Source organism: Castor canadensis, chromosome 2 (genome assembly GCF_047511655.1).
Source record: "Castor canadensis chromosome 2, mCasCan1.hap1v2, whole genome shotgun sequence".
Lineage (NCBI taxonomy): Eukaryota > Metazoa > Chordata > Mammalia > Rodentia > Castoridae > Castor > Castor canadensis.
In genome coordinates, this window is record NC_133387.1 from 54267011 (window position 1) to 55420443 (window position 1153433).

General features: G+C 36.7%; 11 protein-coding genes, 2 non-coding genes and 3 pseudogenes across 64 annotated transcripts; 10 read left to right on the plus strand and 6 right to left on the minus strand.

The window, feature by feature from the left end:
* Positions 1 to 57876: 57876 nt before the first annotated feature.
* Sri (sorcin) lies at positions 57877 to 82509 on the plus strand. 4 transcript variants are annotated; one of them, XM_020168450.2, is made up of 9 exons: positions 66037 to 66186; positions 67128 to 67211; positions 68960 to 69029; positions 74591 to 74634; positions 75403 to 75550; positions 75776 to 75889; positions 76782 to 76840; positions 79745 to 79801; positions 81179 to 82509. In XM_020168450.2, exons 1-9 carry the CDS (start codon positions 66136 to 66138, stop codon positions 81227 to 81229), a joined length of 678 nt encoding a protein of 225 aa, XP_020024039.2. In that variant the 5' UTR covers positions 66037 to 66135; the 3' UTR covers positions 81230 to 82509. The 4 variants fall into 4 exon arrangements, with proteins under 4 accessions (XP_073920927.1, XP_073920926.1, XP_020024039.2 ...); XM_074064826.1 differs by lacking the exon at positions 66037 to 66186 and adding an exon at positions 57877 to 58036 and having other exon boundaries at positions 79745 to 82509; XM_074064825.1 differs by having other exon boundaries at positions 66036 to 66186; positions 79745 to 82509.
* On the minus strand, positions 78789 to 296197 carry Adam22 (ADAM metallopeptidase domain 22). 13 transcript variants are annotated; one of them, XM_074064811.1, is made up of 33 exons: positions 296032 to 296197; positions 295400 to 295560; positions 264623 to 264699; positions 186292 to 186358; positions 163117 to 163199; positions 157502 to 157565; positions 156236 to 156305; positions 150556 to 150626; positions 148811 to 148885; positions 146966 to 147037; positions 145961 to 146127; positions 143861 to 143945; positions 142869 to 142959; positions 141568 to 141619; positions 136319 to 136418; positions 134747 to 134818; positions 134440 to 134532; positions 129748 to 129828; positions 127710 to 127760; positions 127430 to 127493; positions 125095 to 125200; positions 122412 to 122531; positions 119426 to 119594; positions 116133 to 116247; positions 115157 to 115247; positions 111215 to 111232; positions 103922 to 104029; positions 101353 to 101453; positions 100936 to 101002; positions 98700 to 98810; positions 96459 to 96545; positions 90982 to 91105; positions 78789 to 87997 (listed from the first exon to the last, which is right to left on the minus strand). In XM_074064811.1, exons 1-33 carry the CDS (start codon positions 296114 to 296116, stop codon positions 87977 to 87979), a joined length of 2919 nt encoding a protein of 972 aa, XP_073920912.1. In that variant the 5' UTR covers positions 296117 to 296197; the 3' UTR covers positions 78789 to 87976. The 13 variants fall into 13 exon arrangements, with proteins under 13 accessions (XP_073920912.1, XP_073920911.1, XP_073920909.1 ...); XM_074064810.1 differs by lacking the exon at positions 96459 to 96545 and adding an exon at positions 95130 to 95159 and having other exon boundaries at positions 103835 to 104029; XM_074064808.1 differs by having other exon boundaries at positions 103835 to 104029.
* Positions 139897 to 140004, plus strand: LOC141420985 (U6 spliceosomal RNA). Its single transcript, XR_012445693.1, has one exon. It is a non-coding gene; the product is annotated as a U6 spliceosomal RNA (small nuclear RNA).
* On the plus strand, positions 271550 to 279777 carry LOC109701326 (guanine nucleotide-binding protein G(I)/G(S)/G(O) subunit gamma-10 pseudogene; annotated as a pseudogene).
* Positions 278058 to 278192, plus strand: LOC141420957 (U4 spliceosomal RNA). Its single transcript, XR_012445670.1, has one exon. It is a non-coding gene; the product is annotated as a U4 spliceosomal RNA (small nuclear RNA).
* Positions 296198 to 296528: 331 nt separating the features above from the next.
* On the minus strand, positions 296529 to 358270 carry Dbf4 (DBF4-CDC7 kinase regulatory subunit). Of its 4 annotated transcripts, XR_012445166.1 has the most exons (14): positions 357934 to 358270; positions 356687 to 356859; positions 349046 to 349225; positions 347655 to 347705; positions 347076 to 347145; positions 346411 to 346487; positions 341505 to 341541; positions 340687 to 340732; positions 338129 to 338257; positions 337902 to 338016; positions 335754 to 335878; positions 321976 to 322213; positions 301260 to 301321; positions 297499 to 297598 (listed from the first exon to the last, which is right to left on the minus strand). XR_012445166.1 is itself a non-coding variant. In XM_074064824.1 (12 exons), exons 1-12 carry the CDS (start codon positions 357977 to 357979, stop codon positions 297484 to 297486), a joined length of 1164 nt encoding a protein of 387 aa, XP_073920925.1. In that variant the 5' UTR covers positions 357980 to 358270; the 3' UTR covers positions 296529 to 297483. The 4 variants fall into 4 exon arrangements, 3 of the variants coding, with proteins under 3 accessions (XP_073920925.1, XP_073920924.1, XP_073920923.1); XM_074064824.1 differs by lacking the exons at positions 301260 to 301321; positions 321976 to 322213 and having other exon boundaries at positions 296529 to 297598; XM_074064822.1 differs by lacking the exons at positions 297499 to 297598; positions 301260 to 301321; positions 321976 to 322213 and adding an exon at positions 331408 to 333762.
* Positions 327529 to 330292, minus strand: LOC141420655 (ribosomal protein uL30-like; annotated as a pseudogene).
* Positions 358271 to 358343: 73 nt separating the features above from the next.
* Positions 358344 to 408916, plus strand: Slc25a40 (solute carrier family 25 member 40). 9 transcript variants are annotated; one of them, XR_012445168.1, is made up of 13 exons: positions 358344 to 358572; positions 379691 to 379811; positions 381168 to 381227; positions 382976 to 383082; positions 387220 to 387287; positions 389053 to 389177; positions 389856 to 390029; positions 392329 to 392438; positions 394624 to 394705; positions 405094 to 405174; positions 405523 to 405681; positions 406131 to 406218; positions 407128 to 407728. XR_012445168.1 is itself a non-coding variant. In XM_074064833.1 (12 exons), exons 2-11 carry the CDS (start codon positions 379715 to 379717, stop codon positions 406214 to 406216), a joined length of 990 nt encoding a protein of 329 aa, XP_073920934.1. In that variant the 5' UTR covers positions 358344 to 358572; positions 379691 to 379714; the 3' UTR covers positions 406217 to 406218; positions 407764 to 408916. The 9 variants fall into 9 exon arrangements, 7 of the variants coding, with proteins under 7 accessions (XP_073920934.1, XP_073920930.1, XP_073920931.1 ...); XR_012445167.1 differs by having other exon boundaries at positions 405523 to 406218; XM_074064833.1 differs by lacking the exons at positions 405523 to 405681; positions 407128 to 407728 and adding an exon at positions 407764 to 408916.
* A 10196-nt stretch (positions 408917 to 419112) lies between these two features.
* Rundc3b (RUN domain containing 3B) lies at positions 419113 to 620962 on the minus strand. 4 transcript variants are annotated; one of them, XM_074064842.1, is made up of 11 exons: positions 620877 to 620962; positions 564226 to 564341; positions 526790 to 526923; positions 518758 to 518843; positions 502994 to 503083; positions 501178 to 501258; positions 476782 to 476950; positions 457634 to 457791; positions 442061 to 442207; positions 432747 to 432868; positions 419113 to 421536 (listed from the first exon to the last, which is right to left on the minus strand). In XM_074064842.1, the coding sequence occupies exons 3-11, from the start codon at positions 526817 to 526819 to the stop codon at positions 421391 to 421393; spliced, it is 1029 nt and encodes a 342-aa protein (XP_073920943.1). In that variant the 5' UTR covers positions 526820 to 526923; positions 564226 to 564341; positions 620877 to 620962; the 3' UTR covers positions 419113 to 421390. The 4 variants fall into 4 exon arrangements, with proteins under 4 accessions (XP_073920943.1, XP_073920941.1, XP_073920940.1 ...); XM_074064840.1 differs by lacking the exon at positions 620877 to 620962 and adding an exon at positions 584717 to 585249 and having other exon boundaries at positions 442067 to 442207; XM_074064839.1 differs by lacking the exon at positions 620877 to 620962 and adding an exon at positions 584717 to 585247.
* Positions 516543 to 703174, plus strand: Abcb1 (ATP binding cassette subfamily B member 1). 4 transcript variants are annotated; one of them, XM_074064836.1, is made up of 28 exons: positions 516543 to 516697; positions 614595 to 614665; positions 617901 to 617946; positions 636134 to 636293; positions 641563 to 641614; positions 643462 to 643653; positions 644211 to 644382; positions 652585 to 652709; positions 658024 to 658195; positions 660695 to 660808; positions 660952 to 661062; positions 661241 to 661366; positions 662119 to 662322; positions 662663 to 662833; positions 673304 to 673465; positions 674314 to 674490; positions 675020 to 675166; positions 677898 to 678005; positions 680790 to 680867; positions 683443 to 683526; positions 684046 to 684249; positions 688965 to 689065; positions 690259 to 690399; positions 695274 to 695430; positions 695942 to 696139; positions 698506 to 698712; positions 701638 to 701784; positions 702563 to 703174. In XM_074064836.1, exons 2-28 carry the CDS (start codon positions 614601 to 614603, stop codon positions 702764 to 702766), a joined length of 3825 nt encoding a protein of 1274 aa, XP_073920937.1. In that variant the 5' UTR covers positions 516543 to 516697; positions 614595 to 614600; the 3' UTR covers positions 702767 to 703174. The 4 variants fall into 4 exon arrangements, with proteins under 4 accessions (XP_073920937.1, XP_073920936.1, XP_073920938.1 ...); XM_074064835.1 differs by lacking the exon at positions 516543 to 516697 and adding an exon at positions 613979 to 614113; XM_074064837.1 differs by lacking the exons at positions 516543 to 516697; positions 698506 to 698712 and adding an exon at positions 613979 to 614113.
* Positions 703175 to 741769: 38595 nt separating this feature from the next.
* Positions 741770 to 828078, plus strand: LOC109689162 (ATP-dependent translocase ABCB1). 2 transcript variants are annotated; one of them, XM_020167905.2, is made up of 28 exons: positions 741770 to 741895; positions 742379 to 742449; positions 747119 to 747164; positions 752342 to 752504; positions 762104 to 762155; positions 763979 to 764170; positions 764708 to 764879; positions 775068 to 775192; positions 780423 to 780594; positions 783559 to 783672; positions 783821 to 783931; positions 784110 to 784235; positions 784332 to 784535; positions 784876 to 785046; positions 787119 to 787280; positions 788191 to 788364; positions 789129 to 789275; positions 792167 to 792274; positions 794702 to 794779; positions 797460 to 797543; positions 803392 to 803595; positions 811597 to 811697; positions 812379 to 812519; positions 815882 to 816038; positions 816507 to 816704; positions 823168 to 823374; positions 826264 to 826410; positions 827536 to 828076. In XM_020167905.2, exons 2-28 carry the CDS (start codon positions 742385 to 742387, stop codon positions 827737 to 827739), a joined length of 3825 nt encoding a protein of 1274 aa, XP_020023494.1. In that variant the 5' UTR covers positions 741770 to 741895; positions 742379 to 742384; the 3' UTR covers positions 827740 to 828076. The 2 variants fall into 2 exon arrangements, with proteins under 2 accessions (XP_020023494.1, XP_073920948.1); XM_074064847.1 differs by lacking the exons at positions 823168 to 823374; positions 826264 to 826410 and having other exon boundaries at positions 827536 to 828078.
* LOC109689160 (large ribosomal subunit protein uL30-like) lies at positions 812529 to 815867 on the plus strand (annotated as a pseudogene).
* Positions 828079 to 841730: 13652 nt separating the features above from the next.
* Positions 841731 to 896920, plus strand: Abcb4 (ATP binding cassette subfamily B member 4). Of its 5 annotated transcripts, none has more exons than XM_074064843.1 (28): positions 841731 to 841867; positions 842015 to 842100; positions 844781 to 844835; positions 847793 to 847943; positions 854033 to 854090; positions 855318 to 855509; positions 857780 to 857951; positions 859372 to 859496; positions 862114 to 862285; positions 864585 to 864698; positions 865773 to 865883; positions 866096 to 866221; positions 866802 to 867005; positions 867456 to 867626; positions 872533 to 872694; positions 877819 to 877998; positions 880866 to 881012; positions 881691 to 881795; positions 883549 to 883626; positions 884862 to 884945; positions 886219 to 886422; positions 888092 to 888192; positions 889764 to 889904; positions 892766 to 892922; positions 893831 to 894028; positions 895108 to 895314; positions 896162 to 896308; positions 896683 to 896920. In XM_074064843.1, exons 2-28 carry the CDS (start codon positions 842021 to 842023, stop codon positions 896887 to 896889), a joined length of 3849 nt encoding a protein of 1282 aa, XP_073920944.1. In that variant the 5' UTR covers positions 841731 to 841867; positions 842015 to 842020; the 3' UTR covers positions 896890 to 896920. The 5 variants fall into 5 exon arrangements, with proteins under 5 accessions (XP_073920944.1, XP_073920945.1, XP_073920946.1 ...); XM_074064844.1 differs by having other exon boundaries at positions 895108 to 895260; XM_020167904.2 differs by having other exon boundaries at positions 841793 to 841899.
* A 39516-nt stretch (positions 896921 to 936436) lies between these two features.
* On the minus strand, positions 936437 to 972971 carry Crot (carnitine O-octanoyltransferase). Of its 8 annotated transcripts, XM_074064850.1 has the most exons (19): positions 972791 to 972971; positions 972392 to 972662; positions 971546 to 971639; positions 969137 to 969272; positions 965063 to 965187; positions 963424 to 963605; positions 963140 to 963264; positions 958918 to 959026; positions 953176 to 953269; positions 952076 to 952201; positions 950706 to 950807; positions 948155 to 948238; positions 947964 to 948071; positions 947613 to 947743; positions 943914 to 944037; positions 942964 to 943042; positions 942782 to 942875; positions 942538 to 942657; positions 936437 to 937205 (listed from the first exon to the last, which is right to left on the minus strand). In XM_074064850.1, exons 4-19 carry the CDS (start codon positions 969249 to 969251, stop codon positions 937085 to 937087), a joined length of 1839 nt encoding a protein of 612 aa, XP_073920951.1. In that variant the 5' UTR covers positions 969252 to 969272; positions 971546 to 971639; positions 972392 to 972662; positions 972791 to 972971; the 3' UTR covers positions 936437 to 937084. The 8 variants fall into 8 exon arrangements, 5 of the variants coding, with proteins under 5 accessions (XP_073920951.1, XP_020033970.2, XP_073920949.1 ...); XM_020178381.2 differs by lacking the exons at positions 972392 to 972662; positions 972791 to 972971 and adding an exon at positions 972233 to 972320; XM_074064848.1 differs by lacking the exons at positions 972392 to 972662; positions 972791 to 972971 and adding an exon at positions 972155 to 972291.
* An 85286-nt stretch (positions 972972 to 1058257) lies between these two features.
* Positions 1058258 to 1079996, plus strand: Tmem243 (transmembrane protein 243). Of its 2 annotated transcripts, none has more exons than XM_020162822.2 (5): positions 1058258 to 1058464; positions 1058896 to 1059170; positions 1076772 to 1076822; positions 1077758 to 1077862; positions 1078964 to 1079996. In XM_020162822.2, the coding sequence occupies exons 2-5, from the start codon at positions 1059093 to 1059095 to the stop codon at positions 1079084 to 1079086; spliced, it is 357 nt and encodes a 118-aa protein (XP_020018411.1). In that variant the 5' UTR covers positions 1058258 to 1058464; positions 1058896 to 1059092; the 3' UTR covers positions 1079087 to 1079996. The 2 variants fall into 2 exon arrangements, with proteins under 2 accessions (XP_020018411.1, XP_073920955.1); XM_074064854.1 differs by lacking the exon at positions 1058258 to 1058464 and adding an exon at positions 1058536 to 1058720.
* On the minus strand, positions 1079368 to 1120342 carry Dmtf1 (cyclin D binding myb like transcription factor 1). Of its 7 annotated transcripts, none has more exons than XM_020162814.2 (19): positions 1120200 to 1120341; positions 1112532 to 1112633; positions 1111237 to 1111359; positions 1110006 to 1110122; positions 1108154 to 1108276; positions 1099688 to 1099782; positions 1097154 to 1097268; positions 1096360 to 1096436; positions 1092596 to 1092753; positions 1091424 to 1091456; positions 1090355 to 1090464; positions 1088849 to 1089077; positions 1087565 to 1087716; positions 1086349 to 1086558; positions 1085504 to 1085589; positions 1082329 to 1082484; positions 1081567 to 1081941; positions 1080906 to 1081050; positions 1079368 to 1080696 (listed from the first exon to the last, which is right to left on the minus strand). In XM_020162814.2, exons 4-19 carry the CDS (start codon positions 1110112 to 1110114, stop codon positions 1080587 to 1080589), a joined length of 2283 nt encoding a protein of 760 aa, XP_020018403.1. In that variant the 5' UTR covers positions 1110115 to 1110122; positions 1111237 to 1111359; positions 1112532 to 1112633; positions 1120200 to 1120341; the 3' UTR covers positions 1079368 to 1080586. The 7 variants fall into 7 exon arrangements, with proteins under 7 accessions (XP_020018403.1, XP_020018404.1, XP_073920953.1 ...); XM_020162815.2 differs by lacking the exon at positions 1120200 to 1120341 and adding an exon at positions 1118472 to 1119334; XM_074064852.1 differs by lacking the exon at positions 1082329 to 1082484 and having other exon boundaries at positions 1120200 to 1120342.
* Between the last annotated feature and the right edge of the window lie 33091 nt (positions 1120343 to 1153433).

Consider the following 1153433-nt stretch of genomic DNA (forward strand, 5'->3'; position numbering starts at 1 on the left):
ACTTTTGTTGTTGAGTTCTAGTTTCATTGCATTTGATCAGATAGTATGCATGGTATAATTTCTATTTTCTTATATTTGCTGAGGCTTGCTTTGTGCCCTAGGATATGATCTATTTTGGAGAAGGTTCCATGGGCTGCTGAGAAGAATGTATATTATGTAGAAGTTGGATGAAATGTTCTGTATACATCTACTTGGTCCATTTGATCTATTGTATATTTTAGATCTTGATTTTCTTTATTGATTTTTAGTTTGGGTGACCTATCTCTTGATGATAATGTGGTGTTAAAGTCTCCCACAACCACTGTGTTGGAGTTAATATATGCTTTTAGGTCTTTCAGGGTATGTTCGATGAAATTGGGTGCATTGACATTTGGTGCATATAAGTTGTTAATTATTATTTCCTTTTGGTCTATTTCCTCTTTTATTAGTATAGAATGTCCTTCTTTATCTCCTTTGATCAATGTAGGTTTGAAGTCTACTTTGTCAGAGATAAGTATTGCTACTCCTGCCTGTTTTGGGGGGCCATTGGCTTGGTAAATCTTCTTCCAGCCTTTCATCCTAAGCCTAAGCTTATTTCTGCCAGTGAGATGGATCTCCTGTAAGCAACATATTGTTGGAGCTTCCTTTTTAATCCATTTCATCAAATAGTGCCTTTTGATGGGTGAATTAAGTCCATTAACATTAAGCGTTAGTACTGATATATATGTGGTGATTCCTGTCATTTAGTTGTCTTAGTTGTTTGAAGGTTTGATTGTGTGTACCTAAGTTGAGGTTACTGTCTACTTTCTTGCTTTTTCTTTTCCTGTAATTTGGTGCTGCCTGTCCTGTCATGGTTATGTTGGGTTTCACTTTCTGTGTGCAGAATCACTTGAAGACTCTTTTGTAGTGGTGGCTTTGTGTTCACTTATTGTTTTAGTTTCTGCTTATCATGGAAGACTTTTGTTGCTCCATCTATTTTCAATGATAGTTTTGCTGGGTAGAGTATCTTGGGGTTGAAGTTATTTTCATTCAGTGCCTGGAAGATCTCACCCCACGCTCTTCTTACTTTTAATGTTTCTGTTGAGAAGTCTGCTGTGATTTTGATGGATTTACCTTTGTATGTTATTTGTTTTTTCTCTCTTACAGCTTTCCATATTCTTTCCCTAGTTTCTGAACTTGTTTTAATGATGATATGTCGTGGGGTAGTTCTATTTTGATCTGGTCTGTTTGGTGTTCTGGAGGCCTCTTGCATCTGTATGGGAATAGATTTCTTTAGATTTGGGAAATTTTCTGTTATTATTTTGTTGAATATATTACACATTCCCTTTGCTTGCACCTCTTCTCCTTCTTTAATGCCCATGATTCTCAAGTTTGGTCTTTTGATGGAGTTGGTGAGTTCTTGAATTTTCTTTTCACAGGTCTTGAGTTGTTTAATTAATAGTTCTTTAGTTTTTCCTTTAATTACCATTTCATCTTCGAGTTCTGAGATTCTGTCTTCTGTTTGTTCTAATCTGCTGGATTGGCCTTCCGTTTTGTTTTGCAATTCTGTTTCATTCTTTTTTCTGAGGTTTTCCATATCCTGGGTCATTTCCTTTTTAAAGTTGTCTATTTTTGTCCTGCGTTCATTTATCTCTTTATTAATCATGTTCTCTGTTTCACTTTGGTGTTTATACAGTGCTTCTATGGTTTCCTTTATTTCTTCTTTTGCTTTTTCAAATTCTCTATTTTTGTTGTCTTGGAATTTCTTGAGTGTCTCCTGTACATTTTTGTTGACCATATCCAGTATCATCTCTATAAAATTCTCATTGAGTACCTGTAGTATTTCTTCTTTTAGATTATTCTTGTGGGCTTCATTGGGTACTTTGGCATAGTTTATCTTCATTTTTTTGGAGTCTGAGTCTAAGTATCTGTTTTCTTCATTTCCCTCTGGTTCCTGTACTAATTTTTTTGCTGTGGGGAAACTGGTTTCCCTGTTTTTTCTATCTTCCCATCATTGTCCTTAGTGTTGTTATTGTCCCTGTATTGTGTGCAATTAAGTATTTCTGGCTTGTAATAATAGCACTAGTAATATTTAGAATGGAAGAGTGAGAGGGTATGGAAAGCAAAGAAGTTAAAGGAAAAGGGAAAAAAATAAACAAGTAGAAAAAAACAAAACAAAGAAACTAACAAAAAAAGTTTCAAAGATATAACCAGGGAGAGACAGTGTACTAATCAACCGTAAGCTGAAAGGGCATTACAGAGAGGATTGAAAATAAAAAATAAAAAGAATAAAGATAAGAAAAAAATTTTAAATAAATAAATGAAAGAAATATATATATATAAATAAAATAAATTTAAAAAATAAAAAATAAATAAAAATCTCCAAGTTCAAATGCAATGAAGTTTCAGTCTTAATAATTTTGGAGTTCGTCCCTCAGCCTCCAATCCTGGAGATGGTACCTCAGATGTTGTTCTGTAGTTGTCTCATCAAAGGAGAAAAATAAAATAGAACAAAACCGCACCAAAAAAAACCACATGTCCCAAGTTCAAATGCAATACAGTTTCAGTAAGTTTTTCAGCATGCAGGTGTAGTTCGGTTGTTTTCTCATCAAAGGTAGGGAGAGTGAAAAAAAAAAAGATTCTGGAGACCGTTTTGTGAATGGTATCTGCAGCTGTGGCTTGCCTGCCCACTGCTGTCAGCCTGCTGTTGCTGGAGGCGTTATTTATGCGGATCTCTGGGGTGAGCTTAGCACTCACCTGGCCCCACAGGCTTTGTTTACTCAGAGTTCTCCTGTGCGTGAGCTGCTGCTACAAGCTTTCCCCTTTCCAAGCACACTGGGGGAGGTGACACTGCACCCACTTTCTCAGACCTGCATGTTTATTTACAGTTCATGTGGGAAGGGGGTCTTCCCCCCTCTCCCGTGGAGCTTTCCTCCCTCTGCCACTCTCACAAGCTTTGATTGCTGGGCGCATGCCGCTGCTCCTGCCCTCTCCGTCCAGGCCCAGCTTGTTTATTTACAGTTCTGGATGGGATTCCCCTCCCCCCCTCTTTCGTGCTCAGGGCACCTCACCCTCTTTGCTACATGTCTTTATTGTTCTTATTGCTAATTACTCAGTTTCTCTTTTTTTCCCTGTGTGGGGGTTAGTCTGTCCAGGGGGCTATGCTGATCTGGCCCAGGGTTGTCTGTGGGAGTACCATGTACCACTTAACTCCCCTTGTGGTCTGCATCTTTCCAAGCCATCTGGGCGAGGGTGACTGGTGGCCCGAAGGCCCTCCTGGTTTCTCCATTCAACATGAAGTGGAGATGCTCTGCACAGGCTGGAGGTGTGGAAGGGTCAAAGTTTTGCCTCTTCTCAGTGGCCTTGCCTGCAAGGTGTGTCTCCAATGTCACTCCAAGATTTCACGTTAGGAGGCAGGCTTTCTGCTTCCTCCCTGTAGCCGCCATCTTGGAATCCCTGCTAAGCCTTCTTTTATTCAAACTAAATCTTTCTAGTTCATCCAATTTTTCCTTTTGTATAATAATTTCCAAATCTTTCTTCATCCTGGTTTCTCTAGTTCTCCTAAACACATTTCACTGTTCCTTTTTAAATGTGCAATTCCCTGAACCAAAACCAGAGTTCCAGATTAGGTGTAACCAGGTTAGAGCACAAGTTGATTGTTGCTTCCCTTATGCTGGGTGGCAGGTCTCATTTGTGCAGTGTGAGCTTCCCCTAGTCATTTTTGTTTTGTTTTGTTTTTCATAGTTTCATGTTATCAGGATCACATCAAATAATATCCCCTAATTCTTTTCTCATAAAATGTTAACTCCAGTATCCCACAAATTGTCCCACTACCCCAACTCTGTCTCCTTCCACCACCCATACCATCCACCCTACATGGATTACCATTAGTATTTTCTCACTTAAATGCAAAACAAAAACACTTTATTCTAAGCAACCTATACTATCTTTGCAATAAGTCTATAAATCTAAATATGTTCTAAAAACTAAGGCACAGGCTGGGCACCAGCAGATCCTGATTGTAATCCTAGTTACTTGGGAGGGAGAGATCAGGAAAATTGCCATACAAAACCAGCCCTGAAAAATAGTTTGGGAGACACTATCTTTAAAATACCCAACTCACAAAAAGGCTGGAAGAGTGGCTCAAGTGGTAGAGCATCTGCCTAGCAAGTGTAAGGTCCTGAGTTCAAGCCCCAGTACTACCATAAAAACCAAGGCTTATTCTTAAAAAATAAACTACCCACTCTGTCTGTAATAAAATTTATATGTTGTAGAAATTAACAAGTTAACATAGTGTCCATCTAGGAAGATTGTTTTAATTATTAATTCCACTTTCCAAAATACATGTTAACTACTCATTTCCTAAGTATGGGTTCGATGTCTTTATTTTAGAGTTTTATAACTAATATAGAGATGTTATCCATAACCTCCAACTTCAGCTACAATGTTTCTTATACTGGATGAAGCCTAGAGATGTCTAACCTTATAAACTCATTTCACAGATGTGCAAACTGAAGCCCAAGAGGCTGAAGCAATTTCTGCAAGGTCACAGAGATACAATGCAACAAAGAAGAATTAGGCCACAGATAGCTTGATTTCCAGGTTTGGAGATTTCTGGTCCTTTTGAAAGCAGGTGATTCTGTTGAAAATAAATTGGTTGTAGATCAAAATCAAAAGGGTCAAAAGGACAGACCAACCAGAAACAGGTATATCCATCTACTGATTTTGGACTTTTCAGTCAGTAATGAGTGCTTTACTTCTAAAAAAACAACAAGAATAAAGAGGCAGCAATATTCAATGGTTGCAATTACTGGAATGATAATGATAAATGATATCTTTACCTTTTTCATGTCCTCTAATTAAAATAATATTTAAATTCTTGGTAGACAGTTTAGGAATATTCAATATCAAAAAATTGTCCATTATTTCATCCCTGTTGGAATTCTTTCCCCATATGAAAAAGACTTTCTGAAAACTGCTTTAATACAAAAGAAATTTACAACAAAAGAACTTTTTATAAAACTGGTTAAATGTAGTGAGTAGGCATCAGTAGCAGCCATGGACAGTGATCTGCTCAGATGTCCTTTCTAGAGAACCTACTGCAAGGACATGTGGTTGATTGACAGCCTCCAGCTGCCACCCTTTGGGATGCACCCCATCATTCACATGATCCATGTCATCCCTGGGCTGCCCCAGCTGGTGACCGTGCATGATAGATACTAGAACTTAAGGCACCCTGTCTTGTGCAAGCTTCTTCTATGGGCAAAATTTGTGTGTGTGTTTCCATGAATTTTTCACACTAAGCTGTGATCTGGGTCTTATCTTGCCCAGTTTTCCCCTCATGTTCATTTTTTTGCAGGTATAAGATCTACATTGCAACATGAAGTCTCCCCCCACTTTTCCCTTTAAGTCATTTCCTCAAATAAATCACTTACATTGGAATGAGGGTGTAGATCAGCAGTATAGCATGTGCTTACCATGAGAAAAGCCCTGGATTCAACACCCAGCACCAAAAAACAAAAACACAAACCAAAACAAGACCTCTGTCTTGTTGCTGCCTACTTCTTTGAAGACTTAACTGACAAAGCATCAGTGTCATTGACAGAATGTAATTATAATCATAGCATTTATTGTGCTTTTACCCCAGTATCCTCTCAACAGTTCATTTCACTAACTATTGTGCATGAAGATGTCAGGCATACAGGTTCAGAAAAACAAAGACCTCATATTTTCTCTCATATGTAGAAGACAGATCCAAAAGATAAACATATACACAAAAACAAACATCATCATATACAAAATTTATATATAAAATATGTTTGTAATAGTGAAACTACTCATGGAGAAGAAGGAAAAGGAAAAGAGAATGGTAGAGCATCAAAAATATTGTAAGACATAACATCTGTGAAGGCAGAGGATATAACAATATGTATTAAAAGCTGTTGAATAATGGGTGGATAAGAGGGAAGGGTTAAGTGAGAGTAATGGAAGGGGGCTAAACTGATTGAAGTAAAGTATACCCACAGTGGGAATACATCAGGAAACCCCTTTGAACTTGACTTTGGAATTAATAACAAAAGCCAGGACTGTAAAATAAGTACAGTGGGTGTGAGGGGTGTTTATGGCAAGGGGGAGAGTGGATGGAGGAGATGAAGGTGAGGGATTATAGTTGATGGGCTGCATATACATATATGAAATAGAATGATGAAACCTCTTGCGATTCCTTTAAGTGGGGCGGGGAAGGAGTCAAGGGGCAGGCATGGGGAGATAGTTGGGAGTGATCTAACCAATGTATAATGTAAGCCTATTCAGAATTGTCACAGTGAATACCTCCTGTACAGTAATATATTCTAAAAAATGTGAAAAAAACTTTTTTAAAAGGTGTCAAGCATAAATAAGTGAAAAGGCACATAGCAGAGTATGTTAGAAAAGTGCATCTCTTTTCCCAAGCTCTAATCCCCTACCCATAAAATAGAAAATAGTATGTCCCCCCAAAGGCTTAAAGATATAAAATGTCCTTGAATGAAAAAGAAAAGTGTATTTCAATGACCACATGAAGCTTACAGTTTCAAAGAGGAGCAAATTGTGGCACAAAGCCACTGAAGAGAACATGTTTGACAATAGAACTTGAAAAATGGCTGAATCTGGACAAAAGAGCGAGCACACAAGGGAGGTGTGAGGATAGGTAAGACACCTAAAAAATTAGCTAGCATTTGTTGCCCTCAACGCAGAGAAACTAAAGCAGATACCTTAAAAGCAACTGAGGCCAATAGGAGAAGGGGACCAGGAACTAGAGAAAAGGTTAGTTCAAGAAGAATTAACTTAGAAGGTAACACACATGCACAGGAAATTAATGTGAGTCAACTCCCTGTATAGCTATCCTTATCTCAACTAGCAAAAACCCTTGTTCCTTCCTATTATTGCTTATACTCTCTCTTTAACAAAATTAGAGATAAGGGCAAAATAGTTTCTGCCAGGTATCAAGGCGGTGGGGGGAGAGGAAGGGAGGGGAGTGGGTGGTAAGGGAGGAGGTGGGGGCAGGGGGGAGAAATGACCCAAGCACTATATGCACATATGAATAATAAAACAATTTTTAAAAAAAGAAAAATAGCTGAATCTGGAGAAAGGTATGGCTTTCACCATACTGCCACCCTGAATCTCAAAAGATGAGGGTAGGAGCGTTATGGAATTAAGTACCTCCAGTGCTGAGAGATGCCTTAATAAGTTTTAGTAAGAACCTTCAGTCAATATAGCAAATTGCTCTGAGAAACATCTTGAAGACCATCAAAATCAAAATGCCTAAATGTGGCCAACTCTTTGTTTTAATATTAATGTTTTATTTACATAAATTTGCTGTGCAAATAACTGCGATTATTCTGTACATGTATGTAATGTATTTTGACCATATTGACCACCTCTGTTAATCTTTCTTATATTCCCCACTCCATCCTTCATTCACAATTTAATGGGTTTCATAATTCTATTTCATGCATGTATACTTTGCTATAATCAGTCCTTTTACCCTCCCCCTGGTTTCCCCAAGATACAAACCTCCTCTTACATTTATGTCATTTTTTATAGGTCTAGTTTTGGAATATGAGAGAAAACAGGATGTTTGTCTTTCTGAGTCTGGCTTATTTTGTTTAACCTGATGGTCTCCAGTTCCATCCATTTTCCTACCGTTATACAATTTCATTTTTATTTATGGCTGAATAATATTCCACTGTGTGTATATACCACATTTTCTTTACCTATTCATTGGTTGACATGCAGCTAAGTTGTTTCCATAGCCTAGCTACTGTTACTATTGCTGCAATAACCAAGAGTGTTCAAATATCTCTATTATATGCTGACTTATGTTCCTTCAGAAAAATGCCCAAGAGGGGTAAAACATTTTCTCCTTTTATTTCATCACTTTTACATTTACTTCAATGTGTATACCTCATTTGTGCTATCTTCCCCCTCCCCCTTCCCTCCCATCCATGTTCCTTCTCACCCCCTTCCAGGCAGAGCCTGTTCTACCCTCTACTCCGACTTGTTGAAGAGAAAACATAAGAGATAATAAGAAAGACATAGCATTTTTCCTAGTTCAGGACAAAGATAGCCATACAGAGAGATTCCTAGCGTTGCGGCTATACACATGTGTATTGAAACCCACATTGGTTCATCTCTGCCAGACCTCTTCACTACTTCCCAGTCATCTTCAGATAGTGGCCTCTGCCGGTTTAAGATTAGTTTATTCACTCCTCTACAGTGAGCACATCAACCACATTCAAGTTTTAGGTTGCCTTTCCTTTCCCTATTTCTCCTGTGCATGTTCTCTCCTTAGTGTGTGGCCTGTGTCTAATGATATTACTGCATTTGTTTTGGGTCTATAATCCTCATATGAGGGAGAACATGCAATTTTTGGCCTTCTGAGCCTAGCTAAATTCACTCAAGATGATGTTCTTTAGTTCCATCCATTTACTTGCAAATAACAAAACTTCATTCTTCTTTGTGGCTGAGGAAAATTCCATTGTGTATAAATACTACATTTTCTTGATTCATTCTTTGGTAGTGAGGCATCCTGGCTATTTCCATAGCTTGGCTATTATGAATAGTGCTGCAATAAACATGGGTGTGCAGGTGCTTTTGTAATAACTTGAGTCACATTCCTTCGAGTATATCCCTAGATGTGGATCATATGGCAGAACTATGTTTAGCTTTTGAAGGAGCGTCCATACTGTTTTCCAAAGTGGTTGTACAATCTTAATCCCCACCAGCAGTGTATAAGAGTTCCTTTTTCCCTGCATCCTTGCCAATATTTGTTGTTGGTGGTGTTCTTGATGCTAGTCATTCTAACCGGTGAAGTGGAATCTTAGTGTGGTTTTGATTTGCATTTCCTCTATGGCCAGGGATGGTGAGCATGTTTTCATGTGTTTTGGGGCCATTTGGATTTCTTCCTTTCAAAAATTTCTGTTTAGTTCAGTTGCCCACTTCTTTATTAGCTTATTGATTTTTGGGGAGTTAAGATTTTGGGGAATATATTTCCCTGTATATTCTAGTTATCATTCTTTTGTCTGATGTATAGCTAGCAAATATTTTCTACCACTCTGGGTGGTCTCTTCAATTTAGAGATCATTTCCTTTGTTTTGCAGCAGTGTTTTTAACTTCATGTAGTCCCATTTGTCCAGCCTTTCTCTTAGTTGTTGGGCTGCTGGAGTTCTGCTGAAGAAGTCCTCGCCTATACCTATTGTTTCCAAAGTATTCCCTGCTCTTTCGTGTACTAACTGCAAGGTTTCGGGTCTGGTGTTAAGGTCCTTAATTCACTTTGAGTTGATACTAGTACAGGGTGACAAACATGGATCTAGTTTCAGTTTTCTTCAGGCACATAGCCACTTTTCCCAGCAACATTTTTTGAAGAAACTGTCTTTTCTCCATTGTATGTTTCTGGCACCTTTGTCAAAAATTAGGTGGGGGTAGCTGAATAGATTCAAATCCCAATCCTTCATTCTGTTCCACTGGTCTTCATGTCTGTTTTTGTGTCAGTACCATACAGTTTTTATTGCTATGGCTCTGTAGTATAGTTTGAAGGCAGGTATTATGATACCTCCAGCATTGCTCTTTTTGCTCAGAATTGCATGGTCTTTTGTGTTTTCAAATGAACTTTAGGGTAGATTTTTCAATCTCTGTGATGAATGTCATTGAGATTTTGATGGGAATTCCCTTGAACATGTAGATTGCTTTTGGTAGTATAGCCATTTTTGCTATGTTCATTCTGCCAATCCATGAGCATGGGAGATCTTTCCATCTTCTGTAGTCTTCCTTGATCTCTTCCTTCAGTGGTTTATAGTTGTCCTTATACAGATCATTTACATCCTTTGTTAAGTTTACTCCTAGGTATTTGATTTTTTTTTGAGGCTATTGTAAATGGAATTGTTTGTCTATATTCTTTCTCAATGTGTTCATTGTAGGTGTATGTAAAGGCTACTGATTTTTGTAAGTTGATTTTGTATACTGCTGCATTGCTGAAGCTGTTTATGATGACTAGAAGTTTTTGGGTGGAGTTCTTTGGGTCTTTGAGGTATAGGATCATATTGTCTGCAAATTGGGATATTTTGACTATTTCTTTACCTATTTGTATTCCTTTTATTTCTTCTTCTTGCCTAATTGCTCTGCCTAGGAATTCCAGGGCTATGTTGAAAAGGAGTGAGGCAAGTTGGCACCCTTGTCTTGTTCCTGAGTTTAGGGGAAATGGTTTCAGTTTTCCCCGATTAAGTATGATGTTGGCTATCAGTTTGTCATATATAGCCTTTACAGTGTTGAGGTACTTTCCTTCTATTCCTAGTTTTCTTAGAGCATTTATCATGAAGTGGTGTTAAATCTCATCAAATGCTTTTTCTAAATCTATTGAGATGATCAAGTGGTTTTTGTCTTTGTTTCTATTAGTGTGCTGTATTACTTTTATTGATTTGTATATGTCGAACCATCCATGCATCCCTAGGATGAAACTGACTATAGTGGTCATGGTGAATGATCTTTATATCATCTGTTGGATTCAGTTTGCCATTATTTTGTTGAGGATTTTTGCATAGATGTTCATTAAAGGGTTTGGCCTATAGCTCTCCTTTTTTGGATGTGTTCTTGTCTGGTTATGGGATGAGTATAATACTGGCTTCATAGAATGAGTTAAGCAGTGTTCCTTCCCTTTCTATTTCATGGAAAAGTTTAAGGAGTGTTGGCATTAGTTCTCCTTGGAAGGTCTGGTAGAATTCAGCTGAGAATCTATCAGGTCCTGGAATTTTCTTTTTTGGGAGACTCTTTATTGCTGCTTCAATTTCATTACATGTTATAGATCTGTTTAGGTGGTTAATATCCTCTTGGTTCAGTTTTGGATGGTAGTAAGTATCTAGAAATTTGTCCATTTCTTTAAGATTTTCCAATTTATTAGAATGTAGGTTCTCAAAGTAGACTCTGATGATTCCTGGATTTCCTTGGTGTTTCTTGTTATCTCCCTTTTTTGTTTATGATTTTACTAATTTGGGACTTTCTCCTCCTCATTTTAGTCAGATTTGCCAAGGGCTTGTCAATCTTGTTTATTTTTTCAAAGAAACAGTTTTTGTTTTGTTGATTCTTTGAATGGTTTTTTTGGTCTCTATTTTACTAATTTCAGTCCTTATTTTTATTATTTCTTTCCTTCTGCTTGTTTTTGGTTTTGCTTGTTCTTCTTTTTCTAGGAATTTGAGATGTAGCATTAGGTCATTTATTTGAGATCTTTCTGTCCTTTTAATTTATGCACTCATGGCTATAAACTTTGCTCTTAGGAGTGCCTTTGCTGGGTTCCATAGGTTCTGGTAGGTTGTATTTTCATTTTCATTAGCTTCCAGGAAACTTTTGATTTCCTCTGTTATTTCTACTATGACTCACTGATCACTGAGCAATGTGTTATTCATCCTCCACTTATTTGAGTGTTTTCTGCTGCTGTTTTTGTTGTTAAGTTTTGATGCACTGTGATCAGATAGAATTCAGGGGGTTATTTCTATTTTCTTATATTTGCTGAAGCTTGCTAATCTGTAGACATCCATTAGGTCCATTTGATTTATGGTGTCATTTAGTTCTAGGATTTCTTTCTTGATTTTTTGTTTGGATGACCTATCAATTGGTGATAGAGGGGTATTAAAGTCTCCCACTACCACTGTGTTGGAATCTATATGTGCTTTTAAGTCCTTTAGTGTATGTTTGATGAAATTAGATGCACTAATATTGGGTACATATAGGTTGATAGTTATTTCTTTTTGATTTATTGCACCTTTTATTAGTATGAAGTGTCCTTCTTTATCTCTTTTGACCAATGTAAGTTTGAAGTCTATTTTGTCTGAGATAAGTATTACTACTCTTGCCTGTTTTCAGGGGCCATTGGCTTGGTAAATCTTTCAGCCTTTCACTCTAAGCCAGTGTTTATTTCTCTCAATAAGGTGGATCTCTTATAAACAACAGATCTTCTGATCTTCCTTTTTAATCCAGTTTGCCAAACCATTTCTTTTGATGGGAGATTTTAGTCCATCGACAGTCAGTGTTAATATTGATAGGTATGTGATGAGTCCTGTCATTTAGTTGTTTTTGTTGTTTAAGGATTTGATTGTGTGCAGTTGAATCAATGTTACTCTCTGATTACTTGACTTTTCTTCTGTGGTTTGATACTTCCCAATCCTCTTGTGGTTTTGTTTGCTTTCATCTTCTGTGAACAGAATTCCTTGTAGAATCTTCTGTAGTGGTGGCTTGGTGGTCATATACTGCTTTAGTTTCTGTTTATCCTGGAAGATTTTTATTGCTCTGTCAATTTTGAATGATAGTTTTGCTGGGTAGAGTATCCTAGAACTAAAGTTATTTTTATTCAGTACCCAAAATACCCCATGCCCTTCTTTCTTTTAAGGTTTCCATTGAGATATCTGATATTATTTTGATGGGTTTACCTTATATGTTATTTGTTTTTTTCTCTCTTACAGCCTTCAATATTCTTTCCCTATTCTCTGTGCTTGTTGTTTTAATGATAATATGCCATGGGGAGGTTCTATTTTGGTCAAGTCTGTTTAGTGTCCTTGAGACTTCCTTTACCTGAATTGGCAAAACTTTCTCAAGATTTGGATAATTTTCTGTTATTATTTTAATAAATATGTTATGTATCTCTTTGGTTTGCACCTCTTCTCCTTCTTCAGTGCCCATGATTCTCTGACTTGGTCTTTTGATGGAGTCACTGAGTTCTTGCTTATCCCTTTCACAGCTCTTGAGTTGTTTGACTAAGATTACTTGTGTTTTTTCTTTAATTTCTATTTTATCCTTGAGCTCTGAGATTCTGTATTCCACTTGTTCTAGTCTGCTGGAGTAGCCTTCCATTCTGTTTTTTGTTTGATTATAGGGACCTTTTAATTCCAGGATTTTTATTTGATTCTTTTTTCTGAGGTTTTCCATATCTTTGTTCAACTCCTCTTTAATAATTTGTGTTGTCTTCTTTATTTCATGTATCTCTCTTTTTTATAGTGTCTTTTGTTTCACTTTGATGTTTGTTGAAGTCCTCTCTGAGTTCCTTTATTTGTTTCTGTGTCATCTCATGTTCTTTATTTTTGGTGTTTTGAAATTTCTTGAGTGCATCTTGAACATTCTGCTTCTTAACCATGTTTAGTATCTTCTCCATGAATTTTTCAGAGATTTCTTCCAAGATTTCTTCTTTGAGATTGTGTTGTAGTTGTTGTTCCCTTCTTCCCATCACTCCAGTTGGTGCTGTGCAACTATGTTTTTGGTAGGCTAGTTGGTGGATTTTATTGCTTGATTTCTTTCCTTGATTTAATTTTTGTGTTGTGACTGACTTGGTTGTTAGCTAGGTTGATGTGCTCTTTCTATCCCTGGTCTGCAGGGGTAATTTAGCAATAATAAATTCACAGGTTAAATGCCAGACCAGTTGTTTACATATTATATTAAAAAAAACTGTTGATGATAATATCTCTAAACAGTTGGAGTTTGGGGGTAGAGTAATTGTTATTAGGCTAGTTATAGATTTTAGGAAATCGGCAAAAGTGGCACTAAAAAGGAGGGGATGGGAAAGGGCTGGGTGGGTGAGTTAATAGTTATGGGAGATGCTGGCCTTTGTGGCCCTTTTGTGTATGTTTGGGTGTATTTCTATTGTTGAAGTGGAGGATGTTTGCTTCAGGGATTGCAGGGGGATGGTGTTGTGTACAGTTGGTATAGTAGATTAGTCAGCAGGTGGTGTGTGTGTGGGTAGGAGTGATAGTGTAGAGACAGGTTGGGGGAGGATAGGAGGGGGAGGTGAAGACAAGGGAAAAGGTGGATGAGAAGGGGAGGAAAGAGTAGTTTGGAGGGAGAACAATGGATTGTAGAAATGAGAAGGAGGAAAAGTGAAGAGGGTGAGAATAAGAATAAAAGAATTGTGATGATTAAGTTAATAATACAGGAATAAAAAATAAAAAGAAAAAAAAAACAATAAAAAACACCAGGTTCAGGAACCATAAAAAGTTCAGTCTATTGGTAAAAGTTCTGGAGTTATTCCTTAGGGGTCCTTGGTATTGGCATTCAAGCAGAAGCTCTGATGTGGTCTCACCAGGTAACTGGTTTGTGAGTGGTATTTGGTCCTTCTGTCCACAAGGTTAGTTGGAATTGTGAGGTGAGATAAGAGTGCCAGCTCATGCAGGGTGGCCAGAGCTATTGTTTTTCACCAAGCAGCAGCTGTGTTGACCTTCAGTTGCAGCTCTGCTTGTTCTGCTCCTCTCCCAGCAACGTGGGGCAATTCAGTTTTTGATGATGCCCTCTGTCCCAGAGATCTGCTCCAGGATCCATCTCCTGCTTTGCTTTTAGAGGTTGGCCTCACTCTACCCCTGCTCTCAGCCTTTGTACTTTTCCTGATCTCTGCCAAGCACTAGCAGGTCCTCTGTGAGGTTGGTTTGCTGCTCCACTCCCTCTCTCAGACTTTATGCCTCTACCAATCTCTGCTGGGTGCCAGTAGCTCCTCTGGCCAGTTGGCTTGTTGTCCCACCCCCGCTTTCAGCCTTTGCTGCTTTATGCACTCATCCCTGAGAGTTGTTTGGCTCCTTGCTCCACCTTTGCTCTCCAGGGCAGGTTCAGCTCCAATGTCAGTGTTAGAGTACAGTTCACTGTTTATGTTTTTCAGTTTTGCTGGCAGGAGAGGTTCAGTCTGCCCAGGGATTGCATTGGATTATTTTCCTGGGAGGAATGGGGGGAGAGTTGGGGAGCTGCACATTGTGCATTATGCTCACCTGCTCCTTCTGCAGTGTCACACAGGCAGCTTTGGAGCCAGCTGATGAGGAGAAGTGGTGCCACTGTTTTCAGTATGGCATGGTGTCAGGAGCCTTTCCATGGGCTAAGGAGTCCAGGATGTCACAGAATTTGATTCTGATTGATGCTTTGTCCTGCTTGTTGGGAGAAGGAAGGGGGAAAAAAGTGAAGAGGCCAGGGGCTTTGTTCCCAGGGCCAGAGGCCAGACACAACTTGCTGGCTGTGCCGGGAGGGATTTTCATGGCTGTTAGGTGCAATTAAAGGCTTATTAAGGGTCACTCTTTGAATTTTATCTGCACTAATGTGATGGCAGTAATTATTTTGGCTAGTAGCAATCAGAATTACCCAAGTGTAGCTCCAACATTCAAGGAGGTTTCTGTTGTCACAGAGCTTAGGAGTTCTGATTTCCTACCTTAGCCACCATTTTGGATCTCTGAAATGTTTGGATCTTTAGTGTTTTGAAGATCCCCATAATGATTTCCATAATAGCTACACTAATTTATATTCCCACCAACAGTGCATAAGGGCTCCTTTTGCGGTTTGATAAAACATAAGAAGTTATTTCTATTTTCTTGTATTTGTTAAGTCAAGCTTTATATCCTAAAATATATCTACTTTGGAAAAAGTTCTGTGGGCTACTGAGAAGAATATGTATTCTGTGGCCATTCAGTGGGATAGTGTTATTTAACTCTAATGTTTGCTAATTTTCTGCCTGGATGATCTCTCTAGGGGTGTTAAGGTGACTATTATTGTGTTGAGGTCTATTGATGCTCTCATGTCCAGTAGTGCTTATTTTATGAAACTAGGTATTCTGACACTTGATGTATATATGTTTATAATTATATTATCCTCCTGATGGATTCTCTTTGTCAATATGAAGTGATATTTTGTAGCTCTTGTAACTTTAGTTTGAAGTCTGCTTTGTCACATATGAGTATAATTACTTCTGCTAGCTCTCCAGATCCATTTACTTAGAAGATCTTTTTCCATCCTTTCACTTTAAGCCTGTGTTTGCCTTTTCTAGAGAGGTGCATTTGTTATAGATAAGAAATGGCTGTGTCTTGTTTCTTAATTGAAGCCATCAGTCTGTGTCTTTCAGTTGAAGAATTGAGACCATTAACATTCCGAGTTATTACTGAAAGGTATGTAGTAATTCCTGTAATTTTATTGTTTTTATGATGTTTGATTCTTTCCTAATTACCATTTGCTTATCTATTCATCTAATATGATTTATTCTTTTTTGTATTTTCATGGATATGTTTGTCTTCCTCTTCTGTGTGTAGGATTCCTTTAAGTATCTTCTGCAGTGCTGGCTTAGTGGTCATGAATTCCTTTCATTTTTGTGCATCATGGAAGGCTTTTGTTTCTTCTTTGATTACATATTACTGAAGGAGATAAAATGTATAGCTTTACTTGATACAGTAGTCAAGGTTGGCAGTCATTCTCATTCATGGCTTGAAATATTCTATTCCATGACCATCCTTGAGATTTTCTTTTGAGAAATCTGCTGTTATTCTGATGGGTTTGCCTTCATATGTGACTTTGTGCTTCTCTCTGGAAGCTTTCAACATTCTTTCTTTGTTCTGTATACTCATTGTTTTAATTGTAATATGTCATGGAGAGGTTCTTTTCTGTTCTTATCTATTTGGTGTTCCAAAACCTGGATGTAGCTGAATGACCATCTGTCTTTCAAAATTGGTGATTTTCTGCTGTTATTTTGTTGAATATATTTTCTATGTCTTTAGCTTGCACATCTCCTTCTACTATGCCTATGATTCTTAAGTTTGGTCTTTAATAGTGTCCCAGAGGTCTTATATGTTCCATTTGTACTTTCTTATTTGTTTTCCTTATCATTGTCTGAATATTCTGATTCATCTACCAAGTTTTTAAGCCCTGATATTCTGTCTTCTATTTTACCCAATCTATTGACAACACTTTTACCTGAATTTTTTTACTTACTGAGATTTCATTTCCAGAATTTCAATTTGATTTTTTCAAAATTTCTCTATATTTATTGAATTCCTCTTTCATATAGTGCCTAATATCTTTCAGCTATTTATTATATTTCTTTTGGGTGTTTATTCATGTCCTCTTTAATTTTGAGCATCCAAGTCTAGGTATGTACCCACAAATGCATTGGAGAGTAGTAGGAACAAACAGAGCACTAGATTCTAGACTGGTGGTAGAGTATCAAGGGACTCAGGTACCCTGCCTGCTGGTCTCAGCCCTTTCAAAACCTCTTCCCAGAAGTTAACCACTCTGTGGGAGAGAGGAGGTTAGAGAGATCACGTTGTAGCTGGGACCTGGTATCAGAGCTTTCCATCCCATGTGGTAAGAACCCCATGAAGCTGGAAGGCAGAGGCTGAGCACTGTGCCAGTGATGGGTTCAGACCTCTGTTTCTGCAGTGATCCTCAAGAGATGGGGCTCATTTCTCCCAGATGAGCAGGGCCACCAACCATCAATTCCTCACTGCCTGGGCTTCCCACCCCTTAAACTTCTCAGTGGCTGAATGTCAGACTCTCTTCTAGTCATAACTCCTCTGTGACTGTTTTCCACCCAGACATGTGGCAATGTTTTCTCAGGCTCCCTGAGCTGAGATAAATGTTATTGAGATTTAAAATTAAGGAAAATAATCCTTTAAGCATTCAGGAGAAATGAAAATCTTGTTGGTATCAGTCTTCTTCCATTTTATGGTTAAAAAATTGGAGCAACATTTTTAAGATACATTTTACATCTTTAAATTTTAACAGTTTTAAGATGAAAGAAAATATGAGCTAAGGATTTTATATCTAGTCAAATTGCTCATCAAATATAAAGGCCAAAAAGAGTCATAATATACTAAAGTTCAGGAAATGTTGTTCCTGTAAGCCGTTCATAAAGCAGGCACTTGAAAACACTCCAGGACAAGAGGATTGCAAAAGCTTCAGGATAAAGTTGAGATGTGAGCACTAAATATATTAAACTATACAGCAAGACTAAAAGGTAGAAATAAGGCTGGCCAAATAGAATAAAAATTCTAAACATTCTGACAACATATAAATAATGCAAATTACAACAGTGGGAGGAAGGAAAGGAATACATGAAGAGTAGACTGGATGAAGGGTATCATCTTCCCAGCTATATTGCCTAAGATACCTAATAAAAGAAAAATGTGAGTTAAGGATATAACCTGAAGCCAATAAACCAAATATTGGTAATTCTAGGGTATTGGATAGTGCAAAGACAGGGAAAACTATTCATCAAATTGAGGGAGCAGAGGAAAGGAAGAACTATTTTAGGTGCTGATTCTCATAGCAAATAAGCAAACATCTACTGAGAGGACAAAGGACATTAAAAACACAAAAGTGAAAATTGGAATTAAAAATTGAAATGATCTTAAGTATCACTGATATTAAGGCACATTTTATTTATTTTTTAGAGTATATGGATTTATTTGTATATTGTGGTTAGGGTATCAAATTATCACAAAATAATAAACTTCATTCTCACAATTCTCAGATCAGAGTCTGCCATTAGAGTGTGTTGGCAGGGCCACGTTTCCTCTAAATTCTCCAGGAAGAACCCTCCTTTAGCTGTTCCATCTTTTGGTGGTTGCAGGTATTCCTTGGGCTTAGGGATGCAAATCCTTCTGTCAAAGACACATTTTAAAGTCACTATAATTAGTAAATATGGTATTGATAAGTAAATAGAACAGAAAAGAAAGCATATACAGAAACTCAAGTGTGTATGGAAATCTAGTATTTGATAAAGGTGGCATCCCAAATTGCTAAGGAAAAATATGAACTGTAACAAATTGTGTGAGTACTACATACAGTTTATTGATGTATCTATATGCAGTAATTGGTTAAAAACCCAATTGAAAAAATGATTTGAAAATTCATAATGAAGAGAAGTGAGCCTCACAAAAATATAAACAGGCTACTGTTGCCTCATTTCTTTGTTATGTTTTTATTTCTTCAAATAAATGAAGAAACAAAGAGAGACAGCAAACTAGGATTAGTGTTGATTCTATGTGGCAAGTATATACGTGTTTGTTAAATGTTTTCATAAAAGTAAATTATAGTAAAAAGCAAAACAGCTGTGGGGGTAACAATAAATAAATTATGTTTATTTATAATTATATAAATTTGGAAAAAGTAAGAACAGATCAATACTTCTAACCAGGATGAATTTCAAATAAATCAAATTTGAAATGTAAAAATTAAAGATATGCATGTATTGAACTATCTCAATGAAACCTCCTCATATAACTAATACAAGCTAATAAAAATAGGGGGAAACACTACAAAATAATACAATAAAAATTGGCATGCAGAACATTTTTTATTTTCTACAGGAACAAAACGTGTGATTTTTAAAAATTCAAATAAATGATTTTTTACTTGAACATAAGAAAACTTAATCCATGAGTCCATTCATACTGCTATAACAATATGCCTAAGTATGAGTAGTTCATAATGAACAGAAATTTTTCACTCATATATGTTGGGGAATCCAAGGTCAAGTCTTCAGCAGATTCAGTGGCTGGTGAAGGCTGACTCTCTCTATTATGTCCAGACATCATAGAAGTCAGAAGACCAAACTGGCAAAGGAGCATGAACACTGTGTCCTCATGAGATGGGGAGAGGGCATATGTTCCTGCAAGCCTTTGTATAAGGTTCCTAATTCCATTCATGAGGACCTGGCTTCATGACTTAATTACCTCCTAGAAAGTCCCAACCTCTTGGTACTATCACATTGGCCATTAAGTTTCAACATATGAATTTGGGAGTGCAACTTCAGACTTTTGCAACCATATAACCTGGGTTGAGAAAAACCTTAATAATAATAACTCAATTTTACCCTCAGAACAGTGAAATCATGTCAGCAAAAATCCTTTGTAAACTGTAAATGTATTATATAAATGAAGTATTTCCTCCACTCCATAAAAATAACTCAAAATCTACACATTATGACCTAAAATTGATAAGTTCAATTATAAGCATTTTACTTAAAATACTGTTATAACACAAAACAACATAAAATCAAGAGACAAACTAAAAAACAACAACAACAAAAACCTGACTAACAACCTAAGAGGAAACTGGCAAAATATATGCACAGACATTCACAGAAAAAGAAGTGAAAATGTATGAAAAGACACTCAAGCACACTTTTAAGGGAAATGTAAAGAAAAACTACAAGCATCTACAAGTTCTCATCTATCAGAGTGGCAAACACCCAAGTCTGACAACATACTCTATTGTCAGGAAACAGCTGACAAGAATATACAATGGCCACAACTGATTGGTAAAGGAATTTATCATGGGGGAAGAAGATGTACTCAGCTTCTATCTAATAGCCATGTTTCTAAGACTTTGCCTCCAGATATTCTGGTAAAAATACAAAATGACAGATAGAGCATTTTTCCCAATGGCAAGATATAGAAAATCATGTATAGTATGATAATTCTTGGATTTTAAAAGACATGATCATTAACAGATACACGAATATGTTTTATTTACAAAAAGAAAAGCTAATAAATTAGACTACTAGATCAGTGGTTCTCAAACTTTAGAGTATGTGAAAAACATTTTCAAGACCTGACTTAGAAGTTGTGAAATGGAGCCTAAAAATCTGTCTTTCCAAACCTGACAATCATGGGCACTGAAGAAAGGGAAGAGGTACAAGCAAAAGGAATGAGTAATATATTCAACAAAATAATAATAGAAAATTTCCCAAATCTAGAGAAAACCATGCCAATCCAGGTACAGAAAGCCTCCAGAACACCAAATGGACTTAACCAAAAAAGAACTACCCCACAACATATTATTATTAAAACAACAAGCACAGAGAATAGAGAAAGAATATTGAAAGCTGTAACAGACTAAAAACAAATAACATACAAAGGTAAACCCATCAAAATCACAGCAGACTTCTCCATGGAAACTTTCAAAGCAAGAAGAGCATGGAGTGAGGTCTTCCAGGCACTAAATGAAAATAACTTCAACCCTAAGATTCTCTACCCAGAAAAGCTATCATTCAAAATAGAAGAAGAAATAAATTCTTCCATCATAAGCAGAAACTAAAACAATATATGACCACCAAGCCACCACTACAAAAGATTCTCCAAGGAGTTCTGCACACAGAAAGTGAAAGCAAACAAAACCATGAAAGGGCAGGCAATACCAAACCACAGGAAAAGAAAAGGCAAGAAAGTAGAGAATAACATTGATTCAGCTGTGCACAATCAAACCCTTAAACAACAAAGACAACTAAATAACAGGGTTCACCACATACCTATTAATACTAACACTAAACATTAATGGACTTAATTCCCCCATCAAAAGACACCAATTGGCAAACTGGATTAAAAAGGAAGATCAGACAATCTGCTGCCTAAAGGAGACCCACCTCATCAACAGAAACAAGCACTGGCTGAGAGTAAAAGGCTAGAAGAAGATCTACCAAGTCAATGGACACTGTAAACAGGCAAGGGTAGCAATACTTATATCAGATAAAGTAGATTTCAAACTTATATTGATCAAATGAGATAAAGAGGGACCCTCTACACTAATAAAAGGGGAAATACACCAAAAGGAAATAGCAATTATAACCTATATGAACCCAACATCAACGCACCCAATTTCATCAAACATACTTGGAAGAACCTAAAACACATATAAACTCCAACACAGTGATAGTGGGAGACCTTAATAACCCCCCTATCACCAACAGATAGGTCACCCAAGCAAAAAAATCAATAAAGAAATCCTAGAACTAAATCACACCAGAGACCAAATGGACCTAGCTGACCTCTAGAATATTTCATCCAACTGCTGCACAATATGCATTCTTCTCAGCAGCTCATGGAACCTTCTCCAAAATTGATCATATCTTAGGGCACAAAGCAAGCCTCAGAAAATATTAGAAAATAGAAATAATCCCATGCAATTGGACTTTGATCACATGATAAAGTGAGAGCACACAAGGGAGGTATGAGGATAGGTAAGACACCTAAAAAACTAGATCACATTTGTTGCCCTCAATGCAGAGAAACTAAAGCAGATACTTTAAAGTGACAGAGGCCAATAGGAGAAGGGGACCAGGAACTAGAGAAAATGTTATTTCAAGAAGAATTAACTTAGAAGGTGACACATATGCACAGGAAATCAATGTGAGTCAACTCCCTGTATAGCTATCCTTATCTCAACTAGCAAAAACCCTTGGTCCTTCCTATTATTGCTTATACTCTCTCTTCAACAAAGTTAGAGATAAGGGCAAAATAGTTTCTGCTGGGTAGTGAGAGGATGGGGGAAGAAGGAGGGGGCAGGGGTGTAAGAGAGGGGAGGGAAGCGGGGAGAAATGACCCAAACATTGTATGCACATATGAATAAAAATAGAATTTTTTTAAAAAAAGAAATAATCCCATGCATTCTATCTTACCACAATGCATTAAAACTAGAAATCAACAACTATAACAGCAGTAAAAAACATGCAAACAATTGGAAGATGAAAAACACATTTCTCAATGACAAAGGGTCATCGGTGAAATAAAAGAGGAAATTAAAAGGTTCCTGGAAGTTAAAGAAAATGAAAACATGACCTACCAGAACCTATGGGGCACAGCAAAGGCTGTCCTAAGAGGAAAGTTTATAGCCATGAGTGCATATATTAAAAGATCAGATTGATCTCAAATCAATGACCTAAACACTCTGGAAGTAATAGGTATAGGCAAGGACTTCCTCAATAGAACCCCAGAAGCTCAGCAACTAAGACAAAGAATGAACAAATGGGACTTCATAAAATTAAAAAGCTTCTGCACAACAAAAGAAATGGTCTCTAAACTGAAGAGACTACCCACAGAGTGGGAGAAAATATTTGCTAGCTATACATGAAACAAAGGACTGATAACCAGAATATACAGGGAACTTAAGAAACTAAACTCTCCCAAAATTGATGAACTAATTAAGAAATGGGCAACTGAACTAAATAGAACTTTCTCAAAAGAAGAAATTCAAATGGCCAAAAAAACACATGAAAAAATGCTCACCATCTCTAGACATAAAGGAAATGCAAATCAAAACCACAATAAGATTCCACCTCACCCCTATTAGAATAGCCATCATTAGCAACACCACCAACAGCAGGTGTTGGCAACGATGTGGGGAAAAAGGAACCCTCGTACACTGCTGGTGGGAATGCAAGCTGGTGCAACCACTCTGGAAAAAATTTAGAGGCTTCTTGAAAATCTAAACATAGATCTGCCATATGATCCAGCAATCCCACTCCTGGGGATATACCCAAAGGAATGGGACAAAGGTTACTCCAGAGGCACCTGCACACCCATGTTTATTGCAGTGCTATTCACAATAGCCAATTTATGGAAATGACCAAGATGCCCCACAACTGATGAATGGATCAAGAAAATGTGGCATTTATACACAATGGAATTTTACTCAGCCATGAAGAAGAATGAAATCTTATCATCTGCAAGTAAATGGATGGAACTGGAGAACATTATTCTGAGCAAGGTTAGCCAGACTCAGAAGATCAAAATCGTGTGTTCTCCCTCATAAGCGGTCTTTAGATCTAGGGCAAATACAGCAATGTTGTAAGACTTGTGTTACATGACAAGGGGAGAACATATATGGGAGGTATGGGGTTAGACATGAAAGCGTTTGATGTCCCCACTCCAGAGGAACTAATACAGAAACCTTACAGTGACAGAGGTCAACACGAGAAGGGGATCAGGAACCAGTGTAAAGATCAGTTAGAGATGAATCAACCTGAGTTGTAACACATTTGTACATGAAAGCAATGCTAGGAATCTCTCTGCATAGCTGTCCTTATCTCAACTAGTAAAAATGCTGTCTTTCTTATTATTGCTTATTTCTACTCTTCAACGGAACTGGAGAAAAGTGCAGAACAGGTTCTGCCTGGAAGCAAGGAGGGAGGGTGGAGAAGGGGGTGAGGGGGGAAAAATGACCCAAACAATGTATGCACATGTGAATAAATCAATAATTTAAAAAAATAAAAAATAAAAATCTGTCTTTGTAGCCAGTTCTCAGGTGATTCTAAAGCAGCCAGCTTGAGCACACTTGCTCTCAAACTGAAAACAAACAGAAACAATCAAACCTGCCAATCTATCAAATTAATGTCATTACTACACAGAGAATACAATTCATCTCAGAATATTTTGAGTGTAGGGTTGGGGGCATGGATCAGGTAGTAGAACACCTGCCTGGCAAACATGAGGCCTTGAATTCAAATCCCAAGATCACTAAAAAAAAAAAAAAAAAAAGTATTTTGAGTGTATATCCTAAGTGCAATAAATTATAATTCAGACAGAACTCCAACTTCTAAACAATATACATTCTTCTCAGCAGCTCATGAAACCTTCTCCAAAATTGATCATATCTTAGGGCACAAAGCAAGCTTCAGCAAATATAAGAAAATAGAAATAATCCTATGCATTCTACCTGATCATAATGCATTAAAACTAGAACTCAACAACAAAAAAACAGTAGAAAACATGCAAACATTGGAAGCTGCACAACACATTGCTCAGTGATCAATGGGTCATTGATGCAGTAAAAGAGGAAATTGAAAGGTTCCTGGAAGTTAATGAAAATGAAAATACGACCTACCAGAACCTATGGGACACAGCAAAGGCAGTCCTAAGAGGAAAGTGTATAGCCATGAGTGTATATATTAGAAGGTCAGAAAGATCTTAAATCAATGACCTAATGCTACATCTCAAACTAGAAAAACAAGAACAAGCAAATCCCAAAAAAGCAGAAGGAGAGAATAATAAAAATAAGGGCTGAAATTAATGAAATAGAAACAAAAAGCCATACAAAGAATCAATGAAACAAAAAGCTGTTACTTTGAAAAAATAAACAAGATTGACAGACCCCTGGCAAACCTGACTAAAATGAGGAGAGAAAAAAAACCAAATCAGTAAAATCAGAAATGTAAAAGGGGAGATAACAACAAACACCACGGAAATCCACAAAATCATTACAGACTACTTTGACATAGTAGTCAACCAACTATGTCAACCAATATTCTAATAAATTTGAAAATCTTGAAGAAACGGACAATCTTCTAGATACTTATGACCACCCAAAATAGAGCTAAGAGGATATAAATCACCTGAATAGATCTATAACACAAAATGAAATTGAAGCAGAAATAATGAGTCTCCCAAAAAAGAAAAGTCCCGGACCTGATGGATTCTTTGCTAAATTCTATCATACCTTTAAAGAAGAACTAATACAAACTCTCCTTAAACTGTTCCATGAAAAAGAAAGAGAAGGAATACTGCCTAACTCATTTTATGAATTCAGTATTACACTCATCCCAAAATCAGACAAAGACACCTCCAAAAAGGAGAACTATAGGCCAATCTCTTAATGAACATTGATACAAAAATCCTCAATAAAATAATGGCAAACTGAATTCAGCAACACATCAGAAAGATCATCCACCATGACCAAGTCAGCTTCCTCCCAGGGATGCAGGTGTGGTTCAACACATGCAAATCTATAAATGTAATACAGTACATTAATAGAAGCAAAGACAAAAACCACTTGATCATCTCAACAGATGCAGGAAAAGCCTTCAATAAGATACAACACCACTTCATGATAAAAGCTGTAAGAAAACTAGGAATAGAAGGAATATACCTCAACATTGTAAAGGCTATATATGAAAAACCTATAGCCATCACCACACTTAATGAAGAAAAACTGAAACCATTTTCCCTAAAATCAAGAATGAGACAAGGGTGCCCACTATCCACACTCCTGTTCAACATAGTACTGGAATTCCTAGCCAGAGCAATTAGGCAAGAAAAAGAAGTAAAAGGAATATAGGTAAAGAAATTGTCAAAATGTCCCTATTTGCAGATGACATGATCTTATATCTTAAAGACCCAAAGAACTCTATCCCAAAACTCCTAGACACTATAAACAGCTACAGCAAGGTGGCAGGATACAAAACCAACTTACAAACATCATTGGCTTTTCTATCCATCAACAATGAACAAATTGAGAAAGAATATATGGAAATAATTCCATTTACAATAGCCTCAAAAAAAAAATCAAACACCTAGGAGTAAACTTAACAAAGGATGTGGATGACCTCTACAAGGAAAACTACAAACCCCTGAAGAAAGAGATCAAGGAAGACTACAGAAGATGGAAAGATCTCCCATGCTCATGGATTGGTAGAATCAACATAGTAAAAATGGCTATACTACCAAAAGGAATCTACATGTTTAATGCAATTCCCATCAAAATCCTAAAGTTCATTTGGAAACACAGACCATGAATAGCCAAGGCAATACTCAGCAAAAAGAGAAATACTGGTGGTGTCACAATACCTGGCTTCAAACTATATTACAAAGCAATAGCAATAAAAACAGCATGGTACTGGCACAAAAACAGATGTGAAGACCAGTGGAACTGAATAGAGGACCAGGATATGAATCCACACAACTATATCCACCTTATTTTTGACAAAGGGGCCAAAAAGACAACCTCTTCAACAAATGATGCTGGGAAAATTGGTTATCCATCAGCAAGAAACTAAAACTAGATCCATGTCTATCACCCTGTACTAGTATCAACTCAAAATGGATCAAGGACCTTAATATCAGACCCCAAACTCTACAGTTGGTACACAAAAGAGTAGGAAACACTTTGGAAGTAATAGGTATAGGCAAGGACTTCTTCAATAGAACCCCAGCAGCTCAGCAACTAAGAGAATGAATGGACAAATGGGACTTCATAAAATTAAAAAGCTTCTGCACAACAAAAGAAATAGTCTCTAAACTGAAGAGACTACCCACAGAGTGGGAGAAAATATTTGCCAGCTATACATCAGTCAAAGAATTGATAACCAGAATATACAGGGAACTTAAGAAACTAAACTCTCCCAAAATCGATGAACCAATTAAGAAATGGGCAACTGAACTAAATAGAAATTTCTCAAAAGAAGAAATTCAAATGGCCAAAAAACACATGAAAATAAACTCACCATCTCTAGACATAAAGGAAATGCAAATCAAAACCACAATAAGATTCCACCTCACCCCTGTTAGAATAGCCATCATCAAAAACACCAACAACAACAGGTTTTGGCAAGGATGTGGGGAAATAGGAACCCTCATACACTACTCGTAGGAATGCAAGCTGGTGCAACCACTTTGGAAAAAATATGGAGGCTTCTTAAAAATCTAAACATAGATCTGCCATATGATCCAGCAATCCCACTCCTGGGGATATACCCAAAGGAATGCAACTCAGGTTACTCCAGAGGCACTTGTATACCCATGTTTATTGCAACACTATTCACAATAGCCAAGTTATGGAAACAACCAAGATGCCCCACTACTGACAAATGGATTAAGAAAATGTGATATTTAAACACATGGAATTTTACTCAGCCATGGAGAAGAATGAAATCTTATCATTCTCAAGTAAATGGATGGAACTGGAGAACTTCATTCTGAGTGAGGCTAGCCAGGCTCAGAAGACCAAAAAATCACATGTTCTCCCTCATATGCAGACTTTGATCTAGTGCAAAGGTAGTAATGTTGTTGGACTTGGGTCACACACTAAGGGGAGATCACATACAAGAGGAACTGGGAAACCCAAAACTTGAAAGAGTTTGATGTGCCCACTGTAGAGGAGCTAATATAGTAACCTTAGAGAAGAGAGGTCACTATGGGAAGATGACCAGGAAGTAGTGAAGAGGTCTGGTAGAGATGAATCAATTCGGGTGCTAACACACTTGTGCATGGAAGCAATGCTAGGAATCTGTCTGCATAGCTATCCTTATCTCAACTAGCAAAAACGCTTTGTCTTTCTTATTATTGCTTGTGTCTTCTCTTCAATAAAATTGGAGAAAAGGGCAGAATAGGCTCTGTCTGGAAGTGAGGCGGTTGGGGGGAGTTAGGGAAGAGACTCAGGACAGAGGGGAGAAATGGGCCAAACAATGTATGCACATATCAATAAATGAATAATAAAAAAAGAAATCAAGAAAACAATCCTATTTACACTGACTATCAAGCCAAAGTAAACAAAATGCCTAGGAATAAATTTAGCTAAAAGGTCAGTGAAAACTATAAAACACTGATGAAAGAATTTGAATAGGAGACACACACACACACACACATATACAATCACATATGCACACTCACAAACACATAGGCACAGCATGCACAAATACAAAAGAGAAAAGATATTCCATATTCTTGGATTGGAAAAACTAAAACTTAAAATGTTCATACAAACTAACAGTGATATAACAATTCAATGCAATTCCTATCAAGATACTAATGTCCACATTTCATAGAAGTAGGAAAATCACTCCTGAATTCATGTGGAACCATGAAAGATGTCGAACAGTCAAAGCAATCCTAGGAAAAAGTAACAAAGCAGAAAGCAGTTTTCTTTCACTGCCTTCACTGGCTATGACAACTAATCAAATGTAGTATTTTAAGATATACTTACCATGGTTAATTTTAAATCTTCTCCTCCTGTTCCTGAATGGACAAAGCTTTCTCTAGATTTGGGAAATTTTCTGTTATTATTTTGTTGACTATATTATGAATTCCTTTTGCTTGCACCTCTTCTTCTTCAATGCCCATGATTCTCAGCTTTGCTTTTTTGATGGAGTTGCATATTCTTTTCACAGATCTTGAGTTGTTTGACTAATACCTCTTTAGTTTTTCCTTTAATTTCCATTTTATCTTCAAGTTCTGAGATTCTGTCTTCTGCTTGTTCTATTGCTGGAGTGGCCTTCCATTGTGCTTTGTATTTCTGTTTCATTCTTTTTTCTGAGGTTTTCCATACTGTGGGTTACTTCCTCTTTAATATTGTCAATTTTCATCTTTAATTCATTTATCGCTCTATTTATAGTGTTCTCTGTTTCACTTAGGTGTTTATTTAAGGCTCCTGTACGTTCATTTATTTGTTTCTGTGTCTTCTCATATTTTTTATTTTTGGTGTCTTGGAATTTCTTGATTGCCTCTTGTACATTTTGGTTGACTATGTCTAATAACATCTCCATGAAATTCTCAGTGTTTACTTGCAGGATTTCTTCTTTCAGCGTGTTCTTGTGGGCTTCATTGGGTTCCTTGGCATCATTTATCTTTGTTTTGTTAGAGTCGGGGACTGGGTATCAGTTTTCTTCATTTCACTCTGAATCCTGTATTAAATTATTTTTCAGGGGAGAATGGTTTCCATCCTTTTTTCATCTTCCCATCACCCCACTTGAACCTGTGTAACTATGTTCTTGATAGGCTATTGGTGGTTTCAGTTACCTGTTTTCTTTCCCTTGGTTTAATTTTGTTTTGTGGGTGTGTTGGGTTTTATGTTAGTGTATGTATGCTGTTTCTGTCCCTGGTCTGTGTGTAATTTAGTATTAGCTGACTCACAATAGTGAAACTAACAAAACAAAATAAAACAAAAAACAACAACAAAAAAATCCCCAAAGAAATCAACAGGGAGAGATGGACAAACACACACAGACAAACAAGCAGGTAACAAACAAACACACAAAAAAAATTCCAGGTTCAGGAACAATAGAATTTCAGTCTTAGTAGTTCTGGTGTTATTCCTTCAGCATCCAGTACCGGTGTTAGTATTTAAGCAGAGGCTCTGTGTTAGTCTCTCCAGGTTTGGGGAGTCTTGCCAGTTTTTCTTCTGTCTTGCAGCAGCAGCTAATTAGTCAGCTCCTCAGTCAGTGAGGTGTGACAGTTTGAGTTTGTATATTGTCCTCAGGTTCCAGAGAACAGCTCTGTAGCCCACCAGCCATCCTGCTTTGGAGTTGGGTTTTCGCTGTGCTTATTGGTGGCTTGTTTCTTTGCCTTGCTCCCTTTCTCTGGGGCAAGGTCAAAGATATGTCAGCCAGCTCCCTGCTGTCAGCATGTTATGATGGTTTGCTGATTATTTTTCAATTTTGCAGTGTCATTTGACTTTTGATTTTGTTCACTGGCTCAGGAGATAAGCTTTGTGGACTCCTATCTGCCCTGTTTCAGGCAGCAGGTGATTACCTGACCACTTTCAGCCCTTCTGCCTTTCCAGTCTTTGTTTACTGAAAGTTTGCATGGAGATCAGTTCCTTGCCCCTCCCCCCTTCCTGGTGCACTTACAGCACCCCAACCCCCTCTGCTGAGTGTTCCTTTTCAGTTCCTTGTTTATTATTTGGTTGTTTTTTCTTTTTTTGCAGGGCAGGGGATCAGTCTGTACAGGGGGATATGCTGGTTTATCCTGAGGTGGCTGTGGGAATACTGCATGACACTTGATGCTCACCTTTTGATCTGCCAGATGTTTCTGAAGCAGATTTGGAGCTGGCATCTGGTGGTGCAGTAGCCCTCCTGTTTTCTCAGTATAACGTGGCATGGAGAAGCTTTGTATGGGCTGGTGGTTCAAGGTGTCGAAGTTTTGATTCTTTTTGGTGTTTTTTTTCTTCCAAGTGTGGCTCCAGTGTCTCAGCAAGATTTTTGGTTTACGCAGCTCATGCTGTCTGCTTCTGCATTCTAATCACCATCTTAGATCCCTCTTGATTTCTTTTCAGTTAGTTCATTTTCAGTACACAGAAACACAACTAATTTTTATATGCTAATCTTATATCCTGCAACTTTACTGAATTCCTCAGTTCTAAGTTCTTGGTGGAGTCTTTAGAGATTTTTTTTAAGATCATGTCATCTGCAAATAGGGATAGCTGGATTCCTCCTTTCCAATTTGGATGCCATTTATTTCTTTTCCTTGCCTAAGTGCTGAGGTGTAGGACTTGCAGGATATATCTAATGAAAGTGGTGAATGTGAGCATCTTCATCTTTGAAACATGCATATTTAACTTCAAAAAATTAAATATAGTCAGTATCTTTACTATTCTGAGTAATACAAGGACTCCAACCACCATCCTCTTCTTATATGATATTGTTGCTTGACATATTCATGAGGCTTATATATGTACTGCCTCTCAGCTCCAAGTCTATTCTTTTCTACTCAGGTTGATGCTGGGCCTCTATAGGCTGTATTTCCCAGATTCCCTTGCCTGCTGACTTCCTATCCTGTTGTTTTGCTAGAGGCACAAAGAAGGGTGAGAGGTAAAAGGAGAGGAGAAAAGCATTCATTCCTTCCAATTTTCCAGTTCTGGTCAGCATTGCACATCACCATCATTGCTGGCCCAGCCCTCAGTTTTTCAAACTTCCAACATCAGTGTTAGCTAATTCTCTTAGAGATACTTAGAGTCCCTCCAGGGGCACTGAGAAGTTCAAGTTGCTGCAAATGAAAAAAATAACAGGAATGAAAATGCAAACCAGACCCCAAACGTAATATGGAGTTACATTGCCACCTCGTGGATATTGACAGTACTGTCAATAGCCAAGTGTTCATGAAATGTAACATTAGATATGTTGCATAAATACCACAGATAAGATACTAAGTATTTTAGAACTTCACAAAAAAAAATGTTAGTTGAACCACAGAAATAAATAACAAGTAAATAAAGAACAATAGAAAGTACAAATTGGTAAAAATCTTTATACCCATGTGATACACTAGTCACTCCTTAAAAAACTGATTTTTCTCTGCTGGTGCCAATGGCTCACATCTGTAGCCCTAGCTATTCAGGAAGCAAAGACCAGGAGGATCACAATTCAAAACCAGCCCAGATAAGTAGTTCGTAAGACCCTATCTTGTAAAGACCCATCACAAAAATGGCTGGTGAAGTAGCTCAAGGTGTAGGCCTTGAGTTCAAGCTCTAGTACCACAAAAAAAAAGGAGAGGAGGGGGGAGGGAAGAGGGGGGGAGGGAAGTAAGGGAGAGATGGCCCAAACAATATATACACATATGAATAAATGTAAAAGCAATTTTAAAAAAGAGAGATTTTCTCAAGTTCAATCAACTACTATTTTGTTTCCCAAATTTAGAGATCTTGGTTTTTTTCTTTATATAAGTCAACAGTACTCATCTTTTTCACATAAGTAATTTTTCCCAATATATTGTTTTTTCTGGATGGGTTTTGCAGATTTTTATATTTCTACATTAAACCTTTCAGTTGTCAAAAACACAAACTGAAATTTCAGCAAAGTGTCCCAATAAATCAATTCTGTTTTGTGTCAAATTATGAAAGGGGCTCTGATATAAACAAAGTTCATCCAAAAATTTTTATAATTTTTCTAAATTTCCCCTTTTTAAATAACTGTTTTATAATAAACAGTTATTTATAATAATGTTTGTGCCAGTTACCATTTTAGAGTTTCATCATTATTAAGTTAATATGGAAAGAAATTTAATAGTCCATGTATTAGGAAACAAGAGTTGGTTTAAGGAGACTTAAATTCAAGTCCTACCTTGGCATTTATTAATGAGACCAAAAGCAAATGACTTCAACTTAATTAGCCTCACTGTAATCATCTGTAAAGTGGGGACTACAAACATCAGTCACAAATTATTAAAATATTCAATGGTAAAATATATAATACAGTACATACTGTCAGTTATTATACAGATACAGAAATTGAAATTACATGCCTACATTAATTTTGGTATTTTTATTCATCAGAATCTACTTATTTTAGAATTTTAGCTGAAAGAAATTTAAAGTAGTCCATTGTAATACCATTTTTTGGTTTCCATACACAGTTCCTGGCTCATTACCCCCACAGCCTTTGTTGTTTCCTAACTGAACTAGAATAATGTTGGGCACTTTATGACACAGAAACAGGCCTCAGAGAACAAAGTCTGTATGTGCGTGTGTATGTGTGTGGTGTGTGTGGTGTGTGTGGTGTGTGTGGTGTGCAGTATGTGTTGTGTCTGTGGTGTGTGTGTGGTATGGTGGGTGTTTGGTTTGGGGGGTGCATTTGGTGTGTGTGTGTGTGTGGTATGTGTGCTATGTGTTGTGTATGTGTGGTGTGTGTCATGTGTATGTGTGGTATGTGGTATGCATGTGTCATGTGTGTGTGGTGTATGTGTGTGGTATGTATTGTGTGTGTGGTGTATGTGTGTCACGTGTGTGTTTTGTGTGTGTGTAGTGTGTGTGTCCTCCTCCTGCCCTTCTTTCACCTATTTCTTTTCTCCCCAAAGCAGACCATAGAAATGAGAATTTCTTTTCCTCAAGGTAGATATAGAAACTAAAAAAGTAATCTTTCCCTGCCCTTCTGCCTTGGAGCTGGCAATATTGAAATTCTATGATGATAAGACCCCTATTTCCACATGATAAAATGAGAGCACACTTGGGAGGCATGAGGATAGGTTAAAAAAAAAAGACCCCTATTTCCTATGGGGTCATGCCCCATACCCATGAAGAAAGCATATTGCACAGAGACTGAAAAGAATCTGGTTAGGCCTTGCTGGGTTTCCCCATTCAATCTATTGGCATCCTTGTGTCCAATCACATTTTGACATAGTTGCCAATGCTTCAGTTGTACCTGGGCAATACAGTCTCTATGAAGCCCCAGAAGGACAGGGTTCAGAGACCTTCTGGATAGCTGAACACATGGGGCTTCCTAGAGGGTAGTGCTCCTGAGAGGGCATAAAAGCTTCTGGCCCCCTCCCTCAAGCCTCATTCTGTGCATTCCTTCATCTGTATTCTCTGTAAGATGCTTTATAATAAACCAGTAAACATGTTTTCCTGAGTTCCCTGAGCCACTCAAGCAAATTAATTGTTCTGGGCAGGGTGGAGGGAGCAGCTGTTGAGGACATAATGATTAATAGCAGTTGTTCAGAAGCACAGGTAAAACATCCTGGGGTTTGTGACTGGCCATCGACCTGAGGGCCAGTATCAGAGAGATCTGATATTATCACATAATGTCAGAATTAAATCAAATTACAAAATATCTAGCTGGTGTCCATGGCTACAGAATTGCTTGCTGGCTAGTGAGGAGAAATTCACACATGTGATATTGGTATTGATTAGGGTATGAGAGTAAAGGGTGGACCAGACACTTTGTTTATTCCTGACAAACACCTACTCCATGCCTCTGGCAAATGTTTGTTACATAATTAATGAAGATCCAATTACAAGACTCTGAAAGTGCAGAAAGATGTAGAGACAAATAATTCCCAGTAACAGCCTTTAAAGTTTTATTATTCTTGAGGATTCAGGTATACTTGAGAAGCTATAAATTATAAACTGAGATTTAACTAATCAAGAAGTATTAAAAGGTTATGCTCTAAGAACAACATCACAAAGGAAGTGTCCACTTGGACTTGGCAGAGAACATGGATGAGAAAGGACATTTAATGATTAAAAGAGAGTTAGAAAGGAAGACTGATTTCCCTGTTCTAGTACTACTACAGTATTTACTATAACTAGGCCTCATTTGGGCTCCAACTTGTTTTGATAGTATTATATGTGTATTCCATGTGCAGATGTCATGCTTCCCCATCTAGATTACATATTCAGAAAGCATACAGATATATTATGTATGTCACAGATACACCAAGTGCTGGAGATTACATTAGATTTGGTAATTAACTATAATACTATATAAAAATGCTTTATCAGAGCATGCACAAAGTACTTCAGAATCCCAGAGGAGAGATGATTAATTGTAAGCTCCAGAAAAACATGAACCAACTCTTGCATTTTGTTCACATCACCCCAGAGCTCTTTATTAGCTTTATAAGTAGCAATACATGAATGAACTAATGGACAAACAAAAAAGACAGATAAGAACAGGCTACCAAAACCTTGAGAGTTAGTTACCCAGACTGGTCGGAAGGAAAAAACAGAAAAGGAAATTGGTGCCTAATTTTTGGAGAGATGGGATCAGATGAAAAAGTCTATGATAACCACAACTCACTTTTATATATCTTAGAAGAAACAAGAGTTTAAAACTGTACCTGATTCCAACATCCTTTGTATTGTTGAACTTTACAGCAGCACAATACTCTGTGCTTGATACCGGGGAAGGCAGCCAGCAATTGATCGTTTTAATTAATTAAATAATGGGTAGATAGGATGAGAGGGAGGGAGTGGGTTAGGCAACTAAGAATCATTCCAATTAGTAAGTCACATATAGAACTTTTACTTCTTTGAAATCAGGAAGATTTCTATTTACTAGGAATATTGCCACTTGATATCATTTTATTGATAACAACGGCTGCATTTTATAAAATATCGAGTATTTGATTCCATGGAGCAATGTTATTTAAAGCAGATAACATTCATGAAACAAAGAACATGATCTGAGAAAGACAAGTGTATTACAGTTTACATCCTTTAAGGTAGCATTTGTGTCAAGAAAACAGTAGGCCACCTCATAAGCAAAGAATTTAATTCCTAATTAAATTGAGCTTTTCCAAACCATTTTAGACCCTGATGGGAAACTAGCTGTCCATCTCCCTTGAAAATACTGAGCTCTCCCTACCATGATGATCCATATAATGCTATCATATAGTGACTAGCACATAGCAAGAACAGTAAGTGTTAGCTACTGTCATGGGAAGTGGAAGACAAAGTGGTGAGGAACGTGGGCTATGGATTTAGCTGCCTATGATTGCATACCAGCTCTGCCTCTTTCTAGTTATGCAACTTTGAGCTAGCAATTCACCAGTCTCAATCTTAGTTTCTTAACCTGCAAAATTGGGATAATACTAGAAAACGCTGTAAGGATTTGATGAAATGCATACTTGGGAGGGTGGTAGGCACACAATAGCCAACAAAAATAGTAACAGTGGCATGAACAGCAGAGGCAGACCAAGATTATGAAACTTTTATTTTCTCCTTTATAAAAGTGTTCAGAGAACAGGAAGGTAAAACATTCCTGTCTGGGGGTTGGTACCAGTGGGAGAGGGAGAATATAAGGAAAGGGTGTAGGAGGGTGAATAGGGTAGAAACACTATATACTTATATATGTAAATGGGAAAATGAGACCTGTTGAAATTATTCTAGGAATGGGGAGAAGAGGATAAAGGAGAATGATGGAGGAGGAGATTTCAGCTACGATACATGGTAAGAACTTTTGTAAATGTCAGAATGTATCCCCAGCACAACAATAAATGAATATGATTGGAATCTAAAATAGATTTTCCATACATACAGGAAGTCTTAAAAAGCATTTGTTTACTTTCTGCAACAAATCTTTTGAAGACTATGTTATCCTTTTAAATTTATGTTTCTATAACATCTTAACGATCATAAATGCTGGAAATATTTTGCCCAAAATTTCATGTATTACACTCTAGTTTTATGGGAAGAAGTTAAAAATAGTTTATAAATGCAAGACTACCAAACTTTCCCTTTCTAAAAGCCTCTGTTGTTTATAAGCTTAGCTTGTTTTCAGCCTACTTATTGTAATCTTATGCCCCATATTTTAATTAACTTTTACATGCATAGGTAAAATATTAATATATTGTCTTCTTAAAAATAAAACATTATCACAGGATTAAAGTTCTTATCATTCCCATTTCACCAATCCTGTCTACTTTCTTGTTTTAATTTTATTTCTAGGAAGGTTATATTATTTTATTTTATTTTAAATCCTGTCTACTTTCCTTCTCCCAGAGGAAAGCACACTAGGCCAAGTATCCCTAAAGACATTTCCCTTGTGTAATCATAGAAAATCTAGTTGCTTTTTCATTGTTTGTGCTTTATATCTAGAAAAACATAATACAAATATTGTTCTCTGTTTTCTTGAACAACATGTCTTAAAGAGCTATTCACACAAATCTAATCATTCTTTTAAATAATTGTATTGATTATCATTTCTTTAATCATACTCTTAATGGTTGACATTAGATTATTTCTGACTTTTTGCTAATATAAGCAATGCTTTCATGAACATCTTTCTGTATACGTATGTGAACACCACTCACATCTGATTATATCCCTATGTTTCTTCTATCTTGCTAACATAAACAACAGACTATTTCTCTGATAACTCCTCTTCCCTCCCCAAGAATTATTGTATCAAAACATCTTCCTGGATTTCATGTGAACAGACAGTCTCACTTATAAGTTTATATTCTTTAGACAAAGATTTCCTTAAATTATTTTCTACTCTAATGATTTGTCTTGAATATTTATTTAATGAACATTTTTAAAGCTTACCATAATCATAGGTAATATTTGCAAACCTTCAATATATGCCAAGTGTTATAATAAGCCTTTTACTTTGATTCTGTCTTAAAAGTTTTACAACATGGGTATGCAAGTGTCTATTATATCTTGACTTACATTCCTTCAGATACCAGCAGTGGTGTCACTAGATCTTATGGTAGTTCTGTTTTAGTTTTTTGCGAAACCTCCATACTGATTTCCATTGTTGTAGGAAGGCTCAGACAGAGAGACAGGACACGAAAGCTTTCAGGAAGCAAGTTTATTAAGCAAACCAGCAGCAACTCAGCAAAAGCTGAGCCCCAAGAACAAAGAGGGCCTTCCTTATATACCATTTAGAGCAGGTTACAGAAATGGGGGGTACAGCTTGTCCCATACATAGTCATATACTTCATTGACTGCTTTAACCTCTGGGATAAAGAGGTGACTCTTCACTGGTCTCCAGGTAGCATTCCCCAACTCTGGCTTTTCTTTGTTTCACTATAGCATTCATTATCTCCCTTCCCCATCTCTGGATTCCTGCCACATTCCCCCATTTGATGCTCAGACCCACTTTTGGGTAAAAGAGCATCATCTTGATCTAGGGATTTATATTCCCTAATGGTCCTAAAGAACTGCAGTACTAAGGGAATTAGGCAGGGTGATATATGGAAAACCAGAGTTTTGGTAACAACACTTCCTGTTCAGGTAGTGTGCATACACGAGTCACAGTCCAAGGCCTAGGGGTCCCCAGGTAGAGAACTGACCAAGATTAGCAAGAAGATAACACAGAAGGGACTCATCCTCAAAGGTAAGATGGGAAACTCCTCAAGTTTCCACTGTGGGTAGACTAGTCAGATTCTGGAGTGACTAGAGCAGGGCTGACTTCTCCTCTGTAGTCTCCTATTGTCTCCTGGGAGCAGGGTCCTGCCCTCCTGTAGTGATCTGGAGCACAATGAGCTACTCAGCTGTGGTGGATCCAGAGAGCCAGCTCTGCTACCTTAACTGTGGTGGGGGTGGATAAAACAACAATTTTTAAAAGGGCCCCTCCAGTGGGGCTTTAGAGGTTGGAACATGTTATTCTTTTACCCAGACAGCATCCCCTAGTTTACAAGGGTGTGTGGAAGTTGTCAGGCTAACAGGGAGTCTCTCTGTTACCCACTCATTGATTTTTCAGAGGGTCAACCAAGGGCCTGTTTCTGCTGTCTCAGAGTAAGGTCACCTATTTCCTTAAGGTGCCCTTGCTGGGGTTGGGGCAGGGGGGGAGAAATGACTCAAGCCTTGTATGCACATATGAATAATAAAATTTAAAAAAAAGTGCCGTTGCTGGCCCTTGTCTAAAGGGGGTGGGAGCCCAAAAAAGAATTTTAAAAGGGGAGAGATACATCTGTTTGGTGGGGCTAGATCTACTCCTGAGCAAGGCTATGAGCAGTAACTGATCCCATTGTAGGTGGGTCTCCTAGAGATTTTAGAGTCTTATTTATATGTTCTACTTTTTCTGAACTCTGGAAGTGGTAAGCCATGTGCAGCTTCCAAGTTATTTCTAAACTCTTAGCCACCAACTATACCACTTTAGTCACAAAGTCCAGCTCATTGTCCAATCCAACAAACATAGGTATTCTGAACCAAGGGATAATTTTCTTTAACAGGTACCTGGCCACTTTTTGGGCTTTCTCAGTCCAAGTAGGAAAGTCTTCCACCCATCCTGAAAAGGTGCAGACAAACACCAGCAAATATTTACATCCTCTGGCCTGTGGCATCTCAGTAAAGTCCACAATCAGGTTTTTAAAAGGAGTTCCTCCAACACTTTGCACCTAGGGTAGTGCTCTTGGCCCTTGTTGGGGATTATTTTTGGCACACAGACTGTATCTATCACCTATGCTGGAGAGCTTGGAGACATAAAATGCTGGGCTAAGGTGATCTCAAGAGCTGTTTTCCCTAAGTGAGTGCCTTCATGGAACTTGGAACTGCTTGACAAATGTAGGAGCTAGCAACTCTGGGATTGCAATATGGCCATCAGCAAACTTCTACCATCTGCCCGGTAGACAGTTTTCCTCCTCAGTCTTAAACCAAGCCTGTTCTTGTGGTGTGTACCATGGGTCCCCTTTAAATAAAGCACACAAGAACAAGGAAGCTGTCAGTGAAGTTGAAATTTGTTCCTTTGTGAGAGCTGCTTGCTTGGCTTCCCTATCAGCTTTTTGGTTTCCCTGGACACCTGTTGTCTCCCCCTTCTGGTGCCCTCAGCAGTGCATGACTGTTACTCACTTAGGGGCCCATACAACTTCTAACAATTTCAGAATTTCTTGTCCCATACTTTAAAACAGAGTGGGGAACTCGGACTGTGAGTTCTTGTCCCAAAGTAAATTTGTCTGCTTTAGCCATCAAGATGGCAATGGCTGCCAGGGTGCACAGGCAGGGCAGCCAGCCTCGGGAAACTGCATAAACTTACTTTGATAAATAGGCCACTGGGCAGTGCCAGTAACCTAGCAGCTGGGTCAAGACTCCTACAGCTGTCCCCAGTCTCTCATGTACATATAGGAAGAAGGGCTTCATCACATCTGGCAAGCCCAGAGCAGGGGCATTTGTGAGTGCCCTCTCAATTTCTTTAAAGGCCTTTTCTTGATCTTTTCCCCATATCATGGGTTCCCATTCTCCCCCCAACCTTGCGCCTTCATGAAGGGATTTTGCCAAGAGAGAGTAATTGGGGGTCCAGGTCTGGCAGAAATCTGTAGCCCCTAGGAATTTTCTAATCTGTTGATGGGTCTTGGGGGGCCAGAATGGAACAGACAGCCTGTTTTCTCTCAGGGCCTAGGCTGTGTTGTCCTTGTGACAAGTGAAACCCAAGGTATTTGACAATATTCAGGCAAATCTGGGCTTTTCTTTTTTTTTTTTTTTTTTTTGGAAACCTCATATCCTGCCTTTCATAAAAGGAAGAGAAAGAGACGAGTTCCTTCCATACAATCCTCTTGAGTTGGTCCAGCCAACAGAAGGCCATCTATATACTGGAGAAGTGTGCAGCCACACTGGTCAGCTGAGAAAGCCTTTAGGTCAGATGCTAAGGCAGTCCCAAAGATAGTGGGAGAGTTTTTGAAGTTTTGTGGCAACCAGTCCAAGTCAATTGTCCCTTTTCTCAGTACTAGAACTTTTCCATTAGAAGGCAAAGATGAGTTGGCTGTGGGGTCAGGTGGATGCAAAAAAATGCATCCTTAAGGTCCAGGCAGGTAAAGAACTTTGTCTCACCTGGGATAAGGTCCAAAAGCATATACGGGTTTGGGACCAAAGTGCATAAAGTGACAGTTGCTGAGTTGACTGCTTGGAGGTAGTCTGTCAAGATGCTTTTGGATCCCAATTTGGGCTTAGCCAGGAATGTAGTATTGCCACTGGCTAACAGGAATAGCTCCAGGCATTTATTCTACCACTACCGGAGGTATGTTCCAAGCCAGTCCACCACTAGGCCAACAGGACTAATCTTTATTTGGACCTTAGGCTCCTGGGGCCCAGTAGAATGGGGCCCAGTCCATCCTAGTCCTCATAATCCTCAAAAATGGCCAGCCCAATGATGTCTTCCTCCCAGGAGCCACTTTTCTCCTGATCAGGCCAATGCTTTCCTTTAACAATTTGGCTTCTGTCTTTGGTCATGGGGGGGTCCTTCTAGGGGTCCCTGGGCCATTGGGGACATTCATTTCTCCAGTGTCCTTCCTGACAACAGTAGGCACACTGGTCTTGCCTGGTCTTGTCAACCTCTCTAGGTTGAGGCCATTCTAGGGGTGCTGACCACCATCCATGGGGATTGCCTCTTCCTCTGTCATGGCCCATATGCCAGGGCCCACTCAACTGTTCAGGTAGAGAAGCAGCAAGGAGGTCCACCTTCCTTTTTATCTCTTCATTGGCTTCCAATTTAGCCTCCTGATCTCAATTCACAAGGACTTTTGTGGCCACCTCCAGAAGCTGGCTGGCATTCATACCAGGAAACCCCTCAAGCTTTTGTAATTTTCACCTTATGTCCACCTGGGCCTGGCTGACAAAGGCTGCATCTCAGTCATCATTAGTGTCCCAGTGGAGGTCCTCCTCAGGGAACTGGCCCTAAGCGTAGACTTGGGCATTTAGAGTGTCTGCAAGGGCATGATCTTCTAGTCAGAAGAAGCTGTCAGCAGTCTGTCCAGGTGGGCTTATGAGTTTGGATGATGGACTATATTAGATCAATCAGAGCTTGAGGCTTTTCCATGAAAGAAGGGGTATGGTGTTTCCAATTAAGGAGGTCTGTGGTGGTGAAGGGCTGGTAGACAAATGTTCACCTTCCCTCCTTGTATCTGACCATGCTGGTCATAATATATTTGGACCTCTCTCAGGGACATCTGCAGGGCAGTGGGTCCCTGGGGAGAGGCTAAGCCTGTAGTGGGATTGTTCAAATGTCCCTGGTTGAACCTAGGGGTCAATCTCACCAGTGGAGACTGGTGGACTCAGAGTGAGCATGAGGTTCATGAGGAAGGTAAGTTTGTTGCAGTCTCAAGAACTCTTGGGCTCAGCCTCATAGGCATATTTGCTGCTGGGGCTTCTCCATCTAATGCTGCTTCCAAGGGTGGAGGCAAAGAGGCAGATGGTGGTGGCAAAGGTGGGTATGGTGGCACATAAGAAACCCACTAATACGGGTTTCTCTGGCTTTTTACATTTTTTCTTGTACCTGGAATCTGCTGCCACCCTGGCTACCACGATCCTACATGTCTCCTCTAGGTGGAGCTTTAGCCACTTGGACCGACTAAGGACTGCATCCTGCTTTTAGCAGTCAATATAAGGAACCATCTGGGTGTCCAGCCTCCCCTACAACCACTTCAAAAACTTTATTGACTTTAATATTATCTAATGACCCTCCGAGGGCCATCCTACACCAAAAGCAGGCCAGTTTATTTCACAGAAGTTCCTAAGCTTATCAGGAGTCAGCTTGACTCTGTAACCTCCCTTGTAAGCACCAAGGAGGCAGGGGGTGTTCTTACTCTGACCTCATCCCATTCCTCCATTACTGGACATCAAGACATAGACAGAGATGGAAGGGATGAGGGCTGTAGAGAGGGGGTATGGGGTGCTCCTCTCTGGCACACAGTAGAAAACAAATACCACCACTTGCTTCATCTGTCTCTGGCCACTCCCCTGTCAGGGATTTAGGCATCTCTTAGCAGTAGTGAGTCCAATATATGCCCCAGACCTGAGGCCCTGTTAGGTCTCACCCTGGACCACGTGAATTCACCATGGACCTGCGGACTGGGACTCCACATTCACTTCGCAGCTGGGCTGCATCTCAGGCTTGCACTTTCACCCACTTTCACACAGCACAGTACTTCCACCCCACTCCCTGAACCTGAGAGACAGGGTTTCACCCCAAAAGGCAGTTAGTAGGGTGTCTCTGTTGGGAGTTGATCAGACTCCCCTTCTGCCTCTGAGGCGGCCTGAATTCAAACCTAGGTTCTTACCAGTCTGATGAGCGGGGTTCCCAAGTTGGTTCCCGAGCTTTTCCAGGTTCCTTTGTGCAATTGAAACTCACCTCCTCAGTTTGGCAGAAAAGAGGCTCCCTCCCCCCCCCCCGCCAGATCAACATATCCAGTAGCACCTGGCATTGGTTGCCTTCCCGGTGGGCTAGGGACACTGAGCCAGCAACAAAGATGTGAAAACACTGCTCCAAATCCCAGAAGCATGCCCCAGAAATGTTGTAGGAAGGCTCAGACAGAGAGACAGGGCTCCAAAGCTTTTGGGGGGCAAGTTTATTAAGCAAGCCAGCAGTGACTCAGCTGACTCAAGTCCAAAATCTGAGCCCCAAGAACAAAGGGGGCCTTCCTTATGTACCATTTAGAACAGGTTACAGATATGGGGGGGTACAGCTTGTCTCATACATAGTGACATATTTCATTGGCCACTTTAACCTCTGGGGTGAGGTGAACCTTCTCTGGTCTCCAGGTAACTTTCCCAAACTCCTGTTTTTCTTTGTTTCACTGTAGCACTCGTTATCTCCCTTTCCTTCCTCCCACAATATGGTAGTTGTTCTAATTTACATTCTCAGCAACAGAGTATAAAGGTTCTATTTCCCAAAATCTTTGCAGTATTTGTTATTGTTTTTGTTCTTGATGATAGTAATCCTAACTGAAGTGAGTTTTTATTTGAATTTTCTTTATGGCCAAGGTTGTTGAGCATTTCTTTTTTTATTATCATATTTTTGTTGTACTGGGGACACATTGTGACATTTCAAAAGTTCTTACAATTTACCCTAGTTGAATTCACCCCCTCCATCATTATTCTTTATCCCTCCCTCTCCCCATCCTGGAATAGTTTCAACATGTCTCACTTTTCCATTTTCATACAAAAGTACATAGTATTTCCATTACATTCTACATTTTACAGAATAGTTTGAGGATCACTGGTGTTAGTTAATCTTTAAATGTCTGGTAGAATTCAGCAGTAAATCTGTTCAGTACTGAGCTTTTCTTTGTTGGGAGATTCTATCACTGCTTTGATCTCACTGCTTATTATAGATCTGTTTGTAACCTCTTCTTTCAATTTTGGTAGGTCATTTGTGTCAAGAATTTTTCCATTTCTTCTACATTTTCCAATTTATTGCAATATAAGTTTCCAGAATATTCTCTAATTATCCTCTGGATTTTAGTAGTATTTGTCATAAGATCCTCTTTTTGTTTCAATCAGGAGAAAACAAACCACAATAATACCAACAAATACCAACATAAAACCAAAACAAATCAAATATGCAATACAAATACACTTTTAAAAGACTACTACATCACCAATAACCATAAAAAAGATATTATTCCATTTGAAGAGAAAATTCTAAATAAGTGCTGAAGCTGGGACAATGTCTTCATAATTTTTTGTTTGGTAATGGGCATGAAAACTAATTTATAAAAAGTATGCATTTGTAAAAATGAAAACTGCATATTCAGGAAGGAAGGTTTTATTGCATGTATATTATACCTGCATAAACTGGACTTTTAAAAAGTCCTATTTTTTTAAACAAGTGAATTGTAATTCGTAGGTTAATTCCAGATCAAACATAGGTTTATTTTTAAAGTAGATATATTTCTTAAGTATAAAAGAATAAAACTATACCATAAAATTATGCTTTGAAAGTCTTCTCTGTGTTTTGGGGATGGTGTTTCCAGGCTACAGGTAGCAGAAAACACTGGCCTCACCTACATTAAGTAATAAGGAAATTTGTTCTCAGAAGTATGGTAACTTCCATGTAGTAAGTCAGTGGTTTGGTATGTTTCCTTTAAATCTGTTGTATGTTTGTTCTCCATTTGAAATGAAACAGATGTAGCAGCTAAAAGATTTCTTTTTATAGTGTTTTTTGTTATCATATTATTGTTGCATTGGGGGTACATTGTGACATTTACAAAAGTACTTACAATATGTCTTAGTTAACTTTACTCCTCCATCATTCTCCTTTATTCCATTTTCCATTTTCAATTTTCCATTTTCATACATGAGTACATAATATTTCCACCATATTCACCTCCTACACCCTTTTCTTATATTCTCCCCTCTCTCTCTCAACCTCTAAACAGGTCCTTTGTTTTTGAAAAAAGATAGTTTTGTTTGTTTAAGATAGCTATACAGGGAGTTTCATTAAGACATTTCCATGTATACATGTATTGTATCCTGAATTGGTTCATTCCCTCCATTTTTCTTCAGACAAAGATTTCTTTTTTTTTTAATTTTCATTGTTTTATTATTCATATGTGCATACAATGCTTGGTTCATTTCTCCCCCCTGCCCCCACCTCCTCCCTTACCACCCACTCCACCCCCTCCCTCTCCCCCCCACCCCCTCAATACCCAGCAGAAACTATTTTGCCCTTATCTCTAATTTTGTTGAAGAGAGAGTATAAGCAATAATAGGAAGGAACAAGGGTTTTTGCTGGTTGAGATAAGGATAGCTATACAGGGAGTTGACACACATTAATTTCCTGTGCATGTGTGTTACCTTCTAGGTTAATTCTTTTTCATCTAACCTTTTCTCTAGTTCCTGGTCCCCTGCTCCTAGTGGCCTCAGCTGTTTTTAAGGTATCTGCTTTAGTTTCTCTGCATTGAGGGCAACAAATGCTAGCTAATTTTTTAGGTGTCTTACCTATCCTCACCCCTCCCTTGTGTGCTCTCGCTTTTATCATGTGCTCAAAGTTTGTGTTTGCCCTTGATCTAATGTCCGCATTAGATGAGGGAGAACATACGATTTTTGGTCTTTTGGGCCAGGCTAACCTCCCTCAGAATGCTGTTCTCCAATTCCATCCATTTACCAGCGAATGATAACATTTCGTTCTTCTTCATGGCTGCATAAAATTCCATTGTGTATAAATACCACATTTTCTTGATCCATTCGTCAGTAGTGGGGCATCTTGGCTGTTTCCATAACTTGGCTATTGTGAATAGTGCTGCAATAAACATGGGTGTGCAGGTGCCTCTGGAGTAACCTGTGTCACAGTCTTTTGGGTATATCCCCAAGAGTGGTATTGCTGGATCAAATGGTAGATCAATGTTTAGCTTTTTAAGTAGCCTCCAAATTTTTTTCCAGAGTGGTTGTATTAGTTTACATTCCCACCAACAGTGTAAGAGGGTTCCTTTTTCCCCACATCCTCGCCAACACCTGTTGTTCATGGTGTTGCTGATGATGGCTATTCTAACAGGGGTGAGGTGGAATCTTAGCGTGGTTTTAATTTGCATTTCCTTTATTGCTAGAGATGGTGAGCATTTTTTCATGTGTTTTTTGGCCATTTGAATTTCTTCTTTTGAGAAAGTTCTGTTTAGTTCACTTGCCCATTTCTTTATTGGTTCATTAGTTTTAGGAGAATTTAGTTTTTAAGTTCCCTATATATTCTGGTTATCAGTCCCTTATCTGAAGGGAACCCACTCTGTGGGTGTTCACTTCGGTTTAGAGACCATTTCTTTTGATGAACAGAAGCTTTTTAGTTTTTTGAAGTCCCATTTATCTATGCTATCTCTTAGTTGCTGTGCTGCTGGGGGTCCATTCAGAAAGTTCTTACCTATACCTACTAATTCCAGAGTATTTCCTACTCTTTTCTGTATCAACTTTAGAGTTTGTGGTCTGATATTAAGATCCTTGATCCATTTTGAGTTAATATTGGTATAGGGTGATATACATGGATCTAGTTTCAGTTTTTTGCAGACTGCTAACCAGTTTTCCCAGCAGTTTTTGTTAAGAGGCTGCTTTTTCTCCATCATATATTTTTAGCGCCTTTGTCAAAGACAAGTTGGTTATAGTTGTGTGGCTTCATATCTGGGTCCTCTATTCTGTTCCACTGGTCTTCATGTCTGTTTTTGTGCCAATACCGTGCTGTTTTTACTGTTATTGCTTTGTAATATAGTTTGAAGTTGGGTATCGTGATACCTCCAGCATTGTTCTTTTGATTGAATATTGCCTTGGCTATTCATGGCCTCTTGTGTTTCTATATAAATTTAATGGTAGATTTTTCAATCTCTTTAATGAAAGACAAAGATTTCTTAAACCACTTTCTTAAAAGCAAGAACTGACCTCCCCCACTGATCCTGCCTGGGGGAATTAACCACATGCTCATTCTTTTTATTTTTAAAATTTATTCACTTATTTATTTATTTAGTGGTCCTGAGGGCATTGAACTCTGAGCCTTGTGCTTGCTAGGTAAGCACTGTATCACTTGATCCATTCCACCAGCCTTTTTTTCATTGATTATTTTTCAAATAGGGTCTCACTTTATGCCTGGACCACAGTCTTCCTATTTGTGCTTCTCTGAAACTGTGATGAAGTCACTGACTGAGATGGGGGTCTCCTGAACTTTCTTGAATGGGGTGTCCTCAAACCATCTCCCAAGTAGCTAGAACTGTAGGCTTGAGTCACTGCTCCCTGCTCGTTCTTTTTTTTAATTCAGTAAAAATAAATTTACTTTAAAAATTAATTTTTAGATGTACACTTTAATAGTGCTACCTCTATTTATCTTATTGTGCAACAGATATCTAAGACTTTTAAAATTTGCATGACTGAAAATACATACCCACCCTCTGGAAACCACCATTCTGTTCTCTGATTCTATGACTCTTGCAACTCTAGATATTTCATGTGAGTAGAATCATGTAGTACTTGTCTTTTGGTGATTAGCTCATTTCACTAGCATACAATCCTCGGGATTCATCCATGTTGTACAGTATGACTGGAGTTCCTTCTTGTTAAAGGCTAAATAAAATTCCATCATGTGTAGATACAACTTTTTAAAATCTAATTGTCCACCCATGAACATTTGAGTAACTTCTATATTTGGTTATTGTGAACAATGCTGCAATGAACATGAAAGTGAAGATGTCTACTCCAGATCTGCTTTCAGTTATTTTGGATATATGCCCAATAGTGGAATTGCTGGGTCATGTAGTAATTCTATATACCAGTTTTTGAGAACTCTCTACTGTTTTCCATAGTAGCTGCATGCTTTTGCAATCCCATCAATAGAGAGATGCCCAAGGTTCCAGTTTCTTCACATCTTCACCAGTGCTGATTTTCTGTTTTGATGGTTACCATTATAATATCAGAAGAGGTGTGAAGCAATATCCTGTTTTGATTTGCATTTTCCCTGATAGTGATGTTTGGTATCTTTTTACATGTTTTTTTTTTTTTTTGGCCATTTGTATGTCTTCTTTGAAGGAATTTCTATTCAAGTCCTTTACTCATTTTTAATCAGTTATTTTTGTAATTGAGTTTTAGTAGTTCTTCATATATTGTGGACATTAACTGTAGGAATCATTGCACATCTGTTCTACTACAAACCTGGATTATATACCTGAATAACCAAAGAGGCTATCAGTAGGTGTTGGGTTTAAGTCATTTTTCTTTAGTTTTCTTTATGTGTAACTTGTAGTAATTTTTTTACAATAAACATTAGAGGGAAAGAAGTTCTATTACAAATAAATAGCATTTTTTAATTAACAAAACTCTACCATTAACTTAAAAGCCAAATGACACACTAAAAAATGTTTGTAACATCCTTAACAGTGGTTTTATATCATAAAATTGTAATTGAGTTTTAGTAGTTCTTCATATATTGTGGACATTAACTCTTTATCTGATATATGATTTGTAAATATCGTCTCCCATACCACATAATGTGAATTTTCACTCTCTTAATTGTCATGCTCATTCTTATACTTGTCACTAGCAAGGGGAAGGTATTACTAGTTTTAATAAATAACCACCATTCTCCTATCACTTTGACAACTGGGGGACCCATCTGCCTTCACTTGCTATTCACCTTAATTTTTATTGAGAGTAGAGTTTATCAAAGATATTTTGAAGGTTTTATTCAAATAGATAGATAGATAGATAGATAGATAGATAGATAGATAAATAGATGGCTCTGGTGTGAATGAAAGGAAATCAGACAGAGCCTTCAGTCGCCTGGGTTCTTTTTAGAACTTCTAGAAACTATTAACTACATGATCTTTTTCAATCACTTTACTTTAAAAACTTTATGTGTAAAACCAAAGGGCAGGCCAGGCACCAATGACTCACTCCTGTAATCTTAGCTAGTTGGGAGGCTGAGATCAGGAGGATCATAGTTCAAGACCAGCCTGGAAAATAATTTAAGAGGCCTCCATCTCCAAAATAAGCACAACTTATTGAACTGAAGATATGGCTAAGTGGCAGAGTGCCTGCTTTGCAAGCACAAATCCCTGAGTTCAAACCCCAGTCCCACAAGAAAAAGGTGGCTTCACAGTTACAAACTAAATCATTATTATTGTTTAAAGTAGGGTTTATGAAAGTTTCTGAAGCTTAGCATTCAATTGCTGGGTAGATAGTTAAGGTCAGGAATGGATATGCATGGGTGCAGGTTTATAGATGAGAGTGGGGATGAATGAGGATTGTAGGTGAGAGTAGGCATGGCAGGTGTGTGTGTGTGTGTGTGTGTGTGTGTGTATTACAAGCAAGGGTAGATGTGGGTGGGTAAGGGCAAGGGTTGATGTGAGGAATGCAGGATTGTAAATGATAGTGATGTGAGTGGGTGAGGGCAGGTGTGTGTGTGGATGAATACTGGATTGCCGGTAATGGTAGGTGTGGGTAGGTGAGAGCAAGGTTGTATTGTGTGTGTAGGATTATATGTACCACAGAGAGTAGAGCAGAGTTGACAAGAGACAGGATAGAATCTATCAAAAACACATCTCCATTTTACGGATTTTATGTGTATATCTGTCTATATATATGATATAAAACCACTGTTAAGGATGTTACAAACATTTTTTAGTGTGTCATTTGGCTTTTAAGTTAATGGTAGAGTTTTGTTAATTAAAAAATGCTATTTATTTGTAATAGAACTTCTTTCCCTCTAATGTTTATTGTAAAAAAATTACTACAAGTTACACATAAAGAAAACTAAAGAAAAATGACTATAAACTCAACACCTACTGATAGCCTCTTTGGTTATTCAGGTATATAATCCAGGTTTGTAGTAGAACAGATGTGCAATGATTCCTATATAAAGACCTAATGCTTTGATATCCTATTGATGAGAGGATAAACTGGTTACAGACTTCCTAGGAATTTGCAATAACTGTCAATAATTTAAAAACCTTGCCCCACACTGAATGAAAATAATTTCAACTCCAGGATACTCTACCCAGCAAAACTATCATTCAAAATAGATGAAGCAATAAAAGTCTTCCATGATAAGCAGAAACTAAAACAATATGTGACCACAAAGCCACCACTACCAAAGATTCTTCAAGGGATTTTGCACACAGAAAGTGAAACCAGACATAACCATGAAAGGGCAGGAAGCACCAAATTACAGGAAAAAAAAAAGCAAGAAAGTAGACAGTAACCTCAATTTAGGTACACACAATCAAACCTTCAAACAACTAAGACAACTAAATGACAGGAATCACCACATACTTATCAGTAATAACACTTAATGTTAATGGACTTAATTCCCTCATCAAAAGGCAGCATTTGACGAACCGGATTAAAAAGGAAGATCCAACAATTTGTTGCTTACAGGAGACCCATGTCACTGACAGAAATAAGTATAGGCTTAGGATGAAAGGCTGGAAGAAGATTTACCAAGCCAATGGCCCCCGAAAACAAGCAGGAGTAGCAATACCTATATCTGACAAAGTAGACCTCAAACCTACATTGATCAAATGAGATAAAGAAGGACATTCTATACTAATAAAAGGGGAAATAGACCAAAAGGAAATAACAATTGTCAGCCTATATGCACCCAATGCCAACGCACCCAATTTCATCAAACATACCCTGAAGGACCTAAAAGCCTCTATTAACTCCAACACAGTTGTCATGGGAGACTTTAACACCCCATTAGCATCAATAGATAGGGCATCCAAACAAAAAATCAATACAGAAATCCTACATCTAAAATAAACCATAGATCAAATGGACCTAGTTGATGTCTACAGAACATTTCATCCAACTTCTACAAAATATACATTCTTCTCAGCAGCCCATGGAAGCTTCTCCAAAATAGATCATATCCTAGGGCACAAAGCAAGCCTTGGCAAATGTAAGAAAATAGAAATTATACCATGCATTCTGTCTGATCACAATCCAATAAAACTAGAACTCAACAACAAAAATAAAGACAAAAAACATGCAAACAGCTGGAAACTGAATAACTCATTGTTTAATGAACAATGGGTCATTGATGAAATAAAAGAGGAAATTAAAAAGTTCCTGGAAGTCAATGAAAATGAAAACACAACCTACAGGAACCTATAGGACACAGCAAAGGCAGTCCTGAGAGGAAAGTTTATAGCCATGAGTGCATATATTAAAAAGACTGAAAGATCCCAAATCAATGACCTAGATACACCTCAAACTCCTAGAAAAACAAGAACAAGCAAATCCAAAAACAAGAACAAGCAAATCCCAAAACAAATAGAAGAAGAGAAATAATAAAAATAAGAGCTGAAATCAATGGAATAGAAACCAAAAAAAAATACGAAGAATTAATGAAACAAAAGTTGGTTCTTTGAAAGAATAAACAAGAGGAAAGTACCTCAACATTATAAAAGCTATATATGACAAACCTACAGCCAGCATTATACGTAATGGAGAAAAACTGAAACCATTCCCTCTAAAATCAGGAACTAGACAAGGATGCCCACTATCTCCACTCCTATTCAACATGGTATTGGAATTCCTAGCCAGAGAAATTAGGCAAGAAGAAGGAATAAAAGGAATACAAATAGGTAAAGAAACTGTCAAAATATCCCTATTTGCAGATGACATGATCCTATACCTTAAAGACCCAAAAAACTCTACTCAGAAGCTCCTAGACACCATCAATAGCTATAGCAAGTAGCAGGATATAAAATCAACATAGAAAAATCATTAGCATTTCTATATACTAATAATGAACAAACTGAAAAAGAATATATGAAAACAATTCCATTTACAATAGCCTCAAAAAAAATCAAATACCTAGGTGTAAACCTAACAAAAGATGTGAAAGACCTCTACAAGGAAAACTATACACTTCTGAAGAAAGAGATTGAGGAAGACTATAGAAAGTGGAGAGATCTCCCATGCTCATGGATTCGTAGAATCAACATAGTAAAAATGTCGAGACTCCCAAAAGTAATCTACATGCTTAATGCAATTCCCATCAAAATTCCAATGACATTCATTAAATAGATTGAAAAATCTACCGTGAAATTTATATGGAAACACAAGAGGCCACGAATAGCCAAGGCAATACTCACTCAAAAGAACAATGCTGGAGGTATCACAATACCTGACTTCAAACTATATTACAAAGCAATAACAATAAAAACAGCATGGTACTGGCACAAAAACAGACATGAAGACCAGTGGAACAGAATAGAGGACCCAGATATGAAGCCACACAACTATAACCAACTTGTCTTTGACAAAGGAGCTAAAAATATACGATGGAGAAATAGCAGCCTCTTCAACAGAAACTGCTGGGAAAACTGGTTAGCAGTCTGCAAAAAACTGAAACTAGATCCATGTATATCACCCTACACCAATATTAACTCAAAATGGATCAAGGATCTTAATATCAGGGGGGAGAAATGACCCAAATACTGTATGCACATATGAATAAAATAAAAATTAATAATAAAATAAAATAAAATAAAAACCTTGCCACAGTAAGTCTCATTTTAAGAACAGAGCTAAAAAAAGCAAAATCTTAGCTATGTTATCTCAGCATTTATGTAATAATAAAAAAAATTGAAGCAATACAAATAAAACTGCATTAGTTAACTAAAGTATAGAAGGATCATTGAATACTCTTCAACCATCATGATGGCACATACTAAGAACATTTAGTGAAAAGATGTTCACCCAATATAATAGATGAAAAGCAAAAAATAATACAGAGGACTATTTCTATGCCTAGTGCTAAACTAAAAAAAATTTGTCTAAACCAATGTCCATACTTGAATGATAAAGTTTGGCTCAAAGTAGCCTTTGTACATAGTGAACTGATCCCAGTTTGATGTGCAAATAAATTTTAACATAACCTAAGGATATACCCTTATAACCCAGCAACTGAGTCTCAGTCAACCACAGCCAACCAGTCAGGCCATGTCCACCTAAGGCAAATACTGACTACAATCAGGTTGTTTCTGTATACTACTTCCTTTTCTCTGGCTTAAATATAACTTTGACATATAGTGAGGTGGGGCTTGCTGAGCCATTTTTGTTCTGAAATGTTGCCCAGCTTTAGAATCTTCTTACTCAAGTAAACTTTGTGAAATTTAACTGGCCTTAGGCTCTTAGTTTTCTTCTCTTTTTTTGGGAGGGGGGGAATTTATAAGTTTAATTTTTTATGTTTCTACCATATTCTATTATTAAAGAATAACCTTTAACAATTCTATTGCAAGATGTTAACATTTTCAAGTACTCATCTTCTAACCAAATTAATTTTAACAACTGTAAGTGGTGTTTTGCATCCAGTGAGTAGTGTAAGTGGGATTTAATGGTGATTGTCAGAGGACTGAACATGGGCTTTGGACAGTCATAGAGGCATAGGAGGACACCTAATGTCCTGTGATAGCTACTTCCAGAAAGAAGCTTGTGAAGATCCCAAAAATGAACTTTTGAAAATTTGTCCAAGATATGCTTGAAAATCCCATTGTATGCTACCTTTGGTTTTACTAATAAATATCAATTCCAAAGCTTGATACCCAGTTGTGCTTCAGTTAGAATGGAACTCTCCTGCCCTTTGTTCTATAGTCAGCCATATACTAGTAAATATTTAACAGCTGCCTCTCCAAGGGTACATCCTTATGTGTTTAGGATTATTATAACATGTACATACACATTTATATAGGATTGCTGTAACAAGGTACCATAAACTGGGGATTAAAAGCAACATAAATTTACTTCTCACCGTCTGGAGGCTCACAGGCCCAATATCAAAGTAGATTCTATGTCTGGTGAGGGCCTGTGTTCTGGTTCATAGATGGCATATTCAAGCTGCATCCTCACATAACGGATGCTCTCTGGGAGCCTCTCTTATTAGGGAGCTAACCCATGTGTGAGGGACTCTGCCCCAAGGCCCCACATCCTAATGCCATAACCTTAGGCGCTAAGGAATTCAATGTATGAATTCTAGAAAGACACAGATATTCAGCCCACTACAGACATATAGCACTATCTACAAATAAAAAATATGTAGCACTTTTTAATCGATTTCTATAGCCAACTGATTCTCATAAAATGCTTATTGTAAAACGTTTGTATCTAAAGTCAACGTATGTTAGAATTTAATAATGATTTGACAAATGTATCCCAACCTACTAACATTTTCCATTAAGTGTGTTGAGAAATTAATTTGATATGTGATTTATTGTTAAAACTATTTCTTATCTTAGAAAAGTACTTTCATTAACCTGTGACTTACTTGATACTCAGGACTACTGATTGTAATAATGTTCTCTACCTACCTTTTGGAGGAATCAGAACATTGTCGATTTTAGATTATTATCTATAAAAATCCTGATAATCATTCAACTCTACTTCATGTTTTAAAATTAAACTCAAATGTTATTATTGTTTTCATAGCAAGTTTAGGTTGAAATTACTTATTCACAAAGACAAATAAATGTTCCTAATTAACGAATAATAATCGAAAATTCTGGAAGAGTATTTCCTCAACTTATGCAATGCACACTAGAATGGCTGCAGACAAACACAGTTTTAGCTTTCTTTATTTGTGTATATTAATTGTAAAACAGGTCATTGTGACATCACCATACATACATATAATGTGCCTGGATCAAATCTGCCCCCTCTATTACTCTTTCTTATCCCCCTTGCCACCTGTTAAAAAACATTTTAATGAATTTCATCATTCTCTTCATACATACACATGAAGTACCCTTCTATTGACCTCTCCTTTCTCCCTCTCCCTTCTCATTGATTTACCCCTCAAAGACTCCCCTTTTTACATTCATGTCATTTAGGCCTAGATTCTGCAGATGAGAGAAAATGTGATATTTGTCCTTCTGACTCCGGCTTATTTTGCTTAACATGATGATTTCCAATTCTAACCATTTGCTTTATCCATTCACCAGCTGTTGGACACCTGGGCTGACTCCATAGCTTTGCTCTTGTGGATAGTGCTATTGTAAATATAGGTGTACAGGTATCTCTATTGTATGTTGACTTACATTTCTTCAGGTGTATGCCCAGGAGTTGTATAGAAAGATCATTTCCATATAGGTTGAACTAATTTACATTCCTAGTAACAGTGTTTAAGAGTCCCTTTTTCCCTGCATCCTGGCCAGTACTTTTTGTTGTTTGTTATTTGATAATAGCCATTCTGACGAGGGTGAGATCAAGCCTCAAGGGTCAGTTTGATTTGCCTTTCCTTTAGGGCTAAGGATATTGAACAGATTTTTAAATATCTATTAGTCAATTGTACTCATTCTTTGAGAACTGTATGTCCATTTATTAATTTTATTATTTTTTCTCTTGATGTTTAAATTTTTGAGTTCTTTATATATTGTGGGTTTAATCCTTTATCTGATGAGTGGCTTGCAAAGATTTTCTCCCACTTTGTAAGTGGTCTTTTCATTTTAATAATTGTTTCCTTTTATGTGCAGAAGTTTTTTTAATTTGAAACTTTTTGATTTTGCAATCCCATTTGTCCATTTTGCTATGATTTCCTGATTTATCAAAGTCCTGTTGAGAAATCTGTTGCCTATGCCTCTATCTTTGAAATTTTTCCCTATGTTTCCCATAGAATTTCAAATTTTAGGTCTTACATTAGGATCTGTGATCCATTTTGAATTGATTTTTGTACAAGGTGAGAGATAGGGATTCAGTTTCAGTCTTCTACATGTGGATATTATATATGGTCATTATTATATTAAGGTATGGTCCTTCTATTCGTAATAGCTTCAGGTTTTTTTTTAATCATGAAGAGATATTGAATTTCATCAAAGGTTTTTGTATACATATTAATATGATTATGTGATTTTTGTTCTTGCTTTTGTTTATATGCAATATTACATTTATTGATTTGTGAATGCTGGACCATCCTTTCATCCCTGGAATAAAACCAACTTGATCACAGTGTGTGATATTTTTAATGTGCTGCTGGATTTGGGTTGTAAGCACTTTATTGAGAAATTTTGCATCTATGTTCCAAACATGGTTCTATAATTTTCTTTTTTGTTGTTCTGTCCTTATCCAGTTTTGGTATCATAAAATGAGTTTTGTAACATTCCTTTCCTTTCTATTTTATGGACTAGTTTGAGGAACATTGGTGTTAGTTGTTTCCAAAGGCCAGGTAGAATTCAGCAGTGAATTCTTTCTTTGTTGGGAAACTCTTTATTACTTCTTATGGCTTATTTAAAAAAATGACTGCAGAGAAAAGGAAGGGAGGAAAAGCAGAACTAAAATCCAAATTCTCAATTGCTTTCCTGAGCAGCTATCTACTCAGGAGTAGCTATCTATCTATCTGTCTATGACTCTGAACTCATGGTCAGTTGTAAGTGCCAGCAGCAGTTCTTTCCTATGTTGTAAGCTGCTGGACTGTGCTTTCATGCACGTTGCTACAGTTTCCTAGCTATAGCTAGTAGCCCTGTTCTGTCCAACCAAAAGGCTCTATCTTTTATCTCAGCAGGGATTTCTATATAGGTATGTCTGTTTCTTGCTTTTTCTTACTGGATTCTTTGCAAGAGAAAGAACATGGGATGCTTCAATGCTTCCATACTCACCCAGGGGCAAGCCTGCCAAAAACCCCATGGTCCCATTGTTCTGCTTTGCCAGCAGTTACCAGTGCACTTGTGGGCTGTTGATGGGATCAAAACTACTTTGCTGCCTTTGCTTAGTATTTTAGCAGTTCTGCAAGGGAGTTAGGTGAGAAAATTGCTGTTTATTGGGGTGTAGCCACAAGGAGTAATGACAGGACATCTTAGTCTGTCACTATCTTGCTGTCCAACTCCCAAGCCCTTTTATTCTTTGCAAAGAACCAACTCTTTGTTTCATTGATTCTTTGTATCATTCTTAGTCACCATGTTGTTAATTTCTGCCTGATCTTTATAATTTCCTTTCATCTACTGATTGTGGTTTTGACTTATTCTTATTTTTCCAAGAACTTGAGGTGCATTATTAGGTTAGTTTTCTGAGATCAGATTTTTTAAATATAGTCACTCAAGGCTGTAACCTTTCCTATTAGCACAGTCTTTGTTGTGTCCCAAAGGTTCTGGAAAGTTGTGTTTTCATTTTTGCTTGATTCTATATTTTTTTATTTTCCTCATAATTCTCAGATGACCCACTGATCATTCAAGTGTATTTTTCATTCTCCATATATTTCTCTACTTTATGAAGCTTCTATTGCTCTTGATTTCTAGTTTTATTCATTGTGGTCTGATAAAATATAGGAAGTGATTTCAATTTTGTTATATTTGTTTAAGATGCTAAAATAGCTACTTTAAAGATAGTTATATGAGCTGCTAAGAAGAATATGGAGTCCACAGCAGCTGAATGAAACATTCTGTAAATAGCTGATAAGTCCATTTGATGTCTAGTGTCTTTAATTCTGAAATTTCTTTGTTGAATTTTAGTCTGAATGACTTATATATTGGTAAGAGTAGGGTATTTAAGAAGACAATTATTATGTTAAGGTGTGTCTTTGCTAAGTTCAGTAGTATTTGTTTAATAAACTGGGTGTGCCAACGTTTGGTGTATATATGTGAAAAATGTTATCACCTTTAGATAGATTGTTCCCTTTATTAATATGAAGTGACCAGATATGAGTATAGTTGCTCCTGCTTGCTTTGGGGCTCCAATTGCTTGAAAGATCTCTTTTTTTCCATTCTTTCATTTTAAATTTGTGTTTGTCTTTGCCAGGGAAGTGCATTTCTTACAGGCAACAAGTGATTCAGTCTTGTTTTTTAATCCAATTCTCCAGTCTTTTGGTTGGGTAATTGACCATTGACTTTCAGAGTTAATATTGAAAGGTCTGCCATATGTTTAATGTTAACATTTATTATAAACATTTTCTCTAATGTGAGTACTCCAGGTGTAGAGTAGATAACCAAACAATAAATCAATCTTTCATTTTTAGTGGAAATTTATTTCCATAGTGTAAAATATTTTCACCATTCTAAGTTCAACCTACTAAAATGGTGCAACTCAGGCAGGAGTTGGGAATTAATGTCAAGTAGCACACCATGACTCAGCACAAATGAGGCAAAACCATGAAGAAGTGTTGTGTTTTCAGTATTTATTACCTTGATTTTTAGTAAGTGAAAGTTCTTATAATATTGATTGTATTTAACAACAGGCCTGCAAGATTCCTGAAAATTAGCCCTCACCAGCCAGTATGAACCACTTCTCACCACTACAGGTGTGATGTATGGCTCTAAAATCTTCAGAAAACTTTTTTAATGGTAATAATTCCAAGAGAATGTCAAATATCGACTGGTGTGTATATTTACTATGGTTGCTACTGGCTCTTAGTGCCTTAGCTAAGGCATTCTTTCTACCACTGAAACAAACCTCTCTTTTAATAGGAAGCCTCTCTGGCACATATAGAAAGTCTGCCTACATTCCAAATGTGGTTATAGTTAGTTACTGATTGCCAAGAATCGAGAGAGTGAAGTGATTCATCTGCTATTACAGTGCAGATGTCTTGATTCCACTGTTTGGCCACCTCAGAAGGACACATCCCTCTAAGAATCTCCAGTTTCTACCTGTGAGATTTCATCTCAAGATGCAGGTAAGTAAAAATGTGTATGTAACATTAGACAGTTCCATATAACTCAAATATTCTAATTCTCATAATCACAATAAGAAAATTCTCAATCTGTGTGACCCATTGTTTTTCAGGCTGAGGGTATCTATAAAGTTTATATTTAGAAAACATTTTCTGAATGTTCTCGGGGTGGCTAAAATTGAAGATCTAAGTTTAGAAATTAATAATTATGATGAAGGAAATTATTTTAAAATGAGAAATGTGTTCTTAAACTTGAGATTTTTTTAAGTGTATATAGAAATGGTGATTTGGTTTCCCATTGAGTACAAGTCAACAGTCTTAAACTGTACATTTAGGATTCAATTCTAAGAGAATTAAGTTCCCCCAAATTGCTCTCATTTACCAAAGAAAAGCTTTCCCTTTTTTCTCTATTGCTCTGCAAAACTCCCATGTAGTTTAAAGTTACCCTCTTTCATTTTAATAAGATAGAAAAAGCACATTTTCCTTCATAGAACAGTAATTCCAAAAAATTCAATAAAGCATGAAATGCAGTTAAAGCTAAACAATCTATAGTTCTTCTGATAGTGTTTTAGACAATGATAGATTGATTCTTCTGTATATAATCTTAGATATCTGACAATTGCTTTTTATACAATGAGTTAATTTTAAATATAGAATTAAAGTTTAGCTTAACTGGTAACTTGCTTACCAAAAGAGAAATATCACAACTGTGGCTTCTCACACAAAATAGAGAAATGGAAGTTAGTTAACCCAGGTTCCTTTCCTAGCATAGCCACTGAATTTCCACTATATGAAAATAGTCAGGTAAATTCCTGAAAATAAATTATATAAATTATCATAATTTGAATAAATTATATAAATATATATAAATACTTTTTGTGTGTGTGGTATGGGGAATTGAATGCTGGACTTCAGACATGATAGGCAAGTGATCTACCATTAACCTATGCCCTCAGTCCAACAAAAATCTTACTCTTAATTAAGAAATTTCCGAATTACATATAACTGATTTATGTATAAGCTTACTGCACGTTCAGCTTTCTGGAAATAACTACTCTACCTGGGTGCCTGTCAATTGCATTTATTTTTCCTTCTCCAGAGCTGTAATTTGGAATTTTTCTTCTGTTTTTTTTTCTCCTCCCCCAAGCCACCTTCTCCATGCTAATTGGGAGGATGGGGACTTTATCCTCTCTCCTTCCCTTCCCCAAACCTGGTCTCCCACTTCACCTTTGGTTCTCTGTAGACTTTTTGATAGCAGGATGGTAGAATAAAAGGACTGAGATGGGGAAAAGGATGGGCAGAAAATGAGCTCTCAGTCATCCTACCCCACTCTACCCTGGCTCCACGGTTGGCCTTCTTCAGAACACTGGGGGCTCTAGAGAAGCTACAAGAGCTTGCTTGGAAATCAGTCATAAAGTCACTTTTATGGAAGAATACATCCCAAGTTACAAACAACTAGCTTACAGAACACAATCTCTTTAAGAATTGCTGGGCACTGGTGGCTCATTCCTGCAATCCTAGATACTCAGGAGGCAGAGATCAAGAGGATCCTGGTTTGAAGCCAGCCTGAGGCAAATAGTTCACAAGATCCTATCTTGAAAAAAAAACTCAATACAAAACAGGGCTAAAAGAGTAGCTCAAGTGGTAGAGTGCCTGCCTCACATAGCCTGAATTCAAGCCCAAGGAGCACCAAAAAAAAAAAAAAAATGTTGCGGGCACTGAGTAATACACTAGTACAATGTTGTTAGGAACATTCATCCTCAAATCCTCCAGGAATGCTGCTGCTGGACATAGGTGATTTTTCTACCTGGGAATATGGCCCCAGTATTCAATATGTTCCTCTCCACCTGGTTCCAAACATGCTGATGGCAACAAGCAGGCACTGTAGAGACTTGAGTCTACAGCCATCCAACCCTCGAGGCACCTGATCTGGTCTGATCTCAGCAGCTAAGCAGGATCAGGCCTGGTTAGCACTTGAATGGGAGAAATTATAGAGGCTTGGGAATCTCTGTAAATCTCAAACAGGATTAATTACAGCCAGTTCTTACATTTGTTTCTTGACCTCCCTTTAGCCATTCTTATTCATACCCTGTTTATCAAAAGGTAATTGTCTACCCCAAGATGAACCCTTATATGTTGATAATAATAGAGCTATGGAGGTGTCCGTTACTGTAGGCAATTGCTTTAAATTTATCATATTGATTTCTAAAATATATTCTATTCAAGAATAGAAACCGCCCCCCAATTATTGATCCAACAGAACTGCAAAATCATAGAAGGAAGAGTCCTGACAGCACAGTGTGAGCATGAGAAAAGATGTGAAGTCAGGAGATGAACATTTAATATTCTGGTTGCTGCTGTTAGTCTGGTGACCTAGAGCAAATCACAGAGCCTCAGTTTCTTCATCTTGCAGAGAAGGAGTAATTTATGTGGTGTGGCTGGGAAAAGCTAAGAAAAGACCATTAGAACATACTCTGTGATCTATAGAGAATTAGCTCATCCAACGCCCTCACCCGCTTTCATCATCACTGGACAGCCTCTGCTTGATCATCTTCAGCAATGGGCAGCTCATCTCTGGATGGTCATTTTCAGACATCTCAAATAGCTGGAAGAGTGTGTGTGTGTGTCTGTTTCCTGGTTAATCCTGATCATCCATTCCAGCTTAAAGAGCTTCACTAAAGGGAGGGACAAGCAGTAAGAACCTCCTCAGTAAGAACAAAGATACAGGAACATTTGCCACAGGCCTTATGCCCCTGCTGTGTTTTGTTAGCAACTGCTTTATCTTACTCATCATGGCTCCTCTGACCAAGCAGAGTGAATGTGCTTTCTCTGAGATGCAGGGAGGAAGCAGCCAACATAGACGAAAGTGTTCCTGAACTGTCCAACAGCCACACGGTGATTTAAATTAAAATTAAAACTTTAGTTCATCATTTCACATGCTTGACAGCAGACATGATTAGTTATTAGATGGCACAGATATAGAATGTTTCCACCATGACTGAAGATCCTATTGAACAGGTGTGGTTGGTGGTTCATATCACCTACAATGGGCCAGGAAGCTGGTAAAGACTTTACATACAAGCACTAAAACCTCAATGTGGGACGTTTTACTATTCTTTGCAAATAATTATGTATTCACATGATTAATTAAGCTCTATCCTGGTAATAAGGAAAAAACTGTCTTTAATTCACAAATTAACATCCTACTCTTCACACAGTTTCCCAACAGTCCTAAGAAAATGGAATAGTATTGATTCATTACCTGTGTTATCAAACACTCATTCCCACTCATACTTGGACAGCTGAGTCTCTCCCTAAGGCAGAAGTCTTTAAATCATAAAGTACCACACCCAGATCAGAACTAAAAGAAAGTTGAGATCTTAATTTAGCAATTGCAATGTTCATTTCTTCCTGATACTTTAGACCTGTGATTGATTAAACTGAAGGAAGTGGTGAAATGCCTTAGCTACACAGTTCTTTCACTGCCTATTGAATGAGGAAGTTCTGCCTGGATATTCTATATAACGTTTATGTTAACGTCTTTCCAGGGACAGTTAGAGTGTCCACATTTCTTTTTGTCTTGAAAACATGTATAGAAAGGGATTGGGAATGGTATTTCAGAAAAGAGCTATGTTAGTCAGATTTTCTACTGCTATGACAAAATATCTGAGATAAACAACTTATAAGGAGGAAAGATTTTTTTTTAGTTCATAATTGCAGAGGTTTCAGTCCACTGTCAGTTAACGCCATTGGTTTTTGGGCTGTGATGAGGCAGAACATTATGGTGGGAGTGTGTGGTAGAACAAAGCTACTCACTTTAAACTTGATCAGAGTAGATGATCCAAAGGTTTTTGTGTTTCCAATGACTTCCCAAAGTAACTATGACCCAGCTCCTATGGATACACCTGATACATCTCCCCACTCATGCTGCTGCCACAAACTTCAATCACAGTGGCCAGCCTGTATAACAACTCTAGCCTTTTTCTAAGACTTATTAAATTAATAGGACAACACAGCATTCCAGCTCCCCCAGACTGTCCATATCAGGTAGAAAACCTTCCTCTAACTTTACCAATATACAGCTTTGGGTTCTAGGTAACTGAGTTCCTTTAAATTACTTGTGAATTGCAGTGTCTATATCTAGGATTCACAGTGTGAGGATATAAAAAACCCATTCTTATCCCACTGAGATTTTCAATTCAAAATTAAAATGACACAAGGGAGAGTGGATTCTCTTTCCATAGGTTATATTTAGGAATAAAAGAAACAAGTGGACTGGAGGAGTGGCTCAAGTAGTAGAGCGCCTGTGATTGAAGGGTATGAAGCCCTGAGTTCAAACCTCAGTATCACCCCCTACAAAAAAAAACAAGAAATCTCCAAATTAAAAGAAATAAGTATCACTCTCTTTTGATTATTTGCTGTGATCTTATTCAAGGCAAACATGATCTTTGGAGGGTGTTGGGGAGAGTCACAGAGTTGAGACAGGGTCTCACCATGTAGCCCAAGCTTGCCTTGAACTCATGATCCTACTGCCTCAGCCTCCTGAGTGTGGGAATTATAGGCATGAGTCACTACACCCTACTTTGGAGGAGTTTTCTATCTCTAAGATTCTTTTTCTGTAACCCTTTCTCTGCCCTAATTCCTCAGGAAGCAGTAAAATGAGGGGAAAATACAACAGTTTTGTTTAAGTGTCTTTGTCATTTATTTTTATTTTCAAACACTTATGCTTTAGACTGAGATCAGGAGTCAAAATCTGGCAAGTAACCTTGGGAAAATTACTTATATCTCAATCTCTTCATCTATAAAATGTAATTACATCTTCGTTTGAAGGTGATGTGCTTTAGTGCGATGCCATAAGAAGCATTTAGAAGCACACGGCACATACCAAGAACTTGGCAAAGTTGCTTATTTCTCCCACTCTACTTCCACTGAAATGAATATTAAAACCATAAAAGAAAATTACACTTCTGTTTTTGTAGGGTTGTTATTGGGTCTTTATTCTTTTCTGAATTGCTTAGGTCCCATAATACTCAGTCTATTAATAAAGAAATCATGCTGCATGGATAAGCATTTAGAAGATAGCCTAGCACCCAGTTTTGGCATTCTGCGTGCCCTTTGGCTGCTACTACACAGAGTGAGGCAGAGGAGTCAGGGTCTCTTGATCATCACTCTGGCCAATGAGGAAGACTTTGAAGTAGCTATTCTATACATAGGATCCCACCCCAGGGAGAACGCCATTCCTGAGGGTGACTCAGCCACCACTACCCATATGCTTTATCTTAAATCTTGCAAAGCATTAGCTGAAGTGCTATACTTCTGAGTCATAAGCCAGTATCCTGGAAAGGGTTTCCAGCAGTGGTTTGCAAGCTACTGCCTGAGGGCCAAATCTACCTTACCTTTTTTTTTGTTTGTACACCCAGGAACTAAGAATGATATTTACATCTCAACTGGTTGGGAAAAAATACAATGAAAGTTTCATGATATATGAAAATTATGTGAAATTCAACTTTGGGTCCACAAATAAATTTGCACTGGAATTACAGCCACACCATTTATTTATTTGCTATCCCTGGATACTAGTGGGCTACGACAGCAGAATTGAGTAGCTGCTACACAAAGGATGTGACCTAAAATGTTTACTATCCAGATACAAAGTTTGCTGTTTCCAGGTGTAGAGCATAGACTGGGGCCAGAGGGCATGGCAGCATAGTTCAGCTCTGGGTTCCTTCAACTTGGGTGTCTTCTCTTAGCTCTTGTGTTCCTCAGCTACACAATGGGGATGATCATAGCACATACTTCATGAGGTTTGTTTTGTTTTGGCTCTACTCTACTCAGGTTTGAATACAGGGCTTCCTGCTTTCTAGGCTGGTGCTTTACCATTTGAGCCATTCCTCCAATTCTTCATGAGATTTTATGAGGATTGAGCAAATATGTAAGGTGTTTAGAAGATGGTCTAGTACTTATTAAGCACTGTATATAAATTTGTCGTTACAGGTTGCCACAACTATTTTTCCAGAAAGTAAAACAGCAGTGGCTTGCCAATTTGTTAGCAATAATTGTAAGAATTTCATTTACAACATGACATTAAAATGCAATTCTTGAGTGTGGGGAAGTAAGAAAGTCTAGACTACTGGAATTACAATTATCTTAGTCACTTATCCATAAAACTAATTCTGAATTACTTATAAATATTGTATTTACTATACACATCTTTCAGACTTGAGTCTTAAAAGAGCTTATACTCAACTTTGAGTTCAGCTCTGATCATCTAGCTGATTAAGGCTTCAAAACAGAGGCTCAGGGACTCAAAATGACCAGCCTACCTTCATGATTTCCATGATATTTGAAAGCAGTAATGTACTTCCTGAATGAAACACAAACTTTGGCACATGAGAGAAGACATGTGGTATTTGTCTTGCTGAGTCTGGCTTATTTTACTTAACACGATGATCTCCAGTTCCATCCATTTTCCTGCAAATGACACAGTTTTATTCTTCTTTATGGCTGAATAAAATTCCATAGTGTATACCATATTTTTTAACCCATTCATCTGTTGTTGGGCACCTAGGCCGACTCCATAATTTGGCTATTGTGAACAGTCCTGTGATAAACATGGTGTGTAGGTATCTCTATTGTGTGCTGTCTCTATGTCTCATATACATAGATGGAAATATCACAATGAACCCCCCAAATGTACAATTAATATGTGCTCATAAAAATTGTGGACAAAACTCTAAGAGGATAGAGACCAAAAGAACAAACAAACAAAAACCCAGGTGACATCATTTTTGTATTTGCTATGAGACAATAGAACTGTTAGAATTTTTCTCACTATTCAGGACTTTCATTTTTGGAGTTAGAGTATCCAGAAAGAGGACTTCAGAGGGAAGTTACACATAAAAGGGAAACACTGAAGTCAGTAAGAGCATAGCCCAGGAACTTAAAATGGAGGGAGAATGTCCACCATGATGGCAAGCACAATGTCACTCTCCAATACCACCCAGCAGATGCTCCAATTGCTTTTAAATATTCACGACTCTGTCAATGTTTCTGTGCAACCTCCACACCAAATATAGAGAATCTTGCTTATAACACATTTTTCAAGAGGTGAAAATTCAGAAAAACATTTTCCAGTCTTTAACCGTAAGAGCAAGCAAACAATTGTGCTATTGAAATCACATAAAACAAAACCAAACTAAAAATCTCATGTCTAAGTTACTTCAGACTGTTCAACTGGATGAAAAGAAAATTGTGTAAAGCAAAAGAAATAATTTTCTGAATAGCCCAGGTGAAGCATCCATCTCTCATCTTCCTTAATATTTATTTACTTATTTATTTATTTACACTTAATTTGCTCTAAACTTTTCTTGTACAAAAAGTAGCAGGGCAATTTTGGAGAAAGAGATTGTTTTTGCTTAACTCATCCAGAAAATTCAAACAATTCGATTTCCTAACATCTGGGTGAAGCTGACCCCACCCAGAGAATACCCTACCCCTCAGTCTGTATATGAACTACACCCAGTTCAAGCAGGCGAAGTGTTGTCCCCTGGCAAGTAGACACACCATTGTCGTTCAATGAATGGTGCCATCGAAAGCCAAATGCCACATTGCTGTTTTCCAATCTCCATCTTAACGTTTCCTTCACCCACTGGCGCCTAAGAGCAGCCCTAATATATACAGCAGTCCCGCCCCGTTCCTACAGTACTGCACTCTGCTCTAGCTGGCCTGCCCAGTCCAGTAACATTAAGACCACAAATGGGCTGGGAAATAGCCAAGTAGGAAGCAAAAAAAAAAGAGTTCCCCGGGCTCTTGACGCTGCTGGAATGTGCCATTAGTTTTGGGGGGAAGAGGAGTCCCTTGTGTGACTTGCGTTGCAGGTGCCTGGTCACCACTGGCCCTCCAACGGTACACAGCCTTGGCCAGAACACTGCTCTAAGACTCCGGAGCGCGCGGGCCGGGGGCGCACGCGGAGAGTGGTGGGGACACGGGGATGGCGGCAGCGCGCGTCCCCTCCCACGGCCGGCGTGCGTGGTGCGCTCCGGGCGGCCCATAGGCGAGCCGCGGAGGCAGAGCGCAAAGCAGGGTGCGGCGCAGTCTGCACCATGGCGTACCCGGGGCACCCTGGCGCCGGCGGCGGGTACTACCCGGGCGGGGTAAGTGCTGTCAGCGCGGGCGCGCAGCCCGGCGACCCTAAGGCTCCAGGCGTTGAGAGCCACACGGGGAGCGCGGTGGCCGGCGGGTTGGTGGCTCTGCCGGGCGGGCCCCCGGGCGCCTTCCGCTCGCCTCTGCCTGCCCGCTTGCCACCTTGGTGCCAGGCCCCTCTCTGTCTCCCTCCATCCCGGCTCCCCTTTTCCTCCCCAGTGGTCCAAGGGGCGGGCGGAGTGGGACTCGAGAAGCCCACCCTGTGACCCGGGAACGCGGCTCGAATTGTTGGGCGCTGGTTTCCTCCAACCTCTCAGTTTTCCCCCGTACAAAGCAACGATAGCCATTTTTTATCTAGAATGATCCCGCAATGTACCCTTCCCCGTTTAAAAGAAGGGGAGGGGGTCGGAAAATAGTCTGGAGCAGAAGCCGAGAGTTAGACAGCCCCGCCCGCGTCGGGGATGCTCTGTTTCCAGACCTGCTGCCCTCGCCCATCCCAGACACCAGACGCCTCTCCAGGCCACACCTGTCACCATTGTACCTATTCCAGCCTTGCCTGGCACCTCAAACACTTTTAAAGCTCCATAAAAGCTGTAAAAACAAAAGAACAAAAGGAAAACAATTCTGAGCCCAATCCTTAAGTTGCTTGCCCAGGTTACATTCACCTCTTCAACCTGTAGGTTAATAGGGATTTTTAAAGTGACTTCACATGTTCCAGGTATCACTTTCATTGTGCATTTTGGTCCAAGTCGCCAGCTTTTAAGTTAGAATGGAAAAAGAATGGCATGAATGGGGAGGGGACTGCATAGAGTGTGCGGGTGTGGGAGGTAAATCATGTGAAGGGCATGTGGCCTTGAGGGCAGGGCAGTTGCTTGGGTTTGCACAAAAGCCTGGTGGTGAAAGAATAAAACTTGATTCGTCAGAATGATGCACGTGTGTTTCTGTTTCACAGTACGGAGGGGCACCCGGAGGGCCTACGTTTCCTGGACAAACTCAGGATCCACTCTATGGTTACTTCTCTGCTGTAGCTGGACAGGTTGGCTTTCCCTTTTAATATTAAAGAACTGACACATTCTGTATTTGGTTAGTGTTTGATATAGTGGCACCAAAACAAAACAACAAGTTTCCCAGGAAATGAGTCCCTTGTGGGAAAGAAGATAGAAGGAAAGTTCTTTATTCCTTATTTTAGATCTTCATTCTAAATATTACTACACTTATGTTAATTCAGTTCATAACTAAACTTGTGATTGAATTAGGGTCAGATAGAACAGAATAGGGGATCATAAATATATTTTGAACGTCTGTAAGGAAGAAGATGTCTTTAGAACTGTGAACTGTCAGGGCCCATGGTGTTTCAAGAGAAGAAATTCAGGAGCTGATGAAGATAGCCCTGTTTGTACAACTTAAAGAAATGTATTAATACTCATGTAGCCAGGTTCTAATGACTCTTTCAGTTGAATTTGATTGTTAATCATCTGTGCCCTTAAAAAGTAGGTATGTATGATAAAAAATAAAAACAAAAACCACCAGCTTCTGAATAAGAAAATTACTGACAGCATCAGGAGGTTAATCTTGTAAACAGTTTACTTTTTCCCTGATACAGATGCTATTACGAGGTCAGCTTTTCCATGTCCTTATTAGGTGTGGTGACCTATTGACCCAGAGAAAGAACTCAGGTTAGCTCCTGGAGTCTAACTTCTTACCTCCCCAAGTCCATTTCTATCCATTTCCAAGTTCTAGGACAGATCCAGGACTGCTTCGAGGAAGGACATTTGCCTAGCTCACAAGGTCACTGTTTGTAGTAAATACACTGTTGGCATAACCCAAACATGTCCAGAGAGGAGGTTTATTCATATTAAGTTTAGTCTTGTTTTGATCACAAGCTAGCAAATAGTAAAATGAGAATGTGAAAGGTGCAATAGGATATTAAGGATAAAACCCCAGGCTGCCTTTTAAAGTAGCACTCTAAGAAGCACAGCTTTGAGAATTTGAATGGAAAATTGAGTCTAAAACTGGAAGACTTTCCCCTTGAGTATCTGCTTAATCTGTTATTGATCTGTATCTTTGAAACCACAAGACATGGCACACCTCAGACTAGCATTCTTAGATTGCTGGTGCCTCCAGCATGTAAGTGACCCCACCTGCTTAGCTTTCACCAGCCCTGGCTTGTGTTCTACATATTCATCATTTTTATAATTATTGACCCTGCTCCTTGTTTATAACTTACAGTATTCATCAACCTAAGAATATAGATGTTTAAATTTTAAATCCCTAAAAAAAAAAAAACTTGTATCTAGTTCTGACCTAGTTCAGTCAATGAGCACGTACTGGAAACCTAACCTGTATCTTTCCTATAATTGTGCTCTAAAAAAATCATCCACCAAATCGTGAAGTGATCAAACAGCCTCTCTGTTTGGACCAAGTCTTTTATTCACTAATATTTTTGTGTGCCCTATTTCCTCTTTCTTCCTCTAAGGGAGGGAGAGTAGTAATAATTTTTTTAGGAATATGATTTTTAAGCAACCCCATATATAATTTTTTAATGCTTAGTTTTGGTAGTTTTCTGGCTAAGACTGAAAAGACTGGTTGCCAAGCCATTCTTTTTCATCATGAAGTGATTTTTGGAATTAGGGTGAGGAAAAGAATTCCCACTTTTGGAAGGCATGCCCTTGAAAAAAATTTCATGCATAATGGTACTCATTTTTTTGTTATTGGTGTATGGAACACTGCAGGACTTGAAAGTGCACATCATGATAGTGATTCCTCTTTTTTTTTTTCCTAAAGGATGGACAAATAGATGCTGATGAATTACAGAGATGCCTGACCCAGTCAGGCATTGCTGGAGGATACAAACGTAAGTTGACCTGTCCTAAAGATTCTCTAAAAGGACTCTTCCTTTGTATTTTAAGCTGTTACTGTGGTTATAGTCTTTAAGTAAATTGATCTTTTCTGATTCAGCCAAAGTTAGAATTTCAAAAGCTAAATTGGTCTATCATTTTTAAATGCTAATTTAAAAACTATTCTTAATAAGTCATTCCACACTACCAGTGGGGTAGTGGATTTCTTAGATTTGAGCACCATGTATGTGGATCCATTCAAACCAGTGAAACAGTTTGAGTGGCCTCATTCACAGGGGACAAGTTAATGTGTTGAAAGGAAATCTGCTAGATCAGGTGTCATTAATGATAGGAGCTAACATTCACTACTGACTATTTGCCAAGAGCTTACTCTGTCCTAAGCTTGGAGGCACTGAGGGTTTTGAATGGCCAGTCCTGCACTCCTGACCTCTAGCCAGGCTTCTGGCAACATGAATGCTTTCCATGACATACCCCAGGTCTTCTCTCTTCTTTCTACTTCAGAAAATATGTTCAGACTCAGTAAGAAGTGCCCTAGAAACTTTCTGACCGCTTTACACTCATCTTTTCCCCTTCCTCCTCAGTTCTTGTTGCCTTATACTTTAAGTGTTTACCTCATTTTCCTGCCTTTCAAGCTTTCTGCTGCAAGCTGCAGTAGGGAAGTAAATATTGCAAAGATGCTGCATGCTGACTGGGGGTTCATCATCCCACATATATACTTTGTACTTTCTTTTCAAATCCAGTTTTGACCATGACAGATTTCTAGGTTAGATAATAATGTGTTAGCTCAAGTGCATTATCTGTCAACTTTGCCGTTTGGTAATTGAGTCAGAACATCAAACTGAAGCCTCAATTTCATGGTAAGTTGTGAATAAAAGTGCTCAAATTAGAATTCACACCTGAGGATTTACAGTGGCATTTTTGACCATTTGACAAGGCATATTTAGATGACCCTGTTTGAACTATTTCTGTTTTTATTGTTATCCTCCCTGGTTTTGTGTGACTTTGGTATTGTATTCCTATTTCTTAGTAGGGGGAATTAATACAAAAGAGAAGAACCTTTTGAATTTCTGTCATTTAATCTGGTCCTGAAAAAAGAAGCACTTTCTAGATTAGGGGAAATGTATATTAGACAGTGCTTTTAAATTGTTCATTGTTAAGCAGTTGAGATGATGAACGAGTAAGGTCTATAGCGGGGTTTACCGAAGTGGGGTGTCACACATAGACTTACTGTTCTATACCCTTTCAGTAGAAGAGGTACAGTAGGTTTTAAAATCTAAAAAATGTGTTGCATATCTTTAGAGAGTAGTCCTTCTAAGACTTTTATTTGAGAAAACTTCATGTGGAGATGGCTGTAGGTCAGTGCACTATAGAGAAGACATTTCCTGAAACATAAGGACCATGTGATTTAGTTAACTTGTCTAGTGTCCTCTGGTGGCTATAATAAACCACCCTGCTTGTGAGCTGTCAGTTTTGTAATATAGAAATTATACAGCCATTGATCTTTTAAACCCAGCTTTCAAACCAAACTTCACAAACCCAAAGTGGGTAGGCAGGTAGGATAGTCCAGCCCAGCCCTTCTGAGCCAGTTTAAAAGGATGTAGTCATCCCTGGAAGTGAATGTGGAAGGGAAGCTGCTGCAGTCTATAGGATGTTATTCAACTTCTGTTTTCCTTGAATTTGGATGTTCTCTGTAGTAAGGATTAGAGAAACAGCTAGAGAGAGGGATTCTTGCTACTTATGTCCTTTGCTGTTTATTCTTGCCATCATGTTCTGTGTTTCTACTAGAAGAAAAGATGTTTGAATTTTCTGGTAGAATAACAGAAGAAAAACCAAAGGTAAAATTGCCATAAAGATTATTTTGGAATAATTTTAAATAGAATTAGCATTAATAAAAGCTATTTCTAAGTGGAAAACACATTTAACAAAATTGAGCAAGAACTGTTTTCCTGACTGAAAATTATTAGATGTCACCATTTTAGTTTACGTCACATTTGTGTCTTCAAAGTACCTGGAACCCTGATCCCTGCATATAATATGTGCTTATTGGGTAGCACTTGAGCTAATGCATACAGAAAATTTTCCAAAACGGAGGAGATGTAGCCTTATAACCTTATTAGTATTTTGATTCAAAATTATACATTACTTTTTAAGAATCACTTTAAAGAGAGAAGATTTTATTTAAAAAAAAAAAAGCATATTCCTCCTTAACCTCTCTGAGAAGAGTATGCATCTAAAATCCAGGGTACATACAGCTTTCTGCATGCAGGAGAATTTAGTCTCATTCATCCATTCAGTCAACCAACCAATGCATTTTAATAGACAGTTACCATGTGCTCCCACCACAAACATTGCCAGTGGGATGTTGTGAAATGCACTGAGATAAGTACAGAGGCTGTGGATCACATAGAACTGGCACATACCGCAGATGTGAGTTTTCCCTGCAGAATTGATAATTAAGGAGAAGTGAAAGTCCAGCAGAAATGATGAGGACCAGGAAGTCTGTGTGTGTGTGTGTGTGTGTATGGGAGGGGGTAGGTTCCCAGACAATGGAACAGTACATATAGAAGACTTAGAGCGTAGTTTAGTTATGGGAGTGAGAAATTCCCTATGAGGATAGTGTCCAGGGTTGGTGAAGAGTAAGACTAGCTGAACTAGGAATATTAATATGAATGACCTGTGTACCAGGTGAGGTTTTGACCTTTGCCCTGAGAGCATTGGAATACCCATACAAGGTTTTATACAGGGAGCACATGCCACCTGTATGCAAGGTAAAGACTAAATGAAGGTGTTGATGTAAAATAAAGATTGCTTTAAAGGAAGTATGAAAATAGTTTATTCTGAGCCAAACATAAGTGACCATGGCACTGGGATATGGTCTTAAGTTACCCTGAATGACACATTGCACCGTGGAAGAAGTTAAATCAACTTTCATAGTCACAGAACAAAAGGAAGTCATAAATCAATGCATTTACCAATTCCATTGGTGGGAGAAAAGCAGGGAACTCTCTTCTGTAGGTTTTGGATGTTACCTCATAGCATTCTTAGCTATAAAGTTGGGAGAGGCAAAGTGTCTGATAAGACTAGTGATGCATTCTCAGAAGTGTATTTATTAGTTAGGAGAATGTTAGGTCAGATACAAAAGTGAAGATAATGGGCTATTAAAAGGCCTAAGATAGTCCAAGGTAATTGTAACTCATGATCTACAACATTCCATCTTTCTACAATCTCAATAGTCTAATCAGTGAGCTCAGCCAAGGTCAAGCAGTCTACAGGATCTGTAATATAGCTACAATTTCTTCAGAACTTTGGTTCACAGGGGATATAGAAGTGGCTTAGTAAATGGAGTCAGAGGTTCATGTTGGGGACTCCTGGGGCAATTCAAGTTAGAGAAACACTAAGTTACCAGGGAAGGAACAGTGTGGCCAGAAATTGATCCGAAAGCTATTTGGAAGGTCACTGAATTTCAGGGAAGAAGGTGACTACTGGTGCCATTTGTGAAATTGGGAGACAGAGAAGCTGTTTGCTTCATGGCCCCTCAAAAACTTCAATGTAAGCCAGGCACCATGAGCTCTGTCCGTGGTTGTCAAGGCATCCAGAGGGGTGTTTCTTAAACCTTTGTGGCATCAGATCACCTGGAAAGATTGCAGAACCCAGAATGCCAGGCCCTGCCATAGTTTACTATTCAGGAGGTCCTGGGCAAGACGAGAATTTCACCTCTGGTAAGTTCCCACAGAATCCGGTCCAGGTTGAACCATGTGCTTTAATGTAAATATATATCACCTGAGGATCTTGTTACAATTCAGATCCTCACTTTATTAGTGAGATTCTACAAAGCTACCGTGCTCACAGGTGATACTCATATGATTGGTGCAGGAATCATGCTTTGAACAAAGTGGTGGTCTCAGCCTTAGCTATTCACTGGAATCATCAGAGAACCTTTAAAAAAAATACTGGCGTCTTGGTGTCACACTCTGAAATCCTGCTTTTTAAAGTTCCCAGGTGATTTTGATAAGCACTGGGATTGAAAACCACTGGTCTAGATTAGGGAACTTCCTATCTCCATACAATTTAAAAGTCAGAATGAAAGTTCGACCAGTTCTTTCCCAAAAATGTAGGAAAGTGTTGCCATCTTCTCTCACCTCAGAGACTTATGTTTGTGGATCAAACAGAGATTGAAAACCAACATAGGAAATAGTTGCTGGTCTTTTGTTTCTGGGAAAGGATATGCCAAATATGGTAATTCACTGAGTGTGGAAAACCTATTGTTTGGACGTTTGGAGACAGTATAATAATAAGTTAGTTCATTTGTGTTCTCTTTTCAGTTTAGTTAGAGAAGGGAGAAAAAGAAGCTAGAATGAGCTGTAAGCAATGTTGGTTCTGTTAACCTGCAAAATTTATACTAGCTTTTCTTACTTCACGCTTTTCATTTCGGCTTTATAAACATACAGCTTCCTTCTACCTATGCAGTATTTCCTCAAAGTAATTGAGTTCCATTTTTGCACTGTAAATTGCAAAGGGTTCTCTGTTTTTAATTCCCTAGGCCACTTACTGGGTGTGTTCGCATTTGACATTGTCGTAAGTGATATATTAAAGTGTTCTCAGAACACTTCCAAAACTCAAGGCTTCTGAGTGATGACCACCACTGAATTGGTCATTGGGTCTTACTCTGGAGTGCTTTTGCTCAACACAGTTCTAACAAGCATATGTATCTAGCTTCATATATAAGCTTATTGTGCATGGAAAGAGGTTATAGAAGTGTACTGCTCCATACCTGACATTAAAGGGAAAAGGCAGAAAAATAAATGATTAGACACAAAAATAGCAAAGCCAATTATTTATAGTCATTTATCAGCAGGAACAAAGCAGCAGTATCTACTGTGGTGGTTTAATACATTATGATTTATTATGGTGAATTGAACCCACTATATATAGGCATATTATAGTTTTAAAGGCAAGAAAGTATTAGAAGTACTATGCAATACTTTAAAAAAAGATTTCTTTTAAAGTTGTTTAAATCACCCGGGTGCTGTGGCTCACACCTATAATCCTACTACAAGGGAGGTAGAGAGCAAGAGGATCAAGATTTGAGGCCAGTGGGGCAAAACATTTGTGCAACACCATCTCTACCAATAAATAGCTGGGCATGATGACCTATACTTAGGTCCCAGCTACATGGAAAGCATAAATAGGAGGATTGTGATCAAGGCCAGCCCAGGGCATAAATGTTGAGGCCCTATTAGAAAAATGACTGTAGTAAAAAGGGCTGGGGGCATAGCTTAAGTGGTAGAGCAAGTGCAAAACCCTGAATTCAAACCCCAGTACTGCCAAAAAATAATAAACTTTTTATAGTCTTTAAATTCAAATTTGGGTTCTAGAAAAAAAACCCTTTTATCAAGAAAACAATCTACTTTGAAGCACCCTATAATTTAGTCCCCTCATAAACTGACTAGTGTGTTTAAAAAGTGAATAAATAGTCACGTTCCTAATTAACTTGGATGTATCCAATGTAATGTGAGTTTTTGAAACTGTATTTATATCTATGTACTTTCTTTAACAGCTTTTAACCTGGAGACCTGTCGGCTGATGGTTTCCATGCTGGATGTATCCTTTACCTTACTTATTGTCCAGAGCATTTTCTTGACAAACTATTTATTTCCTAAAAGAATTCATCTCAGATTACCCAGTAAATACAAAATGACAGTAACCACTGAAAAGCTTTGTGAAACAGTTCTTAGAATGTGATGTGGTGGAAAATAGAATGTTAATTGCTCAAGAAAAAAGAAAGCATTAAAGTAGAACTGTAGAGGCAGAGTACAAAAAATCTTTTTTTTCTTTAACATTGATTGCTCTGCATGATCAGACCTGACCTTCAATTGAGGGGATTTTTTTTCACATCCCTGTTGTTGGACTCAGTTTAGCTAACCCAGTTTAGCTGACCCTGCAATGCCTTTCATCCCAATTCATCTCCCAAAAGTGAAGTCCTTGGGTCTAGGAGGGCTTAATATGGGAATGTTAGAGCCCAAGGTAACCCTATGACAAAGAACGGACATCCCAGTTCCAATAACAAGAGTCCTTTTTACAGGTGGCTCACAATGCTCTGTTATGTCCCCATAATTGTACGACTTAGATTCTCTTTATCCCACATAAAAACAGAAACTGAGAGCTTAGTCTACATAGGTCCTTTTCATTCTATCTTTTATCTTTTTATTGTATCATACCAAGAATATACAGTAACTTTTTCAACCATTTTAACAGAAAGAACATTGAATTCCCATTATCCTTCCTTGTTTTTTAATCATTTAATTATAACAAAATGTTGCAAAATAAAGATGCTCTTTATCAAGAATGGGATCCTTGATTCCCATTCAGAGAGATATGTCTGGCACATTGGGGTTCAATGAGTTTAAAGAACTCTGGACTGTTCTGAATGGCTGGAGACAACACTTCATCAGTTTCGACAGCGATAGGAGTGGAACAGTGGATCCTCAAGAATTGCAGAAGGCCCTGACAACGATGGGTATGTGTGACCAATTGTAGCTTTACCTTAACTGCTACACTGTGGTTTTGGTTTTGGTTTTGGTTTTTTCCTAACAGTAAATGCTATTTGAAGACAGCTTCTGTTTTCTTAGAAATTGTGTATATTCATAACTAAAATGAGTTCAGTCTTTGCTTGATTCTTTTTTAGTGGTCTTTTTTGCAGGCCTTTATCATTTTTTTACTGGATGATTTTTCTGCCTTTCAGGATTTAGACTGAGTCCCCAAACTGTGAATTCAGTTGCAAAACGATATAGTACCAGTGGCAAGATCACCTTCGATGACTACATCGCCTGCTGTGTCAAACTGAGGGCTCTCACAGGTGTGTTTTGTGAGGTAGTGTCCTTACCAGGAGTCAGAAGATAGTTTTTATGACATTTCATTTCTTAGTGCTTCCACACTTTTATTTCCTAGTTTTTTGCTTGCTTTAGTAGTTGCTTTTGTTGATTCTTAACATTGCTATTAAGCATATCTAGCATTATAATTTTATCAGAATTTTTTAGATTAGTAAGCAATCTGCCATTAAAATAATCTTAAGTAAATTTTTCTAAAATGTTCCAAAACATTACCAGGTAATTTGTATTTTTTTCCTCCATTCCTTTTCCTCTCCATCCTTCCTTTCTTCCCTCCTTCCTTCCTTCCATGCTAGGGATCAAACCCAGGGCCTTGCACACACTAGGCAAGTACTACACTACTGTGCTACACCTCCAGCCATAATTTGTGCATTTTTTAGCAGAATATGATTATGGGTGATGTGAAATGTTTGAAATGAGTGAAATTAAAAGTAAATCCTTTTCAGTAGGCAGGGAGGAAATGGGTGGGATATTTGATCACATCCCTTTTATTAGGTTAAGGATTTCACTCATCTCTTTCCAATTAAGCAATATCTATATTATAAAGAAGTTTGGAATTCTGTGCTTTCATCACAATTAAGTAATTGTCTCAGAAGCTGCATGGCCTTTATTGACTCTGGGATAAGTTACTTATACTGACTAGCTATATATTTTATTTTATTTTATTATTATTATTATTGGCAGTACTGTGGATTGAATTCAGAGCCTTGTACTTGCTAAGCAAGTGCTCTTACCATTTGAGCCACACCTACAGTCCTGGTTATATATTTTAAATGATACTGAGGTTTGAACCCAATACCAGAATAATTTCTTAGAAGACATACTTAAAGAAAAACTGTAAATTTTACTGTTGTTTTGCAGATAGCTTTCGAAGACGGGATACTGGTCAGCAAGGTGTTGTGAATTTCTCATATGATGATGTAAGTGTCAGTAAATTAAGAGCTAAATAGAGGTATCCCTTTTGCAGTTAGCTGTCAAGAACATCTTAAAGATGCCAGAGAAATCAGGAATTAAGTGATTGGGAGTTACCATCCAAAATTTATTAACTTTATTTACTATTAGTCTTTTTCATAGCTTAGACTACTGTTTGATTCATATTAAAAGACTTGGATTCACAGCCCAGCCTGTTGGATTTGTTGGCTGAGTCACTTAAGTACATTCCTTAATTGCTCTGATAGTGTAAGAATAAAGAAGATGTTAAAAAAAAAAAAGAAGAAGAAAAAGGATGTTGTAATGATAATCCTTTTTCACTGGACTGCTGGAAGATTTCAGTCAGAAATGTTCTTGAAGTACACCATGGAGATACTGTGTCTTGCTTTTGCTTTCTATAAACAAACCACATCTCAGTCATTGAAAAGTAGCTTTAACAGCTCAAAGCTATACTTCACAAACCTATGTTCATTGAAAACATAAAAGCAGACACCAACTTAATCACAGTGTAAAACAAGTTATTTACTGAGGCAGCCTAGAGAATAGAGAATGGTTGAACCTCTGAGGATATTTCTAAATGTCCTGAGCTTTTATTTCTTTTTCTGTAAAATAGAGATAATCAGCTTGTTCTTGTGGAATTGCTGCAAGGATTAGCAGTGAACAGTGCCTTGCTGGTGTTGACAAGCAAAAAAGAAAATTGAAAGAAAGGGCGGAATTGATTACTGTGTGTTTAGTGAGGAGGGTCACACTTCACAGCAAATACTCATGCTCCCAAACTCAGGCTTTTCAATTACTGGAGAAGGGCCAGCTCCTTTCTTTCTATGCACATACATATTGCACACTAGGATTTACTTAAATACAGCAGAACTTAAGGGACTGAAGTATTTAAGGGTGTTCCATTAAACAGTGGGGTAAAACTCTGCAGTTTGTAAGTTCCCACATAATACAACAGTTATTTATATTTGTAGGCAGGTACCTCTGACCGTAACTGTTTCTAGAGTCTTAAAATTGGAGATTTAAATCATTCTTTATTGAACTATCTCCTTTTTATAAGAAGTGAGAAATCCATTGTTCCCCCCTCCCAAAAAAAACCTTTCCACCCATTATCTACTCATATCTTAGAAAGTTGTGTTGTTTTTTTTAATGAAAAATCCAAGCTTCCTAAAGATAGGCTGTCCTATACTGAGTGTTCTGAAGTCTGTTGTGTAACACTGACTTTTCTTTTTCAGTTCATTCAGTGCGTCATGACTGTTTAATTCAAAAGGAAGCAGCATGAACATAATCGACATTCCAACCGGAGTTCGCATTTGCTTACTCTTTGCCTTCAGTAACGTGTGCAAATGTTCATTGCCACTTTCTCCTACAGCCATTGTGAAGGTTTATTACTTTATACACAACTGAAGCTTTGTTTCTAGTTTTGATAATAAATTCTTAGGAACTTTGAGAATATAAGATCAAGTCTGTTAATCCAATTAGAACTTCTTGAGCCATTATCAGTCATGCCTTACTTTCCTGCTAAACCTCTTATATAAACCTGAGTATGCAAAATGCTTAAAGTGTATTTTATGTTTCTCATTGTGAGATATGAAAACCTTTTAATCAGGCAACAGCTGCTATCTTTCTACTCCTAGAAGAATGTGATTGAAAATTTTACGTGTGGAGTATTCTTATGTAAATGATGTAGACCCACTGAGATGCAGAAAGCAAGCAAACATCAGATGTAGAAATCCAGGTCAGAGTAAAAATTTACCTTAGAAATTTAGCACAGGTTTAACACTTAGACATCACCAGATGCAGTTGGTGTATGAAGTACTCAAGAGGCTAAGGCAGATGGGATTGTGAGTTTTAGGCCAGCCTGGGCTGCACAGCGAGAACTTTTCTCACAAACAACATCAAAACCAAAAAAGAAAAGAGAAGAAATAAAAAAAAAACCCCACATTATTTTGATAGCCTTTTGAGTGAACAGGGAATGTTGTGATTATTTTCTGCCTTTGTAAAAGCTACTGATAATTTGAGTGGCAAATATTGTCACCAAGACCTTGTCATCAAGACCTTGTCATCATCCAAATTTTTTGTTAACTATACTTAAAATTCTTACATATTATAAACTTGAACTTTGTAAAAAGACAATAGAAGAAGACCAAGGGATATCTGAAAATACTAACTGGTTATTTTCAGATACAAGATGGCTTTAATTTCCTTTACATATTTCAGTATTTCCCCAATGTGTATGCTTTCATTTTAAAATCAGATATATGAATTTTTAGAATATTGATACACACATTTTGAAATGTCATATGTTCATACTTTTAAACATACAACAAAAGGATTGGAATGAGTGTCTCAAAATGTTTATCTTGCCACCTGTGGGAGCCAGAGTCATAGGTTCACTTCACACACACACACACACACACACACACACACACAAAAAAAAAAAACATGGGCTTTCAAGAGCTGGATTCCTCCACTGGTTTTGCCTCTTGCAGTGTGGTTTGGCCATTTTACATAACCTCAAGAGTCTCAGTTTCCCTATCTCTTTGAAGAGAGAACTTACCTCTTAATGTAGTTCTGAACATGAAAAGTCTTTTGGTACAACAAGCTCCAACAGTATTTCTGTTTCTTAAATTTAAAGCTGGCCTGGTTTGCCTCTTTTTTACAAGAGCTTACAGATAAAAAATGATCATTAGTCTATTTTCTCCTTGCCAGCAGTGTATGTGTCTTATTTTTGGGCATAATGTGAATGTAACATTCAAGTTGTCCACCAATTAAAATAAAAATTTTCTAACCATTTTTAGCCTCATTTCATTTAATATATTTTCAAATAGTGATAAAATTTACACTCATTCATTTCATAACTATTTATTCAACCCTCACTTATATGTTTATGACAACAGACTGGGCATAACCAGGTTACATGTCAGAGTATGAAGCATCCTGCTGTATCTTACAAGGTGAGTCTAGGTTTCATCCCACATATGTTGTTGGTGTGGCTACAAAAGCTTTGCTTGGACCTGGGCTGCCCAGAAAGGGGGAAAGGGGTGCTCAGTGGACCAGAAGGCAGGGACTCTTCCTTCAGAGTCCCAATATTGGCTGTTTGACTTAAACTTACCAGGATCCTCTGAGCTAATTGTAGTTTATGGAAATGGTAACTTCCTGGGTAAGTATAAGTGGTAAGGAAGATGGCCATATTTAAACTGTTCTGTTGCTTGGATAAGTCCCAAGAAGTACTACATCTAGTTTCTTAATTTGCTTTTGGGCCAGGCTTGTTGACCCATGCCTGTAATCCTAGCACTCGAGAGGCTGAGGCAAGAGGATTGAGAGTTCAAGGCCAGCCTGGGCTACATAGTGAGCACCTATCTCAAAATAAATAAATTAAATAAAACAGCAAGAAAAATTTGCTTTTAAGTAAATGCTAAAGCATTAGAAATCAAGCTTCTGATATCACTCAATTCCATTTTAATTAATTTTAGGAACAAGCTATCTTATCTGTTTCTGCTTTTATCATTTCTAACTAGAAACATGGAGCTTAGTTTGCAGCATGTTCCTGTAGTTGAAGTTTCCTGCCCCTTGACAGATCTGATTTAGCTGTCCCCTTTCTTTACTTGCAGCCAAAGTCTTGATTGCAAGAAAATCTTGTGTTGCCTTATTTCTATTTATATTGGGATCTGTGTTTCCTTCATTGTGTATTGCAGTGCTGCCCTGTGCACTCCTTTAAAACTGTTTCTTGATCTGTTTATTTTTTATTATAGCACATAGTAGGGGCATGGAAAAGGTGTGAGCTCAAACTTGGAGACTCCATTTATTTGGAAAATAAGTTCCTCAACTAATCCCCTTGGAATTGTATTTTCTTTTGGAGATGCGTGCTTTTAGTCTTACGCTCCAAGAGGTTTGTGACTAGTAAAGAATTTGTAATATATTTTATATACTTTCATAGGAATGTGACTGCTAGAGGCTTGGTGCTTCCTGGGGACAACTGGTACAGATTTATACCACAGCAGTCATTAAGTTTCTCACTGCTGTTAGTCAAGATGGAGTTGAGACTCCAGAGTGATATTCCAGATGGTACCATCAGTCTCTTAGATGGCATGTGAGCTAAAACTTCTGCTGTCTCTGGACTAGACTTTGCTTTGGCTCAAATGAGTGCATTACTGTTTCAGTGTTCATCTAAGTGAATTATATGCCTAGAATACTGTAAGTATAGAAATGGAGTTGTATATAATCACCATAATTTTTTAAATCTTATAATAAATGTACACATACTCTGTCAATGACTCCTTCTATTCGCATATTGTAACAGGTCCTTGACTCTTTTTTTTTTTCCTCTTCAGACTATGAGCCAAAGGCCAGGACACCACAAATGCCAGAGTAATGACTGGTAGCCAAAATGGCTGCTTGAAAGAAGATGAAAAGCCTAGGGTGGAACCAGTTCTAGGCAATGAACTCATGAACCTAAACTGATCAGTGCTTTAGAGTGCCATATAGGTGAGCTAATTAAGCACCAGTGCCTAGGCTATGGGACAGAATAGAAGAAATCAAAACTCATTAGAACAGGGAAGAATTTAGGCAAGGTAGGTGGGTAAGTAGAGAAAACTTCAAATGCCACCTTGCTGAGGAAACTGCCTAACAAATTGAGTACCCAGGTTTTCCTAAACGACTGTTGTATTTCTCATGTCCATGGTCTCTTTTGGAACCATGTAGAACAGAAAAGAAACAACTGTCTTTATTAGTCCCCTGACAAAGCTTCTGAAAGAATCTGGCTGGAAGAAAAAATGATGAAAGGGAGTTGTGCATCAAAATAACATGAATCTTTTATTGAAAGTCACTTTATTGATGTTACAATGAGAGTAATATAGAAAACTGTGGTATCTTATAGCTTCTGAGGTGAATACTAATAAAATTGTTCCAGAAATTTGAAACGCAAGTTACAGTGACCTTTAAAAACAAGATGTTTACCTACAATGTGAGAATGACTTTATAACTGGAACAGCCATAAAACAAATCACATTCAGGAAAACAGTCACCATATACATATCCATTGGTGTTTGCCAAAACCCAGTAATTTTTTAAATAGCATAAGAACTTGAAGTGCAGAGTAGCAGAAAGCATGTTAAAATGAAACTAATCTAAGTATATACACGATAACCTGGTGACCAAAGTGAAATGGTGCTGCTGTGAACACTTCCTCATGGGATAGTTTCCATCATCTGCAGATGGACATCACCCCTGGAGAATGATGGATGAGGGAAACTAGTGAATCCCTACACCAGCTAACATATAACTGCTTTGATATGGTAGAACACCCATTTTCTGAAAGTTGTCTTGGGGATGCTAGTTTGGAGGGGCAAATTTTCCAGCAAGTTAAAAAAGGACTTCATGCTTAGTTATCCTGAATGAACCTTTTGCTAAACACTTTTTCAGTTAGTGTAAAAAAAAGTTTTCCATACAAAACAAAAGTATTGGGTTCTTTTTACCCATTAAAAAGACTGGTTGTAGAATCACAGTTTGATTTTGTGCTAGATTAGAAAAGAAAAGGGTTTCTAATCAGGCAGTGATATCATGTATAATTTAGCAGGAACTCTTGTATTATTAAGTGCAATAATTTGTATCAGCACTTTCTATATTGTGTTATCTAATAAAACTTAGCACCGCTATATTTAAAGATCTGGGTTATTTGCATTAATTTAGAGCTTAACCATCAAAGCACAAATCACAGTCTGAAACTTAATAAAAGGCTAAGCCCTAAGGTAGCTGCATATATATTTATACATATCCAATAGGAAAACTAACCTTCAACTGTGGTGGTTTTTTATGCACATTATCTTAAGATTGCATAAATGCTTATTCTTACTGTATGCCTTTTGATAAAATGAAACAAAATATACATTTTGCCTGGATTTGAATAAGGATACTTAGGAACATGAAATGATGATGCCCCTGACCAAATATCCTCTGAAGCACCTCTCAGTGTGATACAGGGTCTATGGACCATGCAACAGGGACACACCACTGGACTATGAAGAGTTTATAGAGCTAACACTCAGTAACTGCAAGGTACACTGTGTTGCATACCTAGTACCCTCTTTCCCTACCACATGCCCAGTGACCACCTTGAGCTTTTCTTCATTCTTGGTTCTGGGACTTCCTATGCCAGGACCAAATGCCCCATGATCTCCCAAAGTTGCTGGTTCTTACCCTGGGATCCATCTCTTAGTGACTTCCCAAGTTGCATAGTCCATGATAACATGTCAAAAGGAGAAAAGTAAAGATGCCTTCCACCTCTTCAATGCACCCCTAGGGGTCTCCCAATTGCCACTTTAGCCAACGAAGGTAGCATCCTCCATAACAGAAAGTTTCTAATCAGGAGGTATATGTTGCACAGCCACTAAAGGGAAAGCTACTTTGGAAATCAAAAGGTTCTGGAAGCATTGCTCAAATTTCATAGTTAGGATGTTTACTGTTTTTCAGGCCATGGATATAAAGGGCAGAAATACTAATGAGGCAGGTTTTTGTTTTCAAATGTTTGTTTTGATTTTCTGCTTACAGACTTCTACATGTTGGGAACTGACAAAACAATGAATAAAACATGAACAGAAGTATTCTGTTTTCTAAGGTTTTGATGCACCTTTGCATCTGAGGGTGTGGTAGAAAAACTCTTGGAACTAAAATTGCCTGCCCCATGGAACATATGCTGTGAGCACATGCCAACACTTCCTAGCAGGTGCACTAACGGCATGCTGCTAACACACAGCCAGGATGGGCTGCTGCCTCAGCCAACTTTTCAGTCATGGACTGGGTGCCTCACTATACAACAAGCAGGAAAAACTGAGAGAATCCTTAGTTCTCTATGTTAGGAGAAAAGTTATTGCATCTAAATTCAGAGTAGTTTTATCCACTCAAAAATAAGTATCTTAGAGGAGGGAAATAAACATTTGAACCACAATATTAAGCTATATAGCAAGAATGAGAAATTCACCTTCACTCCATACATTTAAGGGGGGGGAAGTATTTAGGTGGCAATTTTAAAAGAAAACATAAAGCAAAAGGAAAATAGATAATTAGGGGCATAAAAAGTAGAGGATATGCTGCAAATGGGAGTCAGTGTTACATGGAAAATTCATACCAACTTAACCAAGTGATAGGATGATTGATATTTATAACATGCCCCATGTGGGACATCCAATGGCAGCAGTCAGCAGTATCCTAATCAGCTGTGCAGGCAGCTGTTGTCTCTCTTTAGTCCTATTAAATTCTAAACTGTTCTCTCTTTCCCATACACTGTAAAGTACCCAACAAGAATGTTTACTTTAAAAAGATAAACTAAAATTGTCTTTTCTTTAGATAAGGATTTATTATCATGCTGCATAACATAAGAAAATACTTAAAGTACTGTGTGTATTTAAAGTTAAGATAGAACTACATGACAACGGGAAATGAAAGAGTGAAATGAATAAATGGGCAAATTTGATTTTGAAACATTGAAAGAAATTAGTAGAAATACCATACTTCTTCTGGCTCAAAGTTGACTGTTGAAAGAACAAAATCTGCTGAAAGATAACAGGTAAAGCAGCCATAAGAGATCTAGAATGCTGGACAAGATGAACTCAAGCAAATACACAAGGGGATCAATAGAAACAAATGAGAAAGGAAGGTCTGTGATGGAATTCAAGCATAAATAGTCTTTCTTGGGAAGATAACAGAACACCTAGTTTTACTTTTGCAGAAGCTTCTTTCAGAAATCCTATAAATCTTATGTTCTGAAATTCTATGCTGGACTGACCTTATGTACAAACACAATTTTAAAAGCTTTGTAGTGCAAGAGGGAAAAAAAAGAGTAACTGTAGTATCACTTAATAAAGCACCAATATCAAACCGAGAAATAGGCTTGGCATTTGAACCCTATGTTTGCTGTATGTGTCAAAAAAATTTTAAGGAACAAATCTGAGAGAATTTCACTTCCCATCTGAAGAAAGTGGCTGGATGCAGAGAAAATTTAGTGGGGCCAATTCAATCCTTAAGGGCTCCTGTTATTCCACATTTCCCCACTGGTGACACTTAGCAGAGAGATTTAAATGTTCCTTTTTTTACAGGGATTGCAATGATTATGGACAAATGGAACACCTCTGGCAGCAGGTTGTCAGTCCGAAGTCTTATCTATACTTCAAACTTTAGAAAGCAGAAAACGGGCATACAATGGAACATAAAGACCAAATAATTGCTGTTCTCTGCTTAGTAATGATCCCATAGTGGACTGGGGAATATAAATATCAGTTACTATGTGGCTTCAAAGTTTCTTTTCAAAATAGAGATTTAAAAATAAATAATTGCTGTGCTTATATTTGGTGCCATGGGTCCACTCTATCTATCTCAGTGAATTAAAAGTTATAAATATATAGATGTAATACTAATCATAAATATACATATCATAGATACTTCTTAAAACTATTCATCAAGACTAAAACTTGTCATAGAATCCCACAAATGGTTCTAAGAATGTTTAAACTTAGGAGATAGAAAAGATAATTAGGATAGAACATTAAAGCTATTAGTTTCTAAAAATCCTAATTTATGCAAATTATGCAAAAAAAACTTTATTTAGTTCCATATGAAGTTTACTGCCAAGGATGATGATTACACACTGTATACAGTTAAAGCAATCATATCTCCCAAAAGGTACATGATAATGATTTTCATTTGAAATAATAATTTCCAGGTAAGAAATAGCTGAGATGGTGAGGATAGATGATAGACAGATGGATAGATAAATAGGTAGGTAGATAGACACATGATAGATAGATGGATGGATAGATAGTTGATTAGCTAGCCATTTGTGGATTCTTTAAAATTAGAGCTTGTATAACTAGGAAGCTTATTTATAAGAGGCACCTTATAGTCAAATCTATAAACTCTTTTATAGTCAAAATAAACATTATGACACTAGCCTTTTATATACTCAGTACCAGAAAACATTCAGTGCACATTTAAAGTGATCTTTGTCAAAAGTCACTTTATTTGCTATGTCTTTCCATCTGTCTGCCCTTCTGTCCTTGGCTATAGCTACACAGCAACTTTGCCCAACATTTGCCTAAACCTTGGGCTGATGAATTGTTTTATTGAGGTATCAACAATCAACCCTTCCTGTTATGAACAATACAGTTTTCCACTGTATGGTTTTGAATAATTAAATTGTTTTCCAAGCATTTTCAAAGATTTTCAGAAGGGAGGTCCATTACAGTTGACATGAACACAGAGTAAAAACATTGTCTTCTAACTTGGTCCATCAGTTTGGGCATCTAAGATGATTCCATATGGATATGAAATGGACTGTTCATAGACATTACAAAAAAATAAAATTTAGAGGGCATTTCTGAAATCCTGTCTACTGATTCCATTCCTCTCAAGAAAAAGTCAGAAGAAAAAAAAGAGGGACTCAGAAACACACTTCACAATGAACCATGTGATTGATCCTCCAATTGTGGATCTCACTAGAGTGCTTTTTTTGGAATGACAGAGCTGCATTCTGTCATTTAAAACCTCATTAAAAACAGTCCCTCAGCTTTGGTTTTAAAGAAGGGGATTTTAACATAGAATTCTCATTTTTCTATTTTTTCCATTGTTTAAAATTTATAAGGCCCAAAACACCAGATTCTTTCCACTGCCAGCTGTTTGTGTAATTCACAGTTGCTGCAATTTGTGCCTTTAGATTTCATTCAGTCCTTTATGCCCTGTTGAGGCTTTCCAGCTCAGATAGGCCAACTGTCTATCATCTTACTTCAAAGCCAGTACAGAATGACCTGCTAGAATTTACATCCTAGTGATGATAAATATCTTTAATATACAGTGTGAATGTTGTTTTTGTTTAAAAACAAGTTATTACTTTCACAGATAAAGGTAGCTGAAAAGTCTTGTCAAGGAACAAAAACTTCAGGCCAGAAGGGGTTAAGAGTATTGGCAAGATGGAAGCCTCTGACTCATGGCAGCCTGTGGGCTCAGTGTCTTTGGTGTACTTGCTCAGACTCAGCAGGACACACTGCTGGGGCTCAGTGGCCTCTAAGTGAGACTAGCTGATACATTTTAGTACTGACAAAGAACAGACACTCTGGCAGGCACTGTGTGCCCCTAGGTGAACAGGTGGCTGACTCCCAGGGAGCCCATCAGCTCAGGGTTTCTTGAGGCAGCATGGCAGCTGCACTGTTGCACTCATGCTTCAGCAAGATATGGAAGCCAGAAGTTTTGCTGAGCATTTTGTTCTCTTACTCAATTACCTACTCAATAAAACTGTCTCCATACTGCATACAGTTAAAAGGGATATCATATGTTTTAGACAAATACCAGTGATGGAGAAACACATTAAATGGCACTGACTACTATATTTACAATATCATCTGCTTAGACTCTTTGAAGACCATTTGATGGAGGATGATGATGTGACTGTGACTCACTGTTTTTAGGCATTTGGCAAAAGACACCTGCATGTAATGGCTGATTTTTTTAATTTTAAAAATGTTTACATATGTACAATTGTCCTTGTATGCTGATATAAATATGAAAAGTAAAAAAACAAAATAAAAAAGCATGTTTAAAGTTAGCATATGAGCTACTGGCCTCTCAAAGCTTTACCTCCTGCAAAAAAATCCTATATGCCTTAGCCCTGCATGCTAGTTTCTATTATGGGATGTTGTTTCCTTAAATATGGAAAAAAATAAACAGAAGCTTCATGCATATAGCATTACTGTTTACAGTGAGGATGGGCTTCAGAATGTCATGTTCTGAATCCACTACTGTCCCTTAGGAAACTTGCTACATTTGGGTCATGTGAGTTAATTTGATTGATATTTCTACATATATCTGTCATGCAGATTATCCATTAACATACCCCCAGTACCTTTACCATTCCATGTTATAGTGTAACATTGCAGTAGTTATTTTCATGGTTCACTTGGATCCTAAGCTAGTGACAAAAAGAAAATGGTATCCAGATGTGAGACTCGACTTCCTCTCCTCTGTGGCATCTCAGAGGGCCTTCATATTGTCTGAAGAGCAGATAGATATGCAGTGATTCCATGAGGCTGGATTTCTATAAAAGTTTAAGTAAACAGTTTCGATGTGTCACGTGTAAACAGTTGATCTTAAATGGATGTCTCCCATAGCTGCATAACAAAGAAAAGCAAAGTTACACATTATGAAAGTATGAAGAAGATGCATTCTGACTTACAAAGATGAAAGACTTAATGATTCCATCCACATATATGTGATTGTGAGTTGTACAGTCTTTCAAAGGCCAATAAATGGATAAAATAGGCACTTCAGCTTTTAGCTCTGTCCTCTCTAAACCTGCGCCTTGAGCTTTTTAATAGCTGTGAATTTTTTATTCAAAACACTTCACATCCTCATTTAATGTTACCCAAAACTTTGAATGAAGTAAATATTGTGTCTCAAATGAATAAAACAATATATATATTTTTAAGTACTGGGGAATGAACTTAGGACCTTGGAGTTGCTAAAAGGTACTCTACCACTTTTAAGCTATGTCCCCAACCTTGAAATAAAATAATTTAAAAATGTTATTTCTTAAGCTACCTGCACCTATATTTCCCCCAGAATTCTTATATAGCCAACTATAGTAATTGTTCTTAACCACAGCTATATACTACATTACTCTGGGGAAGTTTTAAAAAAAATCCACTGTCCAGGTAGCACACTACACCAACTAAATAAAAAAATCTCACTGGGTGGAACTTAGGCTTAAAATATTTTTGAAGCTCTTCAGATGATTCCCATGTACAGCCAGTACTAAGAACTGCTGTATTCTGGGAAGTGTGATTCCATCAATACAACCACCACCTACTTAAAAGTCACTACCCTGGGCCTATGAACAGGGCACACACTCTCCGATTCCAGCAGTTCTCTCAGGAGCTGACATGTCAGAGTAGAAGGATACATGCAGGGCTGAAGTCTCTTCCCTCCCCTCTCCCCATCTTCTTGATTCTGCTACAATTCTTTTATACTGAATCTGGTCAAATCTAATTTCTACAATGTTCAATAATTGCCTTAATGAGCCGGGTGCCTGTAATCCTAGGCACTGGGGAGGCAGAGATAGGAGGATCAGGGTTCAAGGGGAGCCCAGGAAAACAGTTTGAGAGTCCTATCTCAAAAATATCCAAAACAAATCAGGACTGGCAGAGTGACTCAAGTGGTAGAGCACCTGTGTAGCAAACGTGAGGCCCTGAGTTCAAACCCCAGTACTGCCAAAAAAATAAAAATAAATAAATAAAATAATAATTGCTTTAATGGACTACAAACAACTTTGGCATAGTCAGACATAAATGCAACTCAGTTCTCCAGAGAAGGAAGTTTAATTTAAAAAAAAAAGCATAGCTGATGAATACATTTCCAGGTAATATGGCTTGGATATAATTGTTATAAACATAAACAAAGCATAATGTCAGAGTGACTTAAGTTATGTCCAATTTACATCCCTTCCATTTTAACTGGATACATGGAGCATGTCATGGTATACATGAGTTCTAGAAATAAAGGAGAGAAAGTGACTAAGTAGAAGTTTCTATGTGGGTTACCTTGAAATGTTCTATCAAACCTTCATAGGGTTCTAACACCCATGTGGGCTTACTCCACAGGATGTGGGAAAGCCACCTGTGCTATCTACACAAGGCAACTTTATATATTCTTATTATTAAAAGACACCCATCCTTACTGGAGGTGTGACTCTAGAGGTAGAGCACCTGCTTTGCAAGTGTAAAGGCCTGAGTTCAAACTCCAGTCCCACCAAAGAAACTCATCCTTGCCCTTTGGAAACAAAAGGGATCTCTCAACTGTGACAATCTTGGTGACAGGATGACACTGACTGTTGAAGAGGTGTTAACTAGGGGCTTGCAGGGAGTCCTAGGCAAAGAAGATCTGCGCTGATGTTCAGATAATGACCTGCAAGTCATGATTATTCCTGTGAGGAAAAAGGAGCAAAGGATTGCTACCATCATTTTTAGCAACAGGCATGTATGGCTATGTCTATGTGGCCATAACAGAGGAGCTGCTGAAAGGAAGAACTGTTTGTTCAATTCTCCACAGCCCACAAAGACATCCCAGGGACAGAGGTCACCTATTCTGCAGGATTCTGCTACATGTTCATGTTCAATAGTGGATAGAACAAATCAGACCTATCACATAACTATGCTATTAGCTAGAGTGTTTTTGGTCAAGCTGCTCAGCCCAGGGAAAGGGCATGGGCCACCCATTTCTCCCAGGAGCCATCATTTTCATGGGCTCTCATATGGTAACATCTCCAATAACCCATATCCTGGCATGACAACAGCTAAGCTGCTTTTATGCATAAAAGGCTATTAATTTTGTCATAGCCATTATAGTATTATTAAAAGACTTACAGACTTTTTTCAAATATCCTTTCCTTATATCAAAGTACCATCATCCCAAGACATTGAGCTGATTTTCTGTCACAGGTTCCTATTTCTAAAATTCTATTGAGTTGTTATAAGCTGGTGAAAGGCCTGAGTGAGCAAACTGGGCAAGGATGGGAGACTAAATTACTTAGTGTCCAGCATTTCCAAGGATATTTTAAAAACTTAGAAAAGGTGGGCATTGGCAGCTCACGCCAATAATCCCAGCTTCTTAAGAGGCAGAGATCAGTGCGAAGCTAGCCATGTAAATAGTTTACAAGACCCTATCTTGAAAATGCCCAAAACAAAAAAGGGCTGGAAGGGTGGCTTAAGTAGTAGAGCACCTTCCTAGCTGCCCTGAGTTCAAAACTCCATACCACCAAAAAAAACCAAAAACCCAAAAAACATCCTCATATAGCAAAAAACATCCTTTGTTTAGTCCATTCCAGATTTAATACATTAATAACATTGATTAACGAAAAATGTAAGTATAATGGATAATCACTACACCTAAATAGCTCTGAAATATACCAATGTAGACTAATTAGCAAATGTAAATCTGAACTCAAAAGCCTCAAGAATCTTGTAATTTGTAAATTTAATTTTTCTCATTCTCATCTTTTATGAACAAAGAAGAAAAATGACTCTTTTTTAAAAATGTGAACTCAGACATAAGTTATAAAGACTAAGTATGTAAGCACATGGAAGAAGTTTTCACGTACCCTGGCACTTTGTCGATTGACTTTCTTCTCCTCGTCGGGAAGTGGGGGCATTGGGTAAGGGTATTTTCTGCTGGAGGCAATAGACCCAGTTGACGAAGAAGGAGACTTGGCAGGAGATAAAGTCCTGAGACATTGAGAACATATGAAATAAATATCATGTGATTGCCTAATTTCAGTTTCAAATATCTGAAAAGTGGGTTCAAAACAAACCCTCTGACTTCTACTTTCATAAGTTTCTACTGCAAAGCTTTAACTACTGGGGAGAAAGTTCTGTCATTTCTAAAACTGGACTGCTGAATTTTAGCTTCCTAATTTCATGACTGCTATGGACTGCTTAAATGTTAGTACATAGAATCATACTTTTCAACTAGAAATCCAATAATGAAGTTTCCTACAGAATAGATAAAAAGCTAACATGAAGACAGGATCAAATTGTTCTAAGAGCTCATTATGATAAATTAAGTAAACAACATATTAATACTCTGCCTTACTTTTACCACTTAAAACAAAAATGTTTCTAAGTGCAACAATTCCAGCTAAGACCTTAAAATACATTACACTGATATACTTATTAGTTGCTAAGTCACATACTAGTTTAGACAAAATTCATGCATTCAGAGGCCAGTGTGTTAGTTGTGAAAGAACAAAGGCAAATACAGGGATTTTAATAATAAATTAGTAAACATGCAAGCAATAAGGAGTGCAGAGTTCCAGCCAAACAAAGTCTGATGAGAACATACAAAAATGGTCTGATTCATCCCTACAATCAGCATTATTGGGGAAGCAATGGTGTATTATGCTGAACTGGTGCAGTGGTAATACTTGTGGTTACACTGGGCACATTAGAAGAACCCAATCCTGCTTATAACTTATATTTTAGAGGGTAAGAAAGCAGCTGAGTAAAAAAATATCCCCTCATCTCAATGGAAAAGATGTGATAACTGTAATAGCTATCTACCCCCTTTGCAAACACTACCACTACACACCCATGACCCTTTAATTTCTGCACCAGGTGGAAATGACCCAATTGCTGAACTGGTTACACTGCCACATTATGATACAAGTGCTCATTTTAGTCAGATGCACCGCATCTGCCGTGACTGGTTCAACTTGTGAGGTGGAGTAGCACCGGGTGGGGCAAAGTCTATTGCCTATGTTGCATTTGGTTTCTATCCATACAATATCCTTGGTTCTGGTTCTGCCATAGCGTTGAATTTCATTTCCACTTTATAGATTCTGAATTCAAGCTCAAGTTTGAAAATAAGTTTTCCTGCCAACTCTGAGGTCCAAGAGAACATTCTTAACTGATTTTAAGAATCAAGAGTAGTTCCAATCACTTTTAATCCATAATTCCTAACATTTCTTCTATTTTAAAAAAAATAGTCAAGACCATTCCCTAGCACAAACTACTAGAACATAGTAATGGTTAGACTTCCACAAAACACTCTTCAATGCTGTGTGGATGGGTGTAAATAAGAACATTAGTACTTAAATGCCTCTCAAGTTCTAGTAAAGCAATACTCAGCTGTGTAGTTCTCTAATTCAGAAATTATTTTTATTTTAGTAAAACATTTTGAATAAGACTATGATCTTTAGGAAATAAATTCAGTATAGTGAAATGAAGATATACCTTTGCATTTAGATATTTGCATGCATGTTCCTAAAATGAAGGATATTAACCTGGGTTCAGTTTTTAGCCTAATCATTATTGGTAAGAAATGCAGGTTCAGGAAAGCTGGTCAGATACAAAGACAAATAACCAAATCTTATTTACTTCAGGGGTCATGCACATCGAGAAATCAAGTCCTCTTTTAATTTACTGCAGTATGTGTGCCCATAGCATGAGCTGTTAGCTTACAGCTTCACAGCCATGCTAGCTTTAACTTGGCTGTGGATCCAAATGATCAGCACTACACATATACAAAGCCATTCCAATGAGGGGTGCTGAAAGTTCAGTCTTCTCAAAAACTTTTCCATGGGCAAAGCCAATAATGGTTAAAACAAAAATAGGAAGCGTTCTTCAGACTCCCAAAGGAATCTCACTATATTACTTCCGATATTATATAATATATTAATCATACTTTGGACCTGAAGGAAAGAAGAGAAGCCAAGCAGGTCGGTTTTAGCGACAAAAAAAGGGGAGAAATAGGTTCTGGTGGGGTGATGGAGAAGACCTGAGCAGAGGTCAAAATTAGAGTACAGAACAAGGCAAGTTAAATTAGTTTAGGGAGAATAAACTGGTAGTTTCTTACAAATGTCTAAGAAAGACATTCAGTTTCAATCCAGCTTTCATTTAAAGCCAATCATCGCCCCAGCTTGTTCACTTACAAAGCAAAGGGAATCTTTGGCTAAATGTTAGCCATTATCTTTACTACATTAAAAAAAAAAACCCAAACTCCAATGGATATACAATAGAATTACACAATAAAGGTGTGTTTGTGTGCCAATGTATTCTGGTGCATCTTGGGACTACATCAGACGTGTTGAGCTGTTTTTTGTTTGTTTGTTGGCTTTGTAAATACATGTGTAAGGCCATCTCAGTTTAATTCTGCCACCTAGCACAACTAAAATCAAACAGTCACATGAGAGAGACACAACTCCACTCTTTCTTTATTCACTTCATATGTGAATTTTATAATAGCATGATCCAGGTGGATTCAATGATCCTTGAACAGGATCTAATCCTTCAATATCTACCCTACTACTTCTAAGTAAGTACAGTGGAATGATGTGGGAACTTGGAGTTAGATAGAGCCAGGCTCTAATTCTGGTTCTGACACCAGCTATGCTACCTTGAGTAACTCTTTTTGCCTCAGTTTATTCCATCCACAAGAAAGGAATAAGAATGCCTACATCTCATGATGTGAAAGATTAAAATATACAGTAGGCACTTGACACATGAGAGTTACTATTATTAATTTATCTTCAGAGTCAGTACATTTTCTATAAGACTGTAGAAATGTGCTCAAAAAACACTGATGAAGTGAGTAATGAGTTGGGTAATATGGAGAACACATAAGGCAACTGCCACCCACAGAACTTCCCCCAGGAACTAGGGGTAGTGAGATAATGCTTTTGCCCTGATCACATTTGCTCTTTCCTGATGGCTCTTTCCTACATGCTGAGGACAATTTGAACAACCATTTTCACATCAGAACTGGGTAAGGGAGAGCAACTGGGGCACTCTGATCACTCAAAACCTGTAGGCTTTGCTCTTACTAGTATCTCAGTGACACTATGTTTTAAACGCTAGACTACATTTTGGACGAGTTTGCTACAATCACAAAGTCCCCATTGTATTTTGATAAGAATGCCACAAATCTAAACCACATTGGGTGATTAAGAAGGTAAGCTTTGCCCTTATTGGTGATTTGACAGGAGAGGTCATCCTGCATGACCTGGTGGCAGATGAAGCAGATCTAAGCTTAAGCGTAGGGGTGGCAAAGCATAAGTCAAGGTGTGGATGTACTTTAGGCCTCCCATGTGAGGCTTGGCTTGGATGGTGAGTGGATGAAATTCTCTCTGCTATGTTCAAATCATGACATTAAAAGCTCTGGGTCATCTCAATTATTCACCACTGCCACTAAAATTCTGTGTTAATTTTCAAGTCTCACCAGCATAGTCCTTATTAATTCAAAAGATGAATTAATCATACCCATCTACTGAACTTTAGACTTTAAATAAAATACGGATTTTTAATAAATTCTGAGTGGAACTCTCTATTGTAGGAACAAACGTCTCATTAGTTGAGGAGATAAAGGAACCCTCTAGTGTTGCCCTTGCAGCTTTGCACGTGCAACCAGGGGTGCTAAAGCATTTCCCATCCAAATTGCTTTTTGTCATGCGGCTTCTGGGCAGACCTGGGTGCTGATTTTAAGGAATATGAACTCTTCTCTAGGAGCCACATAAACTACTCAGCTCACCCAGGGGAGGTGAATTGACTCTTCCAGGGTACCATTTCATAAATTATTGCTGTAAAAATGCTAGGTCCATTTAGGAATAAAAGTCCTATCCCACATAGGAACAAAATCATTGTGTTTTGGTTCCATGACTGGTACAAATGACAATCTGCCCACAAGCCTGAGTAAATAGAAGAAATAGAACTATAGGTGAGCCAAGATTCCAAATAACATTCAAAATCATCTTACCTGTCTTCCTGACGTTGGCCATCTTGGGAGCTACAGGTGAGGGTGGGATGTTTGGATGTGAGTGTATGTATATGAGATTCAGTGTGGTAAAGTGTGGGATTAGCAAACGACAGGGAAGGAGGGAAAGATGGGATATAAAAGCAGGATATATTTTTGTGAGCAGGCAGGAATTACGCTTTCCTTGAGGTATATGCAAATGTTATGGATCAAATTAAAACGCAGGTAGGTCTAATCATTTTCTCAAACTATACATGACTAAACTAAATGGTATACTGGAAGAGAGAGTCCACCTTACATGGGTGTTGAGAGTTCAATATACATACATATTTTCCTATCTGTTCAATGCTGGCCCAAGTCGTGGCAATAAGTAATATGAATGCTCATTGTTATGTTCAGAAGAGGTAGTGAATGAGTCTCTATTTCTTCTTTATATTAGTTGTCCACAAAGTAGTCAGATATAAAGTGAACATTTAAGTACCTCTAGGTAACTACTTTGACATTATAAAGAGTGAAAAAAATGTCATCAAGAGGTCTTGGTCTCTCTGACCTCTAGCATTACATAGAGCTGCAATGAATTGAGTAAACTGGATAGTTTCTAAAATGTAGGGATGCTCTTCTCTTTTGTGAGTCAGTAACGTTTCCTATCTGCTTCCTGTTATATTTGAAGTGTTAGAAAACACTTTTATTTGCATTAGAATTCTTAGATACCTTGTTGAGAATCTGTAGAACATTTTTCTCAGCACAGCCTTTTCTGGTAGCAAATGTGCTGAACAAAGAAAACCTAAACTCATTGTGGTCAATTAATTTTAATATTTCAATAATTTTTCCAGTTAGGTCAAATCATTGTTTCTCCTGAAAGTAAAATTCCACTATATTTCATTTAGCTTCTTTTCATGTTTTCCCTTGAGTTTTCATACGCACTATGCACTCTTAGGCAGTAAGTAGGAAAAATGCATTACAAAATGGCTAGATTGTAGAAATTAAATTGTTGAGGTTAATAGTGTGTCTTTATTAGTGGAAGTATGTTTCATGCCCATAGAACACTACATAGCATAAAATGAAGAGAAAGCTACTAAAAAGCTCAAGATGGTGACAGGGACATGCACTGAACGGCAACCCTTTCAAATGGCTTCATTTGAAACATTCAGAAAAGAACCAGACTTGCTCAGGAAGCCAAAAACAGAGATCAAAAGGCAGCAAATAAACAAGGACCCTTTCCCATCTACAGGAACTTGTATTAGGAGATACAAGATAGAGAGCCAGTCACACTACAGTATTTGTATGTGCTGGGAGAGTTTGAAAAGGATATAAAATTAATTTATAAAATACCTAAAGTATGGTCCTTCAGTGTTTTTATTCACATCTTCTACCCACTTAGCTACATTATAGTCTCTTTTGAACCATGGATTTAAATACCTGCAGAAAGCAATGGAAGGAACAAAGAAAGCAGAACAAGATAGAAAATCTGAAAATACACAGCACAAGCTTAGCAAGGATGTCTTCACCCTCCAAATGCAAGTGACTATGGCAAATAAACCAGGATGGATGCTGGGTGATTATGAGGCAGTCTACACAATGGCATGAGAATAATCTCAGCTACAACAAGGCTCAAGGCATTCTAGAATGTATTCAACATTTCTGGGGAAGCCTTTTCCAGTGACTTCCCACATGAATCAGAAACTCCCTTTCAATCACAACGCTGTCAGCAGTCCCATTCACCCACCTCCAAAGTGGCTTTTTCCAGGCTATCTCTCATTTGGCTCCTTGGTTTTCAAATGACAATGATGCTTTTTTGAAAATATTCAGGTGGCTGCAATTCCAGTCTGGCATTTGAGCATATAAAACCCCAAGAACAATTTATAGAAACAATGTTCTCTTACAACATGAGAAAACTTTTACATGCCATTCTTTTACTCTCTGTAACAGATCCCAAGCTGGAGTCAACAGAAAGTACTCCAGGCGGCTCTGTATAAAGCATAAAGGCACCCACTCTTCTGATGCTGAAGCCCCAAAGCATATTAAGTGTGGTTCAAATAAGCCTTCATGATCTTGAAGCTGGCTTTAGTAATTTAATTGCAGTTGCAATGTTCCTTCCTCTTCTTTGTGAACTCCAGACTAAAGTGTTCATGGTTCCATTAGAAAATGGCCCTCAGAGGATGCCTTCTAAGTGTCTGATGGTGAATTGAATGACTGCCAGAGAATAGTGATGACCTTAGTTAGCATTTCCCTGACAGAGCTAGCAATACCTCCATCAGAATTACATTTCAAATTTTAAAGGTAGAAAAATCGGAGGTAGAGTTAGTTTTTTTTCCCCCCAGAGTTTCTTTGATTTTTTTATTCGGGAATGAAGCAAAAAGACACCCCTCAGGATTTGCCCTTGTAAAATAATATAAATTTAACAAACTCAGTATTGGAAGAATTTGGAGGTTTCACTGGGCATTCTCAATAAAAATAATTTGTTGGGTACTATAGGCAATGAAGGTCCAAGCTCTTTAAGACATATTTGGAAACCATCAAGGCAAAATTATAAAATTCATTATTTGTTTTTACTTAAAGTTTACTTCATATTTAGTCTTTGAGTCGTTTGTAAATACAATTAAATCAAGACTACATTTATACAGTTATATTAAAAAAAAGGTCATTTTTGTATAGCCCTTTTCCTGCCTTTTTAGCTATAACCAAGGTACTCTACAAAATAACATCACAATTACCTCCTAAAAGAAGAGTTTTGTTACTTTTTAAGCATATAAGACCATTTTTGCTAAAATAATGTCTCTTGATTCAAGAACAACTCACAGGAGTTTTGCCTTTAGCCACAATCATTGCCAACTTGCACTTTTCACAGAGATAGCCAATTAAAACTTGCATAAACAGTTCCACTGAGCCTTTGAACAAAAAGAAAAAAGTCAAAAAGCAAGTGCAGCCACTGATGAAGGCTAGTGAATGCTCTGGCCTGGGGAAAACTGTTGAAAAAGCCCATGCAGCTGTTGTCAGGTAAAACATAGCCACACAGCAAACTAATCACCCACAGGCAGACAGCTACTTCCTGGAGGAGACATTTGTTCCTTTCACTGACAATCTTAGAAACTCAAAGGACTGGAGCCAGGGCTCCAATCACATGGCTTGATTTTCACTCGGGGATCTTTTCTTCTCTTTCAAAGAGCACTTCTGTTGATCATGTCACCAGAGCCACTGAAGAGAACTCTGAATTGTTTGTTTCTCTGGGAACCTGCCCATGAAAGTGTCTTCACGGTGGATCCCCTAACATCTCTAGGCCATGGTGATTTGAGTGATGGGATTTACCAAATTGCAATAATCCTGCCTATGTGGCCTGACTTGCCTCTAGCGCAACATGCAAAAATATGCGTCAGACAGGATAGGAGAACTTTTTCTTATGTTCTCCAGGATGGAAAGGCAGAGGAAAATTAGCTGGTGCTGACTGAACCAGGAGCACCTCTGAGCAGACATGGGGGCTCAGTCAAAGATCAAATGACCCTGTTCTCAGCCAAGGAAGGGACTTGGGGGGAGATTTAGTGGCAGCCCAGAATGAAGGGGCAGGTGGAGACTGACCTGTTATCCAGACTCCCTGTCTGGGGGCTGTCAGAGCCCCCTGGGCTTATGCCTTGGGATAGGACTGTCTGGGCGAGGGAGTGCCCAGGCTCAGGTGCTTGGGGCTCCCTCCTGCAAAAACACAATATATAATACAAAGTCTAAGCCAAAAAAGTTTTTTTTTACATCATGAATACCAACAGTGAGGAAGATGCAAAAGCTTTGAGTGGGAAAACAATATAATCAACAAGGGCATTTTATCTGATTAATTAGCAAAGCATGCATTTGTGGTGCATGTTTTAATTCATGTCCCAATTTTTCATCATCCTTTGAGCTGATGAGGTACTACAGGGAATGTTGAAATAACGGACTTGAAATAGCTCACATTGTAAGAAAAATAAAGGATATGTTTCCTGTGGTCATTCTGCTCCTCTTATAGTCACAAAATAGTATTATTATGTCAGAAGTAAATAAGAAAAGTATAAAAATTTGTCAACATAATTCTCAACATGTTGTGTACCAGGAATCTTTATCTTTAAGAAGTATGTAAATGCACATATGGAACAGTTCCCATACAAGAAGGCTTATGATAATAGTAGTCAGCTTCACACACTTGGCCATTTAATTAACATGAGTCATGTCACCAAAATCAGAAGTCTGAAAAATCTGAGGGAATCCTTAATAATTCTCCCTCTCTAAGATGATTATTATGATGTCATATTAAATATTATTATCTTATAGGCAAGATTTCTCAAAAGCTATCCACAGTATTATAATTTTTATCATGAGTGGAAATTTTATACAAAGTATTTTTTTAAATAAGTGATTGCTCTAGAAAACATTGTTTGAATATTGCTAAACACCAAATGTTCTTTGGGTCCTAAGCTCATAGCATTAACATGCTATTGAACTTTTATTTTTCCATGTAGAAGTTGTCAGCCTTGTTATAGGAAATACTGTTAGAACACTAAGTAGTATAGTAAAGGGAATTCTATAGAACATTTTGTAGTTTTATCTGTATTCTGAGCAACTGAGATAAGTTAAGGAGCTCTAACCAGGTGACCTCATGCAAAACAAATCAAATAACATTCCAAAAAGAGTTTATCAGCAATGGGCCCTAAAGCATCAGAGTGCTTTGGGAATGCATAAGATAAACTCTTAACATTAGTTATTTATGATGGAGTTCTATGATGCCATTCTGGACCATGCAATGGTATCACTTAAAATCATCTACTGTTTCTAATGTAAAGTATCCTCTAGTAAATGTTGATCAGCCACTTACAAGACAATACCATTCAGGTGGAAGGTCCAAATTTCAGGGCAATGTTAATATTCCTAGACTGAAAAAGGCAGGGTATATGATGGAAAAGCTAACATAAGTTTGTAATAAGCAGTTCACAAACACCTACTATTCAGACTTTTAACTTCCAGTACAATGAGACATAAAAGAAATTTTTTTTAAAGTATGGTAGTTAAAAGTAGGTAGCAAGGTAAGTTCAAAAAGATACAAAAGATGTGTTTTATTCCATGAAGGGAGGTAAGAGTTTGAGGGAGGGTATTTTGCTTATACTTTCTTAACTGAAGAAACAACACAAGTGTGTGGTGTTTACTTTGCCATAAAAAGACTTTAAAAGTAACTTCTCACCCCACCTCTACTTAAAAAAATGTCTATCATTTAAAATGGTTAATGTTGCCTTTAGTGACAATGATTCAGCTAAAGAGCAGGTTTAGATAAATACCCTTTTAAATGTCCTCAGACGGAAAGTTTAAAAGGAAAAGTTATCCCATTAGTCTGAGAGAATGCTTAGATTGCAGCCATGAAGACCTCTGAGTGGTGGTTTCAGATCGTGAGTACTATCATGCTCTAGTAAGGTGAGAACCTTCCCCTGATGCTTCCAAGCTGTGTGAGTACTGTGGAGAAGGTGACCCTTTGAAATGGTTGGACCCCAGGTGATGAGAAGAAAGGAATGTTATCAAAATTCCCTTCAAAGGGAACCAAGACACCACAATGGCAGGTGACTGGAGGAAAAAGCCTGCAGCAAGGGTGATACCCCTACTATCAGTGAATATTGGTATGGGCACTGTTGCGGAGATGCCTATGTAAAAGAGAAAAGCCATGGTTAATTTTTAAAGGGCAAAAAGAATTAAAAAGACACAACCAAGACTACAGGCATGGTTGATGGTTCTTTGACTATCTTCTTAATTAACATTGCACAGGATCTTGGTGACATGTTTTCCATTAGCGGTTCAGACTTACTCAGTTGAATTAGATCGAGGTCTAAATCTTTTGCCTCTGATTTTCTTTCTGTTGCTTCCCACGTTCCCTGAAAAAGAGTGTTTATAGCTAAATTTTCATGTAAATAAGTGACTTCTATGTCCAAATACATGGTATGTCAAGTTGGTATCATTTATAAAAACAGCACCGCCCTAGAACATTTGGCTCTGCAACTCTGCACAGCCTTCCCACTATTTCTTATGTACTGCTGCCACCAAATCCCATCATTTCCCACCCAGGGAAAAAAATAAACAAAACTAAACTCCCATTCTAAATACCCTCCTGTTTTTTGGGAGAGTAGCTAAGAATTTATATGAAAAAACACATCTTTATATCCAGGATCCAAGGAACACAGAACTTGGGGGTATCTACACATGGATTCAGAATACTGCCCTATACCTTGCCAAGAGTTACTTCGAGGTCTCCCATTTTCACAGATGTCTGAAATATGTTTTGTGTCTGGAATTCTTTCACTCCAGGAATGAGAGAGCCCATTTGACCTGAAATTGAAAATATTTATAATGTTGTTCAAAAAATGTAATTAGATGAATATTTTGGAATCAGTAAGCAAAACTTGTAAGCATTACTGTACATTAAATCAAAGAAATCAAGAAAAATCTGAAATGAAAGAATGAAGAAAACATGAAAGTCTTCATGAAGAAGGCAGAATTACACAACATTCAATTTAAGAAAAGTCAAATACAATGGAACCCCATTACAATAATCTATAAATGAAAAGTATCGGGATATAATGCAAGCCAATTTACATTCCCCAGAACACAGCAACCACACAGAGCAAATTTATGTGTATTTTGGTCACACAAACCCAACAACAGAGTTATAATGGGGTCCCACCGTAGATGTTTCTTAATTGTAAAGCAATGATTTCCATTCAAATATTATGAGAACATGGACTTCTAAGAGATTACATTAAGATTTGCTCAACCAAACCTGGTAATCTTTATTAAAATAATGTATAGGTTTTCTTAAGTAATAACATTATTTTCTGAGAACTGGTATTTTTCTCCACAAATATTGTCCAAAAAAGTATAGTATACAAGTTAATTATTGAATCAGATGTTTTTCATGGAAATATCTCTCACAAAGCCCATGTACCATTGAACCCTTCTGCTATTTGTGTCCTATCATCTTTAAATGAATTATCTGCAAGAAGTAAAATTGACAGACCTACCTTATACCACATAAGAAAAGAATTTTGATAAATTATATACACTTGGAAGTCTAACAATTTGATACATTTTAATGACTTAAAAATCACACTCATTGAAATTTTTCTACAATCTGGCAATTATTCAAATGGATATTTTAAGCTCCTTTTTAGGTACTTCACAAAACAGCACCATACTTAGAAATATTTCCCATGTATCATTCTGGTTGGCTGCTAATAATATCTATTTTTTTCATAGTACTGGGATTTGATCCCAGGGCCTCATGCTTGCTAGGAAGGCGCTCTACCACTTGAGCCACTCCACTAGCCCTAATAATATCTGTATGAACAAGAACATTTTCCTGGTGAGTGAAAACAAATGGAACACAGTACAATTATTACATACCAATGCCCAAGGTTGGATCTTTTTCAACAGCATTTGCTAATTATACAACAACTCGTACTCTGTATGAAGGGACAACAGAAAGTTTTCTGGAACCCACTGATTTCTCCATTTCTTTACTATGTTATTTAGTTTAAAATTTTGTATTTGACTGTTAAAATATTTATATAATGAGAATCCCAACAGATCCTTAGTCTTCTTTTATTCTTAGCCAACAAATCCTCAATGAATTAAAAGAATAAAATTTCAAATATCCTTCTACAGAACTGTACTCCTTGGCCCAAAACTATTCCTGTTTTTCTTTAAATCTTGTTGACTAAGTGAAAACCATCCTTCATGCTTAAGTTTCACATAGAGCTCCCAGATCTCACCAATTCCTTCTTGATCAATGTTTATAAAGGCCCAGCACCTTTGCAGAAGTTTTACAGATGATTCCCTCTATCTAGAACACCAGAAGGGACCTTGCTTCCTCTCAATAAACTAGTCATTTCCCCCTTCACTCTGCAAAGCAATGAATGTATCTAGAGTCATGAGAGGAGCTACCAGTTTTTTTCCCTATCCATTATACCGATTGGCAACTTTAAAGAAATTCTTCAACAAAAATATTTTAGTTTCCTTCAATGTGAATGTAAGTCTCACTCCCTAAAACATTCCAACTATTTGGTTCTTCTATACAGTTATTTTTAAGCAATGATAAAGCATGCTGAATTTTAAATGGTATCATACACTTTACAGTGCTAGAACAAGTCTATATCATCAGAGTTTGAGACATATAAATAAAATATTAATCCCACCTATATATTATAAACTCAGGCAAATATTAAGCATACTTAATTTGTTAACTAAGGTGTAAATTATAAAGTCTACAAATAATTGTTCCCAGGAAAAGCAAAATCATAATATTCAAATATATGATTCACAGAGAAGCAATCTTTGTTTCACAGCGAGCTTAGCTTTGGAATACACAAAATTAAAAAATATTCAATGCAGCACCCGTATTACCAATTTATCTTATCTGCTTTTATTGAAGCATGACAGTAACCTTTTTCTTTGACTACCAAACATGACATAAAGCTCACCAAAATATTATTAAATACTATGCATGGTTTCTTGAGCCATATTAAAAGCAAGACTGAAAAACCCCAGGGTTTCTACACAGATTTAGAGATGTTTTTTTTATTTTGTTTCAATTTTGTAGCCTGATTTGTATAAGAAGTGGTTCTGAGCATATGGCATTTTGAAGTAGAGTAATCAAAGAACAAAGGATACTATTTTTTAACATTCAAGAAAGAAGGAAGAAGTAATCAAACCTGCTGCAAAATAATGAAATGTTCTGACTAATGGAATAATGTGTGATGGAACAGGTAGAAATCTGAAAATGCGACAGAAAAGCAGACCTCTTCTTAGAACTAGATGCTGAGTTTGTGCTGACTCCAGGAGGAATGTCGCTATAAAAAGAGTCACCATCTCCAGGCTTTTTTACATAATCTCCCTGGGGTAACTGTCTAAGGCATAATAAACATTTCAGAGTCAGAAAACAAGACACACACATGAACACAGACATATACAATTATTATTTCAGGAAAAAGAGGTAGGGATAATGATCTATATGAATTAAATCTGTAACAACACATAAGATTATTAATAAATGTGACAAGTTAAAGTCATCCTAACTGCAGAGGTCAGAAATGCAGTCACTGAAGTCTTTGTAGTTGGATGAATAAAGCCTTGTTTTAGGGAATAAATATGGAAAGATGAGACTTTTTATTTTCATTTTAACTTCATTATATTTGGAGATGTTAACTGCAGTTTCATCTTATAAAAAATGATGTTGAAGGAGATGTACTTGGACAATGTTTGTCCAGTTTTATAAAGCAGCGGTCTTTTTCACAGTGGCGAATAAATTATTCATAATTTCTAAATATTATATAATGAATGTAACCTTGATTTAGATTTAGAACAATTGATTGAGCTCTAAGGTACTCTATAATTAAGTAAGTCCAAATAAATCTTTAATGCAGATAGTTATTCAGTTTGGAGCTTCATTATTTATTTAAAGAAATATGAAGAAATTGAAAAAGATATAAAAAGGTAATTTTATAATGGTATAGTAGGTTATGAGAAAGAAGACTAAAATTTAGCAAGAGGAAGAAAGAGTTGAAAAGATAACTGAATTTTTGTGGAGACTATGGAAGGTCATTTATGACAGATGATGGGTGACAGTTCTCTGTCTCTACCATAGCAGAAGTGTACAAGAGACGTTTCTTTAATTTGCACTGTCATTGACTTCACTTGTCTCATTTTGAATAAACAAAGATTGGAACAAATTTTTACTACTTCTCTAAGGGTACCAGGTAGAAACTTTCTATAGGATGGACTCCCCAGTCAACCCTTCCAGCAGCCAATCTCATCATTTGCTAATGATGAGAAGCCAATTACATTCAAAATTTGAGCAATTTCATTCAAAATTGTAAGTTGAGGTATTACAAACTAGTGCTAGGCCAAGAATTTTAAATAGAGATATATTATAGAAAAGCACAACTTTCCTAACTCTTCCTATTTGATGTCTATTTAGTTACCACAAAAATCTTGGTTATTTGCCGATGCTAAATTTCATCCCCCTAAAAGCCACTTTCAAATGCTTATGTCATTTTCCATACTGTTGAAAATGTTTAAAATATTCAGTCATTTGTTATTCTGAATGACTGAACATCCTCTCTCATATATTTTGTACAAATCTGAAAAAGATTTTTCAATGTATAAAGGCATGTATTTTAAATTGTGTGATTTAATCTACTTCTCTGTATATTTTTATTGTTTGTTTTTTGAGATAGGGTCTCACTATGTATAGGAGGCTGACCTCAAACTTGCCATGTACCCCAAGCTGGCTTTGAACTCTTAATCCCTCTTGAGTGCTAGAATTATAGACGTTTGCACCACACTCAGCTTACTTCTCTGTATTTACTTAAAGAGGGAATTTCTCACTCAATGAGTTTGAAAGACTAATTCTTCCCATGATTCTTTGATATAGGTTCTCCAAAAGATTTTTAATTTTATTATCACTTCAGATCATAATAGCTATCCTTTCTTTCCCCCAGTTATTATGAAACATAAATTTTATAGGGAAAATAATATAAGCCTCCATATTTATGGTGTTAATGTAGTACATGACAAATAGTGTATGTTCCTGTGCAAGAGATCTTGATCTCTGGAATGTATTTGTTTTATCTCATATCAGTAAGACTCTTTTAGTACTTGAAAAAACTGCCCTCAATAGAATCAGTTTTATATTTTGCCTCAGGATGGAAACTTTCCTTTTATATCAAGTTAGAACTTATAAAAGAATGCTACTGAATGTTCCATCAATATTACATTTAGAATAATCTTTATGATTAATTATTTTTGCTGCTATTACCTTTAATGATGACCTTAATGAGGTGAGGAGGTATGCCTCAAAGAATTCAAATTAAATAAAAACAAGCTATTCTATAAGGGCTCAGAACCACACTTGATCTTTCCTGTTACTCCATTCTCCCAATGACGTTCTCTTTACATGGTTCTAACATTGAGGCATTTACCAGTGCACTTATCAAGGCCTCAGTTGGCTGATACTACAGTGCAAATGGACTGCCTCCCACAATGGAGCCCAGTTTTTGTTTGCCTTTTAACTGAGCACATTTTATCACCTTTTTGATGCAAATTCTCTGCATTTTTAACACAAGCACCCGAAATGCTAATCATATCATGGACTGTGGGCTTCCATAAAGAGTTTAGAAGGAAGTAAGTTTCAGTTCAGTGTACTTCTGGGGCACCATCTCCTTTGATCACCCAGGGCAGATTAGTTTCTTATGTATCTTCACTGTAAAGTGTCCAAAATACAGAAATTACCTCTGCACTCTTTCCAAAGTTGCACAGAAATGGATGCAACTTTCTTTACATGGTAAAGGTTGGTGATTACAAATGTTGCTAAAGATCTCTTAAAAGTAATATTTAACATTCTTCCCTCTCCAGAAATTTATTTTTTAGTTATTCATTTATTTTTTTATTGAACCGGAGTTTGAGCTCAGGGCTTTGCACTTGCAAAGCAGGTGCTCTACTGCTTAAGCTCCACCTCCAGGTCATGTTACTCTAATTATTTTGGAGATGGGATTTGAGAACTATTTGCCCAGGCTGGCTTCAAAGAGTGATCCTTCTGATCTCAGGCATGAGCTACTGGTGCCCAGCTGGAAATTCTTCTTTTTAAAATATTCATTATGTATTTGAACAAACAAACTTCTTGTTCTTGTGAAGATAGGCAGTATCAGGTCCCCATGACCAAAATATAACATTTCATTGTTATGCAAGCCCATAAAACACCAACCTAAACGATTCCCTTAAATTTTTTAAGTTGAACCGTTTTTTCAATCTTTCACTACTTTTATGGTTTTCTTCATAACTTTTTAGTGTTTTTCACATTTCCTCAAATTGGGAACCTAAAAGTGTTTTACCACACTAGGTGACCTGTGCATGTTTTTGGAAACAATAACCAAAAGAAAATAAATGCTATGTAACCACATTCTTTTTCCTTAAAAAAAAAAAAAATCCATTAATTACAGGTTTTTTTTTCTCCCTATTCAAAATTAGGGTTGAATTGATGTATCTTATTAAATAATACTTTTTTTTTTTAAGAGGGAAATTGTCTAGAAGATTGGGGTTGGGGCAGGACCAACTGTTAAAGGCATAAATAATACTTTTGAAGGTATTCTTACTCTCCAAAATGAGAACAACCCCTGTAAGGGGTTTGTAAGTTTGGAGGAGCTGACTTACACAACCTGAATTATTATTTCTAGCCAATCTACAATATTCATGCTTATTGATTGTTTGTTCATAATTATAAATTACCTAGGAAGACTTTCTTGGATCACCCCAAAAGCCTTTCAGTTTGGCTGTTTGTTCTGTTATAAGTCTGATCTTCCCTAAAAGCATCTACCAGTCTACAAAATTTATCTAAATAATCCTTATGCGTATTCTAAATTTAAAAAATGAGAAAAATTCACTAAGTCTTAACCTTAATGTTGAAGGAGACATTTCTCCGATGCCTTATAGGTGGCTGGGTTGTCTTTTATTGAAATTGTTACTTTACTATTTTAAGAAATATTGTTTATGATATACCAAGTCACACTGACCAGTGTGTGAATATCACTGAAATAGTAATATAAAAAGAATGAAGAAAGATTTAGAAAAAAAGTGGGATATCCACAAGTAGAAACTGAAGTGGCTAAAACAGGTGAGAGAGAAAAGAAATGGGGTCGGGGAGGGGATGTTGCTTTAGGTAAAATCAGTGATCAGAAAGATAAGATCTAATTATTTCATTCTTCATTAATCACAGGGATGTGTGCTCCTTTCAAACAAAAGAAAAGAAGATTAGCTAAATTTGGATGTTTTATAAATCTAAGTTTGGTTAATGTTCCTTATTCTATTTCTATTGCAAGCCTTCCTGAAAATTGAAACCTACTGAGAATTCTTATTACAAACCATATGGCTGCTAAAAGAAATTATGCTACTTCTGAAAATAAAATCAGCTACAAAAAATGTGGAGGTTTTCTTTTCTCATTGCTTTTTTTAAAGCTAAACAGCCATCATTGTAATTACCCAATGTCCAAGGCTTTTTCTCCATGGCTCTAGTTTTTACAAGATGATGCCGGCAGATTGCAAGTGATGCTGTACATGTGTGGGCCCTGTTTTCACTTTGCCCCAAATGGGGCTTCTTCGTCGTCTTTATTTATTTATTTATTTTTTTGAAGCAGAACCACTATAGAATTACTTGCCTGTTTTTTCCAAAAATTTGAAAGTTATAACTCATTTGTCATTTCTGAGTCATCACAACCTTAATAAGAATCTGGTAAGTGGCTGAGTATTTATTGTCAAAGCAAAAATTTCATGTTCACCAACACTTTTTGCCAGCTCAAAGGTATGTATGAGCCTCATTCAAGTTGATGACTGCAGCCTCCTTCCTGAGAACATCCACCTCCTTTATTTGAGAATCAGAGAAACACAAAGGCTTCAGAGACCACATACTGCTTGCTACCTTTCCTTCACCATAATGCTTTAAAGCATTATCTTTAAAGATTACAGAGAACTTGATTTGATTTTAGAGTTGAAGAAACTTTAATTTCCCAACGTTATATACAAGTAGATTACTAATTCCTGTCAATTGGTCCTCCCACCACACAACCTCAAAGGAAACTCTAAAGGTAATGGTAATTTCAAATTCTTTTTTAAAAATTTTATTTATTTATTTTTTATTCATCTATTTTTTATTATTATTCATTTATTCAGATGTGCATACATTGTTTGGGTCATTTCTCCCTCCTGACCCCACCCCCACCCTTTCCCCTCCTCCCCCCTCCCTTCCAGGCAGAACTTGTTCTGTGCTTTTCTCCAGTTCTGTTGAAGAGTAGAAATAAGCAATAATATGAAAGACATAGCATTTTTGCTAGTTGAGATAAGGACACCTACACAGAGAGATTCCTAGCACTGCTTTCATGTACAAATATTCTACTTCTTGATATCCTTTGGAACTGGGAAGATATTTATTTGAGTGTCTGAAAATAATTTTATAAGACTGAAAATTTCCCAGTGCATACTTTTGCCTGTTGTCCTGACCATTTTCTTTGTAACTGATAATATATATAGTCAATGAGAGTCTTCAAAATATACTTATACATTGATGACTTTCTGCTGAAAAGGTCGTTCTTTGTTACTCTCCATTTTGAGAACCCTTGTACACACCTAACATTCATTGGCTATGGACAGGAGGAAAGGTTTTGTTGAAATATATCAAAATATATAAACAAATATCCAATGGAGATGGGCTAACTCTCAAAATAAGCACTAGATTTCAAAAAAGAGTAGTCAGATCAATGAAATGATGACTTAGTTAACACCAGGAGATATGAAATTATATCAGGCAAATAAAAGAGATTCATAGTATGAAAATGTTTCTAACTGTACCTAATCATATCTCGTTAGAACAAATAAAAATAAGTTGGTGTGCACTTTTAAATTTTAATCATTTTTGTATAGTGTGGATCATTTCCTTATTCTGGATAGCATCCTAGTGAGAACACATTTTAGAGTAGTTTTTAGCTTTGCTTATGTTATATGTTTGATAATTTTATTCTTTTTTATATTTAGCAGTATTAAATTACAACATAGTTGTAAATTCTATGGAATGGAGCTGAAACATCAGGTTTTTTTATCTTATCAACCTAATTCTATTTTCCACTGAAGAAAGCCACTAATATTAGACTACCGATATGACTAATCAACTTCATCCAACATAAAGCCAAGATAGCCCCAGCTCTACTCAAGTGCTTTTGTACACAAGAATTTATAAGTCACACAGAAACCTAGTTGCTTTAAAAACTTAATCAATTTTGTCTCACAAAATTTTTATCTATTTTTGTCTTTGATTGCTTGTATGGCATCTCTGCTTTTTTTTCTTCCCCCCTTTGCATTACTGGGGTTTGAACTAAGGGCCTCCTACTTCCTAGGCAGACTAGCTACCACTTAAGTCACTCCACCAGCGATTTTTTTTTTCTATTAATACTGAGTTTTAGTTACTCCAGGGCAAGATCAATATTCTCTAACACCTATGCAAACTAGTCAGGATTTCAATTGTGACCTTGAGGGCACCAGGTATTTGTAGATATCATAGATATTTATGGCCAAAGCCATATAGGAGTTTTAAATTATAACATACAAGGAAACAGAAAGTTTAAAATTTTAATTTGTGAAAAAAATGAAAGTTTTGGTTGGAGCCTGAAAAAGCATCACCATACTTATAGTACCTTATTCCTAACCTGCAATAGGCATGAAATAGACCATGGGAAAGTAGCAGGGATCTGCAAAAACACCTTGAGCACAGAACTAATATCATGGTGCAAAACCTGGTCTGGGTTATTAATTTCCAGAATAATATTTCAATTTTTTGTAACAATAGCTAAGAGTAACTTTTAAATGTGGAAAGTGAAGGGTATACTCCAATACTATGTGGCAATTTAAGTTTAGACAAAATAGACAAACTTAAAAAAATGAATATTTTTTTATGTCTTTTTTACAATGTTCGCTAAATGTAGATTATAACATTATGCTAAATAGGGTGTTTGACTTTCTTTATTGACATTTTATTTTTAAAAAGTACAGGACACAATCAGAGATTCCAACTAATTCCTTCTTTAACTACCTTTATAATCACCAAATCAATACAAAAATATTTTCTTATGCAAAGATAACAGGTTCACTAAATGCCAGAATATTCCCCTGATAGCAACAATGTGCCCTGATAAACTTTGTCACTTATGAATGGAAGTTATTAATATACAACAGTAAAAAAGGAAAAATTAATTCTGTCAGACAGTATTTGGCAATAAGAGTGTTATAAACATGAAGAAAAGCCAATAAACTAATGTAAACAAACATGACAACTTAACATAGAAGAAGCTTGTTTTAGATGAAAAATTCAATTTCTATATATAACTGTAAAAACAACAACACAATTTAAAATTATTACTTCAAGATTGTGAAAAATCAGGATCAATGTAGCATAAAGCCAAAGTGAACTTGACTTATAACTGCATGTATGAATTCCAACAATGCTTCTAGGGGTTAAATCTTTTAATTACATTTGGATTATTCTTATCACATACCTCTGTTCTCGGTAGTTTCTTTTCATGGACAACAAGAAAGAAGGGAAAAACATAAGAATTAGTTACCTATAGAAGCACAATAACAGAAGCATTAAACATACAAGCTCCAGCATTCACTGAAAGGTCCTCATGACAGGAGTTTGAATTTTTGAGTTACAAAATTAAAATGGAGAATATACACAAATTTTCACTTTATCACTAGAAAAGGTGACACCCAAGGATTAGTGACAATATTATCAAATAATTATCCATTTTTAAAAGCATAATTAAGTTGTCACCATAAAAAAGTAACTGTTGTGTCAATAATAGTTGTAATACACTAAACATTGTTAAATGTTCTAAAGTCACTCCTAGTTTAAATATGTTTTCAGACATATATGTTGATTAGAATCATAAAACTGATTAATCAAATTACTTACATTAACTGTATTTTCATAGAAATTAGTCATAACTTATTCCTATTGGAACACAAGGTATACAATTATAGCTATTGCTAAGAATTTTGAAGAAGAAAACAAAAATGCACCCCAAAATACTTTATTTCATCACGGATGATAATAAGAATGAGTGAATATATGGCTGTTTTGGATCTCCTTAGTCATTACTACTCACTGAACTTCACATGCATCTGTTCAATATATCTGTTCAAATATATTTAGCCTCTTTTTTTAACAGTTCAATATATTTAGCCTCTTTTTTTTATTTGTCCATATGCTAAAACAAAATTCCATGAGTTTAAAAATTAATTGATCTTAAACAAAAATTTGTTGTAAAGGGCATGATAGGCAGTACCAGTGACATCTTTTACAAAAGAGTTAACCTTCTATCTCAATACAATTAGGTGTTAAAGACATAGGAGAAAGACCAAGTGATTAAGTCCTTCTGAGCGCTTTCCCCTAAGACCAAGGATAATGTTTGCATATGGATTTTGGTTGCAGCCCCTTTACCTGACAGTCTATTCCACCTACATCGTAATGCTCATAATAAGCACATGAGGGTGAAAGTGTCAATTTGCTAGCATTTTCCATTCTGGAAACTATCAGATGAGGGAGATATAAACTTGGTATCTTTCTTTTCAACATGTTTTGCTTCTTATTCCCCAGTCTGATTACTTGGGTCTATAGTTTCAAATGAGTATCCCTCATTTTCTATTGCTCACTCCAAGACTTGGAGAAGGGGCAAAAAACTTAGTTGGAAAAACTAATGAGTAAATGAGTTTGCAGGTCCTAAGTCTGTTTTTGAATTTCAAATACAATAGGGGAAAGATCGAATTCATAAATTTAATCCCTCTAATAAAATTTCTTAATTCTCATTCTATTTCTAAATGTATTGTGAATAATTTTAGAAGCACTAAAACTTTAATCATTTAGGTTCAAATTATTTATAAGGGGATACTGCAAAATGAACAAGATTTCTCTTTTTCCCTACTCTACCTGCAAAATATATGTATTCAGAAATACTATAAAGGTAAACCCCAAAAGAAACAAATAGAAAACAGGTTGCTTCATATAGACACAAGCAATAAGTGTTTAAGTTTCATATTTTCTGGAGTATGTTTTTCCAAGATTATAAGAATGAAATATCCAATTCCATCAGTAGGTGGCAGAAAATCACGTTTTAGAATTAACAATTTTTCTTTCCATTTTCATGTGACCAAATGAAATCACTGAGCTATTTCAAAACAGCAATGCTTGCCATGGCAATTACTACATTAGGAAATTTAATAGTGCAATTCCCAGATAGAACTAATTTGTCTGCAGCATGAAGAGATATCAAATCATATAGAGAAAAGCTTTCCTTTCAGATATATAATTTTATAATTCCAAATGGTATGCCAAAGTCAGACTGTGTAAATGTAAGTGTATGATATACCTAATGATCTGCACATCAAAAAGGTCCATAGGTATTGAGCATCTGCTTTGAACTGGCACAGGGCTAGGTGTTGACTTAATCAGAGCAAAGCTTACAACTAAGATGAGTGCTCCTTTACTGTGTTATGCCATATAAACTGCACCATGTTATACTTGATTATGCTGTCTGTGCTTCTTATCAGTATAGTCTTTCACAAATTCATTCTGCATTTTTAATGTTTGTGGCATCTGAAATTTCTTCTGGCAGTAAACCTCTTTTCCCTTTTCAATCAAAGAACTTTTAAGGTTTTAACCTCACAAGCAATTATTATATACATTTTTAAATGGTGTATATGATTCAGACTTTGATTCAGTTGGTTTAAGATCATGTCAGGTAATAATAATCAGAGCAAACAATTAACATATTGTTTTTTGTGGCCCAGGCACTAATCTGAATGCTTGACATATATTAAGCTACATAACAAAGATGAGTCCATTGAAAGGTATGGGACAATTTTAAAATCTAAAATATTCTAATTCCCAGTGTAGTGATCTAAGTTTGATCCACGAGGAAAAATATGATGTGAAATAGGTAGTGTCTTCCAAATGAAGAAAAACTTGAGACCGGTAGACTCTCATCAGAGACCAGCCAAATACAACTTTAAGTTGAAATGTTAAAGAGAACTGTTATAGTTTGGATCTGAAATGTACCCTAAAGTTCATGTGTTGAAGGTTTGGTCCCCAGCACAGCAGTGTTCAGAGGAGGGTTCTGAAAGATGACTGGTCAGGATTCTGACATCATCATTGGAGTAATCCATTTGTGGATTCATAGCAATAGATTAGGGAGGATTTGGGAGCAATGGATTAGGAGGAGGATTTTTATTATAAAATCAAGCTCTCTCCTTTTTCTGGCTGGCAGACATAAGGTGAGTATCTTAGCTCTTCCACATGCTCCCTACCATTGTGTTCTGCCTCACCACAGGCCCAAAGCATTAGAACCATGAACTAAAACCTCTGACACAGTGAGCCAAAAGAAACATTTCTTCCATTAAGTTGTTTTTCTCAGGCATTTTGTTAGTGACAGAATGCTAGCTAACATAAGAACTAAAAGTCACCATATTTCAGTTTTAACTTATTAAACTTAAATTAATAACTTCATACTAAAGAAAATTTTCACATCATAAATACTTAAAAATGAAATTGAACATATTAAGTACAGAAATAAGGCCAGAATGTTTGAAGGCATTTTCTTAGAAAATGTTTAACAGTATCAAATATTATATAACAGTAATATGAATTTTAACATTTTAAATTTTAGAGAGAACTAAAAAGTTTAAGTTGAACTTTGAAGCTTAACAAGGAATTAGGATTTTAAAATCTCAATATGAAGTTAAATTTTAATTTTAACAAACTAAATTTCACAGCAATCTTTTCTTCACACAAAAACACTCATACATTTAGCAAATATTTGTGCCTCCTTCATAATGGCTTATGAGAATAAAGGTGTTTGACCTCAGGTGATGCAAGGACACAGAAAGTGCTCACTACCAGATCTTCTACCATGGTTCTGTTGATGCAGCTGTAATTGATGAAGTTGTTATTAAGGCATCAAATCTAACTGGCTGTCTTGCCTAGATTTTGAGTATGTGTTGAAGTCAAATCTGTCACCAAAGAGCAGAGCCACCCAGACTTCATCTAAGACACAATTTACATTGGTTTTAATTCACCTCAGTGATATTAAAACTATTCTGTAGTTAGAAGAGAGTGTCCCAAAATCTAAAATAGGATAAATTGTCATCACTTCTAACTAAGCCGAGGGTACTCATTGAATGTTTTGTTAGTCCAGGTTTTTTTTGTTGTTGTTTTTGTTAATTTATTTGTTTCTGGTAGGACTAAGGATTGCCAGCAAAGGCTGCCAAGGGCTCTACCACCTCAGACATGCCTCTAGCCCAAACATTGACTGTTAAGCCAGACTGATTTTCAATACAAGTATATTTTTATCCAATGTTACAAAATTGTCTAGATATTTTCATTTAATCAACATGCTTTAAAGTACATTCTTACAGCAACAGTACCAAGGCATTTCACTTACTTATAACCCCAAGCAGTTATTCCTAATATGAGAGCCAGCACTAAAATGGTGCCAGCAATTATCCCTATAATGATATTGGTACCAGCAACACCTGCAAAGGAAAAAAAAAAAAAAAAGGAGGATGATTAGTGATACAAAATTCTCTCGGGATCTTTATTCTCCAGATTTGTAACCATCACACTCACAACATTATTTGTTTTTTTAAAAACAAGTATTTTTCAAAGGAAAGAGAAATCAACCATAACACAGCAATCTGGTTTTTGTTTTGTTTTTGTGGTACTGGATTTTGATCTTAGGATCTCACGCTTACTAGGCAGATGCTCTACCACTTGAGCCCTCAGTTTGTAGCTGACAGTCTGGGCAATGAGAGCTGTGACATCCTAGAGAAGGAAAACACAAAGAAAAATGGTCTGGTGAAGCTGGCAACCCATGCTGGCAAGGCAGAGGGACAGGCAGGCAGAATGCAGGGCAGAGCAGAAGCTAAGGAGTCAGTGATGGCATCCGTTGTCAGACAGCCTGAGATCCATGTCCTCAAACCCTTTCAGGCAACTTGGACAAAGCTTGCTACTTCTAGTTCAGATTAAAGAAGTGGGGTTGAATGTTGGTGAGATTCTCTAACAAAAATATTAAGTATTTAAAAATCGACTCTTCAATTATTTTTTCTTATTTATTCAGTCTATAAATTAAAATTCTCTCTTTAAATTGAGTATTTTCTTCATTTAAAAACAATGCTACAGTTTGTTGACAGCCTCAGATAATAAGTAGAATACTTGAAATATCTCTGAAGTAGGACATAAGGTTAAAATCAGAAGATGCAATAAAATCATCACAATTTAATGAAAATGATCAGTTTCATTATTACATAAATGTAATTTATTTTGAGTTATCATAACATTAACTCAAATAAAAATCTCCAAAGGGCAGTTTTCTCTTTCCTTGTGTAAGATGATGTAAGAATGCCAAATGCAGTACCTACCATTGCCAGACAGAATGATACCAGTGTTTCCATCATCCTTGTGAGGGAAGTAAGTGTTGCAGTCTGCACCTATCCAGTCCCTATTACATACACACTTGAGTTCATTACTGCAAACCTGAAATCCAAAATCAAGCTAGCGTAAACGTCAATTGTATGGCAAAAAGGCATAAAGAATACGCATTATTTTTTTAATTACTATAACGCTTAGTGTTTAATGATACTGAAAAATTACTGGTACTTTCTTCTTAATACTAATTACTTTATCTCTCACTCCAGTATCTAAAAATTGTTTTTCTAAAGAGTTAACAATTGACCTATAGAGAACAATGAATTTTAACACAGAAATTAACCAATACCAAAAAAAATCATTGCAATTATTATTTTGACTTTTATTAACTTAAATGTAATGAGAAAACTAAGCAGAAATACAAACATCTGACAATTATTCTATACAGTGTTTTTTTTTTTGCCTTCCCAAAAAGGGTACTTACACCAAAATTTTACTAATTTTTCAGGAAGTAGAACAAGATAAAGGAAAGTTCAACAAAGACATGAGAAGGCCTGATGTTTTACAGTGCTCTCAGAAGAAAGCTGCCCAAGGCTACAACTCTGGCATCTCAGCCTGAGCCACAGAAACTAGCAACCCTGTCAGGCTCATGGGAACTAAGAACTCTCACAAATAAAACAGAAAAAAAAAATCACAAAAAAACGACACCAGATTCTTTTAAAGGGTAGAAAATAACCTCTCTCCGTTGAGCTATCTGGGAGCAGAATCCACACCTAGAGTTTATAATTCAAAACAACTGAATGGAGCAGAAAGTAGGAGGGAGTGAAGTTAGGTTTATGATCAGTAAAATTCCTCCAGAGGCCGGTGTTTACTGCAAGGTGTTTCCAACTTATCTGATCTAATTTTCCAGAAGATAACATATAACCACATTTAAATGTAACTATAAAATAGCCCCATTTGTCAGTCACCAGTGGTTCATATCTAAAATCCTAGCTACTTGGGAGGCTGAGGTCGGGAGAATCCTGTTTCCAGGCCAGCCTGGGCAAATAGTTCTTGAGAGCCTATCTCCAAAATAACCAGAGGAAAATGGACCTGGAGGTGTGCCTCAAATGGTAGAGCATCTACTTTGCAAACACAAAGCCTGGAGTTCAAACTCTAGTCCCACCAAAAAAATAAAATAAAATAAAAATAAAAGAGCCTCATTAGGAGCTGAAGATTAACAATTATACAGTAAAAAGAAAGGATTAGCCAGGATTTGATGTCTCCACTTCACTACTGTTTTAACCAGGTAACATGGCTTCTCTAAGCTTCAGTTTCCATATCATATGACAGTACCAATAACATAGTGACAAGAATAGACAGGGATACCAATATATAGTGAAGATAGTAAATAGCATGGCTAACATTTATTGAATACTCAATATGTCCCAGGCATTGTTTTAAGTGCATTACAAGTATTAATTCATGCATTCTTTCCAATAACACTATAAAGTAGGCCCCATTATACTCATTTTACAAAGAAAGAAACTGAGTCACAGGGAGGTAAATTCGCATTGTCACCCAGCTAGTAAGAAGTGATTCAAAGCCATCTGACTGCAAGGTCACACACTTAATTACATGATGTACATTACATACTTCTTGTTTTAATTTTTTGTCATATACATATTTGAGTTACTGTACTTTAAAATTTTTTTTAAAATTACATAGGACATAACACCTCTATATTATCCATTATTATTATAAATCATTTGGATGCTACTTACCATCTGATTTACTTATATCTATACTCTTTCACTAATTATCAAATTGATGATTCCTGGATATAACTATATTTGGTCTCTGCATTAAGTATTCAAAAATCTTATGAATGAGATGATAATTCACTAGCATAGTTGATGAAAAATAATTCTAGTACTTTTTTCTGTTGTCTCCACAAAAAGTGGGGACACTTTCCTTAATGATTAAGGAAAGAAGACTTAGCAGACCCCTTACAGTACAGGAGCAGAGTTACTTAACTATACGTGTTCCCTTTATTACATGTCATAAGAATTTCTATCTTTTGTCAAACAGTGACAATCAGTTATTTCCCTAAGTAAATTCTTGGCATATCCTTCAAAGATATTATAAGCAATGACCACAATTCAAAGTTTTTCAGTTCCGTAACAGTGACCCTTAAATTCAACTGGATAGTATCAGTTCAAGCAAAGAATCTAGAATGATAGCAGGAAGAAAATCTTACCCATACTAAAAGAAAAGCACCAAATAAATGTTTTGTTGGCATAGGAATTCCTAACAGAAAATAATAAAACTTATCATTAATGGAAGATGAATGTTTAACCTATAAACTTATGACCTACATTATCTGATATATTACTGGAAAAAAACAGACTTAAGTCTTTCAGATACCAGTCTTTCTATTCATTTATGAGAAACATTTTCCCCCGTTATCCTGTTCTTATTTCTAGGGTTTATCCTTGAATGGCATTCACCAATATGACTGCAGTAGTTATTTATTTATGGTCAGTTTCTCATTGGTCAGTGCACAGACCACATCAGTAGTTAAATATGGTGGGCATTATACCTCTCTTTTACTCCCTTAAAAAAAAAGTGGGTGGGGAAGCCAGTATGGTGTCCCACATTTGAAATCCCAACTAGGCAGGTAGCATAGGCAAGAGGATTACAGACTGAGGACAAGTCAGGCAAAAGCAAAAGACCCTATCTGAAAAATAACCTAAAGCAAAAAGGGCTAACAGAGTGGTTCAAGTGGTAGACTGCTTTTCTAGCAAATAAAAGGCCTTCAGTTCACACCTTAGTACTACCAAAAATAAATAAGTAAATACCTTAGTAAATAAGTAAAAATCCTATTACAGTTTGTTAAATTTGTCTCCTAGTTCATGTGTAGAAAACTGGTGAGGGGTTGGAGTGGGTGGTAAGGGAGGGGGTGGGGGCAGGGGGGAGAAATAAACCAAGCCTTGTATGCACATATGAATAATAAAAGAAAAATGAAAAAAAAAAAAAAAAAAGAAAACTGGTATTACATAAACATAACAAAGGAAGATAAAAGAATCTGGTTAGAAAGATTATCATTTTTCTTATTCTCAAATTTTCTCAGACTATACAACAAAAATAACCAAGTAGCTATAATCAAATTAGTATTCACATACCAACCAGAAACATGGATAATCATGTTTTCCATAATTAGGGGAATAAGGATTTTAGGATCATATCTATTTCTTTGATATAACAGAAATGAATGGTTACCCATGGTGAGGTCCTGAATACTTACCCCATTTCCTGAACAAATGGTGCCTTCTTTACTGCTTAAGCAAGTACTGAAGTTGAAGGAAGCCACAGGAAGACACCTGTGTTCTAAGCACATCATTTGAGGACCACAGGGTGTCCCATCTTCCACATAGCCAAGATCTACATCTTCTTCAAGTTTCACATGCCCACCACTAAAAATAAATTGAGATTAAAAAGAAAATAGGATTCTATAAATTCACATTCATCTTGAAAATATGCTCAAAAACTAAAAAGTGGCAATATTACTTCTATTTTCTGTTTGCTATTTAATAAAAACCAGTAACATAAACATATTCAACTTATAAGTGAAGAAAACAGTTGAATTTTTTGACCTAATTCTTCTCAGAGAAATTGATATAGTTTAGGATCTAAACCTAATTATTTTAACAAGGGTCTTAAATACCATGTGTAAGTTCAATAAGCCATTACCCTTAGTATTTGGTTTAATACACAATTTTCAAGACAAGGGTAAGAAATGTGTTTGGTTTATATTTCTCCAAAACATTGCATATGTACAAATTCTATTGAGAATGACTTAACTATTATAGCCTCACTATTCAATACAGCAAGCTCACATATTTTCAGAATTAAAGAAAAACAGGAAAATAACTGGAAATGTATATTCACAATTGAATCATGTGGTACTACGTCAATGCTAGCATAAAAATTTCCATTCTTTTTGTTCATTTTTATTAAAATTATGCATGCATATAATCAATTAGATAAGTTGGGGGTTTTTTTAAATGCAATAAGGCAGTCCTCATATATGTCTTCAAGAGGAAAACAATTTTCTGCTCTTAATTGCTTCTTTTTTATTTATGTGCTTATCTTTAAATAATAAGTCTGTATTACGAGTTTTTTAATTCAGCTTTAGGTATTACCAATTGACATCCCTAAATGAAATTTGATAGTTTATCTCTTTTCTCTCCGTCCTTTACTGCACACACATTTTCCCTTTCCCCATCCCTTCATCATAAATTTTGTTTAATCAACAGTTAAATCAATAATAAAAGTGTACATTATAACTGTGTCATTCAGATATGTTATTTAATTGTACTGTCATGACTGAAACCTTTTGCTTCCTGTACTACCTTTTTGCCCTTAAATTACTCTTTTATTTGCTGTTTCTTTGCCTACTTTTCTAAGAATTTATCATCATTAATTCAAAACTAATCCAATCTCTCTGCTGGCTAGCTGTCCAAATCTCCACTGAAGATGCATCTGAGCAGCAGTTTGTGTTCCTGTAGAAATCTCTCTTGGAGTTTCTGATCTCTCCTGTCTGTCCTGGTTTTCTCCACATACCCAGCATAGAACTGTATGGAATCCCCCTCACTAGCAATTACACCCTCTCTCCATGGTGGACATATTGCTTCCTCTCTCCCTTGCCTTTCTCTTCCTTGTTTTATTCTTTCATTGTTGTGGAGCACATTTTCCAGTAGTTTCCTGAGAAAGGGTGTAGGGGAGTATGTTTTGGAGGCACTTGCATACTAAAAATATCCTTATTTTTTACTCTTACACTAAACCTGGTATTTTGATGCAAAATTCTAACTTGCAAAACAATTTTCTCCATTGTCTTCTGACTCCTAGGGTCCTCCTGCTGCTAAATCTTAAGCCACTCTAGTTCCTAAGTCTTTATTTTTCTAACCTCTGTGGAAACTTTTAGGATTCTTTTCTTTGTCCTGAGGTTAAATTTTCATAATGGGATATTTAGATGTACTTCAAATTTCACTCACTGTTCCAATACCTTGTTAAAATGGAAAAAAAAAAAGACCTTGAGTTGTAGAGTTACTCATTGACACTTTCCTCCCTACTTTTTTTTATTACCTCTATTCTAATTCAGTGAGTTTTTCTCTTTGTTCCATTTCCTTGTCACTTTTGCCCAACTTTCAAGGAGATAATGTCAACTACTGAGTTTTATTTCTGCCATCATATTTTTAATTTTCAAAAGCATTTTTTCTTTCTTCTCTGTTCTAGTCTTTAAAAAAAGTAGTACCCTGTTTCCTTGTTTCAAGATAGCTCTTATCTCTCATAAATATTGAAAAGGTAGTTTTCTGTTTGCCCGTTTTTCATGTTAGAGATTTTCTTCACATGTCTGTTAGTCTGCTCCTGTTTGAGTTAGGGGATCAAACAGATGACTGGAAATTCTAGGGCATTTTGACTGAAAATGCTTGAGGATGGGCCATTTGATACAACCCTGATATAAACCTTGCTAGTTCTCACCAAATTGGAAACCTTCCCTTTTATTCTCTGTGGAGTAAAAAGCCCAAATCTTGTATGGAAGGGTGGGAAAACAACTTTTTGCTGAATCAGGGAAGTTATCTGTGTATTTGACTGGGTCTTTAACATACTTTCATTTAGCTTTGTTATTTCAGCAACTTCCTTTTCTTTTTCTCCTTCTTCTGATGTAGATGATGCTGCCAATTTCTGGGACTCTGGCAAATGACAGTATATCTTGGACTGGGTCTCAATTTTCCCTTTTGCTGACTGAGGAATTTAACTTTCTCAGCTTTTATCAATCATACCTCACACAGCCATTTGCCTTATACATGCCAAAAATGTGTTACCGTTGTCTCCTTTCTCTTTCTGTGAAAATACAAACTCTTAAAAAGATCCACTCGGTGTCATTTTGGTAAGATTTCAGAAAGGAGCAAAAGTAGATGCAAATATTTAATCTACTGTCTTTAGTCAGAAACTAGCATTTTCTTAAACAAGAAGGAAATGCAAGCTAAACCCTGAAAGATTTTCTTGACCAATTAAACGTAACTCCAGCAACCACACAGTATTCCACATTCAACTCATTCTTACTTTCCTTTTACCCCTTTTCTGTTAGGATTTACTCAATCACCTCTGTGGACTAGATCCTCGTTAGGTTTTCTAACATGTGCATGAACTGAAAACAAAAGTAGTCCTAAACTGCAGTCCTGGGAAGAAAGATGGCTGAAATTCTCTTGGCATGGTTAGATAATTACCTGCAGTTTAATGTTCTTCCCTGCTGCACAACTAAAGTGGATGTGATTTCACCATCAAGTTCTCCAAGCCTTGGGATATTGCCAATATTGGTACACAAAAGGTAACCACAAAGCACATCTCTGTGATAAAAGATTATTGATTATTCACTTCATTCTCCAAAGATATAACAAACCACGTCTACTTGGAGTAACAATCCTCTCATTTTAGTATTTGTTTTTCATCAACTATATTACTTAGTAATATGCCAAGCAAAATAAAATAAGCACAAATTAGTTTGCTTAGTTTGAAAAGTGTCTTCTCTGAAACTGTTATTGGTACACCAAAATCCCAATTGTTTCCTAGTTTTTCCTTTACTACCCATTCATTCAAGTATTTATCTAAAGAATATTGTACATCAAATAAACTTCTTTTATATTAGAACTTCTTTGCCTGTAAGACATGCTGGGTATAATAAACTATTTTTTAGTCTTTGGTAAATGAATGAATGACTTTTGGATGAGTATTCTTTTGTAAAATAGATGTTTCTGAAAACTTTCTCCCAGACTCAAAAAAAAAAAAAGTATATATTTCTTTTATTTGTAGATCCTCAACCACAAATATTCTATTCACTATCCCTTCTTTACTTTACTATCCTTATTATCATATATGACTCTAATTTGATTTTTTTACTGGGAGTGAACACTACTTTACTCATCTTTTATGTCTAACACATTTTAATTATTGATAGATTATAATTAGCATATATTTTAATAACTATCTCATAAAATTGATTAGCAGACCAGAAAGATTATGTTGAAACATCAAACTTTGTGAAATAGATAAAAGAAAAAAATTAAGTCCGGTATTTATTACCAATGTAAAAAACTGTATTTATTCATTGTTTAAAAAATATTTTAAGAATATATCATTTCATGTATTATAAACAAAAATACCTTTCCAAAACATAAGAGCTATTCATAGAAGTTTTTTTTTTTTTTTTTAGTTTCAATTATATCCATTAACCTTTCTCAGTAATTTAGAGAATAAAGAAAATTGAGCATGACCTTTATCCTCAAGGAAATTATACTCTGGATGAAAAGACAAATCGTATACATAAGCAACTATAGAAGAAGTTGGGGACAAAGGCCATAAGAATAACACAAAGGCCTGTGCTATAGAGAATATGTTTTCCAACTGTCCTTTGCTTTGAAAGATGCATAAACTTTTCACTGATGATGGTGTGGGTGTAAACACTGCTTCTGAGGAATGAACAGTACAAACATAGATGTAAAGATGGGAAGGGTAATGCACATATTGGGAACAGTAAGGTTTTTTAGACTTTGGAGAAGTATAGAAGAAAAGATAATAAATGTAGGCTGGCTCAAATTGTAGAAGAGGTGCCAAAATAAGATTCCAAAAATTTTATGTTATTGTGGTAAATTTGTTTTTTAGATGTGGAGGTTGAGGTTGGAGGAGTTTAATAATTGTAAATTCTGGTCAGAGGGGTATTCTGAAATGCATTCCTAGTGTAATTGTATTCTGGAAAAGTAAATGATGCCATCTCATTAGGACAAGAGGTTGAGGTCTCCTTTTCTTGGGCAGAAAGGATGGAGATAGATGAATAAATGTATCAGCATGTATTGTGTTTAAAAAAAAAATTCCAAAAATTTTATTTGTTAGTATGTCATTTAGCAAAATGGTTAAGAAAGAGTTCTGAAATCAGACTGCCTGAATTCTAATTCTGCTTCTCATACATTTTACCTACATGACCTTGGGCAAATTCACTGACTGTGTCTGCTTCTTCATTCATCAAATGGGAGGACTGCAATAAAGATTAAGTAACCTACCTAAAGCAGTATACTGCAGTGCTTAGCACATGGTGTGCACTCAGTAAATGTGAAGTACTATGCTTACTATTAATTAGTTGGGTGGAACTAGTGAAATTTAAACAAACAATTGACATAACCAAAAGGATTCAGAAGAAGAATCTTCTGATGATAATATGCTAGAGACTGCTAGCAGAGAAAATTGTTACAGGAATTTTGTCAGGTAGAGTTAATGTAGGTCTTAGTTGGGGTAATGCAAAAGGGATGGGAATGAAAAGATGAATTAAAGTTAAATAGTACCAGACATAGTGGCATGCACCTATAACTCCAGCTTTAGGAGGCAGAGACAGGAGGATTGTGAGTTCAAGGTCTTGAAACACCAAAAAACAAAAACATAAAAAATAAATGGTGGGAGAGCAAAAGGGAAGAAAGACCGTGATTTGGTATTTGCTCAATGAAGAGATAAGGAAAGGGAGCGATAAGGATTACTCTGTGGCTTCTACTCAGAAGGACAGCAAGGCACTGAGACCGTTACAAAAACAGCTATTTTACAGGAGTCAGGGCCAATTGATTCTTTCAACAGCATTGAATATGTATTCTGGTGGCTTTAATTTTCATGCTTTTTAAGATGCTAGGAGATACCCTCTAGTTGAGAAAGTTCCGTAACCACTGCAGTGTTGGCCTAGGCCTTAGGAGAGGAGGTCCAGGTATAGGTCAAAGTTTGGAGTCTTTGTGATGTTGGAGCCCTGGGAAGAGATGAAGTGCCCAGGCAAGGGCCTACTTTGTGGGTTACAAAAAACAAGAGCATCCTGTCACTCAAAAACTTAAGCTTGTAACTGACTGAGGAATGAACTCTGGGCTGATGTCTCCACCTCACCGTTTGTTGCACTGTATCCATGTGTCTTTGTCTTTTCCACAGTTACCCTTCTCAGTCCCCTCAATATTCAGTTTCTCATAGCAGTATTTGTCTGATGCCATCACCTCTGAAGCAGAACAGAATTTTCTGTCAGTGTTGGAGGTAACACGTGGGCTGTTCAAAAAAATGTTTTTGCAGTAAAGGAAAACTGCAGTTTAAGGACTCTTTTTCACTAGTATTATCAATACCAAAACCAAAAACTATACTCATGGCTTACAAGAGTTCTCCTCTATCACAGACATCCATGGCTCAAGGTACATTTTTTTATGGCTGCTCATTTTAAATTTGGTAAACAAACAGATCTCTGATGGGATCAGGTTATTGACTGTAAGAACACTCCTGAGGATTTAGCTACTAACTAGTCAAGATGCTGTCAAATGGTTCCTTGAATGAATACTTCACGCTTTAATCTCAGTGCCAAACACCATGCAGGAATTTTTCACTCAACAAACTTTAGTAATCAAAATAGAAATTTTATTAAAATAGTTATACAGTATAACTTTGTTCAGGAAATAGTAGGACAATTTCTATCATGCTTACTGATTCTTAACAGCTCTTAATAATAATAATATTTTGCTTTTAGATGAGATTGAATTCATGATAAATCCCTGAAAGACAAATAATATTTTAAAGTATGCCAGCATCTTTGTCAGGTTTTGATCTTTTCTGAAGCCAGGACTGGATAATAGAGCTATCTAGGAGTTAGAGAAAAATGACTTTTGCAAAGTAATCAAAGGACAACTGTTGGTACAAGGTGAACATCCCTAATGCAAAAATATGAAATCTGAAATGCTTTAAAATACAAAACTTTTTGATTGCCAACATGACGCCATAAGTACAAAATTCCACATTTGATCTCATGTGATGAGTCACAATTAAACACAGCTGCACTAAAAATACTGTATAAAATTACTTTCTAACTATGTGACATAGGAAACATAAATAAATTTTGTATTTAGACTTGGTCCCATCCATAAGATGGGGTCACCATCTATAAGCCAACAGCCCCACATCATAAAAGTCCAAAGACTGTAACAATTCTGATACCAAGCATTTTAGATAAAGGTTATTCAACCTGTCTAAATTAAATAACTAGTTTTCTACTTTTTACTTTTCTTTTCTACTTCTTACTATTTTTGCTCAAATGGAGGAAATTAAAATTATATCTCTTTATTTAAAGTACAAATCAGAACAACTAAATTTCCTCCCCTTCTCAAAGCTTCTGGTAGCTCAAGACAACATATATTCCACGCCCCAAAAGTATTTCAACCACTGCTATCACAACCAAGTATTATCATTTTCAAAGCTTTTTTCCTAACAAAAATTATCTTCTGAAAGAGGTTAGAACAAGTTGGGCATGGTGATGCATACCTGCAATCCCAGTACTCAGGTGAGGCAGAATGATTGAATTTGAGGACAACCTGGGCTACATAGTAATACCCTGTCTCAAAAAAGAAAGAAAGAAAGAAAGAAAAAGAAAAAACAAACCAAAGTAACAACAAAAACAAAAAAGAGTTTAGGACAAAAACTGCTTCCAAAAGTGTTTGTCAGGGAGGGGGGATAAAGGAGAATGACGGAGAGGATGAATTTAACTGATATATTGTCAACACTTTTGTAAATGCCACAGTGTACCCTCAGTACAACAATATGATAATTTTTTTAAAAAGCGTTTGTCAGTAATATTTCTGGGAAAATATATTATGCGACATTTACATACAAATTTAAATATATTACCTAAATATAAATGTTATGTTTTTTCTTTGGAAACTCTGACAAATTTTAAGGGGAGTAACATTAAATTTTCTTTCTGCAACAGATAAGCTATATCAGCAGGAGGTCACCTGTAACTAGGAAAGTTGGCTAGAGTTTAAGAAGACAGTTGGAGAGGAAAAACCAACCCTAGCTAAAATGCTAAGGTCTAAGTCAAGGATGCCCTAGCCAGAGTCCATGTCCGTTCCATATGGCTATACAAGCTTTGCCTGAGGGCACTCAGCTAAGGAGCTCAAATCAGATTTGCTCTGTTTTCCAAGCTCTGAGTCCTGGCTTGGGTTTTGCTTGCCTGGCACAAAGGCACCTTCTGTCTCACCCACAGGCACTGCCAGTTAGCCAGAAAGTGTGGGGCTGTCTTTTCAAAGGAGCTGCCTTTCTCCAATTTCCAGAAAAGTGCCCTGCTAGGACCTACAGTAGCTTAGAGAAGCCCCTAGTCATTAGTCAGAAATTTACTTCTAGCCCATCTGTCCTTATGAAATCCACCTGATACTCCCTTAAAAATGACCAAGTCACACTATTTACTTACTTTGTCCCCAGATGTATTTGCATTGTCTATCCCTGGTTTTACATCTTCCTCCAAAGCAAATTCCCTAAAACAGAAAAACAAATACCCATTTGTGGTCTGCTTGTGTCAGATAACTGAAAAGAAAATATGTTTGGGAAGAGTAGAAAAGTATTATAGAGGACTTGTATCTTCAGAATGGATAATAAAAGATTTAAAATGATCTTCCTATTTTGGTAAGATTTCAGGATTTATATCATGCCAGTGCCACATGAAAAATCTAGGTAAAAATGATGTTACCTACCTGAACACCATCACATGAATATCCATCCATTTTATGAATATTAGGGGCACACTGAGAAAAGAGAAAAAACTATGAACTCAATACAGAACAAAACATCAGGCTGAGATACTCCCTGTAATGTTTTCATTTAAAAACTCATGTCTGGTAATACACCTAGTCCCTTAAACCATCTGTAAATAAAAACAGAAGATCAAGAGAAAATGAGGAAATACAATTGGTGCATTTCCTCTTAAAAATATGAATCTAGCAGAAGCAAAGTTTATTCCATTACAGAAAATGAAAAGAACTGACAAAGCTCAGTAAATTATATACGTCACAGCATCTGCTTCTCACAGATACACTATTACTCAAAGTAAGAAGAAGAAAGTACAAAATAAGGGCAAGGAGTAAGCGCACACAGACGGAGCAAAAAGTATACTTTGCTCTCTTTAACCATGAAAAGCAACACAGCCCTTTCACTTGAAATAATGACTCTCAATAGCCAGGTGCAGTAGCTCACATCTCAAGCATACAATGACTCACTCCCAGGTACTTGGGAGGTGGCAATAGGGAGGACTGTGGTTCTAGAAAAATGTATAATCATACTGTCATTTTGGTAAACTTGGGAAATATAAAAAAGTAGAAAAAAATGAGACAGAGAAGTCACATTCCCACTACCCAAAAAACAACTATTTTTTACCTTCTAGAATATTTTTATCTCTTCATTTGTCTATAAGAATTGATTAACACAAATATGACCAAATTATAGATAATATTTTATATTTCACTTCTTTGTTTTTGTCAGATAAATTTCCTTATATAATAGTGAAGTTTTTATAGGTACCATGTTAATCGATATAACACCTTGCTTTAAACTAACCATATACTAGAACAAGTACTTATAATCATCCCCAATTAATTTACATTGTTAAAACTAAATCAATAAGAGTATCTTTGTACAAACCTTACTTTTGGATTAGGATTCTTAAGCATTCCTGCTTATTTATAATCATGTTGCTATTATATATTTCCTGTCTGGGGACCTAAGGGACATTATTCACTGAATCCTGATAATCATTAGATATCAGCTTATAGAACACTGCCAATTATATAGTAAGAAAGGAAAAATACTTTTACACAAAGATCTCTTTGTATGATTTCTTTAAAATGTCTTTTTTTAATGTTTATTTTAGGTATGCCATTATTGAATTCTTCTTCCCTGAAGAAACAAAATATGTAGGCAGTACACAATATGGTGCCAGGTTCAGTTAATTTAAAGAAACTGCATAAAGCACAAACTTGGCTACTAGCTTTTCAGTCAAATAACTCATTAAATAACAGGTGCCCGTAATGATTAGTGACCCATCTTGTCTCTTCTTTCAGTGACTGGTTACTGCATCTTTGCCAAGGTGATATCATATAACATTTTACAAAAATGGGTAATCAAAAGAGAGACTGGTCAAGAAAGACGAAAATATAAGGCTGGGGTGTAGCTCAGTGGCAGAGCACCTGTCTAGCATGCATAATGTAAGAAAGGAGAGAGTAGAGAAGGGAGAGGGGTCAGGGGAGAGGGGAGAGGAGAGAGGGGAGAGAGGAGAGGGAAGAGGAGAGCAGAGAAGAGGAGAGGAGAGGAGAGGAGAGCAGAGGAGAGGAGAGAAGAGCAGAGGAGAGGAGAGAAGAGCAGAGGAGAGGAGAGCAGAGGAGAGGACAGGAGAGGAGAGGAGTAAAAAGTGATGAAATTACAAGCACAAGTCTTTGGGTTTGATTCCAACACTGAAAAAAAAAAGAGAGAGATAAAGAGAGAAAGAAAATGCCTTTTACTTCCCACATCCAACAATATATTGAATGCTTGCTTTCATGTCATCTTAGGGGAGTCAACATAAGACAAAATCAAGCTTTGACTCCTGAAACTTAGATTCCTGAAAAAAAAAAAAAAGAGTGAGGTGTGAAAGAGATAAATGAACATCTTGCTCATTTATATTTCTCCTGTGGGCCAGTGCACTAAATATCTATCACCACTGTTTTTGATGGGGTTTAGAGTAGCTATTTTGTAAGTTACCTGACTTGAATTTCCTGAGCATGTTTCACGAATATCACAATCGTTCACTGCTTCTCGGCACACAGTCCCCATAGGCTGAAACTAAAATGAACAAAATCAATGTGTAAAACTATAGAATGATCAAAAGCTCTCAGAGTACCATCTACAAAAGCAAAATGTAAGTTGTTAGAACAGGAATCCCTTAAACTATTTTAAGATCATAATCTGTGAAAACCACAGTTACTAGACAAAAAACTACTTAATGGTTTTAAGACAGTTTGTTGCATAGGAAGAAACTTTCACAGTCATCACCCATAAAGTCTCACAATTTCCTGCTACAATAGGATAGTCCTTAATGATATGCTCCACAAGAGTTATGAGTTAGTCCATATTCTAGTAATTCTGTTTTTTGGTTTGTTTTTTTTGTCTTGTTTGCTTCTGCAGTGCTGGGATGGAGCCCAGGACCTTGCACCTGCTAGGCAAGTACTCCACTGAGCTACATTTAGGATTTACACTTCATTCTTATTGATATATTTTGTCATATAACACTTTTTCCCCTTATCTGACAAGGATTAGAAAGTTAAATTTAGGGCTGAATTACAATAGTTAGATTTTCTAGCAAGGCTATTTCCTCCCAAGCTTTCCCTTCCCTTCTACCCTATACATGGATATAAAATCTTGGTCTTTTAGTGTTTTCTAATGTTCGTTACTAGTTGTGCCTAAGGATAGGAGTTTGGATTTTGTTTTTCCTTTTCTTTGTTTCTTTGTCTTCAATCATCTCAAATAGTTCTTGTTTGTGTACACTTCTACAAATAAATTTTAGACTTCATTAGATTTGCATATTACAAGAGTACTTACATAAAAACATAATAGGGAAACATAAAATTATCATACTTCTTCCATCTCTCTCCTTTTCCCTCTTCAAAACGTTGACATTTGGGACTGGAACATATTACCCACCCCCCACACTTCTGTATGACCTGCATCTTCTCTATCCACTCAGAATCTTTCAGGTACTTCAGTCTTCTGCTGCTCCCACACTATGCACAGCCCACTGTCAACTCTATAAGAATTGTAAAAGTGACTTTTTAGCAGAGCCAAACAAAATTTATGTTCATTTGTTCATTCATCAAGTATTTACTAAGCACTTAGATATGCCAGGAACTGTTCTAGCTATTGGAGATTCAATGGAGAACAAAATATAAGAATCCCGAGTGGGTGCCAGAGGGTCACACCTATAATCCTAGCTATGAGCCATAAAAATATGGAAATAAAAATTTAATTTCACATGTCTGGTTCTCTTGAAATTGGGACAAGCTACATTTTAGAATATCTAAAGCAGAAATATGAACAAATTTGAGGTAGAGGCTAAAGGAGTGCTCAAGAATTTCCAGGAAACTTTAGAAAGAAAGCTCAGTAAGGGAAGACTTGTTCTAAGTGCTGGGATACAGCAGTAAATAAATTGACCCAAATCCTTGTCCTTCTAGAACTGATTTTACAATAGGAAGAAGAAAATAACAAACAAATAAGCAGGCTACATTGTACAGCAATATTATACAGCAATACTGAGGCACAAAAATTATGCCCTAGGGGCCAAATTGGCTAGCTGCCTATCTTCATAAAGTTTTACTGGAACACAGAAACATTTGTTTCTGTAGTTTTTTTATTTATTAGCATATCATATTTGTAATGGGGGTACAATGTGACATTAACAAAAGTGCTTACAGTATATCTTAGATTCACCCCCTCCATCTTTCTCTTTTATCATCCTTCCCCCTTCTTATGTGAATATAGTACTTACACCATATTCACCCTTTCTTTTGTGTGTGTGTGTGTGACTTTTTTTTCTTCATTCATTTATTCATATGTGCATACATTGTTGGGGCCATTTCTCTCCTGTGCCTCCCACCTCCTCCCTCTCCCCGCCACCCCTCGCTTCCAGGCAGAACCTGTTCTGCCCTTTTCTCCAATTTTGTTGAAGAGAAGACATAAGCAATAATAAGAAAGACAAAGCGTTTTTGCTAGTTGAGATAAGGATAGCTATGCAGACAGATTCCTAGCATTGCTTCCATGCACAAGTGTATTACAACCTGAATTGATTCATCTCTACCTGACCTCTTCACTACTTCCCGGTCACCTTCCCATATTGACCTCTGTCATTTTAAGGTTACTGTGTTAGTTCCTCTGCAGTTGGGACATCAAACACTTTCAAGTTTTGGGTTTCCTACCTATCCCAATTCCTCCCGTATGTGCTCTCCTCTTAATGTGTGACCCTAGTCCAACAACATTACTGCATATTCACCCTTTCTTTATGCCTTTTCCCCTCCCACTGAGAATGACTGTGAAGTCACTAAAATATGAATTTAGTAATGTTAAACAGATTTTTTAATAATTTGTTCCATCTCTATTTTTCCATTCTATAATTATTTCTGTCTGTGTAGTGGAAGATCATGGGCTGTCCTAAAGGTGCAAAATTAAAATTAAATAATAATAAAACAAAATGGACAGTTTGTTGAACATTTTTTCATATCTGATATACTGGTTATTGATTGATTGTCTCATTAAATTCACCCTAAAGCCCTATGAATTTGGTAGTAATATCTTAATTTCCCTATACAAAAATGATAGCTCAGAGAATTGAGGGGTAGGTAGCCAGAGCCAGAATTTGAGCAAACATCTTGCTGCTTTAAAAACAGAGCTGAGTAACTGAGATAGATACTTTATGATCTACAAAGACTAAACTATTTACTATCTAACCCTTGATAGAAAATATGTGCTAGCCCTTAGCTTATAGTTACATTATTATAAATATATGTAGAAAAGTAGAGATATACACAATTTCTTATCTTAATCTTTTATTCTTCCTCTTCCATTCACTACCCTGCCTCTGGTGCCCCTAGGAATTCAGGGTAGGGGTATAGAGTACAAAAAGTAGCAAAAAATAATTATAGCTGGCTGCTGACTTATTTTGTGGGACAGTAAACCACATCATTTTTATTTTATATATCTTAATTTTTGTTATTTTGTACATTTTCTTTGTAATTATTATATCACAAAGGGCCTAGTTCCGTAAGACAAAAAGTTGTAATTGCATGCATTTTACAGATGGGAAAACTTAAAACATTCAAGATTAAGACAAATGTGTTGGAATCTCCTATATTGGCAGCTAGAAGAGATGACAGAGACAAGCAGTTGTGGTAGCCCATTTCACATTTGGTTTAATCTTCTTTTTTTACAGAGTACTTTCAGAGATGTCTGCCAGTGCCTTGCTTGTCTTAAAAAGCTGACAGAAGACATAGTAGTAAAGTGGGAACAACAGAAATTGCTGCCAACAGATCTGGGATGTAGCTGCACATCTATTGCTTCCTAGCTGAGTGAGTCTCTGCAAGTTTTTCAACTTCCTTAGGACTGGGATCACTCAATTGTAAAATTGGAATAGGTAATAATACCTCTCCCAAAAGTGTATTTCTCAGCATTATCTAAGACAATGGTCTCAACTGGAGGTGATTTTTGTCCCCATGGGGACATTTGGCAATATCTGGAGACATTTTTTGGTTACCACCACTGGAGGTTTGCTTTGACCATCTAATGGGTAGAACCCGGGGATGCTGCTAAACATCCTACAATGTATAAGACAAACTCTCACTACAAAGAATTATCCAGCAAGAATGTCAATAATTCCGGGATTGAGAAAGGCAGATATAAGATGACATAAATTAAAAGTGCTTAGCACAATCTTATCTACAATAAGTAGATACTTATTATGATAATTTTATATTCCACCCTCCTTTAATGCATTAAAGTCATTCAATCAAAAAACAATCATAGTGCTGTGTACATTTATTTACCCATTCAACAAATTTCTATTGAGAACCTATACCAATTACTGTCTAAATGCCTGGCTCTGCTCCATACAGTATATACACTGATGACAGACAGATATGACACCTCAGAAATAATGGGAAAATTATATCTGACATTGTGTGAGAAGAGAGAAAAAGAATTTGATTTCTTTGTGAAATGCAAACCCCCAAATAGATGTTTGTATTCATGTAAAGGTTTCAGCATTTGGAGATAGGTCTGAGGATGGCTGTTGGGAAGATAAAAATAAGCTAAAGTGTGCAAAGATATTTTCAACTTTCAGGCCAATAAAACATGTGAGGCATTATCATGTCTAAAGCATTCTGTTTACTCTCTCAACAGCTAATGCAATAAATACACCAAGATAAGCAAGAAAAAAAGAAGAATATATTGAATATCTGCCTTGCTTTTTAAAGAATATTCCAAGATTAGTAACACTTGGCTTCCCTTAGCCTGTTCTTCAGGGACACGGTATGGAGAAGAGAGCCTCTGAGGATTAACAGGATTCAGGCCAGATTTTCTGACTTACTTGGTGTAAGACCTTTGGCAAAAACTACTATTGGGTGGGGAATAATAATAGTAAATACACCTCACAAGATTATCTGAGGATCTTTTAAACACCTGGAATGTAGTCATTTACTATATGTTAGATAATATTATTAGATCAAATTTCCCTCACCTTAACAATTTAATCACATGTAGGGCTGGGAGTGTATGTAGCTCAGTGGTAAAGCACTTGCTTACTATTTGCAAGGTTCTGGGCTTGATCCCCAGCACCACAACAAAAAGGTAACAATTTAATCCCATATGTCCTTCTATCTATCCTTTGGTCAGTAGTCAGAATTTATTTACCTTGCACTTTTTACAACAAAGACCATCACTGCATTGGGAATCCTGGGTCAAGGTGCATTTCTTACAACACTCTGCTCCTTCAAGAACACATTCCTAAGGAAAAAAAGCATTGCAAAACATCGGAAAATGGTGTCATTGTTGTGAAAGTACTTTCTAAAACTAAATATATCAACTCATACTAATAATCTTTTGCCCACAAAGGCTATAAAATTTCCAAGTATAACACTTGCTCTGTGTATCTCAGTGTGTGGACCTGGAATTAACTAGATTACCAAAAAAATCATCTTCAAAATGACCAGAGACTTACTGCCGGGGTCCCACAGTCACATTCCTCTCCAGTTTCAATGAAACCATTGCCACACTCAGGAGGGTCGAGAAGCTATGGAAGGAAAACCAAAAAAGGATCTAAAATTTAGAAAAATCAACAGCAAAGACTTTGAAGAAACTACATGCCGCACCTAGGCTAACACAAAACTTTTATTTTGTTTTATTTTATTTTTTTTGGTGGCCCTAGGGTTTGAATTCAAGGCCTCACCCTTGCTAGTCAGGCATTCTTACCTCCTGAACCACTCCCTTATCCAAAGCAAATTAGCATTTGTTTTAGTCAGGTTTTTTTGCTTATTTGTTCACTTATTTGTTTTGTCCTGTCCGAGATTAAACCCAGGACCTTGCACACACTGGGTTTCCTCTACCACTGACCTACATCCACAGCCTCCTACATGCTGCATCTATGTATCAGGCGTCCCTCCAAACTACTTTTTACTTACCTTAACCTAGAAAGCATGATTTTAGAACCTGAAACTTTGGAAGTATCCACTTCTCTTTCCATTTCATCCTCAATACTCATATATTGTATTACATAAATTTACATATTTAACTTACATGCCAAGTAGGGTCTGGTAAATATCACCAAAATAAAAAAATAATATAACCACTCACCAAAACCAAGTCTGTTTGGCTCATGAAATTACACTTCAGTCATAAAGCAAGAGATTTAGAGTCAAATGCCTGGATTAAAATCTTGACACGGAGCTACACTGTAGCTCAGCAGTAAGTACATGCTTAGCACCAAAATAAAATAAAATGAAATCTTGGCACAACCAATTCAAATCTCAAAGACTTTGCTGTTTTAAACAGGAATAATAACAATTTATTCACCTAATTAATTAGTTGTCCAAAGTTGTTGTGAGGATCAAGTTTAATGATCTGTGAAGAGCACTTGATTAACCATATCTTCTTAAACCAGGTTATTTTGTAGAGAAACCCATTACAAAAATTAATATATTTACTGACCTACCTAATATAAAATATAGAATTATGAACACAGCTTTGCAGAATAGCAATAACATCAATGATAACTTGCCCCAGATTCTGAAGCAATTTTTGTTCTGTCCAAGAGTACATTTTAAAGTCTGCGTTATTTCTTGAACTCTCTGCCAACTTTGTTGTCTTTTGAATATAATTTGTCTTATAATAGTAGGCAAATTAGTAAATAGTAAATAATTGCTATTAAATAGATGCCTACTATTCATTAAAAAGTTAATCAGTCTTCAGATTACAGAATGAAAATGCATGCACACCTGTTAGTAGACACACATATATTCCTAACTAGAAGGGAAAAACAAAACAAGATAAAGCAAAACATTATTGACAACAAAAAAACCCATTCATTTCTGTCTGCTTTCTATTACCATCAAAATAACTGAAAAAATGTCCATAAATAAGCTGGCTTTGAAAATGTAGACATTTAGCATACATAGACTATGTACATATAGGCCATATTGAAAAGTTCTCTTTCATAGACCCAATCATGGAATTTTTTTTTGTTTATAGCACTGTAGAAAGATTAGTAATTAAAACTCTTGACCACATTTATTACCTTAGAAGGTTTGTTGAACAGGCAGGCACCACCTCCACTATTCAGGAAGTCATGATACTCTTCAATATTACACTGGGTGAACTTTTTTGGGAGATAATAGCTGTAGGAGAGCAGAAAATCAGTACCTGAGTGCAATGTTACTTTCCCTTGCTTATATATTAGTCTCAAAATTGAACATTGTTACAATTCTATATTTGTATTTAAATTGAAAGCATAAATTCCACTTATGTATAATATTGGTATTCAACCTATGAGAGTTTTATTCAATTAGCATGTTTATAAATGCTTCATTTAATGATTATTGGTGACTACAGGCTCTTCACTGTTTACATACACATATACAGAAACACATACATGCAGTACCTATAATTAAATCAAAGAGAGTTACAAAAATTTTATTTCATAATGAGTCCTAAATGTTAAAACTGGGCTACAACCAGAACTACAGAGAATTCTACAAAATATTGGCCTATAATTTATAATGTGCCAGGTCATGAAAGTCATGAAAGGTTCATTCTGAACCTTTAGTTACAAACGACATCACTGAAACATGGTCCCATTTTGAAAAAAGGCTGAGAATTACATGGTTCTACTGTCCATTGTAGTCATGAAGGAGGATGTTCTTATTTGTAGGAAATGTACCCTGAGGTGTTTAAGAGTGGTAGGGCATCAAACTAGCAATTTATAATTCAGGGGACCAAAAGTATATTTGTTACTATTCTTGTAACTTTTTATTCAGTTTAAAATTGTTTCAAAAGAAAATATATACTGAAAAAAGTAATAAAGGGTTACTCTAACTTTTGGTTAGAGAACAATTTGGCAATATGCATTAAAAATCTTCAAAATGAACACACACTTAGAGGTAATAATTCTACTTTAAGAATTTTTAAAAGAAATAATTAAGCTACATGAACAAAGATACATGAACAAAGACATTTCTGATAGCATAATTAGTAGTAACAAACATGGAAAGGCACAAATGTTCAACAGTAAGAGAACTGTTAACAGTTAATATAATGCCCAGCATAATGAATAGTTTTTATGTCTCTCCCAGTAGACTGTAAGGACTGTGTCCCTTTATATACCTACTTCTTTCTAGCATAGTGGTTAATGTTTCATAAATCAATTCATGGAATTTATAATGATTATTTACTCAAAAGTCATTTTGAAGTGTTTCATGTGACTCTCCAAATAAGGATGTGATTTTATTTCCTTCACTCCTTTTTCCTAACAAGACGTAAACCTTATTCTTAATTTGAATTATACCTTCCTTTTTTCTTTTCAATGCCTGACCCCTGGCTGATGTTTTTATCACCTTCTCCCTCTAATCCATCCTACATATCTCTTCCAGATTATCCAATACAAAGATGGCTCTCTTTCAGTTCCCTCTTTATTCTACTGGTTAAAACCTGAGGTGGATTCCCCACTGCCACAGTAAAAGTTCACTAACTGTTAGTGTAGGACACTTTGAAGCCAAAGTCTATTTTTATCTCTGCTCTGCAAAGGTACCTGCAGGAATCACTGCCTAGTCTAGCCTCCTGCCCACTATACAATGGGAGCTCAGTCTGCTCACCATTACTTGGCAGACATTGGAAACTCACTCCTCCTCAGGGAAGCTCTTTTTACACAGGGACAGTTGAAGTCTGTGGATCATTCTTATCTTCATTTATCTACATCAGAATTCCCATAACTTCCACATACTGTTCTGTGTTCTTAGCTATATCAAACAGACCTTATCCTCTGCCATAATATAGCCCTTCAAATTTTCAAGGCAGATATATGATATCTCCCCCTGCTGCAGACCCCAAACTTCTTTTTTTTTAAATTATTCTTTTGCTCACATGTGCATACATTGTTTGGGTCATCTCTGCCCCCTGCCCTGCACCACCATCCTTCCCCCCCCTCCTCCCCTCGCTTCCAGGCAGAACCTGTTCTGCCCTTATCTCTAATTTTGTTGAAGAGAAGACATAAGCATAATAAGAAAGACAAAGTGTTTTTGCTAGTTGAGTTAAGGGTAGGTATACAGAGATTCCTAGCATTGTTTCCATGTACAACTGTGTTACAACCCAAGTTGATTCATCTCTAACTGATCCTTACACTGGTTCCTGATCCCCTTCTCATGTTGACCTCAGTCACTTTAAGGTTTCTATATTAGTTCCTCTGGAGTGGGGACACCAAACGCTTTCATGTTTTGGGTTTACTGACTATCCCCACACCTCCCGTATGTGTTCTTCCCTTGGCAAGTGACCCAAGTCCAACAACTTTGCTGTATTTGCACTAGATCTAAAGTCCGCATATGAGGGAGAACGTATGACTTTTGGTCTTCTAAGCTGGCTAACCTTGCTCAGGATGATGTTCTGAGCAGTTCCATCCATTTATTTGCAAATAATAAGATTTCATTCTTCATGGCTGAGAAAAATTCCATTGTGTATAAATAAATTTTCTTGATCCATTCGTCAGTAGTGGGCCATCTTGGTTGTTTTCATAACTTGGTTATTGTGAATAGCACTGCAATAAACATGGGTGTACAGATGCCTTTGGAGTACCTGTGTTGCATTCCTTTGGGTATCCCCAGGAGTGGGATTACTGGATCATATGGCAGATCTATGATTAGATTTTTAAGAAGCCTCTAAATTTTTTGCCAGAGTGGTTGCACCAGCTTGCATTCCCACCAGCAGTATATGAGGGTTCCTCAAATACTCCCCACATCCTCGCCAACACTTGTTGAGTCTCAACACTTGTTGAGACACTCTGTGGGTGGTCTCTTCAGTTTAGAGACCATTTCTTTTGTTGTGCAGAAGCTTTTGAATTTTATGAAGTCCCATTTGTCCATTCTTTCTCTTAGTTGCTGGGCTGCTGGGATTCAATTGAGGAAGTCCTTGCCTATACCTATTACTTCCAGAATGTTTCCTGCTCCTTCTTGTACCAACTTCAGAGTTTCGTAACCCCAAACTTCTGTTTTGCAGGGTAACATAACTATTGTATTCAATGCATCCTTAAAATTTTAGTTTTTATACCTTTAAATACTTTAAATACTGGCAGTATTCACCTAAACCATGGTTTCAATATTTAGCAGCGTAGAGGAACTTCAGAAAGCAAAAATGGGAAGGAATGTACACAGGGGACAAATGCCTATAATTCATAATATTAGATGATATTCAGCAAAGATAAAATTATAGAGTCACATTAGATAATTTCTCAGATAAAAGGCTTCTCCCCTGCTTGCATGTATTCAATGTAAGAAAAGGTCCAGTGAAAAGAGCTATAAATATCTGATATGATTTTGCTACAAATTATGCTTAGTACTACGCATATTGTCTATAAAACTTTAATAACTGACCAAAACAATCAAGTATGTTAAGCTACATATTATAACTTTTAAGGGACAAGAACCTCTTGAATAAAATTTATTAACTATTGGAAAATTACAACTGCATCACTTCTTATTACTAAGCAAAATATCCAAAGAAATTTTGAAAAATATTTTAAAATGTATCTGCCTATATATTTCCTCTATCCCTTATTTTCCTTGTCATGCATATTCTAAAATTAAAGTTCAATCAACAAATATTTGTTAAATGCTTGCTTCGGCAGCACATATACTAAAAATTGGAATGATACAGAGAAGATTAGCATGGCCCCTGAGCAAGGATGACATGCAAATTTGTGAAGCGTTCCATATTTTAAAAAAAGCAAAACAAATATTTGTTGAAAACCAAGTCTACATAAAGTATTATGGTGTGAAGTATGAAATAACTATAAAATGTCATCCCTTAAAATGTATAATTGAAAGGTAAGAGGAAGTACAAGTATGTACAGAATTAAATTATAATGCAAAGTTTAAAATAATAAAAAACCTCTGATAGCTAGAAATGTGGTTAAATAGAGAAAAGAGGAAAGGCATTCCAGACGAAGAGAACATATTCAGTAAATCAAAAGAAGTTGGAAGTTCATGTACAATTATGATAATCAAATTTTAAGAAGCTAAAAATCCATGTAGGATTATGGTTAGCAAATCAAAAAGCTGGAAACCCATGTACAATTATGGTCAGCAAACAGATCAGAATAATAGGGGAAAATAAGATTATAAATGAAGATAAAGAAAGCCTACAGACATCTAAAAACTGGAATAAGAAATTGGAATCTTTTTCTTTACGTAGTGGAGACTCACAAAAGTTCTGAGTACAATAACGGTATTTAGTGAATAAAAGCTATATGTTGCAGCATGGATTACTCTTATAAACATAATGCTGATCAGAAAAGCAAGTCACAGTATGACAGCTCTCATGTAAATTGAAAATTTCAAAGCAATGTTATATTTTACACACACACACACACACAGAGAGAGAGAGAAAGAGAGAGAGTAAAAGTTTCAAGAAGGTTCTGTGACTAATATGAACATAATTCAAGATGGTGGCTACCTTGGCTAGAGATCAATAAGGGAGAACTCAAGGGGGATTTGACCACATAGGCGGTGTTATACCTTTTTTTTTTAATTGGCAGCTACACGTGTTCACTGTTTTATTCTCTATAGATGATGGAAGTGGAGATCAGGGATAGCTCCTGAAAGCTGCCTTAAACAAATAATAGCACAAGACTATCAAAGTTTGAAAAGGGCAATAGTGATGAGCCTGGAATAGAAGTAATGGTTATAAAATTTATTTAGAAAAAATAAAAGAGAAGAATTGAAGTCTGATAGTGTGTGAAGACAGGACAGTGTAAAAATGAATTCCTGTTTGAGAGCAGACTGTACACTTCTCTTCCCAACCCATTGTTCTGTTACACCACATTATGTGGCCACAGTAACAGAAGGAGCACAAACATGTGGGAACCCCAAGAAAGTTACAGATCCAGGCTGTCTCTTGGTTGTGCTCTGAGTATCAACTTACCAGCACACCACCACTTATAACCCATTTAATTAGAATTAAAGGAGACAAAAGGAAAGGGAATTGGTAAGGAATCTGTAAGCTATCAAGAACAAAGTTCTTTCTCATTAGGTTTCTTAGCCTAGGTTCAAGGCAAAAAAGATTCTGAGGTCTGCTGATTCCACTGGCATCAACTCTTTACTTAAATAAGAGACTGTTTAGTGAAAACATTTTATATACACAGTCATTAAGAACATTTACTTCTGATTTTTTCCATAAATGCCCGTGGTGAGGTTCCATGCACTAAGTTAGTGAGGGTCATATTCCTAAGAAAACAATAGCACAGCAGGTAATGTGAGTTATTTTCAAGTAAAAGTGGCTCACCCAGTGTCTCCCATAATGCATCCGGACCATGTGTCTTCACATTTACACTCACCTACCAGAGAAGGAGCACATATGCCTTTTTATAAACTGAACAGAGCTGCTTTTGAGTAGTTTTTTTTTTTTAATCATCTTCACTTTCTTTTTGGATACTTTTTAAAAAGCAATACCTGCTTTCTAATTTTGATTACACTTGAAGTTTTTTTATGCAATGTATAACAACGAAAATACACTTATCTAATTTTTACTTAAAAGAGACTTCTGACAGTTTAACAGATGGCCATGATTTTTAACCATGCACTTAAAATGGTTTAAATGAAAGCCAAACAATCAAATACCAATGAAATAGTGAAGAACTTTATGGTACCACGATAGGATCCCGTTTCAGAGACATTGGGGAATTATTATTACAATTTCTTGCTCAATTTTGAAAGCTTCTGCACCAAGGCTTCTAGTAGAAGGCAGTATGGTACACTGGTGAAGCAGAAAGGCCTCAAAATCAGGAACACCTGAGTGCAAAACCTCCGTTTGCTGCTTAATAGATGTGTAACCCTGTAGACATTGTCCTTTTAAGATATAGTCACTTCATCTGTAAAGTAGGGTCAAAAATGGGTATCTTGTGGGACTATCTTGAGAATTAAAGGAGTATATAGATATAGGTATTAGGGAATTCAACCATTTAGGAAATAATGGATACTCTCTAAATGGTAGTAGTTTATACTATAAAGAACCATACTTATAATAGCTGTTACTAAAATAATAAGATAAATATAGTTATAATCAAATTGTTACTCTAAATATATAGTATTAAACTATTTGTAGTGAAGTAACTTTACCTACTTGGGAAAAGATACTCTTTACAGATGCTAAACCTAATATATTTTACTAGGTCCATATTTTACTACTACTGATCCTCACAGGGAAGTTCTACCTCTGTGGCCATATTTAGAGACGTTTTTAATAAACCATAATAAAACACTGTATCTGAAACCTAAACACCTAGGATTCTCTATGAGATTACTTCAAATTACCAAAATGAACATATTTTACCCCTTCTTAGGTTAAATTCAGTTATGTATTTACTATCACATGGCCGTGTTTGTTATACATGGAGAAATTTTCATCTATAATGTAAACATTCCCTTGTATTACTTTTGAAAGCAACATTTTGTATGGTGGGTTATCTTATACTATCATACATACTCTTTTAATCACACAACTGAACCAAAGAATTTCATTCTACAAAATATTTAACAGATAGTCTATTTTAAATGCAAATAAACCACACATGTACTAAAACTTACCACTTGCTAACTTTCTTTTGTCTGAGATAATACCAATATTATGAGCTAATGACTGGGCAAGTGTAACTGCCATTAAATCAGTTTTCCCAAACTGAAAAACAAAAACAGAAATAGAATATATGTAAGTGAAAACTGTTTTTCATTAAGATGGACCATAGAAGATGTCACAATATAATTGAAAACAAGTAATTTCTAAGTATTTTCTTTAGCAGAGGCCTTGTAGTTAGTGCTGAGAGCACATTTGGAAAGAAGTAGCAAGAAATAAACCTGTGTTTGAGTAGGTCTTATAGAAAAGACTAAAAGCCAGGTAATCATGAGTTTTTTAGTTTGGATACTTATATCTCAGTATGAGTCTAAAATTCACCCTATAACATGATTGAAACACTTCACACTTATATTTGATTAAGTCAGTCTTTTGAATAATACAACATAAAAATAAATGTGTGAAAACTATTCAGAACTTGTTTTCCTTCCTATGTCCATATGCACTCATGAAATTTCCCCTATATGGAACTGAAGAACTGAGGATTTTCTTTCAATATGTAGCCTTCCAAGGTTTCAAGTATTTTTCTATTATATAACTTGTTATTTTTCCTTCAAAATTTGTCTAATACTTAAGAAAGGAAAAAATATCCAACTGGGTTGTTAGGTGGCAACCCAATGTTTCAGGGAACTACTCAACTCTGGAAAATCATTCAAAGTCATAAATGACTTTAAGGTCAAGGTAAAGACTGAAGGTTAAGGTAAAGATTCTTTATAGATAATACGTAAATTATTTAATTTGGATGTTATTCTAAGTAGAGCATGAGCAGAACTATCAGGCATTATCTTCCATTATTTCCCTAGTCTCTCCTTTTGTCATCTATAATTGGTTGCTAATAAAACAGTCTAACACCTGGAGTTTGTGTACTATTGAGAAGTTATTTTTTAAATATTAGGAGAACATTTTCAGCCATCATACCACTTTGTATTGTACAGATGTTCACACCTACTTCATTCACGCCTCCTCCTCTCAGCAACGAGCAAATCCCACCAATATAAGCTGCCCCGCTCCGGCTACTCTCAAATTGACTTCCCCTTTTGGAAAAGGAAATGAAAAACACTTACTGCTTACAGTTCAAACATCTGAGCACTTCTCATTGTTAATTCCCCATATTTATTTTCTCAATGCATACAAGATTTCCATGGCTATATATTCCCAAGGTAAGGGAGTATTGTGAGAATTGTTTACAATAAAATCAGAGAAAAAGGTTTCTGAGTGATGTTTCCTTACGTGACCAATAAATATCTTAAATTCCAATATATCTATCAAAAAAGAATTATCAATATGGTACATTCTGATGATACAAAATCTGTCAAAAACATATGGGCTGGTGGAGTGGCTCAAGTAGTAGAGCGCCTGCCTAGAAAGCATGAGGCTCTGAGTTCAAACTCCAGTATCACCAAAAAAAAATTTTTTTTAAAAAACATTTAACTTTAAATCTCATGAGAAAACATTAGACATTCGTATGATGAGGGGTAGTATATAAAATAACCCATCTATAGTCTTTAAAAGTATTAAGCTCAAAATAGACAGAGGCTGAGAAGACCGTTCAGTTTAAAGGAGACTAAAGGCGAGTGTAGGAGGGTGAGGGTGTGGAAATATTACGTATTGTGTAAATGGAAAAATGAGACCCATTGAAAATATTCCAGGAACAGGGGAGGAAAGGATGAAGAATGATGAAGAGGGTGAATTCTTACAATATGATACACTGTAAGAACTTTTGTAACTGTCAAAATGTAACCCCCCCAGTACAATAATATGATAATAAAAAAATAAAGGAGACTAAAGAGACATGATTAAATACAATGTGTGGTACTGGCTGCTGAATGAGAAAAAATAAACTATAAAATGACATTAAAACAATTAGTGGAATTTGAATATGAATTACATGAAAGTATTATGTCAGTATATTATTATTTGGGTTTAATAATTTACTGTTATATAAGAGAATGCCTTTACTATTAATGAATACACTGAAAGAGTAAAGTACTTAGTACTGAATGCCCAGTAAGCGTCTCCAACATATACTTGAGGAGTTCAAGAAAAAAGTGGATGGATAGCAGGAAAGAAGGGAAAGAGGGAATGATAGGGGAGGAAGGATGAAAAGAAATCATAAATGAGGAAAAATATAAATAAATGATAATTCTAGGTAGAGGGCATATGTAATTTCCTTGTAATATTCTTACAATTTTTTCTAATTTTGAAATTAAGTAAAAATTAAAAGTTAACCTCAAAGTATACTTTTACTTTCTATTATAGCTTTCCTCAACAGCTGACTTTAGATGCTAGGTTTTTGTGTTGTTTGGTTAGGGTTTTTTTGGTTGTACTGGAGTTTGAACTTAGGGCCTCACACTTGCTAAGCATGTGCTCTACTACTTGAGCCACTCCACCAGCCTAGATGATAGGTTTTTTAAAATGCCATTATATATTTTTTGCTATTACACTGAGCATGTATGTTACTATAAAAAACAAGAGGAAAAAATACAAACTCCAGAAATTTAGCTTTTACCTTAGAAACAAAAGCAGACAGAACATTAGCATTTAAAACCCAGCAATTTTCTTTTTCTTTTTTTAATTTTTATTTTATTCATATTTGCATACAATGTTTGGGTCATTTCTCCCCCCTTCCCCTACCCCCTCCTTCCCCCCCACCCCCCCTTACCCCTCGTTACCTGGCAGAAACTATTTTGCCCTTATCTCTAATTTTGTTGAAGAGAGAGTATAATAAAAACCAGCAATTTTAAAGAAAACAATTATCTGTTGCTAAAAATATACTATATGAGTATGAGCAGTTCTATACTCAGTAAATGCTCTGATTAAATCTCTTAAAAATTAATAGAAATAGACATGCAAAAAATAAAATAACTCATAATTAAATCACTTAAACTTTAATGACAATTCCAATCTGTACTTTAAAACTTTTTCTAAAGATCCCATCATGTTAAATACTAATTGTATCATATAGGACGAAGGAAACACCTCAGTCACAAATAATAGAGCATACAACATAGAACCAACAAAAAGTAATAAATCATTACAAGTTACGTACGAAAAAAGGTGGACTGCATCACTTTTCTCTTTGATAAAATCCCTCCTGTATTTCATAAACTCACGTAGTGTGATCAATGGATTTTCAGATATGGCAAACTTGTTGTCAGCCGCCCAGGTTTCCATGGCAACCAATACTATCCTTGTCTTAAGTTGGTCTTTATATATCTAGTGTATTAACAAAATGAATGCACCAGTTGTACATATGGTAAGATCAAATAGTTTACAAACAGGATTATAAAGCTCCTTCATGGAACTCTGAAGAGTTTTAATTAAAGGTAAGAAATGTTATTGTTTTTAAGGAAGATCATTATTTTTCTAATTTGCATGCATTTCCCTTCAAGAAGTGAGAATCAAATTGTTTACTGAGTAATACTCAAAGAAGAAAGCACTTTTTAGAAACAAAAGATCTCTTTTAAACGACTACTTGCACCCAATTCAAGGTTCCCCCAGTCCATTCTTTTTTTGTCTTCCCCAGACAAATAATTTATGCATTCTTGAGTTTCCCTAGCAAAAAAAGTGGAACAAAGAAGACTCTTTCAAGGAAACAACAGTTATAACGCGACTGGCCCCAATTAAACTTATAAGGAAGGTACTTGCACTGCCTTGTCCAGGGAAGATGTGGAAAGAATGCAGTGAAATTATTCAATGGCATCACTGTCACAGCACCAGGAACTCTTGACAAGGCACACCTGCTGCACTATTCCTCCACTGATTTTAGGAGTACAATGTGAACATTTTTGCTAGGGTCTATGAGTGAACCTTTGTCTTTTACAGTGTGAAAAACACGGAAAGGAATGTCAGGCATATCTATGGGTAACTTTGATAACTTACTCTTCCCAAACAGAAATCAAAGTCAAGTCAATGGCAAGGTCCCTGGGAACTTTCAGAATACCTTGACTGAAGTGAAACTTAGAGCAGTGAAAATATAAGAACCATATGACTCCTCTTAGCAATCAGGAGCTAAAATTCTTTTAGGGTGACACTGAATCAGGTTGATACTTACCAAATCTGCCATGTTCACCACAGATTTGGCATAGGTATTAGTATGAACAACGGAAAGCCGATGTTTTTTAAACTGAAAGCAAAATAAATAAATAAAAACAAGTGAAAAGCTTTCAAACTTAACAGAAAACAATCAACTCAGTAGACAAAGTACTGGTCAAACAGAAAAATCCCTAAGGCTTTCTGAAAAAGTGTCAGAGGTAAGATCTAGTTCTTCATCTGCCCTGTAGCCTGAGGCAAGATTGAGACCCCCATTTAGTAATCTGTGAAATGAAGCTAAAAAGAAAACCTACTCCAAAGATCTGGGGTGTTGTTCAGTGGTAGAGTGCTTGGCATACATGAGGCACTGAGTTCAATCCGTAGCAACTCCCAAAAATATACATAAAAATAAAACTACCCATTCTAGCTCGTTCACAGGCTTATTTTTTCCAGGATTGCTATTCAAAATGATAAAACATGTGAAAGCTGTCATATGTCGGGATTGCAAGACATACAAATACAAATAGTAAATGTGAACACTGCTAAAAGTGGAAAAATTTACAAGGTCTACAAGACTTATTTAGCAAGAAGGAAGTCCAGCTTCTGTCTTCTAAAAGTAGCAAGCTTATACCCAAACTCCTGTGATGGCACATACCTGTAATCCCAGCACTCAAAAGGCTGAGGCAGATGGATCGCCAGCTTGAGGTCAGCTGGGTCTACATATCAAGACCCTACCTCAAAAAAGAGCAATCTCACAGGGCAACGACCATAAACACTGAGAGGCAGCTGCTCCCTTAGGCACCATGTGCCTTCCCTTTTGCCATGGGCCTCACCCCTCTCTACTTATCTCTGGTTCACTTCACTTGTATTATCTGTCTGTAGATGTATATAGATGTCTGAATTTGTGACTATCTAAAATGTTTAAAGTACATGTTCTTATAGCTTATTTCTAATTTATAAAAATCCCAGGAAACATTCACTGGATTCAAATAGGGAAGAAGAAAATAGACCTAGCCTGAACAAGGAAGCATCAATCAGTCCCAATTGTATTGTTGCTATCATTACTATTATTATTGGCAATAATAATAAATAATATTAACATTACCTATTTCATCATATGTAAATGACACATTTGCCCTCAAACAAATCATTCAAAGTAAATTGTAATGCACTTGTGTCTGAAATTAAGCAAAATTCAGCAATGTACATCACTGCACATTTTTCATTTAGAGCTCCGGTTTCATGGAACAATTAGATGTAACTTACTGCTATGCTCTGAATGTAACTATATCACTTCATGAATGTAGCCATATTGACTGCAATGTGCCCAATTAATTGAATATATGCACTATGGGTTGAAATTATTCAACTCATCAGGAAGGAAGTTCTGGAAATTTCTTATTCTAGGATTCTTCATTGCTTGGTACATAAGCTTTTCCATCTGACTTTCTACATAGCAAGATAAAAATAGAAAAACTGCTTTTCTTTTATTCACATAAAACTATACACTGCAAACAAAAGTACCTCAACTTACCTTTTCAATATAAAATGCAAATTTCTACTCTTCTGAAATTTTATCGTTTTAGTAAGAGGAGGTTCAAATATTAGTAACTGCATTAATCAAGCAATTCAAAGCAATACCATTATGAGCCACAGAAATGTTTTTAGAATCTCATGAATTATTGCTAGTTACTGCCTCCTATGAATGTTTCCTATTTCTGGGTTGTTGTTGTTAACAAACACATTTACACAAATACATTTTCTAGGTCACAACTTGGTGAACTTTTTATTTCTTCTAAACATATTTTTGCACCCACCAGTTTTGCCCTAAGCACAAATTTTTTAAAAAATTAAAAGCAAATGTTACCATGAGATGATCATTCACAATCATCAGTTCGATGTATTTGGTTTCCTCTTCTACGTTACGAGGATATCGAAGAAGCTACAATGTAGAAAATAAAAAAACACACCTAAATAAGCCCTCTAAACTTGGCTTTGAAAAACCAAAAAATATGGAAGAAGTCAACAAATTTCCCCCTTTTTATTTCTTTAGCATTTTTTTAACTTTCATCAACTTACTTAGTTTTTGAGTAGATGATAATAAGCTTACATAATTGAAAAAGTCAATGAAGTAAGACAAGGCCTACAATGAAATTTTTCCTCTCACCTGTTTCCCCATCCACCAGTGCCTACTCCTTCTTCTACAATAGATAGAATTACAACCTTCTTCCAAAAATATTTATGCAAATGAAATTAAATATGAATATATGCTTTATTTTATACTTCTGCTTATTTCATTCTCTTCTACATCAAGCTATTTTTATCTAACAGAATATCATGGAAACAGTAACACCTCAAGAACATTCTTCCTGGATTAATTCAATTTAATTCCAGCAGTCTTTCTGAGAATGGAGTGATTGGCCCTTTTATTCTACCATCTCCAGATCTGGGACTGAAACATACCCCTTCCTCTGGTATAATTCAGGGGGGTTCCCAAAATGATACAGAAGTTTTGTCAAGATAGCTCTGAGAGCTCCCAGGTAGTCTGGGTTCATCTTTTACAGTGAGATCTACAACAAAATTTTCTCCACCTTTAAAATCATGATCAATGAATTTCACAGTCAAGAGCCACTAAGGGCAGGCATTCCCTCAGCATTTAGTCTGCAACATAATTTTAACAAGACCTATACAATTGACTTTTTTCCTTTATGTCATGGCTCAATATACTTCTTTTTTAAGTAAATCTTTTAATTTCCCAAAGACCACTTTTGTGACACAGGCATATAATCAATCCTAAATCAATACACGTATGCTTATTTTTAGTGCTACATTTAAGACAGACTAAAATACACAGCCACATAGATTTTGTGTCTTGCTAAATGCATTCCTAAACTTAAAACACTCTTTTAAAAACCTCTTACTACACCAAGTAGAGAATAATGGACTATATTTCTGAAGTTGAACACTGAAGTTGACACTAAACTGTGTCCAATGACAAGTCTCAGATCTATAATCCTAACTACACTGGAGGCAGAAACAAGGAGGATCATGGTTCAAGGCCAGTCGGAGCAAATAGTTCATGAGACCTAATCTCAAAAATACCCAACACAAAAAAGGACTGGCAGAGTGGCTCAAGTTGTAGAGTGCTTGCCTAGCAAGTGTGAGGCCCTGAGTTTGACCAATCAATCAATCAGTAAAATAAAAAAGAATACTACCTACTTCATACAGTATAAAGCACTGTATAAGGAGTTATTGCTATTTAGACCAAGGTCCAGTTGAATAATCATGAAGCTATGTCCTAATTGTATCCTACAGGCAGACACATGGTGTGGTGCACATCTGAGCCAGGAAGAGAGGCCTGTGGTAGGAAGAACCTGAGATCCACAGCCGGGGTCTCACATTCCCTGTAATATGATGAGTCACACTATCTCCGCTATCTCGGATCCTCGATGTCTGTGAAATCATATAGTCCATTTTTGTGGGACTTACATATCTGTTGCCCGTTCTGCTTACTTCCCCCTGACAAACGTCTGGACTAGTACTCATTCTCTCATGAGACAATGTAGACTCAAACGATCACGTACATTACGACGTATATTTGTGAACACATACCTGCCGCTTACTCCTTTTTGGTCTTGGTTTCAAAGTAAATTTTGGTGAACTGATGTTTATTTGTTGAAATTCTAAAAGGAAATAAAAATAAATTAAACTTAGTGCACTTGTCAGATCTCTTTAATACAGTAAAAATGCCCACTCCCCTTTTTTGAGAAAGGGTCTCAATATGTAGTCCAGGCTGACGGTGAAGTCAAGACCTTCCTGTCTCTGCCTCTCCTGACAACAGGGATTACAGATGTGTACCACCAAATGAGACCTTCTTAAGAATTTTATAATATATAATATTGTACTTAATGATCACACAGGACATTAATGTAAATAACTGTGTCATATTAATTCTATCAAATATATAATGGATAAATACAATTCACAAAATCTCAAACTTTATTCTTATAATTTATATCAATTTTTCATATTTCCCCTATAAATACCATCCCATTCTTTATGAAAAATTTTCTAAATAACCAGTCTGACTTTTACTTTCATTCCTAACCTTTGGGAGGCAACAAGATAAATTAATGAGGAGGAACAATGGGAGGCAAATAGAATAATCATGCATTCTGTAGGGCACCAAGGTTTTCACTCATTTTTTCCCAATTCTCTTTACCTGTAACAAAATTTATCTCAGAGGCTGTTTGCTCTTGGGAGCAGATGCAAGCATCTGAATCCCTCTTCTCTTGCAGATCAGACTTATATATCAATTGTTTATGTACATAGATTCATCTCTGGATATAGAACTACATTATTTGTAAAGGAGGATTTACTACAAAATGAAAGAAAAAGTGTGATCATCCCCTGTGGTACAGACTTCCTAGAACACTGATGGCTGAATGAACAACCTGAAATACTCTGATATGGGCTTCTTATGTGAGTAATGCCATGCAACACCAAGTGTGAACCATTACTATGACTCTTGGATACTGTTTATACAAACTGAAAAGTACTCTGAAATTGCAACATTACCCCAAAATGTGATAATGTGTTTTCTTAATTATTATTCTCAGAGGAAAAAAATCAAATATTATTTACTTAAGTTGTGGCCAACACTCACTTAAGTGAATTTATCTAGCTTTCTATTTCACTATCTTAACTGCACTTAGTAGGCATAGCTAATTAAAATAATTTCTGAAATTTATATTTATGTGATAATGTAACAACATGGTCAAAGGGAAGGCTAATCATGTTTGAAGGGATTTGTGACAAAGAAACTGAATAATAAAATCAAGCTAAGGAGATTAGTGTCTTGGCCTCTCATCATGTCATTTTTAAATATGCCATTCTCATCACGACATTCTTGAGGCATACATGGCATTTGAGAAAGTTCCTTTCACAATAGGAAAAATAGAAAGATTAAACCAAACCATATCAATAGCTACACTAAATGCAAATAGATAAAATGTTACAGCTAAATGGTACAGACTGCCAGACTTTTTTTTTTTTTAATGGAACACCTAACTGGATGCCTTAGGAACATCAACCACAAGAAAGCCATGCTAGAAATACTATAAGACAATGTAGAATTAAGGTTACAAATTTTATCAGGAACAATAACAGAAGGATCTGTTCATTAAAGACATACACTCCTGCCAACAGCCACAGGAGTTCATTTAGAAGCAAATCTCTCTCAACTGAGCCTTCATCTATGATTGTAGCCCAGGTGACAGTTCCACTATAAACTCAAGAGATCTTGGGTCAGAGGCCCCCAGCCACAGCCAGGTTCTTAACTTTCAGAAATTATAAAATAATAAATATTTATTGCTTAAAGCCACTTACTAAGTTTTAGAGTAATTTGCTGTAACAGTAGATAATTAATGCAGCCTCTGCACTAAAAATGATCAACAATAATAAAAATCTTAAAAGCCCTAAATAATTTTTTAAAATTTCATCTAGATACTAGTGGCTTCTGACTGTCATCTTAGTTACTTCAGAGGCTAAGATCAGGAGGATCATGATTCGTGAGACCCTGTCTCTAAAATAACCAGAGTAAAATGGACTGAAGGTGTGGCTCAAGCAGTAGAGTCCCTGCTTTGCAAGCATGAAAACCTGAGTTCAAACCCCAGTCCCATTAAAAGCAAACAAACAAACAAAAATTATGATTTAGTAAATCTGAGAATTTGTTTTGTTTTGGTACTGGAGAGTAAACTCAGGGACTTGTGCATGCTAGGCAAACTCTCTGCCATTGAGTTACACTACACCTCCCTCCTCCAAAAAAGTCTGAATAACATAAGGACATATGCTATGCCTATGGAGTGGAAGACTAACAAGGTATCTATTTTCTGCAATTAATCTATACTTTCAAAACAAAGAATAGAAGATTTGTGGAAACTCACAAGCCTGTTGTAAAATTTCTATGGAAATATAAAGGGCATAGAAGAGCCAAAGTTAAAAAAGAAAAAAATTGAAGGATGCACCTTACCTGATTTCAAAATATACAATAAAGCCATAATAAGCAACAATGTGTGATGGACATAGCTAAATAGAACATAACTAAGGAACAGACTCATATTAATACTTTTTGACAAAGACATCAAAATAATTCAATGAGGAAAAGAAACTTTTCAACAAATGTAAGAAAAAATGAATATCCATATGAAAAGTAAAATAAAATAAAATGCAATTCCTGCCTTTAACCACTCACAAAACATAATTTGAAGAACACAAATCTAAACATAAAAAATAAAACTACAAAGTTTTTAGAAGGAACTATTGAAGACTATGTTCACAATTTGAGGACAGGTAAAGATTCTGTAGAACAAAGAAAGCAATACAAATTGATGTTAGACTTCATCAAAATTAAAATTGCTCATGACAAGATACCATCAGGAAAGTGAATGAGGAAGCCAAAGACCGGGAAATTATTTTTTGTGCACAGTGAAACATAGAAGTTGAGTTTTATTTTATTTTCCATATGGCTATTCCATTGCTCATAAGACATATCTAAGAAAAGCCTTATATCCAGAATTACTTCTTAGTCATTTGTCTAAGATCAAGTGGAGAATATGTAGGTACTTCTATAGTGCAACAACTAAAAGACAAAAATTCTGATCAATAGTTAATAAAGCATACTGTATATATCACTAGTTACAAAAATATAACTTAAAGTGAGATACGACCATGCACAATAGAATGTCTACAATTAAAGATCGACACACTAGATGTTAGTCACAAGGTAAAAGAATTAGAACTCTCATACAGTGTTGATGTGAGTAGAAAATGGTTTAACCAGCTTGGAAAAATGTTCAGCAATTTCTCATGAAACAGTAATTCTCAGAGTAGAATTGCTGCCACACACCTGTAATCCTAGCACTTGGGAGACGGAGGCAGGAGGATCATGAGTTCAATGCCAGCCTGGGCTACACAGAGAGACTCTCAGAAAAAAAAAAGTAGGATACCTGGGTCAACAAAATCAGTGTCACTTGTGGGTCTTAATAGAAATGTAAATTCTCAAAATCCATTCACGATGTACTAATTGAAAACGCCTGAGATGGGACTAGCAACTTGTGACCAGCAGCCCTCTAGGTTATTCTGACACACACTAAAGTTTTTATTTTTTCCTTTTTTGGGAGAACAGGGCCTCAGTGTGTAACCCAGGCTGGCCTTGATGACCATTCTGCCTTGGCCTCTGTGTGCTAGAATTATAGTAGGGCCCCATCACATTTGGCTCATTCCAACTGTTTGAAGTCCTACAATAGGCAAAACTAATCTATGGCAAATATAGTCAGAAAAGGGATTGCAGAGGGGGAGCACTGCCAGGGAAGAGCACAAAGAAGTGCTGGGGTAACAGAAATGTTATACAATTCCACAGGAGTGTCTGACAAGGCTCACTGCATAGTACACAAGATTGACATGTTTGATTTCATATTATTTTTTAAAAACCCACTAAGGAATCATAGGAAATAGCTTTTTCCAAAAAGGTGTTAATAACACTAGTCCTAAGAGATGCGCTATATAAAATGAAAGGTTCTATAGTCAATGAGTTTAGAGAGCATCTGATCACATTTCTCTCTCTAGAACACACACAACACAAAATAGCAAGATAAAAATCCATAACCCCCTAAATTCATTCAACCTAAAAGAAATAAGTTTACTTTTCACTATTTCTCATTTTCTCATTTATCATAGGAAATAAAATAAGTAATCTTGAGAGACAATATGACTCATAAAATTGACATGACTAACTTCTGATGAGAAAAAAGAAACTGATTGAGATGTACTTGAGTTTTCAAGTAATAATCTAAAAATTTCAAGTAATAATCTAAAAATTAATTTTATATCAGAAAAACTGCCAATTCGCCTCTAAAATTTCTTCTGAAAAAGGAAGAGACAGCAGGAAACACTTATTTCACTTTCTGATGGAGAGACAATGTAAACTGCTAAGTAATTTTAATTGAGGATGTGCTCTCAGCTGGTAATTTTTCCACTTCCTCTGTGCTTCTCTCACATGGTACATTGTCATAGTGTCATAATCCACTGCCTCACTTTGTCCCTTACAAGTTGTGGGACCCTGGAAAAGACAAACTAGCTAAGCCTTGTTTCTTCATCTACAAAATAGGAGTAACAGTGGTCTTACAGAACTGTAACAAAGATTAAATTAAGATTAAAAATTAGAACAGTCAGGACTCACTACACCTAGAGGAAGCATCTCTATAACAGGCATTTAGAATGAGGCCTGTCTTCAGGGGAAGGAACAAATGAGTCCAACACAGCCAAAACCAAATGCTCCTGCATAATCACTGCTTTACTCATGTGGCCCAAGTATAAGTGTTCTTGTCATATGAAGACTTGGATGCAACTCTGAAACCAGCATCTAATATGGGGCACAGTAGTGCAGGCCTGTAATCCCAGCACTCAGGGAGCAGAGGCAGGAGGATTGTGAATTCAAGGTCAGCCTGGGCTACACAGCAAGTTCCAGGCCAGTCTATACTATACAATGAGACTCTGTCTCAAAAAATAAACAAAAAAAAAAAATCAACATCTATAAATAAATGAGCCTATAAACCAATACAAGAGAGAAAGACTCATTTCACAAATAGCACATAATAACAGAAACAGCTAATCTATAATAGTTTTAAAATTCTGGAGCTAAGACAGAGATGAAGAAAACAATTTAATGTGAAAATGATTAAACCTCACTTCTATATCTATAAAGCCATTATTTTATCAAGAGTGAATTTTTTATGTATTTTATCCATGCAGACCAATTCTTGTCTTAAAGGTATTTCTCCTCCAATTCCTTACGTTGAATCTTAAATTTTTTTATGTAGTACTGGGGATTGAATTCAGGGCCTCACACTTCCACTTGAGCCATGCCCCTAGTCCTTTTGTTTTTTGAGTTTGCTTTTCAGATAGGGTGTTATACTTTTGCCTGCACTGGCCTCAGACTTCAATTCTCTTTCCTTTATCTCCTGAGTAGTAAGTATTACAGGTGTGTACTACTATCCCCAGCCTTAACATCTTTTAAAGTTTTCTTTCAATGTATCTAAGCTGTATCTTTCTGAACTCCTCAACTATAAACACAAGACCAGTTTGCATTTTATTATACCTCTTGATGTGACTTTCCCTCTAAAATGTCATGAGCAATTGTGGGTTTCTGATATTTTACATATACATTAGTTCTAAATGTCAAAGGACATTTACTGAAATGACCTTTGAAAAGGTCACTATATGAGCACCATACCAGATGGAAGATCATCCAAGGGAAATTCAAACAGTCTGGATTTATAAACCGAATGAAAATGGAAATCCTCCTGAAATGACACAAACAACTGAGATTAAGCATGTACAGACCAGGTATCTCTGGCCTCAGGCAATAACAGCTGGAGAACCAGAGACCCTTAAAATAAATTCTAAATTAGAATGTTACAGTCAAGTTTCATATTATCTTTAAAAAATCACACTGTCAAGAAAAATGGCAGAAAGGTACCCAGAAAATAATGTACAAGTCAGACAGTTTTTCAAACAAGGTTGTTTAGAGGTGACAAAACAATTTATATTCCTTGAAATTACTTGCTTCTTTAAGTTTTGGCCAATATTACATGACATAAGGAAGAACATTATATATATACCGAGCCAGAACAGAAGTCTGTTATATTTCTCTGTAGTCTATAATATTAACTTAATCCTTTTCTAATTTATACCCAAAAAATATATCTACTAAAGTGGAGAGAATTAAGAAGTACTGATTTCTCTAAATTTCATTGACATGAAACCTTAAAAAAAAAAAGGCAATTGATGATGGAGGAAAAATGTGGAGTCTAGAAAGGAGGGGTAAAAAATCGTGTATGTGGATTTTATCTGCTATGTACTAAATGTTTGTGTCTCACCTAGAATTCACATGCAGGAGCTTTAAGTGCCATGTCATTGCATCTGGAGAGAGACTGTGAGGAGATAATAAGGGTTAAATAAGGTTTTTAAAGGTGGGGTCCTAATCCAACATGGCTAGTCCCCTAACAGGAAGAGGAAGAGACACAAGAAATATATCTCTCTTTGTGTGTCATATGAGGATACAGGGAGAAGCAAACATCTGTCACCCAAGGAGAGAGCCCTCACCGAATACCAACCAACCCTGCTGGCACCTAAATCTTTGACTACACAACCTCCAGAACTGAGAGGAAAACTTTCATTGTTTAAGTCACAGGTTAGTATTTTACCAGCCTAAGACAGATCTTAGCATGTTATGGTGCAGACAGAAATGGAGGCTTCAAAATACCTCACAGAGAAAGTATTTCCAGCATAAAAGTGAAAAGAGAAAAACAAAACAAAAAAAACAATAACAAAAATCTTGTGGTTTTGACTTATTCAGCATTTAGTTTAAATTACACATAAACAGACATTCTTCTAGCCCTAAATAATATGAAAATAAAATAAAGGAGAGAATATAAGTGGGAGAAAAACAGTTCCCAGCATCAACATTTACATTTGTCATGGCAAAGGGAGCACTTACTTGGGAGGTCTCATTTTCTTCCGGCTCAATGAGATATGTGTGGTTCCCATCATAGAACATCCCACTGCCAAGCATAAGAAAATAATTAGACATGGCTATCAACTCTCCTATCAGAACAAGATCATTTAAAAATCAGCAGCAGCCAGAGGACTGGTTACTTTCCATGCCTATTTTCCAGCCCCAGCTACAACAACCGGATATACCACACACAGTACCTCATTTTGGCCCTACCCCATGCTCAGGATTGCCGTTCTCTACCTGTTGTCTGTTACTTCTAACTCTAATGTAAAATTCTGAAATTTTAATAAAAGCAGAGGCCACCTGGAGTGCATGTGAAAATGCAGGTGTTTCAGAACCCTTCATAGATTTCTAGGCTGGGATTCTGGCAAACCGAATTTTAAATAAACCCCTGGTGATTTTGATGAAGGCTTCTGGGGACTACACTGAGAATGGACTTCCTACCATACATCTGGAAGACACTCTGGTAATAAAAGCTAACATATTTCATCAATTTACCATAAACTAAAATTGAATACCCATTTAATCTCTTCCACAAATGTGTGAGGGAGGTACAATGACTACTCATTTTACAGGTGAGGAAATTGAATTCCAAAAAGAATGAAATAACTTTCCCAGATTATATAGCCAACAAGAGCCAAGGCAGGAATACAGCCCAGGCAACTGCTCATTTGCAATCTGCAACCAACCCTCATGCCATCCCTTCTTTCCTTCATCTCTCCCTTTTTTCTTTCCAAATTTACAATGAAATTCACTAAACACTGTTTGAATGAGGAGAAGAGGGAGAGAGGGAATGGGAATATAATAGAGGGGGTGAAGTTGTTCAAGGTATACTATACACATGTATGGAATTATCACAATGAAATCCCCTTGTATTATTAAGATGTGATAAATCAAAAATAAATAAAAATAAGGATATTTAAAAAAAAAAGAATTGACTAAATGCCACAATGTACCCCCACCCATCACAACAATAAAGGGAAAACAAAGAATTTACAGAGAACCTACAATGTACTGCTCTAGGTGTGAGGGATATAGCAGTGAACAAAACAGATCAATTTCCTGTCCTCTTGGTGCTGAAATCCATTCTAGGGAGAATAAATAATAAAAATAAGCAAGGAAATATATATTAGATGCCAAGAAATTTTAGAGAGGAAAATAAAGGAGATTAAGGGCAATAAATGGGGCCAAGACTGGGCATGTGCAACCATTATGAGAAAGTTGTCGATCAGAACAAGGGTTCACATAGAAAATGGCATTTAAAAAAAGACCTGAAAGAAGTGATGAGATGAGCCATAAAGAGCATTTCAGATGCAAGCCCAAGGTCATAGAAATCTTATCTTGAGATAAGGTCTCACAATGAATTCCAGAATAGCCATGAACTCATCTTCCTCATGTCTCCTGAATGCTAGGATTATAGAATGAGCCACCACACCCAGGTTCAATTTAAGAGAATATGTGCATGTTCTGGGAACACCAAAAAGTCAGCACAGCTGGAGTGGAATAATTGGGGATGGGAGTAGGGGGACAAAAAGCCAGAAAATGAGATCAGAGGGCTAATGGGGCCATATTAGGTAGGTGCCTCTGAGGACCTTGGCTTTCACTCTGAGAGGTATGAGAAGCCAGTCAAGGCTAACAAGGAACACAATCTCCCAGTTTCAAATAAATAATCATCCCAGCTTCTTAGTGACAATAATCTTTAGTTTGGCATGGACAAAATCAGGAATTATTATAATAATGCTGGTGAAAGAAGTCAGTGGCTTAGATCAGGTCCGTAATGGCAGAAATGATGAGAACTGGTCAAATTCTGGAGAGTTATACGTGTGTATATATGTAAATATACACTTATATGTATCTGTATGTATATCTATATACATGTTTTTTTTTTCTGTATTGTGCTGTGGATTAAACCCAGAACCTCATGGCTGCTAAGCACATATTCCACCACTGAGCTATACTCCCAGCCCAAATATATTTTGTAAGTAGAACCAAAAGGATTTATTGATAGATTTGATATAGAGTGTGCAAGAATGAGAAGACTGAACAAGAACTCCAAGGTTTTGACCCAAAACACCAGAAAGGTAGAGTTGTCACTTAACAAAAGGAAAATGGCCACAAGAATACAGTGGACAGGCCCAAGGAAGTAGGGAACAGGCAGCAGGACACAAACCAAGAGTGGCTTGGGACTCCTCAGTCTGGAGGTGGTTATCCACCTCCTGAGGAATCCCTCTGGAGGGTATTTTAAGCTACATATGGCCTCAACTCCCACTCAGAGAGATCCTGGTAGCATTCCTTTTAGAAGCACATGATCCTTTTAGTGAGATCAGGTCCCTTATGAGCTGATGAAACTTGTCCTATCATTCAGACATCTGAGGGGGAGCAAAGCTGGAATCTTCCACCATAGTTTTTCATTGTAAAGTAGAAGTGACCACATGATAGCCAAGCTCTCAGACATAGAGTATTTGCCTTTCATTGATGCTTACTGAAATCTATTGGTTTCCCTGTGCTAAATCATAATGGTTTCCAGTTCTGCCTCTATCCAAATTCTTTCATTCCTGCTGTAATATCTTCCACATGTCCAAAACTTTCATGTACCCACAAAATGGCTGTTCTCACATCTGCACAGTTTTCAACCACAAGTATACTTTCTAAATTTGGATGACATTACATTTGGAATCTAAAGATACACAGATGTAAGACACTGCTGGTGATAACATGCCTAAGGAAAACAGTAGACCAACCATGGCAGAAAATATTCTTTCTACCCTTGCCGAGAACAGGCCAGCCTGATCCACAAAGTCATATACTAATCATATACTAATCATATACTAATCACCCTTTGCCAAAGTTTACATGGCAATGATGATAAAGTAGCAAGCCAATTATTTTGTTTAAATAGCACTTGGGGTTATTTACCCTTGCATTAGATTAATGTCCAGGGGGAAAATCCGTTCTTTTTATTGGGCTTATACATCACGTACTATAAGGAAGCTTCATGTAGTGTAAGGAAAGAGACTCTGACACTATCTATACCTGGATGATTCCATTCCCTATGAAAATATGCCATTATTAGTTCTTTAATAAAAAAATTAAAGTGTGTTATTTGCTTTGATGACTGCTACCTTTTTGTTATAATAATACAAATTCTATTAAGTATATTGAGTCCACAGCAGTGTGTATTTGATAAAAACCTGTAGCTAAGACCAAGTCATCTTACCAACTGAACTAAAATTCTACAAAGCTGAATCAAAACAATTTTATGTTGAAAGAAAATGGCAGCCATTCTAACAAATTCCACAAGAGGGCACTACACTCACATTTGATTCCATTTTTTTAAGGTACCCATCCTTACAAGATTTTGTCATAACATCAACCATATTGGGATAAAAATGTTGCCTATTAAGTCTTTAAATTTGAATAAATGAGCCCTTACAAGTTGTTTTTATGGAAAAGACATATAAATCTGATTTTTCTCCTTTTATTTTCTTCTATTGAATGCAGTAATTCAGAAAAATGAATGAACCTCAATAATGGTAATTTATAAAAGATAAGCCACACATGAAATAATGGATATCTCATATCTAAACCACTTTAATCGAGAAAACCTACATTATACAATACTTAGTAATACTGCCTCCAAAATATTTCTGAGAGTGATTTTTATTCAGAAAGCAAAACCAAGATGAGAAGTAATAATTAGTAAATAATAAAAAGATGCAAAGTATATTTATCTAACATACTCATAATAGAATAAGAAAGCCTGAACATGGTTGTCCACAATTCTGTCAGTTCCAAGACATGATGGATTTTCTGTCACTTTGGTTTTGCTATCATTCTTAGGTTCTCATATCTAGTAGAGCTCTTAAATCAGAGAATACCTTCTCTGATTCTCAGAATATCATTTCCATGCGGAAAACTGGGATCGAACTGGCAAAAAGGAATAAGCATGATGCTCACATTATAATTTTGGTTTGAGAGTCTAAGAGGAAGTGACAGGAAGGAAAAATAACCTTTTATTTTAATATCGTCCTTCCTTCTAATACACAGTTGCTATCACAAATGTTGACAGGCTCAATGACTCCATTCCTAGCTAACAGCTATGCTTGTGTTGACATCAGCTTGTGTTGACATCAGATATAACAAGTTTCTGTTGAAAAGGACTTCGATGTTTCTTTTACCCTGTAAAAAAACCAGGGTGTCAGATATGCAGGGATTCCACATTTGTAAAAAAAAAAACAAAACAAAAAACCTCCTTATTCAAAGAATTATTTAAAATAAATAAATTTACAAATTTATTTATAATAAGCAACAAGCAATGAAAGTTGTCCTGGCCCCCAGGCACACAGCCTCCCTTTTCTGGTTATTTAATTCATTCTCATACTCTCTCCTTTCCTGCTCTCTTACCTGTCTACTCCTAGAACCCCGGTCAGTGGTGCACTGAGGCAGATTGGCTAAATTCTCCTGCCTTTCTCATTAGGTCTCTCATTTTTTTCTCTCTCTCAAATAAAACAAACATACCTGTCACATTCCATAGCAGGAAGCTGAGCTAGACTTGCCCTTCCCACTAACTATACTGAGCTCTCAGGTCTTGTGTATCACTTGCCTTAATACTCCTAATGGATGACAATAACAGCTTGCGAGGTGAAAAGGCCACTTCTCTAACTTGGTAGAGAAAGGAAACATTTTAAAGTTCCCCTGCAAAAATTTAACAAACCTAATTAAAGTACTAGCTTGTTCTGTGCTCCCCAAAAGTAAAGTAACCAAGGGATGTTATGATTTAGGCTAAATGGAATGCTGAGAAGAACATAGTAGTTTACAAAAGGTTACAAAACAAGTAAAATGTGTACCACCATTTACTGACAGGATGGAGGAAGACGTATTCCCAGGTTAAACATCAACATATTAAAGGTTATGAGAAAGGAAGCAAGAAAAGATGAACTCTGTTCTTTGGAGATCTCTGAGAACACATGGATCCTCCCACAGATTCCTATGAGGTAGATGGGATTTTGTTTGAAAAAGGACTGCAATACAAGTGCTCCTGAGGTCATTTGCAGACTTTTGTCTTTGTGCAAAGAGCTAAATGTTTCCATCTACTGAAATTTCTACTACTCCATGAAAATAAACAAACTAATAATAAGGAGGAGTCAGGGTAGAATTGGTACCAAGGGGCTAAACATCTACAAAATCATAAACCAAAGTTACCCAAGTACTGTTTGAATTTATATGAAAATAAAAAAATGTTTCAAATATCACTATAGGGCATCATATTATAATTCCAAAGCCTCTGTTTTTACAACTAATCTTAAAATCTCCTTGGTTTTAAAACTACAAAAGAACTGGGTGTGGTGATGTACTCCTGTAATCTCAGCACTCGGGAAGCTGAGGCAGAAGGATCCTAAGCTCAGGGCCAGCCTGGGCTACATGGTGAGACCCTTCTCTTAAAAAAAAAAAAAAGAGAGAGAGAGAGAGAGAAAAGTCAGAACCACCAATTTAATATTATTTCTTGATAAAAAATAGAAACTTCTATTAAAACTACAGCACATTAAAAATGAGTTATTGAAAGAATGAATAGTACAAATAATTTTCTGGACACTTACTGAAGTCCGTGGCATGTTGACAATGCCACAAATGAGGCAGGATTTCCTCGGATCTGGCCCTGGTAGTAACAGTGCTCTCCTCCCTGAAAACACAAACAGAGGACATAAGCCTTTGCCACCACAGAGAGAATCTACCTTATCATTCCACAGAGGGTTCTGCTCATGCTGCATTGCACATAAAAGCTCTACACAGGACTTCATTATTCAGGTTAGTATTACCAAGCCAATTCTAACAGAATTATTCATAACCACTCCTAGTGAGCTGACTCCAAATCAAAAGACGGAGAAACAAAAGTTGACTTAACTTCGCTTTTATGCAGGTGATGTTAGAGGAATAAAGGAACATATATTGAAATACCCTGTGGTCCTTGCACCAGAAAAAGTTTAATCATTTATTTGTTTATTTATTTGTAAATCACCTATTTCTGTAGTTTTGAGAGATTCAACCTCAAGCAGTAGCAGCAGAGCAGTACTATCACATGGAGCTAAATCAAAAGGAATATAAATTATTTAAGAGTCACTAAGTTATCCCAGTGGGGAAAAATAAGTTTATACACTGTTCATATTGAAATGTGACTGCCAGATAGATGGATTTATACCAGTCTTTTCTGAGACCATATTAGTAAGCCATCTAGGTTTTTAAATGATGGATGTTTCTGCTAGCAACTGGTCACACTAACTAAATTTGACTGAGAGACTAATTTCTTTAGATTAAATGTGGTTGGGAAACAGGATAAATCCTCTACTATTGTCAGTGTGTGCTATTCAGAGTGTGGTCCAGAGACCAGCAGCATTGATGTCGCCGGGTGCTTGCCACAAGTGTAGAATTTTAGCTCAGACCACAGACCTGCTGCATTAAAATCTGCATTTTAACAAGGCTCCTGAGTGATTCATATGCTCATTAAAGTTTGAGAAACTCAGCTTTAAATCACCTTTTTCCAGTCTGCCACAAATTTCCTATTTCTTTAGTAGCGGAGGAAGGCTTCTCATTGAATTGACTTACTGAGATATGAAAGAGTGAAATAGGAAGGACTGATACAGTGGGTAGCTTAAAGGGGCAAATGTTACTTTACTCTGGCTGAAGGATAGACCCTGCTTAAAATAGTGCTTGACAAGCAGAAAGAAAACAGCAAGACATGAAAATGTAACTAGGCTGAAGACATTTCTTTACCAGAATTCCAAGGAAAATAGCCTGGCCTGCAACTGTTGCTGCTCATGAGATAGTCCCAGAGGAGTTTGTGACTCTCAGCTTTGGGGAGGGAGTAGAGAGCAGGTAAGATGGCCAGTGCAATGCAATTCTTAACACTGTGACACTTCCAAATGCCCAGAGGTGTGACTGAGCATCAGGAGCTGAGGATTGTAGTTGGATTTGATGGAGAAGATAGATGGCCCTTTGCATCTGGGTTGGACAAGGAAAGGAATCTCAAAGGTCACAGGAACTTGGGGGCAGAAATAAATCCTCAATACTAAGACAGGACAGCAACTTCATGTGGATATTTGGTACAGTGTAAATATTCACAGCCTTAGTTACCAACTTATTCACCTATTAAACTGTGTAGTCTCAAGCAAGATGCAACACCTGCCTGTGTCCTAGTCTCCTCATCTGTCAACAAGGGTAATTGCATTTTAAGGTTGTTATGAGAATTAAATGAGCTAATAGGCATAAAGTGTTTAGAATAACATTTGGCCCTTAGTAAGCACTCATTAAGTGTTTGCTGCCATTACAATTACTGTGTGTCGATTACTGTTCTAATGAATTTATGTACACAATCACACTACATCCTCACATCAATCCTAAAGGAAGCATTGCTATCTCTATTCTACCTTTAGAAGGCTACAGTTTCTGAGAGCCAAGGCTGTCCACCTGGAAATTACCAAACAGGTGAAAACACTGAGTTAACATAGAGCCTGATTTTTTTCCCTAACACCATTTAGGAGTTGGACCTAGAATCTGTGACCTATGCAATGCAAATCTAAGGTTCCTCTGATGAATTATTTTATTTCATTTTATTCTATTCTTTTAATAGGCCTGGGAGTATATGTTAGAGAATTTTAAATATGCTTGGTTGGGCTGTTCGACTGGAGAAATGTCCATAAGATTCTAATAAGAGAAAATATGAATAAGATGAGCTTGACTTACTGAACACATCTGATTGGACCAGAAACCAACACTATAGCTTTGTACTAGCCAGATATAAAAGATCAGCAGTCAAGAAGGTGACCAGGACAAACAGAAAAATCTGTTTTAAAATGTTTTCCTAGACTGGATAGTGATTAGCCCAACTGAATGTTCTCCCTCAGAGATCTAAGACTCAACATGTAAAGGTAGGAAAAACAAAGAATATAAGAGAATTATAGTATCAGATTAGGAAACAATGGGATTTAGTGGTCAATGTACTCGAAGAGAAATGCCAGTGGCAAAGCCTGTAAGAAAGGTTTTATAAATCATTAAAGTTTTTTTAAATACCAACTCTGGAAAAATCATGCTACAATCATAAAAAGAACAAAGAATTCACTTTTATAAAACATTCTTCCATTATATTAGGAGAGTTAGGTAGATGATAAGATAATGGAAAACAATCTCTTACTAATTTCTGATTTAGAAAAATAGGAGTCATTCCAAAACCAGCATATGATCAGAATCCATCTGCACAAAAGCCTAATGCTGCAGATGCAGAAGTGCTCAATGTGGCTGAGTCATTATGGAATGTTTTCCTGACACTTCAAGAGAAGCACAAACACCAAGGGAGAAAATCTTCCCAGTCAAATTTTGAGGCCCTTAACAGGTGGTATATTCTTTGAAAGTGGTAGAAATTCATTTTTGTGTTATAATATTTTTTCAGACATTATTTACCATTAAACAAAAATTATTTAAACTAAGAAATAATGATTTTTTTCCCCTTTAACATGTCTGGAAATATTTTTTAGTCCAAGATAAAAGCTTTAGTATTAATGGAGCTCCTTAATTTATATAACTTGATTATTAAGTTATTAAAATAAATGACTAAGCAAATTTAATCAACTTTATATTTTAATAATTATTTTATATGCTTTAAATGATATACACTTGAGGCAAAAATTCTGAGAATTTAGTGTGCACATAATGAAAAGTAAAAGTGGACCTTTTTTATATACTATGCAAACAGTTATCTCCAAAAAGATAAGCATTTTTGACCAATTTTGTACACCACGTCAGGAACATACTATGAATATTTAAGGAGATGTGTACACACATGAATATACAAATATTCTTTTCAGTGCACAAATTGTTTTACATTGTGCAAACCATCCTGCCCCTTAATTTTTTTTTCCTGAAAACAACCTTAGTATCTTTCTATATCAATACCTCATTGTTTCAATGACAGCATAATATTCCATTATAGGAGTGAACCATCATTCATTTACATAGTCCTGTACTAATGAACTGTTAGATAATCTCTTTTTTGGGGACTGCTATAAAAATGTATGTATGCATGTCAGTCTACATGTAGGATTACTAAATGTGGATCTGACAGGTCGAAGAGTAGATATATTAAAATTTTTAATAAATATTTAAAGGGACAAATATAATTATGCCTCTTTGCTTTTACATCTATTTTAAAATATACATTGTAATTGAAAATAATAAACTGTAATTTATTAAAAGTTACATATTTCAATAAATCACTGACTTAAAGGCAACAGTCTCAAATTTTGTCAATTATATTGATATATCTTCATATAACTTTTTCAGGAATCAGATGCTTTATGGAAGTAGGTATTATATATAATAATCTAAGACAGATGTTATAGGAAAAGAGAAGAGCTAGCACATCATAGTAGAGATAGGCTGCCAGTCATAGCTTTATTCCTTATTGTCTCTTTTGTTCCAGAAATAAATCCATTGTCCTTGAAACTTTCTTCATACTGCTAGATGTAATAACACAGTCATAACATTATATATGTTTATTTTTAGCTAATTAGATGGTTACAGTTGAGAGAAGATCCACCTCTATAAAAATGAACTACACAATAGTTCATGTGTTCTATTTATTGGGTTTATCTTCCCAGTAGAAAAAAAAGGCTTAATGAAATTTTTATTGTAGGGAAGTTAAAATGGTCATTTACTTGCAAAATTCAAAGGCATACCGCACTTTTATTAGGCAGCCAACAAGATCTCAAAAGAAAAATATAATTTATTATAAGTGAGATGATAGTACAAAAAGAGGTTACATAGCCTGGGATGATGAAAACTCCAAAATGGGTACCAACTAGAGCACAGAATAAGGGTCATAGTCATTTGCTCTCCAGCTGAATCTCAAAGGATATTTCAACTACTTTTGGCTCCAAGTCCTCCAAAAAGCCTTTTTAGATTCCCTGCTCTTCACAAATTACTTCACTCCTTCTCTGGATTTTTACACTTTAAAAAATCTGTACTACATTTCTTTCTACCTGCTTTCCTGTTTCTATCTTATGTAATCAAGTGGACTATGGTCTCCTCGGGTACATTGCTTGATCTATGCTCACATTCCAAGTGTACTTTTGAACAGATACCCTGAATCTTGGGTCCCTCATCAGTAAAATGGGCACAATATCCACTCAAGCTGCATCACCAGAGGAGGCAGGGGATCCTACGGGATAGCAAAACTAAGCATACTGTAAATTGCTATAGATAGGTGATGGGTACAGTTAGGCAATATTTCCTGAGTGAGGGATGCTAGTGTCCCTTGAGCTATGATTCTCATATTTTGTTAAGGCTAATAATTCATAAGCCAAGTGTGGTGGTATGTATCTCTAATCCCAGCACTCAAGAGGCTGAGACAGGAGGATAACAAATTTGAGGCCAGCTTAGGCTACACAGCAAATCCCTGTCTCAAAACCAAAAATCAAAACAAACAAACAATGGAAAAAAACAAAGACTAACAATTCAGGACGTTGGTCTATAATGCACATACTAAACTTTCTGGCACACAGGTTCTTGAGGCAGCTCTTAAGCAAAATCTAAAAATCTGCATGTTAACAGTTCTTCTCAACCCTGCAGCACATTAGTATCATCTGGGTTCTTTAGAGGGTACTAGGCCTCTGACTGGGGGCATGGCTCAAGTGGTAGAGCTTGTGTAGCAAGCACAAGGCCCTCAGTTCAAGCCCCAGTACCCTAGGGGAAGAAAAGGTATCAAGTGTTACCCTACTTAAGTAGAATCTCTGGTGGGGTAAAAAGAGTAAGACATGAACTTTTTAAATATATATATACAGATGAGTCAAAATATTGCCATGATTGACTATCTCTGCTCTAGCCAATACCCCTTCACAGGAACTGAAGCCCTGCCCTTGAATGCTAGTGCACGTGATTCCTCCCAGGTATGTGTACTGCCCAGGCTTATGTTAGTGGCTGCATGACTGAAACATGTTCCAACAAGTATGAACTAACCAATCCATGTCTCCTGCTGGACCCAGCTTCCTCCTGATTAGCATCCACGAGAACTCTGCCTTCCTCCTACTCTTACTCCTCTTTCCAATGGCCAGTCTCTTTAGTGCCATTTGCATGGAGGAAATTCCCAGAAAGCTGAACCTTATGTAGAATAGGATTCACCAACCTGCCTTGATTAAAACAAGAACCTGGAATTATACATGATCACACTAGATTCATAGATGGGCATAGGCTAAACATCTGTTCAGGATTAAGGATATTCAATTCTATTGCTTCTCTAAGGCAAGGAGAGACATAGGCAATCCAATCTCATTTACAATAAATTAAAATTAAATAAACTATCACATTGTGGTTCCACAGCACCAGTAATCTATGACTCTGTATACTAATGTATGTAAAAAAATCTTTATTAATTCATGCCAAGAGGGAGAAATGACCCAAACATTGTATGCACATATGAATAAAAGAAAAAATAAATTAAAAAAATGAAAGCAAAAAAAAATTCATGCCAAAATGAGAAAAATAAGAATGTTAGAGTTAAATTTTTTAAAAACAGTGCTGGGGATCAAACCTAGAATCTCACACATACTACGCAAAAAACATATTTCCTTAGTACATTTATCCAAATGAAGAAATTGACATTGGCTCATTACCACTTATTAGACTTTTTTCTCATTAAATAGAAATATGTAGTTCATTTTTTATAATACATCAGTATTTCTTTTTTTTGCCTTTATTGTTGTGATGGGTGGGGATACATTGTGGCATATGCACAGGTTCTTACAATGTACAAATATATCATATATGAATTCATTTCCTTAGCCATTCTCCTTCATCCCTTCCTCCCCAAATTCCTGAAGTAGTTTCAACAGGTATCATTTTTTGCATTTGTTTACATATGTACACATTTTATTGTACCTTATGTACTCTCTTACTCTCTTGCCCTGCAACCTCCCTCCTCCCACTGGTGCCAACCCTCCCCTGGGGAAGAACCTGTTCTGTCCTCCTGTTCTCTGCTTTTGTAGGAGAAAATAGAGAAAAGATAAAACAAAAAACGTGACATTTTAGCTTGAGATAAAGGTAGCTACACAGGGAGTTGCCTTGTGATATTTTCCATGTATGTATGTATTATAACCCTAATTGTTTATCTCCCCTCATTTTCTTCATTCCACCTTAGTCCCTTTTTATGGTAGTTTCAGCTTATTAGATTTTGAACACTTAAATCTTAGCAGTTTTCTATTAATTTCCTCTTTCTGTTCCAGGATTCAATCCAGAGGACCATATTACATTAGCTGTCATTCATATGCATTCTATTTGAATGGGTGACAATAGTAAACAGAATTTAGATTTTGCAAGAATATGTGTTCATTTGTGGCAAAATAAATTTTTAGGATCAATAGATTCTGTATGTCTACTGGTCTATGAAATATAAGTCTAAGACAAATAAATTCTTCCTAGACTTCATGTTAGGACTATAAGCTTTCAAAAGTCTTAAAGAATACTCTTACGTTATCAAGTTAATTTAAGTGAAAGATTAAAGTACAACTTTTAATAAAACCTATGGAAATAAATTCTGAAAGATTAGTCAATAATATTTTGCTATAAGAAAAACAGAATTTCTTGTTGCTGAGATTATTCTGGACTATCTTTTTAAGGGTGTTTGCATAGTCAACAGTCTTGGAAAAGCTAGATAATTTCTTTCTAGTAACACAACACACTTTGTACACAGTGGTCACCTGGCCCTTTCATCTATTTTCCTCCTCGGATCAAGGCTCAAGATAAAAGCTTAAGAAAATGTGGCCACTGTTAATTCCATGAGTAGTAAAGTCCTTTGTCTCTGATCCTGAAGTCTCCTGTCTTCTGCCAACATAAATGAAATTGTAGCAGGCTATCACTCATTAATTTGAAAGTAAGAGCAAACCTTAAATCTTCACAAATGTTGAAACTTAGATTTCTATCTTCCCTCAAAAATTAAAAGATCTATTAACAGTAAGGCCCCATTCCCACATTTCCATTTTCCTACAGAACAAAAATCAGCTGGAGAAAAATAGAGCACATTTCTCATCTTACCATGACTATTGTATGTCATGTATACTATTGGCTAATATCCTTGGGTATTTGTGTTTACCAACTCATTTCAGGACATAATTTTGCTCAAGTAGCATGCAAATTATCCTAACTCTAATAGGTAAAGCTAAATAGTCACTCAAATCTGTATACTATTTTAACTTTGCAGAGGATGAGGTGGGGAGGGAGTTGCTAGGGATTGCACCCAGGGCCTCAAGCATGCTAAGCACATGCTCTACCACTGAGATATATCCCAAGCCTGCTTATTTTCAATTAGTATTTATTGATGAGCACTAGGAACTTGCTGAAGTAATCAATCAAAAGGAAAACATTTTAAAAACTAGTAACAGATAAATCTAGTTGACAAAAAAAGTTTTATTTAAAAGGATGCATGGTTCCTATCAGAGAGAAAAATGTGTGTAAGAAGAACATTATTGTAGCAGAATTTCCATGTGAAAGGAAAAGGAAGAACTAAAAATTACTGGGATATAAATAAAGATGGTAAGAAAGGAGGTAATGTTATCAGAAGATGGTGAAGATCACAAAATAGAGGGCTATAACTTTCTAATGAGCTCCTGATTAAAAAGAAAAAAGCCCACCAGGGACACAGTGAGCTTAAAATCTGTTTTTATCGTACAGAAGTCTTTGGTCTTGAGTAATGTCCATTGTAGAAAACAAAGTATGAAAACTATGACATCGTGGCTCCCAGGAGCTACAGATCACAAGTGTCACAAATGAACAACTGTCAAAATCTTTGAGGTGCATTACATTTCCAAAGGTAAGGACTTACTCTCACGCCTGTATGTAAGCTCAGACACCTCCAGCACATTGCTTATAATAAAATCAAAACAAATATTCTCTGGATTAGTTTCCCAGGGCCACTGTAACAAATTGGCAAAAACTAGGTAGGCTCAAGAGAACAGAAGTTTTTCTTTCACGTTTCTGGAGAATAGAAGTCTGAAATCAAGTTGTTGGCAGAGTCAGGTTTCCTCTGAAATCTCTAGGGAAAAAAACTTTTCCTTGCTTCTTCCTCAACTCTGGGTATTTCTTGGTTTGTAGGCACATCTCTCTAATCTCTGCCTGCATTTTTACAATGCATTCTTCCTAGGTATCTGCCTTAATGTTTCTGTCTAAATATCTCTCTTCAAAGTCTATCAATCACTGAATTAAGACCTACCTTAATTCACTAAGTTGATATCATCTGAAAAAATCTTGTTTCCACTTATCTACTTTCCTATAACTTCATTTAAAAATATTCATTATTTTTATATAAATAATATTTAAAAAACACCTTCTATTCTATTATCAAGTAAAAAAGAAGAGAATTCCAAATTGGTTATTTTTAACCACAGAATAGTCAAGAGAAATTATTTTTCAGCTCAGGTAATCATTACACACCCACTAATATAACAAATGTGTTGTTAGGCTACTGAAAATTTTCCAGTTTCCACAAAGTGCTCCTCAGCAACAAATTACCGTAATGCAGAGAGGGTACTTATCAGGTTCTCTAAGATGCAGTTCTAAATTGGGATACTAGAAAATCAACGTGGACTGCATACAGTGACTATGTAATTATAAACTCATGAAATCGTAACTTTCCAGCAAACCACAACATTGTACTTTTTTACAAATAATAAAATTTAAATGTGTTGCTGTGTATGGATTTTTTTAACATAACAGATGTAACATTATCAAAACCTTATTCTGCAGTTTGTATTTAAATATGAACAAGTAGAAATACAAGTGATCAGAAGATAGGTACACATAAACCAAAGAAAACATACTTGGCATCCCACAGTAGATGAAGAGTAAGATTTTTGCTGCTGTTTTCTTAAAAAAGGAAATATATATAACTATATGAAGGTGTGAGATAAGGGGGAAATCATATTCCTTTTTTCCCCACTTTTACTATGAACATATTTTCCTTTAATTTCACTTCCATTTTATCATTCTCCCACCCACTCTTTTTTTGAAGAAAAGATAAACAGAGACATCTTCTAGTAGTCAAAGGAAGATTCTTTGCAGCATCTCTCATCTCTCCTACACCTCGAGCATCGCTCTCTGAGCTCCAGAACTGGGTACAGCACTCAGTTGGTATTTTTACCCCTCCCTGAAGGACTATGATTAGCTTAGGACTGATTTAAAGGAACAAGGGGTTAGATTACTAAGGTGAGGAGGATATTCTCAATATCCTTGGGAAACGGCAAATAGGTACTTAAGGTTGTGTCTGATTTAAACAAAAATGATGCTGAGTATAAAAAAATAAAGTGCTATCTTTTCAGTAATTGTTTAAATGGGTATAAGTTGTATTCATTTCTGTTACTTTTTTCCTATAAAATGAAGAAGGGAGTTGAACCAGAGTCCATTATGGTTCCATGATTGGCAAGCTATTTTAAAAAAAAAAAATCAAAGGTTACTAGCTTTTGTTTTCTTTAAATACGAGGCCAACTTCCAAAGAATTCATATTTTGTAAAATTCACTTACCACAAAGAATGAAATTTAAAAACCAACAGTAACAGATACTTGTACATTGGAAAAATTTTTAAATGCTAAATATAAAAATTTAAACAATTAAGAATTATTTCTAAAAATCTATTTTTTAATTTATTTTATTTATTTAAGTTTTTGGTAGTAGTACTGGGGTTTGAACTCAGGGCCTCACTCTTGCCTAGGCAGGCACTCTACCACTTGAGACACTTTACTAGCCCTAAAAATCTAATTCATGAGTTGTATAAAAGAGTATAAATTATAGAATAAATACACACACACACACACATACACACAGACATGGTAGGGGGGACTATGTAGCAAAACGCACAGGGTACTGCTAAAATGGCACTTACAAGTAAATCTTAAATCAGACACTAGTCTCATTCCTATAATCCTACCTACTTGGGAGACTGAGATTGGACAGATCACTGTTTGAGGCCAACCCTGGCATAGAGTTTATAAGACCCAATCTCTCTCTCTCTCTTTCTCACTCTCTCCTCTCTTCTATGCCTCCCCCACCCCCAACAGGGGACTGGGGTTTGAACTCAGGGCTTCAAGCTTGCAAAGCAGGTGCTCTACCACTTGAGCCATACCTCTAATGCTAATAGCTGGGCACAGTGCAAGCCTGTTATCCCAAACTACCACAGAAGCTGCAGCTGAGGGATGAGGGTTCCAGGCCAGCTAGGGCAAAAAGTTCATGAGACCCAAACAGAAAAAATTTGGTTATGGCGACATGTGCCTTGTCATCCCAGCTATGGTAGGAAGCATAAAATAGGAGGATTGTGGTCCAGGCTGGCCTCGGCAAAAAAACAAGACACTATCTTCAAAATAATCACAGCAAAAAGGACTGGAAGTGTGGTTCAAGTTGTAGAGTGCCTGTAGCAAGTGTGAAGCCCTGAGTTCAAACCCCAGTAACCATCAAAACTGAAAAGCAGGAAGAGTATAATTTATATTCTTTGATGCTTATAGAAAAGAATGATTCAAAGATTAAATTTGAACATTAAACTCAATGAGTTACACAAAAATAATTTTTTATGTAAAAGGAAATTACAAAAGTAAGAAATCATTGGAAAGAAAACAATAGTAAAGAAAATAAAGTTGGTTCTTTAAAAATGTATTTAAAAAAACTAACAAGATTTATCAAGTAAAAGAGTGGAGGCATAAAAAGCAAAATAGAAATGAAACAGAAGACACACTGATTCAGAGTAGGCAGATTTTAAGAACCATAAACAGACTTGAAGCTGGGGCTGGGATGTAGCTCAGTTGGATGAGCACATGCTTAGCATGCACAGGACATGTTCAATCCCCTACTACAGACAGACAGACAGACAGACATACCAGACCACACACACTCACTCATTCACACACTCTCATGAAATTGAGGCAAATATAGCAAAACATTAACCTATGTTAAATCTATATATGGATGTCTTTTATATAATTTTTGATAGTTTGAAACAGTTTTAAATTATAGAAATTTTTACTATAGGTCAATTGCTGGTGTTTTCTCACTTGGAATTTAAAACTGACTTAGAAGTGGCTCTAACATATACCTTAGAAAGGAAATACACATGAACATGAGCCTCAGAACTGAGAGGACAAACTTGGAAACATTGAGCATAACACTCACTATATAGCTTTTATTTTTCCTATTTATATTCACTGCACATTTTTATAGTAGGGGAGAAATAACATATTCTACTGCTGGGTAAATAGGAGAAACCACTCAACTTCCTAAAACTTGAATTAATTAATTCATTTATGTTTTCATTCAATAGGTATTTACTGTGCTCTAGGTGCACACATAATGCTAAATGACAAGTATACAGATAGCACAAACTCCCACAGGTGCTTCTCTGGAGTAATACCATATGCAATTTATAGACTAGGATCTTAGAAGACCATCATCTAAAGTAGGGAAGAATGAAGAACTACAGTTTGTGATCATGACATGCTGCCTATGTCATGAGCAGATTCAGAAACTGGCAGAAAGAATGCGCAGAAGGAACCAAAAACTTAGCCAGAAATTCTTTACAAATTGCCACTTACCTCTCTAATGATTCCAGAACTGATATTTTTGGAGCACTTTCATACAAAAGGTTCTAGCTATGTATTTGTTTTGCTTAACATAAAAGAAAATGCACAGAAGGTATAATTAAATTGTCTAGGGCCCACAGATATTAACTGGAAAAGTCAGGATGTGATCCCAGAACTCAGGAGGCTGAGGCAGGAGGATACTGAGTTTGAGGCCAGCCTGAGCTACATAGTGAGACTCCGTCTCAAAAAACAAAAACAAAAAATAAAGCAAAACAAAACAAAAAGGATTGGACTTTAGGTTCATCTTAGTGTCAAAGCTTTACTATTATTAAGAGAAAACAAAGGCAGAATGTAATCAATTTGTGAAATCACAGACATTATTAGTCTTCTTTTCTTTAGGTTGTACCACTACACTTCCACTTTCATCCCTCCTTCTCTTGTGCCAGTTGCTCTACCTCTGACTATCCATCCTCTCTGGTTTCTTTCTGGATACACCAAGATTCTGCATCCAGGCCCTGGGCCTTCACTTATGCTAGTTCCATTCACTGCCCGAAAAGTTGCTTCACTCCCATTTCACCCACCCATTACTTAGCTATCACACTTCAAAGTTAGTATCATTTCATCTAGAATGCCTGGGGGCTGAGGCTGTAGCCCAATGGAAGAGTGCTTGCCTAACACACATAACCTTCAGTTCCAAAGAAAGAATTTCTTTCCTGACCCACCACATTAGGTCAGGTCTCCTATCAAATATTCTTAAGGCAATGCATACTTCTCTTCTGGCACTTTTTAGTTCTGTGATTTACAAGACTTTTTGATAATTTATTTGCATTATGCCTGTAAACTCCTTAAAGACAAGCATCATGAGGACAAGAATTGCATCATCTATTGTTCATAGCTGAATCCCTGTGTGTGTGGCCCATGGCAAGCACTCAGTCCACATTTACTGAATGACTGAGGGTTGAGAACATAAATATGGTGTCTGAAAATTTGAGCTTGTTTCTATTCTGTCATCAATCCCTAGTATCTGCTTTCTAGCGACTTAAACTCCATATGCCTAAGTTTTTAAGAGTTTCCTGTGCAAATAATTAAGACTACCTATATCTACCTCCTTTTCTACTTCATATGTTCAGAGAAAAGATTACTATAGTAAAACATCAAATAGAGCCATGATTAATTAGCATCCCCAAATGGCTATAAACACTCAAACCACTCAATGCTTAGGATACTTATCTTTGGTCTTTACTATCTGTTCTTATTTTTGTAGTAGCCACTTATTCACTGGAAAGTAAAACTTTTTATTAATAAGAAAATAACAGTAGTTTGGGACAATACCAAGAGAACAATTTGTGATTTTGTGCCTGTATGTGCTTCAAACTAGCTAAAACCTATCAAAAACAATAGTCTACAACTTTCTGTTCAATTGTAATTACTCTAATAATAGTTCACTCAGATTTCAAAAAGAAATTTCAAAGTATATTTGCAAAGATACTATATAATGAAAAGGTTGGTTTTATAATTAGAATTAAAATAGAAAAGATTCTATTATAAAGTAGTTAATTAGTTCTATACATAGAAATACCATTAGTTAGTGCTACTTTGATTTTTTTTAATTTATGGCTGAAAATGTCTTTTAAATCTATGATTAACATTTTGAATATTTACAGATGAAATAACTCTTTAATACTTAATTGGGAAAAAAAAATCCTACACCAGAAAGAAAATAAAGAGGCCTTCCTACTCCAAGAGCTTATAAACAGGGCTTAGGAACAGAACCCATGCTGACATCAGCTGTCACTTTTCATTTTTCCTTACTCCCAGCCCTAGGAAGCCTGACCTGTATCAACTGGTAATGGGCCAATATATTTTCTTCCAGCTACAGAGTTAAGACTGCGTGTACTCCATACAATGCCATTAAGGCAGCTGCTGCATTATACATGATGATGGACCCAGAGCAACCTTGCTTCAGTCCTAAGGGAAAGCAAAATTTACTTAATCCCCAAACATTTTTTTTCCTATAATGCAAAGAGAATTAAATCATGAAACCTGAGACCCTCCTGAAACCACACTGATTACAGTGTGGTAGAGAAGCATATGTCTGCACAAGCCTGCCAGGGGAAAATACATGCATGCGGCATCAAGTTCAGAGAGGTGATTCTAGACACGCAGGTGCTTGGTAGTGGACAAAAAACAAAGTTAGGCAGCATTCCTGGAATAACTACTGCTACATGTGAGGAAGAAACCAACATTTTCTCAGTTTGTGTATTAGATTTGTATAGCTCTTCTATTCTCTACCTGTGTTTGTATATATGGTGGGGTGTATTGAGAGAGGGAAGGGAGGACATACAAAGGGAGGGGAAAGAAGAGGAAGGAAGCAAGGGGGTATGAGGGAGTGAAGGGAGGGTATGGGTATTTTAAAACACCCAGATGGACTGGGTACTTGATTCACATGGTAGAACACTTGCCTAGCAAGTCTGAGGCCCTAGTACCACACAAAAATGAATGAATGAATGAACAAAACATTTTTAAAAATGGTTACAACCAAGTATCTTTTATTCTTTTGGCAGGATGATGATATGTCTCAGCTTAGTAACTCTTGCCTAGAAAATGTCCCATTTTCTCCAGATGCAGATAAATTTACACATAGGCCTAAGAACTGAGCCATGTGTTTGCCATGTGCAAAACAGCAACATATTTCAAACAGTAAATGTTTAGAAGCCACAGTATTCCTCTGTAATGAACAATACAGAATCCAACTTCTATGGAGAACAAAGAAGGGCTAAAAATAACCCCAAGAGCAAATGGTTTAAAAAAAAAAAATAGGGCATCCTTTGAAGGCATTTGGTCTTCTTTAGAATAGTAGAAATTTTGTTTTGGAATAATTAACACATACCTGAACCTAACAATTACATCTCCAGTTTATGGCTTACTAAGAAGATGTAATTGTAAGTGGTAAATTGTATAAATGTTGTAGTTAAAATATATGAATTCTAATTCCTTTGCTATTAGGATCGCAGACTATGGTGGCTAACAGTACAATTACTAGCACCAGACTTTCTGACTTCAATTTTTTGGGTCAGTTATTTCAACCTTCTATGCCTCCTCACCTGTGTTTCCTCATCTGAAAAATGAGGTTAACAATGGAACCCTGGGGTGCTAACTTACTTCACATATGTGAAACACACTCACTGGTGCCCAGCACATTGTAAATACCATACCTGTGTTTGTTGTCACTCCAACTATTAGTCTTTGTAATCTCAGTCCAGTTATAAGTATTGATCCCATTAGGAATCATATGATTCAAGAAGGTACATGTTAAGAAGACAGGAAATCCCTAGTGGTAAATGAGCACTATGAAGATATAATAATTATTAATTTTAAAAACACAAAATTTTGGGAAAGATATAAAACAGGAGCACAGAAGGTCATTATACTTTTTAATACCATTAAAAGGAGTGCTTCATTAACTGGAGAGAATATGCTATCAGTTACCTTATTAAGGGAGCACGATGTGTTTATATTTGCAAGCCAAGTGGCTAACTCTTCCGAACCACTACCACTAAATTGCTGGCAGCAGTTACTTGTCCTAAGGTAAGCCTTAAGTCATGAAGCCTGAGTTAATAGAAAGGATATGAAAGCATAATCTTTCTATAGGACAGTAATTATGAACTAATGAAATTAGCTCTCCTAGGACTCTCCTACACTAGCCTTCAAAAATATGTTTTTTTCACCTATACTTTTGTTCTGAATTTAAGATACTTCTGTGAAAATATCATGGCTCTTGGCACTAGGAACAGAGAAAGCTGGGTCCTCCTCCTAATTGGATTCACTATTTTAAAATGAAAGTATTTAAAAATGGGCAGCAACTCAAACCCACAGGACCCAAAGGACAAGGTTTCCTGTGCTGGCTCTATTTGTAATTACAGAGTTATATCTAAATAACAAGATCCTGGAATTGAATCCCACTGCCATTCTTGAATCTGATTCAGTAATTTATCAAATTACTGTAAGATTAAATCTACTTCACCTTTGTTTCTTTAGAAATCTCAATCTCATTCTTAAAGGATCTCTGTACTCTGAGGTTAAAAAAAATAATTTTATATCAGCAGTGAAGTGCTAACAGTCATTAAAATATACGCAATTTAATTCAGGTGTGGTGGTGTATACCATTCAGGGGGCTGAGGCAAGAAGATTGCAAGGTTGAAGCAAGCCTAGGCTACACAGCAAGACCTGTCAATAAATAAATAAATATAAGCTACACTAATAACTACATGTTCATGGACGAAGAGGATGTATTGAAATATACTTTTAAATCATTACAGTTTTGTTACTGGACCTGGTGAGGCTCCAGGAAGGAGGTCTCTAAAAGGTAAGGGACCTCTAGCTGCCCTTGGGTACCAAGTTTGTGACATCGTCACAAAAAAGAATTTTAGGACACATTGAGGAAGAGTGTGAGAATGTTTCTTAATCAAGCACAGCAAAGAAAGGAAGCACATACCCAAGACGTGGGTGTGGCACATGGACACTGAGTGCTTTAATGTCAGGAGGACTTATGGCAAAAAGTGGGTAGGGGGTTTGGCTTGAATTTGCATTGGGGTGAGCATTCCCCTTTGTTTTGGACACTGGGTACATTTAATCATTACCAATTGAGTCCAGAGATATCAAAGATGATTTGTTTAGAAAATCTGGGTCGTTATGACATAGATATCTGAGCATCACTTTAAACAAGAGTGGGTTTTGCCAGATGCTTCTTAAGACAGGTGTCCATCCTTTAGATATTTTCCTTTGCAAACACTTATCTGACCAAAGACGTTGTTTTACCAAATTGTTCCCCCCACCCCCCAGGATAGGTGTTATTCTTTAAGATATCCTTGCTCAGTTCCAAAAGCACCCTTCCTAATGTCCTTCCTTCCTTTCCTTTTGTGTGTGTGTGTGTGTGTGTGTGTGTGTGTGTGTGTCTGTACTGAGGATTGGACACATCTCTAGTCCTTTTTCCTTTAGGTTACTTTTCAGATAGAGTATCATACTTTTTGAGCATGCTGGCCTCAGACTGCAACCCTCCTACCTCCACCTCCCACATAGCTGATTTACAGGCATATGCCACCACATCTGGGTGTTTTTTTTTTTTTAATGATACTGGGTTTTGAACTCAGGGACTCAAACTTGTTTGAGGCACACACTCTACCACTTGAACTCTGGAGCCCTTTTTGCTTTAGTTATTATTTTAAATCGGGTTTTGCTTTCTACCCAGGGCCAGCTATGGACTGTAATCCTCCTATCTATGCCTCCCATGTAGCTGGGATTCTTACAGACATGCCCACCATGCTGATAGTATTTGTTGAGATGGGGTCTTGCTAACTTTTTTTTCTTTCCCCACCTGGGCTGGCCTTTACTAATCTTTACCTCCCGAGTGGCTGAAATTAAAGATGTGTGAAACCACTTCAGGCCCCTGTTAAGATAGGATCTCACTAACTTTCTGAATGGGCTGGTCTTAAACTGCTATCCCTCCATTTCTGCCTCATTGAGTACCTAGGATTACAGAAATGTACCACCATTCTCGACTCCTTTTTTAATACTGTATGTTACAAAATAGTGAGGGAGTGTGAAGCTTAAAGCAAGGAAAGTAGTGCCTGTGTACTTTTATTCAAGCTATTTATTAATATAATAGTTATCTCTGAATTCCTGGCTCCTGTTTCCCTGATCCATCCTGCCTCAGTTTTATTAACTGGTCAACCGACATTAAGTCATGGCTAAACTGTTTCAGAGGATGAACTTGAGAGAAAATTTTTCCAGGTAATCTAATTTTTAAAATTTGTTTATTTGTGGTTAACTGGGTTACTCCTGCCATTTTGGTTTTCTTGAGAAAAGGTTTAGCTATGTAGCTCAGGCTGGTCTAGAATTTGCAAACCTCCTACCTCTGCCTCCCAAGTATTAGCATTACAGGCATGCACCACCATGCCCAGTTTAACTGCCTTTGATTCGTGTAAACACATACCATGTCCATAGTGATACTGTATGAAACTTTCTTTCTGGCAATGAGAACATGGGTGAGGTACCTGGATGAGCATGCCACATTCTGTGCCACCTGTACCTAAACTCATGCCTTATACTGCAGCAAAGGTTCTGCCCTCAGAGTTCACGCTTAGTGGTGAACTCTTAGTGGTTTGACTTAGTGCCTTAAGTCAAATCTCCTGACAGTGCAGGAAGAAAAATGCAGCTACAGATTTTAACACATGGGTATTTGCATTTGCCTAACATCCCCATTACTTCCTCATTAGTCATGATCATTTTACACACTTTTATGAATACAGATTCTGTTAGAGAATCTATGCTCCCATGGCCAGGGCTGTAGCTCAGTGGCAGAGGACATGCTCAGCAGGTGCCAAGGTCTGGATTTATCTCCAGCACTGGGAAAAATAAAAAAAGAATCTATGTTCCCTGAGAAAACAAAAACCCACCTCAGTTTATGGTATGTAAATTATCATTTAAAGGTATGTTTAAAAAAAACAGTTACCATGGCAACGAAAGACCTTCCCAAGACTAGCTGGGGGTCTCTGAATGAATGGCACTGCCCATCAGCCAACCTTAAAATGCACATCACTGAGTTTCCTTACTTGGAATCCTCCTCATCTCCACCACTAAGAAACAGGCCTGAAACAGATTGGAAATGCGATGATAAAATTAGGAACTTAAGTGACAACTTATATAAATAGATCCTTTTAAAAAAATCCTTCCTAAAATCATCTTCCCAGGCCATATGACTCAATGCCAGTCTAGGTGACTCAGTATTATCCAAGAGCCTATCTATCCAAGAGTTTCTGCAAAAGCCACAGAAGTGAGAATTCAAGATAGAAAGCATGTTTGTCAAATGTGAGGTAAAGTTGTAAATGAAAAGGCATCTTGGAAAAGAAATGCTACTGCTCAGGTGATATTAAAAAATAAAGGGAAGATGAGATAGAAATTCCTTAGTATAGATTACTGGCAACAGTGCCTGCTTCTTGCCTTTTATCTCAAAGGCAGCCTCCAAAACAAAAAGAGAAAGTGAAAAGCTGCTTGAACAACAGACAGATCTCTACTTCATAAGACACATCACTGATGCAGTGGAGCCGAGTTTAGCACTAATGCGTGCAGTAGAACTCACAGCACTTCAAAGCAGGGTCTTCTTTTCATCTTTACTGCTTTCTCTTGTTTTATACAAAGAGCCAAGATGCTGTACAATAATGCAGTTTTGAGAATCAATAAGGACACTGGATATCCAAGATAAGCAAAAACAGATTAACCCCTGTGTTCATCTTTCCTGCTGCAATAAATATACACTGAGTCACTCTGACAGTATAACAGCTATTTTTGTACTCCCTGGCCCACAAAAGAAACAATTTTAAGTAGTCCTGTAATACTCAAATATATGCAATGGAATTTGAGAAAAATCTATCAATTAAAGGTTAGGTTAAGTAAAGGTCCTATCATTTTTTTAAAGTAGATAAAGCAGAATGCATTCACTATGCAAAAACCTACATTTTAGGTAAACTAAATTCCATAATTAATGAGAACTGAGATTTTTTTACTTAAAAAAGGAATTCACAATATTGTAACGCACAATATAATAATCTGTGGGGTTTTTCTTACAAATAAAGCATCTTTAAGAGACATGTTAAGAAATATAACTTCTCTACCATGTTATGCACTGTTTGAATTATATGAATATTAAGAATTACGTTCCTTATAGAGAAATATAGAAAAGGAGATGAGAAATCTTAAATACAATTACAGAGTATAAGCAATTTTTGATCAATACTGTTCAGATTCAAGGGGGACTACAATATTAGGGAAATATTTGTTGTCCTGAAAAACCACCATATTTTAAATTTTCTAAATACTTTCTTATAGCTGTCCTTAGAACTGTCCTTTTGTTCCCCCTGTTGTTGGCACATTCATTGTGGAAAACAAAAAGATTAAGGCAGGATAAAAAAGGGGATCCCTTTTTTTTAGGAAGGAAGAAATGAGCTGAAAAATCTGACTTAGAAAAATGAGTGCAAAAGGAATTAAGAGACTCTGCTAGCAACACAGGTGCCTGCAGGGAGATGGTATTGAGCCAAGTTAGAAATCTTTCATGGAGCTCCAACCCCGGGGAGGGAAGATGGATATGAATAATAGGAGAAAAACCGTTTTGTAGAAACACTCAGGCTTTCTCCTCACTTCTAAATCAACTTCTATGTTACTTTTTCTAAAACTGACAGTGGTCATTTCAGTTAGCCTTAAAAATATTTTTAATGTAAATTACATTTCATTTCATCAGAGTAAAAAGTTCCCTCGAGTCACAACAACCTCTCTCACCTTTATGAAGACATTTTCTCCTCTGATACCTGCTCCCTAACACACAGCACTCTCTCCAAATCCTTTACCTATTTCCAAACTTCATCCTTAACTCACACCCCGTTACTTTTTATCCATATTCCTACAGCCTCTGTGAACATAATTAGACTTTGAGACAATCACATATATACAATTCATTGAGTAGTAACAGTTAATGCCAGACCAAAGTCAATACTGTTTAATGGGTGCCTCTCTCCACACCCAACCTTAAGGTGTAGGGCTCCAATCCAAAGATGAGTTGGAATGCTCATATACAGTGGTTTAGAAATAATCTGAGCCAATAAAAATAGACATTCACTGGCCATAGATGATGATTTCATACAAAACAAATAATTTAACAAAAAATACTGTCAGAGTTAATGATATTGATAAATAGTCATAATCTTTCATTGGTGATACAATAAATCACTCTCTACAATAATATCTATTTTTACCTTTTTGTTTTGTTTTTTTTTTTTAGACAGTATCTCCCTATATTGCTCAGACTGGCTGGAACTTGTTCTGTAGCTCAGGCTGGAATCAAACTCATACTCCTCTTGACTCAGTCTCCTGAGTACTGGGATTACAGGTGTGTATTACTATGCCCACCTATTTTTACCTTTTGACCCCTAAGAAATCTGCTCCCTTTTCCAATGTTACATGTTCTAGGATTTACCATTTCTCTCCTCATGTTCTAAAACTTGCACTAGGGCAACTTTCTGAGATGTTCATTCAAAGAATAGGCTTTGGACAGGAGTGTGTCATTACATTTTTGCCCAATGCAACAGACATTATAGAGAATTATGCAAATGCATAACTAAATTTGAGAGAAATACCTAAAGGGTCTTCAAGTAAACTACCATTTCAATTTAAGGATTAAAGACTATAAAGGAGTAATTACTAGGAATCTCCAATGAATTAGATATGTATATAAAAAGGACAAATAAAATACATTTCAATTTTTAAGGCCACCCTATTTTACATAATATAGAACACATGATACATAGTACGGTCAAAGAGTTGGCTCTAAAGTTAGATTTGAATTATAGCTCCACTACTCTTTGTTGCATTACTTTGCATACACTATGTAACCTCTCTGTGCTTTACCTTCTGTAAGGCAGAAGAATAGTTATGTTCATAATCACAGGTTGTCTTGAGAATAAAATATATATAAATTTGTGTATCTGATACATCATTTAGCAATAAAAGTTGGTTATTTCCATTATTAGTATCATAATATGTTCCTATAGAACTAGCTGCTTTGAGTTCTAAGACAAAAATGGTAGCTAACAATAAAACAGAAAACTTCATAGTTTAACCTCTGTTGCCACTATTCATCATTTCTGGTTTCCTTTGTCTTGCAAATCCAAAGTCATAGTTATCCCATGCTTCTGTTTGAAACTTTCCATAATAAGCCATTTTCTTGCCCTAGGGGTATAGCTCAGTGGTAGAATATGTGCCTAGCATGTGCAAGGCCCTGGGTTCAATTTGCAGCACTAAAAAAATTAATAAATGGTTGGCTGTGGTGGTGAGTGTCTGCAATCCTAGCACTTGGGAAGCTGAGGCAGGCGGATTATGAGTTCAAGCTTTGCATGGGCTACGTAGTGAGACCCTGTCTCAAAAGAAAAAAGAGAGAGAAAAAGAAAGAAAAAGACCAAAACAATAAATAAATAAATAAGTAAAAGTTTTTAAAGTTTTATTTTTGGTTAAAACCCAATTGTCTTCAGGATATCTTTTGAATAGGACATTGTAATTTATGTTGGTTGTTGATAACAGAGTCCAACTAGAATTTAAAAACCTTTAATACATTAATATAGGTAAATGGAAAAATTACAAACATGGGCTTTATGGGAAACGAACTTAAGAAAATGTTCATGATGTGTTACAGAGTTTGTTAAAAAAACAAGCAAGCTATAATATCATAGATATGGTACTATGTAAAAAATATATAATATGTTGAGACAAACATTAAAAGTAAATACAACAAAATGAAAACAAAGCTTATCTCTCAGTAATGAGTGTAAAGGTGATTGTTTTCTGTTTTTGTTAAGAGTTTTCTTTGATCACATGTTTTCTAAAATGAGGATGTGTCAAATTTATAATTGGTAATAGAAAACAACTATGAACAAATGGCATTTTAATTTGGATAAGACAGAATAGGTCGTCAGAACACTTTAGGAGAAATACACACTTGGCCAAAGCTCACTTCTCTAAACACTGAGCAGAAAGAGGTCCTACACTTGGGTACTTTTGGTGTCCTATGTCCTAAGATTACATCAGCAGCAGACTGGGAAAACACATATTCTTCTGCCTGTAGCTGGAGCAGGCTTTTATATGTGCGTCAATCTTTTCAGAGCTGATCTGTCATAGCCAGTATCCCAAGATTTTCATCCCCAGGTATTTAAAACTCCCTGGATCGTCCCTGTAGATCTAATGATTTTACATTTTACCAGGAAAGAGTCTTTCACACACAAATGCAAAGCCATACGCTACCCTGGGCTCAAGATTCTACCTCTTCATTCTCAGTGCTAGCATTAAAACCTGAAGAAATTATTTTATGTGACATAATCTAAAGAAGAATTACTTGCAGCTATATAAATCTTCAAAGCGTAAGTCCACCAATTCCTATAGTGGAAGAATTCTTTTTCTGGTAGCAAAAAAGTTTTTTTTTTTTTTCACAAGAAGGTGATAAACTTTCTTAATAAATTATATTTTTAAACACTCCAAACTGCATATTATTAATACCAATGAAAATTAAAATCATGAGGAGTAGTATTTAAAAGGTTCTTAAAATTTTCTCCTAAAGGAAAGAAAATTTCACTTACGTGAATTTCCACAGTCTTGCCTCCTTGGTCAATGTGTCTTTCTACGTAATCAGAAGATAGCAGATCACTGCAATAACAGAAAGAAATGATGATTACAGAGGACCCTGGGGCTGGAGCTGCAGTTCAGTGGCCAAGCTTCTGCCTAGGATGTTTCAGGCCCTGAGTTTGACCCCAGAAACCACAAACACAAAAATTTTTTTTTTAAATAAAGAGGACCCTGAAAATATAAAACATGAAAATTGGTATCCAGTGCACACATATCTGCTTCAAGAGTCCTCCAGTCCAGATTTGTTTTAAAACAAAATCAACACTGTACAGAGAGAAAGAGAGGGGAACCCACAGGAGAGAGTACCAGCGTTTCTAGAAAGGTTCCACGTTGGACCTGTTAGGCCCTCACCTAGCACAGCTGATTCACCAGATTCAGCCATCAGTTCTGGGAATCCGCCATTCGCATGGCATTATTACTAAGACATTTTATTCTTAACTTTTGTTACTTTAGCATTTTGTCAAAAGTTTTAATTGGTTACAGTATCTTACCATTTTTTTACGTATTATATGTAGTATTTTTGATATAGTAAAATACTAGTTGCCATCACACACACACACAAAACATGAGGCAAAGAAAGTTAAAAGAAATGAAAAATAATATACCATCAGTATTTTAAAATGTTTCTTTTGAAATCACTTCTAAGCAACAATCTTCTTGAATAATTTTAAATGTTCACATAATCTTAAATACACTTCTCAATTCCATGTATGTGAAAAATTCTCCCTTTTAATGGAGATGCCTCGAGACCCAACTTCCATAAAAAGTCTTTAATTTTTAAAGCACTAAAATATAAATAAAATTATCATTAATAAGTAAAAGAGAATACAAGAAGCTATAAATTCCCAATGTTATTCTATTTATAGACATTGAGCTAACTAAATAAAAAGATTTTTAAATGCTCTATAGGTCATGAAGCCAAAACCACTCCAATCACAAAACAGTGAGTTTCTGAGCACATAGCCAATCATCCCACCATGCCTACAGTTGCTTGAATGTAAACAGAATGTGCAGCAAGCACTCACTAATGCAGGCACCAAATGCTGCAGTGTCTGATGTCTCTACTACCATTTAGGAAACTAATTACCATCTAATCCATGCTTCATCTGTCTTTGGAATACATCTTCCTGCTAACTTTGTTTGGGAACCAGCAAGGATACTCTAAACTACAAGTTGCAGAAAATACAACTAAAAGTATCTTAAGCAATGAAGACATTTGTCATCTTACTTCTTGTAAGGAATTCCAGGGCAAGTGTAATGTGAATTTGCAGTGAATATTCAGTTCTGTTAGATGAATAAATCTGAGGTTTATAAAATATAGGCAAACCCTTCAAGACATGTTAAGTATACCCAAATATAGGCAGAATTCACAGGATATTCTTATTTCATAAATAAAAAGATCATATTACCCACTGATAGAAGGACTTGGATGATCAAGAGATAAATAATATTTGTGAGGCACCTAAGTAATAAATGTTCATGATAGGGCTCCAGAGGGGCTCATGTGATAAGAGCACCTAGACAGAAAGCATGAGGCCCTGAGTTCAAACTCCAGTACTGCCAAAAAAAAATGTTTATGATATACTAAATATATAGGAGGCATTAAATATCCACAATGCACTTAAACTTTAATAACTTACATGTTATTAAATAAGCACCTTGTGAAGATTAAAATATTCTGGGTTTTTTTTTAAAGCCTTGTATTTCTTTAAAAGGGTATGCAATTTTTCACACAAATAAAATGCTACTAGCATTCATCTTCTCAATTTTCTTTTGCTATAATTACCTTACATGGCCATGCCCAAGTCAATCCTTGGGCAAGGAAATTTGTCTCTGAATAATCAAGATTCTCCTTCCTGTCCTCCCTTGAACATTATATTACTCAAAGAGAGTTAAACAGGGCAACCTATCTATCTCATCCCCTCTTACTCTACAGGAGCTTCCATCTCTTTTGCTTAGATAAACTTCTTATCTTTAGGGAGGGAGGGTAGTGGAGAGGATATCTGTCGTACTTCTTTCTTGGGTATGTCACATATTTCAAAAATGTCTAAGGACTTCTGACAAAATAGTAAAGCTGCCTAGTAAAGACCTGCCTCAGGCAAAATCGGCAATTGCTCCAGTATCCACATCACATCCTGCTAACCAAGCCCCACTCCAAATAGCAGAGGTACCAGACAGATTTTTGCAAAAGACTGTGCCCTAGCCTTGTTACCTGTCTGAAACAACTTCCCCAGATGTGGAAGAGAAACACTACCATATAAAGGCAGTGTTCATTAGCACAGCCAGCCAGGTTCTTTCTCTTGGGAATATGAACTGATAAATTAAAAAAAAAAAAAAAAAAAGATTCAGCTTATGAAGGAAAGAGAAGCAGAAAAAAATAAACAGATAACTAAGAGAAACTGAGTTGGATAAGTGGTGAACACCAGGGTGAAAGTCCCAAATATCTGCTGCTGAAATCCATGGATTCAGCATCCTGAGTGCTGAGTATCTGGGGTGTGATCCCCATCATTTTCTCATGAGAACATTCCCATTATCGAGCTAGCATGAATGAAATTAAAAGCACCTAAGTAAAACACTCCTTAGAGGAATAGTAGTTATAGCAGCAGTAATAACAATAATAATTTCTTAAAAATAACTTTTCAGTCTTCCAGGCTTTCAAAGTTCAAGGGAACATTTTCCTTTGAATTATAAAATCTAGAAATTAAGTGAGTCTGAGTCACCACAGGAATATAATTACAACAAAGAAAATCTCTGTACTCAGGAATTATGCAGCTATTTCACCCAAGCCTCTATATCTACAACTGTTGCTAGAAAAGGCTCCATGTAATTTAAAACAAAAACAACCCATGCAATTTGGTTTTGTTTGTTTGCAGTATTGTGAAAGTATGCTAAGTATTGTTATTTTAATTAGGTTTAATTGTGGCATTTAAAATGCCATAATTCCTTCTACTGAGCCATAAAATTATCCTTACCACCATGAAGTTACCTAAGTAAACTCTCTTGAAACCTCCTGAAGTAGAGATAATCAAAATTACCTTATGTCCTTTCCCTTACAACATCATTATTGTTAAGTAATGTCCTTTCCCTTACAACATCATTATTGTTAAGTAATGTTAACATTAAATTATAATCAAATAATTTTAAATGTAGGAAAACAGAAAAGCTCCCTAGCACATAGAAAACTTTGAAATATAAAAGTAAAAATAATTTTCAATCATATTCTAGAAGCCACTTATTTTTTAAATGCAGTAAGAGAGTTTTTTCATATTAGGAATGTATTCTAATATGAGCCCTCCTTTTTATTTACATGATATAATGACTTCTGCTTGGAGTAAGTAACACAAATACAAGGTAAATATTGTCTTTTATTTTTCTTGGCACTGGGGTTTGAACTTAAGCCCTCACACTTGCTAGGCAGGCAATTAGAGGCAACTAGTACAGTACAAAGGTTTGGGAGTTAAAAACAAATATTTGATTTTTCCATCCAAGCTCTGCAATTTACCAGCTGTATAGCTTTGATTAAGTTATTTCATCCTTAAGTATACGTATTGAAAGCTGTTGAAAATGGGGGGTGGGAGGAGGTAAAAGGGTAAGAGAGAGTGATGGAAGGGGTTGAACAGACCAAAGTAAAGTATACCCACAGTGGGGATACATTGAGAAACCCCTTTGAACATTAACTTAAATATTATCAAAGGACTATAAAATAGGTACGGGGGGAGGGTTACTATGTGGAGGGGGGAGGAGGAGTGAGGTGAGGGTACATGGTTGATGGACTTCATATACTTCATGAAATTGAGTAAAGAAAACTTTTGCAATTGATTTAAGTGGGGCAGGGAGGGAGTTGAGGGGGAGAGATGATGGGTATGACATAACTAATGTACAATATAAACCTAATTGGAATTGTCATTGTGAATCCACCCTGTACAATGAATATATCCTAATAAAAATTTATTTTAAAAAAGTTATTTCACCTTTATGAACATAATTTGCCCATGTCTAAAATGGAGGTCATGAAGTTGACGTGGTGGTAAACCAGAATGTGAGTGATTTCACTTATCCCACTCTTTATTCACCATCTCCTAGTTCCCATCTTTCTCTACAATTCTCACTCAAACTGTCTTGGTTGGATCTTTTAAGCCATTTCCCTATCTTTTTTTTTTGCTGCCATTGACCTCTGTCTTATCCACTTAAACCAGTTTATATTCCATAATCCATCATGATAATTCCTCTTCATACACTTCTTATGCCCTCTGTCTCCATTAGGGTGAGTTGGACAAACTTTAACCATGGTCAAACTTCACTCTTCTACAAATCAAACCTAACTCCAAGAAACAGAACACATCTGATTGAACACAGGGTCAATTTATGACCATAGTTATCAACTGATCCCTCTGGAAAATACTCCCCATAACCCTATTACATTTTTCCAATTAGTTTACTCTGAGAAGATCCTTCCAAAACTTCTTTCCCTCAAATCATCAAGTGGTCCTTCATCACTACTCCTTTTTATTTATTTACTTGTTTTTTGCCATGCTGAGATTTGAACCTGATAGCCTCACTTCAATATTCGCTGAGAAAATAGAAACAGAAAAAGATGACTAGGCTTTTCAGTCTACCTATCCCCCTGTTACTGAAACAATCTCTACTAGAATGTCAACAGGCATCTCAAACTGAATACATCTAATTCATAACTCTCCTAGCCAAATCCCAACATTTAATTCTATATTGAAAATGTATCCTAGTAATAACTTTACAGTGAAGATAACTGGAGACATCTCCTTAACCAAGTGATCACACTTAGTATCACTAATAATGGAAAAAAACAAAATCATGTGCATTTGATATATCATTTCACTGAGGAGGACAAAAGCAAATGTTTTATTAGGTACTTTTGTTATGAAAAGCTTATCAGAAGAAAAGAATTTGGAAAATGGAAGCTTTAAGAATCCAAATTTAATTATTTTATTTAAGAGAAATAAGAAAATTTAAAGCTTAGAAAGTTTTTTTTTTTAAGGAAAATGCTCTTCTCATTCTCTCCATTGTATGAATCTCCTCACCTCCACCACTGAGGTCTTGTTGACAATCCTCACTATGGACCTTTATACCACTGAGAATCAGCCATCCATTCTTTAGCTCCTTTTTATGTCAAAATTGTTACCTATTTCCTGAGCTTGAATTTAAAATTCATATTTTTCATGCTAAATTGAAATGAAACTGCAAAAGGGTAATAAAATAGCTTTTCCACAATCTACTTTTGGGTGTAAGTTTCATTTTATTACTTCCAATCCTCTAATTCTTTTTTTTTTTTTTATCATTTTTACATTTACTCACATATGTATACATTGTTTGGGCCACCTCCCCCCGCCACACACCCCACCCCACTTCCGGGCAGAACCTGTTCCGCCCTCTTGTTCTCCAATTTTGTTGAAGAGAAAACATAAGAGATAATAAGAAAGACATAGTGTTTTTGCTAGTTTGAGATAAAGATAGTTATATAGAGAGACTCCTAGCATTGCTTCCATGCACATATGTATTACAACTCATATTGGTTCATCTCTACCAGACCTTTTTACTACTTCCTAATTCCCGTCCCACAGTGGCCTCTGCCAGTTTAAGATCACTATATTCACTTATATACAGTAAGCACATCAACCACATTCCAGTTTTAGGTTTCCTTCCCTTGCCCTATTCCTCCATGTGTGGTCTCCCCTTAGTGTGTACCCATGTCCAATAATAGTACTGCATTTGTTTTAGATCTATAATCTGCAAATGAGGGAGAACATGTGATTTTTGGCCTTCTGAGCCTGACTAGCTTCACTTAAGATGATGTACTCTACTTCCAACCATTTACTTGCAAATGACAAAATTTCATTCTTCTTTGTGGCTGAGTAAAATTCCATTATACAGAAATACCACATTTTCTTAATCCATTTGTTGGTAGTGGGGCATCTTGGCTGTTTCTATAGCTTGGCTATCCAACCTTCCAATTCTTAAATCAATTTTCATTGTGCCACAAGTGAGGTTATTTTTATTATGTTCTACTGAGGAAGTCACAATCTGATGAAAAGCTTCAGGGAGCTTTTAGTATATATGTTAGTGCTAGGTACTTAACAGGCACTATTATTAATCCTAGCTCTATGGAAGCAGATGGTGGGACCCACCTCTTTATGGGACACTGGGTCAGGAGTTAAGCATTGTTAAAGCACTGTTGATTCACTGTTTCTGATAATCAATTAGTGTAAGCACACTTTTGAAGGCTTATTTTTCCTTCAAATGTGTAACTTCCTAATTGGCAACTGCCTTGAGCAAAAGGCTGCCAGTCAAGGTACCAGACAACTCTCATGCCAGCACAAGACACTCTTAACCAAAATCAAGGCTTAGGCTCCCAAAAGCACTGCCACAGCAAACAGCTTGCAACAGACTTTTTGCTACCACAAACCTTAGAAAACTATGGATGATCTGATAGCCATTCCCACTCAGGCCAGAGGGATAAAACTTGCTGGTGAACCAGCAGAAGACTTGGGACTGGTGTAAACACAGTCCTTCATTTGCATAAGGGCTTCCAAGACTGATGACAAGGATTGAACCATGATTGGTACAGCTATCCTTGCCACACCCCCTTTCTAGGTATATAAACAGACTGCTCAACTCATTTGGTGAGCAACCAGGAGACACCCTTCTACACTGCCCCCTGATTTTGCAACAGCAGTTCCAACAAAGACTTCTCACAAGTGGTCTTCCTTGCCTACTTTTGGTTGTCATCATTAGTAGAACAGCTGATATGGTAACATGAAGAGAAGAAGAAACCCTGGGGAAGCCAGAAGTAGTAGTGACAGCAGAAGAGCTGACAGCAGCAATCAGAGCTACAGTAAAAGGGGTGCTTCCATGACCACAGAACTGTCAGCAGGAACAGCCTCAGGCCAAGCATGGCCATCAAGCCTGTGGCAGCACAGTCAGCAATAGCAGTAGCAGGCAACAAGAGCAACAGCAAGACTAGCAAGCAGTTCCTCTGGTAGTCAGAGCCATTGACAGGAACAGCTAGCAATGGTGGAAGCCAAGGCAAAAACAAAGGTGGAATACCTGAAGTCCCCCTGGAGACAACCTGACAAGGGCAAATCTTTGTGGCAAGCAGCTGTGAAAGTGGAAGTGAAATGGATATTGACCATTCCCACTAATGGCAGGGAGACCAAAAGTAACATTGGCCAGCAGCAGCAAAAAGTGAAATTGACATTGGGGAATTAGGATTCCCCAAAAGTACAAGCCAGCTATAATACTTTAGGCTTTGGGCTGGCCTCAGAAGACCTGGGTCACTGCCCTAGCTGTCAAAGACCTTGGATCCACCTCCCCTCACCACACCCCCTAGGCCTGTTATCCTGAGCTGCTGCCCTAGTTGTGAAAGGGCCATGGCTGACTGCTGCTGTCTGTTATCATCCACTGCTTGTAAACACCAGCTGAAGGCCCAGAATAACTGGGGCAGCTTCTCCTTGCCCACCCATGATTTCAGTCGGGGTAGAGCAGAAGGATCCAGCCATCTAGTTTGTGACATTATATACAGATTGCTTATTCCTAAAAAGCAAAGATGTCCAAGCGTGGCTTTATACTAGAATCACAAGATTCAAAAACAAAAACAAAAAAACTCAAGTCCTTCCAAGCCTACCAAATCAGAATATCCTAAATTTATTCTAATATACCACAAAATGTCACCAGGACATGAAAGTATAATAAACAGTTTATAAATATCTTAGTAAAATTCTATTAAAATATAATTGTGTGTTGGTATATTCTGATCATTGTGATTCATTATTGCTTTGAAAGCCAAAGATACCAGGGAACATACAATAGCAAAGCAATTAAAAGGAGTCACTGGAGAAACATGGCAGATATTCAAAAGAGGCAGACATGTTTTTCTCCGATATAGGTAAATCAAGAATCTTCTTTCTAGGAAGAAAGTTGCCAGACTTAATTCAAAATTGACTTAGATTTTATATGAGTATTCTAGAAATAAGGGATTTTGCTATTTTTAAAAAGTTAAACTGGGTATGGTGGTACACACCTGTAATACCAAAACTTGGAGGCTAAGGCAGCAGGATTCAGAGTTCAAGGCCAGTATGGGCTACATAGTGAGACCAGGTCTAAAAAAAAAAAAAGTTGAATTTTTGGGTGTGGTTCAAATAAATTATTTATATTCATTGAAAATTCAAATTTTTCTAATATTAATTACTTGAAAATTTTGGACTCATTGAGGCAGAACTAGCCTCAGATTTTCTCTATATATTGCCATCCACCAAATAAGCATTTTTATCTTCCTTTGTTTCCTTCCTCTCCACATCCATTTTATGGAAGTGAGACTATATCCCTTGACAAGACTCTGTCATTGGAAACTAAGAAGGGCTATGTGCTCAAAGTAACACTGCTCATTATTTGCAACAGAAAAGCTACTGAGTTTTGTATGTTGATTTTGTATCCTGCTACTTGGCCAAAGTGTTTACCAGATCTAAGAGGATTTGGAAGGAATAATTTGGGTATTTTAAGTAAAGGATCATATCATCTGCAAATAGTGATAATTTGACTTCTTCCTTTTCTATTTGTATCCTTTTTACTTTTTCTCTTGCCTTATTGCTCTGACTAAGAATTCAAGAACTATATTTAAATAAGAATGGAGAGAGTGGGTATCCTTGTCTCATTCCTGACTTTAGAGAAAATGGTTTCAATTTTTCCTCAGTATGATGTTGGTCATAGGTTTATCATAGATAGCCTTTATGGTGTTGAGGTATGCTCCTTCTATTCCTAGTTAACTCAAGGTTTTTAACAGGAAGAAATGTTGAATTTTGTAAATGTTTTTTTTCTACATCTATTGAGATGACCATGTGATTTCTGTCCTTGATTCTGTTTTATGTGGTGTATTATATTAATTACATTTTTTGATTTGCATACGTTGACCCACCTTTGCATCCCGGGAATGAAAACAACTTGATCATGGTGTATGATCTTACTAATGTGCTGTTGAATTTGGTTTGCAAGAATTTCATTGAGAATTTTTACATATAGACTCATCAAGGAAATTGGTCTGTAATTTTGTTTTTTTGTCATGTGTCTCCCAACAAAGAAAAGCCCAAGAACAGACTATCAGACTTTTAAAGAAGAGCTAACACCAAAGCTTTTGTCTTCTATTTGATCCAGTCCACTAGAGAGACTTTCACCTGAGTTTTATTTTATTTACCCAAGTTTTTGTTTCATTTTCAGTATTTCTGTAACTTTATTGAATTCCTTTTTCATATCTTATATCATCTTCTTTATCTAATTCTGCTTTTATTTTAGTCTTTCTGAAATTATTTCTGGAGTTTTTTCATGTCTTCTTTAACTTCATTGACCATACTTATAATTATTTCTTTTTAATTCTTTGAGATTTTATCCACTTCACTATCATTAATATTTGTTACTGTGGAGTTATTGAGTTTGGAATGAGTCATGTTGCCTTGTTATGGTTTTTGTGTTTTGTGTAAGGATTTGTATATCTGAGGCCTTATTTGTTAGTTGGAAGTTTTAATAGTCTTTCAGTTGAAATAGTATCAATGTGTAGGTATGACAGTGTAATGGCCAGGATGAAGTACTGTTTCTCACCACTGCAGTGGGGGTATGGTTCAGTAGCTAAGAGCACTGACCTGATGGCCACCACTGCTCAGATTGAGGAAAACTATCTGGAATCTCTTTTAGAAGAGTTGGTTGTACCTTTCTTGGCTGTTTTCACTATAGAAGCGTTCCCTCTTTGTGTACTGGAAGGTGCTGCTGGCTGAAGGGAGCTTTACAGCCTGTAGGTCAGGCAGGTCTCCACTTGCTCCACAAGTCACTTAATTTGTGTCCCCAGAAGCAGTAAGCATCCACGCCTAGTGATGACAACTAAATGCATCCAAGAGTGTGGGAAGCAAAGAGAGCACTGTTTTCTGTACTGAAATCAGTAGAACTGGATAGGTACTCTGCTTGATGGTTTTGATGTTTACAGATCCACCAGTTCACCAATGTGGGAAGGAGGAGAATGCTGTGGAATCACATGATTCAGAGGATCTGGAGCTTACACATGGCCATTAGCAAAATCCATCCCTTATCACCAATATTTTTTTGACTGTTTTACTGGAGAAGACCATCTTAGGTATTGTTTCTCTTGTAGCCCCCTTTAAGTGAAGGCTGTATATCTTTTTTTAATTATTGTTGTGCTTGGGGTATTTTGTGAATTCATAATTGAATTCACCCCTTCCATCATTCTTCTTTGTCTCCTCCCCTCATTCCAGGAATATTTTCAACAGGTCTCATTTTTCCATTTACATACATGTGTACATAGTATTTCCACCATATTCACCCTTTTACATCATTTCCTTATATCCTTCGCCTCCCACTGGTACTAACACCCCAGACAGGACCTGTTTTGCCTTCCTGTTCTCCATTTCTGTAAAAAAAAAAATGACATTTTTGTTTGTTTAGGATATTTTCTAATGGAAGTCTGATGGTAGGGGATGGTTGTTTCTTGTTTCTCATTTTCATGCTGTGGTTCTTTGCACTAAAACTCACCCCACTTCATGTCCCATGTGATCAGATGTGTCACCCATGCTTGTATCATTGACTTTGAAGCATATCCCCTCATTCTTTGAAAGTTTTAATTCCTGGCTGATGATCAAACTTTCTAACACTTCTTGTATTATACTTATTGATGATTTTGGTATCTACTAAGGTGACCTTTCAAATTCTGGCTTCAGGACATCTTAACCTCATCTCATCAAATAACCTTCTCTTTTGTATTTAACCCACCTGTAATCATGGCCATGCCTTCACCTTTTACCAACTAGATTCTTAATTTCAAGCCTCTTAATTTTTTACCATCTCAATTTATTCCAGATTTCTCCCTTAACACCCCATTTCAATACTTTGACTCTAATAAAACCAATAACCCATTGAGTTTACTATCATTTCACTGTCCTTCACTTCCCTCGCATCTCCCTCTTTTCTTTGCTCAGCTGAAAGTCAGGCTTGCTATTCGCTATCATGCAAGTCCATCCTACACTATGTAGCAAGTATGAGGCCAGCCTATACTACATAATGAAACCCTGTCTTAAACAAAGTACAAAAAAAGAAAGAAAGGAAAAACAAAAGCAGAACACAAAATTTTACAGACCATATCATAACTATATAAATAAAATAATACAAAGAAAGGAAAAAATAATTGGAAAAAAATGAACCCAAGTATTAATAAACTTCACCTTTAAGTAGTAGCACTATATGTCACTGAATTTTTCTTTTTTGGCCTATTATTGTAAATAGTTACTTCTGGGGCTGGGGATATAGCTCAGTGGTTTAGTGTTTGCCTTGCCTGCATGAGGCCCTGAGTTCAATCCCCAGTACCACAAAAAAAAAAAAAGTTTCTTCTGAGACTATATCACCACATCTATCAAAAAGCAGTATGCTTATATTTCTATTTCTTCTTTTTTCAATTTTTAAATTAAGAGCAATAATGAAGGTAATGGTTAAAAATGTTGAGCCCTTACTACTAGTAACAATGTTACTACTATAATTTCTGCTAATATGACTAACACTAACACTACTGCTCTAATAGCTTTACATGCACTAAGTCATTTAATTCAAACAACCGTCTTGCTAAGGTCTTGTTAGTATTTCCTTACAGAGACGTAAGTAACTTACATACATCAAAGGTAAGCAGGTAGTAAGAAGTGGTAAAGGCAGGACTCAAATTTGAACCACCTGACTCCAGAGCTCATTCTCTTAGCCACTAAACCCAGCACCAATATGAATTTTTCTTCTTTTTGGGGGATCACATGTATGGCCACATATGTCACCAAATCAGCCCCCAACTTTTTCACAAAATGGTAAAACCTTCAATACAGTAGATCCATCATCCTCCCTCTTGCATATGGACTAATTGTACTCTTGTCCTGTTGTTTAGTTGCAATACTGGGATGTTACTTCACCATGATCCTGAGAATTCCCTTTGTTGCTCTCCTCATTGCAAACTCTGCTTGCTGTATCTCACATCTTCATCTCTCTGAATTTATCATGGTAGAGACCATACAAATAAGCAATGCATAATTTATTTCAACCCTGGCATGTACACTTTCTCAGAACGCATCTTTAGTTTATGGCTTAGATTTGTAAGTACAGAAATTCTACAGTTTACATAGCATTACTCTACCATCTCCCAGTGAACTAGAACTATCGGTGCACTAGTGTAATAGTCACACTAATAACTAGTAAGGGTACCTGATCTATTCTGATTCTGATCCTCCCAGTGTCACTGGTTTTTTCTCTCTAGAAACTTCTCTGATCTTCTCTTTTCTCTCTACTATTCTAAAATTTCACAAGTATGTATTTTCATGTAGATTTTCTTTCATTTGTTGTCCTGGTCTTTAATGTGCCCTTTGGACCTAGAAATTCATGTTCTTCAGTTATGAAGAATTTCCCTGAATTATTTCTTTAATAATTTCCTCTTTCTGTCTTCTTGTTGCTGTTTTCCTGGGATTCCTGAGTCAGATATTTAATCTCCTAGACTGATTAATTCTCTGTTTTCTCTCTCTTATCTTCCATTTCTTAATCTCCAGTTCTGTTTTCTAGGAGATTTTTTTCCCAATGATATCATTTAATACTTCCATTGGGTTTTGTTTATTGTTTCTACCTTTTCTAAAATTATTTTTCTCTGGATCTTTAATACCATTTCCTTGTTCATAGATATAGTAATCATCTCCTGAATATATTAACATATGTTTAACTTTTTAAAGATTTTCTTTTATATTCTTCATTTTCTTTGTCTCAACTGAATTCCTTTCATCTGTTTGCTTTCACCCTTTCTTCTTGCTGGTTGCTCTCCTCAAATGTCTGGTAATCCCTAGCTCTCTGCTGTTGTTGAAACTAGCAAACTGCCTGGAAGATCTGTGAAGATCAACTGGGGTGTGTATGGAGGCAGAAATTTTATTTAAAGATAGAGGAAGTTAGACATTTTATCAGAGAAATGCCAAAGGATAGTATCTATGCACTCTCCACCATGGGCTCATCACTTTGTCTAGAGAGAGTAAGACTCCTATCTCCTGAGTGGATAGTATAAGCCTGATGCCAACATTCAGAGACCCAAACTGGGGCAGGAGCAGGGGCTGCAGATCCCGGATTGAACATGAAGAAATCACTATCCCCTGCTGTTTTCAGTGTTACATTCATCTCTGCTGTCTATATTCCTAACTCAGGCACTCTTGTTCCTCCAGAGAGGAAACCTCATGCTTCTGCCAGGAAAGTGGAGATGTATTTCTTTGACCACTGGGACTTAAGAGATGGGTTTCTAACTGCTCCTTAAAGATTCAAACTCTAGATGCAACACATCACATACTCTATTAAAATTCTCTTTCTGACCCTTTCATGTCTATGTTATAAGTTTTATGCTCTTCAAGCCTGTCTTATTCCTAACTAATGGAATTCAAGTCATTGTCTTTGACACACTGTAGGTTGTTCCATCTTCTGGTGAAGTAAGTTCATCACAATGACAATGTCCTTTCCCTTAGAGGAGCAGAGAGCAAGCACTAATCCATGTTACAGAATAAGAGTCTTGGCAAACATCATTTCTAACAACAGATCTTGTCCAGAATCCAGACACAAAAATATGTTGCTATGTCCTCTGAAAGTAAGTATAACCTTTAATAGTCTGTAATACTAATTGGTTTCTTTAATAATCTGTTGCCTATGAATAATATTTAAAGAAAAATCTGTTTTCTATAAAGCATAAGTAATTGTCAGGCCAAAAGGGATATATTGGTACTTCTTTGTTCTCCCATATGTCTATAAATGTAGCTTAAGATTAAAAATTCACATTTTAAAACAAAACTGTAGAATTTAATACTTTTTTATATATTGTTGTGCTGGGGGTCATTGTGACATTTACAAAAGTTGTTATAATATATCATAGTTGAATTTATCTCCTCCAACCTCCCCCTATTTCTGGAATAGTTTCAATAGGTCTGTCTCATTTTTCCATTTACATATGTGTGTACACAGGATCTGCACATATTCACCCTCTTATACCCTATCTCCACATGCTCCCACCTCCCAGTGGTAACAATCCCCAGGCAGGACCTGTTCTACCCTTCTGTTCTCCATTTTTATACATAAACAAAATGATATTTTTATTTGTTTAAGATAGTTAATACAGGGAGTTACCTTTTGACATTTCTATATACGTATGTATTATACCCCAAATAAGTTCATCTACTCTATTTTTATCCTTTCTACCTCAGTCCCCTTCTTATGGCGATTTCTACCAGGTTAAATATTCTATATTCATTCTTGTGTAGAAAGTACATCAACCATATTTGTCTTCTTAACTTCCTTCTTTTGCCATCCCTCTCTCATAGGCGACCTCCCCTTAGCATGACCTTTCTCATAATATCACTGTATTTTTGCTAGGTCTATATACCACATATGAGAGATAATATACAGCCTTTGGCTTTCTGAACCTGGCTTAACTTCACTTAAGATGATGTTCTCCAGTTCCATCCATTTACCTGCAAATGATAAAATTTCATTCTTCTTTATTAGCATTTAATACCTTTTAAAATTAACAGAACCTGCTTCTCTGTTCAGCCATCCACTATACCCCAGTTTTCTGAGGTATCAGGTGCCTGTGTTTCTAAAAACCTGTTCCAGATTCTACTTGAAGATATTAGGGAGTCAGCTCTTCCCACTCTGTTAAGTCAGTTACTGCTATCCATTCTTCTTATGGCTTCTGAAATTTTATTAATGGCTCTTGTGAGATTTTTTTTTTTGTATTCTCAGTATCAATACAATGGAGTAAGGGTTTGATCTGCCATACCTAACCAGAAATATTAGGTCATTTTATACATTTATTTTTCTATCATCAGCATATATCATTGTTATGATAGAATTTTCCAATAATTTTACTGGATTAAATCAGAGTCAGGGAAATTAGGTGATATGGACATGAAGTGGATACCAAAGCACAGAAAATAACATCTCACCATTTGTCTAAAACATGTAGCCTTTTAAGAGGTGACCTTTCTGCAATCTCACATTTCAGTCTATTCAATCAGCTATCATTTTTTACCTGCCTTTCAATCCAAGTTCAATTTCCAACTAGTATCTGTCAATTTATAATTACTTTTGATGAACAAATGGTAATTGCACCAAGTTAAAAATTTTTATTTTGGTTCCACTAAAATATGTTTCTTCACAGTACCAGAATGTTACAATAATTAATGAGACAGGTTTTAAAAACAAATTATAATAGAATCAGTCAGTTGAGATGTCAATTTCTCTCCTTATTTTGAGATCATCTATACTTAGGCCAAAGTTCACCCAATTCTTTGTTAAAATTTCTCCTTTGGAATTGCCTTCATAGACAATTAAAGTGACATACAGAAAACTAGCCTCATTATTTCTTTTCTTTTTTTCTAGTGCTTATTATGATCAAGCCCATGGCCTTGTGTATGGTAGGGAAGCACTCTACCACTGAGCTACATGCTCAGCTCACCCAGTTTATTATTTCTTAACCATACAAGCTAAGCATCCTCACCTGACATTCTTGGAACAAAGAATGTTTCAGATTTCAGACGTTGTTCAGATTTTGGAATATTTGCAAATGCATACTTAGATATTCTGGGGATGGGACCCAAGTCTAAAAATGAAACACATTTATGTTTCTTATATACCTTATACACACAACCTGAAGGTAATTTCATATAATATTTTTAGTGTGTCTACATTTTGACTGTGACCAATTACATGAGATTAGGTGTACAATTTTTTACTTGTGGAGTCAGGTCAGTGCTCAGAAAGTTTAGGATTTTGAAGCATTTTGGATTTCAGACTTTTGGTTTAGGGATATTCTGTATGTTCACTTATACTAGTGCAAAGAAGATCCTGTATGGTTTTTTGCTACTTCTAAAACTCAAATATATCCTACTGATGTTATTCAATAACAAAAATGTGCTAGAATCTTTCACAACAAACTCTCCAAAAGATCTAACAGTGGCATGGGCAGTGGAAGCTGTTATTATAATAAACAATAGCTCCCTACAGTGACAGCTTTGAGAGGACTACTCATATGGATGTCCAAGCTTTGAAAAGTATGTTAAAATTTTTCATTATCTTATAATCACTACTAAAACTGGCTTAAATAAGCAATAAGTGGAAAGAAAACTAATCGGGATGATATTATGACCTACCCTAAGTTAGTTTCTATGGTCTGAGAGCTAATAATCACATGAAAAATGCAAATGTAAAAGTTAAATGTGGTTTGCTCTTCTATTCATTTAGGTTTTACAAAATTATCTAGAGAAACCTTTTAGGAGTGAACTTCCTTGTGGAAAATTACTGCACATTTTGCATTCTGAAAATATGCAAAAGAAGGTAAAAATGAAAAGGAGAAAGTGTCACATATGTATCAATTGTGAATATCTATACTCCAGACACAGAGGATTGATTATCTAAGGCCTTTGTACTTGGCAACGCTTTTCACAATTATCTGATGAGTCATTGTATTCCTCTCAATAGAAATTCAGTCACCAACCCAGCAGCAAAAGGAAAAACAGTGTTTTCATTGCTGCTTTTCAGCCATAAATTTCAAATTATGTTTTTATAAAAGAAAAGTCAGTGCATAAGGCTTCATGTTCAGCTTTTGGAGAATAAAATGAAATCCTGAACAAAATAATCTCTATACTAATATCTGAATGGAAAGGACCCAAGATATATCTGTATGACTTACATATTCTTTCCATGGCTCTCTCTAGTTTTTGTCTAATTTTACATTTCAGTATCAAATGAATTAAGCATTTGGGGGAATATTTTAATAAAAAATTAAGCATTATCCTTGCCTATTAAGTAAAAAAAGATGAAGAAGAACCTATGAATATTCTATGCAGATGTACCAAGAAGTACAAAACTGTAAGAATTAGCAGGGAATCCATAAATATTAAAATTTTGCAATGAAATGAAACTAAATGTAAGTAGAAACCAGTGGTTACACAGGAATAAAAGAATATTTCTCAAAATACTTCAGAATCTTCTGGAATTTTTCTTATGTGCAGATTCCTGGGCCACAAGAAATGGTATCAGGGTTATAAACATCATGGGAGAAGACTGGCAATCCAAAACAGCAAATAAAATATTTGTTGTAGTTAAACATGAAGACTAGGAAAACTGGGTTATTGATTCAAGGAAAGATAACCAAAGGATGTGGGTAAGAACAAAGAAACACAAATAATTGTATAGGTAACAAAAGCATATAACTAAGCACGGAAGAGCCAAGAAAGATAGATTAGGAAGCCTCACTTCCCCTCCAGTACTCCTTATTTCATTTACATGGGTCAGTATTGAATTTGTAGCCTCTTTATGGAGAAGGATTGAGTTACCTGGGTAGGGTGACAGGGTCTGCATTTCTAAACTGGGGGCAGTTAATCTTTGAAAAGTCTGTAAGCACTAAGGGCTTTTTTCTCTTGCCCCTCTTCTCCAGACTAATGTGAATGCAGAGATTATGGGAAGTGGTGTCTGCTCTACAGACCCCAGTCATCCTTAAGCACAGAGTCTAGCCTGTATGGGAGGAAATGGGGACAGGGAGCACTAACAAGATCACTTGACCATTACACTAAGACACAATGACTTTCACCAATTCTATCAGTAAAAACAGTGATTCTTTGTTTCCCAGATTCCTGTCTATCTCTTGGCTTTTTCAAAGTTGACCATGTCCTGGGAACAAGGTCTTAAAAACAAAGGATGGCTGAGCAATAGAAGAAAGGAGAAGAAATAAAATATATGTCTTTGATAATGCTGAATTTGAAGAAACAGCATCATATTCTATTTTTTAAAAAAAAACATAGATCAAGTACTGTATTACTGAGGTACTGATTTGATCTTGGACAACATAGCAAGTAAAAACCTACTTACTTTAGTTTTTTTTCCTTAAAGAAATATAAAACAATGACTTGAGTAACTTAAAATTTAGAAAATTAAAATGAAAAACACCACTTATCACTAATAAAATAAATGTGCTGGATTAAAATGATCACTACTGTCTCATTCAACTTTAAAATTCTCACATAAATTTATATCGGTTCATCTAAACACACTTTGGCTAAGCCTCGAATTCATGTCGCCATAGAAAAAGTATTTGGGCAGAGAGGCAAAATTAACATAGTCCATGACCTGGAGATCAATTAATGGAAGTACAAGCAAAGACCCAATGAAGACAATTTAGAGAGATGAGCACCATAACAGAAGTGTGCAGGAAAATCTATTATGAGTGCAGAGGAATATAATGCCAACAAAAGGGGGGCACCTAACTAGGTTTGAAAATATCTGGGGGAAGGGAACAAAATAGTGATTAAGGAGCAAAGACGGTTCTCTAAGAGGAACTTATGATAAAGCTGAATCTTGAAGGAAAAGAAAGACTGAAGAGAGGAATGAGGATGTGGCAGGTAGCACAGAGTGCCAGAGATACAGAGATTTCCAACAATATGAGAACATGCAAATTAGGAAAATCATGAGAGAGAGAACAAGACCCTCACAGGATCCTCCTGGGACATCAAAAGCAAACACAGCCAAGTTGCATGTAATGGATACAGGATGTAAGAAAATAGGTACTCTCTACATGTTTCTGATGACAATGTAAGTTGTATATTACCTATGACATACAATTTCATTTCTAGAATTTATCCTACAGATATAATTCCACATGTTCAAAAGAATGTATCTACAACATTTATCACAGCATCATTTATAATAATAAAAAATTAAAAAGCAATTAAAATGATCCCTAACCAAGGACTATATAGTAAATTAGAGTAAATCCATGAATTGGATTGTAACCTTTAATAAGAATGAGGCAATCCAGGTTCTAGTGGCTCATGCCTATAGTCCTAGCTACTTGAGAGGCTGAAATTGGAAGGATCAAGGTTCAAGGTCAGCCTGGGAAAAGTTAGAAGAACCCCATCTCCAAAATAACCAGAGCAAAATGAATTGGAAGTGTGGCTTAAGCAGTAGTAGAGTATCTGCTTTTCAAGTTTGAAGCCCCAGGTTCAAACCTCAGTTCTACCAAAAAAAAAAAGAGTCAGCTCTACATGTACTGATATGGACACATTGTTAAGAAAGACATATCAAAAAATGTATTTAATATACCAACATCTGTACAGAAAAATGTGTGTGTATGTAGTTATATAACTATGTTTGTTTTTTCATGGATATTCAGTTATCTTACAGCCCAAGTGATTGGCAATAATTGGCCTGGAATGACTGATGAGCAAAACTGAAACATCAAAGCTGCAAAAAATGACATAGTTGAAATAAATTCAACTAATAGAGTTTCAAGTGGTCTTATGTCTAGCAAGTTAAACCTAGCCAAAATTTATATTCTGAATTTTGGGGTATTACTTAACAATCCCCATTGAAAAGCAAAGTAAAAATCCAAACACTGAAGCCAGTGCCTGTGGCTTATACCTAGCTACGTGGGAGGTTGAGATTGAGAGGATCATGGGTGCAAGCCAGGTGGGTAAAAAAAAGTTTTTGAGACATTGTCTCAATGGAAAATGTTAGGTGTATTAGTGTGTGCCTGTCATCCCAAATGGGAAGGGAAGCTTAAAATAGAAGGACTGCAGTCCACACTGGCCTGGGAAAAAAACAAGACCCTATCTCAAAAGTAACAAGGGTAAAAAGGGACTGGAAGTATGGCTCAAGCAGTAGAGCACCTGATTAGCAAAAGTGAAGCTCTGAGTTCTAACCCCATTACCAGAAAAAAATAAATAACCTGAAATCTAATTACATCAAAATAAAAAGTACAAGGTAACAACCTCACCTTTTGACTCCTATACATTGACCACAATGGGTTTAGTAAGGTAAGACCCTTTCATTGGTCAACAAGAAAATGATGATATAAGAAAGACCATATGAAAGGCCAAAACTCTATACATTTACTAAGAAATAACAGAAAACAGACTATTGGAGATCCATATTTTTAACAGAAAAATCGGAAAAGTTATGCTCTTTCCTAGTTCTGATTTCAATGTCTCTACAGTACTCCTTCTTTATCTGCCAGGGATGTATTCCAAGACTCCCAAAGGATGCCTAAAATAACAGATTATACACAACATTATATGTACAGTTCCATTTTTCATCTATATACTTGATAAAGTTTAATTTATAAATTATGTGCAATAAGAGATTAACAACCATAACTAAAACTAAATAGGACAATTATAATAATATACTGTAACAAAAGAGATTTCATCATGAACTGTTTATTTCTGGAATTTTTTTACTTAATATATTCAGATTGCAGTTGACTATGGGTAACTAAAAATGTAGAAAGCAAAACCATGGATAAAGGGGAGTACTGTATTAACAAGCCCTTTGATACTCAGTATTTTTTTTCTCTTAAATTATCCTACTGAAATTTCTAAAACTGACTGGACACTCTCTCTGTTGTTTAATTCTTTATAAATTCTTCAAATTTTTATATTATGATATTTAATTAGTCATTTTGAGACAGAAGTTTTTAATTCAAAAATCAAAATGAAACTGTTCTATAACTGAGTTGACTTCGTTGTATTTATTTTTACAAAGTAACATTATTTTTTCTTCTCAAAGCACTTCGTATTTCAAAGTTTCTGTTATGAGAAGCATCTTATATAAAGTGATATGCTCCGTCAGTCAGTTTAAAATAGCATCTGCTGACAAAAAAAGTATTTATATACTATTCATCAACTCTAACCTTAGATTTCTCTATGATCAGCATTATGACAGACTAATCCCTTTCTACACCAGACTTTAGTTATCCAAATGGCACATGGAATAGTGTACATTATAGAGTTCTATTCTAGATAAGATACAGTAAGTTATTTACCCTACATGAGATGAGAAATAGTCTAACTCCCTATTTTATTGTTGAGAAAACTGAAAATCAGAGAGGTTAATAAAGGATTCTCCAAAATCCCGTAACCTGTTAGAGTCATTAAATCCTCAGATCTAGGCTTCCTCCAAGAACAACTGGTAGGCCACTTGAAAAAAACAAAGCTGGACCTACTTCTCACTAAAACCTATAGAAATTCTAAATGGGAGCCTGGCACCGGTGGCTCATGCCTATAATCCTAGCTACTCACGATGCAGAGATCAGAAGGATCACAGTTCAAAGCAAGCCCAGGCAAATAGTTCTCAAGATCCTATCTTGCAAAAACCCATCACACACACAAAAAAAGGCTAGTTGAGTGAGTAAAAGTGTAGGCTCTGAGTTCAAACCCCAGTACCACAAAAAAAAAAAAAAAAGAAAGAGAGAGAGAGAAAGAAATTCTCAATGAGTTAAATGATAAGTTGTTTAAAATAAAATCATAAAAGTTATAGAGAAAATTTGGATGTCATTTCCTCAATGAGAAGGGCTTTCTAAAATGAAGATCAAAACTGAAAATAACATCCCTTTAGGTTTGGCTACATGAAAAATTAATTCCTTTAATACATGACATTAAACTCAGTTAATGATAAATGACATATTACTAGGTATGAGAAAAGAGAGAATTGTTTGTGAAATATAGAGGTGGCCATAAAATCTGATTATGGCCTATAATAACTTTAAATCATTTGTTATATATTTTCCTATGCTTCTAGACTTAGTGACCATCCTGTACATCAAGCAGTTAATATCTTTATTGTATAATGGGTACTTATAAATTAATAAGGAAAACATGAACATTCTAGTAGAAAATGGTAATACTATATAAGGAAGTAATTCATAAAATGCCTACAAATGGTCAATAAATATTCAAAATATATATGCAACCTTTCCTGAATCAAATAAAGAATATTTTAAAATAGTGATTTTTGTCTATAATTGAAAAATTTTAAAAATTAACAAAAATGTAGGAACACATGGTAATCTTGAATAAAGTGGTATAACTTTTGTAGAAAGTAGTTTGACAATCAATATATTGCATAAGTAAAGGATCTATTCCTAGTCATCAACATGCTTCTCCTAAGTAAAGATCCAAAGAAAGTAACTGGCAAAGAACACTGAAATATATGAATAAGGATATGCACATTATAATAGCAAAATACTAAAAACAATCTAAATACCCACTAAGAGGTAACTGTTAAATAAATTACAGTACAACCATATATTATCATATTATGTAACCATTAAAATGGTACTGATCCACTTTTTAAAATGGAAATTTTATAAAACAAAGTTAGTGAAAAAGTAGGCTTCAGATCAGTACAAATGTTATCCATCTAGAGGAGGTGGGGAAAGGGTGTAGGAGGGTGAATATGGCGCAAATACTTTGTACATATATATGTAAATGGAAAAATGATATCTGTTGAAACTATTCCAGGAATGGGGGGGCAAAAAGGAAAATGATAGAGGGATGAATTCAAGTATGATGCATTTCATATATTATAAGAACTTTTGTGGATGCCACAATGTACCCCCACCCAGCATAAAAGAGAAAAAAAAGAAAATTGAAAAAAGTTAAAGAATATTTCCAAAAGAAAGGATCAATTTAAGTGAGATGTGAAAGATGATGATGTATTAATTAGGTTAAGCTTTTTACAATTCCAATAAAAATCCTATTATTATTTTAAAAAACAAATACCATCCCTTTCATAAATTTAAATTTAATAGGTATTAGAGATGCGGATGTGGCTCAAGTAGTAAAGCACCTACTCCAAGCAGAAGGCCCTGTGTACAAATCCCCAATACTATTCCCCCACAAAAAAATTAAATAAAAATTACAGACCACTGTTTTGATCAAGGCTCCTGAACTGGGGCTCAAAAGTCTAAAAATCAAAATGGAGTCACTCGCTCTAAAAGTTCCACATCACCAAACTAAAACTAAGTTGTTATATGACCTGAGAAATCAGGAAAGAGAAAAAAACAACAAAGTTTTGTAAATAGACCAGATTCAATCAGCTTTAATCCTTACAGAAGAGTAACCTGAAGTAACCTAAAATTAACCAATCAGTTATTTCTCTTGTTGTTCTGCTTCCCTGTTCCTGCTTTACAAAGAAAGTAACTGAAATGACCAATCTGCTTTTCATTCTTTGTTTCTGCTTTCTTCAACCTTTCTTTGTCAATAAAACCAACCTTCTAGCTGGGTATGGTAGCACACCTCTATAGACCCAGCATTAGGAAGCCTGAAGCAAGAGATCACAAATTTAAGGCTGCCCTGGGCTACATAAGCCAGACTCTGACTCAAAAAAAAAAAAAAAAAAAGAATATTTGGTAGTATATTCAGTGTTTCCTAATTAATACAAGTCATGGTATATAACAAAAATTTTTTTTAAAGATGAAACTAAACATGTTTGCATACTCAATTCCTAGGAAGATCACAGAATTTAAAGGGTACATGAGTTTTGAATCATATTAAGGAAACATGGAAAAACAAAGTGGTAGAGCACCTGACTAGCAAGCCCTGAGTTCAAACCTCTGTGCCACAAAATAAAAGAGGAAAGAAAGAAGGAAAGAAGGAAGAGAAGGAGGGAGGGAGAAGGAAGGGAGGGAGGGAGGGAGGGAGGGAAGGAGGGAGGGAGGAAGGGAAGAAGGAAGGAAGGAAGGAAGGAAGGAAGGAAGGAAGGAAGGACGGGACACATCACAACAGAATGTATTATTGAGAGCCAAGATTAATGGAACTGACAGTAGGCATATAGAATCCACAAAAAAAAAAAAGATCTCCATTAATTAGAACAGGGTTCATGAAGGAAAAAGGACTAAAATATATTAAGATAGTAAAGTGGCCACATGCTGGTAGCTCACACCTATAATTCTAGCTATTCAGGAGTCAGAGATCAGGAGGATTGCGGTTCAAAGTCAGCTTGGGCAATTAAGTTTGCGAGACCCTATCTTGAAAAAAATCATCACAGAAAAGGGCTGATGAAGTGGGTTCAAGCCCCAGCACCAGAAAGGGAAAAAAAAAAAAAAAGGTAAGTGTCCATGAGTTGGAGAGAGAGAGAGGCAGAGAAGGACATTTCAGATGAAAGACAAAATAAGAAAAGATTTGGCAGGGAAAAAAATGCAAATTACTCCAAAGGCAGTGAGAGGATAAGCTTGCCTCGAGCCAGGGGTTGCAGTTGAAGAAATAATACTAACAGCTAACTTTTATAGGTACTTATTATGTTCAGGCACTCTGCTGTGTTTCTGTGTGTGTTTGTGTATGTGTCTGTATGTGGTGCTGAGGATCTGTACTAGGTATTCTAAATCCATTAGTCAATCACAGAAATAAATGGCAAGTTGATAAGGCAGACATAAATATAGATTCCACTTGCTAGGCAAGGGAACAGAAACTTAAGGGATCAAGTTCCAACCCTGAAGTTTACCCACTGATCATTCAAATGACAAATTCAAAGTTCCCTAGTTGGTGGATAATAGCACCAAGTCATTCCCAGGCTGATGAAGTGGCTCAAGTGGCAGAGTCCCTGCCTAACAAGTTTGAGGCTGTGAGTTCAAATTCTAGTACCACCAAAAAATACATATATATAAGATTCATTCCCACATAAGTTTGATTCTCAAGTTCAAGGTAGGGCTGATGGGGTGGCTCGAGCTGTAGAGTGTCTGCCTAGCAAACATGAGACCCTGAGTTCAAACTCCATTGTCATCAAGCTCAAGGTTAAACCAGACTGCTGAGAATTTTATTCACTAACAACAAGATGGCCAATGAACATGAAAAGACTATTCAAGACAAAAGTTCTATTGAAAATAACCTAACTAATGGTGTTAGAAAACTGTATATTCATAAGCAGAAGAATAAAGTTAGACTCTTGTCTTACAATATATACAATGATCAACACAAAAGACAATGGACCCTAAAAACATTAAAAGTCCTGATAATGTAAAACTACTAGAAGAAAACATAGGGCAAAAGCTTTTTGACATTGGTCTGGGCAGTGATTATCTGAATATGACCCCAAAAGCACCACATGCAATAAAGTAAAAACAAACAAGTTGAATTACATCAAACTAAAAATTTTCTGCACAGCAAAGACAGCCATCAACAAATTCAATAGAAAACTTATGGAATGGGAGAGAATATTTGCAAACATACATTTGACAAGGGACTAAAATCGAACTATACAAGGAACTCAAACAACTCAATAGCAAGAAACAGATAACTTGATTTTTAAAATAAGCATAGCAACTAAACAGACATTTTTCCAAAGAAAATAAGCAAATGGCCAACATATAAATGAAAAAGTACTTCAATATCATTCATCATGAAAAAATGCAAATTAAAACTATAAGGAGATATCACTTATCAGAACAGCTATTATAAAAAAAGACAACAGAGTTCCAAGTGCTGGAACTCTCCACTTACCTGTGGAGAAAGGAGAACATTTGCATACCATCGGTGAAAATGTAAATTAGAATAGCCATTATGGAAACAGCATAGAGGGGCCTCAAAAAATTAAAAATGGAACTACTGTATGATCCAACAACCCAACTTCTGGGTTTAAGTACAAAGGAAATGAAATCAGCAGGTCAAAGAGATGTTCATTGCAGCCAAGAAATATGATGAAACTAAGCACCTATCGATGGATAAATGGCTAAAGAAATGTGGTATACATACACAATGGAACACTATTCAGTCCCAAAAAAGAAAAAACAATTATGTCTTTGCAACAACATGGATGAACCCAAAGGACCTCTTGCTAAATAAGTCATGTACACTTATATGAGGAATCTAAAAGAGTCAAACTCACAGAAAAGGGAATGGTGGTTGCAAATGGTGGATGTGGGGCTAGGGCAGAGCAGTGGAGAGATGCTGATTAAAGGGTACCTTTAAGTTACACTGGAGGATTGAGTTCTGAAGCCTTATTGTATAACAGGTTAACTTTGTTTCGGGGGCAGGTTGGGACAGGGGTATAAACTCAGGACTTCATACCTGCAAAGCAGGCAATCTACCCATTGAGCCACACCTCTAGTCCATTTTGCTCTGGTTATTTTGGAAATAGGGTCTTGTGAACTTTTTTGCCCAGGCTGGCCTCAAACCTCAATCTCCCCAATCTCAGCCTCCCAAATAGCTAGGGTTACAGGTGTGAGCCACCAGTGCCTGGCAGGAACTATGATTAATTATGTATTAAATATTTAAAAATTACTAAATGTTCTCACTATAAAAATATGAGAATGGCAGATGATAGATTACTTATCTTGATTTAATCATTCCATAGTCATATATATATATATATATATATATATATATATATATATATCATGTTCATATACTGTAAATATATACAACTTTTACTTGTCAATTACATTTTAACAAAGCTGGGGGAGAGACAAGAATAAAAATATAGTAGCCTAACTGCAGTAGGTAGAGAAGATTAGCAAAAGAGATCCATTATAAAAATGCCTCTGATACATGAATTCAAATTTAATTTCTCCAAGTCAGGGTAGAATTTAGTGGAAAACTCCACATATCCATTTGTCTATCTGTTATCTCAGGCAGCAGATTACATGCTAATTCATTAGCATTTTTAAAAAGTACCCAGCATAATCACAGATGATAATACTATTAACCAAAAGGAAGAATACCTTCCAAGATAATTCAAATTGCTTTTATCAGGTAACTGACACCAACAGCTTACTAGAAATGCAACTGTGGTGTGACATCTGAACTTAGAAAGGCTAATAACATGATCATAGCTTTGAAAACCATTAAAATATTTACCTTTTAACAAACGGTATATTGCTTAGCTTTTAATTTCAAAAAGAAGTACTTCTCTTTGGGTTTAATTTACATCAGACTGAAGCAATAAGAAGAATAGTATATTTGATTTATGTAATACATGTACATAAAAATAGATGGAAAGAAGTAAGCTTGATGCTAAGGATGGAAATTATTGTCCCTAGGATCCCTCGTACTTTTAAATGACATGCATACTGATGAAAAATTCTTCACAATTTCCACCCACATATGGACTTGTGTGGATGTGCAGAGGTGTATGTGAAATAACGTGAATATTCTGCTTAAATATTTTGCTTATACCTTTATTCAGTTTTTCCAATGATCCAAACAGGAAAGGAATGAAAATTTCTAAGGATAAATTCTCTATAACATGAAAGGGTATAAACTTTACCATAACAATTAGAATATTCTTTCCAGTCACTGTCGGCTCACTCCTGAAATCCTAGCTATTCAGGAGGCAGAGATCAGGAGGATCACAGTTTGAAGCTAGCCCCTGGCAAACAGTTTGTGATACCCTATCTCAAAAAACCAATCACAAAAAAGGGACTTGTAAAGTGGTTCAAATGGTAAGGGCGCTTGCCTTGCAAGCTGAGGCCCTGAGTTCAAACCCCAATGCTGCAAAAAAAAAAAAAAAAAAAGATAAAGAAAAAGATTAGAATATTCTTTAATTATAAATATATGCATTAATGTACAAATTTAATAAAATAAGAGCTGATTCACTTTGTGTGTATATAGCACTGGGGTTTGAACTCAAGGACTCTCTCATGCTTTTTAGGTAGGTGCTCTACCACTTAAGCCATGCCCACAGCCCTAGATTTCCTTTTATTATTTTTCTGACATTTACTTCTCTCTTATTACTTTTTCCAAGTTAATTAATTGACGTCCATACTTTTGGATCAGAAACTACAGACTTAAAATATATAGCTAGCATCAAACCTTTTTTAATAGATAAGTTACTTGTGAAAATTGACCCTTGTTCAAAGAAGTTTGTCTCACCTACCTCCTTGCTACAGGAAAGAAAAATTTCCTTCTACAACTATGACATATTCCTTTCCTTAGAAAGCTATTAATATACTCAAATTTTGACCTGATATGCCCAGGAAAAAAGAAAAAACATCAATAAATGGAGAAGATAACTAGGACACCTTGGGGTTGAGTTAGAAGTACATTTCAGTCACATTCAAGAACTAGACATTATCTATTAGATTTACATCTGTCATCAAGGTTCCCTTAATTAAAGTTGAAATGTCATTTTGAGTAAAACAAGTTCAAGAAAGACTTGAGTTGGAGAATGAAAACAATTACTGAGTAAACCATTAATATTTTTTCCTTGAGAAAGAAATGGTAAGTCAGCCAGAGAAATAAGGACTGAATGTGTCTGTAAAAAGGGGCAAGATATTAATTTCATATTTCAGGTTAAACTCCTTCAGATCAAGCACAATGTGAGATGGCCTACAGCAGTCATCTCTGAACACATACATAAAACACTGTTCCACTCCATAATCTTGACAGCCAAAAGTGGCTCCAAATTTTAAAAAGTTAAGACTTCAAATGTCAGTATTTAAATTTCATATCACCTAAACACCAGATCAATTAAAAAATAGCTGGGCACCGGTGTCTCACACCTGTAATCCTAGCTACTCAAGAGGCAGAGATCAGGAAGATTGTTGTTTAAAGCCAGCCAGCTCCAGCAAATAGTTCATGAGACCCTATTTCAAAAAAACTTTCACAAAAAAGAGCTGGTGGGGTGGCTCAAGGTGTAGGCCCTGAGTTCAAACCCCAGTACTGCAAAAAATAAATAAATAAAATAAATTCACTTCTTCCTAAAAAGGAGTGTCTAATAGTTTTTCACTATTAGACACTCTAGCTAGTACATCATATTTAGAAAATTTATGTAAGTTTTGACGCACTTCCTCTATAATAGGGAAGTAAGGTTGAATGTTTCTTAGAGCCTACTAGAATAAATAGCCACGAATTGATCGCTGAAAAATCAATGAAAAACAGTGGGAAACCCTTCCCCTGAAAAGATACTTGCTTCTTAGCTTAGAGAAATGATAGTACAGCAAAGAATACAAAATAGCTATAACTCAAAGAAAAGTTCTATCACTGATTCTAGCAACACTAGCAGAAAATAATTTACAAATCTCTATATTAACAGAGAGGTAGATGCTATTTATAAAAACATTTTAGGAAGCCAGAACAGAATTCTGTTTATTCATGTAAAATATCTATATCTTTACTTTCTTTCTTTACAGATTTATTCCTAGGAAAAGTAGCACATAGCACTTCAAATAGTGGTTTGACTCTCCCCACCCCCTCATACACACACAAAGCTCAGTAGAGGAATGATCCTCCTCCAAAGGTCAGAGAATGAAAGCCCTAATTTGATCACTCAGCAGAAGCAGTTATCCTACACTGATAAGACAGATAAAAACAGTCACTTTACATTCCACTTCACCTGGGCTAGGGACAAAACCATGTACAGTTGCCCAGAATTTTATAACAAAAAATAAGGCCAAAAATGGCATATATTTCTCAATAAAAACTTATTTACATACTTCCAAATATCTTAAATTTCAGGGGCTAGAGGTACAGTTCAAGGACACAGCAGATGCTTAGCCCTTGGGTTCAGTTCCCACACCATCCAATAATAATGAATCATCATCTTACATTTCATATTCAAATATGGTTGACTTGTGGGTAACACTTGCCCAAAAGTAAAAGATCAATTTAAGGTACAATTAGTGTATACATCTAAATTAGTGTAGCAAAATATTATGTAGGTATGTTTTTAGAATATATATCAATAGGTATACATCATTAGAATAATTTTCCACAACTGTCATTTAAATAATGATGGCACTCATTACCATTATTGCTTCTAATATAACTCTAAAATAGCCCCCAAGATTCCCACCATCCTAGTCTAAGGAAATAGACTTTAAAGAATAGAATAAAGAATAAAGAATAGAGAAAAGAAGCAGAGTAAAGAGAAGTAAAAACAGCAAAGAGGCTGTTGTGCAACTCCATCCGCGTGCCCAGCACATCTGACCCCAACTTCTTGCATGTCTATGTTTGTCTATTGTTTGTCCTTTCTTCATCTCCCATCATCCCCAGTTAGTCCAGTTAGGAGTAAAGGGAGCAAGAAAAAGCTCACTCCACTCTAGGAGTTTAGAGAGGATCCCAACCAAAAGCTAGCAAGAAAACCTCAGTGGTACAGTCATAAGAACTACTGAACTTTGCCAACAACCTTATTAAGCCTAGACAAGAACCTTGAACCTCAGAAGGGATTGCCTCCCAGACATCTTTATTCCACTCTAAGCAGAAGAAAAAAATGCTCTGAAAACAGATGCCTGACCCACAGAAGCTGATGATAAATTGTTATTCTAAGCCACTAAAATTTCAGTTGTTTACAGCAATAGAAAACTAATGCTAACCAAAATTCTCTTTACTACACCATCTGCAACAGATATTTAATAATGACTAGAAATGTGGTACAGAGAGGTGAAAATCTGGAAGCTTTGTAGAGAGGGAGTGGGGGGAAACTGGTAAGTTTAGCAATTGACATGATGATCTTGAAGTGACAGCTGAAAACCTGGTCCACTTAGAAGTATGCAACAGAAACTGGAGGTACAAGAAGAAAACTTAAAGAATAGGTCAGGCTTGGAAACAATCTACAGAAATAGCATTGCGCTATGAGGGTAAGAGAGGAAAAATGATACTGACCCAGGCTTGGATATTCCCACATTTAGAGAAAGAAGTGATATAAAGTAAGAACAAAGGAAGAAAAAAATAGGAGTTCTGAGGAAAAAAGAGAATCAACCTTTTCAAGGTTGTCTCCAAATCTGGAGACTATTATGTTACTGGTGACATAAGCAAGGGCAGATTCAGCACAGTAACATTAGCAGAAACTAAATAGTGAGAAAATGAAAAGTGGTTCATTTTTTTCCTTTTGTTAGGTAAGTAATAAACACCTACTAGTGTTCACCACTGACCATTCTGAAAGAGAAAACACACATGCACATACACAAAGAATGAAAAACATTTCAACTATAATTGTATTATGTGTTCCAGTCCTAAAACTGCAATATTTGCAAATATGTAGAAATAAAACCAAGTTCATATTATAGCCACTCTACAGGAAATTTTTTGTTTTTCCACTTTAAAATTCCTTCTCCGAAACTTGCTAATTATGGCTATCATCCTTTGCTGATAAACAGTGTTAGAAAAAATTGAAACTCTCTAGTAAAGAAGTGTACACAATAATTCCTATATAGAATAACAAAGATGCATCTTTCTCTTTATGTGGCTCTTTTTCATCTTGCTTGCTTAGAAATGGAAGCTTCAGTGTAAGTTTTTATCCAGGGATCTTATAGTTTACAAAACAATGAATATGTCTGACAACATATGCCAACACATCCTGAAATTTACACAATATATGTGCGAATTTTTTCACATGCTAGGAAAGAGGTATGCCACAGAGCTATACCCTCAATCCCAACAACTTTTTAGATTAAGTCAAAATAAGCCTTTTTAGAATAAGTCAAAATTCATGGGATATGTTCCCTTGTAGTCTTGATCTCCCTTAGAATGGATGGACTATATTTATCTATATAGAATGTAGATATTGCTAAAAGTTATACTTGCCAGGAACTGAGCTAAGTCTTAGGGAGACAAAAAGAAATATAAGATGCCGTTTGATTTTCAAGACTTTGAATCAAGCAGCTCACAACTCCTGAACATTTTCATGCAGGCTAGTCACAAAGTCTATGGAATGCCAAGAAATGCTTATAAGGAACAAGTTCCCACTTTCTTTGGTTTTTCAAGCTTTAAAACATTTATTCTCTGAATATTGGCACAAAGTTTCTCACCGGAAGTCTTAAAGAGACAGTATGTATGATTATATTATCACAGAAAATTAAAGAGGTCTATTTTGTGAAAACTTCCCAGGAAAGAGAGTGTGTGTGTATGTTTAGGATGTGGAAAGCAGGGATAACCATCCAAGTTTCTCCTAAAGGAAAAAATGATGGCAAAATATCAAACCATCATTCTTCACTAACCATGACTGGGCTCAAAAGCTAACACATACAGTCATGAAATAAGCTCTTTCCTACCGGGGGAAGAAAAAATAAAACACATCAAGAAAGACCTAATGGAAATCAGAAGGGTGGGGAAATAATCAATACATGTCCCCTCATCTTTCTCATTCTTTCTTTCATTTGTGAATCTAGGTTTTAGGTCTTCATTTTTTTCCTCTCATGAGAAGTAGACTAAAAGGAGGTAATTTGGTAACATGTGTAGGATGGGCCCTATGTAAAATAAAAATTATATTCTGTGAGTTTAATTTTTAAAAACTATTATATCTACATATTTCTAAACTTTAAAAAAAATCTCAAATTAACTGTAAAGATGAATTACAAGAAATGTTTCTACCCTTTCATCCACTAACTCCATCACTTAGAAGTGTTCTTTTTTTTTCTCTTAAGGCTCTAATGCACAAATATATTCATAATAGTATCACTTATAAACCGCAAGGACAAAAATAACACAAATGTTCAATGAAATGTGAATCCCTTAACAAATTATGGACCATCAACAAAAAAGTTCTTATGAAGCCATATTTAAATGTGAGATGTATGGAAATGTTTATGACAAATATTAAGCAGAAAGGACAGTATACAAAGTCTAAGTTATGATTACTATGACAATAAAATGTGCATGTAATCAGGAAAGGAAAAGAAAGAGACAAAAGAAATAAATTGTTCTGGTAAGATACACAGAGGAATACTTTATTTTTATTTATTTATTTACTCATTCATTCATTTATTTGTGGTAGTGGGAGTTGAATGCAGGGCCTTGCATTTGTTAAGCAGGCACTCCACCAATTGAGCCATATCCCCAGCCTTTTTTGTGTTGTTTCTTTTTGAAATAGGGTCTTGTGCTTGGGCAAGCATGGACAGTGTTCCTCCTATTTGTGCTTCCCTACATAAGTTGAATGATAAACATGTACCACTGTACCCATCTATTGGTTGAGATTGGGTCTTGTGAATTTTTTGCATGGGTTGGACTTTAACCATGATCCTCCTGACCTCCTCCTCCTGAGTAGCTAGCTTTCTTTTATTTCTTTATAATCATAAATTGTGGGCATTCTTATAAAATAATCCTTAAAAATTGTGAATAAATCAAGACAATTTTTCATTTTATCCTAATTCATTATTTTTTCATTGCTTGGATGGGAAGGAAAGATGAAAATTTATTAAAATCAAAGTGAACTAAAGATGTACTCAATTTTTTTTCAGTGGTACTGGAGTTTGAACTCAGGGCCTATACCTTGAGCCACTCCACCAGTACTTTTTGTGAGTGTATGATGGGTTGTTATCAAGATAAGGTCTTACAACCTATTTGCCCAGGCTGACTTAGAACCACAATCCTTCTGCTCTCTGACTCCTGAATAGCTAGGATTACAGGTGTGAGCCACTGGCATTGGACAAGGTGGCTCAATTTACCAGAGACTTTATATGAAAGAGGACACAGATACAATACTGTTCTATTATACAGAAGTGTTAAAGTAATGAAAATCTTCATGGTATTGGTCTGTGGTATTTTTTTATGAAGCTTACTGTACTGTTAATGCAAAGCATAATAAATATCGTAAACGTGGTGATAACATGAATTGTTATGATGAAACTGGGATTATGAAAAATATTTTAAATCTTTATTCTTTTAAGTGTCTGTCTCAACACTAATAATAATAATGCTGCAGGAGAAAAGTGGTATTTTCCCATCAAAAGAATTAGGAGAATAAAGACATTCACCCCAGAGGATTTCTGAACTTTGGGAAGGGCAATAAACCTTGCATCAATTATAACTTTTGGTTCTTTTCATTCTTTACTGCATGTTTTAAGCAATCTGCAAAAGAAAAAAGGAAGGATTACATGGAAAAGGAGCAGTGCAGGCCTATTTCACCTAAAATGCCCATGTAGGAAATATTTCCCAAAGTGTTAGAAGCATAACATTGTAATGGTCTACATATTTTTCACTTTCTTTTTTTTTATTATTCGTTTATTCACACGTGCATACATTGTTTGGATCATTTCTCCATCCTGCCCCCTTCCCCCTCCCTCTCCCCCCCTCAGTTCTAGGCAGGTCCTGTTCTGTCCTTATCACTAATTTTGTTGAAGAAAAGATATAAGCATAATAAGGAAGACAAAGCATTTTTGCTAGTTGAGTTAAGGATAGCTATACAGAGAGATTCCTAACATTGCTCTCGTGTACCCATGTGTTACGACCCATGTTGATTCATCTCTAACTGATCTTTACACTGGCTCCTGATCCCCGTCTCATGTTAACCTCCGTCGCTTTAAGGTTTTTTTATTAGTTCCTCTGGAGTGGGGACATCAAATGCTTTTATGTCTTGGGTTTTCTACCCATTCCTATTTCATTTTCATTCATATTTAATTGTGCCAGCTGGTCAGTAACTTTAAAGCTTTCAGTAACACTAAAGATTAAGTGCCAATTATATTTCAGTATTATATGCTTAACATTCTTCTATAGAAAGACTAAGAACATGTGGAAATCAAATAGATCTATATGTTTCCAGATTTTGTGCTTTTATAATTAAAATAGAACAGTTTAATAATTAGTTTACATAGCTCAGAGGACAACATTCTAGTTGGTAAATGGCTAGCAGCATTTTCTGACGCAACCATACACTAACACATTGTGCTGGACATCTGCTGGTTAAGACAGCCCAGCAAATTACTTTCTTACTCTGGGAATGGTTCCCCTCCTCGTCCTTTGAGAAATGGCTCCACCATTTCTTCTATGAACTGCTAATCCTGGGATAAACTGCTGACTGAAGCAACTGGCCCAGCAAGGGGACCAAACAACCAATTCCTTTCCCTTGGATTTTTATTTATTCTTATGTAGGGAAAGAGAAGGTTTTTTCCCTATATTTTTGCTGTCTAGAAAGTGGTAAGTTTTACAGTTTCTATGACGATGGTGTCTTTGTAGGCATGGAGAAAAACTGAATTAAGAGAATGAAGCCTGGTGTGGTGGTGCAAAACCATATTCCCAGCACTCAGGAGGCTCAACCAGGAGGATCACTAGTTTGGGGCCAACCTGGGATACATAATGAGACCTTGTGTCAATACCCCTGTGAGAGAGAGAAAGACACACAGAGAAAGAGAGAGAGAGAATATGGAAATGAGGCCAACATAAACACAAATAGTCAAGAAATAAAGAGACCTGATGTAACGAGGACCTAGATATAGACATTCAGATTAGTCCCACTTCCATTGTTTTGAATACAATTCACCTAAATAAAAACAAAGTTCTTCTTTTACTAGGTTTCAGATACTTATAACCAAAATTCTTAATCACAATTAATAAATATATGAAATGAGCAAAGGGATGACTCCTCTAATCTTGTCTGATGATGCTTTACGAAGTGCACTAAGAATTACAGGGTTCATCTAATAGTTTCTTAGTTTGTGTGTGCCTTATAAAAAAGAAAATATTCCTTTTAATGTTGCTAGACTATGATACATCAAATGTAGTGATTTTATCATCAAATTACAATTTTTCAGAAAAATATTTGGCCATAGGACAACCACAGCAGGAATAAAAATATATGACAAACCTCTAAAATCATCTCTATTGGACCTGGCATGGCATATGCCAGTAATTCCAGTTGCTAGGGAGGCAAACATGGTGGTTTGAGGCCAGCTATACAAAAAGTTAGCAAGATCCCCCATGTCAACCAGTAAACTGGGCATGGTAGAGTACACCTGTAGTCTCAGCCACTGGGAGGCATAGGTAGAAGGATCACGGTCCTAGGTCAGCCCCTGGCAAAAATTCAAAACCCTATTCAAAAAATAACTAAAGTAAAAGAGGGCTGGAGATGTGGCTCAAGTGATAGAGCACCTGCCTCATAGGCACAAGGCCCTGAGTTCAAACTGCAGTACTGCCAAAAAAAAACACTACAGAAAAGAATGATAGTTTTAGATTTTAAAAAATGAGTTAATGAAAGAAAGTCTTAAATATGATTATACCTATTTTATCAAATGTACTTAAGAGTATCAAAAAAATCACAAATTTCAACACAAAATATAAAATTTCTGGACAATTTTAACTAGAAGAAAAACAATAAGCAAGGGGGAGAAATGACCTAAGCGTTGTATGCACATATGAATAATAAAACAATAAAAAATTAAAAAAAAAAACAATAAGCAACCTTTTCACTAACCTGAATTCTCTTCCCTATCACATAAACACATTCTTCTCTTGGTTAAATTCACGTCAAGTATTCTCACTGAACATAAATCATCTTATTAGCTGTCATAATAGGATTTGGTGACAAAGGTCACAGTTTTATATTTCAAGCATCACTCAGCACACATCAATCCACTACACTAGAGAATTAGTTTGCAAGTTACTGAGAACATTCAAATCTCAATATCATGAAATATTTAGAAATCAATCACTTTATCCAGCCCACTGCAACATAAGAAAGAAGAAGTCACATGAAAAACATGTAATATAACTCAGTGGCACAGCACCCACCTATAAGGCCCTGGGTTTAATCCCCAGTACCACCAAAAAAAAAATGTGAAAATATGTAATGAAAGGAAGAAAAAATTCCAAAATTAACCTTCTTACAGGCTGATGTTTCTTTTATAAGACTCAAGACCTCTGTGAGAATTTAATGAAAGCCATGGCCCCACGCTGCTGAAAAATGCACATGTGCACATACTTTACATTTTGAATGCAATTTCAGTCATTACTGAAACTCAGTGTTTGTCCATGGGCAGTGAGTTAGGAAGCCCAGAGCCACTGAAAAGTACTTTTAAGAAAAACTACTATAATCACTTGTCTAAAAAGAGCCAATAAATTTTTACATGGATTATTTCTGAGCCAGATTACTAATAGAAAACACAAGGCAATAACACAAAAACTTAACCTATTTCATATTTTTAAGGCCAAAATGGACCATAGAAAGCACCCAGAATTCAGGAACAGGATATGTGTCATACTGTCTTGAATGACCCTCAGTAACCCTTGGCACATCAGGAGCTCCTTCCCAGCAACAAGGTTTGCTTCAAGCAAATTGGAAAGTCTATAAAAATAGTCCCCATTCCTCAGTTTACTAACAAAATGACAGGAGCAGATAGAGATCTCAGAAGGCTTAGGTGACATGCTTGTTTTTACAGGGCAGAGCGTGGTACCAAGGCAGGAAAGAGACTTTTCCTATTCGTCTTTTATGGAGGGTCTTATTTGTTCCTCCAGACCCACCTGCCACCCTGCCCTGAGCCCCAAGATGCTGATTTTTATGGTTCATAGCAAAAGGTTCCCTGCTTTCTGGCTTCTGGGAGTAATAAATGCTATGGTTAAGATGTGGTTTGTCCCTGTCAAAACACATGTGACAACAATGAAAGGTGGTAGAAACCTTATGAGCAATACCTCATGGGAGGTCATGATTACCCTCATGAAAGGTTGATGCTAGTCTCAGGGAGAGGTGGGACTCATGGGAGTGCATTAGCTCCCCATAACTGCTGGCTGTTATAAAGGAGTGGGCTTGGCTCCTGGTCACTTCCTTCCTGCTTTACCATGTGATCTCTTTAATACAAACTCTTGTCACTGTGACGTATCTGCCATGAGTTCCTCCCCAGAAGGCTATGCCAGCCCCATGTTCTTGGACCTCCAGAACTGTAAGCTAAAGAAAGATTTTTTTCTTAATAATTCAGCCACAGGTATTTTGTTACAGCAACACAAAAACGTACTAAAACACTGGACAAAGGAAAGCAGGACAGAAGACCACAGAGAGGGAGATGAGTGAAAGCAAAATGTTTGGTTCCCTCACTCAAGGTCCCTGGGTCTGTCTGGCTATCTCTCCAAACAAGGATGTGGCTTTTCTCAAGGCTGCTAAATCTATAGTAAACCCATTCTCTAAGTCCTAGTGTTCACTACCTGTTCTTATCTCCAAGTAGGGTGTACTAAGAGCCAGGTTACTGAAATATTCCTTGGGGTTTCTTTAACTCCCTTGCTTTTATGGGTAACTTCAATATAAATAAACTCTCTAGAATAATCCTATTTTTCATGTCATTTGTTTCCTTCTGGGCCCTGTTTGATCCACTCTTTTTTACATTTTGCACTATAATAGTAGATGAATAATAAAATTTTTAAATATATGTTTTCTTGGAGCAAATATTCTTTTTTTATGATTGTGCAGGGGGAGGGAGGACATTGTGTCATGTACAAAGTTCTTACAATATATAAAATATATCATACTTGAATTCACTCCCTCCACCATTCTGGAGCAAATATTCTGCAGACTTAATGACTAGCTGGGCTTTCCACTGGGATCCAGCTAAAGAAGTCCAAGGGGAGATGGAACTCACCTGGTAAGATTTCAGAAACAGTACTGTCAGGGTCAATACATATTGAAGAAAGCAAACCAACACAACAATACTACCTTTGCTCACCCAGCAACAATTCAGAAATACAAGTTATACAGCCTATCCCGGTGGCTAATATGTACCCTCCTGGAAGGACAGGTGAATCATATAGGATAACACCCTCCTAAAGAGTGCTGTCACCCTATGTTGGTGCACCAGCCAGCCCTCTCTTCTCAGCACACATTAGGTAGAACAATTTACAAACCAAACCCACTGTGGAAGGCCTTAACTGGCCCATCCCAGCTCCCAATAGGAGGAGACTTGGTTCTGGCCTGAGTGAGATACCAGAAGACAATAAAGTAAGGAGCTTGTCATTCTCATTGCCAGTCTTTTACATTGTCAGTCAGAGGACACAGATCTGTCCCTCACCTTGACTAATGCTCAGTACCTGCTCATTCACACCATAATGCTAACACTAGGACACTGATGCCCGTGTGTCAGCACAGCCATTCCTGATTAATCATTAGTGTTCCCCAGAGAAAAATCTGCTATCCACATAACAGACAGCTTTCACCACTTTTTGTGAACTCTTAAAATGGTTAAGGAACTTCACATTCCACTTTCATCTGTATTATGGAAGGTGAAAGAACATTAGGGTTTTTTTTTATAATTTATATTTAATATTTTTAAGAACAAAAAAATAGAGGTAAATAAGTTCACTCTTAAAGCCAGCATGTTAAACTTTAAGAATGGCTAATGTATGTTCCTCCTAGGTGAATATTAAATTGTTTCAGTTATTTCATAAGATAAAAATGGAACACTCTGGAAGCTAACTTTCACTTTAGTAGTTTATATATTTCAGAAAAAGAAGTCACTAGGTATGATATATCATGATATGTTATATGTCATGAGATAATATATTTTGACATTATAGCTAAGCTCAAACTGTTTTATGTAAAAAAAGAAACCACACAGAGCTAATAAACTACTCATCAAAAAGAGTATATACTGATACAACTTTTATTAAAAGCTTCAGGTTAACATTGATACATCTAGTCACTTCTTAAAAATCAATTATGCCACTTTCTTTCTAGAGATTAACTTTATAAAAAGTGAGGATATTTATTACTAAGGAACCAATACTCACTGCTAAGAAACCATTTAAAATATATTTAACCACCAGGTACTTCATGTTCCAACTTTGTGAGCTTCAGGTGGGAATAAAAAGAAGTAAATGTACTTTGGGGAGTATTAAAGAAGGAGTTCCATTGGAAACTCTTTCTTTGGAAAGACTGCTTTCTTTCTTTACAATGTGCCTTGTTGTCAATGTATGCTACAAGTAAGGAAAACAAGCAGATGCTTTATACTTCTACCCACATCCCAATCATTTCTTCAATTACATTTGGTCTCTGTGTTTTTACACATGCTCTGTTTTTCTGTTCTCATCAATGTGAATATGCTAATTTGGTAGAATACTGATGGGGGAAAATCTAGATTACCTAATATAACTTGCCTATAAAAGAGCCCACACAGAGATGTCAAATAATGACACTTTTCTATAATGGTTCTCCACAATGTTTTAAGGTAGAGAAAACAGAAAAAGGCATTGGCATCTTTTTTCCTGCACAGGCTCATTATTTATTTAATCACATTATATATACACACACACACACACACATATATATCATTGCCACTTTCTAAATATTTTTAAATGAACGAAAGAAATAAACTTCAGTTTAGCATGAAGAAAACTTCTGCTCTATTTCCATCTTTAGCTAAGCAGATATTAAAGTTATTATCATACTCTGTAATACTTTTCATATTTCAGGAATCACCAGTCCCATTTTACTCAGTACTAGTTTTCTTTTTTCCTATAATCCAATATCCTTATTTTATATTATAGACATTACATAGTGATATACTTTTTTTAACTTTTCTAGATTTTTATTAGCATATATTAATTGTACAAAGGGGTACACTGTGATACTTCCATACATGCATTTAATGTACTTTGATTAAATTTACCCTATTACTCTTTTTTAATTCCCCGCTTCTCTTTTTTAAACAATAATGGGATTCATTATTCTATTTTCATACACATGTATAGATTACTTTAATCACATTCACCCTATCACCCTCTCCTTTCATCTTTCTTCTTTTCTTGTTGATGTAAGAAGTAAATTTATTATTTTGTTCTGTTTGCATCACTATCATAGGCAAAAATTATAATCTTAGTAATAAATCTTAGTTATAATCTCAGCTAGACAGGACTCTAACCCATCACAGGATAATTGTACATGTATAGAAAATATTATATTCACTGGCAAAGATCAAGAAACTTTAGGAAAGTGACTTTCAAACTTTAATTTGCATTAGGATCACTTAAAGACATAGGCTCCAGACCCCAGCAAATTAAGATGATAGTGATTAGAGAACACATATTAAGAAACACAGGTTTTAGGCAGGTGGAGTGGCTCAAGTGGTAGAGTGCATAAGACCCTGAGTATAGACACCAATACTGAAAAAAAAAAGAAAGAAAGAAAGAGAAAGAAGAAAAGGACAGAGGGAGGGAGGGAAGAAGGAAAGAAGGAAAGAAGGAAGGAAGGAAGGGAGGGAGGAAGGAAGTTTTAGGGTAAGTATAATGGAGATTTTTCTCAATCTATCACTCATTCTCCATTTATTATACATGACAAAAAGTTATTTAAAAATTTAAAGCAGTTGCTGCTTATGAATATAAAATGCATAACTATTTAATTCATTAAAAATGTACATACATAATCTTGATAAAAAATTAAAATTCAAAGGGCTGGCAGAGAGGCTCAACTGGTAGAGTTATCTGTGTACCAAGTTTGAGGCCCTGAGTCCAAACCCCAGTACCAAACAAAAAAATTAAAACTCAAAGGGGAAACATAATAAATATCTATGCTCTGCTCCACAAATTTCCCTTCTGCAAAAAGAAGTATACATTCTCAAATAAGTAATTAAAAAATGAGAAAATTAAACTTCAGCATTTGCTGGGCCTGGGTGCTTGGAAAAAAAATCCAAGCTGCCTGGTATTGAAAAGCAAGCTTTTAGTATTTTCTAGGCTTTGCTTGGCTCTGGTAAGAAGACATTTAATGTACTAAGATGAAATGCTATGGTTGGAGGTCTGGTTCCATTTCCTCCTCCAGTTTCATCAGTGCAGCTTTTTTATTTGATCCAACCATATTCCCTTTACCACTTAGCTTTTCTGGACCTCTTTCCTGAAACCAAATGCTTACAGCTATGCATGCCTGTGATGATTGATTCCAAATGTACAACAGAGGATGTCAGGGATGGTGGAGATAGCCTACTTACACCAGCAGAGCCAGAATCCACAGCTGCTTTACTTCGCTGTGATATGGCATGTTATGGGAAAATGATTCAGGCATTTTACTACCCTCCACCTCTGTAAAAGCAAGATAAAACTTACCTACTTCACAGTTAATTAGTGTTTATCAAGTGCATCTTAATCCACAAAAAACATTTATTAGGGTTCAAATCAACTCAAGCAACTTTAACCCCTAACTACTTCTGATACAATTTTTACAGCTCTGTCTTCTTCAGAAGAATGTTATATTAAGTACTTACAATCCATTTCTTTTTAAAAAATTAAATCCTTTTTTACTTTACTTAGAATAATAAGAAAAAAAGTCACAGTGTATGTTGAACTCTTAAATAAAGTTGTACTCCAGACTAATGACCACAGCATAGACCAGCACATGTATAGTCCTGATTCAATATTAAGATCACTGGGGAGATCTATAAATCTGCATATTCCCAGATCCTTGCCCACCAGGTAAACTCAGAATTTCTGTGTGTAGGGCTTAGCTTGGGAATTATTTCGGCAAATGTTCCCTAATGGGCCAGCAGGCATAGCTCAGGTGGTAGAGCACCTGCCTAGTGAGCGTGAGGCCCTAAGGCCCACCAAGTGATTGTGCTGCAGCCAGTATTAGGGTCAGCACTTGGAGGTCACTGGAATGTGCCCAAGTCTACCGAAAGATGACGTGATAAATGTCACCTCTGCTAACACTGCAAGACCTATTTACCTCCTACTGCCAGAAGGCTTTTCAGCAATTTCTGGGTTTGATGTGGCAAATTCTTAGGAAGCCTGTGTCCTCAGAAAGTGTTTAACTTCCTGATGATGCTTATGGCAGAAAGACTCTCTCAGCTGACTTTCAGATTTAAAGAATAGCACAATGATATATTCTCCTGAAAAAGTGCATGATGGGAAGTTGGAAGAAAGGGGAGCCTTCTCAAAATAGAAGCAGCACCAGGTCTACTACATTTTCACTCCTATGTAGAGCAAGGAAATGTCCCTGCTTAACCAGCTAATTTTTGCGAGAACTCACAGAAATCAGTATTATAGTTAGTTACATTTTACTCATTAGCTTAGAGCAGTGTTTTCCATCTTGGGTATGCAACAATAGGTGAACACAGAATCATTTAATGAATTTTTTTATTCTAATATTTAGGGAACCATATCAACATTTATCAGGAAAAAACATGCAAATTAATGAATCAAACCTATGATTTTAAAAATGTTGCTGTTCTTTAGTAGAAGGGTACAGTAGATGTTTAAGATTTTAAAAAGCAATCAATTTCCAAAAAATTATTGTTTATTTTACAAAAATGTATTATTTCATAAATAAATAATTAAAAAGTAGCACTCAGATACAGATAATATTTATTCTTCCTCTGAACATAATTTTGGTAATCTTGATAAACCTCTATCTCATTAACCTCAAACTGGGCTAAAGTTGAAACTTGAATACAGAAACACTGTCTATTGCTTTCCATATGATTCTGAGTATACAGAGCAACGTAACTGAAAATCATTCAGCTCCATATAGCATTTAGAAGGTTCAGGAAAAATATAGAAGACTGAGATTTCATTTATAAAAAGACTACAGAAGACTTCCCATCTTATTCCATATATATGAGCAGGGCTTCAGTATAGTTAATAGTGAGTTAGAGCCAAAAGAACTGCAAAGCATCGACCTTATTTAACAAGGCATCCTTAGGTTTTCACAAAGGCAGCAGGGAAACAAGAAACAAGGTCATAAGAAAAATTTGAAACATCTAGCACTTATAGCTACAGCAATCATTAAAACAGCAGAACTGCCCAGTGTGGTGGGGCACACCTGTAATCCCAGCACTGTAGGAGGCTGAAGCAGGAGCATCAAAAGTTCAAGACCAGCGGGCAACACAGCAAGACCCTGCCTCAAAAAACACAAAATAATAATAATAATTATTATTATTATTGGTAATGATAGACAATAATAAAATAATTTAATTATTAATTAATAGCTATTGTTATTATAAAATAAAATAGCACAACTTTTAGCTAGATCAACATCAAATCAAACATTTCATGCCTATTTACCTTAGTTCCTATTATCTTATACATCATCCGGACTTATTAATAAAAATAATACAAAGCATGATAATAGACAGAAAGAATGCAGTGTGTCTTGGGGATATACCCAAAAGACTGTGACACAGGTTACTCCAGAGGCACCTGCACACCATGTTTATTGCAGCACTACTCACAATAGCCAAGTTATGGAAACAGCCAAGATGCCCCACTACTGACGAATGGATCAAGAAAATGTGGTACCTATACACAATGGAATTTTATGCAGCCGTGAAAAAGAACAAAATGTTATCATTGACTGGTAAATGGATGGAACTGGAGAACATCATTCTGAGTGAGGTTAGCCTGGCCCAAAAGACCAAAACTCATGTGTTTTCCCTCATATGTGGACATTAGATCAAGGGCAACTACAACAAGGTGATTGGACTTTGATCACAAGATAAAAGTGAGAGCACGTAAGGGAGATATGAGGATAGGTAAGACACCTAAAAAACTAGATAAGATTTGTTGCCCTCAACGCAGAGAAACTAAAGCAGATACCTTAAAAGCAACTGAGGCCACTAGGAGAAGGGGATCAGGAACTAAGAAAAGGTTAGATCAAGAAGAATTAACCTAGAAGGTAACACACATGCACAGGAAATCAATGTGAGTCAACTCCCTGTATAGCTATCCTTATCTCAACCAGCAAAAACCCTTGTTCCTTCCTATTATTGCTTATACTCTCTCTTCAACAAAATTAGAGATAAGGGCAAAATAGTTTCTGCCGGGTATTGAGGGGGTGGGGGGGAGAGGGAGGGGGCGGAGTGGTTGGTAAGGGAGGGGGTGGGGGCAGGAGGGAGAAATGACCCGAGCATTGTATGCACATATGAATAAAAAAAAAAAGAATGCAGTGTGAAGTGAGAAAGCAAGCTTCAGAATCAGACTAAAATCAAACATTGATTTAGGAATGATCAGAGAATTTAAAATTAGTGTAATTTATAGGTTAAAAGCTTTAATGGAAAAACTGGATACCATACAAGAACTAATGAGTAAGTAAGCAGAGAGTGAAAATGCTAAGCAAAAATTCAAAAGGAAATGTTAGAAATCAAAAACACTTGGAATGAAGACTACCTTTGATAAGCCCATCAGTAGACTGGATGAAGAGAATCAGTTAGCTTGAAGACATGTCAATGGAAACTTTCCAGGATAAAACACAGAGATAAAAATATTGAAAAATCAGAACAGAATATCCAAGAACTATGGGACAATTTCCAAAGGTATCATATATATAATTGGAATATATCAAAGTTAGAAAGAATGGAGAAGAAATACTTGGAATATTAATGGGTAAGAATTTTCCAAAGTTAAAGGCTCAGAGAACACCAAACAGGATAAATAGCAAAATGCCTGCACATAGGCATTTCATATACAAACCAAAGACAAAGAGAAAATCTTGAAAGAAGATAAGAAAAAAAAAAAAAAAAAGCACCTTGCAGAGTGAAACAAAGCCAGAAATAGTTTTACAATGAAACTAACAGCCTCTTCCAAGCTCAGTTCCCTTCCAAGTTCTGAAAGACAATCCAGCAATGTGTTCACATGGTCTTATATTTACTTTTAAAAGAAAAAAATAACCATAATGTGGGTATTTCAGGCATCGAGACAAGTAAGAAGCAGAGTTAGGGAAATACTTATGTGGTTCATATCCCTTTCATATATAGTTAAGTTATTGCTGACCTTAGTGTGTAGGAATAGCACACAGGTCCACTGTGCTGACCAACAGTGAGCACAAGCAGGAGCAGGGCCAAAGTCCTTAGCATCACCATAGCAACTGCCCTGTGATGTCTGACACTGAAGGAAGCAGTAGCAGAAATAAAATATGTGAAATAAAAGAAAGTGTGTAGAAAAATTCCCTAGTTCACAAGTGTGTAAAATAATAAATAAGCAGAGGATTCCATTATCTCTGATGCCTACTCAAAATTCAAAGTGTTCCATCAGAAATATAGTCCAGATAAATCCCATCATGACTCTTCTTCATGTTTGATGAGGATGGCATATTTGATAAAGTTTGAATATACCATTTTAACTGCAATTTGGAAAGAAAATTATGAGATTTGAATACAAATAAGGGAACTTTCTTTTGTCTTTTTTTTTTTTTTTTTGCAGTACTGGGGCTTGAACTCAGGGACTTCACCTTGAGCCACTCCTCCAGCCCTATTTTTGTGAAGGGTTTTCAAAATAGGGTCTCTCAAACTATTTGCCCAGGCTGGCTTCAAACCTCAATCCTACTAATTTCTGCTTCCTGAGTAGCTAGGATTACAGGCATGAGACAATGACGCCTGGCTTTTGTCATTTTTAAATTTGTTAAAAAACTAAAAAATTTCAGAAAAAAATTAATGAAATCTAAAACAGTGACAAAGAACAGTGAAAAATCAAATGAAATTATTTTGACATGAAGAAGTAAGATTTTTTTTTAGATTGTATCAAAAGCAGCAATCTGTCAAGGAGAAACAAAAATACTGAATCAACTCTTGATTTTTTTTTAACAATCTAACTATAAAGAGAACATAAATCATATGAACACATTGAAGGAAGATTCACATTTCTTACTGATTTGTCATGAAACTGACATCAACGAAGATAATACAAAACTGACAGTATGCTACTAAATAAGGACAATGGTGACAACAAACCATTTAATGAGGTCATCATTTCAGAGTACTTAAGATTATACAACTTAGGTATCAACACTTGAAAGTAAATTTGGAACAACCATGTACCTGGATGGAATGAATTATCTCTATATTCTCTATATAAAAATGTATTTTTCAGGGGCTGGTGGAACAGCTCAAATGGTAGAGTGCCTGCCTAGCAAGCACAAGGCCCAGAGTTCAAACCTTGGTACTGCCAAAAGACTAAAAATAAAAAATATATTGCAAATGATTATTAGATTAAGAGAAATGATTAGAAAATATATAACCACAAAACAGATTAAAATGAACAAGTACAGTATGTCAGGCAACTAATTTTTTAAATATATTTCTTTCCTCATTTGATACAAATTTTCACATTCATACCTGATTCTGTATTTGTAATTTTGCATTTTGGTCTTTAAAATGACCTCTAAAATTATAATGTTGAGGCCTTATAAAACCTGGATCCAGCAGTGCACCCATCTCTATACCATATTGGTAAAATTCTGAGCTAAGCCTCATTAATCAACATGATTAAAGTGGTGTATTTAGCGAACCTCTCGCCTGAACCTTCCCCACACACCCACCTCAGCAGTTGTGTCCAATCAATGCTCACTGGCCACTGTGGGCTCACATCCAACCAGCCCTAGGACCAAGACCTGAGCCTGCTATCTACTAATACAAATTGCCACAAGAATAAGTTACAGCTAAAAAGAGTACTTTTGTGCTGCCTGAAAGTTCAAATTGTTTAAAGGTAGAAGATACCACAGTAATGTTGACAATATTGGGCCTGCAACCTCCAGAATCTGCCAACTTGATAGCAACATCTGCTTCTCCAGATAGTCTCCACCACCCCAGCAATGCCCAGATAGACGCTCCCCTCGTCTCCCATATCTTTGCTCCACACCCTGATTCCTTGTCATCCCTGTCATCACAACCTTCCAGCTGAAATCAGGCTGTCTTGCAATATGAGCCCACCATTCATAATCCAAAAGCCCTGCCTTGGTTAATGACTCTTAATTAAGCATGGGAATGACCCACCCAAAGGTAGACTTGCCTTTCTGACAAGAGTGTTCTCTTCTGCTCTGACATTTGCCCAGAACACACTGATTCTTTCCCCTTAGTTCAGAAAAAGGTGTAACACCAACCTGGCAGCCAGCTCTAGCAACTTCCTGTCTCTAGAATACACACATTTAATGGCAAAGGAATGATGGGTAGAGGGTACAATGATTGTTTTATAGGAATATAACATAAAATTTCCACAATGCTGGATTATCTAAAAGTCAAACTGTACCTGACAAGGTTCTAGAAGAGCAAGACCCTTCCCCACTTGGAAAAAATGAGAAGAAAATCCATCATTCTAAAAAATTCATATTCTTAATCTGAGAGGCAAATATGTATTGCTCAAAAGTATAAACTCGGCTGAGCACTGGTGGCTCAGGCTGTAATCCTAGCTACTTGGGAGGCAGGGATCAGCACGATTGCAGTTTGAAGCCTGCCTGGGCAAACAGTTCCTGAGTCTACCTTGAAAATACCCAACACAAAACAGGGTTGGCTCAAGCGGTAGACTGCCTGCATGACAAGCATGAGGAACTGAGTTCAAACTCCAGTACTAGCAAAAAGAAAAAGAAAAAATATAAACTCTTGCCCCAAATTGACTCTTCTGTGTTTTAGTTCAACCACATATTCCATGATGGCCTTACACAATTTACTTAGTCTCTCTTTCATGTTGTAAATTTATAACACATTTATACAAGTGAATATTTAGAACACTGTCTGACATGGCAAGTGCTTTCATCATTTAAAATTATAATTTTGCTCAGGCATGATGCCACCTGTAATCCCAGCACTCAGGAGACTGAGGCAGGAAGATTGCAAATTCCAGGGCAGCCTGGGCTATGTAGTGAGAGCCATCTCAAAGAAACAACGAAAACAATAAAACAATAACAAATTAGAACTTTGTGCATCTTCTTTACCTTATTTTATGGTTTAGTCTTTTGACTTACATCTGACAAGGCCACTATGCTCAATTCAGTACTTCAGGCATCAAAGGTCATAGTCTCACCCTGGTTACATATTGCACCTTCATTCCCCAAAGTATGGTCTAGAAGATGTTAACAGATGTTTCAGCCAAAGTGTGTATGGTTGGAGGGGGGAGGTAAAAGACAATAAATGACAGAAAATTTGAAAAATGCTGGAGTTGTCAGAGCCTTTAACATATAAGCATTTATCATAAAATTACAGGAAAATAATCCAGGTCTCCCCTGCAGGGAGAGACCTCTTGGTGCAGGTGACAAAATCCCTTCCAGGAACAGAAGTCAGCATCCCAGAACTTCAACTCCCCAAGAAGGCCCTAGTGCTGAAGTTTCTTCTAAAATGGTTAAAAATCCACTGAGGTTTTTCCCATCTTTTTTATTTTATTTTATTTTTTTGATCTCTTGCATTATACAAATTTTTTTTCTTTTATTATTCATATGTGCATACAAGGCTTGGTTCATTTCTCCCCCCTGCCCCCACCCCCTCCCTTACCACCCAATCCCCCCCTCCCTCTCCCCTCATACCATCTTTTTTAAATACGCATGTTTCTAGAGTTTCCTAACTGTTCTGCAAGTCCCAACCCTTGTGTCGCCTGTCCTCCAGGCACAAGCAACCATTAACAACCCAGCTTGCTCTGCAGCATTCCCGAGAGACTCAGGAAAGGCAATTTCCCAGGCTCTGTGCGCTCTTCTACAAATGGATCCAAGAAGTGGACATAATGCAGAGCTTTCCTCAAACTTCTCTGACCTTAGAAACTTTAGTAAAGGAACATTTAAATTATCTCAAGAAATATCAGCTGCCCTTAAACAGGTACAAGTTTTCTTTTTTAAGTTTCTGAAAACAATTGTCTTTTCATTCAGAATATTCTTTTCTTAAAGAACAAAATTCTCCTCTGTCAGGAGACTTAATCTGTTTCCTCTTTGCTTCCCAAATTTGAAATAGCCAAGTATTTCACAATATTTTATTTAATTCCAGCATGTAACTGTCTTTTGGAAAAACTCAAGGCCCTGAGTTCAAACCATAGTACCACTGGAACAAAAAGAAAAATCAAAAAGTGACTCTTCCCAGGATTTATCAAAGTTAAGGGAAGAACCAAAATGAATAAAGTTCACTGTAATTCCAAAGAAGTGCCAGGGAATAGCTGGGTTATGATGGTGGCACCACCAATCCACTTGATTCCCAGTGTGGGCTCTCTAAACAAGTTATTTAACTCCTCTAAGCTTGATTTTCCCCTTTTGTAAAATGGAATTATTCTGTGGTTTAAATAAGATAATGAACATAATGTTTCTGGAACAATGAAGGCAATTTTAAATAGTCCATTTCTTCCATTTCTGCCTTTCTAAGTCTGCTTATTCCACATCTCCTAAGACTAACTGTTCTCCTTAGGAGCAGCAAAAACATGCCTTCTGCAGCTGTCTGCCCTTCCCAAATAAAATTTGATTAGATTTTCTCAGCTCAACCTTTTTATTCTGACTCCACTTTAGTCAATGAAAGAATCACGTTCACAATGTGTACAGCTACATTTTTGGCAATAATGGGTACACTTCTGACTAAAGTTTCCAATACTTCACAAATTAACATTCCCTTATGAAGGATGAAGTTTTACTAATTCTACTGAACCCAAACTACTTAACAATGAATTACGTCCTGCATTAAGACCAAGAAGGAAGTGAAAATAGTCTTGTAAAATGCTCATCTGGTTAGGTGGAGGTCAGTGTCACTAGCTGTGATGATTCTCTTCCAAACTACATAAAGGGGAAGATTCTGCCTCACTCACATCATTGCACTCATCTGTCCTTGACAAATTTCTGGGGCTTTTTTCCCCTCTCTAGTTGATTAAATAAAATCTTCCTTTGAAATTGAATCTTCATTCACTTTTAAGAATGTTAGCCAACAATTTCTTTACTTTTCTTTTAAGTCACTGAATATTTTCTTTACAGAAAAAAAATAACAGTATCACGTTCAGTGGTCAGTTGTTCTTGTGGCATAGCACTCACTGAAGTTGATAAAGTGTGTCCTGAAGTTCCTCTAGGAGGTCACCTCTCCACCACATCCAGCTCTGAAGGACTGTTAGGGATGAATTCCACATCCCAATCAATGTTGGCCTGGCCAACCACCACATTGTATTTCCTGGTTATAGTGCCAGCTGCAGGGATGAGCCTGCAACTTTCTCAAAACTGGTTCAAGACAATGAGACTCAATGAGATAACAGGACAGAGGTAGACAGTCCTTCCCACTAGACTGAATTTGAAGACACATGAGGAACACATTGAGTTAAAAATTAAAGGTAGATCACAATAGAACTAAGAGATGGAGAGCAACTGACAACTGTAGACTGAAAACCAAGAGTATGTTAGATTTCACTGAGATTGAGTCAATAAATCCTTCTTTCCCTTGAAAATTTGACTTAAATTTTTGTCATCTGCAACTGATCATATTTGACTACTTGGCAAAGTTGCTAACACTAGCTTTGAAAAAAAAAACTCTGCCAGGTCAAGCAAAACAAGAACATTTGCCATTTTAAAGTTAAGAAAAAAAAAACTGACCTCCAGAGAAATGATACAGCATGGCCAAGGTTATATAACTAATAACTTAGAGAGCTATAACCCAAACCTGGGTCTTTTGAGTCCCTGCTTTGTCAAAATTTTTACTTTTCTATAAGCTTATTACAGAAACATCCAATGTGCCCACTCCTGCTTGTCAGTCCTTGCTAGTTCTTCACCCAAGGGCAATACTATATGGAACTCACTTGCCAGAATATAAGAAAATATCAGACATCATTAGGCTACCATGCCATGGGGGAAATGATCACTGCCTTCAGTGCTAGAAGCTTGGTCTTAAAAAACATAAAGTTCTTAAGTACAAGCCCATCGTGCATTACAATTCAATTCTAGCCTTGAAGGTCAAAATCTCATCCTCCTGTTTCCAAATAAGCATAATATACAGATTAGAGAGCTGTGGTCCCCTCTTTAAAGAGACAGTGGAGGCTTGTGGAGTGGCTCAAGTAGTAGAGCGCCTACCTAGCAAGCATGAGCCCTAAGTTCAAACTCCAATCCAGTCAAAAAATAAAATTATACTATACTATACTAGATCTCTAAACAGTAGGGATTTATTTATTCCTAAATATTAGGTTTTTAAATTTCTACAGTCTTTCATGCTGACTTGACCAAAGCCTTCTATATTACTTTTCTGCACATTTCTATTCATGTTAGGTGAAAGATAGGCAGGTATCTGAGTATTAAGTGCTTTTTCAGGGAGGATAGCAGACAAAAATCTAACCAAATAATTCTTCTGAACCTTCAGGGATAGAATTATTTGCAATACAATACAATCTTCATGCCTAACCTGTAATGCTGCACATAAAACAAAAATAAATAGTAAACAGCAAACAAAAGAGACAGAGAGTCACCTTCCTCAAAACAAAACCTGGGTCTTTTCTCACTTTCCACTGCTTTATCTTCCAGCAACCACAGTTAGCTAAAATTGTATATATTCCTGCAGAAAGAATTTTCCTAATCTTTACTCCAAAAGGACAAATACTCAAATCATCATTATCAATATAGTCATCTATCTCAAAGTTTCATTTGTAAAGTTATTTTTGTTAAATTCATGTCATATAAGCTGGCGTTTATTTTGTTGAACCATAAAGTTGGTCCTTAAAAACCAATATTTTTAAAACTTTATCAGAGTGAATAAAGAAAAAGTAGAGTATTTTCTTGATGGATATAAAAACAAAACAACAGGAACAGAATGAAGACATTAGTAAAATCATAAGCCTTCACATTTATTTCTTAAAATGATGCACAATACTAAATATGTACATCTATTCCAGTTTTTATCCCCTGTGACAACCATAAAATGAAAAACAATAAGATATAATTTTAGTGACAACTCAAAAGAAATTCCTATTTAGACAGTTGTTACAGCTGTGTTTCTTATGCTCTAACTAAAATACTTAGATTAAAAATTACATTGCAATTTGCTCTTCTAATTGATGCATAGTTTTCTCTATATATACTGTTGCTTTCTGTCAACACTGTACTACACAGAAAAACAGAGACCAAAACAGCAAGGAGGAGTTTAAACATAAAACAGCAGGGAAGCTCTTTACTTTTCTAAAGGCAATATTTTCTACAGCAGGAATAACCAATGGAAATCTGAAGAATAATAAAGGATTACTTCACAACACTGAATCTAAAGAAATGTTCCTGCACTGAAAAAAATGCATTATTATTTCCAGTAAACTAGAAAACTGCCATTTGCCATAAAATGTCAAAGAATTGTTCATAAAGAATTTATTAATAGTAAAGTATCCAATTGAGACTCTAATCTTAAGATTTCAATGACACAAAAAATGATTCTAAAATGACAGATAATTTTAATCCCATAGAATTGATATCCTGAATCCTAATTCTGGTAATAGGCCAAGTATCATAAGTTTCTCCAGTAAGAAGTTTTTAAATGTTTTAAACATTTTGAAAGATACTTGTAAATCCGTAATTATGTATTAAAAACATATTATATGGGGTGAGATGGGAGACTAAGTCCCAAATCTGCCACCATTCTTTGATAACTAAAGTACACTTTAAAGTCAGAACAAAGTTCTGAGAAAGTTAGTTTCCCTCATTCTAGACCCCCACCATATATAAAATGGGGAAAATAACAACCTATGCAGGTTATAAGGATTAAATTACACCATACACACACACAAACACACATACACACACACACACACACACCACGTATATTGTGATTGTGTGTAAAATGAATTTCATAGTGTTTCACAAATGTTATCTTCCAAACCTTTCTTTCTAATCTATAACACTGATGCCTCCATCTGAATCCTTAAAATAACTAATCTGTTTCCCGACTCCTTTTTAGTTTTCTAAATTTGAATCTGAAGAACACATTAGCATGCTCTCTCAAGTAGTGAGTGGTACACATGTACCATTTCACAGCATTTTAAAATATAAAAATAAATGCTTTCAAAAATATCTTTCACCAGAAACTTTGTGTAACACGCCCACAATCCCTTCAACAACACTTAGGGCCAGATGTGTTTTGGAACTGAGAAATTCTTTAATTTTAGAAAGGTAGCAATATGCATACATCATGAGTTACTTAATGTCCCCAGCACAATGAAGGACAACATCCTATAATCAAACATACTGATATTTCTATACCAAATGACATTCATGCTAAGTGAGATTAAAAAAAAAAAGATCACAAATAGTCTAATGTGTTACAGCAGACAGAATTCTCGTGATGCCACCCAAGACTCCCGTCCTCTGGTTATTCAATCACATTAATCTAGGCACTGCACGAAGAAATTTTCACATGGAATGAAGGTATGAACCAGCTGACTTTAAAGTAAGATTATTCTGGATTATCTGGGTGGGCACACTGTAATTACATGAGCCCTTAAAAGCAGAAAAGGAAGGCAGAAAAGTTCATTGGAGAGATATGGTAGTAGAGGAGAAATGAGGCAGAGGAGAGGGCTCAGAGGCAGAGGAGGGTGCTCAGAGATTCAAAGCCAAAGAAGGACTTAGCCAGACACTGTTGCCTTTGAAAATGGAGAAAGGGAACCACTCGTCAGGGAAAGCCGGAAGCCTACAGAAAAACAATCCATGGCCAACAATCAGCAAGGAAGTATGAACCTCAGTTCTATCATCTCCAGGAACTGAACTGCACCAGCAACCTAAAAAACTCTTGGAAGCAGATTCTTCTCCAGAGTTCTAGAAAGGACACCTTCATTTAGGCCCACGAAACTCTAAGTACAGGATGCAGCCAAGCTACCCTGTACCCAGACTTCTGACCCATGGAAACTGTGCAATGATAAATGTGTGTTGCCTTAACTGACTATCTTCAACAGCAGTAATGCAAAATAAATGTAAATGTATTCAAATGAGGTTTTTAAAGCCAAATAAATTATTTCTGTTTCAGACTTAGCGGTTTTGTAATGCACAGAAGGGATTAGAACTATTTATTTCTGTTATTTAAACATGCTTTAAAAATTTACTAAATTAATATCCATTAATGAACTTTTAGAACTTTCAGTAAAACCATGTTGAATATTCTTTAAAAAAAAAAACCAAAAAACTCCAGTAGTAATCTCAGTGCCGAACTCCCTTTTAGAACCAAAGATTAATCCCTTGAAGAAGTTGAACATGCTTCTGTTAACTAATAACAGTTAAGTAGCAACTCGTATCAGATGCCAGCTGCTCCAGTAGTTCCACATGTATTAATCCATTAAATCTGACAACACCCTATGAGCCAGGTACTGTTACCACCCCTGCTTTACATGCACTGAACCATTACCTGACTTGCCCAGGGTCACACACCTAAGCACTTGGTATAGATGTTAAACCTAGGCAGTTTGACTACAAAGTCTTTGCTGCTAACCACTTGACTACGTTGCTTCTCCTTTGGTTACATCTACAAGGAGCACAACAAATGCAAAGTACTGTGAACCCAGAATTTATAGACTAAATTTTTTCTATACCAACTCATGTACTGGTCATGTTATAAGGCTGGAGGTACCAATAATATTTCCTTCAGTGTTGTGGGCTAAATCTCCTAAATCACATGCTGATATCCTAACTTCCGGTGTGATGGTATGAGGAGATGGGGCCTTTGGATCATAATTAGGTCTTGAGAGGGAATTAGAAGTAGTGCCCTTCAAACACAACAAGGGGATTGGACTTTGATCACATGATAAAGTGAGAGCACACAAGGGAGGCATGAGGATAGGTAAGACACCCAAAAAACTAGATAGCATTTGTTGCCTCAACGCAGAGAAACTAAAGCAGATACTTTAAAGCAACTGAGGCCAATAGGAGAAGGGGACCAAGAACTAGAGAAAAGGTTAGTTCAAGAAGAATTAACTTAGAAGGTAACATACATGCACAGGAAAGCAATGCAAGTCAACTATGATGTAGACTCTTGAGGAACTCGGAGTCCTTGGAACCCATTAGACCAACAACCTAGATGGAATTCAGACTGTGGAAAAAGAGTGGCATGGTCAGAGATTCCAAGATGGCGGCTAGAGGGAGGAAGCAGACAGTGGGCTTCCTAAAGTAAAATCTTGGCGGGATGCTGGAGATACACCTTACAGGAAAAAACACCCAGAAGAGGCAAATTTTTGACTCCTCCACACACCCAGCCCATGCATAGCATCTCCACTTCACGTTAAACGGAGAAACCAGGAGGGCTCCCATCCCGCCACCAGATGCCAGTGCCCAGACAGCTTGGGAAGACCACAAGGTGACCTAAGCGGTACACAGTACTCCCACAGACAACCCTGGGCCAGATCAGCATAGCCCCCTGGACAGACCAACCTCCACCCAGGGAAAAAAGAGAAACTAAATAATAAGCAATAACAAAAAAAGACACGTAGCAAAGAGGGTGGGGCGCCCTGAGCATCGAAGAAATCCCTCATGGAACTGTAAACAAACACGCTGGCTGGAGAAGACAGGAGCAGCAGCACCGCCCAGCAATCAGGAGCAGGAAAGCTTGTAAAAGCAGCAGTGGGAGGAAAACTCCACAGGAGAGGGTAGAAGGCCCACTTCCCACGTGAACTGTAAATAAACAGACCAGCCTGAGAAAGCAGGTGCAGTGTCACCTCCCCCAGTGTGCTTGGAAAGGGGAAAGCTTGTAGCAGTGGCACTTGCACCCAGGAGAACTCCAAGTAAACAAAGACTAAGGGGCCAGGTGAGTGTTAAGCTCATCCCTGAGATGTGCATTCAATAACACCTCCAGCAACAGCAGGCTGACAGCAGTGGGCAGGTGAGCCGCAGCCTCAGATAGCCATTCACAGAACTGTCTCCAGAGTCTTTTTTTTTTCTCTCTTCCTTTGATGACACAACAACCAAACTACACTTGCATGCTGAAAAACTTACTGAAACTGTACTGCATTTGAACTTGGGACACCTTGTGGTGTTTTTTGTTGTTGTTGGTTTGTTTTTTTGGGTTTTTTCCCCTTTGATGAGACAATGACAGAACTACATCTGAGACACCATATGAGGGACTAAAACCAAAATTATTAAGACTGAAACTTTCTTACATTTGAACTTGGAGATTTTTTTTTTCCAATCCACTCTCTGTCTCTCTAACACCTGTTTAGCTTACTGTTGATTAGTACACGATCTCTCCCTGTTTATATCTTTGAAACTTTTTTGTTTGTTTGTTTTGTTTGTTTTACTTGTTTATTTATTTTTCCCATTTTCTTTAACTTCTTTGCTTTCCCTCTCCTCTCACCCTTACATCCTAAATATCACCATTGTTATATTACAAGCTAGAAAATACTTAATTGCACACACTACAGAGACAATAACAACACCAAGGGCAATGATGGGAAGATAGTAAAAACAGGGAAACCAGTTTCCCCACAGCAAAAAATTAGTATAAGAACCAGAGGGAAATGAAGAAAACAGAAACTCAGATCCAGACTCCAACAAAAAATGAAGATAAATTATAACAAAGAACCCAATGAAGCCCACAAGAATAATCTAAAATAAGAAATACTACAGGTAATCAATGAGAATTTTAAAGAGATGATACTCGATATGGTCAACCAAAATGTACAGGAGACACTCAAGAAATTCCAAGACAACAAAAATAGAGAATTTGAGAAAGCACAAGAAAAAATAAAAGAAACCATAGAAGCACTGTATAAACACCAAAGTGAAACAAAGAACAAAGACAACTAAATGACAGGAATCACCACATACCTATCAGTACTAACACTTAACGTTAATGGACTTAATCCCCCCATCAAAAGGCACTGTATGATGAACTGGATTAAAAAGGAAGATCCAACAATTTGTTGTTTACAGGAGACCCATCTCACCAACAGAAATAAGCATAGGCTTAGGACGAAAGGCTGGAAGAAGATTTACCAAGGCAATGGCCCTGAAAACAGGCAGGAGTAGCAATGCTTATCGCTGACAAAGTAGACTTCAAACCCACATTGATCAAACGAGATAAAGAAGGACATTACATACTACTAAAAGGGGAAATAGACCAAAAGGAAATAGCAGTTATCAACCTATATGCACCCCATGCCAACACACCCAATTTCATTAAACATACCCTGAAAGACATAAAAGCATATATTAACTCCAACACAGTGGTCGTGGGAGACATTAACACCCCACTATCATCAATAGTTAGGTCATCCAAACAAAAAATCAATAAAGAAATCCTAGATCTAAAATATACCACAGATCAAATGGACCTGGTTGATGTCTACAGAACATTTCATCCAACTTCTACACAATATACATTCTTCTCTGCAGCCCATGGAATCTTCTCCAAAATAGATCATGTCCTAGGGCACAAAGCAATCCTCAGCAAATACAAGAAAACAGAAATTATACCATGCATTCCATCTGATCACAATGCAATAAAACTAGAACTCGACAACAAAAGTAAAGACAAAAACCATGCAAACAGCTGGAAACTGAATAATGATTATTGATGAAATAAAAGAGGAAATGTAAAAGTTCCTGGATGTCAACGAAAATGAAACACAACTTACTGGAACCTATGGAATACAGCAAAGGCAGTCCTGAGAGGAAAGTTTATAGCCATGAGTGCTTATATTAAAAAGACTGAAAGATCCCAAATCAATGACCTAATGATACATCTCAAACTCCTAGAAAAACAAGAACAAGCAAATCCCAAAACAAATAGAAGGAGAGAAATAATAAAAATAAGAGCTGAAATCAACGAAATAGGAACCAAAAAAACCATACAAAGAATTAATGAAACAAAAAGTTGGTTCTTTGAAAAAATAAACAAGACTGACAGACTCCTGGCAAAGATGACTAAAATGAGGAGAGAAAAAACCCAAATCAGTAGAATCAGGAATGCAAAAGGGGAGATAACAACAAACACCATGAAAGTCCAGGAAATCATCAGAGACTACTTCAAGAACCTATATTCAAATAATTCCAAAAATCTTATATAAATAGACAAGTTTCTAGATATATGTGATCACCCAAAACTGAGCCAAGAGGAAATTAATCACCTGAATAGATCTATTACACAAAATGAAATTGAACCAGCAATAAAGAGTCTCCCCAAAAAGAAAAGTTTAGGATCTGATGGATTCTCTGCTGAATTCTATCAGACCTTTAAAGAAGAACTGATACCAACCCTCCTTGAACTGTTCCACAAAATAGAAAGGGAAGGAAAACTGCCTAACACATTTTATGAAGCCAGTATTACACTTATCCCAAAATCAGGCAAAGACACCTCCAAAAAGAACTATAGGCCAATCTCCTTAATGAACATTGATATAAAAATCCTCAATAAAATAATGGCAAACCAAATTCAACAACACATCAAAAAGATCATTCACCATGACCAAGTAGGCTTCATCCCAGGAATGCAGGGCTGGTTCAACATACGAAAATCAATAAACCACATTAACAGAAGCAAAGACAAAAACCATTTGATCATCTCACAGATGCAGAAAAAGCCTTTGATAAGATCCAACACCATTTCATGATAAAAGCTCTAAGAAAACTAGGAATACAATGAAAGTACCTCAACATTATAAAAGCTATATATGACAAACCTACAGCCAGCATTACACTTAACAGAAAAAACTGAAACCATTTCCTCTAAAATCAGGAACTAGACAAGGATGCCCACTATCTCCACTCCTATTCAACATAGAACTGGAATTCCTAGCCAGAGCAATTAGGCAAGAAGAAGGAATAAAAGGAATACAAACAGGTAAAGAAACTGTCAAAATATTCCTATTTGTAGACGATATGATCCTATACCTTAAAGACCCAAAAAACTCTACTCAAAAGCACCTAGACACAATCAATAGCTACAGCAAGGTAGCAGGATACAAAATCAACATAGAAAAATCATTAGCATTTCTATACACTAATAATGAACAAACTGAGAAAGAAAATATGAAAACAATTCCACTTACAATAGCCTCAAAAAAAATCAAATACCTAGGTGTAAACCTAACAAAAGATGTGAATGACCTCTATAAGGAAAACTATAAACTTCTGAAGAAAGAGACTGAGGAAGACTCTAGAAAGTGGAGAGATCTCCCATGCTCATGGATTGACAGAATCAACGTAGTAAAAATGTCTACACTCCCAAAAGTAATCTACACGTTTAATGCAATTCCCATCAAAATTCCAATGACATTCATTAAAGACATTGAAAAATCTACCGTTAAATTTATATGGAAACACAAGAGGCCACAAATAGCCGAGGCAATACTCACTCAAAAGAACAATGGTGGAGGTATCACGATACCTGACTTCAAACTATATTACAAAGCAATAACAATAAAAACAGCATGGTACTGGCACAGAAACAGACATGAAGACCAGTGGAACAGAACAGAGGACCCAGATATGAAGCCACACAACTACAACCAACTTGTCTTTGACAAAGGTGCTAAAAATACACGATGGAGAAAAGACAGCCTCTTCAACAAAAACTGCTGGGAAAACTGGTCAGCAGTCTGCAAAAAACTGAAACTAGACCCATGTATATCACCCTATACCAATATTAACTCAAAATGGATCAAGGATCTTAATATCAGACCACAAACTCTAAAGTTGGTACAGGAAAGAGTAGGAAAAACTCTGGAATTAATAGGTATACACAAGAACTTTCTCAATGGAACCCCAGCAGCACAGCAACTAAGCGATAGCATAGATAAATGGGACTTCATAGAAGTAAAAAGCTTCTGCTCAACAAAAGAAATGGTCTCTAAACTGAAGAGAACACCCACAGAGTGGGAGAAAATATTTGCCAACTACACATCAGACAAAGGACTGACTGATAACCAGAATATATAAAGAACTTTAAAAACTAAATTCTCCCAAAATTAATGAACCAATAAAGAAATGGGCAAGTGAACTAAACAGAACTTTCTCAAAAGAAGAAATTCAAATGGCAAAAAAACACATGAAAAAATGCTCACCATCTCTAGCAATAAAAGAAATGCAAATTAAAACCACACTAAGATTCCACCTCACCCCTGTTAGAACAGCCATCATTAGTAACACCACTAACAACAGGTGTTGGCGAGGATGCGGGGAAAAAGGAACCCTCTTACACTGCTAGTGGGAATGTAAACTAGTACAACCACTCTGGTAAAAAAGGAGGCTACTTAAAAATCTAAACATTGATCTACCATATGATCCAGCAATTCCACTCTTGGGGATATACCCAAAAGACTGTGACACAGGTTACTCCAGAGGCACCTGCACACCCATGTTTATTGCGGCATTGTTCACAATAGCCAAGTTATGGAAACAGCCAAGATGCCCCACCACTGACAAATAGATTTAAAAAATGTGGTATTTATACACCATGGAATTTTATGCAGCCATGAAGAAGAACAAAATGTTATCATTCTCTGGTAAATGGATGGAATTGGAGAACATCATTCTGAGTGAGGTTAGCCTGGCCCAAAAGACCAAAAATCTTATGTTCTCCCTCATATTCAGACGTTAGATCAAGGGCAAACACAAAAGGGGATTGGACTTTGATCACATGATGAAGCGAGAGCACACAAGGGAGGTATGAGGATAGGTAAGACACCTAAAAAACTAGATAACATTTGTTGCCCTCAATGCAGAGAAACTAAAGCAGATACTTTAAAACAACTGAGGCTAATAGGAGAAGGGGACCAGGAACTAGAGAAAAGGTTAGTTCGAGAAGAATTAATTTAGAAGGTAACACACATGTACAGGAAATTAATGTGAGTCAACTCCCTGTATAGCTATACTTATCTCAACTAGTAAAAACCCTTGGTCCTTCCTATTATGGCTTATACTCTCTCTTCAACAAAATTAGAGATAAGGGCAGAATAGTTTCTGCCGGGTAGCAAGGAGTAAGAGGGGGTAAGGGGGGTAAGGGAGGGAGCAGGGGTAAGGGAGGGGGCAGGGGTAAGGGAGGGGGCAAGGGTAAGGGGGAGAAATGACCCAAACATTGAATGCACATACGAATAAAATAAAATTAAAAAAGAAAAAGAACTAATGCCCTTATAAGAATAGGGACAAGAGAGATTAAACAAGGCTGCCAACTACAAACCAGGAACAGGGCCCTCACCAAGAACTAAATTGGCCTGTACCTTGACCTTGATTTTCCAGCCTTGGAAATATGAGGAATTTGTTTCTGTTGTTTAAACCATTCAGTCTGGAGTATTATTGTTACAGCAGCTCTAACTGACCAAGATGGGTCTACAATTAGATCTAAAATCTCAAATAACCTGGTGCCATGGCCATGTTCCTGTCACTCCACAATAAACTCATGGTGACCAACTGAGTGACTGATGCACAATTTTCCAACTCAAAAACGTAACACCTCAGGTCAGAAAAAGCTACAAAAGGCCCAATATGAATCTTCTCTGATTTAATTCATAATTTAAAAAAACATACAAACATATTTAAAAAAAAAAAACTGGTCATGGTTTTCAACAGGATTTCTCCAGAAGATATTATCTTTAGGAATGAAAATACTTGCTTTTTTCTTTTTTGTAGGACTGGAGATTGAACCCAGTACTAGGAAATCGCTCTAGCACTTGAGCCTTGCATGCCCTTAGCTCTTCTGTTTTTATACATGGTTTCACTGGCTTTGCCTGGGCGGGCCTCTTGAATTCATGAGCCTCTTGCCTCTGCCTCCTCAGTAGCTGGAATTACGGCCCTGGCCAGCATATTCAGCTAAAAACACCTTTTTTTAGAGGTACTGGGGTTTGAACTCAGAGCATCTACTCTACCACTTGAGCCACAACCCCAGCCCTTTTTTGCTTTAGTTATTTTTCTAATAGGGTTCCTATTTTTGCCCAGGTCCACTTAAGATCATGATCCTTCTACCTATGCCTCTCCACACATGTAGATCACAGACGTCTACAATAATAGGCAGCTTATTAATTGAAATGGAGTGAGGGTCTCACTAACTTTTTGCCTGGGCTGGCTTACACCCAGCATCTTCCCAATGTTGTTTCCCAAGCAGCTAGGATTATAGGCATCAGCCAATGCAACCAGCCAAAATATTTTTAAATTACTGAACCTTTAACAACAACAAATTTCCAGTGGAATATATGAAAGAGGATCAGTCACATGCAGGTAAAGGTTGAGATGTGGATTATATCCAAGATAGTGAGAAGAAACTGTACCAGGCAAATTTTAGGAGGAAAAGCCACCAGAGCAATGGTTCTCAAATTTGGACATAAATTAGAATCACCCAGGAGGCTTTGAAACATTGTTTCCTGGGTCTTATCCATCACTGATTCTAATTCAGTGGGTCTGAGGGAGGACCCTGAATGTACATGTCTAACAATTTTGCAAGATGATGCTTTTGGTCAGGGATCACGCTGGGAAACGACTGCACTAGTTGGTCTCAGGTGGGGCTCAGGTATTGGTAGTTGTTAAAATGCAGCCAATTGTAATACGCAGCCATGGTCGAAGCCACCAGACTAGGAAAACAGTTAAGGAGAAGATAGGATGAAGACTGGCCTTGTTTGGCTGAATTAACTTGTCACAAAAGGTAAATGTCTTTGGAGGGGTAGATTTGCAACTAGTTTGTGGCTCCTAAGAAGAGGTCTCTCTTGAATATCAAAAAGAGAGACCAGATCTCCTGGACATTGCCTAGTAGCAATCAACAGTGTAAATGGGGGAACACCCAACACCCTAGCCATTTCATCCTAGCACTGCCATTACTGAGATAGTTTCTACAGATGGAGGGATAAATCAACACCTGCTATTTCTCTCAAATCCTCTGGTATTCAAATCCATAGCCATGTGTTACTAGATAACTAAAACTTTTTTAAATTGCTAGAAGAGCTGTCTCAAAGCCATTTCAAATAGCTTTGGAAATAGCTATTCACATGATAAACTTTAGGAGCTTCATGTGATTGTGCATTTAAAACAAAAGGTACATACGAAAGTGAGAAGAATCAAGACTTTCTGTGACCTCTGCTAAGCTTTGTGGTCTGTTATAATCTGAGCTACAAGCTTTAGTAAAGGAATCATGGTAAGACCAGAGACAGAAAAAGAATATTTTAAAAGAGAAGAGAGATATGAATCAGACTCACATAAAAATTAGATCAAGAGAGGCATAAAGTAATTGAGGAAAAGATAACTCAAGTGACAACAAGGATACCAGATTTCCACACACATGATGGCCAAGAATGAAAATAAACCATTTTCACAATTATGGAACAGACTACAATTACTACAAAGACAAAATGATCTCTGTAAAAGGAGGGCTTTTTACAAAATATACTGTTTACATTAGAAAATTCAGAAGCATTCACGATTAACATTATTAACGATTTCATTGGTTATTAATGGTCTAATTTTGCTCTTTCTCTGAGTGATTACTGTTTGTGTGTCTGGGTTCTCTCAGAGAAGTCTAGTGTCAATATGAGTTCATGGGTTCAAGTCATCCTTTGAATAGTCCTGTATATATCGTGCTTTTTTACAGAAAAGTTTAAGAGCTAGCACAAAAATTCTATCCTGTCCTCCAACCTGTCCTGAAAAAAACCCCATTTTAAGTAAATCCTTTGAGATACCCAAAAGACACAAGAACACCTCAAAAAAAATTACATATACTTACAATAAGAGCCACATGGTGGATGGTTCTATGGGAACCATCCAGTGCATCATCATGGGTCAATTTATCAGAGAACAGGCTGAAGGTATCTAGGCAACTACACTGCACAGCAGGGGGCAAATCAGAAAGCACATGATGGATACAGTGATGAAGCGGCCAAGCAAGGGTCAGAATGGCCTGAGGCATGCTGACTTACAGAGGGAAGCTATTACCTCAGGTATCATCCAGAGTCAAGCAGCCAGAGAGCTGAATTTCACAGCATGCCAGAGCTATACTTGGGCAATCTGACATTCAATATTTCTAATCTGATTATTTAGCTATTGTGGAGTTCAAGCTGTGACCTGGTCTATGTTATTCCATATTGTACAGAACAGTGGCTTTAGGCTCTGCCTTGTCCAGAGTGACTCGATTTTATAAAACAGCAATGTGCTCATTTTGAGTGCAAATGTTGAGGCAGAATGACTCTACATCTTGTCTGTGCAAGTAAACAACCACCATCTGTCCAGCATAGACCATGAAGTACAGACTGATAAATAATTTATTTGTGCAAATAAAATATTAGTACCTATGAATTTATCAAATTAAATCAGGAACACAAGGACACATGGGCATAACATAACCATCAGAAAAACCAGGTCCACTGAGCTTATCAAATGAACTAAACCAATGAATAGTGTAATCACCTCACCAGGATCTTACATTCAGGACACCTACCACTAGAGTCCTGCAGTATCCACTTACCCGTTATGAGACCATCTGCTGATGCATTACAGGGTCACTGGATCAACAGGCAATGAACTCTGTCCCCTGCAGCCAGTCCAAAACCAGTAAGCCTTGAACCAGGTCTGTGTTTCAGCAGCACCAAATCAACTCTGTGACTGGGTTCTTATGTTAATATCTTATCTAACTACCTACAGCATCAGTATCAGCTTTCTGCTCTTGCCTTCAGTAAGGCCCCTTTCAATCCTACAGCCTCTTTAACCCTTCCTTAGTCATTCTGTTTATCTATCTATCTATCTATCTATCTATCTATCTATCTATCATCTATCTATCTATCTAGATATAGATATATCATTGTGCATAGTGTAATGTGTGATCTGAGAGTTAATATTAGTAATTACGATTGGAATAAAAGAACCAGTAGCTTGTGAATTTATTGTATTCTACAAATTCTGACATTGTGGAAAGTCACAAACATGTCTATGTTTCTGACATAGCTCACTCGCAATAGCTAATTACAGCAAGTTACTAAAATGAAAATTTTAAAGCTAATTATAGAATCTCAGTGTAATGGCTAATAGGATGATTAAAATTATTAAAACTTAATTAAGAATTCCCAAATTTTACTGTCATGTGACTCATCTTTGATATAGGAAGCCCCCCCAAAGAGCAGAAGGGTGTATCGTTAATACTTAAAGGGTTCTCATTTCAGCAAGTCTGAAATGAATTTAGCAGCAGCCACATTACAATAGCACCTCAGTCCAATTATCTTTCAAAGTCACCTTTATCCAAAATGCTCTTTGTCAGACCTTACTGGCTAAGTCTCCAATATCCACCCTCTATTCCATAGGTGTAGAACCCTGATTGGTCAGAAATCTCTCTTCTCCAATAGGCCTCAGGGAAAGAGGCCTAATAACACAACTAATGAATAGCAACTAATCACACAGGACCTTTTCCTTTGCCAAAGGTTGCTAAAAGAGGAGGATTGGTTCAATTCTGGCCAGGAGATTTCATAAGTTTTCAGTGAAAAGTTTTTTTGATTCCCAAAGTGAGACAGAAGAGGTGGTGCTTTTGTCTTTTCTGAACACAAAAAAGGCAAAGCAGAACAATGGAGTGATACTTGGGACTGCCTAGCCTCTAGATTCACATTTGTGTGAAACAGGCAATCACTTTTTGTTTAAGATTCTTTGAGTCAGATTTTTCTCTTACTTTTAACCCAAAGCATTATCAAAATGTGCTATAGGAAAAAATTTCAAAAACAAATAAGTAAAATCACTCCCTTAAAGTAGATCTAAAAAGTAATACTACCTGTGAAAGTCTAAAACTATTTTGTGACTTAAAAACACTGATCAAAGTAGGCATCTTATTAAATAGTTCAAAACCTATCAGGTGTTTGCATTTAATAGATAACCAAACTTCCAGACTACCGTCAAAGTTATCCTTATGGAAACAGAACTGATTTTCAAACCTAAAAATGTTGACAGTTCATTATTACCAATCAAGTAAAGTCTACCTTCCTTAGTATGGCAATCCATACCTCACTTTGGCCCCTACCTAACAAGATAGCTTTGTCTCCCAGCCATCTCCAGCTCCCTGTCCATTATACGACTCTCTCCCCAGGTACTTTAGGTAATCCAGCAACATGTTACACAAAAAAATAAAAATAAAAATCAATTTTTTGTGAAACTTTATCAGAATCCCTTTAACAAATAAACTGTTCATTTTTCTCAAGTTAATATCACTAGACTCATAGTTTTTATTATATTGTACTATAGATCGCTGGACATCTATCTGGTTAAGAGTGACGAACACAGAGATCATTTTTCTAATCTGAGATGGGGTTTATAGATTTCTGATCAAAATATCTTAAGGTTGTGAGAGAAAAAAATTAAGTATTTCGCTGGTAGGTTTTAATACTGTTTCTTACTGGGGATAGTAAGCACTTACTCCCTTAGAGTTCTATTGTTTCTTTAAAATCCTAATTATCACCTTATTCCCCACTTGTGGCTAGCTACCATGGTATTCAAAAAGGAATTATATATGAAATTTTATATTCACTCAGTTTAAATAGTATTTGTACAGAGAGCCTCCCAAAAGGGCTGAAAATGCTTGTGTTATAACTTTTGTTGGTTCAACATTTAATTAACATTAAGAAATAGTAACAGCTGCTCTCTGACTGTTCTTATGCAGTATGTTAAGATGGCGATAATATACAATTGAAACAGCAAAAGGAAGACAACAATAAGTTTATAAATGAGTCACCATAAAAATCTAGAAAATAATTTTAAAATAAAAAGCCAACCTCAATGCCCAGAAAGCAGGAAGTCTTTCTTGCCTTCCCAGAAGGCAAAGAAGCACTTAAGGATTAGTGAGGTCATGTCAAAAAGACACAGGAAACTAAAGGGCTCCCACTAAGCCAATGTTCAATTTAAGCATCACAAAAAATAATGATTGAGATTGAATATAAATATTACATAAATAAAAATTCACAAGTCCATCCTTTAAATTTTTGAAAGAGAAAGAAGCTAGGGGCAAGCCTGTAATCCCAGCTACCTGGGAAGCAGAAACAGAAAAATAGCAGCTAGAGGCCATCAAGGACAAAGTTAACACAAAGCCCTACGGGGGTTGGGGTGCGGAAAATAAAAGCGAAAGGGCTGGAGGTTGGCTCAAATGGTAGAGTGCTGCCTGGTAAGCTTGAGGCCCTGAGCTCAATCTGTACAAGAGACAGAGAGAGAGAAACGTAAGTTTAGGATGCATATACAGTTGACAAAACTATAAAGAAAATCATTGAACTGATTATCATAAAGGTCAGGCAGTTGTTTCCAGTAGTAGAAGTGGAGAGAGTATATAGGATTATGGAACGCTATACTACTGGTGGGAAGGGTTACACAGGCATTTTCTTCATAATTACTTTTTTTTTTAATACAGGGTCTTGCTGTATAGCCCAGGCTGCCCTCAAACTCAATCCTCCCACTTTGGTTTCCACTGGGATTAGTTACGTATAATCATAGCAAGTCCGAAGACTATATTTTTTAAAAACTAAGGAGAAATCAGAATGCTTAAATAAACCAGCAATATGAGCATATATAGGGTTCTGACTCCACTCTGCTCAGTTCTGGTCTATCCTAAGGACTGCTTGAGTCTTGCACAGTATCCTCTCTACCCATGAGTCCTGCCCTCTGAATCCTATAAAAGGCTGCAGCCTCTGGGGTCCTGATGACTCTAGGATTCTATCCAGATACTCCTTCAGAAACAATTTCCCACATCTTAGCTTTAGTATTTTTCTCTTCCCCAGATCATTCTCTGACTCTTTGCCAGGTCCATTTAATGGACTTTCCAGTACCTTCCAATTCAGTTCCCTTTGCTCTGGGCTTTGCAGCCAAAGGTGGTGACAGCACCAGTAACAACCAAGGCCACCCTGAGTTGAGCTCAAGAGACTTTCTATGAGAGTAAATTATAACTGACCTTCCAAAAGCCTAGTTTGGGGATTCACAATTTAAAACCACCAGTTTATAACTTATAGCACACAAGAAATGAAACATGGTCCAGCTAAGGTATAAGAAATTTGCGGTCTAAAAAAATGGACATAAAATAAAGGGGGATCTACTTTATGGGGGAACCAAGGGAGAAATGAGAGGTGGGGAGAACAAGATCAAAATATATCATATACATGTATGAAAAGGTCATAAAGAAGCCCATTTAAAAAAAAATTACAAGAAAGATTTTTAAAAGGGAGGAGGTGAGAAAGAGTAACACGTAGTGAACATGATCAAATTGTATTATATACATATGTGGAAATGTGACAATGAAACCCCTTACATTGTAGAATTAATATGTGCAAATAAAAAATGTCAAGAAAAAAAGAAATGTAAGGTCTGTATAAGTCCCTTGGGGTATTCTATCAATGGCAAAATCTTACCCTCTAAAAAGTTTCAAAAGCTCAATATATATTTCAAAGACAGGACTTTATTATTACTCACAGAACACGAAATCATAGCTGTGAGAAGTATAGAATTCTTTCCAGACTTGCAATGGGCCTAAAACCAAAAACCTAAAGCCTTGATAACTATTTGTAATTGACATTATATGATAAAAACAACTGTAATGGCACCATTAAAAAAAAATCAAAAGTCTGCTTTGGAAGGCAGTTTAGCACTTCTCAAGCAATTAAATAGAAAATTTCCATATGACTCATTTCTAGGTATCTCCCCAAGAGAAATGAAATATATATCTACTTGCATATGAATGTTCAAAGCAACATTATCTATAATAGCCAAGATTTAAAAAAAAATCTGAATGTCAATGATCAGGTTAATGGATAGACACAAGGTGATGTAACTATACAATGAAATAATATTCAGTAATAAAAATGGATGAACCACTAACACATGCATGAAAGAAGTTAGACACATGAACACATACTGTCTGAGTCCTTTTATAAGAAATGTATAAAGACAAACTTAAAAAGACAAAATGTGAATTAGTAATTGCCTGGAGTTGGGGGAAGGAATGGAGATTAAGTATAAATGGGGATAAAGAATCTTACTGAAGAAATGAAAAGTATTTCAAAACTTATTTATGGTGATAGTTGTACCACTCAGTAAAATCACTTTGAAATGGATGAACTGAATAAAATGTAAAATATACTTCAATAAAATTATTTTTTTAATTAAAATTATCTAGTTTTATGCAACAAATATGTTTCTAAAAGTTTGTAGATTATATTTAGTAAGAAAATCAGAAATAAAAAGTACTGGGAGCCAGGTGCTGGGCTGGCAAACTGGCTCAAGTGGTAGAGTGCCTATTTGGCAAGCATGAGGCCTTGAGTTCAAACCACAGTACCACCAAAAAAAAAAAAAAAAAGAAAAAATAGCCAGGTGCTAGTGGCTCACACCTGTAATGCCAGCTACTCAGAAGACTGAGATCAGGACTGCAGAACCAAGGCAAGCCCTAGCAAAAAGTTCATGAGACCCATTTCAACTAATAGCTAGGCACAGTGTCATGTGCCTGTCATCTCAAGCTACATGGGAGGCTCAGATCTAAGGGATCATGGTTTCAGGTCATCCCAGGCAAAAAGAAATTTGGGGACCCCATATCAATGGAAAAAAGCTGTGCCTGTCATCACAGCAACTGCAAGAAGCATAAAATGGGAGGTCCATGGGTCAGGCTGGCTTGGGCAAATAGCAAGACCCTATCTCCAAAATAACCAGAAATAACCAAAAAGGGTAGGAGACTTTGCTCAAGCAGTAGAGTGTCTGCTCACCAACTGTCAAAAAAAAGAAAAAGAAAAAGAAAATCAAGAAATAACAAGTGTGAAGAAAACTTAGAAATTATCTAAAAACACACACAGATAAATACTGACAAAGATGAAATTATTGCCCAGCATGGTGGTACATATCTGTAATCCCAGCATCCAGGGACTAAATTAGGAGGATCTCAAGTTCATGGCCAATCTAGGCTGTGCAGTGAAACTCTGTCTCAAAAAAGACAAAATAAATAAAAAAAAATTCAAACCAAAAGATGAAATTCTCCATGATGTGTATAATTCCCAAAGTTGGCTTAAACACGAATGGAAAACCTGAACACACCAATAACCGTCAAAAAATTATTTATCAAAGATTTAACTCTTAAAAAGTTTCCAGAGTATCCAGGATAAAGCATAATGACATTTAAACATAAAATACATGTGCATTTATGTATAGTTATCCTTATCTCAACTAGCAAAAGCCCTTGGTCCTTCCTATTACTGCATATACTCTCTCTTCAACAAAATCAGAGATAAGGGCAAATAGTTTCTGCCTGGTAGCGAGGGGGAGTATGGAGGGAGGGGGGGAAGGGAAGGGGTGGAAGGGGTGGGGGGAAGGGGGGAGAAATGACCCAAACATTGTATGCACATATGAATAGAATTTTTAAAAACCCAGATCTAGAATTATAAAAAAAAACCTTGCATTTAAAATATATTTTTAATGTATAAGTAGAGAAATATAAATGGTGATAACAGCATTTTATTTGGTTCTTTTGGTAAAAGAAAAAGCTCTAGTATTCATTGTTAAGCAGAATGTTGACTATTGATTTATAAAAGCTAGTATCTACCATGTTACCAGTATAAGTAGTACATAAAGTTTTAATTTTATATGTGTGTGTTTATGTGTGTAACATACCTATAAAGATATATATAATACATATTAAATCATATATATCATATATATTATATCATATATTATATATATAATTTCTATAATACAAAAGATGTTTCAGGGAACTTTCTATAAGCAAAATCTTTATACATCTTTTTAACCTTTGATGCAAAAAAAAGACATACTAATTTCATTTGTAATTGTTGATACAAAAATTCTAAATAATACAACAGCAAATTTATTTCAGCAGTTGTAATGGATTACCAGGAGTACACAGACAGATTAAATCTAACTTAAATGTGATTAAGATACAATCAGTTGCAACATTCTACAATGACACTAGAACTTGCAGTCGAGCAGCCCTCCCTTTTTTGGAGATTGTCTCCATAATAAACCCTCAGAGTTTTCCAAGCCCCTGGGAAAAATAGAACCAGTAGAGAAAAGCAATTATAGTTGCCTCAAGTTGTTGATTGCAGAACTGTGCCCCTACAAGTTTGTTGCCTGTCAGCTTTCCCCATTCCTGAAAACTACTATCATCTAAGCATTAGATAAGAAAACTAGGAGCCAGAACTTAATTATCAAACTTGCGCCATCTGATCCATTCCTCACTTCATTCTGGAAGAAAACCTGTAACAAGGAAATGTGTTGATGGTCCAGGTTACAGGACTATCACATGTGATACTGTTTGAATTTGAATAAGCCATACCTAGGGAAAAGTACTGTCAAACCTAGGAGTCAGATCATAACTCTGAGAGTGGATGTCCCCATTGCTTTTCACTCTGGGACAGAAGATGCCTTGAACCAAGGAAAGAAAGGACTTGCCCTTCTCTTGGTCTGGTTGTGAGCAGAGGCTACATCTGCTCTCCCAGTGCTGACACCAACCTTCACAGCAAGGCTTGTGGATGTGTTTGGGTTCATGGGTTCTTGGAGTAACCACTCTAGCAGATGTTGGCAGTCATCGCTGGTGAAGGGTGGCTGTGCACAAAAAAACAGCTGTCATGGTGTCACTGCAGGGGATCCAGAGTTAAGGAAAACACTTGAAGATGAAGGTTAAAAAAATTTTTTTTGAGATGTGGTCTTACTAAATTGCCTAGACTGCTCTTATACTCTGAACTCAAGCAATCTTCCCACTTCAGCCTCCCAAGTGCTGAAACTACACACATGTGTCATCATGCCCAGAAGGTAAATTATAAAAAAAGGCTTGCAGGGTCTTGTGCCATGACAATTCACACAAAAACAGGATTGTAATTCCATGTTATAGTCACAACTAGAGAGACCATCAACACATGGGCTACAATGATGGCAAAGTCCACTTTATTTTCTGTGAACAAGAATAATTTTTAATAGTGGGAAACAATATAACGAAGTCCAATAACAGGTCAAACAAGAAAATTCATATGCTCACTATAATTGACTACAAACATATCCAACAAAAGCAAATACCAATTCCTTTAAAAGAAAACTTAATAAACAGATATAGGATATCATTTTAACATGATAGACTAGCTCTCACAGATCAATAATCAGGATTCTACTTAATAATAAATACTAGAGATATTCCTGTTTCCAAAAGAACCAAGACAGGACTGGAGGGGTGGCTCAAGTAGTAGTATGAAGCCCTGAGTTCAAACCTCAGTCTCAAAAAAAACCAAACAAATAAACAAAAGAACCAAGACAAACTTGCTATTATCACCCTAGTCATAAAGTTGAGAAATTTTAAGAAAAAACATTAAGGTAGAAAAAAGTAATGGAAAGTATAATTTTGAAAAAAAAAAAAAACTCTCATGATTCGCCATTCATATTATATCAAACTATGTTGTCAAATCCAAAAGAAAGAAAGTCATTAGCAGCATTTAGATAGTTCAATAAGGTATAAGTCAATGACTTCCTATATAATACCAACAACTAATTATAGCTGGATGCCTATGACTCACACTTATAATTCTAAGTGACTAGGGAGCTGAGATTGGGAAGATCCTGGTTTAAGGCAAGCCTTTGCAAACAGTTTGCAAGACCCCATCTTATCAGAGAAAAAGCTAGGCGTGGTGGTGTGTGCTTGTCATCCCAGTGATAATGGGAAGCCTAAAATAGGAGGTTCACCGTGCAGGTCAGCCTAGGCAAAAAGTGAGGTGATATTTCCAAAATAACCAGAATAAAAAGGGCTGAAGGAGTAGCTCAAGTGGTAGAGTGCCTGTCAAGCAAGCATAAAGCCCTGAGTTCAAACCCCAGTACTGCCAAAAAAAAAATTTTAAAAGCTAATTATAAAATATGATGGAAAAATATCACATCCACAGTAGCAACAAAAACAAGCACAACTTCTAGGAAAATATTCTATATAAAACAAAAACAATACCAAATTTTATTGAAAGATATAAAAAATGTTTAAATTTTTAAAAATACAGGATGGTGGTAGATGGAAAGACTCAATATAGCACAAAAATGCCTACTTTTAATGCCAAATTAAAAATAGGTTTACTGACATTCCAATACATTCCAAAAGGGAGGTGAAAAAATTATTCCCATTTTCATTTTAGAGAAGGCAAAAATATCTAAGAAAAGTTTGTAAAAGAAAGTTAATAATGAGGTGCTGAGAGACTGTTCATAGAATGGGCTAAAGACAAAATGTCAGAAGACTCAGATCTCAGCTAAAGAACAGTATTCCAATTGCTGGACCTATAGCAAGCGGGCCTTTTGAAAGTCATAACCTTCTTTGGCAAGGATTTCTTTGTGTGAAACTGAACTTTTGCCCAATCATCTCCTTTAATTATCAGGAAAAAAATCCAGTTGAACCAAGAAAATGATTTTTTGCAACTAGAAACATCTAGGGTCTACTAATTCCACTAAAATGACATGCAGAATCCAAGGCAGGGTAGCGGGTTCAGTGTTCCTCATGTTTTTCAAGGTCAAACCATTTGCTGGTTATTTTGATCAGTAATGATGAGACTACTACATTTGAAGATATTCTTTGATGACCAGCCACAAAGAGAACAAACAAAAGAACCACACTCAGTGATGGAATACAAACTTTGTTTAATATAATACAATAGGGGATGGTTGTCTTTTTGCTATAATTTGATGTATCACAATAATAAAAATAAAAGCACATGAGAATTTGTTCCTATATATTATCTGCGATCATTTGAAATTATTTGAATCTTTGATCAGATGACAAGTGAAAGAATTAAAGGTAGATGTTTTTAAACCTCCAAATTTACATGAAAACAATAGCTTTCTATGTTTTTAAAACTTGTTGCTAGTGAATATTATAAAACTGTTCTACAGGTTCCAATTCAAGCTATTTTCTAGGTATTTCATCAATTTAATTTTAAAAAACCATTACCAATATTATCAGTATTTGAGTCTGCAAACTTCATATGGCATCTTCCAGAATAAGAATCTGTAATTTATTTCAGTGGCAATACTTCAAATTGAGGACATTATAAGATATTTACCTTGTTTTAATATAGGCCATTTAACACTCATGAAAATAATATTTGTTGTATTGATGTTATTTTAGAGTTATAGTTATTCTCTGATTCATTCATGTTGGAAAGAGTAAAAAAGAAAGAAAATGAATTATGAGAGATTTTTCCATACCATCTGTTAAAACACAAATAAATAGCATATTACCATGCTTTATAATCAATGACTAGCTCTTCAGAAGGATTGCTTTGCAAAAAAAAGAATAACTGAATCTGATGAATAAATGATCACAACTGAGTAAGGGAAGGAGTAAATAATGCAACAAAGTGTGTGGAAATCAATAACTTCTGCTTAGACATCATCTAAAGTCTTTCCATTGCCTATGAGGCCCCAGGCATTTAGGCTCTCTTTTCTTTTGCAACTTTATTTAGTACCTCTCTTGGCTCACTCTGTTGTATCCTCCTAGGTTACCTTTCTGTCTCTTGAACATGCTAAGCATGCTGCTGCCTCAGCATCTTGACCCTTAATGTTGCTCCCTTATATTCAAATGTCACCTTAACTGTTCATCTAGCATCTTCACCCCTACACCTGACACTATTAACAATATTGTCACTCAGAAATTACCTTATTGAACATGTTCACTGCCTCTCTGAATAGAATGCAGATATTTAAGAGCAGGGTACTTATTTCCTTGTTTCTTCAAAGTCCTTGAGTTCTAGAAGAGCTCTTGGCACTCACTAAGGGTTTAAAAAAATATGTGAATGTGTACATATGTCTGTATGGTGAATACATGTCTCTATGTATATGTATACACATACACACATGCACACACGTACGTGTATATATATGAAATTAAGGTAAGGATCTCAAACTACTCAGCACAGATTTGTCTTCTGCACAATAATTTCATATTAAATGTACATATGAACAAATATTCACCAAAATGATTAGTGGGATAGCAAGTTATTTGTTACAGATTTATTAATAACAGTAACAGGTCTAATATTCATTATTCTCACATAACATCATCATTTAATTATAATCCTGTCTTCATCACTTATTTTTACCATCTTCACCAACCACACTGTAAATAGAGCATGGGTAAACGAGACTCTTCCAGAGCTAGCTTTCAATTCCAAAATACCCTGTCTTTTTCCCATTATGAGTTTTACTTTTCCTGCAAATTCAAGGCTCAGAGTGGAAAGCAAGTTAGAGGTGACTAATTGGCAGATGATTCCCCTCAGTGAAAGATAAGATTGAACTTTCCCATTTGAACAGAATTTGGGTGCTCTTTTTCTGACCTTCTTCCTGCTTCTTCTCCTACCCTTCCACCTTCCTGTTGTCTCCAAGACATCTCCCATTCTGCCTGGTCAGTCCCATCTGCTGACATGTGTAAGGTCTGAATTTCTAGTTAAGTTCCTACCCCTCCATCACACAATGATATGAGGGGAGGCAGAAGAGAGACTTTGAAAAAACATCATAGGGTAAGAGAAAAACTACATTGTTACTATTGAAATAAGAGAAGAGGGTGAGAATCTATAAAATACACTAAAATCTATAAAATATACTAGAATCTATAAAATATACTGAGAATAGTACAACAGAATTTCTTCAAAAAAAAAAAGAATATAAAAGGTGATTTCTTTTTTTTCTAATTATCTTTGTATGTTTCACATCACAAAACAACTAGCCACAGTCCATGTGGAGTGTTTGCATCTTGTGGTGTGTGTGTGTGTGTGTGTGTGTGTGTGTGTGTGTGTGTGTGTGTGTGTTCTGTCAGGTATAAAAAGATCAAGGAGTACTACTGAAGGGGATTTTTTTCAATATTCTTGCACTGCTTTTGACGTTTAATTATTCACTTCTTGAAGAAAAGGAGAGAGATTTACAGGAAAAGACTTAACCTGAATTGCTCAGATAATATGGTTAAATGTCTTTATTAAGCCTTTTTCTTTCTGAAGAATGTTTCACAATAACACCCATTGGTGACCTCTGGAAAGGTCCAATGCAGCCTCAGGACAAGTTTGGCCAGGCCAGGCCATATGTTTGGTTTTATTAATATATCTGTCCTAAAGAGTGAAACTGCACAACTAATGACCCCATGAAGGAGGATTGTTTCCCACCCTTTCTTTCTTTATAATTTTGATAAAACAGGAACTGGCTGTGCTTTTTGCTTTTACTTTCCATATTTTTTAGCCTTCTCCTGTAGAAGTTACAACCCAAAGGGTGAATAAACTCTTGTATAATCTAGTTATAGATAATCTAGTTTATTGAACATTCTGAGGGAATATTATGTAATAATACTTTTCCTTCTGTTCCAGTCTAAAAATATGTATTGTTAGATCCATTCTGAAACTGAAATCCAGAAACATATAGACTTATTTAATTTTCCTCCAGTTTAAAAAAATGTACGTGTTCTACATCCCTAGAATTGCTTTATAAAAAAAATTTAAAGAGTATATTCAATTTTCATCTTCCTGTTCCAAAACCAATAGAACCACAAAGACAATACACAAACTAAAAACCATGAAATAAAAGCCTTCTAGATACAAATAATATAGAAAATTTTGTATCATATCATGGTGGTTTTTGTAACATAGAAAAAATAACTACCTGTCTCTTCCATTTGATATAGATTGCAGGCAAAAAAAAATGTGCACATTGTCTATTTCTCAGCCCACACAACCTCCCTTTATGTTATTATTTTATTCTTTGTGTCTCTGGGCATTTCAAATTTGCACTGAAGATGAAAAATGTCTAATAGAAGTACTTGCCAATATCTTGAAATTGTTTTCTTGCTTCAACCTCAGTGTTATATGGCCTTACATGTTTCTTCTTCAGAAAGTTTTTGCATATAGATTTCTCTAAAGGAAGTAAGGCAGTCTGGGCAGAAATGACATGAATAAATAGTCCCTCTTTGGGTAAAAGTTAAAAAGTCCAATGTCGGGAACCAGGACACAAAGGGGGACTATCTTACAATTTAAAGGAAGATTAGAAAAAGAGTTATTGAAGTAGAAACCAAGGAACCTGACTCCCCAAATCTTGTCCAGTAAGGTAGTCACTAATCCTACATGTCTGCTGAACATCTGAAATGTGGCTATTGCAAGTAAGGAGCAAAATTTTTAATTTTTTTGAAATTGTCTCACTGTTGCTCAAATTCCTAGCCTCAAACAGTTCTCCTGCCTCAGTCTACTGAGTAGCTGGGACTATAGATACATATCAGGCTAATTTATCTTATTTGTTTATATTTAAACAACTAAAAATGACTAGTGGATATGTACCCAGCTAGTGCAATCATAAGACATGCTTCTTATCTCCTTTTTTAAATTAACTGAAAGACTTCCATCTAGCTGGTTCCCCAGTATAGACTATTTAGGCTCCAATTCTCACATCTGGTCTACCTGTCTGACCTTCTGGCCTCAGTATGTCTTCCTAAGCAATTGCACAGATGCTTCCAGCAAAGCTGTGGAACAACACTGCCAAGCCCAGAAACACAAGCCTACTCCTGCCATAGCTCTTGCCTTTTCCCATCTACCCACAATAAGAATCTGTTCATTTTTTAAAAATTTCTTAAAAAATGAACAGATTTATTAAACCTGCACTGATTCAAAAGCAAGAGATTAAATCCAGTGATTTATCAAAAGCCTCTTCCAAAGCTAAAATTCTATGTAAACATTTCTAAAATCATACTGGAATTATAGCATAATCCTAGTACCCTCAGTTTCATAGAAATCTATCCCTAAATCAAAGCATCTAATAGATACCAGACACTGTTTGGTACCACATCTCATACAAACAGTCCTCTGAACCACTGGTCAAAAAGTATAGCTTTCTCTTTTCTGTTGCTCTCAAGCAAGACATTTCAAAACCCAAAGTATTATTTTCATAATCCACAATTCATAAGAAACTCAGGTCTCATACATCCTATACAAAATACAAGAATAACTCATGCCCTCCACTGTATGGTCTTAAGTTTGTTATAGCTGTGCAATTTCAAATGTGTATCCATTTCTTGTTATATGTCAGATTTTATACCATAAAGTCAATAGTTAAAATAGTTTTAAATGCAGTATTTAACTGGTATAGGAAGACAAAGTAAAGTATAGTAAGAAAAAACATTACAGAAGGATAAGAAATTGGATTCCATGTGCATCTGATAAAAGTGAGGGCAGCTCAACAAACACTTACTGGTTTAGCAGGACATCGAGAATGAATAATGTTCCAAAGACATCAACCTGAAAGCTTGCCTGGTTAACGTGAGTCAGCTGCAATATCAAAAAGATACAAGGTATTTATTATTCAGCCATAGCAATCAAATGATTACTATTTCTTGCAATTATTCTAAAAGGTTTACAATATCACAAATGAGAAAGCTAATTCACCATGGAGAATAAATGAAAGCATACTAAAGCAAAATTTGCACTTTCTTAGAAGCCAAATGTTCACCAATCTGAAGTAAATTACCATCCAATCAAGGAGAACAAGTGCCCTTCTTTTCTGCTTTGTCTCAGTGGCAAAACATTGCATTTCCAAGACTTTACTTCATTAATCTTATTATATACTAAATGAAAAGCTCCTTTAAAATTAAGCTTTGTGCATTCAAAATGGAAAAGATGCTCAAATCAAGAGTGAAATAATACATTGACTATGATGCATTGACTATCTAAACCTTAAAAAAAAAAACTTTCCATCATACCTCATATACATACTTTAAACATAACATTTCAGTTCTAATTTATCAAACTAATTTCATAGAGGTTTCCACATCTTTCTAAGAGCAAATTTGAACCTCTGCACATGTATCAGCAATCAAAATTTTCTTTCATAAAAATAATCACTATTTCCTGTGCCACCTTATAAACTCCCAGAGATGATCATGAGTCTAGAAAATACAGTGTTACCGATATTAATATTGGCATACTATATGATCACGTGCATTAACTGAAAACAAGAGAGGAAGCAAAACTGATTCCATTTCACTCCCCAAATACTAACAGTAGCTACATATAAATAGAAAGACTATGAACTGATGGAATTTTTTTTGGCAGTACTGGGATTTGAACCTTATGTTTGCTAGGAAAGCACCCTACCACTTGAACCACACTGCCAGCACTGGAATTTTTGTTTATGTGTTTCTATAGTACCCAGTTTTCTAAGATGAACATGAACAATTCTTCCCACAATGAGAAAAAAAACAATGAGCATTATTCCAGAGATAAAAGGCCATCTGAGGCTGAGAGGCATCGAGGCTTTTTGACTTCTTACCAAGCTCCAAATGCAAATCCCAGATTTTCTAGTTATAAAACACAAACCTCCTCTCCCTCGATTTCAAGATCCTCCAAGCTCACCTCACCCACCCATCCTAGGCATAATGTCCAGGTATTCACCACATCCCAAGCACCCTGAGTTCTCTCATCTACTTTTTAATTCAAAAGCCGTGCTCATTCCAACTTTTCTATGGCTTTTGTTCATTTCTTCTGCTGAGTACTTTTCTTAACCAGACCCCCACACCAAAGCTGTTTTCCAGAAACAACTCTACCTGTCTTTCAAGTCTTAGCTCTCCTGTAGAAGTTCTCCCTTCTAGAATCTGCTATAGCTGCCATAACAAAAAAGCAGACTTGGTGTCTTAACCAGAAATTTATTTTCTCACTGTTGTAGAGGAATAGATGTTCAAGATGAAGGTCTTGGCAGATTTGGTTTCTCCTGAAGCCTCTCTCCTTTGCCCGCCTCTGTGTCCTCACAAGGCATTTTCTCTATGTGCATGCACTCCTAGTATCACTTTCTCTTCTTATAAAGACACCAGTCCTATTGGATTAGGATTCCCACCCCCAAGGCCTCATTTAACCTTAATCACCTCTTTGAAAGACCTGTCTCCAAATATAATCACACTGGGGAAATAGCTTCAACACATGAATTTTTCAGTCTACAATGCTTCTCTGAGTCTTCCAACCTCTTCAAGCCTCTTCTCCTCACTAAGGGTCAGGATCATATCAGGGTTTCAATACTGTATTTTCTGACTGACTGGTTCACTTGAAGGCTGTCTCATCAATCACCTGGATGCATAAATAAACAATGGAACAGCTATAAATTACCTGCTTACTGAAATGCAATCTTTCCAACAGGCTTACTCCGAATGCACTGTCAACAGATAATGTTCCTTCTGCCTAAAAGCTCTGAGTTGCCTGAAGTGCTAAGGATCATGTTTTGGGAACAGCCTAAAGAAATCCCTGCTTATCAGAATTGATGTCTGAATTAAAATGAACCTCTGTTCTTCCTAGGCTCTTGTAGGACTATTATAGTTTTTACTGAAGTCTCGTCTGAATCATAAATCTGTGGTGAACAGGGCAAAGGCCTCATGTAAGACATGAGGCATCATGATTACAACTTGGATCAAGGTAATATTACCATTCTTTTTTGGCAAGGTATTTACTACATTAATTCTAATTATTTTTCCTTTTTAATTAGCATATGATAACTGTACATATTTATGGAACATAATGTAATATTTCAAAAGCATGTATAAATGTGTACTGATCAAATTAGAGTAATTAGTATTTCCTAATGTGCACAGCCTTTGAATTCCTCTCTTCTAGTTCTTCATAAAATACTTAATAGGCTGTTAGGAAATGCAGTCACTCTACTGTGCTGCAGAGCACTAGAATGTATTCTTCCTATTTAATTGTATTTCAGTACCCGTTTTGTCCAACCTCCCTTTGTCCCTTTTCTATTCCCCTTCCTAGTCTTTAGTAATTACTATTTGGCTCTCCTCTACTTTAAGATCAACAATTTTAACTTACACATGTGAAAAATGTGTAATACTTGTCTTTCTGTGTCAGGCTCATTTAACTTAGCATAATGTCCCTCAGTTCCATCTACCTCACCACAAATGACTTCAGCCTAATTTTTATATTTTCTTTTTACTGTAACTTCACATTTGTTTTTTATTTTACAGGCCTCAGTCATACTTTAAGGAGTGAACCATATACTTGAATTCAAAAGAAAACATTTTGATGACTTATGTGTAGTAAAAAGAAAGTTTGCATTAGTGATAATAATAGGAACAGGAGTATGTTAACATAATTTGAATGTAGGACAGGCTCCTTTGGACTGTACACAGATTTGATGCATTCAACAAACTTCTAAGAGACTACCAAGTGCTGGGAACAATTTAGGTTTGGGGGCAATGAATTGGAAAAGGCCCACCATGTTTCTACTCTAGCAGAGCTAGGAAGGGAAGCAGAAAGTTAACAATTAGATAAAAAACAAACTTAGAAAATACACTATTCTAAGATTTAATAAAACAAAGTAATGCTGTCAAGAGTAATCAAGGCAGATGGGCTCTAAGGTGGTCCTGGAAGACCTCTCTGAGGAGATGACATCCAGGGAATAATATTAATGACTAGAAGGGCTAGGTGGTCAGCAGAACAATTGCTCTCAAGATACACGTACTCGGAATCCCCAGAACCTGTGAATGTGTTACCTTATGTAGCAAAACGGACTGTGCAGATATGATTAAGTTAAGGATTTAAAAATGGAGAGATTATCCTAGATCATATTAGATTGGTAGGCCCAATCTAATAACATAGGTCCTTATAAGCAGGAGGCAAGAAGATCACATTGGAGAAGGAGTTGTAATGATGGCATAGAGATCAGAGAAATGATGTGAGGTAGACAGATGAGCCAAGGAATGCAGGTCATCTCTTGAAACCAGACAAAGCAAGGAACTAATGTCCCTGAGAGCCTACGGCAGAAGAGTATAACCAAAACTTTCCTGTTAGCCTTACAAGACCCATGTCAGGCTGCTGATCTCTGGAACTGTAAGATAATAATTTTTTATTGTTTCAAGCCATTAAGTGCTTACTAATGTGCTACAGCAGCAATAGGAAAATAAGCCAGGGCCACTGGCACTGTCCTTGAACATTTAGAAAAGCAGTTCCAATAAAGAGTTTGTTGCACCAGTGTCCAGAATTGTTTTCCTCCACAGACTGGTGCCCACAGCAGCAGGATTGATACTTGTGAGGTCACAAGGATCAAACTCCAAACATAGGACTTCACACCTGTATTAGTCCATCTTGTTGCTATAACAAAATATTTGACACTGGGTAATGCATAAAGGAAAGAGGTTTATGTGGCTTACAATTCTGGTGGCTGCAGAATACAAATGGCATGACACACATGTCCTGACAAGAGTCCCCCTTGCTACATCACAACATGATGAAGAAGAAAAAGGAACTGGTGATATGCAGAAAAGGCCAAATGTAGAGTGGCCTCACTTTATACAACCTGCTCTCTTGAGAACTACGTTAGTCAGTTGAGAGAATGACATGAGTCTGAGGGCAGTGTGCTCATGACCTACTTACCTCCGAGTAGGCCCCACCTCTTAAAAGTTCTACCACTTCAACACACAGACAGACAGACAGACACACACACACACACACACACACACACACTGGAGACCATACTTCCTGTGGGACATACTTGCACTTTATCCAATCATAGCACCAACCAATCAAACTTGTGTGATTACTAAAATAAATGTGAGCACAGTTTCTTTGTATCCTGTGTGGTCTTCTAGCACTCAGGAATCTTCTCCATATGTCTAGTTTATAAGCAGGCCAAAGAGAAGAAACATGATACTTCTGTAGGTTATCTTGGAGAAAGAGTAAATTAAGTAGAATTACATTGAATTCTGCTGAATTAACTATTCAGTTTATTTAATACCATTATTGTGAGCCAGGATGGTTCTCAGAAACTTACCTTAAACCTTGCCTTTTTCATTGAAAGGGAAAGAAAATGTTTGAGAAGACCTAGAATTATAAATTTAATAAAATGAACTCCTCCAAATTAGTGCATGATAATGATTTATGATTGGGGGGAAAGGGTTGGCAGTACTTGGGATCAAACCCAGGGCCTTGCACATGATAGACAAACACCCTATTACTGAACTACATCCCAGCCCAATTTGTGATTTTAAAAACTAGTAAGCAAACACTTTATTATCATAAAATATTGAGAAAAATCCCTTGAGCTCACATAATACAACATCTTTATTTTACAAACAGGAAGACTGAGGTGAGTGTGGGCAAAAGTCACTTCCAAGAGCACACAGTTGCTGGTAGAGCAGATGTCTTGCCTCCCATCAAGCCTTTCCATCATACTTCAACTCCTTATGGTCATTCTGTGGCTTAGAGGTGCTTGCAAGTTTTACTGAGTTCTAGTGAGTAATTTATGATAGAAGCATTTTGATGACTCTATCATAAAAATAGATATGATTTTTTTCATATATGAAAAGGAAAATCAAAACATGAAAAACAATCTTTAGAACTGTTTTTTTCAGAAAAGTCAATGTTACTGCATCTGACATACATAACGTATTAAGCCAATCAATCACAATCTTAGAAGTTGAAATTATATTTCAAAATATAAATGGAAATCAACTTTTTAAGAAAAAAGTGATACAGGTATGGTAAACTATGGGTAACATATATAAAGGCTGTGAAACAAAAGATTCAGGGGAAAATAGCAAAAATAAAAAATAACCATCCAGATGGCAAGAACTCTTAATAAATCAATATAATTACATAAGGTTAATTTTAATTTCTAATTTCAAAAATGAATCATAGCATCTTAGGACCAGAAGAACCTGATACAATCCCCAGATTTAGACCTGTTTATTATTCATAGCAATAAATGAAATTTAAATGAAGTTAATATAACCCCATGCTCCTTATACATTTAGCTTCTTGGAAGTCCTTTTCTCCTCACATCTCCTACAATCAATGAACCTGGGCCAATCTATATATTCCATAAAGAAAATACAAATAAACTTTTCAAGACTGCTCTATTGATAACCATTTCTTTTCAAAAAAAAAGTTGACACTAAAACATGCATAGTCAAATCAGAACTTTGACACAAGGAAAAAGACAGGGTATTCTGAGTTCTTAGTGAAGTTCAAACTGAATAATGAATCAATGAATACCAATGGAGTGGGAATATTACCAACCAAATGGTATTATATAACAAAATAACTGTAAAATTAATTAACATTACTAAAAAGAAGTGTTTAAGCATCTAACAGAATTTTTAGCTACTTTGTTTCTAAATATTTTTTTGCCATTTGATTGCTTTGACTTAGTTTTAAAAAATAGTAAACGTAATTCCTGGAAGCCTACTATCTTGAGTTTAATAAAAAACAAAATATCCATAGCAAGTATTGCTTGTATGTATCATCCCTTTTCTATACCAGAGGAAACAACCACCATCACCTCACTGTGATTAATCTATTGCTTTAAGTGAACTTCTAGCAAAAGAACTTTAAAAGAGATTGAAATTCAGATCTACTAAGATTACTATTCCTCATTCTAGAATTTTTTGTGGCCACATCAGCAAAATGGTTTTTCTATGGCTAATTAATTAAGATATAGTTCTAACCATGTGAAAAACTGTATTATAATGATACCTGTTAAGAAGGGGTTCTACTCAACAGGTCTACCTAACATGTAAATAAGTATGACATAATAAGAACATTAGTGGTTTTATCCATATTCCTGTATCTATAATTCTATGTTAAATATCTCTCTCTTTTCTATCTGGTCAACTCAATCAAATTCATAGTTTTCATAAGCTCTGTCAAATAATTATATCTAATTTACAATTTATCTTTAATCAAACTTCTCTGTTTTCTTTCTTTCTTTGTTTTTTCTCCTCCGATGCTGGGGATTAAACCCAGGACCTCATGTATACTAGGCAAATGCTCTACACTGAGCTACATTCCCAGCTCTCCAACTGTTCTTCAAATACAACCCTCTGCATTATTATTACAAAAATCAGAACAGTCCCTGGCAGCAGGTCATTTAAAATAAAATGAAACAAAATAAAAGCAGTCTTTAAAGAATGAAATTTAAAGATCTGAGCTGGGTTTGAATTCTGGATCTTACATTTAAAAGTGGAATAAACTGGGGCAAGTTATTTGATGTCTCAGAACTTAAAGTTCTCATCTCTGAAAGGGCAAAAAATCATACACACTTTGGGGGTTTGTTGTAACAAATAAGTCCATTCAGCATTTGTGGAGTTCTGACCACACCAGACTCTAGGGATACAAATATGAGTTAGATATGGTCCCTGCACCCAGGGCACTCATAGTCAAAAAGGTAAACTACTAAACAAATTATTCCAAAATATGTATACTATATACACAAGTTACCACTGCAGCCCTCCATTTGTAGGGCTACAGAGGAATGAGTTGGTACTTCTCAGACTGACAATGCAGGGATAAGTACACCCCCAAAAAGACCAACTAAGGCACAAAAATAAGAAACAATTTAGTACAATCAGGAAATTATAAGAAATGCTAGTTACAAGGCAGAAAATGTGAAATATCTATTCTGGAAGATCAAGCTGGAAGTACAGATATTGACGAATTTCTAAACCAGTGGTTCTCAATCTTGGCTACATGTTACATTTGCTTCTTGGAAAGGTTTTTTTTAAAAAAAATACTAATGCCTCTAGTTCAGATTCTGGTTCATTCGATCTAGAGTAGATCCTAGGCATCAATGTCTTTCAAAGGGCCATTCATGTGATTCTAAGCTGTGGCCATGAATTGAAAATGACCTTTCTACACCAACCTAAGAAATGTACTCTTTATCCCGAAAGCAAAAGAACACGGATGTGAAGGTCTTTGTGGTAATAGTTCAACAAACAATAGTCCCTGTCTTTCACTACTTATGACAAAAAGTGTTTAACTTTGAAAACTGATGAAGTATTTGCTGAATTCCCAAATAGTTCTTGTAAGTAAAATGTATGTCCTTTTGAAAATTTACTACCTAAATTTTGTTGTTGAGTTCAATCAAAATAACAAAAATTGCAAAGTTGTGAGGGTTTAAAAGAAAAAGGGAGGGAGAAAAAGGGGAGTAAGAAAGCCAAAAAAAAAAAAAAAGAAAAAGGAATTCAATATGGTGGACTTCCCAGACAAGTTGAGAACCAATTGTTTCCAGAAACATCTTTACAAGCTCCTTGGCATATTGTTTCCCACAGAGGAGACTCTCAACATTCTTTTTTAAAAAATAAAAATGGAAGGAAAACAACAAAAGATTGGAATTTCCATGGTATTTTTAAAGAGCTACCCATGTAAATGTAAAGTGTGGGCAATTCCTATAGAACTACCATCTAATGTAACTTGCTCTACAACTCAAATTTCAGTTCTTGCTTTTGACTTTTTTTAATGCAAAATTTTTTGCAATTGGTGTAAACATAATCTATTGCTCTTATTTGGGGATGTACTATCCAAGAACAAAGATAATGTCATATACCTCTCAGTACATGGGAACCCCTAAGTGAAACCATATATACTACAAAAATTGGCCTTCCTTGGATAAAATGAGCTCTTGAGAGGCATTCCCTTAATTTTCCTTGCCAAGTTTCCAATTGGAAGGCACCAGTAACCCTGGACTCTGACTCCCTGCTGAGGTCCCTTCTCTCCAGTGGACCCTGCTTCAGTGAGCTAGAGGCAGAGACACTGTGCTAACACTGGCACCAGCTCCCATTTTCTCATCTCCATTCAGGAAGTTAGGCAGCCTCATTACCTATTAATGCTCCAGCTATCTTCTGATAAATCAGTCTCTCCATCATCTTGGCCATTAACTGCCCATTACTAGGCCTTCAATTTAAGACCTGAATAAGAAAATGCTTACTCACATAATCCTGAAAGTCAAAGCAGATCTTTAAGATACTTAGTAGCCTGAGAACAACACAATATGAAATCATATTGAGCTGTAATTAAATCTGAGTATAGGCAACCCCAACATTTGGATGCAACAAAACCCAGTAAACAAAATCCCTGAGACGAATCAATCCTGAAAAAATGATATCCTTCCTTAGTCCAGGAAAGGCCTGGGAGAAATGAGATTAGAGCTCTTCCCAGATCCACTCTTGGCTTAATATTTGGTTTAGAATGGAGTTATAAAAACTTTCTATGCTTCATCTTGTTGTTCCCATATATGAATAGAAAATAGTCACAATTACTGAATGCTGTGAGAAAAACACTTAAAAACTTTTGTTTACAGTAAAAAAAAAGCATATAAAAGCTTGTTGCAGAGAACCAAAGAATAATGTTCAAGAGAATAATATAAGTAGTGAAAGCTAAATAAAGAGAGGTAAAAGAGCAGAGGAGGAAAAATGATTAAGTGGTTAAGCTATCACACTTTCAAATGAATAACTAGTCAGCTTAGCACTAAATCATATAGTTTTAAAAGCAGACTTGGAAATAAGAGTTGTCCCTGTCATTTAGGTCATAATCTGACCAAGAGGCAACATCAAAAATCAGCCAAGTTCAAAGAGAAAAAGGAAGAACGATGAGATACTTTGCCCAGCTCTATTATGTCAATGGATTTTTCTTTGCTAGCTTGATTTCATCTTGCTTACAAATATCAAAGGGATCTGACAGTTAAGGCTCATTTCCACTAAGGCACCAGCTCTAAGTGTTTGCAGAAAGAAAAATTAGAAATATGACTGAACAAAATTCCATGATGAATAGCCAGCACATACAAATTCCACAGTATTTTCTTTGGGAAACAAATTCACATGAGGTTAGAAGGCTTTTGTTCTAGAGCTAATGAATAAACCACACAACTATAGAGGATTTTTTTGCTCATATATATACATATAACAAAACTGAAATAGGCCAGATTCCTTCTTTACTAAGAAAACACAATTGTTCAAGTTTTCTAAGAACATAGTCAAGAAATAATCTAAGTGAAATATTATAAGAGCAAAACTTCTGCTTAAGAGGAGGAAGATAAAGAGAGGAAGAAGAAAGAGAGAGATAAAGAAAGAAAGGAAATAAAGTGGGGGGAGGAAGATCCACAGTTTAAAACATAGTAAGAAACAGTTATAGCATAGTATGACATAAATATTCCTCTAAAATGTTTTAATTGGTGGGTTTCTACATACTGCCAGCTGGCTACCTCCAAGCTGCTTTAAAAGGTGATTCCCTGCCCTTCAAGTTACAGAAAAACTGGGACTCCATGTTTAAGAGAAAACAAAAATACCCAATAGGAAAATGTCGGGGCGGAGGGGGGAGTTGTTTGTTTGATTTGGTGGGAGTGTGGTTTGAATTCAGGGTTTTGTGCTTGCAAAGCAGGTATTCTATGACTTGAGTCACACCTCTAGTCTATTTTGGTCTGGTTATTTTGCAGATGGGGGTCTCTCAAACTATCTCCCCTAGCATTGAACCTCCATCCTCCCAATCTCAGCCTCCCAGGGATTATGGGTATGAGCACCAGCATGAGGCTAAATTTTTGTTATACTGCACTACATACACCTGCTGTATAGTATTTACTAGGATTCTACCTTCAAAAATATCTGAATCTAAAGACAATAAGTGATTATAATTTTCCAAACATGATACAAGGAAAACAGATAAGGTGGCAAAATAATGAAATTATTCTGTTTTGAAATGAAAGAGACCCTAGAAAGTAATTTTAATTTATACCTCTATTATATATTGAAGCAAGTCACCATTAGCTCATACCATAAAAAGATTAACCTTGTCACCTAATCTTTAGCAGTAAACATTTTTAATTCCAAATAATCTCTCAAAGCAGGAAATTCTAAGAAATTCTCTTAGTAACAGACACAGAAAAATTCCACAAATCAAGTCAAATTATCCATCGTACATTCCAATAATGCTTGTGCGTGTGCGAACATCTGTATACATTATGGTAGAGAAAGCTTGTAGCCAACTATAACTTAGAAGATAATTACTATTTGAAATAAGCAAATTTTGTAATCTAATGAGTTCAACTCTGAACAGTCAGAAATAAAAGGAATGACTGCTGCTCTAAATAAGGAAGACACAATACAGATCCTTACTGAAAGGTCTTCTAGACCTAAGATATGCTAACAGTGTCTAGTGACACAAAGTCAGAATCACATGCAAACTTCCCTTAGCTCTGAAATATGTCTTCATACAAGGAAAAAAACCCATCACCTTGGTGATTTCTAATTAGCAATATGACTTCATGTAGGAATATAAAAAGGGACCAAAACTGTTGGTTTCACCATTCTCTCCTTAACAGAAACAATTTCATATGAAAGGTTGATGGAATTTTACCCTCACAGAAACAGAGGGTACAAATAAAACCACAAGGAGCCATTACATTACCTCATTAAGACAGAGTGGTGGAGCTCTGGAGTCAATAGCTAGACTAGAGCCATGCACTTTCTTCACTTGGTCAGATGCTCAGCCACAACAAAACTGCACACACGTAGGGGCTTGGATACTGTTTACTGATTGTCCTACACGTGATCCAAGTCTCTATGCTATTGATGTGTTCTGATACAAAGCTGAATAAACTAAATTCTCTGTTGTCGCATCTACTGGAGCAAATTGGGGCAGTTTAATGAGAACTCTGTGTATGTGTCCTGCTGAGTTAAAGAAAGGATTCCTACAAGACATCTTGATTCTCTTTCAAAGGTAAAAGGCCAAGCACAGTCATTTTTTCTATGTTTTATGATGGCTTTTTACTTCTTGTTGCTCTGAGGCAAATGAATACTTTAAAGTACCATGGATGTCACTTTTCATTTAATTTAATAAATGATCCCCTAGGAGAATTTATTCACTTCTGAAAACTGTAAGTAGTTCCTCTGCAACTCTCCCCTGAATGGGTTTCTGGGAAGTTGCCTCCTAGCAAGGGTCCTGGTTCAAATGTTACCCAAAACAGCATCCTCAGCAAACTGCCATGAAGCTGTCCTCTTTGTCCTTCTCTGGCCTTCCTAGACTGTTCTACAATTTCAATTACAACCACCAAGCCTGAACCCCCTACAGTGTGCACTGAATTCCATTCCATGAGAGCCACAGCAGACTCTGAGGAAGATAAGGTCCCTGCCCAGATTTTTGTTGTCTGGAAAGGCATGCTGCTATTGCACATGATATTAATACAATCCAGTTTTTAAAACTGTTTTATCCAAAAGAGTTTTCCCTCCACTTCAAAAACTATGAAGAGTTATGTATGAAAATCTGCATATGACAGTCGTTAACACTCCAGATTCTACAGCCAAATTTCCAGTGTTCAAATCCTAGCTCTACCCCTTCCTAAACTGAATTATCCTAGGCAAGTTATTTAAGCTCTCTGTGACTTGGTTTCTGTATTTATGAAATGGCAACAACAGTACCAACTCGGAGTATTGCTGTGAAGACTGAATAGATATAAAATGCACAGAATGGTCTAGCTCCATAAATGTTAGGTATATTATTCTGAGCAGCAATAGTCTAAGCGTTTGTGAACAGAATTTCATGTTGAAATCAGGAGTCAGAATTGGTTTTTCTTTCCTTGACACGTCCAGAAGACAAGCTGTCCTCCATCCCTCTCTCTTAGAGGTCTATGCTTTTGAGCTATACCACCTTCCACTCTCACCCGAGACCAGATGCCGCTGTGTCCCAGTGCTTGGCCCCTTTTTGGACACAGAGCATGTGCTCACATATGAATTCAAACCAAGTGTGACAACTGTTATTTGACAATAATATGAAAAAATTTATCTTACAAATTGTAATTAATACTAAATAGGAAGAAGTCTCAAGATTTTAATAACATTTTTTCACAAAGTTAAATTACTGGTTACTTTGTTAGTTCTTTAGTAGTTATAAGCATTATCATTCTATTTATTCTCCTTAAAAACTTTTGGCATGTGCTCCTACATTAATTTTATTCAACCAACATTTGTTAGTGCATTTGGTAATCATCTGGGTAACATGACTTTAAAATATGCATAATCTATAGGACAGAGGGAAAAGCATGGAACATTTGAGTTTATGTTGGAATCTCCAAGAGTTATGTGATGTATCCTCCCCTCATTTATGAGGAAACAAACACCTACTCAAAACCATTTTGAAAAATAACTGTAAAACCTGTATTATAAGTTTTTGAACAGTTTCTCAAACTCTATCTGCAGTCTGTTTCAATGCTGAATCATCTTATTTTTCCTCTTAGATAGCTAACAAGACTCTGTCTTAATGCAATTTAGGCCTATCTCCTCCATTTGTGAAGCAGGATGTATTCAAAGTAGCTCAGAAATATGGCTCTCATTTTTTTTAGGCACAGTAGAAAATACGTGCTACTTTTTAAGTTTTATGGCACTTTAATACTAAACATGTCTACCAACACACAAAAATATTAACCTATAAAACCATGTATGGACTAAATATAAAATGTAAGTACACTGAAGAGCACAAAAATAATACTGTTTTGCAAAGAAGAATTCAAATGCATTATATTGTGAGACTGTGGGCAGAGGAGGGGAATGGATTAAATTCTGACATGACAGTGGTACTATTTGTGGTCTTCCTTGGTGAGATAATCCAATATTTTTAGATTACAGGATGAAACTGAAAGTGGTGCCAGAGACATAAATGATTCAAAATATTCCTACTCAATACTGTTTCCAATAAGACCTTCTACCATCAGTCGTCTTTGAAGTGGTCATAGGTGACAGACATGCTTTGGCCTTGATACTGGTTATTCTCTCTACCAGAAATTCTGTTCCTGAGATATCTGCATGGCTCATTCCCCACTTCCCAACATGACTGCTCCTTGGTCTAGTGGACCACTGTATTAAAAATATAACCTAAGCTTTGCGCAGTAGGAGTGTATCATAGCCAATGAGGTTTATCTGAGGCGCAATTATCGCTAATTGAAAAATATATATGTATAACCTAAGTGTTAGGGTTATTCTTCAATGATAGACTACTTGTCTAGCATATGCAAGGCCCTGAGTTCAATCTCTAGCACCATGAAAAGGAATTACAACCCATGACCTTATATCCTTCTACACTTCCAATCCCATTTCCATGATTTATTTTTTCTTTTTCACAGTACTTGGGGTTGAGGATTTAGCTCAGTGGAACAGCGCTTGCTTGGCAAGTGCAAGGCCCTGAGTTCGGTCCCCAGCACCGGAAAAAAAAAAAAAAGTAATATGGGAGGGAGACTGCCCCTAAATAACAGGGTGGGCCCATTAAAAACAAAAGCAAGCAAGGGGCGCCGGTGGCTCATATCTGTACTCCCAGCTACTCAGGAGGCAGAGATCAGGAGGATCGCAGTTGGAGGCCAGCCCAGGCAAAAAGCAAGACCCTATCTTAAAAAAAAGCAAGACCCAATACAGAGCTCAGCCGCCCTGGGGGCCAGCGTGAGCGCCCTGCAGCGCCTGGTGGAGCAGCTCAAGCTGGAGGCCAGCGGCGTGCAGCGCATCAAGGTCTCCCAGGCAGCTGCAGAGCTTCAGTAGTGCCTGCAAGGATGCCCTGCTGGTTGGTGTTCCAGCTGGAAGCAATCCCTTCCGGGACCACAGACCGTGTGCTCTACTCTGAAGACTGTAGGGAGGAAGTTCGGTGAGGAATGCCTTCAAGCACAAAGTGATGAATGACTGCCTCCAAGTTTCAAGAAAACACTTTTCTCTAGCCAAATGACTATTAGACATTTCACACTTTTTCTGTGGCCTGGTCCTATAGCCAACATTCTACAGAATTAATGGTTTTCTACTTAAATAAGGAAACAAAGTGAAGGAGTATAGTTTTAAATAATAATGGCCTAGTTCTTTTTGCTGAAGTGCTTTATATTAAGACAAAGAACCTTACTACCAAACATACCAAAATACACCTCTTTTATAAGTGATTTACTGGTGGTGTTAAACCTGAACTATCATGTATGTTTTATTTACTGGATGTTTACATTTTAGGAAGGAAAACATTTTTGTTTATTGAAAAATGAGTGTTTGTAACTTGTTCCTAAGATTTTTGTATTAATAATAAAAGTTGTTCTTTTCTCATGAATTTACAACTATTAAATGAGAACATGAAAAGCTAAAATTAGGGGGGAAGAATAGGCTTACTAATCAAATGATGTCTTGATTTTTTACATGAGAAGATTCTCATTTTTAAATTTTTAAATTAGACTCTCACTTGTTTTATTTTTAACGTTAAATAGGGGAGACGTTTCTTTGCAAACTTGTTTGAAAAAATGTTATGTTGTGTATTAGGTTGCCCAATCTTGTGTATGAAGCAGATTTGATCTTTTTTCCCCTAAGTTCCTGTACTTTATACTCATGGTTGTATCTTTAAACAACTACATTATTTTATATCTTTAAGGAATGTTTAAAACGTGACCTACATATAGAACATTGCAAATGGTTAAAAACAAAGTAATGTGAAAATGTTACAACCTAAAAGAATTCTTCATGTCACAAGTATTTTACTTGGATGATGTGCCTCTGATTTAATTTGGGACACTTTTAGGAGGATATTTTATTTGTGTTTGCAATAATCTTTGAAGAGCTTGGAAATAAACTTCTGTCTAATTCATCAAAAAAAAAATACCCAATACAAACACCAGTACTTATTATCTGTTAAAATACTATATAACTTAGCAATTACTATGTTTCTGTCCATCTGCTAGAACATGGGCCCTAGAAGAAAGAAATTTGGGGATATTTAATTTACTTAACTATCCCAAGAGTGCAGAACAGTGCCTACCATAATAGGCTCTCGATAAATATTTGTGGAGTGAACTAAAGGTATTTCATTTCACAAATAAAACCTCAGGAAATAATTCTAACACACACACACACACACACACACACACACACATACACTGCATTAGTGTTGGCCAAAACAGTTACTGACCCTTCTTAACCTGAAATATAAAAGAACCAATAGAAAAATTTTAATATCAGACCTGGCAAGTTTAAACTTCATAAGAAAAAGAACAAGAATCAAAGTCTATTAAATATTTGCCAATCCCTGAGTTCCCTCAATTATTCAGATAGAATGACAAAAAGGGAAATCAAGAATCTCTAGGTCTAGTGGAAACATGCTGCAGAGAAAAGGAACTATAAAAAGGCATGATTAATAGCTCAGACACAACTGAAATACCCAACTGCACAAGGGTCAGAAGGTACAGAGAAAAGTATAGCTATCCCTTTCATCAAGTGAAATGTGAGGACTAAAACTAACCCAGTGGCCTTATGGAGATGACAGTCTCACAAATACTACACACACACACACACACACACACACACACTACCCCACTACCAGTGCTATGAGCACTTGCCCTTTTTTTCTTACTGAACACTTTCTGCTATGAACATATGATGCGAAAATAAAAGCATATGGATTTCTTTCTAACTTAATTACTTCTTAAGAGAAATACCACAAACAATTAATTTTGGAATAACAGATTTTAGAAAGAACGTTTGTTGAAAACTGTTAGAAAATCAGGAACACATGGCCGATTGATTAAGTGTTAAAATATTTATTAAGTATGATAATCTACTGCAAGAAAATGGAAGTTCTTCCACTGAGCTAAAAAATTCCTCCAACACTTAGCCCAGAGTCATGTTAAGAAGCAGCTGATGAAGAAATTTAAGGTAATAACTAGTTTACAATAGTATCACCAACAATGCAATAATAAAAATTGGAGAGGTCAAACCCAAAGGTAAAAATGATGAATTGAGAATGCATGCAAGTTGTACTAAAAGCTATTTTTTTTTCTTTTATTATTCATATGTGCATACAAGGCTTGGGTCATTTCTCCCCCCTGCCCCCACCCCCTCCCTTACCACCCACTCCACCCCTCTCCCTCTCCCCTACCTCAATACCCAGCAGAAACTATTTTGCCCTTATTTCTAATTTTGTTGTAGAGAGAGTATAAGCAATAATAGGAAGGAACAAGGGTTTTTGCTGGTTGAGATAAGGATAGCTATACAGGGAGTTGACTCACATTGATTTCCTGAGCGTGTGTGTTACCTTCTAGGTTAATTCTTTTTGATCTAACCTTTTCTCTAGTTCCTGGTCCCCTTTTCCTATTGGCCTCATTGCTACTAAAAGCTATTATTAAAGCCACTGAAGAACCTATCCAAAGTACATTGTAAGCATATATGAAAATGTCACAATGAAACCCTCTGTACAACTATTATATGCTAATAAAAATGTTAAAAAATTAAAAAATTCACTCAATTGTACATTTTAAAAGGGTAAATTTTATAGTGAGTTATATCTCAACCTGTTACTTTTTAAATTTTACTTTAAAAAATTATAGGGATTGGGGCTAGAGCTCAGTTGGTAGAATGCTTGCCTAAGTCCTAAGGTTCAGTTCCCAGCACCGCAAAATAAAAAGAAAGGAAAAAGTCCACATTGAAAATCAGTATTGTTTGCATAAATATATTTCAAGTTCAAGGCAATGTAGGTTTTTCACAAAAGAGGAAAGGCTCTGAAATCACTTTGTGCACCATGTCCAGGAGTTTTTAGGAAATAAAATAGAAGAGAATAGAATAAAAAGTATTCTACTGTATATAGCAAGGATAAGTATTGTTTAATAACATAATAAGGATAAGTATTGTTTAATGACATAATATAAAAAAGAAAACATTATGCTAAATGAAAGAAGTTAGGTACGAAAGACCAGGGCATATACGATTCATTTACATGACATGTCTAGAATGGGCAAGTCTATAAACACAGAAAGTAGATTAGTGACAGCCTACAGGTGTTGCTGTTTTATCCCCTCTTTCTGAGGGGATAAAAATGTTTTAAAATTGATGGTGATGATGGCTGTACAACTGTTTTAAAAACTTTAAACTGTAAAATATTAGGTGAATTCTATGGTAAGCTAATTATCTCAATAAAGCTGTTAAAACATATGTATGCAAAATATGAATTATTTTGTCACCTAAAGTCATGAAAACTGTAAAGGAGGTTCATTTCTGAGGCACTGCTACTTCGCCTGTTAATGTGGGGCTCCTCCCCACCACAGATCCTTACTTTCTCTTCTGACCTGAGCCCTACTTTCAGATCCTTCATTCACACTATCATATAAATGCTTGAAATTACTTTCTCTAAAGTGACTATTCTCTAGTGGGTTTTTTTCAGATTTATACTAGCATGTGTAGATCTTTTAGAAGCACAGAGATTTCTTGGATTACCACACAGGTAGTTCCCTAAAAAATTTTAAAAACACAGACTATTTTATACCAGTTTATACTATTAATTAATATTATAAGTAAATTAGGCTAGGCATGGTGACACGTTTCTATAATTCTAGCACTTGGGAGACAGAGGAATGAGGACCAAAAGTTTGAGGTCAGCCTGAGCTATATATATAGTAAGACCCTATTTCCAAAAACCAAAAAAGAAAACAAATATAAATTACATAATTAATTAACATTTAATATATATTTTATTACACAGTACAATTTAGATCTTAAAAATATCAAACAGTAGGGTCAATTTATTAACTTCTATAATTAATTCATATTAAATAATACAAATATTTTATATCAACTTGTTGGTCCATAAAAGGAAGGTTAAAAATTAGAAAAAGGTAAGCAAAATTATTAGACAAGAATTATTTGGGACTTGCTACACAAAAAAATTAAAGATTTATTTAGTTCAAAAGCAGGGTTAGAAAAATTAAAGAACAGCTAGTGGAGTGGTTCAAGTGATTAGCTAGGCCCTGAGTTCAAAGCCCAGTACTAAAAAAAAAAAAAAAGCTGTGCTGGGATATAGCTCAATGGTAGAGCACCTTTTAGCATGAGTGAGACCTGCCTCAAAAAAACAAACAAAAAACTTAAAAATTTAGGAATAAATATTAGGGAGAAATTATCAGCTGAATATATTATATGAATTAAGATCCATCACAAATACTGTATGTCAGTCTCTCAGAAAATCTTTGTCTTATAGAAAATGCTGCTCCAGGCAGCAAATGATGAAGTCTGGTGAATAAAGTCATGAAGAAAGGTTAAATAGCTGGGATTTATTTTTGTTGAGCGAGATGGGGCTATAAACTGAAATGAATGATTTTGTCACAGTGATTAAAGTGGCCATAAGACAGCAAGGCAGCTTTACAGGGTGGAATGTCAGTATGCCAATCCCAGTCCAAGTTCTCCCCACTTTCTCTGTCCTTCTTTCCTGTTATTGCCATGGTCCTGCCTTTTCTATTAAGTCCTGCCTCAGATTCAAAGCAAGAGGGACAACTATTTCAATGCAGACACAGACTGTGCAGGGATCTCCAGAGAACCTGTATTCCTTGAGCCAGCAGGAATACATTTCAGGGAAGAAGAGGAAAGAGCTCAAAGATGAGGCATAAATGTGGGCAGAGAATGATGCTCCTTTCCACCCCATCCCATCAAAGGATCTGAATACCCATTACAAGGAAATACTGTAACTGTGGGAAATATCTCTAAAGTACATAAAATCAGTAAATACATGGTCAGAGAACTTTTTCTTTGAGCTTTTTCTGTCGTTGAGACAGAAAGTTGGAACACAAACAGACCATAAATATTTTCTGAGAACCCACTGTGGGTCAGGTGCAGTGCTAAGCAGGGAACAAAGAATGGTGAATATGAAGGATGAAGTCTGAGCCCGAGATTACAGTCTATCTCATGCGAACACCTTCTAATAACATCCAAGTTATCAGTACCCTGAGCCCCTCCCAGGACACACAAGTAGCATGCACAATTTTATGTCAAACCTATGAAGCAAGCGTTAGTACAAGCTGTGAAAGTGCCTTGTCCTTCCCTCACACTGAATGTGAATCCTGAAGCAACACGACCGGGAATCACTGTTCTGTAGCACGGATCACCCGGAAGACTGAGAAATGAGCAGACTCTGAGAGGTGAGGAGAGTGGATCAAGTGCTTAAAGATGGAATCCCGGGCAGTAAGAGCAATGAGAACTAGGAAAACAACGTGAGGAAGGAATGCACACTTCAACCCACATCCAATGAAGAGAATGAATGGGGGAGGGAGTAACTAAAAACGAATCAAAAAAAAAAAAAAAACCAAACAAACAAAAACTGAAAAAAGAAAACCATCCAAATTACAATTTAAAGCCAGATAGTAAAATGGAAAGCTTGTTGAACTATAACACATTTTCCAAATCCCAAAATAAGTTAAGTCCAGCAATGTGAAACAGGGACGGTTCCCAACGCTGAATGTAAATAACCTTCCTGAGACTTGTTTTTAGCCTAGTTGCTATGAGAAAAAGAGGCACTTGGCAGAAATAGAATGGGGAAAAAAAAATGACAAAATAAACCAAAGGTCATAGAACGAGAAGCTATGTTCACAACACAATGACAAATGGGAAGGGACCCCAGAATAGTGACAGAGCCTTACTGAGAGGTGAGGAAAGAGATGAAAAGTAAAGAAATAATTAACTAGGGAGAAACCTCATATACCAACAGGGAAATGGGAACATAAAAATAGAAGACAGCCCTCTACAAGTCATGGTACTAACAGTTTCATTCAGTCAATATTTACTTCTTGAGCACTTGTTATATACCAGGTTCTGTCAGCACTTAATGCTTGGAAAAAATAAAAATAAAGAGGAGGACCCAGGCCATATTCCATTTTTTCTGTACAATTAAAATAGAATATTTTTATCCCATCATCCTACAACTACAAACTTCAAGATTTTATAATCAGAACAATTAAACAACTCAAGTAGATTTCATATTAAGTATGTCAAATTAAAAATTAAGAGTACTTTTCCTTCATTAACTATGATTACATTGTCCATGCAAGATCATTATGAACTATAAGAACATCATTCCAAGCTTATCTTGAATATTAAATTAAACAAGAATTCTTAGTATCTCAGAACCAGTACTTTTCTCCATTTTACCCTATGGCATTCTGAGAATCAATAAAAATTGATTATAAAAAATTATTTTATACTGAGGCTTAAAATAATCTTATCTCTAGTCACTTACCCAACCAGAAATGTCTCTATCTTTGGTGACAGCAAATTTCCCCTACTTTCTTACCAATCAGTATCTGTCCAAATCAAAAGTACTTCAATGATGAAATAAGTTATAAAGAAAGCAATGTTCTACTATTTACAGCTAAACCAGCCATACAGGATCATAAAATTTGAGAATAATTTTTTCAGCCTAAATCAAAACTTCATCATCTTCAGTGATGTTTTAAGTTTTTGCCAAAGTCAAAAAAAAAACCCTTCCAAGGAAACATGACTTAATTATTTAGCATAATGGTAAATGTGAAAATGCATCTGGTAAAAAAAAAAAAAATTCCCATTGTTCTCATTAAATGTTGCCTGGTTCGTTTGGACCACATGTTACAGATTTTTAGAGAACCAAAAACTTCTGCATAAATTGGGAAATCCACCTTTAACTAAGGCCTCATTATGACCTAGGAGAGGCTCAGTGTCCCAAATGTGAACTACATAATCAGGTGAAGAGTGGGCCTCTTAAAGCCCTTGTTCCACAAACCTACAGACCTGTAAAGTGACCAAGAAGAAGAAAGAAGAGAAGGAAGGGAGAAGGAAGAGGAGGAAGGAGGAAGGAAGAAAAATTAAGGAGGGACCAAAGAAAGGGGAAAGAAAATGTAGTAGTGTTATGAGTATTATGTTTGATTTGCATTAAGTATATTGAAAATTATATAAAAAATATACTACGCTGTAAAACCTTTATGAAAATAATATTGTGTGCACTTGGAAGCCCTATGATGTAAACACATACCATGCTGTGCCTGATATGCAAATGAAGCAACCCTAAGCTGGCTCCAATAAACCACTCCTCTACAAATACTTAAACTCCACTGGCCACAAGACCATCGCCACTTGTTCCCAATTGACAACATGCATCATGCCCGTCAACAGCAGACCCAGACAGGTGGACAGGGACTTCCACAGGGCGGGTCGGATTCCCTGGGTGTCCTGGAAGCACATCCAGACTGAGAACTAGCCAGGACTAGTTCTAAGATCAGGTCGCAAGGTGGGCACAGCTTGGGGAAGGCTGGGGCGCTATCGGATGAGGTTGTAACTCCCTGCAATAAAGTGTGTGTATGAGCAACTTAGTTCCTGCCTAAGTTAATTCATTTAGCGCTTGATTGATGGTCAGCTTTGCACTGTCACCTGCTTTCAACAAGTAGGAAGAGGGAAGAGGAAGGAACAGGAAGAAGGAGCAAGAGGAGGAGGAGGAGTGGTTCTTCCCTCAGAATCAAACACTTAAAACCTTTGGAAAATTGAAAATAACCCCAGGAGCTATTAGTGTAAGTGTGGCTAAACCCAAGTTACCTTTTAAAAAACCTAGGACATAGCTGGGTGTGGTGGCACAAGTATGTTATGCCAGCACCTGGGAGGATCTCAAGTTCCAGGCCAGCCTGGGCTGCATGGTGAGAACCTGTCTCAAAAAAACAAACTAAGCCAAACCAAACAAAACACAAAAACCTAAGGCCTGAATCAAAAATAGAGTCAACCACCAAAACCTGAGATAAAAAGCTCAGAAAGTGCTTCAAACTCAGGTAGCTCTCTCTCTAGTTGAGCCAGGAGGTTTTCTCTCTGTATCTGATCTGTGACTTCCCTGAACCTCTCCCTTCACTCCCCTGGACACAAAGCCTGCTCCTGCCCATGTTCTGAAGATTGCAGGTCCCTCTTCAGCTTGATCCTTCTCCAGCCTACCCTAAATTAATAACCCCAGACCATGCATAACCTTGACTGCCATTCATGTCCACTGGGGAGCCACAGTATATTCTGAAGTCATTAAAACACACTAGAGAATTCAAGGAAATCTGAAGAACCAGCTTCTGTTGAGTAGCAGCAACTCTTACAGCATCTTGCTATTTCATCCAAGGAAAGAGAAACCCCTTAGAGAAAATCTTGAGCTATGACCAGGAATATCAAATTGTGTGTACAGCCATCCTCAACATCCTAATATCACCAGTGGAGGAAATGAAGGCAATTTCTCCCAACCAATCAAGTCTACTTAAAAGACAAACAGAAAAGAAAAAAATTAAGCTAGAGACAAAAGGTAGTGCCAAGTAGAATAAGGGCTCTAACAAAGAACCATCAACCAACAGTGCTACTGCCTTGGGGAGAAAATTTTAAAACCACTTGCAAAATGCAAGCTCTTGAGGCCTGCCTCCAGGAAAGCATCAACTTCTCATCTTCAAAGAGTTATCTAATGATCTTTACTTGGGACAAAAGTGAAAGTAAAGGGCAACTACTGCTAAGTGCTAAGATCCCCTGTTTCAAAATTAATTTTTAAAGAGGGCAAAAATGTTCATTCTGAAAATCTCTTCAGAACAAACAATGAACAGATTTGGGGTCAGGGTGAACGGGTAAGTTCTTCATTCCTTCTCTTTCCAGTTAGAACTGCTGATATTTCTGGGTCATGGTACAGCATTTTTTGATGGTACAGCATTTTTTAATTTTATTTTCAAAATCAAGTTACATATCATGGTTTGTCCAGGGGAAAATAAAACAGATGTCTATCTTAGAGGAATATAAACAATGAAATCAGAAGCAAAGGGCAGCTGGAAGTCTAAAATCATTTTTATGACAGGTATTTTTATTTTTTAAAATACAGCATGTTGAACTCTAATTATGTGTGAAATAATTTCAATTTAGCCAGGCAGGGTGCCTGTCAGGCCAAGGGTTTCTAAAGTAAATGGGGGCATTGTATATTTCAACATAAATAAGAAACTGTACACTTAAATAACTAGCAAAGTTTATTTAAGTATTATTTTATGTTGATTTTAACATTTTCTTTGAGAATCCTTTCCCCATTCCTACCACTGTATTAGCTATATGACCTTGAGCAGGTTAATTAGGTCAATTAACTGAGACTTAAAAAGCTTCAGTTTCCTCTTCAATAAAATGGGTATCACCTCTAATCATGCCTGTAATAACACCTATAATCCTAGCTACTTGCATACTTGGGAGGCAGAGATTGAGAAGATCATGATTCTAGGCCAGCCCAAGCAAAAAGGTTTCGAGACCCCCATCACCAAACCCAATGGCTGGGTATGCTGGCACAATGTCTGTCACCCCACTAAATGGGAAGGATCACAGTCCAGGCCAACCTGGGCATAAAGTGAGATCTTATCTCAGAAATAACCAACACATCCAGGAGCCAGTGGCTCACGCCGCCTAGCTACTCGGGAGACTGAGATTGAGAGAATCGCAGCCATCCCCAGCAAATAGTTTGCGAGACCCCATTTCCAAAATTACCAGAGCAAAATGAACTGGAGGCGTGGCTCAAGCAATAGAGCACCTGCTTTGCAAGCATTAAGACCTGAATTCAAACCCCAGTCGTAGCAAAAAAAGAAAGAAAAATAAATAACCAATACAAAAAGGGTTGGTAAAGTGGCTCAAGTGGTAAAGCACCTAGCTAGCAAGCTTGAGGCCCTGAGTTCAACTACCAGTACTGCAAAAAATAAAACTATCTCTCTTATAATGACAAATAATGAATGTAAATCACTCAGCACAGTGCCTTGTACATGATAAATGTTCAAAAAATATGATTATTATTTTCAACTCTTTCAATGTTTTCTTTCTAGTGCTTTTATTACTAGAGTACACACATCCAACTTCATGTTCACAGAAACTGTTATCTTGGTTGTCTCATGTATCTCTTTTACTTGACCAACTTGACATGTGAGATTATCAAGCTACAAGTATATGAAAACCCTAAACATATTTTATACCTTTCTTTTGATAAAGGATAAGTGAATATGGATCCCTGTTTTACATTTAATGTTTGTTTATGAAACTTTGACCACAAAAGAGTATATATAATTTTGATATTGCCTGAATTCTAAAAATTTTGATTAAGAATGAAAAAGTATAACAATAAGTGCATATATCCATAAACAAACAGAACATATGTCCTTTAAGACGTGTTTTCACCTTTTAAATGTAAAATATTTCTATATAGTCTATTTTCAAGATAGTAAAAATAAAGAATTCTGCTGTGTTCTGTGAGCTTCCTCACTACTGCATCACCTGAAATATATATTGCAAGAAATACATACTTCCAATGAGATAAATGTAAGAAATTATTTTTTTTATGGCACTGGGGTTTGAACTCAGGGTCTAGGCACTCTGCCATTGAGCTACTCCATCAGCCTATTTCTGTGTTGGGTATTTTTAGAGATAGGGTCTTGTGAACTATTTTCCTGGGCTGGCTTCAAACCATGATCCTCCTGATCTCTGTGTTCTTAGTAGCAAGGATTACTGGACACCAGTGTCCAGCTAATATACGAAATCTTGATCTCCATGCCAAAGACATCTTAAATGTCAGTAGCTTCCTATCATTAGACAGGTCAAGCATACAACCAGTGCCCTGGAGCTGAAATAAGTACTTGAGTTCAAATACACTCTCAGCTTTGTGATTTTATAGATGGCAAATTATTACCTATCATATATGATTTTTGTAAGGATGGGGATGAGCCAATGTACATCAAGCACTAAGAAGACTATATGAAACACAAAAAGTAATCACACAAATTACCACATGGTAAATATTTAAGTATATAACATAATGTAATGCTAATATAAATATTTTTCTGCTTTCCTGATTTCCTTTTCCTTGTTTCTTCTCACCACTGCCCTCAAAGTTTCTTCTTTTCCTCTTCTCGTCCTCCTCCGCACAAATTTTTATGAGCATTTGCTTTCCCTTTTGGGCTTATCTATGAGGCTTAATGATAAAAATGGCTCCATCTTAGCCTCATTGGAGCTCTTAAATAATACTGACTTTACAGATTCCTTTCTCAATATGTACTGAGAAAAAAGTGAGTCTCTTTCCAGGTACTTATAAAAAGTGTTCTTATTGTTAAAAATGATAAAAGAATATTTGCCATTCTTTATAATATGAGGAAGCAAATAAAACCAGGAATAATTATCAACCCATTAGTTCTTACAGTTATTCACGGTTTTCCACGGGTAGCTGTAAAAAAGTGATGAAAGACCGGTTCCTTTTGTACACAGTACAATTATTAGGTAGAATTTCAAAGATTATACAGATGCTACATAAAATATGCATATACATATATATATATATATATATATATATATATATACAAAAAAACTGGGATCTCATAGAGTAGAAACAGTAATTCCTAAATTAGGCTAGATAACTTAAAAGGTTTGTTTGGTCTAGGACTCTATGAATACATATAGTTATATAAATTTATATAAAGACTTAAAGGAAATGCTGTTAATTTGATTTTTACTTTCTTTAAACTATTAACTGTAAAATAAAGTTGACAGGGTAACAAGAATGCACTAGGAAACGTCTCCTTCCCATTTATAGCAGTATAACAAAGTTTTGATTGATAGCAAAACTTTATCAATATTGAGCTACTTAAACAAATGCATATTTAAAAAAAAAAGATGTCTGTGCTATCCTTGCAAAATACCTCCAAAGCTATAATTCCTAGGAGCCCTTTACTGCCAGGGAAGCTGTACTGCAGATAATTTACCACTGAGCTGACTCAGTGCTCACAAATGAAACAGCACCATTTTAAGTACAATTCATCTGTGCAAAGGCAGGCATATGTATAAATACATTTTTTAAGAAACAGAGCTCATCTTCTGCTTGCCATCTTGCTACTATCTTGCATTTTCCCGCTCATTATCGGTTATCAAAACTAAGGTAATTTGTAAATCTATATCCTTGACACCTGACTGATGCCTTGAGGAGCTACACTTTCTAGAGGATGAGATAGAAGCCCTTGGAGTCAAGGGCTTCTGACAAAAAAAAAAAAGAGAGAGAAAAATCCTGCTATCTATAAAGAATTAAAATCTCTAAATGTGAAACAAATGATTAAAAATTTATGAGGTGGCCACACAACAAAATAAACCAAATAACCTCTATTTGATACCACAGTAAACTTGTGATGCTCAGCTAGTTAAGAAAAAATAAAATATCATTAAGATGCTTTTCTAAAAAATAACAAATAGGACTATCAATATCCAACCATTCAGTCAGACTCAGAAAAAATAAATCTTATCTTTTTACCTGCAAACATGCAATTCATTCAGTACTAGTCATTTCAAGGCAGAAGAAAAAGACAGAATATTTTGAAGGTTCTAGTGTATTTTCCAAGCCTACAATTACTTCAAACTAAGTAGACAACCTTGAGTACAGGTAGGTTACCCATAATCAGGTATGAGTACTTGACTATCATTTCTAGGATTTACTGGCATAATCAGCTTTCTGCATGGGCTGATCATCCCACTTGGGATAAACATTAAGTATGTGTTGAAGTAACTAACCATACAGCAAAGAAATTTTTTACAATATGGACTCATCGACAAAATCACTATTTCACACCAAATTGTTAGCATTTAAAAAGAATAAAAATGAAATTTCTTATAAAACAAAAATTTTTTATGTTCCCATTTAGAAATGAAAACTGAAACAAGAACACATTAATAATAAAATTAGGGATCTTTTACCATCACAGTTTAAGGGCATTATGAGCCCTTAAGTAATACATGGCTGATTACATCACCCTTGGTCAATTTCTTGATTCTATCGATGAGAAGTCCTGGACTAAGTTAAATGACCTAAAAGGTCTCTTCTCTCTGGGACTACTCAATTCCACTTAGTTATATAAATTTGAATAATTTGTAATTTACTTCTGGGAATGTGTAAAACTCAGGTAATTAGGGCATCATTTTGCATTCCAATGATGTCATAAAGTTTCTAATTAGTACTCAAGCAGTCTGAGAGAGTTAATGTAATTTAACAGGCTCCTCGTATGCTTGCTACCCGCCCAACACTGTTCTAAGTGCTTTATAAATATTAACTCATAAGCAGCATTTTCAGTGTATTTAGGAACTAAGTTCTTATAAAGTGCAATCATGAACAACCACATTTGCTCATTTTTTTTTTGACAATACTGGAATTTGAACTCAGGGCCTTGAGGTTGCTAGGCAGATGTTCTATCACTTGAGCCACACCCACAGCCCATTTCTCACTCTTTCAAATTAAAAGTATTCATTTCTAACAATTAGTATCTCCCCATAGAGCTTGGATCTAGTCAGCTAATTCTCTTTACTGAAATCCTTGGATAACCTTTAGGACAAAGTCCAAACTCCTCATTTTGGAAACTGCTGCTCCAGCTATTCCCTGCTTTCCTCTTTTGTCTCACTGGTCACTTAAATCTTTTTTTTTTTTTTTTGGGTGGTACTGGGATTTGAACTCAGGGTCTCATGCTTGCCAGGCAGGCAACCTACCATTTGAGCCACTCCATCAGCCCAGTTACTTAAACCTTAACTATTTGCAGTAAATATATGTCCTGACTTCCACATGCTTATGTACTTGCTGTCCTTTGGTCCCTTTAAGGAGGCCAATTCATAACTCACACACCAAACAGCCCATCCTGCTCATCTTCAATAAGTGCTGGCCCTTCTCTGCTTTTGCAGCTGTCTGTGATCACCTCCAGAAAATCATTGCTTATTCACTCATTCTTCCCACTTCCCACTTGCCTTTGAACTGCTTAAAGGATAAAAACTGTCTTTCATCTGTAAATCCCTATGGACTTGCATAAAAATTGCTACATAACAGGAGCTCAAGTAAATAAATGCCTTTAAATAAATGAGTATATTATAAGCTTTGTGAGTTCACAGAAAAAGCCATCCTGATTTTATTTCTGAAATACAAGGGGAATTGCTAAAGTATCTATGGGTAACTAAAATCCTGTGTAAGTTTCTATCTATTTAATTACCAAAGAAATAACAAGGGACATATAAAATCAACTGTTTTCTAATCCAATGACAGCTCTCAGGAAACCAGAAATGCCAGATGGGTAAGAAAATTCCTTAGTTTCCTAACTGTTGGCCTCTGGCAACTAGGTCTTTGCAATTCTAATTTCCAGCAGCAGTTTAAGGAGGGTTGTAAACTACAAAGGGTCCCCAGGCGATACACACATGAGGATATAGTGTGTGTAACTTACTATGTGACAGACACTGGGATAATGTCTTGTAATAATTACTTTAATGACAACATAGTAGCACTACTTCCACTTCTGACTTGAATTAATAATCTACTAATATTATGCAGCCTAAATTCTACCAATTCATTCACACCTCACCAAAAGCTGGAGTTATTCTTGGCAATTGTGAAGTTTATTGCTGTAGGAAGTAGAAGCTGCATGTCCCCAAGACATCTTCTTCCCCAAGAGGAAAGGCCTATGAATCAAAAAACTGCAGAACAGTGAGAAAAGAAGAACTGGCCTGTTTTTCAAAAGTGGGTCTTTCACCAGCACAGACAAGGTACTGGGGACAACAATGTCAGCATGAGGCAGAGACTCCAACAGTTCCTAGGCTCAATCCTGTGGTTTTCTTTTTCTGCATCTCTACTTCCTTCTGTCCTTTTCCTCTCAGAAAGTCTCTGTGATTTTGCTGGCTATATCAGCAAAAACCAGACTATGAGAAACTCTATAGGATGGACCTCATGTCCTCAATGAATAAACTGCAAGGAAAAAAAAATGAAAACAAAGAAGTGGTGGGAGGAAACCATACATTAGAGAGACTTAAACAAATAAACTATTTGCAGTTTGTAGGCATTATTTGAGTCCTGGCTCAAATAAACTTAAATATATATATATATATTCACATATAAGATATTTATGAGACAACTGGAGTTTTTCTGAAAAGGCTGATTAGTTGATAGTATTAAAGAGTTATTCTTATTTTTTAAATATGATAATATCAGGGTTACATTTTTTAAAGAATCCTTACTTTTCAGAAGTATATTAATGAAATTTGTTATGAGTGAAATTATATGATTCACTTCAAAACAGTACAGGAAGGGGAAGAAAGTAGGAAGGTTGTAGACAAACAAAATTGGCCATGACTTGCTAATTACTGAAGCTGGGGGTTCACTATATCATTTTGTCTACTTTTGTGTGTGTTTGAATTTTTTAAAAGGTTGAATGGGCCTGAGAATATTCCTCCACAGAAATAATCCTAATTAATTGAAAAATAAGACAAGGAAACTGTGTTCCCTACTTCTTCAGTTTTTCAATGGAGATAAGTCAAAATGGAAAAGGAAAATAGGCAGTTACCAAACATTAATTCAAATAATAGAATCCTTCATTAAAAGCTTGGCATATTAGGTGTTCTACAATAATCTAACTTTGATTATTACAAAATTAAGCCCTTAATTTCCTTCCTTATGTCAACAAAATTTTAACAGAACCAAATATTTGGATAATAATATAGATTTAAATATTTTTCTATTTTTACATATTTTACACATGTGGATAAGCTGGTATAACATCACTCAGATATATTTTAAAATATTGGTGATATGTTTGAGCATGTGAAAATGTTCAGTTTGTCTTTGCTTCAGTAAAGTTTACAAAAATTTTCAACTACATGAACTTAATGTGTACTTACAAGTGGATGAACTGCTTGACAGGTTTTACAAAAAATATTTGCTAAAACTATCCAGCAAGTTCAAAATAATTTTCAAACATATCTGTGGATGTGTTACTGATCTAAATACAGGTACAATAAGCCGGTTTTTTAAAACATGTTTTATAAGCGGTCAGTAAACAATATAGCCCTAACTACATCGAGAAGCCTGCTACCCAGAGAAGAAAGCGGAAGGGATTTCTTCCTCTTTTGTGGAAGGTAGAGGTGAATAGGAAGACTCATTACTAGTGTCCACAAATCTGAGTAAGCAGAAAATTGTTAAGTTTTTATTTTTACAGTTTAGGTGTCTTAGGAATGTCTAGCCACTTTCCCCTCCTTTTTTCCTACAGTACCAATCGTGAGTTGTAAAGTCCTCTCTTTCAAGATTAAAACAACAGTGATGATGCAAACCCTGCTCAAATAGAATCTCCTTCCCTAAGTGTGGTTTTGCCTTGGCTAAGGTGAGAGGGTCGGCCCCTTCGCCCTTTGGCTCAGGTTACCTCCGCGAGAGCCTGCCCGCACAAACTCCCCTGGAGCAAAGCCCTAGGTCTGTGTTTCTCTTGCTTCTTTTTGCACAGGGAGCACCATGCATGATTCGCATTAGGGCTGCGCTCATTTCACCCAAGACATCGCGTCTCCAGGGCAACCAGAGCAAATGTGAGGTCGCGGTGGGGGGCTGGGGGCTGGGGGCTGGGGAAGGCGGGCCGCTCCGCGGACCCCTCCCACCCGGCGGACGCTGCCCATCGCGCGCCTCTCACCTGCCTGCTGCCGGGGTCGCCCCGCACCCGCGTGTTGAGCTCGTCGTGGCCAGTTTCGTCCTCGCCGCCAGAGCGGTAAATGAGGCGCAGTGGCACGGTGCTCTGGCGCTCCAGGAAGCGGTTTTCGTGCCCCCTCTCCAGCTCGGCCAGTGAAGCGTCTCCTTCCAGGCGAGGGGGGGGTGGGGGGGTAGGAGGGAGTGGAGAGAAAAGGCAAAAATAATGACCGTGAGCCACACTCCTCCATCCTGCGGTGCTACCTCTCCCCCTCAGAAATTCCACCGCCTCCTCCCTCCCGGACCCCATCTGGGAAGGACGTAGAAACACCAGCTGGAAACCTTGCACCAGCTCATCTGAGAGCATCCAGCATCGGGGCCCAGAAACAAGCACCCCTTTCCCATTCTCCCCATTCTCGTTCTTCAGAAGAAAAACAGGCATTGACCCAAGCCTCTGGTGCATCCGCGAGCCTCCACACGAGTGGGGCTCCTCTTTTCATCATCCTTCCAAATTGAAAAAAAAAAAAAATCTCCCCGCGCACTTGGAAAATGGGGCTGCTCCTCTCCGATGCTCCCCGGGATCTCCAAATATTCCCGGGAAATGGTATGTCCCGAAGCCTCAGAGGGTGGCGAACTTACCTGTCCGTTCGCAGCGCGCCAGGGGGCAGGTCCCCAGGACGCAGAGCAGTAAGAAGGGCACGGACGCAGCCGCCGCCGCCTGCATGGTGCTGCTGTCAGCCCGCCGCACCCGCCCGCCCGCCCGAGGCGCTCAGCTGCTCATGCCGGGGCAGCGGGGTCCGGCTCCCGCGCTCCGAGCCCCCTCGGCTGCCTTTCGCCACCCCCTCTCAGCCCGGGCCGATGCTGCAGCGGCCTCGGAGCTGCAGCCTCCACCGCGGCACTGCCTCAGTGCTGCATTGTGCTCCGCGGGCGCTGGTGCTGGCGGGGGCCGTGAGCGAGTGCTGCATTGGGCGGTTGGCTGTAGCTAAGTGGTTTCTAGCGCCTCCCACCTCATCCTCCCGCAAAGGCTCGGGCGGGCGACGAGCGCTCGGCAGGGAACGAGCGTTCGGTGCACTCGCCCCCCGCGCACCCGCGCGCGCAGGAGAGTCAGCTGGGAAATGTAGTTCTCTCTCTCCGCCTCCTGCGCGTAGCCACCACCGCGCGGTCCTCTACACCCCGTAGACAAGAGGGAGGAAAAGTGTGCAGGAGGAAGCCTGGCAGGCTGTCTGGCAGCAGAGATAACTCACTGCGCGGTTGCAGCCGCAGGTAGTCAGTCGTCCACGTCGTCCGCCAAGAACTGTCATGTTTCCCCCCAGTTAGTAGTTGCTTAAGTTATTATCAGGGAACGATTTTCTGACTACCCTAAGTCAATCGTTCAACAAATGGAGATTGGGGACCTTCTATGTGCGCTCAGAGTTGAGTAAGAAGTCTGACTTTTTGCTTATTGGACTGTTTCTTTAGGGAGAAAAAAAAATACAGTGTGGAAAATGTCCTGATAATACCTGAAGGAAGGGCCTTAACTCAGCCCAGGCGAGTCAGGGAAAATCTCCTGGACAAGGTCTAGGCAGGCCCTTGAAGTATATGATTTAGCCCAACTCTCCAGAACGTGTTTGTTCTTTCTATAATATCCGCTTGCTGCAAGGCTGTATTTGAAAACCAGACCTAAGGAACTGAGTATTTCTCAGGCTACTTATTCTGTTTTCCCCTAATTCAAAATGTTAGAAATCCACGAGGATAAAATAGTAATACAACAATTATTATCTTAATTAACTTTACTGTTTTTCGAAGTTCACATATACTGGCATTTTATCCTTAGGTCAACAATTTGATGAGAAAAGTAAATTCAGGATTAGAGCTGCACCTTCCAAATACTGAAGCCACTAGCCATATGGGGGCTACTTAAATTTTAATAAAATTAAAAATTCAGTTTCTTAGTCACACTGACCACATTTCAGGTGGTGAACAACCTGTAGCTCGTGGCTACTGTATGGGACAGCAAAAATATAAAGCAGTCCCACCTTTGCAGAAAGTTTTACTAGACAGTTGGATTCCAGAATTTAAACAACTTGTACTGAAGTCCAATGCCATGGCTAGTCATAAAGTAAACCCAGACCTGGATCTCCTGCTTGCGGATCTGAGCCTTTTCCCATAACATCTCCTTGGTGAAACATCTGTCTGTGTAACCTTCACCTTGATCCTGGTTCTGGTCCTGTAGAGCAAACAAAAGAATCTTTCACATGATGGTCTTTGGCGATGCTTTCCCACTTCCATGAAGAGAGTGGGGCTTTTTGGTTTGGTTTGGTTTGGTTTGGTTTTAATCACTGCCTCCTAGCACATGGTTGGGTTCCTTAACCATCCTGAAAAGTATACTGCAGTATCAATGTGTCAACTTAGACATGATTTCACAAGTAATTAAGACAGAAGTAGCCATTTTCCTTGTCCTAAATTCTTGGCAAAAAGGATAGTCTATCATATTTTGGAAAGTACATTCCTGAAGTCCCCAAACTAGTGAGATATTTAAGAATCCTATATGACATGCAGTTGTAACTTGAACAAGATTCAGTGGTACAAATTAGACCTCAATGAAGGATATTTCTTTTTTGGGGGGTGGGGGGTACTGGGGTTTGAACTAAAGGCTTCTCAATGAAGGATATTCCATAACATTTATAATAAAGGAGAATTAGAGCCCAAAAGCCTGGAAAAGTCCTTCACCTTTCTCCCCTGTACTATGGACCCAAATTCTTAACCCAGTTCTCATAGTTGCAAGAACAAGTTGTACAAAGTTTTATAATTATAACATTGTTCTAAGTATCATGCTTACTTTTATATTTTTAGGGAGTTAGAATTATTTTAAATAATTTCATAGGCTAAACAAATAAGCTTGATGTAATAAAAATTTAAATAGTTTTTGAAAAAGAGCTTATCTAGCTGGGGGCCAGTGGCTCACACCTGTAATCCTAGCTACTCAGGAGGCAGAGATCAGGGGGTTTGAAGTCAACTCTGGGCAAACAGTTTGTGAGACCCTATGTTGATAAAACCCTTCACAATAAAGGGCTGGTGGAATGGATTAAGATGTACGGCCTGAGTTCAAACCCTAGTACCACAAAAAAAGGAAAAAAGAAAATAGAAGAGCATATCTTAGCTTAGGTCACTACAACAAAAATCCCATAGACTAAGTTACTTAAATAATAAAACTTCAGGGGCTGGGGTAATAATTCAGTGGTAGAGAACCCTGGGCTCAACCCCCAGCACTACGAAACATTTAATTCTCACAGTACTAGAAGCTAGTTAAGTTCAAGATCAAGGCACTAGTAGATCTGGTAGCTAGTGAGGGCTTCTTCCTGGCCATTAGATAGCAGCCTCCACTCTGTATCCTCACATGGTCCAGAAAGATTTAGCTCTCTTCCTTTTCTTAGAAAGATACTAATCCCATCATGCATGACATAAATACCTCCTAAGGCCCATCTCCAAAAAACATCACATTAGAGCTTCAACATACAGATTTGGAGTAACACAAACAGTCTTCAGCAGAGATTAAGAAGATGCCACTTCTCAGATTTGTAAACTGAATTATTAGATGTTTGACATGTATGAGAAAACACTAATAAATTACAAATTATTTTATTAGTGATGTATATAATATTTAATGTTTGAGAATTTATTCTGCCAAATTTTTGAGTCAGTTGAATAGTAATCAAAAAACAAGTGAAAGTGACTAGTATTATTTCTCCAAAAAGTATTTTGCGAAAAATAAAATTTAGATTGAACCAGTAATCCTACACCTATAATCCTAACTACTCAGGAGGCAGAGATCAGGAGGATCACAGTTCCAAACCAGCCAGGGCAAGTAATTCAAGAGACCCTATCTCAATAAAAAGCATCGCAACAAAGGGCTAGTAGAATGGTTCAAGGTGTAGGACCTGAGTTCAAACCCCAGAACTGCAAAATAAATGAATAAATAAAATTTTACTCTGAGTCTAAAAGCTTAAGAAAGCTAGGTTTTAAATTTTATGTCATACCAAATTGAATACTGATGAAATGAAGTCATAGTAAGTGTTCCTTTTGTAGATTAATTCTCAGGCAGTAAAAGCTTAAAATTTCACGAAGAGAATGGTACATTCTATGTGCTTGTTTACATGGAACATACTGTTGATGCAGCCATCCCATTACAATCACCCTCAAAGAAAGAATAAAATAAGGATAGAAATCAAGCCCCCGTTCACTTCATTTCCTGCCCTATTACTGCATGAAAGCATTAAGAAGTCTTTCTAACATGGCTCCTACTGCAGTGTGAAGTGAGTAGCACATATTTGAAGACAACATAAATCTTCTTCTAAAGCTGGATTATAGTAATGGTTGCCCAACCCTGAGTTTTCTGAAAACAAACTGTATAATGACTTTAAAGAACTTCATGGAAAGTAAATTATACTTCAGTAAAGCTGTTAAAGAAAAAATGAAGGACTCTAAAAAAGAAGATTCCTAATTTTGCCTAAGGTTAAGGTTTCATGTGTGGATGGGGCAAGCTCACAACTAAGTTGTCCTCTGTGTTTTCACTACTCTAGAAAAGTGGTAGTAAACAAAGGATGGAATGCAAAACTGGAGACATGGACGCATGGAAAGCTCAGCCTGGGCTAGTCATGGATCAATTGTCATTGTCAACTGTGTATAATTGTATTTTCAAGGTGAGTTAATCTTTTTATTTTTTCAGGTAAGGATCATTCCTTCCAAAAAGATTGAGGTTCTGTAACTTGTGTGAATACATAGTAAACTAATTGAATTTTAAAATAATAATTTTATGGCAATTTTTGGTGATCAAAGGGTAAGTGAAGGGTACATGAAGATATTGAGGGTTCATTTCTATAAATCTTTGTGTGTGATAATTTTGAAAAGTTTTAAATGGCATTCGGAGGTCTAAGTACCTTACAAAGTTTAAATAGAAAAATCAATAAGAGAAAAAATGAAGTTTCTATTGTTAAGAGTGTTTTTAAACTTAAAATCCAATTTGAAATATGAATAAATATTCTCACCAGAAAGAATTAATAAATATACCTAGGTTTGTATGAAAAGCTAAAACATATGGGCACAATGTCTCACACCTTTAATCCCAGATACTCAGGAGGCAGAGATCAGGAGGATCAAGTTTCAAGACCACTTGTGGCAAAAAGTTAATACCCCATTTCAAGCAGTAAGATGGGCATGGTGATGCACACCTGTCATCCCAGCTGTGGGAGGCATAAACAGGAAAATCATGGTCCAGGTCTTCTCTGGGGAAGACCTATCTGAAAAATAACTAAGGCAAAAATGGCTGGGGACTTGACTTAATGATAGAGTGCCTACCTAGCAAGTATAAGGCCCTGAGTTCAAACCTCAATACTACCACCAAAAAAAACAAAATAGTGTTGTAGCCTTTATGATTTCTAAGCCAGAAAAACAAATTAAACTGTGTTCTTATCTGACAATTTTCAGGCATAATTTCACAGATAAGATTAGAGAAGTTTTATGTTCTGTGTTGTTAAGAATCAGCAACAACTCTTGAGCATACTATAATAGGATGCTAAGATACTGAAACAATAATATATTTAATTAAAATATGTACAGTTCCTCCACGATTTTTTGGGGAGAGGCCAAGAAATAGTCTCCAAATCTGTTTGAAGTAGGGTACTTCTGGCTACATTTTGTGTACTTCATGTATATGTATTCTGTATTTATTTCTATACATTTGCATTAAACTAGAAATCAGTAACAGTAAGATGACTGGAACATCCCCTCCAATACTTGGAGATTAAACAATACATTATAATTAATATTTGGGTCAAAGAAGATATCTCAAGAGAAATTATTGAACTAAATGAAATGAAAATACAGCTTACCACAATTTCTCAGATGTGGTGAAAGTTGTGCTCAGAGGGCAATAAGGCATTGAACATTTAGCCTAGAAGACAAAACTATTTAAAATCAGTAATGTGCCTACTTTAGGAAACTAGAAAAAGAAAAACAATTTAAATCCAAAGAAAACAGCAGAAAACATAAAATTAGAGCAAAAATCAATGAAACTGAAAATAGAAAATTGGCAAAACCAAAAGTTGGCTCTTTAAAAATATCAATAACAAGGTTAAACCTCTAACCGGGTTGATTAACAAATAAGGAGAGAAGACACAAACTGCTAATACCAGAAATGAAAGACCTATCACTACTGATCCCATGGATATTAAAAGAATAATAAAGGAATATTATGAAAAGCATTATGCACTTATATTTGATAACCTAGATGAAAGGAATCAATTCCTTGAAAGATGCATTCTACCCAAGCTCACGCAAGGAGCAATATATAATATAAATAGTCATGTCTATTAAAAGCATTGAGTTAACGATAATGTCCTTTCAAAACAGAAAGTACCAGGCCCATATAGGTTCATTGGTGACTTCTTCCAAACTTTCAATGAAGAAATTATATGAAATTTTCTGTAATCTCTTCTAGAAAATAGAAGCAGAAGGAATACTTTGTAGCTCAGTGTGTGGGGTAAACATTACACTAATACCAAAAATAAGTCTTATAAGAAAGAAAAACTAACTGGGCACTGGTGGCTTACTCCTGTGATCTTTGCTACTTGGGAGACTGTGATTGGGAGAACCACAATTTGAGGCCAGCTTAGGCAAATACTTTGCAAGATACTATCCCCCAAATAACCAGAACAAAACGCACTGGAGTCATGGCTCAAGCAGTAGAGCACCTGCTTTGCAAGAATGAAGCCCTGAGTTTAAACCACAGTCCCACAAAAAAAAAAAAAAAAGAAGACTACAGACCAAGGTTTATCATGAGCACAGATGCTGAAAACATCAATAAAATAGTACCAAAATTGTATTAACAATGTAACAAAAAGAATTATTCATCTTGGCCAAGTGAGATTTATTCTAGGTATGCAAAACTGTTTCAATATTTGAAAATCCATTGTTGTAATCCATTACATCAACAAGCTAAAGGAGAAAAAGTATATAACCATATCAACAATAGATGCAGAAAAATGTGACAAAACCCAACAACCATTCATCATGATAAGATCTTTCAGTAAACTAGAAATCAAAAGGAACTTCCTTAACTTTATAAAGAACACCTATGAAAGGCATATATCTAACATCACACTTAATGGTTTGAAACTAGGTGCTCTTCTGCTAGGATCTGAAATAAAGCAAGAATGTGTACTCCCACCCTCCTATTCAATAGTGTTAGGAAGACTAGCCATTTCAGCAAATGCTACTGGGACAACTAGACACACACATGCATAAAAATGAATCTAGACGTAGACCTTACAACCTCAATAAAAATTTCTCAAAAATTCATGGACCTAAGTGTAAAACACAAAAGTATAAAACTCCTAGAAGATACTGTAGGAGAGAACCTAGCTAGCTTTAGGTTTGGAGGTGACTTTTTAGATGGAACATTAAAGGCATGATCCAAGAAAGAAAAAAACTGATGTTTTACCTCATTGAAATTAAAAACTTCTGTGAGAAACTTTGTCAAGAAAAAGAAAAAGAAAAAAAAAGACTGGAGAAACCATTTCCAAAACATATATCTGATAAAGGATTGGTATCTAAAAATATACAAAGAACTCTTAAAACTCAACAGTAAGAAAAAAGTTTTAAAATGGGCAGAAGAGCTGGGTGGGTGTGGTGGTACACATCTATAATCCCAGCACTTGGGAGACTGAGACAGGAGGTTTTTTGAGTTCAAGGCTAACTTAAGCTATACAGGGAGACCTCACCTCAAAAAAGGTGGGGAGGACAAACAATCTGAACAGACACCTCCCCAAGAAGATATACAGATGCCAAATAAGCATATGTAAAGACAATCAGCATCATATGCCATTAGGGAATGCAAATTAAAACAATGATGAAATCCCACTACCACTACTGCCAGAATGTCTAAAATCCAAAATATCTACAAACCCAATATTGGTGTTTAATGACACAAAACAAGATCACCAACAAGATTATATAGAGAGTTACATAATTTGGGAGGACTCTACTGAGACACAAGATTTAGCACTCTGACAAGGAGCTCGGGATCTGGTTTGAACTTGCTGATGGTATGGCTATTTGAAGTTTATAAGAATTGATGAGCTCACACCTATAATCCCAGCTACACAGGAGGGGGAAATCAGGAGGATTATAGTTTCAGGCCAGCCTGAGCAAAAAGTTAGGGAAACCTCTCAACAACAACAAAAAAAACCTGGATATAATGGTGTGCTCTTATCCTAGCTATGTGGGAGTCATGAATAGGAAGATCACAGTCCAAGCCCACCTGGACAAAAATGTGAGACCCTACCTGAAAAATAACTAAAACATAAAGGGATGGGGCTGTGGAACAAGTGGTAGAGTGCCTGCCTAGCAAATACAAGGCCATGAGTTCAAACCCCAGGACAGAAAAAAAAATTGATGACCTTGTATTAAGTCAAATGAATTGCTTGAATTTAATTTCCATGGTACAGGAAGAGAAATGGGCATACATGAGTGACTATATTAGTGCCAAAAACTCATCAGGATATATTCCATGGGAAGTTCCTGATAACACACTATTCACCAATGCCATGAGGAATGCCTTAGAAGGAAGGTCACCAATATTACTAAAATGTATAGTGGTGGTTCTCTGTATGCCATAGCCAATGGTAGGCAAGTCTATTACAGAATGTCATGAGTATTATGTTTGATTTGCATTAAGCATACTGAAAATTGTATAAAAATATAATACACCATAAAACCTATATGAAAACAACATTGTGTGCACTTGGAAGCCCTATAATGTAAACACATACCATATGGTGCCCGATATGCAAATCAGCCAACCCTAAGCTGGTGCTGATATGCAAATGAAGCAACCCTAAACTGGCTCCAATAAACAGCTCCTCTCCAAATATTTAAACTCCACTCGCCAGGAGACCATGGCCACTTCCTCCTGATTGACAACACGCATGGCTCCTTTGAGAACAGACCCAGACAAGGTGGACCCAGACTTCCACATGGCCCGTTGGATTCCCTGGGCATCTTGGAGGCCTATGGAGATTGAGAACTAGCCAGGACCAGTTTGGAGCCAGCCATAGGTGGACTAAGATCAGGTTGCAAGATGAGCACAGCTTGGGGAAGGCTGAGGCGGTATCAAGTGTTAGGTTGTAACTCCCGCAATAAAATGAGTGTATGAGCAACTTAGTTCCTGCCTAAGTTAATTTATTTAGTGCCTGACTGATGGTCAGTCTTACACTGTCCCCTGCTATTTTAGAAATGACGGAGGTCCATACCAAATTAAAAACAAATTGGCTATATTTCTACCCCTCAAAGAAGGATTAGAAAACCCACCACCCACCCTTGTAAAGGAATCTAGACATACTTTCACGATTAACCTCTATCAACTACCTCCATCGTGCTATAACGCCAACAAAGGCAAACCAGTTACATTGTGCCTTATGGGGCCCTTGTAGCTGGTAAGGACTGGGTAGTTGGTGCTGGCACCAGAGGAACTTAATTACCATAACACCTACAGGCACATAAAGTCTTAGGTGGCCTATGTGCTTGAAGACCAGGTAATAGGTTGGAGGGCGACAGTGGAACCACAAGGGCATGAGGGGGTGGTGTTCCAAAAGACTCTATAGATACATGGAAAACCTCCTGGCAAAACAAATTTGTATGATAAATTCTTTCTCAGCATTCTGTTGGTATTGCAGAAAAAAGCTGATTAAAGCCTTATACACACTTGCAGCCAGGATTGCTCCCCAAATGCCATGGTGCCTCAGTGATGGGTTAAACTAAAGTCTAGATGTGGCAAGGTACCTGACAGGGTGGGATTAGAGCCGGGGTCCCCCTTGAAATTGTTAAAGAAAGCAGTACAAACTAAATTGAAACACAGATATGAAAAGGGGATAGATATTCAGATTCCCCTATCTAACCCCCACACTGTGAACCCTATTATTGCTCTAGCAGATAAATCTGAGGTAGCAGCTATATTATGCAAAATTATAGATGGTATCAATGCATATAGATCCAAAGGAAAGCAGCTAGCTACTAAGATCATTCAGTCCAGCAATAACCCATTCTTGCAAGATACTGAAAAATCCCAACAGTCCTGCCCATGTACTACCAGAAGAATGACATATACACCTCCAAGGGTGTGCATAGGGATGAACAGGAAAGCATAGAAGATGAGGAAGGATTAGAAGGACATAAACTTGAAAATACTATTGTAGAACATAGAGCTCCTACTAGACCAGAAATTCAACAATATAGACAAGAATATGCACAAAAAGGAGAAAAGGATGTTATTTACCTTGAGCAAGTCTGGTCTTCAGGGGCAGACTCACTCAAACTCTCAGGCAATGAGATGAAACAGTGTTCAAGGATAATTGAAAATGCCCACATCTATGAAGGATTATGGGCAGCCGTGGAAGCACGCCCTAAGGTAGTCATGTCTCTCTTTAGATGGTTATCAGAAGTATGGTGTGTAGCTATAAGAGACTTAGACTTTCCGCCCTTGAGGTGGACAGCTCATAGAAAAACCTGAATGATGCTATCAAGCTCACCAGAAAATTGGGAATTTTATGTAAGATATATTATACCAAATACCTGATGCCACTGGCAGTGCCACTACAACCAGAAATGAAAAAGATAATTATTAATGGGGCTCCAGCCCACATGAGACTCTCTTTAACCACTTCCCTGGTGCACGCACAAACTCTTCAGGACATAGTTGATTTCCTTAAGGAAGTCAGAAATTTGGAAACCTCTAAGGTAGTCTCCCTCACTGCTTCCACTAAGGCTCCTCCTAAGGCCCCTACTGAGGGCAAGTGTCTGGGGACAAGTCATGCACTAACTTTCCTAGTCGATACAGGGAGCCAAATAACCATTATATCTTCTGTACCACTGAAACCCACAGGCATTAATGTAGATATCCAAGGGGTAAACAGTAGGACAAGGGCTCCCAGAGAAACCATTGAAATTTTATTGTATGATAAACCCCCTATCCCAGTCTTAGCAGCTTTTATGCCAGCCCTTATGGACATTTTAGGAATGGATGCTATTCCACTTTTGTTTCCTTTATGGATACCTTACAGACAACTCAAGAATATGCAGACAACAGGAGTAGCATTATCTTCTGTTTCTATACAGCTGATAAAATTGCCCCCATCCCACCTTCTTTTACCAAACAATACCCTATAAAAGGTGGTCACGATGATACTACTTTGTGTGTCCAGAGATTACCTGAGGAGGACATTATTGAAAGGTCACAATCCTTTAGCTGTAATAGTCCAGTATGGCCAGTAAAAAAAATGTTATGGAACTTATAGATTCACAGTTGATTTTAGGAAAATTAATCAGTAAACACCCCAAATTCCAGGTAACCTGCCAGAAATTGCCAAGTTATTTAATAAGTTACAGGCTGGGGCATATACATGGTTTTCAACTATTGACCTCTCGGATATGTTTTTTACTATCCCACTAGATGAGGAATTGAGAGAGCTTACCAATGAAAAATTGGTAATTTTTTTAAAAAAAAATTTAAATTGATATTTGAAAAATATCAATTTAAACAAGTCCCACAAGGATATAAGAACAGCCCTATCATTGCTCATATAACATTGCAGTGGTCTATTGACCAATGTAAACTGCATCCCAAAACATTAGTATTGTCATATTTGGATGATATAATTATAGCTGGTAATGAGACTAGGGAGGTTGAACTATCATTAAATGCGCTGGTAGAGACTCTAACCAAAAATGGCTGGACTGTTAATGCTGATAAGATCCAAAAACCTGCCCAACAGGTTAAATTCTTAGGCATTATCTGGACATCGACTGGTCCTAAGGTTCCGGAGCCAGTAATAAACAAAATTGCTAACTTAAAACCACCAGAAAATAAGACCCAAATGCAACACTTAATTGGCTTGTTTGAATACGGGAGAATACATACTCCATATCTCCAAATTATCCTACAACTTCTGTATAAGGTAACCAGGAAGGCCTCAGACTTTGTCTGGGGTGAAGAGCAAAAACTAGCCTTCAAAACCGCTACAAAATTTATTTCAGAATTTAGTCAATTATATATTATCAGTCCATCAGACACGGTAATTTTGGACATTTTATTTGTCAACAGGTATGATAACTAGTCCGTTTTTGCTAAACCACCAGGTGGCGCTAATAGACCTGTGGCATTCTATTGCAAATGCTTCCCTTACTCTCAGGAAAAACATAGCTTATTTGAAAAATTGACATGGACCCTGTATGAAGCGCTGAGAACTATATGCCTAATACTGCAGGATCAATGCATTATTGTCCGAAGCCCACTACCCCTCTTAGATTGGATCAATATGCAAGGTGAAAAATTAGTGGGTACACCCACAGAACCAAAGGTCCTGAAATGGAAGTGGTATCTGCAAGAGCAATTTAAGAACCACAGGGCGTCAGATAAAGGGGCAGACACCTGCATGGATTAAGGACATAGCTAATGATCCAACTGTTCCATGTCCTGTTACTATCACCCCTCCCCAAAAGGTGTCACCTATTGGAAGTTGGGGGACAGCCCTCTGGTCGCCCACCCAAACTAACACTTGGTTCACCAATGGCTCATCGGCTATTAAAGGAGGCAAGCTGCACTGGAAATCAGCAGCCTGGAGACCCTCGGACGGCCATATCCTGCAGGACCAACGCACTAGTAAGTCTGCGCAATATGCCGATGTTCCTGCAGCTAGATTAGCTATATGCCATTCCCTGAAGGAGGGTCATAAAATTGTTCGAGAAGATTCCAAGATGGCGGCTAGAGGTAGGAAGCAGAAAGCGACCCTCCTATAGTGAAATCTTGGAGAGACGCTGGAGACACACTTTGCAGGCATAATCACCGAGAAAAGGCATAACTTTGACCCCTCCACATCTCCAGCCGGCGCAGAGAATCTCCACTTCACGTTAAAAGGAGAACCGAGGAGGGCCCCCGGGGCCGACAGTGGCCGGCGCCCATACGGCTTGGGAAGACTCGGACCAGGTGAGCTTCGCGGTACCGCGGTTCCCCCACAGACAAGCCTGGCCAGAGCAGCATAGCCCCCTGGACAGACTGACCTCCAACCGGGAAAAAAAGAGAAACTGAGTAATAAGCAATAAGAACAGTTAAGACACGCTGGAAAGAGGGTGGGGCGCCCTGAGCGCTGAAGATTGGGGGAAGGGAATCCTTCCCGGGACTGTAAATAAACGAGCCGGGCAGGCCGGAGAGGCTCTGGCGGGAGCAGGGCGCGCCCAGCAACCAGGAGCGGGGACGCTTGTGAGAGGAGGGAAGACCCACGTCCCACGTGAACTGTAAATAAACACGCAGGCCTGACAACGCGGGGCAGTGGCACCTTTCCCAGTGCTTGGAAAGGGGAAAGCCTGTGGCAGAGGCCCCCCTCCCCCGCACAGGAGAACTCTGAGCAAACAAAGCCTGTGGGACCAGGTGAGTGCTAGCTCACCCCAGAGATCTGCATAAATAACGCCGCCAGCTACAGGCTGAGAGCAGCAGGCAGGCAAGCCACAGTTGCAGATACCACTCTCAGAACTGCCTCCAGATGCTTTTTTTTCTTTTTCTCCCTACCTTTGATGAGAGAACAACCAAATTACACCTGCAAGCCGAAAAACTTACTGAAACTGTATTGCATTTGAACTGGGGACACTTGGTGGGGCTTTTTTTTTTTTTTTTCTTTCTTCTGTGTGTGTGTGAGTGTAGTTTTGTTCTACTTTATGCATCCCCTTTGATGAGACAACTACAGAACAATATCTGAGGCACCAACTCCAGGACTGGAGATTGAGACGGACATCCAAATTATTAAGACTGAAATTGCATTGCATATAAACTTGGAAGTTTTTTTGTTTTTTTTTGTTTTTTTTTTTAATTTTCTATTTTACATTTTATTTTATTTCATTTTTATAAATAGATATTACTTTCATATACTTATTTTTTATTTTTTTTATCTTCGATTTTCAATCCTCTCTCTGTCACTCTATTGTCTGTTCAGCTTACTGTCGATTAGTACACTAACACTCCCTGTTTATACCTTTGAAACTCCCTTGTCTGATACCTTGTTCTGCTTTCTCCCTCTTGTCTGTATATTTGTTTTCCCCTTTTCTTTAACTTCTTCCTTTCCTTCTCAGCTCACTCTTCCATTCTCAATATTACCATTGTTATTATTACAAGCTAGAAAATACTTAATTACACACAGTACAGGGACAGTAACAACACCAAGGACAATGACAGGAAGACAGAAAAAACAAGGAAACCAGTTTCCCCACAGCAAAAAATTAGTACAGGAACCAGAGGGGAATGAAGAGAACAGAAACTCAGAGCCAGACTCCAAGAAAATGAAGATAAACTATGCCAAAGGACCCAATGAAGCCTACAAGAATAATTTAAAAGAAGACATACTACAAGTACTCAATGAGAATTTTATAGAGATGATACTGGATAGGGTCAACCAAAATGTACAGGAGACACTCAAGAAATTCCAAGACAATAAAAATAGAGAATTTGAAAAAGCAAAAGAAGAAATAAAGGAAACCATAGAAGCACTGTATAAACACCAAAGTGAAAGAGAGAACACAATGAATAAATGGATAAATGAACTCAGGACAAAAATAGACAATAATATTTCTTCTTTTAAAGAAGAAAACAGCCAGGATATGGAAAACCTCAGAAAAAAGAACGAAACAGAACTGCAAAACAAAACGGAAGGCCAATCCAGCAGAATAGAACAAACAGAAGACAGAATCTCAGAACTTGAAGATGAAATGGTAATTAAAGGAAAAACTGAAGAACTATTAATTAAACAACTCAAGACCTGTGAAAAGAAAATGCAAGAAGTCACTGACTCCATCAAAAGACCAAACTTGAGAATCATGGGCATCGAAGAAGGAGAAGAGGTGCAAGCGAAGGGAATGCGTAATATATTCAACAAAATAATAACGGAAAATTTCCCAAATCTAGAGAAAGATATTCCCATACAAATGCAAGAGGCCTCCAGGACACCAAACAGACCAGATCAAAATAGAACTACTCCACGACATATCATTAAAACAACAAGTTCAGAAACTAAGGAAAGAATATTGAAGGCTGTAAGAGAGAAAAAACAAGTAACATACAAAGGTAAACCCATCAAAATCACAGCAGACTTCTCAACAGAAACATTAAAAGCAAGAAGAGCGTGGGGTGAGATCTTCCGGGCACTGAATGAAAATAACTTCAACCCCAGGATACTCTACCCAGCAAAGCTATCATTCAAAATAGATGGAGCAATAAAAGTCTTCCATGATAAGCAGAAACTAAAACAATATGTGACCACAAAGCCACCATTACAAAAGATTCTTCAAGGGATCCTGCACACAGAAAGTGACACCCAACTTAACCATGAAAAGGCAGGCAGCACCAAACCACAGGATAAGAAAAAGCAAGACAGTAGAGAGTAACATCAAGTTAGGTACACACAATCAAACCTTCAAACAACTAAGATAACTAAATGGCAGGAATCACCACATACCTATCAGTACTAACACTTAATGTTAATGGACTTAATTCACCCATCAAAAGACACCGTTTGACAAAATGGATTAAAAAAGAAGATCCAACAATTTGTTGCTTACAGGAGACTCATCTCACCGACAGAAATAAGCATATGCTTAGGATGAAAGGCTGGAAGAAGATTTACCAAGCCAATGGCCCCCGAAAACAAGCAGGAGTAGCAATACTTATCTCTGACAAAGTAGACTTCAAACCTACATTGATCAAACGAGATAAAGAAGGACATTCCATACTAATAAAAGGGGAAATAGACCAAAAGGAAATAATAATCATCAATCTGTATGCACCCAATGTCAACGCACCCAATTTCATCAAACATACCCTGAAAGACCTAAAAGCATATATAAACGCCAACACAGTGGTTGTGGGAGACTTTAACACTCCATGATCATCAATAGATAGGTCATCCAAACAAAAACTCAATAAAGAAATCCAAGATCTAAAATATGCAATAGATCAAGTGGACCTAGTAGATGTCTACAGAACATTTCATCCAACCTCTACACAATATACATTCTTCTCAGCAGCCCATGGAACCTTCTCCAAAATAGATCATATCCTAGGGCACAAAGCAAGCCTCAGCAAATATAAGAAAATAGAAATAATACCATGCATACTATCTGACCACAATGCAGTAAAAGTAGAACTCAACAACAAAAGTAAAGACAAAAAACATGCAAACAGCTGGAAACTAAATAACTCATTACTTAATGAAGAATGGATCATCGATGCAATAAAAGAGGAAATTAAAAAGTTCCTAGAAGTCAATGAAAATGAAAACACAACCTACCGGAACCTATGGGACACAGCTAAGGCAGTCTTGAGAGGAAAGTTTATAGCCATGAGTGCATATATTAAAAAGATTGAAAGATCTCAAACTCCTAGAAAAACAAGAACAAGCAAATCCCAAAACAAATAGAAGGAGAGAAATAATAAAAATAAGAGCTGAAATCAACGAAATAGAAACCAAAAAAACCATACAAAGAATTAATGAAACAAAAAGTTGGTTCTTTGAAAAAATAAACAAGATCGATAGACCCCTGGCAAACCTGACTAAAATGAGGAGAGAAAAAACCCAAATTAGTAGAATCAGGAATGCAAAAGGGGAGATAACAACAAACACCATGGAAGTCCAGGAAATCATCAGAGACTACTTTGAGAACCTATATTCAAATAAATTTGAAAATCTAAAAGAAATGGACAGATTTCTAGATACATATGATCATCCAAAACTGAACCAAGAGGAAATTAATCACCTGAATAGACCTATAACACAAAATGAAATTGAAGCAGCAATCAAGAGTCTCCCCAAAAAGAAAAGTCCAGGACCTGATGGATTCTCTGCTGAATTCTATCACACCTTTAAAGAAGAACTGATACCAACCCTCCTTAAACTGTTCCACGAAATAGAAAGGGAAGGAAAACTGCCAAACACATTTTATGAAGCCAGTATTACACTTATCCCAAAACCAGGCAAAGACACCTCCAAAAAGGAGAACTATAGGCCAATCTCCTTAATGAACATTGATGCAAAAATCCTCAACAAAATAATGGCAAATCGAATTCAGCAACACATCAAAAAGATTATTCACCACGACCAGGTAGGCTTCATCCCAGGGATGCAGGGGTGGTTCAACATACGAAAATCAATAAACGTAATAAACCACATTAACAGAAGCAAAGACAAAAACCACTTGATCATCTCAATAGATGCAGAAAAAGCCTTTGATAAGATCCAGCATCATTTCATGATAAAAGCTCTAAGAAAACTAGGAATAGAAGGAAAGTTCCTCAACATTATAAAAGCTATATATGACAAACCTACAGCCAGCATTATACTTAACGGAGAAAAATTAAAACCATTCCCTCTAAAATCAGGAACCAGACAAGGATGCCCACTATCTCCACTCCTATTCAACATAGTACTGGAATTCCTAGCCAGAGCAATTAGGCAAGAAGAAGGAATAAAAGGAATACAAATAGGTAAAGAAACTGTCAAAATATCCCTATTTGCAGACGACATGATCCTATACCTTAAAGACCCAAAAAACTCTACTCAGAAGCTTCTAGACATCATCAATAGCTATAGCAAAGTAGCAGGATATAAAATCAACATAGAAAAATCATTAGCATTTCTATACACTAACAATGAGCAAACTGAATAAGAATGTATGAAAACAATTCCATTTACAAGAGCCTCAAAAAAAATCAAATACCTAGGTGTAAACCTAACAAAACATGTGAAAGACCTCTACAAGGAAAACTATACACTTCTGAAGAAAGAGATTGAGGAAGACTATAGAAAGTGGAGAGATCTCCCATGCTCATGGATTGGTAGAATCAACATAGTAAAAATGTCTATACTCCCCAAAGTAATCTACATGTTTAATGCAATTCCCATCAAAATTCCAATGACATTCATTAAAGAGATTGAAAAATCTACTGTGAAATTTATATGGAAACACAAGAGGCCACGAATAGCCAAGGCAATACTCAGTCAAAAGAACAATGCAGGAGGTATCACAATACCTGACTTCAAACTATATTACAAAGCAATAACAATAAAAACAGCATGGTACTGGCACAAAAACAGACATGAAGACCAGTGGAACAGAATAGAGGATCCAGATATGAAGCCACACAACTATGAGCAACTTATCTTTGACAAAGGAGCTAAAAATATACGATGGAGAAATAGCAGCCTCTTCAACAAAAACTGCTGGGAAAACTGGTTAGCAGTCTGCAAAAAACTGAAACTAGATCCATGTATATCACCCTATACCAAGATTAACTCAAAATGGATCAAGGATCTTAATATCAGACCCCAAACTCTTAAGTTGATACAAGAAAGAGTAGGAAATACTCTAGAGTTAGTAGGTATAGGTAAGAACTTTCTCAATGAAACCCCAGCAGCACAGCAACTAAGAGATAGCATAGATAAATGGGACCTCATAAAACTAAAAAGCTTCAGTTCATCAAAAGAAATGGTCTCTAAACTGAAGAGAACACCCACAGAGTGGGAGAAAATATTTGCCAATTATACATCAGACAAAGGACTGATAACCAGAATATACAGGGAACTTAAAAAACTAAATTCTCCCAAAACTAATGAACCAATAAAGAAATGGGCATGTGAACTAAACAGAACTTTCTCAAAAGAAGAAATTCAAATGGCCAGAAAACACATGAAAAAATGCTCACCATCTCTAGCAATAAAGGAAATGCAAATTAAAACCACACTAAGATTCCACCTCACCCCTGTTAGAATAGCCATCATCAGCAACACCACCAACAACAGGTGTTGGCGAGGATGCGGGGAAAAAGGAACCCTCTTACACTGTTGGTGGGAATGTAGACTAGTACAACCACTCTGGAAAAAAATCTGGAGGCTACTTAAAAAGCTGGACATCGATCTACCATTTGATCCAGCAATACCACTCTTGGGGATATACCCAAAAGACTGTTACTCCAGAGGCACCTGCACATCCATGTTTATTGCGGCACTATTTACAATAGCCAAGTTATGGAAACAGCCAAGATGCCCCAGCACTGACGAATGGATTAAGAAAATGTGGTATCTATACACAATGGAATTTTATGCAGCCATGAAGAAGAACGATATGTTATCATTCGCTGGTAAATGGATGGAATTGGAGAACATCATTCTGAGTGAGGTTAGCCTGGCTCAAAAGACCAAAAATCGTATGTTCTCCCTCATATGTGGACATTAGATCAAGGGCAAACACAACAAGGGGATTGGACTATGAGCACATGATAAAAGCGAGAGCACACAAGGGAGGGGTGAGGATAGGTAAGACACCTAAAAAACTAGCTAGCATTTGTTGCCCTTAATGCAGAGAAACTAAAGCAGATACCTTAAAGCAACTGAGGCCAATAGGAAAAGGGGACCAGGAACTAGAGAAAAGGTTAGATCAAAAAGAATTAACCTAGAAGGTAACACCCACGCACAGGAAATCAATGTGAGTCAATGCCCTGTATAGCTATCCTTATCTCAACCAGCAAAACCCCTTGTTCCTTCCTAGTATTGCTTATACTCTCTCTACAAGAAAATTAGAGATAAGGACAAAATAGTTTCTGCTGGGTATTGAGGGGGGGAGCGGGAGGGGGTGGAGTGGGTGGTAAGGGAGGGGGTGGTGGCAGGGGGGAGAAATGAACCAAGCCTTGTATGCACATATGAATAAAAAAAAATAAAAAAAAGAAAAAATAAATAAAATTGTTCGAATCTATTCTGATTCTTGGTGCCTTTGCAATGATATTTCCATTTGGTCTCCTAAATGGCAACAATCAGATTGGAAAATTAATGGTAACGATATTTGGTCAAGGGAAGATTGGATGGCCATAGCAGAGGCCTCCAAACACATTAAAATTTATGTCACCCACACGGATGCTCACACATCCAAAACTGACCCTACCCATGCCCATAATGACAAAGCTGATAAATTGGCTGCATTAATAACTTCAAAACTGACAATTTCTAGTAAGTCCCCATGGAAAGTAACCAATATTTCTGATACTAAGGTCACATTACAACATGACCCTAATTGGCAAGTCCGCACTCCAATACCTAAAACTAAATTAGTGAATAAACACCCATGGTCTGTTAAGAACCAGGAGGATACTGAAGTTACATTACATCATAATCCCATATGGCATTCTCCTAAACCTCCACCAAGTTCTAACATCTCCAATAGTGAAATCCTAGACCTACATAGAATGCTAGGCCATGCGGGCACTCATGCCTTATTTTCCTGGACAGCCTTTAGGAATATACCAATAGCTTGGCATCAATGTAAAGTAGCAATCTCCAAATGTCCTGATTGCCCATAATCACTAGATTTGAATTTCGCTCTCCCAGCCCTTTCTATAATCCAGATTCCTTTAATTATTTAATTCAGATTGATTTTATTGGCCCATTAAAAACTCATAAGGATTACTATGCATGCACTATTGTGGATACCCATACGGGTCTCCTCTTAGCAAAAGCACATAAAGCACCAAATCAAATAGTGACCATATCCAACACTGTTTGGTGTTGGATAGCTAGAAATGGCATGCCGATAATTATTGAGTCAGATCAAGGTACTCATTTTACTGGTGCAGCTATTCAGAAATGGGCTGTACTATGAATATACAGTGGAATTATCACTTATTTTATAATCCCACCCGCAGCAGGGAACATTGAAAGACATAATGGATTACTCAAATTAAAACTGGCACACTTAAGTGACACACCGATTCTCAAGGCATTAGAGATAGCATGCTTTGAACTTAATTCAAGATGTAGACTATATAGAAGAAGCCCCCTTGAGGAAGCATTTCCAAAGTACTGGACAATCCTAAGTAAACTACAACCAAGCAGCCTATCTTACCTTACAAGATACTAAAGAAAGACCAGAACAACCTTCTCTGTCCACAGGAAATCATTTTTCACAACCAGGGCAACACCGCTTGGACCACAAATGGTAAAGGTATCTTGAACCTTACCAAATTGGATCAGATATCTCCACAATGACATCTAATATTGCCAACTGCAGAAATTGGATTTCTTCACAAATTTGGCTTGTCAAATTCATCATCCTTTCTCCGTTCATAGTTTGGATCCTTACAACTACAGTATCACACTACACCATTTGCCACACAAGAGACTTCGGTGGGAACAATACCAACAAGACCATGACCTTGATTTGCAAGAAATTCACCAACTACACCATCTGTCTTACGGACCACTTCTTCTAAATGTTGTGGATACTATTCTCAACTGCTTACCAAATTGGTACGTGGAGAACTTTTTTCCAACCGAGCCACTTGGGCTCCTCCAAAGACAACAATGAAGACTCCAACTATACTTACAATCCTGCTGGCCACATCTAAAACCATCCATACAAAAATTACTACTTTAAACACCACCACCACCACCAGAGGAAGACCAGCTAATATCACCTTTGACTATAATGATAGCAGACAACACTTCGATTCTATCAATGTGAGTTCCATCATTGGGTATTGGAAATCTTTAATCCCTGGACATTTCACCTATGCCACGAACTCTTTATTTGCTCATTATGCCTTTTGTCACACCCTCAACAAGTTAACCTACATGAAAACAGAATGCTATACAGTTGAACACCTCTTTCATATAGACGCCGGAGAACTCCTGTACTCAGAGGTGAAAAGTACCCATAAGGATGACCCTAGTGATTGTGTACAATCGGACTTATGGAGAAACGTCACTGCTGAGTCAGCAATTTATGTGAGCTGCCTCCGAAGAGTACACATTGGCATGATGTTACAGTCATCAATCGCAGTAAACTTCAAGGACACCAGTGATACCACAATCGAACTAACCCTCGAAAACATACCAACGTTCTCTTGCCAAAAAGCAGCTACTTCAACTTTCTTGAACCTGTATTTCTACCCTTGGATCTATCAAGAATTGCAATGCGAAGGGAAATACAATGTGACCACACAGCTATGTGAGGAAGAAGACTATGATGACTACAAGGACGACCACAAGGAGGACGAGAACGAAGAGGAGGAGCAAATAGAGGAAAACTCTTCTCCTACTTCTTCTACCTCTATTACCTCTCCCCCACTCTTGCTACTGATCCTATCCCTGTAAATCTAAGAAAACCACTCTTTCAATTCCATACAATTAAACCACCATCCTACCCTTATGGTGATATGTGCCCATTTGAGCACTTATATGGCCTATACCCAGAACTTAACAATACTAAGTATTCTATTATTTGTGTTGCAGACTTCCCCAATTTACCAGTCTATGGGTCCTTGTCCTATTGGAATATGTACAAGCATGATCACTTGATCAGGAATATATCCTTTCCACCAGTACCTACTTGGCTAAAAATGTTACCACTGGGGACATAGATTCCCAATCATCCTCACTGATCCATTGCCACAACCTCGGTCTGCTATTAATTCTAGACTTCCAGATAGAAACCTACCTGACCCTCCCTTTTTAAAAGGTCAGTCTTATTTCTGTGCACTTATGAATATTTTCCAGCCATATAATTCCACCAACAACTCATTGACCCCTATTCACTTTAGTAACACCTACCTTAATGGTACTACATGTGTAGTAGCCAGCAGTAGACTTGCTTTTATTTGCTCCATTAATGTTACTTACATTAATGTTACTTCCTCTGGCCATATAATTACCATTACCAATTCTTCTGCTTCATATTGGGCTGGTCTCCATAATAACTTGACCATTGCTTTCCAACAACTAGATTATGATGCTACCAGTGTTACTGTAAACCAGGATAGTATAATAAGGAAGGAACCCAAACTTTATTGGCTAATCAATGGTACTTATGAACCAAATATGACCATACTAGGTAATATTCCAATATTTATCAATGACTCATGGCACATTATGGTACACATGATTCCTAGATATTGTCAACTAAGGAAATCATATTACTATTTTGGTATGTACAATATGTTTCTCCCCAAACTATAATATATGAATATGCTGTTTCAATATAAACAGGTCAATATGACCATGTATGCCTGGGCACCTCATGGTGCTGAATACAAACATATTGGTGATACCATGGACCATGAGGATTCAGATTGTGAGTTAGAAATGATATAATTTCAGGGTGCATATATACCCTCCCAGGTCATTGACCATACTTCTTTTCAGGAATTTCCTGTCCCTCTTAATATACGTGCCAACTCTACCAGTCCTCTTAAGTATAACTATACTGCTCTTTTACAAAGTAGAGCCAATAGGACTGAATACCACTGAAATGGAACTGCAATTACAGATTACATACCACCTATTTTGAAGACCAATGGCTTCATTATGACCCATTTCAAGGACATCACCAACAATATCTCAGAGGCATCCAACAGAACCATACAATGGTGGCATACAGCTGGAATGCAATTTGGTGAGGGCATCCTTATCACATCCACACTGGCATACCTTACAATTTCTATATGCTACTACCAACCAATGAGCAATGGGACATTGTGGACCTCACAGCACAGAAGCCATACTTTGGTGAAAATCCCAAGGATAGCTACTATCCCATTGATTGGGACCAAATATACATCTTTCCAGCCTCTTTTCATAGCTGTCATATCCGTGACTTCTCAGATACACCATGCATTATGGACCGAGGAGGCTTTCACGAAACTCATAAATTCCTTTCAGTACATTACAGACCAGAAGTACTCTTTGCTCCTAAGATGAATGCGTCCAAGATAGAGATATTATATCCACTGTTGGTACACCCTATCTTCTCTACAGGTGTTTGCGTTCTACCCAACCCCAGAATTAGGGAAATTACCATGACCCTTAATCTTCAAGCACTGGCACCATCACCTTTCCTCTGCCCAAACATTAAGATTCCTACCTTTACTTATGGAATAATGTTCGTGCCAGGAAACCATTACAACTAGCAGCTGGTGTAGCATTTCTCTTAGGTGTTGCTTTTGCATCTACCATCACCGCATCCTTGACAGCACCTTTCTGTGTTGCCATTGAGGGTCTCAAAAGAGTGACAGTCAATCAGACGCAAGCCATACATGCTTTGTCAGATGGATTTACTACTCTCAACCACATTGTTCAGAACATGCATTTGGAAATGCTTGCTATCGAAAAACGCATTAGTAAGATGGAGCAGCATAACTTAGAAATGTTCCAGAAAACGTATGCTGAGACCTTGAAATTTCCAGTGCCTTCAAGCTGAGCAAATCCTAGACACCATGATGAATGACCTTCATACCCTATTCATCACTGGTCAAGGTCATGAAACACCAACATTCAAGACAATCATGGATGATAGATATCACTCTGAATGCTCTAGTGGTATCTGCACTATACATCTCCTGCAAATTTTCCTGGACAATCTTAAGACAGCTCATTTTACTACCATCCCAAGGAAGTTGGGCGATACTTATGTAACTTCACACACCCAACTCCTTTACATCAATGCCACCAAGGCCTTCTATTATCCATGGGACAGAATGATACCAATCACTCAAGGACTCTGTTTTGACTGAGCCATTAAAACATGAACTTAATGAATTGGAAATTATCCCAATGAGATTGGCTGACACTGCATGAACCTTGGGTCACAACAACTTTGTAGTATGTTCAGCAGACAACATGACCATTGAAGTTTTCTTTAAAAATTGGAATTTTTCTATCTGGGGACTCACAGGTTTTGACTCTGCTAGACTAAGCCTAAACAATGGATAGCATCTCATTCACGGCCCATATAAACTAAATGTCACCTTTACTCATATGCCAAACAGATACTACAATACAACTTCTTAATCTAGACAAGTTTGGGACAAAATTTGCTATGAAGCATGACATTACTTTTCAGTATCTGAGCACATCACTCCAGACATCATAGGCAGAGACATACTTGCAGCAGAGCAACCTGAAGAACAGTTTAACACACTGGATCAATACATCCAAGAAAATGCACATCTTCCAGTCAATGCACACACAGATTCAGAAACAATTTAAACTCATGGACACCAAACTGGAAACCCTACATAAAATAGTACATATTGTGGAAATGGATACCTTTGCGTTAGCTCATTCCAATTACAAACCTACACACTATGGAATATGCGACACTCTTATAAAACTTGTATACTTGAATGTGACTTGTATTTGGCATTTTAATCTTTGGCATTGGCTTCAAGATCTATGACACCATGCAATTTTGCTACTAGTGTTAATAGTTGCCATTAAACTTCTACTTGCATATTGCAGGTCCAGAGAGAAGAAAGTATTAAAAGAAACCATGTGGAAGATTCATACAACAAATCATGGCATCTCACTTCCACTACCTTCAGACTAGGAAATTCAATAATAGATGTCAATGGAACCCAGAACTTCTTGGCGGAAACTTCTTCAAGGACATCTTCTTCTACACTATTAGACACCAGCATATTGACCCTGATGCCCTCTTTGTGTTACATCACCTTTTTGGTCTAAATAGACCTATCTCTATTTGTCATTTCTGCCCTGCTAGATTCTCCATCTATATGGGTATAAATAGGACAGACCCAGAACCATTATACATAATGTTCTGGAGGCACTTACTATGCCATGATCTGGGCATACACCACCAAGCCATACATCGTTTTGTTACAGTGGGTGCACTACTAGCTTGCAGCTTTGACTGTCAATAACAGAGTTCATTTGTACCCAATCTTCTTTTTTTTCCTATTGCACACCGTGCCCAAAGATGTGCTAAAAATGATTGATTCTCCTCATACCCAACTAGAACCCACTACTCAAAATCCATGCATGCCAGTTTGCTCCCTGGAAAAACAGACATTTTTTGACAAGTGGTACACAAATGTATTTGGGAATATATGGCATTCATCAATTGGAAGGCCAAATACACCAATACACCAATACACCAATACAGATTCTCTAAAAAACATCATGGGCCACCTGTATATTTGCCAAAGGAATATTTTTATTCTTTTTCTAACAGGACCCACGGAGCTACCACCATGGAATGCAGGAGACATGGCTGATTAGTATCCTTGTTTCTGCAGTCACATCACTTTGTTGCACTATTTCCATCATTACCTTTTTCATTCTTGTCCTACACTTCTATACTAGATGTTCTTGTCACCACTGTCAAGTTCTGATGAGTTTAACTCTGCATACCTTACCCTTGCTAAAGCAACAATAGCAACATGCACTATCGGTCTTGCTGCATATGTCTTATACTTAATTTCACATCGACAATACTACTATTCCTACTTTAATTTCACACCTTTCCCCATGCCTATGACCCGCACGCACAAAGAATACTTGTTGGCCATCCTGGACGAGACCAAATGGACACCATCACCGAACAATGGAGATGGGATAAATAGCATATTGCAACATTTTCACCAACATCGATTGGACCACCAACCTTCTACTATTAACATCGGCTTCTGACAGCTGACAGAATGGCATCACTTCTCAATTTCCCACTGACCTGTGCTGTAGTTTCTTCAGCAGACACACTAAAGGACTCCAGATTGGGACATTGGATCGACTCCCATGATATTGTCATCTGCCTGAATAGTGCTCCTTACATTGGGTCATCAGCTGGACGTGGCTCACGTACTGACATTCACCTTATTAATGAACAGGCTATTTCTCCTATGGATGAGACTCTCACCATCTTCTGGCAGCCCATACTGCCTGATAATAACAGTTGGCCTCCTAACCACCTACAAGACAAGAATTATTATATACTTCACCATCATTTCTCCTGGTTTGTGAGGAATATTCTCCAATGCCATTTCAATATATGCATCAATCCCCACCCACCTTCTTCAGCATTTTTGGCTATCATACTTGCATCTCATTGGTGTGCATCCATTTCTGTTATTCATTTCCACCTCGCCTGGAACCATAGGACTCCCTGCTATTATTTTGGATGTTTTTCATCTTACTCCCAATGCTATATAGGACATTATCACTCCCTCTTGTTTGAAAAGACATTTCTGAAATCTGTGCATAATGGCTCTTTGAGCATGGCTGATAAATGGATAACTCTTATTAATTCTACCACTCTCTTACAAAAAGATTTAAGGTGTGCTGTGAATGTGGTTGTTCTGATGTGAATATTTACTTTGAGATGTGTGTTTTAATATTCATTCTAAATAACCTTTGATTCTCCTTCACCCCACCAGTCAACTGGTCGGGGGGGGTAGGTTGTTATGAGTATTATGTTTGATTTGCATTAAGCATACTGAAAATTGTATAAAAATATAATACACCTTAAAACCTATATGAAAATAATATTGTGTGCACTTGGAATCCCTATAATGTAAACACATACCATATGGTGCCCGATATGCAAATCAGCCAACCCTAAGCTGGTGCTGATATGCAAATGAAGCAACCCTAAACTGGCTCCAATAAACAGCTCCTCTACAAATATTTAACTCCACTCGCCAGGAGACCATCGCCACTTCCTCCTGATTGACAACACGCATGGCTCCTTTGAGAACAGACCCAGACAAGGTGGACCCAGACTTCGCATGGCCTGTTGGATTCCCTGGGCGTCTTGGAGGCGTATGGAGATTGAGAACTAGCCAGGACTGGTTTGGAGCCAGCCATAGATGGACTAAGATCAGGTTGCAAGATGAGCACAGCTTGGGAAGGCTGAGGCGGTATCAAGTGTTGGGTTGTAACTCCTGCAATAAAATGAGTGTATGAGCAACTTAGTTCCTGCCTAAGTTAATTTATTTAACACCTGAATGACGGTCAACCTTATACCCATGGCCTGCTCGTGATAAGAATTAGACTCATTGAAAGCAATAGGATTGATAAAACCTGAAACAATGAAGGCCAGATTGTTTCACAAATCACTCAACAGCCAAGTGACCATAATTATCATAAGGGCAGTGTTAAAGAGACAGCCAGAGGAAGTCTAATCCTTGAGAATTATGGAGTTGGTGAACAGAACATGACACTGGTAGGAGCCAAATGGATAGACAGCCAATAAAGGCATTACTTAATATATATTATTAAATCAGATTGAAAAAGAAAAAGAAAGAAATCATCAGTAATAAATATGTGATCTTTTTTTCTGTGTCTAGCCTTAGGTCAGTTTACAGAAACCATTGCCTGGAAAAGAGGCCATGTCTCCAGGACAAGGACCCTGCAACATATTTCAGGTACACATGGCAATTACTCCCTAGTCCTTCCACAAATGTACCTATCTCCATTTACTTGTGTAACTGCACTGGGGGAAGGGGTGTGCCAAAATATTTGTTGGTGAGCATGAATTACCATTGGTTCTTGTGACCCAAGGCTCTTGTTTGTAGTGGGGGTATACAGGAGCAGTATACAGGAGTCCTGTCCAAGGTTTGGCTCACTGTGAGTTATCTGTGCCATTTGATTAGTCCCTGAATGTATTACCAGAAAAGAAATACTTAATTCTTCATATAATCTCCCATACATTGTATCCCTGGTTTATAGAGTAAAAACTATTAGAGAGGAAAAGAGTGCTAACCATTGAAACTGCCTCTACTTCTCAGCCAACAGAATAAATCAGAAACAATATCATAAATGTGGGTAGTGGTAGTGCTGGTGATAGAGAAAATTAGGGCCACTGTTAAATATCCAAAATATACAGGAATAGTTGATGCTTATCATATTCATATAGATCATAAAAATGACAATAGACTATCACAAATTGCCTTAAGTAGTACCTCAATTACAGTTGCAGTGTCAGATGTATATAATTCCTATTGCAAATGAACATGACATCAGGTGCATAGTTTGCAGAGATTAATTAGGTAGGTGTGTAATTTTCCATCCCCATCAGAAATAAAACCAGAAACTACATTCACAGGGAAGAGATTACAGTATATATTTATAGTTTTACCCCAAGGCTATTTAAACTTTCTCGCTCTTTGTTATATTTTAATTTGAAGATATCTGGGTCATCTAGATGCCAAAGAGTATTGTATGAATCCATTATATTGATTGTACTATATTTATGGGACCAGATGAGCAAGAAGGTGCTGGCACATTTGAAAATTTGATAAGAAATATGTTTTCCAGAGGGTGAAAGACTCAGGGGCGTGCTACAAAAAACACTTTCAGATTATTTTTAGTTAGGGGCATGCCAGAATATCTCATCCAAAGTACAAATTGTTGCATACTGAACCTCTCAAACATAAAGGAGGAAGTACAGCGCCTTGTAGGCCTCTTCAGGTTCTGTAGGGCACTAACTGGGGAAACTGTGTTGAACAAGCCATGAGACTTTTAGCTGGGAATGGAGCCCTCAAGCAAAAAAGGTCTCTGCGGTCATAAAGCCAGGCAAGTTCAAAGGTTCTAGAGGTTCAGTGGTAGGAAAAGATGTGAGTTTATGGCAAGCCTGCCAAAGGAAGTCACAACCCAGACTCTGGGGGTTTTAGAATAAGGCCAAGGCATCTTCAGTGAAGGGTTATGCACTTCTTGAAAAAAAAATGTATTGTTTGAGATCGTCATCACATATGAGAAGCAAAACACCTACCATGAGGTGAATATCCAGCATATGGCCACAACTGTCAATCATGAACTAGAGTTTTATGAGATTTACCAAATCATAACACTGGACAGTGCTGAGATGAGATGGAATTGATTTATTCAGAATTGAGCAAGAGCAGGACCAGAGGGCTCAAGGAAGTTTCATCATCAGGCAACCCAGTCCTCCATGTCATCCTTTACTGCTGTGAGCCCCTAAGGTCACACCTGTACCTGTAAAGTCCAACCCTAAAACCACCTGAAAAGAGGAAAAACCCAAACCTGGCTCATAGATTGGCTGCTTTTATGGGTGCAAGATGAAAATAGATGAAGCTGCCATACAGCTCTACTCGGGTGGCACTGAACGTCAGTCACAGGAAAAATCTTCCCAATAGGCAGAATTTCCCATGGTGAGCTTGATCATTCCTGAGGATATATTTGGACTTGTGGGCAGTGAGAAATGATTTGAGTGGCTGTTAAAGGCTCTGGGAAGAGAAAGAAAATTGAGTACAATGGGTAGAAGCATGAGGTTCATGGGAGTGGACATGAAGTGTGAGTATTTTCACATTGCATGTTTATGCCACCCTAATAGGCACATGAGCAAAGTGGCCATAGTAGACCGGGATGGAAGCTTAATTATGGGCTTGATAGCATAGGTTTCCAGTCACCAAAAGCTGACCGGATGTCTGTCAATGCCAAATGTTCATCTTGCCAGAAAAAAAACAAAAACAAAAACATGGCCAAAGCTGAGTTCCAGATATAGCATATTCCCCTGATGAGACCAACCAGGTACTTGGTGGCAGACTGATTATTCTGCACACAGCAGCAGACATGTCCTAGGTATGAGTGTCTTTCTTGTTCAGACTATCACTTTTTGTTTTTGGAACATTTGAGACAGGTTTGCACTATGAAGCCTAAGCTAACTTGAAGCTTGCCATCTACCTGCCTTAGATTACAGGCATGTGATACCATACCTGGCCCACACCATCATTTAAAAATAGTTTTAGTATATTTTCGAGTTAGCATACATTAACAAATATGATGGTTTTCATTTTGATAATTCCATACAGGTATACAGTGTGCTTTGAACAAGTTCTCCCCTTCTGTTATATTCCCTTTCCCCTCCCTCCTCCTTCCTCTTGCTTTTTAAACAGTTTGGTGGGTTTCATTATGTTGTCTTCATATATATGAATATATGGCACCAGATGAACAAATAGTTCACACACACACACACGATTTTGTTCATTCATTGGTTGTTGGATACTTGAGCTGATTCCAACAGAGCTGCAATAAACATGGATATGCAGGTATCTCTTTTGTGTGTTGATTTGTACTCTTTTGGATGTATGTCTAAGTATGGTATGACAGGGTCATAAAGTAATTCTATTTTTTGTCTTTTGAGGAGCTTCCATACTGATTTTCTATAATGCATATATCACTTTTTGAGGGTTCCATTCATTGGCCTGGTATTATATGTAACTAATGTTAAGAGGATTGACTGTACAGCAAAAGAGATACAGGTGTGGGCCCATGATTATGCAATGCACACGTCTTACCACATACAGAATCAACCAAAAGCCAACTAAATTTGATAGAGTATTAAAATGGCACATTGAATAGCCTCTGCTTGGGATATTTTTGAACATAGGAAATTATATTCTACAATATTGTAAACAGTTTGAATTAAAGGTGTTTTTTTGGTGCTATGCCATATTTGTTTTCTTGTGTTGAGAAACCAATAGGCACATTTGGGTAATTCTGGTATCTCACCAATAAAGAACTCATTGCTCCAGTTGTGAGGAGTACTGATAATAGCTTTCAACTGTCCTGCAGGGATTGCTGTCTTCGCTGCTGAGCCTCACTCAGGCCCCTTCCTAGAGTTGTCCACACTCAATGACTTACAGTCATGAAAAGCTCTCTGCCTGGGGAATACCAGAAGTCACTCCTTAGAAAATATCCTGCATACTAAATTTCATCTGAGGCTCTGGTTCCTGAGGGCATCCAACCTGTAATGAGATACCATGAGGCCCTCAAGGAACTTAACACTTTCCTGTAGATTTCAATGTTTACATCATATGAAAATGTAAAAGATGTAAGGAAAAGATTTTAATGGGCTACTATTAAAGGTACCTAATACAGTCTTTGGGAGCCTGAGAATTTTTTGGGGAAAACCCACCACTCAGTTTATCCCTTCAAGTTAAATGTACTTGTTAATAATTGAACAATTGCTTTTGACATGTTCATAACAGAGAATTTTGAAAAGGAGTGTTTGGAAATATTTCTACTGCTATGTGAGTTTACTACTGACAATGTGTATATTACTATACATGTCACTATAAGAACTCTTAAACCTGGAAATGGAATTTTCTACCTTGTCTTAAAATCTTCCAAGATTCTTTTAAGAAACAGAATTTTTTTTGGGGGAGGTTTGAACTCTGCCTCACAGTTGCTAGGCAGGCACTCTTACCACTTAAGCCACCCAGCCAGCCCCTTTTTGTGATGGGTTTTTTCGAAGATAGGTTCTTGGTAACTATTTGCCTGGGGCTGACTTTATTTTATTTAATTAATTAATTTATTTTGCTTAGTACATGTCAAAACTGTATTCCAAGTCTTCAAGGCCCTTGAACTCCTAGATTCAGGAATGCCCCTGGGCTTGGTCTATTGTACAACAGTCTTGAGGGCACTGTACATGTGCTTATTTATCCACCAAAATTAAACACCCAAAATTGAAGATGTCAAAGTAGGACAGGTTCCTCAACGACATGTGTTGACTGGAACTTTTCCACTGAACTGGGCTGTGACCAGGGGCTTGCCATGATCACAACTTACTGTCTTTCCCCCTACCCCTTCCTTCCAGTTTCTGAGGGTAGAAAATAATCTTCTCTGAAGATGCTTGATAACAGTTCCAAAAGACAAAAGCTTATGCTTTTGTACTGTGCTTTCAGATATTCTAGGTCTAGTTCAGCTGATGGATGAGCTGATTGATGTGGTCAACCTGATACCCAGGTGAGCCCATCCCCTTAAGGAAGCCCACTCTATTCTTGGTAGCGTAACGGGCCACAGAGAGGTGGAAAGGACGCAAGAATCTGGAGATCTCCTGGAATTGCTTCCCCGGGGAGGCTATTTCATGAATGAGGTCTTCCAGGCTAATGACACCAAACTTCCCCAGGTGCTCTTCAATCAGTGTTGTCTGTCAAAGAGATGGTCTTATTCTTAACCTTTGCTTGTCCACGTTTCAAGATGAGTTCTCGGACAGACTTCAGATTTGGAAATTCCCAGGTCACATAAGGTTCCAATACACGAAGCATTTTCACGTTTCGGGGAGTGACTGACAAAGACACCACTAAACAATTTCTTTAGACGAAGTCTTGCAATGGTCTTCTTCACCAGTAAACTGACGCCTTCAGTCCTTTGGATGCGCCCAACAAAGGCCAACGAATGTTTATCAGACACTTCCAAAGCACGAGGTTTCACTTCCAGACGTCTGGCACGCACCTTATCGCGTTGCTGTCGCCAGGAATCACGTAGGAATGATTCCAGCTGTTTAAACCAGAACTCTTCGTTTGTTTGTGTGGCTTTGAGGGCTTGATAAGCCTTCCTCTTTTTCAGATTTTCTGGAACCAATGGGATCTTTTTTCTTTCCTCTCCCTTCGCCATCTTTCCAGTGCTGCGGTAACTGCGCATGCTGGGGCTGACTTTAAACTGTGGTCCTCCTGACCTCTGCTGGGTAGCTAGGATTACAGAGGTGTGAGCCACTGGCGCCTGGCAAGAGTATCTTCTAATTAATTGAAAGTTGACTGTACTCAAATTTAGAAATCTAATAATTTCAATGAAAATTTTGCCTGCTTGAGGAATGAAACTGAAAAATTAGTACAATTTGTCGAACAGAGCTCACAATGCAATTCTTCCTTTTGGATCTAGGTATTAAAGTGCTTTTGTTTGAAATAGTTGAAATAAACTAAATTTTCATGAAATGTTACTAATACAGTGGAAAGGCCAAACTGCCCTTTCATTTGATTTTCTTTGTACCAGGTCCTTCTCTTCCATCCCTGGTGACAAATAATGTAATCCTACCACATGGCTTCCAAATTCTATTGTCACTGCACAGACTTTAATACAGGCAAGTCCATAGTAGCTGCTATTTAGAATTATTTTTGGCCCCATTATATTTTATATAGAGCAACCTACCTTGTGACTGGCATTGATTCAGACCTTTCTGTATGGCAATCTCATGGTTTTTAAGATTCAACTAGCCCTGTCAGGGTTTAGTTTACACTTACTATGCTTAAAAATCCCATCTCCTGAAGGAAGAGACCATCATTCTTCCATTTTACTTTATTAATGAAACAATATTGGAATGATTTCTCACTGAAGATGTAACATAAAACTTGCTTTGGTCTCACAATTGAAACCACACATAGAAATTTATATTTAAACATATGATACTTATTAACTTTAGGTACTTTAATATTTAGATGACAAAATAGCATTGACCATTCATCCATCCTAGCAACAAAGTGTTTTTTTCTGGTGGTACTGGGGAATTGAAGTCACAGCATCATGCTTGCTAGGGAGGTGCTCTACTTCTTGAACCATACCTTCAGCCCAAAATTTAGTACTTTTTTAAAGTCAATTTTTGTTTTTTAAATTTTACTTTGTTTTTTTAGCTAGGTGGCTCACACCTGTAATCCTAGCTACTTGGAAGGCTGAGATAATAAGGATAATGGTTTGCAGTTACCCAGGGCAAGTAGTTTGCAAGACTTCATCTCCAAAATAACTGAAGTAAAATGGACTTTGGAGGTGTGGCTCAAGCAGAGTGCATGCATTGCAAGTGTGAAGCCCTGAGTTCAAACACCACCCATCCCTGCAAAACAGTCAAATTCTTATCTGGTAACAAATTCTACCTTTCTGGAAATGTAAGATTCAAGTTCAATGGTTTCAGATAAGTTTTGAACATATACCCATGTGGATTTTTTGCTCCTCTTAAAGTATATTTAAGGTATATTTTGCCATCACATTTATTAGAGTTTTCCAAAAATTGCAATGCAAACATTAAAACATCTACATATGGCTCTGTATTTTAATATTAAACATAATTCTAATCTTATACATGCAAAAAGTCCTTGACTTCAAAAACTATCTACTATATTTGTGTGAAATGTCTTTTGCTATAATTGCGTATTTGTTATCTTATATTCATTTGTAGTAACAAAACCACATTTTCAGCTGACATGGTGCATGTCTATAATCCCAGCTACTCAGGAGACCTAGGCAGTAGAATCCCAAGTTTGAAGCCAGTCCCAGTCAAAGGTAACAAGAGACCCTGTCTCAAAATCAAGCAAACGAAAAGAACAACAACAAAAAAAAGTGTGGGAGGAGCTCAAGTGGTAAAGAGCTTGCCTAGAAAGAGCAAGACCCTCGGTCCAATCCCCAGTACCACCAAAACACCCAGAACAACAACAAAAACCTCACCTTGTCTTCACTCTTGCTTTTAGAGTACAATAGAGCCACCAACTTGGAATGCTACACTATTTGTTTCTAAGCACCATTAGTTAGGGTGCTTTTTTTTTCCTAACACTTAAGTGTTCTTGATCACTTCCATTTATCATGTGCTTACTAGGGGTTTGTGTGGATGTTTTCCGCAAAACATCACCTTTTCTTGGTTGTTGTTTTGAGATGGAGTTGATATGTAGCCCAGGATGGGCTTTAACTCATGATCCTATTTCAGTCCCAAGGATATTGGGAGTACAGGAATGCACCACCATTCCCAGCTTACATGTCACTTCTTATCAAGCAAACCAAGTTGCCGGACTACCCTGCTGAAGGATCCTTGAAGATTCCTACTTTGAAGGTTAAAGATTGAGCAAATCTGGGAACCAAACCAGAATTAAGTGAAAGAAGAAAAGTACTCTGGGTAGCCACAACCCCAAAGGCATCTTGGCCAAACCTACTCAAAAATCAGGAAAGTACTCCTACCTTTTTAGGTGGATGCACCCTCATTGGCAAGACGTATGACCTGATGCAAGCAACAGGATGTATTTCTGCCTGCATTAATTTCCTTGGCTGGGGACCCACCTAAATAGCCCAACCTATGTAAACTCTATGTGGTAATCTTCCTACAACTTATAGCACTATTCCCAGTAATATAAAATTTAAACACTTTCTTTTGAAATCTGAGTACTCACTATGAAGGACTTAAGGGTGTTCTAAAAAGTCTAGTGTTTGAAGTAACAGTTCAAAAACAGTGTCCAAATAAAATTTAACTATAAGGTTTCACTTGTCTTTTTTCTCCTAATTAAATGCAACTAAGACAAAAAAGCAATAAACAATTAGGAAGCAAACAGTACCACTGCAAATTGAAGAGGCTGTTACTTTAATGTCAAAGGATCACAACTTTTTAAATATTTGGGAAATATAAATAATTGAAGGGAAAAAAAACAATAATTTTCCAAGTTTCTAAACCTGACAGACTTGTCAGAAAATGCTGCAATAGTAATTTACAGAGTAAATATGCTTGCACACATGCACTGTGAAGACTCTTCAAGGATTCTACTTAAGGTACTGAAAAAATAATAAAGCTGCTGAAAAGCCAGTAGAGTTCTCTGCTCAAATGCTCAAAATAACATATATCTGAAAGCATGTGAACTAATTCTACATTTAGAATCATAAAAGGATTTTTTTAAAAAGTCTCAAAAAATTAACCATTAACCTAATTTTTTTTATCAATGTATTCATACAATATTCAATAGCACCATTTTTGTAACCAAGAAAAAATGTAGTTAGTTGCAAATTCCTCACTTGTTTAGAAACATACTCAAAGGAAAATGTGTTCTTATCTATGAGAAAGTGGAAAATTTTTTCTTAACATTTGGATTTTTTTTTTGTGGTACTGGGGTTTGGACTCAGTGCCTACACCTTAAGCCACTTCACCAGCCCTTTTTTGTGATTTTTTTTTGAGATGGGGTCTCAAACTATTTGCCCGGGCTGGCTTCAAATCTTGATCCTCCTGATCTCTGCTTCCTGGGCAGTTAGGATCACAGGTGTGAGCCACCGGCACCCAGCCAATTATTTTACTAACAAGAACCAGATCAAGGAAATCTTCATATTTCAAAATCATAGTTCAATGTCATCCTTCTGTCATCTCCTCATACCAAATTAGAAGTCATTTTTGGAGAAATTATTCTCAAAGTTATTTATGAAGGTAATTAAGTAAAACTGGCAGAAAAATTATGGCAAAATCATTTGATTTGGTAGCCTGGTTAAGTTCTTCCTTCATGGCTTTTTAACAAAATACTATCATAGTCAACTGGGTCATCCGCAAGTGTCAATGTTTCTAGTAACTTCAAGAGTTCAAAGAAATCAGTATACTTTTCCTTTCTGTATGAAATGTATGTTTTTAAAGATAATGTGTTATCATGAAAATCTATCCTACTAGACAATATAGCTAGAATATCTAAATTTATAATGCTTAATTTATGACATTCTCAAAATTTCTCAAAATTTGTTTTCAGTGACAAAGCAAGTTGACATTCATTATGATTCTCAAGAAACAATTATGACCATAGTATGGAAAATGAGTCACAAGTTTATTCTATAATTTTTCTATAGTAGGTATTCAATTTTGTAGAAAATTATAAACATCACCTTTATTAATATTTATTACATATGGTTCTGTAAGCAAAGCTGGCAAAAAACTCCTAGAATTGCATATTCATAAAAATTTCAAGAATATGATCCTTATCACTTCAGAAAAGCATATATATTTAAGAACTAAAAACCAATAAAGGTAGAAGTTGAAGGGGAAGAGAAAAATGTTGACAACAGAGTATTGGAACTTCCCTCTTCCCAAATATCTAAAACATCACATATACCACTGTTTTCAGTATAACTTGTAAAACCCAAAAATTCTGATTTCTCTCCACTAGTCTGAAATAAGTCCAGTAGAGACTGTACTGGTGAACTACAAATTCTATTTTCTTCTTGTACAGTAAGAAGTTCAGTTCTTTTCTTATCTAATTCAGCATTTGGTTCCAGATTTTCTTTTCTGTTTCGTCCTAATAATATCCTTACTTTTCGATGGATTTTACCAGAAGGCAAATTATCCACATTCGTGATGTCATACTCACTGGATGCCTCAGAAGGACTACACGATGGAGTTTTTGCCTTTATTATTAGATGCTCTTTTGAACTATTTGTTGTTACCAAATCAGAATCATGCCCAAATATTGAATGAAGGTCCTTTTCCTTTAGATTGTTTGGGGGAAAAAGCACAGTATTTGACTTTTGTTTTGGTTGGGATGTACTATAATCTGCATTAAAATGAGAAACTTGTAAATACGTCTGTAGCTTATTTGGACAGTGATCTACCCTTAGTTCTTCTAAGTCATTTTTATTTATAATTAATTTATGTTCAGAAATGTCAAAAATGCATTCCTGTTTATTTATATGTGGAGGTAGCTGTGTAAAATTCTGTTTTATGTCATTTTCAGTTGCATGTAACATAGAACAGTCATTAATTCTTTTCTCATTAAGTTCTCTCAATTCACTTGAAGGGCAGGGGATAAGTTCCGAAATAAATGCAAGCTTTTGTTTAGGTTCCTGGGTTGCTTCATACAGGAAACTCTGCTTGATCACTTGTCCATTATTTTCCCTGAAGTCTTTCTGGGAAATACAGTGCAATTCTAGATTTTCTTTCAGTTTAGTCTTTTTCAGGATATTTGTAGAAACAGGAGAAAGGGATCCAACACTGTATTTTATTCTTTATAAAGAAAAAAGAAAAACATTAAAATAACTACTTTAGAAACTTCTCAGAACTTAAATTAGTAATATGTCTTCAAACAACTTAAGAAATTTACCTTAACTTAAAAAGTATCACAAAAATACAGGAATCTTAACATTTTGCCAAATTTACTTTAGATGTTTTTAAAGTTTTACAGACACAGCTAAAACTCTCTCGTACCTGTTGTCTCATCTACATTCTTCTCTCTCCCAGATAACCGATATCCTCAACTTGTTAATTGAAACTACTCTAATCATGTAATCCAAACAAAGATGATATTAAGAGATCTGTATCTGGCCCTAATTTTGTTTTTATTATTCTGAAAAAACCTCTTAACTTCTGTGGTCAGTTTATATTAATGCATATTTTACTCCTCATTTGTCTTAGCAATGTAGAGAATGAGTATTTATTGGGAAACCTAAGAGAGAAACATATTTTTAATTTATACTTAACAAATTTAATATCAAAGTGAGATAGAAATTTAGTATCTTTATACTTCTAAAGATAACAAATTAGTAATCCTTACATTTCACACAAATATTTAACTGGAAACCCTTTTCTTCATGGAACATCTTGATATTCTTAGGAGGCTAGTTTGTATATAATGTAGGGTTGTCTACATTATATACAAATAGAAGAAACATTAATAGCATACATGACACATATCACAGATAACAGTGAGAAATATTCAATTTCACCTGCCTCTTCAACAGAAGAGTTGCCTTTACAAATCTATTTCATTTATACTTTCAATTAAGATTTCCTTTGAACAAACTGGTGATAGGTAACTAGGGCTAACGATGTGGCTAGAGCACCTGCCTAGCATGCACAAGGACCTAATCCCCAGCACTACAAAACCAAACCAAACCAAAAGACATTAACACTAGTCCAGAATGGCTTTCTCCTTTTAGGTTCAGAGATGATCAGGAAACTGGCCAGAGGTAAAAATGGTGCAGATTTAAAAACAGCGAAATCAAGAAATAACCAGGCCATAAATTACTAGTGCAGTTTTTAAGAGAATTTTAAGTACTTACAGTAGCTCTACACAGATTTAATAGTTGGAACTATGGCAGTTCTCCAAATGCCATGTTAGTAAATCCATAATAAACAACCATTCTGAATGTTACAGAAATAAGAGATTTAAAAACTGTTTTAACTAGTCAAAAAACTTTCTAGTTAATTTTCAGAAGCCATCTTAGTGTTACATTTCTAATCTTTATACTCTAAGATTAGCCTAAGAAATAGATAAAAGGACAGTCTATTGAGTTATCACTCACTGTAGGGTATATCCACATGAAAGCATTTTTAAATTTTTAAACTTATGAGGATAAGATAACCAGGACCCATTCTGTTATCAACATGGAGTTATTGTACATTGAAAAGCATTGTATTCACACTTAAAAGTCCTGTCAATACTTTTTTAGTAAATATGATTCAGTAAAGTTTAAGTAGAAATATTTAGTGAAAGTATAAATAAGATTTAACAGAGGCAAATGGAAAAAGTTTTCTTTAAAAAAAAAATTCTTTATCATTAAAACTTTAAGCATTTTTAAATAGACAGTAAACATTATGGTTCTACACCAGGTGTTGAAAAACTATATAGGGCAAAATCTAGCCTTCAATCTGTTTTTCTGGGTAAAGTTTTATTGCAACACACACTAATCTACAATAGCAAAGCTGAGCTACAGAAACAGAAATAGTTTAGTTCCCAAAAGTTAAAACATTAACTATCTGGCTCTTTATAGATAAAGTTGGCAACCTCCTTTTCTAAACGAAAACATCAATAGGGAAACTAAAACTAATCTAAGGTAAGCATCTTTAGTAGTAAGAGAAAAGAGAAGGGAAGAAGGTAACCATATTTATATCCTGAAAATCCACATTCCAAGAATATATAAACTGTGGGATTATTTTTAGTGTAATAAAGTAGTTTAATAATCTAGTAAAATTTAAACCTTTGGTTGATAAATTACCTTTTCTTTTTAGGTGTGTCTCTTTCATATTCCACAAAATCAAAAACTAACTTAGATACAATATCATCAACAACTTGGTACTGGTTACTGTGTGCGAAGTTTCTGTGTTGCTCACTTACAAGGTGCTAAAACAAAACAAAACATACATCATAAAATTATATTTTAAAACTGACAATTTAAACTCAATAATATAAAAATAAAAAGATTAAAAAAGACATGTCAAATCTATAAATTCAGATTCAGTTATTAACATTTGGTAAAGAAAAAAAACCACTTACTAATTTAAATACATTACGTAAAACAATCTCAATGACTTGAAGTGGTTAAAACCCCAGAACTGCGCCACCCCCATCCCCAACTTTTTGTGTAGTTTCCCTCTGTTTGTTAAATGACTTCCTTCATGTAGGTAGAACTGAATCACTGTGAAGCCTAAGATGCAAAAAAAATAAAACGGTAATTTTTTTTTTTTTTGACCTAGAGTCTCATTATGGAGCCCAGATTGGCCTTGAATTCTTGATCCTTCTGTCTCTGCCTCCTCCAAGTGCTGAGATTACAGGTATGGGTTACACAGGCCCAGTATTTTTATTCTTAATGACTAAGAAATATATAAATGAAAAACTATAAAAGGTATGATCTTAAATTTCCTGTCTTTCATTTTTTAGTCCCAATATTTTCTGAGCATAAACTAGCATCATAAATCAGCATTAAGAAAAACACACACTCTAGATTAGTCTATTGTTACTATAGCCAAGTACAATTTCAGGACCAATCTATAGTAATAATTTTCAAAATGATTTTGAGGAAGATGAAAAATTTCTGAGATACTTCAGCTTCTGATTAAATGCAATTTTAAACTAATAGTATTTTTTTCCTTGATTATTTACTAAACTTCAAAGCAAAACACAAAATCCTGACAAGCATTAATTTTGGGTTATAAAGCAATCAAACTACAACTGCTGAGTCTGAAGTCAGAGACACTTTATGAATCAGCTCTTTTAAAGTTTTCTTCTTTAACATTCCCACCATCTTCTACTAAAACCAAACAAAACACCAAATAACCCTGTTTCTTTTTTGAGATGAGGTTTTGTTACATTGCCTAGGTTGGTCTGGAACTTAAGCAAGTGCATACTCAAGCAATCCTCTTGCTATAGCCCCCTACATAGAGGCTAATGTCTTCCACCACAGCTGGCTTTCTATTTATTATTTTAAAAGTTAACAGTTCAAGCAATAACAGCTAAGACATAAGCACTTACTACATTCCAAGCTCTGTCCAAAGTCACAATCAGAAAACCAGGATTCAAATCTGGGCAGCCTGGATCCACAGTTCCTACTCTTTTCATCAGCTTATAAACTATAATAGTTCCCATATTTACAGTTCTTTACTCCCATCCCATATGCCCTTGACTCATCATCTCTCATTCCCAATGTCTAAAGGCAACTCTTCCCAGCCCCACCTTAAAAACATACCCATAATCTGACCATGTCTCAACCACTTCTACCATACTTAGTCCAGGCCACTATCAAGTGTTCTTTGAATCTATCAACCAGTTCAGGATTTTTCCTTTTGCTTATTTCAAGATACTTAAGTTTTGTTACCTCATTTCTCTCTCTTCTCTACTTAAATGTTGCCTGATCAGTTAGGTACTCCTTGGCTAATCTAAGTAAATAACACCATCTCTATTCCTGTCTTGTTTTTTTCATAGCACCAATGTAATATTCTCTTATGTATACTTGATTATTTTTTAGCTTCTGGTTACTGATTTCTCTCCCTTGCTCCACAGAATGTAATCTTCACAAGGGTAGGGAATTCATCTCATCTGTTCAATACTATTCACCCAGTATAGTGATCAGTAGATAGTAAGTCTTTAATAAGTATCTGTTCAATGACTAAAAGCTATTTTTAATATTCATTTCCCTCCTTTACATTCTTTAGATGTTTCAGGTTAAAGATATAGGTCAATGATAAAGAGTGTTTATTAGTATAGGCAAGGCACTGGCTTTGATCCCTAGCATCACAGGGGGGAAAAAAAGCTTTTATCAAAGAGAAATATATACTTTTTTTTGTTACCCATTATCAAGTTGTAAACAACAAATATTACTCAGAGTTACAGAAACATCAATCTCTTTTAAATATAAAATCACACTTACAATTTCAAGATCTTCGTATTTCTGTAAGCAACATTCACAATATCCTTTTTTTTTCTTCTCTTTCAACTGGACTTGAATTGGAGTCTCACCATATTTATCGCCATCCGTCTGGATTCTGGTGAGAAATACATAAAATAAACCATTTCAAATGCTTGTTTATGAAGGAAAAACTACTTGAGATGATAACCTAATTAAGATTCCTTCTAAAAATAAAGATTCAAACTAACCTTAGTTTAACCTGAGTTTGCTTTTGGATGCTAGATGGCTTATCTACATCAAATGGACTGCAGGGCCTCTGAGTAGAATAGTTTATAATAGGCATATTGGTCAGCTGAAGATAAAATGGCCTAAAAAGTCTAAAAATATAAAAAGACAAACACATGAGCACTCTATGATGAAAAGTATTCTATAATTCATCTGGAATCTGAAATAAACAACAAAAATTGGGTAGGGGTCAGCTTCCCTCCCTGCCTTTTAAAACAATTAAAAACAAATTTTAAATTGTGACGAAATACATGTGACATAAAATTTATCATCCTAACCATTTTAAATTATACAGTTTGGTTGCATTAAGTATTCATAATGTTGTGGAACCACTATCCACCTCTAGAATTCTCACAAAAAGTGAGAAGGAACTCTACCCATTAAACAGCAACTCTCTATTCCCTATTTACATCAGTCCTTTGTAACCACAATTCTGTTTGCTCTTATGAATTGTGATTGTTCTACATGGTTCATGTAAGTGGGATAATGCACCATTTTCCCTCTCATTTTACTTAACATAATGTCCTGAAGGCTCATTTCCTTCTTTTTTAAAGACTTATATTCCATTGTATGTGTATTTACATGCCTATGTAACCCCACATTTTATCTATACATTTGCTGATAGACTGGGGTTGAGCCTGTCTTATTGCTGTTTATATATATATGTGTGTGTGTACACATACATATGTATGTATATAGCTAATATATATGTGGTCATAGTAACTGAAAAGTACATCTGTGCATCTGTGTGGATAGCAGCCATCCTAAAGGACAGGAAGTGAATCTCATTATGGTTTAGATTTTATCTAATGACTTTTTGAGTCATAGGAGTGCCTTATATATTCTGAATTATTAACCCCTTATTAGATATATGACTTGTAAATTATCTTCTTATATTGTTGGGTTACCTTTATACTGTGTTTTGTCCTTTGATGTACAAATATTTTAAATTTCAACACAGTCTAATTTAATTCTTTTATTTTTTGTTGCCTATGCTTTTGGTGTCCTATCTAAGGTTGGCATTTGACATTGCCAAATCCAGTGTCATGAAGCTTTCCCCCTGTGTTTTCTTCTAAGCATTTTACAGTTTTAGGTCTTTGACACATTTATTTTTCTTTTCTCTCTTTTTTTTGGTAGCACTAGGGTTTTAACTCAGGGCCTTGTACTTGTGAGTGGCTCTCTTGAGCCACCCACCTCAGCCCTTTCTGCTTTAGTTATTTTTCAAATAGGTCCTCTCTGTTTATACGCAGGCTAGTGATACCATACCTAGCTTTCACTGGTTGAGATGCAAGTCTCAAATGTCTGCCTTTATACTAGTACCAAAATTGTTCTGATTAGTGTGGCACTGCAGGAAGTTTTAAATTCAGAAAGTGAGAGAAATCTAACTAACTTTGTTCTTTTGCAAGATTGTTTTGGGTACTTGTGACTCCTTGAGATTCCATTTGAATTTTAGAATGTATTTTTCTATTTCTACAAACAAACAAACAAACAAAAAAACCACCATTGGGATTGTGATAAGGACTGCATTAAATCTGTAGCTCATTTTAGGTAGCATGGATCTATATCTTAACAATATTAAATCTTCCAGTGCATGAACATGGGATACCCTTTCTGTTTACTGGTCTCTAACCTATGTTTTTGTTTGTTTTGAGATAGGGTCTTGCTATGTTGCCCAAGCTGGCCTCAAACTCAACATCCTCCTAACTTAACCTTCTCAGTTCTGTAATTAAAGGCATATACTGCCAGGTCTAATTTTAAATTATATATTTTTCTTCACAACAATACATTTCATAAAAAGCAACTTTCAATATACCTTTGTTCCCTGAGTGAGTACCCAAGAGAATTAACCACACTAGCAACTGAGTACATGGGAAATTAAGAGAAAGTAACACATTTCTCCCATTCCACATTAACTTATTTGTATCTATTGTTTTCATTGAAATTATCCTACAAACTTAACAATGAGTTTGGAAAGCCACCCTATGTTTAGACTTTGTATTTCCAAATAGTATTTAATATTTTTTTCCCACAAATCCAAGAGCAAGCAATCTTTAAGCAGCAGTTCTAAATCATATGGTACTGCATTTATACTAGAGAATAATTATTTGAAAGACCAAAAAATGAGTTTGGAGCTGGGCACCAGTGGCTAACGCCGGTAATCCTAGCTACTTAAAGAGGCAGAGATCAGAAGGATCGAGGTTCAAAGCCAGCCTGGGTAAACAGTTCTCGAGACCCTATCTCAAAAAAACTCAACACAAAAAAGGGTGGGAGTGGCTGAAGGTGAAGGTCCGAGTTCAAGCCCCAGTACCACACACACACAAAAGAGTTGGCTTTATGATTGCTCTTAACCAAATACTTCATAGATCTACAATACGATGAGACTAAATTCGGTTCTTGAACACAACTGAATTAATGCTACATGTACATTAGAATATAAAGGAGCCTAACAGTATTAATGGAGATAGCTTAGAAAATTTTCTCTTTTAATACTATAATATACAGATTGGACATAAACACTTACTGGCTCATATCTTCCACCTTTACAAAAGGCTTTTTGAGTCTTCCTGCTTCAGGACGTAGAAAACAAGGTATGAGGTATATGCAAATCAATGACTTTTTCCCCCTATAAACAATACTATGAAAAAAACCCTCGTTCCCCCAAACCTTACTCTTTTGAAAGTTTAAGCCTAAGGTGAAGTATTTTCCAACATCACCCCATTTCTATAAATACCAGAAGCTCTGTCCATATTCAGAGATTCTTAAAGTGAATGCAGTTCCCAAAGGTATATGAACAGAATTCCTATTTCAATAAATTGGAACAGGAAAAAATTACACTTTTATTTTCACTAAACTATAAGTGATATTTAACATTTTTGCTAATTATATATATAAACACAAATCACATTTAGTATTGCAGGACCTGTTATTTTGATACTAATGGAAACAGAAGACATTTTCACATATTCAAAGCATTTTTATGCTTATCACTTTAAAATTACAAACAAAACAAAACTACAATCACTGCTAGAACCTCTAAATGGTATAATAAAAAGTACATATTTCATAATAAAAAACTACCTTGATAAATGAATTTTAACATAATTTTGTTGAATCTAATGAGTTTTAAAAAATGCTTTTAAAATTATTATTATGGGGGTGGGGGGGAAGGAGGGGAACATAGGCTTCACCAGACTATATTACAGGTATCTGTGTTCTAAAAATGACATAGAAACCCTGAAATAAATCAGGGCCATTGACACGATTTTAGAAGATGCTTGTATGATTTACTCTGTTTTCTGTAAGTAAATCAAACACATTTATGAATTTCAAAATACTTACTTTTTGTTTTTTGTGTCCCAATACCAACTCTCTTCCCCTTTAAAGAAAAAAAAGATGCAGTGAAAATACTGGATTTGAAAGTACAGTGAAAACAGTAATGACAATTGTTCAATATCCTGAAGATAAAAAAAAGTAGTACAGGGAAAGTACTATATCAAACAAGGGTGATTATTGTTTGAAGGGGAAAAAAAAAAATCTTGTTTCTAAAACTCAAGTGAGCCAAAGAAAATAAACAATGATTCTTTGAGAACTAAAGATCTCAGTCACTGGTTTAGAATCAGTATTACAAACACCGTTTTAACATACACCCAACAAGTACTTTGTAGCTTTCACAGAAAGAAATCAACCAGTAAGAAAAATGACAAAAGAAGTAGTCGAAAATTTATTATAGTCTGTCAGGTCAGGCTAATGTGAAATACAAACCCCATAGGAAAATCAATCTCACTGATTACAACTAAAAACTCTGAATAACATTCAATAAGCAGCTAGCTAAATACTTATAGTATTTAGAAAAGCAGGTAGATTGTGAAAGGGAGTTAAAACTTAGATCCTTAGTCATGGAGCTGGGAGCAGTGGCAAGATCCAGTGGTTAAAACTCCTATAGTAAAGCATCTTTCTGATGCTTTTGTAATTACTATACCATAGGAAATTACCAGAACAGTAAGGGAAGGAGCTGCAGTGGTCCAAATAGTAACAAGGGATTTTTTTCTTTTCTTCCACAGATTTGTCCTAAGGGTGGGCTCCAGTTGCAAAGCTGCAATTGTCAAGGCAGCATGTGCAGCTAAAATTGAGAAACTCTTACTTTATTATTAGAGGAACTAGAAAAAGGACCAAGTTAGAAAAGGGAATCCTGAATTCCCTGAACCCATACCAGTGCTGAACTTAACTCCAAGTTGCATGTGCTAAAGACAATACAAAGAAGCAAGCCTAAGTAAGGGTTTTGAAACTGGAGCTAAGATTTAAACCACTGTCCAAACAAACCCAAATCTTCACACAAAAATCTTTGAAAACTCAGCACATTAGAACCACCACCCATAAATAGACTACTGACAGTTTCAATAAAACTAGATGACTGCCTGCTAAACAACAGCAAAAACAAAACCAGCATTCTCCAGACACCTGTATCAGATCTGGAATCTATGCAACATAACATTATGAAGGCATGTATGTATGCATGTATGTAAAAAGAGAAAAAAAGAAGATTGAGGAAAAACAAAGTGAACACAGCTTCAGGAACATGGTAGGATAAAATCAAGAAGTATTTACTTTAGTGTTGCTGGAGGACAAAATATCATTCACCCACTCAAAGATCAAGCTGTTTACTATACCACAGGAAATTACCTAAACATGGTAAATTATTGACTTCATATCTTTTTAATTCTTTCATGAAATTTATTTTCCTTTGGATCCCAGTTATTTAAGGATTCAATGAAGGAAAGACAGACCACAAAAGAATGTTCTGACAGGAAGATGAAATAAAAGAAATACAAATAGGTAAGAAGTCAAACTATCCCTATTTGTAGATGACATGATCTTATACCTAAAAGACCTGAAAACTCCTAGGAACCATAAGCAGCTTTAGCAAAGCAGCAGGATACAAAATCAATTTACAAAAATTAGTAGCCTTTCTATACACAAATAATGAACAGATTGAGAATGAATATAGGAAAACAATTCCATTCACAACAGCCTCATAAAAAATCAAATACCTAGGAATAAACTTAACAAAGGATGTGGATGACCTCTACAAGGAAAACTACAAACCACAGAAGAAATCAAAGAAGACTACAGAAGATGGAAAGATCTCCATGCTCATCAACACACTAAAAATGGCTATACCACCAAAAGCAATCTACACATTCAATGCAATTCCCATCAAAATCCCAAATGACATTCATCATAGAGATTGAAAAATCAACCCTAATGTTCATTTGGAAGCATAAGGCAATACTAAACAAAAAGAGCTATGCTGGAGGTATCATATAATACCCAACTTGCAACTATACTACAGAGCCAGAGCAATAAAAACAGCAATGGTACTGGCACAAAAACAGATATGAAGACCAGAGGAACAGAACAGAAGGCTCAGATATGAATTGATGCAGCTACACCACCCCCCCACCTAATTTTTGACAAAGGTGCCAAAAACATATGATGGAGAACAGACAGTGTCTTCAACAAATGTAGCTGGAAAAACTGGATATTTGCCTGCAGAAAACTGAAACTACATCCATGTTTGTCACCCTGTACAAGTATCAACTCAAAGTGAATTATGGAGCTGGGCACTGACTCACACCTGTAATCCCAGCTACACAGGAGGCAGAGAATGGGAGGATTGCAGTTCGAAGAAAGCCCAGACAAATAGTTCCTGAGACCCTATCTTGAAAAAACCTATCATAAAAAAGGGCTGGTAGAGTGGCTCAAGGTGTAGGCCCTGATTTCAAACTCTAGTACTGCAAATAACAACAGAAAAAAGTGAATTAAGGACCTTAATATAAGACCGGAAACCTTGAAGCTAGTATAGGAAAGAGCAGGAAATACAATGGAAGCAATAGGCATAGGCAATGATTTCCTCATTAGAACTCAAGTGGCTCAGCAGCTAACAGAAAAGATCGACAAACGGAACTACATGAAATTAAAAAGCTTCTACACAACAAAAGAAATGGTCTCTAAATTGAAGAGGCTGCCCACAGAATGGGAGAAAATCTTTGCTAGCTATACATCAGGCAAGGAACTGATAACCAGAATATACAGGGAGCTCAAAAAACTAAACTCCCCCTAAAAATCAATGACCCAATGAAGAAATGGGCAAATGAACTGAACAGAGCCTTTTCAAAGGAAGAAGTCCAAATGGCTAAAAAAAAAAAAAAAACCCACATGAAAAAATGCTCACCATTCCTAGCCATCAAGGAAATGCAAATCAAAACCACATGAAGATTCCACCTCATTCCTGTTAGAATAACTATCATCAATAACACAGCGGGGCTGGGGGGTGGGTGGGTGGGTGGTGGAAGGAACCTTCATATACCTCTGGTGGGAATGTAAGCTAGTACAACCACTATGGAAATAGTATGGAGTTCCTTAAAATACTAAGAATTAACCTGCCATAGGATGTAAGCGGTCAATCAGGTTACAACAAAGACACCTGCACATCCATGTTTATTGAAGCACTATTAATAACAGCTAAGCTATGGAACAGCCAAGATGCCCCACTACTGATGAATGGATTAAGAAAATGTGGTGTTTATACACAAATGGAATTTTACTCAGCCACAAAGAAGAATGAAATTTTCTTATTTGCAGGTAAAAGGATGAAACTGGAGAACATCATCTTCAGTGAAGTTAGTCAGGCTCAGAAGGCCAAAAGTACATGTTTTCTCTCATATCTGGAATACAGACCTAATACAAATGCAGCAATATTATGAAACACTGGTCACACCAAGGGGAGATCAGGCACAGGAGGGGTAGGGAAACTAAGAACTTGAATATGGCTGATATACTATCTGTAAAGAATAAATACAGAAATTTAAACTGGCTGAAACTGTCATAAGAAAGGGACTAAGACAGAATGAAGAAAATTGGAGGAGATAAGCAATTGGAGTTATAAAACATGGAAATATCAAAAGGAAACTCTCTTTGTAGTTACCTTTATCTCAAAGATAAAATGTCATGTTTTTCTTTTTATCTTTTTTCTTCTATAAAATTGGAAAACAGCAGGGTGGAACAGGTCCTGCCCAGTTTAGGAGTAGGGGGAGGGCTGATACCACGGGAAGGGGGTGGTGGCGGGGAAAGGATGTAAGAGGGTGAATATGGTGCAAAAAATGTGTACACATGTATGTAAATGCACAAAATGGTACCTGTTGAAACTCTTTCAGGAATCAGGGGAGGAGAAGATAAAGGAGAACAGTAGAGGGGCTGAATTCAAGTATGATACATTCTGAAAACCTGTGTAAATACCACAATGTACCCCCACCCAGCACAAAAATAAAGGGAAAAAAGATTAAAAAAAAAAAAAGCTCTGAGAGATATAAGAACCAAGAGGAAGCAAAGCAATGACAGAAATTTCAGAAGAAAATAGAGAAGTTCAAGGAGGGAATGGACAACAGTTGAGAGAACTAATATGACTAGTCTAAAAACTACCAAAGTGATCTGGCAAATTGATCAGGATTTTCACACACAGTAGAGGTTGAAAAGTGAATGGAAAGCATGAGTAGAGATTTGAAAAGGATGGATAGAGTAGGTAGATAGGGGTGTGGATTTAATCGCATTCTTCTTTTTTTGTTTTTTTGGTAGGAATTTCAACTCAAGGTTTCTTGCTTGCTTGTCAAGGACTCACCCCATTGAGCCAGACCCCTAGCCCTGCATTTGCTTTAAAGGATGGAAAAGGATCAAATCTGCATGTAGGCTTCAAAGAAACCAGAAAACAGATTAAAGAGACTGAAGATACAATAGACAATACCCAATATGGTTGTTTAACAAATACATTACAATGAATTAGATCAGCTAGCCATATTAAATAACATATTGTTATACCATCATCTAGACAATTTATGTTCCAGAAAGGAGTACATTATATTTCAAATTTCTTATTCAATAGGCTAATTTTTCTACAGAATAAACAAAAGTATTAAAAACTAGAAGCAAAAGGAAGAAAAATATCTGTCACTATCTCAGGTACAACTTTTACTTCGTAAGTATAATCCTGAAGTTAAATAATACACAATTCAGAAACATGCACATAATAGACAAGCCTTCCCCCCATGATATTTTGACAATAATATTTACTATTTGGCAGGAAATATTTACAAATACATAAATCAAACTTGATCACAATCAAAAAAAATCACAGTGAAACCACTTCATAAATTAACGTAGGCTAAGGAAAAGGAAAAAGAAGACAACGTACCACATCTCTTACAGAAGTACTTGATTTCTTGAGTAAATACAACTCTTTTTTCTTTTGTTCAATGTAGTATCTAATATCTTTATTAAAGGAAAGGCTTAAGATTAGCAATTATATCGTTAGTGTTAAACAGTACCATTTTCTTTTCTTTTTTATGGTGGTATGAGGGTTTAAACTCAGGGTCTTGCACTTGGTAGGCTGTACAGGTTGAGCACACCCCCATTTTTATTTTGCTTTAGTTATATTTAGATAGGGTCTTGTATTCTTCCTCAGGAACTAGACTGGGACAGAGATCTTCTTACCTAGGTCTCCTGTATAGCAAGCATTATTAGCATATGCCAGCACACCTAGTCTACTGATTGAGATGTGATTTTGCTAACTTTTTGCCTGGGCTGGCCTCATAATTTCTGCATCCTGAGTAGCTAGGATTATACAGTGAAATTTTTTATTTCTTTTCTTTTTTTTTGGTGCCAGGTATCAAACCCAGGGCCTTGCACATACGAGACAAGCACTCTACTACTGACCTTCATCACAGCCCAATAGTGCTATTTTCTTAGTTTTGTAGTATTATTTGCTATCAAAATTCTCACTATGTAAAATTAGAAACCAAGGGACAGGCATGGGCACTTATAACCAATTTTGCCAAAAGACAATTATAAGATCCTTACCATCAATATGAAGAATTTTTACTCCCCATGATAAGGCATTTGACAATATACTATTTGAAGGAATAAAATCCTGTTTAAAAAAAAAATGTTGAGAATTTGTCGAAGTAATTACTGTTTAAAATGAGCCACTTAAAAAAACATTTAACGCATAATATCACTTAAATGGTTATTCATAACAGGCCCCAGAGTTATGATAGCAATGAGGACATTATTTTTTCTTTTGGCATTTCTAAAATCAATCCTACTTAATTTCTATAGTCTTGACAACTCAAAAGCTTCCAGTAATATTTTAGAAGACCACAAGATTTCTCCCTGAAAAGGAGATTCTGTTCTTTCTAAAATGAGATACATGCAGCAATTTAGGCTTTTCCTATTAAAAATAAATGAAACAAGGATTTTGAGAGTATCTATAATTTCCAGTTGAGTATTTTTTTCCCTTTTTTGGCAATACTGTATCTTGAACTCAGGGCCCACTGTTTGCTAGAGAGAGTGTCTACAACTTGAGCCACATTCCTAGCCCTTCCACCTGACTTTTTCATAATTAAATAGACAATGTGAATTTTTAAAGTTCCTACTTACATGATCCTTGATAGCTTTTTCAACTAACAATTTTCCTCGACTTAAACACACCTATAAAAAGACCAAGGAAGACAAACAGAGTTGTAACATAGTGCTTCATTGGAAAAAAGGAAAGAAAAGCAAAATAAAGTAAATAAAGTAATTTCTTTAAGGGCCTTGGCAAGATAGCCTAGAAAAAAGTTTGTTTCTTTTTTTCTTTTTTTTGGGGGGGAAGCAAATAAATTCTATTTAATGAGATCCAAGAGGTCCATTCTGTAGTAAATTCTATTCGAAATGAAAACTAAAATAGCTAGGTTTCACTGGACTTTTAAAAAAAATCTACAGTTAGCTGGTTTACATCTTAGTTTCTTAAATATTTAAGAAGAATAAACCATATGCATTATTTTCACTTCTATTTATGTTTCCTTTCTCAAATGGTTTACTCTTTTTTTTTTCCCCTCCATGTTTTCCCAGCTTTTCACATGGCTGTAAATAGTATGTTGGGTAGGATGCTTTAAAAATGCCAATTTAATTACATCTAATCTAAAAAGTTAGATAAACACTTTATCTCCCAATCTCTTCTCCCCATAACCAATTACAAAACTTAATTCATCCTTTCTTGAATCTACCAACTTATTGGCAATGGAGTGACAGGGTATGATGCTAGTAATTCTGTCACAGGGGTGGCCACCTTTTCAGACAGTATACACTGTAGGCTCTGTAGGCCACATGCTCTCTATCACAGCTATTCAATTCTGCCAAAAGCACAAAAGCAACCATAAGTAATATTATCACAAATGGATATGGTTATGTTCTAATTATAACTTTATGGACAATGAAATCTAAATTTCAGTAATTTCTACTTGTCATAAAATATTCTTTTGATTTTTCTCTTTTCCCCACCAATGATTAGAAAAACTAACAGCCATGCTTAGTTTGCAGGTTGTACAAAAACAGGCAGCAAGTTGGATTTGGCCAAGTTCTTTCACTCCTGTCTTGAAATTTAAACAGCTTTACATTTCTCCTTTAAAACAATGATCTGCTATTAACTTTTTAGTTGTAAATTACTCTTCCAAATAAAAGTAATCACTAAGAGTAAGGGTATACTCTAGAAACCAGGGTATGAATACCCTGTTCTTAGAAAACAATTCCCTTTCTAAAGAGATAGCAACCAAATTAATGACCATAAAGCCACAGCTTTATAACTGTTCTACCTAAGTGAACTCTGCTGCTGGCCTATTATTGGAAACCATGAGCTGGGTTGGTGGTGCATGACTTTCACCCTAGCAAATGGGAGACAGAGGCAGGAGGATCACAAGTTCCAGATAGCAAGATCCTGTATCATAAAAAGAAAACTATGAGATTCTCAGACTACGGCAAAGAGACTTGCAAAGCATATTTAATAGACTTACTGTGTCTGGAGACTTAAATGAACTTCCATCATAGCTGGGATGAGGTGAGGTAGTTTCTGCAGTATATGCAGACTCTGGACTTGGTACAGGAGAATTTCGACTCAATGTTTGTGCAAATTTTGCTTCCTTTTTATTTGAAATAAGGTAACTGATATCTTTGCTGAGAAATTCTTCAACTCGCTAAAGGAAAAGAAAGTATTTTTAAGTAAACCAAAAACCATAGCTGGGTGTCAGTGACTCACACTTGCAATCCTAGCTAGTTGGGAGGCGGAGACTGGGAGTTCTGCAGTTGGCAGCTAGTTGGGCAAATAGTTCCAGAGACCCCCATCTCCAAAGTAACCAGAGCAAAATGGACTAGAGGTGTGGCTCAAGTGGTAGAGCACCTGCTTTGCAAGTGTGAAACCCTGAGTTCAAACCCCAGTCCCACCAAAAACAAATAAAAAAACATATTTCATATATTCTGCACAGTATAAAATTTCATTGTGATGCAAACTAAAACCTTGTAAACTGATGTTTTTTATGCTGCATTTTTCTGAAGTAGAGGAGTTCCAATAACAACACAATAATGGCAAGTGTTGACTATAATTAAGTACTTTAGTCCAATTAATGTTAATCTACACAATCACATAGTACTAACATTATCCACATTTTTCAGAGGAGAAAACTGAAGAGAAGTGATTTGAGTTTACTCCAGCAGTAAATAAAAGAATTTGAATACAGGTATTCTGACTCAAGCCATAATCTAAGCAGCAGTATTCAGGAGAATTTTCTACAATGATGAAATGTTCTTTGCACTATTCAATATGGTAACATCTTGCTACATATGACTACTGAGGATGTGAAATGTAACTAGTGTGACCAAGCTACTACATTTTAAATTTAATTTTAATGAGTCTACATTCATGTGCTATTGGCTACTATATTATACCGCACAGTGCCGAATTGTTAAATTATATCACCTTCCCCACAATATTAAACATACAAGAGGAGGGAATCTTTATTCTCATCAGTATAAGAGATTATACTGATTATTAGATTTGAAAGTAGCTACTTAAATGCTGAATTCATAAATAACATTGACATGACCAAAGTCAATGTTACTGAGGAAACCCACATTCAGGGACAGGAAAATAAAACTGAGTAGAATAATACTAATAGTGTTATTAAAATACATATTGTATAAATATATGAATGTCAAGAAGCAGAAAAAAGTCAATAATCATTAAGTTTTGCATAAATGAAGACTCCTAAAATATTTTAGGTTTATCTAATTTCTATAGGATCTCATACCACAAAAGGGGATAAAAAAACATGAAGCAAAGTTTGTAACAGATAAATTAATTTCATCTATCCACTACTCAGAATTAACAGCCGAGAGGAACAACCTTTCGAGTTAAATGAAAATTACTTCCTTTCTTCCTGAGCAAATTTTCATTGACTAGAATAAAGTATGTGCATTTATTTACTCCAGGGATAACAGACTAAAATCCATATAAAGCCAGGCAACTTATGACAACTTATATGTATTACATAATGTCTTCGTTTTCATAAACATGAGGCCCTAGCAATGCCAGATGTTCTGTTTTTTTCTGGCAGTATTGGAGTTTGAACTCCGGGCCTCACACATGCTAGGCAGGAGCTCAACCACTTGAGCCACTCCATCAACCCAGGTTCTAACTTTTCAATAGAAGCATAATTTCCCATTTTATTGTGATAAAACATAAATAACATAAAACTTGACATTTTAACCATTTTTAAGCTTATAATTCAATGGCGATAAGTACATCTGTAACGTTATTCAGAGATTACTATTATTTTTATTATCCTAAACTTAAATGCTGAATCCACTAAATGATAACTCCTCTATCTCCCCAGCCTGTCTAACCTCTATTTTACACTGATTCTATGAATTTGGTTATTCTAGGTACCTCACTGCTATGGTTTGAATGTCCCTATTTAAAGTCATGTTGAGATTTAATCCCCAATATGAGGTACTGAAGTGAAAACTTAATACACTTACAGTGATTTTTTTTTTTTTTTTGCGGTACTGGGATTTGAACTCAAGGCCTATACCTTGAGCCACTCCACCAGCCCTTTTTCGTGATGGGTTTTTTGGAGATAGGGTCTCGAGAACTATTTGCCCATGCTGGCTTTTAACTGCAGTCCTCCTGATCTCTGCCTCCTGAGTAGCTAAGATTATAGCATTAGCCAGCAGTGCCCGGCAATTATGGTGGTTTGAGGTAGAGCCTTTGGAAAGTAAAGTTAAATGTGGTCACAAGTGTGGGGCCAGGCCTTAATCCAATAGGAATGTAGTTATAGAAGAAAAGAGATCTGAATTAGGAAAATCAGAGATGCCTTGTGTCACCTTGAGATTTACCTCCAGGACCTCACCAGATGAAGATGCTTAATCTTCAACTTTAGACTGCAGAACAAGTAAAACTTAATACTTTATTGAGTTTATGGTATTCAGTTACAACAGAAAATAGACTAAGACACTTGTAAGTGGAATCTTGTATTTGCCCTTTTGTGATTGGCTTCTTTCACTTAGCAACGTATTAAGTTGTCCATGTTACAGCATATATCAGAACTTCATTTCCTTTTATAGCTATATATATAGTCTACTCTATGCATATACAATATTTGTTTATTCACTTACCTGTTGGACAGTTAGGCTGTTTTCACCTTTTGGGTATTGTATATAAAGCTGGTAACATATGAATATACAGTATCTTTTTGATGCCCTGCTTTCAATATTTTTGGAAATATATATCCATCCAGAAAGAGAACTGCAGAAAAGCTTTTAATTTCTTTAGAAACCACCCATACTGTTTTGCATAGTGGCTGCTTCTTTTTACTTTCCCACAGTGCACAAAGGGTTCCATTTCTCCACATCCTTGTTAACAATTATTACTTTCTGGTTCCTTGATAGTAGCGGTACTAATGATTGTGACTTAATGTGGTTTTGATTTACATTTCCTTAATGATTAGAATGCTGAGATCTCTTGTGAACTTATTGGCCATTAGTACATCTTTGAATAAATGTCCGTTTAGGTTCTCTGCCCATTTTTAAATTGAGCTATTTTCTGTTGTTGAACTTCTAACTTTATTATATATACTGGATATTAATTACTTATCAGTTATATAATTTGCAAGCACCTCCTACCATTCTGTAGATTATTTTTCACTGTAAAAATATCATTTTGAGGCACAAGAGTTTTTAAGTTTGACTAGGTCCATTCATATACATACATACATATATCTATCTTCCATTTGTTGCCTATGATTTTAGTATTATATCCAAGAAATCATTGCCGAATCCAGTAGTATAAAGATTTTCCACTAAAAATTTTACCTCTTGCATTTAGATCTTGAATTTAATTTTTGCTATGATGGAAGGAAAGGGTCTATATTTGTTTGTATGTGGCTATCCAGATTTCCAAATAACTGCTGAAAAGATTGTCCCTTACCCACTGAAGGGTCTTGGCACCCTTTTTAAAATAAATAAATAAATAAATAAATAAAAATCAACTGACCACATATAAAGGGATTTCTTTCTATGATCTCTGTTGTATTTCACTGGCCTATATATTTGTCATGATGCCAATACCACACAGTTCTTTTGGCTTTTCAATTTTTATAGATTGAGTTAAATCTTCTTAAAAGTGAATATAATGTCCTTTGCAATATGATGCTAACATACTGTTTCTTGCCATTTCCCCATTCTAAATCCCTAGTTTATGACATAATCGAAAATTAGTAGCTGCACAAAACAAACAAAACCATACAGATAAATATTTTAAATATGTTCTTTACTATATTATGTCCATTTTGCTTGTTACCTTCCTAATAGTCCTTCAAGATCTAGGTCAAACATCTCTACTATGGTTCCTGATGCCAGAGTTAATAACTTTCATCTATATTCTAATAACAATTCCTGCATATTTCTGTTAAAGCATTCACAATGTCCTAATATAAATTATTTAGTTGTCTGCTATTTCCACTAGATTGAGAACTAGACTGTGTTTTCACTTTCTCATTATCTAAAACAGTGCTGGCATATGGGGCGCACAGGCAGAATAATTTCTGAATGAATTTCCACATCCCCAAATTTCTTTTTTGGTGGTACTGAGATTTGAACTCAGGGCCTTGTGCTTGCTAGGCAAGCAGACTACCATTTAAGCCATGTCCCTTGTCCTTTTTGCTTGGGCCTTTCCTCTGACTGCAATCCTCCTGCCTACATCACCTTAGTAGCTAGAATTATAGGCATGATCATGGCACCTGACTTCACATGCTCAAATTTTCAAAGCTTACTTCAAATTCTGTCCGTACAAAGTCCTCCACAATTCCTTAGCTAGAAGTAATCTCTAATTTCCCTTGACATTTTATGTTGTATTACATCTATGCCATTTCTACCCAGATTAAAACACACAATACTGTGCCCTGCACACCATAGTCAATAATTGTTCAAGTAGTTCTACCATGGTGTTTGATTTATTAGAAATTATTGAATCTATGCCTTTTTAAAGAGTAAATGCAAAACTTATTTTCCGACAACTCAAGGTCACCATGATGAATATCAAACACTGAATTCTGTCCTCAAGCTAATGACACAGTAAGGCATTTGCCCTTCTGATTTTCTCCAATTCAATTGCCTTATTTTAGCCAAAACTGTATAGAGATGGACTTAAATGTGGTTGGTTCCATTTCTTTTTTTTTTGAGACAGGGTCTCAATATGTAGCCCAGGCCAGTTCAAACTCACAGTCTTCCTGCCTCAGCCTACCAACTGCTGGGATAACAGATGTGCCACCAAGCCTGGCTCCATGTCCTTAGATACCTTGTACTAGCTACTTTTCTTACCACTATTAAAGATACTTCTCCATTATGTCAGAATATGCCATGCTTTTAGTGGTTTAAGTATGTTACGTTGATAGACGGGTATTAACATATTTTCATCAATACTAGAAAAAATAGGAGGGCTGGGAGTGTGGCTCAAGTGCTTAAGTCCCTGAGGTCAAACCCCAGTATCATTTAAAAAATGAAAGATAGAAAAAACAAATATATATAAAAGAGTCAAACAAAAAGACCATCAAGGGTAATATGAAACAAAATAAGTAATAAGGATAAAGGGTCTGAATAAAACTAAATATGAAAGAATAAGCATAATTCTTTAAAGGAATATTTATTTAACAAAATTAGTATTACTTAAAACTGAATTTTGAAACTCTTAAATTAACAGTCTACATAGGGGTCAAAGCACCTTTATAGTTCACAAAGGAGATCTTTATGACAAAATCTTTTCAGTGATAGAACTGGCAAATATTGTAGAAACAGAAATCAGGATCTAAGAATGAAAATCGTAAAATATAAGATTGTATGGAAAGAGATTAGATACAATGCATAACTTTTTAAAGAAGAAAGCAAGTCAAATTCAATTGAAAACCTGCAGCTTTGGAAAAATTTTTGGAAACATTTCTTTATATGCTCATTAAGGTACTTCAAAACATTTTAGGGTAAAGATTTGAAGTGTATAAAACCAAAAGTTTCCTCAAGTTTGTATGGCAGAAGAAATTCAAAATTTGCTTCTTGCAAGTACCTTAGGAATGCTGTGGGGATGGGGGAGAATGGAGGAGGGAACAGAGAACACTGCTCTTTTAGCCAGAGCTCTTTTTTTAGACTTTTCACATTGGATTTTTGAATATGAGTTTGTTTGAAGGGTCCTACAGCTAATAAAGGAAATTAAATATTACTGATTTAGACCATTAGACCTAGGGTTAATGGAAATTATCACCATATTCGCAAAAGGTGTCAAACTGTATCAAATAGCTACCTTATAGCCAGTGTTTGTTACAGGAAAGAATAGCGGTGCACTATTATTCTGGGAATTCAAAGGTGAATACTACTCTAATTGGGTAGTCACTTTTCCTGGACCTCAATTACTTTGTTTCTAAAATGAAGTGGTCTTTACTTATGACTAAGGTCCTTAACACATTAGGACCTTAACACAAGGTAGTATAGTCAACATGGGGCAGGCCTATGAAACATAACCCTTAGAAATGCAATCATAAGGTCATTATGAAAAACAGTAGTACTACTGTAAATATGTGACAGTGTTTTAGTTTAATTAAATGAATAACAAAAATGTACAAAAACTTTTCAAAGACAGGTACGTAAAGTATGATATCGACAAATTATTCCAGGAAACTTGTTCTCTTGACGTTCTAGGCTTGGAATTAAATAACAGGTTCAGATAATCAAACATGCTAACCTACAGAAATTCAAAGTCCAGCAGGAATGTTTTAAACAGGAAAAGTCTCAATAACCTTACTTGCTAACATTCAGCCAATTAATCCTAATCCTAACAAATCTTAGAATTTTACCTGAGTTTTCAAATTTCCTAAATATCTATTAAATATATGATAGGAAAAAAGGTTTAATTCTTTTTTTTGCAGTATTGGGGTTTGAACTCAGGGCCTACACCTTGAGTCACTCTACCAGCCCTTTTTTGTAATAGGTTTTTTTCAAGATAGGGTCTCGAGAACTGTTTGCCTGGGCTGACTTCGAACCATAATCCTTATCTCTGCCTCTTGAGTAGCTAGGATTACCAGTGTGAGCCACCAGCACATGGCTAATAATTCTTAATCCAAAATTCTGTTCACTTAATGACACTCATTCTGATCCAGTCTTTCTCAAGATACACATCTGGGTATACAGTTCCAAACAGACCATCACTGAGAAAAAAACCACAAGTGCTCAGGCTGCACAGAGTGCACTAATGTACTGTGGATAGTTGATTCGTTTTTCCCATAATACTGCTAGATTTCCACTAAAGACATGCCATCATTTGACAACTAAAATTTTCATTTTAACATTCCAATAAAGCACATTTACATACCCTTTTTAATTTGGGAGGATCACCATAACTTTTATCTTGCTATCTGGGCACTATTTGTGTTTTGGGAGGCACATTTTCATTAAATTAAAGACAAGGAAACACTAAGCAGTTCACAAAATTTACACAACTGATGATAATGTGGGACTCACAGAGCTTCTCCATATCAACTGACCTTTGTAATACACATATAGTACTTAAAAAACTTTTTTTTTGAAATTTCTTTTGATTTAAAACAAAATTTTTACTGTACTTGGTCAAAATGGCATGTGATAAATCTGCAAATAAGATGGGCTTAATATACATACATATGTGGTATGTAGTTCCCCAAGTAATCATAAAGGAGTTCTTGCTATTTGGAGGACAACCTAACACTACAATGAGAAAGCAGTAAAGTAGCTCACTAGAAAAAGGGAGTCTCATTTCTTACACTCTGGGAATTTTACTACTAATTTAAGACCTGAAAGTTTTGTCAGGCTATGAAAGGTCTAAAAAAATGATTTCCTTTCTTTTTTTGGTTTTGGGGATTGAAACCAGGGCCATATGCATACTAAGCCGGTGTTAAGCCACTGACCTTCCCCTGTTCCCAAATGGCTTTTCATAAGTGATAAACAGAACAGCTGATAAAAATTTTAAGCTTGGTGAGGATAGATGGCTACAATTTTCCAAAATGAAAAGTTTAAGTAATCACGTATTAGAAAGTACTAGCACAAATTTTTACTTTTTTTGTGAGTGTATACTTTTCACTTACCCCTCCCAGATCCTTTATGTCTTTCTGCAGCTTTTCAGATATGGTGACAGAAGGTAAGTCAAGGTAAAATACTTTCCCCCAAAGTGGCTTATATTTGGATTTTTCTGGTCTGCTATCAGTTTTCAGAGATTTCAAAGATGGTCTGTTCTTTTCGTTTTTGACTTGGAGTCCACCTATTAAAAATGCTAAGAATTAGATATTTTATACCGATGAAATTTTCAGTTTTAAAAATATTGCATTATTCAATCATATCACAGAAAGAGAAAATCTATCATAGTCACACTAACTCAAGTCATTAAAATTTAAATGTATTTCTCTGTATTACCACTTAGGATAAAAGCAAAACACCTTATATGGTTTCATAGATTGGAAAGTAACACTTAAATATCCATGTGTTTATTCCTGTTTAGTGTTAAGGCACAGAAATATGCATGTTCCTTTCTGAAAGACTTTCTCAACATGTGAACTCCACATACAGGTATTTACCCAAGTATTTTCTGAGCACCCACAGTTCTGAACACTCAAAACTGATGCTTCAAATGTTAAACACTTGACTAGGCAAAACGAATAAAAAAACCCTGTTCCCCAGAATGACCTAGTCTTTAAGGGTTACTGACTGCTCCTGTTTTGGTTTCATATAAAGTTTGTCTATTACTAAAAAGAATTAAATGATCTCTTTCATATACCATCTGCCTACATATTAAGAACGACATCACCATTCATTTGATTATTTTCGGAAGACACAAGCAAGTGCTTTAAACTGTGAGAACACGTTCTGATAGGCGGTTAGGACACACACACACCTATATTAAGGACTTCAGATGCCCAAACACCTTTCTGTGAGCGACAATGGAAAGGTGCTTTTGTTCCCGTTTGTCTCTAACGCTGAGCACGCCCGGTGGGTGCAATGCAAAAGCGTCCCCCACGGTGGGGAAGGAAGACGGCCGCGGACTTGGGGACCGAAGCCCGCCCCGCCTGCGACAGCGCCGCGGGCCCGAGCCGCCGGCCCCGCGCCCTTCTCTGGGACCCGCATTGTTCGCCGCGGCCCGGCCAGGCCGGGCTGGGCCGGACCGGCAGCGCGAGGGCCGGGCAGCCCGGAGGAACCCATCCCGCAGAGGCTCGCAGGCGCGGAACTGCGCCTTCCCTCAGGCCGGAGAACCGACCGGAGAGAAAGGACAAGGGCCGCAGGAGTCCACGGTGCAACTGGGAGAGGCAAAGGGCCCACGGGCGGAGGAGGGGATCCGTACCCTGCAAACGTCCTTTGCTGTGGATCCTCATGGTTTCGGGGTTCATGGCAGCCGCCAAGCACCTACATGCTGGGTCTAGACGGGGTGCCGCACCCCACGGCTTCAAAAACAAGGATTCTCGCGTCCTATCGACTGCACCACCGCTTCTTCACTTCCGCGGGCCACAACTTTCACGGAGGAGAGGTGCCGCGTTCGCGGCCCGAGTTTCCGGGGCCGGATCCGGCTCCTAGGCGCGCAGGAGGAAGGGGGAAAAAAAAGCACAAACGAGTGGGCTGCGGCGGTTGAAGATTTGAAAACGCGTCACGCGACCGCGGCGCCGATACGCGCGCCCCTCCCTCGTACGTCGCGCAGCGCCCCGCCCTGCCTTGCGCTCGCCACACGGGCCCGCCCCCTCGCGCCGCGCGCCCCGCCCCCTGCGCCGCAGGCGTGTCCTCCCCGAGTGCCCCGCTCTTCTTGCCTCGGACCCCAGCTCTTCGCCATCTGCCAGAAGTTCCGCCGCAGCCCTGGAGAGTCAGTATGCCCAGGTGTAGGCCAGGGTAGTGGATGCGGCTAGCGCCGGAGGCCGGCCAGCATACTGCCGGGGTCGTCCTCACCTGGTAGGCTTGCTGGGACCTCCTGCCTTCCAGCTGCCTCTCCCAGGTACGCTAATTTTCCGTGGGTAGGACGTCCAGGAGGCTGGAGGCCGAGCCCGCACTTGGCCTCGGACTTGGCGGGGGCCCGGCGTTCGCGGCAGTTCCTCCTCCGCGCGCTCCGAGTTGCGAACGAGTTGTTCCCCACGTCCCTGACCCCTCGCCGGCGGCTGGGGACCCGCGGCACAGGGACCCCCGCGGCGGGGCGGCGGCGGGTGCGCTGCCCGCTGACCCTGAGGGACTGGGAGGGCCTGTGGGGCAAGGCCATGTTCCATACTGACCTGTGTGTGTGTGTGTGTGTGTAGAAGTTTATTTGAACAACAAAAAAGTGGAAAATGAAGTCTCAAGTCTCAGGGTTTGTCATCTGTAAAACGGGGATAATGGGATTATGGTAAGGATGAAATTGAAATGCTATTTTGTTTTATACGTGGGGAAATACCTCACAAAAATTCTATTAGGTATGTTTCTGCTTGTGAGTTCCCTTTTTTAAGAGAGAATTATATTGTGCACTACTTTGCATTTCTTGACTCCTGGCCATAATAGGTACTCACTGTATAGTGGTTGAATTTTAACCTAATAACGCAGAGGTGTCAATATAACCGCCTTGCGAGTAAGTATGTTAAAACATGGGAAGAATGGACTGTGACACTGTTAGCCAACATAGAGGACAAGAGATGAATCAGGGTTGCTAAGGGAAATGAGAATTTTGTTTCAGACAGGTTTAGGTTGAAGAGTCCAGGGCAGCAATCTTGGAACCATCTGTGACAGTTGGAGACCTTGGTAACTCCAGAGTTGACTGGAGGGGATTATAGCAGACAGTAAGAGACATTGGACTGGCAGATCTCAGTCATGAGGTTAAGTGTAGCAGTTAACAGATTTTGAGAGGTAAGAGGACGTGTAGTTTGACCATTAATTTCTATATGGGAAAAAGAACTTATTTTTCAAAATACAAACCATAGAAAGCACAAGGCTTCTACATTTTTGAAAAGGTTGAAAACACCAATATAGAATATAGTTGAAGCCATGGAGCAGAATGAAATTGACCAGGATAGAATAGCGGGTTAGATAAAAGAAGTGATGAACAGAGGATGATGTAATGAGAGAGAAAGATGGAGAAAAGGCCAGAGTTGGGAGGAGAAGTAGGAACTAAATTTATGGTCAAAAGTCACAAAATTAAGTTGCAAACATTGAGATAATTTGGGCTTCTCTAAACTATATGGCTTTGGATAATTTTGAGTGTCAGTTTTAGTTTATGAAAAAGGGATAATACTTAATAAGCTGTTGTGAGAATTAAGTGGAACATTTTTGAAAGCTTAATTAGTGTAGTTCTAGGCCCAGAGTAAGAGCTCAGTAACTGCTGCTCTTGTGGGGAACTTTGCACAGCCCCACAATCCCCAAGAGAGATCCAAAAGGCTGAAACCTGAAAAACAGGCCTTTGATTTTGGTGTGGGGATGCCATTGATTTCTTAAATGACAATTTGAGTGGATGGTGAAGGTAAGTATTAAAAATGATGGATTTGAGGTTGAAGCAGGTTGAGTGTACTGTTGCAAAAAATTTGTTAGTGGAGGAAAGTAGTAATAGGAAGGGAAGTTTGGGTTTTTGGATGAGAAAGATTTAAATTTGTTTCTATAGAAGAAAATGCAAAAAGTGGAAGCCTACTTTTCGTTCTAGTGAAAGATGAGTTATTATATTTCCTACTATATAGCAAGGCAGGTTAGTAACAGAGTTGCACCCGGTGCTGTTAGGCTCACCCTTGCCTGCACTGTAGGTGATAATTTCAAGCTATGAATAAGCAGAAATTTTACTTTACTGGATAGTTGGTAATTTTCCAATCTATTGTCAAGGTTAAAAGATATTACTGAAACACAAATCTTCTAGTGGCTATGGGAAGAAGGACTTATATGGCCAGTAAAGCTATAAACTTCCTTACCTATCATGTAAATAATCACATCTATTGCTAAGAGATTAGAATGAAGTTTATGTTGAAGTAGATCTTGAAAATATGCATAAGCAAAGTCCTTCAGATGAAGGGTTTACATTGAAGAAGAAGTGAAGGGGGCAGAGCTATTTGTGGTGAAACTGTTGAGCAATATTGGAGAACATTGAGCCCAGTCATGGTCTAATTAAATGATCATTTGGCTGTGAATCAAGAGAAATGAATTTCATTTAGTACTGGCTCTATCCTTAGGTAGGTTTGTGACCTTAGATACTAACTTGGGTGGTGCTAGGGATCAAACCCAGAGACTTATGTATGCTAGGCAAGTACTCTACTACTGAGCTGCATCTGGAACCAAATCTTTTATATTTTAGAATGTCCTCATCTGTAAGTTAATATCTGCTCAGTCTACTCTACCACTTTTTGTGATTATTAAATGACAATCTGCCTTTCAAATTATGTCACACATATCCAAATATAAATTTTATATTCTAGCATCTAGACAAGAATTTTTCTGTAATATTTATGAGTTTCCTCTTTTCCTTCTTTTGCTTAAGCCTCTTCTGGCTAGCAGTTGTTCTCTTTCCATTGGTTTAAGTTTCTTTAGGATAGTATGAAACATACACTGACCAACCATAAGATAATCTGTACCCCAATTGCTGACTTCCTTCTGTATTGGGCACCTACAATGTACTACACTTAGTGAATTAAACCATTCACTGTAAGACCCATAAAAGGCTCATGTAAATTCAAATTTTTTCTAATTCCTTTAATCTGCATGAAATAAAGTACATTCATAATATATGAAATACATAACAAATATGTATTTCAATGTAATTATTGCTATAGTCAAAATGTAGAATGTTTCTGTCACCTCAGAAGGAATCTTCATTCCTCTTTCCAGACTCTGTTCTACCTGAAGTAACCAGTTCTATGTTTCCTATTATTATACAATAATTTTAGTTTAATATAGAATAATAGAATTTATACATTATGGGTTGTAATTATTGTGTAAGATGTATTTTTGTAATTTTGTTACATGTGTCAGTAGCTCATTCTTTTTTATTAGAGTAGTATTCCCTTGTGTGCATATAGCAGTTTATCCATTCACCTTTGATATATTGAGTTGTTTCTAGTTTTGAACTGTTGTAACAGTGCTATTTTCATTTGTATATAACTTTTCTGGACATATATTTTTTTTCTCTTGGAATTGCTGGATCATATGGTAATTGAATGTTTTAACTGTATGAAAAACTACTGAAGTTTTGAATTCTTCCTCCAGGTAATGTATGAGAATCCAGTTATTATACATCCTTGACACAGAATGGAACTCATGTTGATTTTTTAAAAAATTAGGTTACATTTGTAAGACATAAAATACCCCATCTTAACAATTTTGAATTGTACATTTCATAACTTCAGTGTATTAGCAATATTGTGCAACTATCACCACTATCATAATTTATGAACAACTTCAGCACAGCAAAAAGAAACTTCATACTCATTAGGTACTCATTTTCATTCCCTCTTCTCTCCAACCCCTGCCAACCAGTATTCTTCTGCATCAAACACAGAAATTCATTTACTCTGGACATTTCATATAAGTAGAATCATAGAATATGTGGGATTTTCCTGTCTGGTTTCTTTTATTTAGCATGTTTGCAAGGTTTATCCATGTTGTAGCCTGTATCAGTCCTATACACACACACACTCCTCTGCCCGTGGTGCTGGGGATTGAACTCAGGCCTTGTGCGTTCTAGGCAGGTGAGTGACGTCCTCCAGCCTTTAGATTTGTGAGACAGGATCTTGCCATGTAGCTTAGACTAGCCTGAAACTATATTGGCTGGCCTTGAACTCATGATCCTCATTAATTTCTACCTCCTTGAGTGCTCTCAAGAGTTCTTGTGACTGTGCTTCAGTTAACCAGGTATAGCTCACACTGTCAGCAATCTTTGGCATCATCCATGATGATTCGCCAGCATGCAGAATGCGTGGATGCTTCCACCAAACTTTCGAAGGAAAGCCTTATAGCAAGACAGTTTGGGTTGGAATTTCTGCATGTAGCCATGGAGCTGCGAGAGTGAAGCCAAAGCTGCAGTGGAGACCCCAGGAAGGAAGAGATGCCAGGAATGTTGTCTGACAAGAGAAACTGCAGGCAGTATACAGAGCCAACACAAGAGAATAGCCATGTGAGCTGCAGTGGACCCATCATATTCTTAGGATGCCCACATCCCACCACACTGTGCCCCAGATGCCAGACATGGAGACTTAGAATTTAGTATTTGCCCTGCTGAGTTTCAGTCTTGCTTTGGTATGATCCATCCCATTAGTGCCATAGGCCAGAAACCCAGTCTTTAACACTTGGGACTTTTGGGGAATACTTACCCAAACTGTAGCAACCCTCTAGTGAATTTTTCATTTCACTTGTACTTTTCCATTTAGGAATTTCTGTTTGTTTTAAAATAAAACTTGTGTTCTTTATTTATAATCTCTCTTTATTGCTATATTGGGGATTAAACTCAGGGCCTTATGCTTGCTAAGCAAGCACTCTACCACTTGAGCCATGCCCTCAGTCCTTTTGCTTTTAATTTATTTTTCAGATAGGGTCTCATACTAATTTTGCCCAGGCTGATCTTAAACTGTGATCCGCCTACTTCTGCCTCCTGGAATTACAGGTATGTACCGCCACACCCAGTTTTTTTTTGAGATTGACTTTTGCTAACTTTTTCTTTACCTTTTGTTTTGTTTTTGAGATAGGGCTATGAAACACTATCCTCTTGTCTCCGCCTCTCAGTAAGCAGGGATTGTAGGCATGTACCACCAGGCTCAGCCCATTAATATTTTCTTTTATGAGACATTGTTCTAATGATGTTATTCAGTACTTTGTACATGCTTTCCTTTAGCTCTTGAGCTTATTTAATCTTATTTCATTAGTGTATATCAGTTGTACAAAGTAATAGGCTTCAGGCTGGCTGTGGCTCAAGCAGGTAAACACTTGCCTAGTAAGTGCAAGGCCCTGAATTCAAATATCCAGTACCACCAAATTAATGGGTTTCGTTATGGTATTTCCATGTATGTATTTGGTGTACCTCGATCATATTCACCTCCTCTGTCACCCTTTCTTATCCCCCCTCCTTTTTGCTTTCTACATCCCTAATAGTCCCCCTTTTACTTTCATGCTCTCCTCTCCCCAATTCCACATGTGAGATAGGCTTATTTTGTGTAATTTTGGTGTGTGATTTCCTGAGTTTTTAATATATTCAGGTTCTTTATCTCTGTTGGATGAATAGCTGGCAAAGATTTTCTCCCATTCGGTAGGCTGTTCTTTCAGAATTGTCTGTCTAACAAGTCTAGTGTTCAGACTTTTCTTCAGGGACTATTCTTCTTGATTTCCATTTTCTGTGTTTGAGCCAGATTTCCTTGTTTCTTTTTGAGGCAGGCAGGCTAGATAGATGAGGTAACTGTGAAATAGAATACTAATAAATATGAAAAGAGCCAGATTCAGAATTTTTTTCTCTGTATTTTATTTATTTATTTATTTTTTGGGGCAACCCTTGAGAATGACTGTGGTACTCGGATTTGAACTCAGGGCTTTGTGCTGAGAGCAGGCACTCTACCTCTTGAGCCACACCTCCCATTTCCCTACTTTATCCTGCTATACTAAAGTAAATCTTTGCTAATACTTCCACTTTGTGAGACCCTCCTCTTTGTGAGACACCTTGAAATTCTTTTCAGGTGGATCTAAAGTCTTTGTAATTTTGTATGGAAACTAGGAAGCTGAGGGAACCCCCCTCATTTCACACCCAGTGACATTTTTATGCCACATACTTGAAGGCTGGACATTATGAATATTATATAATGTGACAGTTCTGGAAATCAGGATCTTCACTTTTACAGGTCTGTGGTTGGTGGTGTTTGTTGGTTTAGTGACTTCTGAATTAATTCTGTGAACTCCATATTCTTTGTCATGTGTGATAAATAGTTGAAGCAAACAAAAGAAACACAGGAAAGCATGGGAGAAAAAGATGGGGCACGAGATGTTTTATGGCAAAAGCTCTCACATATCTCTGGGTTTTCAGAAGGCCTTATGCATGCTAGGAAAGACACTGTTCAGAATAAACCAGAGTAGGCAGTAAAGCTCTCATCTCTTAACTGACCTGCAGATCCTATGCGTGCATAGTAAACTTTAAGGCATAGTTTATCTGAGTCTTGAAGGTATCGGAGAGAGAGAGAGAGACCAGTGTGGGAGGCTTTTTGCTTGTTTTTGAATTTTAAGCATTTGAGCAAATTTCTATAAAATTACTAGCTAACCACTACGCTGGCCCTTAATGCTATATTTTAAAGATAATGTATATATGTAAATCTTACGCTTACTGGTATATAGATCTGTGAGTTGTGATAAACATACAAGATTCAGAACACTTTTCACCCCACTCTCAATGATTTCTCTGGGACCTTTTGTTGTCAGTCCTTACTCCTTCTCTACCTTCAACCCCTTGGGAACCACACATTTTCTCAGTTTTGCCTTTACAATAATGTGAATTAAATAGAATCATGATATGTCCCCTTTGGAGTCCAGTTTCCTTATTTAGCATAATTTATTTGAAATTTTTTATATAAATACTTTATTTTTAGCTGTATTAGTATTATGTGTTATACATATATAAGTTTACCCATTTTGCAGACATTTGAGTTCTTTCTAGTTTGGGGCAGTTATGAATAAAGATTCTGTAGGTATGTGTACAGGTTTTTTATATCAGTGTTAAGTTTCTCATTTTACTTGGGTAAATACATAGAATTAAGATTGTTTTATTTATTTATTTATTTGATTCTGGCTCTGTGGTCTACCTTGGCCTAAGACTCATAATTCTTCTATTGCAGCATTCCTAGTGCTGGGATTATAGGGGTGTACCACTATGCCTAGCTTAAGTGTTTTTACTTTCGTTTTTTTAACGTTAACATTTTGCAAAATTATAGTTCATCAAAAGTAAGAAATTTGCGGGTGGAGTAGCTCAAGCAATAAGAGCGCCTGTCTAGTAAGCATGGAGCCCTGAGTTCAAACTCCGGTATTGAAAAAATAAAATAAAAAGTTAACATCTGTATAAAACCTTTGTACTAAACTACCTGTTTTATTCATATTATGCCTTTTTTACTTACATCCTTCTTATAGTCTAGGATCTCATCTAATGTCTCATATTTTACTAAGTTGTCTGTCTCTTCAGACTTCACCTGGTCTCTTGGGTTTTCCTTGTCTCTCATGACCTTTAAAGGTACTGGTCAGTTTTTTTGTAGTGTGTTCCTTAATTTGTGTTTTTCTAATATTTCCTAATGAATCAGATGGAGAGTATGCATTTTTGGCAAGAATATCACAAAAATACCTTTTTTAGTACACTGTGGCAGGGTATATGATGTTGACATTTCTTATTGATGATACTGGCCGTGATCACTATTTATTTATTTATTTAGTGCAGTACTGGAGTTTGAACTCAGGTTTGGTGCTCACTAAGCAGCCACTCTACTGTTTGGTCACACCTCCAGGCCATCTATGATCACTTTTTAAGGATATTATTTTTAAAGACATTACATGTCTGCTGAGTATTTCCACTGTGAAGACAATATTTTTACATTTATAATTGAAAAGCTTTTTGTAATATCTTCAGAATTGCTATGTATCAGTTTGGGTTAACTGACATCTCAACAATAGCAAGTCTTGCAATCTGTGAATATAAATATCTCATTAGAGTTCTTTGATTTCATTAGTGTCTTAATTATCAGCATTCAGATCTTATATACATTTTACAGGTTTATATTTACATATTTTATATTTTTAGCAGGGTGTTGGTGGCTCACGCCCATAAATCTAGCCACTTGGGAGGCTGAGATCGGGAGGATTGTGGTCCAGGCCAGCCTGGGCAAAAGTAACCAGAGAAAAGAGGGCTGGAGGCATTGCTCAAGCAATAAGAGTGCCTGCCTCTCAATCATGAAGCTCCATGTTCAAACCCCAGTAGCATCAAAGAAAAAGAAATCCTATTATTTGCAGCACAGAAAAACTAATACTCCATGTTCTCACTTATATGTGAAATCTAAAAAAAAAGTTGACCTCTTTAGAAGTAAGTGACTTCAATATTGTTACTGGAGGCTGTGAAGGGTGAAAGTAGGGGTGGTTGGATAGAAAGATAATAATTAATAGACACAGGGGATAGGCAGAATAACTTATGTTTGAAGTGACAGATCATTTGCCCTGATTGTTACACATTGTGTACACGTATGTAAGCATTATGCTGTGCTTTACTCAACAATTACATGTCAATTAAAAATACATAGATGAAACAATTTGGCATGAAGACAAAATTTGTCAATCACATTTTTAATTTTTTAGGAAGGAAGTATAGGTAAATGTTGTTTAATTGTTTTCTTTTTTTTGTGGTGTGTTGTTTGAACTCAGGGCCTACACCTTGAGCCCCTCCACCAGCCCTTTTTTGCAGTGGATATTTTCAAGATAGGTCTTATGAACTATTTGTGCAGGCTGGCTTCAAACCACGATCCTCCTGATCTCTGCCTCCTGAGTAGCTAGGATTATAGGCCAGCCACCCTTACCTGGCAAAGAATGTTTCTTTTTTTGTTGTCACTGGATTTTGAACTCTAGGCCTCATGCTTGGTAGGCAGGTGCCGTACTACTTGTGCTGGCCCTCTTAATTTTTTGAGTATTAAAAAATTGCTTAAGACAAAAATACTATGTATAAAGGAAAAGTTGTTAAATTTGGCCACATTAAAATTAAGAGCTTTTACCCCATCTTAAACCTAACACAAATATGTACTTCAAATGGATTAAAGACTTATACATAAGACCTAAAAATAATTTTATACTACTAGAAAACTATGTAGGAGAAAAGGTTCATAACATTGGTCTTCACAATGATTTCTTGGATATGATGCCAAAAAGTACAGGAAACAAACAAAACCAAAAAATAGACAAATGAAATTGCATCAAACTAAAAAGGTACTGCAAAGCAATGGAAACAATAGAATGGAAATGTATTTAGGGAATAAAAAATATTTGAAAACCATATATCTGATAAGGGATTAATACCCAAAATATATAATGCAACTCAATAGCAAGAAAACAGCCTTATTAAAAAATGGACAAAGGACTTGAATAGACTTTTCTCAAAAGAAGACATAAAAATGGCCAAGTGATGTATGAGAAGATACTCAACATTACTAGTTATCAAACAAATGCACGTCAAAACCTAATGAGAGATCATTTCACACCTATTAACCAAAGCTATTATTTAGGCCTCTGGAGTGGCTCCAATGGTAGGAGTAACTACCTAGCAAGTGTGAGACCTTGGGTTCAAACCCCAGTATCGCCAAAAACAGAACAAAGAGAGCAAGGCAATTATAAAAAAAAAAAAAAAATTACTTGCCACAACATAGATCTTGACTGTTTCCCAGAGGTCAATATGTTAAGGCCTTAGTTCCCATCTGTGGTCTGTGAGGAGATGGTGGAAACTTTAAGAGATCGGATCTAATGGAGGGGAAGTTGAGTCATTGAGAGCATGCCCTTGAGGCAGTATTGGGATTCTGGTCCCTTCCTGTCTCTCTTGCATACCAGCCACCATAAATTGAATAGACCTCCTTTACCATGTCCTCCCACAAGGATGTACTGTACCACCACCGTTCCAAAACAACAAGGCCAAGTGACTAAGCTCTCTTTTTCACCCATACAGAGTACCTTTAAAGTCTTTAGATGTGCCATTTCATGTAGCCCATGTTTTGTTAGTGGCCATTATTTATATATAATATAAACATATGTATTGTTTGTATGTTTTATATGTAACTTAAATGTTTTATATATATCTTATGTATGTATGTGTATATATGTATATATATGTGTATGTGTATATACATACATACATATATATATATATATATATATATATATGTATGTGTATATGTATATATACATACCCATAGGAATCTATACTGCTTGGTATTAACTACCCTGCATGGGATAGGCAGTCTTACCGGCTGTCATTTCACCCAGCCATATCTCACTACCTTTTGCATTTACACTCTTGGATGGAATTCTCAGACTGCTGTGTGCAGGTTATGCCCCAGAAATACATGCACCCCTAGTATGTTTTATTGCATGGGAGAGATGTATAAACAATGTACTACTCCCTGGAGGGATAGCTGTATGACCCTCACTTGCAGGCAACTATGGCCATTCTATCAGGAGCAGCTAGGGGGGTAAGGAGTGGTTTCTCTATGAAGTCCTGTGCTTTTGACACAGGAGGTGCCACAGGTATGACCTGCATCTCCTTATCTTCCCTTGCCTTAGTGAACAGTTGTTCTGGTTTCAAAATTTTGCATAGATTTACAACATGGTATTTGGATTTCTACCAATTGTATCTTATCTCAAATCCTACCACATTCCTTCTGTGACATATTTTCAGCCTTTTGTTTTTGCCCTTATCTATTTTCATTTTGGAACAATTCTTTTCTTTGGGACAAAATCTTACTTTATCATGCAAAATCCTTTCTTATCCAGGAAATGTTCTCATAAGTTTCTTTATATCTCCTCATCTCCTACTTACTGCTTCCTTTTGACCTTACTCTTTTAAACCTGAACGATATTAATTACAGAATGAAATAAATTTAAGATTACCCATCCACATATAGCTGTAGGTCTTACACAGATTTTACTGCTTCTTGGATTTTTTTTTAAAGGTCCTTCTTTTCCCGCCTTGGTTTCATATGAATCTAAGAGTTACAGAATGTTATATTCCACCTAGGGCTGGCCAAGATAATAAAATTCCCAAAGGACTTTGAACAGCAAAACTTATCTGAGTACGAGGAAGAAAAAGGCAAAATGGAAAGAAAATACACAAAAAGTCTCAAATCTTTGTATGTTAACCTTGCAGTTTAGGATACAAAAGGGAAATGGATGGGGAATTACTTAGTCTTCCTAGATACTATAGAGAAGAGTAAACCTCCGCTGTTGAGGCCTTCCCTCAACTTCTACATAGTGCAGGTTTTTCCAATATGAGAGAGTAAATCAGAAAAGTTGGTCCCCATGTCCAGATTCATCCATGGTTCCTTCCTTCTGATGTAGATGTTCCTGGGTGGGTGAGGGGTACTACAGAGGGCCCTGGGCAGTTTCAGGTATACATGGCCAACAGTTGCCTTTCTGAACTTGATCTTCACCTCCCTTGGAGCTAAGGGCAGTCCTATTTCATTTCCAGTGCCCCTTTTGCTTGCATACAGGACAGGGTGTCTTTGGTGGCTGTCATCCTCAAGGACATTGCTTGCTCCAATGCCTAGACTGTTTTGCAGTTAAAGCAAATTCCTCCACCTGAGGCTTTTGGGGGAGTACTTCCTAAGTGACTTGAAGGTATCATGACTCCTTGGAGGGTGGCCAAAATTTGGCATATCTCTTATCCAGTCTCTCTATCATGCCTTGTACTTTCCTCCTCTGCTTGATCTTTGTTGTTAAAAATCAAGAAGACTGTATCTAACGCTTGATTTTGTTGGTTTTGGGGGCCCAGTGCTAACTTTTGGAGCCTCCTCCTAATGTATGGGGGTAATGGATCAATAAAATGGGTTCCCAGAATGATAAACCCTTCTGGGGAAGTAGCGTCACTCTTGGTATATTTCTATTGGTCACTTCTTGGAGTGGGCATATGAGCGAGGGAGATTGTGCAAGACTTGTTTGGGCATAGTGAAGTAAATAGTAGGCTTATACAGGGGTGATTGTCTCAGAGTTTGAGGAAAAAAAAAAAAGAAAAACCTCCTCAGATGATTGGGCCTAAGATGGTGCTATACCCATAGTAGGAAGGGTTTTAGGGAGTATTTTCATGTGTTTGTCCCTCAGAACCATAAAGACCTGTACATAGGGCATCTTTAACCATTTGTCTTACCTTTTACAGAGAGATACAGTTGCAGGATAGTATTGTAATTTAAAGTCATTTTCAGGTCAAATGTCTCCATCCTTCAATTTATATTGGGCCCAAGGTACATTACAGAAATGGGTTAGAGCTTTCCTGTTGAGAGAATCTGTGGATAGTTGCTTCCAATGTTTGAGAGTATATCTCAGAGGGCAGTTGATTGGGTCTTAAAGGCCATAGGTCTTTAAGAGACAAAAAGGAGGGAGCATACCCAGGTTAAGGGAACTTATTCCTCCTAGAAGAACCCTGGAGACTATGTGAGAAGGTGTAGCATACTGAAACCTTAGCCCCGTCATGTTGCTTAGGAGGAAACGAATCTCCCGAGCAGACATCCCAGTAACCCAGGGGGTTTGTGCTCCTACCCAGCATTGGCCATCCTAGGGCTTGGAACCTTCTAGGGCCCTGCAAAGTCTGTGGACCTTGGGGATGACAGGGTGAGGTTTCTCAGTTTCTACATCTTGTGTTACCATAAGATCCTATTCACCACTGTGGAAGCTCGTTTCTGCCAATTGAACACATCCTAGTGTCCCTAGAAAAGGAGGTCTGCTTCTGGTTTTTCAGTAGATCTGGGCCTCCCAAGGTTTACAGTCAGTCCAAGTCAACCTACCTGTGCTGATGCCATATTTTTTAACATGATGGCAAGAGATCAAGTGATATATGAAACAATCCTATTAGAGGAAATTGTTGTTGCCCAGATCCTCCCAACAATTAATAAAATGGTTGCAACAAAACAAATAAATGTCCAGTACAAACCAGGCATTACCCTGCAGGGAAATGTCTGATTGCTCCACGGCACAAAAAATTTTACTTTATTCCCATACCACCATGGTAGCAAAGTAGGTATGAGGCAAGTTAGCCAGTGTGCCAAGGCAGATTGAGATCCACAGAAGAAAGTTAAAGAAAGTAGGAAATAGATGAGACTGAAACTGGCAAAAACCTAAGGAGGAAAAACCACAGGATGGAGGATGAGGATAATAATTGGTGTCCCTTCATTGATGCATGGAAATTGACTTTTGGTTGGCCAGAGGTCTAATGTCACTCTGTCCCACCCCATGCCCAACTTACACTGATGTAGCAGGAACAGATTTGTTAATGCAAAGCAAAGTGGAAGTAAAGTGACTGTTTACTCTTGTGAGACAGCAGGCAGGCTCAAGGAGCAGTTGCCCTAAGGATCCAAAGACTTCAAGCTTTCCTTAGGGTCTGCAGTCATTCTTGGAAAACTGGATTATATGTCATTAACTCCTGGTTACTGGGTTATATATGACACACTTCCCACATGACAGGCAGAGGAGTGTTTGGCTTTAGGTGGTCAGACACTGACTTTTCACTTTCTGTGGGTCTAAAGGGCCCTACAGTTAATTCACAAGTACTCTGAATGTCAGTGTGCCAGGAAGTGATTTATTTATTTATTTTTATTATTCATATGTGCATACAATGCTTGGGTCATTTCTCCCCCCTGCCCCTACCCCTTCCCTTACCACCCACTCCGTCCCCTCCCGCTCCCCCCCACCCACTCAATACCTGGCAGAAACTATTTTGCCCTTATCTCCAATTTTGTTGAAGAGAGAGTATAAGCAATAATAGGAAGGAACAAGGGTTTTTGCTAGTTGAGATAAGGATAGCTATACAGGGAGTTAACTCACATTAATTTCCTGTGCATGTGTAATTCTTTTTGATCTAACCTTTTCTCTAGTTCCTGGTTCCCCTTCTCCTATTGGCCTCAGTTGCTTTTAAGGTATCTGCTTTAGTTTCTCTGCATTGAGGGCAACAAATGCTAGCTAATTTTTTAGGTGTCTTACCCATCCTCATATCTCCTTTGTGGGCTCTTGCTTTTATCTTGTGATCAAAGTTCAATCCCCTTGTTGTGTTTGCCCTTGATCTAATGTCCGCATATGAGGAAGAACATCAATTTTTGGTCTTTTGGGCCAGGCTAACCTCCCTCAGAATGATGTTCTCCAATTCCATCCATTTACCAGCGAATGATAACATTTTGTTCTTCATGGCTGCGTAAAGTTCCATTGTGTATAGATACCACATTTTCTTGATCCATTCATCAGTAGTGGGACATCTTGGTTGTTTCCATAACTTGGCTATTGTGAATAGTGCTGCAATAAATATGGGTGTGCAGGTGCACACCCCAAGTGTGGTATTGCTGGATCAAATGGTAGATCAATGTTTAGCTCTGGAAAATTTTTTTCCAGAGTGGCTGTACTAGTTTACATTCCCACCAACAGTGTAAGAGGGTTCCTTTTTCCCCCGCATCCTCGCCAACACCTGTTGGTGGTGGTATTGCTAATGATGGCTATTCTAACGGGTGAGGTGGAATCTTAGTGTGGTTTTAATTTGCATTGCCTTTGTTGCTAGAGATGGTGAGGATTTTTTCATGTGTTTTTTAGCCACTTGAATTTCTTCTTTTGAGAAAGTTCTGTTTAGTTCATTTGCCCCTTTCTTTATTGGTTCATTAGTTTTGGGAGAATATAGTTTTTTAAGTTCCCTATATATTCTGGTTATCAGTCCTTTGTCTGATGTGTAGCTGGCAAATATTTTCTTCCACTCTCTGGGTGTTCTCTTCAGTTTAGAGACCATTTCTTTTGTTGAGCAGAAGCTTTTTAGTTTTATGAAGTCCCATTTATCTATGCTATCTTTTAGTTGCTGTGCTGCTTGGGTTCCATTGAGAAAGTTCTTACCTATACCTACTAATTCCAGAGTATTTCCTACTCTTTCCTGTATCAACTTTAGAGTTTGTGGTCTAATATTAAGGTCCTTGATCCATTTTGAGTTAATATTGGTATAGGGTAATATACATGGATTTAGTTTCAGCTTTTGCAGACTGCCAACCAGTTTTCCCAGCAGTTTTTGTTGAAGAGGCTTGCTTTTTCTCCATCATATATTTTTAGTGCCTTTGTCAAAGACAAGTTGGTTATAGTTGTGTGGCTTCATCTCTGGGTCCTCTATTCTGTTCCTCTGGTCTTCATGTCTGTTTTTGTGCCAATACCATGCTGTTTTTATTGTTATTACTTTGTAATATAGTTTGAAGTCAGGTATCCTGATGCCTCCAGCATTGACCTTTTGACTGAGTATTGCCTTGGCTATTCGTGGACTCTTGTGTTTCCATAAAAATTTAACGGTAGATTTTTCATTCTCTTTAATGAATTTCATTGGAATTTTGATGGGAATTGCATTAAACATGTAGATTACTTTTGGGAGTATAGACATTTTTACTATGTTGATTCTACCAATCCATGAGCATGGGCAATCTCTCCACTTTCTATAGTCTTCCTCAATCTCTTTCTTCAGAAGTTTATAGTTTTCCTTGTAGAGGTCGTTAACATCCTTTGTTAGGTTTACACCTAGGTTTTTGATTTTTTTTGAGGCTATTGTAAATGGAATTGTTTTCATATATTCCTTTTCAGTTTGTTCATTTTTAGTGTATAGAAATGCTAATGATTTTTCTATGTTGATTTTATATCCTGCTACCTTGCTGTAGCTATTGATGGTGTCTAGGAGCTTCTGAGTTGAGTTTTTTGGGTCTTTAAGGTATAGGATCATGTCATCTGTAAATAGGGATATTTTGACAGTTTCTTTACCTATTTGTATTCCTTTTATTCCTTCTTCTTGCCTAATTGCTCTGGCTAGGAATTCCAGTACTATGTTGAATAGGAGTGGAGATAGTGGGCATCCTTGTCTAGTTCCTGATTTTAGAGGGAATGGTTTCAGTGTTTCTCCGTTAAGTATAATGCTGGCTGTAGGTTTGTCATATATAGCTTTTATAATGTTGAGGTACTTTCCTTCTATTCCTAGTTTTCTTAGAGTTTTTATCATGAAATGGTGTTGGATCTTATCAAAGGCTTTTTCTGCATCTATTGAGATGATCAAGTGGTTTTTGTCTTTGCTTCTGTTAATGTGATTTATTACGTTTATTGATTTTCGTATGTTGAACCACCCCTGCATCCCTGGGATGAAGCCAACTTGGTCGTGGTGAATAATCTTTTTGATGTGTTGTTGAATTCGGTTTGCCATAATTTTGTTAAGGATTTTTGCATCAATGTTCATTAAGGAGATTGGCCTATAGTTCTCCTTTTTGGAGGTATCTTTGCCTGGTTTTGGGATAAGTGTAATACTGGCTTCATAAAATGTGTTAGGCAGTTTTCCTTCCCTTTCTATTTCATGGAACAGTTTAAGGAGGGTTGGTATCAGTTCTTCTTTAAAGGTCTGATAGAATTCAGCAGAGAATCCATCAGGTCCTGGACTTTTCATTTTGGGGAGACTCTTGATTACTGCCTCAATTTCATTTTGTGTTATAGATCTATTCAGGTGATTAATTTCCTCTTGGTTCAGTTTTGGATGATCATATGTATCTAGAAGTCTGGCCATTTCTTTAAGATTTTCAAATTTATTTGAATATAGGTTCTTGAAGTAGTCTCTGATGATTTCCTGGACTTCCATAGTGATTGTTGTTATTTCCCCTTTTGCATTCCTGATTCTACTAATTTGAGTTTTTTCTCTGCTCATTTTAGTTAGGTTTGCCAGGGGTCTGACGATCTTGTTTGTTTTTTCAAAGAACCAACTTTTTGTTTCATTAATTCTTTGTATGGTTTTTTTGGTTCCTATTTCATTGATTTCAGCTCTTATTTTTATTATTTCTCTCCTTCCTTTTGTTTTGGGATTTGCTTCTCCTTGTTTTTCTAGGAGTTTGAGATGTATCATTAGGTCATTGATTTGGGATCTTTCAGTCTTTTTAATATGTGCACTCTTGGCTATAAAGTTTCCTCTCAAGACTGCCTTTGCTGTGTCCCATAGGTTCCGGTAGGTTGTGTTTTCATTTTCATTGACTTCCAGGAACTTTTTGATTTCCTCTTTATTTCATCATTGACCTATTGTTCATTAAGTAATGATTTAATTCAGTTTCCAGCTGTTTGCATGGTTTTTGTCTTTACTTTTGTTGTTGAGTTCTAGTTTTATTACATTGTGATCAGATAGAATGCATGGTGTAATTTCTGTTTTCTTATATTTGCTGAGGCTTGCTTTGTGCCCTAGGATATGATCTATTTTGGAGAAGGTTCCATGGGCTGCTGAGAAGAATGTATATTGTGTTGAAGTTGGATGAAATGTTCTGTAGACATCAAGTAGGTCCATTTGATCTATTGTATATTTTAGATCTTGAATTTATTTATTGATTTTTTTGTTTGGATGACCTATCTATTAATGATAATGGGGTGTTAAAGTCTCCCACAACCATTGTGTTGGAGTTAATGCATGCTTTTAGGTCTTTCAGGGTATGTTTGATGAAATTGGGTACGTTGACATTGGGTGCATATAGGTTGATAACTGTTATTTCCTTTTGGTCTATTTCCCCTTTTATTAGAATGGAATGTCCTTTTTTATCTCGTTTGGTCAATGTAGGTTTGAAGTCTACTTTGTCAGAGATAAGTATTGCTATTCCTGCATGTTTTCGGGGGTCATTGGCTTGGTAAATCTTCTTCCAGCCTAATGCCTTTTCAGCTTACTCTTGATTAGTACACTAACGCTCCCTGTTTATATCTTTGAAACTTTTTTGTTTCTTAGTTCTGTCTTTTTTCTACTTATTTGTTTTTCCCTTTTCCTTTAACTTCTTTGCTTTCCATCTCCTCCCACCCTTCCATTCTAAATATCACTAGTACTATTTTACAAGCCAGAAAATACCTAACCACACACAGTACAGGGACAATAACAACACCAAAGACAATGACGGGAAGAGAGAAAAAACAGGGAAACCAGTTTCCCCACAGCAAAAAATTAGTACAGGAACCGGAAGGAAATGAAGAAAACAGAAACTCAGATCCAGACTCCAAGAAAATGAAGATAAACTATGCCAAAGAACCCAATGAAGCCCACAAGAATAATCTAAAAGAAGAATCCTACAGGTAATCAATGAGAATTTTATAGAGATGATACTGCATAGGGTCAACCAAAATGTACAGGAGACACTCAAGAAATTCCAATACAACAAAAATAGAGAATTTGAAAAAGCAAAAGAAGAAATAAAGGAAACCACAGAAACACTGTATAGACACCAAAGTGAAACAGAGAACACGATTAATAAAGAGATAAATGAACTCAGGACAAAAATAAACATTAAAGAGGAAACAACCCAGGATACGGAAAACCTCAGAAAAAAGAACGAAACAGAATAGCAAAACAAAATGGAAGGCCAATCCAGCAGAATAGAACAAACAGAAGACAGAATCTCACAACTCGAAGATAAAATGGTAATTAAAGGAAAAACCAAAGAACTATTGATTAAACAACTTATGACCTGTGAAAACAAAATGCAAGAACTCACTGACTCCATTAAAAGACCCAACTTGAGAATCATGGGCATCGAAGAAGGAGAAGAGGTGCAAGCAAAGGGAATGCGAAATATATTCAACAAAATAATAACAGAAATTTTCCCAAATCTAGAAAAAGATATTCCCATACAGATGTAAGAGGCCTCCAGAACACCAAACAGACCAGATCAAAATAGAACTACCCCACGACATATCATCATTAAAACAAGCTCAGAAACTAGGGAAAGAATATTGAAGGCTGTAAGAGAGAAAAAACAAATAACATACAAAGGTAAACCCATCAAAATCACAGCAGACTTCTCAACAGAAACATTAACACAAGAAGAGCTTGGAGAGAGACTTTCCGGGCACTGAATGAAAATAACTTCAACCCCAGGATACTCTACCCAGCAAAACTATCATTCAAAATAGATGGAGCAATAAAAGTCTACCATGATAAGCAGAAACTAAAACAATATGTGATCACAAAGCCACCACTACAAAAGATTCTTCAAGGGATTATGCACAAAGAAAGTAAGACCCAACATAAGCATGAAAGGACAGGTAGCACAAAACCACAGGAAAAGAAAAAGCAAGAAAGTAGAGAGTAACCTCAACTTAGGTACACACAATCAAACCTTCAAACAACTAAGACAACTAAATGACAGGAATCACCACATACCTATCAGTACTAACACTTAATGTTAACAGACTTCTCTAGGTACCCTCAAACTGTTTAAACAATTTTGGTTGGTTGAACCAGGAAGCTTTTGGTTATTGATTCTCTTAAAATTAATTTAAAAGAGTTGTCCTTTCTCTTTTTTTTTCCCACATCTTTTTGTGTCTTGAATAAATCAAGTCAACAATCCTGCAGCCTAGAATTTACAACTTCTGCAGTTTTGTCACATCTGTCACCTTGTTTCTCCAATATTTGAATTTTCCGTGAATTGAAAGATTAAAGCTTGTTGAAATTCAGTTTGGAGGAGCTTTTTTTTTTTTAATCAAAATATGCTTCATAGATGATGCTGGGTCTTTAATTTTGTGTTAGAAGATGTAACCATTACACTATAAATGATGTTAAGGTTGATCACTATGTTCAGGTTCTAGAATTGTTTGTTTTTAAAGATGGGTATATTAACTAGAATAACATGAAATTTTCGTGAACATTTTTTGATAACTTTTATGCTTGCATTTGTGCAGTGTTCTTCATATCAAAACATTTAATAGATCTACACATGAGAGTCCATGCCTATAATCCCAACACTAGTGAGGCTGAGACAGGAGAGTCACAGGTTTGAGAACCTGTATGAGAAAAAAGATAACTAATAAACATTTATTGATGTATATCTTTTTTTTTTTTTTTTGGCAGCACTGGGGTTTGAACTCATGGCACACTACCACTTGAGCCACTCTACCAGACCTTGCTTTGTATCTTAAAGTTTTTATGTTCTCCTTTCCTTTAGGCTGATTATCTATTTCCTATGTGAAAAGATAAGGCAGTGACTTTTTAAAATGTCATTATAGGTTTTCAGCTACTGAGGTTACAAATAGTAAAATATTGCAACATAGAATTGAGGAAAAGGCTTAAACCAGGGAGGTAAGTAATAAAAGTCTAAAGAAACAAAGGTTACCATTCATACTAATAAAAGACATTGATGCAGTTGACAAAACTAGAATATAAACTATATTGTGTCAAAATTAACTTTTCTGAATTTGCTAGCTGTACTATGATCATATGGGAATATCTGCTGACGTATTTAGGCTGAAGGAGCATGATATATACGATTAATTTTGAATGGTCCAGGGAAAATAAATTATATGTAATGTGACACATGGGGTTTGGTGATCATGTTGATCAGCAGGAACTCATGCTGTCACTGAATGTATAATTTGATCTAATCTTTCTAGAGAGGATATTGGCAATTCATATCAAGTTTTCTTGTTGTTGTATGTTTTGTTTGTTTTTGAGACAGGTTCTCAAAGTTCTAAATGGCTTGGAACTCTCAATCCTACTGTCTCAAGATGCTGGAATTATAGGCATGTACCATCATGCCCAGCTTTGTATCCTGCTTTTAGATAGTTTGACCCAACAATCACTTTCTCTCCTAGGGTAATTTTAGGACGACTACAAAAAGACCTAGCAATATTATACCAGAATGTTTTACCATTAAGAAATTGATAACAATGTAAGTATATAAAAGATGAGGCTGTTTAAATATAATTATAATTAAACACTGTCCAAGCATTATAAATGATGTAAGTCCATATTAACACAATGTAATATATTTGTAAGTGTCAAAGCTGGATACTACATTAGCATAAATAGCACTAATTGGTTTTTTTTATAAAGGGGTTTTACACAGATAAATCAATGTGTGTATGTGTTTGATTAATGTATTTAGTTAGATATAATTTGTGTGTACATACACACAGATATGCATCGACATTTGGTCAGCTAATACCCTTGCTAGTGTTTTTTGTTTTGTTTTGGAGACAGGGTCCATATACTAGATTATAGAAGGTATCTGAGTAGTGTTTATGAAGCTAAATTTATAGAATTTATGAAATTACAGATCAGTCACCTGCTTTCATTCTGACAGTTAGTCAAAGACTGTTTCCTTAACTTTATCTTACAAATACGCTGTTCATGCAAGCTTTTCTGAAGTCCATTACCATTTTTGGAAGCTCAGAGGCCATGTTCTATTAATGACACTTGTATAGTAGTCTTTGTTTAAAAAACTTACCTATTTACTGGTCAAAAATATGCTCTGGTATAAATTCTGGGAATCAAACCCAGGACATCGTATATACTGGACAAGCTCTCTATCACTAAACTACAACCCCAGCCCCTGGTTATTTTTTTTGTAATTTTACTTTAGCAGTAGTTTTGAAGGTATTTGCCATTAAACTTACGTTTTGTTTTTCTTTTACAGATTTTTCTTCAATTAGTTAAAAATATGGATCCTGAAACAGAGTGCCCACAGATTATCAAAGTGACACCTCTACAGCAAATGCTTGCCTCTTGTACTGGAGCTATATTGACATCACTAATGGGTAAAGTTATGTTACTGATGTAGATTATATAACTTTGAATCAGTGATTTTATTAGAATTATTTTTGAAATAATGATATGCATTATGATAAGTAATAGTGTATCATTATCATGTATGATGCTAGCATTCCTGATAATATGAAAGGAACTCTGGACACAGAAAATCAAGAGTCTTTAATTTTAGTCCTTGTTCTGACATTCTCAGGTTAATATAGTTGGGGATAGTACCTACTTCTCTCTGAGCTTCATTGAACGTTAGGGGTATAAAAGAAGAGTTCCTGGAGGTTCCTATCAACATTAGACTTTTATGATTTACCTCTTAAAGAGCAATAAGATGAAGTAAAATATTTGCATATTGAATAAAACAACTTGGGCAATTTATGAACGCCACAAAACAATTATCTTACTTTGTATTAACAGTGAATTTTTGTAAGTCTTGGTCACATTTTTTCTTTTTCTTGTAGTGAGTTTCTTACAAGCTGCCAAATGGCATAGGTAACAGTTTATCATTTGTAATGATTTTAAGTTTAGTTTATTTAACTAAGATAACAAATGAGTAGAACAAGTGAACTAATTGCTTTTGATGCATCTTCAGAACAGAATTTTAGTGTCATAAAAGCCCTAGAAATTATGTAATGTGACTTTATTCTTAGATGAGAGTTTTCTTGGAACCACTATTTGTCATTTTTTTCCTACTTGGATAAAATAAAGCATGCAAATTAAAACAATTGCTTTTGCTATGCTAATCCAAAATGGAATGAGATAAGCTAATGCCAAAAATGATTTATGGCTAGCCTGCTCAGATTTTCATTTCCTATAGATTTGTTTGATACATATTCTTTATTTATAAGTAAATATCTTTATTTAAGAGATTAGGAAGACTAATATTGTTTAGTTATTAATTATAGTAAAATTTATTCTTAAATCTTTAGGCTTTTAGAACTTTCATTCCTTTACATATTTACAAATATATATGTATATAAATATAATATAAATGAAACATTTATACATTCTCTTATAAACACTAGTTTTTTAGTTTTTATCCTAATGGAACTGTAGTTCTAGCTATAATTATAAATGAATATTTACTACTTAGGAGAGAAGTTATTACATTCTATCTTTTCACTAATCTTCTTTAAACAAAATTTAAAACCAAAAAATTAGAATGCTACATTCAAGGGCTAGGAGTATAGCTCAGTGGTAGAGCATACATTCATGACTACTTGTAAGATAAATAGTATTACTCATTATGTAGCCATGAGGAAAAGTATGAACTAATGTATTTTGTGGGGTTTTTTTGAGAAATTTCTATACAATTTACAGGTATCACTTGTTAATTAAAACTTACTTATTCATAGTGACACCTCTAGATGTTGTTAAAATTCGACTCCAAGCCCAGAACAACCCATTCCCAAAAGGTATGTGTGTTAGTTATCCTAAAAATGTCATGTTAGATATTGATAGGTTACTACACTCATTTTTGTCTGAATAATATTCTTTTGTTAGTTTGTTAAAATTGATGCTCCATGCAGAAATGTCTTTTTACCATTTGATTATACATGATGAAGTACAGGCAGGTATGTGTGTGTATGTATTTATTTATAATATCAAACACTTTTATGGATCTACTAAATAAGGCAGAGAATGATTTTATATTTTAATATGTGTTTCTCAAATAAGAACAGAATAATAGGCTGGGTGCCAGTGGCTCACACCTGTAGTCCTAGCTACTCCAGCGAATCTCATTTTGAGGCCAGCCGTGGAAAACAGTTTGCAAGACCCCATATCCAAATAATTAGAACAAAATGATCTGGAGGTGTAGCTCATGCTGTAGAGTACCAGCTTTGCAAGAATGAAACCCTGAGTTCAATGCCAGTCCCACCAAAAAAAAAAAAACAAAACAAGAATTATAGTACTAAGAGATCTTAGAGTCTAACTTCCTCCTTTGTCTTAAGTCTTATGCCAATTTTAGAACATTCATTTCCAATCACTAGATGATTACTGTAGTGATTGGAAATTCATTACTGAATAAGTTGATTTATTGCTGGACAGTAGTTTAGGTGGAATTTTAAAAAAGTAATTATATATTTTTTAAAGTTGCCTAAGAACACCAATTCTATGCTCATTCTTTTAAAGCTTTATTAAAAGATAGTGGCACTTCAAAAGTACTTAAAGGGCTGGGGATGTAGCTTAGTGCTACAGTACTTGGCTAGCATTCCCAAGGTCCTGGGTTCCATCTCTATCACTGTAACAAAACAAAACAAAATGTGCTTAAATATCAGAGAATAGACTAGACTTTGACAAAATTGGCCCATACAAATGCTCCCTTTTGAATGCATGGCAATGACATGGAACAAACAAGTTATATTTCAGAAGAACAAAAGGATAGATGAATTGTAGGAAGAGACTAAAAAAGGTAATTTCTTATACATTAAAGAAAGCCTTAAAAGCAAAAGTAGATGCTCAGGCTAATACGTTATAAAACAGAATTATGTATAACTGAAAGAGAAGACACTTTTGGTGGCAAGAGTGAATCTAGCTGGGGTCATGACTCAAGTGGTAGAGCACTTGCTTAGGAAGCATGAGGACCTGATTTCAAACCCTAGTACTGAAAAAAAAAAAATCTGATAAATGAGTTGATATTGGTAAGAGTTGTAGTAAGTTGAAAAGGAGCTGACAGATGGCTGGACTGAATAGTACAAATACAGAGAAAGGGAAAAAGTTTAGCATTATTTACATTGAGATGAACATTTATTCTCTATAATCCATTTTTGCCTAAATTTCCCTTGCAATACAGTTTTCTTCTGGCCAAGTAGGAAAGACATGCCTCCATGTTGTCTTCCCAAAGCAGGCTTTCTTCCACATCTGCCATTTCCATTCTCTCAGATAACCTAAAAGATTTTCTGTGTTCATTTTCTTACTAAAGTTCTGAAATATAACATTTACTGATTTACTCCATTACTTTTCACAACTCTTGAGTTTAGCACCCACAGTCAAATCATTAAGCAGATTGAATTAATTTACATATGTTTCATCCTAGAAAGCAGAGATAGTTATTTTCTTTTTCCCCATTTTTCTAGTCTCCTCGTCACACTTCAACTTGTTTTTCTGTGAAAATAATAATTATGTGAAATACTTATTGACTATTGGAATCTTTTTTTGTTAGGAAAATGTTTTGTATATAGTAATGGACTCATGGATCATATGTGTGTCTGTGAAGATGGGGGCAACAAAGCATGGTATAAGAAGCCAGGGAATTTCCAGGGAACACTGGTAAGGAGAATCACAGTATATTTTCTGTTTTTCTGTTTACTCTTACATATGAAAGATTTTCTGATTGTAGAGAAGTAAAAAGTTCATCATTTGAAAGCAGAAAAAGAAAAGTTTTTCTTTTAGGTCTTTGTTAGCTTTCATTGGTTCATGCTTTTTATGTAAAAGAAAGAAGGGGGTCACTTTTTAAAATTATTTTTGTTTTGAGATAATTTTAGATCACATGTAATTTTAAGAAAAATATTTGAACATCTCATATATGCTTTTCCCAGTGTTAACCCAGTGGGAATAAAATCTTACAAAATTAATAGAGGTTACAACCAGGATGTGGACATTGATATAATTTAAAAAGAAAGAATAATTCCATCACTATAAAGTTCTTTCTGTTTCTTTTAGAGTTACACTCATTATCCTCTTACCTACTCCTTAACCCCTAGCAGTTACTAATCTGTTCTGAATTTATAAAATTTTGTCATTTCAAAAGTGCTATATAAATAGAATCATAGCATATATAACCTTTGGGGGTTGGCTGTGTGTGTGTGTGTGTGTGTGTGTGTGTGTGTGTGTGTGTGTGTACTGGGGTTTAAACTCAAGTCTTGAACTTGCTAGACAAGCACTTTGCCACTTAAGTCACAGCTCCAGCCCTTTTGGCTTCTAGTTTATTTTTTAGATAGGGTCTTACTTTTTGCCTGGGATCATCTGATACCACAATCCTCCTACCTGGGATTCTATGCATGAACCACCATACTTGGCATATTTGTATATTAGTTGGGGGGGCCTCACTATCTTTTTGCCAGGGCAAAAAGGTCTCAAGCCATTATCTTCCTAATCTCAGCTCCCTAGTGGCTGGAATTGCAGGTGAAGCCACTACGCCCAAGTTTTTTTTTTTTTTTTTTTCTGGAAATAGTCTCTCAATGCAGCCCAGGCTGGCCTAGAACTCTCGATGTAGTTCATGCTGGCCTTGATCCCTCCATCCTCCTGCCTTTGCTTCCTGAGTGGTGGGATTACAGGCATACATCACCACACTTAGCATAATTATCTGGAGATTCATTCAGGTTGTTGCATGGATCCCATGGTACAGATGTGCTACAGTTTGTTTTTGAGCAGTGTTTCCAGTTTTTAGCTATTGTGAATAAAAATTGTTACAAACATTTCTTTACAGTTTTTTTGTGTTAAAGGAAGTTTTCATCCCTTTGGGATAAAGGAGTGCCATTTGCTGAGTGAACATGGGAAGTGCATTGTTGAGAGCTTAAGAGACTGCCAACCTATTTTCTAAACATGACATTCTTGTCATGTATGAATGAATTTCCCTGCTTTTTCACTAGCATGTGGTGTTGTCACTATTTTTATTTTGTTTATTTATTTTTTTATTTAGAGACCGGATTTCACTGTATAGACCAGGATGGCCTCAAACTTCCAGTCTGCGTGCCTCAGCCTCTGAGGTGTTAGAAATATAGGTGTTAGCCACCACATCGGGCACTATATTTATTTTAGCAATTACGATAGACACATAGCAATATCTCATTGTAGTTTTAATTTGTGTCTCTAATGATGGCCAATGATTTTGATCATCTTACATGCTGTCATATCCCTCTCAGCGAAATAGCTCTTAACGTTGTTAGTATTTTTACTCTTTTTGACTGTTTTTACGTATTCTAGATACTCGTCCTTTCTTGGGTATGTGGTTTGCAAATATTCTTTCTCACTGTAACTTGTCTTTTCATTCTCTTAAACATGGACTTTCGTGGAATAAAAATTTTTAATTTTGATGAAACCCAATTCATCAGTTTTTCCTTTTATAGATCATACTTTTGGTGTCCATTCTAAGAACTCTTTACCAAGTTCAGATTCTGAAGATTTTCTTCTATGCTTTTTTCTAAAGATTTTATAGCCTGATGTTACATTTAAGTCCTTGATCCATTTTGAGTTATTTTTATATAAAGTAGGAGACCAAGGTTGAGGTTTGTTGTTATTCCTTCTCACCTATGGATGTTCAGCTGCTTTGGTTGAAAAGGTTATCTTTACTCCATTAAGTTGTTTTTAAAAAAACGGTTGGACATCCTAGAGAGTATCTATTTCTGGGTTCTCTAATTCTGTGTGTCTATCACTCTGTCAGTATCACAGTCTTTATTACTGCAGGTATATAATAACTTCAAATCAGGTAAATTGATTCTCCCATTTCCTTTTTTTATGTTTGATACAATTTTTTAATAGCTGGGGATAGAACCCATGATCTCGTACATACTACACAAGGGCTCTATCACTGAGTCACATCCCTAGCCATCTCACTTTATTCATGTATTTCTTTTCCAAAGTTGTTTTAGCTGTTCCCAAAGTTTCTTTGCTTCTCCATAATTTTAGCATAATCTTATTTATATGTAAGAAATCTTGCTAAGCATTTTATAGGGATTAAGTTAAATTTGTATATCAATTTAGAGAGAAATGATGAGCTTACTATGTTGAGTTTCTAGTGCATTTTTAACTTGCCTATATCATGATTAAATAAGTGAATTTTTTATAAGTAGCATATAATTGAGTCATGTTTTAAATTTACTGTCAGTTTTCATCTTTTAATTGATACAGATTAATTATATTAATGCAATTTTAGATAGATGAAAACTTACATCTACTCTTTCTTTTCTCTTTGTTCTGTTTTCTTCTTATTATTTTTCTTGCCTTCCTCTGTGTTATGCTTCTTAGAATTCCATTTTGATCTGTAGTATCCTTGTACATATTTTTAAGTTTTAAAATGACAAACTGCTCTACTCTAGCCAAATACCACTTATTACTGATTACTGGTAGGGATAAAAGTTTCAGCTCCCCATTGATCTTCTGTAACACCACCCCATGAAGGTGTTAATAGTGCCTCATCGCAGCCTTATTAGGGTACCTGTGAAGGCTACCTACCTGGCCTTTTGTTGGCGTGGGTCTGGCTGGTACCACAGGTTTTTGTTTTTCTGTGGTATTAGAATAGAGCATTTGTCATATTAAAACTTCAGTGTATCACTAAGCTTCCCTTTTCCTAGGAAAACATGCAGTCCTTTGTGACAGGCTTCTTAGCATGTTTTAAGACTCATCAATCTTGTGGCAAACATCAGTATTTTATTTCTTTTTATTCTCAAATTGTATGCCATTTTATGAATATACCATATTGTATTTATACATCTATCATTTGATGGAAATTTGGGTTATTTCTAATTTTAGGAATGAATAATGCTGCTATGAGCATTCATCTTTTTGCGTGAACACGTGTTTTAGTTTCTCTTGAATATGTTTTTAGAATTGTGATTGTTGGGTCGTATAGTATCTCTATGTTTAATCTTTTGAGAAATCGTCAGACTGTTTTCCAAAGTGGCCATCCCATTTTACATTCCCACCAGCAATATATGAGGTTTCCAGTTTCTCTACATTCTCATTAGTACTTCTTGTCATCTGTCTTTACTTACTTACTTATTTATTTTTGAGGTAGGGTCTCACTGTGTTGTATAGCTGGCCTCAAACTCTCAATTCTCCTGCCTCAGCCTCCCAAGTAGCTGAGATTACAGGTGTGCACTATCACATCTAGCTTGTTGTCCTTTTTTTTATTTTAGTCTACCTAGTAGGTATGAAGTAGTATCTAATTTTGGTTCTGCTTTGCATTTCCATAATGATCAATGATACTGAACCTTTTTTTTTCTCATGTGCTTATTGACCATTTGTGTATCATCTTTGGAAAAGTGTCTGTTCTAGTCTTTTGCCAATTTTTAGGTCTTTTTATTATTAAATTGCAAAAGCTTATCTATTAATAACAGACTTCTCTTAAGCTTCTGCCTGCTTTTGTTCTGTCCAGAGATTTCAAAATGCTGGCTTTAATGATGCTTTGTTAGATTTCATACTTGGTTGGGAGAATTTATCTGATGAATTCTGTCTACTTTTTAAAAAATAATCTTTTGAAAGGTTTTAAAATAGAGTTGAGTAGAACAATCTAGGGCCAAGTAATAAAGACTTTTTTCTGTAAGAATAAAAAAAATATATACCTAATGTATCTAAATATCTTATATTTTATAAACAAAAGTATAAAAGAATGAAATTATCAAGTTAAAGGATATATTTTGATAATTTTCTGTTACATAGAAATACTATTTTCTATTATAATTTTAGGATGCCTTTTTAAAAATCATTCGAAATGAGGGTATTAAATCCTTGTGGAGTGGCCTTCCTCCTACTCTGTAAGTTGAAATTTAACATTTTTTTTCCTTCTAAGCGATGATTGTTTTGTTTTATAATCAGCATGGTTGGAGAAAGTCTTGCATTTTTAATATTAGAACGTTCGCTTTCTGAAGCATTGTTTTGTGAGTCCTGCAACTATTGCTGATGTGCTGGCAGACTCACAGAACCTAAATAGGGCTATATTCATGGATATGGTTTATTATAGCTAAAGGATACAAAGCAGAATTGGTAATGGAAAAAGACACAACAGGAGACGACCACATATAGACTGCCAAAGTCCTCTCTCATGGTATCACACAGGATGTAACGACTCTTCCAACAGCTAACTCTAAACTGTGTAAAGTGTTTCTGCCTTGGTAAACCCAGTTGAGTTTCAGAGTGTACATCTTTTATTGGATGTTGGTTGTACAGGAACATTCTGCTTGTAGCTAGCTGTAATTGATAAAACTTCATACTCTTAAAAGGAAAGTAGTTTTTACCATAAATCACACCATTTGCACAAATCAACCTAGGCAGGTGGTTTGTTGCCTCAGACGTACCTAGAGCACTATTACAGGGAATGTTCCAGTGACTAAATGCCCATAATTTGGCCAAACATCAGCATGGAGACAGGTCTTCCTAAAGACATTATAGAAGACTTATGCACCCAGGCCTACTGTGTTATCTTCACTGCAGAAGCATAATTTTTTCATGTTCTGAAGTAAAGAATTTGGTATTTAACTTTATTGTACTGAAACAGTGAAGTATATTGTGGTAAGTATATATCCCTTCTCCAGACAATTCTGACTCTACTAACTTCAGTTAAATGAATTAATATGATTAGTAAGGCTGAATATAGAAATTCCAAACACTTTGACTTTCTCTGCTTCATTTGTTTCTAAGAAGTTCCTCTTTCCTTTATATGCAGGAAATCAGTCAATTTTGAGGTATATTTTAATGCCTAAGATTATAAAGTTACTGGCAGTTCTAAGACACATTCATTCGTAGTTGTACTTGTAAATTTTCAGCATCAAAGTTCCTGTTAGAATATTAAGCATTCAAACTATGATCTGTGAATGTTCTGTAGTTAGACTATAAATATAAAATTATTTCTTTTTGCATTAATATTTATGATATGACAGTGCCAGCAACTTTGAATTTAATAATTCCCTCTTAATGTTTCCATTTAAAAGAGTATATTACTAGAATTCCCTCAAAACAATGTGAATTGTACCTTATTTTTAGTTACGAGTGGTGTGATATAAGATCTGTAGCTAAAAATGTTTTATACTTGTTCATGAACTTTTTATTGTGTTCTCATATTATAGGTAAACATTATTTGGGGAGGCAGATATGGGAGACCAGAAACAGATGAAAAAGTCAAGGAAGTGTACCAATACGTCTTTTCATACTTATGACCTACTATTGTAAAGTTTATGTGATCTGAGTTTGATTGCAGGACACTTATTTATTGCTACATATTGTAACCTATCTTACATAGCATTTACTTAATGCTACATATTATAACTTATCTTCACAGCTAGAATGAAATTTTTGAGGGGACAGGTACCTATTTTACATCTTTCTAGGGCTTACTAAGTTAAGTACTGATACTTTTTTAAATAAATAAAAAGTTATCACATGGTCTGGTTTGTTGTAATTTTTCACTCACCCAAAATAAGAGGGTTTTTTTTTTACATTTATCATAATATTTGGATCTAATTTAATAGTTTTTGTAAGACTTTTTGATAATTCTGAGCAAATCTTTTTGTGTGTTTTTAACAGAGTGATGGCAGTTCCTGCCACAGTTATTTATTTTACATGCTATGAACAATTAACTGCTCTCCTGAGATCTAAATTAGGAGAAAATGAAACCCGAATACCAATTGTTGCTGGAATTATGGCCAGATGTAAGTAATAAACTTATATTTCATTTTTATTTGTGTTAAGGACATCTGTAAATTTAGATACAGAGAATTTGTGTAGTGTATGGACTGTCAGTAAGTTATATTTTGCATTCTGGTTTGTACTAATTTGTTAATATTTATACTCCAGAAATTATATGATATGGTGGTTGTCATCAGAATGAGATGGGATTGGTCTATCTTGGTTGAATCTTGGACAGTTTTTAGAGTAATGTTAGAATTAGTTCTTATTTACCTAAAACTTACAAGGAGTCATCTGGGTCTATATATGATTCAAGCCAAAAGTTTGAATCATTTTCCTTATGAGCTTTGGGATTCAGAGCTTAGTCAGAATGAGATTTGTCTCTATGCAGAGGAATGTTTTTCTCAGTGTAATGAGAGTGAAGTTTATTTGGGGGCCCTAGCTGGGTTTATAGTAGTTGTACTTGACTGTAACATTTGTAATTCTGCCTTGAAAGAGTTGAAGCCAGAAAATGGAATATGAAAATAGATACATATTTATCAAGGAAAAAAATTTGCCAGTATGTTAACATCATTAGACATTTGATTCTAAGTTTTCTAGACATTTCAGAATAACAGGTTAAAATATCATAAAACAAGTGAAATACTAATTTTTGCATGAATATTTGCATGTTACATTTTTGGTGTTGTTGTTTATATTAGTTGGTGCAGTAACTATGATAAGCCCATTAGAATTGATTAGAACCAAGATGCAATCCAAGAAGTTTTCTTACAAGGAACTACATCGATTTGTCAGCAAGAAAGTGTCAGAAGATGGTTGGATTTCCCTTTGGAAGGGCTGGGCTCCGACTGTTCTTAGAGATGTACCTTTCTCAGGTAGGATTTGTCTTTCTAGTATCAGCTAAATGTTAGGTAGCATTATCTTATTCATGTATTACTTTTACTAGACTTTAAACCCTTTATGGTTAAAGGTAAGTTATTTTCTGAAGTGAGTACAAATTTCTAATTTGCTGTTGGGCTTTCAGATCTTCACAAGCCTATAGTGAAGGAGCAGTTTCTAATTCAGGCCTGGTTTATTTTTTTTCTCTTTCTGTTTGATTTCCTTTTAAACATTAATTTGTGGTGGTGGGTATTCATATTCAGAAAATACAAAGTACCTTTGACATTGATAAGTCATTAAGGTAAGTAAACTACTGCAAATCCAAGTATTATATAATCCATTTAAGACTACCTTTGAATTATTTGGACTCCTACTTTTTCAATTATTAAAAATAAACATCTCATTAAGTGAGTATCCTGTAAAAGAGTATTATAAATCAAATAGCAGCTGGTGCCGGTGGCTCAAGCCTGTAATCCTAGCTACTCAGGAGGCAGGTATCAGGAGGATCGTGGTTCTAAGCCAGCCTGGACAAATAGTTCACAAGACCCTATGTCAAAAAACGCTTCACAAAAATAGGGCTGGTGGAGTGGCTCAAGGTGAAGCCCTGAGTTCAAGCCCCTGTACTGCAAAAAATAAATAAATAAAATAGGTGGTAATGCTGCTTAGAAACATAACATACATAACTAATCATGGATTCCTATGCCAATTCTGTTTTCTTTACTTCTTAAATGAATTTGGTATGAAAAAAGCATAGGCATGTTATGAAGTATGCTAACAAAATGAATACCTGTGAACTTACTACTTTAATATATGAACGTCAAGATTGTAGTTTTTTCAATCATGAAGCCACATAAATTCTCTTTTCACTGTGACATCCATAATAGTTACCACCAAACTGAAGGCCTTGAACTTGGGGCCTTCATCTTGAGCCACTCCATCAGCTCTATTTTTGTGAAGGGTTTTTCGAGATAAAGTCTTGTGGAACTATTTTCCTGGGCTGGCTTCAAACCACGATCCTCCTGATCTCTACCTCCTGAGTAGGTAGGATTATAGGCATGAGCCAACAGCGCCCGGTCACCATACTGAATTTTTATCATTTACTTGATTTTTTTTTTTTTTTGAAGCGTTTTCTCTGGGCTGGGAATGTACTTGATTTTTTGTTGTTTTAATGTTTTCCCTGGGCTGAGAATGTAGCTCAGGGGTAGGAGTCCTTGTCTAACTACCTTTAAATCTCTGTTTTAAATTCTAACTTGCGTAAATATCTTTCAGGTTTCTATCTAGACTTTGTGTGTGTGTGTGTGTGTGTGTGTGTGTATGTATACATATAATAACCTTCATATTTTTATTTTTAATCATCATAGTTTATTTTTTCTTTCTTCCTGACTAGTGCTAGTGCAGTTTTGAATAGTCGTAAGAAGCATCCCTATCATTTTCTCACCTTGTAAAGGAAACAGTTATGATGTTTCAACATTAATAATTTTTGCTGTATGTTTTTTTTTTTTTTTTTTTTTTATGGCAGAGAACATAAATTTTTTTATTCCCACAAACCTTTACTCAAATGCAAAGGAAAAGTATCATTCTTGTTTGCCTCATTATTGGAGACTGTTGCACTTTTTTTTTTTTTTTTTTTTTTTCATTTTTCTTTTATTATTCATATGTGCATACAAGGCTTGGTTTATTTCTCCCCCCTGCCCCCACCCCCTTTGCTGTATGTTTTTGATGTGTACCTTTTGTCAAGTTAAAGATGCTCCTTTTTATGTCTAGATTCCCACCAAGTTTGTTTACTTTTAATGGAAGTGTTACAGTTTATCAAATGCTTTTTCATCATCATTAGGTTATACCATGGTTTTGTTAATGTGGTATATAATATTTTATTGTATTAACCACCTTTCTGGGATATCCCAACCTCATCATAGTGTACAGTCTTATGAAACGCTTTTTTCTTCAGTTTGCCTATTTTTTTTAAAGGATGTTTACACTTATTCATTAATAGATTGATCTTTAATTTTTCCTTTCTCCTATTTGCCCTTGTTGGGTTTTGGAATTACAGTCCTACATTACTGATGCGTAGTGTTGTGGGGATTGTTGTTTTTGCTTTTGTTTTTGACTTGCTTTGTTTATAAAACTGCTAGAATATTGAGAATTTCAATCCCTCTCTTGAAATCCTACCTATTTTAAGCAGAAAGCAAAGTATGTCAAGGTTAGAATTTCTCTTTTCCTTTGCTTATGATTTCATTCTTTAAAGTCCACATTTTATTTCTAAATATGTGCTCATTTCATTCTCTGTTTTTCTAGCAATGTACTGGTATAACTATGAAATTTTAAAGAAGTGGTTGTGTGAGAAATCTGGTTTATATGAACCGACATTTATGATCAACTTTACTTCAGGGGCATTGTCTGGTTCTGTAAGTTTATTCTTTTGTTGTTAATATTCAAGCAAAATGGTGGGGGTTGTATTAAAACAGAACATACATCATTTCACGTATATTGAGAGAACATTTTTTTGAGCTGTACCACTTTAAAACATGTTTAAGTATTTGTTATCCTATTTTAGGAAAATAAATTATTAGCCATTAAAGTAGTTTAAGTATGTTTTGTTGATGTTATTATTTTAAATGCATTATTATATCTTTAAAGCAATTTTTGGACTTGTTATATCATTACAGTTATAATCATGATTATACTTGAAATGGCACTTTACTATTTTAGAATATTTTATAGTATGTTGGTTCAATAAATGTTAGTAGATATGACTATATAATATTTTGTGGAGATTTATTCCATATTTGTAATTGAATTAAATAGAAGCAGTTCTATCCCCTACTATTAGTTACTGTTTCTTTAGAATTATATTGGCTGAGTACTTCTTAAAAGAATTTCAAGACAAAGTACAACCAGAAGGGAAGAACCTCATACGACCTTTTTGCGTAGTAGAAAGTTCACCCTTCCATATAATGGAAAGCCATGCAGTAGATTTTTTTTTTAAAGCAAATTCATACCACAATGACCTTCATTATGAAGAGTTTTAATCCAGTACTTCTACTATTTTGTGATAACTTACAGCATGATACTGACTTACTATAACCACATAAAAACAAGACTTAAAAAGCTGGACAGAGTGGCATATATCTATAATTCTAGCACTTGGAGGATCAAGAGTTCAAGGCCAGCCTGGGCTACATAGTGAGATCCTGATTAAAAAAACAAAAAAACAAGACTTAAGCGGCTGAGTGACATGATGGGAAGATGTAGAAAAGTACTGGACTAATAGAACCCTTAGGCTAAGGATGCCACTGCTGTTGGGTTCAAAATTTAGACATGAATATTCTCAGGTCTATGATCTGTCAAATTAACCCTATATAAACCCATTGAGCCTGAAAAGGAATTAGTATTGTTGAGTAATGTTTTTAAGATGTTCTATCAACTGTACAGTAATATTAAGTAAACTTCTATATTTTACTATTACTGTTTAACATAGAAAGCTATCTTCAATTTTTTTAATGCTCTAGAAAATGTTGTTGCCTTTTGACAGTTTTCAAGTAAAGATTTGTCTCTGCAACAGAAAAAAGTACATGCATGTAATAGTGTCAAGGCTTTTTGTCAGGAAACAGAACAGTATAAATAAACTATATCATTTAGAGTGTCGGGGGCGGGTGTGGAGTGGAGGGGGGGAGGGGGAGAAATGGCCCAAACAGTGTATGCACATATGAATAAATGAATTTAAAAAATAGAGTGTTAGGTATATATAATAATATAGAATAACAATAATTGATTTTATCTTACCTGTAATCCTTGAAACTGATTTCAAGAACTTAAATCAATAAATTGGGGTGAAATAAAATGTATGTGATTTTTTAAGGAGCATTTTATGGTCATATTGGCCCAAGTGTCAGTTGGGAAGCAAAAAATAGAGACCAGGTTTTATTTTATTGTATCAGATATGAGACTATTCTTAAAGGAATTACATCTTTAAAAAAAAACCCCTCCCTTAGCCAAGGTATTATGGAAATAATTATTAAGTTGAATGATCTTGAGAAAGGTGTTTTTTTAAATGTGAGTTTTGAGCCACTATAATTGTATATTTTCAGATCTATTAAGAAAAGGTATATAGAGCTAAAAGCTCAAAAGTCTATTTTCTGTATTTACTTAGATTTAATTTTTTATTCTATTTTTAAAACATTTTGCTGGATAAATTTAAATGCTTACTACATATTGGGGAACTTCTGCCTTAAGATAAGTGTTACACTGTTATCTGAAGAAAGATCGTAGTGGAACCCATAGGAGCATCACAAGCTGTTAATACTGGCTTTGAAGTCAGAGGGCTCTGAGGCTCTGCCATAGCAGCTGCATGATCTCAGGGAGTAAGGGATTTGTTTCCTGAAACTGTTTCTGAGATTTATGCAAAATATACAAGACATTTATTTACCTTACTAGAAACTTTTATTTAAATATATCTGTTTTGTTTTAAACTTCAACTTAATTATGATTTTCATTATCATCCTTGTTAACTAGTGCTAATTAGAAGACTTTAAAAATACTTTAGGAAAAATTAAAGGTGGATTTAAATTAATCAATTTTACTTTTTAACAGTTTGCAGCTATTGTAACTTTACCATTTGATGTTGTAAAAACACAAAAGCAGACACAACTTTGGATATATGAAAGTCATAAAAGTAAGTTACATTTAAAGCATTTTGTTTTGCCTTCTATGATATTAAGGAATGAAACTAAAAATATGTACTGTTAAGAGTGGAATACCTAAAAAAATACCCTAAACCCAAACAAAAAAATTAAGAAACCCCAGCCAGCTTTGTGGCTGCTGTCAGTTAAGTTTCTTAACTGCTATAAAGAACAAGTTGTCTTTGTCAAACAGAAACTAAGTTGGGAAATTTTTCCTATAATTTGTTCTTAGATCTATCTCAGATTTACATTTTTATTCTCCTCATAAGTATTCTTGTAAAGAAACCAATAAAATCTAGACAAATTAAGGAAAAGGATAGGAAATTACTAGAAACGTTTTTTCTCGTTGCATTTTTTCATGAGCATATGTAAATATTTTATTCCCTTTTGTTTGTTTTTAGCTTTCTTTCTTTTAGTGTTTTTTCACTTCTTTGTAACCTGTAATTTATTCTATAACAAAAGTGTAAAAGAAATAGCTATGTGATTCTGCTAGTTCTCCCCTGCCATCATTCATTCTTGTTAAAAAGAAAACATAGCAAAGCCAGGCATGGTGGTGTACATCTGTAATCCTAGCACTTGAGAGGCAGACGTAGGAAGATTGTGAATTCTAGGCCAGCCTGGGCTACATGGTGAGACCTGCCTCAAAAAATAAAACAAAGTATAGTGAATCCATGAGAAATTATCTGTTACAAAATTGTGCTTCACATTGAGCCATTCCACCAGCCCTTTTTTGTGATGGGTTTTTTCGAGATAGGATCTCTTAAACTATTTGGCAGGGCTGGCTTTGAACCATGATCCTCCTGATCTCTGCCTCCTGAGTAGCTAGGATTACAGGCATGTATTGCCAGCACCCAGCTGTGACAGCCTATTTCAATGTAAATAAATTGTTCAAATCTGTGACAGTATTTTGCATAAAGTAAAATTGTCATTATAATGTTTAAAAAAACATTGATATATAGACCACTATAAATGATTCTGATGATTATTGGTGACAGTCTTGTCTTTGACCTGGTTTCCTTTAATATTAGACACTAAGGAAAACCTAGGGGGTAATCAAAGTTTTATTATGTCAGGGTTCTCCCATTTCCCTTTTTAGTTATGAGCCTTCTAGCTGCTTAGTGCTGTTTTCTTTGATTATTAAAATCATTTTGTTTCATTCTTCTTTCTTGTCATCAGAATTTCTGTTTCTTCTGTTAAGTGAGCTCTTTAATATAGTAAGAATATTTTCTTTGGTAGAATTTATCAAAAACAGTTAATGATTACGGTTTTGTGGTGGTGATGGTCATGACAATGGTGGTAGAGTTGAAAGAGGAAATGAGAATCTCTGTTGGTTGATTATGATACAGTTACTTAGGTAAATAATCATTGGAGTCACTGATGTGTAAACTTGCGTGGGCATCACTCCCATGCAACTTAGAATGGATCTAAGTTGGGGAGTGCAGTCTGTGTATGTTGAAAATGTTCCCCAGGTTATTGTGATGTACATTCTCATTGAGACTGGCACGAGACAGCCATCTTCTTTATTTAAGTCTTGCCTATCACTGCTTGTTTTCTAATGTTTCTCCACTTAAACTAAAAAGGAGAAGCCCTAAGTAAGAGTTGGATTTTCATTTTCTATGATTATCATTGCTCACTTTTACCTATTACTCTTCAATTATGAACCAGTTTTTTAAAACTTTAGCAAAATATATTTCTACTGCAAATTGTACTTCCGATTTGAATGATAAACAGCTTATAATTATTTTCATTGTTTATATCACACAGTATTTATTTATCCCCACTAAAGAAGTAACTCAGCTCTGAGGCACCCCAAAGCCATCCAGTAGGGAAGAGAACACTTATTGCCACATAGTCCAACATATTAACCTTAAAAAGGGGCAGTCCCCTATAAAAAAAAAATAAAAGCACTACCACCTCAACCTAAATTCAGAGGAAAGAGTCCAGAACATTCATTGAACTGATTTTGTATGTATCATATATAAAATATGTTATATATTATATATAATATATATCTTTTTATTTTACTTTACTTTTATTCTGTTTTATTTTTATTTCATTTTTGTATAAAAATTGAAATTTTAACTTTTATTTTAATAAAATCAATTTATTTAATTTAATTTTAATTTTAACTTTTATTTTCTTCCATCTTACTGTTACCTAACTCCCTCCTCCATTCTGTCCTAACACTAACTCACTCAGCCCTCTATTGTACTACTTTCCTTTCTCTACCCCAATTTTTTCTTTCTCATCTCTTTCCATCTTCTTCTCCTTCCTTTCCCTTCCTCACCTTCCATTCCTCCCCCTCTCTCCCCACACTACCTCAACCTCATCAAAATGCACCACCCACTAAATAGTCTGTTATACAAACTTTACACATTATCCCATCCCTCCTATCCCTCAGCAACCCTGACAGTAGCACTCTCTTCCACAAAGACTGAACTACAACTCAACACATACTAGGGACTTAGTATCCTAGAATCCCCACACCTCACACACCTCACCCCATCCCTCCTTTCTGCCCCTTTCTCCATCACCAGCTGTTTCAATACTTAAGTGTCTGCCTCTACCCAAATGACTGTTATCCCCCCAATGTCAATGGCTTATAGACAGTATCACCAAGGGGCTCACTACATATTGTGTAAATAACTGGTCTGGCATTGGATCAGTTAGTTTGTTATTTCTAATTTATATCCCCTAGGCAGGGAACAGAAATATCACATCAACCTAGCTAACAACTAAGCCAGTCATAGCACAGTAATTGAGTCAAGGGGAAGATAACAGGTGATTAAAATCCCCAGTTGGTCACTCAACAACATAGAAGCACAGCACATCATAAAAGCATGGGGAGAAGAAGGAGGCCAAGAAATCCTACCCCCCAAAAGACCAACAATTCAATAGAGTATTTAGTGGAAAATGAAGAAAACGAATACTCCGACAGAACCATGATAAATAACACCAATGAGTTCAGTGATGCCCAAGAGGAAATTATGGAAGAGATCACTGAGAAACTCATGGAGAATCTACAAGACATGGTTAACCAGAAAGTACAAGATGCACTCAAGAAATATCAAGGCACCACAAATGAAAAACTTGAGAAGACACAGAAACAGCTAAATGAAGTCAGAGAGGACTTCAATAAACTCCAAAATGAAACAAAGGAGACTATAAAAAAAAGATAAATGAAATAAGACAACACAAGCTATGAAAGAGGAATTTAACAAAGATATGGAAAACCTCAGAAAAAAGAATCAAACAGAAACCCTGGAAATAAAAAGTTCCTTAAATCAAATAAAAAATACAGGGGAAAGCCACTCCAGCAGACTAGAACAAGTAGAAGACAGAATCTCAGGACTTGAAGACAAAATAGATACTAAAGAAAAATCAGAAGAACTCTTGGAAGATTCAAAAACTACAAAGGGAATATGGAAGAACTCAGCGACTCCCTGAAAAGTCCAAACCTGCAAATCATGGGCATCAAAGAAGGTGGAGAGGCCAAATGGATATGTAATATATCCAACAAAATAATAGCAGAAAAATTTCTCAAATCTCGAAAAGAGTTGTCGATTCAGGTACAGGAAGCCTCCAGGACACCAAACAGGCTTGACCAAAATAGAACCTCTTCACAGCATATTATCTTTAAAACAACTAGCACGGAGGACAGAGAAAGAATATTGAAGGCCATAAGAGAGAAAGAACAAATAGCATATAAAGGTAAATTCATCAAAATAACGGCAGACTTCTCAACTGAAACATTAAAAGCATGGAATGATGGATTTCGAGCACTGAATGAAAACAATTTCAGTCCTAAGATACTCTACCCAACAAAACTGTCATTCAAAATTGATGGAGGAATAAAAGTCTTCCACAATAAACAGAAACTAAAATAATGTATGACCACCAAGCTACTACTACAGAAGATTCTGAAAGGAATCCTACAAATGGAAGACAAAAACAAACAACCACGAAAGGACTGGAAGTATTAAACCTCACGAGAAGAACAAACAAGCACTCAGAGAGTAGCACTGAATTGGCTGCACACACGCAAATCCTTCAACAACAAAAACAACTAAATGACAGTAATCACCACATACCTCTAAATACTAACACTGAATGATAACAGACTCAACTCCCCCATCAAAAGACAGTGATTGGCAAACTGGATCAAAAAGGAAGAAGTGACAATCTTTTGATGCAAGACACCCACCTTATTGACAGAAACAAACACTGGCTTAGAGTGGAAGGCTGGAAGATGATTTACCAAGCTAATGGCCCGGCAAAACAAGCAGGAGTAGTAACACATCAGATAAAGTGGACTTCAAACTTAAATTAAAAGAGATAAAGAAGGTCACTTCATACTAATAAAAGGAGCAATACATCAGGAGGAAATAGCAATTATCAACTTATAGGCACCCAATGTCAGTGCACCCAACTTCATTAAGCATACATTAAAGATTTAAAACCATTTAGACCCCACAGTGGTAATGGGAGAGTTTAATACCAGACAAAAACTCAACATAGAAATCCTACAACTAAATGACACTGTAGATCTAATGGAACTGACAGATGTCTACAGAGTATTCCATCTTGCAACAGCACAGTATACATTCTTCTCAGCAGCTCATGGAACTTTTGCCAAAATAGATTATATCTAAGAGCACAAACCCAAGTCTCAACAAACACAAGGAAATTGAAATAACCCCCTACATACTATCTGACCACAATGCAATAAGACTACAACTCAACAACAAAAGCAGCAGCAGAAAATACTCAAGCAGTTGGAAGCTGAACAACACAATGTTCAATGATCAGTGGGTCACAGAAGAAATAGGGACGAAATAAAAAAGTTCCTGGAATTCAATGAAAATGAAAATACAACGTATCAGAACCTATGGGATACAGAAATCCTAAGAGGAAAGTTTATAGCCATGAGTGCATATATTAAAAATGGAAAGATTTTGAACAACCTAAATGCTATATCTCAGACTCCTAGAAAAACAAGAACAACCTAAATCCAAAACAATTAGAGGGAGTGATAATAAAAATAAGGACCGAAATTAACAAAATAGAAACCAAAAAAGCCATACAAAGAACAATGAAACAAAAAACTGTTTTTTTGAAAAAAAAATAACGAGATTGACAAACCCCTGGTAAATCTGACTAAAATGAGTGGGGAAAAGACCTAAATTAAAACAATTAGAAAAAGGGGCAATAACAACCAACACCAAGGAAATCCAGGCAATCATCAGGGACTACTTTTAGGACCTGTATTCAAATAAACTGGAAAATATAGAAGAAATGGACAAATTTTTATATACAACCATCTAAAACTGAACCAAGAGGATATTAATTACCTAAGCAGATCTATAACATGCAATGAAATTGAAGCAGCAATAAAGAGTCTTCCCAAAAAAGAAAAGTCCAGGACCTGATGGATTCCCCACTGAATTCTACCAGACCTTTGAAGAACTAGTACCAACACTCCTTAAACTTTAACACAAAGTAGAAAGGGATGGAACACTGCCTAACTCATTCTGTGAAGCCAGTATTACACTTATCCCCAAACTGGAAAAGGACACATCCAAAAAAAGAGCACTACAGGCCAGTCTCCTTAATGAACATTGATGCAAAAATCCTCAATGAAATAATGGCAAATCAATCCAGCACCATATCAGAAAGATCATTCACCATGACCAAGTTGGCTTCATCCCAGGGATGCAGAAATGGTTCATCAAATCCAAATCATTAAATGTAATATAGCATATTAACAGAAGCAAAGTCAAAAACCACTGATCATCTCAATAGATGCAGAAAAAGCCTTTGATAAAATTCAACACCATTTTATGATAAAAGTGCTGATGAAACTAGGAATAGAAGGAATGTACCTCAACATAATAAAGGCTATATATGACAGACCTGTAGCCAACATCATATTTAATGAGGAAAAACTGAAACCATTTTCCCTAAAGTCAGGAATGAGACAAGGGTGCCCACTCTATCCACTCCTGTTCAACATAGTCTTGGAATTCCTAGCCAGAGCAAGAAGGCAGGAAGAAGAAATAAAAGGAATATAAATAGGTAAAGAAGTCAAACTATCCTTATTTGCAGACGACATGATCTTATACCTAAAAGACCCAAAAAACAACACCATAAATAGCTTTGGCAAAGTAGCAGGATACAAAATCAACTTACAAAAATCAGTAGCCTTTCTACACACCAACAATGAACAGGTTGAGAAAGAATGTAGGAAAATAATTCCATTTACAATAGCCTCAAAAAAAAAAATCAAATACTTAGAAGTAAACTTAACAAAGGATGTAAATGACCTCTACAAGGAAAATTACAGACCATTGAAGAAAGAATTCAAACACAGTTACAGAAGATGGAAAGATCTCCCATGCTCATGGATTGGCAGAATCAACATAGTAAAAATGGCTATACCACCAAAAGTAATCTACATGTTTAATACAATTCCCATCAAAATCCCAATGACATTCATCACAGAGATTGAAAAATCTACCCTAAAGTTCACTTGGAAACACAAAGGACCCTGAATACCCAAAGCAATACTGAGCAAAAAGAGCAATGCTGGATGTATCACAATACCCAACTTCAAACTATATTACAGAGCCATAGCAATAAAAACAGTATGGTACTGGCACAAAAACAGATATAAAGACCAGTGGAACAGAATAGGGGACCTGATAAGAATCCATGCAGCTATGTCTACCTAATTTTTCACAAAGGTGCCAAAAACATACCATGGAGAAAAGACAGGCTCTTAAATATTGCTGGCAAAACTGGTTATCTGCCTGCAGAAAACTGAAACTGGATCCATATTGTCACCCTGTACAAGTATCAACTCAGTGGATTAAGGACCTTAATGTCAGACCTGAAACCTTGAAATTAGTACAGGAAACAGCAGGGAATACACTGGAAGCAATAGGTATAGGCAAGGACTTTCTCAGTAGAGCACAAGCAGCTCAGCAACTAAGAGAAAGGATTGACAAATGGAATTACATGAAATTATGTAATTCCAACAAAAGAAATGGTCTCTAAATTGAAGAGGCCACCCACAGAGTGGGAGAAAATCTTTGCTAGCTTTACATTAGAGACAAGGGACTGACTTGTCCAGAATATACAGGAAGCTCAAAAAACTAAAATCCCCCCAAATCAATGACCCAATAAAGAAATGGGCAAGTGAACTGAACAGAACTTTTTCAAAGGAAGAAATCCAAATGGTTAAAAAACACATGAATAAATGATCATCCCTGGCCATAAAAGAAATGCAAATCAAAACCACAGTAAGGTTCTACCTCACTCCTGTTAGAATAGCTATCATCAGGAACACCACCACCACCAACAGATGTGGGCAAGGAAGCGGGGACAAAGAACCCTCATACACTGCTGGTGGGAATATAAGCTCGTACAACCACTATGGAAAATAGTGTGGAGGCTCCTTAAAAAACTAGAAATAGATCTGCCATAAGATCCAGTAATACCACTCCTAGGGATATACCCAAAGGAATGTGAATTAAGTTACAACAAAGGCACCTGCACACCCATGTTTATTGTAGCACTATTCACAATAGCTAAGGTATGTAAACAGCCAAGATGCCCTACTTCTGACGAATGGTTTAAGAAAACGTGGCATTTATACACAATGGAATTTTACTCAGCTACGAAGATGAATGAAATTTTGTCATTTGCAGGTAAATGGATGGAATTGGAGAATATCATTGTAAGTGAAGTTAGCCAGGCTCAGAAGGCCAAAAGCCACATGTCTCCTTCATAAGCGGATTGTGGACCTGGAACAAATGCAGCAATATTATGGGACATGGGTCACACCAGGAGGCAGCTGAGCAAGGGAGGGATAGGGCAAGGGAAGGAAACCAAAAACTCAAGTAAGGTTGATGTACTCAGTATACAGGAATGAATATAGAAATTTTTAACTGGTCGGGGCCACCATGGGAAGCAGACTAGGGAGGAGTGAAGAAGACTGAAAAGGTGAAACAACTGGAGCTGTAATATACATATGCATGGGAACAACACAAGGAAACTCCCTGTGTAGCTATTTTTATCTCAAACTAGTAAGACGTCCTGTTTCTCATTTTATCTTTATTTTTTGTTTTTTCTTCCACAAAATTGCAGAACAGGAGGGCAGAACAGGTTTGGAGGCTGGGGATGCTGTTGGCACTGGTGGGAAGGGGCAGGAAGTGGAAAAAGGGGTAGGAGGATGAATATGGTGCAACAGTGTATACACATGTATATAAATGCAAAGATGATTCTTGTTGAAACTTCCAGAAATCCGGAGAGGGGAAATGAGGGAGAGAAGTTTAAGGGGGGAATTCAAGTATAATATATTTGATACATTGTAAGAACATTTGTAAATCTACAATGTACCCACACCCAGCACAACAATTAAAAAAAAAGAAAGGAAAAAATGTAGCTCTGTTTAAGAGGTAGCTTCCTCCATCCACAGCTCAGTTATACCAAATTCCCTATCTCTAAGCTAAAAAGAAAATATGAAGCACTGGCATATGGCATAATGGTCAGTTCCATGTAGGAATACAATTTTCATCTGAATCCATTGAACCACTTCTTCAATTCTTTATCTGTTAGTCAATTACTGACTGCCTATTCTGGGTCAGGCAGCAGGCTGAAGTATACCAATAAATGAGACAATCCAAATCCTGAAAGATCCACTAAAAGAGAGTCTGCAGTCAGAAGCACATAAGGTATAGGAAGTGCCAGATCCCAAAACCTTTACTTTGTTTTTATGAATGCATCATTTATATGGTTTCAACTTTTTTTTTTTTTTTTTCCCTGAGACAGGGTCTCTCACTGTGTGTAGCTCAGGCTGGCCTCAAACTATCATGATCTTCCTATTCCTACTCCCTAGTGTTGGGATTACAGGTATGCACCAGTACAGCTGGCTAGTTTCAAGTTTTTTTAAAAACTTGGCCCAACTCCATCTGTTTTTCAGAGATAAAATTTTGTTTTCTCCAAACTTAGTATTCTGAACTATTATGTAAATATCAATCTTAAAACATTTTCACTTTCAGTAAATTTAGTTGTGAATTAATGTAAATATTTAAAACTATTTTAAAATACAAATAAAAGAATCATTAAAATGATTATGCTTTTCAAAAATCCTTACTCTTAGTAGTGATGAGGAATGGCAGCAAGAATTGGGTTATATGGGTAGGTATGAATCAGATTATTATGTAGCTATAGAACCTTTATAATATGATGAGTACAAATGCTTTGAAAACATTCTGGCAGTTTTATGGAATGTCCTTTGAATCATCTGACCCACTTCCAGATATAGTCCCTAGAGAAACCTTTGCAATGTGCAAGGATATTCACAAGGATAGCAAAAAGTTATATATCACCTAAATGTTCCTTGGCAGAAAAATGAGTATAATGTGATAATCTATATAATGCAATGCCATATAGCATTAAAATGAATAAAGTATAGTTTTGCTCACCAACATAATTTTAAAAGCACATTGAATGAGTAAATGCACAGTGCTATAACATTCATATAAAGTTTAGATGCAGAATAAGTAAGGATATACGTTGTTTATGTACATGTTCACTGTAAAAATTTTTTTAAATATAAGAGGGAGCAGGTGAGTGGTTAAGATGATGGACTGCTAAAAATATTAGAAGATAAAGGAAATGGTTTCCTCTAAAGAGAGAGGAAGAATAAGATGGGGCAGGAATGTGTAGGGGACTTCAGTTGTATCTGTTACGATATAATATATTTGAATTATCAATAAATGTTTTATTTTCTTTAGTTTTGTTATTATTGACTTTTAAAGTAATAAAACAGTTTCTTTACAAACTAAGAAGTTTCTTACTAACTGTAGGATTTCCTGTTTATGAAACATATAAAGAGTTGCCAACTTACAGTATAAAGTTCTTGTCATCAACTTTCTTTAAAAGTTAAATTTCTGAAGCTGTTCTAGGAATGAGGGGAGGTGAGATAAAGGAGAATGATGTGTGTGTGGGGGGTGTTATGATTTCAACTATGTTATATTCTAAGAACTTTTATAAATGTTACAATGTGCCCCCAGCACAACAATAAAAAAAGTTAAATTTCATTCATAAATATTTTGTAATCAGTTTTAAAATAATTATTCCTTGGGTTTGGTTGCTGTACTTACTATGTTTTCACTTAAACTATTTTATTGATAGTATAGATTCTTTTATATAATTATTTTTATTGCTGTGTTAGTTTTGCATCTTAATGAAATTCAGTATGATATTTCCACACATGTATACAGCATGTACTGGTCAAATCCAACTTCATTTTATCTGTATTAGAAACTATTCAATTGTGATGTATGATAGCATTATTTTTTCTTTTAACATTTAGCTTCTATGCCTTTGCATATGTCAACCTGGGTTATAATGAAGAACATTGTTGCTAAAAATGGGTTTGCCGGACTATTTACAGGTAAAAATATTTGCTTTACTGAATCATTGAATTAAATAATTAGTTTTAAATCTGTCACCTTCTAAAATTACTTGCAGAAGGAAATTACAGGTAACATTCTATATTATTTTCTCCTAAATATCTCTGTTGTATGTTAATATAAATGTTAGATAGCAGTAGGTTTACTAACAATAAGATAAAATTTCCATATAATCTGGAATTAAAGCTGACATTGAGAGTTTGATATGTTCTTTGATACCAATATTTAATACATTACTTCATTTAATTTGATCATTGCAGTAAAGTCAAATAAGTTACATTTTTTAAAAAATGAGGTGAAGCTTGTTCTTTTTCCTGTTCTCTTTTCAGGCCTAATTCCTCGCTTGATTAAAATCGCTCCTGCTTGTGCCATTATGATCAGCACATATGAGTTTGGAAAGACTTTTTTCCAGAAACAAAATGCTCAAAGACAGCAACTCTAGTGATGCTATTTTAACTTGAAATAATAACCATAGCCAAAAGAACTAGGCAAGAATTATTTTCACCATTATTCTCTTACAGTGATTTTATGTCTTTCTTCCCTATACTTAAATGGCAATTTATACTCTACCTCTAAATCATAATCTTAATTTTAAAATAATTTTTTTCTTATTTTTGGAGATTTTTAAAAAGATAAGAAATCACAGCCATTTAGCGTTCTTCTAAAGAAAAGAAAATTACTCATTAGTATTGAAAGCAATCTCTTGAATTTGATAACTACATTTCAGTGTAACTTAATCTTACTGTGAGCATGTCAGATACATCAGAACTTTTTGAATTGTGTGCTGAATGACATACAGTCTAGAAGGACAAAATTCAAGTTTTATGCACATTTAATTTAAATCACGTACATGGGTATTTTGGTATTTCAGTAGATAGTAAGAGGCCATCATTACTCACACTTGCCAAATATTACCCATTAATTTCTTTTGAATTAGGGATTTATACTTCCCACCCCTCCACACCCACGCCCACCATCGTTACTGTTTTACGATCTCACATGGATCAGGATTTCTCTGATTAAAGGTGAGCCTGTTTTATACTACCCAATATATAATTATTTGTGTGATGCAGATCTTGCCATTTTTTATGACTAAAGAACTTTATGTACTGTTTGTATAAAAAAGGGAGTTTTTACAGATTAATAAATGTTCACTTCATTCAAACTTGGGTCTGTAGTGGAAACCCACATTGCATTTAGACTAGTAAAAGTCAACAGGGCATAGGAATGGCCTCTGGTTTTTAGCCAACTTGTAATCGAAGTATCATTGTTTGTGGAGTTCTTTTGATCATTTCTGTGACTTTTTCTAACAAGAAACCAGTATGGGTTGAGCTTCCCTAATCTGAACCAGAGAGCACCAACATGCTACCACAAGTAGAAATTATATACCTGCCCTCATGTAAAGGCACACAAAATGCAGGCAGACAAAAAATGCTGCATAAAATTACCTTCAGACTACATATGTATGTATAAAGTATATAAGAAAGGTGAATGAATTCTGTGTTTAGACTTGGGTCCTCTCCCTAAGATACTTCATTATGTATATGCAGATATTCCAAAATTGAAAAAAACTGGAAACATAAAACACTTCTTGTCCTAAGCATTTTGGATAAGAGGGTAGTGTATACACTAATAAAAGTCACAAAATATTTTCACAATGACCCTAGATTTTACACTGTCTCATATTGATGTGATAAACCAAAAAACTTAACAGGATGTTTGCATCAACACATTGTATGTGACCAAGTAAGTTAGCTCATTACTTTATGTAGGAATGAGATAAAGACATGATTGGGCTGGGGATGTAGCTTAGAGGTAGAGTGCTTTCCTATCATATATGAGGCCATGGGTTTGATCCCTAGTACCAGGTTAAAAAAAAAGATGGCAGGACAAGAAAATGATATATTTTTTATATTTTTGTTTGATTTTCCCAGGATCCATGTCTTTCAGAAAAAGCACTTTATTGCATTCTGTGTGTGTATGAAAATGTGAAGTATTTTCCTTCCTAAAGGAAGCATAATATATTTTGGTGACACATCTGTGGCATGGTAGGGAAATTAATACAATTTGTATTATAGTAGAAAAGCATTTTACATGTTTGACCAGAAATAAACGATGTAGGGTTTATATGTAACTTTGGGTGTTTTACCCTGTGTTGATTTACCTCAGATTTAGAATTTATATAACCATGTAAGTATTCATGACTTCTTAATATCTCTATTAAAATATTTATGCTCACTTGAAATTATCATTGTGTTTCTATCTAAATGGTTTCATATAAAAGCATAATGTTATACTATGTTATATATAAATGAAGTTTATTTTAAACATTGCTATTCAACAGTAGTAAATTTGTCTTGTTTTTGTTATGCTTCCTTTCACTTTATTGGTAGGAAAAGGCAAAAGTCTCAGTACTGAGCTCTCAAAAAACAGTGTAATATTACTTATGAATACCAGAAAGGTTTCCATCTCCTCTACTCCCTAGCACTGCACTTGAAGAAAATTCTTATTTATGAATAAAATAAGTTAAATAAATCTGATTGTCTAGTAGTTTCTTTCTTTTCTTTTAGGCTATGTAGTCTGTTGCTGCTGTATGCCTGGGCTGGTCTCAAACTGACGATGCTCTTACATCATTCTCCCTAATCCTGGGATTTGTAGGGTGTGCCACCATGCCCAGCTGCCTACTGGTTTTCCTAACACATTTTACATGCAGTTTATCTGGATGAAAAGAAGGCCAAATTGAAACTTTCTCTATAATTAAGTCATAAAGAATCTTTAATTAGTACTTTAAAAATAATTTCATTTTTATACTAAAAGAGTGTTTCGATAAACAGTCCATGGAACGGCTAAAAATTGTAAGTTTTCTCCCAAAGTTCTGTCTAGTAAAAAAATGAATGAATATCCTCATGTTTCACATCACTTCAGTAGATAAATTTAACTTTCAGCCATATGGGCTTACCAGACTTTTCAATATGTATGCTGTAGGAATTGCAATATTTGCTACCAGCCTATACCAGTTTTCTTGGTAGTGCTTCTAAAGGAAGCATTGTTAATTCTTTTAATTTAAAGTGATGTTAAATTTCATATCATATACTTACTTATAGAGTAAGATTTTAAAGAATACATGTCTTGAATATTCAAGTATTGCAACCTTTAATATAGTACACATTTGACTGTTTAAAAAAAGTAGATGTGGAGTTTAAATTTTGTTTTCTACAAACTTCACTATGCTTATTTAACTACATATCTATATTTACCTATCTATCTATACATTCTTCCTTTTTCTTTTTTTGTTTGTTTTTGGCGGTGCTGGGGTTTGAACTCGGCCTCACACTTGCTAGGCAGGCATTCTGCCACTTGAGCCACTTCACCAGCCCCTTCCCTTTTTCTTGAGCACAAATTTTAGGGATATAGGGAAATTTACTTTAGTGTATCACTTTTAGTGCTTTTCCCAATGAACTTTTTAAGTAAAAAAATAACTGCTTTTATTTTTTAACTGTCATCATTTATTGAGACTTTATGAATCCTGATGTTCACAGTGGCCTTGTGACACTTCAGAGGTAATCCACTGTTAATTCAGCAAAATCTAGACATTTTACTATTGTTAGGAACTTCAGCAAAGCCTCATCTGTTGCAAATCTGAATACATTTAAAATCACTGGAAACTTGTATGTAAATCTAATAAAAGTGATTTAAATAAAAAGAGTTTACTTGCTTTTTAAATTAAATTTGTCATTTGCCTCATTAGAACTTTGAAAGTTGTCAGAATCGAAATGGAGTAGCTTCTGTCAAACCTAACAAAAAAAAAGTTGGGAGATTATGAAAAAAGGGTTCTCGCATGCAATTGACTGGTAACTATTATACAAGACTGCCAGAACCTCAGCCTTACACAAAAATACTTCCTCAAGGGCATCTGCCCAGCTATCTCATCAACCTTGGCCTAGAACCATTGTGATTAATTCTTGTGGCCAAGGATTACTGTTTGAAGATATTTTAGGTAATCCTGTTTCCCCTTTAAAAACCTGAAAGCTTTCTTTCTAAGACAGGGAACAAGATAAGAATGTCTGCTTTTACCACTTCTATTCAACAATAGTTCTGGAAGTCCTGGCCAGAGAAATCAGCAAGAGAAGGCAATAAAGGACATCCAAATTGGAAAATATCTCAAAGTATCACTGTTTGCAGATGACATTGTGTGTGTGTACTAAAAAATAAAAATATAGTATGGTACATCTATAAACCAGTAATAGGGCTGGTGGAAGTGGTTCAAGTGGGAGGTATTGCGCCTGCCTAGCCAAGTGTAAAGCCTTGAGTTGAAAACCCAGAACCACCAAGAGAAGAAAAGTAATAGTATGTTTATTATCAAGAATTTGATACTGTACATAATTGTATGCTCTTCTTTTGTATGAGTGGCAGGGTAGATCTATGTGATAGTTTGGAAATAAAATGTCCTCCAAAGGCTCATTTGTTGAATGCTTGGCCCCCAGCCGGTGGTGCTATTTTGGGAGGTGGTTAAAACTGTAAGAGGTGGGGCCTACCTGGAAGCAGGTCACTAAGCCTTTGTCCTGGTGCATATCTCTGCTTTATTCCCCTCTTCTTCTCCCTCCCCATCTTTCCTTCCTCTCTCTAAATTCTCCTCTCAGGTATTTGTCACAGGGATCAAATGCTAACTAATACAGCTTACATCACCATCACCACAAACAAAATGTCCTGTTCCATGTTAAACCCAAACTCAAAGATCCCTCGAGACCAGTGTCCCCTAGAACTCAGAGGTGGTTGTGGGGTTTTTTTGGTTTGTTTTTTTGTTTCTTTTCTATTTTTTTGGTGGTAACTGGAGTTTTAACTCAGGGCCTCATGCTTAACTAGCCAGGCACTACCACTTGAGCCACATCACCAGCCCTTTTTTTATGTTGGGTATTTTTGAGATAGTCCTGGCACCTCTTTGCCCAGGGCTGACATTGAATCACCATCCTCCTTATTTGTACCTCTGAATAGCTAGGTTTATAGGCCAGAGCCACTGGTGCCTAACTTCAGAGTATTTATACAACAAAAATTTGGGGAAGCATATGTTAAACCTGCCTTGGCTGTAGATAAGAGGGAGGTATCACACAAAGTAGAGAAAGCTTTGGGATAGGAGGGCTGTCCACAAGGAGAAGTATAGTTTACTCTGGATTGGTTGGAGTTAGCACTCTGGGAAGTTTATACATAAACAATGTAAGGTCAGCTGGGATTTAAGAGTCAAGGTTTCAACATACATTCAGGTATATGAAACAGTCTTGTTGGGTTTTGCATACAAGCTTTTAATTGAGTAATTTCCCTTATATCTGCCTCCTTTCATCCTTTACCCCCATGTAATTAAATTTAGAGAAACTCAAAGAGTATTTCTTTTGTTGTTTCTGCCTTTTTAGGGGAGGGGAATGCATCACTTACGAATGCATGTGTATTTTTTTTATCATGTTCAGTTAGCCCTTTACATTCTGAGAATATCTGTGTTGCTAGGCAGACTCATTCCTAGGATATCACGTCCCACAGAGGAAAACCATAGATAATAATGGTGAGACCTGTTTTTACCCAATGATGGGCAATAAGGTGCGTGTGTGTAAGAGAGAACCCAGCTACTCACCATCCAGAGTTTTTTTTTCTAGGAAGCAGTTTCTTCTGGAAAGGAATTGGTAGCTGGTTCAATCTTTTAAGCAAGCATAATGTTGGCTGCAGTTCAGTCCATTGATTTACATAGCTGGGACCTTTCTTGGACAGCGATACTTTTGGCAGCATCTTCTGCTATTGGATTGATGGTGGCAGAAAGGTTTGTTACCATACCTCTGTTTACTTAAACTCCAACATTGCGGATGAGAAACCAATTCTGTTTTGCCCTGATCATCTTGGTAACCTATCAGCATGCTCCTCTTGTTTGTTCACTTCACTGAGTTTGAATTTTTGTGTAAAGAGAAAATGACCTAAAAAACATTGTCCTATCTGCCAGCTATCTAAAGCAGGGATAAGCCCTCATTTGCTGAGGTGGGTTACTCCCTATGCCATAAATATATACCTTGAAATAGAAACAAAGAAAGCTGACTACTGTGGTATAGCACAGTAAAAATCAACAATATTCCTAAAAACAAAATTACTATAGCAACTTCTCTTCCTGGTCATGTGATGCTTGAGATTGGTAGTGGAGTGCTGAACTATTCAAGTGGGTTAATTTTTTGAGGTAGGAAACATGGTACCAGGAGTCAGTTACCTCAAGTTTGACCTGGACAGATCTTTCCAGTGAGTTGTAAAGCATTTTTATAGAGATGTCTTTTCCACAAAATTGCCAGGTAAGATTGTGTGAGGTGGAGAGATGATCTCTGCCAAAGTAAAAAAGATTGCTTTACTAAAGAGTAAGTTTTATTAATAGCCTTAAATTCTTGAGAATATTTAAGAATTCCCCCCTTTTAGGTCTGGAGGTATGGCTCAAGTAGTACAGCACCTGCCTAGCCCTAAGTTCAAACCCCAGTACCACCTTTAAAAAAAAAAAAAGAATTCCCCCCTTTTGTGGCTAAAGAGTATAGGACTACAAGGGGAAGAAGGGAAAAGGTTCATAGGTCTTTCTGTTATGACTTCAAAGTCAGGGGAAACCTATGCTTCCCAAAGAGGTGTCATATGAATTCTTCCAATACCAGTGCTGGAAGCTTTGGGAAGGTCTTTCAGCTCAGGTCAAAAGGGATCATCATCAGTTTAGATACTTTGAGTTAATTTTGAGGACAAATAAAAGTACTGTTTCCTTCATTATGTTCCCATTACTTTTGGCTGAGGAGATTGAATCCAATGTTAAAAGATTTCCCCTTAGGAGAAAAACTTACTGGGGTCTTAAGTATTTGTTGAAAATCTCAGCCTAATAATAAATACATGGGGCAGAAAGACTTAATCAAAAAGCTTCGAGTATCAGTCCCAAAGAAGATTTCCAAAAAAGGCTATAGGTTTGTAAAGAAATAACATCTGAAAGGTATTTTAATCCTTACGACTTAAACTTCTAGTACTTTGAGAGAGGGACGACTGGATCTATGTAGAATTTAATGCAGAGAGCATGGCACCAATTTAAGTAGGACTGGGTAAAGGTCAGGTTTCATGTGAAGAAATGTTTCTCCCAAGGAATTGAAGGAGAGGAAGTAGCCTGTTTGTTGACTTGGCCTGTCTTTTTAATCTGTGAATTTCAGAGTCAGTAGGTTTAGGCTGAAACAGAAAGGTAATAGAAACCCACAACATTTTTTAGCAGTCTCATGTAATTGGTTCTTATTCTGACCCATTTGTGTTGGTGGCTCAGAAACTCATGAGCTTTTCATTAGAATTTTGGAAAAAATTTACTTAGTCCAAAGTTAATGGAAACCCGTACTTGTCAGAGTTCTTTTTCATCCCTACCATGAATCTCCTTGAAGACATAACACTTTAGGATTATAGCTATTTATAAAAACATTACAGAAGGGCAAGAGAATACAGCAGAAAATTTTTTTTTCAGAGCTGAGGGTGTGGCTGAAGTGGTAAAATGCCTGCCTAATATGTGTGAGGCCAAAAACATTTTTTTTCTGGTGCTGGGGATCAAATGCAGGATACCACACATGCTAAACAAATTCTCTATCATGCAGCTATGCTCCCAGCCTAGCTTCATTTGCTTAGTTGACTTAAAAATCACTAATTTTGGAGGTCACACAGGTGGACAATACAGTTAGTTTCCTACTAGCTTTGCTATAGGTAACATCCTCTGATCTGTGAGTTGTGATGATAATAGTTGCATAGGTTACTTTTAAGGGACTTGAAGACTGCTTTTATTAAAAATACTGACTCCTCCCCTGGGCCTGTATATGTCTGATGGGTGATTGAAATGGGATAAAAACTCTTGGCATGTCTGTCTCATATGGTGTCTGTCTCCTTTGCTACCCTTAAACTTTGGTTCAGATTCTACTCAGTTCTATATGTAGACACATTGACCATTGAGAAATGTTTTATTAAGAACTAAAATAAGACTTGCCTAGTCTTCATTTTGGTTAAAGAATCTACCAACTGCTATGATAGAAACACTAGACCATGGAAGGAGTGATAAGAGGTGGTACCTAGGTTCCTGGAAGATCTCCACCTATTCTCAGAAAAGACATGAATATTCCCTTTCTTAGCCTATGTTCTTGTCCTATATCTGTAACCTCTCAACTCTATGGAATTCAGAAGCTGATTTGTGAGCAAAGTTCCCTCTTTCTCCTAAGCACTTGTCTCTGGAACAGTTGTTTTTCTTTGGGATGAGTTTCTGGACCTGAGTTGGTAACATAGTTACTAAAATAACTTAGAATTTTCATCAAATTGATCACATGTAGATCTTCCACAAGATCCATTCCTTTCCATAACTCTTATTACTTCCTCAAGCCTTTCCTGATTTGTCCAGACCCATAGTTTGCCCTACACCTCTCTTATGTATCTTAGAAATTTCTATCAAGTAACCAGTCATTTTACTTTAGAACAAAATACTTTACTTTTTCTCTCAACAAAAACATACACTCTAGGACTGGGGGCATGACTCAAGTGATGGAACGCCTGCCTAGCAAGCACAAGGCCATGAGTTCAAACCCCAGTACCATCAAAAAAAAAACAAAACCCCTTCAAACTCATGTTTATTAATTGATGTTTAACAATTTTAACTTATTTAGAAATAACGTAGATATTTAATGAGCATTACTTAAGATTTTCAAGTTATTGGAAAACATTTTTGAAATAAAGAGTTCATTTTTAAACACCCCATTTGCATTTATCTAAATTGCGCATTCTTACAATTATGTTAGAAATAAGATCCCTAAAGCCCACTGGAGTCATAATTGGAAGACCCAGAAATAGAGAATTGTCTTGGCAAGGCAAAATTTACTTCTGCAGAAGGGTGCACAGGCACGTGGACACAGCATGCACAAAGGGGCAGGGCAGTCTGTCCCTCCTTATATTCCTGATAGGACTGGCCCTGCCTCTTACTCTGGACTGTGCCAGATGAAAAGTTCACAATCTTCTAGATTGACTGAAATTCTATATGAACATGGAGGAGGGGTTAAGATACACAGCATGGAGGGCAATTTTCGCAGGCAAAGGGGCTTAGAAAGAATCTGGAAGAACCCAGAACTACAAACAATGCAGGTAATTAAAATGGCAACACACACTTTGATAGAAAAGACTGCTTTCAAACAATTATGTGTGAATTGGTGATGAAAATTTCATTGAACAAAGCTGGCTAGCCATCCTCACAGATTTATTTCCATTGCCCATTTTCCCAGCATGAGAATTAAGGAAGAGAGTCCTACAGTTAATTACACAGGCATTTTTTTGGTCAGAAGACACAGCTGCCTTTTCATTAAACTAACAATATTAAACTAGTCTTAATTTACTTACTATTTTCCCTAGTCATGTGAACTTTAAAAAGCATTTAGATTCATTTTATTTATGAGTGCTCATATGTTTAAGTCAGTTTGGTACCTTGAAAACTAATATACAAACTCATGTATAGACATAAGCGTACATGTAGCCAATAACATTCAAAATATACACAGACATATATAAAAATACAGAAATGAAGAAAAATTGTTTAGCTTTTAGTTAGTCTCAATTTGATACCTTCCAAGTCCTTTCTTGGGGGTGGCAGGTGGGTCTGAGGTTTGAACTCAGGGCTTTGTGCTAGAAAAGCAAGTGCTCTACTGATTGAGCCACACCTTCAGTTAAGTTTGCTCTGGTGATTTTTGAAGATGGGATCTTGAGAACTATTTGCCTGGCTATCCTTGAATCTGGATCCTCCTGATCTCAGCCTCCCAACTAGTTAGGATTACAGGTTTGAGCCACTGGGAGCCCAGCTTCCAAGTCCTTGTTATCCCACATTAAATCTGCACTTCCAAAGATAGGAGTCTTCCATGGAACTAGGCAGAAAATTTACATCTCAAAGACTTAAACACCATTACAAGGGTATAGGCAAAGACCTAGTTAAAACAAAATGGTCAAAGGTGGTGAGGCTTAGAACCTGGCTTGGTGGCACATGCTGCAGTGTAAGACCAGCCTGGGTTACATTAGCTGGACCCTGTCTCAAAAAAACAAAACAGGACAAACAAAGAAGGGGCTTGTTGTACAGATGGACGTTTCCTTATAAGTTTATTTTACAAAGAGTTTAAAAATAGCCACCTAAAATGCCAGAAAATTGTGTTTTGGAGATGATTTGACAGACTGTTTTATTTATTTTTTGCTGTATTGGGGCTTGAACTCAGGGCCTACAACTTGAGCCTCTCTACCAGCCCTTTTTGGTAATGGGTTTTTTCCAAGATAGGATCCCATGAACTATTTGCCCAGGGTGGCCTCAAGCCTCCTGGGTAGCTAGGATTATAGGCATGAGCCACAGGCTTCCTTGTTTTTAAAGACAGTTTTGGTTCTAGCCTTGAACTTGTGATCCTCCTGCCTCTCACCTAAGTGCTGGATTACAGAAGTATACCACCATGCCCAGAAACTTGTTTTCTTTAACTATTGACATTAGGGCATAGCCCTTAGAGAGTGGGTAAAAGAAAGCATTTCTTATGTCTGTTTCATCTGAGGGCTGTGACCTTTTGAGTACTTTATGTAGCTTTCTTTAGGTTTCCAGATTCTGGAAGAGAGGTAAGTGTGATGGAAAGATTAATAATTAGAGAAAGCCCCTTTAGAGCTCTCTGAAGCTTTCTTGGTTTAATAAATATAGATTTCAGTCATTTTAGAAAGAGAACCTTGCAGGGAAGCAGTGTCACAGTCTGCAGATCATCTTAGCTTTAGTGTCACCAGTTAAAATAAGCTTCCTATTCTAATTTTTTAGTACATTTGACTCTAATCTAGATTGCAAATTTTGAAGATTGCTGAGATATGTCACCCCTAGTAAGGTTAACCTGTTTTGATTTAAAAAAAAATTCATGATTCTGCTCCACATTTCTTAGACTGTACTCGCCAGCATTCCTGAAAGGAGCTCAGTGAAGTTTTAGAATTTTCATTTGTAAGAGTCACTCTCTCAGCCAAGGCGAGAAAATCAATGTCTTCAGATGGAAGTGTGCTGCCGTGCCACTCCCTAAAGTGTCACGAGTGGGTCATTTGGGTACTCTTTTATGGGAATTCAAGGACCCTGAACATCCGAGACTGTCAGGATGCTTAGGGCCCTTATGAATCTTCCAGGTGACCCAGAAGCATTCCTAACCCAGGACTGGTGTATGTTCTTTGGTAGGAAGCTCTATGAGACTGCTACACATTGCAAACAATGACTAGATACTTCTGCAGAATTTTCAGAAACTTCCTTTGGAAGGTTGTAAGAAGCAGTTTGTCTCGTATTCAGAGTAAATTTTTAATTTACCTTTATTTGAATAATATAGTTAACCTTGTTGGTTTTAAGTGACAGCAGCCAAATCCAAATTGTAAGTACCTCAAAAGACCACAAGATGTCACTATGGGCTCAAAGTATTTTAAGCAAACTAACAAGACTAAAGAGCAAAAATTGTGATACCAAATTCAAGAGCGTCCCCTCAAAGATATGCTACCAAATTGGAGGGTGTCCCCTCACAAATACAATACCAAATTTGGGGCTGGGGATGTAGCTCAGTAGTTAAGTGTTTGCCTAGCATGCACAAGGCCCTGGGTTCAGTCCCCAGTACCACAAAATAAATAAATAAATAATCGAAGACATCCCCTCAACAATTCACTGGTTTTCCAGGTTGGCAATTCTGCTAAGGTGTCAAAGGCAGTCACTTAGGGGTGACCCAAAACAGGTTGAACAAAGCCTGAGTGTGAGGGCCACAAAGGTGTTAGTGCTCCAAACCAGGGCCTCAAACAAGTCAAACAGCAGCCACTTGCCTTGCTTTGTTGAGTGGCACTGTACTCAGCCTGAAGGAACCGCACACTCTTCTGCTCCTTTCAAGAAGATCCTTTTGACTGATAACCAGAATATATAGGGAACTTAAAAAACTAAATTCTCCCAAAACTAATGAACCAATAAAGAAATGGGCAAGTGAACTAAACAGAACTTTCTCAAAAGAAGAAATTCAAATGGCCAAAAAACATGAAAAAATGCTCACCATCTCTAGCAATAAAGGAAATGCAAATTAAAACCACACTAAGATTCCACCTCACCCCTGTTAGAATAGCCATCATCAGCAACACCACCAACAACAGGTGTTGGCGAGGATGTGGGGAAAAAGGAACCCTCTTACACTGTTGGTGGGAATGTAGACTAGTACAACCACTCTGGAAAAAAATTTGGAGGCTACTTAAAACACTAAACATTGATCTACCATTTGATCCAGCAATACCACTCTTGGGGATATACACAAAAGACTGTGACACAGGTTACTCCAGAGGCACCTGCACACCCATGTTTATTGCGGCACTATTCACAATAGCCAAGTTATGGAAACAGCCAAGATGTCCCACCACTGATGAATGGATTAAGAAAATATGGTATCTAAACACAATGGAATTTTATGCAGCCATGAAGAAGAACGAAATGTTATCATTCGCTGGTAAATGGATGGAATTGGAGAACATCATTCTGAGTGAGGTTAGCCTGGCCCAAAAGACCAAAAATCGTATGTTCTCCCTCATATGTGGACATTAGATCAAGGGCAAACACAACAAGGGGATTGGACTATGAGCACATGATAAAAGCGAGAGCACACAAGGAAGGGGTGAGGATAGGTAAGACACCTAAAAAATTAGCTAGCATTTGTTGCCCTCAACGCAGAGAAACTAAAGCAGATACCTTAAAAGCAACTGAGGCCAATAGGAAAAGGGGACCAGGAACTAGAGAAAAGGTTAGATCAAAAAGAATTAACCTAGAAGGTAACACCCACGCACAGGAAATCAATGTGAGTCAATGCCCTGTATAGCTACCCTTGTTCCTTCCTATTATGGCTTATACTCTCTCTACAACAAAATTAGAAATAAGGGCAAAATAGTTTCTGCTGGGTATTGAGGGGGTTGGGGGGAGAGGGAGGGGGCGGAGTGGGTGGTAAGGGAGGGGGTGGGGGCAGGGGGGAGAAATGATCCAAGCCTTGTATGCACATATGAATAATAAAAGAAAAAGAAAAAAAAAAAGATCCTTTTGCTGCCCTCAAAACATATTAAGCCAAAATACCTGAGACCAAGGGATCTCTGGAATAAAAGAGTTTACTGAGCTGTGACAGATACTAGTCAGAAAAAGGACCAGATCTTGGAACAAATTTCTACAGTTAACATCAGCAAGAGTAGATAGCAGTTGGAAACATGTCCAGTAGACTTAGCGGGAACAGTATTTTCATAACAAAAACTGACCCTATCTTGGCTAAAGAGGGGTATTATAACCCAAAGCAGGGAAAACTTTGTGGTGGTTGGGCAGTCTCTAAGGAAATGTAATTGCTGATTCTGGATTGCTTGGGGTTAATAGTCTGGAAAATTTAAACTTAAGTAGGGCATGGTGGCCCTTGTGGTCAGAAGTGATGGCATTTAAGTTAAGATTTCAACGTACTTTCAGGAATGTGAATAGTCTTTGTTGGGTTTTGCCTGCCTGCATCAGTTTGCCTGTGATGAACTTCGCTTATCTCTCCCTCCATTGTTTAGTCCTTGTAATTAAATTTAGGACACCTCAGAATTTTTCTCTTATCAGCCATGGCATTACAAAAGCTTTGATTTCACTAGAGGACAGGAATTTTTCAACTCCATTATAATCTGATGGAACCACTGTCATTCAGTGAAATGTCATGTGGTGCATAAGTATATTTTTAAAAAATAGAGTACTTAATTTGGCTTGGAGTAAGAACTCCAAATCACTTTCATTTAGTATTTTAGGTGTGAAATAATTGCCACCATTTACCACATTTATTAAAACAAAAGTTCAGTGTACAACTTGAATCAGGTAACTCTTGGTCAAGAAAAAAAGACCAATAATGCATGGTACAAAATCTTTAATATACATGCAACAAGTATAGTACATCACGGCAACAAAATACACATAGAAATATTGACATAATTCAGCATTCTTTTTTGGGTGAGTTGTAAAAAATAAAGATAAAGACATTGTTTACTCATGCAAACATTTGCAAACTACTCTAGCTAGTGTGAAATGAACTATATAGAAATCTGAATTTCACAGTAGCAGATGAATTTTATACCAAGAGCTCCAAGAAAGGAGGAAAAGTCACGATCCTCGGATGTCGTTTAAATCTGCAGTTAGCAGTATGTTTACATGCACAAATTTACTGCTTCCATTAGACAAATCTGAAAAATTTTACCAGTTATGGAATTCTGAATTTCCTTCTACACTATAAAAATGTGTGGAAACAATTTTTTAATTCCTAAAGGATCATAAATGTCAGTTGAGATTAGATCATGAGTGATAAGCATTTAAACATCTCCTAAGAACTCTTAGGAAAGCAGCAGTAGGGCTCAAGGCCAGCCTAAAATTTCAAAAGTTCCCCCTCCTTACTCATTTCCTTACTTCATCCTCTAAAAGTTTCCACTATCTTCAGTTGATAATTTCCCTCCTTTCCCCATGCTGATTAAAAATTGTTTTGAATACCCTGCTTTTAGTAAGGTATCCAGAATTGAGAACAGGTTAAAAGTACCATTGCTCAAGAATATTTGCATTTCTGTAAGTATTAAAACCCTAAGATAAAGGAAAAAAGCTCTTGAGTATGTTCTGGCACATCTAAGATAAATTATTTGAAGGACTTCCAGGCCTCCTTTGTCCCTGAAATGACACTGTAGGCTGTCTCACATATAAAATGGGCCTTGTTACTACTGCTTATTTTATATTCCAAATTATGAGGCTAAGCTCTAATATTACGGAGAACCATTATACTCCTACATTTCTAATACAATGAATGTGGTGGTTCAGTTCTAAAAAAAATGTTTTAGGACGAGCACTCTTCCTATATGTCAAACCTAATATGAAAGTAATGTTTATTAACAAACAAAATTCCGTATGAAGTCTTGGATAAGTATTGTGGCCTCTTCAATATAAACAACATACAAAACTTCTTTGGCACAACTGATCATGTTATCCTCGTATTACTTACTATAGAAATATACTTCATATATTTTCATTTTCAATATGGTGGAATTTTTAGGGATAAATGTAGCTGTTTCAAAAATTGCAAAAAGATTTTAAAATACAGACTGTATAAAAAAACTAATTTAACTATAGAATTATAGGGTTTTTTTGACATTAACATCAGTTTTAAAATGAGATTATGGCATAATGATAAAGGCTATAAAACATACATGACAAAATTCACTGCTGTTGCACACAAGGGAGACAGAAATAGCACTGTATGTCAGACATATATTTACTGTTAAATATGGTGGTTACTCTAGTGATCCTTATTTAAAAGCTTCTCAAATCATTAACTGAACTTGAAATCTTTCCTGATATAACACTTTTTCAACATCTGTTCTATATTTTGAAATGTTGTTCCAACTTTTAGGCATACCTGATCACATTTAAAAATTGATAAGCTTTTAAAAAAAATCTTGGGAAAGCAAAGTTTATAAATTTACTCATTTTTACTGCATATAAATTACTTCCCCTATAACCATTACAAATTAAGTTAGTAACTGCCTAAAAAGACATTCCCACAAAATTTATAAAATGCTAAATTGGTACCGAATGGTAAGTGTTAAAGAAAAACTAAAAAACCACTGTGAAGCTATAGCTGAGAACCTTCCCCTGATACAAAACGTGGCATTTAAACATTAGAACCTAGGAAAAAATTAATGCAAAAATTAAATGTATTAGTTGTCTTTTTCTGAAAAGTTAATCATAGAATAAAGGAGTGAAAGCAAATACTTAGCTTACATTTCTGGAATAAAACCTTGAACTCAGTCTCTGGCCACTAAGATACATTTAAATAAATATATAAAAATCAGTTGAATAATAACTATGAACAATTTGCAATTAATTATCAATTTGGAGAATCTTTGAAAGTTTTTAAAAGCCTATTCAATTTTAAACTTCCTGTGACAAATACAAGATTATTTAAAAGAAAAATAGCAGGACCATTATGTTTTTACCTCAGAAGTTTACATAGAGTGGACTGAACTCTCTAAGCAATAGAATTCCAGACATGTACCAGAACAATATAAAATTTCAAAGGTCTTCCCAGCAGTCAAACTTATGTAAATTGAACATTTACAATATAGAAACTTTTGGCTTTCATGGAAAGTTTTTCAGGATGGAGTGAGGCCTGGACTTGTCATCTCTGTTGTAGGACTTCCAAGGTAGTCATTAGATTTAAGACTTGTTAGAGACTTGTAACTTGCCACTGATGTTAGAGACCCACAGAGACCAAGTAGTGAGGGAGTATCTTCTTTACCTGAAAATTAGGGTAAAACAACAATCAATAGCCTACAAGAATGATACAACAAGATCCTGAAAATATTAGGAACTTCCACAATTTATAAGATATTGAAAATATGTAAGCCAGGCACTGGTGGCTCATGTCTATACTCCTAGTTATTCAGGAGGCAGAGATCAAGAGGATGTGGGTTTGAAGCCAGCCTTAGGCAAATTAGTTCGTGAGACCCTATCTCAAAAAAAAAAAAAAAAAGAAAAGAAAAAAATCACAAAAATAGAGCTGGTGGAATGGCTCAAGTAGTCAGAATGCCTACCTAGTGTGAGGCCCTGAGTTCAAACTCCTGCACCACCACCACCAAAAATAAAAAAGAAAATATCTTAACTGTGCAGCTAAAATTTGTATCTAACAATATCTAAAGACTCAAAGATCTGTATCTGAAGATATATTCAGTAATTTCAACAAAAGCCTTAAAAATATCACATAAGGTTATTTGTGTTTTGCTTAAAACTTCTAAATAATGGACACTTGAGATACTATGTTTTATAGCAAAAATTTAAAGTTTAGCTTCTTTATTTTGGTGGTACTGGGGTTTGAACTTAGGGCCTCATGCTTGCTTAGCAGCTGCTCTACCATTTGAGCCACTGCACCAACTCTTTTTTGTGATTTTTTTTTTTCAAGATATGGTCTTAAGAACTATTTGTCTGATCTCTGCCTCCTGAGTAGTTAGGATTACAGGTGTGGCCCACCAGTGCCTGGCTACCTTTTTTTTTTAAACAAACATCATCATGTTTAATTGATTAGTAAGGAATAATTAAAAACTCAACTAAATAACAGTTAACAGTGCTCAGGCCAGAGAGATCCTGGGAAACCCACAGTTAGGTTAAGTAATGTATCAGAAGCAGATTGATCCTTGTCAGATTGGATTGATCCACTCAATATGAAGTCTGGATATTTAGAGACTTTATTCACTTGTCAATTATCTACTCAGTGTCCCCTGCACATTAGTAACTTTCTTAAGTGCTAAACTTACACAAAATCATGAAGGAGGAAGGGTAGAAGTATGTTTTCAGGCTGAGGAAAAATAAGTTCTTTCCAAAGCTGAGTTTCAACCCATCTGTTCAAATACTAACTATAAGTGGCTGATTTGGGGCAAGTAAGGTCTTTGAAAACTAGCAGGTTTCCAAAGAAGAGTGAAAACAAAAAAGGACAAAAAACTTAGGTTTTACTCACTCAGTTACAGAAGTATAAGCTGAGCTAGGTGTCATGAATATTATGTATTGTTATGAATATGATGTATCATTTCAAACAGCCCCTCTGAAGTGTCCCACAGTCCTTTGTACTTATCTCACCTTGTCACGCTGTGAATACTAGGTATTCTCTTTTATTAGACTACCAACTCTGAGAAAGGACATGGACTTTGTTGTGTTCATTGTTACATTTCCAGAGCCCCATTAAATAACTATATAATTAATGAAAAATAATCAGTGAAACTGTACTAGGATGCAAGATAGCACTTATGTCTATTTTAGCTGTGTGACCTTAGGCAGAGCATCTTCTCTGAGCCTATTCTTTCCTTTGTAAAACAGGTAAGAAAACATGACTCTGCTGATTTCATAATTGGGCTGACTAGTAACATGCAGGAAAATGTAATGGTGATAGGAAAAGATATGAATGAGTAGTTGTTACAGTTCTATTAAAAATGTTTATCATAACTAGGATCAAAAGGTATAAAGATGTTCTAAGCACTTTTTTTGGTTTTGGTTTTGTGGTCCTGGGAATCAAACCCAGTGTCTGGGTCATGCTAGGCAAAGACACTGTCACTGAGCCACACCCCCAGCCCTTTAAGTACTCTTTTAATGTTTAACTTGGAGACCCATTTTAAGCCAAAATTAGCTCTCTTCCCAAATGCTCTAAGGACACAACTACTTTGGACAGTCTTTCCAAATTTAACCCTGAATCTTTTAGTGACTTATTGATACACATATACACACACAGATTTTCTTTTTTTTGGTGGTACTGAGATTTGAACTCAGGGCCTCCTACTTACTACTGTGCAGGCATTCTTCCTACTTGCTGCATAGTCACTGGGGTATGGACAGCCATACCACAGTCCTTTTTAGCTTTAGTTTTTGGGGTTTTTTTTTTGTTTTTGCTGCCTACTAATTTATTAGCGTTAGTTATTTTTCAGACAGGGTCTTGCATTTTTCCATGGGCTGGCCTCAGACCACAATCCTCTTCCCTATGGCTTTCTGCATAGCTGAGATTTACAGTTGCATGCCACCATGCCTGGTTTACTGAGATAGGGTCTTGCTAACTTTTGCCTTGGCTGGCCTCAAATCAAAATCCTCCCAATATCCACCTCCTGAGTAGTTGGGATTACAGACATGAGCCACCATGCCTAGCTTGGAACTATTTTCTTTACTGTGGTAAATATATAGAACATAGTTTATGATTTTAGCCATTTTAAATTGTACAATTCAGTGACATTAATAACATTCACACTATCACACATCCATTACCATTTCCATAATTTGTCACTACCCAGTTTTTTTCATCAAAATTTCATTTTGTTGGTAGAGGGCCTTAAAAGCTCTTTTCTAGATTTAAGCTTTCTGGCCTTGACATACAGTTAGTGACTGCGTGTATATGTGAGAGACTCTTGAGAAATGTGGGGCATTTTGCAATTAAGATCTATGTTCCCCTTTCACAAAAGATAATTTATGCTTAATGCAATGAACACATCATATATCTGTTAAATAATGGTATCTGTCCCAAAGTAAGCCAGTTTTCAGTTTAATTTCCTATTAAACAACAAAGGAAGGGGGCACTGGACAAGGGGGGCAGAAATGGCCCAAACAATGTATGCACATATGAATAAATGAATAAAGAAAAAATAACAAAGAAGAACCTTTCCATTGAATATGCCTCAGAAAAGTTATAATCTTTGGGTTCAAAGTGACAAACTTCTACTTGAAGAGCTACAGGAAAGGAGTCAGATTTCTCCTTTGATGATACCCAGTCATGGACAAAGCTTTCTGGAACTGCCCCTCCAAGGAAGGGGAGAAGTCCAGATTTGCTAGAGCACTTGCAAATAAAAAAGAAATCCCATAAATAATGTGTTTAAGCCAGAATAATTAAAAATGCCTTTTAATATTGTTTAATGCTGTTCAGTTCAGAAAACAAAAAGGTTGTCTCTGGGTGTTTTAAAATTTCAAACTCAATTCTTACAAGTACCCATGGCAGATGCCTGAACTAGATTGCCAGTGGAGGGGATACAGAGAAAAAAAGTAGAAATCTTTAGTGTCAAAATAGTAGGATTTGGTGATTGAAAAATGTTAAGTGGGAGGAGCCAAGAATGACTCAAAAGGTTTTTACAATTCATAAGTAAATAGTAATTACAATCACTAACTCTAAGAAAGAGAAATTTGGAGTAGAAAGAGGTAGTCAATGGGGACAGTGAGAGGCCATTAATATATATACTAATTTATAAATGCCTAAAGAAATTCCTTAGCCTCTACTAAAAACTAAAAAATATAGGAAAAGTTTTGTATTAAAGCTGTTGTGAAAGGATTATGTCACCATTTTATGATCAAGGGTTAGGGAAAATGACCATTTAATGCAATAAAATTTCAAACTCATTGAACCTATGAGTTCTGTAGTTGACTAAGAAGATGTTATGATACAGTTGTTTTTGCATGAGCTTTGTCACAAGTATTCATGCTGGTATCACTTTAATTACTTTTGTGACTATAAGCATCAAGTTTAAGTGCTGCTTGAAATGCTTTAAAAATATAATTTAGTCTCAAATGAAATGTTTGTTGTAGAAAAGCATGAAAACAGACAGCTAGAGGTAAATTTCCTATTACTGAAGCAAATATACATCATTAGAAGAATTATTTCAACATATATATATATCTATATATCTATATATAGATATATATATATAGAGAGAGAGAGAGAGAGAGAGATGATACATATATATATAATTTTTTTTTTGGCAGTACTGGGGTTTGAGCTCAGGGCTTCATGACTCTAGCACTTGAGCCAAGTCTCCAGCCCTAGGCAGGTGCTTTACCACTTCTGTCAAATTTCCAGACCCTTTTTGCTGTGGTTATTTTGGAGACAGGATGTTGCCTTTTGCTCAGGCCTGCATGACCTCTATTCTCCTGTTTTACACTTCCCACCATTCCTGGGATGACAGGTATCTGCCATCATGCCCTTTTTTTTTTCCTTTAAGATGGGGTCCTTGAGGTCCAGGCTGGCCTTAAACTGCAATCCTCCTGATATCAGCCTCTTGTGTAACTAACTTAGGATGAAGGCACACCATCGCACTGAGCTACTGGTTGAGATGGGGTGTCTTGAACTTACTTTGCCTCAGCTGGCCTCAAACTGCAATCCTCCCAATTTCAGCCTCTCAAGTTGCTAGCATTACAGGCTCGAGCCACCACATCCAGCTGCTGTTATTTGCTTTCTTGATGATAGCCATTCTGACTAGGGTGATAGGGAATCTCAGTGTAGTTTTGATTTGCATTCCCTTTATGTCTGAGGATGCTGAATATTTTTCATGCATTTAGTAGCACTTGTATTTCTTCTGAGAACTGATCAGTACATTTTCCCATTTATTTGTTCTTTGGGTGTTTAATTTTTTGAACTCTTGTATATTCTCGATATTAATCCTGTATTCATTGAATAGCTGGCAAAGATATTCTCCCATTCTGTGGGTTGTCTCTTCATTTTGGTCATGTTTTTCCTTTGATGTATAGGGGCTTTTTATTTGATGCAATTCCATTTATCAATTCTTGCTCTTTTCTTCGCAGGCAATTGGATTCCTATTTAGAAAATAATTGCCTGTGCCTATATCTTCCAGTGTTTAACTTATGCTTTTCTATAGTAGTTTCAAAGTTTCAGGTCTACATAATATTTGGTTCATTTTGAATTGATTTTTTTGTACAAAGAGGTATCGGTCTAGTTTCAGTCTTCTATAGGTAGATGACCAGTTTTCCCAGCACCATTTGTTAAAGAGGCTATATTTCCTCCAGTGTATGATTTTGGTTCCTTTGTCAAAAATCAGATGACTGTAGCTCTGTGGGTTCATTTCTGGGTCTTCTATTCTGTTTTATTGGTCTATGTGTCTGTTTTTCTGCCAGTACAGGCTGATTTTGTTACTTTGGCTCAATAGTCTAATTTGAAGCCTAGTATTGTGATTCCTCCAGCATTGCTATTTTTGCTCAAGATTACTTTTCCTGTTTGGGGTCTTTATGTTTCCATATGAATTTTAGGATTGATTTTTCTCTATGAAGAATGACATTGGGATTTTGATGGGGAGTTCACTGAAGCCACAGATTACTTTTGGCAGTAAATCCATATTCATAATATTAATTCTGCTTATTATGAACATGGGAGATAATTCCATATATTGGTGCCTTCTTCAGTTTCTTTCTTTGAGGTTTCATAGTTTTAACTGTAGTCTATGTTATTTTTTTGAGGGTATTGGGAATGGAATTTTTTTCCTGACCTCTTTCTCAGTCTGTTCATTGTTGGTATAAATAAAAGGTACTGATTTACTTATAAAATGTTAATTTTATATCCTGCTACATTGCAGTATTTATCAAATCTAGGAGTTTTTGGGTAGAGTCTTTAGGGTCCTTTAAATATCAGATCATCCAGCAATACCACTCTTGGGGATATACCCAAAAGACTGTGATACAGGTTACTCCAGAGGCACCTGCACACCCATGTTTATTGCGGCACTATTCACAATAGCCAAGTTATGGAAACAGCCAAGATGCCCCACCACTGACGAATGGATTAAGAAAATGTGGTATCTATACACAATGGAATTTTATGTAGCCATGAAGAAGAACGAAATGTTATCATTCGCTGGTAAATGGATGGAATTGGAGAACATCATTCTGAGTGAGGTTAGCCTGGCCCAAAAGACCAAAAATCGTATGTTCTCCCTCATATGCGGACATTAGATCAAGGGCAAACACAACAAGGGGATTGGACTTTGAGCACATGATAAAAGCAAGAGCACACAAGGGAGGGGTGAGGATAGGTAAGACACCTAAAAAATTAGCTAGCATTTGTTGCCCTTAACGCAGAGAAACTAAAGCAGATACCTTAAAAGCAACTGAGGCCAATAGGAAAAGGGGACCAGGAACTAGAGAAAAGGTGAGATCAAAAAGAATTAACCTAGAAGGTAACACCCACGCACAGGAAATCAATGTGAGTCAATGCCCTGTATAGCTATCCTTATCTCAACCAGCAAAAACCCTTGTTCCTTCCTATTATGGCTTCTACTCTCTCTACAACAAGATTAGAAATAAGGGCAAAATAGTTTCTGCTGGGTATTGAGGGGGTTGGGAGGAGAGGGAGGGGGCGGAGTGGGTGGTAAGGGAAGGGGTGGGGGCAGGGGGGAGAAATGAACCAAGCCTTGTATGCACATATGAATAATAAAAGAAAAAAAAAAAAGAAGGATAAATAAATAAATAAATAAATATCAGATCATATCCTCTGCATATAGGGATAATGTGACTTCCTCCTTCCCTCCTTGAATCCCTTTTATTTGTTTCTCTTGCCTTAACTGCTCTGGCTAGGAATTCCAGTCCTATATTGAATAAGAATAGAGAGAGTAAACAACCTTGTTTTGTTCTTGACTTTAGAGGAAATGATTTCAATTTTTCCCATTTAGTATGATGTTTGTCATATATAGCCTTTATTATGTTGAGGTACGTTCCTTCTATTCCTAGTTTCTTCAGAGATTTTATCAAGATGTTGAATTTTGTCAAAGGCTTTTTATGCATCTATCCTAATGATCATGTGTTTCTTGATTCTGTTTAGGTACCATATTAGGTTTTTCTTTTTCTTTTTATTGTGTTCCGTGCTTCTTAAGAACAAAGCAAAGAGTAATGTGGGAGTTAAAAGAAAGAGTATCATTGAATTTCACCTTCCCTCCAAACACTTTTCCCAAACTCCCTGTCCCTATGCTTGTGCCTCCAATTCCTTCCTTAGTGAATGAAGAACTCAATCCCCAAAGCCCTGGTACAGACTCCAGGTTCTCTTTTCCCCAGCTTCTCCCCTTTCCTCTGCCCTGTATCTCTGGGAAGGGCAGGCATCTCAGGGAGATGCATGGGAGAGCTGAGAGTGGCAACAGACACAGGGAGAGGAACTGACTGAGGAGTACAGTATAGTGAAGTGTTAATATTGAAAGTTATGCAGTATTATTTTGTTGTTTTTGTGATGACTGCTTCTTTCTGAATCCTCATTTGCTAATCTATTCATCTGGTTGGATTCATTCTTTCCTGCATTTTCCTGGTTGTATTTTTCTTCTTCTGTGTGTAGGATTCCTTCAATTATCTTCTACAGTGCTAGCTTAATGATCATGAATTCCTTTAGTTTTTGTTTGTCATGAAGTTTTTTATTTCTCTTTTACTTATCAATGATAGCTTTGCTAGATACAATAATCTAGGTTGACTTACTTTCTTTCAGTTCTTAAAATATATCATTCCGTGCTTTACTTGCTTTTAGAGTTTCTGTTGAGAAGTGTGCTGATATTCTGATGGGTTTACTTTATATGTGACTTGTTACTGCTCTCTTTCAGTTTTCAGTATTTTTTCTGTGTATTTAGTGTTTTAACTATAATATGTCTGGGGGTATTTCTTTTTGATCTTGCATGCTTTCTGTTCATAAAACCTTCTGTACCTGTATGACACTCTCTTTCTCAAGATTGGAAAAGTTTTCTGCTGTTATCTTATTGAGTACATGTCTTTAGCATGTACCTCTTTTCCTCCTTCTATATCCATGATTCATAGATTTGGTGTTTTGATGGTGTCTCTGAGGTCCTGCATGTTTTGTTCATATTCTATTTTTTTCTTTATCTTTGTCTGATTGATCTAATTGCTTTACTTTTTCTTCAATCTCTGATATTCCATTTTTAACTTGTTCCATTCTATTAGTGAGGCTTTCAATTGAGTTTTTATTTGGGTTATTTTGCTCTTTACTTCCAGGATTTTAATTTGATTTCTTTTTTTAGGATTTCTATATCTTTGTTGAATTTCTCATTTATATTCTGAATTATCTTTCTGATTTTTATTAGATAAAATTGTCTTTATTATTTCATTCATTCTATTTGAGTTCATTCAGCTGTTTATTTGTATCCTCTTTGAATTCATTCAGGTGCTTGTGCATGTTTTCTTTAATTGATCATGACCAATGATAAAAACAATGATAGAAATCACTGAATAGAAATGATAAAAATTTCATACATTTCACTATCATTCAAGTCCTTTATTGTGGAATTGTTGACTTTTGGAGAAGACATGGTGCCTTATTTTTTCATATTACCTGTGTTTCTACATTGGGATTTATGTATCTGAGGACAAGTTTTGGTTGGAAGTTTTAATAACCTGTAGTCTTTCAGTTGAAATCATCTCAATGTTTAGGCAGGACAGCGAAGTGTCTGGATTGAGGTACTATTTCTCACCACTGGACTGAAGAGCATGACTCTGTAGCTAAGCTTTCAACCATCTGCACAGGTACAGGGTTTGATCTCCAGATGTGCTCAAATTGAGGTAGACTAAAATCTCTTGTAGGTCAGTTGTCTGCTTCTATGCTGCTTTCACTACAGAAGCTTCCCTTCTTTGGGTACTGGGAGCCATTGCTGGCATCAGTGAGCTTTATAGCCTATGGACTAGGCAAGTTCCCATTTGCTCTATACCCTGCCCCGCAGTTCGTGTCCCCAAGGGCAGAAAACTTCAAAACCTTGTAGTACTCCTAAATGCATCAGAGACTGCGGGAACAAATGCTGAATTCTGCACTGACATGGGGAGAACTGAGGAACCTAGTTCCTTTGTCTGCTGATCCCAATGCTTACACTCTGTCCAGAAGTTCACCTCCCTGTGTGAAGGAGGAGGTCTAAACTTGGTGTCCCTAGTCCTGTCTGGCAGCTAATATACCCTAGGATGCAGGTCCTAGGGGCGGGCCCAGAGCTTTCAGACCTCACCTAACAGTTTACCTCCGTGGGGGGATAGGAGGTTGTGAGCATCCTTGTCAGGGAGGGCAAGGCACCATGCCCCTCACTGCCAGAGCTCCCTGCTGCTTGAACTTCTCTGTGGGACCATATCCTTCTCCTCGATCACCTCTCCTGCTAGTCTTTCACCCAGACACTGTGACAGAGTGTTCCAAGACTCCTTGAGCTATAAGTATTCCTTATTTTCAGACCTCCAGAGTATCTCAGTCTCAAGCAACAGGCCATCTCATCTTGCTATGTCTCTCCAAGATAAGGGGAGGGACAGAATGTCTTTCTGCACCAAGGCTAGCCCTCAATACTGGAGTAGTCACTGTCTCACCAAATCCCTCATTGTTTAAGGCTTGAGGGATGAGGGATTTATGCTGCTGTTAGAATTGCCAATCTGTCACCAGGGCCATCAGACTTATCTTGTGATGGTGTCTTCATCTTCATGTCTCCCTCCTGGGGATCTGGGGACAGGGCTTAGAACTATTATTTGCTGCTTTTCTCTGTTGCCTCGGTTTCCCTGTGCTTTTCTGCTGTCTTGTTACCTCTTTCATGATTCTTTATCTCCTTCTCTCTTCAAAATATGGTCTCTTATGTGTTACCCTGACTCTTTTCATTCATGGAGTCAAAACAATGGACGTTTCTAATCCATCATCTTACCCCACCTCTCAGAATATTTTATTTGTCACATCCTATGATACTTACCATATGAGTATACTTGTTGATTTTTCACTATATATTTAATAGTTGCCTATCACCAGACCCTATTTACACACTGGTGAAGAAGATGAGATATTATTTCTCCCCTCATGAAGCTTACATTTCAAAGTGGGGTTACAGACAAAAACCATAGCATAATGTATGGCAATATGATAGAGAGTACCTGAAATAGGGTAGAGATGGTGAGACAGGAGTCAGTAAAATCTTTAGAAAGATAACATTAGTACAAAGACCTGATAAATAGTTTACATGAAAACTTTAAGAAAACTTTCAAGCCAGTGGGAAAGCAAGTATAAAGATGGTCAAGACAAGACCAACCTAACAGAACAGTAGGAAGTCAGTTGCTGGGGTAATTGCCATTGAAAGCTATTACAGAGTTTAAATCAAGGTTATAATATTTTCTGTTTTATGTCTTACAAGATTGCTGACTACTGTGTCAACAATGGGCTGAAAGTAGCAAGAATGGGAGATGGAAGACCAAATGAAAAAGCTGTGGGTATAGTCCAGCCAAAAGGCTTGCTGCAGGTGGCTGAGACCAGGATACAATAGTAGAGAAGTCAATGTATATAACATGTTTTGTGTGGACAGCTAATGGGACTTGTTGATAAACGGATTGTAGTTTTAAGGAGAAAAAGTAGAATATAGGATAACACCTATGGTGGTACCATTTATTGCAATGGAGAAAGTAGCGGGGAAACTGGTGGCATAGGGCAATACAGGTTCCACTGAGGTGAAGATTGATCTATAAGTAGAACTGAGCAGAAGAGATAAAAGATGTGAAGATCAGATCATACCAGCACCACTCACCAAGTCCAAGGAACTAGAGAGGAAGCTTTAGTTTAAATTAGGAAAGGGAAATAAAAGAGTTTTGAACCAATTAACCCATGGATTCGTAAAAATGAAGTTTAAGACTTAGAAACTGAAATGGGGTTATATAATTAAAAGTAGCTTGAAAAGCCATGGAATTAAACAAAGATGTTGCTCAGGAAGATATAATGGGAAGAAATACTAATAGAGTCATCTAGAAGGAGTAATAGTAGAAAAAAAAATCAAACATTTTTATGTTTGTTCCTGAACTTTTTCAGCGTGCTAAACAAATCAGGTTCAAAAAGTGATTCAAGAATGAAGAATGGTCAGTGGTATCAAAAGTTTAACAGGATAAAGACAGGAAACTGACTTTAGCAATTTGGTAGTAATTAATCACACCTTGGTAAAAGTTTGTTTTAGTAAAGCAGAAAAGATACAACAGCAAAATTAGAGTGGTAAAAGAGTAGGAAGTGAGGAAATGAAGGTGACAACTATACATAAGCCTTTTGAGAAAGTTAGACACAAACATATGAGAAAAGAAGCAAAAGGGAAGACCATTTTTAACTATAAGGACAGGTTAATTTCTAATATGCTTCACAAAATGTCACTATTATTCCCTGGCAATCTCTGCAACCAAAATACAGGTAGTGTAGAAAAGGTAACTTTAAAATAGATTTTTTCTTACCTTCACTGATTAAATTTAATGTGTCTTGTTTTCCATCTTCTTCTTGTGAGTGGCCTGGATCTAATGAAGTCTGAGAAAGGCTAACTTCTGCTGATAACTGGTCAAGACTTTGATAACTTTTCCTATAAAATAAGGATAAAATACTAACTAAATTTCTTTTTACAAAAAAAGAATTTCTAGAAATATTCTTCAATGGTTTTCAGTTTATTAAGTTTCTGGTAAAATTTTTCCTAACATTTTCCAAGTTTTGCCTTTATCATGGCTTTGTAAATGATCTCCATACTTTTTTCCCTACCTGGTTCAGAGGGGTAACTATTTTACTCACTGATAAACAGAAAAGAAAAATAATTTGTCCAACACATTAAAACACACAATGCAACAATTTCTGGTTAGACAGATGGTTTAAAATGGCAACACTTTTTCTTTTTGTGGTGTGGGGTTTGAACTCAGGGCTTTACGCTGGTGAAAAAGGCACTCTTCCCACCTAAAAATGGGAACTTTTTTTTTTTTCATTTTTCTTTTATTATTCATATGTGCATACAAGGCTTGGTTCATTTCTCCCCTCTGCCCCCCCCTCCCTTACCACCTACTCCGCCCCCTCCCGCTCCCCCCTCAATACAAAATGGGAACTTCTAATTGTGTTTTATAATTTTCAAAAAAGCAGAAAATCTAAATGTTATTCTAAATGAAGAAATAAAAATTGGTATAATTTAATAATGACCTATTGTCTCTAACATTTTAGATTCCTCAACGTCTTGAAAGTATCACTGACAGTTATTACCAAAGAAAAACAAATTATTATAAATTTCTATAATTTAGAAGTTTAAAAAATGTTGGGTAGTAAGTACTTGTTTTAATATACCACCAACATAATGAACCTCTTTCCCTCTTCTGTTTGTTGTTCTGAGGCTATTTTTCTGTTGTTAATTAGTAATTAATTATATTAGAGGATAAATTTAGTTATAAATGGAAAGCTAATGAAAGCTTAATTTCTTTTGGCAGTACTGGGGTTTGAACTCAGGGTCTTGCATGTGCTAGGTAGGCGCTCTACTGGTTGAGCCATATCCCCCAGCCAAAAAGCTTATAATTAATCTTATCTCATATTTGGTTTTCAGAATAAAACCAATGAAAAGTTATATGCAGCTTTGGTTTTTTATTTGTGTAGGCAACAGAATTCATTATCATTTATAAATACACATGGTCTATGAAAAGGAATGTTTAAGCTCAATGTCTTTTCACAAGGTAGTCAAATTCCATAGTGTGTGTGTGTGTGTGTGTGTGTGTGTGTGTGTGTGTGTTACTAGGGATTGAAACCAGCACTTGCTAGGCAAGCATTCTATCACCTGAGCTACAACAGGGCCCTAGCTCTCTTGTTTTATTTTGTTTTTGAGATAGAATCTCACTAACTTTTTCCAGGCTGACTTTGAACTCAAGATCCTTTTATCTCTGTGATCACAGGTGTGTGTCACTATGCCCAGCTTATAACAGTATTTATAGGAAAGCACATATAACTTACATGATGTATTTCATAGATAGGTATCTTTTCATATACATGAGTAGATTCAGTTACAGATTTATCAAAGGTACATTTATTAAATATGGTTTGAATAGTTATGCCCAGATGCTATCTTATGTTAGGACTCTATCCAAAATGAGAAGAAAATGGAAAAATTTTATTCACTAAAACTAGATTATACATTAACAAGAACAATCAAAATAAATAAATAAAATAAATTGGGCAGAGCCCAATAGATTTACCAAGACAGTACTTTAAATTGCTTTTGTACTTACTCTTCATCAATCTTATTAAGATAAAATTTTGTAGGATATCCTAGTGAGGGGATACATACAATACATATCTGTTTTTTTCCCTAAGAAATAGAGAATGAATAAGATGATGGAATAATTTCATTAGCTTATAATGCAAATAGTCTTCTCAATTTATACTATGATGACTTTTCAAATGTTCAGAGTATAAAAGTCCTTAATTATAATTTTTGAGTAGCAGAAAATTCTACTATTGCAGGAAACCTCTTGTAGAGTGGTTAGCACTTTTATAAGCTATATGATGATATGCAATAAAAACAATACCCAACATGTATAAAGTACTTGTGTAATCCCATTTCTACATTATATATACATATATTAACTTATTCAATCCTCACAAATGCACTAAGAAGATGGAATTATTACTACTTCTATGCCAGGATCACAGAGGCCCTTATCCCAAAAGGGCTCACGGAAGGAATGAACAAGACAAGACACATATCAAGACAGCCAGCAGGCTGATGACCAACCGGCAAATTTTTTTTTTCTCAGCCAGCTTTAGACAAAAGAAGAAGAGACTTAAACATCAAAAACACTCTGACCTAGTTACAACCTTTCTGTGTTTTCCACCCTGCATTCTTACTGCCAGTGTCCTTGACTAAGTATAAACTTTTTTTTAGTCAAGGGAAACCATTTTAGTGCTCCTTCCCACCATGATAGAGACATGGTACACCTGCAGATTCCGACCTTGTTGGAATGCTGCTAAGCCAGTGACCTTGTCAGACTGTGGCTTTTGGTTCCCAACACTTCTACTTGATAGCAGAAGAAACTTGAGGCACAGAGAGATTAGATTTAAGCCTGGTAGCCTGGCTCCAATTCTGTTCCCTTATCGACTATTTTATCTTCTTCTAGTACAGAAAGAAGGATTTGACTCCCTATTTTATTAGAAATCCTTCTCAAAGAACAGTCTTCTTTTCTGAGATAGATCATGTAAACCATACTTAATTATATCACTGGAAATTTCACTTGATCTTCATTAAAATGTATTTATTTAGCTATAAAGAAAGCAGGAACACAGGAATCTAATGAGCAACTATATGTTTCTTTTCCAAATTAGTTTTCTGTGCCCAATAGATATATGAGGCTTGTTTTTTAAACTGATGGCTTAAGATGAGTTTTTGACACTGATTTTTCATCATAGGAAATTTTTTAATGTTTTTAAATTTAAAAATTATATGTAGAAGTATTTACAAACCAGGCATGATGGTGCATGCCTCTAATCCCAGCCCTTGGGAGGCAGAAGCAGGAGGATCATGAGTTTGAGGCCAGTAGCCTGGGGTAAAGAGCAAGATCCTGTCTCAAAGAAATAAAATTCAGCCAGAAGTGGTGGTACACATATCTAATTCCAGCTACTTGGAAGATAGAAATAGGAGGATCACTGTCTGAGACTAGGTGGGCAAAGTGTGAGACTCTATCAAAAAAGCAAACATAAAAAAGCAACAAGGACTGGGGACATTGCTCAAATGGTAGAATGCTTTCCTTGCAAGTACAATGCCCTGAGTTCAATCCCCAGTACTACCAAAAAAAAAGTATTTGCAAACAACAAAATATCCATAAGGAAAAGACATGAAATTCATTGAATACTCTAAGGACCAAGAGTTTGACAGCATACATTTATACCAATGGAGAGAAGAATCTTTGAAAATAGGCCCTGAGGACAGTACCACCAAATGAGATTTCCTTTTATTTTTTTTCTTTTTGGAAGTACTGGATTTGAACTCAGGGCCTCATGCTTTCTAGGCAAGTACTCTATTGCTTGAGCCACTCTGCTAGCCCTGTTTTGTGTTGGGTATTATCAAGAAAGGTCTGGAGAACTATTTGCCTGGGACTGGCTTTGAACCACGATCCTCCTGATCTCTGCCTCCTGAGTAGCTAGGATTACAGGCATGAGTCACAGACACCTGGCCCAAATGAGATTTCTTGATGACTACAGAAGTTCCTTTCAGACTATCACACTTCTGAATCCAAAGTGAGTTTGAACCTTCTACCTTTTCATTTGTGACATTTAGTGAATAATCCTTGATTTTAGAGACTTTACTTAACCAAATGCCAATGGATATTAGAAAGAGAATTTGGTAGACAATGATGTTTTGAAGTAATAAAAATTCCAAACCATAATTAAATATTTTACTCATAAGATATTAAAAACAGTACCATTCAGTATCTCCCTTGCTTAAAGATGACCTACAAACTCACTATTTGGGAGGAGATAAATTCAGTTGCTTTCAGTAGGTAAGGAATGGGTCTAGCATCTACATTCTGATTTCCAATGAGACACCCTCTGACAAACATTTTGTTGTCCTATAGTAAACTATCTATGAGAGTTCTGTTTTTAAAAAGCCACAGCCAAGCCTATCCTAGAATTTCAGACTCATTAATATCAACTCATTAGATGTAATCCACCAGACACATTGATCCAATTGACAACTATTGCTGTTTCTCAGAATAGAACTTAATCAAAATCAGAACACAAAACAGTGAGAATCATGCATATGACTATATAAAAATTTAAAGTTTGATATATATCACTATAGTGTCAAACATAAATTAAACTTCTAAGAATTATGTTATATGTCATGGGCATCTGGTAGATAATAAAATTTATTATATCCAATATCAAACTATTTGAACCACTCAAATATAAACACTCATATATGAAATTGGGTACCAAAGAACGGCCAATTTAAAGAAACTGAACGATAGACCTGAATTCACTTATTACTTAATCTTTATACAATCTTAGTTTTTCCTTTGTTTTGAGACAGTCTCATTCTGCAGCTCACTGGCCTAGAATTCACTATGTATCCCAGTCTGGCTTCAAACTCTCAATCGTATTGCTTTATCCTTCTGAGTTCTAGGATTATAGGTATATGCTACTGTGCCTGGCTCTACAATCTTACTTTTTATATCAATGATCAGAAATAATGATATTGACAATCTATGTCACTTATTTGCCCCAAAGATGTGTTGAGATAATAATTTATATTATCTGGTAGTCATCAAGAAACAGAGTGTGATATATGGAAGACTAGTATTATTCACATGTAAGCAATTTAAAATATGTACACACTGTATATAGACAAACATATGCATGTACATGGAGAGAGAGCCATGCTATTTTTTATTCTTGTTTTTTTTTCACAGAAATGTTTAAGAAGCAACATAATCATTTGCTATAGCAAAATATCTATATTCTCTTAATCTACTAAAATTTACAAAAGAATGCAAGGAAAGTCTAATAAGGAAGGATGTATGTGAGTCAGGTTAATGCCTAATTTATGAATTGTAAAATATTTGTGCAGCCTTAGTGCTTTAGAGACCCTTACTCCAAACAAATGTTTGAAAAACACACATGAAAAGGAAAACTCAATACATTTAAAGTGAAAGTCATTAAGAAAAACACAAAAGCCTAAATAGTAGTTCATGATAGGCCAATCCAAGTGATAGCCAAACCGGGAATCAATGATAAATTTAAAAGACTAAAAAAAGCTTAAGTAGAAAATATGATGACAATGAATCAGATCTTTTGGGATAAGAATAGGTGGATTAGGTAATAATCTAACAAGATTACAGAACAGATAATCTAATAGGATTATCTAGAAAGCTCATGTGACTTAAATTTTATGTATAAAGGATATTAGAACTGACTAGAAAGAAAAGGAAACAAGTACTCTATGCTATATTAAGGAAATATATTTTATATATTTGTTTATTGCTGAGTTTTTACATAAACCTGTAACATTTTATCAAGTTTTCATATATGATATTGCCATCTTTGAAATAAAGGAAAACCAGCCTGGTTAATCTTGCTAAGTCTAAGTAATCAAGGAATAAACTGGAAATCCTACTTTTAAAGTTTTATAAGCAGCATAGAAAATAGAAATAAATTTCAGATCTTTTATTGTGAATGGGATCCTTGCATGAATAGGTGACAACATAACCAAGTTACCAAACAGCTCAATTTAAAAGACCAACAAATTCATTAAATGAGCATAAAATACTTATTAAATTAAATAAACAGGAAGCCATTAGTTTAAGGCTGTACCACTACGTTGAGTAGCAACAAACTGTAACCTAACTTAGTACATAAGGGCTAGAAGCATGGCTCATGTGGTAGAGTGCATAACTACCAAGCACAGACCCTGAATTCAAACCCCATACCACCAAAAAAAAAATAGTCTACCTTAGTACATAAACTGAAACCTAACTCATGAGTACATTTTTTCATTAATGAACTGCTAAGCTTTAGCCAATAACAGACAGGCAATTTATCATACTACACCCAAGTAAGATAAATGTCTCATCACACTGTGCCCAAATGAGGTTGAAGCCAGCCAATCAGATGATTTTTCTATTTTACTTTCTGCATAGTCTATAAAAGCTTTCTGCTTCTACTGCTGGATGAAATTCTCTGAGCCCCCTTTGGTTCTGAGTACTGCCCGATTCATGAATCATTCTTTGCTCAAATAAATGCTGTTAAGTTTAATTTGTCTAAAGTTTTGCTTTGAACATTTTTTTCTTCTTAAAGTTATCTTTGGCAGACTGGTAGAATAAAGTCACAGAGCTCCTAGAAAATAGGCTTAGGCACCTCATATCCTTTGCAGGAAAAATCTACTAGCATTAAAATTAACAAATTGTAAGGTTAGTTTCTCTAAATTATGAAGAGAGATAGCATTCCTTATTAAAAGGATTTTAGCCATCTCTTCCATAATTTCTAGGTTCTCAATAAATGTTGTTGAATTTACCTATGATTCTGGCCAAATGAAAAGGAGTTCATGATCAGGTAGTTCAAAAGTCTTGGCTTATAAATTTGAGGACAGCAATAACTGTATTCTCATTAAAAATTCTGATTAGTTTCAAACTTGATTTATAAGAAGCTCCTCTATTATGAAAATCCAAGTCTCCATTTTTAAATGAGACAGCTGGAATTATATATTCAGAACAACTGGGGATTAGCTGATCATTTTAATTTTATATATGATTCAGAAAGTAGACCTTGGAATGTTAGGTGGATATACACTGTTTCATATGGAAGGTACAGCATTATATTAGAGAAAAAAGATGACATAGGGTATAAAAATATTGAATGAGAAGCTACTAAGTGCCAGAAAACTCACTGCCTTATTTGATATATAATTTTATTAGGCAGGTATTAGTCCTAGTATGATATATACAGGAAAGGAAGTGTTACTCTGTGTTGCTCAGCCAGTAAGTAGCTGAGAATATTTACTATTGCCTACTGACTTTGAACTCTAGGTCCAGTGATTTCTGTACACACTCCAGCAGTATAATTTTTGTTTAGAGATATCAGTTTACAAACAGGGCCATCTTCTAAAAGCAGTACCAACAGAAGAGGACAAGTCATATTAAAGGATGATACCAGAAAGGAACAGATGTCTCTTATTAAGGTAATGGAATAACGGCATCCAGAAGCATTAAATTAGGGTGAGGCACAGTGGCTCATACCTATAATCCCAGCTGCTCAAGATGTGGAAATTAGAAGGACTGCAGTATGAGACCAGCCTTGACAAAAAGTTAGCAAGGCCCCATCTTAACAAATAAACAAGGAGTGTGGTTCACATATGTAACCCCAGCTACCTGGAAGGCATAGGTAGGAGGGTCACTATCCTAGTAGGTCAGCCTGGGCAAAAAATGATACCTACCTAAAAAATGACCTAAAGCAAAAAGGGCTGGAGATGTGGTTCAAGTAGCAGAGCACTTGCCAAGCAAGTGCAATGCCCTGAGTTCAAAACCCCAGTACTGCCCCCCGCAAATGAATGAAGTCTGGATTCTTGCTCAACAGATGAATAGGCCATTTCCTTGCCTTTTGCTGCTGCTATACTGCTTTGTAAAAACCAGACACTATTATACATGCGTAGGTATACTAGAAATAAATATTCCACTTAAGACTCTCTATTGGCGCCTTTGTAGTAACTTTGCAGCAAGCAAGAATCCGCATCTTCTGGGTAAAATATTTTGCCTCCTACTATCTAATGTGATGATGTGGATATTGCAATTAAAAGGTAGTCTTTTAATTTAGAAAGACCTAATGTCATATTTTTGCAGCTAAAAACTAGGAACATCTTACGTGTCATACATAAAATAAATATACCAAGTATTTCTATAAACTCGATTTTTAATCATAAACTAGAAATAACAAAATATTTTTCTATCAATTGTGCCACAGAAGGGTAATATGACACATAGTGTAAGATACATATTAGTTATTCTAAACTTCCTTAAGAGTATAAAGGAACTAGATCCTAATGTGTAGAACATCCAAAGTCAAAACCTGAATAATAGTAAGAAACCTGATTTTAAAATAGTCACACTGATATATTCCACAAATAATCTACTCACTCTACTTGTCTCTAACAATCAATGAAACAAGAAGACTAAAGTCCCTAGCAATTCTTTTATTTTCAATTCTATCTTTGATAAACATCAACAAAAAGTCACAGAGTAAAAAAGGTGGACGTAATGTCCATAGTAAAACAGTTCTTGTAATAACTGAGTCAAGAAGCATTAAAATCTGGGTCCATGGCTCAACAGACAAACAAAACTGTTGCTACTCATTACCTAGTAAGGGACTCTAAGAAACACACACAGAAGTGTGTGGCTCTACCAGTGAAATTAGAAAATAAGTCCTTTGCAGAAGAGTAGAGAAAGAAACAAAAGAGAAAGGACGGGAAGAGAAAATAAAAGAAAGAAAGAAGAAGGGAAATGAGAGAAAAGGTAGGAAGGGAAGGAAGAAAGCAAACAGAAGGGGATTGGAGGGAAATATATCAGAAAATATCTATTGGAGGAAAAACAGAAAATTAACTGAAGGCAGAAAAACAGAGTGAAAACAAACAAGTAAGATGTAATGGTAGCTAAAAGCCAAAAGAAGGTAATATAATTTATGATTTTCAAAATGAAGACTATCTAAGATTCTGTAGCTCATTCAATATTGAGATATTGTGACTAAGTGAAATAGTCCTGAATATTAGGATGAAGAAGTAGGAAAAGGGTTTGTGGCCCATAGGTGGGATAGTTTTATTTTTTAGCTTCTAAACATTAGATTTATTGAAAATGAACTCACCAAGAACAACTATAGGTCTTTATAGCCCTTCAGAAGATGGAACTTTGTGTTTTTAGACAAACAGGAAAATTAATGTTAGGCAAATACAATAACAAAACTAAGATTCAAAAATAGATGGCTCAAAAACACAAGCTCATGGATATAACTGAAGGACTGGCTGAGAATTAGATAGCTGGTACAACAATAATGTGTAAGAATTTCTCAGCTTTTTCACTTCCCCAGGGTGCCTTGGCTTTAACATATTAATACATCCGCTTCTTAATGTAACCTTATCAAAGTAGTCCTAAAGTCTATCTTTGCTGTAAGGTAATAATAAATTCAGAAGAGTAAGACACTAAAGTGGATAGCCACATGTTTTGGTACAACTAAATTTGTAATTAGTTGGAAAAAAAAGTATTACACTTACTCATACCACTGTTTATTGTGTTTTCGGTAAAGCAACGTATCCAAGGCAACAGCATTGACATCCAGAGCTCCTGGGGAAGGCCACTGGTTGGTGAGGTGGGCAGTTAACTCTTGTCTTGATCTTAAATCATTATTCTTTAGCACAGTCCTGTGAATATTAAGATGGTGAGTGCTTTTGTTTTCACTGTTCAGTAATGGCAGAGGAACCTAATGGCATCAATTTAGGCCCCGAAAATTCATCCTTTAAAAATGGTATGTTAATAGACTATGAACAGAATTACAGCAAGATTGGTTGGGACTGTGTCTGTTTGGTCTTTTGCAGTTATGTGCTTTCTCTTTCTCTCTAATGGTATAATAAATCACTACTATTGAAATTCAATCCTTTCCATAGAGATTATTATGAAAAGACTAAAGGATCCAGCAGCATTTTATATCTTAACTAAAAAACAATGATGATATTCTAAAATACAGGCTATTAGGTGCTATCTAAAAAAATAAAGACTTCATGTGAATATTTTCTAATTTAAAAACTCAGAAATAACCTACAAAAGCAATCTAACTCAAGTAAACAAAAAAACAAGTGAAATTTTAAAAAATACATTAAAATATACAATAAAAAATCCATGAGATTCCTATTAGTATTTTTGACATAATGACTATTAATAAATCTTCATGAAAATGATTAAATCACTGACAACTACACTGATTTTTCAATTATTGGAATATACATTTAAGAAATATTTCCTGATGATCCTCTGAATTTCATTTGTAACTGTTGTAATATCCTCTTTCACATCTAACTTTATTAATTTCTGTCTTTTCTCTCTTTTAGTTAGTTTGGCTAAGGGTCTGTCAATCTTTACCTTTTCAAAGAAACAACTCATTATTTTGTTGGTTCTTTTTTTCTTTTTGTCTCAATTTTATTAATTTCTGCCCTTATCTTTATTATTTTTTCTGTTTACTAATTTTGGGCTTGGCTTTTTCTTGTTTTTCTAAGACCCTGAGGTGCATCTTTAGGTTATTTATTTTAGATTTCTCTGATTTTTCTAATGTGTCCACTCATAGATATAAGCTTCCTCTTAAAATTTGTTGTATTTTCATTTGATTCTAGGATTTCTAAAATTTTCTCCCTTATATTCTATAGGTGTATGTTAAGTCCATTTGCTCTATAGTACAGTTTAATTTAGAAGTTTTTCTTTGTTGTTGTTGTTGTTTTGGTCTGGATGATCCATCTGTTCATGAGACGGAGGTACTGAAGTACCCCACAATTACTATATCTGTACCTAACTGTCTCTTCATGTCCTGCAGTGATTTTTTAAAATGAAATTAGGTATACCAATGTTTGGTGCATATAAATTTATAATTGTATCCTCTTGATGGATTGTTTCCTTGATCCAAATATTGTGACCTTCTTTACCTCTTTGACTAACTCTGGCTTGAAGTCTAATTTGTCAGATACAAATATAGCTACTCATGTTTATGTTTGGTTTCCACTTGCTTCATGTAACATATTCCATCCTTTCACATCCAAGTCTGTATATGTCTTTGCCAGTGAGGTGTCTCTTGTACACAACAGAAAGTTAGATCTTGTGTTTTAATCCAATCAACTAATCCACATCTTTTAATTGGAGAGTTAAGACCATTTACATTCAGGGTGATCAATTGAGAGTTGTTTGCTTATTCTTGTGATTTTTTTTTCCTGTTGATTCCAGTACTATTTTGTTTTGTTTTTCCTTCTCCCTTGTTCCTCTTGGGAGTTTTCTGGTTGAACATGTTTGATTATTTCCTTCTTCTCAATTGTTTGTCTATTCTTCTCTTGAGATTTTTTTCTTTCTTGACCTCTCATGCTTATTACTGTCTTTCTTTCCCATCTGTGTGTAGGATTCCTGTATCTTCTGCAGTGCTGGCTTAGTGGTCATGAATTGCTTTAGTTTGTGCTTATCTTGGAAGGTCTTTATTTCTCAATCAATTTTAAAGAATAACTTTGCTGGATATAGTAATTTTGGCTGGCAGGTATTTACTTTTAGGGCTTAAAATATATCATTTCATTCTCTAAGTTTCTGCTGAGAGGTCTGATGTAATTCTAATGGGTTGACCTTTGTAAATAAATCTGGCATTTTTTCTTTTGCATTTTTAAATACTCTTTCTTTGTTCTGTTGTCTTAGCATTTTGGCCAAAATGGAATATAGAGAGGTTCTTTTCTGATATTTATTTGGGGTTCTATATGCCTCCTGTATTTGGATTTCTGTATCTTTCTCAAGATTTGGGTAGTTTTCTATTTCCTTGAATAGGTTTTCTATGCCTTTAATTTATTTTTCAGCTCCTTTGGCCCCATGGATTCTTTGGTCTCTTGATCATGTTCCTAGAATTCTTGAAAGTTATGGTCATGCATTTTCTTTTCCACTATCACTCTCTGAATGCAATATTTTGTCAATTTTGTCTTTAATACCTGATATTCTTTCTTCTTCTTGATCTAGACTTTGGTGATTGATGATGTGTAACTTTTGTGTTTTTTATTTATTCTTTCATTTGCAAGGTTTTTTTTTCAAAATCTCAATATCCTGAGGAATTTCTCATCTATGTTGCTGACTTTTTCATCCCTAAGGTTGTTTGACAACCTTACTTTATCCAGCTATTTGTTTAAATTCTACTGAGGTCATTGATCATCTTTTTAACTATTATGACATATTTATTGTGGTTGGTATTCAGTCACTGATCATTTTTAAAAGTAGACTTTTGAATTCCTTTTGTGGCCTTTCAGCCATTTCACTATTTTTGGCTTTAGTTTTTGAGGAGCTATGAGCTTTTGGAGGAGTCATATTGCCTTTCTTTTTTATGTACATAACTCTGGTGTTATATGTGGACTGAGGGCTGAGCTAGTCAAGGGTCATTTGTTAACATCAGGGATTCATTCATTTTAGAAGCTTCTCTTTGTGTATCTGGAGCTACTACTAGCCCCAATGAGCTTTACAATCTGTAGGCTGGGCAGCTTTGCATTTGCTCCAGCCCTGGTCAGTTTTTTGCAGCCAGGCACAGCAAATGTCCAAGCGTAGGGTTTTCTCCTTAGTCCATAGGAGAGTGGGGAGGAACAAATAGAAGTCTAGATCTGCACTGGATGGGGAACACTGGAAAAACCCATTGCTCTGTATGCTGGTATCATAGCTTTCAGACCCTGTTCTGCAGTAAATCACCCTGTAGGAGGGAAGAAGCTGGGAAGAGTGTGGTCCACTGGACCTGGACTCAAAGCTCTCTGTCACAACTGACAGCAACCACACTCAGTAGGAAGGGCACTCCAGAGGCTGAAATACTCTATGGACATGAGCTCAGGTTTAGATTTCTGTAAAGTTTTATTCTTTTATATATTACTATGTTGAAATACGTATCTGCCTAGCCTGACCATGTCTCTGATGAATGTACATAATTTCAAAACAATGTAGATTTTATAAACACAACTTCCCATTGAAAGACTGAGTATAGCTTTCCTACAAAATAGTTTGAAAGAATACTGGACAGTTTTCAGTTTTGGTTGTTTTATTTTTCAAAGGAAAAATAGCTCAGTATCTTAAGCAAGACCTTCTTGGTATAACAGCAACAACAATCAATAAATATAATTTATTTTGAAGAAACTAGATAAATCTTGAAAAGTCCTTATACTTTCTAAAAATACAATTTGCTACTATATATAAGTATATAATTTGCCACCCACTTTATTTCTACTTAGGTTTATAATCTTTCTTCCTATGATTATTGATGGCTTATCTTAAAGTAAGTATAGTACAATTCAATGAAATACAATAATAATAATAATTTGGACTCATAAACACTAAAGAATTTTCTCTATATATCCTTCATATATTTTCAGGAGGAAATTATTTCTCATTTTTAAAAATTCAGTTATTTACCATCTCTCTTTAAAATAGCATTCTACAACCAAGTTGCTCATTAAGTAATTTGCTAAAATTCAATTTGTGATAATCTGTCACATGAATATGAAGTATCCCTTTTAATGATGTGCAGTATTTTATAGAATTTTAAATTTTCTTAGTAGATGTTCATCTCAGGTAAAAATGTGCAGTCCTAATAAAACATATTTCAATGCTACCATAAAATCTAATAATACTTTAAATTTGCTTCTAATAATACTTAAAACTTTACCACAATTATTTTCATCATGGGATGATTTGCACCCATGTCTCTGTTTGTGCTTTTCTTTTTACCTAGAATACTTTTCCTCTTTTCTCCCTTGGTCACCTGGAGAACTCCTGGAAAATTCTGTTCCAATGCCAATGTCCTAGTGATACTTTCTTTGGACCATTATTCCTGTACTGCCTCTGTAAAGTATATATCCTTCTGTTGCTGTACTTATGTACACACACTCAGATATACCAACATATCACTTAGATGTCAGTTGTTCAGTAGACTTTCTGATTCACCTTTTAAAATCTCAGTATTGAGCACATTAGACAATATTATTATAATTTAGAATGGAAAACTGATCTGATACTGGTAACTTCATAGGGCTCCTGAGCATGTCATACAATCTTTCTCATCTGTCCACAGCCTATATATCCAGTCTCCAAAATACACAAGTACTTGTCCTCTAAATTTGAATGATGAAAGCCACTATGCATTTTCCTATATTTATTTCACTCTTTAATGTCTCTTTTTTTAGCTTATCTATTTTCTTTGCCTGTAATACTCACCCTTTCCAAATGTCTCTGTCACCTTAAGGAATTGGCATAAGCATCATAACTTCTTTAAATTCTTCCTAGTTAACTTTCTTTCATGAGAAAATATTCATCCCCACTGTACACAATACAAGCCTCTACCATAGCATGGGTAATAGCTTACTGATCTTATTATTTCTTTATCTGTGTCCTCTGTAAGCACTTAGATAACAAAAACTAGAGCTAATTTATTTCTGTATTCCTAGAAAAGGGGTTCAAAAAGTATCAATAGAATAAACAATTACTGAATTACAAACAGCAAGTTTATCATTATCAAAATGAGCTATGGTCCATAGTTCTGAGTTTGAAAGACAGTAAAGTATTTCAGGCACCTTGAAAAATAATCTATAATCTGCAAGGAAAGATAGCAGTATAGGATACAGTCTATTCCCACTATTGGAAATTAAAGACCAATATCCCTTTCTTGCTAAATATAACCCCCCAAATTGAGTTAGTTCGCAATATTTAGGGAAATAAATTGCTGTTTAGAGCATAATAAATATAATTTATCTTTGCTAGATATCACAACAAACTTCTAATCTAGTAGTCTGCTATTCTGACTATATATTAGAATAACTAGGGAAGTGTTCAAAAACCACTGCTACCCAAATCTCATCTCTGATGCCAGGTGTGAGGTAGGAACTGCACAAGATGAGCTTGGGGTACTTTGTGCTAGAAAGCAAGGAAGCTATCCAAGACAAATGAGAAGCTAGGCATGTTGGCACACACCTAAAAGTCCAATATTCAGGAGTCAGAGTGGGGAAGATTATGAATTTGAGGCCACAATGGGCTATATAGTGAGATCCTGGCTCAAACAAAGCAAAACAACAAAAAGGATGAATGGGTCATGTCAGAATAATATAAGAATCAATATAAATAAAGGAGCTTCAATTAGTCAAAAATGGAACAATTTAAGCACCAAAAAGAAAAAAGAATGAGAGTAACAGAAGCTCAATTAATAGAGGCATGTATGCTGTAATTCAGGAACAAATAAGACAAATAAAAGGATCTTGCAACATCTCACCAAAATAAATGAGCTTATGTGGTAACTCAGGAGCTCACAACTCAAAACCCAGAAAATAAAGAAAAACAGTAATGATCCTAATAAAATTACAAGCCCAATTAAAAATATTTATTAAATCACCAAGTACTAAAAACACACTATAATAAATGTAGACTTTTCACAACAAAGAGCTGCTGATAGAAGAAGGTTCAGAAGGGCTTAGGATGTTAGAGTTAAAGTTTGCCATGAAGGCAAGGGCAAAACACACAAAAATGGGCTAAGTAAGTAACACCTCCGGGACTTAAACTGAGCCCAGTGGAACACAAAGTGAGGGTGTATCATGGTATCATGTATGATGAGAATGTAACATATTATTGGTTTACTGCATTTGACTGCACTAGTATATTTTGCACTCATTTAGAGTTACTTTTTAAAATACATTAACCTCTAGGAACAATCACTCTCTTATGAATTAAGGTGATTTTCTTTGCTACATTGACATCAACTACATATGAATCTATGTGATATAATTAACATTTTATAAGAAATTACATATAATAAGTTCACAATTTTTCTCAAAACTAAAAGAGAGAAAGAGAAACCAAAGCAAATTTTCATCTCTTTGTAACCATTAGCAAGAAGTAGGACATTAACATCTTACTCTGAAAATTAATATTCTTTAAGAACTGTGTTTCAAGGTAACCACCAAGTAGCTCTAAAGGAATGTTCTTTGCACATAAAGCCATAATTGTAAAAGGAATAACAATCAGATATCACCATTTTTTAAAATCCTAATTAATCAACTGCTATAGGTAATGCTCATCCATGGCTTAAACCATTAGATGAAAGGTTGATGTGAACTTTCACAAAGGTGAAATCAGATTGTCACTACATGAATCCACACTGTTCATTCTCAGAATCACTAAAAGTGAGACAACCAGTGTCCTTCCCAATATGACAAAATGTGAAGTATATAGCACTACGCATAAAATATTCTTGCCCAAAAAGCTAAACTAAAATTTAACTTAGCCTCTAAGAACAATTTTCAGTCCTGATTGTGTATCAGGAAACACTTGAGAAGCTTTTTAAACACACACTTGCCTGGGTCCCTCGTTTCACCAATTAAAGCAACATCTGTGGAGGTGAGGCTCTGTTAGGCATCATCATTAGAAAACAATTAAAAGTCTCCCTAGGTGATTCTAGTGTACAACTAAAATTGAGAATCACTAATTTAGAGTTAAGAGGATCCACTTTCCAGAATATGCAGCACAGAGCAGCACTTCTCAAACTTAATGAATCACTAATCCCCTGGGGATCTTGTTAAAATTGGGATTCTGATTCAACTAGCCTGCTTAGTAATCTGCTTAGAGATAATACTAATGAAGCCAGGTAACCTAGAATACTGAGCATATAGACCAGGGCTTTGCAATAGAAATATGTGGCACTTATGTAGTCACATGAAAAGGAGGTGAAATTAATTATAATAATTACTTAACCTCATATACCCAAAATATGATTTGTACATGTAGTCAGTATAAAAAATTACTAGTAGTTATTTTAGTTTATATTATATACATACTATCTGGTATGTATTTCACTCTTACAACAATCTCAATTTAAAATACCCACATTCTTTTTTCTTTTTTCTTAGCATATAATAGATGTACAGGGGGATGCATTGTGATATTTACATATGTACTTACAATGTATCTTAATTGGATTCACCCCCTCCATCATTCTTCCTCATCCTCCTTCTCCCTTCTTAGAACTATTTGGACAGGTTTCATTATTCTATTTTCATACAAAATACATCCACCATATTTGCCCTCATTCACCCTTTCCTTATGGCCTATCCCTTCCAAGTACCCTCCCCCAAAAAGGACCTATTTTCTCTTCCTTTCCTTCATTTTTTAAAAGTGTATACTGATAGTTCAAGGAGGTTTCACCTTAGCATTTCAGAAATGTTTATATAGTGCTTTAATCAGATCACCCCTCCCATTATTTACTCTTTATTTCCCTGCTCTCCTATTATTCAACAGATAACAGTATTTTACATTATATTATCTTCATACATGGATGGAATGTTTCAATATTTTTCACTTTCTATCATCCTCTCTCCCTTTCCCACTTCCCATAGTCCCCTTGGACAGACTCACTAATACAATCTTGTTCTCTTAATCTGTGTATGTATGCATGTAAGATGATATATGTATTTATGTGTGCATTTATCTTAGATGTCTAGCTTCCACATATGAAGGAAAGCATTCAACCTTTCACCTTTTGAACCTGGCTTATTTCGCTTTACATGATGTTTTCCAGTTCTATCCATTTGTCTGCAAACAACATATATTCATTCTTCTTCATGGATGAGCAATGTTCGACTGTAAATATATACACCTGAGGTCTGACATCAGACTACAATCCTCCTATCTATGGCCACCCAGGTAGCAGGGATCACAGGCATGTACCACCACACCCAGCTTATTAATCAAGATGGGGTCTAGCTATCCTGTTGTCCATGCTGGCCATTAGCCACAATCCTCCTGATCTCTGCCTCTCAAGTAGCTGGGATTGCAAGTATGCACCATCATACCCACCCCATACTTAAAAAAAAATTATAGCAGACTACACATAACATATGCCATCTTAACTTCTAAGTGTACAGTTCAGTGGTATTAAACACACTCATAATGATGTGAAACCATTAATATCATGCATCTCTTTCATTTTGTAAGACTGAAACTCTGTATAAATTAAACTGTTGCATTATACCCTTTGCCCCAGTCCCTGGCAACCACTATTCTGCTTTCTGTCTCTCTGATTTTTACTACTTTTGAGTGTCTCATATAAATGGAATCATAGCCTTTTTATGACTGACTTAGTTCAGTTAGCATGACTAATGTCCCCCAACTTAATTTATATTGTAGACTTAATTTATATTGTAGTGTATGGCAGAATTTCCTTGCATTTAAAGCTAAATCCATTTTAAGCTCAATAATATTCCATTGTATGTATATGTGTCTTGCTTTCCCATTCATTCAGAGAAGACACTTCATGATTTCTATCTTAAAAATCTATGTGGTCTCACCTATGGCATCTCTCAGGAAATGTCTCATGTGCCCCTGAGAATGCATATGCTGCAGAGAGTGCTCTACATATCTCATTTAGGTCTAATGGTTTATCATGTTCTTTAGGTTCTCCAGTTCCTCATCTTTCATCTTTTTGGCAGTACTGAGGATTGGACTCAGGGCCTTCTACCACTTCAGCTACATCTTCAGCCCTCTCCCTCATTTTTGAAGAACAGTTTTGCTAGATGTAGAATTCAGGTTTGACAGGTTTTTTTTTTTCTTTCAGCACTTTAAATATATTGGCTCACTGCCCTTGAGTGAAATCTGTTGATAATCTGAGGATTGTGTGTGACAGATTGCTTCTCTTTGCTCTCTAGATTCTGTCTTGAGTGTGATTATAATGTGTCTTGGTATGGGTCTCTAAATTCATCCTACCTGGAGCTCATCAACTTTTTCAGGTTTTTCATCAAATTTGGGGAGTTTCCAGACATTTTTTCTTTAAATAATCTCTCTGTCCCTTCCTTTCTCTCTTCTCCTTCTGGAATCTCCACAAAGCATTTTCTGATCTATTTGATACTGTCCCACAGGTGCCTAAGGACCTGCTCACTTTTCTTTAATCTTTGTTTTTTAAGGTGCCTATCTTCATGTTCATGGATTCTTTCCTCTGTGTGCTCAAATACGCCTTTGAAGTCCCCTAGTGAACTTTTTGTTTCATTTACTGCAATTTTCAGTTCTAGAATTTCTTTTTGGTTTCTTTTTAAGTCTTCATCATTATTTTCACTTCGTTCCTATTATTTTTTACTTTCCCCACATATTCTTTTAATTTCTTGAATATGTTTTAGACAGAACTTTTAGTCATTATGTTGTAGACATCAAGTCTTTTTTAGGAACAGTTTCTATTGATTTATGTTTTCCTTTGAACGGACTATACTTTCCTGTTCCTTTGTATACCTACTGTTTTTTTTTGTTGAATGTTGAAATTTGTACATTTGATTATTAATGTGGTAACCCTGAAAATCAGATTTCCTCCTTTTCCCATGGTTTGCTATTTTCATTATTTATTATTTTATTATTTTATCTGTGTTAATGATCTGTCTCAGGTATAAACTTAAGGTCTTCTTTAAGTCTAAGGCATGCATGGTAATATTCTGATTTTCCCCATATCTGTAGTTGTTATTTTTTTTAGTGGCCTAGTCTATTCTTGTTTGAGAGAGGGTCTTGCTATGTATCTTAGGCTGGCTCTAATTCAAGATTCTGCTGCCACAGATTCCTGAGTGCTGGGATAACAGGCATGTGCCAACACACCTGTCACAATGTCCTTAGTCTTTAATGTCTGATTTCCAAAGGGGAAAAAGAAGAAAATGCAGGAGAATAAAAGGATGTTCTTTAAATTTCCTGGAAGCCACTTCAGCCATGGGAGGAGGGACTAGCTACAATGGAGGATTTTGTATATGTGACCAGATGGCTACTAACTGTCATCATTTGTCCACTTTTAAATGGGCCATGATGCCATGAGGACATAACATATCATTCATCCTAAATTTGTGAAACAGATGGCATAGCATTACTAACTTCTGGTTTGCAGGCTAGTAGATCACACCATCAATACTTACCATAAATTACACCAACAAAAGGGTTCTTGAACTGTCACACCAGCCTACTTTTAACAATGAATAATTCTTTATTCTTGTTATTGTTGGAACTGGTGATTGAACTCAGGGCCTTGCAGAAGTAGGCAGGAACACTACCACCTGTACCACTCTGCCAGTAATGATTCTCTACTTATATTATCTAGAATCTTCAGTTTTCTCCCTAAGGGATCTTATAGGACATGTTATTATTGCTAAAATCTTTCAAACCACTAGCTACAAAAAAAACATATATTTTAGAGTCATTTGAACAGATTATCTATCCAAGGGTTTAAAACTGTGGATGTTGACAAAGCTTCCTCTTATACATTAATCACATGCACATAACCATGTGATTAATTATGCCAATCTATCTATCTCACTAGTCCCTTGAAAGAAGAGATCACGCCTTATTCTTCTTTGTATTCTCAGCTAGTGGTATCATCTCAAATACAAAACACACATTTAAGTAACTATTTATGGAACATAATTAAATATAAACATGATGTTTCCCCACTGATTAGCATAAATAAATATGACCATAAAAAGTCATAAATGGAATACTTTTCATAATCTCGTGAGAAATTTTCCATACAGTGATCCAAAGTACAGCAAATATTTTTAAGTTGCTTCTATATGTTTAATTGAATGAAGTTCAACTCCATGAGAAGTTAATTATGATCTGAAATTAAAAACTATTAAGATTTCAGACTTAAAAACTGCGAATTAAGACCCAGAATAATGCTATATCTCCCATGAAATAACATTAATCCCAATCACAATATTTGCAGATTTAACATGGTTCAATATTTTAAAATTCTACCAATCATAAACTTTCTATTCACATTTGCCTTTGTCACATTTGTGCCTTATAATATACTCCAAATAAGTATTCCATAAAATATATGAATGAGAAAAGAATGTGACACCTGTTAAATAGTAGTTAAACAGGTTTCCTTCACAACCATGTACACAAATATACATACATACACATATATTATTATTTTAAACATTAATTCAACTGCCATTTGGAAATTAACTCAAAAATAAGTTTTCTAAAACTCAGGAATAATACACTTAAGCCCAAACTCACTGATTCACTCACTTTCTGAGTGAATTTATTAAGGAGATTTTAGGTGTCTATAAACCAAATTAAAGGAATAAACATTCTCTGAATACCTTTTTCCTAGTTACATTACACCTGACACTATTTAATACTCTATTTTACAGATGAAGAGGCAGAGGACTCAAGATATTGATTAAAGACTGAGTTTACAATGGGCAAGCATGGAGTTATTTTCTGAAGGCAGTTCTAATTTGCAAGAAAGGCTTTAGTTTTTAGTGTGTACTACTCTCCACTAATTTTGGTACTTTATTATCAGACCCACAAAATGTTCAGATTTTGAGTATTCAAAGACATAATCCAAGAGTAATAGTACTTCAAAAATATATGTAAACTTTAAGAACTATTAAAAGAGCAAGTTGAGTGAGAAAGGATTTAAGTTATTAGGAATAGATAACACAATGTTGAAGAAAATATTACATGCCTCATGGTCCACCTCTAAATAGTTCTTTTCTGACCTTTTCATTGGAATATTGTAAGTTTTAATCTTCTTAGGCTGCTTTTATCTTCTTGGGATTAAACAAAGGGAATGTCAGTACCCAGCTCTGATTGCAGACATGTATAACTATTGGTAAACAATCTCATAACATAAGGAGAAAACAATGTTCACTCTCCCTATAGTTGAAAATGCTCATACTACTGTTTATCTTAAAACTAATTCTCATAAAGTAGTTAATTTTGAACATTCATAAGGGAACTTACTGTATTCTCCTGTTTGGTATCTTTTAAAGTGTTTTTTATACATGGGAATCTCATAAGACAATTTACACCAATCTAGAAATTTTAGCCATGTTATGTGAAAGTAAATCTTTAACATCAAAACTCAAGAAGTTAAGTTTAATTCTGATCAATGGCCATAATTTATATTTGGTGCTCTATTAATATAGTTTTAATCAAAATCTTCTTAAAGGTATTAAAAACAACCATAAAGTTCCTTTGGAAAAACAATAGGATCAATGACACCATTCTATCATAGAAGTATGATAAAAATTATAACTTGGATGTATTATTTTCTTGAATTAAAAAGTTTGAAGCCAGGTGCTGATGGCTCATGCCTGTAATTTTAGCTTCTTAGAAGGCTGAGATCAGAAACATTGTGGGTTGAGGCCAGTTAGGGCAAAAGGTTGATAATAACTCATCTCCACCAATATCTGGGCAAGGTGACAAGTGCTTGTCATCTTAACTACTGTGGGAAGTATAAAACAGGAGGGCAGTGGTTTAGGCTGTTCTGGGCAAAAAGCAAAACCCTATCTCCAAAATAACCAGAACAAAAAAGGTCTGAAGGCATGACTCAAACAATAGAACACCTGCCTAACAAGCACTAAGCCCTGAGTTTGAACTCCAGTTCTGCCAAAGAAAAAATCTGAGGGTCCACTTACTTTATCAAAAGTAAAATAAATTTCATCTATTCAAATAATTGATAAAATAAAAATTGATTTTTTAGAGATTAGTGGGTTTTGAACTCAGGGTCTCATATTTGGCAAGTACTCTTATCACTTGAGCCATATCCTCAGCCCTTTTATTATTCTTTCAGATAGGGTCTTGCTCTTTTTGTCTGGGCCAGCTTCAGATTGTGATCCTTCTACCTCTGACTTGTTTGTAGCTGAGATTACAGGTGTGTACCACGATGCATAGCTGTATGTTTTTTGAGATGGGATCTAACTATGTAGTTCAGACTGGCTTAGAACTCATCATCTTCCTGCTGGGATTATAAGCATACACCAGTTTGTCCAGCTCATTTGAATTTTATTGTTAATTTACATTAAACATGTTTAGACAAACTACCAGTATTATTTGCAAAAGAAAAATGAAATTATCTTCTTAACATTTTAATTGTAAAGAATAGCCAGAAATCTCTATTGTTTGGCTCTTGATAGTCTCCTTTCTGATAAACAGAAGTGAAGGGCTATGAAATGTTAACCTGCTCTCAATGAATGATGCATCAATAAGCCCTCTTTATATAATAAGAAAAAAATAGAAGAAACAATATGTAGACATATTTCTTCTCATCAAAATATAAATTCCTAGAAAATACTTTTTGGCTCTTAGTAAAACTTCGCATACTTAAAAACCTATCTTGTATATTTACTTAGTCTCAAAGTATCTCCCTACAAATTACATGTTAAATTACAAAAGAAACGCAGTAACTGTACATTAGAGAACATTATTTTATCCAAATCATTAAAATTACTATCACTAACAAATGGCCAACAGACTTCATATGTCTCTGGATGCTATAACCTGAAGAAAACAGTAACTTACATTGCAGTCTAACCCAAAATGGATAAGCTCATTCTAATCATAAGGTAAAAGCAAACAAACACAGTGAAATGTAAAATCACTACCTATTCTTAAAAAATATGACATGAGACAATATGGCATGAGAAACTGTTCCACGTTTCAAGTGATCGAACAGACTGAAAAACAAATGGAAAACATGATTCTGAACTGGATTTGATACCAGAGAAACAAAAGTTGCATTGAGGGACATTATTTGAACTATTAATGAAACTAGAATGTGACTGATAGATAAGATGAAAGTGCTAAATTGATTAAAACTCCTTAAACTGATCATTGAATTTTGGTTATATAAGATAATATCTGGCACATGGCTAATAATTTCAGCTACTTGAGAGGTTAAAATTAGGAAGACTGTGGTTCAAGACAAGCTCATGCAAAAAGTTAGCGTGATCCTATTTCAATCAAGCCAGACATAGCAGGGTATGCCTGTGATCGAGCTACCCAAGAGATTGTAGGTTGGAAAATCAGGTTGAGGCTGTCCCTATGCAAAAACACAAGACTTTACTTTAAAAATAATTACAGCAGCTGGGCACCAGTGGCTCACTCCTTATAATCTTAGCTACTCAGAAAGCAGAGATCAGGAAGACTGCAGTTCAAAGCCAGCCCGGGCAAAAAGTTCCATGAGACCCTATCTCGAAAAACCCATCACACACAAAAAAAAGGGCTGGTGGAGTGGCTCAAGGTGTAGGCCCTGAATTCAAGCCATAGTACCACCACCACTACTACTAATAATAATAATAACAGCAAAACAAGAGCTGGAAAATAATGGGAGTGAATTCAACTATGATATATTGTAAGAACTTTCGTAAATGTCACAGTGTACCACTAGTACAACAATAACTACAAATAAACAAATAAATAAAAGAGCTGGAGCATGGCTCAAATGATAAGAGAGCCTGCCTAGAAAGCATAAGGCCTAGACTTCAAACCCCAGTACCACAAACAAAAAAAGAGGAAAGACACATTGAAGCATAAGGCATAAGAAGGTATGGTATATGTGACCTCTCAAGTAGATGAAATATGAATGCATGTATGAGGAGAGAATTATAGGGCAAAAATGTTAAAAACTGGTGAATCTGTGAAATGAAATATGGAAATTCTGAGTAGTAGCCTCATAACTTTTCTGAAAGTCTAAAAATATTTCAAAACAAAGAACTGAAAAATCATCCTTCATGATTAAATAAAGGAAGAGTCACTATAATTAATAAAGGCAAATTTAACAAAGTGATGTAATTTGTACAAGTGCTTTGAACAGTGACAAGATAAAGAGCTTGTTGTACTAGAATGTAGCTCAATACACTACAGTTTTCTTCATAAAAATAATGTAAGCTATACATATTGTGTATAGGGATAGTCTAGCACAGCATGGTAATAATTCATTTGCCATGTCTGCACTTTGAGTAATACTAGTCTTATTATCATCTTTATGCAATCAATCAATAACTCAACTAAATATTTTAAAAATTAAAAATGTGCATTTGGAAGAATGTATACCAAGTTATCATAATTAACTCTGAGTAACACAACTAAAGGAGGTTTTACATGTACATGTTCTACAATGAACATGGATTACTTTTCTACTAGGAAAAATAAAATTAAACTTTAAAAAAAGTGAGAAAATATAATAGAGACAATCTGATTTCATAGAATCTGAATCCTTTAGTGAAAAAATTTTGTCTCACTGTTTACATATTACCAATTTTTTCTAAAGGAATCTCACTTACAGCTGATCTTGAAGTTCCACAATTATATATTCTAATTGTTCTTTCTCCAATTTATGGGCCAGATCAGAATCTTCAATCCTTTGAAGTAGTATTTTATTCTGGGAGACAGTTTCAGACAGTTGGTTCTCTCGAAGTCGTAAGAGTTCTTCAAGATAACCCTGGGAATAAAATATCACAAAGATAATAGCAACTGAAAAAGTTCTAAGACATATCTTAAAGATAAAATACTGAGTAGATTAAATGTTATTTCTATTTTGTAATGAAACAATTTCAAAGTATTACTAATAAAATAGTAAAAATTTGTTTTAATCAAATACAAAAATGTAACACATGTTCTCCATTCTTTAAGGCTATTTTTTTTTGAGATAGAATCTAGCTATAAAATCTAAATTGGCCTTGAACACTCTATGCTGCCTCTACCTTCCAAGTGCTCCATGTGTGCCTCCACACCTGGCTAATGCTATTTTTTAAAGTTTGAGAAAATATGTTTGGAATTTATAGCAAAACTCAGTAAAAACATTGTTAATTTCCACAACAATGATAAATACACAATAAGTATAATCCTAATTATAGAATGACCAATCAGAAAGCTTCTATATGGATATAAACATTTGAACACTAACATATTAATGGGAGACAGTGTAATGACTTTATTAAACCTGTAAACTTATGGACTGCCTGGTGTCACACTGCAGTTTTACCACTTATTAGCTATGGATCCTTGAACAAGTTACATAACCTCTTTGTGCTTCATAATCTAAAAAGTGAGAATATGAGTGCCTAGTTAGGAGGGTTAAATAAACCTATATAGATAAACTGTTTAAAACACTGCCTGACCCATTATATGTAATGTATAATTATTAGCTATTATTGTTAGTAAACACCTAATATTAGACTTCTGCCCTTCTCCTTTTACTCATTTACTCTTTATTATTATAATATTTTAATTTAAAAATTTTTAAATTAGCATTCACTATTATCACAAGGGGTTTTTGTTGTGGTAATTTCATAGATATGTACAATGGACTATGAGTAAGTTTATCCCCTCCCAGACAGCTCTCTCTTTTACATTCATATTCTGTTATTACCATCACCACCACTATTGTCATCATCATCATTTTAGATCTAGAGTCCACAAATAAGTGAAAATATATGATATTTAGCTTTTTGAGCTTGGCTTATCCCACTCAACATGATGATCTCCAATTCCATCCATTTACTGTTACTGCTATTATTTGAGAAAGCATTTTACTTTGCAACCCAGGCTAGCTATGTAAATTCATTTATTCTCAATATTGTATTGTAGCCCATGCTGGCCTCCAACTCAAATCCTCCTGCCTTAGTCTCCTGAGTGTTGAGACTACAGGCATGCCTCATCAAGTTTAGATATTCAGTTACTCCTACTTGTCCTTCTATTCTGCTTCCTGGGAGACTTGATTGAAATTATCCTCAAAATCTTTATGCTAAAGATTTTTGAATGTGAGAGACTATTTTAATTTTCAGGTAGCTCTTCTATGCTTTCTCACTGACATCATTTTTCTAATTGGTGCTGGGGATTGAGCCCTGACCCTGCACATGCTGCACACTGCTCTACCACTCAGCCACACCCAAAGCCTTATCCTTTTCATTTTAGTTGCAGTATGCTTCCAAATTCCCCCAGAGATGCTAATTAGACATTTTTGCTGCTGCTGTTATTAAAGTACTCTTCAATCCCATTACACTCTTATCCTATTTATGTGTCATTAACAAACTACTTCCTCTCCTTTAGTTTTATGATACTTATTAATAGTAACCAATATTCTTCCTTCATGAGCTTCTTTTTCATATTTTTTCTGATAATAGTCAAATACTAGCTTTTCCCTAATAAAATCTCAAAAATTAAAAATAAAGTTTTTACCAAAATATTATATATATATGAATATAAACCACATCTGAACATATTCAAACATTAGTAATTAGAGAATACTATGCCCACTGCTTTACGAGTTAGTGTAATGCCCTTCTTTAATCACACTCTTCTACGTGCTCTGTAATAATAACAGTATCTTGAGATTTGTGTTTATCATCCCCTTGCTTTTCTTCCTAATCACAAATGTAATTGTCTTAAGAATATATTGTTTAGTTTTCCTGAGCCTGCTTATAGTCTTTTGAAACTTGCTTCTTATCTGCATTTAGGACTCAAGCTACATAGTTCATTTACTCCCAGTACTGTATATTATTCCTGTATGAATATTGTAGTGTACTCCCTCTGCAGACAATGGCCATGTGGATTATTTTAATTTTTTTCTCGAGATAACCAATTCTTCTATGAACACACTCCGTTACATATCACCTGGTACCTACATCCAAGTCTGTAGGAGGTAGACTTAGAAGTAAAATTGCTGTGGCAGAAGGGCCATGCATATCTTTGCCTTTACCAGGTAATACCAGGTTGTTCTTAAAATGTTTTTATGTTTAATTCTAATCATATTGCCACCCATATTCACATGAATTTATATCAATGTCAGCCCCATACTAGATTAATTTAATTCACTGAAAAATATTCCTTGATTTTGAAGTCTCAGGAACAGTCAGTAAAAAAACAGGGATCACTGTTTTTGAGATATTTGATGGAGCTGGCCTCCAAAACCTTATGAATCTTATGACTTTTTTTGGTTGGGGGTGGACAGACTTTAAAAATTGTTCAAATTTTTTTTTTTTTTTTGCAGTACTGGAGTTTGAACTCAGAGGCCTATACTTTGAACCATTCCACCAGCCCTTCTTTATGATGGGTTTTTTCAAGATAGGGTCTCACAAACTATTTGCTAGAGCTGGCTTCAAATAGCAATCCTCCTGATCTCTGCCTCTTGAGTAGCTAGGCATGAGCCACTGTGCCCGGCCTACTTATTCAATTTTTAATGGCTACGGATATATCAGTTTTGACAAGAAATATTTATAAACATTCTTCATCTAAGTTTTCTAAGGCATTGACATAAAAATTTTAAAATTATTCTATAACAATTATTGGTAGGGTTTCTGCTGTTTTTATAGTTAGGTCATTTACTTTCTTTTCGTTTTTAAAATTGTGCCTTAACTTCTTAAAAAATTACTCTTGCTAGGATTTGTCTATTTCATAAGTTACTGCAAATAATCAACTTTTAGTTTTGTTAATTTCTGTTTCTCTTTTATTTTTTAAGTATCAATTGTTATTTTCTTTCTTTTGAACTGGTTTTGTTGCTTGTTGCTTATTTATTTAGATACATTACTTTTTATTCTTTTCTAAGTTAAGTACTTTTATAAGTACTGTATAAATTGCTGCTTACAAATGCTAATATGCATTGTTTTCATCCTTATTCATTTTTAACTTTTCTTCATTTTGTTTGGCCCTATTATTTAGAATTTTTCTTTAAAAATTTCAATAATTAGTATGTGGGTGGTGGTAAACCTTTTTTGCATTGTGATCACTATTTTATCATTTTTTGACATTTGTGATATGACCTAGCATAAAAAATTGTATAGTTATTTCACTTGTGATCAAAAACTCTGTGAGAGTGTGTGTGAGTTTGTTTGTACTGCTGTACTTGGGGGTTGAACCTAGGGAACCTCACATATGAGGTCAGTAGTCTACTCCTGAGCCAAGAATTTGTACTGTAATCCTTAGAATTTAATATATTTTAGATTAAGTTTATTGTGCTGTTCAATTTCACTACATCCTTACTATTTTTTTGTCTGCCCAATCTATAAATTACTCAGGAAGACATTAAAATTATCTCATATAATTTTGGTTTTTTTTAATTTAAATTTATTTTCATAATATTTTTGTTATACTGGCACACTGTAACATTTACAAACATACTTACAATGTATCTTGGTTGTAAATGCACCCTCTCTATCATTCTCCTTTGTTGCTCCTCCCCACTTCTTAGAATTCTTCCAACAGGTCTCATTTTTCCATTTCCATATATGAATACATCATATTTCTACCATATTTATTCTCCTTCACCCCTTTCTTATGTCTTCCCCCTCCCACTGGTACCACCCCCTAGACAGGACCCATTTTACCTTCCAGTCCTTCATTTTTGAAAAAAGGTATTTTTGTTTGTTTAAGATGGCTACAGAGGGAAGCTGGTTCAAGAGGAACCAATCCTCTTGAATTGATTCAACCCCTCCATTTTTCTCCTTTCTATATTAGTCCCCATATGGTGATTTCAACATGTTTAAATATTCTATATTCATTCTTATGTAGAAAGTACATCAACTATATTCACCTTCTTTTACCTTCCCCCTTTCCTTTGTGCCCTCCCCTTAGCGTGGCCTTTTTTCATTCTTGTCCTTTGGTGGTTAGGTGTCTGTTCATTGCACTGTGCGATTTCTGCCTTGATATTATCCTCACACGTGCATTGTGCTTTAGTCAATGTAACCCCTCTCCTCTGCGCTTTCTTACCTTTCCCCCCCATCCTGCATTGTTTAATAGTTTTTAGTGTGCTTTTCTGTGTCCTCTTCCTACACAGATGTGATGTATTTCATTATTATTAATTATTTTTCTTTCTGTCTTCCTCCTCCCTTGGTTTCCTCTACCAGTCCCAATTTTGGGTACATGCTCTGTATGTATTTGTATGTTTACACAATATTGCTTCCCACATAATTTTGGATTTGCAAATTTTTCCTAGACATTCTATTAATTTTTGCTTCATATTTTCACTACATTGTTAAATGTATGTGTATTAAGCACTGTTATACATTCTTAGTGAATTTTTTAAATGCAATGTTTTTCTTTAGTATTAATGATGCATTTTGCCTTAATATCCACATTTAATGATAGTCATATAGAAGTCTTTTGGTTAACATTTGCCTAATATATTTATTTTTCTAGTGTCAACTTTGTGTCACTATATATTAAAAACTAGCATTAAATGAAATTTTCAAAATTTTTAAAAATAAATCTAAGTTTGTCTTAACTGAAAATTTATGAAATTTATATTTTATAGGGATGTTGAATCTTTTGGTTACATTTAGATTTACTACCACTGTTTTAGTTTTTGTTCAATTTTTACCATCCCTAGTTTTTCTCATTTGTTCTCATCTATTGCATTAATCAAATTTTCCTTATTTCTTTTCTTTCTCATCACTATTTTGGAAGTATATTCTACTTTATTCTTTTAATTGCAACTCCTAAGTGTTAACTTTGGTAATAGTCATGCTTATTGCAAAATGCCTCTATTCTTCTTCACTATTGTCAAAGCTCTAAAGGCTTCAGCTTCAATCATCCTTTCACTCTTTCTGATATTGTTAGTCAGTGTTTTAGGTGTGCTTCACTTTCACACTGCCAGTGGTGGGCTGCAGCCAGGTTGTTGGGGCTCTCAAGAGCTGACTGTTAAATTTTCATAAATTTTCTAAGTCAGTTATTAAACACTGCTATTTTAAAAAATAAAATCATATAAATTTATGACTAAGTGAATTATATAAAAACATAAGTAGTAACTACTCAAAAGTCATCACTTCTTAATTATTGAGCTATCACCTAACTACTCAAAAGTCATCACTTCTTAATTATTGAGCTATCACCTATGTTCTTGGCCATTTACAGTTATTTTATCTATCTAGTAGAAATACTATATAATAGTGCTCTTCTATGCATCTCTTCCCAATTCTACATTTAGTAATGTCATATTGGTAGTTTTAAGTTGGCCACTTTGGGAGTATTTATCCTAGAGAAATTGGGCATCACTATAAATAAGTGCTCCTAGCTCCATCTCCTCTGCAACAGCCCAGTTGCTAAATATATTCCAGCACACCACAGCCACATACTAGCCATTCCATACCTATTTTAATCCTGGGTCTTATCATGAAAGGATATTGAATTTTATCAAAGGCTGTTTCTGCATATATTGACATGATCATGTGATTTTTATCATTGACTATATGTGCCATATTTTCTTTATTGATTTACGTATATTGAGTCATCCTTATATATCCAGAACAAAACCAAGTTGACCATGATCATTTGGATGCATTACTGAATTTGATTTGTAAATTTTTATTTTTGTCTTGGTGCTAACAGGGTTTGAACTCACTAGAGAGCCTTATACTTGGCACTCTACCACTTGAGCCACATCCCCAACCCAATTTGTAAGTATTTTGTTGAAGATTTCTGCATATCTGTTCAACCAGGATATTGGACAATAGTTTTCTTTTATTGTTGTGTCTTACCAGGTTTTGGTATCAGAGTAATACTAGCTTCAAGAGATGAGTTTAGAAAAGTTCCTTCCCTTTCTTTTTTGTGAAATAATTTGACAAGCACTGGTATTAGTTTTTATTTAAAGGTCTATTAAAATTCAGCAATAAATCCATCCTTTCCTGGGCTTTTCTTTGTAGGGAAACTTTTTATTATTACTTCAATCTCATTGCTTATTATTGATTTAAGTTTTTTTATATTTGCTTGGTTCAATTTTGGTAGGTAATATGTGTCCAGAAATTTATCAACTTCTTTTTGATTTTCCAATTTATTGGCATATAATTTCCCAAAAATATTCCCTAGTGGTTCTATAATTTCAGTGGATCTGTTGTATATATCTCTCTTTTCATCTCTAATTTTACTTACTTGGCTCTTCCCTGTTTTTCTTCTGGTTAGTTCAGCTAAGTCAATTTTGTTTATATTTCCAAAAATCCAACTCTTTGTTTCACTGATCCTTTGTAGTGTTCTTTTAGTCTCATTTATTTCTGCCCTGATCTTTGTTTCTTGGAGCGAGCCTTTTCTCTCGCTCCCTTGTTGGGAGTGAGCTTCTTCTCACTCCTGGTTATTACTGAACCTAACTGGGCTTAACTGGGCAGTGACAGGAGATGCAGAAAAGACACAGGATAGACAGACAGAAAGTGGGGTCAGGTGTGTTGGGCACTCTGGTGGAGACACACAACCCTATTGCTTCTTTTCTCCCTTATTCTTCTCATTTACTCTGCTTCTTTTCTCTATCTTTCTTCTTTAAGGCCTTACTCCTTTACAGTTCTTTAAAACCTTGCTTCTAAAGTCTTTCCTTAAAACTTTGCTTTTAAAGTCTTCTTCCTATTCTTTAAAGTCTTTTTCCATAGACTTGCTCTGTCCCATGTTTTCTCTTAGCTGTTCTTTAGCATAATCTCTCTTAAAGTCTTTGCCCCCAGAATTGCACTGTCCCATATTCTCTCTTTAGCTTTCTTAAAGTCTCAGTGCTCAGACTTGCAAACAACAGCAGCTGTATCTAAAAACTGCATTAGCATAACTCTTAAAAGTCCCAGTCCTTAGACTTGCATTGTCCTATGTTCTCTCTTTAGCTTTCTTAAAGTCTCTGCCCTCAGGCTTGTTAATTCCCCTTTAGCAATTCCCCTTCCAGCAATTTTCCTTCAGCCATTCATTTTCCCCCTTTAGCAATCCTTTTCACTTCCAAAAGCCTCCTACACCAAAAAGCCAAAAGTCCAAAAGCCAAAAGCCTAAAGCAAAAGCTCCCAAAGCAAAAGCGCCAAAGCAAAAATCCTTGTGCCCTCCTTCAGTGAGACTTATATCCAGTGGTAAACAGGATGGAGCAGCAGTTCTTGGGGAGGGGCATGACAATGCAACAGGAGAAACCTGCATTCCTGCTTTTGCGAATGTAAACAACTTAGGAGAAGCAGCTGTTCTGTTCCTCTTCTGTGGCCGGGGCTGTGCCCATCTCAGCCTACAGATAAACATCTTAGGAAAAACAGTTGAGCTGCATTTCTCCTTGCTTATGTCCAGTTCTCATAATCCACTCTCCACAATTTCTTTCCTCCTATTGATTGTGGTCTTAGTTTGCTCCTGTTTTTCTAAGTCCTAGAAATGTACCATCAGACTATTTATTTGGAATTACTCTTTCATTTTTTTAAAACATAGGCAATAGGATAAAATTCCCACTTAGTACAGCTTTAGCTATCCCCCACCAGGTTCTGATACACTGTGCTTCCATTTTCATTTGATTACAGGAAGTTTTAAACTTCCATTTTGATTTCTTTGATGACTTCCTGTTTGTTCCAAACTGTGTTTGTATCATTTCTGTGGTCACTTTGTTTTCCTTTTCTTGAAGTACTGAGGATGAAGCCCAGGGTCTTGTGCATGCTAGGCAAGTGTCTCTATTGGGCATGTGAGTACATCCCCAGTTCCTCTTTGTTAATTTTGTTGTTGTTTTCTAGTTACATTTAATTGTGATCTGATAAGATGCATGGTCTTATTTCAGTTTAAAAAAAATTGTGGGCTGGAGGCATGGCTCAAGAGGCAGAGTGCCTGTCTAACAAGCATAAAGCTCTAAGTTCAAAACTCCAGTATCACCAAAAAATTTTGTTAGGACTTTCTTTATGGCCTAATATATGATCTACTTTGGAAAAAGTTCCATATGCTTATGAAAAAATGTGTATTATGCTGCTGTTAGAATATCCTGTATGTCTGTTAAGTCTATTTCATCTATAGTATAATTTAACTTTGATGTTTCTTTGTTTTTATTTTTTTTTTTGTCTGAAGGACCCACTGGTGAGAGTGAAGTACTGAAATCACCCAGAATTATCACATTGGGGCCTATCTTTCCATTTTTATACAGTAGTGTTTGTTTTATAAAATGGGTGCTCCTACATTAGGTACATATGTATTTATAATCACGATATCTTCTTGATGAATTGTTTCCTTAATGTGTAGCAACCTTTTCTGTCTTTCTAACTGATTTTGGCTTATGGTCTGATTCCTTAGCTATTAGTACAGATATTTCTGCTGTTTTCATACTCCACTTGCTTAGAATATCATTTTCCATCCTTTCATTTTCAGTACATGAATGTCTTTGCCAGTGAAGTGAGCTTCTTGAAGACAAAAAAAGTTGGGTCTTGGGTTTCTTTTTGTTTGTTTGTTTTAACCCATCCAGCTGATATAAGTCTTCCAGTTGCAGAATTCAGACCATTTACTTTGCATTACTTGTTCCTTCATTTTGTTGTTTTTCTTCTGGTTTTGAATAATCTATGTTCATTTATTCCTCCATTATTTATCTTAGAGAGTTAATAGTTTACTGTATTAATATTTGATTCTTTTTTAGTTCTCATTGCTTATATACTCCTCTAGTTAGATTTATACTTTCCCATGCTTGTGATTTTGTTTACCTTTCTTCCTTTTCTATGTGCAAGAGTCCCTTAAGTGCCTTCTGTAATGCTAGTTTGATAGCCATGAATTCCCTTAGTTTATGCTTATCATGGAAGGTTTTTATTTCTCTTCAGTTCTAAAACATAACTTTGCTTGGTATAACAATCTAGGCTGGCAATTGTTTCCTTTACTGCTTGAAATATATCATTTCATCCCTTTCTGGCTTGCAGAGTTTTTTGTTTTTTTTTTTTAAGAAATCTGCTATTATTATGATAGGTATCTTTAAATTTGACTTGGAACTTTTCTCTTGCAGGTTTTAATATTCTTTCTTTGTTCTGTACTTTAGGCAGTTTAATATGCCATGGAGAGGTTCTTTGCTGGTTATGTCTATTTGGGTTTCTAAATGCCTCCTGTATCTGGATGTCCCTAACTTTCTCAAGATTTGAGAAACAGTCTATTTTACTAAATAGGTTTTCTATTACTTTAGTCTATAGCTGTTTTCCCTTGTCTACTCTACACAGACATATTCTTGGTCTTTTAATGGTGTCCCACAGATCTTATATGTTCTATTCATTATTTTTTTCTTTATTGTTGTCTGAGTCTGATAATTCATCAATCTTGTCCTCAAAGTCCAGATACTTTTCTTCTGCTTGATCTAGTCTATTGGTTAGTCTTTCAACTAAGTTTTTATATGACTTATAAGTGCTTTTCATTCCCAAGATTTGTTTCAGTTCTTTTTGAGACTTTTTTTCAATTTCTCCTTGATATCCTGCATTGTTTTCCTTAACTCATTCAGTTATTTATTTTTACCCTCTTGAAGTCCACTGATCTTTTACAAAAACATTCTTTTGAAATATTTGCCTGGCATTTCATCTACTTCAATATCTTTGGAATCAGTTTGGAGGAGTCATGTTGCCTTTTTTTTCATATTTCTTGTGTTGAGCTTTGTGCATCTGTTGAGATGCTTTTCTCTTCTACTTTTGTTATAGTTTGGATCTGGATGTCCCCAAAGGTTTATGTGTTGAAGGTTTAGTCCCCAGTACAGCAGTGTTCAGAAGTGACTGGATTTGATCATGAGGGTTCTAACCTCATACATGGATTAGCCTATTGATGGATTCATAACTGAATGGACCAATGGGAAGTAGTTGAAACTGTGGGATTTGGGGTTTAATTGGAAGAAGTAGGACACTGGGGGCATCCCTTTGGGAGCTATCTTGTCCTGGGCTCCTTTCTCTCTCTCAGCTTCCTGCCCAGGATAAAGTAAACAGCCTCCCCTGCCACAAGTTTTTGCCTCACCACAATTCTAAAAGCAATGGCCAATCATGTATTGACACCTCTGAAACTGTGGGCTAAAACAAACCTTTCTTCCCTTTAAATTATTTCTATTGGGCATTTTTTTTTTACAGTGATGAAAATGTGACTAACACAACTTTTATATAGAATCCTTTTCAGTAAGCAGCCTCTTCTTGACCACATACCCTTGGATATACATTTATTGTATGCTGTTGAGTTCAACCAGATTTTGTGGTGTAGTTTCCCTGTGATTACTAGGTTTTGACACATTGCATAATTGTGTTGGAGTTTGTGGGTTCTGTTTTCTCTAGGTTTCAGTAAGTTGGGGCCCTCTGTTGGCTGGGCAGGTGTGATGTACACCACAAAATAATGGAGTATACTCTGTGCTTATTCTTCCAGTGCTGTTACCAATATGCAGTCTGATAGGGTATGGGAAAAGCCTATACTGAGGTTCTCGTAGGTACAGCATCTACAATCTTTGTATTACTTCTCTCTGCTCTTGCTCAGGGGTGAATGTCCAGGAGTGTGATGTGAGTTTTCACCAGCCATGCCTACTTGGGGTAAGGTCATCAGCCAGGGGATTTTATTTTCCCTATTTATTAAATTGAAGTATCTGCTAAGGTTTGAGCACTGGGTCATAGATATAGGAAGGTGTGACTAAACAGCCATTTAAAAAATGTCACAACAAAAATAAGTTTCAACTGAGGTAGTCAGGTAAGAGCTGATGTCCACAGTACTTTCCATATCATCTTAGGTTATGCACCCCTTGGAGACAGCAAAGTCTGGGTTTTTTTTTTTTTCACTCCTTTCTTCTTTCCTCTGTGTTACTTGTCAGGTGAACAATGAACGTGCTGGAATACCTCTCAGCTGCCCTGCTTCCTATGATGAGTGAGGTGGAACCCAGAGCTGCCTGGCAAAGACTTACTCTGAGTTATTTGCTGCGCACACTCCAAGAGTGGGGATGACCTCAGATGTCATGGTACATTAGGATCTCAGACACCATTTCTGATGCCCACTCAGAGGGTGGGGAGATGCTATGGGGTTCTAACTGTCCACAGAGGGAGTGGGAGGTCAGCAGCAGGCCCTGTGCTCTCCACTGCCCATGACTCTAGTGTTCTGGGATTTAGCTCTCACACAAAATCACATGTGACTGCTTATTATACCATTATTTCCAGATCTTGCAGCTGACTTCCCAATCTGACAGTCTTTCTTTTAGACACAGTCTTGCCATGTAGCCCAGGCTGGGTCTGATTCCCTGTGTAGCCTAGGCTAGTTTCAAGCTAGTGATCCTGGGATTACAGGCAGGGGCAGGTGTCACCTAGACTAGCTCCCAGTGGATAGTCTTAAAAGGAAAATGTATACCATTCCCTCACATATCACAGATTGCTTTCCCTCTAATTCTCAGCAGGTTTGTTGCAGAGCCTCTTGGCTGGGGGAGTGGGGAGAACTGAGTCTCAAGGCAGATGCCCACTGAGTAATGTTTCCTGCTGGTTCTCAAGATATTCCCTCACTCCCATCACGGTACCATGAGTATAAGCAGGGAAGTGCAAAGAATGTCTCCAATACCACATAATTCTCTATTCAGACAGGTCCACTGACTATTTAGAATGTACTTTTGCACAGTACCAAGCCCTGTGCCAGTTGTGATTACCAGGTTTCTCTCTCTCTCTCTCTTTCCCCTCTACCTTGTCCTATGCAGCCCTGCACAATCAGTGATGGCATGTCATGTTTCACTATCCAAAGTCTCTGAGTTTCTCCAAGTCTGTCTGTAGGTTACTGAACTTCAGCATTTTCCCACAGTCACCTACCTTGATGGTTCCCCACTTTCTCTTTTTTGTAGTGCTGTACCAGGGCCTTGTGCATACAAAGCAAGTACCCTAGTCGTCTTTTCTTCTTTTTAGGCAGGGTGTCACTCTGTAAATAGGCTGGCCTAGAACTGGCAATCCTCTTATCTCTGCCTCTCAAGTGTTGGAAGTGGACCACCATGCCTGTCTTCCCCAATTGTTTTGATTATATCTTGCAGCTAAGTGCTATGTACCTTTACTCTGCCATATTGGGTCTATCCTTTAATTAAGAGGAGAAGAAATAAAGGGGAAATAGAAATGGAAACATATCTTTTTTTCAGTTAAAAAGTCTTTTGAGAGAAAACAGGAGGGCTCCTGCCACCACCAGAAACCAGCTCCAAACACATTTGGGACACATTTGGCAGACCAAACAGGTGAGCGCAAAGCATCATGCGGTATTCCCCCAGCCACCCCTGGGATAAACCAGCATAGCCCCCTGGGCAGAATGACCCCCCTCTGGGAAAAAAAAACTGAATAAACAATGAACTGAAAACTAGCACACAGCAGAGGGGGAGGGCTTGCTGAAAGCACACTGGAGTAGGGGCAAGGGGCAAGGAGCTGATCTCCATGGCAAGTTTCAGTAAACAAAGGCTGGAAAGGCAGAGGGTCGGCAGCCAGCTGGTGATAAGCCGATGCCTGAAATATGGCAGGTAGCAGTCCACAAAGCTTATCTCCTGAACAACATCCAAAGTCAAATGACAATGCAAAATTGAAAAACAATTAGCAAACCATCACAACATGCTGACAGCAGGGGGCTGGGTGTCAGATCACTGACATTGCCCCAGAGAAAGGGGGTGAGACAAAGAAACAAGCCCCCAGTAAACCAGCACAGCAAAAACCCAACTCCAAAGCAGGACAGCTAGTGAGCTACAGGGCTGATGTCCGGAACCTGAGGACAACATACAAATTTAAACTGTCACATCTCACTGAGGGAGGAGCTGACTAAGCAGCTGCCACTGAAAGACAGAAGACAAAAAAACACTACCCAACTACCTGGCGAGACTACGACAAAGCTTCTGCTTAAATACCAACACCACGACTGGATGCTGGAGGAGTAACACCAGAACTTAAACTAAGACTGAAATTCTATTGTTCCTGAACCTGGAGTTTGTGTGTGTGTGTGTGTGTGTGTGTGTTTATTTGTTTGTTTTGCTTCTTGTTTGTTTGTGTTTAATCGTTCATCGGGCTTTTTTTTTCTTTTTTCTTTTTTGTTTTGTTTTGTTAGTTTTACTATTGTGAATTAGTTAATACTAAGTTACACCTGACTAGGGACAGAACTAGCACAAACACACTAAGCTAAAAGCCCAATACAGCCACAAAACAAAATTAAACCAAGGGAAAGAAAACAGGTGACTGAAACCACCAACTAGCCTATCAAGAACATAGTTACACAGTACCATGGAGCAATGGGAAGATGAAAAAGGGATGGAAACCATTCTCCCCCAAAAATAATTTAATACAGGATTCAGAGAGAGATGAAGAAAATGGGTACCCAGTTTCAGACTCCAACAAAACAAAGATAAACGATGCCAAGGAACCCAACAATGCCCACAAGAACATCCTCAAAGAAGAAACCCTGCAAATAATCACTGAGAATTTCATGGAGATGTTACTAGACATGGTTAACAAAAACGTACAAGAAATTTCAAGACACCAAAGATAAAAAATATGAGAAGACAGAGAAACAAATAAGTGAACTCACAGGAGGCCTAAATAAACACTATAAATAGAGAAATAAATGAATTAAAGTAAAAATTTGACAATATTAAAAAGGAAGTGACCCATGATATGGAAAACCTCAGAAAGAAGAATGAAACAGAACACAAAACACAATGGAATGGCACTCCAGCAGACTAGAACAGCAGAAGACAGACTCTCAAAACTTAAAGATAAAAAGGAAATTAAAGGAAAAACTGAAGAGCCATTAGTCAAAAACTCAAGACCTATAAAATGAATATGCAAGAACTCACTGACTCCATCAAAAGACCAAACCTGGAATAATAGGCATTGAAGGAGAAGAGGTACAAGCAAAAAAATGTGTAATATATTCAACAAAATAATAACAGAAAATTTCCCAAATCTAGAGAAAGCTAAGCCCATTCAGGTACAAGCAGCCTCCAGGACACCAAACAGACTTGACCAAAATAGAACTACCTCATGACATATCATTAAAACAACCAGCACAGAAAACAGAAAAAGAATACTGACGGCTGTAAGAGAGAAAAAACAAGTAACACACAAAGGTAAACCCACCAAAATCATAGCAGATTTCTCAATGGAAACATTAAAAGCACGAAGGGTATGGAGTGAGGTATTCTGGGCACTGAATGAAAATAACCTCAACCCTAGGATACTTTACCTAGCAAAACTATCATTCAAAACAAATGGAGCATTAAAAGTCTTCCACGATAAACAGATAGTAAAACAATACATGACTACCAAGCCACCACTACAAGAGATTCTTCAAGGAATTCTGCACACAGAAAATGAAAGCAAACAAAACCATGAGAGGACAGGCAGTACCAAACCACAGGAGAAGAAAAGACAAGGAATCAGAGAGTAACACTGATTCAACTACACACAACCAAACCCTTAAACAACAAAAACAACTAAATGACAGGAATCACCACATACCTATAAATATTAACAGTGAATGTTAACTTAACTCCCCCATCAAAAGACACCATTTGACAAACTGGATTAAAAAGGAAGATCCAACAAGCTGTTGTTTACAGGAGACCCAACTCATTGACAGAAAAAAGCACTGGCTTAGGGTGAAAGCTGGAAGAAGATTTACAAAGCCAATGGCCTCTGAAAACAGGCAGGAGTAGCAATACTTATCTCAGACAAAGTAGACTTCAAACTTACATTGATCAAATGAAATAAAGAAGGACACCCCATATTAATAAAAGGAGAAATACACCAAAAGGTAATAACAATTATCAACCTATATGCACCCAACATCAGTGCACCCAATTTCATCAAACATACTCTGAAGGACCTAAAAGCGTATATAGACTCCAACACAATTGTAGTGGGAGACTTTAATACCCCCATTACCAACAGATAGGTCATCCAAACAAAAAATCAATAAAGAAATTCTAGAACTAAATCACACCACAGACCAAATGGACCTACCTGAGGTCTACAGAATATTTCATCCAACTTCCACACAATATACAGTCTTCTCAGCAGCTCCTGGAACCTTCTCCAAAATTGATCATATCTTAGGGCACAAAGCAAGCCTCAGCAAATATAAGAAAACAGAAATAATCTCATGCATTCTATCTGATCACAGTGCATTAAAACTAGAACTGAACAACAAAAACAACAGTAGAAAACATGCAAACAACTGGAAGCTGAACAACACATTGCTCAATTATCAGTGGTCATTGATGAAATAAAAGAGGAATTAAAAGGTTCCTGGAAGATAATGAAAATGAAAACATGACCTACCAGAACCTATGGAACACAGCAAATGTAGTCCTAAGAAGAAATTTTATACCCATGAGTACATATATTAAAAGGACACAAAGATCTCAAATTAATGACCTAATGCTACATCTCAAACTCCTAGAAAAACAAGAACAAGCAAATCCCAAAACAAGCAGAAGGACTGAAATAATAAAACTAAGGGCTGAAATTAATGAAATAGAAACTAACATAGAAAAAAACATACAAAGAATCAATGAAACAAAAAGCTTGATCTTTGAAAAAATAAACAAGATTGACAGACCCCCAGCAAACCTGACTAAAATGAGAAGAGAAAAAGCCCAAATCAGTAAAATCAGAAATGCAAAAGGAGCAATAACAACAAACACCACGGAAATCCAGGAAATCATCAGAGACTACTTTGAGAATCTATAGTCTAATACATTTGAAAATATTGAAGAAACGGACAAATTTCTAGATACTTATGACCATCCACAATTGAACCAAGAGGACATTAATCACCTCAATAGACCGATAACAGAAAATGAAATTGAAGCAGCAATAAAGAATCTCCCGAAAAAGAAAAGTCCAGGACCTGATAGATTTTCTGCTGAATTCTATCAGACCTTTAAAGAAGAACTAATACCAACTGTCCTTAAACTGTTCCATGAAATGGAAAGGGAAGGAAAACTGCCTAACTCATTTTATGAAGGCAGTATTACACTCATCCCAAAACCAAACAAAGATACCTCCAAAAAGGAGAACTATAGGCCAATCTTCTTAATGAACATTGATGCAAAAATCCTCAATAAAATAATGGCAAACCAAATCCAACAACATATCAGAAAGATCATTCACCATGACCAAGTTGGCTTCATCCCAGGGATGCAGGGGTGGTTCAACAAATGGAAATCTATAAATTTAATACAGCATATTAATAGAAGCAAAGACAAAAACCACTTGATCATCTCAACAGATGCAGAAAAAGCCTTTGATAAGATTCAACACCACTTCATGATAAAAGCTCTAAGAAAACTAGGAATAGAAGGAATGTACCTCAACATTGTAAAGGCTATATATGACAAAACTATAGCCAACATCATACTTACCGGAGAAAAACTGAAACCATTTTCCCTAAAATCAGGAATGAGACAAGGATGCCGACTATCCCCACTCCTGATCAACACAGTCCTGGAATTCCTAGCCAGAGGAATTAGGCAAAAAGAAGAAATAAAAGGAACACAAAGGTAAAGAAACTGTTAAAATATCCTTATTTGCAGACATGATCCGGTATCTTAAAGACCTAAAAAACTCTACCTCAAAACTCCTACACACCATAAACAGCTATAGCAAAGTGGCAGGATACAAAATCAACTTACAAAAATCATTAGCTTTTCTATATACCAACAACAAACAAATTGAGAAAGAATATATGGAAACAATTCCATTTACAATAGTCTCAAAAAAATCAAATTCCTAGAAGTAAACTTAACAAAGGATGTGAATGACCTCTACAAGGAGAACTACAAACCCCTGAAAAAAGAGATCGAGGAAGACTACAGAAGGTGGAAAGAGCTCCCATGCTCATGGATTCATAATGGCTATTCTACCAAAAGCAATCTACATGTTCAACACAATTCCAATCAAAATCCCAATGACATTCATCACAGAGACTGAAAAATCTACCCTAAAGTTCATTTTGGAAACACAAGAGACCACGAACAGCCAAGGCAATACTCAGCAAAAGAGCAATGCTCGTGGTATCACAATACCTGACTTCAAACTATATTACAAAGCAATAGCAATAAAAACAGCATGGTACTAGCACAAAAACAGATATGAAGACCAGTGGAACAGAATAGAGGACTTGGATATGAATCCATACAGCTATGCCCACCTTATTTTTGACAAAGGTGCCAAAAGCATAAGATGGAGAGAAGACAGCCTCTTCAACAAATGTTGCTGGGAAAAGTGGTTATCTGCCTGCAAAAAACTGAAACTAGATCCATGTTTATCACCTTATACTAGTATCAAGTCAAAAATGGATAAAGGACATTAATATCAGACCCGAAACTCTAAAGTTAGTACAAGAAAGAGCAGGAAATACTCTGGAAGCAACAGGTATAGGCAAGGACTTCCTCAATACAACCCCAGAAGTTCAGCAACTAAGAGAAAGGATGGACAAATGAGATTACATAAAATTAAAAAGCTTCTACACAACAAAAGAAATGGTCTCTAAACTGAAGAGACCACCCATAGAGAGGGAGAAAATATTTGCCATGTATACATCAGACAAAGGACTGATAACAGAATATACAGGGAACTCAAAAACCTAAACTCTCCCAAAATCAATGAACCAATAAAGAAATGGGCAAGTGAACTAAACAGAACTTTCTCAAAAGAAGAAATTCAAATGGCCAAAAACACATGAAAAAATGCTCACCATCTCTGGCAATAAAGGAAATGCAAATCCAAACCACACTAAGATTCCACCTCACCCCTGTTAGAATAGCTACCATCAAAAACACCACCACCAATGGGTGTTGTTGAGTATATGGGGAAAAAGGAACCCTTATACACTGCTGGTGGGAATGCAAGCTAGTGAACTACTCTGGAAAACAATATGGAGGCTTCTTAAAAATCTAAGCATAGATATGTTGTATGATCTAGCAATCCCACTCCTGGGGATATAACCAAAGGAAAGCGACTCAGGTTACTCCAGAGGCACCTGCACACCCATGTTTATTGCAGTGCTATTTACAATAGCCAAGTTATGGAAACAGCCAAGATGCCCCACTACTGACGAATGGATTAAGAAAGTGTGGTATTTATACCATGAAGAAGAATGAAATCTTATCATTCGCAAGTAAATTGATGGAACTGGAGAACATCATCCTGAGCGATGTTTGCCAGGCTCAAAAGACCAAAAATCATATGTTCTCCCTCACATGCAGACTTTAGATCTAGGGCAAATGCAGCAATGTTGTTGGGCTTGGGTCACATGCTAAGGGGAGAGCACATACAGGAGGAATAGGGAAAGGTAGGAAACCCAAACTTGAAAGTCTTTGATGTCCCCACTACAGAGGAGCTAATACAGTAACCTTAAAACGACAGAGGTCAATATGGGAAGGTGACTGGGAAGTAGTGAAGAGGTCAAGTAGAGATGAATCAATTCGGGTTTTAATACACTTGTGTATGGAAGAAATTCTAGGGATCTCTCTGTATAGCTATCCTTATCTCAACTGGCAAAAACACTATGTCTTTCTTATTATTGCTTATGTCTTCTCTTCAAAAAAACTGGAGAAAAGGGCAGAACAGGTTCTGCCTGGAATTGAGGTGGTTGGGAGGGAGAGGGCAGGGGGCAGGGGGGAGAAATGGCCCAAGCAATGTATGCACAAAAAAAGGAATGATTAAAAAAAAAAAAGGTCTTTTGACAGTGATAATCTAAAGGCAAAAAATAAAGTCAAATTAAACAACCTTTGGCAAGTGACATATACCTTCTGTTCTAGGGTAAGTTGATACTTTTGCCTCACTCTCTTACACTTGTTGAACCAGCTGTTCTCATCCATGATGAGAGGAGGTCCCACGTTCTCTGGAGTGCTGCTTTCACTGTCACTGCTTCCGAAAGTCCTGAGCTCCTCCTCATCACTGCTGATGCTATCAGAACTGGAAAGACCAAGGTTAATAAAGAAATACAGTGAATAATATATTCCAATTTGATTCTTAAGATTAACACTTCTGTGTTTGTAAGCTACTGGTAAGTAAACTCCAAACCACTTCACAGTAAGGATAGAATTATAATAATATAAAGTCTTGTTTCCTGAAAAAAAAAAAGGCAAGTGAAATGGGATCCCATCTCCCTGTCACAAAATCAAGACTAGAGGTGCCAAAGTTCAAGTGAGATTTATAGATCTAAGGAAGTAACATAAAAACTGTGAGAGCACCCACAGGAGACAGAAAGGATTCCAGATAAGAGAACAAGAAATCCCAGATGTGCTGATAAGGACTTTCTAGCTGGTTCTTTTCCTGTCCTTCATGGACCAACCACTGGCCATCCAATCTTCAGTGCAAGACAAAAAAACAGTAGGACATGCCAATGATTATGACATTATTTACATAATAAATAATAATATTTATTATTATTTAATAATAATTAATTATTATTATGATTACTATAACACAGGGTAGTGTTCAAGGTCAGCACAGCTTTAACTAGAAGAAGAAGATAACAAGTGTAGTCCCCCCCGACATGAGCATTTCTAACTGGGAAGACAGGCAGGGAGAGAATTCTCATTACAATCCATTTAAAAATTCTGTATGACATCAGTATGGCAGAGTTGCACAGAATAAGGTGAAAAAAAGATAAAGGAGATAGAAAAAAGAAAGTGTCCGAAGATGACTGTCTAATTTAAGGATTGAATAGTAATACTAATGCCCACTTTGTGAAATTTTAAAATTAGATTACCTTTTTGTTGCTAAGTGGTAGCAGTTATTTATATATTCTGGATACTAGATCCTTATTAGGTTATGATTTGCAATTTTTTTCCCCAATTTGGGTAAGCTTTCCAAGTGTTTGATGGTGTCCTTTGATTCACAAACTTTGTACTGTGATGAAACCCATTTTTTTTGTTTTGTTGTTTGTGTTTTAGTGTCACACTTAAGAAACATTTGCCTAATTCAAAAGTTATGAAAATATACCACTTTTCCTTATAAGATTTTATAGCTCTAGCCTCTTACATCTAGGTTTTAAGATTTATTTTGAATTAATTTTTATGTATGATAGATATTTAAGGTCCAAACCCATTCTTTTACATATGGATATCCAGTTGTTTCAGTACTATTTGGTGAAAAGACAACTCTTTCTCCATTGAATGGTTTTGGTACCCTTTTCAAAAATCTGTTGATCATAATATACAGGTATATTTCTGGGATCTTCCTTTAAATCTGTTGATTTGTATGTCTATCCTTATGTCAGTAACACAGCGCTTTGATTATTGGAGATTTGCAGCAAATTCTGAAATCAGAAGCACAAGTCTCCAATTTTGTACTTCTTCTACAAGATATTTTGGCTATGGGGTGCCTGAGAATACTACACAAATTTTAGGATCAGCCTATTTGCTTGTTCAAAAAGATAATGAAATTTTGATAGTGACTACATTAAATTTGTGGATTGATTTTAGGAGTACTGCCTTGTTAACAATATTAAGTGTTCTAACCCTTGAACAGGGATATCTTTCTATTTTCTGAGGTCTTCTTCAACTTCTTTCAACAATGTTGCATCAGTGTTTAAGTTTGGATTAATTAGAATTAAATTTAGATAAAAAATTAGTTCTTCTATCACACCAGTCTTCACATTCCAGGCACTAAGCAGCCACATGTGGCTACTGGTACTATGTTCAATAGTACCAACTAGAGAAATAGGTATCTGTGGGCATTATAGCTACTGTAACTGATAGTCTCCAGGTCAAAATAGGTATTACTAGCAATAAGAATATGCAGAGTGGCTCAAGTGGTAGAGCTCCTGCCTAGCAAGTATGAGACCCTGAGTTCAAACCCCAATACTGAGGGCTGATGGAGTGGCTCAAGTGGTAAAGCACTTGCCTAGTAAGTCTAGCAAGTGTCAGGTCCTCAGTTCAAGCCCCACTACCACCAAAAAAAAAAAAAAAAGAAAGAAAGAAAGAAATCAAGTCCGGCTGGAGGAGTGGCTCAAGCAGTAAGGGCACCTGTCTAACAAGCATGAGGCCCTGAGTTCGAACTCCATTGCCACCAAAAAAAAACCAAAAAAAAGGGCTAACAAACCCCAATACTGTCTCCCACAAAAGAATATGCAGACAAAAACTTGTATAATAACAACAACCTTGATCACAAATCAATGTCAGTAAGTACAAATGGGCTAAAATTACCAATTAAGAGAAAAAAACCTACAACAACAGAAAAACCAAGTATATGCTATACATATAAAACTTATGTAAAATCAAGAGATTCTCCTAAAGTATATTTTAAAGTTTCAATGTAAATGATTTGAGAGGAGTTAATCTTGCTGACTAAAGTAAGACTGAATAAAGATGGATCAGATAAACATAAAAACTATTGGGATTAAATTCTTCGCACCAGAAGCAGTTACCCTTGTGTTAAAAAGTACTATATGACAGTAATAAAGTCAGATACTAACTCTAAATTTGTTTACCAAGTAACATAGCATCAACACTCATAAAGCAAAAACTGCACCAGATATTGAAAAGCATAGTAGTAGTTGGAGAATGCCATCTATCTTGACAGTGAGAGATTATATAGACAAGAATTGAGGATTATAGAGGACATAAGCTGCATACCTAACATGATGTATCTACAGTGAAATAAAGCACACTTTTTACTTCAATAATCTCATATAACATTCACAAAAATTTACCACAGAAGACTGCAAATACTACATTAAACTAATAACTTCAAAAGATGCCATAGCAGAGTGAAAAAGCAAGCTACAACCTGGGAGAAGAATTTTACAATACATATAACAAAGGGTTCATATACATAAAGAACTCCTGTAAGTCAGTAGGAAAAAAAATGGATAACCCAGTACAAAAGGAGAAAATATTTGAAAAGTCAATTTACACAAAAAATCCAAACAGTCATTAAAAATATGGATGTGTTCAATCTCATTAATAAATGCAAATGAAAAATCATAAGATTCATTTATACTAATTCTTACTGTGAGGATCATGAGCAACAGAAGTTTAAATTATTACAACTCTTTAGAAAATGGTTTGACATTATCTAATGGAGTTGAAGATAAACATAGCTTTTTACCTAATGATTTCACTCTTAGCAAATATGCACACAATATGCATAAGGAAATACACAGAAAAATTCATAGCAATATTACATGCCCTTTCTCTGAAGCTTTCCAATATATCTTCCAACAGTAAAATGGACAAAGAACTTTTTATGTCATGTAATGATCTACTACTATGTTGTGGAAATGAATGATTGACATCTACACACAACAACACAAATGAATCTTACAACAATGCTGTGCATAAAAGCTGAACACAAAGAATACACTATTATTCCATTTATAAAACAAGTATAACCACTCTATGGTATGTAGGAAATAGGAAATAGGGTAAATCTTAGAAGAAAGAAATGAAATGATTACCAAAATTGTTAGAATAGTGACTACCGTTCAGGGGACAACAGGCTGTGATAATGAAGAGATAAAAGCAGGCCTTTGGCAATGCTGACAAAGTATTCTATACCTATAACTAGTGACTGTCCAACATATACTTAATAATTTATATTATATATCTGTATTTTTTATTTGTGAATTTTATCTCACAATAGTAAGTTAAAAAATCTAAAGGCATCCAGTTGCACTTTATGACAAACAAAGCTCAATATGTGGTCTGGGATTGGAGGAGGGCCAGGAAGAGGGAGGTTATTACATGTAGCTGTCATGATTTCTTGAAACTGTATGTTCCAAGTAGTATGTGTATCACATTTCATCAATTCCAGGAGAATATCAAATAAAAGATGTACCATTATTTTATGAACCACTAAGATAAAAAACAATGTTAACAAATAATGGCATGCCAGAGATTGTCAGAAATATTAAATGTGACAGAAGTGCATCTTTAAATCTACTGAATGTGAAATACAGAGAATAAATGGGTTTGGGGGTGTAGCTCAGGGGTAAAGTGCTTGCCTAGCATGTGTGAGGCCCTGGGTTTGATCCCCAGCTCTGAAAGGAAAAAAGGCAAGAAGATAACTATTATACTTCTCATTTATTCAGACTACTTTTAAAGTAATATAAGATGCTCTGACAATGATAGAATACAGATTTATTTAATTTTTTTAATTCAACCCTCTCATCACTCTCCTTTTTCCTTCCTCTCCCCATTCTTGTAATAGCTTCAACACATACATGTGTACACAGTATTTGCACTATATTCATCCTCCCAACGCCCTTTCCCCACCTCTTTCCTACTGGTGCCAACATCCCTAGGCAGGACCTGTTCTGCCTTCTGATTCTGCACTTTTGTAAAAAAAAAAAATGACATTGTTTAAGATAGTTATACAGGGAGTTTCCCTGTGACATCTCCAAATATATATATATATATATCCCAAATTGGTTCATTTCCTCTATTTTTCTCCTTTCTGCCTTAGTCCCCTTCTTATGTTTAAAAACAGGTTTAAAAATTCTATATTTATTCTTGTAGAGAGAGTACATCAACCATATTCACCTTCTTAATTTCGTTCTTTTACACTCTCCCTCTTGTATATGACCTCCTCTTAGTGTGACCTGTTTTTCATAATACTTCTATATTAATGTAGATCTATATTGTATATATGAGAGAAAACACGTGACTTTTGGCCTTATGAACCTGGCTAACTTCACTTAAGATGATGTTCTCCAGTTCCATCCATTTACCTGCAAATGACAAAATTTCATTCTTTTTTGTGGCTGAACAAAATTCCATTGTATATAAATAACACATTTTCTTAATCCATTCATCAGTAATGGGGAATCTTGGCTATTTCTATAGCTTAGTTATTGTGAATAATGCTGCAATAAACATGTGTATGCAGGTGCCTTTGTTGTAACCTGAATTACAGTCCTTTGGGTATATCACTAGGAATGAAATTGCTAGATCATATGGCAGTTCTATTTTTAGTTTTTTGAGGAGCCTTCATACTGTTCTCCATAGTGGTTGTATTAATTTTTACATTCCCTCCAGTAGTGTATGAGGGTTCTTTTTTCCCCACATCCTCACCAACATTTGTTGTTGTATGTGTTCTTGATGGTAGCCATTCTAACAGGAATGAGATGGAATCTTAACACAGTTTTGATTTGCATGCCAGGGATGATGAGCATTTCTTCATGTGTTTTTATTTTTTTTAGCCATTGGGACATCTTCCTTTGAAAAAGGTCTGCTCATTTCCTTTGCCCATTTGGGTCATTGAATTTCGGGGAGTTTAATTTTTTGGGCTCCTTATGTATTCTGGTTATCAATCCCTTGTCAGATGTATAGCTGGCAAAGATATTCCCCCATTTTGTGGGCAGCCTCTTCAATTTAGAGACCATTTCTTTTGTTGTGCAGAAGCTTTTTAATTTCATGTAGTTCCATTTGTCAATCCTTTTTCTTAATTGCTGAGCCATTTGAGTTATATTGAGGAATTTGTTGCCTGTGCCTATTAATTCCCTGTTTTTTACTGCAATAGATTCAAAGTTTTAGGTCTTATATTAAGGTCCTTAATCCACTTTGAGTTGATACTTATCCAGGGTGACGGACATGAATCTAATTTCAATTTTCTGCACTTTGCATTATTTCTGAAAGCAACATTTTGTATAGTGGCTTGTTTATCTTATACTGTCATCCATACTCTTTTAATCAAGCAACTGAATCAAAGAATTTCATTCTGTAAAATATCTTTAACAGACAGTCTTTTTTAAATACAACTAAACCACACATGTACTAAGGTCCTTAATCCACTTTGAGTTGATACTTGCACAGGGTGACAGACATGGATCTAGTTTCAGTTTTCTCCATGTAGATATCCACTTTCCCCAGCAACATTTGTTGAAACGGCTGTTTTTTCTCCATCTGTGTTTTCTATTCTGCTCAAATGGTCTTCATATCTGTTTTTGTGTCAGTACCATGCAGTTTTTATTGCTATGGCTCTGTAATATATTTGGAAGTCGGATATTGTAATACCTCTAGCATTGTTCTTTTTGCTCAGAATTGCTTTGGCTGTTCGCAGCCTTTTGTGCTTCCAGATGCACTTTAAGGTTCATTTTCCAATCTCTGCAATGAATGTCATTGGAATTCTGATGGGACTTGCACTGAACATGTAGACTGCTTTTGATAATATAGCCATTTTCACAATATTGATCCTACCAATCCATGAACATGAGAGCTCTTTCCATCTTCTATAGTCTTCAATTTTTTTCTTCAGTGGTTTATAGTTTTCCTTGTAGAGGTCTTTCACGTCCTTTGCTAAGTTTATTTCTAGGTATTTCAGGCTACTGCAAATGGAGTTATTTTCCTATATTCTTTTTCAGTCTTTTCTTTGTTCATGTACAGAAAGGCTACTGGGTTTTGTAAATTCATTTTATATCCTGCTACTTTGCTGAAGCTGTTTATGGTGTCTAAGAGTTTTTTGGTGGAGTTTTTCAGGTCTTTTAGATATAAGATCATGTCATCTGCAAATAGGGATAGTTTGACTACTTCCTTTCCATTTTGCTAGAATACAAATTCATTTAAAGGTACTAATAAAGAGCTTTTGTATATAAAAATTGTTTATTTATTTACCATTTTTGAGACAGGGTCTTGCTATATAGCTCTGGCTGGCCTGGAATTCACTATGTAGCCCAGAAGTTGTGCTCCTCCTGCCTCAGCCTCCTGAATGCTGGTATTGCAGATGTACACCACTATGCTCAACTCTTTTTTATGTTTAAAGGAATGTATATAAATAAGCAATAAAAGTAAGTTATAAAGTACTAATCTTGTCTTAGTGTAGTTCAAAATCTAAACAAATTTGGAAACGCTTTATCATGGAAATTATAAAGGAGTATCTTGTCATATCAGAAATAGTGATAAGGTAATATATACTGACTGTAGCTTTATAGGTATTCAGTTAGATTGTTAAAATTCCAATTATGTTCTGCTCCTTTTGCCTATTTACAATATTAAACTTATGTAAATAAAAAAGATCTTAACAAGACATTTTATGAATAAAAAAAGATCAAAGCAATTACCCTATATACTAGGAACAGTTCCCTAAATACCAAAAAGGAATAGCTGGGTAAGAAACTAAAAAATAAGAAAAAGCACATTGTAAAATCAAGGATTTATATTTACCTTGCTGAAGCTTGCAATTACTAAATTTTTCATTTAAAAGAAAATGTCTCAGGTGTCTAACACAAATGTGAATGACTAAGTTACATGCTCCCCTGTAAGTACTATCTTACCATGAAAACAGTCTCTATCCCACTTCTGTCTTCTTCCAATTCCATTCTTATAGAATAATATTTTATCTATTTATTATTTTTATTTTTTAAATTTTTTTTGAGAAGGGACATTGCTATGTTGCTAGGCTGCCCTCAACCTTCAGACCCTCTTGCTTTACCCTCACAGATGCTAAGAAGGCAGATGTATACAACCAGACCTGGCTAAAAAATTCACTTTCTACGGTGCATAATACTTTTTTCCTCCGTGGAATCTTCCTTCCCTTTTCCTCCTCTCCTTTTCGCATTTTCCTCTTTCTTCCCCTACCCCACTGTTTGAAATTTTATTATCATTATGAAGCTTTTTTATGGCTGCCTTCTTTGAAAATTTTTCTTAAACTGTATCTTTTATAAATTCTGCCCTTCTTTCTTTCTAGACCACCAATTACTTGTCTGATACGTAACCACTTGGATTAATATTCTATGCATTTTTATCTCACATTTTTTCATTTCTACATCTTGAATTTAATCAACTTTCCAGGACATTTCTTCAACTTTTAATTTCTTTTTGAAGTGCTGGAGGTAGAATCCAGGGCTTTGCACATGCTAGGTAAATACTCAACTGATGAACTCTATCTCAGTCCTGTTAATTTTTTAACTTTTAACTTAGGTATACGCAGCATATTCTTATTCTATACTTAATTTTCATAGAATCCTGATCTTATCTTAAGGAAAAGTATCCTCAAAATCTTTTGGAGAGTACTAATGAAATTTTCTTTGTTCATGTTTTTTTGTTTTCTACATTACTGTTTTCTGCAGCCTTCTCCTATCCTTTCTATCAGATACTGCACTAATTCCCAAGGATCTATGAGCCCAATTACCTGTGGGTTTTTTTTTTTATGTTGTCTCTGTTTTTTTTATTTGTTTTTTAAATTTTTTATTATTCATATGTGCATACAAGGCTTGGGTCATATCTCCCCCCTGCCCCCACCCCCTCCCTTACCACCCACTCCGCCCCCTCCCTCTCCCCCCAACCCCCTCGACAACCATCAGAAACTATTTTGCCCTTATCTCTAATTTTGTTGAAGAGAGAGTATAAGCAATAATAGGAAGGAACGAGGGTTTTTGCTAGTTGAGATAAGGATAGCTATACAGGGAGTTGACTCACGTTAATTTCCTGTGCATGTGTGTTACCTGCTAGATTAATTCTTCTTGATCTCACCTTTTCTCTAGTTCCTGGTCCCCTTTTCCTATTGGCCTCAGTTGCTTTTAAGGTTATCTGCTTTAGTTTCCTGCACTGAGGGCAACAAATGCTAACTAATTTTTTAGGTGTCTTACCTATCCTCATAACTCCCTTGTGTGCTCTCACTTTTATCTTGTGAACAAAGCAAAATCCCCTTGTTGTGTTTGCCCTTAATCTAATGTCCGCATGTCGGGGAGAACATATGATTTTTGGTCTTTTGGGCCAGGCTAACCTCACAGAATGATGTTCTCCAATTCCATCCATTTACCAGCAAATGATAACATTTCGTTCTTCTTCATGGCTGCATAAAATTCCATTGTGTATAGATACCACATTTTCTTGATCCATTCGTCAGTGGTGGGGCATCTTGGCTGTTACCATAACTTGGCTATTGTGAACAGTGCCTCAATAAACATGGGTGTGCAGGTGCCTCTGGAGTAACCTGTGTCACAGTCTTTTGGGTATATCCCCAAGAGTGGTATTGCTGGAAGAATGGTAGATCAATGTTTAGCTTTTATAAGTAGCCTCCAAATTTCTTTCCAGAGCGGTTGTACTGGTTTACATTCCCACCAGCAGTATAAGAGGGTTCCTTTTTTCCTGCACCCTCGCCAACACCTGTAGTTGGTGGTGTTGCTAATGATGGCTATTCTCACAGGAGTGAGGTGGAATCTTAGTGTGGTTTTAATTTGCATTTCCTTTATTGCTAGAGATGGTGAGCATTTTTTCATGTGTTTTTTAGCCACTTGAATTTCTTCTTTTGAGAAAGTTCTGTTTAGTTCACTTGCCCATTTGTTTATTGGCTCATTAGTTTTGGGAGAATTTAGTTTTAACTTCCCTATATATTCTGGTTATCAGTCCTTTGTCTGATGTGTAGCTGGCAAATATTTTCTCCCACTCTGTGGGTGTTCGCTTCAGTTTAGAGACCATTTCTTTTGTTAAGCAGAAGCTTTTTAGTTTTATGAAGTCCCATTTATCTATGCTATCTCTTAGTTACTGTGCTGCTGGGGTTCCATTGAGAAAGTTCTTACCTATACCTACTAATTCCAGAGTATTTCCTACTCTTTCCTGTATCAACTTTAGAGTTTGTGGTCTGATATTAAGATCCTTGATCCATTTTGAGTTAATACTGGTATAGGGTGATATATATGGATCTAGTTTCAGTTTTTTGCAGACTGCTAACCAGTTTTCTCAGCAGTTTTTGTTGAAGAGGCTGCTTTTTCTCCATCGTATATTTTTAGTGCCTTTGTCAAAGGCAAGTTGGTTATAGTTGTGTGGCTTCATATCTGGGTCCTCTATTCTGTTCCACTGGTCTTCATGTCTGTTTTTGTGCCAGTACCATGCTGTTTTTATTGTTATTGCTTTGTAATATAGTTTGAAGTCAGGTATCATGATACCTCCAGCATTGTTCTTTTGACTGAGTATTGCCTTGGCTATTTGTGGCCTCTTGGGTTTCCATATAAATTTAACGGTAGATTTTTCAATGTCTTTAATGAATGTCATTGGAATTTTGATGGGAATTGCATTAAATATGTAGATTACTTTTGGGAGTATAGACATTTTTACTCTGTTGATTCTACCAATCCATGAGCATGGGAGATCTCTCCACTTTCTATAGTCTTCCTCAATCTCTTTCTTCAGAAGTGTATAGTTTTCCTTGTAGAAGTCGTTCACATCCTTTGTTAGGTTTACACTTAGGTATTTGATTTTGTTTGAGGCTATTGTAAATGGAATTGTTTTCATATATTCTTTTTTTGTTCATTATTAGTGTCTAGAAATGCTAATGATTTTTCTATGTTGATTTTATATCCTGCTACCTTGCTGTAGCTATTGATTGTGTCCAGGAGCTTCTGAGTAGAGTTTTTTGGGTGTTTAAGGTATAGGATCATGTCGTCTGCAAATAGGGATATTTTGACAGTTTCTTTACCTACTTGTATTACTTTTATTCCTTCTTCTTCCCTAATTGCTCTGGCTAGGAATTCCAGTACTATGTTGAATAGGGGTGGAGATAGTGGGCATCCTTGTCTGGTTCCTGATTTTAGAGGGAATGGTTTCAGTGTTTCTCTGTTAAGTATAATGCTGGCTGTAGGTTTGTCATATATAGCTTTTATAAAGTTGAGGTACTTTCCTTCTATTCCTAGTTTTCTTAAAGCTTTTATCATGAAATTGTGTTGGATTTTATCAAAGGCTTTTTCTGCATCTATTGAGATGATTAAGTGGTTTTTGTCTTTGCTTCTGTTAGTGCGGTTTATTACGTTTATTGATTTTCGTATGTTGCGCCATCCCTGCAATCCTGGGAGGAAGCCTACTTGGTCATGGTGAATAATCTTTTTGATGTGTTGTTGAATTCAGTTTGCCATTATTTTGTTGAGGATTTTTGCATCAATGTTTATTAAGGAGATTGGCCTATAGTTCTCCTTTTTGGAGGTGTTTTTGCCTGGTTTTGGGATAAGTGTAATACTGGCTTCATAAAATGTGTTAGGCACTTTTCCTTCCCTTTATATTTCGTGGAACAGTTTAAGGAGGGTTGGTAACAGTTCTTCTTTAAAGGTCTGATAGAATTCAGCAGAGAATCCATCAGGTCCTGGACTTTTCTTTTTGGGGAGACTTTTGATTGCTGCTTCAATTTCATTTTGTGTTATAGATCTATTCAGGTGATTAAATTCCTCATGGTTCAGTTTTGGATGATTGTATGTATCTAGAAGTCTGTCCATTTTTTTAAGATTTTCAAATTTTTTTGAATATAGGTTCTCAAAATAGTCTCTGATGATATCCTGGACTTCCATAGTGTTTGTTGTTATCTCCTTTTTTGCATTCTTGATTCTACTTATTTGGGTTTTTTCTCTCCTCATTTTAGTCAAGTTTGCCAGGGGTCTGACGATATTGTTTATTTTTTCAAAGAACCAACTTTTTGTTTCATTAATTCTTTGTATGGTTTTTTTGGTTTCTATTTCGTTGATTTCAGCTCTTATTTTTATTATTTCTCTCCCTCTATTTGCTTTGGGATTTGCTTGTTCTTGTTTTTCTAGGAGTTTGAGATGTATCATTAGGTCATTGATTTGGGATCTTTCAGTCTGTTTAATATAAGCACTCATGGCTATAAACTTTCCTCTCATTACTGCCTTTGCTGTGTCCCATAGGTTCCAGTAGGTTGTGTTTTCATTTTCACTGACTTCCAGGAACTTTTTAATTTCCTCTTTTATTTCATCAATGACCCATTGTTCATTAAGTAATGAGTTATTCAGTTTCCAGCTGCTTGCATGTTTTTTGTCTTTACTTTTGTTGTTGAGTTCTAGTTTTATTGGATTGTGACCAGATAGTATGCATGGTATAATTTCTATTTTCTTATATTTGCTGAGGCTTGCTTTGTGCCCTAGGATATGATCTATTTTAGAGAAGGTTACATGGGCTGCTGAGAAGAATGTATATTGTGTAGAAGTTGGATGAAATGTTCTGTAGACATCAAGTAGGCCCATTTGATTTATTGTACATTTTAGATCTTGAATTTATTGATATTTTGTTTGGATGACCTATCTATTGATGACAATGGGGTATTAAAGTCTCCCACAACCACTGTGTTGGAGTTAATATATGCTTTTAGGTCTTTCAGGGTGTGTTTGATGAAATTGGGTGCATTGACATTGGGTGCATGTAGGTTGATAATTATTATTTCCTTTTGGTCTATTTCCCCTTTTATTAGTATGGAATGTCCTTCTTTATCTCATTTGATCAATGTAGGTTTGAAGTCTACTTTGTCAGAGAGTTATTTTTTGCTACTCCTGCCTGTTTTGGTGGGCTATTGGCTTGGTAAATGTTCTTCCAGCCTTTCATCCTAAGCCTATGCTTATTTCTGTTGGTGAGATGGGTCTCCTGTAAGGAACAAATTGTTGGATCTTCCTTTTTAATCCATTTCATCAAGTGATGCCTTTTGATGGGTGAATTAAGTCCGTTAACATTAAGTGTTAGTACTGATAGGTATGTGGTGATTCCTGTCATTTAGTTGTCTTAGTCGTTTGAAGGTTTGATTGTGTGTACCTAAGTTGAGGTTACTCTCTACTTTCTTGCTTTTTCTTTTCCTGTAGTTTGGTGCTGCCTGTCCTTTCATGGTTATGTTGGGTTTCACTTTCTGTGTGCAGAATCACTTGAAGAATCTTTTGTAGTGGTGGCTTTGTGGTCACATATTGTTTTAGTTTCTGCTTATCATGGAAGACTTTTATTGCTCCATCTATTTTGAATGATAGTTTTGCTGGGTAGAGTATCCTGGGGTTGAAGTTATTTTCATTCAGTGCCCGGAAGGTCTCTCTCCAAGCTCTTCTTGCCTTTAATTTATCTGTTGAGAAGTCTGCTGTGATTCTGATGGGTTTACCGTTGTAAGTTATTTGTTTTTTCTCTCTTACAGCCTTCAATATTCTTTCCCTAGTCTGAACTTGTTGTTTTAATGATGATATGTTGTGGGGTAGTTCTATTTTGATCTGGTCTGTTTTGTGTTCTAGAGGCCCATTGCATCTGTATGGGAATAGCTTTCTTTAGATTTGGGAAATTTTGTTACTATTTTGTTGAACATATTATGCATACCCTTTGCTGGCCCCTCTTTTCCTTCGATGCCCATGATTGTCAGGTTTGGTCTTTTGATGGAGTCGGTGAGTTCTTGCATTTTCTTTTCACAGGTCTTGAGTTGTTTAACTAATAGTTCTTCGGTTTTTCCTTTAATTACCATTTCATCTTTGAGTTCTGAGATTCTGTCTTCTGTTGTTCTATTCTGCTGGATTGGTCTTCCGTTTTGTTTTGCAATTCTGTTTTGTTCTTTTTCTGAGGTTTTCCATATCCTGGGTCATTTCCTCTTTAATGTTGTCTATTTTTGTCCTGAATTCATTTATCTCTTTATTAATTGTGTTCTTTGTTTCACTTTGTGTTTATACAGTACTTCTATGGTTACCCTTATTTCTTCTTTTGCTTTTTCAAATTCTCTATTTTTGTTGCCTTGGAATTTCTGAGTGTCTCCTGTACATTTTGGTTGACCATATCCACTATCATCTCTATAAAATTCTCATTGAGTACTTGTAGTATTTCTTCTTTTAGATTATTCTTGAGGGCTTTATTGGGTTCTTTGGCATAGTTTATCTTCATTTGTTGGAGTCTGGGTCTGAGTATCTGTTTTCTTCATTTCCCTCTGGTTCCTGTACTAATTTTTTGCTCTGGGGAAACTGGTTTCCCTGTTTTTTCTGTCTTCCCATCATTGCCCTTGGTGTTGTTATTGTCCCTGTACTGTGTGTAGTTAAGTATTTTCTGGCTTGTAATAATAGCACTAGTGATATTTAGAATGGAAGGGTGAGAGGATATGGACAGCAAAGAAGTTAACAGAAAAGGTAAAAACAAATAAACAAGTAGAAAAAAAAACCAAAAAAAGTTTCAAAGATATAAACAGGGAGAGACAGTGTACTAATCAACTATAAGCTGAAAAGGCATTAGAGAAGATAGAGAGGATTGAAAATAAAAAATAAAAATAATAAATAAATAAATGAAAAAAAAAAATATAAAAAATCTCCAAGTTCAAATGCAATGACGTTTCAGTCTTAATAATTTTGGTGTTTGTCCCTCAGCCTCCAATCCTGGAGATGGTGCCTCAGATGTTGTTCTGTAGTTGTCTCATCAAAGGGGAAAAATTATATAAAACAAAACCACACAAAACAAAAAAAAAAACCCCCACAATGTGTCCCAAGTTCAAATGCAATACAGTTTCAGTAAGTTTTTCAGCATGCAGGTATAGTTCTGTTGTTGTCTCATCAAAGGTAGGGAGAGAGTGAAGATTAAAAAAAAAAAAAAGAGTCTGGAGACAGGTCTGTGAACTGCTATCTGCAGCTGTGGCTTGCCTGCCCGCTGCTGTCAGCCTGCTGTTGCTGGAGGCTTTATTTATGCAGACTTCAAGGGTGAGTTTAGCACTCGCCTTGCAGCGCAAGCCACTGCTACAAGCTTTCCCCTCTCCAAGCACACTGGGGGAGGTGACACTGCACCCACTTTCTCAGGCTGGCATGTGTATTTACAGCTCACGTGGGAAGTGAGTCTTTCCCCCCCTCTCCTGTGGAGTTTTCTTCCCACCATCACTTTTACAAGCTTTCCTGCTCCTGGTTGCTGGGCGTGTGCCACCACTCCTGCCTTCTCCAGCCCGGCACCCCACCCTCTTTGCTACGTGTCTTTATTGTTCTTATTGCTTATTACTCAGTTTCTCTTTTTTTTCCTGGGTGGGGGGTCGGTCTGTCCAGGGGGCTATGCTGATCTGGCCCAGGGTTGTCTGTGGGAGTACCACATACCACTTAGCTAACCTCATGGTCCGTATCTTCCCAAGCTGTCTGGGTGCCAGAGTCTGGCAGTGGCCCGGAGGCCTCCTGGTTTCTCCGTTTAATGTGAAGTGGAGATGCTCTGCGCAGGCTGGAGGTGTGGAAGGGTCAAAGTTTTGCCTCTTCTTGGTGGTTTTGCCTGTAAGGTGTATCTCCAGCGTCTCTCCAGGATTTTACTTTAGGAGGCACACTTTCTGCTTCCTCCCTCTAGCTGCCATCTTGGAATCCTGTCAATTACCTGTGTTTTAACTACCATTCTTTTCTGACTCACTCATGATGGATTGTTCCACTCTGCTTTTGTGAATTATCACTTCTATGTCTGCTGGTTTATTTCAACGTTGTCAATCACATCTGATCTCTCTAACCTTAAGTACAACTCTCCTTCAAGCTCTTCATCCACATGGCCTCCTATGGTCCCTCAAATACTTCAGGCATTCTCTGCTTCAGGGCCTTTGAAACTTCTCTCTCACTGCCTAGACTGTGATCTGCCTATCTATAGGCTTGCTCCATCATCTTTACTAAAATCTCATCTTTAAAATAAGACCTAGCCTAACCACTTGATTTAAACATTACAAATTACACTGGGCATGGTGGTACACAGTATAATCCAAGCTACACAGGAAGTAGAAATCTGAATGATCAGAGTTCAAGGCCAGCTCAGGGAAAAAGTTACTGAGACCCCCATCTTAACAAACAAGCTAGGCATGATGGTTCATGCTTATAATCTCAGCTGTTTGGGAAGCAGTGGTAGCAGGATCATGACCCAAAGCTGGCTAGGGAAAAAACAAGAGACCTTATCTGAAAAATAACTGTAGGAAATAAGGGGAAGGAGTGCAGCTCAAGTGTTAGAACATCTACCTTTATCACAAGTACAAGACTCTGAGTTCAAATATGAGTACTGCCAAAAAAGACACTATAATTTACTTGTACTAGTCTCCTTTTCTTATTTTATGCTACAACATAAATGCTATCTATTGCCATCTAATGTACTATATGGTTTATTTATGTAAGAGATAGGAGGAAATGGATTTAGTCTGTATGTCCCTGGCTTTTTTCTTAGCAGCTAGAATAGTGTCTAGAACTTAGCAAGCATTCAACAAATACTGGTTTGATCGCTTATCAGTTAATGACCACTTTCATTTTTCCTTGGTTCTGTAGATTTATACATACATTTTTCTATAGTATTATTTTAGTAGAATCACAGGAAATAGAAGAGAAATTCATGTGTGTAATTCATAATCCTTAATAAATCCCACGTTCTGTAAGTTGCTTTCTAAATTAATCAACTTAAATTTCTGAGAACAAGTTATCTCATGAAGAGTTTAATCTTTGATTTTATGTATTAATTTGAAAAGTAGGTTTAGACCCTCTCTCAAAAATATGCCAGACATGGTAGCACATGCTTTTGTCTTCACCTTCCAGGCACCTGGAGGTAGAAGAATTGTGCTCCTAGGGTGGCTTCAGAAAAATTCCACCCAAGTCCCTGTCTGACAAACTAACTAAAAGCAACATGATTAGGGTATGGCTCAAAAGACCCAGAATTCAACCCCTAGAGCCTCAAAAAAAAAAAAAATCGAAAAAGGAAGGAAAGAATGATGATGAGAAAGTTCCTTACAGGGGAAAGAAAGAGAATACTCTCCACAATGTTTTCTAGGTATTAATGGAAACATTTCATATACATTTTATCATTAATCCTAATGATAACCACAAGAAGTATTACTCTACTATTTAGCACACCTTTAAACAAAGATTCATCCAACAAATAAAGAAAATAAGAGTAAGAAATAAGTAGTTCATTCAGAATGGTCCTAATAAGGGGAACTGGTATTACATGACATTTTTTCTTACAATACCCTATTGCCTCTCAATGTTTCAATGACCAAAGCTACAAATGTTCAAATAAGTTGAATGAGTGGTAAATTAAAATGACATAGTTATAAGTTTATGCCAATTTAGGAAGGGTGTATAGAGTTTTGCTAAGACTTAAGTTATTTTATCCTATGAACAACAAAAAATTGCTTTTCTTAAAGGTATGTTTTATTCTAAAAGTTACTGAAATCCTGAAAATATTTTTAGTGGATAAGTTATACTACAAGCATTTCAGTATAAATATCTTAAAGAGCAAAATATTTTAGAAACTTTATTGATGAAGGAAATTTTAAAACAGGAAAATGGTTTTCTCTTAATAAAAATATAATGCTTTACTATTTATAATTATTAAATCAAAGGTATAAGTCTTATCATTCAACTTCTTTATTAATTAAAATTTTATTTTCAATAAAGACATATAGGATCAGGTACAATTGTGCAAGCTATAATCCCAGCCATATGTGAGGCACATAGGAGGACTGTAGTCTGAGGCCAACCTGGGCAAAAAAGTGCAAGACTCTACCTGAAAAATAACTACATAAATGGGCTGGGGTGTGGCTCAAATGGTACAAAGCCTGCTTAGCAAGTGCAAGGCACTGAGTACAAACCACAGTACCACCAAACAGTAAAAGAATAAATATAGACTGTAAATCTCCAGCCTGGTAAAACTTGACATTTCTAAAAGCATTATCTCCTTCAAAGAAATATTTTTAATCCTATAAATAAGCATTAGAAAATCTAGAAGACATTCATTAATTCTCAAAACATGTATCCACTGCATGTCTATTACATGTTAAGTACTGTTCTAGGAACTCAGCACATATGAACAATCTAAGATGAAAATCCTTGGTTTTAGAGCTTATACTCTAGTTGAAGGAAACAAAAAATGAATACAACTTATGTTAGGTATACATGATCACTATGGGAAAAATATTAAGGTGGGAAAGAACATAGCATAGACAGGGTGCTATTCTAGGTGGGAAGTTCAATGAAGGCTTCATGAGTAAGGGTGTAGTAAGTGAAGTTTTAGAGACAAGCCATGAAAATATCTGAGAGAGACTTCTTTCCTACTATAGAAGAAAGGATAAAGGCCTTATGCACAGATGTGCCTAATGTGCCCAAGTAATAACAAGAAGACCAGTCAGTATTCCTGAGCATAGTGAAAAAGAGGGCAAGTACCAGAAAATGAGGTCAGAGAGGTACTGGAAGCCACATCGACTTAGGAGTCTTGTCTTTTGAGTTAGAAACAACTGGAAAGTTTTAAAAAGAGGAATAAAATGATCTAACATACACATCAAAAGGATCACTCTGACTGCTCTATGAAAAATTAACTCTAGAAGCCAATGGTAGAGGCCTGAAGACTATTTCCAGGTGTAAATTAAGGTGAAATTGCTCAAATATTTGCTGTCAAGTCCTATGTGGGTTCTGACAGATCGAATTTAGGATGACTTCAAAGTTTTCACCATAAGTAACTACAATCAATAACAGACCTATTCTTGGGATGGGAAAAACTAAATGAAAAGTTTGTGGAAAAGAAATTAGGAGTTCAGTTTCATACGTGTTACACTTGAGGTGCTTATTACACCTCCAAGTGAAAGTGTCAAGCTGGCAGCTGGACGGATGAGTTGGGAGTTTAGGTGGTGTCCTAGCTGGAAGTACATATCTAGGAAAGAGCTGCATATATACAGCATTTAAAATCATGAAACACTGAGGAGAAACTACCTAGAGTGTAGATAGAGAAGATGGCTCCTAGGACTGATCTCTGAACTATCCCGACATTTAGAGACTGGGAAGATGAGGAGAAATTGAAGGAGAGTAAGAAGGAGCAAACAGGAGCAAGAAAACCAGAGTAGTTTTGAAGAGCAAAATCTCAGTTATCATCACCAAATCCAACAGTCTTCTCATCTTACTTGGATCTGGCAATGAGATCACTGCTGACTTTGATGGTAGTTTTTTGAGTGTGGATTAAAGTTTAGAGTTTAAGAGCAAATGGAGAGGGGAAAAAAGAAACAGGAGACATTTTGTGTAAAAGGGGAGGACACAGAGAAATAGCTAGAAGTAAATGTGGTGTTGGGGAATATTTTCTGTTTTTTATTTAAAATGGGGAAAATAACAACATGCCTGAATGCTGTTATAACACACACACACACACACACACACACACACACTTTCATCCACAAATCTTGGCTCATAACTCCCATATCCCTTGTTATTGTTCCTAGAACAATAAGGTCAAAGTATTTGGCCTTTTGTCCTTGGCTCCTGAAGCAGCTTGGAACGGCTTCAATGCAAAAAAGGTGAAAGGCAGATTTTCTTTTAATGTTGGGGCACTTTAGGTCTCAGAAAGTGAAATCTCTCGCTCTGATCTTCTGCTCTCCTTTCACCTGCTATAGAAACTAGACTTTCTTTTCTTCAGGAAAAGATTACAGAAGCTAGAAAAATACACTCTAATATTCTGACTTTTGTCTTGGAGCTGTCTACAAAGCAATTCTTTCTGATCTACTTTGTCTGATGATATCCCTACTTCAGAAGAGATCTTGTTCCATACCTGGCAGGAAGGAATGGTGCATAAAAGGCTAAGAAGAATCTGTGGAGACAGGCTTCACTGGTTTCCTCATTCAGTCTATTAACATTAAATCATCTTCTTCTGTCTAATCACATTTCTACATGGTTGTCCAACTTCAACCATGCCCATGCACAGAAGTCTCTCCCAAATCCCAAAGGTCAGGGTTTGAAGAGTTTCTGGACTGCTAATCTTGTGGAGCTCACAAGAAGGTGAATGAGAACTCATCCATGTGCTAGGAGGGTGGTGCACCCCAACCCCACAAGGACAGAAGATACTGCACTCTTCCAGACTCTACCTTATGTAGCATCTCATTTGACTGTTTATTGTATCCTTTAAAATGTCCTTCATAGTAAATAAGTAAACATAAGAAAGTGTTTCCCTGGGTTCTGTGAGGTGCTCTAGCAAATTAATTGAGTGTAAAGATGGGTCACAGAAAGCCCAGATTTATGAATGGCATCTGAAGTAGGGACAGGCTTGCAGAACTGACACTATGTCTACGCAGACAGCGTCAGAATCAAATTGAACTAGAGGACACCCAGACACTGTTCACTGCAGAACTGCTTGCTTCTTTGCAGGTGGAGAGAAATCATCAACCATTTTGGAATCATCAGATGTGATCCGTATTGTGACTATGGAGTAGGAGAAACTGAGTTTGTTTTTCCACTACGTTCTCAGTGCTAGAATATGTGGGACAGTCCAGAAAAAAGGGATAATAAGTGAGAGGGAAAACTGCTGAAACAAAGATCTGATAGAAGAGAGAGGATAGGATGCAGTGCACATGGCCTTAGGTAGAAAATGATTAGATTATGCCTACTAAGGGGCAGAGGAAGGCAGAGTATCTATGTATGGAAAGGGCAATTTAATAGCATGCCTAATTATGTATAGTCTTTTTAAGTCAGTAATTTTGTTTGTAGAAATTTGTGTCTTTAGGAAATAATCATATTTAAATAAACGACTTAGCTGTAAGAATGCTGATGATGAAAAATTGAACCTGCATGTAGTGGCATATGCCTGTGCTCCCAGGATTTGGGAGGCAGGAACACTGGGAGTTTGAGGCTAGCCTGAGCTATATAGCTCTTTTTTGACTCTGTCAAAAAGAAAAACAAGGGATTGCCAGAGTGGCTCAAGTGGTAGAGCACCTGCCTAGCAGGCATGGAGGTCCTGAGTACAAACCCCAGGAGCACAAAAAAAAAAAAAAAAAGAAAGAAAGAAAGAAAGAAAAACAAGGAAGGAAAAGAAAAGAAAGAAGAGGAAAAACAGAAAAAAGAAAGAAGAGGTGTCCTAAAGGTATCATCACCTACTAGAATTTTCAGGCTTAGAATAAATTAAAAAAAAATGTGGGTTATGTTTTTACTTGTTTGTATTTTGTTTTAAGGCAGGATCTTGCTGTGTAGTACTTGAATTCACTATCTTCCTGTCTCAGTCTCCCACGTGATAAGATTACAGGTATGGGCCACTAGTGAGAAGAATGTTTAAAGATATTTATAGTTATATCAAAAGGTAACTTGGGGAAAAACAACTATTTTCTTATCGATATGCAACATGAAATTTATACTGATTTAAAATATGATATACATTCTAAGATTACTAATTACATATTTCAAATATATCGTTTCAGAAGGATTAACCTCCATGTAAGGAAATATATTTTAATTAACATTTTAAAAAGTTCAACTTTATTAGTAATCAAAAATGCAAATTAAAACAATCATTTCTCACTTATAAAACTGACCACAGTTTTAATACTTAGACGGAAAGAGTGAGAAGCAGGCATCCTCACATATTACTGATACAAACTCAAGTTGGTATTACCTCTTTGGGTGTCGATTTTACTGTTTATATCAAAAGATTTAATAATATACATGCTATTTGTCCCAGAAATTCTGTGTCTAGGATTTTAATTTAAAGAAATAATCATAGTCTGTATTAAAAGACATAATTAGAAGGATGCTAACTACAACACTGTATACGATAGTGGATAACATAATGCACCATAAAAGTCCAACAGTACTTAGATAAATATATTATACAGATAACTAAATTCTATTCATTTTAGGAAATGAAGCTGTAGAATGGTAATGATATGTAAAATTGTTCATTATATGGTTTTAAAGAAAAAACAGAATGTGTACATTATATTTACATTTTCATTGAGGAAAAAATGTATCTATTCATAAAAAAGACTAGAAAGCCATCCAACAAAATGTTAAGAATGTTTCTAGCAGCTGTTTCTTGACAATAATTAGTGACTTAAACATTCTTCCTTCTACCTTTCTGTACTGTCCAATTTTTCCTCAGTGAATAGGTACTATTTTTAAAGTAAATTAAAAGCAGTAATTTGGGAAGAAGGGAGAGATTCTGATGGTTTTATGGTTTGAATATGAAATGATTCCCACAGGCTGATGTGTTGAACTCTTGGTCCCCAGATGATGGCACTGTTTGGGATGGTGGAAGTTTTAGGAGGCAGGGCCTAGCTAGAGGAAGGAGGTCACTGGGGGCACTCTTTTGAAGGTTATACCTGGTCCCTCGCTCCTATGTCACTCTCTGCTTCCTGTCTGCCATGAGATCAAAAAGCTCCTTCACCACTCATTCCAGCTGCCACGATGTTCTGCCAAGCAGGCATCTGGTCATAGTGATAAGAAAGTAACCCAAAGCAATAGTTTCTTAAAATTAGGAGCCAGAGGTTTGTTTTTTTTTTTTAATTGTCTAATGTGTCCATGAAAGCAACTCCATTTTTAAACTATTGGTTCTTCATGATAAGCAGCATAGTTTAAATCTTTCTTAAAAAAAAAAAAAAACCCAAAACCAATAGTCAAACTGGCTTATGACTAGACTGATCTGGCTATTTCCCTTCTATTCTAGCATTCTTTATGCAAGATAGTAGGAATAGAGTATACACAGATGTTTGGGTTAGTATAGCAAAGGAAGAAAAAGCTGTATAAAAGATTTCAAACACTCTTATGTTTTCTCTTCAACAAAACTGGAGAAAAGGGTGGAACAGGTTCTGCCCAGAAAGGAGGTAGGGAGAGGTGGCTCAAATAATGTACACACATAAGTAAATGTAAAAACAATTAAATTAAAATTAATAAAAGATTTCAGACAAAAAGTAATGAAGCAATTGAGGATACAAGATTTAGATTAATAAATTCATTCTAAAAGCACCTATTAAGAAGGTTTCATTGTTATATCTTTCAAAAGCACTGTAATAAGTATAATAGACTCTTTCATGTAAGCCCATTCTGCTACAAAGTAGCTCTGTGATGATTAGCAAGGTACTTAATTTCTATGTATTTTAGTTTTGTCATTTGTAAAAAATGACTGCATTGCCTACCTCCGTGGTTTTTGAAGATTAAATGAATTAACAGAAACACTTAAAACAATGACTGATATAAAAAAAATTCAGTAAATATCACTACTGTTATTTTGAACTACTAGTCTTGTTCACAAAGTAAGATAATCAAACATATCCCCAAACAGTATAATTTTATGCCTGTTCAAAACATCTCTCTTTTCTTTTTATTAAGAGATTTTGGTTTTTTTTTTTAGCAGCACTGAGGTTTGAACTCAGGACTTCATGCATGCTAGGCAAGCACTCTTACCACTTGAGCCACACTTTCCAGCCCTTCTGCTATAGCTGTTTTTCAGATAGGGTCTCATGTTTTTTGACTGGGCTGACTTGAGACTGCAGTCCTTCTACTTCTGCCTCTCACATATCTGGGATTGCAGATATAAACCACAATGGTTGACTTATTTGTTGAGATGGGGGTCTCATTAACTTTTTGCCCAGGCTGACCTCAAACCACAAACTTCCTCATCTCCACCTCTTAAATAGCTGGAATGACAGGCTTAAGACACTGTATCCAGCATGTATAAAAATATCTTTTTTGTTGCTGTTGAACTGGGATGGACCCAGGGCTTTGCACATGCTAAACAAACACTTTATCTCTTAAGACACACCCCCAAGTCCTCAAAACATCTTATCACTACATTTCTTTACTAGACTTTATGTACTAGAATTATCCCTTTTCCATGGAATAAAGTAATTAGAAATCTTGAGGTCATAACACTATTACTCCTTCTCCCTCACCATCCAAAATATCTTCAAATGCCTAGCTTTGAGATATTAATGACTTCTGCTAGACTGTGGCTCTTTTGAGACAGGGACTGTGTTCGCTTTCAGAAGTCCCTAAGTTTTTTACATTTTTTTATCATCTATATATCCCTGACATCTAGGAAATGCCTTTCCCGCATTATACACTCAATAAGCATAGTAAATGTATGTGTCTGAGCACCTATATTATATACATTATTTTATTATATTTACACACTTATCTTCCAGCCTTGGTTTGATAATAACATTTTAGAAATATAGATTATTGTCAAGGTATTCAGCAGATCTATTTTTCAACCAGACCTTAGAAACATCTATAGATTTCACCCAATTAATTTTTAAATGGAGAAGAGTTGGTGGGAAACCCATTACTCTCACAAAGTATTGTAGAGTAGAGAGTAGTGAGATAAATTGATACCACTCTTTTGTAAGCACACGCATTTTAAGAATGCTCAAATTTTTCCTTGAATTTACCTGAAATAACTGAGAATTTACCATAGGAATAAAAACAAAATTTATTTGTACAAGGATGTTCATTATTTTTCAAAATGGATATAAAACAGAAAACAATCTAGTGTATTACAGTTATTGTTCTATGTTAACTATAGCAATATAAATGTTTCTTTACATAAAACTATATACAGGGATTTCAATTATGTAAAATGTGTCTGTTTACATAAATATTAAAAATGCAACTGGAGTTTGTACTCTATTTTTGATACTAAAACAAATGTTATGTACAAAATAGTTTAAATCTAAGAACACTGGACCACATGACATTCAAATATAATTAATATTTCAATAACATATTTCAAAATTGCAAATACCTTTGTTCAAACTTCAAATATGGTGTATAGTCTATCACAGCAGGAAAGGTACCATCCAGTCCCTCTCCCTTTAGGCAGAAGCTAAGACAATAGAAGATAAATAATTCATATTAATACAGAAATATTAAATCAAAGTTAAGTGGTATAAACAATCTCTTACTTGCTCAAAGTCATACTATGAATCTGCTAGAGCTAAGAAAGGAAATCTGTGTCTCTTGGTTCCCAATCCAATAATCTTTATTTTTGTATGATGGCACATACAAAAAGATAACAAAAAAGTGGTTGGCTTAGTGATATTGCTGTTAAAAAAGTATCTTCTAGAAAAATAAACATAGAAATACTTATAAAATGTAAGTTGGTGTTTCAAATGAAAAAATATCATCTATGAACTCCCACCTTCTGGTTTCTTTGGTATTGCCTGCCAAAATACTGTTCAGACATATTAATAGCTAGGGTGTATGTATACTTTTCCAGACTTCAGTAAGGCAGAATTCAAGTAGCAACACTTTATATGAGCTTCCTTTCATTTACAGAAACATTGTTAATGTCATCAAGATATTTGTTTTCATTTCATTTTACTAGCTCAATTTTTTGTGATAGGGTTTTTCGAGATAGGACCTCAAGAATTATTTGCCCCGGCTGGCTTCGAACTACTGGGATCCTCCTGATCTCTGCCTCAGGCAGCTAGGATTACAGGCTAGTTAACATTCTTATACCAGTTTTTTTTTTTCCTTTGTCCTTCAGACAATATTTCTCTTTGTAGCTCAGCTTGCCTTGAAATTGTGATGTTCCTATCTCAGCCTTTGAATATTAGAATTATAAGCATGCACTACCATGCCCAGCTTCCTGGTATTTTATTTTGTTACCAGAAAACAAATACCTAATAAAACCTAGATTGTAAAGAATTTAGACAATGCCAATGATATGGCTTATAAAGCTAACATCCTTATAGGGTCAAAAAGACAACCTTTATACCAATCATGCTTGTCTTAAAAATTAAAAGTAATTAATACTAGTTTATCAAATCATAGAGAAATGTTAGACTTTAAATGACAAATACATTGAAAGGGAAGTGACTAAAGATCTTCAGTGAAAATGGCAAAACTGTTTCCTAATTTAAAATCTAAATGTGTTAAATATTGTTAATATTCTTGAATTTTCAAATGCTATGCTTCAATAAAAAATAATTCATTCTTGTCTTTTGAGTTGTCTTATCGAAAAACCTTTTACTTTTAATATAACATAAAATCTGAGATCAATTAAAAAAATGAAAAAGGATGCCTCCATAAATCCAGAAAGAACTTACAGTGACCATTTTTAGCTCTTATTATCTTAGTCTGGAACCAATTCATCTTGTTGACAATAAAAGCAAATGCTAAAAATATTATTTGATATTCTAGATACATAACCCAAGAAATATAAGATACTCAAGATAAGCCTGACAGATTCTTCTTTATCTTCACATGAGAAAGTAAGAATCTTTCCTCCCCTGAATTTTCTTTAAGTCTATGTCTTCATTTTAAAGCAGTTACTGAAAAATACCAAGTTTTCCTTCAGTGTGAACCAGGTATTGCTTGGAGGAATACAGTCTAATCTTTCCTCTTACTCAAGTTAGACAGTGAGCCTGTCACTTCCTTAAGTTTGAGACCATCTCTTTTCTGAGCGCAAACTCACTTAGAAAACTAATTGATTTGAAAGGGAACAACATATGAATACCCAACTGTGTGCTTTATGTAGAAAACTGAAAGTAAAATTCATAATAAAAGCTATTATGAGGTAGAAAAGTTTAGAAACTTTTTAATTAACTATTAAGTACCTGAAATCAATGGCGTTGAGTCCAAGTAGCATGCCAGCCAGCATATTTGCCTCCTCCCCCAACACAATTGCTCCATCTTCATAAAATCTCCTAAAAATGAGTGAATAAATAAATATTAAAAACAGACTAGAATTTGACCTAGAGAAATCACTTACAGTCCCAAGTAACAGAGGAAGGACTCAATTTAATTTATTTTTAAAAACTTTGATCACAGAAGTCCTGAAGATATTTAGACCAAAAAATAAAAATAAAAACCAAAATTCAAAAACAAGAAACCAAACCTGTCATCTTAAAAAAACATTCCCCCTAAGTGTTTTCATCTCTCTTAAAAAGAATTCCCAAAGTGACTCTTTCAGTGGAGTGTCCAGAAAACTTTCCTAATAATGAAACAATTTAAATATGAAGCAGAAAGTGATAAATTCAGAGTCAATTCTTCTACACTGTTTCAAAAATTGTGGAGACTCTACTTCTACACTTACAAGAAAAATTTGTTTTTCTGTATTTCCAAGGGTTGTTAACTAAATTAAGAACTTGAGAGGCTGGAGGCCTGGTGGCAGAGCGCCTGCCTAGCAAGTACAAGGCCCTGAGTTTAAGCCCCAGTACCACCAAAAAAATAAAAGTGGAAGGTGTGATCATTAGCAATTTTTGCTAACATTAATATAAATACTAATGGAAAGAGGGCTACCAAGATGGCTGTCTATAAAAAAGAAACTACTTATTATTTTCTTGACAAAAATACGAATATGAATCTGTTTTAATTAATAATTGTTTTTAAAATTCTTTTGAAAAAATGTTATAATAGGGTAAGATAGTTTTCCACAAAAGAATGTAAGATCATTGAATTTCCTTTTTTCTTTTTTTTTTTTTTTGAAGCAATCTTGCCACGTTGCTTAGGCTGGTCTTGAACTTATGTTCCTGAGTTGCTGTAATTACAAGCATATATGAACTGTACCCAGTGAATTTTCTTCTTTTTAGACATAGTATTTAAGCTGGGTACTGGTGGCTCATGCCTATAATCCTACCTACTTGGGAGGATGAGATCAGTAGGTTCACAGTTCAAGGCCAGCCTGGGCAAATAGTTCATGAGAACTCATCTCCAAAATAAGCAGACAAAAATGGACTGGAGGTGTGGCTCAAGTGGTAGAGCACCTGCTTTGCAAGTGTAAAGCCCTGAGTTCAAACCCCTGTCCTGCCAAAAAGATAAACCATACACAGTATTTGTAAAAACTAGTTTACATTCAGTAACCAGGGCCTACTCCATTGTTATGCCCATTTATATTACATTAGAGTGAATACCATTCTAATGACCAAAAAAAAAAAAAATTTAGTAAATGAAGTATATTGCTCTTTTCAGTATTCATGACTTTACAAAGACTGCAAAAAGATTTTAGTATGCTCATAATCCCGCCATCAATTTTGAATAACTGTTCACAGTTTGCCAATTATTTTAGAAAGATATTTGATACATAAAAAAACCCTCATGGCGGAGCATGGTGGCTCATGGCAGTGATCTGTAATCCCAGGTGCTCGAGAGCCAGAGATCAGGAGGCTCAAGGTCTGAGGCTGGCCTCAGGAGATCTGACCTGAGAAATGAACAAAGCAATGGCTGGGGCCATGGCTCAAGTGGTAGAGAACCTGCCTTACAACCACGAAGCCCTAAATTCAAACCCAATATCATTAAAAAAAAAATCCCATGAAATAAATGAGAATTATCATTAGTTCAAAATTACCTGCAAGAAGAGAGGTTAAAACAATTCATCCAAGCTCATATAAAGGAATGGCTCATAGAGGCAATCCAATTCTCATTTTAAGTTCTCTGTACCGTCTATTAAACTATACTGCTTATAAAATCAAAATATTTACAGAAAACTTCACCTGTGCTAGGATTCACAAGGAATTTTAAATGAGTAAAACATATGAAGAGGAAAATAAAAATCAACTATCTACTCTTTGATGGATGTAAGGCTACAAAAAATATGGTAGGAAGACTAGCTAGAAGAAATGGTGGTTTTTGTTTCCTGGGACATATTGGAAATTGCTTTTATTGATTTATATATAAAAGGAGAAAAAAATCTAAAAGTTCAAGCCTAACAAAGATCAGTAAAGTAAGTGGAAGGATTTTCTACACATTCAACTGAAATGTTCTACAAAAAGATATTTGGATAAATTCTTGCATCTGAGATTTTGTTCATGCCCACTGCCGATTGCAGATTGACAGAACACAGTGCAGACTCCTGGAAGAACTATCCTTCCAATGCTTTTTCTGTTTGTTTGTTTTTGTTTTTTGTGGTACTAGGGTTTTTTTTTTTTTTAATAGGTAAACCTTTTACTACTTGAGCCATGCTTCTAGCTCTTTGTTTTTCAGATAGAGTCTTATGCTCTTTGCCTGGGCTGGCCTTATACAGTGATCCTCAAACTTCTGCCTCCCACATAGCTAAGATTGCAGGTGTGATGCACCTCACTTGTCTTATTCTTTGAGACAGGGTCCCATTAAGTATTTCATGCGCTGTCCTTAAACATCCATCCTCCATTCTCTATCGCCCAAGTAGCTGGGATTACATGTGTGAGGCTATGTGCCTGCTCCCATTCCTCTTTTTTGAATTTAAAGAAAAAAAATTATTGAAGATCCAGAAAACAATTCCCAAAAGATTAACTTTTCCAGAAAATTGTAGCTATTCAATGCATTGTTAAATGCAATGTTAAAACATACATTATACACAAACACAAAACCTATGAAATAAGCTGCCATTCTTGGTTAATTTGAGCACAAATGCACGAGTGTATTCAGTGATTTATGGTGAACTGAATCTTTGACATTAGAAATCAGTTTGTTTTCTCATATAGCATTAGCACATTAACATAGTATAAAAATACATAGTGTCAAAGGATTAGAGCCACCAGCATTCAAAAGCAGCTTTGTCTACTAGGTAATAAAATGCTCTATAGCATATCTCTCTCTCTTGACTATCACTGAAAACACTAGTAACAACTTTGAAATAGAAAAAAAAAGAAAAAAGGAACAGTAAGCCCTTTTATTTTCTCTGCTTAAAATCAACAGAAAACAAGCATCAATTGTGTTATACACTAGCATCTTCAAAGCACATCATTAGTACAAGAGAAGGATGAAGAGCAAGATGGTATTTACAGAGATCCAATATGTGTGAGTGAGGCCCCAGGCACCACTTCCCAGTGGTGTTCAGGAGCTGCTCCACAATCACAGGCACTGAACTGCACAATTCTTCAGCAAGGACTTGAAGGCACTATGAAGATAATTCAGTAAGAAACAAGACTCTTCACATCCAGAAGTTTAAAGGCCAACATCACTCCAGTTTGTTTAAATAATCTCAGTAGCTGTGGAGTGCCACACAGCTGGGCCATGCGGGGGTCAGAATGATCTGTGAGGATTTGGACATACTGCAGTCCCTCAAATTTGTGGAGTAGTGAGTACCCAACATTAAAGTTAAACATTACACCAAAGTACTCTCTTATCCTTGTCAAACTTTATTAAAAGCTTGCTCCTCATTAACTGTGTTTCCTCAAGACTTCTTATAATTTTCTTTATCCTCTAGAATGGAATACACATTCTATTCGTCAGGAAGAATAAAAGAGCTGTTTTTGTCTGGTAATTAAGTTCCAGTTATTGACAAGTCATGGTTCTAGTTCTTCAGGAATCTTTAAGCTTAGTTCTGTTCATAAATCTTTCTTCATTTTTTTTGGCAGTACTAAAATTTGAACTCAAGGTCTTGTGCTGTGCTTGGTAGGCCAGCACTCTACCACTTGAGCCACGCCCCCAGCCCTTTTTGCTTCAGTTTACTTTTCATGTAGGGGCCAGAGCTTTTTTTTGCCCAGGCCAGGCTCTGAGCACAGTCCTTCTACCTCCATGTCCCTCATAGATGAGATTACAGGCATCGGATCTTTATTTTCAGTGGTAGGATTACTTGGGCACTTTTTTTTTCTCCTGAGGAGGCTGTGTCTCACTGCTGCCACCATCTATATTTTCAGATTTTTTCTGTTTGTCCTTTTTTTTTTTCACTTTCACTTCAACATTTTTCTGTTGCAAACCAGATGTTTTCTTCTCTGGAGCAGCCCCTCTTTTTCTCCCCTCTGCACACTATTCCTGATTGACATTTTGAAGTTCTTGCTATATCTGCAGATTATTATCCAAGAATTTGAGGATTCTGTTGTGTGGAACCCATTCATCCTAATTTTTATTCCAACTATAATTTAAAAAGTATTCAGTATGTTTGTCCTTAAATCAACTTTTACACACACTGCTTCATAAAGAGGCCCATGAAAGAACAGCACTTGTTCACCTAGATTTCAGCCTAGAGTTTAGGCTTCGGGTCTCACTTAAGCACCATTTATAAATGATTGGCAGTCTCCTCCTCCTTCCACCCCTACTCTCTGCTCTACCTAACTTCCTTCCAGTGCTACTACACCACCAAAGTCTATGGAACACAGTTCTTGGAAAAATATTCTGGCTTTTAAGCCAGGTGTGGTGGCTTAATTCCAGCTACTCTGGAGGTGGAGGCAGGGAGGATAAAATTCAATGACAGCCTGAACAAAGTTAGCAAGACCCTGTCTCAAAAACAAAAAGTACAAACAAAAGAGCTGGAGCATGGCTCAAGTAGCAGAGTAACTGTCTAGCATTACAAGGCCCTGAGTTCAATCCAAGTACCAAACAGAAAAAGAAAAAAGAATTCTGATTTTAATTTCATTTTATTTTTTTCTTGGTGGTACTGCAATTTTGACCTCAGGGCTTCATGATTTCTAGGCAGGTGCTCTACCACTTAAACCACATTCCCAGCCCTTTTCTGCTTTCATTATTTTTGAATAAGGTTTTGCATTTGTCTGGAGTAACCTGGACCATAGTCCTTCTACCTATGCCTCCCATATAGCTGGGATTACAGAACTGAGCCAACATGCTTGGCTTATTGGTTGAGATGGTAGTCTTGCTGTTTTTTCCCCTGGGGCTGGCCTTGAGCTATGATTCCGCTGATCTCTACCTCCCTAGTAGCCAGGATTATAGGTCTACACCACCATGCTCATTCCTCTGGTTTTTAATATCGGGAATCACTCATTAGTTCTGTATTTCTCTTATAATGTCATGTCTGTTTTTTTAATTTCTATCCAGAGCTCACTATGGTTTAAAAATATATTCTAAGAGTCTGATTAAAACTATTCTTGCTTACTCTCTAATGTTAACATTGTATTAATGGATGTTGAAGAATACCAAAGACATAACTAACTAGTTTTAGAGTTTTTTTAAGGGAAAGGATCTTTTATATTTGTACATACATAATATTTTTGAGACTGGTGGCTTACTCGTTAGTCAGTATATCTATTTTTAAGCTAAATACTTGCTACATGTGAAATCAATAATTCCACTCAAGCATAACATTGCACAGGTTGACTTAATATAACAACAACAGTGAGGAGATAAGGACAAATGAAAGAAGTGAGACTAGTTAAGAAGACTGTCCACTGTATGCTGAGCTTTTCAACATGGTTCTGGATAAGAAGAAAGTATATTTCAGAAAATATACTTCTAGGTTTAAGATAATACATTAATACATTTAAAAATAATTCAGTACTTACATAAATACTGAATTGGGCTAATCTGAAAAGATTTCATTTTTATCATTTAATTGAAGACAATTAAATTCAGGTATATTAAAGAAGTAGAAGCTGTTTTGAAGTTAATTTTTCTCTTAATGAAGCTATCAATAAATTTTACTGAAAATCTTATTCTTGTTATCCCTTTCAAAGACTTCAAAAGATTATAAAATTTCAACCTTTCCTTTTTATCTCACAGAAGAATTGAGAAAATTTGGAATATTAATAAAGTTTGCTTATATAACTAAGGTTATGCCATAAATAAGCTGAGTAAAACCTGAGGTGATTAATTCAATAATAGTAACATGTACACTAAAAAAAATCTTGTTAAAAATATTTTTTGTTCTAAAGAAAATACTTTTATGAGAAGACTAACAAAAATGCAGAATACCAAGAACCTATTAAACAGTGGAAATACCAAGGTAGAAAAAAAATACATAAAACTTTTATGTAAATATTTACACTCTGGACTATATCATTAAATAATTTTGTATTTTAGAGCATGGAAAAATTACAAACAAGTATTTAATATTACTGTCATCTGGAAGAAATTCTCCAGTTTTTATTAGTAATACTCTCTCTAGTTATTTATATGTGACTAGAAAAATTACAACTAGAAAAGTACTTAAGATAACCCCTTTACAAGATAATACACGTTTTATCACATATAACTTTAATTGAAATATGTACTTATCATGCTATTTTAGTGTTCACTCTATAAGACTGTTTTAAAGCATTTTCAGGGAGCTGAATCACAAATATCTTTTGGATGAGATCCATGGTGAACAATTAATATAGATTATGGTAGAACTATACAATATCATGCTTCTAATTTTTTTTTGAGAATCAGAAGTTACTCTACACTCTGAAAGTACAAGACTAAAATAGGAGGAAGCTTATTTTATAAGCCAAGGAAATTTTATTATTGACGTTCTTGTTCTCTAGTTTAATCCGTGTATGAGAAGCTATAAGGAAAAGATAAAAAGAAAATTCTCCCTTATGATATGCAAACAAGAATATAGCATTATAAAAATCATATTATAATCAGTCAAGCTGAATCAGAATGAGTGACAAAAGGTAAATCTACAAAGATCTTGCTAAGAAGGTAAGATTATTTTATCAACAAATATATAATACTATGACTGACAAGAACTATGAAGTGACAAGAATTATGCTAGGTTCTACGGTTATAATGGTGAACAAGCCAAGATATGATTCCTTTCCAAGAGAGGGGAATAGACAGGCAACAAACAAAAGCACAAGATGATGATAAATAATATAAAGTAAATAAACAGTTTGTTGAGGGAGAGAAAAATGAGATACCAATTTTAGAGACAGTCATTAAGAAAGGTATTCTCAAGTATTTAACCCGAAACCTTACTCATATAAGCATGAACACAGAGGATTTTATGGGCCATATAACATTAATAATAATAATGACTTCATTTATTGTCAGGCATAGTTATAACTGCCTATATGAATTATCTTAACTTTGCCACCATGTATTATTCTCCAGAGAGATCAAGCACCTTGCCCAAGACTCCCCAGCCAGAAAGCAGTAAAACCAGGATTTCATTCCAGAAAATATAATTGCAGGGCCTGCTGGTTAAGGTAATATATCATGTCAATGTTTAATGTGGGAATTGATAAGATCTATTTTACTTTTAAAACAAGCTGGAAGCTGTATGGACACTGGAAGGGGGCAAACTGGAATCCCAGTTAGGGGTCAATAGATGAGTGTAGACAAGAAAGAAGGAGGTCTAGATTACTCTAATAGTCCTGGGAGATAAGGTAAACAGACTGACTTAAAACAGATTTTGGAGACAGAATCACTAAGATTTGCTAATGGAATGACAATAGGGAATGAGGGAGAAAGAGAAATCAAGTATGAATTTTAGACTCTGCCTTGTTCGACCACATGTAGGTAGTGAAACTGTTTGCTGAGAAGGGGTGAACAGTATTACAGAAGGAAAAGTCAAGATCCCTGAACAATCTAGCTTGAGATTTAAATCTGGTGTATGATGATATGGATGGTATTTAAGCCAGGAGAATGGATGAAATTCTGGAAAGAGAAATTGAGAAAAATGAATAGAGGAAAAAAGAGCAGACAATGCAAGACTGAGCCCAGAGAATATCGTGAAGAAGAAAGGTTGAGAAGAGGAAAATAAGACAGGAGAAGACACTGCGAAAGAGAAATTACAGAAAGAAAAATGTTGTATTACTTAAAGGCACAGAGGGTTTTCAATAAAGGAAGTAGATGACTGATACTTTAAGGAGCTGGAAGATGGAGTGCAATGTAGGTAGACAAAGAAATGTCTATTGAATTGGGCAACTTGTAGATTACTGATATTCTTTTTTATATTATCCTTGGTGGAGTACTGAGGGACAGAAGTCCAACAAGAGTGGATTGAAAAATGACTCTAAAGAAACTCTGACATTGTGTATAAGCAGTTTTGAGAAGTTTACTGGTAAAGGATAACAGGTAAATGAGGAATAGTAGAGGGGAATATGGATTCAATGGAGATATTTTCTTTTTGAGGTAGGGTATAACAGTGTATGTTCCATATGGGTGGAAACTGTCCTATAGTAAGAAAGAGATTGAAAAAAAGACTGAAAGGAAATAAGTTAGATTTAACAATTGCTAGTTTTAGGTATAGGATTAAGGATGATTATTTTCCCCCTTAATTAGATCTTTCAAATTCTTTGAATTTTTTATGTAAGGAGGAAAATTATAAATATTATTTAAAAGCAAAATAAAAAGTATTTAACATAAACAGAGAAATGTTCAAGCTAAATATACATCAGAATAAATGTTAATTTATTATTTTGCAAAATCAAAACTCAAAACTCTTCTTGCAAAACTTCTTTATGCAAAACTCAGCTAAAGTGATAGGAAATACCTGTCACTTTCCACTTTTCCTACTGTTTGTCTACTACTATAAATACTTACTCCCTAGAACAAAAAGAAATAGCTTTAAAAGGTCCATCTTCTAGTTTTTCTTATATCCTACCAAATATCATATAAGCATTACATAATCTTGATATCTAATTTTGAAAATAATGTTATGGTCTCACTTATATGTGGAATACAGAAATAGACACTAGAATGGTGGTTCCTAGGGAGTGTGGAGGGTTGGGGAGATTTTAGTCAAAGGACACAAAATTTCAATTAGGTAGAAGAAATAAGTTCAAAAGATCTATTGCACAATGTGATGACTATAATTACTAATAATATATCATATTCTTGAAAACTGGTAAGACATTTCAAGAGTTATTTCTACAATATATACATATTTCAAAGCAATATTCTATACATGATAAATACATACAATTTTAGCTTCTAATCTATATAGATAAGTAAAAATGTTAACCAAAAAACAAATTAATGCTAAAACACAAGAATGTATCATTTCATGAAGAATGCTTACAACATTTAAAAATTGAGAAAGTTTTATCCTGGTTATTTATTAAATCAATCTTAATCCTAATTTGTCTTTCCTCATGAAAACTGCAACAATAAAGACCACTAGGAAAACAACTGGCAATATTCCATCATTTAGGGGTTAGTTCAGACATCAGGGAGATGCAAATCAAAACTACACTGAGACCTTATTTCACCCTAGTCAGAATGGCTGTCACCAAGAAAACAAAAACAACAAATTTTGTTGCTGAGAATGTAAATTAGTGCAGCCACTATGGAAATCAGTATGGAGGTTCCTCAAACTATTAAAAATAGAAGTATCATGTGATCCAGCTAGACTCACAAAAGCCTAACTGAAGCCAGTCTCGAAAACCAAGTATCACATGTTTTCTCTCATATGTACAATTTAGGGGGCAGGGAAAGGGACATGAAAGTAAAAGAGGGACTATTAGGGATGTAGAAGAGGAAAGGGGGGAAGGGACAGAGGTGATAAGGGTCATACAGGGGGAGTGAGTGTGATCAAAGTACATTATATGTATGTATGGAAATGTTATCATGAAACCCATTAGTTCACACAAGTACCATATGCTGAGAGACACAAAGAGAAAGGGAGCAGGGGAAGGAGGGAGAGAGAGAGAGGATAAATGAATAAAGAATGACCCCCTCCCCCCCCATATAGAAACTTCATTCCCTATGAGGGCACTGGCAGTAATGGATTTTTTTTAGGAAGCAAACAGAAAATGAAGACTGGGCCATCAGAAGGGAATGATGATAAGAGTGAAGCTAAGCTAATAAATTTAGTCAGATATCAGAGAGGGAAAAAAAAAAGAAAGGCTATCTTATACTAAAAAGTTAATGGAAATACCTAACTCTCTCTAAGCAGTAATTTTAAAAGGATAATTAGAATATATATTATTCTAGGTCAGGAAGAGTGGGAACATTATTCTTATTTTTACTATAGAATAATGCCAAATATATCTATAGCTTTTCTTATTTGTTTCTAGGAATATTTGGAATTACTGAATGGATGCAAATTTAAAACCAAGTTTTGAAATGAGTTATTGAAAGAGCTTTCAGATTCTGAAAATCTTTGCTGACAAGATAAAAAGATAATTGATATTAATCATAATTTTTTAAACTGAAATATTCTAGAAATAATTTTACTTTTTATATTTTCTATTTTCCCTGTATAAGAGTAGAAATAATTTTCTTCCATCAGTTATAAAAATGTGTATTATTTGTCATAACCACATATAACTCAAATAAGCCTTTATTATTTTGGTGGTTACTGGGGTTTGAACTCAGAGCTTCACATTTGCTAGGCAGATGTTCTACCACTTGAGCCATACTTCTAGCCCTTTTTGCCTTGGTTATTTTGGAGATAGGGTCTCACTTTTTGCTGGGGCTGGTCTGGACTGTGGTCCTCCTGTTCAACACTTCATACTTTCTGCCATAGATGGATGACAGGAGTTCACCACAACACCTAGCCTTTTTCCATTGAGACAGGGTCTTGTGAGCTTTTTTGCCTGGGCTGGCTGTGAACCAAGATTTTCTCAATCTCAGTCTCCTAAACAGCAAGGATTATAAGTGTGAGCCACTGGCACTGGGCTTGCCTTTAAACTTTTTTTAAACAACAGTTTAGTGCACATATCATAAATTGACCTACTTAAGAGTTCATTTAAAGTACAAGCCAATGGTTTCTAGTATATGCACTGAGTTGTGCAATTATCACCTCAATTAATATTAATAAATTTTCATTACCCCAAAAGGAAACCATGTACTCATTAGCAGTCATCCTTCATTTCCATCCAGCTACTCCTCCACCCCCAGTTCCCAAACAGATAACCTAATTTTTATCTCTATATATTTATTTTCTGGATATTTTACATAATTGGAATTATACATTATATTTCATGACCAACTTCTTTGATCTGGCATTTTTAATGGTTCACCCACACTGTGGCATATACCAGTACTTTATTCCTTTTTATGGATGAGTGAATACCATTGAATGGATACCACAATTGTTTATTCATTCATCAGTTGACAGACATTCGGATATTTTCTTTTTTAGGCTATTATGAATAATGCTGCTATGAACATAGGTGTAGGTGTATAAAATTTTTGGAAACAAGTTTTCAATTCTCTAAGAAATAGATACACAAATAGAGATATGTAGATCCACACCAACCATACACATGCTACACCAAGGAGGCATATTCTGGGTCATATAGTAGTTCTATGTTTAACATTTTGAGGAACTGCCAGACTTTTCCGAAGTGACTACATCATTTTACTTCCTTACAGGCAATGTATGAGGGGTCCAATAGTATTCAAATTCTCATCAACATTTTTATCATGTGATCTTTTGAATATAGCCATCTTATTTCATCTACAATAGTATCTAATGGTAGTTTTAATTTGTATTTCCTTTAGGGCTAATGATATTGGGTTTCATCCTGGTGTTTATTAGGCATCTGTATACCTTACTTGGAGAAATGATTATTCAGATTCTTTGCCCATTATTAAATAGGTTGTCTTTTTTAATGGGTTGTAGAAGTTCTATGGTTACATTCTAGATACAAGTCCTTTATCAGATACATGATTCATAAAACTTTCCTCCCATTTTGTGGGTCATGTGTTTACTTTCTTTTTGGCAGCACTTGGGCTTATACTCAGGGTCTCATGCTTGCTAGTCTTTGCTAGGCAGGTGCTCTATCACTTGACCCACTCCACCAGCTCTATGTGTTTACTTTCTTGATGCTGTTCATTAAAACACAAAGTTTTTAAGTTTGATGACAAGTTTATTTATTTTTTCCTTTGCTCTTTGTATATTTGCTAACCTAAGAGACCACTGCCTAATCCAAACAAAAATTTATACCTATTTTTTTCCAAGAGTTTTATATTTAAGTCTCATCCATTTGGAGTTTTTGTATAGGGCATGAAGTTGCCAGTCCAAAAGTCACCTTTAATAACATTTGTGCTTTCATCTTAATGCACTAGCCTCCCCTTATCCATGCAGGATATATACTAAGACCCCTGAAACTATGGATAATATCAAAGTCTATATAGAAAGACCTCAAATTACGATGGTTTGACTTCTAATTTTTTGACTTAAGGATGCTGTGAAAGCAATATGCATTCAGGAGAAACTGTATTTCAAAGTATGAATTTTGCTCTTGTCCCAGACTGGCAATATGCAGTACAATACTCTCTTGCAATGCTGGGCAGCAGCAGCAAACTGCATCTCATAGTCAGCCATGCAATGACATGGTCACCACACAAAACAGACTTTGTGTGAAAAGATTTTTACCAACTGTAGGTTAATTTAAGTACTTTGAGAATGTTAGGTTAGGCTAAGTTACGAAGTTTGGTAGATTAGGTGTATTAAGTGCATTTTTGATGTACAATTATTCTCAACTTACCAAGGAATTATGTAAACATAACCCTATCAAAGGTCATGAACCAACTGTATATGCTATGCTTTTTCCCATAGTACATGATTATGACTAAGTTTAATTTATAAATTGGCAACAGTAAGAAATTAACAATAATAATAAAATAGAACAGTTAACAATAGACTGTAGAAAAGTTATTTAAAATGTATGAATGATTTACTTCTGGAATTTTCCTTTCAATATTTTCAGATGTTGGGTAACTGAAATTGTGAAAAGCAAATCTTTGGCTAAAGGAGAATTGCTTTAATGTAAAACTGTTAGCATATTCAGATCTAAAACTTCCATGGCTCTTGAAAGATTTGGTAAATTACTATCCCAGCTACTTTAAAATTGAGAACAGTGTTTATCAACTCATACAACTCTGTGACAGCTCAGCAACTTACAAAGTTTTATTTTATACTGTATCCTTCATTTGTATTAAAATACTATGAAAATAAGCATTTTCCCAGAACATAACTCTGGTGTCACTACATTAGTTTCCATAAAGCTAACTTTATGATTATATTTTCCTTATCTGTTACTTCAAATGTGTCCTTATTTGTTACTTCAAATTCTTTCCAAAAATTTTTTAATCTTGTTTCAAATACCATGTTTGTAATTTTTAGTTTAATATTTCTAATTATTTTTCACTCTGTGAGTAGAGAGAAATTAAAACTTTGAGCAAATTAATCTTTTTTACTTTACTTCTCATTTGTAGTTATTCCCAGAAACCTACCAAAGCAGTTCTCCACTTCTTTTTAAATTTAGATTCTAATCTTTACTCTTCCAACTTCTGAACTCTGGAGCTCTCCCAGTAACACCTAAAATCCCTAAAGCATAAAAGTCTTCAAGGTTACCTTTTCTTTTTCACTTGCTCCCCAAGACATCCTCACCTCAGTCAAAAGATCACATGAATTTCTTTAATGCTCTGGAGCCATAGTTATGTACTCCAAGAAAACTTACTGTATTTCTGCTCCCCACCCCTTCTTCCACTTGTTATGTGTCCTTGGATTTTCAAACAGTACCTTCCAAGCGGCCTGCATTAGCTCATGTAGCTCCTCCTCCTGTGCTGTGATGAACACTTCTACCACTATTTTAAAGGTCATCAGTACCCTTTGTCTGTGAACTCACACAGAAGTCCACTGGATTCAGATCCTCTCAAGATCCAAAAGGATTAGAGATCATTTCTCCTTTTAAAAGCACTTTCCTCAGGAAGCATCCAGATAAAAGGTAAAGTAAAACTACTCTTTCCAGTATTCTATTTATGTTTTACAAACCTAATTTTCCAAATATATTTGCTTGACCACAGGTTTGTATTCAAATTTGTTTTTAAGTAAAAAGTTTCTTTGGTTTTTATTTCAGTAAAAGTAATAGTATAAATAGAAAAAAGAGAAATTTTGTTTTCATATCTAAGATGAAAATTTTGAAATAACTACTTACTTCATTTCTTAGGAATTACCAAGCCATTATATTCACATTTAGACACTGGTTTTCACATAAATGTGTGTATACAAATATGTATGTATATATATATGCATATCCACTAAGCCACATTTGTTTGAATAGAGTATATTTATGTATTATTATAAGAATGTTTTTATTTCATAGCCTTTTTTAGAGCTGAATCATTTCCTTTTTACCAAAAAGCACAGCTAACACTTAATAACAAGGCAAAAAACATTTCCCTTTAAATATTTAAACTACTTGTTCTAAAAATAATCTATTCAAGTATTATTTCTACTCCACCCAATAATTTAAACTAAGGAACATGACTAAGAAAGACAGTTAATGTTTTAATTTCTATTTAGAAAACATGTAATATTGTAACTGCATATGAGATGATTAATTCATAAAACAGGTTTGCATTTCATTAATTTAGGATTTTTAGGTTTTTACCTACTAAATCTTGATACTATGCTCAAATTTTATTTTCAAAGCCTTAGTATCCTCAATGTTTATCTTTTGTAATTAAACTTATCATCTAGTGATAATAAATATTTCACCAGGTTTATTTCAAAGTCTAAGAGTTTATAATCATTTCACTGTTTATTTTTAGAAATTTCCCAAGAGTATCATGTTGCTAAAAAAAAGAATTCAATAACTAGATACAGATTTACTTTTTAGAGCCAAAAGTCTTTCTGTCCTCATCAAATTTATTATTGTGATAATTTTTTCTTTGTACTTCCCAAATTAAAAGTTTACAAAGACAGACATATCTAAGTAAAGATACTGTAATTTGTACCAGTTAGCTAAAAGAATATGTCATAGTAAGTGCCAAGATTATCTCAAAATCTTCATTGTCAAACAACTGTATCAGGAAATGGAGATAAGAGTCCAGATATATGAGTTCTCTGTGCCTAATTTTCTCTACTAAAGCTGGTTTGTAGTCATCATAATTGTCTCAGAAATATGATTAGTAAGGTACAAATAAGTCTGGTAATTTAGAGTTATCTAAGATAGTGCTGTCCTATATAACTTTCTATAAGAAAAAAATATTCTTTATCTATATTATCTAGTTAGCCATATCTGATTACTGAGTACCTGAAATGTGATACCATAACTGAAGAACTAAGTTTGTAATTTGGGTAGTACTAATTACACTCATATAGTGGTTTGTGGTTAGTAAACCTGTATGTGACTAAGGTAATGAAGTTATTCAACATTTTCCTTTACAAATACTTTTGACAGGGAGGAAAATGTATTTGTCAATAGACAAGTACAGATCAGGAGACCAGAGCTAAACATGAACAATTATTCCCCTAATATGAACCTTTTTTTCTACCATAATATAAAGTTAACAGGGTCTATTTTTCACATGGTACTGTATGTCATCTCTTAAATCTATATAATCCAAGAAAGACATTGGTATCAACTGCCCTGAAAAGACAACCAAGCCAGCATTAATTATATATATAAATTAAAGAAATAAATGATTCATTTAAATTCTTAACAAGCAAAGAAATAAAGTAAACACTGTGGTTTAAAAAGAGGAAAGGGAAAAAAATTATGGGGAGAATAAAGCGTCAAGTGTTGAAAGAGTAAGAATCAGAAATCATTCAGAAAAAGGACATTCTAGGTATAATGTGTATCTTTTACATAAACCCAGATAAATGTATGTTTAGCTGACTAATTACATTTTCCTGAGAAACCAGTGGATTTATCTGAGTACTAAGAAACGTGGAGGAAATAAAAGTTGAGGATTTCAGAAACTAAATGAGTCTTTATTCTGATTTCTAAGTCTTTAAATGATTCTTTCAGAGAAATACTAAGAAATTATAAGACTTTAAAACCTGGTTGTTTTGAAGTCTCTCAGAGCTGTAGAGATGTATTCAGATAAATGTTTTTCCATGAGTGCTACTCTGATCCAGGCTCTACCCTAAAAGGAAGAAGAAAGAATCAAACATGAAAAAAAACCTGAGAAATAATGTACCCACTATGCCACTAAAAATATAAGCATTTTAACACATAAAGAACAATTCACTCAAAAGACAACATTTAATAGACTAAGAAAAACAGATAAAAAGTTAAATTTTGATTATAGCGAGTACGTATTTTGTTTCTTAGAAGGTATAGGGCATAGCATATCAAACTAACTTTCTATCCTCTGATGAGACAAAATAGTAATAGTTATTTAGGTTAGAGACTTATTTTGAATGATATAATTTTAAGATAAAACTGTACTTCAATACCCAAAGTCCACATGAAGAACAGAGTTCTCTGTAATTATAATCACTCTAACCCACCTTTTCAAGAGAATTTCCCAATCTATCCTTCTGGAAAGTGCTATTATGCAGTGGATTATGAAGCCAAAAATTGCATGCACCCAAATCATGAATCTTCCAAGAATTTGAAATCTGTTACAAATATTTAAACTAGAAAAACCAAACAAGATAAAATCTAGGGGCTGAGGATGTAGCTCAGATAGAATACTAGCCTAGCATGTGAGACTCTAGGTTCCTTCCCCAGCACAGTGAAAATATAACCCCAGAAATCAGCACATTCTAGCAGAAATAATTTCTACTTATTTCTATTTTACTGAAAAAAATGCTAACACCTTTTAGTAATTGAGATTAACCAGTCCTTTTGTAATACTCCAAAGCATTTCTTATAGATTCTTTATTTAGAATAAAGGAATATAAGAGATCTTATCTGTAGAGAGAACTTTATGAGACTGAGGTACCACCTACTATGTTAACAAGGCACCTGAAAACAATTTTAAAATTCAGTTACTTTCACTTAACCCTTTCACGAATCTCCAGAAAAACTCACGAAGATTAAATATATGGAAAGTAACACTAATCAATATGTACGATGTTCAGCTAACAGTAAGTGAGGGGGAAGCATGAAAATATCTATTGGTGTAGTAAATTCACCAAACTCTTGCATAAGAAAGGTCAAAAAGGAGACAATGTAGGCAGTGATAAAAGCAGTCGTTGGGTTAGAAGCAGCATCACTTCTGGGAAGAAAACGGAAGAAGAAAGTATAGTCAGAAGACAGTGAATTTGCCTACCAAGCTCACCGTCTTCTTTCAACATGCCCTGTGCTCAACCCATTATTTTTTGCTGAGAAAACCTAGGGCAAACTACAATAAACTGTGGCTGATTAGAACAGAGGAAGGAAGAGACAACACTCTGGCTGGCCAGCAGTCTCAAGATTCTCTCTCGAAATTTCATCTAAAAGACACAGAAACTAATAGTAATGTCTTGAATCAAAAGCCTACAATGTCACCAGTACAGAAGCAGGGAAAGTTGGTATCTAGGAAAATTAGGCAGAGAAGACTACGTTGTTGCTAGATAAGAAATGTGGGAAAAGTCCTGTTTCCTGATACATTAATTCCAATCCATATAGAACTGGGCTGCAATAATTTCCTATCCTTGGATACCTCTGAAATTCTCTGTTGTGATAATGTGCTAATTTTAGTGGTTTCTTTTTCTTCAATCAAAGAACTTTTACTGTAAGATAAATAGTTTTATAAAGATTGTTGGGGCTGAGAAGTAGAAAAGCTAATGCTAATTAGGCTTTATTAGCTGATAATGGTGAATTGTGGAATTTGTTACAGGTCTTGTTTACAGACTTTCATGGACACTAGCACAGTTATTCCTTTCAAGAATTGTGTCAATTTAGTTCCAATACTATCTCTACTTTATTATATGAGGAACTCTTGATCCTTCTGCCTCTGCTTCCTGAGTGCTGTGATTCCAGGAATTCACTACCATGCCCAGCCCTTCTCATTTCTACTCATAAAAGCATTCTGCAGTCATTATTTTGGTCATTGATACCAGCTTAATTCCACTGTGGTTAGAGAACATATTTTATATGATTCTAGTCCTTTAAAATTCATTAAGATGAATTATAGCTCAGAAAATGGTACTGTGTATTTGATAAGAATATATATTTTATGGTTAGTTTATTTTTTTTCCAGTATGAGGGGCTGAACATAGGCAAGTGTGCTACCTTTTTGAGACAGGGTCTCATTAATTGGTATGGCCTAGAACTTGCTATCTACTTGTTTCTGCCTCCTGGGTAATCTATTGTAATATTTAAAACTTTATAGTCCTTTTTTTTCTAATCACCCATAGGGTCTTAATTTCAGTTATTTCATCTCCTTCTTTTCTCTGGTTTTTTTTTTTTTTTGAGACAGTCTTGAACTCCTCTCAAAAATAAACAGAAAGAGAGAAAAACACCCTATACAAACATATTGGAAGTTAGAAATAACTCAAGAAGAATATAGAGCTCATACTTTGAGTCTTAGGGAGAAAAAAAAAGGAAGGTAATGAAAGGATTTTTTTTTTAACTTGAAAACAGTTGGAATAATAAGAAAACCCAAGAAAAACACATACAAAGTCAGTAATGATAGTAACTAACAATTCAGTTAGGGGTTATTTTTGTTAGAGATCATATAGTATGCTTGTCAATAATTTAATTAGCCCAAGAGCACAAGGAAGATTCAGCTGAGTTCAGTAAGTCTGTATCTATAAATAGGAAGTCACTTTTCTAAGTATAGACTCTAGTCTGAAACCTAACCCTAGGTATAGAAATCTCATGTCTAGAAAGCCTTGTATATTACAGAGAGAAACACTACAAATATAGCTGAGGTGAAAAGATTGTAGACATGCTCTTCAGTTCAAGTATTGTATTCAATTTTTAGGTTATATTTAACTCTTGGGAAATAGACTCGTCACAGCTCAGGCTTAGAAAGAGAATGATTTGTATTTCATTTTAACCTAAACAGACTAAGTATCAGATTTCTTATGGTGACAAATTTCTATAATATCAGTCTAAGTGGCAAAGTGGTATCAGGACACAGATAATTCCAATCAAATCAACTTAAAGAAGAGGGCTTGGGGTATAGCCCAGCAGTACTTGGCTAGTATGCATGCACAAGGCCCGGTGTTCGATCCCCACCATCATGCACAAAAACACACACTTGCACACACACAAAAAAATTAAAGAATGTTTCCAGGCCGAGTATAGTGGCTCACACCTGTAATTCAAGATATGTGGGAGATACAGGTAGGAAAATCACCATCTGATGCTGTCCTGGGCAAAAGGCATGAGACCCTATTTGAAAAATCACTAAAGCAAAAAAAGGCTGAGGGGCATGGCTTAAGCTGTCAGAGTGCTTGTTTGGCAAGTGCAAGGCCCTGATTTCAAACTCCAGTACCACTGAAAAAATTAAAAATAAAAAGAATGTTTCTATATCAAATTGGTCATTGTTCCTTTCTCTATTTATGTCTTCCATTGCTTAAATATGTGCATGAATATAAAAGTGTAATCAGAGTAAATTTGTCCCTATATATAGTACTATTTTGGTCCCAAGTACTCTGATTCGTATATTGTTTATCTGGTAATTTTGGTGCACTTCAGGTCTGGTAAATTGTTTCATATATTTCAAGATGGGATGACAGTGCTACATATGCTAGGAGTCATTTAAGACTGCAGCTCTTAAAAAAAAAAAAAAAAAAAAAAAACACTGTAGCTCTATAGCTCAATAAACCTGCCATCTGAGGTGTTTGTTTAATCTCTTGAGCCTGACACTTCATGGATGTGATTTATTGACTAGATTAAGTACTTTGCTCTTCTCACTGCAACAAATAAAGACAGATCTAATCCTTGCCCACAGATTTCTCCCAACATAACCAAGTAAAATATAGATCTCTCTTCTACTAACTGGAATCCACTTAAGGGCTGACCAATACAAAGATAAAAACACAGGACTTCGAACATGATTTTTCTGTGGCATTTTGATACTCAACACTAGTTCTTTACAAAATAAACATTAACTTTGCTGGGCACCATATCCTGTTGTACTGGGACTGGTCCCAAGAGCCTCATTAAGATAGTTGAGAAGCTAAAGTTTGAATTTCTTTGGTTAATACAGGTAAAAATGCTGTATTTACAATGTTCACTAACTTCTCTTTAATTTCTGTATTTTCGGAAAATGCTAGTTCAAAAAATTTACTCTCTCTGGAATGTCATGGTCATGTCTTCAGCTTTACATTTGAAAATGAGGAAGTTTATGGGCCACAAATTTTCACTTATAAAAATCGATAAAATTCCTAAACTAAGCTAATATATCTTATATCAGCAGCTCAGACTTTTTACAATTTCAAAAATTATTGAGGACCCTGAAAGAGCTTTTCTGTAGATTATATCTATTAATATTCTGTAGATACATATCTATTAATATTAATATATATCTGTATTACAAATCAAAACTAGAAAATTTCATAGTATTAGGTAAGTAAAAAATAATAACCCATTATTATAGTGACCTAAAAGCTCAGTTTTAGGGGAAAAAAAATCACCTTTTTTCTTAAATATTAGTGAGAAAAGTGGCTGTTTTATATTTTTTCAAATTCTCCAATGTCTGACTTAACGCAAGAGAACTAGATATCTGGTTTTGAATTCCGTAATTTCATATATTGTTTGAAGTCTATAAAGAAAATCTTGCCTCACACAGATACACGGTAGGAAAAGGGAGTGTTTTAATAGCCTTTGCAGATAATTGTGAATAAGCTCCCTTGATTCTAAATCAAAATTCAGTTAATAACAGTCTCTCAAAAATTAGTTGGAACATGAAATATGTAACCAAATCAATGAACTTTTAATACTATATTTAATATTAAATCCACTGCTCAGTCTTGTACTTTGAATTAATCATTTACCCATGCATGATTTTATAATTCCATGAATTGGTCATTTGGGAGGTGCATTTCATCAATGTTAACAATTTCACTAAATATTTAAAATACACTTACTAATATCAATTGACATCAATGTTACCAGAAAACCCTTTGTCAAGTTTAAGGCAGTGAATACAAACTTTCCAAAAGTCTAGTTTTTGCTTAAAAGTTTAATTTTAGCAATTGACAACAAATACTGTTTTAGCTGTTTCCTGAAATATCTTCTTCAGGAAGAAAGCTTATTTCTTTCAGTTTTAAAAAAAATGTCTACCAAATGCTTAAGTTTAAAAAACTACATGTTGTAAATTTCTTTCCAGTAAAAATAGTATAACATGAGAAATGCTTGGTTCAGCTCAATATTCAGACAACTGTGTAAGTGCCTTACTTCAGGTAACCATAATATTTCAATGTGCTACAGAAATATTCTATGCATGTTTCCCACTTGTTGTTTTCTTTCTTCTTTTTGTGGGGGGGGTGGTTAACTCAGGGCTCTATGCATTCTACCACTTGAGCCATGCCTCCAGCCCTTGTTGCTCTTGTTATTTTTGAGATAGAGCCTCACTTTTTTTTTTGTTTTATTATTCATATGTGCATACAAGGCTTGGGTCATTTCTCCCCCCTGCCCCCACCCCCTCCCTTACCACCCACTCTGTCCCCTCCCTCTCCCCCCCCACCCCCTCAATATCCAGCAGAAACTATTTTGCCCTTATCTCTAATTTTGTTGAAGAGAGAGTATAAGCAATAATAGGAAGGAACAAGTATTCCTGGTTGAGATAAGGATAGCTATACAGGGAGTTGACTCACATTAATTTCCTGTATGTGTGTGTTGCCTTCTAGGTTAATTCTTTTTGATCTAACCTTTTCTCTAGTTCCTGGTCCCCTTTTCCTATTGGCCTCAGTTGCCTTTAAGTTATCTGCTTTAGTTTCTCTGCGTTAAGGGCAACAAATGCTAGCTAATTTTTTAGGTGTCTTACCTATCCTCACACCTCCCTTGTGTGCTCTCGCTTTTATCATGTGCTCAAAGTCCAATCCCCTTGTTGTGTTTGCCCTTGATCTAATGTCCGCATATGAGGGAGAACATACGATTTTTGGTCTTTTGGGCCAGGCTAACCTCACTCAGAATGATGTTCTCCAATTCCATCCATTTACCAGCGAATGATAACATTTCGTTCTTCTTCATGGCTGCATAAAATTCCATTGTGTATAGATACCACATTTTCTTAATCCATTCGTCAGTGCTGGGGCATCTTGGCTGTTTCCATAACTTGGCTATTGTGAATAGTGCCGCAATAAACATGGGTATGCAGGTGCCTCTGGAGTAACCTGTGTCACAGTCTTTTGGGTATATCCCCAAGAGTGGTATTGCTGGATCAAATGGTAGATCAATGTTTAGTGTTTTAAGTAGCCTCCAAATTTTTTTCCAGAGTGGTTGTACTAGTTTACATTCCCACCAACAGTGTATGAGGGTTCCTTTTTCCTCGCATCCTCACCAACACCTGTTGTTGGTGGTGTTGCTAATGATGGCTATTCTAACAGGGGTGAGGTGGAATCTTAGCGTGGTTTTAATTTGCATTTCCTTTATTGCTAGAGATGGTGAGCATTTTTTCATGTGTTTTCTGGCCATTTGAATTTCTTCTTTTGAGAAAGTTCTGTTTAGTTCACTTGCCCATTTCTTTATTGGTTCATTAGTTTTGGGAGAATTTAGTTTTTTAAGTTCCCTATATATTCTGGTTATCAGTCCTTTTTCTGATGTGTAGCTGGCAAATATTTTTTCCCACTCTGTGGGTGTTCTCTTCAGTTTAGAGACCACTTCTTTTGATAAACAGAAGCTTTTTAGTTTTATGAGGTCCCATTTATCTATGCTATCTCTTAGTTGCTGTGCTGCTGGGGTTTCGTTGAGAAAGTTCTTGCCTATACCTACTAACTCCAGAGTATTCCCTACTGTTTCCTGTATCAACTTTAGAGGTTGTGGTCTGATATTAAGATCCTTGATCCACAAGCCTCACTTTTTGCCTGGGCCAGCCTAGAGTGAGACCCTCCTATTTTAGCTTCCTGCTGTAGCTGGGATGATAAGTGCGTATCACCACATCCAGCCTTTTCTGTTGAGACAGTGACTCACAAACTTTTTTTTCCCTGAGCTGGCCTGGAACTATGATCCTCCTGATCTCCATCTTCTATGTAGCTGTGATGACGAGTGTGTGCCACTGTACCCAACTATTGGATGAAATGGAGTCTCCTAAACTTTTTGCCCAGCATGGGCTCAAACCATGATCCTCCCATTCTTTGTCTCTGGAATAGCTAGGAATATAGGAATGAGCCACCACAGCCTGGATGTTTTCTTGCAAGGTCTTGCTGTGTAGCCCAAGCTGGCCTCGAGCTCACTATGGTCCTGCCTTAGCTCCCCTAATGCTGGCATTATAGGCATGTACCATTGCCTGGCCATAGTTCCCATTTTCTCATTATCATACGAAGACATACTCAAGAGCTGAGATTTAATAAAATCAATGTTTATGGCACCATCATGGAAATTCTTAGTGAAAATGGCTCTTTTTAAATACCGAGTGTATGGTATGGTGGAGAAGAACTCAATGACTGACTTGTATAGTTTGATGGCACTGCCTTGGTGTTAAGGAACCAATAGTTTTATTTACCACTGTTGCACATTAGCAGTGCAAATGTTAACACCATGAAATGAAGGTAAAACAACATACAATACCAACATGTGTTGGTATTACATACACATAGGTTTGAGATTATGAACCCTTAAAGAATTGATCTTGGTGACCTCAAGGGTTCCTCAGGACATTGCTGGAGAGCCATTGGCTTATTTAAAAAATTAGAGTAGTAGTTTTATCATTTTTCTTAAAAGGAAATATGAGTAGGTTCATACCTTCCTGCTATTCAAGAAGTAACAGTGAAGACTCAAGAGCATTCTAAAATAGCTACATGCAATAAAAAAAAAAAAAACAGGAAATAAGCCTCTGAAAGGTATTAAATTTGGTTAGGTACTTAAGCCTAACCAAAAACCAAACCACAACAACAAAAAGCATTTTTTCTTTGCAAAGAGTTCAAATTATCTTCTGTTTGTGTTAAAATGCTTATGATTAGATTATGTACATTATTATCATCGTCTTACCTTAGCTCTAGAGGAGCTGACATTTTCCATATTTTCAATGCTGCAGATACAATTCTGTGAAACTTTCCGACACGCCACTCTGATATAGTCCCAGAAGCTACGAGGACTTTCATAACCAAACCAGGTTACTTGACCTTCAGGAAATAAATTGTAATACAAAATAAAAGAAAGCTAGACTGGGAAATTGAAAATGCAAGAATAATAAAATCCTGTAAAATAAAGGGCAATATAATGCGTTATTATGGAAAGGGCACAGATACAGGTATCAAATTAAAAAGCCTTAAGTTTAGTTCTATTCTACCTTTAGTCGTGTTACTGTGAAACATTGACTTCATGGGTCTGGATCATACTTTTTCAACAATAAAACACAGCTAAATAAAATAAAAGGAATTAGACACCAAAAATATCATTCTTTTAAGTCTTTCAGACAGTGCACAGGAAACCTTCATTGTGTACAGGTTTCCTATGCACTAGTTAAAACATTCATTTAAACATCACCAGTTGAATTCTAAACCTTTTTCTACTTTGAAAAACAAAACAAAAAAAGGACTACTCTTTTCCTCTCTTCATAGGGATATTTCAAAACATGAGATGTGTGGTCTAACCTATGAGCAAATAAAATCAATTAGCATCTTATATTCAATGATAATTCATAATTTTCTAACCAACCACTCCCATTTTTAAAGCTCTCCTCTGTCATTCATTTACTGTCATCTAGTCACTAACCTATAAGAAAATATTCAGGTATTTATTTATCATCCTCATCTCTCATATTTTGGTAATTATATATTTGTTCATGACCATACCTTCTATTATATATTTAACCAGTATTAATATGTAGGACTGAGTATTAAGTCCATGGGAACCATTTTATATACTTAGTATTTTTAAGTAGAATATGAGAGACATCTTAATACTTTCTCCAGTTGCCTCTCTGGAGTGATTAGTCTTACAAAGGAAGTTGTTTAATCTTAATGTACAAAAATGTGCTTTTGTATTTCAAATATGTACGTCTTCATTTTGAAGTAATTATTGATTTGTCTCAAATATTCCCTTTCCCAGTAATGACTTCTATCCAGAAACATCAAAAAGTATTCTTGTAAGCAAGCACCACTGTGAGACCATGGTCTAGGATAACATTTGAGTAATTCCAGCTGTGGCAACAAAACTGGGCTGGTTTTTAAAAATACTCAGGCTTAACCTTGCTACATATGAAATCATCAGAATCCTTGAGGTGAGCTCACACATTGGGATTTTTTTTAATGGTTCCCCTGGCCTTTCTACTGATGTACTCATATTAATCAACCAAAAGAAATGCTAAAAATCATGACTTGGAATTCAAGACATTTTAAAAGCCTCCTCTCCTCTTCTAGTAAGCCATATGTGACCTCTTCAGTTAGTCCCACTACTGGCACAGAACCATGGGCTCACTTTTTTTGTGTGTGTGCTAAGGGTCAAACAAACCCAGGGTCTTGAGCATGCTAAGCAAGCACTCTCCCACTGAGCTATATCCCCAATCAAATTTATTCTTATAATTATTTTTCTTTTTGGAAGGCAGTACTGGAGTTTGAACTCAAGGTCTTGTGCTTGCTAGCACACGGTCTATCACTTGAGCATTGCCCTAGCCCTTTTGACTTTAGTTATTTTTCAGATAGGATCTTGTGCTTTTTGTCTGGGGCTAACCTTGGACTGACATTCTCCTATCTACATCTATGTATAGTGGGGATTATAGGTCTGTACCACCATGCCTGGATTGTTCTTTCAGATGCAGCCCTGCTAACTTTTTGTTTGGGTTGGTTTCAAACCACTATCCTCCTATCTTCACCTCCCAAGTATCTGGGATTACAGGACTGAGCTGCTGTGCCCAGATAATTACTTCCTTCATTGACTGTCTCATGTTATGTGATAAGATTACTAAGGCAGGGATTGTGTCTTACTTGTCTTTAGATCGTTCTCCAACCCTTGACACTGTATTTGGCTCACAGCAGGGAGTCAATAAATATTTGTTGAAAAGTGAATTGATAAATCAGCATAAAACAGATCATCATAATTGTAATGAGTATAAAAACTTGAAGTTTTAAAAATCCAAATAGTATCTTCTTTTGATGGCAATCTGGTATTAAGTTATCTGTATTCTAAATCACAAATATCAAATATTTTAGACAAATGTATTTACTTGTATTATATACAAACAAAAACAAAATATACAAATAAAAACAAAAGCACCTGTAAATCTTTACTCAAATAGACATGTAATTCAGTTTCTCCTTAAAAACCAAATCTTACTAACTACCAATAGAAATCTATAGGCATATTTAATTTTATAATCTTCCTTCTTCTTCTTAATCTCTCTTCATCACTTTCCTTCGTTCCCCTTCTTCTGTGAGTTAAAAAGTTTCCTGGTAGAACACCTCCACAGAGTTTGTCTTTGGGACACTTATCGAGTCATTAACTTATCAACCATCTGATGGATGGATACGGGGAGGAAGGATCACTGGGAAGTTAAGAACATGATCTTCTGAGCCAAGTGAATCTGAATTAGATTACTTTCTCGCTACGCAATTATGAGAAAATGATGTGAATGCGTCCTATTTCTCTTAATTTCTATAAATTGAGATAATGCTAGTACCTACCTATGTCTGTGAGGATTAGATGAGATCTCATATATATGCTGCAAGTAGCATGCAGCTTGGTTCATGCTGAGTACTAGGTACCTGATAATTGTTGCTACTGTTACTATTTTTTATACAACTAGGAAGGGAACCAAGTTTCCCTTATACCACAAAACAAAGTAGGAATAATATACAAAGTTAAGTTTTTCTTATTCCTTAACTTAAAATTTCTAGAGAATTTTTTAATTTATTGTACACTCAACCTTTTCCCATACCAATTATTCTAAATTTACCTCCTCAAAAATTTTCTAATTTCAGCTAATTTTCCTTGCCTTCTATTATTTGAGATAATTTTATAATTTCAGATGAGAGGTATAACTGCTAGACTTCCTCTCAAGAAATGGAATACTATATAGTGGCAGAGAAGAGAGTATACAAGAATTCTCAGTTGGCTATAAAAAAGACAGTATGCAAGCCAGGTGCTGGTGGCTCATGCCTATAATCTTAGCTTACTCAGGAGACAGAGATCAGGGCAAATAGCTCGAGAGACCCTATCTTGAAAAAACCCATCACGAAAAAGGGCTGTGGATGGCTCAAGCAGTAAGAGAGCCTGCCTAGCAAGCATGAGGCCCTGAATTCAAACCCCAGTGCTACCAAAAGGAAAAAGAAAAGGCAGTATTGGAAACAGAAGTCAGAAGTAGGCAATGAAGAGGCAATACTGTCTTAGCCAGTGACAATTACCTATGATGGGAACCCAGATAAGTAATCAAGGAAAAACACTGAGCATAGACTATCCACGACACAGAAGAATTTTCTTTGTAAGGAAATACACAGAGTCTAGCACTTTTTCACAGGACATGATTTGCTTTTCTACAATGCAATTTCAAACCTTGTTATGAGTTTCACATGGCTGAGGAAAATAATTTGTAAATTTTAAAGAAGAGCTGCCAAAACATAAAAAATATAACAAATCTCCACTTTGGAGGAAAGGAAACCAAGGTAGAGAAAAGCTAGAAATCTAGGCTTGGGCTGAACAGAAGAATGGGCTCAAAATCCTTGGAACTACTGCTATAAGTAGCTACCTTTACTACAAAGACTTTAACCTAAAGGATAACAGCAAGAATTCCCAGATTACAAACTGAGAAACTAATTCACAGGCTGGCATATCACCATGACTTGCAGGGCCTTAAATAAACTAGTGTTATCTTCATAACACTTTTATCAACTAAAAAAATTAGATGTACATATCTGTATTCCCTTCTAGTCCATGTGCAAGCAACATTTCCAAAGTGAGGGTTTTTAATTTAAGACACTGAACTTTTCACATTCAAAGAATTTGCTTTAAGAGAGGTAGTTTTCCTTGCAAGAGCCTTCAAACAAGCTTTCATGTCAATTGTCTATACATCCTCAAATTTTATTAAGTAAGTATTTTCTGCATCTACAAAAGAATTAAATTTAATTAAAAATAACAGAAGTGTTCAACTGGTTATTTCAAATATTATTACTTACATATCATTTTTACTTAAACATAGATTAAATGCTAGTGAAAGTCTATAACTAGTATTCAAAACTCAGATTAAAAAACAATGCTACAAAAAAAAAATCAATGCTACAAGGTGATAGTACTCTTAAAAATAAGTAACTACTTCCAAGATATTTTCACTTTCTCTCAAAATAACCACAAAAGCAAATCAAATAGCAAGAAACAGATTAATCTGTTATTTGAAGAAATTTTGTCCTGAAGAAGAAATATGCTGTCACTAAAAGAATTCTTTTTTTATAAGTTGCAATGAGCCCAAGTATATAACATGCTTTCACTAATAAATATTCTAGGAACTGTCACTGTTGACCAATGACAAAGTTAAATAAGCTTTTCTAAACATATTTCTATCCCATCAATCCAACTCTAGCTCATTTTAAGTACAGAAATAAGTGCCTAAAAAGTTTTTAGATTAAAAGACAATGTGCTTACTGACCACTTACATGTTGTCTTTCCCACTACACTACATCATTTTCAGCATCTAAAAACATCTTAATTTACTCTTTTTTGTTTTGTTTTGTTTCGTTTTGTTTTGTTTTGTGGTACTGGGATCTGAGCTCAGGAATTCACAGTTGCTAAGCAGTTGCTCTACAGCTTGAGCAACACCTCCAGTCCATTGTGCTCTCATTATTTTGGAGATAGGGTCTCTCTTTTTGCTGGGCTCACCTGGAACTTGACCCTCCTCTATTTTAGTCTCCTATAAAAACTGGGATGACAATCACGTGCCACCATGCCTAGTTTTTTTGTTACCATGGGGACTTGTGAAATTCTTTTGCCCAATGGCCTAGAATCGCAATCCTCCTGATCTTAGCCTCACCCTTATCTTGAGATTACAGGCGTGCACCACAGTGCCTAGCTATTGGTTGAGACAGGATCTCCTGAATTGTTGGCCAGGGCTGGCTGTGAACTGTGGTTCTCCTGATCTCAGTTTCCCAAGTAGCTAGAATCATAGCATGAGCCACCATGCCCGGCTTAAAATTACTCTTCTGTTTTAAGGGAAACGTGTGATTCACATGTTGAAATGTATCTGTATTTTGCTTATATCTTATTTTATGGCCAGAATGAGATGTTCTAAAACAAGGAACTAAATTTTCTAAAGTAGTTCCTTACTAAGCAGTGGCTAATGACACATCATTTTTCAATGATGTAATATAAATAAAAATCAATGTGTCAAATGACTTCCTGTCTCCACCTTTTGTAACAGTGCTCAGCTAAGTCCATAGTTGTTTGGTTAGTATTACAATATATTATCTATCTGGCAATATCAAAGACTATTTATTACCTTGGAACTGCTATTCATCTAGATAATTAATATAAGATAAAAGTTCCAGGAATTTCTTTTTTTTTTTTTGGAGGTACTGGGGTATGAACTAAGGGCCCTGAGGTTGCTAGGTGGGGCACTCTACCACTTGAACCACTCCCTAACCTAGGTCCCAGCACATTTTAATAAACCACAGTAAAATTTAGCAAATACTTAAAGTAAGCTGGTCACTTACAGATTTTTTTTGCAACTATGTTAATATTTAGACATTTAACTTTTAATTTTTCACTTTAAATTTTGTAGCAGCAGCCCTAAATTTCTTACCGCTAATTTATAAACGCTAGTTTAACATTCCCTACTATCTTTTTATTACACAGAGAAAATTCCCACTTTTGCAAGAGGCCAGGATATTTTTCCTTTAACCAAAGTACTATTACCAGTTGAGGTTAGCATTTAGACCAGCCAATCTAGAACATTAACTTTTATTAATTTTCTAACTAAATTCTCATATTAATAGTCTAAAAAAGAAATAAAATGAAACAATAATTTTAGTTAAACTTTAGGCTGAATCTGAAGAAGTCAGACTCTAGATTAGGTACTCAATTGTACTTATATTTCTACTTCTATATGTGACACATGGCGTACCTCAAGAAATCATTTAGCAGGGCTGGAGGTGTGGCTCAAGTGGTAGAGAATCTGCCCAGCAGGCACAAAGCCCTGAATTCAAACTCCAGTACTGTCACAAAAAAAAAAAGGACCTTTGTAAATTTTGGGGGGTTGGAGATACAGCTCAGATATCTCTGAGCTGTCTCAGAGATAGAACACCTGCCTAGAACACATGAGGTGCTTGGTTTGGGCCCAGCACCAAAAAAATAAATAAATAAAAAAGAAATCCTTTAGTCAACAGACCTTCTAAATATAATAATTATCTTTTATTGCAGACAATATTAGTTGACTGGTTAGGAATGTATTACAAACATATAAAAATATATGAAGTATATTTATTCAGATAAATATATATTATATTATATTATATATATTATAATATATATTAATATAAATATTATATTAGGTTATAATATTTATAACCTAAAAATTTAATTTTCTTAAAAAATTACGATAACCAGGTTCACCAAAATTTTAAAAATTGAATTGACCTTAATTGGCTTTTTTTATTCCTGTAATTTTACCATCTCTCCAAATAAGACTACAAAGGTTTTGAGTTTTTCCATCCACCAGCATTATTAACTTAATAATTTAAAATACTGGCAGGGTAGGCATGGCAGAGTACACCAGTAATCCCAGCACTCATGAGGCTGTGACTGGAAGGTTGTGAGTTTGAGGGAAAAAAAAAATAGTGGCAGATTGAATTAGAATAAGGAAGGTGTAATATGGAAGAGCATAAGTCAAAGTAATTGTTTAAATGATTACTTGTGGGAATTTGAATTAAGGAAATGAGAAGACACTTGTTTTCTACGTTTTCTCTTTTATCCTACTCTATTTCTTTTCTAATTAAAAATACAAAGAAAGGCTATATCATAAAAACAGAGGTCTGCCTCTAGTTTGCTGGAAATAAATAAATTTTTTTTGAATAAGTAAACAAACATATTCATTCTCAATGAAACTAAGAAAGAAACTAAGAAATATATTCCTACTAATGGTTCAAGAGTGGCAAAAAAGCAGTTATTGTTGATAGCACCCATCTGTTTTATGGAGTGACCAGAAAATTCACACAGCTTCTCTGAGCCTCATTTTCATGTCATCAAATATTATTATATAGTACTTACAAAATTGAGGAAATAATATATAGACCTTATATCAATATGAGTTACAATAAAACATGACACAAAAATGCAGGTATAATAAAATTTAGTGATTAAAACCAGGGAACTCAATAGAAATATACAGGGTCATATGGGAGAATAGAGTATTACATTGTGTGGCGTTAGAATGAGATTTCAATTTTAAGAATTAACATAAGAATACTTGTGCCTTCAGAATTAAAAAAAAAATATTCTGAAAGTACTGCAAAACCCATGCAATGTACTATAAAAGATCACTTTAAACAGCCCTGCCTAGTAAATCAGTTCCATGCTTCCTTAACAAGCTCAAGTGGCAGCATACATCACCAGCACAGAGTACCTTGAAGAAGTACCTGTAGATGAGCCAGCTATCTGTAACTTTGGCAATCTGCTAGTAAGGTTTTTTTTGTTGTTGTTGTTGTTTGTTTGTTTGTTTTTTGGGTTTTGTTTTTGTTTTTTTGGTACTGGGGTTAGAACTTAGGGCTTCATGCTTACTACACAGGGGCTCTATCACTTGAGCTACCCCTCCAGCCTGCCACTAAGTTTGTAATTCCAAACTGAATAGTTCAAATAACATGGCTACCCATAATCTTGAAACAGTTAACACTACTTTTACCCAATAAATAATCAACTCAATTAGGATGAATAAGCTACAACCAGCAAGTAAATCAAGCTGGTTGGTTGTAGTTGCTCTACTATTTTCACCTACATTATTCTTTGCAAATATAATAAACTGATAATGGTAATAGATGACACAATGAGCAGAGCTTAACTGAATTTTCTCATTTTGCAATTCAGAATTTATAAAGATGGTTAAGAAAAATTACTCACTTTTGAACTATAGATCAAGGATTTTAGCTTTAAAAATAAGTACTCATTTTTAAGTTAATTTTTTGATAAGTTATAAAGAAATATGTTTTAAAAGAGCAGTATCCCTTTATTGCCTAAAAAGTATTACAGTTTGCTTTTTTTCCTGAATGATGACAACAGCATTTTGACATCAAGTAAAATACTCATCAGTTTAACCAATTCCTTCTCTATAGAAAATACTGTTTAATTTGCCACAGCTTCCAATTACTGTTTAACAATCACCATTGGAAAAGTACTGTAAATTTTTGCTAATATATATGGAAAAATTCCAATTCTCCAAAATCACATTCCCAAAAAATGACATTTCCTTCTCTCCATATGACATGGTCCCACACCTCTCCTTAACAGTTAGATCCTTTATAAAACCAAATAACAAATACAGTAAATAATGATGCATGGAAAACGAAAGGAAGAAGATCTATAGTCACACATCTGTCTTCCTACCTCCATTGTAACATTTTAATGAATATTAATGGAGGAGAATCAGTTGATTTTTCATGGTTGGTTATGAATTTTTACTGACAGCCCCAACAATAAGAAAACATGAGACAGTGAAACATTTATTGTATCTGGAATATTTTTCAGGTAAAATTTAAATATTTAGCATAGTTGCTCCCCCTCAAATAGTAATAAGTTAATGACAAAGTTCACATTATTTTAAAGTGACCCAAGGCTTGTAGAAAGGGTTCTCATTTATTGTTGAATTTTAAACCTTTTGTTATAAAATTTATAACGTTAAATGAAAGTGAAACAGTACTTTACCACTAAGCAGATTACAAAAATTGAGATAAGATCAAATAAACCAGCTTCAAAGTACTCTATTCAATAACAAAATTCGTTCAATCACACCACATATAGTTATATTAGGTGTTTAGGTAATTTCTGATACTTCAGCTAAAAGAAGAATCTATTATGGATATGCTATAAAAGAATGCTTAATCATACTTAAGATAAAGTATTTCCTGATCCCAAAAGTATGTAATTAAAAAAAAAGAAATGCAACTTCATAATCTTCATTAATACTGAAATTAACTCTCGTATAGAAAAGATTACTCATCACTGCTTTAAACAAATGAATTTACCTTGGTGATAGGGCTAAATGTGATTCCTAATTCATGAATATGATTATTCCTCCATATTTTTTAATTGGCCCTATTTCACCTTTAGCTTTCTATTCTTTATCTTTGATGATTGAACCACATTATGATGGCTGATGCAATTCAATAAATGCTAACAATTATGCAAAAGGTGAACTTTTGATTTTGCTGTATTTAATATAAAATTCTGTTGCGGTGTATTATTTTTTCTAGTAAAGCTGCAGATAGATGCCTCAATTTTTAATTGTGCCTAGACGGATTATTGAAAGGACTCCTAGAGAATTATTTATAAATTCATTGCCACTTATAAGGCAAATTTTAAAAGTATGCATAAGTTATCATATAGTAATCCAGGCTTTTCACAAGCTTTCTCTTTAAATTGGCAATATGAGATAAAACATATTCTTTTTACTAATAAGAATGCAAGTTCTTATCTAAAATTTTCAATCTTCAACCTTTATTTATATGTGAGAAAATGCAATATGTGTTGCAATTCACTTAACAAAAAACAGTATCTTCTTTTCTATGTGGTCATTGTTCATTAAGTATTGAGTTCTAAAATTAAAATGTAATATTATATATAACTTTTCTTAAACTTTTAAAAGGCTGCTTTAAAATGTCATTATATGTAGATAATAGATATGTTAGAAATAAAGACACTTGTTCATTGATTTAATAATTTAAAAATATTGAATACCTAAATTATGCAAATATTAAGTATAAAATCATGATGACTTTAAAAGAAAGAAATGCAGTAAGAAATTTAATAAAAATATTAGATGACATGAAAATTGGCTAAGCTAACTTAAATGGTGACTACTGTTAATGGGCAGAAATACTTTCCATAAAGTTAAAATATTTGAATTCATAGATAATAAGGGCAATAAAAGAACAATGTGCTCATGTGAAATACCATGGCAAAACCCCTTTGAACAATTAATATACACTTAAAAGATGAAGAACGGGAATCTAAAACAGGTCACATATGTGAGTAGGCACCAGTGGGAAGGTGAAGAGGAGTGAATACAGTTGATGTACTTTGCATACTTGTGTGAATATAGAAGAATTTGGGTAAGAAGGATGAGGAAGTATTATGGAGGGGGTGAATCCAATCAAGGTACACTGTAAGCACATACAGAAATGTCACAATGAAATCCCCATCCCACTAATAAAAATGTTTACAAAACAATTCTAAATTATCACATATATTTGAACAACGGAGTCATCTCAGTTTCTTATAAAGCTTCAAGAACACCGTAAGAACTCCTTAAAATTTTGAGTGAAAATATAGTGTATATGCAAACAAAAAAACAGGCATTCCAAATTCAAGCATACTTCAGTCAACACTTACTCATGGTATATGTTACAAAGAGAAAATGATACATTAGAATGTGTACTTAGCACTAGACCTCTGCTAAAGTATTTTTCTTAAGGAAAGTGGATAATGATACCACAAATATAGAACAACTCATTGAAATTAGACAATTAGAGAAATGTAGGAACTCAAATTACGAGTTTCCAAAAATGTATAAAATACCCTAAATTGTGCAATCTTTTCTCTGATCTATAAAATTAGAAATATTTATTTCCTTTAAGTGAACAGCAGTAGAGCAACAAAGAAAAACTGTTAATGAATCTATTTTGGTAATGAATGAATTTTGTTAATGAAAACTGTTAATGAACAAAATTTACAAGAAAGAATTTCCATAATTAAAAATAAGATGTGACTTGATACTGTAAGTTGCTGTATGCTAATTTAAAAAAATTACAAGGTCAAACTGAAAATGTCACATTATTTTTCTGGTAAAACTCAAAATGCTACAAACAAACATGAAGTACCATCAGAGACCATCAATTCATGTTAAAACCAAGAAACTGGATTTCCTCATAGAATAAAAAATTCTTTAACTCTCTCATATATTTTAAAAAGACGTTAAAAATATCTCAGGCAAATTTGTCAATAGTAGAATTTAAGTCTTTTCATAATATTTTCTTCTATGGAGTACTCCCTTCTCAGAAATCAAATGTAAATTTTGAATCATTTAATTTGGAGGGGTTTGAAAGTGAAGTTCCTGTAGAATAAACCTGAAAATTTCCCAAGTACAATAGTTTAAAACATCAACAAACCTTCCATAAATAAGTAAATTTTAAACAAAGGAATTAAAATGACCTCTTGAGAAGTTTGATCTGGTTATAAAATATAAAGACCATCTGTCTATATCTCCTAATAAATATATATACTTAAGGTATTTTTCTCAGTTTTCACCCAGAAATGCCAATAGCAAACATAACTAAGAGCACTACAATAATCATATGACTCAAACAGAAGCAACTACTAAGCATGTAGGAGTTCTGTTTTAGAATTTTAGATATTCAACATTATCAAACATTATAAACAAATTTATAAACAGAATGAAATACTTCTTATATACGAAAAATATTTCAGATGTTTCAAAACAAGTCACAAACTCTGAAGTAAAAAATGAGTATAAAAATCATAAAATTACCAACAGTAATTGTGTAAAAAGACTAATGCCAAGAAAAAAAAGTCATTACTGATTAAAACATGCTATATAAAAACTAGTTTCATTGCTACATATAATTAGTTTTTCTTTTATCCCAGAGTATTTTTTTTTCTTTTTTAATGATTATTATCATACTGGGGAGACACTGTGACATTTACAAAAGTTCTTACAATACTTCATAGCTGAATTCACCCCCTCCATCATTCTCCTTTATCCCCCCTCCTTTGCCCCATTCCTAGAATAGTTTCAACTTGTCTCATTTTTCCATTTACATACATGTGTACCTAATATTTCCACCATATTCACCTCACTACACCCTTTCCTTATATTCCACCCCCTGCCAACTAGTACCAACCCCCTAGACAGGACCTGTTTTGCCTTCCTGTTCTCTGTTTTTGTAAAAAAAAAAAAATGATATTCTAATTGTTTAAGATACTTATATAGGGTGTTACATTGTGACAATTACATGAATATATGTATTATAACCTGAATTGGATCATCCCCTCTATTTTTCTCCTTTCTACTTTAGTCCCCTTCTTATGGTGATATCAACAGGTTTAAAAATTCTGTATTTATTCTTGTATAGGAAGTATATCAATCATATTCATATTAACTTCCTTCTTTTACCCTCCCTCTCTCATATATGACCTCCCCTTAGTGTGAGCTGTTTTTCATAACATTGCTTGTACCTGTATTCGGTCTATATTCCACGCATGAGAGAAAATACAAAATAACAAGGTATATAAAAATATGTGTTTTATACATTGGTGGCGGCCCCAACAGATATATTCCTCATCAAGTTGAAACTTAAATATCAATAATAATACAATGAAATATGGAAAAATAATCACATACATTATTATTCATACAACTTTTCTAGTAGATAATTTATTGCAATATATATTAAGTTAAAAATGTATATACCTTTGATTTCACTATTTACAATTCTAAGAATTCATTAACTAACGATGTTTATGAAAAAATCAACAAGAAATTATGACTCATTCATACATGTATTGTGAAGCTATTAAAAATAAATGTAAAAATATCCGATAACAAAAAATATGTAGAAGCAAAAACTTATTCACAAATATTTATAGCAGCATTATTCAAAAGAGCAAAAATGTGGAAAAAATCCAAATGTTTATTAACTGATGAATAGACACACAAGATGTGGTACATCTATATAATCCAGTATTATTCACCCATAAAAAGTAATAAAGTACTGATAATATTCAGCAATATGAAGTCTGAATAAAAGATGCTAAATACAAAGGCTACTTATTTTATGGCTCTGTGTATATGGAATATCTAGAATAAATAAGTCATACAAATAGAAAGTAGACTACTAGTTGCCAGAAGATGGATGAGGATCGAGAAAGGGAAATAAGAACTTAATGGATACGAGCTGCTTTTAGGGTTGATAAAAATGTTCTACAATGAGATTAGTGATGGCTGTATAACTGTGAATATACTGAAATGTATACTTTAAAATGATTAAAATAATAAATTTTATCATATATAAAATTACCTCAATTTTTAGAATGCTAAAAACCAAAATGAAATAGAAAATGTAAGTATGGCTATACCAGGGGTAAACTACAGATTATAACAAAGAATAATAAACAGAGTCATATGCAAATCCATATATAACATGATAAATATGCAAAGTTGCCAGCTACATTTATATCCGGAATTTCTGGAAGCTTTATATTAACACTTCCTTACCACTTCTCATCACTTTTATGAGGAGTTGGGGGAAGAAGAAAGGCAAAAATGATTGGTAGCCCCAAGACAAAAAAGTGTATATAAAGAAAAAGGTTAAGTTAAGGAATCATGACACGAGTTCTTTATTTTTTCTTTTCCTGCTTTTTTTCTTTCATCTTAAAAAAATATAGTAGACCATTAATAAGAATGCAAACAAAGTAGTCTATATGGTAATAATGGAATAAAACTTTAAAGTGAAGAGCCTTCTCAAAAGGTATCAGAAAAACAAGAGATGATGAGGTCTATAAACTTAAATGCAAATAAAGTATAGGAAGATAGTTTGGACTGAAAATGATTAACTATGGAAATTTGAGTAATAACTTAAAATTTTCCAGTTAATAACCTTTTTCCACTGTATTTGCTGAAGACACTAAAGCTTTCTGTCTTCAGAATCTATGTCGTTACCTATTTATTCCTGAACCTTGAATTTACTATAAAACATTAATATAGAGGTTAAATTTAATCCTCTACGTAATTAAAAACACTGAGTCAAATTTACCCTGGTACATATAACCCTGGATGCTTCAAGAATTTACTATAAAACATTAATATAGAGGTTAATTTAATTCTCTATCTAATTTTAAGACATTGAATCAAATTTGCCCTCATACATATAACCCTGGATGCTTCAAGAATTACCTGAATATTATGATGTTCTGAGGTACAAAATCTGCTGAAGCTTTCCTAAATTTCCAGGTACATAACTTGAAAGGGTGTTTCTCAGAGTGGCCTTGTCCATTGTCTAAACACCAAATTTTGGCAACCTTGGGGACATTTTTCTTATCTCTGGTATCGTTTTTTGGCCTGAGTGTATGGGTTTTTATTGGATGACTTGTGTTCATATTATTACAGAAAAAACCCAAGTCTCATTTTGTGTGCAAACCAAAAATCAAAAGTTGGAAAGCCTTCAAAAACGAACAAAGAAAACTCAAAAGCCAAATGTACGGGTTTATCTTTACCCATTGTTTCTAACAGTGTTTACACTGCACTTCAAAAGATGGCCTCATAGGGAGATGACTATTATATCAGCTAAATCAGGAAGAGCTTTGAGGTTTAAGCCAGAGTTCCTGAGCAATGAATGGTTAGGTATCATAACAATTCAAGCGGATTAGAGAAATTTTAAAATGTCAAGTCGTAGGAGTTGTAACTCTTTTTAAAAGTCTAAATCCAAGTGATATTAGAAAAAAAAGAGATTATTCCTGAAAACATTCAATTTTCCAACAATTGTCACCAAGTGCCTACCATCTCTCAGACAATGAACTAATGCTTTGGAATACTCAAAGAACAAAAGAGACAAAAATCTTAAGGCTTACAAAAAGAAGGACAAGAAATAATAATTACATAATATGGTAGAAGTTAAGGCATTTTTAAAAAGTAATGCAGAGAAAAAATGTCAGGAGTGCTGGGGTGAGAGAAGGAGAGATGATTTATAATTTAAAATATTGTGGAAGGGTTAGGCTCATTGATAGTTTTGAACAGATGGGGGAGTAAGGCATTCAGGTTGTGGGAGATGTGTGCTCCTAAGGGAAAATCCAAGCAATGATACACTATGGTAGAATGTCCTTGGTACAGTCAAGAAGATAAAAGACTGATAAAGATAAAGTGTGGTAACTTAAGGACAAAAGAAATGATTAGCTGTACACAAATATAACCAGAAAAAATGCTCAGATCAATAAAAATCTAAATTGAAGGTGAGTCAGCAAGTCCAAAGTTTGTTAGATATAATTAGGAGATTAATTTCTAGGAAATGACATGTCTCACGATGCTTGATAATTTTCTCTTTAATATGTGGTATATATTTATAGCTTGTAATTCTCTAGGATAATTCTGAAGCTTTTTCATTTTAAGCAGTTGTCTTCTATATATCCTTTACAAAATTCACTAATTTATCTAACCACACCCATGAACTTAACAAGGTTGTTTCTAATCTTCTTACTGCTAAATTTCTTATTTTTCTTGATCTGTCTGGCTTACTAATTTATAAATGAACAAAGTTACAGGTGACATTTTAAAGAATTTTTTATGCCCCTTTCCTATATGAAGTCTCCCCTGGACCAAGCAGAAAAGATTATTCACTCCTTTGTACTACCTTATAATCAGTAGTTCTTCTATTATAACAAGGTAACTTGGTTATACATTATTTGTTAACATATCCTCATTCTGCCTTTTAAGACAGTTTCATGTAATAGCATGCCTTATTAACCTTTGTATCCTAAGCCTTGCCCAAATGCATTACTGAATAAGAAAATGAATGGGATTAAAAAAAACACAGTATGCATACGTGTAAAAGATTAGGAGTGAAAACCAGAAGGTTGAAAAAAAGAAAGTAGGGCTGGCAGAGTGGTTCAAGTGGTTGAACACTAGCCTAGCAAGCATGAGGCCCTGAGTTTAAACCCTAGTCCCAACAAATAAAACCCCAGAAATATCAAATTTAAGGCATCTCCTCCAGAAAAATAGGGAACTCATTTCCAAAGCAGAAGAGAAATAAGAGTAATATCTAAAAAAAAAAAAAAAAAGTATGGTAAAGGTAAAGGAATGTTGCTTAGGGCTAAATTTACTGTGATCTGTGACAAACTATCCAGCTTCCATAATTTTATGTTTTATAATGAAAAGGTCCCCTTCCCATCTGAGGGAACTGTTTGCTTTTTAATAAATTTGTTGTTCAAAGTTCCATGAAGTTTGCAAAATGCAAGGGAGTTACAGAACTAAGACCATATGATTCATAACAGTTCCACTATTCAAAAAAACTCCTTCATGCTGATGCTATGTAGTCAACCTGTAACCCCTAGTCCCCTCTGGTTCATTCTCTAACACTATAGTTTGGCCTTCACAAGAATGTCATTAAAATGGAATCAAACAGCATCTCTCCTTTTACAGTTTTTCTTTTTTCACTTAGCATAATGCATTTGACATTTGTTACTGTGGGTAGAATCCTTTTTTTCTTTTTTATTACTGGTTATTTTTTTCACCATATGTGTATACAACATTTTATCCACTTATCACACGAAGGATATCTGTGTTGTTTCTAGTTTTTAACAGTTAGGAATAAAAATGTTTTAAGTAGATTTTGTGTGTAAACATTAAGCTCTCATTTCTCCTGAAAATAAGATTTTTGGAAAATAAGAGTATATTTAACTTTCTAAGAAATTCACAAACTTTCCCAAAGTGGTCCTCAACCACCCCTTGATAAGTATGCTAAGGAACCTTGCTATGGTTGTAATTTGCATTTCCCTAATAACTAATGATGTTGAGCATCTTTTCATGTGTTTCAAGCTATCTGTGTATCTTTTTTGGTAAAGTGTTTGTTGAACTATTGTGCACTGTGATAGTTTACACACTATAACATTTTTATAATTCTTTGAATATTGTGAATACAAGTACTTTGTCAAGTAAGTCATCTGCAAATATTTTCCCCTGGTCTGTATGGCTTGTCTTATTCTTTTAATATTGTCTTTGGGGGATAAAAGGAGGTTTTTTTTGTTTAATTTTACTTTAATGATGACAAATTACCTTTTAATTTGTTTTGTTTTGTGCATTGCATCTTTGTTATGTCTACCCAAAATCTTTTTGGGTAACTGAACTCAACAAACATGCTAATTTTATTTAAGAGTTTTAAACTTTTACCTTTTATATTTAGGCTTATAATCATTTTGAGTTGTTATATGTATATAGTGTAACTTATGAAACTAGATTTTTTTTTTTTGCACATACACATCCAATTGTTCCAGCACTGTTTAAAAAAAAGTTTATGATTTCTCCATTGAATTGTTTTTGCATCTTGGTCAAAAACAAATCAAGCATTTTTGTAGGGGTCTATTTTTGAACCCTATTCCAGTCTAGTGAACTAGCCTGTAAGCTTTCACCAATAATACACTGATTTTTATACCTTGACACTAAATTCTAAATTAAGAATTTCCAACTTTGCTCTTCCTTTGCAAAATTACTTGGCCTATTCTAGTTATTTTGCCTAGCCATATAAATTTTAGAACCAGTTTTTCTATTTTAGAAAGCCTTCTAAAATCAAGACTGCTTTAAGTCTATAGATCAATATAGAGAAAATTAACATTTTATTGAGTTTTCCATGGATTTTATGGAAGTTCTAATACCTCCTTTGTGGGACATTTTTAATGTGAATGAATGTTGAATTTTGTCTAATGCTTTTATTATGCATCTTTTCCTTTTTTCCTTCTGAGACTCCAATGACATAAATGTTATGTCGCTTATTATTATCCAACAGGTCCTTGAGGTTCTGTTCATTTTTCAATTTTTCTTCCTCTGTTCTTCATATCAGATTTCTATTGATCTACTTTAACATTCACAGAGGCACCTCTATTATCTTCATTCCACTACAAAGCTTCATCTAGTGAATGTTTTCAGATATTTTGCTTTTTAAGTTCTAAAGTTCCCATGATTCTTTTTTGAGTTTTTATGTCTTTACTCAGAACTTCTATTTTTCAATTAATTTCAGGAGTGTTTACTTTATATCATGAAACATGATTACAATGGCTACTTTAACATTTTACCTGATGATTCCAACACGAGTCATCTCAGGTTGGCACCTTAATTGTCTTTTCCTTTGAGAATTGGTTATATGATTTTTTTGCTGTTGTTGTTTGTATGTAATATGTAAAACTATTTTAGAGTTTACTCTGAATATTTTTAATACTATCCTTAGACTCTTAAGTCCTGTTAAAATCCTCTAGAGTACACTGACATCATTTTGTTTAATTTGGCAGACAATTGACCCAATCAGATTCCTATAGCAAATTCTTGCTGCATGTTAGCAGAGGTTTCATTGTAAGTTGAGTTTGTAAAGCCTTAACTATGTTTCTTTTGGTCTTTCTCATACATATAAGGGACTTGCAGGGAGGTTTTTAACCTAGCTCTGTTCTCAAAGTTTTGCTTCAGGAGTTATGCAAATTCACAGAATTATGGCATTCTCTTTCCCAGTTTTGCATTGGGTGTTTTCAAGATAGGATCTCATGGAACTATTTCCCTGGGCTGGCTTCAAACCATGATCCTCCTGATCTCTGCATCATGGAGATTACAGGTGTGAGCCAAGGGTACCTGGCACACTCTGGCTCTTATGTCCCTCATTTTCCTAGTCCCTCTAGAACAAGAGATTTTTCTTAGAATTTTAACCTACCACACTGCCACACAGTTCCGAGCAACTCAACTCAACTCTAGGGTGAGGCGTAGAAACCAAAAAGAAAAAAGAGAAAAACCAGAATTCCTTAGCATTCTCTGGCTTGCAGGGGCTCCTTTAACTGACCCACTGATGGAGAAGGAAAGGTTGGTGTTGGAGCTTTTGCTCTCTGAACCCACTATGCAATTAAGGACTAAGGTACCCTTGGGTTAGAGCTGAGTATGTAAGAGAAGAAAAATACACAAGCCACTCATTCCCATACTGGGTCTTCGAATTTTGATTCCCCTCCCCAGCCTGGCTGTTATTGCTTACTTCTAAAGTAACAAGTATACAAGCAATTACTCTGTGTATTCTACCCAGAGTTTTTAGGTGCAACAAGTGGGAAGGTGCTATGGACTGAACTGTGTCCTCCTAAAATTCATATCCTAAAGCCCTATCCCCCAATGTAATTACATTTGGAAACAGAGTCTATAACGAGGCAATTAAAGTTAAATGAGCTAAAAAAGATGGAGCTTCAACAGACAAGATTAGTGTCCTTATAAGGAGACACCAGAGAGCTCTCCTTTCTACCATGTGAGGATGCCTTCATAAAATGACCATCAATAAGCCAGGAAGAAAGCTTTCACTAGGAAGCAATCAATCAGTGGACTTACTCCACCTTGACTAGTATTCCACTTAGTTTTTTTCAATAGTGATTTTGAAGTCTACCATGTAAGGAAGTGTATAGTATATTAAAAGATGTAAGACAAAGAAACCCATGTTGCTGATAAAGAAATACAAGGGAGTTTTATTATAAAATTCAACAAAAATAAGAAAATGCAATGAAGGATTCAGAATTCAATAATACTTAGTACAGAAAGACAAAAACCACCTATAGGAAAAGCTTATTAAGAACTGACTAGATAAGGGCCAGGTGTGGTGGCTCACACCTGTAATCTCAGCTACAGGAGGCAGAGACTGGGTGATTGAAAGTTCAAGTCCAGCACAGCAAAAATTTAGTGAGATCATCTCAACAAATAAACTGAGCATGATGGTATACACCTGTAACACCTATAACCCTAGCTACACTGAAGGTGAAAGTAGGAGGAACAAGGTTCCTCAACACTGAGCAAAAAGCATGATACCCCATCTAAAAAAAATAACTAAAGCAAAAAGGTCTAAAGGCATGGTTAAAATGGTAGAGCACTTGCCTAGTAAGTGCAAGGCCTGAGTTCAAATTTCAGTGTTACTTTAAAAAAAGGAATTACTAGATAAACAGGAATAAAGAAGAAAGAGGAAGAATTCAGCTGAACTGGAAAACAAATGATAAACACAAGTAGACAACATGTTCAAGTAGAAATTAACCTTGTGTCTACAGTAACAAATGAAATTAAGTCTATTAGAATGTTAAAAAAAATTAAACATTTTAGCTGGGCTACAATGGCTCACACTTACAATCCTAGCTAGTTGGACACAGATAAAGGAGGATTGTGGTTTGAAGCCAGTTCAGCCAAATAGTTCGCAAGACCCTATCTCAAAAAAAAATCCCTTCACAAAAAAGGGCTGGTGGAATGGTTCAAGGTGTAGGCTCTGAGTTCAAACTCCAGTACAGCAAAATAAATAAATAAACATTTCTCCAGTAAGTACATTAACCCAACAAAAATGTGAATAACATTTAAAAACATAAGCAGGAGAATTCCAAGATGGCGGCTAGAGGTAGGAAGCAGAAACCGACCCTCCTATAGTGAAATCTTGGACAGACGCTGGAGACACACTTTGCAGGCATAATCACCAAGAAAAGGCATAACTTTGACCCCTCCACATCTCCAGCCGGTGCAGAGAATCTCCACTTCACGTTAAACGGAGAACCGAGGAGGGCCCCTGGGGCCTCCAGTGGCAATAAGAACAGTTAAGACACGCTGGAAAGAGGGTGGGGCGCCCTGAGCGCTGAAGATTGGGGGAAGGGAATCCTTCCCGGGACTGTAAATAAACAAGCCGGGCGGCCGGGGCGCGAGCCCAGCAACCAGGAGCAGGGAAGCTTGTGAGAGGAGGGAAGACCCACTTCCCACGTGAACTGTAAATAAACACGCAGGCCTGACAACGCGGGGGCAGTGTCAACTTTCCCATTGCACGGAAAGGGGAAAGCCTGTAGCAGAGGCTCCCGCACAGGAGAACTCTGAGCAAACAAAGCCTGTGGGACCAGGTGAGTGCTAAGCTCACCCCAGAGAGCTGCATAAATAACGCCGCCAGCTACAGGCTGAGAGCAGCAGGCAGGCAAGCCACAGTTGCAGATACCACTCTCAGAACTGTTTCCAGTTGCTCTTTTTTCTTTTTCTCCCTACCTTTGATGAGAGAACAACCGAATTACACCTGCAGGCTGAAAAACTTACCGAAACTGTATTGCATTTGAACTGGGGACACTTGGTGGGGCTTTTGTGTGTGTGTGTGTGTGTGTGTGTGTGTGTGTGTGTGTGTGTGTGAGTGTGTAGTTTTGTTCTACTTTATGCATCCCCTTTGATGAGACAACTACAGAACAACATCTGAGGCACCAACTCCAGGACTGGAGATTGAGACAGACACCAAAATTATTAAGACTGAAACTGCATTGCATATAAACTTGGAAGGTTTTTGGTTTTTTTTTTTTTAATTTTCTATTTTCCATTTTATTTTAATGCATCTTTATATATAGATATTACTTTCATTTACTTATTTTTTTTTATCTTTGATTTTCAATCCTCTCTCTGTCTCTCTAATGTCTGTTCAGCTTACTGTCCATTAGTACACTGACACTCCCTGTTTATACCTTTGAAACTCTCTTGTCTGATACCTTGTTCTGCTTTCTCCCTCTTGTCTGTATATTTGTTTTCCCCTTTTCTTTAACTTCTTGCTTTCCATCTCAGCTCACTCTTCCATTCTAAATATTACCATTGTTATTATTACAAGCTAGAAAATACTTAATTACACACAGTACAGGGACAGTAACAACACCAAGGACAATGACGGGAAGACAGAAAAAACAGGGAAACCAGTTTCCCCACAGCAAAAAATTAGTACAGGAACCAGAGGGGAATAAAGAGAACAGAAACTCAGATCCAGACTCCAACAAAATGAAGATAAACTATGCCAAAGGACCCAATGAAGCCCACAAGAATAATTTAAAAGAAGACATACTACAAGTACTCAATGAGAATTTTATAGAGATGATACTGGATAGGGTCAACCAAAATGTACAGGAGACACTCAAGAAATTCCAAGACAATAAAAATAGAGAATTTGAAAAAGCAAAAGAAGAAATAAGGGAAACCATAGAAGTACTGTATAAACACAAAGTGAAACAAAGAACACAATTAATAAAGAGATAAATGAATTCAGGACAAAAATAGACAACATTAAAGAGGAAATGACCCAGGATATGGAAAACCTCAGAAAAAAGAACGAAACAGAACTGCAAAACAAAACGGAAGGCCAATCCAGCAGAATAGAACAAACAGAAGACAGAATCTCAGAACTTGAAGATGAAATGGTAATTAAAGGAAAAACCGAAGAACTATTAATTAAACAACTCAAGTCCTGTGAAAACAAAATGCAAGAACTCACTGACTCCATCAAAAGACCAAACTTGAGAATCATGGGCATCGAAGAAGGAGAAGAGGGGCAAGCGAAGGGAATGCGTAATATATTCAACAAAATAATAACGGAAAATTTCCCAAATCTAGAGAAAGATATTCCCATACACATGCAAGAGGCCTCCAGGACACCAAACAGACCAGATCAAAATAGAACTACTCCACGACATATCATCATTAAAACAACAAGTTCAGAAACTAAGGAAAGAATATTGGAGGCTGTAAGAGAGAAAAAAACAAGTAACATACAAAGGTAAACCCATCAAAATCACAGCAGACTTCTCAACAGAAACATTAAAAGCAAGAAGAGCGTGGGGTGAGATCTTCTGGGCACTGAATGAAAATAACTTCAACCCCAAGATACTCTACCCAGCAAAGCTATCATTCAAAATAGATGGAGCAATAAAAGTCTTCCATGATAAGCAGAAACTAAAACAATATGTTACCACAAAGCCACCATTACAAAAGATTCTGCAAGGGATCCTGCACACAGAAAGTGACACCCAACTTAACCATGAAAAGGCAGGTAGCACCAAACCACAGGATAAGAAAAAGCAAGACAGTAGAGAGTAACATCAAGTTAGGTACACACAATCAAACCTTCAAACAACTAAGATAACTAAATGGCAGGAATCACCACATACCTATCAGTACTAACACTTAATGTTAATGGACTTAATTCACCCATCAAAAGACACCGTTTGACAAAATGGATTAAAAAAGAAGATCCAACAATTTGTTGCTTACAGGAGACTCATCTCACCGACAGAAATAAGCATATGCTTAGGATGAAAGGCTGGAAGAAGATTTACCAAGCCAATGGCCCCCGAAAACAAGCAGGAGTAGCAATACTTATCTCTGACAAAGTAGACTTCAAACCTACATTGATCAAAGGAGATAAAGAAGGACATTCCATACCAATAAAAGGGGAAATAGACCAAAAGGAAATAATAATCATCAATCTGTACGCACCCAATGTCAACGCACCCAATTTCATCAAACATACCCTGAAAGACCTAAAAGCATCTATTAACTCCAACACAGTGGTTGTGGGAGACTTTAACACTCCATGATCATCAATAGATAGGTCATCCAAACAAAAACTCAATAAAGAAATCCAAGATCTAAAATATGCAATGGATCAAGTGGACCTAGTAGATGTCTACAGAACATTTCATCCAACCTCTACACAATATACATTCTTCTCAGCAGCCCATGGAACCTTCTCCAAAATAGATCATATCCTAGGGCACAAAGCAAGCCTCACCAAATATAAGAAAATAGAAATAATACCATGCATACTATCTGACCACAATGCAGTAAAAGTAGAACTCAACAACAAAAGTAAAGACAAAAAACATGCAAACAGCTGGAAACTAAATAACTCATTACTTAATGAAGAATGGATCATCGATGCAATAAAAGAGGAAATTAAAAAGTTCCTGGAAGTCAATGAAAATGAAAACACAACCTACCGGAACCTATGGGACACAGCTAAGGCAGTCTTGAGAGGAAAGTTTATAGCCATGAGTGCATATATTAAAAAGATTGAAAGATCCCAAATCAATGACCTAATGATACATCTCAAACTCCTAGAAAAACAAGAACAAGCAAATCCCAAAACAAATAGAAGGAGAGAAATAATAAAAATAAGAGCTGAAATCAACAAAATAGAAACTAAAAAAACCATACAAAGAATTAATGAAACAAAAAGTTGGTTCTTTGAAAAAATAAACAAGATCGATAGACCCCTGGCAAACCTGACTAAAATGAGGAGAGAAAAAACCCAAATTAGTAGAATCAGGAATGCAAAAGGGGAGATAACAACAAACACCATGGAAGTCCAGGAAATCATCAGAGACTACTTTGAGAACCTATATTCAAATAAATTTGAAAATCTAAAAGAAATGGACAGATTTCTAGATACATATGATCATCCAAAACTGAACCAAGAGGAAATTAATCACCTGAATAGACCTATAACACAAAATGAAATTGAAGCAGCAATCAAGAGTCTCCCCAAAAAGAAAAGTCCAGGACCTGATGGATTCTCTGCTGAATTCTATCAGACCTTTAAAGAAGAACTGATACCAATCCTCCTTAAACTGTTCCATGAAATAGAAAGGGAAGGAAAACTGCCAAACACATTTTATGAAGCCAGTATTACACTTATCCCAAAACCAGGCAAAGACACCTCCAAAAAGGAGAACTATAGGCCAATCTCCTTAATGAACATTGATGCAAAAATCCTCAACAAAATAATGGCAAACCGAATTCATCAACACATCAAAAAGATTATTCACCACGACCAGGTAGGCTTCATCCCAGGGATGCAGGGGTGGTTCAACATACGAAAATCAATAAACGTAATAAACCACATTAACAGAAGCAAAGACAAAAACCACTTGATCATTTCAATAGATGCAGAAAAAGCCTTTGATAAGATCCAACATCATTTCATGATAAAAGCTCTAAGAAAACTAGGAATAGAAGGAAAGTTCCTCAACATTATAAAAGCTATATATGACAAACCTACAGCCAGCATTATACTTAACGGAGAAAAATTAAAACCATTCCCTCTAAAATCAGGAACCAGACAAGGATGCCCACTATCTCCACTCCTATTCAACATAGTACTGAAATTCCTAGCCAGAGCAATTAGGCAAGAAGAAGGAATAAAAGGAATACAAATAGGTAAAGAAACTGTCAAAATATCCCTATTTGCAGACGACATGATCCTATACCTTAAAGACCCAAAAAACTCTACTCAGAAGCTTCTAGACATCATCAATAGCTATAGCAAGGTAGCAGGATATAAAATCAACATAGAAAAATCATTAGCATTTCTATACACTAACAATGAGCAAACGGAAAAAGAATGTATGAAAACAATTCCATTTACAATAGCCTCAAACAAAATCAAATACCTAGGTGTAAACCTAACAAAAGATGTGAAAGACCTCTACAAGGAAAACTATACACTTCTGAAGAAAGAGATTGAGGAAGACTATAGAAAGTGGAGAGATCTCCCATGCTCATGGATTGGTACAATCAACATAGTAAAAATGTCGATACTCCCCAAAGTAATCTACATGTTTAATGCAATTCCCATCAAAATTCCAATGACATTCATTAAAGACATTGAAAAATCTACTGTGAAATTTATATGGAAACACAAGAGGCCACGAATAGCCAAGGCAATACTCAGTCAAAAGAACAATGCAGGAGGTATCACAATACCTGACTTCAAACTATATTACAAAGCAATAACAATAAAAACAGCATGGTACTGGCACAAAAACAGACATGAAGACCAGTGGAACAGAATAGAGGATCCAGATATGAAGCCACACAACTATGAGCAACTTATCTTTGACAAAGGAGCTAAAAATATACGATGGAGAAATAGCAGCCTCTTCAACAAAAACTGCTGGGAAAACTGGTTAGCAGTCTGCAAAAAACTGAAACTAGATCCATGTATATCACCCTATACCAAGATTAACTCAAAATGGATCAAGGATCTTAATATCAGACCCCAAACTCTTAAGTTGATACAAGAAAGAGTAGGAAATACTCTGGAGTTAGTAGGTATAGGTAAGAACTTTCTCAATGAAACCCCAGCAGCACAGCAACTAAGAGATAGCATAGATAAATGGGACCTCATAAAACTAAAAAGCTTCTGTTCATCAAAAGAAATGGTCTCTAAACTGAAGAGAACACCCACAGAGTGGGAGAAAATATTTGCCAACTATACATCAGACAAAGGACTGATAACCAGAATATACAGGGAACTTAAAAAACTAAATTCTCCCAAAACTAATGAACCAATAAAGAAATGGGCAAGTGAACTAAACAGAACTTTCTCAAAAGAAGAAATTCAAATGGCCAGAAAACACATGAAAAAATGCTCACCATCTCTAGCAATAAAGGAAATGCAAATTAAAACCACGCTAAGATTCCACCTCACCCCTGTTAGAATAGCCATCATCAGCAACACCACCAACAACAGGTGTTGGTGAGGATGCGGGGAAAAAGGAACCCTCTTACACTGTTGGTGGGAATGTAGACTAGTACAACCACTCTGGAAAAAAATTTGGAGGCTACTTAAAAAGCTGGACATCAATCTACCATTTAATCCAGCAATACCACTCTTGGGGATATACCCAAAAGACTGTTACTCCAGAGGCACCTGCACATCCATGTTTATTGTGGCAGTATTCACAATAGCCAAGTTATGGAAACAGCCAAGATGCCCCACCACTGACGAATGGATTAAGAAAATGTGATATCTATACACAATGGAATTTTATGCAGCCATGAAGAAGAACGAAATGTTATCATTCGCTGGTAAATGGATGGAATTGGAGAACATCATTCTGAGTGAGGTTAGCCTGGCTCAAAAAACCAAAAATCGTATGTTCTCCCTCATATGTGGACATTAGATCAAGGGCAAACACAACAAGGAGATTGGACTATGAGCACATGATAAACGCGAGAGCACACAAGGGAGGGGTGAGGATAGGTAAGACACCTAAAAAACTAGCTAGCATTTGTTGCCCTTAATGCAGAGAAACTAAAGCAGATACCTTAAAGCAACTGAGGCCAATAGGAAAAGGGGAACAGGTACTAGAGAAAAGGTTAGATCAAAAAGAATTAACCTAGAAGGTAACACCCATGCACAGGAAATCAATGTGAGTCAATGCCCTGTATAGCTATCCTTATCTCAACCAGCAAAACCCCTTGTTCCTGCCTATTATTGCTTATACTCTCTACAACAAAATTAGAGATAAGGGCAAAATAGTTTCTGCTGGGTATTGAGGGGGGGGAGCGGGAGGGGGTGGAGTGGGTTGTAAGGGAGGGGGTGGGGGCAGGGGGGAGAAATGAACCAAGCCTTGTATGCACATATGAATAATAAAAGAAAAATGAAAAAAAATAAAAATAAAAATAAAAAAATAAAAACATAAGCAGCAATTAATGAATAATGTTCTTCCCAAGATGGAACATTTTTAAAAACTATAAACTAGGCCACTGAACAAATCTCACAAATTTAAAAAAATCTCCACACAGAAAATTCTCCAGCCATATTTTTATTACTATAGAATAATGCAAAGACAAAAAAAGGTTAAAACTCCTATTTTCAGAGATAATAAAAATATACTTCCAAATGACACAGAAGCCTAAGAAGCAGCAGTAAAGTAGAAATTACTTAGAAATAAGTATTAATAAAATGTTACATATCTAAACTTTCACACATTGCTAAAAGCTATCCTTACTGGGAAAACTGAAAACTAATTTGCTGGGAGTCCAGCATAAGAGATGAGACCCAAAGAAGACAAAATGGAACAAACACCAATGCCATTAGCATACACTGAGCAACAAAGCCTTCAGTTAGTTACATGAAAGATTAATAAAATTGAAAAATCTCTGGCAATACTTGCCAAGCAGAATAAAAAGGAATTAATACCCATAAAATTAAAAGGAACTAAAAACAAAAAAGGAAAATTTAAAACAGAACAAAGGGACTAATAACAAATGTTAAAGATGCAAAAGAGAATCAACTATGTGAGTTTGTGTGGAAAGTCGTACCAAGAATTCACTGATGGAACTGTTTCAGTCTTTAAGAGCAGCCTGAATTAAAATATTCCATATCCTTTGGAGGAGGGAAGGTGGATGACAAATGATGAGAAAGAGGAGCTGTTAAAAAAAAAAACAAAAACAAAAAAAAACCAGAATCCTAGTTTTTACACTGTCATAAAGACATAAATATGAACCTTAAATTTCAGTCTTTATGTCTGTTTAGGGACCTTTAACCTTTTTTTAAAATCACTTAGCTGAATTAATCTATCTTAAGTGTGCCACAATGAAGGAAAAATTAAAACTAGCATTTAAAAATTAATAGTACATAGAAGAAATGGACAGTTATAGAAGTGAATCTAGAAGAGTATAAGAAGGTAGAGTTGCCCAAGTGGTAGAAAGCCTGCCTAGCAAGTATGAGACCGAGTTCAAAACCCAGTGCCATCAAAAAAACAGTGTAGAAGAAATTGACAACCTAAACAGACCTATATGTATTAAAGAAAGTAAATTAGTAGTTAAAACACATATACATACACACATACTCTCTCATACTACTTTAGCGAGTTTTACTGGCAAGTTCTACCTAATAGATGATGATTCCAAGCTTATGAAAAATTCTTCCAAAGAATAAAAAAAAAAACCATACATTTTATGAGACTTGTAATTTTGATAACAAAAAAAAAACCTACAAAATAGAAAAACCGCAGATAATTTTTACTGTAAACCTAGAACCAAAGTTTAATGATGTGTCCTGGCATGTATTTCTCTAGGTTTTTCCTGCTGAGGTCTGCTCAGTTTTTACAATCTGGGTGTTTATGTCTTTTGCCAAATTTGAAAGGTTTTCAATGACAATTCCACTGAGGACTTTTTTAGTCCCATCTACTTTCTTCTCCCCTTTGAGAATTCTGATGGTCAGACTCATCTTCTGGTATAATTCTACAGGTCCCTGAGGCTCTGTTCATTTTGTTTTAAGTCTAATTTCTCTCTGTTTTGCAGATTTAGATATTTTTATTATTCTGCCTTCTAGTTCAGATTCTTTCCTCTGTGCCCTCTCTGATCCTGTTGGCCTTAACCACTTTTTATTTTGGTTTAGTTTTTTTTTAATATTAACATGTGTGCTTATTAGTAGTAAGATTCTTTTTTTTAAAAGTATGTCAGATTTTTTTTTTTAGTTTTTTATTATTCATTTATTCACATGAGCACACATTGTTTGGGTTACTTCTTCCCCCTCCCCCCGACTTCCAGGCAGAACCTGTTCTGCCCTTATCTCTAATTTTGTTGAAGAAAAGACATAAGCATAATAAGGAAGACAAAGCGTTTTTGCTAGTTGAGTTAAGGATAGCTATACAGAAAGATTCCTAGCATTGGTTCGGGTTTTTTTTGAAGCACCAAATTACCATTTGGCTCTTCTTTCTAGCTTCTATTTCTTTTCTGAGGTTTTTCTTTTTTTTTTTTTTTTTTTCATTTGTTTCTAGCATGTGTATATTGCTCACTAAAGCATTTATATTGCTCACTAAAGCATTTTTGTCATGACTGCCTAATACTCATTGTTACTAACTCTAACACCTCTGTCATCTCAGTGTTGACATTTATTGATTACATTTTGTTGTAAAATCTGAGATCTTCCTGTAAAAGCCTCAACAGAAACTTGGACATGTTCATATTATGTTCTGGAGCTTATTTAAATAATCTCTTTTTTTAACTGGTGTTTATGACATTTTTCCAGCAGGGAAAGGTAGGGCTGGGCACTACTTCAATATGACCAATTGGCTTCCACTAATACCCAAGAGAGAGTTCTGATTACTGCTGGGCAGGGGTGAGAGTTCAGGCTTCTCATATGGTCTCCACTGACACTGCATTTGGGTGATTTTCCTATTGCTGGGTAATAGTGAAAAACATAACTAATAGGTTCTTCTGACACGATCCCAGCATGGGAGGGAAGTAGCAATTCATTATACTGCTGGGTGAAAAGGAAGCCCAGACTTCCCAGTGTAGGGCCCAGAAACACAGTGGGGTTAGGGAGAAATAAAAAGAGAGGAACAATGATCAGACAGGAGGGAAGAAGTTTGATCTCTATATTTGGCCTCCTCTGATACCACCACCATGGTTAAACAGAATAGAGAGAACTGCTCTGGTTTTGTTTTGCTTAGTTTTCTGTGTCTCCTGACAACTGCAGGCTGATGGCTTATCTAGCCCCAATTTGGAATGTATGAGCAAAAAGAAAATCCAGGAAAAATTTTTTTTAAAAAGATGAAAAAAATTTAAGAAAGGAAAAGGGAACCTACTACTGCATCATCCCTAAAGCCCCTTGCAAGTCTTCTTCTCTCTACCTTTTAGTCTTGTGTTTGTCTTATATACAATGTCCACAGTTTTTGGTGGCACCTGGCTGGAAAATTAGAAAAAAGAGTATGTCAATTTTCATCTTCCCAGAAGCAGAAGTCCTTTTAAATTGCACACACGCACGCACCCATTTGATAAGACTGACAGAAGCTGTGAGGGCAGGGATTTTTGTTTTATTCACTAATGTGAATAAAGCAATACGACAGTTCCTGGCATATAAAAGGCACTCAATAAATACAAATTGAACAGATGAATTTACAGTTGATCCAACTATGGGTTTGAATGAGTAATTAGAAATTTAAGTATGTTAGTGGCATATAAATAAGATTAAAAGAAAGCTAGTGATAAATCATGATATAACTGAAATTTTTTTACTGTTGTGCTGGGTGGGAGTACTTTTTTATAAAATATTTATTTATTTACTTATTTATTTAGGTGGCACTAGAGTTTGAACTCATGGCCTCATGCTTGCTAGGCAAGCGCTCTTACCGGTTGAGCCACTGCACCCTCTGACAAATTTTTAAAACCTGATAAACTGTTTTGTCTAAATGTTACATTAAAGAATTCAGTTTTTTGAAACTACCAATTTAACTAAGTAAAACCACTCTTTTGGGAAATGAGTCTCCTTTTCAGTTGAAATCTTTGTTTTGCTATTTTTCTTCTCCCCCTTTCTGTTTCCTTTTCTTCCTCTTGTTCTTCCATCTTGTTTTCCTCAATGTGCACAATCAACATTAGTGTTTTCCTTTTTCCACATGTACTCTTCCTTTTCTTCCTTTGGTAATAGCCACATCTAGGCTGAAATATCTGCATCACTCCAGTCCTCAGCTTTCTCCTGCCCACAGTCAGCAAACAACTAAGATTTCTTAATTCAACTATACTTTTTTCTACCTTCACTAGCTAGTCCCTCCCCCACCCCCAGGCCAGGATAACCTTAGATTTTTTATTTATTATTTTTTCTTTCTTTTGAAAATTTATTTAAAATATTTTTAAGTTTATAAAAATTATATACATTTATCATATACAATATGTAGTTCTGAAATATGTAAACATAGTAAACTGGTTAAACTGAGTTAATTAACATCGGGATTCCATCTTAACCCATTTTGTGCTGCTATAATAGAATTTCTGAGAGTGAGTAATTTATAAATGACAGAAATTTATTTCTCACAGCTCCGAAGGCTGAGAAGCCCAAGACCCAGGTGCTATTGGGTCCAATGACTGGGGAGAATCATTTGTTTCCAAGGTACACCCTGAATGTTGTGCCCTCTGGATAAGGGAAATACTTTATCCTCACAAGACAAAATGCAGAAAGGCAAAAAAAGGACAAACTCCCTCAATTAGGCCCTTTTATTATAGGCACAAATTTATTCCTGAAGGCTCCATTCATATGGAACCTAAATACCTTCCAAACGACCTCTCTGCTGCATTGGAAACTAAGGTTCCACCACATGAATTTCAGACCATAGCACTCACAGTCTTTTCATTTTTTGTGTTTGGAGAAAATACTTAAAATATGCTCTATTAGAAATGTTCAAATATACTGTTATTAACCATAGGTATCATACTGTACAAAGATCTTTTGAACTTACTCCTTTTATCTAACTGAAAGCATGTATCCTTTGACCAACATGTCCCTAAACAAATCACCTCCTCTCAATACCTGGAATCACTATTCGAGTTTCTATATTTCTGAGTTCAACTTTTTCATGTTCTACATATAAGTAAAATCATGCATGACTTGTCATTATGTATCTGGTTTATTTCATTCAATATGATGTCCTCCTGTTTCATGCATGTTGTTGCTAATGACAGGATTTCCTTCTTTTTAAGGTTGAATAGTATTCTGTTATACACGCATACCAATCTCTTTATCCATTCATCTGTAGATGGACATGTAAGTTGATTCCACACTGTGGATAGTGGGAATAATGCAACAATTAACATGGCAGCACAGATACCTCTGACATACAGATTTCATGTTTTTTGGCTATGTGCCCAACAGCAAAACTGCTGAGTCATAAGAAGTTCTACTTTATAGTTATCTGAAGAATTTTCATACTATTTAATACAGATGTACTAATTTACATTACCATCAACAGGGTGGAAGAGTTTTCCTACACATCTTTGCCAGGATGTTACCTTTGTCTTTCTGATAACAGGCATTGTAACCAGAGTGAGATATTCCATTGTGGTTTTTATTTGTGTTTTCCCAATAATTTGTTAAGTTGTGCACCTTGTCATATATCTATTGTCTACTTACCTGTCTTTCTTTCGAGAAGTGTCTGTTTAGATCTTTGCTGATTTTTTTGTCTATTTTGTGGTGCTGGAGATGAAACCCAGGACTCACAAATATTAGGCAAGCACTATATGACTCAGCTATATCCTCAGCCATTGCCCATTTTTAAAATCAGGTTTTAATTTTTTTACTATTGAGTTGTTTGAGTTTTTATATATTTTGGGTATTAATTCCTTATCAGATGTATGACATATAAGCATTTTCTTCCAATCTATAGGCTATCTCTTCATTCTGTTGATTTTTTAGGTAGGGAGATACACAGAATCTTTATATTTGGTTGTAATTTCCTATTTCTATGTTTGCTTTTAGATTCATATCCAAAAAATCATTTCCCAGACCAATATCAATAAAGATTTCTCCTGTTTTCTTTTATTAGTTTTGTACATTTACATTTAAATTTTTAATTCATTGTCAGTTGATTTTTGTACTGGAGAACCTGAACTAAAGCTTCATTATTTTTAATATTCTGTGATTAATTTCTACTTCTTAGCTATATTCCAGAAAACGACCATCATCTGACTGAGGTATTACTGCAAATAAGATTAATGCCTATGATTTTAAAAACCTCCTTTTCTTCAATAATGGGTCTTTTAGAAAGAATTAAGAAGATAATCTTGTCAGCTCTTCACTTTACCTGTGTCAGCACAGCCTACATTATGTCTGAGGGAAATTTTATCTTTCTCTGAAAAAATTTAATGTTTAAATCAAATTTCTGTTACTTCAAAAATAAGCAATACCTGGAGAGAAGTAAATCTTACAATTCCATGAAATCACACATTTTTTAAGTTCTAATCCTATGTATAAAAATATTAGGAAAATCAATTAATACCAAACTAAATTTAAGTGAATACAGTACTATAAAATAATTAACCTCTTCAAAAGTAAAAGAAATTTGTTGCATATTAGAATACTAAAATTGAAAAATAATAAATGGAAGTTCCAGACACTTGGGTCTTTAAAATACTTCATCTCAAAAGTTATTGCAGGATTCATTTCTATACCAAACATAGTCAATTCACAGGAACTTATTTAAAAGCATGTTTTGATCTGTTATCTTACCTTACCTAAGAACTTAAACAGACCTTACTATACCAGGTTTCTTACTGTTCTAGTCACAGTATTGTAAATTTTTATCCATAAGCCAACTAGAAATTATATTTTCATTATGATATTTCTCCGAAGAAACATTAATAGACTTGTTTAGAAGTAAATTCTAAAGGTTCGTAATCTCTATTTGCTGAGACACACAAATTAGAAGATGGCAGTATGGTGTGTAGGAGTTCAGTTCCGTGGTAATGAGTCTGCTCACTCATTCAACATGGGAATTTCAACATGGGCTTATTTTTTTCTATTGCTAGTTTTTCTAAAATGTATGTTGTGAGAGAATCTTATGCTAAGTGATACACTATATCAAGGGAGAATGTTCTTAAGACAGTATGCTTGTGAACATTAAGGTACATTAGGGTCTACCCTATTCCATGTATTTTGAGTCTGGTATTATTTACAAATTTATGTATAAAATTTAAAAATATGATCATCACACAATACAGTAATCCTGACATCTCAAAATATTTGCATATCCTTTACTTTTATAAAAATGTATTTTCTGATAAAAAAGCAATACAGTAATAGAAAACACTGAACAGCAAAAATGAGTAATAATACCCTTTTAGAAGAAATTCAAATGGCCAAAAAACACATGAAAAAATCCTCACCATCTCTAGCAATAAAGGAAATGCAAATTAAAGCTACACTAAGATTCCACCTCACCCCTGTTAGAATAGCCATCATTAGCAACACCACTAACAACAGGTGTTGGCGAGGATGCAGGGGATAAAGGAACCCTCTTACATTGCTGGTGGGAATGTAAACTAGTACAACCACTCTGTCTGGAAAAAAATTTGGAGGATACTTAAAAATCTAAACATTGATCTACCATATGATCCAGCAATACCACTCATGGAGATATACCCAAAAGAATGTGACACAGGTTACTCCAGAGGCACCTGCACACCCATGTTTATTGCAGCACTATTCATAATAGCCAAGTTATGCAAACAGCCAAGATGCCCCACCACTGACAAATGGATTAAGAAATGTGGTATTTATACACAATGGAATTTTATGCAACCATGAAGAAGAACGAAATGTTATAATTCGCAGGTAAATGGATGGAACTGGAGAACATCATTCTGAGTGAGGTTAGCCTGGCCCAAAAGACCAAAAATCATATGTTCTCCCTCATATGAGGACATTAGATAAAGGGCAAACACAACAAAGGGATTGGACTTTGAGCACATGAAAAAGCGAGAACACACAAGGAAGGTATGAGGATAGGTAACCACCCAAAAAACTAGATAGCATTTGTTGCCCTCAACGCAGAGAAACTAAAGCAGATACCTTAAAAGCAACTGAGGCCAATAGGCGAAGGGGACCAGGAACTAGAGAAAAGGTTAGATCAAAAAGAATTAACCAAGAAGGTAACACACATGCATAGGAAATCAATGTGAGTCAACTCCCTGTATAGCTATCCTTATCTCAACCAGCAAAAACCCTTGTTCCTTCCTATTATTGCTTATACTCTCTCTTCAACAAAATTAGAGATAAGGGCAAAATAGTTTCTGCCGGGTATCAAGGGGGTGAGGGGGAGAGGGAGGGGGCAGAGTGGGTGGTAAGGGAGGGGGTGGGGGTAGGAAGGAGAAATGACCCAAGCATTGTATGCACATATGAATAATAAAACAATTTTAAAAAAATGAAAAAAAATTAAAGCAACTGAGGCCAATAGGAGAAAGGGACCAGGAACTTGAGAAAAGGTTACTTAGAGAAAATTTAACTTAGAAGGTAACACATATGTACAGGAAATCAATGCATGTCAACTCCCTGTATAGCTATCCTTATCTCAACTAGCAAAAACCCTTGGTCCTTCCTATTATTGCTTATACTCTCTCTTCAACAAAATTAGAGATAAGGGCAGAATAGTTTCTGCTGGGTAGCAAGGGGTAAGGGGTGTTAAGGGAGGGGGAAGAAATGACCCAAACGTTGTATGCGCATATGAATAAAATAAAAATTAAAAAAAATAATAATACCCTTTTAAAAATAACCAACTTTAACAGAAAAAACATTGGCAATTTTATGGAATTCACTTTAATTGGAAAAGGCTAATTAAATTCAGTTTTTTTTTTCTCTCACATAAAGTCAGCCCTGTTCTCTGGGCCCACAGAACTGTTCAAATAATTTAAATCTTTTAGGTGTGTCAGACTCAAAAAGTACAGAACAGAATTAGCCTTCAGATTATACTTGAGAGGTTTTCATAAATTTTATTACCAAAGCAGATTACCATTACAAATTTGAAATTATTCCATTAAAGTTGTAAAGATAATAAAAATATAGGTTAAAACATCTAATGATCAAGTTTTCTTTTGAAGACTATATATCACATTAAGTGATAAAGTAATTATTTATTATTACTAAGACTTATATAATTCTTTTTTACTTTTATCAATTATAGTTTTTATTTTTTAAATCTTCTAATTCAGAGACAACATATTTCCCTTTAAATTTTAAGAGGTTTTTATTTATTATGTAAATATATTTACTGATTTAAGAAAACCAAAGTCAAACACCTTTTACACACTTATTTTTAATTTTAATTGTTTTTTTTTTCTTTTTGCCAGTAGTGGGGTTTGAACTTAGGGCTTCACACTTGCTAGGCAGATGCCTGACGGCTTGAGCCACACCTCCAACCTTTTTTTTTCCTGGTTATCTTGGAGACAGGGTCTTGCTTTTTTTGCCAAGGCTGGCCTGGACTGTGATATTACTATTTTAGGCTTTCCATCATAGCAGGGATGACAGGTGCATGCCACCACACCCAGCTTTCTTCTGTTTGAGACAGGAATTCACAAGCGTTTTTGCCCACAATGGCCTGGAACTGTGATCCTCCTGATCTCAGCTTCCCATGTAGCTTGGGATCTCAGGTGCATAGCTCTGCACTCAGCTATTAGTTAAGATGGAGTTTTGTGAACTATTTGCCCAAGCTGGCCCAAGCCACAATCCTCTCAATCTCAGCCCCCAAACAGCTAGGATTATAGGCATGAGCCTCCAGTGCAGTGCTCTGTGTGTTTCTTTTTTTTTTCTTTTTGTTTTGTTTTTAGATATAGTCCTGCTAAGTCCAGGCTAACCACAACTTCACAATCCTCCAGCCTCCACCTCCCAAGTGCCAGGATTACAAGCATGAGCCATGGCATGCAACCATACTTTTTAAAAAAGTACTTACTGCTAAAATTTTTTCAATGATTATAAGGAAATAGATAATAAACAAACAAGCTTAAGGCCTGGAATGTCTATTTGTTAATTAACTAAAATCAATGAGTAAGCTTTATAATGGGCAACCATTTATACTTTTAGTGTAATTACTTATAGAAAGTGACTTTGTTCTTGTATGTGGTAATGAACATATGTAATATTTTTAATACATTCTAGAAATAAGTGTAAGTCTGAGGACAAAGATTCTGTTCCTAGGACAAAGGCCAAAAGATTAGGTGATGTATACATTTAAAAAAGTGAAGGGCAGGAGAGAAAAATAGGTCTTTTCCTGGGGTGGGTACCAGTGGGAGGTGGGTGGCACAAGGAAAGGGAGAATGAGGTGAATGTGGTGGATGTATTTTGTATCCATATATGAAAACAGAAGAATGAAACCTGCTGAAATTGTTCTAAGAAGGGGAGGAGGAGAGAAGAGGGAGAACGATGGCGATGGAGAGGGTAAATCTAAGATATGTGGTAAGCACATATATAAATATCACAATGTATCCCCCTGTACAACTATTATATGCTAATAAAATAACAGAAAATTTAAAAAGGATTAGACATTGTAAAGTTAGCTTTATGTCTCTCAAAATGTAGCATGAAGGTAATCTACATCATGCTGGTCTATATGATTTCTAAAATTTCAAGCTTATTATAAAGAAAGCTCTGGAGAGAATAATAATAAATTAATACTGTTACCTTTTAGCCGGTGACTTAGAATCTGTTCCAAAACAGCTGCAAAATTATTAAATTCAGGAGAAGAATCATCAATTGTCTCAAAGCAAGAGCGATCAATCAAGGTCTTCACAGAAAATCTATGAAAAAAGATTATTGTTGCTTTTAGACAGTTAATTCACTCACCTAAGTATGAAAAAACTGGAAGGAAGGTAATTTTGGTAAGAATTGCAAAAAAATTTTATAAGATTATTAATTAATTAATTCTGAAATATTCAAAAGTCATAATACTCCAGACAGGTCCCAATTCACACTGGTTGAACTTACAATTTTTGACTTTATGATGGTGCAAAAGTGTACCACCCAGCCATTCTGGTTTTCATCTTCAGTATAATAGTCTATAAATTACATTAAGTATCCAAGGATTTACTATAAAATAGGCTTTGTGTTAGATGGTAAGTGTTGTGAGCACTTTTAAGGCTAGGCTAAGCTATGATGTTTGGTAGGTTAGGTGTATTAAATGCATTTTTGACTTACATTATTTTAAATTTATGATGCATTTATTGAAAACAACCCCATCTTAGGTTGAGAAGCATCTACGCTTGCAAAAAACTTGGCCTTCAGACTCAAATAAAAGCTTTTAAGAATTCTAAATAAAGTAGGATGCAAGGATTCATGAACTATAAATCTAAAGTTTTTATGAACTATAAATAGGAAAACTTGTAAACTTATAAATCCATATAGAATTTTTCCTTTGAATCAAAATGTCCTTTCTATTTTTATGCCTTTGGGTTTTTTATTTGTGGTGCTGGGCATTGAACCCAGGACCTCTTGCAAGAGCACAAATGGCTCTAAAACAACTACATCTCCAGCTCTATATTTTTGACTATCAAGAATAAATACATTTTCTAAGACTCAGCTCAAATGCTATCTCTTCAATGAAGAATCATCCTCCTGCATATTCCTGACAAACTAGCATTTTGTAGCTCCCTTAAGAGACAAGTGTACTGCTATCATTATGTTGCTTATCTCTATTTTATTAGAATATAAATTCTTTCACCGCAGAAACTTGCCTTCTGCATGTTGGTATCTTCCTTAGTACCAAGGAATGCCTTCAGTATTGTACTAAGTATTTAATGAAAATACAGAGAGACTTGTTTATATGGCTTACCTATTATATACCATATTCAAAATTAAACTGAGAAAAAATGTAAACACAGGCAGTCTTCACTTAGTACAGTGATGCAGAACCATAAAAACGATTGTGCAAGCTGAAACCAGGCAAAATGATCTTTAATCAGTTAAAAATGTACAACTGTTCTGTGACCTTTATAAATCTTTGTCAAAATATTAAAGCTCTCTAAGAGTCAATTATAATGTACAGAGAGATGAAAAAATAGTACAACTGATTAGTTTAGAATAGTTTAAAATGCTGTAACTTAAATACATTAGAAATAATAACAATTAAAGTGATTCACTTCTTCATAAAAAATTTTTCCAAGAATAATCTGAATGCTGTTTGCTTACTCATCTCTGTATATCGTAAGGTAAGGTGTGAGCATTGTTCTTATGCCTTATCCTTTCTGAATTTGGATCAGCTCCACACATTTTGTCTTTCATACTTTCAATGTTGAGAAATACCTCTGAAAAGTCCTTTAATGGGAAGTGTTTTGTCAGGGTTACTTCCTTTCGGATGTCTCCTTTCCTTCTGTCATAACCACTTTCCTCATTTACATCAATAAGTGTGCCTTTGCTAAATTCCCCTGGCTGCATAATCTAAATTATCTTGAATAGCAGCAATGTCAACATTCTCATGATGATCTCTTTCTTCTATAATTCCATTTACGTTTGATTTTGATTTTACTTAGGGCATTATCACCATTTCTTGTCTGTACCTTCATCTTGAAAGGTAGCCAATACACTTCTCAACTATCCATTTTTATAAAAGTTCATGTGGATTTATTACCAGGAGATAGGAAATCAACCCAATTATAGGTTTTTGCTTTCTGTGCATGAACTGGGTGATAAAGCCATAGTGACAAATCCTACATAGGTTTTGAAAGTGAAATGAGTAGCTGCTAATCATGATGTGCCTTTGTTATTTACAAAGCAATTTGTGGATGGAATAGCTAGCAGCACAACACGTATTTTATGTATTTACTCACGGTTAATATACAGTGGTAATTTAAATCGAAACCATGTTGTTACAGGAATGATGTTTTTAATTCAGTTATGGTAACTGAAATATTTGAACCACGCAAATTAAAGTCTGCCTGTATTTACTTATTAATAATGACAAAATAAACCAACCACATGTTGATATAAATTATATTTTATGAAAACCATACTTTCTAAAGTGAAACTTTACCAAGAATAGCATTGTTTTCATATTTGTAAATATTTTCAATGTTGTGTTTAGTAAATATGCAATAATTAGATTATTGTATCTGCATTTAATCCATTCTATTACATGTTATGCAGCTTCTGGAAAACTCTACTCTACACTTGTTATAGAATAGGAATTTTAGAAAAGCAAATAATGTCTTGGAATTGTTAAGAAACAATCTGGGTCCAGTAGCAAACTTACAGAATATTTTGCATGTAATAAAACAGCTTTTCTCCTAGGCAACAGGAATAATACTAATTATATATTACTATGTATCCTAGGAGCCCTTAGAAAATAGTTACTCAAATAACTCCTGGTCTTCCTCTGCTCAGATGAATAACTCTGATTGAGAAGGTCTAATAGATCAACACTGAACTACATAGTAGAATCTACAATAGCTACTACAGCTCAGAGGAGAAAGCTATTGTATGATACTAGAGGGAAAAAAAGACATCTAGGAAGCTGGTCACTTGTACCGAAATAGTCAAGGTATACAAATAATACATGTAACTTATGAGTAAATGAATGAAAACAAAAAAGAATAAAAAGAGAAACTGGTATCAAAAGAATTTCAAAGCCTTTGATTCAGAGCCCATTTCATTTACATGAGAAAAATGATGCCAATCCTTGGTGAACTTTTCAAAGGAAAAAAAAGTATAATTTTCTTCTATAAGGCAATGAAACAGGAAGTGGTCATAAAATGAAAACCTAAAACCATGCAATTTACCTCTATCTCTTATCTGAATTGAAGGAAATTTCTGAGTGTTTCTAATTTTTATTGGAATAGAATAATAAAATTGAGTCTACAGACATATTCCTCAAAGTGGGCATAACCTACTGCTTTAAAAAATTATGCCATCTAAGATAGTAATGCATACCCATGAAAGAAATTGAAAATTATATTTTAAAAACAATAAAGTACATATATCATTTTCAAAATAGATTAGGATTCGATTTCCATCTTTAACAATTTGATAATATGTTAATCACTGCTTTTCTCCAGGAATAATATAAAAATTATCTATACTTTGTAAAATGTAATGGGAAGAAAAAGCCATGGTTATTAACATACATATTTTGTAACATCAAGAGTAGAGACATTTACAGGGCTGAAGATGTAGCTCAGTGGTACAGTGCTTTCATAGCATGCACAAGGTCATAGGTTCACTGGATCTCAACAATGCAGAGACAGAAACACACAGAGAAAGCGATATAGTCAACAAAATGCTCAAATCTTATTCTCATGTTATCAGTAGACTATGCTCCTACAGAAGATACTATGCATGATAAAATCCTAAAATGGTGAATCAACACCTGACTAAAACCTAAAGCAAATTCAAAGTCCAAGAACCCCAAAACACATCATCAGCCACAACTTTTTTTCACTTCCAAATATGAAGATAGCTAAGGATGTGAAAACATTTTAAATAATTTCTATTATGCCATATGCCAAGGTTAACAAAAAAGAAAAATAATGTTCACCAGCTTTGTTTTATCATGTATAAGCTGCTCATCTCCTGCCAACACAACCCAAAATTTTATAAGGCAAATCAGTTCCTCAGAGTCCATGTTTTACTTCTCTCTGATGAACTCTTCCCACTCAACACTTAATTCTCTAAAATTATGTAACTAGCTCCGTTATGCCAGAGTAATGAGAATCTTTCCTCTATTACACAATAACTAGCTAAGAGGTGCTATAAAAACCAAATGCATAAAAAACAATTTCAACATAGCTTATACAGATGCTGTGCTATTTCCTGATGATGACATTAATATTAGTCATCTATGTCTTGAAAAGGACTGATTTTAAGTAATGATATAATTTGATGAATATCTAAAAATACCAACTCATATGTAACAGCTTTTACATAAGAATTAAAAATCAGAAATTTACATAAAAGCAACTTATATTTAAGTTGCTAAAATGCAGTTTAGAAATATTTGCTTACGAAGATTTTCTTTCCCATCTTTGATGTCCAAAGGAGTCTCTTTTTTCCTGGTCCCAACATGGTCTCTTTTTTCCTTTTTCTTTTTATTGTTGTGCTGGGTGGGTATACATAGTGGCATTTACAAAAGTTCTTACAATATATCAAATATCTCATTCTTGTTAGCTTAGAAATAAGAAAGAATGATTGTGATTAAAATGTTCAACCTAAGAAAGCCTTTTGTCAACACACCTAGAGAAATAAAAGCTATCAAAACCATGTTTATAAGATGTTCACTATACCTACAATAAATTAATTCCTTCCAGAATTCATAGATTTATAACATAATTGTAAATGAAATAATTAAAAAGAACAAATGTGAGGACAAAAATTTTTTAAATTACACTTACTTCCTATAGTTTTTATTGGAAAGAAATTATTTAAAAAGTAAAATTCACTTTTAATATTTAAAGTCCTTCATTGTAATAGACACATAGGAGAGAGTGAATAGGAAAAAACTTCTAATAAATCTGAAGATAGGTGAAGTATATAAAAGCACATAGGATCACTGCATTTCTAAACTAAGAAGGGTTCAGAAAGTTAAAGTCACTAATAAGAGTGACTTTTTAAAAGAAAATAAGGATCCAAATTCTGAGAGTTCTACTATTTCACACCAATTTCATAGGATTCCTTACAAAATGTCCTTAATGTTAGCAGAGTATTCTTTATCCTAAAAATAATAGCCATCATCAATAATTAATAAGGAGATGGCTGCAACAGACATGACACAAATCACAGGAAATATAAAACAGTGACTATATGTGATAATAAGCCTAATATCCAGAGATATTTGCTCAATGGAAGGTTTATTTTCTTTTTCACATTTTATCCCAGAAACTCAAAAGACTTTTAAATCAGTAATCTGCCTTTTTTCAAGTATTAATGCAAATTAAGAATCCCAACCAACATGTGTTCCATTATTTTTCTACTGTTTTAATTCATTTAAAGGATTTTAAAATGAGAAAAACGTACTTTTTACATGTTCTCTTGGTGTAGATTTATAGATTATTGTTCACAGGTTAAATTCAACCAGATGCCTATTTCCGTAAATAAGCAGTTTTTTGGGGGGGTGGGGACACACACACACATCCCCTTCCTGGACTTTATTCCATGAATTCAAAAGTCTCTCCCTTCTTATATTGCTTTATCATTTAAAAAAGTATTTAATGTAAAAGTTAACTTGAGAGAGACAGAGAAGTATATTTTAAAATACTTTCCCCATATGTAGTGTCAAAATTTCTTTAAAAAGAGAACTATAATTCAAGCACTTTAAGAATGAAATACTGCCAATCATGGTTGCCCACGCCTATACTCCTAACACTCAGGAAGGCGAAGGCAGGAGGATCACAAGTTTGAGGCCAGCCTGAGCTACATAATGAAGGCCTATCTCAATTTTTTTTCCAAAGGATTAAATACCGTATTACTAACATCTTGTCATGTAAGCAGCCTGATGATAAGACATAGCCACACTTGAAAAATAACGTTAGAAGCACAGTGTTAAAATAGAAGAAAAGACAAAACTTTCCAGAACAATTTTTATCTAAAATTAGAAATCTATCAAACCAAGAAAACATCCCATCTTAAAATAAATTAACTGGTTGATCTCATATAAAAGAACTCCCAATTAAAATCATTTCAATAAAGGATACTTTATACACTTGAATGATATATCCCTTTGGAATATAATGTTCTTTATCCAATGGCAAAGCAGAATACTTTACCGTAAGTGGATTATCTGGTAAACAACATTTCAAAACAGCAGTACAGCAGTATAAAGAATAGGGGTTTAGGCATCAAAATACCCTTGGATTGACACCTGGCTATACTGTCGTACAGTCCTTGTCAAACTCAGGTTCCTTAGTACCAATTATCCAATTACTGTAAAGAAAAGTGATGTGTATGGGAGACATTAATATAGTATTAGTTTATATAAAACTACTATATATAAATACACATTCCCCCTTTTTTTCAGATTATCATTATACTTCACATCAAACATAGAAATGCAGAAATTTTGAGTGTCTACATGTAAACTAATTTTTTTAAAAAAAGTGATCATGAGTGAGCTGCTAGAAATGCTAAGAAATGAAAGTTCCCAGTTTCTGGTCTTACATTCAAATATAAACACACACACACACATGAGAATTAGACCCAGTTGACCTATGTCATAGACACTGAAGTCAGCATAACATAAAAGAAAAACCATACATTTTTAAAGGCTGGGTGTGATGGCACATGCTTGTTATACTAGCTTCTCTTGACACAAAGACTGGAAGGACTGTGGTTGGAGTTCAGATTGGGCACAAAGTTTTTGAGATCTCCTTCTCAATGAAAAAAGTCTGGGTGGTACCTGGCTATGCAAGAAGTATAAATAGGAGAGTCGTGGTACAGGACAGCCTGGGCTTAAATGTGAGACCCTATACAAAAAAAAAACACCTAAAGCAAAGAGGACTGGGGAAATGGCTTAAGTGGTAGAGGGCCTGCCTGGCAAGTGCAAGGCCCAAAGTTCAAACCCCAGTACCAAAAAAATAAACAATAAAAAAGGGTCATACTAGGGATTTCTCCTCCTAAGTATATTCTCCACGCATGGTAAAAATTAAGAATTTTTTCCTTTTTTTTTTATTTGTATCTTTTTTTCTAGCTCATTAGCTTATATTAACTATATAAATTAATAGGTTTCATTAAAAACAATTTCATACGTGTATATAATGAATTCTGATCATGTACACCCCCCACTGACTTCTTTTTTTCATTTTTTATTTAGCATATATTCATTTTACAGAGGGGACTCAGTGTGCCAAGTCCCAAAAGCCTTACATTGTACATTGCTTACATTGCCCCCACTACCTCCCCCCTCCATCCACTCCTGGGCCCACATGAAGCAATTGCAAGAGGTCTCATTGTTCTATTTCACACATGTATATGAAGCCTCTGAACCATATTCCCCACCTTCATCTCATCCATTCACCCTCCCCCCACCACAAGTACTCCCTCCTACACTGTACCTATTTTGCAGTCCTGTTTTTCATTTCATTTTTAATTCCAAAGTCCATGTTCAAAGGGGTTTCTCTATGTATCCCAGCTGTGAATATACTTTCCTTTGGTCAGTTCAACCCTTTTTTACTCTTCCTTACCCCTTCCCTCCCACCCTCCACTATTCAACTTTCATTATACATTGTTATGCACGCTACCTCAACAAATACAATCCATTTCTATATCGTTGCCTATCATTTTCTTTTCCTTTTCCTTGTCCAAGTACCTGTAGTAGTTCTACTATTACAAACATGTTCTACATATAAATGTGCATATGATCTTGTTTGTTTTTGTGTATGTGAATGTTTTGGATCTATCTTCCACATGAGAGAAAACATGTGCCTTTGTCTTTCCGAACCTGGTTTATTTCACTTAGCATGTCCTCCAATTCCATCCATATACATTCAAACCACATAGTTTCATTATTCCCTATGGCTGAATAAAACTCTATTATATGTAATACATCACATTTTCTTAATCCATTAATCAGTTGTAATGTAGGGCATCTGCTTTCCATAATGGTTGTACTAATTTACATTCATATCAACAGTGTATAAGGGTTCCTGTTTTGCTACATCCTCACCAACATTTGCCGTTGTGTTCTTGATGATAGCCATTCTAAGTGAGATGAAATCTTAGTGTACTTTTGATTTGCATGTCTTTTATGGCCAGGGATGATGCGTATCTTTTCATGTGCTTTTTGGCCATTTGTACTTCTTTTAAAAATCTGGGAAGTTCATTTGCCCATTTCTTCATTGGATCATTGCTTCTTTGGGATTTTTTTGAGCTCTCTATAAATTCTGGTTATTAATCCCTTGACAGATGTATAATTTTTTTTCACGTTCTGTGAGCTTAAGTCTCTTAAATCTGGTGACCATTCCTTTTGCTGTACAAAAGCTTTTTAGTTTCATGTAGCCCCATATGTCAATCCTTTGTGTATTTCCTATTCTTTTTCAAAGTTTCAGGTCTTATATTAAGGTCCTTGATCCACTTTGAGTGGATAACATTTTTATACATGTATAAATGTAATCTGATCATTCACCCCCTTGCCCTCTCTTGTCCCACTGTTTCCCTCCAGCAGGTTCCCATCCTCATCCCAAATAGTCCCCTTCTATTTTCATATCTTTTTTTAAAAAAAATTCTAGATTCTGCATGTGAGAAAACATGCAATATCTGTCATTTTGAGTCTGGTTTATTTTGCCTAACAGGATGATCTCTAGTCCATCCTTTTTCATGCAAATGGCATAGTTTCACTCTTATTTATATCTGAATACGACTCCATTGTGTATGTATATATACCACATTTTTAATCCGTTCATCAACTGATGAATACCTAGTCTAATTCCGTATCTCCATTATTATGAATAGTGTTGGATAAACATGAGTATGCATGTATCTCTGTTATATGCTGACTTTGATTCCTTCAGATATACATTCAGGTGTGGTACAGCTAGATATGATAGTTCTATTTTACTTTTTTTGAGGAACTTCTATACGGATTTCCATAGTGGCTAGACTAATCTACATTCCTACCAACAGTGTATAAGAATTCCTTCCCACCCCCATCCTCACTAGCACTTGTTTTCTGTTTTCCTTCTTTTTCTATTATTGTGCTAAGTGGGGATACATTGTGGCATTTACAAAAGTTCTTACAATCTATCAAATATATCATACTTGAATTCACCCCCTCCACCATTCTCCTTTATTGCCTTCCCATTTTTGGAAGTTTCAACAGGTATCATTTTTCCATTTACATACATGTGTACACAGTATTTGCAGCATATTCACCCTGCTATACCCTTTTCCCACATCCTCCCCTCCACTGGTGTGATCCCCGCCCCCAGACAGGACCTATCCTGCCCTCCTGTTCTCCAATTTTGTAAGAGAAAAAAATTAATTTTTGTTTGTTTAAGATAGCTATACAGGCAGTTTCCATGTGATATTTCCATGTACATATGTATTATAACCTGAATTGGTTCATCTCCTCTGTTTTTCTTCTATCTTAGTCCCTTTCTTATGGTGATTTCAACAGGTTCAAAAATTCTATATTCATTCTTATATAGAGAGCACATCAACCACATTTACCTTAACTTCCTTCTTTCACCCTCCCTCTCTTGTATGTGACCTCCCCTCAGTGTGACCAGTTTTTTATAATATTGCTGTATTTATATTAGGTCTATATTCCTCATATAAGAGAGAACATGCAGTTTTTGTCCTTGTGAACCTAGCTAACTTCACTTAAGATGTTCTCCAGTTCTATCCATTTACTTGTAAAAGATAAAATTTCATTGTTTTCTTGATGATCATTACTTTTATTGGGAATCTCAATGTAGTTTTGATCTGTATTTCATTGATGCTTAAAGATGTTGATAATTTTTTCATGTTTATTAATCATTTGTATGTCTTTTGAGAAATGTCTGTTCAGTTCATTTGTCCATTTATTAACTGGATTATTTGTTCTTTTGTTCAACTTTTTGAGTTCATTATATATTCTGGATATTAATCCTGTGTCAGATGAATAGCTGCCAAATATTATGTCCCCTTCTGTATGATGGCTCTCTACTCTGCAATTGTTTACTTCTTTTTTGACACAATCCCATTTTGTTAATTCTTGCTATTATTTCCTGATCTATTGGAGTCCTATTCAGGAAGTAACTGACTATGCCTATATTTTGAAGTTAATTCCCTGTTTGCCTCTAGTAGTTTCAGAGCTTCACATTTTGTACTAAGGTCTTCAATCCATTTTGAATTGAGAATTGTGAGGGTGAGAAACAGGGATTTAGTTTCAGTCTTCTACATGCGGATATCCAAGTTTAACAGCAACCATTTGTTAAAGAGGCTATCTTTTCTCCAATGTATGTTTTTGGCACCTTTGTTGGTGCCACAAGATGGCTGTAACTATTCAGGTTTATTCTGGGTACTCTTATTTTATTCCATTGGTTTACATGGCTGTTTTTGTGCTAGTACAATGCTGTTTCCACTTCTATAGATCTGTTGGGGCTGGGGTAATAGCTCAGTGGTAAAGTGTGTGTTTAACATGCACAAAGGCCTTGAAATTAATCCCCAGCAACCCTTAAAAAATTTAAAAACACAAAACTATATCTCTGTTGTATAATTTGAAATCATGTATTATGATATCACCAGCATTATTCTTTTTGCTCAGGATTGCTTGGCTACTTGGAGTCTTTTGTGTTGCCATATAAATTTTAATGTATTTCTTTCTATTTCTGTGAAGAATGTCACTGTAATTTTGACTGGGATTGCATTGAAGCTGTAGACTGTTTTCAGTAAATTAGCCATTTTCAAAATATTAATTCTGTCAATCAATGAATATGTAAGGTCTTTCCATTTTCTAGAGTCTTCTTTCTTTCTTTCTTCAGTTTATAAACAACTGAACTATAAAACTATAAAATTTTTGACTGTAGATTAACTTCCTTGGTTAAGTTTTTCCTAGGGTTTTTTTTATTGTGTATTGTTTCACGATTTCTTTCTCAGAATTTTCATTTTGTCATATATAAAAGTTAGTGAAGCTTACATGCTTATATTGTATCCTACTATTTTGCTGAAAGTGTTTATCCAATTTAAGAGTTTTCTGGTGGAGGCTTAGGGTCTCCTAAGTGTAGGATGATATTGTCTGCAAGTAAGGATAATGTGATTTCTTCCTTTCTTGTCTGTATTTCTTTTCTTTCCCTTGCCTTATTACTCTGGATAAAAATTCAAGCACTATATTAAATAAGAGTGGAGAAAGTGAACACTTTTGTCTCATTCCTGGTTTAAAAGAAAAGTTTTTCCCCATTCAATATAATGTTGGCTATCTATGTATGACTTTTGTTGTATTAAGGTATGATTCTTATGTAGGTTCTTCAGGGATTTTATCATGAAGGAATGTTGAATTTTGTCATAGGCTCTTTCTTCATCTATTGAGAAAATTATGTGATTTCTGTCTTTTATTCTACCTGTTTTCTGTATTATGCTTATTTATTTGCAAGTGTTGACCAATCCTTGCATCCCTAGAATGAAACTAACTTGAATATGGTGTATAATCTTTCTAATGCATTGTTGAATTTGGTTTGGAAGTTTTTATTGAGAATTTCTGCATCTATATTCCACGTCAGGTTCAGCCACTCATCCCTATACACCAAATAAAGAGACATGGTGAAGGGCAGAGAAAGGAGATTTGTTACACAGCCTGGGACATGCCATGGGAAGAGCAAAGCAAGCACTCATCCCATCTTTAGCCATCTTCAGTGTATAGACATGAGCTTTAGCTTTAAACAGAAAAAGAATTACGGGTAAGGGACAAAAGCCATCATAGTTAAATAGTCTCAGTCTCAGGCACGTTCCAGTGGTCAAGTCAGGCCTAGTTGACCATTATCTCAGTCCTCGTTCTTTGAGGGTTCTGAAGTTGTTATTGCTGTCATCACTTGAGGCGAGTGACTGGTTGCCAAGACATTATTACCTCTGCTACAGGGTGCAGCCTCATTATAGGTAATTGTCCCCATTTGAAGGGGTGGTCTGTCTGCAAGGCTACACTGTTCCTTAGGGGTAGTTTCAGTCCTTTATCATAAAGATGTTATTGATCATGGCAGTCCTTCCCTGATTCCAAGGTGGCTGTAGGATAGAATGGCTCAGAGTCAAGAACAATAAGTACAAAATGAAGACAGAGATGCCAAGTTTTGCTCCTGTTTTTTAGATAATTTGTGTGCTTAAGTAAGGAGTCAGTGCTTTTCAGTAAAAGCAGTGTAAAGGTATCAGGGTAATGCTGGCTTTACCCTAAATTAAAAGTGTTCCTTCCATTTCTATTTTATGAAACAGTTTGATAAGCATTGTTATTGTTTAAAAGTTTGGAGGAATTCAGCAGTGAATCTGTCCAGTCCCAGGCGTTTCTTTGTTAGAAAACAATCAGTGGTACAATTTCAATACTCATCATAGATCTATTTAGGTTGTTTGTAACCTCTCAGTTCAATTTAGGTAAGTCGTTTATCAGGAAATTTATCATTTCTTCTAGATTTTCCAATTTATTGGAATATGTTTTCAAAATATTACCTAAGAATCCTCTGGATTTCATTGATATATGTTGTAAAATTCACTATTCCATCACTCTTTTTCTTGATAAATTGGGCTAAGGGTTTGTCAATCTTGTTTACACTTTCAAAGAACCAGTGGGATCTAACTTTTTCCCCAAACTGGCCATTTCAGCATAAGCTACCATGCCCAACTAATAAAGATGATTCTTGAGTTCAACTTCCAACCTTGGTTTAGAAATGTTCACTACTATTTTTTCCTCACTTGTTAGACTTACCTCATTTGATAAGTATGGTAGATGCTGGAAATAAACTAGATGCTGAATAAAAAATGATTCCTATACATTAGAAATTCACATATTAATTAAAATGTGAATTAAATTAAAATATGACTCTTGCTATATTGATTCATATAACCTATTGCAGAAAATACTTGAGATCACTTATGGGGGCATACAAAATAAAATCAGTTGGCTAGCACAAATTAAAACTGAAGAGGAGGATGAAAAATGTGAGAACTTCTAAGTAGGATGGAATAGACTATGATAGACCATCACTCCCAGAAACTATGACTAGAAGTCTTGGTGTGGGGGTAGAGGGCACAGCAGTGTTACAGAAATCATTATGCTTAAAGTCTGCTGAGAATTGCTGATACAATAAAAATTAAAGAGGCTAAACTCCTGAAAGGGGGAGAGTTTAAAAAGTGAATTGAGTTTTATAGCTGCTTTTACCCAAGAAACACACAAAGAGAAAAGAATAAAAAAAAATACAGAAAAGAATGACTTGTGTGATTCAAAGTTTAATATAAATGTAATTGAATTATAAGAAGATAATGGCCAAATACTTTCTAAAACTAATGGAAGAAAAATAGAAAAGGTATATACTTGAATAAATACAAATATGTGTTTCCTGAATATTAAACATAAAATATAATAATCTTGTAGAATTTAAAAGATACATAGATTTTTAAAGTATATTTTAGGAGGGAGAATAAATGGTTCTAATACTGTTATGAATACTACAATTAATCCTATTGTAATCAATGCTTTTACTATTGTTCAATGCTTGAACTATTGTTCAAGGCCAGCCTAGACTATATACTAAGTTCCAGACCATGCTGGGCTAATAGTGAGACAGTGTCTGAAAAAATAAATAGACAAAAAAGCTACTTTTCATTAAACTTCAATAAATCAAAAGTAACATTCAAAAGAATAGAAATTGAATACATACAAAGAAACAGAAAAAGAATATATGACAAATAAGTTCAAAGATTCAAAAACCATAAGAGTAGAATATGTGTAACTATAAATAAACTTTATTAATACATAAGAAGGCAAGAAAAGTGAAAATAAATAGTAGTCATTGATCCAAATAAAACAGCTAATAACATTAAATGTAAATGGGCTAAGTACCCTAGATAAAAGTCTAAGATTATCAGGCTAAATAAAATACAAATTTCAATTGTATCCTTCCTACTGGGCTTTGGGATATGGCTCTGTAGCTTGGTGGTAAACAACGTGACTACAATGCTTGAGGTCCTGAGATTGATCCCTAGCACTGCAAAAAAAAAAAAAAATCTCTATCCTGCCTATAAGAGAAATTTAAATATAAGTATCCAGAAAGAGTGTAAGTAAACAATGAAAAAAGATATATGAAACCAGTATGTCAAACTAAAAAATGTTGTTTTAACAACATTAGTAGCTCACGAAATAGACTTTAAGGAAGTAACATTATGAGAGATCAAAAGGGACATCTCATGATGACAAATGAGTCAAACTATAAGTCAGAGATCACAATTCTAAATTTGCACAAAAGTAGAAATACAGTTAACAAAATACAGCAAAAATGACAAAGGAAAAAGGCAAATTTACACTCAAAGGTAGACTTAAAACATATCTCACAATATTTAATAGACTAAGCATACAAAAAACTAGTAAGACTAGAGAAGATATGAATGACATAATTAACACACTAGTCATGATTGGCATGTACAGAATATTCAATCAGCAATGACAGAACACACACTCATTTCAAATGCACAGAAAACGTTATTAAAATTAGCCATATGCTTCATTATAAAACAAGCATCAATAAATTTCAAAAGCCAGAAACCTTTCAGAAAATGTTCTCTGCACTGTAGAATTAAGTTAGAAATTAATAAATAAGAGATAACTATAAGACCTTCAAGTGTGTTTGAAAGTTAAAGCACACATTTTAAATAACCCATGTCCAAAGCTGATTCTTTAAAAACAAAATACAATTTATAAAACCCTAGAAAGAAAAAAAGTGGGGAGGAAACAGATCACCAGTTTCAGGAAAGAAAAATGGAAAATCACCATATATCTTTCAAATAATAAAAAGATATCAGGGGCTGAGCATTGAGGCACATGCCTGTAATCCCAGCACTTGGGAGGCTGAAGCAGGAAGATCATGAGTTCAAGGCCAGCTAGTCTTAGCAACACTGCAAGATCTTGAATCAAAAAGAAAAAAAAAGATACTAAGAAGATATTAAGAAAATCCTTAACAGGACTGGTAAAGTGGCTCAAGTGGCAGAGCATCTGCCTAGCAAGCATGAGGCCCTGAGTTCAAACATTAGTACAAATAAAAGAAAGAAAGCACAGCAAAGAAAAGTAAAGCCTTTGTATTTTACACTTTATAAAAGCCTAACATAAATGGATATATTCCTTGCAAAACAGTGAAAATGATATAAGAAACAAAAAATGCAAATCATTCAATTAGCTATGAAATAAATTGACTATGTTACTAAAATATTTCCACAAAGATAATTTGTGGCTTAAATTTCTTTTCTGATGAATTCTTCCAATGCTTAGGAGAGAAATAATACTAAACTTATACAAACTTTAATAAACAGAAAAAAAAACACCTCCCAACTTGCTTTATAAGGCAAGATAATCTTAATGGCAAAAGCAGACAAGGACACTAAAACAAAAGACAATTACAGACCAATGTTTCCCATAAATAAATTAACTCAATTGAATGCAAAGAAATGTCAAAAAAAAAAACCCACTACATCACAACTTAGTGTTTGTGATGCCTGAGTGATTTATCATGCAAAAAAGTCAATCAATATAAGTCATTGCATGAACAGAAAAAAGGAATAAGCCAAGCTTATCTTTCTCGAAAAGAAAAAGCATTTGATAATATGGTATTCTGCATCCATTTATAATAAAATTTCCCAGCAAAGCAATCCCAGAAATAAAAGGGAGCTAAGAAAAACCTGCTGCGAACACCTACTTAATTATAAATTTTTTAATGTTTTCTGCAACACTATATTAATTGTCCTAGCTAGTACAGTAACAGGAAAGGAAATGCACAGACAGAAAAATGAAGAATTAAAACAAGCAGATGACGTGAGTTCCACTCAATTAAAAAAAAAAACTTCAGAAAATCGGTTAGAATTGATAAGTTATTGGTAAGTAACAAAAAACTGATTTTTGACATAATAAACTATATTCCCAATAACATCAAGAAGACCCTCTGTGATTGCCTCTTATGATGACCCTCAAATGGACACCGATGGAATCTTACCAGTGCACAACTGGATAAAAGCTACTAGAGCTAGAAGAGTACAGAGGAATGCAATCTACATACCCAGAAGCTCTATGATGCTTTGGACTGACAAAGAAATATATTTAATAAGCCTATCAGAGTGAATAGAAAAGTGGATGAGCTTCAACAATTTCTCTATGAATATCTCTCTCAATTGAACTTTTGATATTTATCAAGCAACAGTAGAGTTAAAATAAATATACCCTAATAAATGCCTGGGAGATAGCTCTTTTCTGCTGTCACTAAATCTGAACCCAGGTTAGCTTTTGTGAGTTCTGAAGAATCTACACAATATCAATAGCTGAAAAAAGAATCTCCATTTTGAGCTTCTACTAGCTAGGCACTGACATCCTTAAGAATAATGCTGAATTTGCTCCAAAGCAATATAACTAATGTGGCATCAAAGTCCCAACCAAAGTTCTACTACAAATTACATGACTAAAATAACTGAAGTCAAAAAGTATTACAATCTTCAAAGCCAAGCTATAAACAGTCTTGTGAGACATACTCAAGTCATGCAGAAACAAAACTGAATCACCATAGTTAAGATTATTTAAAAGATTATACCGCCAATAATATTCAGCAATATTTCCACACATCTGCATTTCTCCCACCATGTTCAAGCATAGCAACAGTTTTTCTAATTATTCATCAATAAAATGTTAAGACTGTTAAGTTTCACTCCTTAACTTGGGCCTCTAGGCATTGTTTTTTTTTAAGACATCAGTTTAGTTACCTTCTTTCCTAGTTCACAATGATAATAAGTCAAGATGGGAAGTGCAAAAAGCTGCTAGAAACAGAGTTGTAAGAACTAACAGCTAACTTGTTAGGAAGAACAGCAGAACGAAGAACAAAGAACTCCAAACACAGTCTTATGGGACCATTTAGCAAAAAACTCTCTGTCCTTCAAGAGCTTCCATGGGCAGCCAGTGCATAGTGTGTACATACTCAAAGAAAGAGCTCAAGAGTAAAGTTATTAGTAAGCATTACATTATGCCATGTATACTCTTTAAAGAAGGTAGGAAAATGTGTAACCTCTTTTTTAAAAGCAATTAATCCAAAATGTTTTAAATATTATTGAGGTTTAAATTTGAGCACTTTAATTATAAGCTTCAATTATACAGAAGACTGCACTCAAAATAAGTGCTGAGTGAAGTATTACAGTAGATAGAATATTAAGCTTAACATAAACGTTACATATAAAGTATGACCTCTTTATTCCCTGACTACACCAGAGAAATGAGGTGCTAATCTAATTTAAAATAATATTCAAGTTCTGAACTAATATCTTCACTATAGAAAGATAAGACTGTGTTTTATGTTACTAAAGTATTTGAATTGCAAAATCATTATTTGTCTCTACCCTGCTTAGCTTATCGCATTATCTCCTTAAATCTCTCTTAAATCCTCTGTATCCACAAGAAAGACAGGAAAATTATGACTTTGTCTGGGAAGTTTCTCTTAAGTATTGATTTAAAAGCTTAAAAACTTTTTTTAAAATGTTAATTCAAATTATAAAATATTTTAATAATTTTCTCATAAAATACTGTTAATCCACTGAAAGAGAACTTAAAGATTTTAACTCTCTTTGCCAATAGAACTAATGTCAAAGGACTATAATCAACTTCTCAGTAAACCATTAAACTTAAAAAGGACAGATAACATGATTGATTTTTCTGTGAATGAAAACTGTAAGCCTAAAAATTCTAAATATTCTTCAAAGTTCTAAATGATAGAGAATATGCAGAGGAAATATTAATTGGTGCAGAGCGCCAAAGTTTCAGTCTACAAACATTTCAGAATTGAGTGGGGAAGATTTAGAGTCCTCAAATTATCTACTTTCCACTGCAATCTGTGAAAAACTATGATAAAACCATAAAATGGGCTTAATCTACAATACATAAATGTTCACTAGAAAAGGTCATGCAATAACTGCATACGCGCAATCATAATGAACTAAAATTCAATCCAGTTCTTCTCATTATCTTATTTAACCTAACAGCCCTCTTCCAAAATTCAAACAGTAACAACATCACACTTACATAAGGCTTTAACCATAAAGAATTGTATACTAGTACAATATGGTTTTAAACTTAAACTGAGACTACACCTAAATTGTTTAAGGGTAAGGAAAAATGCATTACTGTGTTAAGTATACATAGATACTAGAGTGATATATGGCAGTGGGGTCTGGACTCGGTTTTGGTTTTATAAACTTCAACTTTTCCAGATCATTGGTAAAGAATCACAAAAAAGAAGGATATCATTTGGAATATTTTGTTCACAGAGAAAAATGCACATGCCTCATCTAGATGCTATCAACATATATCTACCAGCATTACCCTGCTCATATTTGTAGAAATTCAAAACCAAATATGAACACATTTTAGAGCTATTGTTGAAAGTTACCACTCACCTAGTCCAATGGTATTTTACAGATGAAAAACCTGGAAAATGAATAGGTGGTATGGCTTTTAAGGGCACACCAGCTAATGACAATGTCAATTTAAAACCTAGTTGTATTTCCACTAGGCTAACTCCCTCCAAATTTAAGTATCAAATAATCTCTGATTTGAGATATAAAAGTAAAAAGAAAATTCATTAAGAGACATGGAAGAAATACCCAGGGTGTGGTAACTGAAAAGTAATCAGTCTAATTATACCACTTCATACATTTTTCTGAATTTGGAAAACCTATAAATGGCCTATAACAACTTTTTTTTAAAAAAATCACTTAAAAGTAAGTCTAGGGCTGGGAACATGGCTCAAGTGGTTGACACCTGCGCATAAGGCCCTGTGTTCAAAACATCAGTACCACCACCACCAAAAAAAAAGTAAGTCCATGAAATAGACTTGGTATGGATATGCAGAATAACCTTGATAATATACACATATATAAACATGGAAATATCATTCAAGTGTAAATTGAAATTAGCACTTATTTCACAGTAGATTACACAAATAATGAAGAGAGCTAGCCCAGATAATTGCCCACACAAATTAGTGTAATGTTACTGAAATTTCTCAAACGTAAGTTAAAATTTAATTTACATAAGACTAAAATACAAAACCCTTTCTTTTCCTTAACTGCCTCCAATCGGCACAAATAATCAGTAAATTACCTAAGACCAGCCAAGAAAAAAATGGAGAATTTATTCATTCAATAAGTATTTACCTAATGTCAGATGATCTACTGAGTAGAATTTTTTTTGAGAGTAAGCAGGAAGTAGATGAGATCAATCCTCTCAAAAAGTTAAACTCTTATGGAGCTTTTATGAAATATATTACCTCAAGAAGCACAGTATATGTTGGAAAATTCTTTGGAACTATTCTCCTTTTTTTAAATGTTAATTCTTTTTTAGTATCTGTAAAATAAAGAACATCATCCTAACTTATTGTTCTATTTACCTAGCTTAAAAATATCTGCCTCAATTAAAAAGAATTTAATAAAATCTATTTTCCCCGAAACAGTTGCATCCTACACAGCATGAATTATAAATTGAATAGAGTCCAAATTATTTTACCACTAATAGGTCAAAGTGCCACAATTGTCAATGAGGCAAATCTTCCTGCTAGATACAGGAACATTTAGAATAACTCAAGTATTTAAAAAATCGCTCAAAATTTTTAATGTAACTCCTGCTACAAATATCTGTGTTCTGGTTAAGATGCTAGGGACTTTTTAACACAAGGAAAAAAATTAAAATGCAGACACAAATTGCAAAAGAGGAAAAGGTTTCATCATCACCTGATTCTTAGAGGATTACTGCTAACTGACGATTAAAGGGTTTGACAGAACAAAGTAATTTTAAAGCAACTTAATGTTTCCTAAGAAACAGATGTCTAGAATCTCATTAAGAAATACCTAGATAGATGACTTAAAGAAAATTATTAGCGTACTACAGTCAGCTGTCTCTGAGTACTAGGCTTATAGACAGCAATTATTTCTTGTTTCTATGTTTCCTAGAGGAAGAGAAAACTGCATTTATAATTAGGAAAGGCAGCCCTTGGGGTAAATCATTGGCAGGAAGTCACTAACAGCACTGGCCCCGTAGTTATGGTAGTACATACAATGGCTGGTGTGTAGTAGGCACTCAGTGTGTGTGGGATGAGGAGTGAGGAGCCATGTAAACAAGCCAAAACACCAAGAAGCACCCTGCTTTGGGGGCAGCACAGCAAACAATCACAGTAACTACTTTAACAGCAGCTGGCTGACAGTTTAATGTGCACTAAATGAAGGAGCTCTTCCTCCCTGCCCTCCTCTTTTACTCTGATACTAGATTGCACATTCAAAACAAATCCTCCCCGGCTCCGCCCCAAGCCCCGCCGCGGGTGCCTCCAGCCCCGGTCGCGAAGCCAAGTCCCGGGCCTCGGCGATGCCTAGACGCGGGCGGACGAGCGGGACCGGACGCTCGCGGCAGAGGCAGAGGCGCGGGGTGCCCACCCGCCCCCGGGACCCCCGAGGGTCGCCGCGCGCCCGCCCGCAGCCCTCCCCTCGCCCCGGCCCCAATCCGTACCTGCACACGGTAATCAGGTTCCTCCTTTCCACCGCAGCATTGCGGGCGCCCAGGCTCTTCTTGCCGCCGCTGCTGCAGCCGCGGCTCCCGCTCAGGCCCCCCAGGCTCCTCGAGGCCATGGCGAGCTCACCCCCGCACGCCCCCCACACCTGTTTCCTGGAGCCCTTGCTTGGTTCGCGAACGAATGGAGTGTAGAAGGGCCGTGGGGGAGAGAGCCTGGAAGCAGGCAAGATGTAGAAGACGGCGGGTGACTCGCACCCAGGGACTGACGACTCGGCACCCCGGCTCTCCGCACACAGGCGCGCCACACACGCAAGCACCACCTCCGCCCTCACGCGCGCCGCCGCCGCCGCAACCGGCCGCCGGTCGGCGCGTGAGGGTCGGCGCCCGACGTTCTGCTACTTCTCCGGGGACCTGAGCCAGTGGCGCACGCGCACGCGAGCCTGCCAGTCCCGCATGACTTAACCATCTACACTTCCAGCCACTCTTGCCTGGCAGGGACCACTGAGGTGAGGCCCGGACTGTTGCGCGCGCAGCCCCGCCCTCCCGACACCTATCAGATTGGCACTGCCCCAAAGGGAGCCAATCATAACTCGCAGGAGGCGGGGCCTGCCGCGCGAACCTGTAAAACCAAGTGCTCAAGTCCCGCCCTGGCGCGTGGACAGCTGTCAAGACGCCCGGCTTGCGCTTGCTGCCTGCTTGCCTGCAGCTCGCAAGGCACGCAGTTGGGGCAGCGCCGCTGTTTGAGCGGGATTGTGGGAAGTAGGGCCCCAGAGCACCGGTCCTTGCTTGGAACCAAGCTGTAGCGGCCTAGTCTCAACCTTTAATGATGACTGACTGTTCCCTAGACCCGGGGTCCTCCTTAGCTAGAAGGTCTCTGCGCCCCCATCCTACCTGGGACTTGCTTACCAAGAAGGGAGGGGATTCCTTTTGGCCTATCGCCCTCGGGTCTGATTTAACAGAGACACAACTGTTTAAGGAGGAAAACTTTCCACAGAGCATCCTTCTCGGGAGGTAGGGTTTCTTGACCCTCCGCGCCCCGACGCTCCTACCCCAGTCTCCCGCACAGCTTGGCCGCGGGAGTGAGAGCACAGTTGAGTGTGTGTTCTTCTCGAGGCCGGGTTGTAACCTCGGAATTGGGGTGGGGGTGGGGTGAGTCGGGGGCAGGGCTCCGCCCCTTCCCGCAGGAGCTTCTGGATCTGCCCACGTCCTGGCCACTCACCTGAGACTGGCTCACCTCCTTTTAAGTCTGTCTGTCCAGATTTTAGAGTGAAATCCTTAATCCTGGCAGACTCCATGGACCTAGAGCAGTGTTGTGCAGAGAACACCTTCTCAACAAAGGCTCCTTGGATTTAATTTGAGGTCATATGTATTTTACATTATTTTTACTAAAATTTCAGTTTTAGTGGCTCCCAAATCCATACAATTTTCACCTCTGGTTTTGAAGTTTCTGTCAAAGAATGTTATAGAGTATATAGTTCAGTGTAGACATTTCTGTACTTATATATCGTGCACAGTAAGACAGGAGGTATGTTAGTAGTCTGCTGAATGCTTTCTTATACACAGAGTTTTGTTTAATAACACTGGGTAACTAATTTCTGAGGTCTTTAAAATCATCAGGCTGAAGACTCATCTCTTCTGGACGTTAAGGTCTAATTATGGTAGAATAAAACCTGTGTAGAAAAATATGTCTTAACTAAGTTGTTACAACAAATACTCACACATTAATATTGTGATAAAATAATATAGACAGATTTTATCTTTCACACTAATAAAACTAGGGATGCTTCCACATGCAGTTGCATATGGCTAATCAGTGCACTGATTCCCAAACATTTCTTCTTTTCTCTACTGTGATGTATATGCTTGTAAGGAAGCTTCCCTTCTTAGGAGCTCCATCTTAACTTGTCTCTTCTTGCTAACCCAACAAGATGAATTCAATAGTAACCATTAGGAAACAAATGCATGGCTTTGGATGCAGTCTTAACAAAATATTTGCATTGGCAATGACAAATACTACTTGAATTGACATTGCTGTTATTTTTTAACCACAAATTAAATCTGCATAGGGAAAAAGAATAGAAAGCCATTAGTTATTAAGAAAAATCCTAGGGGAAAATTCCTAGGGCCATGGGTGGTGGTGCACATCTCTAATCCCAGCACTCAGGAAGATGTGGCAGGAGGATCAAAGATCAATCTGAGCCAGGTGCTGGTGGCTCACACCTGTAAGCCACCAGCAGGTGGCTCCTAGCTACTCAGGAGGCAGAGATCAGGAGGATCAATGTTTGAAGCCAGCCCAGGCAAATAGTCCACAAGACCCTATCTTGAAAACACCCATCACAAAAAAGGGCTGGTGGAATGGCTCAAGGTGTAGGCCCTGAGATCAAGCCCTAGTACTGAAAAAAAAAAATCAACCTGGGGCTACATAGTGAGACCTTGTCTCAAAAAGAAGAAAAAAAGAAAAGAAAATTCCTAGACATCCATATTTGGTAGGTCCTGAGGAAAGAAAGATACACAAGTCTTTGAAGCATTAACCAAAAAGTCAAAAATGAATGATCATGCTGGAACAAGAAAAGTGAGATATTATCATTCTCAAAATTGTCTTTCCAGCAACAAGTGTATTTTCATTGGTACTTGTACTGTGAAGTTGTATTTATGACTGAAAATTCAGTAAAATTTAATCTTAAACAGGTAATGTTAGTTTTCATACCTTACATTTAAGGGTATTCTGTTAATATATTGATACTTGCTTAAGAAGATTTTGCCATTAGATAAGCGATTTTTTTCTCCTTGCATATAGAATATGTCATTAAACTGCCATGGGGAGGCCTTATTTGATAATGGTATTTTTTCTCACTTATCTGGAGCAGTATACCCTGGATCTCTTTTTCTAGATTACTAATCTGGAAATAATAAATGGAAGAGATTACTAATCAATTATATCTGGTACATAGTATAAAACTACTATAGAGCTCTATGAGTTTCATACTAGTTTTTAAACTTCTTTTTGCCCCCATTTCAAGTCTTTATTTGAAAATTGCATAAAGATTAGTCAGAGATATAAAAACATTCACAATAAAAAATCTTGAAAACAGTAGATGCCTAATCTAACCTATAAGACTTCTATAGTACTGAATGGTCATACCATCCTCAGTCACCATTTCTCCCAACCTTCTCCTTATCAGAGACAAAAATTACAAGTGTAATATATGAAAGTCCTCAAGTACAAAATGCTTTAAGCCAGAGAGGTCACCAAACCATAGTTTATTTTAGTCACAAAAAAGAAGTGAACTTTCAAATGAAGCCACGAACCCAACAGCCATACAGAAAAAATTAGAAAAGTTGATGATACAAATTTTTTTAAATCTGTAAATCAAGTATCACTATAAGAACAATCAAAAGAAAAATGACAGACTGAGAAAACTTGATATTTATATCATGAAGAAAGAGCTAATTTCTTTATATAGAAATTACTCCTGTGGTTCGATAAGTACTAAATTATTTAGTAGAACAATAAGGGTGAAAGCCAAAGAGGAGTGAGGAAAAAGTCTGCAGGAAATGAATTCTTTTTAAAAGCCAACATGAAAGGGGAAACAATTCTTTTTAAAAGCCATCATGAAAGGGGAAAAAAAGAGAGTAGTGGTATAGTAGAATATTGAGTTGAAGGATATTGGTATTTTATAGCTGCTGTTCCTTTTCATGGAAATTACTTGAGCACATTTTAAAGGTGATGGAATAAGGACTAGAGGCATGGCTCAAGCAGTGGAGTGCCTGCTTTGCAAGCATGAAGCCCTGAGTTCAAACCCCAGAGCCACAAAAAATTAATAATAATAATAATAGTAATAATAATAAGTAAATAAAGCTGATGAAATGAATCAACTGGGAGGGAAAGGTTAGTAATGGAAGAGAGAGGAAAGAATGAACAGAAGTGATAATACAGAAAAGGGATGGTGTCCAAGGCATAGATGGATGGGTTGAACTTTTTGGTTGAAGTTATCAATTCTCAATTTTAACCAGAGGGAAGGGTAGAGTACAGCATAGATAATTACAGATAGTTTTGAACTATTATTATTATTGCAAAACCAAGAAGTTCCCCATCTGATAGTTTATTTTTTTCTCTATAAAACAGAAGACAATGTCACCAGTTGAAGGATTTAAATAGTCCTGCTTATGAATACCTTAACTAATGAAACTTGGTAGGACTCCTTCCATATTTGAGGACCCATTTGAGACTGGATATCATGAATTTACAATGAGACACACCTACCCTATTGTTAGTTTCTTAGCTCAGGCAACCGTAATAAAATACTATAGATTGGGGTGCCTTAAACAACAGAAATTAATTTTCTCACAATTTTCAAGACTGTGAGCAAGATGCTGGCCAATTTTGTTTCTGATGATGGCTGTCTTCCTGACTTGCAGAAGGCCTCTTCTCACTATGTGATCACATGGCCTTTCCTCAAAGTGTACAAAGGAAAGAGGGTAGCTTTCTTGTATCTCTTCTTATAAGGGACTAATACCATCCTGAGGGCCCTTCCTCATTCCCTCCTCTCAATGACTACCTCTCTAAGGCCCTATTTCTAAATTACATTAGGAATTAGGACTTCAACATAAGAAGTTGGAGAGAATGCAAAATTCAGCCTGTAACACTTAAGATGCTGATAACAAGGAATGCAGGTAATAAGGAAAATGTTGGTTTCATCCAGGACTGAGATTTTATGAGAGTGAAAGGAAAAGACAGAAAGGCAAAGGAAGTTTGTGATATTAGCAAGAATGTAAGTCTAATGTACTTAAAGTTGACTATAAGGGGAAATGAAGAAAGGAGAGAAGTGATGGATTGATTGGGTCAGACAAGAGGAATCAGATGACTGAATGATGTGTTGAGTTCAAAGAGACCATTGAGCAAGCTGGAAAGGGAGACGGTCAGGGGGCATGGTTATATTAATAATTTTGGAATTAGAGCATTCATGAGTGATGACAAAATCCAACGTGTGATCACGGTAGTATGTATCAGACAAGAGTAGTGGGGGAGGCCTTGTGATGAAGGGAGGTTAGAAATTTAGAAATTCAGGGTGTTGAATTACAGTCCGTGCTCCACTGAAGTCATACAGAATGATGGAGGAGTTAGAATATATAGTAGTTTTTGTGTTACCTTCGGCAAGTTAGGGGCTAAGTGAAAGACTGTAAGTAACAGTATTGTCCAATTATATGAGCCTCAAAGGATTGAGAGTAATATTTTTATTTGTCTGCTTTTTACAAGAGGATGTAGAAATAATGGTCAAGAAGTAGAAACCAGTGAAACACTATTCTCCTGGACCTGAGGTCTGAAAGGAATATTAAAAAAAACACTTAAAAATAAACATAGTTGGGCTGGAGGTATGGCTCAAGTGGTAGAACACCTGCTGTGCAGGCATAAAGCCCTGAGTTCAAACCCCAGTCCCCCAAAAAATAAACAAATAAACAAAGTTAATTCTAGAGTCCAGCAAGAAAAATAGAGCCTTCAGTGGAGATACAGGTTTCCTTTGAGAAAAAGAGATGGAGGGACTACTCAGAATTAAAAATAAATGCGCTGTGTGCCAGTGACTCACACCTGCAATCCTAGCTATTCAGGAGGCGAAGATCAGGAGGATTGAGGTTTGAAGCCAGTCTGAACAAATAGCTTGAGAAACCCTATCTCAAAAATACCCAACACAAAAAGGGGCTGCTGGAGTGGCTCAAGTGGTAGAGTACCTGCCTAACTAGTGTGAGACCCTGAATTCAAACCCTAGTACTGGCCCCCAAAAAGAAAAGAAAAGAAAGTCACATAGTGGTGGAGTGGCTCAAGTGGTAGAGCACTTGCCTAATAAATGTAAGGGTGTGAGTTCAAACCCCAGTACCACCAAAACCAAACCAAACAAACACACACACACACAAAAGAAACCAATCATGTGGAAAGTCACATAGTATATGGCAGAATCAGGACTAAAATCTTGAAATCTATATCTGTTAGATATAAAATTCTTTCTAACACATTTAACTATTTAAGAAACTAACTCCAGTGAGGCTTAAACCCAGACCCCTGAGTTGCACATGTACTACTTAAGAATCAGCAAGGATTATACATGGATTAGGGGTGTAGCTCAGTGTTAGAATGTTTGCTTAGCATGCATGAGGCTTTGGGTTCCATCCCTGACATTGAAATAAATTATTTTAAAAGGACAGCTGGGCATGGTGCTGCGTGACTGTAATCTCAGCACTAGGAAGATGCAGGAGGATCAAGAGTTTGAGACTATACATCAAGACAATGTTTAAAAAAGGGGGCGTATTATATACATTCAATAATTGCATCTCTCTGGGAACACGGAGTCTAGGAAATTGAGAGCAGTTCAGGTTTCCATATGGTACGTAAGAACTGTGGAATGAGTTTCACCATTGCGGCTAGCAAGACAGTCACCTCATCACCTTAGAGAGGGCAGCAGTTCTTTCTTTTCTCTCCTCCCTTTTCCCTTTCTCCTTGACTAAAACTTTAGCCTCATGCTGTGCCACACTGAATTACTTGACACAGAAGATCATTGTTGTCAGCATTCTCCAGTACATTAATTGGGTTTTCTGTTGAAAAAGAAGTCAACACTTCTGACACCTTAATGACAATGAATACTCTTTTAAGACATCAGAATAACAAAATAGTATTCCATGGTGTAGTTATACCAGAATTTATTTGACCATTGCCACATTGTTGAAATTTTTTTTGTTTAGTCATATGTGCATACAATGTTTGGGTCATTTCTCCCCCCTTTCCCCCTTCCCCCTTCCTCTCCCCCCATCCTCTCGCTTCCAGGCAGAAACTGTTTTGCCCTCATCTCTAATTTTGTTGAAGAGAGAATATAAGCAATAATAAGAAGGACAAAGTGTTTTTGCTAGTTGAGATAAGGATAGCTATACAGGGAGATTCCTCGCATTGCTTTCATGTACAAATGTGTTACATTCTAAATTGATTCTTCTGCAACTGACCTTTTCTCTAATTCCTAGTCCCCTTCTCCTATTGGCCTCTGTCGTTTTAAAGTTTCTGCATTAGTTCCTTTGCATTGAGGACATCAAATACTATCATGTTTTTTGGGTGTCTTACCTATCCTCATACCTCCCTTGTGTACTCTCACCTTATCATGTGACCAAAGTCCAATCCCCTTACTGTATTTGCCCTTGATTTATTGAAATTTTAGTATGTTTCCAATTGTATTATTGTACACATCATTAGCACTACAATATCTGCATATTCCTGATATTACTTTAAGATACATTGTTTCAGTCAGGCTCTGGTAAATCATTGCCAGTAATCCTAGCTACTTGGCTGCTGAAGTCAGGAGGATTGCGGTTTGAGGCTACCCCAAGCAAATAGTTCACGAGACCCCCATTTTCAAAATGACTAGATCAAGATGGACTGCTATGGCATAAGCAGTAAAGCGTGCTTTAAGAGCACAAAGCCCTGAGTTCAAACCTCAGTCCCAACCCTCCCCTTCCCTGCAAAAAAATACATTGTTTTAGAAATTATATGTTGAATCAAAGGATACATAATTGTTTTTGGTGGTAACTGGGGTTTGAACTCAGGGCCTTGCTCTTACTAGACACTAGACGTGTTCTACCACTCGAATCAGAAATCATGCTCTCTCAGCATTTTTTCTTTTTGCTTTATTAATTTTTCCATTAGGGTCTTGAATTTTTGATCAGGGCTGGCTTCAGACCACAATCCTCATCTCTATACCTGAATAGCTGGGATCACAGGTGTGCACCACCATGCCAGGCTTATTGCCTGGACTAGCCTCCAACTATGGTCCTCCTGATATCTGTCAGCAGCAGGGATATTCATTTTTGTCTGTTCCTAATGTTTTCTTCCCTACAGAAATTTTGGATTTGTATGCAGTTAAATTTTTGTTTTGATTTGTATGATTCCTGAGTGTCACATAGCTTTAGAATAGCTTTCTGTGTGCTTAGTTTTAAGAGCGATTACATATCTTTCTATAATATGTTTATTTTTATCTTTTTGCATTTTCATATTTTATATTTATAGAACTTATCTTTGTGTAAGAATCAATTTTTGATAGAACCTAGTTTTCCCAAATGATCAATAGTTATCTAATACTAGTACTAAATAATCTACCTTTTCTCATTGATACAAAATGCTGCCTTTGTCAGGTACTATATATATTTGAATGTACTAGTGGATTTTTTAATTCTGATCCATTGACCATTTGTGAGCAACTAGTACCAAAATCTAAGTACTGAAGTCTTATGTAATTCTGGAATTCTATTCTTCCATAAAATACTAGAATTGTTTTAGCATATTTCCCCCCAAAAAATGCCTGTTAGATTTTGATTAGAATTACATAAAATTTATAGATTGGGTGAAAGTAACAGCTTTAAAATATTTTGAATGTTCTAAGAGTATGCTGTATCTCACACATTCTTTTATTTCACTTGGTGTAGTTTTTTGTCATTGAATTCCAGATTAGAATTATGAATGTTTATTTCATACACTGTACTTCTTAACTAATTATAACTTTTACATAGCAAAGCTGCTCATTTTTTTACAGTCACCCTGTTAAATGGCCTTATCGTTTTTAATAGGTACTCAGTTGATTCTGTTGGTTTCTAGATAAGTAGTTACATCATCTGAGTTTATTCATATAACAATTTTAATGTCAACCGACACCTGGTAGGTATTCAATAAACATTAGATAAAACTATATGATTCTTTCTGCTTATTATATTACTGAGGTATCAGAAAGGCTAAATTTTTCATGATGAGATACATAGATTTATGTTCTCATACCTTGGCAAAGTAAATACAAATTTCATCTGTAAAAATAAATATGCAGCCACGCACCAGTACCTCAATTCTAGCTACTTGAGAGGCTGTGATCAGAAGGATTAAGGGGCCAGCCCAGGCAAATTGTTCATGAGACCCCCATCTTGAAAAATAACCAAAGCAAAATAGACTGGAGATGAGGTTCAAGCAGTAGAGTACCTGCTTTGCAAGCACAAAGCCCTGAGATCAAAATCTAGTCCCATGCAAAAAAAAAAAAAAAAAGTTTGTTTTCATAGCTAAAACTGTGAATACCAATTCTAAATAGTTATTTTCTATAAATTATCTTAGGCAACATATTCAAATATAAGTTCTTTAAAAAATCATCTTAAGGTTTATGTACACATGTACAAAATATATATTTTTGTTGTTGTTGTTGTTGGTTTTTGTTTTTTTGAGACAGGATCTCCTATGTAGCTCAGGATGGATTCTGACTCAGTACACAACCTAATCTGACCTTGAACTCCTGCCTCAATATCTGAGTGCTGAGGATTTACAGGTCTGTGATTCCTGGCTTTGAGACTGTTTTGACAACGACTAAACATTAGGGAGAAATGGGATATTCACAATGTCTAAACAAGACTTTCAGCAATGATGTAAAAAAATACTACTTTAATTGTAATGAGACTCTATTACATTAAAATAATTTTAATGAAAATTCTCTTTGAGATATCCATAAAATCAAGAGAATTAAAGTGCATTTTAGCACCAATTTATTATATCCACAAATTTTTGCCTGCAAGCTTAAATCTATGAAAATAGTATTAATGATTCTCCCTTGAAATCAGAGTCAATTTATTCATTTATACTTAAGGCCACTAAGATCTCTGCTTAGTGTTCAAAACTTGGTCAGCTGTATCCTTCAACTCAGAGTTGAAGTATATTTACATGAGTCAACCAGTGAGCAAAAGTAAAAAAAACTGAAATAGAAAGAAAAATCGTAATCATCATTGAAATCTCTACCAAGATTATACTTAATTCATTGTAGCTCATATCCTCAATCTTATAATGTTAATATCTTCTTAAATATTTCTTGGCAGACTTTGGAAGACTACGAGTAATGGTTGTATTCATTTTCTAGTTTAAAGGTACAAATTTAGTGTCAATAAAAGACCCATTTTTAGCTGAAAATTCTATGGGTCTCAAGTTTGCTACATTTCAGCTCGGTTTGCTGCTCAAGGTCTTATGTGTCTAGAAACACAGTGCCAACTGAGCTGTGTTCTCATCTAGAGACTCAGGATAACAATCTCCTTTAAAGTTCATTCAGCTTGTTGGCACAAACCAGTTGAGCCTTGTTTTCTGGCTGACTATTGACTAGGGGTCAATCTCAACTCCTTTCTACATGGAGTCCTCCATCTTCAATTCAGCAACAGTGCATGAAAGCCCTTCACATTCTTCAAATTTCTAAGGCCTTCTGCTACTACCTATAGAAAACTCTCTGCTTTTAGAGGCCTAATGTGATTAGGTTTTGTACACCTAGATTATCTCCAGATCCCAAGATCAACATGTTAGTGAACTTCATTATATCAGCAACCTCTCTTTTAATTATGCCAAGGAATAGAGATGATGAAGGCCATCCAAGGATTCTGCCTAAGTGGTTAGGCAGCACAAAGAAGCAATGTTTTCCCTAAAAAAACTTATTTTATTAAATGTTTATTAATTTGGCAATGGTATCCCCAAACCAAACTATTTCTGTTGATTATAGGAATTTTGATATGGCTAATATCAAAAAAGCCATCACCTGCTGGTAGTCTCTAAGGCATGGGAAAAATTTGTCACTTATTCACCCAATAAAGAAAATTAGTTCTCAAAAGAAGAAATTCAAATGGCCAAAAAACACATGAAAAAATGCTCACCATCCCTAGCAATAAAGGAAATGCAAATTAAAACCACACTAAGATTCCACCTCACCCCCTTTAGAATAGCCATCATTAGCAACACCACCACCAACAGGTGTTGGTGAGGATGTGGGGAAAAAGAACCCTCTTACACTGCTGGTGGGAATGTAAACTAGTACAGCCACTCTGGAAAAAAATTTGGAGGTTTCTTAAAAATCTAAACACTGATCTACCATATGATCCAGCAATACCACTCTTGGGGATATACCCAAAAGAATGTGACTCAGGTTACTCCAGAGACACCTGCACACCCATGTTTATTGCAGCACTATTCACAATAGCCAAGTTATGGAAACAGCCAAGACGCCCCACTACTGACGAATGGATTAAGAAAATGTGGTATTTATACACAGTAGAATTTTATGCAACCACGAAGAAGAATGAAATACTATCATTCGTAGGTAAATGAATGGAACTGGAGAACATCATTCTGAGTAAGGTTAGCCTGGCCCAAAAGACCAAAAATCGTATGTTCTCCCTCATATGTGGACATCAGATCAAAGGCAAACACAACAAGGGGATTGGACTTTGATCACATGATAAAGCAAGAACACACAAGGAAGGTATGAGGATATATAAGACACCTAAAAAACTAGATAGCATTTGTTGCCCTCAACGCAGAGAAACTAAAGCAGATACTTTAAAGCAACTGAGGCCAATAGGAGAAGAGGACCAGGAACTAGAGAAAAGGTTAGTTCGAGAAAAATTAACTTAGAAGGTAACACATGTACAGGAAAGAAATGCGAGTCAACTCCCTGTATAGCTATCCTTATCTCAACTAGCAAAAACCCTTGGTCCTTCCTTTTATTGCTTATACTCTCTCTTCAACAAAATTAGAGATAAGGGCAAAATAGTTTCTGCCGGTAGCAAGGGGTTGAGGGGGATGGGGGGGCGGGGGTAAGGCAATGGGTGGGGGGAAGGGGGGAGAAATAACCCAAACATTATATGCACATATGAATAAAATTTTTTAAAATGAGGGTGCCTTCACCACCAAAAAAAAAAAAAAAAAAGAAAATTAGTTCTATAAAATATGGGATTGCAATAATGAACAAAACTTTCTGTTTCAAACAGCATACACTTTAGATTAGAGAGATATTAATCAAAAACTTAGTAAAACATTTATGCTAATAAAATATGATAAATTATCCAAAGGAGAGAATAGCCTATAAAAAGAGAATGTGGGCACAGTACTTCAAAATTCACTATTTCTACAGAAAAAAAAGTCAATGATGCTTCTAGGGTTGAACAACACTGTGGTCCTGCAGGGATATCAGGGAGGAAGTAATGATAGAGCTGAAGTATTAAGGAAGAATAGGCATTAACTGGGTAAAGAGGCTTATGGTGAGAGAAGGTATCCAGGGAGAGGGAAGAGCATGTACAAATGGCCTGTGGCTGGAGGAGAGGCACTGTCTGAAGTTACTGTGGCTGGAGCTCAGGGAATAAAGAGAGTAGGAGGGTATGGTTGGCCATGTCTCTAGAAGAAGATAGAATTTGCTGTTCAAGAGGCTCATGAAGCATTTTCATCTCTATCCTAAGACTGAGAAACCCTTGAGAAGTTTGAAACAAGAGGCTGACAAGATCAGATTTGCGCTTTTAAATAACTCCGGCTGCTGTGTGGAGAATGGCTAAAAAGATCAAGTAGAAAGTGCTGCTCCATAATTTTTTGAAAGTACTTAGAATGTTTCCCTAATGACTTGATTTTTATAGTTTCTGTGATTGGAAGCTCTGTTTCTTGCTTTAAAGTCTGAGTAGGTTCCTGATAATAGGTGCCAGTACTGTGTGTTCTCATGTACTTAGCCAAGTTGTGCTAAAAACTCTGCTGCTTTTCCAATAATGTAATGTGGTTTTGCATTAGAATAGACCATAAATCTTTGCTTAGTATTTTCTAACCTGTAACACAGTGAGGTTGCTGGCAATTTTCTCCTTCACATGGGAATCCATGATGATGATATATTGCTCATCAAAGTTTTGGTTCTCTGGGCCATTAACATCTTATAAAGAAAAATAAGTTGAAGAAAAGACAGTAATTTCCTGGATAACTGATTTTTGGTTTTTTTGGTTTTTTATTATGATTTTTTTTTTTGTGATGGGGTGTCTCCAACTCTTAGGCTCAAGTGATTCTCTGCCTCAGCCTTCTGAGTAGCTGGGATTACAGATGTTATATCTGGGTGTGAGGAATAGTTTTTTTAAATAGGAATACTTATATATAAGAGTGTCCTGTTTATGACTAAATCCTTCCCCCACCAAAGTGAAATTTAGCAAACAGCCAAGAGCCTTGAGCCATTTAAAAGTACCCCAAAACCAGCACATCTAGATAAATTCATTTTACTAATTTTATTATGCTCAGCTTGCAAGATCAGGCAGCACTCATTCATTGAATGGACTAAATGGAATATACTACCCAGTCAGCTCATATCCCACTCCCACGAGCTCTTTCTCCCTCCCCTTGCCACACATACTCATTCTGCACCTATGTCTTGTGCACATCATTTGCTTGATGTCTCTTAATTGAAGCAATTGGTGAATATGGTCTGCTGAGCTCTAGTCAAATAAATTCTACCACAATGAGAATATATGATGTCTCTTTTTCTCTGCCCTTCAAGAACATGTGATCTTGTGGAAATTATACAATTTCTATGTATCTTAGTTTCCTGATCTCTGTAGTGGAGACAATGATAATAGTATATATTTCATAGAATATTGGGACAATATTAAAAGAGAAACAAATGAAACTTTTAAAACAGGACTTGGTGAGTGGCAAGTACTGCAAAGTATGACCTATCATCATGATTGGTCTTCCTGGAAAGGGCTCCAGAACATCAAGTCTGGTCTCAGTGTCTCCAAAATGCTACTACATGGTTTTGCACAGGCTTCCTGAATTTGACTTTAACCTTGTCTTTTTTAACATATGAAGTTATGTCAGTTCCAGATTGGACAAAGAATTTATCACTCTTAGTGGATATTCCCTCTTCTTCATAGTCTTACAACAAATGCTCTATCATTTTCAAAGTTTTCCTAATAGTGTGCTTTAAATTATCTTTATTCTTTTTTTTTCATACTGTATAAGACTTCCAAGGCCTACAATAAGCCAATAATTTCCCAGGATATGCTCACACTTAAGATGTCTTATCATTCTAGTAATACATAATACAAGATTTAAATAACAAAAAGGTACTTCATACGAGATAATAGATGCTTATTATGCCATTACTGTGATAATTGATGTTAAAAATATGCTCCCCTTAAAACATGTTACACCTATACTAGACAATAGCTATAGTGTTTACTAACTAGTTCATGGTGTTCATTTGCTAGTTCATTTACTCTGAACATACTTATTAATAAACCTAAACATAGGTTTAATGTAGGCTACGTTCTTTCTTGGTGCTTGCTCCCTTGATGTACTGAGTACCCTTCATCATCACCAGTCAGGAAGATTTTATGAATCTTTCCTTTCTGTAGTTTGTATTAAAAATCAGTTTTTTCCAATGTAAAATTAGATTAAATGCCTTTTCAAATTTCCTTGAGATCCTGATATGACCTTTGCTTTCCTTTCTCCTTTGATCACTTATTATTAATACACTTTCTTCACAACTTTATCATACAAATTCGCAGATTACGATACATGGCATGTTAGACCAATTTAGCAGTCAGAGTAATAAGATTATGTTACTCCTCTGTTCCAAACTCTCCAATGGTTTTCTTTACTATTCAGAGTAAAAGTTTAAAGTACTCACAATGACCTACCAGGTCTTACAGGATCTAATCATAGTCACTTCTCTGACATCATTTACTACTACTCTTGCCCATTGGTCACTCATTAGTAGGACTCATTATCTTCCATCAGTTCACCTACTCAGATACCCTATTTAAATTACAAACACCTTTCCTCTGATTTTCTTACCTTTTGTTCTGTTTTTTTTTTTTTCTTCTAATACTAGGGATTGAATTTAGAGCTTCTCACTTTCTAGGCAAGTGCTTTACAATTTGAGCCACACCCTAACTCCTTTTGCCTTTTAAGTTGTTTTTCAGATAGCACCTCTGCTAACTTTTGCCCGGGCTGACCTTGAGCCACAATCCTCCTGTCTGTACCTCCAGAGTAGCTGGGATTACAAAGTATACTACCACACCAGGCAGAATTCCTTATCTTCTTTCACTAGTTTGTCTCTGTAGCACTTATCAACATCAGAATATTATATTCTCTCCGTTATCTACTTGTTTATTTTTCAACATCACTCAGTAAGATGCAAACTCAATCAGGGAAAAATTATATTTACTGATGTAGAACAATATTTAGCAAGTAATTGGTGTTCAGTTTTTATTTTTTGTCAATAAAATGAGCCTTAGCTTTCTTCCCTGATTTTCTCTCTTTGTTTTCATTTGCTTATTTACTTAACACATATTTTAAGTATTATGCTGGGGTTGCAAAAATAAATAAAACAACTTCATCCCTTGAAGTTCTCAGAGAGTAGTGAGGAACAAACATAGATGTTAATGGAACACATTGACAAGACAAGTACTTTTATTATGTAACCACATATGTAGCACACTGAACTATCAAAGGGGGCATGATTAATTTTACATGGGCAGTATTGAGGAGAAAGCACTTGCTGAGTAGGTTTTCACTGAGAGAACTTTGGAAAGAACAACATTCCAGAGAGTGTAGCATTACCAAAGTCTGGGTAGTAAAACATGGAGGAGATTGGAGCTCAACTGGATGAGTAATACTGGAACAGAGGGTGACATGAGAGAAAACCAAGACAGGTAACAGAAGCCATAATTCAGAAGTAACTGTGCATATCATTTAAAGGAATTTGGACTGTACTATTTAGGCAGTTAGGTGTTATTGAAAGATATCATGGTCAGATTTGTCTTTGTAGCAAATTTAGAAAAGAGACTGGTTAGTAATAAAGAATTTGAGCAAAAGATGATATTTGTGCTTTATTTTAGATTGCAACACTATGCTTACTGAGCAAACATTTCACCTTGAAAAATTTCTTTATTTGATCTGATAATTTTTGATGCAAGGTCCTTCATGAATCTTCAAAATGCCAGAAATATTATCATGAATCCCAAGGACAATCTAAGAGAAGCCAAGATTTTATAGGCTAATAAATAAGAATAAAGCTTGGTAATTTCTTACTTTTAGATCCATTTTTGATTAAAGAAACTCAGTTTTATATCTGAGGAAAAGTTTCTAAATAAAATTACATAATATAATTTAGCTATGTCTGACAAATAAGTTGAAAAAAGACCAAAATAAAAATAGAGAAGAAAAATATAAAATCGATTTGGCATGGTTGCAGTGAAATTATTTGTTCTCTGTTCCTGAGCTATAATGACATTTTCCCAATGAAACTATTGCTCTGCAGTAGTTGAATTTTTACATCTACATGTAATGTATCAGAACAGAAATACTCCAAAACATCTTTAAATTTATGATTGGCAGGAAAGAAGATGCAGACTCAATATATGTTAAAGTAATAATAAATCAAAAGAAAAAAATAAGTCAAATAGAAGAGTCTGGATTGATGAGCCACAAAGGCCTAGTTGTTTTTCTCAGTGGAGACCCATTTATGTGAGGTGTCTTTCTGCCTCTGGGAGTATGTGATTCTCCACTGTGCACCTAGATGTGGGATATGTGAGTTTGCACCAAACATAAATCTAATAAATTTCACATATCTTCACTCATTGCCACTGTGAGACTTGGTGTAATTTCTTTAGATAGACAACCCACCCATTTTACTGCTGTGAAATCTATTCTAAGCTTCAATAACTAAGAAAATTTTTCAGAGTTACACCTTCCTCAAAGACATTGAGTACTCATGTTTTCCACAGTATACCTTTTCTAAATTTAACTACAAAAATAAGTGCTACTGTGCAGTGAAGATTTTTTTTTCAATTGTTTTGACAGTACTGAATATAAGATGCATTAAGCTTCCCAGGTGGCAATTTCCACAGTTTAACCTTTATATTTTATTGTCTTAATGACAAACATGATGGAGAATGAAGAAAACATGATTATGATTATGGAATTGTAATGTTTGCCTTTGCCATATCAGGACATGCTTATAAGGATAACATGGCTCGCTCAGTGAGAACTATTGATTGCAATCTATAGTGACCAAGTGAAATAAGAACCAAAGTAAAAATGATAGCACACTGTCAATTGCAAAGCAAAGCTAGTTCCTACATAGGAACACTGCACTATAACTTAGTGTAAGGAACTGCTGAACAAAGACCACACCACATTTATTGAAATACAGACTGCTGGGCTGTCCCTCTCAGGTTCAGAGTGCAGCAGCTTGGCTGGAATGGGTAGGGGCTTTATAGGAGGGGCCACACCATGAGGGAGGGAGGGTATTCCTCCCAGAGAACAGCTGGGCTGCTAGCCTCTGTTTATCTGAGATCACCAGATGGAATGGGTCGACATGCATAGCTAGTTGAGAAATTGGAAGTTCCTGAGATTTTGCAAGCAGGGAAACAAGTAGTGGGGTTTGGCAAGTGGTCATAAATCAGGGGGTCTGGTTTTGGTGTTAGCCTCAGAACTCTCCACCTGCCCCAAGAATGCCAAGGACCTAACATTTAGCAATTAGTAGAAATACAGTAGCAACAAGGTCATAACATATTATGTCAGACAATGGACACAATATTCCTGAATATTTGGCAGAATTAGAGAATATCTCACTTGGAAGAACAAACACAAAGGAAATTAGCTAAAAGATAAGAATCAAAATTTATCCATGTCTCAAAAAAAGGTCATAGGGTAAATGAAAAATTTTGCAATTATATATTACCATGGTTAGAAATATCCCTTCATTTTCTATGTTAATATTATTTCATAAATTTTTATAGACATTTTTGCCATTAATTAGAAAAGGTGCAAATGTAATAAGAATTTCTTTCACTCTTTTTTCAAGTATTGTGCATTAAAACAAACCTCAGGCCTTAGTTGGCCCACTCTGGAATCCTACATACTTTGACTGTAGATACTGCTAGGGCAAATAGTACTACATCCTAGAACCCACAGCCCTTCTACTTGATCCTGAAGAGAGTAAAATGGGCTGGTCTGGCTGGTCAAGGGCAAAAGTAAAGTCAAGATGAGAGACAGTTGATATAAAACAGAACAGGATTTCCCTGTCCCTCTGGTAGCTAGCCAATCTGAAATCCTCACCATTAGAATCTCCCTCTGAACATGAAAGGGAGAACAGCAAGCTCCATGTCAGAAAAACCCTGTTGTTTAATTTGGCTTTCTTTCCAGTTGTATGGCTTTGGTCAAGTTCTTTAGCATTTCAGAAACTCAGTGTATTGAGGAACTACATAAGATGACCTCTGCATCTCTTACAAGCCCAGACATTTATTAATTTAGAGAAAAACACTGCAACATGAGAATTATCCTGTGGTAGAAACCGTGTTTAAGAAATGACTTTAAAAACATTAATATTGAAGTATTTCTGAAATCTTAACTCTTCCACTCAAAACTTTCCTCAGTTCTGTCCTATCTTGATTAAAATTTCACCTCCTCAGTGAGGTTTCCCTGACCATATTACTTAAAACTGTTGTCTACCTGCCTGACATTTTAGTCTCCTTCCTCTGGACCATTTTCCCCATAGTACTTTCTGCCTTTCAATGTGTGAAATCATGTATTCATTACATTTTTGTCTGTTGACCTACCCCCACCACCAAACATATCTGAGCAAAGATTTTTTGTTTTGCTCATAGATATATAATCCTTCACTTAGGATAGCACATACAATCTACTAGGTGCTCAGTTAATATTGTTGATAATGAAATTATCAACAAATTTAAAATAAAGTATTTTAAAATAAAGTATTCTCTAACTTAAGTTATAATTATAGAATCATGTGTAACCAACTATGCATTAGTCTACTAGAACAATGTTTCTTACCTACAGAAGTACATTTTAAATATGTCCTTTGAAAGAATGTAAAAATTTTTTTCAAAAAAATTACTGAGTAAACATTAGCTCATTGAACTGGGTTGCCCTTGTTCCCAAGAGAGAGTTCACTTGAGATTAGGCAAGTTCAAAGTCTATGAATCATAAAGCAGTTTAGGAAACTAAATAGGAAATTGCATTTCTTCAATGAGCTCTGTCAAGTCTGAACCCTGTTAAGGTAACGTTGCTATATTTATGCCAGGAATTCCTCAGTGCTGATGTCTGAGGGCAAAAGGTGTGGCTATAAAGTAAGAAAATGATTAAGAGATATACATTAAAGTTGCTCCAACCTGCTATTTATTGAACAGCAAAGGAATTTCTCTCTCAGAATAATCTTCAGTACAAACTTGTTAAGTTTAAGAAAATAAGGCTCGTTATTTGTAACCTTTTGAGGGGGTTCAGGGGTGTGTCTCTGGGTAGCCTGGGCTATGCTTGAATTCTTAATTCTCCTACCTCCTTCTCTCCAATGTTAGGATTACAAGTGTGCACCATCACCGTGCTGGGGTTTGAATCAGGGCCTACACTTTGAGCCACTCCACCAGCCCTATTTTTGTGATGGGTTTTTTTGAGATAGGGTCTTGCAAACTATTTGTCAAGGGCTGGCTGAGAATGGTGATCCTCCTGAGTAGCTTGGATTATAGATGTAAGCCATGGGTGCCTGGCTCAAATTTCATTTTTAATTGAAACTCCTCTGAAGTAAATCACTCACTAGTATATTAACAATAACAATAACACAAGTAAATAGACAGCCTCTTCAACAAATGTTGCTGGGAAAACTATAGACATCTGCATTGTAGAAAACTGAAGCTACATCCATGTCTTTCACCCTGTAAAAATGTCAAGTCAGAATGGATCAAGGACCTTAATGTTAGACTTGAAACTTTGAAACTAGTGCAGGAAAGAGCAGGGAATACACTGGAGCACATTGGCATAGCAATAACTTCCTAGGTAGAACTCCAATGACTCAGCAATTAAGAGAAAGTATTTACAAATGGACTACATGAAAGTAAAAAGCTTCTGAAAAAGGAAATAAATGGTCACCAAAATCAAGAGGCTGTCCACAGAATGGGAGAAAATCTTTGCATCTATACATCTGACAAGGGATTAATAACCCGAATTTACAGGGAACTAAAAAAACTAAACTCCCAAAGAGGCAATGACCCAAAAAAGAAATGGGCAAATAAACTGAACAGTAATTTTCAAAAGAGGAAGTACAAATGGTCAAAAAACACATGAAGAAATGCTTGTCATCCCTGGCTATAAAGAAAAAGCAAATCAAAACCATGCTAAGACTCCACTTCACTCCTGGTAGAATGGCTGTTATCAAAAACAGAAACAACAACAAATGTTGGTGACGATGTAGGGAAAAAGGAACCTCATACATTGTTGGTAGGAATACAAATTAGTACAGATACTATGGAGGAGTATGGAGGCTCCTCAAAAACTGAAAATAGAACTGCCATATGATTCAGCAATACTACTTCTAGGGATATACCCTAAGGAATGTAAGTCAGGTTACAGTAAAGACACATGCACACCCCTATTTATTGCAGCATTATTCACAGTAGCTAAGCTGTGGAAACAGCTAAGATGCCCTATAACTGATGAATAGATGAAGAAAATGTGGTATTAATATGTAATGGAATTTTATTCAGCCATAAAGAATGAAATTTTGTTGTTTGCAGGTAAATGGATGGAACTGGAGAACATCTTCTTAAGTGCAAGTCAGGTTCAGAAAGACAAAAGTCACGTTTTCTCTCAAATGTGGAAGATAGATCCAATACAAATATAAGCATTATCATATGTATACATATAAATAAATATATCTCCCCATTTATATGTATACACGCACACACAAAGAACATGTTTCGAAAAGTAGGACTGTAAGAGGAGACTAAGGAAAAATAAAAAGGACAGAATGATAGAAAGTGAGTAATAATGAAATACATCACATCTGTGTAGGAACAAGACACAATAAAACATATTGAAAACTGTTGAACAACACAGAATAAGGAGAAAAGGGTAAAAAAGAGTAGTGCAGGGAGGCTAGACTGACTTAAGCAGAATATATTTACAGGTAAAATACCAAGGCAAAATTCCCACCAAACAATGAACCAACACCTAAACAATGAAGGGCAGGAACACAAAACAGGTCATATTAAAGGGAGATCACTAATGGGAAGAGGAGGGTAAATGAAGAAAGTAAAGAGACTGAATATGGTTGATGTAATTTCCCTACAAGTATGATTATGGAACATTGAAATCTATTGCTGTCTCCACAAGAAGAATGGGGTAGGAAGGAGAATAATGGAGATAAACCAATTTGGGGTCTAATACATGTATATATAGAAATGTCACAACAAAATCCTCTGTATAACTGTCATAAACTAACAAAAATGTTCTTTTTAAATTGCTGAAGGACAGGAAGGTAAAACAGGTCCTATTAAGAAGGGGTACCACTGGGAGTGGGGAGGGAATAAAGAAAAGGTGAAGGAGAGTGAATAAGATGGAATTATTTTATATTCATGTATGAAGATACAATGAAACCTGTTGAAATTATTCTAAGAAGAGGGGAGGGGAAATAAAGGAGAAAAGGAGGGAGTAAATCTAATTAAGACATATTGTAAGCACTTATATAAATCTCACAATGTACCCCCTGTACAAGTATAATATGCTGGCAATAAAAATATATAAAAGAGGTGACATTCTCACTTTTGGGGAGATTAAATCTTAAGGATATGACAATTAGTCTTTAATTGAGCTCTCCTCTTTATTATTTTCCTCAAGTAGAAGCCAATGGTGATTAGTCAGGAAAAGTACTGTCAGGCCTTTGATGTCAGTAACTCTTTGAGGTTAATGTGAAAGTAACCAGTAGAAAAAAAAATGTATCTGCCTGCTACAGTGGCTCATTCTGCATATACTGCTACCTACTCAAGAGGTGGAAATTAGGAGGATTTCAGTTTAAGGCCAGCATGGGCAAAAAGTTCACAAGACTCCATCTCAACCAATAAGCTGGGTGTAGTAGTGTGTGCCTGTCATCCCAACTATAAGGAAAGCATAAACAGAAGAATCATGGTTTACCACAGCCCATGCATAACATGAGACCCTAGTCAAGAAATAACTAAAACAAATAGGGCTCAGGGCATAGCTTAAGTGGTAGTGTGTCTACCTGCAAGCACAAAGCCTTGAGTTCAAGCTCCAGTACTGTCAAAAATGAAAAAAAAAAAAAGAAAAATTTACCTAAATTACTTTGGGCAGTTGATGGCTAAAGCAAAACTAGAATCAGCTATCTCATTCTATCATGTATTTTACTATTACTTCAAGATCATTTCTATCTCTGCCTTATGTTTCTTCCCTTTTTCCTTTCTCTCTTTTCTTAGAAACATGCTGTGAAAATATTCAGAAATCTGAGAAATTTTTGAAGAAATACGGAATCATAGGAATTCTTAATGTCACTTGTTTTAGCCTGTTAATTTTGGCCTTCACTAAATGTGATTCATTTGCTCAATACACCAAGTTCCACTGAGAGATAGCAATAATCAGGATCCTGACCTTCTCCCTATCACCAAGCTTAATAAAAAAATTCATTTCAATAAAAAAAATTTCATTTTATTTTTTCCATTATAAAAAGAATACACTTTTAATATAGGAATTTGTAAAATGCAGAAAAGGTTAAATAAAAAAATTCACTTAACTCCCATCACTAAAATATAATCACTCTGTAACATGTTGATGTGTTTCTTTGTAGTATTATGACAACTAATTTGTTTTACATGGTTAATATTATGATGTAACAATTTTCCCTTCCTTTTTTCCTTGCTTATTAGCATACATATTGGCTGATGTTATTTTAAACTCTGTAAGCAAACTTTACATTATTACTCTTCTTAAGTGAAAGTATCATAATTTGCTAAGGCATACATATATTATTAACTATTTAAGTCACTTCACATATTTCACTGATACACAGTAAAGCAGCAATGGGATTTATGTGTCTGATATATTAAATCTTTATTTTTGATGATTTAAGATAGTAAATGAATTATATTTAAGGTGAAATATATTTATTTCAGTGAAACATATTTAACATATATGTGGCCACATTGTTTATTCATTTTAACTTCAACTCCAACTTATATTTCTTCACTCTTGTGAGTACTTGATAGCCTTATTTTCAAAATATCCTTACTGCTTTAATTTATATTTCTTTGTAATTAGCATGGATATTTCAGTAAGTCCTTCTTTGTTTACTAGTGTACTATTTTTCTTTTATGTGAATTTCCTGTATTTGTCTTTTTCCTAGTTCTATTTGGGCCTTTGAAGTTTTTCTTATTCATTTGCCGGAGCCCTTTATATATTAAAAATATAAACCCATTGTAATATTTCCAATAAATAGCTATTTGGTTTCTTGATGCCTTTAAATTTGAATTTATTCAAAATAATTTTATAGCTTTATTTAAAGCAATCACTTATAATTATTTCTATGTCATTATTTATGTCAATATTTCTCAGTAACCCTTTCTAGTCATTATACTCTTCCTCTCAGTTTTTAAATTTTATTCATGTCTTGGTATTCTATTCACAATCTTTATTAGGACATATGGGGAATAAAATTCTTTATATGGAACACTTTCCAAATCTCTTATTTACTTCTTAGAAACACCCTGAGTGGATACTATTAACATCTCCATTTTAATAGAGCAGAACTCCAGACTTTTGAGAGGTGGAGTAACTTGTCCAAAGCTTCTCAGTGATAAATGATGAAGCTGAAATTAAACCCTTTTGAGTGAATACTTCATTATCATCTTTTATTCTACTGTTCCCTCTCCCCTAGTTCTGTCATTCACCTAAAACATTTTCTTGTTCTCTTATGGTAGATTTATTATAATAGAGAAGAGCGACATATTCATGGGAATGATTCTGTAATGAGTTTGAAAGAAGGTACTATAAGATCTTAGAAATGATAGTTGGTGGCAAAAGTACTTGCAAAGTACTATGAAGATAACTCAGGAAGTTAGCCTACTAGTCTAAATTCAGTAAGCTGTCACTCATACCATATTCTCAGCACTTCATATTCTTAAGCATCAATTGATTTTTATTTGTGTAAATTACAAATAACATAAGAAATTCATGATCATATAAAATGCTAACAATAAGTATCAAATCGGAGGTACCTATAGTGAGGAGTAGGATTGGAGAGGAGTAGAAATCACTTTTTCCTTGAGCAAATCAATAAGGTTAATTAATTCTCAATAAAGTTATTTCTGTATGATCACCAGTTCATCCAAGTTGAGACCTGTGCAGTATTGGCTAAATGATAGTACAATAAACAACCACTTTGGAAATTACCAAATTAATGTTAAGAGTTTGGATTGTTTTAGTACTGGATTTTTAAAAAAGCAATCTGATGTAATCTACCATGAACTTCAGCATAGTCATTCAGTGTCCTTGTCATTAAGACAGTCTCTGTCTGTCATGCATAAAAATCAGTTACACATAAATGGGTGGAGAGTCTTTTGTTGTAGATTTTTATTGTTAGCATAAGTGAGTCAGATGTCTTGCTCTTTGCACTAGATTCTGTTATGGCCTTTCTATGCCTCAGGTCAATGGAGTTCATCAAGGTGACTTTCTATTCCTTCTCTTAAGATATATTCTTTGAGGATCTGTTCAATTTGGACTCAAAGTGGCTAAAGGAATAGCTAGGAGAGATAGGGGAAATAAGACATTATAGAGATCAGGGAAAGAAACACAAGATTTACAACAAAGGGGTCAGGAGAAGAAAAACTTTCTGAAGAATTAAAAATCTTAGGAGAGGATATCAAGTTAGTCAGGTTTACACATCTGAGAGAAATGTCTGAGAGAAACTATTTAAAAAGAAGGAAAGTTTATTTTGGCTCATGTTTCATAGGTTTCAGTTGGTGGTCGCATGGTTCTATTGCTTCTAGGTAATGTGAGGCAGATCTCTGCCATAGCAGGGAGGACATGTGGAAAAATTTCCTCACCTCATGGTGGTCAAGAAACAGAGAGAAGGAAGAGAGTGGGTAAAAAGAGGCCAGGACAAAATATGTTCCCCAAGGTCTTCAAGAATCCACTCCCTCTACCTAAGTCCCACTTTCTCTGTTTCAACTACCTCTCAATAGCCCATCAAATTATGAACCATCCATTGATTAGGACAGAGCCCTCAGGTTCTAATCACTTCCCAAAGTCCTACATGTGAACATGGATGCATTGGGGACAAAAACTTCAATACCTGAGCCATTGGGGAGCATTTCAGATCTAAACCATAACAGAAAGAAAGACAGGTTAATTAGCTCATTAATTTTTTGTAACATATTTATCAAAATTAGATTTCTTTTTTTGGGAGTAGTACTGGGGTTTGAACTCAGGGCCCCGTGCTTGCTAGGCAGGGGTTCCACTTCTTGAGCTACACCTCTAGCCTTTTATTGTGTTGGGTATTTTCAAGATAGTGAGTATCTCACAGACTATTTTCTCAGGCTGGCTTTGAACTGTGATCCTCCTGATCTCTGCCACTCAAGTAGCTAGGATCATAGGTGTGGGCCACCAGCACCCAGCATTCAAAATTAAATTTCTTAATTTCTGGAACATATTTATAGACATTAAAGAAGTATAAACATTTATTAATGAGAAATTTACAGAAAATGAAAAGCAAGAAATTGGAGATAAGATCATTTTGTATTAGGCATGGTGGCATGTGTCTGTAGTCCTAGCTACTCCAGAGGTCAAAACAGGAGGATCATGATTTTGAGGCCAGAATAGGTAACAGCAAAAAGGAAGGAGGCATTGTGTATATCATTTGAGAGGCTATAAGATAAAGAGGGCTCATGAGTGTAGTTAACCTTGCTAGACCTTCTACTTCTGATATCTAACACTTAGTCAATGCACTGGAAAAAACCCAGTTTATATACGTTTATAGAATGTTTATGGAACATACTCTATACCTTTAGGATTGAGTTGTTTGATAGACCTCTGCATATAGTTTTGCTTGTGGTAGAATAGAAATGTGTGTTTCAGTCAAAGCTAATGTCATTTTGGAAGGCAAACAGGTTCAAAGGAAACAAGGACTAGCCTGACAATAGTACTTATGGAATCCCTACCACTGGAAAAGCACTGTACAAAGTGCTATACAAACTAACAAGACACAATCCCAGCCACAATGATCTCAGACTCTATCTGGGCAGCAGAAATGCTACAAATAATCTACTGTCTCCCTGAAGGCAGGGTATAATGTCTAAATTATGACTCATTACAATTCAGCACACTGTTTAGCATATGGCAGGAAAACAGTTGATGTTTGTGGCACACCAAGCCCAGATTTATGGAGAATCATCCCAATAAGCGTATCTTCAAATAATTTTTTTAAAAAATTTAAGCAGCATACAAAATGAGAGCAAACTTCTTCTAGAACCAAAAACCTGTACATAATTTTATATCGAGTCTACTCTTTGCTAACCTAAGCTGTTACTTCATTTTTTCATTAATTCATCTAACATTTATTGAACACATAAGCCAGACACTGTTTCTAGTACTGTGAATAAGATAACATGACTTTGAGTAATGAAGGAATGAGTCACGATATACACCTTACCTGAAGGGAAGTAAGTTTAAGCCCAGGTATGAGTAAGCACCAATGGTTGAGGTGAGAACATGTGAGGATGTTCAAGGAACAGAATAGTGACGGTGAGACTGGTACAGGATGAATGGGGGAGACAGTAAAGAGGTGGGAGGGGAGGGGAGCCAGATCACGTGGGGACTTATACACCATGGGGAGGCTTTGGATTTTGTGTTGAGTGAGGTGGGAAACCCAGGGATAGTGAGTGACATCATTTCACTTTATTTATTTATTTATTTATTTTCTGAAGAAGATTCTTTCAGGAGGAGCAGGGAACTGCTAGAAAGGATAAATGTAGAAGCAGAGAAAATAGTTATAAAGTTATTGTAACAGTCATGATGACAGATGCTGGCAGAAGCGCAAACACAGTAGTGAAATGGAATTATGTTTTTCTATTTTCTTGACTGTTTATGTACTTAATTTTTATTTTCTATTTTAATCAATCTTTCTGTGTCCTGCAGTAATCATCAGAATAGTTGGTTAAACATTTATGGATCAATTAATATAGCTACATGCATGAATGCTGATGAATATCAAAGAACCACAAAAATAGATTGAGAAGGAGGTTTTATTATTTACAAAGAACCATTTTTGTGTGTTAGGTCATTTCAGTCACTGCACAAAACTATGAGATTCACAAATCACCTAATCTTGCAATAACAGTGTAAGGAACCATTATTGTCTATTCTTTACCAATGAGATAGCTGAAAGACAGAAAAGTAAATTGTTAGCCTTACACAGCAAAAATAGCAGGTACAGTAGCTGAATAAATTTCTCTGACTCCAAAGCCCAAATTTCTTATTTGAGCTAAGTACCAAAGAAGTAAATTATTGCAAATTTATTTAAAGATTTTCATGTGAAATACATAGAGTTAAAAAACAACTGAGCAATCATCTGAGAGGTACACTGAGTTTGTGTGAAATGGGTTGAACATGTACGTGTTGCGAGATCCAGTATAAAATGAGGTGGATAAAGATGGTTATAGAGAAATTAAGTTCTAGAGCCGTTAAAAGCTAAGCAGAAACTCTTAGATATGACATAGTTGGTGGCAGAAAGCCATTGCAGCTTTTCTAAGATAGAGTCACAAGATGAAATAGTTCCTGGGGCTCAAATGGTGGTTAAGAGTGTAGTTATGGGAGATGGTCTGTTTCTGAGTCCTGGGTCAGCTGCTTACAGGCTTTGTGAGTTTGGGCAAATAGTGTAGATTTCAGTTTATCCTACCGGAAAATGGAAATAATAATAATAGTAGCCTTTTCATAGAATTCTTGTGAGGGTTAAATAAGTTGGTCCTTTTGAAGTCATTGGGACAGTTTCTCATAGATGTCTGGTGTTTAATAAATGCTATTATTATTATTATTATTCCCATAATTAGGTACAGGAAAGAGTGTAGCAGACATTTGCTTTTAATGTTGGGAGAGTTCACACAAGTTGTTGAAATGATGTCACAGGGTGGAGGACATGAAGGCACAGAATGTGGGGAAAGCACACTTCAAAATGTAGAAATAGGTGCTTGAATAAAGGTGTGACAGTGGTAATGTGGGAGGGGTTGACAGGATTTCACTGGAAATTAATAAAATATAATGAGAAACCAAGTCCATCTTTGTAAGGGTGGTAGGCAGTAATGCAAAACAGTTGTTAAATATATCAAGGATTGTAGTTTGAAAGTAGCAAGAGCTAGGACTATTTATTGTTTTAGGTCCATCATATTTTATATCCATATCTTTGATAAATTCAATAAAATGATAGAATTTTATACCCTTATTAAAAATCTCTGGATTATTTTGATCTTCAACCTCATGTTTTTGACAGAGATCATCACTTGAAGCTTATGACTGCAGGAAAAATGTAATCAGCATATATCATATTCAGAATACTTTATTCTGTACTACTTTAGGGAGGAATTAAGGCTACTCCTAAAGATATAAAGGCATAACAAGAATGTACAAACTAAAGGTGGGGATAAGGAAACAAAGTATGAAAGTGGAAAGGGAGCAGAGGCTCCTGATGAAAATGAAGGCTTACACATTTACCCCAGGTTGACCACGGAGTTGGTGTTAAATGATTAAGCAGTGAACTAATGCTGTATACATGCATAAGTTAAAGAAAAATTAACAATTAACAAACACACAAAGAAACCCTTGATTATGTGGTTACGAGAAAATAAATCAATGCAAGTAAAATTTGGAGTAGAAGACAGAAAATTATGGCTTTGAAATATATTATTCAAAGAAAATAGATGAAATATCTTTACACTATGCATCAAAAAATGAAGGGAATTTCTTTTTTAAACTTTTGTGCAGCAAACTGAGTGGCAATGTGTGTGGGGAAAATGCAGACTAGAGGTTACAAAAACAACTCTTTCTCCTATGTTTATAAGAAATGTGAAAATCCCTGATGTGAGTTAATACTCACGTGTTAATGCTCTATGAATCTGAATTGTGAAGACTGCATTTACTTTTAGTCATTTGGAAGAAGAGGAAAGAAAAATATTAAATGTTATCAGTAAACATATAAAGAAATTGCAATCAAAGTAATATGCTAAAACGTTATGCTTAATAATCAGAATTGAAAAGTAAGAAATTGAAATGCTGTGGAAAAAACATGGGCATTGATTTGACAGATAAAAGTTTAAAGTACTACACACTTTTAAATACCATTTCTAAGCCTGGCAGGTGAGACACATCTGTAATCCCAGCACTCAGGAGGCTAAAACAGTAAGATTGAGAGTTCAAGGCCAGCTTGGGCTACATTGCAAGCTCTCTGTACGTGTGTCCCTGATGATTCAGAAGATGTGCCTTTTTCTACCAGTCCTTGAGATCCACCCTGTTTTGCAACTTCTTCAGCAATCAGCATTCAATCAAGCAGGGCTGCACAGTCACGAATAGTCAGGCTGATTGGCTGGGCAGGACTTCCCCTGGGCGTGGATTGAGCATTTTACTCCCCAATCTACAAGAAGACAACGGGCAATCAAGCAGTGCTTCTAGAAGCTCTCCACCGCTAGCCTTTCCACTGAAGTCCGACTCTCTTCTTCCAAAATCCTTGTCTTGGTGGACGTTCCAAAGGAAAGCTCCAGGTAGGACCAGAAGAGGGCAGCTCCCAGAACAGTCTAGCTCCCCGTGGGAGAAGGGCTGCTTAGGAAGTCCAGGGGACCAAGTGGCCCGAGTCTTAGAGTGACGCGAGGAGTCCAGACAGTTCCCAGCCGGTATTTCTCTGTTCGCCACCAGCTCTGGATCCGCTGCCCTGAGCGCACGGAGCGGCGCGGTGCCGGACACCGGGAGTCCGCGGGCGGAGCCGGAGGAAGCATCTCTGTGGTGGGGAAACCCGAGCCAGACCTGTGGGGCCAGCGAAGCAGGTCCAGAACGCGCCGCCGCCGTCCCTCCGTGCCCGAGTGCACGGGCCGAGGCGCAGCGCGCATGAGAGCCTTGGCCCGGACCCTGGAGCCCGCGCAGTTGGAGCTCCCTTCCAGCCCTTGAGGCTCCGCAGGGCAGGAGAGGTCATCGCCGCTGGCTCCTGTGGGCCATAGCTTTCGCTAATGGCCTGTGGTTTCTCCTCAGGTCGCCATGGATCTTGAAGAGGACCGCAGTGGAGAAGCAGGGAAGAACTTCTTGAAGATGGGCAAAAAAAGGTAGCCGGTTTGTTTCACTTTCTGAGTTTACATGGCTTGTGAGCTCTAGCCAATTATTCTAGCTTCCAGCTCTGTAATCAAGGTCGGGAGGCTGTTATTTTAATCCTAAAACATGTAAGACAGCCTTGGGAAGTAGTCCTCTACTTAGAGCAGAAGTTCCGTGGCTGAGTTGAGCAAGCACATTCATGCTCCCTGGGAGTTGGTGAGGCTCTGCTGTATTTTCTGGCACCACGCAGGCCATTGCTCTCATCCTTTCTGTTTTATTACATTCCGTTTTATAAACAATTGTGGCCGTCCACTCACCTGGGACATTTGTTGCTGGATCTCTGCTCTATGGTCCAGTATAATCCCAAATATAATAATTTCTACACGTGATCAAAATTATGAATTTCGATAATTTACACTCTTATTTTCACATTTAAGTCCTCCATTCTGGTGTGTGTTTTATATTTAGTGTACATTTCCATTTGAATTCAGTTTGAAACAGATATATCCAAGATGGTACATTCTGTAGGGTAATAGTTTTGTCCCTTCAAAAACAGTCAAATGTCAAAAAAAAAAAAAAAAAAAAGAGTAGAGGTCTTTTAAACTAAAGACTAGAGCCACACTTATAAAAAAATAAAACTAAACAAAAAGGAGACACAATCACCAAATGTAATATGCGAATTTTCAGCAAATTAGAATTCAAAATGTTATAGAAACATTTTTGGAAACTTTGAATGTGGATTGGATAGTAAATGATATATTGATGTAGCAGAATGTGTGATTGCCATAATGTTTGCAACTTCATTCAGCAAAATATTAACAAGTGATCATATGCATATCCTTATATAGTAGTTTAGTATTTGATGAATCTAGCTGAATACATGTGTAAATATTATACTATTCTTTCATTTTTTTGTTTATTTGAAATTTTTCATAATAAAAACTTTTCATATAAATAAAGTAAAAGACTCCAAAGTGGAGGATAGTCGACTTTCTTTAAAAATTTGATAACATGGTAGTGTAAAGAACTGTGTTCTTAACACACAAATACTTAGATACTTTTGAGCAAGGACTGAGGATATGTGGTGGTAAATGGTAAAGAATTTAGTTTGATCCTTCATGTATCTTACTTTATTTTTGATTCTATAATGTTCTACAGACTTTTCTTCAAACTAGACATTGATTTTTTAGGAAAGTAGTTCTTATTAATCTGTCCTTTAAAATTATATGTCTTAATATGGAATCTGAAAGAGACATTTACTTTGATATTAGATAGTGCTGGGATACTAGCAGTACCAGTATTTTGCAAGCATTATTCATTAAAGTGGTGTGTATTTTTTAAATTTAAGAATTTTTTGTTGTGGTGCTAGTGAGCAAACTCAGAGCTTGAACGTTCTAGGCAAGTGCACTACCACTGAGCTATGCTCCCAGTCCCCTGAAATGATGTTTGATGAGCAATTGCCTTTGTAAGCACTGTTTCCTTTTGATGGGGATTGTGAGTAATGTAGGTGACACTTCATGTGAAAGTGAACACAGTACCTCAGAAGTAGGAGGTCATACCTTATACTTGGAAGTTAGGGGACAAACTTTGAGAAAATTGTGACTTCCTTCCAGCAGTGGGACCTGAGATGAGTTAGTTAACTCTTCTTGCTCTTCTGTGGTCTTCTCATCCCTACAAGAACAAAAGTGTGCCTTCCTCAGAGTTGTTTATGAATCATGTGTGGGAAGTACTCACTTAGCAGTACCTGCAGTGTTGTAACTTCTTCAAAGTAGTGTCAGTTTTAGAGAATAAGAATATAAAAAGCTCAGAGCTAAATGTCAGCTAATTATGGCCATTGCTCTCCTTTCATCCTAGTTTCAGGGACACTGAATGAGCCTTTCCTGAGAATAGGATGGAACCAAACCCGGAGAGGCTTGAGTGTTTGTGTTTAACATCATGGAAAACCTAATACAAATGAACTGGATATATTCATTAGCAATTGCTTCCACTGTTTTGACCTCATTAGTATAAAGAGGAAAGGCAAAGATGAATTTACTTTTTGAATTTAAAATCTGTACAAAAATAAGGCTATTTTCTAAATAACCTATTATACATGTGAAAAATGAGGCTGCATTGTTATGGTTAATTTGCTTTCCTGTGTTAGGTGGCAGTTACATACAGTGGAAAACATGAGTTTCATGTGAATCTGGGCTCCAAATATTAGTTGACATTTTTATGCCTTAGGACACCTTTTTTATTCCTGGTGGTACTCAGGCTTACTTTCAGGGCCTTGTACTTGTTAGGCAGGCATTGTATCACTTGAACCACCTATGTAGTCCTTTTTTCTTTTAGTGTCTTTTCAGATAGGGTCACTGGCTTTTTGCCTAGACTGGACTCAGACCACCATACTCTTATTTACAGCTCTTGTATAACTGGAATTATAGCCACATTCCACCATGCCCAGCTTATTTGTTGAGATCAGGTCTGGTATAGCATCAAACTGCCATACTCCAGATCTCTACCTCCCAAATAGGTGGGATTATAGGTATGGGCTCTCACACGCAGCTGAGGACAGCTTTTTCACGGTTTATAGGATATCTGTTTTTGGCTATAGTTTTTAGATTGCATTTATTTCCATCATGGTCCATTTAGGGCTGCAGACATGCTTTCAGAATTAGATTAGCTCATAGAGTAATTTAATTACCTTGTTTCTTAGGATCCCTGTTTACTAAAGGGAATGTTTAAGAATAACATCTAGGTAGTACATAGATAGAACGTCTATTTCTAGAATTATTCAGATAAAAATCAATGAGATTAATTCTAGAATGCATGAATGATTTTGTAATTAGAATACAAGTATAAAATAGTCTTTTATTATGTATTTGTTCAAATTGCAATAGGTAGGTGTGTGTGTATGTGTGTCTGTGTGTATGTATGTATTTTTCATAGAAACTTAGCAAATACCCAAGGCACAAGGATGAAATATTGGTATAGAAACTCTATAGCCAGTAATAGCCACATGTATCAATTTGTAAGATATATAAAAATATATTTATATTTCAATTCAATAAATACAAATATTTATATTTATGACATTTATATTTCAATGTCATAAATGATGTACTATTACAAATGATGTACTTGGCTGTTCAATGAATTATATAGACATACTTATTTCAGATGTCATTAATTAGAAGATTTATAATTTTGTAATTTAACTTTTTGTGTAAATTTTAAACTTTTGTGTAACTCCTTTGCTGTGTTTTTCAGTAAAAAGGAGAAGGAGAAGAAACCAACTGTCAGTACATTTGCAATGGTGAGTTTTGAACTTAATCACTATTCCAAATACTTTGGAAATTTGATCTCTCCTTCCCAGAAATGAGATGTTTCATCTGGTATATTATTTTCTTCGACAACATGGGAAAGGAGAGGCAAAATGTATTGGTTGGATTTTGCTTATTTTCAGAGGAAGGCAGATTATAATTTGCCATGCATATTGAGCCACAATAGCCACCCTTCCTGGCACATGTTTCAGTATTCTCCTTGTTAGTTGTGTTGCCACTGATCCATTGCCTACACAGACATTTCTCCTAGTGGTGGTCTTTGCTATCTTTGTAGAATAAACTGCTACATGTTTGCTGTCTTTAATAGCTCTGACATACTGGCAGGTTTGTGGTCAAAGTTCCAAGTACCCATAATAATAAAAGGTAGCAATGGATTATTTATTACTAAGAATTAGTTTAAGGCATATTCCTCTGAGTTGAAAATGACGAATTGGAAAACAATAACTGAACCCTTTATTTCACTTTGTGGTTGCATGGTGGTTGTGGAGAAACTGTTCTTTAATCCCACAAGGAATAAGACAGGAATTTATGGGTTGTTATTGATGAACGCTATCTTCCTGCATCCCTACTTTATTCGAAATAGAATGCAAACAGAGGTGAATTTAGGTGATCTCTTCCGGGGAGCAGAACCCAGGAGACTTCTGAGCACACACTTTATAATTCACTCATTCATTCACACCACACATTTTGGAGTAGGGAGGAGTAGGTAGACTTTTGTGAAAAATGGGTGAGGGGGCAGCGATCAGGAGGATCGCAATTCCAAGCCCGCCTGGGCAAATAATTCATGAGACCCTATCTCAAGAAAAAACCCATCACAAAAAATGGCTGGTTGAGTGGCTCAAGGTATAGGCCCTGAGTTCAAACAACAGTGCTGCAAAAAGAAAAAGGCGGTCTTGCTAATTGAATATGAAACCGGTTGTAGGTAGGAAAAAATGGCCTTATGACTTTTTCTCTGAGGACTCTGGTTATCTTATACCATGTTTGTCTTCCTCTGTTACAGCTCCTCTTGCTATGTCTCTTCCTTTTGTTTCATCACCACAACCTTTGAGTATTTTGTGAGAAGTGACTAGATTCACAGAAAGGCTACTTGCGTAACCAAATGAGAGTTTTTTGTTGTTGTTGTTTGTTTTAGATTTCATTCTTGCATTCTTATATGGAAAGCAGCTTTTATGTCAAAATTGGATTTATTCCCAAAATTTAATTTCAGTTTTGTTATTTTAAACCAAAACATTTCTGTTTGTATAGTTTAAGTTTTTGTTTTGTTTTGGTGCTAAGCACACTCTCTGCCAGTGACCTTTACCTCTAGTCGTGTAATTTAGTTTTTATTATTTGTAAGTTAAATTTTTTAAAACTTAGAGTTCTTATATTTTATAAATGTAACATGCATACACTCTAGGGTTACTACTCAGAATATTCAAATCAAGCAACAAAAGAATGAAAGTCTGGAGTCTGAATGGGAAATAATAATAATCACACACCCAAAGCACGATGTGCCAGGCATTTTAATACTTTATATGCAAACTCTTTTACTCTTCACATCTCCCTTGGGATAGATATCATTATTGTTAAAATCCTACAGAAGAAACTGAGGCCAGATATTTACTTGTCCCAGAAAGCACCTCACAACTGCAGTAATCTTACAAATCTACCTCAACTTGGATTTGTTCTGTCCTCTGTTTTTCATGTTAATACAGAGGGAGTATCCAGTACCATTTTTTATGTTTTGATTTTTTGTCTTTCCTTGAGATAGAATCTTAATTTATAACCCATGCGATCCTCAAACAAACTTTGACCTTTTCACCTCCGCCTCTTTAGTGCTGGGATTATAGGTGCAGCACTCCTTGCTGCAGCTCTGAAAACTAGCTACTCATTTGAACTTTGGCTCCCGTCCCCTCTGTCTTCTTAAGTTCTGAAATTATTATCATTCTTTCTCTTCCGTAGCTTCAGTCTCTATCTGAATTGGGTTCGGCCTCATTGGCATTGATACATTGAGTCTCTTTTATCTTCCTAATGCCCTTCTTGGAGCCAGAGGGCCATTCCCCTCTAGCTTCATTCAAGCACAGGAGTTGTCTCAGTTTCACCTCCCAGTTAGTTTGAAACTATTGGAATTTGTCTTCTGTCCCTACCACTAATTCAATTCAGTGGACATTTAAAAAATTCTGTCTTGGCCTTTCAACAGCTAGCCACCATATCCTTTCTTCTGTTTATTTCTTTGACAATGCAGTATACTGATTTTCCTCTCAGCTCTTTCACTTTTTGCCTATGAAGTTAGAACTCCATTACCCCTTTATCCAGGAGTCAGTGATTGTGCTGACATTCCTCTAGATCTACACAGCCATTTACAAATTATTATTTTTTTGTGGTTGAACCAGGGTTTGACTCAGGGCTTCACACTTGCAAAGCAGGTGCTCTACCACTTGAGCCACACCTCCAGCCCCCAAATTATTTTTTGATCCTCATACAAAACTTTTTTTGAGTTTTACTCAGCATAATTATACTATCTTCTATCCATTTTCAGAGGTGTTCCCATGTTTTTATTGAGAGTTTTGGCATCTCACTGCCTCACCTTCATTTACCTATGTGCCTGTTATCCTTCTGAATACTTCAATGACTTTATGAATAAGCCGAGACTCCACATTCTCTAGCCTCATCACTCAGAACAAGCCCACTTATGCCCTGTCTTAGTAAATTATACTGTGGGCGAGGACCCTGAGCTTCTCCCCACACCCAACTTCTGTGATGAAGTCTTAAGATAAAATATACGAGCTTATTACAACTTCTGATTCCTTCTAGCTTTGCCCTTCCTCTTTATTGTCCCTCTTTTGACATTTTGTGTTCATTTCCTATTGATGTCATAGCAAAATACCACTAATGTAGTTGCTTAAAATAAGACATTTATTACCTTATACTTCTGGAGTCAGAGGTCTTACTGGGCTAAAATCCAGCAGCAGGATTGCATTCCTTCTGAAGGCTCTTGGAGAGAATCTCTTTCTTTCCCTCCTTAAGCCTGTAGAGGAAAGTTACATTCTGAAACCCCCTCTTGGCACCACTCCAGCCTCTTCCAGGTATCACATCTTCTACTCCTGACTCTGAGCCCCCTACCTTCCTTCTTAGAAGCACTCATGTGATTAGCACCTGGATTACCCAAGATAATCTCCTCACTTATGATCTATAACATCTGTAGTCTTTTTAAGTTTTATTATTATTCTTTTTTTTTAATTTTTCTTTTATTATTCATATGTGCATACAAGGCTTGGTTCATTTCTCCCCCTGCCCCCATCCCCTCCCTTACTACCCACTATGCCTCCTCCCTCTCCCCCCCACCCCCTCAATACCCAGCAGAAACTATTTTGCCCTTATTTCTAATTTTGTTGTAGAGAGAGTATAAGCAATAATAGAAAGGAACAAGAGTTTTTGCTGGTTGAGATAAGGATAGCTATACAGGGCATTGACTCACATTGATTTCCTGTGTGTGGGTGTTACCTTCTAGGTTAATTTTTTTTTTCTTTTTCATTTTTCTTTTATTATTCATATGTGCATACAAGGCTTGGTTCATTTCTCCCCCCTGCCCCCACCCCCTCCCTTACCACCCACTCCCCCCATCCCCCCCCAATACCCAGCAGAAACTATTTTGCCCTTATTTCTAATTTTGTTGTAGAGAGAGTATAAGCAATAATAGGAAGGAACAAGAGTTTTTGCTGGTTGAGATAAGGATAGCTATACAGGGCATTGACTCACATTGATTTCCTGTGTGTGGGTGTTACCTTCTAGGTTAATTCATTTTGATCTAACCTTTTCTCTAGTACCTGTTCCCCTTTTCCTATTGGCCTCAGTTGCTTTAAGGTATCTGCTTTAGTTTCTCTGCATTAAGGGCAACAAATGCTAGCTAGTTTTTTAGGTGTCTTACCTATCCTTGTGTGCTCTCGCTTTTATCATGTGCTCATAGTCCAATCCCCTTGTTGTGTTTGCCCTTGATCTAATGTCCACATATGAGGGAGAACATACGATTTTTGGTCTTTTGGGCCAGGCTAACCTCACTCAGAATGATGTTCTCCAATTCCATCCATTTACCAGCGAATGATAACATTTCGTTCTTCTTCATGGCTGCATAAAATTCCATTGTGTATAGATACCACATTTTCTTAATCCATTTGTCAGTGGTGGGGCATCTTGGCTGTTTCCATAACTTGGCTATTGTGAATAGTGCCGCAATAAACATGGATGTGCAGGTGCCTTTGGAGTAACCTGTGTCACAGTCTTTTGGGTATATCCCCAAGAGTGGTATTGCTGGATGAAATGGTAGATCCATGTCTAGCTTTTTAAGTAGCCTCCAAATTTTTTTCCAGAGTGGTTTTACTAGTGTACATTCCCACCAACAGTGTAAGAGGGTTCCTTTTTCCTCACATCCTCGCCAACACCTGTTGTTGGTGGTGTTGCTGATGATGGCTATTCTAACAGGGGTGAGGTGGAATCTTAGCGTGGTTTTAATTTGCATTTCCTTTATTGCTAGGGATGGTGAGCATTTTTTCATGTGTTTTCTGGCCATTTGAATTTCTTCTTTTGAGAAAGTTCTGTTTAGTTCACGTGCCCATTTCTTTATTGGTTCATTAGTTTTGGGAGAATTTAGTTTTTTAAGTTCCCTATATATTCTGGTTATCAGTCCTTTGTCTGATGTGTAGTTGGCAAATATTTTCTCCCACTCTGTGGGTGTTCTCTTCAGTTTAGAGACCATTTCTTTTGATGAACAGAAGCTTTTTAGTTTTATGAGGTCCCGTTTATCTATGCTATCTCTTAGTTGCTGTGCTGCTGGGGTTTCATTGAGAAAGTTCTTACCTATACCTACTAACTCCAGAGTATTTCCTACTCTTTCCTGTATCAACTTAAGAATTTGTGGTCTGATATTAAGATCCTTGATCCATTTTGAGTTAATCTTGGTATAGGGTGATATACATGGATCTAGTTTCAGTTTTTTGCAGACTGCTAACCAGTTTTCCCGGCAGTTTTTGTTGAAGAGGCTGCTATTTCTCCATCGTATATTTTTAGCTCCTTTGTCAAAGTTAAGTTGGTTATAGTTGTGTGGCTTCATATCTGGGTCCTCTATTCTGTTCCACTGTTCTTCATGTCTGTTTTTGTGCCAGTACCATGCTGTTTTTATTGTTATTGCTTTGTAATATAGTTTGAAGTCAGGTATTGTGATACCTCCTGCATTGTTCTTTTGACTGAGTATTGCCTTAGCTATTCGTGGCCTCTTGTGTTTCCATATAAATTTAACAGTAGATTTTTCAATCTCTTGTCATTGGAATTTTGATGGGAATTGCATTAAACATGTAGATTACTTTGGGGAGTATCGACATTTTTACTATGTTGATTCTACCAATCCATGATCATGGGAGTTCTCTCCACTTTCTATAGTCTTCCTCAATCTCTTTCTTCAGAAGTGTATAGTTTTCCTTGTAGAGGTCTTTCACATCTTTTGTTAGGTTTACACCTAGGTATTTGATTTTTTTGAGGCTCTTGTAAATGGAATTGTTTTCATACATTCTTATTCAGTTTGCTCATTGTTAGTGTATAGAAATGCTAATGATTTTTCTATGTTGATTTTATATCCTGCTACCTTGCTATTGCTATTGATGATGTCTAGAAGCTTCTGAGTAGAGTTTTTTGGGTCTTTAAGGTATAGGATCATGTCGTCTGCAAATAGGGATATTTTGACAGTTTCTTTACCTATTTGTATTCCTTTTATTCCTTCTTCTTGCCTAATTGCTCTGGCTAGGAATTCCAGTACTATGTTGAATAGGAGTGGAGATAGTGGGCATCCTTGTCTGGTTCCTGATTTTAGAGGGAATGGTTTCAGTTTTTCTCCATTAAGTATAATGCTGGCTGTAGGTTTGTCATATATAGCTTTTATAATGTTGAGGAACTTTCCTTCTATTCCTAGTTTTCTTAGAGCTTTTATCATGAAATGATGTTCGATCTTATCAAAGGCTTTTTCTGCGTCTATTGAAATGATCAAGTGGTTTTTGTCTTTGCTTCTGTTAATGTGGTTTATTACGTTTATTGATTTTCGTATGTTGAACCACCCCTGCATCCCTGGGATGAAGCCTACTTGGTCGTGGTGAATAATCTTTTTGATGTGTTGCTGAACTCGGTTTGCCATTATTTTGTTGAGGATTTTTGCATCAATGTTCATTAAGGAGATTGGCCTATAGTTCTCCTTTTTGGAGGTGTCTTTGCCTGGTTTTGGGATAAGTGTAATACTGGCTTCATAAAATGTGTTTGGCAGTTTTCCTTCCCTTTCTATTTCATGGAACAGTTTAAGGAGGGTTGGTATCAGTTCTTCTTTAAAGGTCTGATAGAATTCAGCAGAGAATCCATCAGGTCCTGGACTTTTCTTTTTGGGGAGACTCTTGATTGCTGCTTCAATTTCATTTTGTGTTATAGGTCTATTCAGGTGATTAATTTCCTCTTGGTTCAGTTTTGGATGATCATATGTATCTAGAAATCTGTCCATTTCTTTTAGATTTTGAAATTGATTTGAATATAGGTTCTCAAAGTAGTCTGATGATTTCCTGGCCTTCCATGGTGTTTGTTGTTATCTCCCCTTTTGCATTCCTAATTCTACTAATTTGGGTTTTTTCTCTACTCATTTTAGTCAGGTTTGCCAAGGGTCTATCGATCTTGTTTATTTTTTCAAAGAACCAACTCTTTGTTTCATTAATTCTTTGTATGGTTTTTTTTGGTTTCTATTTCGTTGATTTCAGCTCTTATTTTTATTATTTCTCTCCTTCTATTTGTTTTGGGGTTTGCTTGTTCTTGTTTTTCTAGGAGTTTGAGATGTATCATTAGGTCTTTTTAAGTTTTATTATTATTCTTTATTAGTTGTACAGGTAGATTCATTGTGACATTTCTATATATGCTTACATTGTACCTTGGTTAGTTTTGCCCCCACCAGCTTTCTCCCTTATTCCCCTGCCTGGTTAAAATGATTGCAGAAGGTTTCATGGTTCTATTTCATATAGGTATAAAAAAACATCAGCCATATTCACCCTCCTTAATCCCCTCCATTCACACTTCTCCCTTCCCACAAGTACCCACCCCCTCAAAGGACCTATTTCACAATCCTGTCCTTCATTTTTAATTCCATACTGAAGTCTCTTTAGGAAGCACATTCACAGGTTCCTAGGATTAGGATACAGACATTTGGTGGTGGGGGGGCATTATTTTGTTTTGCCTACTATATCTGGGCAAGACTTTACTCTCTAAATTAATTTTCTCCTAGTATCCTTCTTCCAGTTTTGTACTTCTGAAGATCTACACATAGTAGTCATATAACATTACCCTTCCTTCAAATGTGTGGATGCTTTCCCTTTCTACTTATAAAGAAAATTTGGAATAAAACCCAAAGTCTTTCCTATAGTTACATAAGACCCTATATAATCTGAACATTCTTATGTAATGATTTCACCACAGACTAATCTTCCTCACTTTGCTGTTCTACAGTGTTTGTTCTATTTGATCCTTAAGGCAGACCAAATTTATTTCCACCCAAGACTTTTTCATTCATTCTTCCTACCTGGAATGCTGTGCCACATTAACATATGACAAACTATATCCTTTCTGCCATCCTTCTCAGAGATGCCTTGACTAGCTAGTCAAGCAAGCTGACCTGGCCTATCACTGTGGCATATGACACTGTTGATATTTCTTCTGAATACTTAACCATTGTTTGCCTTTGGTCTGAATGTAAACTCCATCATAATGGATTTTTATATGTTTTGTTCACTATTGTACATCAAGTGTCTAGAACAGTGCCTGAAACTTTAATAAGTAGCTAGGTATTGAATTTATAATGAATATATGCATTCCTTCTTTTCCTATTTACATTAGAATATAAGCTTTATGAGGTCAGGTAATTGTGTTAGCCACTGTTGTTTCCAGTACCCAGAACCAATTGTGACCATTATAAGGTGCTCATTAAACACTTTTAATGTTGAATGAATGAATGAATTCACTGACTTCCTTCTCCAATACAGGCCCCCTGGTCATGGTGTCATCTAGCCTGCTAAATATTACCTAACTCATTTTTCTTCTGGTGCCTTCTTCTTTTTTTGGGATACTTGACCCTTTGCTTTCAACACTGATTAGCCTTCCTTTTATGTGATTCTGATTCAGTTTCTCTTTCCTATAAACATCAAACCAGAAATTTCCCATTTTCTTTTTTTTTAAGGGCCTCCAATTATAGCTAGTTTATACTTCTGTCTTACATTTCACCCACTATGTTACAAGGCTTTTTTTGTCTATGTACTCCTTGACTGTAAGAGTCTAAAAAGACTTACTGTTATATTTGCAAAACCAATAGCAGTAACAGTTTATTGGGTATTTTGTGTTGTGTGCTTGAAAAAAATTTTCTGTTAAGTCTCATTTTAATACTTGTAGTAACTCTTAAGATTTTCTGAGTGTATGGATATTTACCTCATTTTATAAATGTAGAAACTGAGACTCAAGGTAATTAAGGGATTTTTATTATACCAAAAGTATCTTTCCTAATAAACTACAGAACTAGGAAATTTGGTGGCAGCTTTTGTACTAGTCAGCATTGTTATACTGTCCTTAAAACTTTTCAACCTTGTTCTCCAGAAAACAATCTTGTTTCATGTCACAAAGAAACATAAGATTCTGGCTGTCTACTTTTTGTTCCTATTCCTTGAACTTACTTGTATCTATACTCATTCTTAGCTTGTTCCTTCCAGTCTGTCGTGAACAGACATACCTTTCCCTCTTTGAGAACTATCTCAATCTAAATAGTTTTATGACAAAAAATTCAAAATATTTAAAAAGGTAGAATAGTAAACTTTCACTCATTTACCTATAATGTATAGCTATTATTAACATTTTGTCATATATCACCTAAAATTATAGGCTTCATAATAATCATACTTAATTACCTCAGTTTATACCTCTCACAATTTTTGCTACAAAATATTTTCCTATAAAACATAATGCAATGATCATGTTTAACAAAGTGAGAAATTTCTTAATATGCAATGTCCCATTTCAATTTATAATTTTCCAAATATCTCCAAAAATGTTTTTTACAATTGAGTTGTTCAGAACATAAACTAGTCAATGACAAAATTTGAATGTAAAGTCTCCTGAGTGTAGGACAAGTTCCTCTTCTTTTTAAATGAACTTGACATGTTAAAAAGACTGTACCAGTTGTCCTATAGAATGACTCACCTATTGAAACATTTTGATCATTTTCTTATACTATTCTTATATAGTGAAAGTTAGGTCTAAGTGTTTTATTACATTTAGGTTAAAGATTTTAGGTAAAAAAAATTGTGTGTAGGATACTGTATACTTAATGTCTCATCACATCAACAAACATCAAAAATGTTAAGGTATTCTACATTTTTATGATGCTAAGCTTGATTACTTGTTTAAAATGATGACAGATATGCTCCCTTCCCCCATTATAAAGGAATCTCTACTCCTTTGCACCTATGGAGGAATCTTTGACATCATGGGAATATTTTGTTTAATTTAACATAGTGTCTACTGAAGATCCCCTGCCTCAGCTTCTTGAAATAATTATTTCCTTTTTTTCTAAGACATTGAATCATTTCAATGTTCTTCCTGTATTCTCTAGAATTGTCTATTTGTCTGATTTAAATATAAGCATAAGGATTCATTAAATAACTCTACTGACATTGCTCCCAATCTGCTAATCACCCTGTCTTTTCTTCCAGTGGCCCAAGATCATCAAAAGTACAGTCTATATGCTATCTTTATTATTTCATTTCCAAATTATTTTTTATTTCATCATTCTTTATCTCTTTCTGAATGATTTTATCCATTCCTTTGACTTCTTATCTAAAACTCTACCTCAGATGTTGAGTTCTCTGCATGTACTTCCAGGATAGCACTTCCTGAACAAGCATTCAAATAGCACTGGTCGATACTTCTTTGCTCTCTGTCAAACCCTGGTCTCTTCTAGTTTGTCCCAGGTCCATGGAGGGTGCCTCTTGGTCCATATGCTTTTTTGGCTGATTTTATATATCACACCCCAAACTTGAGGGTCCCCAATCTTTTCTAACTTGTTATGATCTTTCTTTTTTTTTAAATGTCTTTTTTTCTTTTATTCATATGTGCATACAATATTTGGGTCATTTCTCCCCCCATCCCCCGTCCCCTCCCTTACTGTTATGATCTTTCTTATCTCTGCTTAGTGTTTTTTTTTTGTTTTTTTTTTTCTGGAAGAATGTCTTCCATCTTGCTTCTGAACACATGTTCTACTTCCAAAACTTGGAGGAAGAATCACCTCCTCTGTGAAGGTTTTCCTCAAAGGATGCAATAACTGTTGAACTTTGATTCTGTTCGGTATACTACAATGTCAAAAAACACAAGACATAAATTTCATGTGCTTTTTTTTTTTCTTTTATTATTCATATGTGCATACAAGGCTTGGTTCATTTCTCCCCCCTGCCCCCACCCCCTCCCTTACCACCCACTCCACCCCCTCCCGCTCCCCCCCCTCAATACCCAGCAGAAACTATTTTCCCCTTATCTCTAATTTTGTTGTAGAGACAGTATAAGCATTAATAGGAAGGAACAAGGGGTTTTGCTGGTTGAGATAAGGATAGCTATACAGGGCATTGACTCACATTGATTTCCTGTGCATGGGTGTTACCTTCTAGGTTAATTCTTTTTGATCTAACCTTTTCTCTAGTACCTGTTCCCCTTTTCCTATTGGCCTCAGTTGCTTTTAAGGTATCTGCTTTAGTTTCTCTGCATTAAGGGCAACAAATGCTAGCTAGTTTTTTAGGTGTCTTACCTATCCTCACCCCTCCCTTGTGTGCTCTCGCGTTTATCATGTGCTCATAGTCCAATCCCCTTGTTGTGTTTGCCCTTGATCTAATGTCCACATATGAGGGAGAACATACGATTTTTGGTCTTTTGGGCCAGGCTAACCTCACTCAGAATGATGTTCTCCAGTTCCATCCATTTACCAGCGAATGATAACATTTCGTTCTTCTTCATGGCTGCATAGAATTCCATTGTGTATAGATACCACATTTTCTTAATCCATTCGTCTGTGCTGGGGCCTCTTGGCTGTTTCCATAACTTGGCTATTGTGAATAGTGCCGCAATAAACATGGGTGTGCAGGTGCCTCTGGAGTAACAGTCTTTTGGGTATATCCCCAAGAGTGGTATTGCTGGATCAAATGGTAGATCGATGTCCAGCTTTTTAAGTAGCCTCCAAATTTTTTTCCAGAGTGGTTGTACTATTTTACATTCCCACCAACAGTGTAAGAGGGTTCCTTTTTCCCCGCATCCTCGCCAACACCTGTTGTTGGTGGTGTTGCTGATGATAGCTATTCTAACAGGGGTGAGGTGGAATCTTAGTGTGGTTTTAATTTGCATTTCCTTTATTGCTAGAGATGGTGAGCATTTTTTCATGTGTTTTCTGGCCATTTGAATTTCTTCTTTTGAGAAAGTTCTGTTTAGTTCACGTGCCCATTTCTTTATTGGTTCATTAGTTTTGGGAGAATTTAGTTTTTTAAGTTCCCTATATATTCTGGTTATCAGTCCTTTGTCTGATGTATAGTTGGCAAATATTTTCTCCCACTCTGTGGGTGTTCTCTTCAGTTTAGAGACCATTTCTTTTGATGAACAGAAGCTTTTTAGTTTTATGAGGTCCCATTTATCTATGCTATCTCTTAGTTGCTGTGCTGCTGGGGTTTCATTGAGAAAGTTCTTACCTATACCTACTAACTCCAGAGTATTTCCTATTCTTTCTTGAATCAACTTAAGAGTTTGTGGTCTGATATTAAGATCCTTGATCCATTTTGAGTTAATCTTGGTATAGGGTGATATACATGGATCTAGTTTCAGTTTTTTGCAGACTGCTAACCAGTTTTCCCAGCAGTTTTTGTTGAAGAGGCTGCTATTTCTCCATCGTATATTTTTAGCTCCTTTGTCAAAGATAAGTTGCTCATAGTTGTGTGGCTTCATATCTGGATCCTGTATTCTGTTCCACTGGTCTTCATGTCTGTTTTTGTGCCAGTACCATGCTGTTTTTATTGTTATTGCTTTGTAATATAGTTTGAAGTCAGGTATTGTGATACCTCCTGCATTGTTCTTTTGACTGAGTATTGCCTTAGCTATTCGTGGCCTCTTGTGTTTCCATATAAATTTAATGGTAGATTTTTCAATCTCTTTAATGAATGTCATTGGAATTTTGATGGGAATTGCATTAAACATGTAGATTACTTTGGGGAGTATCGACATTTTTACTATGTTGATTCTACCAATCCATGAGCATGGGAGATCTCTCCACTTTCTATAGTCTTCCTCAATCTCTTTCTTCAGAAGTGTATAGTTTTCCTTGTAGAGGTCTTTCACATCTTTTGTTAGGTTTACACCTAGGTATTTGATTTTGTTTGAGGCTATTGTAAATGGAATTGTTTTCATACATTCTTTTTCCGTTTGCTCATTGTTAGTGTATAGAAATGCTAATGATTTTTCTATGTTGATTTTATATTCTGCTACCTTGCTATAGCTATTGATGATGTCTAGAAGCTTCTGAGTAGAGTTTTTTGGGTCTTTAAGGTATAGGATCATGTCGTCTGCAAATAGGGATATTTTGACAGTTTCTTTACCTATGTGTATTCCTTTTATTCCTTCTTCTTGCCTAATTGCTCTGGCTAGGAATTCCAGTACTATGTTGAATAGGAGTGGAGATAGTGGGCATCCTTGTCTGGTTCCTGATTTTAGAGGGAATGGTTTTAATTTTTCTCCGTTAAGTATAATGCTGGCTGTAGGTTTGTCATATATAGCTTTTATAATGTTGAGGAACTTTCCTTCTATTCCTAGTTTTCTTAGAGCTTTTATCATGAAATGATGTTGGATCTTATCAAAGGTTTTTTCTGCATCTATTGAAATGATCAAGTGGTTTTTGTCTTTGCTTCTGTTAATGTGGTTTATTACGTTTATTGATTTTCGTATGTTGAACCACCCCTGCATCCCTGGGATGAAGCCTACCTGGTCGTGGTGAATAATCTTTTTGATGTGTTGCTGAATTCGATTTGCCATTATTTTGTTGAGGATTTTTGCATCAATGTTCATTAGGGAGATTGGCCTATAGTTCTCCTTTTTGGAGGTGTCTTTGCCTGGTTTTGGGATAAGTGTAATACTGGCTTCATAAAATGTGTTTGGCAGTTTTCCTTCCCTTTCTATTTCATGGAACAGTTTAAGGAGGGTTGGTATCAGTTCTTCTTTAAAGGTCTGATAGAATTCAGCAGAGAATCCATCAGGTCCTGGACTTTTCTTTTTGGGGAGACTCTTGATTGCTGCTTCAATTTCATTTTGTGTTATGGGTCTATTCAGGTGATTAATTTCCTCTTGGTTCAGTTTTGGATGATCATATGTATCTAGAAATCTGTCCATTTCTTTTAGATTTTGAAAGTGATTTGAATATAGGTTCTCAAAGTAGTCTCTGATGATTTCCTGGCCTTCCATGGTGTTTGTTGTTATCTCCCCTTTTGCATTCCTAATTCTACTAATTTGGGTTTTTTTCTCTCCTCATTTTAGTCAGGTTTGCCAAGGGTCTATCGATCTTGTTTATTTTTTCAAAGAACCAACTTTTTGTTTCATTAATTCTTTGTATGGTTTTTTTGGTTTCTATTTCGTTGATTTCAGCTCTTATTTTTATTATTTCTCTCCTTCTATTTGTTTTGGGATTTGCTTGTTCTTGTTTTTCTAGGAGTTTGAGATGTATCATTAGGTCATTGTTTTGGGATCTTTCAATCTTTTTAATATATGCACTCGTGGCTATAAACTTTCCTCTCAAGACTGCCTTAGCTGTGTCCCATAGGTTCCGGTAGGTTGTGTTTTCATTTTCATTGACTTCCAGGAACATTTTAATTTCCTCTTTTATTGCATCGATGATCCATTCTTCATTAAGTAATGAGTTATTTAGTTTCCAGCTGTTTGCATGTTTTTTGTCTTTACTTTTGTTGTTGAGTTCTACTTTTACTGCATTGTGGTCAGATAGTATGCATGGTATTATTTCTATTTTCTTATATTTGCTGAGGCTTGCTTTGTGCCCTAGGATATGATCTATTTTGGAGAAGGTTCCATGGGCTGCTGAGAAGAATGTATATTGTGTAGAGGTTGGATGAAATGTTCTGTAGACATCTACTAGGTCCACTTGATCTATTGCATATTTTAGATCTTGGATTTCTTTATTGAGTTTTTGTTTGGATGACCTATCTATTGATGCTAATGGAGTGTTAAAGTCTCCCACAACCACTGTGTTGGAGTTAATAGATGCTTTTAGGTCTTTCAGGGTATGTTTGATGAAATTGGGTGCGTTGACATTGGGTGCGTACAGATTGATGATTATTATTTCCTTTTGGTCTATTTCCCCTTTTATTAGTATGGAATGTCCTTCTTTATCTCCTTTGATCAATGTAGGTTTGAAGTCTACTTTGTCAGAGATAAGTATTGCTACTCCTGCTTGTTTTCGGGGGCCATTGGCTTGGTAAATCTTCTTCCAGCCTTTCATCCTAAGCATATGCTTATTTTTGTTGGTGAGATGAGTCTCCTGTAAGCAACAAATTGTTGGATCTTCTTTTTTAATCCATTTTGTCAAACGGTGTCTTTTGATGGGTGAATTAAGTCCATTAACATTAAGTGTTAGTACTGATAGGTATGTGGTGATTCCTGCCATTTAGTTATCTTAGTTGTTTGAAGGTTTGATTGTGTGTACCTAACTTGATGTTACTCTCTACTGTCTTGCTTTTTCTTATCCTGTGGTTTGGTGCTGCCTGCCTTTTCATGGTTAAGTTGGGTGTCACTTTCTGTGTGCAGGATCCCTTGCAGAATCTTTTGTAATGGTGGCTTTGTGGTCACATATTGTTTTAGTTTCTGCTTATCATGGAAGACTTTTATTGCTCCATCTATTTTGAATGATAGCTTTGCTGGGTAGAGTATCCTGGGGTTGAAGTTATTTTCATTCAGTGCCCGGAAGATCTCACCCCACGCTCTTCTTGCTTTTAATGTTTCTGTTGAGAAGTCTGCTGTGATTTTGATGGGTTTACCTTTTTATGTTACTTGTTTTTTCTCTCTTACAGCCTTCAATATTCTTTCCTTAGTTTGTGAACTTGTTGTTTTAATGATGATATGTCGTGGAGTAGTTCTATTTTGATCTGGTCTGTTTGGTGTCCTGGAGGCCTCTTGCATGTGTATGGGAATGTCTTTCTCTAGATTTGGGAAATTTTCCGTTATTATTTTGTTGAATATATTACGCATTCCCTTCGCTTGCACCTCTTCTCCTTCTTCGATGCCCATGATTCTCAAGTTTGGTCTTTTGATGGAGTCAGTGAGTTCTTGCATTTTCTTTTCACAGGTCTTGAGTTGTTTAATTAATAGTTCTTCAGTTTTTCCTTTAATTACCATTTCATCTTCAAGTTCTGAGATTCTGTCTTCTGTTTGTTCTATTCTGCTGGATTGGCCTTCCGTTTTGTTTTGCAGTTCTGTTTCATTCTTTTTTCTGAGGTTTTCCATATCCTGGCTGTTTTCTTCTTTATTGTTGTCTATTTTTATCCTGAGTTCATTTATCCATTTATTCATTGTGTTCTCTCTTTCACTTTGGTGTTTATACAGTGCTTCTATGGTTTCCTTTATTTCTTCTTTTGCTTTTTCAAATTCTCTATTTTTATTGTCTTGGAATTTCTTGAGTGTCTCCTGTACATTTTGGTTGACCCTTTCCAGTATCATCTCTATAAAATTCTCATTGAGTACTTGTAGTATGTCTTCTTTTAAATTATTCTTGTGGGCTTCATTGGGTCCTTTGGCATAGTTTATCTTCATTTTGTTGGAGTCTGGCTCTGAGTTTCTGTTCTCTTCATTCCCCTCTGGTTCCTGTACTAATTTTTTGCTGTGGGGAAACTGGTTTCCTTGTTTTTTCTGTCTTCCTGTCTTTGTCCTTGGTGTTGTTATTGTCCCTGTACTGTGTGCAATTAAGTATTTTCTAGCTTGTAATAATAACAATGGTAATATTGAGAATGGAAGAGTGAGCTGAGATGGAAAGCAAGAAGTTAAAGAAAAGGGGAAAAGAAATATACAGACAAGAGGGAGAAAGCAGAACAAGGTATCAGACAAGAGAGTTTCAAAGGTATAAACAGGGAGTGTTAGTGTACTAATCGACAGTAAGCTGAACAGACAATAGAGAGACAGAGAGAGGATTGAAAATCAAAGATTAAAAAGAATAAAAAATAAGTATATGAAAGTAATATCTATTTATAAAAATGAATTAAAATAAAATGGAAAATAGAAAATTAAAAACAAAAAACAAAAAACCAAAAACTTCCAAGTTTATATGCAATGCAGTTTCAGTCTTAATAATTTGGATGTCCGTCTCAATCTCCAGTCCTGGATTTGGTGCCTCAGATGTTGTTCTGTAGTTGTCTCATCAAAGGGGATGCATAAAGTAGAACAAAACTACACACTCACACACACACAGAGGATTAAAAAAAAAAAAAAAAAAACCCCACCAAGTGTCCCCAGTTCAAATGCAATACAGTTTCAGTAAGTTTTTCGGCTTGCAGGTGTAATTCGGTTGTTCTCTCATCAAAGGTAGGGAGAAAAAGAAAAAAAAGCATCTGGAGACAGTTCTGAGAGTGGTATCTGCAACTTCAGCTTGCCTGCCTGCTGCTCTCCGCCTGTAGCTGGCGGCGTTATTTATGCAGATCTCTGGGGTGAGCTAGCGCTCACCTGGTCCCACAGGCTTTGTTTGCTCAGAGTTCTCCTGTGCGGGGGGCCTCTGCTACAGGCTTTCCCCTTTCCAAGCACTGGGAAAGGTGCCACTGCCCCGCGTTGTCAGGCCTGCGTGTTTATTTACAGTTCACGTGGGACGTGGGTCTTCCCTCCTCTCACAAGCGTCCCCGCTCCTGGTTGCTGGGCGCGCCCTGCTCCCGCCAGAGCCTCTCTGGCCTGCCCGGCTCGTTTATTTACAGTCCCGGGAAGGATTCCCTTCCCCCAATCTTCAGCGCTCAGGGCGCCCCACCCTCTTTCCAGCGTGTCTTAACTGTTCTTATTGCTTAGTACTCAGTTTCTCTTTTTTTCCCTGGTGGAGGTCAGTCTGTCCAGGGGGGTATGCTGCTCTGGCCCAGGCTTGTCTGTGGGGGAACCGCGGTACCGCGAAGCTCACCTGGTCCGCGTCTTCCCAAGCCGTATGGGCGCCGGCCACTGGCGGCCCGGGGGCCTCCTCGGTTCTCCGTTTAACGTGAAGTGGAGATTCTCTGCGCCCGCTGGAGATGTGGAGGAGTCAAAGTTATGCCTTTTCTCAGTGATTATGCCTGCAAAGTGTGTCTCCAGTGTCTCTCCAAGATTTCACTATAGGAGGGTCGCTTTCTGCTTCCTACCTCTAGCCGCCATCTTGGTAGTGTCTTTCATGTGCTTTTTGTTCCATCTTCTTCCTTCTCTTTAAACTCTAAAGACAGTGGTCTTAGCTTTAGTACTTATTTGTTAGATTTTATTTGAAATTGAATAGATAGTCAGCAAATGAATTTGATATTTTATGCACTATATAGAGAGTCTTTAAGAGAAGATATAAGTTTCTGCCTATCTGACCCTCCTCCTTATCTTTATTTAAGGTAGAAGATGACAAAGAATGCACTGGCAAAATTTAGTCTGTGCTTCCATGAAGCATGAAATATGCCCAAACATTATTCTCCAGGTTTTAATTTCTAAAGAATGGGATGTTTTGGGCTTAGAAAGTTATGTTATCAACCCAAACTTAAGCTCACTTGATTACATTTTTAAGAAAAACTTAAAATCCAAGTGCCTAAACACTGTAATGTTAGATAGTCTTCTTATACCAGACCTTAACTTTCACTAGTCACATAAAAGATGACTGCATTTTCTGTTTTGCTTTATGGACTGCCATGTGCTGCTATCATTAAATAATGTGCTCTTTGTGTTTCCACTTGTCAATATAGTACTTATTCCCACTTATTTCTACTGTATACTGTAAATTCTTTGTTATATAACTTTGCCATTAATTTCTCTCTCCCTGGGAAGCATATATAAGCTTTAAAATCTTGCTTTCTGCTGCTAATTGTGCCTATGCTGTCTTTTTCTTCTTTTTCTTAGTTTCGCTATGCAGATTGGCTTGACAAACTGTACATGGTGCTGGGAACTTTGGCTGCCATTACCCATGGAGCTGCACTCCCACTCTTGATGCTGGTGTTTGGAGAAATGACTGATAGCTTTACAAATGCAGGAAGTAATCTGACAAGCATTAATAATCAAAGTAAGTATTGTTTATGGTATTGATTTCATTGGAAACTTGCAAAAAGCATCCTTATCTCAACTAGCAAAAACGCTTTTTCCTTCTTATTATTGTTTATACTCTCTCTTCAACAAAATTAGAGATAAGGGCAGAACAATTTCTGCCTGGAAGCGAGGAGGTAGGAGGGGAGAGGGAGGGGGCGATGGGGGAGAAGGAGGGGGCGGGGGGTAGAGAAGAGAAATGACCCAAACATTGTATGCACATATTAATAAACAAAAAAAAGTGACATTTGTTGCTAGGTGCAGTGGATTATGTCTATATTCTCAGCTACTGAGGTGGGGGAGGCTGAGATTGGTGGTTCCAGGGCAGCCACAGATAAAAGTTAGTAAGACCCCATTTTAACAAATAAACTGGACATGGTGGTACACTTCCGTAATCCCAGCTTTGCAGGAGGCATAGATGGAAGGATCACAGTTTGAGGCTGGCCCTGGGCAAAAAGTAAGACCCTATCTGAAAAATAACTAAAAGCAAAAAGGGCTGGGGCATGGATCAAGTGGTAGAGTACCTAGCCCTAAGTTCAAACACCTAGTACTACCAAAAAAAAATGTGGCATTTATGGGGTTCTTACTAAATCTGCACTATTGTGTTTAGTCCTGTGGGACGTGGAGGGCCTGAACTGTAGCTCATGTTAATAAGCTTCAGAAGGTAATATTCACAAGGATTAGCATGCCCAGTGGAACTGCTGAAAGAGATATGTAGAAATGAAGAAATGATGTGGGCTCTGTGATGTCAGAAGTATGCTGTGCATCAGGGGGAAGTGTAGAACCATGATTAGATCTTGAATGAGAAGCTGGAATCATTAATGAGAGTCCCTGACAGATTTGGAAATGGGTGAAGAAAGGAGTCCCTGATGATTCTAAAGTTTTTAGCACAAGAAATTAGAAGAATGTAGTTCCTATGAGTTGAAATGAGAAAGATGGAGGGAGAGTCGGTTTTGGCTACAAATAACAGAAGTAAGGTTTGGACCTTGTCATGAGTTAGAAGTAGATGTGGATATGGAGAAATGGAGCCTACAGAAGGTGTGTGTATGTGTGTGTGTGTGTGTGTGTGTGTGTGTGTGTGTGTGTGTGTGTGCATGTATGTGTGTGTGAGTGCATGCTTGAAATTTAGGATGGGAGAAGTAACATTTTGCTTGTGTGTTAATGGAAATAATACAAAAGAGAGGAGAAAGTGGTAAATGGTGTTTGAAGTAGGGAAGAGATTTGCTAGACTGAAAACCTTGAAAAAGGATGGGATCCAAAGCTCAGGGGGAAATGTTTGCTGAAAATGGGAGTTAGAACATTGCATCTGCAATAATGGGTGGGAATATTGAATGTCAGAGTCTGAAAGTGGATAAATGAGGAGGTGAGAATCTGTGGATTCCTAGTCTGGAGAGAGCAGACCATCAAATGGCTGCCTGAAGCTAATGGATCTGACTTACGCTGAGACACAAAAACTAAGCTTGTTGTGTCAGTCCATTTTTTGTCATGGTGACAAATACTTCAGAGAAAGAACTTAAAAGGAGGAAAGAGCCCAGCATTGTGGCTCATACCTATATTCCCAGCTACTCAGAAGGTAACAATTAGGAGGATAGTGATTTAAGGCTAGCTTGGGTCAAAAGTTAGTGAGCCCCCCCTCATCTCAACAAAAAAGTTGGGCATGCTAGCACAGGTCTGTAATCCCAGGTATGTGGGAGGCATAGGTAGCAGGACTGTGGTCAGAAGCCAGTCACAGACAAAAACTCAAGACCCTTTCTGGAAAATAACATAAAACTAAAAAGCGCTGGAGGTATGGATACATTGTGGGGGAGAAACAACATACCCAAATTGCAACACTGTATTATATCAGTTGGTCTTTTCTTTAACCTCCATTAACATTTGTATTGCCTTTTATCTCCATCACCCAGGGATTAATTGGTTCTAACTTTATTAAGTTAACAAATGATCTCTTCAGACAAAAGTGCTAACTATTATCAACTTCAAAAATGCTATTACCAACTTTACCTGGACCACCAATATGTAAGGATAGACAGTGCTGTGGTGTGAATGTCTGTGATCTCCAACATTCATACATTGAAATCCTAACTCCTGATGTGATGGTATTTGGAGGTAGTGCCTTTGGTAGTTGATTAGGTCCTGAGGTAAGGCCCTTATTTTTTTTTTTTTTATTATTATTCATATGTGCATACAAGGCTTGGGTCATTTCTCCCCCCTGCCCCCACCCCCTCCCTTACCACCCACTCCGCCCCCGCCCTCTACCCCCCACCCCCTCAATACCCAGCAGAAACTATTTTGCCCTTATTTCTAATTTTGTTGTAGAGAGAGTATAAGCAATAATAGGAAGGAACAAGAGTTTTTGCTGGTTGAGATAAGGATAGCTATACAGGGCATTGACTCACATTGATTTCCTGTGCGTGAGTGTTACCTTCTAGGTTAATTCTTTTTGATCTAACCTTTTCTCTAGTTCCTGTTCCCCTTTTCCTATTGGCCTCAGTTGCTTTTAAGGTATCTGCTTTAGTTTCTCTTAAGGCCCTTATAAATGTGATCCGAACTTTTAGGAAAGTAGCAGAGTCAGAATGTCAGGCAGGTCATCCAGCAGGCACAGCTCAAATGTTACAGCTGCACAGGTGAGGAGATTGTGACTCCTAGAAGCATCTGAGTCACCTGCAGGAAGCCTAATACACTGAGTTGCAGGCTGCAGCCTGGGCAAATGCCAGGGAGGATGGATCAGGTGAAAGGTCCAAATGCTCTTGCTTATGGTTGATGGAGTTTCCTTCATGAGAAACTGGGAAAGTTGGAATCACTGTTCTCGAGTTAGAAAGGGCCTGCAGATCATTTAAATCTATGGTTTGCTGCTGCTTCTATAATCTGAGAACCCCATGTATAAATAATGTCTGTCATGAATGTGCAGCAGGAAGAACATCTGAAAGGGCTACCCAGGTGGAAAGTAATTCAGGGGACCCAGAACTGTGGTCTCTGCTGCTAGCCTGCTCTCCTGCCACTCACAAAAGTGCTGAGGTCACCCTGAGAGTTAGATCACCTATAGCTTAGGGACAGCCTGTGTCCAAGCTGTCCTCTAGTCTTGTCCATTCAGCTCTGTCTTCTACCCTTGCCTACCTTTGTCCAGTTCTCCATACATTGTCAGTGAGCTTTAAAAAACAGAAGTCTGATCACCTCTCTCCCTGTGACCTCTCATAGCATGGAATAAATGCAAATTCCATATGGGCCACATGGTCTGGCCCTGGCCTGTCCCGTCCCAGGAGTATCATTGTTCATTACTTACTCACTGTAGACCTCCGAAACTGACCTTCCTGTTTCTAGAATGTTTCAGTCTCCTTCCTGGCTTGTGCCATGCAAATCCTGCCCCATCTCTGTAATGCTTCTTCTCATCATTCACTTTCCCCATCTGTGACATTTTGTCTCAAACCTATCCCAAAGTCAGAAGAACATCATGATATTATTTACTTATTAAGTGCTATTACCCTCACATTATCTTGTTAATGTATTGTTTTACTTGTTTCTTAACCACTTCTTGCATGGTGTGAAAGGCATGAGGAAAAAACAGGAAGTTCCTGGGAAAATCTTTGGTTAACATTTCAGCAGTTTATCCCTTTCTCATGAGGTTTGGGGCTTGCAAATGAGAAGATTTCCTTCTACAACTGAAATGCAGTGAGATTAGAAAAAGTGCCTGTCATTCTAGGCTATACCCTCAGTATCTAGAACTGTGACTGGCACTGAGACTCTATTAGAGATGGTTTGAAAACCACCCTTTTTATATAAATTTGGTTTACCAGTGAGTAAATCATCAGTGTATTTATGTCACATACCTTTTGTATTTATGTTCATTTTAAGTGCTCAGTAGTTAAAATTACTAAACATAGTGAGATATTTGGATCTAACAAACATACAACATGATCCCTAAGTGGTATGAACTGTTTAGTTATGGTTTGGGCACAGTTTCATTCTTTCAAGTCCTACCAAGATTTACAAAAGGCTGACCACTAAGGAGAATGGCTGGTTATCTCTTTTTAATTCAATGTAAAACACTTCTATTCAAATAGGAGAATATTTTGACAAATGGTCTGGCATGTGTGGTGGTTCTGAGACCACTTGTCAATCTCTAAAACACTCTGGGTTATGGCAGATACAAGTGGCCAAGCATGGGGGATGCAAAGATAAACTTGAAGAATAGTCCAGTTTTCTCAGAGCTTACACCAATGGGAATAAAAGGAGACAGATATAAGGAGTTGAATTGGTTATTTGAATCATGTGCTAACTACTGTTTAATTCTGTGACAAAGTGAGTCACTCTGTTAGGGATAAGCTATTTGAGGAGTGTCTTCTGGGAGAAAAAAGTAAAGGCATTCCAGGTAGAAAGAATGAATAAAGTGTTAAAGGAAGAGAGTGGACAGGATGTTCATGGAATAGCAAACCCTGAGTGTGCTTAGAGGGCAGGGGCTTCATGGAAACAGAGAGAACTGGGGTAGGTGGACATAAGAGGGTGCTGTGTGTTGCGGCTAGAAAGGTAAGTAGTAAATATAAGTGTTATTTCAAAATCCAACTGTACAGAAAATGAAACATTTTATATAATATTTTAATTTTGAGTCCCTATTAGCTAAAGTGACAGAAGCCCCATCTCCATTGTTTTAGGATAGCCCTGGCCTTTCTCTGGGGTATGTCTGGGATACCAGCCGTAGCTGCAGATGAGTGTGAAGGACAAGTGTTGTTCAGCACCATCTTCTACATAGCCATTCCACCAAGTTCTCTTTATTCCTTTCTCTTAGGAGCACTGGAATCTTTCTATTCCTTCTGTATTTCTCTAGGCCCAAGAAGGCTCTGGGAAGCTCTCCTAAGGTCATCCTCTGAGCTTACTATGTAATCATTCCTCTTCTGAGGTCTCACTCCAGGGTCGGTTTAGGTAGCAGGAGAAAGGCTTTTCTTTCCTGGACACTCCAGTGCCTATGCTGTCATCAGTTCTCCACTGCATCTCTTCTAAGTGTCAAGTATGCTTTGGCATTTATTAGTGTGAGTTTCTTCTTGCAAATAAGCATCACTGAATTTTGTGTGTGGTTGCACACAGCCAGCAAAGAATTATTTGAGTGGATGTCGTAATGATTGTACACAATTACTTAGTCATTTTGACCTGTTTTTGTGTAAATTATTAATTGAAATGTGTTTGATTCATTTTACATGTTTATTTTTAAGTGAATACCAAAGAGACATAAATGGTATGTTTGTTTTATGGTGGTCTAGGTGAAATCGACAAAACATTGATCTACAAGAAACTGGAGGAAGACATGACCAAGTAATTAGACATTTTCCTTACTGTTGTTTCATTAACCCTTTCTGTATCAATCCAATTATAGAAATGTTTAAAATTTTACATTGTCATGAAATTTTGAGAACAATACCATCATTTGTTTTCAAGGAGGATACAATGTACAATTTTTTAAACAAAAGTGTTTGTTGCATAAGATGTACTAAAATTAAGGTTAAGTCTATGCTAGAGTTATGTATGCATCTGCAAATATAGAATACTATATATGGAGAAATTAAAGAACTTCAAAGTAGTCTTTGAAAGTACACTTGCATTAAGAATAATCATTTTCCATGGCTTTATAATTAATCGTTTACTTCATAGATGTCTTTAGTCATGATATGATAATAAGAACAGCCAGCAGGAATTTTTTTTTTTAGTTCATCTAATTTTAAACAGTGAAAGAAAACACCCCAGGAAAAATGTAGTTACTGTGACCCTGCCTTAGGATACTTTTGTTAATGATTTACATATCACAAAGGTTACTCCCCAGAATAGTTTATAACAGATGTTCAAAGGTAGGTGTTAGTGAATCAAATGATGAGGATTCAATTATACAAAAATGATCAAATAGTTTTGACAAAAGTTGAGACATTTGATTACAGTTTGAAAAATGAGAACCAAATGCCTCCAATTATTTCTGAGAAAAGGCAATTTTTTTTATATTGGGGAAACTAAGCTGTGTTAATATATGTTACATTAAAATACCTTACTGAGTCTCAAGCATAAGTTCTACTTTGAAATAGAAATTCCTTGTAACTTCCTCTTGCTATATCATTAGCACTTGGGTAAAAATTAATTATGGAGTTATATATTAACTAAAATTTAGCATTCCAATTACATCTTCTCTCATAAAGGAATTGTAAATTACAAGATCTAGCTTGGGGAATTTTTTTTTAATAAGATTCCTGATGGAATTTATGTACATCAAATTGTGAACAATAACATCAGAGGCTATCTGCTTAGTGCAGAGTCATTTTTATAGCTTCTGCATATTATACACATTATTAGAAGACAGAAAATAGAGAACTTTAAAAATTTGTATCCTGCACTTTAATTTAGAACATCTACTTTTAACTAAATAATAATTCTTTAGGGAAGCCTAAGAGATGTTTGCTTTCTAAATATAAAGACTCAGGAAGGAAACATTAACTTATCATTTGTAAATATCAAAGGTCTGGTTCCAGAATGCTTGTTTTTTGATTGTTAAAGTTTAAGAAGGGAAGGATACATTTAAGGAGAGTTCATTATGGTCACTTTGGAAAATGAGATACAAATATTTTTAACTTTCAGTTTTCACTTAACATCTAACTTCTGCTAGCCCCAAATGGCAGGAGACCATTTCCATCTTTTGGTTCCACTTTCTGAGAAGTCCTGTCACCTTCTGTATACCTCTCAATGTGCAGACAACACTCCAAAGTACTTACCAAACTGATGATGATGTAATAAAAGTGAAGAGGACTGCAATAACACATTTTGCTTAATTCCTCAAACAGTCTGTCACAATAATTGGCATACTCTGAGTGCCAGACGCTGTCCCAAGTGGACCGCTTTACTGTTCTTATCTCAATTTCACCAATCAGAAATCGGAGGCTTAGAAAGGTTAAGCAGCTTGCCTGAGACAACACAACAGTTTAGTGAAGGGCTGGGATTTACCCAGAAGCAGAAATTGCTGTTAACCATTCCTCAAAATTAGGGCAAAGTTGGATCCCTTTCTTATATGTTAAGGATGGTGAAATACCCTGATAACTGCAAAGTTTAGGACTAAGTGGTTTGTTTGGGTGAGATGCATTGATAGAAAACAGCACATATGTTGTGTGGTCATTGTTTTTCAGGTATGCCTATTATTACACTGGAATTGGTGCTGGGGTGCTTGTTGCTGCTTACATTCAGGTTTCATTTTGGTGTCTGGCAGCTGGAAGACAAATAAACAAAATCAGGAAAAAGTTTTTTCATGCTATCGTGAAGCAGGAGATAGGCTGGTTTGATGTGCATGATGTTGGGGAACTTAACACGCGGCTCACAGAGTAAGTACCTACCTTTATGTTTTGCTTAGATGAGGTTCTTATTCTTAATGAAGTGAAACAGATGTCAGCATCAGCTCTGTTAGAAGAAGTTAGTGTATCACCAGAAGTAATTACAAGACTGAATTCCTTGTGAGCAGCAATCACGCCTCATGCATGTTTCCCCCCCCGCTGTACTCTAGCCGGGCAGGAGAGGACCTGAATGACTACCAGTGAATGAGGAATTGGACTTGTGCCTGACTCTGGGAATGTTAGTACAGCAATGTGCAGTAGAGCACATATGATGCTTTCTGGAGAAATTCCAAGCAATTTGAAATTTCTACCTTGAATACTTGAGTACACCATGTGCATTTCCTGGGGCAGTGTGGACTACAGATTCCTGTTGTTAATGACACATTTCCCACCAGAAACTGACACCCTGCCAAATAAAACAAGCATACACACAAAGCCCCTAGATATAAACCAATGCACCCAACCCTCAGCAAGAAAACAAAACTGAATGCAGGAGAAAGTTCTATGTTTGCAATTCTGACATTTTTTTCTAACTTTTTTTTTTTTAGTGATGTCTCCAAAATTAATGAAGGAATTGGTGACAAAATTGGAATGTTCTTTCAGTCAATGGCAACATTTTTCACAGGTTTCATAGTAGGATTTACACGTGGCTGGAAGCTAACCCTTGTGATTTTGGCTGTCAGCCCTGTTCTTGGACTGTCAGCCGGTATCTGGGCAAAGGTAGGTGAAGTTTGTGAATTCAGATTTTAAACTGTTCTCCTAACACCGCAGAAGGGTCTTTTAACCACAATAGCCCTGATTCTGAATTTGATACTTGTTTTTAAATCTTTAAAAATCAGGTGAGCCAGACTCTATGTTTTCCTTGGTCATGTCCTTGGATTATTTGAGGAAGGTATGAGAAAGAAGGAAGGAGCTCTTCCATCTCATCCTCCGCCTTCATACAAAAGACATGTGAACTCTAAAGACCTATGTCCTGTAATGCACAATGCCTTGTTCATATGCCAAGTAAAGATTCAAGTTCAGTGAGCAACTCAAGTATTCAATTAACATTTTCCTTTTTTAATTGTTTTATAGATTTTGTTTACTTTGTAAATTGATAGTTTTGTCAATGTTGTAAATGCCTCTATAGTTATACATATTCAAACCTATTTTTATGAACTTAATTTGTAAAAATAGATACACTGTAGCCCTGAACAAATGTAAATCCTTAGCCATTAGTTCCCTCTCTCAGTTTCAGGGAAAGAATCTCTGTACACATCTTCAATGATTTTGTTAAAGTTATTTTCCCTCTATAGGTTGGCAAGTAATTCATTTTATTAAATGATTTGATGTATATGTGGGTATTTGGTGGAGAGATTGGCTTAGCACATAGTTTTTTGTTGTATTCCACATAACTTAGTGAAGGCATACAAATACATGAAGCAAAAAATAAGTAATGGATATCCAAGCAAAGATTAGCTTATCACGAAATAAGTGAGCCTGTAAATATTAAGACATTTTAAAACTTTTTCCTTATAAGATGGATATTGTTTTTCTCATTATGAAACAATAAATGTTCTTATCCTTTATGGATATGAGCATATCCATATTTGTTATATCCTATAAATATATGTGATATCTTTCTGAAATATAGATATTATCTCATTTTAGACAAGCAGAAAGTGAAGTTCTGAGAGTTCTGTTAATTTGTCACTGAGAGAAATACCAGTGTAAATGGTGCTCCTGGTGGTTATCGGTTAGCCAGAATATTTGGCAGAGCTTCTTTTAATTGATTTTTCTGTGTACTAGACCATTGAACATTAGGTGTAAACTCTTCACATCAGCATTAATTGAAAAATTATTTAAAATGTGTTGATATCCATTCTAAATTCAGTTAGGAGAGCAGACCATAACTTAATCTTTTAGTAATTAATTTTACATTACCTCAGATACTATTTACTTAGTAAAAGGAGATCTAGGCTGTCTGCTGGCAACCAAACTTTAATTGCAGCTCTGTCATAATCTTTTGGTATAATTTTAAGCACATTTCTGGAATTCTTTAATTGTCAGCCATATTAACAAACATATATGGCCTAGTTTAGGGAAACTGTTTTGTCCCTGTGAGCAAAGCAAGTAGGAAGAACAAGAAGGTTTCTAGTCACAGTAATCAGTGTGGCCTTGAAAGTCCTTTTGTATCCATGTGCTTAAGACTTTCTTCTTCTGCCCAGAGTCCCTGGGGTAGGTAGGTGGCACTGGTAGAGGAAACCACCACACTTTTTGCTTACCAAAAGATACCTAGTAGTCTGACCTTAAAAAACTACCTCTACTTGTTAGGAAGCTAAACCCAGGGCCAGTGGGAGCTCTAGCAGATCCAGAGAAAACAAGCTGACCAAAATAATCCCATGATGGCTCTAACCATTAAGTGGTCACTGGACCCACAGCTTACCAAAATAGAATATTTAAGAATATCATCTTAAACCTAAAGAGGGAGATTATGAGGTTAAATATAAGATATGAATAAATAACACAGTTTCCTAACATATTAGTAAAAATGCCCAGGATATAATATAAAGTCACCTATCATAAAAGAACCTAGAAAATCACAACATGAATAAGAAAACAAAAACATTTAACTGACTCCAGCATTGAGATAAATCAGATATTGGAATTATCTGACAAAGATTTTAAAACAGCTCTCATAAAAATACCTAGTTAATTATAAATTCTTTTGAGGCAATAGAAAGTACCAGCCACAAAATGAAAGTTATTGAAAAAAACAAGATGACATTAGAGACTTGAGAGATACATTACTAAGATTCATGATGCATGGCTTAATCTAGGTAAATAAAAATGACAGACTCAGTGAACCTGGATATAGAATAAAAGAATTTCCCAGTCTATAACACAGAAAATGAAGAGCTTCAGGGACCTATGGAACAATAACAAAAGATCCAAAGTTTACATAAGCATCACGAGTCCCATAAGTTGAGGAGCCCGAGAGTGAGGTTGAAGGAGTATTTGAAGAACTAATAGCTTAAAACTTCCAGTATATTGAAGATGCTGATTTGACTACAAATAGGATAAACCCAAAATAATCCATGCCAAGATGCATAGTAATTAAATATTGAAAACTGAAAACTAAGAAAAAATTCTTGAAAGAAGCCAGAGAGAAACAACACATTGTCTATTAGGGAACAACAATTTGAATGATAATGTATTTTCTCATCTGAAATTCTGTGAATGCCAGAAGGAAGTAACACAATATTTTTCAGGTACTCAAAAGATAAATAAAAGCTATCAAGTGTGAAAACTATTCTTTAGGAATGACAGGTAAGCACTTTGAGATCAAAAAAATAAATACTTTTACTAGTATACCTTCTGTCAAAGATTGGCTTAGTGAAGCTCTTCAAAAAAAGGAAATAATTGGAAAAGGAACATCAGAGCATCAGCAAGTGAAAGGAACAACAGAAAGAGCTGAAATTTGGATATACACAATATCTTTCCTTTTCCCAAAGAGACTTATAAATCACATTTGATGGCTGACCTCAAAAGTGTAAGTGGTAAAATATTAATACCATTGAATGTTGTAAGTCACATATGAATGTCATAATATCCAGAGAAGCCATTAAGATACTCATTGAGAATGATATGCTTAAAAATACTACAAATAAATCAAAATGAAATCCTAAAATTTATCAAATAACCCACAGAAAAACAGGAAAAAAGAAGGGGAATGAGAAGCAGAGGAAACAAGTAGAAAACAATAATAAAATGGTAGGCTTAAGTGCTAATCATTAAGTACCTTAAATGTAAATTTTTAAGTAGACTAATTAAAAGAAAAGTTGTGAAGTTGATTAAAAAGAATATGCTACTTATATGAAACTTAAAATTCACCAATATAGAGGAGAAGTAAAAGTAAGGAGCAAGACATATAAACATTGATTTTTTAAAAAGGAGGTGTGGCTCTATTATATCTGATTATTTAAACTTGAGAGTAAAGAAAATTGCTACAGAGAAAAGAGGAACATAACATAATGATAAGAATTTGCCCACTAGGAGGACATGATGATCCTAAAGATCTTAATAACACAATTAATAAGAACCTAATTGGTATTTTATACCACTGCATCCAGCTGCAGTGGGGTGCATATTATTCTTATTTGATTGTTAAGTACTAATGAAAGACTCTTCATAAGATAGATCATATGGAACTTCAAGAAACTTCAGTGCTGGACGCCTGTGGCTCACGTTTGTAATCCTAGCTACTTAGGAGGCAGAGATCAGGAGGGTTGAGGTTCGATGCCAGCCCAGGCAAATAGTTTATGAGACCCTATCTCAAAAAATCCTTCACAAAAAAAAAAAAAAATTAGGGCTGATGGAGTAGTTCAAGTCCGAGTTCTGCAAAAAAAACACCAAGAAAACCAAAACAAACAAAAAAAACCCCACCAAGCTTAATTGTGACCATAAAATGTGTTTTCTTTGATTATAGCAGCATCAGAGTATAAGCCAATAACAAGAAAGGCAAGAAAATCTCTACACATATGGAAATTAAACAACATACCTTTATATAATTCATGGATCACATAAGAAGTCTTAAAGGAATTTAAAAAATAATACATAGAACAACATTTTGGATGCTGCTGAGGAAGTGCTAATAGAAAAATTTTTATAGCTTTAAATATTTGTATTAGAAATGAGGATATTCTCAAATCACCTAAGTGCCTAACTTAAGAAACTAGAAATAAAAGCCAGGTGCAGTGGTGCATACCAATTAGAAGGTGGAAGGCAATAAGATCAGACAAAAAGTTCACAAGACCCCATCTCAATCAATAAAATCTAGGCTTGGTGTTACATGCCTGTTATCCCAGCTATGTGGAAAACATAAGTAGGAGGATCATACTCCAGGCCAGCCTGGGTATATATGTGAGACCCCATGCAAAAAGTAACTAAATCAGCTGAGCACTGGTGGCTCGCGGCTGTAATCCCAGCTACTCAAGAGGTAGAGGTCAGGAGTATCATGGTTCAAAGCCAGACTCTATCTTGAAAATACCCAACACACAAAAAAATGGCTGGCGGAGTAGCTCAAGTGGTAGAGCCCCTGCCTAGCAAGTCTGAGGCCCTGAGTTGAAACACCCAGTGCTGCTAAAAAAATTAATAATAACTAAACCAAAAAGGGCTAGGGGCTTGGCTCCTAAGAGTAGAGTGCCTGCCTGACAAGTGTAAGACCCTAAGTGCAAACCTTAGTACCGCCTTCCAAAAAGTAGAAAAATAAAACCAAATCAAGTAGAAGAGGGAAACAGCAATAAGTACAGAAACCAATGAAATTGAAAATAGAAACAGTAAAGAAAATACATGAAACAGAAAATTAGCTCACCAAAAGATCAATAAAGTTGACTTCACTGTGAGTGAAACTGACAAAAAAAATGACAAGAAAGACAATTTATCAGAAATTAAATACAGGGAATATCACTAGAAATCCTGTAGATATTAAAGAGATAAAAGAATTTTATGCTCATAAACTTGATAACTTAAGAATCAATTATTTTATGTATACCTCTTATATATCTTGAATATTCCACATTATACCCTAAGTGAACTGATTTGAACTAAACAACCTGAATGGCCTTTCATCATTGAAGAAATGTAATTTGTAACTTCAAAGCTGCTGAGAAAGATTTCTGGAATCCTATATGGTTTCACTAGAAAATTCTATGAAATATTTAGGGAAGAATTAACAATACAACCTGCCCTGAATAAAAGAAGAGGAAGAAGTACTTCTTAACTCATTTTGTGAAGCTGGTATTACCCTTATGCCAAATCCAATTAATCAAATACAAAAGAGAAAACTATAGACCAATAACTTTCATGAACTTAGCAAAAAAAATCCTTAACATATATATATGCAAACAAAATCCAGCAATGTTTAAAAGTAATTACACATCATAACCTAGTGAGATTTATTTCAGCTATGTAATACTGACGTAACATTTGAAAATCAATCCATGTCATCTACTCTATCAAAAGACTCAAGGGAAACAAACAAACAAAAAACCCACAATCATTTCATTTGACACAAACACATCTAACAGTATCTGACATTCATTGATGCTAACTCTCAGAAGTTTAGTATGGAGGGGTGTTATTTCAAAGTAACTTCAAAGTTCTATAAAGATCATCTACAAAACACCTATATCTAATATGTTAAATGGTGAAAGATTGCTTTCCCCCTAAGATTGGGAATAAGATGAGGAAGTCCTTTCTCTTTACTTGTTTTCTTCAAAGCATGGAACTTCTAGCTGTGCAGTAAGACAAAAAAAAAGAAATAAAGGTATGTGGAGTTGAAAAGAAGAAATAAGATATTGTATATTTATGGATTGGATGACTTTTTATAAAAATCTCAAGGAATCTACAAAAAATCTGTAACAGTTGAATTCAGAAAGGTAATAGTTGTGATGATACATGCCTATAATCCCAGCTACATGCAAGAGGTGGAGATGGGAGGATCACATTTCAAGTACAGTTTGGTCAAAAGTTAACTACCTTCCTCTCTCAAAAAACAAGCTGGGCATAGTGGTTAATGCCTGTAATCCCAGTGGGGCAGGAGCTGTAGGTAGGAGGATCATGATCTGAGGCCAGACTAGGGAAAAAGTTCAAGACCCTATCTGAACTATAAAGCAAAAAGGGCTGTAGGTATAGCTCAAGTAGTGGAACATAAGGATCTGAGTTCAAACCCAGTACTGTTCAAAAAAAAAAAAAAAAAAGCAAGAATGAAAACATACCAAATAACCATTCCAAATAATCTTTACAACTTACATTAACACATACCTATAAAGGGAGAGACAGTGTGTTCATGAATTAAGACTCAGCATAGAGATGTTAGTTCTTTACAAACTGATCTATAAGTTGAAGGCAATCCCTACAAATACTCCAGTAAACATAGAAAAATGTGTTGTCAAAATTTACATAGAAATTCACAGGCCCTAAATAGCTAAAACAATCTTGAAAAAGAAGAATAAAGTCAGAAGTCCACCTGATATTTAGGTTTACTGTATATATAGTAACCAGGACAGTGTGGTATTGATTCAGGGATGGACTCATAGATCACACAGAATCGTAAACTCAGAAATAGACCTATGCTAATATGCTATGCCTATTTTTGACAAAGGGGTAAAAGCAATTTGATGGGAGAAGGCCAGCCTTTTCAACAAGGTGCTGGAGTAATTGGACATCCAAGCCCCCCAAATAAAGAAAAGGACTGCAACCTAAACTTCATATAAATATTAATTAAAAATGAATTACAGATTTAAATGTAAAACCTAAAGCTCTAAAACTTTCAGAGAAAAAAAAGTTGAGGTTAATCTTTGGGATATTGATCTGGACAAAGTTCCTAGACTTGATACTAAAAGTATGATCCTTAATAGGGAAAGAAAGGAAAAGTTAGACTTCAACATTAAACTTTCTGTGATAGTCCATATGAAGAGAATTAAAAACAAGAGTTTTATGCAAATCATATATCTGACAAAGATACTATCTAAAATACATAAAGAACTCTCAAAATTCATTAGTAAAAAAAATCCAACTACAGAAAGGATAAAACCCATAAACAGACATCTCAAGAAAGAGGACATGCAGATGGAGAATAAGCACACAGAAGTTGTTTAGCATCATTTGCCATTGGTGACATACAAATTAAACCACAGTGGTGAGATATCACTGGCACATTTACCAGAATGGCTGAAGAAAAAATAATGAAATGGCAAATGCTGGAGAGAGTACAAAGAAACTGGATCACTCAGATTGCTGCTGGGAATGTAAAATGGCACAGCTACTCTGGAAATAGTTACACTGTCTTTTATAAAACTAAACCTACATTGAGAATTGGAAAAGTGGCTTAAAGAAGTGATCAAAATTTCCTGTAGTGGTCCAAAATACTGCTTCTGAACGTATTAGTTTGAACAATACAAAAGTGCCTTGTATTAGATGCTTTTAACTTATGGAATAACAATTTCATGTGTCTCTAATACTTACTGTGCTTTATTAAGGAATTATCACACTTTGGAAAAGGGATGGGTTAGTGATAGTTACTATAGTTTATTTGGGTAATTGTAATAGGAAGTGTCATAATAGTTCACATGTCCATGGTGGGTTTCAGAGATAGGTTAACTTGAAGGGTTATTAATTCAGGCTTTGAAGCAATATAGGCTCAGACTTGAATTCTGAATATTGCTCACTAGTAAGTTACTTAACTACTCATGTTTCCACTTACTCCTATGTAAAATGTAATACCTGTTTCACTGGGCAGTTGAGAAGAATAAATGAGATTTTGTGCATATAAGGTAACCAGAATGTTCTGTCTACAGAATGAATGCTCAGGAACCAAACAGAAGGATCAAAGAGCAGTTAGGAAACAGAGACCTCCCTAGTAGCTGAAAGTGTTGTTTCTCCCAGGAGCAGCAGCAGAGGAAACTCTGTGTTTACCCTGGCAAGAGAAGCCTTCTTGAAGTCACTTGGTCCCCTGCATTCCGATAGCCTCCACCTTAACACTTCTGAACCAGAGTGCAGTTAACAATTGCTGTGAGGAGCACACAACATACTTCCTTGACATAATGCCTATTTATATTTGTTTATGATTATACTGTGTTATATATTTTCTTTTCTGAAATTTAGCATCCCCAAAAGTTTCACTTATATTTATTTAGATGAGAGGCCATGATGTTTTCAGTGGGAAAGTTTGCAACTAATCTAATTTATTATGTACCATTCAATCCAAAAAGAATTTGAAGTGGCTTACAGAATGAATATGTATGTTAAATAGAGAACATCATGAGGAAAGACAAACTGAAACAAAGATATTGTTCTTCACATGCATTAATATACAAGCAGCATTTGTGTGTTTATAACTTGTTAATATATTTGAAGATCTGAAGTTGCATTTTTCAACAGATATTATCTTCATTTACTGATAAAGAACTGTTGGCATATGCAAAAGCTGGAGCAGTAGCTGAAGAAGTGTTAGCAGCCATTAGGACTGTGATTGCATTTGGAGGACAAAAGAAAGAACTTGAAAGGTTTGAGTTTCTTTTTTAAGTTGCTAGGAATATTTGATTCTGGGTCATCTCATAGACTCTTCCATGTTAATTATAAGAGTGTTTTCCAATATAAACATGTTCCTTAGATAACTTAATGGGGATATTACAGCATGACTGATATTCTTGAGAAGTTACAATTCTAGTTGTACTCTGCCTATGTGCTGTAATTCAAAGAATTTTCTAGAGTTTTGTAGATGGACAGTGACATAAAAATAATTTCCTAAAGCTGCAATGTATTCCATATCTCTGATGATTTTTGTCCTACCAAGCTACTTGTTGATTTTCTAAGATTGAATGAGTATTTTGCATAAGATCAGTTGGGACATTTTAATCTGTCACTCATTTCCCTTCTTGTCCAGGTTCCTACTTAGTTGAGACATACTCCATCATTTGAAAAATAAAAATATAACCAAGTGGCACACTTGTTCAAAGAGTCAAACTATGTTTTATGTTGTTTAATATTATCCTCATGACTGTTCCCTTTCATTAGATTTCTGAGAGTATAGATGGTGACTTATCAAAATTTGTGATATTCATTAGATCCAACTATTTTTCATTTGTCACAGACATCTTTAAATTTTAATATGTTATATCTGATACACAATCTTAATATTATGAATATGTATTAAAAGTAGAAAAAACTAAACTATATTATTTTGAGGGATTGTGAAGTTGCCTGATAAGGGTAGGAAACAGTCTGGGCTTTTCTGATTCTGGCAGTGTTCTGTTGATTGACTTCAGCTGGGCCTACATGAATAAATACTGTAGAATTATTTTTTACACTGCACAAATATATCCGGAGCACTTAATTATTCACTTGATAATATTTGTGACTGCTCTGTGCCATAGTTCAAAGAAAGGTAATATCTATGTTCTATTTCGGTTTTGGCTGCCTAATAAAATAAGAAATCTTGCTTAATGAAAAGCCAAGATCCCATCAAATAAAGCCTATACTCTCATGAAACTTAAATTATAGCAGAAATTTAAATTCTAGTCTAGTACAGACTACTATAAATAAATACTAATATAGCAGAATAAATATTATTTTGATATAAGATAAAATACCCAAAGAGAGTCATAAGAGGAACTATTTAGAGAGGCATTAAATTGCAGATTTTTAAAAATAACTTTGAAAAAAATCAAAGAAGGAACCAATGAGAATGAGGACAAATTCAAATGTGGTCATGGAGTGCCCCATTGGGGGAGATTTCACCTTGGCTGAGAACTGAGAGATGAAAAACATCCTCCCACAGTGCATATAGAGATGGGTGGGAAGAAGAATGTTCCAAATTTCCTGAGTGGGTGAAAACTTGTGTGTGTTCTGGGAAATATAAGGTTTGTGTGCTTAATTGAGAGAGAGGAGATTTGGGTGGATGGGGGCTAAAAAGTGGGAATTGTGGGTCATGAGAACAGTTAGAATTTTACTACAAGAGCATAGATAAGTAGTCAAGGGTGTTAAACAGAAGGCAAGCTGTCCACATTGTGTTTTAAGATCATTTCTTTGTAAAAAGTTTGATGAATGAGTGAGAGCAATCGAAAGGTGGGACCAGGGAGACCAATGAGAGGGCTGACACAGTGATCCAGGTGAGAGGGATTATGGTGGTCTGAATTTGATGGAGACAGGACAGGGGTGACAAGTTCCTAGATTTGGGATTTAACTTGAAGTAAAAATAACAAGATTAGTCTTAGACCATGTGAGCTCCTTCAAGTTTTCTTTCCTTCTAGTTCTTTCTCCCTTCTCTACTTCCACATAAATATCCAATCAACATCTTACTCTTTCTCTTCAAAATGGCATGTATAGGAAGATGCTGACTCTCTTGGAATGGAAACTTAACTACAGTTGTAAAAATATTTAATTCAGTAGTTAGAATAGTTTTGTTTTCCTTATTTTAAAAATGTTTGTTTCTTGTCTGTGTCTTGCAGTTATGCTTGTCTGTTAGTAATGGATTCTATTTACATAATTAAAATTGTTCCCTGTGGTTCTAAGTAGCTACTTCCGCCATTGACAAATATTTTCACAATGGTCATGAAAAGTAGTATTTTCTAAACATTAATGTTTTGTTATATTGCTTTAGCCCCAGTCACTCCTACTTTATTATTTCCATACTCAAGCTTTTAATGAATGGAATTTTAAAATTTAGTTTATATGAGAAACATCTATATTGAAAAACTAATCAAAAGACCTTTGTAGTTGGAGTATTGTTTATATCTCTTATGTCCTCTACCCCCTTATTTTCATTTATCTTCTGGGTATCTAAATAAATCGTTTTCTTGCTTGTTGCTTCTTCCCATGCAAATGTTTCCTCGGGCTGCATAGGAAAACACCACATCATGAAATGGTTAGTCTTGGTAAGCAAGAGCTGAAATAAAGGAAATGATGGAGTATGAGTTGTGGACATTAAAGTTCATTAATGTAATCATGTAAAATTTATGCTGAGTGAGTTATTATCTCAGTTCAACTCCTAAAATGGGACAAATACACACATATATACACACATATATCTTACTGAAACATGTTTCTTAAAAATAATTTTTGTTCATAGATTATGACTAGCAATTTGGGGATTTACATATCACTATAAATTATAAACTTGTGTTTAAATTTAGTCTTTAGTGGATATGATTCTTATGTAAATTTCATTTGACATGCTTTTTTAACTTGTGAAGTAGCTATCTAAAAATAGAAGTCCTGAAGGCTATAAAGAATGCATGTTCATATCGGGTCCAGGCTTGAACCCTGTTGTACCTACCTGCTGATTAGACAAATCCTCCAGTGCAAATAAATATAATGTTTTGTAGTATTCATTTAGCCATGTATTTAATGGATCAAAGACCCCAAAATACGAATTCTATATGGAATTAATTTCTTTTATTTTAACAATAATGAGATACTTTCTGCAAGGCAATAATTTCCTCCCTTTTGTGTAATTCCTTATATTTATCCTTTGAAGGCTTAACAGGTGTTTGCCAAGACTTTTGAGCCGCGACTAGATTACAATATTGTAGATGTGATGAAATTTTGATTTTTCCATCCCTTGCAACCTAAAGGCCTTGAGTAGCTAGAGCACCAGGCCAGTGTCCTTACCTTAGCAGCATGCAACCATGGTGGAAAGTGTTGGGAAGAGCATGCAGGCAGTATATAGAAAGCATAAAAGAAGTCCACACTAATAAATAATCATGGACTACCATTTATTATCAGGCCAAATAATAACTTTTACTCTTCCTTGTTTCCTCTCTCCCTAACCCCCCATTGTAACTTTTCTCACAAAATTTTATGTGGGTTTCGTTGTGACCCCTCTCATTGTACTTCAGTCACATTCTCCCCACACCTTTTTCCACCTCCCGCTGGTTCCCAAACAAACAGTCCTGAATTTATGTTCATATTCTTTTTTTTTTTTTGGTTTATATTCTGTGAGAAAATATGTGGTGGTGTTTTTCTGAGTCTGGCTTATTTCACTTAACTTCATGGTTTCTAGCTCTATTTTCCTGCAAATGCCATAATTTTATTCTTTATGGCTGAATTATGTATCTATATAATTTTATTTATAATTTATATTTTATTCTTTATGGCTGAAATATATTTATAATTTTTTTAATCCATTCATCTGTTAATGGGCATCTAGGTTGAATCCATAATTTGGCTATTATGAATAGTGCTACAGTAAACATGAGTGTGCAAGTATCTCAGTTCTATGCTGACTTTCCTTTGGGTACATGTCCAAGAATGGTATAACAGGATCATATGGTAGTTCTATTTCTAGTTTTTTGAGCAACTTCTGTGCTGATTTTCATAGTGGCTACGCTGATTTACATTCCCACCATCAGTGTATAAGGATTTCTTTTTCCCTCTTGCTTCCTCACTAGCATTTGTTGTTTGCTTTCTTGATGATAGGCAATCTGACTGGGGTAAGAGGGAATCTTAGTGTCATTTTGATTAGTATTTATTTTATGGCTAAGGAAGTTGAACATTTCTTCATGTGCTAATTGGTCATTTGTACTTCTCTGGAGCACTATCTGTTCAATTCACATGCTCATTTATTAGATTCTTTTTTTTTAAATTTTATTATTCATATGTGCATACAAGGCTTGGGTCATTTCTCCCCCCTGCCCCCACCCCCTCCCTTACCACCTACTCCGTCCCCTCCCTCTTCCCCCCACCTCCTCAATACCCAGCAGAAACTATTTTGCCCTTATCTCTAATTTTGTTGAAGAGAGAGTATAAGCAATAATAGGAAGGAACAAGGGTTTTTGCTGGTTGAGATAAGAATAGCTATACAGGGAGTTGACTCACATTAATTTCCTGTGTTTGTGTGTTACCTTCTTGTTTTTTGTTTTTTTTAAGATCTTTATATATGCTGGATATCAATCCCTTGTCTCATCAATAGCTGTCAAATATTTTTTCCCAATTCTACAGGCTGTGTCTTTACCTGATTATTGTTCTGATATACAGAAACTTCTTAATGAAATCCCATTTGTCAACTGTTGCTTATATTTTCTGAAATATTGGAGTCCAGTACAGAAAGTGGTTGCCTATATACCGAACTGTTTTCCTGAAGCAATTTCAAAGTTTCAGTCTTATATTAAAGTTTTGATCCATTTTGAATTGAGTTTTTAACAATGCCAAATAGTTTTTGTAGGTCAGTAATTTTTTAAACAGCTGTAGAAATAAGATACTCTATACAGCTTATTTAAATGTAAAAAGTAAAAGGTATTATGTAGCAAATCATAGCTCCCAACATGTTCTCACAGGTGTAATGTCCCACTGTTCCTTACTTTCCATAAATTTCAGAGACTTAAATTAATTTTTTTTGTATGACCCCAGACCTCACACTTGCTAGACAGGCACTCTACCACTTGAGCCACTCCACCAGCTTAAGCAAATTTCTTTGTTAGTATGTTCTAGCATTGTATCTCTAGTTTACTAATTAATGAAAGAGGCATGATTTTGAAGTGAAGACAATTTCTCCATGGCTCCTATTTTTAACTCATGTGTGAAATAATACATATTCCAGAAATTTGCTAAATATTGCTTTACTTATTAAGTTATTGCTAAGGCCAGAGAAGAAACTTTTAGAAGATCTCCCACAATAACTCACTCTCTGTAAGTCTCTGTTTCCTCTTCCACAAAAAGAACAATAAAACAGCAATCACATCATAGAATCAATGTATGGACCTTAGGAAAAACTTAGGAATATGCTAGGCATATTCTAGCTACTCAGTAACAATAATGCTACACTGATGTATTTCCGTAAGATTTATGACTAAATGCAATAATTTTAATTCTTTCTCCCAGGTATAATAAAAATTTAGAAGAAGCTAAAAGAATTGGAATAAAGAAAGCAATCACAGCCAACATTTCTATTGGTGCTGCTTTCCTGCTGATCTATGCGTCATATGCCCTGGCATTCTGGTATGGGACCACCTTGGTCCTCTCAAATGAATATTCTATTGGAAAAGTGCTCACTGTAAGTTATAGTTGAGTAACAAAAAAATCATTGGAAATGCCAATGAAATTGAATGGTGTTGTCTTAACTTAAAAAGAATATACTTTGAATAAGTATAGAATACTACAAAGAGACATACTCTTTAATAGGTTAAAGAGTAGAAAGGAAATTAGATGCCTCCAACAAGCAATTTTATTTCTGTTTTCTTTATTTTTTAGATAGATCTTTTGGATAATTTCTTCTGTAGTTTAAATAATATTAACATTATTAATCTCTCTAACATGAACTTTCATTTGATAAGATTACTTCTTTATGCCAATCATGATGTTAATATTTTTACTTTTATTTTTCTGATTTACTGTTCACAGAATGAATCACAAAATACACATTTTAATTTCCTTTTCAATTCTTTTGAATTGCAGTCTCACAAATAATACATTGTCATTCCAAAGAAAATTCTGTTTGAAAGTTTTCTGCATTATGTAGCTCTGTACAAGTTCAAAAGTCTTCCTGTTTGATATACTTACCATCTTTTGTTTAAAGACACTAAAATAATCCACAAGTCAAGCTCAATCTGTATCTTGTTTGAAGACTAATTACATTTATTTTTCTTAGGACAAGTACAAGTATATTGAGTTCATGACAGATTATAGCTCATTGAGTATCTTAATGCAGTTCCTTTAAAAAAAAAAAACAATGACTTTTTTTGATACAGGCTCTGTCTACATAGCCCAGGCTGGCCTCTAATTTGTGATCCTCCTGCCTCAGCCTCTCTACTGCTGAGATTACAGGTGTGAACCACCACCGCACCTGGCAAAATAGCCTCCAGTTTTTGCAGACTGTTGCCTCATCCAACATATGGGAAGCTGTTCGGTTAGCAATAGCTTTTTACCAGAATGTGCTTTTTTTAGAATAGTGATGCTGTGAGTGAGTCTAGGTTCTACTGAGATGTAGACTGCTTAACATTGATGTAGATAAGCAGTTTATTTTGTTTCATTTTATTTTATTTTATTTTTGCAGTGCTGAGGATTGAACCCAGAGCCTCATGCATGCTAGGCAAGTGCTTCTACCACTGAGCTATACCCTAGAACTAAATCAGCAGCTGAGATCTAGTATACACTAGGCCCAAATCTGCTTCGCAATCTATTGACAGGCATCCAGAATAGTGACTGCAGGATTTGATACCAGACCCATTTGGTTCAAATTCCAACTGTGTTACTTACTATGTATAAGGTTTAGGACAGCCATCTTCAACCTCTATTACGTCTTCTGTCAATCAAATGGACATAATAGGTATGGGGTGCCCTGACTTTTGGTGTTGTAAAGATTAAGGGAGATATGAATATAGAATCAGTTAGCAAGCCTTTTTCTGTGTAAATTATTAGGCAATATAATTTGCACATGACTCAGAAAGAAATGAGTAGTGTTGTTAGTTCTCTTCATCTTGAAATAGAAGCCAAGTCAAAGCCCTCACTGATAAAATGATTTGAGCAAAACAAAACCCGCAAGAATCTGTTTATCAGACCTTCAAAGAGAATGCATTCTGGGGAGATGGGAGACAGCCTAAAAAAGAGTCATATTAGTCATGTGCTTTATAATTTAAAAAATAATTTTCATAGACATTTTCATCTGATACAATATGTAGAGACAGAATACAGTCTTACCTATTTCTGTGCATGACACTGACAACCAAATATTTTGAAAGTATGTCCTAAAGACATATAGCCAGTTAACACTCATCCAGGACTTTGATTATGGACTTCTGATTTACCTTCTAGTATTTATTTCCATTTTAACCTTCTGGTGATCTAAATACACATTCTTAGCTGTTGAGGAAATATTAAAAAGTTTTATGTCTGAGCATAGTGATTTATGCATGTAATCTCAGCACTTCCTCAGGAAGCTGAGGCAGGAGAATTGAGATCAGTCTGGGCTACATTGGGAGTTCAAGACAAGCCTGAATTACATGATCCTGTATCCAGAATAATAACAAAAATGTTCTGATGCAATATGATGACCATCTAGAATTTACATCATTGTGTCATGGAGCAATAAAAACTAATTCTGCATTCTAAACTCACTAAATAAAAGTACTCAAACTTTAAATTTTTTACATTATAAAAATTTTATATTTTTCATTATAATTGTATTTTATGGAGCTTAATGTAATATTTTGATACTTTTATACAATGTGGAGAGATTGGGTCCAGCAGAAAATGATTTGAATAAAACAAAAACTCCAAAAATCTGTTTTTCAGACCTTCAAAGAAAGCGCATTCTGGGGAGGTTGGTGAGAGGAGACTTTGCCTGAAAACGACTTAACCCAAAAACCTCACTAACTTGACACTTTTTGTAGTGATACAGTCGAAATTTACTCTCTTTGTTACAAATGTTTTAAATATTTTTAACACCTGGTATTCTTATGTTGCCTTGTGATTTAAAGATGGAATTAGTAATGGCAAATGAAAAAAATTGAAGTAAACATGAAATAACTACGTGGTTTCCCTTCACATTTCTCAGGTCTTCTTTGCTGTATTAATTGGGGCATTTGGGATTGGACAAGCATCTCCAAATATTGAAGCATTTGCAAACGCAAGAGGGGCAGCTTATGAAATCTTTAAGATAATTGACAATGTAAGTCTGACATGGCTATTTGTCTATCTACATAAAAGATTTTGTAGTTGAGTCAATTTTGTTTTTGCTTTGTCTAGCTCTTCACAGTTTCACTACAAATTAGTTATTATAATCTAGTAATACCATATTTTTTTTCTGTTTAGAAGCCAAGCATTGACAGCTTTTCAATGAGTGGACACAAACCAGATAACATTAAGGGAAATTTGGAATTTAGAAATATTCACTTCAGTTACCCATCTCGTAAAGAAGTTAAGGTATCGTGACGAATGATTAAGCTACTGGATGAAGAATTTCTGACACTTTCCTTTAGATACTTTTTAAAAGGAAAACACATGTCTATTTAAGCCTACTATTGAATTGAGCTGTTGGTTCAGAGACCCTGCATCTGTATCTCTGAGTTGTCTTAATGTTTATTTTTCATTTGTCTTGTAGATCTTGAAAGGGCTCAACCTGAAGGTGCAGAGCGGGCAGACTGTGGCTCTGGTTGGGAACAGTGGCTGTGGGAAGAGCACGACAGTGCAGCTGATGCAGAGGCTCTATGACCCCACAGAGGGCGTGGTGAGCTAGGCTGCAGCCATCAGTACTTGCCATTACACACCATTCTTTTTTTTTTTTTTTTTTTTCATTTTTCTTTTATTATTCATATGTGCATACAAGGCTTGGTTTATTTCTCCCCCCTGCCCCCACCCCCTCCCTTACCACCCACTCCACCCCCTCCCGCTCCCCCCCTCAATACCCAGCAGAAACTATTTTGCCCTTATCTCTAATTTTGTTGTAGAGAGAGTATAAGCAATAATAGGAAGGAACAAGGGGTTTTGCTGGTTGAGATAAGGATAGCTATACAGGGCATTGACTCACATTGATTTCCTGTGCGTGGGTGTTACCTTCTAGGTTAATTCTTTTTAATCTAACCTTTTCTCTAGTTCCTGGTCCCCTTTTCCTATTGGCCTCAGTTGCTTTTAAGGTATCTGCTTTAGTTTCTCTGCATTAAGGGCAACAAATGCTAGCTAGTTTTTTAGGTGTCTTACCTATCCTCACCCCTCCCTTGTGTGCTCTCGCTTTTATCATGTGCTCATAGTCCAATCCCCTTGTTGTGTTTGCCCTTGATCTAATGTCCACATATGAGGGAGAACATACGATTTTTGGTCTTTTGGGCCAGGCTAACCTCACTCAGAATGATGTTCTCCAATTCCATCCATTTACCAGCGACTGATAACATTTCGTTCTTCTTCATGGCTGCATAAACACACACACCATTCTGAGTTCAACTACCAGTGTGTGAAAATCACACATGTTTCTTTAAATTTCAGGTCAGTATTGATGGGCAAGACATTAGGACCATAAATGTAAGGTATCTGCGGGAAATTATCGGTGTAGTGAGTCAGGAACCTGTGCTGTTTGCAACCACAATAGCTGAAAACATTCGCTATGGTCGTGAAGATGTCACCATGGATGAGATTGAGAGAGCTGTCAAGGAAGCCAATGCCTATGACTTTATCATGAAACTGCCTCATGTGAGTTGTTCTTGACCTTTGTCATTCAGAGATGCAAAGAATGGAAGTTCATACAGCTCGGAAATTTCTGTGAATTAGAAGCTCCTTAGAAGGGAAACCAAGATTACATTGGATTTTTAAGCTCTAGCAGTAACAACCAGTGAGAGATATCTATATCTATATCTATATGTGTAGATGTATATATTTTTTAAATTAGTGTTGTTTATTGCTAAGTTTTAAAAAAACTACCTTATATTGCCAGTAAGACTCAGATGTTATGGGGGTTTTCTTCCCTATTTAAAATGTGAACTGAGATAGCTTGTTGTTTTGTGAAATTTTTCTGTGTTTTTTTCTGTTGTAGAAATTTGACACCCTGGTTGGCGAGAGGGGGGCCCAGCTGAGCGGTGGACAGAAACAGAGAATTGCCATCGCACGGGCCCTGGTTCGCAACCCCAAGATCCTCCTGCTGGATGAGGCCACGTCAGCCTTGGACACGGAAAGTGAAGCAGTGGTTCAGGCAGCTCTGGATAAGGTCTGTTATCCCTAGTTTAAACCAACTGTTTCAGAAGAATAGTAATGTTCCACAGCTAATTTTTCTTTTTATTTTTTTTTATTATTCATATGTGTATACAATGCTTGGGTCATTTCTCCCCCTTGCCCCCACCCTCAATCTCCCCCCCAAGCCCTCGAACCCAGCAGAAACTATTTTGCCCTTATCTCTAATTTTGTTGAAGAGAGAGTATACGCAATAATAGGAAGGAACAAGGGTGTTTGCTAGTTGAGATAAGGATAGCTATACAGGGAGTTGACTCACATTGCTTTCCTGTGCATGTGTGTTACCTTCTAGGTTAATTTTTCTTGATCTAACCGTTTTTCTAGTTCCTGGTCCCCTTCTCCTATTGGCCTCAGTTGCTTTTAAGGTATCTGCTTTAGTTTCTCTGCATTAAGGGCAACAAATGCTGGCTAATTTTTTAGGTGTCTTACCTATCCTCATATCTCTCTTGTGGGCTCTCACTTTTATCTTGTGATCAAAGTTCAATCCCCTTGTTGTGTTTGCCCTTGATCTAATGTCCGCATATGGGAGAACATACAATTTTTGGTCTTTTGGGCCAGGCTAACCTCACTCAGAATGATGTTCTCCAATTCCATCCATTTACCAGTGAATGACAACATTTCATTCTTCTTCATGGCTGCATAAATTGTGTATAGATACCACATTTTCTTAATCCATTCGTCAGTAGTGGGGCATCTTGGCTGTTTCCATAACTTGGCTATTGTGAATAGTGCCGCAATAAACATGGGTGTGCAGGTGCCTCTGGAGTAATCTGTGTCACAGTCTTTTGGGTATATCCCCAAGAGTGGTATTGCTGGATCAAATGGTAGATCAATGTTTAGCTTTTTAAGTAGCCTCCAAATTTTTTTCCAGAGTGGTTGTACTAGTCTACATTCCCACCAACAGTGTAAGAGGATTCCTTCCCCCCCACCCCTGCATCCTTGCCAACACCTGTTGTTGGCGGTGTTGCTAATGATGGCTATTCTAACAGGGGTGAGGTGGAATCTTAGTGTGGTTTTAACTTGCATTTCCTTTATTGCTAGAGAGGGTGAGCATTTTTTCATGTGTTTTTTGGCCATTTGAATTTCTTCTTTTGAGAAAGTTCTGTTTAGTTCACTTGCCCATTTCTTTATTGGCTCATTAATTTTGGGAGAATTTAGTTTTTTAAGTTCCCTATATATTCTGGTTATCAGTCCTTTGTCTGATGTGTAGCTGACAAGTATTTTCTCCCACTCTGTGGGTGTTCTCTTCAGTTTAGAGACCATTTCTTTTGATGAACAGAAGCTTTTTAGTTTTATGAAGTCCCATTTATCTATGCTATCTCTTAGTTGCTGTGCTGCTGGGGTTCCATTGAGAAATTTCTTACCTATACCTACTAATTCCAGAGTATTTCCTACTCTTTCCGGTATCAACTTTAGAGTTTGTGGTCTGATATTAAGATTCTTGATCCATTTTGAGTTAATATTGTTATAGGGTAATATACGTGGATCTAGTTTCAGTTTTTTGCAGACTGCTAACCAGTTTTCCCAGCAGTTTATGTTGAAGAGGCTTCTTTTTCTCCATCGTATATTTTTAGTACCTTTGTCAAAGATAAGTTGCTCATAGTTGTGTGGCTTCATATCTGGGTCCTCTATTCTGTTCCACTGGTCTTCATGTCTGTTTTTGTGCCAGTACCATGCTGTTTTTATTGTTATTGCTTTGTAATATAGTTTGAAGTCAGGTATCATGATGTCATCAGCATTGTTCTTTTGACTGAGTATTGCCTTAGCTATTCGTGGCCTCTTGTGTTTCCATATAAATTTAACAGTAGATTTTTCAATGTCTTTAATGAATGTCATCGGAATTTTGCTGGGAATTGCAATAAACATGTAGATTACTTTTGGGAGTATCGAAATTTTTACTATGTTGATTCTACCAATCCATGATCATGGGAGATCTCTCCACTTTCTATAGTCTTCCTCAATCTCTTTCTTCAGAAGTTTATAGTTTTCCTTGTAGAGGTCATTCACATCTTTTGTTAGGTTTACACCTAGGTATTTGATTTTTTTTGAGGCTATAGTAAATGGAATTGTTTTCATATATTCTTTTTCAGTTTGTTCATTATTAGTGTCTAGAAATGCTAATGATTTTTCTATGTTGATTTTATATCCTGCTACCTTGCTATAGCTATTGATGATGTCTAGAAGCTTCTGAGTAGAGTTTTTTGGGTCTTTAAGGTATAGGATCATGTCATCTGCAAATAGGGATATTTTGACAGTTTCTTTACCTATGTGTATTCCTTTTATTCCTTCTTCTTGCCTAATTGCTCTGGCTAGGAATTCCAGTACTATGTTGAATAGGAGTGGAGATAGTGGGCATCCTTGTCTAGTTCCTGATTTTAGAGGGAGTGGTTTCAGTTTTTCTCCATTAAGTATAATGCTGGCTGTAGGTTTGTCATATATAGCTTTTATAATGTTGAGGTACTTTCCTTCTATTCCTAGTTTTCTTAGAGCTTTTATCATGAAATAGTGTTGGATCTTATCAAAGGCTTTTTCTGCATCTATTGAGATGATCAAGTGGTTTTTGTCTTTGCTTCTGTTCATGTGGTTTATTACGTTTATTGATTTTCGTATGTTGAACCAGCCCTGCATTCCTGGGATGAAGCCTACTTGGTCGTGGTGAATAATCTTTTTGATGTGTTGTTGAATTCAGTTTGCCATTATTTTGTTGAGGATTTTTGCATCAATGTTCATTAAGGAGATTGGCCTATAGTTCTCCTTTTTGGAGGTGTCTTTGCCTGGTTTTGGGATAAGTGTAATACTGGCTTCATAAAATGTGTTAGGCACTTTTCCTTCCCTTTCTATTTCATGGAACAGTTTAAGGAGGGTTGGTATCAGTTCTTCTTTAAAGGTCTGATAGAATTCAGTAGAGAATCCATCATGTCCTGGACTTTTCTTTTTGGGGAGACTCTTGATTGCTGCTTCAATTTCATTTTGTGTTATAGATCTATTCAGGTGATTAATTTCCTCTTGGTTCAGTTTTGGATGATTGTATGTATCTAGAAATCTGTCCATTTCTTTAAGATTTTCAATGTTTTTTGAATATAGTTTCTCTAAGTAGTCTCTGATGATTTCCTGGACTTCCCTGGTGTTTGTTGTTATCTCCCCTTTTGCATTCCTGATTCTACTTATTTGGGTTTTTTCTCTCCTCATTTTTGTTTGGCTTGCCAGGGGTCTGTTGATTTTGTTTATTTTTTCAAAGAACCAACTTTTTGTTTCATTAATTCTTTGTATGGTTTTTTTGGTTTCTATTTCATTGATTTCAGCTCTGATTTTTATTATTTCTCTCCTTCCTTTTGTTTTGGGATTTGCTTGTTCTTGTTTTTCTAGGAGTTTGAGGTGTATCGTTAGGTCATTGATTTGGGATCTTTCAGTCTTTTTAATATATGCACTCATGGCTATAAACTTTCCTCTCAGGACTGCCTTTGCTGTGTCCCATAGGTTCCAGTAAGTTGTGTTTTCATTTTCATCACCTTCCAGGAACTTTTTAATTTCCTCTTTTATTTCATCAGTGAGTCATTGTTCATTAAGTAATGAGTTATTCAGTTTCCAGCTGTTTGCATGTTTTTTGTCTTTACTTTTGTTGTTGAGTTCTAGTTTTATTGCATTGTGATCTTATAGTATGCACAGTATAATTTCTATTTTCTTATATTTGCTGAGGCTTGCTTTGTGCCCTAGGATATGATCTATTTTGGAGAAGGTTCCATGGGCTGCTGAGAAGAATGTATGTTGTGTAGAAGTTGGATGAAATGTTCTGTAGACATTAAGTAGGTCCATTTCATCTATTGTGTATTTTAGATCTTGAATTTCTTTATTGATTTTTAGTTTGGATGACCTACCTATTGATGATAATGAGGTGTTAAAGTCTCCCACAACCACTGTGTTGGAGTTAATAGATGCTTTTAGGTCTTTCAGGGTATGTTTGATAAAATTGGGTGCGTTGACATTGGGTGCATATAGGTTGATAATTATTATTTCCTTTTGGTCTATTTCCCCTTTTATTAGTATGGAATGTCCTTCTTTATCTCGTTTGATCAATGTAAGTTTGAAGTCTACTTTGTCAGAGATAAGTACTCATGCCTCTTTTCAGGAGCCATTGCCTTGGTAAATCTTCTTCCAGCCTTTCATCCTAAGCCTATGCTTATTTCTGCTGGTGAGATGGGTCTCCTGTAAGCAACAAATTGTTGGATCTTCCTTTTTAATCTATTTCATGAAACGGTGCCTTTTGATGGGTGAATTAAATCCGTTAACATTAAGTGTTAGTACTGATAGTTATGTGGGTGATTCCTGTCATTTAGTTGTCTTAGTTGTTTGAAGGTTTGAATGTGTGTACCTAAGCTGAGGTTACTCTCTACTTTCTTGTTTTTTCTTTTCCTGTAGTTTGGTGCTGCCTGTCCTTTTGTGGTTATGTTGGGTTTCACTTTCTATGTGCAGAATCCCTTGAAGAATGTTTTGTAGTGGTGGCTTTGTGGTCACATATTGTTTTAGTTTCTGCTTATCATGGAAGACTTTTATTGCTCCATCTATTTTGAATGATAGTTTTGCTGGGTAGAGTATCCTGGGGTTGAAGTTATTTTCATTCAGTGCCCAGATCTCACTCCATGCTCTTCTTGCTTTTAATGTTTCTGTTGAGAAGTCTGCTGTGATTTTGATGGGTTTACCTTTGTATTTTATTTGTTTTTTCTTTCTTACAGCCTTCAATATTCTTTCCCTAGTTTCTGAACTTGTTGTTTTAATGATGATATGCTGTGGGGTAGTTCTATTTTGATCTGGTTTGTTTGGTGTTCCGGAGGCCTCTTGCATCTGTATGGGAATATCTTTCTCTAGAATTGGGAAATTTTCTGTTATTATTTTGTTGAATATATTACGCATACCCTTTGCTTGCACTCTTCTCCTTCTTTGATGCCCATGATTCTCAAGTTTGGTCTTTTGATGGAGTTGGGATTCCTTGCATTTTCTTTTCAGAGGTCTTGAGTTGTTTAATTAATAGTTCTTCGGTTTTTCCTTTAATTACCATTTCATCTTCGAGTTCTGAGATTCTGTCTTCTGTTTGTTCTGTTCTGCTGGATTGGCCTTCCGTTTTGTTTTGCAGTTCTGTTTTGTTCTTTTTTTCTGAGGTTTTCCATATCCTGTATCGTTTCCTCTTTAATGTTGTCTATTTTTGTCCTGAGTTCATTTATCCTTTATTAATCATGTTCTCTGAATCACTTTGGTGTTTATACAGTGCTTCTATGGTTTCCTTTATTTCTTGTTTTGCTTTTTAAAATTCTTTTTGTTGTCTTGGAATTTCTTGAGTGTCTCCTGTACATTTTGTTTGACCATTCCACTATCATGTCCATAAAATTCTCACTGAGTACCTGTAGTATTTCTTCTTTTAGATTATTCTTGTGGGCTCTATTTGGTTCTTTGGCATAGTTTATCTTCATTTTGTTGGAGTCTGAGTCTGAGTATTTGTTTTCTTCATTTCTCTTTGGTTCCTGTACTAATTTTTTACTGTGGGGAAACTGGTTTCCCTGTTTTTCTGTCTTCCCATCATTGCCCTTTGTGTTGTTATTGTCCCTGTACTGTGTGCAGTTAAGTATTTTCTGCTTGTAATAATGGCACTAGTGACATTTAGAATGGGAGGGTGGGAGGAGATGGAAAGCAAAGAAGTGAAAGGAAAAGGGAAAAACAAAGAAGTAGAAAAAACCAAAACAAAGAAACAAACGAAAAAAGTTTCAAAGATATAAACAGGGAGAGACAGTGTACTAATCAACCGTAAGCTAAAAAGGCATTGGAGTGACAGAGAAAGGGTTGAAAATAAAAAATAAAAAGAATATAAATAGAAAATAAGTAAATGAACAAAATATGTATATATATAAATCTCCAGGTTCAAATGCAGTAAAGTTTCAGTCTTAATAATTTTGGTTTTCGTTCCTCAGCCTCCAATCATGGAGATCGTGCCTCAGTTGTTGTTCTGTAGTTGTCTCATCACAGGGGAAAAATAAAATAGAACAAAACTGTGCAAAGCAAAAAAAAAACCAACAAAGTGTCCAAAGTTCAAATGCATGCAATACAGTTTCAGTAAATTTTTCAGCATGCAGGTTTAGTTTGGTTGTTTTCTCTTCAAAGGTAAGGAGAGAGAGAAAAAAAAAGAGTCTTGAGACAGGTCTGTGAATGGCTATCTGCGGCTGTGGTTCGCTTGTCCGCTGCTGACAGCCTGCTTTTGCTGGCGGCGTTATTTATGCGGATCTCTGGGGTGAGCTTAGCACTCACCTGACCCCGCAGGCTTTGTTTACTCAGAGTTCTCCTGTGCACAAGCCACTGCTACAAGCTTTCCCCTTTCCCAGCACACTGGGGGAGGTGGCACTGCACCCACTTTCTCCAGGCCTGCATGTTTATTTACAGCTCACGTGGGAAGTGGGTCTCCCCCTTCTCCTGTGGAGCTTTCCTCCCTCTGCCATTCTCACAAGCTTTCCCGCTCCTGGTTGCTGGGCACACGCCCCCACTCCCGCCCTCTCCGGCCAGGCCCGGCTTGTTTATTTACAGTTCTGGGAGGGATTCCCTGCCCCCTCTTTGGCGCTCAGGGTGCCCCACCCTCTTTGCCACGTGTCTTTATTGTTCTTATTGCTTGTTACTCAGTTTCTCTTTTTTCCCTGGGTGGGGGTTGGTCTGTCCAGGGGGCTATGCTGATCTGGCCCAGGGTTGTCTATGGGAGTACTGCGTACCACTTAGCTCACCTTGTGGTCCGCATCTTCCCAAGCTGTCTGGGCACCGGCGTCTGGCGGTGGCCCAGGAGCCCTCCTGATTTCTCTGTTCAATGTGAAGTGGAGATGCTCTGCGCAGGCTGGAGGTGTGGAGGGGTCAAAGTTTTGCCTCTTCTTGGTGGCCTTGCCTGCAAGGTGTGTCTCCAGCGTCTCTCCAAGATTTCACTTTAGGAGGCACACTTTCTGCTTCCTCCCTCTAGCTGCCATCTTGGAATCCCCTAATTTTTCTTAATGTTGGCCTTGGAAAAGAAATTTCTGATAGCTTCTATGTGATTCCAACACTGTAGGTGTGGATAATCTATACTATCAGTTTTGAGCATTTACTTTTTTGGAGAGTATGTGAGTTATTTATACACAAAGAAATCTATTTTATGTCGTTGTTATTTTAGAATAATTGTGTGAAATTGTGTAGTTGCAAGCAAAAAGTAGTTTGGGCTTGGTGCTGATGGCTCATACCTGTAATCCTAGCAACTTGAAATACTAAAATCAGGAGGATTGCAGTTCAAAGCCAGCCCAGCCAAATACTTGGCAAGACCCTATCTTCAAAATAACCAGAGCAAATGGACTGGAGGTGTGATTCCAACAGCAGAATACTTGCTTTGCAAGTGGGAAGCCCTGAGTTCAAACCCCAGGCCCACCCCCCAAAAAATAGTTGAGCCAGGTAAAGTGGCTCAAGCCTATAATCCTAGCTACTTGTGAGGTGGAGATCAGGAGGATGTTGGCTCCAAACATGCCCAGGCAAAAACTTTGTGAGACCCCCCCTCCCCCATATCAATCAATGACTGGACACAGTGGCACGTGCCTGTCATCCCAGTTATATGGGAGCACAATTATGCATGGGAGCACAAATATTATGCCAGGCTGACCTGGGCATAAAGCAAGAACCTATCTCAAAATTACCCAGCATAAAAAGGACTCATGGAGTGTCTCCAGTGGTAGAGTGCCTGTCCAGCAGGTATAAGGCCCTGAGTTCAACCCCTACTACCACCCCCCCTCAAAAAAAAAAGTAGTTTGATACATGAAAAAAAAAATCAGACCTCTGAGGTCTTTTTATGTTTATTTCTTTGCTTGTTCAATTTGTGCTTATTCTCTGATTTTTATAAAATGGTAATGAATAATTTTCATTTAAAGACATTTGTAAATTTTTTAAACAATGAGAAATACAGACTCAAACAAATTTTTATCTCTAATGTGATCTTAAAAATTTAGCTAAGGATAACCTTGTTATTCAGGTTCTGAGAATTTGTAACATTGTCACAAGAGGAAAATGCAATCCAAATGTTCACATTTAATTTCCACTTGAAGACTGGAAGACTCTGGGAAATGAGAAACCCATTTTCTTGAGGAGAGAGGCAGAGAGGTTTTGATGCTGGAAACCTACCTGGGCCATGAAATCTCCTTAACTGTGAACAGAGTTTGACCTTTCTTTTTTTGAGTCCTTAAGACTTACCAAATAGGATCTAACTGCTTGCTGTGGGTGAACTCTGTTTTCTTGTTCTTCCATGTAGAATGTCATCAAGCCAGCTCAGTCAGGACCAGGAATGTACAGACCTTCTCACCAAAAGTTTTGGGTTGAGCTGTCCCTGTAGATATTAAAAATGAACTCATGTTTGATCAGATTCCCTCTGTCTAACAATACTGTATGTTCCTGTAAATAGTCAGTCACTGTGCTTAATATATTATTGAGGGTTAGAAAACCAGTATATTAAACACTTTGTTAACTCAAATAGAGACAGAATTGTGGCTGCTTTTTCCCTCTTCATTATGCTTATCTGTGATTTTTATATCTATGTTTTCTTATTTATTTGCTTATCTATGTTTTCTTATTATACAATAGAGCTATGTAACAAATTATAAGTAAAAATAATTTTTAAAGGTTCTATTTAAAATAGTTTTCTTTACAGTATAAATTTTGGGAGGAAATTTCACCTGCCCCCTTTTCTCAAAAACATCCAAAGAATTGGTCCATTGTTTTTGTACTAGCTAAAATTACTATGACCAAATTTTCCTCACATCTATTTCTTTTAACAGTTTTCCACTTCTGTTTTTAATCTTCACCCTGATATTTGTATGTCTCTGTGTGTGTGTTAATTTTATTTCTTGTTACTAGAGAGAAATATAGTGTAACAGAAAACGTAAGCATTGAGAGTTACAAAAGTTTAAGAAATTTCAGAGCTGGGCTTGGTGGTACATGCCTGCATCACCATATACTTTGGGAGATTGAGGCAGTAGTGAGTTCCAGACAAACTTGGGCTATGTGACAAGAGGGGGTGGGGAGGGGGGGGATGGAAGAGGGGGAGGGAAAAGGGAGAGGAGGAGAGAAGAGAAGAGATATGGAGGGAGAGTAGGAAGGAGGAGAGAAAGGGAGAGAATGAGGAGGGAGAGAGGGAGAAAAATTTTCAGACAAGTTCTAATTATCTGCTTCTATTGCATGTTAAATTAAAAATGAGATTCGGCATTTCAAAACATTTACATAGTTCTTAAATTTTTTCATAGTGCTTGTACCTAGGAACAAGCATCATTTGTTAAGTACTTTCTATTTATGTCACAGTGCTAAGTCCTTTACGTGCATTATATTATTTAGTCTTCACAGCTACCCTAAGAAGTGAGTACTGTTATTGTACTCATTTTACATATGAATAAACTGAGCCTCACACAGTTTAAAAGATGTGGATAAAATCCTGGAATTTATAACTGGTAGAAGGAAGATTTGAATTCAGGTCAATAAAATTGCTGCCTCATTTTGTGTCTTGATTATCTAGGTGGTCCTGTAGATACAGGGTGTATTATTTAGGACTGATCACTAGCTAGTATATAACAGTGTTACACTCTGGCCTGTTTTTGTTTTGAGTGGTCAATGCTAGGACCACAGGATTTTGTGTAAAGCCCTGCTTGTGGGCTGAGCAATGGTTCAAGTGGTAAGAGTGCTGGCTCTGGGTTTAGGCCTCCCATACCACACACACACAAAGTCCAGTTCATTTACTGTAAAATTAGGGTGATATATGTGAAGTAAAATCGAGGCAGAAAATAACATTAACATGTGATAACATAGTTAGTATAATCAAACATCATTTTAAGCCATTATCAATTGAACTCAGAGACTTATCTTCCTGTCACACACTAAGGGGAGAATATATACAGGAGGAACAGGGAAAGATAGGAAACCCAAAACTTGGAAGTGTTTGATGTGCCCACTGCAGAGGAGCTAATACAGTAACCTTAAAATGACAGAGATCACAATGGGAAGGTGACTGGGAAGTAGTGAAGAGGTCTGGTAGAGATGAATCAATTTGGGTTGTAATATGCATGTACATGGAAGCAAGGCTAGGAACTCTCTGTATAGCTATCCTTATCTCAAACTAGCAAAAACACTGTATCTTTCTTATTATTGCTTATGTCTCCTCTTCAACAAAATTGGAGAAGAGGGCAGAACAGGTTCTACCTAGAAGCAAGGGGGGTGAGGGGGAGTGGGGCAGGGAAGAGAAATGGCCCAAACAATGTATGCACATATGAATAAATGAATAAATAAAAAAAGAGACTATCTTTCATAGCTTTGATGGCTTTATAATGTCCAAAGCATTGGTGTTCAGTAAATATAAGTTGAAGGGATCAATTTTTTCATGTTATTGTTAGTGTAACCAAAAGCCAAATCCCTTTCTCTTTAGGCCAGAGAAGGGCGGACCACTATTGTGATCGCTCATCGCTTGTCTACAGTTCGTGGTGCTGATGTCATTGCTGGTTTTGATGATGGAGTCATCGTGGAGAAAGGAAATCATGATGAACTCATGAAGCAGAGAGGCATTTACTTCAAACTTGTCACTATGCAGGTGCTGTTTAACTCTAGAGTTTTCCTAAATCATTAAACACAATTGTGTGTTTAATGTTATGAATAAATTTTATTTGATTTATCTTGAAAACTAGGGGAAATACTTTGGGATGCAGGATCAGAACAGTGTTTCAGATACTGTTTTTTCTTGAAAAGAGAGGAGCTAAGGAAGAATAATCAAAGAAAATTTAAAAATTAGATTTCAAGATGAGCTTTCCACTATAGTGGTTTAAAGGTGTGCTGTCCCCCATGTGGCTATTGAACATTTGAATGGTGTTTAATCTGAATAGAAATATTTTAAGTAGAAAATGCACAACAACTTCTGAAGAGTAAGTACAAAAAAGAATGCAAAACATCTCAATTTTTATATCGATTTCATGTTAAAATTACCATTGGATGTTACTTATATATATATATTAGGATATATTAGGAAAAATAAAACATACTTAAAATTGATTTTTGCCTCTTTCTTTTCACATTTTTTTAAATGTGCCTACTAGAAAATTTTAAGTGACAAATGTGGCTTATATTTTGGCTTTTACCATATTTCTGTTGACAGCACTGGTCCAAAGCAAACTTAATTGAGCCAAATATCCCCAGAAAAAGAAATGACTGGGTACGATACATGGAAGGAATGCCATGGTATTTCAATATATTCAGTGAGAATCCTTGTTTATTGGTTTTCATTTTTAAATATATCACACAAAAAAGAAACATCAGTTTAACTAACTTCATCCTTTCCTGTTATGACTTTAAATAAATTATAGTTCTTGGTATTGATGTCTATTGATTAATTTTCATTGATTAAGTGACCTTAACCAGTTTATGCACATTTCTTGTTCATTATAGACAAGAGGAAATGATGCTGAAGTAGAAAATGACCTTTATGAATCCAAAAGAGAAATTCATACATTGGAAATGGCCTCAAAAGATTCAGGATCCAGTCTAATAAGAAGAAGTTCAACTCGCAAGAGTATCCATGGACCACAAGGCCAAGACCGAAAGCTTAATACAGAAGAGGCCCTGGTATTGACACAGATGTACAGTTTTATGTCCTAAACCTCCCCCAATGGCTCTTCTAGTTCAGTAGGCTGGGGCTGAGGTAGGAGTGGGAACAAGAAATCAATTTCAAGAATTCTTCTGTTCTATCCTCTAGTGTTCCAGAAACAAAAGTGTCAACATTTTACAGTTTAGAATAAGAATTAATGGAAATATTTTTAGAATTACAATTTATAATAGAAAGAAACTATGGTGGGTTCTTCAAATATTAAAATTGTTATTCTGTTTATCACTAGTTATAAATATTCTTGTCATCTTCTGAATGCTAGGCCAAGAGTTAAATGTTTATAGAAACATAATTTATCTGAAAAAATAAAGGACACACTTGTGGAATCTGTTAGCACTTTTAAAAAAAAAATTAAATAGCTATCAGTTGATAAGGGATAACAGTGAGATATTCACTTAAAAAATTATGTGCCCACAGAAGAACTGTACCATCATTATACCAGTGATAATTCTTTTTTAACTAGATTTTTGTATGTTTTATGTTTTATAGGGTGAAAATGTACCTCCAGTTTCTTTCTGGAGAATTCTAAAGCTGAATGCAACTGAATGGCCTTATTTTGTGGTTGGTGTTATTTGTGCCATTATAAATGGAGGCTTGCAACCAGCATTTGCAGTTATATTCTCAAGGATTGTAGGGGTATGTTCATTTTTTATGTCTATTTCTGGGACCTGACTGAAGAATGAATGAAATTTTGCATCTGTGTACATCTACAACACAAAATATGTATCTTTACCTGAAAGCAACTGGTTTAAAGTTGTAAGAGCAGAATTCTGATTTGTGAGAAGAATGATAGTTTTGTAAACATTCTTTTGTCATGGTTTCTGTCTAGAGCCCTGATGATTTTTATCCTAAGTCCCTGGGTACCAGCGCCCTGAAACAGTCAATGAAACTGGTGAAGTGACTTTTCTTTACCTGCCAACATTAAACTCTAAGCAAAGCTCATGGACAATAACTCATCAGTGTGCAGAGGGGCCTTCTCATGTGTTTGTTTGGCTGGGTCAAGCATGAGCTATCTTGTAACATATACACTTGCCAACACATGACCAGGCCTGTACATTACCTATATAAGCTGTCATTTTCATCTTACTTGCTAAGGTTGAAATAAACAAAATCAACCCTTTGTTAATAAGCTTTAAATCACTGTGAAAAATGCCTGAGACAGACAGTTTTAAAAGGCGGAAAGATTTCTTTTGGCTTACAGTTTCAGAAGTTTTCATCCAAGGTCAGCTGGATCCATCACTTTGAGCATCAGGTGAGGACAGAATATCATAGTGCTGAGAGTATATGGCAAGGCCTGCTCACCTCATGGTAGCCAGGAAGCAGAGACAGGTATGGGAAGGGGCCAGGGACAAGATAAATGCTTCCAGGGCACCACCCCACAATGCTCTACCTCCTCCAAATAGGCTTCACAACCCAGTAGTACTTATATTATAAATCCATCAAGGGATTAATTCATTGGTTAGGTCAGCATCCTCATTATTTAGTCACCTCTAAATTAGTAGATCCACCATCTAGAGACAAAGCCATTAGCACATGAGAGTTTGTGGGGATGCTTCATATCCAAACCATAAGAAGCTCCCAGAATATTAAGGTTGACATGTGGGTTCCACCTGATTTGTAATGGTGAACTTTTGATTAGCAAAGTTACAGTCTGGACAGACATGCTTTCTAGTTGGTGAAGGATTTTCATCTGTCAAATAACACTGCGGAAAACATTGTGGAGAAAGGGATTGATCAATAAAAGAAACATAAACCTAGCACTAACTTTTCATTTTTTAAGAAAAAAAAATACAACTATTCAAGTCTACTCAGACCTAGATAGCTTATCTTAGGTTGATATTCATGTTTAGTGTAATCACTTAAGAAATATCTTTTCAGTGCCTTCTTTGTGCCATGTATTTTTCTATTTGCTGAAAAGATACTTACAAGATAAAATATTGGATTTCATAGCCATATTCTAGAACAGGGGCCAGAAAACTTTTCTATAAAGGATAAGAGAATATTTTAGGCTTTGTAGTCCATGTAATTTCTGCTGCATATATTCAATCTGGCCTAGTGGTACAAAAGTAGCCATATTCAATATGAAAATAAGTAAACATGTCTATATTCTACTAAAACTTCATATAAATATTTGGCTGGCAGCCCATAATTTGCTGATCTTAGTTCTAATATATGTTTTGCAGTCAGAGAGGCAGACAGTCAGTGGTATCATCAGAAGAAAATATGGAAATGGACAAGTTAAGAATGGGCTTGGCTGGTTTTAGCAAAAATTTAACTTACAGAGTTGATAGTTTTTCATTCTTTGTGTAAGAGTAAGTCTAGAGGTAGGAGATCCAAAGCAAGCATATTAGCTCCTAGACATTGTAAATAGTGGACTTTGGGTCAGATGGCTTGGGGTTAATCTCCTTGGGTCATTCCTTACTGGCTTTGTTACCTTGAGCAGGTTAATTAATCTCTCTGTATTTCACATTTTCTGTGTAACATAGTGACAAAAATAAAACAAACTTCATGAGATAGTTGTAAGGGTAAAAGCAATAGTGTACACGAATTTCCTTAAAGTAGTACCTGGTATAGAGTAAGGATTCAGTGATTGTAACATGATTTTTGTTGAAATAACTAGCCAAGAAAAATTTGTTTAATATCTTCTACAAACCTTTTTTTTTTAAACGGGATAAACTTGCTGGGTTGGGTCAGGAATATGTCTTTTTTACAAGAGTGATTTTGATCTATAGAAGGGTTGTGTTTCCTTCCCTGTGGAGTAAAATATCCACTGTGTGCCTTAATCCCAAAATGTTCTATCACCCTTCTAAGCCATCTCTGGAAAAATTTCTACATGCAGTGCCCTGTAAACTGGCTGTACTTTACAACCAGCTCTCTATTGGCCATCTGACAGGGAATGCTGACCCAGGAACTGCCTTCCTTGGCAAAAGGCCTAAGGACATAAGCATCTCTCTCTAGCTACCAAGAAAGAGTTTATCAACAGATTCTTTCCAGATATCTTTGGAGAGTTTGAAATGTCCATATAATAAAACAATGAGTTACCATACAATGTAGTTTCTCACCAAAAGAAGAGGAGAGTATTTGCTTGTATTTCTTCTTTACACAGTAGGATGGCTGGCACTCATTACTCCAAGAAGAAACCTGAGCAAGAAATTGGTGGATCAATTTGTGAATGACAGATTCTATAGGCTGCTAAGGAATCAGAATGCAGATTATGTTTGAGGTCATCACTATTCCGGAAGTCTTCCCTGAATACCTGTGGACTAAGGCTTTCCTTACCCATAAAACTATCAAATGGGAACTGGGTCAGAACCAGAGCAATTTTTTCAGTGATTGAACTAACAGTCCTTTAAATATTTTCTCTTAGGTTTTTACAAGAGATGAAGATCCTGAAACAAAACGACAGAATAGTAACATGTTTTCATTATTGTTTCTAGTCCTTGGAATTATTTCTTTTATTACATTTTTCCTTCAGGTAAATATCTACATTATTCCTTTATTCATTTGGGGGGAAACTTATCAACATCTGTATAATTTTCCTTTTAGTACAATTTCTCCTCTCTTCACATGATACATTGTTTTGTGTCCTCTGGCTCCTTTCCTTACTTTCTCCTCCCCACACACTCCTTCCACAACTGGAAATACTCGTGAAATCAGAGGGAAGAGATTATTAGTTCTGACATGGTGATGGGGAATAAAAGTTGAGAACTCAAAAATGGCCTTTGGGCAAGGCCTGGATGCAAGTTTGGGTGTAGGTACTGCTGGCCAGTTTTAAGTACTCAAAAATGCCTTACTATATTCTGAAAACAACAATAGACAAAAGTACCTAAGCAGTCATACTGATTTAAAAGAGTTTGAAAAGCTTATCATTCAGTTTTTACTAAAGGAGAAAAAGCCATTTAATGACAGAAGAATGTCAATCTGAAAAACAAAGCATCATAGGAAATATTTCTATAGTCAAATTTTGCAGTTTGCAAAACATTTAGCTAAAATTAAATCACAAAGGAATTGAGTGCTATAGAAGTTTGTAATGGTATGGCATTGCAGTATGGTTTTGGTATTAGAGTTAGGTTTAGTTGTCTCTTGTGCAAGTACCCAACTATATGTCCTTGGGCAAAAAAGTAATTTAAACTGTGTAACTCTCAGTTTCCTTATCTCTCTAGTAAAGAAAATGTTCCTCTTTATGATTAAGAGAGGTCATGGGACCAAATGCCCAGGCCCTTGTGAGATAGTAGTAAATAATGGTTTGTTAAATCAGAGATTTAGCCACATGTGATTTTTATTTTTTAGCAAGACTCTGAATAGATTTATTTAACAGATTGTAAACATGTATTTTTTAAAAGGACATTGTTCTAGACATTATGGGGGACACAAGAGAAAATAACCCTCTTTGTTTATGAAGTATTTAAAGTTTCATGGGGAAATTTGACCTTGCTAGAGTTCATAGGACACTAACTACATACAAGTTTGCCACACCAGCCATTAATGCCACAGGTTGTGGAGAGGTAAAGATTGTTCCTTGTGAGGTTGGTAAAGAATTTAGTCTCAGGTAGGCTTTGATAGTTTGAACCAGGGACATAAAGGGAGTTAAGGAAGTTCCTTTGTATCATGATGATGCTTAGAGAGGCTGAGCCTACCGTGCCTACCAGACCCAGGTTTGAACAGTCTCTGAGTTCCTGGACTTCACAGGTGTAGCAGCAGCATAGTGCCAAAAAGGGAGGAGGGCCCAACTGTTCATTTGAGAAAGAGTTTGGTGGGGAGAAGAGCTCAGACCAGAGTCTCTGGCTTCCCATTCAACTCAGACTCTCATAGACTGAATTCAGATTCCAGCTTGGCCACTTACAATGTGGCCTCTGGCACCTTGTCAGCCTCTCTACACCTCAGTTTGTTCTGAAACATGGTGATTGGGCAGGGTTGTCATAGGACTTGGTGTGATGATGTGTGTAAGGTACAGTGTCAGAATAAGGTAGCTCTCAATAATAGTAGTAATAATAATAATTTTCCCAAAGCCAGGAAGACTCTCCATATTCCATTTGGTCCAACAGCAGAAACCTTCCTGTGACCATTTCCCAGTAAACTGTAGGAGTTTTAGGCTTAACCTTGTTTAATGTAGGAGTTTTCCCTTCTCCACTGCTGCATGGACAGTATGTATTAAGCAGAAGGCTGTGTGGCATTGCAGCATTGAGTAGAGGCTATGTGCCCCCTTCCCTTAATGCTGCAATCTGAGGGGCCTCTGGCCCCACCTGGCCTTCCATTCCATGCTCCCCTTTGTCAGGACACTTGGAGGAAATGGTTATTTCTTCCCTTGTGCCCTTGTATGTGTTTCTTCCCTCTCTCATTAAGGTCCAGCATGCTACTTGAGAGCACACAGCAAGTGTGGCTGCCCTTCTCTGTTCTCTGATTCTGTGGCAGATGCAGAGCTGTTATCAGGTCCTCCCCACTCCTGATATACTGACAGCCATTTCCACTCTGCTTCCCCACTCCAGAAGGAAAGGTGATTACAGCCTCCTTCTGTTTCTGTGTCCCCAAGCTCATTGGAGTGAGGACTCTGTTGTCCTTTCTCACCACATGTGAGCCAGCATGGCAGCACACTCACTTACGGTTGTTTCCCAGTCACTCTGCTCCCTCCTCCCAGACCTAGATTATAGCTGTGAGGGTGGAGAGGTAGACCGCAGATAGCGCTCTCTTGGCCAGGCTTCCTCCTTCCAACCTGTTTTGCTTCCAAACTTTGGGATTTTCAACTTAAAACTAAGAATTTGATATTTTTGTTTTCTATATCTATTATAGCTTAGAAGAATATACATTCTTGTTTTCCCAGATCACACTTCAGGTCCTTGTGTGAAATTTTCAATTTCACAAGAGACCTAATTTTAATAATATGTAATATAGTCACTCTGTTTTGAGTGTTACCTGCTTTAGGAACAACACCAGCTTCCTGAGTGACAGACCCTCATTCACTGTGAAAGTAAGTATGGATAGGAGTGAGGAACAAGGAACATATTTGTAATAAATCCTTGGTCAGCCTGCCAGCTGGCTGGGAATGACAGGGTCAAAACCAGACTCTGCTGGCCTTATCACCAGTGAAGCTTTGCATGTTGCACCTTGCACACAGTCACAAAAAATGCAGCAAATCCTGGAAGTCAGATTTTTCTGACTTTCCGTAGCAACCCACCTTAGGAATGATATCAAGCCGCCTCCTTTTGTGTAATTGGTATCTTGTGTCTGACAGATTTGTATGGCATTTTCTCATTCCTCACAGGGCTTCACATTTGGCAAGGCTGGAGAGATCCTTACCAAACGGCTGCGGTACAGGGTTTTCAGATCCATGCTGAGACAGGTATGGCTCTCAGTGGGTTGTATAGGATGGTCCTCTGGCCCCATGTGCCCATGGACTCAGGCAATGGGAATTCTGTCAGGTTGCTTAGACCAAGATCCCATATTGAGTCTTATCTCACACATGCATATGGATCATCCCCAGGCGAAGGTCAAGGCCTTATAATGTGTTCGCTCCAGCTGGGCACAAGGAACTGAACTTATCTGAGACAAGTGGAGTCACCTGAGTGGATTCACCACCTCCAGACTTTTGTCTCAGTCATAGGCAGTGCAGGTGGAGGTGATCGTCAGTGCCCCTCATTTCCTCTCTCCTTTTTTTTTCTTCCTTGTCCTGTGTACTCTGCATACTCTATCATGTTTCTTCCCACCAGGAGATGTCCTGTGCATTTATTCCACAAATCCCATGACCCATTCCTCACTACCCAGTTTCTTTGTTGGGGCTACACTGATGTGCAAATTCAAGCTGCGGTATTGCTGGCTGATGAAGGCTTAATAGAGTGCCTTTCAAGTTCATCTTCAAGACCCTAACAAAAGATAATATGAATATTTTCTCTAGAAAGGGGCAGAGGGATGTAGGGAAAGAAACCCAGAGTAGCCCAGTTCAAACTGGGAAACTTCAATCATCAAGAAAATGCTATATGTGACCTAAAAAGTTTCCTTTTTAAATTAATAACCACTTGTAAAAAATGATGCTCTGGAAGATACCCCAGGTGTTCCAAGGGGGCTTGAACTCCAGCTAGGAAACATTGGTTTGCTGTATTAAGATTTCTTGAGGATATTCTCATCTTCCCTCCTATCTTTGGTACTATAGCTCTTTCCTACTCTTCCCACTATAATATAAAAAAAAAAAAACACTTATGGGGATTTCCAGTTAGTGATGTATAAAACCACAACTGAATCTGATGAGTAAGAGTGCACTGTTTGATAGAAGATCCTATCTGTGGACTCTGAGGTCAAACTGTATTATAAGTGAGATTCCACTTAGGCTCAAGACTGACCTTGGTCCAGGGCCAAATGCCCCATCATCCTATCAGCCTGCAGGCCAAAACCCAGGTCCATTATACTTTCGCAGTTGAGTGGACAGTTTGTGTAAGACCCTCTCAATAAATTATTGAGCATAGCAAAAATGTATTAATGACACTTCTTACAAGGCATTAGTAGTAAGTGTTGTAAGGCATTTAAATGTCAATGACACAGTTTTCAAGGAAGTTACATTCCTGAACTGAAACACTTAAGCCCTTCAGAATACTAAAAAGCAAACTGATATAGGGTATAATGCAGTATAACACTGGTTTTTCCTTAAATATTTTTTTAAAAAATCATCATTGTTGCTTTAATGCAAATCACCAGTTCAAATAACATTTTACAGATCACAGTTATTTGTAAAAGGCATAAATTTAAACTTCAAGTCACAACCATGTACTTTTTTAATTTAAAAATATAAGTGATTTTATAAAAGAAATTTTAATCTACATTGTTTCATTGATTTGTTTTTAACCCAATTCACTTATTCTTCCCTGAACTAGAATTACTTAATTGCTTGCTCAACTTCCTCTTTGCATATCTAATAAGTGCTTCATGCTTTAATATTTCCAATCTTGAACTTTTGACCCCTCTTTTCTACCAGGTTTACTCCTTATGTACTCTTTGCCCCTATTGGTAAGTGACCTCACCACTCTACCAGCCCTTCAGGCTGACACCCTTGATAGTTTCTCTCTCTCTGTTTAAGATTTCAGTGTCCTCCTGGCTGATGTCATTGTTCCATCCTTACCCCAATACTGTAAAATCCCTTCCCATCAGCCAGAGTTGTTGTTCACAAAACACAACCCTCTAGCCAAAACTTACTGAGGCTTCCCACATGACTCAGGGTAAAGATTGGAATCTTCATAGTTGCCTAAAGGCCCTACATGATGTGCTAACCCCCCCTACCTCTCAGACTTCATCTTCTGCAATGTTACCCTTGTCCAGTGTACAACATACTCCCCACACAGTGGGTCATTGCACAGAGCGTGGGAAGAGGATCATAGAAGCCACTTGTCCTCAGGTGGCTCTGGCAGCCTATAAGGCTTTCTTGCTAGGATGTGAAAAGATCAAGTGTGCCTTTGCCTCGGGGCCTTTGCATGTGCTGTTTCTTCCCTTCTGTGGCTCTTATCCCTTTATTCATTTAGGTCTCTGCTCAACCTTCTTCTTAGAGAGGCTTTCTGTCTCTTTCCCAGATCTCAAGTAGCACTTTCCCTTATATCTTTGTCATTCATATCTGCTGTTTTTTTCCATAGTGTTTCTTACCACCTGAGATAGTATATTTATGTTTATTGTGCCTTCTATGTCTACAACCAAGGCTTTGTTATAGCAGCAACTTTATTGTTTTTGTTTACTGTTGGAAAGATCTAACACTTAGAAATCAAACTTGGGACAAAATAGAGCCTCAAAACTTTTTTTGACAAATGAAGTCACCTAATTATGTGATTATGTGTTAAATCCTTTTCTTATTTATTGATTGTTACATCCTGAATGCTCCTCTGGAGCTGAGACTGTCATAAACAGGGCTTTAAGAGAATAAAATCTCTTTTGTGCTACAGGATGTGAGCTGGTTCGATAACCCTAAAAACACCACTGGAGCATTGACTACCAGGCTCGCCAATGATGCTGCACAAGTGAAAGGGGTACGTGCCTGCTTGCTATTGGTGTTTGTCTCCATTCCATTTTAACCTCTATGTGAAATTCACTTTCTTTTAAATGTGTTATCATATCATCATTGTTATTTTTTAGAAAAAGATGTGGCACATGCTTTATAGCAAGAGTGTTAACTATTTAAAGATTATAAAAATATAGTATATAAAGAAGGTATAAAATTTTTTTTGAGGGGGGCACTGGGGTTTGAACTCAGGACTTTGCAATTGCAAAGCAGGCTCTTTACCACTTGAGTTCTTTCCTCTGGTTATTTTGGAGATGGGTTCTCCTGAACTATTTGCCTGGGTCGCTATCTGCCAATCTCAGCCTCACAAGTAGCCAGTATTATATGAATAAGCCACCGGCATCTGGTGCTAATAAACTTCTTACAAGTAAAGCTTTAGTTTTATTTCACAACTGAGAAGGTAAGAATAAATTTTCATACTTGTAAAGAACATATAAGCATCAGTTGTAAAGATAATACAAATACTTGTTTCCAATGTGTGTTTCAGGCTATAGGTTCCAGGCTTGCTGTAATTACCCAGAATATTGCAAATCTCGGGACAGGAATTATTATATCCTTAATCTATGGCTGGCAATTAACACTTTTACTCTTAGCAATTGTACCTATCATTGCAATAGCAGGAGTTGTGGAAATGAAAATGTTGTCTGGACAAGCACTAAAAGATAAGAAAGAACTAGAAGGTTCTGGGAAGGTGAGTCAAACTAGCTCTAAGTGCTTACTTTAATTGAGAAAAATATTTTTAGCAGTGATGTTTTGTGCTATATTCTGACATGTTGGTTATTTTGTTGTTGTTATTTTTTCCAGTACTGTGGTTTTGAATTCAGGGCCTTGAGCTTGCTAAGCAAATGCTGCAGCACTTGCACAATACCTCAGTTCTTTTTGCTTTAGGTCTTTTTCAGATAGGGTCTCCTGCTTTTGCCCAGCTGCTCTCAGATCCTGACCCTTCTATTTATGCCTCTCAAGTAAATGGAATTACACGAGTGAGCCACCACACCTGGTCTTTCATGGTTTTATAACTATTCCTTATAGCCATTATTTTTATGCTTATTCCGTAAGTCATGAACTAAAAAAGTAGGAAACACATCCTTAGCTCAAGACTGATACCTGCTTTTCACAGGCTTTTCTGGTTTCAGGCCATTGTCTTCACATTCTCCTCTCTTCCTCTCTACTCCCCTCCTTCCTCCAGTTTTTTCCTTCTTTCCTTTTCCCCTCTTTTTTCTCTTTCTACTTTCTCTCTTTCTTCCTCTTTCTTTCAAGCATGTCTATTCCTTTATTGAAGAAAACAGACCCATTTTATTCCTATGCTGGAAAAGTTTCAATGTGGGTAAGTCTTAAGAGTATACTCTATCTAGTTTAAAAGAATATTGGTATGGTGATATACCCCTGTAATCTAAGCACATAGGAAAATGAGGCAGGAGGATGTGAATTCAAGGCTAGCCTGGGTTACACAGAAAGACCTTGTCTTGAGAAAAAACAAAGATTACCGTTCTTTTCCTTCTATAATTTCTTCTTCCTTCATCCCATTTCTCTTTTTCCTGCTCCATACATATTTTTTTGTTTCTGTATGCTTTTCTATTTTTCTCATTATTTAACAAATACTTATGTAGCATTTACTGGGTTTCCTGGCAAATGCTGTTTTCCTTAAAGGGACCCTACAAGGTAGGCTTTATTTTTATCCCATTTTTCAGGTGATGCTGAGGCATAGGCAGGCAATGTCCTCAGTGCCATAGAGCTGATAAGTCTTGGAGCTAGGATTCAAACTCAGACAGTTGTGCTTCTATTCACTAGAAATCAAAGAGTTCCTGAGATGGCAGGACATAATTTACTATGACATCATCTGGATCACTGCAAAAATGAGAGGACATAGCAGGGATGATCCCTGAAACTGGACCTGATGTCGAAGTGGGGATAAATGTACTGATGGCCATCCCAGGTTCCCAAGAGTTAGAGCAGGGATCTAGGCAAGTAAGAGAGTCTCTGGCTCTCAGTAAGCCATGTATCTGTGGTCCTTTGTCTCTGAGCCATGCATGTCACCACATGAATGATGAAGAAAGACCCAGAGACTGGTCATTACCACAGACCCTTTGTCTTTTGTCTCCATGCATGTCTGTAGGCTCCTCACCCTTTTTTCTTGTGGTTCTTTCAGTAAAATTCTTTGAACAAGTTTTAATGCTTCCCAACAAGTGATTGTGGGGTCCATGTACACTGTCATCAGGATGGCGGTGACCCCAGGGGTCTAGTTGTGGTCTGGCTCAGGTAACATTGGCCAGCCATGGAACACATGCTGTGCCAACAACTTCTTTTATTAAGTGCTTTAGATTTCTTTCCCTTTATGCTGTTGATCCTTCATCTGGAGAACAAATGGAAGAATCTATGGCATACTGTGAGAAAAGCATTGCTGCTTCATAGTATCATTATTGATGAGATGTTTGAAGTATCCCAGAAAGGAGTCTTAGGCTAGTTGTAGGAAGAAGAGGGATCAAAAGCTAATTCCTTGCAAATCATAGCTAACCATCACTGAAATGTTACACTAGCTATGAGACTCTTGGAGTTCTGTTAGAGGCGTGAGGAAAGGAATGTGGATGGAGATGTATATGTGAGAATATGGCAGATTTTCTGAACAATGGTCAGGCATGTCATAAATTCTCTAATTCACTGGTGGCTCCTCACGGAGACAATTGTGTCTACAGGATATTTACAAATGTATCACAAACAGGGCACTCCTGCCTTAGAAAATGGTATTCAGAAAATATTTCTTAATATCAATAAACTGAAATTGATAGTACAGGTTGTTGTTTGCAGACATTGTTACAGTTTTTGAATATTCTTACCAATCCAGGACCTCTTCTATGTGTTTGTTTGAACCCTTATAATAAAAAACTATTCTAATGTATGTGAACAAAGATTGTGTTTGGGGATTTGATTGAAGGTTGTTTTCCCTCTAAATTCTTGCTTTCAGTACTTTTAGGATATTCTAAAATGAATATATTATTTTTAAATGTGTAAAAGAAGTTTATTAAATATATCAACATAAATTAAATCTTAATATTTTCCTGGTGTTCTACTAAGTAGCTTATGATATAGTTCAATATTTTCAACCTGTATGCAACTGAGGATATTTTTTATTTTACTTTTTATTTTTTTTTTCATTTATTCATATGTGCATACAATATTTGGGTCATTTCTCCCCTACCTCCTGTCCCCTCCCTCTCCCCCCTACCCCTTGCTTCCAGGCAGAAACTGTTCTGCCCTTATCTCTAATTTTGTTGAAGAGAGAGTATAATCAATAATAAGAAATACAAAGCAATTTTAGTAGTTGAGATAAGTATAGCTATACAGAGAGATTCCTAGCATTGCTTCCATGTACAAATGTGTTACATTCTAAGTTGATTCTTCTCAAACTGACCTTTTCTGTAGTTCCTGATCCCCTTCTCCTATTGGCCTCTGTCGCTCTAAAGTTCCTGCATTAGTTCCTTTGCATTGAGGACATCAAATACTATCATGTGTTTTGGGTTTCTTGCCTATCATCATACCGCCCTTGTGTACTCTTGCCTTATCATGTGCCCCAAGTCCAATCACCTTGCTGTATTTGCCCTAGACCTAAGGTCTGCATATGAGGGAGAACATACGATTTTTGGTCTTCTGAGCCTGGCTAACCTCGCTCAGAATGATGCTCTCCAGTTCCATCCATTTACTTGTGAATGATAAGATTTCATTCTTCTTCATGGCTGAGTAGAATTCCATTGTGTATAAATAACACATTTTCTTAATCCATTTGTCATAGTGGGGCATCTTGGTTGTTTCCATAACTTGGCTATTGTGAATAGCGCTGCAATAAACATGGGTGTGCAGATGCCTTTGGAGAAACCTGTGTCGCATTCCTTTGGGTATATCCCCAGGAGTGGGATTGCTGGATCATATGGCAGATCTATGTTTAGATTTTTAAGAAGCCTCCAAATTTTTTTCCAGAGTGGTTGTACTAGTTTGCATTCCCACCAGCAGTGTATGAGGGTTCCCTTTCCCTCACTATTTTACTTTTTAAATAAATGTTTTAAAGACTATGTTAATTTTTCCTTCTAGTAGCTTTTTTTGCCCTAATCTTTAAAACTAACTTAATGTCCTTTGAAGTATTTTCTAATATTTTTGAAGTTAGATAATTTGTGTAAGATTCAGTTAATAGGGAGATTTCATGTTTATCATTTTTAGCTACAAATTACTCTAAATTAATTGAATGTGTCTGTACTAGAATCAGTTCTGATCAGTGAAAAGGCAAGAAAAAGGAAGAACATCTCAAACTAAGATTAATTTCTTTTTTCTATAATTTTAAAAGGACTTTAGAGATCCTCTCATCCATCCTCTTCATTTTACAATAAATCAGCTGAGACAGTGGTGGATCAAGGTCCCATGGCTGATGTAGACTGAAATGTCATTGAGTCTCATACTGTTCTTTGCAGTCTCATTATTCCTTTCTGCAAACTCCAAAGAGTAGTAAAGGATGTGTCTTAATAAAACAGTCTTGTTGGAAATGTGTAATTAGAGAATAATTGAATGATTGAAACTTTCTGGTAAAAATTGATAATATATGTCATATTCCTTAAAATAGTTTACTTTCTTTGAACTAGTAATCTCACTTTTAAGAACTTTTCCTAACAAAATCATTCAACATGAACAAAGCTTAGGTACATGAATATTTAGCACAACATTATTTTTAGTGAGAAAAAATTGAAAACATTGTTAAGAATGCCTGATAGGGATATCAAGTAGCTGGAAAAAACTCCAACTATTAAAGTACATTTAATGACCTTGGAAAATACTTTTGATATTTGTTAAGGGAAAATGTAATGATAAAAGCTCAAATATAAAATTTGATCACGACTTTGTTAAGGATATGTATGGCTAGGAAAAAATGTATAAGCTGATGTATAAATACACCAGTATGTAACATTTTATTACCTTCTTCTTTTCAATGTCTACAGTATTATTGAGTGTCATGAATGGCAACTACAAAGAAAAATATAAATATCACATTTCAAAAGTATGTAAAATAACAATGAACTTAAAATGGAGCCATCACAGAAAAAAAAGGTCACTTCAAATGATCTAGAATACTGAGTTCCCAGATAAATTTTGGGAGGTTAGGTAAGAATATGTGGCTTTAGATAAATGCCTTTATCCCTTCAAGCCTTAGCTTCTCTTTCTATAAAGAAGGGATGGATGAAGCAATTGACCTCTCTTCCAGATCAAAAATTGACTTTGATAAATTGCTTAATATTCTTTCCATAGAGAAGATCCTCACAGGTAATAACTAAATGCTACACAAGTAATACATAATCATAAGCTAATTTTCTTAATCTAGTTTATAGAATTCACATTAATTGTTAGCCCTTGCACCTCTTGGTGTTACAGATTGCTACTGAAGCAATAGAAAACTTCCGAACTGTGGTATCTTTGACGCGGGAGCAGAAGTTTGAACACATGTATGCACAGAGTTTGCAGATACCATACAGGTAAGAACCCCTGAAAACTGGGAGGGGAAGTAGGAGGAGCTTTTCAGTCATTCATTTGTTTTCAGAAAGATTACATTGGTCAGAAGGTAAGGCACAAATGGAGAAAGTACTAGAGGGAACCAGCTGGGAAGCAGTTGTAATTATCCAAGAGAGAAATGAGTAGATTCAAACTAAGGCAGGAGCATCTCTGGGATAGAACTTGTAAAGGCTGCTAACAGAGGGGGAGGGAGAGGAAGTCAAGAACGCCGCTGATGTCCAGTTTTGATTATGACCCTATTATTGCTCTAGCTGACGATGAGAGTTCTGTACGGACATGAAATTTTGAGTATTGTGGGACACTGAGGGGTGGCGCTTCCTCAGCACACTTTTCATTTCTTTCTTTACTTCTCCAGTGGAGATTTTCTGTTCTTTCTTTAACATAGCCATCAGAGTGAGGGCTCTCTAACTTAGTTCCTTCTCTAGTAAAAGGACAGATGTGGACCTTATGGGCGGGTTTTCAGACTTATTTTTGTAAGGTTAGTAGGGCCTCTCTTTCTGAAAACATTTTTCTTTGCAGTTCTAATATAGGAGAAAGATAAAGGCAAAATTGATATGGTCCAAGCAGAATTAGAAAGTCCAGAGGTCTGCCCACTTCCCAACCCATTCCTGTCCACACCTCCACCTCACTGAGCTCAATGTTGCTCAGAAAGCCCTAGAATATTAAACCTTGGTATAGCCTTCTCCACCTCCCCCAGACAGTTAAGTAGTGCTTCTCTCTTCCCATAGCATGTTATTCAGAAATAATGAACCAGCTCAATTCCAAGGTCCCCACCACAGAATGTACCCTTATCCCTGTATTACTCAGATGGTTCTTGCAGCTTATAAGTGTGGATAAATGTGAGTGGAGTGACTGTTTCCTACAGAGGACACATGTGTATATGTCCAAGAGTTAGAAGAAAGGGAAGAAGCTTTCATAGGCTTAGTTTATCTTTATAGCAACACACTGAGGTATATTTAATCCTGCTTTAAAAATGACACCAAGGCTGAGAGATGAGGCAGTTTCCTAAATTCACATAACCAGTAACTTTAATGAGGATTACACTTAATTCTTTAGACACTAAATCAATTTTTGTCATTTTCTGTGCCAACTGGTGAAGTTAGATTTTAAGAACTGAGAAATAAGCAGAATAAATTTTCAAATGTCTCCTTTCCAGAAACTCCTTGAGAAAAGCACACATCTTTGGAATCACGTTTTCCTTCACCCAAGCAATGATGTATTTTTCTTATGCTGCATGTTTCCGGTTTGGTGCCTTCTTGGTGGCTCGTGAGATCATGGATTTTGAAAATGTTCTCTTGTGAGTATTGGGTTAATATTTATAATTTAACTCTGAAAGTAAATCTGAGGTAATTGTGCTGAATGTCTGGTTAAAAAACCTTATGGGGAAGTCTGTTGAAGACATTTTGGTGATTGAGAATGTGGCATTTTGCCTGTGTCTTCATGTGTTATCCTTGAATCACCCCCTTTTATCAGTAACTTCCCTTCTTCCCAGTGCTGATGCACATTTCTGACCTTTTCAAATCTGTGACTGGGTAGAGTGATTCAATTCAGAAGTCTCCAGAAAGCCTTGGTGTTTTGGAAGAATCCTAACCCTGAGCAAGGAGTCTGATGACTCCTTGTATAGGGATTTCCCACAGGGCAGCTAAGGTATGGAAGTGGTGTGCTAACTTCTGCAACTCCTGGGAGATTCTAGGATAAGTTCATTTTTTCTTGATTAAAAAAATTTGCAAGTTAAGAGGTAGAGAAATTTTAAAATGACAAAGGGAAAACTAGATTGGGAGTTTTTTGCTGTGAATATAGAAAATGATCCCTCACTCAGGGGAAGACAAGCCTAATTTAAATTATACTGCTGAAGTGCCTAAATACGCAGTTTGGTTGTCAATAGTGTGTGTAATCTTATGTGCTTCCTGATTTGGTGACAGGTACAACACTGCCCTTTCATAGCACAACATATTTAGTACTAATACAGATTTACATTGAAACCAGAATCATAATAACCTGACACAAGTTAATATAGTATTTTTGTCCGGTGTGGGGATTGCCTTCTTCATGCACTATAGTTAGTTCGGGATGACCCGAACTAACTCGTATGTCTGACAAACGACATGCGAGTACTATTTGTGATTATGACACAAAGATCAAAATCAAGTATCATTGATATCGGGGGCTTGCTTGAAAAATCATTTGGTATATTGATTAGTGCAAGTCTTTCAATTGATGAAAGTTGCTGATACTTCATCCTTAGATTTGCAGAATAAATCTTCCATGTAAGTAAAGGACCTGTCTGAAAAAGCAGTCCATTTGGAAATGGTTCTTCAGGTTGAAATGATTACAAGGTCAAGATTAACCATGAGTGTGATTTATTTAGAGCAAGTTTTGTAAAAAATAATAAATAAATAAATAAAAAGAAAACAACTGGCACAATGTACTGCTTCAACACATGTTTATAGTCAGTATTAGGCTGTGTTTGGTGATACATAACCTACAATCTCAGCTGCTAGGGAGTTGGAAATAGGAGGATTGTGGTCCAGGGCCCACCCCAGGCAAAATCAAGACCCTATCGGAAAAATAAACAAAAGGACTAAAAGTATGGCTTAAGTGGTAGAGGACTTGCCCAGCAGGCACAGGCCCTGAGTTTGAACTCCAATACCAAAATAAAAAATATTGGGAAGAAGAAAGTGATTGATTCTAAATATTCTGGGAAAGTTCTGAAGTAATATGTCAGTGATTGAACCATGTTTAAAAAGACACATTGACAAGCATGTCCTGAGGGGGGCAATGAAAATAATTATCAAAGAAGAAAGGACATTTTTGACAAGATTCCAATATTTGAAGGTCTCTCTTCTGCAAAAAGAATTCAGTTTTTCTCCAGTTAAAAAAAAAGAACTTTTTAACAGTAGACTTAATCAAACTTGCTACTCCCTAGAACAGAAGATGGAGACCAATTTAGGGGAAGTTCCCTAAATTGAGGAATTGTGCAATTCCCTTAATTGCCAGATATTGAAGGCTGGACTTGGTGCCTCTTAGCTCTTTTCAAGCTCTGGTGGCTGTGATTCCCATGTCAGACAAATCTTGAGAGCAGCATCATATATAGGTGTGTGAGGAACTCTTTCTTTATAGCATGGTTCACAGGTTTTCATTTTTTTTCCTTTCTCTTTTTTGTTAATTGTTTGTTTCTTTTTCTAGTCAGATTCTCCCTATTTAGCCCAGGCTGAACTTGAACAAGTAATCTTCCTGCTCAGCCTCTCACGTACTGGGATTTCAGGCATGTGCTACCATGACAAGCTGGTTCACACATTTTCTAAGAATCCCATGTCATTCTACCAACACTGTCAGTTCCCACAATACTTTGCAACAACCAGCCCTGAGCCTCAGTAACGTAGAATAATAAACATTTATTTTTGCCCAAAGCATGTAGGTCAGTTCTCCTAATCTTGGTAGTTATAGTGGATCTAAGCTGGCATCACTCGTGTGTATAGTGAGCTGTAATCTAGGTGGACAGAGAGAGAGAGAGACGGAGGAGTAGAAGGCAGAAAATGAATCATAGGTGTAGAACTGACAACAGTAATATACATCACACCCTGTGGGCCATAAGATAACCCAGATTCAAAAAGCAGGAAAATAAAATCTACTTCTTTTTTTTTTTTTTTCATTTTTCTTTTATTATTCATATGTGCATACAAGGCTTGGTTCATTTCTCCCCCCTGCCCCCACCCCCTCCCTTACCACCCACTCCACCCCCTCCCTCTCCCCCCCCTCAATACCCAGCAGAAACTATTTTGCCCTTATCTCTAATTTTGTTGTAGAGAGAGTATAAGCAATAGTAGGAAGGAACAAGGGTTTTTGCTGGTTGAGATAAGGATAGCTATACAGGGCATTGACTCACATTGATTTCCTGTGCGTGGGTGTTACCTTCTAGGTTAATTCATTTTGATCTAACCTTTTTTCTAGTACCTGTTCCCCTTTTCCTATTGGCCTCAGTTGCTTTAAGGTATCTGCTTTAGTTTCTCTGCGTTAAGGGCAACAAATGCTAACTAGTTTTTTAGGTGTCTTACCTATCCTCACCCCTCCCTTGTGTGTTCTCACTTTTATCATCTGCTCAAAGTCCAATCTCCTTGTTGTGTTTGCCCTTGATCTAATGTCCACATATGAGGGAGAACATACGATTTTTGGTCTTTTGGGCCAGGCTAACCTCACTCAGAATGATGTTCTCCAATCCCATCCATTTACCAGCGAATGATAACATTTCATTCTTCTTCATGGCTGCATAAAATTCCATTGTGTAGAGATACCACATTTTCTTAATCCATTCATCAGTGCTGGGGCATCTTGGCTGTTTCCATAACTTGGCTATTGTGAATAGTGCCGCAATAAACATGGGTGTGCAGGTGCCTCTGGAGTAACAGTCTTTTGGGTATATCCCCAAGAGTGGTATTGCTGGATCAAATGGTAGATCGATGTCCAGCTTTTTAAGTAGCCTCCAAATTTTTTTCCAGAGTGGTTGTACTAGTCTACATTCCCACCAACAGTGTAAGAGGGTTCCTTTTTCCCCACATCCTCGCCAACACCTGTTGTTGGTGGTGTTGCTGATGATGGCTATTCTAACAGGGGTGAGGTGGAATCTTAGCGTGGTTTTAATTTGCATTTCCTTTATTGCTAGAGATGGTGAGCATTTTTTCATGTGTTTTCTGGCCATTTGAATTTCTTCTTTTGAGAAAGTTCTGTTTAGTTCACGTGCCCATTTCTTTATTGGTTCATTAGTTTTGGGAGAATTTAGTTTTTTAAGTTCCCTGTATATTCTGGTTATCAGTCCTTTGTCTGATGTAAGTTGGTAAATATTTTCTCCCACTCTGTGGGTGTTCTCTTCAGTTTAGAGACCATTTCTTTTGATGAACAGAAGCTTTTTAGTTTTATGAGGTCCCATTTATCTATGCTATCTCTTAGTTGCTGTGCTGCTGGGGTTTCATTGAGAAAGTTCTTACCTATACCTACTAACTCCAGAGTATTTCCTACTCTTTCTTGTATCAACTTAAGAGTTGTGGTCTGATATTAAGATCCTTGATCCATTTTGAGTTAATCTTGGTATAGGGTGATATACATGGATCTAGTTTCAGTTTTTTGCAGACTGCTAACCAGTTTTCCCAGCAGTTTTTGTTGAAGAGGCTGCTATTTCTCCATCGTATATTTTTAGCTCCTTTGTCAAAGATAAGTTGCTTATAGTTGTGTGGCTTCATATCTGGATCCTCTATTCTGTTCCACTGGTCTTCATGTCTGTTTTTGTGCCAGTACCATGCTGTTTTTATTGCTACTGCTTTGTAATATAGTTTGAAGTCAGGTATTGTGATACCTCCTGCATTGTTCTTTTGACTGAGTATTGCCTTGGCTATTCGTGGCCTCTTGTGTTTCCATATAAATTTAACAGTAGCTTTTTCAATCTCTTTAATGAATGTCATTGGAATTTTGATGGGAATTGCATTAAACATGTAGATTACTTTTGGGAGTACTGACATTTTTACTATGTTGATTCTACCAATCCATGAGCATGGGAGATCTCTCCACTTTCTATAGTCTTCCTCAATCTCTTTCTTCAGAAGTGTATAGTTTTCCTTGTAGAGGTCTTTCACATCTTTTGTTAGGTTTACACCTAGGTATTTGATTTTGTTTGAGGCTATTGTAAATGGAATTGTTTTCATACATTCTTTTTCCGTTTGCTCATTGTTAGTGTATAGAAATGCTAATGATTTTTCTATGTTGATTTTATATCCTGCTACCTTGCTATAGCTATTGATGATGTCTAGAAGCTTCTGAGTAGAGTTTTTTGGGTCTTTAAGGTATAGGATCATGTCATCTGCAAATAGGGATATTTTGACAGTTTCTTTACCTATTTGTATTCCTTTTATTCCTTCTTCTTGCCTAATAAAATCTAAGAAGTATTAGATGAAATGCTGCAAAAGTCCTGTAAGAATTTGAAGGTAACAAAAGAGGTTTAAAAATGGGGCATTTAAAAATCAATCTGATGTTAACTTATAAGCAGAAGTGTTTTATTTGTTCTATTTTTTTTTAACTTCTGCTTTATAATTATTTGAGGCAATGCTCCCTGGGTGTAGAAGTGTCAGCTTGCTACCATTATAGCCACAGTTCTGTGCACATGTTTTGACTTTTGTCCTCCAGGGTATTTTCAGCTATTGTTTTTGGTGCCATGGCAGTTGGGCAGGTCAGTTCATTTGCTCCTGACTATGCCAAAGCCAAAGTGTCAGCATCCCATGTCATCAGCCTCATTGAAAAAATCCCTGAGATTGACAGCTATAGCACAGAAGGACTGAAGCCGGTGAGTTTGATGTTTTGGGTATGTGATCTGTTCCTAACTCCTCAGTGAAAGTATTCAAGGAAATTTAATAAAATTTGTGCTTTTTAAAAATATTCTGATAGTATAAGATTTTGGTTACAGTTTTATTTTAGTAAATACTGATAATAATATGTTAACATCTGGCACTTTACATAGCAAAATTACAGGGAGATAAGAATATTGTAAATCCTATTACTCAGGCTTTCTTATTGTAGGTAACTCTATCTAGGGGAACTGATTTTACACATTTATATGGTACATTTGTATTGTATTAACAATCCATGCTATAAAACCATTGACTCTTTTAGATCTGATTTATTAAATTCCAGGAGCTTGAAATGAAGCTCACATATAATGGGAGTTCACTCCCTTCTGATATACGGTAGTAGGAAGGGCTAGTCCTATCCTGTGCTTTCTTTTTTTTTTTTTTTCTATCTATCCTGTGCTTTCAGTATTGCAGCAATCAAAGTTAGTGTTTTTATTTTCATTTTAGAATATGTTGGAAGGAAACGTGACATTTAGTGGAGTCATGTTCAACTATCCCACCCGACCAGACATCCCAGTGCTTCAGGGACTGAGTCTCCAGGTGAAGAAGGGCCAGACGCTGGCCCTGGTGGGCAGCAGTGGCTGTGGGAAGAGCACGGTGGTCCAGCTCCTTGAGCGATTCTATGATCCATTGGCAGGAACAGTGGTGAGCACACTTTCATATTCAGATTATTTCAGGCCTTTCATTTTGTAAATGCCTGGATGTGCTTAATTCTCAATGATAAGCCACAGTTTTTCGCACCTTTAAGCAATAATAGCCCCTGTTAAATAAAGTCTTGGCAGCTAGGTTTGGTGTCCAAGCCCAGCTATCTTCTCCAGCCTCTTCTCAACAAAGCCCCTTTACCTTCCTGTGTGCACAGCATTGTCACTACCCATCTCCCTTGCTGTGGTTAGATTTTAGCTGATATGAGAAAAGCCAGAAAAAGCTGAAGCAACAGAAAGATGAGGTGGTTCTAGGAAAAATAAGTGAGAGGAAAACAAAGGATGGGGCATATTTCAAAAAGGAAAAGATGGTCAGGGAGGACAAATGCTATGGAGAGATTATATAAAATAACAGCTGAGAGACATGATAGGATCTAGTAATTAATATACTATCTCTGACTTTGTTTTTTGTTTTTTGGTTTTTTTGGGTATTGGGGCTTGAACTCAGGACCTATACATTGAGTCACTTCACCAGCCTCTTTGTGTGAAGGGTTTTTTCAAGGTAGGGTCTTGTGAACTATTTGCCTGGGCTAACTTCCTGTGATTATGTTAGTTAGGTAATACCTGTATCCTGCCATTAGGGATATAAGCCTGGAAGAATTATTCTTCTAAAACTCCTCCTTTCTTCAAATTTCCTTTTCTCAAGTATGGTGTTCCAATGAGCAAGATCTGAAGCTTGGCACATCCTTACATGTGGGGTTTTTTTTGTTGTTTGTTTGTTTTTACTGCTTCTCTCTACCCTCTATTTTCTACCATCACCTGTTAACACTGTTAGGAAACCTAGATCATAGATGCTTAGAAATGTTTCCATGGCAACTGGCCTTGTTACAACAGGTCATGGCTGTGCTTCCCATCCCTGCACCTGCAAGCTTCACATGCAATAGCCAATTTCTTGCAGCACTGATCTACCTCACTCCTGGCCAGCTGTCTCCCAAAGCCCTCAGCCAAGCATAGGATACAGAGACTACATGTGGCTCAGCACACATTTGTCACCACTTGGAAAAACTGAAGCTGAGTCACTGGTGTGTCCTTCAGAAGACATGAACAGCTTTCTAGCTGGAATGAGAAAAAATTCTTCTACAAAGCCAATCTATTGGGTGGAGATAATCTGCATCTGAGAGTAAGGCTTTTCATTAGTGATGATATAAGGAACCTGCCCCAGTGTTTTGCAGGATGTTCTAGGGAACTAGGTTACCAAGGGAAGGGAGGCCCTTTCTTTCCTACTCCTGTGCTTCAATATTGAAGGTGCTGTGTATATTTTCATACACTTGATCATCTTCTGTAGTTCCCAGCATATCACACATGCAGATTTACCAGTTGCTGTCAGTCTTTGAGCACATAAACTGTACATGGGGTCCACATGTGAATTCAGTCCTCAATTTTGTGAGCTTCAGAATTATCATCATTCCTGTTTAGCCCATGGAGAAAGCAAATCAGAGAAATTAATTCTCTTTCCCAAGATCAACAATCACAGAGAGATTCAGCTTCTACCCCACTATGCTCACTTCTATGCCACATTGCATCTGATCTGCAAACTCAGGTCAGATCAGAAGCCTGACCTACAAACCTGTTGGATAGTTATACCTGTTATTTATATCCATGTCAATACTGTACATGTTTTCTGTGAAGTATAATGAAGGGGTATGAGGCATTACATTAGTTTCCTATGGCTGTTATAATGTATTAACATAAATTTATCATTATACAATCATGGGGGCTGGAAGTCTAAAAAAAGCTATAATCAAGGTTTCAGTGAAGTTATGTTCCTTCTCTGGCTTCTAAGGGACAGTGGTTTTCTTCCCTTTCATAACTCATGGCCCCTTCCTCCATCTTCAAAGCCAGCAACAGCTAACCAGGTTTTCTAATATTGGCCAGATTCGATACTCTCCTGCCTTCCTCTCCCACAGTTAAGAAACCCTAAGATTACTTTTGGCTCACCAACGGAATCCAGGGTAATCATCTTATTTTAATGTTAGCTGATTAGCAGCCTTAAATCCATCTGCTACTTTAATGCCTCCTTGACTTGTAGCATGATATAGTCAGAATCTCCAGGGATTAGGAAATGGGTAACTTCTAGGAGGAGGGACCTTGTTCTGCCTTCTGAGGCATTTATCAGAAACTAGGGTTAAAGCATAAGAAAAGTGACATCTCCATTGTTAGATTAACCTTAGAAATTCCATGTAAAAGAACAAAAGCTTTCCCTTAATCTCACAGTAATGTGGCAGTGTTATGGTATGAAATAATGATGTTAAGTTTGCTAAATCTGAAGTGTGCTGGTCCTGAAGTTGATCTGTGAGCTTTTATCTCCAGCTTGTTGATGGCAAAAAAGTAAAGGAACTGAATGTCCAGTGGCTCCGAGCACAGCTGGGCATTGTGTCCCAGGAGCCCATCCTGTTTGACTGCAGCATTGGTGAGAATATCGCCTATGGAGACAACAGCAGGGTTGTGTCTCAGGATGAGATCGTGAGGGCGGCCAGGGAGGCCAACATACATAACTTCATTGAGTCACTGCCTGACGTAAGTCTCTTGAGCCGTGAGTGTTTAGCAGCATCTTCAACAGTCTTTGTGATTTTTTTGGGAGGGAGGGATTCTGCTGTGGAATCAAACCCTAGACCTCACACCTGGTAGGCAAGCACTTTACCATTGTGCTACAGTCCAAGTCTATCATTTGATTTCAGAAAGTCTGGTTTCCCAAATGTAAAGAAAAATTAGCAAACAAAACATACCTCACCAGGTTAGGAGCATCTTGGATGGGCATGCCTATTCATATCTGTAATCTCAATTACTCAGCAACCAGGCCAAATAGTTTGTGAGACCTTATATCAATAAACAAGCTGGCATGAAGACATATGCCTGTATTCCCAGCTATGCATGAGGCCAAAGGCAAAAGGATTAAGGTCCAAGACCACCCCTGTCCAAAAGTTTGAGACCCTATCCAAAAAAATTAAAGTAAAAAGACCGAGAGGTATGGAGCATCGGTGCAGCACCAGTCTAGCAAGTGCAAAGCCCTGAGTTCAAACACACAGTACAGGAAAAAAAGGCATCTGGTCATATTTCCTTCCTGGATAGATGTTATGTTTATCTGTTCATTTGATTGTCCTTTGAGGAAAGGACAAAAATATTAGGCCAATATTCTATCAAAATTAGGTAGAAAAGTGAAGAACTTTCTGAGGGAAGAGAACTGAAACAATTCTCTAGCTCCTAGGCTTAAGTCAACAACCAAGGATAAGTACAGAATTGAAGGGAGGCTTTCCCTCCAAGTCCAAGAACAGAGGCAGCAGGTGGCATCTGAGTCTCCACCTGTGGACATGATGCTTCTGGTCCTGCCATGGAGGCAGGCATGATATCCCTCCCCACTTCTATCCTCTCTTTCTCTTCCTTTTTCCAGTCTTCCAGCCTTACTCTATAGTGAGGCTAGACAGACAGCTGTACCAATGCCAGAAAGAGAGCTGCCTCTGAATAGGACTGAGCCACTGGACTGAACATGGTATTATGTAATCACTAATCATTGCACCTTTCATGGGCCCCGTGCTCTGTTTATAGGGTTGATTGTTAAGTTTTTCCTGGGCTGCTTCCTATAGACATCCTCTCAATTCCTCTAGGAAGCTATGTTAGTAGAAATTCTCACCATCTCTTAAGCCCTTTTAAGAAAGGGTGAAGGAAAGAGGAAAGGAAATGCACCTAATCTAGCTAATCTACTCCCAAATCACTAGTTATGTTCTTTATTATGAGGAAGTATCCTGCAGAATAAAGCCCAGTCAGGAAGGCAGTCACCTCATGGGGAAGGATGACACCAACAGGCAGCTTGAACTCTTTCCAGTATCTCCTTTTTCCTTAGACTCTTCTGCAGATAACTGCTACTCCCAAGCACAGGCCCCAAGGAGGAGATCTTTTCCTCCTCCTGTGCTTTAACAGTTTAGCCCAAACCTACATAACTGACTCTTTGAGACTTGAACATTTAAAGTAGACAATTGTGATCTCCTTTACTAGTAAGAAGTCAGTGGTTCTCTTAAATTTGAATGTGGGTCAGCACCACCTGGAAACCTGCTGGAAATGTAGATTTTTCAGATCACACCATAACTCTGCTGAATAGGAAACTTTGAGGTCAAGTCTAGCAACAGTCTGTGATTTAATAGTTCACGTGATACCAATGCAGGGTACACAACACAGAGATTAAGGATTGTCTGGTTCTTAAATGTAAAATATATTCTGTCTACCACAAGGACCCTACATTTCTGGACTCCTGACCAAATTCTGTCACTCACACCACCCCTGCAGACATCAAGATTCTTTTCCTTCTGATATGCTAGACCAGCAACCTAAATCCCATTGTTGAAGGACTGCTTCTTCTCATGAGTGATTAGCACCAGGATTGACCTACCCTGCAGAGCTGATGCCTTTCCTCTTCCTGCAGGATCACAGCACTGCCCTTACCTGCTGCACCAGGATCAGTGCTGTTTCACCTCAACCAAGTGGTCCTTCCAAGGCAGCCAGAATGTAAGGTGTAGTCAGGCTCAAACATCTGCCACGTTTTACCAGGGGATTTTCACTCCACCTATAAGAGAGGAGGAGAGGATTGTTCTGAGTACCCCAGAACGAGGGTTGTGAGCTACAGCAAATAAAAATGGCAATCCAATACAGAACATGGATTTCTAGTCAAACTGCATATGTAAAACTCAGAGCCCACAGTTCAACTATACTTAAAAGTATAGTTTCAGGCCTGTCAAGAGCCTGAAAATAGTAAGATAGTACTGTTATAGTTACACGTACTGCCACATCCCACTTCTGCTATCTTATACAAACCCTTTAACTCCTGTCCCTAACATCATGTGGAATAGTCAGTGGCAACTCTCTACAGCAGGAAGTGATGCAGGAAGAAATTTGGAAGAACTCAAAACATGTAAAGGGTACTTCAGTATTCAAAGCTAGATACCAGAGTACAATTCCTTAGCATCCATTAAAATTGGCTAAGTGTTGGAGGTAGTTTCATAAAAAGACACCAAAATACTAACCTCCCAAGGATTTTTTCTTTCCTAACCTCAAAGTCATGCAGAGAATATCACCTACTGGTTAGGAACAAGATGAGCTTCAATTACTGGGTACAGTTGTCCAATCAAATTTCCTTTCTCCTACCAATCTTTGTCCCAAATATGTAAAGAAACCAGAAGATGGAAGGTAGTACCATTGTAGCAGTATTCTTATATATTAATATTCTGACTTATTTACACTAAAGCATATAATTTCATATCCCACATGTCTTTTTTCCAAAAGAGAGATTAAATGTACCATTTAGAGTATTTTTTGTTTCTTTAAACCTATTTTTAGATTCTAATCCTAAATATAATTTTTCCATGAGAAAATGATCCTCTTTTCTGTGAGCAAACTGTGAGTTTGAACTTCATTACAAGTTCTACTTTCCTAACAACACAACCCCGTCCACAGAAATACAACACCAGAGTAGGAGACAAAGGAACTCAGCTCTCTGGTGGCCAGAAACAACGCATTGCCATAGCTCGTGCTCTCGTTAGGCAGCCTCATATTTTGCTTTTGGATGAAGCTACCTCAGCCCTGGATACAGAAAGTGAAAAGGTAAGGATTTAAGTTGGGTTCATTCATATTCGGATCAGTTGTTCTTAAGGTTTACATTTAATGTGTTTCTCCATAGCAGAGAATAAAGTTTAGCCAGATACTGATTGTTACTTATATTAGCTTCCAGTAGAATTGAAACAAATTTTGTAGTTGGAGAACTGGGATGATATGAGGCAAATTATCCTCCAAAAAACAGCTCTGCTTCATTTTGTGTTCTACTTAAAAGTTGCATGCAGGAGGCTTATTTCCCACTTCTGCTGGTAGTGTCTCCTAGGCAACTATGAGAAAAGGTGGACATTCAAACAAGGGTAAAATCCAGCTCTAACTTAAGATAATTGTTGGTAATCATTCCTGGTGAATAAGTTATGAATTCATCTATGTACAGACCTGATGGTTATGAGATGGTTTCTATCTCTAGAATTGTAACATTCATGGAGGCTTTGCTTAGCCTTTGCTCAGTCTTGTTGATTTTGCTGTGCAGTGGGATTACAGGGTTGCTTTTTCAGATGTTGCATCACAGGCACATTTTGGAGATGTTTTTAAATGATTGGATGGACTGTACTTACTGCCATAACTTTAAGAATATATATCTTCTCTCTCTCAGAACTGATCCAAACTAGGGATTAATTTTATTCTGGCATGACAGATCCCTTGGTTTCTAAATTCTGTGACATTCACTGACACCACCATTAAAGGACATAGTTGAGAATTTGCTATGGAGGGAAAATTAAAGCAAGAACAGTATTATTATCAGTTAATTTATATTTTTATGGGACAGGTTGTCCAAGAAGCCCTGGACAAAGCCAGAGAAGGCCGCACCTGCATTGTGATTGCTCACCGTCTGTCCACCATCCAGAATGCAGACCTAATCGTGGTGATTCAAAATGGCAAAGTAAAGGAGCATGGCACCCACCAACAGCTGCTGGCACAGAAAGGCATCTATTTTTCAATGGTCAGTGTCCAGGCAGGAACAAAGCGCTAGTGAACTCTGACTTTACAAGATAAAATTATTTTTTTAATACTTGTGTTTAAATATAGCATTTAATCCAGGTTAAAAAGCAAGCACTTATTGGATTTGGTAGTTAATCCATTCAGCATTTCCTGCCACAATTGAAGATTATCTCATCAAGCTCAGAGTCTTCAGAGATTTCATATTTAAAGGAACAGAAACATCATCAAATGGTGGGAGGAAATGGTTTTCATTGCATTGTACAAGTCATAAAAAATTTACAGTAGGTTTTTTTGATGAAATGTGTACTTTTGCTTATACCTTCCCATTTGGATTATAACTGATTGCCTTCCTATAAAAGTATAGATGTAACCAAAAGTACTCAAATGTTAGTATAAAGTACATATAAATAAAACTGAACTTTCCTGTTACTGGAAGTTACCTTGCCCAAAATGTGTGTGTATATTCTTCCAATTGAAATATGGCTTTAAAAAATTTAGGCTTTAAAATATTCTAGGGGCAGAGATCAGGTGGATTGCAGTTGGAGGCCAGCCTTGGCAAAAAGTTAGCAAAACCCTAATTCAAGAAACAACCTGGGCATGGTCATGTGCATCTGTAGTTCCAGGTAAACCCATGGCAAGTGGAGGAGGATTGTCCAGTCTGAGGCTGACCCCAGGCAACAAAAAAAAAAAAACAGAAGATCCTATCTGAAAAATAACTAAAGCAAAAGGACTTGGGTTGGCACAAGTGGTAAAGTGGGATAGCACCTGCCTATCAAGTGTTGGTCCCTGAATTCAATCCCACTAACTTCCCCCCCACACACACCAAATAAACAGATTCCTTAAAAAGACACTTACTTGAGGCACTGGTTAAATGTTTTAAGTAATTCATATTCTATATCTTTTCACATTGAATCTTATAGAACCATCTGGTTTCCTACTTCTGGACTTGATACTGCAGATTCATACATTTCCATATTATGATTCTCAAGCTTGTCACACAGATCAATAAGAGATTTTGGGAGGTGGAGTGAGGGGCAATTATGAAGTATATATTACTTAGATATACCTCAGATATTTTGAAGTGGTCTTAACAAAGTGCTCGTGAGATATTTTCATATTTTTATACTTCTGCAGTATAATCACTGTTCTTGTTTTGATAATGAATCACTTCTCAGAAATTTGTGTCTTCCATAGTTGATCCTCCTGGTTTGCAAATGTTTAAAATATCTCATGAGCTAAAACATGTCATGATGCAAGTACTATGAAAAAAAAAAAGAAAAGAAAACATCACAAAGACTGGTGCTGTGACTACAAAATTTTGAGACTTAATCCAAAAGCAATGTAAACAAGTTTGAAAGTCATAAACTATGGGTCATATTTACCATGATTATTGTGAGCATTTGACCTTTAATTTGTGAAGAAATTCTAAGAAGAAAAAAGCCATTTTTGAAAAAAAATGAGCAAAAGATATGATCAAGTGATTCTTAAAGATAAAATTCATGAGGAAATAGAGTACAGTTTCACACAAAAAAGAGTAAAAAGTAAGTGATTTCTTAGTCAAGGAAGAGCTTTTGCAATGGTATGGCTAGCAAAAGTAGATAGCCTATGAATGATAATCTGTGAAAAACTGAATACTTACTTTTCTGCTTTTAAAAAAGTTAGAATTTTAGAGGAATGGAAAAGTAAAGGCTAGAAATGCTTGAAAACCTGTGTTTTGTGGGCATAAGAGAGACATAGATTGTAAAATTGAAAAGGTCCTCAATAAAACATGTTTAGAAAAGACTGTTCTCATTAAAAAAGAAAAAAATGAAAAGGAGAGGAAAATGAACAAGAAATCAGTTGGAACAGAGAACCAAGAATTATTTAATATACATATTTGGTAACACTTGGTGACAACTGGATGTGACAGATGGTCAAATACTAGCCAATGATGTTTCTGAAGTTCTTAAGAGTCTTAAGTTAGCTTAAGAGATCCTGAATACATTACATGCATCAATCACAGGGGAATTTGGAGGGAAAAAATGGTGAATGTCAATGTCATGTAGACATGACAAAAAAAAAGATCTTCAGCAAGGCATATTATATCAAACATACAAGACAAATAGAGAATTCTAAATAAAATGCAAGAAAAAAGCACCAAGTCAAATTTAATGGTACCCCCATTAGACTAACAGCAACAGAAGCCCTGATCTCAACAGAAACCTTACAGGCCAGGAGACAGTGAGATAATGTTCCAAGTCTTGAAAGAAAACGACTACCAGCCAAGAATATTATACTAAAAAAACTATTTTTCATCAATGAGGAAGAAATAAAGTTCTTCCAAGAAAAGCTAAAGCTGAAGGAACTCATCACCATCAGACCAGAAGCAAAGGAAAGATTTCTCCAGCATGAAAATACACGAGGAACCCGGTGGGGTGGGGAGTGGGGTAGCAGAGTACTCCTACAGCCAACACTTGGGAGACTGAGGCAGGAGTATTGTGAGTTTAAGGCCAACCTGGGCTGCAGAGGAAGTTCCAGGTCTACAAATGGAGACCCTGTCTCAAAAAACTATAAAGACATAAAAGAAGAGGAAAGACATGAAAGTACAAAACACCCAAGATGAGCAGATGAACAAAAGAAAAAAATGGGTAATAGTCAAAATTTATCAGCAAAGTTAAGCACCAAAATGAGCCAAAGATGAACAACAACAGTGGAAGAAAAAAATAACAAAGAATGTTTAAAGTAGAAGAAAATCCATAAAATGGCAGGAGTAAGTCTAATTTACCTATCAATGATAACCTTGAGTATAAGTGGATTAAATTCCACAATTAAAGGATAAAAATTGGTTGAATAGAAAAAAATATGCTAACAGAAACTCACTTCACCAGTAAAGACACACAAACTGAAAGTGAAAGATGGATAAAGTTATTCTAGGCAAATTGAAGCCAAAACCAAGCAAGAGTCTATACCTAAATCAAACAAAATAGAGTTACAGACAAAAACTGTCAGAGAAAAAGGTCACTCTACAATGTTCAAGGGATTAGTTAAACAAGAAGATATAAAAGTGTTAAGTATATATGCATCTAATGTAAAAGCATGCAGTTTTATAAAATAAATATTATGTGACCCAAAAGGAGAGATAGGTCCCAGTACAATTATGATGTGAGGCTTCAACACCCCACTTTCATCAATGGACAGATCAGAGGAAAAAAAAATCAATAAAGAAACATCAAAGTTAAACTATACTATATAGACCAAATAGACATAACAGACATTCACAGAATGTTTTGTCCAGTGACTAAAGAACACATTATTTTCATCATCACATGGAGCATTCTCTAAAATAGAGCACATATATTAGATCACAAAATAGTCTTGATAATTGATTCAAAGAAATTGAAATAGATTTCTTCTTCTGACTACAATAGAATAAAACTAGGAATCAACAAAAGAAACTTTAGAAATTATGTAAATACATGGAGTCTGAGCAATACATTTTCTTTTTTTTTTATTCATATGTGCATACAATGTTTGGGTCATTTCTCCCCTCTTCCCCCACACCCTCCCTAAACCCCCTGCCCCCTCCCTCTCCCCCCATCCCCTCGCTACCCAGCAGAAACTATTTTGCCCTTATTTCTAATTTTGTTGAAGAGAGAGTATAAGCAATAATAGGAAGGAACAAGGGTTTTTGCTAGTTGAGATAAGAATAGCTATACAGGGAGTTGACTCGCATTGATTTCCTGTGCATGTGTGTTACCTTCTAGGTTAATTCTTCTTGAACTAAACTTTTCTCTAGTTCCTGGTCCCCTTCTCCTATTGGCCTCTGTTGCTTTAAAGTATCTGCTTTAGTTTCTCTGTGTTGAGGGCAACAAATGCTATCTAGTTTTTTTAGGTGTTTTACCTACCCTCATACCTCCCTTGTGTGCTCTTGCTTTATCATGTGATCAAAGTCCAATCCCCTTGTTGTGTTTGCCCTTGATCTAATGTCCACATATGAGGGAGAACATACTATTTTTGGTCTTTTGGGCCAGTGAGCAATACATTTTAAACAAACAGTGAATCATTGAAGAAATGAAAAGGAAAAAAAAATTAAGTTTCTTAAAACACCTAAAAATGGAAATACAATGTACCAGGACTTCTGGAATAAACCAAAAGCAGTAATAAGAGGAAAGTTTAGGGGCTGGAGCTATATCCCCATGATAGAAATCTTGCTCACCCTAGTTTTGATCCACAACACAGGGAGTGGGGAAGAGAGAGAGAGAGAAGAGTTCAAATAGACTTCGAATAAAATGTAATTCATCTGCAGGACCTAGAAAATCAAAAACAAATCAAGCACCAAATTAGTAAATGGGATAAAGAACAAAGCAGACATGAACAAAATACTCTTAAAAATGTATCAATGACACAAAGACCTGAGTTTTTGAAAATACAACAATTGACAAATCTTTAGCTAAACTAACCAAGAAAAAAAAAAGATGAAAGTCCCAAGTAAAATTGGAGATGAAACAGGATGCATTGCAGCAAATACCACGGAAATTCAAAGAGTCACTAGGGACTATTATGAACAATTATATGCTAGCAAATTAGAAAACCTGTAAGAAATTATTAATTTCTATATGCAAATAATCTACCAACAATGGACCATGTCATGTCATCAAAAACCCAAATAAACCAAAAAATATAAGTCATCACATTAACAGAATGAAGGATAAAAATCACACAATTATCTTAATAGCTCAAAGAATCATTTGACAGAATCCATCATTCATTCCTGATAAAAATCATGAACAAATTAGGTACAAATAAGGACTATATATGACAAAACCACATCCAACAATGTAATAATGAAAAAAAAAGTGAAAGACTTGGAATAAGGTAAGGATGCTGAATTCAATCTATTACTGGAAATTTTGCCCAGATAATTAGGCAAGAGACAGAAATAAAAAGTATACAAATAGGAAGGGAAGAAGTCAAATTATCTTTGTCCACAAATGAGATGATTCTATACATAGAAAAGCTATAAAGACTCCAACTGAAAGACAATTAGAACTGTAAATGAACCCAGAAAAGTTGCAGGTTAACTCTTGGGGATATACCCAAAAGACTGTGACACAGGTTACTCCAGAGGCACCTGCACACCCATGTTTATTGCGGCACTATTCACAATAGCCAAGTTATGGAAACAGCCAAGATGCCCCACCACTGACAAATGGATTAAGAAAATGTGGTATCTACACACAATGGAATTTTATGCAGCCATGAAGAAGAACGAAATGTTATCATTCGCTGGTAAATGGATGGAATTGGAGAACATCATCCTGGTGAGGTTAGCCTGGCCCAAAAGACCAAAAATCGTATGTTCTCCCTCATATGTGGACATTAGATCAAGGGCAAACACAACAATGGGATTGGACTTTGAGTACATGATAAAAGCAAGAGCACACAAGGGAGGGGTGAGGATAGGTAAGACACCTAAAAAATTAGCTAGCATTTGTTGCCCTTAACGCAGAGAAACTAAAGCAGATACCTTAAAAGCAACTGAGGCCAATAGGAAAAGGGGACCAGGAACTAGAGAAAAGGTTAGATCAAAAAGAATTAACCTAGAAGGTAACACTCACGCACAGGAAATCAGTGTGAGTCAATGCCCTGTATAGCTATCCTTATCTCAACCAGCAAAAACCCTTGTCCCTTCCTGTTATTGCTTATACTCTCTCTACAACAAAATTAGAAATAAGGGCAAAATAGTTTCTGCTGGGTATCGAGGGGGTGGGGGGGAGAGGGAGGGGGCGGAGTAGGTGGTAAGGGAGGGGGTGGGGACAGGGAGGAGAAATGACCCAAGCCTTGTATGCACATATGAATAATAAAAGAAAAAAACAAAGAAATGCTCAATCAACCTCAAAAAAAAAAAACCTATGAATGTAATTTATACCATCTCCATAAACTAAATAATGACATTAACAGATCATTCCAAGGGGAGAGGTAAAAGAGATAAGAAAATGTAATAGAGGAGGCAAACGTGATCAAAGTACCTGGAATACATGTATGGAAATGTCATGATGAAACTCCTTACTTTATATAATTTTTAAAAAATAAATTATTCCAACAGATAAAAAAAAAAGTTGCAGGTTATAAAATCAATATATAAAGCCAGTTGCATTTTATACACCAATAACAAAATTGGAAATAGAGCTGGGTGTGGTGGTACATGCCTGTAATCCCAGCCCTCAGGAGGATCATGAGTTTGAGGCCAGTGTGGGCTAAATAGTGAGCCCTGGAGAGGAATGGAAGGACAGTAGGGAGGGAGGGGAGGAGAGAGGGAGAGAGAAAAAGAGAGGAGAAGAAGAGAGAAAAGGGGGGAGGAGGGAGGGAGAAAAAGAGAGGAAAGAAAAAATAAAGGAAAGAGAAATAATGGAAACAATGCCATTCACAATAGCTACAAAAAACAATGACTACAAATAAATGTCTGCAATGAAAATTATAAAACACTGGTAAAAGAAATTGAAGACACACATATGGAAAGATAGGCATCCTGTATTCATGGATTGAAACAATGTTGTTAAAATGCCCATACTACTCAAAACTATTTACAGGTGCATTGCAATGCCCATCAAAATGACATTCTTCACTGACCCTGGAAAAACAATTCATATGCAACCTAAAATTCATATGCAAACACAAGACTATGAACCCAAATAGCCATAATAATATTTTTTGGAATCACTGAAGATTGAATTCAGGATTTGTGCATGCTAGGCAAGCTCCCTATCAGCCATAACAATCTTTAACAAAAAGAAAAAGCTGGAAGCAACACAATACCTGGTTTCAGGACATATTACAGAGCCATAGTAACTAAAACAGCATGGTACTGATGGAACAGAATAGATATCCCAGAAATAAATTCATGCAAATTCAGCCAATTAGTTCTTAACAAAAGTTACAAAATGTTCAATGCAATTCCCATCAAATTTCCAATGAAATACATCACAGAGATTGAAAAATCAACCCTAAAGTTCATTTGGAAGTACAAAAGACCACAAATACCCAAGACAATACTGAGCAGAAAGAGCAATGCTGGACGTTATCAGAACTCCCAACTTCAAACTACACTACAGAGCCATGGTAAAAAAAATTAAAAAAAACCCAGCATGGTGCTGGCACAAAATCAGATATGAAACCAGTGGAACAGTATAGAAGACCTGGATATGAATCCATGCAGCTATGCTCATCTAATTTTTGACAAAGACACCAAAAACATACAATGGAGAAAAGGCAGCCTCTTCAACAAATGTTGCTGGGAAAACTGGATATCTGCCTACAGAAAACTGAAACTAGATCAATGCCTATCACCCTGTACTAGAATCAACTCAAAGTGGATTAGGGAACTTAATATAAGACCTGAAGCCTTGAAGTTAGTGCAGGAACGAGCAGGGAATACTCTGGAAGCAATTGGTATAGGCAAGGACTTCCTCAGTAGAACTCAATTGGCTCAATAACTAAGAGAAAGGATGGAGAAGTGGGACTACATGAAATTGAAAAGCTTCTGCACAACAAAAGAAATGGTCTCTGAACTGAAGAAACCACCCACATGGTGAGAGAAAATATTTGCCATCTATTTGTCAAACAAAGGACTGATAACCAGAATATACAGGGAGCTCAAAAAACTAAACTCCCCCCAAAAATCAATGACCCAATGAAGAAATGGACAAATGAACTAAACAGAGCCTTTTCAAAGGAAGACGTTCAAATAGCTAAAAACACATGTAAAAATGCTCACCATCCCTGGCCATCAAGGAAATGCAAAAAAAAAACCACATTAAGATTCTACCTCACTCCTGTTAGAATAGCTACTATCAAAAACACAATCAACAACAAATGTTGGTGAAGATGTGGGAAAAGGAAACCTTATACACTGCTGGTGGGAATGTAAGCTAGTACAACCACTGTGGAAAACAGTATGGAGACTCCTTAAAAAACTAAAAATAGAACTGCCAAATGACCCAGAAATACCACTCCTAGGGATAAACACAAACGAATGTGAATCAGGTTACAACAAAGACACCTGCAAGTCCATGTTTATTGCAGCACTATTCACAACAGCTAAGCTATGGAAACAGCCAAGATGCTCCACTACTCACAAATGGATTAAGAAAATGTTCTCTGTACCATTCCATTTCAGTATATGTGCTGGTTAAGTGAACATTATACTGACTGTTTTAACTAGATCTGTTGATAAGGTATTTCTACTTTGATTTAAATCTGTGTTGGATTCATGAGAGAATTCAAATACATTTTTAATTTTCCAAAAAAAGAAAAGAAAAGAAAATGTGGTACTTATATACAGTGGAATATTATTCAGCCACAAAGAAGAATGAAATCTTGTAATTTGCAGGTAAATGGTTGGAATTGGAGAACATCATCTTAAGTGAAGTTAGCCAGACTCAGAGGGCCAAAAGCTGCGTGTTTTCTCTCATATATGGAATACAGACCTAATACAAACACAGCAACATTATGAAAGACTGGGCACACTAAGGGGAGGTCATGCACAGGGGGGTTAGGGTGAAAGAAGGAAACTAAGGTCTTGAATATTGTTGGTACACTCTCTATTCAAGAATGAATATAGAAATCTGAAACCAGCTGAAACTACCATAAGAAAGGGACGAAAGCAGAATGTAGATAGAGACGATGAAACAATTGGTGGGAATAACACATATATACATGGACATACCAAAAGGAGACTCCCTGTATAGCTACCTACCTTTATCTCAAACAAATAAAAATGTCACATTTTTCTTTTTCTCTTTTCTCTTCTGCAAAATTGGAGAACAGGAGGGTGTTATAGGTCTAGCCCAGGGGGAAGCGTTGGCACCAGTGGGAAGGGCAAGGTGGTGAGGAAAGGGGGTAGGAGGGTGAATACAGTGCAAAAACCATGCACACCTGCGTGTAAATGCAATCATGGTACCTGTTGTAGCTATTCCATGAATGGGGAGGGGAGATAAAGGCAGCAGTGGAGGGGATGAATTCAAGTATGATATAGTTGATACATTGTAAGAACCTTTGAAAATGCCACAATGTATCCCCACCCAGCATAACAATAAAAGGGAAAAAAGTGACAATAATATACATTGGTGAAAAGACAGCCTCTTCAATAATAGTGCTGGGAAACTGGAGATCTACAAATAAAGGATTGAAATTAGACCCAAATCTCTAACCCTGTACAAAAATCAACTCAAAATTGATCAAAGACTTTAAGACCCAAAACTATGGAACTAGTAGAAGAAAATAAAGAGTAAACACTTCAAGATACTGGCACAGGAAACAATTTCCTGGATATGACTCCAACAGCTCAGGAAACAAAGGCAAGACTCAACAAATGGAATCACACCAAATTTATAATCTTCTACACAGTAAAGAAAACAACAGAGTTAAGATACAGCCTACAGAATGGGAGAAAATCTTTACCAACTGGCTATTTGTCTGATAGAACATTAATATCCAGAGTATATAAATAATTTAGAAAATAAAAATAAACAACAAAGAATAAGTATTCCAATAAGAAAATGTGCAAATGATTTGAAAAGAAATATGAATGGCCAGTAATATCATTAGTCAATAGGGAAATGGAAATTGAAACTACTCTTGCACTCTATCTTACTGGGGCTAGAATTAATATTATCAAAAAAGTAAACAATACATGCTGGTGAGTAGGGGGAAGTAAAGGAACCCTTCCTTATTCACTGTTGGTGCAAATGTAATTTAGGACAAACTATGGAAAACACTATGTAGGTTCCTCAAAAAAGAAGTTAAAAAGAGAAGCATCATATAATCTAGCTATATCACTCCTGGGTATACATCCAAACAAAATGAAGTCAGCATACACAAAAAGATACCTGTATATCCATGTTTATTTTAGCACTATTCATAATAGCCAAGATATGGAATCAGCCAAGGTTCCTATCAACTCACAAACTGATAATTAAATATGGTATATGTGTACAAAGAAAAATGAAATCCTGTCATTTGCAGGAAAATGGATGAATGTGAAAGTAGAAGAAGGACAAGGACATAGGTACAGGGGAGGGGGAAGCATTGAAGGATGGGTAAGAAACAGGAAGGGTCAAGATGATCGGTGCATGTTCTATGCATGTATAGAAATGCCACAGTAAAAGCCATTAATTCCTACAATTAATATGTGTTAAGAATTATAATAAAACTTAGCTGGGCATGGTGGCACCTGTAATCCCATCACTCAGGAGGCAGAGGCAGGAGGATCATGTGTTTTTGGTCAGGACAAGCTAGAGTGAGACCCTATCTCAAAAAGAAATAAAAGTGCCATAACAATAAAAAGAAAGATAAGTAAATCTCAACAACCAACCGTTTTAAAAATAAAGTCCACAGGCAATATGTGACTTTACCCCCACTATTACCTCCTTTAAAACCCAGAAAATGTGTGGAAAACAAAACTAACAAATCTAAATTTTCTTCCATCCTCCAATTTATATTCCTGACCATAATTGCTTGGTTTTCCTGAACAGGAACTATGATTCAAGACTTTCCCAGATTGATAACTAAAGTACCTACTGTAAAACTGTTGAATGGCTGGGAGAATTTTCTTCCCTTGGTAGTTCTGAATTATGGCACCATTTACCCTTCCTCCAGCAGTTGGAAATGTGCATGGGGTTGGAGGTAGGAGCGGGCAAGATGGATAGTGCCACTAGTTTTTAATGCTCTGGGAATAAAATGCTAAAAACCCTTCAGTGGGGTTGATTAGTTCTATCCAACATAGAACAGTACAGGTTTTGGGATTATACTACCTTAAGCCAGTTCCAAATGGGAGCATGATGGCCTTGCCGTCCACTACTACTCGAAGTATAGTTGAAGTATGGTTCTCAAACTAGTGCTTGTCTCAAACACTTACGGTTCTTTAATGAGATAAGTATGGACATTGATGACCAACAACAGTTTAGTTTTGTGAAAACGTGACAGAATAATTTTATGTCTACTGAAACTACTAATAAAATAATTGGGCTAACAAAAATGATTAATATTCATGGTCACAGTCCCAGAGACAGCTAACATCAGTGTTTCACAAAAGCTTTTTTACAGGTGTCATTCCATACATACAATGAAGAGATATGTACCTACTTTTCTCTAAATGCACTCATTCTCCATATGGTTAATATATTTTTCAACAGTCTGTTCCTGTTACTTTTGTGTTTACTTATAATATTTCTTCTCTACAGAAATTTTGGATTCTTATGCAGTAAAATTTTTTATATTTTTACTTGTGTGGTTCCTGGATTTCAAATAGTACTTAGAAAAGGTTTCTGCATCCTCAGATTATAAAAGAATTTATCTGTCTTTCTAAACTATATTTATTTTTCTTTTTTTGCATTTTCATATTTGATATTTATAGAACTTATCTTTATGTAAGAATTGGAGTGAGGTTTTCTCGCTTCCTTGTTACTACTGAACATAACTGGGCCTAACTGGGGGTGACTGGAGATGCAGAAAGGACACAGTATAGACAGACAGACAGAAAGTGGGATCAGGTGTATTGGGCACTCAGGTGGAGACGCTCAACCCTCATTGCTTCTTTTCTCTACTAATCTCTTCTCTTTACTCTGTTTCTTTTCTCTATCTTTATTCTTTAAGGCCTTACTCTTTTACAATTCTTTAAAAACTTGCTTCTAAAGTCTTTCCTTAAAACCTTGCTTCACTATTCTTTAAAACCTCTTTATTTAGACTCGCTCTGTCCAGTGTTTTCTATTAGCTTTTCTTTAGCATAATCTCTCTTAAAGCCTCCAGACTCGCACTCTCATATGTTCTCTCTTTAGCTTTCTTAAGCTCAGACTTGTAAACAACAACAGTTGCGCCTAAAAACTGCATTAGCATAACTCGTAAAGTTTCACTCCTTAGATTTGCACTGTCCCATGTTCTCTTTAGCTTTTCTTTAGTTTAGCTTTTCTAAAGCCTATGTATAAAGTTCTTGGTGCAGACTTGCACTGTCCCATGTTCTCTCTTTAGCTTTCTTAAAGTCTCAGCCCTCAGGCTTGCTAGCAATTTCCCTTTAGCAATTCTCCTTCAACAATTCTTTTCCCTTCAGCAATCCTCCCTTCAATTCATTTTCCCCCTTTAGCAATCTTCCTCCAGCACTTTCCCTTCAGCAATTCATTTTCCCTTCAACATTCCTTTTCCCTTCAGCAATCCTTTTCCCTTTCAAAGCCTCACACACCAAAAAGCCAAAAGCCCAAAAACCAAAGGCCAAAAGCAAAAGCCTCAAAGCAAAAGCCCCCAAAGCAAAAGCCCAAAGCAAAAGCCCCCAAAGCAAAAGCCCAAAGCAAAAGCCCCCAAAGCAAAAGCCCAAAGCAAAAGCCCCCAAAGCAAAAGCCCAAAGCAAAAGCCCCCAAAGCAAAAGCCTGGCATCCTCCTTCAGTGAGTCTTTTATATCCAGTGATAAACAGAGTGGATCAACAATTCTTGGGGAGGGGCATGACATTGTAACAGGAGAAACCTGCATTCCTGCTTTTGCAATGTAAACAATTTAGGAGAAGCAGCTGTTCAGCATTTTCCTTCTCTGAGATCAGGGCTGTGCCAATCTTGGCTTACAGATAAACATCTTAGGAAAAACAGTTGAGCTGCATCTCTCCTTGCTTATGTCTAGTTCTCACAGGATTCTCATAATCCACTCTCTACAAGAGTCACTAGGTAAAAGAGCCAAATTTTTGCAAATGGCCACTAGTTCTATAATACTAGTAATGCATTCTTTCCTGCTGATGTGAAATGCTGCCCTTGCCAGGTATTAAATATTTGTGTCTATTTCAGTGTGCTGATGGATTTTCTATACTGATCCAATGATTGACTTTTGTGAATTTGAGGTACCAAAATCTAGTAAGGACTGAGGCTTTATACTTCTCTTTACTATTTGATTAGGCTAGTATTTAGTAATTATTCTCTTTCAGAATATTTTTAGATAAGTCTGGAATGTCTTTTCTTCCATGTAAACACTAGAATTATTTTGGCACAATCTCCCCCCCCCACAAAATGCCTAAAGAGACTCTGATTTTCATAAAAATTTATAAATTGCAAATTTATAAATTTGCAATATTTGCAAAGTGCTAAGACCTAAGTTATTAGTTCTAAGTTCTAAATGAGACCCTATATCCAACATAACCAGAGCAAAAAGGGCTGGAGGCATGGCTCAAGTGGCAGAGTGCCTACCTAGCAAGTGTGAGGCCCTGAGTTCAAACCCCAAGACAACCAATAAAAAGAAAAGATCTTGGGGATATTTTGACAAACACTAGACATTAGTGAGAAATGGAAACATCTAAATAGGACTTTCAATTATTTAATTTTTCTGGCAGTACTGAGGTTTGAATTCATGGTATTGAGCTTGTTAGGCAGGTGCTCTACCACTTAATCGACACCTTCAGCCCTGTTTTAATCCTAATAAGACTGTTTTTCTCTTAATATAATTTTTAAAGAAAATTCTCCTTGAGAAATGAAGTCAAGAGAATTAAAATGCATTTTAGTACCAGTTTGTTTTGTCCACCACTTAAGTAACAAAGTAAAGCTTTGTTACTTAAGCTTTCTTAAGTAAGCTTAGTATACATCAAAATGATGATGGTATTTATGATGTCCTTTGAAATTTCAGAGTCAGTTGTGTGTGTGTGTGTGTAAAAACCACCCATATATTTAACTTCATAGAGTTCTTGCGTAGGTAGAGACATACATCCACATAAAAATGGTTACATGACAGCTAGCTAGTTTTGTCTAGTGCCTCAAAATTTGCAAGAACAATTCAGACAATTGTTAAGAACAGGTAAATTAAATAAATATAAACTAGGTTAAACATTTATGAGTCAATTCGTCATACTTTAAAAATCTTTTTCAGTAGCCTACAATCTTAAGGAAATGTTATACTAAATTAAGTAATATTCATGAGGTGTCTAGGTTATTTCTAAGTGAGATGAGATAGGCAGGGAGAAAGGGAGCAGTATAGCAAAGACAAGCCAAGGAACCAATGTCACATCTGATTATATATTATACCACACATCCGGTATCACCCACATCCTGGTGCAATGGCAGACTACCCATTCCCTCAACAGGAACTTCCCAGAGCAAAAAGTTCAACTAGAGGCCTCATCTACATCTCATTATAATTGTGGTTGGTTTTGTCATCAGAGGTGAATGGCAGAATTTTGGTCTTGCTAATGAAAGAATTCACATGTGGACACTCAGAGGAGTTGTAGCAGAGCAACATTTATTGAAATGAAAGTGAAAGTACACCGTCATAGGAGACTGGCAGAAGAGCTATTGGGTCTTAGGCATTACATGGCTAGAGCTTCGTGATTATGTTAAAGAAATAAACATAATTGTGTAGATTTCAAAAAAAAAAAAAAAAAAAATTAGACGGCATTTCCAAGAACTGGGATACAGGGAATAGTTTGCCTCATCAGGTACCCTCAGAACCAAGATGGCAATTTGAGGGGAGATATATTTACATGAAATTCATGTAGACAAGGCCTCTTTCTAACCTTTCTAACCTTTGGAGTTGGAGTGCCCCTGTCAGGGGACTGTTGGCCACTGTACCAAAAAGTGGCCTTAGCTGTGCTCAACTCATAACTCCAGGATAATGGTGGAGTAGAATGTTTGGAAAAATGTACCCAGATATGGTGCGACACCTGTTTTTTTTACTTCTTTTGATATATTGCTTTTCTTTCTTCCTGACTACCTCATTTTACTTTATGAATAGAGGACATTCATTCAGTACCTCATGCTGAATTTCTATTGTATTCCAGAGGATACTTGACTTAGATAAAACCATTCCTTGTCCTTTGGTTCATGAAAAAACCATCCTAGTCCTTAGAAAACTGCAATTTTGTACATAAGGTTAACACAGACAATCTCTCCAGCTCATAAAAGTGTGTAAAATCTGAGAGTTTGGGACACTGGGCTGCTCTATTTGATTGCCCACTCTCACCCTATCTTTAGAGTGTACTTTTCTTTTCACTTTAACAAATTTTGCTTTGCTAAAACTCTTCTGTGTGTCCATCCCTAAATACTTTCTTCAGTGAGACCAACAACTTGTCAGACCTCTGATACACAGAATCCTTGGGTTGGGGGATATAAGTTAAAATAGTAATACATCAATCTTCAGGGATAAGTTTAAGCTCTGTATACTTTAACATTTTGATGACATAATAGAAAAATGCTAAATATAATTGAATCCATTTCTCCACTTAAAACGTGATTTGAGAAGCTGAATATGTAGCTCAGTGAAAGAATACTTGCTTAGCATATGCAAGGTCTCTGTTCCTATCCCCAACACCACAAAAAGAAAAGAAAGAAAAAAATATGTTTTGAAAAAACATATTTCTAAAAAGTATTAGGCTATATATTACATATTAATGTATGGTTTCTAAATATTGATAACCAAATTAGCAATGAAAAGGCAAGCAGCTCTGTACATGAGAAAAATGAGACATGTATGTAGAAGAAGTTATAAAATATGAAAGTATGTTCAGGAGGGGAAAAAGATGACTATGGTTCTAAAATAGCATCAGAGAGGTATAGTATAGAAGTGAGGATTAGGTAAGTTGTAAGAGGTTTGAAAAAGTTATAAAAGAGTTTTTAAATTAAATGGAATTTGTGAAAGTTTTTTTATGTGATCAAGTTGATGAAAACTATTTATAAGTTTTTAAAACACTGCAGATATCAAAGCTACATTGGTATAAAACTAGTTTGATCCCTGTGTTTAAATGATAGTTTGCCTTGAGCATTGATCTGCTCTTAATAGGAAATTATGAGAGATTTCCTTCATCTTTTAAGTAATTTGCCTAAGAAGCAATAATTCTATTATTTCTTGTGCTTTGTGTCTTAAAACATTTTTGTTTATTTTATTCCTTTGGCTTTATGTCATAATGTCCTATTTGGATAAAACCAGGCAACTTTGTACACTGAAGGAGACATCAAAGACTCTTTTCAGCTTCAGTTAAAATGACCCTATCTGGTACTATTAAACACCTTATGGCCCATAAAACTTCACAGGACTTGCTCTTACATTCATATTTCTCACCTCAAATGTGTCCCAAAACTTTCTGTGGACACATCCATGTGCGCATCAAAAAAACTGGGTAATGTCTTCAACTATGTTAACAATAGAGATTACTAAAAAAAATAAGCTCTAAGCCCCTCTGATTCTCCTCTACTAACCCATTCTTTTAGAAAGTATTTTATAGTACTATATGTCTTCATATAAAACTTATAGAATTTACTTAAAATTTGCCTTGGTATATTTTCTTTTATGATAAGAATATTGCTAAACTTGATGATTTTAGTGAAACTACAAATGATGATGATAGTATATTGTCTCAGTAATTACATTTTATGACCTTTGCTTTCCCTAAACTTTTACCTTACTTAAATTGAATCTTCATACTTTAAAAAATTCAAATTTTAAATACTTCCCCCAAATAATTCTCTCATTATTTGGTATATCGTAGACAAAAAAAAGTTCTAGGTTTTGGGTTGATGAAAACTCAATTTTAGTCTCCAGTGACAACAATATTCATGATATATTTATCAAAATTAGCCAAACACTAGAAACAAAAGAAACCTCGCTGGAAGTATTGGACTAGGAATTTTAGAACCAGCTGAATTTGCTATAAAGAAAGGCATTCCTTAAAAAAAATAATTCATTCACTTTTTAAAATAGGACATATATCTTTTTTTATGAAAGGAAGAAAAAATGGAGAATTCTTAAAATATTGTGTATTACATATGTAAGTAAATGTAAAAACAATAAAATAAATGGAGGAAAAGAAAAAAAGAAAAAGAAAAAATATTGTGTATTACAAAAGTGGATAAAAACATACCAGAGTTCAATAGTTATTGACAAAGGTAAAATCTAAAGTAGCTATGAGACAATGGCCAACACTTTTTAGTACAAAAGTTATGGCTGAAGAACATTTAAAATTTTAATGGGAAGACTCAATTATGAAAAATAGTATGCAGAATTGTAACACAAAATACTCTCAAGAGCCCATGTTTCTTGATTAAATGAGTCTTTAATAATCCTCAATTATAGTCATAGAGCACCTTAAACCATACCCATATTCTACCAAAGGAAAGTAGATGGCTGATATTACAAAATAACAGCAATTATTTGCTTTTGCCCACAGAATCTATGGAGACCCAATTTTTTTATAAATCTGAACTGTTGTCTCTGTTCCTTTGACTAACAATGTTTGTCATTTGTGAAAGGGATAGATTTTAGGGGTAAAAAGGAATCAAAATGATTTTGTATACTTTTCTAACTTCCTTTATTATGCAGTCATCCCAGGGTAGAATCTTTTGAAGTAGCAAAATAATGAGTCAAATTATTAACAGCCAAAAAAATTTATAGGAATTTGAACATTAAAGACTAAATTCTTCATAGAATTAGAAATAATATTTCCTCATGAGATTATACACCTGGAGTCAAATTGGCCAAAATATAGAATTAAAAGATAATAAAATATTGCATGAAGCATGGATGACTATAGATATAGGAAAAATACTGCTAATCTGATTAAAGACTATGATGAAACATAGAGTGTTTCAATTGTTTAGGACATTCATTTCTCTCGTCTGCTGCCTTTTCTTCTCTAGACCATATTGTGTTCTTGATTATTGTAGCTGTTTTCCCGCTCTCAAACACCACTTTCCTTCCTACTCAACCTTATCTTTGTCAGATCCTAGAATAGGCTTCTTAACTCTGTGGAATACAAACAGCATCTGGCCTTCCATGCATACTGGATGTACACTGTGGTGTCTGACCCACAGGGAGAACTGTGAGCTGAAGTTCTCAGAAGAAGCTGCATCTATATTAAGGATCATACAGATTACTTGACCTTGACAAACTAGAATATCATAACTGTGGAAAAATAAAATATTGCAGATCAAAAGTCAAAATTATCTTGGGCTGTCTTAGTAATACTATGACTTTTGTATCTGACCAAATATTCTCATAACTATTACATGAACATCTCAGAATGTATTACTAAACTTAGCAGACCTCTAGCCTCCACCAACCCTAATGTTAAGCATACTTTAGGAAAACATCTAAAACATACAAAAGAGATTTCCCGTAGTCTGCCTACCTGATGTTCCTACCGATGGAATTGGTAAATTATAGATTTATGCCTTTCTTTTGTTCTGCGATTATAAAAGTTTATGTAACCACATTCACAGTGAGGCATACCATTCAGGATAACCTGAATCAGTGTTCCTGGGTCAAGATCACTCATATTCTGGCTCAGAAAAAACTCATATTCACTGCCTTTTCATTTAAAGCAGTGTTATTTTACATTGGCAATAGCAGTTGTAAATTTAGCTAGTTCCTACACAAGAACACTGCAGTATGACTTTTCAATTAGTAGAAACACAGTAACTACAAGATCATGTAATTCTATGTCAAACAATAGAGACAATAAACTACTTGGCAGAATTATAGAGCACTTCACTGTAAGGCAGACTATAAAAGAAAAAAAAACTAAAAGATAAGAATCAGAATTCTTGTTTTTTAATTTAAAAGAAGAAACTACGAGTATTGCAAATTTTTATTATGCTACTTTGATTAGCATCTTCTCCTCATTTTCTATGAGTAAATTTTGTTTTAGATATTTTATACACAATTTTATTAAGCATAGCAAAAATGCAACTTTTAATAAGTGACATTTTATCTTTTTCTTTCAAGTATTGCAAATTAAAATAAACCTCAGGCCTCTGTTGGCCAGCCCTGGAATCCTACATACTTGAACTACAAACACTGCTGGGACAAATAGGACTGCATCCTACTACCTACTGCCCTTCTACTGGATTCTGAAGAGTAGTAACTAAAATGGGCTGGTCTGGCTAATCTAGGGCAAAAGTAAAGTCAAGATGAGAGACAGTCAATGTGAAACAGAACAGGATTTCCCCTGTCCCTCTTGTGCTAGCCAATCTGAAATCCCCACCATGAGACTCCCCCTCTTAATATGAAAGGGAGAAGAGCAAGATCCATGTCAGAAAACCTCTGTTGTTAATTTGTCCTTCTTTCCACTTAATGGCTTTGGTCAAGTTCTTTAGCATTTCAGACTCAGTGTATTGAGGAACTACCTAAGATGACCTCTGCATCTCTTACAAGCCCAGACATTTATTAATTTAGAGAAAAACACTGCAACATGATAATTACCCTATGGTAGAAACTGTGTTTTAAGAAATAACTTTAAAAACACTAATATTGAAATATTTCCAAAATCTTAACTTCACCACTCAAAACTTTCCTCAGCACTGTCCTATCTTGGCTCAAATTTCACCTCCTCAGTGAGGTTTCCCCGACCATATTACTGAAAACTGTTGTCCTTCCCTGCCTGACATTTTACTTTCCTTCCTCTGGTCCATTTTCCCCATAGTACTTTCTGCCTTTCAGTGCATGAAATCATGTGTTCATTATGTTTTTGTCTGTTGTCCTATCCCCACCACCAAACGTATCTGAGTAGAGATTTTTGTTTTGCTCATAGACATATAATCCTTTACTTAGGATAGAACATAATATCTACTAGGTGCTCAGTTAATATTGTTGATAATGAATTCCTAATACAAATTTAAAATAAAGTATTTCCTGGGCAAGTGAACTAAACAGAACTTTCTCAAAAGAAGAAATTCAAATGGCCAAAAAACACATGAAAAAATATTCACCATCTCTAGCAATAAAGGAAATGCAAATTAAAACCACACTAAGATTCCACTTCACCCCTGTTAGAATAGCCATCAGTAGCAACACCACTAACAAAAGGTGTTGGCGAGGATTCGGGGAAAAAGAACCCTCTTACACTGCTGGTGGGAATGTAAACTAGTACAACCACTCTGGAAAAAAAATTGGAGGCTACTTAAAAATCTAAACATTGATCTACCATATTATCCAGCAATACCACTCTTGGGGATATACCCAAAAGAATGTGACACAGGTTACTCCAGAGGCACCTGCACACCCATATTTATTGCAGCACTATTCACAATAGCCAAGTTATGGAAACAGCCAAGATGCCCCACTATTGATGAATGGATTAAGAAAAGGTGATATTTATACACAACAGAATTTTATGCAGCCATGAAGAAGAACGAAATGTTATCATTCACAGGTAAATGGATAGAATTGGAGAACATCATTCTGAGTGAGGTTAGCCTGGCCCAAAAGACCAAAAATCGTATGTTCTCCCTCATATGCAGACATTAGATCAAGGGCAAACACAACAAGGGGATTGGATTTTGATCACATGATAAAGTGAGAACACACACAAGGAAGATATGAGGATAGATAAGATACCCAAAAAACTAGATAGCACTTATTACCCTCAACGCAGAGAAACTAAAGCAGATATTTTAAAGCAACTGAGGCCAATAGGAGAAGGGGACCAGGAGCTACAGAAAAGGTTAGTTCAAGAAGAATTAACTTAGAAGGTAACACACATGCATAGGAAATCAATGCGAGTCAACTCCCTGTATAGCTATTCTTATCTCAACCAGAAAAAGCCTTGTTCCTTCCTATTATTGCTTATACTCTCTCTTCAACAAAATTAGAGGTAAGGGCAAAATAGTTTCTGTCGGGTAAGGGGGGGTTAAGGGAGGGGGAGGGGAGGGAGGGGGAAGGGGGAAGTGGGGAGAAATGACCCAAACAATGTATGCACATATGAATAAAATAAAAAAAAATAAAGTATTTCCTAAATTAAGTAATAATTATAAAATCAGATGCAAGCAGTTATGCATTGGTCTACTAGAGCAATGTTTCTTTACTTATTCTATGAAAAAGATACAAAACCTTTTAAAAACATAATTCAGTAAACATCAGTGCACTGAACTGACCTCATATCGTTCCCGAGAGAGCTCAGTTTAGAATTGGCAAGCTCAAACTCCAAATCATAAAACAATTTAGAAAATTAAACAGATATGGCACATCAGGCACCTTCTAAGATAATGTTATTTTTATATCAGAAATTCCACAGTGCTAATGGTGTCTAATGGCAAAAGATTTGGCTATAACAGAATGATTAAATCAATATACACTAAGATTACTCCATCCTAAAACTTACTGAGCAGCAAAGAAATTTCTCCTTAGGAATAATCTTTAGAATAAATTTATTAAATCTGCAAAAAAATGGTGCTCATTATTTGTAGCTTCCCACCACTGTTTTTATTTTATTTTATTTTTTAAATGGTCTCAGTATGTAGCCCAGACTGTCCTAAACTCTTAATCCTTCTGCCTCCTGAGAGCTGGAATTGAAAATGTGTGACACAAAGTCTGGCTTATATTTCATTTTACATTGAAAAATAATCAAAGTCATCCCGAGCAAATAAGAGTAATGGTGAAGAGATCATTAACACTTAACTTCAAATTATACTACAGAACCATGGTAAAAGTAGCATGGTACTGGCACAAAAATAGACATGTAGGCAAAGGAATAGAAGACCCAGAAATAAGTCATACAGTTAAACTCATCTGATTTATGACAAAGATGCCAAAACATATATTGAAGAGCCTCTTCAACAAATGGTGCTAGGAAAACTGAATATCCATACATGTATAGGAGACTGAAATTAGATCCCTAACTCTCACACTGTACAAAAATTATTTCAAAATGGATCAGTGACCTTAATGGAGGACCTGAAACTTTAAAAACTACTATAGGAAAACACTTAAAGATACAGGTAATAAGTTTGAAAAAAAAAACCCTTTTTGAATAGACCTCCAATAGATCAAGGAAAAATTGACAAATGGAATAGCATCAAACTAAAAAGTTTCTGCACATCAAAGGAAATCATTACCAGAGTGAAGAGGCAGCCTACAGTATGGGACATACTGCCCCACATACAGCTATATATCTGTCAGGAAGCTAATATCCAGAATATATAGAGTTCAAGATATTAAACAAAAAAAGAGCAAATAATCCAAACAGTAAACGGGCAAATAAATTCTACAGACAATTCTCAAAAGAAGTACAAATGGCCAATAAATGCATGAAGAGATATTCAGTGTCCTTAGAAATAAGGGAAATGGAAATTGAAATGACTTTGAGAGTCCATTTCACCCCAGTCACAATGCCTATCATCAACAAAACAAACAGCAAATGCTGTGGGGGATGTGAGGGCATGGTGGGGAATTTAAATTCACACTATGTGAATTTAAATTAGTGAAGCCATTATGGAAATCAGTATGGAGGTTCCTCAAAATCTCAGAATTGAACCAGCACTTCTGAGTATACATCTGAAGGAATGTAAATATGTATACCATAGAGATCCTGCACATCCATGTGTATAGCAGCAATATTCACAATAGCTAAGATGTGGAATCAGCCATGGTTAACTATCAACAGATGAATAAGAAAAATGTGTTATTTAGACACTATGGAATATTAGTCAGCTATAAAGAAGAATGAAATTGTGTCATTTGCAGAAAAATGGATAGGACTACAGATCATACATATTAAGTGAAATAAGCCAGACTCAGAAAGACAATTATCATGTTTTCTATCATTTGTGAAATAAAGACCTATAAAAAATGACACGAAGCTGGGCACTGGTGGCTTACATGTGTAATCCTAGCTACTCAGTAGGCAGAGATCAGGAGGGTTGAAGTTTGAGGCCATCCTGGGGAAATGGTTTGTGAGACCCTATCTCAAAAATACCTAACACAAAAAAGGACTGATAGAGTAGCTCAAGTGGTAGAGCACCTGCCTAGCAAGCCTGATGCCCTAAATTCAGACCCCAATACCACCAAAAAAAAAAAAAAAAAAAAAGACATGAATGTAAAAAGGGCACTGTCAGGAGGGAAACCAGAAGGAGAGGGTAAGAGGAAGCAGTGATAGGAGGATGAATTAATTGAAGTATATTATATTCATTATGAAAATAGAATAATGAAACCCATTAAAATTATTAAAAAAGAGAGCTAAGAAAGAATAATATGAGAATAAATATGATCAAAGTACATTACATACATATATGAGTGTATCACAATGAAACCCCTTGTACAACTAATATGTATTAATTTTAAATTTTCAAAAAATAAAATACATTTTTGTTTGGATATACTTTAAATTTTCAAATAGTGTTATTAACAGAAATCTCTCTTAAGTCCATTATCAGACAGAAATTGAGCACATACTATCTGTGCTCCACTTTGTATACAACATAAAGGGAGGTGAGATTCCTACTCCGACAGAACCTAAACTCTTGAAGGGTGTGACAATTAAGTCCTTAAGTGATCTCTCCTCTTTATTGTCTTCGTAGTCAGGAAAAGTATCTTTAGACCTTTGATCTTCTCAATAGCTCTTTGAGGTTATATTAAAATAGAAAGTAGAAAAAAAATGTATCCAAGTTAGCTAGGCAGTTGATGACGAAAGCAAAACTAGAATCGGCTATCTTGATCGACTACGTATTTTCCTTTTCACTTTGAGTTCATATCTGTCTCTACCTTGTGTTTTTTGCCTTGTCCTTTTTCCCTTTCTTAGAAACATGCTGTGGAAATTTTCAGAAATCTGAGAAATTTTTGAAGAAATACAGAATCCTGGGAATTCTCAATGTCACTTGTTTTAGCCAGTTAACTTTGGCCTTCACTAAATGTGAGTCAATACACACTAAATCCCACTGAGAGATAGGTAACAATAACCAGGATCCTGACCCTTGCCCTATCCCCATGCTTAATGAAAAAAAGTTTCATTTTATTTTTTCCATTATAAAAGGACACACGTTTAATATAAGAAATTTGCAAAGTACAGAAAAGTTTAAATAAAAAAAAAACTCAACTAACTCCCATCACTAAAAGATAACCACTCTGTAACATTTTGATGTGTTTGTTTCTGGTATTATAGCAACTGATTTGTTTTATATGGTAATATTATGGTGTCACAATTTTCCCTGCCTTTTTTCCTTGCTTATTAGCATATGTATTGGCTGATGTTATTTCAAATTCTGTAAGCAGACTTTACATTATTACTCTCCTTAAGTGAGTGCACCGTAATTTACTAAGCTATACATATGTGAGTAAGTATTTGAGTCACTTCACATCACTCACTGCTATAAAATAAAGCACCAATGTCATCTATGTGTCTGTTGTATTAAGATATTTCTGAAAATTGAGTTAATAAGTAAAACATATTTAAGGCATATGTGGCCACATTGTTTATTCATCTTAATTTCAACTCCAACTTATATTTCTTCACTCTTGTGAATACTTGATAGCCTTATTTTTGAAATATCCTGGTGTTTTAATTTGCATTTCTTTACAATTAGCATGGATATTTCAGTAAGTCCCTCTTTGTATAATAGTGTACTATTTCTTTTTTATGTGAATTCCCTGTTTTTGTGTTTTTCCCGGTTCTATTTGGGCCTTTGAAGATTTTTTAATCCAATTACAGGAGCTCTTTATATATTAAAATATAAACCCATTTTAATATTTCCAATAAATAGCTATTTGGTGTCTTGATGCCATTAAATTTGAACTTATTCAAAATAATTTTTTTATAGCTTTTATTTTATTTTTATTTTTTATAGCTTTATTTAAGGCAATCACTTATAATTATTACCATGTCAATATCCCTCAGTAACACTTTCCAGTCATTATACTTTTCCTCTCAGTTTTTAAATTTTATTCATGTCTTGGTATTCTATTGACAATCTTTATTAGGATATATGGGGAATAAAATTCCTTATAGGGAACACTTTCCAAATCTCTTATTTACTTCATAGAAACACCCTGAGTGTATACTCTTAATGTCTCCATTTTAACAGAGCAGAAATCAAGACTTTTGAGAGATGAAGTAACTTGTCCAAAGATTCTCAGTAATAAGTGCTGAAGCTGGAATTATACCCTCTTGATTAAATACTTCATCTCATCTTTTATGCTTTTGTTCCCTCTCCCCTAGTTCCATCATTCACCTAAAACATCTTCTTGTGTTTTTATGGTATATTTATTGTAATTGAGAAAAGCGATTTATTCACAGGAATGATTCTGTAATGGAGTTTGAAAGAAGGTACTATAGGATCTTAAAGATGATGGTTGGTAGCAACAGTACTTGCAAAGTACTCAGGCAGTTAGCCTATTAGTTAGCCTACTAACTTCAGTAAGTTGTCACTCATGTCATATTCTTAGCACTTCATATTCTTAACAAGCATTAATTTTTTATTTGCCTAAGTTACAAATAGCATAAGAAATTCACCATTATATAAAATGGTAATAATAAGTATCAAATAAGAGGTACCTATAATAAGGAGTAGGATCACAGAGGAGTAGAAATCACTTTTTTCCTTGAGCAAATCAATAAGATCAATTAATTCTCAATAAAATTATTTCTGTATGATCACCAGTTCATCCAAGTTCAGGTCTGTGCAGTATTGGCTAAATGATAGCCTCATAAACAACTTCTTTGGAAATTACCAAATTAAATTTAAGACTTTGGATTGTTTTAATATAGGATTTTAAAAAAAGCAATCTGATGTAATCTACCATGAACTTCAGCATAGTCATTCAGTGTCCTTGTCATTAAGACAGTCTCTTCTGTCATGCATAAAAATCAGTTCCACATAAATGGGTGGAGAGTCTTTTGTTGTAGATTTTTATTGTTAGCATAAGTGAGTCAGATGTCTTGCTCTTTGCACTAGATTCTGTTATGGCCTTTCTATGCCTCAGGTCAATGGAGTTCATCAAGGTGACTTTCTATTCCTTCTCTTAAGATATATTCTTTGAGGATCTGTCAATTTGGATTCAAAGTGGCTAAAGGAATAGCTAGGAGAGATAGGGGAAATAAGACATTATAGAGATCAGGGAAAGAAACACAAGATTTACAATAAAAGGGTCAGGAGAAGAAAAACTTTCTGAAGAATTAAAAATCTTAGGAGAGGATATCAAGTTAGTCAGGTTTACACATCTGAGAGAAATGTCTGAGAGAAACTATTTAAAAGAAGGAAAGTTTATTTTGGCTCATGTTTCATAGGTTTCAGTTGGTGGTCGCATGGTTCTATTGCTTCTAGGTAATGTGAGGCAGATCTCTGCCATAGCAGGGAGGACATGTGGAAAAATTTCCTCATCTCATGGTGATCAAGAAACAGAGAGAGGGCAGAGAGTGGGTGAAAAGAGGCCAGGACAAAATACATTCTCCAAGGTCTTCAAGAATCCACTCTCTCCACCTAAGTCCCACTTTCTCTGTTTCAACTACCTCTCAATAACCCATCAAATTATGAACCATCCATTGATTGGGAGAGAGCCCTCAGGTTCTAATCACTTCCCAAAGTCCTACATGTGAACATGGATGCATTAGGGACAAAACCTTCAACACCTGAGCCATTGGGGAGCATTTCAGATCTAAACCATAACAGAAAGGAAGACAGGTTAAATAGCTCATTAATTTTTTGTAACATATTTATCAAAATTAAATTTCTTTTTTGGGGTGTGGTACTGGGGTTTGAACTCAGGGCCCTGTGCTTGCTAGGCAGGGGTTCCACCTCTTGAGCTACACCTCTAGCCTTTTATTTTCAAGATAGTGAGTATCTCACAAACTATTTGCTCAGGCTGGCTTTGAACTGTGATCCTCCTGATCTCTGCCACTTGAATAGCTAGGATCATAGGTGTGGGCCACCAGCACCCAGCATTCAAAATTAAATTTCTTAATTTCTGGAACATATTTACAGACATTAAAGAAGTATAAACATTTGTTAATGAGAAATTTATAGAAAATTAAAAGCAAGCAATTGGAGATAAGATCATTTTGTATTAGGCATGGTGGCATGTGTCTGTAGTCCTAGCTACTCCAGAGGTCAAAACAGGAGGATCATGATTTTGAGGCCAGAATAGGTAACAGCAAAAAGGAAGGAGGCATTGTGTGTATTGTTTGAGAGGCTATAAGATAAAGAGGGCTCATGAGTGTAGTTAACCCTGCTGGACCTTCTACTTCTGATATCTAACACTTAAGTCAATGCACTGGAAAAAACCCAGTTTATATACGTTTATAGAACATTTATGGAACATACTCTATACCTTTATGATTGAGTTGTTTGATAGACCTTTGCATACAGTTTTGCTTTTGGTAGGGTAGAAATGTGTGTTTCAGTCAAAGCTAATGTTATTTTGGAAGGCAAACAGGTTCAAAGGAAACAAGGACTAGCCTGACAATAGTATTTATGGAATCCCTACCACTGGAAAAGTACTGTACAAAGTGCTATACAAACTAACAAGACACAATCCCAGCTACAATGATCTCAGACTCTATCTGGGCAGCAGAAATGCTACAAATAATCTACTGTCTCCCTGAAGGCAGGGTATAATGTCTAAATTATGACTCATTACAATTCAGCACACTGTTTAGCATATGGTAGGAAAACAGTTAATGTTTGTGGCACAGCAAGCCCAGATTTATGGAGAATCATCCCAATAAGAGTATCTTCAAATAATTTTTTAAAAAATTTAAGCAGCATACAAAATAAGGGCAAAGTTCTTTTAGAACCAAAAACCTATAATTTTATACTGAGTCTACATTTTGCTAAGCTAAGCTGTTACTTCATTTTTTCATTATTTCACCTAACATTTATTAAGCACATATGCCAGACAATTTTTTCTAGGTGCTGTTGAACAGGAAAATTTCCTCAAAGCAGGTATGGGACATGAGAAATTGCTAGTTAAGCCATAAATGAGTCCAGGCTCATTTATTTCCCATGGGGAGATAACCACTTTCTTTGTATTCTTCTGCTAACAGACTTCCCTCTATGGATTCCTTGCTGCTTATTTCCACCTTTCTTTGTCTACTTCTGTAAGCAGACTTTCAGAAACAGGCACACTGCTTCTCCTACCTGAACAACCCTGGGTCCCTAACCTCAGTGTGAGCCCACTGAGAACGTTCCCTACAACCTGATCCCCTGCACTGTCCTTTAAGAATCCTGTGATTTCACTGCTGGAGTCCCAGAATTTTGAGTATGAGCTCATCTGGGACTGCTGCATAAAATATAAAATAAAAATAAAATAAATCCAAGTTCTCCTACTTCTCTGATTGTCGTTTGGTTTCTTGTCTGATGATATTTCCACAACATTTTGAATAAGATAGCATGACTTTGAGTAATGAAGGAATGAGTCACGATATGCACCTTACCTAAAGGGAAGTAAGTTTAAGCCCAGGTATGAGTAAGCACCAATGGTTGAGGTGAGAACATGTGAGGATGTTCAAGGAACAGAATATTGACGGTGAGACTGGTACAGGATGAATGGGGGAGACAGTAAAGAGGTGGGAGGGGAGGGGAGCCAGATCACGTGGGGACTTATACACCATGGGGAGGCTTTGGATTTTGTGTTGAGTGAGGTGGGAAACCCAGGATAGTGAGTGACATCATTTCACTTGTTTTTTGTTTGTTTGTTTTGTCTTTTTTGCTGAGTGGGAAAGTTGCCAGGAGAAGTGGCAACACAGATGTGAAAAGGTATTATGTTTTTCTATTTTCTTGAGTATTTATGTTGCTAACTTTTATTTTCTATTGCTATTGAACCTAGGGCAATCTTTCTGTAGTAGTAAGCAGAATAATTGGTAAAACATTTATGGATCAATAAATGCAGCTAAATGCACAAGTGCAGACAATTGTCAGGGAAGATCAAAAAGAGATTGAGAAGGATGTTTTATCATGAAGAGTCATTGTTGAATGTTAAGTTGTTTCAGGCACTGTACAAACCTTTTAAATTCACGAATCACTTAATCTTGCAATAGCAATATAAGGAACCATTATTCTTTACTAAAGAGATAGCTGAGAGACAGAAAAGTCTTACATGGCGAACACACACAGATATAGGAGTTGAATCTAAATTTTTCGACTCTGAAGTCTGAATTTTTTTTGGCTGTACTGGGGTTTAAATTCAGGGTGTCCTGCTTGCTAGGCAAGTGGTCCATCACTTGCTCCATACTGTCAAGCCCTTTAGCTTTAGTTATTTTCAAACAGGGTCTTACTTCTTTGCCTGGGATGGCCTGGATCACAATCCCTCTTATTTATACCTGTTATGTATCTGGATGACAGGTGTGTTCTACCATGACCAGCTCAATGGTTGTGATAGGGTCTCTCCAACTTCTGCCCAGGCTCCTCTTGAACAGCAATCCTGTAGAAAAAATTTAGTTATCATTAATATCATTTCCTTAATAAAGTACAGACACAGTGTAGCAGCTACACAATCTAATGTTGGGAGAGTTCAGAGAAGTTGGTGAAATGACTTCATAAAGGCATAGGATAGGAAGATGCTGATTGTGGATAAGCATAGTTCAAAAAGTGGAGATAGCTGTGTGAATGACAATTTGGAAGGGGGATGACAGAATGTCACTGGAAATTAGTCAGGTTGAAGGAAAAAGCAAATTCAGGCTTGGTAGGGGTCAACACCCCTACTGCAGTGCAAGATGGGTGCCATTAAGTATGCTAAGGACTGTGTTGTGAAAGTAGCAATTTGACAAACCAGGAGGCTGGCACCCTTTGCTAGGCCCAGATAGAAACCAGGGGGAGATGAGAAACTTCTGTAGTTATTCCAGGTCCTCACTGGTGTTGCAAGTGGTGAGTGGATGAGAGCAGGCAGTGGCAGGTGGCATCCTGCAGAGAGTCTCAGCTCCTGCACTTGAGGAGGCAAGAGGCATTTGACTGCACAGTTGCATGGTTCCATGCCTCTGGGGTGAGGCCTTAGCCCTGAGTGTTACAGGCCAGGACCTATGATAAGAGGCATCTCTCTGCTACTGGGCTTCTGAACCTGATCAGCCAAAGTCAGTTTTACTGTCCCTGCAGGCTTCAGTCCCTCCACCAGGGCTTTTGCCACTTTCACCTCTGCCACTGCAACCCTGTCATTGCTGAGGCAAACTCTGATCCTGTTGCTTGACCTTGACAGTTGCTCTCACTAATAGGGGAGGCCCTGTGGGCTGCTTTGTTCATACTCCTACTATCATAGGAACTGCTTATCATCCTGCTGCTGCTTCCTCCTCTTCCCTCTCCTCCTCCCCTCCTTCTTCCTCTTCCCCCCTTTTTCTTCTCTTCCTTCTCTCTCGTTCTTTCTTTTTCCCTCTCCTCTCTCCCCTTGGCAATACTGGGGACCTCATAATTTCTAGGCAAGCACTTTACCACTTGAACCACACTTCCAGCCCTTTTTGCTTTAGGGCATAAGATATGATTAGAAAGTTTTCTATGCCTTTGGTTTTTCTTCTGCAGAAAATTCCCCAAATCTAAAGGATAAGGAAATCCAAGTACATGAGGCATTTTGAACTCCAAATAAATGTGACCAGAAAAGAACATCTCAACATCACATTATAGTTAAAAAGTCAAGACCATAAAACAAAGAAAGAATATTGAAAGCTATAGGAGAAAAATATCAACTATTTAAAAAGGCAAACTCATCAGAATTTCACCATACCTCTCAGCAGAAACCATAAAAGTCAGGAAGCACGGAATGATATGTTTCAAGCTCTAAAAGTGAAAACTGCCAACCAAGATTATGATATACAGCAAAGTTATCCCTTAAAGTCAGTGGTCAGATAAGATCTTCCAAGATAAGTGTAAATTAAAGCAATTCTTAACCATTAGGCCGTATATGAAAAAAAAAAGGACTGAGGGAGTGGTTCAAGTGGTAGAGCACTTGCCTAGCAAACATGAAGCCCTGAGTTCCATCCCAAGTATTGCCAAAAAATATTCTCAATGAAATACCTGCAAAGCAAATTCAACAACACATTAAAAGATCATGCACAATGGTCAAATTGGTTTCATTCCAGGAATTCCAGGATGGTTCAAAATATGCAAATCAATAAAAAAAAGTATGGCATGTAAACAGAAGAAAGGACAAAAATCACGATTGTCTCAATAGATGCAGAAAGAGCTTTTGACAAAATTTAACATTCCTTCATCAAGAAATCCATGAAGAAATTAAGAATAGAAGACACATAACCTCAGCATTATACAAGCCATGTGTGACAGACCTGTAGCCAGCATTACACTAAGAGAAAACTGAAAGCATTTCTTCTAAAACTGAATAATAGAAAGCTGTCCACTCTCTCTATTCTTAGTTAATATAATGTTTGAATTCTTTTTTTTTAAGGTGTTTGTGTTTGAACTCAGGACGTTGGGCTTGCTAGGAAGTACTCTACCACTTGAGCCATGCCTCTAGCTCATAGTACTTGAATTCTTGCCAGAGCAATGCGAAAAGAGTAAGATATAAAAGGGATATAAATAGGAAGTCAAATTCCCCTTATTTGCAGATAGCATGATCCTATATCTAACATACCTTAAAGACTCTACCAGAAAACTGTTAGATCTGATAGAGATTTTTTTAAAAAGTGGCAGGATACAAAATCAACACACAAAATCAGTATTTTTCTATATACCAACAATGAATAGGCAAAAAGAAATAAAACAATCCCATCATGATAGCATCAAAAAACTTAAATACCTAGGAATAAACTTATCCAAGGAGTTGAAAGACCTCTACACTAAAAGACCCTTAAACTATAAATTAACACTGAGGAAAGCAATTAAGAAGATAGAAAGACTTCCCATGTTCATGGATGGGCAGATTTAGTAATGTGAATATGGCTATATTACCGAAAGTATCTACATATTCAATGCAGTCCCGTCAGAATAATCCCAATGACATTATTCACAGAAATAGAAAAATCAATCCTGAAATTCAAAGACTCTAAATAGTCAAAGCAATCCTGAGCAAAAAGAGTAGAGGTATCACAATACCTGATTTCAAATTATAATACAGAGGTATAAATAATAGAAACATCATGATATTGGCACAAATAAGAAACATAGACAAATAGAACAGAAAACAAGTTCTAGAAATAAGTCCATGCAGCTACAGCCATCTGATTCTCATCAAAGGGGTCAAAAGCATTTGAAAAATCCTCTTTAACAAGTGGTGCTGGGAAAACTGGATAACTATATGTAGAAGACTAAAGCCACTTCCCTATTTCTCACCCTGTAAAAAATTAGCTCAAAATGGGTCAAAGATCTTACTGCAAAGTTTCAAACCTGAAACTTTGAAACTAGTTTAGGAAAAATATAGAGAAAGCACTCAAAGATATAGGGATAGGTGAGGACTTTCTGAATAGGGTTCCAATAGCTTGGGACATAGGATCAAGAAATAACCAATGGAACTGTATCAAATTAAAAAGCTTCTACACAGTAAAAAAGATATCTTTGCCAGATATTTATCCAACAGGGAATTGATAACTTAGAATGTACAAAGAACTCAAAAATTCAAACAGCCAAAAGGTGGGTAAATAAATGGGCAATGGAATGAAACACACTTTTCAAATAAAGAAGTACAAATGACGAATAAATACATGGAAAGATGTTCGACATCCTTAGCAATTAGGGAAATGCAACTTAAAACTACATTGATATTCCACCACACCCTGGTAAGAATGGCTGTCATGCAGAAAACAAATAGCAAATGCTGGTAAGGATGAGGAGTGAGGGGTGAAGGAACTCTTATTCACTCCTGGTGGGAATATAAATTAGCCCAGCAACTTTGAAAATCAGTCTGGAAGTTTTGCAAAAATTAAAAATAGAGTGTCCACATTGTCCAGATATACCACTTCTGGTTATATACCCAGAAGACTCAAAGTCAGTTTACTACAGAGATACCCATATATCAATGTTTGTTTTGGCATTATTCACAATAGCCAAAATATTGAGTCAGTCTACATGCCCATCAGCAGATGAATGGACAAAGAAAATGTGATGTAATTACACAGTGTAGTTTTAGACAGCCATTAAGAAGAATGAAATCATGTTTACTGGAAAACGGGTAGAAGTGGAGATCCTTTCTAAGTGATCTAAGCCAGTCCCACAAAGACAAGTATTTCATTTGTGGAAGCTAGGGGAACAAAACCAAAACCAAGGTCATGAAAATAAAAGAAAGGGGCATATTAGGGAGGTAGAACGGGAAGACAAAGGGAGGAAAAATGGAAGTTAAGAAAGCGCAATAGAGGTTGTGAATATAATCAAAATACTGTATATATGTGTATGGAAATGTTATGATGAAACTCCTTACTTTGTACAATTTAATTTGTGCTAATTTTTAAAAAGTATCTTTGGGTACTGATCATGATGTGATATTACAAATTTCCTTATTTCCTGTAATTTCTGGATGAATATGTTAGTGTCTTCCTTTCTTCCTCCCTGTACTTCCTTCCATCCATGGACTGAATGCCTGACTACAGGGAGATAAATTCTGATTCTGCTACTTACTATGTGACCTTATAGTCACGTAAACTAAAATTAACTGAACCTCTCCAGACGCCATTTTCCTCTTCTGAGAAATGTATATGGTAACAGCATCAACCTATGGAAGAAAGGATTATAGGATTTAATGAATGTAAAGCTCTGAATATAGTGCTCAGTACAAACTAAATGCTCAATTAATATTAGATTTAGTTATAGCCTTCCTCAAGGCTTAGGCTCTCATGCTTCCTAATTTTCTCCATATCCTATGCCTAGAGGTTTAAATCCCTTTCAACTCAAATATTGCAAAGTCTTTAGTCCTAGCCAATATGCCAAGAATTTGTGTCATTTTTTCAGTTGCCTGGCTGTCTTTCACTTTTGCCCAATCAGATCCTAACAATAAGCTAGAGAGAGATAGGAGCCGGGTGTCAGGAAATCAGCCTCCTCCCCACCAAAAAAAGTTAGCAGGGTGAAGACTGATGTCTGATAATCCGGCAAGGCAGCAGGGGCAGAGAAAGATCACAGGGGAGCTACTGTAGCAGCAGAGGAGGATGGGCCCACGTAAGAAGTCTTTATAAAGCTGTCTAGTCAGCCTACACATTTAGCCCTCAGGCCTTCAAGAGCCCTGACAGATCCAAGTCTCTGTAAGCAAGGAAAACTACTCCAACAAGGAAACCCTGGAGTCTAGTCTACCCCATGAAGAGGAAATGAAGTTCTGCCTGTCACTGGGCAAAAAAGAATAGAGGCTTGAGAATAGCTGAAGCCCCAGCATTCTAGTAACTGATTTTCCTTGCAGAAGCATCACAGAGCACATTTCCCTCTTCACCGGGACCTCCCTGCCTCACGCTCAGGCAGGTAGACTTTAGGGTATCTGGGATTCCAAATGTGCAGGTGCACAGATTAATGACAGCATGGTAAGTGTCTTAGAATAAAAATTACAGTGGAGCTAGCCAGTTGCCTTCAGAAAGGCATGGAAGGGTATACAGGAGGGGAGAATAAAGGAGTAGCAGTGGCAAAGACATTAACTTTATTGACTTATTTAATCTTTATTTTAAAATGATTTCTGTTGTTACACAGAACATGTTTTCTGCAGGTAAGAGAAAGGTGCTAATTAAACTTGGTGATTACCTCCTCTTGGAAGACTCCCACGATTCTTATATAAGGAATCAGGTACCCTTCCTTCCCAAAGCATTTTGAGTATCTTTTTATCACTGTACTAATCATGTCCAAATACATTTATTAGGTCACTTGTCCATTCCTCCCCCTACACTAAGGAAATGCTCACTAGAGCTGGAAATGAACAAGGCATGTGCTACCACTGCCACGTGGGAGAATTTAGCACAAATTTACTAACTTTAGATACATCACCTCAATCAAGGTTTTATCTCAAATACAACACCTTTTTCTACAAATGGCCAGATTGTAAATATTTTAAGGTTTGCAGACCATATTGTCTCTGTCACAATTACTACAGTGTGTCATTATGGAAATCAGATGCAGGAAACATGGAAGAGATTGTTTCCTTAAAACCTGATTTATAAATACGGACTATTAAACTCTGTGTAATTTTCAGGTGTCACAAATGTTTCTTCTTTTTTTTTTAGTGATTTAAAATGCATAAGTAGGTAAACTTTTGTTTACCTTCTAAATAAAAGTAATAATTTAAATGCTGCAGAGACCATTCTTAGCTTACAAAAAAGGCACACATTGGCCAAATTAGGCCCATAGTTTCAGGACTTGGGCGCAGGCATGGTCTGTGACCCAGATACTACAGAAATGCTTCTTGAAGCCATGTTTATTTACATCTCTAATGGGGACTGAGTAACTCTGAGTATGTCTCAAGCTTATGAGACATACTCATACGTATCATCTGTTGGGAACCAATGCATGTTATTAGGCAACAAAGTCAGATTGTCATCAGTCTTATTCTACTTTGGGTGCTATAATAAAGCACCAAAAACTGGGTGGCTAATAAAAACAGAAATTTATTTTTCACAGTTTTAGAGGCAGATCAAGATCAAGACAGGCTCAGTCTTGATGAGTGTTGGTGAATATCTGCTTTATGGTTCATAGGAGGCACATGTTAGCTATGTCCCTAAGTGCTGGGAGGAGTCAGGCAGCTTTCTGGGGTTTGTTTCATAAGCATACCAATCATATTTTTTTTGGCAGTACAGGGGGGTAAACTCAGGGCCTCATGCTCTCTAGGCAGGCATTTGAGTCACTCTAGTAGCCCTTTTTGTAGTGGTTATTATTTATTTACTTACTTATTTATCATCAGTACTGGAGGTTGAAGTTGGGGGGCTCATGCTTGCCAGGCAGGTGGTCTAGCACTTGAGCCATGCCTCCAGCCCTGTGGTAGTTTTTGTTTTTGTTTTTGTTTTTGTTTTGAGGCAGTTTCTCACTTTATGCTCAGGCCATCTGCACCATGATCTTCCTATTTGTGCTTCTCTGCTTAGCTGGGTTAACAGGTATGTGCCAGCATGCCTAGCCATTGATTGAGATGGGGATCTCATGAACTTTTTTCCTGGGCTTGCCTTGAACTGTGAGCCTCCAAATCTCTGCCTCTGAAGTTAGGATTACAGGCTTAAACCACTGCATTCAACCAATATCTTCTTTTTTGCAGTGCTGGGATTTGAATTCAGGGCCTCATGCTTGCAAGGCAGGCATTTTACCATTTGAGCCATGCCTCCAGACCCTAATAACATTTATAAGGATGCTATCCTTAAGTCTAATCACCTTACAAAGGTACCACCTCCAGATACCATCATTTCAGGAGTTAGAAATTCAACAAACGAACTTTGAAGGATACAAACATTCAGACTACCACACTGCTTATCCTTACATATAGGTGGGCCAGGTAAATTTGGTAATAGTATTTCTACCTAAAGAGATCACTTACATCTTCATAAGAACAAAAACCAATTAATTTTTGAGTGATGGAGAGACAGTATAATACATATGTTAACAGAGTTAAAAATGGGTATAACACAAGTGTTACGGTTTGGACAAGCAGTGTTCCCTCTGAAGGTGTATGAGTTTAAGGATTGGTCACAGTTGATGGATATAAACATTAAGAAGTGCTTGGATCATGATGGCTCTGACCTAATCTGTGAATTTAATCCATACACGGGTTCATAATTTGATGGAAGTGGTGGAAACTTTCGGGAGTGAGGTCTAGAAGGAAGAAATGGGAAAGTGGGTGTATTCTTTTTAAGGATATCTTGTTCCTTGCCCTTTTCTGTCAATCTCTTCACTTCCTAGCCACCCTGAGGTAAGCAGCTTCTGCCACACACCCTCCTGCCTCCATGACTTTCTGCCTTGCCTCAGGCACAAAGAAATAGCTGCAGACAATCTTGGATTGAATCTTCTGAAACTGAGGGCCAAAATAAATCTTTCCTTCTTTTCTTTCCCTCAGGTATTAGTTAGAGCAATAAAAAACTGACTAACCAAACAACCAAACACACTTAATTGTGGCCAACAGAGGTCAACCACTTGATCTTCTGTTCTCAAACTAGGCCAAATTTCAATGGCTGTTTAATTACCTGCAATTCCCTTATTGATAGAAAGATGAGTTCAGCAGCTGTCTCTCAATGTAGTACATTCGGAAGCATAGTATGGTTAGTAAAAACCTCTTACACTATTAGAGCAATGTTTGTGTTCAGACTTCATGAAAAAGTGGGCAGGATCAGAATGGGCATAAATATACCCATTAGGTCTCCTGAGCTACCAGACAGACAGATCTGAAAGATATGATTGTTCCACTATAAACTATGAGCCAGTGATTCAGAGAGAACTGAGGACTTCCTTTCTGTGAATTATGATATAGAAGAAAGGTGCCAGTTCAGTGGTGATACACATTTTTTTTCAGGTCCCTTTGAATACCATGAAGGGAATGCAAATGCACTATACATTTTTGTGGCCTAACTCACTCCCTGCAATTGAAGTAGTATACCTCAGAGCAAACAATGTATTCTTCAGGATCACAAAGAAGTGGTTCTAGGACCTATGAATAAGTAGTAAATGGTCCATGCATACCCCAAGTTAATACTGGTGTTTATGTGTGTGTTTCCTGAGAAAAATTCATAGCATTCATCAGAAACTTAAAAGTCTAACTGTTGAAGTGCAAGGCTATGGGTTTGTTGAAGGGTCTTGTAAGGTAAGTGAAAATGTATTCTCAAATGTGTTCTCAAACAGGCATTTTAAACACTTTTACCACTTGAATGCAAAGTGAGTTGTAAGTCTTTGAGTAGTTCAGTTTGACTCATCTATGCTTGACCAGAGGTGACCTAAAATTTGAAGCTCAGATCTATCAACTTGTTTGTTTCCCCACCATCTCAAGTGCAAGTTGCTTCTACAATTCATTCACATTTCCATTTTCTTAGGAAATTGTCTTACCTCTCCTTTCTCCAAATGTCTGGTTTCCAAACTCAATGAGAAAATTGAAATACAACAGTTCCTCTTCTCCACAGTTATACTTCCTGTGGTTCCCGTTGCCTGCAGTCAGCCATGACATTGTATCTTCTCACACCATCACAAGGAGGGGAGACTATACACTAAGATATTTTCAGAGGCAGACACCACATCCACATGCTTTTTATTATAGCATAATGTTATAATTACTCTATTTTATTAGTAGTTATTGTTAATCTCTTGCAGTGTCAAATTTATAAATCCAACTCTATGATAGATATGTATGTGTAGGAAAGAACATGCTGTACATAGGACTCAGTACTATCCATGGCTTCAAAGCATCCACCAGGGGCTTGGATCATATCCCTGTTAGATAAGGGGACACTACTGAATCAGAAGCAAACATTTGTACATTCTCACCTCCTGGCCTGTGGACTCTGACCCTCTCTTCCACCTGTTATTGTACATGAACTGTCCTGACTCCCATTTTCAGCAAACATTTCTTCCTCAGCATTGGATCCCATCCTTTCTCAAGGTTATCAATCCAACAAATCTCTTCATTCTGTCTCCAAAAAAGGGGGGGGGGGGCGGAATTCAAGCCTTTCCTGTGTGAATACTGCTCTGTGAATCCGAATTGTGAAAATTGCACTTACTTTTTTTCAGTTTGAAGAAAATACTGGATAGGAAAAATATTAAATTATTAGCACTAAATACAAAAGAAATTACATATAAATAATATGCCAAAATATTATGTTTAACGACCTAGATCAAAATGTGAGAATTTCAAATGCTCAGGGAAAAACATGGGCATTGATTTGACAGCTAAAAGTTTGAAGTATTACACACTTTTAAATACCATCCTGAAATCCCCATCTCGATTTACATATTCAAATATCCACCTTTTTATTTCCTTGTATTTGTCATTTAAAAAGATGATCAACTATAACTCAGAAAATGTCAAACATACCGAAAAAAGACTTGAAAATTTTTTCTTCAAGACTTTTTAGAGGTGCTACAGGTAAGGGAAATTTAGGTAGAGACTGGTGAATGTCCAAGGTCGTTTCATTAACTGTATTAGATGATGTGCCAGAGAAAGTTTCCCTTGGCAACGCTACACCCAGGGAGCCAATTGTGTATCTTCGTACGCTATTTTGAAGACATGCGTGGACAGGTACAGACACGTCTCTGTACGTGTGTCCCTGAAGATTCAGGCGATGTGCCTTTCTCTGCTTGCCCTTTGCAGAGGGGCAGCAGAAGATAGGACATTCCTCCTGGAGATCCACCCTGTTTTGCAACTTCTTCAGCAATCAGCATTCAATCAAGCAGGGCTGCACAGTCACGAATAGTCAGGCTGATTGGCTGGGCAGGACTTCCCCTGGGCATGGATTGAGCATTTTACTCCCCTATCTACAAGAAGACAACGGGCAATCAAGCAGTGCTTCTAGAAGCTCTCCACCGCTAGCCTTTCCACTGAAGTCCGACTCTCTTCTTCCAAAATCCTTGTCCTGGTGGACGTTCCAAAGGAAAGCTCCAGGTAGGGACCAGAAGAGGGCAGCTCCCAGAACAGTCTAGCTCCCCGTGGGAGAAGGGCTTCTTAGAAAGTCCATGGGGACCAAGTGGCCCGAGTCTTAGAGTGACGCGAGGAGTCCAGACAGTTCCCAGCCGGTATTTCTCTGTTAGCCACCAGCTCTGGATCCGCTGCCCTGAGCGCACGGAGCGGCGCGGGGCCGGACACCGGGAGTCCGCGGGCGGAGCCGGAGGAAGCATCTCTGTGGTGGGGAAACCCGAGCCAGACCTGTGGGGCCAGCGAAGCAGGTCCAGAACGCGCCGCCGCCGTCCCTCCGTGCCCGAGTGCACGGGCCGAGGCGCAGCGCGCATGAGAGCCTTGGCCCGGACCCTGGAGCCCGCGCAGTTGGAGCTCCCTTCCAGCCCTTGAGGCTCCGCAGGGCAGGAGAGGTCATCGCCTCTGGCTCCTGTGGGCCATAGCTTTCGCTAATGGCCTGTGGTTTCTCCTCAGGTCGCCATGGATCTTGAAGAGGACCGCAGTGGAGAAGCAGGGAAGAACTTCTTGAAGATGGGCAAAAAAAGGTAGCCGGTTTGTTTCACTTTCTGAGTTTACATGGCTTGTGAGCTCTAGCCAATTATTCTAGCTTCCAGCTCTGTAATCAAGGTCGGGAGGCTGTTATTTTAATCCTAAAACATGTAAGACAGCCTTGGGAAGTAGTCCTCTGCTTAGAGCAGAAGTTCCGTGGCTGAGTTGAGCAAGCACATTCATGCTCCCTGGGAGTTGGTGAGGCTCTGCTGTATTTTCTGGCACCACACAGGCCATTGCTCTCATCCTTTTTGTTTTATTACATTCTGTTTTATAAACAATTGTGGCCGTCCACTCACCTGGGACATTTGTTGTTGGAGCTCTGCTGTATGGTCCAGTATCATGCTTCTAGTAAACAGCTACATAAACATTGCATGTTTGTGGAATGGCAGATGGAACAGAAGCCAAAACTACATTTAAGTTGTTTTTGCTTTGTTTGAACTGGCAATGACTAATATTATATATATGACTAATTTATATATGTAGTATATAAAGAAGAGAGGAAGATGCTTATTTTAAGTACATTTTGAACACAGTGCTCCAACTGTACACAACAATTTAAACTTCCCTCTGTAGGTTCACTGTTAGCAGAAAATTGCAATGTAAATATAATGACAGATAATGCAAATTAGTGAATGTGTTACTATTATTAGAAACTAAATTTTTCAATGTATGAGAAAAAATACAAATGTGGAATCAATTAAGTGTCTAAAAATCATGTTAAATTTGAATTGGAAGCTTCAGTATCAACTCGTGATATTTAATAGTTTGTTTTTAGTTCACTGAAGGGGACGGTAAATATAAACACTAAGCGCCGGACCTTGGTTTCTAAATACCATTCCTCACTGAAAGGAATGAGCACCCCACAGAAAAACGTAATTTCAGCCAGATCTGGGACAGTGAAAATACAATGCAAGCAGAGTATCTGGTGGTACCAGAACAGGGAAGCGGAGTTTTATAGAGTAGTCCAAAGACACAGGGGCAGGCTTGAAGTAACTTCCACTGGGACAATTTGAGCATCAAAGAAATTGATTTTGAGATACTGAATACAATTGACGGATCCTTAATAAACTTTTTTGGTGGTCCTGAGGTTTGAGCTCAGGGCCTCCTGTTTGCTAGGCAGGTGCTCTACCGCTTGAGCCATGTCCCTGCCCTTTTAGCTCTTCAGGTATTTGTTGTGTTGTGGCCATCCTCAGTCCACAGTCCACATACCTATGCTTCCCATATATCTAGGATTTTAGACATGTGTCACCATGCCCAGTTGAGAAGGAATCTTGCTACTTTTTTGTTTATCTGCCCTCAAATAGTCATCCTCCTGATCTCTGCCTCCCAAGTAGTTAAGATATCAGATATAAGCCACTGCAGCTGGCCCTAAAGGAACCTTCAATATGCTGCTGTCATATTGGAACCTGAATTATAATTAGTTCAGGCAAGGATTGTCAATGGAACCCAAACCTTGCAGAGAAAAGTTATATCTAATAATTATCTCCACGGTTCTTCTTAGTAATGGGAAGAAGGAAAATGTACTTTTCTAATGAGAGATTTTGCTGTTTACATCTTAATTAAGTGTGCAGACATTCAGCATGTATGGTGGAATAGACTGCAGAGTACCTTAGTGAGGGATAGAGTTTGAGTACACAGCACCATGTAGATGATCTGTTTGCAAAAATATGTAGATCAAATCTAATCAAACTTCTAGTTTGGAGTTATCCAATAGAAATGCAGTGTGTGACGCATTTGTAATTTTCTAGCATTGGTGTTCAAAAAAAAAGGCAGGAAAAACTATGTTTGAAAAATTACTGGCCCAGTGTGTCCCAAATATAATAATTTCTACATGTAATCAAAATTATGAGTACCATAGTTTACATTCTTGTCTTCACATTCAGTCCTCTATTCTGGGGTGGGTTTTACATTTACTATACATCTCTATTTGTACTTAGTTTGTAACTGATGCATCCCACGTTCATCCAGATGTTTTCATTTGTGGAAAATAGGCCCAATACAAATATAAGCAATGTTATTAAAATCAGGTCATGCTAAGGAGAGGTCACATACAAGGCAGTGAGGTTAAAAGAAGGAAGTTAAGGTGAATATGGTTGATGTACTTTCTATATAAGAATGAATTGCTATTAATTTTCTTAGATGTGATATTGGTAACAGAATGTGTGAGGCCATAATATTTGCAACTTACTTAGATAGTTTAACAAAATATGAACAAATGATAATATATACTTCCTTGTTTAGACAAAGAAAATATAGTCAAAATGTTAGCAATTGTTTAATTGAGGTGAGTTACATTGGTTGACAGTATTATATTCTTTCTGTTTTTCTAATTATTTGAAAATTTTCAAATAAAAACTTTTCATATAAATAAAGAAAAAGACTCCAGAATGGAGGATAGTCTGCTTTTTTGTCTTTAACTTTTTTATCATGATTTTTTAAAACTATGACAAAATCATTTAGGTATATTTGAGTGAGAAGTACTGAGTATATATGGAGGGGAATGGTAGGGAAAATGGTTTAATCCTGCACATATCTTCATTTTATTACTGGTTCCAGAATGTCCTACAGACTTTTCTTCAAATTAGATATTTTTTTAAGTTAAGTAGTTCTTATTAGACTGTGCTCATCATCATTGACTTTAATCTGGGATTGTAAAAAAGCATTGAATTTTGCTTTTAGATAATGCTACAGTGATACTACTACCTGGACTAACTGTATTTGCAAATATTCTTCAATAAAATGATGGGTTTTTAAAAAATTCAAGCATGTTTTTTCTTTTTGGTGCTATTTGGGTTTGAATTCAGGGGCTCACACTGCTAGGCAGGTGCTCTACCACTTGAGCCACGCCCCTAGCCCTTGTTGCTTTTAGTTATTTTTTGGGTAGGCTGTTGAATTTTTACCTGGGCCAGATTGAATGATGATTCTCCTACTTAAGTTTCCCTACATAGCTGAGATTGCAGATTGCCCACCACCATGCCCAGCTTTTTTTTTATTAAGATGGGGCCTCACAAACTTTTTATAGGGGCTGGCCTTGAACCTTGATCCTCCTGATCCCTACCTCCCAGGCATAAGCCACTATGCCAGGCTTATTTTTTTGATTTTTCCTTTCTTTCTTTTTTGTTTTGTTTAAATTGTACTGGGGATCAAACTCAGGGCTTGAACATTCTAGTAAGTGTACTACCACTGAGCTATGCTCCCAGTTCCCTAAAATGATGTTTGATGAGCAAATTGCCTTTGTAAGCACTGTTTCCTGCTGATGAGGATTGTGAGTAATCTAGGTGACACTTCATGTGAAAGTGAATTTTTGTACAACACAGTATCTCAGAAGTAGGAGGTCATACCTTACACTTGGAATTTAGGGGACAAACTTTCATAAATTATGGCTTCCTTCCAGCAGTGGGACCCAAGATGAGTTAGTTAACTCTTCTGGCTCCTCTGTGATCTTCTCATCTCTAAAAGAACAAAAGTGTGCCTCCCTCAGAGTTGTTTACGAACAGGGAAGTACTCACTTAGCAGTACCTGCAGTTTATTAACTTCTCCAAAGTAGTGTCAGTTTTAGAGAACAAGAATATAAAAAGCTCAGAGTTAAATGTCAAGTGATTATGGCCATTGCTCTCCTTTGATCTGGGTTCTGGGGAAACTGAATGAGCCTCTCCTGAAAATAAGGTAGAACTAAACCTGAAGAGGCTTGTGTGTTTGTGTCTAACATCATGGAAAACCTAATACAAATAAACTGGATATTTTCGTTAGCAATCTCTTCAGCTCTTTGTCCTCATTATATAAAGAGGAAAGATTTTGAACTCAAAATCTTTGCAAAAATAAGGCTATTCTTTTCTAAAATAGTCTTTCCTTCCTATGTACTAGAAGTGAGGCTGGGTTGTTATGGTTAGTTTGCTTTCCTGTCCTAGGTGGTGGTCACACACAGTGGAAAACGTGGGTTATTGAGTTAGATTCATTTGACTTTCAGCTTAAAATAATTGTTGACCTTTTTCTAAAAGGAAAGCTTTTTTTTAAAAAAAAAAAACCAATTTACAGAACATCTTTTTTTTCACCATTGCTTTTTAGATTGCATTTATTTCCATAATGGTCCACTTAGGGCTGGAGGCATACTTTCAGAATTAGATTAGCTCATAGTGATCTGATTACTTTGTTTCGTAGGCTACTTAGGCCCAACATATGATTATTACTGCTAGCTGTTTACTAACTGGAATGTTTAAAAATAACAACTATGTGGTGCATAGATAGAATGTCTGTTGCTAGAATTATTCAGATAGTAATCAAGGAGATTAATACTGAAAGGATGAATGATTTTGTAAGAATAAAAGTAAAAAGCACTCATTTTAGTGTGTGTTATTGTAATTGCAAAAGGTATGTATGTGTGTATTCATCACAGAAAAACTAGGAAGTACCCAAGGCACAAAGATGGAAATATTTTTATAGAAATCCAAATATGCATTGATAAACACATTTATAAAGTTGTAAGATATATGTAAACATTTTTGCTTAGAATTCATAAATGATACACCATACTACTAATCTGCTTTTTAATGAATATTGTGTGCATGTTTCTTTCCTAGTTGTCATTAAATGTGAGCTCTATAAATTTGGTAAAATTAAAATTTTCTGTAAAGTTTTTTGTAACTCCTTTGCTGTGTTTTTCAGTAAAAAGGAGAAGGAGAAGAAACCAACTGTCAGTACGTTTGCAATGGTGAGTTTTGAACTTACTCACTATTCTAAATACCTTTGGAAATTTGACTTCTCCTTCCCAGAAATGACATGTTTCATCTGGTGTAATATTTTCTTCCACAATATAGGAGAGGAAAGACAAAATGAATTGGTTGGGTTTTGCTTATTTCAGAGGAGGCGGATTACTTGCCATGCAGATTGAGCCTCAATAGCCACCCTTCCTGGCACACATTTCAATATTCTCCTTGCTAGTTGTGTTGCCACTGACCTATTGCCTACACAGACATTTCTCCCAGTGATAAGTTTTGCCACCTGGGGAGAGTAAATCTACTACATTGTATGCTGTCTCTAATGGCTCTGACATCCTGGTAAGTTTGAGGTCAAAGTCCCAAGTACCCATAATAATAAAATGTATCAATGGATTATTTATTACTAAGAATTTGTTTAAGGCATATTCCTCTGTGCTGAACAACTGAAAATCTTGAATTTGAAAACATTAACCTACTTCACTTTGTGGTTTCATGGTGGTTGTGGAGAAGCTGTTCTTTAATCCCACAAGGAATAAGACAGGAATTTATGGGTTGTTATTGATGAACGCTATCTTCCTGCATCCCTACTTTATTCAAAATAGAGTGCAAACGGAGGTGAATTTAGGTGATCTCTTCCGGGGAGCAGAACCCAGGAGACTTCTGAGCACACACTTTATAATTCACCCGTTTTACACTACACATTTTGGAGTAGGGAGGAGTGGGTAGACTTTTGTGCAAAATGGGTCTTACTAAATTGAATATAAAAAATGGTTGTTGGTAGGAAAAAATGGCCACATGACTTTTGCACTGAGGACTCTGGTTATCTTATACCATCTTTGTCTTTCCTGTGTTACAGCTTCTCTTTCAATGTCTCTTCCTTTTGTTTCATCCCCACTGCCTTTGAACATTTTGGGAGAAGAGACTAGATTCACAGGAAGACTACTTGAGTAGTCTTGACAGTTTTTGTTTCAGATTTCATTCTTGTATGGAAAGAAGCTTTTATGTCAAAGTTGGATTTATTCCCCAAATTTAATTTCATTTTTGTTATTTTAAACCAAAACATTCTGTTTGTCTAGTTAAAGTTTTTGTTTTGTTTTGTTTTATTTTGGTGCTAAGGTTTAAACCCATAGCCTCATGCATGCTGAGCACACCCTCTGCCATTGAGCTTCCCTCTAGTCCTATAATTTCATTTTTATTTGTAAATTAAATTTTTAAAAATTTAGGATTATTAAATTGTAGAAAATGTAATATGCATATACAATAGGTTACTACTCTTAATATTCAAGTCAAGCCACAAAAGAATAAAAGTCTGGATCCTGAATGGGAAATAATAATAATCACACACCCAAAGCATGATGTGCCAGGGATTAATCTAAATACATTATATACAAACTCTTTTAATCCTTAAACCTCCCTTTGATGTAGATATTACTATTGTTGCAATCTTACAGAAGAAACAGGCCAGACATTTACTTGTCCCAGGATACACAGCAGGGCCAGGAAAGAGAGAATATATCCTAAGATTTTTCAGTGCAGTATAACTCAGGTGGCTTTTCCTCTATGACATTTTCCTGAAGAAAAAAAAAATCATAAAACTGTGAACCTGACTTGTATAATCGAAACATATAAACTCAAGGACAGAATCATAAAGTTTAAAAAAAATTTATTGTGTTAATGTTGTAGTGGGGGTTCATCGTGACATTTACAAAAGTGCTTACAATGTATCTTAGTTAAATTTCCCTCTTCCACCATTTTCCTTTATTCCCCTTCCACCTCTTCTTAGAACAGTTTCAACAGGTCTTTTTTCCATTTTCATACCAAGCACAGTATGTCCACCATATTCATCCTCCTTTACCCTTTCCTACATCTTCCTCCCTCCCACTGGCACCAACCCCTAGACAGAGCCCATTTTACCTTCTTGTCCTTTGTTTTTGAAAAAAGACATTTCTGTTTGTTTAAGGTAGCTACACAGGGAGTTTCATCCTGACATTTCCATGTGTAGATGTATTATAACCCAAACTGTTTAACTCCTTCCATTTTCTCTCTTCTGCCTGTTGAAATCACCATTGGAGGGGGAGACTAAGGTAGAAAGGAGAGTCATAAAGTTTAATGATAAAATGCTGTTGTTATTGGCAAATTGGATTACTATCCATTTCCAGCTAAGTTTATGATGAAAAATTTCAAACATTTTTTAAAAATAGCAAAATTCCCTCTGCTATATCCATCATATATAGCTAATTAACATTTTTCCACATTTCACCTAAAATTATAGGTTTTGTGATAATTTATACACATTTTTATCTCAAAAAAAATTTTACAAAACATTTTACTATTGAACACACTGCAGTGATCAAATTTAGCAAATGAGTATTAATTTCTTAATATTATGTAACATTTTATATATATTTAAAACTTCCCAAATATCTCCAAAAGCTGTCACCCCAGTTATTGTGTGTATCTGTGGTGCTGGTATCAAACCCAGGACCTCACACATGCTAGGGAATGTAACTGGACTATTTTAATCATGACCTGATAATATCATTTAACTTGATTTTCCATGCTTTGCTTTCTTGTATGCTGAAAGTTAGATTTAAATGTTTCATTACATTCAGATTATACATTTTAGGTAAAACATTGTGTGGGGGTTGCTGAATATTCCATGTCTTATCACATCAGCAAACATCAAATATCAGGGTATTCAACTTTTTTATGATGCTAAGTTTGATCACTTGCTTAAAGTGAAGATAGATGTATTCCCTGCTCCCATTATAGAAGGATCTCTACTCCCTCGCAACAATGGAGGAATCACGGGAATACTTGTTTTATTTCATATGGTATCTACTGATGATCCCCTGCCTCGGGTTCTTGAAATAATTATTTCCTTTATTCCATAGGATACTGAATCATCTCAGCCTACTTCCTATTTTTCAACAATTGTCTTATTTGGCCGTGTTCCCAATTTACTAGCCACTCTTTCTCTTCTTCCTTTGGCCCTAACATCATCAAAAGTATAGTCTACATGCTCTCTCTATTACTTCATCTCGAAATTATTCTTGATTCCCTCATTCTTATCTCTTTCTGAATGATCTTATCTATTTCTTTGACTTCTATAAAACTCTACCTCACATGTTGAGTTCTCTCTGTGTCCTTCCTGGATAGCATTTCCTGGATGAGTAACCAAAGGGTTCATTGACACTTCTGTGCTCTCTGTTAAACCCTTGCCGCTTCCAGTTTGTCCCAGGTCCATGAAGGGTGCCTCTTGGTCAATATGCTTTTTCTGGCTGCTTCCATACCTCACACCCCAAACTCGAGGGCCCTCAATCTTGTCTAAGCTTGTTGTGATCTTTCCCATCTCTGCTTAATTTTTTTTCTTCTGGCTAGAATATCTTTCTTCTTGCTTCTGAACACCTGCTCTACTTTCAAGACTGGAAAGAAGCATCACCTCCTCTGTGAAGGTTTTCCACAAAAGAGGAAATAACTGCTGAATTTTGAGTCTGTTCTGTATGCTATGTCAAAGCACACAAAATACAAATTGGATGTACTTTTTACTTCATCTTCTTTTTCTTTAAACTCTGACAGCAGTGGCTATTTGGTATTTATTTGCTAGATTTTATCTGAAATTGAGTAGACAGCAAATGAATTTGATTTTTTGTGCATTTTAATTAGAGTCTCTAAGAGAAGATATATAGTTTCTGCCTATGTCACTTCCCTTTTTTAAAGATAGAAGATGACAAAGAATGTGCTGTCCAAATTTAGCCTGTACTTCAGTAAAGTATGAAATATGCCCAAACATTATTCTCTTCTTAGGGTTTTAATTTTTGAAGAATGTGATTTGTAGTGGGTATGGAAAGTTATGTCATCATTCTAAACGTAAGCTCATTTTGATTACATTTTTAGAAAAACTTAAAATCCAAGTATATAACTACTATAATGTGGGATATTCTTTCACTATACCTTAACTTTCACTAATGTTTCATAAAATTTGATTTTGCTTTCTCTCCTGACTTGGAGACTGCCATTCACTGCTACCATTAGATATTCTGCTCTTTATTTTTCCACTTGTCAATTTAGTACTTATTCCCACTTACTTCTACTGTACTACTGTAATTTCTTTGTTATATAGCTTGGCAATTAGTTTCTCGCCATGGAAAGTGAATATAAGCTCTAAAACCTTGCTTCCTACTGCTTTGTCTGTATGTCATCTGATCCCTGATCTTTGCTTTGGTTTCCATTTTGTCCCTAGAATTTTATTTTCTATGAATTTTACTCTCTGTCTTCTATTACAATCTCGCTGCCTATGGCTACATGGTGGATCCTCATAACAACCACCTGCCTTAGAGTTTATGCACAGACTCCCACATCTGGTTTGGTTCTTGTCTGTTTTTGTTGTTGCTGTTGTTTGTTTTTCAATTTTCTCTTCTTTCAATCCTTAACCAGTTCCTTGACTTATACAGGAGAAGTATTAATTGCTTACCAGGTGGGTCCTAAGGCCATTCTTCTTTGTGTCTTCCTCCCATCACTTTTTGTATTCAGAGAACCCTTTCTTTCTTTTCTGTGACTTGCTCATAATTCAGGAAATTGTGCAGATCTGTACTGGCCATGTTCATGAGAGGCCATGTTGTACCACCTCTCAGGAAAAATGTTCCTTGAGAAACATGCATCCAACTCATTCTTTTCCTCTTCCTCCTCCTCATTATTAAATACTGATTATGTTAAAAATCATTTTGTATCTATACTAATTGTATTGTTGACCAGATTATTAATCTAAGAGTCTTTTTTCAAATGACAAAATGTTTCCTTAGTGGTATCTTTGGAGGAGCCTTTGACATTCCAGCTTTTTCCTGTGAGATGAAAACTGACCTCTATTCTTAGAAACCAAAGCATCAAATGCTGTGATTGTACTATAGTCTTGGTAAAGACTTTGACAATTCTCATTAGCTCTTATATACGAAGAGAAGATAGACTGAGTCCACTATGAAGAATTAGGCCAGAAGTCAGCCAAATGCCCATTTCAGATTATATTATTGCAGTAGATTAATAAAGGTAGAGGGGTAGCTTAGTCTAAAGTATTCTGAAAATGTTTGAAGTTAGCATCCGTTCTGAAGGCAAAGAAAATCATCTACAAAACTGTGCTAATTGTGCCTATGCTGTCTTTTCTTCTCTTTCTTAGTTTCGCTATGCAGGTTTGCTTGACAAGCTGTACATGGTGTTGGGAACTTTGGGAGCCATTATCCATGGAGCTGCACTCCCACTCATGATGCTTGTGTTCGGAGAAATGACAGATAGCTTTGCAGATGCAGGAAGTAATTTTCCACCAAACATTACTAATCAAAGTAAGTATTGTTTTCAGTACCAATTTTACTGGAAATTTACAAAAAACACTTACTTGAAGTGACATTTGCAGAATTTTTACTAAATCTGCACTACTGTGTTTAGTCCTCTGGGAGATGGAGGGCCTGAACTACAGTTCATATTTGTTATAAACTTGAGAAGGTAATATTCACAAGAATTAGCATGCCCAATGGAACTGTTGTAAGAAATATGTAGAAATGAAGAGGCCTCTGTGATATCAGAAATATCCTACACATGGGGAGACGTGTAGAACCATGATGAGATTTTGAATGATAACCTGGGATCAGTAATGAAAGTCCCTAACAGATTTGGAAATGAAGTCCAGAATGATTCTAAAATTTTTAGCCTGAGAAATTAGAAGGATGTAGTTGCTATGAATTGAAATGAGAAAAATGGGGGGAGAATTGGCTTTGGTTTTAAATAACAGAAGGACCTTGTCATGAGTTGGGCTGTCCAGAAGCAGATGCAGGAATAGAGAAATGGAGACTATAGAAAGTGTGCTTTTGCATGTGCTTGCTTGGGTGTGTGTATGCTTGTAATTTAGGATTTAACATTTTGTTTGTGTGTTTATAGAAATAATCCAAAAGAGAGAAGAAAATGAGAAGTGATGTTTGAAAAAGAAAGGGAAGGGATTTGATAGAGTGATAACCTTGAGAAAGGATGGGATTCAATTCTCAAAAGGAAATGTTTGCTTTAAGAGAGGAGAAAGGACAGTTTATCTCTAATAATAGGTGGGAGAGCATAGTATTAGGGTGTCAAGTCCAAAGATGGATAGATGAGAAGGTGAGAATCTGTGGAGATTCTCTGCTTATTACAGTAGTCCCCATTCATCTGCTGGGAATATGTTCCAAGACTCCTAGCAGATACCTAAAGCCATGGACAATATTGAACACTATATATACTGTGTTTTTTTTCCTACATAAATAACTGTGATGAAGTTTAATTTATAAATTAGGCACAGTAAAGGATTAATAATAGTAACTAATAATAAAATAGAACAATTATAACAATATGCTATAATAAATATTATGTGAATCTGGTGTCTCTGTCTCTAAAAATGTCATATTGTGTTGTCCTCCCCCTCCTTCCTGTGGTGGTGTGAGAAGATACAATGTCATGATTGACTACAGGAAACTCAAACCACAGAAAGTGTAACTGTGGGGAAGGGCAAATGTTATACTTCAATTTTCTCAGAGAGGTTGCAAGCCAGACATTTGTCTAATAAAGAAAAGAGAAGTACAGCAGCCTGCTAGGGCAGTGGGAATATAAATGGACTATTGAAATAATTTGTGTGTGATGCATGTACTCAAGATTGTGAGTAGATAGGTAGATCTGAGCTTCAAACTTTAGATCAGCTCTGGTCAAGCATAGATTGAGTCAAACTGAACTACTCAAAGACTTACAACTCAGTTTTCATCCAGATGGTAAAAGTGTTTAAAATGTCTGTTTGAGAATAGCCTTGAGAATATAACATTTCCACTTAGCTTACAATGACCTTTCAACAAACTCAGGGCCTTGCACAGCAACATTTGGACTTTTTAGTCTCTGATGAATGCTGTGAATCCTTTCTCAAGAAATACACACATAAATATTGATATCAGTTGGGGGTATATATGGAACATTTGATACTTGTTCCTAAGTCCTGGGAACCACTTCTTTGTGATCCTGAAGTATGCTTTGCTCACTCTGAGATAGGGCTACTTCAGTTCTGTGAATGCAGGTTGTGAGTTGGGCCATAAAAATGTATAGTATATTTGAACCCTGAAAAATTCTTATGCATTTATTATCTCCCTTTATGGCATTCGAAGGGACCTGCAAAAAGATCCCTTGTCAGCATTGAACTGGCACCTTTCTTTTCTTCCATTCATCGAAAGGAAATCCTCAGTGATTTCTGAATGCATTGGCTCATTTACACCTATATGTTGCAACATCCTTACTAGTTTATAGTGGAATAATCATATCTTTCAGCCTTGGGTTGTAATGTAACAAACCTCACGTGTGCGTTTATGGTCATTCTTATCCTACCCACTTTTTCATGAAGTCTGAACACAAACATTGCTCTCTAACAGTGTGGAAGGTGTTAATTAATCCTGTGGTACTTCAGTATGCACTACATTTAGGGACAACTGCTGAACTCATCTGCCTAGCAATAAGGAAATTATAGGTATTTTATCAGTTGTTGAAATTTGGCCCAGTCTGAGAACAGCAGACCAGCAAAGAGCTGTCTGAAACTACCAGATCTGATTTCTGCTGGGTTACCATAAACTAAGCTTGTTGTGTTAGTTTCATTGCTGTGACAAATATTTATGAGAAAGCACATAAAAGAGGAGAGGTTTATTTTTGGTGGGGGGGCTCATGGCTTTAGAGGTTTGAATCCAGATTTGGCTGTTATTCCATTGTTTTGGGTCTGAAGCTAGGAAGAATATCATGGCATGTGACCAACATAGTTCACCTCATGGTGACTGGAAAGTAGAAAGAAAGACGGAAGGGGGCCAGGACAAGATACCTTTCAAAGACTCACCCCAGTGACCTACTGCCTTCACCTAGGCCCACCCTGAAATTTTTCATCTCCTCTAAAAGATTCCATTGAATTATGAGTCCATCTGTAGATTAATCTGCTGATTAGGTCAGAGCCATCATGATACAATCACTTTTCAATGTTTAGATACACCAGTTGGAGATCAAGCCTTTGACACATTAATCTTTTTGTGACACTTGATATCCAAACCATAACACAACTTTTTTTTTAAATGGTATTGCATTTTATCTCCATCATCCAGTCGTTAATTGGTTCTTACTTTATTAAGGAAACAAATGTTCTCTTCAGATAAAAGTGCTAACTATTACCAACTTTACCTGGACCACCAATATGTAAGGATAGACAGTGCTGTGGTGTGAATGTCTGTGATCTCCAACATTCATACATTGAAATCCTAACTCCTGATGTGATGGTATTTGGAGGTAGTGCCTTTGGTAGTTGATTAGGTCCTGAGGTAAGGCCCTTGTAAATGTGATCAGAACTTTTAGGAAAGTAGCAGAATCAGAATGTCAGGCAGGTCATCCAGCAGGCACAGCTCAAATGTCACAGCTGCACAGGTGAGGAGACTGTAACTCCTGGAAGCATCTGGTCACCTGCAGGAAGCCTAATACACTGAGAGGCAGGCTGAAGCCAGGGGGATGGATCAGATGAAAGGCCCAATTCCTCTTGCTATGGTTGATGGAGCTTCCTTCAGAAGAAACCGGGAAAATTGGAATCAATGTTCTTGAGGAAGGGCCCATGTATCATTTCAATCTGTGATTTGATGCCTCTTCTATGATCAGAGAACCCCCCTGTATAAATAATTTCTGTCATGAATGCACAGCAGTAACAACATTTCAAATGAAAGTAGCCCAGGAGGAAAGTAATTCAGGGGACCCAGAGCTGTGGTCTCTTCTGCTGGCCTGCAGGCTTACCACTCACAAAGGTGCTGAGGTCACCCTGAGAGTTAGAACACCTGTAGCCCAGGGACAGCCTGTGTCCAAGCTATTCTCCAGTCTTGCTCATTCAGCTCTATCTTCCACCCTTGCCCACCTTTGTCCAGTTCTCCGTACATTGTCAGAGAGAGGTTTTTTTTTTTTCCCTTGTTGTTTTGGTACTGGGGTTTGAGCTCAGGGTTTTGTGCTTGCTAAGTAAGTGACCTACCTCTTCAGCCAGGCGTTTAGCCCTTCAGAGTAATATTTAAAAAACATGTCAGGCCACCTCTTTCTCACTGGCTTCAACATTGAATAACTAACAGTGGCTCATGTAGTCCACGTAATCAGCCTTCTGCCCCATCAGTCTCATTGCGCATCACCTACTCACTGTAGTCCTCCCATGCTGACCTTCCTGTTCCTGAAATACTCCAGTCCCTTCCTGGCTTGGGGCCATGCAAACCATGCCCCATCTCTCTCTAATGCTGCTGCTTATCACTCAGTTCTCCTTTTGGAAAGACCTTTTGCCTCTAACCCACCCCAAAGTCACTATAATATTATGACTTTATTTACTATTAAGAGTTATTACAGAGCAGGAGTCCTGGCAAGGCAGCTGTTTCTCCCTAGGGTACCGAGGTTGAAGCCTTAGGGGCATGGTGAGGAGCTTCACAGGCAGAGTGAATGTCAACCCTAAGGGCTCATTTGCCTCCCACCAGCTGTGTGCAGGTCCCTCGTCCCACCTGCAGGCAACAGTGGAGGCATCAGTGAAGACAGAGGGGTACAGGGAGAGCCCACAGCAGTGACTGCTACAGAAGAATGTCAGAGACCAGGGTTGACACCAGGGACTGCAGATCACCAAGCCACAGAACCACACCTGAGGGCTGACAGGCAATTTACAGGATGTGAACATTCACAGACTGTGGTGTTGGGCTAGTGAGAAAATCAAGGTCAAGGGAAATCTTCCCAGCTTTAAACTGATGGAATCTACTGTTAAAAGAAGATACAGTGACTTTGAATGGCTGCGAAGTGAATTAGAAAGAGAAAACAAAACTTTAGTTCTCCTGGTACCTGGGAAAGCATTTTTTTTTTTTTTGGTTAAGTTCCTTTTAGAAGAGATGACAAAATATTTAAGGACATTTTTATTGAAGAAAGGAAGCAAGAGATAGCACAGTTTATAAAGAACATCGCTGGTCATCCTCTGGACCAGAATGAAAGTTGTTGTCATATTTTTAAAGGAGGAAGTAATAGATAAAAGCTATACTCCATCTAAAATGAAGACATGCCTGAAACTTAGTGAGAAGAGGCAAAAGGTGACCATTAATATGCATCAGTGAAGAACTAACTTAGAAACAAACTGCTGTAACATCCCTTTGATGCTAACACTCCTACGCTTTGTTTAGTTTAGTTTTGTCAGTTGGCAAGAAGTTAATTTGCTTTAATGAAAAATCCCTCAGTCCAGCCTTTCTCTGTAAAGAACTCTTCCTTGCTGTTCTAATGTGGTGCACATAAAACACCCAAGCCATCCCATATAACCTGTGTTGTCCTAACTAAAGTTGCTGATTGGTTTTGTTCACAGTTTTTGTGTCATGTTTGCTTCTTGAATCTGATTAGGATATTTCTCAGTGCCCTTTTAATGTAATGTCATTTCATTTAATTTCTGGGTAGGAGCACCACACCACCCCTTTCCAGTGCTAATACAGAAGACACACTTGGTCTTCTTTTTTTTAATTATTGTGCTGGGAGTACATTGTGAAATTTATAATTGTTCTTACGATACATCAAACATATCATATGGAAGACACATTTGTCTATGTATTTATGTAGCTTCCTTCTGGCCTATAATTCCTTTCACATTGAGGAGGCTCTGGGAAGGCTCTCCTGAGGTCATCTTCTGAACTCGCTATGTAGTCATTCCTTTTCTGAGGTCTCATTTCAGGGTCTGCTTAGGCTTCTCTTTCCTGGATGCTCCAGTGCCTACGCTGTTATCAGTTCTCTACTGCATCTTCTCTTCTTAACATGTAGAAAATATTGTTAGTCTAAAAACTTAGTGTCGTGAACATAAGCAAAATATTTTGCTTTTACTAGAATATAAGCTTTCACAAGGGCATAAGTGTTGACTCCTTTTTTTATTTCTATAGTCTTGGCACCTTTTTTTGTTTGTTTGTTTTTTTGGTGGTGGTACTGGAGTTTGAAATCAGGGCTTCACACTTGCTAGGCAGGCACTGTACCACTTAAGCCAATCTCTAGTCCATTTGGCATGGTCACTATGCCCTTAAGGACATAGGCTTTGGGCATACAAAAGCCCACAGAAAACTTACACATTGTTTCTTTTTATGCTGGAGCAGCTCTGTCCTGGGACAGTGATTTCACAATGCCCTCGCTACTAGAATGAAGAGGAAGGTTAAATAAAATACCCAGAAAATAGTTGGTTGATATTTTTAAAATACTATGCTGTTATGTGTATATTATTGCAATATTGCAAATGGATTAATAGACAGTATTGGCCTTGGTTTTTGTCCTTTCAGTAATGTGGTCTGTTATTGAAGATTATAAATTGAAGCAATAGGATTTTATTGTTATTTCCAAAGATAAAGTCTGATGACAATATGAAGACCTGATTGGAGTAGAAATATAAGTTAGGAAGCTTCTGTTAGAGTAGAGTGGAGGTAATGGAGAACTGAAGCAGAGCACTCACTACGAGGAGGGATAGGGTTTGAACAGCTCTGGGTACATATTTAGAAATCACTGAAGCTCTAGAAGTGATTAAGGTCACTCTGTGAGCATGCATGGAATGTTGTAAAACACCAATATTTAGGGAGGAGGGTCAGCACAAAAAGCCAGTGGATGAGTGGTGGAAGAACCATGAGTGTGAGGTTCTAGAAGCCAGAGACAAAGTAGTAAAGAGTCTGAGTATGTTATCAAAATAAACTAAAGTACAGTTACCTTTCCTATCCTGATAATTTGGCTATTACTGCTATAAAACCTAGAGACTTTCTGGCTTTTCCCACCAAAAAAGAGACAAGATTAATTTTTAAATACTATTTACATATTTTTCATTGTAACTGTTGATTTGGGCAGTAGCCCTTTGAGAATCATACATATAAAAAGTTACTGGACTGTATGTTCTTTAAGGCTATTTCACCTTGGAAGTTTCAATTTTGTGAAAGCATATCACAAAAAGACTTTTGTGGGGCCACATAGAGGAGGGGAAAATCTCTGAATTTGGGAAGTTTTTAATTAACAGAGGTTGATTAGAGGAAAATAAATGCTGATTGGAGGAGGTCCAAAGAATATGATGTCTTTATTCTATTCTTTGATCACCAGAGGTTTACCCAGTTTTTATCCTGACTGGTGCACTTTGACACTGATGAAGCACAAGTGACAGAAACTTGGTGACAGAGTTGGTTTCTGATCAATGAGTCCTTACGTGGTATAGTTGTATGTATAAACACAGAAGAGCCAATTTTGCCCTTGAATATATTTTTAAAACTTTTTTGTCTGCATAAAAATAACTCTAGACTTAGAAACTATCATTGTCAAAGAACATGTGCTTAAATTCTCTTGGTTCCTAATGTTTAGAATTGAGAAAACTACTGCTTGGGCCCAGGTGCCTCCTCGAGCCTGCCCAACTGCTGCTACTGAGAAGGCCCGAAAGGCGAGGCTTACTCCGCTGCACTCCTCCTACTCCTCCTTTATATATTAAAAACAAACAAACAAAAAGAGCAACAACAACAAAAAGAATTGAGAAAACAAGTGCAGGTTGGCCATCCTTAATCTGAAATCTGAAAATCTGAGACATTCTGAAATTGGAAACCTTTTAACCATCAGGCCTCATTTGGGGGTTTGGACTTTTGGCATAGGAACACTCAGTAAAGTCTGTGCAATTATTCCAAAATCTGAAAAAAAAATTCAAAATCTGAAATACTTCTAGTTCCAAGCATTTTAGCTAAGGGATATTCAACTGGAGTAGCAATGAAGAGAAAACAAATTATTGTGTTAGACTTGAAAATTGGTCTTGATTGTTAATGATACACAATTTTGACAACTAATACTATTTAGAAACATTTCCTGGCTAAATAGAGAAGACTGATACTCCACAATGACTTTCCAAGATCAAATTGGAGAAAAATATTACCCTGGGATTCAGTATCCTGTTTTATTTTTGAAAATGTGGAATAGAAGAAATCTCAACTCATTTAAATAAAATTTCAGTCTTGAAAAACTTTGTTGTATTGACATACGGTGAAGCAGTCAAGGATCTCTCCTATGTGTGTGCTATGTCTCTGCATCTCTTTCATTGCTTCCTTACTTTCTATTTTACCCTTTAGTGTAGTTTTTCCATGGCTTTGTGCTTAGGCTGCTATTCTCCACCCTATATTAAGAGGTAAGGAGAGGTTTTTGTTTTTTTGTTTTTTTTCTTCTCTCCTAAATTTAGCTGTGGCACATGACTCCTTTATATCTGAAGTCTTTCCAGAGCTGAAGGATCACAGTCTGAATACTTAATAGACATCTTCAATTGAAGATAAAATAAAAGTGTTCAAAACTAAATTTATAGTCTTCCTTCACCTGTGCAGACCATCTCATTTGATGGGTTATTTCTGACCATGACACCATCATTATCTAAGTGCTTAGACTTGAGGTCTCTGTCACTTTTACTTTTACTCTCCACTTACATCCTGTCAGTTACTAGGTCCTATGGCTTCTTCCTCAATGAATCTTGTATTTCCTTTGTTTTCTATTCTCATTCAGATTTTCCTTCCCTATATAACTGTAATAGCTCAAGCCCCTTAGTTTATATTCTCATTAATCTTATATATTGATGTAAGCCAATTTGTCCATACCGCTAAATAAATTGACTTTTTAGCTCAAAACCATGGAATGTCTGTAGTCTGTTTTCATATACCATACCTGCCTGGCTCAGACTATCTAACCAACCACATATTTCATTATATCCACAGAACCCAACCCAATACCCCACCACATTGGTTCATTCAGTCTTCAAATGTGCTGTAGACTTTTGTACACATTGTTTTCTTTGCCAAAAATACTTTTCCTCCCCTTTCCCATACCCATCAAGATCAGACTCATCTGCACAAGCTCACACATATTGTATCCTAACTTTTTTTGTAATGACTACAGGATTTAAAGTGTGCTTCCCCAGTGATCCAGTAGTCTTGATTTTGATAACTTATCCTATAACATATACTGTATATTTTGTATAAGTGTTTGTTACGTATTTGTACAAGTATGGTTGGTGCAACATTGTAACAGTAAAGTGTTAGAAACCACAAAAATAGATACACCTTTGAAAAAACAGATACACAGGTATACTGACATAGAAAATTAGCCCCTGAATGTAGACTGAGATTCTGTTTTTAAAAAACAAAGTATGTGGGTGGACATGGTACTACACAACTGTAATCCCAGACACTAGAGGCAGAGGCAGGAGGATCTCGAGTTCAAAGCAAGCCTGGGCAAAGTTAGCCAGACCCTGTGTCAAAAACAAAATACAAACAACAGTGTTGGAGGGGTAGCTCAGATGGTAGGGTGCTATCCTACCATGCGCGGGGCATTAAGTTCAGTCTTCACTATTGCAAAAGCAAAAACAAAGCTAAGCATTTCTAAGTGTGTGTGTTGTGTATATGTGAACATGCGTACATAATAGAAATCTGGAAAATACACATTATGTTGAACGGTGGTTATGTGAGTGTGTGGGGGTAAAATTATGAAGGAATTTTTTAATGTGTTTGTTTAAAAAATGTTAGCATTTCCTTGTACTGGGTGATGCTCAGAGGTATTTATTTCACTATTCTTTGTATGTGAGAACTTTAAATGAAAATACAAGTAGAGAAATGCAGTATTATATTTTAAGTATTTACTTAAGTGTCATGGATACATTAGCATTTATTAATGTGGGTTTTTTCTTGCAAATAATTTGATCTGGGTGTGATTGCCCACAGTCAGCAGGGAAGTAGTTGAATGGATGTCATAAGGCTTACACAGAATTATAGATGAGACAATTTCTTCTGTTATGTGTAAATTATTAATTGAAATGTGTTTGATTTATGTTATGTGCTAATTTTTAATGTAGATTAAATAAATGGTATGTGTTTGTTTTATGGTGGTCTAGGTGAAATCGACAAAACAGAGATCTACAAGAAACTGGAGGAAGAAATGACCACGTAATAAACGCTTCCCTTACTGTTGTTTTGTTAACCTTCTATGCATCAATCCACTTATAGTAATGTTTAAGATCCACTATTAGGTTTCAGGATACAATGTAGAATTTTTTTTAAAGAAAAGTATTTGCTACATAAAATAAATTAACATTAAGCCTAAATTAAACCTATTTATGCATTTGCAAATATAGAATACCATATATAGAGAAACTAGAGAAGTTCAAAGTAGGTCTTTGAAAATGTAATTGAATTAAAAATCTCATTTTCAATGGCTTAGTTTTGTTTCTTGGAGATTTTTAGTCATGATATGATAATAAAATCAGCCAATGGGAATTTTTTTAAAACTTGGCATCCAATTTTAAACAATGAAATAATATAGATAAAAAGATAGTCACTCTGACTTTAACTCACCTCAGGAAATTTTATGTTAATGATTTACACAGCATGAAGTTTATTCCCCAAAATATCTTATCACAGATACCTATTATGTGTAAGTGAATCAGATGATGAGGATTCTACAATATCTATAAATGATCAGAGAGTTCTGAAGAAGGTGGAGACATGAGTATATCTTGAAAAATAAGAATTAAATCTCTCTAAATATGCCTGTGGAGAAGTATTTTTTTATATTGGGAAAGCCAGATTGTCTAAATTGTTTAAATTATATAATTTTGAAATAATATTCTCAAAGCATGAATTCTCTTTCTAAATGGGAATTCCTTTTAACTTCCTCTTGTTATATCATTAGCACTTGGATAAAGTTATAGAGTTATCTATTAACTGAAGTTTAGTGTTCTAACTATATCTTCTCTAAAATGTAAATTATAAATTACCAGTTTTACATCAAGGGCTGATTTCCTTAGCAAATGGACTACACATAGCCTTGTGAAGAACAATACCAGAGACTATCTGCTTATTATAGAGTTGTTTGTAGCTTCAGATGGCACACAAATTATTATTAGAAAATAACAAGAATAGAATCTTTAAAAATGGGAAAATTGGTATCTTATATTGCCTTTAACTTAATACTAATTGCTTAGTGAAGCCCAGCCCAAGAGTTGTTTGTTTTTTAAATATGAAGATTCAGCAAGGAACCTTTAATTTAACATTTCTAAACATTAAAGGTCTGATTCCAGAATGTTTTTTATTGTTAAAGTTTAAAAAAAGGAAGGATACATTTTAGGATAGTTCATGAAGGCCACTTTGGAAAATGATATGCAAATATTTTTAATTTTCAGTTTTCATCTAACATCCAAGCTCTGCTAGACTAATAATAGCTCCAAATGGCAGGAGACCATTTCTATCTCTTGGTTCCACTTTCTGAGAAGTCCTGTCACTTCTTTCCATCTCCCAATGTGCAGACAACACCCCAAAGGGCTCGTCAGCTGATGCTGATGTAATAAAAGTGGAGAGGACTGTAATGACACATCTTACTTGATGCCCCAACACAGTCTGTCACAATAACTGGCATTCTCTGAGTGCCAGACACTGCCCCAAGTGTATTTCACACATAACTGCCTTACTTTTCTTATCTCAATTTCACCAATCAGAAATCTGAGGCTTAGAAAGGTTAAGCAGCTTGCCTGAGACTACACAGCAGTTTCGTGAAGAGCTGGGATTTACTCAGAAGCAGAAATCACTGTTAACCATTCTTCAAAGTTAGGGCAGAGTTGGATGCTGACATCAGTTCCATTACATCCCTTTCTTATAATGTTAAGGATGGTGAGATACCCTGATAACTGCAAAGTTTAGGACTAAGTGGTTTGTTTGAGTGAGGTGCGTTGATTAGAAAACCATGTATGTGCAGTGTGGTCATTGTTTTTCAGGTATGCCTATTATTACACTGGAATTGGTGCTGGGGTGCTTGTTGCTGCTTACATTCAGGTTTCATTTTGGTGTCTGGCAGCTGGAAGACAAATAAGCAAAATCAGGAAAGAGTTTTTTCATGCTATCATGAAGCAGGAGATAGGCTGGTTTGATGTGCATGATGTTGGGGAACTTAACACGCGGCTCACAGAGTAAGTACCTACCTTTATGTTTTGCTTAGATGAGGTTCTTATTCTTAATGAAGTGAAACAGATGTCAGCATCAGCTCTGTTAGAAGAAGTTAGTGTATCACCAGAAGTAATTACAAGACTGAATTCCTTGTGAGCAGCAATCACGCCTCATGCATGTTTCCCCCCCCCCGCTGTACTCTAGCCGGGCAGGAGAGGACCTGAATGACTACCAGTGAATGAGGAATTGGACTTGTGCCTGACTCTGGGAATGTTAGTACAGCAATGTGCAGTAGAGCACATATGATGCTTTCTGGGGGAAATTTCCAAGTAATTTGGAATTTTTCCTGGGGCAGTGTGGAGTACAGATTCCTATTGTTAGTGATGAATATCTTAGTAGAAATTAACACCCTGCTAAATAAAACATGTATACATACAAAGACCTTAGATACAAACCAATGTCCCCAACCCTCAGCAAGAAAACAAAAGTGAATACAGGAGAAAGTTGTGTTTGAAGTTCTGACATTATTTCTATCACTATCTGTTTTTTTTTTTTTTTAGTGATGTCTCCAAAATTAATGAAGGAATTGGTGACAAAATTGGAATGTTCTTTCAGGCAATGGCAACATTTTTCACAGGTTTCATAGTGGGATTTACACGTGGCTGGAAGCTAACCCTTGTGATTTTGGCTGTCAGCCCTGTTCTTGGACTGTCAGCCGGTATCTGGGCAAAGGTAGGTGAAGTTTGTGAATCCAGATTTTAAACTGTTCTCCTAACACCGCAGAAGGGTCTTTTAACCACAATAGCCCTGATTCTGAATTTGATACTTGTTTTTAGGTCTTCTTTAAAAATCAGCAAGATAAGCTGATCACAGTACTTATTGTGAGTAACCCTTCCAGGACTCCACGCTGTCCTTGGTCATGTGATTATTTGGGGAAGGCATGAGAAAGAAGGAAAGATCTCTTCCATTTCATCCTCCACCTTCATAAAAATGACATGAAATCAAAAGATCTTTGTTCTGTAGTGAACAACACCATGTTCATACACCAAGTGGAGATGCAAGTTCAGTTAACCACATGTGTCTCATTCAGTTAACATTTTCATATTTTAATGTTTTGGTACATAAATTTTTGTTTCCTTTGAAAATTGATCTTACAGGTCAGCATGGTCATAAATGGCTCTGTATTTACACATATTCAGATACATTGTTATAAAATAATTTATGAAAATAGATACATTAGACTGCCAGACACATATAAACCCTTATCCTGTAGTCCTCTCTCTCATTCATGAAGGGAGAACCCCATAGAAGTGGCTCTCCCCACCTCTGTATTGTCTCCAATGATTTTGTTAAACTTACTTTCGTTTTCTGGGTGAACATGTAATTAATTTTATTAAATGATTTGGTGGAAGTGTCATTATGTGATGGAGAGATTGTACCAGTATGTAGTTTTGTTGGGTTCTATACAACTTAATGAAGGCATAGAAATTTGTGTAGCAAAAGACAGAAGTCATAGGACAACCAAAGTTTAGCCTAGTACAAAATAAGTTAGATTGCAATTATTCTGAAGTTTTAGAATTTTTTTTCCTGTAGGGTGGATATTGTTTTGTTATTGTAAACAATAACTATTTTTTATTGAATATCTGCTATTTCCAGCAAATACATATGTTATCTTTCTTAAACACAAGTATTACCTCATTTTGCAGAGGAAAGAAACTGAAGTTCTGAATACTCCATTCATTTGTTACTCAGAGTAACACCAGTGTAAATGGTGTTCTTAGTGGTAATCAATTAGTTGGAATATTTGGCAAAAGCTTTTTGTTGTTACTTGAGTTTTCTGTTACAAGAACAATGATCAAATTAGGTGCAAACTCTTCACATCAGCATTTATTGAAAAACTATTTAAAGTGTGCTGATATTCATTCTGAGGAGAATAGGCCATAACTTAATCTTTTAATAATTAGTTATGTATTGCTTTAGATATAGCTCTTTAGTGAATGGAGCCCTAAGCTGTTTTCTGAGATGTAAATTTAAATCCCAACTCTGTCATAATCTTTTGATATGATTTCAAACACGTTTATTAAATTCTCTGTCAGCTTTATTTAAAATATATGTGCTCTAACATGGAAAATCTGTTTGTTCCTGTGAGCTTGAGGCTGTCTAGCCCACTGAGGGACACCAAAGAAAGTAGGGAAAATAGGAAGGGCCCCAGTCACAGCAAGTACTATGATTCTCTTTTTTACCCATCTGTCCTCTACCTAGAGACACTGAGACATCTGGAGGGTACTGGTAAAGGAAACCACCATGCTTTCTCTTACCAAGAGATATCTGTCAGTCTGACCTTCAGAAACTACCTCCACTTTCTTTGGAAGCCAGGGTCAATGAGAGCTCTAGTAGAACCAGAGAAACAAAGCTGACCAAAATAATGCCACAAAGTCTCTAAATATGAAATGGCCACTGGAGCCACAGCTCACCAAAGAGAGCCAAGAATGTTAAACCTCAATATGGTGTCTGCTGTTAAAAATTTAAATAAACATAAGAGTCTCCTAACATAATGGACAAAATGACCAAGATGTAATGGAAAATCATTTGTTATTACAAAACCAAGAAAATCACAATATGAATGAGAAATCATTTATCTGACCCCATCACCGAGCTAAATCAGATATTGGAACTATCTAACAAAGATTTTTAAAACAGCAATCATAAAAATGCTTCATTAATTATAAATTATTTTAGGGTAACAGGAAATCTGGAAAATACTAGCTATAAATGGGAGTTGTTAAAAAGGACAAAATGAAATTAGAGAACAGAGAGGTACAACATTAGTAAGAGTCAGGCTGCATGGGCTCAATTCATGTAAGTAGAAATGATAGGATAGAATTAGTGAAACTGGAGATAGAATAAAAGCATTCCCTCGTCTAAAACATGGAAAATGAAAAGACATTCAGAGGCCTGTGGAACCATAACAGAAGAGCCAAAGTGTATATAAACATCATGAGTCCCATAAGAAAAGGAGACAAAGAGTGAGGTTGAAGAAATATTTGAAGAACTAAGGGCTGAAAACTTCCAGTATAGTAAAGAAGCTGATCTGATTCCAAATATGATAAACCTAAAGCAATCCATGCCAAGACACTTAGTAATTAAAATAAAAACAAAGAAAATATTTTTGAAATAAGCCAGATAGAAACAACATATTGTCTGTTGGAAAACAGCAATTTGAATGACAGCATATTTTCTCATCTGAAACCCCATGAACGCCAGAAGGAAGTGGCATAATATTTTTCAAGTACTCAAAAAATAAATAAATGAAAGCTATCAAATGTGAATACTTTATCTGGTAAAATGATCCATGAGGAACAACAGGATGATGCAAAAAAGTAAGAAAAGTCTGAAATTAAAGAAAACTAAAACATTTTCACTATTATACCTTTTGTTGAAGACTGGCTTACTAAAACTCTTTAAGCAGAAAGGAAATGATTAATGAAGGAACATTATACCATCAGCAGAAGAAAAGGAACAACAAACAGAAAAAGCCCAAATTTAAACATACAATAGTATTTCCTTTTCTCAATGAGATTTATAAATTATATTTGTAAAACATAAGTAATAAACAATTATTATAAATAGACTATCATAAGTCACATTTGAATATAATCATACCCAGAGAAACCATTATGAAGCCCATAAAAAGTTACATTAATAAATTACTGATTAATCTTTTTGATATGTAAGCACTAGTTGAAAATATTCGGCCACTTTTGTGTTTTTATGATAGCCATGGAATAAAGGAATCCAAATATTTAAGTATTTTTATCATTTTTGTTAACTTTCTCCTTAAAAATATTCAGTAGTGGTAAAAGATGTGGAGCACTGCACACATATTTTTTTTTGGTATTTTTAATTTTATATCTTTTGTATATCTCTACAAGGAAATATTTTGTAATTTGGTTTCATTAATAAGTTCTAGTACTTGGCAGCCATAGCTTAGATTCTACTCTTTAGTGTTAAATCTTTGGAGGACCCACAAATCATGAGACTGAGCTCACTCCGAGGTATCCTGAGTATCAAAGCAAGTGGTGTGGCAACATCTGTGTAGTCAGATGTTGTCCAGGTGAGTTTCAGGAAGAGAAACTGTACACAGCAGTTCTACATGCTATGAAATGTGAGTTCACACATTTCCCAGCCCTCTGGATCACTGACTGATGTGTTTTTGCCCCAATAATAACTGGCAGCATGGTATACCTGCAGTGCACCTTACAACAACACTGAAGCAAGGTTTTTATTCCAAAACAGAATAAAACTGCTCAAAAAACATTACATTAAATAGTAGTATAAATAAAACAAAATGAAACCCTAAAAATGATCATGTAACCTGATACTGGCAGGATAAAGTGACAAATAAGAATTAGAAGAAGATGAAGTAAAAACTGAGTTACGGTCAGAGCTAAAAAAGTCCACAATTACTTCAACATACACACCCCTTGGCAACTGACAGACAGAAAATCACCTAGGTTATAGAAGATCTGACTAACATAATGGGTACCTAATTGACATTTGTGGACCATTGCCTCCAATTGCAGCAGAATACACATTGATCTTCTGTTGTTTTTATCGTGCATGAAATACTCACCAAGATTATGGCCCATGTTCTGGGCCATAAAACCAACCTCAACAAATTTAAGCCCGTGGTGTGCTTTCTCTGACTACAGCAGCTTCAGAGATGAGGCCAATAACAGAAAGATAAGAAAATCTCTAAGCATATAGAAATTAAACAACACATTTTTATATAATCCATGGATCATACAAAAGTCTCAAAGGAAGTTTTAAAATAATGCATAAGATATATACAGACATTTGGGTGTCCCTGAGGAAGTGCTAAAAGAAAAATTTATAGTATTAAATGCTTATATTAGAAATGAAGAAAGTCTCAAACCTAAATTCCTACCATATGAAACTAAAAAATAGATAGTAAAATAAGATCAAAGCAAGTAGAAGAGGCCAATGAAAAAGGCAAGTGTAGAAACCAATGGAAGTGAAAATAGGGAAAATTGGTTCTTCATAAAAAATACACTAAAGAGACAGAAGACACAAACAAAGAATATCAGAAATGAAATAGGGGATGTCATCACAAATCCTATAGATATTAAATAAGTAAAGACATGCTACCAGCAACTTTATTCATAAATTTCACAACTTGGGGATCATTTCCTTTATATTTACTACATATATACCTTGAATGTACAACTTGTTGTCAAAATTGAACTGAGATGAGTTAGACAATGGGATAGCCCTATAACCATTGAAGAAATTTAGTTTGCAACTTCAGAGTGCCTAAGAAAGATTTCTCTGGTCCTAAATGGCTTCACTGGAAAATACTGCTAAATATTTAAAGAATTAACACCAAGTTGATATAATTTACCCAGAAAAAAGAAGAAGAAACAGTTTTTAACTCATTTTATGAAGCTGATATTACCCTGATACCAAATCCAGATGAAGCAAATATAAAAAAAGAGAAAAATACAGGAAAATCTCTTTCAATAACTTAGAATAAAAAAATCCCTAAAACATATTAACAAACCAAATTCAGCAAAGTATAAAAATAAAGAATAATTATACATCATGACCAACAGATTTATTTTAGCTATATAATACCTGTTATTAACATTTAAAAATTAATGTGTCCCACAAACAGACTAAAGGAAAAAAAAAAACACGATCATATCACTTAACACAAAGAAAACACTTGACAGTATCCAACACTTACTGATGCTAACTCTCAGAAGTTTAGTATAGAGAGATGTTACTTCATCTCTGTAAAGATATCCACAAAACCCCTACAGCTAATATGCTTAATGGTGAAAAATTGCCTTCCCTTTAAGATTGGGAATAAGACAAGGAAGTCCTTTCTCATGACTTGTTTTCATCAAAGCATTGGAACTTTTAACTGCTGCAATAAAACAAGAAAATAAATAGAGGCATATATATTGGATAGGAAGAAATAAAACAATTTCTAGATTGAATGTTTTCTATGTGAAATCCCAAGAATGTACAAAAATCTGTAACAATTGAGTTCATAAAGGTCACAGGATATCATATCAATTGCATTTTTATACACTATTGGTGAATATGTAGAAACTGATATTAAAAATAAAATACATTTTTGGGGATACAAGAGTTCTATGTAGACCATGCTGGCCTTGAACACACAATCCTCCTGGAGTGCTGGAATTACAGGTGTGTACCACTATGCCTAGCTAAATATAATACCTTCTGTAATCATTCCCAATTAAATTTAAAACTTAGATAAATAGTTATATGTATAGGATCTGCATGATAAAATATTTAAATGTTAATAAGAGAAATCAAAGACGACTAAATAAACAGAGATAGTGTGTTCATGGATTAAGACCCAACATAGTTAAGATGTCAGTTCTTTCCAAAGTTGAAGATAAGTTCTTTAAATATTTCAGTAAATGCTATTTGTAGACATAAGAAAGTAAGTGTATTGCAAAATATTACATAGAAATTCACAGGTCCTAGAATAGCTAAAGCAATCTTGAAAGAAGAAGAGTAAAGTCAAAGGAAGAAGTCTACCTGACACTAAATCTTACTGCATTTTTATGGTGATCAAGACAGTGTGTATTGGTTTGGGGATGGACACACAGATCACACAGAATAGAAAACCCAGAAATAGACCTAAGCAAATAAGCCCAGCTGATTTTTGAATAGTGAACCTAGAAATAGACCCATGCAAATATGTCCAACAATTCAGTGGAGGAAGTCCAGCCTTTTCAACAATGGTGCTGAGATGATGATTGGACATCCACAAGCCAAACAAAAAATTAAAAGAAATGAAAAAGAACCTCAACTTAAACTTCATACTTTATACAAACACTAATTCAAATTGAATCACAGATTTAAATGTAAAACCTAAAGCTGTAAAAATTTTCAGAAAAAAACAGAAAATCTTTGGAATATAGGTCTAGACAAAGTTCTTAGACTTGATACTAAAAATATGATCCTTAGTAGGAAAAAATGATAAATTGAACTTCAAAATCAAATTTTTTACTTTGAAAGTCCATGTGAAGAGAATTAAAAGGCAAGAGTTGTATGCAAACTGCATATCCGAAAAAGAACTGTATGTAATACATAAAGAACTCTTAAAACTCAACAGTAAAAAAAAAAATCTATTTAGGGAAAGGGCAAAAGACATGAACGACATCTCAGGAAAGTGGATATACTGATGGAGAGTAAGTACAGAGAGAGTAAGTACAAGTAAGTTGTTCAGTGACATTAGCCATCAGTGAAATGCAGATGAAATCGTAGTGAGATACCGCTGCACATTTATCAGAATGGCAAAAGAGTAAAAGAGTGAAATGCCCAATGCTGGAGAGAGTACAGAGAAACTGGATCACTTATAGATTTGCTAGCAGGAATGTGAAATGGCACAACTACTCTGGAAACAGTCTCACAGTTTCTTTTTTTTTTTTAATTTTATTATTCATATGTGCATACAAGGCTTGGGTCATTTCTCCCCCCTGCCCCCACCCCCTCCCTTACCACCCACTCCGCCCCCTCCCTCTCCCCCCTACCCCCTCAATACCCAGCAGAAACTATTTTGCCCTTATTTCTAATTTTGTTGCAGAGAGAGTATAAGCAATAATAGGAAGGAACAAGGGTTTTTGCTGGTTGAGATAAGGATAGCTATACAGGGCATTAACTCACATTGATTTCCTGTGCGTGTGTGTTACCTTCTAGGTTAATTCTTTTTGATCTAACCTTTTCTCTAGTTCTAGGTTAATTCTTTTTGATCTAACCTTTTCTCTAGTTCCTGGTCCCCTTTTCCTATTGGCCTCAGTTGCTTTTAAGGTATCTGCTTTAGTTTCTCTGCGTTAAGGGCAACAAATGCTAGCTAGTTTTTTAGGTGTCTTGCCTATCCTCACCCCTCCCTTGTGAATCTCACAGTTTCTTATAAAACTAAACATACAGTAATCATATGATCCAGCAACTCTGCTCTTGAGCATTTATCTATGAAAAAGAAAATTATGTTGATATAAAAACCTGTACATGGTATTTTAAAGCAGTTTTGTTTATAATGGCTTCTGGGAAATATCCAGATCTCCTTCAACCAGCAAATGGTTAAACAAACTGGAACATCTCTACAACAGAATGCCACTCATGATAAAACAAAAGTAGCAACTAATAAATGCAACAACCTGGATGGATTTCTGGAGAATTATGCTATGTAAATAATAATATTATTATTTGGGGTATTACTATTTGCCTATCCCCAAAGGACATGCTGTATGATTCCATTTATAAAACATTCTTAAAATTAGAGTTGTAGTGATGACAACAGATTAGTGGATGCCAGAATTTAGGGATGTTAAGGAAGAGAAGAGGCAAAAAGTATGCAAAGACATCTGTGGTTATAAAAAGTACCATGAAGGACCCTTGTGATTGATACAGTTGTTCTGCATCATGACTGTAGTGATACTTATATGAATCTCTATAGGTGGCAACATTGCTTAGAACTAAATGCACACACATAATGAGTGTATGTGAAGTGGTGAATGTGAAAAACATTGTTGGATTATATCAATATTAAATTCTTGGTTGGGATATATGCTGTAGTTTTCTTTTTTTTTATATAGTTTTACTTTTTTATTGTGTCCTTATCCAGTTTTGGTATCTGGGTAACACTGACCTCATAGAATGAGTTTGGAAATGGTCCTTCTCATTGTATTTTGTGAGTAGTTTGAGGAACATTGATGTTGGTTCTTCTTTAAAGGTCTGGTAGAACTCATCAGTGAATCCAGATTCTGTAGTTTTCAAGATGTGCTATACTGAACAAGAAGTATATGCCATTTTGTTGTCATCTTCTACAAATACGTGTCAGTTTTCAATTGTCTCAAAATAAAAAGTTAAAAAAACCTAAATAAATCATTTACAAAGTGATAACGAAAGCCTAGATTGAGAAATAGAAAATGGCTTAAAGATGTGATCAAAATTCCTGCAGTGAGTGGTCCAAAATATTGCTTTTGAATGTATTAGTTTGAACAGTACAAAAGTGCCTATTAAGGTTTTAGTTTACAGAAATCACAACTTCATGTGTTTCAACCAGATGCCTATTAAGCTTTATGGAGAAATTATCAGGCTTTGGAAAAGGAATGGGTTTGTGATACCTTAGATAGCTCATATGGGTAATTGTAATAGTGGAAGTGCCAGCTTTCTAATCTTTTATATTGGCATTTCATATTCCTGAGAAGAGGTTGGAGCTTTTTTCCCTCTTGTTTTAATAGGCATGGTCTCTTGAAGAAAAAAAATCAGTAAAGATTTACCATATTCTCTTCTGCTTAGAATTATTGAAAGTTATAGAAGGAAAATAGGAGTCAGATTTATTAAATTCAGGATGGAACTTGAATACATATATATATCAATATATATTGATATATGTATTTATTGCTATATTTATATAGCAATAAATTAGAATAGCATGTTGTTAAACTCCTAATTGAAAAATATTTCTTGGTAATCCTCCTATTGTTGGCCACCTCCAGTGTGGACATTTATAGCGCAGAGGGATTTTGAGGGGAGCTGACTACCCTAACTCAATTTCAGTGCTGTGACTGATTCAGTGAAGTGTGGAGGGCAGGTAGGAAGAAGGCTTTCAGAAGTCAGGAAGGTCTAGTGAATCAGTGGGATATTTTTGGGAGGAGGTATACCAAAGTGGACAGATACCTGTGTCATAATGTCAGCCCATAAACATCATTAATACATATTTATTTCCCTTCAACCATATCTATGATAACTCCCTTTATTTTCACACAAAGGAAAGGAAGAAAAGCACTGTTATATCAAAACAACTTTGATCTTTTTATGCCAGAGAATATACTGATATTATTTATGTAAATTAGTACACAAATACTGTGAATTACATATTGAAAGAGTATAGTACTGCTTAATCACAATTTTGTAAATTGGTTGTGTATAATATTTCTTTAGATGGTTGACCACTTGGGCTTTCCTGGGATAAGCGGTAACCTCATTGCTTTGCCCATATCAACTGATCCAACTTTCATGATAGTTCATGAGTCGGTTGTGGTTTGTTTCAGAGAGAGAGAATCTCTCCAGTGGTTGTTGTTCAGGTTTTGAAGCCTCCTGGATTTAGATTTGAACCCTGAATGCTGGCACTTATTAGCAAAACACTGATCCTCTCATGTTTTTGTTAACTCATATGTTAAGCATAAGAAATAAGACTTATTTTACTGTGAAGCTAAAAAGAATAAATGAGATTTTGTGCATATAAGGTAACCAGAATGTTCTGTCTACAGAATGAATGTTCAGGAACCAAACAGTAAGATCAAAGATCATCTAGGAAACAAAAACCTCCCTGGTGGCTAAAAGTGTTGTTTCTCCCAGGAGCAGCAGCAGAGGAAACTCTGTGTTTACCCTGGCAAGAGAAGCCTTCTTGAAGTCACTTGGTCCCCTGCATTCCGATAGCCTCCACCTTAACACTTCTGAACCAGAGTGCAGTTAACAATTGCTGTGAGGAGCACACAACATACTTCCTTGACATAATGCCTATTTATATTTGTTTATTATTATACTGTGTTATATATTTTCTTTTCTGAAATTTAGCATCCCCAAAAGTTCCACTTATATTTATTTAGATGAGAGGCCATGATGTTTTCAGTGGGAAAGTTTGCAACTAATCTAATTTATTATGTATCATTCAATCCAAAAAGAATTTGAAGTGGCTTACAGAATGAATATGTATGTTAAATAGAGAACATCATGAGGAAAGACAAACTGAAAGAAAGATACTGTTCTTCACATGCATTAATATACAAGCAGCATTTGTGTGTTTATAACTTGTTAATATTTTTGATGATCTGAAGTTGCATTTTTTAACAGATATTATCTTCATTTACTGATAAAGAACTGTTGGCATATGCAAAAGCTGGAGCAGTAGCTGAAGAAGTGTTAGCAGCCATTAGGACTGTGATTGCATTTGGAGGACAAAAGAAAGAACTTGAAAGGTTTGAGTTTCTCTTTTAAGTTGCTAGGAATATTTGATTCTGGGTCATCTCATAGGCGCTTACATGTTAATTGTAGGAGTGTTTTCCAATATAAACATGTTTCCTTAGATAACTTAATGGGTATATTACAGCATGACTGATATTCTTGAGAAGTTATAATTCTAGTTGTAATTCAAAGAAATTTCTAGAGTTTGACATAAAAATAATTTACTAAAATCTCAATGTATTTTAAATTTCTGATTACTTTTTGTCTTATCACAAATGAGTATTTTGCATAAGATCAATTGGAATATGTTAATGTCACTTGCTTCCTTTCTTGTCCAGGCTCCTTTGTAGTGTTGATAGGCTCTATGATTTGGAAGATAAAAATATAGCCAAAAAGTACATTTGTGGAAAAGTTCAAGCTTGCTTTTTATTGTGTGTTCTTTAGTATTACTCTTGTTACTGGTTCTTTTATAGTGATTTATTGAAATTCACAATATTTATCAGATCCATTGGTTTCTTAGCAGCAATAGACTTTTTAAAAATTTAATATATTATGATATTATGACATAATACTTTAATGTTATAAATATATATATGTGGAAAAGATAAACTGTATTGTTTTGGTGTCAGACATTGTGTGGTAAACCATACAGGAAAGCATAAGAATGTTTATTAGTCAAAATAATGCTTACCTCTCAGAAAGAAGAGAAGTTGTGTAATAAGAGTAGGAAACATAGCCAGGGAATCTGTACATACACCTACAGAAACATAGCAGTGTTCTGTTTCTTGACCTCAACTGTGCTTACATGAGTAGGTACTATAGAATTATTTTTTACATGGTACATATGTGATTGAAGTACTCTGTTGTTCATTTGATACTATTTCACACCCCGAAACATAATTTATGATGGTTAAGTGCCATAATTCAAAGGAAGGCACTATTTGTGTTCTATTTTAATTTTTGGCAAGTCCTTTGCTTTAAATAGTCTGACTAATAAAATGGGAAGTCTTGCTTAAAGATGTGCTAGCAACCCCTCAAATAAAGTCCAGACTCTCATAGAGCTTAGATTCTAACAGGAGGAGAGGAAAAGCACAGACAATTACAAATAAGCAAATATTTAGGATACCAGTTGATTAACTGTTATTTGGAAAAATAAAACAGAATATTCTGAGAGAGTCCTTATAGGAACTATTTAAGAGAGGCACTAAGTTATAGACTTTTACAAAGTACTTTTAAAAAAATCAAAGAATGTGCTGATGAAAATGAGGGAGGCACATTTTAGTGAATGCTTCTTTGAGGACGTTTCATTTAGGCTGAGAACTGCGGGGTAAGAAAAAGCTTCCCATGATGGGCAGAGGGATGAGATGTGTGGGAAAAAAAGATGTTCAAATTTCTGATCAGGCAGAGACTTCTGCATGCTCTGGGAATATCATAAAGTTTGTGTAGCCAGAGCTCCCTTGAGAGAGGAGAGATTCAGGTGGATACTGGCCAGCATGTGTAGGTCATGGAGAAGAGTTCAGATTTTATTTTAAGGGCAGGGGCAAGTGGCTGAGGGTGTTAAAGAGATGAATGACTGTCTATGACATATTTTATAATAATTTCCTTGTACGTAAAGGGTCTGATGAATGGATGAGAGCAGTCAAAAGGTGGGACCAGGGAGACCAGTGGGAGGGCTAATGTAGTGAGAGGGATTATGGAGGTCTGATTTAGAGTGGAGACAAGACAAGGGAGATAGGTTCTTAGATTTGTGATGTAACTTGGAAGTAGAACTGACAAGATTATTTTTAGAGCATTATAATCCTTCAGTTTCTTTCCCACTCTTCTTTCCTTCTCTGAGTCTACATAGACAAGCAGTCGGTCTTGGGCTGACTTTTTTTCAAAGTAGCAGGTACAAGAGGAAGTTGGTTTTCTTGAAATTTAACCAGAATAGTAAAAGCATTTAATTCAATAGTTAGAATAGTTTTGTTCTTCTTCATTTAAAAATGTTCCTCTTTCTTATGTGTGTCTTGTAGATATGTTTGTCTACTAGTATTGGTTTCTCTTTCTCTCTCTCTCTCTCTCTCTTTTTTTGGTGGTACTGGGGCTTGAGCTCAGGGCCTTCACCTTGAGCCACTCCACCAGCCCTATTTTGTTTTTCAAGATAAGGTCTTGTGGAACTATTTGCCTGGGCTGGCTTCAAGCTGCAATTCTCCTGATCTCTGCTTCCTGAGTAGCTAGGATTACAGGCGTGAGCCACTTGCACCCAGTTTCTCTATACATAACCAAAATTGTTCCTTGCTGTTGTAGATAACTACTTGCATCTTTGACATTTTCATGAGTTAAGAGCAATATTTGTGAAACACAAATATTTTTATATCACTTTAGTGTGTTTTACGCACTCCCATTTTAATTATCATTTCCATACTAGAGCTTCTAATGAATGAATGACTTTTAAATCTGGTTTTCAGTGACTTTTTTTTTTTTAAAGTAATCAAAGTCCATGAAGATAGTGTATTTTTTTATCTCCTCCCTCATCAATCCCCTTATTTTCATTTGTCTTTTGTGTTATCTAAATTGTTTTCTTCCTGTCATTGCTTCTTCCTATGTAAATGTTTCCTCTGGCTGCATAAGACATCTTATCAGTGAAATGGTTTTGAAGTAAGTAAAAGAGATGATGCGAATGAGTCATGAGCATTAATGTTCATTAATGTAATCATGTGAAATTTATAGCAAGTAAATCATTAAATTTGCCTCTACTGAACTCCTAACACAAGCACACACACACACACACACACACACACACACACACACCACACACCTTACTGAAACATATTTCTTTTTTTTTTCCTTTATTGTTGTACTGGGGTGGGGGTACATGGTGGCATTTACAAAAGTTCTTACAATGTATCAAATATATCATACTTGAATTCATCCCCTCCACTGTTCCCCTTTATCACCCCCATTCATAGAATAGTTTCAACAGGTATCATTTTTTTGCATTTACATGAATATGTACACATTTTTTGCGCTGTATTCACCCTCCTGCCACCTTTCCCTGCCACTTCTCCGCTCGCACTGGTGCCAGCCCTCCTCACTGGGCAGCACCTGTTCTGCCCTGTTGTTCTCTGATTTTGCAGAAGAGAAAAGATTTTAAAAACACACAAAAAAAAAAGCCAGACATTTTTGCTTCTTTGAGATAACGATAACTATACAGGGAGTTTCCTTGTGGTATTTTCATGTATATATGTTGAAACATATTTCTTAAAAATAATTTTTGTTCATAGATTATGACTAGCAATTACATATCTTATCACCATAAACTATAAATCTGTGTTTAAATTTAGTCTTTAGTGGATGTGATACTTATGTAAATTTCATTTGACATGCTTTTGTAACTTGTGAAGTAGCTATCTAAAAATAGAAGTCCTGAAGGCTATAAAGAATGCATGTTCATATCTGGGCTGGGCTTGAACTGCGGTGTACCTACCTGCTGATTAGACAAATCCTCCAGTGAAAATAAATATAATATTCTATAGTATTCATATAGCCATGTATTTAATGGACTAAAGATCCCAAAAGATGAATTCTATGTGGAATTAATTTCTTACATTTTAACAATAGTGACCTCCTTTCTGCAAAGCAATGAATGTTCTAGGTTCTGCAGGGAGTCTGATAAAGAAGATAAAGGCAGATTTAAGACTCAGTTATAATCTGTACTACTTCCTTGATAATTTTACCTTAGTTCTATATTTGCACAATTCTCTTTTTCTTTAACTTGGGCTCTGTTAGCTTATCTGCACAGCTCTCTTCTTGAGCAGAACAGTCTGCTGTATTCCTTTCCAATGAAGGTAAAGCTCCAGGCACCATCTCTTCAGCTTTAACGTCAGCGATTGTCCACTGTCTGAGGGTTTAAAAGTATTTGAGCTATCATTTGGGAAGAAGTTTTAAGTCATTAAAATTGGAGAAAAAAAAGTGTCAGTGAATTCTAACTCTTTTTTTTTGTTATTTTCTTTGCTTGTTTGTTTTTGCCACCTTTTGTGAAATCCCTTGTATTTGCTCAAAGAAATTTTTGTGTGGCTTTTTGCATTTTTTTTTTTTGAGACAGGGTCTCACTATATAACTCAGGCTGGCCTGAAACTCTCAATCCCCCCTGCCTCAGTCGCCTTAGTGCTGAGATTACAGATGTGTTTCACCATGCTGGACTCAAAGAAGTCTTAACAGCTGTTGTTCAAGACCTTTGTTTTGTGAGCAGGTTACAAGACTGACTTGTAAATATGCTGTCGAGAGGCTTGGGTGGCCCTAGCCATGAGGCTAAAGTCCCTCATCCCAGCAGCAAGCATCTGTGGCAGACAAATGTTGGGAAGGATGAGTAGGAAATATGTAGAAAAGATAAAGAAGAAAACACTGATAAATAATGATAGGCTCTTACATATTCTTAAGCCAAATAAATTTTATAGGTCAGTGATTTTTAAAAGAGACATCTATGAAAGTAAGATAAATCATTCAGCTTATTTGAATGTAAAAGGTATCGCATATATTATGGCACAAGCTGTTAACATGCTTTCACACGTGTAATCTTATAGTTGATCTTTCCAACAGTCCCAGAAACAGGCAGGGCAAGGAGCCTCAAACTGTCCTTAAGGATCAGAGATTTTAAATGACTTGCTTTGTGTTTAGTTCTTTCTAGCACTGTATCTCTATTTTATTAATTATTGAAATGGGTATGTAGGTTTTTTTGTTGTACTGGGAATTGAACTTTGCCTGGCATTGAGTAGGCAAGTGCTCTACCGATTGAGCTAAACTCCCAATCCTTTTTAAGATAGGGTCTCACTACTTTGGACTGGTTTCAAACTCAATATTCTCCTGCATGTACCTTTCTAGTAGCTGGGGTTGCAGGCATGCATCATTATACCCATCCAATGTGCAGATTTTGAAAGGAAAACAATTTTTTCATTGGCTTCTATTTTGTCTTGTGCATGAGACAATACATATGGAACTTCACTTCCTTCACTACTGCTAAGACTAGAGAAGGAACTTCTAGAAGACTCTCCCACACATACTTTTCTCTGTGAGTTTTAGTTTCCTCTTCTACAAAAAGGAATAAAATAGTAATAACACATCATAGGGTTGATATATACAAAAAAGGAGAAAATACACACATACTGTTGGGTTGGGAACATTCTAACTACTCAATAACCATTATGCTACATAAACAAAAAATTTCCATATAATTTTAAATGCAACAATTTTAATTCTTTCTCCCAGGTACAATAAAAATTTAGAAGAAGCTAAAAGCATGGGAATAAAGAAAGCAATCACAGCCAACATTGCAATGGGTGCTGCTTTCCTGCTGATCTATGCGTCATATGCCCTGGCATTCTGGTATGGGACTACCTTGGTCCTCTCAAATGAATATTCTATTGGAAAAGTGATCACTGTAAGTTGTACATGAGTTATAAAAAAAACTCACTGTTGAAAATGCCAATGAAATTGAATGGTATTGGCTTGATTTGAAAATAATGTAATTTGAATAAGTATTGAATTTTACAAAGAGACAAAATATTACAGCATTTGTCTGACAAGCTCGAGGCCCTGAGTTCAATTTCCAGTATTGAGAGAGGGAGGGAGGGAGGGAGGGAAGGAGGAAGAGAGAAAGGGGGAAGAGAGAGAGAGAGAATGAATGAGTGAGTGAATGGATGAATTAATCATTACTAGGATAAAGAATAGGAAGGAAATTAGAGACATTCAACAGGTGATTTTGTTGTCTTTCAGATTTTTTGCAAAATTTCTTCTGTAGCCTAAATAATATTAACATTACCAAGCTCTCTAGCATGAACTTTCATTTGATGAGATTATGTCTGTAGGAAACTTGATACTAAGGATCTCAGTTTTATTTGCCTTTGTACTAATCAACATAACAAATGGCAAAATACACAGTTTTTTGTAGTACTGGGGTTTGAACTCAGGACCTACACCTTGAGCTACTCTATCAGCCCTTTTATTTGTGATGGATTTTTTCGAGATAGGGTCTTGCGAACTATTTGCCTGTGCTGGTTTTGAACCGCAATCCTCCTGATCTCAGCCTTCTGAGTAGCTAGGATTACAGGTGTGAACCACTGGTGCCCAGTCAAAATACACAGTTTAACTTACTTTTAAACTCTTTTGGATGGCAGCCAATCCACCTCACAAATTTGTAAGACTGTAAACAGTCTTCCTAAAAGAAAATTCTATTTGAAAGTCTTCTACATTTTAGAGCTTTGTACAAGTACAGAAGTCTTGCCATTTGATGTTATCTTCTTCTATTTAAAGACAATGAACTAATTTGAAAATCAAGCTTAATCTATAACTTATTAGAAGCTGCTGTGTGATTTTCCCTGGGAGACAAAAAAATGTTTGCCTTCCAACTGGCACAAGGCCAACAGCCCAAAGAATGACGAAGATAAGTCTAGCTTGCTGAGTGAATGAGTTGCACTTTGAGTTACCTATAGAGCAGTGGGTGACTAACAGCTGCTCCACTGCATTCACACCTACCCTTGATTACATTTCTTTTTTTTTATTTTATGGGCAACAAGGCATGGGGAATGCCATGAGCTCGTAGGGAGGGAGCCATGATTAAAGATCTCCAGGACAACAGTTGTTTATAGTAACTGCCTGGTTCCCGGGAGGAAATGTTAACAATCTCAATATCCGTTATCCCATTGGTTTGATGTGTAGTTTGTTTATTTTCCTTCCTTGGATGCAGGCCAGGGTTTCTAGTGGACATAATGGGTGCTCCTTCACCAAAATGGGAATGGTTGTTTCAAACTTGGAGGACTAGTTTTTCTCCCACAAGACTCATTCCACTTCTTTTTCTCCCACAAGACTCATTCCACTTCTTTTTCTTAGGCCAACACAAGTATATTGAGTTAGTGACAGATCATATTTCTTTGAATCCCTTAAGATAGTTCCCTTTTTCAGGATTCAGATTTGTAATATGGATAAGACTTTCTTTTGATAAGTGATGGCTATAGGTGAGCCTAGGTTGTACTGAGATATATGCTGCTTAATTGTGATGTAGATAAGCAGTTGGTTTTATTTTAATTTTTTTGTGGTGTTGAGTTTTGAGCACAAGGCCTCATGCATGCTTGGCAAGCCCTTCTTCCATTGAGCTGCTCTCCTAGCCCTAGATAAGAAGTTAAGTTCATTGTTCTCTTACCCCAAATCTGCTTCACAAACTGGAGGCATACAGAATAGTGCGGGGTTTGACAGCAGACCTACATGGTTCAAATTTCAGCTGGGCTACTTATTATCTATAATATTTGGGACAGCTGTTTAAATTCTTCAAGCTTCTATTACCTCTTCTGCCAAATGGACTTGACAGGAATGGTATGCCCTTTAAAAATGAAGGGAGATAATGAATATAGAATCCATTAGCAAAGCTTCTTCCATATAAATTGTTGGCCAATATAATTCCCATGTGACTCAGAAGGAAATGAAAAATGTCACAGTTCTCTTCAATGTCAAATGGAAGCAAAGTCAAATCTTTAATAACAAGCAAAAACTAAAACCCCAAAACCTGTTTTTCAGACTGCAAAGAGACATAGTCTGGTGAGATGGGGGTGGGGGCAGGGGAGCCTCCACCTGATAGTCATGCCTTAGGCTTGTGCTTTATAATTCACAAAGTGTTTCCTTAGACACTTTCAGCTGGCACAACACGTAGAGAGAATTTGTCTTACCTGTCTTTGCAAATGACATTGAAGACCAAGATTCTGCAAGAATATCCTGAAGACATATAGCCAGTTAGTGCTAATGTAGACTTTGGCCTGGCTTTTCTGATTTACCATAGCATTTGTTTCCATTTTACCCCCCCACCACACTAATGTAAATAAAAATTCTTAGCCATTAAAGAAGACATGTAATGGTCATCTAGTACTTATGTCATTGTTTCACTGAAGAAGTAAGACTGATTCTGCATTCTAAACAGACTAAAAAAAAGTACCTAAACTTTAATTTTTTATGTTTAAAATTTTATCATTTAATTGATAAATATAATTATTTTATCAATTATATTTATATCAGAGTATAATGTGATGTTTTGACATATGTATACAATGTGGAGTGATTAAATCAAGCTGATTAACATTATCACCTCACTTACTGAAATTTTTTAGGGGAATACATTTGAAACTTATTTTCTTAATTCCAAACTTTTAAAGTATTTTGAAGACCCCATATTTTTTATTGTGCCTTGTTGCTATTTTAAAATGGATTTTAAAATAATTTGGGAATTATATTAGCCAACAATTTATATGGCAGAAGCTTTGCTAACAGATTCTATTTTATGTTGGAAGAAAAGGAATATGCAAAAAAATTGAGGTAAACACAAAGTAATTTGATGGGGTTTTTTAATTACTTTCCTCAGGTCTTCTTTTCTGTATTAATTGGGGCTTTTAGTGCTGGACAAGCATCTCCAAACATTGAAGCATTTGCAAACGCAAGAGGGGCAGCTTATGAAATCTTCAAGATAATTGACAATGTAAGTCTGACATGGCTATTTGTCCATCTACATAAAAGATTTTGTAGTTAAGAGTCAATTTTGTTTTCGCTTTGTCTAGCTTTTCACAAAGTTTCACTACAATTTAGTTATTATAATCTAGTAATACCCTTTTTTTTTTTCTGTTTAGAAGCCAAGCATTGACAGCTTTTCAATGAGTGGACACAAACCAGATAACATTAAGGGAAATTTGGAATTTAGAAATATTCACTTCAGTTACCCATCTCGTAAAGAAGTTAAGGTATCGTGACGAATGATTAAGCTACTGGATGAAGAATTTCTGACACTTTCCTTTAGACACTTTTTAAAAGGAAAACACATGTCTATTTAAGCCTACTATTGAATTGAGCTGTTGGTTCAGAGACCCTGCATCTGTATCTCTGAGTTGTCTTAATGTTTATTTTTCATTTGTCTTGTAGATCTTGAAAGGGCTCAACCTGAAGGTGCAGAGCGGGCAGACTGTGGCTCTGGTTGGGAACAGTGGCTGTGGGAAGAGCACGACAGTGCAGCTGATGCAGAGGCTCTATGACCCCACAGAGGGCGTGGTGAGCTAGGCTGCAGCCATCAGTACTTGCCATTACACACCATTCTGAGTTCAACTACCAGTGTATGAAAATCACACATGTTTCTTTAAATTTCAGGTCAGTATTGATGGGCAAGACATTAGGACCATAAATGTAAGGTATCTGCGGGAAATTATCGGTGTAGTGAGTCAGGAACCTGTGCTGTTTGCAACCACAATAGCTGAAAACATTCGCTATGGTCGTGAAGATGTCACCATGGATGAGATTGAGAGAGCTGTCAAGGAAGCCAATGCCTATGACTTTATCATGAAACTGCCTCATGTGAGTTCTTCTTGACCTTTGTCATTCAGAGATGCAAAGAATGGAAGTTCATACAGCTCGGAAATTTCTGTGAATTAGAAGCTCCTTAGAAGGGAAACCAAGATTACATTGGATTTTTAAGCTCTAGCAGTAACAACCAGTGAGAGATATCTATATCTATATCTATATGTGTAGATGTATATATTTTTTAAATTAGTGTTGTTTATTGCTAAGTTTTAAAAAAACTACCTTATATTGCCAGTAAGACTCAGATGTTATGGGGGTTTTCTTCCCTGTTTAAAATGTGAACTGAGATAGCTTGTTGTTTTGTGAAATCTTTCTGTGTTTTTTTCTGTTGTAGAAATTTGACACCCTGGTTGGCGAGAGGGGGGCCCAGCTGAGCGGTGGACAGAAACAGAGAATTGCCATCGCACGGGCCCTGGTTCGCAACCCCAAGATCCTCCTGCTGGATGAGGCCACGTCAGCCTTGGACACGGAAAGTGAAGCAGTGGTTCAGGCAGCTCTGGATAAGGTCTGTGATCCCTATTTCAAACCAACTGTTTCAGAAGAATAGTAACATTCCACGGCCAATTCTTGGCCTTGGGAAAGACATTTCTGATAAATTCTAGGCCTTCACCTGTTAACAAAAAATCAGTGACTCTAAAGTCTTTTTCTGTTATTCTTTGCTTATTCAATTTCTGTATATTTCTCTAATCTTTTTTTAAGTAGCAATAAATAAATTTTCATTTGAAGACATTTGTAAATCTTTTAAATTAAACAAGAAATATGGATTCAAATGAAAATTAGTCTTCATCATTGAAGACTAAAGTTTTCATGCTGTAAACTTAGCTCTGGGGATAACCTTGTTATTCAGTTTTGAGAATTTGTAGTTTTGCCAACAAGAGGAAAATACATCTGAAGGTTCACATTTAATTTCCAGTATGGTAAATTGCACGTCAGGACTCTGGGAAATGAGAAACCTGTTTTCCTCAGTAGAGGGTCAGACAGCCTGTGATCTTGGAAAAGTACCTGAGCCATGAAATCTTGACTGTGAACAGAGTTAGACCTTTCTACATTTCTTGAAAGACTTAGTCACCAATTAGGACCCGAGTGCTCGCTCTATGCAGGTACTGTGTGCTTGGTCTTCATATAATGGTCACCAAACCAGCTCTGTGAGCACCAGGGACATACAGGCCTTCTCACCAAAGATGCTTTGTGTTGAACTCTGACCTTAGTTATCAAAATTGAACCAGTATTTGTTCTGACTCTTTGTTGTCTAATAAAACAGCACTGTATGTTTTTTTAATGTAGTTTCAACATGCTTAACAGATCACTGAGGCTGGAAAAGGAAGCTTATTAAACATTCTATGAACTAAAATAGAGGAAGATGGAATTGCTGCTGCATTTTACTGCCATCCTTCATTTTGTACATTTGTGATGTTTACATCTGTGTTTTTGCATTGTTTGCTTATCTCTGTTTTATTATTATTGCAAAATGGAATGAAGTATCAAATTATAAATAACAATTTTAAAAGGTTCTATTAAAAATATTTTTAGATTATAATTTTTGAGAAGGAATTTTACACGTTTGCTCCTTTTCTCAAAAATAGACAGAATTGGCCCATTAAACAATCTACTTTCTAGGTACTACCTTCATATTTATTTTTCTTTTCATTTGGTTTTATTTTTTTCATCTCAACCCTGATATATTTGTATGCATTTTGTGTACATGTATGCTGATTTTTAGTTTTATTTCTTGTTACTGGAGAGCAACACAGAGTGACAGAAATCATAAGCATTGAGAAAGTTACAAAGATTAAAGAAATTTCAGGCAAGCCTCTGTTCCAAGTTAGGTTAAAAATTAGATTGGTCATATATAATACTTTTATATAGCTCTTCACTTTTCCCATAATGCTTTAACCTAGGAACAAGTGTCACATGGTAAGAACTTTCTATACAAGTACAGTACTACATTCCTTATGTGAATTGCAATATTTATTCATCACATCTACCCTAGGAGAACTGTCATTGTCCCCATTTTGTGCAAGAATAAACTGAGCCTCACAGAAGTTAAGAGACTTGAATAAATTTCTGAAATTCATAAGTAGCAGAAGCAAGAGTTGAGTTTGGGATAATATAATGCTAGAGTCTGATCTGTGCTCCCCCATATTTGTGGTCTTAATTATCCAAGTGGTCCTGTGACATATCAGACTTTATGATTTCTAGGGCTGATCACAGCTGATACATATGATAGTAATTTGGCATGTGTTTGTTTTGACTGCTCAATGCCTTGCCTGCAGAGTTTTGCCTAAACTGCTGATGATTACCATAAATTTAGTCTGATAGATGTTCAGTAACATACTTAGAGGCATAAAATAATATTAATATGTAAATGTGATATTTGTGTTTATACTTATTATAACCAAAAATCATTTAAAACCATTGTCTGTTGACTATATCTTTATCAAAGTCATAGAATATTTTCTATACTTTTGATGGCTTTACAATGTCCAAAGCATTGGTGTTCAGTAAATATAAGTTGAAGGGATCAATTTTTGCATGTTATTGTTAGTGTAACTGAAAGCCAAATCCCTTTCTCTTTAGGCCAGAGAAGGGCGGACCACTATCGTGATCGCTCATCGCTTGTCTACAGTTCGTGGTGCTGATGTCATTGCTGGTTTTGATGATGGAGTCATCGTGGAGAAAGGAAATCATGATGAACTCATGAAGCAGAGAGGCATTTACTTCAAACTTGTCACAATGCAGGTGCAGTTTAACTCTATAATTTTCCTAAATCACCTTGGTGATAAGGTGATATTACTGTGCTTAATGCTATAAATAAATTATTTCATTTGACTATCTTGAAAACTTAGAGGAACTATTAGTGGAATGCAAGAGCAGAGCAGTGTTTTAGATATTTTTTCTTGATAAGAGAGGAGATAAATAAGGATAGTTTAAAAAAAAGCTTATAAAGGTTTAAAGTTGAGTTATCTACCTAGTAGCTACTAGTCATATGTGACTACTGAACATTTGAATGGTGTTCATTTGAATTGAAATGTTTTAGGTAAATTCTGAAGGATTAGTACAAAAAAAGAATATCACACATCTCAAAAAAAATATTTTTATGGTAATGGTGGCACTGGAGTTTGAACTGAGGTCCTAATGCTTGCTAGGCAGGCACTCTACTACTTGAGCCACTCAGCCAGCTCAAATATTTTATATTGATTACATGTTGATAGGATAATATCATTGGCTATCCATAATATCTTAGATATATTTTGTTAAATAAAGTATATAATTAAAATTTTACCTCTTTTCACATTTTTAATGTAGATACTAGACATTTTTAAATGACAAATGTGGTTCATGTTTTGGCTTTTACCATATTTCTGTTGATGGCACTGGTCCAAAGCATCTTTATTGAGCTGAATATCTCAGAAAAGAGATGACTAGATAAGATAGATGGGAGGGATGGCATACTATTTCGGCATATCCAGTGGGAAATCTTACTTACTGGTTATCATTTTTAATGTACCACACAAAAAGAAACAGCAGCTTTAACCTCATCCTTTTCTAATACAACTTAAACCATTTCCTTGATATCTTATGTTCTGTTACTAATTTTTATTGATTAATTGAGCCTAATCAGCTTGTGCCTATTTCTTATTCATTTTAGACAAGAGGGAATGAAATTGAATCAGGAAGTGAAGTTTGTGAATCTAGAAGTGAACTTGATGACTTGGAAATGCCTTTAAAAGATTCAGGATCCAGTCTAAGAAGAAGATCAACCCGCAAGAGTATGCGAGGACCACAAAGCCAAGAAAGAAAGCTTAGTATAAAAGAGGCACTGGTATGGATGGAGATGTAGAGTTTTATGCCCCAATGTCTCTCCTAGTTTGGGGGTTGGGGTAGGAGGGGGAACAAGAAATGATTTTCCAGACTTCTTCTGTCCTATCCTCCAAGTGAGATGAAACCAAAATGTCAACACTTTAGAAGCTGTTTAGAACTTGAGAATAAGAATTAATTAAAAGATTTTTAGAATTACAATTTTAATATAAAGAGATTATAGTGGGATTTTATTTATTTATTTTTTTCCCTTAGGATGCCAGTTCTCTGAGATCTTAATAGGTGTCTAGTGACGAAAAAGGGTTTGGCAACAACGTGTTGTACACAATTTTTGAGTTAAAAATGAATTAAATTTTATTTATTTATTTGTTTATTTATTCACATGTGCATACATTGTTTGGGTCTCCCTGGTGGTGGTGGTGGTGGTGAAACAAAAACCATAAAAACTTTTCTGAAAAAATAAAGAAAAAGGGCTTGGGGCATAGCTCAAGTGGTTGAGCACCTGCCTGTGAGTAGTACAAAAAAAAAAGAGAGAGAGAAAGAAAAAAAGAGAAAAGAGAGAGCAGCATTTATTTCTTAAAAAATAAAGGGTAACTGTAGCATAATCTGTCAGTGCTTTTTTTCAAGCTAAATAGCCACCGGTTGATAAGGGATAACAATGGGACATACCAATTTTAATAAATGGTGCTATTGAAGATTGCACACCACAAAATCAATGGCAAATTCTTTTTTAAAAACCAGCTTTTTGTAATGTTTTCTCTTTTCTAGGATGAAAATGTACCTTCAGTTTCTTTCTGGAGGATTCTAAAGCTGAATTTAACCGAATGGCCTTATTTAGTGGTTGGTGTTATTTGTGCCATTGTAAACGGAGGCCTGCAACCAGCATTTGCAGTTATATTTTCAAAGATTATAGGGGTAAGAGTTTATGACCATTGTTTATATTTACTTCTGAATCCTGGCTGAAGAATGAACTATTTGTATAAGTATACACAAGTGACAAAAAACATGTCTCTTCATGTGAAACTGGTGAACCTGAAGATGTCAGAACAGAGTCTGTTCTTCTTTGGTTTGTGACAAGAATGATAGTTTTGTAAACATTCTTTAGTCCTGGTTTCTGCCCAGGGCCCTGATGATTTCTGTCCTAAGTATCTGAGGACCAGAGTCAATGAAACTGGTGAAGTGACTTTTCTATATTTATATAGAAAGTATATATATTCTATATATTCTTAGAGTTCAACATGGAACTCTAAGCAGAACTCATGAGCCATCATCTCACCCATGTGCAAAGGGGCTATCTCATGTGTTTGTTCAACTCAGTTGAACATGAGTTATTCTGTAACATACACACTTGCCAGGACATGACTGGGACAGTATGTTACCTATATAAGATATAATTTTCATCTCACTTGTTAAGACTTAAATAAAAAGAATTAGCTTTGTATTAGTGAGCTTTTAATCACTGTAAAAAAATGACTGAGAAGAAACAGTTTAAAAGGTGGAAAGATTTATTTTGCGCACAGTTTCAGAGATTTCAGACCAAGGTTAGCTGGATCCACTGCTTTGGATCTGAGGCAAGAGAGAATATCCTAATGGTGGGAGTATATGGCAGAGTGTGCTCACTTCATGATGACCAGGAAGCAGAAACAGATTTTAAGGGGCTGGAAACAATGTATATCCTTCCAGAGCACACTCCACACCACCACCATCACCATCACAATGATCTACTGCATCCAAATAGGCTTCACAAACCAGTAGTGCTCATATTATGAATCCATCAAGGGATTAATCCATTGGTTAGGTCAGCATCTTCATTATCCAGTCACCTCTAAATGAGCAGATCCACCATCTGGAGCTAAAGTTATCAACACATGAACCTTTTTTGGGGACACCTCAAATCTAAACTATAGCAAGCTCCTAGAAGATTGAGGTTGACATGTGGGTTCCATCTGATTGTAATGGTGGCCTTTTGATTAACAAAGTTACAATACGGGCAGACCTGCTCTCTGGTTAGTGAGGGTTTTTCAGCCATCAAACTGAAGCCACCCCTTGACATACTGCTGAAAACCTTGTGGAGAAAGAGATTGACCGCCAGAAGAAGCATAAACCTAACACTAACTTTTCATTTTACGACAAAAATATGCAACTATTCAAGTCTACCCATGCCTGACTAGCTTATTTCAGGTTGATATTCATGTTTAATGTGATCATTCAAGAAATATTTTTTTCAGTGCCTGCTTTATGCTACATATTTTTCTACGTGCTGAAAAAATACTGTGGAGACAAAATATCTGATTCCATAGCCATATTCTAGCACAGGGGCCAGAAAACTTTTTCTTTAAAGGGTAAGAGAATAAATATTTTAGGCTTTATAGTCCATATCATTGTTGCATATATTCAACTCTGCCCTTGTGTGAAATCAGCCATGTATAATATGTAAACATATGACCTTGACTATATTCCACTAAAAATGTGAATGAATATGTTTGATGGTGGCTGATAGTTTGATAATCTCAGTTCTAATATGTCTTGCAGTCAGGGAGGTAAATAGTGATATCATCAGAAGTGGAAGTATGTAAGTTAAGAATGGGCATGTTTTAGTTTTAACAAAAATTCAACTTATGGAGTTTATATTTTCTCATTCTTTATGTAACATTAAGTCTGGAGGTAGGTGAACCAAGGCTAGAACATTAGCTCCTAGAAATTAGGTAGGCAAGCAGCCATCTGCCTCATTGTTATTAGTGGGTTATGATGGGTCAGATGGCTTGGTGTTAATCTCCTTTGGCCATCCCTTTCTGGCTTTGTCACCTTCAGCAGGATAATTTCTCTGTACTTCAGTTTCTCTGTGTGAAATGGTGATGATAATTAAAAAAAAAATCAGGAGTTTTTTTTTTTTTTTTAGGATTAAAGGAAGAGTAGGCTTGAATTTGCATGCCTGGACCAGAGCAAGAATTCTGTGATTAGTTCTCATTATTTTTGTTGAAATGACTAGTTAAGAAAAATTTATTTAGTTTTCTAAAAAAAAAATTTTTTTTAAATGAAGGGCAAAGGGCTGAAAGTGTAGCTCAAGTGGTAGAATGCCAACATTGCAAGCTTGAAGCCCTGAGTTCAAACCCCATTCCCACCAAAAAGGAAAAAAAGAAAGGGTAAAATTATCTGAGTTAGGTTAAGAGACAGCCTCTCTTAGAAGACTGATTTGGGCCCCATTAGGGAGGAGTGTGTTTTCTTTCCCTGTGGAGTGGGTATTTTCGATTTTCCTTGAACTCAAGATGTGCTTTTGGTCTTCTAACCATCTCTGGAAAGGTTTTTGCATGTGGATATAGTTCTTAACTGGCTGTAGTTCTCCACCTGTCCTCTAACTGGTCATCTGACAAGGAATGCTAGCTAAGGAGCTGCTTTCTTTCTGGAAGGTTGAGTAAATGAGCATACCTCCCTTGTCAGCAAGAGCTCATCAATAAATTCTCTCCAGAAACCTTGGGAGAGTTGGAAATACCCACATAGTAAAGCAATCAGTTGCCATGCAGTGTAGTTCCTCACCAAGGGAAGAGGAGTGTGTGTGTTTATTGCTTATATAATTGGGTGGCACTCTTTACTTGAAGAAGGATCAATTTGTGGATGGCAGAGCCTCTGGGTCTCTAACAAAGCAAAATGCAGATGGCTTTGAGGTCTGTACCACTCAGAAAGCCAATGCTGTCTTCCAGTGTGCTAAGGTTCTACTGACCCTCAAAACTTCCAGATGGTAACTGGATCAGACACAGAATAATTTCGTCAGTGATTGAACTAACAACACTTTAAATATTTTCTCACAGGTTTTCGCAACTAATGATGATCCTGAAACAAAACGACAGAAGAGTAACCTATACTCACTACTGTTTTTGGTTATTGGAATTGTTTCTTTTATTACATATTTCCTTCAGGTAAATAGCTACATTATTCCTTCATTCACTTTTGGGGGGATTTATAAACACTTTCCTTTTTGTAGGATGGTTTGAAAATTTTCTCATTCACCTTTGCTAAATGAGAAAGATCCCTTTTATGATAGAAGAATATCAATACTCAAAAAAACTGCAGGAAATATTTATATAGTCAGATTTTACAGTTCGCAAAGCATTTGGTAAAATGACATCACAAAGGAACTGGTATGGCAGTACGGTGTGGGTTTCAGTATTAGACTTAGATTTAGCTACTATTTTCACTATTATATGTCCTTTGGCAAATAAGTAACTTAAACTTTTAAATTGTCTTAGCTTCGGTTTCCTTATCTGTAAAACAGAGATAATGCTGCCTCTTGACGATTAAGAGAGGTCGTGGGACCACATGCCCAGGCTATGTGAGGTGTAGTAAATAATTCTTAAACAAATCAGAGACTAGCCACATGGGATTTTTTTTAAAATAAAGACTCTGAGTAGGCTTATTTAGCAGATTATAAACATGCATTGTATTTGTTAAAAGGACATTGTTCTGAACATTATAGGGAACACTAGAGAAAATAACCATCTTTGTTTATGAAGTATTTAAAGTTTCATGGGGAAATTTGACCTTGCTAGAGTTCATAGGACACTAACTACATACAAGTTTGCCACACCAGCCATTAATGCCACAGGTTGTGGAGAGGTAAAGATTGTTCCTTGTGAGGTTGGTAAAGAATTTAGTCTCAGGTAGGCTTTGATAGTTTGAACCAGGGACATAAAGGGAGTTAAGGAAGTTCCTTTGTATCATGATGATGCTTAGAGAGGCTGAGCCTACCGTGCCTACCAGACCCAGGTTTGAACAGTCTCTGAGTTCCTGGACTTCACAGGTGTAGCAGCAGCATAGTGCCAAAAAGGGAGGAGGGCCCAACTGTTCATTTGAGAAAGAGTTTGGTGGGGAGAAGAGCTCAGACCAGAGTCTCTGGCTTCCCATTCAACTCAGACTCTCATAGACTGAATTCAGATTCCAGCTTGGCCACTTACAATGTGGCCTCTGGCACCTTGTCAGCCTCTCTACACCTCAGTTTGTTCTGAAACATGGTGATTGGGCAGGGTTGTCATAGGACTTAGTGTGATGATGTGTGTAAGGTACAGTGTCAGAATAAGGTAGCTCTCAATAATAGTAGTAATAATAATAATTTTCCCAAAGCCAGGAAGACTCTCCATATTCCATTTGGTCCAACAGCAGAAACCTTCCTGTGACCATTTCCCAGTAAACTGTAGGAGTTTTAGGCTTAACCTTGTTTAGTGTAGGAGTTTTCCCTTCTCCACTGCTGCATGGACAGTATGTATTAAGCAGAAGGCTGTGTGGCATTGCAGCATTGAGTAGAGGCTATGTGCCCCCTTCCCTTAATGCTGCAATCTGAGGGGCCTCTGGCCCCACCTGGCCTTCCATTCCATGCTCCCCTTTGTCAGGACACTTGGAGGAAATGGTTATTTCTTCCCTTGTGCCCTTGTATGTGTTTCTTCCCTCTCTCATTAAGGTCCAGCATGCTACTTGAGAGCACACAGCAGGTGTGGCTGCCCTTCTCTGTTCTCTGATTCTGTGGCAGATGCAGAGCTGTTATCAGGTCCTCCCCACTCCTGATATACTGACAGCCATTTCCACTCTGCTTCCCCACGCCAGAAGGAAAGGTGATTACAGCCTCCTTCTGTTTCTGTGTCCCCAAGCTCATTGGAGTGAGGACTCTGTTTTCCTTTCTCACCACATGTGAGCCAGCATGGCAGCACACTCACTTACGGTTGTTTCCCAGTCACTCCATTCCCTCCTCCCATACCCAGATTTTGCCATGAGTGTGGAGACTGCAGACAGTTCTGTCTTGGCCAGGTTTCCTCCTCAACCTGTTTCACTCCCAAACTTTGGGATTTTCAACTTAAAACTAAAAATTTGGTACCTTTTGTCTATATCTATTATGACTTAGAAGAATGTAAATTCATGTTTATCCAAATTACACTTCAGGTCCTTGTATAATTATTAATAGCACTCCTTTTCAAATTCACGAGTCCTAATTTCAATAATACATAATATACTCAACCCTGTTTTAAGTGCTCCATACCAGCTTCCTGAATGACAGACCCCCATTCATGGGGGAAGTCAGTCAGGATGGGAGTGAGGACAAGTAATACATTTGTAATAAATCCTTGGTCAGCCTGCCAGTTGGCTGGGAATGGCAGGGTCAAAACCAGGCTCTGCTGGCCTTATCACCAGTGCAACTTGCACCCTGCACCTTGCACACAGTCACAGAAATGTAGCAAACCCTGGAAGTCAGACTTCTGACTTTGTGTAGCATCCCACCTTAGCAATGATACCCTTTAGTGTAATTAGTGTCTTGTGTCTGACAGATGTTCTGTGTGGCATTTTCTCATTCTTCACAGGGCTTCACATTTGGCAAAGCTGGAGAGATCCTCACCAAACGGCTGCGGTACAGGGTTTTCAGATCCATGCTGAGACAGGTATGGCTGTCAGTGGGTTGTGTAAGATGCCCCCCAGGTCCCATGTCCCCATGAACCTAAGCAGTAGGAATTCTGTCAGGTTGCTTAGAACAAGATCCCATATTGGTCATTCCTCAGTCTTATCTCAGAGGAGTGTATGAATCATCTGTAGGCAAAAGCTGAGGCCCTGTGCTGTGTTTGCTTCTGCTGAGCACAAGGAACTGGACTGCTTTGAGACAGCTGGAGTCACCTGAGTGGATTCACCACCTCCACCCTTTTGTCTCAACAGTCATAGGTAGTGTAGCTGGAAGTGATGGTCAGTGCCCCTCATTTACCCCCTCTTTTCTTCCTTCTCCTGTGTACTCAGGATACTCTGTCATGTTTCTTCCCATCAGTGGATGCCTTGTGCATTCATTTCATGAATCTAAACAGATTCCCATGGCCCATCCCTCACTTCCCAGTTTTTTTTGCAGGGGCCACACTGATGTGCTAATACACTGATGAGGACTTAACAGTGCCTCTCAAGATATTTTCTTTAGAAAGGGATAGAGGGGATTTGAGGAATGTAACCCAGAGCAGCCTCGTTCAAAGAAGAAAGCTTATTTAACAATTAGAATATTTTGTTAGTGATTTAAAATCACCTTGTAAAATCATTAATCACTTACCATTTTGAATAAAATGGTACTCTAGAAATTGCCTCAGGTGTTCCCAGGGGACTTGAACCCCAACTGGGAAGCATGAGAAACTGTTTCATGTTTTCTAGAGGACATCTACATCTTCCCATTTGTCTATGGCCCTGAAGTCCTTTTCCAGTCTCCCCACAATGACTTAAAAGTACCCACTTATCCAGTTGGTGTCTACTAACCGGAATTGCCAGTTAGTGATGGAAGAGCCACAACTGAATCTAATGAGTGAGAGATTCTGTTTGTGGACTCTCTGGTCAAACTGTATTTATAAATGAGATTCCACTTAGGCTCAAGGCTGACCTTGGTCAAGAGCCAATGGTCCATCATCCTATCAGCCTCTAAGCCAAAACCCATGTTGGTTACATTTTCTGAGTTGAGTGGATGGTTTTTGTAGTACCCTCTCAATAAATTTTTTGGTACAGCAAACTCATAAGTTTTGAGTTTTTTAAGGCCTTTTGCTTACAAAAAATAGTACTAAGCATTCCAATCTGAATGGTCCCAGTCTTCATGGAAGTTATATTCCAGTGTGGAAATATTTAAGCACTTGAAATTACTATAAAGCAAATTGATATAGGCTATAATGAACTATAGTACCTCACTTCTTACTTGAATATTTTGGATAAAAATGGTTTTATTGCTTTAATGTGAATCATCAGTTCAAATAACTTTTTAGGAATCATATTTATTTGTTTTAAAATTTATTTATTAGCATATTATAGTTGTACCAGGCATACATTGTGACATTTACAAAAGTGCTTACAATATATTGTAGATTCACCCCTCCATCTTTTTCCTTTATCACCCCCTTTCCTGCAGAAATCATAGCTATTTGTGATTGGCATATTTTATACTTCAATTTCATAACTTTGTATTTGTGTATTTAAAAATATTAGGGACTATACCAAGAAAATCATATTTAATCTAGATTGCTTTTGTTGCTAGGTTTTTAACTCAGTTCACTTATTTTGCCCTGAAGTTTAGCTATTTAAGTGCTTGATCATTCTCCTAGGTGGATCTCTAATTAATGTTTCATACTTTAAAATTATACACTTGAACTTTTGACTCCTCTTTCCCCACCAGGTTTACTCCTTACCTAATCTTTGCTCATATCAGTAAATGACAGTGCCACTCTATCAGTTGTTAGGGAATCTGTGATGGCTGCTTTCTCTGTGTTTAACATTGCAATGGCCTCCTGGCTAATTCCATTGCGTCCATCCTTATCTCAGCAGCCAGAGTCATCTTCTAAAATATAAGTCAAAACACAGGTCTGGCCTGCTGAGGCTATCTATACATCTCCTGGTAAATTCTGAAATCTTTATAGTTGCTTAAAAGCTGTACATGATGTACCAACCCTCCCTACATCTTAGATGCCATCTCCTGCAGTGTCATCCTTGTCCAGCACACAGTCTACTCCCCATCTCTTGTGTAAGGGTTTGGGAAGAGAGGATCAGGGAAGCCACTCAGGGACAAATGGGCTCTGGAAGCCTGTAAAACTTTCTTGGTAGGACTTGAAAAGATGGAGTGTGCCTTTGTTTCAGGGCCTTTGCAGTGCTGTTTCTTCCCTTAGGTCATTTTTATTCCTCCTTTCATTTAGGTCTCTACTTAACCTTCTCCTTAGAGAGGCCTTTTGTCTCCTCCCCAGTTCTCAAACAACACTTTCCCTCATGTTTTTGCCATCATATCTGCTCTGTTTTTCTCCATAGTGTTTATTTAAAGTATATTTATGGGATTTTTGTACCTTTGATCTCTAGAACCAAGGCTTTATTATAGCAGTAACTTTGTTGTTTTTGTTCACTGTTGGATTGAGCTAACATTTATAAATCAAGCTTGGGATGAAGTAGAGACTCAAAAAACTTTTTGACAGATGAAATCATCTAGTCATGTAATTATCTAACTAAGTAATCATGTGTTAAATCCCTTTCTTATTTATTGATCCTTCTATCCTGAATGCTCCTCTGGAGCTAGGAGTCTCATAAACAAGGCCTGCAGAGAATGAAATCTCTTTTGTGCTACAGGATGTGAGCTGGTTCGATGACCCTAAAAACGCCACTGGAGCATTGACTACCAGGCTCGCCAATGATGCTGCACAAGTGAAAGGGGTGCGTGCCTGCTTGCTGTTGGTGTTTGTCTCCATTCCATTTCAACCTCCATGTGCAATTCACTTTCTTACTAGATGTATTATCATATCATTACCATCTTTTAGAAGATGTAACTACACAGCTAATCCACAGATGTGGCAGAAACTTTATAGCGAGAGTGTTAACTCTTTAAAGATTATATAAAGTATAGTGTATAAGGAAGGTATAAGCTTTCTTTTTTGTTGCTATGTTACTCATACTACTATCAAGATACTTTAGAAGAATAATTATTTAGAAAAGAAAGTATTGTCAGCATATCATTCAGAATCAGCTTCCTTAAATTAGAAAATTGTAATTGCTCCTGAAGAAAACAGTATGTGTAGTTGCCATCAGAAAATTTAGGCATATTACTTTACAGTTTACTTGGGAAGGTAGGAAGTATTCTTTAAAATAGGTTGAATGAAATGAAAAGCACATTATAAATTACAGCATATGTAGAAGGAATAACTTTATTGGATATAAAACTTAAATTTTGTTTTTACCTGAATCCTTAAATAAAAAGAGTCATAAAATTAAGTTTAGATTTTTGGATGAAGTGAAAAATCTCTTCTTCAGCAGCATTTATGACAAAAATCTATAATCTGTACTTTGAAACAAAGGTGATCTCTGCGTGTGTCTCCCCTCCTTGAACCTTGTCAGTCTTTATGATGTTTCAATATTCCCAGAAGGCAGTACTACACTGATTTCTTTTCTGTCTAATAGATGAGACTTATGGAAAAGTGAATTTGATTATGAATGTGGAAATACACAGAGAGTTACAATGAACCAACAAAAATCAAGATTTAAATGAAGTTGTATAAAACTTATCAGAACAAAATGTACATTGAAATAACTTTGATCTTCTTAAAATAGACAATGTTTTTGCCCTTATGGAATCTACATTATAGATAATATTGCCAAAAATGCCATGAGGAAAAAATAGAAGCAGAATATAGGGCTATTGGTGGCCTGGTGGAAAAGGAACGATATGGTGATATACAGAGGGTGTCTGAAGGAAGGAAAGGTGCCATCCCTGTAAGTGCCTGGGCAGAAGTGTTCTAGTTAGAAGTTAGAAGATCAGCAAGTGCACAGGCTCTGAGGCTGCAGCATTCATTCATCAAATAACCAGAAGAATACTGAGGCTTGATGAAAGTTAGTGAAAGAGGTGCCATAGTGTTAAATCTGGAATTAGATGGAAAGCCATTGTAGAGTTTTCAATGTAAAGGTGACATGATCTGAAAGATTGAAAGAATCACTATGGCTGCTGTGTGACTAGCCTGAAGGAAGCAAGAATAGAAATAGAGGGTATATTATAATTATCCAGCAGAGGGATGAGAATGATTTAGATTAGTGGATATGATAAAGGTGATGAAGTGTAAACAATTCTGCTATTTTAAAGGTACAGCTTATAGAATATGCTGATTGGATTAGAGGAGGGATATGACAGAAAGGGGATTTAAGGGTAACTAAATGTTTCACCAATACAGCTGAAGAAGTGTAGCTAATTTTTAAAGAAATTGGAAGTCTGTTGGAGAAGTAGGCTTAGGGGAGAATTGAGAGTTCTGTGTGGATCATGGTAAGGTTGTGGTGCCCACATTGAAATCCAGGTGGAGATGTCAACAAGGAGGATGGTTTGTACACCTGGAGCTCATCAGAGAATCTGGAGATTTTTCAGCATAATGGTGGCTTTTAAAGCCATGAGAATGGATAAGGTGGCCAAAGAAGCTTGTGTGGAGAACAAGTTTTAGCCCTGAGGTCAGGGATGTGAAGATGAGACAACAAAGAACAGTGAGGAGTGGCCAGGGTGGGAGAAGAACTGCATCCTAGAGACAAAACCCAGAAAACATTTTAAGGAAGCTGCAACTTAGGCTGTGAAATACTGTGATAAGCTGGGTGCCAGTGGCTCATCCTTGTAATCCTAGCTACTCAGGAGGCAGAGATCAGGAGGATCGCAGTTAGAAGCCAACCCAGACAAACAGTTCGCAAGACCCTATCTGGAAAATACCTAACGCAAAAAAGGCTGGTGGAGTGGCTCAATGCATTGGTCCTGATTTCAAGCCCCAGTACTGCATAAATAAATAAATAAATAAATAAATAAATAAATAACACTGTGATAAGCTTGAAAGACAATTAAACAATTCACACAGTGTGGCAATGTAGAGGTTGTTATGGTGCTCACAAGAACTGTTTCAGGGATATAGTGAGAACAAAAGTTTGAGAGGAGTCTGAAGGGAAAGGGGAAGAGAGAAAGGAGACACATCTAGATATATGGCTTAAAGACTTTTGTCAAAAGGAGCAGAGCAATCAGGTGATAGATGGAGGAAGACATTAAAATATTTCTATTTATTTTTAATTTAAATTACCTCAAAAATCTATAAATAAGCTTTAGGGTATGTCCCTGTGGCTAGCTCCCAAGAGAAACATTTCTTTGGGATGGTGATCACTGTGGACAAATCGAGTCCTCAAAGCATCCAAATCCTGTATTCTGTTGCTCAGCTTTGCTGCCTGAACTGTAGTGCAGCTGTACTAGAAATCCTGCTGTGTGTGCTCCTGTGCTTTGGTAGCATCGCACATCACACGTCCCATGGCCACGAAGATGCAATCGTAGAGGGGATGCAAATTCAGTCCTTGCAGCAGAACTCTGAGCAGTTGCAGGGTGGGCATTCTTTGTTCTATTTCTTCCCGCCTCTGAAAGTCCTCTGGAGTTATGACCTGCCTTTAGGATGCACTGGTTTCCTGTATTGGTCAAGTTTGTGGTGAATCATTCCCTCGTCATTGGTGCCCTTTGCCATATTCCTTGGTCTCTCCCTGCCTGCTGGTGTCAACATTCTGCTTCTCACTTGTTTCTTAGAGGCATACCAAACCGGCATTTTCATGGTCCCCAAGCAGGAACACCTGCACACCTTATGTGAGCAACTCTGAGGCAGAACTGATTTCCAGAACTTAAAGCAATGACTAAAAACAAAGAGAAGGTACAAAGTCAAACATTGAGGAGCATCATCAAATTAGGAAAGCCCAGTGAAACTGTCATCACAAATTGGCTTGGAGAGGTCAGTGTTTTTTCAATACTGTTGTGGAAATACTGACAGACGAGAAACCAAGCGACACTTGGAGGACTGGAGAGCTCAGATTTTATTTTATGCCAGTGGACTGAGCTGGATACCATGTCTGAACAATGAACAAAGGATTCACAGGGTATTTAAAAGGTAGTGCAGGGCATCAGGTTACAAGGAATGTAATTAATTAGGGGCTAGTAGTGAGTTAGAGACCTAAGGTTGTTTAGATAACAACAGCAGGGAAGTCCTGCTTAGGAAAGTTTATTTACAGGTGGAGACAAAGGAAGGCGGGAATGGGTGATTATCTCTGCATGGTACTCTTTATCTCGGCTTTGAACTTTCTTGTATAAGCTTTAATTGACAGTTTCTCATGCCTTATGCCCTGTTTGAGGTAACCTTTTTTTTTTTTTACAGCTTTTAATTAGCAACTTCCCATGTTTTATGGCCCTGTTTCAAGACAGTCTTCCTCTTCACTACCACCAGCTTACCTACTTATGACAAGGGCTACATGCACGTATATGTGTATGCATATGAGCGCATTTGCACCTGTAACAGAAGTAGATAATACTTGTGTGTGCATTTGTGTGTGTGTTATCTGTGGTTATTTCACAGTAAGAGGTAGTATAATTAGTTTTTATTGTAAAAACATCTGATGCATTCTATACTATCTAAATCCGTGTCACCCTAAGCATGGCTAATTCAAGTTTATGTGTACAATATAGATGGTGATTTTTGTTCATCTAAGTTAATTTTTTTCTTATTTAACTTCCTGGGTAATGAAACTTTCACAGAAGGATTTATAAATTATTGAAACAGGTGGATCCTGCTTAACGTGTCAGAAGAAAATATCTTTCAGTGCCTTTCTATGAAATGCTGGGCTTTTAAATTTTGTAATGAAATGTAGTCTAGATTTCTGCAGAGAAACAAACAAACAAACAAAAGCCACATAGAAATCCAAAGCTACTAAGTATTTAAATTTTTTTCTGGGAGAAGGTGGTTGGGGGAATATTTCTAATTTTAAAAAGAAGTTCAAGAAATGGATTCTTTTTTCCAATAAGCACAAATATTTTAAAATTAGTCTAAGTTCCATAATGTGATGTGGGGAGGAAGTAAGTAGCCAGAGGGGAAGAAACAGGCACAAATAATTTGTCCTCAGAACTCTGTAAACTCCCACTCTGTATCAGGAACAGGTGTGGAATGTGAGTGTTTGCCTTTAGAATAAAGGACGATAACCAATGAAGTGTCACCATACCTCTAAATTAAATAAAGCCAAAGGGTTTAATCTCCCCATAGCATAAGATCCTAGATCTTTTAGTTTATGTGTCCTGTATGTTAAAGAATTGGTCATCTTTAATCTCTCTTACTTATTTCTCTGATCTTTGACTGCCATCCAGAACTGGACTGTGTGCCTGAACTTGGGGGAGATTCAGTAGCTGCTATGGGAAATAAGTACTAAAAAGGACTTGTAAATGCTGAGAAGAGAAGCAACCTCCATCAACCCTGTTTGCAGACTATCTCAAAGTTGCATCTCTTGACCTTCACGTGGAAAATGTGCAAGACAGAGAGCTGGCTTTGAAGGCCTCTCCACTGTTTGACTTGTGCCCAGTTTAGCAAAGCATTTCTTTAATATAAGATCAATGATCACATCAAATAAAAATAAATGTGCTTTTAAAATTTATGTTATCCCTGTTAGCCCTTGTGCAGTTTCCTGGTATGAAATTTAATATATACAAAGGCCATCGGTAGTTGTAGCACCTTTTCTGCACTAAGTACTGGTCTCATGATTATGTCAGAAAGGTGTTAAATATTTTCTAGGGGAATTGTTATGGGGAATTAAAAAGGATTCCATCAGAATATAGTGGAGAGAAGCTTTGGTGGCTAATTGATGTGTCTGCTCATTTTGGGAGTTGGAAGAGTTTTGTCCAAAGTCACAGAGATGGCAGTGGTCATCCTAAACTACTTTCCCTCATAATTTTTACCTAAGACCAACTGCAATTGCATGGACTAAAAATAGGTGTGGGGGAGGTCTTAAGCCAGTTGTAGAGAGAGCATATCTGAGGGCAAGGGCAGCAGTGTGAAGTGGCTTGAGGGCACAGAGTATTTGCAGGGTAGAGGAGCTGTGCTGGACTGCTCTACATACATCATAGCGATTGGCTTTGGTTTAGAGTTGACAAATCACTGCACATTATGGAAAATCATGCTTCAGCCTCCCTCTGGCATCCATGGGAAAATTCTGATGCCTGCTTAATATGAACTAAGTTCCATACCTTTCAACTCTACATATATTTTCCAGATCAAATCCAGGTTCAATTAAACATCATAAAAATTTCAAATAGACCCCGACATATTTGAATATTCTTAGTAACAAATATCAGCCTTACACTGTAAGTAGTTATGTACCTAACATTGGCCTTTTCTACATATAGAAATGTAATTTAATATATTTAAATTATAATTATCACTCTTTTACCTTGCTAATTTGCAGAGCTTTAGTGGTCATGTTTTGGCGAATTAAATTTTCCTCAGATTAGAGAAAAAAATCAGAAAAAATATGTAACTATACTCTGGATTTTTAATCTTCTACTTTTAATATTCAGAAGTCATGGACTTCTGCATTTTAGAAACTCAATAGCCTTCTTATATGTAAAGTTTTACTTTTATTGAATACCTGAGAAAATAATAAGTTTTCATGAAAGTAAATTGTCATAAGAATATATAAACATAGGTTTTAGAGATAATACAAAAATTCATCTCAAATTTGTTTTTTGTTTTAGGCTATGGGTTCCAGACTTTCTGTAATTTCCCAAAGTGCTGCCAATCTTGGGACAGGAATTATCATAGCCTTAGTTTATGGCTGGCAATTAGCACTTTTACTCTTAGCAATTGTACCCTTCATTGCAATAGGAGGAGTTATTCAAATGAAAATGTTGTCTGGACAAGCCCTGAAAGATAACCAGGAGCTAGAAGGTTCTGGGAAGGTAAGTTAATCTAAAAGTAACTGCTTATCTAAATTGAGGAAAATACTCTTATTAATGATGTTTTATTATTCCCTATTACCAGCTATACTCTGAGAATGGTGCTATAACTCTTCCTCAAGGCAGTATTTTTATGCTTATTTAACAGATTAGAAACTAAAGAAAGATAGCAAACAAACAAACAAAAAAGTCTTTGAGTCCTTAGGCTCAAAGACTGACATGCTTTCTGTACATGTTTCTGGTTTCAGGCTGTTTTCTTCATCTTCTCTTCCCCTCTGCTCCCGTCCTTCCTTCATTTCTTTCCTTTCTCTCTCTCCCTCCCTCCCCCCTCCCTTCCGTCCCTCCTCCCTCCGTCCCTCCCTCGCTCCCTCCCTCTTCCTCCTCCCTTTCTCCCTTTCTCTCTTTCAAGCATTTTTCAATTCTCTCTTTTATGGAGGAATATAAGACCACTTCATTACCTGGGATGGAGATGATTCAATATGGAAAGGTACTAAGAGTATTTATTTTGCCCCTTTTATCCTGCCTCTTCCCTTCATCCTGTTGCTCTTTGTCCTTCCCTTGGTAGTATTTTTTCCGCAATGTGTCTTTTTTCTCATTATTTAACAAATTCTTACATAGCATTTAGTGGGTTTCCTGGCAAATGCTGTACTCCTTAAGGGTACCCTATGATGTAGTCTCTACTATTATCCCGTTTTTCAGGTGATGCTGAGGCACAGGCAGGCAATGTCCTCAGTGCCATAAAGCTGATAAGTCTTGGAGCCAGGATTCAAACTCAGACAGTTGTGCTTCTATTCACTAGAAATCAAAGAGTTCCTGAGATGGCAGAACATAATCTAGTATGATATCCTCTGTATCATTGCAAAAATGAGAGGACATAACAGGGATGACCCCTAAAACTGGGGTCTAAAGAAGGATAAAACTAATGTCTAAAGAAGGATAAAACTGCCAGTAACTATTTGCTGTAGTTTATTGAGTGTTCTTAATAATCCAGAAAATCTCCTCTGTTTGTTTGCCTCAGTCCTTACACTTAAAACTATTTCTAATGTGTTTGAATAAAGATTGTCTTTAGGCAGTTTGATTAATGATGATTTTTTTCCCTAAAAGTTCTTGCTTTCTGTACTTTTAGGATTTTGTAAAATGGGTATACATTATTTTTGAAAGATGTAAAAGAAGTTTAGAATTTCTTTCTTTTCTTTTACACTGCTGGGGGTTAAATCTAAGCCCCCCTAGGCAAGGCAAATGCTCTACCACATGAGCCACATTCCTATCCTAATTGTTTTTTGATTTTTTTTGCCAGTACTGGAGGTTGAACTCAGGGCTTTGCCCCAGGACCTGTTCTGCCCTCTGTTCTCTGATTTTGTAGAAGAAAAAAGAAGAAAGGAAAAAGAGAAAAAAATAACATTTTGCTTGTTTAAAATAAAGATAGCTACACAGGGAGTTTCCTTGTGACATTTCCATGTATATATATTCCATGTATACATTTCCATGTATATGTATTATAACCCCAGTTGATTATCTCCTCTATTTTTCTTCATTCTGCCATAGTCCATTTTTATGGTGGTTTCAACAGGTTTAAAAATTCTGTACTCATTCTTGTATAGAGAGTACTTCAACCATATTCATTTTCTTAACTTCCTTCTTTTACCTTCCCCCCTTCCTTGTGACCTCCTCTTGGTGTGACCTCTTTTTTATAATATTGCTGTATTTTTGTTAGGTCTATACTCCACATGTGAGAGAAAGCATGAGCCTTTGGCCTTCTGAACCTGGATAACTTCACTTAAGATGATGTTGTCCAGTTCAATCCATTTACCTGCAAATGACAAAATTTCATTCTTCTTTATGGCTAAAATTCCATTGTATACAAATACCACATTTTCTTAATCCATTCATTAGTAATGGGGCATCTTGGCTGTTTCCATAGCTTAGCTATTGTGAATAATGCTGCAGCAAACATGGGTATAGAGGAGCCTTTGTTGTAACGTGACTCATATTCTTTCTGGTTTATCCCTAGAAGTGGTATTGCTGGATCATATGGCAGTTATATTAGCATTTTTTTGAGGAGCCTCCATACTGTTTTCCACAGTGGTTGTACTAATTTACATTCCCACCAGCAGTGTATGAGAGTCCTTTCTCTCCCACATCCTCACCAACATTTGTTGTTTTTGTTCTTGATGGTAGCCATTCTAACAAGAGAGAGGTGGAATCTTAACATGGTTTTGATTTGCATTTCCCTTATGGCTAGGTACATTTTTATGCCTTTTTTTTTTTTTTAGCCATTTGGACTTCTTCCTTTGAAAAACCTCTGGTCAGTTCATTTGTGCATTTCTTCATTGGGGCATTGATTTTGGGGGAATTTAGCTTTTTGAGCTCTCTGTATATTCTGGTTATCATTCCTTTGTCTGATATGTAGCTGGCAAAGATTTTCTCCAGTTCTGTGGGAAGCCTCTTCAATTTAGAGGCCATTTCTTTTGTTGTGCAGAAGCTTTTTAATTTCATGTATTCCTGTTTGTCAGTCCTTTCTCTAAGTTGCTGAGCTATTTGAGTTCTATTGAGGAAGTCATGCCTATGCCTGTTGCTTCCAGTATATTCCCTGCTCTTTTCAGTACTAGTTACAAAGTTTCAGGGCTTATATTAAGGTCCTTAGTCCACTTTGAGAAGATACTTGTTCAGAGTGAAAGGCATGGATATAGTTTGTTTTCTGCAGGCAGATACCCGGTTTTCTCAGCAACATTTGTTGAAGGGCCTGTTCTCCCTCGTAGTTTTTGATGCCTTTGTAAAAAATTAGGTGGGTATAGCTGCATGGATTCATATCTAGGTCTTCTATTCTGGTCGGCTGGTCTTCTTATCTTTTTTTGCTGTTTTTATTGCTATAACTCTGTAGTATAGCTTGAATTTGGATATTATGATACCTCTAGAGTTGCTCTTTTTGCTCAGTATTACCTTGGTTATTCATGGTCTTTTATGCTTCCAAATGAACTTCAGGGTTAATTTTTCAATCTCTGCAATGAATGACATTGAAATTTTGATGGGAATTGAGTTGAACATATGTGGATTGCTATTGGTTGTACAGCTATTTTCACTATGTTGATTCTACCAATCCATGAGCATTGGAGATCATTCCATCTTTTGTAGTCATCTTCAGTTTCTTTCTTCAGTGTTTTATTGTTTTCCTTGTAGAGGTCATTCACATCCTTTGTTAAGTTTATTCCTAGGTATTTGATATTTTTTGAGGCTAATGTAAGTGGAACTGTTTTCCTATATTCTTTCTCAGTCTGTTCATTGTTGATGTATAGAAAGGCTACTGATTTTTGTAAAGTGATTTTGTGGAAGCTGTTTATGGTATCTAGGAGTTTTTTGGGTCTTTCAGGTATAAGATCATGTCATTTGGAAATTAGGATAATTTGACTTCTTTATTTCCTATTTGCATTCCTTTAATTTCTTCTTCCTGTCTTCTTGCTCTGGGTAGGAATTCCAAGGCTATGCTGAATAGGAGTGGAGAGAGTAGACACACTTGTCTCATTCCTGACTTTAGAGGAAATGGTTTCAGTTTTTCCCCATTTAGTATGCTGTTGGCTATAGGCTTGTCATGTAGCCTTTTTTATTCCGAGGTACATTCCTTCTATTCCTAGTTTCATAAGAGCTTTTATCATGAAAGAATGATGAATTTTATCGAAGGCTTTCTCTGCATCTATTGAAATTATCAAGTGTTTTTTGTCTTTGCTTCTGTTAATGTTCTGTATTACATTTAATGATTTGTGTGTGTTGAACCATCCCTGCATCCCTAGAATGAAGCTGACTTGGTCATGATGTATGATCTTTTTGATATCCTGTTGAATTTGGTTTGCCATTATTTTAATGAGAATGTGTGTATCTATGTTTATTAAAGAGATTGGCCTGTAATTCTCCTTTTTTGTTGTGTCCTTTTCCAGTTTTGGAATAAGTGTAATAATGGTTTCATTGAATGAGTTTGGCAGTGTTCCTTCCCTTTCTATTTTGTGGAAAAATTTAAGGAGTATTGGTATTAGTTCTTTGAAGGACTGGTAGAATTCAGCCTGTCAGATATTTTTTGGAAAACTTTATTGCTGCTTCAGTTTCATTGTGTATTATAGAACTGTTTAGGTGATGAGTATCCTCTTGGTTCAATTCAGGATGGTCATATATATCTAGAAATTTTCCCATTTCTTATAGACTTTCCAATTTATTTGAATGTGAGTTTTCAAAGTAATCTCTTATGATTCCCTGGATTTCTGTGGTGTTTGTTATTATCTGTCTTTTTTTGTTTCTAATTTTATTACTTTGGCTCTTTTCTCTCCTCATTTTACTCAGATTTACCAGGACTTTATCAATCTTATTTTTTTTTTCAAAGAACCAGCTTTTTGTTTCATCAATTCTTTGTATGGGTTTTTTGGTTTCTATTTCATTGATCTCAGCCCTTATTTTTATTATTTCTCTCTTTTTGCTTGTTTAGGGTTTAGCTTATTCTTGTTTTTCCTAGGAGTTTGAGATGCACATTTATTTGAGATCTTTCTGTGTTTTTAATAAATGCATTCATGGCTATAAACTTTCCTCTGAGGACTGCTTTTGCTGTGTCCCATGGGTTCTGACAGGATGTGTTTTCATTTTTATTAAATTTCAAGAACTTTTTGATTTCCTCTCTCTTATTTCTTCTATGACCCACTGATCACTGAGCAATGTTTTGTTCAGCCTCCAGTTTTTTGCATATTATCTTCTGCTTCTTCTGTTGTTGAGTTCTAGCTTCACTGCATTGTGGTTAGACGGTAGGCAGGGGGTTATTTCAATTTTCTTATATTTGTTGAGATTGGCTTTGTGACCTAAAATATGATCTATTTTGGGGAAAGTTCTGTGGGCTGCTGAGAAGAATGTATATTGTGCTGTTGCAGAATTGGATATTCTGTAGATGTCTGTCAGGTCCATTTGATTTATGGTGTCATTCAATTCTAGAATTTCTCTGTTGATTTTTTTTTTCTGGATGACCTATTTATTGATCATAGAGTAGTATTAAAGTCTCCCAGCACCATTGTGTTGGGGTCTATCTATGATTTTAAATCCATTAGTGTATGTTTAATGAAGTTGGGTACAACAACATTGGGTGCATATGAGTTAATAATTATTACTTCCTTTTGACATATTGCTCCTTTTATTAGTATGAAGTGACTTTATCTCTTCTGACTAATTTAGATTTGAAAGTCCACTTTATCTTATAAGTATTGTCACTCCTGCCTGTTCTGGGGAGCTATTAGCTTGGTAAATCTTCTTCAACCATTTCACTGTAAGACAGTGTTTCTATCAATGAGGTGAATTTCAAGTAAACAACATATTGTCAAGTCTTCCTTTTCAATCCAGTTTGCCAATCAGTGTCTTTTGATGAGGAAGTTGAGTCCATTAACATTCAATGTTAATATTGAGAGCTATGTGATTATTATTGTCATTTAGTTGTTTTTGTTGTTTAAGAGTTTATGTATGTGTAGCTAATGCTATGCTACACTCTGATTACTTGTCTGTTCTTCTCATGAGGTTTAATATTTCCCATTCTTTCATGGTTACATTTGTTTTCATCTTCTATGTATAGGTTTCCTTTCAGAATCTTCTGTAGTGGAGGTTTGGTGGTCAAATACTGTTTTAGTTTCTGTTTATCATGGAAGATTTTTATTCCCCCATAAGTTTTGAATGATAACTTTGCTGGGTAGAGTATCCTAGGACTGAAATTGTTTTCTTTTAGTGCTTGAAATACCTCACTCCATGACCCTCTTGCTTTTAAGGTTTCTGTTGAAATATCTGCTGTTATTTTGATGGGTTTACCTTTAAATGTTATTTGATTTTTCTCTCTTACAGCCTTCAATATTCTTTCCTTGTTCTCTGTGCTAGTTGTTTTAAGTATAATATGCCATGGAGAAGTTCTATTTTGGACATGTCTGTTTGGTGTTCTGGAGGCTTCCTGTACTTGAATGGATATCTCTTTCTTGAGATTTGGGGAATAGTCTACTATTATTTTTTGAATGTATTACATACACCTTTGGCTTGCACCTCTTCTCCTTCACCTCTTCTCCTTCTTCAATGCACATGATTTACAGGTTTTTGATGGAATTGCAGAATTCTTATGTATTCCTTTCACAACTTTTAAATCTTTTGTCTAAGAATTCTTCTGTTTTTTCTTTAATATTTATTTTGTCTTCAAGCCCTAAAATTCTGTCTTCTACTTGTTCTAGTTTGCTGGTGTGGCTTTCAATATTTTTATTTGCTTTAAGGATCTTTTTATTTCCAGGATTTCTTTTTTTTTGAGATTTTCCATATCTTTGTTAAACTCCTCTTTCATATCTTGTGATGTCTTCTTTATTTCATCTCTCTCTTTTTTAAAAATAATCTCCTTAGTAACATTTTAGAGTTTGTTGAAGTCCTCTCTGAGTACATTTAGTTGTTTCTGTGTCTTCTTGAGTTTTTTTTTTAAATCTATGTTCTCTTGATATTCTTTGAGTTGTTTTTGTATGTTCTCTTTAAGCTCCTCTTTAAGTTCCTCTGTGAGCTCCTTTTTCAGCACCTCATTAAGCTTCTCTTTAAATTCATTGGACATTCTTATCATTCTACTGGGGTCAGCAACTGGAAATTCCTTTCCTTCACTTTCAGCAATCCCTCTATTGAATTATTGTTAGTCTTTTGAGGGGTTGCATTCTCCTGCCTTGTTCTCCCCATGTTTCTATTTTGAGCTTTGCACCTGTGTTGTTGATTAGCTAGTTGAGGGTTTTAATTACCTGTTATCTTTCCATTGACTTAATTATTATGCTGTGTCTGGCTTAGTCATTAGCTAGGTTGTTGTTCCGTTTCTTTCCCTGACCTAGAGGTATAATTTAGTAATAACAAATTCACAGATTCAATGCCAGACCAGTTATTTACATAATACCTGGAAAATCCCTTAGTAATATTATCTATAAACAGTGAGTATTGGGGTGATAACAGTTGTTTGGATAGAGATAGATACTTAAGTAATTAAAAAGATGCTGCTAGAGGAGGAGGGCAGAAAGGGGGAATGGGGCAAGGGGGCAAGGGATGTGAGGTATAGGGGCTGTGGAGTAATAAGTCCCTAATATGTGTTAAGGTGTAGTTCTGTTATTGTGGGGGAGTGTGCTTTTGTCAGGGATTGCAGAGGGATAGGAAGGATGGGGGTAATGTGTAAATTTGATATAGTAGACTATTCAGTGAATGGTGAGTGTGGAGGAAGTAGGGGTAGTGGAGTGAAAGGTAGGGGGAGGCAAGGAGGGGAAGATGGAGAAAGGAGGAGAGAGGAGAAAGGTCAGAAAAGAAGCTGGGGGAGAGAAAGGAAAGTAGGGCAAGAGAGAGCTAAGCAGATTTGTATTTGGACAAAGAGGAAGAAGGAGATAGGTACAATGGATTATAGTACCAAAAAAATGAGAGAAAAGAAAGAAAGTAAAAATAAAGATAAGAAAATAATAGTAATAAAAATAAAAATTCTAAATTAAAAAGGGGGGGAAAGGAAAAAAATCAGTTCACTGAAAGTTCTGTAGTTTTTCCTTTGACTTCAAATCCAGGTGATGGCATTTTTGACAGGGGCTTTCTCAGTGTTTCTGTCCCTTGTTCCCTTGGTATGCTGTGTTGTGTGACAAAATATTTAAAATTACAATAAACTTAAAAAGTGAATTTTGTAGAAGAGCAAACACTGAAAATAATATAGGATTATCCAAGTTCCTGGTTAATTTTGGGAAGTTATGTAAGGCTATGTGGCTTTAGACAAATGCCTTAGCTTCTTTTTCTATAAAGAAGGGATGGATGAAGCAGTTGACCTCTCTTCCAGATCAAAAATTGACTTTGATAAATTGCTTAATATTCTTTCCATAGAGAAGATCCTCACAGGTAATACTAAATGCTAAATAAGTAATACGTAATCATAAGCTAATTTTCTTAATCTATTTTATAGAATTCACATTATTGTTAGCCCTTGTGCCTCTTGGTGATGGATGGTCTCTGTTACAGATTGCTACTGAAGCAATAGAAAACTTCCGAACTGTGGTTTCTTTGACGCGGGAGCAGAAGTTTGAACACATGTATGCACAGAGTTTGCAGATACCATACAGGTAAGAACCCTTGAAAACTGAGAGAGGAAGTAGGAGGAGCTTTTCAGTCATCAATTTGTTTTCAGAAGGATTACATTGGTCAGAAGGTAGTTTTTATTTAGAATCCTGATATAGGAGAAAGATAGAAGCAAAATAGTTATGGTTCAAGCTCAATATTGCTCAGAAAGCCCTAGAATGTTAATCCTTGGTATAACCTTCTCTCACTCCCCCAAGGAGTTAAGTGGTGCTTCTCTTTTCCCATAGCATGTTTTTCAGAAATAATGATCCAACTAAATCCCAAGGTCCCCAAGCACAAGGATATACCCTTTTCCCTGTATTACTCAGATGGTTCTTGTAGCTTAAAGGTGTTGGGTAAATGTGTGTGGAGTGAATGTTTCCTACAGAGGACACATGTGTCTATGTTCAATAGTTGCAAGAAAAGGAAGGAGCTTTCATAGCCTTAGTTTATCTTTGCAACAACACACTGAGGTGTGTAGAATCCTGAATTACAGATGAAGACACCAGGCTGAGAAATGAGGCCGTTTCCTAAACTCACACAACTGGTAACTTTAATGAGGATCAAACTTAATTCTTTAGACATGAAATCCATTTTTGTCTGTCATTCCTGTGCTAACTTACCAGGTTATATTTTAAGGACTGAGAAATTAAAGTGGAATAAACTTTCAAATATCTTCTTTCCAGAAATTCCTTGAGGAAAGCACAAGTCTTTGGAATAGCATTTTCCTTCACCCAGGCAATGATGTTCTTTTCCTCTGCTGCTTGTTTCCGGCTTGGTGCCTTCTTGGTGGCTCGTGAGTTGATGGATTTTGAAAGTGTTCTGTTGTAAGTATTGGGTTAATATTTACAGTTTAACTCTGAAATTAACCTGGAATGATCATACTGACTATCTGGCTAGAAAACCCTAGCCAGAATCTCTTGAAGACATTCCATGATTAAGGTGGTGGCATTTTGCCTCTGTGTCTTCATGTGTTATCCTTCAGTCACCCTCTTTTATCCGTAACTTCTCTTCTTCCCTGTGCTTATGTATATTTCTGATCTTTCTGAACCTGTTACTGTGTATAGTGATTCAATTCACAGATCTCCACAGGCCTTGGAGTTTTGGAAGAACTTCTTATAAAGAGATTTCCCACAGGGCCCTGCTAAAGTATGGTAGTGGTATGCTAACTTGTACAAATCCTGGGAGACTCTAGGAAAAATTTGCTTTTCCTTGATTTAAAAAAAACAAAAAACATTGGCAAGTTAAGAGGTTAGAGAAATTAAAAAATAACAAAGGAAAAACTAGATTGGAACTTTTTGCTGTGAATATAGAAAGTGGTCCCTCAGTCAGGGGAAGATAAGTCTAACCTAAATTATACTACAACGTACCCAAATATGCAGTTTGGTTGTCAAAGGTGAATGTGATCTTATGTGCTTCCTAATTTGGTGACAGATACAACTCTGCCCTTTGATAGCATAACATAATTAGTACTAATACAGATTTACATCGAAACCAGAATCATATAAGCCTGACACTATATGTAATATAGTATTTCTGTCCTGATTAGGCATTGCCTTCATGCATTATAGTTAGTTCAGGATGACCCTAACAGAAGATTTCAAATTTCTACTTTCTAATATGTATGTCTGAAAAATGATATGCAAGTACTATTTGTGATTATGGCACATTATATCATTGATATTGGGGGCTTGCTTGGAAAATTGTTTGATATATAGATTACTGCAAGTCTTTGAACTGATGAAAATTGCTGACAATTTGGCCTTAGATTTGTAAAATAAATCTTCCAGTAAGTAAAGGAAATCGAGTTGGAAAAGATCCCACAGGTTTAAATAATTACAAAGACCAACATTAACTATGAGCGTGATTTATTTAGAGCTAGTTTTGTAAAATAAAAGAAAACAACTGTTACAGTGTGCTGCTAAACACAGGTGTGGGTTGGGAGGAAGAAATGGGTGGATCTGAGTATTCTCACAGGTGTAGTCAGTTTTAGGCCTACTGTTTAAAAAGACACATTGATAACTATGTCCTGATAAAGGCAGAGAAAGGAGTTACCAAATAAGCAAAGAACATTTTTGACAATGTTGCAATATAGAAGGTCTATTTTAGGGAAAAGGAAGTGGGTTTTTCTTCAGTCAAAAAAGAACTTTTTAAACAATGGACTTAAACATGTTGCTTCCTAAAACAGAAGATGGAGACCTGTCTAGAGGAAGTTCTAGGCACAAAGATTGAGAGCTGGATTTGATGTCAGGTCTTTTTTTAAGCTCTACTGGCTGTGATTCCCATGCCATAGATTAAGATGCAAAGGAATCTTGAGAGCAGGTACTTGGTGAACTCTCTCTTTATAGCATGGTTCACAGGTTTTCCTTCCTCCCACCTCAGTCTCTGAAATGCTGAGATTATAGGAATGTACCACCTTGCCAGATTGTATGACAAGTTTTCTAAGAATCTGATATCATTCTACCAACATACCTGACTATATTCATTGTTGATTCTACACAATAATGCTGTATAACAACCAATCATTAAACCTTAGTAACATAGAATAATGAAAAAAAATTTCAGTGGGACTGGGGTTTGATCTCAAGGAGTTCTCTACCACTTGAGCTATACCTCTGGTCCATTTTGCTCTGGTTATTTTGAAGATGAGGTCTTATGAATTATTTGCCTAGGCTTGGCCTTGAACAGTGATCCTCCTGAACTCAGCCTCCCAAGTAGCTAGGATTTTAGGTGTAAGCCACCATCACCTGGCAATAGCAATAAACATTTATTTTGCCCAAAGCCTGTAGGTCACTTCTCCTGATCGGAGCGGTTATAGTGCATTTCAGCTGGGATCATTCATGTGTCTGCAGTTAGCTACAAGCTAATTAAAGAAAGAAACATGGAACTGCTGATGTCCAACATACCCTGTGGGCCAGACCATGTCACAAGGCCACCTGAAATTCAAAAAGCAGGAAAACAAAATCCACTTTAAAACCAAAAAAAAACCCCCAAAAGTACAGAGTGTATTTTCTGGCTGGAACCATAGAGGATGCCAAGGAGAAGAAAAAGAAGGTACTGCTATACCCAAAATCCTTAGGAAGATTCTTGCTGTGCAGAAACACTTAAGAAAAAGTGAAGGAACTTCAAAGAGCTGAAGGTAAAGTGCCTAAGAAAGAAGTGTGCTCGGAAGATGCTTCAAAAGGCAAAGAGGAAGCTAATCTATGAAAAAGCCAAGCACTACCACAAGGAATATAAGCAGATGTACAGAACTGAGGTTTGCGTGGCTAGGAAGGCAAGAAAAACTGGCAACTTCTACGTACCTGCAGAACTGAAATTGATGTTTGTCATCAGAATCAGGGGTACCAAAGGTGTGAACCCAAAGATTTGCAAGGTGCTACAGCTTCTTTGCCTTGGCCAGAACTTCAATGGTACCTTTGTTAAGCTCAACAAGGCTTCAATTAACATGCTGAGGATCATGGAACCATATATTGCATTGGGGTAAGTCTTCTTTCCTTTGATTTCTATTTATTAAATTGATTACATAGCAAGATGCTTAGCTGTTTTAACAGTGATCATTCTTATCTGATCATTTATGCCTGTTTTTCAGGTACCTGAACCTGGAGTCAGTAAATGAACTATTTACAAGCATGGTGAAGACAAAATCAGTAAGAAGAGAATTGCCTTGACAGATAACTCAGATTGCTCCATCTGTTGGTAAATTTGTCATCATCTCCATGGAGGATCTGATTCATGAGATCTATACTGTTGTAAAATACTTCAAGGAAGCAAATAACTTCCTGTGGCCCTTCAAATTATCTTCTCCATGAGGTGGTGTGAAGAAAAAGACTACTCATTTTGTAGAAGGTGGCAATGGGGAAGACCAGATCAATAGGCTTATTAGAAGGATGAACGAAGGTGTCTACCATGGTATTTTTGTAATCTGGTCAGTTAATAAACAGTCATTGCTGACAAAAATAAATACAGAAAAGACCATGTTGTAAGAAGGTGAAAATACAGACAAGTGTTTAAAAAGGGGTGGCTTGTTTGCTACAATCATGACATGTTATAAGCATGTGTTTATTTTTTCTGTTTTTTAACGTCTGCTTTATAACTACCTGAGACAATGCTCAATGCTGGGTGTAGAAGTGTCAGCTTGCTACCATTACAGCCACAGTTCTGTGCACATGTTTTGACTTTTGTCCTCCAGGGTATTTTCAGCTATTGTTTTTGGTGCCATGGCAGTTGGGCAGGCCAGTTCATTTGCTCCTGACTATGCCAAAGCCAAAGTGTCAGCATCCCATGTCATCAGCCTCATTGAAAAAATCCCTGAGATTGACAGCTACAGCACAGAAGGACTGACACCGGTGAGTTTGATGTTTTGGGTATGTGATCTGCTCCTAACTCCTCAGTGAAAGTATTCAAGGAAATTTAATAAAATTTGTGCTTTTTTATATGCTGATAAGATCTAGGTCACAGTTTTATTTTAATAAATGCTGATAATAATATCTTAACATCCAGTACTTTATATAACAAAGTTACAGGAGATAAGAATACTGTAAATTCTTTTACTCAGGCTTTCTTATTGTAGGTAACTCTATCTAGGGGAACTGATTTAACACATTTATATGGTACATTTGTATTGTATTAACAATCCATGCTATAAAACCATTAACTCTTCTAGATCTGACTTATTAAATTCCAGGAGCTTGAAATGAAGCTCACATATAATGGGAGTTCACTCCCTTCTGATATCCGGTAGTAGGAAGGGCTAGTCCTACCCTGTGCTTTCAGTATTGCAGCAATCAAATTTAGTGTTTCTATTTTCATTTTAGAATATGTTGGAAGGAAATGTGACATTTAGTGGAGTCATGTTCAACTATCCCACCCGACCAGACATCCCAGTGCTTCAGGGACTGAGTCTCCAGGTGAAGAAGGGCCAGACACTGGCCCTGGTGGGCAGCAGTGGCTGTGGGAAGAGCACGGTGGTCCAGCTCCTTGAGCGATTCTATGACCCATTGGCAGGAACAGTGGTGAGCACACTTTCATATTCAGATCATTTTAAGTTTTTCATCTTGTAAATGCCTGGATGTGCTTAATTCTCAAGGATAAGCCACAGTTTTTCATACCTCTAAGCAATAATAGCCCCTTTTAGATAATGTCTTGGCTGCCTATGTTTGGTGACCAAGCTGTGTCAATTGCCCCAGCCATCTTCTCCAGCCTCTTCTCAACAAAGCCCCTCTATCCTCATCTCCCTTGCTGTGGTTAAATATGAGAAGAACCAGCAAAAATTAAGTAGCCACAAAGAAAGATTAGGAGTTTTAGGAGTGTTTCAAGAAAGAGAAGATGTACTGGACATGATGGCATATGTCTGTAATTCCAGCTGTTCGGGAGGTGGGAATAGGAGGGTTACCATTCAAGACCAGCCCAGAGAAACTTTAGTGAAACTCTATCTCAAAAAAAAAAAAAGGTGGGCTTGGTGACACATGCCTATAAACCCAACTTCTTAGGAGGCAGATGTAGGAGGATCACAGTCTAAGGTTATCCTTGGTCAAAAAGCATAAGACCCTATCTGAAAATAAGCTAAAACAAAAAGAGCTGGGGTATGATTCAGTGCTATTGTGCTTGCCTAGCAAGTGCAAGGCCCTAAGAACAAACCACAGTCCTGCAAAAAAAAAAAGATAGTCAGCAAGGACTTCTGCTATGGAGATATGGTGTATAAGATGAGGACTGATAGGTTCTAGCAACACATGGACTGCTTCTCACATTTTCTACTCTCAGTGATGGTTTGACAGTAGAAAATCACTTGCCTGAAGGAGGGGACATGGAGATTTAAGTGGGTGTAAAGAAGGTCAAAGGGGAAAGTAAGACAGCAGTTGGAATGAGGAGACAGAATCCAGGGAACCTGTGTAGGAAGAAAGATCTAGGGCACTTTTTGGCTGAGGATAAGATAGTGCCACTGATGGAATGCGCATTGAATCATCTTCTAAGGCAAAAACAAAAAAAGAGATGGGCACATTTGGGGAAATAGATGATGGATGAATGCCCTTTTGTTTTCTGAACTAAAAGGGTGAGAATTATCCATTAGCAAAACTTCAAGTGCTGTTAGGGAGGGACTGTCTTAAGTGCTAGGCATGAGTCAGGAGTCTTGAAAGGAGTGGTGAATTGAAATGACTGTGGTGGAGGAAAGGAAAAGCCAAACTGGAATGAATGGAATTTAGTATAGACTATCCCATTATGTAGGTATTTAGTTATTGGTTATACTTAGAGGTGATATTCAAAATATTTAACAATTCCAGGGCTGTGGGCACTCATGCCCACACTAGTTGCACTAATGACCAAAATGAAATAGATTTTCAACCTGCTGTCCAGGCTCTTTTTTACTTCCTGATCAGTATTTTCTTCTCTATGCTATGAATTATACCAATGTCTTGTACATGCTAGGCAAGTGCTTTACCACTGAACTATATTTCAGCCCTAGGAAAATTTTTACTGTATTCAAAGAAAGTTTTTTATAGACTTTACATTAGTCTGTTCTTTAATGGTGACAAAAAATTTTATTCCTTATTTTAGCAGCCTTGTTTTATGTTTTCTGCAAACTCTGATTTTATGCTCATAGCCACTAGAGGAAGTCATCCCTGACCCTGTAAGCAATAGAGGAGAAAATATCAGCTGTTAGATTCCATTGAAGGTCTTTAACCCACTCTTATTAAGCAGTGTGTTAAATACTGTGCTGTAAAGAGTTGTAGGGCATGGAGTCTTCCCTCAAGAATTTAACTGAGGAGATGGAGCCTTTACTTCCAAAATGCATTAGATTAAAGAAATGAGGTCTATGGCTTAAGGGTTGAGGAGGATTGGCGCATGGGCAAGCATTTGAGATGGCATTCAGTGCAGGAGGCAATATGGGCTGTGGTCGATAAGTGATTTGATCACAGGGTAGCAAAGAGGCCAGTTTGACTGAAATGGGGAATTTAGAAATAGTAGTGCTTCTCAAGTTGGGTGCTGGTGGCTCGTACCTATAATCCTTTGGAGACTGAGATGAGGAGGATTGTGATTTGAGGCTAGCCCAGGCAAAAAGTTTGCAAGATACCCATCACCACCAATAAAAACTGGGCATGGTGGTGTGCACCTGGGGAAAGTATAAATATGAGGATTTCTGCTGTCCAGGCCAGCCTGGGCAAAAAAGTGAGACCTATTTCTAAATCAACCAGAGCAAAAAGGGCAGGAGGCATGGCTCAAGTGATAGAGCATCTACCTAGCTGCACAGAGTCCTGAGAAAGCATGGATAGTATCACTTAATTTCAGTGTAGGAAACAGAAATCACTGTATCTATTTTGCATAGATGGATATTTAATAAAGGGAATTAGGTTTTCACTCTTGGAAGGGCTGGAAGAATGGAAGTAAAGAAGGTTGCTCCCAGGCTTTCCAAATCACAGGTCTGCAGCTGTGCTCCTATGACCGGAAGTTGCAGACATTATGCCCTTGTCATTCTTGTTCCAAACCTAGAGACACAAGACCAGGGTCTGGTCATGCAAAATTCCCATCTACTGTAACACATGTTAGTTTACCATTGCTGCTAAGGGAGAATTGGCATCTGTCTCCCAGAATTTACAAGAGCATCTCACTCATAGATCATAACTCCCTTCCAGAACCAAGGGAGTCTGGGAAAGAGTTTTTAATCCTTTGATATCTGGGAGAGAAGACAGGAAAATATGAAATGAATAGAACAGTAACCATCTCAATACAACTTTGCGATTATACACTAAAAACCAAATGTCGTCACTTAGCGTAGGAATATCCATTATCTGCTTTTGTGCATTTGCATAAGAGCTTTAAAAGACTACCGGTAAGTGCACTGCTGCCAGACTTCCTAACAGAAGTGTTGGCAATAAATTCAAGCAAATTTGCCAAGTTGTATTTATAAGTATCCATTAGTAACCCTTAATAATTCAGTTAGTAGGTTACTACCAATTAGAAATTACTGCCATCTAAGATTGAGTCAGTGGATTTGAGCAATATTTGATTGTAAGAATTGAAAAAAGTACTTAACCCAGAGGATGACTTACCATCATTAGAGGACTTGGAATCATCCTCAGAAACCTTTACTTGGAGTGGTCATTCTCAAACCTTAGTGTGTGCTATAATGGTCTAGAGAGCTATTCAATAACACAGCCATCCTGGGTCATTCAAGCAGGCTGGAGCCTGGTCTTTTATGTTTACAATTTCCCTTGGTGATTCTGATGCCACCATAGTTTGGGAATCATGAACTGATAAGTATGAAGGAAAGATTAGGTTAAATTATGGAGAATCTTCAAGTGCTAAGATGTGGAATTCTGAATGGGAGAGGATCCAAGTTTATTGGACCTAAAGATTTTACAATTTCAGGGATTCTATTTAAAGAAAATAAAACGTCGGCACAAAAAAATGACTTTAATTTTTGGGGCTACTAGAAATGAACACAGAACCATGTACTTGCTGGCAGTCATTCTTCCATTTGAACCATGCCCCCAGCCCACTATTTACTTTAAATGAAAAAAAAAAGGCACAAGATCTGAACACTAGCACCTTATAGATCTTCGTCCTGTTGTTTTTTAGGCAATTTACTATAAATGCTTACAAGGAATAGTTTACTGACTTCAACCTGGCCTGCCTTCTACCCAGAATGCTTTTCAAGTACCAGATTTTCCATGCAGTTGAGGTTCCTTGAGTTTAACCTGTGTTAACTTGACTTCTCCTTACCTTGCCATTCTTGCCTCTCTTGTCCATCCCATGCACCACAGTCAGAGCCCTCCATCCCCTTTAGGAGCCCCTTGTCATTGTCTCATTAAAACTTAGCAGGTGCTTGGGCCAGAATGACAGGAAGGACAGAAGATATCTTTTAATTAGGAGACACTTTTGTTTCCAAATCCAACCTGCAGTGTTTAGATCCAAGCCTAGTTCCCTTGATTACTGTATGACTTCTTTGAAGTTATTTAACTTTGCTCATTTCCTTGTCTGTAAACAAGGCTTTAAAATCATTACTACCTCTTAAGAGTTATGGTGAAGATTAAACAACAGAATATATGAGATGTGCTTGATTTTTATATTTTATTATTAGCATTCATATTGAGAGTATATGTATAGAATAATATGTATTTAACATCTAATTACTTGTGCTGATAGGAGCAAGACCTGGATATAACAATCTACAATAGGCTTCCTTTCTTCCTTCCTTCCTCCCTCCCTCCCTTCCTTCCTTTTGTCATTGTTGTTCCTGTACTGGGGATTTAACCCAAGGCCCTGAACTTGCTAGGTAAATGCTCTGCCAGTTGAGCTATGATTCCAGCTCTTTGGTTTTTATCTTGTTTTTGAGATGGTGTCTCCATAACTTTGCCAGGGCTTTTCTCAAACTCCAGAAATACCTGTCACTGCCTCTTGAGTAGCTGGTGGGATTACAGGCATGCACCACCACGGCCAGTGGATAGTCAGCCATATTAATTTAGTCTTTTTTTTTCTTGGTGGTACTGGGGTTTGAACTCAGGGTCTTATGCTTGCTAGGCAGGCACTCTACCACTTGAGCCACTCCACCAGCCCTTAGTTTAGTATTAAATTCTTCTTTGCTAATGTTTACTTTCCCAGTTATGCTTTTATTTATAAAGGCCTGGAACTTGTGAACACTTTTACAGATTCCCCAGAATTCCTTGGCCTTCCCTCAGAACACTACCATTCCTCAGCCTAAGTATCTGTTGAACTCTCTGAACATGTTTTCTAAACAAGGATTCTTTTGCTAACCCAGGTTTTAAACAGTTTGCAATTCTAGTACCTTGCAAGGGGCCTAAGGCTGTTATCATATTGGTGTGATGAAAAAAATCCATTAAAACTTACTAGGATCATTCAGGCTTCCTGTGATTATATTAGTTCAATAGGACCTATATCCTTCCACCGGGGATATAAGCCTGGAATAAATATTTTTTAAAAATTCTTTCCTCACATTTTCTTTTCTCAAGTGCAGTGTTCCAATGAACAAGATCTGCTGCTTGGCCACATCTTTGTGTGTGTGTGAGTGTGTGTGTGTTTTATTGCTCTTTCCACCCTTTATTTTCCTATTAATACTGTTAGGAAACCTAGATCATAGATACTCAGAATAGTTTCCATGGCAACTGACCTTGCTACAACAGGTCATGACCATGCTTCCTGTCCCTGCACTTGCCAGCTTCCCACACAGGAGCTGCATTCCTGCAACAAAGATATACCCCACTCCTGGCTAGCTGTCTCCCAGAGCCCCCAGACAAACAGGATACAGAGAGTACATGTGGCTTAACACACACTTGTCACCACTATTAGAAAAACTGAAGTTAAGTCACTGGTGTATCCTTCAGAAGGCAAGAACAGCTCTCTCACTAGATTGAGAGAAAATTCTTCAAAGCAAGGACATCTACAACTGTGTTTCAGTATTGAAGGTGTCGTGTGTAGTTACATTTACTTAACTGTCTGTCAGTAGTTCCTGGCATATCACGCACCCAGATTTACCAATTGCTGTCAGCCTTTGAGCACAAACCGTATATGGGGTCCATATGTGATCCCATCTAGTCCTCAGTTCTGTGAGCTTAGGAATGATCATCATTCCTATTTAGCTCATGGGAAAGCAAATCAGAGAAATTAATTCTCTTTCCCAAGATCAACAACCACAGAGAGATTCAGCTTCTACCCCACTATGCTCACTTCTATGCCATTTGACCTCTGCACCTAATTCTTTAAACTCAGGTCAGATCAGATTGCGTGGTTATGGTTGTTACTTATTTCCACTCTGATACCATATACTTTTCTCTGTTAAGTATACTGAATTGAATGAGACATTATATTAACTTCCTGTGGCTACTATAACAGATTACCATAAATTTAGGGGCTTAAAACTACACAAATTTATCATTATGCAGTTATAGAAGTTAGAAGTCCAAAAGAACTTTTGCCAGGCTATAATCAAGGTTTCAGTGATGCTATGTTCCTTCTCCAGCATCTCATGGCCCCTTCCTCCATCTTCAAAGCCAGCAACAGCTAGCCAGGTCTTCTTATATTGCCCAGCTTCGATACTCTCCTGCTTCCCTCTCCCACAGTTAAGGAACCCTGAGATTACTTTGGGTTCACTAACAGAATCCAGGGTAATCATCTTATTTTAATGTTAGCTGATTAGCAGCCTTAAATCCATCTGCTACTTTAATGCCTCCTTGACTTGTAGCATGATATAGTCAGAATCTCCAGGGATTAGGAAATGGGTAACTTCTAGGAGGAGGGACCTTGTTCTGCCTTCTGAGGCATTTATCAGAAACTAGGGTTAAAGCATAAGAAAAGTGACATCTCCATTGTTAGATTAACCTTAGAAATTCCATGTAAAAGAACAAAAGCTTTCCCTTAATCTCACAGTAATGTGGCAGTGTTATGGTATGAAATAATGATGTTAAGTTTGCTAAATCTGAAGTGTGCTGGTCCTGAAGTTGATCTGTGAGTTTTTATCTCCAGCATGTAGATAGCAAAGAAATAAAGGAACTGAATGTCCAGTGGCTCCGAGCACAGCTGGGCATTGTGTCCCAGGAGCCCATCCTGTTTGACTGCAGCATTGGTGAGAATATCGCCTATGGAGACAACAGCAGGGTTGTGTCTCAGGATGAGATCGTGAGGGCGGCCAGGGAGGCCAACATACATAACTTCATTGAGTCACTGCCTGACGTAAGTCTCTTGAGCCGTGAGTGTTTAGCAGCCTCCTAAACCTGTCTTTTGATTTTTTTTTTTTTTGGTTTTATTTTGGGATCAAACCCTTGACCTTACAGCTGGTAGGCAAGTACTCTACCACTGGGCTACAACCCAAGCCTATCATTTCATTTCAGAAGGCCTGGCTTCCCAAATGTAAAAAGAAATTAGCAAACAAAACATACCTCACCAGTGTAGGAGCATCTTGGATGGACATGCCAGTTCACACCTGTAATCCCCTGATTGGGGGAATCATGGCTCCAGGCCAATCCAAGCAAATAGTGAGACCCATATCAACAAACAAGCTGGACATCAGGACATATGCCTGCATTCTCAGCTGTGCATGAGGCCATAGGTAAGAAGATTAGGGTTCAAGACTGCTTCAGTCCAAAAGTTCAATATGGTATTCAAAAAAAATAGCTAAAATAAAAGGGCTGGAGGTGTGATTCAAGTGGTAGAGCTCAAGCCTAGCAAGTGCAAGGCCCTGAGTTCAAACACTACTTCTGAAAATAAAAAGCACCTAACCATATTTCCTTCCTAAACTGATGTTATGTTTATCTGGTCACTTGACTGTCCTTGTGAGGAAGGGACAAAAATGTTAAGCCCAAACAGGCATAAAAGAGCAAAACATTCCAAGAGAAGAGAACTTGAACAGTTCTCTAGCTCCTAGGCTTAAGGCACCAACCAGGGATAAGTACAGTATCTGACAGGGAGGCTTTTCCTCCAAGTCCAAGAGCAGAGCCAGCAGGTGGCGTTGGGGTCTCCACCTGTGGACATGATGCTTCTGGTCCTTCTAAGGAGGCAGGCATGACCATCTTTCCCAACTTCTTTCCTCTGTTTCTCTTCCTTCTTCCAGCTTCACTATACAGTGAGGCCAGACAGACAGCTGGACCAATGCCAGAAAGAGAGCTGCCTCTGAACAGGACTGAGCCATTGGGCTGAATGGTATTATGTAATCACTAATCATTGCAGCTTTTGTGGGCCCTGAGCTCCATTTACAGTGTTGATTGTTAAGTTTTTCCTGGGCTGCTTCCTATGGACATCCTCTCAATTCCTTTAGGAAGCTACATTAGTGGAACTTCTCACCATCTCTTAAGCCCTTTTAAGAAAGGGTGAAGGAAAGAGAAAAGGAAATGCACCTAATCTAGCTAATCTATTCCTCCCTTATCACTAGTTATGTTCTTTATTATGAGGAAGTACTCTGTAGAATAAAGCCCAGTCAGGAATGCAGTCACTGCATGGGGAAGGATGACACCAGCAGGTGGCCCTATCTCTTGCCAATATCTCCTTTTTCCTTAGACTCTTTTGCAGACAACTGCTACTCCCAAGCACAGGCCTCAGGGAGGAAGGAGACCTTGTCCCCGTGTCCTCTCCTTTAACAATCTGGTCCAACCCTGGATACCTGACTCTTCTTGAGACTTAAAGTGATCCCCTTTACTAATGAGAACTCAGTGGTTCTTTGACAGTGGCTCAGCACCACCTGGAAACTTGCTAGAAATGTAGATTTTCAAGCCACACCCTAACTCTGCTGAATAAGAAACTTTTGTGGTCAAGTCCAGCAGCAGTCTGTGATTTAATAGTTCAGATGATACCAATGCAGGGTACACAACACAGAGAGTAAGGATCATCTGGCTTTTAAATATGAAATATATTCTGTCTACCACAAGGACCCTACATTTCTGGACTCCTGACCAAATTCTGTCACTCACACCACCCCTTGCAGACATCAAGATTCTTTTCCTTCTGATATGCTAGACCAGCACCCTAAATCCTATTGTTGAAGGACTGCTTCTCATGAGTGATTAGCACCAGGATTGACCTACCCTGCAGAGCTGATGCCTTTCCTCTTCTTACAGGGTCACAGCACTGCCCTGACCTGCTGCACCAGCATCAGTGCTGTTTCACCTTAACCTGGGATCCTTCCCAGGCAGCCACAGTGCAGGGTGGAGCCATGCTAAAACATCTACCAAGTCTCACCAGGGGTTTCGCACTCCAGCTACAATGCGGGTGGGGGTGGGGTGTTGTTCTGAGCACTATAGAACAAGGGTTGCAAGATATAACATAAAAATGTCAATCCATTGCATAACATGGATTTTTATAGTCAAACTGCACTGTAAAACTCAGAGTCCACAGTTCAGCTATACTTTCAGAGCCTGGCAAGGACCTAAAAATAGTAAGATAGTACTGTTATATTTACATATACTGCCACATCCCCCTTCTGCTGTCTTATACAAGCCCTTTAACTCCTGTCCTTATCATCATGTGTGTGGCAACTCTCTATAGCAGGAAGTGATGCAGGAAGAAATTTGGAAGAACTCAAAACATGTAAAGGGTACTTCAGTATTCAAAGTTAGATACCAGAGTACAATTCCTTAGCATCCATTAAAATTGGCTAAGTGTTGGAGATAGTTTCAAAAAAAGACACCAAAATACTAACCTCCCAAGGATTTTTCTTTCCTAACTTCAAAGTCATGCAGAGGGCATCCCCTACTGGTTATGAACAAGATGAGCTTCAGTTACTGGGTACAATTGTCCAATCAAATTTCCTTTCTCCTACCAATCTTTGTCCCAAATATGTAAAGAAACCAGAAGATGGAAGGTAGTACCATTGTAGCAGTTTTCTTATATATTAACATTCTGACTTATTTACACTAAAGCATATAATTTCATATCCCACATGTCTTTTTTCCAAAAGAGATTAAATGTATCATTTAGAGTATTGTTTGTTTATTTAAACCTATTGCTAGATCCTGATCCTAAATATTTATAAATTTTCCATGAGAAAATGATCCTCTTTTCTGTGAGCAAACTGTGAGTTTGAACTTCATTACAAGTACTACTTTCCTAACAACACAACCCCGTCCACAGAAATACAACACCAGAGTAGGAGACAAAGGAACTCAGCTCTCTGGTGGCCAGAAACAACGCATTGCCATAGCTCGTGCTCTCGTTAGGCAGCCTCATATTTTGCTTTTGGATGAAGCTACCTCAGCCCTGGATACAGAAAGTGAAAAGGTAAGGATTTAAGTTGGGTTCATTCATATTCGGATCAGTTGTTCTTAACAGGTTTACATTTAATGCTTTTCTCTGACATAGTAGAGAACAAAATTTAACCAGATATTTTGACCATTTTTTAGGTTATTTAAGAGTGCTGGGATGATATGAGGGAAATAATTATTAGAGAATTTATGCTTTAAAAAAATAGCTCTGTACCATTTTGTGTTCAACTAAGAAGCTGCATGCAGGAGGCTTATTTCCCACTTCTGCTGGTAGTGTCTCCTAGGCAACCATGAGAAAAGGTAGACACTGAGACAAAGGTAAAATCCAGCTGAAATTTAAGATAATTGTTGGCAATCATCTGTGTCTGAGAAAAGGTTGTGCATTCGGCTCTTAAAAAGACATGATTACGAAGTGTTTTTAGTCTTAAAAATAATTTCACAGAGGCTGAGTTTGACTTGTGCTCAGGCTTCCTGAGCTTGCTATGGAGCTGGATTATAGGGTTGCTTTTAGGGATATTGTTTGGTGAGACATATTCAGAAATTTTGGGGGTTTTGTTGTCGTTTTTGAGCTTTTTTGGCAGTATTAGGGTTTGAACTCAGGTCCTCACACTTGCTAGGCAGGCAGTCTACCACTTGAGCCATGCCCCCGGCCCTTTCTGCTTTAGGTATTTTTCAAATAGCCTCTCATCATTTCTGCCTAGAATGGCCTAACCAGGAATCCTCCTAGTTATGCTTCCTGCATAGCTGGGATGACAGGCATACACTATCACACCCAGCTTTGATTAGTTTAAATAGGGTCTCATGAACTTTTTGCCCTGGTTGGCTTATAGCCAATACCCTCCCAATCTCCACTTCTCAAGTAGCTAGAACTATAGGTGTCAGTCACTGTGTACTGTCCAGATATGTTCTAAAGTAATTGGATGGGTCTTATGTTTACTGCTGTAATTTTAAGAATAGATATCTTCTGTCTTAGAACTAATCCAAAGTGGGGTTCAGTTTTCTTCTGGGATGACAGATTTCTTAGTTTCTAAGCTGTATGTTTCGCCACCATTAAAGGGCATAGTGGAGAAATTGTTGTGGAGGGGAAATTAAAGCAAGAACAGTATTATTACCAGAATTAATTTATGGGATTATGGGACAGGTTGTCCAGGAAGCTCTGGACAAAGCCAGAGAAGGCCGCACCTGCATCGTGATTGCTCACCGCCTGTCCACCATCCAGAACGCTGACCTAATCGTGGTGATTCAGAATGGCAAAGTCAAGGAGCATGGCACCCACCAACAGCTGCTGGCACAGAAAGGCATCTATTTTTCCATGATCAGTATTCAGGCGGGAGCAAAGCGCTAGTGAACTGTGACTGTACCAGATGAACATATTTTTTAATATTTGTGTTTAAATATGGTATTTAATCAAAGTTGAAAAGCAAACACTTAATGATTAAGTAGTTGATCCATTTAACATTTCCTATCATAAATTAAAAAATTTTATCAAGCTCGTAGTCTTTAAAAATTTAATAATTAAAGAAATGGTAATTGAAGCATCATCAAATTGGGGATAGATAATGATTTTTAATTGCATTACATAATTCATAAGAGAATCTAAAGTAGATCTTCCTATAAAGTGTGTAATTTTATTTATACTTTTTCATTTTAATTGTAACTACCTTGCTAAAATATTTTAGAATGTAGAAATGGTACTAAAATATTTACATAAAAGTGCCAATAATAAAACTAAATTTTCATCTAATTTGACTTGTCTTGTCCATAATGAGTATGAATATACACATCTTTCAAATTGGAGTACTGTAGATAATTTTGACTTAAAAAAAAAAGATTCTGGGCTGGTGGAGTGTCTCAAGCAGTAGAACACCTGCCTCGCAAGTATAAGGCCCTACCTGGTTCAAACCCCAGTATTGCCAAAAAAAAAAAAAAAAAAAAAAGAAAAGAAAAGAAAACAAATGGATTCCCGAAAAAAAAAAAAAAGAGCAAAAAAGATGATGGCAGACTAATGACACACCTGATCACTAGCATGTCTGGGGGATAGATCTGGAACAGCAGGAGAGCAGGTATCCTGCAAGGTGGGTGATGGCAGGCAGGCATCAAAGTTTCAGTATTGGACAGACAGAACCTTACACAGAGATACAGAACCTGGAGAGATGAATGGGGGGAGGGAAAGAGCACATCAACATTCAGAGCACAGAGTGGGAGAGGACTGAGACTGAGGTGAGAGAGAGAGAGAACGAGACTTAGAAAACACAATTGACACTCTATACTGGTCTCAGAACAGAGAAGATTTGCAGTCTAACCAGACAGGGGTATGCTTCATAGCATAGTGGCCCTGGGGAAGTTCTCCCTTCTTCCCAGCATTCAGTCAAGATGCATTGTGGGAAGCCATTTCGAGAGGCTTCTAATGGAATCTACAGCTTTATAGTCAAAGGTCCCTGCGTTGTCCCATCTCCAGGAACTCCCAGCAAGGATTAAGTGCAGATCCAGTGAGTAGTTGGCCCACAAAGCTGGTCTAGCAGGAAAGTAGATGTTAAGTGAAATAAGCCAAACTCAGAAAGATAGATAACAGGTGTCTTTTCTCATTATGCAGAATCTAGATCTAAAACAAACAAACAAAAACCATGAATGTTGAAAGGGCATGATTGGGGGAGGGGATATGTGAGAAGATGGAGGGGAAAAAAGAGGGTGATGGGGGTTCAATATGGCAGAGGTACATTGTATACATGTATGAAAATGTCATAATGAAACCATTATTTTGTACAATAAAAAGATAAACATTTTAATATCTGCTATAGGACACTTCCTTTGCATGTGACTTTTTGCTTTAAAAATAGATCTCTTAGATGGCTGAAAAGAAGAATAGTGACATTTTCTTGTATGGTTATTTTCACAATCCAGATGCTTCTGTAGGTTATACTCACAAAAGCTCTCTGAGCCATGTTTCTCTTTATTTCCTGTTTTGCTCTGGTTGGAATCACAGAGAGGGGACCACTCATAATGCCTTGCTTTTGCTGCCTAAGTATATCCCTCACCCCATAACTTACTCTGTTTTAAAAGCTGACAAGAGGGGTTCTCCTCTTCCACCATTCATTTTCTTCAGATCTGCCTCACAGGGTCAGTTACCACATTCAAACAATGAATTCAGTGTCTATAAATGGTTTTAGTGATTTATTGTCTCTCATTCAGAGACATGGACATCATTACTTTTGCACTATTATAGATATTCTGGTGGGAAGTTAAGAGAAGCAGGAGTCCTTAAATTTAAGAAACATTTTTCTCTGGGGACACAATTAAAAGATTGAAACTGCATAATTAAACACCAAATTTAATACCAAATACATCATGAATAATAGCCAAAACCATGGTAGCAGGATAAGCCTAGTACAGTGCTGGCCTGGTGAGAAGTGTGTTGCTATTTTATAGTTATTCACCTGTATTCCTTTGTCTCCTCAGCTGTGTCACATGCTTTATCCCTAAAAGCCTCTGCTCAATGTCTTACACAGAGTTGGCACTTAGTAAAGTAATTTGCAGGATATTGGTGAGGATCCAAATTAAGGTGGGGCCAGTTTGTGGCAAGCCTAGAATACCAGGCAGAGGAATTCAGATTTAATGTGATAGAAAGTGAAAAATGTTGATGATTCAGAATAGGGACATGATGTGACAAAAATACTGGTAAGAACTGTACAGGAGGAGCCTTGTAGTGAGTTGAAGGGTGACCCTCCCCTCCCAAAGAAAGATGTATCCCCATCCTAATTTCTGGAACCTAACAATGTGATCTTATATGGAAAAAGAATCTTTGCAATTACAATTAAGGGTCTCAACATTAAAAGACCATCCTGGATTATCTTGATGGGCCTGGAATCCATGACCAGTGTCCTTACAAAAATGAGGCAGAGGGAGATTTGACACAGCAGAAGAGCAGGTGATGTGACCGTGGAAGCAGAATGACGCAGCCATAAGTCGAAGTGTGCCAGCAGCCACCAGAGGCTGGAAGAGACAAAGAGTGGACTATATCTAAAGTCCAAGGTAGCCCTGCTGGATTTTGGATATCTGCCTTTGGAACTATAAGAGAAAAGGTTCCTGTTGTGTGGAGCCACCAAGTTTGTGATAATTCTTGAGCTTCAAATTAGAGAAGAGAGATGAAATGCTTTTATTTAAAAGCAAACACCCCTGAAGTGAGGGTACTTAGGCTCTGAGTTGGGTTATTATGCAGAATGGATGGCTATGAGAAACATTCAAAGATTAGACATGAGAGGTTTGGGGGGTGATAAAAATTGGGAAGTTGCTATAACATTGATGGAGGTGATGAGATCTTTCAGCAGGAAGAGGATGTGTTCACATAACTTGGAAGTGACATCAACACAGAAGGCATTTGAGGTGTGGCCCTTAGGATACAGAATAAATATTGATGGTCCCAGTGTGTGCCATTTGCTGAAGTTCAATCTTTTCCTAGACCAGGATTCTTTATTTTCCTCACTCTTCCCCAAAGGTTATCCAGTAACACCCAACTCTAAACGTGATGACCCTCTATTTGGTTTACCAGAATCAACATTGAAATGTAGGCAAAAATGTACTTCAGTCTGCTTCCTGCTGCACAAAGCAGTCATCTGTCTCCTGGTCTCAATAAGAAATCTTTGTTTTTTAAATCCATTTTGCTTACTCACATCTCAGTTTCAGAACTCCCCCTTCCCTCCACCTCACTCTGGTTTGCAAATTCTCTGTGGAGGGGACTGACGTTGCACGGCTCCGTTCCTATGTTGGGCAAAGTCCTTGGCACATAGTGGAGGTTCAGCTTCTGTTCTTTTGTCATTTAAAAATTTTTTTTTATTTTTTATTATGTGCATAGACTGTTTGGATCATTTCTCCACCCTGCCCTCCTCCCCCATCCTTTCCCCCCTCCCCTCCTCAGTTTCAGGCAGGTCCCGTTCTGCCCTTGTGACTGATTTTGTTGAAGAAAAGACATAAGCATAATAAGAAAGACAAAGTGTTTTTGCTAGTTGAGTTAAGGACAGCTATACAGAGAGATTCCTACTATTGCTTTCGTGTACCCATGTGTTATGATCCATGTTGATTCAACTCTAACTGATCTTTACATTAGTTCCTGATCCCCTGTTAGTGATAACCTGTCATTTTAAGGTTTCTGTATTAGTTCCTCTGGAGTGAGGACATCAAATGCTTTCATGTTTTGGGTTTTTTACTTATTCCTATATCTTCCATATGTGCTCTCCCCTATTCTTGTGATCCAAGTACAACCACATTGCTGCATTTGCCCTAGATCTAAAGTCTGCATACGAGGGAGAACATACGATTTTTGGTCTTCTGAGCCTGGCTGACCTCACTCAGAATGATCTCCAATTCCATCCATTTACCTGCAAATGATAAGATTTCATTTTTCTTCGTGGTTGAGTAAAATTCCATTGTGTACAAGTACCACATTTCCTTTACCCATTCATCAGTAATGGGGCATCTTGGTTGTTTCCATAACTTTTTTGCCATGTTTTGATACCATGTGTACCTTCTGCTGTGGCAGCTTGGTCTTTACCACAAATTAATATCTAAAAAGTCATTTGTTAACACAAGGTATATTAAGAGGAGTATTACCTAAAAATTTCACACAAAAGATTACATCATTGCCGTAAGACCTGCAACTCAGCCTTACCTACTACACAGGATAGAACAGTAAAGCCTTATACAAGTTGTGAACTGTTTTTTAAAAAGAAAAGAAAAAATACATATGTATACACATATATACATATATGGATATGTATACATGTATGTATATGTATACATATATGTGTATACATGAATACACATATACACATACATATACATATACATGCATACATAGTTTTGTTTTTAAGAAATTGGAGTAGTGTAGCAACAGTATGGTACTACTGTCAATGACTTGGGTTTGATTTTGAATTACAGTTACCTATGTTATCATTGGTAGAACCTGCATGACAGGTACACAGGACCCTATGTAAGATTTTGCAACTTCCTATTAGTCTATAATTATTTCAAAATTTAAAAGTCAAGAAAAAGAAGTAAGAGAACAAATAGCAAACTTTTAAAGATTTGCTATGCTTGATAACTAGGACTGAACTCTGAAAAATGATCAGGAGTTAGGCCAGGAGAGGTGGAGGTAGAGAAAGAGGAGAGAGTTCCAGGTAGAGGAAACAGCCTGTTTAAAGGAACACTGGAAGCATAGGAAGAAGGATGTGTGGTTGGAGCATAGCAAGGCAGAGTGGTATGAGAGACCCTGGTGGAGTAAGCATGAAGGCTTCTTTCTTCTGGGATCCATCTTGACAAAATGGAGGTTATAAGTATTTCTTTTCTTTTTTCTTTTAGTGGTGGTGGGATTGAACCCAGAGTCATGCCAGGTGAAGCATGTACTTTATCACTGAGTTATATCCCCAGCCCCAGGCTGTGGATATTTTTAAGTTGAGGACCAGCTCCTGAGCAGTGATAATCCCTTCCTCTCAGAAACCAGCCACCTTCCCATGTAAAAAAGTCCAAGTCACATACAATGGTTACCTGATTTGATCTGGCTGAGCCCTTGGCCCACTGCCAGTGCCACATGCCAGCCATGTAAGCAGGCCATTCAGGCTTTCAGGTGGCTGTAGTCCCACTTGGCATCTGATTGCAACAATGATACAAGAACCACTCAACTGAGCCCAATCAGTCCATATAACTATAAGGGATCATAAAAACCATGTGCTTTAAGCCCACTGATTACCAGAATAAGTTCCAGCCTTCTAGTTCTGGAGCCTATAAGGGATTTTCACTGACATCAACTCTCTTGAACTTCAAAAGAAACCTTCTGGACTGTGATATCTTGGCAGACAACTGGTTGACACTGTGCCCAACAGCTCTATCAATACCTGGCACATTGAAAGTTCTCAATAAAAGTATTTGTTGAATACAAATAAAGATTTGCCGCTCTTAGGGGAAAAAAAGATTAAACAAAAGTTTTTTTGGAGCACTTTCTGTAACGGAAGTCACTTGGTCCACTTGGAATGTCAAACACTAAGGTAAAAGACCTCTGTCCTTGGAGAAATTAGAATAGTAAAGAGAAAAAGCAGGAATTACAAATATGTGCAAGAGGCAAAGATACATGATGAAATGCTTTCACCTGGACTCTTTCAAAAGAGTCAGTTTTGGTCATCAGGAAAAGTGACCTTTGAGTTGAAAACAGCATTTTCACTTTCTCTGTGGGCAGCTAAGTTGAAGTGTTTTCCCTCTCATTGATGCTTGGTGTACAAAGAAGCACCTAGCTGCCCCAGTAAGAGAAATCTGGGTTTCTGTTTGGATTCCAAGTTTGTTAGCATATATGGTTCCTTGGGCAAGTTACTTGTTTTTCTCAAAGCCTCTGTTTCCTTATTGACAAATAAGAGATTCATTTCAATATCTGCCTCATTGAATTGCTTGTGCACTAATACTATCATAAAGTATTTAGGACAATGTTCAATACATAGAACATAACAAAAAATGTTGGTTGTCTTCAACCTATTTTTTCCTTGCTCTTTAGACCTACTGATTTTCTTGTGTGAAAATGAAATTTTGTTTTTGCTCAGTTAGCAATTATTTTAAGTGCCTTCTGGACTATTAGAAGCACAATGATAAAATAAGTAGCTCACGTCTTAAGAGGCAGGAAGTAAGTGTAGTGGTGTGTACTGCTACCTTGATGCAAGACAGTGGGGAGAAGTAGGATTCCAAGAAGAGAGAGAGATCACTGCTCTGAGATTGGTTTGGGGTTTAAAAAAGCTTCCTTGGGCAACCAAGATATTCTTCAGAAGGTGAATGAGTAGATAAACTATGGTACCTCCAGACAATGGGATACTACTATTCAGCACTAAAAAGAAATGCACATGAAAAGACAAGGAGGAAACTTAAATGCATACTACTAAGTGAGAGAAGCTAATCTGAAGCTTTCCAACTTTATGATATTCTAGAAAAGGCAAAACTATGGAGACAGTGAAATGATCAGCAGTCACCAGCAGTTAGCAGGGAGAGATAAACAGGCAGTGCACAGAAGATTTTTAGAACAGTGAGACTATTTTGTAAGATACTGTAGTAGTAGATTATGTCATTATAGACATGTGCATTAGAATGAACCTAATATAAAAGTAATGCAGAGTATGGACTTTGGGTGATAATGATGTGTCAGTGTAAATTCATCAGTTGGAACATGTGCACAACTTATTACACTTGTTGCCACATGCCAGCCACGTGAGCTCATGCCACATGGTGGGGAATTTTGATCATGGAGGACACTGGACCAGCATAGAGGTAAGTAGCCTGTGGGAAATCTGTACCTTCCACTCAATTTTGCAGTAAACCTAACACTGTTCTAAGAATTAAAGTGTACTAAACAAAACAGAAAACAAAGCAAAAGGCTTCCTGGGGAACAAAGTACATGCTTGTCAGATGGACAGTGGAAGAGCAGTGTGGGTGGGAAGGGCGATGTAGAACAGCCTGGAATGCTGGAATCAGAAGTGATTCAGGGTGAAAGGAGTCTTGGGTATTGGGTGTTTGGAAAAGTGAGTGATGGTGATTCTGGATCAAGTGAGAGCCTACAGTGCGTGGGGTTCCACGATAGATTATATTGTTCTAATTTTTGCTGTGATTCATTTGAAGTAGTGAGAGTGTTAAAATATATATCACTTTAGAGTGGCCACTTTCCTACAAATGTACCTGTGTGGTAGGATTTTATAAAATAAGTCATATTTTACTTTTTTGATTTCTATTATAAAGTTGAAAATATAACCCTTATACAAACTCCATAAGTAAAGAAAGAGAAAGAAGAACAAAATGGGAAGCCTGCTTGCAACTCCTGAGCATGTGTGAGGCCTGCAGGAGAGCTTTGTGTGGCTATAGCGTTCAACTGTGACACATCCCAGTGTCCTGGACAGGGCATCATGCTAGCAAGAAGGAGGGGAGAATGCAAGATGAGGGAGGGAGAATCTACTTCCTTTTTTAGTCAAGAAGAAGAGAAAACTAGATTCTGTTGTCAAAGTCCTGAGTCTATTTTATTTCCATATTTAAAACAGTTTGTAGCTGCGGCTCCCTCAGTCAGAATTTGAGTATGCCAATGTTTTTTCATTTCCAAAAGAGATCATTGTCCCTCTTCAACTGCCTCTTATGCAAAACATCTCTATCAGCATGAGCAATGACTATTACTCCCACTCTTTATAGTTTAAATAGATGACTCAGGCAGGATTTATCCATGGATTTTTCCATGTTGTTTTGAGAAAGTGCCAGTTTCAGCCAAGCTATGGATGAGATGAGTCTACCTCATTTATTTGAAAAAACCCTGTGACTGCAATATTTAACCTTGTTAGACTAAAAAAAATTGGGATCGGGAGCTCAAGTTTATACATAGAGACAAAGCCTGGAGAGAAATATGCTAAGTGAAAATGGTTGGGTTAAAGTTAAAAAGCAAAATTTAAAGATTAGTTCTATAAGGCAAGAGATGATAGTGGCTTGTGAGATGGTGTTAGAACTGGACATACAGAGAAGTGATCACATTCTGAGTATATTTTGAAAGGAAAGCCAACAGGATTTCTGACAGACTGATTATGGAGTATAGAGGAAAGAGAGGAATAAAAGGTAACACCAATGTTTTTGTTGTCAACTGAAAGACTGGACCTGCCAACTTAGAAGGAGAAGCCTGTTGGAGAGGCCAGCTTGGGGGAAAGATTAGGAGTTGAGGTTGGGTTTATTTGAAATGTTTCAAACACCCAAATAGGATACTCGAAGAAGGAAGTTTAGGCTAGAAATGACAATTTAGGAATTGTTGAACACAGGTAGCATTTAGGCAGGCACTCTACCACTAGAGCTATGTCCCAGCCTCACAGATGGAATTTAAAGCAATGAGACTGGCTGAGACAACATAGGGAGTGAGAATAGACAGGCAAGAAGTCTGAGAAGTGAACCTTGGAGCACTCCAGGGTCAATTAAGAAGTTGAAAAAAATAAAAAAAAAGGAAGGACATCAAAGGAGACTGAGAAAGAGTGACCAGGAAAGTAAGGAAAATGCAGGAAATGTGGGGTGTCCTGGAATCCAAATGAAGAAATTGTTTCAGGAAGAAAGAGTGGTGAATTTGTCAATTGCTTGAATTGGTCAAGTGAAATAAGGACAAAGAATTGAACTTTTGATTTAGCAATGAAGAGGTTATCAGTGACCCTGACAAGAGAAGTTTCAGTAGTGTGAAAAGGTCAAACTCCTGTTTAGATTGGATCTAAGAAAGGAGGACAGGAAATAAAGACAGTAATATAACTGAAGAATTTTATCTTCAAAGGGAAGGAGCAAAATGTGATGGCAGTTGGCAAAGAAAAAGGGTCAAGAGGGATTTTTTTTTTCAAGAAGGAAGAAGTAACAGGATGTATGTATGCAGGGGAAATGATCCAGAAGGAATAGGAAAGTTGATTATCCAGGACAGAGAGGGAAGAGGGGCTCCTTAACATGGTGAGACAGGAATGCGATCTCATAGTACAAGAATACAAATAGGGACTGGCTGAAATAGAGGCATGAACTGTTCATTTAGTGAAAAGGGTGGGAAGGCAGAGCACTGGGTACAGAAGTGGTAAGTGGGCAAACACCATGGTGGTGATGATGGCAGTTCCCTTCTGAACACTTCAGTTCTGTCAGTGAAATAAGGAGCACAAAATTCAGCAGAGTAAAGATGGGAAGAATGACAGAAGTTCAAGGAAACAGATATATGAAATAATTATGTAAGAAAGTAGAAGAGTGAATTAACTAAACAGACATTTTATGGTTGTTGGGATGCATCAATGAATGTCAGATAAAAATTTTGTCTTATTAGACTTGCATATCACAGAGTGTACAATAAATAACAAGCATAATAAACACATTAAGAATATAGTATAGAACTAATGAAGTTCCTGGGGAGACTTGTCAGATGGTTTTGTACTCTTCCTCCAGCATATTCTGCTGCAGTAGGCTCTCAGTAGTTGAGTAGTTAGAATTAGCCAAGATTGTGGTTTTACTAAGCAAGTTCAATAAAAAGAGAGGGTTATTTGCAGGCTGACTGATGAGGAGGGGGTGAGGAACAATGAAAAGGTGATAAGGCCAATGGACTGGAAGACGTTTTAAAGAATGAACACATTTTACTCTTTGAAACATTGAGCCATCTTTCCTTCTCCACTTCCCTGACCTACTTGACACAGTGGCTAAGAATACTGCCTGGATTAGAATTCTAGCTCTATCAATTATAGGATCTCTATTCTGTTTCCCTTTAATTTTATGTTTGTCCATAGTTTCATAATAGGTGTTTATAGGCAGTAAGCCAAACCTCCAAAGAAACTAATTTTTTAAAACAAAAATGAAATATTTAGTGAAAAAAAGCTGAGTAAGCAAAATACAAAAATGGAAAAACTAAGTTAGTAGATTGTAAGAAGGACATTAAGTCCAATCTCCTACATCAATGCACAAATATCTCAATATCTTATCACAAAGAGATCCTACATATAATGGAGAAATACAGTATGGTATAGTAGTTTAAATACAGTAAGTTTTCAGCTTCTAATTGATGAATGAATAACTGGAGGGTTTACTAGGCAGAGTTGTTGCATTGCTCTCAAATAAATATAAAAGGAGTCCCTGAATTGGTTATAATACAGATAAATCAGTGTTGATCCTAATCCTAAAAGACAATCCTGAATACCATAATCCTGAATGTTGAAATCCCCCAAGTCACAATCCTGAAAAATTAATGTTGAGTTTTGAAGGTTGAAATAAAAAATGTTGAACTCTTTAGTGTCAGTTTTTCTTTGAATTTTTAATTGTTGCTGTTTTCTGTTTTTTTACTATTTTAAATTCTCAGCATAATTTTTTGTAGTTTGCTGTTATGTATTTCATCTTCTCAACATTTCCCATACCGGAGGTACAAATTGTGTAAAGATGTTTACAGGGTTCTAATTTGTTTTATGTCTTTTTTTTTTTTTGCAAATTTGACTCAAGGTGAATTATCACATCACTGACTTTGTAAGCACCTTGTTTGTGTATAAAAACTCTGAGACTTCTTCATGAGTGAAGCAATGTCCTTTTGAGCATCTACATTTGTGAAGGATTAAATTCTTGAGATTCTGGCTCTTTGAGTGACAGTGTGATCAGTGGTGATCCATCATGATTTCTGATCAAACTTGTCAGTAGACTTAGGTTGCCTGTCAAATGTTTCAGATGACCATGATGGTAAGGCTGGGTGTGCTGTGCACAGTTACCAACCACAGTGACACAGGTTTTTATATTTTGCTTACTGATCTATTTCTTTATGAATATGGGTTGTCTGCTTAGAACTGTTACATCCATGCAACTGTTGTTAGTATGCCTGAGTATATATGCTTGTAGAAATGTTATTATTGTCTATTTTATTGTGCAAAATGACCATGAAATGGTCTGCAGTGTTCTTAGATGTTATGCAAACAAATTCCCCTTTAAAAATGTAAGTAAATGTACTTTTTTGTTGTTGTGGGTAGTATTTAGGGTTGAACTCAGGGCCTCGAACTTGTTAGACAGGTGCTCTACCATGTAAGCCATGCCCCAGTCCTTTTTTTTGCTTTCAATTGTTTTTCAATAGGGTCTCATGGTTTTGCCTCAGGCTGGCCTTAGACAGTGATCTTCCTACATATGCCTCCCATGGAGCAAACTGTGAGAATTGCCATGACCAGCTTGTTTGATGAGATGGGATCTCGCTAACTTTTTACCTAGGCTGAACTTGAACCACAATCTTTCAAATCTCTGCCTCCCAAGCAGCTGGGATTACAGATGTGAGCCACCACACCTATCCCTAAATAAATGCCTTTTGAAGAATTTATGAAATTACTTTTCCAGACTTACAGTGTTGGGTTTTTAGACTTTGGGGATTTTGATCTTTTGGGATTTCAACATTTAGGATTAGGGTGTTTGAGGATACGTCTTTCAAGACTATGATCTAAACCCCAGGCAGATGTATAAACACAGCCATGTGGAATGGCTTCTCTCACTCTAATTTCTCACTTCTGTCTTCTGATGTAGAAAACAGAGCACTTCTTCCAAGGACAGCCTTGTAGTTGACTCAAGACAGACAAGCAACCACAGCTCATTCCTCATTTCATATTTTTGTTTGATTTTGTTAGTTCAGAATCTTCTTACTACTTCAGTATCTGCTTTTTACTTCCTCCAACTTTCTTTTATTAAAGATTGAAGTGCATATTTATCTTCTTAGCTCCACCGAGTTTTATAATGTGCTCCAGTGACCACAAAACCTTCTTTCAAACTAAACAATTCCAACTGCATTGGTCTCAGAGTATCTTGAAATAACAATGTGAACACCTGTTAGACTCATGAAGGAGGTACTTTAGTGGATAGAAGACTCCTCATAGATATGTGTGGTAGTCAGACTTTGCCTTTCTGTGACCAAAATACCTGACAATAACAATGTAAGAGAGGATTTATTTATTTTGCCTACTGTTTCAGAGGTTTCAATCTGTCATGGTAGGGAGGGCATGGTGAAGCACATGGAAGCCAAAAAGCAGAGCAGAGTGTTCACATCTTGATGGACAGGAAGCAGAGCAGAACAGAGAGGGGCCAGGGCAAGAACTAGCCCCCCAAAGACACGCCCCCAATGACCTACTTCCATCAACTAGGCCCCTCCTACTTCTTACCTTCTCCCAATAATGCCATCATATTATGTGGCCATCATGCGATTAAACCGTGCATCAGCTTAGAGCTCTCCTGATCCAAAGTCTCTGGGAGCCCCCTCACAGACACGCCCAGAGGTGTGCTTTACTAATCTCCTGGGTTTTTCTCAATCCATTCCAGCCAACAACCAAGATTAATCACACTATGGTAGCCTGGATATGAAGAAAAAACATTTTGAGGAAAAAATATTCAATAAATTCTTATCTATTACATAATTCCAGAACCTGCCATAGTTTCAGTCAACTCCCTACATACTATTTCAAGGCTCAATGTAGTGGACAGAGAAAGATACGCTGCACATAGGTGTGAGTGCCAGAGCTGCTGGCTCCTCCTCCACCCACTCCTCATCTGCCTCTTGTGAGCTGTTCACTGTGATAATAGCTATCATTTATTAGGTGTCTTCTATGTGTGGTGTACTTTACACACATTATGTCTAATTCTATTAACATCCATGTTTTACAGATTCAGAGACTGAATCAAGAATTAAATAAACTGCTCGAGGCCAAAAGCTAGTGAATGGTAGAGGTGACATTCACACCAGAATCTTTCTGAAAACATCTCTTATGTTGTGCACTGTTTTACAGTTCTCTGGGAACACAAGAAAACCATGGAGGAAACTATTGTTTTTAATAAGCCATAGCCACAGCAAGGACCAACAGATAACCCTGCCACCTGGTTAGAGGAAGGAAAGCTGTATATGTTGAACAAGTACCAGGTTTTAGGTACAACACTAGGTACTTTTACCTAATACTTTATTTATTCCTAACTTATTCAGTCCTCATAATAACCTGGTAAGGGAGATGTTTTTATCCTCATGTTGTATCTGAGGATACTGAGGCCTAGAGAAATGAGGACAGCATCCAAAATCACATAGATAATAAGATGTGAAGAGTGCAGTTCGAAAGTCACTAGCTTCAAAGCTTTATCTTTCCTTGTTTTAGACACTTTTGGGAGAAGTGGAGAAATTAATCAGAAGGGACAAGAAACAATATTCACAGAGGTGCTGGGACTCAGGGGGCTTTGTCTGAACTCTGGTCCTGCTGACACAGTACCAGCTTGGACTTAAGAAATCTGGGTATTCATTTCTTCATATGTAAAAAAGGAATTTTTAACTAGGCGATCACTAAATCCTTTCTAGCCCTAAAATTCCATGTCTCGAGGGACCAAGAGGGTACCATCATTTTCCTCTTCTCCAAGAAGCATGGATGATGTGATGATTCTGGGCTGGACCAGGATAGCTCTCACTATCCCTGGAGTTGGCTGAATCTCACCAGAACTGGGGATGCAGAAGTGGCCGGCGAACCTACAGCTCCCTCTTGGGCCTCTGCACCCTGATTGCTGAGTGTCTGGAAACTATCCCCCACATGAGATGCGCCCAGGGCGTGTGACACTCACTCGCGGGTGCTTGGGTGACCCGCCAGGCAGGGCTGTCTTGAGGGCACTGGCGGCCCGAGGCTTATCGGTCGCAGCTGTGCGGCCGGGCCGGGGCTGGCCTCGGGCCCGGGTGGGCGGCAGCTGAGGCCCGGCGCCCCTGGCGGCAAGGGCGGCGGGCTGGGCCCCTGGCGCGCTCCTGGCCTGCTGAACCAGGGGGGCCGGCGGGCGGGCGCTGCTCCTGCGGGCCGGGGCCCTCGCTCCCGCCGCGGCGGGAGGCGTAGTTGGGCCGGACGCGTGCGGGGGGCGGGGACGCAGCCCCGGCGAGCAAAGTGCAGGACTGTGGGTCGCCGCGCCAGCACGCCCCGCGGCTCTGCCCGAGAGGAGCCAGGTCGGAGGTGAGGGCCCCGCGGCGGGACACCCGGGGACGGTGAGCATGGGCGGCTGCAGCGGGTCCTGCACGCCAAGTCCCCGGGGCCCTCGGGCGGCTGTCCCCTGGGGCTGGGCCGGGTGCACTGGGACCTGAGGCTGTGCTTTCTCCCCAGGCGGAGATGGATCTTGAGGCAGCAAGGAACCTGACATCCAGGCGCCCCAGAGCTGCGGAAGACGACTTTGAACTAGGCGGCAGCAGGTACATCACTAGAAGCCACAGACTTTTCCGTTACACGTGAATCGACAGGCCTAAGTTCAGTCCTGGCAAGAAACAGAAAAATCAGTTCATTGACAGCTTTGGGAGGCTTGTTTGGAAGGTCTCCTCTGAGGTGCTGACCTTGAAGCAGAAGTTTTAAGCGGCCTCAAGGAATGTCGCTGAGTCTCCCTTTGGAACAGGTTCAGAGAGAAGAGGCTGTCTTCAAAAATGCTCCCTTCTCCGTGCGCAGGGGTGATTTGATGAATAGCGATGTTGTACAATGTTCTTCGTCTTATATATAATAACTCTTCAGCTTTTACAAGTAACTCTCATTGTACATCTTCTGAATACTCATGCTTATAGAACATCAGACATCTGCTGCTGATGGTTGTGCTTTTGAACAAGGGTAGCTAAGCAAAACTCCCCTCCTCCCTTCGTCCCTCCTCCCGTTAGTTACTTCTCTTCCTCCTTGTCTCATCCCTCCCCCCCCTCCCATCTGTAGGCCGGTTCCCTATTTCTCCTCTCTGGGTACAGGGAGGGGGAACTTGAGCAGCTTAATTCTTCCCTAGTCTGTGCTTCCAAATCAGCGTTTGTTCACATGCAAGGTGGGAAACATCAACACTTCCTTTGCTTGTGTGTCTTTCTCCAGCCCTGACTTTTGCCCTAGGTTTGGATCCCCCACCCTCGTTAAGCACACGCTACAGGCTTTTATAGGGGCAGAAAGGCCCAGTCTGTGGTGTGTGCCTCTTTCCTCTTTCACTGTGGGAATAGTGAATCTTTTTTGTCTTTAGCCTCAAATAGTTTAAGAGGCTATTAAGGTCTCTGAGTTCATGCCAGGCCACCCAGAGCTAATTGACCGGTGTCATGGAGTTGTCACCGAGAATAATTTATCAGGTTCAGTAGTTTCTCCTCAAGCTGCATGGGGCCTGATTAGCTAACTGAAAATATGCCTATCTGATGCTTACACTGAAGCATTATTTTAGTCTGTTAACTCGTTTGGACAGTGACATTGCTCTCTTCCTTCTAAGAAGCATGGTACTTATTCACAGAAAATAGTTATAGTTTTGCCTTATAGAATTGACAAAAATGGGTGGATAGTATCACTTCCAATAGAAAAATGTAGATTTTATCAGCTGGCATTTAGGCTGGGAACGACTGTGAATCTATTAATAGATGGCATTTTCATGAAGAAGGCTATTTATGTGTTGCACTGGTGAACATTTAATGAGTGTACAAAGGAGCAGTCCCTTGCAAAAGGTGTAGTAACACTCCAGAGCCAAAGGAAGTTCTCAGAAGTGAAGCTCATAGCCTTCTGTTGGAAAGAAGAAAACAACTCTATAGAGAAATAAATACAGAAAATTAAGAACAAGTTAGACTGTAAGATTATGAAATTGAATATAATGACTACTTTTTATAAAAGTAGACCTAGAATTATTCATGCAGAACAAATTAGGACCATATCAGTTATCTAGAGCAAATAAAGTTTAGTTATATGCTTGCTTCAATCATGCTACAATCGCCTGCAGCACATTCTTTTGAGCATATTTAGGGGCAGATGTTCATCCGGTGATTATAATAAATATTCTGCATAATTTGGGATCAAATCTAATAGGTACAATTGTATCATCTACTTGGATACATGCATTTTAGTTAAAAAATAATCTGCCGTCATGGAATTTACATTATTTTATGAAGGACAGACATAAACAATATAAATACTAAATAGACTCTGCCAATGTTAGGAAGTAATGAATGCTATAAAAATATTAATAAAGATTAAGAAAACCAAGAATGTGCAAGAAGTGTTTAGCAATTTTAAGTGGTTGAGTAGGTATTATTTTGAAGGCAATCTTTGAACAAAGGCTAGAAAGAAATGAGAGGGGAGAGCTGAACAGTTATCTGAGGGAAGAGCCTTCCTTGCAGGGTGACTGACAGTGCAAAGACCTGAGATGGGAACATGTTCCATGTGTTCACAGAACAACAAAGACCAAGCCGGCTGGAGTAAGAAGGGGTTGGGGTGGGAGATGGGTCCAGAAAGGCAATAAGGAAATGGAGCATGTAGGACCTTAAGGATTAATATAAAGATTTTTGGCTTTCACTGTGCGAAAAATGGGAGCCATTGTGGTCTTCTGATCAGAGAAGTAACATAGTATGACTTGATTTCAAATTATGACTCGGCTTCTGGTTGTGGATATACTGAAGTGGGCATAGGTGGACATAGGGAAGAGTAGGCAGGAGGCTCCTCTTTATGGGGAGAGAAAGAAAAGTGGGGAGAAGTGAATTCTAGATTTATTTTGAATATAGAACAACAGAATTTCCTGACACCAATCTCAACAATCCTTCAGAATAGAAGTCTTTACTAATTTTAGACTGACATGTTCTTTATTAGGAAAAAAGAATAATTTAATTGATTTGGCAGACATTGTTGACATATTCATCTTCTCTGTAAGACAGGTGGCCATTTCTCATTTATCCATATGTCCTTGTGGTACCTTGGACAGTTACCTTTACACTTAGTGGCTGTCTTGTAGTATTCCTTAAACTGGATGATTTTGAGAATGGTGACCATCACTCTTTTATATTTAAAAATATTGTAATTGAATATCATAATTACTCAACTTTATGTCCAATTGACTGAAACATTTCATAACAGTTTTAAATGCAAACAATTATATTTTTACAGCAACCAAGACAGGGAAAAAATGAAGAAAGTGAATTTGATTGGACCATTAACATTGGTAAGCTGTGAAATATTAAATGGAAATAATTGTATCTTTCATTCAAATTTGGGAATTTGAATCAATAGTGATAGAGCAAATATTTGAAGATTGTCTATTGGCTGCAATGGATTTTCCCTGCTGTGCCTGTGTTGTATAGCTTGGCTTACTGTAGACAGTGGCCCAAGATGGATAATGAGAGAGTCAGGGCAGGATGGATGTGACACTGGGTAGAGTTCACTGCTGCACTGGAGAAATTAAAAACACAAAGTGTATTAGTATCACCATGGAAACTCATCAATTTTAGGAAAATGCATCTCTTCCTTGCTTCACACCAAGGTCCCCCAGAATTTAACTTAAAATAAGCATGTGTATGAAGAAAGAGATCGTTAACTACAGAAATTTTAAAAGCAAGAAATCTATGTTCACATTGGACTTTTGTTTCTATTCATTTTCTTCTTCTTCCTTACAATATGTTGTTTAAAAAATTTCAGTAAGAGTAAAAACATTTAGTGCTTCAGAGAATACTTTGTTTGAAGTCTGGTTTTAATGAAGAGGCTTTAAATCTATCTTCTATAAAAAATACACCAGTATACACTGTAAAGTAGAAACACAGAAAAGTTCATTTGGTTTTGACTTCATCATAGCTACTCAAGAGGCAGAGATCAAGAGGATCACAGTTTGAATCCAACCTGGGCAAATAGTTCTGTGAGACCCATCTCGATAAACCCATCACAAAAAAAAAAAAAAAAAAGCTGGTGGAGTGGCTCAAGGTGTAGCCTCTGAGTTCAAGCCCCAGCACCATCACCACCAAAAAAAAAAATTGTAGACTAAGTTGAATTTAAATTTAATCTTTATTCTGCCTCTGAATATGTCAGTGGTACTAGGGTTTGAACTCAAGGCCTAGCTAGGCAGGTGCTCTACCACTTGAGCCATGCCACCAGCCCTTTTTTTTACTTATTTTTTGAATAGAGTCTCACTTTTATGCCTGGGCCATCCTTGGACAATCATCCTATTTAAGCTTCCTTTGTAGGTGGGATGACAGGAGCATGCCATCATACCCAAGTTTTTATTGGTTGAGATGGGATCTTGGAACTTTTTGCCTGGGCTGATCTGGAACCACTGTCCTCCTGAGTAGCCAGGATTACAGGCTTGAGCAACCACACCCAACTTACCTCAAAACATGTCTATATCTATATCTATCTATCTATCTATCTATCTATCTATCTATCTATCTATCTATATTCTGATAGAGTTTAGGACAAATCTGTGCTGTAATAGAAATTAGAAATACATTTTTGTTGAAAGTCACTGAAAACAAATCTAGGATGTTGCTATGAAATTTGCCTAATTTTAAACTTAAACTTGGATGTTTACATTTAATTCAATTAGCATGAAAAGCATTCACACCCTTCCTCAATGTCATGTAATATCCACTGAAGAGCATTACATGACAACTTGACCTGTGTTTTGACTGACAGAACCTCTGTCAGTACTGACAATACCCTGCCTTCCTTCTCTAGGAGCCGCTAAAAATTAACCGTAAGGACACTGGTACCTCTTATAGCAATTTTTGGAGCTCTTTCCCCATTTTCTCTTGATTTTACCTTTCTTTTTGTTTCATTACAAGCTCTGCCTGGCTCTGACCCTTTGTTTCATTACTCATGCTCACCCTATGTGCTTGATGATGGAATTTGCCCCTCTGTTCCTGGACCCCAGATAAACTTCTGGAACTCTTTGAGAATAGTTTGCACACATACCTAGTCTTTACCATGCAATTCCAACTCAGACTCACCTGGGTGTTGACCCAGTGTGACTCAGCTTCAGCCTTCAAAGACACCACTCCATCATCCTGATTTATTGTGTACTCCTGATAACACCTCTCGAAAGAGGATAGTGATGGGGGGTAGGGGCAGAATGAGCAGAGTGAAAAGTTTAAAAAGAGAGGAAAGATTTAAGAAATGGAGAGGAAGCTATTAAATGGAAATGTAAGTGAAAAGAGATATACTCTGCAAGGCAGAAGTAGAAGGAAGAACAAAGAGAGTCATAAATAGGGCAAACAAAAATGTTGAGAAAAGGTGTAAATTGGAGAAGATTAAAAAGACAGTGGAAGCCAGGCGCAGTGGGGCACAATTATAATCCCAGCTACCTGGAAAGTGGAGGTAGCAGGATTCTGAATTCAAGGTTAGTCTGAACAAAGTTAATGAGACCCTGTCTCACAAACAAAATAGGAGCAAAAGGGCTCAAGGTGTGGTTCAAGTGGTCTTTTGGAGGGGCTAGGTTTTGGGCGTGTGTGTTTCACTATGACAATTGGTATCCCCCTCCTCTCTGTAGGTGGTACTAAATCTAAATCCAAGATCCTGGCCCCTGGTCCCCAGACCTTCTATATCTATCCCTAATATTCTCTCCTACATCTTGAAATGTGACCTCCAGGAATTCTGCTTCAGGGAGTTACTTAAGTGCACCATGGTGGTGCAGGTTACTTTTCAGTCTAAGCCTAAACATCCCCTACTTCCTCCACACTCTCCAATAGTTCTCCAGTACACTCCAGTTAACTCCTTCAGGACTCTGCATGAGCATCGTCTCCATGAGTGTGTGTATGTGTAATTAATGAACTTAGTGTTTGCCCCTAGATGGTCTTAATTTACTACCTCAGGAACTCTGGGAGATAAAACAGTATTTCTTCATGGAACCAAATCTTCTGATTATATTGTAATCATTAAACTAAATCAAATACTTATTAAGCAGAACCAGACTGATTTTTTTTCACAGAGTACAAAATAAATAGAATCATGAAATTAATTTGTTAATGATTTGACTGTAATTCTCTAATATATTCATTTGCAGCTAGTAAACTTCTGATTTTAAGTAAAAATGCAAAGAGCATATAATTATGGGAAAAGAGAAAATCCATTTAGTAAGCTAAGTATTGCTTTACTTCCTTTATTCTTTTCTTTCTTTCCTTTATTTTTTTTTAGTTCCGATACTCTGATTGGCAGGATAAATTATTTATGATCCTGGGCACCACCATGGCGGTAGCTCATGGATCAGGTCTTCCCCTCATGATGATAGTGTTTGGAGAAATGACTGATAAGTTTGTTAATCCTTATGGAAATTTCTCCTTGCCAGGTAAGCATTTCTCTACTTTTTAAAAATCCATGATATTTATCTAACTGGGCAAAATACTAGAAATTGATTTTAATGTTCATCAGCTATTAGTTTAATGATTTAGACATGTGGATGACCCCAAGTAGAACAGAAGGAATTGTGAAATTCTTAGAAAATTCTTTAAGTGCTTATTTAAATATCAAGAAATGCATGTGTTCTGTTTGACTTTTAATACGGGACTAGGAAATAAATAGAAGCTTTGATCTAAGTAAAGTAGAGAAGCCACTCTATTTGAGAACACACATCTGTGTAGTATCTCCCATTAGTGATTTGACGGGTTCTGAAATACATCAGTTAGCATAGCAGTATTTCTTAGCTGTGCTTAGCTTGTTTGGGGGTTTTATTTTTTTCTCTCCTACTACCTCACTTTAAAAAAATTATACCCATTTTTCTGTGTGTAATTTTTCGGATAAACCAGTTTGGTTAGAACTGGATATGACCCTTCATTAAATAGTGACTGGATTCAATTTGAATCCAAAGAAACTCACTATAATTACTGAGTCCCCATGAGTTAATGTCACCTATAAGAGGAGACCTGGCAACACTACTGGAGTAGGAATCCAATAGGTGTACTAATTTTCATGTTACCCAAATTCAGTGTAGAAAGGAAGATTTTGTGGTTTCTACCAAGTCTGAGGCTCAATTCCTCCAAGAGACTTTGAAGCCACTAGACTGGAGAAAACTGAGTGAAGCTTTATTGGTGCATAGATAGTAGAATTAAATACAAACTGATAAAAGAAAGGTAGCTTTCATTGCAAAGATAACTGACAAAAACTCACTCTATCATTAAGCTAGCATTCCATAAGAATTTTCAGTGTTCACTGATTGAGAACTGCATGTTTAGTTGCTGTTGTCAGATGTTAAGTATAATTATATAAGAGCATGTGATTGCTTGATTAATAACATAGGATATGTTTATATGAATGTTGTGTAGTAATGACTTTTACAAATTCAGTAAAAGCGTCCTTTGAATAGTTAAAGTGAGCTCTTACAAAAGCAGTTTTGTTTATTCTATGAAAAGAATCTTCATAAAACAGCAAATATAGTGTTCTTTTGCTGTGTTTACTATGTGCTAGGTCCTATGCCAAGCACTTTTTATACACTATTTCTCCTACCCTCATAAGAGCAATCCTATACAGAAGGTGATATAATTATCTTTCTGTGATATATGAAAAAACAAAGACTTGGAGAGAATAAATAACCTGTCCATAGTACACTGCTGGTGAGTCTAAGAGCAGAATTCAAATCCAGGTCTTTCTACCATCCCAACCGTGATCATTACCGTGCTTATTTACCCACAATAAGTAATTATGCTTTCTCTAGGAGAAAAAAATACGTTTGCAAACGTTTCAAATGGATTTCTTATGCTTCATCTGTGACCGAAACCTTAAGGCAAACACTGTAAAGATGAAACTGGAATAGGACAGGATAGTTTAAAAATCTCTAAGTAAGTGGGAGAAGTAGGAATTTTCTATTTGTTTTCCTTTTACTTCTTAGACAATCCAGGTCTATTCCATATTAATTATGTATATATTACATATTAATTACATATATGTCAGAATGGTGATCATAATGGAACACATCAATAAAAATTGATTTCTATTCAGGGTTTAAAAATCAGATTAATGGAAGAATTGATAAATAAAATGTGGTATATACACACAATGAAATATTATTCAGCCTTTAAAAGGAAGAAAATTATGGAACATGCTTCAACATGGATATACCTTGAGGACATTATGCTAAATAAAATAAGCCAATCAACAAGACTGGTATGAGGTATCTGGAGTAGTTATATATTATACATAATATATATACCACTTATATGAGGTATCTGGAGTGGTTAAGTTTATAGATATAGCAAGCATATTGGTGATGATCAGAGTTTAGGCAGAGGTGATATGGGTAACTGTTGTTTAATGGGCATAGCATTTCAATTTTGCAAGATGAAAAAGTTCAGAAGGCTGGTTGTACAACAATATGAGTATATTTAATAGTACTGAAGATCTTCACTTAAAAATAGTTAAATGGTAACATTTATGTTATATGTATTTTATCACAGTTAAATTTTTAAAAATTTAAAATCAGATTAAAACAATGCGATTCAATTGATTTATCACAGATGAGTTCATTTTTTGACCAGTTTTCTTGGTCCTGTTTTTGTTTTTACAAGCATCAGAATAATTCCACAAATTGCTTATTTTGCTTAATTGCTTATTTTGGAGAAGTTTACTTGGCTTTTACTTGCTCCTAATTATGCAATCAAATGGCTTTGAAGCTGGACATGGCAGACAGGTGCTGTGTGCTGTGACCAAGGCCAAATTCGAGGTCTCTCTGGGGAACTGCACGAGCAAGTGATTGCTGGAGTGATAAACTCAAGAGAGTTGCCAACTTTGTCTTTGTAGTCTGCAAATTATAAACACTCAGTGTATGACCTTTGGTTCTCAGTCACCACGTTGTCATTTGGCCTACTAGCTGTCTCAGAGGATTTGGAATTAGAAGTCCCTCAAATGTTATGAGTTTCCAATATTCATTCTTGGTAGTTTGTAAAAGTAATGTTGTCATATCTGTTTGGAAAAAATGAAGTCTTTAAAAGATACTCTAAATTCAGAGTGCTCATTGATATGTCTAGAAGTGTATTTTAGCAAAAATCATGGGAATTAGAAACAGGTAAGGTGTTTTAGCTGAGGTCCAAGCTCACCAAATAGAGAAGTTTATTTAGAGTCTATGGAAGCCAAATGAGAATGGAATGTTTGAAAAGAAAAAGGTTTAAATTACAAGAGGATCTGACAATGACTTATTGTAACAGAGTTCATCCTTGTCAACAGAAAGAAGCTACTCTATGACAGAATTGTTCCCTCACAATGACTCCGTTGTAGAAACTATGCACAAGACATTTCTCATCCAAAACCTTAAATACAGAGTCAGAAAACAGTTCATCTGCAGAGTATCAAAGAATTTGATATCGTTTATGCCAAGTCTATTTGACTATAATAATCTAGACAACTCAGTGAGGAAATTTCTGCACCTTGGATGTGATTGCATTGTTTTATGGTTGAAAAGACATGGCATGTTTGAACCCCACGTTACATTCACTGTACATAGTGCCCAAGCTGCCTGAACTTACAGCAGCTTTGTTTTGTACTGAGTAATTCTATATGATAAAAGCAGTCCTAGAGAGAATGAAAAAAAGGAAGAAAAAGCAGACATTGATTTACTTTAAGACTTCAGTGTGACAGTGAGGATTCTGCTTCCCTACCTATGTATGCATTTATTCAGATTCCCCACTCACCTACTGTGTGGCCCGGGGGAAGTTGCTTAACCTCTGTAGTCCTTACTGTTCTCATGTTTGAAAGGTAATCATATGTTTACTGATAGAATTAAATTGGGTGGATTTATGTAAAGTATCTAAAACATAATAAATGACCAATAAATGTTGAGGAAAACTAGCTGAGAATTTGGAAATGAAACAAGTAGTCTAAGATTCTGTTTCTCCATCTGTAACATGGATGAATTATATGGGAGTTCTCTAAAATGAACAGCAATTCCCCATTTCCTTGTTATAGAAGCATGCAAATGGACCAGTGTGTGAGTTTTCCATCCTGTCACATTAGACTCAACTGGGGTGCTTTAAAAAACTATGGTGTTGCACACTTATAACCCAGCCACACGGGAGGCCAAGGTAGAGGATCATTTGTGGCCAGTTCTGGACAAAGTACCAGACCCTATGTGAAAAATAAAGCATAAAGGACTGGGAGTGTGGCTGTTTGCAAGCATGAGGCCCTGAGTTCAAACCCCAATACTGCCCGCCCCCCACTCCAACTTTTCTAACTTGGCCAAAAGGCTCTGGTTTAATTGAGCCTGGAGGGAGCATGGACATCTGTATTTTTTTCAAGTTCTCAATGATTTTTAAAAGACCAAAATAGATGACCACGTGGGGATTGTTTGTGAGACTGAATCATCTTAGGTAGCATGTATAAGACCTCAACCAGAATCCCCTGACTCTTCGGGAACCACTGACACACATTTGTCTTTCTTGTCTCCAGCCACCAACACAGGCAGCTGACACTCTGGGCTTCCTGGCAGCTCTATGGCCGCTCTTGTTACTAATCTGGCATTAGATTCCATTCTTGGCCTGGAACTCTGAGGAAGGAACAGGTCAAATCTGGAATGTTCATAGATTCTTATTTACTAAGGGGGAGAATCAATTTGATACATGATATTCTTATGAAGAAAATTTAAAAATTTGAGGTAGGTGTTGGAGGAGAGGAGAACTTTTTAAAGACTTCTAATTTCTAAATTCAGAGTGAGGAGACCCTGAAATTTATTTCTACAGATACCATAGCATTAGAATAGCTTAATGCCTGTAGCTCCAAACACTGTTCCAATTTCCATATTTAAGAACTCAGGAAGGAAATGAGCACAGGAACTGAATTGATAAGAAGACTTAAAATAGGGGTGAAATCCTGCAGGATCTGAGCATGGTCACAAGCTAACCTGAAACATTTCACATCAGTAGGAAAAGATTATGTCACCATCAGGACCACTGCCTGGTAATGGATCCTGTCAATAGTTTAGGTTTTAAATAAACCTGAATCTTATATCCCCTTGGAAAAAAATAAGGAGGGTACAAAACACCCAGAAAACATGACCTCTGGGCTATTTACACATGATAAAGAAACAAAGACAGAGCACTTTCTCATCTTGAACCAAGACAAATGGGAAATACCTCCTTGGTAGATTTTCTCAATCAGGCTGTGGTGATAGTCTATACTATTATTTCCTGGATCCAGTAGATATAGACTGTTTGGTTTTTACTTTTTTCACTTTGTATTTTTTTAAAAAGAGGAAATAAGTCATTGCTACACAATCACTCAATAAAATAGTATTACAGCACAGGCAACACTGCTGGACTGACTTTCAGCATTACCACTACTAGCTATGTGGCATTGGATAAGTTTATTTCTCTCTGCCTCAGTTTCTCCTTCTGTAAAATGAGGACTCAGAAAATAGTCCTACCTCATAATTTGTTTTGAAAATTAAATGAATTCGTACATGTAAAGTGCTCAGAACAGTTCCTAGCATCTAACAGATATTCAATAAATGTTAGCTATTATTAAAACAGGAAGCCAAGTGTGATGGTATATGCCTATAATTCCAGCACTTGGGAGACTAAGGTAAGAGCATGGTGAGTTTGAGTCCAGTCTGGGCTACACAGTAAGACCCCCCGTGTCAAAACAAAACAAGGCAAAAATAAATGAATAAAACATGAAAACTAGGACTCTGACATTTTATCAAATTAGCTCAATTTAATAGATAATGTATTTCCTTTCAGTTAATACTGCTTTAAAAATACCAGAGTATAGAGCTGCTAGAAACAAGGCATGGAATGCAGGAGTTGACTAATTGCAGTGATCCAGTGACTCATCTTTGAGCAACTCTATTGTCTTCCCTGTTTTTAATTTTTCCTTCTTTGCAATGGATGTCATTTGGCCTTTTCTTTACTTATTGCCATAAAGATGCATGTAAGAGCAAAACATAGCTATAAAGCTAAAATTTATAGAAGCAAGTATTTGTAAAGTACTTTGAGCCACCAAGAGAAAAAAGTATCTATTAAAACTTATGTTTTCTATTTTAGCCATTTCTTTTTGCCTCCTCTGCTTTCCATATACTTTGTGGCTCCCTGTGCCCTGCCTTCTTCACCAGCCCCTTCGTCCTGCATCAGGGAGCTACTTTGCTAACTGTTCAAGAATGCTAAGATGGGCAGAGACTGGGAGAGCTTATATCCCCCATCTGGGCCCAGGATATCCTGTACCTAAACCCTTGAGTTCTGTAGTTGAGTAGGAAAAGAAAATGAGAGAGATTTTCTTAGAGAAACTTAACTACAGCATCTTTTAATATATAGTTCATATATAGCTTATGTATTTCTATATAGTTCATATATTTATAAATTCTTTTAAAAAATTAAATTCTTAATAAATTTTAAAAGTATGGCAATACCTATTAATAGTTCAACCTTTTAAAAGTGTTTTTGTTTTGTTTTTATTTAGTGAATTTTTCATTGTCGATGCTAAATCCAGGCAGAATTTTGGAAGAAGAAATGACTAGGTATATGTGTATGTGTATATGTATATGTATATGAATATATGTATGGTATATTATTTTTAATGTTTCATTTGAATATAATTCCAAACTACAGAGATGTAAGAAGACACACACAACACCTTTGCTCTTAAACCACACCACCTTAATCATTTGTGTCCCAAACCCCAGTTTCAAGAAAGTTGCATATGTCATAACTCTTCACTTCATTGTGATTCCTAAGAATTAAGCTATTTTCTTATATAGTCACAGTGCAGTTATCAATATCAGTGAATTTAATATTGATATGGTGCTGTGATCTAGTCTATCATCTGTATTCCAGTTTTGTCAGTTGACCCAATAGTGTCACTTATGACATTCCTCCTGCTCCCCCTTTCTGTCTTAATAGAAGTCCCGAAAACCTGTAACACAGCACTTGCATAATTGAAAATCAGCTAATCTTACTGATTAAAATGAGTACTGTCTGTGTGCTCAAGTAGGCCTGAAAGGCTTCTATCTGGAAATAGTTTGCAAAATTAGATTTGAAATATATCTGAGGACTGGAGGCATGGCTCAAGCAGTAGAGTGCCAGCTTTGCAAGCATGAAGGCCTACATTCAAAACCCAGTCCCACCAAAAAGAAGAAAAAAGAAAAGAAAAAAAATATGTATTTGAAAGTATTGGAATTGCATTATTTTTAAAGACATTAACTTTCTACTTATCTGGTTAAACTTTCACTCCAAAGTAATTTGAATTCATGACATTATATCATATTATTTAAAATATATTTTAAAATTCCATCAAATGGAAGAAGTTTTTGGTTCTTTGTGTAAAAAATATGGGAAAACTTACACCAAGAATCATTTTATTTGCTCTGTTTATTCCTATATTTGCAGTATGGAAATAGTTGTGAACCTTTTCAGTATAATAAGATATGTGAGCCTAGTATACAGTTATGAAAAAGGAGTTAAACAATGAGTTATCATGAGTTAAAAATGAAGAATTGAGACCATTTTATTTGCAGTTAACCACAATATCTCTGTTTTCACTGGTTCAAGTAAAGAGATTTGTCATCATGGAGCACATCCTCTTACAATTTAAGAAGAAAGAAAAAACTCCATGTGCATTTGTTATAATGTCCTACATATCTTGGTGAATGGTTTAATAAACTGGTTAATTTCTAATTCTGAAAATTTCTCCTGAAAAAGATTAATAAAGAACAATATCTAAATGAGCCTTTCCAATTGTTTTCCAGATATGCCTATTACTACTCAGGATTAGGTGCTGGAGTTCTTGTGGCTGCCTATATACAAGTTTCATTTTGGACTTTGGCAGCTGGTCGACAGATTAAGAAAATTAGGCAAAAATTTTTTCATGCTATTCTACAACAGGAAATAGGCTGGTTTGACATCAATGACACCACCGAACTCAATACACGGCTAACAGAGTAAGTATAGTCATGCTACATTTTCATAAAGACCCAAAGCACTATGTGAAAATTTGTCAAGGAAAGATTTTAAGCAAAAAATATACCAGATCAAGTGGTAGTCATTTCTAGAGGCATCAATAGTTTATGTACAACAGATCTTCAATATCTGTTAGTTTTTTTCCCCAAAATTAGTAGGTTTACTCCTTATTTCTCATGGTGCTTACTACGGGGCCTGACAGGTACTAGATCTTCAAAAAAGACAGCTGAATGGATAAATAAATGATTGCCTTGATCACAAAAAGATTTGCTTTGGTTAAGAGTTGACTCTTCACTCACTTAACAAATATTTGAGGATCTATTTATGCTAAGCATCTGTGGATTTGGGGATATCAGTGAACAAAGCAGCCATCTCTGTGTGCTTATGTTCCAGTAGGGGAGATAGATGGTAAACTTTTCCTGACTGGGGGTGTTCTGGCGAGAGCATAGTAAATTGATGAGGTCGGTAAAGGAGGGAGGATTAAGGCATTTGGGACCTTAAAAGCCTTGGGAAGGACTAGGTCTTTCACTCTGAAAGAAATGGCAGCCACTGTAAATTTTTGAGCTGACCTTTGAGTAAAATGGTCAGATTTCTGTTTTCAAAGGATCACACTGGCTATTGTGGGAATAGCCAGATTGAAACAAGGAGCTCTTTCCTATTACCTCCCTATAGAGGTTGAATATCCCTTATCTAAAATGCTTCTTTATTTGAAGTGTTTGCAATTTTGGAGGTTTTTGGATTTTGAAATATTTGCATAAACTTTACCATTGAGCATCTTTAATCTGAATATCCAAAATCTGAAATGTTCCAGAATCTGAAACTTTTTGAGTACCAAGGTTTCAATCACTGGGTGTGGAGGTCCACAGCTGCAATCCCAGCATTCAGGAGACTGAAGTGGGGAGGCTGAGGCAGGAGAATCAAAAGTTCAAGGCCAAGCTGGGTAAGGGGGCTCACGCCTATAACACTAGCTATCAGGAGGCAGAGATTTGGAGGACTGTGGCTCAAGGCCAGCCCAGAGGGAAGTTCACAAGACCCCATCTCAACCAATAAAAAAGCTGGGCTCAGTGGCATATGTCTGTCATCCCAGCTATGCACAAAGCAAACACAAATAGGAGAATTGCAGTCCTGGCCAGCCCAGGCATAAACGTGAGACCCTGTTCAAAAAATAACTAAAAGAAAAAGGGCTGGGGGTGTGGCTCGAGTGGTAGAGTAGCAATGGCAAGGCCCTAATTTCAAGACTCATCCCAAAAACACCCCAAAAGATCGATACCTTTTAGGTTTTTGCTGGGCATGGTGGTATGTGCTTATAATCCTAGCACTCGGGAGACAGGCAAGAGGATATCAAGTCCAGGCCAGTCTGGGCTACATATTGAGACCCTGTCTCAAAAGACTTTCAGATTTTGAATGTTTGGATTAGGAATGCTCAAATTATAATAGGAAATAATACTTCTTTCTGTTGCAATGCCCTTCCTAACTCTGGCTTTTTAAAATTTTTTTGGTTGGTATTGGGGTTTGAATTGAAGGCCTCACCAGACAGATGCTCTACCTCTTGAACGCACCCCCATGCCGCGATCACTTTTTTGTTTTCAGTTATTCTTTGAATAACTGAAATAGTTATTCAAAGAATATATAGTTTATATTCAGCCCGGCCTGGACACAGTACTCTTGTTTATGCTTATTGCATAGCTTGTATGATAGGTGTGTGCCACCACACCCAGCCTTTTTTTTTTTAACTGGTTGAGGTAGGGTCTCTCAAACTTTTTGCCCTTTCTGGCCTTGAACTGTTGATCCTCTTGAACTCCACCTCTTGAGTATCTAGGATTAGAAGTGTAAGCTTAACTCCTGCTTTGAGGGGGTGAATTCAAGTATGATATACTTGATACATCCTAAGAACTTTTGTAAATGCCACAATGTACCCCCACCCAGTACAATAAAAAAATAAAAGTATTCAAATGAATTAGTTAAGAAAAACTGATTCATATGTTCAAAATGTTATGCTTCTGTAACAGGATTAACTAATTTCATAATATCAATTTTTAAAATACTAATTTCTTAAAAATAAGAACAAATTCTGAATTTCTTCTTTTGTACAGTATTTAGGTACAAAAGAAGAAAATATTATTCAAGAGGCTCAGATTCTGACAGACAGAGTAGTATAAACATGTTTTGTCTTTGTGTTTGTTAACTGTCTACTTCACCTTTCTAATCAAAGATCTCCTGCCTGTAACCACTTAGGTGTGATCTTTTTTAGTGACATCTCCAAAATCAGTGAAGGAATTGGTGACAAGGTTGGAATGTTCTTTCAAGCAATAGCCACGTTTTTTGCAGGATTCATAGTGGGATTCATCAGAGGCTGGAAGCTCACCCTTGTGATAATGGCCATCAGCCCTCTCCTGGGGCTCTCTGCAGCTGTTTGGGCAAAGGTCTGTGAAACCTGGGCATTTTCGTGTGTTAGCCCACACATACAGAGTTATCCTTAATATCCAGAGTGCTGCTATTTGTACAGATCTGTGTCTGGTGAAACCACATCCAGAAACATGTTGTTCATATGGAGCTTTAATAAGGAATTTAATTTTTAATCTGAATCAAAATGTCAGAGTTCTAACCTCAGTTTCAGGGTTATATATATCTTTGGTTAAATCTTCTGACACAGTAGTTTAAATGGAATATATAGTTATGTACTTATTTAAGAAAAAACAATTTTAAAATATAACATTCCTCAAAATTATTACATGAATATAAAAATTTTTAAAGAGTTGGGATTTGTTCTATTTATCTTCCATTGTTACCCATTACAATTTTGTGGCATTCTGTCAGATTTTCCTTGTATGAAATATACATAATCTGCTTTATTTGTCAATACTTCAGAGTTGAGAAATTTTACTTGCAATTTTTGTCCATTCTGGGGTTGATGATTTTCTTTTATATTTTTATTAGCATATATTACTTGTATGGGGGATTTCATTTTTCACTGTGGCATTTCCATATATATTTATAATGTACCTTGGTTAGGTTCATCCCCTCCATCATTGTCCCTTACTACCTCTCCCGCCACTACCTCCCTGCCATTACCACTAAAAATAATCTCAACCGGTTTCATTGTTCTACTTTCATACAAGTATACAAAGTCCATTGACCATTTTCCCCTTTCTTCACCCTCTCCATTTATCCTTCCCCCTTGCTCCAATACCCACTCCCAAATAGGACCTTTTTTCATTCCAGTCTTTCATTTTTCAAGTGTATATTCTTTGTTTAAGAGGTTTCACCATGGTATTTCGCCCATGAATGTATTGTGCTTTAACCAGATTAGCCCACTCTATTACAGATAATTTTCTTAGAAAGGTACTTGTTACTTACATCTCTTTTGTTTTGATATTTTGTTTACTTTTCTCCTGAAACATCTTATTTAACCATCTTATTATTTAGTAGAATGCCCATGAGTAAATCTGAAAATACTATTTTCACAGTAGTTAAAAACCCTGACACAATAAAAGAAAACATGGTGATATCTTTCAAAGTATAAGGTTTTATTTTATTTACCTTAAACAGAGAAAACAGTATCTTAAATGTGGAATTTGACACTGTTCCAGAATATACTATTTAGAGAATTATATGTGGATTTCCCTTTCCTCATGACTTCTGTCACCAGGTGGATCAATTCTAGCCTTTGTGGGAGGTGCAGACAGCCTTTGGATCTCTTGCACCAAGTGTCATTAGCTATGTGACTTCCATGTTTGGTAAAGCATAAGGGCTCAGGAATGAAAAGTACATTAAGGAATTGCCCAAACTGTCTTTTAACTTTTCTCCATGTATAAAAGTCATGACTGTTTCTCTTCTGTCCAGATACTCTCGGCATTTAGTGACAAAGAACTCGCTGCCTATGCAAAAGCAGGTGCCCTGGCAGAAGAGGCTCTGGGGGCAATCAGGACTGTGATAGCTTTCGGGGGCCAGAACAAAGAGCTGGAAAGGTCAGGAAAGTTCTTTGTCCACTGATTCAAAGAACCCTCTTTTACATTTTGTTGCTCATCCATTTGTGGTATGTGTTTATTACTTTTTCTTTGCTAATATTATCCTTTCTCCCACAAAATACTCACCCTTAATTACTAATTGTATTTAATATCAGGCTCCAATGCAGAGTTCTTGACCTCTTGTGTTCCACAGACTCCTCTGGCAGTCTGATGATGAGTAGGGGCTCCCTTCTTGGAATGTTTTTAAATACACAAAATAAAATATGTAGGGTTATAGAGGACACCAATTATACTGAGGTACAGTTATCAAAATATTTTTATTTTATTTTTTTCACTCTCTTCCTGACCATGAACTGGAATATAGATGAGAAAAACCTGAGGAGATGTGGACCTTCCAGTCAAAGGATTTTCTGGGAAGGCTATGGGTTCTCTATAGGACAAGGCAAAACTCCCCTCACTAGTCTCTTGCTTTTAGACTTAATGGTCCAAGAAGGTTGGCAAACTTCATATCTGGAAACTTGTCATAGCCCTTCCCTATGCCTCCTGTGCCTGAGAACCTGGGCAGTTGCTTGAAAAAACAAACAACAAAAAAAAACCCATTTTATCGGGATATGACTGATACATATAAAGAGTTGTACATATTTAATATGTACTTCTTTATGAGTTTGGAAATAAGTATACATCCATGGAAAAGACTATTCTGTTGTATTTAAATGTAAATCATTACTTAATGTTTTCTTTAAGTAACCATATCCCCTCATATAGTTGAAGTATGATTCCATGTAAATACCTTATTCTGCTATTCTATGAGACCCTTGATACCTACAACTCTTTGAAATAAAAATTCTCTGGAAATTCTCCAGTGTTAAAAGCAAAGCTTCCCCAGTCCCTTCCATTTCATTTTCCATTTTTCTATTCCTGAATCCTTCTTCAAACCAACATGTTTCTGGTTCTCTAACCTCTTGCTTTTTTCTCTCTCATTGCTGCTTCCTGCACACAATAGTCCACACAGACCACACTAACCCTCAGTTGGACCTCAGGATGTCTGTGTAATCATGCCGCTCCATTAGCCGTGGTAAGCAAGCCACCTAAGTGAAGGTAATTACAGCTATCCACCACTGTCTCTGGAGCCCTGTGTTACAGTGGGGCAGATGTAATTCTTGCTGCATATACCCGGAGGCTCTGCCACACAGGACTAATCATAGTATTGAAAGTGGCTTGCTGCCTGTCTCCACAGAGATGCAGCTCTACTCAAATACAGCAACCATCATGGAGGAAAGTACTCTAGAGTTGGGTTCGTTAAGTCATTAAAAAGGCAACATTTCTGGAGGCAGCATACATTTTTAAAAAATCATTGTGGCTGGATATGTGGATCAAGTGGTACAGTGTCTGCCCAGCGAATATGAAGCCCTAAGTTCAAACCCCAGTACTATAAACAACAAATAAAAAACAAACAAACAAAATCAGTGAATTCCCATGTCTCATCTGGTTGAACTGAAAAAAAAAAAGAGAGTGGAATTGCTGGACTTTTTGTTAAAAAGAGAAATACTCTAACTTGTGTGATATTTCCTCCCAAATTTTCATTATATTTCCATAAAATATTTTTTCCAATTTCAGGGAACAAAATTAAATTTTATACAATTCTACTAAAAGTAGGCAATATAACTTGATGTAAAAATATTATAATCTAACAGAACCATTGTACTTTTATATACAATTATAGAAGCCAGTAAAATTCATTTGAATTACCATTCAAAATAAGATAGTAATAGAATGAGAAAAATTCAGGAAGAGATGATATTCTAACACAATGATGGTAGTAAGAATAGGAATAGAAATTGTCAGGTTTGCCAACTATGTGCCAGGCACTAAACTTACTGTGTTTATAATTATCTATCAGCCTCACAATTATCTCAATAAGTAGAATTAACTCCAGATGATGAAACTGAAACAGAAAAATTGAGAAAGAATCCATATCCCAGATAGTGAAAAGGAAAATCAAGCTGAGCCTGTTGGTGCATATCTGTAATCCCAACACTCACAAGGCAGAGGCAGGAAGATGGAGAGTTAAAGACCAACCTGGGTATGTAGTGAAACCCTGTCTCCAAGAAACAAAATGAACAAACCAATAAACAAAACTTCCACAAAGTTAAAGCAAGAACCCAAGTTTATAGATTAAAAACAAAATTTCTATTCCTCACCCAATAGGGCAATTGAAGGAAGATCTTCTTTTCTCTAGAGAAGAGAAATCTACCCAGTGCCATTCTTGGTTGGCATATTTTTTCTTGTTCCACCTTAATCTTGACTTGTAATGCTGGCCATGAAGCTGGTGGAAAAACTCTTCATATCTCACAGAGCCAAGATTTCAATTGTGAAACAGTCACAGGTTGGCCTGGAAGGGATCAAGGGAAATGGGTCCAGGCCAGTAAAAAGCAGACTTGGATCTGTCCTAATACAAGCTGATCTGAGTTGAGTCAATTCCCAGGAAGCTGGGTCTCATGAAGGGTCTGTTATCTTCTCAACTTTGTTCCATAAACCTCCAACTATTTAGGAGGTGGGTATGGTTCAGATTATAAGTTGTTATTCTTATAACATTTCCCCCCTCATTTTCTGGTAGGTATCAGAAACATTTAGAAAATGCCAAAAAAGTTGGAATTAAAAAAGCTATTTCCGCCAACATTTCCATGGGCATTGCCTTCCTGTTAATATATGCATCATACGCCCTGGCCTTCTGGTATGGATCCACCCTAGTCATTTCAAAAGCGTATACTATTGGAAATGCAGTGACAGTAAGTAATCTTCCTGATGTTTACAAAGAATCTGAAGTTATTATTCTCCATCTGCCTTCTCTTTTCTTTCATAGTCCTCCTTTGGAAGATGAGCCATAGTCATGGGTTTTTGGTTTTTGGTTAGTCTTTCCTGTCCTGTGGGCAGAGAACACACAAGTCATAATTAGGAATCAGGACAAAAACAGCAACCTGTGGTTAAGCCATTGGAGAAACATGTACAAAAAGAAATAAAAATGGAACACATTTATGAATGAATAAATTTGGAGTCATCCTCATTCTTCTGTGGAGTTTCATGATATAAGAAAGTAAACATTATTGTTACAGATCGGTCATTGCACACAAGAACATTAAATTTATATAATATAACACATCAGCTATCTGAACAAATAAGAGAAGTTGTGTTCATTCATTTTTCTATATGAACGTGAAGATACCTTCATTTAATATATAAAAACAATATATACTAACTATATTAAGGACTTTAAATTAAAATTACTTATAATCTACCAATCTATATATACTTGATGATTTTTGGTGTGTATTTTCAGATCATTTCAGATATATACACATACATATGTATGTATGTATACACACATTTTTCTTTCTAAACTGGGGTAATATTATATGTACGTTTTTAGTAAACTTCTTTATAAAGCAGCATTATTTTGTGACCATCTTTCCATGAGTGATCAGAACAACATGTAACCATTTAAACAGAAATCTTTTAAAACTTGCACTTCCCTGTCTTCTTAAAGAGAAGGTCCTAAACATAATTTGGTCATTTGTGATGGCTTAGAGTTACAGGAAAATAAATATTTTCAAACTGCTTCACACAGCGATGTTGTCAGCCTTCGAGGGGTTGAGGCCTATTTGTCTCGATGGGCCTTGGACATTGCTCAGTCTTGTTTTTTCTCACGTCCATCTCTTCATTACCTCTCAGACTGGTAGATTGCATAGCTGGGATGACAGGTGTGTGCCACCACTACCTTTTTCACTCCCTCATTTCTTATTGAAATTTCCCCTGCGATGAGCTTGCCTCTAGTTTCCCTGTTTGTAATGTGGATAGTGCCATCCACCCCACAGTGCTGAGCGTAATGTCTACTGCCCAAGGACAGTCATCTAAACAAGGGTGGGATCAGCACATTGACTTCATAACCTCTACTTTGGTGGAGACTTTTTTCTCTCTTACTGGTCCTCATCTATACTGAAGACAGAGGATCAGTATTTGACTGATATTTGGGTTCCAGGTATATGAATGTTACTATCTTTTGAGAAAAGCCAAACTATATATAGAAGTTTCACCAAGCCTGGAGAGAAAGGAGTTATTTGTCTTTATTTGTGTTTTCTTAGCTAAATTATGCTGTTAATCTGGATTCCTGAAGCTATATTCTGGGCTTTTCTATAAATCAGCTTGTTTTCCTAATGAAAAAAAAAATAAAGGGAAGTAAGTCATTTTGTGTACTATAGAACAGAATAACCATGTAAGAGAATTATTAACCAGTGCACAAGTGTGATTTAGTGTCTTATAAATGGGTGAACTATTACTTTGCATATTTTAAAAATCATCTATTTGTCATCTCTACATCCATAGTGGTACTTAAAAAAAAATCTATGGGGCCCAAATCTACCATGTTTCATTTTGAATATGCTTTATAATTCCATGCATAACTAGAGAAAATTATATAGGACTGAATAATAACACTGATGGAAAAAATACTTCTCTCTGATTGCATTAGCTTTAGAGTCAACAAAAATAGGTTGGAAAAATCTTCCAGACTTAATTGTTACACATTCAGGAGAAGAGTCACAGATACTTTGGCAAATTATCTGTTTTTGAGGTTGGAGAAAATCATTTGGGCAATGAAATGGTATATTAATCTTCTAATTTTATCCTTTACTGCAAAAACTATATTTTTAATTGTTATTTTTGAAACAACAAAAGTGCTTACTACCCTGATCTGATCATTATGCGTTATGTACATGTATTCAATTATCTCATTGTGCTCCCAAGATGTACAAATGGCATGACTCAATAAATAATAAAAATTACTTTGAAAGTTTTTTGTTGTTTTTTAGTGGTGCTGGGGACCAAACCCAGAGCCTCGAGCATGCTAGGCAAGTTCTCTACCACTGAGCTTCATCCCCAGCTCAGAAACTTCTAGAGAAATTTAAAAGGATAAACCTAAGCTTAATCCTTCATGCAGTGTGTTTCAAACAAACCAAATTTAGATAACACAAAAATGTTTAGATAACAAATGCCAGAAGGTGACATAACTCTTCCTCATGTGCTTTTGCTTAGGTCTTTTTCTCAATCCTAATCGGAACTTTCAGCATTGGTCAGGCTGCCCCCTGTATTGATGCTTTTGCCAATGCGAGAGGAGCAGCATATGTGATATTTAATATCATTGATAATGTAAGTCATTTGTTATTTTAATGCTGAAAATTTTTTTGAGGCTTGGATAATTAAAGCTGGCTTTAGGTTATGTATTTTTGAATCAAGTATATTAAATAAGTTATAATGACTTCAGTAAAATTTAATAACATGAAATTAATGGCCTCCCCATAGTAATGAATAAAGCAAAATACCTCTTAATGTCTCCATTATCTTTAGATAATATAATAACAATTATCATTTTGAAAAAGTGCATCTGTGTGAGTTTGTTATTATTACGATGCATGACAAGGATGTTCCTCTTCCTAGCTTTTTTCTTTTTCATGTTGTAGCCAGATTGAGCATTATGCTTTCTATATAAATGGGGGGTAGATAAATTGTTGGTAGGATCCAAATTAATAGTATATTTTTCTGTGGTTGCCAAAATTATCACTGCATTTTAAATTTTATTTTTGATTTTGAATCAAATATATTGAATAAGTTTGAATTAACTACAATAAAGAAAATATTTTTGACATATTAAATTATGTCACTGCATTTACATACAATGCAGTTGCATTGTGCAGCTATAAAGTTGATAACTGAAATTTGAAAATTTGAAATAAGCAATACCTCTATTTCCTTGATGCAGTTCATAAGAAAATTACTCAGCTTCTGAACACACTAAAGGCTTATGTCATCCCTAAATAGTGTGGTAATCATTCACCAATCTTCCTGACCCAATCCATTACATTTCTATTTAGAAGCAAACTAATTTCCACTAAATGCTGAGATAAATGGCCTTAGTAATTATAGTATTGTTATGTTATTGAAGTTGCATAAATATGTATATATGGCCATTTAGAAAGTTTATGAGCCTCTGTCAAAAACCTAAAGTGAAATATTTCATGAAATGAAATGAATATTTCTTATGTCCTTTTTAGGAAAAACCTGAACCACACACACACACACACACTCTTCACCTTGGGTTTTGTCTCATATGAGGGTGATTGTGCTATTTCAGCTTCTATTTTTGGGATTTGCTAAATTGTATTCCTTAAAAATACAATTGTTTAATTTTATGATGAAATAGTCATTGAATTTTGTTTTATTTAGAATCCTAAAATTGACAGTTTTTCAGAGAGAGGACACAAACCAGACAGCATCAGAGGGAATTTGGAATTCAGTGATGTTCATTTTTCTTATCCATCTCGAGCTAATGTCAAGGTATTGTAAGCAATATTTGAAGGAATTCCTAACTCAGGTTATTGCTTCATCATCTTAAATGATAAAATCACTATTATTCTGATATTTATGTGCTTTTTCCTTTAGAAGTTAAAATCCCTTATTTGATACTTTTTTCAAATTCCAAATTGAATTGAATTTTTCTTCTTTTGGGGCTCTGTTGTGAAGTGTGTTCTTTTGCTTTCCCTTCACAGATCTTGAAAGGGCTCAACCTGAAGGTGCAGAGTGGGCAGATGGTGGCCCTGGTTGGTAACAGTGGCTGTGGGAAGAGCACGACAGTTCAGTTGATGCAGAGGTTCTATGACCCCACAGAGGGTATGGTAAGTGGGAAGAACCACATTCTCCAAAGTGGAAAGCTGGGTACAGATTGATGCTGAGAAACTGGCTTTTTAGTGACAACTTTGTACATGAATTGGCTGGTAGCATTGCTTACACCCTTGGGCAGGTTTAGCAAGTGTATCCAAGAAAAGCCATAAAACTCACAGAAGCTAGACAGTGCTCTTCTGTCATTCAAATCATCACTGGGATTACTTCCAATGAGTTTTGGTCACACACATTCCACATGCAATTGTTGACAACTGGGTAATCAGGGTTACCAGAAATCCTAGACCAGCAATCAAATTCAACACAAAATTCTGTTTCCTTAAACCTTGGAATACCTACAGGGGAAAGTGGGATAGTTTTTTCAGAAATTTATAGGAATACTGCCAACAGCAATAGCCTGGGGTACTTTTTTGTCTTTAAAATTTTGTTGAAAATTCAAACTTGGAAAAAATTGAAAGCAGGGAGCTCACATATGCTCTTTACCTAAATCGAATTATTTTATATTTTGACGCCACTTGCTTATTGTTATTTCCAATTGTTGTTTCTAAGCCATGAAGTAATATTCCCTTCTTTCAGATTAGCATTGATGGGCAGGATATTAGGAACTTTAATGTAAGGTACCTGAGGGAAATAATTGGAGTGGTGAGTCAAGAGCCGGTGCTATTTTCTACCACAATTGCTGAAAATATTCGTTATGGCCGTGGAAATGTAACCATGGATGAGATAAAGAAAGCTGTCAAAGAAGCCAACGCCTATGAGTTTATCATGAAATTGCCACAGGTAAAGACTCTGATAATGTAGATTTCCTCAAAACTAGAACTGCATCTCATGGGACTGTGTTCTTGCTTCAAAGGTTAAGCTGATGTTTGGGATGCAATGTCACCCACCTTCACTAAGTGAATTGCTGAAATTACTCATTTAGAGGTTTAAGGACTATTTGCTGTACACAAATAATATAAAAACATGCAAAATATGTTAGTAGTTTTTTCTTTATAATTCAGTGTTCATTTATTTTATTACAATATATGATACATTGTCATAGTCAAAATAAAGCTCCAGGTTTTCTTCATGTTTTCTACACACTCCCAACTCTTTTGTATGTAAAATAAATCAAGAGGAGCTGGATGTAGCTGGGTAGTAGAATACTTTCCTAGCATTGATTCCCAGCCCTGCAAAGAGAAATAAATGAAATAAAATCCTCCAAGAGCTCTTCCATGTTGTCTGTTGTAGAAATTTGACACCCTGGTTGGGGAGAGGGGGGCCCAGCTGAGCAGTGGACAGAAACAGAGAATTGCCATCGCACGGGCCCTGGTTCGCAACCCAAAGATCCTCCTGCTGGATGAGGCCACGTCAGCCTTGGACACGGAAAGTGAAGCTGAGGTGCAGGCAGCTCTGGATAAGGTGTGTATACCCTATAATGCCCTGCCCCCAGGGAATTGAAACTTTACTGCAAATTCTTGCCAATTCTTTGAGAGTCTAGATTGAGAAACATACACCCAAGGGCAAATGAAGCTATCTCATGGGGCTTTATTGATTTCTCCTTTCTGTCAGTTTGCATTATTTACAGAGAGAGGTGAATGGTCTTGGCTTGCTCTGACAGTGGTGCAGTTTACTCAGATGCAAGCCTGTGTAATGAACCATTTAGTTTTTTTCTTGCACATAGGCTATACTTTGATCAAAAGTAGTTGTGTTAAAATATACAAATCAATTAATAGGAAAATAGACAAGACTGTCCAACTATTTTTCTTTTTTTCAGGTTTCATTGCTCTATTTTCATACAAGTATATAAAGTACATTGACCATATTCACTCCAACTATTTTCTATAATACAAATTTTAGTGATTATATGTTGTTCCTTTCTTTGGCATACTGCAGTTAATTCAAAAATCTAAAATATTTCTTTGTGGTTATGTTCATTTTATTAAATCGATAGAAAAAAATGTTTATATTAAGATATGTGTAGAGGTGTTTCAAGCAATAGAGTGTCTGCCTTGCAAATGCAAAAGCCCTGAATTCAAACCCTGGTACCACCAAAAAAAATGTGTGAATATATATACACACATGCATATATATATTACATATATATATATATATATATATATATAGAGAGAGAGAGAGAGAGAGAGAGAGAGAGAGAGGGAGAGAGAGATGCATGATTATGTATGTTACACACACACATATACATACAGAAATCTAATTACCTAGAAATTGATCCAGCTGAAAAATAATACAAAATACTTACTTTGTTTTGTAAGTAGTAATAATATCTTTATTGATGAAGGTGATAGGATATTTTTCTCAAAATTAGTGAGATCACCTTGTGCAAGTTCCTTAATTACCTCTTGTAATTTTAGAGACAAGATATATGAACTGCATTTTCTCAGTAAAGTTTGTGTCTGAATCCTAAGTAAACACAACTGCTTTCTACAATGTAAAGTACAATCAATGCTTTTTCATTTATCAAACTAATATTTAGTTTATTTTATGGAATTTAAATTAACAATGATTGATGAGATAATTGTTTCTCACAAAATCTTGTACTGATTTATTTCATGTACATTAAATCAAAATATTAAGGAACCAAAATATACAGATGAGACTGGTATTTAATTGATTAACCAGAAGTGATTTAAAGCAGGAAATAACAAAAATAATGATACATAAATTAAACCATTAATTTTAATTTAAAATGTGTCAATAGACATTCATGTATCAAAATAGACTTTTTAGGGTAAGATGTCCCATTGAGCCCTAGAACCCAGATTCTAATCCTTTCCAGAATACAAATATTCAATACTTTAGCTTTTTTTTTAATTTTTATTTTATTCATATGTGCATACAATGTTTGGGTCATTTTTCCCCCTTGCCCATGCTCCCTCCCTTCCCCCACCCCCTCCCTTACCCCCCCCCTTACCCCTCGCTACCCAGCAGAAAAAAACCTATTCTGCCCTTATCTCTAATTTTGTTGAAGAGAGGGTATAAGCAATAATAGGAAGGACCAAGGGTTTTTGCTATTTGAGATAAGGATAGCTATACAGGGAGTTGACTCGCATTGATTTCCTGTGCATGTGTGTTACCTTCTAGGTTAATTCTTCTTGAACTAACCTTTTCTCTAGTTCCTGGTCCCCTTCTCCTATTGGCCTCAGTTGCTTTAAAGTATCTGCTTTAGTTTCTCTGTGTTGAGGGCAACAAATAGCTTTTGTTGTGTTAAAGGAATGGAATTATTGGTGATGTTATTTTGCATGATATGATCTCTTCTAGAGAAGCTGTAGACTTGTAAATTTTACTGAATATTTACAAAAATCACTCAGTTTCAGTAATTTCTTTGTGTTCTGTAGGATATATGGCACATTCAGTTGATAACCTTCATGTCCCTACTTTAAAATTAACCCCACTGTCTAGAGATATCTGGAATCTCTTAGCCAGATATACAAATTTATTAAACAGGATATCTTTCTTCCAACTTCTTAAGGAAACATTGTTGCCAATTTTTCCAAAGTGAAGTTATTCATATCACTGCCTCTGTAACCACTAATAACAATTTCCTTACCCTTCTCAGTCTTCACTAGCAATATTGTCACCTCCCTCCCAGCCATTTCCTACCACTCAACCCCAAAGCCAATGTCATATATTTCAGGTTTTTGTTACAGGAGCATCCCTATATGTCATATAATTTGCTTTAAATCAGAATTTAGTGGCTTAAAAATACAACTTTTATTTCTTACAATCCTGTGGGCTGGAAGGGTGGCTCATCTCTTGGATTTGCTTAGTCTTATTTTACATCAAGGTTAGCTGGCCTAAAACATTCAAGATGGCCTCATTCCACACCTGGCAGTTGGTTATGGCTGCCCTTTCTCTCCTAGAATTAATAAATGACATGTTTTATCTCTGTAACATTTATCACAGAGCCTTGCACATAGTAGAGACTAAATAATATTCACTGATTTGAATGTGATGGTCTAACTCATTGAGAAAATACATTCTACCCTTAAAAAATACACAACAGAAAGAAATCAGCTTTTGACTCAATGTGTAGCAACAATTTGTAAAGTAAGTAATATATCATCCCACATAAGTTCTTAAAGAAGACTTCAGCAGCAGCTTTGCTATTTTTATTTTTTATGGAAAGTCAGCAGTCACAGTTACATACCTATGTGCACACTCATAGTCAGTGCTACCAGTCTTAGAGTGACATTGAGGACAGAAGCAAAAGTTAGCTTTCATGATGACTTTTGCAAAAAGATTCAAAAAGATTTCATTTGATGTTGTTTTTGCCAAAGTTTCATTACTGTCTATGTTCAAGCCTATCTTTCACCACTGCACATGCAAATTGGTGGAAGGTCCAAATTTCTTAAGAGTTGTCCTTGACTCTAGGACATTTATTTGCCAATGTCTTGTCATCACTGGGCATCTGACAACTCTTTAAAAATTTCTATTTGTGTCACATCTGTACTTTCGATAACTTTTCTTAGGCAAAGGTAATAGTTACCAACTTTCAAATTCACAAACATATAGTTTATTCCTCCTACATATCAGTCATTCACTTACAAGTCTTATAACATGGTCACTGTTAGCAATTTATTCATCACTATTACTATCATAAATATAATTATATTACTCATATTATTTCTTATGTGTGAACCAAGTCATGTAACTTCCATATCAGTAAGTATTTATAAATGCTACATTGGGGCTTATATGCTAAACAATCAAAGAATGGTCATAAATGTTGTTCAAGAAAGTACGTTCTACTCTCTCTTTTTAATGGTGTTACTATTTTATCATTTACTTAAACAGTTGATTCATCTGGATTTATTTAGTGTGAGGACTAAAGTGCAAATATACATTATTTTTTCAGTGGCTACATAATTACCTCAATACTATTTCTTGTATAATTCATGCTTTCCACTCTGATAGACAATACTGAATTTATCATTTACTATACTCTTAAATGTTTTGCTATTTCTGCAAAACATTGGTTGCTTATTCATGTACTAGCTTTCCCCTTGACTTTTATGTTTTACTATCTGATAGACATATTCCCCTCTTGTTAACTTCTTTCTCAGAAATTACATGACTCTTCTATTTTAATGGAAGTATAAAAAATACCAAAAATGTTATTCCTTTAAAATATACAGTTCAATGGATTTTTAGTATCTTCACAAGGTCATGCCACTATCTAATTCCAGAACATTTTAACCACCTCAAAAGAGAAACTAGCCACTCCCCATTCTACTCTTACCCCAGCCTTTGGCAACTACCTATATACTTCTGTTTATGGATTTGCCCATTCTAAACATTTCATATAAACAGAAGCATATATGTGGTGTTCTGTGGCTGGCTATTTTCACTTAGTACATTAGTTTCAAGGTCCATCAATGTTGTAATTTTATTCCTTTCAATAACCCTATGATATTCTAGTTGTATGGATATACCACTTGGCTAACCATTCTTCAACTCATGAACATTTGGATTGATCCCACATTTTGGTTAAAATGAATCTATTCTCTTGATTTTTAATTATATTTTAACTACTTAGATGAATTAGTCTGTACTCTAATAACCACTAGTCTTAAGACACGGTTGGACAAATAGGGCTAATGAGTATCAGTAAGAATAGCCATTGTTAATATGTAACATTAACAATTTGATGAATATTACCCAGAGTTAAATGCTCATTAAATCCACCAAGGCAATATGTGAGGTCATTGAACTTAGAGGGGTCACTTATAGATTTTAGTATGTATGAAAACCACCTGAGGCACTTGTTAAGGTGCAAAGGTACCACCCCCTCTCTAGAGACTGGGATTTGATGGTCTTTGAGCCATACCCTGAACTATCCTGACCCTGGTACATTTTCACCTAAACTATGGCCTTGCCATCAGAATTACAGTTAAGATCAGACTCTGGAGAAGGCTGTCACTTGGCAATGATCTCTCTAATGTTTCTGACAGAGGCTCTGGCAAACTATACAACCCAGAGTTCCAACTCTTAGACAAGTGTAGATACACTTGAAAAGGGGAAAGTTTTGCTTTTTCTTGAGTAATACTGGCACTGCTGCATACTCTAGAGTCATCCATCCTCACCCTGAAAGGGTTGGCCACTTGTCTGGTCTAAAATTTAAGTGTGACTTTAATCTCTCATAGATGAGTGATAGCTGTGCCTAATCATATGGAGATCTGGTTTTTAAACCATTTTTTCATCAACCACAAACTGCCTCCATCCAAGGGCTTAATTAGGCGTGCTAATTGATAATGTGCCAGTACTAACACCCTGATGCATCACAGTTTTGTTCTTTTCTCCTTAGGCCAGAGAAGGCCGGACCACCATTGTGATAGCACACCGGTTGTCTACAATCCGAAATGCAGATATCATTGCTGGGTTTGAGGATGGAGTCATTGTGGAGCAGGGAAGCCACAGTGAACTGATGAGGAAGGAAGGGGTCTACTTCAAGCTTGTTAACATGCAGGTATCTGTTTCTCTAGATTTTTTTTCTATTGGTTGCTCCTTAATAGAGTATTTTTAAATTATTAAGCTAGGATACAGCTAACGTCATACAGAGAAATAAGAATTTTTTTTTTCATTTTTCTTTTATTATTCATATGTGCATACAAGGCTTGGTTCATTTCTCCCCCCTGCCCCCACCCCTCCCTTACCACCCACTCCACCCCCTCCCTCTCCCCCCCTCAATACCCAGCAGAAACTATTTTGCCCTTATTTCTAATTTTGTTGTAGAGAGAGTATAAGCAATAATAGGAAGGAACAAGTGTTTTTGCTGGTTGAGATAAGGATAGCTATACAGGGCATTGACTCACATTGATTTCCTGTGCGTGGGTGTTACATTCTAGGTTAATTCTTTTTGATCTAACCTTTTCTCTAGTACCTGTTCCCCTTTTCCTATTGGCCTCAGTTGCTTTAAGGTATCTGCTTTAGTTCAGAGAAATAAGAATTAGGAAGAGACCAAAAAGTGAAGTGGACATCTGAGACCTTAGTTCAGAATCCATGAAAGCATCTGTGAGAGACAGAAGGGACTGGGGAACAAAAGAAAAGTGCCAAAACCATTATGAATATCTTCCTTGGAACCATGAATCTTAATTGCATGGGGGATATGTCCAAATTGCATGGGGGGTATGTTCTATCATAAGATTAGGGATGACCCAAGTGGTAGGAATGAGAGAATGAATGATTCCATGATCTCTCTAGTAGATGGGGAGGTCGCATGTGACTTTAAAGTGCCTCACAGCTGAACCTAATAACACCAATGGCAAGATTTGTGATTCTAGGAAATGAATAGTCTCATTTTCTTTACAAAAAATCATTCATTCTATCTCCTAAAAATGGTTATAGTGATAGTTCTTAGTTTATCTCATTAAGTTTTGTCACTTGAGCAACTGGAGCAGCATAAATAACCTAAATAAATTTTTCTATGACTATGATTCATGAATTTGTAAAATTATTGCTTTGATATAATGATAATTAGTATTTATACAGATTTTGTTGTTTTCCACATATTTCAGATATACACATTCAAACATTGTCATTTTAATTACTAAGCATTAGTAATTACAAATGTTTGAAATTAACCATTTTTCTAAAGTTTAATACTTAGTTTGTTTCCAGCATTTCCCTAAGTATTGCTACTGTGAACACAAGTGGGTTGGAAAAGTTAAGTCAAAGGTTTCCCTTGTTTTCTGACAGGTAGGTTTGCTGAGTTTCAGTTTTCCTCATGTAGAATACTAAGCATACCCTGAGTGGTTGTTATAAGTTTAAAAAGTAAGTACCTGGCATGGAAAGATAAATATCACTTGTTCTCAAATGTGGAAGCTAAATAAATATGCACAATTATGTGTCAACTAAAATACATATGAATATATTACACTTGCAAAGTGAAAAAACAATGAAATAAGCACCTGAATATACTGAAAAATCATTGAAGTGTTTAAAAACACTTAAATATATCTCAACAAAGTAGTTAATTTTTAAAAAAGGATCTGGCACACAATAAACCCATGATTAATGGTAGCTATTAAAATTTGAAAATTCTCCAAGGTGAGTATATCAGATGAAATGAAAGAAAGTTTTATAACTTAGGCTTATATTCATCAGAGAATGTTCCCCAGCAGAAGAGTGTCAATTATCATATCTTTGTCAACTGTTTCTTTATGATCTAGGCACCATAAAGACTCTTTATCACTTCACTACTTCATGGAGCAAGGCATGGTGGCTCAGGCCTGTGATCCTAGCTACTCAAGAGATGGAGATTTGGAAAATCATAGTTCAGAGTCAGTCCAGGCAAAAAGTTTGTGAGACACCATCTCAACCAACAGCTGGAATGGTGATATACAGCTGTCATCCCAGCTATGCAGGAAGTATAAATAGGAGGATTGTAGTCCAGGCCTGCCTGGACATAAAGAAAAGCCCTATCACAAAAAATAACTAAGGCAAAAAGAGTTGGGGGTGTGATTCAAATGGTAGAGCGCCTGCTTAGTGAGTGCAAATCCCTAAATTCAAATCCCAGTACTGAAAAAAAAATTTATAATGGTACCTTAAATCCATTTCTGTTTTCATTTCTTTAATGGTAACCAAGACGTGTGATGTCTAGGATAAAATGTTGACTCCTCAAGCAAAGTAACACTTTCTTTTTGACTATCCTACTGCTGTATCCCTCATAAAAATGACTTCTGTTCCCATAAGGACTTCAGCTGGGAGACTGCCAGAAGGCTCTGACTTTCTTTATCTATCTCTTGTCTTTCTTTCCTAGGAAAAGTTGTGCATTTTCAGATTAAATTATGGCCTGATGTGATAGAAAAGGCCTGTCACCAATAGCTTTGGGCAAGTCATTTAACCAAATTGGGTTTTGGTATTTCCCCTTGTTAAATAAGTATGGGCTTATACTTAGATGACCAACCCTGGAATTCTATGATTCTTAGGTCCCTTGAACAATTCTACCTTGGAATTCTTCACCTTTCCTACTTCTGATTTGAGCTTTTCCCTTCACTTACATTTTTGGTCCTGTTGAAGAAAAGGCAACAAACATCATGAGCCCAAGGATTCACCAAATGCTTAAGTTAATGCTGCTTCAAAGAGCAGCCTAGTTTTAATTCAACTTTGTCTTGATTTTGTTTCTAAGAACTAACAGTGCTTCTCCATTTAATAGTCCAGGTAGACTATTGTTTCTTCATTGTTTCTTTTAAACATATCTCTTTTTTTTGACATAAATGTAAAACTTCTTTTTTTTTTAAATCCAAGCATTTTAAAACTTCATTTTTTTCTAAAAAATTGGAAATTTAAAAGTCATGGTCTAAATTCTATAAATAATCACTTGCAGCTATTTAGTATTTATTTCTCATTTTTACTAGCTTAAAAGACCTAGACAGTGTCTCCAAACTTAACCATTAATAAAACTGAGCATCCTTTCATGTGTTCATTGAACATTTGTATTTTTGCCTCTGTGAAAGTATTTTTGCCTATATTAGACTATTTTACTATGATATTATTCAAAATATTCTTACTGATTTATAGAATCTCAGCATGAAAAATAAATACTTTCCTACTTTATCCCTTTCAATCTCACTCTGTTGTTTGGTTGCTATAAAAAAAGCTTTGAGGGAGATCACAACAAACATCAAGGAAATCCAAGGAATTATTAGGGATTATTTTGAAAACCTATCTTCAAATAAATTGAAAAATGCTGTAACAAGCAATGAAATTGAAGCAACAATAAAGAGTCTACTAAAAAAGAAAAGTCCAGGACCTAATGGATTCACTGCTGAGTTCAACCAGACCTTGAAAGAGGAACTAATATTAAGACTCCTCATACTTTTCCATGAATTAGAAGGGAAAGGAACACTGCCAAACTCATTCTATGATGCCAGTATTGCACTCATCCCCAAACTGGACAAGGACACAACAAAAAAAAGAGAATCAGAGACCAAAACCTTTAATGAACTTAGATACAAAAATTCTCACTAAAATATTGGCAAACTGAATTCAACAACAGAGACAGAACTCTTGATAGCACAAGTGAGATTACAAAAGGAAGAAATGATCAGGGAGGTATTTATGAGAAATAGTCCTGAATGACTTCCAAGAAGTTAGATTTTGGAGGCTCCAGGCTTAAGCAGGTGGTGGGAAGGTCTGAATGATTTTTGAACTGCTGTAGGAAAACGAATATGGTAGCAGCGTGAGAGCAGATGGAAGTCAGAAAAGAAGGGGTCAGTTACAAGACTAAATCTTTAGTCTACGTTTGGTTTTGGTTGGGAGATGGTATAAAATCATTCAGTAGTGAGCAAGTAAGGAGTCCACCAAGCAGGACATACTGCGTTGTGGTTGGAGGCAATGTGGAAGTACATAGGTAATATTCTGCCAGGTGTTGAAAGCACAGCTTGGAAAGCTAAGACAGCACGAGGAGATGAAGATGGGTGTAATAAGGCAGTAGCCATATGCTTGAGTTTGAAGCAGAACCTGAAGGGAAGAGCTTGAACAAGATAATACTACCAGGACTGAAGTCCTGGTCAAATCATGAAGTTGTGTACTTGGACATGGAGGAAGCAAACAGACCACCTGATGAAATCCCATCTCCAGAAAGACTAGATGTTCCCTCACCAGGTTGCAAACTATAAGTCCTTAAATTATCACTCCCTACTTCCTTTAAGGAAAGACTTGGTCTCAAAACAGTCAATGAGGCTGAGCCTGCATATTGGGTCACCTGGGGTGAGGTATGATTCAAAGCAGGACTGCACAGAAAAAGGAAGGAAGGAAGATGACTATATTCACCCAGTTGAAGAAAGCACTTACTGTTTCCTGTGGGTGGGTAGTGGCCCTGTCCTCTGATTTAGCTTTACATGTTTGTAGCTTTTAAAATTAGCTTGTGATAGTGTTTCTATTTATTCTTCTAACCTTTCATGGTGCTCATTACTTGTTCTCTGTATTCTTGCATAGTGAGAAAATTCCTTAATACCTATGGGATACAGGAATATATGAAAAGCTTGTCTTTAAGTTTTTAGAAAATGCTCATGTACTCCAATTCTCTTATTGTTCAAATAGAATTTAGCTTTTACAGCCAGGTGTGGAGGCTAAAGTCTGTAACCCTGGCTACTCAGTAGGCAGAGATCCAGAAATATTGCCATTTGAAGTCAGCCATAAGGCCCCATCTCAACCAATAAAAATCTGGGTGTGGTGGCATGTGTGTGCCATCCCAGCTTCAAAGGGAAACATAAATAGCAGGATTGTGGTCCAGACCAGGCCCAGGCATAATAAAGCAAGACCTTACCTTAAAAATAACCAAAACAAAGAGGGTTGGTGGTATGACTCAAGTGGTAGAGCTCCTGCATAGCAAGCAGAAGGCCCTGAGTTCAAACCCCAGTACCAACAAAAAAAAATTTTTTTAAAGGACTTAACCTTTCTGTCATTTGTAACTTTTTTTTACTTCTTGTATTATACACTTCTTTATAGTTGTTCAAACCTTAAATTGAGAAGCTTTTATGGACTCTAAAAGTCTTCATACATGTAATACTCAAAATTACTTTATGACTCTAATCTTGGAAGTTTTATCTATATGGGCATACAATTTAATGTCTTGTTTTTCTTTCAGACATCAGGAAGCCAAATTCAGTCAGAAGAATTTGAAGTTGAACTAAATGAAGAAAAGACTGCTGCTACTGGCATGGCCCCAAATGGCTGGAAATCGCGCATATTTAGGAATTCTACGAATAAAAGCCTTAAAAATTCACGAGTGCATCAGAATGGGCTTGATATAGAAACCAATGAACTTGTAAGTTGTGTTTCACTTAAATTAAAATGTTTACTATATATTTTTCTGTTGAAATTCTTAGCCTTGCAGGTACTCCTCTTATTAATCTTACTCTTCTGAAAAAAAGAAAATATCAAACTTTACATGTTTGACAGGTGAATTAGAAATTCTGATTAAAATGGATTTCCAATGGAAAAAAGAGATCAAAATGGAACCTTTGTGTTGAGAAGCTTAATATTTAAATTAAAACTCCCATTTCATCTTTGAGGTCCAGAGATAATAAGGCTAGTCCAAAATAAGAAGTCTCAATGTTGCCATACTTGATTAGATAGGAATACATTTGATTGCCTACACTAGGAAACTCAGAATAACATCAGTTTAAGCAAATTAAAAGTCTTTATTTTTCCTTCACTTAAAAAAGGTCTTGGAGGTAAAATGGTGGTAACTGGTAGTCCCAGTTACCAGGAACTCAAACTCCTTTTGTATTTACCTTCTCTACCCTGGCATGTGGCTTCCCTCAAGGTCACTTTATGATCTAAGGTGGTGCCTGAAGGTTAGCCATCAGATCTGTGTTCCAAGCAGAGAAAGGAGCACAGACATATTTTAGAACTCTCACCTAATACTTTTATTTAGAAGTCATTGTCCATAACTTAAGCACATGGCCATACCTAGCTACAAGGGAGTGTGCTATATGCATTGACACTCTGTTTTGGATGGGAATTCTCTTACTATGAAAAAGGAGATATAACCAAAAAACAGCAAAAATGATATATTCTGTAACATTTTTCACTTCAAGACAGGCTATTATTGAGACAAGTGAAGTAATTTTATAACAAGTAGGAAAATAGGAAATCCATTCCAAGGAAAGATATTTTCTTATCTCAAGGTATAGTTTTGGGCTGGTAAAGTGGGTCAGGTGGTACAGCAAGCCTAGCAAGCATGAGGCCTTGAGTTCAAACCCCAGTATCACCAAAAATAAATAAATAAAATAGTATCTCAAGGTATAGTTTTGTTATACTTTGATGATATTTGCTGGTAAAGACCAAGTTTTTTTTTTTACTCTTGTGTTAGCTTGAAGACACTAATCTATTAATTTGCATCCTTCTTTCTCTGCCCACAGTATTATTAACTACAGTCATTATAAGGGCTCTCTGGGGATCTTATTTTTTGGTATATATACAGAAAGAATAATAGTGACCATATTATCACGGAGCTTCGCTATCACAAATAAGATAAGTGATGTCTCCCTTTTTAGACCTGGCATTATCTACTTTTCATTTCCTCATTTATTTTAAGAATTCTTCTGCTCAATCTTTAGAGTCTTCTATTTTAAGGAGCACTTCTCTTGAAGAAAGGCACAGAGGAAGAAAATGCCACAATCAACAACATTGTTGTAATTATCATCATACAGAGATTAATAATGTGCCAAAGCAGAGGGAGAAATTAAGTCTAACTAGAAGGACCAGGGAAGACTTGTGTGTGTTGAAGAGCAGTAATCTGAGGAAGAGGTTCACTTATCATACTTCAGACCAGAACTTAAAATACACTAAAGGAAGGAAGCACCCTACAACACAGTAAAAATGAACGATTTGAAAGAAGATAGTGGTATAGACCCTATTTTTTACTCCTTGTTTCATAGACATAATATAACCCATTTAAATGACTGTTAGGCTATGGGACTCCATATCTACCTTTGTCTAGTTTAAGGTTAAACTTCTTCTACAGTAAGAAGAATGATATGGTTCTTCATGAGACCTAAATCCTTCATGTTTGACCAGAAAGTTTGCTCAGCATTTACTGAGAATCTGATAAGTGCTAGGAGTTGGGTTTGTTTCTAGGGATATAAAGACATGGTCCTCATCTTTGTCTTGCATTTAAATTTTTATTTTTATAAAACATATTATGGATGAGGGAACTGAGACCTGGGGAAACTACCAAGTTGGTCAAGGGTTCACACTCAAAAACAGCAAGTCCAAAACTAGAAATAAGTCCTCTTCATCCCAATTAACCACACTCCACAGTTAAAATTTCACAATCACATTCATTTAGTAAAACAAAATACCGATATATTACTTTAGAATATCTGTAATGAAAAATTGTCTAATTTTTCAATTGTATACATCAGGTACTGAACAAAATGTTCCAGGCATGAAGACCACTCCAGTGTGTTGATATTCCTGCCAATCGTTATGCATAAGTTAAAATAATTATTCTCTTTTAGTCCTCACCTTTTAAAAAGGCTCACCTACTAGAAAAGGAGCTATGCAAACAAAACAAACCTAAGTCTGCTCTAGGAACAGTGGTAAAAGAAAAGGAATGGATTTCATTTGGCTTTTCTAGTTGAGAGCATGTCAGAGAGAAGGAATGAGGAGATCGAGACCGTGTTCTTATGATGCTGTTCTACACCTGGAAGGACACTGGTCCTCCTGTTCACATGAATTGCCTCATTTGACCCTGACATCATCACTGTTAGGAAGACAGACCTGCATCATTTCACTATGATGAGAAAACTGCAGCTCATCTCATGTGGCCTAGCCATGACTGTCACATAGACCTGGAGTTGTCTAAGTCCAGAGCCAAGACTTGAATTCCAGGGCATTTTGTGCCCAAATCTTGGTACTTTCATTCTGCTGAGGCTAGAACAGGGGACATCTGGTCACAGAATGAAAATTGCCTCTTGGGTGCACAGTTCATTCCCAGTTTGTGCTGTGTCATCAGCAGCACTGTTAACATTTTGTAATAGACTATCCTCCTCTCTTAATTTGTTGGTTATTCTTTGCACATAGTTTGCAAGATTGTTGAGGGCAATCATCATGCCTTTTTTATGTCTACAAAATCTGGTAATGGTTGTATTACCACCATCTTGTCCTGATATTTATATGTTCTAGGATGCAAATGTGCCACCAGTATCTTTTCTGAAGGTCCTGAAACTGAATAAAACCGAATGGCCCTACTTTGTGGTGGGAACAATCTGTGCCATTGCCAATGGGGCACTGCAGCCGGTGATTTCCATCTTACTCTCAGAGATGATAGCGGTAAGTTTGAACCTCATCCAGTTGGCACCATTCCAAGTTAAACAGCCTCAAATGAAGCTAAGCCAAAGGCCTTAATTCCTTTTTTTGAGGTAAGCTATAAGGGACTCATCTCGTGTTACAGTATTAATGAACTTATAAAGTAAAAAAAATCCCTGAAGAAGGCTCTATAATTAGCTGTCTTCGTGAGGGTGAAACTCGTGTCAGACAGTGGTCCTCATCTGTGGAGAGGGGGGCAGCACATGACTCAGAGAGAAGGGAAGGGAGTGGAGGAGAGAGAGAATTCAACCCATAGTGTTTAATGAGTCCAGGTTATAGGCATAAACCGGCCTTACCACTGCATATGTGGAAAATCCAGGAATTATTTTCCCTCGCTGTATCTCAGTTTCCTTATCTACAAAATAAGCCTACTTCAAAGAATGGCTGAAGACTAAAAGAAGTTATATAGGTAACTATGTAGGAAGCATTATCTACCTGGTGGCAAGTGCTCACAAAGTGAAAGCTACTGCCTTACTGTTTTAGCAAGCCTTCCAAAACTAGGGGAGTCTGAGACCACAAATTAAAAAACCCCACATATTCAAAACTTAGTTCCAAAAATGTGATACACAAGCCACCATTCAGGGGAGGAATAAATGAAGATTAAGCAAGTAACCAAGAGGGTATTTCAAATGTTCTTTGCAGATTTTTGGACCAGGGGACGATGCAGTGAAGCAGCAAAAGTGCAACATGTTCTCATTGCTTCTCTTAGGTCTGGGAATTCTTTCTTTTTTCACCTTCTTCCTTCAGGTAAATACCCATGATTTGCCTTTCACAGTAAGTCTGTAATTCTGTTACAGAAATTAAGACTTACTGGAGCTTTCAAATCTTTAGACTGAATGAGTTGCACAGACAATTGACAAAAAGCTCTTTTAGAAGGCAGATTCCTTAGTGGAGGAGGCATGGCTTCTCTGTGTGTAAATCGGGTTGCAAATTTGTCTTCAGGAAACTCAACTGGTTGCAAACTAGAAAAATGCAGTACAATAGCCTTGTCTTTTTTGTTGTTGTTCTTTACAAGATACAAAGTAATTTATTTTTTTCCAGTATTGGAGATTGAACCCAGGACTTCCTACATGCTGGGCAAGCACTTTGCCACTTGAACCACACCCGCACCCTTTTCCATTTTATTTTGTTTTTGAAATAGGGTCTGGATAATTTTGCTTGGGCTGGCCTCAAATTTATGGTTCTCCTGCTTCCACCTCCACAGTAGCTGGGATTACAGGCATTCAACACCACTCCTAGTGATATAAAATAACTTTGATCTTGTCCTACTTAATTGATGAACTATTAGAAAGAACATACATTTTGCATTCAAATATTATAGACTTGGTCAAAAAAAATTAGTCAAAGCCAGAGTGATGGTGCATGCCTATAATCCCATTGCTCAGGAGGCTGAGGCAATAGGATTGTAAATTTGAGGGCAGCCTGGATTGCGTAGAGAGACCATAACCCAAAACAAACAAGCAAACAAAAACTAGTCAAGTTTGTTCCAATTGTTCTTTTCTACCTAATTAGACTTTTACCAAATCTCTTTGGCTTTATTTAACCCAGTAGACATCACATGGTCCTTTCAGATAGAGAATCAATTAAGTCAGAAAAATAATGTTTCTTAGTCCTGCCCAGTGGGCTTCCTTTTTATCATTGTGGAACCACTGGTAACAGTAAGCCAAGATTTTCATTTAGAAATCATTGTTTTGCTATTAGCACCTCAGTGATGTGATTCAGCCCCATGCTCTGGCACATTGAGGAGGTGAATTTGGGAGGATGGGCGATGAGGAAGTCTGGTTCCGGATAAGGAACATGTGGGGCAGTCTCACCCCACACACTGATCCCTGGTTTAGTAAAGATTTCTCTGCATATGCCCCAAGGGGCCTCTATGTGCCTACTCCAACACTCACACTGTGGCTGGAAGCCCATCCATCCCATGTACCCAGAGTGAGCCCTGTTGTGGACATCCAGGCTACTCTCCAGTGTGGACGTGGTTAGAAAGAGGGAAATTGTCTGGTAAGGAGGCTTGGGGAGGAAGCATGGCTGAATTGTTCTCTGATCCGAGAGCAGGTAGAGATGTGACAAGGAACCAAAACACTCTTTGGAGCTTAATGCGGAGAAAGTCCTCCCTCTGCATCACATGAGCCAAACTGTTTGCCTGCGCAGAATTTTGTTACTTGTATTTTCAACTGTTTTGTTCAAAGCTGAATACAATATCTTTATCACTGAGATTGCTGTCCTTGAAAATTATTGAAAAGTGAGCCTATTCAGAATGGGTTAGAAGCCAAACCTCAACACTTGGAAGGTTTTCAGTCTTACAATTCCAATGTATACTAATGACTTAGCATTCCATTCAATTTATGTTGAAACTTTGAATTAGAATTTGGTCATAGGGTTTTGTTATTTGAGTAGATGATTAATATATAAATAATGTAAAATCAATGTAAATGTATGTACCTGTGTCAGGATACTAGTGACAGTTTCTGAAGGGATTGTCTCTTTTCTTCCTACCCAGGGCTTCACATTTGGGAAAGCTGGCGAAATCCTTACCACAAGGCTGCGGTCAATGACTTTTAAAGCAATGCTAAGACAGGTGGGTGTATGCACTGGAGTACGCCTTCTGGGTTTTCACATTTCCTTCATTTTAAGCCTCTTTCTGTTTTTCTTAGTGTGGTGATGTTCAGGTTTCCTCCCAAGGTGGCTGTGCAAGGATTGATTACGGTCCTGCAAATTTTCCTGGTCCTTCATTATCCAAAGACTTTTTTAGGGTCTCTTGGAAGTAGGCTTAATTTCAGTAGCTTTTTGGCTCATTCTGCAACAGTCTATATCCATGTGGACACTTATCACTTTAGGTACTTGTGTGTCTTCTCTGGATCCTACACAGGCCCTGGCTTTCCAGACCTTAGAATTTCTAGGCTGCCTTTATATAAAGGAGAAGGTAGTTGGTAGCATTCATAATCATGTACCACAGCTAACCCTACTAAATGTAGGTTTTCCTAAATGCTGGTAACTGAGTTTTGTTTCTGTCTTATTTGAGTTCTGGTTCCATTTAACTCATCAGTTAATTCATCCAAGCATTACTTTTGTATACTAAAGTGCCAGTGCACTATAAAATCCATTATCTGCTTTCTTGGGAAGTTCACATTCTAGTGCAGGACGTATGGGCAATGTGCAAACATGAATTCTCTATTTTTGAAGAGAGAGCCTAAGAGTAGGCCAGAATTCATGTCCATGAATTACAATCTTGTTCATACAAGGGCGCATAGCAGGCATTAAATTTTGAGCAAGTCTGGTTGATAAATCTCTTTTCTATATCTCTCAAACTCCTGCTATGTTGGGAAAATAATTTTATATGAAAGTAAAAGATGTCATGGCTGAGTAGTTTATAATTAGAATAAGACTTAAGACATACTCATTTAATCCTCCTTTAAACAAGATAAGACAAAAGCATGATGAGAAGCTAGGGCTTTATTTCTCCTGCCTAGAATTTATAAGAAGGATATATCCTACACAGCTCTGCCACCCTTTATAAGAGACAACACCATATCGCAGCAGAATTGTCTACAGTGCAAGATGTGACAATTAGGTGAATGGAATGCCCACCAGTGTCTCTGCCTCAGGTGAAGAACAGCCAGGAGGTGGGTTATACTAGACTCTGTGAGGGAGAGGAGTGCTCAGGATTGGGTCTGGGACTCATATCACTTGTGAGGTCTCCCTAACACCCCAGTTCAGTAAGGATATTTCTGCTGAATTGAAATCTGGGGCGGTCTTGTCTGATTTTCTTTGTTTTAATTTTGAGCTAATTTAAAGATATATTTTATATCACAGGACATGAGCTGGTTTGATGATTATAAAAACAGTACTGGTGCACTTTCTACAAGACTTGCCACGGATGCTGCCCAAGTCCAAGGAGTATGTAGACTGCACTCTACTAGTATTTTTCTTTAAAAAAAAATATGGCATAGCTGTATCTGTTAAACTGCTTTCAGCTGGAAATAGAAGAAAACCCAACTGAAACTGGCATAAACAGTAAAAGGAAGATTAGACTTTAGGGCTAACTGACTCACTGGCTCAAAAATATCATCCAAGCTGGGGGCGTAGCTCAGTTGTAGAGCTCTTTCCTAGCATGCACAAGGCCCTGGGTTCAATCATCCCCAACATCTCTCTCTCTTTCTCTCTGCCTCTCACTCCCTGTCTCTCTTTCTCTTTCTCTGTCTCTCTCTCATCACACACACACACACACACACACACACACACACACACACACACATCATCAAGATTCCAAGTTCCTGCAGGGCTGTAGGCATGACTCAAATGGTAGAGTGGTGAAGCCCTAAGTTCAAACCCTAGTGCCACCAAAAAAACCAAAACCAAAACAAAACCCCAGGTTCTTTCTCTCCCTAGTGGTCACAGATTGGCCACCAACAGCAATTAGAGTTACAAGCTTCCTTGTCCCTCATCTAGTGAAAGACTGCACATCTGTACCTAACCACCAAAAAGCTCTTCCTTTAAATCTGATTGGAGTTAATTTGGGTCACATGTCTAACCCTGAACCAACAGCTATCCCCAGGGGAAGGCTATGCCTTTGCCAGTTTAGATGCCCACTCTGGGAGCTGGAGAGGGTTTTTCTTTTTTTTAAGTTTGCTGCTTCTATGCAAGGCAGGAGAAAGGAAGATCCATACTAGAAAATCAACTGCAGTGTCTACTACAGTGGCCCTAGTTTTCTGAGCAGCACAGACACTAATTCAGTCTTTCATGTGCTTTGTGGTAGATGGTTTCTTAGGATGTGTACATTTTGTAACATGATCTCTGGGAGTGTGTAAATTTCTTTCTTACATGTTTGGAAAAAATGGTTTTTAAAATTACTGGAGTATATTGGGGTTGGTTTCCTCTTAGAATGTTGCCTTCATTAAAACTACATGTGCCTCCTCAGTCCATCCACAGAGCAGAGCAGTTGGTTACTTGGATCTATAATGTTGATCACATGGGCCAGAGGGGACTGAGAGTTAAAGGCACAACAAAGCAAGCCTGTAGAGCTTCATGAATTAAGCACGGGTATCTTGGGGTTATAGTAATGAAACAGTATTAGTGCAGGCACAAAACCCTTGAATCATTGTGATGGAGAAACCTGAGGCAGTAGCTCATGGACTTGGAACTTCACCCACTTGCTCTATTTCTCTTGCAGGCCACAGGAACCAGGTTGGCTTTAATTGCACAGAATACAGCCAACCTCGGAACTGGTATCATCATATCATTTATCTACGGTTGGCAATTAACCCTTTTACTGTTATCAGTTGTTCCATTTATTGCTGTATCAGGAATTGTTGAAATGAAAATGTTGGCTGGAAATGCAAAAAGAGATAAAAAAGAATTGGAGGCTGCTGGAAAGGTGCGTTGAATAAGTTAAGAAGTATTTATTGGTAGACACTCTTCATCTAAATTATCACAGCACACGTTTTAATGTTTTAATTACTGCAACTAATTGTTGCCAACACTATATGAAACATTTTATTCTATTAATAATGCATAGAACTTAAAAATGAGATGATTAATGTAAATCTTTGAGCCTTCACAAAGCACTTAATATGTGGTTATAAAGAATTTCTGAATTTTCAAAACGCATTTCATCTTTTCTTTACATCATATCCTGATGTTATGATTAGAAAATAAAATGACACCTTGTTTTATGGATGAGGAGACTTTAAGACAAAGAATAGAAGTGAATTGTTCAAGGTCAGATATTTGCTTGTACTTACTTTTTCTTTCTTGGCTGTGATTTCAGCCAATAAGGCTGGAAGCCACCAGGTGGTAGTAGTGCCTTGATTTTGTGATTCCAGTTATAGTGGCAATTGAACTAACATTTACTTATGGGCTGATTGTTACACAAAACATATGCACCAACTCATTCAGTCATCACACTAATCCTATGAGGCATAATCCTATGGGTAATGTTACCCCATTTTTGCAAATGTGGAAACTGAGACTCAAACAGAAGTTAGAGGGGTAGGGCTAGGGTCATGGTTGCCTGACACTAGTGGAGCAAAAAGTACAAAATCCCATCTGAAAAATAGCTAAAAGCAAAAAAGACTGGGGGCCATGGTTCAAGCAGTAAAGCACTTGCCTAGCAAGTGCAAGGCCCTGAGTTCAAATTCCAGAATTGTGTGTCAAAAAAAAAGTTCCCTGTGGTGATGGTAAATTTAAGTGAATCAGCCACAGAACTATGACTTAGACTCAAAGTTAAGTCACAGACAACACTTATCAAGAGTAGTTTCTAAGAATCAGAAAACCATTCTGGATGGTTTGGTTAAAAATGTTTTTCAATAAGTACACACAAAAGTGCAGGAAATAGAGTTTATGTTACCTGGCTCTTACAAGCTCTACTGTTGAGTCTCTTTCCACATCTGTCTGCTCTTCAGTTTTTCTATATTCACATCAGCTTTCTACATCCAACATGGCTCCACAAATGGTAACATCCCCCTCTGAGTCTGCAGGACTTCTAGTACCTAATTCCAGCTCCAGGAAACCAAACTGATTGATCAGATCAGTCAGTTGTCCTTGGTTTAATCTGGATGTTAAAGTACGGTCATGTTGTTTCCAGTTGAAATCTCCTTCCTGCTTGTGGCACCCACAAGCTTGTCTACAAAGGGATGTATTTAGGAAGAAAATGATTGACATCTCCAATGGCCCCCAGAAACCACAACTTAATCATTTCTTAGAGGACCGTACCCCATGAAGAAAGCAAGCCTATGAAGGGGTTGTGACTGAATTCAGTCATGTCACTATCTGGTGGGAGGGTAGAGCCAAGCCTTTGTTCCTGTCCTGAGCTTCCAGCCTCCCTGAGCATACAAAGATTTCCCAACCATACTTACCACAACCAGAGTACCAGTTTTGCTATATATGTGGTGTTAAAGAATACATTCTGCTTTTTACTTTTAATTGAAAGACTCTAAAACCCATCAATATAACCTCTGAATACTTTTGACAGAGCCCCAAGCCTTATATTTTTCATTATTTCAGAAATAAAAATGCCACTTCTAATGACGTCTGTTTTGTTACAGATTGCCACAGAGGCAATAGAAAATATTAGGACAGTTGTGTCCTTGACCCAGGAAAGAAAATTTGAATCAATGTATGTCGAAAAGTTGTATGGGCCTTACAGGTAATGAACACATGATCTCTGAGAACCTACCGCTTTTCTAAGGCTAAATTATCATGCACCCCTGGCAATAATGAAAGCTCTGCTTTTCTAAACAATGACATGACCTTAGAACGACCTTTATTTCACTGTAAATAATCACAGAATTAGCTTTTTATATCTATTGGGGAAACCATAAAATTAGGTCTCTAAGACATAAAAGACAGAGAATTGCACAAGAATTTAGTCATTAGTGCAGGAAACATAATCCATCTGGGTGATTAAGGATGAACTTCCTCTTAAGGAATTGCTCAGGCCTTTCTTTGGAGTGTATAGACTGATCCAAAGATGGCACTATTTGGAATATCCCAGAGGAACATATTCCATTCTATGAATGGAGACCAAATCCAACCTGCTCTGAAGACAAAAGCATATAGCCTATTTCACTTACAGTTGGGCAATTCAAAAAACTCCCAGTGGCCTGTTTGTCATTTGTCTGAACCATGGTCTGATTTTATTAACAAATATATTTTCACACTAACAAAATGGAACACAACTTAGATTAAAACTTTATAGTCTGGTGCAATAGTTTTAAACACTTGCAAAGTTTTGCAGGGATTCTTGAAACTCTCAATTCGTTCCATTTCTTCAGTTATATATACTTCCTATAATACTAAAGAATATGTACCTACATTTTCTTGTCCATTTGATGTTTGATATATATATATATGTCAAATATATACACACATACCATTACCTATTATTTCATGGTTTACTTTGAACATAAATAATTAAGGAGAAATAAAAAATTTAATCAAATTTTAATTTTTCATAATTAAAAGTTTCAGTAGCCTTGTTAATTGTTCAGTAATAGTAAGTGTCATAACACAGTGGTCACAGTGCATAACTTTCACCATCCACATCAGTAAAATATGAATTTTCTCTCTGTCAGATGCCTTCCTTCTAATTTGAGAGGATGAATAAAGTAGGATTCTTTTGAAGGATTGAGAAACCTAATAAAATATAACATGAGGTCTAGCTGGAAATAATGAAAAGCAAGTTTGATATGGGACTGGTGGGATCTAGCTCTGGGAAGGCTTCTGGGTGTGTCTATACAAACTTCAGTGACCCAACTTTGTGAATCTGAAAGATGAGTTTTAACATAAAAATATTACAAGATACAAGATTATAGTATTAAATTGTATCAGATAGTTCAAAGTTTAGTTCTAATTTTGACATCCTAGCTATATTTGACACAACTATTATTATATCATTTAGCTTGAACATCTGAGGCATAATGATAGCAACTATCATCTGAGCAACCGCTGGAGCTAGGCACTCTGACAGATGTTTATCTTGAGTTACTGTATTTCTCAAGAAAACCCCCTGCATTATATTGATTATTTCCATTGTACAAGTCAAGAAACTGCTGCTTACAGATATTGAATTACTCACCAAAAGTACAACTGAAGGGAGAAATTAAGCTCAGGTTGGCCAGATTTATAAACTGTGCTCTTTGCCCTACACAGTATTAAGGGAAGCTGCATAGATGGTTATAGATAAAGTACCTCTGAATATACTAATTTGCTTTACAGGAATTCAGTGAGGAAGGCACACATCTATGGAATCACGTTTAGCATCTCACAAGCATTTATGTACTTTTCGTATGCTGGTTGTTTTCGATTTGGTGCCTATCTCATTGTAAATGGACATATGCGCTTCAGAGATGTTATTCTGTAAGTACCTTTAAAAATCTTATGACTATTCTATAATAAGCCTGGAATAGAGTTTCAATGGGTTTATGCAAAAGTTTGAAGAAGACGAAAACCCTATTTGTCCAAAGTGAGATCAGGTAGTTAAAGTTTACTGGAGCCTTCCCCCTGGCTGGCACAGAAACCCGGTCTTATCAATACTCCAAGCATAGTTTCATCATCCCAGTGGATCAAAATTCATCAAACTTGTAAAAATGATCATGACACATAATTTCAGTTATACATGTAACCACGAATTTTCTCATCGTAGAACATAGACAGAAATAAATCATAATTAAAAACTCACTGATGACCAGGGACTCTGTATAGAGGGTTAAATACAGTTTTTTATGAATCTGCTACCAAAACATGGTCTTGATGATGAGAAGGGATGGCTTTACTGAAGCCTGGGACACTCTGTCCTAACCAGGTATGAGAGAGCCTGCCAACATTTTTCTCTTAGTCTCTCCTATTTCCTTTGTTTCTAAAGCTAATCAAAGGTCTTTCTGATGGACACATTCTTCGTTACAAGTAACACACCCAGTATATTTAACTAGATGTAATTTATGCTTGAAAGAAAGAAGCCACTCTTTTTATTTTGTTCTGTTACTGCTTTAAATGTTTGGTCTTTGATTTATAAGGATGCCTGGCTCACACAGCTGCTCCTTTTTAAGATTATTTGCATATTTCTGCTCTGGTGGGTTGATTTTAAAGTTGTGGTGAATACCCTTTTCTGAGATGAGGTAAAGACAAAAAAAGTGGAAGTGTTTTAGAACTGTTGTTTCATTTTCATCCAAAGTTAAAATAAACATGAAAAAAATATGTACACATAAACTTTGTTTCAGTCAAAACCCCAGTAGAAGACAAATGACATTGCACCGGGAGAATCAGGAGTTTTCTAAAGATCTGTTTACAAAGGCTTGAAGGGTTAAGGAGAGCAGTACCCAAGACAGTGGTAATACCCCACTAGGAACTGCTGCTACCCTAAGCCTGAAGGGGAAGACAGGAAGACTGAGAGAACCTAGCATGGCAGCCTTCTGCAGTCTCGGGGAGAGGTGCAGCAGTAACACAACCAATCTGACAAGAAAGGAGCCAAAGAACAAATATGATGACCTCACCCTGTCACACCCGTGCCCTGCTGATGTCCTGCCTTTCACCTGCCAAGCCCCATCAGAGCCAGAAAATCTTTTGGCTTATTGAAACAAAGTCTGTATTAGCTAGGCTGTTCTGGAACTTGTCCAGCTGGTCTCAAGGTCTCAACCTTACCATCCTCCTGCCTCAGCCTCCTGAACGCTGGGATTACAGGAATGTATCACCATGCCTGGCTCAGAAAATCTTTATGCAATTCATCAAGGTCATCCTCCCAGGGCATAGTACAAGTGGTACAGATAGAGATGTCCCCAAATGGTAAACTTACATTTAGAAATTAGGCGATGAAAACTTTAAAAAAAGAAGTTATCCACTATTACTAGTGATCTTCCTCTCTACCTCCACTCTTTTCCTGGGGAGCTCTGGCACTGGAAGTAACTTTCTTTGTGGAGATCAATCTCAGAATCCTTCCTTTTTCCTAAAAAATCAATTATTTAATATCCAGCCTTTAAAGAGCCTATAATTAGAAAATAGGACTTTAGAACTTCTTTTTCAGGGTAATGTCAGTACTTATTTTAATTATAAAAGAAAAGCTATTTCTAATAAAGGTTTATTTTTTCCAAATAAAATTCTTTGTAAAAAAATTTTTGGTGGTACTGGAGGTTGAACTCAGGGCTTTGTGCTTTTCAGGGTTGCTCTACTACTTGGCCACCTACACCAGCTCTTTTTTGTTTTAGTTGTTTTTGGAGTGGGGTCTTGATTTATGTCTGGGTGGGCCTAAACCACGATCCTCCTATTTATGCTTCCCATGTAGCTGGGATGATAGGTATACACCAACATGACCAGCTATTGGTTGAGAGAAGATCTCACAAACTTTTTTCCCAGTTTGGCCTCAAACTTTGATTCTCCTGATATCTGCCTTCCAAATAGGATTACAAGCTGGAGTCACTGTGCCTGACCTTTAAAATTATTTTTATTAACACAAATTAATTGCACATATTCAGTGTGGTCTATGAAAATACCGATCAAATCCAAGCACCCTGGTACCACTCTCACCCATCTCTCCTTCCCAATCCGCTTTCTCATGTGAGTGAGAAATATGTGGTACTTGTCTTTTTGTGTCTGGTTTACATTATGTGCTCCAGCTTCCATCCTCTTGGATGTATTAACAGAATTTCATTCATTTTCATAGCTGACTAATGCTCCATTGTATATATGTACCACATTATCTTTACCCACTCATCTGTGGATGGCACCTAGGTTGATACCAAATCTTAGCTATTGTGAGTAGGGCCACAATAAACATGGCATGCAGGTATTTCTTTTATATGCTGATTTCATTTCCTTTGGATATATACCCAGAAGTGGGATAACTAGATCTGTTTTTTTTTTTTTGAGGACTCTCCATAATGGCTGTATTAATTTACATTCCCACCAACCATGTCACAAATCAGATGCAATCAGAAACCACTTCCTGAAAATGAAAAACTTAAGAAGGTTACACTAACTCTAGAAAGTCAGAAATTTCTGGAAGCTAGAAATTGAACAGAGAAAAACCAGACTATGAGAGAATGCACCTTGCCTTCCTTGGAGATTTCTTTTGCTACTGGGATTTCATGGAAATGTGTGTTGCTTTGGGGAAAAGTGTGAGTAAGGGAGAAAATAGAGAAATACTAGTGAGCAGTTTGCCTTTGGACTCTCAAACATCATGTAGCTAATGAGCTAAACTAATGAATGTTTTCTCTACTTTTGTCTAGGGTATTTTCAGCAATTGTGTTTGGTGCAGTGGCTCTGGGGCATGCTAGTTCATTTGCTCCAGATTATGCTAAAGCAAAGCTGTCTGCAGCACACTTGTTCAACCTGTTTGAGAGACAACCTTTGATTGACAGCTACAGTAGAGAGGGCTTATGGCCTGTGAGTTTCCTTCTGCCTGGTGAACATTTGATTAATTTTTTCCCTAAAGGTTTGCTGTATGTTAAATTATAAATTATAGATGATAAATTGGTGGTGATTACACCAACATATACTTAAACTTGTTTTGTGATATTTATGGATGGTATTTGGTTAACTTTCATGGTGTTTTAGAATTTCATAGGAAATCTTAAGGATTCTGAATTTCAGCACATCAAAATTTAACCAAAGTAAAACCAGATATACTATAATGAATAATTTCAACAACAGTTTAGTCATTTCTACATGAATATACATGCACACAATTCAATCATGTTGATGCAGTTAGTAATTTGACTTTAATTACATTTTTTTGAGGTAGGGTCTTGCTATGTAGCCCAGGCTGGCCTTAAACTGGGATTACAATGCTGGGATTACAGATATGCACCACTGTGCCTGGCTTTTTAATCACATTTTATAATGGCTGAGTTATAATTGGTTTAACTCCAGCCTCAGAACCAGCAGTTAGGAAAGCTAAATGTTTGCCTAAGTGAACCAGAAATCGAGCTCAGATAATGTATGTTTGTAATCATTTTTGGCTAACTGAATCTGTACCCTCCATCTTCATTTTATATAATCACAACTTGTTCTCCATGCTAAGTGGTGCTAGCACTATATCACACATTAATTTCATGTTCTATGCTACAGTGCCTGGGGTTTGTTGTGTGCAGGATGGAATCCCAAGACTCAGGGGCAGAGGCAGGAGGATTGTGAGTTTGAAGCCTGTCTGGGCTATGAAGTGAGGCACTGTCAAAAAAAACAAAACAAAACAAAAGCAAATGTACTGTTTTGGTTAAGATTCCTTGAAACAATACTCCTTGTTCCAATAATTATCAGACCAATTGTAATAACAACATTGTAATAATTTTTAGGATAAGTTTGAAGGAAATGTGACATTTAATGAAGTTGTGTTCAACTATCCCTCTCGGCCAAACCTGCCAGTGCTTCAGGGACTGAACCTCGAGGTGAAGAAGGGCCAGACACTGGCCCTGGTGGGCAGCAGTGGCTGTGGGAAGAGCACAGTGGTCCAGCTCCTTGAGCGATTCTACGACCCATTGGCTGGAACAGTGGTGAGCACATTTTTTCAGTAAACTGATTTAAGACTGTATTTTACTTAGCCAAACCAATGTTGGTTTGAACTGGAAAAAATTGGACAAATGAAGACTTATAATCCTGTTTGATATAATGACCACATTCTATAAACATCAAACTTGCACCCATATCAGACAGATATGTTGGGACAGTAGGGTAGACTATCTGGAACTTAATCTAGCTCAGAAAATACTGAAGATATGGGGTGACATCTAGCCTCCCATTGGGCATTTTGGGCCAGCCTCATCCTCCTAAGCAAAAACTCACTTGTTAACTTATGAAGCTAGTAAGGAGCACCACGCCTACTGCTTATATCAAGAAAACAAAACCACTACTAGCAAAAATAAATTCTTCCCTTTGTAGCTCCTCACTTTCCATTGATTTCTTATCCTTAGTGCTGTCAGTTAAGAGGAGTAGGATAAGTTCACAGGTGACAACTCTCAGAAGAGAGAGAGAGAAAGAGAGAGAGAGAGAGAGAATAGAGTTAACCATACACTTTCCTGGATTCAAAGTAGACTTCAGGACAGGCAGGTGCTTACTATTCCTGCCCTCCCCCATCCTTCTGCTTTGCCATATCTCTCTAACCCTGAACTTTGACCCTCAACCTCCAGCTTTTTTCCATTTGGCTTTCATCACTGATAAGAGGCACCTAGTGCCCTGGCCCTCTTCCTTGAGTGAAGATTTGGGTCTGCATGATGATGCCTACATCTGCCACTACCTTGGGATGGGGTACCAGTGACCAAGCATGGGAGCATACCCCTAATTAGCCACCAAAAGTAGGGAAAGTTTAAGGTTGGCGGCTTTCAGGGAAAAGAGAAAGAGGAATAGGACCAGTCACTCAACTTTCAAAATCTGGGTCTTTTTTTCTGGTATGTGCCTACTGGAGAAGGGATAAAGCTAAGTTGAAGGGTTAGGGTCATTCTGGAGATAGAAAATCTTAGTGGACACCTGGATGCAGACATCTTAAAGGCAGGATGACACAAATGTCTAGTGGAGGGTAGATAGGCACAAAGAGGTACATATTATCTCCTTATAGTTTGTGGACTTTGGTTTTCAGTTCCTAGATGGTCAAGAGGCAAAGAAACTCAATGTCCAGTGGCTCCGAGCACAACTTGGAATTGTGTCTCAGGAGCCCATCCTGTTTGACTGCAGCATTGCTGAGAATATTGCCTATGGAGACAACAGCCGGGTTGTGACCCAGGATGAGATTGTGAGTGCAGCCAAAGCAGCCAACATACATCCTTTCATTGAGACATTACCCCATGTAAGTTCACTAGTCAACTAGTAATATACACACAGTTTTTATCCCTGAAACAGTTCCCCAAAATTATACCAACAGTCTTTAAACAAAGCAGTTGATTTACTAGCATTGTAACCTTGGGAAGACACTTTTAATATGGCAGCAAACTTTAGCAAATTAACTCACATGATATATGTCTTTGCATAAGCTCTGCAAACTGAACTGATTTCTTTTTCCCCTAACTTCTTTCCCTAATTTCTGTCTCCCTCCTCTGATCTTTCATAACATGTTATTTATACTAATACTAACTACTAATTTGGTACTTACTTGACCCAATATTGAGTGCTATGTGTGTGTATATATTTTCTCTTTAGAATATAAATTCATTTAGGAAAGGAAAAAAGCTGAATTCATTTCTGCATTTCCCAAAATTCTAGGCAAAGACGGTACTGTAAGTTAATAGTAATTATTAAAATATTAAAAAAGAATAAACTAGTCTCCACAATTACACCAACAAATACTTCAAATTAAAAAAAATCTTTGAAAGTATTGAACCATTTTAGGACTATAGTGACATCAGATTAAATAGCATTATGATAAGGGTAGTAATTCAAGAGATTGTTGTTCAAATTTCTGTAATATAATATCATTGAGAACTCAAGTCACTAGTTTTCTAGTTCAACTTTGAATACAAACACTCGGTTAAGTTGAAAATATATTACTAAATGCTCAACTATCTTATTATAAAAACTTTATTGATCCTAAATGCCTTCTTATAAATAGAGCTGTCCAAAGTTAAGTACATCTGATATACCATCAGCAGTTTTTCTGGATTACAACTTTATTTTCCTTATTAATGGCTAACTTGCAGAAATATGAAACAAGAGTGGGAGATAAGGGGACGCAGCTGTCAGGAGGTCAGAAACAGAGAATTGCTATTGCCCGAGCCCTCATCAGACAACCTCAGATCCTACTGCTGGATGAAGCTACATCAGCTCTGGACACTGAAAGTGAAAAGGTATGGCCTCCTACATTATGCCTTATTAAATTAATAACATAGGATTAATTTTTACTCTCAATCATGGAAAAAGTAAATAAACATGGGTGGGGGAGTAAACACTGGAATTTAAATGATGACTATTTGAGTTAATAGAATATTTTATTCCAAATTTTCTAAAATGGATAGTATGTTTCATAAACAAAACAAAAGAAGTATTCAAAAGAAGCTGGGCTAGGGTGCAGCTCAAGTGGTTGAAGACTTGCCTAAAGCCCTGAGTTCAAACTTCATAAAGCAGTTGATTTACTAGGATGGTAAAAAATATAAATGTCCTTTAATGCTAAAACCTGTTAACAGCATTTGTAGGATAAAGCTTCTGTTGGATTTATCAATAGGTTGTCCAGGAAGCCCTGGACAAAGCCAGAGAAGGCCGCACCTGCATCGTGATTGCTCACCGCCTGTCCACCATCCAGAACGCTGACCTAATCGTGGTGATTCAGAATGGCAAAGTCAAGGAGCATGGCACCCACCAACAGCTGCTGGCACAGAAAGGCATCTATTTTTCCATGGTCAGCATCCAGGCTGGCACACAGAATTCATGAATTCTTGTTACAGTTTATCTTAAAATAAACTCAAATCATTCTAAACTTTCTGACTTACAAAAGATGTTTCTAGTTTATGCTATAAAATATAGGTTTATCTTATCCTACATTGATTTAAAACATCCTGATTAGTGCTTGATACTCTAGTATCTGAAACTTGAGAGCTAGAAGTGACATCTGTCTTGAGGAAGTATAAAAACAACAGTTTAGCTCTCCCTGAGTTATCAGTAATACCCAGAGAGAACAGCAAAGTTGAGGTATATACAGGTGGAGGATTAATAGAATCACAGAAATAGGGAAAATTCTTATGGTCCTGAATAAGGGGGCTAGATAACAGAATTATTTGGGAACAAGCTTACTAAATACAAAGAGAAAATATATTGCTCAATAGTTTAATCTGTCCCTTTGTAAGTTTCTGAATTATTCTATTGTGGAATAGTAGTTTTTAATTTTTCATTCTTATTAACACATTAATTGTACATATTAATGGGGTTCAATGTGATATTCCCATATATTCACATAGCATACTCTGATCAAATCCAACCATCCTTCCAACTCTAAATGAACCCTCCCCAGTCTCTAATAATCACTATTCTACTTTCAGGTTGACAGATTTTTAGCTTCCATGTATAAGTAGAACATGCGGTACTAGTCCCTTCTGTGTCTGGTTTTAACATACCATCCTCCAGTTCCACCTGTTTTGGTGCAAATGACATATCATTTGTTTTGGCTGGGTTTTTTTCTACCAGTGCTGTGTATTGACCTCAGGGTCTTATCTGTGCTAGACAAGTTCTCTACCACTGAGGTACATCTGTAGCCTGATTTAATTTTCATTATAGCTGAATAATTCTCCATTGTACATCTATACCACATTATCTTTATCCACTCATCTGTTATTGGACACCTAGGCAGATACCAAATCTTAGCTATTGTGAGACACAATAAACATGGCATGCAGGTGTCTCTTTAGTATGCTGATTTTGTTTCCTTTGGATATATACACAGAAGTGAGATAGCTAGATCATACGGTAGATTTGTTTTTAGTTTTTTGAGGAATATCTATAGTGTTCTCCATAATGGTTGTACTAATTTACATTCCCACCAATGGTATATAAGATTTCCTTTTTTTAAAACCATATCCTCACCAGCATTTGTAAATTTTTTGTTCCTTTGGGCTGTACTAGGGGGTTGAACTCAGGTCTTTGTACTTGCTAGGCAGTACTAGAAAGTAGCTAGGTGTACTTGCTAGTCTACCACTTGAGTCATCCCTCCAACCTTTTTTGCTCTGGTCAACCATGAGCTAGAGTCTTGCTTTCTGTCCAGGCCCACCTGGACCACAATCTTCTTATTTTAGGTTTCCCACCATAGTTGGGATGACTGGCATGTACCAACACTTTTTATGTTGAGATGGACTCTTGCAAAAACTAGGACTCTCCTGGAACTGTAGTCCTCCCAATCTTGACCTCCTGTGTAGCTTGGGATGACAGGTACACACCACTGCCCTCCTTTGGTTGAGATGGGAATCTTGTGAACTTGACTAAGAAGGACTTGAACTGTGATCCTCCCAGCCTTCCAAGTAACTAGGATTACAGGCTTGAGCCACTGCCCCGGCTTGTTCTTGTTTTGTTTCTAACATTTTTAAAAATAAAACATTTAATTATTTTAGCTGGGATAAGGTGGTATCCCATTGTAGTTCTGATTTGCATTTCTGTGACGGCTAATAATATTGAACATATTTTTCATGTGACCATTTGTATTTCTTCTTTTAAAAAGTGCCTATTCAGGGTTGGAGGTGTGGCTCAAGCAGTAGAGTACTTGCTTTGCAAGCATGAAGTCCTGAGTTCAAAACCCAGTCCCACCAAAATATAAGTGTCTATTCAGATCATTTAAACATTTTTATCTCAGTTATTTGTTTATTAAGTTTTTAAATTCTTTACAAATTCTGGATACTGCCCTGTCAGATGAGTAGTTGACAAATATTTTCTTCCATTCTGTAGGTTGTCTCTTTGCTCTGTCAATTGTTTCTTTTGCTTGGCAGAAGTTTATTAGCTTGATGTGATCCTGTTTTGGGGACCTGCCCAGAAAATCATAGCATAAGCCAGTGTCTCAAAATGTTTTCCCTGTGTTTTCTTCTAACAGTGTCAGAATTTCAATTCTTACCTTTTAGGCCCTTGAACCATTGTGAATTGATTTTTGTACAGGGTGAGAGACAGAGGTCAAGTTTAATCTTTAAAATGTAGATATCCAGTTTTCCCAGTACCATTTATTGAGACTATATTTTTGATGTCTTTGTCAAGAATCAGTTGGATACAGATTTATATGTAGATTTATGTGGGTTTATACCTGGGATCTCTATTCTGTTTCATTGGTTTATGTGTTTGTTTTATGCCAATTCTGTGCCATTTTGGTTACTATGGTTCTGTAGTATGTCTCAAAGTCAGTTATTGTGATGCTTCCAGCTTTTTTGTTCTTTTTTTTTTTTTGGTGGAACATGGGTTTGAACTCAGGGCTTTGAGCTTGCAAAGCAGATGTTGTACTGCTTGAGTCAACTTCAGCCCAGCTTTGTTCTTTTTTGCTCAAGAATTGCCACATGGCTATTTAGGGTCTCAATTGATTCCATATGAATTTTGCGATTTATTTTTATAGATCTGTGAACAATGTCATTGGTATTTTCATGTGGACAGAATTAAAACTGTAGATTACTTTGGGTAATATGGACATTTTTGCAATGTTAGTTCTTCCAATCTATGAACATAGGAGGGGTTTTTTCATCAGTGTTTTATAATTGTCTTGTAGCAGTCTTTTACTTCCTTGGTTAAGTTTGTTTCTAGGTATTTTATTTCTTTTTTTTTCTTTTATTATTCATATGTGCATACAAGGGTTGGGTCATTTCTCCCCCCTGCCCCCACCCCCTCCCTTACCACCCACTCCACCCCCTCCCGCTCCCCCCCACCCCCTCAATACCCAGCAGAAACTATTTTGCCCTTATTTATAATTTTGTTGTAGAGAGAGTATAAGCAATAATAGGAAGGAACAAGGGTTTTTGCTGGTTGAGATAAGGATAGCTATACAGGGCATTGATTCACATTGATTTCCTGTGCGTGTGTGTTACCTTCTAGGTTAATTCTTTTTCATCTAACCTTTTCTCTAGTTCCTGGTCTCCTTTTCCTACTGGCCTCAGTTGCTTTTAAGGTATCTGCTTTAGTTTCTCTGTGTTAAGGGCAACAAATGCTAGCTAATTTTTTAGGTGTCTTACTTATCCTCACACCTCCCTTGTATGCTCTCGCTTTTATCATGTGCTCAAAGTCCAATCCCCTTGTTGTGTTTGCCCTTGATCTAATGTCCACATATGAGGGAGAACATACGATTTTTGGTCTTTTGGGCCAGGCTAACCTCACTCAGAATGATGTTCTCCAGTTCCATCCATTTACCAGCGAATGATAACATTTCGTTCTTCTTCATGGCTGCATAAAATTCCATTGTGTAGAGATACCACATTTTCTTAATCCATTCGTCAGTGCTGGGGCATCTTGGCTGTTTCCATAACTTGGCTATTGTGAACAGTGCCGCAATAAACATGGGTGTGCAGGTGCCTCTGGAGTAACCTGTGTCACAGTCTTTTGGGTATATCCCCAAGAGTGGTATTGCTGGATCAAATGGTAGATGAATGTCTAGCTTTTTAAGTAGCCCCCAAATTTTTTTCCAGAGTGGTTGTACTAGTTTACATTCCCAACAACAGTGTAAGAGGGTTCCTTTTTCCCCACATCATCGCTAACAAGGGTGAGGTGAAATCTTAGCGTGGTTTTAATTTGCAATTCCTTTATTGCTAGGGATGGTGAGCATTTTTTCATGTGTTTTTTGGCCATTTGAATTTCTTCTTTTGAGAAAGTTCAGTTTAGTTCACTTGCCCATTTCTTTATTGGTTCATTAGTTTTGGGAGAATTTAGTTTTTTAAGTTCCCTATATATTCTGGCTATCAGTCCTTTGTCTGATGTGTAGCTGGCAAATATTTTCTCCCACTCTGTGGGTGTTCTCTTCAGTTTAGAGACCATTTCTTTTGATGAACAGAAGCTTTTTAGCTTTATGAGGTCCCATTTATCTATGCTTTCTCTTAGTTGCTGTGCTGCTGGGGTTTCATTGAGAAAGTTCTTGCCTATACCTACTAACTCCAGAGTATTTCCTACTCTTTCCTGTATCAACTTTAGAGTTTGTGGTCTGATATTAAGATCCTTGATCCATTTTGAGTTAATATTGGTATAGGGTGATATACATGGATCTAGTTTCAGTTTTTTGCAGACTGCTAACCAGTTTTCCCAGCAGTTTTTGTTGAAGAGGCTGCTGTTTCTCCATCGTATATTTTTAGCTCCTTTGTCAAAGACAAGTTGGTTATAGCTGTGTGGCTTCATATCTGGGTCCTCTATTCTGTTCCACTGGTCTTCATATCTGTTTTTGTGCCAGTACCATGCTGTTTTTATTGTTATTGCTTTGTAATATAGTTTGAAGTCAGGTATTGTGATACCTCCAGCATTGTTCTTTTGACTGAATATTGCCTTGGCTATTTGTGGCTTCTTGTGTTTCCATATAAATTTCATGGTAGATTTTTCAATCTCTTTAATGAATGTCATTGGAATTTTTATGGGAATTGCATTAAACATGTAGATTACTTTTGGGAGTATCGACATTTTTACTATGTTGATTCTACCAACCCATGAGCATGAGAGATCTCTCCACTTTCTATAGTCTTCCTCAATCTCTTTCTTCAGAAGTGTATAGTTTTCCTTGTAGAGTTCGTTCACATCTTTTGTTAAGTTTACACCTAGGTATTTGATTTTTTTTGAGGCTATTGTAAATGGAATTGATTTCATACATTCTTTTTCAGTTTGCTCATTGTTAGTGTATAGAAATGCTAATGATTTTTCTATGTTGATTTTATATCCTGCTACCTTGCTATAGCTATTGATGATGTCTAGAAGGTTCTGAGTAGAGTTTTTTTGGTCTTTAAGGTATAGGATCATGTCATCTGAAAATAGGGATATTTTGACAGTTTCTTTACCTATTTGTATTCCTTTTATTCCTTTTTCTTGCCTAATTGCTCTGGCTAGGAATTCCAGTACTATGTTGAATAGGAGTAGAGATAGTGGGCATCCTTGTCTGGTTCCTGCCTTTAAGGGGAATGGTTTCAGTTTTTCTCTGTTAAGTATAATGCTGGCTGTAGGTTTGTCATATATAGCTTTTATAATGTTGAGGTACTTTCCTTCTATTCCTAGTTTTCTTAGAGCTTTTATCATGAAATGGTGTTGGATCTTATCAAAGGCTTTTTCCACATCTATTGAGATGATCAAGTGGTTTTTGTCTTTGCTTCTGTTAAAGTGGTTTATTACATTTATTGATTTTCGTATGTTGAACCACCCCTGCATCCCTGAGATGAAGCCTACTTGGTCGTGGTGAAAATCTTTTTGATATGTTGTTGAATTCGGTTTGCCATTATTTTGTTGAGGATTTTTGCGTGAATGTTCATTAAGGAGATTGGCCGATAGTTCTCCTTTTTGGAGGTGTCTTTGCCTGGTTTTGGGATAAGTGTAATACTGGCTTCATAAAATGTGTTTGGCAGTTTTCCTTCCCTTTCTATTTCGTGGAATAGTTTAAGGACGGTTGGTATCAGTTCTTCTTTAAAGGTCTGATAGAATTCAGCAGAGAATCCATCAGGTCCTGGACTTTTCTTTTTGGGGAGACTCTTGATTGCTGCTTCAATTTCATTTTGTGTTATAGGTCTATTCAGGTGATTAATATCCTCTTGGTTCAGTTTTGGGTGATCATGTGTATCTAGAAATCTGTCCATTTCTTTAAGATTTTCAAATTTTTTTGAATATAGGTACTCAAAGTAGTCTTTCATGATTTCCTGGACTTCCATGGTGTTTGTTGTTATCCCCCCTTTTGCATTCAGATTCTACTAATTTGGGTTTTTTCTCTCCTCATTTTAGTCAGGTTTGCCAGGGGTCTGTCTATCTTGTTTGTTTTTTCAAAGAACCAACTTTTTGTTTCATTAATTCTTTGTATGGTTTTTTTGGTTTCTATTTTGTTGATTTCAGCTCTTATTTTTATTATTTCTCTCTTTCTATTTGCTTTGGGATTTGCTTGTTCTTGTTTTTCTAGGAGTTTGAGTTGTATAATTAGGTCATTGATTTGGGATCTTTCAGTCTTTTTAATATATGCACTCATGGCTATAAACTTTCCTCTCAGAACTGCCTTAGCTGTGTCCCATAGGTTCTGGTAGGTTGTGTTTTCATTTTCATTGCCTTTCAGGAACTTTTTAATTTCCTCTTTTATTTCATTGAAAATCCATTCTTCATTAAGTAATGAGTTATTTAGTTTCCAGCTGTTTGCATGTTTTTTGTCTTTACTTTTGTTGTTGAGTTCTACTTTTACTGCATTGTGATCAGATAGTATGCACGGTATAATTTCTATTTTCTTATATTTACTGAGACTTGCTTTGTGCCCTAGGATATGATCTATTTTGGAGCAGGTTCCATGGGCTGCTGAGAAGAATGTATATTGTGTAGAGGTTGGATGAAATGTTCTGTAGACATCTACTAGGTCCATTTGATCCATTGCATATTTTAGATCTTGGATTTCTTTATGATTTTTTGTTTGGATGACCTATCTATTGATGATAATGGGGTGTTAAAGTCTCCCACAACCACTGTGTTGGCGTTTATATATGCTTTTAGGTCTTTCATGGTACGTTTGATGAAATTGGGTGCGTTGACATTGGGTGCATACAGATTGATGATTATTACTTCCTTTTGGTCTATTTCCCCTTTTATTAGTATGGAATGTCCTTCTTTATCTCATTTGATCAATGTAGGTTTGAAGTCTACTTTGTCAGAGATAAGTTTTGCTACTCCTGCCTGTTTTCGGGGGCCATTGGCTTGGTAAATGTTCTTCCAGCCTTTCATCCTAAGCCTATGCTTATTTCTGTTGGTGAGATGGGTCTCCTATAAGCAACAAATTGTTGGATCTTCCTTTTTAATCTATTTCATCAAGTGGTGCCTTTTGATGGGTGAATTAAGTCCATTAACATTAAGCGTTAGTACTGATAGGTATGTGGTGATTCCTGTCATTTAGTTGTCTTAGTTGTTTGAAGGTTTGATTGTGTGTACCTAAGGTGAGGTTACTCTCTACTTTCTTGCTTTTTCTTTTCCTGTAGTTTGGTGCTGCCTGCCTTTTCATGGTTAAGTTGGGTGTCACTTTCTGTGGGCAGAATCCCTTGAAGAATCTTTTGTAGTGGTGGCTTTGTGGTCACATATTGTTTTAGTTTCTGCTTATCATGGAAGACTTTTATTGCTCCATCTATTTTGAATGATAGTTTTGCTGGGTAGAGTATCCTGGGGTTGAAGTTATTTTCATTCAGTGCCTGGAAGATCTCACCCCACGCTCTTCTTGCTTTTAATGTTTCTGTTGAGAACTCTGCTGTGATTTTGATGGGTTTACCTTTGTATGTTACTTGTTTTTTCTCTCTTACAGCCTTCAATATTCTTTCCATAGTTTCTGAACTTGTTGTTTTAATGATGACATGTCGTGGAGTAGTTCTATTTTGATCTGGTCTGTTTGGTGTCCTGGAGGCCTCTTGCATCTGTATGGGAATATCTTTCTCTAGATTTGGGAAATTTTCCATTATTATTTTGTTGGAATGATTACGCATTCCCTTCGCTTGCACCTCTTCTCCTTCTTTGATGCCCATGATTCTCAAGTTTGGTCTTTTGATGGGGTCAGTGAGTTCTTGCATTTTGTTTTCACAGGTCTTGAGTTGTTTAATTAATAGTTCTTCAGTTTTTCCTTTAATTACCATTTCATCTTCAAGTTCTGAGATTCTGTCTTCTGTTTGTTTTATTCTGCTGGATTGACCTTCTGTTTTGTTTTGCAGTTCTGCTTCGTTCTTTTTTCTGAGGTTTTCCATATCCTGGATGTTTTCCTCTTTAATGTTGTCTATTTTTGTCCTGAGTTCATTTATCCATTTATTCATCATGTTCTCTCTTTCACTTTGGTGTTTATACAGTGCTTCTATGGTTTCCTTTATTTCTTCTTTTGCTTTTTCAAATTCCCTATTTTTGTTGTCTTGGAATTTCTTGAGTGTCTCCTGTACATTTTGGTTGAACCTATCCAGTATCATCTATAAAATTCTCATTGAGTACTTGTAGTATGTCTTCTTTTAAATTATTCTTGTGGGCTTCATTGGGTCCTTTGGCATAGTTTATCTTCATTTTGTTGGAGTCTGGATCTGAGTTTCTGTTTTCTTCATTCCCCTCTGGTTCCTGTACTAATTTTTTGCTGTGGGGAAACTGGTTTCCCTGTTTTTTCTGTCTTCCCGTCATTGTCTTTGGTGTTGTTACTGTCCCTGTACTGTGTGCAATTAAGTATTTTCTAGCTTGTAATAATAACAATGGTAATATTTAGAATAGAAGGGTGAGCTGAGATGGAAAGCAAGAAGTTAAAGAAAAGGGAAAACAAATACACAGACAAGAGGGAGAAAGCAGAACAAGGTTTCAGACAAGAAAGTTTCAAAGGTATAAACAGGGAGCGTTAGTGTACTAATTGACAGTAAGCTGAACAGACATTAGAGGGACAGAGATAGGATTGAAAATCAAAAATAAAAAAAAATTAAGATAGGAATAAAAATAAAAAATAAGTAAATGAAAGAAATATCTATATATTAAAAATGAATTAAAATAAAATGGAAAATAGAAAATAAAAAAAACCCAAAAAACCCTCCAAGTTCAAATGCAATGAAGTTTCCATTTTAATAATTTAGGTGTCCATCTCAGTCTCCAGTCCTGGAGATGGTGCCTCAGATGTTGTTCTGTAGTTGTCTCATCAAAGGGGAATGCATAAAGTAGAACAAAACTACACACACACACACACACACACACACACACACACACACACACATACACACACAAAAAAAACCCCACCTAGTGTCCCAAGTTCAAATGCAATACAGTTTCAGTAAGTTTTTCTGCTTGCAGGTGTAATTCGGATGTTCTCTCATCAAAGGTAGGGAGAAAAAGAAAAAAAAGAGTCTGGAGACAGTTCTGAGAATGGTATCTGCAGCTGTGGCTTGCCTGCCCACTGCTGTCAGCCTGCTGTTGCTGGAGGCATTATTTATGTAGATCTCTGGGGTGAGCTTAGCACTCATCTGGCCCCTCAGGCTTTGTTTTTTCAGAGTTCTCCTGTGCGGGAGCCTCTGCTACAGGCTTTCCCCTTTCCAAGCACTGGGAAAGGTGACACTGCACCCGCATTGTCAGGCCTGCATGTTTATTTACAGTTCATGTGGGAGGGGGGTCTTCCCCCCTCTCCTGTGAAGTTTTCCTCCCACTGCTACTTTCACAAGCTTTCCTGCTCCTGCTTACTGGGCGGTGCTGCTGCTCCTGCCTGCTGCCATGTTTGTTTACAGTTCACAAGGGAAGTGGGTCTTCCCTCCTCTCCTGTGGAGTTTTCCTCCCTCTGCCACTCTCACAAGCTTCCCAGCTCCTGGTTGCTGGGCATGCGCCCCGCCCCTGCTCCCGCCAGAGCCTCTCTGCCCACCTGGCTTGTTTATTTACAGTCCCAGGAAAGATTCCCTTCCCCCAATCTTCAGTGCTCAGGGCGCCCCACCCTCTTTCCAGTGTGTCTTTATTGCTCTTGTTGCTTATTACTCAGTTTCTCTTTTTTCCCTGGGTGGAGGTCAGTCTGTCCAGGGGCTATGCTGCTCTGGCCCAGGCTTGTCTGTGGGAGTACCACGGTACCGCGAAGCTCACCTGGTCCACGTCTTCCCAAGCCATCTGGGCGCCAGCGACTGGTGGCCTGGGGGCCCTCCTTGTTTCTCCGTTTAACGTGAAGTGGAGATTCCCTGCGCAGGCTGGAGGTGTGGAGGGGTCAAAGTTATGCCTTTTCTCAGTAATTATGCCTGCAAAGTGTGTCTCTGACGTCTCTCCAAGATTTCACTATAGGAGGCTCGCTTTCTGCTTCCTCCCTCTAGCTGCCATCTTGGAATCCTCCTAGGTGTTTTATTTCTTATGAAGCTATTTGTGAATGGGATTTTTTTCTCAGTAAATTCGTTATTGGAGTATAGAAAAGCTGCTGGTGTTTGTATATTGATTTTGTATTCTGGTACTTTACTGAAGTCATTTTTCAGTTTTGAAAGTCTATTAATGGACTGAGTACAGATTACACTACTGCCAAAAAGTAAAAGAATAAAGGTATGTAAAGAATAAAAAAGAAAGAAAGAAAGAAAGCCAGTTAATGGGGTCTTTAAGTTTTTCTCTGTGTAGAATCATATCATCTGCAAACAAGGATAATTTGAATTCTGTTGCTATTTTTATATTGTTTATTTTTTGGTGGTACTGGGATTTGAACTCAGGGCCTCATGCTTGCTAGGCAGATGCTCTACCATTTGAGCCACTCTACCAGCCCCACTATCTACTATGTCTCTTTTTCCTCTTAACTACTTACTCTGGCTAAAACATCTAGTCCCACATGAAATACAAGTAGTGAGAGTGGACACTCAGCATCTTGTTCCTGATCTTAGAGGATATGCTTTAACCTTTTCCCCATTCAGTGTGATGTTGGTTGTGCATTATTATTGTGGTGAGATTCTTCTACACCCAATTTGTTCAGAGATACTATTATGACAGGGAGTTAAATTTTACCAAATGGCTTTTCTCCATCTGTTGAGATGATACAATGTTTATCCTTTATTGTGTTGTTGTAGTTGTTACTATTTTTGATTAGCATACATCACTGCTAATCAAAGGGGGTTTCATTGTGATAATACCATAGGTGTGTATAGTGTACTTTAAACAAGTTCACCCCTTTTATTATATTCCTTTAATTCCCCTCTTTATTCCACTTCTTTTCAAACAGTGCTTGGTGGGTTTCTTTTTGCTATCTATCTATCTGTAACATACATTGATCCTCTTCACCCCACTCCCCGCCCAGTGTCTACTCCTTTCCCCCCTGCTGATCACTACCAGTCTCCCTTTTCAATCATGTCTATTATAATTATTATTAGCATTGCAATTTTAAGTCTAGATTCCACATGAGTGAAAACATGCAATATTTGGCTCACTGAGCTTGACTTTCTCAACATGATGATCTCCAGTTCTATTTTCCTGTAAATGACATAATTTCATTCTGCTTTATGGTGTATACATACCACATTTTCTTCATCCATTCATTCCTTTCTGGGTGCCTAAGCTGATTGCATAGCTTGGATGTTGTGAACAGAGCTGCAATAAACATGGGTATGCAGCTATCTCTCTTATCTATTGATTTACACTCCTTTGAATATATAACCAAGAGTAGTATAATAGGGTTATAAGGTAAGTCTATTTTTAGTTTTTGAGAAACCTCCATACTGACTTCTATAGTGGTTACACTAGTGTACATTCCCACAACAGTGTATCAGGGTAGCTTTTCCACTCCCCAACCTCTCATCCTCACCAATATTTGTTATTCATTTTCTTAATGATTGCCAATTTGACTGAGATGAGATGGACTCCTAGTGGATCAGATTTGCATTTCCTCTACAGTTAAGGATATTGAACATTTTTTCATGTATTTATTAGCCATTTGTACTTCTTCTGAGAACTGTCTGTACAATTCATTTGCCCATTTATTAATTGAATTGTTTGTTCTTTTACTAATTTTTTGAGCTCTTTGTATATTCTGGCCTCTAGTCCTTCATTATTTAAATAGCTGGCAAAGATTTTCTCCCATACTGTGGGTAGTCTCTTCATTCTGGTAATTGTTTTTTTTTTTATGTGTAGAAGATTTTTAATTTGATGTAATCCCATTTGTCTATTCTTGCTCTTATTTTCTGGGTGATTGGAGTCCTGTTCAAAAATAATTACCTATGACTATATTTTCCAGTAGCAGTTTTGGAGTTTTAAGATCTTATATTAAGATCTGTGATCCATTTTGAATTGTTTTTTGTGCAGAGTGAGAGATAGAGATCTAGTTTCAGTTGTCTACTTTTGAGTATCCAGTTTTACAAACTTCATTTGTTGAAGAGGCTATCTTTTCTCCAACAAATGTTTTTTATTCCATTGTCTGATAGAATACTTGGGGTTATTTCAATATTCTTATATTTGTTAAGACTTGTTTTATATCCTAAAATATACCTATTTTGGAGAAAGTTTCATGAGCTGCAAAGAAGAATGTGTTGTACATTTTCTAGATGAAATATTCTGTAGCTGTTAAGTAAATAGACCAGTGTCTATTCTGAAGTTTCTTTGTTGATTTTTGGTCTGGATGACCTATCTATTAGTGAGAATAGGATATGGGAATCTCCTGCTATTACTGAGTTAGGGTCTATCTGTGCTTATAAGTCCACTAGTGTTTATTTAATAAAACTGGGTGTGCCAATGTTTGGTGCATTATATGTTAACAATTGTTACATCCCTTGATGGGTTACTCCCTTTATTAACATGGAGTGATCTTCTTTGTCTCTTCTGAGTAATTTTGGTTTGAAGTTTGCCTTTCAGAAATAAGGATAGTGATTGCTGCCTGGTTTGCAGGTCCATTTGCTCTAAGCCTACTTCTGTCTTTGATAGTGAGGGGTAGTTTTTATAGGCAACAAATGGTCAGGTCTTTCTTTTTAAGCCAAGCCACCATTCTATGTCCTTTGATTACAGAGAACTGAGGCCATTAACATTCAGTGTTAATATTGAAGGGTATGTAGTATTTCCTGTCATTGTGTTGTTTGCTTTTCTAATCCTCATTTGCTAATCTACTTGTGCAGTGAGATTTATTCATTTGTGTATTTTTCTGATGTTTTCTATCTCTCTCTTCTTTGTGCAGGATTCCTTTAAGTAGCTTCTACAGTGTTGGGTCAGTGATATTGAGTTTCTTTAGTTTTTGTTTGTAATGGAAGATTTTTGTTTCTTCTTTTTCTCAAAAATATTTATTTATTTATTTACTTTTATTTTTTTATTATATATATATGTGCATACAATGCTTGGGTCATTTCTGCCCCCTGCCCCCACCCCTCCCTTACCACCCACCCCAGCCCCTTTCTCTCCCCCCACCCCCTCAATACCCAACAGAAACTATTTTGCCCTTATTTCTAATTTTCTTGAAGAGAGAGTATAAGCAATAATAGAAAGGAACAAGGGTTTTTGTTAGTTGAGATAAGGATGTCTATACAGGGAGTTGACTCACATTGATTTCCTGTGCATGTGTGTTAACTTCAAGGTTAATTCCTCTTGATCTAACCTTTTCTCTAGTTCCTGGTCCCCTTTTCCTATTGGCCTCAGTTGCTTTTAAGGTATCTGCTTTAGTTTCTCTGCATTAAGGGCAACAAATGCTAGCTAATTTTTTAGGTGTCTTACCTATCCTCACACCTCCCTTGTGTGCTCTCGCTTTTATCATGTGCTCAAAGTCCAATCCCATTGTTGTGTTTGCCCTTGATCTAATATCTGCATATGAGGGAGAACATACGATTTTTGGTCTTTTGGGCCAGGCTAACCTCACTCAGAATGATGTTCTCCAATTCCATCCATTTACCAGCGAATGATAATATTTCATTCTTCACAGTTGCATAAAATTCCATTGTGTATAGATACCACATTTTCTTAACCCATTCGTCAGTAGTGGGACATCTTGGCTGTTTCCATAACTTGGCTATTGTGAACAGTGCCGCAATAAACATGGGTGTGCAGGTGCCTCTGGAGTAACCTGTGTCACAGTCTTTTGGGTATATTCCCAAGAGTGGTATTGCTGGATCAAATGGTAGATCAATGTTTAGCTTTTTAAGTAGCCTCGAAATATTTTTCCAGAGTGGTTGTACTAGTTTATTCCAATCAACAGTGTAAGAGGGTTCCTTTTTCCCCGCATCCTCACCAATGCCTGTTGTTCGTGGTGTTGCTAATAATGGCTATTCTAACACGGGTGAGGTGGAATCTAGTGTGGTTTTAATTTGCAATTCCTTTATTGCTAGAGATGGTGAGCATTTTTTCATGTGTTTTCTGGCCATTTGAATTTCTTCTTTTGAGAAAGTTCAGTTTAGTTCACTTGCCCATTTCTTTATTGGTTCATTAGTTTTGGGAGAATTTAGTTTTTTAAGTTCCCTATATATTCTGGCTATCAGTCCTTTGTCTGATGTGTAGCTGGCAAATATTTTCTCCCACTCTGTGGGTGTTCTCTTCAGGTTAGAGACCATTTCTTTTGATGAACAGAGCTTTTTAGTTTTATGAGGTCCCATTTATCTATGCTATCTCTTAGTTGCTGTGCTGCTGGGGTTTCATTGAGAAAGTTCTTGCCTATACCTACTAACTCCAGAGTATTTCCTACTCTTTCCTGTATCAACTTTAGAGTTTGGGGTCTGATATTAAGATCCTTGATCCATTTTGAGTTAATATTGGTATAGGGTGATATACATGGATCTAGTTTCAGTTTTTTGTGGACTGCTAACCAGTTTTCCCAGCAGTTTTTGTTGAAGAGGCTGCTATTTCTGCATCGTATATTTTTAGCTCCTTTGTCAAAGACAAGTTGGTTATAGCTGTGTGGCTTCATATCTGGGTCCTCTATTCTGTTCCACTGGTCTTCATGTCTGTTTTTGTGCCAGTACCATGCTGTTTTTATTGTTATTGCTTTGTAATATAGTTTGAAGTCAGGTATCATGATACCTCCAGCATTGTTCTTTTGACTGAGTATTGCCCTGGCTATTTGTGGCTTCTTGTGTTTCCATATAAATTTCATGGTAGATTTTTCAATCTCTTTAATGAATGTCATTGGAATTTTGAAGGGAATTGCATTAAACATGTAGATTACTTTTGGGAGTATCGACATTTTTACTATGTTGATTCTACCAACCCATGAGCATGGGAGATCTCTCCACTTTCTATAGTCTTCCTCAATCTCTTTCTTCAGAAGTGTATAGTTTTCCTTGTAGAGGTCGTTCCCATCCTTTGTTAGGTTTACACCTAGGTATTTGATTTGTTTTTTTGAGGCTGTTGTAAATGGAATTGCTTTCATATATTCTTTCTCAGTTTGTTCATTATTAGTGTATAGAAATCCTAATGATTTTCCTAAGTTGATTTTATATCCTGCTACCTTGCTATAGCTATTGATGGTGTCTAGGAGCTTCTGAGTAGAATTTTTTGGGTCTTTAAGGTATAGGATCATGTTGTCTGCAAATAGGGATATTTTGACAGTTTCTTTACCTATTTGTATTCCTTTTATTCCTTCTTCTTGCCTAATTGCTCTGGCTAGGAATTCCAGTACTAAGTTGAATAGGAGTGGAGATAGTGGGCATCATTGTCTAGCTCCTGATTTTAAGAGGAATGGTTTCAGTTTTTCTCTGTTAAGTATAATGCTGGCTGTAGCTTTGTCATATATAGCTTTTATAATGTTGAGGTACTTTCCTTCTATTCCTAGTTTTCTTAGAGCTTTTATCATGAAATGGTGTTGGATCTTATCAAAGGCTTTTTCTGCATCTATTGAGATGATCAAGTGGTTTTTGTCTTTGCTTCTGTTAATGTGGTTTATTACATTTATTGATTTTCGTATGTTGAACCACCCCTGCATTCCTGGGATGAAGCCTACTTGGTCATGGTGAATAATCTTTTTCATGTGTTGTTGAATTCAATTTGCCATTATTTTATTAAGGATTTTTGCATCAATGTTCATTAAGGAGATTGGCCTATTGTTCTCCTTTTTGAAGGCGTGTTTGCCTGGTTTTGGGATAAGTGTAATAATACTGGCTTCATAAAATGTGTTAGGCAGTTTTCCTTCCCTTTCTATTTCATGGAACAGTTTAAGGAGGGTTGGTATCAGTTCTTCTTTAAAGGTCTGATAGAATTCTGCAGAGAATCCATCAGGTCCTGGACTTTTCTTTTTGGGGAGACTCTTGATTGCTGCTTTAATTTCATTTTGTGTTATAGATCTATTCAGGTGATTAATATCCTCGGTTCAGTTTTGGATGATCATATATATCTAGAAATCTGTCCATTTCTTTAAGATTTTCAATTTTTTTTTGAATATAGTTTCTCGAAGTAGTCTCTGATGATTTCCTGGACTTCCATGGTGTTTGTTGTTATCTCCCCTTTTGCACTCCTGATTTTACTAAGTTGGGTTTTTTTCTCTCCTCATTTTAGTCAGGTTTGCCAGGGATTTGTCGATCTTGTTTATTTTTTCAAAGAACCAACTTTTTGTTTCATTAATTCTTTGTATGGTTTTTTTGGTTTCTATTTTGTTGATTTCAGCTCTTATTTTTATTATTTCTCTCTTTCTATTTGCTTTGGGATTTGCTTGTTCTTGTTTTTCTAGGAGTTTGAGTTGTATAATTAGGTCATTGATTTGGGATCTTTCAGTCTTTTTAATATATGCACTCATGGCTATAAACTTTCCTCTCAGAACTGCCTTAGCTGTGTCCCATAGGTTCTGGTAGGTTGTGTTTTCATTTTCATTGCCTTTCAGGAACTTTTTAATTTCCTCTTTTATTTCATTGAAAATCCATTCTTCATTAAGTAATGAGTTATTTAGTTTCCAGCTGTTTGCATGTTTTTTGTCTTTACTTTTGTTGTTGAGTTCTACTTTTACTGCATTGTGATCAGATAGTATGCACGGTATAATTTCTATTTTCTTATATTTACTGAGACTTGCTTTGTGCCCTAGGATATGATCTATTTTGGAGCAGGTTCCATGGGCTGCTGAGAAGAATGTATATTGTGTAGAGGTTGGATGAAATGTTCTGTAGACATCTACTAGGTCCATTTGATCCATTGCATATTTTAGATCTTGGATTTCTTTATGATTTTTTGTTTGGATGACCTATCTATTGATGATAATGGGGTGTTAAAGTCTCCCACAACCACTGTGTTGGCGTTTATATATGCTTTTAGGTCTTTCATGGTACGTTTGATGAAATTGGGTGCGTTGACATTGGGTGCATACAGATTGATGATTATTACTTCCTTTTGGTCTATTTCCCCTTTTATTAGTATGGAATGTCCTTCTTTATCTCATTTGATCAATGTAGGTTTGAAGTCTACTTTGTCAGAGATAAGTTTTGCTACTCCTGCCTGTTTTCGGGGGCCATTGGCTTGGTAAATGTTCTTCCAGCCTTTCATCCTAAGCCTATGCTTATTTCTGTTGGTGAGATGGGTCTCCTATAAGCAACAAATTGTTGGATCTTCCTTTTTAATCTATTTCATCAAGTGGTGCCTTTTGATGGGTGAATTAAGTCCATTAACATTAAGCGTTAGTACTGATAGGTATGTGGTGATTCCTGTCATTTAGTTGTCTTAGTTGTTTGAAGGTTTGATTGTGTGTACCTAAGGTGAGGTTACTCTCTACTTTCTTGCTTTTTCTTTTCCTGTAGTTTGGTGCTGCCTGCCTTTTCATGGTTAAGTTGGGTGTCACTTTCTGTGGGCAGAATCCCTTGAAGAATCTTTTGTAGTGGTGGCTTTGTGGTCACATATTGTTTTAGTTTCTGCTTATCATGGAAGACTTTTATTGCTCCATCTATTTTGAATGATAGTTTTGCTGGGTAGAGTATCCTGGGGTTGAAGTTATTTTCATTCAGTGCCTGGAAGATCTCACCCCACGCTCTTCTTGCTTTTAATGTTTCTGTTGAGAACTCTGCTGTGATTTTGATGGGTTTACCTTTGTATGTTACTTGTTTTTTCTCTCTTACAGCCTTCAATATTCTTTCCATAGTTTCTGAACTTGTTGTTTTAATGATGACATGTCGTGGAGTAGTTCTATTTTGATCTGGTCTGTTTGGTGTCCTGGAGGCCTCTTGCATCTGTATGGGAATATCTTTCTCTAGATTTGGGAAATTTTCCATTATTATTTTGTTGGAATGATTACGCATTCCCTTCGCTTGCACCTCTTCTCCTTCTTTGATGCCCATGATTCTCAAGTTTGGTCTTTTGATGGGGTCAGTGAGTTCTTGCATTTTGTTTTCACAGGTCTTGAGTTGTTTAATTAATAGTTCTTCAGTTTTTCCTTTAATTACCATTTCATCTTCAAGTTCTGAGATTCTGTCTTCTGTTTGTTTTATTCTGCTGGATTGACCTTCTGTTTTGTTTTGCAGTTCTGCTTCGTTCTTTTTTCTGAGGTTTTCCATATCCTGGATGTTTTCCTCTTTAATGTTGTCTATTTTTGTCCTGAGTTCATTTATCCATTTATTCATCATGTTCTCTCTTTCACTTTGGTGTTTATACAGTGCTTCTATGGTTTCCTTTATTTCTTCTTTTGCTTTTTCAAATTCCCTATTTTTGTTGTCTTGGAATTTCTTGAGTGTCTCCTGTACATTTTGGTTGAACCTATCCAGTATCATCTATAAAATTCTCATTGAGTACTTGTAGTATGTCTTCTTTTAAATTATTCTTGTGGGCTTCATTGGGTCCTTTGGCATAGTTTATCTTCATTTTGTTGGAGTCTGGATCTGAGTTTCTGTTTTCTTCATTCCCCTCTGGTTCCTGTACTAATTTTTTGCTGTGGGGAAACTGGTTTCCCTGTTTTTTCTGTCTTCCCGTCATTGTCTTTGGTGTTGTTACTGTCCCTGTACTGTGTGCAATTAAGTATTTTCTAGCTTGTAATAATAACAATGGTAATATTTAGAATAGAAGGGTGAGCTGAGATGGAAAGCAAGAAGTTAAAGAAAAGGGAAAACAAATACACAGACAAGAGGGAGAAAGCAGAACAAGGTTTCAGACAAGAAAGTTTCAAAGGTATAAACAGGGAGCGTTAGTGTACTAATTGACAGTAAGCTGAACAGACATTAGAGGGACAGAGATAGGATTGAAAATCAAAAATAAAAAAAAATTAAGATAGGAATAAAAATAAAAAATAAGTAAATGAAAGAAATATCTATATATTAAAAATGAATTAAAATAAAATGGAAAATAGAAAATAAAAAAAACCCAAAAAACCCTCCAAGTTCAAATGCAATGAAGTTTCCATTTTAATAATTTAGGTGTCCATCTCAGTCTCCAGTCCTGGAGATGGTGCCTCAGATGTTGTTCTGTAGTTGTCTCATCAAAGGGGAATGCATAAAGTAGAACAAAACTACACACACACACACACACACACACACACACACACACACACATACACACACAAAAAAAACCCCACCTAGTGTCCCAAGTTCAAATGCAATACAGTTTCAGTAAGTTTTTCTGCTTGCAGGTGTAATTCGGATGTTCTCTCATCAAAGGTAGGGAGAAAAAGAAAAAAAAGAGTCTGGAGACAGTTCTGAGAATGGTATCTGCAGCTGTGGCTTGCCTGCCCACTGCTGTCAGCCTGCTGTTGCTGGAGGCATTATTTATGTAGCTCTCTGGGGTGAGCTTAGCACTCATCTGGCCCCTCAGGCTTTGTTTTTTCAGAGTTCTCCTGTGCGGGAGCCTCTGCTACAGGCTTTCCCCTTTCCAAGCACTGGGAAAGGTGACACTGCACCCGCATTGTCAGGCCTGCATGTTTATTTACAGTTCATGTGGGAGGGGGGTCTTCCCCCCTCTCCTGTGAAGTTTTCCTCCCACTGCTACTTTCACAAGCTTTCCTGCTCCTGCTTACTGGGCGGTGCTGCTGCTCCTGCCTGCTGCCATGTTTGTTTACAGTTCACAAGGGAAGTGGGTCTTCCCTCCTCTCCTGTGGAGTTTTCCTCCCTCTGCCACTCTCACAAGCTTCCCAGCTCCTGGTTGCTGGGCATGCGCCCCGCCCCTGCTCCCGCCAGAGCCTCTCTGCCCACCTGGCTTGTTTATTTACAGTCCCAGGAAAGATTCCCTTCCCCCAATCTTCAGTGCTCAGGGCGCCCCACCCTCTTTCCAGTGTGTCTTTATTGCTCTTGTTGCTTATTACTCAGTTTCTCTTTTTTCCCTGGGTGGAGGTCAGTCTGTCCAGGGGCTATGCTGCTCTGGCCCAGGCTTGTCTGTGGGAGTACCACGGTACCGCGAAGCTCACCTGGTCCACGTCTTCCCAAGCCATCTGGGCGCCAGCGACTGGTGGCCTGGGGGCCCTCCTTGTTTCTCCGTTTAACGTGAAGTGGAGATTCCCTGCGCAGGCTGGAGGTGTGGAGGGGTCAAAGTTATGCCTTTTCTCAGTAATTATGCCTGCAAAGTGTGTCTCTGACGTCTCTCCAAGATTTCACTATAGGAGGCTCGCTTTCTGCTTCCTCCCTCTAGCTGCCATCTTGGAATCCTCCTAGGTGTTTTATTTCTTATGAAGCTATTTGTGAATGGGATTTTTTTCTCAGTAAATTCGTTATTGGAGTATAGAAAAGCTGCTGGTGTTTGTATATTGATTTTGTATTCTGGTACTTTACTGAAGTCATTTTTCAGTTTTGAAAGTCTATTAATGGACTGAGTACAGATTACACTACTGCCAAAAAGTAAAAGAATAAAGGTATGTAAAGAATAAAAAAGAAAGAAAGAAAGAAAGCCAGTTAATGGGGTCTTTAAGTTTTTCTCTGTGTAGAATCATATCATCTGCAAACAAGGATAATTTGAATTCTGTTGCTATTTTTATATTGTTTATTTTTTGGTGGTACTGGGATTTGAACTCAGGGCCTCATGCTTGCTAGGCAGATGCTCTACCATTTGAGCCACTCTACCAGCCCCACTATCTACTATGTCTCTTTTTCCTCTTAACTACTTACTCTGGCTAAAACATCTAGTCCCACATGAAATACAAGTAGTGAGAGTGGACACTCAGCATCTTGTTCCTGATCTTAGAGGATATGCTTTAACCTTTTCCCCATTCAGTGTGATGTTGGTTGTGCATTATTATTGTGGTGAGATTCTTCTACACCCAATTTGTTCAGAGATACTATTATGACAGGGAGTTAAATTTTACCAAATGGCTTTTCTCCATCTGTTGAGATGATACAATGTTTATCCTTTATTGTGTTGTTGTAGTTGTTACTATTTTTGATTAGCATACATCACTGCTAATCAAAGGGGGTTTCATTGTGATAATACCATAGGTGTGTATAGTGTACTTTAAACAAGTTCACCCCTTTTATTATATTCCTTTAATTCCCCTCTTTATTCCACTTCTTTTCAAACAGTGCTTGGTGGGTTTCTTTTTGCTATCTATCTATCTGTAACATACATTGATCCTCTTCACCCCACTCCCCGCCCAGTGTCTACTCCTTTCCCCCCTGCTGATCACTACCAGTCTCCCTTTTCAATCATGTCTATTATAATTATTATTAGCATTGCAATTTTAAGTCTAGATTCCACATGAGTGAAAACATGCAATATTTGGCTCACTGAGCTTGACTTTCTCAACATGATGATCTCCAGTTCTATTTTCCTGTAAATGACATAATTTCATTCTGCTTTATGGTGTATACATACCACATTTTCTTCATCCATTCATTCCTTTCTGGGTGCCTAAGCTGATTGCATAGCTTGGATGTTGTGAACAGAGCTGCAATAAACATGGGTATGCAGCTATCTCTCTTATCTATTGATTTACACTCCTTTGAATATATAACCAAGAGTAGTATAATAGGGTTATAAGGTAAGTCTATTTTTAGTTTTTGAGAAACCTCCATACTGACTTCTATAGTGGTTACACTAGTGTACATTCCCACAACAGTGTATCAGGGTAGCTTTTCCACTCCCCAACCTCTCATCCTCACCAATATTTGTTATTCATTTTCTTAATGATTGCCAATTTGACTGAGATGAGATGGACTCCTAGTGGATCAGATTTGCATTTCCTCTACAGTTAAGGATATTGAACATTTTTTCATGTATTTATTAGCCATTTGTACTTCTTCTGAGAACTGTCTGTACAATTCATTTGCCCATTTATTAATTGAATTGTTTGTTCTTTTACTAATTTTTTGAGCTCTTTGTATATTCTGGCCTCTAGTCCTTCATTATTTAAATAGCTGGCAAAGATTTTCTCCCATACTGTGGGTAGTCTCTTCATTCTGGTAATTGTTTTTTTTTTTATGTGTAGAAGATTTTTAATTTGATGTAATCCCATTTGTCTATTCTTGCTCTTATTTTCTGGGTGATTGGAGTCCTGTTCAAAAATAATTACCTATGACTATATTTTCCAGTAGCAGTTTTGGAGTTTTAAGATCTTATATTAAGATCTGTGATCCATTTTGAATTGTTTTTTGTGCAGAGTGAGAGATAGAGATCTAGTTTCAGTTGTCTACTTTTGAGTATCCAGTTTTACAAACTTCATTTGTTGAAGAGGCTATCTTTTCTCCAACAAATGTTTTTTATTCCATTGTCTGATAGAATACTTGGGGTTATTTCAATATTCTTATATTTGTTAAGACTTGTTTTATATCCTAAAATATACCTATTTTGGAGAAAGTTTCATGAGCTGCAAAGAAGAATGTGTTGTACATTTTCTAGATGAAATATTCTGTAGCTGTTAAGTAAATAGACCAGTGTCTATTCTGAAGTTTCTTTGTTGATTTTTGGTCTGGATGACCTATCTATTAGTGAGAATAGGATATGGGAATCTCCTGCTATTACTGAGTTAGGGTCTATCTGTGCTTATAAGTCCACTAGTGTTTATTTAATAAAACTGGGTGTGCCAATGTTTGGTGCATTATATGTTAACAATTGTTACATCCCTTGATGGGTTACTCCCTTTATTAACATGGAGTGATCTTCTTTGTCTCTTCTGAGTAATTTTGGTTTGAAGTTTGCCTTTCAGAAATAAGGATAGTGATTGCTGCCTGGTTTGCAGGTCCATTTGCTCTAAGCCTACTTCTGTCTTTGATAGTGAGGGGTAGTTTTTATAGGCAACAAATGGTCAGGTCTTTCTTTTTAAGCCAAGCCACCATTCTATGTCCTTTGATTACAGAGAACTGAGGCCATTAACATTCAGTGTTAATATTGAAGGGTATGTAGTATTTCCTGTCATTGTGTTGTTTGCTTTTCTAATCCTCATTTGCTAATCTACTTGTGCAGTGAGATTTATTCATTTGTGTATTTTTCTGATGTTTTCTATCTCTCTCTTCTTTGTGCAGGATTCCTTTAAGTAGCTTCTACAGTGTTGGGTCAGTGATATTGAGTTTCTTTAGTTTTTGTTTGTAATGGAAGATTTTTGTTTCTTCTTTTTCTCAAAAATATTTATTTATTTATTTACTTTTATTTTTTTATTATATATATATGTGCATACAATGCTTGGGTCATTTCTGCCCCCTGCCCCCACCCCTCCCTTACCACCCACCCCAGCCCCTTTCTCTCCCCCCACCCCCTCAATACCCAACAGAAACTATTTTGCCCTTATTTCTAATTTTCTTGAAGAGAGAGTATAAGCAATAATAGAAAGGAACAAGGGTTTTTGTTAGTTGAGATAAGGATGTCTATACAGGGAGTTGACTCACATTGATTTCCTGTGCATGTGTGTTAACTTCAAGGTTAATTCCTCTTGATCTAACCTTTTCTCTAGTTCCTGGTCCCCTTTTCCTATTGGCCTCAGTTGCTTTTAAGGTATCTGCTTTAGTTTCTCTGCATTAAGGGCAACAAATGCTAGCTAATTTTTTAGGTGTCTTACCTATCCTCACACCTCCCTTGTGTGCTCTCGCTTTTATCATGTGCTCAAAGTCCAATCCCATTGTTGTGTTTGCCCTTGATCTAATATCTGCATATGAGGGAGAACATACGATTTTTGGTCTTTTGGGCCAGGCTAACCTCACTCAGAATGATGTTCTCCAATTCCATCCATTTACCAGCGAATGATAATATTTCATTCTTCACAGTTGCATAAAATTCCATTGTGTATAGATACCACATTTTCTTAACCCATTCGTCAGTAGTGGGACATCTTGGCTGTTTCCATAACTTGGCTATTGTGAACAGTGCCGCAATAAACATGGGTGTGCAGGTGCCTCTGGAGTAACCTGTGTCACAGTCTTTTGGGTATATTCCCAAGAGTGGTATTGCTGGATCAAATGGTAGATCAATGTTTAGCTTTTTAAGTAGCCTCGAAATATTTTTCCAGAGTGGTTGTACTAGTTTATTCCAATCAACAGTGTAAGAGGGTTCCTTTTTCCCCGCATCCTCACCAATGCCTGTTGTTCGTGGTGTTGCTAATAATGGCTATTCTAACACGGGTGAGGTGGAATCTAGTGTGGTTTTAATTTGCAATTCCTTTATTGCTAGAGATGGTGAGCATTTTTTCATGTGTTTTCTGGCCATTTGAATTTCTTCTTTTGAGAAAGTTCAGTTTAGTTCACTTGCCCATTTCTTTATTGGTTCATTAGTTTTGGGAGAATTTAGTTTTTTAAGTTCCCTATATATTCTGGCTATCAGTCCTTTGTCTGATGTGTAGCTGGCAAATATTTTCTCCCACTCTGTGGGTGTTCTCTTCAGGTTAGAGACCATTTCTTTTGATGAACAGAGCTTTTTAGTTTTATGAGGTCCCATTTATCTATGCTATCTCTTAGTTGCTGTGCTGCTGGGGTTTCATTGAGAAAGTTCTTGCCTATACCTACTAACTCCAGAGTATTTCCTACTCTTTCCTGTATCAACTTTAGAGTTTGGGGTCTGATATTAAGATCCTTGATCCATTTTGAGTTAATATTGGTATAGGGTGATATACATGGATCTAGTTTCAGTTTTTTGTGGACTGCTAACCAGTTTTCCCAGCAGTTTTTGTTGAAGAGGCTGCTATTTCTGCATCGTATATTTTTAGCTCCTTTGTCAAAGACAAGTTGGTTATAGCTGTGTGGCTTCATATCTGGGTCCTCTATTCTGTTCCACTGGTCTTCATGTCTGTTTTTGTGCCAGTACCATGCTGTTTTTATTGTTATTGCTTTGTAATATAGTTTGAAGTCAGGTATCATGATACCTCCAGCATTGTTCTTTTGACTGAGTATTGCCCTGGCTATTTGTGGCTTCTTGTGTTTCCATATAAATTTCATGGTAGATTTTTCAATCTCTTTAATGAATGTCATTGGAATTTTGAAGGGAATTGCATTAAACATGTAGATTACTTTTGGGAGTATCGACATTTTTACTATGTTGATTCTACCAACCCATGAGCATGGGAGATCTCTCCACTTTCTATAGTCTTCCTCAATCTCTTTCTTCAGAAGTGTATAGTTTTCCTTGTAGAGGTCGTTCCCATCCTTTGTTAGGTTTACACCTAGGTATTTGATTTGTTTTTTTGAGGCTGTTGTAAATGGAATTGCTTTCATATATTCTTTCTCAGTTTGTTCATTATTAGTGTATAGAAATCCTAATGATTTTCCTAAGTTGATTTTATATCCTGCTACCTTGCTATAGCTATTGATGGTGTCTAGGAGCTTCTGAGTAGAATTTTTTGGGTCTTTAAGGTATAGGATCATGTTGTCTGCAAATAGGGATATTTTGACAGTTTCTTTACCTATTTGTATTCCTTTTATTCCTTCTTCTTGCCTAATTGCTCTGGCTAGGAATTCCAGTACTAAGTTGAATAGGAGTGGAGATAGTGGGCATCATTGTCTAGCTCCTGATTTTAAGAGGAATGGTTTCAGTTTTTCTCTGTTAAGTATAATGCTGGCTGTAGCTTTGTCATATATAGCTTTTATAATGTTGAGGTACTTTCCTTCTATTCCTAGTTTTCTTAGAGCTTTTATCATGAAATGGTGTTGGATCTTATCAAAGGCTTTTTCTGCATCTATTGAGATGATCAAGTGGTTTTTGTCTTTGCTTCTGTTAATGTGGTTTATTACATTTATTGATTTTCGTATGTTGAACCACCCCTGCATTCCTGGGATGAAGCCTACTTGGTCATGGTGAATAATCTTTTTCATGTGTTGTTGAATTCAATTTGCCATTATTTTATTAAGGATTTTTGCATCAATGTTCATTAAGGAGATTGGCCTATTGTTCTCCTTTTTGAAGGCGTGTTTGCCTGGTTTTGGGATAAGTGTAATAATACTGGCTTCATAAAATGTGTTAGGCAGTTTTCCTTCCCTTTCTATTTCATGGAACAGTTTAAGGAGGGTTGGTATCAGTTCTTCTTTAAAGGTCTGATAGAATTCTGCAGAGAATCCATCAGGTCCTGGACTTTTCTTTTTGGGGAGACTCTTGATTGCTGCTTTAATTTCATTTTGTGTTATAGATCTATTCAGGTGATTAATATCCTCGGTTCAGTTTTGGATGATCATATATATCTAGAAATCTGTCCATTTCTTTAAGATTTTCAATTTTTTTTTGAATATAGTTTCTCGAAGTAGTCTCTGATGATTTCCTGGACTTCCATGGTGTTTGTTGTTATCTCCCCTTTTGCACTCCTGATTTTACTAAGTTGGGTTTTTTTCTCTCCTCATTTTAGTCAGGTTTGCCAGGGATTTGTCGATCTTGTTTATTTTTTCAAAGAACCAACTTTTTGTTTCATTAATTCTTTGTATGGTTTTTTTGGTTTCTATTTTGTTGATTTCAGCTCTTATTTTTATTATTTCTCTCTTTCTATTTGCTTTGGGATTTGCTTGTTCTTGTTTTTCTAGGAGTTTGAGGTGTATCATTAGGTCATTGATTTGGGATCTTTCAGTCTTTTTAATATATGCACTCATGGCTATAAACTTTCCTCTCAGAACTGCCTTAGCTGTGTCCCATATGTTCCAGTAGGTTGTGTTTTCATTTTCATTGCCTTTCAGGAAATTTTTAATTTCCTCTTTTATTTCATCAATGACTTATTGTTCATTAAGTAATGAGTTATTTAGTTTCCAGCTGTTTGCCTGTTTTTTGTCTTTACTTTTGTTGTTGAGTTCTAGTTTTATTGCATTGTGATCAGATAGTATGCACGGTATAATTTCTATTTTCTTATATTTACTGAGACTTGCTTTGTGCCCTAGGATATGATCTATTTTGGAGAAGGTTCCATGGGCTGCTGAGAAGAATGTACATTGTGTAGAAGTTGGATGAAATGTTCTGTAGACATCAAGTAGGCCCATTTCATCTATTGTATATTTTAGATCTTGAATTTCTTTATTGATATTTTGTTTGGATGACCTATCTATTGATGATAATGGGGTGTTAAAGTCTCCCACAACCACTGCGTTGGAGTTAATAGATGCTGTTAGGTCTTTAAGGGTATGTTTGATGAAATTGGGTGCGTTGACATTGGGAGCATACAGATTGACGATTGTTACTTCCTTTTGGTCTATTTCCCCTTTTATTAGTATGGAATGTCCTTCTTTATCTCGTTTGATCAATATAGGTTTGAAGTCTACTTTGTCAGAGATAAGTTTTGCTACTCCTGCCTGTTTTCGGGGGCCATTGGCTTGGTAAATGTTCTTCCAGCCTTTCATCCTAAGCCTATGCTTATTTCTGTTGGTGAGATGGGTCTCCTATAAGCAACAAATTGTTGGATCTTCCTTTTTAATCTATTTCATCAAGTGGTGCCTTTTGATGGGTGAATTAAGTCCATTAACATTAAGCGTTAGTACTGATAGGTATGTGGTGATTCCTGTCATTTAGTTGTCTTAGTTGTTTGAAGGTTTGATTGTGTGTACCTAAGGTGAGGTTACTCTCTACTTTCTTGCTTTTTCTTTTCCTGTAGTTTGGTGCTGCCTATCCTTTCATGGTTACGTTGGGTTTCACTTTCTGTGGGCAGAATCCCTTGAAGAATCTTTTGTAGTGGTGGCTTTGTGGTCACATATTGTTTTAGTTTCTGCTTATCATGGAAGACTTTTATTGCTCCATCTATTTTGAATGATAATTTTGCTGGGTAGAGTATCCTGGGGTTGAAGTTATTTTTGCCCTAAGCTCTTCTTGCTTTTAATGTTTCTGTTGAGATGTCTGCTGTGATTTTGATGGGTTTATCTTCGTATGTTATTGTTTTTTCTCTCTTACAGCCTTCAATATTCTTTCCATAGTTTCTGAACTTGTTGTTTTAATGATGATATGTCGTGGGGTAGTTCTATTTTGATCTGGTCTGTTTGGTGTTCCAGAGGCCTCTTGCATCTGTATGGGACTATCTTTCTCTAGATTTTGGAAATTTTCTGTTATTATTTTGTTGAATATATTAGGCATTCCCTTCGCTTGCACCTCTTTTCCTTCTTCAATGCCCATGATTCTCAGGTTTGGTCTTTTGATGGAGTCAGTGAGTTCTTGCATTTTCTTTTCACAGGTCTTGAGTTGTTTAATTAATAGTTCTTTGGTTTTTCCTTTAATTACCATTTTGTCGTTGAGTTCTGAGATTCTGTCTTCTGTTTGTTCTATTCTGCTGGATTGGCCTTCCGTTTTGTTTTGCTATTCTGTTTCATTCTTTTTTCTGAGGTTTTCTAATCCTGGTTCATTTCCTCTTTGATGTTGTCTATTTTTGTCCTGAGTTCATTTATCTCTTTATTAATCTTGCTTTTTGTTTCACTTTGGTGTTTATACAGTGCTTCTATGGTTTCCTTTATTTCTTCTTTTGCTTTTTCAAATTCTCTATTTTTATTGTCTTGGAATTTCTTGAGTGTCTCCTGTACATTTTGGTTGACCATATCCACTATCATCTCTATAAAATTCTCATTGAGTACCTGTAGTATTTCTTCTTTTAGATTATTCTTGTAGGCTTAATTGGGTTCTTTGGCATAGTTTATCTTCATTTTGTTGGAGTCTGGATCTTAGGATCTATTTTCTTCATTTCCCTCAGGTTCCTGTACTAATTTTTCCTGTGGGGAAACTGGCTTCCCTGTTTTTTCTGTCTTCCTGTCCTTGCCCTTGGTGTTGTTATTGTCCCTGTACTGTGTGCAATTAAGTATTTTATGGTTTGTAATAATAGCACTAGTGATACTTAGAATGGAAGGGTGAGCGGAGATGGAAAGCAAAGAAGTTAAAGGAAAAGGGAAAAACAAACAAGTAGAAAAAAACAAAACAAAGAAACAAACAAAAAAAGTTTCAAAGATATAAACAGGGAGAAACAGTGTACTAATCAACCGTAAGCTGAAAAGGCATTAGAGTGACAGAGAGTGGATTGAAAATAAAAAAATTTAAAAAAAAATGAAAAAAAAATAATAATAATAAATAAATTACAATCTCCAAGTTCAAATGCAATAAAGTTTCAGTCTTAATAAATTTGTTGTTTGTCCCTCAGCCTCCAATCCTGGAGATGGTGCTTCAGATGTTGTTCTGTAGTTGTCTAATCAAAGGGGAAAAATAAAATAAAACAGAACCGCAGAAAACAAAAAAAAAATGCCACAAAGTGTCCCAAGTTCAAATGCAATACAGTTTCAGTAAGTTTTTCAGCATGCACGTGTAGTATGGTTGTTTTCTCATCAAAGGTAGGGAGAGAGAAAAGAAGAGTCTGGAGACAGGTCTGTGGATGGCTATCTGCGGCTGTGGCTCGCCTGCCCACTGATGTCAGCCTGCTGTTGCTGGAGGTGTTATTTATGCAGATCTCTGGGGTGAGCTTAGCACTCGCTTGACCCTGTAAGCTTTGTTTACTCAGAGTTCTCCTGTGCACAAGCTGCTGCTACAAGCTTTCCCCTTGCGAAGTGCACTGGCAGAGGTGACACTGCACCTGCTTTCTCAGGCCTGTGTGTTTATTTATAGTTCACGTGGGAATTGGGTCTTCCCCCCTCTCCTATGGAGTTTTCCTCCCACCGCCGCTTTTACAAGCTTTCCCACTCCCAATTGCTGGGCATGTGCTGCTGCTCCTGCTGGCTGGCATGTTTGTTTACAGCTCACATGGGAAGTGGGTCTTCTCCCCTCTCCTGTGGAGTTTTCCTCCCTCTGCCACTTTTACAAGCTTTCCTGCTCGTGGTTGCTGGGCGCTCATCCCCGCTCCTGCCTTCTCCAGCCCAACTTGTTTATTTACAGTTCTGTGAGGGATTCCCCTCCCCCCCTCTTTGGCTCTCAGGGCGCCCCACCCTCTTTGCTACATGTCTTTATTGTTCTTATTGCTTATTACTCAGTTTCTCTTTTTTTCCATGGGTGAGGGTTGGTCTGTCCTGGGGGCTATATGCTGATCTGGCCCAGAGTTGTCTGTGGGAGTACGGTGTACTGCTTAGCTCACCTTGTGGTCCGCATCTTCCCAAGCCGTCTGGGTGCTGGCATCTGGCGGTCGCCCGGGAGCCCTCCTGGTTTCTCCATTTAACATGAAGTGGAGATGCTATGCGCAGGCTGGAGGTGTAGAGGGGTCAAAGTTTTGCCTCTTCTCAGTGGTTTTGCCTGTAAGGTGTATCTCCAGTGTCTCTCCAAGATTTTACTTTAAGAGGCACGCTTTCTGCTTCCTCCCTCTAGCCGCCATCTTGGAATCCCTCTATTTCTTCTTTAATTGTGAAGGATAGCTTTGCTGTACACATTAATCTAGGTTGACAGTTATTTTTCTTTTGGGGCGTGGAATAGATCATTCCATGCCTTTAGTGATAACGAGTTTCTTTAGTTTTTGTCATGGAAGATTTCTATTTCTTCTTCAATTGTTAAGGATTGCTTTACTGGATACATTGATTTAGGTTGACAGTTATTTTCTTTCAGGGCTTGGAATAGATCATTCTATGCCCTCCTTACTTTTATAGTTTCTATTGAAAAATCTTTTGTTATTCTGATGCTTCTCTCAGCATTCAATATCCTTTCTTCTGTGTATATAGTATTTTTACTATAACATGTCTATGGGTATTTTTTTCTGATCTTGGCTGTTTGGTGTTCTGAAAGCCTCCTGTACCATAAGTTTTCTGCCATTATTTTGTTGAATATGTTTTCTATGCCTTTAATTTGTTTCTTTTCTCCTTCTTCTATACCCATGATTTGTAGTTTTGGTCTTTTGGATGGGGTCCCAGGGGTCTTGTACATTCTATTTATATTTTCTTAGTATTTTTTCTTTGTCTTTGTCTAGTTGATCTAATTCTTCTACATTATCTTCAATCCCTGATATTCTATTTTCAACGTGTTCCATTCTATTAGTAAGACTTTCAACTGAGTTTTTTATTTGGATTATTAAGCTTTCTATTTCCTGGATTTCAATTTGATTTTTTCAAGATTTTTGTATCTCTGTTGAATTCTTTATTTATATCCTGCATTGCTTCCTTATTTCTTTCAGTTGTCTATTTGAATTCTCTTTTATTTCATTCAGCTGTTTATTTGTATCCTCTTTGAATTCATTCAGGTTCTTATACTTGTCCTTTTTAATTTCATTTATCATACTTCTTATTCTTTTGAGTTCATTGTTTGAAATTTCATCCACTTCACTATGGTTCAAGGCCCTTATTGTGGAATTGTTGACTTTTGAAGGAGACATATTGCCTTGATTTTTCTTATTACATATTTTCTATGTTGGGATTTATGCATCTGAGGCCAGGTCATTGTTTGGAAGTTTAAATTACCTATAGCATTTCAGTTTAAGTAGTTTCAATGTTCAAACAGGACACTGTAGTGGCCAGGTTGAGATACCATTTCTTATCACTGGTTTGTGACATATAGCTCAGTAGCCAAACATTTACCCAGCACTCAGGGCACTGGGCCTAATGCTCGGCATGGTTCAGATTGAGGTAAACTAGTTGGAGTCTGTTGTAGAAGGGATGGGTGTCTGCTGGGCTGCTTTCACTATAGAGGCTTTTCTTCATGTGCACTGGCAGCCACTGTTGGCAACAGGGAGCTTTAAAGCCTGTGGGATTGAGCAGGTTCCCATTTGCTCCACATGCCACCTGGTTTGTGTCCCCGGTGGACAGCAAGCATTCACACCTTAGGGTGACTCAGAGGCATAAAGGAAGAGCAAACAGAGCAGTGAGTACTGCACTGGCTGGGGGAGAAGTGAGGGACCTAGTCACTCTGCCTGCTGATCTCAAGGTTTCAAACCCCATTTAGCAGTTTACTTCCCTTTTTGGAGGAGGAGGCAATGGAAAATTTGTGATCCAGAGGGTCTGGACTTAGATATTTAGTGCTGTCAGCAAACACACACCAGTATGCAATTCCTAGGGGCAGGTCTCAGTGCTTTCCCTGTGAGGAAGAGGTGGTTGTGGGTATTACATAATTCAGAGTGTCTGGATGAAGAGTTCTGATTGACCCAATAGACAACACACGCAGCCAAGAGGCAAACCCTGGAGTCTGAATACTAAGCCAGCAACAGACAATAGGATCCACTCCTGGCCAGGGAGAGTGAGGCCACCAATAATCACCTTAGTACCTTACACTGCCAATGCAATTTCCTGCACCTTGGACTTTTCCCTGAGTCATGAATGTTCCTTATTTTCAGACCCCCAGAATATTTCTGTCTCAAAACAATAGGCCCTCTCTCAAGATGGTATCTTGCTATCATCCCCCAAAAGAAGGGGAGTGACAGCATGTGTTTCTTCACCTACTCTAGCCTTCCACACCAGAGCAGTCAGTGTTTTACAAATCCCTACCTTGGATTTAAGGGTTTCTGGGAGGGGGTGCACTTATCTTATAGCTAGAATTAGTAGTCTGTTGCCAGCTTTATCTGTTTTACCTTGTGATGGTGTCTTCACTTTCCCCTCCTGGGAAATTGGGGACTAGCTTGGAACTGTTGGCTGCTTTTGTTTCTCTGTGCTTTTCTTCTGTACTACCACCTCTTTTGTGATTCCAGATTCTCTTCCTGTCTTTAGAATATATGCTTTTCAATGTTACCTGGCTCTTCCTTAATCATGGAGTCAAAACAGTGAATGCTTCTAATCTGCCATCTTGCCCTGCTTGCATTATATTTCTTGATTTGCATATGTTGAACCATCCTTGGACTCCAGGGTGAAACCAACTTGATCATGGTGAATGACCTTTTTGATGCATGCATGTTTGAGATCTATTTGCTAGTATATTATTGAGAATTTTACATGTATATTAGAGATACTGGCCTATAGTTTTCTTTTTTTGGGGGGGTGAGGTACTGGGGTTGGAGTTCAGGGCCTCATACTTGCTAGGCAGGCATTCTACTACTTGAGCTATACTCTCAGCCTTTTTTGCTTTTTAGGTTATTTTTCATATACGGTCCCACTTTTTGCCAAGCACTGGCCTTGGAGATCTTCCTACCCACAGCTTCCAGCATAGATGGGATGACAGTCACACACTGCCACCTGTTGCTTGTTTTGTTGAGATGGGCATCTCACAACTTTTTGCATAGGCTAATCTTAAATGGCAATCCTCCCAATCTCTGCCTCCTGAGTAACTCAGAGTACAAGCATGAGCCACCACGCCTAACTACAGTTTTCTTTATGTGTGCCCTTGTCTTGTTTGGTAACAGGGTAATGTTTGCCTCATAGGATGAGTTTGGGAGGGTTCACTCCATTTTAATTCTTGGAAATAGTTTCAGAAGAATTAAGAGTTGGTTCTTTATAGTTTGGTAAAATTCTTGAGATTTTATTGGGATACTTTTTATTATTCAATCTCATTACTTCTTTTATGGTTTATTATGTTTATTTTAATGTCATCTTGGTTCAGTTTTGGTAGGTCATGAGTCTAGGAATTTATCCATTTACTTTAGGTTTTCTAATTTTTAGCATATAGTTTTTGTATTTCTGTATTATTGATTATAGTGTCTCCTTTTTCATCTCTGACTTTGTGTATTGTCTCTTTTGTTATTCCCTGGTTAAGCTAGCTAAAGTGTTATTGATTTTATCTTTTGGAATAATCAACTATTTGGTTCTTTGTACTATTCACTAATCTTTTATACTGATTTTGGCTCTATTTCATTTATTTTGCTCTGATCTTTGTCCTTCTGCTAATTTTGTTTTGGGTTGTTCTTGCTCCTTAAAATCCTTATTAGGTTGTTTATTTGAAGTCTATTTTTTTATGTAGGAACTCATTGCTTCAGTCCTAGTACTGCTTTTGCTGTAAACCTCACAAGTTTTGATCTGTTTTTTTCTATTTTGAGAAAATTTTAAATTCCTTTCTATTCAAAATCATCTTATTCAGTCTCCATGTGTTTGTATAAAATTTCTAGAATTTGTTTTGTTGCTGACTTCTAATTTTACTCCTTTGTGACCTGAACAGATACAGAATTTCAACTTTTTTGGTGGTACTAGGATTTGAATTTGGGTGCTCTATCACTTGAGCCACTTGACCAGCCCCTTAAATATTTTAATGTTTGTTTTGTGGCTTAACATGTGGCCCATTCTGGAGAAATTTCCATGTACTTGTAAAAAGATGTATATTCTGAAGCTAGTGGATGGACTGTTCTGTAAATGTACGTTAGCATCCATTTGATCTATAGTGCAGTTTAACTCTTTTTTTTTTTTTTCAGGTCTGAATGATCTGTCCATTGATGAAAGAAGGCTACTGGAATCTCCCTTACTGTTATATTGAAGCCTATCTCTCCCTTTAGGTCTAATAGTGTTTGTTTTATAAAATTGGGTGTTCCATCTCTAGGTACATATAGATTTACATTTATTATATCTTCGTATTAAATTGATCTTCTTTGTTTCTTCTTACAGTTTTTTTCTGATACACATATAGCTACTCCTACTCACTATAGGTTTGATTTGCTTGGAATATCATTTTCCATTCTTTTTTCTTTCACTCTGTGTGCCTCTATACTAGTGAAGTGTTTCTTATAAGCAGAATAGTGTTGGGTATTGCATTTTAATCCATTCAGCCAGTCTGTATTTTTTAATTGGAGTCTTTCCTCTGTTTACATTCAAGGTTTTTATCAGTAGATAAGGACTTATTCCTCTCATTTTGTCAACTTTCTTCTAGTTGTTTTGAATATTTTTTATCCTTCTCTTCCACTATTCATTTTTGTAGTTTGATGGTTTACTGTATTGATAATGTCTGATTGTTCTCTATTTTGACTTTCTGCTCTTCTAGTGGAATTTATACTTTCACATAAGGGTTCTGCTGATAAATCTGTTATATAATAGGGATACTCTTTAAGTGTGACTTTCCTCTTACAAAATTTGTAATTCTCATATGTTTGAGAATTTGCCTATAATATGCCTTGATGAACATCTTATCTGGTCATTTCTATTTGCACTCCTATAAACCTCTTTGTACATGAATTCACATTTCTTTCCCAAGATTATGGATATTTTCTGCTATTTCATTGGATAGGTTACCTATGCCATTAACCTTTTTCTCTTCACCTTTATGTATTCCAAAAGTATGACTATTTGTTTGCTTAAGGTGCCCAAAGTTCTTGAATTTTTTTTGTCTGTCTGATTAGGATGTTTCAAAAGACTTTTCAGGTTCAGATTGTTTCTGCTTGATCTAGTCTGTTGTTAAGACTTTCAACTTTACTTTTTGACTTAATGAGTTCTCCATGTCCAAAGTTTAATTCTTTTTCAAAACTCCTGTCTCTTTGCTGAATTTCTCATTCATAACCTGCATTGTCTTCCTAATTTTGTGTTAACTGGTTATCTTCACCTGGATCCCACTGAGCTTTTTAAAAATCCTTTTTAAAAAGTCTTTATCATACATTTTATCCATATTGACTTCATTAGGATCTGTTGCTATAGACTTACAGCAACAGAGGCATTCCATTACTTTGGAGACATTATTTTGTTTTCCACATTTCTTGTGCTACTTCATTGAGATTTGTGCATTTGGTAGATTGTCTCTGCCACTTTCATGGATGACCTTATTAATTGGCTTTCTCCTCAAGATATTTCTTAGGATATTAGTTTGTTATGCAATGTTGGCTTTAATTTCTAGGTGGGAACTACAGTGTAATCTTCCTACATCTTCTTTGGCTGTGACTGATGACTTTGGACACAGTGCATACTGTGGTAGAGTTAAGAGAACCCCACTGTCTTTGAAGGCCATGCAAACGTGGGACACTCACCAATTCAGGCAAGTGTGGTCCAGACAGCATTACCTGTAAGGTGCTCACTATATGGTTACTCCTACAATGGGACTGGTGTCCTCTATTAGACAACAGAGGTTTCCTCAGGCATTGTTGATACCATCTCTGCTACTAGCAACGGGCTGTGACAATGGAAGCTCCAGCGGTGGGGATTGGGGCATTTTTCTTCTTAACTAGTCAGTGGTATAGACAGATGCTATGTGGGAACAGGTGGTGGCAAGACCTGCAGCATCAGCTCTGTGCTGCTCACCCCAGACCTGACAGTATGCATGGTCAAACAAGATGTCAAGGTGGGAAGGCAGCAAGAACTGTGTGGGTAGAGTGGCAGAAAGAACCATGGTGTTCCTCTCTGACAGTGACAGTGTATGCCTAGGCAAAGGTTTGTGCTTAGCAAAGTTCTTCTCAGCCTTTTTTAGCTATGCATGTCTGGGGGCAGGACAATGGCTAAAGTTGGGGCTTTTCTCCACCTTTGACTCCTTCATCTGTAGCATGCACCCAAAGGCAGGGGACAGTCATAGCCAGAGTTGGTCAAGGTCCCTTCAGCACTCCCTAGTGCACAAAGCAGGAGACCACTGTACTTCCTCTCCACCCTGTCAGTAAGTTATGTCTGAGTGCAGAACAGCAAAGAGGGACAGCAAGGACTACATGGGTACCTCCCTTCAGTCCTGAAGGACTGGCACAAGTGCATATGCCAGTGGCCATGTGCTTGGTCACAGCAAGTGCCCTAACTCCCAATTCTCAAGGGCAGTACCCTCCATTCTTCTCTATATCTCACCCTCCATTCTTGCTCCATATGGTGCAGGGCATCCAGCAGGGTTAGACCACAGTCACTCTCTGGGCCAGGTCGGGTTCATAGGTGGCCACCCAGTACAGTGCATGTCTGATGAGAATCAGAGATGGTAATAATGCAAGGGCTTCTGGCTCCTACAGCAGTCCAAACTTGGTGGCAGATGCCAGTGCATTTTCTTTCTCTTATTATGCTGTTGTTCCAGGTCACTGAATCTTGTAAGATTACAATCTCTCTTGCTGACTTCTAGTGTTTTCTCTTGGTCACTCACTTCAAAATGAAGGTACACACTTGTCCTTTTGGTTCTTCTTTGTGGAGGAGGAGGTGAGTACGCTAGGTACCTCTAATGACCATCTTGGGTCTCCTTTGAAGTTTTTAAATAAACATTTGCAGGTTTACCATCCAAACCCAAAAGAAAATAAAAACTAATTAGTCTTAGACTAAACTTGAAAGCACATATTTGTTCCAGAAAGCAAGAAAGAGTTGTATTATTTTTTAAAAAAATGTTAAAAACTTACTAACTTAAAATGTGCACATTCTTAACATAATTTGAAACATTGACAATATACAAAATGCTAAATTTTTATAGAAACTGATTGTTTCTTTTATAATATCCTACATTACCCAGAAAGAGTTGTATTATTTTTTTAAAAAATGTTAAAAACTTACTAACTTAAAATGTGCACATTCTTAACATAATTTGAAACATTGACAATATACAAAATGCTAAATTTTTATAGAAACTGATTGTTTCTTTTATAATATCCTACATTACCCAGGAAATTTACTTACTTTTCCTGCAAAAAGGAAAGGTACATTTAGATGGAAAGCAAAAAGAAATATTTAAGACAAGCATTGGAAGCTAGCCACAGTGAAATGTTTTTCTACAATTTTCCATTTGTTTCCCCCATAATTTTCTATAGCAGTATCAGTTCTTATTGCTCTAGCAGATTGTTTAGGTCAGCAAACCATCAATACCAAGTTCTATCAGTAGTAAATCAGATAATACCTGAGAATTTTTCAAAGGTGACCATTTATGTAAGTGGATTCAATTTTAGATGAGACAAGAGTGAGAAAAAGAAGGCACTAGTGCATTGAGTCAAAGTGAGCAGTATTCAACTTATTCCTGTTTAATTCTCATACCTGCCTGAGAAGGATCATGAAGCTTCTTGTCCCTGGAAATTCTGACATACTAGGTCTGGGCTGAGAGCCAGGAATCTATATTTAAAAAGCAATCCAGATGATTTTTACCCTCATTCAAATTAAGGAACAATGTATGGCATGACTGAAAGGTTTCTCTACAGGGGACACAGTTTCTAAAATACCCAAATTTATTACACATTATTTAAATACAACCAAATGTTTCTAAGTGCCCTGGATAGCTAGTCTACAAAATTGCATGAAGAAAAAAAATTCAGATTTCTCTTCTAGTCTATCTATAACAACTGAAAAAGATGCATCAAGTGCCATAGGAGCCAACTCTTAATGGTGTTCCAAAGAAATAGTGCTGGTACTTCTCAAGATAGCCTGACCCAGTGTAAAGGAGTTTATGTGTCAGTTATTATAATGATAAACAATGATAATAAGCAGTCTTTATCAAATTCAGAGCACATAAAAAGGTTTAAAAGACAACCAGTACACTAAGTATACTGCAATCCATATATTAAATGTGTGATAAAGTGTTATAAAAAAAATGTTCCCCAATTAATCATGCCTTTTATGCCTACTCTTTCACAAAGTGACTTTGTTTTCATCACGAGGTGATACTTTTCCCCTACCCCTTGACCTGGATTTCTATTCTGAGTTGTGATTTAACCAACAGAATGTAAAAGTGATACTATTTGACTTCAAAGCCCAAGTATAAGAATTCTTGCAATTTTCACCTTTACCTCTCAGAACACTCCCATTGTTAAGTACAGACACCCAATCTTGAATACTGAATGAAGAGAGACCACTTGGACAGACAGAGTACTAGTCGTGAGGTCCCCAGTGAGTGAAGCCATCTTGGACCTTCCAGTCTCAGTCCTGACAGCCTAATGATATCAGGTATATAAATAAATTCAGACATAAATAAATAAATTCAGGTATAAATAAATTCAGCTAGACAACTAGTCTAGCTGAACACAATCAACTGACAAAATCATGAGAAAGAGTAAGTTGTTAATCACTAAGTTTTGACTGGTTTATTACATAGCAATATCTAAGTGAGATGAGAAAAAACAAACAGGATCACTTTTTCAAACACAAAACAAACTATGACTTGTGGTATTTTATTTTCTGAAAATGTAACCATCAAAACTGAACAGCAAGGAGAAAACAACTGTGAGATCTTAAGAATCTGATTCAAAATTCAACTCTTTAAAAAAGTCATGAGATATGTGAACATTAGATCAAGGGCAAACACAACAATGGGATTGGACTATGAGCACATAATAAAAGCAAGAGCACACAAGGGAGGGGTGAGGATAGGTAAGACACCTAAAAAATTAGCTAGCATTTGTTGCCCTTAACACAGAGAAACTAAAGCAGATACCTTAAAAGCAACTGAGGCCAATAGGAAAAGGAGACCAGGAACTAGAGAAAAGGTGAGATCAAAAAGAATGAACCTAGAAGGTAACACACATGCACAGGAAATTAATGTGAGTCAACTCCCTGTATTGCTATCCTTATCTCAACCAGCAAAAACCCTTGTTCCTTCCTATTATGGCTTATACTCTCTCTACAACAAAATTATAAATAAGGGCAAAATAGTTTCTGCTGGGTATTGAGGGGGTGGGGGGAGAGGGAGGGGGTGGAGTGGGTGGTAAGGGAGGGGGTGGGGGCAGGGGGGAGAAATGACCCAAGCCTTGTATGCACATATGAATAATAAAATAAAATAAATAAATAAAAATGGGCTCTATTCCTAAAAGATTAGTTTTACCTTACCCAGTAACCAAAATACTTAAAAATTTTCTAACGTTATTCTACTGCAATAATTCTTTAATGCTTTAATAGATTCCCACCTTATTGACAAAAAACATAAATAATGAAGAGCTGACATAACAAAAATATAAATAAATAAAAAAGTCATGAAAATAATTAGTTTTAAATATGTGCTTTATTGTTATAATCACAAAACAATTACAACATATCATAATAAATTTTGTTAGGATTTTCTTGCATGTTATAGAGGATATAAATCTCCCTACTTTGACCTAATTCTTCTGTTTGTTCAAAGAAACTATTTTAGATCAGAACTGAATTACAGTGGTTTTTCTCATCAAACACAATAGGCTTGTATCCCTGTAGTGAGTATGGAAGGCACTGATGTTAGGGAAATCAGCATCCAATCATGTATTTCATATCCTTTGGCAATTAGAAAACGTTAAAGTGCTTGAAAGATAGATTCTATGTGTTCAGAAAGGATTTTGTAACCTACACAAGTACCAACAAAATATTTTAAAATTAGAGTAAGATTTGCATTGTTAAAATTTGTAGATTTGCATTGTTGAGGCTTATCTTAAACACTGCATAGTTCTAGTCACTATATCATAATTTGCTTTGTTATTGCATCAGAGGAAGCTTTAAAATATTTCTACCTTCCATGGCAGAAAAAAATTTAGAGAACATGATTCTACTCATTTCTACACTTAACAAATTTCTTTAAGTCAACATTCCCTCATACCTTATATCACCAATTCAATCTCAATACCCGGCTTATTGATACATTTGGTAAGTGCCTAATCTCTAAAGATGAGCAGTGTTCATCAGCTGCATCATATCATGGAAAGAACAAAAAATCAGCTGAACTAGCTTTTCTGCATCAGTATCCAGACATGATTTCCAGGCTGTACAAGCCACAACGAACCTGTGAAGCACAAATAACACATGATGAATGATTATGTGATAGGCTCCAAATAGAGATGATGGATAGAGCCAGTACCTTTATTCCACTTGGCGGTTCAGACATGAAATGTGGATTCCTGCTGATGTTAGGTATATGTAACCTGACACTATTGAAGATGGAATATTTATATATAATGCTAGGGTACCTGTAATTCACTAGATGATTAGAGCTGAAGAACAAAAGGGAACAAAAATATTACAGCCCAACCTGCACATCCATGTTTATTGCGGCACTATTCACAATAGCCAAGTTATGGAAACAGCCAAGATGCCCCACCACTGACGAATGGATTAAGAAAATGTGGTATCTATACACAATGGAATTTTATGCAGCCATGAAGAAGAACGAAATGTTATCATTTGCTGGTAAATGGATGGAATTGGAGAACATCATTCTGAGTGAGGTTAGCCTGGCTCAAAAAACCAAAAATCGTATGTTCTCCCTCATATGTGGACATTAGATCAAGGGCAAACACAACAAGGGGATTGGACTATGAGCACATGATAAAAGCGAGAGCACACAAGGGAGGGGTGAGGATAGGTAAGACACCTAAAAAACTAGCTAGCATTTGTTGTCCTTAACGCAGAGAAACTAAAGCAGATACCTTAAAGCAACTGAGGCCAATAGGAAAAGGGGAACAGGTACTAGAGAAAAGGTTAGATCAAAAAGAATTAACCTAGAAGGTAACACCCACGCACAGGAAATCAATGAGTCAATGCCCTGTATAGCTATCCTTATCTCAACCAAGCAAAAACCCTTGTTCCTTCCTATTATTGCTTATACTCTCTCTACAACAAAATTAGAAATAAGGGCAAAATAGTTTCTGCTGGGTATTGGGGGGGGGAGAGGGAGGGGGCAGAGTGGGTGGTAAGGGAGGGGGTGGGGGCAGGGGGGAGAAATGAACCAAGCCTTGTATGCACATATGAATAATAAAAGAAAAATGGAAATAAATAAATAAATAAATAAAAAATAAAAGTAACTGTAAAAAAAAAAAAAAAAAAATTACAGCCCAAGAGGGCGCTAAAGCCCTTGTTGTGTTCACAACATAACAACAACAAAAACCTTTCTATAAAGTACCACTAGAATGAGTTGGAATATGAATTCATGTTGGGAGGGGGGATAAAGGAGAGTGGTGGAGGGGGTAAATTCAAACATGATATATTTGATACTTGTAAGCACTTTTATAAATGCCATAATGTACCCCCATCCAGCACAATAAAAAAAAAAATTGAACTTTTAAAAAAAAGTACAGCACTTAAAAAATGTATTTTAAAAGGAAAAACAGAGATAGATAAAAGGTGGGAAAAGCTATTTTTAGAAGAACCAGAGGTGGGAAAGCTATTTTTAGATGCTGTCTTTGAACCAAATCTTGCCTCAGGAAGCTGAAGTAAATAGGAGAGGAGCCTGGCTTCTGCTGGACTCAGAATAGAAAACTTGGTTCCTAACTTTTGTGAACTAGCCTTCTCCTTCACAGACACTCATTAGTTTTTATGAAGAACATGAATAAAGCTCAAAATCAAAATGTGTAGTGTACAGCTTCTGGACAACCATGCAATTTTCACATTGCTGAAAAAAGATAGCAAATTATGTCTTCAACATGGGCTTCAGATTCATCAGAATGAAATAAAAACATGTTCAATTCCCATATGTAATGATGAAACTTTTTTTTTTGTCTTTTCTTTTTTGGTATTGAACCCAGGGCTCACACATGCTAGACAAGTGCTCTACCACTGAGATATATCTAACCCCAAAACTTTTTATTTTTTGGTGGACTGAACCCAGGGCCTTATGAAAGCTAAGTAAGCACTCCACCACTGAGCTGCACCCTAGTGTTACGAAACCAACTTTTGATTTATATTCACTGAAAAATATGCAGGAACCTTTCCTATTTTCACCTAGTGATTCACCTACAGTCATTTCCCATCTATACTGTGCATGGAATTCCCAAGTATTTAGCAACAGTCACATATTTCCACAGATTATTAAAATTTTTTAAAATTCAGTTTTCTTTCTAAATTATAGAAACACCCTTTCCTATTTAAAAGAGTCACAAAAGAAACATAAATGCCAATAAATAATGAAAAATGGTTAATTTTATAAGTAAACAAAGAATCTAAGATTATCTTTTCTATCAAGTCAGTAAAAATACTCTAAAACCTAGTGTTGGCAATGATGTAACAAAATGAGAAAGGATATTCATAACAAATTATTTGTAATGACAGGAAAAGAAGATAAGGAAACAGTGAGATAAATTATGTAGCTTTTCTTACAGAACATTTCAAATTATTCCTCACTAAGTGCCGTAAGTCCTCTGATATGGAAGGGTGGAAATTATTCAATCTTTAAAAGTGTACTTGAAGCATATTTAATGAGTATTGGGAATCTGAAACGATCTTAAGTGAAAATGAAATCACAAAATGAACAAAAATTACATATTTAAATTAGTGAAAATTCTATACACAGTCTGCAGTAAAGATTGGAAACATTATACAATAATTGTTTTGTGCCTTATAATGGAAATATGGATAACTTTCCTCATATTTTATAAATTTTTTACAGTGGGAATATAGTACATTTAAAGAAAAATGCTATTTTAAACTACTATTCTTTAAGTCACACAAATTTCAAATTTAACAATGAATTGGAAAAAAATTCTTCCACACAATTTTCAGGTATTTTATCTGAAAACTACTTTCGGTATACCTGTATATACCCAAATGACTCATAAATGTATACCTCTACCTCTGTGTGCTCCACAGTCAAGTATCCACCTCCTATTGAAATATGCTCTTGTGCATGAATATAATGGGTTCTGGTGTTAGCAGGACTCTCCAAATCAACATGTATAAAACACTATTCTTGAGTCTATCCTAACATATTTCCAAACCAGTTTCTCCCCATCCTTGTAAATGCCATCATCAGAATCAGCAATCCTTTACAAATTACCAAGTTTCAGGTATTCTTTGGACTAAGACAGTTCCTAACACCCCTCATTTCATTCTTGTCCATGTTTCTGTCCACTCAATTTATACTCCATATAGCAGCCAATGATACTGTTACATGTAAGTAAAACATGTAACTTCCAGGCTTAAAATGTATGAAATGCTTCCCTATTATTATAGAAAATTCAAACTCCTTATGTTACAAGGCTCTACATACCAGTATCTCCAGTTTCTTTCTTTTGTTTTTTTTTTTAAGCTTTCCAAGTGATTCTTATGTGTACTCAGGGTCAACAACACTGTCCTAACAAGATTTAACTCCTGTCTACCTCTTTAACTTCTACTGTCACCCTTCCCTCAACTGCTAATTTACAGCTATACTGCTTCTTTCTGCCCCTTTTAAGTACCAAGTTCTTTCTTTTCCTAGGACCTGTACACTTTTTTTCAACAAAGTTACTCTGAAAATATTTACTGACTGCATCGTATTTATGAGGCATTGTTACAGAGTTGGGGATATAGAAACAAACACCCTGTTCTTATGGAACTTACATTCCAGGGAGGTAAAAATAGATTTTACACACACACACACACACACACACACACGCGCGCGCACACACACACACACACACACACTAGGTATTTTTTAAGACTATAAAGAAAAAGCAGCAGGTGTATAGAGGGGAGACAAAGTGCTATTTTTATATTTCAGATAGTCGCAGAAGACCTCTCAGATGAGGTGACATTTGAAGAAATGTCTATATGGAGTAAGGGCAGATTATCCTTGCATATATCTTAAGGAAGAGAATACTAGGCAGAGGAGATCATAATTATGAATACCTGAGGAGGGAGCTTGTTTGGAACATTTAAGAATCAACAAGTCCAGTGTAGCTGGAGTGAAAGACTGAGTTGTAGAAGATACAGTCAGGAAGGCAATTGAGAGCTAGATCATATAGGATCTCATAGGAGGACTTTGGATTTTATGTTGAGTGAAGTGGGAAACCCTTGGAAGGTTTTGAGTGGAAGAGTGACAGGACTTGAGTTATATTTTTAGAAGGCCCCAGGGCTTCAGTGTAGTGAGTAGTCTGTAGGAAAGCCCAAGTGGAAACAAGATGATCGCATAGAAACCAGGTGCAATAGACCGCGTGGATGAAGATGGTGGCTTGGCTTGGGTAGAAGCGGAGAAGAGCGTAAGCATAGTCAAGGTTCTAGACAGTTGTTTCCTTGTCTATACTTAGAATTACTTCCTTCTCTTTAATGTCTCAGCTTTATCACTCTCCAGAGATAGTCACTCACCACACTGTATGAAGCACTGCACCACCTCCCTAGCAGTAAATCTCTATAACCACACCAAATTGCTTATTTTCCTGTACAGCATTCATGACTATTGAAACCTATTTTTTGTTTGCTTTTGTCTATATCTAGGTAGAAAGTAAAATCTTAAAGAAAGGGGATTTTTTTTGTTCTTAGCACCAAAACAATACCTGATACACTATAGACTATACCACTAAATGTTTCCTGAGTAAGTAGATGGAAATTCTTCCCCAAGATCATTAACAGTAGAGTTTTCTCAAAGTCAGAGAGCTGTGAAATATGTAGCCTAACTCTTATCACTGCATAGAACATAGAATCTCCTATTTGTCAAGGAGCATGTTAGAATTCTTACTTACTCTCTGTGAATGATTTTAGACCTCTGACTCTTTTTCTATGAAAAAAAAAAAAGACCCATGTCTAGCTTTTATCATTCAGTTTTTAACTGTACACTGATGTACACAAACTGACTATTATGGGAATATATAATTTAAGGACTTAGAAGTCAACAATAACAAGTACCATTGTATAACTACTATGCACAAATCACACTTGACATGGAAGCAAATGATAAAATTTTGAGAAAATACTAAAATCTTTTAAAAGAGGAAAGTATAAAAACATTCCAATTTTCTGCATGCCATCTGAAGTATCTCTAAGCCTACTTCCTTTAATCTGTTGGTCTAGAGCCCATCAATATGGCTGACCAAAAAATATTTACAAATCTTAATCTGAACTTATAAAAAAATACTTTGTATAGGCTAAATATATTAAAGAATATACTGATTTTGAAGGTGATCATATGATCATTGAAACAACCTGGAAAGTATTCTATATAAAAACTCCTAAAGGATTGGTTTCACAAGTGTCTGAGAAGCATGACAGAGAAACAAACACACAGTGAATGCCAAAGTGGCAATAAAAGTCACTTATGCAGCAAGTGACAGGTGACAACATAATCAGAATCATGGTGTAGGAAAAATATTCAAATAACAAATGTGATACCTTTCTTACTCCACTCAGTAAGAACAAAAAAAGAGCCTCACCTGTCATCTCTGATATGGTAGAAAAATCCATATCCATTGTGTACCATGGGAACCACCACTCCTTGAACTCGCAAATAACCAACCAGACTTGTTGAGAGAACAAAATTTCCACCTCCTCCACTGTATGGCACAAAGAAAGGATATTTTATAGGCATACAGATTCTTATATTATTTTTGAAGAACTTTTAACATTCAGAAAAAGAAGCTGATTCATAGAAGCTATAAAACACTACACTATTATTACCTTCTGGAGAAAAGTGGGTCAGTGAAGAGTTCTGGAACAGGGAGGCCTTCCTCTTTTGCTATGAGTAACAGACCTAAAAGGTGCCGGTCAAATCCTGCAATAAAATCCAAAATCTGAAGTTAGAAAAAAGTTTTCAACTGAAGAGATTTTTTTAAAAGTCATAGTAGTTTCAATGTAAGTACCTTTTCCAGCTGAACAATCTTTCATCATTTTATTATGCTTTGCAAAAGCTTGTAACATGTTTTGCTGCTTCTCAAGAAACTGTGTTAAAAATGAGGACAACCAAGTTTCAATACAAATCAAGAAACTAAATTTCAATAACAAACTGTTTAAAACCCAACTAAACAAACAAACAAAACCTAAATTCATTATAACTAGGATTTGGGTAATCTGGGACAGAAAAGATTTCTACGTAGCCCTGCAACACATGCTTCTGTCTTTCCTTAATCCTTCTATTGCCTTTTCTTCCATGTATACCCTACTTCACTCCTGGAATAGGAAGATAGGAACTTGTAGGCAGCACTGAAGTGACTGACATACATAAAAACAGAAACAACTATGATTTCAGAACAAAAGCATAACTACAAAAGTGGTAATAAAAAATTTCTATGAAAATAAACACATACATGAATCATATCTATCAAAACTAAAGAAATAAGCAAAACGCCAAAATAATAGTAGTAAAGAAATACACCATTGTCTAATATACTTCAAAAAAATTCAAAACAAAACATACACACCTGTTATGGAAAAATGATTTCAAACAAGAACCAGAATCTGTGATGTCAAAAACACTCAACTAACCACATGAGGAAAAGCTTCCTTTTAAAGGTATGGTAGGAAAATTCTGCATTTTTCTGGTGGTTTTCTAAAGGTAGATCAGTAGTAGTAAAATATTCAAGAGTACTAAAGACACTGCTTAGAAAATGACACAAATGTGTTTCTCTTTAGGTCTTCTCAGTTTTTTAGCATATACTTCACTGGCAAAAGAACACATGCTCTGAACACTTCAGAGAGTATGTCTTAAAGTATTTTAATGATCCAGGGAAACTGAAGCAAAAGTTAGTTATTCAAAGGCTAAGGTTCCTTTAAAATAATTAAATCCTTCAAACTTTTCTTTTCTAATACTTACGCTGGCAGAAGGATCCTGCATGGACTGGCACCACTTGATTGCTTCTACTGTACATGAGCGCACAGTCTCTGTACGACCATGATAAAAATATCTTGTCATGGCTGTTTCATAGCAGCAACCAGGGCTATGAAAAAAATTTCAAGTGTATCATAAAAAAGAAAATTCTTTAATGTTATTACAAATACAGTTACCTAATAAAGCTGACTCTGTTCAGAAAAGAAGTTGTACAATTCACAGTATAGTTGAGACTCTGAATAACAAAGAATCTTTTCAAAACTAAAGAGCAAGAAAATGCTCTGATAACATAGGCTATTTCAAAGGATTGGCTGCTCTCAGGTTATATACATTGCAGTCTAAGGTAGGCAGCCTCCAAGATGGCCCTGAATGATCCATAACTCTTGCTGTTTATGCTCTGGTACACTCTGGGTGTGGGCTGGATTTAGTGACTTGCTTCTAGACAGAATACAGCAAAAGTGATGCGATGTCACATTTGAAATCAGGTTATTAAAAAAAAGCTCTCTGTTGCTCTTACTTCTTTGCTCTAAGGAAACCCAGTTGGCACACTGGAGAGGTACAGGTGGCAAAAACTGAAGGAAACCTTCTGAACAAAAGTTAGGGAGAAAGTGAGTCCTGCTAATAACTTTGTGAGTAAACTGGGACATAGATTCTCCCTCAGGAAACCTATAAATAAAAACTCAGCTCTAGTTGACACTATGCCCACACAAATGAGACAGATATCTAGCTAACCTGTGCCTTGATTGTTGACTTTTAGAAAATGTGACATGATGAATGTTCATATTCTAAGTCATTACATTTTAGGATAATTTATAACAGAAATAGATAATACAAAGTCCTTGGCTTTTGCTTCTTCATATAGAACACAGATAACTAGAATTAAGTAGAAGCATTAAGTTCCTAAGAGTGGTATCTGTTCCCAAAACTAGTGAATGATACATAATTTTTAGATATAAAGTACTCTTACTTGTCCAGTCGCTAGCATTTATGCTCAGATGAGATCAAGTGGAGGGAGAGTGAAAGGTCTGAATGTGGGCACTAAGAGGGTTAAAATACTGTTTAAGTTCATCTATTCAGTGACCTTTTGTCAAATGATTTTCAACAATGATATGTAGACCATTCAATTGAAAGCAAGCATCAAATCTTCAATGATGCTGGGGAAACTGGATATCCACATGCAAAAGAATGAAATTGGACTCTGGTGGCTAATTTTATACATTAACTTCATTGGATGAAGGAACACCCAGATAGTTAGTAAAACTCATTTCTGAGTGTATCTATGAGGGTGTTTTCAAAATATTGTGGCATTTGAATCTACAGACCATAAGTGAGCATTATCCAATCTGTTGAAGGTCCAAACAGAAAAACAAGACAAAGGAAGAGCAAAGCCACATACGAGCAGGAGCATCCACCTTGTCCTGCTCTCAGACGTTGGTGCTCCTGAACCTTGGGCCTGCAGAACTGGACCATCATGACCCCCATGCCACTTAACTTACTTCTCAGGAATGGACTCAGACTGCATCATTTCTCTTTCTCTCTCTCCACACATACACATGTACACACAAACACAACTTAGAAAAAAACAGAGGGCAAATGCTTCATCACTGAATTTGGTAATGATTTCTTGAATATAATACCAAAAGCACAAGCAGCAAAAGAAAAAAAATAGAAAAAAATTGGACTGCATCAAAATGTTAAACTGTGCATCAATGGACACTACTAAGAGGGCAAAAGGTCAATCTGCAGAATGACAGACAATTTTTGTAAGTCATATATGTGATAAAGGTTTCATGTCCAGAAAATATAAATAACTCCTAAAAGTTAACAACAAAAGAAAAACCCAATGAACAAATGTGCAAAGGAACTGACCAGGTATTTTGTCAAATATACAAAGAGCCAATAAACATGTGAAAAGATACTCCTCAACAGTCATTACAGAATACACAGGAAAACCAGAGTGAGATACATCTCATGAATACTAGGATGGCTACAATTTTTAAAATAACAGTTGGCAAGGATAGGGAGAACTGGAAGTTCTGCATTGTGATACAACTATATGGAAAATAGTTTGGCAGTTCCTCCAAAAGTTAAACACAGGATTACAACACATCCCAACAATTCTACTCCTCAAAAGAATTAAAAACCGGATTCAAAACAGATACTTGTACGTTGATGGTTATAGCAGCACTATTCATGATAGTGAAAAGGTGAAAATACGCCAGGCATGGTGACTCATACCTAAAATCCTACTACCTGGGAGATATTTTCAATTCTTTCAAGGAGTGTATACCATAGTGAATACTTAAAATGGTGGGTCAGGCATGGAGGTGCACACCTGTGGTCCCTTCTATGTGGAAGGAAATCAGGAGGATCACAGTCAAGACCAGCCTGAACAAAAAGTTGCTGAGACCCCCATCCCAAGCAACAAGCTGGAGTGGCGGTATATACCTGTAATCCAAGCTACATAGGAGGCATAGGTAGGAGGACAGGTTGGCCAAGGACAAAAACATAAGAACCTATCTGAAAAATCAATGAAGCAAAAAAGAGCTGGGAGTGCAACTCAAGTGGCAGACCACCTGCCTAGCAGCACACAGCCCTAAGTTCAAACCCGAATACCACACACACACATGCATGCACACATGCACTCAAACACTCACGTTCACATGCATGCACTCACACACACCACACATGCACACAAACTCACATACACTCACTCTCACACGCACACACACCACAAACACACACACGCACACATGCACATACCACACAATGCACATACTCACACACACACATGCACGTGTGTACACACAAGTTAAAATGGCAAATCTCATGCTGTATGTGTTTCCCACAATAAAGCATTATAATCTGCTTAGTGCAAATATACTAAAAGGGCATTACAGAGTTATAACATGTAGAAATATAACATATGACAACATGAACACTGGGAACAGGGAAACAGAAGCATTCTAGTTTAAGGTTCTTACATTATATCTGAAGTGGAAAATATATGAAGCATGAAGGTAGACTGTGATAAGTTAAAGATATAAATTTCTAAACCTTAGTGTAATTACTTGAAGAGCTGACAGGGATAAAATGACACAAAAAATGCACTTCTAGAATTCAAATGAAGACAAAAAAGAAATAAAGATGAGAAAATAAACAGCAATATGGTAGACTTAAACACAACTTTATTGGTGGTTATACTAAATGCAAATTAATCATCTCATTTAAGACAGACATTATCAGATTGGACATAAAAGATAAAGGGGCTTCCACTTCTGCCTAGGATACAGAAAGTCACAATATGGTGTCCCTCCTACTCTAAAAGTGAGTAAAGTCTGTATAATCTACAAAATCATAACTTTTCATAACTTATCAGTAAACAGGATGCAAGAAAACCAAGTGATCTGAATGCCAATAAATGGAAAAGCCTCTTGTAGAAGAGATCAAGCACTTCAAAAGTATCACATGAATACTTTTCATGTGATAAATAAAATATCAAAGAAAATCTGTGAAATGTCTCAGATATACCAATAATATATTAGTATATACTAATATAGATATAGATATAAATATATACTATTGAAGAAAGCACAAAGTAAGGTACAAAGTGAGAAAGAACACTAGGAGTTAGAATGAATTGTTATGTAAAAGATTCTGAAAATGGAAACACATGGTCCTCACCTTCCATGTAATCTGTAGTAGGCCAGCTGAAGTGCAAGCTGAATAAATGTGTCAGGGTGAAGCATCTTCTTCTTGGTTAGCTTTTTGCCAAAAGATGTGAAGGCATATGCTACAACTTGTAGATCAGATGCCTAATAAAGAATATGACAGTGAAAAATCACTAAGGACAATACCCCCAAAGAGAAACAAATTATCATTTGCATTAAAGTGATCATCAGACATACAGGATTAAAGGTATTAAAGTTGTCATTTTAAAATGTTTTATGTTGAATGCTTGTGTGAGAGCCACATTTATGTATGTGGTATTCAAAAGAGAAAGCATTACTGTCTAGGAGAAAGTGAAAAATCTACCTGTTTGAGGTACTGGGCTTTTGCTTGGTTGATGTCATTTAATATTTTCTTATCCACAGTGAAAACAAGCTCCTCTGGAAGTGGTATATCCTGTCCTTTCTCTGAACCCTAAAAATAGGGAGGACTCAAATATATTTTCATATATGAAAATGTTAGGGGAAAAAAAGGATGAAGTATTTGTTCTGGCATACCTTCCATCTTCCTTCAGTCTCTAAAATTTTTTCATCAACATAATAGCCAATGCTAACCATAGTCATCGCATCAAAAGGTGCATGCTAAAATGAAAACACACAATATTTTCAATCCTTTGTATCAGGTTAAAACTTGACCCAGTATTTTCCTTTCACTTTCTCTTTACTTTTAATGGGTAAGGTATAGCCTCAAATGGTTCACATCCTAATGATAAAGATATAGATATCCAAAGAACAGGACCTATTTATGTTTTTGAGAAAAAAAAAAAAGCAGAACAAATGTTTAAAGTTGAAAGCACCTAACAGGGCTCTTGTAAGTAATGGGTATGTGTGTGTAAAGTAACATGACCAATCCACAGAAATTAGCTGCTATTTTTACTGGAAATCAGAGCAGTGTATGTATATAGCCAAAATGTCCTGGAACTATAAGAACAATGTGGAAATCAATTGGGGATGGCATTAGGATGGGTATGAACTTCTTTAGGGAAGGAAGGTTACTGGGTAACAGAAAGCATAACCATTCTGGGTATATACCTGCCTAGATATGGCAGAAATAATTCTCAATGGTTAAAAAAGTGGGAGAGATGGGCTCTGTTACAGGTGTTATGAATTTGATGGCTATATTGAGGGAAAGGAATTGTAGCTAGTGAATTTTCCCACTTATTGTGGAGGACAAATTTTTTTTTGCCTTATTTCCCTCATGTTCCTTTGGTGATAATCACATCAGATGGTTCCTTCTCTGTGTTACTGCTTCCACTTAACATTAAAGAATTATCATTCATGAACTGAATGTAATACTGCTAGCCTTGAAAGGAAAGAGGGAAAGCTTGAGAGGAAGTAATTAATTGTCTTAAATGTTACCCTAACACTATGGGTTGTTAGCGTATGTTGTCCTGTATCATGGCCCAACGGAGCCTTTAAGTACAGTTTAACTTACTTAAGTGGCCATAACATAGGCTAGGCTCCTGAGAAAAGAGGTCAATCCAAGATGCATAGCCATTCATCTGTCAGCACCAAGTGCAAATATCAAGAAGGGCAGGTCATTGATGAACCTACTTTCCAACCACATCTCACACTTAAGTAGTGGTTTACAGTTTTATAAAGAATTTTCACAGATATTATCACATATATTGCTTAAGAGAACAGTATCAGTTTCTACCCATTTTACTGAAATCAGTAAATAAGAACAAGAGGGATGTTAGTCTCTCTGTTACAGACAGGCCCAAGAGAAATTGAGAGAAGCCAGAAGGTAATAACTACCTTACAAAGGATACTTTGCAGGGAACAAAGAGGACCTAACACAGACTGGAAGGTCAAGGAAATCAAACAAGGCACAGAAAAGAAGAAAACAGGCAATTAACCAAAAAAAGAAATATTCTGTCAACAGTGGATTCAAACGAAGAATAAAGAAAACAATCAAAATGGCTCAGCAAAACCTTTTATGGTCACTACCATGAGCTACTATGATAAATGTCTACTTTTAGCACCTGTTTATCACCAACCCACCTGCCTTTGGAATAACAGCTACTTTACTTGGCAACCATCACATCTCTCTGTAATGAGTTGAATGAGACTAATTCTACCCATTGAGTTCCAAGGTTGGGCATGTAACCCAGGCCAAGCTAATGAAAGCAACTGTCCCAGGTACAGGCACATGGTTCACAGAGATGAATTACAATCAATAAGTGTTTTTTCAGGACTTTTGTTGGAACCACTGGAAAAGAAGAAGCTGGCTATTTCCACTGAAGTCACTAAGCTAAGTAAGAGAGCTATGAAATAGACTTGAAACTATAGATACAATAATCACAATGGGCAGTCTCCTAAAAAGTCAAACAAGAGTGCCAAAAAATGGGGGAAAAGATTTGTAATGAAAGCATTTGGATACTGGAATTCAGCCTTATCCACATTAGTTATACTCCTATACTAACAAATTTTTTTTAAGCTAATGATGGATTAAATTTCTATCACTTAAAAGTGAATAAATACAAATTAATGAAAAACATTGAAAAGGGCTAGGCTAGTAGTGTTTGCCTAACATGCAGGAGGTCCTGGACTCAATCCCCACCTCTGGGGAAAAAAAAAAAAAGACTGAACCCTTTTTCTTATTTTTCATTTTCTTGGTTTATAGACCTCTTAAATGGAAGACAGAGAAAGAAAAGAAGTTCTTTATTTTTTACGAAAATCATAAATGCTGGCAATTCCCTTTCCCTTCCTTCCTTTGATACTCATAGTCTAAATGGTGTCCCAAAGATCATGTGTCACTGTGGGAAAACAGTTACCTAGTTACTAGGGAAATCTTGAAATCTAGAAGTATACCTATATACATCTCCTTAGGTATGGGGAATGATACCACACAGTATCTTTAAAAATAGGGTACGATTTTTAGTAAGCAGACAAGTTTTAAGAAATTACACTACACAAAACTTATACAAAGTTCCTTTTTGCAGATAACACCAAACTGTTGGCCTTAGTATATAAGAAAATAACTTGACTATGCTTTTTCACTAAGAATTCATAATTAAATTTTTAAAAAATTCATTAGTTTACTTACATCACAATTAGAGCCAAATACTCCATTAGAAAAGGAAATCAAATTATAGGATTTGTCACCCCAGCGCACTACTGGATCTCCAACAAGAAGTGCTTCAAGTACCTAAATTTAATTTTTCCAATTTAAAAAGGGTTTTAACATTGTTCTATAACTATTAAACTTAAACATAACTCAATTTAAACATAAATATATCATTTCATTTTTATTTTCAGATCAACGAAATATAATAAAGTGATAAGACAGTTATATTCAGGGGGTAATAATTCTGGCCCTGACTTCAGCCATTTCTCAATTCTTGAGTTAGGAAAATCCAACCAGAAAATAGAATGCTGGTACCTTATTCATGGATGTTTATAGAACATATGATTGAAAATATTAACCTTCAGTAACTTGAATAGTATAACAATTCATATTCCACTAAACCTATTTTTCAAACTGTAGATTTTGGCCCATTTAATGAGTCATAAAATCAATTTAATGCATCACAATGAACTTCTTCACTAAGAATAAAATAGGATAGAAATAGCAGTTTGTATCACAGACAGTAAAAGTAACTACTATTTTATAAAATTTACATATGTGTATACATGTATGCTCATGTATGTATACACAGTGGCTGGAATCTAATCCTATTTCTAAATACAGACTGTGGCCCAAAAAGTTTGAACAACACTGCATTAAAATATATTCTTCCTTAAGAAGTAGTTTGGTGATTCCTGCTCCTTGCCCCACAATATAGCTAAAAAATGTTGTTTCTGGCTATAAGATTGTTAATCCTGGCTTATTTTTTCCTATCAGTATTTCATATTGATGACTGAATTATGAAATACTTTAAGTGTTTTTGAAAAATGATAAGCCTCTACTCATATGATTACTACCTCTTATTCCCCAGGAAATGAAAACATTACCCTAGGGGTGGGGGGGGAAGTCACATTTATCCTTAAACATACCCAAGTCAGTGTTCAATAAAACCAAATGACATAAATTATTTACAAGAGTGATACATTATTTGGAACCAATCCTTCCAACTAGTTGAGGCACACTAGTGTGAGTTTGGGAAGGGAAGTTAACTTACTCCAGTATCCTGTGCAATATTCTGTGTATACAATCAATGAAACAGTTGGGGAACACTGACATGTGATATGTGAGCAAAAGTCATACTTCTTTAAACAAGGTTCAAAATATATATAAGCAGTCTTAATGTAGCAACAACTTACAAAGCACTATTTATGTGCAAGATTCAATTTTTATATGTATACTTCATAGCTGAGAAAAATTCTAAGAGCCTTATAATAAAAAAAAAAAACCTTTTTCTGTTTAGTATCCATAAGAATCCTCCAGAAAAGAAGACAACAGAAGAAGATAGTTACCTGAGAATAATTTTGTGGAGTTACATGTGGACTGCCATCCTCGAAGGAATATACCAATAAACTGCTCTGAATTTTTTCTAAGAAAGTCAAGTTTTGCGGATTAAGACTAATCAGATGTTCTCGTGCCTAAAGAGCAAGGAGATAATAATCAAATACTACAATTTAAATACAATATATCCAGAAAGAATAAAAAATGCTAGCAAAAAGTTTCATTAAGAATAGTGTACATAGTCAAGCCTAAGGCATCATAGTGGTGCCCATGTATCTCAGGCCCTACTGCAAAGACAGTGGCTATGGTGCTGATCTGTAGGGTCAGAAGTCACTATGCTTAGGACCACCAAGAGGCTGCTGAGGTTGATTTGAACCCAGTCAGTGATGCAGGTCCCTGGTCTCTGGGTTGCCTAGCAGAGGAAGCACCAGCCCTCCCTCAGCTCACTGCAGCCTGCAGTCACACAGTCTGTTAAAGGTCTGGACAATGCCATCTAGAAACCAGTCCAGTCCATCCTAAACAATGACCTCCCTGTTTCACACTGCTCAGAGACTATCAGAACATCCCTGGAATTGAGAAAGTTGATGATCTGAAAAGACTCTTGTCTTTGGATATGGTCAACCAGAAAGAGAAAAGTCAAGCAACAATAGTTGATGAACAAGGCCAGGACAGACCCCCCCCCCAGGACACCAGATCCCTGGAGGCTGGAATTGTTGCCTTGACCAAAGATCCACAATTAGGAAGAACCCATGCAGAAACATGGAAAGGACAAAGCCCACAAATAATATCTGCTGTGAACATCAACCAGAAGAAAAAGATGCTTGATAACCTCTGTAAGACCAACTATGATGTCTTTGTGAAGACATGCAGGGAGCCAGGGGTTGATGCACCTTTCTCCTCTGCTTTGTGTTTCCAGGAGAGAAAAAGTTTAAGAAGAAAAAAACCAACAACAACTACAAAAAAAACCAACTTAAAAGCTGCAGCAGCAGCAACCTCAAAACAGGAAAAGCAGGAGGAACCCAGAAAGCCAAAGAGCCCATCCAAAGTCTAGCCACAGGTATTTAAAGAAAATCAATAGCATCTCTTTAAAAAAAATGGTATAAACTATTACCTTGGCCCATTGGGTTCGCTCCTCACAGGTCAATGCTGGTACCCCAGGTCCATCAGGCTCACTATGGCACTTCTTGTAGATATATGTCAGTTGTCTTATGGAAGATTAAAGAAATCAGATTCAAAAAGAGCACAGGCAAATAGGACTACATAGAGCTTCAACAGATCATGATATTCATTAATACTTAAATGTTTTACATACCATCCAAAAAAAACCAGATTATGACAATAGCTGTAGATTTACTTCCTAAACTACAACTTTTAAAAAAAAGTGATTATTTGTTCTATTTACACCAAAAGTACATTTGACAATAATTTATATTTAAAAAATAAGTTTGGCTAATACAATTTATACTTTGAAAATACACATGCATTTCCAGTGTTCAGGTAAGTACCCTTTACACCTAGTAAGACAGCTATACTCAAAAAGGCAGGCAGTAAGTGTTGATGAGGCTATGTGGAGAAACTTCAACCCTCATATACTGCAGTGGGAAATATAAAATGGTACAGGAATTCTGGAAACCAGTCTGGCAGTTTCTCAGACAGTTAAACAACATTACCATATGGCTCAGGAATTCTACTCCTAGATATATACCCTATGACCACATAAAAACCAGTACACAAGGTTCATGACAGCATTAGTTATGATAACCCAAAAGCAGAAACAACTGAAATGTCCATGAACTAATTAATGGTTAAAATAAAATGTAATACACCCAGATAATGAAATATTACTCAGTATGAAAAGGAATATAGCACTAATGCATGCTAAACATGAATGAACCTTGTGAACAGTAGGCTATATGAAATAAGCCAAATATAAAAAGACAGATGCTTATAAGATCTCTTTCATATAAAATGTCAAGAATAGGAAATTTATAGTAAGAAAGTAGGTTGGTGGTTACCTAGGGTTGGGGGTTAGGGATGTTTTGGGAGATAACAAGAAGTGACTGCTAACAGTGAAGAAGAATTTGTGAGCAATGGGAGTGACTGCTTATGGCTACAAGGCTATTTTTGGGGGTGACAAAAATGTTCTAAAACTGATCGTAGAATTGTAATTCTGTGAAATACTAAAAAACTCTCAATCATATACTTTAATGTATAAATGGTATATGAATTAGATCTCAATAAACCTACTATTAAAAATGAAATTAAATAAGAATTAAAATGGTCCCTCCTCATTGCCTCCAATTACAATACAATTCTCTGACTCCTGTAAGTTGAAACCCTTAGTCATATTTGTTTCCTTTCTTTTCAAATCCAGTCATCAGTTCTTATTAATTTTATCTCTAAAACATTTCCTGAATTTGTCTTTAAAATCCCAACCTCTTACTTCTTTCCTGGATTACTGCACTGGCTTTTAATACAGTTCTTGTGACACTCTGACTCATTACAATTCAGAATGTGACCAATTTATCTTACATTTCTAATGTGTCTTACATTTTTACATAAACTTTCATAACACACAGCTTTGCCTAATCACTTAATTCATACACATATGCTTGTATATTTCAAATATACACACAATAAACCCATCCACAGGGAAATTCTATTGGATGCTAACCACTGAATTAAGCAATGGAATTTGAGACAGGGAAAAGGAAAGAGAAAGACACCTGGTATCTATTCTTTTGGAGATACATCTATATTTGAAACATGGAAATAAATAATTTCAATCCAAACAAAGATTACAAAGATATGTACAAAGAGCCTAAGGGAGGCTACTCTTTGGGGTTTGAGGAAAGGGAAAAGGAAATTGCTGACCTTGTGGTGACAGATAAGAATCTGCCAAGCAGACAAGGCAAGAGAGGGTATTCCAGATAGAATACATGAGTATGCTAAAAAAAAAAAAAAAAATCAGAGATAATCTGACATGTTATAAGGATTGCAAGCAGAACAATGGGGTAGAAGATGATGCACAAGAAGGAAGGGCAAGACACAGGCAAACGTCAAATCGAGATCATGCTAAGGGATTTGAATTTTATCCTAAGCTACAGGGAACTATTTAAGAATTTTAAGCAAAGGTGGGATACAATCACATTTTAATTTTAAAAACTGTTAACAGTATGGACAATATATGGAAGCAAGGAAACCATTTTGGAATTTTAGTTAGTAGTCCAGCAGAGAAGTAATGAAAATCTGAAATGACAATGGAGATAGAGAAGATAGAAGAACCGGAGAAATCTTTAGGAGATACAACAGCGAGGGCTTGGCTCCTGATTAATATGGGACACAAGGGAGATGCTGAGGGACTCTCTAGTGGTTCTCACACTTGGATAACTAAGTAGGTTCTACTACCACGGAGGAAGATAGGAATGTAAGAAGGAAAAAAGCATGGAAAAAGAAGTTAGGCATACTAACACCATGTTTATACCAGAGTTCTTGTTATCTTTGTTATATTTAGTAGTAGAGAAGTAATTCTCTACTACTAAAATTAAGAAAAAACCCCAATGTAGTGAAATGTTAAGTGTGTATGGAAGGCTAAGGACGGTAGCATGCTGAAACAAAACCAGTCTGCAATGGGCAACTTTAGACTACAGGGCCAAACCAGAAGTTAGGCTAATACAGTTATAATTTTGGGTTTTTTAAAAAGAGAAAATCAGAAATCCAGACTTTTATGTAAATTCATCTTACTTTTAATTGTGATTCAAATTTTGTTATCTAAGCAAAATACTTCACAAGCTAAATTGATTCCTTCCAACCTTACAAGTAACGATCTGGTATGTTTCAAATTTAATAATACTATGGAAAAATGGGTATCCTCATATAATACTGGAAGGGAAGATAATACTGCTCTGGATGATAATTTTGCTTAAATTTCACTTGTATCAACCCCAAGATATTTTGTCCAAATACACAGAGGCATACTTGAAAATGTTCATTGTATGGCATGGCAACAAATGGAAACATCTTCAATGCGTACTAATGGAGAAGTGGTCAAATATGCTATAGTGAATTAATTTGATGGAATTCAAACTTTAAAAAGAATAAAATAGATGCACCTGCACCCCAATAGAAATATTATCTTATTATTGACTACATGAAGTAAACTTCAGGAAAGTATCTAAAATAACTAATTTTTTAATGTACAACTATCTCTCCCTTACACTGCACAAAAAAATCAATTCTAGGCAGACTGTAAATGTGAGAGGCAAAACAAAACTCTATAGCATAAGAAAATATCTTCTTGGCACTGGGATTAGGGGAAATCTCTTTAAAATAATATGAAAAATATCCATGTGGTAAAATAGTAATTGGATTACATTTGAATTAAGAACTGTTCATCAAAAAGATGCCTTTAATAGAATGTAAAAGTAATATGTATCTCCTATTCTGTAACACATAAAGCCAAGAAAGAGTTCTTATATAGAATGGATATATAGCTACAATACTCACACATTAGTGGAAATGCTTATAACTACTTCAGAAAACTGTCTTGTATGGAAGTTGACTGGCACACCACCTTATGCCTCACCAAATCCTCTCCTAGGTGTAATCCAGACAGAAATGCACGCACATGTGCACCATAGACTTGTGTAATAAAAACTGTAAAAAACCTGACCAATCACCTTCAGGGAAGAGGGAATGCACAGTGGCTGGGAAGAGGATTGAGGGAGCTTCTGGAACACTGGAAGTGTTCTGTTCTCACCTGGGTGGTGGTTACATATTTAGTTGTACGCTCTGTGTATACTTCTGTATTATAAAATAGCTAGTAAAAATACAATTTAAATAATATGTTAAAATATGTAATTTATGGGTAATTTAAATTATTTAATGATATTAAAGAATTACTGTTGATTAGAAGAAAAAAGTTATTAGATATAATAATGCTACAATATATGCATATTTTAAGAGTTCTCTTTGGGTTTTTTGGTGGTTTTTTTTGACGTAAGTTCTTACTGTATATTCCAGGCTGGTCTTAATTTTTAAGAGGTCTTTTATTTTAAAGATGCATACTAAAATACTTATAGTGAAAAGAAAATTATGTCTGAGATTTTTTAAATAATCTATAACATAGTGAAGAGAGGAGCACAAGAGTTATAGTTGAAGCATAGATGATGAATTGATGAGTTAAGTGATAAAGTTAGGAGTTGATATTTCCTTTACATTTTGAAATTTTCCACAATACTCTAAAATATATATACATGCAATATTACATACTATGTACATAATATACATACTACTATAAGTATAAGAATATACATGAATATCTGCTATATATAAAATATACTTATATCAGTGCTCTCTTTTTAAATGATAATATGCATGTAAATTCATTGCAATAAATCTGGAGGACAGAACACACCAAACTAGTAATAGTGATTAATTCTGTAAAGGGATGGCATTGGTAATATCTGTAATGTTTTCCTTTTCTACAACTAGACAACTAGAACATAAACATGTACACTTAATAAAAATTAAAACTTGCAACAAATAATCCAATTAATAAATGGGCAAATGAACTGAATACACTTCTCAAAACAAGAAGTACAAATGGTTAAAAACATGGAAGAAATGTTCAATATACTTAGCCATAAAGACAATACAAAGCAAAATTACAATGAAATTCTATTTTAATTCCAATCAGAATGGCAACCATTAAGAAAACAAACAACAGATGCTGGCGAAGATGCAGGGAAAAAAGGAACCTTCATACACTGTTGGTGGGACTATAAACTAGTGCAACCACTAGGAAAATCAGCATGGAGAGTCATCAAAAAGCTAAAATGAACTATCTGATGACTTGTTATGCCACTCTTGGGCACACATTTGAAGGAGTGTAAATCAACATACAAGAAGGACACCTGTACACCCATGTTTATAGCAGCACTATTTGCAACAGACAAGCTGTAGAATCAACAAAGGTACCCAACAATGGGAGAATGGATAAAGAAAATGTAGTATATGTATATACACACACACATACATACACACACACAATGGAATATTATTCAGCCATAAAGAAGGATGAAAGTAGCTGGGTGCCAGTGGCTCATGCCTATAATTGTAGCTACTCAGGAGGCAGAGTTCAGGAGGATAGTTGTTAAAAGCCAGCCTGGGCAAATAGTTCGCAAGACCTCATCCCAAAAAAGGGCTGGTAGAGTAGCTCAAGGTGTAGTCTCTGAATTCAAGCCCCAGTACCACAAAAAAAAGAAGCCATTTGCAGAAACAGGAGACCATCATATTGAGTGAGATAAGTCAAGGTCAAAAAAGCCAAATATAGCATGTTTTCACTCATAAGCAGAATCTAGGTCTAAAATAATAATAAAACAATGGACGAGTATAAAAGGGAAACTGTTGGGGGCAGAATCAGTGAGTGGTGGAGACGTAAAGGAGAGGAAACCAGGGGAAAAGAGGTTTGAAGTAAATTACATATGTATGAAGATAGCATAATGAAACCTGCCAAATATTGTTTGGAAAAGTAGGTGGGTAGAGAGAGAAGGAACTAAAGGGAATACAGTAAAGGGAGTGAACTGTTCAAAGTATACTGTATGCATCCATGAAACTCCCTTATACTATTATTGATTCCTAGTTTAAAAAATAAAGCAGAATAATAATTTTAGGACAAAAGATTATGACTTAATTTAAATTAAAAGTAAAAAAATATTTTTAAAGCAAGCAAGTGTAAAACTCTTATTTTTTAGCCTATTGTTTTCTTAGAGAAAGGCAATTCTAAACATTTATTTTCTAACCCAAGCAAAAGCTTGAGATCTAATGAGACTCAAGAAGGTAGTTTGAAAACCTGAGAAGCTCTGGTGGAGTGATCAAACATCCTTCATGCATTACATCAAAGACAAACACTCTGCCTCGACATAACACGGCAATGTGATTTGGGCAATGCCCTTCACTCTCTGGAAAAAAAAAGAAACAAGAAAGACAAAACTCAAATTTCTCAAAGTTAAACAGAGATACATCCAATGGAAAGTAATAATCATTCTTCCAATATTCGATTTTCCATATATTCATCAAACATATCACATGAACAAAAACAACTTAGGGAGAAGGATGGATGAGGAAAGGCTGATCAATGCATACTAAGTTACAACTGGGTAAGAGAAGTTCTGATGTGCTATTACACAGTAGGGTGATTACAGGTAGTGACTGTGTCCTCTACCTATCTCAAAAAGCTAGGCAAAAGTATTCCAAATGTTTTTGCCATGAAGAAATGACAGATGTTTGAGGTGATAGATATGTTTAACCTAATTTTACAATGTATACATGTATTGAAACATGGTATGGTAGCCTATTAAGGTGTATAATTTGGTGGGGGTTACATATCAGTTTAAAAATACATGCAACTAAAAAAGAAAACTTTCAGGGCTAGGGGTGTAGCTCAGTAGTAGCATGTGAAAGACACTAGGTTTGATCCCTAGCACTAAAACAACAACAACAAAAAACACTTCATAATTTCAGTTACTATGTTAGCATTACATACTCCTGACATTTATCAATGTTACATCCATGTTTCAAGTATTTGTATACCCTGAGAAACCCCAAAGTCTACAGGATTTCTAAGTTTTATTTAGGGATAGGAAGAGGAAAGGGAGAAGTGGACCAGAGGATGCGGGAGGAGAACCATTTGAATGAACACATTTCTTTTGCTCAGCAGTTAAACTAATTGCAGTGTATAGCCATACCATGCTGAACTCACATAATCTCTCTGATTTGCAAGCTGAGCAGGGTTGGGCCTGGTTAGTACTTAGTAATTGAATGAGAGATAATCATAGAACTATCAAAAAATGATCCCTCAATAAAATAGTCTTCAGCAAAAAAAAAAAAAAAGGCCATCATATGCCTGCATGGCAAAAGGGAAGAATTTTGTCTAATCTCTAGCTTTAGTGAAGGTTCTGATACCACATGATAAATCACTGATAATTGGTTCTATGATTCCTTTAGCAGATCTTAACTCCTCAAGTTTGCTATAAACTTCAGACAACTGATTTAGCCTCATTTTAAAATACTACTCCCTTGCCAAAGGTTTTCCTATATACCCTGCTCCTAGTTTCTAAGAAAGGTGGGGGAAGAGGAAGAAACAATATCAGTATCACTGGAAGGAAATGTACTGGTTGGTAGTAAGTGCCTTACACACATTATCTCATGGAATCTACTTATCCATTATGAAGAACATCTCCTGTTAACACTACTACTTTTTCTCTTATATCCTGTTTCTTCAGTGCCCAGAGGTGAGATATGTATTTTCCTTGCTCTTCATAGCTACTTCCAAACCATTTTTTCTCTCTGCACCTTCAAAAACCTCCAGATCCTTTCACATTTACCACTACTATCTTTTATTGCTATCATCTATTTACTGCACCCTTCCCAAAATTTAGGGTTGGAAAACAAAAAGGAAAATAAACCCAAAGTGGCAGGAGCATGACACCTTAGAATGAGCCTAAGAAGGGATAATTGAATGGAGAATTGAATGAAGTTTGAAAGTGAGGCATGGAAAGTCTGCAGGAAAAGAGTACCAGGCAGAGGAAACAGCAAGGATGAAATCATTAGGAGAGAAGTGAGCTGGTTTGTTTAAAGGAAATCAAGGTCAGTGCAGTTGCAACAGAGAGAAAAGGATGAGGCTGAGGCCAGACCACATAGGCCTCAGAAAGGACTTTCTATGTTAAGTATAATAGAAAGGAAGCCAATGGAGAGTTCTATGCAGTAGAGTGATAATGTAATCTAACTGACTCTTTCAAAAGGTCATGCCAGGTGCTCCATGGAGAATAAATTACAGAAGGAAAAATGTGGTACAGTCAGATCAGTTAGGAGGCAACCAAAGTAGTCCAGCTGAAAAAAATCTAAGTGAGAGAGGATGGTGGGATATTTTTGTTGTTGCTTGTTTTAAAACAGGGTCTTGACATGCAGCCCAGGCTGGCCATGAACATGCAATCCTCCTGACACAGCTTCCTGAGAACTGGGATTACAGCAATGCACCACAACACCTAGCAGGGATGGTGGTTTTGACTGTGGTGTGACAATTGAAGGAAATACAAAAGGAGCATTGTTTTCTTTTAATATGAGAGATATTAAAGTTATTTAAGATTAGAACAATCTAATAATAAAAAAAGAAAACTGATAATGCTGCAGAGAGAGGTAATGACTAGACCAAAGAAAGTTGGATCCAGTACACATATGGAAGTTGTCCTGAGCAATCAGAAGAGTTTTTTGTTTGTTTGTTTGTTTTCTCTGGTGCTGGGTATTGAACCTAGAGCCTCACACATGTAACATGCAGACAAGTACTGTGCCACTGAGCTGTACCCCAGTCCCTTGTCTATCTGCTTTTTAAAAAGGAAGGCAAAGTAAATGAATTTAATAGTATTGCAAGGCAAAAGGGGAGGGACAAGTGTTTGAAAAAGTAAGTTTTCTTTGGCTGCTGTAACAAATTATTATCTTAGTGTGTGGCTTGAAGCAGCACAACTTTATTAACTTAGAGTGAGTGCCACAAATCTTAAATATATCTTACTGGGCTAAAATGAAGGTACCGACAGTTGTGCTCCTTCTAGAGGCTCTAGGAGGGAATTTATTTCATTCCTTTATCAAGGTAGCTTTTAGAGGCTGCCCACACTCAGGAACCCCTTCCTCCATCTTCAAAGCATCAATGGAAGATCACAACTTTCTCTTGCTGCCACCCCTTTGGTTCTTTCTTTTGTTTCCCTCTTTCACTTACAAAAGTCCTTGAGGTCATTTTGGGCCCTTGTGATTAATCCAGGATAATCTCCTCATCTCCAGGTCAACTGATTAGCAACTGGTAACTCCCCTTTATCATGTAAACTAACAATTCACAATTGCAGAGACTGGGAAGTTGACATCTTTAGGGGGTCATTACTCTTCATTACTCTGCCTACTACAGATAGGCCAGTAAATCTGATAATAAGAATACTACTTTGTATTTGTTAAGAATAAGAGTTTACTAACTGAGAATGAGGGAGAAAGGCATGAAAGAATAAACTGACAAAATAATATAGCAAGGTAGTGCTAATGCTATGGGCCCACTTGAGGTTAAATGAAATCCGTGGGTGAGGTTTTAAGGTCCCCTTCACCACCACCAAGTAAGTTGCTAGGGGAGGTATTTTTGATATGACTGAAATTTAAACAGTGTTAAGGTTTTAGTGGATTAGTGTGGGGGGAGGAGGCAAAGATTCTTCTTTATATGCAAAGAATGATTATAGTAAAGAACTATAGGAAGAAGTGAAGACTGGAGAGGAGGAAGGATAGAACTGCGTAGAGCAGTAAGGTCGCTGAGTTGTGTATCGTAGTGTGGCCGCTGAAATAGTTGACATGCAGGACTAAAGAACGTGTGTTTATGAAGAGAAAGTGGACATCAGACTGATGCTGGAAACTGCATTGTTAGAGGTGATGGAGTTTTGGGTAGTAAGGTCTCACGCAGGCCCATGGGAGAAAGTGGCTCACTGAGAAGGAGTGGAGATAGAGATTCTAGCAAAGGAATTGGAGGCCTGAGATCACCTACAGCTAGAAGCTGTAGTAACAGAAGATGGTGGGATTGATGCTAAGCAATCAGTGAATAAAAGGGAATAATCAGAGAAAGTCAACACAAGTACTAGTGATATAACCTGATGGTTCCCCACACACACCTGAAAAGCTCGAACTACAAAGAAGAGAAAATGAAGGGCACAGGGAGGAAAAGAGGACAGCAACATTTCCCACAAGCCCTGCAATACCAAAACATAAAACAGGAAAAAATCCCAATCTGAAATGGCCACAGAGGACATAGCAAGCTAAAAAGAACATCGGTTTTAGTAGCAGTATCTTTCAAAGAAAAGGATGCGGATACAATGGATTTTGCTAATCAGGAGCTCCAGAAAGAACAGCAGAAGGTTTTGGGGGATGTGGCGGGGTGAGTCAGAGCAGTGGGAAATTTGGATCAAATTAGTAATATTCCACAGAATCACAGTAGAAACCACCCAAATCCCAATGCCTTTACTTTTTAAAGTACCCATGATTTTACTTACCAGTCTTAAAATAATTGATAATTGAATCTCTAGTAATTCCTGGAATCTTGCAGGTAGAAAACAACATTCGGAATTGATTCATATCTAGTGGAATATTTCCAACTTTATCAACAGGCACTTTTTCTCTATTCAAAAAAGAATTTTGATCAAGAAGTCATTATTAAACTTATAAATCAAACCATCACAACTATATTATTCTTCCCCAATAAGTGAATTAAGCTTCAACATTTTGTCATCTGAGACTTCGGGTAAGGCTGTTACTGAATTCACATAAGTGTCCTTACGTTCTTAATAGCTGCCAGTAGTTCAAGTTATGCCAAAGTATTATACTTCCTCTTTCTAAGTGAGTGCCTTCCTTTGGAGGCCAGTAATGTTCAAAATGGGGGGAAGGCCCCACAAAGTTGACATTCAGTTGTGATGGTATACGAACATCCAGGTAGGCAACATTCAGCCACCACTCTTCCAGCTAAAAGAAATTAAGAACATCAGCCTAATGTTCTTCAAAATTCTTGAATATGTAATTGCTGGCAAAAAAAAAAAAGCAAGCTACATTTGTTATTTATTTTTCAACATTCAAAAACCATCATAGATTTGAAAATGCTATTGTGATCATTTCTTTCTGTCTCTCTCTAAGAACTGTAAGATCCTAAACCCTATTAAAATCACAAACAAACCACAACTAAGTACACTTTATCAGAGTGCCTGGGATATAAAAAATATATACAAAATCTTTACCCAATGATAACAGTTATTAAGACATTGCAATTTTCCTTTTCCAAACAAAAACTAAAATACTAAATTAGAAATACGAAACTTTTCAGTAGGCTTAAAATTTAGACTTTTCATAGATATTTCTTTCCATGTGCTTCCCTTTCACAATAAGCAGTTGAAATTCATGAATAAGCAAATTTTACCAAATTTATCTGGAGCTCTTTTTTAAGAAATTGATGTTATAAACTATAATTAGTAATTCAGAAAAAGACCTAAGCAAAAAGGAAGCAGCCAGAACAACTTCTTTATCTTTACCCCCACTTTAATTAAAATTATCCAAGGCTCAAATTAAGAACAAAGCAATGTGGAAATGGAAAATTTTATTATTCCATCATAAAGATAAATGTCTCATAAAAAGATTATAAAACATTTTCTTTCTAAAACTGTGTAAGATAGTTACCACAGTTATTTCTAGACTAAGGTAATATTTTCTTCTTCAGAAGAGAAGTAGAGAAATGGTTGAACCAAAGAAATCAAAGACAATTCCTTGTGGAAAATTACTGTGACCTTCAGGACTGGAAACATGGCTCAGTGGTAGAATGCCTGACCAACCAGTGTGAAGACCTGAGTTCAATTCCACTACTGCCAAAAAAATAAATAAATTATTAAGACCTTCAATAGGTTAACTGAAATATAGAATATGTATATTCTATATTGGAATGGAACTCCAGTTTTATAACTGTCCATTTCTCCAGTATATGGTTTAAATGTGAGTGTGTGTGTGTGTGTGTGTGTGTGTGTGTGTGTGTGCGCTACCTATGTCACATGTCTATTTTGGTGTTTGGGAAGTTTTCAGGCTATCTTCACCTAGAAAAACATTTCTCTCAAACACAGTTTACAGATCACCTGCAACAGAACCATAAGGAGTAGTTGCTAAAATAAGGATTTCTGGGCCCTATTCCAGACCTACTGAATCAGAATCACTGGTAACAGGAAATATGCATTTTAAAAAGTTCTCAGGTAAACAGAGGCCCAGTTACTCATTCAAGGGTCTCCAGGTAAGTCATTTGCTTATTCTTTTGGATGATCATAATGACAACAATGACTGTAAGGATTTTATAGCAATAATTTAAAAATGAAAGCTATGCATATTTACAATTTTCCTTCTTTAAACATCATTAGTTTTCAATAATAGTATATGAAAATAAATACCCAATTTCTTTTTCCTTTTGCCCTTTCAAGTAATTTCTGATGTAATTTTTCTCCAACTCCATTTTGAAATTTTTTAACTATTTCTTCAGTTTTCTTATATTCTTCATCATTTGCAAATGGTTTTACTATAAAGGAAAAATGTGATTAAGGTATTTATACATCAAGTAGCTCCAATCACTTCAAGTATTTTTATACAAATCCAATGGCTCAGATATGTAAAATAGTATTAAATATCACCACAGTACAAAAAATTATAGAATTTACAACATGAAAATGGCTGAAAAGCACAATGCAAAATACCATAAAAAAGAAAACTGTGGACATTATGTAATGTGGTAACAATTTTCTACAGTTATTTAAAAATTATTCAAGATTATAGTTTAAAAGTATGAGGTGAGACTAACATTTATTAGGCCAGTGGAAAGTAAATCATATTTTACCATAAATAAGAGAAATTAAAGCATCTTTCCATTAATGTTCAAATCAGAACCTTGACTTTCAAGTACCTAAGGGCTAAAAATGGTTTCCTACTCAAAAAAGGATTCAGGATCCCTATTCCATGAAAAGAAAATGTTTTAAAAATTAAGCTATAAAATTAATTTTAAAAATCATATTAATGTATTATCTCTCTCTCTCTTTTTTTTTTTCTTTTTAGTGTACTGAGGTCTTAACTCAGGGCTTTGTACTTGCAAAGCAGGTGCTCTATGCTTGAGCCACACCTCCAGTCCATTTTATTCTGGTTATTTTAGAGATGAGGTCTTGTGAACTATTTGCCTGGGCTGATCTTAAACTGTGATCCTCCCAATCTCAGCTACCAAGTAGCCACCAGCACTTGGGTAATATATTCTTTTTGTTTGATTTTTGCCTTTTAAACATCTAATCTAGCACACTGCAAAAACCAATTTTAAAAGGCTAGATTCAAAGAGAGTATAAATAAAACGGATACTCAAAAACAGTGAATAGGCTGTGACTCTTTTTTAAAGAAGAGATAAAAAAAAAAAAAAAACCCCACATTCATCTCCTCTCCTAAAAACCCACTAAAATCAAAGTAACTGAAGTATCAGGAGTGGGGGAACCCTACAAGTACAAAAAAAATGAAAGAAGACAGCATATGAGGTTAAGCTAACATTTTATAAATTAAAAAATAGTAGGGAGCTGTGTGTGGTGGCAAAAGCCTATAGTCATAGCTACTTGGGAGGTGGAGGTGGGAAGATCACTTGAATCTGGGAGTTTGAGATGAGCCTGGGCAATGTAGCGAGACCCCACTTCAAAAAAAATAAAACAAAACATAAAAACACCGGATTTGTAAAATAGACATAGTTAATATTTAAAGCCCAGGGAGTAGAAGGTGGTGGGGAATGGGGAAAGGGTTAGATGTTAATTAGGAAACAAGCCAATTCCTCCAGTTTGAATCCAAGAAAGGTTCTAGAATTCAAGAAACGTGGTACCTCCAATGACAAAGGAGAAACTAAGGCTAAAAACAGGACTGTTAGGGAGTATCGAAAAGCAGCAGTCACACAACCACCCCAGCCACACTTGTCTTGTGGATCACTTTCTTTACAAAGCCAGGCTACTTCCTCTTTACTCAAGAGAAGTTGAATCAAACAAGACAGAATACATGGATTCTACCCCATAAGTGAAAAGGGGGGAGTAAAATGAAAGTGTACATCCTGTATTGCAGCACTATTCACAGTGGCAAAGAAATGAAAACAACCTAAGTGTCCATCACCTGAAGATTTTGTGGCATCTATACAATGGAAAACTAATCAACCATAAAAAAGAATGAAATCCTGTAATTTGTGTCAACATAGTTGGAACTGGAAATAATTATGTTAGGTAGAATAAGCTAGGCACAGAAAAAAGAGTAACACTTCACCCATATGTAGAATCTAAAAGTTGATCTTATAGAAGTTGAGAGCAGAATGGTAGCTAACAGAGGTTTCAGAGAGTAAGAGGGAGGGAAGGATGGAAAGGTTGATCAATAGGTACTGAGTTGTAGCTAGAAATAAGAAATTCTTGTGTGTTATTGCACTGTAGGATGACTACAGATAACAATTATCTAATATGTGTCTCGAAAAGCTAGAAGAAGGGGTTTTGTGGCCTGTAATCCCGGCACTCAGGAGACTGATGTAGAAGGACTGTATGTCTGAAGCCAGCCTAGGCTGCATAGGGAGTTCAAGGCCAACCTGGACTGTATAATGGGACACTGTCTCAAAAAGGGGCAAAAAAAAGGATTAAGGCATTTTAAATGTTTTCAGCATATGAAATGATAAAGTCATTGTGTTTAAACATTACACTGTGTATAATGACGTATAAAAGCATTACATGGTCCCCTTAGTATATATAATTTTATGTTTTTAGGTATCAGCTTAAGAAGCAACTTTAATTGAAAAAAGAAAAAAAAGTGTACATCCTGAAAAGTGAGCCTTCTTCAACTCTTTCCCCTTACTCAGTTCCCAAAATATTGGTGAATGTCCTCCAGGCAAAAGGCAAACAGAAGTCCTCTTTAGGGAATCTGATTGAAATGTGGATATGTCCCAATAGTCAATGGGCTTCTCACTATACCTAACAATAAGGTCCACTATCTACCAACTCTAACTCATGCACACAGAGTTCCCAGCTGTCTTTTTAGGGTCTCCTACATAAATATGAATGCCTAAAGATTGCCTCTCATATGACAGCAAGCAAAACAAACATACAAAAGGATTTGATGATATCAAATAGTAAACAGACCCTCTCCTGTTAAGAAGGCACTGCTATGGTTTAAATATGGATAGTGTCTGCCAAAGGGCCATGTATTAAAGGTATGGTCCCCAGGGTGGCAGTATTGGGAGGTATGGTGACCTTTAGGAGGAGGAGCCTCAAAATCAGAATGACATCATACTTCTCAAGAGGAACAAACAATACCTTTGATATTCTTCAGAAAAATCATTTCCAACTCTATACTCAGCTCAACAAACAAGTAAACACATTGTTACTTTTTTCTTTTTTTAATTTTTACCAAATATCCCTTTTCGGGTAGCTACTGAAGATGAATCAAAACAAGGAAGTAAACCAAGAAAGAGAAAGATGCCAACTCCAGGAAATAGACTATAATACAGTGAGGAGCTGTGAAGAGAACTGCCAGAACAATGGCAAAAGAAAGCCCTTGGCTAACAGCTGCCCAGCAAGCACAGAAAAAGAGAACCTAATCAGAGCAAGAGAGCAGAGGGCTCCAGAAAGGATATCTCTAAAGAACAATGAGATTGACAGAATACTCTATGTATTCAAATGTACTCAGGAATTTTCACTGTTCTGAAGTGTATAGGGATAAATTATGAACACAGAGTAAACTAAGCAAATGAATAAGAGAAACATGTAGCTTTAATTAGGTAACTCAAAGGGCTGGAGATATGGCTCAAGCAGTAGAGCACATGTCAAATAAGCTCAAAGCCCTGCATTTAAACCCTAGTACCACATCTTCCCCACGCCAAAAAAACCTCAAGTAAAATTCATGGTTCACTTGCAAGTAACTATGTGACCATAATCCTGAATGGTAAGATGAATTAAGACAGATAAATGTTTATTAAAACCAGGTGAAATCTTGAATTAAATCAGGTGACTGCTGGTTTGAAAATGGTGAGTTTTACAACTGTACTGAGAAAATGAAATGGAAAATGTGGGTAAGTTGGATTGTACATATGCTGAAGAGAGGGAGGGTTAAAGAGCTAAATACACATTTTTTTAGGAATTTATAATAGCTATAGCTAAAAATCTAGGATATAGTGTGAGAATATTACTTCAAATATGGAAATAAGAAAAGAAACCGATAAAAGATCTGAAAATCCTTGCCCTGGGAGTAGGATTTGTGAGGGCACAAGGAACCAGGCGGTGGGGGCTGGGGCAGGGGGCACTACACTTTTAGGCCTATTAATATTATCTGGCTTTTCAAACTATAGAAAAAATAAGACATTTTAAAGATACTTTATCATAAGCCTAGAAGAAGCAGCAATTAGAGCCTCATCAACCTCTAATACTGCCACTGTTTCTTAGGTGCTAACAATATTAATGTATACTAAAATATTGTGAACATACCTGATTCAAGGTATTTTTTTAATGATTCTTCAAGTGAAGGAACAGGCAGTGATGGGAGAGAATCCTGGTATTGAAATGTTCGTTCTTCAACTGATTTAGCCAGTTGATTTTCCATGATACAATCACAATAGAAAAACTAAAGAAAAAAAAGAAATAGCCCTTACAAAGTCAATATTATAAATACAGTCATATATCTTAGTTCTAACTCATCAGGGACAACATATATGCAGAACTGGTCCCAGGTCCTATGAAATTTATAAGCTTGTCAGATAAAGAAAAACAACTTTAAATTTAAAAACAGTGTAGATTCAACATGCTAGAAATCAAAGTATGACCCATGAAACCAGTATAGTCTTCATTTATCGAACACCCATCATTTGCCAGATACAACAGTATGTAACAGAAAATATGAGTTACCTCCCTAACATTCAAATTATCTCTGAAAGGTGACATTCTTTGCCTTTTTATATAGGAACAAACAAAACTCAGAGAATTTTAGTAATTTGCCTAAGAGTTCATACCTGGGACTCAAACCCAGATGTTAGACTAAGATCTTTCCCCTATATAAAGCAACACAATAAAGATTAAGGCAACCTGCAGAAAGTCTTGATGAACAGATAGGATCTGATGTGCAGAAAAAGATTCTGGGCTGAGAAAGAGAACTTTGAAGAACACGTGAAGAGGTGAAGAAGAGGTGTTCAAGTATAGAGGTATAAAATATTATAGAATACATAAATCACATGGCAAGCTGATATGTTAACTGTGAAGATGGTGTGAAGCCTAATCAGAATAGTTGGAAGTATACCAAAGCAACTGAGTATTTTCCACATATATGATAATTTTCACCAAAATCAAACTAACCTAAAATATGAATAAGGTAGTTAAGTACTGCCATAGTGGATCCATAGTCAAAAGCCATTTGCTGAAGTTTTCAGAATCATTCAATGTCCTGAACTACTTTCAGATGTATTTTTTTATTTTTTGGTGGTACTGGGATTGAACTCAGGGCTTGCACTTAATAGACTGGCCCTCTATCAACTTGAGCCATGCCCCAGTCCTAGATGCATTTTTTTTTAAGTGCTGGGCCCAGTGGCACATTCTTGTAGTTCCACCTACTCGGGAGGCTGAGGCAGTAGGATGACTTGAGACCAGGAATTGAAGATCAGCCTGAGCAACAGTGAGACACTATCTCAAAAAACCAAACCAAAACAAAACAAAACTCTCCACCTCACCTGTATTTTATTCATGCCATTGCATTTTGGGCTTTCAGTCTATACCATTAATATAAAGAGCTAATCCAAAAATGAAGTATAACAACAATCTCACAGTTCCCCGTTTTCTACCCTTCTAATGATTTCAGGTGCATTCCATTTTGAACATCCATAAACATGGCTTTGAGCCTAATGGAAATATAGATATGGGTCCAAATACAAACCTGGCCATTTTCTAGCCATATGTCTGTGGGCAAATAACTTTCACTGAATTTCCTTATGTTTGAATGGATAGTCATGTACATCAGAATTTTTTAAATACCTGAAAAAGTATGTTATAAAAATAATGTAGCTTAAGATGACCATATTATGGTAGGCAGGATTCCCATGAATGGCCTCAAATTCCACACCCCTAATGCCCAGGGAAATCAGTGCTCCCATGATTGGGTTATCATCTATTGAACTGACCTTAATCAAGGGATATTGTCCAGGTGTACCTAATCTAATCAGTTAAGCCCTTTGGAGCAGACTTGGAAGCTTTTTTTGGAGCTGCTGCTGTCTTTGAAGATACAGGTGGCCTTAAGAAACTGAGATGCATAGGGCTGACTGACAGTAAGATGTCCTTCGAGTGCACAGGAACTGAATTCTACCAACAAAATGAATGAAAACGAAAGTGGATTCTCCTCCCCAGAGCCTCAGAGAACAACCCAGCCCTTATAGAAACCCTGATTTTAGTTTTGTGAGATTCTATACAAATCATCCAGCCAAACCCACTCAAAGACTTCACATCTAAGCTATGAGATAGTAAATTTGTTTTGTTTTAAATGTAAAGTTTGTGACTATCTGTTATGGCATCAACAGGAAACTAACATAAACATGCAGAGAAGATAAGCTATTCTCTTTATATTTCCCTGTCACTTAACAGACTCTAGGAAACTGGGAACAAGAGGACAAATTTCATACTCATAGTGCTTAGCTCACCAACAGGTAACATTAAAATATGAATTATCAGATTCTTTCTTGAATAGTTGTCTTGAATTCTCAACCACAAAGATTAAGTTAATATAATTCCAACAGCATTAAGAAAATGATAATGGATTTAACTAGAATGAACTTCCTGTGGGCAATATGATATGAACTCACAGACAATGGAAAAGAAAACCAGGAACAGTAAGTAAAGGAATAGACTGTCACATACCAGTATACCAAGAAGATGATCTGTTTAGGACAGCCAGGAGCCTGCTGCAACAATTCTGATTTCAGACCACAGGGACCCTAAACAAAGCTGGTGACTGTGGGAAGGAAAAAACAAGCTTAACAAAAATTTCAGAGGAAAAATAATAACAAAAGCTGGCAAAAGAAGGTGGAAGGCAGACAATTTAGGAGATGGGAGGCACCAAGTCTCAAACTTTCATGAATCCCTGAAAAAATATGCAGAAACACCATCTGCTAAACGGCAAGATTAAATTACTATAGCACTAACTAGGTTTAGGGCAGCTGTGCCTACATTAGAAGGGTTCACTGGAAGCTAGCTAGGTACCTCCCGGTGCCTACGTATCTGTGCCAGCAGCATGTCGCAGTGGCAAGGGGTCAACGGAGCAGAGAGCAGTGGAAGCTCAAGAGATTCCTCCCACTAACGCAAGGACAACTCTGCACACTCAAGAGGACACTAAGGAGCAAAAATCTAAACAAACACCACGACCGGCCAGCCCAGCGGCCCAGCTTCAATGGGACCTCTTGGACTCCGGCAGGCAAGATGCTAGGACACCACGCCCCAGCCAGACCCCGGCACTCCGCAGTTCCACACCACTTAACTTTCCCTTCCCCAGAGCAGCTGGATGAGATGAGGGATGGGATGGGGCTCAGCGGGCCTGCAGGTCCTCACCGCCCAGGTCCAGCCTCCGCGCTCTGCCCACAGCACTCAGCCCCACCTGCCAGCTCTGTCTGGACCGCAGACCAGCGCGAATTGGACGTAAAACCGCGAGGGTCCCGCCCCGTGTGCGCGAGGAGAACGCGATTGGACAAAAAGTCTCGAGGGACCCACCCCGTGCGTGACTGGAACGCGATTGGACGGAAAGCCGCGAAAGTCCCGCCCCGTGTTTGTGTCCGGGGCCGAGGCGGGCCTGCGCAGTGCGGGATCCCACCCCGCCACCGCCGGTCTCAGGGACGGGGTTGGATGGTGGGCTGCAGGTGTGGGAAAGGCTTGCGGGCTTTCGCGGAGCTTTTTGCTGGAAGCTGCGGGAGCTGGGTGCTGGGTTCCTAGTGACGCAGGAGGTTCCGAGCAGGTCGCGCTTCTCCCACGCAGGTACCCAACCCTGTGGAACCGATACAGAACAGATGGTTGCGACCCACTTCACCCAACCCCTGCGAGACCTGTTTCCCTTCTTCCCGCTCCCAGCCTCCCTTCCTCCTTCCCGCCGCTATAGCCCTGGCAAGAACTTACACCAGAGTTTTAGAAAGGAATCTTATTGTCCACCCTGTGTGCTGGCAAGAGACCAGTGACCCCACAGATCCCTGCTTGGCCGCTTTCCCTTGTTTGAGGCTGAAGTTTGCCAGGCTGAGACAGCCATACTGCAGCGCTGCGTCATGCCCAGTCTTCTGTCCTCCGCAATATTCCTCTGCTCCAGTCCTTCAGTCTCCAGGGAGGCTCACACTGCAAACTTGGGCCTGATCGGATGTTGTTACTATCGCGACAAGATAGGGAATTTTTAACCGGTGGAGTTGGGCCACTTCTACAGGAACGCCTGGGGTTAATGTAGTTTCACAGGTTAATCCATTTTTCATTTACCTCCTGAAATAAAATATACTGTTTCATTTTAAACCTGAAATGCATTGTTTCTTTTTCATCTTTTCTTTTTTCTTCTACTGTTTCATTTTTTGAATTTACACTGGCTCTGGTGTAGATTATCAAGTAAGGTAGAAAGAACTCGTTTTCAAATGAACACAGCAATTACAAGTCCCAGTCTCTAATCTGACTTTCCTAACTTCTTTTTTTTTTTTTTAATATATCTTTTATTCATATGTGCATACAATGTTTGGGTCATTTCTCCTCCCCTCCCCCCTTCTCCCTCCCACCCCCTCGCTTCCAGGCAGAAACTGTGTTGCCCTTATCTCTAATTTTGTTGAAGAGAGAGTATAAGCAATAATAAGGACCAAGTGTTTTTGCTAGTTGAGATAAGAATAGCTATACAGGGAGTTGACTCACATTGATTTCCTGTGCATGTGAGTTACCTTCTAAGTTAATTCTTCTTGAACTAACCTTTTCTCTAGTTCCTGGTCCCCTTCTCTTATTGGCCTCTGTCGCTTTAAAGTTTCTGCATTAGTTCCTTTGCATTGAGGACATCAACTGATTCTTTAACATTTAGTAGTAAAGTCTAGCTTGAGAGGGACTGAGACTGTGTGTCATTGAAGGACCTAGTGTGCATATCCATAAATTTTCTACAGAAACATCAATGTGTTTCATGACAGTGCAGCTTGCTGATGGCGTTGCATAAGTAGCAGACCTACCTGCGAAAAACTTCTGAGTCCTGAATTCTGAAACATACCTCACCAAAAAGGTTTCTATTAAAGAACTGTGCATTCGTAGTGGTAATTTCTGTCGATGAGATAAAGAACTTTTTTTCTCCTGGTATATAAGTGACGTGTTCTGTATAATATTAAAAACTCATTCCTAAACTGAGTAATAAAAAGCTAGTCAAAAACCTCTCATTGTGCTTTTTTTTTCCTAGTGAATTTTCGTACCTCTTTACTAAGTTTATGCTAAACTTTACTTAGTTATGCTTTTATTAAGTAAATTTAATGTCTACAGGTAGCATAGAGGTTAGGGTCACTTAGCTTCCTTTTTATTTATTTATTTATTTAGTTAGGTGGTTGGTTAGTTTAGTGGCACTAAGGATCAAATCCAGGGTCTCATGCTTGTGTATTCTACCACTGAGCTACATTATCCAGTCCTACTTAACATCATTCTTTCTTCTTGTCTTGATATTGAAGTAGAAATAAGATGCATCTGTAAATAATTCTGGATTGTTGGTAAGAGAAAAAGTAATGGGACTGAAGAAAATGAGTGAGACATTTGAGTATGTAGAAAAAAATTTTAAGTACTAATAAACAGATGTTCCAAAACCTGCAAAACAGCAGATATTTTTAAATAATTTATGTTTTTCCTCAAAATGCATTATATATATTAATGCCAGATTCCAAATTATGTTGCACTCAGGTTAAATGTGAACTAGTCTGCATTTCTTAGGGTGGGATGGGAGATCTTGGTTGGTGAGGAAAATGTTCCAGGCATTTGAAGTATACTTGATGACAAGAAGTTGCTCCAAGATTAAAAATGAACTATAAATCAAAATGTTTTCCTGGAGGAAAACTTGTAAGTAGGACCAGTGGTGACTATAACTTTTTTAAATTGCCATAAAACTTTTTCATTTTTTATTCCTTATGTAGCTCTTTCTCAATATGCCACAAATTGAACAGAATTTCATAGACAAATCTGGATAAATGTTACCACAAAAAGTATAAAAATACCAGTAGTTATCATTTTGACCTCCATAGCTAGCTTACTGCTAAGACTTGTGACTTGTATAAGCAATGAGGTGGTAAATAAATATCCCTAATCTATGAGACAGATCTCTAACCTAAATTTATCCATAATGAACATGTTGAAGCAACACTTATGTGATTTTTCTTTTTTTGATGAGAGGAGGCAGAGAGGTCATTTTGGGAAGCAACCAACAACAAACTAAAGTATGCTGGATGCAAAGAGATAAATTCAATATTAAAAATTAACTACACTATCTCACTAGGGCCTCCCAAAAAATATTAAGTCCACTACTTCAAACAAAGGGATTAATGATTGATTTGGGATTGTCATTGATAGTATTTATTTATTGAAAGTTTACCCCCCTACCACTTAGGGAAACCTAAGATAACTATAATGTTTTATACCACAGAAAATTTCCTTATTACTAAACAGACTGTAACATTTACATTTTTAACAGCTTTTTTGAGATATAATTTCATAACATAGAAGTCACCCCTTTAAAGTATACAAATCAATGTTTTAAACTATATTAATGGTTATGCAGCTATAATATGATTTTAGAACATTTTGTTGTCCCCCCAAAAAACATTTCTGTTAGCAGTCACTGTGCATCCAACCCTGCCAACCTACTACCCAGTGCTATGCAACCAGTAACATAGTTTCTGTCACTATAGATTTGCCTGTTCTGGACACATTGTGTGAATAGGATCCTTTTGTAACTGGCTTCTTTCACTTAGGTTCTTTAGATTTATCCATGTTTTAGCATATATCAATACTTCGTTCTTTTTTCACATTGTATGGACATGCCACATTTTGTTTAGCCTTCAATTTGTTGACAGACATTTGGGTTGTTTCTACCATTTGATTATTTGAATAATGCTGCTATAAATGTTTGTGTGCAAGTTTTGTGTGAATATATTTTCAGTTATTTTGGGTATATATATTATATATATATATAGGATATATATATTTTGTCATATATTATATATGGAACACAATTATTGGAATTGTGTCATATGTTAAATCTGTATTTCGTATTTTTAGAAACTGCCAAACTACTTTATAAAGTGGCCATACCATTTTATATACCTGCCAACAATTCTCCATGCCCTTATTTGCAATAATATAACAATAGCACTCATTATTGTCTTCTTGGTTATCACCATTCGTAGTGGTTGTATCTTATGGGTTAGATATGCATTTCTGTAAAGACTAACATTGTTGAATATCTTTTCATGTGCCTACTGGCCATTGTATATTCTTCAGAGAAGCATCTACTATGATTCTTTGTTAAATCACTGTTAAATTATTTTGTTGTTGATGATGTTTTTGAGTTATAAGTGTTCTTTATATATTCTGGATAAATGTTAAAGTTTACTTTTGGACTCTCAGAATTTATTTGATTCACCTATGTGTCTATCCTTATCTAATGCCACACAGTCCTGATAAGTACAGGTTCTGAGTTTTGAAATCAGGAAGTCTAAGCTCTCCAAATGTGTTTTTCTTTTTTCATGTTATTTTGGTTATTGAAAATCCCTTGTTTGTTCAAGGACATAACATTTCACCATATAGCTAGAGAAACCAGAATACAATGTGTAGTTTTAATTTAGTGCATAATAATATATAAACATTGACTTTTCATGTACTTCTGAGAAATCAATATAATCTACTTAGTAAACCACAGAGTTCAATTCTTGGTTTTTTTTTTTCCATTATCACTGAGCTATAGCTTTAGGTACACAATTATTGTAAGGAAAAATATCCACAAATGTAAAGCTTACTATGAATATTAATGACTTGTAATATATATCTTACATAATATTCACATTAACTATCTAGGGACTTGTCCAATATATGTAACTATCCAAGAAAATAAGGGAAATAATGTTTATTTATCCTCAAAAGGAATGCAGTTTTACTCAGCTTAAGTAACTGCTTTGTAGCTTACCCCTGCCCAAATGTGGGGGTAAAACATTAATGGGGCCAAATCTATAGACCATATGTTCCTAGGAAAATTATATTATTACAAATTTTTGAAAATCATCTGAAAAATGGTCACCCGTGGAACTATGGGTGACCCAAATGATTATGGTGCATCTTTGCTGATATTTGAACATATCTTTAAAAAGCAGTTAGCTAGCCATTTATTATGATTATCAAGTACTATAGACCACGCATAATTGTATGTACCCTACTTTTACATGACTGTCAGCACAGTAGGTCTCTTTACACCAATATCACGCCATGAGATTGTTATGGCTGTGATGTCACTAGGTGATAGGTATTTTCTAGCTCATTACAATCTTATCTGACTATCATAGTAAAGATGACCCATCATTGAAGCATCATTAATATGGCACATAACAGTAGTTGAATATTTCAGTGTTTGCTGTATATGTTTGGGGTTTGTATCATTTCCAAAAAGCTTTTGCCACTCTGAGATCATTTTTCAATACTTTCATATTTTTTTATGCTGGAATCTTTGATCCATCTGTAATTTAATTTAGCCCTCCAGGGTCCACCTTAATTTCTTTTCTAGATTTCTCCATAGTCGTCCCAACAACTTAATAACCCATCTTGTTCCCATTAATTTGAGATGCAACTTCATTGTATACTAAATTCTTATATGTATTTGAGTCTCTTTTTAAATTTTTGTTTAGTTGATCTGTCTGTTCACATACTGGTGCCATGTATTATTTTAATTATTGTGGCTCTGTGAAATTTTTATTTCTGATTGTACAAAGGAGTTTGTGATATTTCTATTACATGCATATAATATATTTTGATCAAATTCACCTGCTCTGTTACTCTTTTTTATGCCCCCTCCATCCTGCCTCACTCCCTTTTTCACACTCTTTAGTGGGTTTCATTATGCTATTTTCATACACACATAATGTACTTCAAACATTCACCCCTATTACCCTCTCCTTTCCCACTCCCCCCTCATTGTTTTTCCCCTATCCTCTAAAAAATAGTACCCCTTTTACAATTATGCCATATGATTTTTTTTTTTTAGGTCTAGGTCCTACATATAAGAGAAAACGTGTGATATTTGTCTTTCTGAATTTGGTTTATCTCACACCCAGTGATATCCCCAGCTCCATCCAATTTTCCTCTGAATGACATAATATCTTTTATGAGACATCTTTAATCCTATTTTTTAAAAAAGGCCATACCACACAGATATACACACACATACATTACCACTAATGGTAATAAAGATTTGATAAACTCCAAATCATTTGTAAGTGAGAAAATTGAAAGAAGTAATTAATAAGGCCTCTTCTGTTGCTAACATTTTATAATTCTAGAATAACTAGTGAAGTTCTCCTAAGAGCCTATCTTGTTTTCCTTGTTAAAGAAATTAGCAAAGAAACCAAATACTTTGTATTGAACAACAGGCAAATATGCCTTGAAGGTGTCTCAAGAATCAGCAGTACTCCACCCATCACAGGCTCAAGGGTATGAAAGTATAAACTTGTTTGAAAGACTTTGCTTTGAGCACCCTGCTCACACTGGGCCATCTAGGGAAGTGATTCTCTGAGTTTTGCCATTGAGGCACTCAGAGGATGCTTTAGCTATAGTACAAGGGGGTCTAGCTAATAGCAGCAAACATTGACTTTGCAGGCATGAAGATTACAAAAGCTATGGGATTGTGGAGGCTTCTAGTGAGATTTCAAAGGAAGGCCTAGGAGACAAGGTATTGTTGTGAGCAGCACTTGAGAGGGTGATGTGAGAGCAAAGCCAAAGCTGCAGTGCAGACCCCAGGAAGTGAAGGTAGAACACCTGCTGAAGAAAGTTACAGACAGCGAGCAAAGTCAGTCCAAAGAAGTGGCCAGTGGGCTATAGCCAGCAAGGCCATGGATGGAGGTGTTGCAGCCTCTGGAAACTCTGGTCAGAAAATTTTCCACATGGAAAGAATCCAGGCAGGATACATGGATGTAGTAAGGGAGATAATAAAGTTTATTATAGGTGAAGGAAAGCAGTGAGATAGAAGAGGACCAGAGAAAGGAGTGAGAGAGAGATTTTTTCTTTTGTGGTACTGGGGTTTAAACTCAGGGCCTACACCTTGAGCCACTCCACCAGCCCTTTTTTTGTGATGGGTTTCTCTGAGATAGGGTCTTGAGAACTATTTGCCCAGCCTGGCTTCAAACCAAGATCCTCCTCATCTCTGCCTCCTGAGTAGCTAGGATTATAGATGTGAACCACCAGTGCCTGGCTGAGATCTTTTTTTAAAAAGCCCTGGTGGGAAAAAATCAGGGCTGTTCCTGTGAGTCAGGGTAAGGTGATTGACAGATTTGATTTTCTCTGAGAATGCACTAATGCTAATTCTCATGGATTCCAACTTCACATATGAGGTCCAGGTCAGAATTTTCCACAGCTTTGTGGCTTCCCTACAGCTGCACAGGATTTGCAATTGAAAAGAGCTTTGCCACTGCCACTGCCACTAGGAAAGGTCACATGGTGCTTGATTTTTTCCCCCCAATTTCCTAGCCTGCCTCAGCTTCCTTCTGAGGGACAGTCCCCAGAAAATCTTTTTGGGGAGTTGCTGAGAGAAGGAGGTCTGTTTTCTGTATCTGCTTCAGAGCTTGCAAGGGGCTGCAGACCCTACCTAACAGGAAGATTGTCCCTCCTATGATTGTCCTTTGGGACTCATTTGATCACCAGTTGGTTTTTGTTGTCTAAATCTTTGCCCAGCATGATCAAGGTTGTTCATGGAATCATGTCCATTTGCAGAGGTCAATAGCCCTGTTGCATCACAATTTGGATCCTAAAGGCTTATATCCAGGAAGAGATAAACCTGGTTAACAAGTTAAACAGGCATGACCCAAACCTGAGCACTGATAGAAGCATCAGAAGGGGCCCTGCCAGAGGCAGTAAACAGGATGTCCAATTGCAAGTCTTAAATCATGTTTCCCAGGACTCCAATAATTGTTGTCAGATTTGGGACCTCTTTCATATGTCAGAAGATCTAATTTTTCCTATTTTGAAAAGTGACAACAATCAAAGAATCTATTTGACTCTGAAGCATGGCCGTGGTTGGGGGGAGGGGTTGTTTGTTTGGTTTTTGCTGTCAGTAAAGTCTTGATAATTTTTGGTAATGTAAGAAAAATGATCTTTTCTATCAAAGTATTTGTTACTTTCTTAGATTACTTAAAAATTCCTCAGGTCGCCATTAGTTGACTTGCATGTTTAAAGGGTCTTTGCTTCTTCTTCTGGATTCCTGTACGAATTCATACCCACCAAACTGTATGCCCTAACCCATCCCCCAAGTCTTTTAGCCAGTCTAGAGAGATTGTGAACCTTTGACCTGGATAAATCCAGGGTTAGGTGCAGGTACAACTGCATCAGGAATATAACTAGGAGCCACGGTTGGCCATTTTTGCTTGTGTGTCTGCTCAGCTGGAGTAAGTACATGCTTGCACCCTTTTGATCAAAAGAAATTGCCTTGTCAAGATTTTCTGTCTCTCTGTGTCTGTTTTTGGCACCAGAGGATCTTTAATTCCAACAGTAATATGAGAGGGAGATGGTGACTCCTCCTACAGGTGCCTATGCTTGTGGCTATCCCCAGCTCAATTAGGAGGGGGGTGAATTGGACAATCCTTTTTGTCTAGATTGCTGCTGCAAATGGAGCAGTTCAGGACTGATTGTTTGAGGAAATATCTACTTTAGGGGCCAGGTGTACCAGGGGCAGGTACCAGTCCAATTAGAGGGTAAACATCAATGGGGTGAATCAACACAGAAAGAAAACTCCCAGCATCTCTAAGTAGAAGTTAAACACCATTACAAAGCAAAATACAAGAGGGCATAAACAAACTCTGTGAACATGAGCTATTAAAAGAACATATCTGGAGCCAGTAGAAATAGTTGTATTCCCTGGCCAAAGACATGAGTTTGCCTTCTGCCTGATGCCTAGAAGGCTTTAATACCAGATAATCATAAGAACCCCTTCTTTAAATCTCTCGGTTTGGTTTGGTTTGTTTTTTTATAAAAGGTCTGGCATAAATGACTCCATTTAGATCTGGAGAAGAGAGGCTGCCCAAGCCCTTTGGAGCTCACATTATGCTACCATGTTCCCCAAATGCCAGACATGGAGCATAGGATTTAATGTTTGCCCCATTGGATTTTGGTCTTGATTTGATCTGATCCCACCTTTCTATGCCTCCTTTCATCCTTTTGACATGGAAATGTTTACACTTTGCCATTGTATTTTGGCAGTCTCTAACTTGCTTTTGATTTTTATATCAGCTCACAGTTAAGAATTTGCCTTTCGTGCCAGAGAAAACTTTTGACTTGGACTTTTGAGCAATGCTAGAACTTTTAAGCCTATGGAGATTCTTGGGAATGAACTGAGTGCATTTTGTTTTATGAGATGCACATGAGTCTTTGGGGTCCAGGGTAGAATGTTATGGTTTAAATTTAAAATGTCTCCCATAGGCATGTGCTAAAAAGACTTGTTTGCCAGTTAATGGGCTTTTGAGAAATGATTGAATCCAGAGGACTCTGACCTCATCAGCTGATTAATTCATTGATGGGTTCATAATTTGGTGAACTATTAAAAGTTGATATAAATTTAGGTATTAGAATTTAGTTGAAGGGAGTTGAGGGCATGTTTTGGGGACTATACGTTGTCCCTGGACTCTTCCTCACCTTGTTGCTTCCTGGCTACCATGAAATGTGCACTCTCTTCTGCCATTTGCCCTTGGTGCCATAATGTTCTGTCTCAGACCCAAAGCAATGGAGTTGGCGAACCATTGACGGAAAGTCTGAAACCATGATCCAAAATAAATATTTCCTCCTTTAAGTTGCTTTTTCACAGGCATTTTGTCACAAAGTTTGAGCAACATAGACTAGAGGCCAAGCAGCATGATTAAATCTCATTCTTCTAAAATATCAACTTAGACCAAAGTTTTACTTGGAAGGTAGAGAGCAGGATCACAGTTCAAGAGCAGGATCACAGTTCAAGACCAGCCTGTGCAAAAAGCTAGTAGGAGTCCATCTCAATCAATAAGCTAGGCATGGTGGAACACATCTGTGATCACAGCTGTGTGGGAGGCTGTAGAGAGAAGAACCAGGTATGAGGCCAGCCTGAGGCAAAAACATGAAACCCTAACTTAGAAAACAAAATATAAAGCTACAGCTCAAGTGATAGAATGCCTGCCTAGTAAGTACATGTACATGGCAGAGTTAAGACTCCAGTGACACCAGAACAATTTTTTTCTCAACCTTAGCACAATTGACATTTTGGGCCTGATAATTCTTTCTTTCTTATGGGGCTATCCTGTGCAATTGCTGGTCTTACCCCACTACATGCCAACAGCACCTGCCCCCAACAGTTGTAATAATGAACAATCTCCAGACATTGTCAAATGTCCCATGGTGGGCAAAATCATCCCCTTTTGAGAATAACTGCTTTAGATCATTCTGACGCAGGTACTCATTAGTACCCGTTAAGCTGCTTTATGACTAGATTTTAGTTATCTAGATAAGTTTACAGTTTGCATTATCATTTATATACAGTTTGTCTTAAAATTCCTATTTCAATTCCTGTTTTAAATTTAATTTTATTTTTACTAGCATATTACTGTTTTGCTGGGGGTACACTGTGACATTTACAAAAGTGCTTACAATATATTTTAGTTAAATTCACCCTCTCCATCATTCTCCTTTATATTCCCTCCCTCCATTCTTAGAATGATTTCAACAAGTCCCATTTTTCCATTTTCATACATAAGTACGTAATGTTTCCATCATATTCACCCACCTTCACCTTTTCCTTATATCCTCCCTCCTCCCACTGGTTCCAGTTACCAGACTGGACCTGTTTTGCCTTCTTGTCTTTATTTTAAAACAAAACAAAAAAAAACATTTTTGTTTGCTTAAGATCGCTATACAGGGAGTTTCATTATGAGAGATTTCCATGCATGTATGTATTATATCCCAAATTGGTTCATCCCTTCCATTTTTCTCCTTTCTACCTTAGTCTCCTTCTTACAGTGATTTCAACAGGTTTAAATATTCTATATTTATTCTTATATAGAGGGGGTGAATTTACATATGATATATTTGATATATCCTAAGAACTTTTGTAAATGCCACAATGTACCCCCACCGAGCACAACAATAAAAAAAAAAATTCAACTCTATTTATCTTCTTTACCTCCTTCTTTTACCCTCCCCTCCTGTTGTGTCCTTCATTGTTTAGGTGTCTGTTCATGGTTCACTGGGATGTTTTTGCCTTTGTATTATACCTGCACATGCATTGGGCTTAAGTCAACGTAACCCCCTTCTTTTCCCTTTCCCCCCATCCTGTATTGTTTTACAGTTTTCAGTGTGTTTCCTTATGACTACACAGATGTGATGTATTTCATTATTATTTGCTTTCTTTCCTTCTTTTTCTCCTCCTTTGGTCTTCTCTACCAGTCCCACTTTTGAAAACATGGTCTGTATATATTTCTAGGCATCTATAATATTGCTTATATTTATATTGGGCCTATATTCCACATATGAAAGAAAACATGTGGCTTTTGGCTTTCTGAACCTGGATAACTTCACTTAAAATAATGTTCTCTGGTTCTATCCATTTACCTGCAAGTCACAAAATTTCATTCTTCTTTATGGCTGAATAAAATTCCATTATATACCAGTACGTCATTTTCTTAGTCTATTCATCAGTTGTGGGGCATCTTGGCTATTTCCAAGATTATATTACTAATGCTACAATAAATATGGTTATGCAGGTGTCTTTATTTGTAACCTGACATATTCCTTTTAGTATATCCTAGGAGTGGTATTGCTGAATCATATGGCAGTTCTATTTTCAGTTTTTTGAGGAGCTTCCATACTGTTTTCTATAGTGGTTGTGCTAATTTACATTCCCAACAAAAGTGTATGAGGTTCCTTTTCCCCTACATCCTCACCTACATTGTTTGTATATTCAAAAGTGGGTAACCTAGCAAGACCTGTCATGTTCAATCATGATCATCCTAAAGGTTAATGTTTATTTCCCTTTTTGCCTGGTTCTAACTTTTCTAAACAATACTATTAATATTAGCATTTGTGTCTTGAATTGTAAACTGATTTATATTGTTTTTGAAAAGAGATACAATAGGAATTAAGTTAAATACACAAATGGCTGAGCCATCTTGCTGCATAAAATCTGAAACTTGAATGGGAAATAAATTGTAAATGTAAATTGCAAATGCAACAGTACTTTTTAGTTCACTTTGCAAATCATTACCTTCATTTTCATTCATTGTCTCTTTCAGTCTTAATCCCATTCCTGGCAACCATGAGAACTGACCAAATCTTCATCTTCCCATGATTCTCTTAGCATCTGTGGTGATTTACTCAAGAGTGCCTTATGCAATTGAGATTACAGTGTCCTCTTGGACACCTGCCTAGAGTCAGGCATTGCCAACCACAGGTGGGAGTGTTACAAAGATGGGGGAGAGGGAAGTCCCATCACTCTGATACAGCTTGTCATCTTTGAATCAATCTATTCCTTTGTCTTCATCATGCGCCATCTTTAGGCCTACTTGTTTTTGCTTTGTTTTTTGACTTCATGTCTTCTATCTTGTTTTTTGTGAATGTCTTCCTGACTTCCATGTGATGAAGCCAAAAGACAATAAGTGAAAATGAAGTGAATAGAAATCTAGAAAGGACCCTGATAGTAGAGAATACAAGCACATTTCTCAAAACTTTAAGGAGAAAAAAAGAGGAAGGGTGGAAATGAAGGAACAGATTAAAAGAAAGAGAAGTTATAAATTTGTAATGCTTAGATTTGGATCATGATGTAATTGTTTTATATATTGCTGAATTTGGTTTGCTACTATATTATTTAGGATTTTCCTTTAATGTTCATGAATATGTTGTCCTAAAATTTTAATTTCCAGGAAAGTCCTTGTTAAAGTTTGGTCTCAAGATATTGTTATCCTCATAGAATGAGATGAATGGTTTTGAAACTAGAGTTTTAGACCCTATGCCCAAACTCCTGGGATTCAACATGTCAGACCAAATTTGCCCCATACGCCAAGTAAAGAGACGTGGTGAAGGGCAGAGAAAAGGGTTTGTGCCACAGGAAGACAGCACATCAGTTTATCTTCTGTTTGGGGTACTAGCATGTACCCATGTATAGGTTTAAATAGACAAAGAATTGGGAGCAAGCAGAGAAAGGTGATGGCAAGCAAGTGGGTCTGCCAGCTTATGGTCTCAGGACTGGTTGGGAGAGGACTGGTTAACTGTTACCTCTGTTCTTGTTCTTCCAGAGTTTTACAGAATTTGTTATTGTTGTTATCACTTGAGGGGAGCAGTCTGATTTCTATAAGATAGTCACTCTTGCTCCAGAGTACAGTATCATCACTCCTGGTAATTGTCCTCATTTACCAGGGTGTCTGGTAAATGGGGGTGTCTGTCCTGTAAGGCTCTGCTGTTTCTTAGGGATAGGTATGGTCCCTTGTCATAAAGATGTTATCCATCAATCCTGTCCTTCCTGGAATCCAAGGTGATTGCAAAATGACTGCAGAAAGAATGACAGAAGGAAAAACAGATATAAAATGGAAGCAGGGATGCCAGGCTTTTCTTCAGCTTTTAGTTAATTCCTGGGTCCAAGTAATGTGTCAGTACTTTTCAGCAAAAACAGTTTAGGTACCTGTTCCAGTTTCCTCTTTTTCTTTTCTCTGTAAATTGGAGTAAAATAGGTATTACTCATTCCTTTTATATTTGCTAGAGTTCACCAGAGAAGTCCTCTGGACCTAGAGCTTTTATTCTATGCATTGTTGCTTCAGAGGCAAAGTTACTGGCTCACACAAATTTACAATTAAACTATTATCATTATTGTATAACCTTTCTTTTGAAACTTTTTTTTTGAAAGAGGGTTTCACTATGTAGCTCAGGCTGGCTCAAACTCATGATCCTCCTGCCTCTAGTTCCTGAGTGCTGGAATTATAAGTGTGAACTGCCAGGCCAGGCCTTTTGAAACTTTTTAGTCTAAAATAATTATAGGTATCTATGAGGTTGCAAAAGTAGGACAGACAGGTCTCAGATACCTTTCACCTAGTTTCCCACAGACATATCAATACCAGGAAACTGATGTGGAAATAATGTGTCTATGTCCTTTTATCATGCATATTTTTGCATTACCACAATCCAAACAAGGTACAGAACAACTCCATCACCACAAAGAATGTCCTTGTGCTATACTCTATTAGAGCTACACTCATTCTGCTTTCTTTTCCGCCATCATCATTATAACTTTGTCATTTCAAAAATGTATATATGTGGTCAGAGAGTATGTGACCTTCTAAGATTACCTTATTTCACTCACCAAGATGTTCTTGATATCAATCCAAGTTGTCGTGTGTATTGAAAGTTCATTCCTTTATTTTACAGAACGGTGTCTCATGGCACAGATATAGCACAGTTTATTTAACCTTTTACCTATTGAGGGAAATTTTGGTTTACTTATGTATACTGATATTACAAACAAAACTTCTGTAAACATACCTGTAAGTGTTATAAGAGCATAGTTTTGATTTCTCTGAGATAAATGCTTAGCAGTTGCTTGCTAGGTTGTATGTCAAGTACACGTTTAGTTTTCCAAGAAAATGCCCATCTACTTTCCAGATTGGTTAAACTATGTTACATCTCCAATAGCAATGTATGAGAAATCTGGTTTTTCCACATTCTCCACATTTGATATTACCAATTTAAAAATATTTGGTTACTATAATAGGTACATTGTGATTTTATTATGGTCTGGATTTGCATCTCCTTTATGGTTAGAGATGTTGAAAATCTTTTCATGTGGGAACTAAGGTAGAAAGAAGAAAAATAGAGATGAACCAATTTGGGTTATAATACACATATATGTGGAAGGGTCACAAGGAAACTCCCTGTGTAGCTATCTTAAATGAAGAAAAACATCCATTTTTTTTTCTTTTACAAAATTGAAGAATAGAAGGGTGGAACAGGTCCTGACTGGAGGGGTTGGTACTAGTGGGAGGTGGGGAAAGGGTTTATATAGTGCAAATATTATATACACATGTATATAAATGAAAAATGATGCTTGTTGACATTATGCCAGGAATAGGGGGCGGAAGGATACAGGAGAATGATGGAGGGGATGAATTCAAGTATGATATATTGTAAGAACATTTGCAAATGCCACAATGTACTCCTATCTAGCAGAGCAATAATTAAAAAAAAGAAAACCTTTTCACATTTATTTGCCATTTGTATAACCTCTTCAGTAAAAGGTCTCTTTGTGTACTTTGTACATTTTCTCATGAGGTTGCTTGGTTTTTTACTACTGAATTTTGTGAGTACTTTGTATTCCTTTGTGTGTATGTGTGTGGTATTGGGGATCAATTGCATGGTCTCACACATGCTAGGCAAATACTAACACTGAGTTATAACCTCAACCCCTTTGTACATTGTATTTACATTAGTTGTCAGATACGAGAATTTGCAAATATTTTTGTACATGTTATTTCATCTTCTTATTTATTTTTTTTTATTATCACTTTTTTGGGGGTGCTTGGAATCAAACCCTGATCCTTATGCATACTAGGAGAGTGCTCAAACAAAATTTAAAATATTTTTTAGATATTTTCACTAAATTTGTTGAAGTACTTGAAATACTGAAAATATATTTTCATTTTCATAATGACATGGTGATTGAATATGCTCAAAGAAAATAGAACATTTATCCATATTTGAAAATAAAGAATACAGAAATGCAAAAAATGCCTTTGCATTTTAAAAGCTGGTACTCATATAAACTGGAAGATATGTTTCAGAGGTTGGGGTTTGAAATGTGGGAGAACATTCACATATTCAGGCTTCTAGAAATTCCTAGGGAATTGAAGAATAAGAGCAGTAATGGAAGAAAAGTCACAAGAAAGGACAGATCAGTGAAGCCTTGGAAGGACAGGAAGGCCCTTGAACAGATTGTCCAGTTAGGAGTAAATGACAACAATGTTTATGCATGGCAACAATTTTTGAACATTGTTTAATTACACAGAAACCTGGTTAAAGTTGAATCATTAACACCAAATGCCCAACCTGGACTTTCAAGGCACCTTGCACTCTCTGAACCCTAGCACTGAGCAAACATTTGAGGAGAACTCCCTTTCACAGTGGTTATCACTTCACATAAAGACCCTCAAATAAAAGGGGTACATGCTTATCACCTTAGCCATCTTGTGATCTGCATTCAAATTCCTTGCTATGGATACTCCCATACTCTCATTAAAATCTCTCAGAAATCTGTTGGCCTAGAAAGATAAAATGTGTCTTGCACTTAACTGAGAAGTTATTGTTATTCATCAGATGTCAAACTGATGGATGGGTTAGGAAAATGTGAATTTATATTCAAAGGAATTTTACTCAGCCATAAGGAAGGATGAAATTTTATGATTTGCAGGTAAATGGATGGAACTGGAGAACATCATCTAAAGTGAAGTTAGCTAGGTTCAGAAAGCCAAAGGCTGCATGTTTTCTCTCATGTTTGGAATAAGTAATATTATATATGCATAGAAATATATACAGACCATGTTTTCAAAAGTGGGACTGGTAGAGGAGACCAAAGGAGAAGGAAAAGAAGAAAAGAAAGATAGCAAATAATAATGAAATATGTCACATCTGTGTAGAAACAAGACACAAGAAAACACACTAAAAACTGTTAAACAACACAGGATAGAATGAAAAGGGCTAGAAAGTACAGTGAAGACAGGTTAGATTGACTTAAGCACAATGTATGTACAGGTATATACCAAGGCAAAAATCCCACTGAACAATGAACAGACACCTAAGTAATGAAGGACAAGAATGAAAAACAGGTCACTCTAAGGGAAGGACACTAATGGGAAGAGAGCGTAAAAGAAGGAAGTAAAGAAGGTGAATATATTTGATGTACTTTCTATATAAGAATGAATATAGACTATTTAAGCATGCATGTTGATATCACCATAAGAAGAGGACTAAGGTAGAAAGGAGAAAAGTGAATAGGATGAACCAGTCTAGGATATGTTACATATATACATGGAAATGTAATAATGAAACTCTGTGAAGGCATCTTAAATGAACAAAAATGTATTTTTTTCAAAAACAGAGGACAGGAAGGTAAAACAGGTCCTGCCTTGGGTTTGGTATCAGTGGGAGGGGGATGATATAAAGAAAGTGTGTAGGAGGGTGAATATGGTGGAAATATGTACAGATGTATGAACATAGAGACCTGTTGAAACTATTTTAAGAATGGGGGGAGAGGAGATAGAGGAGAATGATGGGGGGAGTGACTTCAACTATGTTACATTGTAAGCTCTTGCTTAAATGTCACAATGTATCCCCAGTACAACAATAATATGATAATTTAAAAAATTTAAAGAAAGAAGTTGTGTGATGAAAGAGAGAGACCAGAATCTACACTAAAAACCAGCTAGAATCTCTAGAAACCAGGCAAAATCAAAGTACTAAACTTATTTATTGTTCGCAGGTTTTGCAGGTTTTGATAATTTCTGCTTGTTTTTTGAAGTTTCTGCTAGCAGGTGGGAGCTTGGAGTGGTCTTTTCTGCCATTATGATGTCAGTAATGCTTTTTATTTAGGATCTGTTTTTTCCTGATATTATTATAACTAAACCAGCTTATATCAGTTAATATCATTATGGGAGGACTGTTCCTGCCTGTTTCCTTTTCTACCTTTTTGCATTTATGTGTTTTAATATGATTCTTGTACAAGGTATATAATTGAGCTTATTTGATTCAGTCTAAGAACTTCTATCTTAATTTATTTTATATATAACATGGATGCTTATATATCTGATTTTAAATTCACACTCTTATGGAGCTTTCTAATTATCCTTTATCTTCTGTATTTCTTTTTCTGCCTTTGTTTAATATTTTATCATTACATTTTTCTCCTATGCTAATTTAAAAGTAACATATTCTATTTATATAATTTTAGCTGTCACCCTAGAAATGAAAAGATGTATGTTTAATATATCATTGACAATGTGAAGACCTATATGGGAATTTATCTTAGCTGCAGTTGGCTTGCCAAACTCATTTTATTTATTTATTGCAAATTATTTGACAAAACTGAAGGTTTAGTTAGGTTGTATTAGTTCCAACTCACACAGCCTCATCAGAAGCTGCCAAAGTTCAAAGAAGATCCAAAGTCCAGAGGGACTTTGAAATGCAAGGGAAATTTTGGTCATTTTCTAAATCTTTTGCCAATGGGGAAAAAAGGGAGTAAATTGACCCAGAAGGTCATTAGCACTGAAAAAAAAATGCACTTTGATATTACCAATATTGTAATTATCTTCAAGTGAATTTGAAGATTAGTATTAGAGTTCTAGGGCTGTGGTAACAAAATGCCACAGATTGGGGGCTTCAACAACAAAATTTTCTGAAGACTGGATGTCTAAGATCAAGGTATCTCCAAATTTGGTTTCTTCTGAGGCTTTCTCTGTGGCTTGCAGGTAGCTGCCTTGTCAGTATTTTCACAAGGCCCTTTGTCTGTGCATAATTTGTATGTCCTAACTCCCTTTTTTTTAAGCCTGAAAGAGAAGGTCTGGCCTCTGCCTTCATCTCTTTGACTTTTAAATTTTTATTTTTATTAGCATATATTAATTGTATAAATCCTCATACATGCACATATGTCCTTTAATTGTATTCACCATTCCCATCTGACTGTTTTTATGACAATCAGATCAGATTAGGACCAACACTAAATTCCTCATTTTAACTTAAAAAAAGTGCCTCTTTAAAGGTTGTGTCTTCAAATACAGTCACATTATGAGATATGGGGATGGGTGGGAGACTAATTTGGTTCATAACAATATGTTTTTCAAAGATCCATAGTTCCATTAAAGTACTGATCGAACTGGTACTGGTACTTGTAAGAAAGAAAAAAGAGTATTTTATTGATATTTCTTTTAAAAAATTTTTATATTTGGCAAATGATTTATTTAATATTACTGGAAGTACAAACAGCAAAAGATAAAGTAGATAAATTGGGCTTAATTCAAATTAAAAATTTGACTTGGAATGTGGCTTAAATGGTAGAGCACCTGCCTAGCAAGTGTGAAACCCTGAATTCAAACCCCAGTAGTGTCAAAAACAAACAAATGAACAAACAAAATTAAATGCTTTGTGTATTACTGAACACTATAAGAAAATAAAAATACTGGGTTAGGGTTGTAGCTCTGTGGCAAAAGCTTGTGTGAGGCCTTGAGTTCAATCTCCAGCATCAAAAAAAAAGTTTAAAAAAAATTTTTTAAAGAAAGTAATAATATTACCTGTAGAATGGAGAAAAACATTTTCAAATCGTACAACAAATAAAGGTCTAGTATCCAGAACGTATAAAGAACTCTTAAAAATCAACAATAAAAGGATAAAGAACCTTATTTTAAAATGGGCAAAGAATTTGATAAGACATTTCTCCAAATACAAATGGGCAGCAAGTAGATGAAAAATATTTATTGCTATTAGTCATTAAGGAAATACAAATTGAGACCACAATGAAATAGTACTTCATACCCATTAGGATCTCTAGTTAACAAAAGAAAAAAATTACAAATAGGATGGTGGAAGCTCACTTCTGAGTATATAATCTATGGACTAGAAATCAGTATGTCAGAGAGATAGCTGCCGTCTTATGTTCACTGTGACTTATTCACAATATTTAAAATATGGAAACAACCTACATGTTCCTCAACAGATGAAGGTATAAAGAAAATGTGGACTGTATATGCAATGCAATGTTATTCACTTTTTAAAAAGAAGGAAATTCTGTCATTTGCAATGACATGGGGGGACCTGGAGGACATTATGCTAACCAGGGAAATAATCCAGGAAAAGGAAGACAAGCATTGAATCATGTCACTTACATGTGAAAATCTAAAAAAGTCAGACTCATGAAGTAGAGAATGGAATGGTGGTTACCATTAGAGGCTGGGTGTGGGGAATAACAGGGGTTGAGGAATGGAGACTTGTTCAAAGGCCCCAAAGTTTCATGAAGAAAAACTTTAGAGATCTTTTGCACAACATGGTGACTACAATTAAAAATAATTTATGTATTTCAAGATTGCTGATTATGACTTTAAGCATTCTTATTTCAATGAAAACAATGTTGGAAGACTGATATATTAATCAGCTTAATTTTATTATTCTACAATGTAAGCCTATATTAAAAACATTACCTTGTACCCTATAAATATATACAATTACCATTACTCAATTTAAAAAAAAATTTGTAAAGGAAAAATATTTATTTAGTGCCCATGACTGTCTGAATCTCTCTCCTTGTTAAAACCAAGTTAATTGAGGTACAATTACTTTCCAGTAAGGTTAAATTATTTTAATTTCCAAACAATGCCACCCCATCTTTTTCAACCACCAAGATCTCAGTAAAATGCCGGAGCTACCAAACAACAGATACTCTATAATGCATACATAGCACATTATGTCCCTGGCTTCTAAAGTGCATGCAGCTTTGTGTAAGAATAAGATGGATAGTTTACAGAAAGAAAAAGCAACTTAATAGCAGTTGGAACCCTGAGCCTCACAACACTGTAGTGTTGAACTTTCTATACCATCTCTCCCTCATTCCTTGATCAGTTACACTTCATAAGGCTTCCTAGCTGGTTATCTAATTTCTTACAGACTCATCCATATCCACTTAAATTCTATCCATTTCCTGGTCTATCCTATTCTCCTAGAATCTCCTTTTAAAGATTCCTGTTCAGAACTCAAACAATTAATTCCCAAGAAATTACCCTACAAACGAAGCTCTTTCCTAAAACGTAAGCTTTCTCCTCACTGTAACAGAGACCTGAGATTTGTACCTCTCACAGTCTTCCCTCCTAAGCATCATGCGGAGATTTTGCTCTTTCTTCCACTAACTTCCTACCCTCATCTCTAGGTTGGAAATCAGGGTTAGTATAATCTGGCTCTGCCTTGCCTCTTTCCACTCATTGTTCCTATAACCTTCTTTCAAAAATTCTCTCCTCCATTGAGTTCAGTAGTTCCTTACCTCAGCCGTAAGGACCTTGAATTCCATTCCAGGAACTCACATACCAGGACACGACCCTGAAATATTAAGACTTTTTTTGAGGCAGGGTCTTACTGTGCAGTCCAGTCTGGGCTGGAAATCACTATGTAGCCTTGGTTGGCTTCAAACTCATGATTCTTTTGCCTCAACTTCCTGAATGCTGGGATTACAGTTGTGTACCAACACACCTGGCTTCTTTAAGATCTTTAACTCAATAAATAATACTTGGCATTCTAGAGATCAAAGAAGTTACAAGCAATATGCAATTAAAACATAATCTTAATTATAATAATATGCTATGATGAATAACTACCTAAATCTCTCTTTAACAGTAGAAAATTGATGTTATTGTTTTGCCACCATGAATGTAGATCTATTCATTTTCTATTGGAATATCCACTGTAATTCTCTGAAAGACAATAAGCCATGACTCAGATGCAAATTTTTTTTTCAAAATACTAAATAACTAATAAGTCATCCTTACCTGAAAAAAAAGCTTTTAGTCAAGATGGTGATTTTATGTTATGTGCATTTATAAGTGTTAATTATGTGTCTTGACTTGACTGGCCACAGGGTGCAGAGGTTAAACATTACTTGTGGGTGTATCTGTGAGGGTGTTTCCAGATGAGATGAACATTTTAATCAGTAGACTCAGTAAAGTGGGCCCTCACCTGTGTGGATGGGCAGCATCCAATCCATTGACTGCCTGAATAGAAGACCAGAACAATGTCTAAATAGACAGGCTGGGAAAGGAAGAATTTTCCCCTTTCTGCATGTCTGCCTGAGCTGGGACATTGACTTCTGTTCTTAGATTGGAATTTACATCATTAACTCCTCTGAGAACTCCAAGGTTCTCAGGCTTTTGGACTCAGACTGGAATGACATCACCACTTTCCTGTGCCTCCAGCTTACAGATAGCAGATCACGAGACTTTTCTGTCCACAAAGTCATGTGAACCAATTCCTCCTAATCAATCTCTCTCTCTTTCTCTCTTTTTCTCTCTCTCTCTCTTCCCCCCTCTCCCTCTCTTTCTCTCTGTATGTGCACACATACACACACATACATACACACAATTGTATTATTGTTCCATTTCTCTGGAGAACCCTACTACAATATTTTACCATGATTAAAATAATTTTTTTCTTTTATTCCACAGCCTTGTATGACTTTACTTCTACTACTCTTTCTTCCACTAAATCTGCTTATTGACTTTGCAAGACCTATAGTTTATTGCTAACTCTCAAAAGAAAAATGGAGACCATTCATACAGGAATTCCCTCAGCTTCTTTTCTTGGTTTTCTTTGCACTCATTTCCATGTTTACTAATTTTCCAGAATGGAGGAAAAAAAAATCCTTTTCTGTTTCCACCAGTATCGTTGATGTTCTCATCCCACACCCTCTAAGAGACCTTGCTCAACTTTTTATCGTCTTTGAATTCAGATTAGAATGACATCACCAGATTTCCTATGCCTCCAGTTTACAGATGCCTGTAATCATAATGAGCTAGTTCCTCATAATAAATCTCCTCTGTGTGTGTGTGTGTGTGTGTGTGTGTATGTGTGTGGCATAAGTGGGGTGGGTGTGGCATATGTGGGGTGTGTGCTGTGGGTGTACACAGAAATATACACACTCCTTTATCTTTAACCTCTGTCCTTCTTTACTGAATTGCCTCATATATACAAATTGCTCTTGTCCTGCATATACTAAAGCACAAACCAAAAACTGTCTATGGATATGCTTCCCTTCAAGAGATTTCTATTTCTTTTGCATTTAATTTTTTGAAAGAGTAGATGAAGAGTAACTTCCTCTCTCCTACTTACTTCCATGTACTCTACTCTTCATAAGGCACATATCACCAGTGACTTCCCTCAGCCACTGAAGTCAGTGGAATGCTCCTTTCACTTTCCAGTCTTCCTGGACCTGGGTTTGAGATTGTTCACCATCCTCCCTCCAGTCTTTCTTCCTTAGTTTCCATGCTTTCTCCTGTGTTCTTCTCCTTCCTCTTAACATCCTCACTTAAACACTATTTTAGATTTTTCTCTGTTGCATGAACTTTTGACTCTTCCCTCTTCCTTGTTACATTCAACTCCTCACAAAATCCTTTCATTCAACATCTAAAATGTCTGTTGCATCCATCTGTTCCTCTTCATTCACTGTCATGGGCCTGATCCAAGGCCTTCAGCTGGTCTGTGCCCCTTCCTCCTCCCTACCCTGTACCACAACCTCTGTCCAACCCTCTCATCACCACCAGAATTATCTTTCTAAAACCCAAACATGATCAAAATCAGTCCCCTGGGAAAAAACCTCTGGTTTCCCAGAGATCCCAGATATCCCAAAATAACCTTCAAGCTTTGTAGTGGTTCTTCTCTGCATTTCACTTGTTTGCCATGACAGCCTTAGGCTCTGTGGCACTCTCCTGCTTGTGAGTGTTGCCTTCTCCAAAATTCCTTTTCTAGTCTGCCCCTTTCCCTTGACTTCTCTCGCTCTTTCACTGTATTTAAGAACCTGAAATACACATGTGCAGAGTTCTTTGGGGGCTGTGTCAGTAAGTTTTCCATCACTGTAACAAAACCCCTATGATAAACAACTTAAAGAAGGTAAAATTTGGGCTGGGACATAGCTCAAGTAGTAGAGCACTTGCCTAGGAAGCACAAGGTCCTGAGTTCAAATCCCAGTACCACCCAAAAAAAAGTAGCATGGAGGGTAAAGTTTATTTTGGCTCATAGCTCCAGAGCTTTCAGTCTTTGGTTACTTGACCACATTGCTTTTGGCCTGTGGGAGCACAGTATATCACGGCAGGAACATGTGGTGGAGGAGGCTGCTCCCCTTAAGGTGGCTGGGAAGCCAAGAGAGAGAAAGGAGAAACCAGGGTCCCCTTTAAGGGCACACCCCTAATGACTTAACTTCGTTTCACTAGGCCCCACCTTCTAAGGGTTCCACCACCTCCTAATAGTAGCACAGGATGGTGTCCAAGCCTTTAGTACATGGGACTTTGAGGGACATATAAAATCCAAACCATAACAGGAATGCATGCACATTATTTCTCACACATTTCTCTTAATTGCCACTAATAGTGTTGCCAAATAAAGACCACTGGTTGAATCTGAATTCCAGATGAACAATAAATTTTTCATTATAAGTATATCCCACACAATTTTTGGGATATAATTATACTGTAAAACCATCAGAATACCTGGGTATCCTAAATGTGTATAGTAAAAATAGCTTGTTTATTTTTTAAATTCAGATTTAACTGGGTGTCCTATATTTTTCTAAATATTTGAATAATTGCTAAATCTGTCCATTCTAGCCATGAACAAACTGAAGGGCAGATGCCAGTCTCACAGCTGCTGAAACTGCAGGAAGCTCAGAGAGACAGTTTTCCCAAAATCACCTAGATGAAAAAATGGCAAGAGACATGAACCACGTTTGATTCAAAACTACCTCTTCAATCTCAGTAACCATGGGCAATCTGAGAAAGGGACAAAGGTGATGGAGGCAAAATTTTAAGAGAACAGGCTGGGACTTGCCAACTCTCCCCCAGATTCACTAACTGTGGACATGCCCACCTGACCTACCCAGGAGGCCCTAATGCATCCAGAGTCTCCTCTGTATTGGAAGATCAGTCCATATGTGACTTTGTTTATTTTGGTGTTTGAACTTGCTGAGACTTGTCAGCACTTGTCTTCCAGACATGTAAGATTGTGGCTGTGTTCTATTGAGGGCCTACATGTAGCTTGCCCTCCACCAGACAATGCCCGGCAGGCTGGTCTACCCTTGTTTGTTCATAAGGTGGGGAGAGGAAGGTAAATGAGAGCGCCCAAGACTGGCCTAGCTGACTGCTGGCAGCTGGACTCAATAGTGTGAATACTAACACAAAGAATTGCTCCTATGCATTAATGTGATTATATGAATACAATTTACAATCAAGTGTAGCTAAACCTCTTTTACATACCTCATTTCCTGCAATCCTCACAACAGTGCTAGGTGGAAAAGATAGCCTCATTGTACAAGCTTAAGAAAATGAGTCACTTGCCAAAATTCCTGTCTCATTTGACCTGCTGCCAAGTCTCTGCTCCTACCCTTGACAAACAGTTTTGTCTGCTGTGCCCTGACTGTCAGGAAGTGAAACCCACAGCCAGCTACTCTGGTTTCAATAGAGAACCAAGAGAGGTTAGGAATTTAAATGAGCTCCTCTCTGCCTGAGCTTGCTATCCCCATATCTAAAGAGGTTGCCTGGAAAGAAAGAGTCCTCATCTTTTTCCTTGTGTCTTTTCTCTCTTTCTAAGTAATCATATATGGCTAGACTTGAAAGATTCACCTTTTCTGAAACTAACCACAAGTTTCTGAAGTGCCCAACCCCTGGCATAAGCTTTGTGCCTCTAGTTGGACACCAGTGATGAATGAATAAGGTCTTATTATTTGGATTTTTACTCAGTGAACAAAACAAATGCAATTTACTTATGAACAAGTTCTGTAGGTATCATAACTCTTTGGCAATGAAAATACAAGATGGAACTTGTTCTTTCATGCCAAGGACTCCAGGAGGAGTCAACCTAACTTCAGGACAAATTGAAAATAAATTATAAACATTGTATCAAGAGTACAAAAAGAATATAATTAGGTTCACCCTCTTATTTAAGAGATTAGAAACTTTTAATCATGAGTCATGAGAAGGGAAGTCCAAGGGATAAAGGATAGTGTTCAAAGATAATTACTGATATTAACATGAGACTTCCTCAATGTTATAACATTATCTTTAGAGGATTGAAAAGGATTTAGGGAATAACTTCATTAGTTTTTATTTATGAATCTTTGTTGTTTTTAATTAATTTTAGAAAATGGCAGTCCTCACTGTTGCTACTCAAAGTGAGTTCTGAAAATAGTAAAACTGATGATGTCACCTGGGAGCTTGTTGCCTTCTCAGGTCACACCTCAGAACAACTAGGTGAGAATGACATTTTTTTTTTACAAGATACCCAGGTGATTTCTGTGCAGTAGAACTGTCAACTGATAAATGATAGCAGCATCTGGGAAGGTGGTGGTGGTGTCTGTTTCCTGTGAGTGGAAGGAGTGGCGGCTATGGACGGAGCCTACAGTGATCCTCAGCACAGCGGGAGGTGCCACCTGTGGACACATGAGGTCAGCAGGTGGACTTCCTGTATAGTCCTTTTGCTTCCTGCTCTGGAGCAAAAGGACCGATGGCACCTCCATCTAGGCTAGTGACTCATGTTTGGGGCAGCAAAGCTTCTTTTCACTAGGTCCATTATGTCTGGAGAAAGAAGCCTGGTGACACTATGTAGCTAACTCCTATAGACTAACTGCCTCTCATGGTCTCTGATCCTGCAATTCAGTGTAGGAGGTTTGCAGTGAGCTATTAAGCTCCTTCTTTGTATTGCATCACAGGTAATTTAATATTAATCAGCGCATTTCCTCATTCCAAACACTTATGCTTCACAGGTGCTAGAATTTAAAAAAAAAAAAAAAAAAAAAAAAAAACAACCTTCCCATGTTTTTTCAGTACTACTGCAGATTTTGTTTGTGTTTATATGTGTATATCTTTATGTGTATATATGTGTGTATTATACGGACACATTGTCATTTCAGTGTTACTACGCTTAGGAGAAAGGTGCCAACTGGCTTTTTTTTTTTTAATTTTATTATTCATATGTGCATACAAGGCTTGGGTCATTTCTCCTCCCTGCCCCCACCCCCTCCCTTACCACCCACTCAGCCCCCTCCCTCTCCCCCCCACCCCCTCAATACCCAGCAGAAACTATTTTGCCCTTATTTCTAATTTTGTTGTAGAGAGAGTATAAGCAATAATAGGAAGGAACAAGGGTTTTTGCTGGTTGAGATAAGGATAGCTATACAGGGCATTGACTCACATTGATTTCCTGTGCATGTGTGTTACCTTCTAGGTTAATTCTTTTTGATCTAACCTTTTCTCTAGTTCCTGGTCCCCTTTTCCTATTGGCCTCACCAACTGGCCTTTTTAAACCCAGACTGTTAGCTAATAAAATAACCACATCTTCCCTGAACAATGTCTACCCCATATTTGGTTTTCAGAAACTAGATCTCTACTTAAGTTATAGAAATGACATATTAAAAAGCTTATAAGTGAAAAAAATAGGATACACTTGTAGAAAGTATAGAAACTTTTACTTAAATTCAGTGTCCTCTTCTGTGAAATAAAGATGTTGATACTTACTTTGGGTTGTACTGAGCCCATTGTATGTTTCCTAATCCATTAGAATTATTCCTAGCACACCACTATAAATATACTATTAGCTTCACTGGCTACAAACAGTGAAAATTTAGACAATCTGTATTCTTGGCAATTTACATCCAGCTATTGAAAACAATAGAACTTGACTCAGAATCTAAAGTTCTGGTTTGTGATTTAAAGCGTATTCATCACAGTGAAATCCCTGTGTACAATTAATATATGCAAAAGAAAAGATTATGCAGAAAAGCAATAGGAAACTTTTGTCAGATACATAGACTGTAAAAATAGCTTATTGGTTACCATATACAATAAGGAGAATTAAAAGTAAATGTCCATAGAAGAAAAGGGATGTCTCATTATAAAAGGGACAGTTGTCTCTATCCTTGCCAGGAATATGACAAGGAAGAATGAAAATTCCCATGATCCTCAATGCTATAGTCTGTATTTGGAATGTCCCCCAAAAGCCCATCTGTTAAAGACGTAATCCCCCACTATAGTATTACTGAAGGTGGTAGAACCTTTAAGACGTGGGACCTACTGGAAGGAAGTTAGGTTATTGGGAATGTGCCCTTGAAGGGAATATTTGGACCCTGGCCCAGTGCTTTCTCTCTCTTTTGTTCCTGAGTGCTGTAAGGTGAACAGTTTCCCTGCTAGCATGCTTCTCCACCCCTGGTCCTAAAACAACTGGCCAACCAGCCATGGAGTGAATGCTCTAAAACTATGACCCTCTTTATTTTATTTGTTTTTATGTGTGTGTGGTATTGGGGCTTGACTCAGTGTCTTCACCTTGAAGCACTCCATGAGCCCATTTTTTTGTGATAGGGTTTTTTTTTGAGATAGGGTCCCAAGAACTATTTGCCCGGGCTAGCTTTGAACTGTCATTCTGCTGAACTCTCCCTCCTGAGTAGCTAGGATTACAGGCATGAACCACTGGTGCCCAGCTCTCTTTCCTCTTTTAAAGTTGTTTATCTGAGGCATTTGTTATAGTAACAAAAAGCTGATGAACACACTCACCATTGTTGGACCCAGGGCCAACCCAAAGTAAGAACGTCATCAGAATGTTTTCACATTGTCCTACCTGTGGAGAAAAAAAATATTTCAAGAGAAGTTTAGAGTAAAGTCCATCCACTGAAAGCTTATGTAGCTCAAGTAACCTCTTCCCCAGTTGTTCAGTTACCTTTTGCCACATAATGAATGATCCTTCACTTGGTAGTTTAGTATAACAAGCTATGATTTCTCATGATTCTGGGATTTGATGGGGCTTTTCTGGGCAGCCTCATTCTCCAGGTCATTTTCTAGTAACAGAGCTAATATTTGATCTTAGTGCACTGTAGCGCCTTATTTCTCAGGTGTTCTGAGTTTTAGAGGCAGTGACAATATCATCAATGAAAGATTGCTCATGTCACCAACTTTGTTGAAGATCCATGAGTGACTAGAACCAATTTCAATGTGTGTGGAGAAACCTTAAATTATTTGTTAATTATAACTGCTCCTATATTATAAATTTTAAAAATAATTAAGCCTTTTCCTGGACATGATCTATTTCCCTGTTGTGGTACTGACACCTTTTAAAAAGAAAGAGTTTCTTCAATATCTCAGTACAAATCACCCTCTAGTCTTCAGGAAAAACCCTGATCACCGCTAAAGATCTATTTCTAATTATTTCTCCGAGGGCATCATTTTCCCCCTTTATTGTTGTGATGGGTGGTGGTACATTGTTACACAGGTTCTCACAATGCATCAAATATATCATACATGAATTCACCTCCTCAACCATCTCTTTTATCTCCCCATCCCCCAATTCCTGAGTAGTTTCAACAGGTATCATTGCATTTACTTACATGTGTACACATTTTATTGCATGTATTCACCCTCCTACTCCCTTTCCCCAGCACTTTCCCCTTCTTTGATCATTCTTCTTCCACATTCTTCCCAAGAACCTAGTAATTATATATATAATTATACCCATTATAGTGGTTTTTTCAACAATACAGAGTTTATGTTCCACGAAATAGAAAGGGAAGGAAAACTGCCAAACACATTTTATGAAGCCAGTATTACACTTATCCCAAAACCAGGCAAAGACACCTCCAAAAAGGAGAACTATAGGCCAATCTCCTTAATGAACATTGATGCAAAAATCCTAAACAAAATAATGGCAAACCGAATTCAGCAACACATCAAAAAGATTATTCACCACGACCAAGTAGGCTTCATCCCAGGGATGCAGGGGTGGTTCAACATACGAAAATCAATAAACGTAATAAACCACATTAACAGAAGCAAAGACAAAAACCACTTGATCATCTCAATAGATGCAGAAAAAGCCTTTGATAAGATCCAACATCGTTTCATGATAAAAGCTCTAAGAAAACTAGGAATAGAAGGAAAGTTCCTCAACATTATAAAAGCTACATATGGATTCCAAGATGGCGGCTAGAGGTAGGAAGCAGAAAGCGAGCCTCCTATAGTGAAATCTTGGAGAGACGCTGGAGACACACTTTGCAGGCATAATCACCGAGAAAAGGCATAACTTTGACTCCTCCACATCTCCAGCCGGCGCAGAGAATCTCCACTTCACGTTAAACGGAGAACCGAGGAGGCCCCCCGGGGCCGCCAGTGGCGGGCGCCCATACAGCTTGGGAAGACGCGGACCAGGTGAGCTTCGCGGTACCGCGGTTCCCCCACAGACAAGCCTGGGCCAGAGCAGCATAGCCCCCTGGACAGACTGACCTCCACCCGGGAAAAAAGAGAAACTGAGTACTAAGCAATAAGAACAGTTAAGACACGCTGGAAAGAGGGTGGGGCGCCCTGAGCGCTGAAGATTGGGGGAAGGGAACCCTTCCCGGGACTGTAAATAAACGAGCCGGGCGGGCCGGAGAGGCTCTGGCGGGAGTGGGGCGCGCCAGCAACCAGGAGCAGGGACGCTTGTGAGAGGAGGGAAGACCCACTTCCCACGTGAACTGTAAATAAACACGCAGGCCTGACAACGCGGGGCAGTGTCGCCTTTCCCAGTGCTTGGAAAGGGAAAAGCCTGTAGCAGAGGCACCCCCCCCCACAGGAGAACTCTGAGCAAACAAAGCCTCTGGGACCAGGTGAGCGCTAGCTCACCCCAGAGATCTGCATAAATAACGCCGCCAGCTACAGGCTGAGAGCAGCAGGCAGGCAAGCCACAGTTGCAGATACCACTCTCAGAACTGCCTCCAGACGCGTTTTTTTCTTTTTCTCCCTACCTTTGATGAGAGAACAACCCAATTACACCTGCAAGCCGAAAAACTTACTGAAACTATTGCATTTGAACTGGGGACACTTGGTGGGGCTTTTTTTTTATTTTTTCTTCTGTGTGTGTGTGAGTGTAGTTTTGTTCTACTTTATGCATCCCCTTTGATGAGACAACTACAGAACAACATCTGAGGCACCAACTCCAGGACTGGAGATTAAGACGGACATCCAAATTATTAAGACTGAAATTGCATTGCATATAAACTTGGAAGTTTTTTGGTTTTTTTTTTTTTTTTTAATTTCCTATTTTCCATTTTATTTTAATTCATTTTTATAAATAGATATTACTTTCATATACTTATTTTTTATTTTTTTTATCTTTGATTTTCAATCCTCTCTCTGTCTCTCTATTGTCTGTTCAGCTTACTGTCGATTAGTACACTAACACTCCCTGTTTATACCTTTGAAACTCTCTTGTCTGATACCTTGTTCTGCTTTCTCCCTCTTGTCTGTATATTTGTTTTCCCCTTTTCTTTAACTTCTTGCTTTCCATCTCAGCTCACTCTTCCGTTCTCAATATTACCATTGTTATTATTACAAGCTAGAAAATACTTAATTACACACAGTACAGGGACAGTAACAACACCAAGGACAATGACAGGAAGACAGAAAAAACAAGGAAACCAGTTTCCCCACAGCAAAAAATTAGTACAGGAACCAGAGGGGAATGAAGAGAACAGAAACTCAGAGCCAGACTCCAACAAAATGAAGATAAACTATGCCAAAGGACCCAATGAAGCCTACAAGAATAATTTAAAAGAAGACATACTACAAGTACTCAATGAGAATTTTATAGAGATGATACTGGATAGGGTCAACCAAAATGTACAGGAGACACTCAAGAAATTCCAAGACAATAAAAATAGAGAATTTGAAAAAGCAAAAGAAGAAATAAAGGAAACCATAGAAGCACTGTATAAACACCAAAGTGAAAGAGAGAACACAATGAATAAATGGATAAATGAACTCAGGACAAAAATAGACAACAATAAAGAAGAAAACAGCCAGGATATGGAAAACCTCAGAAAAAAGAACGAAACAGAACTGCAAAACAAAACGGAAAGCCAATCCAGCAGAATAGAACAAACAGAAGACAGAATCTCAGAACTTGAAGATGAAATGGTAATTAAAGGAAAAACCGAAGAACTATTAATTAAACAACTCAAGACCTGTGAAAAGAAAATGCAAGAACTCACCGACTCCATCAAAAGACCAAACTTGAGAATCATGGGCATCGAAGAAGGAGAAGAGGTGCAAGCGAAGGGAATGCGTAATATATTCAACAAAATAATAACGGAAAATTTCCCAAATCTAGAGAAAGATATTCCCATACAAATGCAAGAGGCCTCCAGGACACCAAACAGACCAGATCAAAATAGAACTACTCCACGACATATCATCATTAAAACAACAAGTTCAGAAACTAAGGAAAGAATATTGAAGGCTGCAAGAGAGAAAAAACAAGTAACATACAAAGGTAAACCCATCAAAATCACAGCAGACTTCTCAACAGAAACATTAAAAGCAAGAAGAGCGTGGGGTGAGATCTTCCGGGCACTGAATGAAAATAACTTCAACCCCAGGATACTCTACCCAGCAAAGCTATCATTCAAAATAGATGGAGCAATAAAAGTCTTCCATGATAAGCAGAAACTAAAACAATATGTGACCACAAAGCCACCATTACAAAAGATTCTGCAAGGGATCCTGCACACAGAAAGTGACACCCAACTTAACCATGAAAAGGCAGGCAGCACCAAACCACAGGATAAGAAAAAGCAAGACAGTAGAGAGTAACATCAAGTTAGGTACACACAATCAAACCTTCAAACAACTAAGATAACTAAATGGCAGGAATCACCACATACCTATCAGTACTAACACTTAATGTCAATGGACTTAATTCACCCATCAAAAGACACCGTTTGACAAAATGGATTAAAAAAGAAGATCCAACAATTTGTTGCTTACAGGAGACTCATCTCACCGACAGAAATAAGCATATGCTTAGGATGAAAGGCTGGAAGAAGTTTTACCAAGCTAATGGCCCCCGAAAACAAGCAGGAGTAGCAATACTTATCTCTGACAAAGTAGACTTCAAACCTACATTGATCAAACGAGACAAAGAAGGACATTCCATACTAATAAAAGGGGAAATAGACCAAAAGGAAATAATAATCATCAATCTGTACGCACCCAATGTCAACGCACCCAATTTCATCAAACATACCCTAAAAGACCTAAAAGCATATATAAACGCCAACACAGTGGTTGTGGGAGACTTTAACACTCCATTATCATCAATAGATAGGTCATCCAAACAAAAACTCAATAAAGAAATCCAAGATCTAAAATATGCAATAGATCAAGTGGACCTAGTAGATGTCTATAGAACATTTCATCCAACCTCTACACAATATACATTCTTCTCAGCAGCCCATGGAACCTTCTCCAAAATAGATCATATCCTAGGGCACAAAGCAAGCCTCAGCAAATATAAGAAAATAGAAATAATACCGTACATACTATCTGACCACAATGCAGTAAAAGTAGAACTCAACAACAAAAGTAAAGACAAAAAACATGCAAACAGCTGGAAACTAAATAACTCATTACTTAATGAAGAATGGATCATCGATGCAATAAAAGAGGAAATTAAAAAGTTCCTAGAAGTCAATGAAAATGAAAACACAACCTACCGGAACCTATGGGACACAGCTAAGGCAGTCTTGAGAGGAAAGTTTATAGCCATGAGTGCATATATTAAAAAGATTGAAAGATCCCAAATCAATGACCTAATGATACATCTCAAACTCCTAGAAAAACAAGAACAAGCAAATCCCAAAACAAATAGAAGGAGAGAAATAATAAAAATAAGAGCTGAAATCAACGAAATAGAAACCAAAAAAACCATACAAAGAATTAATGAAACAAAAAGTTGGTTCTTTGAAAAAATAAACAAGATCGATAGACCCCTGGCAAACCTGACTAAAATGAGGAGAGAAAAAACCCAAATTAGTAGAATCAGGAATGCAAAAGGGGAGATAACAACAAACACCATGGAAATCCAGGAAATCATCAGAGACTACTTTGAGAACCTATATTCAAATAAATTTGAAAATCTAAAAGAAATGGACAGATTTCTAGATACATATGATCATCCAAAACTGAACCAAGAGGAAATTAATCACCTGAATAGACCTATAACACAAAATGAAATTGAAGCAGCAATCAAGAGTCTCCCCAAAAAGAAAAGTCCAGGACCTGATGGATTCTCTGCTGAATTCTATCAGACCTTCAAAGAAGAACTGATACCAACCCTCCTTAAACTGTTCCATGAAATAGAAAGGGAAGGAAAACTGCCAAACACATTTTATGAAGCCACTATTACACTTATCCCAAAACCAGGCAAAGACACCTCCAAAAAGGAGAACTATAGGCCAATCTCCTTAATGAACATTGATGCAAAAATCCTCAACAAAATAATGGCAAACCGAATTCAGCAACACATCAAAAAGATTATCCACCACGACCAGGTAGGCTTCATCCCAGGGATGCAGGGGTGGTTCAACATACGAAAATCAATAAACGTAATAAACCACATTAACAGAAGCAAAGACAAAAACCACTTGATCATCTCAATAGACGCAGAAAAAGCCTTTGATAAGATCCAACATCATTTCATGATAAAAGCTCTAAGAAAACTAGGAATAGAAGGAAAGTTCCTCAACATTATAAAAGCTATATATGACAAACCTACAGCCAGCATTATACTTAACGGAGAAAAATTAAAACCGTTCCCTCTAAAATCAGGAACCAGACAAGGATGCCCACTATCTCCACTCCTATTCAACATAGTACTGGAATTCCTAGCCAGAGCAATTAGGCAAGAAGAAGGAATAAAAGGAATACAAATAGGTAAAGAAACTGTCAAAATATCCCTATTTGCAGACGACATGATCCTATACCTTAAAGACCCAAAAAACTCTACTCAGAAGCTTCTAGACATCATCAATAGCTATAGCAAAGTAGCAGGATATAAAATCAACATAGAAAAATCATTAGCATTTCTATACACTAACAATGAGCAAATGGAAAAAGAATGTATGAAAACAATTCCATTTACAATAGCCTCAAAAAAAATCAAATACCTAGGTGTAAACCTAACAAAAGATGTGAAAGACCTCTACAAGGAAAACTATACACTTCTGAAGAAAGAGATTGAGGAAGACTATAGAAAGTGGAGAGATCTCCCATGCTCATGGATTGGTAGAATCAACATAGTAAAAATGTCGATACTCCCCAAAGTAATCTACATGTTTAATGCAATTCCCATCAAAATTCCAATGACATTCATTAAAGAGATTGAAAAATCTACTGTGAAATTTATATGGAAACACAAGAGGCCACGAATAGCCAAGGCAATACTCAGTCAAAAGAACAATGCAGGAGGTATCACAATACCTGACTTCAAACTATATTACAAAGCAATAACAATAAAAACAGCATGGTACTGGCACAAAAACAGACATGAAGACCAGTGGAACAGAATAGAGGATCCAGATATGAAGCCACACAACTATGAGCAACTTATCTTTGACAAAGGAGCTAAAAATATACGATGGAGAAATAGCAGCCTCTTCAACAAAAACTGCTGGGAAAACTGGTTAGCAGTCTGCAAAAAACTGAAACTAGATCCATGTATATCACCCTATACCAAGATTAACTCAAAATGGATCAAGGATCTTAATATCAGACCCCAAACTCTTAAGTTGATACAAGAAAGAGTAGGAAATACTCTGGAGTTAGTAGGTATAGGTAAAAACTTTCTCAATGAAACCCCAGCAGCACAGCAACTAAGAGATAGCATAGATAAATGGGACCTCATAAAACTAAAAAGCTTCTGTTCATCAAAAGAAATGGTCTCTAAACTGAAGAGAACACCCACAGAGTGGGAGAAAATATTTGCCAATTATACATCAGACAAAGGACTGATAACCAGAATATACAGGGAACTTAAAAAACTAAATTCTCCCAAAACTAATGAACCAATAAAGAAATGGGCATGTGAACTAAACAGAACTTTCTCAAAAGAAGAAATTCAAATGGCCAGAAAACACATGAAAAAATGCTCACCATCTCTAGCAATAAAGGAAATGCAAATTAAAACCACACTAAGATTCCACCTCACCCCTGTTAGAATAGCCATCATCAGCAACACCACCAACAACAGGTGTTGGCGAGGATGTGGGGAAAAAGGAACCCTTTTACACTGTTGGTGGGAATGTAGACTAGTACAACCACTCTGGAAAAAAGTTTGGAGGCTACTTAAAAAGATGGACATCGATCTACCATTTGATCCAGCAATACCACTCTTGGGGATATACCCAAAAGACTGTTACTCCAGAGGCACCTGCACATCCATGTTTATTGCGGCACTATTCACAATAGCCAAGTTATGGAAACAGCCAAGATGTCCCAGCACTGACGAATGGATTAAGAAAATGTGGTATCTATACACAATGGAATTTTATGCAGCCATGAAGAAGAACGAAATGTTATCATTCGCTGGTAAATGGATGGAATTGGAGAACATCATTCTGAGTGAGGTTAGCCTGGCTCAAAAGACCAAAAATCGTATGTTCTCCCTCATATGTGGACATTAGATCAAGGGCAAACACAACAAGGGGATTGGACTATGAGCACATGATAAAAGCGAGAGCACACAAGGGAGGGGTGAGGATAGGTAAGACACCTAAAAAACTAGCTAGCATTTGTTGCCCTTAACGCAGAGAAACTAAAGCAGATACCTTAAAGCAACTGAGGCCAATAGGAAAAGGGGAACAGGAACTAGAGAAAAGGTTAGATCAAAAAGAATTAACCTAGAAGGTAACACCCACACACAGGAAATCAATGTGAGTCAATGCCCTGTATAGCTATCCTTATCTCAACCAGCAAAAACCCTTGTTCCTTCCTATTATTGCTTATACTCTCTCTACAACAAAATTAGAGATAAGGGCAATATAGTTTCTGCAGGGTATTGGGGGGGGAAGTGGGTGGTAAGGGAGGGGGTGGGGGCAGGGGGGAGAAATGAACCAAGCCTTGTATGCACATATGAATAATAAAAGAAAAATGAAAAAAATAAAAAAATTTAAAAAATAAAAAAAAAAACAATACCGAGTTTAGTTTGGACAAAATCAAATTCTTGGATACTAATCTTTCAGGCAGATAAGCAGGTTGAAGCATTACTTTCCTCTATCCAGAGCACATCCCAGAGGGGCTGGGTTGAGGAGGGTGTCTTCCTTGCTGTGTGGATGACTTCCATAAAGTTTATCGAGGCCATAATTGTGACCAATTTTCTCTAAGTGGAAGAAAATAATCTGAGGAAAAATGTACCACATGCCCACATAACAGCTAAATGTTCCTCTCAAGCTTGTTTTCTCCTGCCTTTGTTCACTATAGCTTTCACCAAATCAGTTCCCCTAACAAAGGTAGCCAGGTCACATGGCTCTGGTCTTAAAACAGTCTCTTTTGATGCCAAGTATTGACTTCCTACTTTCAAAGCATTTTGACAGATTTATTGTTTGAGACTAGAGTCCCTACAACAACGTTAGCCTGAAAGAGCAAAACATACATTGTTTTCTGACATAGATGTAGCAGGACATACATGGTCCTCCTGCTCCCCTTTTGGGAAATCTCCTAGCACATGCACATATTTTAGTCAGAATTTCAAAACACTTAACTACAAAAGAAATTAAGTTAAAATATACCTTACGACTTTACAAGTAATTTAAAAACTTGACCAGTCTCCTCAATATTGCTATCATGAAAATATGTACTTGGGCACAGTAACTACTTGAGTAGAAATAAAACAGGTCTCTTCTTCAAATGCCAGATGTAGTGAAGTGACACCTTCTGGGTGCACACTGGGTGCTGCATGCTAGCTGGTACCCCTTTGAGGAGGCTCTTACAACATCCAGAGGTTTTTTTGTTTTGTTTTGGTTTGGTTTTTGAGACAGATCTCACCTATGCTGGCCTCAAACTTGCTATCCTCTTGCCTCAGCTTCCTGAGTTCTGAAATTTCAGGCATGTACCACTGTGCCTGGCTGCATCATTCAGATTTCTGCCCTCAGGTTTAGATGGCAAGCTCCCTGTGTGTGTCTTGTCTCTTCACAGGCCATTCTTTTATAGAGACAGCAGTCATAGTGGATCAGGGGCCCACCCTACTCCAGTATAACCTCATCTTATCTAATTTATGTCTGTAATTGTGATAGGATCTGACTAGGGAACAGGAAGTTCAAAGTGAGGAACTTAAACAAGAAAAATTTTAAAAAAACAGGAACATACAACCTATAAACCACATGGAATCTGGGTATGGAAATCAATAACCGTCAAAATGGGCTTTGTGTTGCAAGAAAAACAACTTGTTTTACTGTGTCCAACCTTCTAACCTACATGCTAGTTCTGTAGGTCTTGTGTGGGACTGGAGAATTTGCATCCCTGGCAGTGCTGAGGCTACAGTTCTGGGCGGGCACCAGTTTGAAAACCACTGGTGTAGAGATTAGAAGCAAGAATAAACCAGAAGTGGAAGTCCACAGAAACTAAAGCTTTATGCTTATTAGTGTGTCAGATAGGTTCATTGAGTTGTAAGGACAGAGACTGGTAAGTTAACTGAGTTATTGAAAGTCTATTGTGAAGATGCAGAATATTGTATGAATTGAGATATTTTGAGACTCTTTTTAAAAGGTAGAAGATGACTATAAAGCAAGATCACTTTAGAAAAACATGTACAGCAGCTCAGTCAGGCTCCCAGGTGCCAAAATGTAGAGCATAAGATCATTCAGACTCCAATGAACTGGTTGTCCCCTTACCCCCTGCAGATAAAGAATATTTATTTGCTTTAATAAAATGTAAATTTTGGCTGCAATGGAGCCATCTAGGATGTTTAAAAAAAGAAAAAAAAAAACAAAAGCAACCCAAGGCCTGGATTCCACCACAAGCAACTTAAAAATGTTTGATCTGTATGGCCTGGATGCTGATGTTTTTGAAAGCTTCCCAGGTGGTTTTAACATACTTCACATTCATCATCTCTTCATCTCTGCTTCTAGCAGCCTTTCTGGTCACTCATCAACTTCCTCACCTTCCACTTGGTAGTACAGGTAAGCAGCTCATTCCTCAAGGGCTCTTGCTGCCTAGGTTCCTTTGGTATATTTTGTATTTGCTATTCCCATGCCAGCTAACAGACACTCCTCTGAATCTTGTTTTCATATCTGAAAAAGACAGTTTCTAAGCAATCTACTTCATTGCCTTTTATCCTCTTTGTACGAAGCTCTTGCTTTAAGCCACTGCCTAGGCTACTCATTAACCAGATGCTTCTTACAGTGCAGTCAGCTGTATTTGTGATAATGAGTCATGAAGAACAAAATATGGTGATTTCACAGAAAATCAACCCTTGCAAAACGATAGTAGACATAGGACTGCCACATTTAGCAAATAAAAATTTAGGATGCCCAAGTGAAATTAGAATTTCAGACAAACAATGAATACTTTTTTTTTTAAATAAGCATGTCCCATGCAGCATTTGGGACACACTATACTAAAAAACTAAATACTGCATGGTGCTGTTAAAGTGAAATTCTTTGTTTTTTTGAAATTCAAATTTAGATAGGCATCCTTTTGAGGCAGGTTAGGTTAGGGAGAGTCTGGGACTACTCCCCCTCTTTACTCAAGAGCTCCTCCCCCTAGCACACAGCTCAGAGAAGCCAGGTGGTGGCATATTCTCTCCCCACCTCCAAGTTCAAGGTGATATAAAAAAACGACCTACCAAAAGACCCCTTTTTTACTTCTCTTCCCTCACCAGGAAGAATCAGAAACTCCTCTTCCCTTAATAAAGGGAATTTTCTGTCTCACCATATCCATGTGTTCTGTTTGGATTCTTACGTGCCAGAACACAAGGACCAAGATTTTCTGGAAACAACATTTGCCGATGATGTAGCAGGGAGGAGGATCAGAAGAAAACAAATTAGGCCTGAACCCTGAAAAAGTAACAGTGGGGGAGGGATGGCATAGCAGAGAGATAAAACCTAAAGAATTCAAAGGTGAAAAAGGTCACATAACACTAGGGGTAGAAGGGCACTAAAACACTAGGGTGAAGTAGCCTATAGAGTTGCGTGCAACCATATATGGGCTAAACCTTGTTTTTTAAATTTTATTACCTCTGTAACCTGCTTGCAAGGGTAAATAAGGTGAGACCCCCCTTTGTTCTTGGGGCTCAGTCTTTGGACATGTGTCCTCTGGGTCTGTGCTGGCACAAAAAAACATTGCTTCCTGCTAAACTGCCTCAGTGACCCATATCTCAGCTAGCAACTTCCCACAACATTTCTTGTGGTTTTGTCTAGGATTGTGGAGACATAGTGAGTTATCACCTCCCTTGTCACTGGGATGCATCCCCCTGGACTGCCTGGAGGAGATCCCACCAGGTGCCAACAGACAGCTTGATCTGGAGGGGGATTCATCCTTCCAGCGAGTTGGGGTGAGGGCCTTGGATGCACAACAGAACCTGGTGAGGTGCAGGAACCAGCGAGGAGAAGGGAGCACTGCTTATCAAACTGTAAGAACCCAGGTTCAAACTCAGACCTGCCTCAGGAGGCAGAAGGGGAGATTAATCACCTCCCAGAGACCACTAATAACCACCTTTTGGGGTGAAACCGTGTCTCTCAGGTTCAGGGAGTGGGGTGGAAGTACTGTGCTGTGTGAGAGTGTATGACAGTGTGAGCCTGAGATGCAGCCCAGCTGCAAAGCAAATGAGGATTCCCAATTCCATAAGGGCAAGGGTGATCCCTAACAGGGCCTCTGGTCCAGGGTTTATACAGACTCACTAGGGCCAAAGAGACACCTAAATCCCCGTGAGGGGAGTGGCCGGAAATGGACAAAGTGAGTGCTTTTCTACTCCCTTCTGTGTCTGTGTGGCAGGCTGGTCATGGGAGGAGATGGGAGGAAATCAGAGTAAGAACTCTCCCTTGGAGTGTATGGTTAAGAACTTTAAGAAAGGATTTAATGGAGACTATGGAGTTAAGTTAACTCCTAACAAGCTTAAGGTCCTTTGTGAAGTAGATTGGTCTGCCTTTGGAGTAGGGTGGCCCCCCAGAAGGATCACTAAATAAAACTGTAGTTATTGAAGTTTACAGAGTAATTGTAGAAAAGCCTGGACACCCAGAACTACTTCCCTATATTGATTGCTGGCAGGATGCTGTTCTTAGCTGGCTCACATGGCTAAGGCCTTACCTAAAAGAGGCCTGTAAAATTATGGTAGCTAGGGTGGTCACAGCTTCCAAGTGTAGAGCAAAAGCAAAGGAGCCTATACTGGCTGAGGAACCTGGGGAGGTACCACCGCCCTATGTGCCCCTTTATCCACCTCTTCCACCAGTGCCCAGTTCTGCACCCCTGCCTCTGACACTGGATGGTGAAACTCAAGGGACAGTAACACATGTAAAATCTGGTTTGGAAACTTTGGGGCCTCAACTTCCCTGACCTCCCTGAGTCCTATGGACTCTATATGCACTCCAAGTCCACCAGTGCTCACCCTACATTCTCCACTTGACTGAAAGCATCTGACTGGTCACTGTGAGGATCCCTCCTCTCCTCAGACTCCAGCTGCCTTGCAGGTGCCCCTGAGGGAATCCCAGAGTCCCATGTATTATGACCAGGAAGGCCAAATACAAGGAGGAGGACGGGTACTTGTCTATCAGCCCTTTACAACCACAGACCTCCTCAACTGGAAGCATCACACCCCCTCCTTCACGGAAAAGCCTTAGGCTCTGATTGATTTGATGCAGGCTATTATCCAGACTCACAAACCCACCTGACTGTCAACAGCTTCTCCTGACTCTATGCAATACTGAAGAGTGGCACTGTATAATGCTGGCAGCTCTGGTATCAGGAGGCATTACTGGGAGGCATGAAGGAAAGAGAGAAAAGGCCAAGAACATGAACAAAACATCAGAAGTCCTCCAATAGCCAGATGAGGGTCCCAGCCAGTTCTATGAGTGTTTGTGTGAGGCCTTCCAATTATACACCCCCTTTGACCTGGAAGTCGCTGAAAACCAGAGGATAAGTAATGCCACTTTTGTTGGCCAGGCCCAGGGAGACATAAGGTGAAAATTGCAGAAGCTGGAGAGATTTGCTGGAATGAATGCCAGCCAGCTCCTGGAGGTGGCCACAAAGGTTTTTATCAATTGAGATCAGGAAGCTAAGTGGGAGGCTGACAGGAAGATGAAAAGGCAAATGGACCTCCTTGTAGCAGTCCTTGATGGACAGTCAGGTGGGCACTGGTGAGCAAATTCAGGCAGCGGGCAGAGGCAGAGGCAATACCCAAGGGCAACAGCAGATACCCCTAGGATACCCTCACCCTAGGGAGGAACTGGGGCAAAACCAATGTGCTGACTGTTGTCAGGAAAGACATTGGAAGAATGAATGTCCCAAGCAGGCCGGGGATTCCCAAAAAGCCCTCCAGGCTAGAGGCAGAGGCCAGGTTATTGAAGGAAAATATCAGCCTACCTGCAGGGGAGCCAGCCCCTGGGAGGAAAACATTGTTGTTCTGGCAAGCCTGGAAGGCGATGAGGAAGACTAGGACAGAGCAGGCTCCATTCTATTTGGGCTCCAGGAGCCTATGGCCCAAATGAAAATGAGGGGCTATCCTGTAGATCTCATGGTGGACATGGGTGCTGAACATTCAGTGACCCAACCAGTGCGTCTTCTTTCCAACAAGCTTGCAACTATTATTGGGGCTGCAGCGGACCCCAATAGGTCCGCTTCCCCTTCCTAATGGCTAGAAAATGCAATCTAGGGAGTCATGAAGTAAGGCATGAATTCCTATATCTCCCTGATTGCCCTGTGGGCCTGTTGGGCAGAGTCTTCCTATGCAAACTGAGGGCACAGATAACTTTTGATTCAGATGGCACAGCAGCCTTAAAGTTGAGAGGACCTGAGGCAAAGACTCTAATCCTCACAGTTGCACAAGAAGAGGAATGGTGGCTCTATGCCCCTGAGGGGAGGCCTCTTGAAATTCCTAAACTTCCCTTCAAGACTCCACATATATGGGCTGAAGATAACCCCCCCAGGTCTGGCCTGAAATGTGCTACCAGTAGTGGTAGAATTAAAGCTGGGAGTCACCCCCATCAGCCAGAAACAATACTTTATTCCTTGAAAGGCCCAGGTTGGAATTCAAAAAATCTTTGACAGACTCTTAAAACATGGGATCCTCAAACCTCATCAGTTGCCCTGAAACACACCCGTATTACCAGTCCAGAAACTGGGGACTGATGATTTCAAACCAGTTTAGGACCTCCAGGCAGTAAATTCAGCAACTGTCACTTTGCACCCTGTACTCCCAAATCCATACATGCTTTTAGGCTTTGTCCCAGCTGAGGCACACTTTTTTACCTGCCTACATCTAAAAGACGCATTCTTCTGCATCCACCTGGCCCCACAGAGCCAGCCCATTTTTGTCTTCCAATGGGAAAATCCCAGGTTAGCTGGGGAAAAGGGACAGCTAACCTGGACTTGGTTGCCACAAGTTTTAAAAAATTCACCTATTATTTTTGGAATGCCCTGGCATCTGAGCTAAAAGCCTTTTCAGCTGATCAGCACAGCTGCACCCTCCTCCAGTATGTAGATGACCTCCTGCTGGGAGGACTGCATGGAAGGTACACACCTTCTCCTTTCTCTTTTATGGGAGGCAGGATACAAAGTCTCTAGGAAACAGGCCCAGATTTGCCAAAACACTGTTAAGTACATTGGCTTTCAGCAGTCCCAGGGGCAACACAAGCTCAGCCCTGAGAGGAAACAGGCTGTATGTTCCATCCCAGCCCCTCAGACCTGCAGGCAAATCAGAGAATTTTTGGGAGCCGCGGGTTTCTGTCTAATCTGGATCCCTAACTACTCCCTCTTGGCCAAACCCCTCTATGAGGCCACAAAGCAAGGAGAATGGGAGCCTTTGATATGGGGAAGGGAACAAGAGAAAGCCTTTAAAGAAATAAAAAGGGCACTCACAAATGCCCCTGCTCTCTGCCATGTGGGCCCCTAAACAAGTGGCAATTGTGCCCTGCCCGAGGGCACCAGAAGGGAGATGCAACAATTGTTTGGGGAAACTGGAAAGCTGACAGGGAAGCCAAGCAAGCAGCCCTCACAAGGGGACCAGCCTCACCTGTTCTGACAGCTGCATTTTTTTGTCCCCACAGCTCTCCAGCATAACTAAGACAGTATGTGAGAGATGTGCCTTATGTGCCAAAACCAACCCCAGACAAGGGCCAAGAGCACCCAGAGTGTTGGTGGAACTCCCCTTGAAGACTTGATCATGGACTTCAGTGAAATGCCACAAGTTTAAGGATGCAATTATCTGATGATGTTTGTACCTTCTCAGGATGGGTGGAAGCCTTCCCCACATGGACTGAAAAGCTTCAGGAGGTGGCCAGGTGTCTGTTAAAGGAAATAATCCCTCAGTTTGGAATACCTGTGTCTATTAGGTCTGATAATGGGCCAACCTTTGTAGCCGAGGTAGTACAGTTAATGGCTATGAGTTTAGAAATCACCTGGAAGCTGCATACAGCCTACCGCCCCCAGAGTTCAGGAAAAGTGGAGCATGTGAATAGAACCCTAAAATCACATTTAGGAAAACTGTCAGTAGACACATCTGCAGTGGGATCAATTTCTGCCCATAGCATTACTAAGGATTAGTGATCCTTAGATTAGTACTAAGGATTAGGTCTAGCCCCACGAAATAGACGGGATTCTCACCCTTTGAAGTCCTTTATGGGTGCCCATTCCCCTTAATCAAGGGCATACAGGGAACCTTAGGAAATATGTGACCTCACCCTAAGGCAGCACATTCAGGCTCTCAGGTTAACATTTTCAAAGATTAATGACTGGGTCTGAGAGAGAGACTTCCTGTTAGCCTAACAACTCCCACACACCCATACAGGCTAGGGGATGCTGTCTGGGTAAAGGGATAGAATGTCCAACCATTAAAGCCTCATTGGAGAGCCCCTTTCGTTGTTATTTTGTCTATTCCCACTGCAGTTAAAGTAGCAGAGATTGCTCCTTGGATCCACCACAGTGGAGTCAAGCCAGCTTCTCTTGAATGGAAGTGCATCCCTGATCTAGCATCATCATGAAAGATCACTTTCCAGAGCCTGAGCACCCTCCCTCAGCAGGACTCCACTTCCCAGGAAACAGCAAGGGACCAAGAATGGAGGGATGACAGCCCTGCTGTAGTTACCCCCTGGAAGCTGACTAGTCTATGTACTCAGAAGCTTGAGGAGTTGACTCTCCAACATTGTCACCCCTCATCTGTATCTGGTGCTGTTGTTCTCACCCTAGTCTTCCCCATAGTCTTGGCAGAAACTGCCCCTGCTGATTGGACTCATGGCAAAAGGTTTTTATTAGCTCTTTTCTATCTCTTTTGGTCAGGATGCATAATTACAACTTATTGTTACTGATCTGGATTTCCTTCACGGTCCCAGAGCCCTCCTCCTGTGACTTATGCATGCATACTACTCAGGCAGGAAATGTCACTGGGACTTTGCTATTCCATACTTAATATTTTTGTGCAGGCTCTGTCTTTGGGTCATGCACTCACAACCATACCACCTATGTAGTGTGCTCCCATGGCAATCAGCATATCTGCTTCAACCCCACTTACTGCCCTCAGAACAATGGTTAGAGATCAGGAGTGTCTGCCACCCTGGGAACCTCGTCAGCTGCAGCCAGGTGTTTAGTCCTGATAAACCAGTATCGATGTTCTTTGATGCATGTGCGGCCATAGACAAGGGTGGGTGTGGAGGTACAGGCTGTGGCTGTGGGGACCTAGCTTTGGAAAGAGCCTATACATCAAATGATAAGTGCATGTGCCAGGGAGACAACTCTTGGCCATGTGATGATGTGGGTTCTTATTATTGTCCTTATTGGGGTTGTGTTTCATGGGCCACATGGCAGAGGGCATGCATGCAGCCCTCCTTCACAAGGGGAAAGCTGCCCTTGACTACACCTGGGGCATCTGTAACCCTGTAAATTTCACTGTACTTAAGCCATCTGATTGGACATGGGGGACAAGTAATTAGCATAAGGATAAATGGAAAGGGCCTTGACCCTGGGAGTCTGATGCACCTCAAATTAGTAACTGTTACCCATGAGAATTCCTCATACCAAGTTTTTCGATCCTTTTACGAGGAGATGAGGTGTGAATTTTCCATCTCTGCCGACACTAAAAACTTGTTCCTCTCACTGGCTGAATCTTTAGCCCAGATACTGAATGTCACTTCATGTTATGTTTGTGGGGAGACCAACACGGGAGACCACTGGCCTTGGGAAGCAAGGGAGCTTTTTATGAGACTGCCTTCCCCAAACACAGAAAAGGCATCTGGCTCCTTAAAATTTACATCATTGGAAATTACTGTATCTCCTGCCCAGAAGGCCAATTCTTCACCTCGGTGGGGGATTTAACTTGTTTAGGAAAGAAGTTTTACAATGACACTGCCCAAGAGACCCAATTGTGGGGAGCTCCAAACCACTCAGAACCCCAGCCCCACTTACTGGCCAACTTTTCTAATCTCCAGAAAGTGTGGGACGATCTTATTGCAAACATAGATTGGAAGGCACCTAGGGGGCTATATTGGGTCTGTGGAAAGCAAGCATTTATGGTGCTACCTAGAAGCTGGTTTGGGTCTTGTGCTAGGCTTAATCATACCATCCTTCTTCTTGCTTCCCCTCAGACAAGGAGAAAAACTGGGAGCCCCCATATATGAAGAAAGATTAAGTAGACAAAAACGGGGTGCTTTACAAATTGGAAAGATGACAAATGGCCTCCTGAGCCAGTCATTCAGTACTATGGTCCTGCCACCTGGGCAGAATATAGGTCCTGGGGTCATCACACCCCTATATTTATGCTCAACTGCATCATCAGGCTGCAGGGTGCTGTTGAAATTATAACTAATGAAATTGCAAGAGCCCTCAATTTGCTGGCAAAACAAAGATGTGCAATACCATCTATCAGAACCACTTGGCTTTAGACTATTTGCTGGCTTCTGAGGGAGGAGTTTGTGGAAATTTTAACCTGAGCAACTGCTGTTACAGATTGATGAAGAAAGGTCATAGAAGAAATCACAGACAGAATGAGAAAGCTTTCCCATGTCCCTGTTCAGACTTGGAAAGGATAGGATCCCAGTGATTTGTTTAGAGAGTGGTTTTCTGCCTTAGGCAGATTCAAAACTTTGATGGGAGCAATAAAGTAATCCTAGGAGCAGGTGGCCCTGCCTGGTTCCCTGGTACTGTGGTCTATCAGGACTATCATGGAGGCCATTATAGAAAGGAAAATGGCCTCACATATAATGATGCTATGGAAATACAAACCCCTAGATCAAGATCATGCTCTTTGACCCTAGGTAGGTCTGAGCAACAAAGGGGCGATAATGTAGCAGGAAGGATGATCAGAAGAAAACAAATTAGGCCTGAACCCTGATAAGGTAGCAGGGGGAAGGGATGGTATAGCAGAGATAAAACCTAAAGAATTCGAAGGTGAAAAAGGTCACATAATACTAGGGGTAGAAGGGCACTAAAACACTAGGGTGAAGTAGCCTATAGAGTTGCATATAACTGTATATGGGTTAAACCTTGTTGTTTTAAATTTTATTACCTCTGTAACTTGCTTTCAAGGGTACATAAGGTGAGACCCCTTTGTTCTTGGGGCTCAGCCTTTGGACATGAGTCCACTGGGTCTGTGCTGGCACAAAAAAACATTGCTTCCTGCTAAACTGCCTCAGTGTCCCATATCTCAGAGAGCAACTTCCCGCAACAATAACACTGTATTTTGTCTGGCAATCCTAAATAGGTGGGAGTACATTTGATGGATGAGAAGTGGGAGATTTCTGTAGGACTGAGAACCTCCACTAAATTTAGCATGCTGGCTTAGGTATTTAGCCAGAGGAAGGGTAGAGTTTGGGTTCTTGTCTTACAAATCAGAAGAATGAACTTTATGGACAATGAGAGGGAGTAAAGTGGGAGAGTTTATTGAGATAGAAAAATAGCAGAGTAGAGCCCTTAGAGTTGGGGGAGGGGGTAAAGAAAGGCAGAAACTCCTGGGGCACGATAAGGGCCCAGAAAGACTGAGCCTTGGCAGCTGCAGTATATAAAAGTTTTTATTTAGTGTGAGCCACTGGTGCCTGGCTAAAACTTCTTTAATAAACATTCCACTCTTAAAACTTAGCTCATCCTTCACTCCCTTGAGGAGATCCATCCTCAGCCTGCATTTCTTTCCTCATAAACTTTCCTATTACTCTTTTTTGGGAGCAGCACTGGGGTTTGAACTCAGGGCCTCACACTCGGTATGCAGGTGCTCTACCACTTGAGCCACTCCACCAACCCCTTACTATTACTTTTTTTTTTTTTTTAATCTTTGTGTCTTGCTTGACTTTTACTCCTGGATACAAGAACTGAGGTATTTATCAGCACTATTTTTCTGGTAAAGTACTTGCTGACTTTCATTGTACCTTTATGGCCCCTAGTCCTAACTGCCTGAGGTCAAGCTAGCTCCCTAACACTTGTGGCTTGGCTTATCCAACATGCCCAGTGGTGTGCTGGTAAATGTTTAACATTCAGCTCTCTGAAAAAAATAAGCAAAACAACTAAAAGCCTTGATTTGAAGTGTTTGCTGGTTTCCATATGTAAATATTTCTGCTGTGACTGATTTCAAGTTTCAAGATTATGTCACTGAACCTGGAGCTGGGAAAAGACACCCAGTGTGCACATTGCTTTACAGATATGAAATTACCTCAAGAGCATAGATATTAAAATGATGAGTAAATGTTGAGTTTGAGTTCTATTTGAAATATAACTTTCCCAGTTGTAAGTTCTTGTACTTTAATTTTTAATGATGTTTAAGTTAAACAACTACCTTGCAGAATTCCTGAAAATTTAACAATTGCTTCTTATAAGCTGGTAGGAGCTGACTGAAGTTCACCACTCAGTGTATAAGTGTATTTCAGGAAGAAATGGTTTGCTAAGTTCAAACACCATTTCAGGGAGCAGAAGGGAATTTAGGATGGATGAAAAGAGAAGTATTTTATAGAACTTCATGTGTGTTGAAAATTTGAGATTGGAAGAATTCATATTAACATGGAACCTCTAATATAATGAAATTGATTTAGAGAATGGTATAAAATCTTGGTGACTGGAGAGGAAAATAGTTTTCTAAAGTAGTTTTGCAGAAATGACTCACAATTGAAAAGTCTGTTATATTTTGATATCCTTTCGTGTCTATCAGTAACAAAACTTTTACTGTCAAGTTGAATTCTCTTAGCATACTTTGCATATCCATTGATTTCCAAGAACGACAAAATCTTTTGCCACACAAAAGTAATATATGTTGTGTAGTTTATTGTAAATTCGTCGTATATTTTGAATGACATTGGGTACTTCATATTTCCAGGTTAAATTTACATGTGCTACAGATGGACATGATATGCCCTTTTTATTGTTATTGGGTTTTTTTTTCAACATTAAAAGAATTTAGTTGACACATAGTAATTGTACATAGTTATGGGGTACAGCGTGATATTATAATACATGTGCACAATAATGGAATGGTCAGATCCAGGTATTGTAAGCTTTTTATAGTCAGGCCCTAAATAAATGGGGGCTCTGAAGTCACATAGCAGCTAGGACGTAGTTATGTAACTCCACAGCATCACGAACCCCCCTGAGCAGTTTCTGTCATGCTAAGATTTATCCTACTCTTGTTCCTTTATGTCCTGATTATATTTGATAGATTCTGCACCCTGTGTCCCTTTCAAATTGCTGCTGATTTCCTACACCAAGGATTCAGCAAATCTCTTTTCTGCCTTATTGTTCCTACATTCTTATCATATTTTAAATAATTTCTACCTACACCATTTGTTTGGCAGCTTTTACTCTGTAGAATCAATAATCAAAACTCCATGGTTTCACTGAAAAGCTAAACCATAAAAGCAAACAGTTCAACATAGCTGCCCAACAATAATTAATTTTACTTTATCTCTTGGAAGAAAAATTCCTTTATAACACCATTTAAGAAGTAGCCTTAATAAATATCAAAGCACAAGGCTAAAATTTAAAAGCATTTGGAATGCCACGTTGGCACTTTACTGTTCACGTGACATTTTTCTTGCAAGTGTTTTCCATTCTAGGAGAGTTATTGTATTGCAAGGATCACACAGCATTTCTAGGTACACTACACAGCCAACAGTGAAGCAGGTGACTGCGATGCTGTTTTGACAGTAAAGATAAAAGAGAGCTCGTGCTCAGGTATTGCTAACATGCAAAGGAAGCCAGAGCCATCATTGAAAAATACATCAATTAAAACACAAATGCATTTCTTATCAGAAAGAAAAAAGAGCTGGTAGATAAACGTGCTAGGCAGGTTGAAGTTGTATCTCTTCTAAGTTCAAAGACTGAATGTATTTTAGAAGAGATAGAAAACATTTGCAATTGCACTGAATTCTACTATGCATAAATTGCAAATAAAATCCACTTCTGCATAAGGAAATAGGCACTGTTTTAGATGACATAAAGCTAAATTAACTATTACACATTACTTATTTTAGGGAATGCAGAACAGAAGAAAATGCAAAGTAATTATGTTGATTAAAACTAAACAGATCAGATTCCTTTTGTACAGGAGAAAATCCCGATTTCAGTTCACCAGCAAAAAATGAATTGGAGCTTTGAAGCTGAAGTTCTTGTAAATCCAATCATATTTCTGAGCATTAACAAAAGTTACATGGTGCTGTGATTTGATTCACTAATTTGGCAGGAAATAGCAGACCCACTTTCCCAGAAATGAAAGTGATGGTCTAAGGCAGCTGCATTCCTAAAGTTGTAGAATTGAAGAATACATTTCAGGAAAGCCTTTTGGGTTTAAAACTTGAAGAAAATGAATTAACATTGTTCTGTCCTCTTTCTGCAGTTAACATCGACTGTGAATAAAGAGCTAATGAAACTATTGAACTATAATACCAAATAATACTGACAACCAAATAGGAGATTGTTGGAAAACCCAGTGCATTATAAATATCTCTGAAATCATATTTTTAAATATAAAGACCACGGATTCTTCATGTTCTGTTATTTACGAATTTCCATTTCCATTTTAAATGAAATCAACCTTTGCATTCAATGAAAGACTCCAAGGCAAAAATTCTATAATAGGCATTAAACTTGAGAGTGACAGTTAGAAATAAAAGAAAGGTATTGAGTTTCCACTTCTAAATTTCCTTTTCTAAATTAAGGGAGTAGTGAATAAAATGGGAGTGTAAAAACTAAGGTATCTTGTTTTGTTTTTATTTTTGCTTTTTGAGATAAGTTCTCATTATGTTCTTAAAATCATGATCTTCTTGCTGCACCCTCCCAAATGCTGAGATTATAGGTATGCACTACCACACTCAGTAATATTGCCACTTTTTCATAATCATTTTTTGGTGTGGTGTTGGAGATGGAACCTCAGACCTTGCACATGCTAGACAAGTGCTCTACCACTGAGCTACATCCTCAGTCATATTTAAAATATCTACTATCTCACACGTGCCTACTGTGTAAAGGTCTGTAAGAATGTGAGTTTGTTTCTGTTTTACTGTTCCTGCTGCTCCATCTGATCTCTCCTTTTTCCTTCTCCTAACCCTCAAATCAATGGACCTAACTCACTTGTTTGAGAAGCATACTTGTAAAGCAAAATTCTGCATATCCAGAAACTAGATAGGACTCAGACCAGGGAAGGGTCTAAGGGAGTGAAAAGAGACTAGTACTAGGGAGGAGAAGAAAGAGTGGAGAACCTGAGTCCTAGAAAGGGAGAGAAGAAGGATGGCTCCCCTTAGGGGCAGGGAACCTTGTGGAAAAGACTCTGTGTCCTGCTGTAGTTGAGTATCATCCAATGGTACCTCAGGGTATGGGCCACTGCCCTTGTTGGAGTTTTTTATTCTTAAATGATTTTTTTTAAATATCCAACTGTTTTAGTTTAATATTAAATTGATTTATAAATTGTTTTTGCATATTAGTTGAAAGTATTTGAGTAGAGAAAATATTTTCAGTTGTTAAAAGTGTCATGGAGCCTAAGAGGAAGACTGGAGGGAAGGCTTCATTTGGAAATTAAACAGAAATCTTCTCAGGTGAGTGACTGGATTTAGGAGGTTAATATTGAAGAAAATTTTTTGTTGAAATTTAGTGTAAATTTTTTAAAATTATGCTAATAATTGCTGCCATTCCAGAAGTTAAGAGTTCTTCAAAAAAATAACCATGGAAAAACTTGAACAGTACTCTATGATTTAATGTTGGTAGCATTTGGTTGACTCATAATTTCAATAGGATCACTTTTACAAATTCCTGATTGGCTATTTCTATCACCATGTTCATCATCCTCACACTTAGATTAATGTCCTGGTTGTTGTTGGACACAACAACAAATTGATGGAGAAAGAATGGGTTCTTTATCACAAATTGATGGAGAAAGAATGGGTTTATATGGAGTAAAATAAAATCAGTTCTCTGTTTTACTTCAAACACAAGCATATATTCCAGATGTGTTAAAGACCTGAATGTGGAAAGCGAAATTAAAACATATAGAGTGAAATATAGGTGAGTTTTTATGACCTTGAATTAAGAAATGCTTTTTAAAATAAGGCACATATCTGAAAGCAAAATGTGCTAGGGGCATGAATTAAGTGGTACAGCTCCTGCCTATGAAGCATGAGGTTCTGATTTCAAACCCCAGTACCACTAAAAAAAAAAAAAAAGAAAAGGTAAAACATGGATTGGGAAAAGATATTCACAATACTTATTACCAATGAAGATCTGGTATGGAGACTATTAAATAAAAGGACTCCTTCAAATCTATAAAGAAAAGGGAAAAACAGGCAAAGGATTTCAACAAACAAGAAAGCTCAAGGCCACTACACATTTGAAACATAACAGGTAAATTCAAATTGGCACGAGGTACAATTTCATATTCCTAACACTGGCAAAAAAAAAAAAAAGAAAGACAAAAAAGGAAAAAATGAAACTATCTGACAATGCTAAGCTTTGTTCAGAATATGGAACTGAAGTAACAGATGAACAGCCCGTGGGAGTGTGAAAATGGGCAGCCATTTTGGAAAGCCATTTGCTCTAACTTGTGAGGCTGAAGGTGCTCATTTCTCCCTTCCCTAGGCACATACAAAAGTAACTCCCATAGCTGTACAAAATTTAGCACAACCTAAATTTCTGTTAGTAGGTGGAAATCACAGTATATTTTCAAACAATAGGGTTTATAAAATAAAAATGAATGAACTAGATGGGCTCCGTGCATCAGTGTAGATAAATCTCAAAAGCATAGTGTTATGGGGAAAACATGGTGCAGAAGAATTTTAAAACATTCCTGAGCATCACAAGTCTCTGTGGGAGGATGGGATGGGACAGGAGGATTACAAATGGGACTTCAGTTTTCTCTATTAAATCTGTTTCATGTCCTTACATAAAATATGAAGCAAAGATGATTATGTGTTGATAAAGCTGGGAGAGTATATAAATAATGAATCAGGTATTACATTGGAAAGAAAGCAAATAAAAGTCTCAAGCACCCAACAGACCTGATCTCAAACTGTCATTAAAAACTTGGGCTCTGATGCAGATGGGATCTGACCCTGGGTAACAAGTGGTGTGTTACCTGCATACTTTGTGCTCCAATACATGTCTAATAATTATTTTTTAAATAAAATTTATTTTTAGCTGATACATAAAAACATAAAAGTTGCACATATTTCTGAGGTGCTATGTGATATTCTGGTGTATGCATACATTGGTTTATGCTTAAATCAGGTTAAACATTTATCATTTCTTTTTGGTGAAAACTTCCAAAGGTTCTTCCTTCTAGCTTCTTGAAATGTATAGGATATTTTTGTTATCTGTACTTACCCTAATATACAGTAGCACACCAGGATCTCTCGCTCCTTTCTAATTGTAACTTGTCACACGTTAATCAACCTTTCCCTGTCTCTCCTTTGGCCTACTCTCCTCACTTCTGGTAACCACTATTATTCACTCAATTTCTATGATAGCAACGTTTTTAGATTCTACATGAGTGAAATTTTGTGGTGTTTCTCTTTCCGTTCCTGGCTTTTTTCATTTGTCATAATGCCTGCTAATTCCATCTATGTTATTTGAAATGGTAGGATTTCATTTTTATGACTGAATAATATTCCATTGTATATATGTATCATATTTTCTGTATCCATTCATCCATTGGTGGACACTTAGGTTGCTTCCATTTTGTGGCTACTGTGAATTGTCCTCAATGAAAATGGGTGCACATGTCTTCAACATAATAATTTCATTTCTTTTCCACATATACCCAGAACAGAGATTGCTAGATGATGTAGTAGTTCTAGTTTTCCCCTTTTTTGAGGCTCTTCCACACTATTTCCCATAATTTCCGCAGTAATTTACATTCCAGTAATTGTGTGCAAGTGTTATCTTTTCTTCACATCCTTGCCAGTGCCTATTGTCTTTTTGAGAATAGCCATTGTTACTTGAGTGAGCTGATATCTCACTGTGGTTTTGATTTGCATTTCCCTGATTAGCAATTTTGAACATTTTACATATACCTGTTGGTCGCTTGTATGTCTTTTTTTTTTTAATGCCTATTTAGGTCTATTGCTTCCCACCCCCTCTTTTTTTGAGACAGGGTCTTGGTATGTATCCCAGGCTGGCCTCAAAAACCCTCCCACCTCTGACTCCCAAGTGCTGGTATTTACAGACATGCACCACCATACCTGGTTTAGATCTATTGCCCATTTTTTGGTAGGGTTATTTGGTTGTTCACTACTGAAGTTTTTTAGTCTCTTGTATGTTCTGCGTATTAATCCCTTAACAAATACATAGTTTGCAATGCTTTTTCCCATTCTAAAGATTGTCTTGTCATTCTATGGATTGTTTCCTTTGCTGTGAAAGGAGCTTTTCAGTTTGATGTGATCCCATTTGTCTATTTTTGCATTGGTTTCCTTTGCTTTCAGGGTCTTCTCCAAAAGAAACCTTGCTTGTTTTGATGTCCTAAAGTGTCACTTCTATGTTTCCTTCTAGGAGTTTCAGAGCTGTAGGTTTTACGTTGAAGTCTTTAATGCAGTTTGAATTGATTTTAATAAACAGTGAGAATAGGAATTCATTTTTATTCTTTTGCATGCAGCCACCCAACTTTCCCAGTACTGTTTATTGAAAGACCATCCTTTTTCCAATGTTGTACTCTTGGCACTTTTGTCAAAAATCAATTGACCGTAAATACATGGTTTTATTTCTGAGATCTCTGCTGTCTTCCATGGCATATGTGTCTGTTTTCTTGCTGATACCATGTTGTTTTGATGATCACCGCTTTGTACTATGTTTTGAAACTAGATAGCGTAATACCTCCTATTTTGTTCTTTCTTTGTTCAAGATTGCTTTGGCTGTTTGGAGTTTTTTGTGGTTCCATATGAATTTTAGGATTTTTTTCCTAATTATTTTCTAGTTCAATATACCAATTTCATGAGTATTTTGATAGGGATTGCATTGAATCTGTAGATTGCTTTGGGCAGAGTGGACATTTTAGCAATATTGATTCTTCCCATCCATGAATACAGGATGTCCTTCTATTTTATTGTGTCCTTGTCAGTTTCTTTCATAAATGCTTTATAGCTTTCATTGTAGGGATCTGATCTGAAAAATCAGGCATTTACTCCAATTTTGTAATCTGGCTTTGGGCTTGTATTTTCAGAAATTCAAGGCAGGCTGCTTGTTTTCTTTTTTGTTTGTTTGTTTCATATTTTATTTTATTTTTTGAATTTACAATACCTTTATTGATGCCAATAAACTGTGTCAAATCAGAAAGTAATTTAAATCTTTTCCCTATTGTATTCATCCAATTCCTTCTTCCTTAATTGGTTTATCAGATAGCTGAGAGTCCATTCATTACTTATATTTAAACTTATCTCTTCTTCTTATTTTTATTTATTTATTTATTTATTTATTATTAGTCATATGTGCATAAAATGCTTGGGTCATTTCTCCCCCCTGCCCCCATCCCCTCCCTTACCACTCACTCTGCTCCCTCCCTCTACCCCCACCCCCTCAATACCCAGCAGAAACTATTTTGCCCTTATTTCTAATTTTGTTGTAGAGAGAGTATAAGCCATAATAGGAAGGAACAAGGGTTTTTGCTGGTTGAGATAAGGATAGCTATACAGGTAGTTGACTCGCATTGATTTCCTGTGCATGTGTGTTACCTTTTAGGTTAATTCTTCTCGAACTAACCTTTTCTCTAGTTCCTGGTCCCTTTCTCCTATTGGCCTCAGTTGCTTTTAAGGTATCTGCTTTAGTTTCTCTGTGTTAAGGGCAACAAATGCTAGCTAATTTTTTAGGTGTCTTACCTATCCTCATATCTCCCTTGTGTGCTCTTGCTTTTATCATGTGATCAAAGTCCAATCCCCTTGTTGTGTTTGCCCTTGATCTAATGTCTGCATATGAGGGAGAACATACGATTTTTGGTCTTTTGGGCCAGGCTAACCTCACTCAGAATGATGTTCTCCAATTCTATCCATTTACCAGCGAATGATAACATTTCGTTCTTCTTCATGGCTGCATAAAATTTCATTGTGTATAGATACCACATTTTCTTAATCCATTCGTCAGTAGTGGGGCATCTTGGCTGTTTCCATAACTTGGCTATTGTGAATAGTGCTGCAATAAACATGGGTGTGCAGGTGCCTATGGAGTAACCTGTGTCACAATGTTTTTGGTATATCCCCAAGAGTGGTATTGCTGGATCAAATGGTAGATTGATGTCTAGCTTTTTAAGTAGCCTCCAAATTTTTTTCCAGAGTGGTTGTACTAGTTTACATTCCCACCAGCAGTGTAAGAGGGTTCCTTTTTCCCCACATCCTCGCCAACACCTGTTGTTAGTGGTGTTGCTAATGATGGCTATTTTAACAGGGATGAGGTGGAATCTTAGTGTGGTTTTAATTTGCATTTCCTTTATTGCTAGAGATGGTGAGCATTTTTTCATGTGTTTTTTGGCCATTTGAATTTCTTCTTTTGAGAAAGTTCAGTTTAGTTCACTTGCCCATTTCTTTATTGGTTCATTAGTTTTGGGAGAATTTAGTTTTTTAAGTTCCCTATATATTCTGGTTATCAGTCCTTTGTCTGATATTTTTCCCACTCTGTGGGTGTTCTCTTCAGTTTAGAGACCATTTCTTTTGATGAGCAGAAGCTTTTTAGTTTTATGAAGTCCTATTTATCTATGCTATCTCTTAGTTGCTGTGCTGCTGGTGTTCCATTGAGAAAGTTCTTACCTATACCTATTAACTCCAGAGTATTTCCTACTCTTTCCTGTATCAACTTTAGAGTTTGTGGTCTGATATTAAGATCCTTGATCCATTTTGAGTTAATATTGGTATAGGGTGATATACATGGATCTAGTTTCAGTTTTTTGCTGACTGCTAACTAGTTTTCCCAGCAGTTTTTGTTGAAGAGGTTGCTATTTCTCCATGGTATATTTTTAGCTCCTTTGTCAAAGACAAGTTGGTTATAGTTGTGTGGCTTCATATCTGGGTCCTCTATTCTGCACTGGTCTTCATGTCTGTTTTTGTGCCAGTACCATGCTTTTTGATGTGTTGTTGAATTCGGTTTGCCTTTATTTTGTTGAGGATTTTTGCGTCAATGTTCATTAAGGAGATTGACCTATAGTTCTCCTTTTTGGAGGTGTCTTTGCCTGGTTTTGTAATAAGTGTAATACTGGCTTCATAAAATGTGTTTGGCAGTTTTCCTTCCCTTTCTATTTCGTGGAACAGTTTAAGGAGGGTTGGCATCAGTTCTTCTTTAAAGGTCTGATAGAATTCAGCAGAGAATCCATCAGGTCCTGGACTTTTATTTTTGGGGAGACTCTTGACTGCTGCTTCAATTTCATTTTGTGATCTATTCAGGTGATTAATATCCTCTTGGTTCAGTTTTGGATGATCATATGTATCTAGAAATCTGTCCATTTCTTTAAGATTTTCAAATTTATTTGAATATAGGTTCTCCAAGTAGACTCTGATGATTTCCCAGACTTCCATGATGTTTGTTGTTATCTCCCCTTTTGCATTCCTGATTCTACTAATTTGGGTTTTTTCTCTGCTCATTTTAGTCAGTTTCCAACAGGCCTGTTGATCTTGTTTATTTTTTCAAAGAACCAACTTTTTGTTTCATTAATTCTTTGTATGGTTTTTTTTTTTTTGGTTTCTATTTCATTGATTTCAGCTCTTATTTTTATTATTTCTCTCCTTCTATTTGTTTGGGATTTGCTTGTTCTTGTTTTTCTAGGAGTTTGAGATGTATCATTAGGTCATTGATTTGGGATCTTTCAGTCTTTTTAATATATGCACTCCTGGCTATAAACTTTCCTCTCAGGACTGCCTTTGCTGTGTCCCATAGGTTCCTGTAGGTTGTGTTTCATTTTCATTGCCTTCCAGGAACTTTTTAATTTCCTCTTTTATTGCATTAATGACCCATTGTTCATTAAGTAATGAGTTTTTCAGTTTCCAGCTGTTTGCATGTTTTTTGTCTTTACTTTTGTTGAGTTCTAGTTTTATTGCATTGTGATTAGATAGTATGCACGGTAGAATTTCTATTTTCTTATATTTGCTGAGGCTTGCTTTGTGCTCTAGGATATGATCAATTTTAGAGAAGGTTCCATGGGCTGCTGAGAAGAATGTATATTGTGTAGAAGTTGGATGAAATGTTCTGTAGACATCAAGTAGGTCCATTTGATCTATTGTATATTTTAGATCTTGAATTTCTTTGTTGATTTTTTGTTTGGATGACCTATCTATTGATGATAGTGGGGTGTTAAAGTCTCCCACAACCACTGTGTTGGCGTTTATATATGCTTTTAGGTCTTTCAGGGTGTGTTTGATGAAATTGGGTGCATTGACATTAGGTGCATATAGGTTGATAATTATTATTTCCTTTTGGTCTATTTCCCCTTTTATTAGTATGGAATGCCCTTCTTTATCTCATTTGATCAATGTAGATTTGAAGTCTACTTTGTCAGAGATAAGTATTGCTACTCCTGCCTGTTTTCAGGGCCATTGACTTGGTATATCTTCTTCCAGCCTTTCATCCTAAGCCTATGCTTATTTCTGTTGGTGAGATGGGTCTCCTGTAAGCAACAAATTGTTGGATCTTCCTTTTTAATCCATTTTGTCAAACAGTGCCTTTTGATGTGTGAATTAAGTCCGTTAACATGAAGTGTTAGTACTGATAGGTATGTGGTGATTCCTGTCATTTAGTTGTCTTAGTTGTTTGAAGGTTTGAATGTGTGTACCTAAGGTGAGGTTACTCTCTACTTTCTTGCTTTTTCTTTTCCTGTAGTTTGGTGCTGCCTGTCCTTTCATGGTGTTGGGTTTCACTTTCTGTGTGCAGAATCCCTTGAAGACTCTTTTGTAGTGGTGGCTTTGTGGTCACATATTGTTTTAGTTTCTGCTTATCATGGAAGACTTTTATTGCTCCATCTATTTTGAATGATAGTTTTGCTGGGTAGAGTATCCTGGGGTTGAAGTTATTTCCATTTAGTGCCCGGAAGATCTCGCCCCATGCTCTTCTTGCTTTTAATGTTTCTGTTGAGAAGTCTGCTGTGATTTTGATGGATTTACATTTGTATGTTATTTGTTTTTTCTCTCTTACAGCCTTCAATATTCTTTCCTTAGTTTCTGAACTTGTTGTTTTAATGATGATATGCCGTGGGGTAGATCTATTTTGGTCTGGTCTGTTTGTTGTTCTGGAGGCCTCTTGCATCTGTATGGGAATAGATTTCTCTAGATTTTGGAAATATTCTGTTATTATTTTGTTGAATATATTACGCATTCCCTTCGCTTGCACCTCTTCTCCTTCTTCAATGCCCATGATTCTCAGGTTTGGTCTTTTGATGGAGTCAGTGAGTTCTTGCATTTTCTTTTCACAGGTCTTGAGTTGTTTAACTAATAATTCTTCAGTTTTTCCTTTAATTACCATTTCATCTTTGAGTTCTGAGATTCTGTCTTCTGTTTGTTCTATTCTGCTGGATTGGCCTTCCGTTTTGTTTTGCAATTCTGCTTCATTCTTTTTTCTGAGGTTTTCCATATCTTGGGTGTTGTCTATTTTTGTCCTGAGTTCATTTATCTCTTTATTAATTGTGTTCTCTGTTTCACTTTGGTGTCTATACAGTGCTTCTGTGGTTTCCTTTATTTCTTCTTTTGCTTTTTCAAATTCTCTATTTTTGTTGTCTTGGAATTTCTTGAGTGTCTCCTGTACATTTTGGTTGACCCTATCCACTATCATCTCTATAAAATTCTCATTGAGTACCTGCAATATTTCTTTTTTAGATTATTCTTGTGGGCTTCATTGGGTTCTTTGGCATAATTTATCTTCATTTTGTTGGATTCTGGATCTGAGTATCTGTTTTCTTAATTTCCCTCTGGTTCCTGTACTAATTTTTTGCTGTGGGGAAGCTAGTTTCCCTGTTTTTTCTGTCTTCCCGTCATTGCCCTTGGTGTTGTTATTGTCCCTGTACTGTGTGCAATGAAGTGTTTTCTGGCTTGTAATAATAGCACTAGTGATATTTAAAATGGAAGGGTGAGTGAGAATGGAAAGCAAAGAAGTTAAAGGAAAAGGGAAAAACAGATAAATACGTAGAAAAAAACAAAACGAAACAAACAAAAAAGTTTCAAAGATAAAAACAGGGAGAGACAGTGTACTAATCAATCATAAGCTGAAAAGGCATTAGAGAGAGAGGATTGAAAATAAAAAATAAAAAGAATAAAGATAAGAATAAAAATTAAAAATAAGTAAATGAAAGAAAAAATATAAAAAAATAAATCTCCAAGTTCAAATGCAATGAAGTTTAAGTCTTTATAATTTTGGTGTTCGTCCCTCAGCCTCCAATCCTGGAGATGGTGCCTCAGATGTTGTTCTGTAGTTGTCTCATCAAAGGGGAAAAATAAAATAAAACAAAACTGCACAAAACAAACAAACAAAAAAACCCACAAAGTGTCCCAAGTTCAAATGCAATATAGTTTCAGTAAGTTTTCAGCATGCAGGTGTAGTTCGGTTGTTTTCTCATCAAAGGTAGAGAGAAAAAAAGAGTTTGGAGACAGGTCTGTGAACGGCTATCTGAGGCTGTGGCTTGCCTGCCCTCTGCTGTCAGCCTGCTGTTGCTGGAGATGTTATTTATGCAGATCTCAGGAGTGAGCTTAGCACTCACCTGGCCCTGCAGGCTTTGTTTACTCAGGGTTCTGTGTGCGATGCCACTACTACAAGCTTTCCCCTTTCCCAGCACACTGGGGGAGGTGACACTGCACCCACTTTCTCAGGCCTGTGTGTTTATTTACAGCTCACATGGGAAGTGGGTCTCCCCCCTCTCCTGTGGAGTTTTCCTCCCACTGCTGCTTTTACATGCTTTACTGCTCCTGGTTGCTGGGCACACGCCCCCACTCCCGCCCTGGCTTGTTTATTTACAGTTCTGGGATGGATTCCTCCCCCTCCCTTCAGTGCTCAGGGCGCCCCACCCTCTTTGCCACGTGTCTTTATTGTTCTTATTGCTTATTACTCAGTTTCTCTTTTTTTTCCCTGGGTGGGGGTCAGTCTGTCCAGGGGGCTATGCTGATCTGGCCCAGGGATGTCTGTGGGAGTACCGTGTACTGCTTAGGTCACCTTGTGGTCCGTATCTTCCCAAGCCATCTGGGTGCTGGCGTCTGGCAGCATGGGAGCCCTCCTGGTTTCTCTGTTCAACATGAAGTGGAGATGTTCTGTGCAGGCTGGAGGTGTGGAGGGGTCAAAGTTTTGACTCTTCTTGGTGGCCTTGCCTGCAAGGTGTGTCTCCAGCATCTCTCCAAGATTTCACTTTAGGAGGCACACTTTCTGCTTCCTCCCTCTAGCTGCCATCTTGGAATCCTCCCTTGTTTTCTTAAGCTTATACTCACTTCTGCTAATTCAGCCCTACTTGGTACTCTAAGCCTAAGTTTGCCATGAGTCTTCCATTAGTGCATTACAACTCTTTTAGTGTGATCCAAGCCCAGATGTATCCAAATATGCAATTGGTCTGGTATTTGGTTCAAACTGGGGGAGAACTTAAAAAGGGTAATCCCTGCAAGTGGGGATCAGAAGGGGCTGGGGTAAGCTCAGATGCCTCACTCATAGTCACTGGCCTATGGTCAGGCACTGTAGATTCTATACAGCCCTGGACAGAATTGCTATAGAGGGACCAGCCCCAGGCTCCTATGTCTCAAGTGTGGTCACCAGTATGACAATGCTGCCTCACCTTCTGAGACTAGTGCAACCTGGTTGCCTCCTGCTGAGATGGACTCATGCACCAAGACTGCTCCAACTAGCCATAGGTGATGCTGGCCCCAATAGAAAACTAACAAACTGGGCCACATGTTGACATGTGGGCTGTTCTAGAGACTGCATCTGTAGAATCTGTGAGGTTTCTCCAGCTTGGTGATGAGTTTTAAGGTAAAGTCCTGTACTTCCAACCCTGTCTTCCCCAAAGTAAATAGAGTCTTATTCCACACTATGCTGCCAGAAGTTGGGGTAGTATTGATGAAAGCAGTCTCTTAGCCACCAAGGCTTACGCTAAGCTGGGTCACACCTGGATCACAGCTACACGGACCTGCACAGTCTCAGGCATGTACTCATTCTCACACCTCAGCTGGTGGTGATACAGGCCAAAGCTTCAACCTGTTCCACTAGATCGTATCTACCTGGCACCAGAACAGGTCTTGATGCTGTGTGTGCAGGCACTTGGATAGCTTTGCTGCCCAAGACTGGGGAAGAAGTGGTAAAGTCAGTCCCTTGGCCACTGAGGCTTATGCTAAGCTGGGTCACACCTGAGACTCACAGCCAGAAAGACCTGTGCAATCTTGGAGGTAGTGCCCCAATCCTACCTGATGACGATGCAGTCTATATTACCAGTGCAAGGTCTCTGCCTGCTGCTGGGCAGGTCTGGATGTTTCACCTGTGAGCTCTGCATGATGCTGGGTATCACTACAGTGGGCCCGACACTTGTGCTAACTTTCTAGTCCTGATCCCCAGCAGATGGAGTCTTGCTCCCCACTCTGCTGTCTGACGTTGAGGAAGGGTGGTAGAGGCATTTACTTAGCTACCTGGCTCATGCAGTGCCACTGGCTCAGTCTGTGGGCACTGGTCATGGGACTCTGTCAAGCACTGGGTTTCAAAGTGCCAGGCCTTATACTGGGTTCAAATCCTCCGCTTGGACTTGATTCCCTTTCCTCTCCAAAGCAGGAGGTGTCTTCCTGGAGCTGGGGGAGTAATGATGCCTTCCTCAATGTATCTTTTCTTGTTATTACACTAAACCCAGGCACTGTGGCCTCTCACCTGACTTCCATAGTCTTGTGAAGTTAGTTTGGCATGTGTTCAAATTGGTGTGTCTGTGGAGGGACAATTACTGGAGGATCTTATTCAGCCACCGTCTTATCCTCTGCTTGCCTGACAATTCTTACATGTAGAGTCTTTTTGTGAGTGGTTATATCAAATGTCTTGGAACTTTATCCGTGGGGATTGTTAGAAGCCTGATTTTTTTTTTTTTGCAACTAAATCAGACCTTTATTCCAGTTTCATATCATATCTTTCTCAGAAATGTCAGTTTGACAGAACTTCAAATAACAAGGGTTTTATCCAACATAAGTTATAGGCTTCACAAAGGAACACTTGTTACTTTACAGACTCCATATGTTAAAGAAACAGTGTAGTTTAGTGGAAAGAACCCATACTGAGAATTTAGTCATGGAGTAAGATGTCACATCAACATCTAAGAGTTACATGATAGAAACCTGAATTTAAGATGTTTTCTTACAGGGAGAATATGTCTGTCTAGAAGCTGGTGGGCACTGCCAACCCAGGGCCACTTTTCCTGTATGACTCTGATAGTTCTGATTTGGGACTGAGATCCTATTTTGTTTATAAATTGTCATGAACTTTTTTAGCCATCAAGGTTTGAGATAATCAGTTTCTTTTTCTGCTTCCTGGAGAAGCTGTCTATTTCAGGTTTTCATTTCTACTGAGGACTACAGCTTAAGTGTGGGAGTATGGGAATCTCTTTTTATACTCCACTTTGTGTGGATTCTGAGTTTGGGATCCTGTCCTTCAGCTTCTTCCCTCACTATATTCCCTCCCTAAACCAAAGCTAACTTCTGCACAGGAAGAGGAAGTGTTTTATACTTTGTGTAGATAAACTTGCCCTTCTTCCACACACATTACTTCCCCCTGCCTGACACAGAGTAGGTGCTCTATTAATACTTACTGATAATGATGAAAAGGCAAGTTCCATTTGGAACTACAATATTTATGTAGTCTTGTATATGAAAGTGATTGTCCTTCTTTGAGAAGGGGAACCTGTCTACATTTAACCATCTGAAAGAAGCAGCAATAAGAAAGAAATGCATTTAAATGTACTTATGTAATCATCTAATTCTCAGAAGCACAAAAGAAGACTATCTCAAGGCCATCTCCTCTCTTGTGACTTCCAGATAATTCTGCTAAAAATTTCATTTCAGAGCTCAGATGCAGTAACTGTGATACTTCATTTGACTAAGACACATTGAGACCTGTGTAGGAATTTGTTTTGGCCAGAGTGGAAGATTAAAAGATGAGAGCATCACTGGTTAATTGGGAAACAGTCACGTGGAAAGCATCTATCTATACTCTCAAGGTGATCTACTGGACCGATAAGCTATTGAAAAATTGTTCCACCTCATTATACCCAAAGAGAAACAAATTTATGTAACAGAAAGCATCACTATTCCCAGATCATATTAGCAGGGTTTTTTGTTTTAAATCATGACATCCACTGTTGACTGGGGTTTGGAGAAATGAACTCTTAAATACTCATGATAAAAGAGCCTATCAATTGGCTAGTTTGACAAAATTCTTATAAATGTTAAAAATGAACCTATTTCACTTAGCAATTCTAGCTCCACAAGTAGGCTTAATAAAGTTTGTTTTCCAAAGATTGTACTGTAGAAATGTTCGTTGCATCAATATTTTGACTTGTTATAGTGAAAAACTGAACAGAACCTAAATAGTGATTATAACTGACATTTCCTTGAGCATTTATTATGTCCCAGACACTTGTCTGAGCACTCCTCGTAACTTAATTCATTCAGACCTCACAAACAATCCTATGGGAGAGATACTATTACTATCTTCCTGATCTTACAGATAAGGGACTGAGCACAGAAATGTTAAGTAACCTGGTCATGCACCTAGTACATGGAAGAGGCAGGATTTAAGCCCAGCAGCATAAACCCCATTTATGCCCACATGTCCTGCCATGGATTCTTTGCTGGGATGAGCTGTATTAGCTCAGCTTCATGTGGCACGAGATGTGTGGGGCCCATGTGCACCCACAAGCTGCTGTGGCTGTGTCCTGGTACACACACAGCTGGGAGGAGCAGAATTACAGGTGTGGCCAGTGCCACAGGACAAAAGTTCACCATCTGGCCGAGGTGGAGAGGGCATTCAGGACTGCCCATGAGGCCTTAGGTTTTCCAGCCATGGTAGCTGCTGCCTCTTTTCTGAGGCTGCCATGTGTCTGAACCTTCCCTTCCCTTCCCCTCTTCTTAACATTCCTAGGACCAGGCAGTCATGTGGTCCAGGAAGCATGTTAGCAAAGGCAGGCCTCAGCCAGTGAGAGGGCATACCCACCTGACCAGCCCCAGGCCTTAAACAGCCTTCAGAGGTGCTGCCAGAAAACGGCCTTGTAGATCTACCTCGGGTCTTGCATCCAGCAGGGGAAGATTCAGTAAAAGTGACAGTAAAGTTTATTGGGAAGGGATAGCACTTTCAGCAGACTGAAGGTGGATTGTCTCTAGAGTGAGAGCAATGAAGTATGATTTTAAAGTTGAAATATTCACTAAAAAACTCTTAGCTATGGATCCTTTTGGATCCTAGGGTGGTTTTCTGAGTTTGGGTCATTGTCTTTTTAAGAGACATTGAGTAATCTCCTGGTTCCTGCTCTAATTGATGGAGAATTTCTGTTCGAAATTCCTAGCTTTTGCTCTGCCTAGCTCCTTGTTTGGGTCTTTGTTTTGTTAAAGTCACTTGTGAAAACCTCCCTGCCCAAACAGTTGTTTAAGATGTGGATTGCTCTTGGGTAGAAAGTGAATTAGGCTTTGGAGTATGGCTAACTAGAATTTTCTGTGATGACCTCTGGGCTCTGGCTACCTGATCTTAAACAGAGATTAGTGGGGATGGAAAGTTAAAGTGATTCCTTCCTGTGGCCACCATTTACCTGCTGCCTATCAGAGGAACCAGGGATGTACCTGTGCCCCAAGTATCTGGCTCTGCCTATCAGTGTCTGCCTGGGAGCATCAGCTCAGAGGCTGGGAGGCTTGAGGTACCCACCCAGCCTGCAAGAAGCAGCAGTAGCACCAAGGCATGCCCCAGAACCAGCCCCAACTCTCGAGTGGGCCTAAAAGCCCTACCTCTCATTACTGGCTGGCTCTCCAGCCCTGCCCCTCAGCATGGACTGGCACTCCAACCCTGCCACTCAGTGCAGGCCTGAAAAGCCTGGCCTAGTCAGCCTATGCAGTCTGCAGCTGCCCCGCACTTCAGGCTGGACAGCAGTTTGTTGCTGAAGACATAGTTAAATTCTCTAAATAAAAACAGTGCCATTTAAATAAGAATTGAACATTGGTCACCCATAAAGTACATTTGTAACAAAAACATATTATAATTTATTTAAAATCCATTTGCTATAAAGGCAAAATTAAAAGGCATTTATTCTATTAATAAGATATCATTTTTACACTAGAATACAAGTTTTAAATTAAAATTTTGCTATCATTGGTTTTGTTTTGCATTTTCGTTACAAAACTGACTATTCTCTGTTGATATTTTGCAAAGTACAACATAAACAGCATGTTTTTTAAAAATGCCCCATTACCTACAGAGAAAAAAATTAATCTTACTTACAGCCAAGAGTTTATGTGTGAGTATTTTGAATAGGCAATTTATTTGGTCTTTTCATTAGCATGCCTAACTCATATGGACATCTGTCTTTCAGGAGGAAATGTCTTTTATTCCTACAACAGATTGCTATTTTGCACCTGTATGTTGCATGTAACATGTCTTTGTGTTCCAGCTGAGAGACCCTTTGGAGAGACCATGTGGTCACAGGAAATGCTACCACCATGATAAATTTACCAGGTGTTCAGCGCCATCTTGCCACTCCCTAGGGATGGGTGATACCATCTTGCCATCCTCTAGGAAAATTAAAACTAACTTGTAGTTAAAATTCTCTAAATTAATATAGTTTTTATACATGTTGTTTTTGATACATTAATCTGTTAAGGATTGGACCAAGAATAAAGTATTTATGTCAGAGATCTGTTATAAACTACTCAAGAATCTAGTTGACTAATTTACTAAAGATAATGACAAAAATTGATTTGAGTGCACTCTGAATTATTGTGATTATTTTGTATGTCATTGTGTGCTTTCTGTGTATGTCTTAGTCTGTCTCCTATCTATGTACTCATGCCCACTAAATTTTTGCACTCACATGTGCACTTATATTCTTTGGCATGCTTAGATCAACACATCTGTGTGTGTGTGTGTGTGTGTGTGTGTGTGTGTGTGTGTAGATGTCTTTAAGATGGTTCTTAAGCTACTTTTATAAAGTTAATGTTCACAACTATCTAAAAAGTTCTAATGCCAACCAGGCCTAACTATCCTCTACCTTAGGTCAAAAGAAAATTTATGAACAATCTCAATCTGTTTCATTACATCATGAGTGTAATTTACATTTAATTCTCTTACAATTGGGTTCTAAATGTTATGCATCATTTACAGAGTTAAAAGTGTATACAGGTATAGTTCTTTTGTCTAAGGTGCATTCTATCTAACAAGGTCTTTGACATTTCTGCTCTTTATGACAAATGCTAAAGGTTCTGCCATTTAGGCCTGACATCTGTCTGTCAGATAGATTGGTTTATCTGACATCTGGTCATCTGATAAACATTGATTCATCTGACATTGGCTAGATAAACATTGTCTTCTATATATAATATGCAATTGAGCATCAAAACAGGTTATTTGAAATTACTGACACTGCCTTCCCCTAACCACTGGAAAATTTAGAGGTTTTGATTGTTGCTACTGTCTTGACAGTACTGACAACCACTAACTTGTTACTTTACCTAACCAAAATTCAAGGCTTAAACTGTGATTACCCTTGCTTACTTTAAGTTTTGTCATTACAGTTCTGATCCTTCAGGAGCATTTACAGACAAGCCCATGAAAAATGACTCTGACAAGTACTTACTATAACCAGAACAGACATCCTTAAGTATTGGGGTCATTTTGTATTTTCCTTATAAAAACTTTATAACTGTTGTCTACTGACACTTTACAGCAATTTATAGGTGTTTGTACATTCCCTATGGGACAGACAGTTAGATTTAATTAAGCCTAGCCTAATAGCTATTGTTTAATAAGTCTCTTTGTTGCTTAATTTGACCAAAAAGGTTGCTTTGGCACTGACTTTTGATCTGTTCAATATGTTACTCCCCCTCCTCTGTGGGACAAAATCTGACTTTCTGGGGGAAAAACTGTTCTGTTGGACAAAAACTGCGAAGTTGGCAGAATCTTCAGAGACAACTGTGCAGAGGAACAGTTTAAGAGGACGTGACCCCCAAGTGGCCAGCTTCCCCAATTTTTTCAAGAAACAAGTGGCATTGACCCACTTGAGACTGTTCAAATGGACTACACAAAAGGAGGGATTTCTCCAGATCCAGATGGAGTCAATTACGCCAGACCTCTAAAAATAACCAAAGCCGAGAGATTTTAAAAAGGACTCTTACACATGTGCTCTAACATTTAAGCCTTCTAGGCTTCTGGCAAAAGGCAAAGTCATGTCTTTGGCGAAGGCTTTGTATTTAAATAAAGTCAATGGTGTCTAACTTCTGCTTAGGATGCTGTGAGTCTTCTTTCTGTACAAAACTGACTTATTGATGTTTACTCTCTAATTGGACCATAAGTTAGACACCTGTGCCCCTAAGGTAGTCAGCCCTTAACTGCCTACTATAGTGACAGTCCAAAATAGAGGGCCATCGAATAGTTACAAATAGCTACAGATATAAACACCTATAGGCAAAGTAGCCATAAGACTCTCTGTCATTTTTCAAAATGAAACGTTAGATTTTTTTATCCTTCCTGCCACACCTGGCAGGGCCCCTTCTGATGCGCCTATCATTGTTAATTTTCAGGTTATGCCTTCTAAACCAGATCTGTCTCTTCCAGAATGAAAGCCTTTAGGATCCAAGTCATGAGGCAACAGAGCTGTTGATCTCTACAAATGAACAAGATCTCCATAAGGAATCTTAATTGTAATGGACAATAATTCAGACACCTTGTGCCCAAATGAGTCCCAAGGGAAAGAAATAAGAGAGACAATTTCCCCTTGTAGGTAGTGTCTGCTGCCCCTTGTTAGCTGGAAGCAGATACTGAAGATGGAGCACCCCCTTCAGTAGCCCCCAAAAGAATTTTTTGGCATATTGTCTCTCAGGGAGAAATTAAGGCAGGCTAAGGTAGGTTAAGTTCGGGACTCATAGCAAAAAATTACATCTTAGATTAGCCATGCTTTGGCTCAGGGACCACCCATACCCCTCTTCAGTCATTGATTATTGGATGGGAATCTCCTTGCTCTCCCCTTCCCATAGGTTATCAGAAGTTTTAAAAGCACCTGAAAGAGCAGAAATAAGCTCTCTTGGCTCCAGGCTTCCACCTGGGCCCACCATGTTCTTCTTTGTATTTCCTTTCCCTAATTTTTAATAAACTCCATTTATACCTACGTATCCTGCCATGGAATTTGGAAGTGTTCTCATCACAGACTGAACCAGCACCATTAACAGAGGGAAGAGGGAGAACAATGGAGGGGTAAAAATAACTAAGATATATTGTAAGCACATATATAAATATCACAATGTATTCCCCTGTACAACTATTATATGCTGATAAAATAATTTAAAAAATAAATTAATGTTACCCTAATTAGAAGACAATCCTAGAAGAAAATCAAGGTTCTTGTATATGAAATGTGTCCACTAGAGGGCACCACAATTCTAGTCAAACACACACTATACCAAAGGAGCTCCACTGGGGAAGAAAAGAAGGGCAGGGTTGCTGGATTTTGCAGGACATGGCCAAGTGGACCAGGAATGGGCACCTGACCTGAAGGAAGCCAGTCTCAACCTTCCTACCAAAAATCCCTGCCCATATAGAGACCATCAGGGTTCATCAGAGTACCCGTGTCCTGAATCTGAAATAAAAACAGGTTGAAATCTTCAGGTTGTTCATGGAGTAGGCAATAGGTGACGATCTACCAGGTAAGAGAATGATAATAATGGGTCCTTAATATGCCAAGGGTGTCAAAAAATTGAAATTATGGGGAGGTAGAAACTATGAATAAACAGAAGATAAAGGGAGGAAAAAGGTATGAAGGAAGGGAGGCCTGGGGACAGAAAGCAGAGAGCAGCAGCATATAGAAATGTGCAGCCACATTAATGGGGAACTCCTCCAAGGCCTGGTCCCACACCGCTTCTTACTCTAGGCACCATCACATGGATCCCTATCTTTCTTCCTTCCCGTGTGACTGTCTAGTAGCCTCTTTCTCCTTTTGCTGACTTAGAGCAGTCAAGTCTCTTCTGTTTAACTAGAACAGAAAGATAAAGTTGTTCCCAGTGTATTATGTTTAAAAAGCATACCCCTTAACAGCATCTCTTTATAATATAATATTTAAAGTATGATATAAAAAGTCTTAAAGGATATGCATTAAGGTATTACCAGTGGCTATACCTGAATGATGCTATTATTGGCATACTCTTTTCTTATTTTGGGATTATTTTTGAACAGCTATTCATTTTGGAAATAAGAACACATTGATTTTTAAGAGTTTTAAGTGCAATGTTCATTAAAAAGGATGAGAGAATTTTACAAACCAAAATCTTTTAAAGATAACAGCACAAAGTTGCTGAGTGTCTCTAGAAACATCCTGTGGTTCAGGTTGGGCCCCAGAGGACTTAAAAAGCAGAGGTGTCCTGGAGAGGACTTTCCCCAAGGAGTCCCTCTGAGCACAGGCAGTGGCGCCGGGGCCTCCAGGCAACTGGGAAACCCTTGGGAAGCTGACTGTAGCTGGAGCTGAGAGCAGAGTGCTCTCCAAGGGCACGAAAGTTTGAATGTATTTGTACCTGTGTACTAAAAAGACTACTTCATTTTTTTTAGACTTCTAAAAATTGTGAAGTATTTTATATTTTAAAAGATATAATTTATATGTAAGTTATGAAGCATAATAACAAAGCAGCATAAATAGCTTTATTACCTGAGCTTAAAAATAGAACACAATTAGTACTTTTGAGGTCTTCACATGTTTATCTCTGAACACACCATGCTCCTTCCCTTCCAGAAGTAACTGCATTTCTGAATTTTGTACTAACGCTTCCTTTATAGCTTTATATGTATGCATCCTTACTAATAGAAACAGCTGATGTCCTTCATGTGCTTGCTGTAGGTGGACACAATCTAAATCCTTTACATATGTTAGCTCTAATGCTCACAATGACCTGTGAGGTAGACTACTATTATCATCCTCATTCAGTAGATGAGGAAACAGGCACAGAGAAGTTAGGTGACTTGCTCAGTCATACTGCTCCTGGTGGTGGCAGACCGTGGTTTCAAACCCAGGAAGTCCAGTTTGAGCGTCTGTACCCTTAACCGTTACACTATCTGCCTCATCTAAGCCGCATCGTGCCATCGTGTTCATTTTTGCATTACATACAAATAGAAGCATGTTGTCTTACTTTTGTTTACGCAGACTTACACACTTAGGTATGGATTCTAATGCAAATGGTTTATTTGGAAAATGAGCCACAAAAACTGGTAAGGGAGTGGGGAACAGAGACAGAAAGGAAAAGGCAGCCAACTCAGGGCTGTTATCAAAGAAGTTACCACTGTGGGCAGCTGTGTCTTAATCACAGTGAGGTTCTGGGAGCCAGAGTAGAATACATGTCTTAGAGTCACCTGTCTGAGGAGTGAGGGGACTGAGGTGGCACATCTGGCCTGGTGAGTGCTTAGGGGCAGTAGGGTTCAGTAGAGAAACCCTTTTGAGGATTGGACTTTGAGCACATGATAAAAGCGAGAGCACACAGGGAGGGGTGAGGATAGGTAAGACACCTAAAAAATTAGCTAGCATTTGCTGCCCTCAATGCAGAGAAGCTAAAGCAGATACCTTAAAAGCAACTGGGACCAATAGGAAAAGGGGACCAGGAACTAGAGAAAAGGTGAGATCAAAAAGAATTAACCTAGAAGGTAACACCCACGCACAGGAAATCAATGTGAGTCAATGCCCTGTATAGCTATCCTTATCTCAACCAGCAAAAACCCTTGTTCCTTCCTATTATTGCCTATACTCTCTCTTCAACAAAATTAGAGATAAGGGCAAAATAGTTTCTGCCAGGTATTGAGGGGGTGGGGGAAAAGGGAGGGGGCTGAGTGGGTGATAAGGGAGGGGGTGGGGGCAGGGGGAGAAATGACCCAAGCCTGTATGCACATATGAATAATAAAACAATAAAAAAAAAAGAAACCCTTTTGATCACAGTTTCTGGCAGCTGGAGGTGGGACTGGTGGAAATGGTGAGGTCCAAGAAGACTGGACCCTAGTGTCTGCTGCGAACTCCATGGTATTTGTACCTTTTGGGTTGTTATTCTTACCATTATGGTTGTGGGAGTCGTCTATGCAGGTATATTGACAAATATAACCGGTTCATCCACTTTCATTGCTATATTACATTGTATCCATTCTTCTGTTAGTGGACATTTGAGCTATTTCCATCTTTTTGCTATCACAGACAAGGCTGCCTCAAACCTTCTCCCACAGTCTCTCTTGGTGCCTTTGTGCAAGAGTTTCTCCTACAGTTAGGATAGTCAAGGTAGTAGATGTTTGCATGTTCACCTTTACTGCATGATGAGTACAGTACAATAGAGTATGAGATTTCCTAACAGGTTATATCTTTGCTAAGCATGTTACTGTCAGGCATTTAATTTTTGCTAGTCTGGTAGGCATAAAATGAGAAACAGTGAAAATTTCTTGTCTTTTAGTGATACATACATACATATAATTTATTTTAATTGAAAAGTCACATGAAAAGCTGGATTATAGTTCAGTGGTAGGGCAGTTGTTTAGAATACATGAGACCCTGAATTCTATCCCCAATACTGAAAAAAAAAAGAAGAAGAAGAAAGTCACATGGGGTTAAGTTCAATATTTGTTTGTATTATTGTAATTTAATTATCTAATAATAAGGATTGGGGGCTCAGGTACAGATGCCCAACATCCCAATTATGCAGGAAGCAAAAGTAGGAAGATCATGGTCTAAAGCTAGCCTGAGCAAAAAGTTAGCGAGTCCCCATCTCAACTAACAAGCCAGGTATGGTGGTGTGCACCTGTCATCCCAACTACACAGGAGGCTTAAGCAGGAATTTCGCAGTCTCAAGACCCTATCTGAAAAATAACTAAGCAGGGAGGGCTGGAGGCATGGCTCTAGTGGTAAAGTGCTTGCCGAGCAAGTGTGAGGCTCTGAGTTCAAACCCCAGTTCTGAAAAAAAAAAAAGATTGGGTAGTAATACTTGGAGTTGTCACTGTAAATGAATGAAAGTGTTTTTGCTTCCATCACTTGCCAAAATGTTAAAGACGAATACAAGAGATTTTTCTAAAGTGTAAGCAAATGTAGCAACTTGACTTAGGTATTATGGCCTAAGGATGACATTGATGGATGTCACTGAAGCGCTGTCTATTTAAAATCCAGGGTCTTTGTTTTATAGGTAGCCACACACAGGTGATGGTTTTCTGCTCCGTACTCTTTTGAAGTGTTCCCTTAGAGCTCTTTCACTTTGGAACAAGTGAAAAGACCCTTTCACAGGAAAATCTTGGTCAAGGTTAGTAAGCTCAAAAAACTCTTAAAAACCCAAAAAAAAAAAAAAAAAAGATTAGTAAGCTCTTGCAACATCTGTAGTGCGGGACAAAGAACTTCCTAGTAGCAAAGTTGTGGAGTTCACAGAGCTGCTGTGACACATTACCACAAACTGTGTGTCTTCAAACAACAGACATTTATTTGCTCACAGTCCTGAAGGCCAGAAATCCAAATCAAAGTGTAGGGTTGGTGCCTTCTGCGTTCTGAGGAAGAATCCAGTCCACACCTCCCTCTTAGCTTTCGGGGTTTTAGGCAGCCCATGGTGTTCCATGGCTTGTAGCTACACTAGTCTACCCTCTGCCTTGGCTTCACATTGTTTCCTTCTGTTATAAGGGTACTAGTTACTGGCTTTAGAGTCTAGATCAATCCAGGATGCCTTATTTTGAGATTCTTAAGTATGCCTGCAAAGACCCTTCTTTCCAAATAAGTTCACTGTTTGTGAGCTCAAGTTGCTATACCAAATAATATAGGCTAAGTGGCTTAATATTTATTTTTCATAGTCCTGGAGGGTGGAAGTTCAAGGTCAGGGTGCTAACATGGATGGGTTCTAACAAGGTCTTCTTCCTTGTTTGCGGACAGCTTCCTTCCTGCTGTATCCTCACATAGTGAAGAGAAAGATCATTTTTTGTCTGTTTTTTATCAGGATACATTCATGAAGGCTCTATTCTCGTGACCCAATTACCTCCTAATGGCCTCATCTTCAAATATCACCACATTGGGGAGTGATATAAATTTTGGGATCATATCAATATTCAATCCACATAAGTTGACAAATATTCTCTGATGGACCAAACTTTAGTCAGGGCACTCAACTTTCTAGGCCTATCTGTGTACTTCCTTATAAAATCCAGTTTTATCAATGAACTCTTCTTAGTTTAGTGAGAACCCCTCCCTTGGACATCTTCTAAACATCCTTGATACTTGATTGGGGTTTCTCATCCTCCACTATGCTCCAGATTATGTCTTTAGGAAAAATCTTGCTGGGTTGATTTAGCTAGAATCCTCTTTATTCCTGATATTACCACTTAGACATTTTCTAATAACTGAGCTCCACGCTGACCATTGGCTATGAATTTGCACGTACTATATTCGGAGTTGAGCCCAGTCTCTCTACTATACTGCAAAATCCCATTATAGTAGTCCCTATGCCTGTCTTGATTGTCCTGAATGAAATTTTCCTTATTGTGCTTTCCACAAGTCTTTGAATAATTTTTTCTTTAATACAGCCACAATCACAGATTTGGGATGGGCATGTTTTTTGGGAGGCCACAGTTCAGCCTGCAAAAGAAGGCACCAGAAGACCTGTTGGGCGAAGATGTTAACTGCATTAAATATTCAGAGTCTGTTCATCTCTTTCAGGGGGCGAGGTGGGAAATCAGCATCCTGGGTGGGATAGAGGAGATTTCTTCCTATATTCTGAGAGTTAATACCTTTTCCTTAAACAGAAGCTCAGGAACAGATGTCTGTCCTCACGGCAGGGATTAGTAGGAGCCCAGCCAAAGGGGAGTGGTGCTAATATTTTCACTGTGGAGACCACAAAGGACTTTAAGAAAAAAAAAAAATGTGAGCTACTGGGTGAACAGATTACAAAAGGTTTTCTTTATGGTAGTTGTTATTTATTTAATTTTTCCTCAATCTAGATTCTTTCTTAAAATAAAAATTAAAGGCCTCTCAAAAGTTCTTCTTTGGAAGGAGAAACAAAAAACTGTACCTAAACCTGCCTGATCTGTAATGTTTTATGTCTTTTATGTAAAAAAGTCAGAAGTAATGATGACAAGTGTTAACATTTTCATGCTCGTTTTCTTTATTTTTCTGAATTTTTACCTTTGAAAAGTTCATTTGAGATCTTGACCATGATTAGGAAGAGTCAGCATAGTTAAGCAATGCTATTTACTTCTAGATATTTATTTTTTGCTATGAACCTTTTAAGTTCAACAGGCTGTTTTAAGCAACAACTTGTATGCCCGTCCAGTTTTTTAAAAAATTATTCTAAGACAAGACATGTGGTTACCCCATTATTACGTCTATTTAGAGAACAACTTAGTGTGGGAAGGTTGCCTGCAGCTAGGCTGTCAGGTTTGGGGTTCTGTGTGTGCTGTGTTTGTGCCTTGCTCTGCTTAAGTACTAAAAATATCAGATTATCACAGAGAAAATGCCTTTGTGAAAAAGGCTGTAAGCCCCTTCAACACACACACACACACACACACACACACACACACACACACACACAACCAGGTTAAGAATATCAGTATATAAAAAGCCACTAGCAGTACACTGCATCTGTGAATTATATGTTCATTTGCCTTGTGCTTTTTTTCTTTAACTTTAGGCCTTCCTCTCTAATGACAAAAGAGTCACATGATTTTAGTGTCAATGAGCTTTAAAAAAGCTACCTATTCCATTATGTTCATTTTACAGTGAAGAAGGTAAAGGAATAAATGAAAAATATGAAAATGGTCAGGGTCTTGTATACACATCTCCTAGAACTCTGTTTGAATTTTAAATAATGTACTCCAAATCAGGAATCTTGCATGAAATAAAAGCAAAATAGTAACTGGTGTCATTCCCAGGGTTTGTTTTTCTTGAGACAGGGTCTCACTATGTAGTTCAGGCTGGTCTTCAACTCACATCTTCCTGCCCTCACTTCCCCAGTGCTGGGATTACAGGTGTGGTTATTGACACGTGTTACCACTCCTGAAACCATTATTTTTTTCCTAAGACTGTCTTAAGAAATACAGTTCAAAACCTGAAAAATTATTTACCTTGCCTTTGAATCTTTAATCAGTTAAAAACAAAATGCAGGGCTCAAGTGGTAGAGTGCCTGCCCAGCAGTGTGAAGCCCTGAATCTGAATTCAAACCCCAGAACTGCTAGAAAAAAACCCAAACAAACAAAAAACCCAAGCAAACCAGCAAATAAAATGCACAGACAACACACACACACACACACACCCCAGAAATTTTGTAGGAACTTCTATGAACTGTGTTTCTGCTCAAGAATCTATTTGGTTATACGTAAGAGAACTGGCTTAAATGAACAGTTTTAAAATCTAATTTCTCTGTGCAAAGTTTGCACCTTTAAATAGAGAAGAATATTCCAACACTTTATGATAAGCCAGGACTGCAAATAGTAGCTCATTCCAGTGAGTAGCATATGGAAATAAAAACCCATCCTCACCTACTGTGTTTCATTTAATTCCCACAAAACTCTGTGACAGAGGGTTTTTTCCTTGTCTATTAGCAGTCCTAAGAAAGACTCTCTGAGAAGTGCTCAAGGTCGTAGTTCTTACTATTCAACTGTCTTAGAGTAAGATAGGGAGCTCCAAATAGTCTGTATTAATAGTATGGCAGTTAACAGTGCTAATTTCTTGTTTTATTAAATGTCTGATAGTTTTCTAAGATCTTAATGCCAGTGGACCCTAGGGCAAGAGTATGGCATAACACTTGGTACTACTTACTTAACTTTTCTGTTAAAGTTTTTTAAAACTTTGTCCTTTTATTTTTCTCACAGTGTGTTAGCACTTTAGATTTGTCAGGGTAGATCCTTACCTTTCCTCTTACAAGTGAGGAAATTGGTACCCAAACTGACTTTCCAAGCTCAGACCAGACTAGAGTCTCCCAATTACCAAGGGGTCAGGGCAGAGTACCTGCCTAGCACGTGCAAGACTCTGAATTTGATCACCAGCACTGACAAAACAAGAATCATTGAGCTGGTTTTTCGACAACACCTGCCTGATTTGCAAAGGCTGTATAGAAATTTCATCTCTGTTCATATTTAATCGGGAGGCCTACAGATCCTACCTGCATTTAGGAGTGCATACGATGGCTGTGTGTGATTTGTTGTGATGTCTGAATCCACTGCATCTGTGAGTCAATTCTTTTATCCCCTGACTGTCCAGGCCACACGCATCCCCAGCAGTGACTTCCATCTGATGTCTGGGTTATTGGAAGATACTTTCTCACTCATTCTAATTTTGTGCCTTCTTGTTGGCCCCACAGTCTCCCCTTCCTTCCTCATTCATTTTTTCCCCTTGCCTTTTTTTTTTTTGGTCCCCTGAAGTTCTCTGAGTGAGGCTGTGACGATTGTACCTGGGCAGAAGTTGAGATGTGCTATTCTCTGCTTCCTGCCCTGGTCAGCAGGACTCTGGCCCACTGAGCAGTTATACTGCCTTCTCATTCTGGAGTGCTGAGAGCCCACTTCTTTTTGGTTGTGCTCTGAGTGGGATCCTTTCTTATCCAGTTGCTTGATACAGTTCTGTATACCCATCAAAATTGCATGAGGATAATTACTGTACTCCCATAACAACCACCTTCATGACAGACAGGTATTTGATTCTGATTTCTTTTTCTCTTCCTGGATTGACTTTGAAAGCTGATTCTCTCCTTGGCATCTCTTCTCTTTAGTTTTGGATTCTGAGTGCTCTTGCCCTTGGCTATCCATAGATAAGATCATATGATGCCACTATTGCTACTGAGCTTATAATAAGGAAAGAGTTTACAGGAGCACAAATGCATCACTGCCAGTTTTCCTATTCTCTCACAAAGATATGCCTTCAAAACCCATCCAGGAGAAGAGAGGAAGACTAATAATATTTAAAAATTCCATATTTTTCATGTTCTCTTTCAGATTGGGTTCATATATAAAAGAAATAACACTTTTTTTCTCTGCTCACTGTACTCCCAGCTTCGGATACTAACTAAAGAGGAAAAACAAACCTTTCCTTTCCTCAGTACTGCACTTCTGACACTATGTACCTGCAGTCAGTGTAGACCTGACTTGTTAGCTCAGTTTCATTCAAATGCTCCCTCTTGAGATGCCAACTGAAAGAAATGGGCCCTTGGGGTACTTAGACTTCTGTCTGGCTTGGCTACATATTGAAATTTGCTACAATCCCTCCCTCAGGTTTGCTCATTTCTTATGATGGTCCACAGAACCCAGTAAACACGTTTTCTGGTTTATTATAAAGATATGATAAAGGATCAGATGAATAGCCAGATGAAGAGGTGCATAGGGTGAAGTCTGGTAAGGTCCTGAGTTCAGAAGCTTTTTCTGTCCCCATAGAGTTGGGGCATGCAACCACCCTGTGGGCACATGGATGGATTCAATGCAGAAGTTCTCTGAATCCTATCTGTTAGGGGTTTTTAGTGAGATTTCATCATGTAGTATAATCAAATAATTCACTTTCCTGTCCGTCTCCTTCCCTGGGAGATGGGGTGAGTGGGCTGAACGTTCCAGGCTTCTAATCATAGCTTGGCCATTCTGATGACCAGCCCACTTCCCAAAGCTGTCTACAAGCTCACTAGAAGTTCTGAGAGGTTTAGAAGTTCTGTACCATGAACTAAGAGTGTCCACAATATTGATGGACAACTTACCCAATTGTATTACATACATTCTACTTTCTATTTACTTTTTCCTTTTAATACTAAATCAAATTGTCATATGCTCATTTTAGTAGATACACACATCATATGCACAATTTATAGTATTAACTACATGTCAGGTGTTTAAAATACATCATTTTAATTTTTTTCATAAAAATAGTTGGCTTGGGGATGTAGCACAGTAGTAGAGCGTTGGCCTAACATGCACCAGGGCCTGGGTTCAATCTCCAGCACTGCAAAAAAAAAAAAAAAAAGGAAAATAAAGTAAAAATACAGGTTCATAGGGTTAAGCAACTGAGGGGAAAAGCCAGGATCCAAAGTCTGTGCTCAAGTCTGTGTTATTGACTTGCCAGAGGATGGAGCTGAAGCTGAGTAGAACTCCAGGTTTACTTAGTGGTGCTGTATTTTGCTGCACACCAGAATCATCTGGGGAGTTTTAAAAAATACTGTGGCCTGAGTATTATCACCAGGGATTCTGACTGCCTGGGTCTGGGATGTGGCCAGACCCAAGCTATTCAATAACTCCCCAAGGATTTTTAACTCCATCCAAAATTGAGAGTCACTGACCCCTACCAAGACAGCTCTAGTGTACAGACAGACAGTTAAGTCTCACCTGAAATGAACAGGGTTATTTATGTTAACTTTAAAAATAGCTTTTAAATTGTTCATCTCTTGCTAAATTGTGGGAGTCAGTGTACATAGGTGTGGGAAAGTAGTATAGAGCTATTAATTGAAGACACAGATGTGGATAATTAGCCCTTGCAAAGTGAGATAAGAAAAAGACCAAGACCAGGACCCTGAGGGATAATGTGAGAGAGCTGTGCAGAGGAAAAGAAGAGCTATAATAAAGTCTATTTGTAGGGGTTTTAACTCGAGGTGCTCCCAAGAGGCCATAGAGGAGAAGACCTGAAAATGTCCCTGCATTCTGCAGTAAGTCCTCACTGGAAACTTCCTGGGAGAATACTCACAGAAAAGTGTGTGTAGACTGGATTTCCATGAGCCAAGGCAAATGTGGGAGGCCAGGAAGTAGATGTAATCTGTATGTCTATATAGACCTTTTTAAAGAATCTTGACATAAAAATGTTTTTAGCTGTAGGCATGGGAATACTCAAATAAAAGTAATAATTTGAGTATAAAAATAATTATGTAATAGAGGCTCTCCCACTCTACACACCTACACACACACACACACACACACACACACACACACACACACATCCCAAGAAGCCAGAGGCAGGCGGTGACAAGCTTAGGCTCTGGTTGACTTCTGGGAGGCTCTTGGCTATCCCTATGGTCATAAGATGTTCGAAACATCTTCCAAATATCACGTCTTCACATCTAAAGGGATTGTTCTTATATGCCTTTCTCTTTTCATCAGAGAGGAAATCTTCCTTACACATCCCCAGCAGAGTTGCTCTAACACTCATACCACTCTGAGTTGGCCTAAACACTCATACCTCTTCCCTCAGCTGCAAGGGAGTCTCTGGAAGTGGACATCTGTTTTTTTGTTTGTTTTTTATGCTGGGAGTTAGGCTCTGTTTTCGAGGAAGAAGGGGGGAAAAATGGCTTTCTATGTAAATCAAGAGTTCCACAGAGGATGTTGAGAGTGTGGTAACCAGAGAGAGACCTGAGAGTTTTTGCTTGTTTCTTTCTACATAGTTGAAACTGAGCATGTTTAAATACTTTTCACGGAAAAAAATCTAGTTGGCAGAGTGAGACCTCTGTGACTATGGGATGCCATGGGATGTAAAATATGAGAGATGGATAGGCTTGTCTTTCATACAAATTGGAGAGAAGGAGTAATGGGAGAGGGTGGATATAGGGGGATGTATAGGTTTTGGGGACTGAGGGAATTCCCATCTGATAGCTTCTGATTCTTCCCTGTTAAGTAGGTGGCTGAGACTAAAGAAGGAGTAAAGATCAGAAGCCTGAAGAAAGGAGACAAACAAGAGAATTGCTCAGGTAACACAGAATTTCCAGATAGTTTTAAGGACAAATTGAGGTTGACTGTCCTCAGTTTAAGATAATTCCAATCAGGAGCACTTATGATCACCCTCCACCCCCCCCCCCGCCCCCACCTAATGCTGGGGAGTCAGACAGATTATTACCACAGGGGACTTTCCACACAGGTGTAATGATATATAGGGCAAAGGAAATGAAGATATTGTCAAAAGAGCAATAGCAGTAATACAACACAGAATCTAAACTAGAAGGAAGTGAAAATGGAGTAGATCCACCAGTAAAAAGTCAAAAGACCAATGGATCAGAGATACTGCAGTGACCAGAGGATTGACATATTGACATGAGTGAGAATGCTGGAAGGACTAGTGTTAAGGCTTACCAAATGGTTTGCCTGAACTGATTGCAGGTATGGTAAAATTTTAGGTGTTACAAAGTTCAGAATGTACAATGGGAATGAGTAGTTGAAAAAAGAATGAAGAAGGTCAAGAATTGAGAAGACATGAGGGTCAACTGTATGACTGTATCCAATTTTTAAAAATAAAAGTGTATGAAATAAGTGCTTTGTAAACTTCAATGTATGTCTGACTCCTCCAGGGGGGCATTAAAATGCAGATTGCTGTTCAGTAGATCTGAGGTGAGGCTTGTAATTCTGCATGTCTAACAAGTTACCAGGCAGTTCAATGCTGCTGGTGTGGAGTCCCGCAGTCAAAGTGGCACTGCTATCCTATCTTGACTATTGTGCTTTTGAACAATCCTCTATCACTGTGCTGAAAGGGGCAGACCTGGTCCTTCCTGTTGGCTGGTTGGAGGTGTAGAGTCTCATTCAACTAGGAATCAAGCCATAATCTGGGCTGAGTCAATCAAAATTCCTAATGGGAGGGGTTAAAGGCGTTAATCAGTGGTAGAGCACTTGCTTACCATGCATGAGGCCCTGGTTCAATTCCCAGCACCATAAACAAAACAAAAAGTTCCTCAAGACAATCTGAATGGAAAAACAGATTACGCCTACCAAGCAGTGGTGGGCCCTGGAACTGAAAGTCAATTTTTCCTGAGTTTAGCACCAAAACAAGGTACAGCCACATGCAAGTAGAAGTTTGGGAGGAGTAGTAATCATAGGGAAGCTAGATTTTAAAGGAGAAAAAAATGAAAGCAGTGACACAGAAAACTGAGGACACAGAGAAGAAGCCACACTAGAGTGAGGTCATTAACTCTGACTCAATCTGTCTTCTCAAATACAGCCTCCATGTGGATCTGGCCTTTGTGGCCTAGCTTCTTGACTCTTCTCTTCTTGGCTAATTCATATTCTTCTTTCAGGGCTTGATTTAGAATTCTTCCTTAAGGGAACTTTCCCTGCTACTGGAAATACCCTCCATTGCACCCATACTGTCCAGTTCACAGTACTAGTCACTATTTATGACAATCACCATTTTGATACTATTTGCTAGTGTCTTACATATTCATCATCAAATATGTTTTAGAAATAGCTGGAGTTAGACATTATAGCTCCATTTATTATTATCATCTTCACTTTTTACATATGAAGGAGCTCAAGAGGTTAGACAACTTGCTCATGATCACATAGCTTGTAGGTGATGGCCTCGGGGTTTGAGGCCAGGTATGATATGAAGGTTGTGTCTTTCAGCAGTATCTTCTCCTCTCTCTAGATTGTGATTAAGTACCTTTACCTTTAACTCCAGCTTCAAGACTATGTCCATGCCTGAATCACGATCTGGTGTCGATCACAGCCCAAGAGACTCAATTCCAAACACTATAATCCCAAATGATCAAAATCCTTAAAATCTATCATTCCTAAAATCACAATCTCAAAAGATTAAAATCCAGAATACTGAAATCCGGAAGCTGAAATCTTGAAAGCTGCAAATCTCAAGGAAAAAAAGAGGTAGAGAGTTGAACTCAGGGGAAGGGGCTGGCCATGCATCAGCATTCCTATCAGCTGATGAGATTCTAGGAGCTTTTATTCTATTTTTTATTTTTGTGGTACTGGGACTGAAGCCAGGGCCTTGCACATGCTAAGTGGTCTACCATGGTAGCTATGCCCCCAGCCTTTTTGTTTTTATTTTGTTTTGCAGGCAGGGCCTTGCATAATTGGGCCTTGATCTCTCTCTCCTCCTGCCTGTGCCTCCAGAGTAGCTGAGATTGCAGCTGTGGGCCACCATGCCTCCTGGTTTCAAGAAGTTTTTGTTTGTTTTGCAGTACTAGAATTTGAATTCAGGGCCTTGCATTTGTTAGGCAGGTGCTTTACCACTTGAGCCACAACCCCAGTTCTTTATGATTTTAGTCATTTTTCAAGTAAGGTTGTATCTTCCTCCCCCGCCCCAGGTGGGCCTGGATGACAGTACTCTTACTTATGCCTCCTGCATACCTGAGATGACAGGTGTGCCCCACCATACTCAACACTTTTCCTGGGCTGGTCTTGAACCATAATCCTCCCAATATTTGTCTCCTGAGAAGCTGGGATTACAGGCAGGAGCCATCTTTCCTTGTCCAAGGAGCTTTTATTGTTATGATTACTATTATTATAATTTTGTAGAGAAAGTGGTAGTAAAGTTTATTAGGAAAGCAGTACACTTTCAATAGACCGAAACTGGGTAATCCCTACAGAGAGAATGAAAATGACCCCCAAGGAGTTTTTAATGAATTAAGGTAGCATTTGCCTGAAGAAGCCAGTGAAGTTATGGAGTGGTTCAAAATTAATCATGTGCACAGTAGGATAAGAAGACATTAATGCAACGGCGTTGCTAGTCAATCACCAGAGCTATTTCTGCTGAATTTGTGGCATGTACATGGATGCAGATAGAATGGATTCTCCATACCCAAAACAACCAGAGGCGTGGGCACTGAGGAGGTGATAATATAATAGGGAGTACTCATGTTGATGTGCATTGAGTCATAGAAGACTTTCAAAAATGAGCACTGTCACATAAAAAAATGAATGTGAACATATTCTTTGAAGACAGCCATGCCATTAAAGAAAAAAAGAGGCAGTTATGGTGGCAAATGCCAGTAATCAATGAGAACGGAACATCAAGAGTTTGAGACCAGATGGGTACGGTGCCCTATGCCTGTAATCCTAGCTACTCAAGAGGCAGAAGTCAGGAGGATCACAGTTCAAAGCCAGCCGGGGCAAATAGTTTGTGAGACTCTATAGCAAAAAAAAAAAAACCATCACAAAAAAGGGTTGGCCAACTGGCTCAAAGTATAGGCCTTGAGTTCAAGCCCCAGTACCACAAAAAAAAAAAAAAAAAGAGAGATTGTGAGACCAGCATGGGCAACACTTTTGCTCGGGCTGTGGTTCAAGTGGTAGAGTTAGAGCCCCTGCCTAGCAAGCGTGAAGCCCTGAGTTCAAACCCTAGTACCACCGCCCCCAAAACAGCAAACAAAACAGCTACTCCTCAGGAGAGAAGGCTTTAAAATAGTTAATGATTGTGAAAGTCCGCCAGTGTTTATGGATTGCCTCCATGCAACTGCCCATAATCTATCCCTGTATCACTATTTTTTCATATGTTGAGTTTTCTTCTTAGTTTAATTTTCCTCATTATTTGAAGTTGTCAGCATTACTTTTCACAATTTGGTATGTTCTATGTTCCATCTTCACATCATTGTCAATACTGGAGGTAAAGACTTTCAGAGAGTTCTAATTCATTTTTATAGGTTTAACTCCTCAAAAGTGTATTATTACAGTGTTAACTCTGTGTACAAGCATTGTGCATGCATGTTAAAACATTGAAACTTTTTCAATAAATGAAGACATGTCTTTTTTGAACATCTGCACTTGTGAAGGATAAAATTCTCGAGATTACATTCATTTTTAGTGGTGATCCAATATGTGTTCGATTCATCTTGTCAAAAGACTTAAATCGTCAGTCATGGTATTTCAGACAACCACAGTTATAAAGCTGGATGCACACAGTTGCCAGCCATAATGATTTTGCTTTTTGATCTATAGCTGCTCATAACTGGCATATCCATGGGACTGCCATTAGCATATGCATGCTGTTAGTATATTCAGAGTGTTTATACTTCCAAAAATATGTATGTTATTATTGTCTATTTTATTATGAAAAGTTGTCTGTGAAGCGTTCTACTATGTTTTGTGTTTTTCAAATAAGTCCTCTTTGTAAAGATTTTCAAATTTTTTTCCAGGATTATATTTTCATCTTTCAGGGTTTTAAGCTTCAGTTGATCTTGCCATATTTCAGTTTTTGGTATTATAGTGTTCAAGGTTGTCTTTTGAAATTGTCCAAACCTGCTGTGATGATTGTATTGTTCTGATAGTTGCCTGGTACACAGCAGATTCTCAAGATTTTTATTGTTGTTGTTTCTTGATTTGTTTTTGAGAGTGAGTCTTGCTATACAGGCCAGGCTGGCCTCTAGCTTGCTGTCCTCCTGCCTCCACCTTCCAAGTGCTGGAATTACAGGCATTCACAATCATGCCAGGCCTCAAAAGTGTTTTGCTGAATGTGGCTAAATGTAAACATACAAAGTTATTTGTAGGATCAATTAACCTCTTAATAGACCAGGTGCGGTATTGTGCAGTACTGCTGTTGTTAACAAAAAAAGTCCTGAGCAAACAGGTCATTTGTAAATGCACATAACTGGTAGATCAGGTATTCATGAACCTTATTCTACTCAGTGTTGCAAATTCCATGCGGTTCTTGTCCTAAACTGTTGAGTGATCACCAGAATCATGGCTGGGAATTTAAGCATTGTGTGGTTCCAACCCACACTCCAACCCAGCACAAAGACATTTTCAGAGTTCTGTTCAATCTGGGCAATGTATAGTGTCCACAGAATCCAGTGCATCTGTGCTTGTTTCTGACTTAAGTGCCTCCAAATGTAGAGTGAAGCTATGCTACCTTTAATGACCTGCCCACCTCCAGTTCTCTATGGCCTAAAACCCTTGGAAGAGGCCGACAAAGTGAAACTCCTGCTCTATGGCAGCAAACACCCTTAGTCAGCACCCTCACTGGCAGAATGAGAGATTAAATCAAAGAAACACCTAGCACTATTACCGCCTGTTTCTGTAAAGAACCTAGCATTCACAACACAGACTAAACCAAGGCACACATTCTAAACCAACATTGCCAATGACTCTCAGTGTCCTAGTCATGCAAAGACCGCATGGTTCAAGCAGGCGCCTTGTTTCAAAGATGTTTCCATCCAAATGCCAAGTTGTCCTCCAAGCCCACGAGGATCGCGCAGATGCTAATGACTAGGGGGCTGAAACGTGTCAGCCAGAGGCCCGCTGTCGCCCCATGAAGAATTAACCGGCCCCGCTAGAAATGAAGCTCCGCAGCCAATGCGGCGCCTCTGCCTGCGGGATTGGCCGCCTGGGTGGTGACGCGGCCTGGGCGGGCCCGGAGGGTTTGCGACAGTGGCCGCGGGTCCCGACCAGGGGAGCAACGAGGGGCTCCGCAGCGCAGCGCAGCGCAGCTCCGCGCCGGCCCGCGCGTGCGCCCACGCCAGGCCGAGGGGCTCCTCCTTCCCCACGGTTGGCGCCCGTCCCGAGCGGGATCTCCGCGGAGTGTGGACCCCGGACAACCCAGCGTGGGGCGGCTCGGGGGGCCGAGGTTTGGCCTGCGCGCACGGGGCGGGTGGCCGGGCGGGACGCCCCGGGTTCGCTGCGGGAGGTTTGGTGTGAGGTGGGGCGGCGCGGCCCGATCCTCCTCGCTGCGGGACAGGTGTGCGGGGGACGCTGGCTTCGCGCGGTAACTTCACTTTTTCCTCCTGGCGCGCGGGGATCGAGGGGGTGTAGCGGCCCGGGAGAGGGGTCCTACCGGACGCTGACGCTGTCCCAGGAAAACTCTCTTCCCTGTGAGCACGCAGGTCTCCGAGCTCCCTGGAGGGCGGGGGTCGGGGGGAGATTTGGAAACTGAAGAGCCGTGGGGGTGGGGAGGGCGCGAGCGCGCAGGCTGAGATTTGGGGAAGTGCGAGCTACCCCGGGGGAGCCCCGCGGAGAGTCGGCCCAGCGCGGTTTGTTTCCTTTCACTTCCCGCCGCAGCTTCTCAAGATGAGGGGGACTGCGGGGCTCGTGCTGCGAGGCCGCGTCCCCCGGGACTGAGCGCCCAGCTCCGCCTCCACGGGACTTCCCCGAGCGCCAGGGCCCGCGGCCATGCAAGCGCCATGAGAGCCCCGAGACTCCGGGTGCAAATGCCTGCTCGCTTTTGAGTGACTTGGGACGAGCCAGGAAGCCCCAAAATGGAGGATTTTACTGCCAGGACCTACGGCACAAGTGGCCTGGACAATAGACCTCTGTTCGGGGAGACGTCAGCTAAGGTGAGTGAGGACTTTGGTCCCAGGCCCAGGAGTGGGTGCGTGTCTGTCTGCCTGTCCGTCTGTCTTTCCGCCCTCCCCGGCTGTTCTAAGGCCCCTGGAGGCACTTGGAGGTGGAAAAAGCTGTTTCTGCAACCCGCTCCCCCTCTGGTTGTTTACCCTGCCACTTGGTCGCCTGCTTTCAGACAAGGTTGGCCTAAGAGCTTTGAAGGTTGGGGAGGAGAAAAGTTCAGAAAGTTCCTGGCTGTGTGTTGGAAATCCTTTTCTGGAGTGGGACTGATGTGGCTGTAGAACCTCACCTCCATCACCTGAGCCAAAAGCACACCTCTCCTGCTTCCGAGTGCTTTTAGGAGAGCCCTCAAGAGTTAGTTCACTGCGAGGCCCGGAAAAACCCTCCAGAGAGGTGTTAAACGAGGGAGTTTTTGATGAAGACCTCCATTCCAGGAAGTGATCAAAGGGTCCCTGGGCCCAAACAAACTACAGTGCATTATTCCAGACTCTTAAAAGTATATCACCTTTAAAAAGCTTGATTATGTAATGTCCCGGACCAACAACTGGTGAGAGCTTTTTCCTGCACTCAGCATTAACTTTTCCAGTAGTTTGGGCAAGATTAGATTGGTTGTTTTTTCCACCTGTAAATGGTATTGGTGACCCCTGATAAAGTGCCTTTAGCCTCTTAGAAGTTAAGGCACAGAGAGAGTCCAGGGCTTCTTGGGTTTCTTGGCTTTGGCAAGGGCTCTCTAGCATAAAGGACAGGGAACTTGTATACTTGGCAGTCAGGAGCACAGCCCTGAATTTGGAAGCTGCCACCGTATTTTTTTTTTTTTAAAACCTCATGTGGATTTTGCTTTATCTTGAAGTGTTTTAATAAAATGTTTTCAGCCTAAGATCCAGAAAGCTGCCCCTTGTTCATCTCTTGGCTTTTCATAGTTCCAGAGCACAGCACTTACGAGATCTAGTCCAGTACATGTTCCTATTTCTGCAGACAGCATTGAGCTTTAGTTATTCACTTGATCCTGGGGATTCAAGGAATCCAGTTAAGTGTGGGAGATAACATAAGCAAGTGGGATGTGGTTGGGTCATATGCTCCCTCTATATCCCAGTTAGCACAGAGCTGGCATGGTGGGGGAACAAAGAAGAAACTAGTAGCTTTCAGATGGCAAGTTTGCCCAGCTGTCCCAAAAGCAGGTTCAGTAGCCACTCTCTACATACTTTGGCACACGATTGGGACTCTGGGTGATTCAGACATCTGCTCTCTTTTCACGCCATAGACTCTTTAATAAAAAGGCACGACTTGGTTATGGACTTGTTGATTTATGTAGACACTCAAGATGGGTGCCGTAGTACATGCGTGTTATCCCAGGACTCAGGAGACTGAGGTGGTAGGATTACTTGAGCTCAGGAATTCAAGACCAACCTGGGAAGCATAATGAGATCTCATCCCAAAAAACCACCAAACAAAAGCCCCAACAAATAAATAGACACTGAGAGGTACTGATGTTTTCTGAACAGTTAGAGCTGAAACGCCCAGTGCCTAAAAGTTTCCTGCTGCCCATCATCTGTTTGAAACCCATCCAAGAACTTTAGTGTTCCAAATACATCTCTGTTTATTGTGTATTTAGTTCAAGTGTATACAGCCTCTGCATTACTTAGGCAACTTTAGGGCAGAATTATAGTAGATTTGGCTACTCAAGCGAAAGAATAATAATAAGTAATTCCAGATTTCTCACAGTTGTTCCCTTAGCTTGTTCTGTGAAGCTATCTTGAGGATCACTGGTATAGAGAAATTCCACAGAATGGAAAAAGGGACCCTTGGCCAGAGGGTGGGAGAAAATACATACTTCTAATAAATTGAGATGCCAAATCTGAAGGAGGAGAAGCACCTGTCTTTATTTATAGCAAATGAAGATATCTGAGGGCCTGAGATGGGAAGGGCACAGGAATGGTGGCTCATTAATGAAAGGAGTAGCCACATTGTGGTCCAGCCATTCCCACAGAGGCTGGGAACTGCTAAAGCAGGGGATTCTTGGGGATGCTGAGAAGCCTATCACTGGCCCTTGTATGTGGGTGTCCTCAGCTTGCTGTCTTTCAGATGCCAGGAAACAATGTAATAGCCATTTTAAAGGGGAAACTTCATAATAGTGAATTACTGTCTATGGAAGAACATCTAGAAAGGGGAAGTCCACTTCCTGTTATAGTCTGACAGATTTTTCTGAGTTTTTAGCAATCTTACTTGCTTTATAAAAACTGACAGTATATAGCCTCTTAATTTTAGGTGCTATCCCTAACTTTAAGGCAAAGGGGACTGAAGTCCAAAGATCAGAGAAGTCTGGAGTAAAGTTTGTGGTCTCCTCAGAGCTAGGCAACGCACTGGGCATTCAACTTTCCCTTGTTTGATCATCAAATTCCTTTGCAAGATGGATATTTTTATTCCTATTGTACAACTAAGGAAGTACAACTTCCAAAGGTTACTTGTTCTTTACACAGCTAGTTCCCTGATAATATTTTACCAATTCCCTTTTGTGAGTTGAATAGTGGAGTAATCATAATTAATGTTTCTCAAAGTGCTATAGACATTCACAAACCTATTGCTGTTTCATAGGACATAGGGGTGAAGTGGTTTGTTCCAAGTCATATGGTGAGTGAAAGATACTAGAATCTGCTGTAAAACAATACAGATATTACCCAGTGGACCTTGAGCAACACCCTGTTGGGCAAGGCCCTGAGGAAGTTCTGTCCTGGCTGTTCGGGGTACACATAGTTCAGTTACTGAAGCTACAAATTTGGTCAGTCTTCCACATGATCTTTAGGAATAGCTTTATAGATCAAATGTTGGAGTGAAAAGCAAAGTAAAACAGTTCTCTATTGTTACATAAATAGCTAAGGGGTTATTGACAAAAAGGAAAAGTGTTCATCTTTTGTAAGAAACATATTCTTCATTCCTCGATAGCTTTGGAATCATACATTATTATCAGTCCTGGTCAGAATGTCCAGCCTGGATGCTTCTTTGTTGTTGTTTTGAAACAGAATCTTTGCTATTTAGCTCAGCCTGGCCAGGAACTCCCTATGTAGCCCAGGCTGTTCTCAAACCTGCAATCCTTCTGCCTCCACTTTCCAAGTGCTGAGATTACAGGTCTGTGCCACTATGGCCAACTTTAGATGCCTTTTTTTTCTCTTGCACTTTAAACCCTTCCTAAGTTCTGTGCTATAGTACATCTCTTTTAGGTAATAAATAAATAAAAATAAAAATATGATAGAGATCAGTAACAAGTATTTGAGGTTTTTAAGCCCATGTTGTTGAGTATTTTCTAAAGAAGACTATTCAGTAGAAATACGTGGGTCACATATGCAAAATTTAGAATTTCTTGTCCTATTAAAAAGGGTAAAGACAGGTAAAATTAATTTTAATATTTTTACTTTACAAGTTCATCATTTCAACATATCAATATAAAAAAATTGAGATTTTTTAAACTTTTTTTTTTGTACTAACCTTTATTCAGTGCGTATTTTACTTATAGCCCATTTCAGTTTGGATTAGGTACATTTCATGTGCTCATATGGGTAGTGCCACCATTTGGACAGTGCAGTTCTAAAGCCAGTGGTTCTACAGTTATGTTTGTGAACCATTTTTCTTTACTGTATGATTTTCAGAAACTTTAACATGATATTTTCCCCTGGAGCTACTTGGCCATGTTAGATAAATAGTACCTCTCATGTATTTTGGTGGTGTGGTCTTTTTAGCCCTAGCATAATTCTTAGCTCTTGCTGAAGGAGCATTTGGAGACAAGTTTCTATAAAATGCTTTTGGGAAGATGTGAGTCTCAGAATCTTCTTTCTCTGCTCCTCCATCCTCTCTAGTGTGAACTAATACCTGCTCTTGTGTTTTAGCTGCCTTTAAGTTTGTTTTAGGGCAACACTGGATAGTCTCAGTAGAAGAAAGCAAAGCTATTTTCCATAGCAAGTGCAAATGGGAAAGGACCAGTGCTCCCCTTGGTAGTACGTAATAAAAACCATTCTCTATACTAGCCTGTTCTAGTGATGTTCACTAACCATAAAAGTAATTTATCCTCTAAGAAGGGGGTGACAGTTCTAGTCCCATCATTCATGCTTGGCTGTGATGTGTGAAAAATGAGTGACCGTGAGGTGAGAAGACACATCCCCTGAACTCTCCAGCAGACAGCATGGGGGAGATGGCCTCTGTGGAAGGCCAAGTTGGTGGACCTCGAGGCTCAGATCTGTGGGTAAGGCAAAATCCCTTTCTTCATCCCTTTCCCCTAATAAATAAGGAAACAAACACAGATGGTAAAGTACCAGGTCTTTTCATGAGGCACAGACCTAGTCAAACAGTTTGATCTCGGAATGGGGTAAGATTAGAGTAAGCATGAATGATGGGACCAAACTGTCACCTCCTTCCTCCCCCACCATTCTTAGAGGATAAATCACTTCTTTTATGGTCATTAAACAGGCCTGGAAACTGTTGTCTTCTTTCCTCTCATCCAGCTAGCAGACCCACTTTTAGTTTCTTGTGCTAAAGATACAATTGAGGACAAACATGCCATGACTTTTTCCTTCTTACTCTATGTAGTTTTCTTTCCCCCACCCAAATCCAGTGGACTGAGACCCTGGGGTGGGTCTCAGGCATTGGCATATTTGGAAAGTTCTGGAGTAGACTGGGTAGAGGGAGTGCTGGGATCTACTGGTCTTATCCTTGCTCTGTGCAAGCCCATCCAAGCTGGCACCTCTCCACTGACCCATTTGCTTTCGCTGCCTCCCTGCTTTATGCAAATGCTCTCATCCTTTCTATAATGCAGCCTTTTCCCCAAACACCAGAACCCTGTTCAATCAGTCTAATTCCTCACTTTGGAACCTTCCTTCAGCCCAGCATCCATCCACACTTCCCTCCTGCAAGCCGGGAAGTCAGGAGGTGCTATGGCATTTACTCCATATGCTGTGAGGGACTTGAGTTGATTTGGCTTCTGACTAGCATCTGCTCCTTGAGGGTAGGAGTCAGTTTCCTCATTCCTGTAGTCTCTTTAACATTAGGGGCACAGTGCTTTGTCCTCTTTGTGCTTTTTATGTATATTAAATGAAGGGAAAATTCAGCATCACCAAAAAATAACTTGCATTTTTTGGGACATCCTGAAGCAACAGAAGGCAGAGGCTAGTGTTCAGAAACCTGGGGTATGCTAGCTATCTAAACAGAGTGGTCTTTCAAACTTTCATGTAATTAGTCATCATCGTCTCTTTTCCTGCTGTGAGAGAGAGAGAGAGAGAGAGAGACACACACACACACACACACACACACACACACACACACAGCAAAGAGGCCAGTAGTGAATGGACGAATAATATAATAGTGTATTTAAAAAAACAAAATGAACAAACAAAAAACCAAAAATCCTTAAACCAAGGCATGACCTTTCAGAAGCTGATGGTCTACCGAGTTTTCCTCTGTAAAGATTTTATTTTTGCCGGTTTGTAGTAATTTACTGGTTCTACTAAATTGAGTCAATTTTTTCAGTTGATATAGTCAGTTGATAGGCAATGTACAGATATAATAACTATGTTTTCTGAGTTTCCACAGATATGTTTGTTGACATATCTGAGTGTCCCCACTGGAGTGACAGAATGCATTTAAAAAATGTATGAAAACAATTCCATTTACAATAGCCTCAAAAAAAAATCAAATACCTAGGTGTAAACCTAACAAAAGATGTGAAAGACCTCTACAAGGAAAACTATACACTTCTGAAGAAAGAGATTGAGGAAGACTATAGAAAGTGGAGAGATCTCCCATGCTCATGGATTGGTAGAATCAACATAGTAAAAATGTCTATACTCCCAAAAGTAATCTACATGTTTAATGCAATTCCCATAAAAATTCCAATGACATTCATTAAAGAGATTGAAAAATCTACCATGAAATTTATATGGAAACACAAGTGGCCACGAATAGCCAAGGCAATACTCAGTGAAAAGAACAATGCTGGAGGCATCATGATACCTGACTTCAAACTATATTACAAAGCAATAACAATAAAAACAGCATGGTACTGGCACAAAAACAGACATGAAGACCAGTGGCACAGAATAGAGGACCCAGATATGAAGCCACACAACTATAACCAACTTGTCTTTGACAAAGGAGCTAAAAATATACGATGGAGAAATAGCAGCCTCTTCAACAAAAACTGCTGGGAAAACTGGTTAGCAGTCTGCAAAAAATTGAAACTAGATCCATGTATATCACCCTATACCAATATTAACTCAAAATGGATCAAGTATCTTAATATCAGACCACAAACTCTAAAGTTGATACAGGAAAGAGTAGGAAATACTCTGGAGTTAGTAGGTATAGGTAAGAACTTTCTCAGTGAAACCCCAGCAGCACAACTAAGAGATAGCATAGATAAATGGGACCTAAAACTAAAAAGCTTCTGTTCATCAAAAGAAATGGTCTCTAAACTGAAGAGAACACCCACAGAGTGGGAGAAAATATTTGCCAGCTACACATCAGACAAAGGGCTGGTAACCAGAATATATAGGGAACTTAAAAAATTAAATTCTCCCAAAACTAATGAACCAATAAAGAAATGGGCAAGTGAACTAGACAGAACTTTCTCAAAAGAAGAAATTCAAATGGCCAAAAAACACATGAAAAAATGCTCACCATCTCTAGCAATAAAGGAATTGCAAATTAAAACCACACTAGATTCCACCTCATCCCTGTTAGAATAGCCATCATTGCAACACCACCAATAGGTGTTGGCGAGGATGCGGGGAAAAAGGAACCCTCTTACACTGTTGGTGGGAATGTAAACTAGTACAACCACTCTGGAAAAAATTTGGAGGCTACTTAAAAAGCTAAACATTGATCTACCATTTGATCCAGCAATACCACTCTTGGGGATATACCCAAAAGACTGTGACACAGGTTACTCCAGAGGCACCTGCACACCCATGTTTATTGCGGCACTATTCACAATAGCCAAGTTATGGAAACAGCCAAGATGCCCCACCACTGACAAACTGGTTAAGAAAATGTGGTATCTATACACAATGGAATTTTATGCAGCCATGAAGAAGAACGAAATGTTATCATTCACTGGTAAATGGATGGAATTGGAGAACATCATTCTGAGTGAGGTTAGCCTGGCCCAAAAGACCAAAAATCATATGTTCTCCCTCATATGTGGACATTAGATCAAGGGCAAACACAACAAGGGGATTGGACTTTGAGCACATGATAAAAGCGAGAGCACACAAGGGAGGTGTGAGGATAGGTAAGACACCTAAAAAATTAGCTAGCATTTGTTGCCCTTAACACAGAGAAACTAAAGCAGATACCTTAAAAGCAACTGAGGCCAATAGGAGAAAGGGACCAGGAACTAGAGAAAAGGTTAGTTTGAGAAGAATTAACCTAGAAGGTAACACACATGCACAGGAAATCAATAGCTATCCTTATCTCAACCAGCAAAAACCCTTGTTCCTTCCTATTATTGCTTATACTCTCTTCAACAAAATTAGAGATAAGGGCAAAATAGTTTCTGCCAGGTATCGAGGGGGTGGGGGGGGAGAGGGAGGCTTAGGGGTGGATGGTAAGGGAGGGGGTGGGGGCAGGGGGGGAAATGACTCAAGCCTTGTATGCACATATGAATAATAAAATAAAAAAAAGAAAAAAAGAAAAAAAATTCTCCCTGCTCTAAAATTTGGGCTAGGACATGGGTTCAGCTCAGCTCCCACTAAATTCTGAAGAGCCTAATCTCTCATTAGACATGGTAGAATAAAACTAATACCATATTAGCTGTCACTTATCATTCAGTCAATTATAGCTTATTGTAGGGACTTTATGTTTTATCTTTTAATCCTTACAGTGACCCTGAATGTTAGACCATTATATACAAGTGGAAAACAAAGACTTAAAAGTTAGTTAACTTTTAAAAAGTGACTGCCACAGGCAGGTTCATGGTAGAAGAGTAAGTCTAAGTTCAGTCTTTCAGTCTGTCAGGCCCTTACCTCACACTCTTTGTGCTCTGCTTCCTATTCTAAAGCTTGGGGTGTATCATTTGAGTGCTTCCTGCAGGTACCAACTCTAGGGGTCATTTTCTCCCTTGAGCATGTGGACTAGGTTTTTTCTCATTTTACTGTGATTTGATTTCCATAAATGGTGCTTCTGTGAATATATTTCAGGTGCATGTATCTGAGGAGAATCTAGTAGGATTAATGTACAAAAATACAAGTGGGAGATGATTCAAAATGTGAATTTGTGAAGAAAGGAAAAATAAATCAACAAATATACATGAATTAACTTTGTCTAGATAGAAATGAGGGAAAAGTTGGTGTTGTATAGAGTGAGTGTGCCTGGATTCTCAAAAACCCTTTCTTATGCATTCTCTGTCCTGGCACTGTTCAAAATTCATTCAGTGTTTCTTTTGGAAGTAACAGGACAGTTGTACTAATGGGGTAGAGTGCACTGTGCCCTAGAGTTAGATGTCTCACTTTCTACCCATGTGGGTATTGCCCCTCTGGTTGTCCGTGATGACATTGTAAGGGGAAGCTCCTGTTTAGGCAGAGCCATACAGCTCTGGGGAAACCAAATTAAACCCATGGACAGGTCATGAAGTATCTTGCTTCAGCCAGGCCCAAAACAAGTCTCTCATGCTTCATGTCCTCTTAAGGTATTTATTCTTGGAGGGCTGCCCCTTAGGCTTCTCATTTGGCCATTTCTAGAGCTTTTATGACATGATGTTTTCCTCTGTGATTTGGAAGAAGAAAAATGAAGTCATTTCTGAGAAGTGACCTTTTATTTATAGTATCAGGATCCTTAAGTTTGGGAAATGAAAAACTTTGAAGGCAAAACTCTGTAGGATGTGGCTCAGTGGTTTGCCTCTCTCACTTTAGGTGAACAATACTAGGAAGTAGGGCCCTTTGGGCTTAGCACCTATCATTGCCTTACTTCTTTTTCTCTCACAAAAGAATCAGTCTTGAGAGACCTGAAGAATGCATGGGAGAGGGAGGGTAAGTACTGAATATACTGTGGAATTGAGCCCTTTCACAGGAAAGCAGTGTGCCAGTGAGCATGGGGAAAGTAGTAGTTTTACTGAGGCATCAGGTCAGAGAACTTCTATGTCTTGGATCTAGAAGCAGGAGGTGACAAGTCAAAGGGGCAGCAGCAGGAAAGTACAGGAAATCTTCAGGGACTCTGAGTATTCCTTGGTAATTAGAGCCTAAAACTTGACATGTTCTTAGGACAGGCTGGACTAGATTAAGTACCTTGGCTGCTGTAATGAGGTTTGGGTTTTCTTCTGGATGTTGTAGGTTGTTGAGTGTGCATGTATATATTCTTTTACTTAATAACTAATCAAGTTTATACTACCAACCAGGAAATGTGCCAGGTGCTGGGTAGCATATCTTTTCTCATGGAGCACATGTACTTCAGGGAAGACAAAATGGTATTAAACAAATCCTTGTTCTCTCTCCATTACTCATTAAGCTTCAGTCACACCAGCCTTTTTTGTTCTTTTAATTTGTTTCAGTACATTTGTGCTGAAATATCACATACTGGGTAAATTATAAAGAACAGAAATTTACTTTTACAGTTTTAGAGGCTGGGAAGTCCGAGATCAAGGTGCCAGCAGGAGGACTGGTGACTGGGTAGCTGCTTCCAAAGTAGCTCCTTGTTGCCAGTCCTCTGGAGTGGAGGAATGAAGGCCCTGTCCTTACAAGGTGGAATGTGGAAGAGTGTGCTTCCTTTTACTTTTTATGTGAGTGCTAATCCCATTCACTTCCCAAAGGCCATACCTCTTAAATGCATTGGGGATCACGTTTCACCTTGAAGTTTGAGGGATCACTGTTGTTCAAACATAGTGCAATTCACTAAGCTCATTCCTGCTTCAGGGCCTTTGCATTTGCTACACACACTGGCTTGTCTACAATACCTTTCCCCTAGTCGTTGCATGTATATTTTTTTCTTACAATGGTTCAGTTCAAATTTCATGCCCCCTAGAAGAAATTCCTTGCTTTCCCTTTTAAAAATAGCCCACTCCCCCTTCTTTCATATCCATCCTGGTCATCTTTCATCTATCTGTTTTACTTTTTTTCTACCATTTAGCCAATAGAAAGAGTAGAAAGTGAGAAGTATGATAGATGGAAAGCTTTTCTGATGTTGGAGGGACTTCAGGGTTTTGGGCCACAATGGCCTCCCAGGAGAATGAGATTCAACAGAGGAAAGAATTGAAATATTGGAATGACTGAGGGAATGGGTGCAGGATTGGTGAAGTAGGTCACCTTTGGGTCCTTTTTAGGCTGGAAGGAATGGAGACTGGGAAAGGGGGGCTTCTTCTCCCTCTTGACATCTTGTTTTGTGGGTATGTCTACTGAGGTAAAGGCTTTAGGAGTGGGACTGGGAACCTGGGGAGAGGATAGAGGCAATCCACTCAAAGTGAGGTCAGTGAACTATAGTGAAGGCCCCACTGAGGATAGAAAGCATGACTTGTAGTAAACCCAGTTAGTTTGTTCTTTCAGTATTTGATTATATGGCGTTTAAGCATTGTGGTTGGCAGAGGGATACAGTGACACTTTTGTAAATGAGGAGGAGGTTATTTCCAGTCTGGGTAGTGGCATGCTTCTACTTTTGGGTGAGTATGGGCTGGTGCCAGGGTGCAAAGCTAGAAAGTGCAGCATTGGGCTGGACTTCAGCTATATAGCAGTCCAAAATCTGAGAGTGAACAAGAAAGGAGTGGTCCTTACCCATCTTGCCTGTGCAACTTAGAGGAGACAGATGAGTAAACTGGCATTTATAGTTAGGATACTTTAAAAGGGCTTAAAGTGAGGCTTAGTGCCAGTGCCCAGACATGGCTGGGGGCCTGAGGGTTGGGTATTCCTAACAAAATCATCAGAACAGATGAACACATCCACAAAGGAGTCTTCTGTGCATCGCTGAAACTGCCAACCTCATGGTCAAGAGATTGGTAGGGAGAGCTTTGATGTAACAGACTGGAGATGTTCTAGTCAATGGATATGGGTAAAGGCCAGGTTCAGGGACAGTAGAAGAGTGGAAAGGGTAGAAGTTTGGAGGAAGATGGATTTGGCAAAAAAGGTGCTAAAATAATTTAGGTAACTGAAAAGAGGAAGAGAGGTTGGCACAAGATTGCCCTGGGATATACATTTAAAAAATAAGGATATTACTGAAATTGCTATCTGAGGCTGGGTTGGGACAGGGAATGCCCAGACAGTCTGGATCAGTGAGCCCAGGATGAGAACACAGGGCCATGGATTGTAGGGGGAGACATTCAGAGATGTGCAGTATCTCTGCCAAAGTATGGGAGAGCTCTGAGTACTCTATGATACAATTTGCTCACCTTTTAACAGGTTTGTTTCAGGGGTAAGATGGATGAAGACAATTGCAAATGTGGATGGGAAAACTGACCTGGATAGGACTGAGAACACCTGGGAGGGATGTGGGTCTGTAGGGCTATCTGCTAGGCTCTCTGAGGACTTCTATGGAGCCACACAGAAAGGTAAGTAACACCAAAAATGGAGTTCTCAATCTTTCCCTACCCACTTCCTCAAGAGTTTGGAATATCTTTGTGGCATTGTCTAGATTTTTTTTTAATTCCTGCAGATTTCTTTGCTTTATATTATTTCCCCTGGTAGTGTTCAGGAGCATTGCTGAAGGATGAATCCCTCAGCAGGAGCAGCAAGCTATGATGCCTTAGAATTTACTGCTTTGTCCTGCTCTAGCAGAAAGTAAATGGCCTTGTATTTAGGCTAGGAAAACCTGGACCCTGGTGAGTTCCAAGGTTTACTATTGTTATTTCCTTGGAATCAGCAGAGCCTAGTCCAGGAAGCACTCAAAAGGGTGTTGGCCTCTGTGGCTGGCAAAAGCATGGCTGGCCTCTTGGGTTGCAGAATCAGGCCAGAGCTTCTGCTGTGCTGCTGCATGCCTATTCTGCAGCAGTGAGACCACATCTTCTGACAGGTCAGGCCCCAGGTGAGTGGTGAGTACCCTCTATTGTTGAGAGGCATTCAAAGGAAAATGCTGTTGGTCACTTCAGCTTGATGAGTCTCCTGTTTGACCACCATTCATAGAGAGACACCAGTGTGCCATGCTGAAGAAAAACAGGTAAACCATCTGCCCCCACTGCCTTAGTTAGTGGAGAACACAGGCACTTAGTTTTGATGTAGTAAGTATAAAGTCTGGGTGTAGTGATCTCTGGGGGCACTGAGGTGGAGGTATCTCACCTCTTGAGGGCAGGTTCCCAGGAATGTTTCCAGGAAGGATTTATAGTAGGAATGAAGTTTGAGTTGAGCTTTTGAAGGATGAGTGGTGAAATTGGAGTGGCATTTCAGCCATTCCACCTCCCAAAGTACAGCTTACTCTTTTGCTAACTGTAACATTACATCATTAGCTTTTCCTATGAACCAACATAAGAAACGACTATATGAAACAGACTTAAGCAGAAAATTCTTTGTAGAGCCAGAAGTTTGCCTCATCTATGATCCAAAATGTTTACTTTCATCAGTGAGAACTAAACCCTATTGTACTTCCCACTAGGCTGACAGGAATCTTAGTACAGGATCCCCCTTTACCCACAGATGCTTTAAATCATGGATAGTACTGAATCCTACATTTAATGCTTACTTTCACCAGTGAGAAATAACCGTTTTACTTCCCACTAGGCTGACAGGAATCTTAATACAGGATCCCCTTTTATCCATAGATGCTTCAAATCATGGATAGTACTGAATCCTGTGTTTAATGCCTATTACATCTTAACTAAGTACTTACCATGCATTGTGGCTGTAACTTTTGCCTTTTGATGTGCAAAAGCAAAACTAGCCCAGATTACTCTTTTCGTCTCCATTTCACAGTAGATTCATTTTTACTGTAGATTTTAACAACCTCAGCATACATTTTTTTTTTTAAGTTGAGAGCATTCATTTTTACTTTAAGGAAGCACTTTATGGCTTCTCTTTTTGGCACATCTGACTACCAGCCTCACTACTCCTATGCTTGGGGATCATTAAGTAAGAAAGATAAGGATTACTTGAACAGAAGTTCAATATTTGAATACAAACTGCAGTACTGCAGCAGTTGATCTGACAACACAGATGGCTACTAAATAACTAAAGGGAATGTAGCATATTCAGTGTGGATATGCTAGACCAAGGGGTGATTCATGTCCTGGGAAGGAAGGAGCTGAACAGCAGGGGAATTCATAATGCTATTTAAGAGTAGCATGGAATTGTAAACTTAGGAATTATTTTTGGAATTTACTATTTAATATTTCTGGACTATTAATGACCACAGGTAATTGAAATCACAGAATACAAAACCAGATTGGGAGGACTACTATACCCAATTTGAGTTTAAACAGGAATGTTTCCTTAAACAAATTTTTTTGTTGTAAATTCTTTGAGACCTTTTCATCCAAATTCCTTTAGGAATTTTACCTTTGTCTTTTTATTGTTGTTTAAACTGGTTAGGGTTTTATTATATTTAGCATAAGCCCTTCATATCCATTTTGGAAGTAGGCAAAATACAAACTGATTGCCATGGAAAATGGAAGGTTAAGCAAAGTACTAGTTATCATTCTAAACTATAGAACCAGGGTGTTTCCTGAGAGCTGATACAGCTGTTGACCTTTGGTTTTTTGGGAAGATACTGCCAATTTCCTGTCAGAACCATCATTACTTCTTTAGTTTCTGAAATGGATTTGGCGTTCTCTATATTGGGACAAGGAGCTGGATAATGACTAATCAGGCAAAATTAGGGGCTTTCTGGTCTTTCCATCACCAAGGAACTAGACTTTGTACTCTAACCCAATTCTAGAATTGGAAGGGACCAGGTATCATTTAGCACTATCTTGCTAGCCAGTGGCAGAATGGGATTAAGAACCTTGGTCTCCTGAGACCAGAATCTCAGGGTCTAAATGTGTTAGTGTGAAATACTCTTAGACCTTTGGAATTAGGTGTGATCCTGGGTAAGTCAGTGGGTCTCACTTGAACCTAGCTACCCAATGGTAAATGGAGATAATTTATTCCTTATTTGCTTTACAGGGTAACTTTCTGCCACCCCAAACTATGAACTATTTACATATGTCTTTCTCTTGTTCCTCATTTTAGAGGAAGACAAAGATGTGATTTCTGTGGGCTCAGTCAAATAAATCTCTTTACAGTGCATCTGTTGGACTTCCTTCAGGTTTGACGTTCTCTGGTAGTCTTTCCCCGACTTAGTGCCCTTCTCTAAACTGGAGAGTGGAGATAGTTTTATTCATTGTGACTTTGCATCTGAAACAGTGATGTTTAGATGAATGACTTATGATGTAAATATATAGATATATAATCTCCCTCTCAGAATTATATGTACATGTACACATATGAATATTGTGTATTTTTACATTCATGTGTATATCAGTATGAATTAAGGTTATCTAAACCTGTTGCTGGATATTTTGGCTTTGGGAAGAATATTCTAAATTCCAAACCTTTTTTCCAGTAGGTAAGAATTCATGCTGATTTTGATCCTGTCCAGCTTGCTCAGGGAGTTAAAATAAGCAACAGTATAAGGTTTAAAATGTGGGCAGGGGGGAACAGTTTTGGTAGGTGGAATTAGGGTAAAAATAAAACTGGGAAAAAGAGAGCTAGTTCTGAGTAATTTAAAATAGTTAACAGATGCTGGCTATAGAAGTGCCCCAAGTTTCAATTTATGTCATAAATAGCAGTGTTTAAATGCAGCACTTTTTTCCATGTAGTCTAGCTTTGATTTGGAGTACAATTAGTCCCCAAACTGTCCTTTCAAATCCAAATTAGCCAACTAGTTGTTGCATTATTCTTTATTATCTTATTTGGAGACTGGGAGCTAGAAGAACTTCCTGAACTCTGAAAAATAATTTCTGGATCAGGGAAGGGCCTCTGCCATAGTATTTGAATTCTCAAAAAGGTTTACTAAGACTCTAAACTTTAAAACAATGTTTCTTTAATATTCTTGTTAAAATGAAGATTATGATTCACTAGGTCTAGGGCAAGGCCCAATATTCTGTATTTCTAACAGGCTCTCAGTGAGGCCCGTGTTGTGGTCCACAGATCACACTTGGAGTTTAGAAGACAACATTGTCATTTCTTCGACTTGGACTTATGGTTATATCAACAGCAACAACAACAGACCTAAAGCCAACAAGGCCTTCAATATGCTAAATAGTTCATCTTGGGAGCCCCAGAGGGAACCACTACTGTATCGTAATAAAATGACTGATAACTCATGAAGATGATTTGGAATTCTGTTCAGTGACTGTCAGGAGGCAGGCAGACAAGTATTTATGAAAGTTTACCTATATCTACACCAGAATGAATAAAACTAGTTATGAAAAAAAATTTATATAGGGAAATCTTCACTCTTAATCAGCTAATAGGCTGTTTTACTAATAGGCTTTTTGAGATGCCATCTGCCACTTAACATCTTTGTCTAAAGCTTGTAGGTTGCTCCTCCAGCAAGAAATATAAATAGCATTTTTTTCTGTTGGGGGAAAGCAGGCCTGACATTGAATCTTGTTTCCATCACTTATTGGTGTATGAGACTTTGGAGAAGATCTCAGGAACTCATCTTATTTTGCCATCCATAAAACAGTCTTGTTACTATTTCATCACAAGATTTTTAAGGAGAGAAAGTATGTGAAAGTTCTAGGGAACAGTTACTATTCCTTACCATTGTTTTTTCCCTTTGCTTTGATCCTGGCAGACATGTTGCTGTGACACTTAAAATTAGTGATTTATCTCCTTGACTACTTCTCACCTGAACCTCTTCCCTTACTTCCATTGGTGGATGTGCTCTTATGAGGTAAACGTTTGCAAATCCCTGGAGCTCATAGGGATGAGAGTGTATATTTTTGCTTCTGAGAATAGACCAGAAGAGTGTTACTGAACCTTTTTCATAAGGCAGAAGTAATGGAGCTCCTATGGATTTTTATCTTTATGTTCATTTTATGTTAAATGCACCTTGATTTGTCCTGATGGGAATAAGTTAACAGTGACTGGTGAATTGTTCCTGCATCTTTTCCTTAACCAGTTTTGCTAATTTCAGAGTCCTACGTGCTATGTTTTTCAGATCTGATGAGTCCTCTAAATCTAATGAGGGTGTGGCTGGAGTTCGGTTTCCTTTATCCTAAAACCTCTGAATTGCAATGGCCTTGATCTGGAGAATTGTGGTTTGTCCTTGGTTATGCAAGCACACCCTTGGTTTTACTATATACTCTTCCCTCCCTAGCTTTGCCTAATGGACTGTTAACCTCTATGTATTCTTATCTTGAAAAGCATACAACTTGAAAATGAAGGTTCAGTTTGTCACTGTGATATTTCCTGTGCCCTTCCCACCTCTGAGGTTTTGTTTATAGGCTGCTCACGTTCCATACATATACAGCTCTCTTCTTTAAAGTCTACTGACTCAAGAGTTGGTAGCTCAGTGGTAGAGTGCTTGTCTAGCAGAGCACAAGGCTCTGGATTTTATCCCCACCCCCTCAAAAAATTGTTGTTACACTCAGTTTTGACTTCTCAGAAGTAAAATTACTTGGTATTTTCAGTGTTTCCTATTCAAGTCTTAAACCCTTATTCTGTAGTTTCATAAATAACTTTTTTTTACTTTAACAACAGGAACTTTTTTCCTTTATAATGCTTTTTTATTAGTAATATGAATTGTAAAAAGGGGTTTTATTGTGATATTTCCATACCTGCATATAATGTACTTTGATCAAATTCATCTTCTTTTTTGTAAATAACTTGTCAACCTTTTACTTTAATCTTGGGAATTCCTGGTTTCAGAGTTGCTTTTAAACTGTGCTGTAAGGCTTTTTAGCAAATAACTTAAGCACATTATGTCTAAATTTACTGTGGCTTGTAAAATTAAGACTGGATCAGACACTGTGTTTTTCAGACACTGTGGAGTTGGTTGGGGATCAAAGTCACAAGAAAACTGAATGGGGAGGACCTTAGGCTCTCCATTCAGTCAGGTAATTCTACTTCTACCTTATATGTTGACATCTTTTGCTGTTAAATAAAGTGGTAAGTTACTGGACTAGGTTGATGGTCTTTGTGATTGTTTACAGCTATAGCAATCTGTGGTCCCTTCTAAAAGCACCATCTACTTTTAGACTAGACAAGGACACAAAGTATGTCATTAATACAGTCCTAAACTCCTCAGTCTGGTACCTGGTAATTTTCACCAAGGCTCTGGCTTGGCTGGCCCAGCATCCTTCCTTCACACTATGCACTTAGGCAAATGTTCCAGCTTTGCATTGCAAGTCTTCTTTCCCAATTCTGTCCTCTCTAGTCTTAAAGAGTCTAGTTTAGTCTAGTCTCTAGACTCTTTTGAGAGTCTAGTTTAAGTGTCCTTCTCCTTGAAGAAATTTCTAGTTGGCTGCATTTTCCCTACCTACCTTTTCTACTCTTAACCACCAGTACACTTTGCCTTGTCTGGCAGATATATGTGTTAAGCTCAGAAAAGGGTAGAATCTTGGTTTCTTCATTCAAAACCCTCCCAATGGCTAGCATCTTACCATTCTGAAAGCAGAAAGAATCTAAGTTACATACACAAACTCTTTTCTTTTTCAGGACCGAATCATCAATTTAGTTGTTGGCAGCTTAACATCCTTATTGATTCTAGTAAGTATCTTTATTTTGTACTATACTCAGGCTGTTAACCAAAGTTTTGAATATTTGTTTTATTGTTCCATTAATTCTCAACAAAAAAAGAAAAATACAAGCCAACTTCAAAAGGGCTGATGAAAGAGCATATGAAATGCTCCATAGTCAAATTAATGTTTAAATTTTATTACCACAAAACTGCAATTGGCAACTGAAGTAGCTTTGATTTTCATCTCCTAACACCCCAATTGAATATGTGAAGCATCTGTCATGCCCAAAAATGTCATTAATTCCTTTGCTAACTCCCATTTCTGTTTATACTGTTAGTTTGCCTTTTGTTTGAGTTTAAAAAGATTTGGGCTATGTATAGTATGGTATTTTTTCATTCTGTATAAATACAGCTGGGTGCTATCACAATAAAAAGTTGTAATTTCCATATCTGGTAATGACATTGGTCTGGCACACACTTTCATTAAGTTTATTAAGAATAGTCTGGTTAATAAAAAGAATTAATGGATATGATGCTGTATTTATAGTAGAAATGGAGATGGATATTAGAAACCTATTCTTCAGTATTTTCCATACAATTAAGCAAGCCCAGCTCTGATTATATTCAGTTGTGGTAGAAATATTGAGAATGACAAGATCCTTAGAACTTTTTCCAGTATAGTCATTAATTTTGGGAATGGAATATAAATGATTTATAATCTTTGTTAATGAAGAGGTTCAGATCAGCTACTTTCATTGATGTTTTGTCTCCCTTTAAAAGTGATGGAAAAGTTAGAAAAGGAGAAAGTATTAAAAGACAAAACAAACATATTTACACATATTTCATAAAACACTGAAATTTTAGAAAACAAAGCTGGTGAATATAATTTTATAATGTGCCTACATTCAGTGTAACTAAGTCTTGGAATTACCTCTAAGGTTTTACATAATTTCTCTCTATATAGGTAACGCTGATCAGTGCTTTTGTTTTCCCTCAACTACCTCCCAAACCGCTGAATATATTTTTTGCTGTCTGCATCTCTTTGAGTAGTATTACTGCCTGCATACTTGTGAGTACTATTTAGAATTTAAATGGAATATTGTTCTTGAGATCCTGTGATTCCCATTCCTGGGTCTATATAAAATGGTATCTTAAATGCCAACCCCTTGTCAGAATTCTTAATCATTAATTGGATATTATTTTTTAAAACCCATGTTACTTTTTCTCCTAAATCCTTAAGTCGTAACCCTAAAGGGAAATTCTGTTCCCTTGATGTCTAAAAGAAAAAAAAAATTGGTTGATTACAATTTATTGTACTTATTCTGACTCAAGGATAGGCCCCAAAAGGCTTGGAGAAATGTTCTTCTGGGAAGAGATAGCACACTGGATTTACTCAGAATTACAAAGTTAGTCTATGTTAATCTTTGTGCTTACTCTCCAAATGGAGGCCATTATCATATTTCCTGGGGGCTGTTGTATCCTTGTCATAAACAATGTTTGATTTTACTACACATACACTGTTTTATGTAAAGAAACAAGATGGTGGTGGCTCCTCAGCGTGTATTAGTTCAATAATTGGCTGAAGCAGAATGAAAACAGTAAACCATGAAACACGATTGTGACTCACATAGGGCCCAAATCTTAATAGTAATTTATTTATCTGAGTTAAAATAGAGCTGGTTCTACTGCCCTTACCTGACCTATCCTACTTTGGGATCCTTCCTGTACACACCTGGCCTGAAGCCTGAGTGACCAACAATGAGATAATTTAATCTAAATATATGTATTACGTAAGCTCTATATTGCCAATCCAAATGAATTATGTGAATTTAAAAGTTGTCCCCAACTTCTAGTAGTACCTGTAAGGTTCATACATTTACTCAAATATATTGAAAATACCTGTTCTTGTATAGCTTGCCAGATGACTGGTGTACTATACAAATTTTAATGAAAACTGACCTTGGGATGTGGAAACTTGGCAGTACTACTTGAATTATAAATGATAAGAATTAAATTCTGGCTGCATTGGTCTCAGGAATGTAGATTAACATGAATCTCATGACTACCTCATTTAGAGAAATAAATACTGAAAATGAAATTGGTTGTATTTTAAATCTTAACAGTTGGCCCAGTGGCTATTACTTAAATTTTCATTTAATTCTTCTTTTAGATCTACTGGTATCGACAAGGAGACTTAGAACCGAAATTTAGAAATCTAATTTACTATATCATATTTTCTATCATCATGTTATGTATATGTGCGAACCTGTACTTCCATGATGTGGGAAGGTGAGGCTGCCGAGGAGAAAAGACTTTTACCAGGACTCTTCAAAACTATACATTAGGACAGCGAATAACTCTTGGAAAAAGTATGCTGAAGAATCTTCTACAGAAGTCTGGTACATGATTTTCATGTTAATTATAAATCTAAATTCCCTTTTGCAAAGGAAACATTTACTTTTTTTTTAAGGAGCTAATATTGCACTTAAAACATTCCAACCCTCAAATAGCACAAGTAATTTTCACTTTTGAAATTAAAAATTTTTTTACAATTGCATGGCTCAAAATCTTGCATTTTAAGACAAATATTCTTTTATTTCTGTTAAACTGAATATACAATTATTGTTCCCTAGGCAACCAACTTTTGTTCATAACTACAATTTCACGTTAACAAAACAGACAGTGAAAAGACAACTTTGATTATGAAGATCTAATTACAGTAATAAATAAAATAATTTATACAAGTTTTTTTTTTTTTTTTTTGACTTTTCTATAGGGATCATATTCATTAAAGCCCTAGAGGCTGGTTTTGGCTTACCCCTTAGGAATGACTCTTGATTTGTTTCCTTGTTACACAAGCAAATTTTGTTTTTAAAATTGCCTGAAAGGGAGAAGTTATATTGTGCCCCTACCAGGTAATGCACTAAGTGAATGACATACTCTAATACCCCCCTCAACTATTTTCTGGAGAATTTATATAGCAAAACATGTAATAAATAGCCATGGCATTAGATTCAGGTAAAGTTACCTCTTCCCCTGTTTAATTTTATGTCAAAGTGCCTAACTGTAAACTAATGACTGGTTTCTCATGAGGGGGTGAAAACTGCAAAACTGCTTAGTTACTGTCGGGTTTTGTTACTACTTTTATCCATATTCCCTTTAAAAGTAATAATAATAATTAAAAAAAAAAAACGTGTAGTGAATTTTCTTGACTCTTAATGCTTCTCTTTTACCCTGCTTAAATCAGCTCCCCTCTGCCAACAGTGAGTTAACCACAATTAACTGCCACACAGTCATGTAGGTTTCCTGTATTTGTATGCTGGTCAAATCTCAAGCTAATGCTATTTAAATCTTTTGAAGGTCACTGATAAGCTCTAGACCATGCTGATAAGAAATATAACCAGGCCTACTTGAGACTGGATCGAGTGCTATGTTTAATCTGTAGAGATGAATATTACTGCTTGTAAACCACAGAGTTAAGTTTGGTGATTTAAAAACTTCTCAGAGCCAAAGTGAATGAAACTCGTTCCTGACAAATAACACTAAACACAGGGATCCATGTAGTTAAAATCCCCCATATTCCCTTCAACTATGCACTGCCATAGAACTGGACCTCAGATGATAAAAGAAGGTAAAAAGTCACAGCAGCAACAATGTGCACAGCTTAAGCACTGTAACTATGTAAAGGCTAGAAGAATGGTAAATTAAGCCTCTTGGGAGTTGCTCCTATTTCTTTGGAGATACTGTAATTTAACAGTGTGGCTCCTTTGTTTGAACTGTTTCTAAGAATTACCTAATGGCAGTTCACCAAATCCTCAACATCCTTTGAGTCTTCAGAAACAGGACTGCCCAAAGATGATCCAATGATATTTGATTCTTCCTGATGATGTTGGAGTATGGGATCTGTAATGAGTTAAGTTTCAAGTTAGTCTTAAAAGTACATACTTACTCTAACCCATGACAAAAATTTAAGAGTATGTATTCTACCAAAGTGCAGGATTTAACGAGTCTTTATTGGGGATCAAGAAAAGACTAAGAAAAATGAATTAAATTACTGCCTAATTTTTCCCCTTATATTTATCAGGCACATGATAAGAGTTGTATTACAGTACCTGTTAGTGTTGTCAAAGGCAAGACAGATTCAGTATCTATGACATCAGATGCCTGGATAAAGCCATGTGGTGAAGGAACGATAAGTATTGTTTCATCATCAATTGTTTGATCAACATGTTCTACTATGGTGGGAGACTCTAAATCCTAAATAATATTTAAAAAAAAGAAAAATAAGATTCTGACTCAAATTTCTTGTTAAGTTTTCCTTATGATCCCAAGTCCACGTATACTTGACAGCACTTAATTCTCAAATGTATATATTACATGAAGAAATGAAAACAGTAAAATCTTAAGATGGACAACCTCAATAACTTCATAATTTAGTGTACTAAATACTAATACACAGGAACTTAAAAGAGCCAATTTCAGTCATAGGTCCATCTGAACATAGAGAGGTTCCTAAGATAAACCACAAAGATCTATTTTAACCACACTCAGGAGTGGGTTCTAATAAACACTTCTCTACTGATCAGCAACAACTGTTGGTACACTGATATTTCTGCAGTCAGAGGTAAGGAGTTGTACTTTATTTTTTTAATTTAAAGAAAAACAAGCTGCCGGAGAATATCCTTCTAAAGTATTTCTAAGATCTTTCCAAGTGCATATTTTCAGACCAAGGCAAGAACCCATTAGGATGTTGTTCTGTTATGTGGAGCTTACCTCAGTAACGTAAGCACTGGCTAAATCAGAGGGTGATTCTTCTTGTTTAAGGTCTGTGTCAGAGATTTCTTCTTCTGTTCTGATCATAACACTATTCATCAGTTCTGTGCTATTTTGGTCACTGAATTTGGATACATGAGCATCATTAAATGATGGCTCTATAGTCATTTTAGGTTGATGAATTTCATCTGGGAAAGTGTCTGCTTCTAGTGCATCTGGAGGTTCAGGAAAATCAGATGACTGAATATCACCAACTGTTAGTTCTGCTTGGGATATGGAAGAAGTGATGTCTTCTGTAGCAACAGTCTGAATGATGACTCTTGGTGTGTGACACTGTACTGTGACATTATCACTTGTGTTCAACAGATGTTCTGGCTATAAAATGTTAAAGGAAACTATCAATGGCAAAACAAGAAATGACAATTACAAGTGGTATCCGATTGCTTCCTCCCATATCTCTCACCCGTGGAATTGTCATGTTTTTATCACTATTTTTCTAGAACTCCTATTCTTTACCCACTGGATTGCTTGCTTTTTAAAATTCCCTATTCTAATATAAGTCCATCTAATATAAGGAGATGCAGGAGATTAGAGAGATCCCAGTGAAGAATGATGGTGCAACATAATGCACCTGTGACAAAAGTGGTAGGAAGAAATGCTTAGATAGATTAAACTGCCTTACAGTTTTGGTGCTTATATTTTATATCAACTAATGCTGGTCTGTAAAGATACTCCAAAATCAAGTAAAATTGTGTAACGTACGGATAAAGCATGAACAATGATCTGTTCAGGAGAAGCAGGAGAAGCAGCTGTCAGAGTTACTGTGGGACTAGCAGTCAGAGTTAGGGGGAGGCCTTGACTGGAGCTTGTTTGAAGTAGGTAGGTGCCTGGAGTGCCAGTGGGCTGTAAATGGAAAGACTAAGGAAAAAGAAAAAGGAGATAGTACAACACATGTGCAACAAGTACTGATTAAGTCCACTTGTACATCTAAAAACAGATCTTAATTTAGTAACCATAAATGTACTTAGTTAGCATTCATGAAAGTGCAAACTAGTAAGTAATAAAATCTATCTTGTCATTACCTGGAGGTTAACAAGTAAGGCATTTATCCTGCCATTTGCTCCCATGTATTTCTAGGTTCTGGTTTCAGCTATTTGTTTCAGAACACCAAGACAACATGAGCCACCGTCTGCAGTACAGTAACCTAGCATGTAGTCAAACTTTCTCATAAAAACTGTGGTAATCTCCCAGTTTAAAGGCAACAAAAACAAAAATCCTTCCAGTTTTTGAAAAGGCACACAACAGGGTTTACTCATTTTAACACAGTTTCCCATAGTAAAATTTTAGGAAACAGTCTTTGTATTAAATGTGCCAAAACAGCAATTAGCAATGTGTTCCTGAAGATGCTTTTTTAAAAAGCAGGTTAACTGATTATAACAAAATTATTCATTAATCTTTTATACCACAAGTTTAGGTTTATCTTAATAGCCTAAAGAAAAAGTACTGGTGGGTAAAACTGTATAGCCTGCTTTTTAGTCTAATATTATCTTGTGGACTTGGCCAAAACAACTCTGTATAGCTAATTCCGTTTATATAGGTTTCCTTATTGTTAACACAGGAATAATAGCTATTTCTCATGGAAAGGGTTGTTAGGGTTAGAAATGATTATGAAAGTGCCCAGCACCCAGTGGGTACTCCCTTTTCTTTCCATAAGAGAGAAAGCTAATCATTTTCCTAAAGGTTACATGTATTACACATGCGTTTTAATACACTTAAATATATTTTAAATCTCAATTTTTTGAAGTGGAGGTAATTTAATATTATCATTCTATAAACAGAAGTCCTAAAATATTTGATTGTGATGCCCTAAAAACCTAAAATGAACATAACCCAAATACATGTGTGTATACATTTGAATTTGGAGGCAGGAATAAAAAATACAAAAAAAAGTTTTCCAATAGTATTAAATGGTTGGTATGTCATATACATTCCCATTTTGGAAACACTGGATTAAGAAGCAAGGTTAGATTAAGTAAACTGCCATAGCCTAGTTCCAAGGATGGGAGAGAACCTTTTCTTTGCAGTAGTGGGGTTTAAATTCAGGACTTTGCACTTGCAAGCCAGGCACTCTACTGCTTAAGTCATACTTTTTAAGCCCTTTTTGCTCTGGTTATTTTGGAGATAAGGCCTCATTTTTTGCCTAGGCTGGCCTGGACTGCATTCCAGTAGGAGGCTATTTTAGGTTTCTCACCACAGCTGGGATGACAGGTGTACACTGCCATGCCCAACTTTTTTTTGTTGAGTTATGGGCTCATGAATTTTTCTGCCTCGGCTGGTCTGGAACTGCGATCCTCACAATTTCACTTCCCATGTAGCTTGGGATGACTGGTGCTCACCACTGTTCACAACTATTAGTTAAGATGGGGTCTCTTTTTGCCTGGGCTGGCCTTGACCTATATCCTCCCAATCTCAAACTCCCAAGTAGCTAAGATTACAAGCATGAACCACAAGTGCCTGACTGAAAGAGAATCTTTTGTTGATTATTTGTTTGGTGGCACTTGGGTTTGAACTTAGGGCTTCATGGCTAGGCAGGTGCTCTTACCAATTGAGCCACTTTGCCAGCCCAGAACCTTCTGCTGTGTTGGCCATCTTCCTAGGATTTGGCTATGGAAAGGGTGAATGAACTTTTGTAACCTTTATGTTCTTATAGTAAATAAATCTTGATGTAATTTAAATAAAAGTTGTATTTTCTTTTTAGTAATTGTGGACTACTAAATTGTTTAAGAGAGTGGGTCAAGGACTGGGGCTTTGGGCTTTGGTTTTTAATTTTCATCACCACCAAAAAAAAAAAAAAAAAAAACCCACCATACATTATGTCCCATAACCCCCAGCCAGATGCAACTATTAATCTACTTTCTATATCTACAGATTTGCCTGATGGGGGAATTTCAAATAAATCAGAGCCATATAGATTTCTCTCACTTATAATGGAATTAGAATAAATCAATCACAAATTAAAAATATCGTAAGTCAAAAGTTCATTTAATATATGTAGTATGCCAAATCTCATAGTAGCCCAGTACACTGTGGAATGTTGTTTTCCCTGTGACTGTGTGGTTGACAGGTTGCAGCTTTCTGTTACTGCCCAACATCCCGGGCACATACTGCTAGCCCAAGAAAAGATCAAAATTGAACATTCACATATGAGTTCTTATGTAGTCAGGTATTTCCATTTCTTTTAGGTATAACTTGAGATTTGAATTGGAGGATCATTTAATAACACTATGTTTAGCCTTTCTAGAAATTACAAGACTTTTTCAAAGTGGTTCAACCATTAAGGACTGGGACTTTTAAATTTTGTATTCTGAGTGGCTACTACAGTGCTGACTGTACTGAACGAATGCCATTACTAACAATGACTTGATCACCTTTTTCTAAAGTAACAAGTATTTACTTATGACTCAGTACAACAAATCCATAGTATGTGCTCATTAGTATTGCCATTTTCATATATAAAAAGAAAATACTTGTGTACAGATGGAGAAAAAGCAGAATGGAAATGAATTATAAAAGTGGAAGTCTGGGCCAGGTGCTAGTGGCTCACGCCTATAATACCACCTACTTGGGAGACTGAGATCAAGGCCAACCCAGTCAAATAGTTCATGAAACCCCATTTCTAAAATAACCAGAGCAAAATGGACTGGAGATGTGGCTCAAACTTTTTAAGCACCCATTTTACAAGCGTGAATCCCTGCGTTCTAACTCCAGTCCCACCAAAAAAAAAAAAAAAAAAAATTCTGATTTATGTCTAGGCTACTATCTACCCGGCACATTTTTAATTTCACCTGATTATATGGTAGCCTTTCTAAAAATGATACTAACTAATCTTTCTTGTGCATAAAAATGGCCAATATTTATTAGATGAAGTATTACTCACTGGAAGAATCTCAAATGTCTGTAGTGTTCCACTGTTTAGTGTTATTGTTTCTGAGTCAACAGTAGCAGCAGGGGAGTCTGTTGAAGCTGTCATAAGAACAAGGACAATAATAAAAAACTTTGTAAAGTTTCTGTAGCATATTCAATTGTCATGACAGAAACTTCATATTGAATAATTTCCCTACAAATCTGAAGTCATTTAAATTTCTTACAAAAGAAATTAATAGGTTTATCTGGGATGGTATTTAGATCAAACATATGCCACAGACAATTCTAGCCCACTGCAAGTTCTGTTTTTTTTTTGTGGTTGCTTTCACACTGCAACTACAAACAGTACTTGTTACAGACACTGTAGGGCTCATAAAGTCTAAAATACTTACTACCTGGTCCTTTATATAAAAGGTTTGCTGGCCATTGGTATGTATGTACCATAAAGTATTTCTATTGTTAGGGAACAAAAAGAATATGTCAAGAGAAAGGAACAGGTTTTTCTGGACATTCTGATAAACCAAATAAATGTCTGGATTGGTAGTCTCCTCATATTAGGTATTAGATCTAGTGACACTGCTTTCTAGTAATTTCAGAAAATAATTTACTTTAATCCAAACTAATATTCAGAGATGTTATATGTCCTGCTACTTTATATCGTTCTAAGGATCAAAAGTTCCTGTTACATATTCATACTTTATACAAATATTAACTGAGCTAAATATAAAATTCCTTAGATGTCTTTTTAATTCATCAACTTAGGTAGATTTCTATCAACACTCTAGAAGACTGAAAAGCATCGGAGCCATTAAATCATAAAGGTCCAATACCACAGAGTCTTGAGGCTCCAACACTTACAGACATGGGTGATCTGGACTGGAATCTGCAATGCTGTCATGGGACTTGGAGAGATGGCTGTATTATCTTCCAAGCGGGCGACTCTGATCTGAACATGCTGTACACTGGAATTGGAATTAGTGTTTGGAACTCCAGATCCTGATTTATTCTCCAAAAGCGCTGGGTTGTTTTTCTGGTTCTCATGTAACTGTTTAAGACCTTTTATTAAAACTGAAGGGAGATGGGTAGACGGAAAGAACATTGACTCTCAGACTGACCACCATCTTAAGCAACAAGGGAGGTATGGTAGGAGGGGGTGAGGAGAGAAAGTAATAATTGCATTTTGGATATGAGAACTTATCAAAATGACAGTAGAAATATTAACCCTAAAATTTTTAGAAGCATCCTTCATAACATTTCAATTATTTTTTTCCCCCAAATGGGGGTAGTCTTGATATGGTGCCAGGCTGATCTCAAATTCCTGGGTAAAGTGATCCCACAGCTTTAGCCTCCTGAGTAACTGCAACTACAAGTGTGTACTATTGTGCCCAGCCAGATCTTTTAAATCCGTAGGATACTATTGTTCCTGTTACCTAAGGATTATAATGAAACAACAACAATAAGAAAAAGAATGGACATTGTTAAGAACATGGAAATAAAATATTTTCTTTGTATCAGGACTACTTAACAAAATTCTTATTTTGGAAGAATACTGGTGATGTTAAAGCAGCATTTTTTTATTTCTCAAAACAGTGTACACACAATGACTCAACGGCTATGCTTGATTGCTAAACTGTAATATGCAACCCTTTCAAGGTCTTGCTCATTTATTCATGATAAGGTATATTAATCCTCTATAACTGGGTGTTTATTTTTTAAATCACATTTTCAACAAGTGAAAGTTCTTCAGCATTTAATTTTCCTTTGTAAAAAATGGTAATTTGAGTGCTATCCTAAGGAGAATGAATTTGGTAACATGTACAACTTTTTCCTCTCCATAGCTTATATGCAAGAATAAGAATGTTTATAAAGGTGTTTATTTTCATCTCTCGGGCTTTGAGAATTACAAATCACATTAACTCTTCTCTAGGGAAGAAAAGATGATTACTCAAACAGGGCAGAAGTTTAAGTGAAAATCTGCTACAATTTCTCTTCGAGGCAAAGAATTTCCAACCTCTAATTTTCAGAGTAAACACTGTAAGAGAATAGAAAAACTTAAAAAAAAGACAAACATTACCAGGGAACGAAACATCTTTATGGTTTGCAATTTGTCTTTTGATGGTCCACCATTTACTTCGAAGCCATTGTGGTGAACGGACACTGCTCCATCCCTCAGCTAATAGATCCCAGTTTATGTCATTTTCATCAGCCACATCAAGTTCTGCTATCCTAAAAAAGCATAGGCAAGATGTTAAATTTATTTCTCTGTAAGACTCTGTAAGAACCTTCTTTCTACTGCAGGTACTACCCATACTGATAATAAAGGGAATGACAGTTTATGTCAATAAGATGCTAATCTTAAAGTGGTATGGAGAAAAGATTCCTGCAATGCAGTAGTGCAGACCTGCTTCCAAGGCTACAAGCTAAGAAACTGCATCAGCAACAGCCTTTGACTAAAGGTATAACCAGTGGGCTGAACCATACGTAAATGGTTAGAACCAGTTGAAGCACTGTGAAGGAAAAGGAGCAGGCTAAAGGTTAGAATCAGATAAAGAAAAGGTTTAGTTGTACAGTGTTCTGCAATGTTTTAATGTGGCTTTTACTAAATTGGTTATTTCCTAGCTGAGTTTTTCCATTTGTAAAACAAATAAAAATGTTTATAAATGCTCATGCCTGTAACCTTAGGCTCTCAGGAGGATTGTGGTTCAAAGTCAGCTCCTGGCAAATAGTTTGCAAGACCCTATCTCAAAAAAACCCATCATAAAAAAAGGGCTGGCAGAGTGGTTCAAGCAGTAAGAGCACCTGCCTAGCAAGTGTGAGGCCCTGAGTTTAAACCCCAGTGCCACCAAAAAGTCAAAAAACTTGGGATTATTTTATAGCTATTTTTGAATTTGTATGGTGTGGAACTGTTTGACTTGATCTATATTGAAAGTGTGGGGTAACAGTAGTCTAGACCTCCCCTGTTGGTAATCTTAAGCACAGCAGCCAAGGACTGAACACCATAGAGACTGAATAGCTCTCTTAGCTTAAACACATCCCCTTAGGCTAGCATGAGGCACATGGTGGGACAGTGGAAAAGCTGCACTGCTGCTGCCTGTGCTGTACCTGCTTTGTGGATATAGAGGACTTCAGTCTCCATGCCTTTAATCTGGTACTTTGCCTGGCACTAAATCCACTAAAAAGGAGCAAACACAAACCAAACCAACAAAACAGCTCAATATGAAATACTATGGACCTTAAACAGTGGCTGTCTAAGGAAAGGGTGCTTTTCAGACACAAGATATTCAGGAAACCAAAAGGGTAAAGTCAATCCACATTTACAACAATAAGCAGCTGTCATTAAAAGATCTGCAATACAAACCTGAGGATGAGATTGATTTCATCTTCCTTGGTCCACTCAGTACCTCCACTCTGTTTCCAGTTTAGGTAGTTGAGCCATTTAGAACGACACTGCTTTTCTGAGCGGGTACCCACTCGCTCGGCCACAGCTGCCCAAGACACCCCCTGTGTGACTATGTCACCTGGCTCAGTGCTTGTCAATTCATGAACCACCTCTGCAAGTCTCTTTTCTTCTTCTTCTGTCCATTTCCCTGAAAGAAGGAAATCATCCAGACTACCACTGCTACCTTCTCAACTTTCACACAGATCTGATTCAGCTCTACTTCCAAGTACTGACTGAAATATGCAACAGTACTAGAGTTTATTTTCTGAACAGCCTCTTCAGAGATTTTATTCACTCAACAATTATTCACTATGTTTATTAGGCACAGTTCTGGATACTGTGGATGGATTTGTTTCATGGTGTGGCACACAGGAGAATACACATTAGAAGTCATATCACAATATGAAAGGAAGCCAGCAAACCACTTAGGCTGGGAGAGAATGGTACTGTTCTCCTAAATTATGAAACAAAAGGAGTTCTGTGCTTATAGTATTGTATGTGAACCTCTGGGGTCTTACCTTAAATCTAATCCTTCCATCCCTACTTCATTATTAAGCTAGCCACACCAAAGAATGATGGGAGTGGGTGAAATTTATGTTCTTGTTGTTGGTCACAGTGATGGTAGAGTAGGTAAGGAGGAAAAAGTCTTGATTTCAATTTCGCAGGGTAAGGAGATAGTGATTAAAAAAAAAAACAGTAACAACAAAAACTATAACCTAGAACCTGGAGAACTTTTTTTTTTCTTAATTAAAAGACTGAACTTAGACTATGGATCCTTCAGAGACATTAGGGCAAAAAGAGAACTATGACAGCACCTACTCCTTTTACAGAGGAAAGTAAAGGTTAAGTGATAACTAAGGTTAACTGATAACTAAAGGTTAAGTGATAACTAATAACAGAGCTATTATTGGTCACAAAGGTTAGGTTTAACACTATCAATACATTTGCTCGAGAATGAAAGAACAATAACCATAAATTTATCTTATGGGAAAATATACTTCAAGTTTGAAATAAACAAAATCCAACAAATCTTTGGAACACAGCTTCTTACTAATTTGGGATTTGCCTGCAACTAAACATAAACGTGTTAAAAAGCCCTTGTTGCTGAAAAGTGCAGTTAGATGAGCCTAAATTAAAATTACTTCCTGTATGTATGTCTTAAAAATAAATACTTTCCCAACTTAGATACAGGCTAGAAGAGATGTTCAGTGTCCTTATGAACAAAATCATCTTATATAAAAGCACAAAACCAAAGACTAGTTAGATATATCTATTAAGCTGAAAAAAGAAAAAGGGCAGACTACGCAGTAACTGACCTTCAACTAAGGTGAATGGCATAAATTGTTTCTCTAAGTGAGAAGGCAGTATCTGAAGGTAGGAGGCTCAAATGGTGACAAGAAAACCCACAAGTAGCACTCACAGTACCTGTGTTGCAAGTATCCTTCATCAGTCGGCACCGATCTTTGACAGAGGATGCACTTCTTCCTAGCGCCGCCCCTATTGTTGCCCAGTCATTGCCATGCTTTATCCGGAGCCTAAAACAAGAGTCTGCCAATCAGCATTTGGTTCAACTGTTTTCTCCCTTTTAATTTCATCATTTATTCTTCATTCTTCTTCTTCCCATTTGACTGGTTTGGAAGTTGTGGGCAGCAATACTTTGAGAGCCAAAGTTTGAAAGTGTGGCCTTTTATTGGGGTCCACAGTTGTCTGTGGGTGAAAAAAAAAACAGGCAGCAATTGCCCTTTTCCTGGGTCAGAGAAGAAATAAGTAACTTGGATATGTGTTCAAAAAAGACCAAATTTCCCCCAGGTTATTGACACAATCTCCCAGGCAATCCCCAGATTTTCCCCTTTGAGCATATACATTCTTTTGACATCTAAAAAAGCTTCACAGTTCTTATTGTAATCAGGCTCTACCTTCAATTTTTTTCATGATCTGCACAGTCCATTAAAATCATATTTTTGGCTAATTCAAAGAAGCAAAATTATGTTTCTTGAGATTCTTTTTTTGGGGTTAGTACTGGGGTTTGAACTCAGGGCCTTGTGCATTCTACCATGCACTGAGCCCTTGTTTCCTGAGGTTTCACAGCCTTTACAAGGTAGAGTCAGCCCAGAAGTTCAATAAAACATTTGCCAATTCACCATTTTAAATCAAGCCATGTAGCAAAACCTTGGTTTTGATCTTGGTATATAAATCCTCCAGATTTAGTCTTAAGGCCACCAAAAATGTCCATATAATCTTTTCTGAAATCTCCATTAGTGGTCTGTAGAAGCATTTGGTGCCTGACAACAGAGACTAAAATTTGTAAACTATGGGCATAGCTACTCTGTACAGGTCTAGATCTGATAAGCTTTTGTAACAGTCAAAAGCTTAACAGCAAGATTAAATTATACCAGCCTGCCACAAATCTTGTATTTTCAAATTAAAAATTTAAAACTACAAGATGAAAACCAAACAACAATCAGAATCAATGAAAACAAAATTTAAAACTTACTCCTTGAGCTTCTCAATTTCGTCAGGTGTATATCTAGAAATTAAAAAAAATTTAAAAATCAATTAAAATATGAATGTTAAAAACTTATCTAAGTTAGAATTCCATTTAGAGAGCTGAATATTATAATCATTTATCATATGAATATTTTTAAAGTGAATTAATAAAAGTTAAAAATATGCTTCTACTTTCTTAAAAGAAAAAACTCAGTGACTACTTTTAGTTAAAATACAGGTATGAATGTGTGTTATATATATATATATATATATATATATATATATTTTTTTTTTTTTTTTTTTTGGGAGAATTGAACATTGAAAACATATTTGCTCCTATGCTGCCTAACTGTTCCTTTATTTCAAAATTAGGTTCAGTCACTCTGAAATGAGAACTATTCTGAAAGACTTGTGGATGACATTGGAAACTATAGCTAAAAATGGGATTTAGGGAAAATTCTCTGAAACCATTGAAAAAATTAAAATTCTCTTCATTTTCCTTAGCTGAGCATGGACATCTGACATACTCTTTTTTTCAATATAGCCAATGAAATGTCCATTTAAAATTAAATTTTAAATTTTAAAATTTATTTTTTTGCCATCACAAAACAATGTAATTCCCTTCACTTTTCAAACGTACACTCATTGGCAGGCTGCAGAAGAGCTAGCGGAAAACTAACACCAGCTCAGTGTTATCTAGTAAGTCATACTACTGCCACCTAAATTCCCAAAGAGAAATTAAATCCATGAATTGTCCCTGATATGTAGGTATTTTCCACTCTGGTTTTACTTAAAAAAATAGTCACTGTCCTAGTAAATGCTGTACTCTAAAACCAAATAGGAAAAAAACGTTACCAATGAACAATTATTATTTTAGACACTCCTTACATCCTTAATCACTACTATACTTTTTGTTACTTTATTACAAAGCAGACTTTGATATAGTAAGTTGAATCTTCAATTGAACTTATGAAAAGCTATTCAAATTCTAATTTCTAAAAGAGGCCTTATAACGGTTTCATCACATTCTCAACGTAGAACTGCAGAATAAAGTTATGAACAGTAAATCATAGTTGTTTTCACTTAAGGCCTTAATCATAATTCTATTTTTTAAAATGATATTTCCTTAACTATTTTCCCCAATTACATGAAAACATGCAGTATTACAAGTTTTCATACTTTCCCACATGGTTTCTGTCATCATACATGCGAAGCACTCTTCTATAAACTGCAAACAAAGGCCGGTTCAGACCCCATGCTATAGTCCTGTAGAAATCTTTTCTTTCGTCTTTTGACATCTCAAAGATGATTTCTGTAGCATCTTTTATTCCGCGTGCCTAAATGGGTTACATTTCTTTCATTTAGGGATTTCTGACAAAATGCATGTGGATATACTATGCTTTTAAAACGTGCTTTAATGTTAACGGTCATCAGTGGTATTTAGAAAAATATATTGCTAGTTAATTAATAAGTCAAATGTAACTTTAAAATGTTGAGATAAATAATACTGAAATGCTGCCAAAATAAATTATATCAAATTCAGTAAATTCAATTTCTATTAACTGTTTTAAAGTTATAATATATTTAAAGAAAGAAAAAAATCAGAAGAACAAACTTATCCAATTCAAACAAACTAGAAAATACAAATCTAGAAATTGTTTCTTTGAAAAGAACATTAAAAAATTTGAAATAAACTTCTGGTTAAAAAAAGGCACAAATAATATCAGAAATGAAAAAAAAAAAAGGGCCTCTGTAGAGATGCTGTAGGCATTAGACAATATATGAACAATTTTGTGGCAATAAATTTGAATTTAGGTAAAATAAATAAATCCCTAGAGGGAAAAAAATCTACTTACCATAACTGACTCTGGAAAAAAATAGAAAATCAAATAGGCACAGAGTAACAAGAAAATTTAATAATCATTATTAATTATCTTTCCATAATAAAAACACCAAGCCAGGTGATATTACTGGTAAATGTATCCAGTCAAAAGAAAAATAATTCTTATCTTAAACTATTCCACAGTAAAGAAAAAAAAAATGGTGATACTTCCTTGCTGTTTTTATCAGGCTAGCCTAATCTTAAATAGCAAAATCAGACAAGGACAATTTTAGAAAATAATTTTTTGGCTAAGCTTATTCATTAGCATAGATCCTGAAATCCTAGTATTTTTAGTACAATGAATGCAGCAATATATTAAAAAAGAAAGTTCACCCCAAGGATATAAGTTTGTGTCAATTTCAGACTAATTAATGTGGTTAATCACATCAGCACATTTCCAGAAAAAACTCAACTGATGTGAAAAAAAAAAACTCAAAAATGATAAAACTCTTTGCAAATTAGGATTTGTTGCTAATCTGGTAAATGAACATATTAAAAGTATAGGCTGGAAAAATAATTATTTATATAAGTTATATATGTAGATACCCAATAATTTTGAAAAATTATTTGAACAGCAGTGTAGCAGGTTGTGTATATAAAGTCACTTGTACTGGGTACTGGTGGCTCATGCCAGTAATACTAGCTACTTGAGAGGCTGAGATGTGAAGGATCGTGGTTTAAGGCCAGCCTGTGTGAGACCCCATCTCGCAAATAACCAGAGCAAAATGAACTGAGGTATAGCTCAAGCAGCAGAGTTCCTGCTTTGCAGGTATAAGGCCCTGAGATAAAACCCCAGCCCCATCAGAAAAAAAAAAATCATTTCTACACAAAGCTTATAATTTTTTTTAAATATTCATTTATAAATAGCAACAAAATTAAAAGTATTAATAATAAATTTTAGGCAAGTAATACTTTATGGAGAACATAAAATTTGGAAAAAAATATTAAAGAGGAACTAACTAAAATGGAGAGTTATACCATGTTCGTCAAAAGAAAGGCAAAATAGTATAAAGGCATTAATTTCCCCCCAAAATTGTTGTACAGATTCAATGTGATCCCAATAAGAATTCCATCAGTTTTTCATTAAAGGGCTAAGAATAGCTAAGACATTCATGAAGGGACTCGCCCAATTGGGACTTCTGAAGATAGTGTTGTTCTGGTGTAGGTATATCAAAATGAACCTAGAAACAAATTAGAAAACCTAGAAAGAAATCTGTGAAAACTTGATTTAGGACAGAAAAAGATAGATGTAAACCCAATCTCGCATTTCTAGGAGAAAAAAAATCAGCACAAAAGGCAAAATTATAAAACTTTCATGAGACAATACATGAGAACAACTTTATGCCTTTGATATGGTAGGACTTCTTGAACAAGCACACGAAACATAGAAGTAAAAAGATGGTAAGTTTGATATTTAAATTAAGAATCTTTATCCATCAAATGACATCCACACAGACTTCCTGCTTTTCCCTGCCAATTCTAATTTGACAGTAGTTACAGTTCTTGGCACTCTCAGTTGTCTACTGAAATCGTCCTTTAAACGATCTTAAATCCCAGTTACACTCCTGCCCATTTATCACTAAGTTGGAAGAGACCTAAGAAAACATCTTCTTAATTCCCCAAACCTAATGTTTCTTACCACTCTTTACTGACTTATCTAACCCTTTTCCAGTTTTTGCTCTCTCTCTCTTTAGTTTTAATTAAAGTGTATGTGAGCAGTGGACAACTTTTAATATACTTTTGGATACATTTTCAATATTCTCAGTTTTTTTTTAAACAATAAACTGGGTCAAAAGATATTCATCAGCAAGGAATTAAGGATTTCTAAACTCTATGGCTTACAGAGCTTAATTTATACGTAAAATTAAGCTCAAGAATGTGGACATTCTAGGCAGTAACATTTTATATATTAAACACTAAGAGAATGGTTAAATACTGTACACACTCACCCCCTTTCCCCAAACAATGTGAATGGTCTACATTTCAAACTCTATTATGGGAACAGGCAACAAGTCTCTGGAAAAGATTTCCATGAGGAAGAGTACTAATCTACCCTACAAATCGATCACTTGACTAAGCTACCAGCTTTCTTTATCTTTAATGCTTTTTATTTCCTATAGGATAAAGCTCTAATTCTTTCGCCTGAACTTTAAAGGCCAGTGTTCAAGTTTCTTGATCCAAGTTGAAGGAGTTAACTTAATATGTCAGGTATTTTTTCATCTCTGATTACTTGCCACTTGGCATTATTATGCACACTGTTTCCTGTAGTCAAGGTTCTACTCCTTTAAAACTCAGTTCAAATCCTTTTTCCTCCTAAATTTTTTCTTACCTGTTCCAACCCTCAGAATAAGCTATTCCTTCTCTGAACTCTTCTAGTGTAACTCACATATCATCGTTCATATGGTAGAAAGTCTTGTCTCATTCTTTACCTGTTTATAGTTTTTCCAATGGACTGCTAGTTTTTCAAAAGTACATACTACGTGTTAAGAAAATTTGTCTCCAATGCCTCAAAAATTTTGTGCTCAAAGATACAGAAGAAATAGACTTCTTCTGTGGTTTTTTTTTTTTGTCTTTTTTTTTTTTTGGTGCTGGGATCGAACCCAGGGCCTCACGCATGCTAGGCAAGCGCTGTACCACCGAGCTACATCCCAGCCCCTTCTTCTGTGGTTAATGAAGGAAATAGACTAAATATGAAATGAACTAAAATTGTGATTTTTTTTAAAAAGAGGAATGGACTAGTATGATGTTCTAAGTTGAAGAAGATACATACCCTCAGGCTATAGGCAATATAAATTAAACTAATTTACAGGCTACTTGAAAAGACATTAAGATATTGAAAGCCTACAAAGATTTTGACTAAACTTCAGGTGGTACTAAAGCAACAAAGCTACTTTATGCTGAGAATTCAAAATTTGTTTAAAATTATAATCACGGACCTTAGAATTATTAATGTATTAATGATCAGTTACAAAAGGCTCCTAATAATCACATAGAATACTAGTTGAATATTTCTGCAACTGACAGTAAACAAATTGGTGAAACAAAAAATGTCATGGGGTACCTTTAGATAGCGTTCGATATTGTTCATCAAAATATCAATTTCTTCCTTGGACCACATTCCCTGCTTCCATTTATGTCCTTTAAAAAACATTTTTAAGAATATTACTTTGCTTATTCTTACAGAAGTATAAAATTGCTAAAAAAGACTTATTATGCTAAAAACCTTTTGAAACATTTCTCCAAGGAAAAAATAAGTTATATAGGCAAAAGAACCTGTACGAAAGAGCCTAGGACAAGATAAACATAATACACTGAATACCAAGTGAATACTGTATTCTTAAAGAGTATTCACTGTACAGTATTAGAAAACAATTAATTCACTTATTTCTGCTTCCTTTCCTTACTTCTGAGTGGGATATATACAACCCTTAGGTTTTTTTGTTTTGTTTTTTTTTAAATAGCAACTTTCCCATCTATGCTTGTAAGCCTAACAGCACTAAAAGCACTGTTACTTAAGCTTATAAAGAACTTTTTAGACCAAAGTTAGATTTCTTTCCACTTTCATAAGGAATAACTTATCTTCTTTTAAATGCTACCACTGCACATTTGTTCAAAAATTTACAAGACAAAACCTACTTGTATCAGAAACAGAAAGATAATAATTACTGAGAAACAATCTTGGTGTCTTTGCCTCATTCAAAGTCATTCAGGGTGAAATTTAATTCTGTTAGAAAAACTCAATTACTATAATTACTCAATCACAATGATGGAAGTCCAACTTAGAATCCTGATGACTACAAGCCCTTTGTATCTCCATTTTTTCTATTTGGAACTAAAATTCATACTGTACCTTACCTTTGTTAGTTAGAGAATCCTTATCTTCTTTAGTTGTAAACCATGCTTGGCTAACTGCTGAAACTTCCTCATTACCCAAGGGAGATATTTCATCTAATTGCTCATTCTGCAATATCTTAAAAAGGCCAAAGTAAAAAAAAAAAAAAAAAAAAAAGTAGCAGCCTGATTTAATGCATATCTTTGTATTGTTAAATACTAGGCATTATAAACTCTAATATAGTAATATGGAATTCACTTTTTAAAATATGGGCTAAGATCACATTATTTAAATAACGTATGAAGTTGGGTGTGATAGTGCACACTCATGCTAGCACTTGGGAAGTTGAGGTAGGAGGACTGCAAGTAGATAGAAGTCAGTCTGGGCTATCCATAGACAAAAACTCCAAAAATCAATGTAGGATATTCCAAAACCATTTGTATATTTACATATGTAAAATGAGCTTACACATACAGTTGAAACCAGTTCCAGATAGGAAAATGGAAATACTAGTGTTGGGGGCTACAACTGGTTAATGTCCTCAGATATAGTTTGCTGCATATACAGTCAGCAGTAATGCAATTTTTTGACTAAAGGATTCTCAGGCTAAACCAAAAGATGCTATTATAAAATCACTGGCTTCATTTTAGCCAACTGGTAGAGACTGACTCTGAATAATGATAATGGTTCATAGCCTTACTGATGCACCTTCCTTTCAAAGAAATAAATGGTAGTAATACTATTAACATCGCAGCTAAAGTGATCTCTTCTACAATCATTACTGGTTACATTTTTCAATAACAGGCATACCTAATCTAACAAATTCTGCAGGAACAAGGCTTCTTTTAACAGAACTGACTTTGGGCTAAAGGAAGCTGTAGTGTAAATGAGTTACCACATCAAGTATGAGCCTATCAGTGGCAGACCAGAATAAGGGGGGAGTTATATACTTAGTTGCCACTCAAATGAATTCAGTTTTTGCCATGAGCAAACTACTACACTAAGTCACTGGATGGAGGTAAATGCTAAGAAAGGTAGCACTATTTCTTGAATAAACAGAAACTGAACTTCTAATATGAAGAGGATACGGAACCTATCTTACCTGGAAAGAGATAAGCTGTCAGTGAACAACCAAAGCACAATGAGAAGAACCTTGCCTCTACTGCCGCTACTTTATTCTTCTATCTGGTGGTAATATATGTATTTATGAAAGTATTTTAAAATCCAGCTAGAAATCACTCCAACAAGGACAAAAAGATTTATAGTCTTATATTCATGCCAGTACATTCAGATTTTTTTTTTTAAAGATTAAGACTTTTATAAAGAGAACTGAGACAGGTTAGATGATGTTTAAGGTCCTATGTATTCTGGCAATCATCATTCTTTAAGATGTGACACAAGTTATATATAAGTAAAGAATGAAATAGCTCTCAAAAGACTTTGACACATACAACACCTACTTTTAAGAATTACAATGTAGAAAATATTCTTAGAATCTTCTCTTTATCAGCTAAATAAGAGAATCAAATCATCATTTCTGAAAGGTATGTGTGTGTGTGCATATATATATATATACACACACACACACACATACATATATATATATATAGTTTTAACTATATAGTTTTAACTATATATATATAGTTAAAACTGTGTGAAAACTGAAGTCAAACTACATAGTTTTCAAATTTCGAATGACTTCGATGAGACCCATTTTGAGGGAAGGATATTTTCTACTGCTTTAAGAGGCTTGAAAAAATATCCAGTTCAAATTACTCACTGAAATCAAAGTGCAAATTGTGAGGTTCTCCCAACCTTGCTCAAAGCTGTTTTGTGAATACTTGAGACTTGCTTCTTTGGAAATTCTATGATTTTTGGAACTACTTTGATGCTTATTACTACAACAGGCCACCTGAGATGTCCTTAGTCCTTTATGTTACATATCAACTTGTAACTATTATATTTCTTAAGTGAATGGTCATTGTGGTGTTTCATAAAAGAAAAGTGCTATAATGTTCTCTACTTCATATTAAATGAAGAGCTGAAATAAAAGAACAAGTTGCTAGAAACAGAAGGCATAAACCAGGCAGACAAACTTTTAAGTAATATAGATTTAAGCTTCCGACTAAAACAGCAAAGAATTCTGATTACTTTTGATAGCAGTAACTTAAGGTAAAGCTTATCGGACAACTAAAGAAGTTCACCGAAGAACAGTAAAAACTGACTACTTTCCAACCTCTCAGCACATGGAAAATATATCTAGTCCTGTAAGTACCAGATAGAACAGTACTACCAACCACGATTACCATTACTGTTAGCTCAAGTGAGATCACTTACACATAAATAATGAACACATATTATTTCCTGCTTCAACAGACATGAACCACACAATAGAGAATGAATCAATTGTCTATGTTTACAACTGAGACTTGTGAGGACTAGACCCTGAATAAAGTGATAGATCTTACTTTAATTTTGTAGTTGTCATTTTGTCAACGTATGCTCTTATTATGTGCAAATGATCATCTTTTGAAACCAGTTCAAAGGTGTACTATACCTGGATTTGTGTCACAGTTCCCTCAGTAAGATCATCATCTGCCACCTCTGTGGTTGCAGTCATGGTCACCTCAAAGCTCTGATCATTTTCTGAAACTTCAAGAAGAGAATAATTTATCTCCACAACAGTAATGGCAAGATATAATTATTCTAAAAATATTCTTGGAAAAAATGTGACCAATTAATTTCCTAAACACTATTCTTATTACTATACTCCCACACATAAATACTCTTCAGCTCAGCAAACATTGGTTGTGAACTAATTCATATCAGGTAAACAAAAATCCTGTTCATGGAGCTTATATACTACTGGGGAAAGACACAAAATGAATAAAATTCTATGTTGGATGGTGGTTATAAGAGAAAAAAATAAAGCAGAAAGGGAACGGATGTGGGGTGGGGCATATTCATAATTTTGGACAGGAGACTAGGAAAGTTCCAATACTTGGAACATAGTAAGAAAGAAAACTAGTCATGCCAGTGTCTTCAGGAAGAGTATCTCAAGGAGAGTCAAACAAAAAGGTTCTGAGATGGGCATGCTTGGGGTGTTCACGAGTACAGTAAGTCCAATGTTGCTACACCGAACTGAACAGGAACAGTAGGAGATTTTGTGGGACCTTGTAGGGCAGGGTAAAGTCTTTGGCTTTAATGCTGAGACAGGAAACCAACAGAAGATTCTAAATAGAGTGATATAACAGAACTTTCATTTTATCAGGCTCACTGACTGTTATGAGGAAAAGTATTGAGGGAGAAGAGCTAGAGTAAGATCTTGAGGCTGTTGTAGTAATCCATATGAAAGGTCAGTGGCCAGGTCTAGGGTGAAATAGTTCAAATGTGGATATATTTTGATAACAGAACCTATGATTATGGACAAATTAGATACAGGAAAAATTGAAGAGCCAACAATGACATTAAACTTTTTTTTGTTAAATCTGAACAACTGGAAGAATGTACCTGCCATTAATAAGATGGGTAAGATTGTAGAAGCAGCAAATTTAACTATTTAGAAAATTTCAGGAGCTCAGTTTCAATCACATTACTTTGAGATACCTACTAGACATCTACAATTTAAGAGAAGTCTGGACTAAGATAAACCTGGGGGGGTTATCACAAGAGAATATTTAATACTAGAAATTGAGATCCCTGGAAGTGAGTGAAAACAGAAGAAGCAGTCTAAGAAATGAGTTCTGGGTGATTGGCACAGGTCAGTATAAGAGACTATGGAATGGACAGAAAAAAAAACAAGAGTTCCCTAGAAGCCAAAATGTTTCAGGGAGGAGGAAGTGAAAAATACTGTCAAATGATGCTGACAGGTAAGACAAAGTCTTAAAAAAAAAAAAAAAAAGTCTCTGCAGAACTGAGTGAAGAAGTGACAGTCTGAACAAAGTGTGTAAGGAAAAATGGGAGAAGTAGTAGAGGTAAGTAAAAGCAATTCTTTCAAGTATTCTGCTATACCAGCAAAAAAGAGAAACTGTATAGGGATCAAAGTGAGCTAAAAGACTTTATTTTAAAGAAAAGTATGTTTATAATACTGATGGGAATAATCCAGGTAGAGAATGAAAAAATTAACAATTTGGAAGAGAAAGTAAAAAATTACTAGAATATCCTTGAATAGGCAAAAGGGATAGACTCTGGTCAACAGAAGAGTTCTTAGCTAGGATAAAGACTAGAATTCATGGACATAGGTATAGATGGGTGTGGTGATGGGAATGTACAGAAACTATTTTCTGGTTACAGGGCCAAGCACAGTGACTTTTATCTGTAATCTCTGCTACTTGGGAGATGGAGATTGAGAGGATCAAGTTCCAAGGCTAGCCCTTGGTAAAAATGCAAGACCCTACCTGAAAAATATCTAAAGCAGTGATGGCATGGCTCAAATAGTAGAGTGCCTGCCTAGCAAATGCAAAGGCAAAGCCCTGAGTTCAAACTCCATACTGACAAAAAAAAATATATATGTATATACATACACACATACAGATATATATACACACGTACACACACATACATACATATTCTGGTTATTCTAATTGTCTTAGTAAAGTACAAACCAAGGTTGTTAGCTAAAAGAAAGGTAGAGGAGATACTGGAGGTTTCAGGAACTATGAAATAATAATCCAAGAGTGGGGAAAAGCAATGAAAAACTATGTTGTGACTGGTAGGCAGCATTATAAACCCACTTCAGGTTAATGATCAGGAACAAGACCATTCAGCTTGTTTGTCCCGTTTTTCTCCAATGTCTTTCAATGAGTGGCATTGCTATAGACAAATTTACCTGCCATTAATAAATACAGATTAATAAAGACAGATTTAGATAAGGTTATAGTTTTACCAAAGAACAATGAAAAGAGAGAAGGAAAAGGGATCTGAAGGTAAATGCAAGACAGTTATTATAATGATAATTATGAAACTGTAAGCAGATAAGAAAAGAAAGGATACAAATACAGAACGAACAATGAACAAGTAAGACTAACAAGTTCTAGTTCCCGTAGGGCAAACAACCATAAAAATTACAGAATGTTAGAGAAAATGAGTTGAAAACATGAAGCAGTGTTAGAAAATAACAAATCTGAAAGAGATTATCACCAGCCTCCAGTAATAGAGTGATAAATGGAGAACAAAATGACTAAGAGTCTAAGGTACTGAAAAGAATCACTAAGTGAACACCATCACCATCATGTAACATGGATGAATAGGGAATTGGGAGATGACTACAAAAGCTGTAAGCTAGAATGAGTAACGCAAGAGAAATTATATCATTCACAAAAAGCATGTAAAAGGAAAATCTGAACATTCCATCTAAATTTAAATCTTAAAGCTAATTCATCTCCATGAAGTCCAATGAATAATGCATTGCTCAGTACCACATGACCCAGATGTAGAATTCCATGCTTCCGCCCCTCCCACCTCATCTTAAATAACAAAAAACAAAACAAAAAAAACCCTGACATGTAATTTTGTACATGTTTATGTGGTACAGTGTGAAAACTTGATACATGCATACAATGTGCATCAAAACAGGGAAACCAGCCTTTGTCTCTGCAAACATCTACTTCCCTAAAATTGGAACACCACAAACCCTTCTATACATCTCCATTCACAAAATCTGTGATGGCTGCTTAACCATCACAGATTCCAGCTCCCTCCCCATGAAACTGCATCCTGGCATTCAACCCTCCCCACCTTTACCCACTCTTCTTGGCCTCCAGCAACCATCATTTTAGCCCCTACTCCATGACAGTAACCCCTTCAGCTTTCTGTGCCTGGCTTACTACAACCAAGACAATGTCCCCCAGCTCCATCCATGCTGCTGCAAATGATAGGATTTTACTCTTTTTTATGGGTGAATACTATTTCATTGTGTCTACACACCTAGGTCGACTCTACATCCTGGCTACTGTGAAGAATTCTATAACAAACATGGGAGTGTAGGCATCATGCTGACACACTGACCTCATTTCCCTTGGATATATACCTTGCTGTGGGAGAGTTGAACAACACAGATGTTCTATTTCTAGAGAAACCTACAGTTTTCCAAAATAGCTATACTGATTTAATTTCCACCAATAGCTATACCGACTTACATTCCCACCTACATGTGTAAGAGTTCTCCTTTCTTTGGATTCTTGCCAACATTTTAAAAAGCTTATACCCATTCTAACTAGGGTGAGACATCTGAACCTCATTACTCATTATTGGTCTTTCAAAAATTTTTTCTTTTTGAACTAAGAGCTTCATGCTTGCTAGGCAGGAGCGCTATCACTTGAGCTATGTCCCTTTTTTGCTTTAGTTACTTTTTAGGGTCTGGAGATTTTCACCTGGGATGGCCTCAATTTGTGATCCTCCTACATATGCCTCCTGCAGTAGCTGGGTTGGCAGACATGTGCTACCTCACCTGGTTTGTCTATTGAGATATGGTTTCGCTAACCTAATGCCCAGACTGGCCTCAAACCACAATCCTGGACTGCAAGATAAACTCCTGGCCTAGGTATGTCTAGGTAGGATATATGCCTAGAAATTTATCCACTTCATATCTGTTCCTGATATAGTTGCCCCTAATGATCCTTTATATTTCTGGGGAATCAGTTACAAATTTTCATCATTTCTGATTTTATTGATTTGGGTCTCTTTTTTTTCCTGGTTGATCTAGCTAATGGTTTATCAATTTCATGTTTCAAAAAAATGGGCTCTTTGTTATCTTTTGTAATGTATTTTTAGTCTCTATTTCATTTATTTCTGCTGTGATCTTTTTTATTTCTTCCCTTCTAATTGTTGTTGCTTTGGTTTGTTCTTGCTCTTCTAGGTCCTTGAGTGTATCATTTGGTTGTTTGAAAAATCTTTTTGTAATATAGACACTTTTTGCTGTCACATTCCTTCTTAGTATTGGTTTTGGTGTATCCCTTAAGTTTTGGTATCCCATTTTCATTTGTCTTCAGAGATTTAAAAATTTTCCTTCTTACTTCTTCATTGAAACATTGTTCATTCAAGGGCATGTTGTTTAATTTAGATGTAGTTGTATGATTTCTAAAGTTCCCCTTGTTGTCTTCTAATTTTATTCCATTCTGGTCTGATGACTACTTTTTTGGACTTGTTTTGTGGCTTAACATATGATTCATCCTGGAGAATGTTCCATGTGCTGATGAGAAGAATGTATATTCTTCAGATGTTGGATGAAATGTTCTGTTTAACTAAAATGTTTATTGATTTTTCTGCCTGTTATTTGCTCTTGTTGAATTGATCCCTTTATCATTATAGTAACCTTTGTTGTTTCTTTTTATCATTTTTGACTTAAAGAGTGCATTTTACCCTTATACTCTTTTGACTTCCATTTGAGTTGGCTATCTTTTCCCATCCATTCACTTTCAATTTATTTTTTTTATGTGTTCTTACCAGTTCATTTGTTATAAGCAGCATATTGTTTGGTATTTGTTTTTGAGTGATTTGCCAGTCTAAATAAATGTTTTAATTGGGAAATTCAATCCACTTATATTTAGGCTATTATTGGTAACACATATTCCTGTCATTTTAAATTATGATTATTTTGTATATACTTTGTTCCTGTCTTCCACTGTGTTCATCACTGTGGTTTTCTACACAGCTAAGGTTTAATTATGTTCTTTCTTTATTGTGTACCTGTTCTGTTAGTGAGTTTTATACTTTCATTTCTTTTCATTACAGTTATCCTGTTTCTAGTGAAGAATTCCCTTAGCATTTCTTGTAAAGCTGGTCTGGTGGCAGTGATTTGCATGTCTTGGAAAGACTTTATTTCCTTTTCATTTCTGAATGATAGTTTCACTAGGTATAGTGAACAATTTTTTTTTCTTCAGAATTCCTCTACATGTTTTGCTAAGAAACTTGCTGTTAGTCTAATAAAGAGCCCCTAATATGCTACTTGATGCTTTCCTATTTGTATTTTTAGAATTCACACTTTTTCTTAGACTTTTGGCAGATTACTATACTATACCTCAGATAGGATCTTTTTTGGTTGAATCCATTTAGAGTCCTTTGAGCTTCTTGGATGTGCATGTGTATATTTTCCCCAGGATTTGGAAAAGTTTCAGTTGTTATTTTGTTGAGTAAGTTTTTTATGCCCCTTTCCCTTCTCCTCTAGAACACCCATGAGATCAGTATTTGTTTGCTTAATGGTGTCTCTTAAGTCTCATAGAGTTTAGGGTTTAATTCTTTTTTTTTGTTGTCTTACTGAATTATGTCTTAAGATCTATTAAAACTTTATGTTTGTAAATTCAGCTCAGAAATTCTTTATTCTGCTTGATATAGTCTGCTGTTAAGGTTCTTGACTGTATTTTAAAATTTCATTTATTGAGTTCTTTAGCTCCAAGTTCTTTTATGATCTCTTTTTGATGAATTTCTTATTTAGTTCACAAATTGTTTTCCTAAATTCACTGAATTATATATAGTCTCTTGCGTCTCACTGAGTTTCTTTAAAATTATTAAGAATTCTTTTACAGGCAACTGACTAGTTTCCTTTTCTTTGGGGTCTGTTGCTGGAGAGCTAATGTATTCCCTTGGAGGTATCAGGTTACCTTGCTTTTTCATATTTCTTGTGTCCCTATACTGTCTGATCAGTTGCTTCTTCCAGTTTTAGAGAATGGCTTCTGTAGATATTCTCCTGGATAATGGTTAGGTAAGCTACTCTGGCTTTGGTTTCAGATAGGTATAGTAGTATAGTGCCTGTATAGTCTTTTATTTTTTTTAGCTGTAATCAAAGTTGGTGATATCTGTGGGTGACTCAGTATCCTAGGTCACAGATTGGTGGGGTTACCATGGCTAGGTGGGATACATATTTGTTAGTTAGGGCTGGTTTGCTAGTGGTTCTAGGCACTGTGCATCAGACCGTTTCTTTGGGTTCTATGCAGGGAGGGCTGCTCTCATGGACCCTTGAAGGCAAGATGTAGTTGGAATAGTAATGGAAGTAGGGTGCCTGTCATTTTCTGAAGGCTATGCAGGCACAGAGCCATTCTAGCAAGTCTGATGGTGGGGTACAGTGCCCTAGTGGGCACAAGGGTAAAAACATGGCTATTGGTGCATAAGGGGTACATGGGTATGTTTACCAGGAGTTGGGGGTTAAACTGCCTACTTGTTTCTTGGGGTTGTGGGTGGGTAGATAGGGTCATCTGACTAGTTTTTGGGGCTAAGCTTCTCAGGACAGGCTGCCTTGCTAGATTCCAAAACCAAGGGTGGGAGGCCTTGCAGGTTGAGCTGCTAAGGGCAGGCTGGCCAGATGATTCCTAGGGCTGAGTGGGTAAGCTTCATCCTTTTACTGTAACTGCTTTTTCTTTTTTTTTAATAAAGAAACTTGCCTAAATTGATTTTTATCAATATATTTTTTAAAAAACCAGAGAGCATGTAAATACTTCCTGCCAACCTTTTATAAATTCAGATTCCAGGTTAAGTTCCATATGTGATGATGCTGTGACCCAAAATCAAGCAGCTCATGTGCTTTCATATCAACATATCCACAGTCTCTTAGATTAAGTGATTAGGGTACAAAGGACTCAGTTTAATATCAAAAAACAGAATAAAATGCCAAGTATAGTCTGAACTTATGATCATGAGCAAGACACTCTAAACAAGTGAACTAGTCATAATTTATACCAAAAGAATCAGTGAAAAATTCTAGTTTAGAAAATATCTATTAAGATTAAGCCACTTACATTTTAAAATTGAGTCGCAACTTGACAGTCAAATTAGAAAATTTAAAAAACATATGAATCATTCAGAAGAAAACTAATTAGAAATATTTTATGCTTATGCTATTCCTGGAAACAGTATTAACACTGTTTTTCAATAAGTGTCAAAATAAATTGAAATAAAATTATTTATTTTCTGTTTAATTTAACAAGCATGTAACTCTAAAAACAAAGTACGTATCTATAATTTTCCATGATGAAAGTTCTTTTTACTAGATGAAAATGTGATTTTCCTTGATTGGAGTTCTTGGTATGATAAATCTCTGCTTTGGGTTAAGAGTGCCGCCAACATCCATGTGCCCCATTCCTATTACCATGGATGAAGACATCTACTCTCACTTTGTAGGGAACAGTATTCCATATTCTTTGCTGAAGAAACCAGAAATAACCTAATATTGTAGTTGGTATGTTTACAGTCTTTTTTAATCATATGCCAAATCTAAGACGCAGTACAGACTATGTGCTATATGAATAGGAATGCCTAAATATGATCTTAGACATGTTATTATATTTCTGTGCCTCAATTTCTTCCATTTACAAAATGATAGTAACAGTACCTATTATTATAGCATGCTTTCTCAAAGAGGGTAAATATGGTCCATGGAGAAGGGTGAAAAAAAATCTTATTCTCTTTATAAAGGTAAGATAGTAAGATTTTTAAGATGTTTCTTCTAGGGATATATTTTTAATGGAGGAGAGTGCAGTCAGTAAAAATTATCTACAAATGTTCCACAACCAAGTTGAGAATAAAAAAGGTGTTGAAGCCAGACAAAGTATCTCATGCCTATAATCTTTTTGCCTGGGCAAAAAGTTAGTGAGACCCTCATCTCAACCAGTAAGATAGGCGCGGTGGTACACACCTGTCATCTCACCTACACAGAGGCATAAATAGGAGAACCACAGTCCAGACTATTTGAAAACTAACTAGAGTATGAAGGACTGGGGGGCATGGGTCAAGTGGTAGAGCATCTGCCTAGCACCTGCAAGGCCCTGAGTTCAAACCCCAGTATCACCAAAAAAAAAAAAAAAACCACACACACAAAAATGTTGAGATTAAGTTAGACAACATATGTAAAGGCATTTAGAGCTACATCTGGCACACAATAAGTACTCATTAAGTATTAGTTAAAAAGAGATTTTTGACTAAATGAAAAAAAGAGTCCAAGCCTACCTAGAAATGCCAACTGAGTCTTTTGCAAGCTAAAGTATGATTTCAAAAGGGGAACTGAACTCTACATTCTTAATACATAGTGACTTACGTGGGAGTGCAACAACTGATATGCAAGGAGTAGAATCATCAATACTCTGATCATCCTCAGAGGACAAACAAAGCCTCTTATGCGGAGGTTCAGTACTATCTTCTGAGTCTATTTCATCAGCTTCTAATGGAAGGGGAAAAAAATAAACCAAACAAAAATCTCAAAAACTTTAAATCAATGAGGAAAAAAACCCAGAATCTCCACCTAGTAATGACTCTGTGACAATTTTCTCACTGATTAAACAATCTTCTATTCCATTTCTCATTTAACTAAACCCAGCTGTGCAAGGAGGCCTTAAAGGACATTGCTTTCTCCATGCTTACTGCAGCTCAGCTCTTATTCTTACAACAAGGGACTATGAACAAAGGCGCTATCTTTTAAATCAACTAGGCCTTCCAAGTATTTCACATACAAAGAGAAGGACCAGTTATATGATTCTTTCATAAATATTTACTAAATGCCTACTATATTTTAAGTGCTAGGACTAGGACAATTAAGGATACCCTCAAGGAACTGAAAGTACAATGGAAATGACTAAATCAACAATTTCAAAATAGAGATACAAAAGCCACAAAGGTTGGATGAAGAATCTGTTATGAGAGCACAGAGGACATGCCTTGAATTTAGACTGGAGGAGAAGGAATGTTTGCTGAAGGAGTTAACTTAAACTTGAAGAAGAAATGAAGGGGAAAACGATTACTGTTTCTGGCAGTAGGAGCAACATGTGCATTGGTATTAAGGTATGAAAAGGTGTGCTACGAAAATAAAAACTATAAGCTACTAGATATAAGTATATAAATTGTGGCAGGAGACTAGGAGGAAAAGTGAAACAATGAAAGGCCAAATTAAAGAACCAGCACTGTCTTTTAAAATGCATGAAAGCTTTTAAAATTATCATGACCAATTTCATTTGCAGTTTGAAAGATAAATTAGAGATGGGAGACTGGTTAAAAAACTATGAAAGCCACCCAAAAGAGAAAAGAGAATATGAACTAAGAGGGACCTGAAACAGAGGAATACATGGATTAAAAAAAACCCCACAATCCCACTAACAAGTCTTCATGACGGAATGAACGTGGAAGACAAGAGAAGGAATTTATTCCTAACTACATTTATGATTTGGGACACTAAGAGAAAAAGAGATAAGTTTAGGAACTATGTTAAAGAATTATTTGAGACACTTGGAATTTAAGATGCCTATAAGAAGCACAGAGAACTCATAATAGAGACAGAAGTTTGAGACATCTGTATAGGTAGACAGGTGCTAGTTAAAACCACAAATTTGAATGAAATAATCTAAGCATTACACAGAGTGAAGAGAAGACAGAACTTAAATTAATAAAGAACTTAAAAGGAAAATAAATAATACAAAGTAGAAAACTAAAAACAATCATAAGCCTCTAAGACTTTTGAATCTTAAGTCATTACAGATGATCACATAAATCTTAAAACAGTTATATAAATTACTTAACAGTTACCAGTAACAACAAAGGTGTATCTTCACTGGCAAAAGTACTTCTACATATTCTAATGCATTAAATACACTACTGGAACCAAATGGTATAAAAAAAAAGTATTATTCCATCATCTTTGGAGACTCAACAGATCCTATTTATGAAATATGTATGAGATTGGTAAAAGCTAAAATTTATGGTAAACTTTTAAAATATTAAAGTATATTTAAAAATATAAAAGTAAAACAAATAGGAATTAAGATTAATTACAATCTTAAGAAACAACCTCCTTTTCTACCATACTAACCTAAACTGTCTATCTAGGTAATATGGATCAAAGGTGACATGGAATCCAGAAATCTCAAGAGTCACAATTATATTTTAGCAAGTTCTCCTACCATTGTGAGGGCAATGAAGAATCAGGTTCCCTTCTGTGTCCTGAGTCAAAGTCACAGAGTTCACAGTTTCTACTGTTACTGTGTCAGAATCCTCTTCAACTGTGCTCATACTCAAATCTGTGTTAAGAATAGACTCCAGATTAGGGTTTAAAAATTTATTTCCAGACAGGAACGTGAAATAGTCCCCTCAAGTACCCTGTAAATTTACTTGGGTATTTTTCTACAGTGTTCTTAATGAAAATAATTTCAAAAAATGCCTTTCAGACCTTATACTCATTATGTAGAATTAGGTATAATAATGTGCAACAATCTTACTACTATGATTAATGTAAACAATTTGTAGCATTTACTTTTTTAAAAAAAGTTGTTTTTACTACATTTGATTAAAGAAAATCTGTTTGAATCTGTTTATCTGTGATATAATCTAAAAGGTTTTTAACATCTGATTTTTTTACTGGAAGATTCATCAACTTTTATCTAAGAATCATTCTATTTTTCCAAAACAATTTGGAATAATAGGTATTAAAGCTCTACTATGTAAAAAACAGAAACACTAAACAATTCTTCTTGCTCTTGTTTTTCACAGTATTAAACAAGTATGTATATCCATTGTTGACCAAATTGCTTTCTGAATAGGTACGGAGTTAGGCCTTCTTTTGAAATAAAGAACTCATTATTTAATGTGCATTTAACCTGCTATTTTACACATACGGCCTATTATTTTGTTCTTATTCACAGACTAAATGATCAGTCTTGAATCCAGTATCTCATGGTTGGCAGGGGTAAATATATTGGATTATTAACGGTCTGGTTGAAGTCTTCAGAATCACTATGGTTCAATGAAGTTCTTGCCTCAATACTCAAGTTTTGGTCTTGTCTACCTGTTTTTACCTACTAAGTAACATAGATGTCTTAAGTCTTGACATGTATCATTTAATCATTCAATAGTTGACTCTTCTACAGATATTAGTCCATTCATTTATTTATCAGTTAAATGAATATATTTCCCTTTGGCAGAAAAAAACTTAAAGTATATTAATATTTACATGGCAAAGACCCAATGATTCATAGTGAAATACAATGTGCAGTAAAATTTTTCTACACAAAAGAACATCATTTCAGAACTGTAATGATGTCATTCTCAAGATAAAGATAAATGGAAATCATGATCTAGTTATAACCAAAATTTGCAAATCATTAAGGAAGGTCCTTATAACTAAGGTAGGCTTACCTAGACAATGATTGATTCAGTTACAGCCCTTCCCATAGAATCAGGTTGCCTTCCCTTAGTCAGCAGCATCACTTTCATGTTATCCAGATTGTTTCTCTCCCATGTTCTGATCTCTGTAACACTCTGAAAAAGTAACAGCATTATCAATAAAAGTTAATAAGAACAAAAAATATTTGAATGCTGGAAGTATGCCGGTAACATTCTAGCATCAAGTCTCTGTGATGTCTCAACTAAAAGACTAAAACAAAACCAGAACTCCCTTTAGATGGCATAATCTTTGGAAATTGATCTGGAAAAGAACTGTACTATTAAGAAAGGAAAGAAACAATAAGTTGTTGTACCTACCAAGAATTCACAGGCAGCTCCTCAACCCAAGGTATCTCTCACTAAGCAGTCAAACAATTTTCTCTCAAAACTGGGCTTTGGTAGGCTACCAGGATATAGTAGACCTCAGTAGCTTTATGTAAAATCACTTAGCATGAACATTGATCAATAATGAATAGATATGACCAGTAACAACAGTTTTTCTCATAAGGATTAACCTCTTTTATAACAACATATTTCATCTTAAAGCATTAAAAATTATGTATCTATTCAATCAGAAACCATTTTAAGATGACAGGTGAACAACCTATCAACAATCAAGCACTTGAATACAATGTGAGACCTTATGAAATGTGATGTGTTGGTTTTTAAGGCTTTCAACAGGCAGATGCTCATCTTTACCCCCAAAAAAGCCCAACCAAAGAATTATACAATTATAAAAGGATAGGATCTGGAAGCTGCCAGGGATGATTCAGCAAAAATTAGGAGTTAAAATTTCTGCAGGGGCTGGTGGCTGAATCCTGTAACACTGGCTATCAAGGAGGCAGAGAGCAGGAGGATTGAGCAGTGTGAGGCTAGCTTGGGCAAATAGCTCGTGGGACACCCTCCAAAATAACCAGAGCATAATGGACTGGAGATGTGGCTCGAACAGATGTGCACCTATTTTGGAGTGCAAAACTATGAGTTCAAGCCCCAGTTCCACTAAAAAAAAAAAATAATTAATTAAAATTTCCATTTCTATAGCATTCTAATTAGAATTCCTCTTCAGGATGTTTATAGTCAAGTTATTATACAGAAATAAATGTGAAATGGAAAGGGTACAGATCCTGCTAGAGAAATCTTTAGTCAGCTATTAAACCTCCTGTTTTCTCATTTTTGAATCTGCTATTTTTTTTAAAAAAACTAGTCAATAATACCTATTACACAAGATGGGGAAAATTTTTAAAAAGGTTAAAAATCCATAAACTTACCAGAAAATGAGGGTTTTCACCTTGGTGTGGTTCTTCCAATCTTATCCTTGGTGTACGTGTGAGTCTACAATTATACACCTTCCTTTTTAGAGTCCATTTACACTGAAAAGTGTGAGGGAAACTAAATGAGGTATTTAATGGAAAATTTTCATTCACAACTCATGCTGCATAAAAATGTGACATTATTTAACAAACCAACAAATGTCCCCTATCGACATTTTTAATTTTCCCTAAACTAGATTGAAACAAACATTCTTTTAATCTATTTGTTTAACAATATCTGAAAACTGTATCTAAGGATATGACACAATTTAGAATTCTTTATGATACTTCAGTCTATTTTCTAAAGTTTGCACAAATTTATATTCCAACCTGTGAGGTATAAGCTCCACTCTTAGTAACCTTGAAACAACTATATTTATAAATCAATAAAAGAAAAAAAATACAAATCAACAAAATAAAAACTATCCAGGAAAAAAAAAAGTAATGGCCAGGCACACTCATGCCTGTAATACTAGCTACTGGGGGTTTGTTGGGGGGAGGCGGTAGTGAGGAGGGGAGCACAGATAGGAAGGATAGTGGTTCAAAGCCAACTTCAGCAAAAAGTTGGGAAGACCTCCATCTCAACTGGACATAGTGGCCTGTCACCTTCTCTAGGATGTCAGTGGGAGACGGTATTGAACTTTTACGAGGCAGAGCCTACTGAGAAGTCCTTAGGTCAGTTGGGCTTGTGTCCTCAACAAGGATCTTGGGACCTCAGTCTCTGGCTTCCAGTTTTAAGATGTCAACTCTTCCTCCTTATGCTCCTACTACTTGCTCTGGGGCCCTCGCCATAGCCAGTAACACACTGTTTGGACTTTCAGCCTCCAAAACTGTGAGCTAAATAAAGTTCATTTTAAAGTGAGCCTACCTCAGATATTTCAAGGTCACAACAAAAAGCAGACTTAGACTGGGGTAGATCACAGTTACATTTTTAACAGCTCTCTCAGATTATAGTATATAGAATGGATAAAGGAGTAAGTTATAAAGAAATGATTGAAGTTTGGGTGGCAGCAATTAAGAAACTAGACAGAGGATATATTTTGGTTGCAAGGCGGACAGCATTTGCTAAATGAAGAGACAGAAACCAAGAGAAAGGAAGCCATCTCAAGATGATTCCTAGGACTCTGGCTTGAACAGCTGAGTAACTTCTGAGGCATTTAAGCCTAGAGATATTACTATACATTACTTTAAAATACCACCAATATTAATATTTGAGGTATAAGGCATCCAAATGAAACTGCCAAGTTGATGATGGATATGTAACTTGAGCTCAACAGGCCTGGATTATACTTATAAACCTGAGATACTGGCATGCAAATTGTTCTTAAAGGCTACCTGGAGGTTAGAGAAGACAGTTTAGATTCCAGTTCTAGGGCCTCTATAATGTATGGAAATCAAGAGGAAAGACTGAGAAGGACCAGCCAGTGGGACAGAAGACACGGCAAACTACAGAAAACCTGTTTCATAAGGTTTAATTTTGAAGGTAAGTAGAATGAGAAAAGTGAGGTCACAGTAGTGTGATTTAGAAGCATACTTCTGAGAGATTGAAAAATGTCAATGAATAAATCAACTTATGATTGTAGGGTAGAAAGTTGAATAATTTAGTGCCTATATTCTAATTCATTATACATTCAAACTATGCTTAATATCTAGAACACTTTCCCACTTGGTTCACAGATCTCTAACTCTACCATGAACTTTTCGGAGTACAATGCCATGAACATACTTCGATTTTTCCCTTCTTTTGTAATGGGTTATAGCATATGTACTGCTTTTACACTAATTAAAAAATATACAATACAGGAAAGAATAACATTTTAACTGGTGAATTGGCATTTTGATATGTTCTCATTACTTGGTGGCTATCTTTAAATAGCAATACCTTAATAAGTTTAAGGAAAAATATCCCTGAAATGTACCACAAAACATTGATTTTTGGTGGTATTGGGGTTTTGCATTTGCTAGGCAAGCACTCTACTACTGGAGTCATGGCTCCAGCCCCACAGAACATTTATAGTGCGTTTTCTTTTTTTGGTGGTACTAGGGGTTGAACTCCCTAAGTACTTGCTTGACAAGCATTCAACCACTTGAGCTGCTTTACCAGCCTGGCATTGTTATATGTTCACATTTGAGAAATATATTTGCTTCCTCCATTTATAGCTTCCCATAATAAAGATGACCTTTGGGTCTTTTTTTTTTTTTGAGTCAGGATCTCACTATGTGGCCAGGCTAGCCTTGAACTATCCTCCTGCTTCTGCCTCCCAAGTGTTGGGATTACAGGCTTGTGCCACTCCTGGCCAAAGATGACCCTACTTAATACAATCACCTGGTAGATTAAAAAGGGTAAGTATAACGAATTATCACTCCTGGATAATTAAACCTAAGAGTTACTTTATGGAGAATAACACGAGTGACTCATTTCTTACTCGATAGTGTCTTAAAGTTGGTATTTCATTAAGTGTACATATTGACTTGACTTTCTGGGCAGTTAAAAACCAAACAAACAGAGAAAATCACATTTCTTCCTAGTTTTGGGAGCTAACAGGTAAACAGCTTTTAATGAGTTCCCAAGCACAGCATTAAGACAAGTGAGGAAGAGCAGATGCTATTGGTGATCATGAGAAGCATAGGAGGTAATATTTGGGTTGTCATGATTCTAAACTGGAAGATGGAATAAGACTACAATGCATGAGAAACATTCACCAAAGTTGATATTCTTATAATAGAAAATCTAGCAAGATATAGAAGCATATACTACCAGAACTTTACTGTATGAGTTAAAGGTTGAGAAACACTGACAGGCATTAACTTAAGGCAGCAAGAACACATTTAGTTTTTAGATTTCCCTGATCCAATACAGTACCAGAAAAAAATTATTCATGTCCCCTTAGCTTTTTATGACTACCTCTCAAGTCTTTTATTCATGTGTCAACATAACCTTTTTACTATTTCTACAATACTGGTATCTAAGACAAGGTCTGTGTGGCCCAGAATGGCCTCAAGCTGGTGATACTCTTGCCTCAGCCTCCCAAGTACCACTACACCGGGTTTTGGATTCACATTTTTTTTTTTTGAGACTGGGGTTTGAACTCAGGCTTCACACTTGCAAAGAAGGCCCTCTACCATTTGATCTACACCTTCAGTACAGTGCTCTGATTATTTGGGAGATCGGGTTTCAAAAACTATTTGCTTGGCTGGTCTTGAACCACAAATCCTCCCCATCTCAGCCTCCCAAGTAGGTGGATTATGGGTGTGAGCCACTAGCATGCAGCTCATATTCATTCTTCATAACTTTTACACTTGCTGTACTTTTCAATACTTTTTATACTCCACACTTTTAATGAGTACCTAGTATCTACTCTGTCAGTAAATATTACTGAAATTTTTGGTTTTGAAGTTACACCATTTATAAAAAAAAAAATCCCTCATCATTACCATCATACCTAATATTGTATATAAGAAATACTTTAGTAAAAGTACTGGGGTTTGAACTCAGGGCTTTGTGCTTGCCAGGCAGGCATTCTACTTGAGCCATGCCTGTAATGCTTTTTGCTCTGGTTGTTTTGGAGATAGCATCTTGCCTTTTACCCTAGCCAACCTGAACTGTGATCCTATTATGCTTCCCCAGTAGTTGGTATGACAGGCATGTGCCACTGCACCCAGCTACTGGTTGGGGTCTTATGTTTTGCCTAGGCAGACCTTGAAGGGCAATCCTCTAGATCTCTGCCTCCCAAGTACTTAGGATTACAGATTTGAGCCACTGGTGCCTGGCTTTAGGATGTTTTAATTATGAAAGAATTAAAAATATTTTTGCTAAATAGAAAAATCTTAGTGGTAGATAATACATAACAAATTCTCACATCCTGTAAGGTACATAGAAGGGCATCAGAAAACAGATGAGGCCACAGAAAAATATCTTCATGAGTACCAATTTTATTCCACATAAGAATACTGCACGCTTGAGGAAAATACCTTCCTGACTACCAATTTTACTCCACACAGGAATTAAAATACTTCCTGCCTGAGGTAGAGTATTTTGGACATAATTCCAGATTCCTGAAAATTGGTTTTCTGTGTATTTTAAGAAGATTTATAGCTCAACATAAAGCATACCGATTAACGAACTAATTAATTTTCATCATGGCTTGATTTTAAAAATGATAAAATATGGGTATACACCATAGTATCAATAAAGTTGTTAATGGAAGTCTATTCTAGTAGGCTTTAATTACTTAAAATTATGTCGCTATTTTTAAATAAGGAGAATTACTTGGTAATAATATGGGTCTTTTTAAGGTGCAAGATTTCAAACCTGGCTTGCCAATAAAATTGTACTGCCTGTTTAAAAAAAGACTTTTTTTTTATATCAGTGCATGATTTAAGAGCTAGTGTTTGTCTACACTGAAAAATTTCACCAATTCAAAACTGAGCACTTTTATGCAAGCAACCATCAGAAACTCTTTAAAAGGAAATACAAACTACCACATTCCTGATTTACATTCGAGTTAATCTTTAAAAGCACACTTCCTTACCCAATACAAAATACACACAGGCAGTAAATAAACTTAATGAGTATTTCTTTTACTATATGGTAAGGGAACGGTTAGCTTTTACCACCAGTGTTTGGAAGAATGGAATGACGATGTACACAACCAAGATAGTATTTTAAAACATAGGATGATCTTAAAAAAAAAAAAAAAAGAAAAAGAAAGAAACAGTTCATAAAGAGAGCACTTGTTTTTTCCTGACATTTGGTATTCAGTAATGGAATGTGCTATCTTTCCACAAACTTGAAAAAACAGACACGACAAATAGGTTTTTCCTTTTTATTTAAATGCTATCAAGTTATCTTTGGACTCAAAGCAAACAAACCTATTTGTGATTTCTATTATAAAAATTCTGTTCACTAAACAAAAATTTTATCAACACAAATGGAGAAATGATATGAAAGCAAATGCATACTGTGTACATTTTATCACTATCTGCATTTTACAATTAACACTTGGCAACAGGCTTCACTTTCTCAACCACATAAGAGACAGAAAAAGGTTCTGGAGCTAAAACTGCATTGCATCTACCCATACCAGTTTCTAGGGAATTGTTATGTGGAAAAAGTGCTGAAAATTACGGTGGTTAGAGAAAATGGACTATTAAGGAAAACTCCAATTTGAGAAGGCAGTGCAACATCTCAGATCTAAAAGGCAGCCTCTACACAGGATATTTTAAAAAGTGGAATGGATCCTTCCTTATCGCCACTATGACACACATCTCTGTGTATTCAATACAACTGTGAGCTTGCTCCTCAATACTTTCGGAAATATTTCTAAGCCCCCTCATTAACAAAATCCATGTGTCAGGCTGCAAATCTTTAGGGACATTTGTTTCTTATTATTTTGTTCATTCTTACAGGTGATTATTTAAGCCAATGTACTTTATGAACCATGACAAAAGCAACAGTTCAAAATAATGAGGTTAGTTTCAAGACATGTAAATTTATTACACTATCAACAAAAATTAAGGCCTGTAGTTGTTGGAGAAACAAATGAAGCTAACAGAAAGGTAAGCAATACGTGGGGAAGGGCAATTTTTGTTGTTGTTAATTACTAACTACTGATTATCTACCTAACCTTATTAATACACGTATTTCCCCTTTAAAACACCTTTGGGCTGGAATGAAACTCCATCTTAAAAAGAAAAGGTAACTCGAAAGACTTTAAAAACGTCTACAGAGGGTATGTACTTTTAATGTTTTTCAACCAATACCATTTCCCACTAAAACTACTTTCAAAATACTTCTAAACCTGAATATCCAGAGGAAAAAGGCTTATATACTATATATTTATTCCAATAAAAATATGAACTTAAATATTTTTAAAGTATGCAATGCCCAGTACTTACTGATTAAATGATGAAGACGGGGCAAGAATAGCATTTTGGCTGCATCTTATAGCTGAACTGTCAATTACAGAGATTCATGGGTAGGCAGGTTCTATTCAGCCCCCAAAGCGAATTTTGGGGCGAGCCTATCAACTAAAATAGTGCATTAAAAAATTACAGTTTTGTAGCACACACTTGAGGAATGAGAGGTACCCAGATAGGATCAAGCTATTATTTGTGACTGGAAAAAACAACTACTTCATTCCCTCACCAAGTTGTTATTCGCTCAGCATGGTATTTTTGTAGTGTTAAGAAATATAATTTTAAACTTTTATTTTTCTAAATCTGAACTAAGTTTGTAAATCTTAATACTTTACCACCCTAATAAAAGGCTAAAATTTTGGCGCGTTATCACCAACAGCTGGAATTCGTTCAAGTAGTGCGTGGTCAATTACTCGAATTACTAAAATAATCAAGATCCAATAATCCTCAAAGTTACTTAAAACACGAATTTGAAACCAACTAAAAGAAATCTGAATAGGAACCCCCCCCACACACAAATATCCATAACCGAAAAAGGACAAACAATAAAAGATTATTTTATTCGTAAAACTTTCAAAAACAATCAAAGATTATTTTCGTAAAACTTTCAAAAACAATCAAAGATTATTTTCTGACATGAACTGGAGCCTAAGAGCTACAAATAGTTGTCGTTCCCGAATGAAAACCACAGTTGCAATTAAAAAACAAACGAACAGGTGGCATTATTTGGAGCACCGGACTGGGAGTGTTAAGTTAGCTCGGAGCGCGCATTTTCTCAGACGTCCCCGCCCGCGGCGTCACGACCGTGAGGAATGAATGAGGCGGCGGCCGGGCAGCCGTCGGGGAACCGTCGCCGCCGTTTCCTCCCCGACCCAAACACACGCTGTGTCATTTGACTGCACGAACAGCGGGCCGCTTCTCTGGAGTCTACTCCAGGGATGAGGGAAAACCCTCTAACCTCGTCCCCTGAGGAGGGTCTCAAAACGAAGCCCATTTTAGAGGGCAAAACAGGTTTTAAAATTTCGAAAACGTCCTGGCGGATTTTCGGTCTTGGGTTAGGACTCTCCCGCACCCCGGCCAGACGGGGGAGAGAGACACACGCAGCGGCCAGCGACCCCTGGGACCGCTCAGCAAAGGCTGAACCCAAACCGATGGAAGGAGAGTCTGACACACAAACATGAAAAAGGAAAAGAGGGTGGGGGACTTGGGGCGACACCCGTCCCACTCAACCCCACCCAAGCCCACCTCTCCTTCACTGGACTACACAACAAAAACGGAAACGTTATTAAAGGGAAATAAAAAAGGACCACAAGAAAACAAGTAAGGTTTCCTTAACTGGTCCCAATTCTCCACCAAACCTCTCGGCCCACCCCACCCCCCAGGGGTCCCGGCGCCATTTAGCTCCTTCGAAGCCGCCGCCATTTTCCGCCCCCGTCGGACCGCGCTAGTGCCTCAGCGCCCGCTCGCTCCTCAGCTCTGCTGCTCTAGCCCCCACCGCCAGCACCGCTCTGAGAAGAAGGCCCCGTTCTAAGCGTCCGGCAATCCGGTAGCTTCAGCTTAATGGAGGCCTGGCTCCGACCCTGCCGCGGTGCCTGGATGCCGGCAGTCGGCCAGCGAGAGCTAGAGGGCAGCAAGGGGGCCGGACAGACTCCACTGGGCGGAGCGGCTCTGGCGGCAGTTGGGACCTGAAGGTTCCATCGCACTTACTTCCTGTTTTGGGTCCGGGCACTTTGGAAGAACCAGGATGGAGGCTCCAAAAAATACCAGGATGGAGGAAGCAGCCACGGGCGAGAGTGGCTGCAGCTGCAGTGAGCGAGCGCGACGAGCCACCGGAAACGGAGCTGCGGCCGCGCCCCGCCCCCCTCCGGCCCGCCTCTCCCGCGGGGCGGCCCCGCGCGCCATCTAGCGGCGTCACTTCCGGCTAAATCTGAGCGCGAAAAAGGTGTCCGGTTATTGGAGCTTGGTTCAATCCTGGCCTGTGTGGCGGAAGTTGTCAGCTTCTCTTCTGTCTTCATGTTGGGGAATTTGTCACCCTCTATCCTGATGCTGTAAAGGAAGGCGTTTTCTTTGGGCGCAACTGTGGTCTCTCTGGCTCTAGAGACACTTAGGCTCCGCCGGCCGGCGGATGAAACAACGGTGGGGAAAGGATTGAAGGAGGCTCGGAGTACGAAGAAAACGGATTGTGTGCCTGATGCTTCAGACTTTCTCTTCCTTGCTGAGGGTGCTTAGAAAATGAAGTGTTGTCTGTTTGGGGGTGTGATGCAGCTCTTGGTGAAATGTGTCCTCTGTGAGTATGATCTAGCCTTTATAGTGGACAAAACCTCTGTGTTGTGCACCGACCTTTTAAAGTGCACTACTCGTTTTCTAATTGGCCCCACTTCCATTATCTGGAAAGTTTTAAAGAAGACCTCCTACCCCTAGAGCAGTCTTTCAAAATCTTCGTGAGATTCTGTGCCGAAGGTTTTGTTTAGTCGGTTTTGCTTTTTGATACAGGATTTTGCTGTGTTGCCTAAGCTGTCCTGGAACTCGCTATGTAACCCACTCGTGATCCTCCTACCTCAGCCTCCCCAGGTGCCGGAATATTTTTGTTTTCAGAGGAGACAGGAGGAATTCAAGGACGGCCTGGACTACATAGTGACACCCTGTCTCAAAGAGTTCCAAAGTCTTAAGGAGATTGTTCCTTATTACAACTCCTTTTATGATTACAACTGCACTTTAATGTTTGTGAAAGTAGATGTACTGTACTCTTCTTTCTCTACTGGGATGTCAAGTTGGACTTGACTGATGTCTTTACATTCAAGAATTGTGGAGACTCAATACAATTGTGACAGTGTAGTCAGTGTCAGTTTTAAGTAGCTAACCAGGTTATTAAGATTTATTGATTTCTTTTCCTCTTTTAGCAGTTTCGATTGTTTTATTCAATCCTGTTTCCTTTTGGGTACAAAATGTAGTCGGAAGACTAAGGTGTAAGTTGCACTAATTCCTCAAACAATGGGGAACAAATAAGCAAACTCCACTGAAATGAATTTAGGAAGATAAATAGTTGCTTAGGCTTTCAGCCAAGTGTACATAGTTTCAGCAGTAATCAACATTACTATGCTATTTCTTGGGACTAACTTTTCCACAATGTTTCATTTCATGAAAAATTTTTATAAAATACCGACAGCATTACATACCTTTTAGAATTGTTAAAAGCTAAAATACTGACAAAATACTGCCGTGGTTGTGGAAAAACAAACTCATTCAACTGCTGGTTGGGAAACTCACTGCTTGTGGGAACACAAAACAGTACTACATCTTTTGAAAACAGTTTGGCAGGTTTTTTTTTAAGAAAGTAAACATTCTTGCTATATAATACAGCAGTTGTTCTTGGTCTTTCCCACAAAAGAGTTGAGAACTTAAGTCCACACTACTATATGTGTGTTTAACTGGCTTTATTTATAACTGCCAAAATTTGGAAGCAGCTAAGATGTCTTTTAGAAGGTGAATGGATAAACTGGTACATCGTAGAATGGAATTTTATTCATTGCTAAAAAATATGAGATATCGAGTCATGAAAAGATGGAGAAATATTAAAATATATACAACTGAATGAAAGAAACCCCCCTGAAAAAGCCACAGTACTGTAAGATTATACCTTTGTAACATTCTATAAAGGGCAAAGCTATCTGAATAAATCAGTGGTTACCAGGGGGTCAGATGGGAGAGGGGGAAATGAATAGGTGGAGCACGGAGGATTTTTACAGCAGCAAAACCATTCTGTATAATAATACAATAGGTGCATGCCAAAACACCACCAAGAGTGAATGCCAATTAAACTGTGTACTTTGAGTGTTAATGGTGTGTCAGTGTAGGTTCAATCAATCATGTAACAAATGTCCCACTGTGGAGGAGGATGTTGAGATTGGGGAATACTGCATGTGTGTGAGATCATGGGATATACAAGGTTTCTCTATTTCCTGCTCAATTTGTTGTGAACATAAAACTGCTCTAAAAAATAAAGTATTTTTTAAAAAAACTGGAAGAGGGGAATAAGCCTTTGGATTTGAATAAGTGAGTCAACATTCTCTATGTGTTAATGTGTCAGTTGAACGCTTTATATGACTTAAACTAATGATCACAAGTGTCAAATACATCACTACAGTTAGTACAAATGAATCCCATTTTACAAAAGAACCAAACAGAAGTGATAGAATGTGTCTGAGGGCACATGTGGTAGAATTGAAGTCAGCTCCAGTGCCTATGCTCTGGACTACTCTAGCTCAAAATATACTTGGCAAAAGTCTTTTCATAGTGAAAACAAATGATAGCCAGCTTTTGGATTCTTTTCTTAACTGGAAGATGAACATGTTTGACCAATTTTCAAAAATAAATATTAGAAGCAGAATTTGATTATGTTGAAAACCAATTTGTGGTAATCTCTGTATTCTAATGGAGTTGCTTCACATTTCAGTTTTAATGAGTACTATTTATAAGTAATGTTTATGTAAGCAAATCTATGAGGCCAGATAGTGTCATCATATAGGTATTGGAATCAGACCTATGTGTGAATCTTGCTCCATTGACTAATAATAGTCTTACTTCACTTCTCTAAGCTTCATTAACCTTGGAAAAAATGGGATAATAAGACCCACCTTCCAGAATAATGTAGACAACATACTTTATATAGAGCCTGACATATGTAGTAAGCACCAAAAAATGTAAACTATGAAACCCCTGGACTAGAAAATTAATAAAATACTCAGAGTTGTTCTCATGATTTAGTAAGTACATATATGGAGTGGTTGACACATGAGAAGGTAGTTCCTAATTAGCAAGACTTTTCATAAAACTCACTAAATCACAAAATAGTCAATATCTTAATTGTAGTCTGGCTGCTCATTCTCTTCTGTAAAATAAGCCTTCACTCTACTGTTAATTTCCTTAATGAGTCACATATGACTTATAATTAAATTCTCCCTTTTCCCAAAGTTACTTGGTATTTTCTTAAAGAAGATCAGTATATTTTAATCTAATGCATAATTGTGTGGGAAAAGTAAGGAGTGTGGGGATTTCTCCCTACCGGCAAGCAATCGGTTCTGTAATGGACACCATCTAGGTGTCCTCTAATTCAATTCTGACACTATCTACTGGGAGAATGCATCAAATCTCACTGGTTGAGGCCTCAGTCTCCAACATTGGTGCTACCATCTGTACTTTGGATGCCAGCTGTATGCCCCAGATTGTTTTACTTGTGCTTCTAAACAACCTGTTAGAAATCAGGGTTCATACAACCTTCTCCTTGGGTTTGGTTAATTTGTTTGAACAGCTCACAGAACTCAGGTAACATTTACTTATCTATTGATTTATTATAAAGGTTATTACAAAGGATACAGATGAGATGCATAGGAAGGGGTATAGAGTTTCCATGACCTGTGTGGGTATAAAACTCTCCAGGAATGTCCAAATATTCTGCTATCCAGAAGCCTTCTGAGCCCTGTCCTGAGTTTTTATGGAGACTTCATTGCATATGCATAATTGAAGCACAGATACCATATTGAAATGTGATTCGACAAAAAGAGATATGATCTAATTCTAATAGACTGTGGAAACCCAGTAAGGCCTGTTTTAACTTCTTCACTTCTCTGTGCAGCATTCCTTCCTTAAGGGCCTGGGCAAGATTCCTTCTGAAATGGGGGTCTTCTCATTTACTATTAGATGAAGTAGGTTAGAGAATTTCTTTACAGTCATCTCCAAGGCAGAAAGGTGGGAGGGAACATTAGAGTCTCTGTGACCTGCCTTAGGCAGGAGGTATTCTAGTTTCTATGGCCTGCCTTGGGGAGGTAGTTATGAGCTGGGGACCATGAATGAAAACCAAAAAATATATATTGCATCAATAATTTTAAAGTCTATTATCATAATAACACCTCTACATCTTTAACCTGAGTAATCAATGTACAAAACTATTCATAGCAATTTGAATATATATATGTGTATATATCACCACTTAGTAAATATGCATCTATGGAATGCATGAAATTTAAAATATTATCCTAGGATTTACCTAATTCAGAATGACATGTAGAAAACCACTACAGATATTCTTAACACAAGCAGAAGTTATGAAAACATTTATAGCACAGTTGTAGTATTTACTGTGTTTGTTAACTATGGTTCCCTGTGTTGGACTCCAGATTTTTTTATTACATGAACCATAACAGTGATCAACTGTTGATGAAATTTCTTTTGTGAAAGGTTGGTAAATTAATATAAAAATATTTCAAATATTGAGATGCGGTTTCTGTTGTTTCATGTGCTAGATGGTATGATTCAGAAAAAAGATACACATTTCAAAGTAAAGGAAAAATACAACTACTGACTAGTTTCCTTCCTACACAGTCTCTGAATACTGTTAATAAGGCTAATGACTATACAGTAGAAGGTCTTCTAGAACTTCTGGAGAGTTGATGAGGATTTCCATGATAATAGTGCAGAGAACAAACTGTCCTACTTAGGTCCCCACACTAGGGCTCTTCTGGGCTGAGTCCCATCTCAGATTCTTCCTATAGGTTTTCCTCTGGGTCTTATGGCATCCAGCTCATAACACTTTCCCTAAATTCCATTTTGGGTCTATATTTCCCTTCCATACTCCTTTTAATCCTCTCAACCTAGTAACCACCTCTCAATACACTCCTCACTTCTTTTTCTCTTTACCAAGACCTATTTATAGAATATTTGCAAATCTGATTTCTAGTTAGGGAAGACTAAGATTTAAGGTTTCCCATACTCCTATCCAGTGAGCGTAAAAGTTTGGATGCTCTGAAAGTGAACTTTATAGAGATCTCAGAACAGGCCTTTCAGGAAGGTATTTAAGTAGAGTCTAAAAAGGTGAGAAGTAATCACTATAGTAGAGGGTGGAAGGTGGGAAAGTATTTGTTCAGCTAGTGTAAGAAAGAGCATATTTGTAAAAGAGCAATGGGTCTATACAGTATAAGATAGTAAGAGCACAAATAGTAGTCTAAGTCCCTTGCAGATGTTAACTGATTTTTTAAAAGTTTATTTCATTGTGGTAAGAACCCTTAATATAAGATCTACCCACTTGCTGAGTTGTTAAGTGTACAATACACTATCATTGACTAAAGGTACAATGGTGTATAGCAGATCTCTAGAGCTTATCTTGCTTGAAACTTTATGCTGGTTGATAAGTAATTCCCCATTTTCTCCTCCACTCAACCTGTGGTAACTATCATTCTACTTTTTGATTCTATGAATTTATTTTGGTTTTTGTTTTTGAAGCAGGATCCTGACCTAGAACTCAAAATCCTCCCATCTCTGTCTCCTGAGTTCTGGGGTTACTGGCATGGACCACTACTCCTGACTGATTCCCTGAATTTTGATTCTATGAATTTGACTATTTTAAATACCTCATCTAAGTAGAATCATGTGCTATTTGTCTTTCTGTGACTGACTTATTTCATTTTTACATCATGGTTTCAAGTTTTATCCATATTGTCACATATTGTGGAATATCTTTTTTAAAGGCTGAACAGTATTATTGTCTAAGACTGTAGCTCAGCAAATGCCCAGACAGAGCAGAGACGAGCCATCTTCTACCTCTGCCATGTCATAGTTTTAATTTTCTAGCATATGATATAGTATCTTAACTTAGTAGATACTTAAATGCTCATTGATTTCAAAGATAATTGAATGTCTTAAACCAGAAAATTCAGAAGCTAGCTATTTTATTCTTTGCAGTAGCTACTCTCTACAGGAGAGCACACAGTCTTTTTCTGAGAATATCACTACTTGGACATTGTGAAATAAACAAATGTTAGCTTTTATTATTAATCAAGTGGGAGGAGATTATGTTAGAAAAATGTCACATGTTTGGAGTTACTCTAAATCTTGTCTGTCTAGATGCTATATATTTAAAGGATAGAGCATATCATTTAACCAGCAGATGTCTCTATTGTTCAGCAAGATTTTCTTTTCTTCCCAGAGTAGTAGCTTTACCAGTACATGGAAATTTTAGGGCTTGAATTACTAGTGATATGATATACCAGACCAAGAGCCAGCCTCAACAATAATAAAACCAAAGGGATTATGATTTGAAATCCAAATATGACAAAGCTGACCAGCATTTAAAGACTTGTAGATTAATTGTCTTTTCTTATAGGCAGTGTACATCTCATTCCCTTGCACAGATTATGCAGTGACAAAGAAACAAGTTACCCCTATAAACTTTGCTACTTTCAAGAGTTTGCATACTTATGATACACTCATTTATTCATTTCATTCAGCAGGTATTCCTGAGTACCTTCTTGGTGCTGAGTAGTATTGGAGGCACAGAGACTATGGTAGAGATCAAGAGAGACAAGTTCCTGTGCTAAAGGAATATATATTTTAGTGGAGGAGTTTACATTATAGTAGTGTATCCCATGCGTTTATATACCAAACTTTTTTGGTTAATATACCAACTTACAAAATTACTAGCATCTGTCCAAAGTTTCTCATAACTAACAAAGATAGAGACAAAATATGAATCAATCACTTGGTGTCATTAGATTAAGCTAAACTGCAAAGATGGCCAATGTCCATTGCTACTGCTTGGTTAACACACTTTGAACAGTGTTTGGAAAACAGTAAGTGCTCTAAAAGTGTTAGATGTTGTTGCCTTTTTTTTTTTTTACCCCTAGCAACAAAAAATGAATAATGGGACAAGAGAACCATTGGTTTGGTGTGTGTTACTGTTGTGTGGAATTTGTTAGAAAAATTCCATTTCAGTGAAATGACCCGAGATATAAAAAATATCTTTGATACACTGACATAATAACAGCAGACAGTCTATCTCTAGATACCTTTTCAACTTACTGTAAACTGCATTTCAAAAATGGTAGTGTATTGTTAATGCCTAGGGAAGGAGATATAAGTTTCATTTCCAGATTTATTTTGTTTCTTCTTCTTGGTGATACCTGGCTTTCATGTTTTGGGGCACTGTTCTGTGTACTAGAGAAAGAGATGTGGCCTCTTACTTTTGCGATAGGGTCTTACTATGTTCCAGGCTGGCCTGGAATTCGCTGTGTTACTCAGTTTGGATTCAAACTTATGATCCTCCTCCTTAAGCCTCTTGGATACTGGGATTGCAGATGTATGCCACCGTACTGGGCTCCTAAGGAATCCACTTCTCATTGGGTTCACTGGATACCCATAATATACATGCAACAGATGCATATAAAGGTGTTCCGACTAAAAGCCTTTCTTGACCTGAAATTGTTAGTGTTAACATCTAATCCTTTCAGAAAACACTGTTGAGCTGGTTATTTCTCCCTGAAATATCAGCCTGGTCTTTTAGTACTTATTTAATTTAAGGATATCAATATGTTAAATATAAGAATGTCAAATTAAAAAAATTTTGGCAGTACTAGGGTTTAAACTTAGGACCTCACGCTTGTTAGGTAGGTCCTCTATCACTTGAGCCACTCTGTCAACCCTTTGTGTGTGTGTGTGTGTGTGTGTGTGTGTGTGTGTGTGTGTTGGGTATTTTCCAGATAGGATCTTGAAAACTTTGCCTGGGCTGGGTTGAACCACAATCTGATATCTGCCTTTTGAGTAGCTAGGATTACAGGCATGAGCTACCAGCCCTTGGCTTCAAATTAAATTTTGTTATAATTATTGCATCTTAAGTAGGCAGGTCTAGTGAAGACTTGTAATACAGTTTTTAATTTAATGAAATTAGAGGTAACAGGATTAGGAAAGCAATGTTTCAGTGGCCCATCTGTTTAAACTTGGGGATAACATTATTATATAAAATAATATTTTGCAATTGGAGTCATTACACCAGTACTACAGTAGGAAGATATGTGACTTCAGCAGTCAGAGAATCCCTAAACTCTTTTTTCTATGTCTGTGTTTCTTACCAATTTATATTTATAATGAATTTTGTAGAAAGACATAAGGCTATCACAGTCTTTCTATCACAGTCCTTTCTCTATTCTCTTATAATTGGATAAACTCTATTTTTGTTTAATAATTCATTTTCAAATGATACTGCAATCTTTCTTTTGCCAAAGAGACACTTACAATAGAACATTCTCTACTGAGAACTCTTTGATCTTGAACACATACTAAATTTTCACAAGAATCTGTTCTCAGAAGAAATTCATGCTGCCTTATTATTGCTAACCAATTGCAGGAGAAATATGATACAAAATATTTCCTATATTATGCTATAAATAAGTATGTTATTTGAATGGGTCATAGTAAATAGAGCAGCTATATAAGAAATCTGTCTCCTGCAATGGGCAAAATTGAAAAAATATAAAACGTTTTACTATTAGGCTTTTCCTACTTCTCTCTTTACATGACAGCATTTTGATAAATTAATGAATTAAAGAATTTCAAAATTAGATTTCCTACCCTTACACATTGTTGGTCAGAATGAAAATTAGCTCAGCCATTATAGACAATGGCATGGAGGTTCCTCAAAAAACTAAAATATAAATACTGTATAATCAAGCAATCCCACTTCTGTGTATATATACAAGGATAGTGAAATCAGTATGTCAGAGACACCTGCATTCCCATGTTCACTGCAGTACTGTATGTGATTGCCAAGAAATGGAAGCAACCTAAGTATATATCAACTGAGGAATGAATAAAGAAAATGTGGTTCATGTACACAATGGATGAAATCTTGTCATTTGTAGCAACAGATCAGAGTTGGAAATCATTATGCTAAGTAAAATAAACAGTCACAGACAGACAAGCACCAGGTGATCTTAGTCATTTGTGAAATCTAAAGTAGTTTATCTCATAGAAGTTGAGTGTAGAAAGGGGCTACCAGAGTCCAGGAAGAGTAGAGTAAAGGAGGGGAGATGTGGAGGAAGGCTGATCAATGGGTACTAAGTTAGTTAGATAGGAGCAAGATGTCTGATGTTCCATTGCACTATATGATGACTGTAGATGACATTAATGTACTATACATTTCAAAAAGCTGGAAGAAAGGATTTTGAAAGTTGTCACCATGAGGAAATAACAAATGTTTTTATGTATCACTTAAAAAATAAATTTAAAAACAAGAAAAAGTTAGTTTTTCCTAAGGTAGGTCAGTTATAACTGACTATATATGTATATGTATACATATATATGTACATACGGATGTACATATATATATATATACACATAGATACATAGTTGGTGGTATTGGGGTTTGAAGTCAGGGATTCATTCTTGCTAGACAGGCACTCTACCATTTGAGCCACACCTCCAGCCTTTTTTGTGTTGAGTATTTTCAAATCAGGCTTTTGTGAACTGTTTGCATGGATTGGCTTCAAACTGCATCCTTCTTATCTCTGTCTCCTGGATAGTTGGGATTATAGGCATGAGCCACCAGCCCCCAGCTTATCTGATACTCTTTTGTTGTTGTTGTTTTATTTTTGCTTTAGACAATTTTGCTATGTAGCCCAGGGTAGCCTCAAACTTGCAATATTCCTGCCTTAGCCTCACAAGTATTGGGATCCACACCTGGCTTTAGAATCTAGTACCATGATGGCTGTTGGCAGGAGGTATCATCCCTGGCTATTGATGAAAGGCTTCAATTTCTCACTTTCCTATAGGACTGTTTGAGTGTCCTCACAACATGGTAGCTGGCTTCTCCAAGAGCAAATAAACCAAGAATGAGAGCAGGGAGGAAGCTGTGATACCTTTTAGTACTTAGTTTCAACGCTCACATTGTCACTGCCATTTTACTCACTTGAAATGACTCACTAAGGTAACCCAAGGGTATAGATTAGGCTTCACTGTTTTAAAATATATTTTTAATTAAATTAAAAGGGTAATTGTACATATGTGGTACAATGTAATATTTTAATACATTTATACAATGTGTAATGATTAAATCTGAAATTGGCATATCTGCCACCTCAGACATCTGTTATTTCTTTGTGTTGAAAACATTTAAAATCCTCCCTATTAGTTATTTTGAAATATACAATTGATTGTTACCAACCATGGTTATCTTACTATGCTGTAGAACATTAGAAGCTATTCCTCCTATCGAACTGCTGTCCTATATACATTGCCATCTTCTCTCCATCTACCTTTCCCCATATCTTTCCCTCTGGTAATTACTATTCTTATTCAATTAGATCAACTTTTTAGCTTCCACATATAAATAAGAACATGGGGTATTTTTCTGTTCCTGACTTATTTCATATAAAGGCCCCCACTTCTATCCACATTGAAATTCATACTTTTTTTGTGGTATTGGGGTTTGAACTCAAGGCCTATACCTTAAGCCACTCTGCCAGCCCTTTTTTGTGATGGGTTTTTTTGACATAGGGTCCACAAACTATTTGCCTGGGCTGGTTTTGAACCACGATCCTCCTGATCTCTGCCTCCTGAGCACCTAGTTTTATAGGTGTGAGCCATGGCTACCCAGAAATTTCATACTTTTTATTGTTGAAAAATACTGTGTATATATGTTAACTTTTCTTTATCCATTTGTCCATTAATGGACACCTAGGTCGATTCCATATGTTGGAATCAGTGAAATCCTAAACTTCATGAACTTTTAAAATCTTGGTTATTATGAGTAGTGCTGCAATGTACATGGGGATGCATACTGATTTAATTTCCTTTGTACATATACCTAATACTGAGATTGCTGGATCATACGGCAGTTCTTTTTCTAGTTTTTTGAGGAACTTCTACAGTTTTCCATTATGAGTATACTAATTTACATTCTCACCAACAGTGTAGAAGAGTTATGCTTTCTGTGTATTCTTGTCAGTATTTATTAATTTGAAACACCCTTATCCATGGTTACTGCTCCAGTCATCATCTCACTGCAAAGGAATGAGAGACCTACATGGTAAAATTGCTTGTTGTGTGCTTTCTAAAATCCTGATATAAATAAACTATAAGCAATAATAAAAGTGCTATTGTTGTTTTAAGCCACTGTGTTTTGGAGTACTTGTTTTCATTACTAGCTAACCAGAACATGACTTCTTCTGGACGAATACCTGGAAAGTCAGAAAGTAGTCTCTTCTCTGGGATCCCCATAAATGTATCTAAGGTTTCTATTCCTTTCTCTTCATCTGCCCTGGGAGTTTCACTTTGTACAAAATATGTACAAAGCAGAATTAGGGGTCCCTTCTCAGGTACCTACTGGAACTTATTAACTTGCCAAAACTTTCATTTCCTTTCTGCTGGGACAACTGCTCTTAAGCTATTGGCATTCTCCCTTTGTTCATGATATAAACTCTAATCTAGGTGATCTAAGCCCTTCTTTAAATTTTCAAATGAAAGGTTTTAGAGTTCCCAAATCCCATTTTTCTCCATAGTTCATGTCTCTTAAAAACCAAAAGCTCTAGACTTCAATATCTCATATGAATTTATAAACATCCATTCAATGGCTGAAGATGTAGATCAGTGGTAGAGTGCTTGCCTAGCATGGGTAAAGGGTAAGTGTTTGATCCCCAACACTGAAAAAAAAATCACTAGAAATTTTAACTCAGTATTTTGTTCCAGCCTTTATGTATGTTCTCTCTCTCTGAAGCAATGCATAGAAAATGATCAAAGCCACCTTAATGATGGGGGGATTATAATAAGTACACAAAAGTGTAGGAAGAAAGAAAACAATCATAAGCTCAAAAAAGGACTATCACATAGAATTTGTATTATTTGGTTTTACTAATTAATAAATATTTGTACAAAGTATGTATATATGTTTTATTATCTTTCTTTTTTGTGACATATTTTGGGATTTGGGAGATAAGGAATGATACTCAGGATTGGAATTCCAGTTTACATCATTGTACCATACTGGAGATTGGAAGAAACCTATAGCTAGAAGGAACTGAAATTTTTAAGTCAGACAGCACAGATAATGGCATTCCAGACTATAGAGAAGCTTCTGATCCCAAAGATCTAGCAATGGGATATCTACCTGAGTACTTTGTAAGGGTGGAGAGACAAGATCAGAGTGGTATAGGGCATGATTCAGAGATGTCGAGTCCCCTCAGAAGAGATGAAGGAGTTAAAAAGAATAGGATTTTGTAAATGTTATAAACCATCGTGTACAGAAAGGGAGTATCATCAGAGCACTAGATATTTCTATATTTATTACATGGCTGATAAAGTAAAAAATTCATAGAAATTGCCTGAATTTTATTTGTCAGTAATCAGTAACATAGAGGTTACCCGAATATCTAGACCAAAAAATGAAGAATCTGCCAGTAGCTCAAATACGACAGAGTAAGGTTCTAGTTGACTAGATATGTTCAAGTTCTGTTATCCCACAGCTTCACGGGGACTGTACTGCATTGTTTAACAAGGCACTTCTTTTTTATTTTTATTTATTTATTTATTTATTTTATTTTATTTATTTATTTTTTTAACATTTTTTGTTTTGTTCAACAAATATATATATTTTTTCATTTTTCTTTTATTATTCATATGTGCATACAAGGCTTGGTTCATTTATCCCCCCTGCCCCCACCCCCTCTCTTACCACCCACTCCGCCCCCTCTCTCCCCCCCCCAATACCCAGCAGAAACTATTTTGCCCTTATTTCTAATTTTGTTGTAGAGAGAGTATAAGCAATAATAGGAAGGAACAGGGTTTTTGCTGGTTGAGATAAGGATAGCTATACAGGGCATTGACTCACATTGATTTCCTGTGCGTGGGTGTTACCTTCTAGGTTAATTCTTTTTGATCTAACCTTTTCTCTAGTACCTGTTCCCCTTTTCCTATTGGCCTCAGTTGCTTTAAGGTATCTGCTTTAGTTTCTCTGCGTTAAGGGCAACAAATGCTAGCTAGTTTTTTAGGTGTCTTACCTATCCTCACCCCTCCCTTGTGTGCTCTTGCTTTTAAACAAGGCACTTCTAAGAGGAACATCTTGTGTTGTACCTAGACAACTTCTGAAAAGTCCCTTTTCTGTCACATGAAGGCTTACCTAAGGTTATTTGATGAAGTTTGTTTTTATGTTTATTTGGGTCTAACTAAACTTTCTCCTCTAGAGCTTCTACTGGTAGTGAGGCCTATTTAGCAATGAATTATTTGTAACCAGTCATGTCACAATCTATCAGAAGCTCACAGTTGTTAATCTATATAGTTTCCACAAACAATATATACTACAGCCTATTTGGGCTCTTTTGGAAAGACTGGAAATTGATCAGTTTATCCTGTTTTCCTTACTGGTGCATCAAAGTCAACACACAACATGTGGTTAAAAGGAAATTTAGGTGTATTCTTAAAATATGGCTACATTTAACCTGCATTTCAGTTAAGAAAGCAATCATACTTCATTTATTTTCAGTAGCTAAAACAGACATTATGTTAAGCCTAACTAAAGCGCTCTCAAATTGCTAGCTTTATGGTTGCCATAAGTAGCATAATTCAGGGTTCTATACTGATTTTTAAAGGAAAATATGTTTTTTAAATCATTATTTAATCCTGCATTTAACACTCTTGGGTTTTCAAACATTGTGGATTTTAAATGACATTGGTGATACTCAGATACCAGCCAGGGCCTCCCATCTCCTGTCACATAAAATCAATGTAAGATTATCTTCTTTCTTTTCCTTAAGTCTAGAGTCCTCATATGAGAGAAAACGTGATATTCACCTTTCTGAGATTGGCTCCTTTCCCTTAACATGATAATCTCCAGTCCCATCCATTTTCCTGCAAACGAGATAATTTCATTCGTCAATGTAAGATTGTCTTAACACTCAATTCCAAAGTCCAGTTAAGTTAAAAGTTTTCCATAACCTTCTTCTTGTTCTCAAACCTTCATACTATGATGGCTTTCTTTTCCTCTAATTCTTGTATCCCAGCAAGAAGAATTAAGTCTCTTCATCATTTACCACAAGAGTTCTCATGCCAAGTATTTAGAATGAATTCATAGGAGAGTTAAAAGCTTCATAGAGGATCCACAGTTTTCTACTATTTCTGTTGCTTCTTTCTCATCTCTCCTATCCTCTGTCCTACTTCTCAGGAATGATGCCAGTTCATCTTACTGTCTTATACATAGTATTTTAGCAGGCTGATATGGTTGCACTTACTTGTAGTAGTGACTATACTGATCCTCATACTTACTGTTTTCTTCTAGAATATTAGAGTCATGAGGTTACACTCAAATATTTTCTAGCCCCCTGTGCAACCAAGTAAAATTGTAACTATTGTCTGGCCAATGTGATGTAAGCAAAACTAAAGTACACAACGTCTGTTTTTTCCCTAAAGAAATGAACATGGCCTCCTTTTCACCTTTTCCTCTCCCATCTGGTTGGAATATGAATATGATCATAATGAATCACCTTGAACTCTACAGATGAGGGCATCAGGGATAGGAACAGCAAGATGAACTGACACTGTGGAGTCCTTATACCTCCTTGACTGATTATGTCCTGACTGTTAAGTGAGATGGAAGTAAATTTCTGTCTTAATACAGGTTGGGTTCCTGTGGCTGAGTTTATATCCTAATCAATACGTTGCCATTCAGGTAGTCTTTCCCCTTTAACATCAAGTCATTTCTTAAGAATATGGTGCTCTCTCTAAGAGAAAATCTGGACAACCAAAATTTTCTCCTCTTTTTATGTTCACATTTGAGACTTTCTGTAGAAGGGGAAAATGAGTGATATTTCCTTAGAGATTTGGGAGTAAATTTCATGTGAAGGGAAATTTGATGAGTGAATATCCAGGAAAGTTTAATGTATTTCCAGCTAATAAAAAAATCATACAGTTTGGGTAGAGCATGAGAAATCATGAAAAATAAAGCTTAAAGTGTGACTTGAGTGGGGCAAATGCAAGGTCCTGGGTCTAACCCTTAGTAGACACACATATATACATAGAAAAATGGACTTTTAATTGGTATGCAGTAAGGTAGGAAGGACACTGACTTACAGATTTAAATAAACTTATAGATTTAAATTTCTTTAGTTTTTACCTAATGCCCTTTTTTGATTCCAGGATCCCAACCAGGATATCATGTTACATTTGGTTGTCATGTCTACTTAGGTTCCTCCTGGACTTGACACTTTCTCAGACTTTCTGTGTTTTTGATAACCTTAATTATTTTGAGGAGTGCTGGTCATATATTTTGTAGGATTTTTCACTATTGGAATTTGTGTGATGCCTTTCTTATGATTAGACTTGGATTATGGGATTTTTAGAGGAAGACCACAGAGGTCAGAGTGCCAGTTTCATCACATCATATCAAAGCTATTCACATCGCTTTGCACTTGTGCGTCTTGTGAAGGTGAATCTTAGTAGTTTTTGTTAGGGTCCCCCTGTGAATTTATGCAACACTTCTTCTCCCCTTTCCTGTATTCTTTGGAAGGACATTTTTATGTTCATCCTACACTTAAGGAATAGGAAGTGATTCTACACCCTTCTCCTTAAGGGTGGAATATTTATATAAATTATTAGAAATTATTGTAGAGGAAATTTGTTTATTCTTGCCCATTTATCAATTTATTCACTGATTTATTTAAATCAGCATACATTCATGGATATTTGCCATATACATTGGGTTATAATACAACAGTACTTTCTTTTGTTTTCTTAGTCAAATTGTTGCACCTTTATAATACATTAGCATGGTTGCAAAAGAGAAAAAAGTACATAATTTTCTCTTCAGCTTTCACATTGTTTTGGCTTTTTCACCATAGGATCTGTATGCTTTTTCCTGAATTTGTTCATCCACCTCATTTTATTTTTTTTTTATTGTTGTGCTGGGTGACCCACCTTATTTTATTTCCACCAACTAATGCTTTTTCTCTCCTACAAATTGCCTCTCTGATTAAAATACTGATTATGTAATAGCTTACACATAAGACATTGAGTACTAATCCTTAAATATTGTTTAATTATATGAATAAATCTTACAAAGGAAGGCGAAAGAGGGATCTTTTTTGCAGGAGGGTCTTGTTTGACATCCGTTCTTTGCTCCCCTCCCTATTCCAGTTCCAGTGGTTGTCCATTTTTTTGTGAAGGATATCTAACACACTTGTTAATAATGTCTAATATTTAATAATTCAGGAGTAACCATTTATTCAGCTAACATTGGTGAGTGTCTGATATGTACTAATACTCTTTCAAAGAGAAAATAAAGTTAAATAATAAATTGTATAGTTTCTGTCCTTGAAGATCTTAGTCTAATATAAAAATAGGTAAGGGGAAGTGATACATTTTTGAACTTGGGAACTTGTAATTTGTAATCAGAACAACAGAACATAAAATTTCTTGGAGCGGAGATAACAAGGATAGAACAGAGAGGAATGAAGAGAAGAGGCAGTCTGATGATACTCAGAATATCTTAGCAATGGGGAAATTCCACTAGAAGGAAGCTTTTATAATACGATTGTGTTGGGATAGAAATAGAGTGGAGTTTTGGTGGTCAAGTCCATAATATTAAAAGAATCAAGGTAGATGTTAAAGTAAAAAAAGTATAATAGTGTCAGGAGAGGGAGTGAAAAATCTAAACCTTAGGATAAAATAATCGTTGAAAGTAGAGCTGTGTTGGAATTAAGAAGGTAACAAATACAATGAAGTATCCTCCCCCCCACACACATACACAGTCTCTTGGGAAGTAAGACTTACTATTGTAATTTAAGAATATCCAGAGTTACATTGTTTTATAACCATAGGCCTAGATATATCTGACAACATGTAGATCTAGTACATAGATCATGTACCTAGAATACCAGTCTGCACAAGTATATGAAGCAGGTAGCCTAAGGTGTAGAAGATAAAAAGGAGAAGATGCATGAGGACAACCAAAGAGCTGTGGGAAACAAGGAAAGGCTCACCCTTCTTTTAATATGAATTGACGAAACTAAGAATTGCCCATCATAGCACCTTTCAAGGCTAAAGACATCATCAGGGAAAAGACAGGTTTTTTACTCTTATTGCAATCTATCAACAGTTTTAGAAAAGTCTGAAGGATGGCTGCCAGACCTGGTGACTCAAGCCTAAAATGCTAGCTACTTAAGAGATGAGATAGAAGATCTCAAGCCAAGGCTAGCTCAGTCAAAAAGTTTGTGAGAAAAATGTTTGGGAGAATCACATTTTAACCAATAGTTAAAATGATAGTGGTGCACACCTATCATCCCAGATACAGAGGAAGCCTAAGTATGCAGTATGTGATCCAGGCCAGCCAGGGCACAAAGTGAGACCCTATCTCAAAATAACCAAAACAAAAAAGGGCTGGTGTCATGGCTCAAGTGGTAGAGTACCTGTGTAGCAAGTGTGAAGCTCTGAGTTCAAACTCCCATTCTGAAAAAAAAAAAGAATTTTACGACTGAACAGAGTGTTACAGAATGAGCTAGTGAAGTCTTGGATAGAGGAAGAGAACTATGAAAGAGGGAGGGAGAAGATAGATTTTTAGCACCTTGAAGAAAAAGAATACTTGTAAGAAGCCCCATTCTCTTCACATAAGCCTCAGATTAGGGATTTGGTAGTTAAATAAATGAATACAAATATTTTCTGATGAATGGCAAATTAGTAACTAATAATTGTTTGCTCACATAATTATTTGAATCAAGAATGAATGAAGAGCATATGCTACTTGTTTCAGCTGTCAACACTTAGATAACTGTTGACAAAAAAAATGGAAGGATATTGAATTAGAGCCAAGATCTTGCTGAATGCATTCAGAGAATACTGTGGAAAAAACTGGCATGTTAAATATTCTAATGGAGGGCTGGAGGTGTAGATCAAGAGGCAGAGCACCTGTCTAGCAAGTGTGAAGACCTGAATTCAAACTCCAGTACTGCTCAAAAAACTCAAATGGAAAAATCATAAGAAAATTACTTTTTGCAACATGTAAAAAGGTATAAAATGATATATAGGCTGTGTTATTACACTCCTTAGGTTGGAGAGAAGGAATTGTAAGGCTTTCTGTCTTTTTCCACAATACTGTTTACGTTCCCCACACATTTTGGTCCTCATTTCTCTTTACTTGGGATTTTCATTTGGAGAGAATGATAGAAAAAGAAATGTGGGGAAAAAGTGAAAAGCACAGTCAGAATCAAATCAGAGAAAAAGAATACCTTCCCTTACTTGTAATTTCACCCTCCCAACCTCTCTCACTGTCATTGGAGAACTGAATTTGGATGACCTAAACCCAAAAAGATCAAAGATCTCCATGTGCCTGCATTGAACAACATGAATAAGAATAGAATCAGAAGGTAGATTTGAACTCAACTTAGAAGATGGAAACAGCTGAAATTTTTTTAGATGAATTAGACAATTTTAAGTGAGCCAAAAATAATGGAATAGCATTGTCTCCTGTAGGGAAAGATCTTTATAAATCTAGTCCAGAAATTTTCACCCGTCATTCAATTTTATATTCTGTCATTTGCTAATTACCTACCTTTGGGCAAACTAATTCACCCTTGAAAGTCAGTTTCCTTATTCATAAGGTTCTGAGATTCAAAAATAATTCATGTATGCAGGTTTTCCCTCTGTTTTAAAATTCAAAATAGAATCAATATCAAACTCACAGAAAACTTGCAAGTATAGTATAATAAACTTTTTTCTAAGTCATTTGAGAATAACTTGCTGATTTGATGCACCATCACCCATGACTACCCACATGTATTTCTTATAATGATATTTTCCTACATAACTATTATCTATATATTGTTATACAATCCTCAGATCTCCTTCAAATTTCACTGGTTATCTTATATGTCCTTTATTTTAAAAAGAATTTAGTACAAAATCATTTGCTGCATTTAGTTGTCTTATCTCTTTAGTTTTCTTCAATATGGAAGAGTTCTTTGGTCATTCCTTGACTTTTATCCCCTTAACACTTATGAAAATGACAAACCAGTTATTTTTCAAAATGTCCTTTTATTTCAAATGTCCTTCCGTTTGGATTTGTTGAATATTTCCTCATGACTAAATTTACATCCTGTGCCTTTGTCAGAAACATTGTAGAAGGAATGCCAATTCTTCTCATTGCATCCTATCAAGTGACACAAGATTTCGATTCATTCCAATGCATTAAATTCTTATTGCTGCTGTAACAAATCACCACAATTTCAGTGAATTAAAACAAAGCAAGCCTATTATCTTACACTTCTAGAGATGACAAACTTTAAATGAGTTCAATCATGGTATCAACATAGCTGAATTTCGAGAGACTTCAGGCAGAAAATCATGGCAGCAGTTTGTGGTACAGGACATTTTTACCTCATGGTGGACAGGATGCAGACAGACTGGCAGAGGCTAGAAATAAGACACCCAAGGACCTCCTGGATCTTTGCCTTTGAAGTAGCTAGGATTATAGGGTTAAGCCACCAGGCCTGGCCTTTCTAATAACTTTTATGGAGGAAATTCTTTAGCATCATATAAATGACCCATTATATTTCATGCCTCCCAGTGACCTACTTTCTCTTGGTAGACCCTGCTTCTTGAAGTTTCTAGAATCTCTCCAAGTAACTGTACCAGTTGGGAACCTAGACTTTAACAAATGGACATGAGGGGGAGCATTTCAGATTCACCCATACCAGTAACATATTGAAGGTTCTGGGAACAAGGATGTGGACATCATGTTGGGGGGCATCATTCTGCCCACCATGTTCACTGTAATCCCCTTGTATGTTGCTGGTAGGTGCTTCCTGCTAGTTTTCTTCACTAAAGTTATTTTTTAACTCACCATAACTAATGACTTATTTTTTTGGTGGTTCTGGGGGTTGAACTCAGGGTCTCATGCTTGCTAGGCAGGTACTCTACCACTTGAGCCACTACATCAGCCCTTTTTGCATTGGTTATTTTTGAGATAGGGTCTCTCTTTAGGCCTGGGTTGGCTTGGACTGAAATTCTCTGATTTCTGTTTCCCCACATAACTGAGATTACAGGCATGTACCACCATGCCCACTTTTTGCCTTGGCTATCCTCAAACTGTGATCCTCCTGGATCTTTGCCTTTGAAGTAGCTAGGATTATAGGCTTGAGCCATCAGGCCTGGCCTTTCTAATAACTTTTATGGAGGAAATTCTTTGGCATCATATAAATAACCCATTACTCATTGCATTATTTAGTTATTTATTTATTTCATGGTAAACCTTATGACTTAGAAAATTAATCTAAAATTGTTATTTATAAAATAAATACATCAAACAAGCAAATCTCTGTACCAGGGTCATCTTATACTTTTTCTGGCTCATCCCTCGAATCAGTCATTTTTCCAAAAACCCATGCTTTCTTTTCAGTGGACAGTGATATTTAGGGGTGGTTAATATGATTAGAGTGTTGTTTTTACTGGGCCTTCAGTGAACACAGTTTTACATGTTTATTTACAGAGACTTGTGCAAGAATAGTTAGGCTACCTTTTTCATAAAAAAATCAAAGCTGGCAGAAGCACAACTTTCTTCTCCAGGAGAATGCATAAAAGTGTTGCATATTCACACAATAAAAATACTGCTTAGTAAAAATTTTTTAAAAAGATAAAAGAACAAATGACGTACACTACCACACAAATAAATCTCAAAATCATTATGTTGAAAGGATTGACTCAGACAAGAATGCTCTTCATGAACCTATTTATGTGAAACTCAAAAGCAGGCAAATTATTCTATAGCGATAGATCAGAATAGAGCCCATCTATGAGGACAGGAATTGAGAAGAAATAGTAACATGCTGCCATGATGGAAATATTTTATCTCTTAATTGAGGTGTTGATATTATAGTACACCCATTGAGTTGTATATGCCAGATTTGTATATTTCACTGTACACTGTGTAAATTTAAACCCAACTGAGAAAACGTAAGTGATGGATTGAGTAAGGCCTTCATGCCCTGTCTTGCTCTTACTTTTTGTCCACCATCATTTAACTCTGAGTACATATATTATTGTTCTTAAGAGACACGGAACCAATAGGTGATATTTGTTTATGTATTATTTATTTATTATGAGGAATTGGCTCATGATATTATGGAAGCAGAGAACTCCCATGGTCCGCTGTTTGAAAGTTGGTAGTGTAATTCAGTCTAACTCACAATGCCTGAGAATCAGCATAGCCAATGGTGTAAATTCTAGTTTTCTCAGGTCCTTAACAGACTGAATGATTCCTACTCACATTGACTATATTTTACTTTGTCTTCTGATTCAAATGTTTATCTCATATCCAAAAAGCAACCTCATAGACAGACCCAGAATAAATGCTTAAATCTGGGCACACCATAACCTGGTCACGTTTACACATAAAATTAACCATCAGAGGCTGGAGGCCATATGATAAGAATGATAAAACATGTTTGAGTTCCTCATAACTTGGTAGGATCACAAAGATTTTTTATTATTAGCATATTACAGTTGTATAAGGGTACACTGTGACATTTACATTTACATTATATCTTAATTAGATATACCCCCTCCCTCTTTCTCTTTTATCCCTCTTCCCTTCTTCTTAGAACAATTTCAACAGGTTTCATTGCTCTGTTTTCATACATGAATGCAAAATACTTCCACCATATTTACCCTCCTTCACCCTTTCCTTTTGACCTCCTCTCTCCCACTGATATGACATCCGTCCCCAAAAAGGACCTGTTTTACCTTCTTGTCCTTTGTTTACTAAAAAAGAACATTTTGGTGAGCTTATGATAGTTATACAGGGGGGCTTATTGTGATATTTACATATATACATGTATTATATTTCAAATTGGTTCATCCCCTCCCATTTTTCTCCCTCCTAACCTCTTCCTCTTCTTATGGTGACTTCAATAGGATTTAATGTTCAGTATTCATACTTGTATAGAAAGTACATCAACCATATTCACCCTCTTTACTTTTCTCATTTATTCTCCTGCTTCCACTAGTGACCTGTTTAATGTTCCTATCCTTCATTATTTTTCTCAGGTCCACAAAGTTTCACTGAACTACATGCTTCCAGAATGAGGAAGAAATTGAGATCTTAACGGGTTTAAGCCAATATAGTTGAGCCTTAGTTAACAGCCCAAACCCTTTCCTTACTGATATGCTTTCCCTCATCTACCTTTCTCTCATCTTCTCTGGTTTGGATTTCTAAACCTAAATGTACTACCAATCCTATGAAGGAGAATTAAGTAATTATCTCACATGATAGTAATTGCCTTTTCCTAAAGTATATTCTGGGGAAAATGCCAGTGGAGCTGTCTTTTTTTTACCCCTGGACGTTGAGGTATAACATAAATCTGGTTTTATTGTAGCCACATTACTGCCACCAGCAGGGAAAATGGCATTCCATATTCAAATTAGCTAGATTAGTCTTTTATGTGTGAATAATGGTAAATTACTGGGAATTATAAATTTCTATGAGAGGAATACATTGTACTTATTTCTCAAACATTTCCTGGCCATAGATTTTTTTTTTTCCTATGGTACATCAGGCTAGAATACAAGGTTTGTTTGGAAACATCACTTTCCACAAAGTATGAAACTTGGAACAAAACATGAAACTTGGAATGAAAGCCTAACTGTAAACAGCTCTTGCTATTAGGATTTGTCATCTTCTTCATCCAACCTCTCCTCAATTACAGCTTGCTTCAATTTGCTGATGCATACCAATTACACTTAGGGTATGTCTTTCCTACCTCGGCAGAACTAAAGAAAAACTTCTAAACTTAGACTAAGTGTTTGAAATTTTAAGTCCTCTTAGTGTCATGGCTGTACATTTTCTGTCTTGCCTATTTTGCTCTTCCTCTTGTCTAGAACCTCTGTAAATGCTGTGCATGTGTAGACCAAACTGTAGACACCATTCACACAGACAGTGATACAAAAGGTGCCTCTTGAAATTGTCCAGTGGGGCAGCCGTAATCCTACTCTGACTTTAGTTCCTGCCTGCATCAGTTTTCTGACTGATTCTATGTTCTGGGTTTCACTACTCTTGAATCATGATTTCTGTTTGCTTTTCTAGTTTCTGACTCTTGTTTTTCTTACCCTTACTTTTATCTTGCATATAATTTTGAACTTCTGATCTATTGGTCAAGGAACCAACTATGGCTAAAGTAAACTGATATCCCACATTCGAGTATGAACATTTCACAATTATTTCCATTTCCTAACACATGCTGCTTTACTTCAAATAGTATTTTGCCAAAATGACACTTTGAAGATTTGTGAAGGAGGCTAAAGAAGATGGAATGTTTGCAATTCAACATTTCTGAGTGTTGTGAATATTTGGGAATAAAGATAGGCTCCTTTTCTCCTCAGAAATACTTTAGATTGCCTGTGGAGAATTATAGTTTTAAAAAGATCACAGCATAGAATAGTAAAGTCTTCTCTAAGGTGAAAGAATGGTTGTCCAGCGGTAACATTAAACTGTAACCTGCTTGAATGTGTTTGATAGCTAGAGAAAGAATGTTGTCTGTCAGATGGTATGGGGGCTTGGTTAGCTCTGAAATTTTGGAAAGAGAAAGATCATAGGGGCACAGGTTCACTGTGCCTAGAGAGAGAGAGACATTGGCCAAGGCAGAGCATAAAAAAGATAATACGCATTCTAACTTTATACTCACTAAGAGGCCTTTGACTACAATTTAGCTTTATAATATCCCCATAGATAAAGAATGTATAAGCCTAAGGTAACAAGTGGCAGTAGCAGTTAACACTTTCCTTTGCAAATTAATATATTTGAGTTAGAGTTTATATGTCAGTCTTGGTAAGCTGGTTTAGTGAGATGTTAATGTGATATTCTGCAGATCATGTTGAGGTGCTTTAAAAGCTGAGCCAAGCCTGATGAGCTGAATGAGTAGCTAGTCACTATACCCAGTCTCCTTCCAGATCTCTTCTGTGGTATGAGCTCATTTCCTTCAGTTTTCTTTATGTAACTCAGATCAATCAGGTGTGTCAGTATTGATGGCATACCCATATCTATACACTGTCATAATCTCCTTCCTGCTTCCATATTGGGATGAAAGTAGTGGGAAACAGGGCTACTATGACTACAAATGGAAAACTAAACAAAAGAAAGGATTTCCTAACAGATGCCCTTTAAAAGTTTTGCTTATTTTTTCATTTTAATTAATTAATTAATTACTTCATTTTTTGTTTTAGGAAAAGAATTCTATCACCAATTTACCTGGAATAACACTTTTGTTTTCTTTTTCTGGAAAAGGAGAGTTGGGTCTGATGACTCCATTCTGTCTCTCCTAGTCTAAAAAACAGCTTGTTTTCCTTGATATTAAAAGTATTATCATTTTTTTCTTTTATTTATATGTGCATACAATGTTTGGGTCATTTCTCCCCCCTTCCCCCCCATCTCCTCCCTTACCCCCCTCCCTTGTTAAAAGTATTATTTAGAGCAAGAATCTCTGCCAGTTACTTTTTAGATTTTTGGGGTGGGGTTTTCTCTCACAAACAGAAGTGAAGGTGGAAGAGTAGTAATTGAAATATCAAAACCTTCTGTACTGAGGTCTAGCCTTTTTTGGGTGGGAGGGGTTGAGGCTTGAATTCAGGACCTTATGCTTGCTCGGCAGGGGGTCTACCATTTGAGCCACTCCACAGTACAGAGCTGGGCTCATCACACATCTGTAGTAGAAAAGATGTTATCTCATCCTTTTGTCCACAGTGATTGTTTCAGACATGGGTACCTAACTGCACCAGAATAATAAGATTTAAGATGGCACTTCCTGAGCTGTCATGCTTTAAAAAAGCATGACAATTCTGGGGAAAATACCAGGAAAGCTGTCTTTTTTTCCCCCTAAATGTTGAGGTATAACATAAGTTTGATTTTATTGTAGCCATATTACTGCTACCAGGAGGGAAATCTTAAAGCTTCCCAGGAAGGTCATTATACAGCCCTGAAGATAAATCCCATATTATGAAAGGCAGAGTGGAGAGATGGAGAGAAATTTAGTCTTTGATGACATTGATGCCTTTATCATTAAAGACAGTTTGAGTTGTTTTTTCTCTTATATGTAGTGATTGTTAATAGATTCAACAATTAAATTAGTTTTAAGGATGCATGCAATATAGTTTTACCTGCTATCACCTGTGTAGTAATGCTGGAATGGGAAGGAGTGTAAAATGATTTGTCTGAGTTTATTAACTCTGCTGAGTAGAACTGCTCTTATGGCTGCCTATCATCTACTTCTTTTTCCTGTTTAATTTTGAGGAACTTCCTGAGATTATTGTGTCCTTACATCTAATTTATTCTTATGTGATATCTGTTGTACTTCTTTAGAGTCCAAGACAAATTTGGTCAATAAAGTGTTTTGTGAATGATAAATATTGATTTTATAGTAGATTTTAGATATTTTTTAAGGACAGGAAGAGATGACTTCATGTAATAACTTCTTAAGTAGATATAATCTGGAAATCGGTCATTCCTATATTCAAATTTTATCAACAGAGACCATGGGAGATAATTTCTGCTGAGTAGCATGGAAATCACTAACAGTCTGTCTTGTCTCCAGTTTTTGGTCAACACTCTCTCAGGCCCTCCCCCATTCTATTTCCAGTATGTTCACGTTTTCCCAGAATAGCTATGAAATCATGTAATTAGCTTCCAAATCAGCCATGCTGACACAGGCATAAAGTAGAGAGAATTGATTAACTTATTTCTAAGAAAACACTCTAAAAGAGTCAGGTCTGCTTTCAAAACAGGAGGGTGAGTTTGATCTGTCAATTAATACTACATTTCTGTTATTGATATATGAAATGGCTACTGAAAACTATCCCCACACTGACTCCAAGAGTGCTTACCCCTGTATGCAGGAAACATCCTAATGGCTCACATTTATGTACATACACCATGGTGCCCGTTACTAGGCCAAAGTATCTGGACCCAGGAGAGCTTCCAGCCTCAGAAAAGGTCTATACAGCAACATATTTTAAGTGGAAAACAGTTAATGGGTGGGTGACACAAGGGGCAATAATGGGTTGTCACCCAGGAAAATTTAAAATACAGGAAATGAGATTTTCCTTTGAGATTTAACCCATAAAGTCAATTAATAGTGGATAGGTCGGACATAAAAAAAGATTACTCAAGAAGACAGAAAGAAGCCTTCTTATCCAAAATTAGTTATTTCATGGTTCTTGGGCAGTGATACTGCTTATATAATCAAATACATTTACATGATTGTAGAGTTATAGGAGACTTCTACATTATTTAATATTTCCATCTACTTCAAGACATGCTTTTAGTATTTTAAATGGATGGGGTTTTATTTTTCATAAAACTTCTAAAAATAATTTTTCTTATTTATTGAGAATATAATACTTATTTTCTTCTTAATTTTATTAATGTGATGAATCATATTGATTGCTATTCAGATTTCACAGCATTCTTCCATTTTGGGGATAAACTACATTTGTTTAGGTGTATTTTTTTAATATGTTGCTGAATCCTTATTGGGTGAAAAATACAGGAATTGGTCCATTGCACTCAAGCTTTTGAGTCAATGGATGTATGGGTCTGAGTATTTCTTTATTATTTTTAAAATGTTATAAGATCTGTAATAATATTTTTCCTGTAATCCTCAATGTTTGTTAATTCTGAAGGATCTGTTGGTAAACTAACAAGTTGGTCTGTTACTGTTGCACAGATATTAGCAGAAAACCAGGGGGCTTCGAGGTTAGAGATAAAAGACAACTGTGGTAGCTGAAGTAGACAAATATATTTGTAGATGATTTCAATAATTGTTTTAAAATATTTATCTAATCATTCTGACACCTGCCATCTTGGAGTTGGCATCTAGTTTCTCTTAAGAGATGTGTATATCTTCTTAGTTTCTCTTAAGAGCTCTGTATATCTTCTTAGTTCTTTGTGTACCAAGTATTTTTGGGTTTTACTGTTAACATTTTGAGTATTAAGATATGATCCTCTGTTGTAAAAATCCTGTGGCAATTGTTGGTTTTATTGTTCTTGTTGTTTTAGCAAGCACTCAACCAGGTGAGGTTGCTTTCTGTAGTAATGGTTCTGGTTTTAGGGTCCTTACAGCTGTTTGGTTCCATCCATGTGTACCACTGAGTGCCAGTCTGGTACCTGAATAGGGTCTACACTATAGTTCAGTGTGAAGGACTTTACCATGCCCCATTCTTTGTGGGGTTTACCTTGATCATGCACGACATCGGGGTGAACCTAAGACTTGTGATGGTTTGTATAGAGGTACACAGATCTAGAAACTCTTCTTCAGCTTTTTTCCTATGACTTCTCCACTTCCAAGGATCTCTTATCCAAGTCCTTTGGCTATCAGGCTGTACTTTCAGAATTTTAGCCTTTTCATCCTGCTGTGCTCTTCCTATAACTGGGTCTTCACTTGGGACCCAGTAGCAAGAGAAAAAAGAATTTCCCCCACTCTCTTTAAAGGGTTCTGTATGATCACCACCATTACTGTGGTCATACTGGGTCTTGCTTATGAACAGGGCTGAGATGGGGAAAAAGAGAAAACAAAACAAAACAAAACCTAGAGATCTCTCCCATGCTTTCAGGCATGCTTCTATTCAGTCCTCTGATCAGAAACAGTGTTTCTCCTGCCCACACCTGCTGCACAGTTCCAGGATTTGGGCTGTCTTTAGACTAAGCTGGGAATCTCAATAATGTGTAGGTCATTTGAGTTTTGGTTACATTCTCCAATATACCTGCTCTTAATTATTTTCAGAGTCTCAGTTGCTTTCCATATTCTGTTTCAAGAGTTTTAGCTAGGGATGGTGACTGACACCTGCAATCCTAACTACTTGGGAGGCAGAAATCAGGAGGATCATCGTTCCAGGATAGTTGGGGCACAACAGTTAGCAAAGAATCCATCTCAACCAATAGCTGGGTGTGGTGGTAAACATCTGTCATCCCAGCTTCACGGATAGTGTAAATCCAAGAATCAAAGACCTGGTTGGCTTGGGTATAAACCCTATTGAAAAAAAAACCAAAGCAAAAAGGGTTGGGGGTATAGCCAAAGTGGTAAAACACTTGCCTAGCGAGCACAAGGCACTGAGATCAAACCCCAATACCACTTAAACAAAGTTTGAATTGTAATCAGTAGGAGAGTTAGGGTGTAGTGGGTAGTGGGATTACACAATTTTAAATGGAATCAGAGAGTCCTTAATCATCTCTTAAGTTGTAATATCCTATTCCTGGTGATTTGTTAATTCAATATGATACTGTGATATAAGCTGCTCTAATCCATTAGAGTTATTCATTATTTATTTGGTTATTCATGATTTGTTAATTAACTAAATACTTGAATGCAAAGTCTGAAAAATGTGTTGGTATGTATGTATAAATAAGGCCAAATTCCAACCCAACTTTCTCATTGTCTAGTACAAAACATGGATAAACCAGTACAGAATAAGAGCTATCCTAGATCTTGGATTTTTTTTTTCCTTTTGACAAAGCCCAAATAGAGAATTTCCTTTCTCAAAATCTAAGTTCTTTGGAACATATGTCTTTTCTTCTTAGAGTGCTCCATTTTTTTTCTTTTTCTTTGATACAGTCCAGAACAACTGGTTCCAAGATATAGGTAAAAATATTTCACAAAGAAATTGGAAGCATATACTTTGAAAGTAAATTCTGACTTTACTGAGTTATCTTTTGTAATCTCTTCTGGCACTATTTTACCCCTCAGTCTCAAGATCTTTTCTTTTGTCTAAGGACTGATCCTTTGAGTTTTACACATTGAAATACATTCTACTTTCAATCTTTGAGTCAGTACTAAGCTATATTGTGAGTTCTTTCTTAGTTTCTCCTCAACACTCTAAACCACCCCTTGTTTTACTTTTCCATCATTGCTTAACAAATCACCCCCAAAACTTAGTGACTAAAAATAGAAACATTATATCATACTTTTTGTGAATCAGGTGCTAGCTACTTCAGGCTCTAGGACCCTCTCAATGTTGCAGCTAAGCAGTTGAATAATGGGTATGCAGACTCATCTAAGTCTCCACAGGAGGAGGATACATTACTAACCTCATTCATGTGGTTGGCAGGATTAAGTTCCTTTTGGGATGTTGGACTGAGTGTTTATGTTCCTTGCAGACTTTTGGCCTACCTCTGCCCCTTGAGGGCTTCTCCTGACATGGCAACTAACATTACTCAGAGTGAGTGTAAAAGAGTCAGAGAGAACATCCAAAATGGAAGCCACAGTCTTGTACCTAATCTCAGAAGTGATATGTCAACACTTTTGCCATATTCTATTAGTCACTAGGTCCATCCCACACACAAAGGAAGGGATTACAAACCTTGACTGCCTAGGTCAATGCATTATATTTTCTTTAAGTAGAACTTCTCTGTCCTAAGCTATAGGTTATGCTAGCTTTTACATGGCATCAAGTCATGCTTCTTAAATTCCATAAATACTATCCTATCTTTTAAATTTTATCTTAGTTCTGAACTACTTCTTTAATATGACTCTTTATTTAATATGACCTGTAGAAATCAGAGTACAAATTTGTATGTTAGCAAAAAATAACAATCTTTCTAAAGAAGTCTCTAATGTCCTTTAAAGTGTGTATAAAATATTTAAGATTCCGTATTTATATCTGATTATAGTGTGTGTTTCTTGTTTGGTTGTTATTCTACATTTTATTTCTTTTTTGATGATACTGGGGTTTGAACTCAGGGCCTTATGCTTGCTATGCAGGCACTCTACCACTTGATCCACCAGTCCAACCTTCTCTAATATAGAGAAGGAACAAGATATTTTACTAGAGAGGGAAGTCACTCAAAATCACTTTGGATATAATTGTTCGTGACATAGGATTCTTTCTGGGAGAATTCTATAAATTCAAAAATCATAATTATTTATGTGTTATTTCATAGCTAGAGAGTGCTCGTCAGAGTGACAACAAGCATATTGCTGCCATGAAAAAAAATATATTCCATTTCTATTATGAATCCTGCACCCATAGGACCATCTCTAATAGAATAAAATTAGCAATCTTAACATTTTGGCATTGTATGAATTAGAATGCGAACACTACTTACAATGTTCTACTTATTAAATTTGTACTCCATATCCTATACAGTGCATTACTGTTCTTTTTAATATGATTTATTTGTTCTCTAGTTCTTGAAAGTTCTCAGTTTAACAAGGCTAAATTTGTAGTGTCCTCTTTTATTTGCTCAGGCAACAATCTACTTGTTGCTAAAGATAATTTAACATGATTGTCCATATTATCTTCACAGTGATAAAAGGGCATATTGCACTTATGTTGAAAGCAGTGGAAGATAAGTGTATGAACATTTTGTACTGCAAAGTTTAAGAATTCTGAGATAGACTGTAAAGATAGGACATTGTACATAAAAAATGCTGAAGTACAAAAATCAATCTCACTTAAATCCTGGAATAAGATGTATGTTTTGTTATCTTTCACCAAAATTTTTTTCATCAAATAAAATGAGTTGAGTATCTATGTATGTGCCAGTAGTGAACTGAGTAATTGTTTTCTTCAGAGTTTGTAGTACAGTAGAGAAAACAGAAGCAAGTGCTAGAAACAATGCCATCTCCTTTTTCTTTCCTTTTCCTTTTCTCTCCTCTCCTCTCCTATGTTCTCCTCTCCTCTCTTCTCCTTTCCTTTCCTTTCCTTTCTCTTCTTTTCTTTAGATAGGGTCTTATTATGTAGCTCAGGCTGACCTCAAACTCGGGATCCTCCTGCCTCAGCATCCATCTCCATTTTACACTTCCTTTTATTCTTTTTATCCTCAAATGCACATTCTTCAGAAGTCAGATGAATTCTGCTCACAAAATTCTTTCCTTCCTTTAAAATAATTAAATAGAGGTAGTATAGTATAGAGTAGTGATTCCCAAACTTGAGCAGGCATCAGACTACTGTTGAGATGGGCTTGAAAAACACAGATTCCTAAACACCACCCTAGGTCTGATTTGGGTCTGTGTGGGACCTAAGAGTTTCCATTTCTAACAAGTTTGCAGATGATGCTGATACTGATACTAATGGTCTGAAGCCACTACTAAAGAAGCCTGGAAATTCAGCCTTGGAGCCAGGTAGATCACAATTTATATCCCATTTCCTCTACTTACAACTTTTTGACACTGGAGTAGCTATTTTTACCTCTCTAAAGCTCAGTTTACTTGTCTGTAAATAGGAACAATAATAATACTTACCAACTATAAGATGACACAAAATGCCTGCAAATATTATAAAATACTAGATATCTTGAATATTAGTTTGTGATTGTATGGAACATGCTGAAAATGCTAGTTGTTATTAGAAAATAAAAGTTCAGAGAAGAGATTTGTTGACATTCATTGGCCAAACCCAAAGAGAATAGCCTGCACTTCCAACCCTGGCATGTAACCAAGCTATGTGGAGAAATAGAATAATTATTTACCATTCAGTGACTGCAGTGACCCACTTTTGTTTGCATATAACTTCATCCTTAACGAGAGGAATGAATTATGTTGATGCTAGTATCTGATATAGTGCACCTCTTTTGGGCAGAGTCTCACTCCAAACATCTTAAAGGATTAGCTCTTTCTAATGTCCAGCTTGCCACGTCGGCCTTTAGCATACATAACAATATCTGTTCCAGTATTCTGTGGTGAAAATGGCAAGGTTGGTTGTACTCAATACATATTGTGTAAGTCACAAAAACTTTGTGCAGAGATATCAGGGAGCTTCTTTCCTCACAAGAGTGTAATCGGAATGGCAACTAAGGTTTTTGCATGAATTATGCTGTGAAAATATCTCAAAGGTAATTCTTGATTGGGCTTGGCTGTATGGCTTGCTTCAAGGCCTGTCTCTAGGATGAGGGGGCAGCAGCGACAAGGTAGCTGTTTTCATGGCTATGGCAATGTTACAAAAGAACAAACAAAAACATACAAAGCATATTGAGGCCTGGATCAGGAACTAGTGTGCCATCACTACTGCCTTATTCTTTTGGCCAAAGGATGTTAAATGAATGACTACAGTCTGCCTCTGTAGTCATTAATGTAATCAATGCATGAAAACAAATGAAAAAGGTACATGAAGAAAGGGATAGCATTTTCTAGACATTATGCATTTAAAATTTCATAGATAGTACAAAGTGAAGGCATTCCATATTCTTGGCTAAGAAGATTTAATTATGAAAAAATTAATCATCCCAAATTGATTTGTACATTTTGTGCAATTCCAATTAGAATACAAACTTCAATTTGTTTTTCATAACTGGATATAATGACCTTAAATTTCAGGTGGAAGAAAACAAAACTTACAAATAGCCAAGAAATATACCTAAAAGAAGAATAGTGAGGGGTACTTCCCAGATATCAAAACACATTATGAGGCCACCATAATCCAGGCAATATGGAAGTGGAATAGGAACAGACAAATAGTTCATCCAGATACAGCTTGATAAATATGAAAATTTAACATATGACAAGATAATTTCAATTCAGGGAGAAAATGTTTGTTTTATAGTTGGTGCTGGGACAAACATACATCAACAAGAAAAATAAAATTGGATTCCTACATGTCATGCACACATAAGTAAATTCTAGTTAAAGTAGTTAAACATAAAAATCAAAATGAGCAGTCATATTTTTACCTGAACTGCTCAAGGTGCACTGTCCCAGTTTTGGTAGTCATTCCTTACCAGAACCACCCGGCTCTCCCCTTGAGGTAGAATTTCACTTTGCTAAATAATCATTCTTTACTATCTTTAGAAAAATCAAAGTGATAAGAATTTTAGAAAAAAAATCTAGGAGACAATTTATACAATCCAAAAGAAAAACAACAACAATAATAAATAGTTCTAGAAACTATCTTTAAAATTGAGAATATAAATACTAAAAATATATATAGCAAAAGAAACTGTAAGCAATACCTACAGGCACTCATTAGATTCAGAACAAACATTTACAAAGAAGATGATGGGCTCAGTAAAGGTTTATAATACATGTAGAACTCTTACAATTTGACAAAAAAAACCAAGCAACCCCGTAGCATATAAACATGATAAGAATCTGTAGTTTATAAAAGAGCAAATCCAAATAACCAACAGATATATTAAAAGACGTTTTAATACACTAGCAATCATGAAAA

Coding starts and splice junctions, on each gene's coding strand:
- Crot (XM_074064850.1), bottom strand. CDS start 969,251: ATGGAAAATCAACTGGCTAAATCAGTTGAAGAACGAACATTTCAATAC. Junction 948,072..948,154: donor AGACTGAAGGAAGATGGAAG/GTATGCCAGAAC, acceptor CCCTATTTTTAG/GGTTCAGAGAAAGGACAGGA. Junction 944,038..947,612: donor TACTACAGATTACATGGAAG/GTGAGGACCATG, acceptor TTTTTTTCATAG/CCCTGGTTGCTGCTATGAAA.
- Slc25a40 (XM_074064829.1), top strand. CDS start 379,715: ATGGATCCTGAAACAGAGTGCCCACAGATTATCAAAGTGACACCTCTA. Junction 381,228..382,975: donor GAACAACCCATTCCCAAAAG/GTATGTGTGTTA, acceptor TTTTTTTGTTAG/GAAAATGTTTTGTATATAGT. Junction 389,178..389,855: donor TGCTGGAATTATGGCCAGAT/GTAAGTAATAAA, acceptor TGTTTATATTAG/TTGGTGCAGTAACTATGATA.
- Rundc3b (XM_074064839.1), bottom strand. CDS start 584,835: ATGGCCTCGAGGAGCCTGGGGGGCCTGAGCGGGAGCCGCGGCTGCAGC. Junction 526,924..564,225: donor TCTAAGTCACCGGCTAAAAG/GTAACAGTATTA, acceptor TATTTCCTGAAG/GTCAAGTAACCTGGTTTGGT. Junction 503,084..518,757: donor AGAGACTTCAAAACAACCAG/GTTTTAAAGTCT, acceptor ACTCATTTTTAG/GAGATTTTATGAAGATGGAG.
- Tmem243 (XM_020162822.2), top strand. CDS start 1,059,093: ATGGAGGATTTTACTGCCAGGACCTACGGCACAAGTGGCCTGGACAAT. Junction 1,076,823..1,077,757: donor TAACATCCTTATTGATTCTA/GTAAGTATCTTT, acceptor CTCTCTATATAG/GTAACGCTGATCAGTGCTTT. Junction 1,077,863..1,078,963: donor GTATTACTGCCTGCATACTT/GTGAGTACTATT, acceptor TTCTTCTTTTAG/ATCTACTGGTATCGACAAGG.
- Dbf4 (XM_074064822.1), bottom strand. CDS start 357,979: ATGAACCCCGAAACCATGAGGATCCACAGCAAAGGACGTTTGCAGG. Junction 349,226..356,686: donor ACATAAAGGATCTGGGAGGG/GTAAGTGAAAAG, acceptor CTTTTCCTTTAG/CGAGTTGAAGAATTTCTCAG. Junction 341,542..346,410: donor GTACTTCTGTAAGAGATGTG/GTACGTTGTCTT, acceptor TTTTCTTTAAAG/GGGAAGAGAGTTGGTATTGG.
- Abcb4 (XM_074064843.1), top strand. CDS start 842,021: ATGGATCTTGAGGCAGCAAGGAACCTGACATCCAGGCGCCCCAGAGCT. Junction 854,091..855,317: donor TTGGAAGAAGAAATGACTAG/GTATATGTGTAT, acceptor ATTGTTTTCCAG/ATATGCCTATTACTACTCAG. Junction 872,695..877,818: donor TCAAGCTTGTTAACATGCAG/GTATCTGTTTCT, acceptor TTTTTCTTTCAG/ACATCAGGAAGCCAAATTCA.
- Dmtf1 (XM_020162814.2), bottom strand. CDS start 1,110,114: ATGAGCACAGTTGAAGAGGATTCTGACACAGTAACAGTAGAAACTGTG. Junction 1,089,078..1,090,354: donor GAAGGATACTTGCAACACAG/GTACTGTGAGTG, acceptor TCCTTCTTTCAG/GGAAATGGACAGAAGAAGAA. Junction 1,085,590..1,086,348: donor AGTCCAGATCACCCATGTCT/GTAAGTGTTGGA, acceptor TTCTTATGACAG/CTTCAACAGACTCCCCTGCT.
- LOC109689162 (XM_020167905.2), top strand. CDS start 742,385: ATGGATCTTGAAGAGGACCGCAGTGGAGAAGCAGGGAAGAACTTCTTG. Junction 764,880..775,067: donor CAGCCGGTATCTGGGCAAAG/GTAGGTGAAGTT, acceptor ATTTTTTAACAG/ATATTATCTTCATTTACTGA. Junction 792,275..794,701: donor TTATTACATATTTCCTTCAG/GTAAATAGCTAC, acceptor CATTCTTCACAG/GGCTTCACATTTGGCAAAGC.
- Sri (XM_074064825.1), top strand. CDS start 66,136: ATGGCGTACCCGGGGCACCCTGGCGCCGGCGGCGGGTACTACCCGGGC. Junction 75,551..75,775: donor GAAGGCCCTGACAACGATGG/GTATGTGTGACC, acceptor TCTGCCTTTCAG/GATTTAGACTGAGTCCCCAA. Junction 75,890..76,781: donor CAAACTGAGGGCTCTCACAG/GTGTGTTTTGTG, acceptor GTTGTTTTGCAG/ATAGCTTTCGAAGACGGGAT.
- Abcb1 (XM_074064836.1), top strand. CDS start 614,601: ATGGATCTTGAAGAGGACCGCAGTGGAGAAGCAGGGAAGAACTTCTTG. Junction 662,323..662,662: donor TTATCATGAAACTGCCTCAT/GTGAGTTGTTCT, acceptor TTTCTGTTGTAG/AAATTTGACACCCTGGTTGG. Junction 674,491..675,019: donor TTAATACAGAAGAGGCCCTG/GTATTGACACAG, acceptor TATGTTTTATAG/GGTGAAAATGTACCTCCAGT.
- Adam22 (XM_074064808.1), bottom strand. CDS start 296,116: ATGCAGGCGGCGGCGGCTGCGTCCGTGCCCTTCTTACTGCTCTGCGTC. Junction 150,627..156,235: donor CTTGGATGATCTTCCATCTG/GTATGGTGCTCA, acceptor ATTTCCTTTTAG/AATTTCAACAAATAAACATC. Junction 116,248..119,425: donor CCATTTGTTCAGGAAATGGG/GTAAGTATTCAG, acceptor TTTGGATTTCAG/GTTTGCAGTAATGAACTCAA.